We start from the raw sequence: 1,153,433 nt of genomic DNA on the forward strand, positions 1-1,153,433 counted from the left end.
GTTTTTCAAAATAAAATTTAAAAGTGTATGAATAATATTAAATTTGGAAGTATTTTAATACTTTTGAGCAAGGTCTATGAAAGAAAAATACTTTTGTCCAGGGGCTAGATGGGAGGAGACTGGAGTTTCTAATTTTTTTTTAATAGCTATTTCTAACTTTTTCTGGAAAGCTTATTCAGGTATTTCATACTCAGTTAGAACATAGAATTTATTTAGAATATCTGACTACCACAATGGAAACATGGGACTTAATTGTAAATCCTCTTTCTTTCTCCAGTGACAGCCCTATGAAAACAGGGGTTATTTTCATTTTGAACTACTGAGGGATTTATTCCCTTGTGTTTTCTTGTCTGTATCTTCAGTATTTTCAGTTTACGGAACAAGGAACATCTAATTTTAGCCAGTAAAAAGCACAAGATTAGGCTCCAGCCAAGCTCATTTCTGTGCCTTAATCACATACTTTCTAATTATTTTTTTCTGCTTAATTTTTCAGCAAATGGAAAGGGCCTGAATATTTGTCTTTATTTCCTAAAAATTCATATAATAATAATCTCATAACTAATAGTTCTATCCAGTGAAGCAATGATTTTTGTGAAGAACTGGTTATGTAGCCTTTGGATAGTATTTTTAAACTCTCTTAAACCCACCTGTTTCCAATACTCTGTGACATAAAAGTAGAAAAAAAAGCCTCACCATTTTAGGACTCCTTCAGGTGAGACAGTCTCATACAGTCTTCTCCATGATACATCTTGAAAATCACAGTCTTGGGGGGTTTGTTTCCAGTGATTAAACATTGTGTCTTTAAAATAAACCCCATACTTCATTTCCACATTCTTACAGTTAAAGCTTTTGCCTGCTGTGGCTAAGGCATTTATGTATGACCAATATTGCAGTTTGCTGTTACACAGAAAAGTTTCATGTATTTGAACCATTCTTTTACACTGATTAATTCCAATGTCTCTATTTATTTCATTACTAATATTCTCCATGTTTTTTGTTGCTCATTTAAATGAGCTGAGACCTCAAGGTGGACAAATTCTATTGACACTCTTCAAATTCCTCCCCTCCTTCCCTGAACAAGGAGCATGCAAAGCACGTGTTAAGAGCCTTCTTTTATGTTTGCAACTCAAAACAACTATATTTGTTCAATTGAAACAGGTATAAAAGAAAAGATCTCTGTGCTTGGTCCTTAACAGTGTTTTCATTCTGTGCATTTGGTGTGAGCGAGTCTGTTCAGCTCAGACATCTCTGCTTCAGTGACGTGAGTGACAGGCTGCCCCCTCCCTGAGCATCCTCAGAGTGGATCCCAGGAAGCTTCAGGCTGCTCTGAGTTAGGTTTCCTGTACTCTTGCTCACCTTTCCACTCCCATTGGCAGGATCTGACCTGTTCTCTTACCGCAGTGCTAGCATGGTTGCATAGTAGATCAGTTCAGGAAGCTGACAGCTTTCCTTGCAGCTAATTTATACTGTTTTATTCTGCCATTTAATTGCACCTTTGGGTGCTGTTTGACATTTTGCCTCATCTAGAGTAGGTGGACTAGATACCATGGTGCTTCCACTGATCTGATGAAAGGTTAACCCACCAAAAGAAATTAATGGATTTCATTGGCATCACCTTACTGAACCAGCTCGCACTGTGGCTGCACGCTTGCTAGATCTGATGTCAAGGTAAATTTAATCTCAGATTAAATCTCTGGCCTAAAAAATGAGGGCATATAAAGCATGTTAACTGTTTGCAAGTATAGATAGATAACTCCCTGTTTCTCACAGAATTGGAAGGAGCAAATTTCATTGTCTTGTGATAACAAATTTTTGACAATAAATTCCTGAATTTACACAGTTCAAACTTAATGGAGAACGCTGATGTATCTTAAAATTGTAAGAACATTTTTCTCAACCACTGGTGCCAGAAAGAATTAAAAGAGCCATAGTCTGAACTCTTTGTGCAACTTTTCGTACTAAAGTAAGATTTGGTATTTTTCTGGATTTCACAGACTCTGTATAGAGATCCCCCAGCCTGCTTGGATTTTAGCTAACTTAAAAAAAATTTAAAGCATATTTTGTACTTTTATAACCATATTCTGTTAAAATATTTCTTTTTTAGTGAATGAGAGATGTATAGGCAACACGAAAGAGACCATAGAACACAAGGTTATCAAGTGTACAAAGTAAAAGTATTTATGTAATCTCTTTTAATACCATACCAAATTACATGACTGTGCATTTAATAGTATTGACGCATAACTATTAAATTACAAGTAACCTTATATTAGAGGTTCTGCAATGGAAAGCGACATTAATGTAGTTTACTGCATGTATTTCAGGACTATCCCAAAGAAAACTAAAGCGGCTAATTTAAGTATGTTCTTACCTTTTACAGTTCAAGCTTTGATCCTTCTGTTGGGATGTCTAATCATTGGCCAAAACTGTCGTCTTTGCAGGGCTGGAGCCTCATACTGTTTCCCAATGTTTGACTGCATTAAAGAGATACAAGACCAAACTCTTAATACATCATTTTATGCATCTTTAAACTGAATACATCTTTACACTGAAAGAGGGTAGATTTAGATGAGATACTAGGAAGAAATTCTTTACTGTGAGGGTGGTGAGATGCTGGCCCAGGTTGCCCAGAGAAGCTGTGGCTGCCCCCTCCCTGGCAGCGTTCAAGGCCAGGTTCGGTGAGGCTTGGAGCAACCTGGTCTGGTGGAAGGTGTCCCTGCCCACGGCAGGGGGGTTGGAACTAGATGATCTTTAAGGTCCCTTCCGACCCAAACCATTCTATGATTCTGTGATTCTATGATTTTCCTGACATTTAACCTACAGAACAGTCATACTGATGTATTAAGAATAGATTTAATACCTCTGTCCTTCAAGCTTTGCTAGAAGTGATGGTCTCAGATCCAGAATGCTTTGCTGAAGTAGTGGTTTTGTGGCCAAAAAAAAGCAAAGAAAGGAAATCTGTGTATCTGAAGCTTCTGTATCCCCTCAGAAAGCCTCTGTCTGTCAGTGAACAGCACCAAATGTAACGAGTTCTTACAAGAGAAGTTCGACTCTTAGATTCACTCGTAAGCAGCTGGGAGCAAAAGGCACATCTGATTTTACCTCACACTACCGCACTGGTGTCAGAAGAGCGGGCATTGTTATAACAGCGCTTGACGCGGCGCAATAAAGGACAGGCAGCGCTGAGAACCGACGCACCCGCCCCGGGGACCGCCGGGCTCCCTCAGGGCGCGGCCCCGCCCCCGCGGCGGGGGCTGCAGCACCCGCGCGCCACTTCGCGCCTTCAGCCCCCTCCGCCCGCGCGCGGGAAGCGCGCGCCCCACCCCGCCCCGGCGGAGAACCGCCCTCCCATTGGCTGCGTTGGCTCTCTCCCCGCCAGTGGCCGAGCTGGGAGGGATGAGGGGCGGGGCTTCTCCGGAGGCGGGCGGGGAAAGCGGCTGTACTGCGCCTGCGCGCTGGCGGGGCGGAGGGGCTCTTGTGAGGCGCGGGGCTGAGGGGACCCGCATTTACCTGTGTGTGCGTGTCGTGGCCGGGCTGCGGGCTGGGCCGTGGAGCTGAGGCGGGAGCAGCCGTGCGCGGCGGAGGACCTGCTCATGGCGGAGAGGTAGCGACCGAGTGAGGAGACGAACAAGTGGGTGGAGACGGCCGAGAGCGCGGGGGGTTTGAAATTTAAAGCGGGGTGCGCCGCCTCGCGCCCCTCTCGGCCCCTCCGGCTCCGGGCGCGGGAAGGCGCGGAGGGGTCCTGAGGGCGGCCGGAGCGGGGACGGGGCGGCACGGGCCTTCCTCGGGCGTGGGGGAGAGGTAGGGAGCGCTCGGGACTGCCTGGAATAATGGGTGAGGGAGAGGAGCCCGCCGCTGCTTAGCGAGTGACGGGTGTTTGCGGCGGGCAGGGGAGACTACGGGGCGGGGGCCAGGCGCCTGGGGAGAGCGCTGCCCTTGCCGGGGCTCCAGCAGGCATCGTTCGGTGTCAGGAGAGTGGCTGCCATGGCCGCTCTATCTGAAACTTTGGGTATTGGCCAGATGAAAACTGAACCCGGAATATCCATTTTATAATTATGTTGAGTTTAAGGCAGGGAAAAAGCTAGTTCTCTGTCTTTAATGCAATGGGATGATTGTGGGAATTCTTATGTGCTTTACAGTGTTCAAAGAGATACAAGCTTTCTCACAAGTACAGTTATAATTAACTTCTAAATGAATGCAAATATGTGGACACCAAAAGAAAGCACTAACTGCAATAAATAGTAACTTACTTAATCTTTATATCTCCTTCCTTATGTCTCATATATCCAAATGCTTGTTTTGCATCCCTGTCATCCAAAGAGACAATGTGGAAACTACCAGAGAGATTCCCTACACTCTACCTGTATAGACCTAAAACACACACTAAATGCACATAACAACTGAAGAGGGTTAAAGCTGGGTTTATACTTGAAGCTTTCCCTCTTCCTGTATATGGTTTGGCTGTTTTCTTTTCAAATAGTGTCGCGTCTTTGCATTAATGAATTGTTAATTCAGTTTTCAGAAGAAAGCGACTGACTCTTCTGACACGATACTTAGGAATGGGTTGAACAACAGATACCGTGTGTTGGAAGTCAGCGTAATACAGAGAAATGGAAGCGACCCTGAGAAACACTTGACAATTACAGCATCCCAGTCACGGGAAGATACAGAACTGTGCATTCTTAGGAATGGCTGGTAATCCATACAGAAATGTAGATGTCTGAAAAGGGGACGAAATACTGGATTATTAAGTCAGTTTTCGTTGTGTTGCTTTTGAGATGAGCTTTACTGTCTTAAGTGATACAAAATCTTGAAACAACCTTTATCTAATGTAATATTATCAGTATATTAGTGTAATGGATGTTCATCTTGAGAGAACTGATGTCATGTAACTTGTGTTGAGTAGATATTGCTACCTTAAAGTTTTAACTTGTCTTTGTACTAACAAACAGCAAGACAATAAACTCTAAGCAGGCTATTTTGTTTAAGTGTTGTCTTGCAACAATTAGAAGTGTGCTTCTAAATGATTTACTCTCATTGCACATATAAATGTACAAAGCCATGTCTGTAAAACATGAGGTTTTACACAGTCTGTTAAAATCACATTAGCTTGAGCTCTACTGCAAAAGCTTTTTCAAGTAAGTTTAGCATTATAACTTAGGTGTTTGTGCATTGCATGGTGTGTTACAGAAGAAAAGACTAGCTTAGTCTTTAGAAACACATGGGCGTGCATGTGCTATTTGGCACTGCTTTTTGTTTTCCGTGCAAGCCTGAAAGATGGGAGAAAAGCATAAGACTCCATTTCTTGAAGGAAAAATATAAAACATCTTGAACCCTGAAATTTCTAAATCAACAAAAATATTTTTAGATTTTGCAGACCTTCTGAAAGCGGTGGAATTGTTAAGTAAAAAGGTAGATCTCATGTAATGAAAAAGTAGTATGCCAGTATAAAACATGACAATACTGAAACGGCTCAATACGTGGATCTGGAAGACTTGAAGCCAACAGGATTTCCCTACACTCAAACTGTCCTGATGCATGATCCAGTAGTCAAAATTATTGAAGTTTTGTCAGTAAAAATTCCTTTATTCTCTTTCAGAATTTATTTAAGTCAAATTCTTTAAAAAAAATCACAATAACCTCCTGTTTCAAAGTATGTTGAATCTGATAGATTAATGTATAATTTCTAATACATCATGTCCATAGCTTGCAAATGGTTGTTCAAATGTATTGTATTATAGGGAGTCTGTTCCAGTTGTTCCAGGAGACATCATTCATTTAGAAGGGGAGTGTAGCTCCGGTACCTGGGTCATAAATGAACAGTCTGGATACCTGGTTCTTTACCCAGACCTGCTGCTTTCTGGTACTACGATATCAAACAGTATTCGATGTATGAGAAGAGCAGTGCTGAGTGAAAGGTTTAGGGTAAGTGTTAATTCTAGAACATCAAGTGTGTTAATGGGTTACTGATCCACTGAGACTGGTAATTTAGCTCAATATTAAAACTGGCTGAGATGCTGTACTGCAAAATGTTGTTATTAGCTATTCATAATGTTTACAACATAGAATAATTTAGAATGGGAACTGTCTGTCTCTGAACTTCTTGTGTTTTTTGAGACTTGTGGCTGAAATAATCCTGTTTTCTTAATGTAAGTAATGGGACAAGGAAATGGTCTTCCCACTTAAAATTCTGGCAACTTTTTTGATAATCTCTAGCCACATTTTGTGTGGATATGAATCCCTTGTGAGGGATGTGCCTCTTGTCCACTATATGAAAACATAAGTGGCCAAGTTAAAAGCCACTGAAAAAATCAGCCAATTCAGTTAAGAATTAGTGTGGGCTAACTCTGGAATCTGAATCCACCTGCTGGAACTTGCAAAGAGGATAAGTGTCTTGTGGTAGTGTCCTTACTGATGGCAGAGATGCAACAAATGCCAGTTTCAGCTGAGGAAAACTTCCAGATGTGGTAGGAATATAAATCCAAATGGGCAAGGGAATTGTTAATGGAGTGGTAAACAGGCTGGCTGGGAGCCTGTAGCTGAAACAAGAAAATTAAGTACAGGAGATTAAGGCTGAAATTGTGTCAGTCCTTCCTTAGAGGAGTAATGGGAATAAACTAATCGTTTGAAAGAGACGATGCAGAGGGTTGGAATGACTGGGATAACACCGTCCACCCAGTGGTAAGTGCAACCCATTGGTGCCAGGTCTGTCAAAGATACCTGGAAGTACTTAACCACAGTGATTAGATTTCCATTTTCTTGGTGATGGCTCATGCAGAGGTCATAACTTACTACCACTTTCAACTCTAATGAGCCTACAGAGCCCAGCCCTGGTGATGGTTAGATGGGTTTCTGAGGCATTTTGGTGATACTTGGAATAATTTTGTGTGAGTTGGTAACACACAGGAAACAGCTTCATGCAAAAAAATAGCATCTTTAAGATTGTAAAGAGCAGTGTTTCCTAATGCAAATACTTATATTAATACTGTCCACAGGCAAAACTTGCTCAAAATTCATTTTAATCTGTGCCTTTGTTTCTCACCTGTCAATCACATAGGGATTGTATCCTAACATTGTCAGCGTTGGGATAAAAATGAGAGAGAAAGCAATAAGAGACACCCATTTCAACTTGGCTGTTTTCATAGTCAGATTTGAATAGGTATTAATTAGTGAGGTGAAAGCTCTAATGATCTTGCAATTAAATAAGAGCAGTCCATCATGTGCAGCAAATAAAAACCAGAAATTTTATAGAAAAGTTGGCATGAAGTGGGCGTAAATCTTCATGTGTTGTATAACATTTGTTGCAGGGCTCAGAGTCTGGTTCGCGCCAAACACTCGTTGGTACAATTCTTCATGAAATTTTCCAGCAATCGGTAACAAATAACTTGGCACAAGAAAAAGTAGAAGAACTAGCAAATAAAATTGTGTATGGACAAAAGTATCTCAAAGAAATGTAAGTAGTATTGCAGATGTCCTCTGTTTGGAAGACAGGGTAGGAACACTTGAGCTAGCAGATAAAGTTCTAATTAAAAAAATGTAGCGCTAATATTGAGAGAATATTCTGCCAAATGACCTTGCTTAATGAAACTTGGGTATCTTTTAGTATGATAATTCTGTTTCATAATGTAATCTAATTTGCCTTCCCTGCTGAGCTACTTGTATAGACCTGAACTATGCTTCTGGAGTAACTATATGTGTGGGTTGTTTTCTTTCTTTCTGGCCAAGCAGGCTGGAGTGTTTGTGCCTGTAACATTAGATTTCTAGGCATCTCCCAAAGCTGAGTTAAATGTGATGAGCATAGTTAATTTTGATCCTCAGGAGATGAACTAGAAACTTGTGACTGACCAAGCATTGAGATGTCCGATATTTACATATTCTTTATCAAGTTACTTAATGGCTCAGTTGTTAGAGGACCTTTAACTTAATTTCTCTGCAAAGCTAATAGAAATGGTAGCCAAATAAATAGTCTTCATATTTCCATCAGAAAATGGCAAGATTGGCTGTCAGTTTTAACATTTTACTGCAGACTTGATTAAAATCTAATTCAAGTCATACAAAAAAGATATTATATCTAGAATATTATAAATTGTATGTTGGGCAATGTCAGTATTTGTTGGCCCCACATAAACTGGAAGTTAAAATTGTAACAAGATGTATTACTCTATTTCTGTTATGAAAGTAAACGTTTTGAATTGTGACTGCTAAGATTACTTAGGGCTTTTGTGTCACTCTGGGCCTTTCTGTTTGAAAATGTTGATTTGCAATTCCTCTTTGCATATGTAGGCTACTGTTTGTTGGGTTTGAAAAGTAAGTTATGTAAGTCTGCTGGCTGTGGTCATTTGCACTTGCATGTCTCTGTTGCTGTAGAATAATGACATTATTTCCAGTGAATGCCAGCACTGAATTATCTCGCATGATTAGGTTCTGTTTAATGAGACTTGTGCTTTGGTGTGTATTTGTAACTGTAGCAACTGCAGAGGATCATGATTCCTTTCCAATTAAAATGTTCTGAAGCCTGTCAAAATGTATGTGAAGAACAAGTAGCAGATCAGTGTATTCAGACAAAAAGGAAATAGTATTCTTTAATTTTTAAAAATGCTTTCAGTTTTGCATAAAGCATAGGAACAGCCATTTTTAAGTGCATGAGTCTGGTACTCCTTTCTTGCAGCCGAACTATTAGCTTTGTTTCATCACATCTGCCTTGCTGATGCTTTCATTGTGCTACACCTGTCATTTCAAAAGTTATATCAGAAACGAACATAGTGTATTCTACCTCTTGTTGTGGTTGTTCAGTTACAGTTTTATGAATTAGTCAATTGAGTTGAACCTTAATGAATCTGTCATTATCTGCAATTTATAGATGCTTATTAAAACTTGACAGTTATTGCCATTAATCTTGTTGCTACCTGAGGCAAAAATCTTGTTAGTACCAGCAGCAAATCTATTACTTCTGTCTCCTTAATGTGCATGGCTTTATTTTTTAGGTATCACTTAAACCTGAAACAAACAGAAATAATGCAGGAAGTGCAAGAATATTTGCCATCGTTTTTTAAATGGGTGGAAGACTTCATGCATAACCCAGCTAACCAAAATAAAATGCAACTAAAACTGTAAGAAGCCAGAATTAAAGTTAAAACCATTCTAAATTGTATATCTTGTTTGGTTCACTTTTAATTTTTAGACCACCACTTTTAATGCAAATCTGTTCAGTGATATGGAGCTAATTCAGGGCCTCACTGCCAAAATAGCAAGTCTCAAGAGCTGCATGTTTAGCTGCCACTGTGAGTACTGGGAAAGATATTAAGACTGAGGGTGAACTGACATAAGAATTGTATTGGTCTTAAAATCCTTGTAAAAGATGTGGTACAAAGTAGAAACTTCAGTAATTGGAAAAGCAAGCATATTTGATCTACTGACTAAGCTAGAAGTTACTGTAAATATGTGCAAGACTACAAACCAGAATGTGAAACTATTTATTAACCAAATGTAGTTCTTCACTAAGATAACAGTTTATCAGTGAAATGGTGGTTTTACTTAACTGCTGCTGACCTCTTCTTGTCTACAGCTCCTTGCTGTTAATGGTAATAGCCATGGGGTGTTAAAGTTTCAGTGAAATGGCAGACCTGAGTAACATCTGTATGCTGCTTTCCAGTGTGTATCACTGAACTTTTTGAAGAACCAAAGTGTTTTAGAGTGTGGTTATTCAGAAAAGACCAAAACATATTAAAAACTGTTTAAGATTCTTTTTTAACTTTGAAATTTAGATGAATAGCAAAACTACGTGCCAATGAGCAATTTAAAGTAACTTTCTGATATGATGCCTTCTCTGTTAATAGAAAGATAGTTTGAGTGAGGCTCAATGCACTTTATTTCTAAAGTTAGTGCCTAAAGAGGGCCCATAATACAAAAATACTAGATATTTAATTACAACACATTTTAATATTTAAATATTAAGAATTAAGGGAAATTGTTAACTTCTGATTTAATTTTCTTCCTAGGTCAAGTGGTGAAAAAAAGGAAGACTTCTCTTCTAAGATAGAGATTGTAGATATCTTAGATGTTGAAGAGAATATCTGGTCTCCCAGGTTTGGGTTGAAGGGAAAGATTGATATTACAGCCAGGGTGAAAATCCATCGCCAGTCTGGAGTACAGTCTAGGATAATGCCGTTAGAGCTCAAGTCTGGCAAGGAATCTAACTCCATAGAGCACAGAAGTCAGGTACAAAACCAGATGTCTGATTTCACTATCAGTGGCTATGTATACTTTATTTTATTAGATGATCTATTTTGTCTTATGAGTGTGAAACACTTTGTACATGGTCTAATCTAGATTTATGTAGATCTGGGCATGCCCAAAGCTGCTGATAGAAAAGGAACGGGAACTGAGGAGTGAGATGTATACAAGTTTACCACTTTCAAACACATTTATAGTTTTTATCCTGAAATATCTGTTCTTTAGTCTCTTCTTACTACATTCCAGTATTAGGCTGTGACAAACTGCTTCAGGAATTAGTGTTGTACATCTTTCCGCATAGCTGGCATGACCTAGAGGTGGTAGTCTTGTTATAAGCTTTTGTTAAGGAAGATGCCTTTTAATTGAAATCCTTACTAGGTGCTTACTACTTATGGCTTCTAGATTACTTGTGATAGTAATGGCTGCTTAACCATATAAATTATGGAAAAACTAAATACAGCTTATAACTTATTTTGTTTTTAATGCATTGTAATAAGTTTATACATAATGTTTGCAGGTTATTCTGTATACATTGTTGAATTTAGAACGGAGAGTAGATCCTGAAGCTGGATTTCTTCTTTATCTTAAAACTGGTACTATGTACCCTGTTTCTGGAGCTCGCATGGACCGAAGAGGTAAAGTTGTTCCCCTTCCTCAGAAACCATAATCATCTTAATTAAAATAAAACATTTTAGTAATAGTTATAAGGTTTGCTCTCATGAACATATCTGTACTTAGAGATGTATCATTTGTTATGTTACTAATTCCAATAATCTTATGTTAAAAACTTAATGGTTTTATTAATACTCCACTAGGACTTTGCTATATGAATACTCACTTCTTAGCTGACTAAGAAGTTGATGGCTAGTTACTTTTGAGTTAGAAATTATTACAAACAAACCCTAAAACATCAGCTTAGTTCGTTCTTTTCTTGACAGAATTAATGAAGTTAAGAAACCATATGGCCTTCTACTTAACACACAGTACGTATAAATCTGCTGCGGGAAGACAGCAGTCACAGCTTGCTGCTTTGCCTCCTGTAATTGACGACAGTCAAGCCTGTAAATATTGCTCCCAAATACACAATTGCTTTCTCTACAGCAGGTAAAAAAAAAGTTTGACTCATGTTTTTAAATAAGCTTGAATAATTGTAGCTCTTGATACTACGATTTCATTTTTGTGGTTGACAGTTTATTGAGGGCTATTACACCCCAAAAGAATGTTCCACAGACCCCACTGCAACTCTTACAGTGCAAGTCCCTAATCTCGCAGAGACTTAATGTGTTTGCTCAGGTACACTTTCTGCTAGATAAAATCTGAGATAAGTCTCAACAAAATACTTGATGACAATAACAGATTTCTGTTATATCTAAGGTAATAACAATTTATGATTTTAAAAAGCTATATTCCTGCAACTCTTTGAAATGGGCAGTCTTTTGAGGCTGAATTATGTCTGGACAGCAACTCTCACTTTGACTCTGTAGAAGATCATTTCCCTGTAGGGTATCACACAAGTAGTGATACATTGATATTACTCTGCTGAAGTGCTATTGCATCTCCTGTTAAAGAGAAGAAGTCATGAGCAAATGTTAGATAAATTTTCACATAAGGTTACTGAACTGTTTTAAAAACTGTTATAAGTTTTGGTCTTGTCTTTATGCTGCAGGGAAAAACAGAACCAAAATTGTATACTGAAGAGATCAAATGAGATGTGTTAGAACAGGAGAGCTTTTGGGGTGATCTTGTGTAAATATAATGCCCGATGATTGTTTTTAAAATTGTAGAGGTAAAAGCGTATGTTGAGGGAGCTGGCTTTGTGGGTGTACGTGATATGTTTTTGTGAAATACTGCTTCTAATATTCAGTTGTTACAGCAACAGGATTATTACTAATTGGGTAGGCATTCACTTCTGAACTATTTTTTTCTATTTGGTGGCGTTTTGTATATGTGAGTAGTTATAATGTCTATTAATATTTAGCTTCGAGATAAATTGACTTGAAGTCTGCTTGTGTATTAACTGTTAAATCTCCTTCACTTAGCTAAATCTCAATATACTATTCATATGTTACAAAAAAGGAGTAAAAGATCAACTATATAAATGTATAAGTACTATCTTTGAAATGTCTTTGGTCTTTGACTAACTTATCATCCTTAATAACTCAAAATCATAGAGATGATGTAAAGTTACTAATATGAGATTGTTCCTATGTACAAATGATACAGATTTAACTTTATTTCAGTGATGATAAATCTATCTGCTGTGTTAGTATAGATTTATATATAGTATATATAGTATATGTAAATCTATAGTATATATTTAAATTGGCATTATGTGTATACAGACTTCCAAGGAAAAAAAAAATAGAAGTTGACTCTTTACTGTGTTTGGTTCCTCTCCTAGAGCTGTAGAACAAAAGATGGCCAGTGTGTCTTTTCCTCCTGCTATGGTACCCATTATTGAAAGAGAGACCCAGCACCTGAAACCTTCCCACTTAGAGTATTTCAGCCTGTGGTATCTAATGTTAACCTTGGAGCTGCAAAGTGGAGAGGGTAAAAAGGGATATAAAAATATATGGATGATACCTTCTTTGGAAAGGTAAGATGCAATTTCTAACCTGGTGCAAATGATGCTCCCTTCAGTAACTGGAAATTAGGCATTGTCAGCTTGTGTTTTCAATACAAGGAAAACTAGGTATTTTATGGTGCTTGTAGAAATACCTAAATATGCTACTTGCGTAGGCAGGTTTTTTGTGAGATGTGACCTAATGGAACCATGAGCCTACTAGATTTATTGGGTTTGTATTTCCACTATGATATGTTTTTTGTTGTTGTTAAGTCACACATAGGAAGCAGCAAACTGCAGCCTCAGTCTTCAGAAGCAAAAGTGGTATAATTCCATTTTGTTTGTGTCCCTGGGGGCTGAGGCTGGGTGCTGACTGTGAGCCCAGCTCATTGCACTGGTTTCCTGAGGGTTTACTTGACAAACAATGATGCATTTTGGATCATACTCCTCAGCATGGCTATGAACGTGGATAAAGGCAGACTCAGGGCTCTTGTTGGCTGAAGTAGCATGTTATTATACCTCACCTAGACCAGCAGCTGTGGAAAAAACAACTGGCGGTTTGTAGGCCCATTTCAAAGCATATGTAGAAGTGAAATGTAGCTGAGTTAAGTGGAACAAGCAACTCCATAAGCGAATATGGAACATCTTAGCGACATGGATCCATACATTTTAGTATTTGTTTTAACAAGAAATTGTAGATAACTTTAGTGTAAATATTAGAGTCTGTTCTTGGAACAAGTACAAGGGTTCTACATATTTTTACAATCTTTTTCTGGTCAAAGTGGCTATTGTAAAGTGACTGTTTACTTAATCTTCCTGGTTCTTGTTGTGTGTGTTTGGGTGGTTATTTTTTTTTTGTTGCTTTGGGGATTTTATTTGTTTATCTTTGTTTTGGTTTTTGTGTTTTGGTGGTTGGTTGTGGGAGGTATAGTTTTTTTTACTTGTGGGTTTTTTTAATGTTTCTCTTACTGAGAGGATCTTAATATTAAAACATATTTCTTTTTCTAATATCTTCAGAGAGAAGGCTGGAGATTGTGTTGGAAACATGATCAGAGTTGATCAAGTGCAGGAAATTTCCGAGGGACAGTATCTACATTTTTTCCAACGTAAAAATGGTGCCATACCTGGAACAAACCTACTGGTTGGTGATCGAGTGGTTGTGAGTGGAGAGGAAAATGGTTTACTTGGTTTGGCTACTGGCTATGTTAGAGAAGTCAGTGTGACAAAAGTCTCCTGTTTGTTGGGCAGGTAATAATACAAAAGGAAAAATATCTGTTTGAAGACACTATGATACTGGCTTCAGGAAGGGTGCTTCTAGGTGTCCAAAAAGCTCTGACATGGTCTGACTCTTCTTGCTGAGCTTGGGGAAATGCCCTTCAGAAATTCTCTTTATCTTGATTGAAAATGTCAGTACGTGGTCAGTGTATATGCATGTCTATTTAACTAGGTTGTTTGAATAAAAGCATGCTTGCAAACTCCATTTACTTATGTCTCCAACATGAGATGATATTAACACAGTGATTATCTTTCATTATTCAGACTATATTGTCTTTAAATTGGGCTTTGATCATGTTTTATTTATATCAGTTAATAGTGTGCTGCTTCTAGCTATTGCTTCACTCTGGGACCTCTGGAAGGTGTCACTTAACACTTAGTACTAAGTCTTTAACCATTGACATACTGCTTGTAAACAGATTTATTTTGTCCATGTTTCTGTCATCCTTCAGGAATTTGTCAAAGCTCCCCAAAACCACCATATTCAGGTTGGATCATGAAGAAGGAGATTTTGGTATAGGAGTCCCCTTTGAAAACCTTTCTCAACTGATGAAAGATTCCCCAGTCAGGTATGAAAAATCAAATTAATTTCACACTTTCAATATTTTCAGATAAAGTTTCTCAACTGGTAACTCTTCTTGTGTTGTTTTTTTTTTTTTTAATCCACAGTGAAAGGCTCCGCAACTTGATAATTGACTTCCACAAACCACATTTTATTCGGCACTTGAGCTCTGTCCTTCCTCCAGAAGCAAAGGAAACTGTTGCAAATATTTTAAAGGGTACAAAGTGTCTTTTCCCAAAATCCTCTGTTTAGTAGTACGTCTCTATAGCCAAAGCATTAACCACACTAAATAAAAGGGTGTTCTCCTACTTTCAGGTCCAGTGATAGTTTTCTGCTTAAAAATTAAAAACAAGTTCTTACCTTACATGTCGTCTTGTGATTAAATTAGTCTTAAACTAGTTGGAATATTTGTTTACAACTTTGTTTTACTTTTGCTAGCTGCTGCAGCTTGCAGTTTCAGAGTGCCATATGATTACCTCTCTAACCTTTACAAAAGGAAGGAACAGGGAAGGCTCTTGGGATAGAGGAAGCAGACTTTGAGGGAGTGGAAGGAGATGGGCTTTGGTGTAAGCATTCATTTGTATAATCACTCTTGCTGACTTGTTGGCTGCTCTGTGGTGTTTGATGCTTTGTGGCACTTTGTTTTTTTAAAAGCTGTTTACGTATGTGGCAGTGTCTCATCTTTGGTGAAAATACTTCATTGTTCTCTAATGCTGCTTATTTGCATCAGACTGGGAAAAACCAGCTCTGATGTAACGTTTCTTCTAAACAAGATGATGCTATATGTACAGCTCATTTCCCTTTGCTGTGAGCCATATGTTTGAATGTGAAAGTGGGTATGATAAAATAGAAATGCCCATACACGATACCATATGGAGGTGGTCATCTAGGATATTAGAAAAGAAGTCACAAAAGGTGTAAGAATAAAAATGCCTTCAGTGATTTATTTCTAGGATTGTAGTGCAGACCCTGTACTACATGTCTTGTGTGTTATGTTTAATATCATTACTTCATTAGAACCTACAGACTTACTCTGCTCAATTCTTCAGGAGCTTTAGTGGAGGAGGAAACTACAGTTTTGTTGTATTAACTTTAGCAAGTATTGCAATTATTATGAAGTATTGACATTTAATTCTTATTTTTCTTCTTTAAAGGTCTGAATAAGCCTCAGAAACAGGCAATGAAACAAGTGCTACTTTCAAAAGACTACACACTTATTGTGGGTATGCCTGGAACAGGAAAAACTACTACAATATGTGCTCTAGTAAGATCATGTACCTTGATGTTTAAATTTTTTGGTGAGATTTAGAGGATAGCATTAAACAAACTGTGTATAAAGCACACTGTTCAAAATTGTCATGAACTATTCTACTGGTGTCTGCATAATTTCAAAGAAGAAAACAAATTTCTTTTTACTTAAGAATTTATATTTGGTAGAACTAAAGATGTGTTTTGTGGAGTAGGATTCTTTTTTGCTTGTGTAGGAATATATGTGGGAGGGAGGAGATTGAAGTGTGATATTTAATCACTTCTGTTTCACTAATGTTAAAATTCTTTGGCCCCAAATGTCAGCAAGTCCTCAAATCATGAGTAACAGCTCAAAAAACTGACCCCTTGGGGAAGTCAGTCCCTTGTCCGTTGTAAATTTTATAAACCCATGGTGCTGAAGCTATGTGTAGCCTGCTAGCCATCTCCTCTAGTTGGTGGTTCTCCTTCCCCAGGAATGGACTGTAGGAGCATACTGGATTCGGGCTGTGGGCTGAGTGAGTTTTGCTTGAAATAGCAGTATCATCTCGCTTCCAGTTGCATCAACTCATGGGGAAAGAGGAGGCTGGAGAGCAGGCTGCTGCTGCTATTATCACATCAGCTTGTTCTACTGAATCTGTTGTGGCTAAACTGTCATGGAGAATAGTGCTTGTGGGAGTGGGCTGCATGACTTGTTCTCATCGTGGGGATCTTCAGAATGCAGTTCCTTCTCTTCAGTGCAGTTTGAGAGTGTGCATGGATATTCTTAGCTCGTGCTGTTTGCAGCATGCATAGGAAGCCTGCTGTTTGTGAGAACCACCAGGTCTATTACCCATATTGCTTTGACAATAGCTAACTGGCAGACCTGGCCAGAAAGACTGATATAACTGAAGCCATACTTGTTATGGGCTCCCTCCAAAACTTCTTGTATTTTTTACCTAGTCAAACATGGGATTGCTGATTCTTGTATATGAACTAATAACTTTTTCTTTCCCTTTGCCACTCATTAGGTGAGAATTCTTTCTGCTTGTGGCTTCAGTGTTCTTCTGACTAGTTTTACACACACTGCTGTAGACAATATCCTGCTAAAGCTAGCCAAATTCAAAGTTGGTTTCTTGCGCTTGGGGCGAGCTCAGAAGGTTCATCCAGATATACGGAAATTTACAGAAGAAGAAATTTGCAGGTCCAAATCAATTAAATCTGTAACAGATTTGGAAGAGGTCTATAACAGTCAGGTGAGAAAAGTGTTTTTTTGCTAGCCCTGCAAAGTTTTAAGGATAATTATGTTAGTATTCTGGTTGTTTGGATGCTGCAGACAAGGAACCCATCCCAAGGGTATGTTACTGCTGTAAGAAATCTGAGGTGAAAAAGATACTAAATCTCTGCATTGCTTCAATTTCTTTATAGCCAATAAAGACCAACATTAACAGTCTAAAAGTTGAAAAGCACTGTGAATGTCCACACAAAGTAACTTATCATTCTAATAAGTCCCAAAGACTCCAGTGCTTTTATCTGAAATCTTGTGTGTGAGGGTAGTGATTAACTGCTGCAACCTCCTCTATCTTTATTCACTCTCCTCTATCTTTATTTTATATTATTGCTGCTGTTTGTCTCTTTTTACCTCTCATTTGTACAATCATCAGATGGGGAAGAGGAAGTGGTGTGCTGTGGAGCTGTCCAAACGCTAATTTTTGATGGAAAGATTAGTGCTGCCTGTGTGAATATTAATGCAAACCATAATGGGAGCTGGGTAAACTGAGTCAGTGGCAGCTTTAAATTAAATTTGTTGAAAGAATGAACTTCATGATAGCTGGAGTAAATGCCAACTTTGCAAAAGCTGCCATTTACTTTTTTGTCGATAGGCATTGCAGGGGAATGATCGAAGTCATAAGGGAAGTGACTTAATGTTTCATATTTTAGTCATTTCAGATTGCAGTGGAAGCACAGTGGTGGGAAGAACTATGCTGCTGTTTTATCTTCTCTTTGGAGTTAAAAGAAAAAAACCCACAATTTTCTACAGTAGTCATTTTGGCACACTCCATGAATTGTATATGCATAGAACCTGATATCACCCTGAACGTGTGGCAGGAACAAATTATTTACTACAGTCTGCTCCTAAAGCTGATTTTTGTTTATCGTTTGCAATTGATGCAAGAATATGTGAGGCCAATATGTTTGTAAGGTGTGCTGGTCTGATTTCAAGTATTAATAATTTGATTTATTTTATTTTACATTTTAGTTTAGTTTAATGGGAAATATTTTTTCTTTTAACCTGGAAAACATAGTGCTAAAGGATATAAGATCCATCTGATCCTTAAAGTGTGTCTCAATTTTCAGCCAGTGGTAGCAACGTCTTGCATGGGAGTAAATCACCCCATCTTTGCTCAGAAGCAGTTTGATTTCTGTATAGTTGATGAAGCTTCCCAAATAAGCCAGCTCATCTGTCTGGGCCCGCTATTCTGCTCCAAAAGGTTTGTGCTGGTCGGGGATCATCAGCAGCTGCCTCCACTTGTACTGAATGCTGAAGCAAGGTAAGATAAAATGGTGCTGGACAAGTATTAGTAACATGAATTCTGGGAAGGCTCTTGCAGTATTTTGCCTGACACATTTTTGTTTGGTTTGTTGTTTGTTTGTTTTGTAACAGAGACCTTGGCATGAGTGAAAGCTTATTTAAAAGGCTGGAACAAAACCAAAATGCTGTTGTCCAATTAACTGTGCAATACAGAATGAATAGGTATTTTAAACTTTTAAGTATTACATTGGGTTTTTTAATGTGGGATTGAAACCACAAGATTTGACACCTCTTCTTGTTTTTTAAATCTTTAGTAAAATTATGTCACTGAGTAACATGTTAGTGTATGAAGGCAAACTGGAATGTGGCTCCGAGAAGGTGTCAAATGCCACTGTTAACTTGCCCAACCTAAAAAAATTGAAACTGGACCTTGCAGATGCTTCAAAAATGTGGTTGAAAGAAGTACTTGATCCAGACACACCTGTGTGTTTTCTGAACACAGAGAAGGTAAAGTTTGTTATGTTCTCCGTTCAAAATTCTATTTTTGATGCAAGTTCTCAATGCAGTCAATATGTAAAACTTCATATGGCTTAGGCAGGGTAAAATATGTACTTTAAAAAATGGTTTTCTAGTTAGTGTAAAATGTGCAACATGCAAAAATGTTGATAGTATAGCTGATCAGTTGGGGTGGTACAGCTACTGCTGGAAACATTGCATCTAAGAGCAGCTGAAAAGTTTTAATTCACAGAATATTGAATGTATTATAAACTTTGTTCTTGTGCAGAATGTAGCTTAAAGTGTGTAGCCAGACTGGATGCCCTTGCAACCAGAAATAACCTTGTTTCCTGAGGGTCAGCGGTGTCTAAGCTGTGTGCCCGTGGCAGGAATAGTTGTAATTCTCCATTGAATTTTGCAGACATTCTAGACACTGAAGTGTGAGGGAGGAGTAAGTTGATTTTAGGTGTGTCCTCTCATAAGAGACTCAAGTTTTTGCCAGAAAAATAAAACTCCAGAATGGATAAGAATTATGCAAAGAAACTGACTTCAAGGTAAAATAAGGAAGAGTTTAAATACATCTGGAAAAAGATTAATAAATTTGTACATATTTGTGGTCTCAAGTACTTGCTGTCACTGTAGTTACTGACTGGATTATGAAGATCTCGAAGCAGACAGTTGGTCCCAGGGAAGAGGTTTGTCCCCATAGGAAACTGGCTGATACACTGTTCATCTATTAATCAGACCAAAATCAGTAATGTGAAAGCTACAGTTCGTGTTCCATTTTAATTTTTTTTCTTCCCTAGAAAGCCCATCCCGTGGATAAGGCAGCTGTTCTGTTTGTAGAAGCAGCAGGAAAGTTTCACTTTCAACAAAACCAAGAGTATTTTGGAGACATTAGGCTATAATGTCATACCTCTTTGGACTTAATGTCAAAACTCCATGTGTTGTAGTAGTCATAGAGGGAGGAAACAACAAAAAGAGAGAAAAAGGAGGAAAAAAAACCCCAACCCCCAAAACCCCACTAAACACAAAAACAGCATTTATTTTGTTTTCTTTGACTTCATAGTATTTTTTTCCCCATATACTGTTGTTTGTAGTGTAACCAAGAAAAGCATCTAAAGAAACATATTTGGGGGATACGAAAGGGGAGAAAGGAGAGAAACTATCATATGACAACACCAGGAAGCTTGCATTTATTGTGCTTGCTTTAAAACAATAAAGCGCCTCTATTGTTTTCCATTTAATAACGCGATGTCTTTGTGACAGTAATCAGGAATCTATTTGTTCCTTTTCTGCCAAACCCTGTGTCAGTCTGCACTTCCTCTGACAACTCGGGTCTGAACGTTGAAAAATTACATCCTTGATTTAAGGCCAGCCTTCTGAGTAACTCTAGACCGGAGTTGTTGTGGGGTTGTGGGGGTTTTTTTGATGCACTATGCTAACATAATAAATATAAATGTAAGCATGTATTCTCATCATCAGCATGACCTAGCTTTTAGAATTTTTTTCTTTCTAAAATAGTTTTTGTATAGTCTTTGGCTACATTGATGCTAGTGTGGATAGAAACCAACTGTGTGTTAAAACAGTGCTTTTCTGCTTGAAGAAGACTTGAGCGCATACAAGTTTGGAGGCTTCTTAGGTGTAATGTTTTTTGATTAATAAATTAAAAAAAGAACTAACAAACCCAGAACAGCAGAGCTATAACAGTATAGCTTAATGCAGTTGTGATATGACAGGTCATAACAGCTAGACTGAGTGCATGATGGCAGTGTAAAAACAAGTTAGCTTACAGTAAGTATTAAGCTGTGTAGCTGTTGAGACACAAGCTATGGAGAAACTGCTGTTTTGGAAAAGGCAATGGAATCTTCTAATATGAAGGAAAATACTTTCTGCTTCTGTAATCTACAGAACATACTGAAAACATGCTATGTCATGTAAAAGAAGCTTGGAGGACGTGTTGCAGAAAAATAGGATTCTTGCTGAAGTATGTAGTACCCTACTTAAGCAACACAATACAGAGTACTTTTTTTTGCATGTGGCTGGAATCCCAAAATAAACTTGTGGATGTAGTAGCCTACTATTTTTATATATATATATATATGTATATGTATGTATATGTGGCCTCGAAGACTGTTATATACAGTTGCAGCAGTGTCGTATATGGGTTTGTCAGTCTCTTTTAGTTTTTTTTGTTCATTTGCAGTGCTTCAGTGTGCTAGGCATTGAACACAGATTACACTTAATGAGCTACCCAGTCAGTTCCTGGATTTGTGCAGCTTTTGATGCATATTGTACGCTGTCAGATTCTATACATGTGCAGTGGTACTGCTCTAGCAAGCAGATGCCACTTCCCTGGAGTACTCTTACAGATATTAACTATGTATTACTTTTTCCCACATGTTAAACATTATAGTGATCTCCAGATTCAGCCCATTCAGATGATACTGAGGTGGATGTTCGGAGAAGTAAAACTAGTTGTAACAGGATTCTGAGTGTTGCTTTAAGTCAGACTATACCACCTCCCATTTTAAGTGGCAATGCTGTCATAAAAATTTAGAAGGAAAACTGAACAAAGCGGCATCCAAGAAAACAAAGTTGATGTATGTCACTAGTAACAGAGGCAAACAGTGGAATGGGTGAAGTAGTAAATGGCAGTAAGTGAATAAGGTAGTAAATGGAATTTAGAGCTAAAAAGCAGAGGCAGATTTAGTGTATGCTCAGTTTTAGACTGTTCTAAATCAAGAGGTTTGTTACTTGACCCCAGATGTTTAGCTGCATGCCTGTTTACTAGAAGGATGACATAAGGGACACTTTCATTGCTAATGACACTACTTAAACTTGAGACAAGGCAAGAGCTAAGCAAAGAGAATAAACTACAAAACTGTGATACCAAAATGACAGGAGTTTACATTCTAAGCTGGTTCCTGGCTTTCTGGTCTCATTCATACATGATGCGGGGAAAGGGAGTTAATAGTTAAGAAATGGTAATTTTGGAAGTTAAATTTAATACTACCATTTTGGATAGTTCTTCCTGTAGTTTTAAATGTAGGCTTTCAAACATTTAAAAAAAATCCTTTCTGCCATGGAAATGGGGAAAATACACTGTAAATGTTGTATGGAAAGCCTTAAAACAAAAGTCCCATGTAAAATACTGTTTGCTTTTTTACCTTGTCAGGGTGGGAAATGTCCATTCTTTACAGTTCACACAATATATGTCATATGAAAAGTCAGATCAAGCTTTCACAGTTTCTTTAAGGTGACTTGCTAGTACTAGAAACTCAGTAGATTCTTTCAACTTGTTTTGCAAATGCAGTGTTCTGAAGTTACTTTACAGTATAGGATCTTATACTCTGTAAAATTTAGCATTTAGCCTTATTTTTTATTAAAACTTTTACTATAAAATGCTGTATGATATATCTATAAACCTACTGTAAAACTCTGTATGATATGGTGAGTTAGGGATCAGAATATAGTATGCCATTATAGACAGCACGAGTCATTATTTTCTGTTTACGTTTTTAAAGGTCCCAGCACCAGAACATGCAGAAAAAGGTGGCGTAAGTAACGTGACAGAAGCTAAACTAGTACTCTTCCTGACGTCCTTGTTTATTAAGGTATTTTTTACTTTATTACATTGTTCAGAGGGACAGCTTTATAATAATTTTTACATTGCTATAGTAATGGTGACTATATGTGTTGGGTTCTTCTTTGAGAGATAACCTTAAGGATAAATTGAAGGTTGGCTACATGTCAGTATAGTGAGGAGCCTGAGGTCTGCATTCAGTTCCCTGTCCCTTGCTTGGTTGGATTTGGGATGCAAAAAAAGCTGGATGACAAATTCTTTTAAGAGATGAGGACTTTCTTGGGAGGGAGGGGAGAGGATTTGCCATTCTTCCTTATTTCATCCAGTCAGCTTCAGGAGTAGCACAGACGAGGAGTTCTGAGTGTTCGCCTCACAATATGGGGAAGAAAAGAAAATGTGGATTTCAAGGATATCTGTCTTTGTGGTAGATTAAGACAAAGCTTGGGAGCTTGCAGTAACTAATATTTTCTATTCTCTTTAGTTAATACCAGTTTTACCTAGAGTTCCATTGATGTTTTAGTGTAGATACAATACCTTGCAGCACTGTTTTAAAAAAAAAAAAAATCCTTGATGGTCTTCAGACAGTGATGAGTGTCCCAAGCTAACTGCAGTGACTATTTTTTTTTTCTTTTGTTTCTTCTTTGTTCAGGCTGGCTGTAAGCCTTCAGACATTGGTATTATATCACCATACAGACATCAATTAAAAACAATCACTGATTTGATTGCAAAATTGAAGGAGAACAGAGTGGAAGTCAACACAGTAGACAAATACCAAGGAAGAGATAAAAGTATCATAATTGTATCTTTTGTTAGGAATAGTAATGATGAAAATGTAAGTTGGTCATATTAACTTTGTTTCAGTCAATTTTAATAGTTAAGAACCTCATTTTCAAAAGGCATCTATCTACATTAAAATCTGAAATTGAAGTAGGAAAAATAACAGCAAATTGTGTTTATTTAACAGCTTGGCGCCCTCCTGAAGGACTGGAGACGTCTTAATGTTGCTATCACGAGAGCCAAGCACAAACTCATCATGGTGGGCTGCGTTCCAACCCTGTGCCGCTATCCTCCTTTAGAGAAGCTACTCTGCCATTTGCAGTCTGAGGCAATGATATCCTTTTTCTCCACGCTGTTTTGTGAAAGGGGAAAGGTAAGACTGACTTACTGAGATTTGAGATAAGGATGGCAAGATCTTTGATTATTTAGGGTATACTTTTAATGCTGCTTGGCAACACAGTACAAAATGTGCTAATGAAATATGCCAAAAATATACTCGAGATCAAGCTAATAGATGGATTTAGAACCTTCACTGTCTTCAAAAGCGGAAAAAGTCCATGCTGATTTGCAAGTCAACTTTGACATAATTTTAGAGGCCTGAATTTTTAATGTTTAATGCTTTTGCATTTTTTATCATCCTCGTTTCTTGGCATCTTAATGTCGGTGTGATTGTTTTCCTCAGAAGTACCATGCATTTAAACACATCTGGTGAGAGAATGGTTCAGGAATAATATTGCTAGAATGGAAAATGGTGTAACTTCCAGATGACTTGTTAATTTTTTCTTTCTCTCTGGCACTGTATTGAGTTTGCTGTAGCTATGGCTGTTTCCATCTCCTGTTTAAATAGGAAAGACCTTGTTAGCTGCGTTCTTTGCAAACACTGATACATATTCAAACAGGTTTTGTGTTTTTGTGACAGTGATATGTTATCCAAGTGCTTCCTTAACTTGCTACATCTTCAATCTTCCACCCGGGGCTCATGAAAGTATCCACAAGTGTAACATTTTATGATTGTGAAGATGGAGACTTTTACGGGCGTTTGTATATTTTCTTCTGGTGCTGCTTAATGTAAATAACTGGTTAGTGGGGTATGAGTGCTGAGTGCACTGTTTAATCTGAATGAAGCCAAAACAGAAATCCCATTCAATTATTTTAAAGGCTTTGTTTCAGTAAAATAATAATACACATTTCTTCCTTTAATAAGCTGATTGTTAAGCTGGTCATTTTTAGTGCCGGTGTATTTGTAACAGACCAGAAATAGGAAGTACTCTGTTCCCTCAGATACTGCATAGCTGCTTCTTTATTCACTTTTATCTTGATAAACAGTTATCTGCATAAGTGAATGGGGAAACGAGGAGGAGGGGGGAGTAACCAATGCTGCATTGAGTCATGGTTTTCTGGGCTCAGTTTGGTTTTAAAGACTTCAAAATGTAGTTTACATACAGTAATGCCATTTATTAGCATTCCTAATTAAGATGCTGTGGTGTTGTGCTGTTTGGAAAAAAAATTAGGAAAAACTTCTTTCCCTTCTTCAAAGCCTCACGTTCTTCTTTAAAGTGTGCTTCTGGTCTTTTACATACTGAAGCCTTTTATATTTATATACATAATGTAATTAATCTCTCCTATGAAGATCCCTTGATGACTTTTCTAATCTCTTGATTTTGCATACATCTGGGAGAAATGTGATGTTGATTCACTTAACTCCCTTTCATGAACTAATGTATTTAGCAGATAAATCTGTTGACGTGAAATGCTGCCCAGTTGAAGATCATAGTGTAACTCTGGTTTCTGTTTATCCTATCTGTAGTCTTTTCTTCAAAAAAAAAAAAAATTCCCAAGAAACAAAACTAGAGATGCAGCTTGATGACTAAGAACTTTACATGCTCAGGTTCTATTTTTTGTAAAGATGATAGTGTATGTACCATACAAAATATCCTTTACTTGACAGATCTGTTTTAGGTTTTTTACCTCATACTCTAGACTATTACTGAGAAGTTTCTTTCCAAGGTCACTGGTGGAAACCTCAATTTTTTTGATTCTTCAAAATCATTAGTATTTGTTTTCTCTTGGATCAATGTCAAGTAGTTGTGTGCACATAGTTACAGACAAACTTCTAGATGTTAATGTGGGCATTTTCACTGTTTTAAACGGCTCCCTAGCTTTTGTAATGTTTGAAATAATAAAAATTTGATGTTGGTTTTGTTATAGTTGTTTATACTTTGTTAATGCTTTGCTTTATGTAATACAAAGATCTTGAACAGTACAAAAATAATTTGAATAGTTGACAGGATATCCTCTTTTTCAGGTGAAAATACATGCTGCTTCATCAACTGTGTAAGCGCTCTGCGGCTTTCAAAAGATCAAAAAGTAGGGTAAAATATACTCTTATTACAGTAGCGATTTCAGAGCAACATATCCTTGTATAGAAAAATGTTTCTTTCTGTGTTTAGGATCTATGTGTACAAAAGTCTTAAGATTTAGCTTATCTATTTTCTTACACCAAATATGCTTATCTGAGAAATGATCTGTGTGCTATTAAAAAGTTAATATAAATAAATTAGAGGTACTGCCATCCCTCCACAAAGTTGCATGAGAAACAGGCACAAGAACAATCCCCTATTTCCTTATCTGCTTCTAAAATGCATCCTTTCTTGTTCCATGGTAAAAATTGGATTGAGCAGAGATCTACAGATGAAACAATGTTTTGATGTGGTAGTCTCAAACAAAATTGAGATGTGATTCTCTAAAACACTCTTGTGTTCTAATGAATATATATATATATCTCAAGGAGTATTTTGTAAAAGTAAAAGGAATCACTTTTTCTGTTTGCGTTTAAAACAGCTTTCTAATGCGGAAACAGTCATTGCTATTGCTGGAAAACGTTCGGACAGAGGTTGAGCACTGCCTTAGTGCATGATGTGGTGTTGGTATCCTTTTTTTAAAAATAAAAAAGGAAGTTGTTTTCTGCCAGCCTAGTAGGATCAGAGCCTGACTCTTAGGACTGTTCAATGTTTAAATGTATAGGTTCCATTTTTCTTTCTTCTAGAACACAGGCTCTGTTATAGCCCTGTGCTGCCCTTGTCCTTTGGTCCTCCTTCCTTGCAGGCCAAGGCAATGAAACTCTGAAATGGTGTGAGGTGAAGCACACCTCTTTGTTCTACAGCTTGCTGGTTAGCCTTTCCTAAGAAGGGGAGAGGAAAGAGCATGATTTAGAATAATAATTAATAAGCAAAGTGAATTGTAGTGCTTAGGGTGTGGTAAGCATAAACTGAAATTACCCTCTCTATGTGACAAACGCTTCATATTGAACACCTTAGATGTCTGGCGCTACAGCCTTCTTTGGTTTTCTGGGGAGATTCAAATTTCAGGGTTTTTTAAAATTAAAAAATCAAAAACTTGTAAGTAGTTGAGATATCTGTGTTTTTGAAAAGACCACCCTTTATTCCCCGGACGCTGCTTCTGCCCCATGTTATCCAGCATTACAGAATTATTATTTGGAATAAATGTTAGGGGTTGGAGCTTTTAGTCACAAGAGAGAGGTAGAGAGGTCCCAAGTTTATGCTGCTTGATTGTGCTTAGTTTACATTCAAGGCCCCGTGTGCCTAAGAGGGAGCGCAGCTCCACCTGCAGCACCGCTCCCCTCTGTGCTACCGCCCTCTCCCAGGCGGGCACGTTGAACACCGCCCTAGTAGCAGCCCTGTCGGTAAATCCCGACTGCGGGGTTATCACGATAACCACGCCCCGCCCGGAAGGGCCGCGGGGCCGGGCCGGGGGCGGGTCCTCCCGCCGCCGGGGGCGCCGTGGGGCGCGGGCGGAGGGGCCGGGCCCACGCAGCGGCGGGACGGGAGGAGCCGCGGGGCCCGCAGGGAGCGGCTCAGGCGGCGGCTCCTCCTCTCCAGCCATGGGTGAGCGGCGGCTGCGGGGCGGGGGGGGGGGCGCCGGGGCCGGCGGAGGGGGAGAAGGGGCCTGCGGCGGCCGCCGCCCCTCAGCCGCCAGGCGTGACGGCTGCGAGCCGCGTTGCGGCGGCGCCCGCAGGGGCAGAAAATGTCGGCTGCGGCGGGAGCGGGGCTGGGGACGGCCCGCGGCCTCGGGGGTGGCGGCGGGGGCCGCCCGGCTCGGGGGCGGGCTGCGGCCCCGCGGTCTGTCAACCGGTGCGGGGGCCCGGGCGCTGGCGGGTCTCCCCCCGCCCCGTGTCGCTGGGAGGTGGCGGGCGGCGCTCATGGAAACCGGGCGGTGTGCGGGGTAACCGTGCTTCGGGAGGGCGCGGGGGTCGTGCTGGCGAGCCGCGTCGGGAGAGGAAAGTGCTTGTTTTGTGCTAGCTGTCGGGTGACACCGGGAGGCCTTGTAGCCGTGGCGACTCCACGCTTGGGTGTTTTTTTGCACAAATACTGTTTGCAGTGAGGGTTTGGCTGCTCGTCCGAACTGGGAGAGGAATATTGTCCCTTGGGCCAAGCCTTGCTTGTCAGACTCGGTGAGGCTGGCGACATCAGTGCCACCTGCAAATGGTCCCTTAGGGGACTGCTGCTTTGGGGCGAGAAGAGTCCTTCCTAGCTCATTTTGCACCATATATGCACTGTCTCCCCCACACAATCCCTGACCAGCAGTCACTAAGAAACGTGCCATGTGAAATTCTAAATCTTGATTTTTTTTTTTTAAGAAGCAGGTGAAGAGAAATAGTTATATGCAGATAGACCACGCTTTAAAACAGACCTAAAATGTGCTTCTGCCTCAGAAAGACCAGGCAATAGGGCTGCCAATTAAAAGGACAGTAGACATAGAAGTCTGTCTGTGGGGAGGAGCAGGTCCAAAAGCCACAATGAGGTGACCTGAAAAAGGAATTTGTAAGATGCCTTTGGGGAAATAGACTGGAATATGTACTGAGGGAGAGCCATCCACCTGGTCTGAATTTAACAAGGCTTTTTCTACAATAACATTCCTGGTTAGTATTGTAAATAGCAAAACTAAGAAAAAAGCAGGAAGTCTGACATGAGCTTTACCGACAGAAACGCTCCTGTTGTTGCAAGCCTCCGTCTGTTCCAGACAGGGGTACTGATGCTGCTCTTGGCAGGGGTGGTTCTGTCCCCTGCGGCTGAGCAGGCAGGAAATCAAGAGACAAACCAGTGAGCTGTGACTGCTAACTGGGTACGTTTTTGCCAGAGCACTGTCGCTAATTGTCTGCTGTGCCTTCTAACATCTTTTAGTGTTTTCTGTTGAAGTACAGGTAAATTGAGAGACTATAAAGATATTTTTTAAGGTTATCTCGGGTACATCATCTCAGTAATTTTTTTTTCCTCCAGAAAACAGGTTATATTGTATGGTAATAAGGTGATTTGATATTTGACAGGCAGTTAGGAATACAGAAATTAGAAAGTACTTTTCTAAGTTTCCAATATCTAAATACCTAAAGCTGTGGTATGCAAGAAATGAGACAAGTCATTTCATTGCTGTTTGAGGAACCGACAAAGCGTCCATCTGTTATAATGATTTGGGTTTTTTTCTGGTTTTAATGTATACAGTTCTTTATGCTTTCTGATGTGCAAAGAGATAAGGTCATATACCAATACTCAAATTTGCAGAGGAAGGGGCTCACGTTTTTTCTCAGGCACAAATCTGTATAGACATTTTGACATCTGTGTCTCAGTGTCTTAAAAAGGGTGATCTGTGCTCTTCATTTGTTTGTTTTTTACTTCATTTGTTGGATTTATTTGCAGAAAACAGTAAATCATCAACTTTTTTGCTTCTTTCCAAGTTACTTTGATCATGGTGAATAAACAGAGGGTTGTTATGTCTCTGTTTCAGTCTGGCAAAATAGAGGGTGGCCTGAATGTTTGAACTGCTTCGTTACAAATGAAAATGGGCTAAGAATGTCCTGAACACTCTGGTTTCAGTAGCAGGAACTCTAGAAGGAACCTTGTCCATTCTGTCAGGTTAAGATTCGTTTAAAAAGCTATGGGTTTTTTACTGACTAGATTTAATCCCCAAATGTATTTTTGTAGTGTACATTTTGTAAAGTTTACCAAATCCTTTTTTTAAGTTAAAGCAAAACCTTTAGTTCTTAAACTTCCCTGTGTAGAAAATATTTTTTAGCTATATGAGAAACTGAAATTTCAGTGATATGTAATGTTTTCCTGAAACTGCTCCAGGTTTCCAGGCTGAGACTATGTACAGCCTAAGAAGGAAGGCCTGTGTTTATGCCTCTGTGAAATTAAGACTACAGGAGAAAGTGGTTATATATTGGAAGTATGATGTCTGTTTCTGTAAGTAGACTATAATAGACCAAATAGATACTTATGTTAATAGGAATGCTGCTCTGATGTCACGGTAAGGGCACTCACTGCTGTTATGGAGGAGAGCTTTTGAGCACAGCATTGATGCCTGTGTTAATTTGCAGCTACTGACTTCTGAGATGTACTGAGACAGCATAGTACCTGAGAACTGACATTTCTGGCCTCATTTTTTCATTCGCCTGTTAAAACAATCTAAGATCTGTAAGGGTGTGTGTTGCAGTGGATGCTTTTCTGTAACATGTTGGTTTATAGCACTTACTAAACTGTTGCTTTGAGATTAATCTACATTAAGATAAATTTTTCTTTAAACAAGGCAGCCATGAAGCACTTCATTATTTTGTGTGTCTTCTGAAACCTGAACCATAACTTTTTATTTTCTTTATTGTCCTAGCTGTAAAGGACCCTACAGCTGTAGAAAGAGCAAATTTACTGAACATGGCTAAATTGAGCATCAAAGGACTCATTGAATCAGCTTTGAGCTTCGGCCGCACTCTGGATTCTGACTACCCACCTTTGCAGCAGTTCTTTGTTGTCATGGAGCACTGCCTGAAGCATGGCCTTAAAGGTGTGGTAATTGCTCTAGCTGCATATTTCTCATCCCAAACATGGCATTTTATTTCCTTCCTTTCGTGAATGAGGTAAAATCAAAGTGTGTTCTGTTGCTTTAAGAAGTGAAGAAACATGTAAATGGTCACCTTTTATAATTAATAGTGTCATTAATACTTCACGACATATATTTCCGCATTTACCAACTTTTTCTTTTGTATGTCATTTGTTGTAAGTGGTCCAGGGATTACTACAACTGCATGTATATATGTAGCTTATATTTTTAGCTAGTCATCCTTATATTGTTTTGTTCTAGCACAGCAATTTTAAGTTCACAGCAAAGTAATTCGTAATATGGCTTTGAATGCTGGTGAACTGACCAGTGTCACGGTTATCTGTTAACTAGAAGCCTAAGCTCAGCAGTTGACCGTTTCGTCACACCAGCTATTTTGAAGGAAGCTTCTCCGGTAATTTAAATGAATTCAGTTACTTAATTTTTCTTTTTCTAGTAAGAAAATCCTTTCTAAGTTACAATAAAACCATCTGGGGTCCTCTGGAACTTGTGGAGAAATTATATCCGGAAGCTGAGGAAATAGCAGCAAGTGTCAGAGATTTGCCTGGCCTTAAGTAAGTAGTATTGGTTAAATACAGCAAGAAAATAAAGGACCTGATTGAGAATCTACAGGTGTCTCATGATTTTGTTTGGCATTAATCAAGCCTTTGAACAGCTAGCACATGATATTGGGGGACAGCACAGGTGAATATTGCTAGCTTTTCATGTTCTGCACAAAACAGCTAAAAAAGCAGGTTTTTTATGTTCTTTTCTGATATTCCTGGGAGAAAAGGTTTCTGAATGGTGAACAAAAATGGTGCAAAAAGGATCAGGTTGCGTATCAGTCTGTGGTCTAGAACTGCAGCAAAGATATGAGTCTCGTCAGCAATGGCTGTATAAGAAAAAAAGTTAACGTACCAAAGAGGAAAGTAGTAGGCAGCTTTTCAGATTCTTGTGTGTAGTGTCCTTCTCAAACGTAAATTTATGCTGTGAACTACATTCTCCTCCCATTCCTCTGCACTCTGCTTTTGTATTTAGCTTTATAATTGGCCGTACATTAAATTCCCAAAGAGTTTGGTTACATTGTGATTGGTCTATGGCCGCAGAAGGGTTATAATTTATAGCTTTAGATCTTATCTAAAGCACATAGGTATATAAATTATTATTTGCTCTTGTATCAGGCCAGATGAAATAATACCCTTTGTGAAGTGTGTTACACTCTTCCTATCCTGAGCTAGCATGTGGGTTTTGGTGTTTGGTTTTTTTTTTGCATTTATGTGCTTACCACTTCAAAGATGCAAGCACTAGAAGAGGGGGATCTAAAGGTCCAGGTTTAATTTGTTGGATATTAATGTTTGCCTGTTAACATACATTTTCATCTTTTTTGAATTGTCTTTCTAAGATACCACTGGGTTTGTAAACAAGTATGAGTTAAAGCTAGAGTTCAGTACGTGTTGTGTGGACCCAGGGAATAGGATTGGGAAGGCAAGCTTGCGTGATGAGGTGTAATGGACATTTGATTCCTTTTCTCACAATTCCTCTGAAGACTTCATAAGCAAGTTGCAGAAAGGAGTCTGAATTGTTGCAGACGTTTTACGTCAGCTAGAAACAGGACTTTCAAGGTTATCTTTACAAGCATTGTCAGGTTAAGAGGAAGGTACTTACGGGAAAACAGCACCACTCTTAAAAATTCTTTCCATGCTGCTAGCCGTGTACTGTGTGAGAACAAAGCACACTGAAATACATCGGTGTGTAGAAAGTTGCATGTTTTCACTCTCTGAGCAAAACAGTTAATTTTATTGTCAGGCTCTTGTGCTTTCTCCATTCCTGTGCTTTCCAGGGTCTGCTCCCAAGCCCAACTGAGTTGATGAAAATTTTTCTGATACTATCCCACAGCTTGGGGTCAAAGCCTAGACACCATGGCTTCCCAGACTGCATTGCTCAAATAGTAATTTAAAATACTTTTTCAGAAATACCAGTTGCTCTGCCAATAGACTAATAAGGTGTTTAAGACAGTGAATTAATTGATATTGGGACTGTTTGTCTTCATGCCCTTTTTTTCAGAACACCGCTGGGCCGTGCCCGGGCCTGGTTACGGCTAGCACTAATGCAGAAGAAAATGGCTGACTATCTTCGCTGTTTAATCATTCAGAGAGATCTTCTCAGGTAAACAATTAAGTTGATTTCGTTTATAATTTGTTTTTAGAGGGTTAGTCTCCTGAAAAAAAAATTATTTTCTATTTGCTACTTTTTAATGTATCCTTACTGTAGCAAGGTGTAGGTTCTGGCCTGTGGGCTGATTTCTTCCAGTCTCAGGGTAGAGGGACCAAACACCGCTGCCTCATCAAGATTGAGGGCCAGCTGATGGGTGAAGAGATGTTTCCTCCGATCATGTAGGTGGGCGCTCTGCAACGTGCCTGACTGTTCTTTCATAGATGAGAGTGATGGGGAAGGGCTCCTGCTGCATTCCTCCACCATGCCCAATACAGACTAGAAACCTCTGGAGAGGAGATGAATTCACCCCTACCATGTGCATGGTTGCCTACTGAGCTGCCATTGCATGGAGGACTGCTGCCTTGAACTTTCCTTTCCTTTCACAGTTCTAAAACTGGCATTACTCTTTTCTAGTATAACTTATCCTTTCTGATGGGGTAGTTGAAGCACAAAGGGAAAAAAATCTTGTCATCTTAATTTCAGTTCTATAACCTATGCATATTTTTAAGACTTTTCTTGTATGCCTGTGCTGGTATGCCACGATGACATTGGTGTTCAGCAGCTATGGACTTTTCCATTGAAAGCAGAGTTTGTTTCATAGAGCCTAAAACTTTATTTTAAAAATGCAAGGAGGAGAAAGTAAATGCTGGTATTCTGTTGATTAGTGAAGTGTTTTTCTTTTAAAAACCTTTTTAGCATGTCAGCCCTTTCTGTTTCTCTTCTCTTACCCATTAAATGTCTTTCTTGGCTTCTTTAATTTCAAGCATGTGTTCATTAAAGTCCAGCCCTTTTTTCACACAAGGTAAATTTTTTACCATTCTTCTTTTGTGTTCTGTAATGTTTCTTACCAACATAAGAATTGTCTGACTCAGTGTGGCCAAATATCCATCTGTTGCAGTATCCTATTCACAAGTGGCTAATAGCAAGTGTATAGCGAAGAGCCTTTGTTTTGGTTTGTTTTTTTTCTGTGGTTTTTTTTTGTTTTTTTTTTGCTAAAGGCAAAATAAGTCTTGCCCTTCAAATTTCCCAGCTCTCCAGCAGCTTGTGGCTCAAATTTCTGAAGCCAAAGGTAGTGTCTTTGTTTTTAATAGCCTCTGAGACAAACTGTGCACTTTCAATTTTTAAATATTTATGAGATGAAAGTATGGGCAGACCTAGTTCATCTTTAAGGATGTTGGAGTAAGGCTAAAATAACTGAAGCAATTCAGATTTAGATATAACTTATTATTAATTTATTGCATGTAACTATACTGAATATACCAATAAGATGCAATTTTCTTCTTGTAACAGTGAATTTTATGAGTATCATGCACTAATGATGGAGGAAGAAGGAGCAGTTATTGTTGGGCTATTAGTTGGGTTAAATGTGATAGATGCTAACCTGTGTGTGAAGGGAGAAGACCTAGATTCACAAGTAAGTCAATACAGGTAAAGTAATGTACATGCAATCCATAAGATTTTTCTGTACAATTAATTTTGTTACAATGGAGTTGTGACTTGTTAGAAATCTTAGTAGAGCCTGTTTAGGGCATGATCCAGCTCCTGGATCAGTGGGGGCTGTTGCATTAACCTCAGTATCAGCTAGGTCAGACCTTAGATGGTGATAATTGTCAGAGTGCAAGGGTAAAATTTTATGCTTTGTCATCAAATGGATGCAATAGTAGCAATGCAGAGTTCTTTCCATCCTAATTGCATAACTCATTCTTTTCCTTTGCGGAAGAAGTATAGTTCTGTGATCAGTTTATCCCATTTGTTTAATTTATTGTTGTTCTGGACCATAGCAGGAATGTTTCAAGGACCTGAAACAAAAACTTGCTTCGCATAGTGTAATAAAAGACCTTATAAGAGCATGACTGCTTTCAGTCTGCAAAACAAGACTGGGAATTCTTCCTCCTTTGCAAACTGCTTTGACTTTGAACTCTGATCTTTTCCAAGAAAATCTTGATGGAGTCTTTTTAAAGGCAAATGCACAAGTATTAATAAATAAATGTTGGCAGTGTTAGGTTTATGGTTCAAGTCAATGATCTTAAAGGTCTTTTCCAACCTAAATGATTCTATTATTCTAAGTGATTATTAGTGTATTTCAGCATATCTTTGATGAAAAAGCAATTTCTATGGCAAAGAGAAGTTATAGCTAATTGGGTATGTGTGCTGTTGAATCATAGGGTTAACTTGTCTTTTGATTGTTCATTCTGGTTACTATTTTATTAGTTACTTGCGTACCAGAAGACATAATAGTGAAAGGCCTGTAATTACAGAAAGCTTATCAATGTGCTCTTCTTAGTATTGAGAATGATATGTGTGTATTATAAATCACAAAATGTATTGCTAGCTACGCCTTTGTTATCTAGGTCACTTGGTGGCTTTACTGTGTGAGGGGAGATAAAAATTGATTTGAGCAGTGGCTGTCCAAATGAGATTTTAGAGTAATTCTGTTTGTGAAGAATAGTGTAAATAAGGGGCCTTCTCAGAGAAGCCAGAAGCAGCAAGTTGTATTGAGGAGAAAGAGAAACTTCTGAAGGGTGATGGAAGTCACATCCAGGAGCAGTTTTGGTATGTTAGAAGAAAGCTATTCAATGGTGAAATGTGTGTATGCATGCATGGAGAATTAAAACAAAGTAACTTTTATAGGGATAACATTTTGCTTTTCTACAGAAATAGTATTTCGCTTTAATAAGCAAAATATATTTTTAAAACAAGCTTGTGGAGGAGAGACTTTTTAGAAAAGATATGGAAAGAACCAGTAGAAGGCCATTGTAGGTACACCTTAGACTTAGCAAGTTACTTGTATTCAAAAGCTGAAGGGAACTCAAGAAGGAAGCAGTAGATCAGAGAAATTGAAATACTTTTGTGAAGAGGCTGTAGAGATGAAAAAGGAAGGGTTTTGGGAAAGCATATGTGGTTAAATACTTTCGTTAGATGTTCATGAATAGAGTTGGAAGCAGAACTCATGGTAATGTTATTTATAGTATATGTGATTAAATTACAGTTGAATAGAAAACAAATTAGATTCAGATTTAGAAGGTTTAAAAAAAATTATGCAGTTGAGTTGGCACACCTGGGAATCAGCAAGTGTGAAGAGGTAGCATTATTTGGCAAGGAATATTGAAAAGATAAACATGGAGGAAACATCAGTTTGGGAGATGTGCTGTGATAGGAAATCATGTGAAACACCACAGACAAATTATCACAAGTCTGCTCAGTCAGTGGTAGGGTTGAGTATCTGATAATTCCCCAAATGAAAGTCTTCCTGTAAGTTCTTGGCTAAGCTCAGTCAGAGTCATCTTTTCTGTGGGATTTGGTACATGGGCCATTGTTAATTTGGTTCCAGGGTAACATAGTTCTTAACAAATACATGAGACTACACTTCAAAAAAAAAAACCTTGTTTAAAATGTTACGGATCACTTTTTTGAGCTTCTGGCTGAAACGGAACCAATCTGAAAAAAGCTGATGTAACTGAGGTTTTAGTAATTATGTAGATACAAACTCTGAATATCAACAGCAGTTACTTGTATGATAGGAAACTGTGTACATTTGCTTTCCCCTAGGTTGGGGTGATCGATTTCTCTATGTATTTAAAGAGTGATGAAGACACTGGGGGTAAGGAAAGGTATGTCCTCACCAAATACCTCAGATTTTGCATGTTAACAAATGATTTCTTGACTGGTGTCCCGCTCTTTGTAGAAATAAGTCAGGTTCCCTAAAGTTGAAGTCTTCTGGTCTCACTGCCTTGAGAAAAATGGCACACTACATTGTTCTGTATTACTAGTTAGCTGGAAGAATATTTGCACTCTGAGGCAAGTCTCAGCAACATCACCTATTTCGTTTACCTGATGGACAGTATTGGAGGATGGCAAGGTGGCAATGAGAAGGAACCTACTAACCTTTAAGCCCTCAGCTTTGGATTTAGTCAGTGTTTCAAAGAACCAGAGTTATGGCAGAGTAAACACACATCGTTTTTCTTTTGAGACTACATGTGTTTCATGTAGAGAAATTGTTTGCAGGTAGGGCAGTGGGGTTTTTTGTCTCTCACTGATGTCAAAACATGTAAGTTATTGACTTCATGATTGTGAGATGAAGTTGCTTCCTTTCTTTTTAAAAAGCACAATTAAGATGTACATTTGCATATGATGGATAGATAAGTATGTATTTTCAGTACATAGCTCACTACATCGTTTTGTTAAGCCTGATTTTATTATGTGCTTGCTTTAGAAACGTACAGATTGCTGCAATTTTGGACCAAAAGAATTACGTTGAAGAACTGAACAGACAACTGAAGTAAGTATTACTTTGAAGTATGTGTGTCAGTCCAGGCTTACAGGTAAAAAACACCTCTAATTCCTTTTGTACCACAGCTTTGTGGGAGAGAACTTCAGAGAAAGGGGTGCAAGTTCTTCATATTCAGAGTGAGGATGTAGTGAAGCTGGAAAGGGTACACTCTTCTGGAGAGACTCAGGAAGTCTCAGTTTTCATGCTTTTGTTTTTGACAGTCAGAACCTTTAGTCTTTGAAGGAATGAAAAACAGCAGGCCAAACCTGATCAAGGTCCTCACGATTCATAAATTCACAGGAATGAAAAGCTTGATCTGGATTTTAACTGCATTCTATTTAACAGTTTTCAAAAAGTATTATTGAATGTTCTGGGTGAATCCACATATTTTTGTTTCTTTGCCTTTAATGACATTTTAGTTTGTAGCTTTAATGCCTAGGACCAAAACTGAATAGGTTTATTGCTTGCTGGAAACTACTTATACATTGTAGGTTGTGGTTCCTCTAGAAACAGTTTTCAGGAAAGCAGCCTTTCTTCCTTACTTTGCTGGATGGAGCAAACCTAGTCCACCACTGTGTTTGATACTGTACAAATAGAGGATCAGTGCTTGTGATTCTCTTGAGGAGTATTGTACAAAATTAAACAGGGCAAGGAGCTAAAAAAGAAAAAAACACCCAACAAACCCACAAAAAACTTCGGTAGAATCTGTAGTATAGCTGGTCTTCTTGATCCCTTTTTGAAATGTAATCTTATTTTTTAATTTTTCATTTTTTTTATTTTTAATGCTGGTGATCTTGATCATTAGTTACTTTATAGCTACTGTTGGGGTAAAGATATTCTGATTGGAAATTGTGTCAGTCACTGAGCAGAAACCTTTGATAGGACAGTGTCAAATATGAGCAAAATGAAAGTAAGTTAAGGAGGAGAAAGGATCTATTACAATTAAGAATAGTGATGTTTATGTGATGATAGCTGTCATTATTCAGGTGAGCACCTGTGTATTGAGTATGTTCTTGTACACTGGTTTATGCATGGACTTACTTGCAAACCTATTTTATTTTAGGTCAGCTATTCCTTTCTACACACCCTAAAATGCATTAATCTCCTCTACCTTTCCATTCTTAATGAAATGGTAACTTCTGAGAACACCATAGTAGAAACACGTGGAAAAGTAGATGGTGTTACAGAATAGGGTTGGTTTTTTTTTCTGTGTGTGAAGTGCAGCCTAAAACAATGTGCTTACAGCAGAAATAGGCAATCAGGTAATGGAGAAGGCCTGGATGTAGTTGATAGGATAAAAAAAACCCCAGGGTAATAAAAGGGAATAAAATTCTGATGAGACTTATAAATAAAGTCAAGAAGCATCAAGAAAAAGGTAGCCTGAGGATAAATCTCAAAAAATGGGGAGAAACAAATAATTTTATAAGAAATGGGTTTTGGAGGAAGAGAACCTGCAGAATGGTTTTGTTATAGGGGGGGAAAAACCCCAAAAGACTGTAAACTGTCTTTTAAGGGTACTCATTAAATGTTTGGATACAATATAATTGTGAGGATAAAGGAAAAGGAGAATACATGTAAAGTCACACCCAACCAGGAGTTTGAGTGACAGGGATGATGTTGGGAGTTGGAAAGAAGTATATAAATGTTCAGCAAAGGAGGCTGATTTTCTTGTATTTAGGAAAACCTCAAATAATGGGAGCAGACCTTTTAGCACTTAACCCTTAATCATTGTACCTCGCATTAAAGTTTTTGAGCTTGGTTAAATGAGTTTTGATGTAATTTTGAGTAATGTTTTTCTTTGTCTCTTTCAGTAGCACAGTTAGCAGTCTACATGCAAGAGTTGATTCACTAGAGAAATCAAACACTAAACTGATCGAAGAGGTATTATTTTTTTAAGTAGTGTGTAATAGATATTATTTACTCTCAAACAGTATTTTTTTAAATATACTTACATTATTTTAATCTATGTAAGTTCTGTATAACACATTCAGATACCTTTATTTTGGCTTGAAGAAAAGGTGCAGTAGCTGCAGGGTTTTGAAGTCAGCTTGCCTAGGTAGCCTGCACCATCAGTAACTGAATTCTGTAGAACATTGCAATTTCCCACTTTGGACAAAACCCTGAGAGAAGCCTTTCTTAATGCCAGCTGTCAGTCTGATTTTGTGCAGATGACTAGTCCACAATGGATGACAGGAGTTGCTACAAAGACACAGAAAGTAGTTCACCAAGCAATTTTTGTTACCGTTCTCAGCTTTAGCCAAAGGATTGTTTCTTGCTTATTTACTCTATGCTTATATACAGTTTTTAGACTTGTCTAGCTCTGGTTTCGTATTTATGTCCTATATTTTCAGTTATCTTTGATGCTTAACTAGATTGCAATGTATTTAGCTTCATAAGAGAGAACACATTTTTTTTAATCCAAACTACTTGAGAAATAGTTAATGAAGTGTAATATTGAAACGTCCAAATTCAGCTGTTGAAGGGACAGCGAACTTACTCTGTGTATTAATGTACCCAGATAGAGGGAAAACATTTTTTCTGAGTGTTAATTCTTGGAGTATTCTGGCTCCTTTACAAGACTTCAGCTCAACTGTCCACCTATGTTGATCAGCTGGCTTATAATTGTGACATTAAGGTATATACTGTAGGGCCCAGTTACAACGTTTTCTCTTTTGTAAATATGTTTTCTTTTCATCTGGGAGGTTTTCTTAAGTAAATTGCTCCCTATTGTATGTTAAGATGTCCAAAAAGGAACAAAACTGTATATATTTGAATCCAAATGGAAAGAAAAAAATTAGGATGAGGAAAGGGAAATGAGGGTCTTTAAGTCACAGTGAAGCAATGAAAAGAAAGCATATTCTTTATTAGACAAGAAAATAACAGTCTCTTGAATATGCTGCTGTTGTGTGATGAAAGTGACTCCTTACTAAAACCAGGAGCTTTATGTTTTCTTTCAAAACAATTAAACCTCTGGTAGACTGCGTGAATAGGGCAGAGAATGTCTTGGTCTTGCATTCATTAGAACATTTTTTCTTTATTTCCACTCACAAAAGTGGTCACACTGCTTTTCCCCTTTTTTTTTTTTTTCTTTCCAGTTAGCAATAGCCAAAAACAATATAATTAAACTTCAGGAAGAAAACCATCAGTTAAGGAGTGAAAATACTCTTATTTTAATGAAAACACAGCATCATCTAGAGGTATGTTTTTTTTACCATATTTAACATAGTAACGTCATGTGGTTCATTGTCATTCGAATGTTCTTACATTGCAACTTGAAGTTAGCAGCAGCTGGGCCACATCTAAAAGAGCTTTTATTAGGGAAAGGGCCTGTTAGATCTGGGGAGCTTTATAATGGCGTAAATATATCAAAATTGTAGGACACTGCGTTGTTTTACAACCCTGTGCAAATTTTGTAGCATTTTTCCTTGTATTCTTTTTATTTTTCTTCCCTTCTTTTTTCTTTAAACTATAAGCTGTATCTAAAAGCATTTAAGGCAATATTATATGAAAATCTTGTCAAACTAGACAAGGCGTGTTTTAGTTGGCAAGCTGTCTATTCTGACCTGTCTCATTATGTGAAATGTCATTTGAAGTAATCGTATATACGATTGCTGAACTTTTTTTTAAAGCTGTGATTTGTAGCTCCTAATTTAACTTCATGTATGTGTTTTACAGATAATTGCTAAAAGAACAGGTTAAGTAGGTGTTTGGATTGCTTAGTATCGAAACAGTTGTGTATCAGAGTGACTTACTGAAGGAGGACTGTACTGCAGTGCAGACGTTTATTTTGCTGGATTTACTCAATTCTCATTATAGAACTGGTGGCCACATAGCAGAAACAGCTCTTTCCCTGTTTGTACTGTGCTTGGGAAATGTATTTTTAAGCTTTTTTTTTTGCCCCCACAAGTGTTAAATTTATGCTATTAATTGCTAAACTTGCGATGAAGAAAGATAGATTCTCTATATCTTTTTAGGCAACTAAAGTGGATGTTGAAGCAGAACTTCAGACGTACAAACACTCCAGGCAGGGTTTAGATGAAATGTACAATGAAGCCCGTAGACAACTTCGAGAAGAATCACAACTTCGACAAGTAAGTGTTCTTTGCTAGGATTACACAGCACTTCTAGGAAAGATTATGCCTGAGAAGTGTCAGTATATGAATATTTCTAGTTTTGCTTTTGCTGAGCTTAGATGCTGCCTGCCTTTAATCGACTTTAATCACCTTTTCTCTAACTGTAATAAAACGAGTTTCTTAACAGAGCAATCAATACATCTATATATCTGTAACAATGTTGCTAAAGCATAGGAAAGAAAGTACTTTTTCTTTGAGGAATTTTTAGGTAAGTTGTTAGCAATGCTGTATGCTCCGTGTGTACGCTAAATCTTTCTTGTGAAAATAGAAATCCTTTACTTGTATTTTTGTAATTAATACTTAGGCAACTCTATGCAACACTGGCAGGGTAATTTCTTATAATGTGAGTTGTCTTCTCCCAAAGGGAAAAAGAAGGCATCAGTCACTAAGTACATGACAGTGTAATGTTTATGTAGTGGATAATTTGCAAAGGTAAAGGGGGGCAGAATTTCTGAAGTGGTGAAATAGGTGATGCTGCAGCTCTGTTAAGAGTTAGCTTTTGTCTTTTTCAAAACAGTGATAAAGTGTTGCATAATTATTTAAAGATTCTGTGTTGCATTGTGTTTGTGTTTTATAGGATATGGAGAATGAGCTCGTGGTTCAAGTTAGTATGAAACATGAGATAGAACTTGCCATGAAGTTGCTGGAGAAGGACATCCATGAGAAGCAGGATACCCTCATAGGCCTTCGACAGCAGCTTGATGAAGTTAAAGCAATTAACATGGAAATGTACCAAAAGCTGCAGGTAAAGAAACGGTCTGCTGTTAAACTGGTGAAATAACTTTGATTGGAGTGAGAGAGATATAAAACCATTTTGTTTAGTTAAATACTTAAGTTTTCTTAAATTTTCGTTTCTTTCCGCTTCTTAGGTCAGCATGTGGTTTTGGAACATTTCTAATGCAAGCACGATTTCAGACAAAGCAGTTCTTAAGGCAGTCACTTAATGTTAGTAGGTTTATAGAAGAGAAGAGCATGAGGCGAAGATCATGGTCTAATAACATGCTATGTGGAATAGAGAGAGTAATAGTATATCTAATTATAATAACACTTTTTGGCCTGTGTTGTATGAGAAAACCCAAGAGAATGTAGGCACGTAGTCAGGAGTTAAAGAGGAGACCTTGAACTTCCAAAGTAAGGAAGGGCATTTGGAAAACAAGGTTGTATTAAATGGAAAAAGCTAATTACAGGTTGAGTTTTATTTAATCTGTTAACAAATCAAGAAAATCTATAACAATGCAGTGCTGCTTCGGGAGGATGTGGATCTCGGAGACCCAACATGCGGTTAACAATTGACCAAACACAAGGGAAGTTTAGCAGTGAATTATTTATGCAGAACATAAGTTAAATTTATGGAAGAAATTATCAAAAACAGCACAAGAAACCAGTCAAATCTGTGTCAGAATGAGGGGAAAAAAATTAGGATGTTGCAGAGAGATAATTGAGACGATGGACCAAGGGTGCTACTTTTCCACCTGCAACTGTGAGGAAACTGGACCAGAGGAAGAGAAACATAAATAGAGTTGGAAAGGAAAATAAGAAGAGAATGTTCTTCAGTATGTTAGAATCTGTAGGGTTTTGTTTTTTCTTTTAAAGCTGTACTTCTGGGTACTGTGGGTGACACTGATTTTACTTAATGGCATACAGACCCACTTCCTGGACAGAGTAAAACAGTTTAATCATGCCCAGTCTCTGCTATTGAGTGACCAGTTGATAGTGTTGATCTGTATAGCAAGGATAATGCTCTACCTTTTATTTAGATCTTCGAGCTGTGGCTGTAACAGCTCTGGAAGCAATCAAAATTGTGAAATGTGTTAGTAAAATTCTTAAAAGATTTTTAGGCGCATCTGGTAGTTTGATAAGAGTTGGGAAACCGTAGTGATTTCCAGGACTAAGCATCTTTATTGGTAAGGTGCTAATGGGCTACTTAAAAGGTGATCAGTGAATTTCAGTTGACTTGGAAATTGATCAAGAAGGGAAACCAAAATGAAAAATGTATACTTATTAAATAGCATCTACACTTGCAAAGTACAAAACTGCACATTTGCTAGGCGTAAAATTTTAAGTACTGTCAACTATGTTTTTTAGATGGGAATGTTTAAAAAGAATCAAAACCTGAAGCCATTTTAACATTTTTCCCTTCAGAGATTGAAGGAAAAAACCCGTGAAGTAACAGTGTAATGTATACCTGCTTCAGTTTTAACCTTTTTTGTAACACAGGTTTCTGAAGATGCTATGAAAGAGAAGAATGAAATAATTGGTCGATTAGAGGATAAGACCAATCAAATTAATGCAGCTATGAAACAACTAGAACAAAGGTACAGGCCCATCTTTGTTTTTCTTCATTCATTTCTCCATCCCCTTACATTTTACTGCATTCCTACACAGTTGACACTGAAATGTAACTTTCAACTAGAAAATTTAAAAAGAACCTTTCTGAAACATAACTAGTGCTTTACTGTTTGATTTTTTCTTTTTAACAAATAACTTATTTTAAATACAAACTTAATCTTTCATTTTTCTTCCACCATCTTTCTACCAGTCCTAGGTTTTCTGCTGGTATCAGAAGTTGTTCTTTCAGCTGTTTCAAAATTCTGATTCATTATTACTTCTTTTTTTTTTCCCCACCTGAATGAAATGCAATAGAAACCAAAGCATTAATCTTGCTTATACTTAAGCATGAGCTTAATATAAACATTTAATGCCTTCCTGGATCACTGCTGTGTTTGCTGAAGCTCTTAAAATTGTCCGTTCCTTTGGAAGTACCATTATTTTCAATGATGTAATGAGTTTTTACACTCAAAGGTTGAAAAGTGAAAGACTAAAATTCCAGTACATGAATTTACAAAATGCTTAGATTGCATGTATTACATAATATTAAAATGTGATTCATATGTTTTAATTTAGTGGCCTATATACAACATTGATCTTTTCAATTGTAAAATATAACATATCCATAAACCCTGTCATGTTGGTGTTTGACATGTCTTTTTTTTTTCATTTAAATCTGATTATGAAAAACATGGTTATGTATTAAAAAAAGTGACATGAATATTCTTTTATTGACATCCTTTTTTCTTCTTTTTTCTTTTTCTTTTTATCCTTTATCCCAATTTTTTTTTTTACTATTTTGCTGCCTTCATCTGTCTTTGATTTTTGTCCACTGCATTCATGAAGTGACAAAGATCTGTTAACTCAAACTAGGACTATTGCAATGTCATTCATCAAATGTGCCAGCAATGAAGCTCAGCACCAGTATAAACTTGTCAAAGATATATCATTCTGAAAGCCCCTCCAGATCTGTTGTGTTTAAATAGTTACTGATAAAATACACCTTAAGAATTTTAAAATTACAATTTTAAATATAAAGTGGTATTAGAAATCCTGCACTGTAACTGATCGTAGCTGGGTTCTATTTTGTTTTCTGAAAGAACATCATCTCCGATCTCACTTTACCCCTCTAAAAAAAAAAAAAAAGAAAGTACATTATTGCACTATTATTAAGCAAATGTAAGCTAGTTTTCTAATGCTATTTAATCACTTCTTAATTGTCAAACAAGATTATTTTAAAAGCTTAGCTATCTTTACTTTGTACATTTTTGACATTTGTTTCTAATGTAGTGATTTTTCCTATTCTTTATGGTACCAATAGATTTAAAAAATAGCCCTTCTGATTAGCATTTCCCTTCTCCCCTGCTTATTTCTTTCACTTTTAGGCTGTATTTATCCCAAACGCATGCTTTCTGTTGGGTTTTTCGGTTGTAACTAGCACTGTTTTCTTAAACAGCGTGACAGGAGTTTGGGGGAAAGGGGGTTGAGTGCTCTATCAGAACAATATATTTAAAAAAAGAAGGTGGTGTCAACACGTATGTTTAGTATGTACAGTGGAAGAATTAACAGGGGCTGGGGATAAAACAGCTAAAGCACAATTCCATTTTGCTGATGTGACGTGGGCTAAAATGTTTTCACGGGGTTAAAACACGTTTGGAGCCTGGACTTGGATGGGGCTCCAGAGAGGGAGGGCAGCGAGCTCTAGCAGATCTCGTAGCTGTGACTCCTGCCTAGAACAGCTGCACCGTGACAGCTACGGTGGAAGTTGCGGTAATAAATAGGATTTACGCTCAGGGCCCAGATCCTGAACTTGTCTAGCTTGTTTGTCAGCTGAGGATCTTGCCTGTCTGTGGCTTTGCATACACTGTAATCACAACCTGTGGTTTTACCCAACCCCTTTTCCCTCCCTCCACCCGTCATTAGGCAGTCTTTACAACTCATATTTCTGCTTTGAGTTGCTGCTTGCCTGCACTGCAGAAATAAGAGAGTTTTAGCTGCTGACTGCCCTCGATGTGCTTCCCGCTGTTTGCTCTGAAGTGTGGAGGGAAAGTTGACTGGGAAAAGAAGCCTAGGGACTTTCAGCAGAAGGGGATGTGTTTGCAAAAGTGGGGGCAGGATGCAGTAATACAGAAAGGGTTCCTACTCTGTGATTATATAGTACCTTACTCCTTGGTTTGGAATTAGAAAGAGCCTTTAACGTGGGCTGGCTACTAAAAAATAAAAGTAAAAATAAATAAATATCTCCCATCCTCAAAGAAAACCCAAAACAGAAGCACTGAATGAAACAGCAAGTAGACCATAGCAGAAATGGGGGTGTTAACCATCTCACGGTCATCTATGCAAACAAGTATCTGCCTCAGTATCATCTGAATCCCAAATCCTGCTGCAAACTCTGTCCAGCTCAGCACTTGTCTGAATTACAGCGATGCAGTTAGCCTTGGTGCTAGGCTGGAGGACGGTGCTGTAGCTTGGGTTAGCTATCGTGTTGGGTCGCAAGCTCCCTTTCTACCTGGGTTGTGGAAATTACACTATAGTTTAATTTGTGATTTAGGGATACGTGTTTTGGCCCTCTGTGCACTACCATGGCGAATGTGACTGGGAACATTCTTGAAACAACTGGTATAGTTGAATGAGATAGTACACACTGTATAAGGTAGGTTAATTCCGGTCTTTTTTCACTTGGTTGCTGGCAGCTTTTGGAAACTCCTGCTGGTGCAACTTCATCAGCAGAAGCACAAATGTGGACACATTGCTGACTTAATTTCTTTTTAGCTGACATTGGGAGTTGTGAGTTACTCTGCAGTCAGCTAGCTGCTGGGAAGTGAGAAATCAAGCACAGAGAAAGTATCACAGATTTCTCCCACCACTTATCTGAGAGGCCCTTGAAACAGTTTTGTTAAACACAGCGCAGCAGTGAGGACCTTCAGTGGTATTTTACAGGCTCTTTCACTCTCCTGCCTTTTTTTCATCAAGACAGGTGTAGCCACGATATAGCACAAGTTCCATTTTAGTACCTTTACTTCTGTTACATTACATCCATCTTTTTTTGGACTGAAGAGGTGACCAAGCAGAGAGGAACCACAGTGAACTCATGGATTGCAGGGGGAGTGCTAGCTGAAGCAGAAACAAACCCCTGGAATTCAGAAAGGAAAAACTAATTAAAAAAAACAATCCCTTATTTCTTGATTAATCAGTTTTATTTATTTTGTCTATAGTATGGAGCTATTTTAACCAGTGTAAGAATGGCATTATTTTTAATACAGATTATTTAAATTAATTTATTAATATGGTGTAGTTGAGGTAGTTCTGTAAATGTAGTGAGACCTGTCAGGGTGTGTCTTCTTGTATTAGGCTAGTGAAGTTTTTTTGCTGTCCGATTGCAGTGCTCTGAATTCAGCCTTATGCCTGAGTTGCTTTGAGCTGCTTTTGCACAACACATGCTCTGCCCGGTCTTAATGGGTGATTAGTACAAGCCAAGTATTCTTACAGGTTCTGGTGGGGGGGGGAAGCTTCCAAAAATAACACATGAACATATGCTAAAGGAAAGAAAAGCATTAAGGTATATGCTTCAATTCTAAAATCTGTATCATCATGCTTTGGCATCTGTTACTCGTGAGCATAAAATAAAACAGTGATTACTTACAGTGGTTACTCTCTTACTGTATGAAAAAACACGAGGTAGTTCGCTAGGCATTGTATGGATTTCTCGTTTGAGTTTGTGAGTTTCCCCCAAACTTTGTTTTTATTTAGAAATGTTTCTATTTCCCCGTTTTTCTTTTATTTGTCTTCTTCACCCTCTACACCCTAGTTCTAGCTTCAGTTTTACCCAAAGTTGATTTGAATTACACCAGATTGCAGCAAGCAGAGAAGGCTCAAATGGAGGCTGAGGCCGAGGATGAGAAACTTAAACAGGAATATGTGAATAAATCTGAAAGTCTGCAGAACGAATTATCCCAGAAGGGGAAACAGCTGTAAGTATATCTTTCCTGTTGGGAAAAATATACAGCAGTAAACATTCTACATTGCAATATGTCCTGTGTCTTAATACAGGCTGGTTGTTGATAAATGGTTTTGAACAGAATGAATGTAAATACTAAAGGTCTTCATGTTAGGCACTGGCAAGGTGGAAGAAAATACTCCATTCCAAGAAAGTTAAGCTGCCTTTGGGTGCCTCTAAAATGGTGTGCAGCTTGAAAGGAGGGGGAGGAAGAGCATTATTTTTTGTCTAAAAGTGCCAGCTTAATTCACGAGGAAATTATCATAAGCGGGGGAAAATATGTAGTGTAGTAGTAATACACACTTCTAACAAAACCCACGAGTATGTAGTAGTATAAACTTAAACAGAAATGGCATGAGAATAGTTTAATTGATCAGGCTTATGAATAAGATAGAAGTGGTTTAACTTACCGCTGTGCAAGAAATAAAAAATAAAAACCCACTGGAGTCATAAATATTAAAAAGTGATATAAAACCCAGCCCTCTAGTCTTTCTCCTGTTAACTCCTTCAGTACTCATTTAAATAAATACATAACGTAAAAAGCTCCCTGTAAGGGTGTTTTCCCTGTTTGGAAAGATAACAAGTAAATTATTTAAGACAGTGCAAATCTGTGGCACAACAAGGATTGGGGCTTAAAAATTAGTGATTTCCAATCCAATTATTAGCCCAGCCTGCCTCTCTTACAACTCTGAATGTTAATAAACTTGTTTAACTGTCATGACAAATGTTCACTTTACTACCACAGTCATCTTTGCAGATTTTGGCAAAAGAACAGTTCAGACCCCAGCCTTAGAATTCTGCAATTCTGAAACCTCAAGGTCATGTTCACTTCTGATCTTTTCCAGCCAGATGCTGAGGTAGTGTCCCAAAATGTAAGTCTTTCCTTTAAAAATGGTTTTGGTTTTAAAATAGGAAAATTAATGTGGATACAGGTTTTTCATCAAAAAACCTTGCATGACTACTCTCAGATTTTTTCCTCTTTTATTGTGTTGGCACCATTTAGATCGAGAAGGTTGAGCAGTGTGCTTCCATCCTTTGGTTTCTCCGTAACATTCTAAACACCAACTCTTCCATGAAACTTGATAGTGAAATCCCAGCTAGAGTGGATCTTCCGTCAGAGTAGCCCTCCTTCCTTTGACTGGACTCCAGTTAAACTAATAGAATTTAGATCCCTCTTTATGTTGAACCTCAGCTATGTAGAAAGCTCAATAAAAATAGTAATTTAAAGTCCTTCCTCCTTTATTTCCAATTCTGTTCAAAATGCCATAAGCCTTGGTCTAAAATAGAAGATTCACATCTAAAGGTATAATATTAAATAACTTTTATGAGCACCAGAGATATATGCAAGCATTGTCTGCATCACTGATGGCAGGGTGGTTGGGTGGGTGGGTGGTTTGATTTTAGAAACAAGCTATGTAAGATTAAGGGGGCTTTGCCTTACACATGTTTTAAAAATACTTTAGAATTTTGTGGTTAATCTTCTCTTGCTCATTTATTACAAAGGTCAGCTCTTCAAAATTATGCCATATTCTTGGTCCTTTAAGTACACTTATTTTTAAAAGCATTTTCAAAGTGACAGTGTTTTATTTATTACACTGGTGTCTAAAACATGATATTCCTACATGATTTCTGTTTTAGAAAACCTGTGAGTTGATCATTTGTTTATTATGATAATAGTGTGTTGCACCCAGCAATAAACTCATTTTTGTTTTTTAAAAATAATACTCTTGTGCACAGTGATTTTGTTTGTTTTGTATATTCTAGGCTTCAGCTGGAAACAGATTTGAAGATAGAAAAAGAATGGCGGCAAACCTTAGAGGATGATCTTCAAAAGGAAAAGGAAGCTGTATCTCATCTGAGAATAGAGACTCAAGAAATAATTAACCTTAAAAAAGTAAATTCCGCAGTAAAACTTGACTAGTAATTTAGAAATTAACTGCAAAATTAATTATGAACTTAGACATGGTATTTTTAAGAATTTCTGCAAGTAGATAAGAAAGATTAGATTAATGTATTCTCACAAATAGATTAAGAAAATAAATATGTTTTTTTACTCCCCATTTAGTCCTCAGATCAGAACTCAGTGCTTTGAATAAGGAAAAATGAAATCCTTGTTTTCCTTTCTCAGTTGTATTGAAGACACTCTTCCCATCGTAGGCCAGAAAGTGCTTCAGCTTCTCTCTGACTTGGTGTACACGGCTACATAGTGTTGTTGATCTCTGCAATTAACTGTTTTTATTTTCTTCCTGGAGAGGACTGCAGAAGCAAAAATGCTTCATCTTTTGGGGTCTCAGAGAGTTGAATCCTGAGTTGTTGCTGTTTGAGTTGGATTTGGGAATTATTATTAATAGAGAGTGTGATGGATCATTCATTCACTTGGCTTTCTCAGTAAGATCAGCTTTGGGTAGTAGCAGTTTTCTAGGCAGTAGGCAGATACAATTTTGAGAATAATTTGTTTGTTTGTTTTGTTTTTTGTTTTAAGGAGTTCCTTAGACTTCAGGAAAAGAACAAGCAACTGAAAAGGATATGTCAAGACCAAGAAGCTGCTCTCCAAGAACTGGCATCCAAGCTGAGCGAGTAATTTTGTTATTCATGATGATGATTATTTTTGTCATATAAACTTGAATTAAGAAAAATAATAGGATGGTGGTCATGTGAATTAGACTGTATGTGACAATATTACCTAGCTGGTTATGTCAAGTTAGGTCAGGTGTGTTTATTTTTGGCTGGTGGCCTAGCTGTGAACTCATGGGTGATTATAATGCTCTGAACAGAAAATCCTAGTTCAAAAGTGCCTGGGGGCATTAGGAGTTGTTTTGCATTGAGAATGGCTGGCTAGTTTGCATGTTGTGGCATTCCCAAAGAAGAACCCAAGTAGAAGATAACAGCTGTGGCTCCAGCAGGACAGTGCTTATCTTTTTGTGAGGATGCACGCTCGTGAGTTCCTTTCTTTGAAGAGATGAGGATTCTCTGTATGACAACCATCGGCCATTGTTGCTAAGTCTGTAGAGCATGTGTAAGGCATCACCTTATCAAAACCCCCTCAGACTATCGTGAGCAATAAGCTCTGAGCACAACTGTTGTTACTGTTACGTGTTGTTTAAGTTTCATTTAATGATCTCTGTCTTCTGCGTAGTTTTGCCATGACTAGCGTGGACTTTCATGCCATATAGAATGACTTAGTGCATACACTGTGACTCAGTTCTGAGTGGGTTGGCACTAGGTGGCTCTGGGGAGGCTGGTGTCTCCATAATGACATAATGTGGTCTCGTACGAGTCCAGAAGCTTAAATTCTGGTTTTGTACCAATGCTGTGTGCTAGCTTTAGGTGTTTGCACAGAGCTGTGCTGGTACAAATTTCTCTTACCTGCATAAACCCCAAGCAAATTTACAGCCATTCAAAGGATTTTGAGCTCTTTGGAGAGAGCCTGTCTTTGTATAGTGCTTAGTACAGCAGGGCTTGATAATTGATTGCATCTCCTGGATGCTGCTGTAATACAAAACACTAACTAGAAGTTCAGAGTAGTTTGCTTATAATTTTTTCAATACCTACAGCTTTTAAAGTTGTTAGACCATAACTGACAATATAGAAGTTTGAAATAGCATTATCTTATTTTTTAGATCAAAGCTGAAAATAGAAGATATAAAAGAAGCAAACAAAGCATTGCAGGTTAGTAGTATTTGGAGGAAAGAGAAACCCTTTTTTTTGTTTTTGATTGTTCCCTTTGAAATATTTTGTAAGCATGAGAAGACTTCTCTCCAATAACAGCTATTCAGAAGAGACTCATGGTGTGACTTCCTCCAGTGGGAGAGAACCACAGACTCCCTGTAGCCTCATGGGGAAAAAGATACACAGTTGCTGTCAATTTTTGTTGTTTGGTGTACAGCTATGCATTTTAATACTTCTCTTGCAGTAGTACACCCTTCTATGTTTTACAAAGTGTATCTGGGACAGAATATGTAGCCAGCTGAGCTTAAATTATGTACTGCTTCTCAGTAATCAATAAATATTTGATCATCCTAGGAGTTAAGTAAACTTGTAGCATCAAAGCTGATCAAGTATTATCTGTGATGTTGAGAGGTTTGGAACTTTCTTAAGAGTCATACAGGGAGCACTTGAGAGCAGAGACTGTTTCTGCCCATGTTTGATCATGTGGTAGGTATGTCACCTTCCGTGTTATTTCGGTCCAAGTAAAGGTGTGTGGAATGGTTTTGTTGAGCAGATTCCTGTGTTTATTAATTGGTTTAGACAGAAGGAAATTAACAGTTCTTGACACCGTCCTGGTTTTTTTTGCTTCCCTGCATCTTGGGCACTGTTCCTATGTGATGGGCGGGGAAATAGGCTTCAGCTCTGACACTTTCTGCTCTTCCCAGCTCAGCCATTGACCAGCTTTACTGCCTCGAGCATGTTCTCTTTGCACCTACGCGTGCCCTGTCTCGTCTCATAAGGTTTTTCAGTGTTTTGGAGCAGGCTTGTACTGCTTTAGAGTGTCTTTGTGACATTATACTGGTCTCAGGGCATTAAGCAATTCAGGCAGTAAATGTACTGCTATTGCTTTGTCTTGTCCCCTGGGACCCAAAGTTTAACTTCATCAGATACATATAGTTATGATAATTTTTTCTCCAGGGCCAGGTTTGGTTGAAGGACAAGGAGGCTACACATTGCAAATTGTGTGAAAAGGAGTTTTCTCTTTCCAAGAGGAAGGTAAAACTTTAAAGAAATTTCTTCCAACGTGTTTACATGTATTATGAGAAAAACATTAATTATCTTAGAGCTGTGGCATGAAATGTGAATGCTCAGATGAATGCATAGTTATTGTTGAGATGCCTTTCTAGTTCTTTGATACGTGCAATGCAGCTGGGCCCTAATTTCAAAAGAAACGCTGCCTTTTGGTGAAGTGCCACAAAGGAACATACCTAAAATTATTCAACCTACTTTGTGGAATCATCATCCCCAGTGCTTGTCAGCTCTGGCACTGTTGAAATTTGACACATGGAAGTCTTTTTATGGTGTTTTTTATACAATAGACTAAGAAATTATGAGTTTATTGTCATTTTAAAGTAAAATGTGATGTTAATTTCCATACTTTATTAATGCGTGCAGGAATTTTTATTTTAGCTTTTTATGTTAAATCCCAATTAGCTGCCCGACAGAATGATCCACTCTCTTGGATATCATTGCTGATGTTATATTTTCGTATAGCAGAGTGTGTTCTTAATCCGGGGATTGAACAAAATCTGCAAAGCATATATATATATAATATAAAAAAAATATATATTTACACAGTCCTAGACAGACCATCTGTCTGTCTCTGATGCAATCCTAGACAGACCATGGATTCCCTAATAGATCCCTGATACCCCATAGATTGGGGTTTAGATGAATTATCTTTTGAAAACTGATTCCATGCTCAGACATTGCAGTTCAGGCTGCTCTGTGTATATTGTTTATTGGTATCCAATTACCAGGTATATTTCCATTGTAAATTTTAATTCTTTTTCCTTTTTTTCTCCCCATTATTTAGCATCATTGTAGAAACTGTGGTGAGATCTTCTGTAATGCCTGTTCTGACAATGAACTGCCTCTGCCTTCTTCACCAAAGCCTGTTCGGGTCTGTGATTCCTGCCATGCAATACTTATACAGAGGTGCTCTTCTAATGTGCCATAAGATTATTTTACAAGATATTTATTACCTTTTGGTATTGACCTAGTCCTGTAAAAAAAATACCAACTAAAGAATGTACAGCCCTATCTGCAGAACTTCAGGTAAGCAGTCTAGAGTTGCATTTTCAAGGTACCGTGGAGGAGTTCCTTGTCTGCTTCCTGTGGAAACAAATAGAGGAAATGGGACCCAAAGGCAGCAAATGCACATGTTAAAAGTACAGATGACAATGTTAGTCTAACAGGTGGCTCAGCAGCTCTTTCGGAGGAAGCAGGGCAGTTTATAGAGGAGACTCAGTGTTAACATGTATTTGATGAGTATCTTAGTCGTTGGGATGATCCTGAAAAAGATGATACACTTACCTGCTTTTACAGGCTAGTCTGCAACAAATCCAACCTAATTCTGCTGCAGAACGGGACTGTGATACGCTGTTGTGCAGCAAAACTGTGCGGTAGCTAGTTTTAAATTGTATTTAAAAGAAGTAATGCAGTGGTCTGGTAAGTTATTGCCAAATACCGTATTTGTTTACTTCCCCTCAATTATCAAGATTTGATACATCCAGGAATATTGCACTTCTTTGTAGTCACAGGTGTAAGGGGAGGTTTTGTCAGACAGGTAACAAACAGTGCCTCTAGGCACTGGATGGACGAAGGTGCATTTTGCTGAATTACTTTTTTAAATTGACTATTAATTGACATATCGGTGTTTCCATTTAGAGAGATGTCCATTACAGATTTTTGCCTGACGTTGTCTGTAACCTTGAACAAACACCTTTGTGTTATTTTCATGTACGTCATGCTTCCAAGGCTGTCTGTGTAGTCACTGCACAGCTCTGGGAGCAGAGTGAATCTGCCGCCAAGAAAGATGAGGATTAAATGCTGGGGACCACGTCCTTCCTGTGCTGCCTGTGTTGGACGGGAAGGTTCTTCCTTATTTTGTAATTTTTCTCAAACTTTCAGAGTTTGTTCCTAAACATTTTTTTTTTCTAGAGCACTTTTGAGTACGTCTAGGTCTGACCACTCTTCACACTGATAGTCTGTGATAACTTCTGCTGGAACGTAAATCCTTATTCTTCCCGCAGGCAAATAAAAACCCATCCTTTGATACATTGTCCTCACTTCCACGTCACCGCACTAGAACCAATCTACCCTTTAGCTGCTCATGCGATGGGCTCCGGCCCTGGAATCTCCACACTCTGGTCAGCACTGACGAGCTGTCAGCAGGATTATTGGCCCCATAGTTCCTTCAGCCATGGGCTTGGAATATTCTTACTGCCAGGAGGAGGGGGGGCTCTGAAACAGGTCTTTTAATTGTTCCTGCACTTTGTTTAGCTTAGCTTTGTCTTTTGAGGATAGGCATTCGGTTAATATTCTAAAACCTAACACAGCCATTCTTTTTAACACCTCCATGTAGTTGCTTATGTAGCTTTTGTAAAGAAAAATGTTTTTTAAATTACCTAATGTAACTTCTTGTAAAATACAAAACAGATACTTGTAAATCTGTAAATAGCTTTTGGAAGAAATAAATTTAATTGATCTGCAAACTTAATTGTGGGAATAATGTCACTTTATTTAAATTTGTAATTCGAGAGTATTTTATTATGACTTGTTGAAGCTGCTTAGAAAGTCTGCGTGTGTTGGGGAGTGGGGAGCTACCCTGCCTGTGACAGAACCAACCAAGTGCTGCTCTTGTGCCTCCTGAAAGTACACCGAGGGTGTTCTCGGGTGGGCTTTGTGTGGGGCAGGTACAGAGGCAGCAGGGTTCGATCTAGGATATAGATGATGCTAATCCGTACTGCTTTAATAAGTAACTTCTCAAAAATTGTGCAACTAAACAAAATTAATTTTAAAATAGGCAATCTTTTACAATAGGAATACAGTGCATTTCTGTAATATGCAGATGCAATAGATTAAATTTCTATTAAACTGCCATCTTTTCCTCTGTGCTGCTCTAGTTGCATGGGAAAATGTCACTGCAGTAGTGTACAATTATTCAGATTGCCTTTACTTTTAGTAGAACTTCTGCCTTGAACAGAATGGTGAATACGAGATGTTCTGTGTGGTTTTATTTCCTTTAGCATCGAACTACGTACCTGGCCTGCTTTCAGCAGTCTTTTGGACCACACTATTGTTAATCCTTATGTTTGTCTTTCTATAAAACCCTGTTCTTTGACAGACTGTGGTTCTAAATCACCTTCCTCACAGCGAGTACAGGAAGATCTGTAGCGTACGTACTCCATTCATTGAAAGAAACTCGTAACTGCTCACACAGGATCAGAGCAGCTCAGTTCATGTGCTGCTTGGGAAATTACTTCTGACTTAATGAATGGGGGTATTAGCATGTAAACAGAATAGGCTCCTCCTCCCCACACAGGGATCATCCTTGCTGTACCCACCTTCTTGCAGAGGGTGGCAAACACACACGCCAGCTCCTGGTACTCTTCCCAGCAAAGACTAAAGTGTATCTATCTGTGGACAGGGATTAACACTTCCTTGCTGACTGGGCAATCTTTTTTCATAGGGTTTTTTTTTTCCCCCAAAAACAATTCCTCTTCCATTCCAATGCTGCTTAAGTGACTTGCAAGGGTAACACTGAATGCTGCTCTTGTTACAGGGGGAAGTGTCAAGTGTGGAGGGGCCGGGACAGTGCGGAGGGATTCCCTGGTCAGTGCAGTGGGATTTCATCCGTCAAGACCCCAGCTCAGGATGCTTTTTGCAGGTTGCTCGGTTAATAACAGCTCGAAGCAGAACTCCCAACCTGCTCCCCAAAGGTAAGTAAGTCTTAAACAGGTGCTGGTGTTCCTTCTTATACAGTGGAATGCAAAGTATACCCGTGGGAGGAAACGGTCCACAGCTCGTAGTATTTTGCAGATATCTGCTATGTTGATGATAGAAAAAATACGCTTCTGTGCAGTGTAGATGTACTCTACCTCACTGCAAGGTGTTTTTTCCTGTAACTGGTTTACTTGTCCTGACCTCTGTCATCTTAGTTCTAGAAAACATAAGCTTTTTTCAGCAACAGACCCAGAACCCACTATTTTTTTAAGAGCACGGAGTTAAAACTAAGCCCTGTAAAAATCACCTATATGATGATTTCAAGTCATCTGTGATTCTCTGATCTCCCCTCCCCTTCCTATCCAAAAACATTCCAGGCCCTGGAAAGCTGCCTCTGCCAATTCCCCTTTCAGCTGTTGTCTCCAGCCCCTGTCACACAAGAACACACTCTCTGGTGAAATAAACTCCATCCGCCTCTCCCACAAGAAGACATTTATTACATTTATCACACAGCACTAGCAAAACAGGCGACAGACTTTCAATACCCAAGATCACATTTGACATTTTAAGGGCAGCATTGAGGACAAAAAGCAGTTAATTTGGGCGATCACACCGGCTCAGAAGAATAAATACCTTTTTCCATTACACATCAGGTATGGTGTCTTCAAACAATAGTTTCTTACATATCTTACATGTCACAAATGCACAAAAAGTTTTATCAACGTGTTTGGGTTGTGTGTTATTTAACAAGCATTGGGCTTAGTTTTCATTTTAGAGATACTTTGCTTCTAATGAGCTCATCCATGTAATGACTTGTCAAGTTCTGAACAGATACAGACAAATCAGCTCTGTGCAGCAAAAAGCTGAATCGTTTAAATACAGTAATTTAAGAAAAAAAAAAAAAGCCTAAGTTGCTTCCAAATCCCCCACTCTTCCCAAAAGCGCTGTTCATGAAAAAAATACTATGTTGATAAGCTTCAAATTAACTCGTATTTGACCTATTTCGTGCTAGCTAAAAGCTGTGCTAGTGTTTTAGCTTGCAAGTTACAGGTGTGAAACGCAGTACCCAGAGCTCTAAGCAAAGCGTGGCAGTCAGCGCTGTTGCTTGGTTTCGTGGAGGCACAGGACTTGGGCACTACTCCGTGACGCAGCTGTGCCTTTGAAGATGACAGCAGATCGTGGCAGTACAAGGAAGAAAGCTGGAACGATGACTTTTAGCCTCCACAGCTTTACGCTGTGTTGGAATTTCTACATACAACTTATCAAAAGGCTTTAGGAAAGATTGTTACCAAATAAACTAACCTATTCATCTACCTTTTCCCCCTTAAACAAGTGAATTTTTCAAACTCATTCACTACACCAAGATTACATAGAACTGAATCAGTGTTCATAGGAGTTACAGTACAACCACCTTTATTGAACCATAGTACATCATCTTCAACCGACTGTAGTCTTGAATATGTAATACATCCTTAGGAGTAACTAGTATAAAAAGTATCAACATCAGTGGTTTGAATATAAAAATTTATTTAAAGTCAGAGTATGCAACAAATAAAACCTACAGAAAACAGATTTTCCCATCACAATCTGTTGCTTACCAAATAATATTGTGAAAACACATTCCTTCAGTCATTATAAAGTTCTTAAAATACAAAAGAAATTAAATTTTGTAAGAAAGTCTAGTAGACCAGAGACTGTTTCTTCCCAGATGTTTTGCAGAAGCAAGGCTATCCTTCAATACATTCCACGCCATCCTCCTCCACCCATACTGCCTTGCCCATAGTATCCTCCACTATTTCCACTGCCACGACCTGCAAACAATTGACACAAGGTCACGCATACATACCTTAAAAAGAGAAAAAATGTGATGGGTAATACGGAACAGTTGGTTGAAGATGACTTAACTTACACTAAAACAACAATACTTAACAAGCATCTGCTGCAGTAGCAAGATGCGCAACACCCCACGTGATGTATGAATTCGACCACTCCCCTCCTTCCCCTTCTCCCCCCAGCACATCCAGCCCCCCACCCTTCCTCATCGTCCGTCAGAAGACGCACGTTAGCAACATTTCCACCAAAGACATGTACAACAGAACTTTCACTTACTGTATCCGCCCAGGCCATCGGGGGTTCCGTATCCGCCGCTGTAATTGCTACCCATTCCCATTCTACCCACAGAGCCGTAACCTTGATCTGGAAAGCAGAGAGCGCATCGTTACAAGCCGAGAACTCTCAGATCAGACTTGGCAAAGTCTCCGCTAAGTCTGGACCTGATGCGTACCCATTCCATCTCTGCCATAGCCTCCCATTCCAGAGCCGCCTCCAGCAGTGGAGTTCAGGAATAGTTCAATGTATCGATGCTCTGTAGGAAACAAAAAAGCCTTACTTTGTTATTTTGTCTCGGAAACCAGAAGCACAGAGCTACAAAGCCCAAACCTCCACCTTACAAGTAACACCAGTCCACAAAAAGTGAGTTTGAAATGTGATAAATGGGAAAAAGTCTTATGATTTGTGTATTTACTGCACAGCAGCTTAAGTCAAATGCAGTTTGAACCCTCATACTCAGTTCACCCTTCTACACCCTGCTAAAGGCTGGTCAATGCACGCTTTAAGTGAACACGACACTCACGCATGTGATTTTTGTCCTTAGACATGGCAGCTACTGCATCCTCATGTGTTACGAATTCCACATCTGCCTCTCCTGTGGCTCTCCCATCTGCCCCAATATCGATGTGCACTCTTATAGGGTTCAGTGGTGAGAAAAACTAAGAATAAAAACAAACAAAAAATCACATTAATGCAGAAATCGAGCCGGGTGGTTTTCCATCCCAGTGGTTAGTGGAGCACCACATCAATTTCCTCTCATCCTACCACATAATTTAATTACTAATTTCCAAAGTATTACTTAGTGATAGTGGACCTTCAACGTTAGGACAATCTACACTTACGATCTACTACTATTACACAACCCGAAGAGCTCCAGCCACAGAGCTTGAGGAGCTTTCTTTAAAAGCACAGATGATACAAACAAAAATTCCTGCCCACACACTTTGCTTTAAGCAGCAAGTTCTAACATGATGCCATCCTCGAAAAGCATTGGTTCGTTGTTGAAGCAGCACAGCCACGTATATTTCTCAAAGCAGGGACATACTTATGGAATTCAAAAAAAGAGGACTGTCTCCTTTGCTACAGAACTCAGGGATACAGTGGTATTGCTGACCAACAGCCTTTTACCACCCAGGAATGTGCAAACGAACCTTTGCTGTACTACTGAAGCTACTACTCATCAACTTGCAGTAACATGCTCTGAACCAAAGCCTGAGCTCTGGCCCTTGTTCTCAGTCTTTAGACTAAAGAAAACAATCAAACTGATTGACAGAAGAAAACATAGCTCAATTAAAAAAAACAAAAACAAAAAAAAGAGGGGGTCTGGGTTAAGAATGGAGTTCTGCATATATATTATATAGATGGAGCCCCCTGGAGAGAGGCTGTCTAAACCAGGCCTTATATCCCAGGAGAACTTCTCCCCTATGAAGAACACATCTATACTGACACAAGAATGTATTCCCAACATCTTGCAGATGTGCTTTATCTGCCACCCTGATCTCTTAGGAGTAATGGATACTCCCTCCAGCTGAACACAGCTCCCTACAGTTGTCCCATTCTGTCCCTCCTAAAACAAGTCTCAGATCAACACACAAATATACAACTACAATCAAAGTTTCACATCTGCTATCGTTCTTCTACAAAATCATAAATCCTCAGTTAAACTTCTGAAAGCCCTAAAATGAGGATGCTGATTGCAACAACCGCTCTCTCCTGTACACCTTTTATGGAAATGAAAACGCAGTGTACGGAGATCAACGTTAAATATAGTCTGGCTGACTTCTTCGGTAATCTTACCTCAAACATTACCTTTATAACAGCTCACTTACTACTAAGCTTTGTAAGACTCCCATAAAGGGCCATGACTTTACTTAGCAGGTGTATCAGAGCTATCAATCACTCGTTTGAGAACTTTAACCGAGTCTGGAATACAACAGATGGGAACATGCAAGCTCATGGCATTAGAAAGCCCTTTTCCCCACTGTACTTACATTAGCAATATCATTCTCCGTTGCTCGAAAAGGCAGTCCTCTCATGTGAACAAAATGACCGCCACCGTGGAAACCTGACCCTGCATCTCCAGCTCCACCATAGCCATGTCCTCCCATGCCTGTTAAAAAAAACACATACCAGTAAGATCATCGTGAAAAGCCAGAGAAGTCATTACTACCGTTTTTCTGAAAGCACTGACTTTATACCACTGAATGTAAGGTGTTTACATTTCCCATATATCAACCCAAACACTTAACCAGAAGACATCCTAAGCAATGTTATTTACCTTCTCCTAAGATTACCCAGCTCCTGCCCTTTTTAAACAACCTTCTTTCTTTACAAAATAATCCAATGAAGAAAGCAATTATTTCTGTCTTGGAAATATTGCGTCTTACAACTCAAATAATATAAAAATCTTTTTAAACAAACTATTGAAGAAATTATTTTTTTACCTCTCCCATCCCTCATTCTGTCATCATAGCCATCATTTCCGTAGCCATAGTTGTTATAGCCACCATAATCATCAAAGCCACCATATCCTGTGCAATGGAGAGAAAGGAAGGAATGATTACATTGCTGCTCAAAATCCACAGAACAATGCACAAGAGTCAATTTTTCACTCTGGGCACCCAGAAGTTTGCAAACAGCCCCTACAGACTGTTAAACCTGGGTTTCTGAACAGAGTGCAAATGTAAAATTGCTTTTATATAGTAAAAAGACAAACATGCAAGCGAGCAATCAAATTCTGTGAAAATACAATTTCCTTATTATTCCCATTAATCTTAAACACTAAGCCACATTTTTTGATACATTACTTGAGAGAAGTGTGTCAAACCTAAACGGTACTGCAGCTACTGCCATTTCTTTATTTCTTGACAAAGATGTCAGAAACATGAAACTGACAACAGAACCTCCATTCATTAGATAAACATACCACCGTCATATCCACCACCTCCTCGACGCATTCTGTCATACATACTTCCACGCCCAGCTCCATAATAACCCCCTCTTCCTCCTAATGGTCTATCATATGGTCCAGGTCGTTGTTGTCCCATCATTCTTCTTGGCATGTCACAGAATCCTCTGATTTCGCTCTTACTACTTTTGAAGATTTCAATGTATCTAATAAAAGAGGATTTTCAAGGTACCAGTAAGAAAACATGCAGAAGCTGTCTGAATATTATAAAAGGCCATACTACATTTTCTATAACTAAACGTACAATCCAACAGAAGTGACTAGATGCACCATACAACTTAAGTTTCTCCTCAAAACCGTAAGAATCTTAAGTGTATAAAAAAAAACCCCACTTTACAGTGGCAAAAATTACTATGTGAAAATTCTAGCTGTTCAAATTAAGCATAAAATGTCTTTCCAGTATGAGAAACATACTGTTGAAAAACCACGTCTAGCTATAGGAGCATTTATCACAAAATACCTTACACAAGAACGATCGAAACAATTTTCTGAGTTTAGCAAACTACCCAGAGCAATACTGTCTCCCCCACCCCCCACATCTACTGTTTTTCCCAATTTAACTTAGGATCAGTTATAAAAATTCTTAAAAACAGCCAGTTCCATATAATGGTCCCCAACCCCCCCAAAAGCATTACTGACCCACAACCCCCAAAAATAACCATTTAACACCATCCCAAACTCTCCATCCCCACCTGTGCCCTATTCTTTCCTTGTGTTTCCCCAGAGCATTTTCTGCTATCTCCTTTGAAGCAAACTGCACGAAGGCCTCCCCTGTGCTTCTCCCCTGGTAGTCCAGCGTCAATGTTATCCCATTTGGCACGATTTCCAACCCTTTAACCCAAGGACAAATAACCCCATCAAGGGGAACAGTGTTAAAAGGCTGAAACATTCCCATCTGCAGCAAATACTTAAAGCATATCTAAACAACAACAACGAAAAAGAAAGCCACCTCGTTTCCCCCATCACCCAACAATACAAGCCAATGATCTTTCATTAAACATTTATGGATTTAGCCATACTTCTTTTCTGTTTTAACTATGCAAAAATACAACCACCTAAGTTACATGAAGAAAACAGAGCTACCCATCAAGCAATTTAACTGATCCAAATGCTAACATTCAGGTTACCCCAATATGCATAATGTGTTTATCGCCTTGACAAAATTAGATACATACTGTGTTTTGCTACGTCTATGGTTATTTGTACTTCATTTACAGGGCATAACTCTTACTTAAGATAAACTAACACAATCCCTCCCATCCACCCCATTAACAGTTATTAGAAATTAAAATGTGCAGAACATTGTGTAAAAGATACAAGGAAACTCATTCACTACGACTGTACTACAGGTACCTTGGAAAAACTGAACAATCTCTTCCTTGCTGCAACCAAATGGCAGGCCTCGAAGTCGTACCACTGTTCCATCGTTAGTTGTATCATTTGGCCCGTTATGTTTTCCAGTCCAGTCCATCTTTGTTTAAATCAAATCCTACAAGAACAAAAAAAAATGTTGAGATTCCATAGATGCCTAAGTCCCTCTGCTCAAAAGAAATCTGGTAGCTTTTCTTCACTAGTGTTATGGATAAGGAGTTTTATTTCTGTTATGTATTTAAAAATTGTACTTTATCATATCTGAAGCACGTACACATCTAAGCTCACCCCAAACTCTGATAGGGAACACAGCGTGTAGGGAGGGCAGCACGTGGGTAGGCACAGCGCACAGCGCTCGTTATTTACTCAGAGCACATTGAACATCCATCCTATAAGGGTTTTTTTGTTATTTTTGGGTTGTTTTTTTAGGCACGACAGTTGGAGAAGGAGGAGGCACCACGCAACGGTTCCTGCGTGGAAACACAAGGCCTTCCTTTGTCTGCAAACAAAGCGCCACGGGCCGCCCTCCCCGTTGCTTTTCGTTGGGTTTTTTTTTTTTTTTCCCCTTCCGCAAACACCGGCGACGCGTTACCTCGAATCACAAGGGCCCGGGACAAGGCAGGGAACGGCAGGATCACCTTGAGGGGCAGCAACGCGGGCACCGAGACCCCGACGGGGCAGGGGAGGCCGGGCCCGCGCGGCGGGGGCGGCTCGCGCCGGCGTCTCGGCTCCCGCGCGGCGGCAGGTGCGCGCGCACCGCCCTTAGCCGGGGGCGGGGGGGGGAGGCTGTGTGAGGCGGAGGGGGCACCGGGAGCGCCTCACAATGGGCCCCGCGGCCGCCCAACCGCCACAGCGAGGAAACCGCCATCGCCGCCCGCGTCAGGCACGGAGCGATCCCCCCGCCCCGGCCCTCCCGACTCGGGGCGCCGGCTACCGCCGAAATCGCGGCCCTGACCCGCCGCCCGCAACCCGGCGCCATTTACCGCGCCTCCGCAGGGCCGCCCCCCTCCCGCCTCCCCCGCTCCCCCACAGCTCCCCCCCGCGCCCCGCTGCCACCTCTCCGCCTCGGAGTAGTTGCTCCGTCTCCCCTCGCACACCCTCAGCCCCCCGGGAGCCCCTCGCCGCCGCTCTCCTGGGGCCGCCGCCCTCAGCTCCAACACTCAAAATGGCGGCCGCGCTTGGGAACGAGGCTCCGCCGAGAGGCGCCGCGCCGCCCCCTCCCCCACGCAGGCCCTCCTCCGGGAGCGCCGCTGCCCACAGCTCCCGCAGGCGGGCACCGGCCCCGACACCGCGCCGAGGGGCGGAAAGGCCCGGCCACCTCAGGGCCCGAGCTCCCCACGCTATCGCCACCCTGCCTGCGGGCACCCCGGGCGGGCCCCGCGGGGGCTCGCTCAGCCCACTCTCCGTCTCCACTCACCAGAAGACCCTCGCACACCCCTCGACGTGCTCCGCCAGGAGCTTCTACCGGGAAGGAAGCTCCTCTTCACCCAAAACCGGCCGGCGGGCTCGAAACCTACGCAACGAAGACGTGCAGGATGGCGCCCCGACCGCGCAACTATCGCGATAGCCACGCCGCGCTCCTCAGCGCCGGGCTGGGCGGTACCGGCACATGCGCGTCTCCGCGGAGATGCAGCAACGGCGCATGCGTGGGGCGGGGGAGTTCCCGCCTATTCCTCTCACGGCTCTGGCTGAGGGGCGGGGGGGCGCGTGCGCGGGGTTCGCTTGGCGCCAAGCGGGTTCGGAGCTGACGGGGCGCGCGCCCCTGAGGGCGGCCCGGGAATCGCCTCACAGGGGCGGCCGGTCGTGCCCTGGAGCGTGTGTCGCTCAGCGGCCTCGGCTCCCTTGGCTTGGCAGGGAGGATGGGGAAGGTTGTCCGCTGTGGGCGCCCGCAATGGCTGCCCGCGGCTTTGCAGCTGTGGTAAAACCCACAGCAGGCCGGACCCAGGGGGAACCTCACACAGCTGCTGCCTTCCTCAATGCCTCCCGGCGGGACAGGGCCGGCCGCTGTGGTGGAAGGGCCCGTTATGGCGTTCTGTAGCAAGCGAGGCAAGAGGGAGGTTAAAATGATTCAAAGAATGTGTGGAAGGAGGCTTGAGTCCATATGCGTGCTCGGAAGTGACGGGATGGGGTTGCCGCTGGCTCCTCCTGCCCTCAGGGAAACATTAACTCCGAGCGCTGATATCGTTTGGGGATAAAACAAGTCAGAAGGGACATTGCAGAAAGCAGCTTCAGACTAAATAGGCGCAAACGACAATGCAAATTCCCATTTTTACGGTCGATGCATTTACAAACCGGCCATTTTCTGGAAATCCTGCGGCAGTTTGTCTGCTTGAAAATGTAAGTTTAAAAAATAACTGTTTTATGAGGGACTGCAGTGGCATTTACCATTCTGCCCTTGACCTGAGCACTCAGCACTGTATTAGACTTTGCTTCCTTTACTCAGGAGTTCTGCTTGCAAGCGTAGTTTGCTGTTGCACCAGAATACAGGGAAATCGGCACAGGGTTTCTCTTTTTTCATCAGAACGATTTCATACAAGACATACTTTGGTGTTTTTATGTGTGGGTTGTTTTTTTTTTTAAAGAGGATATTCTGGTTTTATTCTGAGTTAAGTCAGAAAGAAATGCATTAATTTCTTAAGCCGTTGGATTCAGAACAAAATCTCTGAAAGGAAATGCAATAACACGCAATCAGTACTCGTAGTTCTTAATGAAGTGTTAAAAAGTGTGGGGTTTGGTGTGGGTTTTTTGTGTGGTTTTTTTTTTCCCCCCTTGTTTTCTTTTTTTTTTCCTCTTTAATTTTTTCTCTTTCTATGGAAGGAAAGAGGGGGAGTACAGACCCGGGTCTGAGTCTTTCACCATTAGTGTGTCAGGTTTGTCTTTAGCCAAGTTTAAACAGCCAGTGTTTATTGCTTCAAAGTTGCACGGTAGTTGTAGTGCGATTCACAGAAGTCATCCTCCTCATCAAGGTGTTCTGAACAGTTGGTACAAATTGGTACACTGTTGACAATTTCTACCAAAAACATATTATTGAACTGGGTTAGAAATTTATAGGCCTTATATTATTTGTATAGTAACACTTGATGAAAATACATGTAGAGCAGTCAATGGCAACAGCTTGTACTGAGAATATGAATCCTTTCTAAATGTTCCTGAGCCTGTCTAGATCTCATACAATATAGCCTGCTTACCAGATCAGTGAAGTTATGACTGAGAACTTCAGAGGTACTTTTGGTCCCCTAAAATCTAAATCCTCTGTCTCAGAATGAACTTACTTTAAAACTATGAGCTTCTAATTGCATTTATATATTCATTTTACTTTATTACATTAATACATTGAGGGGCAACTTACTTGCATGTTGCCTTTGGAGTGTTGAGATTTTAAAGCTTTTTCTAGACTACCTGGGGCTAGAGGCTTTAGTGTCAAAGTTAAAGGTGAGATTCTAATTCATAATTTTATTCTAAGCTCCAAGAAAGTATGGTGCAGCTAGCAGCAATATTTCTGTTATCTTCAGAGTCTCTGCAGATGCTTTATGAAAACTGTTGGGAGTAATGCAAGACTGGCAAAACAAGCCCTTTCTGTGTTTGGAAGTGCCACAGGATGGCACTATTTCAATAAAATTCTATTATTTTTAATAACATTTTGTTTGGTCTTTGTTTGGGTTTGGTATCTAATTGACAGAACTGTTTTCCTGAGGAGGGGTGCTTGTTACTGTAAAAAGTTAGAATGTTGTTTCATTATATAGAATTCACTCTGCAAATGCCGGTCTATGACATGCATCAGGAATTGTTTCCGATCTGTAGTATGGGATCATTGGCTGAGAAGGATTAAAGTTATTAAGGGAAATAAGTAAACTTAGCAGGGCAAATTTTTGCCTGTCAGAGGTTGAACCTGACCAGATCAACTCAGTACTTTGTTTTCGTTTGTGTTTCAGTATTTTAAAGACCAGATTCTCAAACCCGGCCAGTCAGCATAGTGGAACAAGGGTAAAGTAGAGTTTTATGCAACCACTAGAGCTCGTGTATCCTGGGATCAATGTTCACTGGTTTAAATCTGCAGGCAGTTAGAGCAGAATGTAGTGAGCTCCAGCATTTTTGTTTTTCAGTTTATCTCCTCTCAGCTTCTACTGACTTAGCATATTGTTCCCGTTGTTCACAGCGTAGTAGCGAGGGTACAGCCGTAAGCGCTGATCAGCCATCTTGGCCGTTGCCCTGGCCATTACTACACACTTCTTGCTGGCATGGATTTTTCAGAGTTACAAAAAGAGAGCTGTAGTTATTTTTAGATTATGTTAATAATGACTTCTCAGTGTGATTGTAATTATGATTTTAAAAAAATATTTGTGTTCGTGGAAAGACTGAGTTTAGTTTTTTTGGTGATTTTATTTTCCATGTATTCCAAGGATTTGTAAACTAATAGGACAGATAATAGAAATGCCCACGTATCACAATGATTGAACTAGTTATCCCATTTTATGCTTAAGGTTTTTTTTTTTTAGTCTCAGAAAGTATTTTGAGCTAAAAATGATTCTGTTTTATTATAATAGAAAATGAAACTACTTTATTTGACAGAAAGTTTGATTCTGCATTTTTTTGGCCTGCTTTTAATTGGATTTGTTGTTTCATGATTAGGACCTGGATGAAGATTTGCACCAAAAAATCGCAACAGAAATGAACCTTTCAGAAACTGCTTTCATCAGAAAACTGCGCCCTGGAGATGACTTTACCAACAGTGAGTGGTTCTGTTTACCCACCAAAATCTCTTACAAGGGCATAGGAACACACTGTGGGTGCTTTTATCAGGAATGGTGCTAATTTGTAAGACAGCCAAAGCAAAATCTTGGAGTTCTGATGTATCTTACTTAAGATAATAATAATAATAATGCACATGGATTCTCTAAAGTATTTGTGCTGCATATAAAATCCATTTTATGATATACAAACATTTATTATTCATAAATTAGACCATTTCTTTTAGTGCCTTTTACTAAATAAGCGAGTTGTATATAGAAAATCTCCTAAAAATGCTGTGCAAAGATCCTTCAGTTAATACTTCCGTTGCTACTAATAATCTCCTGAGATAATTTCTTATTATATAGGCAGAAGAATAGAGATAGAATGTGCTTTTGCATACGCACAAGACTGCAAAGTGAGTAGAATCTGCCTTGGCTGTTCAAAAAATCATCGCTGGGTAACTGTAAGCTATTATTTGAGTTTGTCACAAAATGTCATAAGCTGTCTGTGGAGTCAATACTGGAAAATACAGGTTTCCAACAAAACTGGGAAATCTGAGGTTGCCCAAATCAAACACAGTAGGTTGGTCATTTGATTGGTTTGGGTGGGGGGACTTCACCGGTGTTATTTGGGAGGGCATTTATATATTCTGGGAGAGGACATGGAGAAACACTAGACAAGACAGAAAATATCAGACAAATGCAGAGTCTGATCAAAATCGCTTTGTCGACTAGTTTTCAGCTGAATCAGTTTGCTGAATCTGCTCACTTTGCAGTTGTGTTGTGGCATGAGCCAAGGGGCTGGAACCCCACTAGCCTGGAGTTAGATTCCAGGTTAAGGTATCACATTGGCATGCCCTTGCTTTGATACAACTTAGTGGCAGAGAAACAGCTTTGGGGTTATCGTCTGTCTGAAAGAGGCTCTAGAACAGTATGCAAAGAAACTGTACTTTATCATTTGATTGTTCAGAGAGTGGGATTTTGTACAGTCTGTGTAATTAAAGAAGATTTTCTTAAAGTAGTAACTATCATCACTTCTGTTGTTAATAAATTGGAATTTGATTTAGGGTTAGACTAATTGCTTGAATCAAGAACTGATAATACTTTTCATTTTTCATGTTAACACTTTTCGTATTAACACCTTGCCAATATGTTTAATACATTTATTTATTTTCAAGTTATCCATATCCAACAGCATCTAAAATGCCAGCTTATTTCTCATTAATGTGCTTTTAATATTAATGGGAGTAGAGTCTGACATTTGATATTAATGGGAGTAGAGTCTGACATCAGACCCACAGAGCTGCTGAAGAGGTGCACAATTTTTTTAAAGGGATTTAGTCACTGAGCTGCACCTGAGAATGTGTGTATTGAGGGGTGGGCGGAGCGAGAGGAGACCAGGAACATCAGAATGTCATTTATGAGACTGTCATCTCCTTCTGGAACATTAATTGGTGTAGTAAGGGCTCCTGGACAAAGGGTGTGTTTTTGCAGGAGTACGAGCTTGCAATCAGTGCATTTCATTTAATTTTAATTTTAAAAAAGCTACATTATTTTATGGATACATTAATTTATGAGACTACAAAATGTTTTCTCAATCTGAGTACAGCTGTATGTCTCAAGCATCCAGGCAGGTGTTCTGGGTCACAGAGCTTGTCTGTCTCTGGTCGCTCATGGCTGACTCCATTTCCTCCTGCTTTCAGCCACAATTTCCACGTGGGGGAGTGCATTAACACCACAGGGCGGGCTCACAGCTGGGTTCTGTGTCTGCCCTGGCTCAGAGCACTTCTCTGCCACGTCCATTGGTTTCATCCACTAGGTTGTGTTTGGATTCTATTTGTTTTCATTGGATGGGGCACTCTGACTTTAATGCACTAATTTTTCACAGGGGCAATGACAAGACTTGTTTGAGATTTTTTTTAAATATCGTTTGTTGCTTTTGAACCTTTTAGTTGTGTTTGTGTGGTAATTATTCACTTGAAATATATTTTCATAAGCATTATCTTAAATGCCATGGTGCAAGGACTCTGCAAAAGCTACAGGAAACCAAGTGTAGTGCACTTGAGTTCCAATTTTCTTAAACAACAAATAGCAATATGTTTTGCTTTCTAGTGAAATGAAGGGTTAGTGTACATTAGAGGCTTTTACCAGACTTGGCTGGTGGTTTAAGCAAAACGATTCATAACTGACCTAGCTCTGATATAGATTCCATTATACTAACAAAATTATCTTTAACCACCAAAGGGTAACTCAGCCTGCAGGTGTATAGGGATCATGATTGTCATTTTGCAGGATTCCATAATACGCAAGGACATGGAGGCTTTATCTTCTAAATTCTCTACTTTATTACAGGTTACTACAAATACCACAAAAATCACCTCTAGCAACTATACCGATGATCAATAAAGTGAATCTCTCTCTCTCAAGCTATCACAAATTATCATCAGTGATCAATAGTATAGCAGCAAGAAGTATATATATAATATTACAGGTTACTACAAACTTATCACTAGTCAATAATCAAACTTATCAAAGATATAAGAATAGATATGATAGATTACTTATATGTGTATATGTGGTACCAAGCACACTAAATAGATTCCGTGATGGGAGGACAAACAGATCCCAGAAGGGGATCCAGCCATCCCAGAACTGGGAGGACAAACCAAACCGAGCCCAGAGGGGACCAGTAAAATAACAGAGTCTCACTTCAATGATGATCTGTGTCATGGAGTTTGGACTCAGCCATGTGTCCCTGGCAAGGGTCCATGATCTCATAGAAAGTTTGTGCAGACCTGTTCAGGAAAGGGAAAAATATATGCAGTACAGAAAGTTCTTGGAGAGAGAAGCTTCATTTTGGGTAAAAATTAACTTTTAATCACAGAGACATAAGAGAACATAGGACACCACCACTTCAAGGAGCCAATAGATGCTGCTAATTTCTATTTTTCATCTGGAACATCCAATAGATGATGTTGTTTTCTATTCTCTCAGACTGCTTTCCTGTTCTTTCAGAACAGTCAGTGGCAGTTACTGATTCTTACATTCTCAGGATATTTTCCACTTTTTCCAGACTGTTTTTCACCTTTTCAGGTGATAAGTTGGTGTTACAGTTTGTTGGTTTTGTGCTTATCGGTGATGCCTCGGCATGTCTCCCGTTTCTAGCTGCACAGCAGCACTTCAAAGGTGCCAGCTGTGCTTCTCAGGGGTGCTTCTGGTTCACAGGTCTAGTTCCCAGGCCGGCAGGCATTTCTGCTCTGCAGCCACTTTGCTCTTGTAACAAAGTAGCTTTCCTCTATTAGTAGTAGACTTCTGTTGTTGACCGGACTTAAAAGCAATAGCTACTCCAAAAATCAGTACAAAATAGGTCCTAAAAGTGTGTTTAAGACCAAGAATGATTATGATGTGCATTTTGATTAACTGACATGTCATCACTCTGTATAAGGTTTTGAGATAAATTGAAGAAATAGACTTTTTCCACTTAATAATGCTAAATAAACTTTATTTTCAAGGTTCGTGCTTTGGACTCAGATGGTTCACCCCAGCTAGTGAAGTTCCTCTCTGTGGTCATGCTACACTTGCATCAGCTGCTGTGTTGTTTCACATACAAAGTATGTTTACAAGCTATTTATTACTATAACTTTTTAGTAAATTTACTTCTAATTAAGAAGATCTCTGTTTTCTACAGCAAAGACAATTAAATATTCTGAACATTTAGAGAACACATACAGAGATACCTTAGGTATTGTCTTTTACAACTGCTCTGTAATTACAAGGCTGTAAGTCCAATGACTACACTTGGAATCCAATGCCCTACTATTACTCTTGTTTAAGAAAAGTGCTAAATATGCAAATGTCCTCTGGGAGAGGTACAGGAGAATTTGATGAATAGGGAATATTGCTCTTTCTGTTAAAAGGAAATTCCTATTCATTCAAGGAGCGTACAGGAAAGGTTCACTGGCATTTGCTCTGTTTATTAGCCTCAGCAGATTATTTATTTAGTTGGGAATTTTGTCTCAGAATACAGGTTTACTGTAATTATTATATTTTTGCTGCATAACTAACTTTTTCTGAATATACTGAGGTACTCTAAGAGCTACAATAATTTAGATTCAAATTCTTATGTTTGATAATGTTGCAATGTTCTCTCTCTAGAAAACACAAATTCAGTTCTCACATTTGTGACACTGAGTGGGGAATTAAAAGCCAGACAAGTGGAAGATCATATTGTCCTGGACTTACCACTTTACTTAACCTACCCACAGGTCAGTCAAAATTTTATTCTTTAAAGGCTTTTAAGAAAAGTATGTGTTTATGTTTGTATGTGTCTGTAAGTATATCTATCTGTAGTTGGATGGATGGATATATACATATATATGTTCTACTTTTTACAATGTGGGGTTTTTTTCTTCAGGTACTTCAGGAAGTAGAAGAGTTAATAAAGGTAAAAAAAGAATCTATATATGGTCTTAGAAGCACCTTTATAATAGCTATACTTATTTTTATATATTAAAATGGCTGAAAAGTGGCAACATGGCCTTGCTTGATGCACTACTGAACTTGAAACACTAAACTTTAAAGGTCTGAGTCATGCAGCTCAGGAAATGAAATTCTCCAAAATGCTGCAGTTGAATCTTTTTCTCCCACTGCCATTGACTGGAGTGTCAGTATTTATTTCAGTGGCATTTTCAGCCTGTTGTATGCGTGTGAGGGCAATCTGGTGTCCTTGCCCACTTCTAGGTCTCTGAATTTCTTTCCAAGTTGACATATACAGAGCTCTTAGCACCTACCGGTATCCATTCATGCACTTGGATACTTTTCTTGCTTGCGTGTACTTGAGGGCTGCATGAGAGACCTTGCATAAGCCCTGTTCTAGCAGGGAATTTGTTTGACGAAAGTGTTGAGGAAATAATATTTCATATTCAGATGACAATGTTTTTCTTTGTCTCCTTTAAATTTTCCACCAGGTAGCCGTTGGTGACATGATTGTTCAAGATCTCCGTTATTCTCCTGACACAAAGGAACTCTTAGTCCGCCTCAGTGATGCTTATGAAAGGTGTCTTATACTTTTTTTTAAAAAAAATCAAGTGTGCAGAAATTGAGGCTGCTTGTTTAATCTCTATTCCTTGCATACTAGGCTCTTTTATCTAGCTTTAAACCAGGTGGATATTAAAATAATCTAATTTAAACTCCTGGGTTAAATAGTTATTTTATCTTCTCATGTGAGCTTACTGAACCTGCAAAGCTGCATATGATCAATCTATCCCCAAGAAAAGGAGGGGTAGGAAACAGTTTTAGCAATGGTGTATTTTCCACATCCATCTGACTAAAAAATGATCCAGTTACCTAGCAGGAAATTAGGAGTCTTGCTTCTCAAGGGAAGAAGTAATAGTCGCATAGCTGTAGAGGTCCGCTTAGTGAGACAGGGCACATGGACAGAATGCCATGGATTCTTATTCCCAATTGAATCTGCTTACACATACTTAACAGCATCATAAGTAGCTTTATAGAGGAACTTCCGATTCAAATGATTTCAAAGCATTTGTTAATCTCAGAGAGCTGAATTTCATTGTTAAGTATGATTTGGATATATATTGCCAAAACATGGATTTGTTAATCAGGCCAAATTACTATTATTTTAATTTGAAGTTTGGCCTAACTAATGTTTAGAGATTGGGCTAGTGGGGAGATACAAATATCCTCAGATGAATAGTTACTGTTTTTACTCTTTCAGACTTTATTTTGTAGGGCGGTATCTGCAACTTCACAGACTTGAGACTGTTGTAGAGTGCTGTAGAATCCCCTGAAGATCTGAATAGTGTTAGTTGTTTGCTTGCTCTGAAAGGGGTGGAGTGCTTACTCTTTGCACTCTGTAGTGATGAAGTATTTCTTTCAATGAACGTTGAAACAGAAGTGTGTGTTTTTGTAGCTAATGTTCCAGGATGCTCTGTTTTCAGAAATAAATAGGAAATGTGTGGCTTGAACTTTTTTCTCTTCTCACTTGGAGTGTATTATATTCAGGGTAGTCTTCTGTCAAATGAGATTGGGAGGACAATGCTAGGAATCTTGTCTCCTCTAACATTTTATCATGGCTGTTTTGGGATTGTAGAGAAGGTGATTTTTGTAGTTTTCTGTTTCTTTTCAATACTTAAATTAATGTAAAATGAAGAATATGGGCTATTAAAATTCTGTAATTATATTCAAGGTCCGTGTTGGAAGAACTGCAAGTGAGCGCACAACGCTTTCTGTTGGCTGAAAAGACAGGAAAGGTGGAAGGACTCATACTCACTCTGAAGGGAAAATCCAGTGGAAAACATAAAGGCCATGATTTTTACTCCAGATATTTTGCACCTTGGTATGGAATTCTGGAAGACCCTGTTACAGGTATGTATTTGTGTGATAAGCGACTCTTACTCTTGTTTCAGTTCAATTAAAAGGTTCTTATTAAACTTCATGAATCTGGTTTTGTACTTGGGAGTCTCCTGAATTACTGTTTTATATGGACAGCAGGAGTGTGCTCATTAAAGTGAAAACTTTCATGACTGATGCCGACTTATTCAGGAAAAAATCAGCTTCTTGCTGTCATCAGGCCAGATATTCCTGTGTCTTTTCAGATCTTTTCCCTGAAGTATACCAATTAGGGAAAAGCGAGAGACTGGTTTGATATTGAATGACTGTTGCAGTAGAAGTTCATATCCACTTCTGTTGGTGTTCTGTATGTTTTTTGTGCTTCAGCCGAGAACTCTTCTAGTTTCATGACACTGACACTTACTATGGATATTCTCAGGTCTGTGAATAATACAAACTCAGCTAGCTATATATTTAGGGGCAGGAAGGCTAGTTCTCTGCCAATTCCTTTGGTGTTCCACTTAGTATGTGTGATGATGATTGCTGCAGAATGATGTTATTTGCTTAGGTACCAGTTAATCACAGGTTAATTATTAGTCAGCTGAGAACTTGGTCAAAAATGGTCATTAAATGTTTTGCTAAATAAAGAGAAAACTTTCTTTGTTGGAATAATGCTAGTTTTTCAGCTCTCCTAGCAGAAAGATAGGTTTACAAGGAAATATAAGCCATGTATTTCATTTGGTTTTTTTTAAGCTTTCAGTCCTGCTTTCCTGATAAACCTGGGGACAGAGTCTGGTAGATATATCTAATCCCAGAGCTCATTCCTTAGGATTTCTGGGAAGACTGATATTGATATGTAGGAAAAGCTAGAATTTTCCTGAATCTCTGAGATTTTTCTAGGCTTGTTAAAGCTCACAGTTGCTTGTCTTCCATCTTTAAGTGTCCTTTCTTTTATAAAAATAAATCTTTTTATTGTATTGCTGAACTATATTTTAACAGTGTTATGACTTTGTATTATATTTCTTTTTAATGATTTCTTAATAATGCTACATGTCCTGGTGTCCTTGAGCCCTGACAATTATAGTTACTTTACAGTAGGGTTTCCAGCAGAATGTCTTTGCCCCTAGCTGCTAATGTAGACTGAAGCAGCATTCCTAGCTATGAGTCTGAGAAATCATCCAAAGTTTTTAAGCCATCTGCTGGTCAGGAAACAAGAAATTGGTCTTTTAGTTTTCAGAAGCTGTGGTGACACCTTAAAGATCTCCTTGAGTAACATCCTGATACTTACCATCATTCAACACTGGAAAAAACCTGAGGTTTTGTTGTGAAAACTGTTAGGAGATGAAATGCTTTTGTTTTACACAGTGACTTCTATCTACCTGTTCCTACTAAAAATATCCAAAAGCCTGCTCAGATTTTTAATGGGTAGCTGTTTAGGTTTCATTGAATAACATCATGTTTAGATGAATGATATTCTTAATTTAGTATTTTGAGATTCTGTTATTAGGAAACTTCACTTTTGGTGAACAAATGAGTACTTTAGCTCAAGTATTTTAATCGCTACTATTTGTTATTCATACAAGTTGTGGCTAATCATGAAGCCCTCACCTAGGCAAAATTTCCATTGAAGCCAGAGAATGAGGAAGTTATACTGCTTTATTGTAGATAAATTAAATGTTAAAGCCTTAAGTTCTATCTGCTGTGCTAACTCCTAGGTGTTTTTGCCCTAGACATATATGTGGCACTTGATTTGTTTATGGCATTTACATTTTGAGTGTGCTTGTTCTATAAAGTAGGGATTCTAATTTAGTTCTGTGCTTTGTTTTCCAATTTCTTTTAAGGATCTGCCCATGCTGTTTTGAGCAGCTACTGGTCAGAGCAGCTGGGGAAGAAAGAAATGCTCGGTAAGAGAAACTGTTTTCTTGCAAAGCTGCCCCTTTATGTAAAAGCTACTCACTAAAAAAGAAAAAGTTGTTACATTATTACTACAATCCGAACTGTAGCAATAAGTATCTTTATGGCTTGCACTTTGGTTATTGGGAGAAGGTATTTTCATTCACAATGTGTACTTTTCAGTAGAATTTGGTCAATGTTTTCCTTTCCCCTCATGTATATTAAGATGAGATTGAAAAAAGTCATTTGGTTTCTGCCTGACTTTGGAATTTTCTTGAGAATTACTCCAGATTAATCCATTCAGTGACTTCTTTAGGAAACTTAGAGTTTAGAATAGCTAGCGTTATTATAACTAAATAAGAAGAGATGATTTGTTTTTAACATTCAGGTTTTTACTTACAGAATGTGCTTTATGGTACAGGATTTTTCTTCTGGTTTCTGATAGATCTATGTATTTAGGTATGAAGATCAGTTTTGCTCAGGTTTATGATCTTTTACGTGGTACCAAGGAAGAATATAAGAAAGAATAGTCATGTTACAAGAACAGAAAGAACATGACTGACGTTAAATATATAAGAATGGGGACAAAATACATGGGCATTGGAAAATTTTAATAGTTTGTGATCTTATTTGTAGTCTTACTTTTAAATAACCATAATAGCCTTAAATAACTTCAATACCCCTAAAGGAATTTGAGATGACTGGACCTCTGAAGTCAAAGAACAGATTTACTGGTATTCTTTCAATCAACGAGATGATATGCTTATTAGATCACATATTTGTTGTTAAGCAAGAAAGTGAGGCACTTGGTGGGAAAAAAACCCAAGAGGAACTGTTAATACATGACAACACTAGATAAAGAGGCATTGGGTGTCTGTTTGCTTCCCATGTTTCTAGTGCTTTGCCAGAGAATGGAGGAACAACAGAAGCAATACAAAATACCCTAGTCCCTCTCTGCCTCCCTAAGAGGGGGCGGGGGATTACAATTCTTTCGAGCACCTGGCAACAGTTAAGTCTTTGGTAACATTGAGTTTAGAACAGAGGTTGGATCCTTAATCTAATAAGGTTCCTCGTCCATAAAAGTAAACACTTTTCCAAACAAACAGCTACCTTGAATATGAGCCTTCGTACGTATGGTCAAATGAATCTCAAAATAGATTTTCTTGGGAATGATAAGGTCCTTAAAGGATCTGTTTGCGCTCCATAGCTCAGCGTGGTAATCCGCAGTGACTGAGACCTTCTCCATCGTGAATTGAAGGAAAGGTTTAACATTCTGTTCTGAAGATCTCATATTTACATTTACATCACACAAATCTGTGATAGTTTCCATAATGCTGGGGGGAAAAATCCCAACGTATTTTCTGAAGAGGAGAAAGTGTCTTTGGTATTGCATCCTTATGGACTAGCTGTTTCTCAGAAGATTTTGACATTTTCGGATGTTAATGCGGAATTTAAAACCTTCTACAGACAATGCTTCTTTAAGTAATCAAACAGTTAGGAATTTGTCGGTATTTTTAGATGATACTTTTTACCTATTTTGCATTTTCGTGTATTTTGTACATACTGTGCCATTTCCTCTTTTAGAGAAAATATCTCAAGCAGCAAAGGCAATTGATACTGTAATTAGCTTCTCTAATGTGTTTAGCGTAAAAAAATGTCATATCTTCCCACAAGATAGGACATATATGCATGAAGTAAAAAAATGTCAAACTTCTTTTGTGGCAGAAATCATACAAGACAGATTTAAAGAGAAGTTCGTTTGACATCTGATCAACGTTTGGTCTCTACATGTGTTTATGAGCAATAACTTTTCCTTACATGCACATGACTGAGAAGTATCAGGTAGTACTGGGGTGAATTCTATTACTAATGAGATTATTTGGAAAAGGTGGCTGGCAATCAAGAAGATTACATATCACCAAAGATTAATAAATAAAAGCATCTTTTGAAACCTTTTTTAGAAACCTTTGCAGTAGCTTCTGTAATATCCAATACCTTTTATTGCAAGAATAAAGCAAGATTTTTTTTCCATAAAATGAAAGATCTGTTAGTTCCAAAATAGATCAGATATGAAATAATATAAAAACGAGGAACATTAAATCTATTGTCAGGTCTCTCTCGGTATTGTGACCTCTAGGAGGAGGTCCGCTGCATCTCCACTGAAGTATCAGGTGTAATTTCCTGTGTTTGGGTTCTCTTCCTCCTTTTATTAGACCAAATTGTCAAACAACCACTCCCATCAACTACACAGAGAATTTTCCAGTCTTTTTACATGGTGAAATACTTTATGATCTTTCTTGAAACTATGTGCATATCCTTGAATTTAAGCTGAGTGTTAAATCAGAGTTCAGTATCAGTCCTTGCCTTTTTTTTCATTTGAAGAGTCTCTGCAATGTTTAAAAAAATATAATCTCTCATATCGGATGTATGGACTTTTGTAATTGCTAATGAATGCAGTATTTAGCAACTGTCTCTGTATGCAGCCCTTCACATAGTTTTCACATTTCTAAGATAACATTTGTAAACATGCATAAGGAGGCTGATACAACCAAACAGATTATAGAGGACTTTCCAAATTATTGTGAAGAGAAGGAGCTTTATCCAGGACAATTTTTAATCTCAGGGGAAGCTAGAGGAATCTTTCTGTACCTGTTTACTTCAGAGAACTGTATTAATTTGTGGGGAAGTTTTGGTTCTTGCTGCTGGCTTTAACTTCTCTGATTGCTTCCCAGTACAGAACAGGTTTATGGCATTTGAGTGTTTTTTTTTGTGTGTGGGGGAGGCACACGACCCAACCAAAAACCAAACCTTGCTTTGATAGCTCTAAGATCATACTTTCACAAATTTTGCCAGGATTTCTTTCAATACAAAGTCTCTCCCATCTTTTACCTTTTCAGTCTCCTCACTGAGTTGCTGTGTTCAGTTAGAGTAAATCTACCTGTATTTAAGTTTTTGCTAATTTGAATTCTCATGAAGTGAAGAGTTTTACAGAGCTGTAATTGCAGCTTTCATCTTTCCCAGGTAATCTCAACATATAGATTGACCACATGAGGTTTATACCCAAGTGTAAGATTTCTGCCGAAGGAGAGGTGTTTCCCTCCATCAATCACCAGATTTATCCACCTTCTTTCTTAGAATAAAAAAAAGTCTTCACTTAAGTTAAGGAACAGGTGCGTTTTTCATCAGTCTTTTTATAGGATTTAGAAATTCAACCAAAATAATGATGAATTTCTAAAAATAGATATTTTTACAAGAGTGGCACTTGTTCCTGAGTTGATGTCATTATGATGACATCACGAAGAAAATCCATTACTCCTCAAATTCTGTAAGCAATGGTCATTTAGACACAACTAGGCTGATAAGAAGCTCCTTAAAACAAGATAATATACAATACAAGGCCACTGGCCACCTTGTGAATACAGTGGTGCACGATTCTATGATATCAGCATGCTCAATCTCACAGTCCTTGTACAAACTCTTAAACTTTCCTCTGTCTCAGGTTAATCACAGAGGAATTCAGGGCACTGTGAATTCATCTGTTATGTATTATTTCTGCAGATCAGAATGTACGTATTTGTTTTTATACAAAACGTATAAAATGTATATGTAGTATGAGATATTCCTAGCAAATACAGACATGGAATGGGTGTGCAACAACTTCGTGATCCAAAAGGTGAGTGAACATCAGAGATGCCTGAACGTCTCTGGAGACATTGCTATTGAAAGAAATCCTGTAGTTATTGAAACGTTCCATGCAGGTCTGTTTACTTTCAGACATAGTGTGAAATACCAATGCTTGTGTGTGAGAGAAAGAAAAGATCAAGTATTATTTTCATATAAGCTTGGGTAAATTTTTCTTTTGTGTTTTTTTTTTTTTTTTAAATTCTTTTCTTCTACTTTGAAGGTTTCTTTAAAAATAAAATAAAATGGATCAGTATCAAACAGTCTCAGTAATCCTGCCATGAAACAAACAGCACTGGTTCCACATTTAAAGAAAGAAAAAAAAACTCCAACCAGCCTCTGGAGATTTGAAATAATTAATTTCTTTTTATTTAAATCTGCTAGCATGAGGGAGTGGGAGAGTTTAGCTGTGTATCCCCGCTTGGCAATATTAATTGATCAAATTTAGCATGGTCTGGATCTGTAAGTGTCCAAAATATTCCAATTGAAGGCATTACTCCATACATAGATGTTGTTCTGACAAGTTAAAAACAATAACTGGTAGTTCTGTAAATGGAAAAGAACAGAAAATATCAGTATCAATCTTTCTATAGCTCCTGCTTCCACTGTTTTGGAGTGTTTGCTTTGTCTGAGAATCTGCTATCCTGTCATAAGGAAGAGGTTTCTTGTCAGCTCTGGCTGAAAAATTGTTCTAAAGCGTACAATATATATGCCATCTGTTAGAGATCCTGCGCTCTGTTGGGATCTGAATACAGTCTCTGCCCAGTTTACAAATTGTGGGTTTGTGAGGAAAAACATGCCCTTTGGCTTTGAACAACTGTTTTAGTAGTTGGAAGTTCATTAAGTAAGGAGACTGTGAATATTAAGGCCTTGTCTTCCATTTACAGCCTTTTATAAAAACAACACTATATGAAACTCAAACCTTTGCTAAATGCCATCTGAACCACACCATTTTCTGATCAATTAGTTGTGCAGCTAGAATTGGGCTACTGCACAAGTCTCCAGACTCAACATGCTAAATGAGCAGTATCATCCCACCTTTATATGACTAAACAGTTTAGGCAAAAGCTTAGTTTTGTAATTGTTTAGAAGTGGAAGGCTATTTCTACTTAAACTTTGTCCGTCTCTATTAAATGATATATTCAGGATTATATAAATCAATATCTGTACCTGTCTATGTAAGGATTTGGTCTCTGTGGCAGCTGAAGCAACATCTATATTTCTTTGTAGACTTTTTCCACTGGCTGCTTGAGTTTTATTTACACATTAGCTAAACACAGACTTTGAACCTACCTTTGAACCTACTTCACATGTGCAATACCAGTAAAGTGGTTCTTCATTCTTATGCAGATAGTACTTGATGTTCTTCATTCTTACCTGCAGAAACTGTCTATCCCATGAATGGGAGAATTCAAGACTTTAGATATACAAAGGAAACTTTGCTACATCACAACAAACTATCCTTCACTGCTTACATTAACTAGCATCTTTGCCAGACAAGTTCTAGTCTGAGGTACACCCTCAGCTAATCTTCATCCGTAAAGACAATTCATCCAGGGTGTCCCTGGTACAGCGTTTGCCCTGGTGCTGCTTGCTTTCTGGAGACAGAGGCCTCATTTCCCTGAGTTTTCACGGATTTTTAAATAATTTGTGATAGATACTAGTTTTTTTAACTGTGGATTCTTGTTTCCATTTAGCTTTTCAATGTTCTCGCCGGGGAGGAGAGTTGAAGATTTCACTGCGTAACGATGGAAGAGTTGACATTGCGGGGCAAATTGCTCTTGTATTAAAAGGAAACCTGACTTTCTGAAGAAATTTACACTAACGATTTCATCTCCCACACTTTCAAATTATTCATATTATGCTGATTATATCTAGTCAGTGAATCATCACTGTCCTCAAAAATCTTTGATTACTTATTGTCCGTTTTTAAAAATGGCTTGAAAATGCTCACTTCTAATCTTCAGGATGCTTGCTATTGTTTTCTTCACTTTCATCTGGACACTTCGTATGTATGCCGACCTCAGAAACTGTCCAAGGGCAGCTGTCTTGTTTTTCTGCTTTTAAATTATTCTTTTATTTCCAAATTCCATGTTAAAAGCCATTCCTGCTTCCTGGATTGAATTCTAAACTTTTCTGATTGATAAAATAATCAAACTTTTTCCATATTCAGTCATTCTCCATGAAATCTGACTATAGTCCTTTAAAAAAAAAAAAAATCTTTTCTCTGCCATATATTGAAATGATGCTTATATGTTCATTAATTTATTTTAATTAAAATATGAAAAAAAAATGGTTTAAAAATGTGCTTTATGGTTCCCTTTTATGAACAGTATTCTTCAAAGATGAATGGTATTGCAGTGGCTCGAAGTACTGCTACTTAGTCAATATTTTTAATTAAAATTTTAGCAGAAAGATTTAAGAGATTGACATAGAGATGCACATAATACTGGTTAAAATCTGAAAAAAAAATATTGGTTACAGCAATATCATTTACTTCTCATAGACTGAAGATTTGCTCCTAAATTAAAAGTTTCTTCTGGAATTTTCTTCATGAAGTGTACTGCTTCAGATTTTGTCACTTTTTCAGTTAGTGTTCTCGTCTTTCTCTGGATTTATTAGGAAATATTGAACTGTTTCAGTTACTCTAGCTAATACTGTTTTCCCTTTCAAATCACTTTTGTCCTAAGCTTTTCTTTAGTTCTTTTTCTTTGCAATATTTCAGGAGAAAGTATTTTGAACTCAAAGGCATTTTCATATTGCGGGAACAGCTGAATGTCAGCCTTTTATAAACGATGAGGAACACAGTTGTACCAAGTTCCCCTATTTACAGTTATTTTTAATTTTATCATAACTTGTAACTTACATCTTACTTAAGCCTGAGTAGCTGGAGGCAAGTAACAGTGTGAGAATCCTAGGATTCATTTGAAATAAAAGTTTCTAGCTCCTGCCGCTACACAGAACCTACCAAAAGTATGATTTAAGTGGCCTACAAAGCTCAAGAGCTAGGTGGCAAGCAAAAGGAATCGCCAAATGGAAATGCATGTTCTTTGTATTCAATCCTGCTGAAGTACATGGACCTGAAATATAGTTTACAAACATGGACTCATCATCAGATGCAAGACATGGCTATGGAGGCAGCTTAACAGCAGCCTTGCAATGGCATATTTAGCAGCCGCCTTGACCTTGCTTTCTCACAAAGCAAGTTAATCACTTTCTGGCTAGTGACCTTCTCGAGGAGCAATACTACAAGCTTGTTTTATTGCATTTACTACTTCCTACTGGCTTGTGCAAAGAGTGAATCTGACCCATAATCTGAGATGCTTTGGATAAAAACCAACCCTCCTTAAGAATGTAAATGAACTAAAGAAGCAATTATTGTTCAGCTGTCCACATTTAACAAATAGACAGTACAATTATTTGTTTTACTCAAGGGGACAAATAATGAACAAAGCCCAGTAAATTTTAAATATACTTGCTGTCTAAATTTCCTGACCAAACCAATATCTTTGCTGCTTAATGCATTTTTTTATAGTTTACTACTACTTAGTCTCTATTTCTGTTCAGGATAGAAAAATCACCAGAGCTCAGGTGGGAGACTACGCAGTAACATGTTTGTAATCAACAGATTAGTTAATCAGCCATGATTTATTAATGATGAATTAATTATACCTGATTGTGCAGTTCTGCTGCCTAAATGGAGCTTTAAAGGAGTTATTTTATTAATCATCATTGTGCTAATTGCAGACACTTACAGAAGGATTGCTAATTAAACATGCAACCATATGCAAAACAAGCACTGCTGAGAGTGGCAAGAAAAAGAGCACTCATTTTCTGAGTAGCAACTTTATTCTCATGAAATATTGTGTAGTTGACCTGGTGATCCTAATTATTCACTGAGACTTATTTTAATATATTGCACATTTTCAGCCAACAGTAAAGGAAATTAATTGTGGTGACAAATTCTGTCCATCTTTCCTAGTGCAAAAAACAGGTTGTACAAACTTCAAATAAAATTCTTTAGCATTTTTGTGGCCTTGTTTCACGTATTCCAGGATTTACCTGTTGGTTTTATTAGCTGTTTATAGTTAATCTAACTTAACTATCTTAACTTTGAGCAAGATCCTGAATGCTAAGTTACTTTAGCACCAAATGAAATGCCTGATTACACTTGAAATGAGAATCCGGACTCAAAATTGCATGAGTTTCACATCAAGAAAAAGAGGAACACAGTGATGTTTGACTAAGTTAATTTCCAAGAGCCAAAGTCAGCACAGAAAATGCAGAAAGGAAATGGTACTTAATGGCCCATTACTGTAATTTAAATAAACATCAGTGCCATTTGATCTTCAACCTATGCAGCACAGTTTTTAGGTCCTTATAATGCTAAATACAATCTGTGAGTGCTATAGAATTTCATGTAGACTTCATCATCATGGACTTTCCATGGACTCTTTTTTAATGCAAGTTGCTAGGCCTTCCTCATTAATTAAATAAAACTTTAAGAGAGAATTTTCTGGAACTGCCTGTATAATAGTACAGTTATTAACATAAAAGTTTGGATTTCAATGTTTCTCTAAGAAAATAGTTAACTTGCATTGTTTTGATTAAATTAAAATGTTGAATCAAAAGTTAAATTAAGTGAATATACTAAGTGGAAAGTTGGAAAAATGCAGTGTCTCTGTTTAGTGTTTCTGGTGCAGAGGATTTGCAGAACTGTTTTGTGCTGCTCTCTTAATTAAGACTGTAGCATATGGATGTGTTGAACCAAGAGCCAATTATGTGAAGGGAAAATACAATTCCAAAAATTCCTGTGTGCTTGAGAGTTAGTTATGAAAGTGTGCAACAGAAGGTCATCAAGTTACAGGCCACTGCAAGTTTTGAGTAAATCCCTGGCTAGATCCAACAGCCAAACCATGAAAATTTAAATGCACATTTGCTCATTTTACTTCTTTGGTGTGTGCCTCTGCAGAGGCATAGCTCACGTAAGGGCCAGGAAGAAAGCGGATAACCACGAGGAAGGAAGTAAAGTAAGGTAAAAAAATACTGAGCAACAGAAACCATGTGAGTGTGTTGCTATGGAAATGAATGTACAGCTAAAAGGGATGAAAAGAAAATGGGAAGCCGTTTTTTTATTCAATAAGCTGTTTAACTGATTTGCTTAAGGGATTTGTGAAAATACTTTGTGTTTCTTTTGTATTATCTATATGAGGATAGGCAGAAAACATATGTTGAAAAGTTATTACCAGAATTGGAAAATTTTGCAAAAGGTGGGAATAAAAGATCTCACGAATGTGTACACAGCAAGAGGTCATAGAAGGGAGCCATGTGTTCCATAAGGGATAGGGAGGGAAATTAGCAACAGATGAGGCAGTTACTTCTGGGAAAGGAAAGATTTCTTTGTCTCAGTATTCATCAGAGTGACAGGAAAACATGCCAGGAACAGAGGGAACCTTCCCAGAAGCAAAAAAAGGAAACTAAATGAAAATTAAGGGTGATGACAGATCAGGTAAAAATTAAATTAGTTCAATTAAAAACTGAAAAATCTGCCAATTAAGCAGTTTGATTCTGACTTCTGTTTTTTTTTTCCCCAGAGGAGTAGATCTGTCTTTAAAGTAATTACCAGACTTAAACAAAAAGGCAGAACAAGGGATTTTTCTCAATTGCTGAGTCACTGTCCTTCTTTTGTTTCCTAAAATTTACTACAAGCCATAATTAAAAATTTCCAAAAGAATGGGAAACTGGCATAACAAAGCCCAATATATTACCAGATAGTTGAAAAGTGGGAACATTTTTTTACTACAGGCCAGTTTTAGATTAAGACTTTTAGTTTAGACTTAACATCTAAAGCAGAATGTGAAAAAATTTCTAACTCTGTTGGTTTCTTTAGTGAGAGATTCAGTTTGACTTGTGCTTTTGCCTCACTGATTGGCAAAGGAGGACGTTCCCTGGTTTTGAATGTCATGAACCATATAAGCCTAAGTTTTATCGACTGTCCAGTGTTCTGTGACTTTTTTTGGTGATACACCAAGAAACCACTTTCCCATATCTAATTTTTGTCCTGTTAAGAATTACAGGGTAGATAAAATACATTAAGCAAACCTAAGAAAAACTCTCAAGAACATTTCTAGAGTTGTGAAGAGGAAGGAGTTTGAAGGAGATGAAGTAGATTTGTGAGGAGCAGGAAAAGGAGAAGGAGGTGTAATGCCTGTGTAGAGACTGTGTTGAGCATAGTTAAAACAAGGGCATGTCCTCAATTTTTGCCACTAGTTGAAGTTAATGACGCAAAGACAGTTTGTATGATCTGGGTGTCAGATTGAGAGATGTTAGGTTAGAGAAGAGATTATGTAGATTATAGTGGAGCTGGAGCAGAGTATGAGGTGCAACAAAGCCAGGAACCTGAATTTGAATCTAAACGTATTCTCTACTGACCTTTTGCTATGCTTTGGATCCAAACCAAAGGTGACTTACCAGGGTGCTCATCCCACCAAGCTCAATTCAGGTGGGAAATTCCATCTGGAATTCTTGAATTTTTCTTTTGTTTCAGAAAGCCTCCTTTCTCCAGAAATATTTATGGCTGTAAACAGAAATAAATTATAATCTTAATGACTATGATAATTTCAGTCACCCATAGTCAGAAAGAAATGGCTCCTTTCTGAAATAATTCTGTTTTCAAAACAACCTTTTGGACTTTTAGTATGTTTATGCGTAGCAGCTTTCTGAAGATGTGTCTGATTGACTTACGTATTTAACCTGTGTTTTTAAGGAGTATGGTTACTACAGCTTTCAGAAACCTTTCAGCAGTTAATACTTAATAGGAACAATAAACAAAGTACCCTCTTAATAACAAACCGCAGGCACTTTCTCAATAAAGTTACAATTTCAGCAGAAAAAAAATGTAGATTAAAAGGCAACACCTGCTCCTGTAAATTACTATGCTGCAGGTAGCAACCCAGGAGACTCTGCAGATGGTTCTGTATTTGCAAACCTGACCTCACCACCCCTTCATCAATCTCTGACTGATTGATTCTCTCCGAAGTAGAACACACCATATCCCAAGGTACTAGGAGACACCTTTGGATTAGTCCCCGTCAGAATACCAATTAAGTGGTACTTTTGTTTCATTTTGGAAGTTCTTAACAAAGGATCCGATTGTCTCAGCAAGCACTAGCGCTGACTAAAAGGTGGTGCAGTCAGACAGTTTCAGGAAGAGGTCCAAAGAGAATTGTACTTCAGGAGGTGTAATCTTTGCTAGATTTCCCTGTTCATGGGAGTGTGGATTAAGTTGTGCTATGCCCTAGGATTTTGAGGGGGACAAAAAGAAAGTGGAATCTTGATCCCTAAAATAGTACAATATGAATTCATCACTTCAGTTAGCCTTCCCTGCCAGCCAAGAAAAAGTAGAAGAGAGATTGTAAGTTCGGTATGTTCATTTTCCCTCCTCAACTGTTTTCAGGCATCTTACTTCTCTCATTGAGACCCGAGACTGATTATGCTGGTCTTTTCTTAACTAGGACGAATTTTTTCACATTCTTCTTCCAGTGTGTACCTGTGCAAAGGCCTTGTACGATGTATTGAGACCAGTCTAATCAATACATCCTTTTTCTTTGTGGAAGAATACATTAACACCCTTTCTGGAAAACAACCCTTCTGAAAAAAATAGGTACAAGCTTGTGTTCCCTGTCCAGTCTTACATGCTTCTATTTTGTCACCCATACTCCCCAAACTTCAGAGGAAGACAGAGTGATACGGTGATACATTTTGGGCTTCAGTGATACCAGTAAAATATTTGGGGTTGTTTCCTCTTCGTTGAGCACTTTGAATTTTACAGTTTCTTTATTCTCTGAATGCCTGAGATACATTAAATGGCTTCCACTCACCTTAAAGAAGATACACGCTTTCCCTAAAGAAAAAGATTTAGACAGTAAGGGAAATTAACCTGCACGCAGTTCACCAGAATTCTTTGTAGTTTCAGACTCTGACTGGATCACTGTATTGGATTATTAGGTAACTTTGGTAGTCTTTTCTGCATCTCATAGATGCATATACATAAGGCCATCATCTAATCTGATGACCTGAACGCGTATCGCAGACGGTAATCGTCCACAAAGCAATCTCTGCATGGAAGCCAGTACTTTGTGATTTAGGTACAGTAGAAAGACATCTAAATTTAATATAAAAATATAAGCTTATGAAGAATCTATCATATTCCTTGGTAAAATATCTAGGAATTTTCTGTTGAAAATATATTTTGTGTTTCCAGTTCATGGTCTTCAAACTTTGTCTTCCAGCTATTGGGTCTTTTTGTGGGTTTATCTGTTAGATTAAATAGCCCTTGCTGTAAAGCTTGCATTCTTGACTTTTTGATGCTCTAGAACTTGGGCAGGAAATTTTCCTCGTGTTTGACACTAAAAGCATTCCTAATTCTTTAAAGCGATAGCACTTTTATTCAATGCCCATTTTTCAGTCAGTCTGAATTACAAAAATACAGTTATTACTATGCTCAGACACTTTTTTTTTAAGCTGTAAGGAAAACCAAAGTAATACATACCTTTTTGCTTCGCAATTGTATATGAAGACGACCAGCTCCAACAGAAATATAGCTGCCTTACTGCATTTTTTGCGTTAGGAATTAAGGTCCATGAGTAGTTGATGACATAAACCACAATGTATGCAATTAAGTAAGCAAGATTATGTAATTTATTTTGTATATCTGAAAGGAGACCTGTTTAACAGAAGTGGCTGAATATATTGCTGTAAAAAGCTTTTTGTTTGAAATTTCCACTCCGATTAATTAAGTCTGAGAAAACTTCCCCATCCTCAAGTTCGGATAATTCAAGAGAAACCTCCACTAAAATGTGATAGAATGCTGTCATTTGAGATTCTTGAAATCTCTGAAATAATAAGGAATGAAAAGAAACAACTGGCTTCATGGGAGAAAAAACAAGCAAGCAGCTTTTTGATACCAAATATTCTGTTCTTTTTCTATATACGTTGGATGAAGTGGGTTTTTTGCTCTCTAGTCATGGTTTATCACTTTTTATTCTCATGTACCTAATGGGAAACATTGTCCTTTGTGCATTCTAAATCCAGCATTACATATTATCAATCACTGCATTAGGTGTTTCTTTATTCACAACCAGCTTTACTAGTAGCTTTTAGAATATACCTGTCACATCTAATTCATTATCATTTGGAAATGTGACACTTGGGAGATTTGAAAATCTGAAACATCAAATGTTACCATGTGCCTAACTAGAACATCTTAATCTTTTAGAATTGCATTTCTTTTGATGGAAGAACCTCTGTGGCGTCCTGCTGTCCGTCTGGACAAAAGAGCAGATGTGTGATATGCATGTGTGCATGTGCACTCAGCTGTCTATGGCAGGATGCAAACTAATACAGCTACAAAAGTTCCTAGTTAATTTGGAAAGCATTAATTACAACATCAGCCCTTGCACTTAATAGTGTAAACTTTTACTTAAACCGAGTGTGGATTACTTAATTTGCATAACAGTTTAATTATAAAGTAAAAATCTAATGGTGAAGTACTATAAAAAATGAAGTGAGATGTATATATATTTTTTGTAAATGTATGTATGTGTATATATGTGTATCTATCAATTTGTTGTAAGGTTTCCTTTTCTTTTACCCATATATTTGATCCTTGCCATTTTTCAGTAAGTTTCAAATTTCAGCAAGTAAAGGTAACCTTATTGTAAAGGTTTTTTAAAAAAGTAACTAAAAATGTGCCTATGGAAAACACAAAGATTTAACACATGCCCTCCCAGAAAAGGTGAATGCTATGTTTTCATGAAACACTTCCTAGTAAACTAACACTAACAGCATTGCAAACTAAGGTCCTGGATGACCAAAACTTACAGCTATTTTTGACTTTGGACACTTGTTTAGTCCCATTAACTGCAGTAGGATCACATAAACATGTGAAGTTAAGCATATATGTAAAATTACTGTATAGAACATCTAATTAGAATTCTCATTTTTTTTGCTGATGGGATTTTTGTAAGACATTTCCACACTTAACATTCTAAAACGTATTCATGGAATAATTTACATGATAACTATTATACATTACTAAAAGAAAAGAAGTTAAGTCTTCAGGAGTGTATTTTAAAATATAGTATACCCTTATGGACATAGACTATTTAAAATGCCACGAGACAGGTTTTTTAATTTACAAAACTGAATACATTAAATCTGAATGATATATATCAAAAGCATTTGATCCATTATTTAAATAATTCAGGTGATTTCTTTAAATATATATTATTCTGTATTTAAATAATTTAACAGATTTCTTTATATATGTTCTTCTATGTGTATTGTATATATATTTCCTTAAATAGAAGTGCCTTGAAAAAGGCACTTAGCTAACAATTTTTTTAAAATGTTACTAAATAACAGAATTCTTCTATCTCATTTTTATGAAGCACTGTTTGACAGTTCAGATCCTTGAAAATGTTACTGAAAATACTGTCACTTTGTGTTTGTACATGCTTTTTTGGTGGTCATATTTATTTTCTGTATTTTTTCAGTGCAAAAGTGAAAGTTAAGAATGCTTCCAAATAACTGTCTGGACTGCACGGCTCTTACCGCAGAAATGCTGTTGTGAAATACTCTGAAAACTGATAGTAAGTACATTTATGTAACAGTTTTGCAAGTACATAAAGCGAAGGATAATCGACAAAAGTCTCATTTGTGTAACAGCTTTGACCCATTAGTGGCTTTTAAATCATGCATCACTGCCTTCAGAGTTGCCGTTGTCAAGCTACTTACAGATCCTGGTTAAATCAGGCATTTCATATTTTTGCCCTCCTTCGCTTTTGTTTACCAGCAGGAGACAAAATATTTAATTAGTTTTGGGGCATTTATAATCTCCTCTGGGCCAGCTCCAGCCACAACGCTGGACGCCACTTCTGAGTTAATTCCAGTCAGGCTGGCCCCTCCAGTACAACATATGGGAAACCTATAAGCCTTCAGCAAAAGTTGCAACTGAACTATGAGAGGGGTGGGACCTCCCTGCTGGGAAAATACTGCGCAACAAAGCAAAAAGGGGCCAGCGTCACCAGTGGAGGTCAAGGCAACACTTAGACCAAACAGCATCTGGCAAACTGTGCCAAGTAGAAATCGATGAGAAGCAGGGCAGTGGGTAGTAATTTTATGCCCGTTTGCACAAGAAAATAACTCCTGAACTGAAAAATTATTTTATAAAAAGCTTGTAGCATCCTTTGGCATCACTCTCTCCGTTGCTGCGTCATATATTTTTATTTCAGTCAATAACCTATATGGCACAATCTACACATGATTTTATTTTGGGCAAGTGACATTAATTGTAGCATTAATTATGTTTTGGGAGATGAGTTTTGAGAGTCGTCTTCTTAATTGATTAGGAACCAGATGTATAACTGGAATTCATTTCCAAAGTGCATTACATTCTCTTCTTCAGGTTACAACAATGAGTCAAAGGGTTTGCGAGGAAAAAAACCAGTTCCTAATATTATAGACTATAGGTTCCAGCCACTGTAAACTGTTGCAACTCAGCCCACTTGAAACCTTCTCTTGTTTTTAATCTTCCTTTTATTGTCACTTTCTGTTCCTGCCTGTTATCTCTGCTTCTATTTCATCTCGTGACCCTTGTTTTTCCCCATTGTCTTTCTTTGCTTTTTCTCTTTTCCCCAAAATTCCAAATGCTGGTGTTTATCTTAAATGTTGTAAGCAGGCTGCCACTGAATTCAGTAGGATTACTCAGGGCTTAATATTAAACATACTCAAGTCTTTGCAGGTTCATGGCATTAAACACCATATTTTATCTCTTACAGAGATTCTTTCTTGTGCACTTTTCTGCTTCTCAAAACAGGGACCATTCTTTATGGTTTATGATTTTTGTCTACTTATCAAGAAGTACTTCTATTTTCAACAATTTCAACACTCATTTTCATACTTAAACTACCTTTTATTTTCCTGCACATTAATTCTTTTTGTACTTTGAGTGTAGCAGGTTGCAAAGTCTTTATGATATAGAAATTATACACATGTAATAGTGTTTCATAAACAGGTTGACTGTCTTGCAGCACCCACTTATATGTCTCCTTAGTTTTCTGTGGTTATAGGTGCCGTGAAGATGTCAGCTTCAGTCTGAGGGTCTTCATGCCTCTTGATAGAGGAAAGAACAGACTATAGACAGTGACTTTTCACTGTAGGAAAAAATGGAGAAAATGAATGTTGCAGCACTTTGGTGGAAGGAATAGAAAGCTGAATGTTCATAGTCCATTATTGGTCTTGTCCCATGGAAGGCTGCTATGTGAGGAAAAAAAACTCACTAGAAGTGAAGTGGACTAGCTGTTGGTGTCCAGGGAGAGAAACAGTGCTTTTACTGAGAGAGTGCATTTTTTTTACAGTTATAAATTATACAGAAAAGTTTTAATACAACAGGTAAAACGCTGCAATTTTTTTTTTTGTTCTACTCTTGAAGTATATCAAGCTACTTGCTTGACCAAAATCTGCATGTGCAAGCAGTTTGTTTGTTTGTTCGATTTGAAATAAGGTTTTTTCTGCTGATGTATCTGGGAAACTGAGTGGGAGCATATTCTTACATTCCTCTCCTTTGATACCATGAAGCACCTTTTATATCTCCCTTTCTCTACTCTTTCTCCCCTCAATGGTAAACAGAAAACTCCACTAGTGTAACAGCTCTCTTTCCTTTAGGCTGTGATAAAATAAGTTCATTGCCAATACAAAGAGTCTATACTGTATGAACACCTCTAGTTTTCTCCTGTGTATCAGGAAGAAAATCCCCACATATTAAGAGAAAAAAGATTTATGAGAAAAAAAGGGAGTTGTCTTTTCACACAGTGATAGTTAATGTTCTCCAACAGCTAGCTGGGAAGAGCCCTTAACACTCCACAACTGTAAGCACCTGCTACAACGTCTGCAACATATAGTTAGCATTGTTGGCCATGGTCTTGTGAAAGCTGGAAAGCACTGCTCTCAACAAAGCCTGAGTAAAATATGTAGTTACTGATCAGCAAGTAGGTTGGATACAGGCGTAATTGAATTGGAAATTATAGTATTTGCCATTTTAGGTATAGGATTAGACATATTCTTAGGAGGAATTTTGGTAAATGTAATACTTGAGCTGAAGAAAAAGGCATAGATACTTCTAGGGAAGTAATTTTCATTCCAGGATGAAATGCCGAACTGTCTCTCAGCATAGTTACCTGTTCAGTTTCTATGTTTAGGAATTTTTGTGGGTTTTGTTCTGAATTCCAAAGAAAAAATCAGTTTTAAAGGCTAACTTGTGAATGATCTTGGTATTTTTTGTCTAATTAAAAAAAAAAGAAGTTTTTTTTCAAGGTAGGACAACTAAAATATAGGGATTTTTTTAACAGTGATTGTTTGCAATAACGCTAATGTGTTTCTTATGCTTCAGAGGGCATAGCAAATAGGTAATTTAGGGTTACTTAGTACAATGTAAGAAAGAATGTTTTTTCACAAAGTCAGCTCGGGGAACTGACTAACTCTATGGCTGTGTTATTGCCTACCTTGCTGGTGTTTGGGAGGAAGCAAGCACCTAGGGATGGGAAAGGACCACCTATTTCAGCTAAAGCCTGAAGTTTCAGTGGATAAGATGTAATAACAAATCACACCCTCTGCTGAGATAACATTCTAAACTGCATTGCCTTTGTTGCTCGAGATTGTCTGACTATCTTTTGATTAAGGAAGAACACTGAGCTGATATTCTTATTAAGAAGTTTTAGTTCATCCATTCTTTGTAATAAGCTTAGGATTTTTTGGTTTTGTTTGTAGCACTGGTATTGCTTCAGTGTCAGGGATCTCATTAAATTTAGTTACATTTATAAAACTTAAAAAATAAGCTCATGAATCCTAGTTCACATTTGCTGGTTCGTAAATTGCTGGGCTTTGTCTGTACCATCTCTGCAGAATCCGTTTGGAACAAACATCTCTGGTTTGAGGTTAAAAGGACCATCTCATTGTATCTGCAGGGCAGAGGGCATAGGAGGTGAAATGCGGGAGTTTTTCTGCCTGTAATCTCAAAGATCCCCTTATATTTACAGAGGTGATTGTGATGCACAGGAGTGAGGAACGGGCAGGATGACAATTGGATGAGAAACACCTGAAACAGTTAGAGAGAGTGTAGGGGCCACAACAGAGGGAAGTCAGGACCAAGAGATAAATAACACCTGCAGTACTGCTCCCTCCAGAGTCTGGAGTTGAACCCAGGAGTCCTGAGTTTATCCTTCCTTCTGCTGTGAGGAAATATGGTCAAATCAGCTGATGAAGTATATCCCAACCACCTACTTAATCTTTCTAATCCTGAGGTACCTGATATATTAAAAGATATTAATTTATCATTTGTGCTGCTAGTTACTCTGTTAGAAGTTTTTCAGAACAGGTTAGAAAAACATCTGTCAGAGATCATAAAAGCAGTAATTCCTGTCTGGAGTCAGGAGGGTAAACTAGATCCCTTCCTTCATGTGTTTCTCAGTGCAGAGCATAAACAGTGCTTTTAGTAAGTCTCAAGCTTACACAGTGTACTACTGCAGTATCCAAGCTTCCTTGCAGAACGCTAGTTGAACGGTGAACAGTGAACATTGTGCCAGGTAACTGTGTGTTCCCTGTTGTGTGTTGCCTGTAGGTCCCTTTGTGAAAAACTTCAGGCCAGCTTTTGCAGATCACAGCATGCACAGGTGGAACTGACCTTGATAGATAACTATTTTTAAGCACACAAGAACCTGTATGATGTCAAGTACTCAGAAAATTTGCTAGCTTTGTAATGATATGTCAAAGCTTTTTTTGCTGCTTTAGTGGTGCAATGGGTTGCGATATCAATCATTCTAAGTGGAAACTTCTTTCTTTTCATGAGCTATCCTGTGTATATGTATGTGTGTATATATATGTATGTAATAGTAATCATATTCAATATATAATATAGGTGAGAAACATTTTAGACAGTTAAAGGTTCAAAACATGTTCTTCTAGTGCCATGATAAAATTACTCATTTTTTGTTTTTTTTTTAGGAAGTTTTAGACCTCCTGTTGTAGAAGCATGCTTTAAGACAAACTTACATTGAAAGGGTGTTCTGTGCAGGTTCACTGGGGACTTGTTGAACTGTTAGAAAGAAAAGCTCAGCCCAGAGAAACTTAAAAGGAAAATGAAATGTTCTAAGCACTCTATAGAAAAGGGTGTCCGGTATGAGGTTGGGAAACCCTAGGTGAAATGATTGTAACCTCGTCTCACTGCTGTAGATTGCTATTCAACTTCCCGGTATGAGTTGGTGTCTAAATTTCCCTTCAGTTCAGGAGACAACATTCACTTGTGAATTATTGTTTTCTGATTGTCCTGTAGCCGTGATAAGGAAAACAATGTAAATAACTAAGGAAGGAAAATACATTATTCTGCACACCATGGATTTCTAGCCTGTCTTGTGAGCTGAGTCAAATGTTACTAGAAATTGGGCCCTTAAGGATGGTCATATTTTGGTAGTTACCCACCTGCTCTTAATTAAGCAGCATACGGCATGCCAGTCTTTCAGCTTTGCTCAATATAAACTACAGTGGTAAGAGGTCTTGATGAGGCTTTTGGAAAGGATCTACCTGAGATGAATTAGTGAGTTCTGGCTAGAAGGAAGAGGTAAGATTCTTGCTTTGATATATTGCTTGTATTTGTTATTTTTAGTACAACTAGAGAAGATAAGGTATTGAGGAACTAGTCTTTAACCAGAAATGTTACTTTCACTTCCTTTTAAAATTGGTATTTGGCCACAGTCATACCACAACAAAAGTAATTAGACTGTGTTTTCCATAGTAGTACAGGTGGAAGATACCCAGCTCTTTTTAGTGGGTGCTGTGATAATCGCATCTGAGTTATTAACCTGGATATCTAGCAGACAATTTTTAATGTATTTCTACATGTAGTCATAAATCCTGAAACTGGTTGATTTCTTGAATGGACTGAAACTATCCCTTATTTTCCTAATATCAGTGGTGACTGAAAAATGCTAAAATAATTTCGTTTATGACTGAAATAGCATTCTTACCTGTCTGTCTTGTTTTTCTCTGAGAAAAGCATAATATTTTGATTAAAGATACTGCTTTAGAATTAAAATGTGAATCAAGAATAATGCTGCTAGGGTTATGGAATAGCACTAGATTTGTACCTGCATAGTTAGAAATTCAAAGGTTGAAATCTGAGTAGTTGAGTAGACACAGAATTTTTTTCTGGTGATCCTAATGTTCTTCTGGCTTGAGATTATGTTATGACAACAAAATAAGAGTAAAGGGAAATTCTTGAGAAATTATTGCTGTGAAATAAAGATGAGCCTAATATAAGTTGGGATCTCGAAAGGTTTTTAGCACCACAGCAGTATATCGCATCAGAATATATTAATAGCTTTTTGAAAAGTTACATAATAAAAATCTTGAGAATAATTTGGAAAATTATTTCTAAGAATAAGATCTCTGAGAAATTATTAAAAATAATGGAGGAGGGAATAGAATTACATAAGCAATAACTGAGACAAGCTGAAATATAGAGGAAATCAAACCAGGTGAAGGAAACCTGGGAAAATTTCACTGATACCCTTTCTGTTATTGACTGAGCAATAAAGCAGTTTATTTTCTAGCTTGAGAGAACATATTTTCATATGGCTGGTGGGCTATGCAAATGAACTGAATTAATTGGTGTGGATAAGACCTGAATATTTACTTTTCTTATTTCTCTTTCATAAAGCAAAAACTTTAAAAAATTGTGATGAAAAGCAGGCATTTTGATGTGCCACAGAACAATTTTTAGCCTTGCCTGTAAGCTATAAAAGCCTGTTAGGGGTTCATTATTAATCTAGATGGATTTGGAGCCTTGTCCTGTGATTTGGTAGTAAATCATTTAAGATAAAGTTACAATTTGTTCAGTAAGAGAGATAAATCACAGCTTCTCTCTTGAGATTGTATCAGTGTGTTAGTCAAAGCATGATAATGGTGGTGAATCAATTAGGAAGAGGAAAATTAACAGCACGGTCGTGTACTATGTTACTATGCATTACTGGAGTAAAATACAAAGTTTTTAAGAACTCTGTTTTTCATTATATTTGAAGTCTTCATTGTAATTCATATTGGCATGCCATATTAAGTTAAAAATAGGAAAACTGCTGACAAATGAAAAAATACAGTATTATACCATGTGATATTTTAAAGGGGTGCTTTTCATATTTCTGGTATGAAGTTAACAGCACTCTTGACACTAAGTGATTAATTATCTGAATCAAGTAATAGCTATCTCATGAGAAAGCATGATATTTATTAACTTACAAAACACCTTAATTTTATTGTGTACTTTTACATTAAAAAACCATCGAGATTCATTTTAAGAGACAAAGTATTTAACTAACAAATTTATTTGGGCATAGAAGACCGTAGCACTAAAATATGCTCTAGCAATAGCGAGGTGTATTTTTTTTCTACTGCACATGCAATACTTCCCCTGAAACGTCTTCAGAAAAAGAAACATCTCACAAGTTCTAATTGCTGATCCTTCTGTGAAAGACATATGGTTATGTGGTTTTTCTGAAAGGTGCTGTTCTCAACTCTCTCACACACACAAATAATCAGAAATTGTCATTCAAAAAGTAGCATTTGAATGTGTGGTTGTAGTTCTTTATGTCTGGGAGAATAGGTCAATGCACACAGATAGGAATGTTGAACATGTATAATGAAACGTGATGCAGTTGTACTTCTTTAAAAATTGAAGATGTGGCACGCATTTTGATAATGGAATAATGGAGACTCCCTGCCCCAACCATCATCTCTGTTCAAGACCATTAGGGTTCAGAATATTAAGAGCAGAGCAACTGGGCGTAACAGCCTACGTTCAACATCTGTCATGCTGGAGTCCATTAGTGTTCAATTGCATCCTATTGTTTTTGGATTACTCAGCCTCATTTCATTGTCATTGCTTCTGCTAGGGATTAATCAGCTGTTTACAGCTACACCAAGTTTTGGAGTCATAATGAAAACAATTGAGCTATAGTTCTAAATAAATATATAGTATTCACTCTCTAATGAAAAAAGTTACTAATTTATGAATGCTGGTAATAATTTAATTAAATTTGAAATCAATACTGATAATAAATCATTGTGTGGCAGGGGTTTTTTTACTTTTGTGTATATCATAAAATGATAGTGTGATATTTCCTTGTAAGTTTGCGTAGATAATGGTTTTAATAATGCAAGTACAGTAAAACAAAGATGTTTTGATTATGGGGTGCGAGTGTGTGTATGGTAGCTTCTCTATCATTACAATTGGTAGCAGAAATGATCCTTTACTACCAGCAAGCAGATTTCTTTTTTTCACATCCTCTTTTGTTCTCTTTACGTATTTAGGGATATTACTAAAAAGACACATTTTTTAAAAATTCGCATAAAATACACATATATAGTTTAATATGGTGTATTAAAGAAGGGCAGTTTTCAGACTATTTGTATACTTACATGTTTTTGTGTATGTCTGTGTTGCAACCTATCCAAATATTTTTACAATCTCTGTTAGATAAATCCATAGCTACATTTTAACCATTTAAATATATTTTAAATTATTTTAATGACGTTGGATTTGCTGACATACAAATACATAATCCCCATTTTCTCAAGGTACTACTCTCTCTGCAACGTTGTGTACTTTATACAATATTAAAATTGTGAGTCCTGAAGGGTTTCTAATAATTTGAGTCTACTTATTTTGGCACCGTATAAGGCAAAACAGTATTCCCGGCCGTATACCATCAAGCTAGTTCTCCTTTGTTTCATTAGAACAGTTATTTCTTCTACCCTTAATACTATCTAACCAGAATTTTCACGTTTTAGTGTACAAATACTACAATGCACAGAGATTTTTTTTTTTTCCCTGAGTTGCAGCAGATTATCCATTGAAAGGATCTTTTGCTTAACTGCCCAGAGTCTTGTGGGGCCAGCCAGACACTACTCCAGATGGCAAGTTGTTAGGGCTGGACAGAATGGCTTTGGAAGACTTCTCAACAGATGAAGGCTGTAATGTTCGGATTTTACTGGTTTGTTTTTTTTTTTCCCCCTGTAGTTCCCAGGGTGGGAAGGTACTGGGATGGAAGCGGAGTGCCGCCCGCCCACCTGCTACCACCTGTTTAGCTTTTGCAGTTTCTATAAAGCCTCATCTTGTCTGCAAGGCACAGTCATTGCTTGCCGGCAGGAGTCAAGAAAGGAGAGATTTCTGTTATGAAGTCATGTCTTCAGATCGCAACAGTTCGTCATTTCAAAATACTCTCCTAAACTGAATCAGAACTTCTTTCATCTGAAATGGTCTTTTGGAGTTGATGTAGTTTTAATCCATTAAGATCCTTTTTGGATTAAATGGACCATTTTCTTCAGTTCATACATTTTGAGAATGGAGATTTCATTGTTTTCTATCTCTTTGAGTTTAAAGAAATTAAAAGAATGAAAGCATAAGACATTAAAACCTCTTTATTCTTTCTTTAAACAATAAGAAGCATTTTCCAGACATTTCCAGAAGAACCAGAAGACCTTTTATTTTATTATTATATTTTTTTTAGATGCTAAGAAAAATAATCCACCTGGAGACAGATTCAAGAGGCACACAGGCTACTCACACGAGTGCTTTCCCTACCACTTTTTAGATACCTAATTTTTAAAAAGTAATCTTTGTGTGTGTGAAACTGAAGCTGTGTCCAATATGAAAACCTGTAAATCCAGTAATTTGGATTCAGGTGTAGAATCAGACATCCAGTGCAGAAGCAGACCAGGCTGTGTTGTGAAGTGTGGTTCGGAAAGGATGGAGAATGCTGCAAAGAGAAGACTGGCTGCCAATGCCAGGGAGAGAAGACGGATGCAAGGACTGAACACAGCCTTTGATCGTTTGAGAAAGGTCGTTCCGCAGTGGGGTCAAGATAAGAAGCTGTCCAAGTATGAGACCCTTCAGATGGCTTTGAGTTATATCATGGCTCTCACTAGAATACTTGCCGAAGCAGAAAGATACAGTACTGAAAGAGAATGGATTAGCCTTCACTGTGAACACTTCTATCCGGAGAGCTACCACCATTACACGGGACAAAAAATGGCAACGGACAGCGATGCTTACGCACAGCGAATATTCAGCTATCACCCTGAACACTTTCAAATAGCTAATTAGAACTTTTTACGAACTAAGACTATGCAGCAGGCCACATGTGTAATTTAATAATTAGCAAGAGTTAATCTGCTTGAATAAGGTAATATTGGCATTATAATAGCTCGTTCTTGTTTGCATCTTATATTAATTTGACAAAATAAATTTGCTTGGAGAACTTTAAATCAATATGCATTTAAGAAGATTGAATTTATTTAATGCTGGTGGAAAGCATGCTTTTAATTTGAGATCTTTCTGACAATTGCTTTCTAGTTCATCTCATTCACTTGATTCTTTTATTGAGTAAGGTTTTGGTGGTTTTTTTTACTGTGGTGAATCATGACAGTGTTTTCTACAAATCATGGGCCAAATTGACCCATGGTGTAACTGAATGGAATGACACCAGAAATTAACTTAATTCCATGTTTTATTTTTTATGCCAGCTTTAAAGTTATTCTTTGGTTTGTTTTCACATAAATGGCTCCCGTGGAAAAAGTTTTATAATGTTCTAGTCCTCAGAGAACTAATTTTCTTAAACTTTGTAAGTTTGACATATGGATTCCAAGGTTGTGTAGGTTTGCTTTAATCCAATTTATGGTGCCTCTTGTACGCTCAAAAAAGAGCTAGTTTCAAGTCATGGAAGGAATGTTTTTATTTTCAATGGCTGTAAAAGCACATGTGATTATATACCATAAATGAGAATGCTCGTGAAAATAATCTAAACTTCTAGGGTTTTTTGTAGACTTTAAATGCTTGGATTTTATTTTTTAATTTTATGTTATCTGGAAACAGTAACAGATTTTGTAAATAATAAATAAAGTGTTTTCTATGATATATCCTCACCAACAACCTGAAATTCCTACTCTAGGAATTACTTACTAGTGGCTTTCCCGCCCCAAATGTTAGCTACTTCCACCGCAGTCCTGGCAGTTTAATGTGCAGAAGAATCAACTAGCAAATGATGCTTGCTTACCAGTGAGAGTAAGAAGTGTGTTTTATGTACGCTCTGAAAAACACCCTTTAAAGATAAGAGTTTGGTAAAAAGTTAATAGAGCATTCTTGTAAAGCAGTTGAGTTCATTTCAGCCCTGGTGATGCCCTAAATTACCTTTTGTTTGTTTGCTTCTTTCGCTTGTGGAGGGTAGAGGGATCTGGGTAGAGAAGACAGAAGAGGACAGGAGGTTGGGACAGTCGAAAAATGAGGAGGGGCAGGAGAGCTGAAGAAGCAGATGTGTTTGTAGCAGGATGTAGAGTCCACAAAAGTTTGACTGCTGATGTCTGTTGTGATGGCAGCAGACTATGAAGCTGAAGGGTACTTCTGCTGGTGCTTATTTCTAGAAACAAGCCCTTGCTAGTGTTAGCCGTGAGGGAGGAGGAGAAAAGGAGCTGCCGTCCCAGAACAGCTGTTGGTGGGTTTCCAGCAGGGAAGGCTGGCAGGTTCCCTGCTGGCTGCTGCCATATCTTATATTTTAGAATTCTTACAAATGACAAATGAATAGCTTTGGTAGGAGTTATTTTCAACAATTAAGCAGCTTTCAGTGAAAAACAAAAGCATCAATAGGAACTAAGCCCTGTTTTGGAGGAGAGGGACTCTGCTGCAGGAACAGTTACATACAAAGACCTGACCTTACTGTCTGTCTTCTCTCAGAACCCTTATTGACATTTTGGCCTTGGTCATCGTCACGCAGACTAGTGCATTTCCTGACGCTGGAGCTGGATTGTTCCTGCAGTGAAAGCTGCTGGGACAGACTTTCAGGCTAGGTTAAACACGTATAGAAGAGGCACTGTATATTCTGAGCAGCTCTCACCTTTAAACGCTGGCATTCAGGAATGTTTTTAAATGTATATTTTAGCCTCTCTAAAGGTAATGAATAGTGTTAATTAATAAAATCTTGGCTTTTGCTTCTGATGAATTACATTAGATCTTTATTGGCAAACAGAAAGCAGATTCAGCCTTCTGGGAATATGAAGTCATGTTACTCGCCGATTTCTTTGCAGGAGTTTATATAGAGAGAAAAGAATTAATTGTTGTCCATCATATAGCCAGTTTAATACTGTTTGAATATTCCTGTCATTAAATGACGAGATTAAGTAGGTAATAACAATCAATGCAATCCTTAAGTAAGTAAATGATGTGCCATCTTGCACAAATGTATTAGCTGTAAACTTCAGGCAGACATTGTCTCACCTGCACTGCTAACACAGTAGTGGGTTTTCCATGGGAATATGTTTCAAATAAATTGTGCAATTATATGATGTGGAAAACTTGGCTTAGTGAAAGATAGTCTTCTAAACCTTAAGTGGGAAGGGTAATACAGTACAAAAGTATAAATACCAGAGCAGTGTACAAGAGCAGTACTCATTTGTTTCTGCACACTGGTATATAATTTGATTTTGTGGGACATGACGTTGCAGTTTCTATGTAATTTACGTAAAAGTACTTAACATCCATTTCTCTTCCAATTTTGTTTCTTCCATGCAGCATTGTAGTTTACCATCTACTGCATATGATGACAGATGTAATTGTAAAAACAATGGATTAGTATGTAGCGAATGATTAAATGATAGTATGCTCACATAAAGAGGAACAAACAACACAAAACATAAAATATCTGTGGTCGTGTTACCAAAAATTATTAAGAATAGAAACTGAAGTCCTAAAAAGCACTACTTAGTGCAGTAGATAGCTTGTGAACACTTTGTAAATCAGGTCATTGCATCAATCTCTGCTGTTGAACAATATGATAAGATTATAATCCCCATTCTCTTAGAATTGGTTGTGCTAGTGGGAGGTGAATGTTTTATTGATCTCTTTATCTATTGATAATAATTAGTAATATTAGTAGTGGAAAGATTGTGATTTTATATAATGCTATAGTGTTTTTGTTTCTTGGGAGGGTGCAGTGTTGAGCTGGAAGTTGGGATTTCCAATTTACTATAGCACTGAAGGCAGCAGAGTAAGTTCTTTGTAGTGTATAGGCAGATGTCTGTCTACTGATGACCTGTCAAAGCTTATTGGGGAGTGAATTGGGGAGAGCAGGAAGTTTAATCATTAAAAATTCTTTTTGAAGGCCGTCTGAAAAGCGTAAGTTGACTGTGCTGGTTTGGACTTCTCAAACTCAACAACTATTCAGGAATTTATTGGTTTCTTTTCATAGCTTTCCTTTGCAAATACTTGAGTGACCCTTTGTGAAATGTAAACTTGACCGCTTAACTTGGGTTTGGTTGTTGCTCCCAAATATTTGTTCCCCAGTGACTGTTTGATGCTTGTCAGATAATGGCTGTGACCTTTCTTCTATACTGGACTTTACTGGTATGGGCATTTGAAGCGTCATTCCCTTAAGTAATTATTGCTTCCAGTGGGCCTCCAAATGAAGCAAAAGCTTAGATGCTCAGAGCTTGGTGTGTTCTTAGTGACTGAGTTTTGTCTGCTCATAAATTTTTGTCCCACTGAACAGCAGTGCAAACCTGAAATACTTCTAGTTGTAGGATCAGTATATTGTAATTCTAGAACCACATTACTGTGGAAAGTAATGTGGAAACATTGGGAAATGAGAAATGCTTTCTTCATTAAATATATGTTGCCTGCTACACACATACATGTTTCACTATTGAAAATCACTGTGAGATTCTAATGAACAATTTGTGGGAAATTAACCTTCATTCTTCTAAAAGGTTCAGACTGCAGGGTTTTCTATTTGAAGTAGCTATAGCTACTTTGCTTCTATGATTCTTTGAATCATATCACCCTGTTTTGACAAGGTGACCAGTTATTTTTGAACTCGAAACTGGAGCGGCATTTTTAACTGCAGTGACTTTTCAGTGGCTGAAAGCCGAACTAGGGTAGCACATTCCCAAAATGTGTGTTACTAACGAAAAGGCAGTGATTTCTTCCTGTCTAAGTATTGAGCTCATCAGTGGATATGTACTAGCATGTCTTACAACTTTAATTCATTTCAATTTTTTAGGCTTCTGTTCTCCATCTCACCATTTATAAGGTATTTAGGGCACAGTCCATCTTGTACTATACACACACACAGGCCAAAGCTCAGTTCTTGGCTGGAATTTCTAAATGGTGCTGCAGTACAAATTCTGAAAAGTGAAAATGTTGCTAACCTTAGTTCTAGTCTTGTAAAGTCAATGACATCACGACATCTTCGTGTGGGGAAGCATGAGTATCACTAGATTTTTGGTATTTAGCTAGGTTTACTGTTCCTTGTTAAGTAGAACTTCCCTGGTGAAATCGTTGTGGAAGTCCCTACTGTGATGTGATTCACTAGGCAGAAATTTTAAGAAACATTATTTCCAGTCAAATTTTTTATTTCCCAAAATAAGCTTTTGCCTTAAGATGGATAAGCTTACACTTAGGTTTCCAGCTATTTGAGCTAAGCAATATGGATGCAGTTTTCTGTGGTTTAGGAGTGAAGTTTATCTAGATTTTAAAAATTCAGTAAGAATTGACAGAACAGCTTCTCTTTGCTCTAAATATGTTCAGCTGTTCTATCTCTACAAAATAGCCAGGGAAAAAAACAAATGTACTGAGAATAAAGACATGTTTATTCATTGAAGAAGCAGTCCAGTGTTTCCTCTACACAGGTATCTTGTAACAAACATTGATTTCACCTGGTATTTGGGCACTTTTTAAAAAATGCTTTATGTTTTTAACTTTAATTACATTTAAAGAAAACATGGCTTTAAAAAACCCAAAGCAACCCTATGTATGATATTTAAATATATTTTCTATCAAGTAGTACATTTTAATATTGTCTACTAATTTTTTTTAATTTGTAATTCAGTTTTCATTTGTACAGAAATTAGCGTGCAAAATGTATTTTATACAGAATTTGCTTAAAATGTCTGCATATGTAACCCTAAGGAATAAGAATTTCATTTTTGAATGAAGTGTATGCTCAAGCATAAGCTTTGGAGACTAATTCTCCAAGATACTGAGAATTTGGTAAATCTATTGACCTTTAAAACATGAAATTGCCCTAAAGACTCCTTGGCTTCTGCTCTGGTACTCCTGAGAAAACTTGTTCTTTCAAGCTTTCATGAAGGGGCTGAGGTTGTCAGAAAAAGAAAGCGTGATTTAAAACGAAAGCAAATTGATATTAAGAATTGTTTAAAAAAGCAACAGCTGTATTTCACAACTACCTGCTAGAAGCATGGCTAGTGTTGACAGTATTTTATGATTTCTTCTAAATAACGTAAGGTCTGATTCCATTGATCAGCTGTCACAGCAAAGTTCTGAGAAAACCTCTGGTCTTGTTGCACACGTTCAGAATTACTAAAACACATGAAGGACACGCTGTTGTATGCAACTCTGAAGCATTTATTGAAGTTTAGGTGAGACGAAGGGAAATACATTACTGAACAGGCAGGTGTTTGTTTTTTCCTTTCATATGCACTTAAAATATACTTTAAAACTGACATTAACATTTTTCTTCCCAGTGAGAATGATTTTGGATCAAAAAATAAAAAATATCAACTTTAATCAAGAAAAAATTATAAAATAGAATTTTAAGGCTCAAAGTGAACATCTTTGTATTGGAAATAGTAAGGCAATTAACAATGGATCACTGCTCCAACATTTAGCAGTTAGAATATTTCATTAGGTCTTGCTAATCATTTTATCTGAAGACATTTTCCAGAAACTAATGCTTTTAAACCTGGTAGCATTAAGAACACAGTTCTTAAAGGAATTCTTATTCCAGATTTGTTGCTTTGAAGTACCTATGATTACTGTAAACAGTTGGGATTGGCAGTTGTTTACATCTTAAGATAAAAACTGCAGACTTGGCTTTTCGTATTTGAAGTGTGCGCTCTCATCTTCTCCTCGTGTTAGCAGACGTGAGGCATTCAGAAGGTATGCTCCACCTTCCGTGTGGAAGCAAAGGAACTCAGTCCATCTGTTTTAAGGCAAGAAGTCCAGCGATATCAAAGCAAACTGCTGTGTGATGCTGATGAGGACTGGGTTTGCACCAAGCTGGACCAAAATTTTAAAGCAAAGGTAATACTTTTGCTTTATAAAATTGCAATACAGAAGTCGTCATTTCTGCTCTTCTTTGAAATATACCGTGCCTGTGTTCGATTGTATACAAAACCACGTCTAGAAGGAAACGGGAAACTAAATAAACCTACAAGATTCTGAATCTGAAAACACTGAGAGGTTACAAAACTGAGCATTTCTATATCTCACTGACACGTTATGCTCCACATTGTGGTGATTTAATGGACTTTTGGAAGATAATAGCGAACACTGACTTGAGTGGAAGTTCTAACATTGATTTTTGTTGGTGCAGTAGCCTGCCCTGAATAAGAGAATGAAATTCCACGTTAGTGTGAAGCCCAATCAGTTATTCAATTAAACAAAAACAATGAACAGCCGAGCTGTTCAGGAAGGGGGGACAGTTGCATAGTCTCTAATGCATCTTGACACAGTATGATTAGATAGTGCCATCCTTCACAGGACATGAATTCAAACAGTATCACATGTTTTGTGACAGCTCAGTGTTGTCTCTGCTGCTTACACAAGCTTTTTTCCCTTGGCTTTTCCATCAATTAACAATGCAAGCATAATTTTTCTGTCTTTTTCTAGCAAGTCTTCTTTGCAATAAGCACATCAATACTACTAATTAACAGCATTTACATCCATTCACATGAACTTCCTTTACATGCTCATTTTATGGGCTCAGTATATGCAGAGGGGAAACGCGTAGCAGCTAATGAGCAAAAACTAATGACTACAGACCATTTAGGATCAGATACTGATTTTGTTTGTATCAGATGCACTGGAAGTAATTGAAATTACTGAGTTTGCATTATTTAGGGAGATATGATGGGTAAAGTTTTGATCCTTTTGCTAGTAAATGCTGTCAAGGAGAGAATATTATAGTTCAGCTGATAGATTTTGGTGATCCACCCTCTGTAGCCTGCCTCTCAGTGAGACTTCTGGGGCCCCTTCTTAAATGACTAAGGATTAATCCTTTTTATGCAGATTTTTGGGATGTCTTTCAGCAGTAGTTTCTTGTCCTCGCACTTCCAAAGAACTAAATGTACATTTTAAAAAACATTGTACTACTTAATCCTTAGCTTGTCAGTTCAGATTATAGTGATGTAAGTTTGGAGACATTCCACTGAAATGATGGAGAAAAGGTTGAAGAGATATGGTTTACATATTTTCTCTGTGCACTTTGTATTTTAATTTGTACTGAGTTTTTGGGTGTGTTGTCTGAGAGAACCACTACTACTGTCAGTAATATTAACAAGTATGATTCCAGCACTGGTAATTAGATATTTGCTAATAGTAAGTACTAGTATTCCTTTCTTCTAAACTACATAAAGAACTCTTGATTAAAGTGATCATTCTTGTAGTTAGAATTGCCTAATAGGATATATCCCAGTCAAAAAGGAGAAGTTTGTGCTTGCTTGAATTCTTAGTTTCTCAGTCAATATGTAACTTAATCCACAGAGGGTATTCAGACAGGCAGTGGAAAGTAAAACATTTTAGGAAGAATAGAGTGATTTAGGTCTGAAGGAACCTCAGGTGGTCATCTGGTCCAACCCCTCACTCAAAGCCAGGCAAGGGGGCCACAGGGGAGTTCTAAGCAGACAATTGCTTGACTAAGCCTGTGCTAAGTATAAAGACTGGTGGCCGATACACAACTTAGAATACTTTGGATCAAAATCTACTCTTCAGGTCTGGCATGAAATAATGGGAAGACCAGGGCTGTAGATGGGAGTAGAATTTGATCTTTTGTGTCTTAATTTCCTCTCTTCCCACTTCCCAACAGCACTGGATTAAATAAACAAAATCCAATAACCTTCCTTGGATTATTTTCCCAAGAGTAGTTACTAATACGGGAAACATTAAATTTTGGGTTGCCCAACTCTGACTCAGTCTAGGCTTAGTTTTGGAATCCCTAAGCCATCCTAAAAACAAGTCAAGGTAAGAGGAGCAGCAGGTTTTCTATCCTGGAAAATCAGATCCATGATGTGTCTTAAGTTGGGCACCCCATAACTGTAGTCACTTGAATCAATGCATCACTTTTAATAGCTATTAGCTTCATTTTGTTTGCCAGGGAGGAGGTACAACATGGGCAACAACTGGTTTTTCTGCTTTCCCACTGAAATACCTGCACCTTCTTTTGTCTCTCAGGATAAGAAAGTATTTTAGCTTCCTGGTTTGTTCAGTGCAGGGTGAATTGCCTGAGATTTCTAACAAAGCATGAAAGTTACAATGATGGTTTTGTTTTATGGTCTTCACTCAGGTGGGAAGTGAAACAATACAAGAAATTCACTTTCTCTAAGCCCTTAGGGAACCAACGGTTAGAGACAACATGAGCTGTGTTTGTAGGAAACCCAATGAAAGGCTATGTCTTTCTCAGTCTGGCTATATCCAGTATCCTTTTGCTCTTAACATAACTCCTCTTTGTTTTCTTTGGATATGTAGTTTTTTTAAGTTACATTTTTAACTTTGAAAAAATCCAAATAAGGTCTAAAATGAAAGTATCTGTTAATTTTTCGTTTAATCTCTGTGGCTTTGATCAGGACTTTGCTGCATTCTCCAGCCATGTTGAAAGCAGTAAGAAAGAACTGCTTGAAAACAGTGTCTGAAGAAGAGGGATAGCAATAACTTGAAGATGCAGGAAATCATCTTAGATATTCACAGATTTTAAGTTCTGTAAGTTATTAATACAACTGTATAGATGCCAAATATATTTAACTCAGTCATTAAGTGTTGTCACTTAACACCTTCTGTTGCACTTTCATTAAATTGCCTTATTTATTACTACTGTTAGTTACAGTAGGTTTTTTAGCTCTTTGCACCTAACTGTTGCTTAACTTCATAACTTTTGTATATTAACAGAATTTTCTCTGTCTTAATAGTAGACACCAGGCTTGTGATTATTTCTTAAAAGACGGTGAAAATTTAAATTCTACCACATCATAATTCCTTTTCAGCTAGTTAAAAAATGAGCTAGATGGTAGATGCACTTTTTTTTTTAGTCACGTTAAAAATTAGAAAAAAAGAGACTAATATTTTAAAACAATGAAGTTACAAGCTTGATATCATTTGTGTTTAAAGGCAGAGAGTCACTATCATTGTAAAGAAAAAAATATGAAGCACATCTGGAAAACAGTTTCAGCTATGGGCTCTAGAGAACATGCTTCAGACAACAGGAATTTTGGTTTCCTGTGTTAGCGCCTTATGCACGTGCCCTGTACCTTACTTTATGAATTATTACACCATGAGTACACAGCTCATGGAGTACACACACACAAATATAAATATATAGGGTATACAGCTGTACCTACATGAAATGCTATATTTTCCATTCTTGAGTTCAAAAATTCTAATATTATCTGGCATAATAATATATAAAAATGAGTTACATCTTTTCCCTTTAACTTGTGCTTTGTGATTATCTGGCATGTTTTTTTTAGAATTACATTCAAAGTCATGTTGTTTACCCTCATTCAGGATTGTTGTTATTGTAATATCAATGTTTTCACTGGCAGTATTCCAGCTAAACATCATCAATCCTTAACATGGCTTGCTACAGTACAGTAGCTTTAATTCAAGCAGTAAAAGTGGTATTGGCTTTTAAGTGCTGAAAACTATGTTTACTATGTAATTCTTAGCAAACTACACAGTACTGAATTTATTGCACAACACTCCATACCACAATTATCCTGCAGTAAAATAATATGCAAAAGTCATGTATGATGTGTCACTTGCAACGTTTGCAGCAGCAATACACTTAATTACAAACAAGTTGCTTGTAAACCTTGAGCATCTTGACTTGTAGCTCTTTTTTTTTTTTTTTTTTCACAGTTCTAGTATCTCTGCAGGTGTAACTGGAACAATTGTTTGTTATTCAAAGTTCTTCACTCTCCACCACCTTTTGGGTTGGGGATGAAAACAGCACAGGGCTTTCAGTAGTTGGGAAGGTGGAAAAAATGTCGAGTCCTTGACTGGTAAGATTTGCATACCGGCTGCTGCCAGGTCGAAGCTTTATGGGTTGTGGAATTTGATGGTGCCACTGAGCTGAAGCAACAGAAAGAGAACAGGCTGTATAAACCTCTAAAGAAGTTAGCAATGAAACAACAGAAATCAATGCACACAACTGAAAAGTTACTTCCAACATCCTCGAAGCGAGCACAGCATTGTTGTTCCCTGTTTTAGGGTCTGTTCCTTCAAATATTGTCCTTTATGTAGTTTATATGTTGAGTGTTTTTATTGAAGTCTATAGATGGAATTCCATCCCTGTTCAATTCAATGGCAACGTTTACATGGATTTCACTAAGTCCAAAATGTAATCATTTGATCTTTGGAGCCTTCTCCAAAGCTCTTGCAATCAAAACTAAAAATATACCATAGCATGAACAGGGATGAACAAACTGGACTTGGCTCTGATTTTGTACTACTGCATCCTCTGGGGGACTTTTCTTCCTGTTTTTTTTTTTGTTGGTATTTAATTTCAAAGTAATAATATAGGGAATTTTTTTAAGGAAGTGATTACAATATTTATTTCCCTCTACTGCTTAAAACTAGTAACACGTTTCCTAGATTTTTTTAAAGATACTGAAAGAAATGCAATCCAAAGACACATGTTCAATAATTTCAAAGTAACATTCAACATGTTCCCATATGAACAAATGCCGTTACAATTTTGTAAGAATATTTAGCTATTATATAATACTTAACAGTTGTCATTCTTAAAACACTTCAGAAAGGGGAAATTGATATTATTTTTGCCGGTATTTATCTGTACAAAACCTCCAGGTCTCCACACAAACTGGACAAACATATCTGTCAGCAGTTAAAATGAAAGGCTCGAAGTTCAGGCTACAATACTCTGAGAATAGCTTAGTGTGGGAGACCACAACCTACATGTTAAGCATTGACAGGAAATGTTCATTACCTTTCCATGCTGAGTTTTGACCCTGTCTATCTGGAAATATTTGAAAAAGAGCCTCCTTTTTTCTTGCAGCCCCTAATTTGTTTCTGTTTGAACAATACACCTTATTTACTGTACTTCTTTCTTTGCACATGGAATTGCAAATATCGGACCACACTTTCAATCCCCCAAGCCCATCCATTCAAAATAGCACAAAGAAAAATGATTTCTGACACTCCCTTTGGTGTGTAAGACTTGCAGAGTCTTTAGAAAATATGGCTGAAATCAGGAAGCACTTCCTACTTGCCATCTTTTTCCTGTTTGTACCTTGAATCCTTTATATGAAAATTTAATTTACGTCTTGCAACATTAGATACCTAAGGAATTATTTTTCATTTTACGTGACCTTTTTTGAATCAGACTCTCACCAGCCCTCTCTTGAACATTACTGTTGGCTGTATCACCACAAGGTGGCGGAAAACTGACGGCGATACACTGGTGGCTTGTGATTATCCCTGATAATTGAGTGGTGCGTGTTTTTTTTAAAATGAGAAGTACAAGGTTGAAAACGTGGGGTTTTTTCCTTTGAGGGTATTGCTATAATCCAATAGTTGGTGGAATGTGTTTTCTGTTTTATTATGCTGCTTAAGTGATCAAAGTACTCTATTGCTTTAGATAAATTGTCTTAGCTATTACATCTTGCATAGATAGAGTAATTAAATGATGTGCTGTAGTGCTTGGACAGGGCTGGGGCCTTCCAAGTCCTAGACAAACATATTAGATGCAACCTAGCCTCCATTAATTACGCATAGTTTGCATTATACATGCTCCATAGAAGAAGGGGTCTACTTTCTTGTGCGCAATTTATCGTTCCATCTCAGGTCAGGGTTGTAGCCCAGACATGTGTCAGAGGGAACAGAATTAAGGTTCAACTTGAATACATGTTTATTATATGCTTATGTGTCTAGGGAATTTGGAAAGTGGAAAATGGGAGTAGAGAACACTGTGTAAAACTCCTCTGTTTTTTTGTCTTTACCTGCCTTTAAATTGTTGCAGGAGAGCTAATCTGGCCATTTAGCTGTATCATTCTACCTCTTCCCGGTGGCCATATTAAGCTGTGGCCGTGCTGTGACACTAATTTCTAATCCACATCAAACCCAGCAATTTACAGACTAAGAACTAGGTGAGGGCTGGGACCAGTCAAAGAAAATAAATTCTGATTTGTTTTATTTACTAGCCAATACCTACCATATATGTCAAGTCTAGCAGTACAAGAGACAATACCAGCTTCATTTTTTGCAGACAAGGTATACCAGCCAGCATCTGCTTTCTTGGCAGGTTGAATCAGGAGGCAGACGTACCCTGTTGTATCTTGATGCATGCTGGGAAAACAAGTGTTTTGGCATTAGTATTTCTCAAGAGCATATCAACTTTGAGATTTTACAATATGTACGTTAACTATGAGATAGATAAGTTCTGTTCTTGAAGAGGTAGCAGTCCAAGACATTTATAGTCGATAGATTTGCTTTCAATATGGCCTTAACCAATAATCAGAGTGGCTGAAATCTGTTCTTGCTCCTCTCAGCTGTGCAAAGCCATGGTGTGACAGTGTGAGCTGAATTGTTGCTCTGTATGTGTTAATATGGGAATTGTTTATCGAATTCCAGTGAACTAAACCTGTGCAAAGCTGCTGCACGGACATGTTGTATTTTTTCCTGGTTCAGAATCTGGAAGAAAAATGTAACAAAATACCAAGAGCATTTGTACAGAGTTGTGATACTTTTCACAACAGTAACCAGAACGAGTCAGAAACGTCCTCATGGTACCCTTTTCCATGAGAAAATGTCTGAGTGGCAAAATCTTAAAGATTCGTTGGGCCAACACTCTAAAAGAAACCTGCTTCATTATTCCGTCATCTTCCTTTGCTCTTCAGTGATCCAAGACTTTCCAGGAGAAGCTATTCAGTAGTATATCAGAGAACTGTGGCTCTTCTGCCCTCTAGACTGTGGTCAGTCCTTTTTATCAACCCAAGTGTTTCCTTCATTATAAAGGGGTGGGAGATGAGCACATCAGAATATTTGAAGCTGCAGGAAGTTCTGAAATTTGAGATTTTGTTTCTTTATGAACTGGAGTGAAACATCAAAGCACAGAATTTCAGGTCAAGAGGACATTTTGTGCTTCTGACAGCTCTAATAAAGAAGGTAACATTCACCCTTTGCTCCCTGCACTACACAATTTGCCTTGTGCTGGGGGTGCAGTAGTGTAGAAGCTCATACATGTCCATATCATGATACAAAAAATGCCTCTCAGCTTCAGGCAGAAAGATAGTGGTGAGGCAAGATAGGGACAAACAAGGACGATGCTGCCCGTGGCTCATGTAGATCTGTGCAGAACCACTCGAAGCCTTGGGGGCAGGCAGACTGGTCATGACTGGCTGAAATAGCAGAGGGGTTACAAGCCTGACTAGCTCCTGGCATTGCGAGGTGTGGGAGGTTTCCTTTAGTCATTCTTCTGCTGAGCTGAAGCAAAAACCTGTTTTCTAGGCTTCTGTGAAACAACTGGAAATGAGGCGTTTTAGGGCAGTTGTTCATTTTACATTAACTACAGTGTTTGCATGTGTATAACCATAAATCCTGCGAAAATACTAGTACTTGAAATAAGTCCTTGAGTAATCTGCCTAGAGGCAGAGGAATAAAGAGTACAGGCTATAGAAGATCAGAGTCAGGTGGGCTTTTTGGAGAGGGACAATAGTCTTGGAGTGAGGACAGGGAGACACTGATAGATATTTTTCAAGTCCGCTTTCCCTCATGACAGGTGTCCATTCATAACAAGGGCTGCTGCGGAGCCAGTTTTCTTTACAGATAGCCTGCAGGGTATGCGTGTGAAAATGGAGTACTTCTTGAAGTTCATCTCAGAGATCCAGTGACTGCATCAAATCAGTAGTTGGAGCCAAGTGAAATAAAATATTAAAAATCAGATTTCTGCTGAAGTAGAAATCTTTAAAAAATAAATGAAAGCAATTAATTTCTCATTAATTACAGCCAGGCACATTATTTAATCAGCGTTTCTTTTGCAAAGCCTAAAAAAAAGTGATGCATTTGGATGCAAGAGCTGAACCTGAACATTGTTGTATTTTGTAAGCATGGATCAAAGTCTTTGCCTATGTTTGTGACCAAACTTTGTTATCAGTCTCTGTATCTGATATGCTAAACTCTCTATTATCCCATGCTCTGGGGCATTCAAAACTGTGTTCTAACTGTTCTGAGTTTGAATTAATCCATAGTTAGAACTAAACTGAGGAAAAAATAGTTTAGAGAGAGAATAAGGTGCTAAAATGCATTAAAATACCGTACCATAGTATCTTTGATACAGAGATGTATATGCTGTATCAGGCCTATGGCCCGTAAGGTCTGTCACCACTCTCTGAAGCAGTGGTGTATTACGCTCCATGCCTTTATTCTGAACCAAGGAAATGGCTGTTGTTCACCTCACAGTGAAGCCAGCTTTTACAAAGGGTGATAGAAGTTGTTTTAAGAACACCACCTGTACTTATCACACAGGTTTTCGTGGAAACAGTTGGTCCAACCACAAGAAACTCTAAGCATGGGTACAATCGTACAGTACCTCATCCTCTCTCTGTTTGATGGGATGGTCTCGTTATCCTTCTTCCAGTAAAATATGGGGGGTGGCATTCCCACAACTCGACACTCTAATCTGACGGGGTACCCTTCAGGAACACCACAGTTCTGAAGCTTCTCCAAAAACCTGGGGGCTTTTTTTACTTCCTTTGCTGGAAAAAGAAAAAGAATTATAGAACAAGAGATACTTCGTTTGTTGTTTTGCTTTGAACAGTGTGGAAGAACATGATCAAAAATTATTCCTGTGATATCAAAATAGGTTGTGAATTTTTAATGGGATATTGGAGGGAAAGTGAAATACCATGACATAGCCTCTGTAAGGGAACATAAAGAAAATAGTAGGCAGAACTGATGTTCATAAAAGAATGTATGCATATCTAATGGGTGTAAACATACTGCCATTGCAGGAAATCAATGCCAGATCTATGAATTTCAATATCTAACATCTTGTAAGGCTTTATTAAAGAACAGTACTCAGATTTGTATTTTTCTATTTAAAAACATTTTAAAACTAATAAAATTGGGACTGAAATCTAGGAGACCTCAACACATATTATGAATTCAAACCCTAAGCATATTTTGGGGAGAAAATTGAGAATATAATTTTGCCAAGACAAGAGAGGTAAAGTGATGATGAGACAGAACTCTTGCAGCCCTCTGTTAATCACAGGAGTGCACCTATCGACTGAGCACCAGGTCCATTTCCCTCCATCAGATGAGTTTTATAGCTGTTGAACTCTCCTACTATCAGTGGATTAACTATTTATTTATATTTGTCTGTAGGGAAACTAAGTAAGGTAAGTTTGAAGAAGTGCATACAAATAACTTCATCACTGTGACTAGTTTTTCAATTATTCTTACCTACAACAGTGAGCTCCAGACTGAATGAATTTTGTCCTGTTTTATTAGTGGCAAGGCAAGTATAAGTCCCAGCATCATTTTGTGAGAGAGGATCAATAAGCAGAGAGTGAACTCCAGTCTCTCTGACCAGCATCTTGTGGGTGCCATCTGGTAGCACACGTTTGCCGTTCAGAAGCCACGTCAGGTCTGGAGTTGGTAACCCACTCACCTAACAGACAGTGAAACAGCTAGAGACAAATGTCAAACTGACAAACAGGTTTTAGTAAATTCATAGGTAAGCCTTTTTTCAGATACCAGCTGAAAGATGTCATAATCTAGAACAGAAAGATTATTTTTTTTTAATTTCTCAGCTTCTGTTTTTCTGCTGATTAGTTGCAAAAGGGAGAAAAAAACAGAAAACAAACAAGCAACAAAATCCCAACAAATACATGAAAGAAATACATGAAATGCCTACATTTTTCTTACTCAGAAAGGAAGACACTTGGTTATGTATCAGATTAAGAAAAGACTCCTAGTAATCTGCTAGTTTTCTTTTTTTTTTAAGTGCTGAGTATAAATCAAAACGCTGGATCTAAACCACTACAGAGTTTAATAGAGATGAAAGAGTTCTATACGAATGACTTTGTATTTCGTAAAATTTGATGAAGAATGATATTGTTCTTTGTAGCTGTTAAACTTACAAGCTTTAGAACACTATAGATTAAGTACTTTTTAGAGAGGTTATTAGACTGTATTATAGTCTTAAAGATCTTTCCAATAGATAGAAGTACTTACTCATGTCTAAAATATTGCTTTCCAAACAATATTCTACCAACCAGAGAAGGAAGTGGAACTTGCCTGAACGAGGACTGCTGTCGCCCAGGTTTGTGCAATACCAGACATGCTTTAAGGCTTCACAAGCTCTGCCAGGATAGCAGAGCTAAGAATAACCAAATTCTTTGGCATGCTCCCTAGTAAACTTTACATCGTAAATGAAGTAGTAATGAATCTTCTTCATCTTCAGGGCTTTAACTTCTGCTTCAGAGCTTCTACCCTCTTCAGGGTAGGAGGTGTTCTGGAGCATGGAAGAGGTCAGTGTCAGCACTACCACCCTTGCTGTGCTACTGGGACATAGAGGGACTACTCAAATATATTGTAGCAGATGAATTTCTTGAAGCTGTTCAGTAACAGGATGCCCACTGCGTGTACTCTAACCTCTGACAACCCTCTCATGTGAGGATTTGAATCTGTAAATGGGGATGTTTCTGCATCTGTGCATGCTGGGGAAGCATAAAATGAACTGGGCTCCATTCCCTCTTTTCAGGGAGTATTAATCTTCAGTAATTCAGTCCAATACAATGGGAACATTTGTTTGAGCAGAACACAACATGCTGAATCCTCTCTTTTTCATGGTTTTGTGCTATTTTGGATTATGTTCAAGAATCTGATAATGGAGCAGAAGGACCTGTCATTCCCACATGAACTTCTGGAGTTCGGGCTGGTAAAGGACACGGTGAACAGATCTAGTAATTTGAACAACCTTGTAAGTGAGCCTTCTATTTCTGGGGTTGTGTTTTCTGTGTTCTTCATTCCATATAGCATGTGTTGAAAAGAAATCTCCTGAATCAGCTCAGAGATAATGGCAGTAAGAAATAATTTTTAAAAATGAAGCATTAAAACTTTAACAGAAAGTGTTTGTGCATACAATAAAGAACATGAAAAAACCTAGCAATACATGTACAGAGGTAGGGAAAATGAGAATGAACAGAGGAAACAGTTAATACCTTACAATCCAACCTACAAAGTCGCCCTTCGTGTGCCACCATGTCACCTGGAGCCTGTAGAAAGTATGGCCTGAAAAAGCGTTCTTGAACTGTCTCTTTGTCTCCTTCTGGCACTCGGGGTCGTGTTCTGCAACACAAAAATTGCATGTATGTGTTTGGAAGTCAAACTTTTTTTTTCCTAATGCTTAAAAAAAGGAAGAAATTGTGGAAAAGGATGAACAGATAGCTTGAGTTAAATAAAAGGGCAGAAAGAAATTGATTGATTGTTATTTAATATGTGCATATGTTCCATTTAGAAAGGTTATCAAATTAACTATATCATGTAGTATTGTTGGATTCCTAAGCTGTCCTTTGCTTCTTTTTGCATTTTTGGCTGAATTTCATCTTGCTAATCGATCCCTTGCCTTTAACTCCACTGCAACAGGTAAATGAAATAATACTTTACATTTAAACCTCCCTGTATTGGAAGATGACCTTAAAAAATATTACATTCTCGAAGTGACCTGTTGGGAGGGAACTGCTGCTGTTATTTCCATTTTCTGGTTGAGAGCTGAAGTACAGAGTGCATTGAAGTACAGTAGCTAGTTATTTTGAATGCCTTCAGTAAGAAGCATAAAGAGGGTCTGAAGGACTTTTCTTTCCTTTTACCTGTGAGGCTGAATTGTTGATATCCGGCCCCGAACAGGGATACTCTGAACCATCAGGTGGCCTGAACAACTGATTCTCCCCTGCAAATCACAATGGAAACAGAATTAATAGTTGGTTAATAGCTTGTTTCATTTTAAAGTATAAATATTTAACATTTACAATGCATTTTTATAAAGTAACTGAACTATAGTGTAAATATTATGTTTTTAAAGCAAATGGTATTAGCATGCGGTGTGCTGTTGTGGCAGGGGTTTCTTTGTGTGTCTAGAGCAGCGTGTTTCTCAGACTCTTCAAGGCTGTGACAATGCATTTAGCCCCAGTGCTATGTAAACCAGTTTAAGCAATGTCTGTCCCTGCTCATTCGTTCCTGCCACTGTGTCTCCACAGGTACTGCCTGCTAGTACCTTTGTACTAGCATACTTGTTTATGCAGCCACACAGAAAGTGAAAAGCAATTGGGCTGAAATATAATTCAGAAAAAAAGAAAAAATTTAAACTGGAAAAAGTTGCCTGATCTGATTGAGTGTACTGCTAAATAAACAGCTAAGCTAGCACATAGGGTGAAGCAGAATGCTATTAGGGGATGAGACTATTTGCAGATCCACGTCTTTGTATCCTAGATAAAGAATAATTGTGTTTGGTAACACTTCCAAATTTGATGTAGCTTTTTGTTTCCCCTTGCTCTATTCTTTCTGCCTGAAATATCATGTCTGTCTTGTCACCACATCTCAAAAGGTATCTATCAGCAACAGAGGGGGGTCAGAAGACAGGGCAGGAGTCATTAATGTGGAAAAATATCCTTAATGATTGTGACTGGGATGTGTAAGAATAGGGGAGCAGTTTAATCATTCTTCATTACACAGTCTCCTCTTCTATTCTCTGAAGCATCTGATTTTTCATAGTCACCACTCAGTGTCAGACTAGGTGGCCCAATCTATGTTCCTATTAACATATATTAGAAAAGATGAAACAAGCATTTTTGTAGAGGAAAATAAAACACCTTACTTGTGGGTTTGCAGCCATAATCGTATAGTTGCCATCATCATCACTAGTAGAAGCTTCAATATGTAAAGAACATGTTCCATCTTCTTCTCTGTACATTTTGAAATGCGTGTTTTTCTTTGAAATCTGCTTGCCATCCTTGAACCAGTATACCTGTAGTGATCAGACCCCCCCCAGTGACTTAACACTTGATCTGTAGGGGAATAGTGACTAGAAGAAATGTAGATAAGAACATGACATAAGTTGACCGATTGCTAGTAAAAATTTTAGAATATTATAAAATTTGCAGATCAGTTACAATGTGAAATAGAATGATTCTAGGCTGAACTCAGAAAGCTGCATGTCTCCTTTACATAACTGGTCTGTCAGGTTCTCTTTTCCTGGCTATAGACACATTACTGGCTATCTCAGATCAGTTCTCATCTTTCTGAGAAGTTAATTTTTGGGGGGTTTATGAAGTTCTGTTTCTCTTGGAGTCAGGTGGTTGTGAGGCAGTCCATACGGTACATCAAGGCCTGATACATGCTCAGGACCAGATACTGTTATTTTAGAAAGCAGGGAGGAAATAATTTTTTTTAGAGCTCTCTCCACATAGAGAGAGTTCTTAGGAGTGAAACTTCCCAGAGGGATGTGTAGAAAATAGCAGGTAGTTGATTTTTTTCCTTTACCACTAACAGTGAGAATGACCTACCTTGGGAACAGGTATTCCAACTATTTTGCAAGTGAATGTAATAGGAGATCCTTCCATTACCCGAAAATGCTTGAGTCTCTTATCAAAGATGGGTGCTATGTATTTGCCTGTAGGGATTTCCTCGTGTTGGACTTCATCGTCTGATTCATCCACCGGGGTACGTTCGAGGCGAAATTCTATTTCGTTCATCAACCTCTGCTCAAAGCTTGAAATCCTGTATTCCTGCAGAGCGAGAGAGGCACGGTTCTGAACAAGACAGGTTGTGTTCTGTGGTATTTGCGGTCATTTGCTCTTTTAGACTAATTCTAAAACGAGTGAAAATAAAAAAGCCTACGTAAACTAGGACATATTGAAACAGTCTGAATTTGGTCTGCAGACACAGATTCTCACTGCATCTTAAGTTTGAAGAATGTAACTAATGAAATTGAGTTTTTTCAAAGGCAGCTAAAAAATCAAACATAGTTCCTCTAAGTGCCTATGAAAAAACTATACTCTTGCACACTGTTGATCAAAAAAGATCATTTAAATATACCAAATTTTTGAGGATTTTTTGTTCAAATATTAGTCATCTGCTAATTATAGAAATGAATACTGCTATATATTTCAATTCAGAATTAAATAAGGAAAACTATACCTATTAAAAGAGAAAGCTAGGAAGAAAGTGAAACATTTTCAGAGTAATTTACCTTCAGGTTAACACTTGACCAGATTTCTAGCTTGTGTAACTGAGAAAGCAAAACACATCACATTTAAATCCTTAGAAGATTAAACAGATGATGCAAGAAAACCAGTATATTCCTACATAAATGACCATTTCCAGATAGTTTCTTCTGATTATGAGCCTCCTCCTAATCCCCTGAAGTCAATTAGAAACCTCTCGTTACTTAGCTGTTTTGCACGAAGATGTCTCTTGTCTAGACCAAGAGGCATTTGACCAAATGTCTCTTGCTGTGACATGTGAAGCTTCAGACCAACAGCCAGCTTCAGTTTTTGACACCAAACTGATGTGTTTCCTGGGCATGGTGGAGCACTACAAATACACCTGAATGGACTTTTCTGGTAGCAGATGCTGCTGAACTACGCTAACATAGACAGCTGCAAGAATATCCTGCTTAAGTCATTAGAAACTATCTCATGGGGAAGTTTGTATGTAGGCCTGTAGCAGTAACCAAATCAGATTGTTCAGACCTGGATTTATGCAGTTAGTAAGTCCAGAACTTGCATTCCTGCTTCTGTTGAAGGGCACTGACATCTCTGAGAGCAGGCTTATGTTTTATTCTGCTTCTATGGCAAGCTTGGATTTTCAGAACCTCACTTTAATATGTCAGGTAGTGCTATTACAATGGGTTTTGTTGCTTTGTTACAGGAAGGAAATGATCTCTGGCTTGGAAGAGAAATACTTGAGCAATTTCAAAAGTGCAATTCTAATTTTTTAAACAGAATTTTAGAAACTGGTGAATAGTAAATAAGGATGTAGCGTATCTTTAGATATATTACATTTGCTGAAAAAACAAGGTTCAGAAAATGCATGTTGTCTGAAATCTTATAGAAAGTTAATTAAAGAACCAGCAAAGATCCCAAATCACTGGGGCTTACATCCCTGATCATTTAGCCATTCCATCATGCTGCTGGTTATGCTCATAACCCGTAGTTCCCAAATAGTAAGGAGCAAAGATGGAGAGGCAGCACAAAATTTTAGCAGACGAAGTCTTCTGATTTCTTCAGGAGACCAAGGAGACAGAAGTGGCCAAATGTTGAGAGGTTACAGGGGAGTTTTGAAGAGACACGGGTCTGTGAGACTTGGGAGTGAAAGGAGGAAAATGTGGCAGCCACGAAGTAAAAACAGTTGGAAATTGCCATGGTGGAATAACAGGTCTCAGCAAATCTCTTTAATGGATCAGATTCTAATCTTAGTTAAGCCAGTGTAAAACCAGAGATCCTCTGATTTCTGACCAACCAAAGTAAAAATCAGGGAGTGACTATATTTTAAGCAGCAGCCACGTCACCAAAATGGGCTGCAGTCGTATTTTGGTTCTAGAGTCTCCCATGGATTAAGGAATTCAGACCTAAATACTTTGCTGCCAGCAATGTAGTGAAGAACATATTTGAAGTTTCGTTTTCCTTGCATGTCTTTGAGAGCTTTAATAGTTTCCTTCATGTTGTTTAGGTAGTTCTTGACAGCAGAGAGCAAAATCTGTGGCAAAAAAAATGCACCTACTGAGAAAGGATACCTTGAGTCTCTGAATTTTGCAGTAGGACTTGAAGATACTATATGTAATTCTTCTAAGAATGAAATTGTTTTCAGGGATTTCACATACTGTGTGGCCTTTGGAGGCTAATTAAGGATTAATTAAGCTAGGGGTGATCTGTTTCCCTCCTTCCCTTTCCATCATCTAATGATTTGTCACATGAATAAAGGCCAGGGCAATATGGCAAGTATGGTACAGAGAGTCTAATTTCTGCCTGTTTAAAGATGTTACTGTTTATTGTGTAATGACCCTCTCAAAAATGATGTAATTATTTCTGGATATTGGTTATATGACAGCATAATTATAAAGCTAAATACAGTTTTGCATACAGGTTTCTCTTTATCTTTTGAGCACTGTTATTCCCTTCATAAAGATAAGCCATTTTTTAAGTGTTATGTATGTGTAGAGGGCAACAGGGCTGATGGACAGAGTGGGCGAAGTGACTCACAAATTGGCTATCTCAGAAGCTAGGCACACTAAGTTTGTGAAGAATTTTTACTCTGAGAGGACAACTCTGAACTCGGATTAGAATAAAATGAGTGGGAAGTGTTAAGACTTCTCAGATAGCAACCGAAAGCAGCAGTCTAGAAGACTGAAAAATTGGAAGAGGGCTTTTGGAAGAGCCAACACCTTTTATTTGTTAAGTGCAACATAGTAAAGAACAAGGGAAGAAAAAGTCAGGGGCCTGCATCTGCTCCCACATACAAAACCATTCAATCTGTGTAATCTGTAAGTCAGCACACCAGTTCTTTACTGCCGTGTGGACCTTACCAACAGTTAACATCATTCTTTTATGGCAGTACGTAAATCTGCCACTGGCCTCTCTTAGTTATATATAGTCTTCAACTTTATTGAGCTGTGTGCATGTTTCATTAGACCTACAAAGTGTGAATACAATGACTTTTTCAGAATGAGGTAACTAATCTCTAGATCAATTTTTTCTTTAGTTCAATTTTCTGGTGGCTGTGTCAAAAGCAGGTTTTGGAAATGAAAATTGCTAATGACAAGAATAATGTTTCAAATTAAAAAGGCAATATTGTACTTTTATACTTTCAATACATCCTCAACTATATAGTTGAACACTGGGGAATCATTGCTTGGTCCCTGAAGTGAGTTTTTCGTCATACGATGTTCTCTAGCAGAGGGAAGTAATGGGGCTAGGAAGGCATTACCATTACGCTTTCAAGGCAAGATGGTAATGAGTAAGGTATTGACTCCAGAACAAAATACTACAGAGCGGAGTTAAGAGGCAATGAAATACTGCAAGCTAATGGGAGAGTCCAGTATTGTTTATAGATGGTTGAGTTTAGTCAGCAATTTTTCATACTGATTTTTTTTTTCAATTCCATTGCTGTCCAAAAGACATTGTGGTACCTAATAAGAAATTAATAGTGTACGGTTGCTGTAGCCATGAAGGCCTACAGATGAAACCAAACAAAGCTGATACAGTTAACATCTTTTATTACCTCTACTCCAAAGGTACAGGTTTGTCTTAAGTTGTCTAACCAACTAACATAAATTAAACTTAGAGCAATTATTTTCAAACTGTAATTAACCTAATGTTTCTTGCCTCTGTTTTAGATCTGAAAATGTTTTCTGTGAACACAGTGTATCTTTTTTTTCCTGACTGATGTGCTGAAGATACTAACTTCTTACAATCTTTACTTTATTAAGAAATTGGGGTAGTTCTTCCTTTTCATACATCTGCTTGCAGTAGAAAATATGGTAGGGGAAGGAATGCATTTGACGGGGCCACTTGACATTAGTTATGGACAAGTTTTCTTTGACATTTCTTGAGTGCATGTGACTCTGGATGTATGTGCACACCCAGAGAAAGGTATAAAATAAAAGTAGCAGTTTGTCAGAACAAAAGCATATTGCTGCACTATCAACGCTGGGCTGTCATTACTGACAGCTGCTTCTCTGCCCATGGAAGCCACAAGAGTCCTTGTGTTTCCATGCTAACGCAACAGTCTCTGGCTAGGAACTGTGCAGGCTGACTGCATGGGTTTGGGCTGGTCATTTTAAGGAGTTATATTCAAAAAAACATTTTAAATTAGAAAATATTGAAGTTAGGGTTCCCACAGCCCCAAAGTGTTGCCTGTGTGTTGTGCTCATACTTCAGTCTTTGTATTTCTAAATGTGTTGTTTAGTGTGCATATAGATGCTTGTATAAATTTACACACGAGCCAACAAGACTAACTTAACATTGCTGTGAAAATTTTAAGGCCATCATACATACATGAAAGTGTTATATCAAACTTCTTATACAGAACAGGAATCTCTGAAATAAGTGGAAATACACAGTTGTATAGAGGATATAATCTTGGGAGTTTTTTGCTTGTTTGGTAGATTTTCTTCTAGGATTAGCAAGAACAGAAAATAGTTGTTAATACGGCTTTCTGAAGAACTGTTTTTATCACATAAGCCATAAAGCTATTTCTGAATGTGATTACGTGAGTGGAGTAGGGCAAAGATTTTGTGGTTGTGGCTCAGACAAGTATTTCGTAAAGCGTCACACAAAGATTAAGTCAGCTGATGAGTGGGTACAATGTTAAAACTAGGGTGCAGTTCAGCATACTGAGGAGACTAAGGGAAAGAGTATAAAGGTTCGGGCTCTGGTTTTGGGTCAAAAATGTAGTTGCTTTTTGGCAACTTTCCTGGAATGTGAAATTTTTACAGACAGGAATTCACACACTTGTTTAATGTAGTAGCCAGATGTTTTAAATTATGTTATCTCCCAGCTAGAAAACAGTAAAATTCAAGCTCCTGTCTGGAGGTCTAAATGTTCTGTACAAATTAGAATATATATAATACTTATATGTATTATAACTGTATATAATTATATTAATATATGCCGAGTAGACTGCAACTTTTGAGACCTGGATATTTCACTTATGTGCATTAGCAAAAGGGGAGTAGGCAGTGGTGGGTGCTTTAATATTGGCAGGGTGTAAGTAGAAGGGTAAAAGACTCTTAAAACTGGCCAGAGCAAAGCCAGAAAATGTGCTGGTGAATATGTGTCTTGAGCAGTTCTGTACCATTTTTCTCTAGTCTGTAGTAGCACCTTGTAAATGAGCTGTGCAGCATTATTGCCACAGAGATGTGTAGCGTGCTCAATATATGATTTGACAATGTAGCTGAACCAGTTTAGATGCCAGCTTGTGCTAGCAGCAGCATTCCCTTGCTGCCCTCTCTGCTCATATCCATATGCTCCCACACGTCCCTCCTGCCATCACTGGCGGTCATCTGATCCCACAGTGAATTGTTCTGAAGGACTGAGCTAGAAGGAAGTTAACTCAAAAGGAGAAAAAAAAAAAGTCAGACAAACACTAGTGGGAATTTGGGGCAGTGGAGAGGTGAAATGCAACTTCTCTTCTGGGGAGCTGCTAGCCTTTGCACTGCCCTGACAATATTGGTGTAGGGTGCTGCTGGATGGTTGTAATTTGACCAGTATGGCAAACAAAGTCTTCTCTCAATGCAAGTCTTGTTGAAGGTACAGATTCACATAATTTTGTCTCTGCAATCAATTTGTTTGGCCCCATCACCATCATTTTTTGAGCACCTGACAGCAAGGCAACCTTCAGGGCAGGGCTATTACCTGCATTTTACAAGGCCTAAAGAAGCAGAGGGACCTGTTAAGGTAACAGAAAGTCTGTGACAGAGCAGGTAGTTGGATCATGTTCTCCTAGAGTCAAGTAATGTAGCTCCTGGGCCATTCTGCTACCTGCGAACCTTTTTTGGCAAAAAGAGGAATTGCATAGACTGTAGTAATTCCTGTAAATTTTTAAGCACCTTTGTGTGTGAATATGAGTTCTAAAATCTTGGATCTGTTGAAGTTAAAACCCATCTTGCTGTTGACTTGAGCAAGATTCAGATCTTAGTGAAAATACATGCTTACAGTTAGTAGAAGCTTGTAGCATCAAAGTATTCTGATGTTAGCATAGTAACCCATGGAAATTACCACAAATAGAAAGGCTACGAGAACTTTATTTGAATGTTGATTCTCATATACTGTATAAAGACATAATTCTGTTTGCTACTAAGCGCCAACTCCAGACAAATTTCCCAATTTAATCCCAGTTTTGTAACTTTTACTAGATATTGGCTTTTTGGCAGAGTTATTCTAAATCCAGTTAACAGTTTATCTAAGAAACTGGCATATATTGCATCTCAGTGTCTGTTTCCAGGCTCCTTGGCTTCAACGTCTAATCTATGCTACTCTGACTGAAATCTTCTGTTTAGTTTGGATTCTCTCTCCCCCCTCCCACCCTTTCAGCAGTGGGAATCAAAAAACAACAGATCCAATGTGCATGCTTTTCTTCACTCATCATGTCCCATGGAGAGTTATCACTGAAGTGACTCATTTCTTGCAGTTGGGCCCTCTCAGGTGGCACAAGACATGATTATCATGCTATCCAAATGTAAACACAAACCCTTGAAGCATCTAGCAAGTCACCTCTGGTACACGGCTAGACAATATTCAAAATATAGTTCAGCTCAAAGTGATAGAGCAAGAGCAAAATAGAAGAGAAAGCAAATAAGGTTTGCATCTCCAACTCCCACAGACATCAGCTGGAGTGAGCAGCTTAGGAGCGTGTATGAAACCACGAGGAGCTCAAGTTCCCTTTCCTAGGTGAAGAATTCTGCAAGCCAGGATCCTTACTAGGAAAACCTGCATGTATTTTGTTGTTGATTATGTCTAGAACTTGAGAACGCAACCACTTGGGTTGTTCAACTATTCATTCCCACGATTATTGGGAGTTTATACCTATTAATGTCAAGAACTGGTAATTTGTCTTGGTCAGGTTCTTAAATCTCTCCTTATTTCTAGTACAGAGGAAGCAAGCTTCCATGAGGACTCCTTGGGGTTTAATTCCCATCCTTAGTCCAAAACTGCCTACGTTTGCTGACCTTTGGAAGATAATGTGAAGCTTGTTTTTGAGCAAGATTTTTGGAGTGATTGAATTAAGTGTAATTCTTGTGCTCCGGGGAACAGAGCTCTTGGTAATTCTTGTGACCTTTCTGAGGCTGACTGCTTAGTCTGGGAACTGCGAGGAGACGCTTCTGTTTGAGCAGTGTTGAGGTGTTAGTGGTGATGTGGCCTGTGTGATGAGTTGGGTTCTGCATATGGCTTCACAGGCCATGGTTTTTAGTAATCTAAAAGCCTTTGGACAAACCCTGCATCTCTTCTGCTCTGAAATTTCTTATAAAGTGTTCCCTAGCAAAAGTAAAGAATATTCATGTGAGGGCTATGCATCATTTTCTGAACAGCTGTAGCTTTACTCTTTGTCCTAAAAATAAGGCAGTGACCATGCTGCTGTCTGGGTTTTACGTAAGACACAACCAACCAGCACAGCCACATGATATTCTTCATAGTAAAAGACACAGATATGAGGGCACAGTTTGTAGTTCTTGTAACCAAAAGGTATAAACCAGGCCCAGGTACTTAACTCACCTTTCCTTTATCACTGCACAGTTAATTCCTTTATTACTGTACAGGATTTTGAGGTTTAATTACCTCATGTTCCTATTTTATATTATTTGTATAGCAAAGTTTTGAGGAGATAATACCATTAATTTCTAAGTTTTGCCTGTAAAGCTGAATTTCCTCTGTTTGTAGTCCCATTGGTGAAGCCTGTAAATGTTTTCAAGTATCAGGTTAAAAGAATCAGTTTGCATTACACATTTTTATTTCTTTCCATTTGCCAAATTCTCTGCCTGCTCTTTTCTCCCCACACTTCTTTTTGTTTCTACATGACGTATTCTAACTGATCATTAGCAAGATATTTTACTTGTAAGGAAGATAAAAGGCCCAACGGACTAGACTGGCAGATTTTGGGAAGAGGAGGTAACGCTGGCTGTGCTCTCCTTTCATCAAATGGCGCAGTAGCCCAGACGCTCACTCAGGTTATGAGACTTGGATGCTTTGTCTCACAGGATTTCAACCTCAGTCTCCAAGAGGAAGCTCTGAGGTCCATGCTAATAAAACATTATGGGGGTGGAGATGAGCAGACAGGGAAGTTCTTTGTCCTTCTTGTCCTCTTTCACTTTGCAGAAATACTGAAACATCCACTACAGCAACGACAAGAATCCAGGTGTTTGTCCTAGTTCCTAGGCAGGAGAGTGATTCTCTTTCTCTCTGCCTGTCTCTCTCAGTCTGTCTCTATTTCTTTTCTCCAGCACAAACTGGAAGAAGGGATTCCATCAGCTTCCTCAAAGAACCCTAACCATTAAGTTGAAATGCTCTCGGAAATGTTGTGCTAAAGGAGGGCCTGTTTGACACTGCCTGAAAATCTTTATTTTTATTCATTGAGCTGGAGAAGGTGAGACTCTGGTCTCCTGTTAAGGGAGCTGTTCTGAAAGGTGAAATTTCCAGATTTTTATCCTGCTCATACAGAATGATTAATTAGTTGTGCAACCTGGGACAGCACCACCAGTACACGTACCCACTGGCAAGGAGTCAGGCTGTCCTGGAGTTAAGAGTTACGAATTTGACTGTCTTCAGGACAAGGAAGAAACTGAGTTAAGTCTCCTATATCCTGAGATTTGTCCCAACCCCTTCCCGCAACTGCACAAACCTAATCCTCATTTAGTGTATGTTCTGTTTGAAAGAACTGAGCAAACCTGACTGAAGACATTCAGAGAGCTGAACCTCTTTTTATTTCAACACTCCTAATTGTGATGAAATTTTGCCTGGCAATATAGCATAGTACCACCTGCATAAATGACAGGTATGGTGTTTTCTTCTGGTAAAAATGACAGCTTGTTATTGCATGTACTTGATCAAAGTTTCAGCTAGAATATTAGCAAAATCATATTTGTCTTTCTGTCAGCACTGTGTGATTATCATAGCTGTAGAAGACCAGAGGCTAATCTGTTCTGTCTCATGCAACATCAGCAAAATTGCCAACTACGTTCCAGTTCTGGATTTCTTTATTGTTGTTGATGAATGATGTACTGGATGAAACAGGAGGAGTACATCTGGATTATCAGATACCATGCTGAGCGCATAATGCTGACACTTAGGAAAATCTTGACTTGTAAGCTTAACACTTTTCATATGGAAGCCAATGACAGATAATAAATAGAGCACCAGGATGTAAATCACTCATGTTCATTATTGCACTTTATATAGTAATATAAGGCAATACCAGTACTTTAAGACACAGACTTGTCATCTGCAGCTTTCATTCTGGGTGATCCTTACGTGCTCAGCAAATATTGTGAGACCAAATACTGCTATTAAAATACGGGGTTACAGTGCTGTTTTCTAAATAAAAATATGCTATAGGACACGTTTTATGAGAAGGAATTTTTAAAATAGCACGTAGAAAAGACAAGGAAGCCAACACTTTAAGATTCTTATTGGATGCTGTACTCCGTTCATTATGCAGTGATCTCTCATACAGAGGAGAGCTGCATTTGTATTTATGAGAAAGTGAATAAGAAGCCCTTTCCCACTGCTATAATAATCAATTTAATGCACATGTGCTATATGTGGGATGAAAATGTCTCCTCCTTAATTCTGTGTTAACTACAAGAGGAAAAAAGAGGACAAAATCTATGGGCGTGAATCCAGCACTCCAGCATACCATTCTCATGATGTTGATTGTTCTATGAATGGCAAAGCAATAGGAATTTTGGAAAACACTATGCATCCCCTTGTCTCCTTAAATAATCACTGCAGTCAGTCTGAGCAGTCATTTTCCTGGATGTGGAAGAATAAAATCAGAAGTGATTAAATGTGGGAACTGAGGGGAAAATGAGGGAACTTTTATTGAGCAATCCTAAAATGTTTGTTTTCTAGTTCATTACCATTGGCATTCTAATTACCATAACAATTAGAGATGTGCCAGCTTTGAAGTGTTTTGGGGATTTGGGAATCGAGATTTTGATTTAGTCTCATACAGAATAGCAAATAAGAGTATAAATAACTTTTGCTGTCAGCAGATAACTTTGACACCAGTCGTGATCATTGTTTCTAAAGGGGTTATCATGCAGTTACCTCGAAAGACTGATTGGTATTTCACAGTAGCTCTCTAAATAATTTGTCTTACTACCATAGCAAGTCCAAATTGTAACACTTGTGATTCATCTGCAAAACATACTGCTTGCCAGTTGTTTTACTCAAAGTGCTTTGGCAGCGTGGTCTGTCAGAAAGAAAGGTCAGCAGCAAAATGAAAAAAACAGGGATTACACTGCAGTTGTCCACAGAGGGTAATTTACTCCAGAGACTCCATGGCTCTTTGCTTATCTTTGCATGTTCTCTGTCAGAAGAGCTAACAGATGTTCTGAAAAGTTCCCTTGTTGATGAGAGATCAGGGTAAACCGTTATTTGCTGCTTTAGGCCTGAGCTGTCGGGACAGCTATGGGAGGGCTCTATGGCCAAGGTGAGAGCAGCATCATCGCCTACAGGCAGAACAGCTATCTAGCAGTCCTTAGTGTGTCCTACTGTTACTCAAGGGTGGTTGAACCTGATTTACAGTGATTTCAGCCTCAAAATAATATTTCATTTTTTATTTCTTCTTTAAGTTGATAGGCACTGCCCAGATCTGGTGAATTTATTGATTCCAATTAAGAATGAACTGATATTTAGTTCCCTGAACTTTGTAAAACACTTGCTATTTTGCTAAACCCTAATAGTGCTAGGCCTAAAGTTCGATGTATGCCAGTAACAGCTACCAAAACTTTAAGTTCCTAAGAAGTCCCTGTCAATTCATATAAATTGGGAGATTTGGAAAAATAGGTTTAATGCTAAAAATCAAATACCACATTTTACTTCAACTAAAGTAAAAACAGAAACCTTTTCTTACACAGTTTGATTACTTTACTCCTTAATTTGTGTTAAAAAATATACAGTGTATGAATGTGTATGTGTGCAATGAGTTGAGCAACTTGTAAAGTGAAAAAATGAAATCCAATCTACAGAAGCTTCCATGAAAATAAAAAAGTTTTACATTCCTACCAGTCTCTAATGGAGATGATTAGAAATTAAAAATGCTACTCAGTCACAGAGTAAGCCCTCCACAGCTGCATCGCCTCATACTTCTTATTTAAAGCTCATTTGCTATTCCAAACCAGTACTTACCACAAAAGCTCACTCTGCAAAGTAGCGTAGCAGCTCAACCACACAAACACCTTTTGTTCCACAAGGCTTAATACATGCCTTGTTCATGAGTGAAATTTATTTTAATAGCACTCGATTTTCTTACCTGCTGACTACTTTGTTGATTAGCATCCTCTCTGAAATGCAGTTTTCTTTCCAAGTCCTTTACAAGTGCAGCTTTATTTTCCCGAATAGCATCATCTGTTGCTAACGGCAGAGGCTTCAGATTTTTCTTTGTTAATCCCTGGGTCGGGCTATTAAAAGAAAATTCTGATACTAACATACAGCAAACAGTATATTTTTTTGTCACCTGTGTGATATGATATGTTACACTTCAGCTGGCTGGCGGAACCTGTTATGTATTTATGTAGAAGCCAAAGCACAACATGGCATTTGATTTTTTTGGTACTATTTTAATGGTGCATCCCATTCCCATGCCAGTAGGAATTAAGGACACGCATCTTAAAGAGAATAAGCATTCTAATACTATAATAAGCATCTAGATTCCATTTATATTTGTCCTGGCATAATGATGTCACAATGAATGGTAAAGAAATGTGTCTAGGTATTACTGTAAGTATACAATTTGTACATTTTACTGTATCAGGCAATAATTTAGAAGCTAATACAATTTCTCATTGATCTTTATCTCACATCTTCATTAATCATGTATTCTTTCCATGAACTTTTACTTCTTTCATTGCTCTCACCCTTTTGTGACACCTAACATCAACAGTTCTTTTTATTTTTGTTTTATAGATGTAGTCTGTTTTATTTTAATAAGGTTTGAAAATAGTTACATTCTTAAATAAGACTGTCGGGACACTGTGAGAGTGCACTGCTGAAGCACAGCAGCCGCACACTACTAGAGAGTGTGCAACGTTCTAGTAGTTTACCAGGAATTGGGACCTTAATAACAGGGGGTCTAGGTACAAGGCATAACTGGTGATTGCTGTGCAAGATACCTTCCTTTTGTTGTTCTGCAGACATGGTGATTCTCACCGCTTTTGTCACCAGGGTTATTATAACTGATAATGCCAAAAAAGGAAGCTGAAACTTCAATAGCTATTAACAGATTAGCACAGATATTGTTCGGGTTTCTTCCTGACCTTTTGTGCTCTCGCTTTGACTTTCTCCCTTGTAGAGATCTAGATTTGAATCTCACACGATGAGCTCTAGTTATGTGGGTATTCAGCTCTGGGCTGGGACCCAGGAAAGGTGACACGAAGAAAACAATATTTAAATACTCTACCTGGTAGGCATATTGTAAGGATTTCTTTGGTAAAGCCTCTACAAAAGTTAGAAAAAGTAAAGCACTTTGCAAGGGTTAAGTGTCATTAATGCAAAGAGAAGAGTGCTTGAGCGCTTGGGCACCAGCTCTGAAGGGGAGGAAGGGGAGCAGGTGAGTAGTTGCAGTTGATTTTTGCTTGCTGTTGCAATGTTGTGAAAGCAGGCTGAAGCCTTGAGTTGGGTATAGTTAAAACCTTCACTGTGACCCTTATAACTTTATTATATATACCTGCTGTGATGCCAGGGCCGTGAAGGCCTCCAGGCATGTGCCACAGGGTGACTGCGATTGTGTGGCTGTGCTGGGCAATTAGGAAGTCTGGGAGTAGGCGTGCAAGTATGGTTTGAAGGCAGGATTCCTTGGCGCACAGAGTGGTTAATATTATATATACAGGGACACTTTTTTCTGTTAGAATTACAGATTGGTTGATGTATCAGATAGTTAGGAGATTGTGATTTACAGATGGCTATCGCTACCTTGAAGTGTACCATCAGTAAAAGGGGGAAATATTCCTTACTTTCTGCAGAATTTGGATTTCTGTGCAGAATTTGTATCAATCTACTGGTGCTAGCCATACTCACACAGGGTTCACATGGTCCACAAAAGGAATACGAATTTCAACTCTGCTAGTAAAGAGGGAACTCTTAAGATCACAACCTTTCTGGTACATCATCATCCTTATTTAGTTGTATGATGGTAGCCATTTTGTCACAGAAATCATGCTGGCTGTCAATTAAAATATTTATGTGCAAACCATTACCTCTCCTGAGATTTTCTGAGGGACTTTAAATATAGAAAGCATTGCAACCAAAAAAATACCTTTACATAACTGATTTCTTAGATTTACCTGGACTAAGAAATAATTTATATTAACAGGTACCTTTTAAAACTTTGCTTGTTGCTTACAATAGGTAAGAATGTTTTATAGCCCATATAGGCAAATGGTCTTAGAGTGACTTATCCTGCAAACTCATGAAATCTCTTTTCTCCCACAATACAGTCTTATGAATCTCTGAGCCCCCAAATTCTTGCATATATCTGTTTATAAACTCCCATTTATCTATCTTGAATTTATCTTACCCTTTATGTATCTTATTATAGAAGCTATTCTCTCTTCCTTTCTTAACTGAATGAAAAGCTTAGATGAAATGACCAGAATATATGAATAACTCGCTTTTCTGTTTTATGAATGACTTGCATTTCAGTAAACTCCCCACTGAACCCTTGAACAGAAATGCATCTTCGTTTCCTTTATGAATATTTCTTGTCCCTGCTTATGGATTTATGCTACTTACGTGGCTGGTGTACTTCTGGGCAGTCCCATAGCATTGGTTGATGGCACAGTAGGAAGTGAAGGAAGAACAGCACTGAGGAAAGCTACTGGATTCTGAATCCGTCCAGTTGGGGAGAGAGGAGCAGGAGTCACACTCTGAGTCTGAAACTGTTTTACACTAGATATAGAAAGTGTTAGTGGAGGCACCATGGATTCTTTCGGGCTTGATAGAGACTGTTCACTTTTGCTGGTAAACCCTCCTGAAGACCTTGATTGGGCAGGTGGAGGATTTCCTGTGAAATTTTCCTTGTTATTTGTTCTTTGAGTTCCTTGAGGGACGTTGCTGAATATTATAACTGAGGAGCTAGAAGAGGAGCTGGTAGGTGGTGTGGTTTGCGATGGCAGGAACTGCTTAGGCCGGGTATAGCCGAATGCTTGCGAAGCAGAGGCTTTGCTTTGTTTGTACATCGTTGAGGTGGACTGTTGATGGAGTGAAGTAGCAGAATTCAATAAAGCTGTACTGAATGACAATTCTCTTGTAGATGTCTGATGCACCTGCTGTTCAAGCAAGACCTGGTTCTGGAGCTGTTTTAACTGGGTCTGATCACTGCATATAAAACAAAGATGAGCAAAATTGGTCGTGAGTCCTGAATGTGCTAGAGAAAAACTCTATGTCCTGTGATACAGTAAGAGGTAGGGGAAACTGCTATGCTCTAACATTATAAGAAGAGCATAATATTAGTTTGCTACTAAAATAAACTTTTACTTTCTCTCCCCTTCTTTGCCAGACACATAAAAGCTTTTTGCCTGAAAATTATGACTGAAGATTATTCTTACGTTTTAACACATGAAATAATATAAATATAAATCTTACTTGAAGGTATTCCAGGGATAGCATTGTCAAATTCTGCTCTGTGTCACCTTAGTACCTCTCTGCTTGTGTAACTAAGAGGAGGATTTGGTTTATTGCGTTTTAAATGAGTGTTTTTAAGCCAGATTGCAGTTATTTAGCTTCTGTTAAAGTGGGTCCTGAAACCAGCATTTTGGCTAATAAAACTTTGTAATAATCCACCAACAGAGATATTACCAATGTAGTTTAGGTGGTGTTGACATTTGGTGACAGGGAGGAATGCATCATTCAGAGAGGACTTGCATTTCATGCAATTGTTGTTTCCTAGATGCTATCTACTGTATATGTCTTCAGGGCTTTTCTACTTTGCAATTAAAGAAAATTATTTGGCCTTGTCAAGTGGTTTATTTAGGTTTTATGTATATGGAAATACAGCATATGGAAAACAGGCTAACTTTTCCCCTTCCAAAACCAAAAAGGACATAGAGGATATGGAAAATAATAATGTAATAAATTGTTGAGTATTGAATAACTATTGCTAAAAAGTGAAAAATGTAGAAGTAGAGACCAACCACAACTTGTACTGACAAACCAAATACATTAAGTCAACAAAACTTCTTTTTATTTAAAAAATACTGTTTCTATAATGTACTAAACAAAGATCACATTAAAGGTAGATAAAGTTAGCAATTTCAAGCTTTCAAAAAGCAGAATGTTAGAGAGTTAGAAGTTGGGCAGTCCTGATTTTCTGTCCTTCATCTATACATCTGCATTATAATGCACTCCTTTGTTACAGGTTTTTTGGGGGGTGAGGATGGAGGGTGAGAGAAATTCTGCTCTATGCAAGCATTGGGCAACTTAAATACAAAATTGCATACTCAGAATTGAGTGAGATATATTTGAAGAACCTGCTTTTATTTTGCCTGCATAAAAGCAGTGTTGTTCACCTTCTGTTTGCAGCAGAAAACATTGTGGAATTAAATAAAATTCCAAAGGGAAAACATTTTCCCTTTAAATTTGGAGAACGCTTTTCCCAAGAGGGATATACAGAAAAGATATCTAGCTCTGTAGAGTATGTTTTCTAAGAGTATGGTTAATTAGGCAAGCACTATGTGATAGTGACAATCTCTTTGTTTGGTGTTTGAGTTTTTTGCTCTAGTGCGGTAGTGTCCTGGTCTATGAATACTAAATAATATCAGTGATGGTCCTGAGACTTCGAATCCCTTTTACTTACAGCTTTGGTTTAGCCAGTACTGGGGGGGGTTCCTTGGATGGCGATGTTGGCTCTGGTATTTTCGTTGGCTGCCCATTTATCCTCTCTTGGAAATTGTTGGGTCTGATGTGGTTGGTAGCGCCACGTCCATCCTCTGGTGATGATTCACTTCCTTTATCATCTTCAGGCAGCTTGAAGTGCACACGAAGACCTATCTTGGAACTCGATCTGGGTTCATTGTGGTTCACAAGAACACCTTCAAGTTTAGGTTTGGGGGTTTGATTTACTACACGATGGGAAGGAGTATGTGGGGGAGGTTGATGTTCAGCAGCAATTGAGTTGATGGAGCTCATTGTGTGAAGGGTAGCAGCATTACTACTGTCTTCGGATGCTGAAATAGCAAATATCAAACTTTTGGTGATCTGTCTATACCATAAATTACAGTGAAATGGAATCACAGAAGTTACAGTTGGAAAAAACTCATGCTGATGTCTTTCCAGCTGTTGGACTGAGTTGTTTGACCTCATTTGTTTAACAACAAATTCCCTTAACAAAGGAATATTGTAAAGGTGGGGGGAAAAGAGACACAGTTCTAGTTTGGAAGATCCAGCAATGGTCTTTCTGTGAAGACCTGTGACCTTCCATGTCCCCTGTGAATTCCACCAGCATCTTTGAAATACAAACTTTCTTTTCAGAGAATTCTCTAACTTTGTAATTATGAAGAACACGGCCAGAACTGGAGCTGAGTTGGAGTCAACAGCACACTGTGCTTTTATGTACTGTACTTTCTCACCTAACTGCTCAGTGCCTTGGCAGCATAAATCGTGTATGAAAGAATCTGTTTTGAGGCTCTGCACCAAAGGGTTATTGAAACAGCAAACTAGGCAGTCCATAGAGATTCCAAAAATGGCTATTGCCCAGATCTTGAGGTCAGCAAGAGTTGTGTTTTCAGAAGGGCTGTGTGGGATTCATTCCCTAATGTTCCTTGTTCCCTCACGTTTCTAACTGGGGAAGGGCACTTTGAAAAGTCTGTATGTTCGATAAGTGGCTTGGACTGTACAGTGCAACAGCCTGCTCTGCTTGTATTTACTAGCAAGTGAAGGACTAAAACAAACTCTTACCTTTGACAGTTAGATGAGCTATACTAGATACTGTGCCATATTTATTGCTTGCAGTACAGGTGAAACTGCCAGAATCTTCTGAAAATACTTCGGCAATAACGAGGGTACAAATTTCCTCTGCAAAGCATCAGAGCAGTGTTATTACTTGAAGGGAACATGCATTGAACAAACACACAAAGCCTTGACTACCCTTGGGGGCATTTCCTTGAGGTTTTCCACCTTGCTCAGTTTGATTTTAGTTTCACCAGTATTATCAATTTTGGCAGCCTTTGTGTGCAGCAGCTGTTACCAGCATTGTCTGCAGCAACTGGTACTCTCTGTGCTCCAGCATGCCCAGCGAAAGTGAAGAACAGGTGTCACCAGTGTTTGGAAAACATTAGAAAATGTTTTCCTAACCACATGAAGTACAGACTTTCTCTCTGAAGAACTTAAAATTTAATTTGGAGAAATACAGTGTGCTCTATACTCACAAGTCACTAAAATATATGTATTTTTATCTCTTTGCAGAATAAATGATTAGTTATAATTAACTGGGGACAATTCAAGTGGAGTCACTCTGTAAGGTGAAGAAATACAAAACACGTACATATAGGCTGGCACTTTCCAAAAGTACCAGTGGAGATTTGCAGATGGAGGGGATTGTGCTAATTGTGCTTATAGAAAGTTGCCTTTTGACTGCTTTGTGAAGCAGACTGATGGGCATCAGAAATGTGCTAGCAAAACTGTACTAGCAAAAATTAAATTCCATCTTGAAAAGTCAGTCTGGGGTTATGACATTCCTGTCTGACCAGTATCGGACATATCCGGGCAGCACTACCAGCTGATAAATACCTGTGGTGATGGGATTGTAAATCTTTTGTCTGGCTGGGTAGCTGGGATGGGGAGGGAGAGTAACATCTACAGTGTATTGAAATGTGGGCTGAGAGCATTTCTTCAACTAGTCAGTGACTATTTTGCTACCATTTTGCAAGAAACTTTCCTAAAACCCTACAGGATTAATATTTTCTGAGTATTTCTGTAGAAGACCATACCACACTTAAACTTGATTGTTTCATGTCATCGCTGAGGAAATCTAGTAGCAACAAAGAGATTATTTGCTAACAACTATAAGAGAATAATAGTTTATTATAGTACTAGGATTATAGAACTAGTTTAAAGCATTACAGTATCTATAGTATTTGGATTTGCCAACCACTGCATGCATGGAAATCCAGATTCCTTCTGAATGAGCAGCAGGTGATGAGGCAGTGACAACTGCACCCAACACATTACCCTCTAAAAACTGCTTCACATTGCTCAGCAGTGATGCCACTGGACAGTAAAGGAACAGCATCAGGGGGTTCTGGTAGAAGCTCCATTTATTCATTCCAAAGTCTCAGCGAGAGATATTGCAGAGAGACTCTTTCAAGACACTTTTTGGGGTAAAAAACTTTTAATAGGGCAAGGAAGAGAGTTACAGAAGTTTATATAACATAAGAATTAATACTCCTTTGGTAATTTTCTGTCTTAAGAGGGGCAGCTTTACATTTTTAATAGTGAAAAGCGTAACAGGGAGAATCATTGTCTCATGGAGAAGTAACCAAAATCTGTAAGGCTCCTGTGGTCAAATCATGCAGTGTGGACTACGTTCTGCTCGGACCCTTGGAATTAGCAAATCCAACCACTTTTATAGGATTTGCTGATACCAGGGGTGGAACACCTGATGTGATACTCTCGTATTACGCTGGTAGGGAGCAAAGGGAATGGCTGACATGGCTAAACATCTGATGCAATGTTCCCTAACGGGTAGACTAGATAAAAATAGCTCAGTCCTACATCATCTGGTGTACTTCTGAACCTCAGATATACGAGGGACCCTCATACATTAATTTTGTTAATCTTTAGCACATAAAGTGGTTAACATTTAGGTCCTAAGTTAGGACTGGGTCAAAGCAGAATGGAAACATTATTTTCTTCAAAAGTGATAGAATTAATTCAAATTATATATTTATGGAACAGTCTACAGTGAAATGCATCTCACTAGTAGCTATAGAACATGGGGAAAAGAAGAAATTATGTTAATTCAATTATGGCGTTTAAATAATGAATATTTTGTGAGGCTAAATCACCACATTTGTATAATCAAAAAAGTATGCCTTTTGATGATCCTCACCTGGTTCAGCCATAGATCGAGGTTCTAAAGGGAAGAAGAGCAGAGTTAGTATATTGAACGTACTTACTTTTGCCAATATTTTTTTTCTCAAGCACTAAATATGAAGCTTACTCTTCTCAATATGACGGAATATTCCTTTTGATCCAATTTTCTGTTTAAGGGGTGGTGGAGACAGCCAGGCCTTGTACTCAGTGGTATGTCAAATCCACTGAACAATATGAACACTTCTGAACACTTTTGAGGACTTATGAATAGGAAATAAATTCTGCAAGAAGTCCTAGTACTACTTTATTGTGTCTTGAAAACAATTTCTGAAGCTATTACACACATGGGATCTAGTTATGATAAAACATTGTTTCGTTTAGCTTTGATTTAGTGTGGTATTTAAGGAATTTCTGCTGAGTTTTAGCAATTTGAGCATTCCAGTGACATGAGGAAACTGCAGGTGTTTCGACTGCATTTGAAAATTAAAGTAGAAGTGTATGTTTACAACCCATCATGTATCATGTGCACACACATGTATGTGTAAGCATGCTAACGTGTACATCAGGTTACTTTTGTGGATAAATAAGCAATCCACTGCCCATAAGCACTATTATAATAGCACTTAACTGAAAGATGAGGGATTTACAGGCAATGGAACTCTACATAAATGGTGCAAACCCCAAACCAAACAGCAGAAGTAAGGCTGAATCAGAAAAGAACATTGAAGTGGCAAAAGGATCAAAGCAGAAGGCAAAACAATTCAATAGTTTGGGGACTAATACTACCTGTGAGTATGCTGTTCAATTCATCCACAGTTTCGGCTTCTGGAACCCAGATTTATTGCCATAAATATGGCTTATATCATTCTTACCATTGTAATAAGAAATTCAAAGTGTTGCTATGTTAGCAATTTTGTTGCTTGCCTATATTTTATTAGACACAATATTTCCACACAAGAAACATACTTTTCTGTAATATTCTAAAATCTGGAGAATCTTCTATCAGTGTTCCTTCTCTATACCATTCAACCTTTGGGGAAGGAGCTCCTTTCACTCGACATTCAAAGACAACAAGCTGCCCCTCAGAAGCTGAAATATCCTGTAACATCTAATAGAGAAAATGAATAGACAGTCAGTAATTGTCTTATTGGTCTGGAAGTAATACTGATTTCAGTAAGATTTCATAAAGCCATTTAAATCCTGGAATGGCTTAAGAAATGCATAATTCCTTTTTTAATCTTTGATAGCTAGAAAACGTTAATTATCTCTCCATATAATTAATTGACCTCTTTAGTTTTCAAATATGTCATAGAACAAATTACCTTTGTAAATACAGGCGCAGCAATTATAGGTCTTCCATCCAGTCCTTGCAAATAGTTAGTGGGGCTTTGAGCCTGTAGATTGCAAAACATCACAAGATGGTGCTTAGGCGTACAGAGCAGATTTTTCCATGTACAGGAGAAAGATGCTCTTGGAATGACACAAAAGAGATTTTGGTGGGTGAAGTCCAAAGCAAAATATTTAACGCAATGAATAAAAGTTGCTCTATTGTAGACAACTGGTAGTGACCTTCCTGGATGGGTTACTGCCTGAGCAACAACAATGCTCTTATTGCCTTACTGAGTTAATCATGGCAAGAAACACTTCACTGCAGTGTATTATATCATCTGTCATTAATACTTCACTAAGGCAAATCTACATAGGCTCCTTGGTGGTAGTCTCCTTTTTAAAGATTCTTACTTACGAAATATTTATGGATGTTAATAAGGAAAAGTTAAGTCAAGTCATGTGTGGGACTGGTACTGTAATTCTTCTCCTTTGCCAAAACCAAACAATTTACAGAGGTGGAATATCACCTTATTGATCCTACTCAGTGAAATCAGAATGAAATTATTCTTCTCCTGGAAAACTTCCTTATATAACTTGATTAATGGAGTTTTTCATTTTAGTGAAATAGAGGCTGCCCCAGAACAGCAGAGTTAGTGATTCAGTATCTCAGGAAACATAGCCAAATATTGTAGGTGGTGTCTTGCAAGCAAACAAGATTAACAGTGGTAATTTTTCATGTAACTATCACTCTTGACCTGGGCAACCTCTGTCAAAATGGCAAAATGTCGCAAAGGCTTGGTTCTGTTCTCTTTGTAGTCAAAAGTGAATGTGCATTACTTCACCTATTCAGTACCTGTTTATTGGTTACCACCCAATTCGAGGCTATAAACACTGAAAAGGCAATGTAAAGCGAGTTTGTCATTAACTCTTCAGTTTTATTTTTAAGTAAATATGGCTCTTCTTTCCTATTGGGTAAGAATTCAGTTATGAATCTTCTGATAGTTTGCAACAAAAAGGACTCGCAATGCATGCTAACATTAATTAGAAACTCTTTGATATGGATATTAAAATGTTGTGTGGTAAATAAGCACATCTATATATAAAGTAAACATAGTAGTGAAATTATGTAGCTTAAATAAGTTTCAGTGAAAGAAAATTATTTCAAGTGAGTTCTGTAGAAAAGGAGAGGAAAAAAGTTATCGGCTGGTGCTATTGAAAGTGAATGAGTCAGGCTGCAAAGCGAAGAGGCCATGAGCTGCCTGCCACATCCAAGTGCCCTTCACGGCACGCAGTCTGACCTGCTGGAGCGCACACAGATTCCCACCGCCGGCTGAGCTAGCGGCAGCTGCTCCTTCTGCTCACTGCCGCCGAGATGCCTGTAACCTGGGGATGAAAGGTTCCCTTCCCTTTGCCAGGTGCTAAAGGTTAGCTAGTAGGCAGGACATCTCTTCTGTGTAGGCAACTACTGTATGGCTGTAAGGTTCAAAGCTGCAGTTCAATAGCAAAGCAAAAACTAGAAAATTTGGGGGTTCTGAGTCACAAACTGTAGAAGAAACACTTTTTTAAGAGCTTGCTTTTGGTCCTTGAAATTCACTGCATTGTCTCCCCTACCTGATTAACTGGTGTTGACACAGGCTGGACAGGTACAGACACAGGCTGAACCATGGCAGATGGTGCCCTGGAGGTTTCTTGATGCTTGGTTGCAGTTCTAACAGCAGGAGATGCTGCATTCAAGGAGGTGTCAGCTGGCTTTGGTTTGCTGTGAAATATTAACCAAAAACAAGTTCTCTAATTGGAAGCTAGAGCTACGTGTGTGTCCTTCAGTTATGTCTGTCCCCGTTAAATGTCAACCCCAGCCTCACTTCTGGGGTTGAATTCCAATTGATCTAAACTGATACATACTCCTACATAAACTGCATTTCATAAGAATCAGGCTGCGTATCTTGCCACTCTCATCTCTCATACTTAGTTCAGTTACACCAATGCAATAAATGGCCTGCGTTAACCCAACTGTGGCTTGAAAGCTGCTGTTACCAGCTCTGAGCAGCATGAGAGCGCGATGCTAGTTTCTCAGAGGACAATGCTAGTTTCTCTTGCATTGCTCCTTGAGCTTGTATGAAGATTTGAGGCTATAAAATAATGAAAATACCATGGTCTGCTTGCATACAGATTCAATAATTTACTGCTGAAAAATAAAAAAAAAGAGAGGTTTGTTTTCTGACCAACATATGCGATTTTGGTAGTGTACAGGTTGGCACCTCTTCTTCTAGTTTGTTTTTATATGGAAGCAAGAGTTGACCCTATTTATTTTTATTGCTAAGTAAAATAATGCAGACAATGAAGAGATGGTCTTTTTATTCAGTTTGAGGTATGCACTGGCTGCTCTGGAATGTACCACAGGTCCCCCCAGGAAAGCCAGCCTTCAAACCAGAGGAAGCCTTACTCAGAGTGAACATACAGTTGTTGTAATCACTGATTTCTCTTTTGAAATTATGGACTTTTTTTTTTTTTTGCACCTGTCCTCATATTAATTCCCTTTAATTACAGGTGTTCAGATTCATGTGACAGCAGCTGGAAGCTAAGCAAAAATAAAGACACGCTGGTTATACCCAAACCTGATCGTTCATAATTCTATCATTTGAGGACATCCTGCTACAATGTCAGAGCAGCATTCTTTTTTTTCCGAAGAAATACAGAATGCAATATGTTACTTCACAATTTAATGAGGTAAGCAACTTAGAGATGCCATCAAGTGATCAGAATCATGGTCAACACTACATTAACACCTAATGAGATGAATAAGAGAAAACGTTATGCCTGAGACATTTGGAAAAATCTGAGCTAAAACTGTGAAAAACTCAGCAATTTGTCCCAAAACTGTTGAAACCTTCTTGATTTTAAGTTTTATATTAAACCGTTACATTTATCAAAGTCCATAAACCAATCCAATCTGGAGTATTTTATGACTTTGAAGTAAAAATCACCTAAGACAGGATTTGCTGTTAGCTTGAGGTCTTCAGTCAAACACACTGCAGTGTTTTGGATTTACATTTTAAAAGAAAATTACCTTTGTAATGAGTATAACCTCTCCTTGACAAATAATAGGAAAAAAACAGGGTGCATAAATCTATCTGATTAAAATTTCCTCTTTATAAAGCACTGGTTGCTTTTGAGGTTGAATTAATGCATACAAAGGAGTTCAAAATAAAAGAGTGATTATTTTAGTTTCCAACTAGTCTGACTCCCTTTCCAGTTAATAGAGAGACTTTGATTCTGAAAGACTATAGATTTTAACAGCATTGGATCAAGTTCTAAATGCACAGGGAATGGATTTCATTTAGGAAAAATAAAATTATTTCCCAGGTTTTAGATTACATCTGACACCTTTTCCTTCTTTTTATAATTAAGTAGTCTTTTATACCCATCATTTCAGTTTACTCTAGTTCATATGTATTAATTTTCTTATCTTAAATCTAAGTAATCCATGTATAGCTCTCTTCTGCCAGAAAACTTCATGACATACCATATTTTCATGTGAGCAATTTTACTACACTGTTTTTCCAAGTCAGATGCTTAAATCAACATTTAAGTTGAGTCTAGTCAAATGGCATCTGTTTTAGTAAATTAATTTTCTAGTTTAATCTTTAAGGTAACATATTTCTTCTTATATTTATATTTAATATTAGTTTCAATTCTTAAGTTAAAGTTGAAGACACACAAGAAAATGTGTATTTGTTTCATACTATTTGTAAAGAAAACAAACAAACAAACACACAAAAACCCCACAACCCAAACAATCCAAACAAAAGCCTGATGTGTTGGAAGTTGCAAAATATTAATGGAAACTGAAATGTCTACACTTGTGGATTTTTTTTAACTGTAAGAAATATGGAAGATGTAATTGATTTTAAACTTACTGATCCATTTCGTCTTTGATGAATTCACCTTCAGAATCAGAAGAAGAGACTCCTATGAAAAAGAAAAAAAAATCACTTAGCAAAGGGGGTTTTGGAGGAGTTTATCTATGAATGATACAAACCTTTATTCAGATTTCCTCTAGAACATCCTAAGGAGATATATTATAAAGCTATGCCAAAACAAAAGATCACATTGCAGTGGAAATGAACCAACGCTGCACACTGTGCAAGATGCAGAACTGCTGTTGACATAAGGCAGATTTGGGATGAGGTGCGACTGAAATGAGGAAAACAGCATCCAAGAGTGAATGTATACCTGGTTCTCTTTAAAATGCCGCTAGTATGATGTAGTCTGTAATTCCTGTTGTGAATCAAGTAAGAGCTTTTTTTTTTCTCAGACACCTGATACTAGCAGTTTTTTTTAAAAAAAGGAGGGGAAAAAGAGAGACCTGGAATCATACCTATTGTTCTTAAACTAGTGCCTCGTAGCACAGTTTGGAGAAGATGCTAGCTCAGTTTACTAAGAACTGTCTTACTGAGACATTTTGCACTTCTAATTCAGCCTTCACTGCATTGGGAATTTGCATTTTCTCTGCAGTTCCTGCCAGTGAGCGTCTCCATCAGCCATGGCTTCCATCCAGCATCCACAGAGGTAGGTAAAAGCCGGCCTTGGCCCCGCTCTCGAGAACTAGTAAATCCCTGCCAAGCACAGACATCTCCCATTAATGTCAGGGGCAGTGCAGATACTAAAAAAGGATTCGTCCTTCCACTGTCAGATTAGAGATGTGAAAGAAGAATAACAGTAGAGCAAAATTAACCTTGTATTAAGTAGGGTAGGTGCTTTAATTTATGAATGGTCCCACTGTTGTCAGTGATGGTACTCATAGTATATTTCTCTGCCTGAGAAATGGAAAAAAGGCAAAAGGGAAAAAAAGGATTCTATGTGTTTGTTTTAAATTTGTAATCCTGCTAGCACAATGATGGATGCAATCTAAAACCTTACCCAAAGAAATGTTAAAAAGAAATATAGTAAATAGATCTCTCTTAAGCCAAGTAGGACATATTAAAAAGCATAAGGAGAAAGAAGAGAGACATAAATCTGCAGATATATATTCTGTTTTATTTACAGCATCTATTGTGGAAGCGAAATATCAAATTGCTGGCATATTTATTTTGGTTACAAGGTCCCAATAACGGGTTAGGAGAAAGCTATCCTATATTCAATTTGTAATAATTACTGTAGGGAAAGAGATTAGAAATAAGGATTAGACACAAAGTTTAGGTTCTTATATTTCTGTAGAGTAACCACAGACAAAAAATATAAGGTGGCATCAGAATCTGAATATTTCTAGACTTCGGTCTTGCAGTGAGATATAGAAAATCTCTGGGAAGCAACACAATAAAATTATATGTAAGGGGCAGTCACTTGTCTGAAGGGTATTTCACAGAGAAATAATAAATATGTTAATAACGATGAAAAGTGTTGACTCCCTGCAATATATTTTTTGTGACAAATCTATTACACAGTTAACATACAAAATACATAATTATGTCTTAATCCTGTATGACCAATTTCAACAATCAATTTCCACAACAATTCTAACATTACCTTCTACGTAAATCTCTGCAGAAGTGGAGTCTGTGCCATAGATGTTTGAAGCAAAGCACGAGTAACGTCCTGTATCCTCCTCAAAGGCTTCAACAATAATCAATGAGTGTTGATCACCTGTCTGGATAATCTGAATGTCTGGTGAGTTTTCAAGCTCCTTCCCTTCACAGTACCACCTGCAAGGCAAAAAATATTGTTTATCGATGCAAACAACTTGGCAACTGGAATGACAATGTTGGAAGTCTTTCTGAGGATAAAATGGGTGGGGTTTAGCCTGAAGATTCTGACAGAGTACTGCAGGCAAGTGTTGAATCAACAGTCATAGGAATAAAATATTTATGATTTTCATAATATTCAATTACAGCAAATAATAGAGCTCCCTTCTTTGCAGTATCTAAACATACTAACAAACTAGTTTATGTTAGTGACTGTAGCACATATTTTTCTCGATATACAGATTTCAGTAGTAGAGTAGAAGAGCTCTGAATTTGGAACGTTGTGAATCCAGCTCTGTATTTATCTTGAGGTACATTCAGATCTGTGTTGTGGCTTAAACTGTAGCAAAAAGCCCAAAACCCTAAGTAAACAAATTTCCCTCAAACTTGTGATTCCAAAGTTCATGTTGATTCAGAATGTGACTGAAATTTACTATAATATTACTCTTTGTCATATATTTAATACAATCTGCTTTTTATAAAAGATGGCGTAAGTGTATCACAAGGAAAGAGAAGTGATCTATTACAGTACAGAGGCACTTCCTTACAGGGACATGGCCAGTGAGACAGCTAGACCTTGAATTCTTTTCTGCATCATATTGCTATGTTTCTCTTTTAAACCCAGCTACACATCCAAGAATATATTGGGCCCTTTAGAGACTTCACGCTCTCATCTAAGGCATTCCTAAGTCCCTCAGTGTTCAGAAGGGTTGTTTCAGTAGAAAATGCAGGAATCCAAGCAGAAGTAAAAGCAACACCTGAAAAGGCAGCTCCATAGGATGTTAATGACAGTAACCCTCAGCTCAGCGTGAACTAGTAGGAGGGGAGAGCAGACCTGATTGCTATTGCTTGTTAATATGGAAAAGACTGAACAGAAAAAGTAGGTGGATTTGCAGAACCAGATTCAAATGTAATAGGACAATCTGGGTTTTATAGAGAAGGTGTAGTACCATGTATAGGATCCAGAGTTAAATGTTTGGGATAATACTCAGAAATACCTGTATTTTTAGATAACTAGCTAAATTGGAAAAGCCAAACTAAGGTGCATTCATCTTCACTGTAACTTTTCTGATAAATATAGATAGATATAAAACTGCACAGAAATATTTCTATTTTCTGTTTACTGCTGCTTTCTTAACTAGGTATGGTTGATTAATGTGTCTTGTGCATGTGCGGATGGAGGCTGTCATACTCATAACATTTTTTTATTCAATTGATTTTTTAAAAATGAATAATTGTTTCATCCATCTCTATATGGTAACTTGGTAAAAGTAACTGCTAGCTTTTGAGCGCATACAAATACTATCAAAGCAATGGCAAATGTATTTGCTATTATATATTACAGCATAAGATTAGTTGCGGAAAGGATAAGGATAGGTTTTTGAGTAATAAATTGTAGTGATTCATAATTCCTGGCTCATACTATAAGGTACTTTGATACACTTCCATGTCAGATAATTTGGAAAAACATTAGTCAATAAATTTGTTTAACCATTCAATTGTGTTCACCTCTTGAAAGCACAACTTTTTACAAATTTGTGCTACAAATTGAGCATGAAGAAAACCCCAAATTAATATATTGGGAAAAAAAAAACCTGTAAGACAGTCCATACCAATAGCAAACCAGAATTTAATAGAAGTGTAATGTAGGATTGAAAAAGGATCCTCAAAGGGACTATGAAGTATGAAGGAGTACAGATCGGAACTTAAATGCTGATTACATAGCTAAGAAGTAAAGCGTGCACTATTTGTGCACCCTCAGTCCTAGCTGTCCAACGTGGCTTTCTTAAAGTAGGCAGGGTATTCCCCAGTCCACTTCCAGTTGCACATTAGTGTAATCTGTTGCTGTACAGTCAACTGACTTGAATGTACAGCTTGGAAAGCGTACAGGTCTGCCTGTTAGGGAGGGAAGCTCCTGCTCTGTGGAATGAATCCTACTGCTTAACACCATTTCCCCTTTTAGAAAGGCAAACCTTTGCAGCTAGAGAGCTAGAACTTGGAAGTCTTGGTTCCTGTCTACACCTGCTTGCTCTTATCCTCTCTTACAAGCCTCCATTGTAACAAGAATTGAAAATGGATTTAAGAAAATTACTTTTATGAATTTAACATTTCCGATTGCATTGGACAGTCATGTAGTAAATATCAACATGTTAAAAGAGGATGCCAGTAGGGTGTAGAATGTCCCAGCTCTCTTCCCTGACATTTCACAGCTGAAGTACAGCTTTGCTTCACTAAAACACATCCACATCCTTCTTGCAGGGTTTTACCAATGAGAAACTGGCACTGCTTTATGCAGAGGACGTTAACCAAAGTTACTCATTTCTCTTCCATTTGGTGCTGAGGGCTCTGATAGACAAACCCTTGCAGATCGGGCAGCAGTACTTTAAAATGTTAAAAACCTGATGCCGACTTCTTTGCTTGAGGTTTCTCGATCTGAAGCAAGGATGGCAGGTTCAAAAGTATTCTCAGGCCCAGCTGCCCCAGTTCTGGTCTGATGAAAATGGGTTTTGCAGCAGGACACTAGACATGTGGATCTAGGATAACTGAACCATACAAATTCTCCTATATATCACTTTTGGTAAATGTTAATAACCATAAAAGAAGGGACTGGGCAGTCAGGAGGCTACAGCTGAATCTTAAATTGCCACGGGTGTTTGCTTGAACTCAATGGGAGTCATGACGTTAAGGGAGTATTCCCCTGTCCCTCTGAAGTTCGACATAGTTCATTTGCTAGGTTTTCTACCGATCTGGTGGGCAAAATGAGATGCTCCAAGGTACTTTCTTTAAGTGGACAATCTGCCTAGGACAACACTTTACTCCAGGATAGCTTTCAGTAGCCATTCATGCTGCTTCTCAAACCTCAGTGGAACTTGTTTAAGGTACTTCACAATACAGTGTGAGCAGTGCTCTGGATATTAACCAAACCCACGCAATGTGCAGCACCTTTGGAAATTTAAGAGACAACTGTCATCATACAAAAAGGAGTAATAACATCAGCACGTATCCTAGGTTGCCAGGTGAGCTAGCACATATAGAAAGATAAATAAGAACTAACTTACTGGGTGTTCTGGCTCAGACTACAAGTCCACCTAAGCCAGTGAGCTGTCTTGACAGTGGCCAAAAGCACACACTTACAGAACAGTATAAGAGCAGAGCGAGTATATACATATATACGTATGTATGTCTGTGTATTTCTCCAGAGTATCTAACCATTCTCTTTCTCTTTTTTATCTTTTTATCTTTATCATTTATCTACCATTCTCTTTATCTTTTTTAGGAGGTGTGAAGCAGCACTTGAAAATAATTTTAAAAAGGCGAAAATCACTGGTCTTAAAATGATTATTTACAAACTACCTCTCTTTTAAAGGATTTCACTATGACAGTACCATTACCATTATTTTCTAGTAGATTAGATTGTATGGTTCTTTACTAACATTTAGTTTGCAAATCCTGCTTTTTATTTGTATCATCTTTATTTTGAAAGAATTGGTTTATAATTCCATTCCAAATACATTTCCTTTTTAAAAAATGATCTTTCTAACTTCTTCTGATTGAGCTGTAGTGTTCATATTCCGTCATAGTCCAGCCAGGGAACTTCAGATCCTCTATTACAAAGCTCTTCAAACAGAAGGAAAAGCTACATCTATTTTAGACTTTGGCCGTAATGACTTGCCCAAATCTGGTATTTTCCCCACTAATAATTACATATAGTGGGTTTTTTTTGACTGTGTCCCTAGAAGTGCATGTTACATTTACTTTTCTGTTCAGTGATGTTGTTATAAACACATAGATACAGACACCATAGCTAGTAGTGGGGTCCTTGGTATCCAGAACACAAACATCTAGTGCTTGGCATAAAGGAACAACTCTACCACCAGTAAGTAGAGGAGACATTTAGCAGGCCCAAGGGAAAAGTATGGTAATGTGCATTACAGGGTTGATGGAAAAGGTCCTTTGAAATTGATTAGTGCTGCTTTTAAGTTCCAGACTAGGAAATTATATAGGATTCTTGTGATCCTGAAGGGGGATTTTTTTTTTATTCTATGTACAATATGGTTTATTTTTCTGTTGTTTTCAAGATTTGCAATTGGTGATAATTGACAATGGTCACATTTTCACGAGAGAAGACTTAAGATTCATGTACAGTTGTATGACTACAAGCACAAATTAGGTATATGAATGTACAAGTCACCTTTTAGGTGTGTAATTCATGTAGGCAACTGTGTACTTTAGGAGCTGAGTCATGGCACTTACTCATGTCTTTTTATATACCTACCTCATGCCTCTTCCATATAATGTAGTCTTGTTTTAGCATGTTAGCTTTAGCAGATATGAAAAACTATTAAAGAGAATACCCAGGTTCTAGAATTTTTTCTCATTTTCAGCAGCAGATTTTCAGAACATTAAAATAACTTACGTAGCACACTGATATTATATTTTTGTGTCCGCTCAAATGTGGCTCCTCACTGCTTTATGTGACACATAAAGCAAAACACATTACACAAAATGCTGCGATATAATCACCAGTAAGATGTAAGAACTCTGTGTTCCTACTGATCACCTTTTCCAGTTAACCTGTTGTGTTTGTATAGAGGTAAGTCTGTATTGCATGCCTTTGTGAAGCACAATTCTGATTTCCTATAAGCAAAATTAAATACACCATGTAAGCTATTTCTTCCAGTTATTTTAGTAGTATTTGAGTAGTATATTCCTTTAGTAGACTCAAACAGACAATGAAGCAGGATTGAGTTAATTCTTTTCTTTGCAGTTATTTTTTCTATTGACTAGTATAAAATTTGCAACGTTAAGTGATTTAAAACTTCAGGAATAAACTTCTGTTTCAAAACTGTGTTTAGTTCTCCTATGCAGTGTGTTCTTTAGTCACTATTTCACCATAATTTTAAAGTATTTTGAGATAAAGCGAAGAAAAAGAGCATGCTATGTATGTTATCTCTTCGCAATAATTATAAATGAAAAACAATTCTCTCTTGTCAAATTAAGATTTATGAAAATCTTTGGTATGGCCATATCTACTCCTTGCTTATTAGCATTTTATTTTATTCTTAACCGTCACAATGTTGTACGTGGTAGCAATGAAATGTGAGTTCCAAGGGGAGTTCTGACATTGAGATACGTGGCATGACTGAAGTAGCAATACTCTCTGTCACTGACATTTCATTCCTGCCATGAATTGTAACGATAGCTTCATCATACAAGGCAGGTTCACATTAAGCACAAGCAGCATCATCTGCTAGGCCAAATTCATCCTAGGTCTTAATCCATTGACTTGATTGGAGTTGCATGTAAGAGAAATTTGGCTCTCCAGGCTTTAAGCACTAAAACAGATAAATGTTTTCATTTGGCAGCCAGGAAAAAAAAAATCTCAGTCACCCTTAAGTGACTTCAGTCTCTAAAAATCTGTGATTAGTTGCAGATCTAGTCTCCTTAAACAAAGCAGCACTAAAATGCACTTTTTAAGCTTTGTATGCGTATGTTAAAGAATGTTTTCATGGAAACCTTATGACATACAGCCTGTTTTTAGAACATCAAATCCTCATGACACTTCCAGGATAGCTGTGTATGCCAAGCCATGCAATGTGATTCATAAGTAAAATTAACCTAGGAGTGATGTGCCAAACAGTTTGGAAAAATGTAGGCACCTCTGAACTTGAGGGAAAAAGGAGAGCTCTCCTCATGGAGAGGAGTGAATGTCACACCTATCATTACTCATACAGAAACAGAGCTGTAGAAGGAAGCACAAGAATGAGGTCATCAAAACCTTTAACACTTTGGAAATATGCTACACACTTCTCTTAAATGCTTATTTCTAACCTGCGGTATAGTCAGAGTAAAGTTATCAATCAATAATTGTAGTAGTGCTCTTTAATTGCAAGCTAATGTTTGAGCTAGCTAGAGGCCCATATATCAATCTTTATTGATCAATAAAGTAGTAGTAGTAGTATCAATTTTTCTTCCTCTCTTCTATTCTATAACTTTCTATATACTGATACTTCAAATCAGTTCCCAGTTTCTTCTCTTGCTCCACCATCCAATTTTCTGTCCCTCTGTGAGCCCTCATATACACCAGGTAGTTACCTACCAAGCCTGTAAATTATGCTGCTGTATCATTGCCAATGATATTTTGACCCTGATCCATCATGAATGTCATTTACACCATTTTTTACATCATCAGTTTTGTTTTGTACTGTCTTGGTTTCAAATGTGGTATCTGTCCATCATATTTTCCAGTCCTTTCCATTCCTGTAATCAGCTTCTTTCTAAATCTCCTGTCTCTAGTTTCTTTCTTATAATCCCCATTACATCAGTTTAACCATCTGATTGCTCCTAGTGTTGGCTGACAAACTACATGACAGAGCTTGTTGAATCTCGTTCTTGTTTCACAATGCTCTGGGTTCCCACAGTACCACTTCTACATTGTAAGTGTATGTATTATAAGTAACTTGGGATTCCTTTCTGTGGTTAGGAAGTCCATTTTAAGTGAGGACGCAGGCACGCATGTGTTAGCCCACTTGTGTCCAAAGGATGCTTGTTTAATGAGCTTGGTCATTCAGCTAAGTTGAAGGAAGAAGAAATCATGCCTTAAAGCCAGTCAGCATTAAGCTTTCTTTCATCTGTTGCAACCTTGACAATTAGTCCTTTCCTGGGACTACTGTTTTTTGTATCTCTCTTGCTTATCTGTTAGAATTCTTCTCTCCTTGCCGAGCTCCACAGGTATTGAACAGCACAAACCTCAGAAAACTGTTACCCCCAAAGCAAGACGGTTGCCAGTTCTGAGCCTAGTTCTGGACACAGTTCCACAACTATGGCCAACAAGATGCTTCCTTCACTATTTTGGAAGCTTTTCACAGCAGATTAAAGACAAGCACTATTTTAGTGAAAAAAACCTGCATTCTCATGGTCCCCACAGTTAATGGAACACATACCCCAAAGTACATTCTATTTTCTGGTTTCCTGGTGCTGTAGCAGTGACTAAAAAGGCCATGATCACTGGAAGCACATGAATATTTATCACTCATGCAAATGAATTCTTTTACACCCCTAGTGTTACTTGTACGCATTGGTGGAGTTGTAAGAATCTTGGATGAAGAGGACAAAAGTTTTGTTAACAAACAATTATGATCAGGAAGCTGTTCAAGCAGCTAACATTCCCAGCTTTCTCCTTAATACAGCACATACATACACACACACACACAAACAGAAGGGGAGAGAAGAGTTCAAACCTACCCCCTTGTGATTCATCTTTTATTTGTTAGTTTAAATTGTGAAACTGAACTGTGAGCCTGATCTTTTCCTTGAGCTTGACTGCTTGGGACTGATTTTCCCTGTGGGATCTTTCTCCCTGTCCCTACTTCCCTTGGCCTTAGGGCACCAGCGTGTGAGTTACACACTCTGTGTTAGCTCCTCTGAGACCCTGATCTAGCTACAAGCATGAGTCAGTAAACCAAGTGTGTGTTTCTGTTTGGAGCAGTACAGTGCCTGACAGCAGTGTGTTATCATTGGAAAAGTCTGATGGATGCTTATCCTATAAAAATGTAACAGCTCCTGTATTGACTGTCATTCACATAAGTAGCTTATTTTGTTATTTAAAATGAACAAAACCAAATGCTGAAATAGAAATTTCAATGGAAAAGCTACAGTTTTGTTGAGACAAAAATAAACCCAAGTTACAAAGATACCCGTCATCCAAATCTGTGGAATCAAGCGGTCCCTGAATTGGGTCCACAGGCATCCTGGCCATTCCTGGATACTCCATGGGATGAGTCACTGTTCCTGGGTTCTCCAATCTGCCCTTGCGAGGCTTCAGTGACTTTATAGTGTCAGCTTCTAATTCAGATAGTTGTTAAACGCCTAAGCTTGGATGGCATGAACACCTTGTCGGTTTTCTGTATGTGTCAACAGCATGGGCATGATGTGCTGTTATAAGGATGGTGTTGTGGCCTTCTGGAGAAATACATAAAATGCATTGTGTGCTGGAGTATGTGTCTATAAACAAACAATTCAGTTTTCACCTTTTCTGAATACAAAGAAGGCCAGATTGAATTTGTGTACAGGTCTATATACATAAGAGAAGATTATTTCAGTTGTTTTCTTGGTATTATACACTGTGAATGATGAGAGAAAAAAAATTCTTTCTCATGTCCAAGGATCCTACTGACATTTTTAATATCAAAAAGATTTGTTAAGGCAAGTGCCTGCAGAAATAAGTCTCAAAGTCTTCATGAGCAAAAGAAGTCTTCAGAGTGTTGTTAATATCTAGGGGATGATGATATTTCCTGTCTGTTGTCTGTCAAAACCCCCAAATTTCTGGCACTGTTTTCTCTTTCAGTCACATTCCTCTAGGAATTTAAGGGCTGAACAGAATACAACATTTATAATGGCATCAGCTTCACCAAGGGAATGCCTCAAAGTTGTTAATTAAAGCAGTGAGTTTAGACATGAAGCATAGTAGAAAGCATATTCTTCCCCCAGCTTTAGAATAGATTCCTCTTCTATAAACAAATCATTTAGTCCTGTGGAAGTTCACATTCCTGTCACGGACAAGAGACCCTGCGTGGCACCACGGGTCAAGGTCTTGTTAGGGACTGAGAACCTACACGTTACTACTGAAGGCACTCATGGGGCAAAATGGTCTGGCAGTCACACTTCAGGGATCCTATGAACTGGGTAACTTCTTGTCTTCTTCACAAGGCTGTCCATAACAAGAGGATTAATTTGTAGATCCTCGTTCCTATGTACTTAAGAGCGTGTTGTAAAAGCTTCTTCCTTCTGAAAAAAAATAGCAGCTGGCATGCCAGAAATCCAAGGGAGTGGAAGACAAAGATTCTTTACCACAAAAATCTTTGGCGCTTCCATCTTTGGACATTGGGATAGTTTTCATTTGATGATTGTGCCTGTTAGTTCAGTGAGAAAGATGATAAAAGGTGTTGACTGCAGTAGAAGTGGTAGTAGTGCTGTACTCAGCATTGGTGAAGTATATTAAGGAAGACAAGAGCTGACAATTGGAAAAAGCGGACCATCGGTGAAACTCAGATGCTGAAGATGCAAATAGTTCTTTTAAATCTTTAGAAAAGCAACACAGATTTCTAAAATGCCTGTAAAAGGATAGGCAACCATCTAGACTAAAGGTATCTAGTTATGATACTGCAGATATTAGGATGCAAATATGTGTAGTACATCTCTAAAAGATGGATAGAGTTTTCCTTTCTATTGCATTGGTACAGTCCCAGCAAAGGAAATATAATTCCACCACTGTAAGTGAGAGGTAAATTTGACTAATAAGCTCTAAATGAAAAAGTTTAGATTTAGAAATGCTGATGAGATCTAAGAATTTTCAAGATCAACTTAAAAGTTACAATAACCTGTTTCTCATTCCGCTGTCATTGATGAATAAAGTGTAGCTTTTTCACGTTTCCTTTCGTCTCCAGTGACCTTTGCAAATGTAACTAATTTAACTGTCAAAATAGATAGAGGTGAAAACTGAAGCATCAGAATTAGCAGGCTATTCACACAACATGAATAAGTATCAGTTAATAACGATGTCTTATACTTGATAAAGCAAGTGTTTTTTCTAAGGTCACAGCAGAATCATTGTCAGAATCTGAATTAGAACGGAGCTGCTCATGGTTATTTGTATAACAACTTCAATGAACTCCTTTCTTCTCTGTTCACGTATGGATGTTTTTGGTTTATAAGACCCTATGTTCACTCATCTCAAATACCTTCAGGCATCAGCATGAGGTATCACGGCCTTCAGTGTTTTTAGCTGGTTTACACAATCAATCTTGATTTCCATAAAGATAACTAACAATTCTCACTAAGGGGTTAGCACTTTCTTTTAATTATGGAAGTACAGTGCTTAAAAACAGTTCTCTAAAATTCAATGAAAGTAATGTGTTCCAAAATATGTTGTCTTAAAATATAAGCAACTTTTTGTATGATTTAAAGAAAGCAATTTTTTTTCTTACTCGATTTTAATAACCAAGATCAAGAGACTCCTGCTACAGATTACTGAAACATGTGCATCAAAATATCTGGAAAGAGTAAGGCATACACCTACTGTTACAGAAATACAAAATGACAAGTGCAGAATATGTTTACCTGACTTCAGGTGCTGGGATTCCTACCACAATGCAGTCCAATTGCACTTTGGTTCCTTCAGCAACTTCCCTGCTCTTCAGTTTTTGAGTAAAGCGTGGTGGTTGTCCAATAGGCTCATCAGAATATACAGATGCAGATTCTGACTCTGTTTTTTGCTCTGCACTTGTTAATTGATTGATAGACTCCAAGTTTGCTGACTGTTGATCATCTGTTTGTTCAACTGTTTTCTCTGCTTTGTGTTCCAGGTCTTGAGGTGCTGGAATGGAAAGCCTTTCTCTGCTTTCTGGTGTGCTAGATAGGCTAGAGCTACCTTTTTGAGCAGGCTTATTCTTAGAATCGATTTTACTCCTGTAGTTTTTGCATGTTCGGGGTCTGATTCTTTCAGAGTTGTGAGCTTTGAAAAGTGACGAGAGCTCCTCAATAAAATCTGCCGCCTTGTTTAGGAATTCCTTTTTTGATTCTGATTCAGAAGGGAGGTGTTTCTTTAGGTCATTGTCTGATGTTTTCAAAGCTGTAGACTGAGCCATTTGTTTATGTTTTACTGTGTTTTTCAGCTGATCTGGGGGATGGTGTGAATGTGCCTTAAGCTCGTCTTGTTTAGTTTCCAGTGGATTCTGATCAATAGCTTGTCTTGCCAGGTTTACACTTTCGTGTAGCTCTTCTTGGCTCAAAAAGGCAGAGAGATCTGGAAGGTCATCTTGGGCAGCTACCTCATCTGCATCACCAGAAGCGTTGCCATAATGGAAATTATGAGAAGCTGTTTCTGATCTGCTTCCTTCACTCTTCCCTTGATGTTTAGTTTCAGCTAAATAACTTTCTCTCAGAAGTTGAGATATTGAAGTTGAGGATTCTAAACTGTCGTCTTGCATGCTGCCAACAAAAAGGACAAACAGGACCACACCTTATCAATAGCAAGTTTTGTGAGTGCACACAATTACAGGCTTCTGAAAAGCAGAACACAACATTTTCCAAGTGCATCTGTGTGCTGGATATTAACTGGTAAGTATGGCCTTGTTTTAAAGGCCTGCTTCTGTACGTACTGCCAGATACTATTGCCTTTACCCAGTAAAATCCATCTTTTATCGCTTTCTACTCTTGGTAGCCTTACATAGCTAAAGTGACTGCAAGTGTGGTAATTTATACTTTGTTCCAGGCAAAATTTCAACTACAGAACTATTAACTGACTTTCAATGTCGGATCTTTATCATTGCTGATGTGTGTTTCTTAGCTAAGAAACCACCTTATCAGATAGATTAAACGGTGGATATTTCAAGGACTGAAAGTTGTGAGAGAATACCAGTACTTTTAAATTAAGTAAATTTAGTCTGAAAGACACTGGAGTAGTAAGTAAATGAACCCTCAAAAAGCATTTGAGGGATGAGAGGAGGAAGGAGAAGGGGAGAGAAGAACAAAAATATTCTATGACAATTTTTCATTTAAAATTCTTAAAGATATTGCATTATAGGAAACAATTATGTTGCTAAATGTGCTATACCTTCTTAAATTAAGCATTATTTCTAATAAGCTATTTAAAGTAAGTACAGGCTTATGTCATTATTCAATACAAACATCACTTGTACTATAGGCTTTTCCAAATCATTATCTTAGGTCATCCTGATTCTGAAAAAACACACCACAGATGAGAAGACGGTATCAGAAAGCCCATTTTTAACCTGCATGCCTGATAATTGAAGATAAATCATCCCTTTTGATACTTAAGTCAGTACTTCTGCACGATGTCCTCCCTTTTATTTACACAGAGCCATGATGAACATAAAGGGATTCAGACATCCTATTAACATGCTTAGCTTAAGGTGGCTTAAATATGAAGACAAATGAGATGAATACTCTTCACAACCTTTCAGAGAGCTGATACCTCACAGATACTGAAACAAGTGCATGGCTGTTTACTGCATCTGTCTCTCAGAACATGCAGCACACAGTATCTCTCTCCTACTTCATTTATGGCCTGGCAAGTCTTACTGTGGTGGTTTCAAATATTCCTACCCCAAGGCGTCTGATTTGTCGTGCTGCAGAAGGTTTTGTTCCTGTCATGGCATCAAGAGAAGGCAACGGGCATGCCCTTGCCTCAGCCATTTCCATTCATAGCCTTATGCAACAGCTTCAGTTGCCAGAGAAGAAGAAAAGTAAAAAAGGTCTCTCTCCTGTGAAAGGCTTTCTGCTCTGCTAGCGGGACAGTTGTCCCTAGAAAAGGGCTGGTAAAAAGCAAATGAGGTGGTAATATCTCATACTGCTGCAGTATTTCTTCCTGGAATGTGAGTGACAGCCCTTCTTCCTTATTCACAAAAAGGAAAGCTTTGATTTAAACTGTTTATATTCTTCTTCAATGAACGAGCATAAAGCTATCATAGTCTGATGTGCATTCTGAGACCTTAATCCCTCTGCCTGAGGCAGAATTTGTTATATTGAAGTTCTTTTTCTTACATAAATATTTGCCTATTATTTAGATTTATTTATTTTATTGTTTCATTTTGATAATATGAAGCAAGCAACTCAGTAAGACAACAAAGGCACCCAACCAAAATATTGTTAAGTTTGTGCCTGTATGAAAAATGACAAATAAAATACCGTATAAATTATATGCTTGTAAGCACCCAGTCTAGTCCCTGCAACTGATCCAGGGTCTGCAATACTAATTGAACACTTGGTGTTAAATTATCTGGTACAGTGTTTCAGTGAAGCTGTGGCACATAAGAGAACATTGATTTGGGAAGCCCGCATGAGATAACGTTGCAAGCTGTTTCATGACTGGACAGAGTACGTAATGTAACCTCTTAAGAGAAGAGAGAGGTCTCCGTGAGGCTTAAAGTTCCTGCTCTATGGATACTGCTTTTGCTTGCTCAGCTTTTACTTCTCAAACAGCTGTGCAACCTTACTGAAGCTGAACGTCTTTAAGGGGTTATATTATTTTGTTTATGTGCTGATAGCATACTATGTGCTGCAAAGGTCACAGCTAAAGCTACAGTTTCAACTCTGACGAGTTTAAATACCTCCTAACATAAGGAGTTCACAGCCTGGAGACAAACCTCGCACGTGAATGAACTGCAGACCTAGAATATAGCTGTAATATACGGCAAGTTTGCTTTAGACCTCCTCCCCATGGGCTGCCTTATATCTACTTAAAAACTGAAGGGAAGGGGCAGAGCCATAGCCAGCTCTTTTCTCTGCACTGTGCAACTGGCTTAGCCTGACAAAGAGAGCAGTGTGTGCTTTTAGTGGGGTGTCATAGAAGGTGCAGTCTCACAGAGTATCTCTGGAGGGATGCAGCTCCACGCTAACCTCTCTACATGTGGTTTTGGCTAAATTATAACATCCAACTGTGTATGTCTTTGTGTAGCTTTGGATGCTACTACAGCAGAAGCTGTATTTTACATGGCTGGAGTGGTATGTGTTTTGCAAAATTTAGCTTGCTACATTTCTTGGTCACTCTTTCTGAAACATTTCAGAATGGCACATCTTCATTTCATCTTAATGTCTGTAAAGGTCATCAGAGCTGAAAAAAGATGATGTAGGTCTTTAGAGAACACTGGACACTAAGGAGGAAATGCAAGTAGGGAAATAATACTGTGTGATCAAAACCTGGCAAAGTCAAATGAAGTTGAAGAACTCCTGCAATAATTTTGTTGAAAGGGTATATGAAAATCATCTGACTGTGACTTCAGGGTTTCATTTTCCTCTGTTGCACAGATAGTGCTTGATTTTCTCATTTAAGTGCTATGTCTGTTTCAACAGAAGTTGTTAATCAAGTGCAGCTTTTCTGCAGATAAGTAAAGCACCTGATTGTTCAGTGTGGTTATTTGAGACTTTGTTCTGGGTCTTGCATATCTTCTATTTGTCTTTTGAACAGTGCACTGCAACATGAAAGAAATAATCTCTGCTAATTCCCTTAAGGAGTATTACTGCAATATGAGGAGATGCTCTCAAAGAAGATGTGTTTGGATTGGCAAAGTAGTTTTATAATTCTAGTTTGCAAAAAAAAGTATAATGAAGAAGCCACTGTCTGATAGCAAAAGGAGGAAAATTACATGCAAATTACTGCAAAATAACAAAATCGGGGGTGCCTATACCTGGTGAAAATATAAAATCATAGAGGAAATTAAAGTAGTCAAATCAAAACTTCCTTGTATCGATGGCTCGTTTTGGCCAGCTGTAATGCAGTTGTATAAAGCATCTTCCATTCGATGGCAGGCCAGACAGCACAGCCAGCCAGGGAAGAGCAAAACCCACGTGTCTGTCACAGTCCTGAGTGAACATGTAGGAAGCAAACGAACAAATCGCTGGTTCAACCCTGTCTCTGCCCCTCTGAGGGCAGTTGAGCCAGTGTGAATGGGAGAGAACAGAGAGTTCCCCAGCAAAGGAGCTGGAACAACTTCCTTCCTTCTGCCCAGTGGAGCAGAAGGGGTACAAGGGAGCAGAGCGCTTGTTCTGGTGTTGGGAAGCAAGATACTGATGAGAATGAATCTGATGCCAAATTCTCAATCCTTAGAGAGACGTCACTTTTCTTTAGAGCTCATCCAGGGTCAGAATATTATATCTAACTCTTCTCTATTTTCAGCTTATGTGGAAGATAACTATTTATTCTATTTTTAGTAAGGAAGAAGCTGGGTACTAATCAAATGTAGCACTTTGAGGCAGTGCTTGGCCACTGAAGTTTTAAGATATTTTGAATTATGTGATATTTCTAATTAAATGGAAAATGTCGAGTTTTGGCAAATTTTATTGTGAGGCTGCCGGACAATCCAGTTACAATTATTAATTATGCCTTGCTTATGCCTTGAGAGATGTCCAGTTTCTTCTTTTTTTTTTCCCCTACAATGAGTTATACTCTCCGAGGACTACAGAGGGCTGATGTTTGAGGGGAGCACTGGGTAGGCTGAAGCCATTCAGATTTCACAGTCAGGGGAGAATAGCTTTGGTTCAAATGAGACCAAGCTTATAGCCTGACAGGGTCTCTGGGCTAGAGAGCAATAAGGCTGAATTCAATGTACTTTCTGAAGTATCTATTAAATCATCTTTCTAGTGAGCAAAAAGATAGCACCAGAGGAACAACTATGCTATTACAGATTTGATTAATGATAATTAATAGTAATTTAGCTTTTCTATAGCCAAAACTGGAAACTAAGCTCCAAAATTAAGATCTGGTCTTGAATTCGGTCTCTTTGCCTGACTTTCTGGATTGTTTAGACTGAGATGTGGAATTGGCTGTGATGTGCCTTGAACCTTCCCTTTCATTTTTCCTGATTGGGATTTTGGAACAAAAGTGTCTCTGTGGCTGCACAAAAACCATCCCACGGTCCCTCAGTGTGCAGCAGCACAGAACACTGGCACCGAGTGGCAGTGCACAGCACACCGCTGCTATATCAGGGGGCTAGCAAAATGCGTACAGTAATTGCAGGTATCTCGGTTGAGCAGATAACTTTGCAGATAACTCAACTCTGTTGAGTAAGCGGTAAGAAGGACGAACTCCAGTAAAAACACAGTAGAACGCAATCTGTGGTGTCAATGAAAGCACCAATAATGTAAACTGTAAAAACAATGTGACTTACAATGAACCAGTATCAAGGGGAGGAATTGCAATGCTAGTTACAAATAATAGCCCTGAACTGGTGTTATTGAAAACGGGATGCCTGACTCCAGCAGTCAGCACTTCTCTACTCTTGCCTGGTTCATTACCTACATCACCAAACAAGTGCATTGAGGGCAACATTTTTTGCTTTCCTGGGACACTAACAGCACCTATTATCTTGAGAGGCATCAGAGGATGTCATAAATAAAACTGACTGCATGAACTTCTTCAGTGTACTAATTCAGTTTCCACTAGCCAACTAATTGTACGAGCTTTCTGAGTTTCCAAGAGCCTATATTCATGGCTCTTGCTCTCTTATTAGCCAAGTGATCTTTAGGACAAAATATTCACAAAGGTACAATTAGTTTCCTCAGTTTGTTTTGGCAGGGACTTGACCTGAAAATCTGTACGTGGAAGGCAGGAAAATTGCACCGCCGGAAACTTGCACACTGTGCCACCGAACCCTTTCATTTCCTCTTGTCTGAGGCTTGTTAGACTTACTGCTGCGTTATCACTGTAAGAATCTGGGCTTTTCCAAAGGAAACATCAATAGTGAAATTTCAGCAAAACTGAAGGGAATCCCGGATATATCTAAGTGCAGATCCTCTGTTGTGTTTGGTGAGAGACAGCTTTGAATGCTTGATGCCCTTAAGATGGTTTTTTCAAACACTCCTTCACTTTACCATAATAGAGGTTATCTGCAAATAGCAGATTTAATGCAAAAAGCGTTTGAACAACGTTTTTGGCCTTCAGTTGTAGTTAATACTGAGTAATTTTAGTCAGTACATGTTGTTCCTGCCTAGCTTTTCAAGCTACCATTACTTTAACTGAGACTGCTTTCGTGTGAAACCCCGGTATCAGAAAAGCTATCAAACTGCTGCTTCTTTCTTTGCATGGTGGCACCTTTGTGGCCTTTACGCAGCAAGGCTCTGGACCTGTATGCCCAGCACCTCTGTTTGGAAACTGGAAAGCTCAGCAGATATTAGAGGCTATATCCTTTTCCAATTAATTTGATTGCACATAAATTGCATTTACCCATACACTGTTGAACACTAACCGTTACATGGGTGTTTCAACCGTATGATTACAGCTATGAAAAACAAGCTCAGAGATGACACAAGTGATGTGTCTTGCAGACGTTTAACGATCACAATCACATTCTTACGTCCTTGCAGGAATTCTCACTTAGCAATTGCCATTGTCGCCGTTTCCGTTACTGCTTGTTGACAAGCTGTAGCTGCTGCAAGGCAGACTTTGAGACTCCAGGCATAGGAAAGGTTAGGCTGGAGCAGAGGACTAAGGTTAGCAGTCTTGTGTGTGTTTGGGGGCGTGAGGGTAAGATATTTCTAATAATTGTATTTAGAAAGCTGTGTGTAAGAAGGTGGCTTACTTTTCTGTTTTGGGGACATTAGTAGCTTTGAATTCCATTCCTCGTAATGAATCAAGAAAGTCAGATAACTAAACTCCCATTTCCAAGTAATGTAATTAAATAACGGAAAATCAAGAGCCTCCAAGCCCAGGAGTGTAACAACTTCTGATGGAAATAAAATCCCTCTAAGAACAAGTAGGCTAAAGGTTATGTCCATGTTTAGGAAACATCCTACTTCTTTATGTATATTTTTCAATATAATCTTTTTTGCGTTTTCTTCCCTGTCTAATCTGTTTTCTAAATTCCAGGCCTTAAAACTCTCCCTTGATTTTAAGTCTGAAAGAGGCTGGTAGCTGTTTCTTGCTCACTGTTATGTAATTTTGTAAGTAGTGGAAGGACTCGTGGTGGTGGTGTTTTAAGTATCTTCACACACTGCTGCTCTTTGCTTTAATGTAAATGTCTGCTGTTCAAGGGATTTTAAAATTGCTGTTATAACTGATGTATGGCTACCACTGCTTCTGTTCAGAAAAATAAGTAGAATCAGGCCCTCTTCTGTAAATAAAACCTCTAATAGTCCAGCTTCTGCCCTTAGGTACGTTGCAGGATAGATCTGGAGCAACTTCACTTAAACTGCCCAGGATTTACTTGTAGCTGTGAACAGAATTACTAACTCTCACCTCAAAGCCCCTCTATTTGTAATGCCACACAGTTAAATTTTTTAAGCAGTTTTCGGTTAAAATGCAAAGCTTTCCTCTATAAACTTGAATCTTAAACGTTGAAAAGTGTTACCTATGAAAGGAAGTTCCCGTCTAAAAGGAAGGGAAAAAAGAGAAAGGAAGGGAAGAAAGGGAAGAGGAAAAGGGAAAAAAGAAGGAAAAATATAAATATAGACATACAATATTTAGAATTTTGGGGAAATGTCATAATTTTTAATAAATTTTTAATGGCTTGGGAGTTGAACAATGCCTCATCTTTTGAATACTTATGGTAGTGGATTGGGGCCTTAACTGGTAAAACTGCTTCTAAATTCCTTTTAAACGGAAATTGTTATCTGTTTTTTCATTAGAAAGGGAATATAAAATTTAATTATCTATATACAGTTATATATAATCTCTACTTAGTTACAATATTATGCTGAAGTTATAAATAATTTGAATTTACAGAGATGTAATTTAACATGTGAATATGTTATGAACATTAGGTAAATAATATCAAACCACAAGGAAGTGATTTGAAGCTGGGAATATTTAAGAGTCTAGATTTCTGTAGCAGAGAATCTATCTAGGCTGCTTTTTGTAGTGCTGTTGGTCTCCTCTAACACAGCTCTTTTCCTGTTGTCTGGAGGTGTTCACCATTTCACCAACAGGCATTTGAGTGCGACTCAAAGTGTACAAATATTAAAGCCTTAAAAGCACCTATTTTGCTTTAAGAAACTTAAATGAGCCTTAAGAGCACCTATTTTGCAAGGAAACAGTGATATTTGCCCTTCTGGTGCTAGAAATGTGAGAGGTGAAATGCATTCTTCATTACCACCATATTTTTTCCCTAATGTCTCTTCCTTTTCCTGTTCATTTCCATTTCCTTCCTGCCCTTTCCTTTTCCTACCCATGTCTCAAGTTCTCTTTGCCTCCTCAGTGAATCTCCTTGAACAGCGAGGTAAACAATACCTGGAAGAAACTCCATGTAAAGTCAAATTGAACTGAAATACTTTTAAACTGGTTTTTAAATTAGAAGGCCAAAAAAGAAAAGAGGTGATGGCTGTCTTTGAGACCTGCTTGGGATGCTCCTCCATCGTCCTCTCCCATTGGCCTGTGAAGGCTGGGCCTCAGATGTCAGGACAAGCTCCGAGTGTAGTACTCGTAGGACAAGTTTTTATTGATTCAAGTAACGCATCTAGTCCAGTTTCCTTCAAGGATTGCCCATATGAGAAAGAGTTTATATGAAAGGCCCAAAAAGATACAGCAGAAGTCCACAATTTGGTTCTGGATGTACATACAAAAGTCCTCAATGGAAAATATAACTATCAGGCAACAATATTAATTTATCCTGGTCCAAACACAGGCACACCACTCTGCAAGCCTTTCATGGTTAAAACTGCAAATCCACTTTCATGGACTGTGACCCAAATGATTTAAACTAAGTCATTTCTATTATTCCTGCTCGCAGGATGCGTGAGCAGTGCAGACATCCACAAATGCATGCAGCTGAGGGCTAGTGTAACGTTATAGTTCGTGACTGAAGCTACAGCTTAGCTCTCAGTGTTAACAAGTAATTTATGTATTGCATGGGCTCAGTCTAGACTGACAAATTACGGGACTGTATAAGGTCCTGTAGTGAGAATTAAACTTAAAACACTGAGCAAAAAAAAATACAACTTAAAACGCTGAGCAAAAGTCTCTGTTCTACCCGTGCATGTAAGTGGCACCTGTGTCAAGGGAATTGTACGCAGGTATCTGAAGACTGGACAACAGACTGGTTGTGTAGCCAGACCAAACAAGCACAAACTGGACAAAGAAAAGCCCTGAAAAGAACTACATGGCATTTGCCCAGCTTTTTCTCTGGTAATTTCAAATCTAGGGGCTGGTTTGTTTTTAAAATGAGATTCAGTTTTCATACAAATACTGGTTCCTAGTGAAGACAGGAACTCAAGCCTTTAATTAGACACAAAAGAAATCTGGCTTGCGTTTTTGCCCCCCAGGTTTTTCAGTTGTGCCTTTCTTCTTTCACACTCTCACTGTAAACTCATTTGTTTCTTTTTGTCTGCTCTTCTGTCTTTTTTATGCTTTTTCCTCAGTCTTCCCTATGAGCATTGTAACATAAAAGCCTTCTCATTTGAATCATATTTTCAAACTTCAATGTTTAAATGAGATTTATATTAGGTGGAATTAATTTGCCCGGCCCTGTAGGATATTACTGTTTATGAAAGCAAGTACTAAACCAGTTAAGTTTTAAACAGAAAAGTAAACTGATCTTTTTTTTTCCCAGTGATTTAGATTACTATTTACATTGCATTGTCCAATTGCTGTTATGGTATGGTGTAAATTTTTAACAAACCATCTTAATGTTGTATTTATGTGCAAATATACCTAGACTGCTAATTCTTAGCAGCTGTTGATAAGAAACATTCCTTCAGTACCACAGCAAGACCTGCTGTAAAACCTCTAAAGAATGCACAGGAATAGCAAACCAGCACAGAGCACACAGTTCTCCTTTGTCTTTGATAGTCTGTCAAAACCAAAACCTAACCAACTCCTGAACTGACTATAAATAATTTCTGATGTGTAAATATCATTCTGCTCAGCTACAAGAACTAACACACTTCCTATTGCTGTTTAATTTTCTTAGCGGTTTCTGAATGAAAAAAAGATAGACAAAAAGAAAGAAATATCCTGACCTTAGGAACCTTCAGGAGGTGTAGGAGAGGGAGAAGAGCAGAGTTGAAGTTTATGAAATTGTTCCATTAACCTTTGCTGACTTTGTTTCCACTCTTAAAACTCTAGAGTGTCTTTGCAAATGTAAACCTCATGACCAAAACAAAACTGCTGATAAAGTAATCAGTGTCTTTAGCGTGATTTGTGTGATGTTCTATCGATGTAAACTCAAGAGCTGCTCTGTTCTCTTGTCAATTGTTGACATATTATTCTGTAAAACTTAAGATGGGCTTCTGATTACTGCTTAATGTTGCAATATATTGGGCCAAACATTTGCTACTGACAGTCAAATACTTTTCTGAGAGAGAGAAAGAGAGCAAGGGAGATAGTGAGAGCTCAAGGGGGAGAGCTATGCCCTTCTAGCAGGACTGTTTCTGCAGCTGTTGTGTACATTAATCCAGAGAGCAGATCTCCCAGCGCTAAATATAGCCCGTGGGGTCATTTTACACGACAAAATAAATAAATAAATAAATAGAAAGCATTTAACTATGGGGTCACGTTAAATTAGGTTTGATTTTGCTTAAGAAGGAAATCCAAATTATGGCATCTTGGTTTAAGGGTGAATACCAGAATGTAAATATTTCAGGACGTGGAGGGAAAATAAGTGTGAAGAAGAATACAGTCCCGGGAAGGAACTTTTCAGGTCGTTACAATCCTCTGTTGACTCTTCAGGAGAGTCAGACTGGCTCCGAGGGATTTTGAGAACCCCACCAATGCTATTCAAGCCCTTTATAATGCTGCAGAATATTGTTTCTCTTTCACTGCAACACACATGCCTCAGCATAATTTGAGTCAGTCAGTTTAAAAATGATTTGTTCCCTGTATATGTCTTATCAGCAATAATTAGCGTTCAAATATACATGCTCATCGAACCCTTCTGCACCTGTGCTGCAAAATCAAAACGTAGACCGATCTAAAGTTGAGGGATTACCTTTTTTAATTCCTCCAGATGTTGCTGCCCAACCCTGGCAGTTAGTAGCGATGACAATTATCCAGAAGTGTGAGATTAAAGTTAAGGAAGCGAGGGAATTCTTCTGAGTCCTCAGGAGCAGAAACAGCTAGGAGTCCATACAGTGAGGGAAGTTAACCTTCGTTATTGTGAGGATGGCTGTAAGAAGCTGGACAACCTGTCACCACTGGAGCAATAGCATTTGTCAGTTTGCAGGTCCCAAGTTATTTTGAGCAGCGTAAACCATGTGCCCGCGGAGCATTCCACCTCATTGGACAGGGAATCCACCGCTCCGACAGCACCTACGGGCACCGAGTGCCTTCTCCTCGCTCATGAAACGTCCCCTATAGATGCTTACGTGCGTTTTGCTGATTCATCCAAAGAGGCACTGCAGCAGCATTGTATTGCTCTTGTCAGCCGGTTTAGACTTCAGCTTATTAAAATGACTAGTTATTGCTGTTGTCTTTATGTTTTGATCAGAACTCAAAGATTACAGTCACTGTACGCCCATCAGCCGGTAACAAGGTAAAAGTTTTGCAACTCCAAAGGCAAACTCAGCAAACGCGTGTGATTTAATAGTAAAATATTCCTGACTTCTTTGAAGTGTTTGATTTAATAAACACAGTGCAAAAATGCAGAAATCCTTAAGGATGGCCTGTAACTACAAATCCTCAAAAAGCTAACACTTCTAAACTTGCTATTGAATGCACAGAAATAAACAGTTGGGGGAAAAGTAATTAAAAGAGGCAAGTGAAACTTAGCTGTAAATAAAACTGAGATATAAACATAGGTGGAATAATTTCAAAATATTTCGAGCAGTACACAGATAAACCTTGTTACTGTATAGAGTTTCATTTTGTAAAACTCAGCTAGTGGTTAAAAACTTGAGTGACTAAAACCTACCACATCACTTGGAAAATGTAGAGACTAGATTTCCTTTTCTACTCATCCTATACACTAGCAACAGAAAATAATCTGTAATTCTAAACAGTTCAGCTTACAAAAAATGCTGCTTGAGTGTTGATATTTTATTAAAAGTACTCGTCACAATTCTAGTTTTAAAATATTATTAAAAAGTTATGCATTTATGGGGAATTGATATATAGCCTTTCCACAGCTAATGATGTAATTAGCTGGCTTTTTGACCTCTCCCAGTTCTCTCAAAATGTTATCGAGTGAGCGCCTTTGCTAGAATAGAGGTTCTCCTGTGCAATGTAGTTCTTCAGAAAGACGTTTTATGAGGCATAGCAGTATGAAAAATCAGGAGTAAAGGCAATTCTTTTATGAAAAATTTCCTGATGCATTGGAGGTACTTTTCTTTTGTTTCTCTCTCTTTTTGTAAAATATCATTGTCAGAATAGCTTGTGAGCATTAGTTTGTGGTGTGGTTTCTTCAGTAATATGGAAAAGTTGTGAAGTCAGGCCTTCTTTTGGGGACAGGTTAGGCATTGTATGGGTTGAGTGATGTCTACGGTAACTTTATACCTGGACCAGAGATCTAGTGTATTCTTTATAATATCTGTAACAGTAGATGTGAGCCACACAGTGCTGACAGGAACTGCGTATCGATACTGTACCGCATGCTACTGTGGCTTGGACATTACAGTATCTGTAGATCTGTAGGGTACAAAGGCTGAAGCCTGAAAATAAAGTCTGATGTGTCTGACAACTGTAAATCTATGTTCGCTTCTGCTGAGATGAAATTATAAAATGTGCATGGGCTCGTGCTGGGCTGTGAATTGCTGTTTGTGCATGACATGCAAAATCAAGCAATCCAAAGTGACTGTTCGATCTGATCAAAAAAATATGCAAATATTTTCCACTTTAAGAGAGAGTTTTATATAAGATGCTAGAAATGCAAAATCATTTAATAATCTGTGCAACAAATGAGGTAAGGGTTATGCAGAAGGCACAGCACTGAGAAACCATAAAAGTTATGAGCCTTTTCTGTGGTAAACAGACTGACCATTGTAACAGCAGGTGGTTCAAGGACAAAGCTTCCAGGAACCACAAGAAGGTAGAGCATACACAGTGAATGTGCCAGGTCTTGCAGAGCTGTCGTCTTGATACAGCAACATCAGAGAATTTCAGATTCACTGCTTTGCAGATAACAGCATAAATCCCATGAAAATACTGTTGTTCCTCTGTCTACTTTTTTCAGAAGATGGTGAATTGAGGCTTTTGACTGCTGAGCACTAAAAAAACCACTTCAGGATATCATGACCTCCAGCTTTATGTCCGTTTGTCTTTGCTGGCTGGCAGAAGGGAACATCTGCCTCTCTAGGATAAGGCATAGTGTCCTTCAATAAATTACATGAGCACTAATTCTCTTCAGATCTTGTCTGTCAAAGCCCAAAGTACCTTCACAAGTAGGAGTGAGTCTTAAAATGGAACTTTGAACACGGCTGGTTGGCTGTTATTCCACAGTAGGATTATCAGACTGTAATTGTAAACCTTTAGGATTTATCATAAATGGAAAATTCTTGATTTTCTAGACATTAGGCTGAAATTAATACAATCTTATTAATGGCATGTGCTGAACCACTAACTGAGAAATTAGATGGGTTACACATTATTCGGTACAGAACAATTATGAGACATCTGTGTGTACTGCCCAAAATTATATGAGGAGTTTGAACTGTCTTCTGGGGGTTATCTGAAGGCATCTCTTAATACCACACATATTGTCCAGCCTGACAGTAAGCCTGTGAATACAGCTGGGGCTGGAAGAAGCCATCTAAAGTACAGTATTGGAGACTTTTAGCCTTAGAACATAAAAAAGAAAAGGTACCTGAAGATCTGAAAAAGTCATTATCCTTTAGAACATTGATCTACCACCCTTTTTTTTTTGAAACAGCTCAGAGAAGGAGCAGGGCTTAGCTTACTACCCCAGAGTAACTGAGGCAGATGAGCATTTCTCTGGGGCATAGGCTTGCCATAGTTGCAGTGATTTCAAGGTTACAATTAAGCCCATAGTACATATAGGTCAGTATCGTGTACCTAGCATAAAGCTTATATTTGCTTAATTAGTTTGGAATAATAAATTCTCCAGTTCAAGCTACCTCAAGCTCACAATGACGTGTGTACAAAAGTTTATTTTGGCTTTAGAGGTTAGTGCTGGAAATAGTGCTGACAGCTGCAAGTTGGCAGTAAAGTTTGGGACATATATTACAGGGCATCCGGATGAGTTAGATGCTTATCACAGAAGCTAGTGATGAAAAATAGCTGGACAAACCTCAAAATTGTATTCTGAGCAGGAATACCAGCTCAGAACAAAAGGCATAAAACTGAGTGCTGCTGATGTTTAGGCTGGAAGCAGAGAGAGGACAGAGGCAGGACCAGAAGACTGGGAGCCAGCTGAGTGGCCCTACACATGGAGGCAGCTTGAGCCTCAGGCAGTTCAAGAAAAAAAACCTGCACCAAGCTGAACATAAGCAGTGCAACTCACGGGAAAGAGGGCATCAGTTCCACAATGAAAAACTTGCTGGAAGCGTGTTTTAACAGCTGGCTTGTGAAGTGATTCTGATTTTATTTAAGCTCAACTGGACTAGACCAAGCCTCTTTCAGATCAGCTCCAGTCAGTTTACACAGAGCAGCTGTCTGTGTATCTGTGGGGAGATCAAAGAATTGAGAGTTCCTGCTGTTACTCTTTAAGGCCGAGTATGTAAAATGGTACTGTAGCTCAGGTGATGCTTCCTAACTCATTCAACCATTATAACTTGATCTGAATTCTTAGGGAAAATGTAAATTTATCAATTTATAATTGCATACTGTGGACACACCAGTCAAGAAACACGTGCAGAATCAGAAAAAGATGTTGAAGGCACAGAGAGACCTAAGAAGAACAAGTCAGAGAGTGTGCCCCAATTATGCTTCCTTCAGGAGCTGATCAGTCACTGTCAGCAATCCTTGCCACCATGGAAAGAGCGTTCCCTCCCCTGTATCACCAGGACTGCTGCTGGTTCTCACAGCCTGTCTTATGTTTCATGTAAGCATCTATCATCTGAAAGGGTCTGGATGTCTTCAGGTGTCTTTGCCTACAAGAGTACCTTGTGATAATTCCTCACGTGACAGTGTCTCTAGTAATGAAAGCTTGTGCTAATGTCCTCTTGCCTTATTTCAGAAGAACATAACAGAGCTCAGTGTGTCTATTCTGGGGTGTTAGAAAGTGCCACCAGTGTCTACACGAGAAAGAATTTTCTGTTTTACAGCTCCTCAATCTCTTGGCTTAATTTTTAAACCAATTAAAGGGGTTTGCAGTATGATTAAACATACGGGCAATGATGTGCGTGTTGCAGGTTGTGATTCTGTACTAAAAATGTTGGCAAATACAGATTGCTCTCACCATGTCTGCCTCTGCAAGGGACAGGCAAGAGTGCTGAGGCAGACCCAGAGAGAGTTGATACATTCTATATATCACATTGGAAAAACAAACAAACAAACAAACAAAAAAAGAAAATGATGGTCCAGCACTGCTTCTACATTACAAAACGCAAGCAGACTGTCATTCAAGCAACAGGGGGCAATTTCCTTGCTCTAAAAGGACACCTAAGTACAACTAGACTATATATTATTGTGAAGAATGTCTGCATATTCTGAGAATTACAGTTGGGAATGTACAAATAAGGATCCTCCAGGAGCTTCATGTGGAGACCAGGAACTGATACAGAAATGGTAGAAATGACAAATCAGTGTTTGGATTGTCAGCAAACTCATGTCCCGCTGCCTCTCAAAGACAAGGGGGTTCACGTCCAAAGGGCTCCAACTGATAGCAAGAAAAGCTGGTATCAGATATGTCATCATAACTTCTTACCATGCTGTCACAAATGGGTTTGCAAAAGTGTATGTGATCATTGCCATTAAGCTGATGAAGGTGCTATACAACACAGCAGACATTTGCTCTTGATTTAGAGGAACACAGTACATGCTTTTGAAAATCAAATGCTTACTGCCTATAAGACATAATTACAGGTTTCACATGGATTTTGTTAAAGCCCGGTCTAGAAAAGAAAAGACATTCAAAAGAAACACTGATATCAAACTAACAATTACACTTGTGTCTTCAATTTTCATATATAAGAAAAAGTTTTGAGAAAAGACACAAAAACCACCTTTTGCTTTCCAGTTTTATTGTATTTTTCTGAGCGATGATTGGGAAACACCCAATATACAATACAAGAGCAGACTGTTATTGCCCATGAATATGTGCAATAGGAGCAATAATCATTGTGTTCTTGTGACTACCACATGTGACTTTCAAATATACAGAGCAGGAAGATGGTGTTTATTGCAGCCATCTCACAAACAGAAGATGTGGAGAGATAGGGAAAACTGGAAAAGGAGGAAAAAAATCTCACCATGTCTAAATAAGATTTTCTACAAGACCAGGTTTTTGCCCGTGATTGTAATCCAATTCCAAATTACTGTCAAAAATATTAATGTTGTTTTTGTAATTGGTCCTAGATTTCTGATTGGGTTTTAGATTGTTATTTTTTAAAATTCCTATTGAAAATTCTGGAACCAAAATACTAAATGTTCCATTTCTATGAAAGCTTCCTTAAGGTTCTTTGCAGTCGAGTTCTAGTGAGGTAGTGATTTTGCAGACCTCTCCTGCAATGATGCAGGAATGCATTCATTGCAATGAAAAGCAATGGTGTCTTTTCTTGAAGCATCAGTGACCAGTTGCTGCTTGAGGTATTACATTTAAAGGTCCGGTAATTTGAACAGCAGTGGCAAGCCCTATTTCGCTTTTAGATTATAGACTTTAATAAATTATCTTAAGGCCCTTATTCTTTTGGTGAGAAAAGTGTTAATAGCAATTTTCTGGATGTTTCTGGTAAAGCTAGTTCCACAGTGATTTGCAAACCTTGTGTAAGATGAGTTGGATATTTTCTATTCATGTAATTATGCAGTGCATCTCTTAGCATGAGCCTGCCAGGTATTGTGTGATTCTAACTCAGATTCTAATTTTAGAAGCGGAGACATATAAGAAGGATGAAAGAAATGGTAACTCTTTTCCGTAGAAGGCACAAATAATAATGTTGAAACATTCCTTCGGTGCCTATTTCTTTTTCATCCAGCCCCAAACAGGCTTTATCATTTAACAGGGCAGCACTCATGTGAGGACTGCCTGAGTGTTACTACAGAATTTTCCAGTCTCGTTAATTATTTAGATGAAATGTACTAGTAATTTATGGGGCCTGATGCTGTTTCCAGTGAAATCAGTGATTGTTCTGTCACTAACATCAATAGGAGTCAGACTTTTCCAAAAAGTTAGTTTTAACCACAGTAATGAAAGCAGTATTTCAGTCACCCACACAGAGCCACACACAATCTCTTATACTGTCTTCATTCAGTTCCACCCAATGTTCCATCTGTTTGCTTTTCAAAATGAATCAATAGGTAAAAATATGCCAGTATTTTACTTCCATGCAGTAGAAATGGTACAGCTGAAAAATGTTACAAAGATTTCTATAAAACACAGAGATAATCCCCAGAACATGAAATAATTGATGTTATGGGTGGCAATTGTAAGAGAGGATTTGTAAAATCCCTTTTTTGTAAAAAAATTTTACTCAGTTGTGAAAGTGTCAGGTTCTTTACGGTGGATTCCCTGACTAGAAAAATGGAGGACACTGTGTCCTTATTTTAAATTATGATCTTTTTTCTTGTGCAGTGTTATCCATTGTGCGATACTATCTTGTATAATATTAGCTTTTCAAAGAACTTGGCCAACTTGCAAAGATGCCTATAATACAAAAGAGTTAGCAAGAAGTGTCTGTTCACAACTCTTTTACTGTTCCCTGTATAGTTAATATTTTATTAGGTTCTCCTACATTCTTCCTTTTGTAAGAGAAATTGTTTTTTTAAGTTGGGATATCTAAACAACACTCTACAAGCAGCTGGGTTCTTTAATTTGCTAGCATTCAAGTTTTAAAGTGGATAGTTTCCCTTTATGGTTCAAATATAAAGTGCATGAGCTCTCCCTGGAAGTGCTCACGTGCCTGGGTAGGATCTCCTTGGAGTTACCACCCGCTCTGGGTGCAGGGTTTGGCTCACATCAGCCTTCTTTCTGGGCGCAGCGCTACCAGACTTCAGTGATTTGTAGAGCACACAGCAAATATTGATATATAGAGACTGGCAGTTGGCCAAAGAAGCAATTGGCTTCTTTACCTTTCTTCAGAACATACATCTCCAAAACATCTAAAAAGGGTGTTTATAGCCGTGATTAATACCAACTGAACAGATTGTCAGAGGGACTGGTACAAAGAGTGGAGGTATCTTGTTACCTAAATCTAAAGGAAAAGGAAATACAGGAACATTACTAAAGTGAAAGCTATATTATACACTTTATATTTTGAATATTTGAACTTTTTCTTCTTTTATTTGTATTGTAATAAAAGTTTAATTTTTTTCTCTCATGGTAGCTATTTCTAGGGTTGATATTAAGCAGACCTGACGTCTACACTGCCTGCATTATGGATTGGATTTTTAAAAGTGGATTAAGAGTCAGTCTAGTGAGATGTATTTTGTAACCACACAGTCTCTATTTCCAATTACACATTCTTCAAACAGAGATTTACAGTACAGTCCTTGTTCTTATCACTTAAATGGCATTGCACATCTAGAGCAGAGAGCAGAATGTCATCCAGGCTACTTACAAAGAAATTCCAAATTCCTTAAAGAACTGAGAGACTTCACTGAGAGTCCATCTGTAAGTGCTTTTAACATAAAAGAACAAAATAAGTGTGACTTATTTGTGGAAACCTGATTAATGTGAGTTGCACGGTAATGAGGAAAATATACTCAGAGGTTCTTGCCTTCTGTCTGAACTAAGAACATATATTTATATATATGAACATACCATTTATATAAAATATAGGTATCTTCAGTATCTTTCTTCTAATTAGGTATAGTGGCTTTCCAGTGTATTTCTCTGTTTTATATTAGAGGCCCCGAGGCCTACAGCAAATTAAACACAAAGGGCCGCGTAGCTGGCAGGAGCCTGAGGCATCTCAGCCTAATGGTAGTGTAGATCAGGACCTTTAGGTTTTTAGAGTAACCAAAATCAGAATGAGTGTCGTGTTTTGAGCATCAGAGGCTTTGGTGCCTGTTATAGACAACTAGAACTGTGGAGAAAATCAGCTCTGGTCAGATGTTCAATAGGACAAAACGTGCAATAACTTAGTTGCCAAAATTATACTTCATGAGATACACCCCTAATTAGAATGTCTTAAAGGATTGTTGCTAGAAGAGAATAAAGAGAGGGCATGCATGGATAGTCCACATTTTAAGAATAATTTCTTGAGACCTCTTGCTCTCCAAGCACACTCAGATGAGAGTTTCAGTGGTTTATCAGCAGTGTGCAAGGTAGTCAGCTCACTGCTGAACTTGTGGTCATCAGATCACCTCACCTAGGGAGGCCTGGCATAAACAGTCTGGAGAACAGCAACATGATTGTTCAGTGGGGTGACTAGAGGGCCTAACTAAAGACGAGAGCTTGGCATGCATGGATTAGGTAGCAGGAAAGCATAGTTTAACAGTTTGCTAAAATATGACAGAAGCAAACTCCATGGAAAGGAGAGTCTGTGTATAGTATATTACGATGGTGCAACAGGATGAACTGAGAAGTGATCAGTCTGAAGGGTTGCAGCTGGGGAAGAGAGATTATATCCATACTGACATGGAACATATAATCTCAGAAGAGGGGCACGAAGATGATCAGAGGGCTGGAGCACCTCTCCTATGAAGACAGGCCAAGAGAGTTGGGGTTGTTCAGCCTGGAGAAGAGAAGGCTCTGGGGAGACCTTATTGTGGCCTTTCAATACTTAAAGGGGGCCTGTAAGAAAGATGGGGACAGACTTTTTACAAGGGCCTGTAGTGACAGGACAAGGGGTAATGGTTTTAAACTGAAAGAGGGTGGATTTAGACTGGATACAAGGAAGAAATTTTTTACGATGAGGGTGGTGAGACACTGGCCCAGGTTGCCCAGAGAGGTGGTTGATGCCCCATCCCTGGAGACATTCACGGTCAGGTTGGACGGGGCTCTGGGCAATCTGATCTGGTTGAAGATGTCCCTGCTCACTGCAGGGGGGTTGGACTAGATGGCCTTTAAAGGTCCCTTCCAACCCAAACCGTTCTGTGATTCTATGATTCTATGATCTCGACACATGGTGGCAGCAGGAAAGCACGGCAGTCTTTGTGCCAACAAATCAAATGCAGTAATGCCCTGTGGAGGTAGGGGAATTATGTTGCCGGGTATAGCCAGGAGAATGAGCGCTAGCTGCTATTATTTGATGCCTTGTGCATAGCATTCAGAAAGCATTGACTCTGCCCAGCTCTCTCTACAGACAAGGGAAAAAAAAATCCTGCTGAAGTTCTATGGCTTTTAAAATTTTCCTCCTTTGTATTAAAATGGTGCCATTTTGTAATGAAAACGTAACTAGGATATCATTCCCAAACTCTGAATCTCATTAGGTGACTGATGTGAGAAATAGTTACTGTTTTACCAGCACTTGGTGTGTTACCTTATTCTGCACACTTAGAGATCAGTTTACCAGCCCCTCCCGGTGATCCTGGCACTCTGTCCCCTGTGCTGCCTCATCTGTCTGGAACGCCTTCCCTCAGGCCACTGAGTCACCCTCCCGCTTTAAATGTTGCTTTTTTCATGGTAATTTTAAACTGACTTGCATTATAACATAATTTGTAAAAATTTATGTGAAGATGCACTGCAAAAATTGTATCTGTAGATACTGACAAAGCTTAAAAAAACTTGTTTTTTTTAGGATACAACTTTACTGACAGAATTAGTTTTAAAATAAGGGTCTTTTTTTGTCAAAACACAAGCAAACTTTCAGAAGGGTCAGCGATGAGAATTAAAATAATTTGATAGTACCAGCTTATTAAACACCAGCAGTATCAGAATCACTCTGTCTAGTTAAAGAACAAGCGATATGCAGATAACGTAAGCTCACTAACCAAAGTAAGGATCATGACCCGGAAAATTACCTCAGAGCAACAATAGCAGGAGGCCATTCTGACTAGCTATGCAAATTGTTCACTATGCCAAACGTGACTTTTTCATGAGTATATACAACAGAGAAAAAGAGAGAGAGAAAGAAATCGAAAGAGAGCAGGATATACATTTTCTAATCGGAAACTAAGTAAGACCTCTAATTAATTTCAAATAAATCACCTAGTAATCAAAAATGTTTATGACTACTTTCCCGGGCCACATTTAAGCCAGTAGTTCTGCTTATGCAGTTGTCAATCTCACGAACCATCTAATTTCCAAACAGTCAAAATATCAATTTACTCGATGGAAGGAGTCAAAAGATATATCACAGGATTTAAAATATATTCTGATCTGATAAACCATGCAGATTACAAGCCAAGTTTAGACCAACTGGTACATCGGTGACATACAGTAACGCCATGTGCTATCACGCAAGTTATAAAAAGGAATTTTCTTTCTGCCTAGGGTGCCTTTGAAAATGCTTTTTTAAAATGTCTCACTTTTGCTTTAGAAAAGGAAGAATATTGGAAGACTCCAAACTGTGACACTAGAAAGAAAATGCAAATATTATGGTAAGTATTTTTCATTTAATCTAATTAGTAAAGGCCTTTTAAAACACAACAAACCCTTTTTGGCACGCTTAATTGGTGTCGTGGGGCTGTGGAAACTCAATATTTGAACTAAATTGTAGACATAATGCTCTTAAAATATATGCTTAATGTGAAATAAGGACAACATAGTAAATCAAGAAAACATCTATTTTATAAAGAAATATTTACTAGTTTGGAAATTCAAAGGCAGGATATGAAGACCAAGCCTATGTTTTCATTAAATAGTTAAAAAGATATACTTTCAATTTTCTTACGTATTTGATGAAAAGCTAAAGGATTACCTGTGTAGATCCGGTTGTATATTCTCATTTAGGGTGTTTATATAACTTCATATTGGCCAAGATTTTGACATTTGTCAATGCAGCCACCTAAATCTTCGCTCACCGTTTTTTGAAAATCAAAATACATGTTTTGAAGAGACGTACTCTAGAAAGTCTCACCCGTAACGTTTGTAACCCATGGGTATCGTGTATGAAAACTACTCCTCCTGTATAGTGCGGATTTGTTTTGTTGTGTATTGAGCTATTGAATAGGATTTAAGGGGTTTGAGTGAATAGAGAAGTTTAAGTGGGGGCTGGAGCAGGAAGGGGAGCCAGAACTGCTGGTATCATGCTGTGATGGACAGAGTTTGCATGAGATGCATTTCAGTTTGCTGACTCCACTGCATGAAAGGAGTAGAAACGTGTGTTTTTTCATACCTGACGTACTCAGTTGTGAGGGTTTGAGCTGTGATACAAACTCATCAAGACTCAGCTAGTTTAAATTGGCATTAGTTCCATTGACTTCCACTGGGAAACAATTTAACCACCTGAGGGTTTGACCTAGAGGAAAGGGAAGGTGGAAAATGATGGTTTTGACAGATTGGCCAGGGAGGGCCAAGAGAAAGAACTCCGTGGGAAGAACTTCCAGAGTTTTCCCAGCTTTAGTCAAGATGATAAAGTTTAAAATCCAAGAACCAATGAATAATTTGATTTCCAAGAATGAGGCCTCTAATAACAGTCTCCACCTTGCAGATACAGCTACTTTCTGTGCGCTCCTATAGGCTCCTTTTCATTGTGTTATTGAAACTATTAAGGAGGGATAGCAATACTCCAAGCAATATTTTTTCCTTTCCTGGTTTTGAAAAATTTAAGAAAGAAACTCTTTACGTACTATATGCTTCCTAATCCTGACATACTTTCTCTCTGTTTATGTGGAGCAAGAGAAAATCTTTGGTTCTTTTGCATAGATCTGAAGATCTCTCTGGTCTAGATCCTGAGATGCAGGATTTGATGCAGCCAAATGTTTACCTCAGAAAATACATGGTGATGAATGTATTATTAACTTCAGATTTTATTCTTTTTACGTTGATCACTATATGTCCAAAGAAATTATGGCAGAGGCAAGCATAGTATTGGAATCTTTAATTTCACAAATATCTTTAAAATTATAAGTTCCCTGAAATATAGCTGGAAAGATAAATTTATTTGGTAATTCTTGAGCTTTTAAATCTCACTTCAAAATACATCAATTTACATTACACTTAAAAAAACATTTAAATTCTACTTGTCAAGTGGTGTTTCTTTAAATTTCCTGTGGTTTTGTTAGAAAACATAAGGAAAATTAATATAATAACAGTATCTGTTTTGTTGTTACTTGGGCAAATAGTGAGTTTTGTATCCAGTCAAAATTAACTGTAAAACTAATGGTGTAGGAACTTTTAAAGTGAAGACTTTAAAATGGTATGTATTGCTATTAACTGTTCTAAACTAAATCTTAACCAAAAGAGAACAATTTTCATAAATTTGACTTGAAAATGTGCAGACACTGTAATCCCAAATACCAGATTCTTAAGAGATCATTGCTGGTATAACTCACTGGAAATTATGACTATTTGTAATGGTTATAAACAAAATGCTTCTAGGTTCATGTCTATTAGAATTCTGCAGGGAAGCCAGCAGGGATTATTATAGTTATAAACAGACTATGTTAATGCTTATGGTTATTATAAACTCAGAAGATAACCCAAACAGGTTTATAATGGTGATGAGCTATTTAGAGGCTCAAACCTGAACAAGAGGTCAAGAGAAATTATAAAGATCACCTGTCATTTGCCTCTCAGGAAAAGTGATTTTTAATCCTAATGCTGTTTATTACAAAGCAACCACTTGGCCCTAAGGCCAAAGAAGCATTATTTTTGTTCATTTTGTTAAAAAAAAAAAGTTGTCCTCAAAGGAATTTAATTTGTAATTATTTACACTGTCTGTTAAAGAGCCAGTTTGCCTGGCTGAGTTTGCTACAAGCTTATAAGCACACAATATTGTTTGTATTGAATTGTTTGTATTTGCACAAGTTTTATCACATTGGGCACGTTATTTTTTTATGAGTCTACTGGCTAAAAAATGTTGTGGAAGTGTTTTCTGATGACATTGGAGCTTGAAGCTGACTTTCCTGCTGGTAATCTGTCTGGTTTTGGATGCACCCACTGGGTCATGGGGTGAACAGAAGCTGCTCTATCTCAGGTGGATACTGAGGAAATGCTGCGTCTTTTCCTGAGACAGTCTCGGGAACAATCTCTCTTGAATCTCTGGGGATCCAAGCCTTAGAACTACTCTCAAATTTATGCCTATGTATGTTTAAGAGTAATTTTACTGCTCTAGATCCCTGGCCAGAAGCTGGAAATAGCCCTGTATTGTTCTTTTATGAAAGTAAATATAGGTGTGTTTAGCAGGGACTATCCAGTACCCCTCAAATGATCATTTCTGATTGGGATCAGTGATCATATTTAGTGGTGTCCTAGTGGCTTGCTGACATTAATGACAAGAAAGCCTTCATCAGTCAGACACGGGTGATGAATCACTGCTACCTCCCTCCCTATCCAAGAAAGAAAAAGCCAGCTAAATGCAGTGGAGTTTTGGCACACATGGCTGCTCTACTGTTTCTGCTTCCAAATGATACACAGTTGCTTTGGCCTCCCCTTGAAGTTTTAAATTGAAACAGTTTTTTCTTTGCTGGTAGACCAAATAAACAAAGAAACATTATCCCAAAAACACTGTCCCAAGATTTTCTGGAGAGAAGTAAGAGCCTCTAAATCACTCATATTAAAAAATCAACAAGAAGACAGTCGGCATTTTGCACAACTCCAGTGCCAGTAAACAGAAACAAAAGATTACAAGTTTGTGGCAGTTTATCTTTCCTAAATGGGAGCTTAGTAACTATTGGCATAGAAGATCTCTGGGAACATGAGGAGTCAATAGGTTTATCTACATACAAATTGTGTGTAGGTAGCAGCAGTGATTCCATTTTTCGCAGTTAAAAGGATTTGATTGCTCATCTCGTACAGCTTACTTTCCTTCTGTCTCCAAAATCAAATAGGTTTTTTTTTTTAATCTTTTATTCTAATGCTAGGGTTGAGACTTACATCATGGGAAACTCAGAATTACAGTCCTCCAAGGACTCCAAGCTCCGACTGCTCACATAAAATTTCTGTGGAGCTCCTTAACAACCTCTGCAAGAGAAATCTAATTTTCCATCTGTCCAAGAGTCTTCATCCACTGTGGATATTTAATCCCCAGTTTGAACAGAGATCTCCTGTCCTGCGGTTGATACAAATGGCACAGATTCATTACCGCTTTGACACCACATTTCAGTCCATGCTATACCAAATATCTACCAGTTGCTAACTGCACCAAAATAGATCTCACAGCATCATGCCCCTCTGGGTTTCAGTAATACATGTGAAATCATGAGTCTTATCCTGACTTAAATCACAAAAGCTGCAGAGTACTGTCCAACCACCTTTGCTAAACAAATATCTTTGTTGCAAATTAGTCCTGTATTTTTGAGCGATAACTAATAGCAGAAACAGCTGGGTGTAGTTTGAACATACTGGTTGCAGTTTATGCCTCAGAGTTATTATTTCCTTCCCAGCTATTCTTCACAGAGTCCTACCATGGGAATAGAGAAAACAGCATGTCCTGACAATTGTTTAGGCACGGGGCCACAGGCTATCACACCTAGCTGATGGCGGAGTCCTCTGCTTCCTAGAGACGCGTGCTGTGTCCTCTTTTCTCCTAGCAATCAGCCCTACCATCCATTTCATGTCATGCCTATTGTGACCTCTGATATTCAAATGCTTCCTTACAGTTTCTTTTCTCTCATCATCTGCAAGTGTTATTCTGGTCTAGGACCTTCTCCTTCACTATTTCTGTTCCCATACCCAAACACATCCATGCCTATCATCCTACTGCCTGGAAGTTTTTTTCTCTCAAATCTTACTCCTTGTAAAGCCAAGGACTTTATCACCCAATAAATGGGGTGGAGAGAGAGCTGGATACCAGGAAAAATGCAGTCTGGCTCAACAGAGAGGGTGCTTTAGTGTGGTATTTCTGTTTTCCATACCAGCAATATTTTTAATTCTATTCCATTAACAACAAACTCAATTCTTTGAAGTAAATGCCAGCTCCCACCACGCCTCTAAGAAAAGAGACCATGAAAATGAAAATGTCATTTTCACAGTTAGATTTCCCCTGTGCTGTCTCCCAGGCCCCCCGAGAGAACAGATCCCTCCACCCTACCTTTACACGAGCACCTTTCTGCTTTCACAATCAGGTCACCCCGTGCTTGGGATGAGAAATTACACTACGCAATCCAACATGGAAATTTGCAAAGAAGCCAAGAGTGCTCACCATGAAGTGTTGTGACCAGCCTGTGTGTGAGCCTCAGTTCTGGTCCTCTCCTGTGCCTCTTTGTTCTCCTCAGTGCAGGCTGCTACCTTTCTGCCTGCTCTTTACGAAATAGTAAGAAGGCTAATTTTAGGGTGCTTCATCATCCTGCCATGCAAAGACACAGTGTCATGTCAGAATCAGCAGCATGTGGCACCACTTGGAGCTGCTATTTTATAAGCTGAGGTTCAGCATGTTCTTAAACTGGTCTCTGCAGGGCAGAATTGGCTCAATTATTGATCTTGTATTCTTGTAGGGTCGCACGTTAAAAATCAAAGATATTTTCAGCCTGACCAAAAGCCCAGTTTAACGACATGGGAAGTGTTGTCTCAGCATCCAACACTTAAGTCAAAAAACCCAAAAGATTACATGAGAATTTCCTGGTGTTCAGTTAGCACCTGTCCCACTGATCTATTTATACCAGAAAAATTCACCTAATAGTGCGAAACATCATTGCAATCAGAAGAGAACATGCCGCATGCGGGAAGGGGCCACGCTCCCAGCCCTCTGTGTGGGACGCTCGAAAATGTTCAGCATCTTCAGCCCCAGCCTGCAGGTGTCTGGGCGCTTGTGTGGCTTCTGCCATACTGCCAGCATATGGGGTAGTCACCCTGCGTGCCAGCTGCACGTTGTGTGGGCTTGGGGATATTGGATCCACGCAGCAGCTTGTGAGCACAAGAGCTTCATACCTAACGCAAAGGTCAGCTTGTTTCCTTCATTGTAGTCTTCCTGTCCAGGATTCATCCTTGTCCTTCACTGCTTTTCCCTTTTCTTTACACCTGCCATCCTATGAATAGCAATCTTTGGCTATTTCAGCTATATTTTGTGGCCTGAGGGGATGAGGGGAATGGGGTGTGGCAGGTTTTTGTTCTTGCTTATCTTATTTGAAGGTATGACTCCTCAGCTTATCCTTAAGCAGCTCCCTTAATTAGGTGCCTCCAGTTAGACACAGAACTTGCAATATTGTATATCATTTATATAGTGATTTACCTTTGCAAACAGGTCAAAAACTTCATTTTTTTTCACCATGGCGCCATCAGTTAATAAATAATTGGTCTTACATTAGCATTTGAGCTAACCAGAATCATTACAGTGAGCAGGGTGGGCAGAGAACTAAAACATGCTCAGCTATAAAGTAGCAGAGCATATAAAATATGTACTCTATGTATATGTGTGTTATGTCTACCTGTCTACACAGGCACTTTCATTAATTACTAAACATCCAAATATTGATACTGTGAAGAATATAAGGATAAAATGTAAAACTGAAATGGCATAAAAGGGTCTGACAGTACCTTGTTCGTAAGGCTATTTGCATCCTAAAGCCTTTCCTTTTTATCAAGAATATTCTACACAAAGGCTTCACCCAAAGGTTAGTAAATTCTCACAGCAAAATGCTGACATCTCTAATTTCATGTTATCAGCTGTTCTGGATACCCATTTCTATTTTCTGTAGCCTGTGACACATCAAAGTATAAAACAAAGGGGTTTGAAATGAGGAATTAATGTTTATAAAGTACGTACTGACTGTTGCCAGGAGAAAATGGAGGCAGAGAGCAGAGTCCAGCTCTGTTATTAGCTATACAGAAAGTTTTCTGCCATAACACTGTAGCCTTCAAAAACATATATATTAACTGAAAGATGTTTTCCCACAGTAAAGCATAAAGTATATATTAGTTAACACTATATATGATTTTTTTCATTTTTGTATTATCTGAATGGGTGATTTACTGGGGTACAATTTAAAGCGCACAGTTGCACTGACAGCAAGCACCAGGCAGTGGCCAAGCATTGCTATTTCAATAATGGCAGGGCAACTGAAATGTTTCCTGCTCGTTGTGACCGTCGATAAGGAGACTGTGCAATTGTAGAAGGAAGCCCTCTGTGCTAAGGCGCTTAGAAGGAAGAAATCCCTTCCCTGAAGTTAACCAGATTTACATTTGTTTCCACTGGATTTTACATCACTGCAAAACACTGGGTTTTTTTGCAGGTACTGGAATGGACATTGGAAATTTTGAGGTGCAGGCATGCTCCCCCGCAGTTCTCTTGACCACTGCAAGTACAGAACCACATTTTGGCAGATTTAATGCCCGTGGATGCAGAATGGGTTGCCCTGAGTGGCAGGGAGTCCAAGCAGGGATGTGGCCTCGGGGTAGGTACTCCCTTCCCCGCCGCTGCCTGTGTATCTCAGCCCCTGAAGGAAGGGGCTTTCTCAAGGCATTAAGACAGGCAGGATATGGCTTCTCTGGCACAGAAAAGAAAGTGTCCTAAGATAGGTAGTAAGTGGAATAAAAATACAGCTTATACTTTATTTGAAGACACATTTGAATTATTTAATTTACAGTAATCTGATTTTAGGACTAAAATAATTATTTTAAATAAAATAGCTATGTCTGTTACACAAGGAAGTTGAGATTTGTGCAACATTGTATGTTGTTTCATGCTTTAAATATTTCTTATTTATTGTGTTAGGCCAGTTATACTTTTCTATGTAAAAATTGTACTGGGCATATAATGTTCTCTTCAAGTACACGGACATATCCCCACATGCTGGTCAGAGGACACATTGCACAGTGAATGACAATTTTAAAATCTACTTCACAGTGTAATTATTCACAGTTACTACTCTGGTGGTCTCTTCAGAAAAGGGAAAAGGAAGTTCAGAAGATAACGAATGAAATGTTTTCCTCCATTTGCAGTGTGTAACAGCTCCTGCCAACCTTCCGTTCTTACATGCAGAATAGAAAAGGCAGATCACTCACATCTCTCCTCTAAATAACAAACCTGTGTATTTGCCGCCCTGAAAAGTGCTGCATCATTTAGCCTTTGGCAGCTATGCAGCCATCTCGTTTTCTCCATGTATGAATGTAGTATTTCTGGTTTGGATCTTGACTGATAAATTTACAACCATAGATCCTGAGAAGTCCTGTAGAATCTTACCTATCTAGATATACAAAGGAACCTTTAATGGCTGGACCAAAACATGCCATTTGGGGTTTTTTTAAATGCTTTCCATTACGGGGCAAAATGACACCAAACACAGGACCCTTCTTACCCATAGTTTGCAAAATTATTTGCTGTGAAGTATGCCTGGTCCTGGCCTTTTTTACTTCCTGACGTACATAAAGGTGGATCGCAGAACTACTGTAGAGAGGCTGCTGAATAAGGAAACCGCATTCGGATCCCAACCCAGTCCACTTATGTAAATCACAATGGATTTTCCTCCCAGTACGACGCAAAATCCTAGAAAAAAGCTAAAAGATGTGCCTAGCATGTCAACTTCTCTTGAGTTGATCCACTAGTGAAAAAAACCGTTTTAACACGCCCACCTTGTGCGTGCCGTGACCCCGAGAAAAGCTCGTACCCGGAACGCAGAACTGGGCAACCCCATCCATTCCTGCCGGAGGGATCCAGCCCAGCCCTCGCCCCGACCCAGGCCGGGCCCACGCTGACCCACACCGCTGCGTCACCCTGGGGCAGGAGTCCCTCCGCCAGATGTTCGTGACAGGTAATTGGAGTATGAAGAACAGTTTGTTCCTGCTCCTCCCGGGCGGATCCCGTTCCTTCCCACTCACTGATCTCATTCTTTTCGTGCCCTCAGAGATCAAGCAGCGGCTTCTGCACATCTCCCTAGATCACGGATAAGGAATGGCAACACGCAGCCAACTCTCTTAACCGCTCTGCGAGGAAGGAGAAACGTGCCAGCACCGGGACCCGTTCTCCGCACACACGGAGGGAGGGGTTTGCCCCACAACACCCGCATCATTTTAATTCTCCATTTAAAGACAGCGATGCGACACAACGATGGCACGTTTTAAAGCTCCTGTGCTTTTTTGCGCTCTCTCGTTCCCGAACCAGAGTACGCACAGCTGCAGTCGCCACCCCGCAGCGAGCACCCCAGCGGACCGCACCCGCCCGCACCCAGCGCTGCGCTTCCCCGGGGCCGTCCTCCGGGCGCACCGGGAGGACGAAGGCGTCTCTCCGGCACTCGTCACTTCGTGCTCGTGCCCCTAAATGTCAACTCCTCGCTGAGCCGCTTCACACAGCGGGAACCGAAGCCACGCCGTGACTCCGACCGCAGCCTCCCTGCGAGCCCCGCTCGGGGCCCCGCTCGCGCCGCCCGGTGCCTCCCGCTGCCGAGCCTCGCGGTGACGTCACACTGCGCCGCCGCCGCGTCACCGCCCCTGACCACGAGGCCGGGCGCGGGGTGCGGGCGGTGCGGGCGGTGAAGAGGCCGCGCTGCGGCCCCGCCCGCGGAGCTCGCGCCTGCGCAGCAGCGGCGGCCGGGCCCTGTCACCGCTCGGCGGCCGGAGGGTGCCTGCGGCGGGCGGGCCGGGCCGGGGCGCGGCCTCGCGGGAAGCGGACCGGACCGCAGCGCTTCGCGGGAAGCGGACCGGACCGCAGCGCCTCGCCACCGCCGGTGAGTGCCGCCGGGCCGGGACGTGCCGCTGGTCCTCTGCGGGCCCGGGCGCCGCCGCCCTTCGGCCCGCGGGGCGGCTGGGAAAGTGGACGGGGGTCGCGCTCGGCCCGCGGGGCCGGTGGGACGGCGGCTGTGGGAGCGGGGCGGGACGAGCGGCAATGCCCGCGGCGCGGGGCGGAGGCGCGGGGCTGCCGGTGGGCCGGGGAGGTTTAGGACCGTTACGGGCGACGCAGCTTGGGAGCTGTGGGGTGCGGTGAGGGGGCCTCGGAGCCTGGCGCCACCCCGTCGGAACGGGCGGAGGCCCCGCTCCGGGCTGCGCTCCGCCGCCGGGGCCGCCCCGGCCCCGCCCGCTCTCTCGGGACCCCAGCAGGGAGCTGCGCCCGAGGGAGGGGAACCGTGAAGGCCGTGCCGCAGGGTGACTGCCCTCGGCAGAGCGCGGGCGGGGTCCCGCCGAAGGGGGCAGCCGGGGCGGGCAGGGGCGTGCGGTGCAGCCCTCGGCATCGCCGGGCGCGCAGCCCGCGGCCGGGGCGCTTTGAGGGCGCGTTAGTGCCCGGCACGGCGGGGTTACACGGCCTGCGGGAAGCGTCCAGACCCTTCCTGCGCCGCTGTTACTCGCCCTCGGCTGGCAGAAAACGAGCTGGGTGGTTTCCCTCCCGTTCTCTGTTCGGAGCCGGCGTTGGGCTGCTTTTGACGTCCCGCACGGTAGTATCCAGCAGCTGACAATGTGAGTTGGCTTTCGTGGCTACGTACAGGGATAAAATACAACCTGGTTTGAGATCAAAGTGCAAAACTTCTTTGGCCACTGTCTCTTAAAAGAAAAAAAAAAAACAAGACAAATTCCCCCCCCCCCCCTTCCTTCTATGGAAATACATATCTTTTTCAATAGAAAGGAAGACTTTTCTTCTCTGTGCCCCGCTGGAGATGGAGATAAGTCTTGACTGTGAAAATCTTGAAGCACTATAATCATACATCTTTTCTAACTTCTTGTGTTGCAGCTTGAAGCTTGCATTGAAGTCACTGCTACAGATGTGTGAAGTTTGCTGTTGCATAGCTATGTCATAACTGAAGGCACCTTCATTCTGATGTCCCCTTCTGAATGTGGTAGGATATAGCTAGGGCAATATTTGACCATGCGTCATCTCCTGAGATAGGTAAACAGAACGCAATGTATTTTAAGCTGTTTGGCTGTTTTGGGGTTTCTTTGGTGTTTTATGAGATCACAAAAATAAGCATCTTGTTTACTGCATTTTGACTTTTGCAGGAAAAAATAGTTCATCCTGTTGTGCTGGTAAGAATTCTGCCCTTCTTTGGTTTCTGTAACACTTAGGTGCTAACTGATGGTTTGCTTCTCTGAGCAGTTTTATATTTAGGTGGTTTATACTCGTTAGGACCCTGCAGAATGTAAGACTGAAGGCATTTGTAGCACATTGTATTCCATGTTCCATCACTCATGCTCTCTTCCAAATAATGGCCACAGATGAAAATTTATAGCAATTTTACACTGTATTGCATTGATTTTTAAATTGCTCTGAAAATGTGAGGAAACTTACTGTCACGAAGTGTAGTGTAAGTAATAGAAAACATTGTCATAAATTCTTCATCTGCAATACTGAAAATGAAAGAGAAATGTAGCTTTGTAGCCTTTCCAAATAGGTACAGAGTCTGTCAGCACAAATACAGGTAACTGCAATTGAGGTACGAGGGCTGGAGGTTTGCATGGGGGAGCTGGCGTATGTGGCCTCCTGTTACTGCAGAGTACCTATGAAGCTGTAGCCTGTGTTGATGGCAGTGCAAGATGGGGGACTTGAGTTTCAGTTATGTATTTTCTTTTAAATTGTAAGTTCATTTGACTCACAGTTTTTTAAACATAACGATTGATGCATCATATTATTCTTTGCATAACTGGATTGATCAGAGCTGACCAATTTTTTCCAAGCTATGAGTCAAGTGTTGTTTTTGGAGATGATCTTGAGGCCACACACAGTGCTTTCAGGTGTCCTGCAACTCCTAGTGTAAAGAAACTTACCTGTACTGTCTCCTTAGAAGATGTCTGAGGTCATTTCCACTGGCTAGAGGTGGTCGTGACTGCCATTTGTATAGGTCTGCATTAGGCATTAGAGAAGTTTTACAGAGAATGATATTTTAAATTTTTGAAACAAAGTTTTATAAAACCGAGGACCTGCACATCTTAAAAGTTGTATCTGAAATGGGAAGGGAAGCATTCTACTGCAGAGTCAATGTAAACGCTGTCCAAGAAAGTAAATCTCACACTTAAACATTGTTCAATGTTTCAATATATTGGTATATAGAAAGCCAACTCGTGGATTACGTGCTGTATAGAAGATAACATAAACATTAGGGACAATACTGAAAAACTACATTTTGCTTTTTTTTTGAACAGCTACCCAGAAGAGGATATTCTAGAAAAGTGAAATTGGAAGATCTCTGTGATCAAGAGAAGCATAAACATGTTGTGCTGGGGAAATGCATCTTTTGGACAGCTTGGATTGGGTGGAATTGATGAAGAGATTGTTTTAGAACCCAGAAAAAGTGACTTTTTCTTAAACAAAAGGGTCAGAGATGTAGGATGTGGACTGAGACATACTGTTTTTGTCCTGGATGATGGGACTGTTTATACATGTGGATGCAATGATCTAGGACAACTAGGGCATGAAAAAGCCAGGAAAAGACCCGGTGAGTTTAAGAGTAATGAATTGTAGAGAGAACATGTGGTTGTACGTGTATTTTTTGTTTCATTATGCTACATCAAACCCAAGAGTGGCAGTTTCTATGTGTGTGCTGAATTGTATGCACAGTAGTTCTTCCACGAATGGGCATACTTTTGACTTGAAAAGCGTTCCTTCGCTTGGATTGCATCTTGTGACAGTTGGAAACAACCAACCGTGAAAGATGGTGTCCTCCCATACTTTTGCCTGACGTAAATCTGGACAGTGCCACAATTTTTGATTTCCAGCATGGAATCACTTTACCTATGGCCATGGGAGACTCAGTGGCTGTTTTTAATCTCGAGGGGAGGTGACCTGCTTCAATACATGGCTTAGCGTTGTACTATAGGTATGGGTTTGGCTACTGGAATATGGTAGAAGTGAATATTTGGCATACCAGAGTTGAGAAACATGCTGTGTGTTTTTACCTGTCTAATACGTGATGTAGAGCAGGTCTGATTAAAGCTATGTTCTTAATTTTCTTTTTTTTAAGAACTAAAAATAAAACTTTTGATAAAAGGCTTTTCAGCACGTGCAGTGCTATATACAGGAAGAGGATTTGGAAAAGCCAAAAGGATGCAGTGTAATACTTCTTTGGGCTTTTTTCTTCCTGTCTGTGTTATATGCATGTTTCTTCTTGCTAGTGTGGGTCTATAGCAAAAGTGGGTAAACATCCTGCAGGGACTGCAGAGGAGTGTGCACATGGGCTCCCTTCAGAGCCGTGCATGTGAGTCATATCTGCGTGCTACTGAGAGACGGGGAACAGTGCTGCTGACAGTACTTACAGCATAACGTGAGCAAAGCGAAAAGACTTAGTAAGAGGTTATTCTAATCACTGCTATGGCAATTTTACGGGTTACTTGGCACAATAATTAATACCAATATTTCAAATGGAAATAAGGCATTATGCAATATTTTAGTAGTTCTCCTTTATTTCAGAGTTTTGGATTTGGTGCCAAGTAAAGATTTTTTTTGTGTAGTTGATATGTAACTTTTAAAACTAATTTGGACTTCTATTGGGAAACAGTAAATGGATATTAAAGCTGATAAACTTTAATCCTGTGCAAACATCAGCTTCATGAACATGAATAGAAACTCAGCTTGTCAGACTTACTCTGAATACTTGTTACCCTCTTTGAAAATGATGCTGATTTGTCTTTTAAATCTAAAAGTTACAACAAAAATATGTGACTTAATATTTGTTTTTTTTTTACAACAGCCTTGTATGAGCTTTCATATGTAATGGACAAACACCTGCTATAATTTTTTTTTTTTTAACATGCTCAGACACAGCAGTTATGAGGATTGTGATGTCCTCCTTAATTTTTCTTTCATCTGGAGGTTCCTGACAATACTATTGAATGTTCTAATGTGAAGTCAGTGCACGGGATAACTTTACTTGTGCAGTCTGAAGAGGCTCAGTACCTTTACAAATGGGTGGATGCTCTCTTTTGACTGTATTTCTGCTAATGGAAGATAATTTTGTCACTGACTGCGTGTCTTTGCCACCTCAGTGTCACCAGCAGCACTGTTTCGCTGTGCCTTCTCCCTTTCCTCCCCACAGAGCTCTGCTTGCCCTAGGGATTGTGTGAATGTTCCTTAATCCATATTAGGCAAAGTCAGCCTGGCTGGTTTAGCAGCTGGTGGAGATAGTCTGAGCTAATCTGCGTGCTGCTTCCTGAACTGGAGAGTGCTTACATGATCTCTTCCACTGGCAGAGCCTGTGGAGGCCCTAATGGGCTGAATTGATGGTGACCTCTTTAATCAGACCAGCTGTTTAAAAAAATGAACGCAGTCTGCTTCCTGTGTTACTTTATTTTGGAAACTGAGTGCCTGTCATGTTGCAGATACTATTAGCTGCTGTTTTGAAATTGAATTAGACTGTGCTAGGCTGTGTTTACAGCATGTGTTACAGTGATGATCCACAGGCTTTTCCAGTGCTGTACCATTCTTAGGCAGGAATAGAATTTATGTGTTTGAAAACTGTGTGTAAAATGTCCGAGCAGGCTCTTATTTAAGGGGACTGTTGAAAATTCCAGCTTTGATGATAGGCCCTGGTGATATTTCTCCACTTTGCTGTTGCTGAAATGAAAATGTTAGACTTCTGATCACAAATCATAAGCACCAAAACAAACTTTGAATTTTTCCAAATGTATTCAAAAGGTACTGATGCAGGCTACTGGAAAAAAATCACAGATATTTTAGTGTTTGCTTTTCAGAGGTGTGCACTGTATATCTAGAAAAATTACTGTCTAAGATCTGTTTGTACAATATTTTGCATTATAAAGAGGACATTGTGTAGCTCATTGCAAAATCACTAGCTTTAGTCTTTAATTTGCCCTGCCTTGTTTTGCGGGCTTCTTTGTTAATAATGAATAGGTGAATTTAATTTGCTGTGGTGGAATGTTTTCCTCTTACATAATGTCTACACGTGTAGTCATTTGACAGTAATCTATTTGACCTAATGTTAATTGAGTTTCTGCACTCATTTTCAGATGACAAGATTAGAAGGAACCATTATGATCAAGCAGCAGTTTTTGTGCACTTCTGTATATTGCTCCAGATACAATTGTTGTTTGGTTACTTTGGGGTGTCAAATCTAACTTCTCCTAGAACAGCGTGCTTATAATTTTAAATAAGGGATATTTTGGCAGACTTCGGGCTTATTTCTGTGTCGTTTCAATTGATATCTTAGTACTGAGTATAACTGTCTTGAACAACACTAGCTTGTTGTTTTTTTTAAACAATTAATTTATTTTTCTTTCTTTCTTAGAGCATGTTGGTGCACTGGATGCCCAAAATATTGTAGCTGTATCATGTGGAGAAGCCCACACTCTTGCATTAAATGACAAGGGTCAAGTGTATGCTTGGGGTCTGGCTACTGACGGACAGCTTGGCTTGCCGGGAACAGAGGAATGTGTCAGAGTGCCCAGGTTAAAAATAATTAGTATATAATAAGTTATTTTTTTGAAAAAATGTGCTTAAATAGCATTGGTTAAGCTATTCTGCTGTTGTAATTAAAAACACACATTAGAAAGTGTATTTTAGCTATGACACTTGCATGCTGTAGACAGTTGCCTTTCTCAAAAAGTCAGCTTATGTGAGAAGTGTGTTATGGGTTTGGTTAGTTGTGTTTTTTTTTCTTTCTTTTTTTATTTTTTTTTTTAATAGTAATCTACTAAGAATGGGAGTTGTGTTGGAGAAGTAGGATGGGTATTTTAAGAATGTAAATGAGGATTTATAACTGCCGTTTAAGAGAAGTTAAAGAGAAGTAGAATGTTAAACTTTCAAAGCCAGTTGTGGGAGTGCATTTGAAGAAAGTACGCTTGCTTATCTGATCTTCGTACTTCAGTTTTCACCCCGAGGATTTTTAGCCGAGATCAGATAATACGCCTTCTAGTTATAAAAATGAATGCTAGCCAGATGCACTTGCTTGTGTTCAGAATGCCGAAAGCATTCCAGCTCGCTGAAGTCCACGTTTTTACTCTGATGAATAGGTTCAATGAAATCAGTAAACTGGCTGTAGCAGTAAGATTATATGTTTGCAAGCTGGAGGTTTTCTTTTCTAATTTTCTTTTTTACATAGGAAAAAGACACACGAAAGTAACAATTCCTTGGAACATGAGTAATTTACAACTTTGTCAAGTGTGTCTGTGACATATGTATAAATATGAAAGATACAAATAACTAATAGAAAGGTTATTTATTTCTGTATCAAATTTAAAAGCCTGTAGGCCTTTCAGAAGCTCCCGTTTTTCTCATCAAAAGTTGAAATTATACTAGATTTAATGCACATTTGTATGTATTGCAACTTCTTTATAATATTGTGCAATACTTAATAGCTCTGTAAACTGAAGTTTTGATTGAAATTAATGTTAGTAGAGGTGAAAAATTGAGTGTTCAAATTTTAACAGAATGTAATTCAGTCTTTATAGCTAGTATTGATATGAAGAAGGTTGTAAAGCCATTTTTCTTTTGGAAACTAGAAAGTAAGAATCATTTCCTTCTTGCATCCAGTATTCATTTCCTCCATTCAGCTATGTGATATCTCCTTCCTAGCACATGAAGCTCCCTAATTCTTCATTATGGTCTTTTACTGGCTTTATTAATTTGAAAATAAGACAGAACCTGTCTTTGAAAGTGTTAGAAAAGAAGCAGTTTTGACTTAAGACTTCACTAAATAAATTTAAAGTTCGGATATTTAAATTAGTTTCATATCTACTTCAGTGAAGAGGTTTCACTTTTTATATATTACCCTTTGATGTGACTTTATATTTGATACCATGACCTAATAGCTTAATTCTTTCTCTTGTTTTCTTACCCTGATAGAAATATTAAGAGCTTATCAGAGATCCAAATTGTTCAAGTTGCTTGTGGTTATTATCACTCGCTAGCACTCTCAAAAGGTAAGCCAAATACTTCCAGAGTTTTGTGTGATTTGTTACCAGGTGATTCTAAAGGTTTCAACATTTATTTTGTCTTTTCTAAAAATGAAATGTTTTTTTAAAACATGGTACCGCTCCACGCAGATGGGATTTCAAGTTGGTAGGGGAAGTGTAATTTAATGATGGAAGCTTGAATTTAAAAAATAAATGTACAAACGAATGTTGTGTTGTTCTGCTTGTTTTCTTAGCTTTTTGCTTTTTATCATCACGCTTTCGTGTAATTTCCTTTTTAAATTCATTTTTGTTTCTCTCTCCTTTTTTTTTTGTCCCTTTTCTTTTTCATCCTGCTAGCATGCTATTTTGTCACTAGTCTGTTTTAACCTGTAACTTCGAGTTACTGAGGCTTGCAGGCAGTGACTTCCTAGGCTGCTTTTCTGTTGCAAAGCCTCTGTTTTGTTGGTGCTTCTATAGTTAAAGTGTAATGTCACATTATAACCCACCATTTCAAAGGTTTAAACATCTGTCTTCAAGATTTTGCTGGGACTATGAGAACATACTTAGCTGGCCTCACTCATGTAAGAATATTGCATGTCTAGTTAGTGGAGCTATCTGGAAATTAATGTGAATTTAAATTTGCTGCTTGTTTGTTTCCTCGTCACAAAGGAGAGTTGTGGCCAAAACTTCCATTTGGAAGAAGTGGCTGCTGGATGGGGTTAATGGCAACTTAGAAACCCAAAACAAAAATTCTAGAAAGATTCTTAACAGTGTGAGGTTAAAATATAAACTGAGTAAGTGTGTGTGGTGGGGGGGGGGGGAGGCATTAATTGTATGCTGAATGATTTTTTTTTTCCTTTAAATGTAATAGTTTATACTGGCTATATGTGCCTTGATTCTGTATGTGACTTTTTGTGGGCTCATACTGAGTGTTTTCTGTGCTGTTAGGTATTCCCAGGTGCCTTTACCATTAGAACCTAGTGAGATTCCTTTGTTTTCAGGACAGGCAGACAGAGATTTACAAATAACCCTTTGCCTGGGTTAAGATCAGAGTGTGGGGAGTATCAGGATTGTGCTGTTAAGCATTCTGTTGGTCAGAGGTGCAAGAATATAATAGGAGTTTGTAATTTAAAATTCACTCAGTGTTTTAAATAGTTACAAGCTTCAAGTGCAGCATCACTATCCCATTGCCAGTTCATGGATTTGCAACTCTATGTTTCTGTTCTTCACATGCATTGTAGGGTGGGGTTTTGTTGTTTGGGTTTTTTTTTCCCGGTTTGTAAGAGAACCTGCAGAAATACTTGCAATGTAGCAAAGTCAATCACAGTTATGGCCTTAAAAATAGACCCACACAGGGAGGAAAATGGTATGAACTTACCTGAATGGGGCATTTTGAGAGGAGACTTTGTAGTGGTTTTAGATCTATATATGGGATATTGATCAGGTGGATTAGTTCGTGTGATTATAAATGATTGGCATAGGATTTCTTTGGTGTTAGGAAGATGGTTTTGTATTTTTATATGGTGGTGGTTTGGTGTTTTTTTTTGTCTGGTTGGGTTTTGGTTTGGTTTTTTGGTTGTTGTTTAAATAAATAAGTAAAATCTGGGAAATACGTACACCAGGGGATGAATTTCTTTGGCTTCCATCTTGATAAAACTGTAATTGGAAAGATGGAGGTAGGAGAGACATAGGAAACATTGCTGCTTGAAAATAATGTTACTGTTTGAAACGTATTGCATCAGCAAAAGCAAAATATCCTTGTGATTAGGTGTAGATCTTTAGGATAGTAAATACCTTGGCAAAATGTTGATTGTTCAGTAGAACATTTTCTTTTGGAGGCAATCTTAACATAAATAGCTCTCTGATTTGTGATTCTTCAAAGTGTTTTATTCTTTATAAGGCATCAGGTGACATTATAAACTTTGTTCTTCATTGATCGTATCATTGATACAATATTTTAAAATTCAAAATATATCACTTAAATTGTATGTGAAAACTATGTTACCATATAAAAGCTTAAATGAGGCTTGTGATTGGAAATTGGAAATTTTTGCATATCCAGTATGCAACCTCAACAAGATTCTGCATAAAAATATATGCAGTAGTGGAACTCCCAATGGAACAGCATCATGCTTAGTAATAACCAAACTCAACTTATCTAACACTGTTGAAACTGGAATGTTAAGAGCAGTTTTGAGGGTTTTGAATGTGATTTAAATACTTTTGGACTGATTAAATACTTGAGTTGAATCTCTGCAAACTACACGAGAATGCTTTGCTTCAAAAATCGGTAATTCGTACACATTTTCAAACTCAAATTATTTGAAGAGTAACTGTCTAACTTTTAGCTTTTCTTACAGTAAATCAACTTATATATAATTAAACTATATTGATTGTATTTCTTGTTTGTTTTTTTTCCTTTAAACAGGAAGTGAAGTGTTTTCCTGGGGACAAAACAAATACGGCCAGCTGGGTTTAGGTTATGAGTATAAAAAACAAACCTCACCACAAGTGATCAAATCTCTGCTGGGAATCCCTTTCGCACAGATTGCAGCAGGAGGAGCTCATAGTTTTGTACTAACTCTTTCTGGAGCCATTTTTGGATGGGGACGCAACAAATTTGGGCAACTGGGTCTTAATGATGATAATGGTAAGTAAACATCACTTCAGTAAAATTTCATGCCAAAGGTCTTGGTTTGTGGATCTAAAGACAGCAGTATTGCTAGAAAAGGAGCAGACAGAACAAACCTTTGTTGAATATTGTCGGAGAGTGCTGAGGTCGTGTGAGATCGCGTAAGGAAGACGTAGAGGTGTTTTCTCAGCTGTTTTGCAGTGAAAATTCTGACAGTGTTCTGTTGAAATTCTAGCCTGCTGGACTTGTTTTCTTTACCTGTTTTAGATTTTTCTGTGACTTAAACTTTCTGAATGGGATTGAATTAAGATACTGTGCAGTAGTTACAGTTTGAACTGAATTTTAGGTAGGTGAAATTGCTTGACAAAACTAGTAATCTGTCAAAACTATTTGGTTGTTCTTAGTAGACACATTTAAGGCATCTTCATTGTTTTACTGCCATGTGGTTATCTGCCTTTCTCAGGCCACTTTTGATAATCATTCATGATTTTCAGCTAACCATTTCCAAAACTTCCTCTACTAGGGTGTTGATACTCATTAATGACTTTAAGCAAGGAGTTAGGCTAGACAAAAAATCATTTCCTTGTTAGTTGTATTGCGTTACGTGCACACTCTCCACGTGCAGGGCTCCAAGGTGGCAGCATAGCTATCAGTTTCCTGCAATATACACTTTGGTACAGAATAATCTGTAGCTAGTTTCATGAATTCAGATTTTCTCACTGGTTCATTGTTCTCAACACCATTTAAAATAAGAAAAGTGTGTTGTAGTTAAAATGTGTATCTGAATGCTTTAAATCTGGTCACACTCATGTAGTAAGAGAATTAAACATACTTTTCAGAAATCAAATTTTCGTGGGGGACTTCAGTTGCTTATGCATATTCTTTGGAATATGTATGACCCCATTTTTTTAATATAGCATCACTTCTCAGTAAAATCCCTTTTTTGATGTCTTGATAGGGCTGCTTCCAGGCATCTTAGCGTACCTGACAAATTAGACGTTAGCATAAACATTTTAAAAAATTGCCGTTGTGCAGCTGGATGACAAAGTTGATTTGTTTTGGTGATGGAAGGAAGTTTGTTGTGCTTCCTAATTAGTCAGTGTTCTGTTCTATTATACATTTAGGAATACTAAACTGTGACCAACTGATACCAGCTTATAGGAACACTTTAAAAACATGAAGCACATAAAGAACCCCAAACAAGTGTCATTTATTTTCTTTTCTCATGGCCAATGGCAGGTCTAACATACTGTTCAATATTTCATGATTTATGTATTGACATCTGATGATATGCTAGTGAAAATGAGACTATTTGCTGCAAAGTATTTCAGTATGGTTGTGTCTCTCTTTCTGGAATAACACTTCTGTCTCAGAGATACATAAACTCAGTCACAATAATTGCATTATGCTAGCAAATTTAAAGTGCTTGTTTGACTGAAACCAAATTAGAACAAATGAGCAGAACTACTTGTTTTCTGATTTTTATTTTCAAAATAAACTGTGTACTGCTGTATTAAACCTTTCAGACAGGTACGTTCCTACGCTGCTAAAGTCACTGAGAACTCAGAAGGTTGTTCATATATGTTGTGGAGAAGATCATACAGCTGCTCTTACAAAGGTACAGTATTTAAAGATATGTTTAGGCTTTGATTTTTTGTAATGTTTTCAGGAGAAGATGCTACCTGAATAGGAAATAATAAACTTCCGCATAAAATTTCTTCAAAGTTTATTGGATTAAGTTGAGGAAACACTGGAAGAATGGTTACATATTTGAAAAAACTTACCAAATACAAGAAGTCTTTCTGTAGTTTTACATTTTTTTCAGATTTGGTAAAATTGAGCATACAAAATATAGCACTTTTTATATGGCAGTGCATGTTGTATTATTAAAATTGTGCAGATATTGAAATTTAGGTAGGTGTATCCTAAAGCAATTAGCTGTTTTCTGACTGTAATGCTGCTAGCATTGCTGTTATCCTGATCAGACTAAATTAAACACTGGGGAGATTGGTGTGTGTGGTTTCAAGTTTTCTTAGTGAATTGCTATTTGCTGTTGTGGTGGGTCGACCCTGGCTGGATGCCCGGTGCCCACCAAAGCCACTCTATCACTCCCCTCCTCAGCTGGGCAGGGGAGAGAAAATGTAATGAAAGTGATCAAAAGTCAGAGTAGGGTAATGAGAAACCAAATCTTAAATCCAAATCTTAAAACTAAATCACCTTCCCCCCACCCCTCCCTTCTTCCTGGGCTCAACTTCACTCCCGAATTCTCTACCTCCTCTCCCGTGCAGCAGAGTGGGACAAGGAATGGGGGTTGTGGTCAGTTCATCACGTGTTGTCTCTGCTGCTCCTTCCTCCTTGCTCTATTCCCCTGCTCCAGTGTGGGGTCCCTCCCACAGGAGACAGTCCTCCACAAACTTCTCCAACATGAGTCCTTCCCACGGGCTGCCGTTCTTCACGAACCGCTCCAGTGTGGGTCCCTTCCATGGGATGCAGTCCTTCAGGAACAGACTGCTCCAGCGTGGGTCCCCCACGGGGTCACAAGTCCTGCCAGCAAACCTGCTCCAGCGTGGGCTCCTCCATGGGGCTACAGGTCTTCCCTGCTCCAGTGTGGGCTTCCCCCGGGGTCACAGCCTCCTTTGGGCACCCACCTGCTCTGGCGTGGGGGCCTCCATGGGCTGCAGGTGGATATCTGCTCCACCATGGACCTCCATGGGCTGCAGGGGCACAGCCTGCCTCACCATGGTCTTCATCATGGGCTGTAGGGGAATCTCTGCTCTGGTGCCTGGAGCATCTTCTCCCTCTCCTTCACTGACCTTGCTCTCTGCAGAGTTGTTTCTCTCACATATTGTCACTCTTTTTCTTCTGGCTGCTGTTGTGCAGCAGTTCTTTCTGTACTATTGGCAAACCAATAGAAGAAACTGAAGATTTACATAATCCACTAGTAAGTATTATAGTGTGAGATTCCATGAAAAATTAGTCATTCCTTTCAAGGCCGATTTGGGAAAAAAGCATGTATTCTGTGTCAGTGTGGCATGTTCATACAGAGTTGTAGGAATTGATTAAAACAGAGAGCTGAAATGTGTCAAATTGCCTTATACATAACTGTTGGCTAAATGCATCGTTTGGAGTAACATAGAGTGTATAACACTAGTGCTCTTTCTTACACTCATTTTAGTGACAAATAGTGTATTTCAAGCATCAAGTGATGATAACTACCTTTATTTTGTGGTGGGCAAAATAATACACATTTTACTTAAAATTATTGACTTCTGTACTTTTCTTCCTGTGTTTTGATAGTTGGATTAGACTTTGACATTTAGGTGTAAATCAGTATCATTTTGACATTTCCTGTTCATCACTCAAGAAAATGTATCGATTTATAAACAGAATATTTTGAGCTTACTACTGATAGCAGAAAACAATTTTGGCTGCTCAAGATCTGGGCAATGGCTAAATATCCATTTCATGTCTGAATCTGTTGAATTCAGAGTATTGTAGAAGGCATTAGAATTACAAAAGTAGTTATTTTTAATGTTTTATTTCTGAAGAAAAAAATCTGTGTTTACTTACTTTTGCAAAATGCATGGGGTTTTTGAACGTGTTAGTTTGACTTTTTACACTGGAACAAGTGAAAAGTTGTTTTGAAGAATATGATCTGCCTAAATGTGGTCATACTTTTGTTGTTTATACATGCTTAATTTTCTACAGTGAAAAGACAAGACTGTTCACAAACAATTGCTTTTTGTCCTAAAAATATCCTCTCACTTTGACTCAGAAAATGCGGCAACTTTGCAATCCTGAAATTGATATTGAGGTATTGTGCAAGGTGGAAATATAGAATGTAGAGAAAACAGCTATCTGTAGCTTGCGTTCTAAATGTTTTTCCCTTTTTAATGTATAGGAGGTAACTTCAAACTTGCTTTAAAGCTGATGGACTCGATTAAGATACTGAATTTACTGTAAATGTTTCTATAAATTACTTGCGTCACCCATTTGTATAGCTCCATTCTCCCATGCATAATAGGCCTTGCAGAACAAGGGGGTTTGTTTTATAATTTTTGTAGACAGTACTATGTATATGTGCAAGCATTCTTCAAGTCCTGAAATTCAGAAAAACCTGTCACTGTTTGTTATCCGGATTCAGTGAATGAGGCTGTTGGTTTTTCTCAGCACACGCTGCCATTTTAATGATGATTTCCAGCAGAGGTCCAGTCTGATGCAGGGTAGACTTGAAATAAAGAGCTTTACAATTTCAAAGCATTTGAAAATGGAAAGTTTTAAAGCTGTTGTAAGGTAAGTCATGTAGCTTCTGAAAATGTTTCTGATTCAACATTCTTTTGTTTAGGTTTTTGGTTAATTTCTTGATTGAATTAATCAAAAACACTTTTAAAGAATGACTTGCCTTACAACAATGTTGAAATTTTCTAGTTTCTGATGCTTTCAAATAATGAAGCTGACTATTTCAGTCATACTCTGCATCAAGGGCAGCTTCCTATTTAGTAATTGCCTTTAAATTTATATTCAGTATTTAAAAGCAAAAGTGTACTTTTTTTTTAATAGTGTGAGTTTATATACTGTTGTAGTTCATCAAGAAAACTGAAAAAGAGGGAAAACGAGGATTAGTATCTATTAATGACACAAGTTAATGGCAGGATTATTGTATAATGTGGAGAGTACAAGAAGGCAATTTGACATGAATAAGGTAATACTCGATAGCTGTGCCACATTTTCGTAACTGCGATTAACTTGTGACCCTTCTGTGTCTCGTGGCCCTCTTGTGCATGTGTATTTTCTCTCCTTTCCCCACAATTCCAAGATCATCAGACAAGGAGATTTATTAAACCCCTATTTCTGTTTATGCTGTCATTTTAATGCAGATGATTTATTTGTTTAGGAAGGTGGGGTTTTTACATTTGGAGCTGGAGGCTATGGTCAGTTGGGTCATAACTCTACCAGCCATGAGATAAACCCAAGGAAAGTTTTTGAACTTATGGGAAGTGTTGTGACGCAAATCACTTGTGGCAGGTAAGGTCTATTCTGTGCTAGCACTATGAATCTTATCCATTACTTGTTTTGTATAAAACTTCATATATATTGTAGTATGAAGTGGTTTTTTTTTTACCCTTTGTGGTTAGGGAAGACAAGATGGTCTCTAAGAAAAGATAGTTAGAGACCTTGCTGGGATTCTAGAAACATTCAGTAGAAGAACTAAAGGAAGTTACACTTTTTGAGAGGCTCTGATTTTCCAAGCTGAAAGTGTGAATAATCAGTGTGACGTGTGAAGGTGTTGTTTATTGCTGTCACTTTATCATTTTCTATTAAAGAACAAGTGTGTTTGGGGACGTACGCGAGCATCACTGAGGATAAGTGTAAAATTTGGAAACATAACTTGTTTTGTGAAATACCTGTAATACCGTACAGCACTTCGGTTCCTAATGGGTTTTTTTTCTGTGTATTCTAATAGCACCTGAGAAATAGGAAAAGCTCCCAGCACACATGAAAATGATCTTGTCCAAAGAATTGCATTCTAAGAAGACAAAAAGAGGGAGGCAATGTAATCTTTTAAGAGATGGGCCCACTTTGTTCTTTGAGTTAAAAAATATGTAAATGTAAACCAATCTCTCTGGCAGCTTGGTTGACATTGAGTTAAACCCGTTCTCTTCTAATAGTTCACATAAATTCAATACTGATTCTTCCCAGGCTCATTGTAGGAAAGAGTGCATCTAGAGTTGAGGGGATGGGAGAGGAAAGGAGATGCAGCCAATCTGGTAGAAACTTCAGATTTCTGAATGTCTAGACACACGCTTTAAAGGTCAGACTGTGGCTACGCAGGGGTTCAAGGCAGAACCTGTCGTCTCTGTTCCGTGAACTTTTGCGTGAAAAGGGAATGTTGCCTGTTGGAGTATAACTGGAGTATTGCCAGTGGCAGTGCGTTACTGATAGAGAAGTGAAGTGTTCGATACTACGGGACCTTTAACGTGCTGTTTAACACAGTTCTTAAGCTGGCCTGCACAAAGGATGTTATAATGCTTAGGTTTTTGTTACTGAATTTTGTTTGCTCTAGGCAGCACACTAGTGCGTTTGTTCCTTCATCTGGAAGAATTTATTCTTTTGGACTTGGAGGTAATGGACAACTAGGTACAGGAACAACGAGTAATAGGAAAAGTCCCTTTACAGTAAAAGGAAACTGGCTTCCTTATAGCACTCAATGCCTGAAAACCCCAGGTAAGCAACATCTGGCATATTTACTTCTTGGATTCCTGTTCCTTTGTAGCATCTTACAAATCTTGAGATTTAAAGTAAATATGGGCTATAATCACTTCATTCCAAACAGTTCGTTTTCACTGTGCTCTGTTCCCTAAAGTCTATTTCTCCTGTAGGAAATACATGCTTACTTGTACTGTTTGGTTAGGTCCTTTGTTAGCACTAGAGCTAAAAGTTAGAGCTGTTAGTGTTTAGCTCGGTTAAAGGTAGTCTCAACTATTGTATTGCAAAGATCTGCTTCACCGAGGTTACGTAACGAAGGAACCTTTTTTTAATTGATTGCAGTGTCTTAATCATTTCTCAAATTCACATTTTCACAGTTGCCTGTTTTTTATTCCTATTGCAGGCAGTGAGGAGTGTTATTGTGTCAAGAGAATTTTCTCGGGTGGGGACCAAAGTTTTGCACACTACTTTTCTCCACAGGTAACAAATTTAAATATACTTTGATTCCAAAGTCTGTCAAAGTTAAATTTTAGTTTTTCTGATTTTCGTATTGAAGGTGCAAGACTACATTGTAAAGTTTGTTAGAGCAGTGTGGAAGCACAAGACACTAAGTCAGTTTAGCAGTTGGAGGACTTGGATCCAGTTTTTGAGTGTTAGCTGTCAGTAAGCTCTTGAGGCTTTTTGGCATAAGCTTTTTTCCTGAGTGATGGCTGTATGCACTTCTTTTTCTTTCATAAAGGAAAAGGTGATTGAGTATTTGAGCTCTTCACCCCTGCCCGTCCTCCTCAGTAATGGCTGGCTGCAGCTTTGCTGTCTTCTGCTCTGCAGCCATTTCAGCGTACCACAATGATGAGGAAACAAATGGTGCTTTTTGCTAAAAATGATAAGTGGTGACATAGTTTGTTACGTGATAGAGTTTTATGCTAGTCTTAAAACTTAAGTTTTAAAAGGTCAAGAATTGATCTGTTTAAATTCTAATATGGAAAAAAGTCTAGAAGGACTTTACAGTAAAAGTGGAGATGTGGAAGTATGGTGGAAAGGAAATGCTATTAGAGGACAAGTTGGGAGGAAAAAACAAGGTGAAGATATATGACTAGATTTGTATAGGGACTGTTTCCAATATAGCCCAGCAGATATTAGACCATAGGGGTAATGAAGCATCAAGAGGTGAGTATTTGGGGTGAAAACTAATTTGGACATGAAGGAAAACAGATTTTAGTGGGACACATGTTTGTTGTCAAGAAAAGCTGAGTACAGGTCAGGCTTGCAGCAGCGCTTTGCTCCCAACAGCCTGTTGTGGTTATACAGAATCAACGATTTTTCTAGGTGGGTTTTTTTTTTTTTTCTTAATTCTGATTGAGTTGTGGTAACTGTTGCTGTATTTGAGAGAAGCTTGTTTAGCAGGTGTAGACTGGAAAAATTACTGATAATATAGACTCAAAACTTCTCTATTAAAATTCCGTTCTTAAAAACTTTCTTGTGCGCAATTTTCATAATTACTGAAGTAGATTCTGGCTAATTGAGGTGAACTGGAGACTGGATGAATACAGTTATTGTGGCTTGTTCTGTACAAAAAGTATTAGCAATAGATGAACTTTGATGCTGCAAGTGTCCCTTTTAGTACTCCTTAGTTTGGTAATTTGTATTGAATTCTTTCCAAGTTATGCGAGTACTGTACTCCTGGGACTTGTGCGTCCTTGCCAGTTAAAGGGTCTCAGCCAAAACCTTTGTTCTCTCAAGTTAGTTTTTGGGCAGCTCAGTTCCCTGAGTTGTTTCGTTGTGGGTTGAAATGACACTTCATCTGGACACAAGGGAAATGGCAAGAGGGTTTCTCATGCTGATCCTGTAGGATGGGATCAGAAGTACTGATTTTTGGCAACAGCTAGTCATCATTGTACTGAGTTGTCAGACTGTGCCTTCAGGAGAGATGTGTTTCCTTTTACTGGTTTAACCTTATTTTTGGTGCCGTTTGCCATCTCTTTTTGAACCAATGCTCCTACTCAAAATGGTGGTCTTGGTTCTGCTCCTCTTTACTGTTAAAAATCTTACCGGAATTCTTTTGGTATGAGCAGCACATCAAAGTGCAGCTCATCTGATAATGCAGTAAATGTTCAGAGAAACGTGATTCATTCCCTGAGGGATCTGCTGGAAGTGGGGTGGGAGAGCAGCTGTCCAAAAAGTTGAGTGGCTCTTTTTCTGTATGCTCACAGCCTGACAGTGAGCTAGCTGGCTCATAGTGGCTAGGGAGAAGAGATGCTTGCTACTCTTGTGTAAACCTTGTTTAGTGTTCGTCTTCTAGAAGAGCCCTTGTATGTTTAGGGAGTTTACCATGAAGTGAGCTGTGGTGTGAATTGACACACTAATCTAGATGTCTGTAGTGTACGCTCTGTTTTCATAGTGAATGCGAAACTGCTAGAATAGTAGCGTAGTAAATTTACCCTTGGGCTTATTTCATGGTAATAGTCTGAGTAGGCAAATTGTCAGTCAGTGAAGAGATAAAGCTCAACCACAGGACTGATTTTTCTGGAAATCAATTTTGTGTGCCTGATGCTTTACGCTTTCTTTGAAATTTAGAACATGGTGCCACCAGATGATTTTAGGTATCCTGACTTTATGAAGCAGATCTGGACTGTGAATGAAACGTTTATTCAACGATTGCTGACTTTCCCATCTGGAAGACTTCCTGTAGAGATAGCTAAGTAAGTGATGTTGAGGAAAGAAATCGTCTTTCATAATTTTACTTACGAATTGGGCATTAATGGGGTTTTGTACATACACAGCAAAGCTATTTTTAATTACGGATTTTGTTACATGCAGAGCTTTTGCTGTGCTTTCATTGTCATGCTTGTCAGGTAGTTTAGATCCTTCAGTGTGTGTTGTCTCTGTCACAGTTTAATGACTATACAAGATTAAATTAAGTATCTGGTTGCTCACCGAAAAATAACAGTACATGTAAAGGAATATGAGAACAACTCAAAGATTATTGCTTCTACTTCAATAAAGGAGGATGCAAAGAAATTAAAAACAAATTGCAAGACTTGCTTCGGTTTGAGCTGTCTTAAGCATTGAATCTTGAATGGAGATTTTTATCTAGTGTTGTTTAGTCATATTAAAGTCAGAGTTCCATTCTTTGTACAATGTAATTTATTGGGGATTAAATACAGGGTTTTTTATTGCAAATGCTAATTTGTAAAAAGAAAACAAAATAAATTTAACTTCCTTCATATGAACAATTTCAGTGAAATTGATGGAACATTCTCCTCAGCTGGGTGCCTGAATGGGAGCTTTTTGGCTTTGAGGTGAGTGGTCAGGCTTTTAAACAAGTATTCCTGTGAACAGAATTAATGATGGCTACCTTCCTAGTGACTCTTGATTCAACTGTAACAGCTTCCCAGTATTTCCTTATCTCACAGTTACTCTGATACCCGCAGTTTAATCTTCTAGCTCCTTCACTGCCATATGATTTGTCAGCTGGCCCAAATGCAGTATGTCTTCTGCCAGGCTTTGGAAGTGTGTGCCACCTGGCTGCTACCGTGTAAGCCAGCAAAACTCATTACTTCTCAGCCACAGATTGTATATAAATCAAGGGGAATATACTGCATGGGCTGGTTTAGATCCTAGTGTTTTTACATGATTGTCTTGCAGTTAGAGAAGTTTTTTTTTTCAGTTGCTTCAAAGGTCGTATAAGAAATGGAAGTCTGATACTGTGATCTCTCACATCTTAATTCCTTAGCTAGCAGGGCTAAAAATTCAAGGTGGAAAAAATTCTTGAGTTGCTGAGAATACAGGATTCAGTCTTTTTCTCTATTTTTTTTTTTTCTTGCTGCAGCAATGATGATCATTACAAAACCAGCGCTAAATTCTCAGGGGTTGATATGAATGCTGCTAGACTACTATTTCACAAACTTATACAGCCTGACTATGCTCATATATCACAGCAGGTTTGTGCTGCATATTTTCCTTATGTTTGGGATTATCTTTCTGTGTTACATCTATCCAGAAATACTACTGTTATGCTTGCTCTGACCCTTTTAATAACTCTGTTTACTCAGTAATATATCAACTGCAAATATGTAAAACTATATTGTGTTGTGACAATTAGGTAACACATCAGCATATTGTATTTTAATATTTAGTGTCTTTTTTTCTAAATGTATAATAGTCTAATTTAAACTCTTGATGATTGTGTTCTACATTATTTTTGTCTAAGTGGGGATTTGTTTAAATTCACAATTGCATTAAAATAAACTGAATTTTATGATGCGCTGTAGGTGGCAGCTAGTTTGGAAAAGAACCTTATTCCCAAATTGACCAGCTCCTTACCAGACGTTGAAGCTTTGAGGCTGTATCTCACTCTACCAGAATGCCCACTGATGAGTGATGTGAACAATTTCACGACGTTAGCAATTCCGTTTGGAACAGCTGTTCTGAACTTAGATAAAGCTCCTCTGAAAGTTCTTGGTAAGAAAATGAATTCTTTACTGTTAAAACTAAGGATCTCCAGATGAAAATGTATAGAAATTCCATCGGTGAAGACATGGTCTCAGCAACACCTGCTGCGTATTTACAGTTCTATAGAATTCGCCAATGAGAAAGTTAAGGGTTAACATTGCTTAGTGTGTAAGAAAACAGCTATTCTGTTGCTTCTGGGTGAGTTAACTGGACATGGGTATGAATTCATCTGGTATTGTATTTTTTGGACTGATTCCATTTGGGAAGAATTAAACTGTAGTTCAGTGTATTTGATACGTGTCTTTACACTTTAAAGTGAAAATTACGTGGTCAGACAGCTAAGCAGCTCTAAGCAATTTACAGAAGTGTTGCAGAGCAGATGTTAAATTGTCTTTGTTTTGACTCCAGCCCTGTTTTGTTGCTTCTGAGCAGTTCCTGTTTTCTCACTGATCCTAAGATGTGGTCTTCAAATATGCAGCTAAGAATAGCTCTATTTTTTTAACTCTATTTCCTTACACCTTCGTACTGTGACTCCTGACGCCTGAAATTCAGCTTAAAGAATTGAGATTTCAGAATATTTCCTTTTTAATTGGTGTCTTTTTGAGGGGGTATTTTCTTCTTCCTCAATTATTTTTTGCCTTATAACCCATCTCTTGTGTTTTTTCAGTAGTTTTTGGTGAGAGTAAAGAGCTTGTCTGCTGTAAAGAAAAGCAAAATGATAATTTCTTTGAACTGTAGATCCTTTTCCATCACTTTCCGTTACTCTCAGGACTGTTTGCTTATGTCAGGGTTTCAGGGTTTGAGCCATCTGATTTTATGTCAAATGTTACTTCATGATACTTTCATGTAGTCTGGATGAACAGACTGAAGGTAAAGAGTTGGTGTGTAACAACAGAGCGTTTGAATAGAAGTTTCATTATCTATACACAGAGCAGTTTACTGTTTAAAAGTCTGCACTCTTCCTGTGTTAAACTTTTTTTTGGAAGTCTTTGGTAACTGCCAAGTATGCTTTCTAGCAAAACGTGTTTTAATTTAAAGGATAGCATAACATAATGTTGTAGTGGCAAGTACTAAGTTTGTGTTCACATTTGTTGACAGAAAATTGGTGGTCTGTACTTGAACCTCCATTGTTCCTCAAGATAGTGGAACTCTACAAGGATGTCGTAGTCCACCTCTTGAAGTTGTGCAAGATGGGCATTCCGGCTTCTGAAAGAAGAATACTTACCAATTTTCTACACACGGCTTTCAGAGTTCTGGAAATACTGCACAGAGTATGTTTATCTCAATTTTAACCAATCACTTACCTGTTTTGGTTTTGTCAGCATCTGTGTGCTGTGTAGTTGTTAAAAAGTTAAGTTACTAAAGAGTTTTAAATACTTAGACTTGCATGTACAGAGATATCTGTAGTTGTGCCACTTGGACCTATGAACCATTAGAATTCTGGATTCCAGTCTGACATGGTGATGGAATTACCTATTTTCTTGGGAACACAGACTGACCCAGTCAATTGCATCTGTGAGGGTATGTTGGAAAAGAATTGCCTCTTAAGCTTGAAATGATAGCAGATGGAGGATAAGAGCAAGCTGTGTTTTGAAGAAGAACAGAACTGCACAGTTTTACCAAGACAAACATTTATTTTCTGATCTGTTTATTCCGTTTGCTAGTATTGTAACATAATTCATGAAAACTAATGAATTCATGAACTTTGAACAAAATTAGCCTAAATCATTTGGAGTAACCAGACTGTGCACATCACAGCTTATTATCTAATTGGTGCTGAGGTTTCCCCTCTCCCTATATTTTACCCTCTGTAGTTTATTCAGGTCCTATGGTATTTTGTCTTTATATGCTAAAAGAGCATTTTAGGCACTCCTTAAGGTGCTGGTCAAGTACTGTATTTGTACAATCTAGCAAAATGGGCACAGGTGTCTAAATTGGACCTTTGTGTGCTGTACATAACAGCCCTCCTCCCTAAGCTGTCAGAAAGAATGGAAGAGATTTCTGCTTTGGCAGTTGGAATTTGTATGCTATGATTTGCTCAGCTTTTCTTTATTCTTCATGGAGACCATCAAATCAAGGCTGAGAGTAAGACTGTTTAGTTGACTATCTTGTGTTAGAAGTGCAAGATGTCCATTACAGATTCCAATATGGAAAGCTGTTGGTATATAATAAATGATTATTTTGCTGCCTTTGGAATTTCTGTCACTGCTCAGGCTTGCGGTAGCTAATCTTAACAGCTGAAGTTGATCTTAAAATCCTAAAGCCTCCTGGGTAATTGTAGAATTGTAATGTGGCTCTCCTAAATTCCTAGTTTTTTTGAAACCCAACTTTGACTAATATGTAGCTACATTGTAGAAATAGTTAAAATTTGTAACTACCCTGCTGCCCAACTATTTTTATTGGTATAGTCTTAATAACTAGCTGGTATGGACCACAGTAAGAGGAAAAAATGGGGCAACATACCTGGGGTATATCACAGATTTAGTATCGGGTGGTTTGGGGGCAGGGATAGTGGGGGAGATGTCTGAGGAAAGTAGGATTATCTAGTTATAACGACAGAGTTGAGGATCTTACTGTTTTGGCAGTTAATGGTGCTTAACAGTCCTTGGGAAAAGAAGTGTGTGTTAGGAAAGTGTGGATGCTTCTGGATTACAATTATACTCTAGAGATAAGCCTTGATAGAAAGTTATTTTTCCACTTCTCTTTTTCTGAGCTTAATGTTTTTAAATAGAAACTGTTCCTCTGGTGATGGGTAATAGAGATAGTATTTATACTGTAATTAAGAAGGGAGTTCTTGAATTGTAACTCTTAAACTTGTGCAAATACAGGAACAAGTATTTGTTCCATTGTATACATGAATATGTATATTCATCACTGTTCCTGTGAGATCATATTATGTTTCAAAGTGGCAGCACCGTATTGTGCGATGCTGTATGCTCAGTTAATCTTATTTTTCTTTGCATCTTTGATGGGATTCTGAATAATCCATGTATCCACGTCTTTAACATTGTTTTTTTTTCATTCTTGTAGGCACTGTTGTTTTTCTAGATTTTTTTTTTTAGTAGCTGGGTATCTGTGACTGACATATCAAATGCTTGAAAAACATGGAAAATGTCCTTTTGAAAACTGTTCTACAAAGTGCTAATAAAAAATAAATTGCACTTCTTTAGGTAAATGAAAGAGGACAAGTTATACAGTATGACAGATTTTACATTCATGAGATACAAGATTTGATAGATATCAGACATGACTATGTTAGCTGGGTCCAGCAGCAGGTATTTGGAATGGTAAGTTGTGTTGTGTTTTTGTTTTTGGTTTTTTTTTTTTTGGTGGGTTTTTTCCCCGATGTTTTGTTTTGGTTTTGTCCCTTTAGAAGCCTGTAGATTCTCTAAATATGTGCACTGCCTTTTTATAAAAATATCTTCACAGATCACTAATGCTGAACAGACTAAGGAAGAATTGTTAAATAGGTCTGCTTCTTGTAGGGTATCTTAGGATATCTTCTTAGGACTGACACTGTTCAAGATTTTAATCCATCGATTAAAAAGTGATTTAGAGTGCTGTCACTTGAGACTTGCCATGTCAAAAAAATGAGGAAATGATAGGAAAACATCCAGAATAACCTGAATTGGTATATAAGATAGGTTCAGTCAATGAGAAAGGTGAATCTGTCTTGGAAAACTAAGTCTAGAAGCATAATAGGGAGTTACAGGGGACAGAGAACTAAGAGTTTTCTACTTATGAGTGTAGCGACAAGAACTGAGGTAATTAATTCCTGGATCTGTAAACAGGAGAGTGGTAAGTGGGAGTAAATGAATGACTATGCAGAGAATTAGTGAATTGGATAGGATTTTGCCACACAGTTCTTTGACTTATGCTTTGAAAGAATATTGGGTAAGTTAATACGCTTTCTGTAGCCACCTAAATTTAATTTTTTTTCAGCAGTACCTGGAAGGTCCTGAACATGGGAGACCTGCTTTTGCTCTGTTTTATGAATATAAAGCAAGTGATGCTGTCTACCAAAAATTAAAATTGCAATGTAAAATAATAACAGCAGGGAGATGAGGGAGCGTAAAGAAATAATGAGTCAGTATTGGCGGTCGTGACAGACATTTGTTTCAGCCAAGCTTGTCTGAAAAAAATAACTGGTATGTGATGTAGGCTGGTGTTGGTGGCTAAGAGGGTTGGTAAACTAAATGAGATGTAGAAGCCAGGGATAAGCATTGCAGGGCCTTGGAATTGGAGACAGGTTGTGTATTTGGCACAGAGAAGGGTATGCCAGTGAAGGGTACAGCAGTGGTGGAATTGAAAAGATGATGACCTTTCCAACTATGCTTTAAAGGGATGCAAACAAACCCAAATTGCCTATGTCGTGATCAGAGAAGAAAATACTGAATATGAAAAAATGAGAGCTGGAAAATTGCTTTGTAATGGAAGTCTTAAGCTCCATTTGTTAATTAAACTGGAAGATTGAGCAGTAGCCTGATGTTACTGAGAAATACTAGATATTTAATTTCTCTTTAATCATTGTTATTTTGTCATGCATTTGTGCAATTTCAAGTTCAGCAGAAAAAGTTATATTGATTTGTTATAGGACTGAAAGAAATTCCATGGCCTTAGATCTCCTTCATAAATAGTTTTGATGGCCTTTCCCTGCCTTCATATCCACTAGTGTTCCTGTGTTCTTGCTTTTAAAATGCTAAGAAACCCTACTTGCCTATTGAACCAGTAATAATGAATCAAAATTTCTTTTGCTAGTGTAATTTTTATTGTCATAACTTGAGGCAAAACTGTTTGCTCAGTTCCTTAATTAAAACATGGAGGGGAAAAGATGGAAGAAAAGAGAATCTCAGAAGTATTCAGAGTATTCTCAGAGAGAGAGAAGAAAAAACTTTTATTCTTTCAACAACAAAAAAATAAGTGGGGAAAAACTGAAGGTACTAAATAGTGAACTATTGATTTGAAGAGGTGTTCTTGAGATATGGCTTAAAGGAGTTGAGCAAAACCATTTGAATTAGGAATAAATAATGGTAGATACAGTAGGAGTACAAAATTGCATAAATCTGATGTTTCCTGGAGGTATTAGGGATACAGATAGAAAGCAAAGTATTCTGGCCATCACTTTTGGTGAGCCATGGATGTCTACGTGTTTGACTCTCGAGTCTCATATATAGAGTCAAATTTAAAACTCATTAGTTTGTCATTACCTTTTGTTCTTTTTTTCATTTTCTGCCTGCTAGGTGGAGCGAACTTAGCTTTCAGCGGAGGATAAGGAGGGTGCCATAGCACCAGACAGATAACTTAGTTTCTTAGCAAAGGTGATCTGGCTTGTTGTGGAAGTCTCCACACAGTCCCAGCCATTTGTATTGGTCTGTGTCAAGTTTCAAGAGTCAGTTGGTTTTCTCATATCATATCTTATCATAGACGTAAATGATTCTTGAGACTTTATGATAAAGTGGTGGGGTTCTCTTGTATTTTTAAATTTCTACTCATTAAAAATGTTTCGCATTTAGATGACATGCTACAGTCATTTGAGAATGAAAATAGGTAGGCAAAAGCAAATGTCATTTATTTAGTGTGTGGAAATAAACATTTTAAATGTTTAATTTTTTTGCATCCAAGAAAACACGATACTTTAACAGTCCATTTTTTAAAGACTGATATATAACATGTTGAAAGGCATGGTTGTATTTGGTAGTTTAATTAGAATGTTTATGGTTGATATTTATTTCTCAGTAAACATTCTCTTGGGGGGGGAAGCTGTAGATAAATATTTTTAATTCTACATCAGAGATGAATAATTAATGCAGACACTAATGCCGCTTTTTCATCTTAATTATTGCTACCTTTGTGCAAATGCTGTCATAGGATGTCAACCATGGATTAACTGAGGTAAGATTGGTTGCAATCTGATTTCTTTTGCCGAATGTAGGGAAATGAGAAATATGAATGTCAAGGATTGTCTGATGTGTTCTCTTGGGAGTAAAGCTTTAAGCTAGCATGGCTGTAATCTGAAAAGATTTTTGTGGGGCAAAAATATGTAATTCTTTGTATTGCAAATTTGGAGCAGCATTTGAGAACAAGGACTCCTTTGATGATATCTACTAGCCATAATAAAAGTTCTGAAATTAAAATATAACTAAGTGAGAGTGGTGTTTGTGTGTGGTTTGGTTTGTGGTTTTTTTTTGGTTTGTGGTTTTTTTTGGTTTGTGGTTTTTTTTTGGTTTGTGGTTTTTTTTTGGTTTGTGGTTTTTTTTTTGGTTTGGTTTGTTGTTGTTTTTTGCTGAAGTACTAAACAATTGAAAATCTGCTTCATTTTCCTAAGATGCTTTGGTCCTGCATTAACAATGAGTAAAGACCTCTTTTTTCAGTAAAATAGATGGATTAAATGAGTTGTATTGCAATGGCTTCTTTAACCATGATTGTAGTTTTTAAATAAGCAGAGATATGACAGCTTCTTTTCATTCTAGTTAACAGATAGTCCTGTTACAATTTGCACCTACCCATTTGTATTTGATGCCCAGGCAAAGACAACTCTCCTACAAACAGATGCAGTCATACAGATGCAGGTGAGAGCCTATTTTTAATGTTACACATTTTTTCTATTTTTTTTTCTTTTTAGTTGGGGCTCTTGGGGGATTGCTGTTGGTGTTGGTTTTTGGTGGGGTTTCTGTTTGTTTTTTTGTTTTTTAAACTCTGTGTAATCTCTTCTCCATAAGAATGAGGGATCTAGTTTTAATCTCAGGGTATGTGCATGATAGAAGCTAGTGGTTTTGTGGGTTTGGGATCTCATTGAAGTTAGATTGTTTAATAATTGCATAAATTTCTAAGGAACTTCCTTTCATTAATGAGATGGCTTTTTTGAGGTGATAACAACCGATAGTACAGGTGTAAAAAAAAACCCACCCAACCCACCAAAAATCCAACCACTTCCCCCAACGAAAAAACACCTGCACCTCCCATATGAGCAGACTTTAAATGATATATGTGTAGAGCCTGGAGCTGGAAGTCTGTCTTGTTAGAGGCAGCAGCCAGTTACAGTTACTTTTAATTTCTTGTCTTGATGGGACATAGGAGCTAGTACTGTTCTTACGACTGGGTGGTATCAGAGAGGCAACGTGTTGGTACCACGTGAATATCTAGTGCACACCTAATTTCTCATTTTATCTATCGTGCCACCTTCAGAATGCTGCTAAAGTCTGCAGACACGGATCAGACTTCAAGGCAGTCAAAAGGAAGCTTATCTTGAAAATCTAGCATCTACCTGGGATAGTGGGAGTAGGTTTCCTGATCTTGCAGTTTGCAGCAGTTTTTGGCTCTTTTCCTGTTAAATGCAGTTATATGTTACTCGTAATTTTTTCACTTTTGTTTTAACTAGAGACTTTCCTAGAAATTAGATACTTGATACAAACAATTCTATATCTTGACCCATATCTCTTGTCTAGAGAGAGATACACTAGACAGCCCTAAAGTAACTGAGAGGATCTTACGTGTTCCCATGATTTTCTAGGTAGAACTGAAACCAGTGTGATGTGGTGAGATATACTTTTGTTCAGTGTTTGGATTTTTTTTTTAAATATAATCCACACCTGTACAGTAAGGGTGTAATAAATCATGTTCTGAAAAAAGGAAAGGAAGAATGAAGGGAGCCTACTGCAAAAGTAACAGCAATAAGAGCACCAGCCCCCTCTCCATGTTTATAATGTTTAACATAATAAAAGTTATTGATCTCAGTCTGAAACTGAACGGAAGAGAGAAGTCATGCTCAAGTAATGGGCTCATATAGAAAAACACTAGCTTGCTTTTGCAGTTCATAATAAACATAGTTCCTTATGCCTTTAAAAATGTATATACGCAGTCAATACCAACAGTTGATGAATTCAGGGAAATGTTCACATTCAATGTTTCTATTAACAATATTAAATAGTATTAAAAGGCACAAACTTTCAAGAGTTCTGTGCCATATTCAGAACATTTGCAACAGTATTTTGTTTTTGAACTGTTGTAATCCAAAAATTATAATACAAATGAAATAGATTAACAAATTGCTTTCATTCTGCAAATTAGTTTGTAATGGATGTTTTCATGCCAGATTTATATTGAACAGCTTAATCTTCATTAGATGAAGTGCAGGTGTCTTTTTTTTCTTGCTTCCTTTTGTTACCCAAAGTATTTTGACTGGAAAGTCAAAAACTGTATTCTAAGACTTCCCTAAACATTAGCGTTGATGAGGCTAATGGGTAAAGGAAAAATATTTCCTGAGATTAAATATTTCCTGAGATAAAGGGAATATGAAGTAAATTTGGGCAAATTCAAGAGCTACCATAACAGCTGTTCCCATTCGTGTCTTCTGCACTTTTTAAGACAAGATTGATGGACATTTAACGTTGACAGGAATCTTATGTGACCTACTGACCCTTTTCACTTTGGTTGTTTTCCAGATGGCTGTTGATCAGGCTCACAGGCAGAATTTGTCTTCTCTCTTTGTGCCATTACTTGAATCTGTCAACCCATGCCTGATACTAATGGTACGGAGAGACAACATTGTAGGAGATGCTGTGGAAGTCCTAAGGAAAACAAAGAACGTAGACTACAAGAAGCCACTCAAGGTATTATCAGTACATATTGCTAAAAGTGTCTTTCGCTGACTTGCAAGTAATTGAGAATATTTCTGGACAGATCTTGTTTCACAATCCGTTTTCAATTCAGTGCTAACTGAATTGTGTGTTTCAGGTTATTTTTGTAGGGGAAGAAGCTGTTGATGCTGGAGGTGTTCGCAAAGAATTTTTTTTGCTTATCATGAGGGAGTTGCTAGATCCCAGATATGGAATGTTCAGGTATTATGAAGAGTCCAGGCTGATCTGGTTCTCTGATAAGGTAGGGTGTGATCTGTAGCCACTGATTTTCTTTTAACTTACAATTTTTATATTAATAATGTACGAACATAGTAGTTTGTGGTAGTTTTATTTCAAGAGGAGAAGCTGAAATAAGTATTCTCAAAAAATATTTATTTTTGTCATTGTTAGACCTAAACTTTCCCCTTCTGTTTCTCCCCATTCCTTACTTACGCCTTACCAGTTGTCCCCAATCCAGACAAGTGTAGTAGGAAGAAGTGCCAGCCAGAGTAAACTGATTGCTAGAGCAGAAGCAGTAACTCAAGGTAGCAGAGAAAAATACTTGAAGTAGCATGTTGAACAGGTCTTTCTGTGTTCAGTCACATCTGTGGGTCCCTTTCGTAGGTAGCCATCTGGTCATACTTTCTCGAAGTTTTGATCATTGACTTTTTAGTCCTCTTTCAGAGAAAAGCACTGACTTTGAGCCACCACTGACAGGGTGGCTATATCACAAGTAACCTGAATGTTAACATTTACATGATTGTGTGTTAAGCCTTGGCTATTAACTCCAAGGATGTCAAGAGTGAGCTCCTTCCTCCTCCTCCCAAGAATATATTTTTTAAAAGTTGACATATATTTAAGCACTGAATAGTGCCATAGTAAGTCACTGACAGAACCAGAATCTTATTGCAGTACTTTCAGCAGTATACATCACTTGTAATGCAAAATATGTTGTATCTCAGTTTGGTTTTTTTTTTTTCAAAGTGGAAACAGTTCTGTTTCCTTGGATTTCAGTCTCCTCTCAGCTGATTAAAACATTATCTTGTTTTCCTCAGTACTTTATGGAGACATACATATTTAAAGAAAATAGAAATGAAAGTCACTCAGGTTTTACTGTACTGTATAACTTTTTACTGGACTCTGCAAGATTAAAATAACTTCTTTATTTTAAACCATCTTGTCTGTTTTCTGTTCTTAGACCTTTGAAGACAGTGACCTGTTTCATTTGATTGGTGTTGTCTGTGGGCTAGCAATATATAATTTTACTATTATAGACCTTCATTTCCCATTGGCTTTGTACAAAAAGCTATTGAATAAGAAACCATCCCTGGATGACTTAAAAGAGTTGATGCCAGATGTTGGCAGGTAAGCAAGAAAGAAAAAGATTGTTAATAGGAATTGATTTTTTAATTCAACATTTTCCTTTAAGAACATAAAGAAAATGTGTTATTTTCACACTAACAGGATAAACAGCTCAGAGTAACTTGCAGCCATCCATGTCATTTGAGAAAGGATACATGCTCTTGTTAAACACCTGCTTCTGAATGCTTGGTTTTAGTACTTGGGTCTTCTGTTTTGTTATCCTACAAGAATTTTAGGGGAAAATAATATTAGAAATTCAAAACCTTTGAGTTTTAGCCATTAGTTTTATAAGCTTAAGTGCGAATATAGTTTTTAGTTCTGAATAGCTTATTTAGTCCGTCAAGGAAATGCTTTTGATTATTTCCGAAATAAGTACATGGTAAATATCTGCCCTTGAGCAGGGATTTGAATAGCACTATCACATAGAAGGTTCAAAGGAGCGGGAGTGGATGTTTGATTGCCTCAGTGTTGTGAATGCTAAAGTTGTCATAGATTCAAGGAGAAATCAAATGGAAGAGCCCGTCAATGGTTATTAAGTACTTACCACCTCTGGTTTGGCAATCCCTTGGCTGAAGACTAGAATATGAATCTTCTCTCTTCAGAACTGGAGATAATCAAAAGAAAATAACACTACAAGTAATAGCAGAACGATTGCTTCAGATTTCCCAACACTGCACAAGGTGCAAGTCAACGAACTAGTAAATGAAATAACAGTAGAAAGTGGTTTTTTTTCTTTTTTTTTTTTTTTTAACTGGAATTCTCAAAGCATAAAGAATACTTCAGGAAAGTAAGTTCATCTTTCTTACGCTGGTACAAGTACTTTGTAACTTACTTTGCAGGGGAATGCAACAGTTACTGGACTATCCAGAGGATGACATAGAAGAAGCGTTTTGTCTTAATTTTACTGTAAGTTTTATATAGTGTTTATATAACTGTATATACTGTAAATGTTTATGTAGTGTTTCTTATCAAGCTTATACCATCTATTATAACTGCTTCTGATGGAGTGTTTGAGCAAAAGCATCAGCTGCTGGTTCCCATGAATTCTAGCATCTGTGTCTGCTGTTCATGTTGCTGTTAGCTAAGTGGTGGGAAGTAGTACTCTGTGCAGTAATTAAGATTTATACTATTTTTTGTTTGTTTTAAATAGATCACTGTGGAAAATTTTGGTGCAACAGAAATTACAGAGCTTGTTCCTAATGGTGCTGACATTCCTGTCGTCAAACAAAATAGGTGAGTTTTATGGGTCACAGGGTTGTTCAGTGCTGCTGTCTGCCTTGGGAATGTAACTGGGCTGCTATAAATATCCTTTGCCAAGCTGTTACACTAATGTTGGAGGCAAAACTACTTTGCTTTTTTTTTTCCAAGCTGTTCTCATGTGTATAGTTAAAATAGCTATTGTATTTAAGGATTTGCCAGCTGTGGAGAGGCTGTCTAGTTTTACTCAAAATATCTAATACTACTTTTTCATTTGGAACTAAGAAGTATTTTGAAGCTCTTCAGGGCCCGTTTTGACTACACGGTCTTCATTTTATAAGATTAAAAATGGTTGTGGGTCTGCAGGAAGTTACATATAATTGGAATTCAGTGAGTAATGGTGAAAACTTCAACCTAGATGCCAGTGTGGCAACTGTTCTTATGTGAAATATTATTTCAGAGAAGTCTTCCCTTTGTAGAGCGGATAAATTAACCTAATGTTACCTAGTGTTACTGTCAGAAGAGTGTGTGAGGGTGGGTTTTTTTTCCCCTGTGGTCACGGATTCTGTTACTTCTATTTATAAAAGCAGCCTCTCCCACCCTTTGTTGCCTTTCTGCTCCTGGAGGATTGGCAGAATATATCTGCTGGTGCTTTTGTCCCTTTTTGCGGAATACTACCATTTTCCTTTCCATTCCTCTCGTGTATTCCTGTCTGTTCCTTGATCTTTGTGAATTCTCTGTGCTTCTACTTCTCCCGGAGTAAAGGGAGAATCGAAAGAGCGTGCTCTGTGAGAACAGAATGCACCTAGGCCGTGCGTGGTAGGAATGAGGGAGCAAATGTTCCTCTAGGCGTGTTCCTAGAGGGCAGATGTTTTGGGCAACATTTTCTGTAACTACCTAGGTCTGTTGTAGAGGAAGGAGTGATGGTAGAAGATTCTGAGGGTATCATAAACCTACACATAGCCATGTGCAGTGACAGTACCTCCCACAATCCTTGGCTCATAGCTGAGGATTTGTGATACTTTATCTTAAACATGATAGCTGTGAAGTTTTCTGGTGGTGGTTTGGTGTTCTGTCACAAAGTGACAGTAAAATTAGAGTTAAGTTACGAGAAAAGTTTCAAGGTGCCCATGGAGTATATGCTGCATGGTTGTCACCTGTTGTCTTGCAGCAATGAAGAATTCCTGTTTCTCAAGAACCAAATATTCCGTGATGCTTTAATTCAGTTTTAAAAATATTAACATGGAATATAATGATGCTAATTAGTTTATTACTGTGAATTTTCTCTGGAGCAGCCTTTCCTTCCACTGTTAGTATTACACAGGTTAGCTGCCTCTCTGCTGTTTACATAGCGTGCATAAAATGAGTATCTCATCGAGTGCTGGAAGAGGGGGAGCGTGATTCACCGCTTTGCTCATCTCCAGTATTTGCAGTTCAACAACTTCAATATATGTATCATCAAAATGTATTTAGATGATTCTCTAAATTATTGGTGATATTCAGATACTGTGGATGTTGTTCAAATAGTGTGGGTTTCCACAGAGAATGTATGTTGGTAGGATAACTTTAATCTATAACTGAAGTCACTCTGCCAGTGTAAAAATGAACAGTGTTAACTAGGATTGATTAAAATGGTAATTTAAAAAAAATCATAATCATAAATACTGTGTCACATCTAGGAATTTTAGTTCTCCCCTAAATGCTGCGGAAGAAGGTATTTCCAACAAGATATGAGAACTTGTACCAAAGCACAGATAACAGGCAGACTGTTTTTCAGTATCCTAGCTCCTTTGCGCTCGTCTTTGTACTGTATAGGACTCAAATGTCCCTTTGAAGTTGATTTGCATTTTCAGTGCAGATATGGTAATCTTTTTAATTAAAAAATAACAACAGTGAGTTTGACTAGTTGGTTTCAGGACACTGCGTGTAGCTCAAGCCTTTAATCTTGTTGCCATTCAGTCCAATTCACTGCAGCACATACAAATAAGAGAAATATTTATAGTGCCTGAAATAAACAACGCTAAATGTTACTGTGTTTCTCTTGCACATTAGGGACCCTGTCTTGGGGGGTGTAGAGGGGAAATACATTCATGTTCCATTTTCAATGACGTTATCTTCACTGTGGTTGTAACATGAAGCAGAGAATATAATATATTAGGATCCTTCTTGCTTAACTTTCAGTGTTACCTTCTGTACAGAAATGACTACTGTTTTATTGCTGGAGGGTGACGTGCCTTTGTTTTTTTTTTTCTTCCCCTCCACGTAATTCTTCTACAGGCAAGATTTTGTAGACGCGTATGTGGATTACATCTTCAATAAATCTGTGGCTTCCTTATTCAGTGCATTCCATGCAGGCTTCCACAAAGTATGTGGAGGTAAAGTTCTTCAGCTCTTCCAGCCCAGCGAGTTGCAGGCCATGGTGATTGGGAACACAAATTATGATTGGAAAGAACTGAAGAAGGTAAGAACCATAGTTAGCTATCTGTTTCCTGTATTTTTAACTTTAAGATGCAAAAGCAAAATCTTGAAGTGTCCTTTTGAGCTCTGTTTTAACTAATGTGACTTCCAGCCTTCACAGAATCACAGAATCAACCAGGTTGGAAGAGCCCTCTGGGATCATCGAGTCCAGCCGTTGCCCTGACACCACTCTGTCAACTAGACCATGGCACTAAGTGCCATGTCCAGTCTTTTCTTAAACACTTCCAGAGATGGTGACTCCACCACCTCCCTGGGCAGCCCCTTCCAATGTCTAATAACCCTTTCTGAAAAGAAATTCTTCCTAATGTCCAACCTGAACCTCCCCTGGCGAAACTTGAGGCTGTGTCCTCTTGTCCTATCACTAGTTGCCTGAGAGGCCAACTGTTGGATTGACTGCATGAGTGAGGAGCATTTTTAAAAATATTAGTGAATGAAGACACTAAAATATTATTTACCTCCCTGCTTCAAGTTTTTCCATCTAATTTCTGAAGGAAATCAGACTTAGAAGGAGAGGAGGAAAAATCCACAGAACCAAAAGGCAGCTGTATGCCATGTATTACGTTAGAAGGGGGAAAGTGAACAAAATGCACACAGTTAATAGAAGTAAATATTCTTGATTGCCAAAACTCACTGTGAGACTTTGTTACTACTTTATTGGGATTGAAAATGCTTTGGAGTACATGCATCTGTCCACATAGTTGAAGTCAGACTGAACCGCTGAAGAAAATTGACCAAGGAAACCAGTAATGTGTCACCTGCAGTATCCCTTTGCACAAACCGCATCCGTTCTGCTTAATGTCAGAGTATCCTAATAGTTGTACATGTGAACAATAACCTCATTTCCTGCTCATTTTAGAATACAGAATACAAAGGAGAATACTGGGCAGACCATCCTACAATTAAAATATTCTGGGAGGTTTTTGAGGAGTTGTCTTTGGAGAAGAAGAAACAGTTTTTGCGTAAGTATTTGAAACTACTTTGTAGAAGTTGCGAACTGAACAGGATCACTGTGATTTCAGGCTCTTGCTATAAGAGGGCAGATGTAAGCATTTGTCTATAATGATGTGATTAACTTTATTTGGAAGAAAAAAAATCATAGTAGAAGAAATTAATTACGAGCTTCTCTCTGATTTTGTTGGGATTGTCCTGAATAATTCTGGGTGGTGGGCAGTTACAAGGTCACAGTAGATCAGAGCATTATTAAAAAAATAAAATGGGGAGCGGGGGGGGGAAGAAAACCCAAGAAACCCCAACGACCTAAACTGCTAGTGTCATTTATCTGACGAGTAGGAATTTTCTTCTGTGTTTTGACATAAGGTTCATAACTGCCAGTTTTTTCATTGCGCATAGATGGAATTTTGGAGTTATAATTGATGGTAAATACCTCAAGGTGCTGATAGGAGTGGAAATGTACAGGGGCAAAAACAAAGCTATGGAAGCTTCCTGTGAACGAGCTTATTTTGAGAATAGATCATAGATTGGTTTGCAATTCAGATAAATTTCTTATTGAACAAACTAACTCTGTGTATTTACAAGATGCTTGCAAATGGTCAGTAAAGGTATAGCCAATGGATTTTAAATAACAAATTCTGATGCATGAAGAAATTCCTACTCTTTTTTTTTTTTTTTTCTTCTTCTTTAGGACTGTTTGGTTTCATATGCTAAAATGAAATATTTTCCCTTATGTATCACTTGTTATGTTACAGCTAAGAGTTCATAGGTGTAAGCTGGAGATTGGGTTAAGCCATTATTCCCTGTTTTTCAAACTTACCAGAACAACTTCAGTGTGAAAAGCTAGCCACTGCTGGAATAACTAAGAAATGCAAATAACGATTAGAACTGCATATATGACGTACACGATGTTAGTCTTAAACGACTTTCAAGACTTTGTTTGTGTTTTCTTGGCAGTGTTTCTGACAGGCAGTGATCGTATACCAATTCTCGGAATGAAGTGTCTTAAACTAATCATCCAGCCAACAGGAGGTGGAGAAGATTATCTTCCGGTAGCTCACACTTGCTTTAATCTTCTTGATCTTCCAAAATACACAGATAAAGAAACCCTGAAATCTAAGTTGATCCAGGCTATAGATCACTACGAAGGTTTCAGTTTAGTATAACTTCAGAAATGAGAGTTCTGTGTAACGTGGGATCATTAAACTAGCTTTCTGTGTCTTTTCTTGTGGTGGTGAATTCAGTGGATTATAAATGATGGAGTTGATAATATAACTGATGATTTGCGAAAACGTTCAGTGGTACGGATATTCGTGGGAGCCAAAAAGCATTTACAAAAATGAGGAACTGTCTTAATACATACCTTCCTGTACAGAACAATGTGGATTTTGCCATCTTACAATAAAAACAAGAGTATTGTGAATGGGAGTCAAGTTTCACTAACATGAATTAACGTTTCACCTTACGCAAACAATTTGGCGTGTGAGTGCATGAGAGACTTGCTTAAGTTTTTCAAATCACTTAGAACATTTAACTTTTTCCCTGATAAATTCACTTGGTAACTTTTCATTTTGTAAATAATACATTTTTGTGATAAAATAATTATGTTCCAATAGCAGTATGGTTTCTATTGCTTGTAATTGAATATGAGCTTATTTTATGGCTTTTAAGAAAAAAGTGACTACTCTGATTTCTGAAGATATATTTTTCTGGTTTGTTTTAAGAACCTTAATAATGGAAGTGATTAAGAGACATTGATCTTCACAATGTACAATCCATGAAGCAGTCACTTAGTGCCGATACAAAACTGCATACAATGGCATTTTTAATATGTGGATGGACAAGCTGACTTAATACACTGTTTTATTTTTAAGGACTGATTCTGTAATTAAGTGGACACAATTACAAGAGAGGTTAATTTATCATTTGAAACCTCTGCAGCCATGTGTCAAGAATACAGCTCAAAAGAAAATGATGCACCAGACAATTGTTGCTGTCAAGAGGTTGAACATTTATTTTTAAATGCTGAAAGCGTAGTTTATGGTTTCTAATAGAATTTTCACTTTTTTCCAGATAAATGCATTTGAAATAACTCTTTAACACTCCCCCTCCCCTTTTCTTAAGATTTTATTTTTAGTATAATTGCCCTGAGATGGTTGTGCTTAGCTGGACACTTATGGATTTGACTTTCCTTCTCTGGTTAAATTCCAGGTTTTGTGGTGTTAAAGCATATGTGACTTGCAGCTGTGAAACAAATATTTATTTTTTTTAGATTTTTAAATGCAATGAAAAAAATTCAAGCTATAATAAAAGACTTGAATGAAAACCTTTGTTGGTTGATGTGTATGGATGCTTGTATCATGCATACTTCTTCGATTGGAGGGCAACTTTTGGATGCATTAACTCGAGAGTACAACTAAGGTACCAAGATCTCATTTGAAAAGCAGGGAAATTCATTTATTGTCATAAATTGTATAACATGCAGTTTCTGTGCTGGCAGTAGAGGTGGATATAATACAAAGCAGTCGGTACAGTTAAAATAATTCTTTTTTCCTTAACACTGTGTTTTTACAGCTTTCTCATGCAGTATAATCTCTAGTAATTTATTTGTATGCAGCCCATATTGCATCTTTTCCAACATTTGTTACCTGGCTGGGAAATTCTCCCTCTTGTGAAAAACAAGAAAGCAACAAATAGTAAAGCAGCTTAATCTTACTATACATGGAAGGAAGAAAAGGAGAAAAGAGGGAGGAGGGAAAAAAAAAAAAAAGTATTATGCCTTCATTTTACCAGGTAATATTAAAACACTGTTTTTAAATTATGAAACACCAAGATTGCAAAGGCAAATATTCAAAAATTAGGCAGTGGCTAACATAAAGCTGTTGTCTTCCTTTTTCCCTTGTGTATTATTACATGATCAAGTCCTTTTTTTTTTTTCTATGGGACTCTTGCTTCATTCACTGTATCCAGTTGATGATGTATACTGAATAATAGGGTTTTTTTATGTTCAGTTGTGCAGAGTCCAAGTCTAATTTAGCTTGTATCATCTAAACTCAGCACTATATATATGTATTTAATTTCCCTATGGGACTTTCTCTGATTTTTCCTATATTTGAGTAATAGCTTTATTCTGTAGATGAGGGGTCTGAGACAGAATCCAAGCCGTAGTTGCTGAACACTTGCCCATTTTTGATGCCCAGTTTAGGATGTGCTAGAGAATTTAGATGTCCTTTATCTTTGAAGTGCAGTTATTTGTTGCCTAAAACTGCTGTGGCAATTACTTCATGTAGCTGCAAAGGTTTCTCCAGCATCAGCAAGACATATTTCTTACTCTCTTGGAACAGTAGTGGATGTTGGTAAGTGTTGGGGTGGGCTGGGGGGTGGTGTTGAATGGTTGGTTGAATGTCACGTTAAGAACCCATTGGCAGAGCAGGGCTAGAGTCACTTTCCTCAGGACAGCATTCACCTGAGACTTCTCTTTGCAATTTTGGCCTTAGTTTTATCCACCTCTGCAAGAAATGGAGTTGGGTCCCACAGAGCATGATCATATTTGCTAAATGCTCCTGATTATCTTCCAGGTGTTAGCTCAGTCTGCAGTGAGGCAGGTGCCCTGTTGCAAAACAGACATTATCTACATAACAAGGTAAAAGACTTTTTTTATGTAGTACTGGAACAATTACTAGTTATTATATTACTTCTGTCAAGCAGTTTAGTACTTTCTGTTGCCATTAGTTCTGTTAACAGTCATAATAGCCCTGTGAAGGATCTCTGTGGAAGTGGTACACTTAAGTGCTTCCTCTGGCTGCAAAAAGGTGGGCAGCAGGAACTGCCTTCTCTTTCTTGGATCGAGTATCCTTTTGCATACCGTATTTTATTGTGTATCTTGTGAGAAAGGGGGGAAAAAAAATCCCTTCCATGCTGTGCTTAGGTAAATAGCCATGGTGTTAATGAAGAAAGCTTAGGGCCTTCCTCTTGTCAACTCTCCAGTTAATCAGGAAAGCTTGCATACCACTTTTTAAAAAGGATAATGCAAGCAACTGGGGGATAGTAGCAGTTTGGGCTGCAGTGAGAGCATTTTACAGTAATCAAAATTCTTTAAAGAAAGTATTTTTATTTGATAATTAGATTAGCATTTTGATAAGATTCAGAATTATCACTGGAGAGTGCTAGTTGCATGTCAAGCTTGTGTCCATCTCCGTCGTGTTTACTGAAAGAGGACTTGTTCTTGTCCTGGCAGTGCAGTCAGGTACTAGATTTATTGCACTTGTCACGTTAGTACAGGGCTGAAGATTCAATTTGCACGACAGAACTACACAGGCTATTTCAACTACATCTATAGCAGAAGCTTGTCCCTCATTTTCCAGGCAAAATCTAAATGCTGCTGCCCTGTGCCAGTGTAGAGCTATTAAAGCAGTGAGCCCTGCTTAGGCCTGACGACTTGTCGTCTTTGGCACTCTATGGGAGTTACCACTAATAAGGTGGTTAGTAATGTAAAGCATCAAGCTGCGGTATTCCCTTCAGGAAGGCTTATATGCTGCTTTAAAAAGGATTTTAGTTCATCGCACTGCTCTCTGCTGCAATAAACCTGATTCATCAGGAATAAATGAAGTTTAATGTAATCAAATATAAACCAGTATGAAAGAGAGCTCTTTGTTTAAAGGCACAGGAGGTTCTGCAGTTAAGATAAATACAGAATAAAAGCTTTCTTTTAATAATACAGTTTTCAGCATGATAGACGGGTACATATTGACCACCACAAAACTGGCTGTGTTGACTTTCTCCATTGTGCAGCCAGAGCTCTGTACTTGTGTGTGCTATGTACAACTACTCAGTTGTTGGGGGGAACAAAAGATTTGTTTTTCCTGGTGACAGTTCCCATTGCTTACCAAGTGGGTATTTCTTAATTGGTAGGTCTGTGTGGGGTTTGGGTGAACTGATCACCAAGCTACTATTTTTGTCTCTCAAGGTGCTGTTCAGGTTTGTGTTGATCAGGTTTGGAGCAATAAGTTTGAAAACATTACCTAGACCTTGAAAGGCTTAGAGCATCCTCTGTCACCTGCCAGGGGCAGATTTAATACTACACCTTAGAGCCCCAAGAAATCCCCTTGACTGTTTTCCTGGAATACGTACACACTTCATCAATGAGGTAACACCACCAGCCATAATTCCTATACACTTGAGTTCCCTGGCCACGTGACTTGAGTCTTCAATTTGTTCTTGAGGAAAGGAGCATGTTCATGCCCATACACCTTATTTAACTCTGTGCTACCTGTTACACTGACTTCCTTTCTGCAAGTGGAGTAGAATAAAACTTTCTAACTGCAAGACTTTGCTTCCCCATTTCTGCACTGATGCAGAGCTGTGGAATGAGAGATGTCTTTTATCTTCTGACCACAAGACAAAGAGAGGCGGGGGGCGGAAAAAGCACCCAAAACCAACTGTGCCAATACCATCGGCACACTAGAACTGTGCAGAAGTGTCATATGTACAGACCTATGGGTCTTTTATTTCCAGTAGACTGAACAGTCTGAATTCCTGCATATCCCTTGGCTTCAGATATTACTGATCTTTTAGAAAATAAAATAATGTGGTGTTGATGCAGGGAATGCGATCAAAGAGCTTGTGGGGTCTAGCGTAGCAGTCGCTGTTATTTTTTTTTTCTTCAGCCAAAGGCACATGCATCGATTTCAGACTATTAGGAAGAAAAATGAAGTTTATGAATCTTGTTCCACATATGAACTACAGAGCTATTATGTTCAGCATAGTGTGTATGGTGCAAGTGGGGGTTTTTATCTCACCAAGGCTCCAGGCTGCTCTTATCAATGGGTCATGGCTGGAGCACGTGAATCCTACCCACTGTGCAGTGCCTGTGACTGGCTACAGGTGTTCACTGCTACCCCCCACGTGCCTGATTATGTGAGGAATTTCAGTGAGGAAAGAAAAGATTGATGTTAAGTGAAGACTTCAGTTTGAGTGAAACGTTAAGTTCCCTTTTTTGAGCAAATACACCAGTTTTTCCATTAGCAGGAACAGAGCTGGCAGACCAGCTAAAAACCAAATTGCGGTAGAAAGGGTATTTGCCAGGTCTTTGAGTCATTTTAAAGGTGAAACATTTCATTATTTGTGGCTTGATTCCGCACAGAGGCGATGTGGGTGCACCTGCTAGCAGCAGTGCTCGAGTCCTCTGGGAGCTACGCGTAGTGTCTCGACAAGCCTGGGGCTGTCTGCTGGCAAGGTATGAGTATCCCAGCGCACCTGAGGGGCCGAGATTAAACTGTCAGTGCACAAAGGGAGAGGGTAAGGGAGGAGATGAGGGAGACCGATGGTATCTTTAGATGAGGGAGTCGCTGGAATAGGCCTACAGCAGCTGGGAGGAGCGCTCTGCTGCCCAGGGGCTGGCCATAGCCGTGCAGCACGGTGTCGGTGCGGGGGTCGGCGGCAGCCCGGTGCCCCGTTAGGTGGCGGAGGGTCCGCAGGCTCCTCTCTGCCGGCTGCCAGCAGCGAGTGCCTGGAGGAGTTTTTCAGGTCGGGATGAGAAGGCAGCGACCCCCCACCGTGTCCTTGCACCTCCTCTTTAGCGTACAGCGCTCCTGGGCTCGGTGCTGCGGGGACGTGTAGCAGCTTCTGTGGAGGAGCTGCAGGGCGAGAAGGGGCCGAGCCGGTGTCGGTGCCTCCGCGGGCAGGGGGCCGAGCTGCAGCTCACCTGGGCGCGCAGCTGGGCAGCTTCGCTGGGTCGCACCCCCCGTGTTTGCACCGCCCGGTCCCTCGGGCGGCAGGAGCTGGGGCCGCGCCGCCCTTGCGCGCCCCTCCGCAGGGTGCAGCGCAGCCTTAAACCGCGCCCCGCGCTGGCGAAAGGCCCCGCACCAAGCACCGCCCCGCCCGGAGGTAACTGCCGGGGGCGAGCGTTGGGAACCCCGCGGGGAGCTGCGCCGGGGCGGCCGCTCGGCCCCTGCCCCGGGCCCCTGTGCCCTGCACGGCCCGGCCCGGCCCGGGCAGCAGCGGGGTCCCGGCCCGCCGGTTCGTGGGGCTGCGGCGGAGGCGGTAAGTGTGGCGGCGGTGCGGGGGTGTCACGGTGTGTCTGTGCGGGAGCCCCCCGCCTACTGCGGGGAAGGGGGTTCCCTCGGCTCAGGCTTGTGCTTGGAAGCAGCGCTTTGCTCTTTGGAAGCGTTAAGAATAATCGTACAGAGTGAAAAAAAAATCACAACAAAATAACAAAACCCCCGTGAAATGTGTTTGTATGTTGTTTTTAAGGACTTTGGAATTGCGTTTCTTTGTGGCTTTTATAAACTTACTTACTAGGCGCGTATAAACTACTTAACTTGTAGTTTGCAGGTAGTTGCTTTGTCAGCGGCTCCTTCACAGGTGCTGCTGGTGCAGGGGCTGCTCTGTGCGGGGCTGAAGTGGGGTTTGCAGGGACGGCAGAGTATCTCAGTCTGTGAGAGTAAAACCGGCAGTCCCGTAGTCACGGAGCCCTCGGGCTTGTGTCTCTTAGGAAACTTGGTCCTTTAAAGATCTGCAGTCATGTATCTGCTTCCACCGTCTCCAAGGCAGGATGAGTGCGTGCTTAGGCTGTGTTTGCTTGGTCTGTTGTTTAAAAGGTCTGGTATAAATAGGTGTCGCACAGCTCTGTTTTGGTATTTCACAGGAGAGCTGCTGTACTGGGTTAATCTGGGGTGCAAACTGTCTCCACCTGTAGCTAGTCCAGGTGCTTACAGGAGAGTGTAAGGGAAGGAAAATACCCTTTTCCTTGGAATCCTCCTCAAGGAGCTTCTGTAGTCCTGTCCCACCTGACTTTGTCCCATTCCTGTTGAGGCCGCTTGGAGCTCCCACAGCGAGTTCCACACACCGTGTGCGATGGTTTGCTTCATTGCCTCTGCTTTCCTGCATCTGCAACTGAATGGTCCTCGGGCCTTATGTTGGGAAAGCAAATAGCAACTCTTTTCCCTTCATGCACCATTATTAGTATCATTATTACTTTTCCTACTAAGTCCTAGCAGCCTGTGTGTCTTCTCAAAACTGCTGAGCAAAGAGGGCTCCGTGACTGTCCTTGATTAGTTCCAGGTAGTCTAGAGCCCATTGTTCCATAGGCATGGCCAGCTGTTTGAGCCTGAAATTCTGCATTTTGAACTGGATTTTGTTCTCCAGTCACTCTGTAGATAAGTGTATTATGCAAGTAATTGCAACTGCCTTCAGATTTGACCATTCTGATTTGGTATTTAAGCATAGATACTGAACTCAAGGTACTGAACTGTGTCTTCCTTTTTCTCAAACTTTTTCCAGTTTTTCAGATTGATTCTAATGCTGGTTTCATTCAAATTCTTTATTCTCACATCCTCTCCCAATTTGATGGTTTGAGACTTTGCTGTCATGCATTTAAAACCATTATTTTCCATAATAAAAAACACTAATTAAAAATGTACTGGATTCAAGACAGACCCGTAGAAAATACATGGCCATTAAGAAAAGATGATTACAAGATTTTTTTAAATACGGACTTCTTTTACATCACTTGAAATACTTTTGCAAGGTCATTATTGTATCTAGTGAGTTAAAACAGGCTGGAAGGGGGCTGGGGAATGGCACCGTCTTGTTAAACAAATGCTTGTGCTTTGCTTTTTTTCAGTGCGTCTATTTAATATAAATACTAAGAGGGTTAAGATGCTTTCATAGGGTAGTAATGCAAATTATGAGAAAAATAAGTAATGTCCCTTTCTGAGATGCTACAGATTACAGCTGGAACTGAACAGGCTCTTCCATGCTTCCAGACGAATTTCATGTAAGATGCTGAACAGTTGGGGATAACAGAGAGCTGTGATAGCAAATGTTTCCTCATCCCCATCATTTGCCTTGTGATTGGTTTTAAACAACATTTAAACATGACATCTTCACTACAGGGAAAGGATAGTGTGTGAAATGGAGGTATGGGGTGACACATTGTAGTTTAGGGTTACTCTTCTGTTCAGATAATATTGGCAAAGACATAAGAAAGAACAAAAAGCAGAACTTCTTCATCTAGGTGTAGAAAAAGGTGCAGCTGGTTTATTCTAGAGGAAAAATGTTTTCAAGTCCTTTCAGAGTAATAAGCAATTGATAGGGAAACATCTGTGTAAAAAATTCTTGGTATTTTTAATACTCTATTCCATGTCTCAAGTGTGCAAGTTTTATAACCAATTTTTTTTGCCTAATACAAATGTAATTTATATTTGAGGGGTGGTGGTTCAGAAGTACAGCGGAATCATCAAAATAGTAAGGTGTTACACAGCAGAAAACCAGTTAACCTGGGCCCTGGCCAACAGTAGAGGATCTTTGCAGTGTGTGGGGGGTCAGTACAGCTGCAGCTGAAGGACAGCATTCCACTGTGGTGTAGGAGGTCCTTTTACCAAAGGCAGGGCAGGCTGGCTTCATTCCGGCTTTTTTTTTTTTTTTTCCCAAGGGGCAGATGGAAAAAAGCCATTTACTCTATATAATTTACTCTGTATAATACTCTATATAATGCCTTACATCATCTGGGGTAGGCCTTGACTTTATAGCATATCTTAAGTTTTTAAGATCTAACTAGAAATTAACAGAAACCAGAAATCAAATGATGATTTTAATAGACTTTAGAACAGAGTGTACGAGTATAAAACACTGGTTTTGTATTTCAAAAGTTGCAGGAAGATAGCCAGTGATTTTAAACAGTCTTCTACAAAACATATGCCAGTAGATTACATAAAAGACACTATATACAATATAAAAGAGCAGAAAACAATCCTCACTGTAAAAATAATTTAAAACAAAGTATTTCAATTTAAAATATCTCCTATAGCACAAACTAATACATTGTGACATGCAAGAGAAAACTAAACATATTGCATTCTTTAGTGTAGCCAAATAAGAGCTGTCTTAAATTTGGACAATGAGACAACATGCCAACATTTTCTGATGAATACGGGAGGCTGTTCTTAAATATTTATTAACTGATGTATCTTATGTTCGAAGAACAGCTACTATACATCTTCCAAAATGCAATAAATATTAAAGCAAAGTATATGAATAATCTACATCGTAGAGTTCATTTGGGCCAATGGTGAAAAAGTGGTTTATAGAAAAAAATGCTATTTCACTTACTACCGCACTGTGCAATTTTACAAAATAGTTCTAAAGGCTTGGAAACAATCTGCACTTAGAAATTCGCAACATCCAGTTTTAAGGCAGCCTAGCACTTGGAAACGCAATGTAAGGATCCGCATAGCTGCTTTGCTTTTAATGTGCACAGGGGAACTAGCAGGTGGAAAATTATTTTCCCACCCTAAGACAGGACCTCAAACCAGCGTGCTTCCAGGTTAGGTTATTGATCCACTCAGCAGTGGAAGCAGAGGCTCTCGAGAGCAGAGCTAGTTTCTCCTGGTTTTGTTGCCAGGATAAAGGAAGAGCTTATTTTTTTGTGCCTTCTCACATGCTGGTAGAAACACCATTCTGAACTCAGCCTAGCTTCCACGTTAGAGCCTTGGCAATTTATCAAATGCTATTTTTAATGCAAGCTGCGCTATATTTGACTTTCGTATGCAACGTGAAAAACTTTGCCCGTGAGGGATGCATTTTGTTTAAAATGCCAGTTTTAGACTTGCTAAGGAGCCAAGGTCAACATTGCTTCATGTCCAGAGGCAGTATTAAACTCAGGTACCGAAGCATTTTCACAGCACTTCTTGATCAGCCTAAAAACCATAGGATTTCTCAAGTGCTCGCGGCCTTGTTTCCATTTAACTACCTACTCACATTGAAGTATGTCTCAAACATACAAAGTAACTGTTAAAGCAAAAAAATTAGCTGCCACAGTAGGTCTTACAAAATGCCAGTGTTTAATGACAGACTAGGCGAGAACGGAAAGTTTAGCAGAAGCGCAAGAAGGTTTTAAATAAAACAAACGGTTACAAAGCAAGAGGTGTGAAAATACCATTCTTTGGTCTAAATTAGCTGTTCCCTTTATATTAGTTTAACATTCCAATGGCTTTTTCAAAACTGTTTAAAAATAATATAAGCTGAAATTCGTTAAGCAAAAAATATGTATTATATACACAGATGCCTGATCAGACAGATGAACTTGAAAGTGAACATAGTGACAATTGTTTAGATATTCCTAGTACCTTAAAAAAAAAAAGATGCGTTAGTGTTGAGTGCGCAGTAATAGAATTTTATTGAAAAAGGTAAAAAACTAAGCATGAAAATCTGTTTTAGTTGTTTATAAACACTACATCCTTATGGTTTTGTTGCTCTAAATTCAGACGTAAACATTCATTCTGACATGCCAAAGCTCCTAATGCTGGTGGAAAGTTCCTGTAACCAGTCAGGGATCACTTTACAACTTGTTGCTTGGATGATCAGTCCCTGCAGCTTCATTTGTATAAGCTGATTCCTCAGCTGCCGATTCGTCTTGTTCAACTCCATCTTCCCCGAATCCCGGTTCCTCTTCCCTTTCGGGAGCATCCTCATCCTCTATGCCATTGTAAAACTCTTCGATCTCACTCTCGTCCTCCACATCTAAGCTCTGACTACGACAGGAACCACTTTCACTACTACTCCCGCAAGAGCTCGAAGATATGATATCGTCTTCAGAATCTGAGTAAACCTCAGCACCATGGAAAATATAGCGATTTGGTGGTAAAAATAGATACTGAGTACCTGAAACGGAATTTCAAAAGTCAATGAAAGGCTGAAACAAATTATTCATACAAGATCTTGCAGACTTCTGCTTAGAAGGTACCTGTATGTATCTATTTTCAACAGTGAAACTTAATTGACAGATCAGGTTACATTAGAAACGCCTTTATTTCAATGTATCATTAGGAACAGCACATAAATGCTTCACTGGAAAGCTCAGCATTCTTCCTTCCCCCTCCCTTTGACACAAAAGAGCATTTAATGTTCAGCAGCTTTTTTCCCTGGTGCACCTATTCACAGCTACATTTCCTTTACTTGTAACAGAACGGGAACCCCCCGCACAGAGTACTTGACAAATTTTAAAAACAGCCTTTGCTTCAGAAAGTTGCAGTTTAACAGCTGGTTCTTCCCCCACACGGATGTTCTAGTGTGGTAACTCGTACATCAGGTAAGAGATTGCATACTGGAAGGCTTCCCTGGCAAGCCTAAAGCTTCCTTCCAAACGTGCCTGGCCTCAGCTGTGAGATTGGCTTTTCAACCCAACTATCATGACTTCATCATTCAGCTCTACGAGATGGCTGCCATACCAAAGCATGACCTAGTGTGACCAGCTTCTTGACACCTGAGGATCAAACTAATTTTTCTGAAAACACATTGGAAAATGTTAGAAACTTATTTATTTTTTGATACTTACCTTCAACCTCCTAAACTCTGATCTTTTTAGGGAGTATGTAATCACAGATTATAAAACCTATTATGATACAAGACGTTTTCCTATCGGCTTCTCTGATAAGAAATAAATGATATAATGATGAGTTATGTAGACACTTGTCTGAACAAAAATAACCACCAAAACCCACTGATTCCCTCAAGGGTAACTTACTTATTGCTTTCAAGCAAGTCTAGAATAAACATCTCAGCCAAAAAATGCAAACTACTGAAAGGAGTTAACACTTACCATCCAGCCTTTTGCTAATCTGTTCTTTTGCAGATCTGTTTACCCAGCACTTCCTCAATATTTCATTTTTTCCTTTATTTTCTCCGTTGTTAGAGCCATTTTCCTTCATTGTTTCAGAGTTCATTAATTCACTAGTGGGATTTTCAGGGTTTTCTGACGATGTTTGCGTGTCCTGAAGCTTTTCCTCTGCGCAGGTCCCTTTAGTTTCTGAGGCAGGATCACAGTTTTCTACCTTACATTCAGCTGGGTGTTCTGAAGACACCACCAAGGTATCTGGTGGAGTCATTCTTTCTGGTGAACTAGAGTCTTCTGAAATGTTTAAGGGGGTAGGCGGTAGCTCAGACGAGTGCATTTCGAGCTCCTTGTGCGTTCGCGGAGGCTTTTCTGTTATTTCTGAAAGTTTTACCGAGTTGTAGCAAAGTTTTGTATATTCGCTCCCTAGCCTTTGACATAATTCATTAATAATAACATCACAGTCTCCAAGAAGCTCCACGTCAAAGTGTAGATGAGGCAAAGGTTCCCTATTAATTAAGATCTGAGGCACTTCATGGGGGATGGAACCTATATATAGAGAAGACAATTTAAAGGAAGTCACTTCAGTTTTACTCTCAGCAGAGATCTACTTAGGAAGTTTGATTCCTCAGACTTCTCTTCATTGTGTTCACTTGCAACAAGACCAAAACAGACAGCTCAGGAGAAGACAAAGAAATCTCAAATGTAACAGCAGCAGAGGAGGTGCTATGCCTACTGTAGCCTAGCCAGACTTTTTTCCCATTTTTTACAGTAAAAAGTGTTCCTCTACTCCATCGCGAAGAAACACATGCATGGAAATACTGACTGCAGCAACGTTTCATCAAGTGTTTAAATGATTATCAAAATTGGTACTGTGATCTCTTAGAAGAACTGTGATGATTTTGTGCATTTGTTTTATGTCCTTAAGTGCATGTGAAGCATGTACTGCTGGTAAATGACATCCCATTAACTGGGTCAAAATATTTCCGGTACAATTGATGCTGTACAGGGTTGCTCAGCCCAGTTCTGACATTTAGGCTTCCAAAACCCACCGGTTTGGTAACCCAGCACTGACTCCTCAAATAACCAACTCATGAAATCCAGTTGTAGGCCACAAAGAGCAGTGGTTTCTGTAGCAGATCCTAACTTCCCAGTCCTTATGCATTTCCCATCAGCCTAAACACAAGGCTCTGCCTCTTGTGCAGTGAGGAGGATGTTATTGCAAAGGCCATGGATGCGGTACTGGCCCCAGTTAATAGCAGATGCTGCGCACGTGTCCTTCTCAGGCTTACGTGGGCAGATAATTTCTTTGGTACCAGTAAGTTTTGCAGTCAGGCAAATGAATCACCTGTCATGGTATTTTCTCAGCCTTCCTGAAGGGCATTTTTCTGTAACGTATTAGCAGAGATGTTTTTCTGTATCACTTTTAAAAGCTAAGGGCCCAAATGGTCACACACTATATGATGCACACTGTGTAGCATTTAGTACTAATTTATAAATAGGCTACAACTCATGGAGTTGTACATGTTGTTGTACAACCTGATGTACAACCTGATTTACTTGATCTGATTTTTTGATCCTACATTTATCATTTTAAAGACAATTCCTTTCTAAATCTTTCACGTAACTCTGAAAGCATATTGCAAGCAGGGAGAGAAATGAATTGAATCTCAGAACAAAGTCATTCAAGTTTTAGGAGAGTAGTTTTTCATTACCTTGAGATCTGCCTGCAGTGTAGAAAAAGCACTTCGAATTTGTTACTTTCTCTATTTTGCATTTCAGCTTTACATAGGCAATCAGTTTTCATCTTAGAAAACTAGATGCTTAATCTAGTTACTTCCCTGAATCAAGCCAAAAGCATTTATTAGAGCTCTTAACTGCAAATTCCACTTTTGATCCAAATTTTTGGAGGAAAATATTACCAGAGATAGTCACTTACTTGGAATCAGCGCTACTGGTCTTACTTTCAGTGAAGACCCAATGACAATAAGGAGATCAACTTCATTTTTGTCGTACTTCATGGCGCGATGGAACTGCTCTGGTAAGTTCTCTCCAAAGAACACTATGTCTGGCTTCATGATAGTGAGCGGTTCGTCAGGTGGACATCTGGGACATCTAGGTACAACCTGCATTAGAACAGCTTCTGTTACTACAATTCAAGGCTGCGCCCTTGAAAACCTCAGATTTTAGCAATTCACAGTGACTTCTTTTGGCAAAAGACAAGGACATTTCAGTGCTATTTCTTCATTTCATTTTCCTGTGGATATACAGACAAGTACCTTTCTTACTCTAGCCTGCAGCAACTGCACACAAATAAAACTACAGCAGGAACAAAGCAGGAATCCTCTTAAGTCGAAAGGGAGAAACCACGCAGATCTACACCACAGTTCTTACCTGACAACTAAGCCCAAGTGCAGAAGGCATGCTCAGCACCGAGGGGTAATTACCTCCTATTTGGTAGGAATATATTTTTCTTGGTTTAATCAGAGCAAAAACTTAGATTTCACTGTCGGTTTCCATTATAGGATATGATATAAAACTCTTCCTAATCAGAGAGTATATTGTACAGCTTTACCTCTCTACTTTCTCCTCTCCTCCGAAAGGGTTTATGTTAGGGACGTGGTTTAGTGGTGGACTTGGCAGGGCTGGGTTAACGGTTGGACTCAATGATCTTAAAGGTCCTTTCCAACTAAAATGATTCTATGATTCAACTAAAATGATTCTATCATTCTATGTGTGTTATACCCAGGAAGCAACATGGCACTGTAGCAGGTAGCTAGCAAAAAGCACACAGGACAAGAACATAGGAAAGAACTTCTGTTCGTTCGCCATTTTAAACTTTTCCAATTCCTCCAAAACCAGAGCGGAATCCTTGTTCACTACAAGAAGTGGATGAGAGTTACATTTGTGGAGAAGGAGGCTCCCTTTCCTCCTGAAACCAGAGGATTTTCTGATCTATGGGACCTCTTCCCAAGACTTTTTCAGAGAGAAGAAAAGCAAGAAGGTGAGCGATGTATGTACAGACAAGACTTCAATTACTGCTGAGCAATTTTTCTTGCAAATAGTTCAAGTCTTCTCAGCTGTAGTGTTACAACATGATACCCCAGAATAAATCTAAGGAGCTAAATCTGCAGTCCTATAGCAGTGATCACAAGCAAATTAGTGCTGTGTAAAGAGATGTATATTACCTACTGGAATAGGAAAATAATGACAACTGGCATTTAAATGCATAACAACTCCCTCTTGTACACAGAATATACGCAGAGAGGTACTACAGAACTTAGAAAGTTTAAATCAAAGAACGAGTTTATGGATGCCTGCAGTAGGGCAAAAGACAATGCTTTCCATGTGAGAAAACATCACAAGTAAAAGGCTTTCCTCTAGTGTCAAAGGACCTTTCCCAAAAATTTAAGTCTTTGAACAAAGAATTTGATTCTTCTTTGAAGACAACCTTGTGGGAGGGATGTGGAAGAAGCAATACGACACCAGAACCAGGAAGTGGTATGGAGGAAACCTTCACCACACACCCAAGCTAAAGAGCACCTAGTAACCCCACGCTAAAGGGGAAACAACTAAAGAATTCCCCCAAAAGGAGCAGATGGGTAGAATGAATCTTGAACTTTTTCCTTGGATCTTTACATACTAGAAAGAGAGCTCATAACACACAAACAGCTTAAACTTCTCTGAAAATTTTTATCCTGCTGCCTCTTCTGTTGATGTCTTCAGCTGTCAGTTGGAAGCTTAGGGAGGGAAAATAATTTGCTCTGTATTAGGAGGAAGATGAAATGACCTCTAACTTTTGATTTAAAGAGACCAAGTAATATTAACTCTGCATCATTTCTCACAGGAAGTCCCATGACTTGTGACTTAATAGATCTCTGCAGAGCAACCAATGTCCCTGTCCAAATCATCTGAGCCACTGTAATGGGCCCATAAATGCATTTCAACACTACACGACTCACCAGCTTCTCTGCTAATCCTCAGAAAGGTCGTCAGTAAGGGGGAAGATCTATTCCAAGAGCTGAAATTGATACCAAGAAGTTAAAGCTAGATAATTGGCCACTCAACTGCCTAGGGTCCTCTTTCCCTCCAAAAGTAGCACTCCCCCCAAACGCCACCACCTCTGCTGATGTATTTTGTCTAATGAAAGAGAAACGGGATTTCTCATTGTCTGTTGATGTTATCCATATATCAAGACGAGATTAGTAAAGATTACGTTGGTTTAATAATATCCAAGAACTGGTGCATATTTTCCATTTCTTGGGCCTTTTCTTCCTACATCTGAGACCCTCTCACTATTTCTCGAAGCTGCCTAAAATAGTCAAAAGCGAAGTAAAAGTGCTATTTTTGGAAGTGACTGGCAATTGTTTTACTCAGAAGTTCTATCTGTGTGATTTATAACTGCTGCTGCTTCTCATCCAGAAGGATGGTTGTGTACAGCAACCAAGAGGAAGAATCATGCTACAGGGAACTAGCACGTTATCTTAGAAATGGCAGAAGAATGAAGAGCGGCAACAAGAAATTGCTGGTTTTCTAAGCAGATGATCTCAAACAATTCTCAGTCTATAACATGTTGAAAGGCAATCCTGGCAGAAAGCTGCTAGCTAGATTTCCTTGTGAAGCACTTATGACCATCAGGGGATGGCCCAGAGCAAAGGAAAGGTGGTATTTTTAGGGGAAACTAAAGACCTGGGGCCAAGTACAACTGACAGTGGAGGACAGCAGAGACTAGAAACGGGGCTGTCTGTTGGGATCCAGGTGCCAAAACCATTTTTGTGAAGGGGGACTTGTTAGAGGACAAAGCTGTTGAAATGGGCAGTGTTTGGTTTGATAAGTACAGAAAAGGTTTCTTTTGATATCTAAGGAACCAAATTCTATATTCTAGAGAGGCAACAGAAAAAGAAACTGTATAGCATTGGTTTGGGAAATGCAGGCTATGGAATAAAGATAATGATGGCAAACAGAACAATTTTTTTTTGTCGAGGCATAAAGGAGGACGGATATGTTCTCTTTTGATAGTGCTATTTCTTGTTGTGTGAAATTATATTTGGCAATAACCATATTTATTTTGCATTGTAAAAATAATTCAGTATTACAGCTAGGGCCTGCCCTGGAAAGATATACCTGGCAAGAGTCCTGTAAGATCAGGGCTGAGAGACTGAGTGTAAAAAAACTCCCTTCAGTCTCATCTCAGGAGCAAGAACCCTCTTTGTTCTGATTGTTCAGAAGTGTTGCTACAGGCTGCTTCTCTCCACTCCCCCACGCTTCCATTACTGACCACCAGCAGGGACGGGCCATCGGGCCAGAAGTTTGGTTCAGCATTGTTCAGCATATAAATGTACAATGATTAAAATGTTGCTAGGAAAAGGAGTCCTGACCACCAGCAATCCAACCAGAAAATTACAGAATGCTTAGGAATGGTTGTTTAGAAGAAAAAAAACCCCTAAAATCCAACCAGTTGGCTTTGAAGGTAAAGGAGCAGCAAACATCTGTAAGATTACAAAATTCTCCATAATCTTAATCGCAAAGTAAACCAGATTTCACATTCAGTATTTCAGCGTCACAAAGCTTCAGGCTGATGAGTTCACATTGCTTAAAGCTTTAACTCAAACTTCTCTTCTGAAAGGCTTTCATCGAGTTCCGTTCCAAATGTAATACTTGTCAGATCTACATCCCTTCCATGTTTCTGATCTAAAGTTGCGACTGTGGATTCTAAGCATTTATCAAAAACACACGAGCCCGCACAACAAGAGTCCCCTTCCACTGGTATAAACAAGATCTTTTTGATCAGAGAATCATCTCTGTTTCTTCAAGAGAAGGGGAAGAAAGGCAAAGAGGGTCTGGCCAAGCCAAAAGTCCATCTGCTCTGACAGAGCAGAACTAACTCCTGCCTTGGCCGTGGGGCACTTCGCACCCAGATGTGGGCAGTCTGGAATATGGAATAGTTCAGAAGCCCTAGAAAGCACGTGTCAGACGTCATTGGATCCTCTTCCTTGCTCAGAAGCTGCTCTGTAGTTAGCAATTTCTCCGTGTATCACCTACTGTTTAAATATATTTTTAATGTAGGTAAATGCTCAAAGAGCAACTGATGTTATAAATAGCTAAGAATGGTTTCTCAGTGTGACTGTGAGCTCAGATGAACTTAAAACGGGTATAAATCCAACTTTCTACTTACCATTTTAACATCTGCTTTTCTTGGAGTTGCCATTAAAAATAGACTCTTATGGTTTTCTGCTTTTTCCCATTACCTAATTTTTGCAGTATAGTATTTGATTATCCTTTTAAATACCAGAGGAAATGCTAAAATACAGATAGGTGCTTTTATGAAACACATGCAAAGATATGTAGCCTTTTAAAAGCAGATCTCTTAAGCAACCCAAGAGTGGTGTTTCGTTTTTTTATCTGAGAGAATTACTTACTAGAAAGCTGCAGTGAGTTAAAGTAAATTTTTTTACCTGATTGAAAATATCTCCTCGAACAACTTCACAATCAACTTTGTATTTACAGATCAGGCAGGAAGCTGTTGCAAAGGAACCTGAGGGGAAAAACCCGTATGGTAGAAATAAGGATTTTCAGTCATTCGGATTTGGTCTTTTTGCCCAAGCTGTTTGGACGCAAAGGCTGTTATGTTGCAGTGCTATAAAGATCAGTCATTAAAAAGTAACGTAGAATTAAGATAAGATACTTGTAGTACTGGAAGTAGTTCTTCTAGATGTTAGTCAGCAGCAATCTTGTTTTAGAAGCAGTGATATACCACATGCATGTCGACACAAATTATATTGTGTCCTCTCACTCCCCCAGTCTGTGCAAGCACATACACAGAGGGGAGACCAGAAAGAACAGAACCTTCCCTTCTCCTCTTCACACAACTAACAGCAGTGGCAGGACACGAACCCACATGAACTCAAGAAACTGTAGTTACCAAAGGGCAAAATAACTAAGAAAATGCATTAGTAAAGACTTCACTATAGGTAACTAAATAGCAGTGCTGTTCCTTTCAGCAGAAGTGAGAAGTTACACTTGTATTATTCAAATTGAAATACTGCTCTGAACTTGGTATCCAGCTTAGCTACCATGTTCGTTATTTGGCCAGACTGTGTGCAGTTGGTTGCTCCATCCAGCCACTTGGTAGTTTCTGAAGCAGCTGAAGGCGATGCCCGAGTATCTGGTAGAGCATTTGTGTCTGTGTGTCTAAAGGGAAAGTCTACCAGGTGGCTAACACACACATGAAAATACACAGTGTGGAGTCACTGTGGCCAACTCGAGCAGCCTTTTGGTGCGCACACGTCCAGGAGGGACAGGCCTACAAGGGCTTTTATCTGTGGAAAGAATAATGCTGGCAGTTGACAGAATGCTGAAGAATGAAATGAAAAACTGACAGGTTTTCTCCTAACCATGAAACAAGGCTTAAAAAAATAATTTGGAGATCTTTTTGACCCTGCCCTGGAATGTGCCAGTCATACTGTAAAAGTCTGGAGTGCTCCAATCTCTAATGGTGATATGAGGGCAGTAAGAAAGCCCTGTGACTGAGTAATGTATGGGTGGGTATGAAAGTCTCCCTTCAAAAGGAAACTTTTACAGAGGTAACCATTAAGATGTTGAAGGCTTTGCAGAAGCTAGGAACAGGTAAAAACCTCTGGTACCAAAACTTTATCTGGAGTATTATTTTAAGCCACCCAAACCAAAGACATTTTCTGCTCATAAGCTACACACAGCAGCCAACCAACACACCCCTAAATGAAGGGGTTCTGGGACTAAGTGCAATATCAACATATGCTTTGGGTATATTGTGTCTGGGTAAAAGAGAGTGAAAGCACGGAAGAACTTGGAGCAGATCATTTATGAACAGCTGGCGGTTCAGGTCTGCTAATTGCTGCTGGCCTGGAAAGCACACAGCTTCTGCAACGCCTGCTCAGCATTGCAACTCCCAAGAACTTGAGGGATTCCAAAGACTACAGGAAGTATGACAGTTATTATTGCCTCACCATAATTTGTTTGTAGTAGTAATTTGTCCTTTATGCAGTGCGTTAGGGACATGTCTGTCAGGCTAGCAGACCTAACCCTGTCTGAGGCATCTGTTGCTACCTACTTGCAGCTCTGTGAGTTATTTTTCACAGTCAAAAGGACTTGATCAAGAAGTTATGCTGCCCCATGCACAAGTCGTGTGTAGCCAGCAGGCCTCTTCCTCTGATCGTTCAGCTACAGCAAAGGCAAGGAATATGATCTAATTCCAGACATGCTGGTTGAATGCAACAGCCATTTTAAATTCGGAAAATGCATCTCAGATACAGTAGTTTTCATAGTAGCAACTTTACTGTAGGTCTGCAGCATGAAATGGGTTCAGAGGTTCATATATGAACTCCCCAAATCATTACAAGTTCCTTGTCATTTGGCACACTCTTGATTAACTTGCCATTGCCACAGCTAGACAAAAAAGAGAATAAATACAGCGGTGTGAACCCTTCCATAACGAGCTTCAGTTTCTCTTTAGCCGCTACCATTACTCAACTAGCATTTGTTAAAGTGCAGTATAACAGTACGTCAGATAAAGCTTGGTATGCTCAAAACAACCTTTGCTAATTTCCAAAGGCCTCAGAATCTCAGTCCATAGCATTTTTTAAAAGAATTTTTTAAAATTTAAAATCAACTTATACAGGACATACACTGAAGATGGCCTGAAATCTAATTACTGTAGTGTGCAACTGAAAAAATGGGAAGCTTGAGTGTGGCAGTGAGGTGCAAAAACACAACCATGCACAAAGTGCATGATAAATACCTCATACAGAATGACAACCAAAAGAATGTGGATGACACACGAAACACAACTGGAAATGAGCACTAGATTTGGGTTATTCGACAGGTAGGATTCTGTTGTGTGCTGTCTGGTCACCATGACATGTTTGCTCTGTCTAAATAAAGAAAACTGACAAATCTGGCACCGAGCTAATTTTTGTAGATAAGGAAACCAAGTGAGTTTGGTCCCTGGAAAAGGCAGAATTAGACAGACAGGTCTTAAAAACATGCCAATGCTGCTTTTAAACAATTTATTTGCCAAAAGTCTACTAAATGATCCAAATGTGCACTTTAAGAACTAATTTTCTGCATCCTTTCCTTAAAAATGAATCCTTGGCCTTTAGCTTGATCTTTGCAAGTCCTTGGAAATGGAAAGCATATCAAGCAACTCATTAAGAGATTCCACTTAATTTGGTATCGTAATTACAGAATGTGTATGACACTGAAGGTGTAACAAGATGAACTTCAGTTCAACTGAACTGAACTGGTGATTAATCTACAATATGTTTTATACATAACGTAAAGTCACTGAAGTGTCAGGATATTTTAAGATTTCAATGGAATATATTCTAAACAAAGAATCAAATAACAGCCAAACTCTGTTTCCTTCATAGACAGGGAGAGGGACCTATGAAAAGACTGATTTCCACACTATGTTCTCATACAGGAATATAAAGAAGTACCAAATACATTTTAAAAGTTAAGGTCTAAGCTTGTGTGAATGGGGTGTGGATCTTCACTGATACACAAAGGCCACCATTTATCAAGCATGATTTCTGAAAGAAGTATTTCCACTTGAAACACTTCTGATTTCAATACTTAGGCTACCTAAAAAAAATTTCAGCATTTTAAAAGCAGAATATTTGTTGCCAAGAGATACCAATTCAAGAAAAACAAAAAATTAATTCCAGTAGTGATTACCTTGTCACATGCACTAGTAAAAATCATTCCCACGCATAAAATAAGAGAAGTGAAACTAAAACCACTAACCATGACACTGTATTATCCTTTGGATTCCTGCAACCTGTTCCAATGTGTCTATGTTCTGCGTATAGTTGCGAAGCAGTTTTCCTTCTTTATCCATCAAAGCTATGAACTTGTGACAGAGAGACGGCTGGAACTGTCCTGGATAGATTTCCTAGGGAATTCAGAAGAACATTAGAAAGTGTAAATGGATACACAATGTCTTTATTCCAACTGCAGCAATTCACATAGAGCTAAATATTATCAATTAATGATTATGTCTGCACTTATGTTGTCACTCCCTTCGCACGGTGCCATTTCTCTCAGATCCTACTCTTCTTTCAACAGCTGAGCTTCTGATCATGTCAGGATGACTTGCTCCATGTGGAACTTGGTATTTTGTTCTTCATACAGCATAAAAGCAAAGTTTAGATCTTTTTTGGTTTTGAGAATTATGAAATAGGAAAGTTTTTTTTCCTTTGTGTCAAGGAACCTCAATATTTGTTATTAGACACATATATGGTTTAACTGCAGTCAGACGGACATTTCATGAGGAATTTGGATTCTGGTGTTTTTGGCTTGGGATAAGAAGTTTTTACTCATCAGTATTAGCAGCAGCCGCTCCTAGAAGCTGGAAGCCCAGAAAGCACAAGGACATTGGGTATCAGGGGGAAGACAGGTAGTACTCAGACCAGCTTTGCCAATTTAGCCAGTTACAATAGTCATCAAATTAAAACCATGTGGCTTAGCAGAGCAGTTCCCCTGTGCCTGGTAGATGCTGAGCCTTTACATTAGATCAAGACAAAGACACCACTTTGTTAACAGAATAGTTTCATATCTGGTTTATGCATTTTGATATTGTTACCTGCCGTTACTGACCAAGATGAGAACGGCTGGAAAGCCATACCTTTGCAAACTTAAAAAATGGCCTGGGATCCTTTCTGAAGTATTCTATATCAAACATGGCTTGAGGATCTGGAAGGTCCGGGAAGTCTACAGCAAGGCGCGCATAGATGCCATCTCGTGATCTAAAGTCAGGTATTCCACAAGACACAGACACCTGAAATACATTTTTTGCAATCTGAAATAAGCAAAACTACGTATTCGGCTCTAAAGAGTTGCTATGATACAAACTGTTTGGGAAATCACATTTCTGTGTATTCACACCGCTCAGAGACATTAAGAACAAAACGTGTCTGGGTCCTCTGTATTTATTTTTCTTTTTTTTTCTTTTCTTTGGACCAATAAAACAATTCCCAAATCACAAGCAGGAGACACAGCACAGAAACAAAGTCTGACAACTGGCCAAAAAAACCCTTTAGTACAATCCATACAGGCAGTAATGGGACACCAGAACTTACTTTTACTATTGGAAGTTTTGTAAGTGAACAAAAACTTAAAATACCATTGCATAAATTTGATTAGTAAGTGTTCATTGATTGTTTCTTTTTTGCATGCTAATGCGGAACAGATTCTTCCTTTTGATAAACAAACATTGTTTATCAAAGCATTGGAGTAGACTAGGCTGTATAGTCTCAGACTACCCCAAAACACTATGGGAAGAGGAGGAGAAAGAGGTGTATGATAGCAATTCTAGAAAGAGCAAGCTTGGGTAACAGAAGGAGCGGTGCTTTTCTGACAACCTGATTCAAATTGCTCATCTTTTCTGAACGGTGCCACACCCTCTGTGTGTGAACAACAGAAGCAAAAAATGATTGACTTCTGTATCATGATCAGGTACACAGGTGTAAAGCTGCAAATGTACAACGGTTTAAAAATGTTCTTTAGTAAACCAGTGAGGGATCAGTCTTATTGCCATCATAGAGCGGCACATGTTAAAAGTAAAACTCAGTCTACTGAAATCTAATTAAATTCTCCTTATAATCCTCTCCCCCCATCCCCCTTTTTTTTTGGTGTCCTATTCTTCCAGTCCCTCTAGCTCCATCAGGTATTTTAAGAGATCCACTGAGATTTTATTTTAAAAAATCATTACCTTTGTTTCAAATGAAAAAATGACTAGGATAGAAAATGTTTCGGAACAGGCAGATGTGGTCTTATCCCATAACTATTTTGCATGGAAGCAACTGTTTAAGCATTTATATGTTTACAAATAGTTTTTTATAAGAAGAGAGATCTTGTAATTTCCAACTTAAGCTCCATCTTGCAGTGTGCATCGTTCTAGTGGGCAGCTGAGCCTCCTCTTCCCATCTAGCACAATTATTTGATTACGAACGTCGTCAGGGTCACATCATCAGCGTGCTGTAAAGCTCTGGGTAAGAATGTAACCGTCTATATATTCTCTCAGTGTCATTGCAGCAATACGTACCCCAGCTCCAGTCAAGACCATTATTTTTTTGCATTCTTGTAAAAGTTTCACAGCATCATCAATAGTATTAATATCTTTTCGTTTTTTTCTTTTCGGTGGTTCTGAAAGGATGTTTATAACAATTTGCCACAGCGTCATATCATCCAGTTCAGGTGGAGGGATTGTTTCTGGTAGCAGGTCTCTCAGAATTGTCCGTGGGTCTGTACCTAACATGAGATGCTGCTGAACAAAAGTGTAGGGACCTAAGAAAATTAAAAAATATAAATATTTTAAATTGAGTCAAGTATTTCAGATTATGATGCTCATCATCCCATTTGTTAATGCTTACTACTACAATTCTATTAATCCAGTTTAATGCTTCATTCATCAAAACTCCTGTATGTTTTGGTCTAAATTCTGAAGTGATAGTATAGCTAGGGTTTTTACTTATTTATTATTATTTTATGTTAATCCATTAAGGAGTTCATAGAAAGTCAGTCAAGGTAGAAATCCCAGTTTGTAGCAAACGATGGCTCTTAGAGGTGCACTTATTTAGCAACAAGATTTTCACCAGGTACCTCCGTTTTGTGGCTTCATTTGTATTTTTCCAACATTTTGTAAGGTATTTACGGTAATAAGTTGAAGAGACAACAAACATGCATATACTTTCTAGTCATATTATAAAACATGACTCTAAAGAGACAAATCTGGCCACGCATCCATGGATTTTTGTTGTTCTTCTAGTTGTCTAACACTAATGATTTCAGACATGACCTCCCACAGCCATCAAATCAATCCTCCCAGAAACACTCGAGATCAGAGCAGTAGAAGAAAAACAGGTAAATCTTAAGAAGCTAACCTGACCAAGAGGACCCAAACGGCTGGTACTGAGGCTAGTTACAGTACATATAAAGAAAACAATTGTTATACATGTTTAGGAACTTTCTACCAAGTTCCTAACTGCTGTGCTTAACTTCTCTGCTGCTACTATGCAATATATACGCATACTAATAATTCCCAAACTGATGTAACGCCTAGGACAGTGAGCCCTACAGACTGGCTAAAATCATACAAGAATCATCTTCTTGTTCCTTAAAGAACTGATGCTAAGTAAATAGGCTAGAAATATGCCATCAATCTGTTCAATTTAGTGAGTCTGTGTGTATGCTTTTAATATGGATCACGGCAGGACCTACACAAAAAGAGACATCGACAATTTTAATCAAAATACAGCAAGTTTAAAGAGGTTCATTTTTAAACTCCTTAAAATAAGATACAGAGTACAGTCAACAACTCTAAGCTGCTCAAAAGCAGTAATTGCCATTCTTTTGCAACAGAAGAAATCATTTGAAGACTGTGAAGAATTAACTGTTTAAAGGCAAACACCATCTAAGAACATTATATAGGCTTCTACCTATCCGTGGTCTTGGGGTCCAATCACTAGAACTTGCATGTGAGGCTCTGTCATCTTCATCGCTGTCGCAGGAGTGAAAACCATTGGCTATGATTTCATCACTAAGAAGGAAGTTATCTGCAAGACAGCACAACAATGACAGATTACGCTTGAGCCAGATGGCACAGATGTATATTTAAATATGTCACAAAACCTAAAATTGTATGCTTTTAAAGTTGACTGCAATGAATTACAAATAGGCAGTTTCGTCACTTAGACACAGAAAATTTCTACCTTTTTTGAGTTTATAGATATGCTTTCAAGCCTTCAGTAGGTTTACTGCGGGATTTGCTATCTTAAATCTGGGCTTCAGTGGGCTGGATGTTGACCTTAGGAAATTTTCATTCTATAAAGTGTTGGGCATTAAGGATTTTGTATCTTAAAAAAAACAGCAATGTTTTAAAAGTACAATTAAAAACTCCTTTCTCTTACAATTCTCACATCATTCAGCTCACTGAGAAACTGGATAAAATGAAAATGTATCACCATTTATACACCAATCTCTGACTAGACTGTAAGAGCAAAACATTTAAAAGAAACCCACAAATACACATTTGGATACAACTGAGTTACAGAACGTTGTTCAGCTGTTGTCTCGCAGCTGAGCTGCAGCAGGTGACCACATACACACTTTTATATTTCAGTTGTGACAATGCGCTACCTTGAACCACCTTCACTAAGGTCATCTCATCCCTTTTACCCTGTAGCTGGGTTTGGCTTAGAGCACCACAGAGTTACTTCAGCTCAGCTCGTGGCCTTCAGCCAGGGTAACTCAACCTAACTGTATCTAGATGAAGGAGTCCAAAGGAGGACGAGATACTTGCCTTACAGCGTGCATTACTAAGCTAACATTTAAGGGGAAATCTAAATTTTAACATGAGCAGCTTGTTTGAATATAGACTACTAACATTTTTTATTGGCTTTTTAATTTGAAATAGACACAGCAACCGTAGCTTAATTTGTTGAAAATCCAAGACTGAGCAAAGGAGAACAAGTTTCAGTCATGCTCTCTAAAGCAAAGAATCACTACAAGAGTTTTCAATCTCTATTTGAATGAACCCCTACAACACTTTAGCTAGGTTATTTCCCTTTACTTTAATAAAGACCACCACAAAACACCATCATTTTTTATTCAGAGATTGTGTTGTCCTGTTCTTTCCCTTGCTGGCATAAATACTTTATTCTGATTAGAATGGAAAGAGGTAGAGGACAGAAACTTGCTTTTTGTTCTTGCTCCCTTGTTCTTCTGAGACCACAGGTGCTCTTTTGACGTTACTATTCCTTATTATTAATCTACGTATTTACAGCATTTCACTTCCGTCTCATCATGCACGAAGTCAGTGAACAGATTATGCAAAAAGCATTATGAAGACGAAAAAAGTTGATTAGTACACACCAGTAAGCACGGAGTGCAAGTTGTACTCAAACGACCTTTATGTTTACTGTATAAAGAATCAAAGCTTACGCTGTGACAGACTCATCATATACAGGTCACGTTGTCTTGTACTGGAGAAACCCTGTGACAGATACAGGCAGGCTAGAGGAACAGTTTAAATTGTAGCACTCCCCATGTATTCACTGGATTCCTCAAAGGCCTAAAGGGCACGCTTCCCGGAACGGGGCAACCCCAGCAACACATGCCTGAGGATCTGAGTAACTTGAGCAAAAAGGCTTCACATGAGGCACTGATAAGAGATCAGTAGCTTCACTCTTGTGCTCTTCCAATGAAGTTTTTAAATACCAAGGCTCTTCCAAGCTTATCATACAGCTCTGTTCCCTTCTCGATTGCTTTTGCACAGGCAGAAGTTTTCTGTAGAGTTTTACTACGGAGTTAAAGGTAAAATAAATTTAACTGCATTCCAGGATAACACATAAAGACTTTACTTACACCTTTTAAGAAATCTTTCCAAAGCACTGCCTTAAAGAACAAAACAAACCAACCCCCTCAAAACCCATCTGTTCTGATAATGCAGCGCAAGGTACTTTCACACTGATACTGCCCAAACAGTACGCTTCAAACGTGATCTGCAAAGAGACTTTTGAGAAGAGTACAGTTTAGTTTTGTGCTGCAGTCACGCAAACCTTAACCAAAACTGGAATTTTAAGTTATTTAAAGAACTGGTCAAGACCGCTGCTGCTGCTGCGCTTTATGTGCCAGTTTCCAAGAAATAGAAATAAAATAATTATCACGGCAGAAATTGTGAAAGGGAAACAGGGCTTACGATTTTTCGTTTTTAATAACTTCTTATCAGCAACAAAGCAAAATAAGCGTGTTCAGAAACGGGAGCCGAGTCGATCTCCTTCTGCGAAGCCCAGCACAAGAAGCAACAGGCTTTGACAAGGACTCATGAGAATTAGTATTGATTAGGTTTAGAAAACGGGACGCAGCAGCTCGCTCGAGTTCGCGCTCAGCGTTACGGTTAAGGGACGAGAGGCGCCGGTGATGGCCCCGCCGGGAGCACCGCGGGCTGCGCCGTTCGCTCTCCCCAGGGCCGGCACAGACCAGCGCCGGCCGCGGGGCGCGGCAGGCCGACACCGAGCTTCCCCCGCCCCGACGCGGGGCTATCGCCAGCCGGGAGGGCCGGGGCGGCTGCCGCGGCGAGGCGCCCGCGGGGAGACCCGGCGCGGAGCCGGCCCCGAGCGCCGCGCCGGGAGGAGGGAGCCGCCGCCTCTCCCGGGGCGCGCTGCGCGGCCGGGCCGGCGGCTGCGAGGGGGCGGCCCGCGGCCTGTGCCGGCGGGCCGGGCGGAGGAGGGGAGGAGGGAGGGGGTCCTCACCGGGATGCAGGGCCGGCGCCTCGGCCGCCCCGTTTGAACACTGCGCCCGCCTGCAGCCAATGGCCGCCTCCGCCGCGTCTTCGCCGGGCGCCGCCTCCGCCCCCTCCCCCCGGCCCCGCTGCCGCGGAGGCGGCTCCGCCAGGGGCAGGCCCCGCAGCCCGGCCCTATTGTCCGCTCCGCTCCACACCGCCGCCGCCTCTTCGTCCTCCGCCGCCTCCTCCTCCGCCGCCCGGCCGCCGCCATCGGCGGTCACGGCCGCCGCCTCGCCCGGCAGCTCCGCCACCACGGCGGCGGCGGGCGGCGGCCCCGCGCCCAGGTCCGGGCGTCGGGAGGGCGCCGCGCCCCGCCCGCAGCCGCCGTCTTCCGAATCCAGGCGCTGGCGCTTCAGAGCGGGCTGGGCGCTGTCGGCCGCGCCGCCGGGGCCGCCGTCGCAGGGACGGAGGAGCGGAGCCTCCTCGTCCGCCATCTTGGAGTAGGAACCACCGCCCCCCTCCTTCCCTCCCTCCCGCCCGGCGCAGCGCGCAGCAGCGCCTCCGCCGCGGCCCCCTCCCCCACCCCAGGGAGCGATTTAAACTCGGCACGTGACCGCGCCGCCGCCCACGCGGGCACCCGCCCCGCGGAGGCAGCAACAACAACAAACCGGATCACGTGAGGGGGGAGGCGGGGCGGGGGCGCCGCCGCTGTCACGTGACGCCCGTGCCGGCTCAGCCCCCGCGCGCCGGGGCGCTTTCCCCCCCGCGCCATGGCGGCTCCGCGTCACGTGGCCGCGTGTCCCCGCGCCAGCCTCGCCCAGCAGGGGGCAGCGAGCGGCGCGATGGGCCGGGCCGGGCCGGGCCTGGCCTGGCTGCAGCCGCTGCCCCCGCGCACCGCCGCGGCCTCCTCCTTACCGCGGCGTCACGCATAGAAAGGCCGGCTGCCGCGGAGGGGTGACCGCCCACGGCGGGAAGGGGAACCCCCTCTCTGTGGGGTTTGTCCGCCCCCCCCGCCCCGAGACTCACCGCGCAGCGCGCCTGGCAAATGGCGGCTCCGGTGCTGCTCCGCGGGTCTCGGTGTTCCCCTCGTCACAAGCCGCTTGGGAAACCCCCGGCCTCTCCGTGACGGTGTTCAGAGTATCGGGCAGGGACCGCATCTTCCCGCGGAACAAACGGTGTTCCTCGGCACAGGCTCCGCGTTGCACAGGCCGCCGGTCGGGCTGCCGTGTGGCTGTGCAGCGCCCGGTGAGGTGCAACCCTCCGGGGCCGCTCGTACGAGCTGCCCTGAGCTCGGCTGCCGGTCGGGTGGCGTTCCCCAGAGGGTCCAGCGGCTCCTCGTTTTCTGTAAACACAGAGCAGAGCTGAGGGTAAGAAGAGACACACTGACAGGGTTACAGCGTGTGCCGGGCCGCTGGCGTGCTGCGGGTGGCCCGGGGCAGGCCCGGCACCGGCAGGGCGAGCTTCGGGTAGGGGTGCTTAAACGTGTTACCGTGGTGCTTGAGCTCCTGCGCTACTCAAGGTTTTTGGGGGAGTTCAGCACCCATCTGAGCAACGGCTGTTTTAAGAACGGAGCCTGCGTAGCGTAGGAGAGACCTGACGGTAAATTGCAAGTGTTGGGATTTGCTCTCATGGCATTCACAAATTCATTCCTTTTCCCGTCAGCGTTCCCCGGTGGGATGTGCACAGCTAGTAGCTGTGGTGACCTGTGGTTTTCCAGCGATCTCTCCTCTTAGGTAAATTGTAGAGACAGTCCTCAGTGGCCGGCCTCGATGCTGAATTGTGTACCATCACCGTGTAGTAAATACAGAGGTACCACGCGTGGGCTTTCTCTGAGGTGGTTCTCTTTCTGCCTGGAAGTCTTGTCTGGATAGAGCTCAGCCACTTCCCTGGGACTTCTACCAACATAGAATTTTGATCTAATTTCATGAATAAAAATTTAAATATTGTTTTTTTTTAACGTTACTGCTTAACATCACAAACTATTTGCAGAATAGTTTTAGTGAATTTAATACAACTGAATCCCTAAGTTTAGTGGCAAGACCAACATAAGACAGGTAGAATTTCCTCCTTGCAGGCCTTGATAATAACAGCTTTTAAAAAAACTTTTGAGTTAAAATTGTTGATACATGGGGTTTTTTTTGCGTCAAAAGGAATTATTTTATAGATAACTGACTTTATAGATGGTATATGTATTGGGGGGGGGGATTTTTTTTTCTGGTTCTTTCGGGTATTAAAAACCCCTGAAAAGATGTACATGCCATTTCTCACACCGCCTATTTCTCAGAAACAAGCTATGAAGTAACCAGATGTGAATCAGAACGTTTTTATTATTCTGTGCAAATTTGTGTGCAAGCATTCCTTTTCCTTCAGCCTGAAGCTGAGGCGAGATTCAGATTTCTTAAAAAGCATGTGCAAGATGCTTCTGTTGGCATATAAAGGAGAAGTGTGACTTTAATATTGTTGTTTTAGTGCTTATTTATGTGAAGACTGCATTCTAAGGAAGAAAATGTGTGATATAGGTGTGGATCTAAAGCTTTCTGTGAAGGTATTGGTGAGGAAATGACTCGAGGATCCTAAAGCTGACTCTAATATTGCAAGCATTTATACATGTTAATGATGGTGTTGCAGCAGTTGCCCCTAAATCGGGAAGTCAGTTTGGTAGCACTTAGGTCCTCTTCTATTTCTGCAACTCTGAGCATGCATGGGGACAAGGATGGAGCATGAAATGCAAAACTTATTGGAGTTATATTGTGCCTTGAGTGTCTTGAAAATGTGTACTTTGCCCTCAAGAAGCAAAACAACTAAAGTCAGTTGAGAAGAACTGGCACTGCAAGATTTGATGTCTTTCATGGGAATAAATTCAAATAGAGATTTCCAGAACTTGCTGTTTTATTTAAAGGGCTAATTATGACTTTTACAAGTTGGTGGTAAACTTCCTGTTATGCTGAACCAGAATTTAGTTTTGCTCTTGGCTCTAAACAAGCAAAATTGTTGATACTGTGTCAGGAATGAATAGCAACGTTTTGTACGTGGTTGGGTACAGAGAACAGATACGAGATTTCCTCACTTTCAGTACTGTTTGTACACTGTGGGCAACACTAACCAAAACATGTGTAGGCACGTAAGCTGTGCCATCTCCTGTGCTGTGATTCTCTTTCAAACAAAATTTATGTCCTGAAGGCAATCCTTAGATTTTTTTTTTTCCCTGCATATTATACACAAGTTCTCTTGCTCTCCTTTTTTTGATGATGCTTTGCTCTGTGAGTTATCCCCCTGGTGTCAGTAGGAGCAGTAAAAGACTGAGTTGTTACTCAGTATTTTGTGTCCTCCACATGCAAACCTTCAGACTGTGCTATGGAACCCTCTGTGCCCCAAGCACTGTAAATCTCGGGGGGACGGGGGCACAAGTATGAATCCAGCTCTTGGACCTGCAGTTCACCTTGCAGCACAGAAATAGCCACTGAGGGAGGGAAAAAGGGTTAAAGAGCCGTCCCTTTCACCTTACGCAAATACGCAAGAAATCCTTGGACAAGAACGGTATGTCAGGAGTGCTGTTGGGAAGAGGGACAGCTGTTTGTTTTTTATCCTCCCCCAAAGTACAATCTATTTAAATATTTACACAATCTCTTGCTAAAAGGCTTTCTTTTCTTTCCTATACTTTTCTGGTTTATTATTACGTTATGAATGGGGGAGAGGAAGAGATTTGTAATTGCTAATTCTTCCACTTTGTTGAAAAAGTGTATTTATTGTTTTATTTACTCAGAGAAATATGGTAGTAGTGTTTTCTACAGATTTAAATGGTTTCACTGAGGCTTGTGCTTTGCTGTTTAATATAATTGCTTCTTCTTTTCATGTACTTTATATATTTTATAATCTTAATAGGCTATCTGAACATACAGTAAAAACAGGAAATTTCAGACAATACAACATTGAAGAGAAAGCAGTGGGAGACTAATATTATAGGCAGATAATTTCAGAAGATTAATAATATAGATAATAAAGTAAAGCACTTATAAATGCAGGAATTATATATTCAGTATTTTATAAACAGTTCTGAATGGCCACTAGGCCCATCATTGATTAACACACACCTGTTCTAGCCATGGTCACACCCTGTGTATCTGTTCTGCATAGACTCTCCTACGAGGTCACTGCATCTAAAATTGTGTAACTATTTGAGGCATCTATTTGTAAGTGTTAATCAGCAATATTTAATGACACAAAACATCCTGGATTACAACGCTCTTGCAGGGATGGGAAAAGTAAAATACAGCTCCTCAGGCTCCAGAGGGAAGACTTCAGCAAGCGGTTAGTATTTCACCTAGGAAGTGATCTTTTTAAATCAATAGGTCATCAAACATGTCTGTAGTCTTTGTTGAACTGAGGCCTTGATCATTAATTGCGGTTCAAAATTAAAGCTGTTTCACTTCAATGTAAAATGAGTTTTACAAGGAATGTGTTTTGCACACAGTACAGACCTTCAAGACCCGATTTGAAAGTAATTTAGCATGAGAAGAGTCTCTGTTTAATTTTATAGTAGGCAGTATTTCGTGTTGTCTTTTCCTAGTCTTAATTTTGTCAGACATGCAGCTGATGTGCAAGAGCTGTTTGTTTTTGAAGCGTAGGACGTATGTCCCTTAGGTAGCCTTCAAAGAGTAAACATTGGCCCCTTTCTGTTGAAGTCACTGGCAGAACTCCTGAGAGGTTTTGACAAGGTTGGTACTTCATTCTCAAAAGTTTGCAGCTCTGTAATCGTTATTTTGGAAGTAATCCTTACTCTTTTCTATAATTACACATATAATACCCTCATCAAAGACGGTGGCAAAAGTTGCAATTAAAAATTAAGCAGAAAATATATTTTAGTATTGGTAGGCTCAGGTGCAGGAAAGCCTTTAAGTATGTGCCTGATTTTAAGTGGCTGTACATGTGATGGTATGACCTAAATCTCAAATACAGCTGGATTTTGGTTAGTATCCAGAACTCTCTTTGGTCTGAATGAGACCCAGAGTTTAATGCTGAAATGACTTTGGCAACTACAAATCCCAGGGAGCATTGCCATTAGCAGGTTTGTGCAACCGGATTGGCATCCTGCAGGGACCAATGGCAGGCAGAGAATTCAAGAAAATTCATGTGTGTCAGCTGCCGGTATTAAAAAGCACTGGAGAGAGCTGTAGACCTGAGTGGTAACTGCCTTTTTCCCTGGGCTACTTTTAAACCCCTGTGTGAGCTTTGTATTGCTATTATATTACACCCTGACTGCCTTGGGTTGAAAAACCCCGCAGGACGAGTCCAGATGGATGCAATCCTGAACTGCAGACCGGATGACTTGGAAGATTACTACAACTTACTAGGATGCGATGAACTGTCTACGGTAAGAGCCTTCCCCACCTCCCCTGCAGGTTAATAACAGTTTGAATGTGCGTGTCTGTCTACAGGGGGATTTGAAGTTGTTTATCTCTACAGGCAGGACTAGCTGAAATGGATTGTGAACCTTCTTTTTTGCCACTTTTATCTTTCAGTATCTCCCTGTGCAAAGCTCCATTTTCTGAACTGTACACTGATGTTAAGATCCTACAATAAGGCTTATATTGAAAGTGTCTTATAAAACAGGATTATATTATAGATACAGCCCAAATAATGGTTTATTCATTAGTGTAGTTCAGCGTGTGATATGGTTATGAATCATGAGCCAACTGCATAAATTTGACAACATCCAAATATTTTGGAATATATTTTCATTTTTAAAAGATGAAAAAGCTATATATATATGCAACCAATACAACGAATGTTCATAGCTGTAGGTTTTTGATAATGCTATTGAGTTTATCCGGTTTTATACACTTAATTTTTTAAAAACTGTGTTCATTGGTTGGGAGGAAAAACAAAAATTATCTCTTTTTCATTCATCATATTAATGGGTTTTAAATGCTAATTTTAATGATGTTCAAATAATAGTTTTACTAATTTGTTTTGGTAGCAGATACATACTTTAGGATGAGATCTAGCAAAGCAATTGTTGAACAATCTGTAGCTAAAGCAAGTGTTCTTCCTAAGAATGTCCACATAACATTTTGTGGGTAGCCTGAGTTGGTTGTATGCTAATATTTTTAATCTAGCTGCTGTATTAACTGGGACTGGGTTCTGATTTTGGAAAGGGAGTTTTGTTTACTCTGCTGTAATGAAGGATGTATTCAGTGTGGATAAAAGCTGTATTTTCCTCGGTAAATTTAATCAGATGCTCTCATCCTTCCTAGTGGTCAAATGCTGGGAAAATACCTCTGTCTTTCCTTCACTGAAAGCATACTAGTGAGCACTTGGGTCTGTGACGGAAGGCACTGTAAAGCATTTCTGGAGATAACTCCTGGACAGTCATCCCAGCAGAGGGTGGTGGTAACGCTGCCATGTAGGATTGTTCCGCAGATGCTATTTCTCATTTTCTACCTCACGCTAATTCCTTAAGCAATTAATGACTAGTTCAAGTACATATGATAGTGATTTTTCAAATTGCTTAAAAATGAAATTAAAAAGATGGAATAAATGCTCAGGATTATTCCTGAAAAATAATCTGTCAAGTATTACTTTTTCAGAGAAGCAGCAGATGTTACTAGATTATTTTTGACATGGGAGTAGGAACTGAGATCCCAGGTTGACTGAGGACCATGATTGCCTTCCCTCGGGATGGTGCACACAACTACTTCTAACATCTAAAGGAAATTTGAAGCATTACAAGTGTTTTGCAATCACATTGCTTGGTATATGCAGTCAAGTATTTGTAGCAGCACAGGCTTCTATGCACCCTTCTTTAGGCACGTACAGCACATTCCCAGCTGCAGTGCTTTCATGTAAGGTGCTGAATATTCTGGTCTTGATCTGACCTGGTTACATTTGAGCACAAATAGTCTCCATTTCTACAGTTTTTCCCTGTATTCAAGTTATCACCCATGTTCATTCTTGGCTTCTCATAGAATTGAGCTCATGGACACCAAGTTCATCTTCAGACTTGAGAGGAAGAGGGGAGATTTAATCTTCTTCCAAGAACAGAAGATTATTAATATATATATTCATATATAGTGGGTATTGGGTACCTTTCTTGGTGAAACGTATCGCTGAATGTTTTATATAAATTTCATGTATTTTGTGTAAACTTCATATAAACTTTTCCTTCTACTGATCTTTTTAAACTGAAGACTTCAATGCTACCCCTCTGCTACTGTACATATTTTAACTTTAAAGTTACCCTTTATATAACTAAGTTTTAGAGATGGTAGCTAGCTATATAGTAACCAGTCTCAACAAGTTCTCTGTACAATGTATATATTTTTAAGTGTCCTACTGACTGGAAATATGCCACCTTGTATCTTTCCCTCTGGAATAAGTTACTGAGAGGAGCAAAAAGTGTAGAATTCTTAAAATACCACTGTAGACCACATTTTTCCCAGCATATGACACCAAAATTTGGCCAGCTAGTTGAGTGAACTGTTGTTTTATTCTAAAGGAAAAAGGCTATGAGCCTTAATTTTGAAATAAATAATTTAAATTGTATGTGGATATCAGGGTTTGAAGAATGAGGAATTTAGACGAATAGCCTTTCTAGCATGGGAAAGAATAGTAGCTAACTGATATCTTAGGGCAAATTGTTGTGAAAGCTTAAGCTGTACTGGAAACATATAAAGAAGCTTTGACTTCTGAATTATAATAAGCAGCAAGATACTTTGAAAAATCTGAAAATTTGAAAATCTAAGCTGATGCCCACTCCAGTGGTTTCCTGTATTTTGTTAACTGTTAATATGTCTTTGTTTTTCCAGTGGTTGTAATACTTTATGGTACTATAAACTGTGTGGGAACTTGTAATTAACTAATAAACTAATACATGCCAATAGTCTAGTATTATAAATTTATCCTATTCCAAGCCAACCTTTTTGCACAGAAAATTAACTTGACAGGAAGAATGTGAACTGCTATTTCTCTAGCTTTGTGGTATCCAAGATGGAAAAGTCATGTGGTGCTGGCTAAATTTCCTATGAGGAGGATATAGAAAAAGCTACCCAATCCCACAAAGTGATCTTCAACAATACAGAAGGTCTTTGCTTCCTGCAATGAGACTTCATTAAAAGTTAGAATTGATTAAACAAAGCGAAGAGCGACTGAAGCGACGCGTTTTTGCCTGAGTGGTCAAATGTAAGAAAAGGATTTTGCAGACATGATCTTTACACATTTTTCTTAAAGCCAACTTGCCATGTTGGATGACTGAGCTTCACAAAAACAAGAATAAGGATAGGTGCATGGAAAATGAAATTAAATAAGCAGTGTCACTGAGGGATGGTTGTTGTTACCTATTTTGCTTGTACTAAAGCTTGTAAAAATGAATAGGAAAACATCTTTCAGCATTTTTCATTGTTCGTCCCAATTCCTTTCAAAAAGCACATTTGAAAATCTTTTCTGTGTATATGTATTTACTCACTTTAAATCTTGACATTCTGTTTAGGTTGAACAAATTCTTGCAGAATTTAAGGTTAAAGCCCTTGAATGTCATCCTGACAAACATCCCGGAAACCCCAAAGCAGGTAGGTATTCTTCCCTGTCTAAAAACAACTTTTTTTTTTCTTATATTAACAGCATTAAGATATTAAATTCAGCCTTAAAGCTTTATGAAATATTAATTTCCCCCTCATATATTTTAATTGTCATGTGTATTGAGCATCTTGTCTTTAAATAGCAAGCTTTAATGTTCTTTTCTAACACTTGCACACTCCTAGGTCGTAGGGCAGGAAGATACTTGTTTGTGTTTTTTTTTTTTTTTTCCCCTAGGACTTTCAATTTTTTTTCTTTCTATGGTAGAACATATTTTAGTCTAGAAATTTTTTATGAAGTGTGTCCCTTTCCAGACCTATGAAGTTGGCCTGCTTCCATGCTCAGTGGCATTCAAGCGCCATACTTGCGTCAACTAGTTAATTTGCTTCCACGAACAAGCCCATCAGGAACACATTAAATGTACTTTAGTTTCTTTTAATTTAATTAATGACTGGAAATAAAGAGAAGCCAGCACCACATGAGTAGCCATCTGTTTGCAGAACAGCATCTAACAGTTGCATTCGTGAAAGCGTGCTGTTCATCATACCTGTGGCAGCTAAGCAGCACCTGAGTTATGTGGAGACAATCTTACACATTCGTAACCACAAGGTAGCTCTAATCAGTGCTCACCAATGTCCGAATAGTTTATATTCTTATAATAAAGGTTATTCTGATCATAATTATTGTCCTCACCAAAAATTTGTTGTAGAATAATTAAGTATCCTTCACATTTGGTTAATGCACAAAACTTTTCCTTTGGACTCTCCCTGTTAGTTTAACTATAAACTGAACACCATAGCCTACCTACTTGTGTGAGTTTGACCTCATCCACACCCGCCCCTGAGACAGCAGAGCTGGGAACATCACAGATGTTAAGTGAGACTTGCACTCTGCTGCCTGGAGCAGAGCTCTCAGCAGGGCTTGGCTTTCTTATTGATGTGCCATCCTAGCCTAATACCAGAGAGCTGACAAGGTTAAAAGGTGAAATAGGTGGGATTTTTCACTTTGAGATTCCCTGACAAGGAACCCCTTGAGATTTGGTGTTTGAGAGACAATGTACCACCTATTAACAATAACCTGATCACTAATATTTTATTTATTCTAAATGATTGGCTAAGTACCAATGAAAGCAATGGAATCAACTTTCTCTGCAGAAAATTCTGGCTATTGCAGCAGAGAAATGAGACTATTCCAGTGCATGGTCCTGTTCTGTCTGCACCAGCCCGCACCCCTCCAAATTAATGGAAATGAAGTAACTCAAAAAAGGAGTCCGAGTGCCAAATGTTGGAGCAGCTTTGTTTGTCAAGAAGAAATATTTTATGCTTCATTTACCTGAGCGTGCTGTATTTACTTTAAATGCATTTCTACAGTACTGGTAAAAGTTTACTTCATATTTTTTTTTAATTGCATCAGCTTAAAGCCCAATAAAGAGTAATTAAAGTAGACTTTTTATTTGTTGAAAACTAGTGACCCTAGAAAAAGGAAACCTAATAGAACTGCCCTCTCAACCTGTTGTTTATGTTTGATTTATTGTTATCAATTTTGATTAGCGTTTGGGCTTAGTGTATTTCAGAAGAGATCCCTCTAATTTGTAAACTGGAATAAATGATTAATAATAATAGATCACTGTAACATAGGTGACTCACAGCTAAAATCTAAATCTTCATAACCCTTCTGCAAATAGTAACGTGCAGGTGCATCCTTAGTAACCATTTAATGAAAAATTATCCTGTAGGGAAAAGTAAGAGCTCTCATTCATGCAGCCTGGTACTTAAGATAACATTTTTGCATATGCAGAAAACACACCTAATGAAATGCACAAGTTAATTTTAACTATATTTAGATTCCTCTTCCTGCTTGTCAATTTTTGCTTGTCATTTTTTTCTCCGCTCACATTTCCTTGGTGTTGTGCTTTGCTCTGACTTCCTTGCTGCTGTGGACGTAAGCGTGTCCCTTCTAAGCATTATTACTTTAGTTTAATTTCCCTTTTTAAGGCTGTCTGCAGAAGGTGACATGCCTTTTGCCTGCTGTATTCTGTAAGGTTCTCTGAACTTAAATTTAGGAGATTTTTAAGCCAGTAGACACATGAGCATTTAGGATGTCAGCTGCCCACCGAGGGTGCTGTGATCCTAAAGCCAGCTAAAACTATGCAAAGCTGTAAGCAGAGCAACCACATACCTTTGTCACTCAGCTCTCCGTCTCCTCTACTCTGTTTGCTCTAAGCCATTGTTGGCAGCTCCCCTTTCCCGTCTGAATGAATTTCTTTGAAAACAAACATTGGCTTTAGTATTTTTTTGGTTTGTGTTCTAGTGGAGAGTTTCCAGAAGCTGCAGCAAGCTAAGGAGATTCTTACTAATGAAGAGAGTCGAGCACGTTACGATTACTGGCGACGGAGCAAAATTACCATTCCATTCCAGCAGTGGGAGGCCCTGAGCAATTCTGTGAAAACGGTGGGTGTCGTCTAAGTTTGGGCCTTCAGGAGGAGGGGGAGGTAGGGCTGGTCCAGAGAAAATGTTGCAGTGAGTGAGGGGATGAGTTACATGTTAGGTAGGAATAGTGCAGAGTGATTCCTGCATTAAGGAAGTTATGGAAATTCAGGAAAAATTGGAAGGCTGTAGAAGCCAATTCACAGAAGGGTTTTAGGCTAGTAGTTTTAGAGTGAATTGTGGTTGCTTTTATGTGTGTTGTATGAAGTTTAAGTAACTTAAGGGCTATCTTCCAGTGCTTCACCACACTTTGCTTTTGTAGGAACCTTTTCTTTATTTTCAAAGCTGGGACCTTTGTATAATATATTCCTCTGTTGGTATATTGCTTATCAGATAGGTTTTCATGCTATCTGATTAAATAAAGAGCTCATTGAAAAATCTAGAAGGTAGGTTCCTTGGAGCCCTGGGCTTCACACAGGTCTTGTGAGGAGCCCTGCTAGGCTAGTGGTGTGATTTGTGAGAGAGACAGATGTTCTGAAGGTTGTTTTCCCTCCTAATTTTGCTAGTGAGATAATTTGATAGCGTGTTCCTAGTAGATCCTGATTCCATAACGTTTGATTTTTTTTTTTTAGCCTTATTAGGGTGAATGATAGTTGCAAGTCTACATGGTCAGATTTTAAGGCAGGTGAATAAATGTTTCCCTTGCCAGTTCTGCCTGCCTCAGTTCTTAAGTCTGAAGGCCTCTTACATGAACGCGTTATGCCTGAGCGTGTTTGCTGGAAGTATCCCATCAAGCTTAGTTCAGTTCCACACAGAAGGCATTCCACAGACTTTAACAGTAAAGCTTTCCAAGTGGTCTTGTTTTCAAAGGGCTGCTTGAAGTCAAAGACAGCTTTGAAAACGGGCATTTTCTAAGTCACTCAAGCCCTCTTAAAAAAGTGTCAGAAGTCATGACAGACGAAACTGGACAAAATACCCTTAGAATTATTTGCTGGATTTGTACATTTTGTTCTTCATCCCCACCTGACATAAACTATCCTCTCAAATGCTATTTGCAATATGGAGCCATGCTTTCCCCTGTCCTATCGACCTGCCAGCTTCTCTCTGATACGTGCTTTGCTTATATTGTTACAACAATATAAGAAAGAAAAGAGCAGTTCATTAAAAATCTTTTAAGGCATAGGAATTATTTCTTTATTTCTTATTTTTGCATTTCTTTAGTCAATGCACTGGGCTGTCCAAAGTAAGAAGGACCAAATGCTGGAAGCTCCTGACTTGAATAACAGCAACAACATAACTAATGAGATTAGGACCCAACAGACTGAAAACAATGAAGACGGATTGTCAGATGGGAACAGGGAGCAAGAAGATGTTGCAATTCCTGATGTGAAACCACAGTCTTCAAAGAATCCAGACTCCCCAAGTAAGTGAAACCAGCAGTTACAGAAAATTGCAGTATCCAGGGGTTGGCCTGAAATTGAGGCTTTTAGTCATGAGAAATTCTACTCCAGAATAATATGTTTAACTGGGAGCTTTTTTAATGTGGTTTGGGATGGGGTTTTGTTTTGGGTTTTATGTTGTTTATTCTTTATTTTATTTTGAAGCTTTCAGACCTTTCTTCCTTCCTACCCCGTGTTGGCTCGCTTGTTTGCTAGTAAAACCAAAAACTGGAGAAGAAAATTCTTCTTAAACCAAAATGGAAAGTTCAGTTTTGCTGCCATATCAAAATGAAAAAAAAAAAGGCAATTATTTTCAGTGATTTTTTTAAAAAATAACTTTAAAGACTGTTAAATAAAACATTTAGGTATATTCTTTGGGTTTTTTTTATCCAGCATTCAGTATGTATGCACAGTTTGCGTCTGATGAGTTAATGAGGACTAAAAATTGAGACTTGAAGGCTTCTTTTGTATTTGAACAGGTTCTTTAAAAAATAGTGCATGCACCAGAATAAATGTGTCTTTCAAACGCTGTCATCTGGCCAGTTAGTGTTTCCTGTCTGTTGTTTAGGTTAGTACGCCTGAATCAAAGTTTACTTACCACAATGGCCACCCTCTGTTCTGCTTTATCCTTCAGGAGTTTCATAATCTAAGGCTTATGTTATCAGAGAACTATTATTAAACAAAGTCCTGTCATTTCTTCCCAGCTTGATCAACAGGAAATTAAGTTGAACTGTGAGAGCAGCAAAACCTAATTTAATCCCAAACATTTGTGGAATGCAGAAAATAGATAAGAAAATTCTACAAACAAATGTATGTGAGGCACAACTGAAAATTTTAAAAATTATGCTCTATAACATTATACTATTAGCTTTTTTTTTTGCTAATTAAATCATCATTGTATCCTTTGTAAAACGGTAACTTTTTGAAGTAAAGAAAACATCATCTTGTTCCTTGTAAAGGTGAGCTTTCTTTACAGGCATCTTCTTTCTCATAAATTTTTTAAGTTTTAATTTAATTTCCATAGATTTGAATGGGAAAAATATCAAACCCATCAAATGTCTACTGAATTTATCCAGTGGGCATATATTTATATTAATAAATGTTAATATTAGAATATATTTATTTGACAAGGTCTGTATGCACTTCAGTGTTCATAATTGATGTTAAGATATTGAAAATGTTTTTGTTCTGGTCCAGGAAAATTTGTTATATTGGATTCCACATTTAAAGTGGGATATTTTCAGTTCCTGTCTGCTGGTCTGTAGGAATTATGGACTAAAACTCCACATAGCTATCTCAGCCTGAATAAGAGATTTTCACACTAAGTCTGGTAATAGGTTTCAGCTTCCTGACACAGGAAGATCACATTTTTCAGTATTAATAGCCCATAGATGATAAAAACATAGCTCAGGGTCTGAAAAACTCCTTTACTCCCTTGTATGTGGAAAGGGCCATCTCTACCTTCCCTCCACACTGCTGCCTTTCACGTACTCAGAGATTTATCGTCTCACCTGCTATCTCTTCTTCTTTACATTAAGCAAATGCAATTAGTTCATTTTTTCTTTAGAAGTCCTATTTTCTGGCCTGCCATCATTCTTCCTGTTCTCCTTTGGACTCTTCCCAGCTGATACATATCTTGAAGTTTGGTGTTTGTCTGAGTTCTTGTTCAAACCGTGCCAGGAATACAGAGGTTGTCCTTGCTAGTCAAGAACACTGGAAGCGACCAATTTTTTACTTACTTTTTTGGGGGGAGAGTATCAAGTATTATTTCAGCTTAGTTTTATACATGTTTATAACAAATTACTTGCCTTTCTCTTTTTCCTCTCAGGATTTTCAGAGGGAAATTACTGGCACTTGCGTTTCCGCTGGTCAGGGGATGCTCCATCAGAGCTTCTGAGAAAATTCAGAAACTATGAGATCTAAAATGCAAAATACACAAGAGCATGAGATCATCTGTTCAACAATTCAGTATTTTTTTTGTCAGCAGTTATAAGTTATTTGTATTTTATACTCATTCATTGTGATGTGGACGTTGTTCGAATAAATGTCTTAATACTGATTTGTTAACACACATGCTATGAGCACTACAGATGGAGGTCTTTTTGTTTAATAAGCAAACTTTAATAAGCAAAGCCCTTTTCAGTATTAACATAAAGTGATTTTGTGAGGTTATCTAAGATCTTATATTTTGTTTCTTTATTCTTAAATATTGTGTAGTGAATAATATTTTTGTCAATACTGTGATGTTATAATGTACTCTCGGTAGAACCAAAAGTCAGTGTTAGACTCCAGCATATCATCCTGTTCAGTGCTGATCTTCCAAAAGCTGTATGACAATGAGCTTTAAACAAAACTGTGCTTATTTCTAAACTCTGTACTCTGGTTCACTTCTCCATTGCATTGTACTTACTGTAGTGATTTATAATGCAGCATGCACAATACTATTACAAACTTAACTTGTTGGAGCATTGTGATCTTACGATATAGATGAACTAAGAACCTTCTTATTATCCAAGAAGGTCACTGTGAGAGACCAAGTACTCTTAAGAATCACTTGCTTTCTATCTTAACAAGTGCACTTTTTGCACCAGCTATTTCTTTTGGAAGGCAGTTCCAGAACTTCACTGCCCCAGTTGGCAAGTTTTTTCTTCTTAAGATTTATTGGTGGACAACTGATACTCCTTGTATGTGTGCCAGCATTGTCCTGTGGCTTACTAGTCATTTCCCTCCCTGCTCTGGCCTGGTAGATGGGGTCTTATCAGGGTTTTGTATAGTAAGTAATGAAGAATCAGGCCAGTAAGCATTAATGTGTACAAAAATCCCACACGAAAGGTTTTTGATACTTTGGGCAACTTTTCAAATTCTACATTGTGTTTATTTGTTTTGTATTTGCTTTCTTCTTTGTAAACCTGACTAATATGTCAGGTATTGATGTTGTGTTTTTGCATAGGCAAGTAATTCCATCAGCAACAAATAAAACTGCATGCATACAGGAGGAGGTTGTTTTCACTTTTTTAAATGGAAAGCCTTTACCCACCCCAGAGATCCCTTTTGAATTTCTTGTTATTAGTCCCTTCAGTGAGTAAAAGCTTAAGGGAGTCCAGTTATGAATCCTGGGCATCTCCATGGAAAGTCTAATCGGAAAACTAGTCTTCTCCCAACATGGAAACAATATTACGGTGTCTGTCTCTCCCTGGAGTGACATGTTTGGCTCTACTGTGCAGGGGTATGATGTGCTGACTGACCTACTGTGTTTCTCCTGTTTGGTGCCTATTTGCTGTAAATTGTAACACAAGTGCCTGCCAATGGACCCCTGATAATATGTGCATCTTACTGACCTCATTAGTATATTTATTCTGGTGCCAGTTTTCTTTATGGGGGCTGATACCAGTGTTAATGCTGGTTGTGTTTGTACTAGTTTATAAAAGCTCAAAGTACTGGTGTTCTGCTGATACAGCTACATTGATCCTAGATTTGATGGCATCAGTAGAAATAGCTATTTTTAGAGCACATCGTACTGCTTATCAAAAATAGATTTTTTTTTTTTAATTCTACATGCTTTTCCCTTGCATATTTTGCAGCTGAAAATATAGAGATGAGATTAATAGTTCTCTGTAATACGTGCTAAATCTAACGACATACTTTCTTCTGGTGCACATACTGCTTTACTTTACATAAAGGTACTTGCTCAAGAAAGACTTTCAATCCATTTTGTTGGGGAGGGACTGTAAAGAATGTCAAACAGTAGTAACAAGAAACACTAGTTCATGCGAAGGATGCAAAGTAATAGGGTACAATTTTTCTATCTTTAACAAAAAGATGGAAATGCAACCAGCTGGAGTACTTTGAATGAGATGGCAGCCCAGATTCTTCTCTTCCTGTTTCACTTGCTCATACAGGTAAAAGAAGGTAGTTGGGTGGATAATTTAATACCTAACCACCTGGTTTCCCTTGACAAGTGAATATATAATAGACCTTTGAACAGCAAACATTTTTCATATCATTAAAACTGATGTCATTATTAGCCAATTATTACATGGTTTGTTTCGGCAAAGCACCTTTAGATATTTGTTCCAGATGAATAATTGCAGATATTTGGAAGAGTCTTTACCCAGCGAAAGCTGATGGCAAAACTTGCATTTTGCAACATACCTGCTAGAGATCAGTACTCTAATTTGTATTGGCCATAGTGAAGGGGGTACATTATTAACTGGTGCTCTAGTGCACTGATACAGGCTTTATTTCTATTTATGTATATATACATAAACTTGAAATGGTCCAGTTTTGTGTATTTCTCAAATAGAGTTGAATTAACCTATTCCTAGCAGAGTAAACCCAGAGGCACTGGAAAGCAAGAGGAAGCTGTGCAGCCTGTTTTGCTTTTGGGACAGTAGTGGTGGGACCTGACCTGTTGGCCAGTAAGAAGAGTTAACTGGAATAAGTGGGCAGCTCAGTTCTCCCTCATGTTAAAAAGGAAAGAAATAAGCACCTGACAAATTACTCAGTGTTAGATCATTCAGGGCCCACCCCCCCCAAGCATAAACTGTTTAACTTTTTAAAAAAATATATAGTGTTTTTAGAAGTTTTTTGCTAGTAGCATGAAAAGAGGCAGCAAATGTTGCACATGACATCATTATCCACAATAATGTGGTGCCTTGGCCTCTGCACTGGTCAGCACATAACATACTTAACTATTAATTGGAGCAGGGGTTGTAAGGTAGATCTCTCAAGCTCTGCAAGGATGTGATTGAGAGGCAGTAGTCAGATATACATGGTTTTTCAGTGGCCAACAGCGAACTTAACTTTCTTTGCAAAGTGGAAATAGCTGCAAGAGGATAGTTCTGGGGGTGGGAACAAGAGCAACAACCCCAGATACTATACATTAGAATTAGAGTCTGTGAATCTCAAGTTGGGGGAGAGGGCAGCTATCTGCAAGGGATGGTAAGGTCTCATTTTCTTCCTTAGGACTTCCTGTGAGTTGTTTAGGTAGGCAGCAGAGGGTCCTGAACCTTCCGGGTGTCTGAGGGGTCTGATTCGGTGTGTGCTCCCACTACACAGTGATCGAGCATTACCGTGCTCGAGTGCTTCGTTGGCTGTAGCTCTAAGTGACCCAGTTTATCTTGGTATGAAAATAAACAGACCTGTGAAGTGAGCCTAGATCCTCTGGAGTCTAGTCAAAAGCATTGATTAAACTTGGCTTGTGAGGGCTGATAGATTTCAGCTGGGAGTTGTGAGATAGCAGATGGGGGTGCACATTGGATGATGATGATGATAAAATACAGAGAATAGGGCATGTTGTTTAATACTGTGCTTCTAGGTCTCTGAAACTGTATCAACCACTTTTGTAATACCATAAATTAAGCAACTATTTAGCCAGCTGTTTACAATGAAACTGAACAGCCTGGGGGTGGGGTCTTGAATCATATAAAATTAATATATTTTTAGTTACTGCTGTCATGCCTGTTCTTGTGCAAATGCTGAATATATAAGATTGAGAATGTTCTAGTTCTTCACAAACTTCTTATTTTACCAGTGCTTGCCGAGTTGTTTTGCCAACATTTCACAAGTGGCAATGTAAGAGTTAAAGTTTTGATGATGAAGAGAGATGGTATATGATTTGAAATCTCAGGCTGAGTAACGCTGAATGATAGGTAAGGTTGTTTCCTGGAGGCTTGTTTTCCTCTCTGAGTGAGAGAGGGGGGGAAAACCGGGCAGTTTATGTGTCTTGTAATAGAAGCGAGTATCCTGATGATTAAAACAGATACTGTGTAGCTTTAATTTCCTGAGCCTGAACATTGCTATCTTGCACATTCATATCCTGAAAGGAGAGACAAGACTGCTGGGAAGGTAAGCAGTGAAGCTGTTGTGAAGCTGAGGAAGGTACACAGCAAACGATAACGCAACTCAGTAAGCTGCCAGCCTCTGTGGTCAGATGGGGTGATCTTTATCAGTTAGTTTATGCTGGGTATTTTTATTGCAGCCCAGTGTACGTGCTCATCCTGCCAAGAGTTGCCAAGCCTCCCCCCGACGGCAGGCACTGCGTATGGTTGTTCTTTCTCCTTCACTGTATTGGTCTCTCCTCCTTCCCATGTTAATGACAATTAGACTCTTCATGTGCTCTGTTTGTCCTGGCTTTGGAAGGCTTGTGTCTGAGTCATTACAGTGGTGCACAATGTTGACTGGGAACTTTTACAAGTTTTAGGCCTTTGATGGATGTCGTAACCTGCCACAGGTGACAGATGCTGGAGAAAACTAATTTTCTTTCCTCTCTATTCCATCTTCACAGTGGTTTGTTCTTGCTCTCTTCTTTTGGTGGGCAGTGAAGGAGAGGGGCTACCTCTAGAATATGAAATTTGCTGCCAATGTTCAGAAGGTTTCCAGTCTTGATGTGCAACGTGATTCTCACTGCTTTGGACAAAATGATTTCCTTGCTGCTTTGTCAAAACTGCCTCTCTGAAAACACAGGACTCTTGGCATCAAAGGCCGACAGCTCTTCTAAGGAAGTGGAGTTTGACTCTTGGGCATCAGTCCTTACAGAAACTAGATTTACTTTGCCAGGATTGTCAGAGCTGGTCCTTTACTAGCAGTTAATTTCTGTTGGCCCCCAAATTTATGCTGAGTAGAGGATTGCCAGCTCTTCCTCTTTCTCATAAACAACTTTGTGTGAATGAGATTGATGGGATGGGATAGTGGGGGGCAGGAGAATGAGCAGAAAGGTTCAGAGGAGTAAGAGACTGTTCCAGCTGGTTGGGCCTGGGTGCCTTTGGTGCTTTCTGCTACTTGTGGTCCTCACTTTCAAAGGATCTGAGTCTTCCCCAGGATTTCCATGTCCATCCTTGGCCTGCCAAGGCCAAAGGACTAGGCTGCTTGCTTCAGCATGGGTAGATGATGATAAAAAACGGAGCCTGGCCATCTATAGCATCTCTTTGCTTAGCTGGCTGGAGGTGCCTTGATCCCTGAAGGCACTGTGCAGCAGGCCTGAACCACGTTTGGGAAGGAAAATGGCACCAAGCAACAGAGATATGGAACAGGACCCTGTTGAGCCCATATGTACATTTTGGGGTCTAGACTTCAGTACCAGATCTGTTACTGCCTTGCTCTTTATCACTTTTATAGCTGAGATGGTTTAAAAAGGGAAGCAGATCAGAACAGGAGAACTTCAACTCTGCTACAAAATGGAGATGAAAAGTGATAGGCCTCAAGAAGGGAGCACTGAACCCCGAACACTAGTGCTGCTGATGCATATATAGCTTTAGTAGGCTGTTTGGCAGTCCTTACTTACTTTCTTCTGTAATTACAAAAAAATAACTGCAATTAAAACCATATGGTTCTTCCCCTTTAGTGCCTCGATGGGAACATTTTCATAAATCTTGCTGAAGGGTGAGGATGAGAAATAACTTGGGTGTTCGCTATTGCTCTTTTATTTTTTAACTGCAAATTTTAGGGAAAATCAGTTTCGAGAAGAAAAGGTTCACCGAATGCAAATACTTCCTTAGACAGAGGAGATTTTCGTTGTTGCTTTTCTGACAGACTGGCCTCTTCTTTTTCAATATAAAATTTAAAATAACCACATCTTTTGGTGTTGGCCATTTGACATTTCCAACCCCAGCAAGGTCCCAGTGAAAAAGGACATCTTAAAGTTGCAAACTTCCTAATAAATATTTATTGGGTTGGTGCTTTGTCTTCAGATCTATTCAAGCAATGAAACATGTCTTTCAGAAATAAGACACTTGAAGTGGTCAGTAAAAAAACCTGGCAACTTCTTCAGTGATGCAGTGAAAAAGAAGGACTTAGTGCAAAGCTTGCCTGCTGTGTTTAGTATTTTGACTCTTTTAATACTGTCTTTTTATGAATTTGGAATGCTACCCAAAACTGCATTACACTAGAGTTTCTCTCATCTGTTCCAGATTATAGGGGTGGGTGGGATTTTCAAGTTATAAAAGAACAAAAACGAGTTTAAATTCCGGACTGCTTAAACAAAATCAAGCCTTACATGTGGAAAATAAGTTATATTTTGTTTTTTTTCTTTGTTATCTGAAATGTGCACACTCACTAAAAAAGTTGATATTTTTCAGTGACTAACATGTACTACTCTAAGCACACAATTTTAAGCTGCTGTTAAAATACAGCTATGCTAAGGTGAAAGTAGCACATATACTGTACCTTAGCAAAGGATGCTTAAGTCAGTACTCCTGAATTTTAAAACTGTCTCTTCTGCAACATCTGAGATAAGATGTCTGATTCCAGTATCACTTGGCACATACCTTCACATGTGAGAACTTGAGGGAAATGCCTAATGTTACGGTCATGCGTTACACAGCACCATTGTCAGTTATTTACTAGTTTAAGATTCCCTCTGAAGTGTAACCTCTGACACTTGCATGTGCCCTAGCAAACTCCCAAACCTGAAATCCCTGGTAGACTTGTTAGGGAGCACTTTGAAATGTTCATTTTGCTGCCAGATTAAACAATTGTTTGTTTGTCCCCTCTGTCTTTTATTTTGTTCTGAGCAGGGATATTTCAATGTTTTCTCTTCTTCCCCTGCCTCCATTTTCTGATTAAATTAAGTTGCACTAACAAAACATGATGCTGGAAAGAATGGGTTTGCATGTGTGTTTGTATTGGGATTTTGTCTTGTCTTTAAGAGAGAGGGGAGTGAAAAGTGGTTGTTCCTACTCTAACCTATTTTGGCTTCGGTGGAGATGGCCTTTTTCTTATTTCCAGCCTTCTCTTACCTGGCTTTGCAAATTTTTCAACTCTTCACTAATGCTGGGGTCACACATAGGAGGCGATTGACACATCTGAGCCGCGAAAGGTCAGTTTAAGCCAGTTAGAAAGAGGGGATGTGTGTGTATGTAGGGAGAAGTGCCTTGTTCTTATGTTTTTCCTGGTTATTAGTTGCATAATAACTTCTGTGTTTTTTTTTTTCCCCCTCATTGCCAGATTGAGCATGTGTGTGCTTCATGCCTGTGCAGAAGGCCACAAGGGACAGGAAAAGATGATCTAGGACCCCCTCACTGGACGTCTAGTAGTAACCAGACCAGCTTCCTTCACAAAAGGGAAGGTTTGGAGGGGCAAATGCATTCAGTATAGAGTAGCCTGCTGCTGACAAGATTTTATTTATTTTGTATCAGCTGTAGGACATGGGGGCAGGACAACAGCCCTTCTGGGCAAGTCAGGACGCTGTCTGTGTGTAATGCATTGAGTTCATCCTGAGCTTTGCACCTGGACAGTGCCTGTACTGTCTACAGAGGACCTAGAAGGTGAGCTGTGGAAAACGCTGATCCCGACTTGCCCTTCTCGCACTGCCGCCAAGTGCTGTTTGCCACAAGCGCTTTCGATGCAATGCTGGAAACTTGCCCTGGGACCTCTTGCTGCTTGGGTGCTACTTTTATTTCTTGACAGAAGCAGGGGAGGAGTGTGTAGGTGCGTCCTAACCAGCTGCAGTAGGATAAATACTAGAAAATCCCTCTTCTTGCTGCAGAGGCATGCTTAACAGTGAGAGAAGACATGAGGAGTAAAACGTGCACTTTACAAGCAATAGAGGAGGAAAAAAAGCTAACCCCCACGGGACCGCAGCGAGCAGGGTTCGAACCTGCGCGGGGAGACCCCATTGGATTTCAAGTCCAACGCCTTAACCACTCGGCCATCGCTGCTACTGATAGACAGAACCCCGCGCGGCACGCCTCATGGATCGCGCCCCGCCGGAAGCTCCCGCCCGCAGCGCCGCCAGGGGCCAATGGGCGCCGTGGCACCTCCCCCCGCCCACTCCCGTAGGCCGCCGGTGCCGCGCGCGCACGGCCTACAGCAAGGGGTCTCTGTCGCTGTCCCGGGCGCAGCCGGTGCCGGGCACCGGGCGCTTTGTGGCGTACGCACTAGCAGGAATACACCGCCCGTGCGGCTGTTCGGCTCAGGAAATACAAACGCCAATTTTCTCTCCTATAGTCACAGCTTTTGTTAACTTTTTTATTTTAAATAGCTGGGGTGATGATGATCGCGCTTCCCTCCCTGTTTTTTTGGTATGAGTTATTGATCAGGACGCACTCTTAATAATTCTTTAACTTTCCTCAGTACTAAAACTATTGCTGGATTAATAAAGATCTTAAAATAGGCTTATGAAATTAGTCTTTTAGGACTTTTCTCTGGAAGCTAAGCTGGGGAATGTGGAGGAGACAGACAGTAGAAAGCACAAGGTGTTTCTATAATTTTGAAAGAACTCGGTTATTTTATTGTACTTTGATATGTATTAAATTCTCTTTACCATTTAAGTTAATACAGCTTTTAAAAAGGTTTTGAGTCCTTATCTTTAATTGCTCATTAGCAATTAGGTTAGTTTGTGCTCATTGTCAGCTGTGACTGCTCAGTTCTGCGTTACCAAAACCAACAGAGAATTTATCATTCATTTCAACGGGAAATGATAAGAACAACAGTGTTTACAGACCACTTGTAGAAACAGGGACGGTCCCTTAGTGGATGCACGCCTGTCATGGTAACAGACCTGTAATCATCCCTCTGAAGTAGACAGTAAAAGGCTGGATTGATACAGAAAATATCATACTACATGTTAGTGATTTTTTTTTCTTGCACTTAACTGCATAGGGTTCAATGCCACTGTTGATATTACCTGTAAATTCTTTCTTTCTTGTCTTTTTGTGTTATTGTGGATATATAAAAAAATAATAATACCAAACTTCATGTAGAGTTTATGCTTGTTCTCTTTGCTGTGTTTTAGATAATGAGGAATTGTCCTGGTTTCATTGGGGTTTGGTTTCAGTGTGTGGCCAGCCGTGGTGATCGAGGCCCTCAGCAGTTAAACCCAGGGCAGCTGCCCCAGGCTGGCCCACAGGTGTATTCTATAGCATTGACATCAAGCTCACTATAAAAGAGAGGGTTTGCTGGGGAGAGGGGGGCTTTGCCTGCTCTCCTTGCCTATCTTTCTTTCTCTCTCTCTTCCTCATCGTGATTCCTGGAGCAACTTGCTGGCGATCTGTGGATGAGTATACTTTTGTCTGTTTTGTGTTGTCATTTATATTGATTTCTTCATTTCATTAAATCTGGTTAACTTCAACCTACAAGTCTCCCTCCTTTTCCCAACTCCCTTCCTCATTTGGGGAAGGGACATTGGGTGAGAGAAAAACTGCTATTGTTTAGCCCTGGGTGTGGACTAAACAAAGACAGGAATATTTTAAAAAAATTATATATAAAATGGCCCTTATTCTCCTACTTTGTACCCCCCATCCAACTCAGTAGTTTATCATCATCATAATCTTTGTTTAAATTCCTAGTTGTTTAATTAGCTTATGCCAAAGCGATTTGGACTGTTTTGCTGATGTCCGTGTAGTTCTGTATGTTTGGGTAAGGTGCTTGTAAGCTGCATTATGCCTGATAAGATGCTGTCTTTATCCCATAGTGTACCTGGTTTCACATACACGAAGACAAAGAACATGATTATACCAAAAGTTTATGATTATGTAAATAACAAATGTGTGAAGAGCAGGGTGAGACAAAGTAGTGCCTTCAGGATACCACGTTATAGCCAAGGGGAACTCCTTAAAGAACAGAAATAGATGTGGAGACAGCCAGAGATCATGCTTGCTGGTGGAGAAACAAGCATTTCTCAGGTGTAAATGCCAGAAAAGACAGTACAAAGCTTTTTTGTTTTTTTTTTAATTGATTTGAGGACATGGAGCAGAGCTGTTTACTTCTACACTAATGGATCTGCTGCAGATTTATTTTCTTTACAGAAAATAGTCTACTTGAAATACATACAAGTAATTTGTTTTAGGAAGATCTTATGAAATGCAAGAACTTTTTTGCTATTCAAAGCTAATTGAAACCAAATTACAGCAACACATCAAAGTCCAGATTTGGTAATACCCCTTCAAGTAAGGGTATTTGTTCTAACTGTTCCTGAAGGGACTGAACCACAACTGTTGGTTTTTGGTTGTTTTTTTCCCCCGCCTTGAACAGAAATTTATGCATACGTGCTATATGTTGGTCTTCATATGCTTCTTATGTGTGTTTGCCTCGCAGCACATGCATGATGGATAGGACTGAGATTTCCAGTCATCCAGCAGCCAGTTTGAAGCTTTGAGTGAACTGTTGGATACTGAAAAATCCTGGATGGTTACACAGAGTCTTCACCTTCTGAACAGATAACATTTCCAGGATGAGTAAAGGGCAGTAACTTAGACATGTATTCCGGTCATGAATGAAGGCCTTTTGTCACTTGGGGTTGTTTAATGGCCCCGAGATCTGTGCAATAAATGGCATGAGTCTTAACATTACTTGCACAAAGTTATTTTGCCCAGAAAGCGTTAACAGAAAACTTTTAAATGCTCTCCATTTTGAATTTTGCCCACTTACTAAGGACAGTTTGTAAAAGGGGAAAAATTCTCCTTATCTATATGAAATATAAAATACGCCTTCCCTGCTTTTCCAGATGCCTTGGTCTGTTATTCTCATTGAAGAAACATGAAAAAAATAATCCGTTCTATTACTGGGAGTCATATGTTAAAATGTTGTTAAAGTCTAAACCAAAATGACCTTGTTTTTAGACTACAGAAACAATTCTTGCATTTAATTCTAGTGAAGAAGAACTTAGTACTAAGTAGTACTTAGTACAGTGGTTTCTGAGAACTCTAGACAACTTTTCTCCTGTACTTTATTGAAGGTGGGTCTTTTTTAAATACTCATTTTCTTGACTGAATGGTTAAATACAATTCTTTAGTTAAGAATTTTTGATAGCTTTTTTTTTAAATTAGGATAATTATTTTGTAAGCTGAGAAAATATGGAAATTGTTCCTTATCTACAGATAGGTTTTGAGCTGCATAAGGAAAATGCTCAAGAGAAAATAAGGAATTGGTATGTTTGTTACTATTTTACATGGGTTTGATAGTAAAATCAATGTGAATGGTATTGTTAATGTCTGTACTATGCAAATATTCACATCACTGGAGGTCTGATGCTATTTGACCTTTGTTTTAATAGCTGCCCCAAACTGTAATAGCACAATTTCTGTGTCTCAGGAATGAAGTTAATTGGCATCAATACTAAATTATGGAACCATGTTTTGGAGTTTGTATTTGATCTCCTTGTCAAGACATGTGTTTTAAATCTACTGAAAATTATGCTGGAAAGACAATTGTATTCTGAAGCCATGCAAAATGCAGAAAACCCAAACAAGACACAGCAAAAATAAATTACAGTGTGGTCTCAGTAACAAAAGAACTAATTTACTCGGAAAAAAGAGAGGGGTGGTTATAGACATTGACTGAATACAGAGCTCAGACTATACTCAGCCTTTGGATTCAGTGGAAATGTCCCCACTACCTATTGGCAAATCCAAGCTTCTTCTTTAAACCAAAATTATTTGATGCTGTCCTGGTTTCACTGGGGGTCTTTCCAGGTGCTAAACCTATGAGAAGCGAAAGCCAGGGCAGCTGACCCAGGCTGGCCCACAGGTGTATTCTAGAACATAAACATCACCTTCACTATAGAGTGGAAAGTTCGTTGGGGATGGCTGGGGCTCTTTCTTTTCTTTGCTCTGGTTTTCTCTTCCCCTCCTTGATGGTCACCATCCTTGGAGAGTTTCACCACTGCTATATGGGCTAAGTATAAATTTGTGTCTTTTGTATTCGTATTGATATTGATTTTTCTTATTTTATTAAATCTGTTTCAATTTCAACCCACGAGTCTCCCTCCTTTTCCCAATTCCCTTTCTCGGCTGGGTAGTGGTCTTAGGTGATAGAACAACTGGTTATTATTTAGCCCTGGGTGCAGGCTAAATGGTGACAGATGTCAAAACCGAGTTTGCCAGTCTGGGCTCGTGAATGGTAAGACTATGTCCTTTGGAGCACTGTGTATTTGAGCACACTTCTGTGCGATGACACAAAGACACACGGTCTGCCTACAAGTTGTCCACCTGGAAACCCTTGGGTGGCTGACAGCTATGTAGGAATAGCCAATGCATTTCTAAGACTACTGAGGTCTGAGGGTTTGGATCTGGAGCTTGAGGGAATGCTTTACTTCAGTTGTTCTCCATCAGGCCTCGTTTGGAAGGTGAAACCCTTTAGCCTAACCATTCCAGGCCCATAGGCTTTTGACAGGTTGCAATGAACACAGACTTGTAAAGAGACATCTAAAACATACATGCAGTATCCTGAGCCTTGAAACCTGGAAACAGACTCTGTGTTCCTTTTGTCTCACAATTTGTAATGTCTCACTTTTACATTTTGAATTTAGAAGCCTTTAGTTCCTAGCAGGACTAAGAAGAAACTTCTTTTTTCTTTAAGTCATAGCTGCCTTTATTTTCTGTTCACGTGAATCTAGGACTGGGGTTAAATGTGCAATTTCAGTAAAACATAATAAATCATGGGAGTAGGCTAACTTGTGTAAATGACACACAAAGTGTTATATTTAACCAACTACGTTCAATTGAATCTTGAATAACTCTCTCCCCTCAGAGAAAATCGTTACTTGAGCGATGCTAGAGTGACCTCCAGTGTTCTTCGTGCAAGCTGCAAGTAAAAGAGCAGCTAGGATGTGTTGCAGGTGCCACATGCAGAAGGAGCAGGTTTAAGAGCTTTCATATAATAATCTTTGAAGATGAGCAGTCGTCAAAAAGGGATTAGGGAAGAATGGTATCATTTGCAGAGTGCTATTTGAATTCTAGCATTTCACTATGAAGCTATTGTGTTCCCGAGACAGAAGGAGGTCTTACTACAACACAAATGACTAAAAATATTCTGATGACAGCCACAACTAAAATAGCATTGCAGTGCTAAGTCCTAGATAACGAGATAGGAAAACTCAACAATGTCTAAAAAAATAATTAAAACCTTGAAATACAAGCCTGAAGTAAAACTGAAACAAATCCCTAAAATGTAATAAGAAGGTCTGTTGCCAAGTGTTGGAGAGCCTCTGCATGTACAGGCGTTTAATTAATAAAGCATGCTACCTGCTGAACATAATCTTATTTTAAAGACCTTAAAGTCCAATGTATTTGGGTACCTTTAAGAGGCTGAGGCAATGTAATAGGAGAGAGGTCAGAAGACAACTGGTTTCAGGCAGTTTGAGTAGGATAGAGCATTTGGTAAGACATAGGCTAAAGCTAGCAATGTTTAGGCATGTATATGGTTAATGTGCATACAATGATATTGCCAAAGAATTAGTTCATTATCAGGATTCATGCATAAACATTGCTTTATGAATGTATTCTATAATTTTAGAATTTTTGAACCTATGGCACCTATTTTTAAATGGGAACAAAAATTACAGCTGGCAGCTTTCAGGAAGGATTGTGGTATTTAGGAAGTTTTCATAAACTGAAAATGCAATTATAATATACTTTCTTTGGAAATGCAAACTAAACAAAACCCATCAGTGCTTACAATTTTTCTTCATGGCAGTACTAAATGTGAAGTAAACACTAAAAAAAGCTTTAGAATATCTCATGGGCTTTCAATGAAGATTTAACTGGTCAAAAATGAACATAGGATAACAGATAAAATTTCCCCAATGGATAAGTGTATTTTGGAAAGTAAATTTAGCTCCCAAAGGAATCTTAAAAGTTTTATTGCTTAGTCACTTAAAACCAGCAAGACCTGGACACTGGAATAGATGATGGAGAGAGAAAAATCTGGTTTAGGACTGTTATATAAAATAATGGTACTAGGATAGTTTTGCCCATATTTTTTTCATGTCTCTAACTTCTGTAAGTAAAGAGAACAGATTCTGAAAAATCTTTTAATAGGAATATGGACAGTTTAGCCAATCAGTAGAAAAAATACATAAGTGATAACCAGCATGCAAATGTATTCTTCAGCATTAAACAATCTCTATATTATTACTGTCTTTAGAAATGTAGGACTGAGCCCCAAGCACTTCAGCACTTCAGTTTTCTTGCCTTTTTTGACCTCAAGTGCAGTGTTAATTTGGTAATGCCTATTCCATCCCTTCTCACGCATTTGCTCTGTGCCCTTTTACTTAATCAATCTCTCTGTTTTACAAATGCAATAGTTGCAACATTTATTCCTGTTAGAAATCTATCAATATATTATGTCTGTGATGCTTGCAACAGAAAAACTGGATTAGATTCTGCCTGCAAAGTTAAGAAACATTTACAGCAATGGCAGTGGAACAGTAACTTTGCACTTCTGTGTAACTTAGAATATTCAAGAGTAAATTTTACATCTCCCTCGAAGAACGCAAATGAATTGATGAACCCAACACAAATTGTGTGTTACAACAGATAATGCTAGCACCATTAGACTACATAATTTCATGTTTTCTTACTGAAGAAGCTAATGAATAACAATAACAAAAATAATACTGCATACTGAAGTATATTTCTTCCATATTTCTCTCATTCTATCTGTTAGCTCTGTAGATCATTTAAAAAACCTGAATGCCTAAACCATACAATCAACAAAAATAAGAATTTACTTCAGAAAACCCTATATGGCTAAAATTTTCCAGTGCCTAAGAATGGATTTTGGGACTGGTTCCAGGTACAGAATCAAATGTGGTTTTGTTTTGGAGCTGCTATATAATCCTGCTATAGCCTGCCCCTATAGCCTCTTGTTTCATAAACTCCCCTATGTAGTAGTTTGTTCATGTGGTGCTGTGCACCCTTACTCTTAGCCCACTTTAGTCAAATTCTTAAATATAGAATTAGTTTTTAACACTGTTCCTCTGTATTAAAACATTCTGTATTTGATTTATCCTAAACTTTGGGAGTTCTTATGACATCTCTGGTATCACTGAAAAGCCCTTTAGGAATCATTTGCTGTTTCCATCGATCTTATGCATAATAGATACATTCATAGTGTAAGACTGATGATAAATGAGTATTATTGCTGGTGTGCTTTTTTTTATACAGTATCCTTACAATCATTTAGGATCATTTGGGGAACAGTGATTTATGTAGCTATTCTCCAAGCTTTTGTTGCTAGTTCCATTAAGACATTTGGAGACTATTAGATATGAATGCTAAATAAAATGAAATGCTATTATTGATCACTTAGAATTCTAACCACTACACCAAATTAACTTGCCTGTGAAACAGATGCTAATTTAGTATGATTTTTTGCATGTTCTAAGAGAATTCTCCCTAATTAAGTAGTCAGTACAGTTGTCACGTTTCAAGGACTTGACATTTCATCATATTATGTTTTCTGGCACAATTTATTTAAAAAAGGACCTAGGTAATTCTTTCATGATGTGGGTATGTTTCCTACATCCTTTCCTAGTTCAGCACCCTGTACTGTGCTCCTTTTCACTGTTTGTTATCAAACATGGTCAGTCCCTTCCCCTGATTTAGCATTTGTGTTTCCTTGTTTTGTGGCTCCTGTCTCTTTGGGGCCTGTACAGTGGTGCTCCACTTTCCTTCTTTTTGGTTGAAAACATTCTGACAGAAGTATACTAAAATTCCATATGAAGGGATGCTAGCTTGTGAAGTATTTTACCTGCTTCACTTTATTTGCTTGACTCCATATTTACAGCACTAGAATCTATTGCTAACAACTGGAGTGCTATTTCTGGTATGATAAAATGCAAGATAATTTTCAGTCAACTGAAGTGCTTAAGAATTGGCACAATCTGATCTAGTAATCATGCAGTGACATTTGAAATGTCGAATGGAATCCTGCTATCTTAAACCAAAAGGCTATTTAATGAATATTGTAGATGTTTATCTGGATAATAGAAAAGATAAACCCCCTTTATTGAAATTAAGAATTACCTACTGTTTGGGGGATGGCAGCATTTTTAGAAACTTTTAACGCTTTTGTTGCTTAAAGTCAGAGTTCAGCTCTGGCTTCCCCTCTTCTGATCTCCCTCAGATATGAATAGCGACTACCGATATGGTCTCTGAGACACAACTCTAATAACACCTTCTCTGTCCTGAAACAGAAAGGTTCTGATGGAATATATGTTATCTTGCCATTTTCTTTTCCTGTTATGGATAGCTGTAACTTTTGTGAATACAGAATTTATTCTGGGACTGAAATGCGACTAGAGGATGCCAAGAACTGGAGGACCCAGATGGCTCAGGTCCCTGGTTATGTCATATGGAACTTCTCATCAATTTAAATTTGCCAATAATGACAAAACTTGTTGCAACATAAGAGCTGCTGGGCAGCTTCCATGGAATTAATTGATATAACAAGGTATTTTTTATAGACATTATCTAGAAAAATTACAAAACATTCCTGATAGTTATGCAAAGCAAACTGTTGTTCTAGTGCTGGTCCCTTCTGGTCAAGGACTTAAAGCCATTGGCAGAGTAGTGTTGAAAAAGTGCTGATGCTTTTGACTGACATGTTCCTTGTATGCAAACATAGCTGCATTTTCCTGTGCGTCTGTCTGCCTCTGCTCGCAGATGCTTTATCAACTTATTTAAAGCAGCATTTTAAAAGAAGGAAGTATGACATCTGTCAACACAAGTATGTGAATAAACGTGTACTGTTTGCTAATCCTGCTTTCGCAGCTAAATATTAGTTTAGGTGTCTAAACATCCATGCATACCCAAAGGGAGGAATGCAATTTTGTGTTGAAGCTTTTATCTAACTCTTGAAAATGTGACTCAAAGTTAACAGACTGTATAGAGTCTGCTTTTCCCTTTAGTCTTATGTGTTCAGTAATGGATCCTTTTTAGAAAGGTGCTATTAGTTCTACTTAAATTTTAATGAAATTATAGGTTCAGTGTTACAAGATTATCAAATTATATCACTGAACATCGTTGCAGGTGTTAATGCAGCCAAATGTTTAGTTGCATTCTTCTTTTTAAGTAAATAATCCTAGTAAATTCAGACATGCGTGCAGTGCACTACTGGATTGGGGCCTCTTTCCTTAGTGTGTTTTTACTATATTTATTTGGCTTTATACAGAAAGCATATTCCATGTTTCTACTTGCAACTGTTTTATATGCACATTTACTACATTTTTATGAAAACAGAAACAAGGTAAGTGGATAAGCAAATACCTCTAATGTTGCAGGTAGGTGGATATGCTTTCAAAATCTGAGTATGCTGAATATCATATGAAAACGCTACTCTCTGTGCCAAAAATACCCCAACGGTAGGATTATTAGACCTGGCTTTCACAATGTATCTGCAACAGTGTAAATAGGGAGTAACGTATTTACCACCTCAATGAAAATAAAATATGCTTCTGGCTCCCATTCTGTATTGCTTGAGATTTGTCCCTGTTCTGAGCACAGATCTCTATGTAGGTATGGAGACCCTGATTTACTCCAAAGAGTTGTTCTCATTTGTGTGATTCAAATCTTAAAATACAAGACCTTTTTTTGCATTTTTCATTTCACCATATTTTTCCAGTTTGACAGGGTTTTTTTCACGATAAAAATAATATATACAGAATCTATTTAATAGTTGTAATTAAAAACTGTGTTTTTGCTGAGATTTACAGGCTATTTTTCTCATTGTCATTACACAGAGGAATTATGATATTGGGCAAAACCAGGAGGTGCATCTAGTGCAATATTTGGATTTTTGCTAGTACCTCCATATTACCAGATGCTTTAGAAGAAAGTTTAAATGAGATGATAGTGGGCAATTATGAAAAAATCCCCTCATCAGGATATTTCCCTGTTGATCAGTGGTTGGCTTAACCCTGAATTACACACTTGTGCCTAAACATAAAATCTATTTGTAGTATTGACAGGTTGCAATTATCCTGGGTAAATGACAGCTCTAACTTTAATTCCTTTAAGCCTCGGTGATAGATCGTAGCAATAAACCTTTGCAATTCTTTATACAAGTAAAATCAAAATACTTTGTATATTTTGAATTATATGACCTTGAATGTAGAAAAGCTGAAACTTGGTAACAGACAGAATAGATGCAACATTAATTATCCTTTCAAGTCAATTTACCATGGGTCTTTCAGCTCAATGTCCTCTTTGTTTCAAACTAAGCTTCTGCATATACATTGTTATACAGTATTAGAAGATCTACTAATTACACATCTACTGTTAGCATTTTGCTTGTGCAGAAATCTATGGTATATAATATTAGCACTCGTGCATAAAAGTTTGATTTTTATAGGCCTATGATGTTGGCAATTTCTGTTGCTGGTGGGCTGCATGTGGAGAAACATGGTGGTAAAGTGCTTTTGTTGAATTGTCCGAGAACCTTGTGATCTTCATGAATATTCTAATCTTTTTTGCATCTTTGGTTATTCTTACCTTTATAGCCTACATTTCCTACTGAAGAAAAATATTCCTTGTGAAAATTCTGAAAGATAGTTTGAAAAAATAAGCCTCAAGCAATTGAAGTCTTGAGATTTGTGTCTTCTCTTTGTGTGGATCCTGAGACCTAAACATGGGTTCAGGCACTGCTGTTGCATTTCTGATGCTTATGGTGATATGATTAATTTTGCAATTTAAGCTTCCATACTGCTAATTTCATACTGCATGGCTTCTCAGTAGTAGTGGAAAGTAATGCCTTGTAAGAAGGCTGTTTTTAGAGTTCTCGCTTTAAATAATGTTATCCATTGTTTGTATAAAATTATAGCTTATGGATTCAATTACAGTTCTGACAAGTTTGATTAATAATGTACAAATGTGAAATATATTAACTGTGCTCAGTACTTCCATTCAAAGTAAATAAATTAGTAAAGCAACTGAAAATAGTAAGAAATTACAGAATTTACTTACAGATAATAGTTGAAAGCGAATGGACAGTCAGAATATTGGAATGTGCTTTCTGTAAAAGAAAAAAAATTATTTTATTCCTGAAGTGGTTCCAGTGACAGCTAACATCAGAAGTTACTGCAGCAGGGTGAAATTTTGTTAAAGAATTTGATTTTAAAATTTCCTTTGGCCTAGCGTTGTCTAAATTATTTAAGCAAACCTGATGACACCTACATTGGTGGACACAGGGGTAAGTCTAAGATCCTGAGTCTGGTCACACACTCTGTCCATGCCCTCGTGCCATGTTGGGGCTAGATTCAGCCACTCACCAGTTACAACTTTTTGACCTGCCTTCTGTGGGAATGAAATTGAGGTACATGAGATGCAGGAAACCCTGATGTTAATCAGCCAGGTTCTTGACCTGGATGATCACAGACCAAGACTAGGATGCGTTACAAATTGTGTCTCCCCAATGCAGATATGGATACCTTGTTTGATTTGAAATTTGATTTATTAAAGTTCCAGTGTGCTTTGCCAGAAGTGCTGGGTCTGACTAGGTCTAGCTCTCATTCAAAGCTGTGAAATCCTGCTGCAGGACTCTCGATAGAACATACAAAAGCAGAACCTTGCCTTGTCAACCAAAGGAAAAAAAAAATCATGACAGTTAGTAAAGCAGACAGGAAAACCTGCTCCCTGAAAAAATAGCGTATGTTAGGAGTGATACATGAACACTGGCATAAGATGATTTAACTTGAAGAAACCAACCATCCAAATAGGCTTTGTGTATATTTGTGTGTTCAATTCTCACAGCTATTGCCAGGAAGTGGATCTGACAGGAACATTCACCAGTAGCGGCGTCTGTTTGTGGAAATCTCATTTTCTGCATATTGCAATGTTCAGGGAGCCGCAGCGGCGCGGCGGTGGCGGCTCTTCTCGCAGGTGTGTGTGGGAAGCGGCTTTCGTGGCAGGCGCCGTTTGCAAACACAGCACAGGCCACGAGCTGCTTCTGGCACGGTGTAAAAGAAGAAACTCCGTTGATAAGAACAGCGGTTTGGCGGGCTCGGGCTGTGGGTGAAGGAGAGTGAGGCTCCCCCCATAAGTTACCTGTCAGGGCGCGAACGGGGAGCGAAGGGAAGCGTCGCCTCGGCGCGTGCCGCCTCCCCGTCAGGGCTGCGCGGGAAGGCGGCCGTGGGCGCGCGCGGAGCCCTCGTCCCGCGGCGGGGCGGCAGCGGGATCCCTCCGCCCCTCCCGTCAGCGGCTGGTAGCGGCCGCCGTGTCGGTCCGCTCCCGTTCCGTAGCGGAGGGCAGCAGGGGACGGGCTCACCCCGCCTCAGACCCGCCCTCAGCTCAGGTGGGTTTTTGCGCCCGCCTCAAGCAACGGGGCAAGAGCACCTGTGTGCTCCTGGGGAGGGGCAGAGAGCGGGAGGGGAAAGCGGGGGAAACAGGGAGCTGGGAGGGTAAGAGCGCGGGCTGTGACGGGAGCATGTGCCTTCAGCGGGCTGTGAGACGGACAGCCCCCTCGGTGTGCAACCTGGGAAGGCTCTGAGGGGCAAAGAGGAGGTACATGAATGTCCCCTCTTCCTAAGAGAGAATGTGGCTCAGAGAGGCGTTTCTAGATACAATGGCAGCACTCTGGTGTATCGTGGACCTGGTTGCTTTTTGCTCAGAGCTGTTTTGGCCTTTTAAACTGACTTCTGTGGCGAGAATGGTATGACCAACGTAAGTAGGCAAAAATATATTTAATATAGGGGTTTGGACAGGTGTCTTTTAAGTGTGGTGGCTTCTCCTTTCATCCATCTTGCCCGGGAGATGCATGCACTCACCTCTGCTGCCCTGTTTCTGCCGTATTAGTGCAAATACTCCTCGACCTTTACCTGCTACTGCCTCAGCAAGGTTTGAAAGTGCTTTCAGGGCCAAGGTGCTTATTTTTATTGGTTTGGGATGGCAGGACCCTTGTTCAAAACCTGCCGGTTCTGACTGTGGCCTTGAAGTTACCAGAGCTTTTGAAGTAAACCCTCTGAACGAGCACCGTGAATTGGGGAGAAATGGAGGGAAAGAAGGGTTGGGAGGAGGGAGTTGTTTCCTTGTGCTGTTGCCTTTTTTTTTTCTCTGTTGGGTTAAACCTTTTGATATTGCTTAGTGGATATGCTGCTTGGTTGGTTCATTTTGTTTTAAAAAACTGGAGAATAAACTCCTTTGGTATGAAAGAATTAAATGACTCCAGCATATACAGTTCTTGTAATTTGTCAGAGGAATTGCCGAACTGCTGGCCTGTAAGAAGCTACTGAATTCTGTAAATACCTGAACGGTGATCACCTAACTTGTAAATGTATTAAATGTAACAGAAAAGAACAGAAATCTTTGAACAAAGGAATAATTTAATCTATCTAAAAACACACTTTTAAAAAAAATAAATATAGAACAAGGCAACTGAGGGAAAAGTCCAACAAGTTTTATTTCGTGATTAATGTAGTTTTCACAGTGAAATGACTGGTATTTCTGTGGTGAGAACTCATTTTTTTGTGTGTGAATGCCATCGAATTGGATTGACCAGCAAAACATTACACAACAACAGATTAAAACTGCTCAGCGAAGTTAGTGAAAGATGGGCTAGGTATAGAAGTAAGGGGATTAAATTTAGCAAGATGTGAAGTTATGAGATAAGAAGTTACAACTAGTTAATAGGGAGCAAATGTTAAAGAGGCTTGGACAAGGTTACAAGAAGGCTGTTAAGGAAAGCTGGAAGACAACCAAGGTGGAAAAGTATAGTATATAGTAGTTTACAGTAATCCTTACCATTACCATATTTTTAGATATTGTGTGTGGAGTATTTCAAGCGTACTTAAGAATTGGTGCTGCAGTGGCATTTGCAGTGGGTACTGCATAACTTCAAAATTTGAAATGCTTACTTGTAATGACATGTGCCTACTACTTTAAGTATTTCACAGGTGACCTATCAAACCCAAGTTCGACTTGGGTTTGACAACTTGGGAATGATTCAGGTGCCTGAGCATAGGTGTCTAGAGCCATTTTAGACACTTTTGGCCTCATAAAGCATCCCCATACCCAGCCCTGGCATAGTGGTTGAAGTCTAGGGGAGACCTGAGGTATCCTAGAAGCTTGTATGATGGATACCCTGCAGTATCTAAAATGGCACTAGCTACTTAAGCAACTGAATCCCATTCCTCATTTGATAATGCAAATGACAGGATGAAGAATTTCAAATAAAACTAGCATTTTCCACACCTCTCCTTAGTGTACCTATTAAAATAAGGAGGATCTCTATTCACCACTGTAGTAATTTGCTTTGTAAATGAAGCACTGATGTAGTTACAAAGATCTAATGATTAAAAGAAGTGTAATAGGGATCATCTGCATAACTCCACTTGTCTATATTGAATCTTGCAGTTAAGTAAATTGCATTTTTATTTGTACTTACCTTTCAAATAACATTCATGAAGTAAATAAGAGAGCTTAGAAATGCTGAGAAATACTAGCTGCGGTTAGTAACATTTAGACTTGGATTGCATCACATAGTTTTAATATAGTGCTCAGAAAATTAAATCTTTCTTAGTCCAGCATCTTTCTTCTCTGGCTGTTGTTCATGCCTTCTAAATTCATGAGTTGAAGGTGAGCAAAGAAAGGATTATCCTTCAAGGTTGAACCTTAGAAAAAATTCTGAGAGGAATGAATTATGAATAAAATTTTAAGTTTAACATGGCAAAACCAGGTACATTTCCCCATAATAAACTATTGTATCATCTAGAAAAGTCTGCTTAGTTTCTATGAATAATATTTGATGTTTTTGCAGGGGAACAAAGTCTTCTGTAAGATGTTCTGTATACACCTGTTGTCTGACTTTCAAATCTATGCAGCTTTAAGTGCAGAAGATGCTACTGCAATCAGTTGGCCGTTGCACGACAGGGCCCAAATGTGATAGATTTTTTTTTTTTTTCCATTCCCTCCAACTATTTCAGTACTGTCTATTATGTTTGTCCAAATCTTGGGTTTTTTCCTCACCTGTGAGTAATCACAATCACAGAACCACAGAATGTTAGGGATTGGAAGGGACCTCGAAAGATCATCTAGTCCAATCCCCCTGCCGGAGCAGGATTACCTAGACCATATCACACAGGAACGCGTCCAGGCGGGTTTTGAATGTCTCCAGAGAAGGAGACTCCACAACCTCTCTGGGCAGCCTGTTCCAGTGTTTGGTCACCCTCACCGTAAAGAAGTTTTTCCTCATATTTATGTGGAACCTCCTGTGTTCCAGCTTGCACCCATTGCCCCTTGTCCTGTCAATGGATGTCACTGAGAAGAGCCTGGCTCCATCCTCATGACACTTGCCCTTTACATATTTATAAACATTAATGAGGTCACCCCTCAGTCTCCTCTTCTCCAGGCTAAAGAGACCCAGCTCCCTCAGCCTCTCCTCATAAGGGAGATGTTCCACTCCCTTAATCATCTTCGTGGCTCTGCACTGGACTCTCTCTAGCAGTTCCCTCATATATGTACTCATTCCTCAGGTCTCCCTCTCCCTCTTCCCTCCAAGTTGAGCCTCTCCAATGCCGTTAGCTGGTGTCATCCTTCAGGCTACCTGTGCCGTTTTTACCTCTAAATCAACTGAAAATAGCCAAACTCCTGTGGTCGAAATTTTCCAAAAAGAAAATCCAGCCTGACACATGGACCTCATACAAATTTTCAGACTGAATGGTTTAAGACTGTTAAGAACTTAAGCAGCAGAATAGAGTGTCTCTAGCAGAACAGATATTAAGCATTGAGCAACTTATGCCTTTTCAGAGTTTTCAGAGTTCTTTGTACATGAGCACTATTGTTTACTATACTTCAGGGTACTCAAATTTGCTATAATAGCAAATGAGCAAAACTTCACTCATGTCTATTTCTTAAATGGCTACCATGGTGGAAAATCTTATAAATGTGGGATTATTGATCTGGAAATATGTTTTGAGTATTTTGTGAAGGTAAGTGAAGAAGATTGTCATGTACAGCATGGTTTGTATGAACTTTTGTGGTATGTACATTGCAATTATATTTGACCTGGGTTTTACAGTAATGGCCTTTGCTTTCCTTCTTCCCCTTTCCCCTCTCGTGTTCAACCTAAACCTCATTGATTTCTGAGGGGGCTTTGCCATTGACTTCAATGGTGTCTGATTTAGGGTCTAAAAGCTCAGTGCCAAACTACATTTGCAAGACTAGGAATGAGCTTGGGGTTTCTTTAAGTGATATTTTCAGTAGCAAGTTGTCAGTGAAGTCGGGAACTAACAGTTTAGGAGGAGGTCCCAAAAGGGTACTGCCCTCCCCATTTTGACTCTCTTCCCCTCCTATTTTGTTTCTCATAGACTGGGAATGACAGGCAACCATTTGCTGTCTCACCGGCAGTGCCTCTGGAATCAAGCTGCATCAAGAGAGGTTCTTCACAGAGCTGTTTCTAGGATCTCTTGTTAAGTTCTTGATACAAAAGGTAAGATCGAAGAAGAATGAAAGGAATTTTCCACTTAGTAAAATATGAAGCTGTGAATGGAACTATGGTTGTGTAATTAAATGATTACCTCAAGAGTTTGAGTTAAAAAGCTTGTTTTCTTGACCAGCTTTCTAGAAAAATAACTTTTAAACATGATTTTTTAAAATGTTCTGAATATTTTAAATTATCATGAGCTTGTCACTTAAAGCCAGTAGCCAAAGTTGTGTGGTGTGTTTGTGTATTTTCCAAATATGAAAAAATGTATGGGAATATTGGAAAAGGAAGGATAAAATGTTGCATGTATGCTGTTATTTTAAAAAGTTTAACTTATCTCCTGTTACTTGGCTGGATTTTGCATCTAATGCAAGGAAGGTTTATGTGAACGTACATTTATCATCTCAGTGTTGAAAATACTGAATTACTGTACAAGGCAATTTTATACAATTATTTTTGATTTTAAAATATAAAAGGCACTTGTTTATAAGTGAGGGGTAATGGAGGGCTGTTACATTCAATATAACGCTCATATTTCAAAAACTTCATATATACTAAGACAAATTTCTGTTATGTAAAATCTATTTGAATTCCTCGTATTAAAGGCAAGAGCTATGTTCAGAGCTAGTGAAGCCCACAAGACTCCAACTGCAAAGAATCAGGCCTGATGACAGGCATTTAAAAAAACCCACATAATGAATTGTTGCTGTTCTTTCCTATTCCTAATCAGCTGGTCATGACTGCTCCACCTTGGAATGCTCTTTAGCCAAAATGGGCAGGAATATCTTTAGTCTTTATTTCTGAAGCTGTTTCACCAGAAATGATTTATCAACTAAGCAGGGCTTTTCTTCTGAGCCACATTTTGATTTGAAACTGATTTTCTGAGTTGATAGAGGAAATAGGGTGCCATGCAGCACCAGGAGCCCAATTGGCAGAATTAATCTGCGTGTCAGAGGTCTGACCATGTATACAGGCATGGTGCGGGGGGATTATGGTTTTGCTCAAATACTGTTTTTCTGGATTTTAGATTGTGCTTTTGTAGGTGCTAGCTAACTAGCTGCTTGCCAACATCTAAAATTAGGCAGTTTCTGAAAACAATTTCTCTTTTATATTCATGCATATCTCAAAATTAATATGTGCTTAAGAAGTAGTGATCACATATGCTACCCTTAATTCTGGAGTGGTTTTGGGCATATCTGTTGACAGCTGAGAAGAATTATTATACTGGACAAAACAAATAATGCAAACCTTTATATAAATTTGAAAATAGTTACATAAAAACGTACATGATGGTGAAGCATCCTGGAGTAATGCATGGGTACGAAACAACAAAATCTATGGGCAAGAGTAGCAGCTCTACAAAGAGAAGGGAAAAACATGGTTTTTTACCTCATTGCAACTAAGAGATAGACATTTGTTAAGCAAAATAGTATAGCATAATGTTGCAATAGATAACCCCCGGCAAATAACAAAAAGGGGAAATGAGGGGATTACATTTAACAAAAATAAAATTTAAAAACCTTTTAGTATCACATCATGGAAATTTTTGTTGTCCATTTGTTTTGATGAGTTGAACAATATCCTATTTTTAGTAGAAGGTCAACTTGAACTTTATTTAAACAGAGTCTCTGGTTCTGAATAGAGATAGGAACACTTCAAAAGTGATAACAAAAGGGAGGGCTTGGAGCCAGACCTTCTTAACCTATCATTACCAGCACAAGATAGTCATCCATGTAGCAATTGTGTGCCACTTAAATAGAGGTGCTCCTTCAGTGCTCAAAGTGCGTGCAGTGAAAATAACACAGAAACTCATGTGAAAGGTTTTTTTTTTCTTTAAGAATCTGAAATGAATCTAAAGAGTATTAGTGAAAACCTTTTATTTTTGAATGAAATGCTGCCATCTGATGTCACACTACATTCTTTTTTGTCTTTTTTTGACGTAAATGCTTTTTCAGTGTCTTAAATACTACAGTTGCAGTTTTGAGACCAAAAACTCCCAATACCTGCAAAAATGTACCTGGAAGAAGTGTTATGAAGATAGGATTGGTAAAGTATTTCTAAACCAAGCAGGATTGTTTTGATTCTGCTGTCACCTGTAATGGTGTATATCCGCTAGAATTTCATTGATGTCAGTGGAATTATTTAGTTTCCTACTAATATAATGAGAGCATTGTCAGGTTCACAAGTTTCCATAGTTACACTTGAGTGGAGAAGATTTTCCTTGCTGTGGCTGTAGGCTCAGGACCATAACACATATTTTTGGATAGCTGTTGGCTGAAAAGCAGAGTCTGGCATGCTAGTGCAAAGCCAAAAGCTCTGTAGTGGGACAGAGCACAGGATTCACACCTCTGCTGGAACGTCTCCTAGAATTTGTCAGTGTGTCAGCCGCTGGCTGGAAGGGCGTGCATTCAACCAAGGCAGTAATTTTGATAGTATGTTTAAGGGGGAAGAATGTATTAAGCTGACCTTACTAAGAATAAGAAGTACTATTATCTGGGTAACTTTGAAATAGGTATGGAAGATGAGGTGATATTCTTTAGATTTAGTGTATTTGGAAACGTTTTACTCTTCTTAGCCTGTTTATTGGCCTCAGTTAAAGACAGTGTGAGTAAGGTCTCTAGTGACTAGACGGTTGTATCCCAGCACTCTGTCCCTGATTCTGCCACTGGCATTCTGTGTGATCTTGAGTAAATAATTTTTCCTCTGTGATTCCATTTGCTTATGTGATATTGGAAGGTGACCTCTGCTTGGAAAAAGTGCTTTGATGGAATGCACTGTAGAAGAAGTAGGCATGACTATGAAACAAGAAAAGAGAGCATGTTCAGAATGTTAGAACATGGGGAAAAATCTTCATTTGTTATCTCACTAGACATCAGAAAGTCTGCATGAGACAAGTTTGCTGAGGTGTAATGCTTTCCGCCATCTCAAATGTTTTTATCTATAAACCTTAATTAAAGCTTGTGCCGTTAGGTCAGTCATAACCTGTTCCTTGTCATGTGGATTCTCTGGTATCCAGCAAGAACTAGGCTTGCGCTGTGTTCTTTTCCTTGGTGGATTCATTACAAGGGATGATGTATGACACTATTTATGCTGAGAACTATGCTGAAGAACTTAGTGGAAATCTTCTGTCCTTGGGAATTTCATCTGCTTTTCAGATGTGGTTGAAATTGGCCAATGGATTAAAAAATTGCTCTAGGGAGAAAGTAGACACAGAATGAAGTGAAAGGGAATGTAAAAAAAAAAAAGTGTTGGGTGTGGTTTGGGTTTTTTCCCCTCTGTGTTTTGATCTCGCCTAAACACAAAGCCTGTTTAAATAAATTATCTCTTCTTTCCTTTGTGGTGTCTTTGCATTAACAGATGTGTTTCCTGTTACTAGTGTAAGAAGTGATAGAATCTGAGGTGATTAGAGTGTAACCTGTCAGCTTTGTATGGAAATTTAAATAATTAGGCAGCTGCATTATAGGTTTTCCCTTGTGTTAATTGGGCCAGATCCTTCCCAGGGTTCAGAGGGATTGCTCAATTCCATGGCATGGTCTGGCCCACAAAGTACTGCAGGTCTTCGAGCAAAAAAAGTCCATGCTGTTGTATTGCAAACAGAACTAGTACATTTTAGCATTCTGAATATCTTCTTTGATCTATCAGCTAGAGGATTAAAGAAAAATTCAGCAACTGTTTTTGTGGCTTCTATAAAACCTGATTTACACTTGCTGTACTGACTCTGTAGCAAAAGGACTAACAAATTTTATTCCCAGAGTGGTGTTGGCACCAACTGATGAAGCTGTATAACAAATATTGAAATTAAGAACACATAATAAAATATATTCTATTGCATATTCTCAGCAATATTTCACATCTTGGAAATCCTCAGGTGTCCTGTCCGTGTGTCTCTTGTTTAAAAATATTAATCCAGACTACTTTGTTTTAATATTTTTTCTTGTCTTCCCTGTTTTTTAGAAGGCAAGAGGCCTGTGCATTTTATGAAATTTATAGGATAATATATTGTGTGTCAGTGTAGAGTAACATACAATAGAAAAAAAAAAAAAACCCAGAGAAAACAAATTTGGTGCCAAGTGATTGGGTGAGAGCCTTATGAATCCCTTTGCTGTCTAGCTCAAAAGTCTGAGACCGAGTCATTGCCTCGAGACACAAGTTGGCATGCAATCAGAATGTGTGGGAAAACAGTAGCTGTGCTGAAAATTACGAGAATAAGCAGCAGAAGTATCATTAATGACATGTTTCGTGTCATCTAGTTGTTCCAAAGCTTTTTAGCTTTACGTTTTTTGGACACATTTGTGCTCTAGTATATAGCTTTAAGGATGCCCATCCCCCTGCCACCCCTCCAGCAGCCACTGTGTCCCGTCAGTCATCCTGAAATACACTGGAGAGCTTGTCAGGCAGTCCCTTGCAGATGCCTCAGAAGCCTAATAGTGAGCCATAGCAGTTGCTCTGAAGTTCCTAACACAAGGAAATTACATAGACAGTTGCTTTAGTGCTGAATGTGGACCATATGTATTCTAGGATAGGTGAGTGATGCCTTTCTAATGATCTAGGAGGAAATGGATTCAAAAGTTAATGTTTTCTAATTTATGCAGAATAACTTTGGCTCTGCTTTCTGACACTAATTAGTTTATCTATGCCTGTATACCGTGTGCTTATAGATGGTTTAAAAGCTGCAGGTACTATGTTCACATTGTATTGCAGATGGATACCGACTTTTGTTTTTCCGGTGTCTTTTTTTCTTACACCAAAAGACTCGGCAGTTTCAGTTCGGACACATCTGCTGAAAAAACAAAATTCTCATTATGTTAAAGTTTGTAGCACTTGGTAGGAGTGTGCAGGTGGTTGCTTTTCTGGCTGTTCTGAGACACAGTGTATCTTGTGACACATGCTTAGCAGCCTAAGTGTTGTAAGAGCTGCTGGTCTACAGTGCTGAAATTGCCTACTGTAAAGGTTAATATAACGGAGCGTGGGGTTATAGCAGCCTTTTACCAAAATACCTCACAGTCAAGATCCCTACTGTCATTAGAGGGCATATTATACTGGAGTAGACATATGCATTTTAAAAAAAACCCGACAAAACAGAAGATGGACTGTGATTCTCATTTTTTCCTGAGCCAAGCACCAAAATTTGTCATCATGCTGAAGATGGTCTGGAAGGACAGAAGTTCACTAAGTGCAAATATCAGAGAAAACCCCAGAAAGATCTTTACTGGCTGCATGTTTTTCTTTCTATCACCTATTAACCTTGCCTTGGTTTAAAAATCCTATTTAAATACAGATCAGCTAATATGGTAAATAACAGTTAAGGAGAGCCTGGTAAGTTAAAAATTTGTAGTCAGGGTATCAAAATAATTCAAAAATTTGTAGTTTTCACTGCATTGGCTTGTGGGCTTGTTTTCATATTTTGACTGCTTTGAGGAAGTTTCGGAAAGCATTAGCATTTTACTTTAAGAAAAAAAAAGGTCTAGAATCAGCAAGTGAGCCCTTAAGTAGGTTATTTATACCTTTCTATTATAATTGAAATTTTCAGAAACAATAATTTTTGCAATTGACTTTCAGTTAATGATAAGTTATGGGCCTGACCCAAGGCTAAAAGATATTGTTGAGTTCAAAAGCCAGTCAAGCCAGAGTTCCAGCAAAGAATAAAAATGCTTGTGTTAGACAATATGCTAATGTTGAAAAATAACAAATGCAAAAACCAAACAACGCAAAAGCCCAGAAAAGGGAAAGTCACAGCACATGGATTCACATTTTCTCATCGGCAAAAATGTGTTTTGAATTGTAACACTTCCCAAGTTTGAAACTGCTCAGTGGTAGGATTCTGGAGCACAGTGATCTCTAGTAAGAGGAAGTGACTATAATTACAACTACATTTTTATCTGCCAAATTTTAGAGAAGATGTGATCATCGTAGATGACTTGTAGTATAAGAAGTTTTGCTGTGAGAATGGAGAGCAGCTCTTACTGCAAGCAGCAAAGGTTTTATTCCTGAATTTTGAGTAAAGCAGTTGCTAACACCCTTTTGTCAAGGAATTGAGGGGAAGCCACTGCAAAGTTAGAGCATGAGTGTGTCTGCAGAAAAAATAACCTGAAAATCATCTAGTGATTTCTTCAAATCTCAGTAGAAGCATGAAGTGCTATCTCAGTCCAGTTCTTACCTGTCGCCTTGTAACTGATGTATGTCTTGACCAGAAAAAAATTCACAGCACCATGGATACCATCTATTTGCAACTGTTGTGATGAATTTCAAGAAGTACGTGTATACTGAGAGGCTTGTGAAAATGTCAAAGATAAGGGTTGTGAACCAGCAATATCATAAAGATTTTCTTAATGTGAATAAAAGGCAGCTTCATTGAAGTGTTGGCCAAAGATTTAGAGAACCAGTGAACTGCAGATGGTAAAAAAAAAAAAAGTGTGTTTTTTTGAGAGTGTGAAATGATGTGGTTTGGTGCAATCCCAGTGAAGCTGGAGGAGAATATCTTTTTGAATTAAAAGGCTTTTTGATCCAGGACTGGGCACAGCAGAAGCAGCTTTTCAGCAGTGTGGGTGCTTCTCTGCTGTATGTTCATAGGCTGCACCAACATGCTGATAGGCAGGCACAAACATGACACGCTGTTTGCCAGCACTGCAGAGCTGATCAAAGGTGCACGCACTAGTTTTCTTATGGGAGAGGCAGTTTAAGAAGCTATTAAATAGCAATGCAGTTTGGAATTGAAGCTAACTTAGAAGAGCAGGGATGTGAATGACATGCATTTGTGGCAGTCAGGGCAAGTTATTAGTACTGTAGGAAAGCTTACTTTAATGGGTTAAAAAGGATCACAGAATCACAGAATGTTAGGGATTGGAAGGGACCTCGAAAGATCATCTAGTCCAATCCCCCTGCCGGAGCAGGATTGCCTAGACCATATCACACAGGAACGCATCCAGGCGGGTTTTGAATGTCTCCAGAGGAGACTCCACAACCTCTCTGGGCAGCCTGTTCCAGTGTTCGGTCACCCTCACCGTAAAGAAGTTTTTCCTCATATTTATGCGGAACCTCCTGCGTTCCAGCTTGCACCCATTGCCCCTTGTCCTGTCAAGGGATGTCACTGATCCTGTCAACGGATCTCCCGTTAATATTTGCTGTCTTTAATTCAAGAGATTGTGTGGAGGTCTGAATGTCTGTGGGAATTTGGCTTCCAGGTTACTGATGGCTCCCTTGCTAGTATAGCGAATGGTGCTGGAAATAACTATATAGCTGTAGCTGTAAGAAAGCTTGAATTTTAATCTGCTTTGCAGACACAGAACCTTTCTGAATATTCATTGTTCAATAAAATGATGCAGTTAATAGATGTGGGCCCTTTGAGATTGCATTTTGTACTAGACCTCTCACTCTTGAGGTTTACAGACTTTACTTACATCATTATATATTTCCAAAGAATTATAAGGTTGAAAAATTGGTTTCACTTTTGTTTTTAGTTTCCATGCATAAAGAGCCAATGAGTATTAACAGTAAAAATCACTATAGATAAAAAGTAAAAAAAACCCACTTGCTTGTGTGAGTACAGAGTGGGCATGTCTTTGGCCTGAGATGTAATAAGCTCTCTTTGCAGAGCTCAGGTCACCAAGGATGTTATGTACACAATATAAAGAAACCAGGAGGTGTTGCACTTTCAGGATGGCCTAAGTTGTAGTTGTATGAAGCCCTCTGGGTGATTGTGAATTTGCCTCTTAGTGATTTCTCCACTAAACAGCAGATGGAAAGAGCCTGCCTTATTTATTGCTTTGTTGCATATCAAGAATTGATAACTTGACCATAACGAACATAGTGGGCTAGATGGACTCTTGATCTGATTCAGTAGGATATTTATTAAGTTGAATGTGCTTATAGATATTTTGAGTTCATTGACTTTTGATGTCTTTTGTCTCTTGTGATTCTCCTTGGTCTGAAATTCTGAAAACATTAGTTAAGCAAAGTTTGGAAATGAAATATTTTTGCTTTCTGGGAGCATGCCCTAACCGCCAGCCTCTACAGCTATGCTGTGGTTTTCAGCCTGTTCTGTTCACAGCTCGGTAAGTAAATAAGTATTTCACATTGAGTAGAACAGAACCAGCAGAAGATACTGAGTTATCCATCTCAAAGCACTTTGTAACAGTTGCAGTGAGGCTTTGAGAGTAAGAGGTGTGGTCTGTACACTTGCATAGCTACAACTTTATCGCCTGAGGGAGGATACAGAACAATTTGAGCTAGCAGGGGGTCTGGGCTCCTTTTCTGTCTAGGAATCATCACTCATTTCTGAAGCAGTGAATGATGAGGAGGTTCAGTTCCCTTCAAAAAGAGGGATAAGTTAAACTGGAGTATCAGTAGGTATCCTATCTACTGATTCATTGGACAGAAAGAGAACCACTGACATTGGCGATTTTGGGAGTCTCAAATTTTATTTCCTTGGGATTTGTTACACGTATCTAAAAGTTAAATGTGGAAAATATGGCCAAATCATTTGCAATGACATTTCTAGAGTTCTCTCTCTATTATTAATTTCCATGAAAGGAAAAGTGTAATTCTGGTCAGTCTGATCTCAAGTTTTTGTTCTCTTTATCTTTTGACTTGGAATTAAAACTGAAAAATCAGTTCTTTACGTATGCTGTCACCTGACTGTGTGCAGCTGAACCTGTGGCAACTTAGGGCTGTGACTAGTATAGCTTGTAATAAAGAATAAACTTGGCACTTGTATAACCTTTACTAAGAGTGGCAAAACCCTAAATTACCTTTAACCTTAATTCTTTAATTATCATTCATATTGTCAATGCTTGCAAGTGAAATGCGAATAACTATTCCGTGATAAACAATTTGTATCCATTTCCTCACAACTTGCTATAGAAACCCTAAACCTACTGTGTTGTATTAAATCAGTGCTAGGTTCACCAGAAGGTGACAATATATCTCTTTAGCTTGCACAGTTGCAGTACCTTATTACTTTATTATACAGCAGCAACGGTTGTAATAAGTCCTGCTTAAAAAGGTCAGATATCCATTATTTGTGTGTTTGAAGTATTTATTGTCTAAAAAGGCTTTGCTGAGCTATGTTTTATGTGAAGTTAAGTTACTGGAAAATTTAAAATGTCTTTTATTTTGGGACAATAATCAGTTGCATTCCTACTAAAGTACAGTTATAATTCTTTGTTGGCACACACACATTTCACTGCAGCTAACAGCCTGAACCATGGCCCAGTGAACTCAGTGAAAACCCTTAAATTAACATCAGTGGACTTTGGATCAAGCTCTTAATGAATCATTCATTCACTTTAAAGACCTTACTTAGCTTTACTTCCATCTTATTGACTTCAGTAATAGGCTTTCTTGACTTAATCTGTCTTGACACTTAGAAAATATTTGTTATTACAGGGTGTAAAATAACTAAATGTTTCACTTTATCCTGCTATTAATTGCCAGGACTTTTAAGGGCTGCTGAATAGATTTTTGTTCTTAAAGTGTTTATTATGATCACTGCGATTTGGCACGTGGAATAAGATACAGGTATTGTGCACATAGCATTAATGTTTTTGTTTTGTGATAAATTCAATAATGTAATATATAATTTTTGCTTTAAAGCTCCTTTTTATTGACTACTAGAGAACTTATATTTAAATTGTCCTTGTGTCAGATGACACAAGATGGTCAATTTAGATCGTCAATAGATGGTCAATTTAGAAATCTGGAAGAGAAGACAAGGAATTATATGTACTTTAAATCTATTATTTTACAGCTTATGCAAGTATCTGCGTATTTTTTCACAATTCAGAAATGCAGAATCAGAAAAATTCATTTTATCTCATGAAATCGTAAGTGTGTTATGGAACCAAGACTATACTCCCATAGGCACTCTCTGGGCCCTGACAGAAGGCAATGAGACTTGTGGTCGTGGCTAAGAATTGCTAATTGCTTATTGCAATTGTTTTTGTTTTGTACCTAGGTGAAATGTCCACAAAAGTACCAAGCATTAAACTGAAAATTGATCCTCGGGATCTGCAGATCCAGACGTTTACAGTGGAGAAGTTACTGGAACCATTGATAATTCAGGTATTTTAGCATTGCAGAAAATAAATTGGATAACCATAGTGGGAAGGGAATAAAGCTGAAAACTTTGGCTAAGGACACTATTATGAAAGACTTAGCCACAGCTCTTCTGTACTTGTAGTTTGCTCTGGCTCAGAAACTGCCCAGGGGGATCTGTCTTATTCCAGATTTGGTCATTCATTTAGTCACTTTCATTTTTGCAAATGCCACACAGTATATGATAGGAAATGTTGCAGGTTCTAGCTAGTCTCTTGTGCAGTATTATCTAGTGGATGTTTAAATGTAGAATACACTGCAAATGGATTCCCAGCACATGAAAAGTTTCATATTGTAAGTAGTGGACAGAGTGGAAAAGAAGAGCCTTGAAATCTGTAGGTGAGTTTCTTTATCTGAATTTTGAAAAAAATTGCTCTCTGTTGCATTTGAGAAGAGACGCCCTAAGAACAGTGCAATTGTTGCGTATTGTATAAACCTATTTTAGTACTTTTCCTTCAAACTAAAGAAAACTTGGACTGAGGGATTACAAAAATGTTTTCAAGTTTGTTGATAAAAATTTCTTTTTAGGAGAAGCAATTGTACTGCATATTCCAGTTCTGTTTCAAGTATTCACTGGTTAAATATGCAGTGCTTAGTCTGTTAAAGACTTTCTCAGTTGTCCTTCATTGAGTATTAGTTTTAATCCCTGCTTTTGCATTTTCAACATTTTTTCTGTCTCCTTCCCACTTAAAATGCAACTTGCCATTCCACAGTTCTGTTACGAAAAAAAAGCATTAATGATGAGAGGTGGAAAAGACAGACAAAATTATATTCTCTTCAAAGGAAAGCGTTTCCATTTTTAACTGACTCAAGGTTTTTAAAGACGCTTGAGAAGAGTTTTAAAAAAAAATAATTAGATGGTTTCTTTGTTTTATGCTGGAACTGTATTTCTTTGTTTTGTCAGGTTTCTTTGATCCTGCAAAACTCGGGCCAAAATTTGCATTTCTTCATCTCCTCTAAAAACACCCACAGTGTTGCAGCTGCCTAAGCACAGTCTGACCTACTGGTATACAAGAGAAGGTTTTAAAATGCAGTCTATCAAGACACCTATTCCTACTACTCTGAAATTAATTTTATAATCCATCCACATGTGATGCTCCAGCTTGACAACTTCCCACAAACCACTGAACTGTTAACTGAGGTTTTATACACCATCAATCACACCTAGGCAAAAATAAATAAACAAAGGCAGACAAAATGAGTGAGAGGCAGCTCAGTTAATAACAGCTGGATATGAAGTAATGATAAAAAGAAAAGCTTACTTTCCAAATAAAATAATCTTCCAGAAGGGACAAATGAGTAAGGGAGGAAAAGAAGATCAAGTCAAAAATAAGAAAAGAAATCTTGAAGATGATAATGCAAAATGAATAAAAGAAACTGCATGAGTTAGGGAGAGGCAAAAGTTTGAAATGGGGAAAATACAACTTTATTTGTTAAAGAGAAACTTATTTCAATTAATTAACTGATTTTTTTTAAAAGTAACTTTTCCTAGAACTGTTATAAAACGTAATCAGCATCTCTTCACTTTTCCTAGCTTTTAGAGCACATACAGCACTTCTGGAATAAACCAAAGATTTTTCCAACATGAAAGTCCAAATAAACATAGGAACCATCACACCAAACACACTCCTCATTTTATTGTCCTCACCTTTTCTCTCTGTATCCTTCTTCACTCCAATCATTATGTGCTGCCTCTTTAATTACAATCTGACTGTTCCCCTGTATCTGGTCACCACCCTTTAGCATCCCAGGTAAACAGCATGCAAAGGACTGGCTCCCAGTCATCAGAACAGTATGTGTGAGAAGAAGTGTGTTCCTGGAATAACAACATTTACCACATACCTAAGTGGCTGAGTGCAGTCAAATGAAGCCTGTGAGCTGTATGAGAAAAAATATTTTTTCCTTTAATATCTGTTCAAGTACAGCAATAATTATTTCAGTCTTAATTAAAATTATTTTATTTATCTGTTTTTTAAAAATAGAAAATTTGCAAATTGAAAAAATGGAAATAATAGAAAGTTGGTAGATATGTCCTTACCTTTTTTTAATAAGCTCTACACCCCCAATTTCTAAATGTATGTAAACAGAATAACAGCCAGAGTACAGTATTCAGTCTGGCTTTGCTCTATTTACCAACAGTCATCCTCCCAGTATCAGCTTTGTTTATTGATTGTTAACATAACCCATTTAACAAAAAGTTACTGTCTTGTAAGAGGCATTACTCAAAAAGCTTGGAAAGATTGTAATCAACCAACCATTGAAACTACTTCATAGCCATTCTACCTGACCATCTTCACAACCTGAAAAACAACAAAGTATTCTTTGTCCATTAGCAAGCGAAAGAAAATTCTGAAAGAAGTCACACCTTTCTGTACCTACACAAACTGCAGCAGAGCAGTGACTGCCATGTAAACACACACTCAGGCACCAGGAAGAGAGTACTAAATAAGCAGTGTACAGCTGTGACAAGTAGTTTGATCTACATCATCTTGGCAAGGCTGAAGGACAGTGATAAGCTGGCATCCTTGTGCTGTGTGTAATTGACTAATTAAATGCAGGTATCCCAACATCTTTGTTCTAAGTGCAATGAAGAGAAAATTCAAAACAGCTTGAGTTTCAAAATAGATGTTCTTTACCCGGTAACATATTGCAACAGAGGTCTTTTAACACCTTCTTAGTTATACGTATTTGCAAAGTGAGGTCAGGTCTTCAAGTAGCTCCTTTCCATTGCATTAAAAAAAGACATTTCTAATCCATGCCAAACAGAGATAAGGACGACTGCCTTGATGTAAATTGGGTACATGCTCAGACAAACAATCTTTCCTTAATTCTGGGTTTTTATCAGAGATGCACTCTGTCACGGAGCAATTAGTGTGAAGCAATCAGTAGATCGTAAAGCATTTTCACTCGCATAGCTGGTGTCTAATATTTGTCATGCTTGTGCTAGATTCACTCACAAAATATAACAGTTAATGTAATGGAAAATATCCTCTTGTTTTATCTCATCCTCAGAGACTGAAGTCTGTTTAATCTCTTTGCTATACTGTGTGATGATTACAGTTGTGGCTAGGTATAAATTTGCTTTTGTAGCAAACTATTATCAGACTTTTTTCCTTTTGAATTTACGTACAAGTAAAAGTTTTGAAAGATATGACTTGATGAGATTCATACAGCTTCATTAATTCATGCAGGAAACACTGTGTAACTGCCTTTGCAGTCATTGCATGTCGTATAAGCTGTAAATTTGCCACTTATTTGGATATTGTATCTAAAGCTCTCTATGTATACACACACACATGCTTAATGTGTTATATGTGTGTGTTTGTGTGTGTGTATACATAAGCAAATATTTGTAAGAGCTTTTCCTTTCCAAACCTCTTGTTTCTATCTCTTTATATTTTATACATACATACAAGCTAAGGAAACTTTATGATGGCAAGAGATAGGTAAATTTTACAGAATATGTAAACATCCATGTATTTTAGAGTCCCTTGCATCACTGATGAAAAGTAGGGAAGTTGAAAGGCATTTATTCTCACCTGTCAGCCACACCCACAAATGTTTGCTCACGCAGAAAACATACACTGTTGGTTTTAGTTCTGTGTATGGTGAGTTTACTTTGTGCATGCTGAAAGTGATTAACCAGTATTTATTTGTATGGACAATGCTTTGGATTTGAAACAGTGAGCAGGGGTTCTGCTGTTGTCGTTAGATCACTGAGTTCATGTCTCCTTTTTTCAAATGTCTAAGGGTTGCAGTTACACTGAACTAAATTTTAAACAAAAAAGAATGTTTTATGATTGATGCTTTGAAATACTTTTATATTAATATCAAAGTTGAACCAAATCTTTTGATACTCAAGGTACCAAGACATTATTTCCTTAACTACTGCAATATTAAAAGATTGTCTGTAAGGGCTGGTGGGAACTGAATATAGCATTGGAAGAACTGCTGCACGGTTCCTTAGCAATTCAGTATTTGGGATAACTGTGACAAAAAATCCCACCCCTTCAGCCTAGTAAATAGTGGCAATATCAGGCAACAACAACATGATTCATCTTTGCAACTGTGATGACATTATGGGCTTGAAAATCTCACTTAAATCCTTGTGGCTGTAGCTCCTACATAATAAGTGCTTGACAATGATTTCCATTGAATGCTGGGATATGTGCTGTGTATGGCAATAAGGTGGTGGTAATCACTGGGAAATGCAGTCGGGCATGAGCAGGATTAATGGGGATGTGTTTTTCTTTTTTCTTATAATGATATCATTTTGACTGTACTGCGTATTCTGCCACTACTGTACGAGCTGTGTGGACAAGTAGTTCGATTCTTTCTGTGTAGGATCTGCATAAAGTTTTTTGCATTCCTCATTGGGATTCTGTGTTAGAGAATTCAGAGTAGTTTTTCTGTATTGCTTGATCTCCACGAGCCAAGAACTACCTGTCAAATTTTGACTTGTATTTGAGATCAGAAGCTTCCTGTCAGTGATGCTGCTGATGAAGGTTCTAATAGTCAAGAGTTTTCACCTGCAGGAATGATTATTTTTCATATTTTTCCATTTATTTTGTTTCCTTTCCTCCTCCTCCAAAACATACGAATGAACAGTACATGGAATGGTATTTTACATAAAAAGGAGACTACAGTAAAAATCTGAGAAATAGAATACATTTTTTTGAATGGTGATTAAATAGTTAAGACACTTAAAAATGTATTTCACTCGGTAGGGTTTTTGGGGCAGCTTCTAATTTTTTACAGTGTTTTATGCCTTTCTTGTTGGAAGTATCAGCCAATAATCACTTTCACTCTTAAAAATATGACAATTGAAACTGCATTAAATAATCTAGAACTAACATTAGAGGGTTTGTAAAAATAAAAGATATTAAGATTCTTATTCCCAGTGCAACCTCTACCAGCTGGCTGATTTATGTGCAATAAATAATTTCATTTGCGTTCTTTGAGCCACAGGCAGAAAAATACCCAGGTCCCCTAACAATCTGAGCCAGAGATATTTATGTTGCTCTCTCCCTTGTGACAAGCCAAAGCAGTCGATGTCAAGTGGCTGGTCCTTTTTCCCCAAAAATTCCACATGAATGATGCAGGGGTCAGGACTTTTGTCTTTCAAAGATGTGTTTATAGAAATGCATCTAAGAGGATGTTTGTCAGTTACTTTTAAAAGCACTGGTTCATGAGAAGCACTAAAGTGTACGAATTCACGAACAAGATCTAAAGGTGAGCTAGGGCACAGCTAACACCACACTTTTGTTATGTACCTGGGACTGGAGCCCTTTTCCATAGAGCAGCTCAAACCACGAGCTGTACTGCAGCCATTAGCTAAGTTTGCTTGCCGGACTGAGAAGTTCATACACAGCTTTTGCTTTGCTTATACAATATTGTTGATGATTGCAATGCCATTTAATAAAATGAAGCAATTATATACATATAAAATGTGTTCATTGAGCTCCAAGACTGGATCTGTACTTAATATTATACTGTCCATGTGCTGGCACAGAGAACAGAATAGAAGGAGGATTAAAAAACATCAGTGATATTAATGAAAACAAAGTATGTTTTAAAATACCTATATAACACTTTTCTTTAAAATCTTTTATGAATCTTTCCTTAGTGTGACAGCTCAAGCAATGCCTTAGAGAACAGTCTGTTAGAAACATTCTGTTGGAGTGTGGAGGCTGTGCTCAGAAGATGAGGAATGTGGAGTGGGATGCTATATAAAAATAAGTTCTTTATGGATGTTGAAGTGCATTGTGAAAAAGTGTAATCTGGACAAAGCTGCAGTAAACTGACATTCTGGGTAAAACGATGTACAATTTTAATGTTGACAGCCCCCCAGAGAATTCTGAGGTGCCGAGTTCTGACCAGTGCGATCCTCCTCTGTAAGAAGAGAAAGCATTTTGAAATGTCTCTATACTCATTTTGGCCATTTGCTTCTGAGATAACTTGGGAGATTTAAGCCAGAAGTATGGGAAGATTCAGTGCTGATTATAATTCCTACCTTGGCTGAAGCCTCATTAGGTAGCATTAGTAGATTTTTTTTTTTTTTTTAATCATGAGGAAATTTTGAAATACACAGTGTCAGGAGTTTGCATCAGGGTTAATATGACAGTGAGATTTCTATGGACTTTGTTTTGATTATACAGAAAGAAGAATACAAAAATGAGGCATACTAAGTAAAATTATCTGTCAAAATTGATTCAATAGTTTTGCCCATTCTCAGTATGTATGCTGAGCTTGCCTGTCTCTCTCTAAAGCAGGGGGAATCTCATTGCTTGTTCTCAACTATATTAAGTTGATTTTTTTTTTTTAAATTCAAGAGCAATATAAATTCACTTATTATGGGGCTTATACCACTATTGTCTTTTTTTTGTTTGTTTCTTTTAAATGTAGGTTACAACACTAGTGAACTGTCCACAGACCCCTTCTAGTAAGAAAAAGGGCCGTTCCAAAAGAGCTCGTGTCTTGCTAGCTTCTGTGGAAGAAGCCACTTGGAATCTGTTGGACAAGGGGGAAAAAATTGCCAAGGAAGCAGTTGTGTTTAAAGAGGAACTTCATGCAGCGCTTGCTGATGTCCAGAAAGAGAGTAAGTATACGACAAATAATTTAGACACCGCAAGGAATTAGTTTAACCGTGTAACACTGGTATCAAAATTAAGCTAGGATATCCATGAGAAATATGTTTTGATGTGCAAACGTATGAACTTTGAGTTGTCTAATTGTATGTTCTTAGATACTGCTTGTAAGGAGGTAAAGTGTGCAAGCTGGGCCCCATTGTGGAACAACCCTTATATCAGTGGAAGTTTTGTTGGTGTTTTTTTGTTGTTTTTTTTTTTTTTCAATGAAGACGGGATGCCCGTTGTTAATTTTAGTGGCTGTTAAGCACAAGTTTTAAGTTAATGCATGCTTTAATGCTCTTCTTGAAAAGAACTGTTTACCTGAATCTGGGATTAAGGCCTTTTAGTTAAAAAAGATAAAACCAGATATCTTCCCTCTTTTGTGCAGTAATAAGGACTTAGTTTGGGAAGGTGTAATAGTCCTGTTTGGAGGTATGTTTTGAGACTTCAGTAGGCGGAAGATGGATTCTTTAACCTACTGTAAGAGTCACCCCCTCGTGATAGAGCAGCTCATCTTTGGTGAGTTTTGCCATATTCCATTTCCTCATGACCTATCTCCCCATTTCCAACCAGATTCCCAGAATAAGACTAGGTTTTATGATCTGCTGAGAATGCTGGATTAGCCACTTTCTTTCAGGCTCTTTGTTGCTTTGTTGGTTTTTACTCTCCCCATGGATAATCAGGGCCTATTGGGTGAATATGAAGGCCAGGCTCAAATAGTAATAAGCCGGATGGCAGACATCAAAAATGTGTTCCTGCAGAAATCAACTTTGAAAATTGATTTGGAAGATTTCAGAGGAAAAACGGGACAGAAGAGTAATGCTTTTAGTGCCTGGTCATTCGGGAATTATGTCCTTTCATCAGTGCTCTGTGCATTTTGTAAACAAATGGTTTCCACGGGTTGCTTGGAATCAGATGAAGAGGGGCTGATGAAAGCCTTCTGAAACAAGTGGGAGCAGACAAGCAAAGAACAATGGTCTGTACCATAAAGTTATTGTCAGGCCATGTTATTGAATGAGCTAGCAACTAGGCTTGGTTTTATCAAGGGGAAAAAGTGGGCTTCAGTTGTCTTTTCACTGCTGAGCAGTATGGTGTGTCTTCCTATGCCATGGGACAACTTGTGCCCGAAGGACTGCGTGTTAGCCATTTAAATCAGCTCTCTATATCACCCTGCTCCTAATAAAGTCGCAACTTGAATCAGGATTTTTTTAGTTGTTGTTTTGTTTTGTCTTCCTCCATGTGCAGCTAGGGTGGTTTCTGAGTCTGCTGTTGTTGAGGGTAGTGATTACTAGCTATTGGCTTCCTCTGGATCCAGAGGTGGCTGTGTTTTAGAGCTTGATATATGCATGTGGTGTCTGAGGTACCTTAAGGTTCTTTGTGATTAAAAGCGTTATGACCAGCAAATATCATTATTATCTGTCACACTGATCAGCTGAGGCTTTTAAAAAAAATCATTCATTTTGGAGTACTCTTAAAATGTTAGCCCATCCATTCCAGGCCGATAACACAAGACAAGAATAAAATATATAGTTTTATATTGATTTTTATACACAGATAATATAAAAATATTTCACATTTTCAATTTATTTATTGATTCTCAGCCAAGACCAGAGATAACTACAAAAATAAATAATACATAAAGTAGATTATATACACCTCATACATTTTAAAAGAAAGCTAAGTCCATGTTATCACCTATCATTATGCAATGACAAATTGAATGTGCACAGCCGATCTTCCTCCAAGGATTTGCCAAACTGCACAAGTTAATTTTAAGAAGTTGAACAACTGTAAAACAAATAGCAGTTTGTTAATTTTTCAGACTTTTAGTCCTTTGAGGCTGTGTATTATTTTTAATTTGTGCTGTGCCACATCATATGTAACTGTATTGCCTGTTATTCAAGTCACATTCTGCTGCTGTTAAATGTCTCATGTTATTTACTTCAAGCTCTTTGAAAGCATGTGGGTCGTAAACTGTGTTTGCGTGCAGTCACCTGCCATGCATGTCATAGCATATAGTATTTAATTTCCCTGGGCATATTTTTCTGTGGTGACTGGCAGATATTTTTATTAATATGCTCTTAAATAAATTATGAAATTTTGCATGTGGCTGCAGCTTGTATTTACTGTATAGTGGAATTTTGGAACAATGCTCTAGATAGTTTTGTTCACATCTGAGTGAAATTATCAGTCCCAGAGCTGCACACCAACACCTGGGAAAATAAATACACTCTCACCTCTTCTTGCGTTTTAGCTTGTGTCACTCAATGAGCTTTTTGAGTTGAAGACTGTAATATCAGAATTAAATGCTTATTTCTTTTGAATTTCAATCGCCAGTGTGAAAGTGCTGCTTTGTTACTTTTGGAGCTCATTAATAGGGGTTCCTTTTAGAGGAGTGATAGACTTTTTTCAAGCTGCTGCTGATAATCCTGTTCATAATGTTTTGGGGAATAAGGAGGCAAATCAGTAGCATAAAAGTAAACACTGGAGATAAGGTAAATAGAAGATTTGTCATATTTAATTCATCTGATGTATTAGTGACTCATCTAATGTCTTCAGAAATGGGGACATGGGTATGGCCTTGCTGACTACAGTTCGATCTTGACAGACACTGTCAGTAGATGAGATTTTGGTCTCTCAAATTCAGTTGAGTTCTGTTAGTGACATCTGAAAGAAGGTGTTGCTATAATGGATGGCAGGCATGTTCCCTGGATAAATCGAGTTTCTGCTTCCTTTGACATCTGCGAAGTTTTACTGAAGATATGTAGTCTTGGAGCTGATCATTTTAATGCAGAGGTCCTCCGCATTTTTCTTTGAGTTTCGTCTTGAGAAAGTACTTTTTAAGGCCTATCCTTTCCACATCTTGATTCACCTTCTTCTGGAATTCTACTAAATGAGTCACCAGGCAGGCCTGTGCATGGTGGACTATGTGCATCACCCAGCAATCCACTAGCCTAGTAACTGAAGAACTGCCATGTTTTCCTGTTGATCAGATTTGGTGAAGCTTTGTTAAAGGGTACTCGTGTTCACATTTTTATGCTATGATAGTGTAATAAACACAAATGTAAGTGTTTTGAAAAATTCTTACTGCCAGATTTCATGTATACAGCATTTAAAAAAATTGCCTTCTGACTCATAATGTGCTCTGAATTAACGGTAAAATAGCTGACCCCTATACAAAGGAATAAGAAGCATTATTCAACCATGAATGCTTCTGACACTAAACAGCAGACTATCATTTATGTCCTGATTCTGATATTTCATCAATTTTAAGACAAAACAGTGCTGTAGTTTATGTGGGGAAACATTCTCTTAGGAATTTGCATTAGAGTCTAGTGTTATACTTAGGATAATGATTTTTTGCATTTACGTCAAAGTGTGATAGCTTATAGTTTTCAAACAGTTGTACAGGCATAGCTAAAATGTTTGGTATTTACTGCCATTGCTTACTGACTATATATGGTCAGAAACACAACAGTTGTTGTCTGTGTTGTTTCTATCTATTGCAATGTCAATGTTTCATGCGTTTAGCTGTTATCATGCTCAAGTGTGTTCCTAGATAAGCCTTTCATCACACATAACAGTGAATTGAAAGCAACTTACTTGCTGGAGTTACATTTTGAGCCTCCAGTTACTCTTTAAAAGGAAATCAGAGAAAAAGTAATTTGATATTTCGAACATCCATATTTAATGTCTTTTGACATTAAACAGGGAAGGCAAGACTTTGACGGCATGGAAGAAACTACCTTTCACTGGCAAGAAATGGGGAGTATACTGTAAGGATATTTACTAAAGGAAGGGGATAGTGATCTCTTGTATTATACTATATTTTTATTTGTACCCTCAAAAAATCTTAAAAATAAGTTCAGCTTTCTCATCCTACATTAAGAAATACATGTGTATGCTCTACATCTAAGGGACTTTTCATTCTGGGAGAAGGAATTTAGATGTTCAAGTGGCTTAAAATAATCTGTACTGTACACCCTTTTCATCAAACCAAGAACAGATCCCTTGTAGAAAAGCTTCTGACATGACCATCACTGGATCAAGTGTCCCTGAGTGGGAAAGGCAGAATGAAGAGATGGGTGTAAGGCATGAAGGGGGTGTGTGGTGGCTCTGATTACGCATTAGGAAGAACTGTATGAGATGTGGAAGTGGAACTTCCTGACATGCAGCAGTGAAATAATTGCAATGCAACACAATACAGTGGTATCTGAGTGGGGTAAGAGACTGTGTGGCAGGAGAAATATGTCCTGTAACATCTACAGAAAACTATTGTGAGAATCTGAGCTATCTTGGTGTTGAATATTAGGAACATGCAGGAGGTACCAATCTGCTTTGCGCTGACACTGATAGTGCCACTTCCACTGGATAGCTGAAGCAGAATCCTTTATTTGCTATAGCAGATGGAGATGGTATTTGTGGGAGCAAAACAGGTGATTATACTAGTGACTAGTATTGTTTAATCTCTTGTTTTTAGAAAGGGTAGGTTGTTTTGTGCTCTGATGTGACATTGATGCCCAACCTTCTCTGGTCCTGATTCTGCTTATGTGTTAGTTCATGCCTGTGGAACTTGAGGCTGCAAATACTAGTGTAAATCAGAGTTTATAAGTTTTCTTTTATGGGTATAAACCGTTGATTCCCCCTCCCCTCCAAGTGTGAGACTAGGACGTTTGAAATACTCTCTTTCTACTGCCTGGTACACCCCTCCTTCCCTTAGTCAATGGTCTCCCTTTGTGTTTCTCTGGAACTGTAAATCTACCAGCCTCTGAGGGTGCAGTTCACTGGAGTGGGTGATAGGGCTTTCTTGGCAACAATACCTCCTTGTGGGAGGACACAAGAATGGCATAAACTTCACTGCATTCCCTGTGGCTTTTACACTGCTGCAGTTAAAAATAAAAAATGAGAGGAGAAAGCCAGATGTAAAAACAAACAGGAGAGAGAGAAATGTGATGCTTAGGTAGGATTTAGTAGGAGAAAGAAAATCTAATCAAAGAATGAAAAGAAGAAAGCATAATTCTAATGGTCTTGCTTAAAATAATAACGTTTAGCTGTTGTCAGAGTGTGATGTTGAATACTGTCTCTGAGGGGTGCTCACTGACTGCAGTTAGTGGTATTACTGCAAGTATCTGTATACAGGTTGCCGCCCAGCAGAAGTGTGTGCCTTTTGTCAGCTGTTTGCCGACAGCAGATTTGCTGACAGGCTTACAGCTGACTTGTTTTTAAAGGAATTTTCGTGTAAGTTTTTTGGATATTTTTCATGCTGCATAAAGTGCATGTATCCTCTAACTTCTTTAAAAATTACCTGTGGCTGAACTGTGTTTTTACCTTTCCCTGTGCCCAAGCACAGATTTTTGTAAGCACGTGAGTAAGTAGCAGTCATTTGACAGTAACAGTAGCCATCAATAGCTGATCAGCTATGATAGTTACACCATTTACTTTGGGAGTCGTCTATCTGTGTGTGCTGAATTGAGTCTTGGAAGTGTCTGCCTTCCAATAATTATGTAGTTATGATATATCCTGATTTTGATTCTTTTGAATTGCTTCTCATTTGAATGTCTAAAATAATTGAAATACTGTGAATATTCCCATCTTTCTGCTTCCCTATTTGTGTCACTAAAAGGGAGCTGTCTTTCCTGTTTCATTGTTTGTGACAAATGTAATTATGGAAGAATATCCACTTGATGGCAATTAAAATAAAATGGATGAAATTGCATCAAACTGTCATGCCATCTACTGCATTTTAAGAAAGTTTTAACATCACGTTGTTGCTGTTGGAGCTGTCGTTTTTTGCTGCTTGTACTCATAGCTCCTGTCTGCCTAGGCTGCATCTCATAGCTCTGTTTTAGGGTCATGATTTTATACTTGTTCATCGGGCCCTCCCAGCTTATGTCCAGCTCATTTCTAAGGGGTTGGTCATATTCAGACCCTTCTGCCCTGTCTTTGCTCACACACTCAATCACAGAATGGTTGAGGTTGGAAGGGACCTCTGGAGGTCATCTGGTCCAATCCCCCGGCTCAGGCAGGGCCAGCCGTCTGCCCCAGGACCATTTCTGGTCAGCTTTTGAATATTTCCAAAGATGGAGACTCCTGACTTCCTGGTCAGCCTGTGCCACTGCTAAGTCACTCTCACAGTGAAAAAATGTTTCTTTATGTTTAGATGAAACCTCCTCGTGTGTCAGTTTGTGCCCATTGCCTTTTGTTTCTGAGCATTGCCTCTCGCCCTGTCACTAGGCACCACTGAGAACAGTCTGGCTCCTTCTTCTTTGCACATTCCCTTCAGGTATTTATATATACTGATAAGATCCCTCTGAGCTTTCTCTTCTCGGCCTTTCCTCAAATGAGGGGTGCTCTAGTCCCTTAATCATCTTTGTGGCTCAAGTACCCAGAAGATATCAGTGTTAAAATGGTAATATTTTCAGATTTTAGAACTATTTGAGGTTTTGAAGTGTTGCAGGTGCTTGAAGGACACCCAAATCCATATGGCCATTCTCTTCTGCAAGGCACAATAGCAGAGACCTGGGCAAATAATCATATGTGGGGCCTGTGAACATGCAGTTGGCCTTGTGTTTATGGGTAGGGGGAAACGTTACATTACAGGTTTCTGAGGAGCCGCTGTGCTGTCAGAATATCTTTTTTGTTCCCAACTTTTATTAAATATTCCTGGTCATAGCAGTGTCTCTTATCCTCAGCTAAGCTATGTCTTACTTCTCTCCTGATTCGTTCAGCTACTAACTCGTAGGCTCACCATTCATTCCTGTCCAGGCTTCTCACAACTGAGTACTTTCACTCCTGCCTAAGTAACCAGTTCATTTCGGATCTGTAGCTCTGCTTTCCTGGTCAGTTTTGTTTGGACCAATTTTACTGTGCACAGAGACTCTACTAGCAGAAAATAAAAAGTGGTTGGTTATTGGCTAATGCATACAGTAGATAGCTAAGACTAATGAGTGACTGAGCAAAGTGTTAATGTATTTATTACCCTCAGTAATGCTGGCCAGACAGTTATCAATCGTGAGAAAATGTTGGCTTCTGTTGCTCCTCTGGAACTGTGGCTCAGTTTTGCAGAGTTGTTATCTTGCAAGTTCCTGGGTCTTTTTGCCTAAGGTTTATAATTTTCATGTCAGTATTTTTTCCTCTTGGATTCTTTGACTGCTGATTACTACTAGCTCTACAACTCCACTCTGTCTGTGTTTTTACTCATCTTGTGTGGTGTTAGCTAACATACTTTCTTGCACCTTACCAAAAATTTTCTCGGCTAAGATCACGCAGTTGTACTACACCAAACTAGGCCTTGGATCACAGAGAGCTGAACCACAGGACTGTGGATTCCACATAGTCTTCCTCTGATTGGTTGATTCTCTCAGTCTTCCCCTCCCCTGCCCCCTGCAAATTTTCCTCTCAAACTACTAACCAGTTCTATTTTATTTTCTTGTTACCTTCCCTTCATTAAGCCTCTTCTTGGTTTCTCCAGACTTAACTAGTTTTCAACAGAAGTTCTTCTGAACTGCAGCAGATTCTGTGCCTAAGAAGTTTTAATTTCCCCAAAGGTCACCAAGTTGACTTGCTACTTATCCCTTTATCCTGGGAACTATGTGAGGTTAACAGACCACATTTATCTTGGTCTACAAACCTGTTTGCACATCTGGCTTTAAGTGCTGCGTTAAAATAAGTTTTTACTTTTAGCGCTACAAAAATAGTAGGGAATCTGGTCTGTTTGCTTACCTTGTAAGTAAATGGTAATAAATAACAGGTAGTAGAATACTGTGTGCTGTTTTCTTCCTTTCCTTATAAACACTTCAGATGTTCTCTATGTCTAAAAAAAAAAAAAAAGTCCAAAAATTGTGGAACAAGGAGAGCCTGTCTTCCTTCAAATTTGCATCTTAACACTTCTGTAGATTCTTTAAAGTTTAGTAGTAGGTGAGCTTTTACTGCCAGCCCCAGCTTGCCGTCAGTGAGGGCTGTCAGGTCTCTTTCCCGATTTCCTGTTTTCGTGGAAAAGTAGTTAGCTAATTTTGAATATCTTCCTCTGTGTAAAAATTGTATTGAAGTTGGTCAGAAGTTCAGGCAGTCAGTCAAGCAATGATGGTGTTAATTTTATTGTCTGGGAAACAGTGTCTCCTTGATGCTTTAGTCAGTATTTGTTAAAATGAATCCCGAGAGACCAAGGTGGGCAGCTCTACACTCATACATCTTAATTGCAGAAAAAATTTCCATTGTTTTGTGCTTTCTTGTCTCATTAAGACATTGCATGTGTCAGCTTCATGTTTTTCTGCAAATGTTTTTAAGAATCTGACAGTTATAATGGTCTGAATTAATACTACAGTGTACATGTTCTAAATACACAAACCCCATGTGATGTTAGCTTGTACTTTTACAGGCTGGAAGATAACATGTCAAATTTAAGATATTCAAAAGCAATAATTGTCAGGACAAACAGATGGTAGTTAAATATGATGAAAATAAAATGGAGACAGTTTTTGTTATTAATTGACATTGCTTGTTCTCAGAAATTTGGAAAGTTTTCTATTTAAAGTCATATGAGAAATGAAAGGGCAAGGATTTTAGTTTTGTGATAGTGTGTATGCACTGTGATGCCCATGTCCTCATTAAGGCACAATGAATTTCCAGAATTAGTATCTTAAATTCCTACTAAAACTTCCCAAATTGCTATTAATTTTTTAACATTTGTAGTAGTAACCTTCAAAAATACTTCTAAAGATATGTATGCATGTAAGCAGGATTTACTCTCTCCATTTACTTCCCACTCTGCCCCAGGATTACTGGGCTCAAATCAGTGCTTTGAAACTTCTAGTACTGAAAACAGTACTCATCTGGAGAGGCGTTTCTGCAGATAGGGAAATAAAAAACCTTCAAGATCAGTCTTTCTGATTAATATTTTGTTTCTGTAGCCTTTGCTTGATATTTTTCACAAATGCAGTTTCTAGTAAGAGCAGTAAAACTTGTTTTTTCTCCGAATCTTGAGATGTGAAGTCACATTTGGAACCAGTCTGGCAAACTCTGGTGCACTTCAATAATTCTCATTCAGTTCTGATTGAGGGAGCACATAAAAGTCTAATTACAGGAAATCTCTTATGTTTGCATGTATTTCTGTGAATATGCATTAATTACTGATTGTATGTCTTTTGTACAAACCTTGTTGCCTAGTTTTTGATTTGAGGACTCCAAAGCTTATGAAAACACACTTGGTTCAGGTAGCAAATCTCTTTGCATGACTTTAGCTTTGACTTTACTACCAGATACTCTGAAGTAGACATGCCAATAGCCTTCCTGCATGAGACCTGCCCAGACTTCTTGCCTTTGAGTGAAGCTGTGCAGCGCTAAGGGCATTGTGAATTTTATTTCAGCAGGCAATATTCTCTCCTGGCTTTTAGTCAGAATTTGTAGAACAAAATGAAACAAAAATTATATGTTCCTGTGCTCTCTCTTTCTATGTAGAAAACCTCTGTGTTACAAATGACTGCTTGGAGAAACATAACCAAGAGAATTCTTATACTAAGACTTAGGTAATTTAGATATAGGTAGAAAGAATATTGCATAATAAAGGATTTAACTCTGGAGAAGTATAAAATTTTTTAAATGCCTTATTTTTTCTTTACTGTTGCATACAAAATCCAGGACGTACCTAAGGCAGTTGTCAACAAAGGGCTGGATTCATGAATAGTCTTTTAATACCTACATTTACTAATGATGTTTCCAAATCTTAGCAGAGCCAAAACTATTAATTTTGGTGACTTTTGATCCATGGTTGGTTTCCAAGCTGATAAGAGAGAGTTTAATGGGTCAAACGTTTATTTTAGCAGTTTGTGCCTGTGTGACAAGGGTTTTCCTGTGCTGTTCTGTGTAGAGTGAGTTCTCTCAAGGTTGTGCCATGACTAGCAAAGCTCTTCAGGTGATAACAGACTTTGAAATGCTTTTAGAAATGAGCGTAATGGCATTTTTTTCCTCAGAGTAAGTCTAGGTGACAGACTGCTGAATGTAAACTTGGGTGTTTGTCCTTGTTGTTCTTATTGTTAAATTTCATTTACAAAACTTCATGTTGGAGAGCAGTATATTGTTGTCCACTGGCACAGTTACTAGCTCCATCACATAGATTTCACATATTTTATGTCAGAGTCAGATGTTCGAGTGTATGAGATTTTTCATTCCATTAACTTATATTTATAATGAGAAGAACAATATTTTATTCCTCTCTGTGACCAGGAATTATTTAATAGCAAGGACACCAAAGTACATAGTAATATAAAAAGCAGTGACTAGAAAAGCTTAACATAGTGCCCCTGGCCTCGTTGTGTACAGTTAAGAGTAATGGTGTGATTGCCAAGGGAATTATTTCAGAATTAAATGATTCAGAAGAACAAAAAGGGAACATCATTCAAAATGTGGAACGTTCTGCATGATCTGTAATAATTGACCTTCATTTCAAGGCATTAGGGCAACAAAGAGATGCCAAATTTATTGGCAATACTTTTGACTTGCCAAATAACTGATAGAGTTTTAAATATTTTTTCCCCTTGGTGTTGCGATATAGCCTAAGGGAATTTATGTCTTTGTTTTGCAGGTCAAGCCTTAAAGGTGTCAGCAGAGGCATTTACCAGTGATCCCTGCTATCTGCCTAAGAGGCAGGCTGTTGTCCAAGCAGCACGATCTCTGCTTACAGCTGTCACAAGGCTTCTAATTCTGGCAGACATGGTTGATGTGGCATACTTACTGGAACATTTAACTGTGGTGAGTAGAATCTGACTTACCTCAGACTCCCTTTAGCCAGAGAAGTGCCTGCTGATGGTTCTTTCTGCATTGAAAATTCTTTTTGTACTTGGGAATTGCAGATCTCATGCACGTAACACCTTGGCAATTAGTAAAAGTGTAGATTCTAGATGAGATTTGTAGAATGTACCAAAAAAAGTCTTCTAACTCAACATACTCGATCTAGGCAAGCAGATGGTTGTCGTACAATTATATTTTAACTTCCTTTTATTTCTTATTTCCTACTTTCTTACTTGAATTGTTGTATAGCTTTTTATGCATGAAACCTTCTTGATATTTGTGGCAGTAGCAGGGAATAATTTATTTGTAGAGAATCTTAAAGGTGGAATTTTATGTGGATATTTATGGAGGGAAAGAACTGAGTAGGTAAGCGTCTGTCTCTGTGTTCAAGTCAGTTGGTGAGAGAGAGCAGCTAAAAGAGAGGGAGAACATGTGTGAGAGAGGCCTCCGGCAACTCCTCAGCTCCAGCTGTATATTCATGTACTGCACACAGAAGACCAGAAAGTCCTAATGTTGGCAAAGCTTTTTAGTGCTATGTTTTGGGTCATCTTTTTTCCCACCTGGCTCCCTTTATACAGAAGGGGTGGCTTCATTCTTCTATTCCCATATAAAGCTAACGAGTGATCGTGCCACTATTGCTGAATTAGGCAAAATGTTCACACTTCTGTTGTTCAACATCAAAATACTTTCCTGTCTACATAAACTTGAGTTCCTTTAATGTCAGCCATAGTGTCCCACATGAGCAGGCTTCCTTCCTTTTTTGAACAGTGTGATTTTAATCTTGCCAGCATCATGTGTCTGACCACAAAAATGTGTTTACTGAGTTTCTTCTCTGGCTGCTTACTCCATTCAATCTGGTGTGTGTCTTTGCTGGAAAGAGCAAGGAATTGTTCTACTTTTGTTTCCTTTTTTTCCCCTAACGTCTTCAGTAATGTGTGATAGACTGATAAAAATCCAGAATTCTATTGACTTCTTAATGTTTCAGGGCAGAGGTGAATAATCAGTGCCACCTCTAATAATACCTCATGCCCAAGAGGACCCACAGACTTAAAGGGGACCATTTTGAAGCAAGTTCAGTTTGGTGAGGACAGGAGAACAAAAATTTAGCTCTCAATTGGAGTAGGAACAGTATTTCGTAGTAAAACGATATTGTGTGTGTTTCAGCGCTGTGTTTGAAACATCCAGTATTGACAATTGTTGGAGATGCCGCACAGGCTAAATGAACACTGACTTGCAGAAACTTCTATGTTGTTATATATGTATGAAATTTCTCAACTGTAAGAGGAGTGGCCTATGTTTTTCTTACTGTTTGTGGTGAATTTTCTTAAATTATGACATTTTTCATTGGTAGCCTGTTACATTTTTACATACGTATTTTCATAATCCTAGATGCAGCCTTCTAAAATGTTTTCAATGTTTTACATGAGAGAACTAAAATTGAGTAGTTTTCTTTCCTAGAGTTTCAGTATTTCTAAAAAGCCATATAATTCACTTCACAAATTCCCTTTGAAAATGAAAACAAACAATAACTGAAAATCATAAAAGAATGCAAATAATTATTCAGGAAAAACTCCAACGCTGCAAAGAGTGCAATTAAGTGATCTTCTTCCGTACTTTAATTTAGTTCTTTTAATAGGAGTAAGCACTGAATTCTTCAATTAACTCTTAGAATAAATTAGTGTGGTATAACACTCTCCAGAATGCCTGTGTAAAAGACTCACCCCAGTCCTTAGAGGAAGGTGGTACATTTTCTGTATTTATTTAGTCTCTGTCCTGGCTGTTGAACTTGCCAACAGTGGTATTAGCTGTCATGGTGTCTTTTTATGTTGACATCTAATTAGGAAGTCAACTTACAAGATACAGTAATTTCAACATATGCTACTGAACAACCTTAAATTATAAAAAAATTTGGTCACGACTAACTGAGCCAGATTTAAATGCAATTAAATATTTTAATGGGTCTCAACTTTGCTCTTTTCAAAATCCTTAAATTTAATTATTATACTTTAAAACTCCCTCAGGAATACAGTTTTTCTTCAGTGTGAACTTGCTCTAACAAAAACACGTGTTCACACAATGGCTACAGCATAGAAAGTAGACCTTGTCTACTTTCAAAAAAGCTAGTCTCATGTATCAGTAGAAGTAAGTATGGTTTCAAATGTTTTGAATGTCAGTGTTGGAATTAATCAGCTTTACTGAGTGAGCAAGACAAAACTTTCAGGACTCTGATAAATTGTTTTGAAAAATATTAGATACATGATATATAAGTTCCCATGAAATACTTCCGTATTGAATAAGATCTGATTAATACTCTACAGTGTTCTTTGATGATGCTGGACCATTTACTTTCACTTTATACATACAAACAAAAAAACTTCCTTGGTTAGAATTTTCATTTCATTTATTCTACTATTATTTCTTTTTTTTTTTTTTCATTTTTAAAATTAATTTTGGCTTACAGCAGTATCAGTAGAAGTAATAGTAGAATAAATGAAGTAGAGTAATAGTAGAATTAATATATAAAGTTATATATTTTTGTATCTAATATTTTTCAAAACAATTTATCAAAGAGTCCTGAAAGTTTTTAGTCTTGCTCACTCAGTAAAGCTGATTGATTCCAACACTGACATTCAAAATGTTTGAAACCATACTTCTACTCACAGAATACAGTCTTGTTCATTAAACTTTAATTTCCTCTATAATCTGTGAATAAAAATAGAAAGGAAACAATGACAATGTGACTAGCTGTCATATAACGCCTTGTCTAGAGTTACCTGTCACATCTGCCGTTCTACGTGTATATAGGAAAAAAGATGAACCTCAGCTTCCTCCTTCCAGTTTATGTGCTCTATAAGAGTATTGTTTTCTGTACATTTTACTTAGACTTCGGACTGTTTTTGACTTGTATGTAATAAAATCTTTATATAAAACAGTATAATGCTGAAAATAATGCATACTTTTTGTCACAAAAATACTGAAATGCAACTTTTAAACTAGAAATAACAGGTCAGTCTATTTGGAAGAACTTGATAAACCTGGCAGGAATTTCACTCCAAATGTCTGAAAACACACCTTTGTGAACATGAGATCAGCTTTTTTGAAATTTCACTAATAAAGTGGAGAGAATTTTGGTTGTTTTATGGATTCTATGGAATCTTCACCCAGCAAAGTGTGTATCAAATAATGCATATTAAAAGCCAGCACAAATTCTCAGTGACTGACCATATTCTGGCATCGTACACTTCTAGCCATTTGTGGAATTTACAGCCTTATAAGAGTATGATGGTGTGGTGCAAATAGCAAGCTCATTTTAGAGTTGACAGAAAAGAAAGTACATCACACCGATAAGAAAGGTTTTGCCTCTTTAAACAACTGAAAATTTTTTAAACAGGGATGAGTTTGGATAAATAGCTGTCCATATTTGAGTTTCCATACTTATTTTAGAGTTTTAAGTCTCTAATGATAAAACTGAGTTGTGAAAAATGTAGTCAGACAAAGGCTATCGCATGGATTGCACTCTCTGATTCAGAGCTGTATTACCAGTCTCATTCATTATGGTTAGTAATGCTCGATATTACTTAAGTGAATTAACAGACTAGTGGAATTGCTTGAATTTATTGATCAGAGGAGAGCAGCAAGAAGGTAACAAGTTCTTAGAATTTCATTCAAAGTGCATTGGCGGTCTGTCTTTCTCTAATCTATTTCAGATCATGCTGAGCCAACATGTTTTATCTGCCTTTTTTCCCTTCTTGTCATGCTTGTGGATTTACTGTTTAAGTCCTCATATTTTTCACTAATGCCTCAGACAGCGTCATCTTTATAGAATGCTTGCTTACAGTTGTTTAAAAGTAAAAAAAATGAGAAAAAAAAATGAGAATGGCTACAGATAAGAAGCAACTTGTGAACTTGGGCCCTGTGGGCATAGTGCTGTCTGTTCTTCCCTTCTCTGCAGAGTATTCATCAGCATTAAAAATGTTTTGAGCAGGAGGAAAACAGTATGGTTACATAAAAGAAGAGAGGTAAGTCATCTCAGGCTTACCTATGCTTCAGATTTAGGTATTTGGTTCGGCTTGCATAACTCTGCTTAAACTAGAATTTGACTTGCTCCCCACATTACCTTCTTACTGTTGTGGTGTTGTGGTATCATGCAGTAAAATATTAAAAAATGGAAAAAGGGGAAAAAAAAAAAAAAAGTGGGCTACTCTGGGGGTGTACAGGGCCAGGCTGTGAAACTGAAAATGATCAGAATGTTCCCACCTTCCCTTTGGTGGACACGGGTCACTCCCATAGCAAGAGAAATCTGTGAAAATAAGGGGTGTTAAGAAGATGACAGGAGTCTTTGGGAGAGGATTTGGCTTCTCCTTTGGTTCATACTCATATTAATTTTCTCATCAACCAGCAGAAATGGATTCTTGCTTCCAGACTGAGGTCAGTATATGCCACGTGGGATGGAGTTGTTTGTCATCAGGGCTACAGCGTTTATCATTGCACTCTGCAAATTCTATGGCAGTCTCTAATGTGCAATAAATGACAGGGGAAAAGCAGCTCCTAAAGAATTACTTTTAAGAGTCGGGCTTTGAAAGTGAACATCTTTCTGAGTGCAGCAGGAACCTGGAACCACTTCTGTTCTTGGTATAGTGGCCTCTTGACTGCCGCTTTGTAACTCCCTAATGACTTGTGGCTTTACAAACCCTAGGGCTTCCCTTGAAACAGCCATATTGTTAATGACTCTCTTCTAACAAACTGTTGCTAAGGAACGGACTCCCCAGTCACTGCAGTTCTGCTTATATAATATCTGGTTTTGGTCTTAGCATGGGAATCACTGAAAAAAAAGCTCTATCCTTGTCTTGACAGTCAGAAACATGGCTTTGAAGGGACCCTAATTGGCCGGCCTCAGGTACTACTGTTCCAGAATTTCTTTGAAGTGAGCAAGCCTGAAGGCTCCTGAACCTGTTTTACCAGGGCACAAGAAAACCAAATGGAATATAGTGATTGTATTTCCAAGCAAAAAACACAATTGCTGGGTTAAAAACACTTAAATGAACAGGTTTGGAAACACATCCAATCCTTGCTTCTTTGCAGTGTAGAGCCTTCCCTTCAGTCTTATTTCTAGCTCAGTACCTCTCAGCAGATTCATGTTTGCAATAGACTCTTCAGTGTCATCTTTACGTGTATCGGAAACTTTTCTTTGCTGTCACGTCTAAGACTTAGGTGTGGGTCAGCTCCTTCAGGAATTTCTACTTCTCAGGAATTTCCTAGTTTTGCTTCTGCTACAGATGCCCTGTCTGCTCTCTTTCACTGTTTTCTGTCCTATTTAGTCTCCTAGAAGGGTCTCCATGAGCAAAGCATGCTTGGTAGATTTGAGAGAGGATCATTTCCATTTCTTCCAGAGTGTCTCCATGGTTTAGAGTACAGTAGGAGCAGACCTTCACCCTTAGCGGTGGCAGGGCAGATAAATACACAGCCTTCCTCCCTACTGCTCAGCCACTGCCTTTTTAATAGAGTCATGGGTCACTATAGCAAAGGAAAATCATGCCTATCTACTGCACTCTAGCAAAAAAAAAAAGAGGGGGAAAAAAAAAAGAGGGGAAAAAAAAAGAGGGGAAAAAAAAAAGGAACAGGAGGGAATAGGTTGCCCTCTTAAAACTCCTGCCTGGGAGGGAGTGAGTTTTGACATCTCTTGGAAACTGTGCATGTAGGGGTGGGTAGGCAGACCTGGGAAGGGAGGATATCAACTTCTTTTATTATGAATTAAGAAAGAGTTAAGGAAAAGATTCCGAAAGCTGGGAAAAGCTGCCTTAGACAATAGTGGTATCTGTTTGTATCCCTGAGATTATGAGAGAGAAAGTAAGCAGCAACCTGTCAGTTACACAAACCAGGAGAAAATAGTGATGAAAGCAAATTTATCTGCACTCACTTGGTCCTAAGCTTTATACAAACTGTTTGCACAACCCAGGTGTAAGGGGAGGGGGAGTGAAAGAAGCAGAACTTATTTTGAATGGATAAGGCTTTCTTTAAGTAAGATGGAATTTTTCTGGTTTGGTTTAACATGTATAGTATGAAGGATATTTATACACTAATTTTACATAAAAATAAATAATCATAAAGTTGTGACATGATTTCCAAATGAAGTAAGTTGTAAGCATAAAGCTTGGGAAGATCTGTGATACAAATGTGGTTTGTAGCATAGGTTAACACGGAGTGCATGAAGTTGCCAGAAGTACAACTGACTTTAAGGAATCTGTATTATGTCTGGTGATGAAGTTTGAAAATTGTTTTGGGAAAATTGGAAGGTAGGATATTAGAAAAGCAGATACCTATTTAAAATGATTATTTGGACTATGTAAACACCTGCATGCTCCAGTCAGTGACTAGGACTCCATTGCACTAGGCTCTCTTTGAACCTATCAGGAAAAAAAGAGCATTACTGAATTGTTGCCTTCTGAGTCGTTATTGCTGTGTTTTGCTTCTACAGCAACACTTACTTAACACTGAAGTGCAGTGCTTATAAGAGAATAATATGGGAGTGATGCTCTGAAATTTCCTTCTATGAGTGCTAATCTTGGAGGGCAAATACTAGGTTCTAAAATAACCTTGGAAAATCAGTTTCTCTTGGCAGATTATTTATTGTCAGTATAGCAGTGAAGTCAGCGTAATTTAGAGTGGCTTGGCTGATCAACAATTATTTGTATCTCAAGCATACACAGATTATTCTGATCTAGAGAAATTTATTTTATAACTTGCTTCTGCTTTGGGAGGCAAAAATGAGAAAATGCATGCAAAACAAACAGTATATGCTTTATCATCAGCTGCATGTCTTCAGGCCTTCTTAAAATAAGAGCAAAATCATTTGATATTTTCTGAATGGAAAAAGCTGTGTGACCTACTCTCCATAAACCTCTCCAAAGAGGCACGTTGCCCATTTCATTACTGCAAAATATTTGGAGAGCAACTATTTTCTCATAAGTATGTCTGTTCAGTAATTGGAATTTAAGAGAGGTTTTGAATGATTTTTTTCAAACATATCTCCTGGTGATTTAAAATAGTACATTTAGTATAATTTAGTCTTTTAAAGAAGGAGTATGTTATTAAAACAGGAAGGTATTTTTTAATGAATGGCTTCCTTATGTCAGAATGGAAATAAAATTTGCTTCTTGTCCTTAATTCAACTTCTGTAATCCATATGAAAATAAAGAGACATATTTCATAAATGGATAAAATAGTTCAGTGCTATTTCACTGCCCTGCACAGTGGAAGATGATAATATTGGTATTCTGAAAGACAAATACTCTTTCGCTTCTGCAGCTCTAGACAAACCAGAAAAGAGCCATTTGTCCTTATTCTTGAATAACAGACTGGCTTTTTGCAGCATTGGTCCTAAATCTGGACCAAGTACACAGAAGGAGACCAAGTAAAGGATGTGCAGCAGGACATTTGATTACATCACCCTCATGACTTAGTTAGACTTCCAGGCAAATGACATTAAAGGTATGCAGTTTGTCAAATAGCATCATTCACAAACTGAAGAAGCAGTATCTGCTGCCTCCCATACCTCTTTCTGTTTATATGGAGATTGTAAGATTAATATCGGGAATAAGACTTTGTACTGCATATTTAATAAAGTCTCTCCTGCAACTATGAATTATAAGCAATGAAGTACTTTGCACTGCATATTTATGATCTCATATTTCTGTGGCCTGGCCTCCTGTTTAGCTGACAGACCATTAATTTTCATTGCCCATGGTTCCCAGGCTTGTCAAGGGAATCCCACTAAGCTTGGAGAGAATTTTGTCTACCTAAGGTGTCCACCTTGTGCTCTTCAAGAATGCGGCCTACACCAAACCCTAGACTGGGATGCTTCAGATCCAAATCAGATAATGACTTGAACCAGAACCTCTGACCAAACAAGCTCCAGCTTATCTAGTGCAGAAGCTATTTCCTTGGGATTCCATACAGGATGCTCTGAAGTGCAGCTGCAAAGTTACATTATCGAAACGTAATAATTAAACTAGACTTAAAAAATCAGACAGCAGCTACCTTTAATATCATTATTTATTCTACAAGTACTCGTATTATGAATCAGTTTGCTTGCAACAGCTAAACATGGTAGCAACAGTGAACAGTGACCTTAACCTTTTACAGAAAGATGCAGAGCTAGGCTACAACACGAAGAGACTTTTACATCTTTGTTAAATTGGATAAATTAATTAGAATGAAGATCAAACATAGTAAATTTTAACTTAAGTAGTATCAAAATTTTAGTATGATTTCCTGTTGAAACATTATGCAACCACTGTGTTTATGCCTCAGCCTCTTCTCTTTGAACTCATTGACTCATTTCCATTATGTATGACAGAAGAGCAGAAGTTTCAGGGTTCCTGAAAATAAGTAGGTGGATAGTGGAGAAAAAAAAACAAACAACAAAACAAACCAAAAAAAGGTACATCAGGAGCTTATAAAGACACCAGATGATTCTCAGCCCTTATAAACAGCTTTACAGCAGGATAAACTTCAGTCAGAGCTCACATCTCTTTGACATTACAATGAATAAGCTGTGAGACTATAAGATATTTAGTCCTGATGCTTACAGTTATACTTAGTAATTAGACAGAACCATGATCATTGTCTGAGAGGAGATTGCAGGACTTTACCATACTAATCAGGGGCATCATACTTATGAAGAGGCCATGTTAATAACACTCTTCTGTTCCATACACATTCTGGATCTTCAGCACTTTCAGAGTTTTCATGGTATTTGTTGCTTCAAAATACCTAAAATGGGACTGTGAGAGTTGCTCCGCTTGGTTTAAGACATCCATTATGTGTTAGTTTCCAGTTGGATAAGCACGAAACCTTCATTCAGCAATGTCTTGACAGTGCAGGTTCAGGACGTAGTGTCTGGTGTGTTATCCACCTTGTGTGTTTTAGTGCCAGGGTGCCGGGCTCTAGTTTCACGGTTGTTGATTTTGGTTTTTTAATTGTGAAAGAAATGTAGTAATGTTCGTGAATGCAATGTAATGTTCTCGGGTTTTGAAAAGTTAGAAAGTTGTGCAGTATCTGTGCTATGAAGTTATCTATAGTGACTTGACAAACAGAAGCAGCTCTTCAGGATTGTTGAAATACTGGTATTTCTTCTCTACTTGTGGTCCAGCTTTCCTCAGAGGAAAAATCAGTCCAGGTAGTTGCCCAGTAGTGCCACAGAGAGCAAAAGTAGTACAGGAATGCTACTTCTCAACTTCTAGAAACTATGTTCAAAGTACTCTGGAAAAGTGACAGGCAAAAAAGAGCTTCTGTGAATCTCTTATGATTATTTACATTTGGTTATTGGCGGGGGAAAGAGAGAGAGAAAAGTTCTAAAGTACTAGTATTTCTTTTCACCTTTAGACAGTAAAATTGTCGGCGAGAAAGATTTTTCTTGCCGTTCACCCAAAAATGGTGGTTCACACTGATAGCAGAATGATACAGAAAGTTCCAGAGGTGGTTTTAAGTTTAAAACATGTTCTGATAACCTTTGTATGTCCAAGGTGGATTTTTCTGATTTCCTGTTGATGGCAGTGAAAAGAGCATATGTATGTTTTCTTAAAATTGCTTGGTTGTTTTTATTTACTTTTGAGTTAAATTTTAAAAAAAGTGTTTCCCTTGCATCTAAAGACAGACTTCTAAGTGGATGTCCTGGCCGTTACCCGTCTATTTTATTGAAGTATGTTACCCTTATAGTTACACATTTGGTTTGTATTTACTCATCCTCACATGCTGGTTCTTCTCTGTCTTTCCGGAGAGCCAAGTGCATTATTAATGTTTGGGTTGCTTCAGGGCATAAGGAAGTGAGTGAGCTTGCTAGTAGAGTTCCTGCCAAAGGAAGAATTGAAGCTATGGGATTAAGTACATCCTTAAGAGGATGAGGAGAAGTCTACAACTGTACAACTGTATTGTAGTCTGACATGTTGATGATTAAAAAAAAAATTGTTCAAAAAAAGACTGTACCTTATGTCTACTTAGTGAGTTTGAGAATCATTAGAGATCTTTTCCCTGTATTACTCAACCCCGTAACAGGGTGCAGCAGCTTTGGGATAATTTCTGGAGAAGTGTGTCATGATTTGACATACATCATGTATGATGAACTTGTACAGATATATTATGAGCAGTTTCTGACACTTATAAAGAAAGAGCACCATGGTTACCTTTTGGCCAGCTTAAACTGTACTCAGGTTCTTTCTTGCAGATGTTGTAATTAAATTGCTTCTAGCTAATGGGGATACCCTGGAGTGGGAACTGGTGAAAGCAGGCATTGCAAATTCAAGGCTTTCAGAGCAACTCTGAAGCAGACAAAATCTGAAAACCACAGATCCTACAAAAGGTGAAAGATAATGAAGTCAAGCAGAAAAGAATAGAGAGTCTTGTGGTTTTGTCTTAGCATATGTGTTCTGTCACCCATGTTGTTACAGAATTCACTGAAGCGTACTTTGGGTGAGAAAGCTTGCTTTTATTTTTTTGGTAGCAAACATTTCAAATGCAACTAGAAAGTCTGCAGTTAACCTCTAGTGGTGCTGAATGAGGTATAGTAAGATAAACTACAAATAGATATAAACACTGCCTTAACTTGCTCCTTGGTTATGAAATAAAGGCTGCAGCATGGAAAATGAGAAGTGCTAACTTCCCTGAAGATACCAGGATGTATCTGTCTGTTGTAAATTGTCAGCTGAAATCCACTGCAGCTGCTTATTATCCCCAAAGACGAATTACTTAGTGGCTATTCAACAGCATATACAGCTTGGGCTTAATCTCAGTCAAATGCGCACAGAATGAGTCATGCTCTGGAGCAGTCTGTGTCCATGGTCAGCACTAGCTGTCAATTTTGTTGTCAGCTTTTTAAAGAGGGACTGAAGATGGGTGAAAGCTTTTTTTTCTTCTACTCCTATGGTTCATGTTTCCAATTCAATGACTGTAGTTTTAGCAAAGGTATAGAGAAATGTGCACTGTAGTTACTACTGAAGTGCTTGGTTTTCCAGAACTGCCTGGAAAGCGGCCCACTTCTTTTGGTCTTTTGCCTCATTCCCTGGAGTCCCACATTAGTACCATGTGCAAGCTTACAGTAGGTACTTCATCTACAGGGCCTGTAACTATAGCAAGCTAAGTCAGTATTTTGGATGGATTTAGAAGACATATAGTTCTTCCTGTTTATATCGGTGTAAATAAATGTTTGTAGACTTGCTTCTGGTGGTAATCACTGTGATAACAAAATATTTCTAAGCTGCTTACAGATTTACAGTTGTCACGTGCTTGTGAGGCGAGGAAGCTGTGTCTCCCATTCTCCTTTCACACAATCTCAGCTTTTCTGTTGCTGTTCCCTATAGCTGGGTTGTTATTGTTCATCTCATTGAAAAATGCCAATGCTGTTTTTAATAATAGTGTATGCATGAAAGAAGTTTTAAATTTAAAAGATCTATAATGAAGTAAATTAACATTGTCACAGCTTTCGTACAGAATGTGAACACGTTACTCAAGTCGAGTATCCAGTCTTGCAAATTACTCTTAAGTAAATTAACTTGATATGGAGTATCTTCTTATGTATAAGTTCTACTGTTATGCCTGATAGAATGAGGAGTTCATGGCCTGTGTAAAGTTGCATATGCTTTTATTAGTTGAAAAAAAATTAAAAATTGTGTGAATATGTTCCATCCTGTAAGATGGCATATAAAAAGAACTAACCTTTAAAGACTGTGTTGATTGCTAGTGTTTTGTCTTACACAAGTCTGACCTATGAAGTTAGAGGATTTAATTTAATTAAACAAGGCATATGTACTATGTTTTGAACTCTGGGATTGATTTCAAAACAGAATTGTAGGAATGTCTAGAAAGTGGTATACTCAAGAGGCAACACAGCTCCATAACATTAGTATTTAGTAGAATAAAATCCTAATACAGTGAAAAATCCAGCAACTGCTTGAATGATGGTATCTGTTTTTTTTTACTGTCACAGTTTCAAAGAACATTCGAATCTTTAAGAAATGTATCCAGTAAATCTGATCTACAGACAACCTACCAGAAGTTTCGAAAAGATCTGGAAAATCTTGATTATTTGGCATACAAACGTCAGCAAGTAAGAACATGAAAGCTTGGTAGGAAGGCATAGAATACTGGGCATGAACGTGGTGGGTGGTAAAACACATACCTTTGATAGTGTTATTGTTCTATGCTTTGTGTAATGTCATCATGTAAGCTGTGGGTGTAGGAGGTGTCACAATTCTATTTAATGCATATGATGTTGGACTGCCTGGTTTTTTGATTTCTTAACAGAGAGAAAGATAGGCAAAGCAAGTAAGCAAGACTTAGCAGACTATTAAACTTTGCATTAACACATAACAATTTTTTTTTTTTAGTTGAAGGGCATAAAAGTACTGTTTTGATTTTTTTACTTGAAAAATTAACTAAATCCACATAAGTTAATGGAATCAAATACTGACTGTGCATACAAAGCACTATTTTTTTTCTTCTTTAGAAATGAATTTACAAGGCTAGATCGCATAAGACTTTGAAGTGTACACAGTCTTTGACTCGTGCTTGGAAGATCAAGGTTAAATTGAATTGGTAACATGTATTTAGTGTTGGACATACTTTCTGTCACTTATGCATGGCTTCTGTGAAAATGTCAGCTCTCATAACAGGTCTTCACTTCTTTTCTGTGTTCTTGGTAAATAAGACTTTGCCTCTTTCAGAGCATACTGATGAAATGCTCTGACGTTTGTACGTGGCAGTTGTTTCTGTCGCTTGGTGTCAGTGTTGTCAAACACTTTATTTGCTTGGGGGCAGATCACTTACGGTTGTTTATGTCACGTAATCGATAGTTAAAAATTGGGAAAGGGCTCAGGGACAGATAGTGTCTGAATACACGAATATTTGATCATTGAGATAGGGAGGTCAGGGAGCAACTGGCTTGGGTGAGTTTCGGTGTGGTGGGAGCTGTTATTCTGGTAGCACTATAGCAGAGTTCTTTGTTCCCTCTGATATGGGGCTGCCAGCAGCCAAAAGACAATGTTTTAACTGGCAGCTACTGTGGTTTTATGTTATCTGATCTCATAATTATGTCAAACGTAATAAATGTCACATCTGCAAGGGCTTGGAGAGAGTTTCTGAGCCAGGGAAGTGTAAATTCTGTGGTTACTTCTCCGGCTATCATCACACTTTTTTTGGCAGTAGCTTTCTCTAGTCTGAATTCTCACTTGACTTTGCAAAATTCCTTGTTATTTCAAGTGATATATGTGTGGTTCTCTAGCAGACTCTGAATATGCTTCAATAACATACTTAATTTCACCTTGAGCAGGGCATCTTTCCTCCTGTTTTCAGATCTTCACTACCCTTCCCATCTCAATACTTTGCACTTTCAAGCTACTTGGAGAATCTCAACATCCTTGTTTAATATCAGGCATCCATATATCTCCACATGCTCTTTCTGCTCTATATTTGACTGTGTTGGCAGAAGCTTTTGCATTTGGAGGTACTAAATGTGTATTAGGTGTAAAATCACTTTCTGCTTTCAATCACAGAACAGAAGATAGGCTGTTCTATCTTCTGTTCTGTGATTGAATCTTTCTAAAATGTTATACAATGCTATTAAGAAAATAAACTAGGCAAAGGCTGAAATTATTAAAAAAAACCAAACAACCCCCAAAGCAAAAACAAATGAGGGAGACTAGAGATGTTCTCTGTGTATTAGTTAGTTTGCATTGTATACCTGATCAGTAGTTTTATGGTTTTCTTGAGTGGTATTTTACCTGGTTTTTATGCTGAGATTTTAATCTCAGTAGTACTTGCTTGGAGAATCTGGAGATTTGAAAAGCTGCCGTATCTGTTTATTATAGAAGATGCCTTGAATTGTGTCCTGCTTTGGAAAGAAAGTGATCTCTCTGTGAAAAGATTAGGATTTGGTTTGATTACTGTGCAAAAAGCACAGACCTGGACTGGGACTGAAGCTGTTCCGAGTTTGTCACATTTGTACCTGTTTAGGGAATGTGCACATTTAATTGATAACAATTTATATGCTCTCTTATTAGATTAAGGATATATTCATAGCCCTGCTGGCAAAATGTTGAGTCACTACCATCTGTTTGGAGACAAACAATTGTATACAATATGAATCCATTCATGATAAAGTGAGTGTTTTAGGTAGTCAAAGTAATGAATATTGCTTTGAAAGAAATATGGTTATCTGGTCCTTATATTTTAGACATGAGACACGAAGTGCAATATAGCGATGTAATTCTTCAGTGCTGAAATTTACAGGACAGATGGGAAATTAAAACTGTGCTTTTTTAAGGGTGTTTAAAATAGCCCATGTTAACTCTGATTTATAAATATAGACCAAACTTCTATGTGTGTTAGAAGTATACGAGAGGCAAACATGTTTGGGATGATGGTTTATATTAAGTTGTTTTTAACTGGTGATTTTCAGAATGGGGTAGAATATCTTGAGTTTTCAGACAGCCAGCAGATTGCCAACAGAAATGTCTCTTTAAAATGGGCAGTGAGGTCAAGAATGCAGTTCTGACTTTCCTTACACAAAAACCCCAAAGTTGTTAGTGTATGTTAGTCAAACTTCTCAGAGCTTTCAGATTCTGATTTTGCAGATAGGCTGAGTGTATGTATGAGCTGGCACGGAACTGGGCAGGGTGACTGGTGATTACAGAGGAGGAAGAGGGGAAGTTCTTAGAGTTGGAGGCTTTAATGTTGCAAAGCTGAACTGTGTGGATGACACCTAGTATTGTGGTCAAGAAACCTGAACGATGCTCTCCACCTTCTTCTGCGTCCCAAACACAATATGAAGTATTGAATTGCATCTATATGCAATCTAGTTACTGTTGCTGTCTGTGATGAACTCCCACCATATTCAAGTCTGCTCCCAAATATATTGCTGCATGTCAGAGCTTTCCCTCTTACTGTTGATTAGTGGAGCACACATCTCCATCTCTGCAGACTTGCCATACTTTTCTGAGAGAGATGGCTTATTAGCCAAGTTAGTTGGAAGTATGTTTAACTCAGGCTAGATGAAGATAAAATACAAACAAAACATTTATACTCAACAGTGGAATGTAGGCCGACCCCTTGCAAATGTTGATAAATGATGCAGGTGAAGAAATGCACACACTGCTCACATTCAGGTTGTGGTTGCTTGGTTGGCCAAGCTAAGTGCTGGCTACTGCAGACCCACACACAGCCCTGTCACGGGCTTCATGCTCCCCTGCCGTTCATTCTTCCCATTCTGGCATTTGTGCAGTCCTGCACAGAGGTGCTTCAGTGTGCTAAACTGACTTAAAATTACTTGCTTTTCGGTGATCTCATTATTTTGTTACCCAGTTGCTCACTTAGCACTCTCTCTCCCCCCTCCAGATGGATGTACCTTTGTCTGTCTAACTTGCAGTGACCTAATCTTTCTGTGTGCTTCTAGGGCTGGGTTGCATCCACTAGAGAAATTTGTTTGGGTTGAGAATATCAGTTTATAGCCCGTCTGCCATTTTGAAGCCTTCCAGGAGATACCTGTCTCCAAGAAATGCAGCTTTTCTTTCTTGTCCAGGAGTTAGTCTGGCAATTCCTTTGAATTAAAACAAGCTTTTAATTTCCTTGATACTGACTGTCATCTCTGAAATTTGACTAAAAAAGAATAGCTCTGTGCCACAAGGAGTAGTGAAACTCTTCTCTTGCTCTGTGACTTATTAGACTGTTTCCAATAAGGGTTAAGTAAGCTTTACATTGAGCGCTGTTTTGTATCAACCTAAATATTAACACATCTGCAATATGAGTATTTACAGGGGAAATGAGATAGGACAAAATAGTAAAGCACTTTGGGATAAGAGGGGACTAAGTGGTAGATCCCAACACTTTCTTGGGATACTGTAGTAGGTGCACACTTCCTTTTTTTGTTGTATGGGACCTTGTTCCTATTGAAGGGAAGTTGTCCACATGTTGTTCAGCTGGAACAGTACTGGTTTAAGGCCATTCATTATGATGATCTTACTGTAAGGTCATTTCAGGAGTGTTGGGCAATAGCTACAATAAAAATGGAATTATAATCAAATTCAATGGTATTTAGCACCTGTCAAAGTGAAAAATCATTGCTGCTGCTGTTGTTCTTAGTGGTAACAGTGCCTTTAGGATGCCTGTAGCAGTGCTGGCTGTAATTCAAAGACACTTAGTTTTTGGCTAGAAGTTTCCAGCAATGTGGTAATCTAACAGTTGACGACAGAACTTTAGTATGTGAACACACACAAAAGCAGTATCCTATTGTAAAGTTATGCTAATTTAAGGTTTACGTATTTGATTTTGATTTTATGCCCTCAAGGTAATTGTGTGTTAAAGGACTGAATCTGTGTGAAACCGCTTTGATTATTCCATTTAAAAACCTTTTTAGGATTGCTTCCTGGTGATTGTTGTATTTAGAAATGTTTTAAGAGGTTGCGTTAGAAATGGAAGGAGTTAAAGGCTGTATCAGAGATGTCTGCAGGGCACACAATAATTTACTGTGCTTATGGGAAATAATGCTTCCAGGAGATGGAGCAGAGCCCTTAACTGGCTTTACTTCAGAGCGGTCCATCGATATCAGTACTGCAGTTGTCTTCATGGTCATACAGTTCAGACTTACACTTGAAAATCCTTAGCTTTGGAATGAAGGCTTATTTCTACAGTCAAATGGCATTTCTCTTCGTTAAAATGGATTAAGTGCACTTTTATTCTCTACCTTTGATTGTTCACTTTGCTTTTTAATATGGCATTGTCTTGAGTGTGAGTTTTGTTCACCAAAGTGCTCTACTCCAGAAACTGGAGCCAAATTTTCAAAAGAGATTATCACGTATCAACTGGCAGGTTTATTGTGTGACAAACACTTTAAAAAGCATGCTGAAAATTGGAGGGAGTTCAGGGTAGAAGTGAATTAATTGTTTTCAAGAAAACCAGCATTATGATGGAAAACTTAAGGAGCTCAGTCGTTGTAGCTTATCTGGAAAAGGTTGTGGCTTAGAAACATCACAAACGGAGGTACTTAACTAAATCCTTGTTCTAGTACACAGATGTATGACAACATCCAGTGGATGGGAGTCAGAAAAGTTCAAACCAGAAAGCGAATGAATGTGTTTGGCAATTAACTACTGAGATGGCTTAGTTAAGAGGTGCAGTAGATTAATCACTGCTTGTAGCCTTTATATCCATAATCCATGCCTTTCTAATAGGTGTGCAGTAACTGAGATGCAAATCAAAGGGCGGGAATTCTTCTGGAAATCTTTAAGGCTTGTGCTATTCAATGAATTTGAATAAAAAATCATAATTTTTTTTCTAGACTTAAGAATGACAGTACATTTGCTTGTGTATTTGAGGGTAAAGGCAGAATTATGTCTTTTGAATTGCCATCCTGGATTAATAAATAGGTGAGTTTGTTTGCTTTTGTATTTGCCACTCTGCCACTGTCTATTCTTCTGCACGGTTGGATGTCTTAAGAGTTCTTGTTTAGGAATTTTCAAGCAAGCCTAGCACTTCAATTTAGAGTAATTGTAAGGACATGTAGGCATTTGATTCCCATAGGCTTTCTGAAAATGCCTTCTTTCCTTTCCTTCTTTAATATTTAGTCACACAATATAAATTATAAAATGGGAGTATAGGCTGTATTTCCAGTATTCTCGCTTATTATCTCTGCTTGACATAAGAACAACTATCTATCATGTTGTTGTGTGATTAAAATAATTGATTTATGCATTCCTTTAAAAAAAGCAAACAACAAACCAGTCTCAGTACCTATGAGAGTGTAAAATTATGACAATTCTGTTTTCAGCCACCTGACATTTCTTGGTAGTTCCATGATTACAGCTCTGTCATTTAGCCATTGCTTCTGTCTGTCCTGTGTGTCTATATGGTTTGCTTAATGGGTGAAGAGGTTTTCCTTTCCCTTGCCCACCCGAAAGTGCTGATATTCCCGTTTACAATTTTTTTATTATGTGTTCAGGGGGAGCAGTGGAAGAGTTTTGTATCTCCCATCAAGTTCGCTACTGCATGCACTATAGTTTTACAGCTTAGGTCTTCAACTGGATTTGTCTGTCTGTAGTGTTAGTCTTGCATGATTTTAAGCTGCAAGCAGTTCTTATCTCCATCTGTGCAATTTTTCCGTCTGTGCATGGAAACCAGACCTCTGAGAAAAAGTCGAGCCTTTTCCCTTTGAAGGAAGGAGAAATCAAATGACAAGGGAAAAAAAAAAGTGAGACATGGTAGAGAATTTCTTTAGAAAAACTGCTGTTTGGCAGCTCCTGGGGTTTTTTTTTGTGTGTATGTGGCCCATGATATGGAGATCTGGTGTGCTCACTGTGCAGCTGCACAAGGAGCAGGAGGAAGGTTTTGCTGGTCTTCTCATAGATACAGTCTTTACTTGTAGAAATCTGAGTGTCAAAATTAGGTAAAATAGACGAGAAACCTTAGTGGGGAAACCGGGAAGTACAGTTGCATAGCTGGTCACATTGGCATCTCAGTGCCTGATACTTGTTCTGTGGTTAATGCCAAAGCTGCCTGATGCTGATCGCTTCAGAATCCAGCCTGATGTTAATCAGTGTGGTGAGGGAATAACAAGGAGTTGATTTCTAGTAATTAAAAATGTCATTATAAAGGGGTACTTTATTTTTAAAAAGATAATGAAATTTCTGATGAAAGTATGAACTGAAGAGTAGGTGGGATTCTTCTTTTGGACCAATAAATGTATATCAAAAATTCAAAGAGGAACCATTTGCACACAGCTTTTTTTCACAGCTGTGATGAATGGATGAAATTTAAAGAAAAAGAGAGGTGTATTTTTGTCTTCCAAATGTAAAAGGAGAGAAGTAGTCATTCAAACCCTGCTGACAATCCAGTTGTGAAGGTAAAAGCAAAAACTGTCTTGCATGTCTTTGAAATATTCTCATGTCAGCTGTTGTGTTTTGGAATTTGGGGGAAATGGACAGAATTATGGTTTATCTTGCATCCAGAATGAGAATTATGAGAAATAACCTCTTTTCCCCTTTCATATAGTCTGTGTAGGACATAAGTAGTTAGTATGTAAATGCTTCAGCCTCCAAGCTGTGAAGAGTTGAACTATTACCCGAGGTGCCCATGGCGAAAAGCCCTTAAAACTTCGATTTGTAATATAATAAAAATTTTTAAAAAAGTATATCTTATAAAAAGGTATGTTCTGAAACAGTTATATATTTTTCAGGAATAAAAAAGCATGGTGCTGTAAAGAGGTTGAGATAGATGTGTGGGGTTTGTTTAAACCTGCTTCCCACTTTCTTGAGAAAACAGAAGGTACCTCTAGGGAGCCTGGGACTTGAACAGCGGGCTAAAAAATCTCTCCCCTGGTCTTTCCAAAGCTCAGTCTGTTGCTGTTTCTATGAAACTGAGTTACTGTTTACCTGTGCCCAAAATGTCCTCAGTTTGGGTAAAAGACTCCAGTCTAGTCATGTCTCTGATAAATGTGTTTAAAATGTCTTGTGAGCCAAGGATGGATGATGCTTTAAGTTTAACCACAGAGTGCCCAGGTAATTTAAAAACAAACAAACAGTACAAAACTGAGTGTAACAGTGGGAAGGAAATCAGATCTTCAGATAGGAGTTAAATTGCAGTAACAACAGTAATGCTAAAAGGGCATGACTTAAAAAGCTGATAAAAATTTTGAGTGTGTGCCATGGAGGATTTGCAAACGCCACTAATTTTGTACCTGAACATTTGGTATGGTACCATATATGTGTCCTATATGAATTTTGATGTGTGGGTATTTTATTTCAGTGGTATCTAGTGGCTCAGATTAGAACCCTATTCTTTCAGTAGACTAGAAACGGATTTCCAGGCCCCCCCCCGCCCAGTGAAATATACTGATACTTCAGATGATATGTTTATTCTAATGTGGGATAAAACCAGAGTTTGTGGAATGTAAATGGGGTCAGAGTCTAAAGAGAATGGTACTTACTGATGCAAAAATAACTGCTAATATGACAATTACAGCATTCTGTTAAGCAGCAATGTCCTCTCAAGAAGCTAACAAAATGATGTTTTTATACAGCAGGAGTGAGGTGAGCCTTAAAAGGAATAAATAATTTGGGGTTAATAGTTTTTGATTTCTCAGGAGAGTTTTTTTAAAAAAAATGGAGTGCAAAGTATTTGTCAAGTGTATTTTAATGTTTGACATCGCTGATGAAGCAGAGTTCAGTAGTATAACTCTGTTTCATGTTGATGCTAGATGAAGCTGTGCTATCTGCTGAGCTCTCCTGGCCACTTTTCAAAAACAGTGATTGGTTACCCTGACCTGATTTAATCAGCTGCTAATCACCCATGTTGTCCTAATAAATTCCTGTCCCACAATCCCTCAATGCTATGGGTAGTGGAGACAGTAGTCTCTCCTTGCTACTTCCCATTTACTTACAAATGTTGACCAAAAGGATTGGCTGTTCCCTAGCCGGGACCTTGTAAAGTGCAGTTTTAAGAGACCTCAGATCTACTGCTCTAATCGCAACTGAGGAGGTAAGGAGTAAGGTGGAAGGAAGTAAGTATGGTGAAAAAGGGAGAGGCAGATTTTCAGTGATGAGCCAGGCAGAGTTCCAGGTGATAGGCTGAAGTGGACATCTTTAGTTTCACTCTGCTTCTCCTCTCCAGCAACACCTCACTGGGCGGTTATGTACAAGTAGTGAAAGGGGTCATTTTGCAGACAGTGTACTATCTTTTGAAGTACTAGTAACTTTCAATTGATCTTCAGGTATAATCTGTAGCAGTGTATGTTTTAATTATTTAGCCCCAGTCAAAGATGTTGGAATGCAGAAGATAATTTCTTTCAGATACAATCTGCTTTACAAAGAGGGGTGTCCGCTAAAACTTTTTACTACAGTTTAGATTGTACCCACCGATGGTTCAAGGTGTGGCTGTTGTAACTGCCTGCAACATCAGTAAGCACATTGTGGATTAGGCAATCTGATGAATAAAGCAGGATCTTGTGTAGCAAAGTAGAATTTAATGATGGAAAAATGGTCAGATGAGAGACTACTGAAGAACCACTCCCATACAGGCCAGTATTGGACTTATTTCTCTTTGGTTTATATAAAAAAAATACAGTGCAAATTTAGGATGGTGTGGAGATTCAAAGCAGAAACATTCAGTGCTTGAAAGAAAAGCAAAGTGATTTAGAATTAATATTAAGTATTAATCAAATTTATTATTCCTTATTCCTTCAGCCTTTCCCAAGGCAAACCTATTTCTACCTTTAAAATGGTATTGGATTTTCTTGAGCAGAGACTGTAAGATCAGGCTATCTATCCTAATGATTAGGATTTTTAAAGAAAAAGGTATTCTCTGAGCTGCTGAAGATGGGGTGACATTAATGAGACTTGGGTGCATATGTTGAGAATCTAGGATTAGAGTGGTTTGAAAAAGTGACTACTTGCCCTTATTTCAATGATAATTTTTCTACCCTAAATAATTCCTCAGACTTGCAAGGAAGACAGAAATAAAGAGCATCTGATATGGAGGAATAACTGTGGGTGGGACAGATACAGCGCTTTACAGTAGATTATATGATTTCGCCAAGAGTAAAAGTGAAATAAAGAATTTATGTATTAAAATGCACAATGGAATAATTCTGTGCTACAGAACCTAGACTCTGAAATGGCAGTCATTAGCTGTGACATTTCTGGTACAGATAACTGCTGGAGTTGGTTGGATTTTTTATTAAAAAGTTATGTTTGAGTATACTTTTTTTAAGAGCATGTGACAGACTGACTGACTGACTTCTACCCGATAATAGTATTTACTCCAAATTTAGATTGAAGTTCCTGTTCTATTGATTCATGAGGCTTAAACTAACATGGTCTAGTGAGTTTGATATATGTAATTCTGGGTAACGTGTCTCTTCTCTTGACAAAGGTTTTTCAAATTGCTTCATTTTCTGCTCCACTGCAAAATGGGAAAAATCTTGAAATCTCTGGGATGATTTTGGAATTACAAGTTGTCACCAGCACTTCTGATGAACAAATACAGGAGAAATCTAAATGTGTTGCTGCATTAACGTTGTGTCTAGTGATCCAAAATACGTTAATTACTTTAAACGAATGATTTTTAAAAAATTTGATTGAAACCAACTAAAGACAAGGTTCTTGGTACACTGGCCTGTTAGTTTTAACAACAAAATCCTAACAGCACTGAAGTAATCACTTTGATAGAATTCAGCCAGCCACCAAGAGAAATTCCATTCTTTGACACTAAAGGTATAAAAGGCATACATTGATACCTCCAACTGCTGATAGCAGACAGGTACGTTTTGCTGTGGACTCTGGAAATCAACACATTTAAACTGTTTCAGCATGCTCTAATATTTTATAAGACCATGAAGAATTGCAAACCACTCCACTATCTTTTCTGAAAGTTGTCTGGGTTTGCTTTCTTCTGATAATAGTCAATGTAGTCTGAGTTCACCTGGAAGTCCCTGGGCAGTCACTGTGGGTCTGCGTTCTGGGATATCGCATGGGGTTCTGAAGGAGCTTCTGTAGCTGAAGAGACACCACCTTTCCTGGAGAAAGATGAGACAATACAGTGCAGTGGCTGCAGGCTCCTGCTTGGTTCAGAACACAGGGGTAACTGAAATACTATTTCCTTACAGATAAAAAACTTGTGCTGATGTTGCTTCTCTGGGTGTACAGTGCATCAGATGATTGACGGTGGTTTGCCTCTGGGCTGATTCGCTGGGCTCCTCTGAGCCCCCTATGCCTGTCCAGGATACACACAGAACGAGACACAGAAGCTGTGTTTCTACATGTCTTGTCCTCTTTATGATCCACATCTGAACTGTGATCAATGCAAATTTTGTCATCATATTAATTTGGTACATGATCAGCTTCTTATTTGTGAGCTCTCAGAATACAGACAGCGAGTCATAAATTGTAAGAAAAAACCCTGGATGAGCTTATGGTGTCTAATAAGATAATCCCCGTGTTAGCCAAATGGCTTTGAGGTATACAAAGTTTTTGAGAGTAATTGGAAATGGTAAGAGAGCAGTGGTTTGAGAAACATATCTGAGCTGGGCATACTTGAAGTTTATATGGTGTATTTTCTGATTAATGGAAGCTCCTCTGAATAGAGGATTACTTTTTAGTAAACATCTGTATTGAGGAAGTAATCAAGGTTCATAAATGATGCACTTTGCAGGGGACTTGTTTTATACTGCCCTGCCTGCTTCCACTTAATACTTTGTTTTGTCCAATGTCTCTGATACAATCAGAGGCAATAGATCTACATAACCCAGGTGGTCTATGGAGACTGTGTTGAGAATTACCGTATTAGGTCGTCTGCCTTCCATTTTATTGCATTGACTTCAATCCTTAGTTTCTATATTCTGAGCTGACTTTAGTTATACTGGTTTAAACCTGAAGTAGTTTCAGGAAGTTAATAGTGTTATAAACTTACACCAATATAGCTAACGTCAGAACCTATTCTAATTGGACAAGAGCAATTTCAGTAAATTAAATGTTTTAAAACTAGATTGCTTGCCTCTTACTTTGAGGCCTGGCTTTTTTTCGCTACCAGCACACAATTCATGTGAATTGTACTCAGAATGAACATTAAGAAGACACAGCAGTATTACTATTAGTGTATAATTCACTTTGAGATAATGGAAAAACTTTTAAAAATTGTCTTACTTTGGTGGCATGGGTAGACTTCTTCCACAGATATTTTCTGTGCCGAGAGTACCAAGATAGTGCGTGTGTTTTATTTGGGTTTTGTTTCAAAGTATCTGTAATTGTAATTTTAGTTCCTTCCTGAACAGTTTTGTGTTCAGGAGAGACACAAAGCATTCTACCTTTTAGAAGAGTACAAAAAATAGTAGAATCAAGAGGGCTCTATGACAATTCCCCATGTTTTAACACTCCCAGCTAAAATAAAAATTCTTTGAAGTGTTCCAGGAGTTATCAAGGAATCTTTTTTTTTTCCTTGTTTGTTTTGTTTAGTCTTCCTTTTTCAGAAATAATATTCCTCCTGAAATCCCCTGTGGTAATTTCTATTAATTATACTTAGTCCTATTGCTGGGCAAGAATTTATTAGCAGTAAGCTTTGCATGGACTAATGTTAATTTAACCAATACACAGCTGTGACTGGCAGACATCTCTCTCCTTTGCAAATCAACATGAACTTCACTAATTATATGCTGGACTTTTGGAGTAGATAATAACCTACTAGAGAAGAAAATAAAATATTCTGTGTGGTCAGGAGTGATTAAGACTGGACTTAGCAACCAGGAAAAACATGGACTTGATAGGTAAGTCTTAGTTGCTGTGTTTCTTCTGTTGATCTTTTCCTGTTTCCAGACACACAGGCAAAGTAAATTTATTGAAACCTGCAAGAATTTTGCAATAGAAAGGCACTGATACAGATGTGAAAAGAAAAAATATATGGTCACAGAGGAATAATCGTAGTACTTTGAATTGTTGTCAACTGCTCATGGATATAAGGGAATGGAATAGTAGCATTAGTGAATCCTAGGGACATGGGAAGAGGGAGTAAACAAAGAATTGAAAGTACAAACAAAGAGAAGACAAAGTACAGTCTCAAACTTGATCACAATCCTCGATCGTGATTGTTTCTGCTTCTAATTATTCTGGCCAAGAAATTTGATCTGATATTTAACAGGATTAGATCATATTTGTTTCATATATGTGTGAAGCTGCATGAAAATTAATGGAATTTCTTGTTGGAGGCATTTGGATATATATCCTTTCCTGTTTTGCAAAACTCCTGTTAGGATGGAGAACATTAGGGAGGGAAAAGAAGCAGCAGTAATATGGGGAAGGAAGATGGAAGTTGGAATCATACGAATTCTCTCTTCTATTTTGCTGTTTTGGGGCAACTCAAAGTGTGCCTGTGGATATGGAAGTTTGTATGGGTTTTCTTTGGTTGTCACTAAGAGCCATTTGCGTTAGAAAAGTCTTAAAATGTTAGAAAAGTCTAAAGATAGGTGTAAATGTCAGCAGTGAACCCATGCATTTCAAGGCTAGTGCTCGGTGGGGGATGTCCTCTTGGAAACTAAGGCTGTGCCTGATGCCCTTGTGCCTCAGAACCATGGCAGGCCTGTGGTTGGGGGCTATGCAGGTCTTAAGACCTGCTTCTGCTGTGCATAGGAAAGTTGGAATATTTCCTTCTCTCTCCTGTTTTCTTGAATGCCCTTTACCACTTCTATAAAAGAGTAAATAATACAGTATTCAGCATCTATTAGTATTTTTCCCTTTTGCTAAACTGTGATATTCTACCCGGAGAGCGAAATGTATTCTGTTGGCGATTCTTGTTGGAGCAATAGAACTTCTAGTTGTGAGTTGAATGCTGTATAACTTGTCTTGGAACCAAGCAAGGAAGGTCAAACCCCTCCATGTTCAAAAAGCCATCAGTCAGATTAGACATAAATTGGGTTTCCTGTGGTTCAAACAACATCTCAGGAAGTTATCATTAATGTATCTTAGAATGGAGAGAAGAGTAGCTGAGGAGTATTTGAAGGAATCACGGAATCATAGAATAATTTAGGTTGGAAAAGACCCTTAAGGTCATTGAGGCTAGCCATTAACCTGACACTACCAGGTCCTCTACTAAACCATGTCCCTAAGTGCCACGTCAAGGAGTGTGTCTTGGGGAGCATGTTCATCTTTTGTGGCTCTGATTTTGCCTGATAAAAAAGATTTTATCAGTGAGATTTTACATTATATATATGAGAACCAATATGTAGGTTTTTTTAGGCAGTCAGCACATTTTGGAAGGAATGTCTTATTGTTTATGTCAACGTATAGCTAAGCTATCCCAGGGCAATTTTAAAAATTAAATTAGGCTGAATATAACAGGGTAAATTATTTGATAATGGAAGTTTCTGTGATTGTGGCAATCTATTCTGTGTACAGAAACAAAACCTGTTCTTTCCAGTTCTGGTAAGTCTTATTTTAAAAGAAAAAAAGAAAAAGAGAAAGTACTAAAAAAATTTAAAGACATTAAGTGTAGTTGAAGTCTATGTGATTAAATTAACAGAGACACTACATGTAAAACTCTTTTGCAGGAAAGATGAGTGTTTTGACAGGTGTGGTACATTTATCACAACAGCTGTCTCTATCATTCAGATAATATTTTTCTTTTCTGCTTTTGTTTGCTTTCTTCATTGTATCTGCTATTTTAGTTTTTGGAAAACAATGTTCTTGCATTCATTGATGGCATTGTGGTCTTCCTGACTTCCAAGCTAGTCTGCCCCTCCCAGCTGATATGCTGTAGTGTTTGTCAGATTCTGAACACTTGAAATGGATCATGAACTCATGAGGAATCACTTCCAGCAAATGAAAGTGCTAAGCTCTTCTCCATAGACCTAGTCCTACTGTATTTATGCCAGACAACTTTGAACTTGGAGCACTGCCAGTAGACAAGGTCCCTGCAGTCAGAAGCTTTCTGCCTTCTCTTTGGAAACTATATCCTCTTTTATCATATGTTTGGATAAGAACCTTGGGGTAAAGATCCTGACATATCATATGCATTGCGTAATGCCACCAACATCCAGTGCTTAAAATAATCTAACTCTTTAAAAACTTCATCATAATGCTCTGGACTGTGAATGTCAAGAGGCTGTGGACCTGCCAATTGCCTGGGTTTCCTGGGCTTGCCCTGGCCTTGGAGAATGGTTTTTTTTTCACACAGTGCTCTTTTTTAAGGGAGAAAAGTCTTAGCTATCTTGATTTTTGGGGTACTTCCTTCTGTTTCCTATTAAAAAGTAGATGATGATTGTTTTTTTCTGAGGCACCCTTTTTTCCCCACCCCATATATCACCCTCCCAGTTCTTTCTTATGTCTTTATGGTCCTAAGTGATTAGTGTATAAGGAAGAAAGAGAATATTAAAACAAAAATTATGTAAAAAAGGATGTAACTAGGCCACTACCCATGGAGAACTCTGCTAACAAGGTGCTAAACTTAGCTGCAGAGATCATAGCTGGACTTGAAGAGCAGCAGGATGTGTTACAGAATGTGGCTTGCTCAGGGACAGTATACACTGACTCCAAGCAAAGCACCAGTGCATTACCTTGCTTTGATAGATTTTATTCAGTTCTGTCCTTAAATGTGCAGTTACAGCCCCTGGTATCTCAACTATTAGTTGACCAGCGTTTCAGAGCCCAGCTTAGGCATAGGTCACCGTAAGCAATTGCTGAGACTGGCTGAATGAAGGGTTGTGGTATTCGCATCCTCTCTGCCTGTGCTTCAGGTTGCATCAGGTGTAAGAGCAGAGCTGCTCTTGCGTTCCCTGTGAGGCTGGGTTATTTCCATGTACCAGGCTCTGCTTTTATTGAATCCCCCAAGATCCTGTGGAACGCTGCAGCATGCAGTTGTGTCTTGGCCTTTCGCCTTTCTTTGCTCTCTGTTCTCACACAGCTCACCAATAAAGGGCTGACAGTACGTTTTTCTGCATCCTGATGCTGGGCTACTGTGCAGATCTGAGTGGATCTATTTAATGTGGGGAAGTTCAGTGACGCTAAAGATGTACCATGCACTCTGTAGTATTTTGCGTAGCTGGGTATGAGGAAGAGGAGTGGGGTAGCAGATGTGCTCTATAACTTTCTGAAAGCAGGTGGAAGGGGGGGTCCTTCAATGTTATTTGTGACACAGAATGTGTCTACCTGCCCCTGGCCTCCCTGTCCTTGTGCTGCTCTTAGGCCTTGGACAACACATCCAATAGAGCTGTGTGAAATCTGAAAGAAGCAAGTGATAACTCTCTTTTGAGAATGGATTGAATATACTTTGGGGAAGCTTTTGCTCAAAGGACGCCAATAATTGACTGATTACTTCCAGTTACTTCATCCATCCACAACTGCCTGAAATGCTATGGCTCCCTGCCAGCTTCATTTCCTTAGGACCCACTGTGCTGGAGACCTGATCTTGGCTCTGCAATAAGGAGGACAAAACAGGCTTAAAAAAATTACTTGTCTGCACTGCTGAGAGCATTTAGGACTAATGATTTTCACATGAAATGGGCCTATTAAGGGTTTTTTTGTGTGTGACAGTTCTAGAGAGAAATGCAGAAGTATGGCAGGAGAAAACTGTTTGTAGGCTACAGAACACAAAATTTACTCATATAAAACAACAGTGATTTTACGTGCTAGATAGCTGGTTGATAGTTTTCTGTTAAATTCCAATTAGTTGTCACCAAAAAAAAGTAGTATTTCTGGTTTTCAAACTTGTTTCTTTTTCATGTCTTTCACTTCAAGTAGTAATGGTGGGAGTAAAATTCAAAATGCCCCTTTTTGGCTCCTAACAGTCAAAGGAGGTGAAGATAAATACATGAACAGAATTAATTGAAAGCTGCCTGAGAGCAGGAGATCAGCAGCAACAAAGCACTGAAACAACGAACTTCATCAGTTACAAAAGACAGCTCAAAAATCTTTAAAATCTGTCAGGTCAGTTCATAGCTTCAAAGTGATTTCCTGTTGCTGGCACGCACTGTATGTACTTGCAATGAAACTGGAGCACAAGGATGACTTAACAAAGAACACTAGTTATTTTCTGTAAGGTTTGTATGTCATATGTGAAGTTTGTTACCATGACTTTTTCTCTGATTTTCACCACTTAAAAAATAATTTCCAGATTCTAGCTGTGAATGTAGTTTTGATGAATGCAACTTAGAGCTCAGGCACAGACAGACTGCTGGTGATGTCTTTTTTTTTTTTCCTCTTTATTCTTCTGTTTACCAGTGTTTTGCTGGGCAAGCTGCTTAGCCTTGCCAGTAAGTGTCAAAGCAAATCTGATTTTTGTTGCTGTTGAACTACCTGTAACATACACGTCCAGGTGAGGGAGAGGAAAATATACAAAAGAAAAAAGATAACGACCAGCATGAGTCTTCCTGCTGCCACTGTGAGAACCAGCTATTACATGTTACTCTCTCCTCTCAGTAAATCACTGCAGTGAAGGCTGTAAGAAAATGAAATACATCAAGGTTTCATCTTATTTCTTGTATGAATGTGGTTGTGCTAAAATGAATGTTCTCACTGCTGAATGAGAAAAACAATCACAAACCTAGATGTCTCTGAAGATAAAATAGAAATACATTACGCTGTGGAATGTACAATTGAAAAATCTGCTGTCTTCTGAGAATTAATGCAGGAACATATAAACTCCCTGGTGATCTAATAACCCCTAAATAAGCCAACGCTTTTTCCACTAATGAACCGAAAACACATTTTTCTTGTATATATGTATTATTAGTTACAGAGTTGGCTAGGTATTTCATGATAGAGTAATCTGATAGGAGAAAAATGTTCCATCCTTAAATTAAGATGTTCTTTTTCTTGCGGAATTGCATTTCAAGGGCATCAGATTGACTAAATTCAAGCTATTAAGACACGGATACTTTATGTCTTAAACTTTGGCATTCAGCTGAATTCAGTACAGCTAAAGATGTAATACGAGGAGGGGGAAAAAGGAGTAGACTGTTCAGAATATGCAGAAAGTCAGAAATGGGGGGGCAATGAAGCATTTACTTAAACCAAGTTAGATTTATATCAAATGTTAGGCTTTTCTTACTGAGATCAACTAGTCTAAAGTCTAAAGTAATGGGCCCTCTTAGCTTCTTAAATTCGTAAGAACATTCTGTTTATAGTAGTACTCATGGAAAAATGTTCATGACATAGACTGTTCCTTAGACTCAAATCTCTCTCATTCCTACAGATGGCAAAGATCTGGTCCTTTGGAGGTCATGCAGATACGTTATCTTAAGGCAAGCTGCAGAATACTGGCTATACCAAAAATTCTGCTCTTTAAAGCAGGCAGAACATTTGTTCAATGCTCTAAATGCAGCTAAGTGCATTAGTTTTGTGAGAAACTGCATTATACCTTTATTTTGCATCCAGGTGTCATTCATGACTGCGTGTTGGTACATTAATGTTAGACTACTATTTTGCTTTAATGCAGATGTAAATTAACAAGTAAGGGAGTCCAAATATGTATTAATGCCATAAATTGGTGTTGAGGAATGGCTGTTTTTTCAAGAAGAGGTGAATGCAAAATAAAAACAGGGAGGTTTTTTGTTTGTTTTTACACATCATGGAGCATACAGTAATTAACACCCTGAGTAGGGCAACAATACACATTACAATTAGACAAAAGAGAGAGGAAAGCAGCAGTCTTAGAAGACTAGACCAGCTAAAGAGAAAAAATCTAGAAGCGTATTACGGATAAGAACATAATATATTTTGGATGAAGATTTTACTGTCACTGTCAAATTCACCCCAGCTAACTCAGTTTAGGCCAGTTTACAGCATGAATTACAGACAAAGCTTGTAATATACAAACTGAAACTACTCCAAATAAATGTTACAACAGAGTACTGAGATCCAAATGTTTTGCAGCATTTAGGATATAGTTGTTTGTTCACAACAATGCCCTCTCTAAGTATTTAATGGCATATATATAGACTTTGGTTTGTAATCCTAATATAGGCACAGGAGTAAAAAGAGGTGATAGCCTAGAGATACAGCAAACCAGAAATGTTTGTGCTCTGGAAACACTTCCAGAGTGTCTCTCTCTGGCTCCAGTTATTTCTTCTATGGTTTAACAACTTCAGCTTCACCCCTTAACAAGTATCTGATGGCCATTTGCACCACCCGTTCCACTAGTACATGTTTGTTTTCCCTGTGCTGGCATGTGGTAGTGCCATTCTGCCAGAAGAGTTGGGGAGTGCTTGTCTGGAAGTGCATTTGTGGTTTGGTTTTTATGGGACAAAGTAATTATTTTTGTACAGGCCTCTGACATTTTCAGAATATGAATGCTGCACAGCAGATCATTGTGGTAAAGCAGTATGCATGTTTGTTAAGGTTTATTCTGTATGGATATTACGGGATACTTGTTTAGGAGAATATAGAGGAAAACTTTCTTTTTCTACGTAACTTGCTTATTGTGTTTAGTTATAAGGGTTTAGTTTGGTTTTCTCTCTATGTTCCTGTTGAGTTAAAATGACTAAAAACATTCTTGGGTTTGCTTGCCCACTATGTGATGTGCAGAAGTCTGTGTCCATGTAGACTTACTTCATAGCTACTTGTAGTGAAACTTAAATTTATTGAATGAAGTGTTCTGAGAGCCCTTGATATAATGTAGAAAGTACTCCTGGATTTTCCCAAATTAATATTGCTATTTAAATGTTATTGGTTTGTAGCTGGGGGCAAATGTTTGATTTGTGTGGGTGGGTGATTTGGAAGAAAGAGTTTGTGCTTGTATGTTTTTAGACTGCCTTGTTCGTCCAGTGGAGATGGCAAAACAAGTAAGATTTGTATGACTATAAAGTAAGGGAGCAGTGGGGTGTTTCATAAGTGAAAGATTAATCTTTTACTAGAGTAATCTACTTGCTTGTAAGAAAGTGATTGTATCTTCATTTTTATGAGAACTATGAGAAACTTGGAAGTTGTAGTGGTACTGCTTCATGAAACTAAATTTGGTTGTCAGATGTTAAACCATTTCTGACTTTCATTTTTCCATATTTACCTCAAACTTTGTTGAGACTGAAGTATGCCTGTGTCCTGGAACTGACTGACTGAATATTTTCAGAAGTAATCTGCATGTTCAGGTGTGGTATATTTGATTTCCTTACTCCGTGATTTGTGCATATGCGTTTCTGTTTGTGTTTGTCAATCATAACAAAGGTGTCTATGGGGTTTTTATGAACATGGAGAAGATTGCAGCTATCCCTGCTGAGGACAACCTAACCCTGTTATGTTTATATATGTGGCAGAGTTATGTGCAAGCCCTGTGAGGCTTAAGGACGCAGTAAGTTTATTGACTGCTGGTCCTTGTTACCCTATCAATTAACCCAGCAGAGTGTCTACAAGCAGCTTAGATTCCAGTGGGAGAACCAGTGCCCAGAGATTAAACTAGAGCGTTTTTTTTTAGAAAAAAAAATAAAAAAAAAAAAGAAGGAAAGAAAAAAAAGAAAAGATTTTTGCAAGACTGGTTTGTCAATCTTCTGTTTATTCTTGGTAAAGGAATATCTAGGGGTTTTTTTTTAAAAAGATTCTGCTCGGTGTAGACACTAAATAAAAAATAACCTGTTGGGTTTTTTTTGTGTGTGCCAGGGTAACAAGCATGTGCTTTCTCACAAAAGTCAGTAATCTTTTTTTAATCATGTTTCAAGAGTTGAGGTAGCAGGGTTGACGCATGAACAGTTGCTGTTTGAGTAAATTTTCCCTGTTTCTGCTACCTAAACTGTATCACATGGAAGCATCTTCTCGTTTGCAAGGAAATAATAAATCTCATTCCAGGTAGATCTTCTCACAGCATAGCTAATCTCTCTGACAAGAAATAAGCTCATGCATTACATGGAATCATAGTGGGATAATGGCTCTATAAAGCTGTGATATATACAGAGTAGAAGTTTTCTTGGTAACATCTTTAGCACAAAAAAGTTGAGTCATGTTTCAATTGCTCTGTGAAATTCAGAATTTTGAGAACTCAGGTTAGTTTTCTTACAATAAAATGTTGCAATATGCAGGACAATGAAAAGGCTGATGATACATAATTTGCTTCATAAAATGCTCTGAATTTCATGGAAGCAAAGTATGGTGGTGTCTGAATTTGACTGCAAAATCTCCATCTCACTGAGGACAGGCCACTCCAAATTTTTCTTTCCCTCTCGTATTAAGAGCATTAAAAAAAATCGTAAGTTTCTAAATTTAACCACACAATCGAAGTTCTCTATCTGGGTACAGTTTATACCAAGAAGGAGAGTTTATTTGGTGATATAAATGATACCTTTTCTGGACAGAATTTTCTTGGTATCGATATATTGAGAGAGCCTTTGTGTTGTAATAGTCTTTGTGTCAAATTACTTTGGGAGTTACTACAAGTATGGAAAAAATCTAAAGAAAAAATATATTCAAATTTATTCATGTGTGTTTTTTTTTGTTTGGTTGGTTTTTTTTTAAAAAAAAAACATAAATGAAAAGGTGCATCAAGAGAACATTATTCTGGTTTTCCACTATAGAATTAGATAAACTATATCAATAATGTCAGGCTATGACCTACTCTGACAGTTGTCTTTATCTAAAATTTTGTTAAAACCTCCAGTGACAGATCCTACAACATCCCTCAGCTGTCCTTACATTTCACTGAAAGTTCCTTTTTCTAATGTCTAACCTGAATCCTCCTTAATACATTTAAGATCATTGCATCTTGTACTTTCTACTATGGACATAAGAAGCAGATTATTCCTTTTTGCTTTCTGCGGTCTTGTGCATATTATCATGCCTTCTCTCAGGCTTCTCTGCTTTAAAACAACTAGCCATAAATAATTTGGTCCTTCCTCCTGGGTCATGCTTTTGACGCCTTTGGCTATGTCCTGGGGCTCAAATAGTTCTGTCCCTTTATTAAAGGATGCTGTTGATAAGCAGAATGAAAGGATTTCTTCTGGTGTCTATTTACACATACGTGATTTGATTTTTCTTGTAAGCACAGTCATCTTTATGATCCTTGAACAATTTCCTGTGAAGCGTTGCCTAATTTGTTGTCTCTGATCATATTGTGCAGCTGTCTGTTCCTGCCTCCATGTGATGACTTGTACTCATCCTTACTGAACTGTATCCTATCTGAGAGCATCACACCTATTTATAAACATTGCTCCAAGTTCAAATCCTGCCCTCCAGGGCACTAAGGGTCCCTTGTCCTCCTCCCACCACAAATCCCTTTCTGTTTTCTTTTCCAAGTTATGTTGTGTAGCGAGACAACCAAAACAGACCCGTGCAGAAAGTCATACAATGCATTCTTCTGTAGTGACAGTGAATCATTGGTAACTGCTCTTAAGAAATCTCCATTGATTCCAGAGTAATTGCATCTGTTTTTTCCTGTATGTTTATGAGAAAGTCACATGAGACTGTCAAAAATCTAGTCATGTTATAAGACATTTACTACTATTCCTATGGCTACAAGAACAGAGGAAGAAGGAAATTAGACTGATTTAGCAAGACTTGCTCTGGACAAACCTGTGGAGGCTATTACTCATTCCTGTGTTTATTTCTAGATAACTAAATAGTGTACTTCATTATTTATTCTAATTTTTCTCCAGGAATTTAAGCATGACTAACTGGTCTAATACCTTTGTTTCTTTCTTTGAAAAAAGACTAGTCAAGTTTGCTCCCTTTCAGTCTCCCATTGTTGTGCAGGTCTCCATGCTCTCTGGCAGGGCAACATTGGTAGCAAGGAGCATTGACAGCTTTGTCATCAATTGGCGAGTTCTCTATTGTCGTGGGATGACATTCGTTCAACCCAACTGCCATAATGGAACACACTGCTGTTTATTTTGCAGGCTCTCATCATGCCTTTCCAAGAGTAACGAGTGCCATCATTAAACTGAAGTGGCTTTCAGAACTTCACATAGTTACCCTCTCGCCACTTGCTTCACCTTCCTTATCAAACACTAATGCATTTCAAGATCTTGCTGAACATTTTCTATGCTACTATATTCCCTTCCTCACTGTGTAGTTCAAAGCCTGTGTTGTAAGTCCTGCACTTTGAATGCTTCTGCCAGCTGTATATAGAAGAATTTCCCTTATGTTATGTTCTTGGTGTGGTTTGCTGTACAGATCTTCCTCTCCCCTGCCTCTTCCCTCTTACAGAGCTCCTGTTTGCAGCAGCTTGCTTGCAAGTCTTGCTGGTACATGGGACTGCTGGGTTTTAATGTTCTCATTCACACACCTGTCAAGGTTGCTATATTATATAAGCCTTGTGTAAAAGTTTATGCAACATTATGATCTATAAAGTGTTACACTCTAAGGAACTTTGACAAAGTTTTTTATCAAAAATATTATAAAACATAACACTTTCATATTTGTGCATGAGAAGCAATATTTACATTTGGGCTAGATCTAAGTGCTGACTTTATATCTCTGGAAATGATAAAAATTTGACTTGAAATCTGAAGTGTTTAAGGGATGTTATTTTCAAAGACTGTGTCGAGTTCTTTGTCCCTGTCTTATAGATCTACAGCTCAGTACGTTTTTATTGGTTGAAATAATCACCTAGTAAAATAATACATGATTCTTAGCCATAATTGAAGGAGAAAATACATTCCCTAATTTTCTGGGAAGTAACAAGTATTCTACAGAAGCAGCAAGAATTATAGAGGATGCTTCATTTGTTGAATGCTATCAAAGACAATGTGGTATTTGGACTTGACCTTCCTTTCTTTTTTCAAGTAAACCAGTCTGGAGCAGAGTGAGTAGTGATGTCAGAATAAGATTTTCCTTACTGAAAAATGAAGAAAGAGAAGAGGGAGATATGTATATAGATGTTTTGTAAACACTTTCAGATTTGCTTTCTCACAGCTTTCGTGTGTGACCTTGAACAAGCCTCCTGCTAGAAAACACCACTAAATGCCTACATACAAGAGTTACAAATCTGTAGGTGTGTAAGGTCTTACCAGTGAAATTTTGTGGATATTAGAAGTTCTTTTTGTCAGACGATGACAGATTTATGTCAGACTAGGTAAGTCCTGTCAGCATAGGATAAGAAGACAGGAGGCTGGCCCCTATACTAGGCGGGTCTGGCATGGGACCTTCATATTAAGAATTTGCTCTCACTTGTCTCACCTGAATGAACTGGTTCAGTGAAGTTCAGTCTGACCGCAGCTGACATACCTTTACAGGGTCAGAGGCAACATAAAACATATCGTCTGAGCCACTATTTTTGTGTTTGTGGTGTGTTTGTTTTTTTTTCAATATGGTAAAAAGTTGTTGTTCAGATGCTGAAATAATGCAAGTTAAAAGTGGAATAACAGTTTGGAATGTAGAGCCCTGATCAGAAAAGACTGTCTAATGAATGATGTTGTGTCATGGTGAAAATGACAGTAATAGTAGTTGGTGAAAGAGTATCTGAAGGGAATATTATATTGTATTGATCCAAACTTGACAGACATATATTAGTTTCTCACAGAAAAATAAATTCTCTTATAAAATGTTTCTCTACCTTGATACTTCATAAAAGTGAGGTTAGATGAAATTCAAAGCTTTGCAAAATGACTGAGCTGTGAGTGGAAGATGGTTTGAGAACACAGTGCTTGGGAACAATGGACAAATCCTGCAGGAACAGTGTTCCTGAAGTGCTTGCTCCAGGATCCCTTAGTGCACAACAGCAAAAGCAGACTCTGCCAGGAGCAGTTGTGTCATCTTGCTGTATTTTTCTAAGGCTGAACTTGTGTTGCAGTTACCATGCCCATACTACTTGCCCATACTTCAGTACTTTAGTAGGTAGAACATTCACATAGGAAATAGAAAACTTGGATTTAGTGCAGTCCTTGAACCTGAGAGAGTTAATGCAGGATATAGATTTTTTTTTTTTTTTTTTTTTTTTTTTTCCCCTCACGTGGATACCGCTAACTGCCTGGCCACAGGTTAGGAGGTAAAGGTAGGGATTTCTGTGTCTCCTATGAAACTGAAGTTTTGTAACCATTAGGATTACGGAACAGGTGAGCTTCATAGCTCACCCCTGGCTAACAACCTTGTTTTGAGGGAAGAACTCATAAGCCCTTTCTTTGTAGGTAGGATTTTGATACTTGTAACAGTGCCTTTATAATTAATGATAATATATTGTGTTGGCAGTTAAACAGTGAATGCTTTCCTATGTCCAATTTAAATCTAAGTTTCTTTCCTTGAGTAAGAAAGATTTTTTTTTTTTTTTCCTGCATGAATTTAACCATGGATCTAACTTTACATTGTAAGAACAAGGGATAATATGTAATAAAGTCTTACTTCAGTCAACCTTTACATATGCAACAACAATGATATTAATTTTAGCTGTAACTTGGTTGGTTGTCACTGGGAGAAAGATGAGCATCCTCTTTGATTTGCAGGAGAGAAGTACAAACTGCAATGCAGGACAGTTTTATGTAGTTGTTTATTTTAGCTAGATCACAAAGGATTGTATAAACTTACCAAGTTATGTTATCTGCACTCAAGAAATTCAGTGCTGTATTCACTGAAGTGTAAAAGAGATTAACAGACCACATAGTCACAGAGTACAGTTAAATATCCTTCAGGGAAAGGAGAACTGGAGGCTGAGATCTCCTAATGATGATTCCCTTTTTCTTTTTTGGGATGTAGGAAAGATGTCTCTGAGCAGTTCCTGCGGATGGTATGTCTGAAGTGCAGAGTTACTGTACTAAAGAGATATATTTAATTTGCACTTGGAACGTGGCCTAGAAATGGAGAACGGGACCTAGAAGAAGGTCTGTTATGGATTCAAAAGGTCTGTTATGGATTCAAAAGGTCTGATTAGCAGACCGCTGGTTGGTCTTACATGATCTTGACATGGTCTAGTAAGGTGCAGTGAGTATGGACTGAATATATGAAAAGTTACAGTTCAGACATTATCAGGAAAGTACTTCAGATTGTACTATAGTACAATCAATACTAAATCTAGCTTGGAACAGTCAGTTTAGGCACAGTCAGTTCAGAAAAGATTTGAGAATAACGCAGCTATTGCAAATGCTGGTTGAATGGAAGCTAAATGCATGGAGAAATCAGGTGTTTGAGGCATATTCATGATTCAGTTTTAGTATATGATTTCTAATCAGGGACTGAAAAAACCTTTAAAAAGCTAGGAGAAGGCAGAGCCTTGTTACTATCTTTCAGATATTTCTGTGTGCCACTGTATTGAGGAAATGCTAACCATGAAAATAGTGTTGAGAAAGAGTAAACTATTCTATTTACACAACATTTCCCGGTCATACTCCATCCACAGTATATTCTCTGTACATGTATTTTAGTGATATTACAGCTGTATGGCATGGCTTAAATTAACTTTTACAGTCATTAGAGATATGAATGAGTGTCATAGCTGTGTTTATTGGTGGATATCACTGATATTCTCCAGTCTCTTCTGTAACTAAGCAAGCCTGCTGCTGAATTTCTTGTATGCAGAAACCTGGTTGCGCTCCAGCCCGGTACCTAGTTGTACTCAGAAATGCTAGTTGCGTTCTCTGAACTGTTCACATGCTCACAAACCATTGCAGGAAGTCTCAAGGGGAAGGTTTGAGGGAGAATTCCTTGGGGCTGATGGTGTCAATAACTTTGATATGTATTTTGAGTAATAGCTTGGTGTTTTGGTTAGTTATTGATTCTCTTTACTGACTGATACAGATATTATACTATGCTTCTAGCAAGGACAGACACCAGATAGAAGTATTATAAGTTTCTTCATACGTTCAGATGAGTAAGCTGATGTTAAGTTTGTCTTTGCTTGAGCATCTTGAGAAAATACTGCAGAGGCCAATAAATTGTTTCAGGATCTGGACAGAGTGTGCAGCATTACATTTAACCTCCTTACTGATTATTAGTTTATAGACAAATAACAGATGTGCCAGAAATGAGCTGCTCAGCATATGTCTCTGGCTAAGATTCCTGGCAAAGGTTATGTTTTCACTAATATTAATAGCCAGCATTCTTAGAGCAGTACTTTGTATGTCAAGGATCTGAACCTAAAGGGAGAGGCTGAAGTCCATGGAACTAAAATTTGATTGCAGACCAAAACTTTGGAGATGCTGATTATGTTTTATTGCTAAATTGATAAAAAGAGAGGAGAGTATAGGTACAGAGAAAATATAAGGAGTAATTTTATCGCTTTATTTTCTTCTTTTTTTTTTTTCTTTCTCATTATACAGGTAGATTATCATTTTTAAACACAAGTAAAATGACAGCAAAGTGTCCTGATACACTTGAGCCTATCCCTTCTGAACTCTATGGGAAGTGTATGTTAGAGAAGTGGGCTGCATTTTATCACAGGCAGGGTGGATAGATTCATTACTATGGTATGTATAGAATTAAACCTAGGAGGTCAGGGAAAGGAGTTAGTGAGAAAGATAATTGAAAGCGTGCTAAACAGTTCTTGATCCTGGCCTTGGCCACTTTATTGGCTTATGGGAAATGAAATGGGAAGGTTTTTATGTTGTCCTGGAAAATGATTCATTAGAATTGCAAAGAGCTAGCCGAGAAGCTCTTAAGAATCTTGAAAAGGTTAGAACAAATGAAGATTAATTTAAAGAAGTGTGTGTATCTCTGCCTGCACACTGCATGAATCTTGCCTAATCTTTTTCTACCACTATTGTCAGCAATAAGGATAGTCCAGAAAGGCAATGTACTCCCTTTCCAAGCGTCTTTACTACTTTAGGTAAGTTATGACAGATACTTCTCATGTAGTTGTGAAATTAAAACGGTTGTCAGGGAAGGGAGGAAATAAGGCAATTCTGAAAATAAAATAAGAACAGAAATAATGTAAAAAAAGATTTGAGCACTATTGGAGTCCTCAAAAGAAGATGCAGAAGAGAAATGTTTTAAGAAGATTCAGAATAATTTCAACACATTTTCTCTCTATCCTTTCTTCACTGGTGTTTTAGTATTCTCAGTAAGACAATTAAAATCTTTAAGTAGAGATAAACTTTAACCTATCTTACAGGAGTCTGTCAAGGAACAGGAATGAGATTTTTTTAAAATGTTATTAGAGATGACACCTTCAAGTATTTATGCAGGGAGCTGTCACCTATCCACTGAGTGCTGGTACCTATCCCTCTAGGAACCAGTACCCATGGAGGAAGCAGAACTGAGCGTACCAACCACCCACGTATCTTAGCAGTCTGTGGGTTGCTGGTAAGCGAGTCTGCCATAGGTGCAATTGTACTAGTGACCTGCAAGGCTATTGTTCGTACATCTGTTCCTGCTAGTCTATATTACTCTTATTCTCATGGTCCCCCAGTTTATGGATCTGTGTCCAGGGCGAACTTCCCAGTGTGGGATAAGGGGCTGTCAGTAGTATTCAGGCACATCTGAGTGGTGTGGGAACTAGACAAGAAAAAAGAGGTAGTGTTTATTTAGTCTCCAGCGAGTCAGATGACTAGTATAGAGATCAACCTACATATCTATTAAAAAAAAAAAAAAGCTAGAAAGCAGTATTTTTTAGTTGGGCAACCATGTACTTGACAGCCAGGAAAGGAAAATGTGTTTAATTGGTTTAAGTACTTGTTCTCATTTCCTGCCATTCATTTACAATCAGCATAGTTCATGTGACTTGTGACAAACAGCTTTTTGTGGTGCTCATTCCTAAACCAAATCAGAATTTATGAAGCTATGTGTGAGGCATGCTGTGAGCTACCAACACCAATATTTCTAACTTTACAAGTTCTACTATAGTAAATACCCTAAAACCCCAACCAGAGAAGTCAGACCCTGCTGCATTCATCGGTATTCTTTGAGGCAGCTGTCATTGACCTACTCCTATTCAGATGTCAGAGACAGGATGCTTGACTAAATTACATCAGTCTGATCCATATAGGTTATTCTTTTTTTCCTTTATGGATATGGCTTTGTGCATGTGTCCTCTGAAAGTGAAGTGTTCTGCTGAGATCTTGTTTTTCCAGCCTTCTCTGGTACAAACAGTTTGACAGATGTAGGAAATACATGTACAAACATGACTGCGTGCTCTTGAGAAGCTGCTTTGGGGATACAACTGAACCATGTTTTGTGTACTCAGTAAAGAAAAGTTAAGGCACATTGCACACTGCTTAAAAACCCACAACGAAACATCCATCTTCTCGAGGGTTCAGGTGAATTTTTTTAGCTGCAATGTAAACAAGGTTGCAGGTTATTGCGGCACATTGGCTGTTCTGGTAGTCAAGTTGGAAAGATAGGCGCTTAGGGGACAAAGTGAAGAGAGTGGTCCTGGTAAAAGAATCTAGTTTGAATTAGAGCTTCCTTTGGCATTGTTAATGTGAGTTCAGTAGAGGCAGTGCTAGCACTGGTGGGGATTGTTCTGTAAAATTTTCTGGCACAGACAGGATTAATTTAGTTAGAATATCAAAGTTAAAAGCTGAAGCATGTCCATTACTTAAATATTAAAACACATACTTGCCTTTTAGCAAGATGTGCTTAATTGTAATACTTAATCCTCTTTTTTGGAAGGAAGTAATGCTAATAAAATATGACTAGTTAAATCTTATAGAAGTTTTAAATTAGACATTTTACCGTGCGTATAAATTTTACTGTGTTCATACATACTATAAGAATGGTTTGGGAACTTTTGTATAAAGACTTTGTATTCTTTATAAGTCTTTATATTCTTGTATAATAATTTTTCTGCAATATTATTTTATATGTCACAAAAGTGTCAGTGATTTATTTATGGCTACCTGCTCCTCTAGTTTCTCCTTATAATTATAGAATCACAGAATAATTCAGATTGGAAGACCCTCATGAGGGTCCTAGGGCAGCCTCCTGCTCAAAGCAGGGTCAGCTTGGGGGTCAGATGAGGTTGCTCAGGGCTTTATCCAGTTACATCTTGGAAATCTCTGAGGATGAAGACTGCACAACCTCTCTGGGCAACATGCTCCACTGTTGGGGTGTCCTTCTGCGGAAAAAGATTTTGCTTACATCTAGTCTGGACCTTTCTTTTTTCACCTTATGGCTGTTGTCCCTCCTCCCCATATCATGCACTGCTGTGCAGGCCTGGACTCTGTCTGATCGATGACCTCCTTGTAGGTACTGGAGCGGCTGCTCTTAGGTGCATCCAAACTGTACCTTCCCCAGGCTGAGCAAGCCCTGTTCTCTCAGCTGCTTCTCATGGGGAAGGGCTCCACCCCCCCAGCAATTTGATGGCCCTCCACTTACATCACTGCAGTTTACCACTATCTTTCATGTATCCCAGGACCCAAAACTAAATACAGTTTTCTAGATGTGAAAAAAATAAACTTTTGCCTACACCCTTGTGCCCTGCTTCCTTTTGTAACTTGCAGCAGTGGCAGACCAAATGCCTTAAAATTCAGTATGTTGGTAGAATCAGTGGTCAGTCCAACATATGGTTGTCTTGAGTGGAAGAGGCTTTAATCTTATTTGACAGTTGTTTTGCAGTTGTCTTAGAAGATGAATTATTTTCCAATATGTGTAATCCATACGTTTCTTGAGTATAGGAGAGTTGTCTCAAAACCAAAGCAAGCAAATACTTGCTTGGCTGGAAAGAAATGCTATCGCCTGGCTTATGTTTTGTAACTCATAAGAATAATTATAAATAAATCCGTAAGGCTTTTGCTCTTAATTGCAGTGGGTCTGGGAACTGCTAGATAGGAATGCATGATACTGTTTCACAGTGAGTGACTCCTCTGTATTTGTTACTTCCATAACGCGTTGTGATTTCGTGACGAGTAGTGATTGTAATCAGGGTGGCACGAGAAAAGGGAAAGGCTGTCTACCTGATTATAGACTTGTTTCCGTGTGGTGGTTCTCTCATCTCTCTGGAAAGAGTTTGTTTCCCTGACAACATCTGATTCTTTGGGCACCTTTGAGGAGTATCGAGTACTACTAAGGGGCCATCTATTTTTATGCCCCTTTCTGAAACTTTAGTTTTAATACTTTCTCCTCACTGCCGTTCTTGTTTTCATGTTCGCTCCTTGGAAGCGTTGTGCCTGCGTCTGGGCAGAGGGGCAGCCTAGGGCAGTTTGCACTTTCTGTGGGTTCTGGTGGGCATCCAAACATTGCGTCAGCCCCTTTATCCAGAAGAATTATTGCTAGGAAAAATTTTACCAGGTGTCCTAGTTTGATAGCTGTACTCCTTTGCTGCAAAAATAACCGTGTAGATGCTTGCTTGGAAGAACTGTAGCACCTATAGCTATGTGGCTGTAGACCTATTCATAGAGGACTAATAAATACCTTGTAAAAATAATGGAGTTTTCGTAAGACAATTTCTGCCACCTCCACTGTTAAATCTTTCTATAGATATGGGGAGAGACTTGCAGAAGTTTGTGAATTGACAGGTTTTACCTGTACATTGTAATTCATTACGACATTGATGAGAAATTCTCTGTGGCACAGGGAAAAGTTATTTTCATAACAGAAGATACAAAATTGTATTTTCATATCATGTCCATTCAGTGTAATCCTGTCATGACAGGAAGAGACAAATGCAGCTGCTGAACCAGTGACAGAAGAATGAATGGCAATATCTCTCTGCTACAGAGAAGCACTTACTGTTGCTTTTTTTAAATACCATTTTTAAAGAGAAAAAAGTCAGAAATTGTAGTTATAAATACTTTATGAACAGGACTTTGGGACAGCTCTAGTAGTCATCACACCTGTTTCCCATAAGCTTTTTACTCCATGAGCTGGACAGTGGCTTATTAAAATGATATTGTTGAGTACATTTTTAGAATTATACACTTCTGTGAATATAAATAACAGAGACAGACAGGTGGTGTGTATATGCATGTACTATCAATTCTAAATTTAAACACAGAGACAGTGCAGAGATGTGTACCTTTTCTGTTTCATGTCTGATACTACCTGTCATGTACATTATCTATTAGATTTATTTCTGTAGGATTGATTAATTCTCATCATGTAGAAAGGTGACAACCCAAGCTATTAAAAAAAAAAAAAGACACGTAACTGGACTAAATGAAGACTTTTTTTTTCTCTTTAATTCTTTCATTTCTCTTTTATATGCTCTTAAAAGCAGTCTTTCAAATATTTTACTTAAGAAATTATTTTACTTCAGCCCATAAATCTTTGGCTGTGATTATAATTTAGGTTCTTCTGTCAAAACTAATAATTTTAGAGTTGATAATGTCTTACTAAGCAGCATGTTCTTTCACAGATACATGTTTGTTTCCCCCATTGGACTTTTTCTCTTCACCTTCCCAGTCATCTGGTGAAGTTGGCATTTCCTGAACATCAGCAATAACTTTCTATAATACCACCTAGATATCGAGAGAGAGAGAGAGATAAAAATATATAGTAACTTCAGTTTGGTTTTGTACTTGTTAACTTCTCTTAACAGATGAAGCACTGAATACAAGGTGTATTCCTTGAAATGTTCTGGCATATAAATCAGAATAAGAGATAATGATTAGATATTTGTTTTTTTTTTTTTTAATGTTAGCTTCTGAAACTTGTCAGGTCTTCCTGCCTATTTGTCTTTTATAAAGGATTCTTCCAAAATACCAATTCATGTGCCCACGAAATCTTTTACCACGTACACTCTTGTTCTTTGGGTAAGGTAAACCTATGTGAAGTACAAAATTTTGCAGCACAAAGTCATGTCCTAGCATAAAGGTTTAAAGCCAGTGATTGTATTGTAATTGTAGCGATCTGAAGATCAAAACTTGTCCAGGTCATAGGAAAGCCAATGCTTTTATTAAGCTAATAGACAATGCTTTTGAACAAAAGCATGCCTACTTTTTTCTCCAGATCCATGAATTGTTCTAATAAAACACATTATTGGCCCATAAAGAATCCCATTGTTTATATGACTGCTCTTTTCTTTTCTTTTGCCTTCTGAGAAAAATATCAATATTTTCTCTAGTCGAAAGATGTTATTTTTTGCAACAGAAACGTAGAAGAAAATTTTTTAAAATCTAGTTTCTTTCTCGTCTCCCTACCCTACTCTTATTTTAAATTGGAACCCAAACATCATGGGTCAGAGTGGGATTGAGCTCGAAGGATTCCAGTCTAACATTGACTTGCTTCTATGAGCAACATACAAAAAGCTGCCTCATACTTTCAATCAGACAGCTTATGGAAGCACTTACCCATCTTTGACCGTCCTCATTATTATGAAACTGTCATTTTTGTATTTGCTTCTCACATGTCTGATTCTGTTGGTACGAATGGTCTTAATGATGAGGTGGGGCCTATGTGTGTAAGTGAAGCCTTATGGTTTGATTTGAGGGGTAGTTTGTATGTGTAAATACTGATATGTTGTACCATGACCTGTAGGCTCGCTCGTCAGAATGACTAAGGAAGCCTGCTAGACTGAGCTAGGAGCACTACCGTTTTGCTGTCATATGTGTTGATTTAGGAAACTTTCCTTACTGTTAAATTTCGGTAACCTCAATCTGCTGTTAGTAACGTTACTGACATGCATAAGGTCTGGATGTGCATTAGGGAGCAGGGAGCCATTTTAAATTTCATGGAGAACCTGGTCTTTGAAAGCTTGTGAGATATATTGTGTGTCTCTGAAAACCGACACCCGCCTCCCTCCTTCCCCTCAACCTACAAAAGCATTGTGTGATGTTAACTGATTGTCAAATACTGTGTGTCTTCATTACTGGATTTAATTGTATTGCATAAATGCTAAACAAATATACACAATTCCTTGAATTTTTCATATTATATTTGATTTGTTGCACACAATTTTTTAGGTTTTTGGGTGTAGGGATTTTTCCTTGAGGTTATAGTATTTCTCCATTGTGAATGGTTAGAAAATACTTTATTTTCATAGCAAACCACTAAACCAGATGTTAGCTTTATCCCATGATTGAAGATAGCATGCAGTTACAGAAGCATTTCTATCTGGGAAAAACATATTTTTTTCATCTAGAATAATTTGAACCTTTGCTCAAATGACCTTTTTCTGATGTGTATTTTTTTGCAATACTGGTATAACTCAAGAGAATTTAGTGCAAATATTTCGCACATTATAAATATCTTGTATTCAGATTTTTAATGGCTTATACATTATTGGGAACTTAATTATGTGGATGGTGCTATTGTAAGAAATTCAGGAAGGAGTTAAAAGACAGTGGCAGAATAAATCTTACATGACAAGCATTCAGTATTTTCGGGTTATGTACTCTCTTCATCTTGGAAATAATCTGTTTCAGTGGCCCCTAATTGCCTCAAACACAGTATTAATAAACAAAAAACAGTGTTTCAAGGGGATGAAGTGGACCAGTTTTTGAGGTGCTACAAAATCTGCCATTGTAAAACTGGTAAGTCCCTTTGCTAGGCTTACAGTTTCTCACCATTTGACTCTACAAAGTTTTTATTAAGGAGTTGTAGGGGAAATCAACATGTGAAGAAGCAGTGCATTTTGGAAGTAAAATATGAACAGATGCACTGGTCAATAGGAGGGCTGCATAAGGCAGTCTGCAGATGTACAGAGCAGCAGGAGGTTTACACAAGTCAACATTCATCTTCATTCTGAAAAATTCAGTAATAAAAACTGAAAGAACTACATTAACGTCTTTATATTAGGGAAATCATTAAATACCACTGAGTTACAGTGCATTGGGGAAGACTGGTATAGAAATAAACTCTGTTTTCTTTATAAAGTTGAATATTTGTTGGGATATAAATGATATACACTTATTTATGACAGAAATAAGAATAACCATTTAGAAATATGGGCTGTAATTTATTTTCCTTTTTATCTGTGGAAGTCTGCAGGATGTTAATGGTTTGTTCATCAAAGTACTGCTCACATGAGTAATTTTATTGGAGTCCTGTATTAGCCACCTTAGTGTAATGGAACAGCCAACCTCTAAACTGGTTACTTTAAAAGATGAAATTATTTTCATGTATATGTCTAAATTTGTTGGTATGGAGGTAAAGAAAATAAACCAGTAAAAATACGTTATGTATTTACATTGTGAATGTTTTAACAGTCACTGACTTAAGTCCAACGCTTTACTTTAGAAACATTCGTGGAAGAACAGGCCTTGTGATTTTAGAGTCAGCTCTAGCTTTTGGGCCCAAATATTTCCTTACGGTGCTACATATTCCACGACTGTGTTAATTTACCCTTAGGAGAATAAAGAGTCAATATTCATATGAAACTATAATCCAAGCCAAAAGGCCGTATGGCTTTGTTTCTGCCATATGTTAGTAGATAAAAATCCTTGAGTTGAATGAGACTTGTGTGTACAGAGACTTAAAGCATCAGTCTTCAGGGCCATAATCCAATAAAGCTGTTTAAATGTGTAAGTAGATTCACATGTATGGAGTGGTGGCACAAACATAATAAGCAAGAATACATTTGTATATTGCAAAATTGCTTCCAGAAACAGGTCAGCTCTCTAAAAGTTTACAACTTGTGTTTGCCTTGAAAAAATTGGAAAATAATTTTGTTTTTGAAAATGTGTTTCCATTGAAACTAGCTTACACAACATGATTCTGATATTGTCAACGTTTAATTTCTGAGAAACTTTAAAAAAAAAAAAAAAAAAAAAGAAAAAAAAGGGGTGTGTGTGGAGTTTTGACCAGATAGAATTGCTATATTTGGACATTTGTTGTCAAGGTAACGTCAATCAACTACAGCAAGTTTGGAAGGTCGGTTCAGCACAGCTCAGTCACTTTCTGAACAAGACCACAGCCAACCGATCAAAAAAATACACCTTACTAAGCCCTTCCTAGCATTCAAAGGGGTGCTGTGATCTTAAAAATGTCAGTTTTCTGTTTTTCATTCACGCTTTAAATTTTTCATTATGTCATGCATTGAACAGCAGATACGACCTTATGTGAATTTATGGATTATTTGAGTCGCTTCGTGATCTTTCTTGATACATCTGCTTTTAACAAAGGGTAACAGAAAGGATGTAGATTGCGGTGCTTAAATATATGATAAATAATAAACTTGCAGCAATAAAAAGTAAATGCTAAAAACCATGACGACTGATCAAAAATATTATTAGCCTGTAGATTAAAACAAGTCTAGCTAATCTTTCTGTAGCTGGCAACATTTTATACAAGTGAGGTTCACAATGTAGTTTGAGATTCTAGACCTAATCTGTTAGAATATGAGTTAAAGTCCGTATCAAAGCATTTTGGAATGTAATATTTTGATCTTTCATTTTCAACAGATTTTTTTGTTTTTGTTTAAAGCATCTTAATTCCTTATATAAAGATTAACAATAGAAGAAAACAGATGTTCAAAATTATTTCTAGGAGGTAAGACAGGAAAGAGTTTCTCAAAATGCATTGCAAAATGAAATTTCATCATCCGTAGTACTTCTGACAACAAGTAATAGTGACACATAAGATATCCTGGCATGTCCTGGCTTGTATGTGCCACACTAAAAATATTTTCCCCCTCTATTGATGTCCGGCAAGTGAAAAAAATAAACAAAATACTCTTCCTCTAATATGTTCCTGTACACCTATCACCTTGATATTTGAACCCTGCTGCACAGTCTTTCTAGTGACCCTACCTCTAAAGACCTGTCAAAATATCTCGATTATATTGTCTTAAAGAACTTCTGTAAGATTAGTGAGGAGTTAAGTAGGAAATTAGTAATGTCAGTACACATGCAAGCAGAGAGTGATGACTGAGAAAATTCTGTCTTTGTTAACCAATAGTCTTTAAACCATAATTATTAGGAATCAGGGAAAGGTTATGCTATTCTGTATTTATTCAAACAAACAAAACCCTGGGTTGATAGTTGGTGTAGATTGAGTAAACAGAGATTACGACAGTCGTTAGATTGACCAGACTTGCTTCTAAGAAATGAAAGGATGTAAGATTGTAAGGGATAGCAATTATTAGCACTTTCTATTGCTAAAATTAAAGCAATTTCTTGTAGCACTAGTTTGGAGTGTGTAGTGCTTGTAGTTTCTTTTTTTAAAGAAAGTTCATAAACTGTGACAAGTACCTGCTGTTGTTCTGTAGCATGTTTGTGGGGGTTTATCATAGGGTGCTAGCTGCTTTGTTCTGAGCTGTAAAGCTACGTTGGAAAGGAGCTAAATCATAGAGTGTGTTTCTTCTCTGAAAAGCAATTTAGTAACAACGGAACAGTGCAGCTATACATCTGTCTCTGACTTCTATATTGAATATCCTTACCATAAAAGTAGAAAATTCACCAAAATAATATCCAGTCTGAAAACTGGCATTTGGTTGAAACTTGGTCCTTTAGATGTTACTACAGTAATAAAAATCAACCACAGTGCAAGAGATGAGTTTTAATCCGCATGAATTATATATAATTATAAATCCAATTAATAATGAGTGAATAAGTAAAAAAAAAAAAACCCTACAAACTCGTATCCTAAAAATCAGATTGGTTTTGATGTGGTACCTGCAACTAATCCCATTAATATGTTACCCAAGTAGAACAACTTGCCTAGAGTTGTGAGTTCTTGTCTTTTGTTTCCCCCTTCCCTGCAGAGGGCTCTGAAAAGCCTTTTGGGACAGTATTCATTGGGTTCAAAGTAATTCTGGAAGGCATAATTCTGGTGATTGGCACCAACTCCAGCTCTGTGAAATCAAAGACTGTCTCGGACAGAATGGCTTGCAAGAATAGTAATCAGGGAAAGGTATTTTTTAGAAATACGGGTGTTCCCCTCCAGCCAGGGCATGGTAGCTGCAGCAAAGGCTGTGTTCAACTCTATAGTGTGGTTTTCTTCTAGTAAAAGAACTATCAGGGCCTCAAGACTCTACCAAGGACGTTATCAACAGCAGCTGCACCTTCCCTGTTCCTTGCTTTTAAACACTTTTAACCATAATGCTGTATTCCATTATGCTACTGCCTTCAGCAGTGCTGGAGTTGGGTCTTTTTATTATGATTTTTGAACCGATTACAACTCTGAACGTAACGCAGAGGCACCTTGTGCCCTCTCTTGCCAGGTAACAAACTGAAGCCTCACTAACTAACCTTCCTCCCTTTTAAATTTGAGAGTTTTAAACTTCAATAATAGTGTGATTTCTGTACAGGTTTGAAGGGTTACTGTACTGTGTGTAGACACCAAAACACATTTTTAAGCTCTGACAAGGAGCGTATCTCCCTTATCTGTCTCAGCAGTTATACCTTCAAAGAACTCCAGCAGATTATTTTTCTCATGCTCACCTTAGACTTATGGGTCTGTAATTTCCCTGTGCATCTATTCAGTGCTTCCTTAAACAGTGTTGATGCTTAGTGTTCGTCTCTCATCCATGGTCAGTCTTGAAAGTATTTTATGTATGAATGAGATGGCGCATACAAAACCTGATCTCCCCCATCTTGTTAACAAACACACAAACAAACCAAACAAAAAATTTGCAGCAAGTGCTGAAAATTCCCAAACATCTGTGTTGCAGGAAGAAGGTTAAGGGGAAGATGGGATTTTTTTTTTTAAGCGAATTTTAGTGGATTTTAAAAAAGCAGTGATGAGTGACATCTGCATGGAGATAACTGTGTGTTACAAGGAGTTTGTCTATACCATGGTGCTAATTGTAGCGCTTTGCTGCACAAGTTTGCAATGATAAGATGATTTTTCTTACTCGTGGACCTGTTCTGCAACCCTTTCTTATGCTGAGCTGTAGTGCTATATACCGACATGTGCATGTCATGTATATGGTCAACATAAGTGCTTTTGATGTGCTGGTCTAGTTGCAATTATTAAAAAAATATGGCAAGAAATCTGAATGTTCCAATATAAATGTAAATCTAAAACAGCCTGCAGGACAGCTTCGATTTTACACGGTTCTTTCGTTTCTGGCTTGTTAGTGAAATCAGCAGAAACTTTATTAGCAATGTTAAGCTCCAACAAAATGCCGTGTGTTTTGACTGATGGTGATATTTGTGAACTGAAGTTATATTTTCGATATAAGAGGTCATTTCTTGCTATAGAATAAAATCAAAGCATTGACCAAGATCTTTCTGGTTTAGGTAAAAGAACACACTTCAGATTTTAACTTTAGCACAGTGTGGCACTGAAAAGATAGTATTCTACAAGTCTACTGCCATGTAGCTTTTCCAAGTTGGGACTAGCAATGTGGAGAAGCAATAAGTTGAGATACAATTTTTTTCTTTTTTTACCTAGGTCCTACTTCTTCAGTTACCTGAGTATTTCCTGCTATCTGAGACTGCAGATACTGTAGCAGTTCTTCTTAATACTGCATCATACACTATACTGGTGACTGTTGCTTAATTTTGACCTGTTACTCAAGTATCTGTTTATGCTTCTCATACCAAAAAAACTTTTTGACTGTGATCAGGGAGGGAGACACATCACTGAGTAGTTGTGCCGTTGTCCATCTGCCAAAATTTTAGTGCAGCCACTTCTAAATGTGCACAGAAGACTCAAACATGAGCTTTTTCTTGTCACTGTTGCTTCTGTCTTGCGCTGCTCCAGACCTTTCAGACATTGTGCTTTTCTCACAGGAGTGGTGTGGAGACAAAATGAGTACTCACATGCAAATTAAAAGGAATTTCTGAGTAATCTTTTTGCAGAAGATTGTGTACTATCTATCTAGAGTCACTTCGTGTCTGAAAATAGGTAACAAAAAATATGAGAGCAGGCAAACTGCTGCAGATTCATCTTAATCACTGCCAATCGAAGAATAAACAATCAAGGGAAAATAATACAACTCTGTTCTGTAAGTACTTACCTAGTACATTGCATCAACAAAATCAAACATAAGGATTCTTTCAGGTATTGTAACCCAAACTTTTGGAACAGCACGTGAAATGTAAGAAATAAGCCAGAGGTGTTATCTATAGGTGTGTTTGAAATGTGTAAATATTTTGCTTACTTTTTCAGTTTTACTTGGGTAAAACTGAATGTGTTTGGTAACTTCTGTAATTATAATTCATTTATGATTCCTTGCCTAAATGGTCATTGTCTATTACCAAACACATATAAGCTGTTCTCCTTCTCCATGGATAGTTTCTTCAAACAGGAACCAGAAAAGAATATATGTGAAATTCACTGTGGTTTTGGTTGGTAGCCCTCTGGGGCTGTGATAAACCAGTAATACTGGAACAAATTTTAGAATCACTGCTTATGTGTGACCTTGAAACATCCAGGTCTTGTGCTTCCCTGTAGCAGTTCTGGCTTTCTGAGTCTGTGTCAAAGGCAGAGATATTTCAGCCAACCCAGTAACTGTATTAGGTGTTTGCCTAATCTCTCACTGTTTTAAAAATTGGCATAAGGTTTTGCTCCAGCTCCACTGTGTTCTCAGTGGGGTGTACAGGCCTCTTATTGAAGCCTTAGTTCTCTTTTTGTCTCCCTGTCCTTATCTCGACCCATGAGCCTTTCTTACATTTTCTCTCCCGTGTCCAGCTGAGGAGGGAAGTGACAGAGTGTCTTTGGTGGGCACCGAGCATCCAGCCAGGGTCAACCCACCACAATTTCAAGGGGCACAGACAACCCATTTGCACATAGAGAGACGTGTCAGCATTTAAAATAGATGTGACAGCTGGGATCAGATGGATGTAAGATCCTAGGTATAGGAACACAAATTCTATTTAGTGTTAACACTGGTTTGTTTGTTTGTGAGACGTGCTGGCTTGTCAGGGAATACTTGACAACAACTTTGAAAAAGAAATTGGGAACATTCTTTGTAATGAAACTATTTCAGACTTTCACAGGAGTTTACTCAGGAACTGTTGCAGTGCCTAGAACCTGTTAAAAAAGCTAAACCTATTTGGAATAACAGAGTATAGAAGAAGTATGGAAGAGAGCAGGCATCTGTGATGAAAAATTATAGCCACACTTACTCTTTTTAAGAACTGCTTTTAAAGCTTATGGTAGTCATGTGACAATGAAAAATGAAGGGAATGGCGTGCAGCATATCCTGGCAAGAATTAAGTAATCAGTGAAGACAGAGCTCAGTATGATGCCAAATTATATAGTTACATTATAATCTTCTCCAAAGAGAAAATATTTTGGAGATGTGTAAATATTAGGACCTTTGACCTTCTCTGAAAAACCTATTTCCTGTTAAATGACTGTAACATGTAAGCGCTTGAAAAATATAGAAATAGGGACAGCTATATAACCATTGGGCTAATGTGGAATCTGTTGCTATCAGAGGGTGTCTGTCTGTTGGGCTGTGGATCAAGCTGAGTTTAACAGGGAGTTGCCAGCATTCCTGATAGTCCTGGCCTAAATCCTCATGGACAGCATTTCAGAAGCCTGTGAAAAGAAGAGTTGGAACAGTAACCCATTCTTTCCAAAACATTCTCAAAAAATAAATGAGAGCCATTCAGTCAATACATGATGTGCAATGGGTATAAAGCTTTCAGGGCTGCAGATGAAATCCAGTGTGAAAAAATGTTAAGAGTTGAACTGCACAGGGTCTGGTTCTATGGGATGAAAAGTCTTAACTGTCCCTGTGTACCATGGAATATGGCTGTCTTCCATTTTGTTAGGAGGTATTGTTTTGGCTTCCACAGTGTTTAGTTTTTTTAATGAATAAATTTTATCAAAACGAAACTGCTTCAGTATTACTACAGTAATACAGAATTGAGTAGACTTATATTCATCCTGGAGTGTCAGAGAAAATGGAAGATTTTTAACATTACACAGCTCCCTGGTACCTGAGAGGTATTCGCTTCCCTTCTAGCTCATGACCTACTTAAAACTGAGCAGTGTGATGTACTTTACATATCCCTTCTAGTACAACCACAATTAATCTTATTTTTTTCCCATTTCAACATTTGCTGCAATAATTTTCACATGAATGATCACAGCAACCAGTAGGGATGTAAGGTTACAGGGTTTTGGAACAAAAAGCTACTGAGACAACATTAAACCAGGTTGTTTTCAATGACAAACTGAAAATAAAAAGTATGATGAGCAGTGCTATTGTGACTGTTAGCATCTTTGACCTGCAGGATCAAGGGAAGTATAAATGTTCGAAGAAAAGAACACGCTTAAAATTTTTGTTCTAACTTTATTATGTACCTTAGCATTCATAGTGTTTAAGTATATTTATAGATCTCTTTTTGGGTCACATATTTTTGCAGTCTTAAAAGTGTTCAATATCGTGGATGATTTTATGGATCTAATGGAAACATGGATTTAAATTCTCGTGAATAACCTCTCAGGTTTTTCCTTGGCTTTGTGAAATAACTGGAGCACTTTTTAATATATTGCTATATAAGCTTCCAGTTTTCTTGTTAAATTGGTGTGACCATAAACGATGATACACATGGATAAAATCTTTTTTGTGCTTTTTATATGCTTAGCTTATTCAGAAAAACCATATACTGTGCTTTTCCTAGAGTTTGTCTGAATCTTAAAGATCTAATTATTTCTTCCAATTGGACAAGAGCCCTGGCTGTTTACGCAGCTGCTTGTACAGGCATCCTTCCTGATAGAAATGGAAGATGATTTGTCTTCCCTGCAAGTCCCACCTCTTCTTTAATCCATGGTGTGGTAGCTAGGAAATATAGGATACCCTCAGCGACTGTAGGGAAATAAAGCTCAGTTATCCTTCATGTGTGGTTGCTGAGGAACCCCTCTTAGCTGTCATGACTGGGACTACAGGGATTGTTCTTTGTACCTGCAAGTGAATCTCCCCATCTGCTACTCAAAAACAGAGCTACCTCCCTTTTTTTTCCCTCAGAGTTGCTGAATGGCCTGTTGATGTAGAGAAGGAGAGAATAGGGCTACAAGCGAAACACAGTAGTTGCACTGCACCGTGAAGAAACTGCTAGATGTGATAAGGACTGGCTTTCGGATCTGTGGGAGAATGGATTCCATGGAGAGTTTTTACATGGCTGAATTGAAGTGTAAATTGCAGAGTTTGAGTCTGTACTCCTTGCTAAACCTTTCAACTACTTATTAATGTACGTACATATTTTATGTTGACTGGGGTGTTACTGACATAGTACTTTAAGAAGAGTGCCCTTATACAGTGTTTATTACCTATCACTCACTGGATTTCATAAATATGTGGTTATCTGTATATTCAATAATACATATTTTCAACACGAATAGTTTTAAAATGTTAAAAAATTGCTTAGCATTACAGCTTGTCAAAGAACATGCACTGATTAAATAGGCATTTTTGGTTACCTTACTGAATGTAAATTTTTATCACGTTCACCCAGTTTTCAAACAACCTGGCATTCAGTAAACTAATCAGTAGGTATATTTTCCATTATTTACTGAAAAATTTCCAAAGAAATGTCAAAAATTTCCATGTATTTTCCTAATTCTTGATCCTTTTTAGCACTTGTGAAGGAATGTAACATTTAATCTGTTCTGCTGCTGTTACATACTATTTTTAGCTTGAGCCAATGGTAGCTCGCCTATGTTACCAACGTGAGGTCTTCTGTGGGATTTAAAAATGCGTGGTGTCATAGTTGGTAAGGGTTGGACTGAAGTTGTGTGTGAGTTAACTCATCTGTTGGAATAATTCTCTATTTTCTACAGATTCTTTTGATTTTGTAGTATTTGTAGGAGTAATTTTCTAATTGAAATGTGTGCTCAATAGTATTTGAAAATTAGTTCAGTTCAGGAACATCTATGTTCAAATGAAAAAGGTTTTCACATTTAGCATAGGATTCACAAAAGATAGAAAGAGAGTATAACAACTAGTTAGATCCTAGTGCAAAAAATTTGTCAAAATTTTCATTAATTTACAAATCTGCCCAGAGTTTTCAAGAAATGAAAATGAAAGGTGACTCTTTCACTGTAAACATGGAATAGAAAACAGAATGTATGAATGCTATGAGTCTTAGCCCTCTATCCATCCATATGTACTTTTGAAAAAGCAATCATTTTTATATTCTCATGCTGATTTATTCAAACACATAGTGAAGAAATATATGTTAATTGATTTAACTTTCCTACCCTTTGTCTTCTTTCAAAATGTTGCAGTGATGTTAAATGTGAGATAGGTGGCTTAATACACATTTATGGTGGATATGAAATTTGGAGAGCAGGAAGATACTTGAAAAATGTTATTTTTAAGTATTATAAAGTGTCATGAATTATGTCTAGGGATACACAAAAAATGTTTTAAAATAGAGCTGGTGTAGACTAAGTGAAGTGGCTTTGTAAAACAAAGCGTGATTCTTGATTGTCCTTGTGCGCTGGACTGTGAATAGAAAGAGCTGATCCAGTGCATTGCTTTTGGGGTAAGGAAGTTATAGGAAGCTCTTTCTGTTCCTTAGCCATGAGTACTTACTCCTGGACTTCTTTGTGAATGACCCCATCAGAGCACATGGCTGGCCTGAAAGGACAGACCTTCTGAGATCCCATGCTTTTTCAAGGCAGGTCTTGGCCATCACTGCCAATTGCCAACTAGCTGATTTTTGAAGGCTCATTGGTTTCAGTAAAGCAGTTCCTGGCCCTACAACCCTGTTGTATGACGTTTGTAAGAGAGTAATTGTGAGAGATCCCACAATGACTAAATGCAAAACTGTTGTGAGTATGACCTAAACACACTGTGAGAGGAGATATTTCGGGGTGATTACTGGTTTGGTGTGGTTAAAAAAGACCCAGGGTGGCCTAAACCAATAATAACAGACGTTTGTAAACATTATTTGTCACATGCTTGCACAGAGAGAATAACAAGGCTTTGAAACCTGCATTGCCCTTAGAACAGATTAATGCGATGTACTATAATTTGCCTGCCTCATTCACAAGACAAATACAGTAAGTAAACAAAGGGCTCTTAAACGAGGAAATTGAAGAGGAGGGGAAGAAGGTGATGGCAGAGGCACATCAGAGGCATGTCATTTTAATCAGTGGGGGACAAAAGCCACCACTTGACAGGATACCTGTTGATTTCCATGAAACCTTTAACATTTAATAAGTTCCCTGCTTATGTTTAATCAGCGCTCCCTGCTGCTTTTCAGTCTGTGTAGCACTAATTACAGCACTCTTGTGATGTATAAAGATCCTCTAGATCGGTGATCTGCACAGCTGTGGTGTGCCAGGGTATGCGGCTGATTCATGGAGCTGTTGTAAGCAGTGTTTTCCAAGAGATTTTTCAGTTAAAAATTTGAGATGTGTTCAAGAGTCTGTGAGAAGGTTTTAGGCCTGATAGTGTGTTTGGAGCTAATTGTGACTTGAGAATTGTAATAATATGGATTCCAGAATATGAGTAATAGCTTTCTAAAAGTTTATGTGAAAGATTGGAAGATACATCACTAAATTATTTTTATGAATAATTAAATGAATATTACTAAGATTCATGAATTATTTTCCATAGGTTTTATGGGAAAAAAAAAGATATCTCTCAGCAAACACTGCTGTGTGTATATTAGGTAAAATTTCTGAGGTTCAAGTAGCAGAGGGACAAAGTGTATGGAATAGATTTCCCATGTAGCAAGGAAATAGAGAATTAACTACAGCTAAGCAAAGGAATATGGTAGGCGCACACATCTGAATGAGTGCTGATTCAAACTGTCATGTCTGCGTACAACGACAGAGATGGTCAAGAATCCCAAGGTTGTGCAGCTGCACCAACACAACACAAGGCTAATAAACTTGGATTTCCTTTCACCGTGCTACACTGATCATTGTAAGACAGCCCAAATATTAATCCTCCGTACCTGGAGGGGTTACTCTGGGACAGTAAAATCATGCTGCGGCATTGGCATGGCACAGCACTGTACTAACATGTTGCAGTTTCTTTTGGATTGAGGCCGTTATCTCTCTGTGCTGTGGAGGTGTATTACCCTGGGTCAGTGCTAGCGTGGGGATCCCTGCACCATGCTTCGCTGCACAGGATTAATGTTAAGGCTTTTCAGGTGCAGTCCGATGCTCTCTGGAATAATTTCAAACATACTTGATAAATAAATTCGAGATGCCAACACTACTGAACTGAGGATGCTTAAAACCTGGGACCAAAACACAAACGTTACATCCTATGTGTGGTCGTTCTGTAATTTAGGAACTTGCTCAGACATAGTGGATGAGAATATGTATGTGTAGTAAGTAGTTGTTTTTAATGTTGTCTTAGATTTCTGTGCTTCTCATGCAGTTTACTCATTAAACCATAGTTATAAATGCTGCGTGTTTTGTAGCATTTAATTTAGTGGCTGTGCAAGCTGCTGCATTGAGCAAAATTCACGTGCGTGGGTCTGTTTAGCCACAAGGCCAATAGAGCAGAGGCACGGACCCTGTGTACTTCTGGCATGTTCTGACAACATCCCTGATGTTTTTACATACGTCTGTACAAGACAGTTATTTTGGTCATGACCAGAGAAACCAAGATCCACTTTACTGACCCATAGTGAAAACCTCTTTATGCCTTTGTAACTTTCTTCTGTTGGTCAGACACATTTCCTTCTACACTGGAAATCTCTCTTTGCTTAGTCTGGTGGAGAGTTGTGATATTTGTTATCAGGTTGAAAATGTGTGCTCATAGAATGAGAAAAGGAGGTCTGAAAGGAGCACAGGAAGTCATCCAGTATCTGTGCATCCCAAACCAGAATTAAATATAAGTGCGCAATGCCAACAGATTTTTTTCTCTAAAAATATCTATCCCTATCTGTGCTACAACATGTCTGTACAATCTATCCCTGGTAAAATGTTTCCCCTTTTATTTACTTATTTTCCTTGCTGTCATTTAAATCTTTTTTTTCCTTATCTGTTGCCCACAGTGATTACGGAGAACAGATGATTCACTTCCTTTTTATATACTTGAAAAAGATCCATAATTTCTGTAACTTTTCTCTTTGCAGCCTCAGTGTCCTCAGTTATTACTCTAAAGTAAAGTGGGTTTTTTAGGACTCTTGTGCACGTACAGTGCTCTCTTCCCTCCTGTGTTGAAGATTTCACTTTTGATATTTGCTGTTTCAGGCAGGACTGGAGAGGGATTTACAACAGGGCAGTACATTTCCCTTGCACTAAGCTTGTGAATTCACTATTGTGATTCTTTTCTGCAGGACTGTAATAGCCAGCAGTTTATTTTTTCCAATTTGAGTACAGGTATTGGTGCATGTTGAAATGTGTACTTTTTAAATTGTTTTTAGGTTTAGGTCTGTTTCTGCACATTATTAAGACTATTTCAGGTTTAATCTGCCCCGTTGTCACCTTTGTGCTTTTTTTTCAGCTTTCTCTGTTTTTCATAACCTTGGTTGAGAATATTTGTTTTTTCCAGATGCAGAAAAAAATTCTGAAGAGCATTATTTGATACATATTTCCATTTGATAGTGGTCCATTGTTATCTATTCCAAGATGCTTCCGCTGCCGATGTTTTTGTACAGTCCTTACACTAGTTTAATTTAGAGCATGGCTTCTGAACCTGCTTTGAAGGACCTCGTTTGTGATGAGGTTAAAAACCATGCTAGAGAAATGGCGTATGTCATTGTCTACTTCTTTTAGTCACACACCTATGGCCCTGTTGTAGAAAGAAAGTAGATTGTTTGAGCTGACCCGAATTAGCTTAATTCACTTGTCACTTTTCTTTCTTGTGCTTACAAATAATCTTTTTTTTTTCCCAGAATTACCGTTAAATTTCTATTCCCTGACTCTTCCTTTTTTCCTCTTATTAAATAATCCCTGCTTTTTTCCTAGTTCTCTAATTACCTCCTCAATACTCTAACAGGGTCTCAATTTAATCACTTATGACTCTCAGGCTTGATCAAGGTATGATGGGATGAAACTAAACAGGTTTAGGCAATTTGAATGTTGCCAGGTTATCCTAAGTGTTCTTTAATGTGTTCTTTTCCAATACTAATCTGAAATCTTACTATTTTTTTTCTGATTTTAATTAATGATTGCAAATGAAGCAAGTCTGAAGCAAAAAAAAAACCCCCAAAACCAGCAGTGAATATTTTGTCTTTCACAGTATAATTGTTTCTGGAGATCTCCCTCTAGTGCTCCAGCACTTACTTCATTATCTTCCTACTGGTTCAACATTTCCAGAACCTTTTCTTGCTGTGTTTGGTGTCCCTGGCTAGTTCAAGCTTGTTTTATGTCTTGCCAGTATTGATTTTTGTCCTTTATGTGTTTGTGTTATTCTTTCAAATTTGATTGTAGTAATCTGACCTAGTTTCTATTTTGGATAGGCTGCCTTCATCCTTCTGAGAAGGTAAAGAAATATTTGAGGATTAATCTGTTTGGTCTTTTTCTCTCCATTTCCCCACATGTGACTGTTTGTCATAGGTCACTGTGTATTTGTCAAAGTCGTCTTCAAGTCTGTCCTTTTTATTTTGCTAAAGGAAAAAAGTAACCAAAACTATATCATGACAGAGTAAAAAACACGAGTCAAATGGCATCCTGCATGCATATAATGGTGTAACCTGGAAGCAGAAAGCAGGAACAGGCTGTAACCTGTGGGCTTTTTGCTCTGATGTGGCAATTACTGGAGTAGAATTAGCTTGCAGAAGAATCAGTGGTCATTAGTATGAGAAGGAAAGCTTGTAATTCTGGGGAATGCAGAGACTAGACCTGTGATTTGCCTTGATCTTGCCTTGAATAGATTAAGAACTGTACTGTAATTTACTTGGAAAAAAACATAAGGATATCAGACCTGTAAAACTTGTGCTGAAGTGCACTGGCACTGCAGCATTTCTAGCAGGATTGATTAGGGGAGATGGCTCCAAGATGCAAAACACTCAGCTCTTTCTTTGTCTCATTGGTATCAGGTGGCATGCATCTGCTAGGGAATTATCTCATTGCAAACTCCACCTCCTTGATAGCAGCTGTGGAAGAACACCACAGATTACAGAAAACAAACAGGACTTGGGTGCTTTTTGTGAAGGTTGGGTAGGGAGTGGTGCAGGCCTGGTATCTCTGCTCTAGCTCTGCTGCTCACCAAACAACTTCTGGTTTTCCATGCAGTCCTGACCACTGTACAGCAATGGCAGTATGGAAGAGTTGTATGTCTTCGTATAACCAAGTGTTGGTGTCTCCTGGATGTAGTAAGTTCTTTATTTGAGCTTAGAAGCCTTATTTCTAATGTCACTCTTCCTCTGTGGACTTACCTGTTTATTCATTCATACATGTTTTTGCTTGGCACTGAAGCTGCTGCAACAAATGAAATACTTCTGCTGGCTGTCCTTAGCAAATGCTTTTTATTTAATCTGAGAATTTTTAATTAGTCTGAGAAAATTGAACTCTTCAGAAATTTTCTGAATTAAAATGAAGTTAAAATGAGTTACTGGGATCTTTTTTTTTTCAACTTATCTACTGAAGTACGTCTGAGTATGGTAAAGTTTTTTCCCCTTCAATGATTTAAATATTCTGAGTAGTGTATTACAATGTGTTGCTGTAGCTTATCCATTTGATCGTTAGTGTGATAGTAAACTGCAAATGCAAAAGTATAATATTCTTCAAAGCAAATCCACGATGTAGAAAATTGCAGATGACATTTAAAAAGAGAAGTAGTTCTGTACAGCATTTATTCTCATCACTCTTATTTTCCCACAACTGAAAGTTTCACCAAGGGACTGCAAGCAAAGAGGTTTCAAAAAGGTTTGCAGCATTTAAGAGTGGAGTATTGAGTCCTACAGACGTAATCTATTTGTGCTAATATATAGAACCATAATCCTGACAAAAAAGGTATCTGTATCTGTAAAAATTGGAGATCCTGTGCAATGTGGAAAGTGGAAAATATGGGAATTTTATGCTGAGTATTTCTGGATTTTGATATACAAGACTGGCTGCCTTGATCTCTTGGCTATGTTAACTACACCGTATTGTGAGCATATGGCTCTTGGCTTCCTCATAACTACCATCATGAATTGTCTATTTGTGAAAAGCTGAACGCCTTCTGTTGATTTCAGAATGAATATGTCTGTTTTTCTTCCTTGACTGGACAACAGAAAGATGGTAAACTCAGTACCTGTAGTTTTTCTAATGGGCAGTCTTGCTTTGTGGTTTGTACAAACTATCAATTTGAAGCCTTAGATTCCTCTTACAAACTGAATCTTTAATTTTTTCTAAAATAAAAGAATCTGGCAAATTCTGAGAAATGTATTCCATCTAAGTGATAGAATGATTTTTCTTTTAGGATTCATTACTGCCTACGAAGACTTGATTAGAGTCTTTGATTTTTAACATGTGGTATCTGATGAACTGTTTAGTCCAAGGATTTGATACCAGTATATGGAGTCTTCATTTGAAGACCAGAGGTTCAAATCTGATTTTTTTTTTCTGATGATTAGAGATGACATGTATCAGCTGTTCTCTGTCTTACTGGCAATCATATCTGTCCATTTATTAGTCCACCGATGCCCACATCATAATTATTTTAAATTAAGCAGAAAGTATGTCTCTAGTCCCACGGAGGCTGGTGACGTCACTCGTCTTTTCAGTTAGATTTATGTAGTCCTTTGCTGAATCAGAACCTGAGTAAGAGAATGACTTCAGTAGAGAGTAGGCACTAAGTCTCTCATGAATCAGGTCCCCTTGTTATCTTAAAAATGTTCCTTGTGGAAGAAGAATGAATTTTAATGCCTCTGGAATGTTTTTTCCCAGTGTTAATGGGTAGATAGATAGTCTTTTAGAAGATTCTGTACCTCTCCCTGGAGAGAAACTGCAGAATAAATTATTATTTAACCTAACAATAAAGTTTGGGTCAATTCTTTGAAAATAAATGATACCTCATTTGAAGGTCATGCTGGGGCTGGTATTGTTTCCAGCTCGATGATTAAAAGCTTAGTCATCCTCTTCAGTTTCTCCTGGTTTAGTGCCCTGTGTGTAGGAACTGAGTCTGAGGTTGACAGGGACCAATAGACCAGTACATTGGTCTGTGTATTGATAAGGAGCCTTTTTAAAGAACAAGATATAAGTAACATTAATTTTTTTGGTTTTGTTCTCTTCAAGAAGCAAACTGCTACATTTTTGAAGCAATTTTTCTTTGCAAATCAAAAGTAGCTAAAACTTGTTTTTTGGCCTCTGAAGGTATCTTTTTTTCTTTTTTCTTTTCTGTTTTATAACAGGAAAGAACTGACCTGTTTTCATTGGGAAGTGGAAGCTTAGGGAAACATGGACTTAGGTAGTCGTTGTTGCAGTCTGGGTTTCCAGATGCACAGAAGGGTTCTGTATGGTTCCTTCACTCTAGACCCCTCTTCTAATCACAGAAGAAATGCATTCAGTTGTTGGAGGTCACAGCTCTCACTGGTTCTCCAGCATTCTCTGTGTTAATCTCATCCATGTCCCACTCAGAGCAAGCTGGAGCTCAGTGAGCTTCCATTCCACATGTGACTTTTCATCAGAGGGGGACAACAGAAAGGAGCACTTTAGGCAGGATATAAGGCTGCTTTGAGCTGCACCTTTGGAAAGCTTTCCAAAAGCTACTAATTAGTCCCCGCAGGTTTCACTTAAGCGCTGAGCAGTAATGTTAACAAGGTTTTGCACACTGCATCGCTCTTCAGGTACAAGCTGTCAGGGGAAGGAGGAGGAAATCTGCCATTGCTGTTGGAGGAGTTAAGCAGCATCATTTGGAAGCAATGGTAATTATCCCATTATTTCCAGAGGGGAGTGAAGAGTGTTGCATTTCCTCCAAGTTGACAGCAAGCCACAGATCCTAACCTCTCTTCACAACCAGTTTGACCCAGAATTTTCACTTGGGGGGGGTATACTTTTGTTCAAGCAGTCTGCGAAGCTCCATACTCCTGCAGCAGTACTGGCCATGCAGCAACCAGTGGGGGAAAAGGTGCGTAGATACTTTAATTTCACAGATAATGAACTTTTGCTCCCCTTATCTTATAATATATTGCTAGTTGGCTATGTAGTATTCTCACGCTGACTGCTTTTTTTCTGGCATGTATATCTACTATATCCCCTATTTTTGCAATTTACCGAAAGGGCAAGGTTAGCCAGGTCAGTTAAAACTTGTATTTTGCTTTTGCTAGTTACTGTCTGATTACTGTAAACTGTCATGATTATCATCATTGAAATTCTCAATACAGAGTTTACATTCTTATTGGCAGTCATCTACACATCTCTCATTCTCTCTTTTGAAGGATTCTCACTAATCGACGCATGAATCTCCTTGCAGATGACTAGGCACAAGTCCACAAGCAGACTCTTGTACGGAGAGTTGCCAAATGTACCAAGTTGTCTGACAACATACATGGCACTGGTCCAGAGCCATCGGAAAGTTTTCTTGCAGTATAGCAGCTATTGAATGCAGCATACAAATGCTATAGAAAGAATTTTGTTATGATAGAAAAAATAATGTTCTTACAGAGATATTGTTTTTTTTTTCTTGATTATCTGATAAGACTGTAATTATCAAAATTGATTTCCAGGCGTAATTGTTGTTATGTGGTTGGATTTTTGGCAGCTTCCTATTCTTACTGTGGCATTAACAGGCTGAATCAGCAGCGAACTTGAACATATTTCCCTGGCTTTCACAAACCTGAGTTTTCAGGGCTAGCTGCTTAATAAAGTGCTCAAAAGGATTTCACAGGTTTTGCATGTGGGACATTTTTCTGTGCTGAAGTGATTGATGAGACTGATTTTAAATCTAGAAGTTAGCATTCTGTGACTGCTTAACAAGGACAAATTATTTTTGTCTAAGAAGAAGAGTGTCTAAAAAGAAGGAAAAATAGGTAATAACAGACATTACACAGCTGCTGTGTGGGTGTTGTTAGTTGAGTAAGTATATAGAGTGCAGGTGTGTGCATTTGGTAAATATCTTTTTTGAGTGTGTTTTTTTGTTGTTGTTAGCATCTGAGTAGCACTTTAACTGAAGAATATTTTTCATGCTACAATTTCCTGATAGAGTTTCCAGTTTGGTCACAATTCTGTAGAGGAAAATGTGGGATGAAGAACATTGGAATTATGTTGGAGACTTGGGCAATTTTTGAACAGATTTATTTGGTTTCGGTGGATGGTTCCTAAAAAGAAAAACCAAAACCACCCCCAAAAAAACCAAAACAACAAAAAAACCCCAAACAAAACAAAAACCCAACACAAAAAGAACCCCCAAACCCAGGAAATATATGGCTGCTTAGACTGAGATAGGAGTAGTTTTTGCTGATAGTTGATTAGCATGAATAATGCACGAAGGATTATTTAGCTGTGGAAGAATATGGTTTGCCAAGGTGCTGTGGGACTCCACGTGCAGAACCACCTTCGTTGCTCCGTATCGCAAGCTGTGGAGTGCGTGCCCAGGACAACTGGCCTGTTCAGAGTCTCAGAACAGTCTGTGGGCTTGCAGTAGTCCTGATGGCTTTTGTTCCTGCTTGGGACCACTGTCCTTTTGTTCTCCCTTAGATGACTCCTGTGCCAGGTGCCGTTCTCTCAATTTCTGCAATCGTTAAAAGGAGTGAGATCTCTTTTTTCACTATTAGTATTATTGAGATACTGCGAATGTCACAGACATTTAACAAGCAGTCCTAAGGTTGCTACAGTCCCATATAATTATGAACACTTCCTGCCTTCTCCTGTTCCATTCCTTTCTCCCCCTAGCCTGATTGTGCTTCAGAACAAAAAGCAGAACGTGTGGCTAAAATGGTGTATCCCTCTGCTCATGTGTTCCTTTTCTCTTTCCGTGTAGTTTCTCTTTATTTACAGCATCTTGTGTCAGGAGCAAAGTGTCCCTCTTGTTAGGTTTCTGCAGCGCCTGTATGCTGAGGCTCTGATCCCAGCTGCTACTGTGCAATCCTACAGCAAATTGTGCCAGCAGAGGAATGGAGATCCTTTACCTCTTCTCTTAAAGAGCTGATATTGCAGAATCAGAATATGGTTCACAAATTTAAAATCTATTGGAGTGGGGGGAACTGGTGAAACATTTGAAATATACAAATACACAGCTGCATCTCACATTCATGCTTGAAAGAAATTTATATTAGAAATTGGAGCTTTTTTCCTGAGCAAGAATAACTTATCCAATATTGTGTAAAAATTGACTATTATAATAAAATACAAAAGATTTGTTCCCTTTCAGAAGGCAGTTATGCTTCTTAGCTTTGAAGATCAAGTCTCTGAAGGATGACACTTTTTAAAAATTCTGTTCCCTTTTTAGAGATGATGTTCTAATAATAATCTAAAAAGTAAATTGATTAGGTAGTCATTGAGTGTGATTTATCATTTTAGCAGTGAGGTATTGTCTTATGAAAAAAGTTTTAGTGCTGCATTAATATATCACAAGAATTATCTAGAAGAAAGGAAACTTTTCAGAAAGGTTATTTTCATGTTAAATAAACTTTCCAAGACAAAAGAACTCCACTGCAGTTTTTATATAGATGTAATTCACAGTCCTGAAATTATAAGATATTATGTTAATTGTAGTGTGGCTTAGCGTGGATAAAGAGAGAATATAATTTACTGTGTTCTAGTCTCAGCAACCCAGGAAATTACACCACTCATCCAGAATTATAAATGAAAAGCACTCTGGATACTTGTAAATCTTAGAATTTGTGAGTGTGCTGCAAACAAAAGACTGATACTGTAATGAGATGAAAGTAATGAAATTTAAATTAATTGGGCAGTACTTAGCTAGTCAATGAAAGAAATGCCTAAGTCTACTTTTTAAAAAACAGATCCAGAAATATAGAAGACTCTTGTTGTTTATGTTATGGTATTTTATTCACAATTTTTTTGCAAAGACTTATATAGCAGTTTCCCCTTGGCTTGAGGGGATTTTGGATCAAATCTGTGTTTAGTCAAATTGTAACTAACAATGGAAAATTATGGGCTCATTAGTTACATGGTATTCATCTCATAGGAGTGACTGCTAGTGGGAACGACACAGTGGCACAAAGTCCTAATGCTTAAGCATTCAGCACTTGCTGAGCACAAGAAACTAGGTTTCTGCATGAAATGTGGAAAAAAATAAGTTTTTAAATGCTACATGTGTTGAGATGGTTTCTCCTTGATCAGTTATTTGGTCATGTGAAGTACAGTGCTGCTTGGACTGACTTACCTGGCCTCATTTTACTGATGAAATGAAGTCTAAAATACAAGGTTATGCCTATGGTAGTAGTTTCAATGATGGTCGCTGAGCCTCTGTTCCTATCTACCATGTGTTATTTCCTTCCTTGACACACAGCTGGAGAGAAAAAAAAAGGAGTCTGTTGCAGAGGACACCGGGGGACAGACACTGAAGTTTCTCTCTGTGTTCTGTGATCCTTGGGATGTTGGAATCCATCTTTCCTCCTTTATCAGGAGGGACTGCTGTGTTTACCTGTCAAATCAAACGCCGTGAGAAGTTCTTAGGCCTCACAAGACACAGGATACCGAGGCCTGATGTGTACTAGTCTGCTGTATCTGCTATTCCTTCTGCTTGTTGCCTTTAACTTTCCCCTACCTCTTTCCTTAATTCAGCATTCCTGCTTTTTAACTTATTTTTCTTCTGTATTTTCTTCCTCCTTATCTACTTATCTACATATCTTTCCTTCATTTGCCCCCTCATTTTTGCTTCCTCTACTGTATGTCAGAGCCTATATCCCCAATCACAGTCTCTGTCGTGCTCAAAAGCATGTGGAGAATATGTGAGGATGGGAGGATATCACTTATTTATATATTAACTAATCATAATTAACAAACTTCTGCTGTGTGATATGTAGCTGTATTATTGTGGAGTCTTGTCTCATTAGAGGTTGGGGAAGGTGGGCTTCTGTGCACAAGGCTTGCTCGTGGCTGTAGCTGGGAGCAGCAAAGGGGCTGTCACTGCAGGAAGCTAATAGAGCAGACCAGAGCACTGGCCAGTGTTTCAGTGAGAAACGTACATGGCAAGCATCAGGTAACATAGAAGTATGTCTTCTGATGATGAATAGGCTTTGGTGGGATACAGATAGAAAAAATAAAAGAGCCTACGGACAGCAAACCGTCAGGCCTCCAAAGGCTAACATGACAATTACAGATAATTGCTTTAATTCTGTAGAGTTTTGCTTTTATTTTGTGAGAAGTAGCCAAACTGTGCGCTGAGTGACTAACTGGAAGAACAGTGTGTAATTACTTCAAAAGGATGTCTTATTAGTGAGGAGGTTAAAGAATAGTTTTTAAAACCAATTTAGACAAAATTGCTTTTTCACATTGAGTTTCTGATTTAGGTTTAAAGTTAAAAAGTATTTTCAGTGTGACAAAACAAATAAGGAAGAGATGGAGATACTGTCTTTCTGCTCCTTTACCTTGTCTACCCTGGCACACTTACACGATGTGGCTTCTTTGTCAGAGCAGTCCCCCAGGAGGATGGATTCTGAGTTTTCTTCTCTCTGAAGAGTGCCCTAACCATTATGCTGTAGAGTACTTTGTACTTGACCTTTATTGTTGCAACTGCAACTTTACATGCTATTAAGGGAAGCAAATTTTAAGTCAGTTCTTCAAAAAATGGCAATACTATATTTTCTCAAGAAAATACTGCTCAGACTATGTTAACATGGGGAGAATGCTTTCCTTAGCCTTTAAGTTGAAAGTGCCTGAACTCATCTTCTCTGTAAACAAACGAAGCATCAAATAAGAAAAAACAATCAACCCCCTTCAGATATCTGATGTGATTGGTTTTAGCCCCACCTATTCATTCATCAAAATTATGATGAATTTTTTATAATCAGGTTTTTTTATAATGGAAAACGTTACACAAGCCAATGCCAACTAAGCCATTTTTTTTTCACGCTGTATACCTCACCTGCAATTTGCAGTTTATTTTTTCTTCACCAGATTTCTCCAAACTTAACTGGAATTTGAAGTTCTACATGGGGGGAAGAGAAATCTGCTGAAGTATTTCCTCCTCTCAGTCTGTCAGATTTGTGGAATATGGGGTAGTCAGCCTTTCACTGTGACAAGTTTTGCATATCCTGAATAGCAGGAGCTTTCTGCATCAAAGGTGCAGAGCCAGGGCCTTGGAGTACTTTGAGGTTAGTGATTTACATGTATGTGATTTTTGAATCTTCCATGACAATAAATCGCTTATCCTTTACTGTGTTGGGAACCATTCAAGCAGGACTTGGTTATTATATAAAATTCCCTGAAAAGGAAGATTCCTGACTTTCTATAAAGCTACAGAATATTTACTTTCAGCCCTTGAATGATTGACGTTAGTATCGTATTTTAGCTGAGAGGGACCTCCAGAGATCTAGTCCAATGTTTTGCTCAAAGCAGGGCTAAATTCTAAGTTAGATCAGGCTGCTCAGATCCTGTCTGGTCGACTTTTGCATATCTTTAAGGATGAAAATTTCATAGCCTCTCTAGGGCCCTGTTGCAGTGCATCACCCACTTGTGGTGGACTTTTCTCCTCCTGTAAGCCTTGATGGCAATTTACTTTCCTCTCGTGCTTTAGCTGTGGATCTCTGAGAAGAGTCTGGCTCCATCTTCTCTATAACATCCCTCTTTGTAATGAAAGACTATAAATGGGATCCTTCACTTTGTGCAACTTTCTCTTTTCAAGCCTGAGTAAACCTAGTTCCTCCAGCCTCAAGCTATGTGCTCCAGCACAGCTAACAATCCTAGCTGCCTTCCACTGAAAACTTGACAGTCCTGAAAGCTTGTGATTTATTTTTGAGGAAGCATAAAATATACCCATCTTTCTAAAATTTTTTAAACTATCTGCATAGAATCATGTAACAAGTTTTTTTCTGTCTCCTTTATTATAGTCCCTATTATATAGGGAAGCAGAGAAAGATTGATGATATTTTTAACCTTTTCCATTTTCTTGCTTAAATAAAATATTTTTTTTCTAGATTTTTGCCATGAGTATTTGACGTATTTACTGAAGATGGTATCATTTATTTTACAATTTATAAGGTTTATAATCTGGGGTTTAACTAATACTAATGAGGTGTCTTTTGATTCAACAGAGGAAAGAAAGGCTTATTTAGAAACACTTAAGTCTGAGTAATGTAAATATTTCTCAACCAATAAGACTGTCCTAGACTCCCTAAATTGCCTGAGATCCTTACAGTTTTGTAGTTTCTAACTGGAAATGCTACCGATGAGGACATTTTCTTTAACGGTGACCTTTCCTCAAAGGAAAAAACTGACCTCCTTATCGTTTGTACAAAACCACTAGTCATAGAAATGAGTGAGAAATTCTATTAAGGCTTATTATGCTGAGGGGTTTGTAAGAAAAATAGTAAGTTGCTCCAAAGCAACAATTTGATACTACCGAGAATTACTGTACTGAAACAAACCCCTTGAACTCAAAAGCTTCTCAAGCAGTTTCATTAGATGAATCTCTGGATGTTATAATTCACCAGTGTTCTTCCACAAAAAAAACAATCAAACAAACAAGGAAAACAAACCCCAACTAATTCTGATGACAAATCTTATCCATTTACAGAAATTTTCCACTTCTAAGGAAAAGATTGAATTAATAGGGAAAAATAATGAATATAAGGAAAAGTACCTATAGGTTTCTCTCTCTTAAATGAGTAAAAAAAAAAAAAAAAAGTGTTTCCAATGATGACTGTGATCAGCTGTGGATTCATATTTTATTCTTTAGGAGATGTAGTGCAACTCTAACTAATATATTAAAGAACAATTTGGTGAAGGTAAAAATTTCAGTGTTTCCCAGTGTCTGTAGGATCCTCATCAAATTTTCCCTAATGAACTTTAAAACCTGACTGCTTTTAACTGCTTTTTCTTCTATTAATGTGAATCATTATATTTTGCATGTTGTTTCTACTGAACACAGCTGTCTTAGGGCATGTTACCTGTGGTACCTCTTGTGTTAAGAATTGTGTTGAACCCACTGAATCATAACAGCTAGTGCCATGTGAGATAATACTTGCTGTTTTGTTTTGTAGTATTGTGTGTCTGATACAGGGATAAAACTGAATTCTGAGCAGTCTGAAGGGCTTTCATGTGACTGAACTTCTGATAGAGGGTTCACTTTAGAAAAATGGAAATTATATATTGGAACCCTTCTGATTTTCTGCAACAAAAATCATAATGAAATGTCTTATTTCAGATCAGCTTACCTCAGTGGGTTTTTTCATGGCACTTGAACACCTTATTTCTGATATATTTAGAGATCATGAAAACTGCCTTTACCAGCTTTATTACTATATATGAAATGCACTACAGGGTTAGCTGTCACTTGCTATGAAACCAGGAAGACATTGTCTCCTACCAAGTCATTTCAACTGTAAAAGTTGAGTCATTTGAACTGTAAAAGTTGGAAGCTGACATATAAATTAAAATGAGGGTTTAAACTACTGTTAACAGACAGTTAACTGTCTCTTAAGGTAATAGACATACTAGGCAATGCAGTTCCATACTGATCTCATTCTTGAAGGAATTATTTGTAATGCCTTCAACAAAACAAAATCATTTTGGTTCCATGTATTTTGAAATTACTTGTGTTAATAAAGATGGTATTACAGAATGTTTTTTATAAATACAACTGTTAAAATGTCAGTTGTCTGAAAAAAAAATTCAGAAACTTTTATCATTTTCTGAATCAAAACCACAGGCTGATGTTGTACTTCCTTGTTAGTGAAAAACTCATATCTTGTTCATCCCTTATAAATCTGTTGCTTTGTGTTCACAAATAAGCAATCATTATAACTGTTGAATGGGCATGTGACTTTGGGACCCAAAACTTTTACGTTTTAGATATTGGTTACAGGTTTTAGATATTGGTTAATGTGTATACCATTTTTATAGCTACTGTGTTATACTACACATTTTTGTAGTATATTGGGTCACACTCTTGGTCTGGTCACACTATGCTGTGAAGACGATGCACAATTCTCTGAAGCCAAAAGAGGAACAGGAGTGTGTGATACGGTGGCTGTCAGTACTGTGGTAAGGATGCATCTCGAGAAAATCCAACTGTTTAAACCTTTGCCCCTGAGATTTTCTTCTTGTGGATTTGTGTAGCATACGTCTGTTTTGTAGTATAATCATCTGATCGGAGTACTATACTTTTCTGATTCTCTAAAAGCATGTTCCATGTAAAACATAACTTGCTAATCATTAGCTTTTTTACCCATTTCTTACATTTATTTTATAAAACTCTGTTGATGTTTATGCTTTTTGAATTTTGTTTAACACTGGTAAGAATTAAATGGTGTTCTGCATTGAAGTGCCATCAGGGAAGATGAATAAAAGTTCTAATCTAAATAGAATCTATGTAAGGGTAATTTCTAATTTTTATAGGAATGTTAAAACGAAGAAATCAAGTTCTGTATTTACAGCATTTCTTGACAGATAGTGATGCTGTAAATTACGCAGCTGTTCTTCCTCTGTATGGATTTTGTAGTACTCACAGTGATTTATAGGTCCAGAGTGCAGCTGCTGGGAGTCATTTATTCTCAGTTCTGTATTAAATCTATCATATACAAATGCATTAACATTCAGTACAGAGCTCAAGGGCTTATGGCTTTTTCTTTCTTGCTCTGAGTGGCTGTCCTGTAAGTGTTTGCAAGGTATGCAAAAAACAACATTAAAAAACTTAAACTGATATACAAGAAAAAAAAAAAAAAAGGAAACAGTATTGTCCATGATAAATACTCGAAACCTGCTCGTTTTGCAGTTTAAGCTGAACAGCAAAAACAAAACCTACTGTTAACATTGCTGAAATTGGTAGTGCTAATAAGCTTGTTTTGATGGATTAGCACGTCAGTTCCATTTGCTTGAGTGCCACTCTTTACACATGTCAGCTGTACGTGTCTTCATGTTACAGAAACTTCAGTGTTTGGGTTGTGCGCATCGTAAGAGGGTGTGTGAGGCTATGTCATTGATTTGCTTGATTCAGCTTGCTTTAGTTTTGGATGTTTTTAATTCGAAAAAAGGAAACTAACTTATTTTAGATATTTGGGAAGTATTTATAACGAATGTTAAAAATAGTTAACCTGTAACTGGAGTTTGACAGAAGAACAGGGGCAAAGGCCCATGAATATTTGTTGAGTATATAATCTGTGAGAAAATAGAAGTTGGAACAGGCTGCCTGATATGAGTCGTGTACCTGTTTGTTGATGATGATTTCACATCTTTCATATTGAGATATTAAATCTAGGAAAATTGAACTGTGAAAAAATTGAATTCAAGACCAGGAGAAACTTGTACCTAGGGGAACTTGACCTGATTTGTTAGAGAAAGAGATCCTGAAGTCTTGTGGCAGATGGAATATGTTTAGACATGATTATTTGTGTAAAAAGAAGGCTAAAACAGAAGAGGCTAAATGTGAAGGATCTTTTTGTTTGGTATCTGTTAAACTGCTTATCAGTGAAAATGGTAGTGGACCATGTATAACATGGTCTTCCATTACTAATAGTTTTACTTAAGTTGATTCAAAGTAATCTAATACCACTAAAACAGAGAATGAAACAAGTTTTCAATCTAATAAATATCCCAAAATCCCTTCTAATTTTAAAATCTAAAAAAAGGATGCAAGTTAAAATAATCACATATGGTATTATGAGAATTTATTTGGGGATAAATGTTATTCTGCCACATTTTTCTATGAGTCATTTTTCCATTGAAAAAATTCCAGGCCAAAATATTTCCTGAAAGCTTTAAAAGCTGTATTCTGTGCATTGTACTGTATATGAATGTTGGTACTTTATACTTTCCATACCTTTGAAATCACTACAGTATGAAAGATCTTGTATTGAGGCTTACTCTATGTGTTTTACTTTGATTTTTTTTTTTGAATGTTTACAGAATAGTTTTACCCTGTCATTTCTCACAAATGCCAGTTTTCAGGCGTCTTTACTATTACTAAAGAAGTAAGGTATCCTTGGCGTATCTTCTGAGCTTCCTGCTTCTTCTGCAGGCTCCATGTTCTGCATTGTTTGCCATGTATTGCTTAGTTGTCATGTATGCACAAATTCCTTGTCTATTGAAAACCATGATAGGTTGCATTAATATTAAGTTTTACATTAAATTATAAATTATCTTGACTGCCAGAAATCTGTGTCGATCTCCGAGCTTTTTTCTCTTGAGGATGGATGTTAACCAGCAGATTATTTAGCTTAAAGTGTAAGATGGAGTTTTAAACAACATAGGCCAAGCTAACACTAACCGATATAACGCGCTTCTGAAACAAACGGTTACACCTACCACCCCTTCAGCTTTCTGGAAAGAGATCTATCTCCAAGTCACGTTAAGAACTAAGCACTGAAAACAAAGCATGTTTAGACAGGAAAATAAAATTATGCCATGAAAACACTGGACTTCTGGAAATTTTAAACTGCACTTGACAGCAGCATAAATTCCTTAGGTAGAAATGTTAACAAAGTAAAAAATTTCTGCTTTACTAATTTTTTTCTTTACAAAGAAAATATTTTTGCTTTACTCATTAAATTACAGAAGAGGACTGCAGGCTGCTGCTGCCCTACTTTTGGGTGCTTTTACACTGGCTACCCTATTTTCAAGTGCTTTGGATCCAGTGAGGTTGGTATATCACTGACTCCTTCCCATCCATTATTTCTTCATCTTGATCTTCCTTACGCTTTTTCATTCTCACTCTTTTGTGTTCTGTCTCCCCCATTTCATGTTTTCCTCTGTAAGTTAATCTACATTTCTGCTATATTTGCTCCCTCTCTTTTTCCTCGCTTCCTCTCCTTCTCGTCAAGATCTGATAAGACCTTCTGGAGATTCCTAACTTCAGAGGCCTTTCCCTGATGAATGTTTCCTGCTCTAGTTCCAGGCAAGCTCATTGATGACAAATATGACCATAACTGCTAGGAGAAAACCTTTGTGAGCTAATATATTAAGTGGTATATGTTTGCAGAAAAAGGATTGATGGACTTAAAGAAAAATTTTTATATTAATTCTTACAGGGAAAAATTGCTTTACTACCTTTCAAGATCAACTACTTCATCTAGGAGACTGAAAGTTAACAGAGCAGGGTATTAGAAGTGTGGGGACCAAATCCTGAAATAATGGATAGAGAAGTGTTGGCAAGGTGTTGTGCCATCATCTGTAACTGGGCTAGAAGCTGCTGAAGCAGGAGAGACACAGAATATTGTGCAGTAGTTGCAATCTGATGCAACAAAGTCATCAAAAGAAACTGTATCTTCCCTAGCTGAACAGCAAATTCCTGAAAACCATTAGTAAATGAAAAAAGCTGGGATATTAATCAGACATGGGCAGTTTTTGATACTTTGTATAAGATAGCTTTACTTTTCTGTGGTATTATATATCAGTTTGAGTATGATTAATAGTAAATAGCTGTAGCTACAGAGAGAAAGTTGCAAGGCTTCAGTTCTACTGGGAACTTCAGTCCTGTAAATCTGTTTCCTGCTTGCTCAACTGCAAGTTATGGTTTTATAAATGCAGTGCAGAGTCTTCTTAGAGGCAGAGGGTATTACTTAAGGCTTAGTCCTATAACATTGACATGGCTTTGTACTGGAACACTTCACATTTTGTATATTCATGCATAAGGTTGATGCAAAAAAAACTCTGCCTAGAGTTGATAGCCATACAGAGTATATGTATTTTGTGTGTGTGTGTATATATATATATATATGGTGTTTATTACTCTGTATACGTGCTGTAGTATTAGCAAGAGACACTATGAATTGTTGATGACTTCTGAAGTCGGGAAAAATAAATCTAGAGGCCAGTTGAGACTTTTTTTAGTAGAAAGTTAACTTGGAATTCCTGACAATCAAGCACATACCGTGTCCCTGCTTTGTAAAGATAGGTTTGTATTTTTGTCTCCAGACCTGGTCAATCTGTAAGATACATCTTTTAAAATGGCTAACTTCTGTGGTGCCTGCAAACACTGTTGTTTTGGGAGTTGTCAGTGTTTCAGCATTGTCTGTCTATCAGAGAGGAGAAATGAGGAAGAATTTTTCCTGTTTCTGGGGTGTAACAGTGTTAATTTATTTCATCTACCTGTTTGGACCAGAATAATCTCTGGAAACCTATGTATTTAAAAAAAAATTTTTTTTTAAAAAAAAAGCAAAATGTGAACGAGCTGGCTTTGGCAATACATGCTTTCCCTGTGAAGAAGCAGATGAGGTATCTTTAAGAAGAGTTTCCAGTGAGTTTCTATCTCTATGACACTGGAAGATCTAAAAGTTTGCTTTCTAGAGGTAACGGAAGGATTTTGATTCAGTCAATGAGAAATGCACAAAGGTGTGTTTAAGCAAATTCCTTTGATTCAGTGCCGTTCTGGATTTACTGGCATACCTTCTCAGTCGTGTTTATCTTGCTGTGAATGCGTGTGAGGTGACCTTTTATGGTCCGTGTCATACAGCTCTGTGATCTAGTGATGTTTCATTTGTACTAACAAAGCCATTATCCTAAGTCAGGTGTTCTTCCTGGTGTATGTTTGTGTCTGTCCTTTGTACGGTTACAGTCGCTTGTGTAGGTCGTCAGTTCAGATGTATCATTAAAAGCCTAAGATGGAGAAAAGGGGCCATTTAGTCAGTCACACTGTTCAACTTGTGTAAACTTAGCATTTTGTAGAGCAGGCAGGGTCAGCTTTATGATAGAGTTTATAGCAGGTGATCCCTGCTGATGGGAAATGGTTATCTGTTCAGAAATAGGTATTGTGAGGGTGCAGCGAGGGCTGGCTTCTCCCTGAGGCAGGGGCCTCACCAGCCAGGGCCCGTCCCACTGCCCTGCATCACGGTGAGCTGGCCATGCCAAGTGGTGCTAACTAGGTTCAACCAAGACTCCAGAGCACCAGGACAGCTTGTGGGGACGAGGCAGGTCAGAGGACAAGCTGGGAAGACAGTCCATGGATCAGGCTGAGGGTCAGGCCTGGTGAGGGTAACTGTGAGAGACAGCCTCAGAAGCACAATGGTGACAGGGCAGGACTGAGCTCAGGAGGCTGGTCTGTGGGCTGAGGTTTGGATCGGGGGGCTCATGGCCGGGCAGGGGGGCAACTGTGGCTGAGCTGGAGACCAGCACTCCTACGATGTAGTTCAGACAGGGACTGGAGGCCCCAGAGTGAGCTGAACTGGGGCCCCAGGGCGAGGTGTGGATGGGCCCCCCCCCCAGCTGAGGCCGGGCAGGGCCTTTGAGGCCTAGTAGTGCTCTCCGGGCCCTGACAGGTATAAGCCTTTAAAATCTGTGTGAAAGGAGTGTTACCTTGGAAGAGCTGACACAGATGAAGAACAATGTGGCAGTCAGTATCAACCCCAGATCTTTTTCACTTTCTTGTCTGTGAGATATTTTCTTCCACTGAGTAAGACTACGCAGTACTTATGCAATACGTAAACTGGAGCCTTACCAAGATAAACGCTGCATGAATGCGCTTGGAAGAGTTTGAGCTTTGTTATTGTGTTTGATTCACCAAATACATGCAATTTGGCAGTCACCTTTGACTGAAAGCTGAACACTAAAGCCCAAGTTTAAACTGTGATAAAAAGTAATGCTTTTGTCCACCCCCCCCGCCCCGTAGTAGTTTGAAATTGTGGGCGTTTGTATGTCTGTGCTTTTCCTGGGTATAAAACTCGGTTCAATGACATCTGACTCTGCAAAGAGTGAGCTAGGGGACTGCAGAGCACTTTATTTGAAGCTGCCTTTGTGAACCTCATGTTGACTGCAGCCAGTGCAAAATATGGCAGTGTGATTTATACCCACAGTGGTCCCTGGATCCCATGAGTTGTGCTGATACTAATATTCAGTGAACAAGAGTTGGCTTCCTGGTGTATTGTGCTGTCAAACCTTAAATGTATTAATGTGATAAAGAACAGATTTTTTTTTCTTTTCTTCTTCTTGTTGAAGTAGTGCAACCGAAGCTTAGCTGTGAAGGTAGTTTTCAAGTTTTCCATTCAAAGTCATCTTGTCCATTCACCATGTTTGGCTGGAACAATCTACAGCTGGGAATCTGTGACTATCCATTCATTTTCCATTCTTATCAGGGACAACCAGGTATGAGGAAGACATAATAGTATGTCCTGGGGAAGCTGGGACAGCAGCCTGGGGAAGTATCACTATACCGGGCCTCTTAGACTGGCAATGGTTGGAGACAGGATTATCTTTGTTCTCAGCTGGTCTCATATGACATATCTAGAGCTCAGTTGCTGAGTTAGTATGGAAGAACACATCCTAGACCTGTGGAAATAGACCACTAGTCTGAAAAGAAGTTGGAATAAGAGGAAAGTGGTAAGCTGTGAAGAAAAAGAAAAATAGACTAAAGCTCAGTGATGTAGCTGGATGAACTACAGATGCTCAGATCTTATGGTATGAAGAGAGTAGTAGTAGGAACTGGCTTGGAAAATTTCTTTTCTGTAGTCCTGTTTGTCTTCTGCCTCTGTGCAGGTGGAAGGTGATCCATCCATACTTAGAACAATCTCTGAGTAATAAAAATATAGTCGTAGTTTGTGTTCTCCTGTTCCTCTTGTTCTGGTGCCATGTTTAACAGATATTTCAATCCTATGTGTACATAATTTACCCTGTATGATTCTTCTGCGTGCTTGAGTAATGTGTTGCCTTGTTGCATTCTGTGCCAAAGTTAAAGTAGTGTATTTGGGCAAGGGTCAGTATGTACAGAGTACCTATTTGAGTCCAACTTTCAGTGCAGCCAGATTTGATACAATGAATGCTTAGACCTTTAAAAGTCTGTGGTCTTGGTTTGGAAACTTGTCTAGAAGTGTGCAAGTCATTCAAATTTAGCACTGTGCCCATCAACATGTTTAGAACTGTGATGGTTGGTAGTTCATAGGAGAATGTTAACACTCTGTAGTTCTCAAGTAATATGTTCTATCAAAGCATAACTTAAAAGAAACTCTATACTTTCTCAGTGTTGCTTTCTTGTGTTTCCTAGTTTGTATATTCTCTTTGATAAGTAAAAAAGGAATCAGACTGTTTCTGTATTTTCTCTCCAGTGGAACAAGTGTACAGACTATGGGTTAACAAACTGTAGAAGCTAACTTCCTTCTTCAGAGAATTAGTTACGTTATTCTGATAATCCACGTATGCAGAGATTTGGTAGGGAAATCACTCAATTATAGGGTTTTTTGGCCCATTTGTGCAGAATATCAGGCTAAGATTATCAACTGTCTCTCCCTGTTCACATGAAAAATCTTGAGGAATTAATTCTTCATCAAGGTGGAAAGAACAATGGCCCTACAGCTGCTTTTGGGCTCACAACTGAACAACAAAGTAGTGATGAATTTCATGGGTCTAAGCATTAATTTTTTTTTAGAGTGTTTTTGAATAGAAGTGAGGCTCTTCATAGGTGTATTTACCAGTACTATGATTCTGAAACTCTACACAATATTGTGTTAAACAAAACGTTCTGTGTTTTGAAAACATTAACACATTGAATTTCTTGGACTCTTTCTGGACGCGTTTCCAGATGCCATGTTATTGTCTTGCCTTTACTGGCTTTGTGCTGCTGCTTGCCAGTTTTGGATTTCATATGAACCCCTTGTTCCTGGTTAAACAGTACTGTTTCAGAGGGGAAAAAGTCATTTGGAAGGACTTTTGAGTTTGCTTATTTGCATATGATGCAGCAAAGTAAGGAATGGTCAAGAACAGAAGGCAGCTAGACTGAAGTGTTGTATTGACTTACCGTTGTATCTCTAGGTCTGTAGCTTCCTTGCAGCACAGGAGAAAAGAGGGCATTCTGTTGTCTTGTAATTTACTTGTAGGAAAGGTAGATTCACTAATGCACGAACAAGAGTCCGTGTTTAAAAATAAGTAACGCTTTTTGCCGAGAGTGCACTGGATAAATTGCAGGTGCTTTACCAAGGTTGGAGGTGCACTTGTATTTGGATTTCAGCACACTGGGAAATGCAGTCATTCCTGCACAGTGGCGATTCATGTTTAGTGAAATTTCAGTGATTCAGACCTGAATGATTCAGGTTTAGTGAAAATGTAAAAATATGTTAAGTATTAATATGTCCAGGAAAATAACTCATTTTTCTAATTCAGATTATCAGCTGATTAAACCATTGTCTGCTTCTGTTTAAGGCTCTACCTTTCTCTCTCTCTCTGTTTTTTTTGGGGGGGGTTTGTTTGTTTTTTATTGTATTCTTGAGATTTCCAAGTTAGCCTGAGGAAGTAAGATGCAATCCTGTCCCCAATGCGTATCTTGCAGTAAATGAGATTTTAAAAGCATAGGACCGGTTCATTTAATATTGAATGCTCTTTTCTTCAGCCATAAACTTATAAACTTTATGCGGTGAGAAGTGGATGCTGTGATGCTTTTGTAAATAATGCATATAGAACCTGATGCAATGCAAAGGAAAATGATTAGAAAGACTTCAGCTTGCTTTAGAGCAGGCTGCGAGCAGTTTTGTATGCATTTTGTCGTTCATTCTTCATCGTGCCTTTTCTCATAATTTGAAGCTGGTGCCACAGGCTTTTATTGTTCTGATGTGCTATTTTCTCTTCCTTTTTTATTTTTCCCCTGAATTTAACTGTTTCCTTCACCCAAGCCATTTTGCAAATATCTGCTAGATTTTTTTCAAAGGGAGAAGGTGCGGAAGGAGAGCAGAGAGACTTTCTAGAGTATAATAGGGTGTGACAGGAGGTTCCTTACAATCCTGGTGTTGACTGTAAGATTGCACCAAAGTCCATAACTTTCAACTGTCCAAATAACAGCTCCTAAGCTTGATTCCTAGAAACAGCTAAATCTGGCTTGGTAGCTCTGTTGAGCTGTGTGCCCCTTGTTGTCTGGGCTGGCAGGAGTCAGCAGGGTTTTGAGAAGATCTGGGTGGAGAAGGGAGGAACAAGATGAGTGTGGTAAGACCTCTGAGTGCTTTAATTGTGTACATAGTAGGGAGAGAGGAGAAACAGGCGGTGGCACTTCACAGATGGCTCCTCAGAAGCACCTTTTTCGTTTCCACACCTTCCATGCTTCCCACACCTTCCCCATGCTTTCCTAGGAATACAGGGTTCTCATCCCTGACTTGCTGTTTCTTTCTGCAGTATGCTCCGGACATATGCTGGTGGGGCAGGGAAGCGAACACAGGAAATTTGTTTAGATGCAACAATCACAGAATTCCTTGCTTAATCTTGTCTGCACCTCTGTCCTTCTCTATTGCTTATGAAGAAGGACATGTCTGGGAGGAAAGACAGCTAATTTCCAGGCCAGTTTTCTCATAGGAAAACTATGCTTAAAAACAAGCAAAATATGAACAGTTCACGATGCTGGTTATAAGACACAATAAAAATTGGGGTTGTTTTACACAGGCTTTGTTAATTTCTTGTGAGATAAAGATGGTTCAATTGTAAGTACTGTTGTAGCCCATTTTCACAATCTTTGATGAATTTAACTTGATGTTTCCTTAAACAGAGTAGAAAGAGAAAAAAAATTGTTTATACATTACTTGTCAGTTTTGAAGTGCTTTTGGAAATAAACAGCATGTTCTTTTACTGACAGGATTTGAAATCTAGTAATCAGCGAGATGAAATTGCTACAGCACGTGCATCCCTGAAGGAAAATTCCTCTCTCCTACATTCAATATGTTCAGCTTGTTTGGAACATTCAGATGTTACATCCCTTGCAGCCAGCAAGGATTCAATTTGCAATGAAATACAGAATGCTCTCAATGTAATTTCTAATGCTTCCCAAGGAGTTGGAAATAAAACAGGACAACCTACATCTCACACAGCTACTCTTGGAAGTGCACTTGATGAGCTTGAGGTATGTAAACCTGTGAGACAGCAACATTTTTTGAAAAACAGTTTATTTCTTTTTTTAAAAAAATTAACTATTGCTATCATAAGTGACAGATCTAAAGGTGTTAGAAACTGGTGCTCTGCTTAGTCCTAGTCGAAATAGTATCACTCTAATTTACTTAATTGGGAGGGATCACTTCCTTCAAAAAAGTTTGGAATTAAGTCTTCACGTATGTTCAATATTTAGCTTCCTTCAAACAGCAGGGAAGAATTAGTTCCAAGTATGTCACTAATGGTGGAGACAGACACATCCTTGAATAAGTGGGCAGAACCCATGAGTTTAGCTTACAAATAACAGTGATTATCAGACAATGGTGATCACTGTTACCTTAATTGCATTTGAACTAGTACAACACAAGTTGAAGTCCTTTACTCCAAAATTTGTCATTGGGATAATTACGTAATTTATATAGTTGAAGGATTTAGAAACCTAATTATGTTTTCTGCTTATCATTAAATAAAGTGACATAACCAACGTGCTTTCACAAATTGTGCATTTCTACTTCCATTAGTTAACCAAATACTTGGAGAAAGTCAGTTCTACTCCTGACTCGATCCTAAGCTTTTGTATGGAGCTTCTCCTTTTTCTCATGGCTGCTCTAGTTCTTACCATTGTCCTGCCAAAAGTGGTAAAAAACCTCCTGTAGATGAGATTACAGACCATGCTCCTCATCTGGTATGACTTATGTAGGCCCAGACCAACAAAAGGAATGGAAGTTTACAAACACATTTGCAAATATATGGGTGTTTTTGGTTGTAAGTTCTCAGACTTATCAGATCTCAGCCTCAGAACTCTGGTATTGTTTATACATTTTCAGGAGAATTGATATTATGACTGATGGTAATAGATTTTGTCTAAAATTTTCAATGAAAGGTTAGAGAAATACACTGAAATCCATATATGACACAAATCATGTAGTGGCAGTTTATTGATCAAAACAGACCTCTCAGTCATGTTCAAAGTTGAATCTGACAGGTTTTTTCTCCCCAAAGGAACAGGCTACAATTGCGTGTTACATGACATCCTTCCTTGCTTTTCATACTGGGTTTTAAAATTAGTTTCTAATCTATTTTCTTAATAAATGGAAGAAAAAAGAAACATTTAAGAGTAATACATGATTTGTTACAATGAAACTCTGAATAACAAATTAAATAAGAGCTGTTATTTGCCTGTTTTACTTACAAATTTTTTAAACACAATTTGACAAAGGATTGCATCTTCTGACCACAGATGAATTCATCTTGACTGTATGTGAGCAGTACCATTTCAATGATTGTTAAAAATGTAATTAAATTTATTACTGTTTTAAAATTTAAGATTTGTGATAATCACAAAATGGAAAAAATTACCTTTTGGATTGAATTTGTTTTTAGTCGGAAACTTAAGAACATGGAAGTCTGACTGTTATAAAAAGCCATTTGTTTATGGAGTTTTAAATATATTTTTACCTAACATAAATGGGAATTGAAGCTGTGCAACTTAGATAAAGCACAATTTATAGAGCATTTAACTTCTTAAAATGATTTTATGAATTAGATGGTTGCACTTCTCTTTCTTTACAGGAAGTTCTATTGGCAGGACCTGAAATAACCTTTGCTCTATCCTCTTGTTGCAGATACGGTGCCATGAAATAGATTGATGTAGTAAATAGTCTGTTGGGAACAAATCTCATTAAATGTTTATAGTGTGGAAATGTATCACGGAGCTTACCCAACAATCTAGTATCTAGATGTTTTGCAATGTCATTCTTCCTTTGCCAGTGCTGGCAGGGTGAAAGTTATTACAGTTTTATAGGTGAGGAAACCACCAGTAAAATTAGAGCAGCTAACTCTTAAATCAGTAGGTTCTCAAGAATTCCTCCCAAAGGCTACATATAACTACCATGTCATTCATAAATAAACACAGAATTGTAATGTTACAATTTTAATTGCAGATTAAGATCTGTTTTAAATGAGCGTGTAGGTGCAGGTTATCACTGGTCTGGCATCTTCTGAATGTAAAGAGATTTCTCACAAAATGATACAGGTCTTGCATGCCTGACTTTCTGTCAGCGTGTTCAGCGGATGTGCAGTCCTTTAATGACCATGGCTGTCTAGCAGAGCAATTGCATATGAGATGTCAAAATACTGTAAATCAGTCCAAAACATCAAGAAATGCAACCAGGCTTCTGGATACCCATGATCCCTCTTTTTCATGGATCAGAAGACCAACGAGGAGAAAGTAGGGATCTAATAACTCCTTTTAAATGCTCACTTATGCTTAAGAGCTCAGGTTGCTAACCGCTGTTTAGCCCTGTTAAAGCAGAACTGCAAAGCTGCTTGGGGCACATCTGGTGTCTTCTGATTGGTTGGAAATTGGATCATCTTTTCTGCGTAGATGTACTGATCATAAATATTTGATGAAATTGCTTAAAGAATTTAATCTGTGGGCGGAATCTTAAGTCATATTTTCCTGGTTGTTATTGCTAGATTTTTTTTTTTATTTAGAGGTGAACCGGAATGGCCTTTTTGCCGGTGCTATTTGTCCAACTTTGCATTAACTTTCTACAAACTATCTCCTAAAGGAAGACATTTCCACTCCTGTTTCATCTGGGATTTGAAGGCAGTAATTTTGCTAGCTAAATGGCTAACTGGCTGCAGCCTTCAGGTGTCTTAGTCTTCCACAGTCAATGAAGTTGTTTCTTTCTGTAGTGACAAATATGCTTCTTGGCAGGTGTGTTTTACATTATGATGGACCTTGTACGTATAGAGCCTAGTGTTGAGGGTACTTACTTGGGATATAGGAGCGCAACAGTGAAGTTGCTGCTCCAGTGAATAGCGACCAAGTGGCACAACTCCAGCAGAGGTGAGGTACCACAGAACGTTTTGGTATTAAGGACTGTTATGAGAATGAGGGAAGACAGAGTTTCAAATCTCTGACACAGATAAACCTGTCTTCCACATCAGACATGAATGTCCTGACCTCTGGAAACTGACTATATCTTAGAATTCCTTCCCTTGTCATTCCTGGAAGATCATCGTGGATGAGTCATGTATGAGATTAGTTTGAAATTATCTCTTTGGTGTAAGTTAATTATGTATTTTTTAGAGGTAAACAAACATTAATGACTAGTTTTGTGCAGTTTTCCAAATCTGTATTAATATGCTACTTATTAAAGTCAAAGCTTTTTAGTTTTGCTGTGTCTTTGGATATAGCCACAGCAACGACGACCTAGATAATGCAGTCATTAAACACTTTTTATGTAGGAAAACACAGTTCCTACTGCTGAGAACTATTTTGATTCTGCTTTTAAAGTTATGCATTCTTACTTAGAGAAGTGACAGCTGAAAGGGGTTAATTTCCCCTGCATTTCAGAGTCCTTAATGGCACTTCTTACCCTTTCTTTACAATTTTCTTTACTGCATTTCCCTAATTTCCTGTAACGCATATTGTGTTTGAGACATGTAGTAACTTAGCTTGCCTCCAGGTAAATTGAGTGCAGTTTTCCTTTGCATTCAGCCACAATCTCGCTATTGTAAGGAAGCTCAGCAAAGAGAAGAAATGAGGAAAAAATGGATGCCCTGTACTAACACTCTTAATGTGTCTCTAAGTTGTCCTTGTGAACAAATGGTATCTTACTGCCTTCACCCTTCCAGAAAAGTGTCTTCAGGTACATTTCCTTCCTTCTGTAGAAATAGCTATTATAGTAAAGGACACAGTAGTCTTAATATTTTAATTGCAGTAGGAAGGCTTCTGATGACAACATTAAGAGCTGGATTACTGCCTCTGTCAGGCCTGGCTCTAGGCATTGGCAATTAAGAAGTTGCCTGCAAAAGCAAAATGACTTCCTATGCTGTTTGCCTGGGAGAGCTAATCTGGGTCCATCTGCTGCCAGCAAGAGGTTAGAGTAAATGGAGATGTTTCAGAGTAGAAGAGCAAGCCATCTTCATTCTGCCCACGTGCTCTTTCTTTTCTTTGGATTTTAGCCTTTATGGCAGGGTCTGCCAGGCCCTGGCAAAATTTTAACCTTTCTTCTCTCTTGGAGTGGACAAAAGTTGCATTTTTTGTAACTACAATGTAGTTCTTAGCTTATTGTTCCATCCCAGTTTGGCATTGGTTCCAAAGTTGCTTGTGAGATTAATGCTTCCATTACCAACTTATTTTTTACATCTTTCAATTAAATAATAATTAAAGAGATACAAATAGGGTTAATATGTTGCTTTTATGGATATACAAATAGCTGTGTTTTTCATCTTCAAAATATTTAAGCTGTCTGCCTCCTGCCTGCACATAAGCTCCTTCTCAGTATATTATGTGTACCTGGATAGGTGAACATCAGTTTGAGAAAATCCAGGAGCTTGGAAATACATAGTTAATACTTTAACTTAGTCTATGGTTGCATCTGCTGGATGCACATAAACACCTGACATAGACCCATAAACCATTTTAATGGTCTATCCTGTCACTTGCTGAAACAAGTCCATAAACTTAGTTTTTGACTTTTTATAGTCTTTCAGAATAGACAACAGAAAATTGCACTAGCAGTAACGCTGGCCTGATTTTTTGTGGTACTCTGCAGTGGTATGAAAATCTCAAAATTCAACACTGAAAATGTGGAGACAGACAGAAATTCACTAGTACCTTTTCTTTCTAGTCATTGTCTGTGGAAATTTGAGGACTAGAGTTCATGTGCTCCCAGTTTCTGGTACCAAGTGTAACATAATCCTAGAACTCTAGGCCTCAGAAGGTCTTACGGAAGTTGTTTAAGAAGGGTCATTGTCCACTGATTTTTTTGTATGTTAATAGGCAGTAAGTATGGGCCTGAAGTGCTGAGACTACTTAAATAACTAGAATGCTTTTCAATGAGATGGAGGACCTCAAGCAATGGAACATTAGTGGAGGTGGAATGCTTAGAAACATACACTGATCCTGCAAGTTGGGAAGTACAAGCATCCATTGAACAACACAGTAATGCAGAAAGAACCTGCACTGGTTTCCTTTGGAAATACTCAGATTATGAAGTCTGATTTTTCTCTGTTTTTTCTGGAGAATCTCCCAGCTGTCTCAGAACAATTCTTGTATATATCAGAAAAGATGGGAGGATTGAACATGTAACAAAGTCTTTCTTTCCCTAAATCATACCTAAGGTGTAAGAGAACATTAGTAATAACCAACAAGAAAATTTCAAGTGAATCAAGTCCCCTTTCCTAGCCGTTTAAGCTTTTATCTTACAATGTTCCAATAGAACACTTTCACTAGTCTTAGAATTGCCTAAGCTAGACAGTACCTGAAATTATGATATTAAATCTAAATTGGAAAAATAATTAAAATTCTCCAGCTTAAAAGTAGTCTGACACATACTGGGTAAGCACAGATAAGTTCTGATTTACCTGACCTAAATTCCACTTAAGGTTATATGGCATAGTTTTCTTGTTTAATATTTCTTCTGAAAGCTTAGAACCATATATATGTAACAGGGAATGGATTTATGTGAAATATAGGCTTGGTGATCTGGACCAGAATGACACTGTTTCAGATGTTCAGTTAGATTAAGAATTACTAGTTTGAATTTCTTTAAATGCTGAAGCTCGAATATACTTACTTTCACATTTCATGGAAATATCATCTCTCCTTTTCTTTCTCTTTAGAATAGTTGCTTGACACACAAATGTAATTAATTTTATTGTGCCAAAAGAGTTGTCTGCTTTTGCGTACCCTAGCTAGTGAAAAGCAAAAGGACGCTTATATCTATATCATTTGAAAAATCAGTTGTTGAACAGAAGCTACTGTTTTGATCTTTGCCCATATTCAGCCTGTTAAAGATTGACAGCAGTGACTTTCTGCCACAGTGTGGGATCGTATTAGACTAGAAATCAGCAGAACTAGACTGCTCAAGTAATCTGATCTAACATTCTCAGCTGTGACCTTAGCACTGCTGTTTTTCTGTTAAATCCAGAGGTCCTCCTGATCTCTAAAAGGCTACATTTTGCAAGTGTTAAACCTCTCTTTCAAACAAAGCTGAGGCTCTGGTCTGAGATACTTAGATAAAACATGGAATATTACTAATTAGTAAACTCATACAGTAGCGTAATTGTACATGGACATTACAAGCTTAGTATAAGATGCATATCTTATTTTTAAGAATTAACAAGGTAAATATACAAGACACTGTATGGGAGAGTAGGGAAGACAGATGACCCTCAAGAAATGTAGACAGACACAGGAAAGAGTTTGAAAGAAGAAATACTTTTTTTACAACCACAGTGACAAAACTTGAAGAGGAAAAACACTGCTGGCTAAGAACTTGGGAAGATGGCACGCAGTTGCCTGTTTTAGGACATACGTTCTGTATGGCCATGAACCTGGCAGTCTGGGCCTCAGTTCTTTGCTTATAAAATGGCGTTGATAGCTTTTTGTTGGAGAGTAGGATGTTGTGAAGATTGATAGACCGAATAGATACTGCAGTGATAAGAATGCATGTGTATTTATAAAGGTAGACAACTAGCGTTTCTATTTCCAGGAGAAGTGAAATGCCAGATACAGGTGTAGGGGAGACTGAAGCTGAGGATGACAATCTTGAATCTCATGCACCAACAGTAGGAAACAGAGGAAGGACTCAGAGACAAGGCAGTTGTAGTAAGAAGATGTCAACGTGGCCTATTTTGTGAGCTGCTTAGGTGTGAGCCAGCTCTGGCTGGAAAGCTCTGTTGCTGTCTTGGCATTGGGTCCAGGCCAGTAGGATTTGATAACATGGATATTGGCTTGGAATTAGTGAGATCTGAACGGCAGAGAGAACTTGGCTTTGTCTGCAAACGACCTGTATGCCTAGCCCCAGTAGGGAAAACGGAACCTGCTATGGTCAAAAGTGTTTTGGGTACTCCAAGGGGAAGGGGCTAGTTGCAAGTCCAAGAACCATAATGTCACTGTAGTTCATGGAAGTAAAAAATAAAGCAGCAACTTAATTTGGCTGACTTTCCTTACCTGTATTCCTATTGTTTTCCAGAATTTAATTGTCCTGGATCCTCTTGTCGTGAATGAAGAGAAAATAAGGCCATCACTAGAGAAACGTCTGGAAGCGATTATCAGTGGAGCGGCTTTGCTGGCCGATTCTTCCTGCACGCGCGATTTTCATCGCGAACGCATCATTGCTGAATGCAATGCTATCCGCCAAGCTCTCCAAGACCTGCTTTCTGAATACATAAACAATGTAAGTAACCAGACTTTCTTCCTTTTTTTTAATGTCAGTCTCAAAGCCCATTTTAGTGTATGCTAGAATTTAATCTATAGTTAGTGTAAGTTAGAATTTAACCTATATTTCTCCATGCTCTTTAAAAGGCTGAAAGGAACATTTTTCTACATAAATCTAAGCAAAAGCTACATATACAAATCTGCTGAATGAGTACAAATCGTATTATATCATACAGTCTGTGGAAAATGCTCTATTACAGATACAATGTACACATGTTGAGGTTATTTTATGCTCATTATGAACTCTCACTAGTACAGAACAGACATAATCCTTCACACGCTAGCAACAAGAGTTCCTTCGTAATGTCACTTCCTAGACCAGAGTTTTAAAATATAATCTCTGTTCCTGTAGAATGCAATAATTTAAATAATAATTTGTTAAAATGTAAGTAATCTGTTAGTATCACTTTAAAGTAGTTTTTTTGCAGAACTACATTTGATGTGTGTAAGAGCACCAAGTTACAAGTGTAAAAATGACTTAATTGCTAAATTAGAAAGCTAAGACTGTTTGGTAAATCCAGAAATCTGGTTGTCTGGCATGCTTATAGGCTAATTCATCTGTGAATTTTTGAAAAGGAATATAGTTTGGTTGTGGTTTAAAAATAACTGTTAGATTTAAAGAATGGATTTGGCACTTCATACGTCTGGCAGTTAAATGATAAAACAGTGGAGACTTGGATATTATTAATGTGGGTACACAGTGTTAATATCATGCTTTTCCTCTAGAAACATTTTCTGTAGACATACTGTTCTTATCTAAAGATATTTCAAGGTGATTCATCAAACACGTTGAGAGGATAATTGTATGATACAGGTATTTGTTTCTTTTTGGGGAAGCTGAAATTCCTTTCTGTTCTGTAAGTCAATGAAACTATTTTCTGTGTCTTATCTTATTGTCATTAGGATAATGAAGTGTAGGGACTAAGATACTCTATGCGTATCAGATGTTTTTTCCATTTCACAGATATTGGGCTTTTTGATATTTTCTCTTTATTGGGGGCAGGGGACAGGTGGAATTTACAGCTGATTTATTTTGTTTTCTGTGAATTCAAATTGCTCTTTCAGTCCCTATACCAGATAAAAATGCTGTCATATTTTTTCTCAAAATTCAGCTGCAGTTTCTGTTGAATGCAACATAATTCTTGAACCTCTCTGGTGGTGCTTTATGCATGGGTTAGCTATGTGAGATATCTTTAGCTCTGGTTAGCTTGGAATGTTAGTCTTTGATACTTTCTTGTAGCTGATGTCTATTGCAATATCTGTTCTAGGGTGGATCGGGTTTGCTGTTAAATGTCTGAAAGTTTAATAAGGGAAGGCATCAATGTTGGACTCGATGATCTTAAAGGTCTTTTCTAACCTAAATGATTCTATGATTCTAACCTGTAGTACTAGAGCGCGTGGGAGGATGCAGATGTGGTGTATAGCAACCCGTATCAGTCCGAAAGATCAGTGTGGGTTTGTCGTGAGAATGGTTTATGGGATATCTATGTCTTGCAGGAGTGAAACTACACAATTGTAAGTCAAATGATCTTGGGTTCTTGGACTCTTGAAACAAAATTGCAATTATCTATTCCATTTCAGATATAATCATGGTTTTTAGGGTTACATAACGCAGACTAAGAGGAAAAGAGTAATACATAACCCACTCCACTGAGCTGAGAAAGCCAGGAAGCAGCTATTTAAATATGGCAAAAAGAGAAAGTGTCATATACTTTGCTGCAGAACACAGTGTCTGCACAAGGTAGCAAAGACGAGGAGGGGAGCAGAAAGGAAGAAATACAAAAGATTTAAAGGTATGAGGTGTTATACTAGGGTTAAATGACAGGAGTGAATTTAAAGTTGTTAGTTTCTTTTAGTGCTCTTGATCTGCTTATACAATTAATATTGATCTCAATGGAAAAACTCTGACCAAGACTAGTTTATGCTTATTACTGAGACTGGATTAAATGCTTTTTTCAATGGGAAGATTATCAGGTGTCAGTTACTTTATTTCACCACTCTAACTCACTGAAGAATAGATGATAGATCCAGGAGACAGTGCTCATTTACCACTGTCTTCTGGGCTCTTCTATTAATAATTTCAATAAGCTGGGACTGTGAGTTGAATGAGCTATAAAAATTATGCCAGCCATTTGTTAACATAGTAGAATTTAAGGACTAGGTTGTGATTCCTTCCTCTCCTGGGGAACACTGTTGTACTCCACAAGCAATCGCACGATCTACGTAATAATTCATGAGAGTTTATGTGTATGATCTCATGGTGTATGTGCCCTATGCCCAGAGTGAGGCACAGAGGCTCTGTACCACAGTGGAAAGTTTTCCTTGCCCACTAGCCACGAAGGGCATGCTTTTGCCACTGTCTTCGTCCTGGTGGTGTATGGTTCACAAAACATAGCCTACCCACTGTCATTTCAGTTCTTTTCAATCACTCTCGTGAGTTGTAGTAGTCAGCTGCTTGGAAGATTTATTTCCTGGATATTTGTCTGTCATTTTTTGCTAGTATATTGGTTTGATTACTTAAGGCTTCTTCCTACCTGAGTGTTGCTAGTGGGAGCTGCATTGCTTCAGAGACACCATGCACGGTAGATGCCACCTTCGCAACTCCCTCTCTAGCAGCTGGTTTGCCAGGAAACTGTATGAGCTTCACGGACGCTGGTAAGATCCAATGCATCTCTAAAGCCTCTGGTCTGATGCTGATAGTAGATGTGGCATGCCTGGTAAATGTTTAGCTTTAATAGGATTGTTGCCAAGAACTTGAGTGCCTAAATTCTGTGTAAGTTCTGCGTCGACCTTTTTTTTTTTTAATTTTTTTTTGAAACTAACCCCCAGTACCTAAACAAATGTACAGGAACTTATGATTTAGCCCTAACTATTTGAAGTAGTATAAGGAATATAGCTTTTGTGGTTCCTAATTTGTTTTAGTTTTTTTTCTCAGTTATTTGAAGTCTCTAATAAGCCCTAAGGACATCCAGTGAAATCAAGGGCCTGTTGGTGTCAGTGATAAAATTTAGAGTTTTTACTGCAAGCTGGGAGAAACATCTTGTCAGCAGATACTGCCTTTTATGTAAGTGACTGTTTTTCACAGAGTCTGTATCTCAGTGAGGTGATGCAATGGAAAGTTAAGCAAAATGTTCTCCACACCAATAAAGACCCACTCTGTCTCCAAGAAGCTTTAAGTTTTTCTGTTCACAAAGTAATTCAGACACATAGTAAGTTGCAAATATATTTATAGTTCTTCTGAAAGGCAGCAATTTTTCTTCTGGTATTTTGGAATTATTTGTGTACTGTTATTTTCTCTGAATTTTGCTCAGATGTGTATTGTTAAGGGATATATTTGCATTTCAGGACATCAAATATCAAGAATTACTACTGTGAATTTGGATAGCTTATCAATGGCAGAATCATACTATGGTATGTCGATAATAATGTATCCATAGGAGCAATCATTTTGTTCTAGTAATAAGCACTTGCATTTTCCTAATGACGAGCTCTTGTCTTGTCTCTGCTCTTCCTTTAAAATGAAAAGTTATTGAATACGTTGGAGTGCAGCAACACTAACTCCATGTTTTGTGAGCTCGCTGCTTTTACTCCCAGTCACAACAGGGATACGCATTTGTCTGGGTGATCAAAAGTGATAATAGAGTTGTGATTGTGTGTGGGTTAAAGTGGCTGTTGTGAGCAGGAATTAGGATGATTGCAGGCACTGCTTTCTCTGCCTTCACTAAATAGGGAGGGTATGTCTGAAATAATTATTCTGCACCCACCTGTGGGTTTGAATAAAGATCACTGATTACTTTGTTCAGACAAGGCTGAAAAAAGGTTGGTAAAGAAAGGACAGACATACTGATGATATAACTGCTTTCTTGAATTAAAGTTTCCTTACTTTGAAATGTTGTTTCATGATATTTGAGCTTTATTAGTTTCTCAGTGTATTCTGGATATTGGTTGGATGTGTATGTGTGTATATATATATATACACAGAAACACACACACACACAGAGTTATACATTCTGGGCCAGTATACTTTATGCCTTTTTTGTTAGGTTGTGATTTCATTCTTTCTTGTTGAGTATTTCAAAAGCTTCTGTTTCTTAACTGGGTTTTCATGGTAAAATTACCTAAGTTTTTGTGTCAAGTAATGTCAGTAAAGTAGTTTGCATTTTCATTGTCACTTTCAAAGTTTTTGCATGTTTTCAAGACTTCTATCTTTAAAAATAGCTTCAAAGGAAAATCTGAAACATTGAGATCTGAAAATATATTTATGAAAACAATATTCTTTTGTTCTTTTCAAATACATTAGCCAACTTCATGCAGATTTGAAAAACGCGTCAGTGCCACAGAATAGTTTCTCTTGTTAAAAATATTTCATAGTATATTTCACACACAATTCACAGAAACGTGTGACTGTAAATAGCAACAACACAGTAATTTAGTCAGCAGTTCTGCAGGTGGCTTCAGTCTCTTAATAAGACATTTAACAACATGAGAGGAGACTAATGATACATTTTACCTTGAGGCTAGATCAGGAAGTGGACTGAAGTTGAGACCACATTGTACATATTTATATTACATATCTAGGGTACTGGTAATCAAGCCATGACCATCCATGTAGCCTAAGGGCAGACCAAGCTGAGGCTGACTGTAAATCTGATCTGCTTTGTGGCAGACAGCATCAGACCACTCCAGGAATGATGCTGCAAGGGAGGTGAAGTAGTTGGTGGTAGATAGTGAAGCGCCTGTATTGCATGTAGGGCATATTTGAATCTCACTGGGAATGCAGCTGCTGGAGCTTTATCTCCTTGGGTTCCCTGAAGGATCTCTGAAGCCTGTTGCTTCACCACGGATTTGTGTCCACAACTTCAGGATATGAGACACATTTGGATTTGAGGCATATTTGGATCTGAGCACAGAAACTGAAAAGCTGTGAGGATGAGACGAGGAGCTAGGATCCCTGAAACTAGGGGGACACCTGAGACACGGAGTGAGCTGGACTGTGCTGAGCCCTCTAAGGAAAAGGTGTGCAGTACACAGCCCTCTGTAGCCATGGGGCAGGTCCAGCTGCAGGAAAGATGATGCAGTGGATAGCTGGGACTTGTGCAGTTGTGTCTGTCTAGATTTCAAATTGTAATTGTTGTTCACTTACTGGAACCTGAGCACTGGAAATTCAAAACCAGAAAATGGATGGAAAGCCAGGAGTATTTATTTATTGAAGGCATAGTTCTGGACCTTACCCTTTGTCTCAACTCATAAATTTGAGTGCTGTGCAAGTGCCTTGCTTTACCCCCTGTATTGAGTATTCTTCAACAACAGCTTAAGGTCTGACCCACTCACTGTCTCTGTATAGAGACTGCCTGTGATTGATAACGTTTTGTGTAGTATTTTATTGCTATCTTACTCCTTTAGAGTGGAAGGACATATAGATACCACAAGCATACAGATACCTCAAACTTCATGTTACTTGTACTTTATGGTTTCCTGATGAAGACTTTTAACGGTTCCTTGCATAGAGGCAAGACAAGACACTTTGGTTTATCATCACAGTGGTGCAGTGTATCTTGCATTTAAGCTACTTGATCTTGCTCTGAGCAGTCCGTTTTTCATTTCAGTGCTCAGGAGAACATTTTTGGTAGTTCTGGAAACTGCAAGAATTCCTCCAAAAGAGTTATTTCAGATAGAAGAAAACATTTTGTTCAGCTTAAAAAGGGAATGTTTCATATTTGTAATTTAAAGAATTGCCTGGTCGTCTTTGTTAGATATTTGCATCTCTTGGGGCTATTTTCCCTTGATTAACCGTGTGCTATACCTGCAGAAAAGTGGATTAGTGATGGGTTAGTAATATGTATATGAAAAGATGGGTATTCCATAAATAAGAAATTAGGGCACAAAATGGTATCTCTCATCAGAGAAAATTCACATTGCATGTATCAAATAACTGAACTTGTGAAAAAGCTCCAGACACTTCTTGTATCTGCTATAGCTCTTTATGGTAAAGCTTATGTTCTCTTTTCACTTAAGGGGTTCCTTAACTTAAGGGTTCATCTAACCCGTTCCTGTCAGATGGGCTTCAGAGAACCCAGGCTATTTCAGAAAACATAGTGTTTGCCACTTTTTCATTAATTTGGGGCTAATTTGAATTTATGTTTTGGAGTGGGGGTATAGTGAGCAGTCTAATATGATTTTTTTTAATAGTATGCTGAAAATGTATTTGGAATGTATGATTTCCTTCATGAATACATTTTTAATGACTTAAAAACTTAAACCTTCTCATCTCAGAATCTGCTAGCTACTGTTTGCTCCTCTTCAGAAAACTGCTATGGTGATGTGTGTTAAAATTTTGTCATGAGATATCTTGCCAGATATCAAAAGTACTACAACCAGTCCACAGATTGTATATTGATACATGTCTACATATTTGTATTTTACCATTTTCACATTGTTTGTCCTTTTTTGTGGTTGATGGTGCAACTGCTGGAAGGACATTTCCAGTTCTGCTAAGGCATGTACATCTTTTTACAGAGCTCCAAAATGTGGTTTAGTTGTAGATTCCAGTGAAATTGTCTGTGTGGCTACATGATATTGTGAATCTGTAAAATGGATAATTCAGCTCCTTAATTAAAGAATCTAAGAGCTAATGCTGAAGAAATGCATTTTCATATACAGCTTTGTACCTTTATCTATTTAGCTTGATGTGTCTCTAACTTTCTTCATATAATGAAAATGATTCCAAACAATCATATATGACACAGCTGAAGAATACAGCAACTGTTTAGTTATGTTAAATATGTTATTTATTCAATAACATACTTTAGTATTGGATGCTCCAAATTGTTGCCGGTGACGTCTAAGGAGATAAGAATGGAGGACTGTTTGACTTGTCCTTCTTGGTTACTTCCACTTTCTTTCACTAATATGTGTCTTGAAAAGTTCTGCGTAATTGCTCTCCAGTTGAAGAACTGAGCCCAAACTTGGCAAACTAGACTAACTAGGGAGTTCAAAGAAATTCCCTGTTGAAGTCTTCAAGCACAGAATAGTTGTTGGTTATTCAGGCAAGCGGTTGAACTAACTGACTTTCTGAAATCCTTTTTGCTGTGTTTCTGTATAGGAACATGAACATCCAGAGCTTGTGTTCACGTCTTTTTGTAAGTAGAATGGATTCAACTGTTCTTACTTTACTGTCCTCTTCATAGTCAAACATTTTAAAAAACTGCTATTCCAGAGAAGTTTGGAAGTCAGGTATAGCAAAATGTAAACTATAAAAATGTCAATGTGTGATGTGTGGGTGGAAAGCGTCACTCAGATTTTTCTTGTTCGGGGTTTTTTTAATGACTCTATTGAGTATTATGTTTTCAGAAAAAAATATTTATTCCAGTAAAATTGGTATGCCCATATGGCATATAATGCTGGCATTTATGCAGGAAAACATGTAGTTTTCATAATTCTGTTGTTGACATTGGCCAAGTACTTAGTTCAGTTGACTTAGAACAGTCCTACAGTAGGTTTTCTTACATTTTATATGCAGTATGTGTAATTGAAAATTACTTTTCTAAATCTTAACTTTTGTCAAAGAGTTAGTTTTATAGCGAAATTAGATATGAACTGTTCAGGAAGATTTTTAGTGTGCTTAAACGACAAAAGTAGTCTAGGGATTTCCCCAAATAGATTTACAGTTGAAAAATAAGCTGTGGTTAAATTTACCTGATTATAGATGGTCTTACAGAATTTGCAATAAACTGGGATCTATGCACGTGAGCTAGAGATAGATAATGAAAGATTTTCTATTCTTAAGCCCTCTTTTTCATTTAATGGTTCTGAGCCAAGCTATTTCAGGATTAATCGGATCTTAACTTAAGGCTTGCATTGAAGTAATGTAGGATGATGAGCGACTCGTGGCTTTGTAGAGGATGATTCAGTGCAATAGTCAGTAATTTGTCTTTGGTATACCTGACAGAACTGGAAATATATTGGGTTGCTGAAGACTAATTTTTTTTCAGGGAACCTTCAATAAGGTAGCATTTTCTCTCTCCAAGATGAAATAAATCCTTGATCGTGGTAATAAACAAGCATTACAAATAAATATTATAGTGTTTGTTAACATCTACCTCGCTGTTTAATTTACAAGATGTGGTGTGGTTTTTTTACAGTTTATGGAAAATGGTTGTCATTACATGAGGTTTTTCTTGACCTGTTTCCTATTTTCTGGAGAATGTTAAAGACTGATCATTTTTCTAAATGTTAATATGCCATTTCTAAGAACACTACTGAAGTCTGGTGGTTCAGAATGCATTTATCTTGTTTTTACCCTTTGTATAGGACAGCTGATTTTTATTGTCCAAACAGATTCCTAAATTGTATTCTGTTTCAGATTAAAAGGTATTTACTACTTGTTTATGTAACAATTCTTATTAAAAAGATCAGTCATTGATAGGTTAGGGAACTCAATAGAATATTGAATATTCTATTAAGAATAAAAACTGTGTAATTGCTAAGTATGTAAGCTACCCTACCCTAAATCTCTCTGTGCAATCTTTAAACACGTGTTCAGTGTAAACAGCATGCTGGATGTTATTTAAATTGACTTTAGTCAGACTTCTGACACTGTGTCCCATAACACAAACTAATGAAGTATGGACTAGATTAGTTGACAGTGAGGTGGGCTGAAAACTGGCTGAAGTGCTCTGCTCAAAGGGTTGCGATCAGCAGTACAGAGTCCAGTTGAAGGCCAGTAGCTAGTGGCATACCCCTGGGGTCAGTACTGGGTCCAGTACTGTTTAACTCATTAATGCCCTGGATGATGGGAGAGTGCACTGTCAGCGAACTTGCAGATAATACAGAACTGGGAGGAATGGCTGATGCACCAGCTGGTCATGCTGCCCTTTAGAGGGACCTCAACAGGCAGGAGAAAGGGCTGATGAGGAACCTCCTGAAGTTCAATAAAGAGAAAGGCTGAGCCCTACACCAAGTTGGCTGTGAGCCAGCAATGTGCTCCTGCAGCAAAGGCCAACAGCCTCCTGGGCTCCATTAGGAGGAGCATAGCCAGCAGGTTAAGGGGGGTGATCCTTCACCTTTACTGAGCTCTGATGAGACCATCTGGAGTGCTATGTCCAGTGCTGGGGTCTCCAGTACAAAGGAGACATGGCTATACTGGATAGAGTCCAGTGGAGGGCTGTAAAGCTGGTTAAGGATTTGGAGCGTTGACCATACAAGGAGAGGCTGAGAGTGCTGGGATTGTTCAGCTTGGAGAAGAGAAGGCTTCAGGGGGTTCTGATCAGTGCGTACAAATATCTGACGGGAGGGAGTAAAGAACACAAAGCTAGGCACATCTGAGGGGTTCCTAGCGACAGGACAAGAGGCAATGGGCACAAACCGAAATACAGGAAATTGCATTTAAACAAGGAGAAACTTTTTTTTTTCTGTGAGGGTGGTTAGACACTGGAACAGGTTTCCCAGAGAGATTGTGGAGTTCCCATCCAAAACCCAAACGAACATGGCTGTAGTTGACTGTGCTTTGAGCAGTGGGTTGGACTGGATGGTCTCCAGATGTCCCTGCTGACTTCAGTATGTGGAGTCTGTGATTCTAAACATTTGAATAAATTCCAAAGTCTGTGCAACTTCCTGCAGGTCCCTGCCAGCTTCTTTTAATATAGAGTAAATCCCATTATTAACTAATGGAAGATAAAAAGATACTCTGGTAATGAGGGTAGGACAAAAAATTACATACAGTGAAGTAGTAAAAAGGAAGTTTCTTTGATTTGAATAATCTCTGGCAATCTCGAGGTGGTGAAAGGGAGAGTATTTACTAAGTTAAGTTCTGTGCTAGTTAATCCTCTGTATAAAACAAAGGTTAGAATGACGCCTTGAATTCATTGTAGAAGTCATTTGGGAAGTGGTTGATTAAAGGCTCTCCCCATGAATTTCATCAGCCAGTGTTGAGGTCTACTGCGTGGCTGAAAACAAATGCTTTTTCTTGTAGCTGCTCAGATTTAAGACATTTGTACACCAGCAACCTATGAGATGCTGCAGAGGTGACTTCTCTTTGATAGAAATGGAGATATCTGTGTAGTTCTCAACTGGCTTTTCAACTTAATTACTTGCCTAACTTCTATTGATCTTTTTTATGAAGAATGAACAACGGAGTTTTATGTGAAATAGCTTGTGATCACTTTTGATGAAATCAGTACTGTATCATAAAACTATTGCATAAAAAATTCTAATGCTTTGTCTTTACTGTTCAGATATTAAAACAGTGACTTAAAAGAGACTGGGGACCTGAGGATCTAAATCCAAATTCCACATTTCCATTTTCTTTCTGAAAAGAAAATCAAAACATGGCTTAAAGAACAAGACCAGACCTTTGTTTGTGGTCATAAACAGCATTTACTGGCACTTCCTTTTTATTTTAACTTTCATTTCAGTGGATTCATTTCCAGTTGTTGTTTCTCTGTCTGATGTGCTACTCTTTCTTAATTAATTAAAAATTAAAAGGGAAAATATTCTTTTGGACTATTGCATTTGTGATCAATGTGTACGATCAGAAGGCTGGAAAAGTAAACAATCAAACCAACCCCCACCATCATATTAATAAAAAAAAAGTCCTTTCAAGGGCAGCTTTTCTCAAGAACTGCTTCTTGTAGTTGTTTTCTAAGCTGTGTTGCCAATTGGCACAGTTCCTTTCTGTTTTGAGTATGTGAAGAGAATAAATGTCTCAAATCAGACAGCTGCAATGTTTAGAAGAATACATTAAATAAAGTAAATTATTCTAATTACTCTATGTACTGGAAAATCCTTGCTATCTTAGGTTATTCTAATTATTTTTTAACCATTGTTTCATTATCAGTAGCAAAAATAAAAGAAAATTTACATGAAGATGGAAAGAAAGGATAAGCCAGCTACTTAACTGGGGGCTGTACTCAGGAATAATCTAGGATTATCTTTTCTATCAAGTAACGCTGTTTCTAATTTTTTCAAAACCTTAATATTGTATAGGAGGAATTATCAGTCTGTAAAAGGAGATAACTGGTAAAGGAATCCCTCCCTCCATTTTCTTACTGAATATATTTAGCTCTTTGCAGGAGAAATAAAGAATAATAACCAATTTGAATTCCATGTAAATAGGAGAAAATAAGAAATATATTACATACACCCTGGAAGCAGTTAATGGAAAACAAAACTGGAGCCCAAGGTAAATGTCTTCTCTGGAAACTTGATTAGTACTTTTTTTTCTTAATACAGCAAAAGAGCACTGTATTATTAACGTGTCTTTACTAACTGTGCACATGCACAAATGGAGAATGTATACATGAGAGAGCATCTGCACACAAGCAGGAACCATTGTGGTTCAGTAATGATGTTTCCAGTCTACTGTTTGGAATAATAAGGAAGAGAAATAGCTGAAAACTTTGCAAAGTTCCAGTAGAAAGTGTGAACTAAATGAAATCAAACAATGACTGGGTAAAGGAATCATGAAATGCTATATGACAGCTTGTAGCCATTTTTTAAGGAGGCAAGTTCATAGTTATGTGTTTGATCCTTGCTACAGTTGGCTAGGAAATGGAGTTTTTATTTCTTGGCTTTCAAGTTATTGGAAAACTTTTTTTTCTAATTTGAAAAAGAGAGGCCTAATAATCATCTGGATTCTGCCAGCTACCTCCTGTGTTCAGCTGTGCACACATTAAAGCAAGATTTTGAAATGAAATACACTGGGATGTCTTAGATGATGCTGACTGATATTGCCAAGTCTATTATCAGTTTTATACCTGTCCACTTGTGAACAGCTGTGGACCAACTGACAAGATTGTTGAGATGAGAGATGAAGTATTATTCTAGATCCCAATGGGAAACCAGAGTGCTGTTGTGCATATAAGTGAGCGTGCAAAATCTGAATAAGCCCCAGGTAAGGCTGCCAGGTTCTTAGGCTGTTTGGCTCCTTAGTTATTGTGATCCTCAGAACACCTGCATCTCTGAGTGGTAAGAACAGAATTTTTGTAGAGCAAGACTACTCAGGGACTGGTGCCTCCAAGTTCTTCCCAGAACAGACTGGGAGCAGCGGGTCTGAAAAGTTCAGATTTTGGTTCCAAGGCCATTTTGCAGAGCTGGCAGGGTACATGCCTGTGTTTTGTCAGAAGATCTGTTGTGCTTGCTCTGTTTCCATGGAATATTCTGCTTTCCATAAACTGGCAAAATTCAGTAGAAGAAAGATTCCTCTGGAGAATTTCCGGTCAGCTGTATTCCTGATGCCGTGCTTCGATTCTTGCTGTTTGTTTTCCAGTTAGTCTGTAGCATTGTCAATGCCATTTTAAATGTTCGATAGAATTGTAAGCAAGTAGTAAGCTCTCTGACTAATTATTTTTTTCTCTGTAGCTTTCATCAATATTAACTTAATCATTGAAACTATTAGTTAAAATACATTCATATAGTGTTTTAGGTTATCAGGGACATCTGACATCTGGTGATACTCCCGGCTCAAAGAAGGGCCCACTACAAAGTTAAATCAGGTTTCTCAGGGCCATGTTCAGTCAGGTCAGATTTCAAGGGATGCAGATTCCACTGACTCTCTGGGTGCCTATTCCAGTGTTTTATCATCCTCATTGTGATGCAGTCACCGCCCCCCCCCCGCCCCCCCGGCCCCGCTATCTCATCAGAGTTTCCCTTTTCCCCTTGCTTTGATCTAAGTGCTCAATTCAGCTGGAATAGGTAGTCCCATAGTGTACGTCGCATGTTTGTGCTGTCAGCCACTCAGGTCTATCCTCTTCCTTGTGCTACCTCTGATACTTAGGTTACCTGTCCTTCAGCCAGGTCAGGTTGCCAAACTGGGTATTCACTTATTCTTGTTGAATCATATTTCTTTCACTTTTACTGAGCTGAGTCAAACTCTGAGAAGGGCACACAAGCTCTATATACATCCCCAGGGAAACTGGAGTGAGTAACTGAGAGCGCAGAAGTGGGCTAGCTGAGCAGAACTGTCCCTTTTGTGGGCTGTGAGCTGTTAGCTCACCCTGGGATTTCCACCCTGGGAAATCAGAAAAACCCACGCACTTTCTCCCTTCTCCTTCTGACTTGTCATCCTTTCCTGGCAAGGTGTGTGTTGCTGATTCATTCTTAATGCATGTCTTAAGCCTCAGGTTGCACCTGTGGAGAGGTTCTCATTAGAGAACTTCATTCCTAACACCTGTTAGTTCTTGCAGCTAATTCCTCCTTAGAAAGCTTAGAGGAGTTTTTCCTCCCTGAATTTTTTCTGGTTTTCACTTCCATAGAAAAATGATGCTTATTTTAATGAAGAAACACGAGCCTGTTTCATTTTCTTGGACATACCAACACTTCTTTTTAGATTAACAGCTCTTCCTCTCAGAAACAGCAGAGGCCTACTGTCAGTAGGGCTCAGCTCAGTATGTACTTTTGGGCATCACATTTTCAGAACAGCGTGGACTGATAAGAGGAATGAAATGAAGCAAGGATTTTGGAACATATAATAAGTAAGAAGAAGCTAACTTAACTGAGTTTGTGTAATTTAGAAAGGAAAAGATGGAGAAGAGGAACATGATAAAGTTTTCGAATATGGAAGAGGTTTTCGTAAGGTGTATGTTAAGTTATTCTCCGTATCTGTTAATAGAAAGATAAATGTAATTGGGAAAAGGCGAAATTTGTGCAATGTTAAGTTAAAAAAAATCAACTGTATAGGTGAGTAAACACTGCAACAGGTTACCCTGGGAGGCCGTAGAGATTCATTTATGGACACAGTTAAAGGCTTGTTAGACAAACATCTGTTTGGGCAGCTCTGGGAACATCTGTGCTGTTTCAGAGTGGTCAGGATGGAAAAAGTGACCATGGAGTCCTTCTAGCCCCTCTGATTATTGACTTACATTTTTATTAAAGTAATATTCCCAGTCTTCATTGTGCATTTGCTTACTACAAATTGGGTTTTTTTCCTTCAGATTAGTGTAGAATTGTAATGGTGAATGCTTTTCACATGTGGTGATCAAAACTGGACTGAAATTTGATGGGGCTTTTAGAATTCCAGGCCATCTACAGATAATAATCTGTCCCTTCTGCAATTTTGCCTTTAGTATCTGGGGAAGGCTGGATATACAAAAGAAGCTATTAATAGTTGTATGCATACTAACAATCTATTTCCTCATGAGCTGTTTGCATGAACGTAGTACATTTAATGGTGATTCAGGTTATCATATCAGCAGGATATTTTTTTACCCTGCCAAATTTATAACTACATTAGAAACATTTATCTAAATTTAGTATTTTAGAATTGACCTAACTGTTTTACATCCTATAATCTGGTCATGAATTAGAACTCAAGGACAAGAAATAGAAGATTGGAATTTTGCTGTACAAGATTAAAACTTTAGCAACCAAATTGTGTTTGTGTAATGTAATATGTGAGCTGTTCTCTCATATTAACATTTTTCTCTGAAGAAAGTTGATACACATTGTAAAAAAACAACCAACCAACCAAGTCTTTCTAGAATTTGGTTGTATGGCAGAAATCCACAATAATTTCCCAGTGTTAATGTAAAATCTAATAAATAATATTTAATACTTTAATCTTTATACTTACTGTTACTTTCAATATTAATTTTTAAATAATTATTTAATAATTTAAGAAATGTCAGTATCACTGTTCTTAATGCTCTTATGTAAGAGGGAATATCACTTTGTTTTCTTGTTACTCTGGTGGGAGGAGGGATTTACCTAATGTTTTGTCAGGCAGATGAAATTTTGCAAAACCTGTTAGAGAAACAGCCAGCTTGACAGGCCACGCATGATTGTGGTGGTGAATGTTTATGCTCTCAGTGTACTCTGGATGCACTTCATAGCATGCTATTTTAAAAACAGGATGCATTGACCTACCTGTTGTGGGTGCTGGACTTTGGATTTGAGGGAGCTCTGCAAGGTCCTGGAGACAGCTCCTGCCTTCGGGGTGTGCACAAGTGAGGAGACTGCACGGAGCGTGGAGTGGGCCGGGGTGCACCCGGGAGGCAGGAGGCTGCCCCACGCCTGCATGTCTGTAGGGAGCGGACCTCCAGCCAAGCCTCACCTGAAATTTGGAGGGATGACGTTTTCCCAGGGTTCTAGAGGAGGCTCCCTAAAATTGCTGCAAGCCAGGAAGGTGCTGCAAGTTGTTGGACTAGGAAGGAAGAAAGGAGTGAGCTACTCACTGTGTCAGGATACAGATGAGGGGGAGGTAGCCATTCTCATGTTTTGAGTCACTTGGCCGTCTGAGCTTTCTTTCTCAGTTACTCTGTCCAGCTTTATAATCTTTCAGTTCTAATAAACAGAAGGCTATAGTAAACATAGCTTTAGAAATCGAATGTGCTTTTGCTACAATCATGTGAAAGAAAAAGCTGGTCCTGTTCCACCCCAGGACCCCGTCACACCGTGCCTTTCTCTGAAATCTGGTATGCCAAATGGGCAGAAAATTTGCGAGGGTGATGATGCAATTTTGTGCGACTAATTGCAGTGCTACCCTCTTCGAGAACTTCTGCCAAATGTCAGGTAGATTACTTGTAGAAAAGCTGTTCATGAAAGCATGTCTGCAAAAACAGACCACGAAAACTGGAGCAGGGCACTGTGCTGGGTATGTTGAAGATGTGACTCCTCTTGTCAGCTGAAAGGTCCATTTATAGTAACTGGTTGTTGTTTCACTGGCTGGAATATAAGAACAACCCAGAACATGTATTTGCTTTTTGGTGGGCAGAAATCATGTAAATATAAGACATGAGAGAGCTTTGCAGTTCTTCCAGAATTTTTACTGGAGCTTTAGGTACAAACTAATGTATTTATTCTGGAACAGACTGTAGTTTGTTCACTTGCTCTGGTTGAAGCAGCTTTTTTTTTTTTTTCTTTCTTTTTTTTTTTTTCTATAATTGGGTTTGGTGGTTATAAAGGAAGAATGATTTCATTATGTGTTGAACTGACTTTTTCACAATAAGCTGGAGAATCTAAAAACCTACTATCAAATGTGATCTATTTCACAGTTTAAAACACAAATTTTTTCCAGAGTTGAAATTAGAATTGCTGACAGTAAGGAAATAAAAATGATTGATGGACTGTTTACACTTGACCAGCTGCTAATGAATTTTCACTCAATATCTTGTTAGCTTGTGCTGAAGTAGTACATAAGGCAACGTAGAAAATAGCCTGAAGCTCCTAAAACTACAAAGAAGAAAAATTTAAGTTATTCTGATGCTTTTGATCTATGAACTGTGATATAAACTGTGACTTCTGAAGTTCTGGAATGATGTGATTGATAGTGTAATTTTTGTTATTCGATTCTTTACTGAATTTTACTGTATGTTATATTTTGGCTCAGATGCAGGGAGAAAGGTCACTTATTTTCTTTGTTGGCCCCTGTAGCCCTTGTTCAGGTGGAGCTTTCTGGAAGGAAGGGAGGATGCACTTCCTTTGAGAACAGCTGAGCGTGCTCAGCTGAGAGAAATTTCTGGAGTTTCCTAAGCTAGGGACTGGTATCACTTGGAGGAGACTTCAGAGAAAGAAGGTAGGGTTTCTGTGGATCCTCAGGGAATTTTATAAAGTTATTGCATCTCAGAAAACCATCACTGAGAATTCTTAGTCTGAGAACAAGCTTGTAGGAAAGGAAGAGTACATGCTGAGCAAGGGAGGGATTGGCTAACACTTCGATTTTTAGTTTCTTTTATCCAGCAGGACAGCTTTTTTGCTCTTCCAGAGTTGTGTTGCAGTAAAGCATAGCTTTGATTCAGTGTCTTTGATTCTCTTAAGGAAAAGGTGGAGGAGGTTCTGGTCAAGTCTCTGGGAGGCTCCTAATAGCCACTTCTCAGTGACACATAAAATTTAAATTCTTAAATCACTGTATGGATGAGTTGGTTTTTTTTTCAGTGTGAGAAGGAAGAAGTTACCCTCTCATCAAATATTCTTTCAAGTGTAGGAAATGTCTCAGAAGCCTGCAGGTGAGTATTTAATTATGAGATTAGTTAGTGTATTGTGGCTATTGCTTATGTCAAACTGTGCTACATAAAACACTCTTAGCTCCATTGCTGACTTCTGACTATCATCTGTAGAAGTGCAAAAATCGCACTACTTTAAAAGGTCCAATCCTCTAAAGCTAATGGTGGAACTTCACTGACTTCAATGGAGCCAGAATATCATCTTGTTCCAAGGAGTTAAGCTCAGCTCTGTGGATATAACAGGACAGATATGTAGCAGCTGGTAAAAATAAGGGGTGGTGATGGGATGAAGGGGGTCTTACTAATTTTTTAAAAAGTGTGGACTGTGTTGAATATTTCATGCTTTTTGTTGCCTATATTGCCAGACACCATGTTTATTGTAGTATCTTATAAACAGTCTTTGAAAAATATACTCAATACTTTTGTTAAAATACAGTCCTGGTTATAGCTCTTTTTTTATTGGAATTGTGCTGTGTTTTTGATGTTTTGACATTCTCTCTGTGCAGTTTGGCTATTACTTTCTTTTTCTATTGACATTCATGATGCAAGACAGAAGAATTTCTGCAAAACAGAGGAAGAAACTGCAGTTTGACCTACAGTTTAAGCTAAGCAAATCAGTAAAAGTAAAAATGTTGAAAAGTAGTGTGAATTCATCCTGTTGTGCTCATGCATTTTTTACCGGTATTTTGTGGCAGCCAAAATTTCTGACCAGGACTAGGCTCTGTATGTCTCTTGGCATCAAACTGCATGTAGTTATTCAGAGTATACTGTTTCTCCTTGTAGAAAGCCTTATTACCCGCAGGCAAATGTGATCTATCATCTTTTCCTTCAACAATTCCCCTTTTCCCTGTACCCCAAAAGAAATCAGAAAAGATTTATAAGGTTCTGCAGCCCACAAAACCAGCTTTGTTATCCTTAAATCAAGTATATCTGATTGCAAAGCTCTTATTTTTATAAGAATTTTGGGAGCAGAGTATTTTACGGTTTTTGGTGTGCTTTTACTAAAGGTGAAAAATGCATTTTTAAAAACTAATTCTTTTGAGAGTTATTGCTGCAAAGTAAAAGCCCTTTTTGTCAGAAGAAAGATAATGGATCTACCTTGAGATGTCTGAGCAGAATGAAGTATTCAAGCTGAAAAGATAACAATCAATTCAGATAGTATGGTCTTAATATATATATATTGTGTTACTATCCTATCCTTCTGATGTGACATAACATCTTATTCACCTATTTTTACTGCCAGGGCACATGAGGCAGACAGCTTGGTGAATCTAGTTGTTTTGTTCGCTCGCCTTCCCCAAAGGATTAAATCTGATTAGGGACCAATCAACATGAATGAGCAGCTTAATTTGTGCCTTCCCATTGTCAGTACTTCCTGTTTATTTGCTTTTCTTAATCTGTTACCATAATGACCAGTTACACGGCTTTGTCAAGTCCTTCATAGTTGAATCATTTTGATCTTCCTTTTACGTCTGCTTCTCCTACTGTTCTCTCTCCTTTCTTTCTCCATTTTACACATCTCCCTCTCCTGTATAGATAGAATTACTTTTTTCCTAGTTGGATGTAAAGTTTGTGGCATAGGAGAAGATGTTTTTCAGTGAAATGCTGATTCATTTTGGACGACTTTAATGGAGGTACTGGCTTTGCATGAGAAATAACTGTAAGGATCTCAAGAGTTGTTGGTAGTTAGCACGTTTCACCCTCGTTCTTCATTGCTGGCTTGCTTATTTATCTCTTCAGTCAGACAATAAACTTATAAAGCAACTCATACCATTTCAACTTATTTGACCTGTTGGTGATACAATTGATATGTTAAAGATTTTCCTTTTATAACACTTGATTAGTTTTTAAATTATTTTGCAAGGTTACCTTTATAACTGAGAGTCTTGAAAACTCTGGTATTAATGGAAAAATATACCACTTAAGCATAGCATACCTCTGCTTTTGATAGGCAGCATTGTATGTCCTCATTGCATAATGTAATTGAATTAATTTTCATATGAGCAATATTTTGGTGTCCTTATGTATATTATTGTTTATTTACTTGATTATTTTTTAATAATTCTGTCTTTGATTTACTTTTCTACTTCTCTGTGTTTCCCTGAAGTCCTCTTATGTGAAACAGGTCATTAGCAATAAGTTATTTTTACCACAGAAACACTTGATTGAGACTCTAATGTAGAGTTATTTATTTGCCTCCCAGAGCAGTTAGAGAATTGAGATTTAAATGTTTGAATATGTGGGTCTTGTCTCCTTTTTCTCTGTGGTCAGTTACTCCTTTTAGTTCATGGATGTAAGGCCAGCTTTTTTATCCCTCTTAATGATTTACATTTGGATACTGTATTACTGTTTACTCAGATATACAGAAGATATTTAGTAGTAGAGAAAATGCGCATAAAATGCTTTTCATTTGGGAGGAAGGCAGAAGCCTTTTTCATTATCAGGTTGTTTGCCCATGTGTGTTCAGTCCAGACTTAAATTTAATCCTTCTCATCTCCTTAGTGCCTTATTAGCCTGTACCTCATTTTAAAAAACAGTCTTAGTATCTTCTATTCTAGCTCCATATAATTTTTGAGAATATATTTTTTTTTTTGTTTTTATTCCTGCGGCATAACTTAGTTGCACCTATGATGTTTATACCCCCTTTCTTTACATCCTCTCTCAGGAGTAACACTGAATTATCTATTCATTTAAATCACTTCAAGTTTTAGCTAGCAACATGAGTGTTTTATTTCAGTAACTATTGTATTTTTGTGGTATTAGCAATGCCCCTGCATAAATCTCCCCCCTCCCCAAATTTTGTAAAACACAAAGTCTTACAATAGGCCATTAATGCTTATTTCTGGAAGCACAAATTAATTTATTCTTTTCCTAAGAATAATTTTGGTTTTTAGGAAGAAACTTGCATATTACATGAAGGAATCTTAGAATATAATTTAGCAGTATAAATGATCTGAAATCAGTTTTAAATTTCAGTGGGTTTCTTAATTTCTTTGCTAAAGAGAAGGTGTAACTTCAAAAATCCTGAGGCAAAGTGCAGGCAGGTAGGGAAGAAAAGAATGAACAAGTGTCAGAGCTTGTGCATATGGGAGAAGAGACTGGTAGCAATTTACATTTGAGTTGTCATTTTAAATTTAAACCATGAGATTGATCCTGCAGTGCAGAACAGAGGCAGATCTTTATGCCTGTTTGGGATCCAGGTATCTTCAGCGAGATTCTTTGTAGATTCAAGGAGTTATTCAAAGAAATAAAGAAATGGAAGAAAGCTTCAGGAAGAAAATAGCATAGAAATGGCTATATTTAAGCCAGACAGTAGAGAGGATTATGAATCCTGTCTTACAACGCTTATGAATTATAATGTCTTAAAAATAGAAATAGAAATTTAATCAATAATGCCTATTCCCAGTCAGGTTCCCTAACTCCATTTCTATTTAAATATATACTTTAAAAAAGATTTTTTTTTTTTTTTTTTAAAATGTACTGGTCATCTTCACAAGCAGTGCATCTGTCTTTCTGAAAGCTCAAATTTTGGAAAAGATCTTAATTTCTTCTCTTAAAACATCATGAAACTTTCAGTCAGTAGTAACCTGTATGGCTTTTTTTCAAGGTGGCCATGGCATATGTGAAGGTACACCTCCAACAGCTACAAGTAGCAATTAGGTTAGGCATAAGGAAAAATATTCTAATAGGAATAATAGTTAAGCGTGGATACAGATCGACGTAGATACTGTGTTCCCCAGAGACTGAAGGTTTTTGAAGAAGTTAGAGAAGCACCTATCACAGTAAAGTTGGTTTTGCTTTGAGATGGGGAGGACATCATGTTCACCCCTTCCAGATCTACTTTTAGTGTTGTAATCACTCGATGAAAGGGGAATTAGGACAGTTTATACTGACATCTATTAATCATATATATTCAAGGCTTTAGGGGACAAAGAGATAAAATAAAACCAAAACAAAAACCAACACCACCTTATGTAGTGGTAGAATGACAAAAAAAGGTTGATTTTTATTAGCATGTTATAGCGTTAGCATATTTGTGAGTTTATATTTGCAAGATCTACTGGTGAAGTAAAAGGCACTTGAGTCAGACAAGCTTTAGTGTGTGCTCAGTAGGTGGCAAACCTGTTCAGCTCTGGAGATGGATACCTGAAAGGCACTTAACACTGTTTTTTATTCCCTCCAGTAACTCAGCCTGAATAGTGTGGGTTTTTTTTTTTTATTTCTGGCACTCTCAGTTGTGACAGTTAGAACTTGGAGAAAGAGGCAAGCTGTAGAAGTGTACGGAGAAGAAATATGAACTGTCTAGATAATGCTAAAGCAGAAGACAAGAAAAAAATAATCTTCTTCATGAATCTTATTTGCATATTCAGGTATACCATTGATAGCTGTATTTTTTCCTTTCCTGAAAATGAGAATAAGGCTTTTGGATAGTGAAGTCTAGACTAATTGTGTGAGTTTACAGGTTCTTTAAAAATAAAGTTACCAACAGCAAGATGTAAAAGGGAGGTGCGTCATCATAACTAGAAAAATAAATCAGTTTCATTATTTCTTTTGCAAGAATAAATGACGACAAAATGTATGCAATATCAATGGTTCAGTTAATGGCTTTCCATGCCTCGTTTATGACACACTCTTGTATAAAACTACTGAAATTATTGAAGTGCACAGCGCTGGAAGGACACATCATTTTCTTTCAATGAGCGTCCTCATCCCTAGTTGATGAGTTTTTGTTCTCTAAGAAGCACAGAATTAGTATATACAATGTTTAAATTATTTGGCTTTGAAATATGTTTCATTGGTGCAATCACTTTATGATTAGATTGTAGATAGAACTATTGCTGAATTGCATCCACCTTAAAAGTGTTTCTTATGGAAAACAAAGTGGAAGGTTCTCTCTATGCAGGCTGGCAAAAACTATGTTCTTATACAACTGAATATTTTAAATTCCTTTAGTGTTTGTTACAATGACATCCATCCTGTTTATGTCAGTTGATCTAAGGCAATTAATAAGGCAATCATCAAACATTAATGTTAATGCAACATTAATTAATACTCACTTGTATATTATTATTGTTACATGTGTCATGTCTATAGTGGTGACACTTTGAAGTGTCCACTATTATAAATGTATTAGAGCTTTAATGTAAGAAGACTGGGTGTAATGAATTCCATGTTGCAGGCTCATTTGCCATTACACAGCAGGTGCTCCTTTGTAGTTAACTGTCTAAAGAGACAGTTTTAAGAACGAGTTATTTACATACAAAATTGATGTTGATAAAGTAGAATATAAGCTCCATGCCATGTGGGATTTTCACAGTTGTACACGCTGCACTTCAGCTTGCATAAAAATTCTTGGCAAGGTCCTAGTGGCAAAATGTTAATTCCTTAGGTGTTCATTAAAATAACATTAATCACAAACACTGATGATGTTCAAGTTGATTTATTCTAAAACTTTATAATTAAAATTAATCAGATTCTATAATTAGGTAGAGCAAGAAAATGGAATTTGGTCTTGTTACTTTATAATAGGACTATTAATTCACTTAAATGTTAGAATTTTTTGAGGAATTTAATGAACAGCTGCTTTTAAATATGGATCATACAGTAAAACTTGTGTCTAGTAAGAGGTTCATGTGTGTTTTTCTGTGTTGAAAAGTGCTTTGCAATACTTTGTGAGAAACAGGCTTATTTTTTGTTTACCATTGTTGATGGACTTGAGAAAGATGACAAAATATTCTGCTTTCTGGTGAGCTGAACCTTGATTTTTAAGAAGTCCCCTGAGGGAAGTCTGATAATTAAATCTACAGGGTTTCAGATAATGTCTGTACTTGAGATGACTGGATGGATGTTATTCAAGCTACCTGGAAGTCGTCAGTCTGTCATTATTAATTACGTGATAACCATATTTCTGTGTCAAAAATGGAAGTGAAAAGTGTTATTACACTAGTCTATCATTCATTTCTACTAGAACAAAGAAAAGAGGCAGCTTTTCTTGTCAAAGTAAATTTACTTTCCGTAAGACTTGTGAATGTTACAAATGTATATGGCTTCGAAGAAGCCGCGTACACATTCAGAGGACGACTATCAAGACACCACATTTGGCTCAGTAAGTCCCTGGCCTGCAAATTGCTGGGGACCGCGGGGCATTCTGGGGAAATACTGCTGTGTGCTTGCCCCATTCTTTAGTTCTTTGCGTTTCGTCTTTCAGCTGCTGTTTGAGACAGGTTATCAAGCCTAGATGTACCTTTGATATGACCAATTAAAACCATTACTATATTCATTTACAGATATTTATGCCTTTACTGGTAAGATTTGCCTTCAGGAAGTGCAGGCCCCTGAGACCCATGCAAAAGTCTGGAGCGAAAAGATGTTTCCCTCGAGAGGAGGATCAGGCTAGGGAACATGAACTGTTCTTTCTCACCTGTTCAACAGACTGTTTCTGCTAGACTGGTTGGGAACTAAATACAGCTGCTTGTATTTGACACTATACATGATCATGTCGTTTGTTTACATTAACCATCTTTGAGTACCTACATTACTAATAAAGCAATTTCCAGAATTTATTTACAGTTCTGTTGATACTGGAATCCTGGCTTTATTTTTTCTAGCGAGTGGCGTTGCCCATGCAGTTTTGTTTTGGGGTTGTGGTATTTTTTTTTTTTTTTTTACTTATCACATTATGTTTTTTGCACAATTTCTGTTCTCTTGTCCAATTTGAGGATTGAAAATCAGAGTAAGAGATAAAAAATGCCTTGAGAGAGAAGGGGAGAAATTGAGTGGCTGTCAGTAAAGCAAGCTAGTACACAACTTCTGAGGCTGGTACATTTTCTGTTTGTTGCGTGTTGCCAAAAGAAGTCTGATATTTGTGATGTTTCTCTGAAAACTGTGTATATGGTTTTTTTTTGTTAGTGATAGCTCTCAGACCCCTTGTCAATAGTTTGTACAACACCTTATACTGCAAATTTTGATCAGTCTTTAATTGAAACAGTCATTTGCTTTCTTGTATAGATGTTATTTTGGTGTTTGTTATTTTTTTTGTATACTGTCTTGAGACATATGCAGTAATTTGTCAGATTAATCATTAATCTTCTTATATACCTTCTTCATTAGATAGGACCTCAGATACTTGTGCTTCATTTCCTAATGGGTGTTTCAGCCCTGTAAATTGCTGTAGAAGCATGATCCACTGATGAATGGTGTGAATTGTTGCCTGTAGGTAGATTTATTTTTTAAATTGTCTTTTTAAATTGTCTTGTTTTAAATTGTATTTTTTATTGATAGAGGTTATATTTTCTATCAGTTTGTATTTTTCAAGCATAATGAATTCACCCAGCCTTTTCTTGATAAAATGATCTACCAGGGTATGGTGGTGTCACTTATCTGTAAGACTGAGATTGATGCTGTTGGCTACCTCTATTTCTGGTTTTAACTTAGAGTTTTTTCATGATACAGGTTTTTTAGGGAAGGTACCTACCTGCCATCTAGTTTTCTTGAAGGCATCCATCGTACTGAGAATAGCAGATTTCAGGTTGATGTAGTCCATTAAAAAAATGGTATCCAGTTATATGTATGGAAATGTATGTTTTAACACTCTAGTTTTGGTGTGGGCATGTATTCCTCTGCTGCTCTGGGCCCTGGCGTGTTGTATCTGTCTTTCAGAGCACTGGAGTGGCCCATTGGGGTTACAGGGATCCTGGCACTACAAATGTCCAGGAATTGCTTGTGATATATAGCAGACCTGTGAGGTGCAGAATCGCTGCTACTTCTGTGACCCTGCTGTTCTACCATTTGCCTATTGATATGTTGGTCTGAAACTACAAGTCGTTCAGGAGAGGCTCAAGTCAAAGCAGATTCATTAGTGTATGCGTCATTATTGAGGAAAAGAAACAAAAGGAGAAACGTTTGTGTGTATGTGCATATATACCCAGTTGTGTTGGTTTAACCAGATACGTCAAAAAGATTTTGTATCTCTTGGCATGAGAAAATATTTTATCATGTTGCTTAGCCTAAGTTCGTTAGTGTCTAACAGTGAAAATATTTATGTCATATAGTTCTCCCTAAATTAGCAGTACATGGAGCCGTTGAACATTTGTGACTTTTGAGTAACTGCATCAGTGCCAGGATCGTGCTCACGCATCACAAATGTTTGAGGGCAGTGGATCAAGGTAAAGAATAGGAAGGGCAGAGTAAGAATAACTGAAATTATCTCTTGGAAGGGTGGTATTTGATCCTAACAGCTCAGGCCTTCTATTAAGACCAGCATGCCTAAACATTAAACATTAAAACCAACTTTGAAACGAAGCAGTTAACTTCTTCCTGCAGTACAAACGTCACTCGACTCCAGAATGAGACCTGCATTTTTGGTTTCATTTTATAATTAGCAAAATGCATTTTTCGAACTGTGCATAGCAAAATTCCAGCACTATAGAAGATGACCAGAAATTCAAGAACCCACGTAGTAAGGAAATAAGAAACTGAAGTGTGGAGGTTTAAGATGAGTGTTAAAAAGACAAGTGATGTTTTGAATAGCAAATAATTTATGCAAAATATGTTACAAAATCTAAGATGCTAAATAAATAACCAGTACAATGTATTCTGTTTTGACACTTTGTTTCCACTTAAAAGGTAGTGAATGCAGATTCATTTGTTAACAATATTTTGAAGCTGTTTTTCATTATATTTGCTTTATATTTTGTACAAACAGTTGAACTGTAATTTTAAATTTCAGTCTTCTGCTTTGAAGCTACATGAAAATATGGTGGGATAAACATTCAGAAAAATAGATTTGTGGTTATATAATTTCTCTTTATTATAAAAAGTTGCTTCACCATATGAAACTTTTTTCTCCTATATTTTGGAAGGCTCTTGTTCCCTTTTATGTTTCACCGAGTTGGCATGATATAATGTGTTTCTAATTTCTGTAATCTTTTATGATTACGACATGAGGGTAGTGTTATAAAAGTTATTCTCATACAGTATTGAGAAGTCTTGAAGCTTTAAAACTGAAGAATGGGACATAAGAATGCTTCAATCCAGATATTAAATGGGAGACAAATAAGCAATGTTGTAATTGTTAAAGACTTAATACTACATTTTTTTTTTATTTAAAGGTTTTGGGTTTTTTTTCTTAGCTTGATGTATCATTACCTTAAAGGACTATTAACCTTTACCGTTTGGTCCGAATTACTGTATTTTTCAGCAAAGTAGAGGTTTCTTACTTTTGAGTAACATTTTACATTCTAGGAGTAGTATAAGTCTAGGGGCTTGTTTCTGTTGCCACTCTGTCAGCAGCTGTCTTTAACAGAAGTAGGTTTTGGGCTCGTTTGTCTTTAAGTAGAAATACAAATGCCTGATGTGGCAGGCTATACTTTCACAGCAGATTTTGTAAAGACAGCTGCGTATTGAAGTCTCCTGTCCATATTGTCTTGCAGAACAGTGAGACTTTACAAAACATCATCAGCATCAGCTAACAGTTGCATACATAAGCTTTGTTATTAAAATATATCTGTTTATCATTACATTTTTCTGATTTAGAAATCAGGCTGTATTTCAAGGCAACAGGTAAGGTTGAGGAGAATTGTTATTTTTTTTAAAATTTTCATTTATAAGGAAACTTGGCTATGGATTTCAAGAATTTCTTAGAAGTCTGAGCAGTTAAACCCTCCTTTTGGTTAATGCATTACTTCTGGAACCAGTAGATAAAATTCTACACATTAAACACGGTAAAAACGGTGCATATTCTGCAAAGGACAGAATTTTAGATTAAAGTTTTCTGGGCACAAAAGCAGTAACAAAATGATCCCTACAAAACAGAGTAACTTAATAACACAAGAAATATCTTTTGTTAATTTGAAACTTTAGAAACTGAAACTTGTAAAGTAAGATGTAATTAAATTATGGTACTGTACATACCAGCTGTTGTTGGTAATTGAAACTTTACAATATGAAAAATACATTACATCTGTACAGTTTATACAGGTAGGTAGGATGAGTTTTGAAAAAGATTCACTTCAAGGGTCATACTCTGAAGTCAAAAAAATACTGCACAACTTAACTAATTACAAATTGTAGACTTGAAACAATTAATCTTTGTGATTCATTTTTAATTTGAACAGGGATCCTAGAATCCATAATATTATGTCTTCTCACTTCTGTCCATAATGTTACATAGAATTTGGTTGCAGCCTCTGCTACAGGAAAAGAAAGGACAACAACAAAAACCATCAGTTAAGCCAGCTGCTGACTGTGTTCCTTGATTCGTGCTGCTGTTGTTATTGTGCTCAGATCCAGATCAGTTTCTAGGTGTGTTTCCACTGTTTCTTCCCGGTTATTTGAGTCATAGGGCTTGTGAGCAAGCAGTTCATGATGTACTCCGCAGTAACTTATCGTGGGCTGGTCATAGGCAAGAAATGTTGACACATTCATAGACAGTGGTATCTAGGGGAAAAACAAAGATGAAAAACAGCCAGTTACCAAAAGACATAATCAAATTGTACTTGCCTGAATTTGATGTTGAAGAAATGAACTGTCTAAAAACGTTGACTAATGCCCAATATGGTGCTGCATGTAAAAAGTCTCTTCCTTCTCTCTGTCCCTCTACCCCCTCCTCTCCACCCAAGCCCTGGCCTTTGCTTTGTTTTAAGCCTACCCACTATCACCTTTGATCTTGTGGCCCAGGTTTAGGTGGGTGCTTGAATGTGTGTGTGAGGAATAAGATGTGACTGAACTCAAATTATCTTTAGAATGTAATTAGCCTCTGCTAAAATCAATCTATCAGGGAGGAGAAAGAGGAGTGACTCAATTGGGGATATAATGGAGTATTTCAAATGAAATTTAAATGGCTTTTCAAGTTTAACAGTGGTTGGTGGATCTTGCTTGAATATATTTGTGGGTGTGATACCTTTGGTCTGCTGGGAACTACAGGTGACATGTTTCCTATTATTTATAGCATAAGCATCGATTTGAATTTAGCAGCTTTCTGTAAATAAATATTGGACCATGGCAGGTGATAGCTGTATCCATTGTTATGCTCTGGTAGCTCTGGAAGCTTCACTATTGCAGGTTTGATTCAAATGCTTTAGGCTGAAAAGTTATTAACATTTTTTTTTTTACTGTTTTCTTGGGGATTTTGAACACACTGCAGCATAGAATTATTTACGATACACTGTAGAATCAGAGGTGAAATTAAGGCAGATTTTGAATTGTATGTATTTGTACTATTAGATTTATTTTTGTATCTATTAAGAGAATTGAAGGGGGAAAAACATGACTATATTGTAATGGCTGTGCAAGTCATGCATGTATTTAAAAATCAGATTTCTAATCTGCTATAAAACTAAAGAGAACAACTTTTATTTGTGACTTTTATTGTTCTCTTGCTGTTATTTTTGAAGACTGACTGAAATGTAATAAAACTAAATATGAAGACAGTAATATTTAAAAGCATTTTAGTTTGAAATATGGAATAATACAAAACAAAACTGTTTCTCATTAGCACAAGTGGTCGATGCATTTGGATGTCCCACCTGTACCTTTACATCCTCATGACAGCATGTTGAAAGTCCCATTGTAAACACTGCTCATATACTATGCAAAACATGTAGATAGACTGAAAAATATAAGGAAATAGATGACTTTTCTACCTAACATATGAGATATCGATAGCTCATGAAGAGCTGAATAACAGTCAGCTTAGAAGATGGATGTATGTAGCATATCATGTGATCACATTGTCTGAATCAGAAGAATATCAGTTAAACCTGTGATGAAGCTGTATCTTCATAAGATAGAATCAGAAAACCAGTGGAATGTATCTTTTTTCTATCCCAACTCTTGTATTTGAAAGATTTAAGGTTAAAGACACCATACTGTGTCATAAGTGTCTGGTGATTCATATCTTTTCACTCACAAAAATTCATGAGCTCTCTCTGCATTTCATGTAGCCACCTTGGATGTTTGGTTTTTTTTTCCCCTCTCATGATGAAAAAATGGATGAACACTTCAGGCTTTCTTAAAATAGTGAAAAGACGTTACCTGAGGAAGAATTCGGACATTTTAAATACATGCAGTGACAAGAACTACTCCCCATTTCCCCCCCTTCATAAACACTTAACACTATCTTTTCTTAAACTGTTGAACGTTTCCTTTTATAGCTCAAAATGCATTTCCTTACCTAATTTCATTAATATGGCATAATATTGTATGGTGTCACTGTGGGCATAGATTACTTTTGGAGGCTGCAATGCAATGAACGTATACTGTCTCCTGCAGCTTTGCTCTCATGATAGAGAAAAGGCTACAGTGCTATGCTATGTCCTCCTCATTACTGTGATCACATCCAGAACCTTGGCCCCTAAGTGATCTCCTCAAATAGCAATTTCAATGCAACCAACACAATTCTTAAGCCCTACTGTAAACAGGACTGATCCCCTCCATCCCAGGTTGATTGTGCCTTCAGTTCCCATGGTACTGTAGGGTAAAAACCTCTCTGGTCTTCTTTGTGCCTAACGTAAAGACTGCCATAAATTCTGGAGATGGGATGTGAGCAAAGCCACCTCCATCTCCATTCATGTTCTGTTGACCAGACATACGTGCCTGAGAGAGATACAGAATTTCTTGCTGGATGAACCACCTTAGTAAACAGTGAGGCTAGAAGGCATGAGATGTCCCAAAGAGTGTACAAAAAGGAAAAGTGGCATAAAGGCTCTGGCTGTACAGGGAATCACGTAGATGTGCCAGTACTTACTTTTTCTCTGTCCACTCAGCTAGTTTAGTCATATTTGAATTGCCCTTTTTTTTACAGGAGCAAAAGGTGCTCAATGGCCTTGAATCACTAATGCCTACCCACACTTCCAGGCAAACCAGACAACATGTTGTACCATCTGGCTTCAAATGTGCTATTGCCCACATTTTGGTTGGAATAGTCGATGAAGAGGATATTTAGTGCCGCCTCTATCAAAACAGAAGATATGGGTTGACATGCTTCGTAAAAACTAAAATCTGTCTCTGTGTGTTCAGAATAAGAGCTGAGGCTTGCATACATTTTTGAAAAAGGTTTGTTGTATGTATGTTGGACTGGAAAAAGTGCATGTGTGTTATGATCTTAATACCTGGTCATATTCTCAGTAGCCTTTTTTCATGTATTTTTCATGTATCTAAATTGCTGACATTTGATCATGTTCTGTTTCCAGCAATATCAGAATAGAAAGAAAGCAGAAGGGAGGAAAGGAGCACTTTAACTGCTTCAGACCTATGGTCAGAAACAAGCTGATTATGGTTATGGGCTTGTTCTAATTTCTTTCTGATGCTGACATGACAGCCTTGCAGTAAAGCAACTCTGCAGGGAGTTGGTCAGCTGCATAAGGTGGCCTAAGCAAACTGTGCGTGCAATTGCCGTGAAATGTAGACAATTGCATACATGCATTCTTTCATGCACGCACATACAGACCTGAGTGGGAAGCCCCATAGGAGGAGATCTAAGGCCTAGTGAGGTTAGAGAAACAGAACAACTTTAGGATTAATGACATTTTCCTTAGTCTGGTAAAGTTTCCATTCTGAAAAAAATTAGCTTCTGTGGTTCTACATTGCTGTTTTCTGATGTATGAAATTTTGTTGGCAATTCTACATTATTCTGGGCAAATATGAACCAGGAATGATGGCACTCTTGAGAAGAAACTTCTCTGGTTCTCTTGTAACAAGGCAATTCCTGTAGAATGCAAAATCTGCACCTTTTAGAAAATTACTGATATTCAGACCGGTTATAAAATCTCCCAGATAGTTTATTTTGACATATTCCTTTTCTCTTCTTGCATCTTTTTTCCCTCCTTCTGTCTCTATCTCCTGTAACGGTCAGGATCTGACCACCTGCCATGTTTCTTTTTAGTGGAAGTATTTGGGGAAGGAGGGTTCTTGGTCAATCCAATTCATACCACGGCTCATTTGTAACCATCAGGTGAAGCTGCTACCAGCTGCTGCTTTATTGCTGCCTGGGTGTGCTGGATCACCTTGGGCTTCTCAGGTTATAGTCCTGGAACAGAGATGTCAACCCTTATGGCATGGTAATTAAACAAAGAACATCCCTGATTTTATTTCCTCCTTTGCCTTTTTCCTTCCTGTTTTCCTTCTGGTAGTGATATGTGTCTCCATAAAAGTTCTATCTCTATAAACCTCTTGTTCTTTGAACATTTTTTAAAATTCTAATAAGTAATACCACAGTATTTGTAATGATAGCTCTCATCTCTTTGACAGCAATTCTGGAGTAAAAAACCACTGCATTGTTTAATTACTAGTGATGTGTGAACTTCGTAGTGTTTGGAGTTCAGGTTCAGATGAGCATCCAAAAAGCCTCAGCTTATCTCAGATTTACAGTTCAGAAGCCTTAAAATTGCAATTACTATCGAAGGAAACGTGTGTCCTGCAAGCTGAATTTCATTGCATAGTATTAAATTTCTGTACAGTGCGTGTGTGGGAAAAGTTCCAGCAACCCTGTATCTTTTCAGTAAGGAAGTCTAAAACCTCCAGACTTGTTTTACACAGAAAATGTAGCTAAAAGGTTGCATTTACAAAACCGTGTAGCAAACCAGAATTAAAAAAAAAAAACTCTGTTCAGTCCTGACAAGAATTTAATCCAGGGTTTGGGATGTTGATGTTTTCATGTTTGTCTTTTGATCCTCACTGGCAGTTGAAAAGTTACCACAGATTAAAAAGAAAGTTTGTGTGTGTGTTTGTTTTTTAAATGAGACTGAGAATTTGATTCTGGCTTCTCTCTAGCAGTTACAAAGATCTGCAGGGAACAGGTTATTTTATCCAGACTGCAGAAGTATATTCACTACTAAACAGACATGAACTGGTTTGGGAGGGGAATGCTTCTAGCTACAGATGAGTATCTTGGCAGTCAGCAAAGATGGGAAAGGTTCTAGCAAAGGCGTACAGTGTTTATTAAGCTTCTGGTGTTGTGGCTGTGTTCTTATCTGATTGCTTGACCTTGGCTTGGCTTTCATAAGAAAGAGAATTGCATTTTTTTTTTTCTGGATTTATTGTATTTAGAATTAGAGGCAATATTTTCAGCCTAAGGATTTTTGGTATTTTGTTAAATTTAATAGACATGGGGCATTCAGACCTTCTGGGGGGATTTCAGGACTCAGCCACAGAATCCTGGAAATTAAAGCTCGGAAACTAAAGGCATAAAGGCATAGCCACGGATATGGAGTGGCTTAAGAATATAGGCATTGGGAAATACAATAGTGCAAAGAAATATTATCCATGCAGATGGCAGAAATAAGGCACTGAAAAACAGAAGATCGTGAACAGGAGGGATGAAAATAAGTAAACCAGGTTGTACACTGAAAAAAGAATAAAATGAGCTGAAGGATGGAAGCAATAGAAGTGACGGAGTTGTGATATATCATTCTGAAAATGTACAGAATATAGTAATGTCATTACAACATAGGCATGGGAATATAATATATCAGCATATGGTCAACATATGAGAATTAAATCTGTTTCATATAGAAGTAAGTGGAATTTCGCTATTAGCTTCAGTAAAAAAAAAAAAAAGGAACAAGCCCTTGTAATATATACCAGGGAACCATAAAAGTTTTATTGGCATGAATCAAGATTAAATGCTTTTATTCATGACCACTGTGAAGAATCCCTTTATTTCGAATGAACCTCAAAACAAACCTGATACTTTATCATCCATTAGTTTGTCTTTGTGATGTATTTGCCATATTATTTAAATTTATTGGAAGCTAAATTTTGAATAGTACTATTTTGAATCCTTATGCATGTAAAACAGGAAAAGGCTTGGAAGGAATAAAGTACCCTGGGTTTGTTAGATAGGGAATACATTAGAATAAATTATAATGAATGTTTTTAAGAAATCTTATCTATATTGGCTCTTTCATGAATCTTAACAACCTGATTTCAGACTTTGAATTACAAGTGAAAGCAGTTTCTGTCTTCATTTGGGAACCCCCTGAATTCCTAGTTTCTCTCCTGTTTCCTATACCTGGGAACCTCGCTACTGAATGTTGTTCCCAGCAAAGCATTACTGAACCCATTTTATTCATATTTACTAACCAATATTTCCAGGATATCTTTGATTCTTCTCTAAATACCCCTGTTTCCCACAAGCCTTTTTATTTGCAAATCACGTGTCGAATTGTGCTTTGTTTTTGCTACCTCTCTTTTCTCAGCCCCCTCTCAAGTTCCCAACAGGCCTACTTCAGACTTCATTATGCTGTGTTCTCTAGCATGGTCAGGCACATTTACCTGTTTTCCTCTGTCACCCTCTGTCCTATTTTCCCATATTTCTCATCTGCATGTTTCCTGTCTTTTCCCCTGCATTTCCCTTCCATTGTTCTAAGTCTTCTGTTCACACAATCCTTGGTGGCTTCTGCATCTGCCTTTCACTCTCCAGTGGCTCGATCCCTCTGCCAACCTACTGGTTCTATCCTCTGGCCTACTCCAAGCTCATTCCACTGAAACACATCTTATCCTGCCCTCTCTGAGAGCCGTCTCTTATAGCCAGAACTACCTTGCATCATGGAGGCTGTAGGCACAGATTTATCTTTTTTTCCTGTCTGCCTCTTTTCCATGCAGTCCTCCATAGGTGCCCTTTCGTTTTCATACGCAACATTGCAGGGCATTGTAATGCCTGTCCCAGATTTTACTACAGACCTTTCAGAACATTTTACCCTGTTTTCTATGTCCTGATTTTCTCAAGAGGAACTGATTTTCCCCAAATCAAGAGGGCTATATTAACTTGGTTGTTTCTTTTTCTTTGCATCTTACAGCAAGAAGAGAAAATGCTATGTAAGAGCATCATCCAAGAAGTGTTCGAGTGCTGCTGGACTATGGCAGTTATGTGAATTTTTGGACTTATGTTAGAAACTACTTCTTGTGCTGAATGTAGAAAACCTGTTGAATTTACACCCCAGGCACAATGTTCCACTCCTTAGTGATTCTGGTTTTCTTCCAATAACCTAGGTAGTCTTGGAATATTTGAAGTACTTTGCACGGTTCTGGTTTATTGATGAAATTGCACAAGAATTACCTGAACACTCATTCAAGCTCCTTAACTGACTTCTCCTTGCAGCTGAGTCCCTGTTCCTTTTGAAGTCTTAGGACAAGACTGTAGGAAGATTGTTCTGTACTTTTGCCTACATCTCTTACCCCTGTGTTTAAATCCTCACTCTGATTTAGACAGGTCTTGCACGTAACAAGTCCCTTATTTTCTCTCTTAAGTAGCATGTCCAATGGCTTTCTGTGAAAGCCCTAGAGCTGTCTGGTAGGTATAGTTATGAAAAGTACCTATCTGATTATGATCTCGTCCCATTTTTTTCATTGTCAACTTTTTCAAGCATGTATTTACATGTGCTGTGCCATGAAACAAGGGAAATAATTAACCTCAAGTTTCTGTTAAAGGAATAGATAAACCTCTTCTAGCCAATTTGTGACAGTCATAGGAGGATCTGAACTGTAAATCTAGCTCCTCTACCAAAATGGAAGTCAGCCGTGGGGGTAAGATTACCAGAAGTTACTTTTTGTTGGTGGTGGTATTTGTATACACTGGGAGGAGGCCTTACTGTAAGGCAATGAGTACCTCAGGTTAAATTGTGTTCCCTTTAAAGTGCTGAAAATGGATGGCTGCAAAAATTGCTAGTCACTTTTAAAGATCTTAGTTTTCCTTTAAACTTCTAAATTCGTAGGTGGTTGATCTTTAAAACTTGTGTCTGCACATTTCAACCTTTCGAAGTCCAAATTCTAAAGGCCTGGGAAAGGGCAATATGTTGTTAGATCAGCTGGTGAGAACTTGGCATTAAATGTCACAAGGCGTTGGTATTAACTCACCCAGCTTTACTTGTGAATGGCAGGGAGGAGTTGTGCAAGTGAAGGAATGCAAAGGGAGGATGTTTTCAAGCTTTTTCTGCTTCTCTCAAAAATTTTCTACTCAGTTCAGGCTGTAATTAAAAACCTGACAAAAGCGTAAGCAGTAACAATAGCTTTCATCGCATAGCAAAATTTTTCTTCACACAAACGTTATAATGCCCTCTTGGTGAGAGAGAATTGTATTTTTTTTATTCAAAGGGCACATCTGTCCAGATGTTGTACATGACTTTAACATGAAGATTTCTGTTCCTCAAGAACACTTGCTTTTCTTCTTCTATGGTTTTCCTTCTCTGCAGTAAATCTAGGCAATAAAGTACAGCAGTGATATATTTCATGTGCTCTGCTTGGCTTTGGTAATTTTTCTATTCCAACATATTCATCTCTGGTTACCTAAATTGAGGTCCTGCGTTGTGAGAAATAATGCAACCGAAATCCAACATGTATTGGTATGCATCTGTTTTGTGCCCAGTCTTCACTGCCGTGTTAGACTAAGCATGTGTCGTAACCATACATCCTTATCAGAGAAAGACAAGAGTGAGGAAGCAAAGGACACATGAGAGGTCTGCATCACATCTGTATTTTAAGCCTTTTAAACCATCTGTTCAATCACACTGAACGTGAGGACCAATTGTCTCCATGGCAATATAAGAAACATTATTTCAAAGCTCCTGTTGAAGCAGCAGCTGTTTCTAGACTACTTGTTCTAGTGGCTGAATACCCTGTGTTTATATTGATACCAAAAGAGAAAAAGCTTTAGTAAGGGCATGATTAGAATTGCGTCAGCAATAGTATTCTTACCTGTTCAATGTTTAACATGAATTTTAAGTGATTTGTTCCCTGGGAGAGGAGGATGGTGTTAAAAAGTAAAAATCACCTTTAGAAACAAAGGCCAGTACTTTTGAACATTTGTTTTGAATGTCGGACATGTAAACAGTAAGCTGATTTTTTCTGAGCAGTGGGAGAGGGTACAGAGAGCTTTCAACCATTGTTGGGTTCCATGAGAAAACCATGCAATTTTTTTTGTAGTTATGTCAGCGTAGATTTGGTTTCTTAATTTTAAAGTAGAAGGAATTGGCAAATTTTTTTCAGCAAGTTGAATATACCAGTTTTGACAATGGCCTTTACCAGTTTTTGAAATGCCAAAGTGAACAGCTGCTAACAGCTGCTACAGGATATCTCCCCTTTCTTTTTATTTTTAAGAAATAGAAGATAAGGAAGAGGAGGAAGCAGATCTAAAAAGGTTTTATTTGTCATTCCGATTCAGTTCATTGGAGTTCAAACTAAGAAATAGTGAGCTGTGGTTTCCTGGTTGCTGGACATTTTGTCTTGCACGTTGTTAGTTTTCTCAAAATTTGAACAGGGTAACATTTGCTTAACATCTTTCCTTCCTGCAAAGAATGTGATGTTGGTAGGATGAGAACAACTTGTGACTTGATTAGCTTTAATTGCTTGCTTGGCTTTGAAAGCAGTATGTATTACATTTTATTTTAGTTGGACATTCGTGTTAGCTATTGCTGTTAAAAAATAAACAAGTTATAAATACTGTTCTGCCTGACAAGGTGAATATCTGCCCTGCCTTTTTGAGGTTTTTTACTTGTTTATGTGTGGGGGTTTGTTTGGGGTGGGTTTTTTTGATTGGTGTGTTTCAGATTTTGTTTTTAACAGCCTGCAGTTTTGGATTTTATTTTTTTTTTTAAATAACAGTCCTTCAAGTTCTAATGTAGTAAATTGAATTAGGGAAGTAGGTATGAGTGTGTATGATTATGAGTAAGAATTTATCCTTTCAGTTGATGCATTGTTTGAAATATGCTTGATAATATTTATTAATGAAGTGTATATTGCCCTAAAGGATTTCTAAAAATGTTATTACAATTAGATCTGTATCTCTTGAACCTCTTTAGGTTTCTCATTTGTTTTTCGGTTGTATACAAAACTTTGTGTTTATTGATAGGCTCTGAAGGCATAATTACTGAAGTATCATTTAAAAAAGACAGTTCTGAACTTTGTGGGATTAGTAAAGTAAATCAACATAGATAAAGCTTTTACTTTAGTTGCTGGATAAATGATGGATTCAGTTCAAAGTATTAGATAACGAGCATTTGTTACGTATAGAAAAAGCTAACTGTTTTTGTCTTACTGAAGTTTGTTGCAGCTTGGAGAGCCTGACCATCATACTGTGTCTTAGTTATAATTCATTATTTAGCAATCAATAGATAATCTTAAAATATGAAAAACTTGCATGAATAAAAAGCACAGGAAAAAAGACACCTTTGAAAACTAAATAATGTATTTGTAGAGATGTCTTGAAGAGAATCTGTTTGTAAGCTGCACATAGGTAGGTAGATGTGTATATATTGTATGCATACACTTGTAAGTCTTGTGGACAAGCCCTAGAAGAGGTTGGTGCAGCTCCTTCCCTTCTCCTCTGAAAGTTCTAGAGTACGAAAAAGGAAACTAGTCTTTATTGGTATATGTAGAAGGAAAGGGAGCTGAATGAAAGGAACCAATGAGAGTAGTTTGATTTATATTATAGATTTGTTTCCTATTTAGGGGAGGTCTATCTCCCTTAAAAAAAACCCGAACTATTTTATCATAAAGTTGAAGAAACGACATGTTACAATTAAGTTTAGAAAAACTTGTCCAAGCCGGGCTTAGTTAAACATTAGAGTGCCTTGTTTAGTTAAATACCCCAGGGCCTGGTCATGCAAGATGTCTTGCAGAAATCGAAGGGAAGACTTTTTGTTTAGGAGAGCTCTGTGGAGAGCAAGGTCTGTGCGTGGTATTCTGTGGTATTCCTCTTAATGAGCAAAAATTACTGAAGAGTGGCTACGTCCAATATCTAATCAGTTACGGCGCAGACTGCAGTTATTTTTACAGATTTTCATTAAGCATGATTGTTTTGGTTGATAGTTGAACTTTTTGGCACATCGTAGGGCTATAAGTAGGTTTTTCTGAGGACACTATTCCTCAAAGGTTAGAATTTTGTTTATTGGATAGGCTTGTGTAGAGTGTGATTAATATCATCTTATTTTCTTTATCCTTCTCTAATTATTTTAATGTAACTAGCAATTTTAATATCCCCTAAGTGCTGTAACAGGCAATCTCATTAGTTTTCATCAGGCTTGTTTACAGAGAAATAAAACAGCAGCAAAATAAATAACACTGAATAAACCAGAAGCTGAAGTATTACCTACTCTGAGTATTCAGAACCATGAGTCAGACTCCGAAGAAGTCATGAGCCTGCCTTAAGAAAAGGAGGGTACTTTTGTTGATATAATCTTTGGCTTCTTGTTTACTTTCTGGTGTCTGAGCAGTTGGGGAATATTATATAGCTTTTGTATCTAACTGTAGTGAAAGCTGAAGTATTTAAAGCTCCAATAGTAAGGGCTTTAGGAAATACCAGGAAACTTGATAATACCGATGGTATAGATGTCTTCCTTTTTCCACTTCGCCCTTTCTCTCTCTATTACCTCCCACCTTCTTTCTTGTTAACCTCGTCTTTCTTACTTGTCTTGTTTTATTTTTTCCCTCTATTTCTGTCTGAGAGGAAGCATCCTTCTTATTAACCATATGAATCATTTGTGTAACTTCTCAATCTTCCAGTTATATTGTTGTTGTCTGCCATTAATCTATTGTCTCATTCACCTTTGCTTTTATTTGTATTCCACTGTATCTCTTTGGCTACTTTTCAGTAAGGTGCCCTAATGCTGTCTTTCCTTAAGCGTCATATCCCAAAATATGCTTTCTTGACTCCAGGAAGGGAGACAGGAGAGCCTGATGATGCTGAGACAAACTCACAGTGAAACCACCCACTGCAGGTTTAAATTTTAGCATTAGCTTTTAGCCCTTGATATTTAACCAGTTCTCCTGCTGAATGGATTGTGATTGTGGGTTTCATAGTGTCCAAAGTCTGCCCCTGCCAGCTGTTGCATGTGGTTTTGACTAGCCTAGAGTGAGCTGATGAGAGGTCCACATAGTTAATCTACTGTTTGTGTAAATTGGAGTTGTATGGGCCAAGAGATGCCAGGGCCAAAAGATTTATAAATCTGAAGGGAAAATAACTTGGGCTGTCTCTGAGAGCAAGGAGGAGGCCTTATTTACTCTGCTAGTTTGATTTTTTTTTTTTTTTTTTCCTCCCTCAAAATTTTGTGTGTAGAAAACTGAGTTGAAGACAAATGATGTATTTAATTTGAATTCTACGTTACTGATAGCTTGAGATTAAACTGGGGTGCCAATTTAAAAACCTCAAAAACAACAATCGAAACCTGATGCTTTCAATCCTTCTGATATTTCTGGAGAAGAGGTTTTCCAGTTCCATCTGTAGCTGACAGAATCCTGTCCACAGTGTTCTTGTAACTGAAAAATCATCATGTACTCTCAGCAGCACAGGTGTGCTGGCAAAACCCTTCATGCAGATGCAGCCATGCTTAATTTTATTAGTTTACCTTGTATTGGTCAGGATGTTCTTCAGCTGGTGCAGGATGTCTGCTCTTAGATTGTTCTGATGAGTGTGATTGCTCTTACGGCTCTCTCAGCTGACTTTCAGTAATATTGAGGCATTTGATGCTCAGTGGTATTTTATGGTATCAGGAATATTCCAGTGTAACGAAATCTCAAGTCCCAGGGGCCTCAGGAAGTGTGTAAGAAAGGTTAAGAAAAACCCAATAGCCCCCACCTCCTACCTCAACCTCACCTTACCCTTCTCTGGTACCTCTTTGTACTACTGCATTATTTTGTGAGGCAATGCTGATCTGTACTTAAGGTTGGCCAAAGAATACCTAGATATATGGCGTATATGATTTCAATTAAAAGGCATATCATGAAAATGTCTCTTTGGATGTAGGAAACTACTTATGAAGAATTTGAATGTTAAGCATGTGTTTTTTATTTCATTCTCAAGTGTGTTGCAGTATAAATTCCTCTTTTTACATTTTAAACAGCCAGTTTCCATGGAGTGATGTCCTCTTGTGCACAATGTTCCCAAATTAATAAAACTTAAAAATCTAACTTAGATTCATAACTTGTGTCAATTTGTGAGATGAGTAATACTATTTCAATGACTAATCCAGACACACCTGTCAGAGATGGAAAACCTATACTGAGACTGCGTTAATCCATTTGCTGATTTTTATGGTCCCAAAGTCCCTTAAAGTACCTGACTGAAATCCAAATGTGCTCCACATGCTGAGTTTTGCATGTAGATCTCTAAATTAGTTGGAAGCCATAGACAGATTCCCTTGGGATTCAATCTTTTGTTGAAGCTTAAGTGGTTTATTTATTGTAGGAAATGTTTTATTTTTAAAATCTGTTTTGCACTTATAATGCATCTGTTCTCATTGAAAAACTTAGCACATGCTGCACAGAATTCCAGGTATTCTCCCATCCTTCCTTTCTTGTTCCCTCTCCCCACCAAGCTGATAAAAGGCTAGTTTTTGTTTCTGTTGCTCTGAAGTACGCTTTGCTTTGCTGAAGAAGCAAGAGCTGAGAACACCTGGCTTGGCTGGAGGCAAGTTAGTGCTATCAGTGGTAATCTGTAGCTGTGTGTTTCAGTGGGAGTTGTGCTGAAACTCTGGCAATGCCGGGACATCCCAGGATGGGGGGGGTGGAGGGAGGCAGGTCCAAGGGGGTTAGCTTGGGTGTACAGTCACAAAACAACAGTTAGGGAGTAGGAGCCCTTGTTCTGTCAGGTGGGTTTGTGTTCCTCAAAGAGTACAAACGAGGAGTGGAAAGAATTGGATCATGATCTATCTGCTTGAAGAATAAGTAAAATAGGCAAAATATCTATTCTCCATATAGTTACCTTTACACTTTAGTTACATAACTAGCTCATTGCTCTTTTCTAATTGTTTGAACAAAGGGCATTTTCATGTATCTTAAAAAAACCCTTCTGAATGATGCCAAAATGCTAGTGCAGTTTTGGCAGAGGGTCTCCTGGAATGAAGTCCTCTTTTTTTTGTTAGAGGTCGGAGAATTGACATGTTCACCTAGAGAGAAGAGACTTCCTAAAGGATATTGGGAGAAACAACTCAAAACACAGAAGAATCTAAACCAAAAGTCAAATTTCTAACTGGAAGCTTATAAAATTAATAGAGATTAATATATCTAAAAGAAAAAAAAGGGGAATTTACATTTAATGTTCAAATAAAATACTACTTGAACAGACTCAGTTCTTGGAATTTACCATGCAATGAGCAGTGTTTTGTTTATTTCTACAAAATAGTCTAATGTCATAAAACTCATCTGAGCGAAGTATTTCTGATTACATTAGTGAATAAGCTCTGTGTAATTATTTAAGTAAATTAAGGAAAGATCTTTGTTAAAAATTGAATGATATTATAACAGAAGGCTAATACCAGATGCAGCTTGAAAAGCAAGAGCCAGGGGTTAATATAATTTATATATCTAATGGATAGGGATCATGGGATATATGGTTGTTTCAGTTCTCAGGAAAGGTTCTTAATAAGTTCACTGTGTTTACCTGGCAAATATAAAATTGATATTTTTCTGATGTGACAGTAGTAAAGATACAGCATTTTTTTCCTTAACCTAGACATCCTCTACATATATTGTTTAATATTTGTGCTAGTGAAATAATTTTCTTTTTTTAACTTTTTTCCCTCTATGAATGTGTTTAAGCGGCCTTCATATTATATTTTATCACTGTATAATTCTAGAGAGAAAAAGCTCTGTTACATTCCCAAGCAGTATATGCTAGATTACTTCTATTGATAAGACGTATTACTATTTGCACTTGTTAAAATATTTATATCATGTGCATCAGTTGTACTGCTCCTAAGATATTTTCATGGCACTTAGGCTGGATGTTTGTATATTTGTCTATAATTGAACAATTCTTCAATGTAGGACTACAAATTTTGCAGGGCAGGAAAGCATTATTTGGCCAATTTAATATTAATTCTTTTACAATCCAGGCCAAACATTCAAAGCATAAAGTGTCAGTTTATTGATACCCAGGCTGCTCATCATCCTTTTCGCTCTTAAATGCTGCACTATTTAGTTACTGGGGCAGATTTTCAGGAAAATTGTAGTAAGCAAGGGGGCATAGACAATAAACAGTGACAGAGTTAAAGGTGTGCAGGCAAGGGACCAAAGCTGAGCAGAGTAGTTTAAAAAAAAATATTCCTGGAAAAGTTGCCGTAGACCTTTTTGGTTCATTAAAGATGACCTTGGTCGCTGGTTTGCATGGTTCATAGAATTGAGACTGGAATTTGGAGTTTAGATATTCAGGTGATTCATCTGCTTAGCCCGGTGTAGTAGTTACCAAAAGCCATTAAGAGGCTGCTCTTCCAATTTGTACAGGTAAAGTGCATTTCCCCTTTAAAGAAATCCTCAAATAGTGAGGGAAATGAAAACTGTTTAGGATATTTATTTAGAGCCAGCCAGTTAAACCCAATCACTTTGATCTTTTCTAGCACCCAGTCATGCAAATATGTTTACTTTATTATATTAATTGTGGAAAGAGACATCAATACGTACTTACTGCATAGCTATTTTGGTTAGCATGTTTTCTTTAGGTCAACATGGAGTCGTGTTGCTGTGATAAAAGAAGCAGCTTGTACTCTTATTGGTGTTGTGGGTAGGCAGAGGATCGTTCTCTTCAGAACATGCAACCTGAGATGTTAAACAGTATTAAAAAAGCCCAAATATATAACAGGAGCCCAGTATGAGTTTAAAGGAACACCCAAAACGGGTGACGAGCAGTGCTGCCAGCACTTCTAACAGGTCTGGCCTGGAGAAAATGAATGAAGCCTGAATATTTTTGAAATAAGTGAAAATATTACAGAAAATGTGATAAATATATTCCATTTATGTGATTCTATGTGGAAACTTCCACAGAATTGACAAGAGAAGATGTGTTTCTGTTCAGATAGCTTATTTGCCGTTAGAGAAAGTGAGAAAACTCTGTGGAAAACATGACAAACTTAGAGGGCTCAAGAGCCAGGCATAGTAAAACAGCCCAGCTGTGTGCAAGGAAAAATGCAATACAGGTATACTAGAGGTTTGTCAGTCTGCTTGGCCAAGTGTCAGTATTTACTACCTGCAGGTGGTAGCCATAGGGGCAAGAGGGGGAAGACTGTGCTGGTAATAAAGGAAACTACCCTCTCTATTTGAGAAATACAAAGGTGGTGTGTAAGCCATCCATAGTAACGCGTGTGTTCGTGTTAAAGGTAACAGAATAGTGCTGCTTTGCCAAGGGTTGAGAAATTCTGAAGCCTGCATGCTCTACCTGCACTAGCTCTAGGCAGCCCCTGATGATAGAATATGAATATCCACTTAGATGGAAATTCAAAAAACTGAGAGATTTTGGATACAGAGTGAATTAGCATGAAAAATAATTTAGGACTCTTGAAGTTTTTCAGAGCACTGAAACGCTTTTGTTTTGAATTAGACTATTTTGTTCTGTTTTTGTTGCACGCTGTATCAATAGTTAAAGTTGCAAGAATACAAATTATCAGAATTGATTTTTGAAAAGTTAATTAGAGTTTAAAAATGGCAACAGGGAATTAAAATCATAATGAGAACGTTTTGGTCTAATCCAAATGTTCCAGAATTTTTCGTGGATAGATTATTGTGGATAGATTTTCCTTTTTTTTTTTTTTTTTTTTTAAAAATGCATTTCATTAATTGGAATTTTCTGATGGAAAAATCCATCCATATGTTTCTGACCATATGTTTCCTGAATTACCTTCAGGATAAATCCAAGGATTGCTTCCTTTGCTGAGGCCAGATCACGCCATTAGCATGATGGTGTTTGCAAAGTAATGTCACATTGCGTCTGAGGCATCAGATTCAGACACAAAAGGCAATCTAACAACAATAGATTGAGTTACTAATAGGAGTAATGCAATGCTTAGTGGCTGTTACTAATTAAAGGATTTAATGAAGTTGTCATGAAAGAATATAGTTAATCACTATGTCAGTTCTTCATAGTCTGGCTGCTTGAGCAAACCATTGTCTGGTATATGTTACACACTGGTATGTGACATGGATCCCCTTTTTCTTCCTTTCAATTTCCTTAGGCATTTCTGGGTTCTCTCTTTCGGAGTATAGTGATAAAAAATAGATGCAGACTTTGACTTGTCTCATATGAAGGGCTCTGATCTATTGTATATAGTATTAGGAGTTTTAAGACAAAAGATGTTACGAGTAATGTGTATTTATAGAATCATAAATTTCTGGTTTAATATTTATTAGCCATAAAGAAACAAAACGGTCAATTAGTATGTGTCACTTATTTGGAGTGTTGTTCTCTTGCATGGGATTGCTGACAATAGAACGGTAAGAGATTACTGGCGTTTGCTTGACTTCGATTCACAGCTCAAGTAGTGTTTTGTCAGTGAGGGAAGAATAGGATTTGCCTCAGTTTGGTTAGTCACCATGGAGTGCTCTTGTGCTACAATCTGAGGCAATACAAGATCACTTCTGAAAAACTGCTTTTGGATTAGAGGATGCTAGACTGTTCCTTGTGAAAGTACTACATGTTCAAAGTAATGGTTATGGGTCTGATTTTAGAAGTCATGCAGCAGGTTCAAGGCCTCGTTGACAGAACGATGTATGAGCTGAAATGGCACTGAAGTGGATGCTAATGCACCTGAATCAGAGAGGGCAACCCCAAGTCGTCTTCCTTATTTTTTTTGACCTGTGAGTTCCTGGAGTACTGCAGTTCAGTGTTATTTGTGGACTCAGAACCATCCTAATTTGACCACCAGGGAATCCATCAGCTGTGCTAAGTGGTGTTTGGATCTGGAAGCTGGATTAAGTGGTGCTGAACACTGCAGGAATGGAAAATTGATGTTTATTTACAACACCGGTTACATGTGCTAACAGTACTGCATTTCGTCCAAAGAATCTGAATAGACTTGAAGAAGGGCCAATATAGGAGCTTGATGAGCCTGTATCTTCTGAGAGACCACTGTGTGATTCCACAGACAATTGTCTTGGCTAATGTTACCTCTTATAAAACCCTCTCTAAATCCATCTTCTTTGAAAATCTTTTTGTAAAAACTTCGTTGTAAAAATTTGCATGAGAATGACCAAAACATAATTAATTTTTAGTTCAACTTTTTCAAAATCTGGATTTGCATGCTTTAATATGCACACCAGATGGGCTGAAAATCTGACCAAATTTCACAATCGGATGTCACAGGTAACATCTAATTAAACGTGCAAAACAATTTTTTTAATATTTGGGCAGAATTTCTTTAGGGTGATTTTAGAATAAAAGAGAAGTACTTTATATAACATCATATGACATAGATGTTTTCTGCCTTTTTAAAGAATAGTTTGCTATTTATCGTTTTGTTCCTTTTGGTAATGTGCTTTGCACATTAAAAATAGATGAACAGAGAACTATTCAGCTGAGCTAACCAAAGACGCAGATGGCTAGTACAGAAATCTGCCAGTTTCTCAAATCTATATTGGAAAATTCCTTATGAAAGACTTTTTACCTTGAAACTAGTGAAGTTAACTGCAATGGATCGCGTGTTTGTTTTCTAGCAGTGGATTTTACAGTTGTACAGACAAAATTTCTCTAACCTCATGAACGTTAACAATACATTTTATAAAGCGCATTAGGATTCAAAAGTAGTAGTACTGTTCAAGGAAAGGGTTTGACTACAGGGAAGCTAATGTAGATGCCAGTGCTGTTGAGATAGTTCATTCCTTTATGCACTGAGTCAGCGGCACCTGCTCCTAAATCAGGCAGCTGGCTTTGGTCACCTAGAAGTCTATGGGAAGACTTTGTGCCTCCACAATGGCTTTGTGTCCCAGCCACACAGGTGGGTTCTCACTTGTAATTTGACTTCCACAGAGCCGTCTGGGCAGCCACAGTCTGTGACTTTATCTGCACTCTGGATCTGGCATTGATAGGAAATGGATCTGGAGATGGCGAAGTGCTGCCCAGAAAAGATTAGTTTCTCCTAGGACTATTTCAGGACTTGGTGGAAACTCTTAGTTTGGCACTGTGTTGGGAGAGAAAGGTGATAAAATAATTATTTGAGTTGTCGTGATTTTTGAAAGATACAGCCAAATTCTTGATTGTTGAAGGCAAATACACTAATTTCACATGTATGAATTTCTGTAGTAAGTGAAGGCTGGCTTGAGAAGGAAGTTACTTTAAAGCAAAGATTGATTTATGCTGCAATGATTGCCCAAGAAAATGCTCTTGCTTTACTGTCAACACAAGGTAATCCTTGGTAGTTTTCCTGTCAGTTAAAGTAGTACCTTGCATTTTCTCTATCAATGTTTTCACCATTCCCTAAAGTATCAAAGACAGGTCATATCTGAAGATGGTGTCCTTGGCAGTACAGTGAAATGCACTGATTAGACCTCTGGCTGTCTGAAAGTACTGAGCAAAGGTTCTCTTCTCAAGGAAGTAAATATCTTCACCTATGGCCCAATGAAAATACTCTTCAGGGGGTTTCTGCATTACGCACTGTGGTACAGAGCTGCTAACTCAAATCCCAGAAACAACATAGTCCCATGAGGTCTATGTGTCTTAGGAACACTGCCAGCCCCATTGCCTTTTGTTTCTAAGCAAGCTCAGTCAGGGTTGGATTACTGCCTTTCGCCATTGCTCTGGGTTCCACAGTGCAGATTTACGGGCAATGTCTCTTAAATCTTGTACCCGTGATAGCTTAAAATTGGCTTATATAGAAAAATAACTTGTGGTTTGAAAGTAAGAAAACAAAATGATAAAGAACACTGTATTCAGTGTTACTGTTGTCTGGATGTTATTGAGAGAAGGGATGGAAAAATTCTGTTGCAACCTACTCCGGAGATAAGGCGGCAACTTGGAAAGGGAGCAACAAGGAAGGGAGGAACAATGAATTTTAAACTCAGGTTGTATCTACAAGATATACCACTCAGCATCCTAGATATCCAGCTTTTTCAGTACATGCCATCCTTCAGTTGATGGAGTAAATGTAAAAATCACAGTAGAGCTTTCAAAGCACTCTTATGAATTCATTTTCTGAAGAGTGGTTGTGCAGTTTGAATAAATGACACATTATCTTTTTTGTTTAGAAAGAAAAGCTTTAACAAGCAAAAAATGAGAAGGGTAAAAATTGTTATTTGCCATTCAGAGAAGTTATTGTATTGCTGGGCTGATTATTTGCATTAAATTGTTGAGATGCTCATTTGTTCTTCATGATGTGGTCTGTTTTAGTCCATAAGAACAATACCTACAGTCTGCTGGGATTTTCAGTTTCTGAGACTCTTTATGTTCTGTTTTTATTCGATTAGTGTGTGGTGCTTTCATGCATGTTGTTTGACTAAAAGAAAATGAGGAGACATACAAAAAAGTATCCTTAGAGTATTCTAGTCTCTATCCTTAATCTACCTCTCCTCTCTGCCCTGGAGATGTTTGAGCAACCTGTGCTACTGCTTTGTATCACCTCTGTGCTTCCCTGCAGCAAACACGTAGTCTCTAGACTACAGCATTTTTACTGCATGTGAGAAAACAGATTATTATTCTTGCTGCATTTACTGTACTTCTTTCACTGATACTGCTCTGCTGCCCCCAGGATCAGAATGACATTGATCTGATGCTCACAGCCTAGAAATGAAGCCAGTGTGACCTGTGCAGAAATCTCATGGCTAGTGCAAGGAAATCATTAACTCTTGCAGCTTGTTCGGATAAATAAAGGAAGGTAAGGAAATTGCAACTTAGCCAAAATATGAGAAGCATGATGATATTGCTGGGACAGGCTCTCCACTGGAAAGCAACATGGCATAAGAGGAAGGTTTTAAAAAGCTAAGCTTGTCTAGCTGTCCGATTGGGAAACACTAGTGCAGTGAGAGCGGTAGTGTTTGAGAGCCTTAATGCTGGGGTTTCAGAGTTACGGGGATCTCTGCCATTGTATCTTTGTTAATTTCCTTGTTGAAAACGCCCTTTTGGAGAAAAATTCTCCCTCAATGAAACGGTTCTCCTATGAAGTATTGTGGGTTTATTTTTCTTTTTAAAGCGTAGTGTAATTTATTGATATATCTCTCCAGTGTTGTTCTCCTTGGTCAGGGGTCCTTTTTAATCTCCCAGTTGTGCTGTAATCATAATACATTGAGTTCTATGCAACATCGTGGTAGCTATTCAGAGAGACGCTTTTTCATTTCCTTTTCTCCTTTACCTGAGGTAACAGAGCATTGCTTCCTACGCAGTTTTGCTGCTTTGTGACTCTCTCACTGGGCATCCCTTGTACGTGTGTGGCACAGCACTGCACTTGCTTGTAAGAGCTCCATTATATGGACAGGGTAACATGAGGATTCACAGACCTTTTTATCTATCTTCACTTCATTTTGTAATCAGGAGTATGCCTGTTCGATGGATTGTTCTCACATCTGAAATATATGCAACAAATGTGTTTTTTACTCAATTTTGTGGAAGCTTCTGCTTTGATGGGTAGAACTGTGTGTCCTTTTTTTTTTTTTCACTGTTGGAGAATTATTAATACTTCTCAGCTGCCTCTCTAAATGTTTTTCTTCAATCAGGGCCAACTCTAACTTGATAGAACAGGTGGTTGCTTAACCAGCAAATTGTTCAACATAAAGCCCCAGCCAGGATGTAGCTTCTTATAATTAAAAGGCTCACACTGCTCCTGCCAGCCATCTTTTCCCTTGCTCAGCATTGCACTACCATTTCAGACAGAATGTGCAGCAATAAAATAAAGAATGTCTCCAATGTTAACCCTGTCTCATCCAAATCACCCGAACATTTCTCATATGTATTATGGTATTGAAGTGCCATAACACCAGATGGGACGTGCTTTCCATGTCTCAGGAGAAAGCATTTATTTTTATTTCTATATTTCTTTTGAAGATAGCAATCTCTTCTTGTTGTTTTAGGGTGTAAAACCCCAACCCAAGCATATGATTTCACCTTCACAATGCAAAATGCTTTCACTCAGGGACTCCATAGCCAGGGCATGAAGTGAATGCGTGTTACTGAAACAGCAAGCGAATAGCCACTGGCCCTGGGGCAGGAAGAGAGAGGCTCTTTCTGTTCTCCTCCTTACCTAATGTCCTGCCTGCCTCAAAGACTGGCCCTTCTTATTCGTGTTCGGAGGCTGTGGCTGGCAGGGAAGGGAAACAGTTATCCGTGTGGGCAAGCGGTCAAGTGCGCGTAAAATGTCTGGGTTTTTTTTTCGTCAGTAATTTGAGGACATATTCAAAACCTCTAGGATACTTATTCTTGGCAAGTAGCTGTCAAAACAAACTAGCAAACTGGTAGCTAATTTTTAGGACATGTTTAACATATAAGCCATTATTAACCTCCTCTACGATAGTCAGCATTACTTTCAAGTCAAACAAATGGACTCCTCCATCACTTTAGCAGGCAGACTGCTCCATTACCCGTATTATAATACTGTGTACTCGCATGATTGTTAATCATGTAAACATCATAACTACAGGGCATAACAGGGTCTTTAAATCAACTGGTCTGTATTCTGTGTTGAAATCTGTAGTTTTGGCTCACTTATTTGTAGAAGTATTTGCTATAAATATAAGGTGGATGGTTGTACCAAGATGCATAATTGGCAAAGTGAGATTGTTACCAGCTGCAATCCTAATTTTCAGATTTGACAAATGTAATATAATTCCAAGTATTTATGGTGACCTACTTAGAAAAGATGCGGTGCTACTATTACCATACTATTTATGTAGACTTGCCAAATATAAAAGAAGTCTGATATTGTTACATTACAAAATATTATTCCTCTTTTTTTTTTTTTTGGGTAAAGTGCTTTTCTCATGTACCAGTTAATAGTGTATGCAAATAGTTTTTTACCAGATGTCTGAAAAAGGATCCAAAAATGCTTTGTTCAGAACAAATCTAAAGTTGATTGCCACCAAAGGGGAATTGGTGCTTCCAGTATAGTTCAGCCTTTGTAGTCTGAACTAAGGAACTGGCAGCTTGTTTGCACATAAATCTGCACTGAAATAACAGAAATTCCATTTAATTTACATCCTTTTCTTTTTTTTTTTTTTGTTTTTGAGTGAAAGTGTGCAGAAAGATTTTAGCATAAAACTTTCCTACTCCATTTTTGCCTTTTTTTTTTTTTTGGCTGAAGTATAAACAGTTGCTTGTGCTGTCTATAGAACATGCAAGAAGTTAAAGCTCTACACTTCAGATTGAAAAGGCTGTTTAGACTAGTTTTGTTTAAGCAGCAAGAGAACTACATACGTATTTATTCCTAATGTTACTGGGTGCTTATTGCCAAATTATCTTGCTTGAAGTATAGGATGGGAATCTTTAAACTAGTCACCATTAAATATTCCTTTTAATTGTCAGTGTCTTACTAGTTTCATAGATATTTCATGTTTTTGTTGCATCTGCTTATATCTGATATAGTAGTATATCTCTGTGTTCAAATAAATGACAGGAATTGAAGATAGATATATCATTTTGGTATTGTATCTAATCTGTTACTCTCCTTTAAAGCATTATGGATGCTTTGGTCAAATAATATTTTCAACTGACTACTGAATTAACAGTGAAAGACAGACAGACATATTCACTCTCATTGACAAATATGTTATTAGTCCTTGAATAATCCTGCAAATCCAGGCTATGTTTCACAGTCTGGCCTCTTGTATATACAGATTGAAATCACTCATTTATTAGAAATCAGGAAGAGAGAATTTACTAAATCAAGATTTCAGAGTATTGAAAGAGTATTCAGTATCATTTGATGTCCTTTCAGACATCTCCTAGTTAATTGTGACCTTAGGGCTTAATACATGATAGTGGGTTATCAGGTACAAAATCTCAATTTTATACACAGCACTGAGCATCTGTTTATTGTAACAGAATTTTTAAAAACTGTAGTCAGCTTGTAAACTGGCTTTATTTCTAACATCCCATGTTAAACCCTCCTGTGTGTCCACCCTGCTGTAGTTGTGTGCGTCTACTAGTTGCAAGTTACACATTTTCCAAATAGACATGTTGAATAACACTGTAGTTTGGTGTGTATAATAGCCTGGCTTTGAAGTGTTTGTTAATTGGTTATGATAATATCTGTTAGGTATGTAAAAGTGTTACAAGGAACATCTGCTCGTGTCTTAATTGATGCCACTTTTCATCCAGATCAGCACTTTAAGTTGAAAAGGGCATTAATTAATATCAGAATTGGTCCAATTGTGAAGAATTTTTCCTCTGTGTACGACCATGGTCCATTTGGCTAGTATAATAGTACTAATCCTGATTTCAAGCAAGTCCATATGAAAGACCTTTATACTTTTCCATTTTTGAGGGAAATCCTTTGTGTTCCTGGCTCCAGCTCTCACTTCTCTTGGGGTATGCTGCATTTCCAGGAGGGAAATGAAACAGAAATCTGATGAATCCTGCCCTTGAAGAAATACTGTGCTGTTTCATGGCAGTTCTTATAATTCTATCCATTTGTGCATACATGTATTTTCATTTTTCACTTCAATACATACATAAAATATGACAGAGCTCCAGTTGCTTTGGGAACTTGAATTTCCAATTTTCTTATCTTTACTTTTAAAATCAAAGTGTTTCATTAATGCCTATTTCTTCCGCTAAGCTTTAAAAAGAGTGTATTTCATTCTCAGCCTACAGCTACGACTGGTTAAAGCAATTTCACGGTAGCTATAGACAAACGCATGGTAAGTGAATCAGCTTTTATTATGCTCACAGTTGCTTCTCTTTTCTGTTTGATTTCTGCATGTCCTTGCGCGAATCCTCACATTTATGTATATTAAAAATGGAGAGAGATTATTTCAAAACTATATGTGCGAATGTTTCCTAAGAGGTCACTCTGTGCTCCTGAGCTGCACACGTGCCCAGTAGAGCTGGCACACCTCGGTGTATTGAATGTGTGCAACTGATCTGCATAGCGCACTTGGCGCAGCAGGACCAGCGTGTGTTGAACAGAGGCAGTAGACGTGCCTGACTCAGGAAATCTGCTCAGGGCACGTGCCATAGCACCAAAATACTCTGTGTGTTTCAGACTCCTTGCAGCGCTCGTGGTATGCAGTGTCATTATCACAGTGTTCTACCTGGTACCCATAGGAACTACAAACACTATAGAAGAAATCTCAATGTCTATTTTGCATATCATGTATGTTTTAATAGTGTGTTTAGAAAGTAGATTTTTAATGTATTTGTAGCATAGGCTGTCTTTCTATTTACACATAGCATAAATGTTATTAAATTGAAAAAACTGATAAAATGGGTGCTTTAAATAGATCTGTTAGTGCATGTTAATTTGAGTATGATGCTATAGGAAAAACTTGGAAGTGACAGAGAGCGTGTTGGGGAATGTGAACTGGGAGGTGAACTGACTTGTCATGTGCTGAAATGCAGGTGAAGGAATAGGAGGAGCGTTCTAACAAACGAGCTGTACAGTTTCACTCTCAGGTCAGAAGAATGTAGCAAATAAAGTCCTGCAGAAGCCTGTCCTAGGTATGTTGGTCATAAGGCAGCTTCTTAATGGAGTCAAGTATTAAATTTGTAGGAGGACACTACGGGCATGTTGGAGGACAGAACTAGAACTTCGATTCACTGACAAATAGGAGAGGTGGTTTGAAAAGACAGGGTGCCCGGTTCTGCGCTCACATGGGACTAGTCACCTGTGTCCCCACAGGGTGAGAAACAACTGGGTAAGTGGCAATTCAGCAAGAAAGTGTTTGTGCATGGCACAGGGCATGTGAGTAAGCGTTATCATGCTCTTATGAAAAAGGCACACATATGAGGTAGTTCACTGCCAAGGCACGTGTAATAATTCTTTTACTCTGTCTAGCACTGGTGAGGCATTGGCTGGAGAGGAGTATTGTCCAGGATTGAGCAGTGTGGTTAAACAACGATACAAAATAATCAGAGACTGAAAGACAGTATCAGCAGAAATCAGAATCTAGAAATGATGACTTAGGGGAATGATTTGAAGTCTTTAGTTAAAAGAAGATGAAGCAAGATGTGATAAAACCCCTTAGATATATAAAATGCTGCTGCAAAGAAGGGAAGATCATAGTTCTCCATCATAGTGGTGGGTAAAACAAGAAGCAGGTCTCAACTAGGATTAAATTGGATTAAACTTGTCATGTAAGGAATAATTAAGTACTATAATAGGTTGCCAGAGGAAATAGTGAAGTGTACTTCACAGGGAGCAAGTTAGGAATAGATTAGCCAGACTTGTGTCAAGGATGACAGCATCATGGCCATTCCTGCCAGGGCAAGTGATGGACAAAGTGGTCTGCTGAAGTCCTTCCAGCCTTATTCTAAAATTTTAGTCTTCAAAGATGCTTTGAATCGGAACAAAAAAATTCCCCTTATTGTGTTTCCAAAGGCTGTTTTGATGTGAACATTTTCTCAGTAAGCTTCTAGATAGAAGACTTTTTGTTGTTGTAGTTGGAATTGACACCCCAGCCCCCCCCCCCCCCCCCCCGCAAAAAAAAAAAGAAAACCCCGTTTTAGCCTTGAAAAGTTCCTAGATAAGTAAAAGCTGTTGATTGTTTCCAGAATTAGAAGGTATCCATCAAAGAATACACTTTTGAGTGAGGATGCTTCTTGTTAGGTAGAGAAATAGAGCCAACAAGTACGTTAAAAGAGAATTTGGAGAGATCTGCATTTTGTGTGGGATCAGAGCTGTTCTTGCCAAAGTCCCATCTGTTCAGTTTTTATTCAGCTCTGTTTTCTTTTCGCCTCTCTGTTGTGCTAGCACTCCAAATGGAGACATAACTGACTGATGGAAGTTAAGTCCTGAAGTCATGCTGATTGTCTCTCCAAATGCAGATATCACAAATAGTGACAGAGTTTTCATGGAGAGGTTTCCTTGGTAGTAAAGTCACCTGATTAAGGAGTGGTCTGATCCAGGAAAGCTTAAGAAGCTGTCTTCAACAAATGGGGATCAAGTAAAGGAATTATTATGCTATTTTGGACATAGATGGCAGCCTGACTCCCCGAGTTTTCTGCGACTGACTGAGAAACCTCTTTGCAAAGTCTGTCTATGTTGGGGTATGTGTTGATCACACCTATGATGTCCCTCTTTAAGAGTTAAGCTGTAAAACGGGAAAATCGCACCTTAATTGAAATTATGGGAAAAGACAAGCCTGAAAACTGAGGACTGAATCCTCTGTCATAAGCATGTAGCGTACGGCATAGCTCTGTCATAAGGAAATCCTGGGCAGTCTGTAGCATGGGAATATACGTAGAGGCTGAGTGATCGAAGGGTAGCACCTACAGCAGGCTTAGAACATTGGAAATTCTGCATTTGCAGAACTGTGGGTGGCCTGTAGGTTTGAGGAATATTTCTTTGTGTTGATTGTTGATGGCTCATTGGAGTTACAAGAGACTGTTTCCTGTTGAGAGAGGCACTCCTCAGAGAAGAGATTATTTCTATTTTATCTTGACTGTTTTTGCTGAGGTAATATTTTGCTCAAAACAGATGGCTGCTATTTCTGTCTGTTCTCTGTGGAAGTTCTAATGGAGTTTATCTCTTCCCCTGTCCTGAAGAAAGAGACCTTGGTGAAAGTGGTAGCAGTCATTGGGAGAGGGAGCCCTGTAGGATGGACAGTACAGGGGCTTTCTTGTTTGAATTGCAAAAGATTTGGGCTAGATGGAATATTTTTCCCCTCATCAAGCCACTTAGAATGGTATATATCATAGTTTTTTTCTGGGAGAGTGGGATAATGGATTTAATTATTCTCCCGCTTAAAGCATCATAAATCAGGACTGATTCGCCTGGGTTTATGCTAATAACGCAGTAGATGTAAAAGGAAAATGGGGTTAATCTGCTGATATATTTTGTTGGGCCTTAATAAATTCACCACACTTGTCAAAATAACTCTTGGGTAATTGAATGTATATATTCTATCCTACTGAGTTTTTCTTTGAAAGCCAAGCATCTTTTTGCTAATGCTTCTTTCGGAAACCTTCACTCTGGTGATGCGTTCTTGGCCTGGCCCTGTTTTCCTACCGCGCATGGCAATGAGCTGAATGTGCTGCCATATTGTAGCAGAATGAGTGTCAAAGCAATGTGGAGTTGGCGGAGGCTACTTGTTTAAGAACAAATTCAAAAAGGATTAAAAAGTTCTCGCTGTCGGACCTATTTGTAAAGAAAATCATTCAATTGCTGGGAGGGTAGCTGTAATTGCATGTAAAGCAGTGGGAGGTATCTGTAATTGCTGTCTGTTCCATATATTGTTTCCTGAGAGCACAGGTCCATTCAGCTGCAAAAAATCAGCTTGAAGTTTGGGAGTTGTTAATTGGCCTCAGGATTTGTCTTCATCTTTCTACAAGACTTTTGCCCAGGCTTTTAGAGTGCTAAGTTATTGGCAAAGATAGTGAAGTTTTATTGGAAAAGATTTATTGGTATTTTGTAATTCAGATGATTAAATAAAGCAGATTCACATTTTTGGCCTCACCAGGGTGGCTAAATAGCCTAATGTGGTGTGGGAGAGAATCAATGTGTAGGTAGAGCCTGCGTGCAGTGCAGTTAGCTTGAGGTGCTTCTCCAAGCACAAAGGTGTGCGAAGTTTCCATCTCTATTTCTGTATCACAACATTATTAACTGAACTGATAGTAATCTGTTAGTAATCCCTGTGGATACCCCAGGGGGGGCTTAAAAGCTGCTTTGGGGAAAGGGGCTTGCTTTCCTGGACTGAGGCTGATAGGACAAGAAGCAACAGGCTTCACTTGTTCTGATACTAATGATGGCAGAGCATCGGAGCAGTTTGTGTAGGGAGGGTATGGACTCTCTGTCATGAGGACATCTAGATATCTGTCAGAAGGATCTAGGAAGAGTTGATTGTGATCCTGGGGCTGAGGGTGCACTAGGTGATTTCTTGACAACAGAGCAATGTGCTACAGTTAAAGGAGATTTTTGCCATCTTGGCCTACAGTAGAAAGAAACTATTTTTGGTATTAGAATTACAGATATGTCAGGAGACAACTTGGTAAGTATTTTGTTTGATATCACAGTGAAACAGCAGTTTCCCACTGTGCTCAAGTTCCCTGTGCTACGATACCTGTGCAGCATCGGTATCTGCAGAGTTTGCTTTGCAATTCTTTCCTGTCTTGTACTCAGGTACTCGCTGCATGTACTACATCTGCTTTTAGACATAGCTAAATGGTGAAAGTCTGGGGTTTGTCACAAGTAGTTTCCTCACAAGAGTGGATGCCCACACATCTCTAGCATGTAACAAGTTATGATAAGCCATTTTATTTCTATAGCAGGTGATTTTCCCACAAGATCTCGGTGAGCACTAAACTGATTGTAGTACAAAACTTACGAGGTACGTTTCCGGTTTTTCATATATGGCAATAATGGCATTACTTTAAATGCTGAAATCATCTTTACTAGGGCATAGACTGCAGAAAGCTTTGTGAGTAAATACTTTGCTAACTCCAGTCTATAACTTTCCTAGGGAAGCTGATCACATTTGACAAGGGAAATCGGATTCCACAGGAGGTTATATGAAATTATGAGATGCTGCAAATGGAAACATATTTTCTTGGGAGGAGGAGACAGGACAACTTCTCTGTAATTGAGTTACAGATAAAATTTAATTTAAAGGGTCCAGCAAGCTTGTTTGAAGTTCAAAGAAGCTTGTGCATAAATTTGGCCTGCCTGGAGTTATTGCATCTTAACACATATAGCTTGATCAAAAGAAAAGTAGAAATGGAGTAGTTCCAGAAATCCAGACTGATTAAGTCAATCTTTCTTGCCCAGTGATGGAATTTAGGAAAATAACGTTTGGTCTTCTCTGAAGTATTATCCTCCTGGATCAAAGGATTTCTCTTCCAGCCTTTCTATACTAATCACACAGTTAAAAAAAGTGAACTTCTGTAGTGAAAAGATGATGTTCTTTGTGATCTATTCAAGTTAGCAGTTCATGGGGCTGCTGTCCTGAAATATAAGCTACAGAAATGCTAAGTCAGTGAGAGTATTACTTACCCCTTTAATAGCTTGAATTTACCTCTATGACAAACTTGGAGAATGAAATAGTAAAATGCAGTGTGATCTGTAAAAATGTACTTATTTTGTGTTGTGATTTATTATTCTGTTTCTGTGGAATGGGGGACCTTTTACTTGAAGAACCTCTGGATGATTCTGCTGGCAGTGCTCTGCATCAGGAAGAGGTCAGTAGCAATACAGAATGTTTGCGGGATAAGATCTAAGTATCCAAGAATATACAGAATATGGGTTCTTCAGGAGGTATGCATTTCAATTAGCAGGTATAGATGCTTTTTAATTAGCTAGACTGAAAAATCTGGGTGGAGACAAAAGACCTGGTACCTTTCTTAGCAACTCTAGTTTCTGGAAGCCTTAATTTAAGGAAGCAGGACTTGAAAGTATAATTTATGCCCTAAGATGGGACAGGGTTGGATGAACATTGATGAGGACAGAGAAAATCCGCAGGACTGTAACCTTTCACATAGCAAATATTCTTCTGTGATACTGACAATTTTCCAGTCTTTTAAAGTCTAGTAAAAGCCACCTTAGGGGAAATAAGTACAAAAGTTTTCCATGTGTATATTTCCACATATATTGGAAATACAAACAAGGAAATTATAAAATGTCCTATTTAATGAAATTTGATTTGCTAGACACGGGGCTGTTTTGGAGCTCTGCTGACTGCAAGAGGTCTCTTTGCAGGCCTGCTGATCTACCAGTGTGAAGCTAATTGCAGTGGTAGAACCTGTCATATTTTATAAGTATCATAGTTTTACTTTCTACTGTGATGGTATTCGTATCATTTCAGTGCCTCATAAATACCCTTGGACAGTATTTAAAATAGGCCAAAGAAAAGATATTTAGGTGAGGTAGTTTTAGTATAATGAGCAATTTCTCCTACTTTCCCAGCAAGTTTTTGTGCAATCCTAAAGGCCCGTGAGAGCCACCGAGGAAGCTCACTTTTATGGAATGTGGGAAGCATCATAGCTCATTTTAAGTGTGTGTCGAATATTCCTGCGTGCCTAGTAACTTAAAATCTGGCCTCTATTCGAGGTGACACAACTCTTTAATTCTATTAGGCTGTTAAAAATAATATGAATCTGTTCAGTCACTGACAGCAGGTTTTTTTATTGTGTGGTGATTTGGGATTGTGAGAGTTATGGGGGAAGGTGACCTTGATGCAGGTTTAAGTGCAGCACTTCTTGACACAATGCAGTAGAGAACAGCACTGGTGTTAATTATGTTGTTAAACGCGCTAGAGGTGAATTACTTGAAACAAATTAAACAAGTGACGTTCTTATTTCACGAACTGCATTTAATCTCATGCATGGCTGTGTTTATGATAGAGTTTCAGCAATACAGTAAATTAAATGTGAATAGAAGGCTTGCCAATATCTTCATAAGCAGATGTTTTATGTTTGAAGTAAAATAGAAATAGGATATACCTCAAGTCATTCAGGACAAGAAGGTTGAAGTCTCATGTATTTACTAAAAAAGATAAATTTGCAATTTTGAGTGGTTAGTATTTGCTCTCTTATTCGATCTGAAGCATCCAGAAAGAAATGAGGCTGGTCATTAGGTCATGGAATAAAACTACATTAAACAGAATTTTGCAATGGAATTTTGCAAAGAAATAAGCACAGGTGATAGTATAATCAACTTCGAGGCTGCTGATACTTATTTAGTATGGGTCTTGACATTTTTTGCCGGTTGTAGGAGTTTAGTTTTTCAGTGGTATGAATTAGAAAACCTGTATGATAAATTTCTAAATGTATTTAAAAAATTTGCTACCTGTCAGTACATTTTTTTGCTGTACTTACTGAAATTTCACCACAACCTTTTTTCAACAATCCTAGCTAGCTATGGGAAGAATTGAAAAACCAAAATAAAGGAAAAAATTTCGAGTTCCATTAGTATCCATAATATTGCCTTATTTTTTTAGTGTTTTGGCCAAAACAATTTGGTACATTTGACCCATATTTGTCAAATAGTTTTAGGAAATCACTGTTGCCTTTTGTGGTGAATAAACTGTTTGGAAGGAAAATTCGGGTAGCTCTGCTCCTTAGTAATCCTGGTGCAGAAATGTACTCTTATAATATTGTGAAACCCCTATGTGCCCATCCTCATGTGGGTGGAATTCGTTATTCAATAGTTTTACTAACAATTGCATTCCATTTTGCAATGACAGTTTTCATTAAGACTGCATTTATTCAGAGAAAAGCTAACCTAGTAAGAGTGCCTCAAGTTAAGGGATTTATTGTTGCCCTTTTTTAATATTTTACTTATTCTGAAATTGGTATCATTTAGGCATAATAAAAGTTTTTTGTGGTTTTTTTTTTTTTTTTTTTTGTGCAACATTTTTTCCAGTTGTTTAATGTGTATTACTTGGAGAATGTGTAGTATGTATTTGAAAAATCACATTTTTTAAGATTCTGAGGTAGGATTGAAATGACTGTTAAAAAAAAGAAGAGTTGATAAAGTGTTTGGTTAAGGCTACAGCCACAGATTTAATTTGAAAGTCCTAGGGACATCCATAATTTTATCTTCTACATGGTATTTTTACAATTTTATTTGGGTTTGTTTCAGTGTTAAAATCAAGGTTTACATGAGGTGGAGAATGGGGCTTTTCAGGTCATTAGCTTAAACACACTGTAGAAAATATTTGCTTACATTATCAAGGTTAGTATTTAGCTTAACTTCTACAGAAATGTCCCATCTGACAGGGCATATATTCAATAAGCCTGTGACTACTTTTTATACCTGTAGATTTTGAGTTAAAATCTCATCAGTGGACTAGAACCCATACAAAAGAAGTCATGTTTGGAGTTTGATGTTAAGAGAGGGGATATCTGAATACAGGAGTGACAGGTGCAGCAAATCTTAATTTTGCTGCAGTTTTTATTGCAGCAAAATTGAGAGAATTGAATTCAGTCACATAGTTTAGAAATAGGTTTTTTGTGGGTTTTTTTTTGTTTGTTTGTTTTTTTCCCCAAGAGGCTTTGAGTTCTGCAGGGTATCTGTGTGGAGATGGCTTGTCCTCCTCCTGGGACATGGGCAGGGTTCTGGGGCATCTGTGGTGTGTGAGGGAGAGTTGGGGTTTCTTTCCCCTGCTTGCATTTTGGTGTGCTGGTTGCTCAGAGAAAGGTTTTGCCCCATCTTCGGCTCTGGTTTAAATTATCATACCCACCAAAAGACCTTCTCTTTACCAATTTTAGCCTCGTAAGTGTTATGGGCCAAATGCAGTGCTCTCAAACCTGACCTCTCATCTGTGTTTGCAGATAGACACACACGTGAGGCAGAAGCAGTTTTAAGTCAAGAATGGTTTAGAGACAAACATACCTGCCATGATAGTAGATGTATATACATAGTGTAATTGTTCGTTATGTTGTAAGAATAGACCTTACGATTTTGAGGTCTTCTTTTTTATTCCTAAAAATGTTTTTTTTTTTTCCTGTCATCTAATAAAGCCATCATTTCTGTCACACATTTTTCATAAAACTAGAGCTGTAAAGTCATTGCTGTAAATTTGTTACGAGTATGTGCATGTATAAGCACAGAGCATTATGGTTTTTGCATTTCTCTGTTTTAAAGGAGGCAAGAATCAAGACTGTAAAGTCTAACACAAAAATAAAGCAATGACAAAGTCTGGAAAAAATAATTTCAAATAATTACCAAATGAACTTTTAGGAAGGAGACAGGATATGCCTTTTGAGGAGAAAGTGAGTTTGAAAGGCACCAGCAATATGATTTATCACAATTCCTGGATAATGCATCACACTGAAATCCTATTTATCTAGTCTATTGCCGTTGGCAATTAATCTCAAACAAGGACACAAAGCATACTGAGAAAGGTGAAGTAACAAACCAGAACCGTGTCCGTACCTGCTGTAGGGTCTTCTGTAATAGCTTTATTGTCTGAAGTATCAACGAGAGAAGAGATCAGGAGGAGATTTCTCCTCTGCCCACTCTCTGTGTTTACATAATCCGGTCTGGCACTTAATGAACTCCTTGGTGGTGTAGTGTTGTTCTTAATTTCACAACTGTACCAAATTTTACTTCATATTACAATCACTAGAAGGGCTGGAAAACAAAAATCATGCTTTGTGTAGATAAGAATAAGATAAATCCTGGCTTGAAGAGCTTTCTATTAGTTAATAGCATTATAGTAGATAAATATGGTTGCTACTTGATTGAGTTACCTCCTGTTATTTTTTTTTTCTTTCTTTCTTCCCCTGCCCCCTGTAAGACAGGTACTTGGAAATTGTTGTTTCAGGATATTTGAAGATTTATTTAAGATTAGTAGAAATAGACTTGAATTGCAAAATTTGCATCCAGATCTTAATATCTTATGTCTCGGAGTTCTGGGAGACGTTATTTGTATTGTAACATTTTAGAAACAGTGCTTGGGATCTACAAATGAGCTCAGAATTCAAATGCCGGCAAAATAAATGCATTTTTGGGTTGTGCCTATTTGTAATTATGATGGATGCAGAATCTGTTTGTTATGGAGGTCTCTCACAGCAGTTGCATACAAAATAATTTGCTTGTTACCTTTCCCTTCTTCTCATACCTCATCTCCTTTGAAAGTCGCTATTTGTCATTTTATGGCACTGGTGAGTAAGTGCTGCTGAGTCAATGCTTGATTAGTTTCCAGCTGGTCCTGTGTGGGTAATTTATTTAGATGCCAAACAATCAAATTAAATTTTCAGAGTATTATGGCTTTACTAGAACTGCAATGTGGTGTTGTCGTCATGGTGCCATCCCCAAAGACTCTCATGGCCAGCGACTACTCGGACGTCACCTCCCAAACGGGCGGTGACATCAGTCTGCCGTAGCACAGCTGTCCCTCTGGATTTTCATTACCTTTTGCAACAGTGGGATGTTGTAACAGTACCCCCGACGGCTTCCATTAATACCAGCCTGAAACCATTTTGAAACATTGCAGAGGGATTTTTGTCAAGAACATATGAAAAGTTTTCTTTTACTGCAGTGGCAACGTTTGGCAAAGAAAATTACCAGCACAATAATTCTTCTTGTAATTTTTTAAAAAATACTAGTAGATTTTTCTATGCATCTATATTATCTAACCATGCATATTGATGCATAATTGATTTTGTTATAAAAATAATCTGAAATTGATGTGACATGAAACAGAAAGCATTCCTCAATTTGCCAAGTGAAAATTTTGTAAATTGTGATTAGGTGACATTTATGTACCTTCACTTATGTTAACACTCAATCATTTAATGTAGTTGATTCAAATGTCAAATTTTACTTGAAATATTAATGTGGTTTGATTTCATAGCTTCTCATACTTTGTACTCATCACATCTGCTGTGGAACAGGGAAAAGTATTGAAAATATGCATGTTGCTTATATAAAATGGTCTAGCATGCACTTGATAGTTTGAAAGTTTAGACCAGTTTCATGGGGAGAGTGGCTTCTGCGTATCAGGATGGGTAGCTCTGGGAGAAGACAACCTCATTTTTCTTTCTACTCTTTAATCGTGTTCTAGGGTCTCCTCTGCTTTACAGAAGCTTTGCCATATGGTACTGGATTAAATTATTATTACTTTTATCTTTCATTAGGGGGAGGAAAAAAAAAAAGGTATGACTTATTATTGACTTCACTCAGATACCACTGTTCCAAGAACTGGCAGGGCTAATGGGCAAAGTTTCAGGGCAGAATTGCTTTTGTTAGAGGAGCTTCTAGAGAAACCACTGTCTATGTCTAGATCAGTGAGTGCAATAGAGGCAAATGTATAGAGTGAAACAGTGAGGAGGACCTAGAGTCTGCACTGTGTGTATTTTCTTTCAGACCATGTCTGATCTTGTGGAGGGAGCACTCATAAGCAGGTGAAACATTCCTGGAGCACATCCTCTGATTTAGTTTTATGCAAAAGGATTGCAGTTTGTTTGCTTTGAGACCACTACTTAATGCCAGCCAAACTGTGATAAGCTCCTGAAGTGCTTGTCTAAACGCGCTGAGAGGCATGTATGTTCAAATGGGTAAGGTGGAAATTCCCCACTGTTTAAACTGTGGATTTTGTCAGACGTGCTAAAATTATTTTTCTTCAACCAGTATGGCAGGCCACAGCTACAGTTCAATGGAGATAAGGATGGCAACCTCTCAACAGGTATAGTGTCAGCACAGAGAAAAGGTGGTAGGAACTACAAATGATACAAAATAGCTATATTGCTGGTAATGGATAAACTTAATGATTCCCATGCCTCCCGGGTTGTCATTGTTCTTTTCAAATGGGAGTACCTTATGTGTCTTAAGTATTTACTATGATCTGTCTGAAAGCTACAATGCCTTCTGTAAAGAAGAGAGTTTAAAACTCACTGAATTTCAAAAAGTCATCAGTTCCCCTGCTTTCAGGCTTCTATATAATCCTAAAGTTCTCTGGAGAAGTGTTACAGCATTAGAGGGTGTGATATTTGGCATCTGCATTGCCTCAGGAATATTTTCATGATTAAGGCTTGTCATTCATCTCCTAAAATCCCTGAGAATAAAAATACCTTTTATACTAACGTAATTTCTCAAACAACACAGTCAAGAAAGCAGCTGGGGCTCATTTCACCTTTATTAAGGAGTTTGGTAAGTGAATAGAGTAGTGCCATAAAAATCTGTTCTGACTCTTCTCTCATAATCGAGGATTCACTGTAGAAACCATAACTGTGACCTTAAGCATTCTGTGTCCGAAAGGGAATGTATAACAAATGTGTGTCAAAAGGTGGTATCTCACTGGAGGTCCATAACAAGATTACTAGGCTCTATAGTTAGCTCTGCTCCTTTTTTATTAGTAATCTTTTTTTCATGTTAGAAGGGGGTCTTTTAGGGGCAAGAAAAAGGTCTGTGTATCTACCTGTTGGTAGTTGTTTGATTAAACCTTGTGATGGCCAAAAAACTCTGCTTCCAAAATCTTAGGACAGATGCCTTAAAAATAGCTCAGTAAGTGTTTACTGTATTTATCAAATCTAAATTTGGTACAGCGTCTGTCAGAGGTTTGAGGTTCCCATAATTCAGAGCATGTAACCAGAGATGCTGGTTTGTATAAATATGAGTTAGTCAAGCAAACCTAGGGAAGTAGGTTAGTCTAAAATCCGATGCGATTAACCCAACTGCAAGATACTATCAAAGCTGGGGAAGAAGATACTTATCTAAGGGCAAAGGCTTGTGGAATGTCACTTTGCTGAATCCAGCTTTTGATTCCCATACAGAGGGCTCTAGAACTACTTCCTAGTGACTCAGGAACCTACACAGATAATTTTTGAAGAGATTACTTGAAAATAGCAGTGTGTTGGAATGAATTAGGTATTTCTGAGATGTCCTCCACATTTGTTTCCTGATATTCCGTCATTCCCTGTATGCTCAAATGTGTAGAAGTGGCTACCAGAAGACAGTCTGCATCCTTGTCATAAACCCCCAGGCCTCCGTGCAATCCCATCAAGGCTGTGTTGATACAGACCAACAAGGGACAAGTCTCAGGAAGGGTTCTGTAGAACACGATAGTTTGGAATAAATAGAACATAAATCAGGAGGTTCCTTTTTTTGCTGCTTACGATCATCACTGAAACCCAGGTTTCTCCTCTTCTCTTTTCTTTTACTGATTTTGCTCTAGGACCTCATTTTCCTGATGTTAGAAATTCTTTAAATTCTAATTACAATGTTATTGGGTCAATATAAACATCTTTCACTGCCTTTCAGTTTAAATTAACCTTCTTTTTCTCTGGCGTTTATTTACTGATACATACCTAATTTTCTCCTTTGTCCTTAATTTTCGTATACTAATAATCTAAGCTGTTAATTTCCTCTCATCCATCCTAGTGATTGTCATACAAGTTCTTCTCTGCATCAGAGATTCACTTTGAATCTCTTTCTCAAATATAACTGAATGGAATTATGTGTTATCCAAGAGAAACTCTTACTTGTACCATTTATAATAATGTTTACACCTCCCTTTCTGTACTGAAAATTACTCAATTGACATGTTTAAGATCAGCTTTACCTTTTTCACAGTCTTACTGCATTACTTCTTCATAAAGATTGGGATTGATTAATACATTAAAGTCTTTTTTCCTGCTGTTATTTCCAGTGGATAAGCCCATTGTTTACAGAAAAAAAATTTCATCTCTTAATGCATGACTTTGTACTATTTCCCATCAATTTTAATCTTTTTCCTACTACTGCAGTCTTCTCTGACATCTTTCAATGTAAAACTCTAATCCGCCACTGTTGATGATTCTTCATAAATTTGTGTATCAGCAAATTTCATTAGCATAATTTTACTTTTTTGTGCTAAAATCATTAATGAAAATACGGAGATAGCCCATTTATAATCTCTCACCAGCCCTGTACTTTCTCTTCAAACACTGAATTTTTGCTTCTTTTTTAACTAGCTCCTTATCCACCGCAGAATTCTCATTGCTAATCTTCATGTCTTCATCAAAACTAATAGTTTTTCCAGGCAATATATCAGATGATTTCTCAAAGTTCAAATGGGAGCTGTGACACACAGAAGTAGTATCTTTGAGGGGAAGAAGTTTCAGAGCCAAAAGGCGAGTAAAAGCCTTACACAGGAATGAAGGTCAAAAAATAAGATATTAATTCTGGAACATGGCAAGGTAAAGGTGTCATTAGAGTCAGAGAGAGTTGATAACATGGTCAGTTTGATAGGGAATTATTAGAGGAAATTATAGATGTAAATGCTGTGTGTTTGGGATGAGGGGAGTAATACAGTCCTTTGAAAAGCTAATCAGCAGACTTCAGGGGTTTGATCAGGAGGCTGATACACAAAGTACTTTTCACACAAAATTGATTTGTTTTCTTTAATTCAGGGGCCAGCATTGCATCTTTAGAGTAGCTGATAAAGTTTGGTTATGACTACTACTTTACAGTTGGTACTTTAAAGCCTTTACCCTTAACTGATATCTCATGTTGTAGGAAATTGGACTGAAACTAAACTCAGGAATTAGAGTCTGCTGCTTTTCTTGAACAAATGCAACAGATTTATTGCTAATGACTGGTTTACTTATTTCTCTTGTTTTTGATGTTGTATTGTTTAAGCAGGTCTAAATGCCATAACTATATACAGTAGGAAGATGTTGACTCTCATTCTCTGAGTTTATAATCTATTTAAGTAATTAGAAGTAGTTGGATTATCAGTTCATTAAGGGAGGCACAAGATCATGGTCACATTATGATGTGTATAGAGCATCCTGACAAAGATAAATGTCAGGGAATAATCTGGGGGAAGAAAGCTGTCAGAAGGCTGTTTGAATTTATGAAACCATATATCTTACAAAGCTTGTAAAATCCAACTGCGTAAGAACCTGTTTTACATCCCATGGGTGACATTCTTATTGTTAGAGACCATGTTTAAGCAGTCGAACGTTTTTGAAAATGTTTTGTCATTATTTCTTTTATTTCTCTGATTCTTTTTTTCCCCCCTGAAGAAGTGTGACTGCATTAGTTCAAAAGGTTTCTCCACCCCCAGCAAATGTCACAGCTGTTAGGGGCTCCCGTAGCTTCCAGAGCTGCTTTGCAGTTTTAAGAGCTACTCTTGCTTGCAGTGAATCGTAAATAGCACCTAAAAATACACTTCCAGCTGGAAGCCTTCATGCAGTCCCCCCTCTTGCTCTTTTAAAATCACCCCGGTGGGCACCATTGTGCCAATTTCATCAGAGTCTTAACAACTTAATGGTCTTGAGTTTCTTTCACTAATCTGGAGGTGGTCTCCGCAGAGCAAGAGAGAGTAGCAGTAAAGAATCATTTTCAGCAGGCGTCTTCTGAGACGAGGAAACCAGTGGACGTTTGTGAACATGAATGTACGGAATCTTAACCAAGAGAATTCTGGTGGGCTTTGTGTTTGAAGTGCTGCTATTACGTCACCTTTCTGAGGAAGTAATCCTTTTTAAACACAGAAACCTTTGAAGAACTCTTACAAAGTTACTTGGTATTTATATTTGCATGCATGTAGAATACAGGAGGCTGGATTTGTTTGAGAAATATGACTAAATGGAATTAGCATGCTGTTTTGTGGCTTCTCCCATTAATTTCAGAAATTGGTATTATAAGCTAAAAATCAGACAATGAGTCAGCATCCATAACTTTCAGGTTTGGTCCAGATGAGCGTTTACATGTTTAGATATTAGTGTCTAAATTTATGATCTTCCCTTGCTTGTCTTCGTGATGTATATGATATAACTGTCGAAACATCAAGCCACTGGGCTGTTTTAGCCAACTATTAACACAGCATCAAGAAATGATGCAACTGTTTATTCCTGAGGTTGGCCGAGTCTGGTAGCTCATTGCAGTCCTCAGAATACACCAAGTGGGCATGAACTAAACCTCATTTTTGTTTTCTGCTCCTCCTGTGCCTTACACAGCTGGTAAGAAACTTCTGTATTGGAAGTTCATTCTAAGAATGATTACATTTATTAAATAGAGACAATGCACTTCAGTTGTGAATAGGATAGTAAGAATCTGAAAGAAAATTAGAAATAATATAATAAATTCTTATTAGAAGTTCATTTTAAATGAACTTTAGTGGGAACATGAGTGAGCTGTATAACATTATGACATATCAAAACGATCCTGCCTGTATAAAAATACTTAACCAGTGAAATATTAGAGAGAAATGTGACATAAGGCTGAGCTTCGAACACATAGTCATGTCCTAAATGCATCCTATTGTGGCTGGCTTTAGCCATTCCCTTATTCCCCTGGTTTCTGTGTCTCCTTCAAAAAGCATGACTTCTAACAGCTGGAGGAGAAGGCAGCATGCTAAGAGTGCATGGAGGGGATTAGTAAAGTTAATTTTCAAATACTCCAGATGAGTTTCTTGGCTGTTAGCTACTTCCATTAGGCAGAAACCTGTTGAGTTCCAATTTGTGCCTCCACAAAAATGCTGAATTGTGTCTGCTGATACATTATTAAGTCTGCAGGGCCAAATTTTCTGCCAGTGTAAAAATTCCACTGATGACATTTACAGCATCCAAAGATTTGGCCCATTAGTAGCTGGTTCCTTAGGATTTAATTTCTTGTATTGGCACTATAATGTATTTGGGAGACTGTGACACTCGATTACAGCTTTTTATTGGAAGAAAATACTGTAAGATACCTATTCAATCTCAATTATTTTAAAGTCAGTGAAATCTAGTGATTGCTACTGTGAGAGATGCTTGCATTGGGTAAGATGACAGAGAAGTGACTAGTAAAATCCAGTGAGTAATCTAAAATAGGTAGTACTCACCAAGGCTTTCAATGTCTTTTAATGCTGTTATCAGACCATGAGGAAGAAAGACCAGTGGTAACATAAAGTACCAATAGACTACTGCCCTGATTAAGACAGCTTCCTAAAGACCTGAAATAGAGCAGTGCTAAAAATTGTGTCACGGTTGATAAAATTGATTACTTTGAAAATGTTACTAGTTCTGCACACAGGCTACAAAGTAATGTGTTTTACCCAGTATTTTCTTTAGGCAACAAAGACTTCCTGGTACTGGACTTCCAGCATTTCTGCCTCACATTTTCAGCTCAATTGCATTGGTGTTAGTCTTGAATACTCCCATTGCACTCGGTGGAGTTACGCTCTGCTTGTTTTGTAGCGGTTGAGAAAAGAATAAGGCTAAATGCTGGTAACTGTTTTTGGAAGAAACAAAGGCATTAAGGAAGCTATATTTTATTTTATGATCACTGTTAATTTTAGAGTTTGCTGCGATGACTTGCTTGACACTGATCATAAATTGTTTACTAGGGAGCTGGATTATAGAATTATCTGGTTGATATAGACAACAACACCTTTTTCTGTGTCTCTTCTTTTGCTGAATTCCTAAGTCTAACACCTTTTAAAACTGTGATTATCAGCAAGGCAGTCGTTGCTGTTACTGCAAACAAAGGCACAGATTGAGAGGTAAGACCAGTGGATCGTCCCTTTAGTGAGTCTGCTAGGGTAAAGGAAGCTTCACTAATGAAAATTCCTCACGTTAAGGGGCTGTTTGCGAGGGAGAAAAAGCAGTATTACCAGGTCGTACTTTCTTGCCTAAAGGATCCGAGAGGATTTCTTCAGAGTTAATGCTCCTGTATAGGGGACTTAACCATCCTTCTGCTGGCACTATTTTTTCATGAACATAAAGGCAGCTAACAAAAGGCTGGCAACACTACAGGTTCTGAAATTATATTTCTTGTATTTTTTTTCCATCTTTTCTCCATCAACAGCAGTCTTAAGAAATGTCATGGTCAGTAATAATTTTTTATTGTTTTTATTCATGCAGAGTGAAACATATAAGATTTACTGAAGCCTTGGAAAAGGCATGCCACAACATCAGAGGTTAGGACTCGAGTATTCACAGAGCTTTATGGAAATGTATTAAAAAGACCTTCCTGGCCTTGTTCATTAGTATCAGTGCTTCAGTTTCGCAAAGACTGTGTTTTATACCCACATTTACTATGCACCAAAGCTGTGCTTCTACTAGCAATATGCTTCTAGTACCGAGTCTTTCGAACTCTCACTTTAAAGGTGGATTTATTGCAAATCAGATGGGTTCGTATTTAATGTTTGATATGATATAGTAAGCTATGCCCATATAATCCTGAAACTTTAGCTATAAAATCTTGGCTAATCAAAGAAAGAGAAAGTTCAGATGACTCTTTTTATTAATTACATTATCCTGAACATTTTTTTATGTGAACTGACATGTTCCCTTTTTAACGCTATTGCCTGGGTTTACAAAGGGTCAGTAAACTGTGGTGGGATTTCTGTCAGTTCAGTGCAGAGGGAATGAGGTGCAGGAAACCTGGCTTCTATCACCTGCCTCTGCCAATGGCCTGGTCATCTTTGGGACTTCCCTTTCTGAAACTCAGTTCCCTCATCTCTCAATTATAGATTTTGATGCTGATGTTTGGACAGTGCTTTTTGATTTACTGATGACCTGGGTGTTTTTATTAGTCATTACCTATTCATGCATATCCACATCTTTATAAAACTGTTTTGGAAATAAGTAGTAACTGCAAATTTTGGGCTGATGTATTGTGGCATGAGAAAGGATGCACTGAATATCAGACCCAAGAGTTGATGTGTACAGCACAAGAGGAAGGGCCCTGAATGAAACAGGAACGTTCTTGTCAAAGCAACGATACAGAAATGCAGGACATGCTGTGGTGGTTGTCCTGCTCCAATAAAATAAAGAGGCAGCTGGCCTCAGAACAATTAGGAGTTAGAAAAAAATACTGCAAGTGGAAGTACCGGTATCTCTAATGTGATGTAACAGAGTGGTGCTTTGAATCACACTATCAGTGGCCTAGGTTAATGCCTTGAGTATTTGAGTTATGCTGTTTATTTTGCAGCACAGAGAACACACTGACATGTCATGTTATTCAGAACTCAGAGTTAAATTAGTCTGCATATGAAGATTAAAAACGTCGCTCTTACAGCAAAACAAGCACTGGCTGCATGGGAAGAAGTGCCTGACAACTTAAGACTCCCTGTGAAGGGTTTTGAGGGCTTGCATTGGATACACTTGTGAAAATAATAGGTGAATGGGTGCTTCACAGTTCCTTCAACAATGGTTTGTTTTTTTTTTCCTGATAGAAATTAAATTTATGCTTGTCTGTGATAGCTTGATATTTAAGTGGTTCTTCACCTTTTCTGCAGTCTTTTTGTGCTGAGTTGTCTGTTGGCTTAAAGTATATTTGATTTTTATCACCCATGGAAACAAGCATGACTGAAGGAAAAAGCTTGCTAGGAGTAAGTTTGCACCTCTTTTTATACAGTGTTAAATAAGATGAATAGAAAGATGTTCTTAACCTCAACCTCTTCAGAGGCGTTTTGAGCCTTTAACTTCTACTGGCATGATTCCATGTGTCTTCTACTTTCTTACATTACTTTCTCATGTCACCCCTAGAATTATCAAGTCAAAATCAATGTTAAATTGAAGAATTGTAGCTACTGAAGACAGAACTTCACGTCTTTTGTGCATGATGAAAATACATATGGGAATTGCTTTCTCTGACCTTAAGCCATTTTTCATTCTTAGAGATCATGTTGAAAGAACTTAATCCAAATGAGATTTTCTGCTTTAGTTTTTCCAGAGTATTCTTCCCAATGTCAACCATGATGTGTAAGGCTGAAAAGCTGGTCTATAACACTAATGAGCTATATGTGGCAGTATACATTTTCCTTTGGAAAGGAAATGCAAAGCGATGTTAAGAATCAAATTATAAAATTCATAGTATGGACTGAGTTACTTATGATTTCCATTACTCTAGTGCTAAGAGAATGCCAGGTCAGTAGATGGCTTGTTATCCTAAATGTAGCAGAGAAAAGAATTTTCGGGGTGCCTTTTGCTTTGTTTCTTTTATGAAGCACAGGCAATTTTTCAAAAGTGGGAAGTCTTTAAAAGTCATCAACTGTTTAAAAGTCATCAACAATCATTGTCCAAAATCACAATATAAGGTTTGGGAAAAGGAGATGAGGAATGAATGCATTTAAAAGTTATTTTTATTTTTTCATCTCAATTTTGGAATCTTTACTGTCAAATTATTTAATATTTTCAGTCTTTTCCTCACAGCCAAGACAGCAAGACTTGATTTTTTTTTTTTTTTTTTTTTTTTCATAGCATATAATTCATTTTTCTCACGATTGTATGCTGGGAAAATGTGCACACAGCAAAATCTCAAGAGGTGGGAGACTCAGTTGTATTTTTACAAAGATAAGAGATATTCCTGAAACTTTTACAATACTCATGCTTAGGATAAGTGCAATGTGGATACTACTTAGTTATGAAAAGGAAGTATATTGTGTTGGGTTTGGGAATCACTCTTAGGATGTAGACAAGCTGGAGAAATAGGAATGGTAAGAGACTTAGAAAATAATACCTATGAGGAAAGATTGAAAGAGCTGGGCTTGCTAAGACTAGAAACGAGAAGATGAAAAGTGATGAAGCAGTTTTTCAATACATGAAATACTGTTAACTTGCTCAACACCTTCAGAAGAAGATATGTTCTAGCAGTTTAAATTTAACCCTTGAATTCAAAGTGCCAGACTTCAAGGCTAAAACTAGGATATGGGGCACTTTGCAGCCTCATGCAGAAGAGAGAGGAAAAAAATTACAGATTTGACTGTTTCCATTTTAGTATTTAATTTCTGAGATATATAAGACTACATTTTGAGGTTGTGAATGATAAATATTTTTATCTAAAGTTCCTTGGTCTTTTGGTGAACCCTTGATTGTGTCATGTTGGATTCCAAAATAACGATTGAGAGTTTGGGCAGACAGGATGAGTGTCAAGACAGCCTGAATACTCAGATTTCGTTTTCTAAACTTTCTTCAGTGCATATGCTGTCACTGACACATAGAATGTCACTCAATTTTATTTCGTTTACACAAGATCAAACCCAAACAGCTCATGTCCTTATTCTATGGCTGTCGTAGAATTAACAGAGTGAAGCTGTGTCCTGCAAAGACTAACGGATGCAGACCATTAGAAGATGAAGCTATAAAGAATGAAATTTCAATGGGGATTCATTTTGAAATACCTCAAATGGTGCTTTAGTTATTTCTTAGAAATTAAATAACCTGTCTTCATCCCCTGTTAAGCAGCAGAGCTCCACTAATATCAAGGAAACTATCTTAATTTAAACTTGCTGAGGACATGGCTGTGAATCGTTTGAAAGAGCCAGAAATAGTTCTTATTCTAAATTTGCTTTTGATTAAAATATCTTTCGTCAGTGCAGTTCCTTATCTGATGTGTTGGGGTACCTTGAACATAATTTGCATTTCTTGGCTTTTCTTTTTTTTTTCAAGGGCAGGCACTGGTAATGATGTGTGTAGGGAAAAAAAGGTAACAGAGAGATGTATGCAGCATAATGTAACACGGCTGAATTTAGGTCTGGATCCAGCTTTGCTGGTGGTGGTGTTATACATCAGCACAGCTTCTCTCTGACATGATCTGAAATACATATTGTGGGATGGGGATACTGAAATACAGCCAAGAAGTCTTCCGTCATTGGGAAGGTCGCTCTAGCTGCTTTATGTACCAGTTACAGGTAGTCTGCAATAACAATTCTCTTACAAACATCTCCGTAATACGTTTCTGACAATACATACTAGAGTCAATATAGTCCCACTGAGTAAAGAACTGTAATATTTAAAGTGACTCATGCACACTAATTTAGAGGGTGGCTGCCTACAATTTCCAGGTGCCATCAATCTCCTTGGTAAGATAATTTCCTGCCTTCATATATACGGAGGAGGGAAGGATACACCATGAATTGCTGATGATGGGGATGATACTTAGCCTTCATATAGTGTTTTTTGCCTTCAAGGCAGTTTACAAGTATGACTTAATGTTCATCATATCCTTCAGAGTTGTTAAGTATTAATATTCCCATTTTGTAGAAGGGGAAATTGAAGGAAAGAAGTTAGATAACTTTCCCAAGACTTTGAAAGGAATCATGGGAGTAATTTTCCTCTGCCTAGAGTATGTATCCCTTCTTTTCCTCAAATGCTTCTGTATTTATCCTACTGTTTCCTAGTGTAAAGGACTGGGCCAGTACTGGACACTATGCAGTGTCAGAGGGTGTGCTGACAATTAGAATAAGTAAAAAATTGCTCTTGGACATTTTTTAGAAATTTGTAAGCTAAGAAATGTTCCCAGATGGTATTTAATGTAAGCACGAGAGATTTAAATCAGATTGTAAGCTCACTGGGAGACATGAAAAAGTCTTCAAAAGCTGTTCAGCCACAAGAATAAAGCAATGTAACTACTTGGTTGAAATCCTGCTCAGTTCAAGGTGGTTGTTTTTTTTCCATTAACTTAAGTGAACTTAAATGGAAATCTCAGAGGTAGCACTTGCAGAACTTTTTCTTTAATATGTATATTTATTTTATTTTCGTCTGTGTCTGCCATTGCTTTTAATTTTTCTGTAATCTGAAACAAAAATACGAGTGAAGGCTGCAGATACAGGTGGTTTCTTTTGAAGCAATGGGGAGTCTGCTAGGGAGACAAGAATGGAAAACATTGATATTTGCTTACAAAACCCTGGTGTCTACTAGAAATGTGTTTTATTAATATAAGACACTTCATAAAAGGTCAAAAATAAAAGAAAACTTATTTACTCCATTCTCTTAAGCAGAATGTTGGCAAAGTAGAAGTGCGAGATCTAATCAAAGGACATTATTTTTTAATATGTGCAGATATAAAAGCTATATTTTATACTGTGTTCTCTATGGTGATCATTACGGTACAGACATATATGTAGTATTGAAGGGACTATTCAGGAATTTACAGAAAGTAAAAGATCATGGTTTCTGATGAGTAGGTAACAGCAATTAAATATTCTTTGGCAGGAGCTACATTTTCCTACTTGATTTGACTCCTGTCTGGGACTTTTATAAATTTGAGTCCATTCACTTGCCAAGCCAAATGCACATACTGTTGAAGGGTGTGATTTCTTATACACCTGATGAAAACATTACACTTAAAGTGAAATAATTAGCAAACTAAACATATTTTATTTATATTAATTCAGTGGTTGTGAAAGCCAGAACTGGTATATAGTCAACTATCAGCTCCTTTGCTAAGCTAGCTTTACGAATGGATTTTGAGTCCCAAGTTTCAAACTTTATTTCACAGACCTGGATTCCTAAAATGAAGACAGATTAATCTATACTGAATTAATTCAAATAGCTTTGGTAAGGTGAATATTTTTTAAAATGAGTTTTGTAGGCTGGCATTCCGTTGTAGTGCCCTCAGCATAGTGGCAGTTAACGCAAAAGATCTGTATATGATTCAGGAGCTGATGGGAGGCCGAGGTATTTAGGCTGTGTTCGGTGTGCTAGCACAGATGGAGAGAAGGGCTGTAAAGCACATTACAACCTTGACTGTCCGCAAATGAGCGAAAAAGGAAAAAAACATAGGGAGGAAAGAGAATAGAAAACAAATTAAAAAGGCTTTTTGCTTCAAATCTGAAAGGATTAGAATGGTTTCGTAACAATTTCTTGATTCTGAATATTTTTAGAACTAAATTTGTGATTTCTGACTGAGGTATCATGTTTAGAAAAATAAGCATTTAGCTAAAGTAATTGTGTGCTTGTGGAGATAGCCACATTTGTGCATCCATTTCTAGAATTTAAAAGTAATAACTTTCTTGTTTCACTTCAATGCTAGGGTGGTGAGCACAGGCTCAAAATGCCTGAATGTTTATTCTTTCCCTCTGTTCTTTGGGTCATTAGGAGCATTTGAGTCCTCCTGTCTTTGTGCACATTTTTTGTTGTTTTTTTGTTGAGGTTTTTTTTTTTTTGTCTGTTTGTTTTGTGTTTTAAGAATGGATCTACTAACTTCTAATTCATTGTCACATCACGGTGGAAGGTTGACTTTTTTGGAGTTAAATGTCAATTTTTTAAATTCTGGTAAAACAAGATAATGATCATTTGGGTTTGAAAAGTAGCTTTTTGTACTGATGTGAAAGCTAATGTTGAATTTTTATCAGCATATTTTTCAAAAAGTTTTGCATTCATTAATACCTCTGTTCAATGCGAAAAAAATAAATTGTAATGACAAGAAATTTTTTTTAATTTAATATTGAAACATTTAAAAATTTTTCACTCTTTCAGCCTATTTTTATTCATTTTCTGAAATTTTCAGGGATGTAAAAAATAGTGAAAATATTTTCACAGCTCCATTTTTTTAGCAATTTAGTTTCATTTAATTTCTAAGTGCTTTAATGGCAAGCATTGTGAAAATTCAAAGTTTTTAAGCTTCATGTTCATTTGACTCTCCTGTAGAACTGATGTTTCTAATGACATAAATTGTTGTGCCTTCTTCTATCTTTCCAAAATAAAAATCACCTGTGTCTTAAAAAATAGTAGAGGTCAAACTGGGCCAGAACAGGCTAGCTGGTTAAAAACTGACAGGGAAGGAGACGAACGGACACATAGTGATACGGAACCACATCTCCTCACCCAGACGTATCTAGAGCAAAGTTTTCTCTGGTTTAATTCTGTTTCTTCCTTCACTTTATAGAAAGATACTCTAGTTATTTTTGGTGGACTATACTTAAAGAGAGACCATCAGTTCTCAAATCTGTATACACAAAAATTTTAAAACTCAGAAATCTGCAAGATTTATTTAGCTTGAGAAGTAAATGAGTACCCTTTGTGACTGGTACAGCCCAGCAAACCCAGGCGTACCGCGCCGAAGGGAGGTGCTTCAGCTCTCCTACCCGGCTGAGAGCGCTTGTTTTTTCAGTACCAGCAAAACACGTTCCTACCTTTCTTTAGAGCGATGGGCATCCTTTCAAGACAATTAACAGCCATTCTTTTTGCAAACTTAGCAACTACTACTGAAGTATGTGTGGAAAACAGCATTACCAGATGTTCAGTATTGATGTGTTTTTCAGTGTTGATTCTTTTACTGCCTCGGAGGGAAAAGTTCATAGAATCATAGAATGGTTTGGGTTGGAAGGGACCTTAAAGCTCATCTAATTCCAGCTCCCCTGCCACAGGCAGGGACACCTTCCCCTAGACCAGGTTGCTCCAAGCCCCATCCAGCCTGGCCTTGAACACTGCCAGGGAGGGGCACGAACAGCTTCTCTGGGCAACCTGGGCCAGGGTCTCACCACCCTCACAGGAAAGAATTTCTGCCTAGTATCTAATCTAAATCTCCCCTCCTTCAGTTTAAAACCGTTCCCCCCTCGTCCTATCACTACTTGCCCTTGTAAAAAGTCCCTCTTCAGCTTTCTTGTAGGCCCCTTCAGGTACTGGAAGGCTGCTCCATAAGGTCTCCATGGAGCCTTCTCTTCTCCAGGCTGAACCACCCCAACTCTCTCAGCCTGTCTTCATAGGAGAGATGCTCCAGCCCTCTGATCATCTTTGTGGCCTCCTCTGGACTCGCTCCAACAGCTCCATGTCCTTCTTGTGTTGGGGCCCCCAGAGCTGGATGCAGGTCCCCAGAGCTGGATGCAAAAGTTACTTCTTTTCAATTCTGTTTCATCTAACATACTGTATTAGTCCACTGCATCTTTCCTTCAATGGGAATATTCATACAGTCGCTCTCTTATATTCTTCTCCCAATATTCACAGAATTTGTAAGAACTTTATATTTTTAAGAGCTTTGCCCTCTACTAAATTAGGCCAAAATAGGCTAGTTGCCTAAAAACTAACAGGAAAGGAGGCAAACTGGCACTTGCACATATACAATCAAGGGAAAACATTATGGTTTCCTAAGGACATCAGGCTTAAGAGATAGGCAAAAAGTAGCAGAAACCTTCACACCACAAACGCAGCTCTGCCCCTCTAAACATTTTCCCCTTCTCCCCTCCTTGTTGGGAGCAAAGTAAAGACAAGCTTTATATAGCTGTTTACTAAAACTCTTGGGGAAAGTCTAGCAAAATATGCTTTCATAAATAAAACAGAGTTAATTACGAACCGCTTGAAAAAGCTAGCACAGGGGAAAGTTGGGAGAAAATTACCATGTAATATGTATGTGGTTAGCAGAAGCATAATACTAACTGAAATGAGGCAGATGCCTTACTGGGAGCTGGATTCATCCATTCTTTCTCATGTTGGGTAGTATCTTATTAAACAAATGATGCCATTAAATTTGATTGAACTACTTGGCAATAATAATGGCAGCAGAATAAGGCCTTTCCTAAGGAACTTGCAGCTAAAAATGCGATCAATGTCTGATAGCGTTACACAGAAGGGTACTGTGTAATTATTAAAAAAAAAAAAAAAGACAATTTTAATGCATGTGTTTATTTTCAAGTCAAAAGCAATGAGTTATATAAGAAACACCAAGGGGACAGTGATTACCTGTAATATAGTAGGGAAATATAGTACATTTCCTAAATCGGATTTTATGTGGCAAGCTAGAAAAGGAAAGCAAACCTGGTCCTTGAGAATAGGTTGTCTTGGAAGTTAGTAACTGGATGTGTGGTTTGTGCCAATGGACATTTAGAGACAAGGGAGGCAACTATTAATGCTGTTACCATCTGCTGTGTGATTGCCTCTGAGAAGGCAGTTTGGTTTGAATCCATTTCCTGGTGATGAGATGAGAACGCCATAACTCCTATGAAGGTGTTAGAGAACTGGTCTTATTTGTCTGGATGTGGCACAGTGGAAAGTGATGCTATTAAGTCTCTGGATAAAAATGCCTGTCACAAGAGTGAGATAGTTTTGATACATTTTAAAATTGCATTGGGAGGAAAAAGGAACAGCTTTGGGGGCTTTAGAGCAGCTTGCTTTTGTGCTTTCAGTGGTTGAATGTACTAGGACATGTCAAACAGAGGAGAGGTTCTTGGGAGATTGTGTCTTTTAATGTCCTCTGGCCTCGTGGCTGGTTTCTGCATACATTTCATGGACATGGAACACACTTGACTGATACCGCCTGGTTTTGTTAGCACTAAATTTTGACAAGCAAAATCTGTACTGTAATTTTTTGGTTCAGATCTGCTCACAAATTGGCTAATATTGTCGCAGTGCTGCATGACACATTATGTAATGACTCATACCTATCTATCTCACCTGGTGGGAAAAGACCATGAGACCACACATTTGGAAACAAATGTCAAGCGAAAAGCTGCAGATACTTTGTCTCTTGCAGAAAAAATTTGTACTTGCTATGTTGTGTGAACACCTAATTTATTAGTCCCCTTTGGCATGCTGGCATATACTTATGTGATCTGGTTGTGCTAACAAAATCAGTCATGATGAGGATGGCTTCACCTTCAAATGGGGATAAGTTACTTTTTCTGAGCTTACCTCCTAGCAGACCTCTAAGTAGAGAGGGGTCACAAAGTTTGTAGACATATTTCTTAGGAGGATGCTTGCTGTCCACTATGGGGCCTTTCCAAAGTTCGGGGTACTGATCAGGTCTAGGGTTTTGATTCAAGAGCATCTCTGACTTGTATTAGGTTTTCTGCCGCTGCTTTTTTCTGAAATGTTTTATTCAGGCATAGCACTAGACAAGCCTAGCTGCTGTATTGACTTTCATTCTTGGTAGGATGCCTGCACAGCCACGGTACTGCTCTGTAGGAGGTGTACTTTCAAGTGACAGTTTCTCCTGTAACATTTGGCAGAGCCTCAGTAGCAGCTGAGCTGGGATTAGCCAAGCCTACCCTTTTCTTCTGGTTTAGGTACAGGAAAGAGACTGATAGGACTGATGACGGCCAGTTTTGTACTGAAATGCATTTTCTCCTGTATTACGTAAAGGAGAGTTTGGTTATAGAAAGACCTGTGGCTGTTGGCTTGTGAAGTGAGAATTTTAGGTAAGGATCAAAAAGGGAAACTATTCAAACATTGAAAACCAAAATATTTTATCAGTTCTAGCTGCCAAATATGGTATAAGGAAGGGTAGAGATGGAGTTTTCTCTTGATACACACACAAAAAAATAAATTACTAGCCCTATTTGCCTAATTGTCCCGGTAAAGAACAGCTATTAGATGTTGCAGAATTTACATACATGCATGACAACAAAAACTATTCTTCTCACAGGATTTCTAAGACTTTTGGGCTGCGGAAGAGCATCATGGAACTAAGACCTAAGAACCATCATGCTCCCCTGTATGAGGTGGACTGTCCTGTCAGTGCGCTGCTGAGCCATCCACTTAATTCAGACAATTACTGTCTGTTCACATTTCATTTAATGAAATATACTTGTTAAAATCTCTTGTTTTGAAAAATCCATCTGTATTTTCTTTCACAGTTCTGGTATTTTTATTCATATTTTATACTCATATTCTGCAGTTTTTCAGCTCCAAAGTTGTTGGCAAGTTTTGTGATTTCACCAAGACCCCCGAGGTGGCATTTCAAATCAGCTGTTAAGAGAATAGTAGACAGCACAAGTGAGGAAAACTAAACTGATATAATCTGTTGCCTTTACACAATCTGGTTGCTGAATTAATTTCCCTGACTGGCAGCAGGTGAAAGGAAGGTGTGAACATCAGAAAGGTTTGGTTAAATGGCAAGCCTTAACTTCATTTTTCAATGTAATGGTCAGGTTTAAAATCTGCCTGTAATGTCTGGAGTCTGTGCTATATACTGGGGAGATGAGAGGCAAGTCTGATTCCATTTGCTTTAGGGATTTGCAGGGGTACATGGAAAAAAAGGTAGGATGATAAGTTTTAGTCCCTTCTCACAAAGTTTTAGTCGCACCTCAGAACTCCCTGGGGTGTTAGCCAGTTTTTTATGTTTGTCTTGGTTTTTTTTTCCTGAGAACTGTTTGTATCAAACTGGACTCCACAACTAAGTGCCATACACATCACTTGTCCTAAATATTATCCTTTCGTATCTGCCAGAAGCTAAATACCTTCCAGCCATATGTGTTTACACACAATAAAAGGTCATAGTCATCTCTGAACAACTTTGCATGCTTAAAACATTTGCTACTGTGTTCACTCATATTGCTACCCAATTCCATGCCATATTAGCAGCCTCCTACCTGAGCTGCCTCGAAATATGCTACTGAATATTGCCATTTCTATAGACAAGGACGGGCCTTGAAAGATTGAGTTTATACCCAGTGTCAGGGAGAGGCAAGGAAGTAAGAATCTACGTTATCCCTTCAGCATGTTTCTTCATCTTGTAGTTAGCACATAGGGTTGATTTACCCTGAAAGGCGGAATCAGCTTGGCCTGTTTTAATTAGCTTTAGGTAGATTTTAAATGAGCTTGATGACATCATATCTGGCTACTTCTGCTTTTCCTGTATTTCTAAGGCATCTTTATTACTCATTGTGCTGAATATGTGATTTGTAGTTTGTTGGCACGGTTTCTATATGTGGTGGTTGAGAGTCTCTCTACTGGAATACACGCTGATTTTACTCTTTGATCCAGGGCAGAGAAACTTTTAGGACATCTTGTCATTGTTTGGTCCTGGAACCTCCTCGTTCACCTCTTTTGCTAGCCTATTGACAATCACTCGTCTTTCTCCGTATCATTTATACATCTAGCTGCTTATGTTTTGTTGCGTGCAAGTCTGTGGGTTTTTTCAAAGCCTGGTTTTCTACTTACACTGACAAGTTTGTAATCTGTTACATTGCTTTAACCTCGGACCACTTATATTTTTGATAGCCTAATAGAGGAAGTATTAAAGTTGCATAGAACCTCAGATAAATTGTGGTTTTTATTTGTGGCTTGTGAGAAGCTTATGTGTTTTTTGCCCACATCTGGCAACTCGGAAGCATGGATGAGACCGAATGAAAGTTGCTCTTAGCTACAAAGTATGTTTGCTTCAGTGCCTAGCAGTCGGCTTATACACAGCGTTCTTTCTACAGATCAGGCTTTCTTCCCTGGGTACGACAGAGGCAGTAAATACTGTTGCTGCAGGAGAAGGGTGAAGAGAAAACTGCAAATGGATTTTGAAGAAGTTCTTTCTGTCACCCAGCCTAAATTTTGTTGGAAATTACTGGATTTTTTTCCTTGTTTTTTTTTCCCATTTGTTATTGATAATGTTGATTCTTACTCTCTTTGCTGTAAATTTTTATCAAGTGGGGGATTGTTCTCTCGTTTCCCTCGATCTTTTCCAAATTGAACCAATTCAACACATCATAGATAATTTTAACAATATTTCTTCTAGTTTTCTTTTCTCTCCTCTAGATTATTTAACCTTTTTCTTTATTTTCCTTAAAATGCAATATCTGCAACTGGGTGCAGCGTATCAGCTCAGGTCAATTGAAGAGAAATAATTCTGCTAGACTTCCTATGCTTTATATAAAATATCATGGAGCCAACATTAATGGCTTATCCTATTTGAAGGTAACTCTGGTATCTGTTCTTTCCTCCCTCCAATTCCATTTTTTATATACTCATTCTTCAGTACTATCTTATCCACATTTCCCACCAGCACTATTTTCAGCTTTTCTTGAAAATCTTTTTTCTCCTAAACTTAAGTGTGGTCGGCTAATTAGAACTGTGGGGCAGAATTTTGAAAAAGATGCTCCCATTCATCTGTGGTTTTCCTGAAACGTAACATGAAATGTTTCCTGAATGTTACTGAAAAGTAACAAGTGTTACAGTGTCTTGTGCATCAAAAGTTTAGTGACCCACATCCACAGTACTTATGCACCATGGATTAGGTAGTTTTGATGTCACTACCCCTTATTCTGGTCTGTATTTCAGATGTTTTAAAATTCTTCTGGGTGAATTATTAGTGGGAATCATAGAATTTCAGAAATATTTGTTATGGGAATCAGCTTTTCAGATAGTTGTTCTCTCTGGCTAATCAGAATTAGTATCTCTTCCTTTCCTCCCAGCCCTTTCCCGGCCTGTTAGAAATCACAAAGAGAGAGGACTAATGGTCTCTGACACTGAAACAAAGCTAAGGCACCATCCAGTTCCCATGATAAAGCACTAGCAAGTCTTTCATTAACTTTCATGAAAGCTATTTCAGAGTGAGACCAGTTTTCTCCATCAAATAGCAGTAGGATTATTTCTCTAGACTTGCTGCTTGAAATATATTGGGTCTGATCCTGTATTTGTTTTTATTCAAGATTCCCACTGAAGTCAATTACATTTATTGATAGTATTTTATGGGCTTGGGGATTTTTCCTGTTTGACAACTTTTTCTGTTTGACAGTTAATTGGTGTGTTATCAATAAAGACCTCTTAACGCTATGCTCTTTTGTACTACTTAAATTAGTAATATTTTTAAATTAAACAGTCATGCTTCTTTTTTGTACGAACAAAAGGCTTGCTTGCGTCATAAATTCAAAACATTTCTCAGTCATGTTTATGAGGTTCATTTTGCTTGTCTTTCTGTTGTGGTGGTATAAGAATTATGTGTGTGTGAACTTTGGGCAGCAGAATCAGTCTGTGCCTGATTCCTGTACAAATAGGTACCGCTCCTTTCCTTCCTCTTTCAATGGGAAAGATTACGCTGTGAACTCATTTACTTACTAATTGAGCAAATATGACAAGATAGAGTTTTAAAGCATGATAAATGAAACTGTGGCCACGTCTGCTCCTTTGTTTGTTTGTTCAGCCACGGGCAGCAGCATAAGCAATTACAGCCTCCCCAGGGGTGCATTTAGGCTGCTAAGAGATCTACTGGGGAATATATTGTTTCACAAGCAGTCTAGGATTTCTCATCCAGCCTTATTAGAAGCTCTGGGTTTCTGTGAAGCGGGAGCTTTGTAAGGATCCTACCTAAGCTGCTTTTTGGCAGAGATCAATGGAATTAACTGTTTTGCATTGTTTTTGGAAATTAGGCCTCTACACCTGTTTATGGACAAAGCTGTTTCTTCACTTTCCTCTCCATTTTCCATTGAAGAAAAAATGTCTTTGTCCTCAGGGACAAATGAATTTTTTACTCATCCTATTCCAAATATCTCTTTCAACTCAGTGACACTGAAAAAGTTGTATTTTGTATAAGCATGCTACTAGGATATTCCAGACTGCATGTTAACCTGGGTAATGAAATGTTGCAGTAAATATCTGTTAACTATGGTTGCATTACATAAAAAACAGAAAGAAATGATCTTGTCATTTGTGGTCAAGCGTGAAAGAGAACACACTGTGACAAATTGAGTTTCACATTGAAAAGGCAGAGAGTTCTTGTTTTAATTCATAGTTATGTCATCATGTTAAGTGAAGATCAGTCAGCTCATCAGTGCTAGCTACTTTTGAACAGAACTTGTTTGTTGTAAATCACTTCTGTTTATCCTGTCTGGCAGATATTTAAGACTTCACAAGGTGCACACAGCACTAGAAAATTCTACAGTAGGTTACAAAACTTTTCCACTTACTTCTTCCAACCATGTTTCAAGGATTCAGTGGTACCAGCCATCATTTCAGACCTATGGAGGTCAATATTTACAGCATTAGTTTTCTTTGACTCACTAACTTGACCTTTATTTTAATATGAAACAAAAACGGGAAGAATAATTCTTGGTGGTTAAAAAATGTGAGAAAATATTAATTTCTCTTCTGTTCTTATAAGAATAATCTGATTCCACTTTCCAGTAAAGCAGCTGTATTAGGGACTGTATTTCGTCAACTCTCAAAAAACATTTCATTAAATGATTTTTCATAACTTTCTCATTTGTTCTCTGTGAAGCCCAAGAAGCTGGTTTTGATGAGATTAAGACATGTGCTATAATTCTATTATTCACCATGCTACATCAAATTCTACTGGAATTCATAAAGTGAAAAATCATCTTTAATAAAGGTTTTGTATATGAAGTGTTCTATGCCTACAGCATAAAGTACTTTCCCTTGCTATCAGATACATTGTGAGAGTATTGAGGAGCCTAAAGTAGGTTTGAGTGAACCTGAATGGTATGGGCGTATTCATGGCAACAATGATCCAAGAAGGCGCTGAAATATTTTCAGTTATTTTGGTGTTCTTGGGAAATACCAGTAAGGTAATAATTTTCGTAGACTTATGGCTTAGGAAATTAATAGATAATCTGTGCAAAACTGGTCTTAAGTGAGTTCCTAAACCCTTTTCTGCAAGGGTGAGCTCTCAGTATTCATCTGCACATCCACAGCAATTTTAGTGTATGTATGGATTGGCAGTGAACATACTAAATTTCATGATTAAGTTCAACCAAGAGTTTTCTAAAACCTGTTAATGTGAAAGTAAAGGCAGATACAAGATTTTAAGGACAGATCTATCAAAGGAGGGTATTTGTCAGTCGCTACGTGCTCACTCCTGACTTACATGGGTCTTGCTTTGTCTGTTTCAATAGTCCTGTTCCCCTCAGACTTCACTAATATTTCTGATGCACAGTACTGGAAGAATTTTACAGTTAGACCCATATGCTAAGCGGTAGCTTCTATAAAGAACATTTCATGCTAGTTTTTGACAGTAGTGACTTTGTTTCTAGATTTGTCTTTGACTTGTAATTACTTCTGCAGTCTCAGTTCCAAGAGCCCTTGATATAATCTCTCTGCTTCCTTTTCACTGGACTCTTCTCTCCTTTTTCCAGATGAAGTGAACTGTGATGCACTTCCTAAAAGGTCCTACAGCTGAATTGTGAGCATCTAAAGCTGAGGTGTTTCAGCAAGACCCCTAAATTATTGTCTTGGTACCTCTGTGCTTTTCCAGTTTAGAATGAGAGAGACTGGGGGGGGCGTGGTGGGGTGGGGTGGAATGAAACCTAACAAAAAACCTTAGAAGAAAACTTTGTCAGGTATGGAGCTAAAGATGAGCCAGAAGGAGCGACTTTTAAGCAGCTGAACCAGGACAAGGGCCTAGAGAATTGCCAAAAGGCAATTCTTTCATCTCTTTAGTGTCATTGAGAAACATGAAAGGAGAGCTTCAAAGATGGTTTGTCTGAGCAGGTTCTGAAAAGAAATAAATTGCTTATTTACAAATATAAATGGCAATTCTGCTTATAAAGAGATTCTTATTTCATTTTTGAATGATTACTGCTTGATTTGCAGAACTGAAGCTGCTGCCATTTGATCCCTCTTTTTGTTCATCACACAAATTAATTTCTCTCCATTTGTGTCTGTGAAGCATGTGGTCTTCTAGCCCAGAACCACAAAGACATCAACTTTAAATCTCAGAAGTATGAAGTCTGTTCCCAACATTTATATAAGGTAATGAGATAAAGAACTGAAAATAGAAAAGCAACAGATTTCTAGAACTTGAACAGCTTTTTTGCAAATTGTCTATTTATGGAAAACTTACAGCCAAATGTTCTTCCCCGACACCTTGCTAAACTCTGTCATGTTACTGGAAGTCTAAAATCTGTCTCCACTACACATTGCATACGTTGTAACTGCTTGTTTGCAGTCTGGTAGGCACACAGAGGCTTTCTGTCTTGTAGCCTACTGCCGTGAATAAAAAACCTTAGTGATTTGAGCAGGATGGAAATGTTTGTAAAGTAGGGGGGGATGGGAATTCTTAAGAATCGCAGGGAGATGCTATAAAGGTAGGAGAGCTGCCCAGGACCATGAGTATTTTCTGTCTTTCTAGGTGGAGCCGGGGCATTCAGTTGTGGTTTCATGGCCCGTTTAATCTAAGTGTGCCCTTGAGGTGCTTGGGCTGAGCCAAAGGAGGGAACTGATCCAGCCTTAGAAGTAACTTGATGAGAATTTAAAAACAGCAGAAAAATTAGTTTTCAGTTGAATCAGTGCCCTGTGTGAAATCCCAAATTCTGCTCAGTGTGCCCAGTACCAGGTCTAGTGCCAGCACAAGAGAGGGAGAGAAAATCCCAGCTGTCTTTCCTATCCTCTTTCACAAGTCTGTAATTAGGTCAGTTTAAAGGAACTGTGAAGCTGCAGCCTGGGGTGGAAAAGATCAGCAAATTCTCCTCCTTGATAAGGGTTTCTCTCTCATTATCTAGTCTGTTAATTTTCCTGAAGGCCTTGCAGACAATGTATAGCCTTTTGATTGTCTTGTGTCAGCAGCAGGGTCTAGCTTGTGCAGTGAGAGCATGCTGAAGGCTCCATCCTCTTTCCCCCATCCTTGCCTGCCTGCAGCACCTGGAACTTCCCTCCGGTGCTCCAAGCCTCCTGGTACTGCTCATTAGCACCTTTCTCCTCACGTCTTCACTCCTATCAGCTAACCTATTGCTCCTTAGGATTTATTCCTGCAGCTCACACTACTGTGGTTTGCAGCTAGAAGTATTACTGTCGTCAGGGACCTTGGAAAGTAGCTTTGCATTGCAGTTGCTTTTGGAAGCTGAGGTGTTAAGAACAAACAAGCAAACTAAACCAAAATCACAGATAATTGTGTTTTTTGTCATGCTGAAATTGAAACATTTTATTAGCTGGATGAATCTAATCAAACATGATTTAAAAAGAGTGGGTAACTGGGTAGTTCAGGCACTGATTTGGGACAGTGGTGATAAACTTTAAATGCCAGTTCTGCCTAATTTGAAAATAACAGATTTAATAAAAAAAAAAAACAACAACCAAAGCCACCCAATAGTCTGTCTCTCTCTAGTTATCTATCTCAGGCAGAGCTCAGGACTTAAGAGTTAGTTTTCTGAGAAACGTTTAGAGCAGTGTCCCAGGCACAGGGAAAATGTCTAAATGGTCTGACTTCATCCTTCCCTAGAACAAAAAATGGCATCAAAGCCTCACCAGTGTTTTGTCAGATCTCAATACGAATTCCCTCTGGAGAAGGGAATCCTTAGCAGTACTCTCTGGTAAGTGATAGTTCTCACAGTGGTTACCTAAGGGAACCATTTTAAAGCACCAAGTTATTGTAAATCTTTTGGGGGTTTCTGTTGTTTCGGCACAGGGGCCTGCTGGCTAATGAGTGTTGGTTCTCTCGCATGAAATACTGTTTACTGTCCTGGGTTCTCCGGGCAGGAGGAAGAGTCTTGATTTGCGGGAGCTTTGCTTATCTTAAAGATTATTTTTCCTATTATATTCCCAGCCTTCTGTGTTTTCAGGTCTAGATAGTGGTGTCCTTAGCTCCTGTGGAGACAAGTTACTCATACGAGTTGATGGAAACACCATTGATTAACATTAGTCAATATAAGTAAGGGGATCACAATCTGGCCGTTAAGCTTTTTTTTTCCTTCGTTATAACAACTTATAACACATTTGAAGGAGACATTAGCCTTGGCTAATTTTAGACCTGGACAAATCCTTCACAACAAATCATTTGCTCTAGACTTTACTTTTGCTCTTGGAATGCTGGGATGTGGATCCTAATGCCATATTAATAAAATTTTCATTTATATTATTTTTTTCAGTATTGTTGATCAATAATGTAATTTTTCTTCCTTCATGTTTGATTCTGAAAGTAACAAAATGAGGGATGTTGTTTTATTAGTATTAGATGGATGAATCATGTGGGAGAACTCGAGTTTCCTGACTGCTCAAGTAGGTAGGCATTTTTGGCTTGCATACAGATATAAAATGTTTTCAAAGAATAAATTTGTGACTCAGGCCAGGAAAGCATAATCCCTCATAAATGTATGGGAAGTAGACAGAAGAAGGGTTGTTAGATTGGTAGTAAGGAATCAATTTTAAAAGACTGTTCTGGAAAATCTGCACGATTTGGGCAATCCTAGTTATTACAATGAAATGCAGATTGCATCTATGTGCAGAGCTTCCATACAGCAGGTTTGTTCAATAATCTCTGCAAGCAGGATGAATTCCTATTGCACCATTGACAGGGCACACGTACTTTGAGCAGATCTTTGAATTATGCACCTCCTTGAAATTATGTTAGGATAATGATGCAATATAAGCCTCATGAGAATATCTTTCTGAGCAAAATTCTCTCTCAGATATTTTTACTTAAATGTTTGGCTTGCTCAGAGACCCTGAACGTGGGGCCCCTTGGTGTAGTTGGCTGATAGGAACTGTCATGCTGCCTTTCTGCTTTAAAGAGAACACTGCATCATTCCTTTTTGTATTTTTAAAGTGAAAATAATTTTTAAGTCATGAAAAATAGATAAATTAGGCAGTCATCCCTGTATTTTGAAAGACTCTTGTTTTGACATGAGAATTGCTGAACATATTACCCTTGCTTCTCTGAACAGTAGTGTTGAGTCACTGAAGGCTGTATGTTATTTGAAAGACCATATGCTTCTGCTTAACATGAAGTGTAATGTATTAGAGCTGTTCGGAAGTTGAAGCTTGGAGCTACTTCTGGTTTATTTCATTGAGCTGACTGGAGAACCTAGTCAAACCACGGAAATTTTTCTCCCATGCACCAGCTGATCTGGCAACTATAGCTGCATTAGAGCACTTACTAAATGAAAGCACTGGTGGGTTATGGGCTATGCATTAATGCAGATATATTAAAAGTCTTCTCAAGATGTTGGCAGAATTCTCATATGGCTAAATGAAATACAAATTAAGGTTTAATTGCTAAATCCAAATCTCTTCTGTATTATAAAGCTTTTCCTTTTCTCTTACTGTTGTAAGAGAAGAAGCACTAGCATAGCATATTAAATTAACATTTCTTCTAGAAGTCACAATGGTACTATATAAGTAAAGCTGCTCAAAAAATACCTTGTAGAAGTTAATAGAGAAATATTTAAAGGCTTTGCAGCAGAAGGTTTAATTATGAGCTGCGTAACATGCCTAGGCAGGAAATGAATGCCCTTCAGTTCCTTCAATGTCCTCAACAGCCTCCCAATAGGGGGAGATAACTTCTCCCAGCACTGTATTTAAGGCTGAAGAGTGGGCAGGCATGACTAGGAAGAGGGTTGAAGGTCTCCATGATGTCGACTCCTGAGACCGTGGGCAGCACAGTTAAGCCAGCTTGCCAGGCAAAATGGTCTGCACTAAATACTAGCAGGAGCAGGTGCAGACTGCAGCAGAAAGTGCACAGGCTGAGAGAGGACTCAAATTGCACGAGTACCCACGGACATGTAGAATTTCTCCAGATCTGAGCATGCTGTGCGACTTTTAGGTATTTAGGATGTAGCTTTAAAACTAGCCTAAATCAGTTTAATTCCTCCTAAGGCTCTGTTCAAGGAAATAGTGATTAAAGTGAAGGTGATGGCTGGGAAGGGTTGGTTTTGGAAAGAATGAGTGTATCCCTTGTTTTCTTCACTCTTGTTTTTTAGAACAGATTTAAAGATCCAGTTTTTTTTTTTCCTTTGAAGTGTACATGTGACACACTATGCACAACTTTTGTTTAGATTTATGAAACTGCAGTGCTTTAGTGAATCTCTAAGGCTTTTGTGCCTGATCTTGATTAACACAGAGCCCTGCCAAAGAAGAAACTGCTACAAGGTAGAAGCAGAAAACAGCCACCATACCTGCATTTCAGTGCAATATTTAACACTGCTATATTAAACTGCAGAGCTAGAGTGTTCTGTGTTTTTTTTTCTTTTAATCCCTTTGTGTCTCCAAAAGTGCTTGGATTCTCCTCTTCATTATCCTGCCTTCTCTCTTACTCCTTTCCCTCCCCACTCTCTTAACTTCACTCTTTCTTTCACTTCTACTTCAAAAACTCATCAGTAGGGACGTGCTGTACAAAACCAGAAGCTTGTTTTGAGGGCATCCACTTACATACAGCCTTCCCTTTGCTTAGGAAAAGGGTGAGTTCATAGATCTTCACTGCCTGGAAACTGGCTTTCTCGTCAAAAACTTTAAAAGTATATTTGTGGTGGGTGTCTGCCATGTTATTAGCTATCAAATACCAGTTGGAGTGTGATGAATAAGGGCTGGGAGAATTTTGAAGGTAGGGGAACAGTGATGGTGAAAGAAAAACAGTGTGTCTATTTTAAACTAGCAGCTTGGGATTTGTATAATTATGGTGTTCAAGCAGCAAAACAACACCACTCCAGGAATTAATTTTACCTTGAAATGACAGAAGTGAGTTGGAGGAAGTTGTTAGTGGAATGGCTGGAGCTAACTGTCACAGAACCACATCCCAAAAAGTTAAATTCCAGTATTTAAAGAAGTACCCGTCAGTGCCCAGTTCTGTTAACCTTTGAAAATCCCAGCTGAGAGATATGGGATTGAGAGTCTAGAAGGCTGGATTTTATTCTATGTGTGTGACAATTTTGATTTTACATTTTACAAGTCAATTTCTCCACAATGGATATAATTTTAAGAGGTTTCTAGATTTTTAATGAAGAACTAGTTGTAAAGCTCTCCCAGCTGTTATTGGAGTCCTACATAAAGTTTCATTAGCGTTTGTGAGGTGTGACTTTGCTGTACAACAGTCTCCTTAACCCTTTGTGAAGGCTCTGTAATTATCCATTTTCCTTTTACTTTGGTTCTTTCTTATTGCTCCTCCCATTTCACATTAGACGGACATTGTGTGTACTGGTCCCCAGTTCCTTGTGTTCAAGGCTTCTTAATAAAAACCTGTGTCACTTGTGCTATCTTCTGATACGGGTGTGCTTTCAAAGCATTAGATGGCATGCCACAGTGATTAGTTTACTTATTTTATCCTTGAATCTCTTTTGAATTTGGGGGTGAATTCTGGCTGGTGCTGAGTTCACTTTTTGGTTTATTCTGCAATGAAATGCCATTTCTTTTTTTGCCAGATCTTCAGCTGCATTGTCCTTTGGGAAGGCTTCATTTATGGAAACCTCCCGAAGATTTTCTGCACTAAACGTGCAAAAAGGCTGATGTAGTTTTTCTGCAATCACTGTATTCTGTGGACAGTCCACCTTGATGTTCCTACAGACTTTGACAGCCTTCCTGCTCTTGATGAAAGGATAAAGATGTGTTATAGCTTACTGTATTGTTGCAACTTGCTGCTTAAACTCTTCTGTGGTCTGTCGTACTGTTTTTTACAACTAACCTGCCATGATTTATATTCCTTTCTGTTATACTAATATGCATATGCCATGATCTTTTTTGATACTCTTGTTTCTTATACCCTCTCTTAACTTGCCGTTTGTCCTTTCCAACCAAAATGATTCTATGATTTATACACAATGGCTTTTTTGTTGTTAGTCTTTCAGCAGTATATGCTTGCTCTCACCTTTGACTATGCTGTGCTTACATTAACCTTCATGCTACTTGACAATACTTACCTTTTGCTATTTTGTTTTCTTTTAATAAGCTTTCATTTTTATTTAGCTCACCTTTTTAAAATCGAGTGTATTTTTTTTGGCTTTTGTCTGCTGTAGAGGTCTTGAATCTAAATATATCAGGGTCCCTTTTACAGACTGTCTTTTTGGTAGTAATATTCTCGACGAGGTCCTTGACATTGCTGATGACTGTGTCACAAGTTGGTTTTCCTTTAGTGGCTTCCCTGTCCAGCCACTCCATGAAGTACAATCTACAGATTAGGTTTGGCACCACAGCATGTCTGAAATAACTAAACCCTACCATTATGGCTGGTTTTCCTGTGCTAGCAATTATTCTGATTTCTCTGGGCATGACAGGGTCGCTGTTGCCAAACGACAGAGATAAGATTGCCCTTAATAATATATTTTGCCTGTATTTGGACACGGACTTTCAATTTTGTAGAGATTCTGTGTTATTTATGGCTACATTTCACCAAGCTCTGATATGATTCTAAGCTATTTGTAATATGATTTCTTAACACAATTTCTTTATTGACGTGAGTGATCACATTTCTTTATCCTTTATGCCCAGGTACTATGTACTAATAACTGATCTCTTTCCTCCAAGTGTTTGACATGCTTAAAAACATGCTCACTTACAAGTAGGTGTTCTAGTTTACCCATCTCCTTTTTAACCTTCTCAGCATTTGTCTAGAAACACGTGTACATTTGGTTTGGTTTTCTTCTACCTCTTTTGGGAAATGCTCTCACTGTTTCATGTTTTACTTTGGCTGATGTCTTTTCTGCATGTGTGCCTGTGGGCTGCCGGGGGAAAGGAGACGTGAGGTCTCACCATGCGGGTATCTCTCTGGGGATCCTCTGCTGCTTTTACAAAGTGTCGCTACTCAGATGAATTTTGCAGGTAGACTGATGAGCGTCCGTGCTCTATTATGGATTTATGTTTATGGGAGCGAGTGACTCAACTTAATGACATTTCAGTCAGTTGCTTAAATCCATTCCTGAGTCAGCCTTAGTTAATATGTTTGTCATGATTGATTTTGAGCGTAGTTGCAGATGCTGAGGCTGAAGACTTGCCCTGAAATCTGCAGAAGGCCATGGGACGTTGTGAGACATGCTGCTTGTTGATAGCATTAGATAAATTTTTTGATACTATTCCAGTTTCACTTTAGAAATACAAGGCAGGTCATACAAGGACAAGTGGGAGCTGCCGTATTTTTAGAGACAAAAGAGAATGTTTGTGTCATTATGCACACTGGCTAGTGAAAAATAAGCTCCCAAACAATTAGGGTTAGATGTTTTTCCATACTGCTTTGCTCTAGAAATTTGACCAAGTAATTTCCTAAGATAATCTTGAAATTATTGGCAATAATGTATCCCAGAGAGAATAATGAAAGACAATCTTTAGTCTTATTTTTGCAGTGAGATGCATAAAGCTATACAATGAAACAGGATTTTGAACCACAGCAAATTTTGGACTCATATGGCAATTGTATTCCCTCCTTTTTCTCACCACCAGGTGATGTTTTACAAGTACGTAACACTTCACATGCAAGCAGAGAACAGCTGATTTATTACAGAAGTGAGAATATTTAACCTTCTAGGAGGTTATAAGGACAACATTAGCATGAATTCATCTAATCTTGATCTGATAATAGCAGGCAGATGAACTAACAATATTCTGTACTACATGGAAATTTTTGTAACCTGGTTGCAAATGGTTTTTCATTTAAATTCTGTTTGATTACTAAAAGAAAAAATAAACCCTGCTCTGTTGGCACCTACAAGATGGATATTTCTCTGGGTTTTTTTGTAAGTAAAGCTCTGCATTTTATTGACTATGAAAATTGCAGTATTTCTGCTTTTGCACAAGACAGCTAGTTTTCTGAAGCTTCTCTCTCAACAGGTGTGTTATAATGGCTTCGTATTTTGATAAGGTGTGCCTTCTCTAAATACAAATCTATGAATATTTGAAGTACATTAAGAATGAACATTATACAGACCTGTGAAGGGAAAATGTATATGAACAAGCTAAACTTTTAAAACCTTGTTTTAGCCATGTAAAGAGAAACTGCCTGTGGAGACCTGAATCTTAAAAGAAACCCCCATTAAAGTAGTCATCCAAATGTTATTTCAAGAACATCCATCACCTCATTCAATTTGATGGAATTAAGCAGGACTATTCATACCACTGAGATTTTACCATGTCTAATTTAGGTGGATGGATGATAAGAGACTTCATTCATAATTTAGGGATCGAGTTTGCTCCTGTGAAGTTAGGTGTGGTTGCCTGTCCTTTCCTCTCCCACGTACCTCATGGCAGTAATATACCTCTGGAACAGAAGTTAAGGTGCTCGTGTTTGGATTTGGTAGCCTAGCTATAAGCACACAGGCTTGTATCTTTTTATGTGGATTAGTATTCAAAAGAAGATGTTCTGTTTGGATTTTAGTGCCATGAAGATATCTGGAGATTTCATTTAATGGTTTTTAATTATTGTCGTTAATAAGCAGTGGCTCCTGTTTTTATATATGTAAGATGTATAAAAATATGTTTACTTAGAACGTGTTAATCTATGGTGTCTCTATTTGTGGCATAAAGAGGGCAAATTATCTTTTTTTTGTGTGAAAAATAGCTCAGAATAGACAGTATTAGTTTTTGTAAGATGGTATTTTAATAGGATAGCCAAAAGTGTGACTGAGCTCGTGTATGTATTTTATAAATAATTTATATAATGTTATTTTTCTTCTCTTTTTACTCTAGTATGGAGGCATTCATGCACAGATTGTTAGAATGACAGACATTACTTGAAGTAAATATGCCTTTGTCTGAATATTGGCTATGCTTGTAAACTTGCATGCTGTTTCTGTCGAGTATTACATACACTTCTATTTGCCAACTGTAAAACAGATTTTAATTTTTGTCATTTACATGCTTTTGTACATCAACAAGACTCTAATCAAATTTAATTCTACACACATTAGTGAATGGTAGTTTTTAACACAATAAGTCTTGATTTTCATATTAATCTCACTGATTTCCAAAGGGAAAGTGAAAGATCTGAATTCTCCCTACAGAATGATAGCTTTGTGATAAACTTTTCTAGATTTAACCCAGTGCCTATGAATGAAGATAACAGCTGTGTCTTTACACTCTGTTAAGCCTTAGTGCTTTGTAGTAAGTCTAGCCTAATATAAGTACATCCTGTTGGAAACTAGCCCTAAGCATAATTAAACCAGAAAACAAATAAATTAAGGATAACATTATGGGGTTGACCTGAACTCACCAAAGAGAAAAATTTGGAACCACTGCTGGGGAAAGTCCTCCTTATGTGTTTCCTGAGAGGTGGTACGGTAAATACTTGAAATATTGCACATAGCTACTTTTTATCAGTCTCCTCAATGTCATGTCAAGTAGATGTGGTAAATGAGGGCTACCTACTGCTGTCTTAGGTGCTTAAAAGTAGCACCAACCCAGAAAATTTTTTTTTTTTTTTTCTAGAACAGCTTTACCGCAATAGCTGATCAGTACTGTCTGTCAGGGTAAAGAAGAGCACATTGACAGAATTTATTTGGCCTGTCAGGAAGGCTTTGCTAGGGTTCCTCCTAAGAGGCTATATGGGAAACTAAATAGTCCCGAGGTGAAAGGGGAACTACTCTTAAGGGGTAGGGACTGGCTGGAGCCAGAACACAGAGAGAAGGAATGAAGCGTCAGTTTTCCACATGGCAAAAGGTTAACAGCAGGGAGCCCTCAGGTACTGAGGTTAGATTCATGCTGTACGATTTGTAGTCTCTGTGAAAGGGAAATGGCAAAATGTGCAGATAATATAGATTTGTTTAGGTCTGTCAAACCTAGGAAATGCAACCAGGACGTTCCAGAACTCAGCAAAGCTAGGTGAATGAGCAGTACCATATCAAGCAAAATTAATAGCCAAATGTAAAGTAATGCCTGTTGGCAACAGTAGCAATAATTTGAACTCTAAACGTCTCCCGTTAGTATCTAAGAAGTGTTAGCAGTGAAAAAGAGTATGTGGTGTCCTTCTGGATACTGTGTTCAAAAGGCTTGTTCAGAGTACAGCAATGACATGAACGGGCTTATATATAATAGACTAGAAAATACAGTAAAAATTAATAAATGCCTCTGTGTAAATATTTCACCTTTTCAGTCTATGTTCAATTCTATTTATGTAATATCAAGGAAGATTAGTTGAAACAGAAGTGGTTTGGAGCTTGCTGAGCAAAATGTTTAGAAGCATTTGATGCAAGGGATAGGGAATTGATTTTAAAATGGCCTATTAAATTATTTTTATTCACAGTCCATAATTCATCTGTAGAACTTGCTGCCATAACTGAGTGATGTTAAGGTTTCAGTAGAATTTCTGTATAAAAAGATTTTATTTCTAAATGTATAATGAGAACACTTACAAGTATGTTATTTAAAATCAAAAGTATGATATGTGATCCACATGCCTGAAGGGATAATATGTTAAGGGCTAAGACAGTAGGATCTTTTTCTCTAACTATTGTAGCCTGTCTTGTATTTTTTTTTTTATTTTAAATATGTACTTCTACCTGTTGTTAGACACCAGTTACTCACAGTTAGAAAGCCTGCTAGGCAGGTCTAGTATGACATTTCCTAGTGTGATTGTGAGATCCTTAGCTCAGAAGGCGGCACAAATAGTTACATGCCCTGCATATATATATATATTCCTTCAGTTTCTGAGGTATTGCAATTGTCTGTGCTTCTGCAAATGCATCCCTGGATTGAAGGTAGATTCTTGTATCCTGTATCATCATGATCTGAGCTTTTTAAACAGAATCACAATGGGATTAAAGAAAACAACTTTTGTGTTAATATTTGTTTCAGTTTGGATCTGAGTTTCTCTAGAGCGGTAATCTCATTAGTATTCCTACTCCTTTGTAATGCTAATGTGGTCAAGGGAAGCTGGGACAGAATTTTCAACTTGTTAAGTGCCACTTATACCCCCTCCTCACCTGCCATCATGTTTTGCAGGGAGAGATGGAGAGAAGCAGCATTTGGCAGTTTGTAGCTGGTCCCCATTTAGGAATGTAGGAGAACTCTCCTGAGCTACTTGTACTGCAGAGGATGTGGTTTCTTCACGCCGAGGGCAGGCTAGCACAGTCCTTGGTGTAGTCCTGTACCTTCTTGATAATCCCCTGTTCTTTCTGCATGGGCAAGCCTGGCTCTGTGTGCTCAGCATGTGTCACTTTATTATAATATTTCTTATATTAAAAAATTTTTGTTTGGAATATTTCTTTCAAGTTGTCTGGTTTTTGGATGATGCATTTTTCATTTCTGTATGTAGTATCAGTGGTGAAGCATAATACTGACGTGTGGCCATTGCCACATAGATCAGTGCTTGTCTTTATTTAAGCTGCATTTCATTAGTTTATCATAGACAGGTGTGTTTCAGTGCTACTTGTTGGTATTAATGCAAGTACTAGGATCAAAATTAGTTGCTTTTGAACAGTAAACTTGGATCTTTTGGAATTGATAACTACAACGTCAGCATGCTCTTGCTAATTCATATTGGGTAGGACAAATAGAAATCAATATATAGGGATTAGCAATGAAACTGAATTTTGGCAGTATAAATACAAAGTTATTATTTCAGCTATTAATTAAAAAAATTAACAACACTGGATTATTAGATGCTAAATACAAAATCTGATTTTAGTCATTTTCTCAATTTATAGAAAGTATTAATCTGGATAGACATTCACAGTAATAATTTTACAATAACCTGCCTGTACATGAACCGCTAAGCAATCATGTATTCACGTCAGATCATGAGCCACTTTAGAAAGAAGAGCCATAATTCACAAAGTGGAATGAGTCTTTTAAAACCGAAAAACTCAAACTCTGGATTTGTTATGGTGGTCATAATTGCTGGAATGGATGTTGTGAGAGTTTGTTTGTTTATTTTATTGGAAGATACACAATACTTGCCAATGCAGTGTTGTTCTGCTGTCAAGCATTATGTTTCCCTAAAGTTCTGCAGACCACCATCATCTGGTTTATATTTGTCAATGTAGGAGGAAAGCCTGCCAAACCACAGCAGGTCTACGTGATTTCTGTGGTGATTATAAGCTCCGAGTAATTCTATTTTATGGTTTGACAGGGTATAGATCTTCAAGCAACACTTCTGAAAGTGCGCTATTATGGGATTAAGGTTATATCTTAATTTAAAAAATTCTATACCTTTCTAAATTCAGATGGTAGTGTCTGGGGTTGCTCCCTTGCTGCTGGCATAATCCTTCGCTCTTGCTTCATCTGACTCATGTCTCCTACCCAATTTCCACTTTCTTTGAGAGTAAGAAAAACCAATAAAATAATATTAATGAATAAACTTTAAAAAATGGAGTAAGGATGTAGAAGGAATAATATATAATTTTCACTGTATAAAATGAGTTTATGTTAATCTCACAAGCAAAAATGTGATCAGCTCTGCTGATGGAGTAGGGGCTAGATAGTAGCTAAGATGAAGATGTCATTTTTACCATGTATGTTGGGGTGAAGGCAATTCCCATTAGGGTTTCCTGAACTGCAGCTACGAGCTACACCGTTGAGGGGAGACAGAATCCCTTGCACATTTAAACCTGTTTGGCCCATCTGAGAGCTACAGCATTACCTGCCTTTGGGAAAAGCCTGTGAAGCGGCTCTGATGGTTGTGAGGCGCCCACCGCTGTGTGTGCTGGGTGTTCTTCCCACCCACCTCACCGAGGGGTCACTGTTTGACAAGGTTCTTAAAATGCAGTGAGGAGCAGCCCTTTTCCCAAGTACTGATAATGTACAACATTTATTTGAATACCAGTTTTAAGGTATAAACAGAAATGGAAATCCACTCTGGCTCGATTAAACGAAGTTGCCCTGAGTTGTGTGGAAGAGGAGGTCACGCAGATCGAATGGTCAGAGCTGGGGACTGGCGGTGGGAGGCTGCTCCCAGTGCTGCCAGCGTCTGTAAGAAAACCAGATCAGGTGTCTTTTCTGTATAAATGGCATTAGTAATGTCTTGTGAAGTGTTTCAAGACCCTCTAATGAAAGGTGCTTCAATATTTTTGTTGTTAAGATTACTTTAAGGAGTGACATTTATTTCTAATTACTGCTAATTAATTCTATTATGAAGCAGTTGGGGAGGAATGTTATAATCTTTAATTTGTTAATCAATAGTTACCTGACTTGATGAGCTATTTATTTTCAGTTAGAAATTCCTGGAAAATTAAGTGGTTTTTTTTATATTTGATACTAAAACTCCGAGTAAGAAGAATAATTACCTGCCAGATTGATGAGTTTTGTTTCTGCATAGACCAAGAAAAGAAACAAAACAAGAGATGTAGTTCTGTTTGACTTTGTTCTTGTTGAGGGTATAGTTTAGAGGAAGTCTTTGTCTTTATGTCCTTATCTACTGCCTTCCCAAAACATAAACAAATGTGAAGGTAAGCAGACAAACATCACAACAGATATTTGGCTCACTAGGGGACTGACTTGACTTGGAAAAGTGAAAATAATTTGGTGTTTTGTGGCCTCCTTTGGTTTGGGAGGAACTGGGGTCCGGCAGGCAGTAGTCTGGCTTCCTCCACTGCAGCGTGTCAGAACATTGCCTGCGACTGTTGCCAGACCTTCCCACCTGGAGGAAAGACAGTGATAGAAAAGATTTACAGAATCCATTACTGAAAGCTATCAGCCTGTAGAAACTCAGAAACAAAAAAAACAACCTTTTTACAGTGTGTGGTGGCTCTAGATCCTTCTCCCTGAGGAGGATTTGGGACATGACATAAAGGGTATTATCAGCTGTTTTTCACCTATAGGTCAAGATGGCCTGAACCCCCTGAACCTGATTTCTAGGAGATGTGAAAAATCAATGGTGCCATATTCCTTTCCACTCAACAGATTGGCCTGCTTGCTCTCTTCTACAGCTTTCGTGTGTAGCAGGAGCTAATGAATTTTATTTAATCAATCAAGCCTTTGAAAAATAGAATGCAAAAAGGGCTGTTTATGATGAAATCATCCTTCCTCTGTAGTGCTGGCTTCCTTTGCACCTTGTACAGTCATCATAAATTTTCTAAATCTTAGACCAAATGATTCTGTGCGTTAGTAAGGGACCGTAATTTCAACAGGAATAACATTGCATGTTGCGTTAGTGTAACGCATGTCTGTGAAGATCTATGTAAAGTGTAGGCCATTTGTGCTTCTTGGGTCTGTCCTTCAACAACAGTAGCATAATGTTTCAGCTTCTCCATACAGAAGTGTGTGGATGGTATGGAAAGCGCACACTTCAACTGCTAGACGTTGTGTTGAGAAGGGAAGGTGGCATCCTAGGCTGCTTCTCCCTGTCTCAATGGCTGTGCTGAAAAGCTGATACTGAGAAGAGCGGATTTGTTGCAGCCATCACAAGTCATGCTTATTTAGTGAGGAAATTGTTAAATGCTAAGGCCTCTTGTCAGCACGATACCACTGTCCTACTTTCATACTGCTGATTTACAAACTGCAGCATATGAGTCTTCTGTAAAATTCAGCTAACCTTTTGGAGTGCTTTGATGTATGAATTAGTTATGAAGGTTAAACTTTCTGAAACACCCTTGTGGCTTTATGGTAGCCATACCCACAAAGTCCTCATGCCAGTGCATTCTTAATAAGCTCTGTCTTCCTTTGAGCTTTGTGGGACACGTGGGAAACTCTTAACTTGTCTTGAGTTCCAGGGGAGCAGTCTGAGTCAAACAAAAAGAGAGAATAAGGGTCCAAGAGTCACTTCCTCCTTTTTAATAGCAGTAGAGTTTTCTGCTGGATTCATGCTGATGGCAAAAATGAAGAGATGAGTATGCTGTCCTAGCCATCCCTCCAGCCCTGATTCATCCAGTCCACTGACAAGAAATTCAGGGTTTGAAAGATAGTCAGGTGTTGCCTACTCAGCGCGACTTCTTGGGGAGGTCTGGGGACTCACTGACCTGGCCACTATCAAACCAGGAGGCATTTCTTTGTTACAAAAGCAGATAGCATCCGTGGTGCAAAGTTAGTGGAAATGTCACAGGATTCTTAGTGAAGATTTGAAAATCTCTCTCCCTTATCTACTTAAAACCAAAACTTTGTCACATTTACTCCAAGTAGGGAAAAAGATGTTAAATGCCTTGAAACAAATTTTGGGCAGGGGGACATGACCAGGGGTCTCAGGAAAAGGGTTTTTTAAACTTGTGCCATGCATTTGCTTCTTTGCTGTATTTTACTTCAGTCTCAGCTCTGCAGCCTGAAGGCTGCAAGCCTGAAATTAAACTCCTAAAATTATAAAAGCTTGAAATAAAACGGAGGTTAATGGTCACTGGCTTCTGCAGGCTTTGATTTCTGGGAACGTTAATAGAATAGGAAAGCATAAGGGTATTGCTGTTGTGTATTGTTCTTATAGTCAGTGTTACTACTATCAAGCAAAACGGCACTTCCTAAAAAATAACACACCTGAGCTGACAGTTAACCTGAGAAAGCTAATGCTGCTGTTGAAGACCCTGGAAAGGGCACTGTTTTGTCCATTAAACAAACTCTTAAATAGAGTGAAACCAGCGGAAGAGGGATGTGCAGTGATTCTTCACTGATCTGTGTTGCTTCAGTGGCACAAAAAAAATGTAAAGGTATTTGCAAAGGTAACTGGACCTCCCTGAACACCCACCCAGTATGGTTTTGCCAACAAGGGAGCCTTTTGCAGGCTGCACCATGGAGGTCTACTTGAATTCGCCTGTTAGAAAGGAAAATATGGCTTAGAGAACAGCTTCTTTTCAGTCATTTTTGGTAGGCTCATGGCACAGCTGAATGTAAAGCAGATGAGACCTAATATATAATCTTTCTCTGAAGGATACAGAAGTTCGTGTAACTCACTGAAGATTTCCACTACTCCTTGAAAAAGATACATAGGCCAACCCAGCCAAGGTATTTGACTAGAGGTCTCGAGTTAGAAGTTTGAATTAGAGGATCGTTTTGGAGTAGTGTCACAAATGATCCACGTTAACTCTGGGTGAATGACCAATGGGTCCAACACGTGAAGGAACTGAGTCAGATACAGTCAGAACAGAAACAGAACTGAAGATGTTTCATTTTCAGGTATCCACATGTCTTACCATTATTGACTAAATGAGCCTTGTAATTCTCACAGGGATTTTTACAATGTATAAACAGAAATAGGGAGGGGCTGTGTTTTCAAGTGTCTGCTAGTTTTGAGTGGTTGACTTTGAGGCATTCTTTTATTCCAGGCTGTTTTCCAAACAGTTTAATGCCTATACCTCTTTGAAGTTAATATTCCTTTGCAAATTCCCTTCTTCTTTCTCTTACTTACATTAGCATGCAGCACCACTGCAGTGTGTTAGCAAATGCTACATAGCAGGTGGATTTCTGCTTTCAGTACTGCTCCATCCTCTGCCTGGCACAGGTTTTCTGTCAGCCTTTGCAGTTCTCCCAGTTACCCTCTCCCTTCAACACTGTTAATACGTCCTCCTGAATTCATTCAACAAAATTGGACTTGCAGATTTATGCTGGAAAGAACATGCGATAGTGTTGTTTGGTTTTCCTTTGTGTTGGGGATGCAGAGAAATGGAAGAGGAAGTATGAAATCGTATAAAACAAGTATTAAATTGAATGGAGGCACAGGTAAGGGGCACAGGCTGCAGATATTCAGAAGGGATCTCTATGAAAACGAGTGGTTTATTTGAAACCTTTTAAAAGGGAAGGACTCCTTGTTCCAGAGTGTAGATTGGAAATCTTCGATTAAATCCTGAAATAGCCCTATTAAACAGGCGCAAAGTGTTCTGTGGTGCTGAGAAAAAAAAGGGATCATGGGTTATTCAGCTGCAGTTCTAAGAGAGCCTGTTATAACCATGCATTTTAATTAACCAGATCAGCTGAAGAAATGTTGTCTATATACTGCAGCATAGCTGTCTGCCTTGAAAACTGTCCTATCGATAAACAGAGGACTTCTATTTGCAAAGGCCTTTTTAAGTACATTAAAAAAATGCATTTGGGAGAGATTAATTAATAATTAAGTTAGTGTGGAATTAACCTTAGGCAAATCTGCTTCCTTTTTGCAGTGTAGGGACATATCCTGTCTGCCATATCCATACAGTGCCCCAATAAAGCATTGATACGAAAAATTCAATTCTTTGTAACTAATCAGCAAGCTGTTATGGCAAGGCCTATAATTTGAGATAACTTTTGTTTTCTCATGCATAACAATTTTTGAACATTATCTTACTTTTCACTTTAAATTGATAGGATAGGGTTCCTGCAGAAGGTACAAGTATTCAAAACTGTTTTATTTTTTTTCTTAGTATTTGAGCATGAATCACTTCACTGTATCTCATTTTACTTCTTATTTGATCAATTAGTCTGCTCTACTGGGGGAAGTAATTTAAAACTATTGTGAAAATATCTCTAACATTTCTTTGTTGCTGAAAGCTTGCTTGCTGTTGGAGCTGAGGTTGTTTGTAAGCAAGGCTTTGCAGGGGCAGAACTTGGTAGACTCGGTAGAAATTCAAGGGCATCTGGTACACTTATATGTAGCCCTTGGATTCTCTTTTTATTTCTGGGAAACAGATATTCCAAAGAGAAGAGGAGCCCAGACTGGGGGAAAGAAAGGGAGTGGAGTGGGAGAGAGAAATCTGAAAGATAAATCAAAATAATGATACTTTTCCTTTCTATGAGAAGTAAACCTGATCTAGGGGAGTCTTGCAGTTGGGAAATCCCCATAATAACTTTCCTTAAGGTTATAAACACATACAGAAAATCCTGCAATCTACAGCAAGGATGAAAATTCGTGAATCCTGATGTTACTAAATTGAAATGAAATTTTCAAGTTTCGGAGAACAGGGATATGTTCCTCTGACTCTCATGTCTCCCCCCATCCTGCTGTAGTAGTTCACCTGCAGTTCTTCAAACCTCTTTTTATTGCTCTTCTGAATTAATTAAAATAGAGGATCTATCCAAAATCATTATAAGCATTTATAAGCCCAGGCATGCTGTGCAGTCTGCCCTTAGTGTTCATATTACTTATTTGAAAAACTAAAATGCTGGACAATCAGCCTAAAATACCATTTTGACAGTCTCCTCTGCCCTACTGAAGGCCTTATTACCGAGACAGCTTAAAAGACAGACTCTTCTGTTTTGATTCTGAGGCAGAATTTTGGTACCTGCTGGGTGAACTTTATTGGTTTTGGATAGCCATGCTGCTGGCTGGCTGAGGAAAGGTTTGGGAATATGGAATACTTTTTCAAATGAGCTGCTGGGACTGCAAAAAAGTTATCAAATAGCTATAGCAAACTTCGTGCAGAAGGTGTCTTGAGTTTGAATCAGCAGCAGATCACAGCTGGTTCGAGTGTCACCCTGGCTATTCTGGGAGCCCTCTAGGTTAGGGAAGAAGGTCATCTCTCTTGGAAGCCCCAAATATGTATACATGCCCATTCACAAACAAACAAGATTTTGTTATCTTTTTCTATTGATATTGGAGTGTTGACAGAAATATAGGACACTTCCTTAGGTATATGAACTAGGTGGAAATAATGAGTACTTGTAAGAAATCCTCACTGCAGAGTCTGCATGTAGGAGCATTTTCTTTTCATCACCTCATTAATGAGTTTGAGCCATTAACAGAGTGCTGAATAAGGATTTACATTTAATTGAAGTCCTCTGTTCTTAGCTGACAAAATGTATTTTACACACTTGATGGATGTAATTAGTGTGATGAGGCTTTAAAAGAAATTGACTTTGTTAAATTTAGAATTTGCCGTGTCAGTTTATACATGAAGCCAAAGCATACATATCAGTAGTTCTGCAGCTTTGGAAAAATGCATTTTGTTATTATTACTGATATATAGGCATTTTTAATTTAGGATACTGTTACAGTCCAAATACAGCATGCTTTCAGATTTGAGAGTGCAATCTATTATGTTATGATTTCAAATTATTTTATACTGCTACAAGATATTTCTTACGTGTCAGAACTTACCATTATATGCTTTGCCTACAGACAAACCTGTATCCTTTGGAAAGCAAGGAATTGTGCATAACTGTTTAAGTTACTGTGCTTTATTAAGCTTTCATAAAAATGGACTTTAGTACATGCAAACTAAGGGCAACTGCATACCTCTCACAGTCACTTTTTCCCCTGCAGCGTTATTGCCTTCTGCTCAGCCTGACAGGCAATAACTTTGAACTTTATAATATTTGAAGGTTTGTCCTAAGAAAGGTCATATGCAAAAGTTAATAAAAAAGTAAGAGAATGTTGAGATGCCATAGCTGCATACTGTAAGCTTCCTTAAGCTGTAAGATAAACACTGGATATAAGTTCAAACTCTTAGTGAAAAGAACTTGGTTACTGGCAATTACATGCAGGCTTCCTCATAAAGTTTATTGCTTCCCCTGCAGCAAACGGTTTATTTTTGACATATGTATTTTAAAAAGAGGAAGCCACTTATGCAAAACGTCAAAGGTGTAAAGATTCACTATACAGGATTCTGATTTAGAATGTTAGAAATTTTTCCCCCATGTTCTCTGTGATTGTGCCATTCACTAAGAAAAATGAAAAATTATTTTTGTGTTGCCAGTGTCACTAGGGATCAATAGAAATATGCTGTCCAGCACCATGTATGTTTGAAGTAAATCTGTTCTTTAATGAGGGGCGAGTTACTGACTAGTAGTTGGAGCTTCTGAGCTCATATAATAATACTGCTGGTTTTTGCTGCAGGCCTGCATTTTGTATCAGTAGCACAGCCTGGAAACTGTTGTTAAGAATAAATGAAAGTAGGGAAAACTAGACGTTTAGTCCCAAAAGTACAGAGACTGTTCGTGATAGGTACAATTAGCCTTAGGAAACATTGTGATCTTTTGTTGGAAGGTGGATAGTAAGTACATTGCACTGTGAGTCACAGGTGTAACATCACATGAAATTCATTTTTGAATTGGAAATTGCTATTATATGCAATGTGTATGTATTCCGGGTAGTACAGTGTGATTCAGGAGAAGCTGGCTGGTATGGAGCAATGTAGAATGAAGCCTGCGCTGTTCTGAGGATCTGACTCATATTACAGATGGCTGGAAGGCTAATACTGTGATATGAAAGTGTTATATTAGAAGGAACAGTGCACTGCTAACAAAACTCTGATGTGCTGGAATGATTATTTGATGTTATTCTTTTTTGAAGAGGAAAAGATGATCCTTTTCTCAAACTTCGGCTAAATTTTTCTGTATAAGATTACTATGATTGTTATTAGGGAGGAATGTGGGGAATAAAGTAATCTGATTAAAAAACAGACTCCAGAATCTGTTTTTTAAACTCAACCGTAGGTAATTGTTTTTCTGAGGTCAGTTCATTTCAACTGTGTGCCAGGAATTAGCGGCAGTCCCTTTTGTAGTGGGTCAGAAGGCAATTCCCCAGTATATACCCTTTTTCAATATGCATCCCACCCAATGTTAGTAAGATATACCTGCCACCACCTCCACATCATCAAGGTACAACTGCTTCCTTTCACTTGCAAGAAAAATTGCCAAAGTGTCCGGGAAGGTAATTTTTTAGAATTTTTAGCTTCCTGAAGCTGATCAGAGCACTTTGTAGACCTTACAAACAGTCTTGTTCAAATTTCAGCTTCTGGGGAGAAGGGGAGAGGAGATAATGTTCTGTTACAAAGGTTAAGTGCTCAACTATTCCAAGAATTGGGCAGGATCTGGGTGTTTAAATTTCCATTTGCAGCTCTGAAAACCTTTCCCATAGTCTGTTTTAAAATAAACAGGATAATCTATAGGAAACTGAAAAATTAGCAACAAAACACTAATTAAGATGAAGCCTAAAGTGTTTTTCTCTTTGACTCCATTTTGCATTTTGTAAACTGTATTCCCTTTTTTATACTGTCATCATCTGTGGCTTTTGCACAACTTACCACAAGCCAAACAGATGCTCGTACATAATGTGATTAAAAAAAAAAAAAAAAAGAAAGCAAACAAGGAACAGTGTGTATACTAGAATGTACATTATAAAGTCTCTATTTTAGAATAAGGAAACCATTTATAACAGTTGTACTTTCAGTGGCTCAGAGATTGTATGACTAATGTATTATTATTGCTTATTATCTACACTCTAGCAAAACACATGTTCAATCTTCACATTTCCTTCATCTACAGCTACTTTTAATCTTGAGGGCAATGAAGGGAAGAATTACAAAGGCAATTAGGATGCCCAGCTTCCATTGGAGATCTTGTTTTGTACCTTCGAATGTTTTGTGCACATTTTCTTCCCTGAGTTACAGCTGAACCTGGAAGGGGATAGTAATCTCATTACATTATTTTGAGGTCGATTTGTGAGTTTTGCAGCCTTTAAGGAAGTAGAAAACTAAGTGCCTGATTTAAAATCAGAACCATGAGTTCTACAGCACCAATTAACTAGACACTAGTTAATTGAGTAAGTTGTTCCTGACCATAAAGGGCACATGTAAGACCCAACAACACAACCCGTGCTTTTTCATGAAGTGCAAAATAAATGCCAGGAGAATGTACTCAGCTAGAATAATGGACATGTTACCAGTTAGCAGTACTACATCATTCCTACAGATGTTGAAAATAATCATGCAAGAAACAACAAAAGAGTAAGATGAAATGTATTTTGATTATTCCCATTCAGCTCAGTCCCACAGCTTCTTAAAGAAGTGTCTTACGTTATAAGAAGGTATTTTCTCCCTCTCATTAAGTTAGGTGTGAAATAAAAGTTAGAGAAGATTTTTGTTTGATATTTAAATATACCCAGAACTAGACAGTAGCAATTTTTTAAAAATAGATGCTTAAGTACTTTTAAGAAATGCACAAACATTTACTTAACATTCCAGTTTAGCTTTAGAATGTGATTTTTATCTCTTTTAAAACCACTTGTTTTAACTTCTGGAAAAGCTAAGTGATCCTCCCTAACTTTTTAGTAGCACTGTAAGCCATATGCAGTCCTTTTCCTGAGTCTTTTCTGGTTTACATCTCTCAGTATAATTATGCACATGAACAGAAGTGCCCATAAAAATGCAAAGTTTTCCTATAGTTAGTACATCACACTATGGGATATAGTGCAGGTATAATACATGACAAGTATGGGAGGTGCTGCTGGATTTCAAGTGAGAGTAACTAATAAAGGCTGACTTCATGATGACAACTTTTACAGGCTGCTGCCAATATCAAGGTGTTTAGGTTTTTTTATCTTTCAACATTAAGCAATTAGGTTCCTGAGAGACCTAGCTAGTTAAATGTTTTGTTAGTTTGAAGAAGAAAAGGATTTGCACACAGAACTGGGCAGATGATTTTCTCAATGGTGTAGTGAAGCAATAAACCTTGTAATGCATTTGTGTCCTTGTTTGGAGTGTAAGTAGATGAGTAATTGGGGTGTTTTATTTTCGTATGTCCTTATGATGTGTTAATAGAGTCTGGCTGTGCTGCCACAAAACACTTTGAGAATTTGCAAGGATGAACTGTAATTATGAAGTCCTATATGATCTCAATGCTACTGCTAATGTTGAAGTACTAGAAATATAACATTCAGTGAAGAGTGTAAGCTGCGACACATAGTGAATGTATTTGTCACACTGGAACATAATAAGTGAATGGTTTTAGGGGTTAAGAGGACACATTTGAGGGCTTTTTGGAAAACTCATTTTCAAGATTACGTCTCCAGTCATTCAGCTTCTTCTTGGCAAGTGAAAGAGTTTGTGAGAAACAGTAAGAAACTGTAAGTAAAGAATGAAATATTTTGTTTTGTTAAAGAGTTCAGTTGATTTCAGTAATGAAGAATCTTAAACTTGTGATTTTTCACATATTTCCTGTAATAACTTCAGTAAGTTTCATTAAGCTATTTAGAAAGAAGATGTTAATAAACACAGATTAAGTGCCCTTTTGTCCCTTCTCAGTAAACATTACTCATTCTTACATTAGAATGGTAATGCTATGGTCATGATAGTCTAACAATACGAGCAAGACAAGAATTGTAGGGAGGTGTGATTTCTATTGATGGGTTGGTCACATAAAAGATACTGCCTGCTACTTGCAAATCTTTTTTCATTACTGCTTTTATGATGTTTGTAACCATTCTAAATGAGATTTGCAGTTTCTCTAGTAAGTAAAATGTTGGCCTCAACTCACAGCTAGCCATCCCGGAGTGTCTTGAATGAACTCCTTTTTATTACTTTATGACCTCCTTGGTGATCTATTCACAGCTGTTGAACACAGTCACTTTTTACTTCTTTTGTGCCCTACTGTGTTCCATTCACTGTTATGCCAAGCAATAGTTTGGCTATAACCCTGAGGATCACGTCAAAATCCTATGCTGTACCACTGTGATAACACCCATTCTACAAAGCCTAGCTAGGCTGCATATCATGGACTGATAGGTGACCTCCAAACACACCTAAGTACATAAAAAGTTAGAAACACAACTGTATTTCTTTCAGTGTGGAGTGAAATGAGTTCTTGTGGATCTTCTTAAGGGAAATGAAATCTGTCTGTTACCAACAGAGCTATAATCCTGAGTTTATTGGCTTATGTCCTTCACTGTGGTTTAAAATTATTGCCAGTAACATTGGCTTAGAGTTACTCTGAGGCCTAAAGTAGTTGCTGCAAAACATACCAGATGCTGCTGCAAGCAACTTCTGCCCAAGTATGCTGTGTGTTCATATGTCACTGGGGAGTTTCCCATTGTTTGCCTTTATTGTTGCTTGTGAATTTGGTCTTTCATCATTTGCTTCTTGTCTCTTTTGTACATTGTGTGTTTTCGAGATGAAACTGTTACTTTAACTTGTTCCCAGGTGGTGAGTGCCCTTCTTTTTGATGTCTAATAATATCTTGCTCTCATTATTGTAAAAATAAACTTAAAAAATATTTTTTTCCAATCTTCTGCTGTTAGGAAGTTGAATGAGTTGTTTGCAGTCTGAGTTTATTTTTATAGTATCTTAAAAAGTCACTTAGTGGTGTTTTATCAAGGGCCACAAATTTGTTGCAGCTCCTGTCCTTGCTTACTTATATGCTTCTTGCTTTTTACTGCTAGTAGTGACTTACACAATGGATAGACCATTCCTTGCTAACATTCCTCTACTCTTATTTTCTCCACTCATTCACTACATTCAGTTTATGACTCCTATGCACAGAGATGAAATTAAAATACAGTTGAATACTTAGTATGGTGAAAGGATTTGATGCTACTAGCATATGATACAGAAGAATACAAAGTAAAAAGGCAAACGTATCTGTATGTGAACTGATACAGACAGCAGATACCTGTGATTAAGCTAACTACCCGCTGGATGTCACTATTGTTCCACAGAAATTCATCGAAGAGAATATTTATCTAGAGTTGGGTGGCTGACAGCAAAGGCCATTAGCTTGCAGCAAACTGAAAATCTCTTAACTCTGTTTACAGGAATATTGTACATTTATGTTCATTTTGCAATTGAATTTTATATCAAGGTTCACTATTTCATCATCATAATAATAAAAAAAAAAGAGCATTGCCAAATCTTAAGCTGTGATGACTGTGTAAGTGCAGATAGTGAGTAATGAAAACCTACCAGCTGGTAGAGAAGCCTGCATTCATTATACTCAAGCCACTTGTTCTCATTATTATTTTCTTACTCTGCTATTGCTGGAGGTAATCTCAACACAGTGAATGAACATTACCAGTCTCCTTGAATTTGCTTAGTCCATTAGTTATTTTCTTTTTCAAAAGATGTGCATTCTGTGTGGTTTCTGGTTCTGAAATACCACTTGAATATTCCAGGAGTTAGGTCGTTTAGTTGAGGCCAAGCAGTCCACTGGCTAGGAGGATATTTTGGTGTGAGGAGACTGGATTATATTCCCAGTACTCAAGTGGTGTGTGATCTTGAGCAAATTACCTCAAATCTGTCATTGTTTATTCTGTCTTCTCAACATCCCTTGTAAACATTTAATGTAAGAGATTGTTGGAAGGTGTTTGTGCAGCAGTTAGCAGAGGAAGTCCTGACTTCTTTTAAGATTTTTGGGGTGCTACGATAAAATGAAACAGTCTTGTTTTTTGATTCCACCTAATATTGTCTCAACATTGTTTAAATAAATGTAGACTGCAAAAAAGACTGCAAACCCAATGAAAATGGGCATGGAAGAGTACTGCACTTTGTGGCTTGAAAAGCCCTGATCTTCAAGTGGTAGCCGCAGAACATCATATATAACTCAGGAAAAGGAATAGAAGTTGGATTTAAAAAAAAAACAACACCAAAAAACCCCCAGAAAACACACCAATAAAAAACCCAGACACCTTCAAAATGCATCGTTACTCTCCTAAACTTGGAATACGTAGGCACCATCAGATCCATTAGGGATAGCCAGGTCATGAGAGGCATTTAATCACCTCTCCTTCTTCAAGTTGGTGCCTAAAATACTGGTATGAAGGCTTAGGGGTTTGTAAGAGCCATCATAGCTGTTGTGCATCCTCTGAGGATTCCCCGACATCACCCCAGCAAGGTTTTAACAGTTTTGTGAGAGACTGGCACCAAAATATCCAAAACCCAAGACAAACTGGGATCACAATTCTAGATACCTGCTGCCCAAACTGGAGAGTGGCAAAGGAGAAATTTATTCTCTGGAATCTTTGAGGCTTTAACACTTCATTTGTATTCAGGAAAGGGGCAGCCTTTCACAGAGACTCAAAGTTGTTCAGCTAAGACCAGGTCGTTTTCTATGAAATGATTAGAACTTGTGGCTCTGGTGGCCTAGCCACCGAAAACAAGTCACTTCTATAGAGTTTCATCTGACAGTGGCGAGGCTAAGTTTAGCTTAGTTCCTGTAGTCTTTGCACAAATGGAAGCATGGGTTTCATAATGTGTTGTAACATGTTATGACGCTGGTGTAAAATGTTTTCTAAGCCATAGCCATTAGAGTGGGATTTAACAACTCGGCTCACAGGCCTCAGGCTGTGCAAGAAGGTTCAAAGAGTTACACTGGGCATCTTATGTGGTGTAATCAGACAGTGGTTTCATTCTCAATGACCATATCAGCGATTACACATTCCTCTGTGTTTGGTATATGTTTGGAAATTCATGAAAAGTGAATCTAGTTTTTCAGGCAATAACTGAATTAGTTGTTCTGAGCATGTCTGTCCTTGAATATAAACATGCTGAATTTTCATTATTATTTTTATTATCTATGATTAATGACATACTGGCCTTATTTTCTTTTTCACGCCCATAATTAATTATTTTTTAAAAGGAGCTACTGATAATTTTACAGCTATTGCTTTCTGTAGGAGGCTATGGATTAGTTCTTTCTGAGTATTGTTATGGTTAGAACAAGACATTAAAGAAACATAAAAGGAAGCCTATAAAGTCAAACTCGGTTATATACAACTCATTCACCATCACTGTCCATTAAGAAGCTTTAGAAGATGTATTTAATATATTCAAATGGCAAAAATTGTAAAATAATAGTGTGAAATGATTTTTTGATTGTAGTTAGCAACTAAATAGCAAAATTTTCTTTTATTTTTATATATGTACATACACACGTCTGTGTATATGTATATATGTACATATGTATGTTTTGGGCCAAATCTTTCTTGCTTTGGCTGTGCCTATTATTAGTCACCACTGCAGATATTAAAGCCTGTAGAAGTACAGAGATGGTTTTTAACATGAAGTTTACAGCAAACTGTAATCTTTCAGTACAGAGCTAACCAAGACCTGCTGGTAGAAAACTGAATTTTTAATAGCAACTTTCAAGGTACAACTCAGGTTAAAAAATCACAGTCTGCTCAGTGCTGCAAAAGCGTCTCAAGCACTTGTGGTGTTAATTGTGTGGGATCCTCTTTGTACTCAGGAAAATGGGGTCTCACTGTTGCAGGGTTCAGTCTAGTCTCAAGCTTCTACTCTCTGTCATTTTCACACTACAGTCCTTGAAAATGAGAATGGTTTCACTATATGAAAAAAAAACAAACCAAAACAAAACCCCTTCAAGTGTATTAGTTGTTTTTAAGAGATGCTTTCTAGCTTTGTTTTCATTGTATCTGGCATATTTCAAGGTGAATGGCTGTGATTAGGTTTTTTCCAGTAAAAATTCAGGAGAACGTTCTGCTAAGGTTTTGCTTTTTCTACCCTGCTGCAGTGAAACTGCTTTGTAGAAACATTGCCTCCCAAGTGATTGAAGATGTGCAGTTTACTAAACCAAATCAAGTTCTAACACAGAGATAATTACATTACTGACTTGCTTCTCTATAGGTGCTGCTGTATTATTTCAAGAATGAACCACACACATACCACCCACCCCCCCGCTTCCTGATAATCAAAATAGGAGATAGGATTTATTTGGAAGTATGGGGGGATGTTGTATTCTTTTACAACCTGCAAAAATACATGACTTTGGGAGAAGGAGGGCAGGGGGTAGCCGGGTTACAAATTTATATTTTGTCCAGAACCACTGATGAATGACTACACATTAAAAATGAATATCTGTGAATTCTTGTAATGTCATTAGGATTTTGCTAAGAGAGAAAAGTAATCTGTCACTGATTTCTTTAAGGATTTTTGGATGCAGTCTTCTCAGATCAGTGAGTAACCAGTTTTCTCTGAAAGCTCTTTGCGGTGGTAGTATTTCTAAAACGTACACTGTTTGACTTTGTAAGTATTGAAGCTTTATTTAGTTATTAGAGGGACAGTGTGCAAAACACATCACAAAACCCTAGCAAGCTCAGCAAATAAAAAGAAATAGAAGAAAATGACAGATTTAATGGTTTCCTCAGCTACATTAATGTCTTTGACTGTCTTGAAAAGAGAATTTCTAATGAGCACTGTAACAAATGTGTGCAGGAAGTGGTCTTGCTTTTGCTGCTGCACATTTGAGTTCATCTAATTGCATCAATAAGGAATTTCTGCTCCTCATTTAATGAATGCCTTTTGACTACTTTCTGAAAGGCAACTGGATGTAAGGGATAAACACTGGCACCTTTTGTATGAAGTCACATAAACAGGTTTCAATTAATAGCTATCAGCCCCAGAAACACTGTATTATAATGCAGTACAGTAACTCCCATTGTACATTTTTATTCTTAAATTTTTATTAAGCCTAGGTTTCCCTCTGCTTTGCTTTCTGTGTGATACCTTATGTCTTTAACTCCCCACTGGCTTTTTATTATATCTTGTGTTGGGCAGAAATCAGGCATTCTTTCAGAGCTGTCCCTGCACCATCCCTCTCCTCAGACAACTTAGAATTCATATCATGCTACAGTACCTGGGTCTTTAGTTTACTCTTTGTTCAAAAAGTGAGTTTCAGAGCAAGGGCTGGGGTTGGGGGGGGACGGGGGCACGGGGAGGGAAGCTGAGTTTGATTTTGATTTTTTTTTTTTTTCATTGTTGTCATTTTTCTCCCTAAACAGAGGCACAGTCGCTGCAGGTGCAGTGGATTACTTATGAAAGAAGTTTTCTATTTAAAAACAAGAGAGACTTTAATGAAATCAGTAGAGGGTTTGTACAATAGGTATTGTATTAAACCAGAGCTCAGGCTTCACATTGATTGCGGTATTTAAATTTCAATGAGTTGATTATGTATGAGAGTAAAATGACCAGTATTATGAATGTACAAAAAAGTGACATGGAAGAGCTGTGCCAGAAAAGTGAGAAAAACGTTCCCTTTATAGTCCCTAGAGTTCAATAAAGCACCACTATTTCCCAGCTTTTAAAAGCTCTTTTATCACAATGGTTCATACCTCGCATTCCCTGGAGCCTGATTTGTTATACGTGCAGGGTCCTGTTCCATTCAGCAGCATCTCGCTGGTTTCAGTGTTGGTAGGTTTGTAATCTACATAGAATTCCTGTGTGCTTGGAGTCATTTGCTTCAGTGACTGTCTTTTCTTTTTCCTGTGCCTTCGCATGAGAGAGCGCTGCTGCAGCTGCTTCATGCTGGCTGGGTAACGCTTCCATGACACGTAGATTACCAGCAGGATCACAAGCACAGACAGGAAAAGGGCCACGCTGCCTGCTATGATTTTATGGAAGGAGATGTGTTCTGTGTCGTGCTCGGGTTCGGAGCTCGATTCGGTGGCTCCAATAGTTGGGGGCAGAGGGGGCTTGCTGTCATGTTTAGGCCTGGTGAGTTTTGGTTTAAACGTTGGCTTTGGGAGAGCTCGTGCTAATTCAAACCTTTCCGTGGTACTTTTGCCACAGATGCTGTAGTTTTTCACTGCATCGACAACATTCACCCCTTGCAGCTCTTTGGGGCTGGCACAAATAATTGTATTTTCCCTCAGCCCTTTAAAACTTTTAAGCCAGTTTACCAGAGAGCAAATGTTTCTGCTGCATTCCCATATATTCCCAGCGAGGCTGATGTCATTGAGGGATATCCAGGAATCCAAAATTTCTTGACCAATAAATGTGAGCTTGTTTGAATCCAGGTTGAGGCGCTGTAAATTGGGCACACACTGAAAAACACTAGGTCCACTGAAAGCTTCTATTTCATTGCCAGATAAATCAAGTCTTTGTAATGAGCTCCAGGTCCAGGACATAGTTTGTCCTATCACACTGATTTTATTCCACTGTAAATAAAGGTTTTGAAGGCTGACTAGCCTTGGAAAAAGTGCCAGGTTGAGCTTAGAAAATTGATTGTGCTCCAGATGAAGCTCTTTCAGTCTGATCATGCCTGCAAAGACATTCCTTGCTAAACTTCGGATGCGATTATAACCCAGGTCCAACAGTTCAAGGTTCCTACAATCTTGAAATATTCGAACAGGGATGGTTCTTAGGGAATTGGACCGCAAATGTAAACTCAGCAGCTTCCTTAAGCCCCTGAACTGTTCAGATCCCAGAGACTGCAGCTGATTGTATGACAGATCCAAATTCCGGAGATTTGTCACAGGTCTGAAGGTATTATTAAGAAAATAGGAGATTCTGTTGGAACTCAAGATCAACTCTTTTAGTCTGCGTATTCCATTGAAAGCATTTTCGTCAATATTGCTGATGTGGTTATGGTCTAAATAGAGCCAGGTGAGTTGATTAAGACCTTTAAATTGATTGTATTTTAGTTTTTGGAGGCTGTTATATCGAAGGGACAAACCTAAACAACCAGCAGATATACTTGAGGGAATCTCCTGCAATTTCTGAGATTCACAATATACCATTTTGCCTTCACACCTACAGCCCTTAGGGCATCCTCGTTCAGCAGAAGAAAGCATTGTCAGTAATACAGTAGGGGCTATTACCAGAGCTACAGCTGATCCGCTCAGTAGCCTAATTACATTGAAACCTGGAAATAAAAACAACTTAGAAAAGTTATCCCCCCACACATCAGTCATTTCTTTCAATCATGCTAAAATCTTCTATTTCAACAATCATTTAAAAATCCCTAGCTTGACTCAACTACTTTTCACATTGTTTTCTTTACTCAGATTGTTTAAAAGAATGCCTTTATATAAATACTGAAAAACAGTTGGGTAAAAGGTGTAATCCCTAAGCAATTTAACTGGAATAACAAATCACATCAAGGTAAGTCTATGAAGTAATTAAAGCACAGGCTATGCAGTGGCTATGAACTATACATTAGAAAAATAACATGAAAAACATACCCATCCTTTGTGTTGTTCAAAGGTCGTCCTTAGGTCTTTTGTTTTTTGCTTAGGGTGCCACAAGCATGGCAGCCCCTGTCAGCTGCACTGTAGTGAGTCAGGGCTCGCTGACACCCAGGAAGAAAAATTGGACCCCTTGGGAGATGGACCGATTTTGGAACATTATTCTTTGCCAGCCATGCAGAACACTCCGAGAATAAATCAATCCCAACACAGCATTCGCAGCAAAATGTCAAATTCTTCCTAGGTAATAGGATCTTCATGGATATTATGTTTTTGCATCTTTATAGTTAGGAACCTGGCTTTTAAAATTTCTCTTGATAGGAAAGCATGTTAGATTCCTCCAAGCACCATTTAGCTATCTGAATTCACACATCTGTATTCCATAGCACAGCAGTTCCCTTACTTAGTACCCGATCCGGCTAGGAAGCTGCTCTGTAGCATAGAAGGTAGAATAAGCCCGTGCAACGACCAAGCTCTGCTCACTTCTGCATACTGTCATTCTGAAAGCTCCGTCCGACTGTTGCTTTGGTTTCGGCGAATGCAGTCTTATGTAAAGCTGCCCCCAGTGGTGAAGAATATTATGGGCATGTGCAGAAATGTCTTCCTTTTATCTTGCAAATGAGTAAGCTCTGCTGGGAAAAGAGTGATTGTTCTGAGTGACTAATAGATGTGAAATGGTCAGCTTGGACGTAAACTAGTGAGGTGTGCTCAAATATCCAAATCCTCTTAGTCACGTTTGCTGTTTGTGAAAGCTCTTGCATCCTCGAACTTAATAGCTCAGCGTGTGCTGCTGAGACTTTTGTCTGAAGGGCTAACATGACATCTGTAGGACATAGATACAAATTCCCAGTCCTAAGGGGGCTTTTTTCTTCCTGCATTAGACATGTGTTCACATGACCTTTTTGCAATAACTCACTGTTTTTTAGTGAAATATCAGCCCCCTCAATGTGTCTCTTACCAAGCGTTTCAGTGGGGACGCTATATTTTACAACATGAAAAATGTTTTGGAGCTGACATTTTGCCTTTTTGCTTTTTTCTACTCTGTTAAAAGGCACAGTGCCAGGAGGTTAGAAGAGGGTATTCTGCTCATTTATTTCCCAACTTGCTGTCACTCTGTTCCACAACACTAACACTTCAAACACAGGCTTCTGAAACCCTTACAATATAGGGACTAAGCAACTTGGTGTAGTACCTTTATCAGGTGAATTGTTTTTACTGTAATTTATGACATGAGTAGGATTTTATGTGAAGGTACAATATGCAGCATTTTTTTAGATGTGTGATTCTGGGCAGTCCTTATATATCACAAAGATCCCTTTTCTTTTCCTTACTCTTCCCTTCTTTCCTGCGTGCTGTAGAGAAAGGACACATCCTCTTATCTGGGCAGAGCAAAGGCAAGATGGCATTACAGCAAATGCACCACACTGGCAGTCTTACTTCACCAAGAAATATGTGATCAGAGATGATGGTGGGAAAGTGTAAAATCATGGCTTTCTGTCGTGCAAGAATAGGCTAGAGCCTGAAGAGAAGCGTGCTGCTTGTTAAAAGAGGAGTACAGATTACAGTCCCTCAAATGCAACCAGACAGCTCTGAGAACTGCTTTCCTTTCTGAGGCAGAATCCTTACCCCTTGGAATAATGTGCTTTGACTTTTCCCTTATTATTCACTGCTGTGAGCACAGAAGAACTTAAAATGAGGTGAAACCTGAAATTTTCCACACATTAAAATGCCAACGTTGCCTACTACTTATTCTGTGAATGACTTCAGGCTTAGAGTAATCCCACTAGTATTAACACACCTATCTATAGTGCCTAAATTAGGAGCACAGTCGCCCCTGGCTAACAACTGTGAACATCTTTCATGTCAGGAGTCAGAAATACGTACCTGCATCAAGGCACATCCTCTGAAAATTCTCCCCTTTGGGTCAGATTTGTGGAGAGGGAAAGAGTTAATTCCTCCATTAATCTCTGTCACCATCACCATTTCCCATTCTCTACTACCGCTTGTTTCTGGCTCTTAAATCTCATCTGTAGGGTTGAGGAGCCAGCGACAAACCGCAGCCTGCACTGGGAACTGTGATGGTCTGGGGAGCTGTTCTGCTGACAGGAGTGTCACGTGCTAGTCCTGGTGTGACTGTTAGAGGTTTTCCACCACTGCCTTTGGGGCTCTCTGTACTTGATGGAGCAGGATTGGCAGCTTCAGAAGACAATTCAGACCTTTGGTAAGCCAATTTGCCTCTTGGAACTGCCGCTCTTCCTCTGTTGACTGTAAAGGATGCCCGTGACAAGTAAGCTATTGAAATGGCTTAGTTAAGTTCCTAACCTCAGGTGGCATGAAAGTAGGAGTGGATCTTCACCTGGTTCAAACGTAGCTTGTAAAGCTTCAGATAACATACAAATTCTTTCTCCCGAAGAGTTAATGCTACTTAGTATACCAGCTCAGTCTGAGCCTTCTCCCCAAACTTTGCCTGTTCTCTGGCTTCTCCTCTTTTGTCTTCTCTCCCTGCTCCATCTTCATTGGGGAGTTAACAAGTAACTTCTCTGCCACCGTGAGTCAGCAGAGCTTCAGTAGCTTTTCCAGGGTTTTAATAGTTGCCAGTATACTGGACAAATAAGAGGGAATAGCCACTCTTTTACCATGAGTTATTTTCATTTTTCTGAAAGGGGTGAGACATCAAGAGATGAACAGAGAGAGCATCAAATCTATGTTAATGGATTGCCAAATTAAATTTTCTTTGCTGAGATCCTTTTTGAATTACACAAGCAGGAAAAGTGCCAGTGTCTGATAAACAGTTTTTTAAAATTACATTTCTGTATCTTCATACAGCTGAATGGGTTCTTTTCAAGTTGTGGAAGTAAAGCTGCTCCCAGTGTGAAACATTTCATACAAAATTTCAGACCAGTCTGGCTATATTATAAACTATGAAAAATAGAGAATTAAGTTAAAGCTGCATTTTAGATAAGAGGATACCTTTTGTAAGTGGTTTAACCTTTGGCGTCTACCAAGTATGCCTTATATATCTGTGCAACCCCGTTGTGTTACCATTTAACTCATGTAACCAGGGCAGAAGAACTCAAGGCCAAACTGGTTACCTTCTCTTACGGATAAGCTAGTTTTTATTAGAACTAATACCACAACTCCCAAGTGCCTAAAATCCAGGAGTTCCTTGAAGGCTCGGTGTGAATTTAGTCCATGTGAGTTCATGTGTGTTCGTTCTGCAGGATAGTGGCTGCATTGACAGGGCGGTTTCAGTTCACCTCTGCGCCATTGCTAGGCAGCCCTGCCTCCTGTCCTGCAACAGCCGTTCCCAGCCAGGAACAGGAGGGAAAAACTGCGAGTAACAGAAGTCTCAATGACTTCACGCTGACTGAATGTTAGCGCTCAGAAACAACATTATTCCTTCTCTTCTGCCTATGAAGTCAGCATTCCATGCAATTCTGCAAAGACAGGTAGTCGTGAGAGAAATATTTCATTTATTGGTGTACTCTCGCATACAGTCTGTGTTTTGAGATTTCAGCCTCAGACCTAAATTGAGATGCCACAGAACCTGGGTAGCTTATTAGTTTTGAATTGTATGCCTCCATGATCACTCCGATTTGTTTTTCTGTGCTTTTTCTGAGGAGGAAAAATGACATACATCAGAAAATACATTGGCAAATGTGTTGCTAAATATCTCTTAACATTCATACGGATGAAAAGTGATGTGTTGGCCGGAGCCTGTGATGAACACATTGTTTTCTTCACCAGCACGACAGACAAATTAAGTTCAAGTTGTTTGGAAATGATGCACTATCCCAAGGTAGTGATGGTCCAGATTTTTCTCTTGGTACTTAACTTTCAATAGGTTTTCTGCCTGGAAATTGTTCTAGATAGGTTCACTATTATCTGATTTTGCAGTAATTTGCTTTAGTTTAATTTCACGTTTGGTTTTGGTTTTGCTAATGTAGTTAAATTCTAGTATCTTTTTCCATTCATTCTGGCTGTGGTCTCTGGTACCTACTTGCAACTTCACTATGGAAAGCTTAACATGAACTGCAGCCAGAACAGTAAAGGGTGAATCAAAAGATGACATTCACTGTGGAAGCCTGTTCCTCCACAGAGCTGGTTTGGAATTGAAACATTTTGCAGAGGAGGGGAAACAGCAAATGTTGCATTTTTCAGGGTTATCAGAAGGGACCTATAATGACCAGGTACATCTGTTTGCTAAGTACATTTGAAAAGGAGGGATGACAGAATTATCAGGCTCCTGTAGAATGGGGAGGAGGGCTGCAGGGAGGAGCTGTATACTTCCCAAGGCATAAGGAACCAGCAGTTACCAGGTGCTAGTGGGATTCCACGTAAATCAGCAGTCAAAAGCCTCCCCTGTTCTGTCACTTGCTTCTCATCCGCCTTCCTCAGGATGTTTCACGCTTACTCTCTAAAACGCAGTTCTTGTTTAACGACATTGTTACAAAAAAAGAAATATTTTTTTAAAAAGTTTCCATTTCTATTACTCCCATAAGAAATCCATTCAGAAAAGCAGTATGATCCTTTCTAGCCACCGTGCATTATGTTCTTAATGCACAAACTTCAGAATTTAGACTTCTGGATACAGCATTTTTCTGTTCACAGATAGAGCTCCTGGGTCTAGGAGTGCTTTTATGTGCGTAATCACATGTCCCTTTGGGGAACCGTAGTTAACAAGTGCTGCACTGTGTTCTTTTTGGGTTTATGAAGTGACAATGTATGTCTTTCCCTTGAATTTATTTCACTATAAAGAAACTAGGAGTCAGCTGGGCTAGCAGTAGTAGCTTGTTCTAAATGGTACTGTAGTGTGCTATCACTGTATCATTGAGTAGATAAGTCTAATAAAATGTGTTTGCAATTTTTGAGCCAGTGATTAAATGAGCCTGCTGTTCTGTGAGGATCAGATCAGAGCTGGGGGAGTATAACTCCCAGTGTAAATATCAGAGCGTGGGAAGACAGAGGGAAACTCAGGATGCAGGATTTGCCAAAGGCGGACATAAGGAAAGAGAAGTGTGGGGAAGCCAGGTTCAAGGAACATGCAGGCAAGGGAAATCGAGGCAACAGAAAATACTCTTGAAAAACAGGGAAAGAGGACTGAGAGTAGGGAGTGTCTTATTCCAACAGTTTGTCAGTACTGACCTAAATGACCATGGTGGTAAGTGGTAGATGGGAGAGATGGATAAATGAAAATATCCCCTTGCTCTCTTGCTAGAAACAATTAGCTTCGCAAGGCGTCCCCTGGCCTCTGTGAGGGTGAAAGGATCCCATGTTACAAGTTCTGTGATAAGCTGACGGAACATCTGAAGCTGAATAGGAGCCACGAGCCCTTTCTAGGAGTCAGTAACCTCCGTAACATCCGATTGCTTGTAAAGGACATCAGGGACACCTCTGTCGATTTGTATATACCTGGAGGATCTCCTCAGTGCGGTGGTTCACAGGGCAACACAGGCTATCACTTTCCTCCTGCACAGTTACATGCTGTTGAATAATGAAGCTTTTCCAGCTGTGCAGTTTTGTTTAAATCTGCGCATTGTGGATAGGTCACAGGGGCCTCTGAGCTGTTCCGGGGTAGGTAATGCTGCATACAAGCCTACAACCTTTGGTCATGGCACCCAGTGGCTAGATTTTCTGGATCCTATTATAACTCCTGTATCCTTAATGAGGCATTGGACACTCAGCTGTTCCCCGATTGACTTTTTGTCCTATGATTTTGAAGCTGTTTGAAGGCAAGCAGCCTCTGCTTCGGTCTCATCCTCTGGAGACACAACATGAGATGCAAAGCTATCATTTTACTTTATCTCTGAAATTGGTAGGTGCCACTTCTGTTTCAGTGGATTTAGTGTTCATTCATTCAAGCTTGTTTTCCAGCATCTTGGTGAAAGGGGAATATGAGTAGAAGCAGCAGAAAGCGAATGATCATCACTGAAGGAAAATAAATTAATTACATCTTACACATGGAGCTAGCTTCAACCCGCAGAGCATGAATGATAAACACCGTAAGTGCCCTGGAGATATGTAGGTGCAAAATGAAAGGCAATCTTGGTGGACTCTGCTGTGATCCTGCCTGTAGTCTCTGTGAAGGTGCCAGGGAGTTTAGATTAGAATAAACCCAGGCTTGTTACAAATGCATCCCACTCTTTTATGGGCCAGGATGCCATTGCTGGAAGAGTGCCTACTGTCGCATTGTCCAGGCAGTACGTGGGAGGTTTATGTACTCTAAAGTATTCAGAAACCCTTAGGTGTCACCATGAAGTATGCTTGCCTGTGAAGTATGATTTGTTCTCCTAGGGGTATCTGACTTCTACCTTGCACTGGTAGCAGACTATGATAGATGAACTTACATCCTGGGGATCCAGATTAACATGGAGATCTTCTAGAAAAGTTTTATTCATGGAGAGCTCTGTAATGGCTGGGACATTAGGCTGGAAGCGTTGCTTAACTGAATTCAAGCAGAGTTGCAGCCCAGTCCCAGCAATGTGACATCCCTGGAGAAGCTCTGTGCTGCCATGGGAAGAATTAGAGGGGATGGGGAGCAGCTGGTTTCAGAACATGTGTGGCCCTTGAGGCTCTGTTTGGTATCACAGGCTGGTCCAAGGTCTCACTGGCTGAAGAGTACATGACTTGCCAATGATGGTCGTGGTTGATGAGCAGCAAAAGGGAGGAGTGTAGGTCTTTGGTGTCTCAATAAGACCGAGGAGAAGATCATGGGGCCTTTCAGGATATTGGAATGTCTGGCTCTATCTGATAGTCTACCTAGAACTAGTGTGATGAGCAATTTAACTGTGGGTTGGTGGAGCATATGCATGCACATAAATACTTTTTTGGAGAATGAATTGGAAAACTGGAGGCATCCTCTGATGAAGTTTTCCTTTAAATGGGTATGTTTCAGTAGAAGATTTATACAAATAAATGTCTTCTGACAGAAAGACACTTTGTTGGGGGAAAAAAATAATCCTGACTATATCCAGTTCTGGCCAGAAGGAAAGGAGGGAGCTCTGAGCATGTTCTGTCTTATTGGTAAGAACAAGAATGGTAACATTTGGCTAAGGACTAATGAGGTGATGGTAGTTTCAGTAATATGGCCATTTTGACAGTGTTTTATTTTCCACCAAACCCTAGACCTTTTCAGTCTTCAGTGTTGATGGGTAGTTAAAAACCTCAGGGCTAGCCTTTCCTCCTCAGCTGTTCCCTCTGCCTTCATGCCTTTGCCTATAGCTTCTCCTTCTTAACTCCTACTGTACATGTACTTCTCTGAGGAACAAATATTTGTCAGTTGCTCAGCATAGAGCATATATATATATACATGATGCATGTTCACACATGTTCTTAGGAATTTCAGACACGTTCCCTATTACACATTTAACTCATTGCTCCTTGGCTCTCCAAATGAAACTGCCTTGGTATCTCACTATATGCTGAAGCTGTAGAGTTAGTTATTCTGTCAGGTCAGCGTGGAAATATCTGTTGGCTGCTGTGGCCCCTTGACTGCTGGAGGGGAGGCAGCTGGCAAGAACTGTCATTACAGGAAAACCATGACGTCCACATCATATCAAAAGCCATTAAAAAAATCTTATAACTTGCTTTCCAAACTTCAGCTTTTACCCTAATTTTCTTTGGGTCTCAGTATCTCCACTTATGAGAGAGGAGTAGTGACATCTAATTACCCTGTAAGTTGATCAGTTTAATAGATGACTTGCTTCACTTTTTGTCTGACACTAGTTATTTTGAAACATACGTCTTTTCCATCAGTTAAGCCATCTATTCCTTTTTGGACTTCCAACACAAGTTATTCTACATCTGTTGTAATTTTTATTACTTGCTATGGGTATAATTTATTTTGATGCATTTTTTTGAGCTGGAATGACCAAATAGCAAAGTTCTATGTCAAGACAACATTGTTGTCAAATATAGGAAAACAGGCTTCTTTTTAAAATGCAAAAAAATTATCTCAAGTCTTTGGTTAATAAGCTTGTCAACTTCTGTTCACTGTAGGACCTTTTTGATGTTACAGCAGTACCATTTTGAAAACTATCTAAAAATCTGCTGAAGATTAATTTTCCATATAAAAATTGTGATGGGAGGCTAACATTTTTCAGATAGTTGAAACAAAAGATATGTATACAGAGCATTTCTTAGGAGCAAACCTAGATTAGTAGATTACAAGACAATTATTCTTGTACTTCCTAGTCTTATTGCTCTTCAGTGTAAACAGGCATACAGGTGTAAGCAATTAAAGAATGCAGAATACCTTGATTTCATTTGACCTGTTGAAATATTCTAAAATAATTTCCACTTTCTCCTTTAATTTGCTTGTGCATGAAAAACTCTGCAGAGAAAAAAGCATTCTAGCTTACCTCTGTTAGGACTCCTGCTTGGACTCAAGTGTGGTATTCTGAGATTGCGATTTCAAATCCAGACAGAATGATGTGTTACTATACAGCATTAGTAACATTTTGAAGAGGAAAACTAAACATGGCACTTGAGCAGATTTGCAACTGAAAGAGAAAAACATGAACAAATTTAAGAAGCATATAATTATGTTCATTCACACTGTGACTAGCATAGAAATGATTTATTCCAAATGGTTACAGTTGCATGCTTAGTCACTTCCTTCCCTGGCTTCAGCCCAGTTCTGTTTTCTGGCATTTTCCTACAAAAAATGTTTGTTCTCTTTTTCATCACAAGTTTCAGATTTTTGTAGCTTTTAGTAATCCAGTCGAGTCTTTTTCAATTAAGGAAGCTACAGCAGTTTTTAGATATTCCAGCTTTGGTAGCTGGTGTTCCTGAGAAAGCTCAGAATCTTAATTATACTGACAGTCTTGGTTAGTTAAGAAGCCTGTAATCTGCTTCTGCTTAGTCACAGAGGTCACTCATCCGTGCCCAGTAATGATGCACTAGATCTTTCTGGTTAAAAAAAGAAATAAATACAAAAGGTGAATTGTTGCAGGTATGTTTTGACTATTGCATTCTGTATTTGCCATCCTTCTTAATCTTTTCCCATTGGTCTGTCTGGCAAACAGAGCTCTGAAGAAATCATATGTGATTTAAATGACTTATTAGCTCATCTTTTCAAGCCATGTCTACCCAAGAAAATTGTCTTAAATTAAATGTGATTAAATAAAGAAATAAACATACAACCAAATCCCAGCATATTTAAGTGATTTACAAAAGTGCAACGGACTCCCATATAATTCATTTCAAAATAAAAATCTGGGTTACTGCAGATTTATTTTGGTTTCGGTGGTAGTATACTGTTTATTAAAACTAAGTGTCTTTTATCCAGGGGACAGCAAAAAAATGACAAAACCAACTCAGAGAGGCTCAAATATTATACATGGCATTTGCCTGCTGCGTCACAGTGTAAAACAATAACTATCTGCAAAATGTTAATTTCTGATTGACTGAAATGTTGAAGAGTGCTGCAGGCACCGGGAGGAAGAGGGAGCTGACGTGAACAGAAGAATTAGAGTTTTCACCCTCTCTTCTCTTTCTTGCAGCAGTAGCGAGATAGGCATGTTGTAGTTTTTGCATTTTGAAAATCCTTCTCTACAGTATTCTGTATCTCCTAAGTAGGTAAGAAGCTTAAAGACACTTTTATTTCTTACAGCTTAATTGCATACAGAAAAGGTTAGAAAGCCAGAAATGCTACTAGTTGATAAGTTGATAACCAAGTAGAGACTCTGGTCAGCTCACATAGCGGAGACACAGGAGAGCTGAACCTGAGTGAGGCCACGGCTCCATTTCTGTGTCCCTAAATGGTAACAGGAATTGGGAGAAAACAGTAAGGACTTATAAATGTGAACTCAGTTTCAAAATCAAACATTTTGCCTCCAGACACACAGGAAGCAGGCGCATCTCTGTCCACTTTTTCTTACAAGGTAACTCTTTTGTCATAGATATATGACAGAAAAATCTTCTGTCTATGTAATAGGGAAATCATGTGGCTTGCTGATTTGATCTTACAGCATATGTTTGTGTCATTATTGATTTGTCATTTGGACAAATTGACCAGATGGAAATCCAGAGCATGGATAGACACATATAATTAACACAAGAAAAAGATTTCCTGGGGGGATTTCTACTGCTGTGTGTTGAGCAGTTTCCTGTGTTGCTTTGTAAGACTGTAAGCTTGGAGGAAAGGAGTGTACTTTATTCCATCAGTGTAAGACTAAAAAGGACCCTAATCTTAAGAAAACTATGTACAAATCTAATACATGGAACAATCACAAATAGAATCATGTCAAAATGTTGTTTAGTTTGAAATTAATAGGAAAAGAAAGACTTTTTAGGGGAAGCTAAATATACCTTTGATTTTTTTTTTTTTACTTCTTCAACATGCATCATTTCAGCTGCATATTTTATTTTATACTATGATAATTGAACCCCACAATACAGTCTCCGTGCGATTCCTTCTAAGGTGATGTGCCTTGGTGCTGTTTGCATGCATAAAGAATTCACATAGGGTAGTAAACACTAAGACATAAAATTCTTATGTTTCAATGTAAAAACCAGAAAGTAACTAACGGGTGTTAGGAAAAGAAACAAAAAAGGTGCTGTATGGCCATGTTACTGAATAAGAGCTATCTCCTACGAAGATCTTTGCAGTTTCCTTTAAAATACCTAGTACTTGCCACTCTGAGACAGAAAGCTGGAAGAGATCCAGTACTCTTATCTGACATAGCAATTTCAATGTTCTTCTCTCTCTGTGTGATTTGAAGTCAAGTAGAAATATGCTGTTAGAATAGAGATATCTGTAAATGGATAGAAGTCTTGGAGTTGTATCAGAACGCCACTGTGTGAGACAATCTCCAAGAAGAAAAACGTCCTTGTATATACTTGCTCCTCAGCTTGCTGATCAAAAGGTTAACATTTTAAAGAAGCTGATGTCTTTACATGAACATGCGAATTCAGGGTTTAACATTGCACCCTTTTGTACACACAGAAACATGAGGGGACCACAGAAATGAATGTGCCAGGCTCTGCAACAGTTGAACTGCAAGACTTGATTTTGCAAAGCTCCTTAATTTTGATAAAACAAAGTTTTATCCAAAGTCAGGTTTAGAAAAGGTTTCCAGTAACAGTTACTACTCTGGTTATTCGTGTCAGTGCACAAAGTCCAAATCCACTTGTGACGATTATTGTACCTTTAGTGACAACTGAGGAAGCCGGCTTCTGTCATTACCCATTGCTGGCGTGATGGGAATTAGCATAGTACTGATAAACTTCCAACTTGGATCTTCTACTTAAAAAAGGTTATATTAAATTAGATCAGGGACACTGAGAAAGAGAGAATTCCTACTCTTGGTAGCACAGTTTTTTACAGTCAAATGTCTTAACTGATGACAGTATTAATTATCACATAATGAATGTGGTTTATTTGCAGAATTCACAGTAGGAGAGGATTCTCCGTTGGTATATTTTCCTCTGTCTCTCTTTTTGAATATTTAATCCCTTATCATATCGTGAACTAATACAACAAGTTGCATCCAAAAGATTAAGAGAAAGGAGTTGCTGATCCTTTTTAAGTCTGGCAAAATTAGCTTCTTAAATGTTCAGCATATAATTTAATAGATATGCCAGTGACCTTTCTTCTGTTGCTGTTCTTTTTCAGAGCTACTGGAAGTACGTTATGGCTATTTTATGTCCTTTTATTTTAAAGTGTTTATCTAGTCCATTTATGTTCTTTGCTTGCCTTGATGCTTACTTGGTATTTTTTACTTTAGGCCTCTTGCAGCAAAAATGTATGTAAGTAATAGGAAACCTGTATTGTCCTGCTGTGCCTAGAATATATTTCAAAAAGAATAAATGCTTTTAGTGCTTTACAAGTTTGCAGCCTCTACCCCCCTTTGCTAGTATTTGTCCTTTGCTTTCTGTACAATTTGTTTGGTACTGTATGCTACTTCCTTGTCAGAGGCTGCCTGGAAGTGTCATGTGTGTCAGTAGCGGCTTATTTCACTTGCTCCAGTTTAATGCAAAAGCAGTCAGCAGCAGCAAAGGAATCTGCTTGGTTTCAGTTCCCCTTCTTTCCATTGTTGCTATTCAAGACAGGTAGAAACCACATTTGAAACCGTTTATGAAATCATTAGGGAGTTTCTCATGTTCTCAAACAAAAAAAAGAATTTAAAAATTATGGGGAGTTTTACTCATCATTATATGGAGTGATATACTATTTAAACACTTCCCAGGAGGGCTAGTGAATAGGCTATCAGTGAGTCAGGTATGAATGTGTGTATCAGAACAACAGTATCCTTCACACATAGTTTTGATATGGCTGTCAGAGGTCATTATTAGCAACTTAGTGATGAGTTTCATGATTTTATGTAACAATTAGTGGGAGTGTGTTTTGCTCATTTCTGTTCCCTATGGAATTAATGAATGTCTCTATTTGTCTCTAATTTGTACTCTACATGATTAGAACAAGGGTCAGAGGTAAATATTTTATGTAGATTCACTGTTTGGATAGTTTTACTCCTGATATTCAAGGTAATTAATCTATCATATTTCATACTAAGATTCCATTTATGCATTTTTAATTTAAGCATTAATAACTCTTCTAGAACTTGTGAGTATGTGTTAGACATGCTTATGTGTGCTGTAGGTGATGATTTTAGGAAACTGATAAAATCCAAAATGGATATATTCTGTTGACTTGGAGTCTTAGACAATCTATAGGAGTTATTGCTGGGTTTGAAACAAAATGAATAAATGGGAACTCACTGTAAAGTGCTCCTGCCTCTTCTGAGTTTTGTTATCGCCTTTATTTAATGGAATAAGTTTTGGCATTCATCAGTCAGCTGTACTGGCCTCCATTGTTTTTACTTCCCAAGAAACGGAATTAGTTCATGTGAAGAAAACACAGTATGAATCCATGTGTTAAATGGAGACTGCCTTCATAAGTCAAGAGCCATGTAAACACCATAGTGTTAAAGTTTGCTTGGCTTTGGTTACCACAAGGGGTATATACCATTTAGTCTAAACATACTGACATAATAAATGTTCTTCTGTTATAAATGGCTGTCCCTCATACTATTAAATGTCTTCAATTAGGGTTAGGGCGCTATGCTGTAATGTTGTGTCTTCAATTTGCATCTTAATTAACTTTGAACTGAAGCAGATAACTTATTTGACATTCTAAAGGGGAGCTTTTGTGTCCAGTTATTCAGGATTAGTATTCCACGGGGAAAGAGGCTGAGATAATGAGATTCTGACCACCTCGTGAAAAGTCCCTCAGGTACTGGTTAAAAGTCTTGTTTGCAAGGTTCATTTCTGCTAAGTAGTATGAGAATATAGGATGTCATGTTTCCCCGTTCTTAGCTCCTTCTTAGATCTACAATTAAAGGTCAGTTTAAGTCATTGCATATTCATCCACTTGACTCACTCACTCAATCACTCACTGAAGTGAGTAGTTTCTGTGAGTCTCTGCGTGTATCCAAGTGCCCTGCTACCAGCTTGTAAGGTATCAGCCTTCAGGTTCATCCCAGATGGGTGACAGTAGCGTTCTTCTGTGATTTGAGGTGTTTTCTTTTTCCCTGCTACTCCCTTTAATCAATATAGAAATCTATGTTGAATCACTTTCTAGTGCACAAAGAAGTGAATAAACATCCATTGGGTATTTATATGCAGGAATTTTGCTATAGCAGACAAGGGCTGTGTTTTGATTTTCCTGAAGACCGTTGCAAAATGTTATTGCTCTGGAAAAAGATTACAAGGGAAATGCGATAATCCTTTTATCAAGATACTTGTCATTCCCATTTAATCATAGCTGAAACAATAATGAATGCTTCTGAAGGCAGTCAGTTTATCTGTGCTCACAGCATTTCTTCAATTGGTTCAAACACTGTATAGATAAACAGTTTTGTGTGACTTCCAAGTAAATTTCACTGCTATTTCTGAGCTGTTCAAAAGTGCACACAGCTGGGAAGGAACTGAAGTTACTGTAGAAACATGCATCATGGTTCAAAAAAATGAACGTAAAGTTTGTCAAGATAATATAACATTCATGAAAATTCTGTGCGCTCTTCTCTGTAATGCGTTTCCTGTGACTCAGACCTCTTGTTTCAGTTGAGCCAAATAGGGATTATTAGATAAAACAAAGCAAAGCATTATATTTACTGCCATATTTAATGGCTCTATCTCAGTATATGGTATATAATTATTCTTGCCAGTTCAATAGGATACTTAATAAGAAATTCAGAAGAGGTTGTTGAGGAAATTTCTATTTATGATGTCTAAATTTTAACCTGTTGTGTTTCACAGGTCAGATTTATAAAAAAAAAAAAAAAAAGACAAAAAAAAAATTATTGTGAATTTCAGATTGCTAAAAAGGTTGTTCTTAGGCATTCTTGTAGTCTATTCAGAATCCATTTCTTCTTCAGGAAATGCAAATGAAAATTAAAATATGCTTGAAGCTCAGCAAGTAAATACAGCAGCTAGATAAAAAGGTATCAGTTTATTAATTGATTCAAACCTATTCCAACCATGAGGAACTTTGCTATTCTCATTTTGTCCATTAAAAACAAGCAACCAAACCCATCTGATTTTCTAGTTGGCTGCTGACCATGCAGGTTTCCATCTCATGAGGTGAAGGTATATTTTCAACTTTCTTTCTATAACACAGTATCTTATTTTGCTGTCCAGATGGTCACTGTTGTGTGTCAGCCTACCTTACTGTTACCGCCTTTAAACTGAGAGCAGCTTCTCTAGACCTATGATACAGCTTCCCCCTTCCTCCCCGGCCCCGGACAGGCAATGGATTTTACTAATTTAAAATGATTAGAATTTCTCCGCATATGTAATTCTCTTTCTCAAAATTCTGAAATCTCTTCTCTCTAAAGTCTTGAAAATCCTTATTCTAAATAAGGGCAACATACTTAATAAGTAACTATAACCTTGTGTTTTCAGTCCTTACATTTTTAGCCTTGTAAAGGTTTGGGTTTTTTCTCCTACTTCAGACTTTCCGTGTTTGAAGACAACAGTCAGTCATGAAGCAGTTCTTTGGCGCTTTCTTTAGTGGTTGAAGAAAAGAGGGAGTCACTGAATTTTGAAACTGAGATTTTCATTTTTTTTCCTGACATCAGGACCTCTTGCTGTCCCAGAGGTCTGTTACAGTGTCTCTGCATTGTCTCCTCTCTCTGAGGCTGAGGTGTTATCTTACCCATCATCGTGTGCTTGTGCGTATGAACCAGAAAGTCTCCACACTAACATTTGTTACTGTCGAAGGAGTAAATCAACAAGAATACATGTGAAATGAGTGGGTTATCACCAAGGAACACTTCTCTCTGAAGAAGAATTCCATTCCTTACGTTTATTTATGTCTTCTTCCCTGTCTGGCTTTTTTATTTTGATCTTTTCACCCAGAGGAGCACCAGCCATGACCTTCTTTACATGCTTTCAGACTGCCTAGATGGTATTGTGTGTTCATATAGAAATTAAATAATTTTTTTTTTTTAGGAACCGCTCTTTTAGCAAACTGACATTAGATTTTATGTTGTATGTATTAGAAATTAGCAGGGAAAGTTACCCCTACCCTTTACCAGTTTTCAGGTTTGTTTTTTTTTTTTTTTTTTAAGTCACAAATCATGTTAAAAATCAAGGTTTCAGGGTTCTTTAATGAGGTGATGATTTTCAAAATTAGTACAAAATTGTTTCAGCTTATTTGAAGTACTTTATGCTGATAATTTAAAATGAAATGTCATTTAAATGAAATATATATGAATGTAGAGAAATAGGAATTTTATTAATAACTTGCTTAAAATATTAGAGTTAGTTGAATCTCTTTGAATGTGAAATGGTTTTCATTTTCACTCACTGGCCTGACTTGGTTTTGGATTCTTGTAAAAAGAGTCAAAACTTCCAACACATTTTAACAATGAAAAATACAGACTGATGTTTTCCCACAAGTCATTTTAGATTAAATTAATCAGCATTTTAATACAAGTATGGTTCATTAAAAAGTTAATCTACTAATTTATTGATATTGTGCATATATATATGAAACTGTGAGTTTTCAGATACATAAAACTGATGTAAAAAAAGGTGGTAAATAGAGGCCAGCATGAAAACTAGTTAACATTGCAGTCTGTGCAAATTTGGTAGGTGGGCTTTTTGCTTTGGCAATTTAAATAGATGAATGTCTTTAAGACTGACTTCTAGAAATTGTTTAGGTCTGTGTATCATTATAATTTATTGGAATTTATTGTTTATCTTGGGCCATAAAGTTGGAAAGTTGAAAGTGTTTTTTTGTTTTGTTTTGGTTTTTTACTGGTCATTTTTCAAATTAGCTGTTCCTTTTGCACATAAAAATTTACACTACATATTCTTGAAACTATAGAGATTGGGAAGGAAAGTTAAGAATGTGATTCCTCAGAGTAGTCCCAGCTCTGGGTGTGTTTCAGCATATGTCTGTATCGGTAGCCCTTTTGATGTGAGGGGTAGACAAATGTTACAGTTCTGCCAATAGCTTTGCTTAGGCGGAAGGGTAAATGTTGGAGGCAAAGATTTTCTTCTTTGTTAACTCCAGTTTCCCTGTACGCAGCAAGAATCAAATAGCAGTTGAGTTAAGCCTTGCCAATACTGTTTCAAATCTCTTTCAGCTGGGCCGCAGCCTAAAAAACATATTCTGTTTTTTCTGGGTGCTACAGTCCCAAGATCTGATGAGATTAGATCTTTTAAATTATTTTGTGGCTCATTTTCTGTGATGTTTCTCCCTGCTTTTCCCTACTGTAAGTATACAAGCCTCCACAACGCAGCAACCATTACCACTTTAACAATATGGTCTTATTTCTGACCAGTTTTGCATGGTTTGGTTTTCGTGTGACACTGACATATGCTTGTCTTTTATGCGCATAAAGGCTCCTGTGGCCATTATTTGACTGATTGTATGGAACCGTAGGGACTCCTCACAGTTATTTTCAATAAATATTTTTTTGGAGTTGTAGTAGAGGTTGGGATTTTCTTGGGCTGTCATACCTGGGCCCAGACTGGATGTGCCAAATGTAGGGTTGTGCTGAGGATTAAAGTTACAGATTCTTGTGATAAGGAAGTTGCTCAGAGTCAGAGTCGTAGAGTTGGGGCAAGGAAGATCACTGCTCTTATTGAGGAGGCATTGCATCATTTATGGACATTTCATTGTTTACTGAAGCTATATGGAAGTAGATGGGGTTAGGGTTAGGCAAAGATTGGAGCTTTCCATTTTGGGGTTGATCCAAACTACTGATAGAATGAGGATAGGGCAAGTGGTATTTGTTTTTTTTGGGAAAAATTTTGAATATTTCCCCTGGTCCAGTCCAAAGAAGGGTTTGTCTTATCTATGCTAATATTATGTCCTCTTCAGATTAAATCTGAGCGTCTATGGCCAAAGAATTTTTGTGTAATTGCCAGAACGTTATTAAAAAAGGCAATAGCAGGTTAAACTGAGAACTAGTATATGTTATTATATGCCTGTTTTCATATCTAGGATCTTCCAGAGCTTTATAATCAGACAAACATGTTTTGAATGAAGGAAAAAAAAAATGAACAGCTTTGATTTAAGGCACAGAATGGTTAATATTCCTTCCCTTATTTCTTCTCTGCCAGATAAAACGCCCTCCACTTCAGTGTTGCCATGCAATAAATTTTGTTTCTTTGGGTTTTTTCCTCATTTTACTGGTGATTCATTGAGATTAAGCATTTGTTAAACTGCACTTTTGAATTTCTGTTTATAATTTTTCTACGGTTGGTATTCTGAGGGCTGCTTGAAAAAGTCTACACATTTTTCCACCAGGCTAACCCTAACTCAAATTTTCTAGGGCTAATTTTATTTAAAGAAATACAAGTTTAAAACATCTTGCAAAGTGACTTTTTTTCTTTTCCATAGAGAACAGCCACATGGATGTATTTGCTATTGAGCTTGGATGAATACTGGGGAAAATTACCATGCAATGTTCCTCTCCTCCACTCAGTTCCAAAGCATTTTCTTTTCCCTGTGCTCTCATCAGGAAAGACTTTTTTTGGTAATTGCTGTCTTGGGTAGAGTTTTTTTAAAGTTGTTCTTTCATTCCACTTCTTCCCCTTGTCTGCACCCAAATAACCCCACCCTCCAAACCTTAATTGAGGTGAAAAACAGGCATATGGTGGATGCAAACAGCTGTACTGAACAGGGGATCAATGGAGGGTGGCTAGTCTAATGGAGTGCTGGATTATAGTCATTGTGGGATTGGGGTAGAAGAACATAAATCCAGATACTATGAGGGCAGGAAGGTTTGAGATTACAGCATGGTGTAGCAGGGAATTTTGGGAAGCAAGGAAGAGCAACACCTCTGATAGTAAAACCACAAATGTAAATATATAGTCCTCTCCTTTAGCACAAAGAGGTCGTGACTGCTTTAATTGTAATCAGCTTTAATGAAAAAGCCCAGTTCTTGTAAATGAGAAACTGAGGAAGTTTACGGCAGAAGGGACAGAAGGGACTCTGTCAGACAGGACTTGGGGTAGGTGGGGAAAGTTCTTGAAAGGATTAGAATTGTGGTAACTCTGGAGTAGGCAGGAGGGGTTGAGAGCTGTGGAGAAGGTTGTTGTATTGAAGAGGGTTGGAGATTTCTTGGATATTAGAACATGAAAGCAAGTGTTTGTAGAAAAAAAGTGGATTTGGCATGAGGGACAGATCGCAGAAAATACAGCCTGGTCACCTTTAACTAAGACCCTGCCTTTCAGGTGGTGACACTAACACAAAGCTGCTTGCACGCTTCTTTAAAGGCTCAAGGGACTCCCTATTCTTCTTTTTGTTTTACATATGCCCACAGGATCTCTGATATTTTAATAGGAGGACTTTCCATTTATTAGACCATTGCCAGGGTCCAGGTAGTACAAAAGCTCATTGTCCCTGTTGGCTACCCTTGACATCACCTGTATCCTTTGGGCCTCACCACCTCTACAGGAGTAAACCATTTACAGTCTGATTGGGACTAATAGTAGCAGTAATGTGGTTACCTCAGTTATTCTAGGTGCAATTGGCGGAAGTTGTCACCTGATAGTGAGTAACTTATTGATGTATGAAAGTCCTTGAATTAATTTAGATTAGGAAACTTTCTGACGTACTTGCTGCAATGAACTGGTAATGGCTGAAGTTGTGCTTTCATGCAGTCCAAATCCAGCTGCTGCCAGACATTTAACCCAGACAAAAAAATTGGTAATTTCATATGCTGTACATAATTTCTTCTGAACACCACTGCTAGTACGATTGTGGTATAATAACTGAGGTGGATGTATTTGATATTCTCAAATACTCACTGGTTGCTGATTAGGGCTTTTATATAACAGACTACAGAATAGGTTGTGATGGCTTTTCCTTGTTGGGAGGTCATGTTTCAGTTTATGAAACCATTTGGGTATACTGAATAAAAGAAAAATCAATTTCTGAGGTATTGATTGGAACAAAATTCAAAAGGTCAAGTATAATGCTTGATCTTGAAGCCTCTGGTTTAATACTGTTCAGCTAGGTATTAAGTATTAGGCTTGGCTGCTCATCATGGGACAGGTTCACAAAACAGAATGAAATGCTGTTTTAGGCAAGAGTAGCGCTCGCTCTTTCTGCATTTAGGACTGCTGAATGGGAAGTGTTCAGGGATGAAATACTTCTAGATTTATCAATCTTCAACACTTGCTAACATAATTTTAAATTAAAATACGTATTCTGTGTTGGTCTTTAATGCATAAATTATTGGCTGGAGCAGCAACAGCGGGCAGTATACAGAAAGGGTTAACCCCAGCTTTAGGAGTTTATGATCTCACTGAGAAAAAGACATGATAGGTGTTTTCAAAAGACTGGAAGAATGTAAGATAGGATAGTTCTTTTCAGAACTGTGTATAGACCAACTTTCTGTACCGCTTGATGGTTTGACGTCATTGGCCCATATTGACTTCATTGGAAAGTTGAGAGTAATTGCTGCCATTATTTAATTGATGCTATGAAGCTGTCACAACAGACAAAAAGTATGTACAGTAGCTTCGCTGCTGTTAGAATTGTAGTGCTTCAGTTTCATAGTGTTTTATACACTGATAAATCAAGGTAATCTCACAGCTTTACCTGAAGAGTGGACCTTAGCACAGATAGGAAAAGCATATTAAACATTAGACAGACAATTAGACAGAGAAAAAAGAGGAAAACCTGACTATACTTTGGATTTCAGTCTTAGTGTATTTACATCTTTAACACGTCCACATTTTGTGATGAAAGATTTTTGAGAGATTTCTTTCGATTCGCTAAATATTTAGTAATGTTATTATTACTGCTTCTCTTTTCAGAGTTATAACTGTGTCTGTGAATGAAATGCACATTCTCCATCCTCAGTGGTTTACTTAATGATAGTATGTAAGGAGTTAACCTATTTCTTGTATCGGGTATGGAATGCCCATTTCTAGAAGATCTCCCATAGTTGTCCTACCCAACATCACATTTATTTTCTTCCCCACTAGTTAGGCTTATGTCAAAAGACAACTTGGGAGATGGAAAGGCATGGTGAATCTTTCTGCATAGAGCAATTAAACATAACAAAAAGAGAGGGGGAAGAGAGTAAACAGATTCCAGCAAGATACATTGTCTGGATGGAGTGTAATGTAGTCAGGCTGAAGGTATTGGACACTGCATGGAATGAGTTAAACTTCAGTCCTGGATCTTTAAAATTCTGTTTATCCTGCAACAAGAAAAGGTCTCTGTCTTTAAGGGAAGTTAAAATTATTCAGTGGGAATAAAACTTTTATGGCAAAAATTGTTCCCTGAGGAAGAATGGAATTATAGGAACATAGAGCCTTGCCTGTCATTCTGGTCTCAGTGGGAATGACACCTTGTAGAAACAGCATTTGTTCATTTCTGAGTGTGTATTAAAGTGATTTCTTTGGACACCTGTGGTAATGCAACTCTCAGACCACAGCCAAATTAACTCCCACAGTGGAAGCTATTTGAATTGAAATAATTAGAAAAGTTCCGTTAGAAACATGTTACTCACAGAGTTTTGCTATTGCAGCAAAAGGCAATTCATTCCTCAGGACTATAGAAAGGTATTTGCTTTAAAATCAGTTGGCAAACTAGATTTAACTAACACCTAATAAACATGGAATTAATAAAAACTAATGCATATACAGAATACTCTTAATTTATTATACTCATTGCATTAGCACTTTTAAATGACATTGAATTTTAGAAGGTATAATGTCTGAATGGATACATTCCCTGAGATTGCAAGCAGCTTAACATTATTGCAAAATATGACAGGCTGATAACAATAAAAGAAATAAGCAGTTTTATTGTTTCGTTTAGATTCTGAAATCAGAGATGAGGAACAAGATAACCGTGTTCATAGTTTTTATTGGAAAATTCCTCATCTGCGTAAATGTGACTCAGTTAATGACAGCCAAATGGTTCGATGCTGAAGCGAGGGTGCTTTAGAAAAGGCTCTTTACTGATAGGTTTATTTTTCTTTCAAGGAAGATAGTATAAATGTAAATCATATTAACCTACTGATGATAAAAAATTATAGCTTCAAACGGCACCACTGCTAGCAAAATTTTTAAGGTTGGTTGACCTGAATATAACTGGCAGCCATCACCTCTGGCATGCTTGTGGCTGCTGCTGAGGTGACATACTGCAATCAGTGATGAGGTACAATTTTTAATCCACAGTGTGCCTGTGAGGCTGGACAAATACTCTTTCCCTGAAGGTATACTGCATTTTCAGAGTATTTAAAAAGCTCATTAGGGAAAGGCGGTATGCTGAGCTTCATGCTTCCCCTGTTCTAAAATCCCAACTCCTCCTACAACTGGTAAATATCAGTGTAAGCAGAACTATATGGTTTGTGTCGAGCAGACTTCTCTGTTAAATTAATACTGGGTATATGCCTTTGTCTTTAGATAGGCTGTAAATGAAATTAAAATATTTGTGCTTTTTCTGCTTTGATAGCAATGCATTTCGGTTTACTGGTTTGTCAAATTACCATTGATTAAATAACTAACCCATATGATTTCCACTGAAAGCCAGAGAAAGAGAACTTTGTATTTTATATCTTCCATATAAGCTCGGATGATCTGAGAAATCTGTGTCACTTCAGCGAGTTGATTTCCTTAAATCCTCTGTGGGCCAGAGGGCATTAATTGTGATCCTTTGGTTAGCCATCCCACAGCAGCTCTCAAATGCTTATTCCACACTCAGGGCCAAATTCAATTTGTAGTAGAAAGAATTGCAGTTCTGTGCACTGTAGAAGAATCTAATCAGGTTTAGGATGCCAGATTTAGTCTTTATTCCCCAGTCATTTTCATAGCTGTTTTAACTGTATCCAACTCTATCATTGTGTTGTCTGGAAACTTTGTTTTAAAGTAGCGATAACTTTTTTGAATGCCTGATTCTCACCATAGGGGCTGGAAATGAAATTATAGGAAAAAAACCCAGGGTTTATGAGTCATCTCTAGCAACTGAACTATATTTTATAGAGATAAACTTGTAATTGCAGTGTGTAAAGTATGAAAATATTAGCTTTAGTGTTTAGCATTAGGTTTGATGGGCGAATAAACATACAAATGTTGCAACTCTGCAGAATTGTCATCCCAGAGTCAAAACTTGAAATGTAAGTTGCGAGAATGTTACTAGTAGTTTGAGCTGAGATGCTGAACTTCAGAAACAGGCTGTAAAAGTATAAAATGTTCTTTGCAAGGAGGCTTAGGTTTCTACGTTTCAAAAATAACTATATTTAGCAATTACTTGATTTTAATTTTTTGCACAGACATAAGTGTGAGACTATGTATGCACGTGATGACTGAAATTAATTTTATAGAAATGAACACATTTTCAAGTGAAGTTAGATCCTTGGCATACCAGTTACGAGAGGCAGCAAGAAAAGCAAAAGCATTTATACCCCTAGATGCCCCCAGCAGGCATGTGACACTGTCTCACAATTGAGAGTGAAGTGTTATGGAGTGAAAAGACAGCAACTGGGCTTGTGGAATTGTGAGCTGGGAACCACAGAGGGGTGAAAGCACAGACATGAGGGATCCAGACTCTGAGGGAAGAGAACTGAAGGCTGTAGGGCAGGAGGGACTGGGAAGCAGAGTGGGAAATGTAAGGATTACTTGGGGGAAACATTTACTTGGCATTTGGAAAGGCGGACACTTGAAGGTGACTGCCCAGTACCCTATAGGACAGCTGGGTGTCTGTCCTACCTCTTCTGTTCTCTGCAGCACAGGACTGCTGAGAATGTCCCTCCTTTGCTGTTCATAGCCCTCCCAGGGCTGTTTTCCACTGTCTCACAATTCTCAGATCTCAATTTTAATTATCAAGTGAGTATCTGTTAAGGCAAATATTAGCTATGTTAAGGACTTTCCTTTATTAGGAAATACATTAAGCAGGCATGTAGAACTATGTACATATCTGTTCATGTGCATGTGACCCACATTTGTGTTTTCAAAACCATTTAGATTCATAGTTAAGTATTTGGGCTATTTACTCATGAAAAAAATCACATTTTTGAGGTATGTGTTTCACACACATTTTGTATTTGCACTGACAGGAAGGCCAAGGAAAATGTCGTTTTCAGCGTGCATGGCATAATATGGTTGTTCTGATGACAAAATCATTAGCACTGGTATATTTTGTCTTCATTGCTGTTCAGAACATTAAGGAATTCTGATGTGTGAGAGACTATATTTGTTACTGGACTAAGACATACTTCATTTTAAGTGGTATCTAGAAACACGTATGCTTTCTGCTGACATTTTATATGAATTCATGTGGCAAAGATTGAAAATGGTAGTGGTATGCACAGTGAATACGATTACAATGGCATACACATTTTATGAACTGTGAAATGAAGAGGATAACCTACTAAGTTTATTTTGGTGAACAAGATTCGGAAGAATAAGAATGTATGTATAATTTCTTTAGTAACTAGCAGACCTGTTGGAAATATTCTATTTCTCTGGCTTCATTTACTATGGGCTATTTTTTTTAATGTATATTTTAGTTAGTATACTATGTTATTGTTTAGTTCTTCACAAGAGAGGAGGAGACTTGTGTAGGAATCGTCAATATTTCAATATGAAATTTTCAAAGCAGTGCAGGTGATTTAGAAACACGGCTTACAGAATGCGATGACAAATCTAGTAGCTAAGGCTCGTTATCATCATAGAGTTTATTTAGTTAACTTGAATAGTATGGGATCAATCCCCCCTCCTCTTGTATTTTAATCATCTAACAATGTATGTGATACCTCAAACAAAACCAACAAAAGGGATTTTTAGCTTGCAGTATTGTGAGTCAAGTCTTACTTTGAGTTGGTATCCCCTTTCTAGAAGTGGACATGCTTTGATTTTATTTCGGACTTGTACAAACAGGGAAGAAAATGGTACCCTACCAAGTAACAACAAAATTAAATAATCTGTCAATATTAATGGAATAAGCAGGGGGTTTGGTTTTTATGATTGGTGCAGAACAGAACTGAGATCCCAAATGAACGCTGCAGTGATGTGAATACTTGCAAAGAGAACTTATTTTGAGGACAGAGTCCATGCTTCTCCTGTTAACATCTAAAAACCAAAAGACAAAAAAAGAAATATGGTCTAAGTGATCAAGTGAAAATAAAATCTAGTTGTTTAGAAATTGAGTGCAAAATCTGAAACTAAGCCAAGAGATTTTTATTTTTATTTTTTTCTCCCTTCAAGATTGCACGCTCACAAAACAGCAGTGTTCTAGGAGGGACTGGAAGCCACACCAATACTTAGTTCTCTTTTGGAACAGCTGTACACTGCGTTTGAAAGAGGGATGACTCTTGACTTTACTGAAGCATGTAGTTAAGTCAGGGGTCTAGATAAATGCTGGAAGTATAAAGCCATTGTGAATCCAATCTCCAATGCATACAGTTCCCCTATGCGTAGAGAATGAATCTGTACACAGGGCTAAGTGAGTGAGGTAGGTGCACCACACAGAGGAGTGGCTGCAGGAGCGTGAACCTGTGGGCACTCATTTAGGAAGGAGACATCTGGGTTCTGGTTCCATCTTAATGTATTTATTTGGCTTTTCACCTCAAGACTGATGAAACAGTCCCGTGAGCAGGGACCGGATGGTCTACCCTGAAGTCTGTCAGTAGTGCGCTCTGGTCCCATGGTACCTGCATTGCCACCCTCCTTTCGTGAGCGACGAAACACTGCCCTACCTGACCTATTCTGTAGTCTGGTAGTCAGGCCTGGAAGCAAGAGATATGGGCTGAAACTATGTCAGGCTGAGTTCTGTGATATCCTGAGACATTTATCTAATCTCTGGAGTGAGGAGAGAAATTAGATGCACTCTATGTTTGTTACTTTCTACTAGCTACCTCTTGGTAGCTGTTCTTTTTTGTGTATCATGTTTCTGAATTGCCCCTGGGAACTAGCTGTCTCTCCCTATCGATTATATAGGGAATGTAGAGTGCTATAGCTAGATGGCATCTAATTTTGTGCGTTGAAGTTACTTGGAAAGATTCACATGGGTGTCTGGATCCAGCCTGAAATTTCCAGTCTGCATACAGAAGGGGATACTGCATTTGGGGATGAATTCAGTTGTGCCTCCGCTCAGTAGGAATTCTTTGTTTAAAGCCTCTAGCTCTTTTGAAAACTAGTTTGAAAATGCTGAAAACTGAAGGAGATTAACAAGATATACATGGAATTTGGGACAAACATTTAGAAGGGCTTTCCACTGTTTGGTACATCAGTGAACATCAGTGTCAGCAGCACGTATAGTGTTTTTCAGCAGATAGTTTCTAGTAGTCCACTTTTCTCTCAGATAGTAGCATTGAGACATGGTTAGAGATTCCAGGAGATATACATGCTGTTGTCTCTTTGCTTCTCATGTTATGTGGCATCTTGAATTGAAGGGAAGGGAAAGAGGAGAAGAAAAGCATCTTTGAAATAGCTACAGTACATAGAAAACATTAGCTGTGGAGCTGTGGTCCTGGCTGATCTCTGTTTGCCTCCTGCTGGGGGAAGTAAAGGAGTCAGAATGATGAGAAAGACTTCAGACAACTTAGTAGTCCCCATCCCTCCGTCATTGGCATTCCCCCTGATGGGACCTGGAGAGGCGAAGTCAAGGGGAGACCACCAAAATGGGCAGTTCTCTGAGCATGGGAGTTGGCCAAACTCTTTGTCACAAAAGAATTAGCTAGCTAAAGTAGCATTTATTTTGTGTGTGAATTGTTCATGAACAGGCATTCCTCTTCACATTCACAGATGTTGAAATATTTTGTGAACAAACGTTAGCCCATGGGCATAAACTGTTTGCTTGAATTATTTGCAATTTATTGTTCATGGTGTGCAATTGGTCACCTAGGTCGCAGAGTATTGTTTCTGCTTTTAGATTCAGTGACTAAAGAGTAATGAATTATGTGTAGCTCGCAGTAAGACACATTTTTATTCACTGCAGCTGTGGATTTGTACTAAGAGGTGGATACTACCTCTGGCTCAAAAAGTCCCTTATGCTGTATGTTGCCAGTAGGTGGGAGCACATAATTTAGAAAGTATCGGTGTATGTTTTTTCTGTCCTACATACTTTTCCTATCTGTTCCTGGCTGAGTGCTGTATCCCAAACACTTGTGTATATACCTTTTTGATGTGGATGGGTTTAATGTAACACTGAATTAACTGGGACTGGTCTTTTGGGGAACATCTGAAAAAGCTTTGCACACGAGTACAAGCATTGTACATGGGGTCATTTTTACAGGTTGCTTTTGTATTAGGTAGATCATTCTGCTGAACTATGGCAAAGATTTTTTTTTTGCCTACTTTGCAGTTGTAAACTAAGTGAATGGTTCTAATTGGACCTGTATTTCCTCTCTTAAAGAGAGGGAGTGTCATACGAAAATTCAGTGAACTGGAAGTCTGGGAAATGGAGTAATAAAAATACTTTGTATTTTTAAATGGTTTTTCAGTGTAGTTTGGAGTAGCTGAATGGGATGAATGAAACTTAGTAACAACAACACACTAAAGATTTGACATCTATTCATTTGAATCTTTCCTTTCATATTTATTCTTTAAGAGCATTCCTTCTTCTTGTTAAAGGCTTCCTCACACCAGTCTATTCCTGCATTCCATTATAAAGGTAGTATATGTCCTGTCCAGAAATGGTAAACTTCTTTGCATGGCATTACTTTTTCTGTTGTTTAAAATTGAGAGGAAAAAGGGGGTGAAAGATAGTAAAAATATGATGTAATTTTAATGGTACATTAAAATTGCTTATTCATCCGTATTATAAATAATTGGTTACTGCATAAAGTAATTTAAGTATTTTTTTATATGCTACTATTTACATTTTATAGTGTACTCTTGCAGGCAGTGTCATTAACACAACTCTAACTACGTTACTGAGCAATGTAAAGCCATATTTTACTGGTTATATCATCAGTAAGAAATCTCTCTCAAAACCAATTTCCCTATCTTGAAATTTTGTTTGAGCTGGAGATTAAAAATATATGCATATAGATTAGAGTGAATGCTAAACCAATACTGTACACATTGTTTTGGTTAAAAAGAATCTATATTCCAAAATAAAAACAAGGAAAACCTTCTAAAAACAAGAAGCAAAGTCTTATTTACATCATCAGAGCAGGAAATGACATGATCTTATTAGTCTCTGCTTAAATTAAGCCTGTCCCCTTGGTTTCCAGTGCTGGTTTCACTTGCTGGTGGGAGAAGGTGAGACCAGTATGAGGGCTCTGTTATCTGTTGTGCAAAGTTTTACTGCACTCAAAAAGTGTCTGCTATGCTACTGCTTATTTGATTGGACTTCTTCATACTTAAAATTGGAAACTTATTTAATGTGCTTTCCTGGCTTGTTTTTTTTTGTAAAATAATCACTATTTAGCTTGGTTTCTTAGGAAAATGATGTTACAGTGATTACCTTGCTGACTCTGTGTCCCCCCTTGATAATTTTTGAACTTTTGGCTGATCTCAGCCAAATCTGTCTGATTGTTGAAGTCACAATGATAAAGATTTAAAAAAAAAATCAGTTGTTGGTTGGAGAAGAGAGGTCCACATTAATGCTTCCATGGAGCATAAAGCAGTTGTAACTATATATTAGCCATAGTGGGGGAGTCATCGGCCTGTTGGCTGGTCGGCGTAGTTGGATGGGTGAATCAGCACGTGCCTTACACCCAGCTTCCCATGCTGCCTGCTGCTACGTGGCCTGTTAAATGAACAGCGCTCGTGGGAGGAGGAGCTGACAGAATGGGACAGGCTGTTAGGAATATAGTAGAAAACTATTGGAAAACACACTTCTTGGATGTTCTGCTCATTTTTCAAAAGCCTGTATAGTCTTATATGACCTCCTAAGAGGAGCCAAGATGATGTGTCCTAAGTATGAGCTGGTTTTACTCTCAATAGGTTTTGAATTTTACATTGTTTCCTGTGAGCTTATTCATGTCTTACTCTGTAATGTGCTGAATATATGCTATAATAAGAAAAAAAAACCCAGAAAATAATTTATGTGAGAAACATTAGTGTAATTCTCAATATACTAATGGGTATTAATGGAGGATTAATAGATGAGTCTTGAGGACATTCTAGAAACCTCACAAAATCCATTTACTCTTCAAGGTATTCAGCATTGCTATTGTTATGATGAACTGGTTTGTCTTAGTAAACAAGAAATCCTTGTACATTAACTGTAGCAATGTCAATATGCTCTTAGTACACCTGTCAGCTATGTTATAATCTCAAAGGTAAGAGTATCGATCTGAGAGCACACTTAACCTGGAGGAGTGTGCTTCCTTTCTTCTTTCACATACTGTGAATCTTCTCATACTACCTTAAATAAAGAGAGTAAGCAACAGATGCCCTCCTACCTCCCCCTGACCTCTGCAGCATGAAAGTACCATTGTGAGGTGTAGCCACGTTCCTTCCACGAATAAGTTCTTTGATGCAGGGCAGGGCTTTTTGCTTCGAGGTGGGAAGAGGGTGGGAGAGAGAGAGAAGGAGAGGGGAAGAGAGTGTACTCAGGGTACTCTTTTCAGTGTTACGTAAATTTAGTGGCTTTCATGGATACAGGACTTTCTAAAACCTGATATCCTACTTAATTCTCACCTCTAATTGCACTATAGAGGTGTATCTGAGACCCTTTGCAGCATGCAAAAATGGCAATGATGCATCTAGAATGACTTTAAAGGGGCAGAGTTCATGAGATGCCCTCAAGAAGCATTTTGGGTGACAGGAAACTTCTGCTGGGCTCTCCCTGAAGTCACTCAACAGGATCAGGCTCACCAAATTTGGGGGGCTCAGACAGCTTCTTCACAGAGGATATGCAGGGGCTGGGGCTACTGTCACGGTCATTGCATGTCTCCCAGATGAGGGGTGAAGGCATGACAGTAAACTTGGATTGTCTTTATTCACTTGTGACTATTTTAAGGCAGTGGAATGGCCCTAAACTAGATGCAGTGAGATTTTTTTGCAGTCTCTCTGATGAAAGGATGCAGGCTCACTTCTGGAGGGGAAAACCCTACATAAAAGACCTCCAGTGTGGGCTCTGGCTCTTAAAAGATATACAAAGACTGTGAACAGGGAGTTAGTAATCAGAGGAATTCAGGGACAAAGAAAGCTCGAGGAGGAAATGAAAACAGGGCATCGTGATTTCATAGCAGATGAAAAGAAGGTAGCAAAAGAGAGGCCCTGCTAAATGTAATCAGGAATTGATTCCCTGTGGGGGATGACAGAATAGGCAACGCTGCTGGGACTGTGTGCCAGTCACATTCATAGCCAAAGTACGCATACAGCTGTTGTTTTGAGATAGCATTTCTCTGCAATGTGCCATTTTGTTTTATTCCTGTGAGTGGTGAAGCGATAGCTAGTTTATTTGAAATCCATCAATGTAAAATGTATTGCATACAAAGGCTGTGCATGCTATCATGTTATACTTCTCCCCATTTTTATAGTCTCTCTGCATAAATATGTACACCTTCATTCCGATTGTTAGTTGAGGGGCTGTACATGAGTGACTTGTGGAGTACGCCAGGCTCTTGCTCTGCATAATAAGCAAAATTAACTTAATTGTGTAGAAAATCATGTTATTTATGCTGGTTTAGAATGAACTAGCTCAGGTCTTAAGGGAAATGTACTGTTGTATCTTGTTGGATACAAACAGAAACGTATGTGCTGATGACTGGGTAGTGCAGTTTTCTGCCACCCCCTGAGCACGGAGCTGTCTGTCTTCAAGTGTCCTCAGTTCAGCTCTGAGGAAATGGCTTTTGCCCACCTGTATTCTTGCAGCTGTGGTTGGCGATGCGATTGGAGGTGTTTTCTGTGAGAAGATTAGTCCCTCATTAGGACAGTCAGGACCTTCTTCTGTCTTGAAGACTTCATATCTGAAACAGCCAAAGTGCCAAACTTAGGACAGGCAAAGAAAATTTTTAAACCAGAAACTTCATCTTTGAAAATCAGAATATCGTATCAGGCTGATTCTGAGGAGCAGGGTAAATAATTTGCCATAATTTTATCATATATTTTCATTCCACATTTTAAACTGTAATTAAAATCCAAACTCTTTAGCATATTCTGCTGGAAAAAATAACAAAAGGAGCAATGAAAACCAAGGAGATGAAAATATCAGTGTATTTGCATACACAATGACACAGTTGCTCTCTTTCATCCTTTGGATTCGTTACATCTAACCATCTAGGCCAGCTGCTCTACGTTAAGCTACACCAATCAGGGTAATGTCTATAGGAAATACTATAAGATATATGGTAGAGAATTTAGCTATAACAACAAAAAGAGAATGAGCATTGAATTAGTTCTTTGAATTAAGTTATACCAAACCTGCCCCAGTTTTTTGCAAGTATAACAGCGAAATGTTATTAAAATTCAACATCTAATTGATATCTGTATATTGCTAAAATTCCTAGTTTAGACTTGGTCTACTGCATAACACAGGCTTTTCTTTGGCTAAAAAAATCCTTGTTTCTCTAATGACAGGACATAAGGGAGATTTAAAGCAAATGGATTTACAATAGAAAATAAAATTAGAATTAGCTTTGTGAGCAGAATTTAAGAGCGATACAAAGCATCAGCGTCTGTGCTTTTTACTCATCTTTGGCTTTTTATCAGGTAAACATTATTTGCTGCTTTCACTGAGTTAATATTTGCTTTCATTGCCGTATTCTTTCTTGGCTAGTGTTACAGATTGTACCTGTAGTTTAAATTATATTAAATTATCTCTAAGTTTCATAATATGCTGTATCTGTTAATGAATATACAGCCACAAGGGAAGGTTTTATCTGTAAATTGGAGAAAGGTTTTTTGCACAGAAATCTGTCGTGGAAACCGAGGTTAAAAAACCCAAAAGTCTCTGCCCCGGTTCCTGGAGCACCCTCACCTCGGTGCTTGCTGCCTGTTCCTCACACTATTTTTCCTTATTCTTCTCTTTTCTGGTGCTTTTGCCCTTTATTAGAGCCCTTTCCCCAGGGCACCACTGGTGTGGCAGAGAGGCTCGGCTGTGTCTGGCCGCAGGGCTCCGGAACCTGCTGGAACTGTCTGGAACCGGCTGGAACCGGCTGCTTCCCGCCAAGGGCAGCCCCGGCCTCCCCTCACAGGGAGCTCTCAGCCCTGCTGCCAGCCCCTGGGCACGGGCCTGATACACTTTTAAAGGGAATTCCCAGTAGTAATATTTATTTTCCCAAAGAACATACCAAACAAAACGTTTTGGTTTGAAACTGCAATTGCAATCTGCTGAGAAACTCCACCTTTAAATTGTTATTCTTGATCTGAAAAGGGACTTTGAGGTAAGACAATGTTGACTAAGACTGTGGAAACATGGATGTTTTGCTGGAACATTTCTGATTGGAATAGAAGGCTTTTGACCTTTTGAAATTAAAAGAATGTATTTCACTTTGCATAACTGAAGGAGGGAGGCACCACTTTGGCTCAGCCGGCACCTCCTGTTACGTATCTGTAGATATCCAGCTCTTTCTCGTGTGGATACAGGTTTTCTTGCGTGATTTTATTGTTGTGAGGGAGATGCATAGGTCTTCTATGGAATCCCAGCTATAGTTCCAGTTCTTAAATGCACTGGAAAGAAAAGAAAATGTTATGCTTTTTTGTGTTCTAACGTCAAAAAAGCCTCTCCGTGTCATTGTAGTACAATGAAATCTTCCCATTTGGCTTGAACTGCTGAAAGAGAACATGTTAGTATGATTTTTACACAGGGAAAAGCTGGGTTTTTCAGTAACATTTCTCTAAGACTGCCCTTTTCATTTGATAATCGTTCAAGCAGGAAATCCCAGTTTTCATTTAGTTTTTACTTCAGAAGTACTTCGGAGTTTTTGAAATGAAATAAACTCAAAAGAAAAAAAATAATCTAAATGGAATGTATATTTTGAAACAAAGTGTATTTTTTGAAAAGAGATGTTTTAGTTTCAAAATAGTCCAAAATTTTCTTGTGAAAAAATGTTTGTATTCAGTTCTGCTTCCATTTGAACAAGCGGTAGCATTCCTGCTGCATTCAGTGGATGCAGCGTTATGTCTTCTACTATTTTCTATCAAATCTTTGAAATAATTTTTGTATGTTCTGTACATTTTTATCCAGGTTTCCTGGTATCTAAACAAGTTCAGGTGTTCTAATTTAGTGCCTAGGGAAGTTGTAAAAAGTTTCCTTGACTCGGAACATGCCTTTTATGTTTCTTTACTAAAAGGAAGTACAGAAAATACTGAAGCCTTTAATTTACAGTTATGCAGTGAAGGAAATTTTCATGACATAATCAAAACCATCTAAAAATAAAGGGACCTCTGTTTTTTTTTTTGGACACTGAGAGCAGAAGTCATGTTGCTTAATTTTCAGTATCTCCAGTGTAGTGATCTACAGCTGGCCTAGCTGTCTAGGATCCCGTCACAGTGCTGGGAGGCTGTCAGTACAGCCAGTGGAGTCTACGGTGATTGATCTGACCAAATATAAATGCCAGATTTAGGCTGAGTTTAATTCCATTATCTGTGTTGATTCTATCTCCACCAGCACAGTAGGAGTTCAAAGCAACTCGATCAGGTGTAGATATCAAAAATGTAGGTACCAAAAACTCAGATGATTTGAACTGAGTGAGAAAGATGATGAGGTTTTTCTGTATTGCAATGTGTGACTTCTCTCATCATTTTGTGGCCAAGCGTTGATGGATCAATAGACCCAGATATTAAAAACAGATGACTTGAAATTTAAAGTAGCAAACACTTGATACACTAGGGTCTTTCAGATATTGACTAACAATAACTAGAAAATAGATCAGTACTTTTAATTTAACCTGTTAATTTATACTGTTGAAGATCAATGAGCTTCATCAAAATATAAGAGGTTGGAACAGTATTCAGAGGGTAGCTAACCTTTAAGATCAGAAGCATAAATTCCTTTACATATACTTCCTTCCTCCACCCCACCAGCTGTCAAATGCTATATTGTCAACATAATGCAAACAGTAAATTCTGAGATCTCATAAACCAACTGGAAAGTAGGTGTGAGCTGTTTGAGACTATCCTAAACAAGACAGGTTGTTTTAGAAAGATGAATTTGCAGTTCTGAATGTGATGCTAGATGTCCAGACAGCATTTATTCCACTTTTATTTCACATTCTATGCAGCTTTTAAACCATTCAAAGGGAATTGATATTTCTAAGATCTATGACCATATCAGTCAGCTAGACTCATTTGGGCTTAAATCCCAAACACTACACAAATAATTTTAAAGTAAAAAGAAAACAAATAAATTTAGGTTTTGTGGTGGTCAAGTGCAAAATTGTGAAAGCTTGGGTTTTTTTCCTTCATCCAAATTGGAATAACTATGAACCTAATCAAAATACTCTGTGGAGGAAAATGAATACCAGGTTAGAAACAAAACAAATAAAAGAAATGAATAACCCCTGTGTAGCACTATAAGATTTGTGGCCTAAAGACTGAGAAAATTAAAGGGAATTTGGCTGTAATAAAGGTACTGTATCATAGTGAAATGTAACGCAATTGTAACGTTAAGTCCATTTTGTAGGAACAATGAAAGAGACTTTAAAAAGGATTTTTTTAAAAAAACCTATCCTGTGTGACATTGCAGGTAAACCATACAAATATTTCTCATTCTTAATAATTACTTACTTTAAGCAAATCTACTTGACATGCACATCAGTAAATTCCCATTAGGCATATATCAACACTAAATTAGGCCCTGTATTTCCTGGCAATCTGAATAGCTTGAAGGTGCTTGTTTTTATATTTTATTTGTATATCTGTTGCTTCTGAAGTAATTGATTCTAGGTGTCTTGAGAATTTTTTTTTTTTTTTTCATGCTGAAGCCAGTCAAAATCTTGTCCAGGGATATTTCTCTGTACTTAGCAAATAATTGTGTTCCTGTAATGGCAATAAACAGTATTTCATGTGCATGTCTCGTAAAAAGAATACAGAACAAAATATGAATAGCATCAAGACTGTGCCTTTCACATTATATGAGACACTACATTATAGGATTGTCCTGCTGAGTCACTAACAAAGGCTTGGCTGGTCATAAACATTTCACAACTGCAAAGTACACTTTACAAACTGGGTAATGCTAACAGCCTTTTAGTCTGGAGTATTTATCATGACTAAATGCATTAAAAGTTGGCTTATTATCTCTATGATTGTACTCTTATGTGGCAAAGCTACTCTGTAGAATAGCGAAGCCAGAGGGGCATGTAGGAGGAAGGGCATCCCTGCTGTCAGGCCTGCAAAGCAGCTGTGGATGTTTCTTCTATGGTCTTGATGTGACAGCAGGTTATACAGCTTCAATATTCATCTTTTTCACTGGAAAATTAAGACATGACAGTCTTTTGGCTTAATTTCTGGATCTGCATGGCCCCTTATGACTTCTGACATTTAGTAAGCCACAATACGCTGGAGTTGCAAACCCCAATTTTGGTCTTGGCATAATGGATTTGCACCTTTTTTTCTGCCAGGTGATCTGTAGTGGGAGAGGAGATGTCATTGTCCTGAGTATCCCACGTGATGAAATGTTTTCAATTAGGAGAGATATTGACTTGACAATACCGTTAATAGAATTTTTTTTTTTTTTTTTACTGCTCAGCTTTTTGTAGATGTAGCTTTAATTCTCAAGTTATTCGTGACCAAAAAATGTCTACTCTGTGAAGGCTTGACATTGGTCCACGTACAGCAACAATCATAGTTTGGATTTTCAAAAGATTGTTTCATAAATCTATCAAAATCTGCATGGATTAGCTGTTGTGGTAGCTAATAGATATGCACCAGTGGCTGCTGCCTCAGTCCTGGGCTGGATGTTTCTGGCTCTTCCACCCTGTCATCTTTTAGACTTCATATGATTTTACACCTAACGCATCCTGTGTTAACACTTCTTATCAGTCTCACTAAGACACAAAGTACATCACTATTCTCATTCTGTCCTCAGACAGTTTTTGTATCAATCGCATACTTCGGGGTTACCATTGATTCCTAAACCCTGTAAGAGCTGAAGAGCTTTAAAGCTTCATGATATTGGTTCTCTTTTTCCAAACAGACTAAAGGGAGACCTCCGCACACTCCTCCTCTCCAACCATACATTTGCTATCTGTGAGTGCTATGTGCAGTGGTCCTGCTTGTTCCCTGCAGGCTGCAGGGTGCTGCTAGGGCAGCCTTCTGGGCACAGGCCCATAGGGAATTGCCCCATAATGGCTAATAAACCTCCTCCGTGCCATTGCCACTGCGTAGGGAGAGGTTGTAAGGACAGCGAGACAGTTTGTCCTTTGCTGCACCCTGGGAAGCAGGTGTGTCCTTTCTCTTTTCGGAGAGACAGATCTCAGCATACACACATATTTTCACAATGGAGATTCACACTGCTCTGTAGAAGTGCTGGAATGGCAGCACATGAGAATGTAAGTCATAAGGAAAGGAGCTTCTGTGGTTAAGTTGTAAGTTCTTAGAAAATAGGAGGAAAACTTAAACTTCAAAACATGCAGCTGTGTTTGGTTTGCTGAAAAAAGGGTCTATCAACCGCAGTCAGAAAGGTAGTGCTTACTTTTACTTACTGGCATCCTTGTTTATTATCTTAACCCCAAAGCGAAGGGCTGTGTGGATGTGTAAAATGAATTAATTTCATTCTGAGAGTTATTTCCTAATGTGAGAGAGGAAGGAATAATGAATGAGAGCTTGCTGTGCTCTGACCTGCCTTTGACTGTAGTTTCATAGCTAAACAAAGAACTCTTCATCCAACACACTCTGAACTGTCACTTCAGAGAACTTAAATAAGATTTATCCATCCCTAAATCCATGGAACAAAACAATGAGAGAAAGTGATTTTCACTACTTCTTGTTTAATGATGACCAAGACAGACAAGGATGGCACTGTTTGTAAGGTTATGTGATGTACACCTTTCCAAAGACATTGAAACAACTTGCAAGGACTCATTCGTCTGGCAAGTGATAAATTTAAGTTTTTGCTGTAATCTTTAATTTGTGTCTTAGTTTGTAATGTGCAGCAGTACTCCAGCCAGCTCTTTCTATAGCCCCAACTCTGTAACATTTGCAGAATATGTTTCTGGAATTTATAGGAGTTAGTTCAGGAAAATATATCTGATGTGTGGGTCCTTGTTAGGATGAGTAATGAAATTATTATTTCATTCTTCTAATGCCACACAGAGTAAGATCCAGGCTAAGCAGAATAAATGCATTTTAATTTTTCTAGTTTGCATGACCTGCAAATTATTTTGTTCTCCAACAGTGAGTTAATTACTACCACAGTTACCCTGCTCTTACTTTCCAGTTGCCTGATATCCATAAGCTGTATAAAGAGTTTTCTACAACTCTGTTTTATGTTTTTTTCTTTGAAACTTTTTATTGCTCCCAGGAAATATGAAAGGTTTGTAGTGATTATTGCCCTAGATAGATTTTTGACTGAAAATAACCAAGGAGGTTGGGATTCCCTGTTTGGTAACCTGGTCGTGAGATGATGGAAGGTACTTTTCCATTATGCAGCAAGTCAGACTGGCAAAAGTAGAAGTCGGACTCTTCTGCTTTTATAAAGGGGGGAAAATGATTATAAGATTAAGACATAACTGTGTAGGCACAAAACCAGGGAGAGTCAGAGGTGCCATTTATTTGGATGTTTGGTAAGGCAAAATGACTCAGCTTTTGGTAATTGAAGCTGTCTGTTCAGTTTCCCATGTATGCCTCTTCAGTTTCAGATTGTTAGCTGGATAATGGCAGACTTTTACTTGATATTGTATTTCATTTTCTTCACAGCAGTAAGTTACAGTAACAACTGGTGTCAGTGGATACTGAGTTTGTATGGTGAAATTCTGACCTGCATTGGGAGTCCTGTGGCAGGAAATAAAGATTATCCCATTGTCTGCGCTGTTGGTTACCCCCTATATGTATTCAGTCGTGCTTTCAAGTGTGACCACTTTGAGTTCAAGGTTGCTTTTTTTTACTTTTATTTCCTATCCCTGGCTTTGCCATTGGCCTGAAGGTGGCAATGGCCAAGTAACTTCACCATTCTATGCCTCAATTTTCTCATGGGAAAATAAGGGAAGAGTACTTGCTTTCTGTACAAAACACTTTGAGAAAAGCTCAGTGTAAGAGTTAATTATTGCTATTATATTTTACAGTTCTGCAGCGCTACTCATTACAATATGCATGATATATTACATTAGACTGATTGTATTGCCATAATAACGACATATAAATGCTGATGAGTCAACGTGTGTCCCCCAAGTCACAGAAGATCTTTTGGCTATAGATCTGATTCTTTTGCAGGAAAAGTAAAATAAAGCAAGAAAGTAGTGTATGAGTGGCTGAGCTGAAAGCATCTCTCAGGAGTGTCCCTGTATGCTTTTTGTGAACTGTGGGCTGGTAGTTTTCTATTCTGCGTTCACTGAGAAGTCCAGGGCACTGCTTACTAGGTCTGTCAGATGATGAGTGCTTAAAATTGTCTCATTTCTGTGCTTAAAAGCATCAGAAGATATACTTGGAGAAAAGCTACTGTCGATCTCATGCTGCTGAGCATCTAGTTACTGTGAATTGGTTGGTTATTTGCTTTGGAGGTTATAAGAAAAGTAGGAGCAAGGCAGATAACATAGGTGTCTTCAGATAACTGAAAGAGGGTAGATTTAGATGAGATATTAGGAAGAAGTTCTTTCCTGTGAGGGTGGTGAGACACTGGCCCAGGTTGCCCAGAGAGGCTGTGTCTGCCCCCTCCCTGGCAGTGTTCAAGGCCAGGTTGGATGGGGCTTGGAGCAACCTGGTCGAGTGGAAGGTGTCCCTGCCCATGGCAGGGGGGCTGGAACTAGATGATCTTTAAGGTCCCTTCCAACCCAAACCATTCTATGATTCTATGAATAAGATTTTAATCTTTTCTGTGTTTACTTAGGCTTTAACTAAAGTGGGCTTTAACAACAACGTTAAAATTGTATGTATGTCTCCCTCCTGTATTACAGAGGTGCCTTGCTGTACAACTGAGCTTACTCTTTTGGTTGTAAACTTCATAGCTAAGTGGTCTGCCTTTGTATTAGACTAAGCTGACTTACATTTTCAGTTTTCACGCCTGTTACAGCTGGGGCAGTTATGTAGCAGGTGGTGTCTGTATTTTTGTTATCTCTGAACAAGCTTACGTTGTGTGGATTTGTATCTCAAAGAGGGGTTTCTCTTTGAGTAATAACATGCCACTTATAATCCTTAAATTGTTTTCTCATTGTAAAGAATGGCCTAGTCAAAATCAGGCAGTTCATAGAATTGCCTCTGAATATCAAATTACCCAGATTTTCGGCTTTTTGCCTTTTAAAATATTTTCTTTTAAACTACTGATACAAAATTGCCTGTAACAGAAATACTCTTGAAAAAGCATTGACATCTTTAAAATGGGGGTAGCAATTGCTTTAGAAAATGCAAGGAATTCACACAGAAATTCAGTTATGAATTCACTTCCTGTGGATTGTAGGCGAGTTGGGGTATTTTTTCAAGCAAACAAATGAATTTTTTTTAACATTAAATACACATTAAGGAAAGCATTTTATGGGGGAGATACCGTTACATATACACACATGCTCACCTACATGGATGTATAAAGAGGTGAACTTTACTGAAAGTAAAAAGCATCTGAGTAAAGAATTGTAATGGCATTCATTCTGATTCAGAAGTGCCTATGTGTATGTGCTTAACATGGGCTATCTCGCCTCTTTTCATTGGGCTTTTTTAGTTCTTTTCTACTACCTGTCCATTGAAGTCCATGGAAACGGATCCTATTGACTTTGTTTCAGGCTCTTAAAACATATGCTCATTTTAAAGGCCTATTATTATTGTACTTCAGTGGAAAAGATGGAATTATTTATATGGTAAAACCTCTCTACTGAATAAAGTTCATAATCAGAGCTATAGTGAAAAATAATTCCAGTCTCGTCAAGTTCTTGTTTCATATTGTCTGTGTAGATTTATGTTTTAGTTAGATACCCAGAAGATTGTTTTTCTTGAAAAATTTCTTAAGTGCTTCAAGGTTAGATGTCATTGTATGCTGAAGTTTTAGCTAGGATAAAAAGTACTATGATATAGCATCATTCTTTTGGCATAATTATCTACCTGGTTTAATTCTCATTAAAAAATTAAAGTTAAATCACGGTATCTAAAATAATGAAGCAAAGGCAGAAGTGAGAGTAGTACCTCTTAAAGGAATTCACATCAGATGAGAAGAAATACACTAGGCAGGGACAACAAGAACCACAGATATCATATATGAAATGTAGCTATCATAACAAACACAGTTTTTGCCCTTAAAAGATCATGCTGCCCATGTCAAAATTGGAGTCCTCTGTGGTTGTGTAGGTAGTTTTTCTGTTTTTAACCAAATGTTTAATGATCAGAAATCAGCAACAGTGCCCATGTTAGAAAAATTTTAAATCACACACTGACTGACAGTTTTAACAAACAAGTCAAATGATAAATGAGTATGAGCAGAAATTGAGTTACTCCTTGACCAGCAACTCTCATTGGCTTCCTTTAACATACAGTTCTTTAACAAACCATACAAAATTGGCAGGTCTGTGATGTAGAAACACTACAATATGACTGAGTCCTGGGAACACTTAAAAAAAAAAAAAAGAAGCGTGTGGGGAAGGGAAGAGAATACAACCAGTTTGAACTTCAGCATGCACAGTAAGCACGACACTGATACCAAAAGTGGACAGCACTTCAGAGTAAGATAGAGATACAATATTATCTGTTGTCTAAAATGACATTTGTTGTTGTTGTTATTATAACTTCCTCCTTTTAGTTTAGGCTAAAAAAGGAATGCAGAGACATTGCCATCCAGGCAGGTTTCTATGCTATTCCACCTTCTCTTGAGAAGCCATAAATGAACCCATGTTCACTTATAAAGAGGTTTCTTATGGGAATATGGAGTCTCCCAATTACATATGTCTGATGCAGCAAATTATGCTTATGTGGAAGACTGCAACATAACTCAATCCTGAGGATATTCCTCCCTCCCTTATACCTATTTTCCCTTATGGAGTACAAGAACTGGCTGGTGTATTTCCTGAACTGCAGTCTGCATCTCTTTGACTGTTGAGCTACTTTGTTGCCTGCCCTTCTCTCAGTTATTTTTTAGGTGTAAAATAAGAAGAAACTCCTCAGTTATTCCTGAATGGCACACTGAATTTAGTTCAAAGTGTTCCTTTTCAAGAGCTATGTTGTAGTGCACGTACATTTAACATCTTCGCAGAAGCAGCAAAAGTAAAAACTGATATGTTAGTGCTTTGGAACAGACGAATTAAAGTAAACAATAGAAAGAAACTAAAAAGATCTGTTACGAGTGAACTCTTTCAAAATTATGTGAAGACTGTTTGAATATACCGTATTAGAGGCCCAGAGCAAATACATAGTACCTATCAGAGAAGACTCTGAAACTGCTGCAGAAAGCTAAAATGGCTGAACAGTAATGTGCAAAATAAAATCCCAGTGATGTTACACTAAGAGCATGCAGAAAAACTCGCAAGAATTGCATGAAGAGAACCCTCTTTCAAATAGGTCAGGTCCAGCAAGTCTTAAGAGAGTCTGTAAGACGAGCCAGAAATGACTGAAATATTTTCAAGAGAGTTCAGTGAGTTCAAATTCATCCATGTTCATTATGAAAGTGGTTGGTAGGATTCTTACTCCTACCTTTACAGTGAACATCAGAAGTCTTCCTCACGAAGCACTGGTAAAAGAAATCACAGAAAAACTGATGGAGTGAATAGCATTGAATCTTCAAAACCCTGTTTTCTTCCTTCTACTAAAGGTGATTGCCAAACTACTGGCTGTGGTGTATATAACCATGCTAAAAAGTGCCTCTGCACTAGAGTACTGCTACTGCTCTCTGTTTCTGCAACATCTTTCGTGTAACTTCTAGTGCCATACGATAAACAGCATCAAAGCAGTAGAGATGTTTATCTGAAGAGTCTTAGTGAGAATTTGTTTGCCGTTAAACAAGGATATAAGGCACTAACCAGGTAAGCTAAATCTACTGTGTAGTGGTTTATATGACTAGACAGTTCGACTTTTTTCATGTGGTATGGTTTCAAACCAAATCTCTATTTACTCTTGCCCTCAGAGACTTCTGCATTTCCAAAATGTTGAGACCAAATCTATTAATGCATTTATAGTTGTATCACAACCTCATCTGCTGTCATAGGAAGTTGTTGTTGTTGTTGCTATTATTATTATTAAGGCTATTTTTATGATAGTCACATGTTCTTCCTGTGTTCAACAGTCTGTCCCACCAGGTTCTGGCAGCCTGTCTGCCGATATTACCCAGTCAAGTTTTCAAGGATCTAAAAGAGCCTGTTAAATATGGCTTGAATATATAAATATTCTTCCCTACCAGTTAACATAAAAACACTTGTAGTGTAGCCTGTGAAACCATTTTAATGTGGAGTTATTAAGAAATACCTAACTGTGACGTTGAAGCATAAATATTTCAAAGTAAACCTAGTACTTAGAGTACAGTCTTATTCATGATATTATAACATATTTGGTATATCAGTTAAGAAATGTTTTTCAAAGATGTTGCACGTTGTAGATGTACTGTTTTCTTGCCTTTTTTTCATTGTTTCCAGATCAGTATTATAGCTCATGTTTTACAATAGACTAAAGATGAACATTTCATGAAAATGTCACAGCTTTAACTACTGTGCAATAAGAGTTGATGGGAACAGTTTTATACCAGTACTCCATTACTATTAATTATTATTACCTTCATTGCACTTACTTTTTTCCAGCAGAGGCCTCATTGTATTTGATTATGTCTAAAAAGTGAGCAGGATTTTCAGAGTTTATAATATATACAGATGAATGTTAGAAACATGATTAATATGACAGCTGATCCTGTCTTAATACAGTATTGACTCTTTGTTACATACACTGCAACTATGCTTTGTCCATCAGGCTTGCTAATGCTCATCAGTCAAATTTTCTTGCCACGGTAGCACTGAATCTTCAGAAAAAAGGACTGTGGTCCTGCAGACCGAAGCAGGATGGTAATTCCACTTGTATATGTGGCGGCCCTTTCACAGGCCGGATGTGCACACACGTCAGTGGTGTGCCCTGTAGTAACACATTAATTAGAGTGGCTAATACTGTCCACTCTTTGGCAGTTTGCTGTTGTCTTCCAGCTTGTCTGTTCTGTGTTTACCTGTGCCAGCTTCCAAATTACCTCCAGTCTTACATTTGAATTGGGTTTTTTTTGAGATTGTTTCTGTGGCTTGACCTTGCTTTTATTTCCTGGCAGATGCATTTCCCTGGCACTAGAAGTGTAATATTCCTTGATTTCATCTGTTTCCCACCTGAAGTGAATTTCTGAGTCTCTGGGTCTATCCATATATTGTCTTTTTCACGTTAAGATATGCCCAGTTAATACTTGCTGGTGAACAGGTATCACAGACCATGCTTGAAATTTATTTCTTATCTTCTGTCAAGTGATAAAGATGAAAATATGACTCCCTGTTTTGTAACAGGCCAACACACTTTATTTATCTCTTTTCCCTTTCAGAATGGAAATACTGTTTTAATCTAATAGAAAATAATTTGCGAAAATAGTTATTTTACAAGGGACAGGCGTTTCATAAATTTTTCAGTGATTTCTCAGTTTAGTCATAGAATCACAGAATCATAGTCCATGCTTAACACCACAAGATAACTCCCTGGCACTCACAGGCAGGTTGTCCAGGCTGCAGATTAACTGTGTGTCAGGTGTGGAGACCTCTGACTGGTTCCATGCACCAAGCTTTGTGCTGTTGAAAATACCACGGCCCCACTGGAGCTGGCTCCATGCTGCTTTTAGTGCTTTGGGAGCAGTTATCCGCCTTCTGGCTTTCCTCTGAGGAGATCTAAATGGAGAATTGTTGTGGGCATCTGGATGTGACACTGAGGTCGGTGGAAGACACATGCTCAAGTGGAAGACACATGCACAAGTTACATAATGACCTTTGCCCCCCACCCCTTATCTTTGATTTCTCTTACAATTTAAATATATTCTGTGTAATTTACTTTTTTTCCTCTACTTGGGCTCTTGAACATCTTTCTCCCTTCTTTCTGATAAACTGAGAGTTGATGGTATCATAAAACAGAAATGTTAATGACAGAAGTATTTTTTGCTAATTCTGGATTGGACTATTTATTTTAAAGCCATTGTGCTATGTTATTAATTTCTGCTATTTTCAGTGGAGTGTTTTCATTCTGAAATGAGCACCTGTGGAAAAGTATGCATCTGTAGTGTAACCTGCTCTTTTTGTCTTGGCTTATTTCACTGTGGGGCATAGAAAAGGCATATAAAGTAAAAACAATTTTTAAAAAAAGGGGGAGAATTATCTAGAACAAGTGCTTGCACACCTACATATTCTCTATCTCTCCTTTCACTCAGCTTCTGTCTTGATTACATAGAAAGCTAATGCTACAAGTTATGTGCAGAAGACATGATTTAAATAATCTCTTCAAAGATCCTACACAGAATCTACCGCATGAAAGTTCTGTAAAATCCATGAATGATGAATGCAAAGGTAGAAAAGTAGTGATAACCAGAGACTATCAGTCTGAGAAAAGCTGGATATGGAGGAGGCTGGTCTAGTATCTTTGGTTATTATGAGAAAAAAGAGGACTGAACTGCAAGGAAGATGACCGAGCAGGACAGTCCAGAAGCAAATACAATTCAGAAAAGGATTTGATATGTGTATAGAAGATGAGCGAAGCTTATAGCAAGTTGCGCTGTACCAAGCAAGGGCTGTAGTGATGTTGCCTTCTGCTCTATGGAAAATAATGGAGTTTCTAATTTGTCTCTGTTTTGTTTCCCTTCACTGAGATTTTGATTTCTTCCTCACTCTTCTCTCTTCTTGCTGTTGCAGCTTGTGTGCTTTAAATTTCCTGCCACATGAATATTCTTTATGCTAATTGTTTCTTTGCTTCCTTGTAAATTGTTTTCCTAGTCCTGTATCTATCTTTTGAGTCTATAAAGAGTATATTATGCATATTTTAAAGTAGCTGTATAATATTTATGAACACAGACAGAACTCCCACTTGTGTAATACAATTGTGTAACCAAAGTAAAGAGCCCATACAATGCTCAGAAAGCTCCAGGTAATAACATCTCCAAATAGTCTATGTTGCTTTTACTAAATTATCCATCAGGAGTGTGTTCTCATGGACAGTGTTTAGCAGTTTGATTACACACTGTGTATTCACTCACGGAAGAAAAATCAGGAAGGTTGCTACTTGCTATGGTCTCTCCTAATTCTCTGATGAATAACATTCTTGCACTAAAGAACATTCATGTTAAGTTTTTTCCATTTTTTTTTTCTCCTGTGGTAGCATATCTGGCTAGGCACTGTATAAACACATTGATGTCCTCTCCCTTACACCATTTGGGTTGGGGTATTCCTGTTACCGGGCTGAGGACTTCTGCCCCCAGGTGCCCAGTCTACATTCTTTTGCTCTCCATCTGCCATTGGTACCACTCCCACGTGTGACTCTCCACATATGGGATCTTTGCTTAGTGGTCAGGGCACTTCAAAAAGACTGATCTTAAGTTAGCCCGTTCAAGTGCATTCATATTGCATAGAGACCCAGAGAAGGATCTGTTTGCTATTCCGTGTTTCAGGGGATCAGACCAGAGTAATTTAAATTAGGTTTTAACTCTTTAGATGGAGGTACATTACTGTTTGAAGCTGGAGTTCTGTCCTGGGTGTAACAATGTGACACAAACCTATTCACAAAGCTGTTTCTGGCAAAATTATTTGTAGTGATTTTGCCAAATATGTGTATACACATTGAGGTATTGTCTTTGATCAGTGTTTGTTCCGTGTCTGGCTACAAGCTTGTTCAGAAAAATGAGAAATGACTGTCAACAAAGATAGATTTTGAACTTCATCTCCCATTTCTCTGATCACTAGGGGTAGCTGTTCTTCGGCATTCTTTTATTGAGAAAGTTACCTTAATCTCTGTGTGGATCTGGCAAGAAGTTATTAGCTAACACGATAGAGATAACAAGCATTGCTGTATTTCTAGGGCCATGTCATATGAGATATATTTTAGAGAGTCTGAGTAATTATGGAATGACAAGGTGTAGTTTTCAAAAGCTTTTGACCTACCCAAGTTTTATTTAAGGTATAAAGAATAAGAGAGACAGAATCTAAACAGACTCTTGTAGCAGAATCCGAAAATGTTTACAGCTTTTATATTGTTAAACTACAAGTGGGGCTTCGATATTTCAAAGGTTAAAAAAGAGAACTTTGTTTTTTTTGGCACAATGTTTTGCCGTCTGCAAATAGGAAATGTATTTTACAAATACTGATCTTGATTTGCAATTGAATCAAGTTGTTATCATTAAGCCTTAAGTGAATGAGTTTCTGTAGTTAGCAAAATTGTGTAGGAAAGGCTTTAATTTTGTTCTAGCACATGTCCAAAAACTGAAGAGATTTTTGGAGTGTGTTGTTAGAACTGTGGTGAATGGTGCAAAAACTTGTGGAGGTTAAATTCTTCATGAGGTCACAGATGATACGTAGCATCCTTTGTATGAAGTACCAGCTTTTAGACTTTCAGCCCGAGTCTTCTGTGCTGGCTTCCGTCACTTTGCAGTACGTGTGCTAATAAAGGGAATTAATTTACAAGCATTTTTCAGTTTAGCAACTTTTTGTATTCATTTAAATATATAAATTCCAAGAGTGGTACCAATGTTGGTTTGTGCTCTAAGGAACTGCATGTTGTGCACGCATAAAATCTATGGCATTTGCTGGCTTATTCATCAGTGTGTTGCATCAGACTTTTGGCTCATTATAATATGGATTAAAAATTGGATCAGTCTTTTCTTACAACAATTTAACTGTTTTAACAGTGAATATCATTATGCAGCAGGGAGTATGACCCATATTTTGTCAAAGGTTTGTTGTAGTTGGTGAAAGTCAGAGGACGCTAATTGAACTGCTTCTGTAATAGTAGAGACACATTTGGACCAAAGATTTTGTTTCTTCAACTTAGTTTCTGTTTCAAAAATTTGGAAAAAACTGCTTGATAAAGCCCTGCTTTGCAGTTCCATATTGCTGCCTAATAAGTCAAGAGTAAACCTGTTGAAAATTACAGATACTGTTTTCAGACCTCCTTGTCTTAGCCTTCCCAAGTTGCCATTCTGTCATCTGGCTTGTTCATGCTCAACTTTTCATTTTCCATTACTAAACTTACTCCCTAAGTGGGAAGTTGTTCATTTTTTGCCTCAGTCTCCCGAGTCGGTCGATGCCTTCATTTTACGGCAATGTCTCTGCATATTGCGCTTGAAGTGGATGAGTTTGCTAACAAACTGTAATGTTAGAACAGTTAATAATGTTAAATTAAAAGTGCAACATTTTCAGGAAATGCTATAACTAATATATAGGGTAGATAAGTGGTTAAACATATTTTACATATCATGGGATCTTTATCTCTTTATTGTATGAGAAATGGGTGGATAATATTCAGTGTATTTCATTTAGCCTGTATGATCTACCCTATGCACATAATTTCTGCTATCACTTGAGTAGTGATGGCTGCTTACTGCAAAAACATAACAAAGCTAACATGGCTATAAGCATAATTTTTTGAGCTCTTGTAGAGTATGTATGTACTTACGTATTCTAAACAAAACCTGCACTTATTAATGTTTTTGCAAGTACTACAATCTCCTTCCCTCTCAAAACTTCTTGAAACATGGATAAAAATATCCAGAGGCTTCAAGTACACATTGTTTGTATATTGTAAAGGATTTTTCAGAGCACACTGCTGTTGTGCTGCTTATGGTGGATTTAACTAACATGTTTCAAAGGCTCTGTTTTGTCCCAGTTCTATAGCCTCTATCTACCTGTTTTTCTTTAAATGTGACTAATTTAAGAGAGGGAATGCTGCTTTTTAGGTGCTTGAAAGTGCCATGGGATTACCACTAATAAATAATGATGATTTAATGAAATCACTGTTAAGTTGGACATCTCAGCTTTTGGGTTTGGACTTGGTCAGTATGGAATATGTGAAGTGGTCCTGTTTGACTATGTAATTTACAACACAAAGTTACTCTTTCCTTTTTCTTAGAACGGGTTAGAATTATAGCTTAACAAAGCACCAAGGCTGAAGTCTTCCATAAGAAGAGTCTTCAACTTTCTCACTTTCATATTTGAGTGTTTTACTTGTTTTTTTCATCCCAGTACCCTTGAGTTTAAGTTATGTCAAGCATGTGTCTGTAGTAGCAGTTATGTGTTAGTTCCTGTTTGAGGCTTCCTGAGTGTAGCAAAAATGTCCTGTATATGTAATTTGCTGTTGTTATGGATGAGCATAAAAGAAGTGTATCAGTAATCTTAAAAAAAAAAAAAATCACAAGCCTGAGTTTGATAGTCTTAAAACAAGTAAAATCAAACCCTGGTTCTGCAAACTCATTTCAGTTCCAGGTACTCTTCTCACTCATGCCTTGTCAGTAGGAAACAACAACTCTTCCATAATTTATCATTTAATCTCTCTTTCGTAATTACAGAACAAACCTTGCCTGGAATATTTACTTTGCCTTTTCTGCTTAGCTTTCCCTTTCTTTTTTTTTTATGATTTTGATTTTGTTCTTATTAAAATTCTTCGCAGATCTACTGTCACATCAGATTTGCTCTTTATGTAATATGGTTTACTACAGCATCCATTTTCTCTTATGCTGTGAGCACAATCTGGCATAAAGCCTTTTCATGTACAATTGCTCTTATATTTTCTTGGATCCCATTAATGTGGTTTTGTTCAATTATTATTTTAGCTGTTTTTAATATATAATACTGTCATGTGATTGTAGAGGTATTTTGCCTGCATTGGAACACGTACTCTAGTTAAAAATCAACATATGCACCCTTTAAGATCCCTGAAAGGTAGACATATAAATGCGTACCTTCAGTGTGGTAAATGTAAGTAGTTTGATAAAGGAGATATCCACAAATGTTTGTTTTTAGGCAGTGCTTGTTGTGGCAGTTTAGAAGCATAGCACACTGAAGTGTATTGATATAACAAGTGTATTTTAAAATAAATTTATTTACATACAAAGGATGATGCCAAACTGAAGTTATACTTTCAGCACTGTTTTTTAATATGTTTTATACTTTCATAAACAGTTGATATTTGAACTGATGCAGGTATTTTTTGCTTCCACTGATAGGCATATAACTTTCCTTGTGATTTTAGAATAGGGATGTAGGGCTATCTTTTGGTGCAACAAGAGCGGAGTGAGAGGGATTACAGAAGAAAGCTTACTTGCTATTGTACTGTGAACAGTATGGCAGAAAGTATTTTATTCATGAAAGCCTGAAGTAAGATAAATATATCTAATAAGTATCAACATTATCTTCATTCTCAGAATATCATTCACAGTTTTACTATATACTAAACTCTCCATGGCATTTACTAACAATATTTTCCACGGTAACTGTGAGTATTTATATTTCAAATTAATAGAAAATCTGGTTTTCTTTGATTTGCAGTGCTTGAATAGGTGGTTCTCAAATATGGTAAGCTGTCAGGTTAGTCTGTCAGTTTTGTGCACTTGCTGTTTTCAGGTTTTTGTCAGATCAGCATGCAGTATTGGCAGTTCTTTCAGTCCAAAGAGTGTTTATAAAGTAATCCAGATACAGCCTGACATAGTTATCTGTAGTTATATTTGCATACGTATGTGTGAGTATTGCGATGTGTTTTAATAATATGTCTATGTGTATCATCCAATGCATAGATATATAGTTAATAGCAACAAAGCTTGAAGCATCAGGGACATGGTGGAATTAAGATTCTTCTTCACACCTGTCACGTCCTATCAGCAGGATGCATGCTAACGCAATCTTTAAATGCATGCTTGAATACTATGTTTTCTCCACATGAATGATGTTTCGTACACCACACAGAGAGAATGAACAGTCCCTTTCTGAAGTTTTTCAGTTCACTGGTGGTTACTATTGGGAGATCTTTGTGTCCAACTGTTTCAGAGAAGACCATCAAAGTGGGTAGCAAGCTGTATCTGGGCCTGCTGAAAGGAAACATCCTACAATAGTCAGCACGTTGTAAGAGTCCTCAAAAACTTCTGTGGCTGGGTTGAGGTTGTAACTTTAGGTGGCTGCTGTGTTGCCACCTGGATCTCTATTATCACTTTTATTAAATGCTGCAGCATCTTAGAAGAATGAGGAGATGATGTGGCTTTTGGCAGGGTGATGCTACCATCAGTAATTGCCTGAGAAACTTCAAAACTATCTTCCAGCTAGTAAATGAAAATGGTAACTGATTGTACCTGTTGTTAGAATATATACAAGGACTTGCAAAGAATAAAGAAGTCTTCCTTACCAGTAAACTGTTCCTTGAAGTTTGCAGTCTGCGTGGACATTTGACTTCTGTCTGTCTTTTCTTATTCTTCATTATGCACCAGTCGTGTGGTTGAGAGTTAAGTAAACTAGTGGCAGTTACTCTGACCTACATACACTATCTTAAAGAGTAGTAAGGGAGGTCCAAGAGCAAACACTGTAGATATTATAAGGAAAAATTCAGATCCTATATAGTTGTGCATGAATGTGCCCACTTTTAGACTAGGCAAACAGACAGTGTATCTTTTAAGACCCTGTTACAAGTGATTATAACACAACCTGAGTATTTCTTTAATATAAATGCATCTGTAAGAATTTACATGTACATTACAACTCATGAATAATATTTGCAACAATCCTACTTAACCTTTTCCTGTTAATCTTCTGACTTTGGTGCATTTTTAACAGTCTTTAAACTTCACGTGTAATTCAGTAACACACATTTATAGAAAGAAGAGGTTACTCATTAGATTTCAGCCATGTATTTAGTTTATTTCATTGAAAGTGAAGGAATGAGTATAAATCTGAACAGAAAAAATGTTCTTCTTTGAGCTCTGTGATATTACTGCGTTGGTGAAATAACACTTTTTAAAATTTTTCTGATTTCGTTTTCTTAAGCTACTTTTCTCACCTTCTTTTTTTTCTACTGTATAGTGGCAGTGTACCACCATATGTCTGGTATTATGCCAATAAAGATATATCAAGTGGGTGCAGTGTCTTAAAGAAGCAGAATGCTTGCCTACCTCCAACACAGCCTTTGCTAGACCCTGGGCCTGTAATTTTTATTGATATCTTGATAAGACATGAGTAACATGCTTTTAAAATATGTTATCCTCCACTAAAAACCTAATCTGAATCTGTTAGGTTTTTTGCTTCTGATATGATATGTATGTTCAGCTGTGATAGTCCATGACACTAGCTCATGTCACTGGGTGTTCAGACACCTTGCCTGGTGCTACTTCAACTGAGATAACTGATGTCATTACAAAATGCTGTCACCAGATTGCCAACCATTAATTCTCTTTTACAGAGCATTTATGTTACCCATAGCTTCATTATGTATGGCCACCTGAAAGTATGAACACTACTGTTAAAACCAATAGGCCATACCTCTACAGGGTATGTTCCTCTTGACTGCTGAACTTCATCAGTCTGCATGACTCTTACCTTCTGTAGACACAAGTCACCATGTTTCCTGTATCTTTTCTTCTACCTATGTATTAATAGCTCTCCTTGAGCTTTCTGTTAATATCAAGGACTTTTCATTACCCTTTACTTGATCATTACTGCTGCCTGTCAGTTAAAAGTTTACTCTGTGCAATTAATGATGCATCAGCGTGGGATTTTAACTTACACACATCTCTCTTAAACCTTTAATGAATCTTTCTTCTGCTCCTAGCTTTACCCAACATAATTCCTAGTTACTTTATTTAACTAGAACAGAGTCAATAGGACTTTTACTTTCTTTTCTTTTTTTGCTCTACTCTTTCATGGAACAGATGACAATTGTATGCATATTTAGATTAATTTATAGTACCTTAATTCTTTGGCTAACTAGGGATGTAAATAGTTAAAAAATGAAACATGAAACTTGGAAATCTTAATTTAGAAAAAAATTCTTTAATGTTTAAACTAAAAGTTCTGCAGAAAAAGAACTTCCAACATAAAGTATTATCACTTCATTAGAATATCAAGAATGTTGCATGCTGAGTTTGAATTTTTCCACAGGTGTATATATATTTTTCTTTTTCTGTATAAAAATAAATAGGGGATAAAAATGCAGAGAATTTCTGCATAGAACTGCAGAGGAATATGCCCTGAATAGCAGACTTTTGTGATCTCATGCAGTATTCTGCAAATCCCTGCCCTGTAGGAGACTCTAATTTTCGGTTGTCTTCCCTGCATGCCACCACATACAGCCTCCCTTGCTCCGTTTGTTAGCTGCTACATTTAACAAATTGCTTTTTTTTCTATCTTGTAGAACAGAAACCCAGGATCTTCAAACTTGTACTGAGAGTATAATCCAACAGCCAGAGTAATGCTCCAGTTTTTCACTGTCCAAATCAATCTGCTAAATAAATGGCTATGCAATGGCCTCTTTCCTGGCAGTCATTGGTGTAAAAGGATCATTCAAGTGCTCTTTTATCAATGTCTTTCATGTTCTTTCCCCCATAAGTGCTAACAGCAGTAACTATCTGAAGTAGAACAGATTTTCTCTAGTTAACAATAGTGATTTTTAAAAATAACATTTGAGTATTGAAAACATTTAGTCATGAGCTTCTGGAAATAACACCTTGGAGTCATTTCACTGTGTTGCTATAAATACTGGTATGTTTTATTCAGTAGTGACTGATAGTACTGAATTCACCTGGTGAAGTGATTGCATCAACTATTATTTGCTCTGACAATCCCCAAAACATCTTATGTTGCTACCTCTTATTTTGTAGTCTTCTGTATATCAAGACATGTGTAAAGGGATTAATACAATCTGGATTCCTTATATATACAAGATGCTGGTGAGTGTTTAGCTGAAGTGTTTGTAAATCTGAGAGCTAAATGTTTAAACCACTCGCCTTAGCTCTCTCCCTAAAAGCTGGATTTTCATTCACTGCACATTCTTAACTGACTCCCAGCCTCCTACATTCACATATTACATCACAGTATGGTGTTAAATTAAATTAGTTGCTCTGGATTAGAAAGGGATTAACTAATACATTTAATATATTATTACATGGATTTTCAGTTTTTGTCTGTTTGGGGTTTAGCCTTTAACTTTTATTTAAAAGTACTGTTATGAACAAAACCAAATCCATAACATGCATGTTAGCTGAAATGACCAAACTTTGCTTGGTTTAGAGCTGAGGTCTTTGACGAGCAGCTATTTTCATAAGATTTCTGTCTGTAGACCAAGTTCTCTCGTGGTTCCACCCATGTTTGTCTCAAACAGCATCCTTCAACTCATTCCACAGAAATGTTATAGAGTATGAGTTATGTGTGAGTGAAATGAAATGTTTTTGAGAATAATTACAAGTGGAATTTCCTTTGTTTATAGACATGTGCACAGCTGAAATCTCAGATCAAGGTAATCAGTGAAATCAATCTTCATTACCCATCCATGCTGATACAAGAGTATACTGGTTTTCTGTTAAAAGAAATATCATGGCGTGTCTGTTCTGTAAGTGATCATTAACAGGATCATAGAGATTATCTCAGAATAATAAATACATCAACATAGAAAACTTCATAAAGGAAAAAAAGAAATTACCTTCTTAGTCTTACTGTTCTGCCTTCCTTATCTCTTCATGTTACTCTCTGATATAATGGTAATATAAGGAGAAAGTGTGCTGTTCTTAGATGGTATGGAGTGGCTATGAGGACTTGAAGGAAGTCTTTTTTTCAGATATATATTTGTAATCACTATATAAATTTTTTTAAAATATGTGTGTGTATATGATTTGAATGCTATTACTCTTAAGTTTAATGGAATCTGTTTATGTAGTACATAGTGCATTAAAATACCACATCTAAAACCACAGTAAGACAGTTTTTGTTGTCTTGAAAAATGCAGGATGTGCCTTTGCTTTGCTGCAGAAATACCACTTTGGAACTTGTACTAACTCAGTCTATCCCTAGGTATGGAAGAATTCGAGTAGCTTAGTGCTGGACATTTTTCCCTGTTTATGACTCCTGTTTAAGACAGTAACTTTTTGATTTAGAGTACAGCTAAGACCTTTAAACAATCTGGATGAGAAGGACCATCTCAGCAACTCTACTATGTTTTATTCTGAATTTTCTTCCCTCTCCACCCCCTTCCTCCCTCTCATAACAGCGTATAATCTCCAAGCAATTTATATGATAGTTCATCATAGGAAAGTCTTATGCTGCTGCTGTAGGATGCACTTTTCTCCAACTAATTTCCTATTTTCCTGCTGTAAAACTGCCAGAACACTTTGGTGAATGGTAGATGGATATTCAATTAAAAACTTCTGTACTAGGAACTTAGAAAATTGCTTCTTAGTAAAAAGCAGATTAACCTTAAGTATGCTGCTGCTTGTCAGTTCGATAGTATGGATGTTCTCTATTTCTAGTTAAGTTTGCCTTTCCTTCCTGCATCATCAGCGAATGACAGTAACCTCTGATTAAAAGAAATTGAACTTTTTTACTCCTTGCCTATTCCTCCAATAGTTTTCAAGTTGAAATACAAACCAAAATAAAGTACCATTGGCCTTTGTGATTTCTCTATCAAGTGTAAAGGCTGTCATGTTTCAAATATGAAGCATCCGTGGCTTTTGATTTTGCATGTAAATGGTCATTATATTTGCTCTGCAACAACAGTTATGACGCATTTACTTCTGGTGACTCTTTTCCCCAAATAAGTAGTAGAAAAACATTGGGTTTTTTTACGATCCCCTTGGAATCATGCTGAAATTTTCTAATATTGCTAATGTGAAAAAGTAAGAGAAAAACTGATATAATGAGATATTTGCCTTATATATCAGAAAGAGACAATAAAAATTGAAAACAGCATAGGTTCCTCCATCCCTCCTTTGGCTTGCTCACAGTCACTTTCGAGAGAATTTAAGATCCTTATTCTCTTACCAGAAACTAGGAATCCAGCTCTGTCCTTTGAGACACCCTGGCTACCCTTCCCAGCTTCAGTTGCCTGACACTGATGTTTTGGGGAGTGGATTAGAACGTGCAATATAATGCATATTCCAGCAACATAATTGTTTCTGAGAATTTATGATTAATTAGGAACTGAAAACTTCTGCTTTTTTTTTATAATTAAAGGATTATACATTCCAAATATTTTTTCTGTTGTTTTTTAGGCTGTTTTATGCATGCTCATTTAGAATTAAATTTGGTTTGCAGTATTAGGAACTAGACATAGAATCATAGAATCGTTTTGGTTGGAAAGGACCTTTAAGATCATTGAGTCCAACTGTTAACCCAGCACTGCCAAGTCCACCAATACCTCCAGGGACGGTGACTCCACCACTGCCCTGGGCAGCCTGTTCCAAGGCTTGACAACCCTTTCGGGGAAGAAGTTGTTCCTGATATCCAATCTGAACCTCCCCTGGTACAACTTGAGGCTGTTTTCTCTTGTCCTATTGCTTGTTACCTGGGAGAAGAAACTGACCCCCACTGCACTACAACCTCCTTTCAGGTAGTTGTAGAGAGCGAGAAGGTCTCCCCGAGCCTCCTTTTCTCCAGACTAAACACCCCCAGGTCCCTTAGCTGCTCCTCACAGGTTCTCCAGACCCTTCTCCTTGCACTCCAGACCCTTCACCAGCTTCGTTGCCCTTCTTTGGATTCACTCCAGCACCTCAAGGTCTTTCTTGTCGTGAGGGGCCCAAAACTGAACACAGGATTCAAGGTGCAGCCTCACTAGTGCTGAAGTGAATGCTAAAAGAAAGTTATAGTGAGAAGCTTTAAATTCAAGACTTTTCCTGCATATTGGTTGAGGAAGGGTAATTCACACAGTGAGGAGAGCCCACGGTACTGCAATTGGTATCGATAGATGTTAAGGTAATTCATTTCTTATGAGGTACTTCACATCTCACAGCATTAGATCCATAGGGAGCTGTCCATGATGGCTTGAAGAGGAAAAAAATTACAATCTCATATTGAAGCTGTTGAGGAGAAAAAAATATCTGTAATGAGAAACAGTTCCACATGAAAGATTCCTTATTTGCTCAGCTGCATATGATTTTCTATGCCCTTGTTGGTTTTTAGTTGGGCGCTTTTTTTTTTCCTTCCCCTTTTTATATATACTTACTTGATTTTCACAGAAATAGGTTTCTTGAGTCACATGTCTTTTAATAAAAAGTGCACTAGGCTCAGTTTGTTAGAGTAGGGAATCTGTGTTACTGAGTAAATATAGTAATTTTCAACTTAAAATTCTTGTTGGTTATTCATTCTTTGTGTTTCCTACATTAACAAAGAAAGGTAATAAATGTACTTGTAAATGAATTTCCTTTTGCAGGCTTTTGATGTACAGTAAAAATATGCTTTGAAATGCTGTATGAAAAGGCCTGGGAGATTTTGCCTTTTCAAAAGATTTTTTTGTTCTTTGAAATGTCAGAAATGTCAAGTTCTGCCTTTACTGTCTTGTCAGAGGATTCCTGGAATAAGGTCCAAAATGTTCATTTAAGAGATTTCTCAGGCAGCAGTTAATAAGATGACACTGCTGAATCCTTAAAGATTTTGCCAAAAAAAAAAAAAAATCATAGAAAAATGTGCATGTAATTGTTCATGCATCTAAATAGCCCCATTGTTTCAATGAGATTATTTGCACTCAAAAACTTATTCTTATCCACTTCCAGGATGGGAACAAAGAAATCTTTTTAAAAGTTTCTTTAAAAGCATGAGACATATTTGAAAACTAGAATTTTAAACAACTGGCTTTCTTTCGTGTTCGAATCTGACACAAACTTGTCCATTGAGATCTATAGCTTTGGAGAAGATCATAGTTTTGGTTTATTTAACTAGACATATGACCTTCAACAAGCACCCCTTTTTTTTTTTTTTTTAACTTGGAAGTTGTGCTTTGAGGAACAAGTTGAAAATTTGAAGGGTAAAATGTTGTTTCCATTAATTCTGCATGTAAAGGGTAGCTATTCCAAGGACCTAGTGGTATACAAATTGGTACAAGGAAGTAAAAGAGGTTCTTAACAGCATTTAAATTCTTTTGATTTTGCCTATTGATTAAAAGAGTTTTTGTTCCTACTGTACTGGGAACTGTAGGAATGGGACTGAACAGTAATGGGACTGAAGGATTTATCAGTCTAAAACGAGACAAGAAGGCAGTAAGAAAGAACACTTACTTGAGAAGTCTCCTCTTTATATTAGATGGAACTAGCAAGCCAGATGCATTTGAATACAAATAGCTGAAGCTGTCCAGATGGAAATAGCTGCCCCTAGGCCTCACTTTGGCAAGAGCTGTGAACAAGAGGTTATCCAAACACTGCTGATTTGGGCCTTCCGTGCTGTATTATGTTGTTGCCATCATCAGGATGTTCTGGGGCCCTGTTGTCGTTCTTGTGGTGTGACTGCTCCAGACCTGGCACTTCTCACAGATGTTTCATAGCCAAGCAATCGTCTCGGATTTCTTCACTCTTCGTGTGACCTGCAAGGTGACAAGTCCTTTGCCTTCTCCCAGCAAAGAATGTAAGCAGTGACATTAGTTTTATTTCCTTATTGATGGCTGAAGCACTGTGTTAACTGATTTTGGCAGAAGCAAGCCCACTGTAATCAAGTTGACAAACCTCTTGGCCCTTTTCTATTAGTTCATATGTTTTAATATAAATGAAGACTGTAACAGGGTTGAACTGGGTCTCGCCTTATAAAGGCTTACGTTTTTTTGGTTTGAGACAGATGCTTGCAGTTGTCTTTGTTGAATTGCACAACAGGATTTGAAAATTTGTCTTTGCACAACAAATCCACGCATGGGATTTTCCCAGGTAATGGCAGCATTGTTTCAACACACACAAAAAATTGTTAAACTGCTTTGTATACTAAATGCAACTTTTTTTTTCATCACTATTATGGTTTTGTCCAGAACTCAAAATGACTTTATAATTCAGAAGAGGAAACATTTATAAGCACCATAAACCAAAAAATGTTAAATGGTAAATATTAAATGCTAAATTGTAACAACAGGCATAAACTGCCTAGTATCTCTATAGGGACTGTGACTTTGGTTTAATATCTTATTTAGGTTGGGTGAGGGTTTGGGTTTTTTGTTAAGGTATGTACAGCACCCTGTAATTATTGAGTATAGGATTATTGTCAGTCAACACATAGCCTGAAATGATCAGTCATTTAATTAGAGCTCTAACATTTATTAACATATCGTAGTATTGATTGGTGTTTACCTTTTAGTTTGATATTTTTTGGATTATTTCCAAAGAGAACTGGTTTCAATAAATGTGCTAGTCTTTTTAAAAATAAAACTGTCCTTGGATACATTGAACTAAATCAAAGGATGTTTATCACAGAGTCATGGTACAGCTGCTGGAGATAAGCAATGGAAGTCATGCTAGTGGGTTGGCTTTTTTTTCTGTTCAGTCCTACCAAGGTTGTATGGGTGTCTGGGGACAGACGCATCCCAGGAAACAAAACATGTGGTTATAAACATATAACTCTTTATAGTGGTGTTTAAAGAAAGAAAGTCAGGATGCCTATCGAGATAAATTGTTTTAGTTTCTGTAGTCAATGGCACACACAGACGTGTATGATATAACTAGGCTTATGCTGATGTAGTGTGTTTATAACTTTATACTGCCCAGTACCTGCATATAGTTAATCCTGTACAGACAAGTTGGATCAGGAGGGACACTTCTTAAAAATTCAGAGTGAGGCTCAAGCTCCAGGTTTTGCATTCACTACTCCAACATCACTTTTCCTTTACAGGGGACCCAGATAGATCCTGACCACTTCTGCTGTTTGCATTCTAGATCCTAATTCAGCTGTTGTATCTTGAGGCCCTGCATAATGGCATGGGTAGAATCTCCTGACTGTGTTGTTGCCATACAAATATTTGAAGGAATCTTCTAGGACTAAAGTAAAATAGTTTTAAAGTTTATAGCTAAGATGCCAGCTGTTCTGGAATACGGAATTCAGAAGACATCTGATCTCACCATGGATGTGATAAATTAATGTTGCTCCCTTTTACCCCACCACATTGAAAAGCTACAGTCTGCAGATGTGTTTTTGAACATGTATGGCTACTTTTGAAAAACAATGACTTTATATTTGAAATCCTGATACCTATTTCAGGTGGATATTTCCAAAATACCCAGGGTGCTTCATATAGGCCTATTACAATGTACTTTTGAAAGTGGGTTTTTTTGTTGTTGTTTTTTTTTTGTGTTTTTTTTTTTTAATATAAAATGAGTATTTTGGGTGACTATTCACAAGACTAAATTTCAACCTACCAAACTAGGTCTCTCTCACCACCCTCTCTAGTGAGCAGAGGCTCAGGACATTCAGAGGTGATGCAAAAGTGATTATTTCTCTGGTGACTATAAGGGAACCTCAAGGAGTGCGGCCTTGCAAGATTTAAGTAAATACTTGTGAATACTTTATCACCAGTACATACCCAAATAAACTGGCTCTATTTCACTTGGCCAGATCTTGTTTATTTTAGACCTGCTAATGAGGGTACTTCAGTTCTGTGTTGTAACTGAATTCTTGATTAAATAATAGGGTTATTGTTCTTTGAGTCACATAATGAATGCTAGTAGTATTTACTGTTTTAATACCTGTTGCTGATTGTATCCTTTTATATATTTTTTTAATACTTTTTTTATAAATTTAACCCATATCTGTTAGCCTCAGTACTTGAAGAGATTAGATGATCACTTAAGTAGTTCTGCCCAAATCTTATTTATAAACTACTGATCAGTGTTCAGGTGGGAGACACAGTGCAACTATTAGGTAAACATTTGTAGCACTTCAGAAGTACAAACAAAGTGAAATTAAAAACCTTATCAGAATAACTATATTCCTTTGTTTAAGCTATCTCTTCAACTTAACGAAGTATGAAGGTTGTACAATTACTGCTGTCTTTATTAATACTGTTAATTGTTGGCATGTACCCACCAAAGACTCCAATGGAGACATGTTCTTGAGTCCTTCAAGGTTGTGTAGCTAATGCAAATGTACTCGCTTGCATCTGTATACCTTGCAGTGCAGAAGGATCTGTAATACCTGTGAAGGTCACGATCCCCTGCTGCTGATATAAATGAACTCCATTAAAAAAAGTGGAGATATGGTGATTTGTTTCAACTGAGAATCTGCCCTTACATATATACTGTTTGAAATGAAAATCCGACAGGAAAGATTTTCTGCACATGTGGTCTTTGAGTAATTCAACTTACATTGTTTGCCAGTGTGAGAAATAGATAGGCCTGTATTATTTACAATACTCAGCATTTATTTTCAGACTATGCAGTATTAATTAAAAATACTTGTTTTCACTTAGTGGACTATTAATAACAATGTGACTTAGTGCTTGTAAAATGTTTCATATGTTAAAAATGCATTGAAATAGGAGCTGGATATTGCTTGTAATATCTTCAAAAAGGAGACATATAGCCATTATTACATCTATTTTACAGAATAAAATTGTAGCTGAGTGCAGCAAAACTGAAAGGAGTGAGCTCAACTGCATGAATTTTGAAATTCAGAGCCTAGAATAATGTGCATCATTTTCCTAGCCCTTTTCTCAGTTCAATCACCCTGTACAAGAAAGAACTATTTCAGGATAGACTTGTTTAAGTACAGCAGTCATGAGAAGAATGTTAATTGACAAGCAGGTGCAGAGTATTGCAAATACAGACACGTTAGCTATATTACTGGAGAGTAGCACATAGTGTAGAGATGTTCAGATCATGTTTAGTTTCACTATGCCATTGTTTTAATAGACACTTTTAAAATATTAAATCTGGTATTTTTCAACTGTTAAAAGGTATAACCATCTAGTGTAGATCTTGAACTGTTACTGTCACGTACATATCTGAGATGGAAGCCTGCAGAGGAATATAAACTTAACTTAAAGGAGTAATTCAGCATTCAAAGGTATTTGGGACCAATGGATAATACCTTACAGAAGCTGGACAACACAGCACAAGGCCATTGATGTTTAAGAGTACTCCCACAGTAGATTTTGTAGTCAGGTGTCCCCCTGACTTTAATGGACTGTGCGCAATTTTGAAATACTTAAATCTTCATAAGATTTATCCAAAGAGTATTGTGGTTTTTTGAGTTTTAAATTTCTTTAAGGAAGGATAAGAGTCTGCTGTGATGAAGTTACCCACATTCTGGACCTGTCCACATTCTACAGTCTGAAGCTGCATTTTACAGTGTATTTAGTTCTTGGGGAAAACATGAGGTGAAGAATAACTTCAGTTATAGTTAGGTTTGCTTTCTAGACATTGACTATTGATAATTATGTTAAGAATTTGCAAGTAAAGTATTTTTTTCCCTTGTTCACTGTTCAATATTTTTATGCCACTTGCTGAGCGAGGTTATTTCATACTAGCTGCCTCAAAGATTTAGGTTTGCTTAGAACCAATTCTATCATTAGTTGCCACCTTCAAAGTTACAGCTTACTAGAGAACTTTAAAGAAATCCCATTATTTTACATTGATTCTGTCTTCTTAGAAATTTAGGCTCTAAATATAAAGCTTTTAAAGGATGTGCCAATGTGGAACTGCATCTTTGTAATCTGAAAATGCATAGGCATAAGCTGAGTTGTATCCACAATGCTTTTACTGGTCCTGTTTACCTAGCGGTTCAGAAGGGATCAATTTTGTTGTCAAGGCTGACAATAGCTTGCAAAACATAGTAGAAGAGTCATTATTTACTGTGGTTCTTATGCAAGCATTGGTATGAGAAATGGTCACATTACTATGAAATAGGAAGTAAGTATCTACCTTTAGGGATTCCTTGAAGGTTTCAAGGTGAACTTCAGACCTCTCTCCAAGGCCTGTGTTTGATCATCTGTTCCCTGTGACGGCTGTAAGCAATTTCAGAAACGGAAAGTAGTAGGAAAATTTCTAAGTCATCCTGAAATATAAGCTCAGTTTTTCAAAGTAATTGTTCCTTTCAGTTAATAGAGAATGTACTAATCATTTCAAGGCATTTATTACATTACACATTCACTTTTGACTATAAGTTCTGTCCTGATCATCTCTAGTCTTTGCTTTAATGTTAAGCACTACTAAACTTCATTGTGAGCATGTGAATTTATAAATTACTTGTAGAGAGACAACATGGCTTTTCATATGAATATGGTGATAATGGATTGGCATCAATAATAATAATTATATTAATGTTTTTTCATAAGTAACCCTGGACTGTAAAAAGAGTATGACAGCAATTCAGAAGATAAAAATTGTTTATTTTCGTTCCTATTTACTGCTAGTAAAGCATATGTTTTGATTCATCGGATTATGCTTAACATCACAAATTGGCATTCTGTGAATATTGTGGCACTGGCTCCTGAAACATTAAAATTCACAAAAATCCTTAAGCATGTATGATTCACCAAATGCTCTGATGAACTGAGGACACAAAGAACATGCTTTCTAAGAGATCACAAATAACCATGGTTGTGTTTTCTATCATATTTATTACAGACTGACAAGAAAGAGAGAAGTAATGCCTTGAATGTTGCAATAGATAGTATGTGCAAGAAGACAAGAGACCTCCGCAGACAGGTAAGCAACCTGGGGAACTGAAAATGTAGAAAAGGAGACTTGAAGGATGCTTTTCCAAATTGCTATTTTCAGTACTTGTAGCACTGCATTTTGAAAATAAAGATTTCTTCGATATTAAAAAAATACTGAAGATAGTTACACTATTCCATAGAAGATATACATACAAATTTTCAAAACTCTGGGAAAAATCCCTACCAAATGATACCGGCTGAATATATGTATGTACATAGGCAAAATTCTGTATGTGTACATGTCTAAATGTGTATTTGCTATAGAAATGTATTAGTAATGTACTTTGGACATCAAGATTAGTTTTATTTTAAATAAGCTTGAATTATTCTTAGTTGTTGGAACAGATACCTTGAAAGGACCACTGGGCCACTATGTTTAGTTCTTCACAGTTGTGAGAATTCATACAACAGAAAAGGGTCCTTGGCATACCCGGTCCACAGTCCACCCACCCATTTTGCATTCCAGTATCCTAAAACTAATGTAAGACATGGACCAAAATCCACAACTGCAGTGTACTGCAGAAGGTAAGCAGTAGACATCAGCTGTGTTTACATCCTTTCTCTGCAAGGAACATCTTTGAGAAAAATTGCAAATTATGTTGAAGGTATGAAACGTGCCAGTTTAGAAAAGAGAGCTAGAAAGCCAGTAGTTCTTTCAGTCAGGCTGCTGCAACCAACTGTATGAAAATTTATGGCTGCACAGAACATGAGCACACGCTGCTTTCATCCTGTCTCTAGCTGTGGCTATTTATCAACTCTCTGGTAGAAGAATATCCCTCCCAACTTTGTGTACAGTCTTACAAGCCAGCCTATGCTTCAAGAAGATAAATAAATTTCTTCCTGTCTCCCATAATCAGCCAGGGGAAGCCTTGAAAGATAAAGGGAATATAATATAAATATAGTATTTACAACTAACTAGCTATCCAATTTCTGCTCACATTCCGTCAAAAATATGTTCAGCTCAGACACCCAGTGACTTGCGTCACAAGCTCAGTGTGTCTAGGAACTCTCCCATCCTGTCCTACAGTCTCTGCCATCAGTTAGTTAAACTCTAGCTTATAATGGTTTACTGACTGTTAGAGTGTTTAAAATCTGTTGACTAATTCAATTTCTGTGTTTCTATAATCCTTTGTTAAATGTTCAGGCTGAATGTAATCATGCCCAATTTATAGTCAATCTAGAACCAGTAGTTTTCTCTAACCAGAGTAGCTCTGTGGCTTCTTGACATTTTCCACTGGATGGTATTTGTGAAAAATACTTCATCTACTTCCTCCAATTCTGTGTTCATACATGTGAATTGCATAAGAATTGTTTTAGGAAGAGTGCTTGCTGCATGTCTAATTCCTGATCTGGGAAACATGAAATTGTGAGTTCTGTGCCTGCAGATATTGCAGTGGAGTCTTACTTGCTTTCACTTGTGAACATTCATTATTCTGTCTCCTAGCACTTTTACTAGAAACATGAAAATTGTTATTTGGTCTACTCTTACAGCTTTTATAATACTTACAATTTTTAAAATGATACTGTGTACCATAGCTGGTATTACATTAGACACTCATAGTGGATTTGGGGCTATGGTGTGCACAATGTATTCTGCTTTCAGTCAAACACTGGGATTGCCTCTGCAAAACTGGAGTTGAAGATGAAACCTTTTGAAGTATTTTTGAGATCTCTTCAGTGTAATGCACAATAAAGGAAACCATCATAAGTGCTGGCCCAGTCTCCACCTGATTGTGGGTTATGCTATGGGCCCCTATGGAACATCTTGTAGATCACAGCAAGCAAACTGAAGGAAGGCTTGTATCTGGGAAGACTTGAAGGCAAAAGTAGCTATCTCAAGAACAGTGTATTCTGGAAGCTGTAAAAATCTCTGGCTTTTCAAATTAAATGATTTGTATTAACTTCAGGAACTTGGCCAGCAGTTGTGGGGATTTTAAACTGTTCTGTTTTGGTTTGGTTTTTACTTGTATTGTGCCAGAGATGTGCATGTCATTTCTGTGTGTGCAGTTTTACCTGGATCACTGCTTACCTGCCTAGTAGAGCTGTATGAATATTTAGGAAGGAATTGCCTATTCATTCCAATTTCTAATTCTGAGAAATTACCATACTTGGTTCTTACCTCCCAGTTGTTTCCCAGTGTACCATGAATGGACTGCACAGATGTTTCTCCTACGGTTGTACCACAGTTGCGGTTGGTTGGATTTTTTTATAAATGTTATTCCTGATGATATTCTTATATTTCTATGTTGCTTCTTCGTCATGGATAGCTTTTTCTGAACACAAAGGAGATTGCTTTCCTAGCATCCCTTCGAAACAGGAGAGAGAGATCCCTCAATAAGAACTAATCTTCAGTTCTTCCAGGAGTTTTGCCAGCATAGTCTTGTGAGGCAATAGGCAAATAGAGGCAAACACAGTTTTCTGTACTCATCAGGATACTGATGTTTAATAGTGTTGTAAATAGCTGCTGGGATTTTCTTCTCTACCCTTCACTGTTTGGTTTTGACAACCTTATGCCCTATGTTTTATAAACAACATGTTTCTATGTTATTTTTTAATGTACTTCAATATCAAAACAAAAACTCTCCATGCTTCCACTTCTGTAACAGTCTGCTCAAAGGGTAAGAATAAGACCTTGCACCTTAAAAATAAAACAATTTGTCAGACATCATCCTCCCTCTGCTTTCCCTCTTCTGATGGTGTCTCTTTCGCTTAAAAATATGAGAAAAATTTTAATTATAGCACAATAACTTCCCTAGTATTGCCTGCTAGCACTACTTGTGCTGTTCTTTGTTTATATGTCTCCCTATATGGCTACTTAGCTTTTAGCATTTTGCTCTAGAGGTGGACAGAGTCAGAAACAGTTGTGGAAAAAATGACTGTTATGATTAGGATGAAGAGAAATAGATACTACTTCAGATATTCCTTTTTTCTTTTGTCTTTTTCCTTTCTTTGTTCTACATTGTATTTCTTCGTTGTTTAATACTACACAAGGCATCTTTTGAAAATCTCAGCTTAATGTATTCCTTCATATAGCTGAAACAGGAACATAATTTCAAACTTGTTTGTATTCAGCAAAGACACAGCATTATCTTTTTTTTTTTTTTTTTTGAAGAAGATGCATTTCACTGTTTAATTGCAGGATAGAGGATTTCTTAGAACAAAATAATAATGATAATTTATATGTGAAAGGTTAATTAAACCAAGCAAACCAGTAAAAAGCTACAGCAAAGAATTATGTGATGAGAGATAAAATTAGGCTGCTGGTTTGAAAATTGGATGCCTCAAGCTCATCACAAATGTGACTAAGGTCACTGCAGTCACTGGTCCTCGAATAATACGTTAAGGCTGCAAAAGTCCTACAATCTGGGCTATGCAGAACCCAAAAATATTTCTCTTGGAGATAATGAATCATTGGCCATGGATCTGGTTCCACAGCTTTTTGTTGCTGATTATTGTAAATTGAAATATTAATGTTTAAATTGTGATTCCTCAAGGTCACATTCAGTACTTAATTTTAAGCAGGTGAGTATGTCTGTTTCCTTCGTTTGGACTTTTCCAACACAGAAATTTCAACAGGTAACTTGGCAGGACTGGAGGTTCAATGTATTTTGTTCCTGGTAGTGAAACTTTTAATTATCTTTTTCCTTTTATTTTTTGAAGTTCCAGCCTGAAGAAAGCTGGGAATGTGAACATGACAGTAAAAATCCTATTTTGTATTCGAATCCCATAGCCTTTGTCTTTGTAAAGTACTTTTGAGAACATGCAATGTATACAGACAGTATATCCTAATGTGATAAGCTACAGTAAGTTAGAAGACAAAAAAACATTCCAAACATAAATTCACCTGTATTTTTTTGGAAGATTTGTCTGCCCCATGTGCCTGCTGAGTCAATGAGAGCTGTCTTTAGATGGTGAGGCTATCCAAAAGCTAGTGGTGGAATTAACATCCAAATCTTGTCTTGGTAATCAGCAGATTTCTCTACTCTTATTTCTACTGTGCATGTTCACTGCCCTACCTACAAGGGCAGCATAATCAAAAAGATAGTGTTTTTTTGCATTTTTCTAGCTGTAGGAGTCTTGACTTCTACTGAGTTTTCACATAGATACACTGGAGCAAAATGCTAAGTGAAAACACGTCCTTTGGCAACAAACCTGTCAGCATGTAAGAGCTTAAAAGTCTTTTGTGTTCTTTTCTGTTCCAATCAATATCTTTTGTATATGTTGTAAAAATAATTTTTTGCAGTAGGAAATGCAGTGAACTTGGTAATTTAGTTGCATTGCACGTATTGTTATGATTGGTATATTTCTTGTAGTGTTCTATGATTAAAAAGAACAATTCCCATGTGTAGGTTTATAACATGGAAAATAACCTCTTAAATAATGTCCCAATGATCAGTTACAAGCTTACATAAAACCTAATTTCAGGGAGGTAATTTGTAGCAGACTGTTACACTTCTTTAATAATTTAAGTAAGAAGTTCAAGATCAATTAATTTAAATGGAGAAAATTGAACTTCAGACTCATTTATTGTTCTTCTTGCTCTATTAGTGGCATAATCAGTAATCTCATTGACATAATTACCACAAAGGCTACCATTTCCCTAATCAAACTGTATTGTTGCGTTTTCCAACAAGGTAGAAAATATTTGGGTAATTTTGCAATTATGAAAACATGTGATGTAGACTATTTTGTGAGTACAAACATAATTAAATTAATATTTTCTTTGTAAAATGAAATAGCCTTCTCCCTTGCCATCTGAACTTCAAGAGAGAATACCCAGGAGATATTAGGCTTGGTCTAAGTAATTTTTAATGTGTGGATTCGTTTAAGTAGTCTGTTCATTAAAGAACATGCATATTTGTTTGTCTCCCTTGATTTCAACAGAACTAGTACATGTTTTAAGTGTTTTATGTATCTGTATTCACACACATGTACACTCACACATATAAACATGCATATTTAGGTAGTGGTATATTAAGATTGTTCCTAAAATTAAATGAGTTGTCTGTGTAATAGATAAACTGCAGCTGCAGTAGGTTTCAGACACATAATCCTGCAAATAATGGAGGAATACAGTGTGTACATATTTATGTTATTCAATACTAATGGACAATAATTACAGTAGATGTTAATAAATAGTCCAATTAGCAGATACTAATGTAATGCTTTCTTTTGCAGCTCCGCAAAGCCATTATAGATCACATCTCAGACTCCTTCTTAGACACCACTGTTCCACTTCTAGTTCTTATTGAAGCTGCTAAAAATGGAAGAGAGAAAGAAATAAAGGAATATGCTGCTATATTTCGAGAACACACCAGCAGGCTTGTGGAGGTATGTTTGACTGAGTTGCACTTTTTTTGAATATATGGCATAAGTGACTTGCCATTGCACATTTCCTTTGCTGGCAGATATCATAAAACAATTCAGCCTGGCATTTCAGGGAAGAATACATAAATGGCCTAGGGTAATAGTAAACATGCTCCATTTCTTATATAATGCTTTGCAGTAAGATAGTGGGTTTTGTGGTATCGGCATTTGTATAGTATTTTATTGCATAGAAATTAGGTCGTGGGGAATTCTAATCTGAGAAATTAGGGTAAGCCTTTCCACAAAGATATTCAGTGGGAACGTGATCAAATGTGTGATTCTAAGGAGTATTAGCTCAAGGTGTTCAGAATACTACTACCCAAACTACCTGAGACACTGTATTAGTGTTAGTTGTTTGCCAGCTTTCTCACTTTGGAAGTTTATAGCCTGTGTAATGATATGCTGAAGAGGAAATGGTGCTCTGACACACAGTTTAGAGCCATGAACCCTCTAGCAGGCTGAAAGCTCGTTGGCGCATATGCTGAATAAATTCACCTGCGTGCACTGTGTACTCGGTATTCATTTCTAAAGGATATACTTCTTTATTACTTAAAAATGATACTTCATCACTTAGAAATTTGCAAATAGACTTGGGGTGAAATTTTAGTTTGTTGGACAATCAGTCCTGCAAATATGACTAAATATTCACTGACTTAAACTCATTCAAACTGGAGCTTGAAACACTGCTGGAATATTGAAGTCGTGAAATATTATCTCAAGTGCCTTTAAGAAATGTGTTGCTAATGTAGTTTATTTTTTTTTAAGCTTTTATTGCTTTTGTGTGCAGTAATGCAAAAATGGGAAAAATCAATGAATTCACTCTGTGGCTGAAAATTTACTTGGGAAAACTATTTGGCTCAATGAATTCATTAATCTTGGGTGATCTACAGATAATGAAAGACAAATAGATAAACAGCTAAAGTAAAAGTAGGGTATTGCATTTACGTTTCTCTTCATGGTCGTGTAGTTAGAGAATAAGACTAGTTATTATTCTCCGATTTACAAGAGTCTCATTTTGACCATGCTGCAAAATCAAATGAAAGCTAAAACACAACCCCAAAGTTTTAAAAGTTTTTTTAGATTTTTAATACTGAAGCTAAACCAGCCTGAAGTGGCTTGATTTTTAGAAAGGACAGGAGATCTCTGAAGATCAGATAACTTTACTGAATTTGGAATTGAATTCAAGTCAGCTGAAATACCCAAATCATTATTCAGCTTAGAAGATGTGAACCTAAAAATCTAATATTCATTTCCTTTCATGGGTTTGAATTTGTTTACCAAATGCAAGGAATAGCTGGCCATCAGAGTAGGTTTGTGATTAAAGGGGCTGATGGCTGCGCATATACACCACCTAAAAAATCTACAAGGACATGTAGCAGCTGCCTGTGAACATAAGACTGCCCAGATGTGATGTAGGAAAAACTATAGCAAAGTTTTGCAATTCCAGCATAGTTACTACCTAGAAAGGAGAGGGAGGGGAAAAAGTCAAATGTCCTTTTTCAGAATAGACATTACTAGTCCATTTTGCAGTGTCCCTTCTGCAAAGTGATAACCAGACTAGACTGAGATGCCTCAAAAACTCAGCGATTTCCTTCATTCACCTCACTGAATGATTAACTTCAGAACCCTCTGGTTTTACCCAAACTTATTACTTAAATATTAAGCAGAGCAGTCAAAGAGGGAAAGTATGTGTATAGTTCATGAATGTAAATACTAGTGGAGATTCATTTATCCAAACTAGTCTGAGGACATAAGACATTTATTTTACAAGCAAATTAGTAAATCATAAACAAATCGTGAGGTGATAAAAGCAAGAACCTCATGGCTGTTGTATAAAAGGGGTTCTATTACATGGTAGACTTATCTTACTGTACGTGTAAATATACAGTGTGTGTGTACATATTTATATTGTGGACACACAATATAATAATATTATTACATATTTGTGTCCAGTTCTGGGCCCCTCACTTCAAGAAAGATGTTGAGGTGTTGCGGAGCGAGTCCAGAGGAGGGCGACCAAGCTGGTGAAGGGTCTGGAGGGTTTGACCTATGAGGAACGGCTGAGGGAGCTGGGGTTGTTTAGCCTAGAGAAGAGGAGGCTCAGAGGTGACCTTAGTGCAGTCTACAACAACCTGAAGGGAGGTTGTAGTGAAGTGGGAGTTGGCCTCTTCTCCCAGGCAACTAGCAATAGGACAAGAGGACATAGCCTCAAGCTTCGCCAGGGGAGGTTCAGGTTGGACATTAGGAAGTATTTCTTCTCAGAAAGGGTCATTAGACATTGGAAAGGGCTGCCCAGGGAGGTGGTGGAGTCACCATCTCTGGAGGTGAAAAGTCTGGACATGGCACTTAGTGCCATGGTCTAGTTGCCATGGTGGTGTCAAGGCAATGGTTGGATTCGATGATCCCAGAGGTCTCTTCCAACCTGGTTGATTCTGTGATTCTGTGATATTCATGCTGTGACTTAATATGTTGCCTACAGTGAAGAAAACATACCTTTAAAAATGTTTTAAGTAACTGGCTTTCAGAGAGACTGTACACCATGCCACCTCCTACTGTTGAATTAGTTGTTCCAAATTGTTGCTTTACTGGTACTTATATCGTATGCTGCTATTGAAAATTAATATAAAATAAAATTGAAGTTATCTTCTGGATATCTGCTAGAACTTCAGTATTTTATTAAAAAGTTGCTTATATTGGTTTAATGCACTTAGCAGTATCTCTAAGTGAGCACTTGGCTGATGATATTCAGTGGCTCTTTGATAAACTGTTCTGCTAAACTCTCCAGCAAATTACTTAGATAGTAGTTGTACTGCATCCATCAACTGCTAGCCTATCAGACATAAAACAAAACAAAAGTGAAAAAATATTAACAGCTAAGCAAGTGGCCACAAAGGGGCTTTGTACATATAAACAGATTTATCTGATTTTTAAGGAAAGTTCAGTCTTTTCCAACAGCATCAGCAAAGAAAAAGAAGAATTATGGCATCTGTTTTGTGGAAAGTGTAATACCAATTCAAGTGATATAAACGGAATAGCATTTAAATGCACTAGAGCTGTAAATTGGAAGCATGTTTTGGTTTTCAGTGGCCTAAAACCTGCTAAGCTGAAAAAATATATATATTTTTAAATTGACAGTAGTAGAGCACTGCACTGTTGCTTTCATTTCTTGAGGAGTGTAACAGATAGATAAACTTAGATCTCACTAATCCTAGTTTTCACAAGTGTACATACTTCAGAAATACACACATACTGCAGAAACTTAGAAGTGGCAAATATGTATGGAGCTTGGTTTCCAACTGAACATGGTGCCTTGGGTAATGGATATCCCATAGAAATCAGATATAGCTAAAAGCGCTACCAAAATCAGGGAGCCTCATCCTGCAAGAAGGACAGGACAGATAGAAGGGACACAAGGTAGCTTTGAATCCTTGCTACTTCTATTATCCATTTATCAAAGAATTTACTTTTTCTTAGTGAATCTTCTTATGTATAAACATTGTCTGTCTCCCCTGCTATATCCTCCTTCAATTGTCTGGTTTCCAAGTTTGAGTATTTCTGTTCTTTTTAAATTTTACTTGTTTGGAAGCCATAAAAGGATCATCTTGCTGCCTTCCCTGTACCTTTTCCAGCACCTTCCAGCTCAGGAGGTGGTAGGTCAGAACTGTGCATGCTAGTCAAGATATTCATGACGTTCTCTGGTTCCACATCTATTTAATTCCTAACAGTGCTTCTTCTCAGATGACTGCTGAACACTAAACCGCAACTTTCGCAGAAAGTTCATACGATAATGCCAAAATCTTACTCCTGATTAGTACTAGTCTGCTGAGGTCCATCATATATATGTAATAATGGATTTTTTTTTCTCCAAATGACTCGCTTCACATCTCTCTAGACTGAATTTCTTCTGTGTTATCATCTAGTCATGTAGTATCGTGTGAGGTCCTTTTGCAAATCTTCATAGTTAGTTCTTTTATTCACTACTTCAAATAACTTGGTAAAAGATATGTAAAAAAAAATTAATAAAAAGTTAATGCAGATACTGTGACCACAAGGAAATTTCTGGCTCACGGCTTTCTCCCAGTTTCCTGATGATTTGTTCCTGAGGTTGAAAAAAAAATGGTGCTAATCTGTCTGTATCAGCTGAGAATTACTGGTTACTCAGCCACCCTAAATTTCCTCCTCATCCTATTCTTGGAGGAGCAGTAGGATCTGCACGCCTGGATCTTAGTACTGCATACACAGCACAATTAGTACTCTAGCTCACTCTTGACAACCTCAGGGAGGGCATTCTTCCATTGCCTCCGTGTATGGAAACAGGTTTGTCTGTTTCTGCTTCATTTTAATGTTGCTCTTCTAAAAGATATTTATGGCGTAAGAAAGCTTTATGACCATTTCCTTTTCGTCGTATAAAGGTAGCTTTTTGCACTTGAAGATACATGCTGTGAAATCAGCTGTATGTACTGTCTGCTGAGGTTTAATTCTCTCCAAACTGAGGAAACAGTATTTTTTAAAAATGTAGCTTTTCCTTAATCCAGTCACGAGTTCTACTTCAGTAAGTCTCCTCTTTAAAAAAGAGTGTCCCAGCTCAATCCTGTTAAACAAGCTGTTTCAGCTGAACATGTTCCACACACCTAGGAGGCTTCAGAACAACACTGTTGCGCTAGGGTGATGATGTTAGTGTTGCACCAATGATGAATTTGATAATATCAATTAAAAAATGGAGACAGGACAGCATACTGTAGTAAAGGGATAATATTGCTTTTGCAAAATCATCAGCGAGCCATAATTTAAATCAGTATAGTTTTATTACCTGTTTTAATACGTCCTTTGTAAATGTTGATATACACTTTGTTGTTCTATGATTCTCTCAGTTGTAAATGATGCTGATGTTGCCATATTGATAAAACCATCAGTGTTTAATTTTCCTTCCATGATATTTCCTTTGATTGCAGAAATTTGCAAAATAAATTTCTGAATCTGGTCCACAAAGACCTGTGTATTTGTGTAGTCAGATCTCCAGTCACATAAAAATCGATTTTAGCATTGCAGCCAGCAAGTCCAATGGTGATAGATAATGCAATGATTTTGGTGTTACAGGATTAGGATGTAGCTTGATTTTTAAGTAAAACAAAAAATTGATATTTATGTTACTTCCCGTTTAAGCATTTATTTGGCCGCTCAAATTAAAACATGTACTAACAATACTGTCCCCGCTTCCCGCCCCCCGTACCCACCAGTATCACTTCACTTGTCGTTTCACTTGTTCTTTTTTCGAAGTTGAAGAAGTCAGGTAGATATTCTGAGATTTGATTGTGGTGGTCATTTTTTTTTTTTCAATTTAAAACCTTATTTACCCCGTTTACTCTTAACCCAAGATAAAGATTTCCCAAAGAAGATTTATCTTGCTTATATTAAGTGCCTGTCTCTCCTTTGACTAAATGACTCATTTAGTCTGGATGTCTAATCTCTAGATAGCTGAAGTGAGGTGAGATGAATTGTACCTTGAGAGATGAGTGTTGGACTGTTTTGAGACATACATTATGTTGCATTTCCTTATGCTCTGTATAGCAGTTTTTAATCAGGTGTATCCTATTCTTCAGTGCATTTTTTGCATCTGTTTTTGAAAGATCACGGATGTTTGAATAGTAGGTTATGATATTGTTTTGTATATAAATACAATAGATTGAGTTGAACATTATAAAAACAAAGGTTCATCTTCTCACAAAGGTTTCTCCAACAATGAATTTGATATGGAAAGTAGAAGTACTCCTTGAACTAGCAAGAGAGATTTTCTGTGGTTTGTGTTTTAATCTGAAAATGAAACCTTCTCAAATAGAAACAATAGGTCTTGAGAAAGAACATACTTTTTTCTCCTCTTTGGATATGAAATGTTAATTGAGCTAAGCTAAATTGCCAGCTGCAGATGCGCTGCTCATATTGTAATTTAAGAAACAAACAGTATCTTCATAGGCCAGTGACCTTTGTAAATCAGCTTGAGGATTAATCTCTCTTACAAATATCTCTCTTCTCAATTAGCATTTGGAAGTTACAATCTTTCCTTTAAAAACTGATTTAAGACATAACAATATAATACAGTTCAAAAGTATGTATATAAATTCAGGGAAGTACAAAACATCAGTGAAACGGGAAGACTGGACACCACACCAGATCTGGGGTGATGATGTTTCCAAAGGTAGTAACAACTACAAGTAATATTATTTTTCTTGTTTTCTTATGTTTTCTCTCTCCTGAATTTATTAACTACTCTGTGCTCCTACCCTAGAGGTTCTAGCTTCTGTTAAAAAATGCATACACTTGGGATGTTAGCCACACTTACCAGGAATATTAGCTGGTGCTTTGTGGACAGTGCTAGTATTTGAAAAGCTCACACAGTGGCAAAGTATTCGAGATACCTTGGTTAATGTCTTTGCACTATTATAGCTGCACAATAATTGCACAAAATAGAATCTCTTAGTTGTAAATGTGAATCTTCAAATATATGGAGGAAGTAAAATACTTCTAGTTACACAGTAAAAAGGAAAAAACATTAAAATGCCCACTTTGGCTATTATGTTGAACACTTCCCACATATGAAATGGACACTCAGCAGCTGAAGTGTTTTCATGGGCACCAAAGGTCACATTAAACATTCTTCAGATGGAGGTTATTCTAGGCTACAGTGCCTTATATTGCTCATATACTGCATCAAATATTCCTAAGACTGAATATTGATTTTGTGATCTTGAAAAACTAGGATATATTGTAGAATGAAAAAAGCAACCAGACTTGGGTTCAGATTCTGTCTGTACTCTATGTCTTTGTAAACCTTGGCTACAATAAATTCCCCAAAGATACATTTCTGTTAGATGTTTGTTATTAATTGGAATTCCTTATTATAATGCAGCAATTTTGATAAAGATATTTTAAAAAAATGAAGATTAACTGCTTTGAGATTTCACACATTTAGATTTTGCTTTGATATGTCTTTTCATTTAAAATGTTACAATTAAGTTGCAAATCTAATTGAAATATTTGATTCTATGGAAACATTTTCAAACAGTCTTGTCTTCTAGGAAATTTCAAAATTAGATCTGATCTGAATGTAAACACTATTTAAAATTATGAAAATTATGACAAAATAACAACGAAAACCCTTAGGGGACTTGGTTGTACTTTATAGTCCCTTGTTAAGACATGCCTGTTTTTAGTGAATATAGTGTTGTGGCCTGTGGTTCACTTCTACCAAAGACCAAAACGAATTCTGATACTGAGAGAACAAGTATGTAAAAGTGAACAAAAGATAAATAAAAAGGAAGACTGAAATGTCACATCTACACCAGGGAAAAAGCAGGTCCTCTGTAACTAGGAATTTCTTGTTTGGGAAAGCTGACAGGCTGTTCTCCTGAGCTGATCTGTCAAAGAGATGTAATGCTTTCCGAGAGGAGGAGTGATAGGCTGGTTGAACTTGAGATTAAAAAAGGAATTTGATGGGAGCAGGGAAGAATCCTCTGATTATCTTTTCTCTTGGCACAGATGCAAATCTCCCACTGCAGTGTTTAAAGGTCAGCTGTGCCAAGCAGAGGCTGAGAGATTTAATAGGAGAAGTGGAGGCGATGATGAAGTGAACTTTGTGTTCTTCATCTCTTCTCTCAGTACACGAATATATCATATTCTCTGTAGTTTGGTCTAATAACAGTGACTTCAGATCTACTACCCTGATACATAAACTTGAGGGTTTAGCCGATTGACTAATTCTTGCCCTTGTTTTTTTTCAGTTTTGACCATGTTCCAATATGACAATGCTGGCTTCTAGGAATTAGGATTTCTAAGGTCGAATCTGTTATGAACAATGGACAGTAACAGACAGCACATATTTTTAAGTGCATCAGTGTTGTAATGTATTGATGTAGAACAGCAAAGGCATGCAGGACATACAGACTGTTGTTAAAAAACAAGTTTGCCAGTTAATATAAAGATTTCCAGTGCAGGAAATGCAGTAACTCTATTGAAGGTGAATTCTCCTTAAGAAATCATTCTTTTAAAATGAAGTTAAAAGATGTAAAGCAGAAAAAATCTTGAGTTATAAAAATATATAGAGAGAAATAAATTTTGTCACTTTCTAGTTGAACAAGATACAATATACATAAGAACAAACTATACAGATACTGACAATCTTAAAGTCATCATTTACTTCATGAAAAAAATTCTCAAGATCTTGAATAAAATAACTTGCTGGCTCTTGTTACTTCAGCTACTTCTAAAACTAGCTTTTAAAAAGATGAGACTGATGTCCTGGATGTGTTGGGAGAACTTTGCTTCACAGCTTATAGTTTGGGTCCAGGCACTCCTTGCTTAATACAGGGCTCCTGGCCCCTTTCTTGGGGAGGTTGCCTCTGTCTTTGGATAGCAGAGCACAATAAGGACAAGGGAAATTCATTTAAACCACCTTCACTGGAGAGGTCATAGCTTTTTGCCAGTCTAACATGATCAAACTATTTTGTGTGGAATGATGGCAGTCTGAGATTGGCACCTTTATTTTAAATTTAAGTATAAATAATTTTTTAGTTTGTTGGTTTAGAGCCTTTCCTATCTACCTAAGAGCTGGACCCAGAAAATGTATTTGAACTAATGTGAGCCAAACTCACATTTGGCTCATCCTTCACAAAAATGAAGTTCTTCAAAGGTAGCATTTATTTCGCTGGTTTCAATAGCACTCTGGAGACTCCAAGAAATATCTGGGTCCCTAGATTTGGGAAACCAGACGAGGCAGATAAACTGTAGAAGGAGACAGAAAGGGAGAACGAATGTCACGTGGATCAATGACAGAGCCTGGAATAAAACAGATAAGTGAATTTGGCTAACTCAAAATCAGTCACCATTAAACTCAGTTAAGAATGTCCATCTAAAGGTTTATCTGAATTAACTCCTTCTATTTATAAAACAATTAATTGGTGCAATTTCTATAAAGAAATTGAGGTTTGAGATATGTATAGATATAAAAGTTATTTTTCATTCAATGCTATTACAATTACAATGCTATTTCAGCAAACAATATGGAAGACTTTACATATGGTACAAATGAAATGTTTTCAGGGTTAAACATATTAATCAAAATGTTAGCAAAACCCAGCACAGTGGAAATAATAGTAAGTATTTAGTAATCAAAACTAATCTACATTGACAATAACTTAATAAGCATGCTACAAGAAAACTCTTCCTTTCTCTCAAGCAAAACAGGGCCACTGGCTCTTGAACTAAAGCTTTCTACATCTGCCTTGTGGAAAACAGCTCTGTCAAAAGTCAGTTTCAGCATGGAATCTGCAACTTAATCTTGATAAGTTGCTTTTCATTTTCTATACAAACAGTAAATATTTCTCTTCAAATACAATGGGAAAATTCTCACTACTTCAATCTGTTTTATTGACATATATATATAAGATGATAGCTCTTATTTGCTATGTTGTCTGATTTTGTGTGTAATTTGCTGCATCTTTCTATGTCAAATTTTAAATATACTGACCCAGAAAATTGGGTTATGGGAGAGCAATGCACCATAGCTCTGAAAGATGCAGGCAAAAAAAAACCCTAAAAAAATTATCTCACTTTGTGCTTTCCTGAGTCTAGTCTACAGCAACCAACCTTCAAGCAGTCTGTGACGGGTATTATTTTAACCTCTGAACATCCAGTACATAAGGATTACATTCCTTCACATTACTTTTCTTTTACTTAGTGTTAAGGATCATGGAAAGAAAACTACTTGAATTCTGAAAACCAACAAAAAACCCCACATTTGCCATCCAAAGTAACACTTACAGAGTTTCCTGGCAGATAGCAACTTAATCGAAAATGGAATTTAGTAATCCATTAATGAATTTTGCTTTAAATATTAAAGTACTGCATATACAACGTACTGTCAACTGGAAGATTTTGATTTCTTTCTACCACCTTCAAAAACAATAGGGAATTGAGTATTCTCAGCACTTCACCCGTTACTATGGGTTTTCATTCCAGACTGGTAAACACTAAATAAAAATAACAATTTAGTTCTTCATCACTAGTTCTTTAGTATTGATTTTACTGAGTGATTGAAAACCAAAACTACTTCTGTCAGTGGCAAAACTCCACAATGACTGCATGTGTAGAGGTCAAACTGATGGATTACTGCAACATCTTTATTAACTTTCAGGATATCAGAAGAGAGCAGAATCTTTTCTCATTCATCTTAGGAGCATAATCAGAAGACAAGAAGGATGAATCCTGTTATGTAGAAGCTTTTAGTTTTCCATAGTTCAATGCTAAGGAATTGCACCCCCAGACATAAGATACAAGTGTAGGGCTTGTCGTTTTTTTGCTGGCATTTTTGTTGTTACTATTCTTTAACACGTAATATACTTTCAGTTGTATTATCATATTATTACATCTGTGTCAAAACAGCAATTAAAGACCCTAAGTTGAAGAGTATATCATCCAACTTAGATAAGGACGAAACATGAAGCAGTTAGCGTATAGAGATATGCGTGCAGAATATTGGTCAGCATTTTGGGAATAGAATGTACCTGTCAGCAGACTAGGAGGACATTTCTTGTAAATAAGATGAGCACTTCTAAGCACGATCAATATTTATGAATGGGAAGTGGAATTTCATTATATTACCATACTAATTGCTAGAATCAGTCTATCCTTGACAAATTAACTCTCCTCTCTTATCACACACATTTTTTTTTACTCTTATTTAGCTAGTTAACACAATGCTTTGTTTTTGAGAGGAAATCCACCTTCAGTTTGCTAATTGCTATGCATCCTCAGTTTGTGTGATTCAGAATTCCCACTTAGCACTCCCCTGTTTGTATCTGCCTTTTTCACTTCCAAGAGAGACCAGTGTACAGCCTGTCTGTTCAGGCAGGGTTTAGTTAACGGCACATCCATGAGACCGGGGCAGCGGAGGTTCCTTTCTTGCACGTTCTTCATTGCTGCAGTTCAGTTAAATCCAAAGATCTTACTGGATCCATTTTAGCAATCTAGCTGCTGACTTTGCTAATTTTAGCAAATCCATGATTAGCTAGGTTTATAGCAAGCAATACCAATCTAACTACAAAATAAAAAAAATACACTTTTTCTTTTTACTTACAGATAATTTTTTTCTCCAACTTTTTTAAAAATCAAACTTTTAATGTCTGAAACACAAATTTAATGCCAGTAAGCCCAAGAGTTAGGTTTAAACCCCTGTTTTCCCATTTCAGCTAGAATTCATTTCTGTGCTGAAGGCTCCAAGAGTCCTTCAGCAAACTGACCTGCTTGTCAAGATGATGTGACATCTGTCAATAAACAGCATAGACAGCCGTACTGGTTACAGCCTACAAACCCTCTGTTGTCAGGTGTTTGGTTGGTTGTTTGCAGATAGAATGCAAAAGGAAAGCCTAAAGATGGTAATGGCATTTGTGGAGGGTGTGTGGAATTATTTCTAAAATGAAGAGCTGCACAGGAAAAATGCACAAATGCTTTAAATGCAAAAACGCTTTAAATGCAAAAATGCTTTAAATTCTAACAGAAGCAGCCTGGCAACAGTAATTGAGAGGTGGCAGGCAGATGGAAGGAGGCATTTAAAGACAGACATCTTGTTCTTGATGTATTGGAGCTGGTAGATGGATGCTTAATGGAGAGCTAATGTGGTCAAAATAGTGAATTAAAAAAATTAATTCAATTAAGTTAGCTTAAAGTCAAGCGTGTACTTCTAAGCGTATGTAAACTTTAAGACTTTGAACCTTGCTATTTTGGGCCTCACAGTTCCAGCACCCTGCAGCAAGCCCTGAATTCATAATGTGAGAATTTTTGCACCTTTATGTAATTAATCAAATAAGGCCCAACTTTCGTATTACTGATTGAGCTTCAGGTGATAAATGGTGACATTTTCATTAATCCTCTTAATCAGCCTTTATTGCTAAGTGTGAAGCAAGGGAACAAAAGATAAACAACCAAAAGATTTATGAGACTTTTCTATCTGAGGGGCATATTTCAACAGCTAGAAATGTCAGTCACCTAGTATGGTGAGGCAAGGGTATACTGTAAGTTATGTGAGCTCCAAAAGGGAAAATGTCTTGGTTCAATATGGACTCCTCATCATAATACACCCAGTTAACATATTTGCTGATAGCATAAAGACAGCTGACACAAATGCAGTGGCGGTAACTTTTTTCTTGTATGACTGCAGAACCCAGATTTAGAAGTTCCTCAGAGTATTAGAAATTGTGCAAATTGTGATTCCGTCCTATGTCTCCAAAAGTCTCATAGTTTTGACAGTACTGGTTGGTAATGAGCCAGTCATCTATAACAGAATAATTCTGAAGGTGCTAAAAAAGGCACATGTTATCAAAATGTTAACTTCAGTTTACTAAAGCTTGTGCTTCTTAAATACCAAATATCTCTGTGAGTGTGTGTACTTGTTAGGGTTTGTTGGTTTGTTTGTTTTTTTTTTCTTCCCCTTGGAACACGGATGCTGTGATATCTCATGAAGGAGGAGGTTTATTTCTGTTGGTGGAGGTGCTGAATATTCTTTGTTCTATGTGACCCCCTATGCAAATTGTCAGAAGTGCATCTATTAGAGGCTGTTATCTTTCCGTCAAGTGGTCTGACCCCTATTGGGTCAAATTGGCCAATGGGATCTCAAGTTCTTGAGAACAGAGAAACATATCTATATGTATAACATATATGTGTGTGTGTATATGTATATATGCATGTATGCATAGAGAATAGGTTTGCATTAATTTCTCCTCTTTTGGAAACCAGATTTCTAGCCTAAAACATGAGGTTTTGTTGTAAGTTGTTATTCCACAGGCTAAAAGAACTCAAGAGGCATATGGATGACAGGGAGGTGACTAGAGACAGCCGAGATGGCTTCACAAAGGGCAAATTGTGCCTGACTAATCTGGTAGCTTTCTACAATGGAGTGACTGTGTTGGTGAATAAGGGAAGAGCAACAGATGTCATCTGTCTTGACTTCTGTAAGGCCTTTGACATGGTCCGATACAACATCCTTGTTGCTAAATTGGAGAGAGAAGAATTTGATGGATGGACTGTTTGATAGATAAAGAATTGGCTGGATGGCTGCATCCAAAGAGTTGCAGTCAACAGCTTCATGTCCAAATGGAGATCAGTAACAAGTGGTGTCCTTCAGGGGTCCATATTAGGACTGGTACTGTTCAATATCTTTATTAATGACATTGACAGTGGGATTGAGTTCACCCTCAGCACTGTGGATGACACTAAGCTGGTATAGTTGATATGCTTGAGGGAGGGGATCCCATCAGAGGGACCTTGACAGGCTTGAGGAGTGGGCCCATGTAAACCTCATGCAGTTCAACAAGGCCAAGTGCAAGGTCCTGCACCTGGGGTGGGGCAATCACCAGTACAGACTGGAGGATGAATTGATTGAGAGCAGCCCTGAGGGGAAGGACTTGGGCATATACTGGTAGATGAAAAATTAGATATGAGCCAGCAATGTGCACTTGCAGCCCAGAAAGCCCACCGTATCCTGGGCTGCATCAAAAGCAACGTGGCCAGCAGGTCGAGGGAGGTGATTCTGCCCCTTTACTCTGCTCTCGTGAGACCCCACCTGCAGTGCTGCATCCAGCTCTAGGGCCCCCAACATAAGAAGAACATGGAGCTGTGGGAGCGAGTCCAGAGGAGGGCCACGAAGATGATCAGAGGGCTGGAGCACCTCTCCTATGGAGAGAGGCTGAGAGAGTTGGGGTGGTTCAGCCTGGAGAAGAGAAGGCTCTGGGGAAACCTTATTGTGGCCTTTCTGTACTTAAAGGGGGCTTATAAAAAAGATGGAGAGACATTTTTTTTTTCCCCCCAGGGTCTGTAGGGATAGGACGAGGGGGAACAGTTTTAAACTGAAAGAGGGGAGATTTAGATTAGATATAAGGAGGAAATTCTTTGCTGTGAGGGTGGTGAGACACTGGCCCAGGTTACCCAGAGAAGCTGTGGCTGCCCCCTCCCTGGCAGTGTTCAGGGCCAGGCTGGATAGGGCTCTGAGCAACCTGGTCTAGTGGAAGGTGTCCCTGCCTGTGGCAGGGGGGCTGGAACTAGATGATCCCTTCCAACCCAAAGCCTTCTAATTTAAGAGTATTTTCTAGAGGATCAGGCAACAAGTTTGCTCAATTTAATCGCTTCTCTAGGAATCTTTCTGGGTACTTTACCACTGCCAAATGGTTTTAGAACTCGTATTTTTTTCCCCCACTGTCAGGGTGATGCTTTTTACAAGACTGTAAAATTATTAATTCACATTAATAATGTGAATCCTTGAATACATTGAAATAACTGAGGAATGTTCTTGTTCTGAAATGGAGTTTGTGCACAATACCTAGAGAGGCTAATATCATGTGTTTGAGGCAAGAAAACAAAAAGTAGGACAAATCCTTTCATAATACAGACTTAACAGCATAAATACAATTAAAAGAATAGTGGCTGAACTCTCCTTTTAAAAAAAAGCAACGAAATTGTCAAGAAAACATACCCTGGGAAGCCATAGACTAGAATTTCTGATCACAAGGAAGGCAGGTGATCTTTGTTTAACAGGGAAGTTGTGTGGTTTTGTTTTTGACAACCTGTCTGAGACAAAAGGCACATACTGTTAGGTATTTCCCTTTGGTGTAATTCATCCTCTGCAGAAGCTCTTCAAAAGAAACTGAACAACAAACTCAAGCAATATGCAGTAATGTAACATAGTTACTTGCAAGGAGATCACATTGCTCACGTTTTAACATCATTATATTAAACTGCTTTTTAATAACTGCTGGCCTAGTATTCAAAATATTGAGTTCATGACAAATTTCTAGAACTTTCTTTTTCTGAAAAACAGTCTGGTCCTGCTAGACACCAGGAGCCTCCTGGCTAGACTCACTAGGACAGAATTAAAGTATCTAGGCATGCTCTCTCTTAATGAACAGTCCTCAGTCGCAACGCTATCAGCTGTCTTTTACCCAGCCAGTCCGGTAAAGGGACAGGCGGACAGTATATATATATCCCATGTACTTTTGCAATGGGAAGTTCAGATCACCATTCCGAGTTTTAGCTTAAGTAACACGTACCCTGTCAGCCCTTTATTAGGGCTTGCACAGAGATTTGTTTCCTTTGAAACATATTAGTAACCCCCCCATCTCTTACTCTGTTGTCGTTGGATGGATGTCTTCTGTCTGTTAGGATTGTTTCCCACCTGTGCATCGCTTTACAGTGATGAACAGTGAGTTCGCTTGCCTTTTTTTCAAGGTCAGTGCACTGTAAACAAGATAGAGTCTCTGTAGGAGTTTTGTCAGTGAATTTGGTAGGATCACAATCCTACACTTTGAATTCTATCCACATGCTTAAGGGTGAGCCCACACGATGCCTCAGACTGCATTGCAATCTGTAGTTTGGAAATCTGGATGATTGTATGTGTAAGTTTCGGTTGCAAGGCTTGTAAACGGTTTTAGTGTTTTCCTTTGTGATCAATTTTACCTATCCTTGACCAGAGATCACATTGCAAAAATGAGGCAAGAATTACTTATAAAATATTTTATGAAGCTTCAAACTCAATTAACATGCAATAAAGACTTCCACTGACACAGAAACATTTTATGTTAGTACAACATTTATTCCGTGTGAACTACAGTAGCGAGGAGACTACCTCCAGCTCCACTGCAATTGGAATTTGCTGTCTGTAGATGGCTTTCACAGTAGCTGCAGGAATGCAGCTCATGACACCATTCAGAAAGAAAAGAAAAACTAATAAAGCTGAGAAAAATTACTTAGATATTCATTTAAGGGATAAAGGAAGGGTAAAAATGAACAAGAGGATTAATTATATTTTTACAAGATATTTGAAATGTAGCCTATAGCGAATGTATAAGAATATACTGTAATGCAGTAATGACATGTTATGCATAAGACTATGCTATGTGCCTGTGGCACAGATCAGACTTTCACCACTGCAGCAGTGTAACATTTATTTTGCTTTATAGACCACTTAGTTCTCTCGTATACATACATCTCTGTACTTCATTACGAGTGAATTACGGATTGCTTTATAGCCACTGCAAATACAATTGGCTTTTCATAAAAATATGAAACAGCTTTAAATTTTAATTTAAAATTTCGTTTCACTTCAGTATGGGAAGTTTTTTGAATAGATTTAGCATACACCCAGACCTCGTGCCTGACCTGTATAGTTAGTTAATATTAAGGGGGAAGAAAACAAAACCACTGTCCGTAGGAGATCACGGTGTTTAAAGTGCCCTTTCACGAAGCTACTCTTTCAATGAAAAGCCTCTTTTAAGGTTTTCAGTCACGGGCCCTTCTGCCCCGGCTGTCGGTGTCGCCAGGGCCCAGCTGGGCCGTGACTGTCGCGCTCCGCACCGCCACCCCTCGCCTCCTGGCGGGGGAGCGGCCACCTCTGCCCTCAGCCGCCCACCCGGCGCCTCCCCACCGCCACGGCCTGGGCCGGGGGAGGGCTGGCTGCCGAGGCCTGGGCGCCCATTCGTTAGACTCAGTCCCGTTTCAGCGCTGCTGGCCTAGGGCGCGTTCAGGCCGCGGTCACCAGATCACCCTGGTACAGAACCAGGCGGCAAGCGTGCCCCACCCGGGGCCCTCGCGGCCGCCATCTTGTGCCTGCGGCCGCCATCTTGTGGCTCCGCCCCCTGCAGCGCCCTGCCCCGCCCCACCCCTTCTGGAAGGTTCTGGGCCACCTGGCAGCTGTGGCACGGTGAGTGACAGTGGGTCCTGCCCAGCAGGAGCAGGTGGGCTTGGTTGCATGTTTCTCTGTTGAGCTTTTAATGTAGATTGCTAAACATGCGTTTTTGTCTTCTGGAAGGAGAATTCCGCCATTCCTGGCCGAGGCTTTTCTGAGGGCCGAGCTGCCAGGTGCTGAGGTGAAAACTGCGTGGCGGGCAGTGCATGGCCCAGAGCGTGCAGAGCAATTCAGGCCGCTAAAAAATAGTAATATCTGTGTTTTTTCTTCCTTGTCAAGTTGCCCCTATTAAGAGGTGTTGTTTTCCTTTTGCAAGCAGTAAGCTCAACGGCCTTGTTGTTTTAAGAGCTAGTTTTCTGCAGCATAAAATCTAAAATATCAATCCGTGAGGCAAGGACAGAAACGTATATTATAAAGAAGTACCCATTTTCCTAGGTTGCCAAATTTTCTGTTCTTTGAGTCAGAACATTGGCTTTTTTTGAGATGCAGGCCTGAATTTAAGCAGTAATGAGCTTTTGGGAGCACTTGTGTGAGCACTTGCTCACCAGTGGAAGCGTGGGTTATACAGTCCAGTTTAGTATTTTGGTCACTATTTGTACTTAATTATTATGTGTTATCTTTATGCTTAAAGCTGCATGGTGATAGAGTGTTAAAATAGTCCTTCTCTGGATATTATTTTTTCAAGTCCTGTTCGGTGGAAGCAGGTCAAGAATAGACTAAGGGTCTTTATAATTACTTTGAAAACATTATGGTGTATTGTATTCTGTGTGGCTCTGTAAAATGAATGCATTTTTTGTTTATGGTAGATAAAAGTTTATGCATCTGTGTTCTGTGATTTTTTCCTGTTTTGAATGAGGCTATATGAAAAGCTGTACCTTGCTTTCTGGTAATCATTAAGGTAGTCTTCTCTACGAGTGTTTTTCTGAGTTACTTGCCTTTATTTTAATTCCAGGAAACAGCTGTTGTCAGCATTTCAACTGTTGGAAGGCCTGGGAGAAAAATGAATCATCCAATTAATTGTAAAGTGTAAAACCAAAAATTTTTCTGAAAATAAGATTTTTTTTTTTTCTATGTGCAAATATGCTGTGAGGATTGCACACCATTTAGCCTTGAATTGGTGCTATCCTGTTAGAAAGGTTGAAGGGAGAGAGCTGGGTTGGAGAAAGATTCCAAGAATACTGAAAGAGAGACTTAACTCATGAAAACTTCTGAAATGGGACTTTTTTCTTTATGAAAAAACAGTATTTGAAAATAATTATTTAAACACATCTGATGTATTTGTGTGAAGTAGGAGGAGTTGGTGGTTGTGTATCATGTAAGGTGCTTTAGCCTCTGACCTGCTTTCTTAAGTAAATTTCATCCTCTCTTAAATTGGGAGATGAACCTTATACTTGCTCTGGGAAGGCTTTCAGAGTGCTGGAATTCAGTTATTGTCACAAGCTGAATCTTGGAAAAGTTGGATGACGCTTTTTTGTTGATTTGTTTTGTTTCTGGAGGGCGGGAGGACCTCTTATACACTTTTGCATGGATATCAGAAAAATTACTTCTACGATAAAGCATTTTTTCCCATTTGAGGAGAAAGCTTTTCAGGATTGACATTAAGAATGCCTAAAGTTTCAGATTAATCCTTCTTGTCGTACGGTACGAAAAGATACGCAGTTTTATACTGTTTCCCGTTTTTGTTATATATTCATTCTATCTATGTTTTAATTCGGATTTTCATTATAGTACTAACCAATTTGTATCATTATTAATAAGTTAGCAAATACTCCCTTCTTTGATACTGTGTTGTCCCAGTTTACTGACCATGTATGCTGGTATACATGGTTGAGTGGCTTTGTGTGTTTATTTTGCAGTACTGATTTGGTTCAGTTAAATATCTGGGGAGGAAAGCAGTGTGTTTCTGGAAAGTCAGTGACACCTTTTAGTGCAAATCTTAACCAAAGTTAGTGATAGTATTTGGGATTTTCACAAGTGAAGTGAAAATAGAATCTTGTTCTATGCATTAGTATGTTTTAATACTCCTTTGGTTGCTACTAATATCATTAAACGGTTCAGTAGTTTGCAGGGAAATACAAAGTTGCTGCACTGATTTCAGGGTTAAGGATATGAGATATTTTTTTTGCTCTTAGCCCTGTGAACTAAAGGACAACCCGTCATCATGAAATTTTGTTTGTTGTCTCAAGAAGAGATTACTTTTTAAGAGGACTTGGACACGCCGAATTCTGTAGTCAGTTTTAGAGGATAAACAGGTTTACTTTTTTTGAATTTGTCGCATGCAATTTGCAAGACAGTACTGTGTCCTGCAGAAAATGAAGTGGGTACTGTTAATGGTGGATGTGTGAAAATTAATATCAAAGTTTGTATGGCTGATGTGAGCTGCTTTATTTCTGGTAATATGATGAATTGAATTTGTATTATTGAGTAAGAGTATGCTTGTATTTCCTGGTCTTGTTTCTTTTCAGTGGTGGAGAAGAAAGCATTTCTTTTGTTGCTGAAGAGTTTATGTGTACTTCTAGGTAATGTGCATTAACATTCTGCATGTTAAACTTTATTCAGCTATAGCTAACCCTGAAGGTGTTATTGTTGACTGTCCTATTATTGTCATCCTGGATTTGACTGTAAGTGCTCAGGCACCACATACATCTATAATTCTGTACCAGTAGTTAATGAGTGTTGGGAATGAACTAGAATATAGATTAACTGCTGCTCAGTGCAAAAAATACACATTCCAGAAACCTGTATTGCTATGTACTTTTCTATGTTGCTGAAGCAGGTGGTGAGTATTAATGCCAGATATAAAATGAATTGCCATACTTTCTGTGGAGGCAAAAGTTCTGTGAAGGGCTGATCCTGAGATAGATTAAATTCTGAAGGTATGTTTTGTTGCACTGATCTTTCATTTTCTTTGATTATCTGTGGGTTTATTGGGGGGTTGTCCCCCCTATGTAATGATTTTTTGGTAAGTATTTATGATACAGTATTTATTACATTTCTGAGTGGTTGTTCTCTGTAACTTTCCAGAAGGGAGTTCTGTTTTTCATGTATTGTCAAGTTAATTAGTTTATGCTTATATGATTGACCTTTTATTTATAAAAATATGTCTGTAGACAGTTAAACCAGTCTAGGGTGTTGCATCAGAACAGTGTGCTTAAAGCATAGCTGTTTTTGTAAAAGAATAAGTACCTAATTTTTGTAGGGGACTGCTTCGTTTTGAACTCCCTTAAGAACTGTTGCATGAGCTATGGTTTTGTTTCTCATTCCGAAAAAAATCATTTAGTGTTTTATTTGTTGGGTGTGCTACTTCTTCAAGGAATTGAAAAACATTTACATTGAAACGAAAGATAGAAAAATACTTTCTGGCATTGTAACTAAGTGATTACACTGCTGGAAATAAGTCTGTTTCTTCTCCTGCTCCACTAATATTTATTAAGTGCTAAGTGAGAGCTGTGATTTTTTTCATTTTGTTAGCATACCAAAGTCGTCTTAGCTCACCCTGATTTAAATAATAGAGGGTGTATGCATCTTGGAGGAAATATGCTGCATCTCCTGGGATTGATTTCCATCTCAGTTAACCAGTCAGAGGCAAAGAGGTGAAGATTTTGATTCTGACAGCAGGAAGAGTCTTAAGATTTTGTGGCTGGGGGAAACAAAGGTCACCTGAGTATGCTTGGGTATTTGTATGACAAAACTATGTGTTATTTAGTCTAACAGAAAAATCCTTAAAATAAGGGTAATGGATATTGTTTTGTAGAATAATTGAATAATGAGTAATAACAAAATAAATGAGAATATATTCATGCATATGTTTGGATCTTACCTTTGTTTTATAGAGGAAAAGGGCCTGAAATCTTGAGTATTCTGACAACAGTTTATTATGTATGTTGTATTTGCCTCTTTATTGTTTAGGTGCAGGAGATAGAGGCTTACATGCAGGGAGGAAAGGAAGAAAGAAACGTTCATGCAGAAGGAAAGAGATCCTTGGGAGATTTTAGACTGAAACACCTGGGGAGATACAAAAAGATTAGTTGATGGAGGGGGAACAGGCAAAATACTGCCTTTCATAAGACAGTATTTTATTTAAAAAATGGAAATTATATGGGATATTTGGAATTTGAAATGTATTTGTTTTGCGAACTGATTGATCCACCCTGATCCTTAGTGACTTTCACTGGTGATAGATGTTTATCGGATCTTGCTAGTGTCAGACAGTCGAACCCAGCTCACTAATACGTTTAAAAGCACTTCTGCCTGTGTGGTGCTCAGTTCCCTCAAGGACTGTATAATCTGGCAGTGAGTTTTGATCACTCCTCTTAGATGTTTTAAGGAATTGGCTAATTCTATGCATGACTGATGGCCTCTTTCTCTTGCTCCATGGTTAACTGTTATCTTACTTGCTGTGTTTGTTGTCAGGCTGAGATAAGGAGCATCAAAAGGTTGGTTATTGGTTACGTGATTATAGAATTGGATAGTCACTTTCTCTATTTGAAAACCATGCTTTTTGTTGGTTTAATGTAACATACAACATCTCTACCTGCTGCTAAAATAAATTTTTGTCTTTATACTGGCATTTTTTTCTGTCTGCATGAAGAAAAAGGCAGGGACAAGGCAGTAGAATGGTAGGATTTTAGTTAGTTCTTTGCTTGTCCTAGTCTCCTTTTCAGGTAATTTTCTTTACACTTCTGTACTCGTGGTGCTGCTGGAAGGCCCTCTGTTGCTAACATTTCAACAAACAGTGCTAAGGGACAGGTTTCATGAAGTAGTTTACATTTAGATTTTTCACTTGCTATTATGTTTGGGCTCATGGAAGGACCTTTCTTCAGGTATCAAAGGCCACTTTGTGGTTATTGCAGTAGATTAAGTCTGGTGCTGGTGTGGATGTTACATTTTTTGGGAAACTGTCAGTGAGACACAGGTCACGCCTATAGACAGTTTCTGTTTAGTGGACTCTTCAGCTAACTTGGGTTGCCAAAGCACAAATGTAATCCAGATACAACCTCTTATCTTTGGTTGTAACCAGGGCTCTGCACACTGAGGCCTAGAGAGGGAATCCTTAACTTAGTTCTTCAGCTGTCTTTACTGTGACCCAAAGCAGTGAGAGAAAGCTTAATGGGGCTCTGCATCAAGCCTGACACCTTTATTGAAAAGGAAATTATTTCTGAAGTGTTACTGTGCAGAATTCTCCCTTACACATGTGTGATCTTTGCCTCAGAGTATTGTGTTTGTTTAATTTATTTTCCTTTTTTTTTTTTTGGCTGAGGCCCAGTTTATCAAAACAATCTCCTAAATGAGCTTGTATGAGATAAGACTTGTTTGAGCACGTGGAACTTGAAATAAACCGGTTGCAGTGGATTGTTCTAGATTTACATTGGTTAAAAAAAAAAAAAAAAGAACAATCTAGTCCATTGGTATTCAAATATCCTTTATTAATTAATTATGGAAATAGAATCTTTAGCATGCTTGACAAATAACATTACAGGAAACATTTAAAGTTATATAATACTCTGAGGAGTTTCTTCATGTTAACAAGGTAGTTGGTTACAGTCGAAAAGGGCAGTGATAAGCCTTGGGTGTACCAGGTAGAGCTAATTTTGTTGAATTAGTAGTGATTATGCTGTAAATGGAGTACTATGTAATTCAGTTCTGCAGAAAAGGAGAGACAGACATGCAAAATTAAGAGAGGTGCAAAAGGAACCAAAAGATGAGTGAAGAGGCTTGCAGATGCGTAATGCCCCACAGTCGTTGAATTCGCAGATTCAGGAATCTTTCGGCAAGAATGGAAGGTGAAAAGCTAAAAGAGGGAAAGCAACATAATATCTGTATCCTGGTTTCATTGGGATTTTGTGTCAGTTTGTGGCCAGCCATGGTGATCAGGGCCATTAGCAGTTAAATCCAGGGCAGCTGACCCAGGCTGGCCCACAGGTGTATTCTATAGCATTGACATTAAGTTCACTATAAAAGGGAGGGCTTGCTGGGGAGAGGGGGGGCTGGTTTTGCTCTCTTCTCTTCTGGCCTTTGTTTCTTCCTCATTGCTGACAATTGCTATTCCTGGACAACCTGCTGCAACCTGTAGCTAAGTATACTTTTGTGTGTTTTGTGTTAGCATTTATATTGGTTTCTTTATTTTATTAAATCTGTTTAATTTTAACCCACGAGTCTCCCTCTTTTTCCCAATTTCCTTCCTCATTTGGGAAAGGGACATGGGGTGAGAGAAAAACTGTTATTGTTTAGCCTGGGGTGCAGGCTAAACGAAGACAATATGTTAAATGTATTTTTTCGTTTGATTTCTAACTTTATTCCTACAAAAGTAAAAACTAGTAAAAGTTAAAGTAATAGCGGAACTTTTGACCTGAAGTATTTTAAAGCATTTTATAAACAATGCTAAAATAAAATATAAACTCTGGCAGCAGCTTATAAATAGCTCAGTATTACTATTTGACTTTATCTGTAAAGAAATTTTTACAGTAGAAAATGGGTTGAAAAACAAGCAACATTGTGATATTACTTTATTGCTCACTGGAGGTAAGTTTTCAGTCCACAGGAATTTGTTTTTTCACTCTAAATGAATTTTCTAGTCTATATAAGTTTTATTAAGCTCATAAAAATGCACACAGTAATCATAAATGCATATAAAAATGCAACAATGACTAGGAAACATACATACATCAATGTAGCCCTTTCCTTAAAAAGTATGGAGTCATTATTTATTGTTGACCTGCCTAGTTTTTCCATGGCATGTTTTTGGACAAGCAGTAATTTTCTTCAAAAGACTTTTCAAGGCTTCATGAATAAAGCTAGTGGTAGAAGCTAAGAATACATACTAAACTTGTGGAAGATAGTGCAGTATATGGCAAAATTAGAAGCAAAGAATATATAAGTACATTTTTTCATTTATAGTTGGAGGAGAGGAGACTAACACTTAAAATCAATTTATGTGGAGTATCTAATTTTATACTAAAAGCCATTTTGACTGCTGTAATGCTGAAATTCAAATGTTATTCCCCAGTTCAGTATTCATTTGCTCTCAACTCCTGCAGATGAAGTATCTTCTGGACTGTGATTACTCAGGATTAGTCTCTACCTCAATGGATTCCTTTATTGTATTTATGTCTGTTTGTGTTGTTGTGTCCCATCGACCCTGTCTCGCCCCCATATTTCTTTGTTTGTATTTGATGCCCATCTCCTTGGTGGTTACAAAGATAAAGCTTGATGGATCAGAAGGTCTTTGAGGCTTTGCCTTTTGTGAAACTTCTGGCAAAGCAAGGTTCTCATCTTGGTTTGCGCCTTTTTAACCCCCTACATTACAATCATCGTATCAGTGACTTGGTAAATTCATATAGGCTTTAAAGTGACAGTGTATCTGGTTAGTGTTCTCAGGAGGTATGTATAAGAAATACTTGTGCTTGGTTTTGAGGAACACCAATAGGTTTGTGTTCTGATCTTTATTACGTGCATTTAAAAAAAAAAAAAAGACTGGCAAAATGACAGGTTCAGTATTTTAAATTTTTTACTGAAGTCTGTATTTGAAATCTTGTGACACACAAGTTAAATTTTCTTGAAGTCTGAAACGTCCGATTTTATTTTAGGCATTTTTCCCTTGTTTTTGATTAAGAGCATATTCCAAATACTTAAATATCAACACAGCACTCTTCATCCAAGGCCATACACACTCCCAGCATGCTCTTAAGCCTATCTATAGGGTTATCAATGGGAGGGATTGGGTTACCAGAGAATTCTTCATACTATGCTAAAAATTTTTACAAAGAACGAACTTTGGGCCTAGCCTGCAGTGTGGTGAAGGACCTCATTGACCTTAGGATAGGCAGAGCTTTGGAAGATCTTTGCTCAGTGAAAGGAATTTATTGACAGGAAATATTTACTACGAAGAATAGGAAGTCTTCACCACAAAGAGGAAACACGAGTTTTCTTGGAATTAACAGCTTAGTCATCCATAGTGATTTACAGTACAAGTTAGGAGTCCAGATAAAATTGTGAGAAGAAACTGAGCTCTTACTGGGGGAGCAAGGGGGATCACATCTAAGGAACATATTGCTTCATTTTGTACAATTTGCATAAGAGGAATTTAGTTAGTTGGGAGACTTACCTATTCCCAAGAAACTACTCATATTTTTGGGAGTTAATGCAGTAAATTTGACTGAAAAAAGTCCTCGGGGGTGTATTTAATCCTTAGTTTTCAGTGTGGACAATTGAACAATAGAACTGTTCTCAGCTGAGAATGAAATGGGTGGTGGGGCAGAGCAGTGATTTACTTAGTCTTTTGCTACTTAAAAAGCTCACATTTGCATTTGGCTTTGCACATATGTTCTCACCTTGGAGTTAACTCTGAACCATGCTTCATTCTTAGACCACTGTCAGGCTTCCTTGAGTCATGACTGGAAGGTCTTCCCCAAGGACTCTTACCAACAGGATCATGTTTTCCTGTCTCTTTTCAGCAAATTCAACATGGTAAGACCTCTTGGTTCTTTCACAGTGGAGAGACAGTCTCAATTTGCATGTGAACTTCCACTTGTTCTGAGGCTCTTAATGGATGTGGAACACTTTTCTTTTGTCTGCAAGAAGGATATTACATTGTCTTCATTACCTCCAGCAATATATGGCTTTAGGGCATTGGCTGTTGCAAATTATCCCAGCCTTCTGAAGAATCTTTCCTGTCACACCTTTCCAGAGATCCACTGGAAGTAATTGGTGAATCTCCAAGATGTTTTGCATGTATGTATTTTCCCTTTTGCCTTGTAATCTCCAGTGGAATGCATTTGGAAATCCAAGGTTGAAGGAAGCTCAGGACTTCTTAAAGTATCTTCCGCTTGGGGAGTGAACATTAGGGTACACAGTGTAAGTGCACTTGTGTGAGCACAGTCAAGGTAAAAAACCTTCGATCTCAAAGAATTTTTAGCAGTGCAAACTTGTTCATATGTGACGTATCTCAAAGAGCCTCTAAATAGCTCTTCCTTTTCATTTCAATTGTTGTATTAATTGATGTTGCTAAAACTCATCGTGGATTGTTCACTGTTCTTCATGTTTTCAAGGAAGAGCTGTGTAACTGCTTTTGTAGTATCTCAGAAATGTTCGGAGAGAAGGGTTGTGAATAGACTTGTTGCATTGAGTAGTCCAAGTTGAACAGATATGCTTTTTCACATGGTTAAAAAAAAGACTTGAAAAAAATTTCTGATGGCTTTTTTTTGTTGTTGTTGTTTTTAAATTCTGTTGGAGCTGATTTCAATCAGACCAGCCTCCAAGAAAGCTTTGTCTTTGTCCTGACAAACTTTGCTCTTCAGAAGGAGAATGATTTCTGACTGAGAGGAATCATGGCGTCTTCATTTTGCAAGTTTGTTTATTTTGGAAGTTGTAGTGTGCTTGGGCTTGAAGTCCCTTTAAGGAAAGCTAGTGACTCTCTTGGAGATTACAAAAGAAATGTGATGTATTTCCATAGCTTATATTGCTGAGGGGAGAGACTGTAGCATAATAAAGTATTTGTGCTATTTGACAAACCTTCCAAGATGTGCATGATACTTTTAGGAAAGTAAGGTGATAGGACTTCTGTGAGCTAGGGATTGATTTTTTTATGGGTTATAGGCGTTTAGTATTGATGAAACAGCTTGTCATCCTTATTAGCAACATCACAACTTTGAAAGAGACTTCAGATTCTCAAATGCCCTGCCCTATGCTTGGAAAAATTACCACCCCCCCGTCTGACTCCTTCAGTTTGATTTATTTAGATCATTGTGTTTTGGATTTGTGTTCAGGCAATCTCTTCAGGAGCTGGTGAAGGAAATACTAACAGTTAGTGTATTGATGGTTGAGACCATGGTAATGATTTGCTAATGTCGATCAAAATAAAAGCAAAGGACTAAATTCACTGTTGGCGCTGTATTATGAATTCCAACTACCCAGCAGAAGTGTAACATGATAAATATAATTTATTCTACAATAGCCAAATACTATTTTCTTTAACTTCATTAATATTTAAAAGACATCTAATGTAAATAATATAGACCTCTGGTGGTGGTTGTAAAGTGGCTTAACACAAATTCCTAATGCTGTTTGTGCTTTGAGAGTACTATTAGGAATTGAGCCGTCACCAAGGAATACTTATAGCTGAAGAATCAGGAGGAGAAGCATAAGATCAGAAACAGTTTTGCCTCAATATGTATTAAAAAAAAAAAACCATGGCTGTTGATTTCAAATAAAAGATAACACTTGTGGATTAAGAGATCCTTCCCAACTTGAACACGTTTTGTCAGAGAAGAGCCATACTTTTTTACCCTTCTAGTCTTCTATGTGATCTGGTAATACAGACATAATTTGTCCCCAGGTTCTGATCTGCTACATAGAGCTGTTGGCATAGATTGGTTTGGAGTTTATTCTCATATTTTGAGCAGGGGTTTGGACTACGTGACCTCTGGAAACTTCTTCCAACCTAAATTATTATTCTGTGATTCTATGACACAGTTTACGTCAAGGACTAGATTTGTATGGAGAAGTTTCAGCCGGTGCAGCTGGGTTAAACTGTCTCTTTATCTGCCTTGCTTATCAAGGCAGGGACAAAACATCTATTGCTTATGGCAGAGAACTCAATCTTAAAACTGTTCTTACTGATAAACACGAGCTATGTATTGCACATGTTTGCAGTACAAAGAAATTAAAACTGAAGTTTTTCTGGGAACTGTGAAATGAAATTGGAAAATGTGAGGAACCTTATGGCAAAAAGAAAAAGCTAAGAGTTTGTCCTGGTGGAATGGCTTATATTGACCTTTTTTTGTTTGTTTAAACCTTTGAAATGTTACTCCTTTAGGCATTGAGGAGCTCTTTAAGAAATAGATCAATAATATTTGCACTGAGCCTTGTAGAGTGCTGCTTTTTATATATGATGGTATATTAATGCAGTGTGAATGAATGCAGTGTTACATTTGGGATACACAAGCAGCTCAGTGACTTGGGCAAATAAAATCTTCAAACCAATGTGAATTAATTGTTGTAACCAATATTGAAAAACCCTGACCTTCAATCCAAAGAAAAATAACGAATTTTTTTGGAGGGGAGGGAATAGTGTCTTTTAGAGTTGTATTGTGATGATACAAAAACATCAGTAGGTAACTTAGAGCTGAAGAGTCAGGAGGGGAAGCATAGGATCAAAAACAATTTTTCTCAAATACTATGTTAGAAAACTCATGGCAGTTGACTTCAAATAAAAGAGAATACAGTTTGAATGCATCTATGAAAACTGGATTTCTTCAGTCTTAACCCGTGTTTTCTATGTGGATAAGATAACGCATCACACAGGTGGGGAGACAGTGAGTTGTATTGGAATACCAGGGATAGGTTCATAAAATATTTCTGTGTAGGCACAGGTGTACATGGAAGGCCACGCATTCTAGCCCTCATCCTCTTCAGAAAGTGTCTTTACTTGGTCTCTTCTGAACTTTGGATAGGAAAAGTAATTAATTTGGCTATGCACCAACTAATTCCTTGTACTTATTTACATCAAGTAAGAGAATAATAAAAGCCTTTGGTAATAGATCATCATTGAACTATTGTTCTTTGTTAGAAATAGTGTCCTAAAATGTTGATAAATGAAGATTTGCTTTTGTTTTGCAGCATCTGGACTGTAGAATTCATTGCATGAGTTTTGAATAATTACAAATTAACCATACATAGCTATGTTTATATGTATGTTGGTGTTTGCAGTGCTACAGAGGTCTATTTCTCAGGCAGTTCTTGATCTACTTCAACATTGGAGTGCCATATATATAATACAGCTACTTCAGTGCAGGCTGTTGAAGACTAACAAGTGTGTAATAGTTTATGTAAGGACCTTACATGACTTCAGTAGGATGAAAAGGTCTAATGGATCCCAGTATCCCAGCCCCTCTTGTGCCTTTGTCAAGCCTGTTTGTTACAGCCTGTTGATGTTGAGTTGCAGTGAGCTGAAGTGGGTGGTCTTTTTCCTTCATCTCTTCAAACTCGTTAAACTGTGGAGCATCATGGAAGAGCTTTTTTCTCATAAAGGAAGCTGTATCTCCATGTTGCAAAGTAAAATAAAACAGAAGATCAACTTGTTCTTTCACAGGTTTCAAGTTTCCTTATAAATTTTCAATGTAAGTTGCACTGATATGACTGTTTCAGTAGAAAATCATACTGCTAATTGAAGTAATGGTCTGGGGATAACTCACGGCATAAATCACTCTGTATTTCATTACAAAAAATCAAGGCAAATGTTATTTGATGTCTAAGGTCTTAAAAGTAAGCTAAAAAAAATTAAAAAGCTGGACAGGGTTTGAAGGGCTCTGAAAAATTAAGAGGCATGATCTTACATTGAAATTTCTTGATATTATCTAAACACCACTCTGCAGCTATTATGTGCTGAACCTAAATTGGGGAGAGGTCATGAGATTTCTTGTTACTGTCACCGCTTTACATAGCTCCTTTTTTTTTCCTGTATTTCCTTGTTCACATATGTTTTTCAGCAAATTAATTTCCCCAACTAATGAAGACTTTCTAGCAGAGATGTTTTTGGCCAGTTTGAATGTCTGGGGATGAATACCTGCTTATAAAACTGACTGTTTGTTTGTTTATTTAAGGTTGCTAATCTTGCTTGTTCATTGTCAACAAATGAAGATGGAATGAAAATTGTCCAAATGGCAGCTAATCACATCGAGACTTTGTGCCCACAGGTATGACTTTTTCAGTTAATTCCCATTATAGTGCACTGAGCATACACTGTATTTTTGTCACACAACATAGATGTTCAGTCATGCTCTTTCAGTCTGAATTCATATTCCTTTCATACTTAATGTAGTAAATGGAGACCAAAGGATAAATCAAGGGCAAATACTCAGTTAATTTGTTTATTTTTTCCTGGTGGTTAACACAGGAATTGTTAATAGTCTGTATTGATTGGGAGTTTTAAAAAGCTGTAAAAATTGCAATTGAAGAAGCGTGCTGCTCTGTTTCTGAAACTAAACCTGATTGAATGAACAGTGTAACATGCTAGGTGAATTGGGACTATTTTTACTCTTAAAAAGCAATACATATGTTGACTTTTAACTTGAAATATTATTACCACTTAATTTGTTTTTTGTGTATGTGAATGTTCAAGTATGAATTCTTCTGATTATTGCCAATTCAAAAGCTTGAGCTTTTGTCTTGAATGAAGAACAGCACAGCTACAGATAAACTTCTGGTACTTAATATCTTATAAAAAGTGTATTCACTCTGTATTTGTCACGTTCAGAATTATAGAGATATAAAAAGTTATGTGGTTAAATCTGTTTAGAGCAAAGATTTTACTGATTTGTGTGAATCTGATTTTGACTGTTTGAGCCTTGAGGCTGAATAATTTTAAGATCAGTTGTTCTTTGAAAAACACCATAGTTTAAATAGTGGCCTAAATATTCTTAGCCTTTTGTGTGTTTGAATGCTAAATGTAGCTGAAATAGAAGGTGAAGAGCAAATATTAATAATATGTTCAGTTACAAACTTGAGAAGTCCATTTTATGCCTGTTGAGTAAATGCAAGACTTGGAGAAAAACTTCTGTTAAGGAAATGTGATATTCTGAAAATATCACAGATCAGTGTCTTCTCTTGAATCATTCAGTTTCAATGTCTGTTTTTCTAACTTTTAGTTCTGTGTTTCACATCACACTCTTATTTGATTTAATGTGTTACTGGTTTTGTAAGAAGATTGCTGGCTTGTAGCAAGAATTAATGAATAGCTTCTTCCAGGTTCTTTGTTTCTCCAGGGGTACAAGTGCACCTTTATAATACATTGTTATGCATCCAGATGCAGCTTCTAAATTGAAAACCTACACTTTTGGTATTGAATCTGATACCAGAAACTCCTAAAATCTTATTTTGACTAAAATACTGATTTTCTCCTCAACCATTTAATTTCCTAGGGTTTTAATTTCCTATAGTAAAATGGAAGTTTCTTGTTTGTTTTTTTTCCTTTTTTTTTAACCTCAAGGTAAAACAGGGGTGAATTACTATAGTTCTGTTTAAACCGAGAATGTGGTATGCGTATGATAAGATTATATTACTATTAAAGGTGTATTCATTGTACAGGATTTGCTGCTCTCTTAGAGAATGACCATTCCTTGCTAAAGTAGTTGGCATCTTACCTAAGTAAGAAATAGCAGAATAAGGCTCCTGCATTTTTCAGTAAATCAGATTATGCTGTATAATTTAAAAACCCTCCACAGGGAAAATAATTCTCTCTTAAGATCCCTGCAGGGCGTATCAATTAGAGTTTGGAATGGGGAAATTTGCATGTAGAACTCCCCAATGCTTTTAAATCTTTAGAGTCAAAAATGGGATTTTACGTGCTCTGAAAAATATATTTATTGAACGGAACCATGTGATTTGGATTGAAATCTGAAATGGTTGAATTAAAACGGGGTGTGGGGGGGAACCCAACCACACCCCAGTCCCCCCAGACACACCAACCGAAAAAACAGCAATGAAAACAACACCTACAGAAAACAACTTGGAGTCTTGAGAGTTCTGCAGATTTCACCAGCAAAACTTCCCATGTAGCACTGAGGAAAAGGCAGATACAGTCTTGGCAAATCCTGGAGGAAAGCCTTTTAATTGTTAGAATTCACAGACATGCTTATGTTATATTAATTACACTGTACTGTAGTTAAAACTTAGAGGATTGATTCTGAACTCTGACTATATTTTTTTTCTCAAGTGAGATTACTAGCAAATATTTTGACTGTTCAGTAAATGAAATAAGCTAGGCATGTATGTTAGAGCTGATACGAAACACACAATGCCTGTTGTTCCTGACATTGCATGAATACTTCATGAGAAATGAGTTTTAAGAGTATTTAATAATGAATAGAATAAAGAAATGAAGAGCTGCTAGCATATGTTTTGATGAAGGAAGAAGTATTTCTGTTCATGTTACTAGCTTTTGGTTGTGAGAATTTTCTTGAGTGTTATCAGGTAGGTAAAATCTACAATGTCAATTGTTCTGTGTGGGAGTCCATGTTAGATTCCTGGTGTGCAAACAAAATCATGACTTCCTCGAATGCATGAGAAAGAAAGAAAAGGAAAAGAACTCACAAAATCAAACACATTTCTGTTTTTGAACTGCAGGGATATAAATCTGTAGAGCTGTTTTGCTAATACAGATCTTGGGTTTGTTCCCCTTATGCTTCAGTTCAGTAACACATTTGAAGTCATCTCTAGTTCTGCTAGTAGCTAGTCCTCTAGAACAGGAGAAGATGGTAAACTTATCAATATAGAGATGGAAAGGAAACCAGAGGTTAGCAGACAAGAGTCTGGCTTCTCTTGTATAAATTCTTGATAGGTTTTTACACTTACCTCATATTTGGGGTAATCAGCTTTCAGGTGGTTCAACAAGTATGTCCGGCACACCAGGCCAGCATGAGGAACAAGAGAGAAGAGTCAGAAAAACCTCTGTTTATGTAAAGGGAGGATCTAGCCTGTTATTTGACCTGGCTTCTGTGTTAGTACTGGCTCCTCCTTCCTTACCTCTCTTAAGGTAGGCCTCTGGTTTTGCCGGGTTGGGGAGCTCTGCTGAGGGATAAGCATGAGGAATAAGGATGCCTTCTGCAACAGGCTCTGAAGGAGGGAGGAGGTGAGAAGGAAGACATTGATCAGATCTTGGATAGAGTTGAAGGCCTTAGATCTGTGACTTAAACTGAGGTAAGACCACAGTGTTGGGAGAGAACAGAGAAGCAAGATTGAACAGTAGCCAAGGTAGGTGAAGGTGTCACTCACGTTTGTCAGAAACACACGTAGTGGAGGTGCTGTGATGCACATAATGAGAGACAATGACATTTTCCTCCCTGAGGGAGTGGAAGCCAGGGAGTGCCAAGAGCATTAATGCAAACAGATCCTGAGCTGCTATTTTTGAGGGGAAGAATGACCTTGAGCCTAAAGCTGGAACAGATGTTTCAAAGTGGAGATCAGAAGTGGGTAGTCTCAAGGCAGCAGCTGGGAAGAGCTTCAGCATGTCAAATGGCTCTGGCTAGAACCTTTTATTAGCATAAAGATGCCTGGAGAGTTTTAAGGAGCAGAAGGTTTGGGCTTGGTTTGGCAGAACCCTACCCAAAAAAGCGAATTTTAGGCTCACTTCCTTTGCAGATGAGATCATGCTGACTCAGATCTTGCCAGAGCTTACTACTAGTGACCGAAACGGCACAGGGTGATTAGTTCTGCAGTGAGCCATGTCCGTTCCGGTATGTCCTGCAAGGAAACAAAATGCAGGAAAAATACAGGAATGTTCATGGTTTAGCTTAATCTTTTTTTGGTGGCAAATAAACTTTGAAAAATCATTCAATCCCATGCAATATTTTTATCAGATCTTTTAAAAAAGACAGGGTATACACTGGTGTAACCAGAACCTCAGATCTTAGTATTTTTAATGAGTTCTGTTTTTCTCTAAGTATTGAGAGATAGAAACCATCTAGTTATAAAGCTATTAGGTGAGAGGGGAGTCTGTGTAACAGGAAATCCATTAGAGGTTGAGTTGATCTTCATATTTAAAAAATAAAAATTGAGATGAGGGAAAATAGCCTTAAAAAAAAAAAGTGTCTACATCTTGAGCTATTTTAAATGTATGTAAAACTGTCAGCTTGTTTCTCTTCTTAATTTGCACCTAACCAAGAATATATCAGAACCTAAAGCAGATATTACAGCATATTTCAGAACTAGTTCCTAAGCTGCTGGGGGAAGTTTGCAAAGACATAAATGTCCTTCTTTATAGCTAGCTATTGTGGATGCAGAATGGATTATGTGGAAGACATTGGTTCAATGGATGTGAAATGCATGCTGAGCCACTGAAATTTGTGGTCATTTCTGCTGTGAAGTGTAGATGCTCAGATAGTGATACTGGCTCTGAGAATGCTGTCTGCCTGAGTCTTACCTTTTATTAAAGCTATTTGAGCTATTGGCTAAAAAGTAGTGCCTATTACACATCATTTACTGAGTGCATATGATGAAGAGTGGGTGCCTTGTGGTACGCCAAAAACTTTGTCACAAGCAAGACAGTGTTACAACCCATAGTAGGTCTGGATGCTAGGGTTTATTTAAGAACCAGGGAGATCGGTTTTTACCTTGCTTGTTGATACTACATGCTCAGTCATTTGTTTTCCCCACAATGTTCACTAGGTCTTGACTTTCCTTCCCAGCAGGGAGATTGCTGCTAGTCCAGGAAGGCTGGGCAGAAAGTTTTGATAGTTTTGTCCTGTACATCTACTCGCAGACACCTATCTTGGGCCTTACTGTCCAGGGTCCCTGGGTGTCTCCCAGTATTTGTCTCCATGTATCTTCCTGACCTCTAGGATGTTTCCTCACTTCCAGGACTGTTTCTCCAGCCAGGATCTTCATCAGCCTCCTTTTGGTCCTGGAAACCCTTGATTTTTCCAAGTCTTAGTGTGTGGATGGTTCATACAGTGGCTCTGTTTTGTGCATCTTTATTAATTGGATGACTTGGGATATGTTAGTTTTGTTTAGTTGTTAATGGAATTTAAAACCAGCACATACCAGTTGCAGCTAGCTAGTAGCAGGCTTGAGCGCGAGAGTTGAGTCATTCATCTTCCCCTGCCCCAGTTACCAGCTTGCCTATAAGTGTTCACAATTTAAGCTATTTTTTTGCCTACCACAGCCCTACACCATTCTGAAGAAACCATGTGGAAGTAGGGGAGGTGAGTGAGTGGACTTTTAATTGCAGAGCATCAGGTACACAGCCGCTGTAAGACCTCATGGCTCTCAGGCATCCAGGTGGATTTATGTGTTTGACTCCCGTGGCAGGATATGATGCCAAGGGCACCTTCCAGCTTGCTTTGAAAAAGAACAACTTGCAGTACAGACGAGACTGTCCAATAGAACTATGCATCATGCTGCACCCGTTACATGAGGAGGCTGAGTACCGAGATTTGTATCCTGATATGGTAGAATTTGTCTAGTGAAGTATTTATTGCTGCTTAGATGGAAGCTGGCTTACTCTTAGTCCTTGGCACTCTACCTAAGGGCATATTTCTTTTGAGAACCATGGAACATTCGGTTCTGTATTCTCTCACATGCTGGTGTAACAGCAGTAAAGGCTTTTTTTTTTTTTTTTTGCCTTGATGACTAATTATTGAGGAAAAGTATGAATGGGGAGATGTTATTTTTAAAATGAACTGCATGCTTCTAATGTATTTTGACTTCCAGTTTCACTACTGGTGTATGTGGATTGTCTCAGTTTGGAAACATATTTGAGATTTGATATGATTTTGTTTCATTTTGTAGTTGATGTGTTAGTTCTCTTGATGTCTGTAATACCTTGATGCCTCTAATCTTAAAATTGTTTTACGGTGGAATGCCCAGTTGTAGGTGGGGTTTGGCATCTCTGATAGCATTTCTGCCCTGCACTGCTAGTTCAGAACTTCTTACTGACAACAAGATTTTTAGTGTCAGTAAGCTTCATGTCACAGGCTTTACTCTTTCCTATTCATATTGGTTTATTGAGTTTGTAATATTCAACAAATGGATATCTAAGTGTGTTTGGTTTCTCCCTTATCCTATTTCTCATTCAGTAGAAATGTCTTTTGTAGTTCATTTAGTGCCCATACTTTCCTTCGATTCCCACCCTCATTTACTTTGTACATCTGCACGTACAGTTCCACTTATGCCTTAGCAAAACAGTGTGCAAGAAGTTAAATTGGTGTACGTGGAAACAGGGGCATAAGTTTGTTAGTCCTGTTCCTACAACACTTCTAGTTCAGCTGTGAGGAAAAAGTTGTAACAAACTCCAAAAAGCTAATCAAGATCTGACTAAATTTGTAATTCTGTAGGTATATGAAAAGGAGTGAGAAATGCTGAACAGTTGAGGTTAGACTCTAGCAGCTTGGAGTGATGACTCATGACAGCAGACTTAGCTTTGAGATCTTGCAAAAACCTTCTAAGAATACTTCACACCAGATTTCTGACAACTTTTAAAATGGGAGAATTATATTATTACAAAGTATCCATATTGAAAGATCTGATTTAAAAAAGAGAACGTTTCTCTGTTAGATTCCATGCTTATGAAACTAAACTGCCTCTTAGAGAAAACCCTTTGCTGTTTCACTCCAACTTCAGTTAGCAGGGACACATGGTCTGACCTCATTGGGCCCCATAATTTGCTCTTCTCTATTCAAATTCTGTTAGAAGAGTCCATCTTCTATTTAGGCTCCTAAATTCACTGATCAAAATGTAAGAAACTGCTCAATACTTCTGTTGTTCTCAGTGCTGTTTGCAGGGGAGCTCAAATCATGTGTTTTCACTCATAAAATCCTGCACAACTTCATGGGGCATTTGGGAGAGAGACTGCTGTCTTTGTGATGGGTTAGCAAGGACACAAGGTGTTTTGGTATGTTCCCACTCTTGAAGGATGTTGCAGAAATTTCCAGTGCTTCTGTTTAAATTTAAGAGCATAAAAAAATATATATAGACTTAACTACCCTCACTCTGAAAACTCTCAGGGACAAAAGATGAATGTTCTGGTCATATTTCTTTTTGCTCCGTTCCTGAAAACAGCCCTGTTAATATTCTGCTCTAAATCATGCTGTTACTATTTTGTTTTGCAGTGCATTAGGACCTGTTTTGGGTGTCTGGCTTTGCAGGGTTTGTTTTGCTAAGATGTAATTTTTCTTTCAATATAGAATTCCATGCAGAAATTAGATAAAACACAGAATTACTACTTTTTAAATGGGGGCTCTTCCTTTTCCCACAGAAATAACTCTTTGACTAAGAACATCTAAGGTACACAAAAGCATCTGGTAAGCATCCTATCTCAGTGCAGTTTTCCATGTGAAATTTCAGCACTTTTACAATCCAAATCGAAGAGTTTATTTCTAGACAGGTGTATCTTGTCATCTTTCAAGCAATTGTTTGGATTATGTTACTTAACATGGTTTAGTAAAATCACACTGCAAAATCTACTGTTAGTAAATTCTTAATAAAATGGCTGACTCACAAAATGGAGTTTAGACATGGCCAACAGTCAAAAGTCCTGCTGATAACTGTCTCTGAAAAAGAGCTCCACTATGCTGCAACCCTGCTGGTCATAGACTGGAACAGACAACGTGTGGTATGTATTGACCTGTGTTACCTGAGCACTGATATCTGGCATACTTAGTGTGTGGTATGTGGGGTTCATTGTTGCAGTTGGATTTTATTTTTATATTTACTGTTCTTTCCCCTCCTGCAATACTTTTAAAAAGATTATACTAATGAAAAGGGCATAATACTTGACACATTTGTGGATGATACAGCTCTAATTCTCAGTGCCATCCTTTTTTTTGCTGCTTGGAACTTAATATGCTGTTAGTTATTTTTAGTATCACTTGGTATGTGACTATTAAAATACCACTAAAGATAGAAGCTGAATTTTTGGCTGTGTGAGCTTGTAAATAAATCAGTAGTTCAAGTAACATGCAGAGGCATTAGGGTAAGCAAGATGCTGAGCTGATCAGTGGGAATATATTTATACACATCATATTTCCAGGCCATTCAAATACTGATCTGACAGCTGTCGTTAACATTTTGTATTTGGCTTGTCCAGCGTAATTAATTTGTTTTTTTCGATGCCAACATGACTGTCTGGAACTGACTGCTGTACTTTGATATTACAGATCTGCTTCTCTATTGACACATGTACCTGCAGTGAGGAGAATGGCAAAAGATGCCAGGACTCCTTGTGAGAAACCAGCCTGTGCAGCCTTCCTTTGTTTGAATTTTAGTAATTCCAGCACTGTTGTAGTGATGCTTTCTTTCCTGTCTCTCTAGCAGACAGTATTAAGCGTGTTGCATGTTTTTTAGGATCATGTGAAATGGTCTGTGTTTATCAGTAAATGCAGAAATACTGTGGAACCAAGAGTTGAGGAACTGAGGGTTTTTTTGGAGTGTGTGTGTGTGTGTTTGTCTGTAGAAGAGATCTGGACAAAGTATCTCCAATCCTGTCCATAAGCCACTTGTATTCTGTCCCCTTCCAGAGTACATTGATTACACCTCCTGTTTGGTGCGAAGTAGCATGGAAGCCTTCAGCAGCCTAACAGAGCAGTGTGCCCCATGCATATGAATATTCAACTGAGAAGCTCTGACTTCCAAGCAGGGCTTGCATGTTCTCTGCATTCTTTCTTAAAGCTATGATCATAACTTTGTTATGCTTTCTCTAAGTTTTGCTCAAGCGTTAAATGTGAATGCCTTATAAAATTTTTTTCTCAAAATTAAACATTTTATCAGTGTATTTTTCCCTTACAAAAATGAACAGGGGAAATGTAGTCTTTCCTTTGAGCTATGTTTTGATTTACACTTAAATTGTTTAGCCCTTTTGGGTTGATACAGATAGATGGATATTATTTGCTTCTGTGTTATTTTCTAGAAAGTAGGTACTGTATTGAACAAACCTCAAAATTCTTGCTCACAAAAATGAGACTCAGTAGCTAATAAGTGGGCAGCATCTTCTGATGTGTTACATTTTTCATGTATTGGAGTTTAATTTTATATTTTATGGTGCTGTGGATTTTTGAAGCTAGCAATTTACATTTCCTATATATTTACTTTTTCATGAGAGAAAATCGGTCATCCATTTTGTTATTTGCTCTAGTACATTAAATGATGGGGGACACTGAAGAAGATTTTTATTAGCCTCATAAAAACTCTTCACCAATATCGCTTTAATAACCATAATTGTTTCATCTTGTTCGTTGAACTCTCTGTGTGGCATCTCCTTTTATCTGTCTGAATACTGTTTTCTTCAAACACAGCAGTCTTGTGCAAGGGCAGAAGTAATGGGGGAGAACATGGTAAATCAGTGAGTGCTCTACCATCTGCTTTAGAAGAGAGAAAACAGATGTTAGTATCTCTAACAGTATCAGCTATCTTCTTAAGTACCATCTCCAGCCTTTCAATTGAGAGATTAATTAAAAGTACATATCATGCCTTAATAATAGTATTTCTAGAACTAACAGAAAGATATTTTGGGGAAGTGATACATTTTTCATGTAGATTTTCACCATGTTAGCAAAGTCCATGCGCAATGCTGCTGAAGTTAATGAAGGAATTGTCATTAACCTTGATAGCTATGGTAGTCTGCTTGAACATTCCTATGTTTAATTCCTTCTTTTACACCTTTGTTCCACAACCAGTTTAATCTGGCATACATCATCAGTGCTGCTAGAGACTTGATTTCCTTCCTTACTCTCAAGCTGTTGTTTCTGCCTCCTTCCCTTGTGACTAACAATAGCGATCATACAGCTATTCAGTGATCTGGATCAGGAGACTGATGATGCTGAGAACTAACCTGGGAAGCAAGTGAGAAGGTTAGTTTTCATTCAGATCAGTTGCCTGATGTAGTTTGCCTTACAGATGTATGAACACTGCTTGCTGGCTCAAGGGAGGGAATGAGGGAAAAGGAGTCTAAAGGAGTGGCAGGCCACTGCTTTGGCAGCAGTGCAGACTAATGCCCGTTGAGCTGACAGTGGTACAGCTTTGGTGTCAGAAGTTAGTGTTTGCTTTCCGTAGTAGTAGATAGCTGTTGTTAACAGCTGCCAGGAGACATTGCATGGAAAAAGCTGTTAGTCTAGTCCTCAAGTATAATGATATACGATCCTATTTGGATAGGTGATCCTTTCTACCATCAGAACACTGCAGTCTTAATGTGATGGGCAATCTGCAGAAAAGGAACACGTACAAAACCAGCTGTGCTCCAGTTTCCAGTCTGGCTATCTGACAAGGACTGAAAAATGATACAAAGAAGAAAACCTTTCTGATATCCTCTAGCACCATTTACTGACATTAGTAGTTGTGCGATGTTACCTTTTTCTGTTTGTGGAAATCGAGGTTTGTTGTTTTAAAAAGGTGATAAAGCGTGTGGCATTTTTAGCTGGTTGAGGTACTATGGAATCCTAAAGCTGTGGGCCACCAAAATATATTTGAAGGCCTAATGCTCTGTGCTCTTACACAAATAGACTTAGCTGGATATTTGCTTTGGCTTGAACTTTTCCAATAAACAGAGTTTGAAGGGGAAAAATAATAATGCTGTGACTCTTAGATTCCCCTGAAACTCTAATGTTCGCTGTGACTGCTTGGCTGTTTTATGATAGTACTTGGAGGGAGAATAATTAACTACAAAATGCCTTGAGGTTTCATTCTTAACTTCTTCCAGCATCTGTTGTACTAGAATAGAATCCTCAACAAATTCTCAGTTTGTAGTATTAAATAAAAATACCAACCCTGAGTGACCTCAGCTTCTGTAGCAGTACAGAAGCTGTTCTATTTTATTCTCTTCTGCTTGCCCCACCTGCAGTTAGTGGGCATAAGACATGAGACTGATAAGTTTCTTAAAGTTGCTGGAGGGCATTTGCTGTAGAATTCATACTGCACAAAATTGCTATGAATATTTCATAAACAATTTATTTTTCCTTGTGCCTTTAAAACTTGAAAGTATTCTTCTGGAAAGGTATTTCTTTTTTATCTCTTCAACTTCATCCTTTTTTTCTGAATTTATAAGTTTTCCTGAGAGGCCACATTTTGTTGTTGACAGTCCTGCAGCAGAATGCCAGGGAAGGAAAAGAAAGGCAATAAACCATCATTATTAGAGACTTGTGGTCTGGGGGAGGAGAGTGGTCATACAGTAGGAAAGCTTAGAGTAGTACAAGACAGCAAAATAGTACCACTGTTAAGAGGTGTAGTTTTGCATGGGTTTTGGAAGAGAGGGGCAGACAGCAATGAAGAGCAGAGAACATAAATAGCTATAGCATGCAGTAATAGAGGTGTAAATAGCATAGGCTGACAAGGGAACGTGTTCTTCTTGTTGAAGCCAGAAACTAAAATCACACTATTGATACACGGTTGCATCTGGCATAACTCTGTTCTGTGCCATCGGGCATATCGCTGTTATCAACTGTTTACCTAATTTTGAGATGCTTTTCAACTGGAATATTGGAGGTGTGATGGGCATCCTCATGGATGCTTCAGCACCCTGGAGGCAGCTGGTGATCTGCGAGTGGATTTCCTGTGTTATATTTGTGGAATGATAAATGCAAAGTATGTCTGGCAATTTGACTATCTGCTTTACCAAATTCCAAATTAAAAGCCATTAGGAAATGTATCAGTAAGAGCATCTTTGGAAGTAATAGTAAAAGTAGCAAGGACAGCACCAGTTTGTTTGATTCCTGTATCTCTCAGATGATTGTGCATTACTGTTGATACTGATGCAGGGTCCGGGCTAATTTGCTATTCTGAGCTAGGAAAAACCTTGTTTACTGCCCTAAAGCTGTCACTACTATTTTAAACAGAGTCATTTCAAGCAAAGTTTTCTTTCTAATTTCTTTGGAACTTGCTGTGTGATGTGACATGCTAGCTAGATGTGAACTCATGTTTACATTTATGCGTAAGATAGTGATAAAGCATGTGTGTTTCTCATTATACTACTACTTCTGTCTCCTTTCCACTTTTTCTGGGAAAATGCAAAATGAACTTTAAATTAATAACTACAGTCACACTAACTTTGTTTTCTGCTATAGCATCACTGAAATTCTTGAAGAGTGCAAACTGTTGTTGTTGATGCTTGATCCATATCTCTAAGGCAGAATTTCTACTCATACATGCATAGTTTTCAGGGAAAGGTGTTCTCCTAAGGATTTTTTTTCTGGGTAGTATACTGTATCCTTCTGACATTTGTTTTACCCATACCTAAATCATGGCGTGCATAAATAATTAGTGACACTTCAAAAATCACCCGATGTCTCATTTCCTTAATGGTACGTCTTTCTATTGGAGGCAAGAGCTTGCCTCTTTCTTGATCCTATTTTAAGTCAATAATCTGCTGGGGTTTCTGCGTGTGGAAAATAGACTAAAGGACTAAAGATGATAGAAAAACATTATCGACTACAGGGGGAAAAAAGTAGTCGTTTGATGGTGAGTGACATACAATTTGGGTAGTGTTGGCTTCCTCTGTTACAGGATGATAATGTGAATCATGTAGGGAACCTAATTTCATGATTATGAGTCTCTGCACTTGGGCTTCAGAAATGATTCTTAATGATAACAGAGGAGTAAAGATTCCTTTCTGAGGGTGGGGGGAGAAAAGATTTTTTTTATTTTTTTTTTTTTTATTTGAATTTCTCACTACCTGCCCTGAACTGTCCTCACTGTCTGGAAGGTAAGAAGGGTTTTGTGTTGTTTTTTGCACTTTCAGCTCGTAGGGTGTGCAGGCTGTGTATGTGAAATACAGGACAGGAAATGCGGAAACACTTAGCTTACCTCAATGTCGTGCATACCTGCTAAGATACTGACTATATACTGAATATATTGTTTTCACAATATATTGAATATATATTGTTTTCACTTTGCACCATTTTCTTAATTCTTTTTGGTTTAGGGTGGTTTTTGTTGTTTGTTTGGCTGCATAGGATTTTGCTTGAGAGAATTCTGGAAAAAAGTGCTTTGAAACTCTCTTGGTGTGAGGTATTTCATTGGGGAAAAAAACCCAACCCCACCAACACAAACCCCTCAAAATGAAGCAGTGAGGAATTTTGGGATTACAGTTGTTTACCAAGGGGACAAACTGTTTTGTTGTATCAGCTTCACTTTGCAGCTACTTCAATGTAACACACATCTGGTGGTGTGACACAACATTTGTTTTGGAGGAACTTGTAAAATCTTCAAGGTGTTAGTGATAGTTTTATGGTCTTATATATGGAAATGTATGTCCCTGAGCAAACAGTTATTCTCTTTAAGGTACAGTATTCTACTTTACGTATAGGAATGTAACTGCAGTCTTACTGCACTCCTGTGACGGAATCATGTGATGTTGATTCTTATGGGCTAATTCCATTCATATAAAATATATTACTGGAAATAATTGTCATCTTTTAGAGTCCTCCCTTGCTCCTGAATATATAGAATATATCTGATTTCTCATGATGCATTTGCATAGTGCTTATGATGCTGTCTTCATCTGTTAGCTCCCGGATCTTACTGTATCTTTCAGCTGTTCTGTGTTTTCATTGATGTTTCTCGAGGCTATTTTTCCTCCTGTATACCTTTACAGGATGAACTGATGAGAGTTAAATTTCAGTTTTTCAGATGAGGTAATATCATTATGTACATTGTAGAACTGTAGTTCTTTCAAGATTATTCTTAGGGTTTGCTAGGCTACACAGACAACTTGATGTGTACTTGTAGAACATTTTGGATTTAAGAACTCTATGAAGACCTTAGCATTGCTGGCTTTCACATGTTTTTTCCAAATACATTGTCAACATCTCTTCCTGCTAGGATAGTAAATAGACATCAGTCTTAAATCACCTAAATTCACTCTAATTTTTAACTGTCCCTTTCAGTTAACTTCCTCAAATATTGAACCGTTAACCCATGTAACTTCTGATACATAGTAATTCAAATTAGGCCTGGATAACAGGATGGTAGTGGTTGTCTTGGTCAAGGATACTTACCCTAATTAACCTCTAACAGTAAGAGGAGGTACTATAGAGAGTGCTCTAATGACATGACTGAATAAGACCATCAGTACAAAAACATGACTTCATTCATGTGTAAAAGCAACTGTAGCTGAAGCTTTAGTGATACAGTTTCAGTCAATTAATAGGCTATCAGAATTTAAATATTTCTTACAAGTATTGACTCTTCTTACTTAACCACAGGTAGCCTCCCTCCATTGCTGGTCCTGCTATTATTGAAGATCAGTGCCTCACCTGAAGTGTTGTTCTGGAAGCAATCCTGCTAGAGAAAGAAAGAAAACAGTAGATGTGGGTTTTTTGGCTTTTTCTTCTGTTCACAGTTGTGTTGTTTTAGGTCCCTTAAAAATTAACTGGATCAGGAAAAGAAGATTTGAGTGTTCATAGCTGTTGTGGTTTGACCCCATCTGGCAACTAAACACCACATGGCAGAGAGAGAAATCCTAGCAGGGTACTTGGGAGCTGCAGTGAGGGGCCAGTAGCATGCCGTGAGGCCTCGGGAGGACAGAGAAACCTTCAGGGACCAGAAGGGTGAGGTAGTACTTGCACAGCTTAGATCTTTGTGGCAGCAACAGGTGAAAAGTTGAAGCTGGGCTCTTCTGTGTGCATGAGTGACATGTAATATGTTTGAGGATGTCTGTCAATCCCACTTGTTCACCAGTCTGTTTCTATCTGCTCTTTCCAGAGGTGCTTTAGGGATTTTCGACCTTCATGTCCCCCTCTTTGTGTAACTCTCCTAAAGCTTTTTGCTTGTCTGTTTGTTCAGTACTCATTTTTGTGTCAAGTTGAAAGCTTGCTGTTGTCTTCAGCTCTTGATTTCTTTTACTCAGGCCATACCATAGTTCATAGATGTTATAGGAAAGGTAGAGCAATGGCATTTAGACAAATGACTACTGAAGAAGGTTGTCTATAACGGTGACAGTTTTGTTAGAAATCCCAAGAGGGAATGCGGAACTAATTGGGTGAATTTAATACATTTTAGTAGGTTGGGGTTTTTTGTTGTTGCTGTTTTGGTTGGGTTCTTTGCATAATATACTTCAAAATGTATATGAAGCAGTAGTGGTGGCTGTATGTGTTGAGCTTTACTGATTTTTTTTTTTTTTTTTTTTTTTCTCTCAGTGTATAAACTTAATCCATATGTGTGTTTGTCTTACCAAATATTCAAAGACTGTAATTGTAGTGCAGTTACACTGCAATTGTTGTAGTTCCATTGCAGTTGTATTTTACCTCTATCAAGTTTGCTACATGAACGAGTAGTCCATAAGGACCTTTCTATTTTATATCCAGTACACTATAAATTGGACCAAAGATTTACTTGGATATGAAATCCAGTAAACAGAAGGTTGATTACATAAGCTTCATTTTTATATTGTCATTTCCATATGCAACTAACTAAATCGGTAATTATGGGTGTTGTATAGAGACACATCGGTTTTTAAGGCTGAATGCCTTTTAGGATCAAGTCCCGAGATTGCAAACTCCCATGGAGAGTTTCCTTTATGCCTGCATACTCCGGAAAGCTTTACTGGAGCTATAGGAGTATAACTGGTGCTGTTGACAGTATGGCATATCCCAGTTTGATCAGCAGACTCAGCTATCACCAGTGCTGATAATTTTTATACCAGTATAGTTGGTGTACTGTGACAGAGCATTTACATGGCCTAGAAAAACGCAGAAAAAGCTTACATCTCTCAAAAGCATTGCGATATCAAGGGGCTTTGTTCTCAATTTAATGTTTTTATACTGAACTGCACATAGTTGAGCTCCAGTTCTGGATGGAGATATGACTTCCACTATGGTTTTGAGTGTAAAATCACAAAGGAAACATTATAAACAGAACTCTGGTTTGAATATTTATTTCCTCTTTTATATCAGTAAGTCTTGAGGATTATTTTAGCCTTCTGTTTCAAGAATTTGCTTTTCTTGCAATTAAAATTTACATTTGAGAATGCATTGCTCACGGCTTGATAAAATTTTGTCAAGTATTCCATTCTTTCTGAGCAGAAACCAGTTGTCCTCTGCATACACAAACTGTAGACACAAGAGAGTAATGGTTTAGATAGAAAATGGAAACTGTAGCTACAATTGTTTAAAGTAATTAACCAATGTTATGATTTGCTTGATTCTAAGTGACGTACTGGGTGTATATCTAATACAAAAAATACATTTTGAGGAACAGTGTGTTTTGGTTGAGTGGAAAAATGCACTTTTGATTCTTGAAATGAAGTAGGGGAGTTGTGCGATCCACCCCACCAATACGTTTGAATATCATATCCAAACATTCCCTGGGTCATTTACAGACACTGTATTCAATAAGGCAGAAACATAAATGTTTGTTTATTCTGGTTACTTCAGTTTCAGCATTGCAAAATAGAGAAAGTCAAAGTGCTTAACAACTGAAATTACTAATTTCATGCAAATCAGGCATCTGCAATCTGACCTGCAAAAAGACCCTAGTGTATTTTATGATCTGCTGTCTGGTTCACTTGTCAGGTTGAGTGAATTAGTTCTAGAAGGGAGGTGCTGTCAGATGGATTTAAAAATCAGTCTTTAACTCTTAAGTCTATTTTGTCCTCTATCTCCAAAAAACAAACTGTCCACCCAAATGTGAATGCTGAATACTTTACTGCACTTTCAGTTCTTTTGCACCTTCGTAATGTTTTAAACTAAAATAATGGGAATATGTCTATTTTTAAGCTTTATTTTTGTTTTCTTGTTTCAGGATATTTTATTAGTGTTATTTTATGAAGTGTTAAAGATAATTTTGTGTGCCTTTCCTGCAGAAGGCTTCCAAATGCATTCAGAAATGTGCTTGTAGTCCCTATATAAAACTAAGACATAATTGTGTACGAGGGTAGGGGGAACCTTTAGAGGACTGTGTTTGGTGTGTGGTTTTGGTTTGGTTGGGGTTTTTTTGTTTGTGTTTGGTTTTGGTTTTGTTTTCTTCCTCAAGAGTGCACCATGCCTCTTGGCAGTGCTAGGCTATGTTGGGAGGTATGCTTTTGAGTGAATTTACAGAAATTGTTTTAGTAGTACAAAATATTTATCCCAGTGTAATAAAAACATATTTCTGTGCATCACTAGCAGCCACTGTCCAGATGTCAGGAGATAAAGCTATGCAGGCTTGTATTTAATTTTTAGCTTGGAGTATCAGATCGAGAATGTTCATTGTATTGTTGGCTTACCCCCTACCCCACAATTCTGTTCTTGAGGAGTTGCTTTACCTGTGTGCTCATAATGTATTGGCAAGGTTCTTGACCAGTAGCTTGTAATTACAACGTAGAAATTACATCTGCCCTTAATGGTTGGTATCAAGAAGACCTTTGCTAGATTTGAACAGTGGGTTAATATTTCCCAACTTTGTTCAGTGACCTTTTCTCAAAGCTTAGTTAAAGTTACCTAATTATTTCAGAATAAGTAAATCCGTATTTAACTTGTAAAATTTTACTACCAAACATAATCTATGTCACTATCAAACCAAGCGAGTCCATCACAATCCCTTCTTCCTGCTTTAAATGATTGGAAAGGAGGAAGAAACAGAATAATACAGTTATTTAAATGCTAGTTCTGCCAAAACAGAGATTGCAAATAGGAAATTTTATGTTGGATCATAGTTTGTCCTAAGCATTTAAACCATTGCATTTAGTATTTTAGGGATTGCTGTGTTCTTATTATTGCATCATTATTTCTTGCCGGAATTTTTGAGTCTCTGTCTGAAGCAATAGGTGTTTTAATGTTTTCTGAATATAATGTAAAAACTTATGCTCAAGTGTTTATCCCATCATACCACCTGTGCACCTAACTCCTCATAACTCTCAGTACTTGATAATGCTGCTGAGAAAGAAGTTTTTCAGCGTGTTGTGAGAGAGAGTAGTGTGCCCTGGATGGAACTTTTCCTATTTTCGGAAGAGGAGGTAAGTTTTATTGTGGAAGTACAATCTTGCTTTGTCACTAATGTGTCCCTTTTGATATAATGATTAAATGATCTTCCTTAACTTTGCATCTCCTTTTAGCTGTTTTCAGTGGGGGGTAGATTTCACCTTTTAAATTCAGTGAACAATTAAAGTTGATTTTATTAATAAACGTAGCAAGTAATTCATTTACTCTTGGAAGGCACTTATCCCTTGAGTAGAATTTGTCTATTGTCTAAAGCTGCATTATCAACATGATCTCAATTTTATTTAATTATATTGACTCAAATACATTTTATGATTTAAATATTTTATAGACAAGATACTCAGCTTTCGAAGCTTTTAAATTATTAGGAGGTTTTCATATCTTTGTTATTTTAATGGCTTTTTATGGCATATGCCAAAGCAAGTGTCATATATCGGTGAGCCTTTTTATCATTATAGTGGGAGTTTTTTTGCTTGCAAGTGGTTTTTTTTTAGGTTAGTAGTAAGTATGGATACCTTTTTACACAGCTTGGGGACGTCTGGATATTTAAGCTCCCCCACTGCATTGTTTGAGAGAAAGACAAGGCACAGCTTGACAGAAATAAAGTTCTGCACAATTTTCTGTTATAAGAAGAAAATTACCAGACTGCCAACATGTTTCTGTGGTTTCTTCAGTGGTAATCCTTGTGTCAGGAGATACTATTTCATGATGTCACTGCATTATCTACTGATAATTATCTGTTTAAATTTCTATTACCTGTCTTAGATTATCCTGAGAAGTGAGTCGCTCTTGCCCCAGAAGGAGTCAATGTTAGTAACTAACTATGTATCGTATAATTATTCTGTAACTGCATTACAGAACAGAATTATACAATAATTCAGGTTGAAAGGGACCTTAGGATGTCTATAGCCCAACCTTCTGCTTAAAGCAAGTTCAATGCTGAATTTCAAACTGGCTTTCTCTAAACTTTGACTGGTCAGGTCTTGAAAAATCTCCGAGGACAAAGACAGCACAAACATTTTGGGCATCATGTTCCACTGCTTGACTGATCTCGGTGTGAAAAGCGCTCTTGTGCATATCCGTGCTCTCTCTTGTCAGAGCCTCTCTCTGTTTCTGACCACTGTCAGAATGTCCTCCCATCATCCATGGCTGGGGAAGAGCCTGTCTCTGTCATCTTTCTAATCTCCTCATATGTGTTGAGGGACTGCTCATAGGTCTCTCTGAAGCCACCTTTTCCCCAGACTGAACAAGCTCATTTCTCTCTCCCTCCTTGCAGGGTAAATCTCCAGCCCCCTAACCATCTTGGTGGCCTTCTGCTGAATTTGCTCTATTTATTGATGTTTGTCTTGTATCAGAGGGCCGAAAACTCAACACCTGGACAGTTTTCTAAAGGTGATCTTGTTAAATGTCACTTTTCTCATTCTACTAGCTATGCTCCTGTCCTTTCAGCCCCCTGTGCTGTTAGCTTCTATTTTTTCTGGGGTGTGCTGCTGATGTTCATTCTAAAGTGGTGTCCAGCAGGTTGTCATGTCCTTTTCCAGCAGAGCTGCTCCCCAGTCAGTCGATTCCCAGACTGTATCGTGACAAGTAGTTATTCCATCCCAGCTGCGGGACTTTTTTTTAGATATTCAGTTGATCATTTTTGAAAGGAGGAAGAAAAACCTTAGGTTCTCTTAGATCCAAAAAAGTTGGACATGAGTTTTATTCCTTATTGATACTGTCCCAAGCAGTACAATTCCTTTTGTGAAGTAGAATGAGATGATTAGTTCAGTAATAGGTTGGAAAAAATACACCTTTTAATAGCTCAAAAAATAGCTTTCTGTGTTATTTTGATGTGTTATTCATGCACATACCTCGATGAATCCTGTGAGGTATGCTTAGAAACTCTTCATATTATGTAAATGAATTGGGACTAATGTAAGATGCGCACAGTAGTTTTGATTTTAAACAAAGACATGCATTCTGATTTCCAGAAGCGACAGAATCAAATGACATATTTAATGTACTGTTTGCCTTGAACATGACCATCCCATTATACTTTCTTTAGCTATAAAAATATGGAACTACAAAATTCCATCTTCCAGTAACAAAACTCTAGGGTCAGATCAGATGCTTTAAATTCAGTTTCTGTTTATTTACATGAATGTAGAGTGCGCTGTTCTATACACAGAAAGAACTGACTGGAGGCCATTTCTTTCAGCTCCAGAGGAATTCCAGCCTACATTCAGCTCAACACTTTTTACCCCAGCCAGAATATGAGATTTCTGGGAGTTTTTGATTTGGAGTAAGCGTGGACCTATTACTGTATTTCAGAGAGCAGGATATGGTAGTTAGACCTACCAGTTTTCAACTACATTTAATTATCCTATAATATTAAGGCACAATATAATTATTTCTCCTAAAAGATTATATTAACATATATACAATAAAGAGACAGTTTTAATACTGAAAAACAACATGAGTTAGTTTAATGTTTGGGGCCAGGGTTCTCAATCATATATCAGATTTTTTGAGACATTAGCTCTGCACACAAGAGAACTTTGTGAGTTTACGTCTTCCACGAGCATGAACAGTTCTTCAGAAACTATAACTTTGCAGGCTGTTGTGCTTGCCAATTTGGTGAGACTAGAGAAGGCAACAAATCAGCAGAGTCCCCATCTGGACTTTGCTTTGTGAGCAAATAAATTTCTGCAATAGAGATTTTTACTAAATCTTTGTAATCTATGCATAAGCACTACACTTTTGGGGTGTGTGTCTGAAGTCCCTTTTGGCTGAGTCCATGAGAGCTGTGCTGAACTAGGTTTGCAATCCATTTTCCATATACACACCATTGTATAGGTAGATCTTATTTTTCTGTGTAGTTATCCACACCTTTCCCTTACAGATGAACACCCCAGCCATGCACAGCAAATGAAGCACATCATCGTTCTAAAGGCTAGGAAGAAGTAGTCAATCACTCAGCAGTGAAGTCTGAAGAGAAAAGTTGCCCATGCTTTGGTTAAGAGTTTGTGCTTTTCATGCTAATAGGTTTTAAATATTAGTCACTGTAAACAGTGTAGCTTTGTTTACTGCACAGCGTGGGTAAAGGTGGCACAGCATGGCCGGTGGAGAAAAGAAAATGAGGGACAGAATGCAAAACAATCAGAAATGTAAATTCAGTGTCAGAAGCCTCTTTTTATGAGGACTTCAGTCTTTGAAAAGTGTGAATTGAGTTCTGAATATAAAAGACTGTCGTTTCAGAAACACGTTTCTGAAGTTACTGGTTTTGATGTGGTAGCTGCTATTGAGATGTTGTTCCATGTAATTGGAGAAGATAGTGCATACAGAAAACAGTGAATTAATTCTGGTAGTATAAATCTTAAGGGCAGTATGATAATGACTAACACCTTTTGTTAGTACATCAGATGAACTGTGACACATTCACCTTTGTAGCAACCTTCTACAGAGGCAGGATTAAAAGAATATCAATGGCATAGAAATCTGTAGGTGATCGAAAGGCTGTTTACAGATGTTGACAGAAGTGAGATAAATGGATGCCTGACAATTCAATTATAAATAAGAGGGGGCTTAAAATATAAATCATGAAATCATACACAGTTACACTTAGACTGTAATTACATGTAGACTTACATTACTAATCTCCCAGATGAGTAAAATAATTTGAGAATATTTATTCCCAAACAAAGCTATAGGTGTTACTGTTTTGATTTGATTGCTAAACCATGTTATCCTGGGGTGACCTTCTTCAGCTTCAGCTCCTTCAACTTCACTGTATTAGCTTACACTAGGGCAGAATTGACCCTTCTTTTCTTGGAGGTAAATTTCTCTAGCATCTTTGAGAATTACTTGACTGAATTTGGCTCTGCTGTTACTGTGTCAAGTTGATGGATCTGCCCACTTAATTTTGTTGGAAATTCATCTGCTGGCGGTGCAGATGAATGTGAAGCTGGGCGGCCAGCTCCTATTCAACTGCAAAAAAAGATGATCACCAAACAAAACCCAAGCAATTAATTAAGACTTTTTCTTGATTTGGTTAGAGACACTAACGGTTTTCAGTATTCATAATATCCTTATATTTTATTTCCAATAAATTTCTAGTTTTCCTCTGCCGTAGTCACTGCCATATCAGACCTTTGCCCTTGCTTTTTTCCTTGTTTTATTTAATTAAAACACTGATCAAAGTATCCTCTTGTAATGTTACTCCAAACCTGCTGTACACGTCTCATTCTTCTGTTGTCTGCTTTTGGCTGACCTTAAGCTGGATGGCTGGCCCTTACCTTAAGGCACCACCTCACTGGACATTGCTCCCCCCTCCCTTGTGTGACAGGGTAGATGTCTGTTGGCCTCCATTTTGTTATTTCTAAAAGAAAGGAGTAACTGTCCTATAGTCTAAGGCTACCCCATGAATGCTGTTTGTTTGGGGTTTTTTGGTTGTTTTTTTTTTTTTCCATTTTGACCCGTTATGCGTGGGAGTAGCTCCCTGAAAGCTACATGTACTGTGTATGCCTCAAATCTCATTTTAGCTTATCTGTATTTTTGTGTAGTCATCAGCTGTTCAGAAGCTAGTTAGTAGAAGGTATGTAGGATTATCTTATTATTGTCATCATTTTGCTCTATCCTCAAGCTTCCCTCAGCTTGTGTAATCTTCTGTTACTGCTGTGTTAACTTCTTGAGACTGGCTTTCATTTAATGGACTGTGTAGAGTGTGGTTTCTCCTGTACTGGATGAGGACATATGTATGTTACTGCAGTACAAGTAATAATAATAAATGTTGTCCTCAGCTAACTTGTGCTTAGAAGTGCAAGGAGGTATTTGAAAACTGTTAATTTAGCTCCTGGCGGTATGCCCAAGCAGCAGAGCAGGAGGAGTAACAACTTTCTGGTAATGTTTACCTGAACTGTGAGATTTGTAGTGCAGAAATACAACACTTGGGACAACATTTGGGGAAAAAGTAATGGTAGGTAATGATGGAATTAGAACAGCTTAAATGTGCTGTAATAAGATAAAGGCTATATTTAATTGGCCAGCAACAAATTACAACCCTGTTTTTAGATAAGGTAGCAGTGATGAAACTGTGACTTCAGATGAGTTTTATTTTCATTGTTTCTTGAGGTCAGTTCAGATAATGATAAATTTATACTATAAATGATAATTGGAGTGAGGTAGAAAAGCTAAGCTCCATGGTGCCTAAGAAGTTGGCTAAAACTTTTCCAGCTTGGTCTCTTGTTGGTAAGAATGTGAGAGCCCTGGTGTGAAGTATGTGGGGTTTCTTTCTTGATTTTTCGTCTTTTCATAGGAAAAGAGGATTTTACTTGTGTGATAACATATCTGTTCAAGTTTCTTAGACCATATTGAGAATACCCCAGTCTAAATCATCCATGGTGTGGATTTTGGTTTTTCTGGGCTTTTTTTATATGTGCATGCCACTGGTGGCTTCACAATTTTTGGTAATTTCTAGTTATATTTTGTTCTGAACCTCAAAATATTAGTGATGTTCAAGTATTTAAAAGGATTTTGAACACATACATCATATCAGTTATTAATAAAAACCAGATAAAGCTTCTTGCCAAGTTTTTAATTTTTCTAAAATCAAGTAAAAAAACCCAGATAACATGATTCAAAGAAAGAACACGAGGCAGATGTTACTGAACAGCATTGTATTGACCAAAATGGTGAAGGTAGCATTCTCATTGTTAGTGTACCAGCATACACTGGTCTATTAAGGTGTCTTGCAAAGTCTTTTTTATGGCTTTTTCCAGGACCAATGTGCAATTTGAACTGTTTCTTCGTTTTTTAGAAAGTGGAAGATAACTTGGAACATATTTTGTTGGGGATGTTGGTTTTATTCTTCTGCTTCTCTTCCTCTACTTTTTAATTCTCTCCCATTTATTTGTGTACACTGATGTTGTCCTGTTGTTACATCTCACATTTTCTGGGTATAATTTTGGAATAGTTACAAGCACCCAACATTAAGAATGTTGCTTGCTTCATAAATTCTTGTTCTGCATTTTTACTGAAATTCTTTTTCTCCTGACGTATTGTGTAGTGGCTGATGTAAGGTAGAGTAGGACAAATTACATAAGTGTAAATGGTTATCAGTATGGCTTGTACCTTTGAAAAAACAAACACTGAGTCTTGTCTCAAGGACAAAGGAAACACACTTTTCTACTAATTCCTAAAATGGTTAAACTGCTAATACTGCTTTAAAAAATATATGGAATTACACTGTTACTATACTGAATTTTCTGTTTGTGTATTCTAAACTTCATACAGAAGGAGCATCACAGGAAGCATTGCCTGTCAACCAAAGAAGTTTGTGCACTGAGCTGAAGCTTGGTAGGGTTGCTTTGTTCCACAGAAGTTTCTGTGAGGAGCTGAAGGATGTGATATGTATTGTCACCAGAAGTGATACTCCTGAAGTACCAAGTGCAGAATTGGTTTAAAAACGAGGTCTGTGTGCAAGTCTTGACTCACCATGTTTTCTTCCTCATTTTCCATGTCTGGAAGTTAAAATTAGTCATTAATGAGGATGCCTTGTTCCTCTAGTCTATACTTAGGAGGATAGTGTTTAGGAACAGAAAACTCAGTATGTTCTAAAGGGGCTAAAGGGTATTAGTGCAGACCCTTTCCTTATTTAGTTTGTTTATTTGTGCATGTGTGGGATTTTTTTATTACGGTTGTACCAAGTCACTTGGAATAGCCACAATCTGCAGTTCCTTACAGATAGGAAATAAAGTTGTCTTAGCAAATATAAACTTCTTGCTGCTGAAGCACCTTCAATCCAGCAGAAACCTTAAGCAATGGACTCCATCACCACAGGTTCTGAGGCATGTGGTAATAAAATTGAAAAGGTGATCTGAAACATAGTTCATAAACTGCTTACAGTTGCATCTTTTGAATTTTAAGCATTTGTTTTGATAAAAAAGGAAGTAATTTCTATTACTGGTGAAATTGGAAGTCAGTTGAGACTGGCTTTAGCATAGTATGTTATTGCCTGTGTTGAAGTATTTGTTCAAAGTGTGTGTTTAGTGCCAAAGGTAGTACTGTAACAGAGGAAAACGCTGAACGCTTATCTTTATAAAAATGAACCCTAATAAGCTCGTAAATTCCCTGCTTTAACTCTTCACAAAAAAAAAATCTGTGCTTGCAGAGCCTTCAGTGGGAGCAATGTACATAAATGGAAATTTAAGCCTTCAGTAGCTTGAGTGGTCTGTTGACTTACTTGAGAAGCCAGAAGCAATTGGCCATGAAAGCATGAATAAATGTCTGCAGGAAGAGACCTTTGTTTCCAAAGAAGTGATGCTGTGAATGAACAGTGCATGTGGGAATGTAGGCGGAGGGTTTATTATGGTAGTTTTTTTATGCCTGGGAGATAGGCACCTTTGATAGTGTCTTTGCATAGGGCTTCAGAGTCCCTGGTGACTCGTTTTAACACCTGCATTCTGATGAGGTGTAAATGATCAGCCTTTTAATCTGTGTCAGCATTGGTGTGCTATTGCTGTTCTTCAAATGTTAGAAATGATGCGTGATTTTAGGAGCGCTCCAAGATGGACTCAACATTCATTTGAGAGAGCTGCTCTTCTCGTCTCCCTGGAAGTTATGATGATTCTCTCCTGCATTTTATTGGAGGAGAGAACGTTATTTATAAACTAAAATATAAGGCACCTTCTGTGCATCCAGTATTTTAACCGTATATGTTTCCTGGCAGTTACATTTTAAAACAATAAATGAGAGTGAGGAATTGGGATTGTGTTTTTCACAAAAGAGACATAAATGGTGTGCCTGCTTTTAGGGGTAGGATCATACACCATCTAGACAGATTTGCTGACGGGTGATACACCTGATAAATGCTTTTGCTACAGATTTTGTAGATCTGGAGTATGAATAAAATAAAATTGTATAACACATAATGAAGGGGCTATATTGAAAGGATGCCTGAAGACTATGGGGAACACTCTGTGCTTAGTACAAACCAATTTGTAATCCGAAAAGGAGAAAGACTCGCTAGTTCTAAGTCCTTACTGGGCCTGGCTAGAGTGGCGTTCTGTCACCTGCTTATAACATTTACTATTTTAAAAATGAGTGGCTCTGTTTTAAGGTTAATTCCTAAATCAGACTTCTTCTAAATGAGCCTTTAGACTCCATTATGTGTGTGCTGTATGACTTGTGAGCTGGGCTTTTTTAAAAAATGGTTTTGTAGGCAAACTGCTGAAACCATAGCCAGTGGTGATGGATTTTGAGATGCTTTTGATTTTTATTTTTTATTCTTTTTTTTTTTTTTTATTTCAGAGAGTATTCTATGTTATCAGAGGTGCAAATCAAGTGATGATGATTATTATTATTATCATCAGATATTTTTAAAACAACAGCTGTGCAGCTTTAAGAAAAATACTGATCAGACTCAGGCCTTTCAGACTGTTAATTGCTCAACTGTTGAACACTTCTTTCCTATAACATGCAATTTTTGCATTTAATCAGAATTAGCTTGATTCTTTACTTTTGGTTCTTTGCTAAAATTTTAAATTCTTTTCTAAATATGGGTAGTTTGCATGTTCTTTAAGGTAGCCGCATGGTGCTATGCTGTATATATGAAGGCAAAATTCATTGTCAAAAAGCTGAAAGTAATGAATTAAATAATTTGGATATTAGTAATCTAGAAAATGGGAAAGATGGCAACTTCAGCTCTATTCAGTGTATTTTGTGGTTTCTGCGTAGCTTAGCAGATGTTTTGTCAAAATAGGAAGAGTTTGTGGTGTAGATAGCCACTAATTCAGTAGTAATTCTGAGACAATGTGACTCCTGATTGGTTACATTCAGACAACAATTAAACCATGTTTAAATGTATTTATTATGTCATTATTTAAAATTAAGTAACAACTTTATGATAATTCTGTTCCTGTTTTACGAAAATATGTAGTAAATCATTCTGGTATGTTGGTGCTATTTTATGCAACACATGATGTTAATAATGTAGCCTTCTTCAGCAGTTAGTGTGCTTGATATTTTAAGCAAATTACTGGTTTTACGTGTTAGAGATTTGAAAGTAAATGGAGAGCTTTTTGCCTGCAGAAAGTTGATTTAGTGTTTATTTCATTGGTTTGGGGTTTTTGTTGTGTTCCTTTTTTGAGTTTTTCCCTTCCTGCAATTTAAATATTCTTCTTTGCTTTTCCTGATGCACATGGAGTAGTTTATTCATTTAATCTATGCAGCTACTCTATTTCTCTTCAGTCTGTCTCCTTCTCTAGACTGACGAGTTTTTTCAGTCTTTTCTCACAGTTCTGTGTTTTTAAAATCTATGATGATGATGATATTGATGCTGTTCTGTCTTCAGTGGGAGAGAAACTCTTTGTCTTCATAGAAGTATGGTGCTCCAAAATGGATAGGGTATATTCCACTTAAAAAATTTAATCGTGTAAAAGTAGAGCGAAGCACTTGCCTCATGGTTTTTCAGGTATTTCTTCTGTTTATGCTTCTGAAGACTTGATTTCCCTGACAGTACCTGATTTTTTGCAACCACTTGGCATGGTGGACTTGCATTTATTGAGTGATGCACAGTAAATGCGTTCTTAAAATTGCATTGTTTGCTGCTACCTGTCCAGTTGGTCACAGTTCTGAATTTATTTTGCCTATTGGGAATGTTTGTTTCTTTCTGGAGAGTAGGATGCTTTTATATTTGTACTTATGGGGCAGAATTCTATTTTTTAGATCACTTGTGGAGTTAGTGAAGACATCTTATCCTTTTCTTCATTGTAGTTTCATCCTCTCCTACTTCAGCTGCCTGGTAAAGTAATAAGCATGTAGTCTGTTCTTCCTTATCAAAATCATTAGTAAAAAGACTCAATGCCAGCAGTATTCTTGTGAAAGCCTAATTCTGTATGTTCCTTCATTATGAGAACACAAATACTGGTAAGTCATTTATTTAAATTTCACCAGCTGTGTAAGTTCATGTGGTATGTAAAAATACCAGCCAAACAAAACAGACTACAAACTTAGCTTATGACCCAGAATAGGGTCAAGAGGATTGATACTATTGTGAAGAAACATCAGATGAATTTAGGATGAGGAATTTCCTAGTTCTTACTCTGGTGCAATGACTTCCATTTTCCCCTTGATAAACAAACAATATTGGGAAGGGAAAAAAATGTTAGTATAAGGTTAATGTTCAGCTTCTACCTGGGATCTGTATTAGTTTAATTTATATAATGTTTATAGATATAAAATCAACAAAATCTGTATTAGCATCCCCTGCCCCCCCTTGCTAAGTAACTGATTGAAGAGGTATCTGTAGAAGTAATCACTTCGGGATCCAATATTTCCATCTTAGTGTTTTCTGGGAGAGATGGAATCTCCCCTCTTCATGTGAACATAGTTCCTATTTTTAAGCCTAACTGATTTAGAAATAAGTCTGCTGCTTTCAGAAAGCTGTAGTATGTGTTATGTCCCATGCCACTGATTCTAAAAGAGAGATCTGTTGTGCTGGCAAAACTTTCCACTTTTACATGACAGAGGCTGATAACATCTCTTCTACCGAAGATACTCCATAATAAGCTCTGTGGTAACAGTTGTTAGAGAGTTTAAACTAAAAACTGGTGTGTGTCGTACCGATGTGTGCCTTATGTAAGTAAAAACATCCTGATATCTTGCAAACTGGAATTGTATGAATTATCTAACTAAAAATAAAACGTTGGGATTTTTACTATCCTAGTCAATTAGTTGTCTTAAGTTATGAAGCTAAAATGGAAGTTAGCCTAAGCAACATCTGATTGGTATTCATGTGGACAACAGAAACAAAACCTGAGCAATGCTTTTGCTTAGAGAACAGAAACGCTGCGCAGCAATTTTAAGTAAAATGTAACATTTTATTTCTGAAGACGTAATTATTTAGATGTTGGGTTTTGTGGTTTTTTTTTTGGTACAGGTTATTAATGCTGCTTTAGCTCTTGCTGCCAGACCAAAAAGTCAAGTTGTGAAAAATAACATGGAGATGTATAGGAGCACATGGGAGAATCACATCCATGTTCTTACTGAAGCTGTGGATGATATAACAAGTATTGATGACTTTCTTGCTGTATCAGGTATGATAATTTTCAGAATCTGATTATTCTTTTATATGCTTTGAAAACTTTCTAATAACATTTCAAAAGGAAACCAATGGAAGATTAGTTTGTGTAAGGTTTTGTGAAGCTGTTGTATCTGTTTAAAATGTCCCTGCACACTAGGTGTTTCTATTCTGCACAACATATAGCTGAGTAGAAGTTATTTGAGCAGATTGTAGGTGCGTGAAGCAGAGTGGCTATGTTACAGTGGATATGTTTATCCATCCTCACAGGTTCGCTTAGCTCTAAGTTTCAAAATCCTCTCTGCAGCTGTGAGAAGTCTCCTTCCAGAAAAGGAAGCGCATATCAGTGTGCATACGCATAAAACAGGCGATTCTCACAATATCCTGTGTTCCAGTTACTGTGGAACTTAGTTCCACAGGAATTACTCTGGAACTGACGCATGTGGGTTACTTTTTCAAGTTGATATATTTAAAAACACCTCATAAACCAAAAAGATGCACCGTACCATTTACAAAAATTTCAGTTTAAAATATTTGTCAAGCAAAGCGTACTTATAAAACTCTTCACTGAAGAGACCTTTGAGAGCAGTAAATGGTGTTTACTGAAGCAGTGTCTTCAACATTTAAATAGAAGATGGAAAACAGTTGTTTTACTTCTTGCAGTTTAAAGCTCCCAAATCTATGTTTTTCACTTCTCTTAAGTTAGTGTAACATGGACAAGAAGGAATAACTTGTGTCATCTTAATTAAATGTGGTTTAACTTTAGTGTTTCCTTATGGGCAGTGGGCCCTGAGCTGGCCCATTTTCTCTGGGCATTTCCATTGGGCTTAATTCCATTTGTTGGGATAATTTGATTTATGCAGCAATATAGAACGTGAATAGTTCTGCAGATGCCAGTAGTTTGAAACCATTGTAAGTGAAGTCAGAACTAAGTTCGTTCTCCCAAATTATTCTTTGCTCATTAAACACGAGAATGGACTCTTGTCTAAAAGGGAACTTAGCTTGGATATTCATTGTTCTAAAGCTTACTTGTATTTCTTCAAAAATACCACCTTTACTGTGGTAACAGGAAGCTGCTGGACTGGATTCCCCGTAACTGAGTGGTGTGTTTTCTTGTGATCAGGATGTGGATATTACAGTGCAAAAACTATAAGCAGCGATGGCTGCTCAGGCCCTGTCTGGGCCTGCCAGTTCTGGATACAAACCTTTCCTCAGAGCATGGATGTTCTTGCTTTGCAGTGATCAGTTGGTGTACCTACGAAGTGATTTAGGTCTGAATGTAGAAGAATTTAGTGCGCACAGTAGAAGTTGGTTTTTCATTGAGCTACTCTCCTATGCGTGTCTTGGCATCTTAGTACCGAAACACGTAACCAGAGGATTTCCACCACCCCGCCTTGTGTAAGTTAGCCTTTAATGGAAGCCAGTCATGAACTGTCCTATTTTTTATAGGGTCTGGGAGGCTGCAAATCTTTCCTTTTGTCTGAAACTGAAATTTCTGCAGGTATTACTAGAGTTGTTAATCAAGGGAAGAATCAAGTAAATTGCTAATGGATTAAACACATGAATCTCTTCAATGTACTATGAAATTGGAGTTTTAAAATTCTTCTTTCAAATTCATTGAGCTAAACGTTTCTTTTTAACTATACAACTGTGATTTGTTAAAGTGGCACATTTCAGATATTTTCAGATATTTCCTTGGCTTGAAGAATTAAGTTAGATATTCCAATAATAATTGAGGAGGAAAAAAAATATGTCATCGGGCAGATGCTTTTTTCAGAGTAGACTCCTAGCTTTCTGGTGTATTTTACATTCTTTGAGCACAGTTGAATGCTTGACAGTATTTCACAGTAAGTAAAGGCAGAAACTGTAACTTAAGTAGCAGTGATCTGTAGGCCTACATATCATGAGGTCCAAAAAAGTAAACATTTGTTATTTGCTCTAAACCATGTGTAGAACATCTTCTGTAAGCTTTGGTAGAAGCTTTTGGCACATGTTAAATTAATTTGTTCAACTTCAAGTGTCATGCTTGTTCTTACGTGATCTGCTGAGTATATGTTTCCTTATGGCAGTGTTACATACTTACTTTGAGAAGATTTTTTTATTAGCTCATGTACAAGAACTAATTATTAAGACTAATGATAAGGAATGGTGCAAGCTACTCTCTGTCTACTCCTCAGTGTATTAGTACCATTACTGGGTTTTCAGAGAGCAAAACACTCCTATATTGCTGTGTCTAAATAGAAAAGTTAAATGTCCGCTTGTGGTGTTGCTGAAACAAAATGTGTGCGTACAGGAAAATTGTGTCTCTCCCATTGTGATACATGTACTTTTCTGATGTAGCACTGGGGGAGGGGAGAATTCTGTGGCAGATCAAAAATGGGTAAATTTATGAGCTTTTGAGTTAGGGATATTTTAGTTTTGCTTTTTTTTTTTTAAAAAAAAAAAAAGAAAAGTGCTAATTAATGACATTTATTGTATGTGCTAGTAATGGTATTATTTTCCTAAGAGTATTGGTCTCTCATTTTCAGATTAACCTGTCCTCATGAACTGGATTTTTTTTTGTTTCAGTTGTGTTTTATTCTTTATATTTATTTGTATGTGATACTGTGTTGAAAGGAAAACTAGAACTACGGAAAACAGAAAAGATATTAAATCAGGTCTTTACAAGTGAAAAAGACGTCTGCACATAGCCAGTTTAAATGAGGGTCTGTTCCTTATAAAGGAAAGCAAGAGCTAATGAATTGTATAGAAAATGTCATTGCAATTATGAAACATAAAATATGATACCGTTGTTCATAGATCTGTTGTACCTCCTATGAACAGAGAATCAGTCTCAGCTTATCAGTTTTGGATAGTTAATTTATGCAAGGAAGAATGTAGGTATTAATCTTTATAACCCATTGGCATTAAGTTTAAAAAATAGTCATTCATTCATCATGATGATGTGAAGTTTTTCGATTCCTGTAAGTAAAATGAAATGTGCTATTGCATTTGATGCATGAATTTCCAGGAAACTAGTTTTGATATGCTTGTAATTTTGTTGATGTTGGTAAATCTGAAGTTTTATCCTCAGCTCTGCTCTTGTAAACTGACTCTTCAGTGTCTCTTTCATGATACAATTAGGCTGAAAACATAGTTTGTGATGTTAATTTTCTAATGTTGATTCTTCTGTGTTATTTTAATACCCTTTATTCAAAATTACATGAATAAACCTTTTGGATATAGATGGAAAAACTGAAATGTCAGTATTTTCTTTGTTTGTATGTACATTTTCCTCTCCTGATGATGGTGTGTAATTGCAATCACTTGTTAATTGCAATTGTAAAGTATTTTAACATTATTCTGTGTTAGAAAGCCAGTAAGAGAAGTGTTACATCTTTTACTCTTAAGGGTTAACTCAAATTCCACAAGGATTATAGGTAAGAAAAGCATCAAGTGTGTTTATATGTACAAAATTCTCAGGACCTGTGATTTTCCTTTCTGTTGTCTTCTTGAAGAGCTTGATTGTCAGACCCCTATGGTGCTTTTCTACGCTCTTCTCAGTGTCCTTGCCCAAACTATGATTATTTCATCTACTGAACCTTCTCTCCAGCCTTCCATGCTTTCAAGAATTTTGGTCTGTCATATTTATCATATCACTATGCTTAAGTCCTTGTTATATTAGCTCCTCTTTTGCCAGATTTGAAGTTTTATATTTTCATAAAAACATATCCTTAATCTCTTTTCTAATCACTCCTCATGGATGGATAAATGCTCTTCTTCTTTATGTACTGTATGCAAATAACATATACCCTTTCCTGTTGTGTTCTTGGTGTAATGGTGTCTCCACTCTCTGCCCTTTCAAATACCTCCTTAAAATACAATTTGTCCAAAATGCATTTTGACTCTTCTAATCTCGTCAACGTTTTAAATTGAACAATTTTTTTTTAAAGGTAAGTGAATTCCAAGTAATGGGTAATAAGTCATTAGACTTTGAGATGGTTTTGTCTGATTTCCAGTTTGTTGTTTCTCTACCAGAAATTCTGTTACTTCCATTTTACCTAATGGAGTGATAGTGAGTGGAATGACTTAAATGTTTACCTTAGGTAAGGGTTTTTGTAACTCCCCTGTGCAATTTCCACTGCTAAGCTGATAGTGGTAAATGTAGATGTCTGCAGATCCATCTTCAGTAGATTCCAGAGAAGATGTAGTATTGTTCACATTTTTAGTATCGTGATCAGAAAAATATGATGCAAGGTATACAGAGGTGCCCCTCAGTTCAACTCTGTCCTGGTTTTGCAGGGATAAAATTTATAGAATCAATTTTCTGTTACATTTGGTTTCAGTTTGTGGCCAGCTGTGCTATGGTGATCAAGGCCATTAGCAGTAAGCCAGGGCAGCTGCCCCAGGCTGGCCCACAGGTGTGTTCTGTAACATTAACCTCACATTCACTATAAATGGGAAGGCTGCTGGGGAGGGGTGGGGCTCTTTTGCTCTGCTCTTCTCTCCTCAATGGTTACTATCCCTGGAGGGACTTGCCACCACTTGATGAGCTAAGTATAATTTTGTGTCTTTTGTATTAGTATTGATAGTGGTTTTCTTATTTTATTAAATCTATTTACATTTGAACCCATGATTCTCCTTCCTTTTCCCAATTCACTTTTGCAGCTGGGGAGGGGTCTTACTCGATAGAACAACTGGTTATTGTTTAGCCCTGGCTGTGGGCTAAATGTAGACAAACTCCTTACAGAAATTGAATGGAACTGTCTTGAATAGATAGATAAAGACTTCTGAGACTGCTAAGGAAGTTTTGTGATAGGACTAAAGATCATTCAGGCGTACTTGAGAAGGCAAAAGGAAATAATTTTTTAACTGAAGAATTGACACGAATCAGCTACTGCTGGCAAGGGGGAGAACAGTCAAGTTCACCTTCGTATTATAATCTTGTGCTACTGTGGTGTACAGAATTTCAGAAGAGGTCTAGGGAAACAGTTATCCCTCTGAATGGAATTGAGAAAAGGAATTCTCTAAAAATCTGAAATCGTGCAGGATAGAAATGTGTTTCCAGTGTCTTAATCCTTCCCTTGGAATCTAAGAATATGTTAAGTCTTCCCAAGTGTAATGTGATACAGTGAGATGCCACAGTGTTAGAACAGAAGTTGCCTTTTAGTGTAAACCTGTGCCATCAGAAACTACTTTTAATTCATGGAAAGTGGCAAAAGACAGGACGTTATCATAAAACTGTTGGAAAAAGCAGTTTTCATGGGTCCAAATGGTCTTATGGCCCCAACAAAAACAAGAGCTAAGGGGCCACATGTTTTACTGCCATAGTCTTATAGCTTTTATTTGATTTCAGTGAAGCTTCCTCGGTTAAACACTAGCAGAAATAGTGAAAAAGAAACTTACCTTATGTTGTTTTTCCAAAGGCCCAGTTCTAAGGAAGTAATTTACTGATAACACAGAGGGAGCAAATAGGCAGCTTCACTTCTTTCCTAACATTACAGTTTCAGATCTGAAGCCCCTGCTGCTGCTGCAGTTTCTATGCTTGGAAGAGATATTTAATAGTTGATTAGGAAGCAGAGTGCCAGGTGAACTTTGTTAACATGTAGTGTAGCATGTATAAAATGGCAAAATAGAATAGAATCAAAGAATAAAAGACATTAGAAGAGAACTGTGGAGAATATCTACTAAAGCATCTTGCACAGAGCAGGTAAAATTTCAAATCTCCTACAGAAATTTCATTTGAAACTTCTTCAGTTGTATGTGATCCAAATCTTGTTTTTTCTTTGGACTTAATTATTAATGTACAGCAAAGCTTAAGCAATGCAACACTTAAGCAGTTATTCATCTACTGCAGTAATAGCTAAAAAAAGTCTACTTGACCATTCCATTCTCTCAGTTGCATCACTTGAAAGAATGCAATTCATCTGAGTCAGAGCAACTAAAGTAGATTCATGTAAATTTGTGTTCCTGTATGTATACACACACACTTACACATAACTCTGTATATTTGAGCTCTGTGAATTATTGCACAGCTTTTCTAAGCTGATTATACTGACTGGAGTTAGGACTTTCTGGGTGGATGCCCTGTGCTAATGCAGTAGTTGTATTGTGGTGAAAATTACGATGTATGTAAGTCAGAAAGCATACCCTTTCTTATAGTAGAAAAGGCTTTACATAAGTATTTCATTTGTAATTGTTTGCTTAAAATTATTTACTAAACTGAGCAACTGAAAGTTATAGGAGCACACCATTATTTGATACAAAAATAACTGCAATTAGCATTATTGTAAAGCTCTTTTTGTTTCCAAGTATTTCAGTACATTAAATAGACATTAAGTAGATGGAAAGCAAAAACTTTGTTACATTATTTACATAACAACATATTTCAAAATATTTTGACCATATATTGATATTTCAGAATTTGCTTCAGAAAAAGTAGGCCACATTCTCACTTAAGAATGTAGTCACCTGTTTTTGCTGAAATGCATGTGATTTTGGAAGCTCTGAAATGCCCATGTGATTATCCTTCCCCTTCTTGTGTTTCAGTCTGGTATTGCTGAAGCACTGTGGAGGGGAAAAAACCCAGTGCTTTATTATTTCTGTGTAGTACTAAAACAGAGTAGCTGAAAACTTTTGTAAGAGCTCCCTGGCAGAAACCTCCTGGATCAGTAGACTCATTGTTGACTGAATTTCATAGCAGCTCAATTTGTGTTTGGTAATTTTCTTCTCTAAGCTGTCTTGGTTTTTAAGTGCTATTTTTATTTTTTTACATCCTTTGGAAGAGCTGTGTGAGATAGACTTCATGTCTCAACTCTGCCTGCCTGCGTTGTCTATGTTTCTTGTAGGCTTTCTGTTAATTACTGTTGTACGATTGGTTGAAGAAGTTTGCTGATACAAGTTTGGTACAGTTATTTCCTCTCTTCTTCCACTAGACTCATGAGCACAATAGATTTCACTAAGCAGTTCTGTTAGTCTTAACCAAAGTTTACCCTTAAGAGAACTTAAGTTAGGGAGTCATAGTCTTTTCGTATAGTTCCCTCTGATTTAAAATCAAGCTAGTCTTTGTCATGAATCACAACTTCTGTTCTTAACAAAAGCAATTCTTAAATAGGTGATTTTTTTGACAAAATCTGGTGAGCATTTATTTTTTCAGTCTACAGCTGAATGCATTTGCTAAGCTTAATTTAATGTCCTTTTTTTTTTTTTTCTTCCATTCTCATTGGACAGAGATATGCTCATTTATAGATATTTGGGAGAGCATCGCTTGTTCTCCTGGATGATTCAGTCTTTTTCTCCTGAATACAGAAGCTGTTTGTTGAGATTGGACTAACATGAAACTTTATGGATTCTCCCCTTGATCTTCCAGTCTGATGTATTTTCTGTTGGGAGCTAGGTTTCTAATAACTTTTGAAGTTTGTTTTTTCAAATCTGTAGCAGATCCTTAGCGTTATCCAGTCTCACACAGTAAAAGTAGATATTTCCTATACTCCAAAATTACTTTATATCAGTTGGATTTTTTAAAAAATTATGCTATCCTTTTAGTTCCTGTGACTTTTCACATCCCTAACATACAATTATATGCAAGTACATTTCCCATTTTTATAATATTCTCTGAATATCACACATTCTTCCTTATCTCTGCCCTGTAGTAGTTACTCTGCTGTTGAACTGTTGTTCTTCATTATCTGTATAAACGTACTCTTAAGAAATAACTTTCTGCTGCCTGTCCTTTTAATCTCATCATACTAATTTATCCAGGATTGTGTCATAGTCTACTCAGTCCTCCTTTTTTCTTTTTTTTCCTGAGATCTCAAATCATCTGAAACAATAATTTATACTAGCCATTGCAGTCTGAGGATGGAAACAGGCCAAGATGTGAAGGGGTTTCTAACATCTTTTTGTTACATTTGAAGGAAAGAGAAAGTTGTTGTGTTTTTTTTTTTTTAGTATAAAACCCCTTTTTCTTGTATGACAGAGAAGCAGCAAACTTCAAGGTGAAAATAGCTTAGGATTTAACTTATGTTAATTGGTGATGTTTTGAGAGAAGGGTGCTGAGCATCAGAGGTAATGAACATAATTCACCCTGTCCTGCTCTGTGCATTCTGTCTGCTAACCAGAGGTCATGGTTCTTTTAGGACCTGAGTGATGACTCACACTAATAGTCACAGAGCAGCAACGAAGCTGGCATCCAAACTAGAACTGCGGTCATTGTTCCAGCTTCAGGCATTCTTCTGCTGGTGGCTGGAGGGGCGAGAGGGAAGGAGGTGTTAAAGCATGAATTATTCTTTGTGTTGAGGTCCTGTTGTGCTGGAATCATACGGAATGATTTCTTCATTTTTTTTGATATATATATCAGTTATTTCATAATTGCAGGAATTGTTAAATAATGAAGGTCCATAGATAAGTTGGTCATGCAGTAGAGCAACATTGTACAATAAACAAGTTAGTTAAGGGAAAACAACTTACCTGTTCACAGTGTTCATTTCTGATGTGTATTCATTAGCAAATTCTGAAATTGTTTTGTGCTTGCTTTGTTTATCTGGAATGGCTGAGGCATGTTGATTTTCTTTTATGTAGTAGCTGATGTTTTTTTTCCCAGGTTAATCCCCAGGTAAAAAGAACTGCTTGCTGCCCCATTGGTTTGAATTGGGTGACAAATTCTGAATGGGAGACAACTGGAAGGAGAATGGAGATCAGATATGATAGGTTTTGTAGCTGTGTATATATCACGTCTTCCTGACAAAATATAGGTTCTTATTCTCATGGCATCATCTCTCCTTCACTGCACTAAATCAGCGTCTGGAAACAGACTGTATTTGTGCGCTCTTTGCGCCATTACTAGAGAATACATCGTATGTGTTAGACCTAGTATTTTTATCCTTTGCAAACTCTTAACTTGTACAACTAATTATTGCAATATACTGATGACAACAGTGTACTGAATTGTGATACTAACCTTGCCAAATACTTTGGAAATCAATGTTCCCTCTGATCTCTGCTTTGGTGATTGGGATTTTTGCACGTAAAAAATTGCTACAGGTATGAGCTTAGACATGGCAAGAGCTCTTTATAGAAGTGCCATTTATAATTAAAGTCATTCTAAATATGTAGATAGGGGCAAACGGTAGAACATTCAGAAGTGCTGAAACGATCTCGAAAGTTTAGTGGAAGAGAGTCCCTACATTGTCTAGATGCCTTTTGAAAAATATTACTCCAACTCTGTAAAATCCTGTTCACCCTTTTTTTTTTCCTCGTATTCTACTGGAAATTTTGGATGCACTGGGAAATTTATTTAATGCCAACTACTGAAATTCAGTTAAATTTTTTGAAAGGTTATATCCAGTGTTGTAGCATTTCAAAGTTTAGAAACCATTTGATGTTATTTCTTCTCATTTTATTCCTAAAACTCTTCACTTCCATAGTACTGTGCACTTCCACTGAAAATTTCCCATTTCTTTCCCCTCCCACCCCAAAATATTCTAATTTCTTCCCCTTGAATTTTAACTTCTAAAACTTCTAGGATCTCTTTCCTCCTTACATGCCTATTCTCATTTAAAAAAACAAAAACAAAAACAAAAAACAAACCCCCAAAAATGGGTACACACAAAAAAACTTCTGCAGCACTTTAATACATTGCAGGTAAGGCTGTAAAACTTTAATGCTTCATCTGCTAATTTAGTGGAACCACTTGCAAACAGAAACAGTGTATGACATATGACGTTGCATTTTTTTCAGATGCACTTTATTCTGTTGTGGTTTTATGCAGTGATTTAGGAATGTATGTTAGCTTTCATCTTTCTGAACACTTACACTAAGCCTGCATTAAGAAAGGTGCTAGTCGGAGGTTATTGCAGTTCAAGTACTTCCCCAGGTAGAACTTTTTATGCTTTACTAGTCGCTTGTTCTTTGCCAAGATAGACAGTTGTTTTAAACCACATATAAAGTGTTGGATGTCATTTGGTCTAATCAGATTAGTATGTTATTTCGTTGTCTTGAGGGGTTTTGCCTTTTGCCTCTGGGGTTATGTCTTTCTCTTGGGCTTTTTTTTACAATTTAAAGATTTGTCCGTGAGCAACAACTGTTGTCTTAGAGGAGCAAGTCTAATGAGTGAAATGTTCCTTCTATTGCGGAACAGCTTGCATAGAGACCACCCAGTAGATTTATTTGCTAGCAAATGGGTATATTGTAGGGAGAGTGAGGACTGTTGAAACATCTCAAACTTTGCTACTTCAGATATTTGTAGTAATACTATAACAAAGTATCATGAACTCACCAAAGCCATGAATAATACCGTTAAGGCTGTTCACTTCAAGTCATGCATCACTGCGATCATAGGAGTGTTTACGTGTTTGCACATTTATATGTGTGTGATTGAATTACTGTGGGTAAAGCGCTCTCATCTCTAATTTTAATTACTCTCAATTTATGGTAGTTGGACTTTACTATGACTGCTGTAATTGAGCAGATGGGTATTATATGAACCCAGGTCTCGGCTTCGGTGAGATTGTTTCTATTAACTATGGTTGCTTTTTTATTAACCCCGGAAGGAAAACAAAATGAGACTGTTCACTTTTTTTTTTTTTGAATCAGGTCATAAAAAGCATAAAATGAGTTCATGCCATATCAAATGTAATAAGTGAGTGTGTTTGTCTTTAGCTTAAATTACTCTGCTGTGTGCCATAGTAGAATGAAATCCATCTGTGGGGATGGCCTGTGACCATCAGAGGTCTCTACTGTTACAGCTCGATTTAGCACTGTCCTAAAATTTCTTTCCTTTGCCGAAGCCCACAGAGGCCAATGCGCTGTTGGATCGTGGGTGTACTTCCCCTAAATTCCACATGCAGGTTTTATTTTGAAATCTTGCGCAACTTGTAGCTATATTTATATGCCACTCACCTGCACAAAGACATGCTGCTTCGTTTTCATAAGTGCACATGTAAGTGCAAGTCACAGAATCTTGGGGCTGTTAATTCTATTGCCATGGAAAATTCACCCAGTTCCTTGTCCCTGATGGTTTCTGTGGCTGGGCAACGAGGGAGGCCTTGAAGCCTGTGTAGAAGAGCCTCTTCCTGGGTGAGTCCTGAGTGTCAGTGGGGCCTCATAGCTCCTGGGTTTATTGCCCGTTTCATGGTAAGCAGTGGAATTTGTTGTCCAGTGCCTCCTTGGTGTATGTGATTTGGATCATAGTGGATAGGTTTGGTTTTTTTCCTGGAGGAAGGGGAAGCCCTTGTTCTGGCTCTTGTTGAACTGCTGTGTAAACTGCAATCGCACTAAAGCATTTTTCATTTTCTAGAATGCAAAAGAAAGTCTGAAGTTTCTTATGAAATGCTTTTAGTTTAAAAAACAGACCAAAAAAAAACCCAGAACCCCCAGCAACCAAACATATTATTTCTGTGTGGGAGAACGTTTATTTCTTCTTTATGGATACTGAAGGCTCTCATTTAGTTGGGTCTCTGGGATTAAGAGAATCTAAGGTGCTCTGTGACGCTTGTTTGGAAAGCTGAGACCGCCCTTCTTTTAACCTTGTAATGTTGCTACATCTTCTATTATGTTAAAAAAATGCACTTGATGAATAGCACTCAAATAAAATCACAGAATCAATCAGGTTGGAAGAGACCTCTGGGATCATCGAGTCCAACCTTTGACCTAACACCACTGTGTCAACTAGACCATGGCACTAAGTGCCATGTCCAGGCTTTTCTTAAATACCTCCAGAGATGGGGACTCCACCACCTCCCTGGGCAGCCCCTTCCAATGGCTAATGACCCTTGCTGAGAAGAAATTTTTCCTAGTGTCTAACCTGAACCTCCCCTGGCGAAGCTTGAGGCTGTGTCCTCTAGTCCTGAATCATAAGGCCAGGCCTCACTCTTTAAATATTTATAGCATTAAATTTTAGATTTTGGTCAGGCTTATGTTTCAAATTACTTTGAATAGACATTCATTAAGATGGCAATGTGGACAGTTGAAGGCACTCAAAGTAAACTGAAAAATATACTGTAAATACTTGGACAAGGAGTAAGGGAATGATTCAGATTTCTGTCTTGCTTATCTTTCTTGATATAATTAATTTTCCGTCAATGACTCAAAGTTCTGTTCCAGTTTATCACTGTTTTTCTAGTCTATGTAGCATGTTTATAGATAAATGCATCACAAAAATTGCCGATTATAGATTCACTCTTAGCATAGCTATGGAGACAGGGAAAAAACCAAGATGCTATTCAGAAACTTAAGATGAAATTTGATGTTTTCCTGCTGGCTTTTTGGCACATGCAATAGCAAAATACCATGCGTGCTTTTTTAAAGAGAATAAACATAAGAACCAAAGTAGAGATGTATCTGCTTATTTATGGTGAAATGGTGTTCAAACAGGAAGTTAAGTACACAGTGGGTTTCAATACAGTTTGTCTCAGGTTTGTTTGGCCTGACTATAATATGCTTCAGGATAAATATGGATTCACTAAGCTAAAACAGTCAAGCTCCCTCTTCATGACTCTCACCTGGAGGCTGAGAAAATGGCTTTGAATTTTTGCTTTTTTGATCAAGACTAAAGGCTTGCTGTGCGTGTCACTGGGCATGCAAAGTTTACTTCTGCTGGTATAGCTTTCATCGGTCATCACTTTAAAGGCCCACCTGAAGGTTCTGTCAAAGCCACCATACGACATTGCCCTTGCTGGGCATATCCTCTGCTGTCTCCTACACTTTCTTTTAACCTGTTTGTCTTCCATAACGTTACATAACTGTTATTTCAACAGAGATGTATTTTGTGGAAAAGTAGGGGTTTTTGTTTTTAGTCCTGCTGCTTACTGAAATGGATGTTTTTAGATGGAAGTAAGGACAAGAACTGTTTGCAGCATTTAAGATAGGCATGTGGATTATGCTGGCGTAGTAAAGCCCTTTTTTCTTTACTGTCAGATCTTCCCTGGGAAATCCTAACATTGTTTACCTTCTAATAGTAATTGAGCTAGTGTGCTTCTAGAATTTTCTTAATTAACTTCAGAAATTTCTATGCTTAATAGTAGTAACTAATTTATAGCCCAGTATTTTATATAGACTTAGGGCTTTTTTTTCAGTATACACATTAATTTGAGTTTACTGACATTGCATGCGGTCAGTTTTATTGACTGATCACTTGGTACTGATAGCCATCTTCAGTTCTTTGTTGTCAATTTTGACTATCCTAAATGAGAAAAGACAAACCCCTCCTTTGTTACTTAAATACACCCTTTTTATGTTACTCCTGAAAGTATTGAATCACACAATTTCAGTGCCAATCCCTGTGGAACCATTAGCTTACGTAATTGTGAAAACTGTCTGCTTATTTCTATCCCTTGTTTTCTGTTCTGTAAGAAGTAAGTAACACCTAAGAAAAATCTGTCATCACATGCAATCTCGAAGTTGTCCAGGAATAGTAGTTGCAAGACCATTTTGAAAGCCTTTTGGAAATCCACTCTGTAGTTACCAAATGAATCACTTATCCCACTGTTCACTGCTGCCTTAAAAATTTCCAGTGTGTGTTACACGACTTTCTACTCTACAAAGATATTTTGACTCTTCTTAATTACATCATATTCGTATCTCTATTCCATTTTCTATAAAAGTTCCTACCAGTTTGCCCAACAGAAATAATACGTATAGGTTTCTGTTTCCCGATTCCTACCAAATGCCTTGAAAGTTATCACCATAGTAATCAATTTTTCTAACTCTGTTATCAAGGTTAATAGAACTTTACACGTTACATGTCACAACTAGTAGTTCCAACAATTTGTTTTCAGTTTCCTTTAGGTGAATGTCTTGTTCCTGGTAATTTGTTGATGCTCATTGTATCCATTTTGTTCGAACTGTTCCATATCCTTGCCCCAAAAGTAGCACCCAGTCCCTGATATACTGATCTAAATGCAAAATACTCTTGTGATACTGACTGCTTAGACCCAAGGGCAAACATAATAATGGTGTTACACTTCTTAGATAATTGATGCATTCTTAAGGACTGCTTGTTTAGGTGTGCCATATCCTAGCCACCAAATTGGACCATGTATCACATGCTGATTTTGGCAAGTGTTGTCCCATAAAAACCTGCTATTTCAAATCAGCGTTTTCTAATCCAGGATTTTCTGGGAACCTTTTAGTGGTGAACTTGCAGAGCTGTTGAGGATAAGACCAAATCAGATGTGTGAAGTCATTCAGTAAGTAGGCAGGACTAAGGAGCTAGGTAGTGCAGTTCAGCAGTGGACTTAGAAATTTGGATTATTTAAAGTTTACATACACAAACTGAAATTTCATATTGAATTCCTTCTCACTTTTTACTGAATTTCACTAAGTTGTTGCTGGGATCTAGTTATCTGCAAGATTTGTTTCTTGTCACAAGCTTTGCAAACTACTGGCATCCTCTTCTAGAGTTTTGAAGGCTGATGCGTTTGGAATTCACTTTGTATTTGATCTAGCTGTGTTCAGATTTGGCAGCCTTTGGAGCATGGTTTAAGATGCATGGGTTTGATGTGCATTGGGATTAATTTTTTGTGTGTTTATTTCCTAACAGCTTGGTTGCTAATAGCTTTCCAGCTGCAGCTGTGGCAGTAGCTTTTAATGGTTTTATGCAGCTTTGCAGGAATTGATTTGCTTGTTTTTTGTAATGAGGCCTATTGGAAACATACCATTTTTTAGAACACTTGTGTATCTGAATAAGCACAGCCAAATGATACGGGAAGATTTTTGATCAGTGGCACTAAGAGTTTAAAGTGATGATGCTACTACAGTGCAGAATGCTGGACTCTCTCTTTCTAGGATATGATACAAAATCTTTATCTGGGAGAGCAGGTTCCAGTTGTGTTGTAGTTCTGAATCTTCTGGTGTGTGCTTTTACCACTAAAAGTTAGCCAGCTAGGCTAGTGTGTAGCATGTCAAACCCATGTTTTAGTTAAAAATGAAACTTGGGGAAACAGACAGACACACATGCACAAGATGAGCAAAAGCTGATTGTTGAATGTGATGTGTTCCCTTAAGGTCCCCTCTTGTGAACTTGATAACAAGTAGTAGGATACTAATGAGGTTTTCGTGATGATCAGAAGGCAGCCTACCCTTTGGAACCTCCAGCAGCTGGATAGGAGATGTGCCTGTTTGCTACAAAGTGGGGAATCCTTAGCACATTGTGGGGACAGGGGGGAAAAGAGTGCAAAATCAAGGAACGTGCCTAATTGAATTTGTGGGTTGCACGAAGTCTGACACATGTGTTCAAACTTCTGTTGCCAATAAATTTAGCAGACACTTTAAATGTGATCTCAGAAATGTGGTGCATGGTAGTGTAAAACCCCTTAAACATACATAAACAAAGCTCCAAACAAAACTCCTCCAAAACGCAAAAACTGCCCAAAAAAACCAGCACCACCCCTTGCCCCCCAACAACATGAAAAATGATACCAGCTTACACTTCAGTGGAAAAACGGATCTAATGAAAAGGCAGCTTTTCTTTCTGCAAGTTTGATACTTTGAGAGGTAACTGTTTTCAACAGTAAGCAAGCAATTTGCAGATGAGTATAATGCTTCCACCAGGAAAACTGACAAATTTATCACAGCTTAGAATTTATCACTTTTGTAGGGAGACTTTGGAGTTTCCTACCCCAAATTATCTCTTGTCAATTAAATGTTTTCCATCTGTTAACATTTGCCCTATCTGTGGGTTGGCTGTTATGTCAAACAGAATTATTAGGTGTTCCATCACATGTTCAGTATAGCAGATATAAAGCTGTTACAAGAGAATATTACCATAAAGTCAGTGTTTTCACCTGAACAATTATCTAAGAGTGGCAGATGGCTGTTACCTTGTGACAATATTTTATAGACATAAATGAAATAGCTACCATTTAACATAACGTGGTCTGCTTTGTTGCACGCATTGTACAACAGGTAATGCAAAAGGTCTCAAATTGTATACCACTAATTTAGCAGAAGGAAATAGATGATGAATTTTCATGTTTGTTAATTCCCTTTCCCCCCACCATAAGAAATTAAATCTTTTGAAGGTGATAAACTCACCAAATCCTCCAGCTGATCCAAAGAGACATTGAGTATTCCCTAGTAATTGCAAATTTTTTTTATGCTGTTTGGTCCAAACTAGGAAGATTGTGAGCTCTTCATTCTATAGCATCTGTCCTGAAATTATTAACTAGGGTATCAGCTATGCATTGATTTTTAAGATATGTGCTATGAACTATTTCTGTGTAATCTGAGTAGTTATTTCACTGTTCAAAAGACTTTCATTTCCAATGAGGTAAGACTGGAGCTTAATGAAAAAGTCTCTGTAATTCCTGGCATAAACTAATTCATTTAGATAATCCATTATTCAGAAAGCATTGCTTTTGCCATTTTAGACTTCAGGATTTATGATTTACCAAGGCCTTTCTGAGTTTTTAAGAGATATTTTCATGAAGTTAGATAATATTTTAGCTAGATTTGGATTTTGAATGCAGAATTTAGGAAGCAACAATAAATTTTCCCTTTTCCAGCCACAGAAGGGCAGAAAACGGATTTATTTACGCCCTGTTTAGGGCCAACTCATATTTTACCCAAGGCAATAAAACTGCAGACTTCAGCTTTTCTCTTTTGGCAGAGCAAATGATATGGAAAATTGAATCTCGACTTCCATAGCACTGAGAATGCAACTACTTTTTTTTTGTAGCCTCTGTTGGCTTTAATTCATTAGCTGTGTAAGCAGCTCTGCCTTCAGAAGGGGCAAGTGGGGCACAAAAGCCCAAACAAAGGCTTATGGAGCATTTTGTGTATGACACCCAGTCTTCTGCTCATACGCTGAAGGAGAATCCTCTCGTGTAGTTAAGAATTCTCCCCCAGACAGTTCTAGTAGGCTGCTGAAAAGCTGAGGTGAATGAGGAAACATGAAAAAAAAAATTCCAGAGAAAAGTCTCTCCCATTTTGTAGTTCATCTACTGGAAAAAGAAGCCTCCCAGAACTTTTACCCAAGGTTTATAAAGGTGACAGAAGGGGAAATTGTCTCCTGTATTTTTTGAGAGGGAATGTTCCAAGGAGAGTAATAAATGTGTTGGTTGTGCGTTGCTGTGTAAATGAACGGAACAGGCCCAGGCTGAGTATAAAGAAAATAATTTTCCTGTCTATTTTATGAACTGGATGCTACATACTAAGGAAAATATGACAGGTTTTTTTTAAGGCAAACAGTTCTCCATTATCCAGTAGCTAAAGGGAAGAGTGAAAAGTAATTATTACGTCTGAGATAACAACCTGAGAAGAAAAGTCTAAGTTAAGGCTGACAGTTGGTGGCAAATGTTCTGAAGAATTTTATGACCAAATCTGTAAAAGGACTTGCTGAGGCAGAGAAGGTGTGTTTCAATGATTTGTGGAGCCTGGATATGTCAGCCTTAGCCCATGGTCCTTTTGGCTGGCAGTCCTTGCTGTTTTTTCCCTCTGTATCACAGAATAATAAAATCATTCTGGTTGCAAGAGACCTCAAGGTCTAGTCCATCATACTGCTCACAGCTGGGCCCACACTGAATTCAGACTAAAAACAGAGATTTTACAGCCTCTCTGAGCAACTGTTCGTTATTCTGGTGAACCTCATTATCCTTGCAGTGATCCCCCCCCCCCGCTTCAGATCCTCACCTGTTTCATTTTGACTGTTACCTCTCATTCACCAGCCTCACACCTCAGTGAAGAAGTGAAAGACCAGAGTCAATTAACCTATTAATGGTAGAGTTAAGGTTACCTGCCAGTGTTCTTCCAGCATGCTGTGTTCACTAAAACTTAAATTTCTAGAAAGTGGTATGAGAGATGAGGGATGTATGCTGATTAACTCATGGCTTCTTGGATCTGTCTGGAAGCGCTTACTGTATTAAGTGTAAATGTATTTAAATGGTGGAGGCACTTTTTGGAGCAGTTTAGCAAAGCTGGGTGTATAATGCAGGTTCGTTGAAGTACTACTTGCTATGGAAGAGGAAGGGGGGGCCATTTGTCAGTCCCCATGTTTGTGATCAGATGTAAGAGGTGTGCATGTACCATGAGAATACTAATATAAATAACATGATGTTAAAGTATCAGTCTGTCTGCAGTAGTTGAGACAAAAAAGGGTCTTCTAGTCCAGTGCTGCTTAGTCTCCTAGTCTAGGCCAAATGGCCTTCTAGTCAGCATTATTGGGAGTTGCCATGATCAGATTACAGTTGGCAGGGTTTATTCCGTTGTACTTCAAGGAGCTGGAGTTGTTGAACTTGTTTTTTAGGAAGTTAGATTACACTCTCTGAAAAATTTTAGTGTATGTCAGGTATAGCTACTTTGGTGAAGAGACTGCTGTTTCCGGAAAGAATGGTTATTAACATAATTATAGCTACCTAGGTTCATAGCTGAGACATGGCTAGTCTAAGTACGATTTGCTGTGTACATTCTGGAAGTTAGTAGCGGTTGGGAAGGGGGTGGCATATTGCAAACATGATTTGTGGTTATGGTGATTTCCAAGGATTAAACAAGAATGCTCTGTTTCTACTTCTCCCTCATTGTCTCCTCTTTCATATCCTGCTGCCTTTTCCAATTCATTATTTTTCCCTCCTTCTCCTACAAAGTCAGAATCATATTACAGAGTATTAATACGTAAAAAATCCTTTTTTGCCCTGTACATTATCATGGATAATGGGAGATGAACCATCTCCTGTAATTTTTAGAATAAAAACTGAGCTAAGCGTTCTTAGCTTTTTATAGCCAGAGGAAAGAAATGGGCACCTCTAAGGCCTAAGTCAGTTGAACACATTTACACATGTACATAAAGGATGATTAATGGTGGATTGTCCCTAAAACAGATGATTTCTCTCAGTTGACGTAAGAAGGGTGTGTTTAAGATGACTAGGCCAAATGAAGAGGCTAGGAGCAAGTTGTATGAGTGCATGTTACTGTTTCTGGAGGAGGGTGTTTCCTTGATCTTGTAGCCCAGGAGAGTATGCAGATAGAGAAGTGACCCCTATCCAGCTGTGTATTGCAATTTGTCAAGTTCTCAACTGACGCCTTACGAGTGACAGTGTATGGAGGTAGCAAGAAAAGTCGCACGTCGTTTCTAGTAGAAGGAGGATGGACAATATACAGTTAATAAAATCTCTGTCCGTCTTTGTCTTCTTTGAAACACAGTGTCCGGAAGGATATAGCACATTCTGGTTTCTATTCCCTGATACTATTATGAGCTTTGATAGCTTGGAAGGAAGCAGCTAATTGGGATCTCGGGCCACAACATACAGGTCTAATAGCATTTCCATTGAGCATTTGGCCTCAAGTTTGCTTTTTCTTTGTGAGTGTTGTTTTTGACATCTCTTAGAAGGGTTTAGAAACTAGGATCTTTCCATCGTGTGTTCCATTTATACAGTATTTCCATTAGGCCATGTGCAATATTTTTTTTGAAATTCGCTTGAGGTGCATATCACACAAGATAACCAATTAACTATGTTTTTCCATTATGGAGATTTCACTTGGTAGATACTGGAGGAGCCCTACCTTTCTATTTACACAGGACTAAGCCTTTTAGTTGTTGTCTTTGCTGAACAGTGAAAAGGCAGCGTATTCTTCACACAAAGGCCCTCAAAGTGGAGGTTGCGCTCTCGGCTTCTGTAATTACCTCTGTTAACAGTTGGACAATATTAAGCCTAAAGCAATGGTGAGCTGTGCTACTTCATTTTAGACATAACTATGGCAGCAGAAATGGGGTTTTGGTAGTCCTCTCTCTGCATTCTGTGCATGTCAGCTCCCTCTTTCCTTCAGTGCTTCAGCCTTTTTCAGCCTCGTGCACCTTCACAAACTGGTTTGTTTGGAAGCCTCCCACTGTGGAAAGCACACAGGGAGAGATCCCTGAAAAACAAAAGAGGAGATATTAACCTGTACAGCACAGAGTAGTCCCTGGAATGTCTTTGTACATCTTATCATTTGCCCCTTTCTTTCACAGTTTCATGTGTTGTGTTTGGCATGGGTGAAACTGAAATAGTTTCCAGTCCTCTCATTGCCCTAATTCCGTGGAGATGTTAGTCCATGGGTGTAGTTACACAATATGCACAGACTGAACAAACAGCGCTAACAAAGTCACTGTTACTAAACTTTCTTTTTCTCCCGACCTTGGAGATCGGTGACATGTACCTGAATGTATTTTTCTTACTTTACTACCAGTATTTTCTCCTTCGTCTCCATCCTTCCTGCTGATCATCTTTTTTCCATTACTATATATTTGAGTGTCAAAAAATAGTTTGTTAAGCACAAATACTTTACTGTTGCCATCTGAAAAACAGCAATAGCAAAAATAGCTTCACTATTGCCATTTGAAAAATGTTCAGAAAATGGATCTTCAGAAATGCAGAAGGGCAGTGATTTCTTTTAGAAGAAAACTGTATAATTCTTTGCTTGGCACCCTTCCGCATTTGTCTACGTTTTCATATCTGACTGTGTCAACCCAACAGTTGCGTCTAAGAAACAATTTTCTCCTTGTGTTTTCCTCTAGCCAAATCTTTGTTCTTTTTTAACTGTACTGAGTGTCTGGTGCCTTTTAGTGTGGAAGTGTGTCAGGCAGCTCGATTTGTCTTGGCAAAGGGCAGCTACCACCGTTTAAAAAAAAAAAAAAAAGTCTGTCAAAGAGGAAACTACAAAAGCAACTTTGCAGTTCTACCTGCATTGGAGGTGACTGCCAGATGTAAACATGTTTGATCTGTAAGGAAGACAGAGTCAGCTTATTTCAACTCCCAGCCTTAGCAAAGGCACCACTGGGTACCTCTTTGTTTAACCATACAACATACACTTCTTCAGCTCTCAGGTGTTTCTTCGTCTTTATCAAATATTGAAGAACCCCTATGAATGTTAAATATTGTCTATAGTCAGAAGATAGCAATTACTGTGATTTATAATGTTGTGGGGTTTTTTTAAATAGTCCTTTTTTATTGCATCTTTCATCCGTTTAGTAATGGGGTGATTTTGTGCATGTTTATTTTTTTCTTAAAGCTTTTTACTAGGAGGATCATCTTTAACCTGTTTAATCTCTGATCCAGGAACTGGCGTGTAAGAGACTTTTTGACTTTCAGAGGTTCTTTATCATCATGTGTTTCACATGGATTAACAGCATCTCCCTGCCTATTCTCAAACTTTGTGTTGTGTTTGGTGCCAGAAATGTAAAATTTTGTATGTAGGTACATTTGGAGAGGCAGAAGGTGACTATAATGTGTGTATGTTTTAATGAGTAATGTAAAAATAGATAGGCTTTGGATAGTTGTACTGCCACATATCGAGCAAAAAAAAAAAAATCATTTAACTAGAGTTGACAGTAAACCAGAGGAGAATTCTAATAAGGAAAAGAATGTTGTGGGAATGAAAGCATGATAATAGAAAAGAGAAATCCTATTATTGGGCAATGACAGAGATAGTTGAAGGGGGGGGAGGTATTGTGTGGCAGGAAGGCACAGTGAAATAATGCAGCTGTAGCAAGGAAGCCAGTGCTGCGTAATTGTGTTAATGTATTGATAAGTGATACTGTATGTGTATATAGATACATATTTGCACATACTTATTTGAATGTCACCAATCATATATAAACCAATAATAGACATAGTACTGCAGTAAATATGTTACTGTAAATAAGAAATCATATGGAAAATATGTCATCAATGTACATTTTGTAATAATGAAGCATATTGCAATAACTTAAGTAATAGTGTAATTTTAGTACTAGGCAAAAATACTGCTTTTCTGTTCACAGAAGAGTTCAATTTAGCATGAACATCCTAATACATTGATATAAAAGAAGTTACTTTAGTTGTTGGGGCAATTGTTTGTCGACGGAGATTCATCTCATTATGTAACCTTTTGTCACAGTGGCTTAAGAAGGGTTCAACAATAAGTAATGGCTTTAATCTCTTGAAATTTTCCTTCATTCTGCAAATATTCACTATGTATGTGAAGTTTTGTGGTTTTCATACTTTTCTAACGCTTTCTGACTCAGTATTGTTGCAATCAACTCCGTGCCTAAAATGTGACTGATTGTGTAAGAGGTGCCATGTTAAAAGAAATGTTGTTTTATTTGCAGAAAGCCATATTCTTGAGGATGTAAACAAGTGTATCATTGCACTGAGAGAGCAAAATGCAGACAACTTAGACTGTGCAGCAGGTGCAATCCGAGGGCGTGCTTCAAGAGTAGCTCATATTGTTTCGGGTGAGATGGACAATTTTGAACCGGGGACTTACACTGAAGGAGTGATGACGAATGTTCAGTATTTGACCAAGAATGGTAAGTCTGATTTCTAAGCTATGTTCTCAGTTCTTTAGTGGTATAAACTTTCCTTTATATGCCACAGTTAAAGTGATCCTGGGATTCTCTGATCTAATGCACTAACTATGCACTAATGATTCACTATATGGTCTCTAATCTTTCAGCATGCTATTCAGTTATGATGATATGGTGTAGTTCAAAACTAATTTTTAAAATTTTGTTTGAATTACATAATTTATGTAAGGTTTTTTAAGTTATGGAAGACTTTTAGCAGAGTTCTTAAATGCAAGTAATGATGTTTGGAGACTTATAACTGATGAGGCAGCAGCTTTCTACTTTGTTTTACTGGCCTTACCACTCCTGTTCTAAGCAGATGAAAGCATCATTTGTGTGTGCTTACCACTTTAAGGACTGTTGAGCAGTCGTTAAATATCCCCAAATATCTTCACTTTTGCTAAGCAAATTTGGAACTTCCTAAAATGGGTAGTAGTGTCCATTTCCTTTTTCATAATATTCAAAAAGAGGGTATTCTATGTTGGAATATTCCTGTACTGGCAGCAGGGGTGTAACTGCACTATTCTATAAATGGTTTATGTTGTTCACATAAATGAATCTCTGGCCTTTCAGAGTGTGTACTTAATAAAAACCAAAGCTGCGGAGCTCCCAGGACTTCCGTGTTTTCAGTGGTTGCAAGTCTAATAGTTGGGCAGTTAAAAAATTGTGATTAAGAAATTTTCTGGCAAGTCTGGACATCTCTGGAATATAGGATTTAGCTTCATGAACTCAGAAATCTAAATCCTAGCTCTGTCAGTCTAAACAAATTCCTAGTATTTTACGTTTGACTGACATTTACTTTATTTTAACGCAAGAACAGGCAGGAGTTTTGTTTGAGCTCTGTCTTAATCGGTTCAAGTATGTCCAGGACAGAACTGCCTTCACATGAAATGAGTAAACTGACATCACAATGAAGTGGCAGAAGGGACAGAATAGCGAGAAGAGTTTGAAATAGACTTGCCTGTTTTTATCTTCTTTTCTGACAATTTGATGAGAAAAATCTGAGAACTTTCATTGTGACATTCTTTTTTTCATAACTTCTGAACTATGACAAATACCAAGGGCAACAGCAATTATAGGAAAGCATAGCTTTGTTTCCCATGTAGAAGCTGAGCCCGTCTTTCTTGAAACTGGTAGTTTTTAAATGCATTAGGAGTTGACAATGATTTCTGTTCTGTCTCCTTGCTTTGACAGTAATATATAATATACCCGAATCTGTCTATCTACAAAAGACAGGAAGGTGTAAAACTGGTTTTGATTGGAATGTTTGCCTGTGTCAAGGGACGTACTTCAAACCTAAGAATCCACTATCTTTACGCTATTCAGTAGGAGTGGAAAAAAGAAACATGTACTTTTCATTCTTACCTGTATTTATATGATCTGCAATGAATTAGACGTCAAATCAGGTGGGGTTTTTTGGTTGCTTGATGGTTTAGTTTGTTTTGTTTGTTTAACTGTTTCAGCTTACAGGGAAAATGCAGGTTGGCTGCAGGCCTCAGGTGTAACCCAAAACGTTCTATCACTGCTGGGTCTTTCAGGAGCCAGCTGATTGCAAGGTGACACTCCAGGAGGGAGAGGACTGTGTGTTTATGCTGCCATTAGCTACTAAGTTAGCTTACATGAGTAACCTAGGGCGGTGAAGTGCATCCTGTATGCCCAATGAAAAGGTAATGTGTTACTGAAGAGCAATTACTGCAGGCAGAGTATAGAGTTAGTGAAAATAGAATTATAGAATAATAGCGTACTCGGAAATTGCGAGAAATAAAAACACAAATGAAAGAGAGAAGGGGAGCCAGAAATGGGAAGGATGCAAATTGGAGGTAACAGGACAGAGAAATTGTGCATAAAGAGGAATGGATACATTTACTGTTTGTTAAAACAAAGACTGAGGTTAAATTGTAGCGGGTATGTTGAGGTAATTTATAAGGAAAAAAAGAAGTTTAATTCTCTGCATTACAGTATGTGCAAGAAAAGAACATAAGATTGTTGAATCTGTCTCTTCAGGTGGAAGACCTCAGACATATTTGAGATGGTAGAGTGAACTATTCAACAATAATACCATAATACTGCCATACAATGGGTATTAAAAACTGGTGCTTAATTTCTTAGCTGAAGTTGTGTAGCCTTTGTTTAGATAAAAGTTGTTGAGAGCCGAATGGATCTCTACATGCAATGGAGCGTCTGCTTTCTCAGGCTTGTGTTATGCTGCTCCTCTGTTTTGCCCCTTCCCTTTCTCCCAGCAAGAAGAAAAACCCCAAGCAAACTAACAGCAAGGCCCTGTAAGAGCATCATTTCCATTGTGAAGTTGAGCTCTTAGAAGCGTAGGTAATACCAGAACTAAAGTTGCCTTTGTGGCCTTAATTTGCACTCTGTGTGTGTGTGCATTATGGCATTGTGATTACGTGATCACACACAGTTACGTTACAAAATAGCTGCTTACTTCAGGTCACTGGATGGACCTGCTTTAGACATATGCCAGGGTCACGTATTAGATGAGGCTGGTGTCCATAGGATCAGTTTGGAAAGTAATGAAGTAAAGGAAAAGAATATGTGATCTGATGGTGAGGATGGCTCATCTGGGCTGCCACTGTCTGTACAGAGTTCCTGTGTGATTCTGTGTAAGTTCATGAGGCTACAGCTAATTGTGGGGTGCGGGAATGCTTCCCAGCTCCTGGTGTGAGTGAGCACGCTGACTGTGTCCTCCTTCTACATCACAGTGAGACTGGGACATACTCTGTCCCCTCTTGGTCTCTGGTTTCAGTGGGCAGGGCATGAAGGTGTGTGGGTAGGAAGAGCTGCAAAGCATTCCAGCCAAGTCCCTGCTCTAGAGCTTCAGGCTGTGTTCTGGTAGGATTAAGACCGTGAAAATGTTAGTACCGATACCTCTCTGTCATTCTTAATGTCTGGCACTGTTCATTAGACATTCCTAATGTCTGACACTGTTGATTAGAGTGAAATACGGGGATCCTTGCGTTTTGATAGGGTTTGTGTACTGTTGCATGAAAGCAAAATGAAACCTTTAGAAACACTGTTTATAAGAACCGAAGGCATTCCCCCTCCAGAACTGGAAGAGTAACTTGTACTGTATTTTTAAATCTCAAAGTCTGCTCTGTTATTTTATTTTTACTGCCTGCCAGAATCTGCAGCAGTTAAATTTAAGTAAGCAATTTATATTATGGCATATATCTGTTGATATAGTAAAAAGCCTATATTTATTGTAAATTTTTTCTACAGTTTTGCTTTCATGTCAAAGTATAATGATATACTATATACATATATATGTATATACATATATAAATCCTCTAGTTATTTAGATCTAAGGAACCTGTAAAAAAACAAGGAAAGGCTGGAGACAAAGATGATAAGTATTTTAACTGTCTTAAGGAACTAGTTGGAGGTATTTTTCTCTGAATCACTGGAGTTTTGAGTCCACGTTTTTTTTATTCCAGTAGTGCTGATGGAATTACAGCAAACCATTGTCCACAGCTTCTTACAACTAGAATTATAAAATACCTTGTAATTCTCATAGGGGCTTAACTTTAAGTTTAGAAATAGTAATGAAGTTGTATTTGGAGTGAAAAACATATTTAACTGTTCTCACATTAAAGATCATTGCTCTGGCATTGCTCTGAGACAGATACTGGTATAACACACAATACAGTTCTCACTCCCTTTGAAGTATGGATTAAGACAAGTGTTTAATCTCTGAAACAGAATGGTGATGTTCAACATGGATTTGAAAATTTCTTCCTGCCTCAGAAAATGTTTATAAACCTGTGTCCATAACTGTGAATTCCAAATACTTTCTCAGTATAAGAGGGACTTTAGTCACATTTTTTACAAATACGCATATGCCTAAATTGTGTAAATATTGTTGAAAGTCATTAAACTGTTATTCATGGTATATTTGTGCCCATAAACGATGAAGTAGTAATTGAATTGACTGGAATCTAACAGTTTTAGAGGTTACCCCTCTTCCGATGTGATACCAGCTACCATTGCTGCTTACTTGTAGTTGGGGATTGAAGGGCAAAATACATAAGGGGGTTTTTTATTAAGTGAATAATCACCTGTGTAAGTACAATTTTTTAGACATTTCAGAGTGAGGGAAAAAGCTCGTATCCAAACAGTCTCCGTGATTTATTCATGAGGCTCAAGGAGCTTTATGGTGAGTATTACACAATCACCATTCTTTGCTATAGCAAGGGGATACCAAGGACAATTTGTGACCCTGTTATCTGCTTGAGAGCTGTAGATGCTCTCTGAGTGTAGGTCTGTTACTTCTAATTAAAAATGTTCCTCAAATTTCTAGCATTTATGCATGGCTGGTTTGTACATTTTGTTCTTGTGAACAACTCTTCTGCCTCCACCTGGATTAAAAATGCTTGGCCCCAGTGGGCCAAACACATTAAACTTTTAGACCTGTTCTGGAGAGATAGGGTTTGTGTTCAGTGACTTTCTTGAAAAACTTCACAAGTTTGTTACCTTTTTTTGAAGTCCTTTCCTTGATTTTGTCCTAAAAGTCATTCTGTGCTTCCTGACCCAGCTGTCTTCTGTATTGGCAGCATGTTTTAACATCATACTGTTTGCCAATGTCACTAATGAATTTATTTATTTGTTTATTTCTTGGTCCCAAGATTGTTATTTGGCACCTTCCAGAGTCTCCTCTCACTTCATAGCCCTTTCAGTGTTAACAGTTGTAAAGCCTCCATACTAACACTGATCTATTCCACCTGAAACAGAGCATTCCTGTATGGTACTTTATTAAATGATTCTGCAGGATGGGTTAAATCTACTGCATTGCTTTTCTCTGAAAAAAAGGTAGTTTATCTTAGCAATAAAAGGCAGTAGTGTTATCTGATAGGAGCTTCCTTCCATCTCCTGCTTTTTATTTAGCTTTTCCATTTCGTGCATGCTTATGTGCACAAGCTAATGACTTTGTATTTTCCTAGACGCTTCACTTGCCCCTTTCAGATACAGTTTGCAGGCTTGCCGCAACAACTTATGCAAAATGACTGACAGTTTCCTTTGTCCACTGTCTGAGTCTTTTGCAGTAGGGATTGTCTGTTTCCTCCAGTTCAAGAATGTTGCGTGCTCTGTCACCCAAAAGACACCCGCCAAGGACGAAACATAAGGAGGCTCTGAGGTCTGTTTTCTACTGCCCACTGACATTTGGTACTTACTTTACCCTGTTGTGCCCTCTAAGCCCAAATGGGGAGAGAGAAGCACCTCCAGAAACTTCATTGATTTAGGTTCCTAAGATACATCTTCAAATTAGATAGGATGAAGCAGCTGTTGAAACTCCTTACCTCTTCTTGTAATACAAAAGATGCCTATATGACCAGCTTTATTCTAGGTGATTTATTTGGAGGTAGCTAAAATAAGGTGGATGCATCTCATGCTGTGGTGCATGCAAAGTCAAAAGTTTTCATTAATTTAAAAAGACAAAATATTTTCCACTGCTCGTTCATCAGCCTCAGAATGAGATGTAAAGATAATATTTGCTATTTGAGTCTGCTCAGTATTCAGAGGTTTTTACCCTTGCTTGTGAAGCCCAAAGACTGCTAAAGAGGAATGAGTCTTTTCACTGTAAAATATATATTAAAAAAAAAATCCTCAAGACATTTGATAGAAAAACTGGAGTGAGGCTTGAGTGTGCAAGCTTATGGAATTGGTGAACTTGTGAAATTGGTATACAACTCAGACAAGGAACAACTTGTAAGAAACTACACAGCAGAGAATTATTGAGAGATCTAAGAGGGGAAAAAAGTATTAACCAAGAAAAATACTGCAGGTGTTTGCATGATTTAACCTAAAATATTTTTTGTTTATAATTACATGATGATTGTAAGACTATAACTTAAGCAATAACCCTTCATTCTTGTGACTGTTATTGTATTAGAGTCAACAACCTCCATCTGGTTAAGTCTGCAGCGAGCTTTTTTTTCTGTAAGGCTCTATTCTGATCTTTCTGTGAAATTGTTTAAAACGTTGGCTTTAAAAACTGTGAGGTTTGCTTCAGATGTGAAAAATGTTCTGAAAAATAGGAAGAAATGTCATCAAAATTTGACCCTGAACATAATGCCATTTCTTTTTGCCAATCTTTTTTTCTTTTCCTGTAGCACAAACAAATAGCTTTTCTTCACTCTTAATAACAGTGATGTCCATGTACTGTGAAGCAAATCTCTGAGGAAGCATTAATGGTAAAATAAAAATTATTCAATGGTAGTACGCCAAACACTAAAGAAAGAAGATGTATTGATTATAACAAGAATGCCAAAAAGGAGGTGGGAAAAATCTGAGAATGTGTCTTTTGGAAACAGGAAGATACTCACTGTACACTTTCCAAAATGGGCCTTGCTAAATTTAGAAATGCTGGGGAAAAGATTTCTGGAAAACAGAGGGCTCTCAGGATGGCCAGGGGTGACCTGTGAGGAGAGGGAGAGATTGAGGGTTTGTTTAACCTGGAGAGGTGGAAGCCAGGGGGCAATCAAATAGAAGCCTACAGCCTCTTGAGAGATGGTTACAGAGGCAATGGTGCCAGACTCTTCTTGGTAGAGACAGATAGCACAACGAAGAGCAGTAGCCACAGTTTGCTGCACAAGAAGTTCAGGTAGGACGTGAGGGGGTGGGATTTATTAAAAGTGTAGTGCAACACTAGAACAGAGATGCAATGAAGTTTCTGTCCTTGGAGGTTTTCAAGACTTCAGCCAGACAAAACTATGACTGACCTGATGTAGCGTTGGTCTTATTTTTAAGGAGGAGACTGATGCAAATGATATGTGGAAGTCCTTTGCAAACAATACATTCATTATTTCTTTTCCTCATGTTAGACACCAGCTGCATTCATAAGAGTAATCTTCTCTGGGTAATTAAATGTTTTAGCATGTGCATTCATACTGTGCAGTAGCAATCTCAAATTCCCAGAGAAGAGTTCCTTCTCTTCCTTAGTGACTTGCTTGCTGTTAAAAATATGTAGTGTTAGTATTTGGGAAGGATTTTTAGTGTAAAAAGGTTGCAGATACCTCATTCTGAATCTACGAATTTCTCCACAACGCTAATGCAGGTTTCTTATACGAAGTATCATGTACTAAGCGGAGGTGAAGCGTAGCAACATTGCAAATGGATGCAATCAATCTGCATGATTTAATCTGATAATTTCCAGATAGGCAGATAAACATTTAATACCTACTGGTACTCTGTTTTTCAAAGTGTTTGCTCTGTAGTGTGCTCTTTTAAAATGATGTTGACTTTTTTTTTTCCCCTGAGAGCTAATAGTAAGATTTTCAGCAGTACTCCAGATTTCTTCTAAATAACAACATAGTAATCTTGTATTTACTCAATTTCTTTGCTTGTCTTGCTTATATATTATTCTGTGAGACAAATAAGGCAAATAAGTATCTGTACCTAAGAACACCTTCAGAGATGATACCTTGATAGTGTTAGAAGCAATGTTAGTTTTATTCAGTTTCTAACCATTGTTTGTGAGTTGATAACTGACGCTCTTAAATCTTTAATAAAGTCTGCTATTCTGAGTCTTGGAGAAAAGTTATTCTTTCTGCATTGCAGGTTAGGAGGAAGTATTCTTGTAATCAGCCTTTGTAAACTCTAAACCACAAGTAAAGAACAAAAAAAATCTTCTGGAACTTCTTTAGCCTTTCCATACTCTCTACGTAGAATTGAAAGTAGCAGGAAATCTGACAATCGCTTTTTTGTCTGTCAGTAGTCCATTGCAGGTGGAGTTCACCCTGACTGTATGTGCAGAACCGTCCATACCTACTATTAATCATTCTCACTGTTTCTCTCGGTTCTTGTACAGAACTTCCTTTAACTAAAGAACTTCTTCCTGCTGTTAATGCTAGCATTAGCACTAATATCCATAAATGTTCCTAATTTAATTAGTCACTAGTTCATTAAGAGGTTTTAGGTAAATACAGAAGAATATTCTTTTTAATGTTATTGGTAGCTTGTTGCTTAACTCAAGGTTTCTGTTATGGGGCAAAATATGTAATGCAAGATGCCATTATTATCAGTCTACTGAGTGCAAATAGCCCATTCAGTTTCTTGCTTTGAATGCTTTTTTACCTCTGGGATAAGAACCAAGGGAAGGAGCAAGTTGAATAATATGACTGGAATTAGTTCAATATTCTACCTTTTCCTCCCCCCTTTGTTTTGTATGGTAGCCCATCCTGCTGTTTTCAATAGAGAACTGGTACATGAGAGCATCATGCACTCTGTCTCTTCATCTTTTAGTATAAAAGTAAGAAAGATACAAGCAGTTTTGTTAGGCTGTGTGAATAGTTTCATTCTTCATGTCAGTCCTGTCTGGTTTGGGGCCCGTTGTATACCTGTTCATCTGCTTGCTCTTTGTGTCCATGCTTGATCTTCTGAGCTTCTAGTTATCTTCAAATTCCACTTGAAACTATTTTCAGAATCACTTTCCCATTTGGTTTTAGATTTTAATTAGATATACAAAAAAAGGTCTAAATTATTTGCACACCTTGTGGAGGATATAGTTAAATTAGTTTCGATAACATGAAAAGATACACAGGTTCTATCCAAATGTATGTGACAACTTTTGAAAGGTTACCCAGAGAGGTTCTGGTCTAAGCCCCATTGGACAAAGTCTGACACTACTAGTACTGCTTTGAGCAGGAGGCGAACTAGATGACTTCTCAAATTCTGGGTTGGGTTGGTTTATTTTTCCTGTCTGTACATAGGAATTTTTGCAGAGCAGCTGGAGACGCCCCTTCTTTGATGCATACTTTGCTTATTATGCTTTTGCAGTCATCTGCTTAGAGGAAATTAACTTTTTGCCTCCTGACACTTGTTTCAGTGGGTTGAAACTGCCCCTGCTTGACTGGTTTTAGTTGTTTCATATTGCTGAGTGGTTTAAGGCAGATTTAGGGAACCTGAGCCTTCTGAAACCCATAGCAAGCAGAAGTGGGTTCCTTAATTTCCTCATCCGGACCTAAGTTTTTTTTTTTTGTGAAAGGAGATGCTCAAGCACAGCAGCATTGTTTTCTTCTAACTCTCTAATTGCCATTATTTTCTTTAGAGGAGTGTAAGCAAAATGGTTGAGTGTCCCAAGACTGAAAACTTCTCTTCTGATCCATCTTCACCTTTGGGGAAGCCAAGTGTCCAGAGGGCCTCTCTGCTCCTTGCACCCTTGTGGCTGGCTGTAACAATGATAAAATTCAGATGTGTTTTGATTCTTTAAGTTTATCTTACAGGTGTGAAATAATCTAAGCTGCAGTTGGGAAACAAATCATTCATACGTCAAAGATGCAACTGATTTTATAGGGATATATTTTTACTGCCAAAGGCAACAAATGTTGTTTTCTAGTTTCTAGCAGTGTTGAGCAGAGGTGTCTGCAGTGTTCTCATTCCTGTTCACACACACCTGCCATGTGCCTTTCTAAATTTTGTTCTTCTAGCAAGAGATGGGCGGAAAGACTGTAGTCATTGCTCACGTGTTCTCTCTGGTCTGGCCCTTTTTTCAGTAATTGAGAGTGTTGGATGTAGCCTGGTCTTCTGTTACAGGTATATATTTGGTTCAAGAGCCCATTATCTTTGGTACTCAAGACAGTATATACCCACTGCTTAGTGATCCTGTGTAGACACATTCATTCTTGCCATGTTTGGTAAAACACAGTCTCTACTCTGAAACGTTATTGGTGAAACTGACATTTTACTATTTTTGCCATTGCAAAAGAGACATTCCGTGTGGTGTCTCAAAATAAATGGTTGAAAATAAAAACAGAAATAAAAACTTTTTTTTGGTAAAGGGTCTTGCTTTTACATATCTGTATTTTGTCTTTTATGAATTGCATGAAGTGTATTGTGGCATGCAGAGGAAAAAAAAAAAAGCGGGTTTCATTTTTGTCCTTCAGAGGTAAAATAAGAACCAAAAAAAATCCCAAACTTGTAAAAACTGCAAAGAAAAGTGGCTGGATAAAGAGAAATATTAAGAAGGACCATACAAACCAAGTGTATGTCAGGGTGCAAAGGTTTCCTTTGCAGATTTGTGGCCTAGACTTGTTCTCCTTAACATAAATGAATTTTCTGCCTTTTTCTCTGTAGAAAGCATATAGTACTGAAGGATTGCACTGGCAGTTTGATATTGCAAGTCATACTGAAGGAAGATGTCACAGGTAATGGCGTGAACCACTAGTCAAAGTACTGGGTATTTGTTCCAGTGTTTTACTGAAAACGTGCATGCCGGTCTATGTGTATTACAAACTTTAGAAACATCTTACTCATTTTAGACAGAGAGGGTCCCTCTTGGAGTAGTGAGGCAGGATTAGATAATTTCTTCCTGTTTTGTTTATTCTTATTCCTGTGTTTGGTGATTTTTTTCTCAATTGAGGTGTCCCTTGCCCTGCTATAAAAGTAAGGCCTGAAAAGCATCTATAATTACATCCCAAAGAGAATACAACAGGATGGAGGAAATGAGATAACTTTCTATCAGTCAATATTGCTTGTTTGTTTGGAAGAGAATTTAAACAATTTTCAGTTAAAAAATTATTTGAAGGAATTTGATGTCTCCGTTTGTCATTGAATTTGATCATTCTTTGTCCCTCAAGAACTCAATTTAGTGGAAACATTACTTTTGTGAAGGGGAAGAAATGTCTCAGAGTTTCTGACCTTGTTTAGTTGAATGGTCTTTAAATTTTTTAGGTGATTTTATTCACTAAGTCCTTAAAAATACCATTTTAAATCCACTCCTGTATAGCACAACAAATACGCTTAGATTCAAGCATTCACTTGGTGTTTGTTCTGGTGAGTAGGGTGCTGTGCAGTAATTGAATACTGAATTAATCAACCTTCCAGCTTAGGAAAGTCGTGTGCTCCTTCAGTGCAGCAATTGACACGTGCCACCCTGCGATAAAGGGGTCTAGAAAAAAATCTTTGTGCTTTTGAGTTCATTAGAAGTTACATGGCGATCAGTAAGCAAAGCCTAGAGAAGGCTGATGCAAGCATCACAGGCTTGTTTCTTTCCAAAATGATGCAATTTATTCTTATGCTCTGTCTACAGATTTATGGCAAAATGTAGAAACAAGCATTCTTTGCCACTGTGTAAGTGACAAAAGCTGCCCCGTTGTGAAGATGGTGACTCATTTCTGGTACTAGGACTCCCATGCAATAAGCAGTGCTCAATACAAAAAGAAAGCCCCACACCAGGTGCCTTAGAGTAGGCTCTCCTCTGCTTCGCAAGCACTTGGTCCTGTTCAAGTCGTGTTTCTTGCAGTCATTAAGAGCCTTTTCTAGACCATTTCAAGCTGTGCCCTATTATCTGTTTTCTGTAAAAGGCAGAACTAAAGGTAACTATTTCAGAGGATGTACCATCAGTGATTATTGCATTTATGTAAGGTAACAAATGCTAAATCCCATTCTGGTTTCTGCTCTGCCTTTATGCAGCTATAGCAATTTAGAGTGTTTCTGGAGACCTGGGGAGGGTGTGGAGAGCAAGGGCAACACATAGAAAACAGCTAGCCCTGCGCTGTTCTTGTTGTTGAGTCCGATGTAAGGGTCTGTTCCCTTTCCCATTTTCCTATTTGAGAGGCAGCCACATTTGTTACTATGTGTTACTTAAACTGAACTGGAGTAAAACCTATCCTGAACTGGGCTGCCTGGTTTTACCCGAAGTATCTAAGTATGTCTGGCAACTATTACAGCCTTTAAGACATTTAATTACTCAGTATGACTGGAAGGAGTCTAGCTTTGTCCCTTCGCTGGCTTTGTCCCTTTAAAAATGTCCATGTTAGCTACAGTATTAATGTTAAACTCCATGGCTCTTACTGTATCTGTTAGCAGAAGGATGTATTTTTGTCCATTGGTCTGTGCTGAAGGCATTAAGGGAATGAAGGATACCAGCTCCTTAACTCTTAAAGTACGTGAATGTGAAAGTGTCTACGAGTAATAGTCTCCACCCCTGCTGATCTGTTGAGGCACCATATGCTTAACTCCTTGCTGCTCAGGGGAGATGCTTTTCGCTTTAAATTTCTTTCCTATCCCTTTTAGCTTTTAATCCATGGCAAGACTTTGCCCCTTGCCCTGTGGCAGTTTTTTTCCTATCTAGTTTCACGTATCAGCCGTTCCCCTTATATTAGCCCTTTCAGAGCACTGCAGTGGATTAGACACTCCCACTTTTCACAGGCTGAGGCATTTGGACATTGAAGTGTTAGATCTGTCCAAATGTTACCTGTGTGTATTCAGGGAGGCTTTCTGTGCGCGTGCTTTCCCCCCACCTCCCCCTTGGGAGAGGGGGCAACCAGACAAGGTAAAAATGCCATTATGTGCTTCTCTTGGTTCTTTGTACGTTTCCATTTCATTTTTAGAGACAATGTTAGTCATCTAATTTTCCAGAGTAGTGGTTGCATTTAGCGATTTGCGCTTCAGTTTAGAAAAACAGCAGAACCTTTTAGCACAGTGATCTGTACAGTTTTAATAAGAGCGTATAGAAAGACTTCATAGGCAAACACACTCATACCTACAATGATCACTACTTTGCTGTATAAACACAAAAGTGTAATCCGTATATCTGACATTCAGAATTGATCTTATGGCAATTTTGTCTCTTTCCCAAAGTCCCTTTCCCAGAATGAATTACCATATATCTGTTCACTTCAGTGTACATAACACTGTCTCATAGATACAACGCCTGAGATGTGTGTTACCTGAAGACCCGTCCTAATTCATTTTCCCTGCTTACCCTCTCTGTATTTTTAAAAACTGTCTTTGTAAAAAAAAACAATTGTCAATTAATTTTAATAAAATGTGTCTACATTTTTTCAGATATGTCAGTATCTTCATGCAGTGTAAACTATGTTTTGGGGCAGCTTATAGGATGAAAATATAACTTTGCACTTAAAAATACAGTTGGTTTTCTGTGAGTTGTCACTAAGCAGAACTCAGAGTTACTTAGAATTATTTAGTGAAAGATACGTAGTGTTTGTCCATTGATTTTATTGTTCTAGCTAGCTTTCCATGGTTCTTCTACATGCTTAAATTAAATTAATCATCTTCCTCATCCTCCCAATGAAAACACTAACTTTCCACATCCCACACACTATAACAGTTTTTAATTGGAAATGAAATCAGATACTAAGTATTAAGAATTGGAGAGTGCTTTGTCTATCCTGACATAAAATAGCAAAAAATCAGTGAGAGTAGCCTGCTGTCACATTGATATTGATTTGTAACAGAACCAAATGCCAAGTGATAGAAACAAGTTAGTTAAATAGTTCTTAATGTCCCTTCAGATTATCCTCCATTCTTATGGTCTGCTAATTCTCTTCCCACAGATTTAGAACAGGTTTTATTTTCCTTTTTTTCCAGTTGCAAGTGATAACACAAAGAGATTGTAGTGTCTCTCAAATCTTTTTTCTCTTGTCTTCCATAGATATGAGAGTGTGTATGTGTGTACATACAGCATTTGTGCAGTTGAATAGAAAAGTTACAGAGACGGAGTTTAAAATTGTAGAGAAAGTGTTATGGTCATACTCAAGAAAAGAAATGAAGCCAGTCTGCTGTCACGGTTTAAAGCTGGGCCGGCTATTAAACTTGTGGCAGATGCTCTCTGTTATCCCCCTCCCCTCCCCAAAGGGAAAGGGAAAGGGAAAAGGGAGAGAGACTTCCGGGTTGGAAAGTTAAAACAGTTTTAATAAACTATAATAATGAAAAAGAGTATAATAATAGAAATAATCAAATATATACAAATATATATACAAAATCAAGATTGAGCTCCCCTGAAGTCAGCCACGTCCCCACCGGCACTGCAGGGCAGGCTCCGGGAAGGCCCAGGCTGGGCCCAGCGACGGTCGAGAGCTGGATTCAGGAATGCACAGATCGGGATGGGGGCAGCAGGAAAAAGGACAGAGTCCTCCTTGGACACCGGCCATAGCAGAAAGAGAGCGAGACCCTCGTGATCCCCCAGCTTTATACTGAGAATGACGTGTATGGGATGGAATACCTCATTGGTCAATTTTGGGTCACCTGCCCTGTCCGCTCCCCCCTGCATCTGCGACCCCCCTTCGGCTCTTCACTCATAAGCAGTGAGGAATGTAGCAGTGACCTTGGTTTCTCTAAGAACAAGTACAGCAAGAGCCTTTCTGCACAACATCCCTACCGGTGCCTCAGCGATAACTACAAACTTCGAGTGTTATCAGTCCTGGAAGCAGACACTGTCTGCAAAACATGCAGTTAGTTTCAGAAAGTGCAGTTACTTAGAGGAGACTTAACTGAAAGTAAAAATCACTGAAAGGAAAATTGGCCTGGTTTAGGCCAAACCAGGACATCTTCTAAGACTCAAAAATTGTAATGTCAGACAAAAGGTGAAAAAAAAATTTTGCAATATTTCTTTTTTAAAAAAATCATTGTGTTTACAGACACAATGCTTATATGGAATGTGTCTGGTACGTTATAGTAGGTATGTTTTACAAACAAATCCACCTTACCCAGCAACAGACTGTTTTGTGGAATTCCTTTTTTATTGTATAAAGCCTGAATGCTTTGGGGATCTTCTGAAGATGCTTGGAGTGCATTCAAGGAAAGGGGAAGGTGCACTAAGAGTTACAAGCTCAGGGCATAGGCCAGGATAATGCTAACAAGTAAACATGTGGAATAAGCACTGTTAGTCTGTGGGTAGTCTCAGCATTCAGAAGTGAGTATGCGAGGAAACCCACACTTCAGTCATGGTAATGTTATGTGTAAAACCTTAGCCAAAACTGGGGTTGTATGGCACACGGAGCAAGACTATATTCCATGTTCCAGAGTGTCTCTTTCCCAAATAGGTAGTCTCTAATACAGTGGTGAATTTATTGCATTAAGTGAATTCTGTCTTCTTTTCAGTACTTCTCTCCAGATCAGCCTTAATAAGGTTTCTATTTTAGTTCAAAAGAGATAATTCTTTTTGAATGCTCTTAAATGACTTTAACTGTCTTCTAAATGACCTTTTCAAAGGTCAGTCTTCTTAAAGACTGAAATAGTTACTTACCCCAAAATATCCCTTTATATACTTCATTAAGCGTATTCTTACTTCAAATTTCATAGGAATTATTGTGCTAAAGGTAAAATTAACAAAAACCAGCCTGTAATGATGCTCATAGAAGTCTGACTGGTTTAGGTTTTTTGCTAATTAACAGCATTTTCTAGCTTAAGCAGTACATAGCATAATGCTTATTCCCTAGAAACAACCAAGTTTCACAGAGAGAGTTTTTTTTTAATTTTTTATTTTTAAATTTAACTCTCAGGATTTCTTAACCCCACCTAAATTACTGAATATCTGTTCTCTGTTCAGATAGTCTCTCTTACATGTAATGAAGGGACTCCCCCGTAGGAAGACCTCCGTTTCCTCTTAGTGGTTTGTACGGCATTTCCTGTGTCCTGTTGAGTGCATTTGAACAGTCCCAGTTGGGGAGTATGTGTTCAGCAGCCTTTAGAAATTGTTTGATGTGTTAGTGGGCTCCCTGCTCTTGCTGGCAGAGCTTTGGCCTTGGATATAACAAAGCCAGCAAAGAACAACTTCATTAGAAATCTGCAGTAACAAATTTTAGTCATAGAAATGGGGGCTGCAGTTCACAGTCACTTTAAACAGCTCTAAAGGCAGCTTTTATTGACAGCGGTGGTGCCCACCTGCCCCATCTGCCTTTTCCTACTGCCTGCCTTGTACCAGTACTAGCATGTCAACTATCTGGCCTGGTAGCAAGTTGGACTAGAATACTGAACCACCTCAAAACTAGCTTGGCAGCCAAAACCCAAAGTCTTCAGCTGCTTCAGTTCGTTGAACTTAGTCACCGTGCTGCTCTATGATCACTGATTTTTGAAGTGAGGACCTACATGTGGAGGTTTGATAGTAGTCCGCAATTGGACTGAAGGTAAAATGAAGGCTCTGTGTGCCCCATGAAATTCACTTATGAAAAATAATCATACTTTTTTCTTTTTAGATACAGACTTAGGATATTTACTGGTCTTTGCTTATGTGTATGACAAGACATTCGATTTATTGCAGATGCCTCTAAATAAAGCCCAGTAACTTCAGTTAGACTAAAGAAGGTCATGCTGTTCCGTACTGGGAACTGAGCTCAGGAGGAGTGGGTGTTTGCACAGCACATAAAGGCCCTGCAGTAGCAGGGAACTGATGAGATAAGACAGGCCCACGTGGTCCACGCTGTCTGCTAGGAAATGCAAAAAAAAAAAAAATTCTGAAATTCCTTGCCAGTATGACCTAGGGGGAAATGTCTTTCTCATCTGACATCTCATGGTCAGTTTGTCCTTCAGCATGGCAACAAAATGCAGTAGGTAGAGAGCTTTTAAAAAGGTACATTATTTATATAATCTCAATGCTGTGACCTGCCTCTAACAGCTCACACAGGGAAACCCATCTACCCCCTCAAAACCAAAGCCACCTCTCTCTGTGTTTTTCTGGACATTTGTGCAGTGAGGGGAAAAGGATCCCTTTAAGTCGCCACTGAAGTCTTGAACTGTGATGTTTAATTGTAGGCACTGCCTTAATTCCCAGCTGCAGTGCTATGTATGTTTGCCAGGATGTGCAAGGGCTGTGGAGAGCAAGCTTGAGTAGGGGAAAGTCCAGGGGCTCCCAGATTCCAAAGTCACAAGCAATTACCTGTACCCATAACTTTACCCGTCCAGTCTTCTGTCTTACAGAGCAACAGTGACTTTGTGTATATCTAAATTGTCATGGTGCAAATGAAAATAACTATATGTTTTCCAGGTAGGAAGTTGAATCACTGTCATGGGTGTGTTTAAAAGCGGATAAATTAGGGCCTTTTCAGACTTAAAAGCAGCAATTTACTGGATTGCCATTCATTAATAATACACATTGCCAATAATTAGATCTCACTCATTGTCAAGCATTTCTCATATTTGGGACAGCTAACTCTTAAAAATCTTACACTTACTAGCTGTAAGGTTGTAATACTACAAAAATGCTGTCATGTATTCAGCATAGCTTACATATAAATTTATATGTAAACAGATACATATAATTAGGTATTTATTCTATCCGTTTATATATAAATATATAATTTTCTAAATATTGATATATATTCATATATATGCTTAGCTGTGTTACTAAATGCTCGTTCGTTTTGCCAGTAGTCTTACAACCTTGCAAGTGCATACAGTGTTGCAAAATGCTTATATGCAGTTCCTGGTTTCACTATTTTAGTGTGCATGTGTCTGGGTTAAAGAGAAGCACGTACTAATTATATCTTGCTTTTACTATGCAACTTCTTTTTAAGTGCAGCAGGCCTCTGCCTTGGCTACTTCATGTTGTAGTACACTTTCTGTATGCAAAAACTTTAGCATGAAATACTAAATCTGACAAAGATCATTTATAGTTCTTTTATTCTCTAAATAGTCAAGGGGACGGGGAGAGGGCCACAATGGGCAATTTAGAGGTCTTTTCTCTCATATATTGGCCTAGGATTGAGATTGGCGGAGGGACATGAGTGAAGTGTTCCATGTGTTAGAAGTTCCAAAAATCTCTTTTCCTGCATGTAACCTATAAGCTGCTTTCCAAAAAAAGGTGATTAAATATGAATGGTAATATTGGAAGAAGTAGAAAGGATATATCAAACGCACGCAGTCACAAAGCCTCATGTACTCCTGTACAGTACATATGTCTGTATATGTATGTCTATGTCTTGACAAGTTCTACAGTGTTACAATTAAATGTCACCAATTTAACATTAACATTGTATCACAAAAATATGGGCTTGAAGTTAAGTGCCTGTACCATAGTGAAATCAAATGTAGAAACAGCTTAGTCTTCATATTAGTGTTGTATTATGTGGATTTGTGACAGAGGCATAAATGATGGCAGTTTCAAAAAACTGGTTATGCCTCGTGCCGTGAGTGCAGAATCATCTTCTTTACAGTAGTTACGTTATTATTTAAATATATTTTTAACACATCTAATGAAGGTGTCTCTAGCAGTCATGAAACAGTTTGTTCCATTCGAAGGAGCATGCCTTGGGTGGTGTAACTCAAGCTTCTGCCAGAAGAAGCCCTTGTATTTCAGATGGTATGCATTGGCCAGTGTAGTTGCCTTAGCTTAGATGGTTTTTATTTGATTTATTTATTAGTTCTTTGTATACCACTTTGGATTGAAATGACTTTAAGAATAGACATAACACTTAGCAGTAAAATTTGGAATATGTAGTGTTCTTACTACCTGAAATTCTTAGATACCACTCCAGAAGAAATTTGCAAATGCTTATTTTTAAATCACAAGAATTGCAAACTATTCTTTGGCCTCAAAGAGCGAAACGAAATAAAGAAATACTGAATAAAGACTGTGAAGTTATTAACTAGATTTCTTATTTACTCTAGTATTACCCTGCATTTAAGTGGCAGCTATGTTTTTTCAATCTTTTCAACCATACTTTGCTTATGCTTCACTTCAGCTGAATTCCTGCAACTGGAAAACTGTGTAAATCCTCTGAAAGCAAGCTATTTATACACATCACACTGACGTTCATGCTGGATGGTCAGATTGTGGGGATAATAAAATACTTGAGGTACACACCACTTGCTACAACTCTCTGCTTATGCTGCAACAGGAGGACTCATCTGAATTTCTTGATGGAAGATGAAGGACATCCTTAAAGCAAATCTTTCATTCCCATGAAAAAATTCTAGATTAGTTCAATCTAACATAGTGTACAATTCCAGGATATAGTATCGATAAACATCTTCAGGAGGGTGGAGTTCAAGCATTTATTCCTTTTACTATGTGGCTTTCTCAGTGCTAAACAAAACTAGACAAACACAATAAAAATTAAACTCAAGCTGTGCTGGCGAGTGTAGAGGAAAATGAAAAGGCATACAGAGAAGAAACAGTGAATTACCTCACACGACAAGAAGAAATGATTTATTTTTTCCTCACGGAACAGTAACTTGCTTTGCTGCTTTAGTACTTTTTTTTTCCATCTTCATTTTTATTTTACTTTTGTTTCTACTTTTCTTTCACTTTTGTCTTGGTTTTTTCTTTTCAGTTGTTGCTTTTTTGGAATGTTGACCTGGGGGATGGAAGGTATGCCTATACCCTTGCTGCTTGCCTGTAGCATTTACCTCATGTCAGGATTTAAGTGTACATGGCAACTCTTTTCTTTGAAAGGATTGTATAAGCTTCTTTCTTTAAATAGGGAAGTCAGGAGACTTAAAAAATTATCATCTGTTAGCTGTCTGTTACAAAGACATCAATGGTATATTTCTCTGAAAGGGAAACGTTAAATTTTTACTCTTGGAAAAGGAGGGGAATTTCAGATTTGATGGGCAATATAGTTCCTGTATTTAGGAAAAAGTGTGAGTTAACATATTGCAATGTATGGGGTCTAATCAAAGGCCAGTATCCATCCCAGTGCAATCCAGGACATACTGAGGTCAAAGCAAGACCCCTCTGTGGTATGGGTAGATTTTACATCAGGTTCTTAGAGTTCAGTAGGTGCTTTGTAAGATATAGTAGTGAAAAACTGAGTTCAGTTTTCCAGGGTATTTTATAAAGAGAGAGAACAATTTCTTTAAAGTTCCGTCTTTCTTCCATTGTTCAAAATGCCTTAAGTTTTCCTCATAATGATAAAAATAGCTATGCTGTGAAAGGAGTTGATGAGCCAAGAACATGATTAAATGTTAGGAGGATACTAGGTAATCGGCTCTGCGATAACTGATTTCGTATAAAACCAATATATTTCATATCATTAGGTGTGGTGTTTAGAAACTATAATATAGAAGGCATATTTTAAAAATGGGATTAGAGTCAGTGATCAGTGGATTTATTGTATGGGCTATGAAAAAATATTCTGATGTTGTCCAGCAAGTGAGTAAAATTCAGTGCTCTTGGGAAAAACTTGGTTTAGTTTAGAGAACATTTTTGATAGAAATATACATTGTTCAATTGAAGAGAACTGAAACCGTAAATAACACAATAAAGAACTTGGTACAACAGTTTGAAATAGAAATGTGGGGTTGTGTTTTTGAACAGTTTTTAATATTAGTTTTTCTTTTATTTGTTTTTTTGTCAATACCATTTTTCCCCCAAAGCTTTTTCATATTTTTGTGTTTTTATTTTTTTTTCACAACTGTTCTTTGACTTACACACACAGGGCTTTCATACTGTTTCACTATGGCATCTTGATGTGTGAACAATGGCCTCCACTCTAAAGAGGTGTTTTCATATGTACAATTAAGCATAACACATAAGATGTACATTTAAATATTCTTTAGTATTTAAACAGTAGTAGACAGAGTACATAAACACTCTTTTTGGAGGTGAATGCAGCAGAGACATTTAAAAAATAATTTCCATGCATGATTATTAATAGGGGAAAATGGCACTAATTCCCGTGATTCTTTGGGTTCTGATTCATTTTGTATGTGTGCAGTATTGTGTATGTCATCTAGTATTCATATGGGTCGTGTCCTTTTTGTGTTACCTGTGTTGTACTAAAATACATGTGCTACACAGCAATGCAAATTTAATTGTCCAGTAGCACAGAAAGTAATACTGGCCAGGAGATTTAAAGCCCACCAAAAATGTCAACAGAATTATTTTTTCTCCTTTAAATGCCAGTCAGTTTTAATAGACATAATGTGAATACTTACCAAAAATGAGGTAATTTTTTACCTTGCCACCTGAAAAAGGCTTTCCAGTGTTGTTTGGACCTTCTAGGTCCTTGGCACTCAGAAGAGAAGAGAAAATCACTTCAGGCAGCATTCTTCATATCCATACTTTGCTATGAACTAGATCTGCAAGGGGTAATTTCCTTGGTCACGTACGATACAAGATCACTGGTTCTGACTTCGAGTTCTCATGAGCTCTTGGTGCGTAGAATAATTTGAGCTCATTTTTGAAGTAGGATACTTGGAGATTTCTGTGGACCGCTTCCACTGCTGTCTCTTCAATTTTTTTACCTCTTTTCCAAGGTAAAATATGAGAGGTCACCTGTAGAATCATAGAGTCATTTAGGTTGGAAAAGACTCTTAAGATGATGCATCAAGTCCAACTGTTAACCTAGCACTGCCAAGCCCACCACTAAAGCGTGTCCCTAAGCACCACATCTACTCGTCTTTTAAATATCTCCAGGGATGGTGACTCTACTGCTTCCCTGAGCAGCCTGTTCACATGCTTGATAATGCTTTCAGTGAAGAAATTTTTCCTGATATCCAATATAAACCTCCCCTGGCACAACTCGAGGCCGTTTCCTCTCGTCCTATCACTTGATACTTTACATGTACAAAACCAATATTGATGAAAAGCAGCCATCTTAAAAATGTTATCAAAGGGAAGCCACTGAGATCACATTTCTATAATCAAGTGCAGCCTGTGGTTTAGCAGTGATTCCACCAGTAGCATACAAGCTATGGAGTGTGTTATTTACGTAAAATCCTTTTTCATAAGTGATGTATTCATCCAGACAAACAAATACACTGTGATAATGAGTTTGGTCTCAGAAGGAGCTGTAAAAAGGCCATTAATAAGCATATGGAATAAGGATGGAGTTCAGGATGGAGCCTGAATAGATAACTGGGAAGAAATAGCCTGTCCTGTAGAAGAGGAGGCCTGCAGGCAGTTAGCAGCCACTGAAAATGCTGCTGATAAGCAGGGATTCTGTGCCTTACAATACTGCAAGTGAATATATGTTGGCTTCAGCTGAAGCTTTGTCTGCATAAGAATTTCTTATATACTTCAAAATTTTCCTGAAATGATTCATACCTAAGGTATTGGTAGCGTTGCTTTCATGTGGTATGAATTTATGGATTGCACAGCGCGTAATTGTGGAGGAAGGGATCGAAAACATATTATATTTGAATTTGAAATGAACACATTGTCTGAAAAAAACTTCTGTTCCACAAGGTGTATGTTATTCATACTGAATATTACAGAAGTTGAGTTCTGTTCCTCTATTTTCTTTTTTTTTATTTTTTACTGTGTCTTCAGTCCCCAAGTGATAGGAAATGAGTTGTTGCGAATGAGTTTGATCTGAACTTGTTTGAGGTCCTTCTGTGCATGATGGATTTTCTGGCTGCATTCTCTCATCCCTCTATATTGTGTATGTTGGGTTTCCTTTGCTTCGAATTGATGTGAAGGATCAAGGGAGATACAGTGGTACCAGGTCACCATGCAAAATAAGGCCATGGAGCACCAGAAGAAAATTCCCAGGACATTCTGGGTAGAGCACATGTTAATATCAAACTGACTCAAAATTTAGAATTTATTTGATTCAATCAAACAAGGTAAACTGCCTTGGTAAGTCCAGTTTACAGTTGTGGGACTTTCTAATTTGGAGAATAAGCATCAATCTTTTGGTAGTTTTGTCTCCATTCAGACTGAAAGCAGATTCTGAAATAGTACGAGTCAGTTTAATAGTAGTTCTGACTTTGAGGCAGGCTATTAATCCTGATTCTTTGGGTAAAATTATTGTTGAAATCACTGGCAAGTTTTTACAACTGCTTCCCTGACCCTACTTGTAAAGCTTTCTTCTTCTTTGTTATCCTGTATAACCATCCACAGCTTATGTGCACACTAAATGCATTTTTATCACTGTGATAAAAACTGCAAATGTATTCCCACTTAAAACTAATTATTACCATAACGCTTTTTTTTAAACTAAAGTTTTAATCAATGTGAGGCTGTTTGCCAGAAAGAAAAATTACATATTTTATCCTTTTTATACTCACTGAATTTTGTTTGTGTTTTCTTTTTTAAATAGTGATTCCAGAGTTTATTAGTCAAGTAAATATTGCATTGGAGAGCTTAAGCAAGAACACAGTGCATCTGTTTGATGATAACCAGTTTGTGGACATTTCTAAGAAGGTGTATGATACAATTCATAACATCAGATGCTCAGTCATGATGATTCGGGTAAGTTTTTTATTTGTTCATTTAATATTACATTTTAAATATAGTTCAGGACATCGGTGTGTTTTTCAGGAAAATTTAGAACTGTGTATGTGAACAATACCCCTAAGCTCATATCTGGATTGAACTGATATGAGAAATTTGGATTACAATGAAACACAGAATCACAGAATGGTTAGGCTTGGAAGGGACCTCTGGAGGTCATCTAGTCCAACCCCCTGCCAAAGCAGGTTCCTCTAGAGCACAGGGTCGTGTCCAGGTGGGTTTTGAATGTCTCCAGAGAGGGAGGCTCCACAACCTCGCTGGGCAGCCTGTTCCAGTGCTCTGTCACCCTTAAAGCAAAGAAGTTTTCCTCATATTCAGATGGAACCGTGTTACAGTTTGTGCCTGTTGCCCCTTGTCCTGTCACTGGGCACCACTGGGAAGAATCTGGCCCCATCCTCTTGACACCCGCCCCTAAGGTGTTTGTAAGTGTTGATAAGATCCCTTCTCAGTCTTCTCAAGGCTAAACAGACCCAGCTCCCTCAGCCTTTGCTCATGAGAGGTGCTCCAGTCCTCTGATCATCTTTGTAGCCCTCCACTGGACTCTCTCCAGTAGTTTCTTGTCTTTCTTGAACTGGGGAGCCCAGATGATTATGACTCAAAAAGGCTAGAATTGCATGGAGTACCAGATCAGAGTGTTGCATAAAAATGTGTTTTGTTCTTAAAAATATTTCTTTGGTTGGTTGGTAAAGATCATCATTCACTTCATTAACGATCAACTTGTGGCTACAAAACCAAATCTACCTGTAGCTCTTTAACCTTAACCTTATTTAGTGGAAGGTGGGAACAGAGAGTGTGTTCAGGTGATCCCAATAATCTCTTTTTGAAGTTTTGTCAGCTTCACACCAGAAGACTTAACAGCCTCATTTCTGTCGATCTTAGGCAATCACAATCAATGTACTTATCCTAGTGTTTTTCCTGAAGTTCAAGAAAATGCTTCAGAACAGCTTGTTTTTAAAATTTGAAACAGGATTCTGTCAGATGCGGAATTTCCCCTAAGTATCTTCAGTCCACAAATCCCACTTCAAATGATGCAACTGAGCTGCAGTATCTGTATGTGCGGCAGTTTTGTTTTTAAATAAAATTAAATATTATAAAAAAGTAGATACATTTTTCAAAGGAAGGTTGTCTTCTGCATTGTCTTTTCTGTTGAGAAGAAAGTAAAAAACAGATTCCTTTTTTCTTTTACATATAAAAACATATTACAGGCTAGTGTGGCCAGCAGGTGGAGGGAGGTGATTCTGCCCCTCTACTCTGCTTTCATGAGACTCTACCTGGAGAACTGTGTCCACCTCTGGAGTCCTCAGTACAGGAAAGACACTGACCTGTTGCAGTGGGTCCAGAGGAGGGCCACGAAGATGATCAGAGGGCTGGAGCACCCCTTCTATGAAGACAGGCTGAGAGAGTTGGGCTTGTTCAGCCTGGAGAGAGAAGGCTCTGGGGAGACCTTCTAGCAGCCTTCCAGTACCTGAAGGTGGCCTACAGAAAAGCAGGAGAGGGGCTTTTTACAAGGGCCTGTAGTGATAGGATGAGGGGGAATGGTTTTAAACTGAAAGAGGGGAGATTCAGACTAGATAGAAGGAATAAATTTTTTACAATGAGGGTGGTGAGACACTGGCACAGATTACCCGGAGAGGTGGTAGATGCCCCATCCCCAGAAACATTCAAGGTCAGGTTGGATGGAGCTCTGAGCAACCTGATCTATTTGAAGATGTCCCTGTTCACTGCAGGGGAGTTGGACTAGATGGCCTTTAAAGGTCACTTCCAACCCAAACCATTTTATGATTCTAACATGAAAAATATTAGTGAATCTTAGCATACTGCAGTGTGTAAGTTAAACTGTTTCAGTAGGAATTCAAATGTGCAAAATCTTTAAAATGTCTCATCCTTTTGTAATTGTCAGTTATGAAGTTGTTTATATACTGAAAAGAGATCCTGAAACACTTGTATGATTTGATGTTCTTTCACTTCACCTACAGTGATTGTTGATTGGTTGCCACCAGGTTAGTCTTAAATGATTCTTTCTTGAAGGGATTGTTCATAATTTTTTTTTTTGCCTTGTGGTCATGCATGTAGCCAGGCAGAAAAAATTAGATAATGATATACTTTATCTGGAGGGCTCACTAAAGCCTGGCCTGCTCGTCTTGTTCAGCACCTCACTACAAGATACAGGATACAACTACTACCATCTAATTTCATTGCAACTGCCTGAAAAAGTTTTATTACTGTTTTGCTAATTTTCAGTCCTGCAGCATTTAAAAAATATTTTTGTTTCTTGTCAGATTTAGGAGTTTCCTAATCCTATTTGAATTATATTATGCTTCTACCACGTGTATTCAAGGAATCTTCAAGTGTCTGCTTGCCTTCTGTTTGTGCCTGTCACTGTTACTTTTGACTAGGCTTCTGCTCTTAGCAGCATCTTCCAGATGTTTACTTCTCATGCTATCCTGCCTTGGTCAGATACCGTTTACAAATCCCACAGCAGTAGACATGTCTACAACAGAGATGAAAGCAACATCTCCATTTGCTACTCCTTTATACTGCGTACCTTTTGAGAGGGGTCCAGGCTGGAACCATTTCTGCTCAAAAAGGCCTTTGGTGATGCGTTCTCAAAACCATATAGTTTAAAGGATGTAATTTCTCTGCTAAGCAGGGAATTATAAAACCTTTTTTCTGTACATCTCTGCAAAAAAGGGTTTTAGAACAGATACTTTCCAGGATCAAACAGAAAAGGCAAGTACTTACCAGGAAAATCACATTTATGTCATGAGTACCCCTGCTATTGGAATATGTTACATTAGTGGAGTTTTGAATGCTATCCTCTTCTCTGTAAGGGAACAGTCTTTGGAAGTGAGTCAAGAAGAGATTCAAAGTTTGCCTCCTTCACACTTTAAATACCCTGGATGTTGATCTCAGCTACTTATGAGGTTAGACTGTGAATGGTGTTACCAGTATGTGGATGTTACTTGATGGGTTCAATTCTAATCCTTCTAGGACTGGAAGTAATTCTAGGGTGAAGCTCTGTGCCTCAGACACAAGGAAGAAAGCATCAGACCTTCTACTTGTAAAGCTAGACAACATCCCAAATGACTGGGACACTAGGAGGGTCATTGTATTCTTTTCCTCTGTCCCTTTAATTCTATGAGTCCTACTCAGGGAAAGCCAAATGCCAGGATGGATCAGTGGTTTTGATATGATGGTCTGTCTCACTGAAAATTTTGGACTCTGCCCCTCCTTATTTGCTAATGCAGAACTCTGGGCTTGTCCCAGGCTCAAGGTGCCTCATTTCACAGGGTTGTACTCCCTGTCTCTAATCGTCCATGAGATTCTTGCCCATAGCAAGAGGAATTATGTGACTTGGATTTATCTGGCAAAACTAATCAGGTTGAAGCTGATGCTCTGTTAGATCTCCTGATCAGTTCCTGTTTCAGTGAATATAGGCTAAGAGTTTTGTTTAGGACATATAATTTTTTTTCTAGGTCAGTTAAGCTTCACTTAATGCCTGCACTGCTCATCCTGCCTTCCCTTAGTGACTCAGGGACTCTTGTTTTTTTAAGATCACAAAGTTGTTTCTGTCTGTTCCTCAGTGAAGTCTGAGTCTTCTATATGTTCAGTCTTTTTGGGCTTGAACTCCAGATGATCATCACTAACTATTCCTTTATGGAGTTTTTTATTTTTGGGAAATGCACTGAGGAGTGTAACAAAGCCTCAGTCAGTCTCTGTGAAGATGCAGACACTGCTCTGCAGGAGACTCGGAGTGTATATTCTTACAGTCCTCTGTGTGTATATTTGCAGCCAGTCACTCAAAAAAGAAAAGGATATTATAGCCCCTGTACTTCTTTCTGAAGCATGAGGGGAAAATACTTTTATCTGAAGAGACTGTACATATGCATGACGCATAGTAAGTGCACAGTGTGCAGGTAGTATGTAAGCGCATAGTGTATGTGTAAAACACCGAAATGGTCAGTATTAATATGAAGATTTCTATCAGTGCCATGTTTCACTTCTGCTTTGCAAGTGCAATTTGGCGAGGCAAGGAAAAACAAAGTATCAGAAATTACCTTGTTGGCTCTACTTGAAGCTGTGGGTAGCAAAGAGCAGATATTTCTCCTCCTCCTCATTGAACAAGTTGTGACTGATGGCTAAGAGCCTGGCTCTGCTTATACTGAACCTCCCGTCATCCTAAACAATGTATGCGTTTGCCTTAGAAATGAGTGTGGCTTGAAGTGTATTCAACTGTATATGAATGTATTCAACAGCCCAGCAATTGCAGAGTCCTGCCAAAAGCTCAGAAGATCCAGGGAAAAAAATAATTCACTAAAAAGGACATGTGCAGCTTTCTACTTAATGAATACCATTCTTCAGACACTGTCGTGAGAAGAGTTTTTTGAGGTTTGGTGAAATGATAGTCAGCTACTCCACCATCCCTTAGAGATACTGACTGCCAGCACAGAGAGAGTGCTGAGGAAACCCTGGCATTCATTTTTTGAGTAGGGATGTATTTGCATTCCTAATTAGATACATTCCAGACAATGCCAGTTTCATTTCAGTCTGCCTGTGAGAAGCTTTAGTAGATTTGATGGTTATTCAGACATACGCTGTTACCACAGCCACCAAGGTGAGGAAATAAGTGTTCTGTGGCCGACATACAGGGGCTTACTGATATAGTGCCAAAGAACAATGCGTTGCTAATTACAGGGGACTGCAAGACTGAATCAGGGAAAGGAATTGTTGATCAAAATATAATTGAGAAGTGTAAATGAACAAGGTCACTGATTCACAGGGGGCAATTTTTCAGCATCAAAGTAAAAGCAGAAACACTCCAGTTCCTCAGGAAGCATTTCAAGCATGTAATTACACAGAAGGTTTTTAAAAATAGAATTCCTAACTGTAAAATGCTGCCAAATACTGTTGTTAATGCAGATTATCAGATATGCTTTTCAACACCCAAGCTTATCCATAGATACATAAAACATTTATTCCAGTCCTGCAGGTATAATGTGAATAAGATTTTAGAGCAACTCATAGTGGAAGGTGTGCTTCACTGATGAGCTGTAACAGAAACGTCTCTCGAACCGCAGGACGCTTCCTTTCAGATGCTTTTCATTGTTTTAACTCCCAAGGATTAATTCATCCAGTTGTAGCTGTTGATTTGAAATCATCAGATACTTGATCCAGGGCATATAGCTGCGTGTGCTTATTAGAGTCCACATTCCTCGGACCTTTTTTGACTCTTGAAGCATCTGATTTTTGTTAAATTGTAGAGCCTTTGGGAGCTTGATTCTGCACAGGAACATTTGGGCATTACCTGAATGATGTTTTAATCAGAATATAGCTGTTATGGAAATAGATTAGGGTAGACAGAATTAAAGACAAGAATTCTGCCTTGTGAATTATATGGAAAAGTCAAAGGAAACAGGTTGGAAGTTTTTGAGACAATACGTGTTAAATGTTGTATAATGTTAAGACTGATGCTAGAACTTCTTTAAAAAAAAGGAGCTTCTACATGAAAGCATAGTTTGTTGAAGAATATGAGACAGCTGATGGAAGTAACAGCTAATAATATTCTATTAGGATATTAAACACAGTGGAAAGTGGTAATGACTTCAAGTGAATAATAACTACTGATAGCTGAAGCGGTAATAAAATCATCCTAACAGAAATACACCAAGAACAGTGGAAAAGAATTCACCAACTCAAAAGTTTCATGGAATTCTTCGTTTTTGTTGGGGGATAAACAAGTGGACTACTATGAGTTTTCCAGAGAGGAAGAAGAGGGCAAAATGTTCATGTATTGAAAATGCGTTTACTGCTCCTATGTTCATGGTAGCAGTGAATGAGGAACATGTATTCCCTAATTTTATGAGAGGAGGAAAATGTATATTGTGATGGTAGTTCTTATCTGATACAGTGCATCATTTTGATGCATTTTTAAGAAATCCTTTCTGCTGAATGTGTATTCCATGTGCTATTTCTTTCAGAATTATGTCACAGAGACTACAGCTTCCCTCAGACTTTATGGTGTTAAGCTTGTTGAGCGTTTTCTTTTGCAGATTGTGCCTTTAATACCATTGACCAGCCATTCTCTGCACCATGGTGTACATGGTCTCCCCTCGGTCCCACTCCACCACCCCCCGCCCCCCCCCCGAAAACTGAGGCAAAGAATTCATTTTGGTTTTCTATCATGCCTAGATACTTTTATTTTAGCTAGATCCTCACTACATCCCCATTCCATTCTTTATCTTCCTATTTCTTTAGCTAATAGTCTCTCACTGTGGGTTTTAATTACCTTTGAAAAATCAAACTCAGTTTAGCTACACATTTAGATGTCTACAGCATGACACTTTTAAAAATGTTTTGGCTACCTCAGAATACTCTTGGGATGGGTTCCCTTTTTCTCTTTCTGTTGGTTGCAAATTCTGGGCAGTTTTTCATTCTGTTTTAAAGAAAGGTAAGAGTTCATCTGTAACAGACCTTGTGAGCTCTTCAATACACTTGATTTCTCTCAATAAGAGACATCACAGCAGACTTTGATCTCTTGTATCCAGCAGAGTTACAGGAATTTTCAGAACACAGTCTTCTCGGAAAGGAAGATAGCAAGTGGTGAAAACCTTCCTATCATAATGTTTCTCTTTCAGCCAGTTAATAAGTGTCTAGTTTAAATTCTACCTTTGCTTTTATTAATGACAAAATTATCCTACACATGCAGGGTTTTCTACCTGCTTTTAATTTTCTAGCAGGAAAGAGTTAGATCCTGTCAGATACAGGCAACAGCACACATGAATTGAACCTCTATTTAAAAGCTAGAGAAAACAAAGCAAGCAGGGGAAGCATTTGAGAAAGAAGATGTTTACTGCAGTCTTACAATTGTTTCTTTTTCCAAGAGAGCCCTGAGACGACATGAGGAAGAAAAACAAAGAACAATTCATATAGTCTTGGTAAACTTCATTGTTGTTGGTCTGAAATTTATGAGTGATGTTAACTCATTACAAATATGTATTGGGAACTTTATTAAATACCTTTTTCTTTTTTCTTCTATCCTACAAGATACTTTTTCTTCTATCCTATTGCACAAGAGGAAGAACCTCTGCAGCAGTAGTTAGCAAGCCAGTTGGACCTGCACCATCACTTTCTTGCCATTTCTGACCTAAGTGTAGGTCAGAGCTGACCTTTCCTTCCCTCAGCTACTTGTCAGCTTCCCTGGCAGAAAGCAGGAACTGTCTTGTGTGTTTTCACTTGTGTTCTCTTATGCACTAGGCTTCTACTATAAACATAGTTAGTACTTGTTATGTTGTCATCTTTTTTTAACCAGGAGAGGATTTTCTTTCCTTGTTATTCAGGAAAAAATATGCTGTGTACTGGTTGCTGCCAAGCAGATGTTTCCATGTACTGCCTTCTTCAAATGGTGCTTTCCTTGCTTATTGTATCAGCCCTGTCATCCGAAGATTGGTATATCTAGATGCAGTGTGACTGAAAAGGGATATAATATCTGTTGTCCTTTAAAAAAGAGCATAGAAGAAGTGCCTGTCATCTGTTAAGGATAGTTGGGACACCTGTTCCTTTTTCAGGTTTTTATCCTGAGTCACAAAAAAGGTGTTACTGAGGAATGTTATGCTTGTGCTGCAGAAATCAGTTTAGAGGTGAGTTAAAACTGTTTAGTGCCAAGATCAAATCTGCATACTTGCAAGTAAAAGCTTCTGGCAGCTATTTGTCCCTGCCTTTATTACTTGGCTTTTTAATGTCTCAGGTCAGGATCACCAACCTTGAGGTACCATTATGGGGAAAACTTAACTTGGAGCACTATCCCACTATTCCACATAGGTTACATTTCATATCTTGATTCATCTACATACATTTTTTCCAAAAATGTCTATGTTCTTTACCCCACAGTATACCTGAGAAGTCATCTCATATTGTAAATATACTTACTTGTTTATATTTACATCTATATTAGTGTCATAAACTCAGTCATTATTATTATGACTCTACCTTGCAGGTGTCTTATCAAAATTCGATTTAACATGCTGACTTCTTTTAAATGCTAATCTCCATTTAGTACCAGGTCAGTTTGTGTTCTCAAATAAATAAAGCCGATTTCTGTTTTCTGGCAAACAACTACACATGTCATTTTGCTTGTATTTCATGTTTATGTACCATATAACAAACTCTCACGGGTCTGATTTTCCGCCAATTTCATTAGTTTAAGGCCTTTAATATATACAACAAATCAGATGACCATTCTGGTTCTCTGTGTAATAGTGTTTCTGGTTTTGTTGCTTTACAGAGCAAAAAGCTGCTCAGCAGTGTATCTGTAAATAAAACCCACCCTCTCATTTTCCTTGAAAGTTGCATCCTGTTTTCTTGAACATGTGGACAGGTTGTTACCATAAGAAATATCTTTGGAGTTGCCACAATTGCCATAACAAGCATCTGTTCTTAAGAGTTGAGGTGTTTCCATAAAGAAATTTAAAACTTTGTTCGTAGAAAACCAGATTAATTTATTCATTTTAAAAACAGATGGTGTGTTCACATCTCAGGTAGAGTGAGAGAGACAGAAGAGGAAAAAGCAGATGCTCACCCTTTTAATCCCAGACATAGGAGTGGAAGCCACAGCACAGACATTATTTCACCCAAGGAGGGGTGGCCCTTCTCCTCCCACAGCTTCAGGTCCTCTTTGCTTAAACCATTGAATTACAGTCAATGGGGTAGTTGGAGAATGACAGATTTTTTTTTTTTTTTTTTTTTATTTATTATTTTTTTTAACAAAATGTAAGAAACTTGTGGCTTTTGTGCTTCTACATTCCTGCACTTTGAGACTAACAAGTTTTAACCTTTTGGTTCATTGTACATCCTTCTGACTATTGCCCCTGCTCCCATGCCCTAGCCATTTGCTCAGTTTTTACAAGGAGATTTCTGATTCTATATTCTGGGTTCTTTTTACATATAAAATGAATAGTGGGTAGGAAAATAAGTGCCCCTTTCATCCCCATGTGTGCAATTCCAAAATTTTCCTTTTCATCAATCTACTATATTATTTCTATACTGAGAAATTATCCTGTAGGATAGGAGTGTCAAAAGCAGATGCCCCCTTCCAAGCAAGAATACATAGAATTTTCGTATTGTTTTATGTATATGTTGGAGTAGTAGACTCTTTCTCTTAATTGCGTGTATAGGCATATGAGAAAGCACTTGATGTTGTCAGGCAACATTTTGTGTACAGGTCTGATGGTGAAGTTTTTCTTTCCCCTCCAAAGCATCAGTTCACATACGCCATCCAAGTGACTCTAGATATTACTAAATGCAAGTAAGTACTTAAAAGGAGTGGCAGGAACTCACCACTTGGATAGTACCATGTTCAAGCCCATAGTTACTGTGTGTTAACATTTATTACTTTTTTTCATTACTTGAAATTCTTTTAATACTATTCAGTATTAGTCTTTTTGTCCAAAATGTTACGGTTAACTGAGCCTTCTTTCTAAACCAACAATACTGCAGTATATCTTGATTTTTCACTGTCACACATTTTACTTGTCTCACACTCTTGTCAGTGAGGGGAAAGAGAGAAGAGAAACATAAATAGGGGATCACAGAAGGAAGGGGCCTCAGGAGATCATCTGATCCAACCTCCTGTTGAAAGCAGAGTGTTATCCAGGGCCCTGTAAAGCCAAGTCTGACTTCACTGTCTCTTTTTTTCTTTTATGTATTAGTGTTAAGACAGTAATGGAGAACTGATGGGGCAAACAAAGCAATAGTGTGTGCTAAATCTTGTTTATAAAAGCCGAGCTTCTTGCCACGTTGCATACAACTACTAGACTGTAATACTTTTACCATTGTTTGCTGTGTTTATGCCTGCTTGTTTACATTCAGCACGTGACTATATGACCCATCTTCTCTTTTTTTTTATTCTTTTTTCAGGTAAAAATGTAATTTTCTTAAATCTGCCCTAGGTTTCCAGTTTGTAAAGTGTCAGCTAATGGGAAAGGTGTTGTGTTGGCTCTTAAAAGAGAAAGGAAAGAAAAAAACAAAAGAGGCTTTATGGATGTATATGTAGACAAAAATGTGTCAGCTGCATACTGTATCTATTACAAGGTAAATGTGCAATTATCCATCCTGGCAAATCTGTGTTGTCTTCTGCCCAAGCTGTACAGCCTTAGGCATCATGGAAGGCTGTGAATTAAGAACTTTTCAGCAGCAAATTGCTACATGGCTTACCATCAAAGTCTCTTAGTGCTGGGGGTTACTGGTTCAGACAGAGAAGCCAATATGCTTTGTACAGAAATGGATGGCATGAATAGTTTTGAGTTTAAATTTTAGTTCTTCCCAGTTTAGGGATTAACTTATATTGCAGCTATGTTACATATGTTTATGTTTTTAATTGTTTACAAAATTATCTCTCTCTTTCAGGAAAACAGAACTTTCCAGAATGATTTGGTAGCTCTAGTTTAGTGGCTCATTGGAAACTTAAGCACAGGCAGTATTTTTTCTGGAACATTAAAGTCTTTGCTGAGGGTTTTTTCCTTATAGCAAGGAAAAAGTGATGTGTATTCCTTCCTTGCCATTTGGTGCTTATAGTCTAATATAAATTATATTTCCAGAGAAATGGAATGAATACTATTCTGTGAAAAGGGAATGACTGAGTTTCTGGAACTGAAACTGGGAGACACAGCAAAAGTGTTAAAAATCACAGATATTCTATTAAAATATGCATCCTGCCACATGGTTCACTGGAGTATGAGAAATGCTAGTGCTTGGAAATGGAGACTGCAGTCTCTCAATAGCTCAGGCTATGGTTCTGATTCTGAAATCAGCCCTGTCAATGCTAGTGCCAGTTCTGGCTCAGAGATCTTCATTGCTCAGTGTAAATCTGGCCATAGATCCCTTTTACTCATCATAATCATCTGCACAGTCCATGGCCTAGTTGAGATTTCTCAGTTGCCATTATTTTCACTGTGGAATCATTTAACTGATAGGATGGACTCTTTTTAGCATGACGCAGAGAAGCAATGAGATCCATTACAAATGTATTCAATATGTAATCGATTTCAAAAATGTAATAATACTTATCTGTGTGCTAGATTGTGATCTCTGTTTTGCTGGCCCAAGAATGGAGTAGCAGCGCTGTGGTCTGTGTCGTTCTGTGCTTTGACATTGCTGTAACAGAGCGTAAGATCTGTTCCTGTTGTCATGCATGTCCTTGCTGATGCAGCAGTGTGGCAGTGCAAAAAGTTTGGGAGGAACTTATTTAATTATTTAAACCTGAATAGTTCTTTCGGTTTACATTTTTATAATTCCTTAGTATTCCATAGGAACCTTTAAGTTCAGGTTTGCTGTTAATGAAACCTTCCTGCTTTTTTTTTTTTTCTTTTTAAATGTTGCTTGTGAACTTGAATCGCACCAGATTATTTTCTTGAAAGTGTGCTCGTAAGAGTTGGAATGCAGAGTTGTTGAAGGCAGGTGGGCATACCAAGTAAGGAGGCATAGTAGTAACAGGGAAACTGAGTGAGAAAAAACAGAAAACTTGAAAGAAAATTCTTTGGAGAATTTCAAAAAAATCCTCCTGAGCTACTGAGCTTGAGAAATGAAAGACGGTGTTTTCGAGTACTGCTTACCTGAGAAGATTCTGTAGAGACTGACAAACCAGGTACTACCTAATTACCTGGGAACCTCTGGGACTTACAGCTTGTTCTTAAGAAGAGAGAGAAGAGACCCTTCGGTATATTCAATACCAACAAAGTCAGTGTATATTGATACTGAAGTGTGTTGCAGCCAGGGAGTACTGTGCATCATCTAGCACATGGATTGTGTTGAAATTGCAGTTTTAGAATACCGTTCCTTCAGTGTAACTTAGCTACTACCTTTTGAGGCCCTTTTGCTGTTCACTATACCAAGTACTTTAGTTATTAGGAAATTAGAGCAGTAACATTAACATAAAATGAGTTTGTTACTCCCAAGTGCTCTGTTATCCTGGTTTCCATGAAGTAGTCTGCATAAAATGATTGTAGAAAATAAAAGAAACCCCATTATTCAGCAAGTTGAACAGAATTCTTTTTGAAAATAGAAGCCTTCCTATTTCCTAGACATGGTCCAGCATGAATAGTGCATGAGAATGCCAACCTGATTAGCCTTTGAAATATCCTGAAATTTGTTACAGTGTTAAAATCACCTACAAAAATAGTAATAACTTTTACGTTATGATACAGAAAAGCATATCCATGTGAAGTACTGAGAATAAAGAGCTGCTGGTAACTATCTAGAGTGAGGCAGTGGCAGCTTGGGGTTACACACAGGTACAGTTATGTGTCCCTGAGAATGGCTTTGTCAACAGATGACTGCCTTAGCCCTCTTGTACCCAGAGCAGCTGCATGGCCCCTATTCCAGCAACGGCTCATCCCCTTCCTACAGTGTAATCAGGTTTCTCCACTGGGATCATGGCCAGCACAGGTAGGGGAATGTCATCATTCTTTCAGGGGTACTGAAATTCACTGGCTGACTGTGTGTAGTCTTGCAGTGAGGGCCGCATGTTTGACTGAAGTAACTGGTGTCAGAGCCAGCTGAATGACTGACATCCACTGTTCTTCTGCATGTATTTATTGTATTAATCATACCACTGCCTGCCTTTTACCTTCTTCATAATGGGTGTGTAATTTGCTTATTGAGGAAATCAGATAAGCAGATGTTGGACAACTCTCCATTCTTTGTATTTGTTGCGGATGTGCTGTTAGAATGGGAATTGGTCCCTTTTGCCTTAGTGAGGAACCAGTCTGGCATCCCACCTGAACATGGCATGCCATGCTAGGTCTGTGAGTTTTGCTGACCCCGTAGGGTTGTTCTGTCAAATACACTCTGAAAATGTTTGTGGGTTTGTGAAAGCTGGCTTCCAAATGTATAAAAAACCAAGTACGAGGCTTAACTAATATTTAACAAATAAAGAACAGAGCTGAATAGTTGTTTACTGTTTCAGTGAGGAAGAGCTAACCACAACAAGCAAAGGTAAACCCCTTGTAGCACACAGTTACATGCTTGAAATGATGTAAGGTCTCACCGGTGCCCTGGACCTGTATAAGTACAAAGCTCAGTCGGAGTGGTCAGTGGCTGACAAATAAAACAAGCTCGTCACCTCAGTAAGCGAAGCCAGAAGTAGAGCTTACCCAGATTTTAAGCAGAGCAGCACCAGCGCAAATGGTGGCTTTATTTGCCATTGGTGGGGTTTGCAATATTCTGTTCTATTCTATACTGTTACGTATGCTCCAAAAAATCTGAGCAAAATATATATCGAGGATGCCATTAGGTGGTATTTTTTTTTTTTTACTGTATTATTACCTAGAATAATTACCAAATAATTATTTGGAAAAAAAAAATTATTTTACAAAAATACCATAAAAGCAAATTGAAATCTCAAGTGAATTTAATGTATTTTTAACCTCTATCAGAGCACACCACTGAACAGTGGGCCATTGCGAACGGATACATGTAGATGTTACGGGCCACATCTTCTGCTTAAAATCAGTAAACTGTGGGAATTATTCTGATTGAAGGTCTGACTCATTACTTTGAATGACAGAGAAATAGGAGTTTGTTGGTAAAATATTAAAAAGGGGAAATAGATAAAGGCCGTTCCACCATTGTGAGCAGCAGACCTCATTTACCCATCTCAGCCTGTATCCGGTCTTCATGTGGTCCCGTGGTATGGCACAGTTTGTTGAGTGTTCATGACTAGTTATTTCCTGTCTTTTAACTTTCTGAAGTCATGTTTTACCCTTTTTCCTGCCATTTGGAACTGGATTTCTTATTTGTGGAAGTAAGCTTCTTCCCTCTTCTCTTCTTAATCTTGAATTTTGAAGTGTCTCAGCCTCATCCGGATGTTTGCACCTCATTTCATTCACTTCTCTATTTCTTACATTGCCTCTATCTGTATTAAAATGCTACACTAAAAAACTGTGAGTGTTTCAGAAACAAGCATTTAAAAGTTGGTAAATGGCACTGTTGAGGTTCTCTGCAAACTTAATGTACTTTATCTGAATAACGTGTCATTATGGGATCCCTAGCGTATATTTAGCAAGCAGGGGTGTTTTTCCATGCTATCTCAGTAATTAACAATAGTAAATCTTCTTGCACTGCATTAAATAAGTACACCTTAATATCCATATGCCTGTATATGTATGCATACTAATATGTTAGTATTTCCATAAAAGAAAACAAAAATTTAAACCGAATCAATGAGTAGATTATGTTTTTAATGTAGGGTAAGAGAAAATTTTAGAGTTTGGATGACTGAAATGGTTCTGAATAGTTTACTGAGTGTCTGATCAACATACAAATTAAGGCAAATAAATTTATATAAATGAATTAGAGTATCATTTGTGTGATCAGTGTTTTCAGAAGTGATTTTGCTGTATGAATCAAGGATCTATGACCATTTATGTGCAAAATCTATTCAATTGTGGAAGTCTGGTTTTTACATTATGTTAAGTATTGTAAGTCCCATTCTAAACTTTCAAGCGGTAATAACTCCTACAACAAATTAACAGTAGTGTGCTGCATTAATGAAGAAATAAGGGTAATGACTGTTGGATGTTTTTTCATCTGTTTCTCAGGATTTACACTATCTAATTAGAATTAAAGTGTCATTCCTGTATATATCAATTTGTATTTATCATTCTTTTAAAGACACTACTTGTAGTCTATCAGCAGGTATCACAGAATCACAGAATCACAGAATCACAGAATGTTAGGGATTGGAAGGGACCTCGAAAGATCATCTAGTCCAATCCCCCTGCCGGGGCAGGATTGCCTAGACCATATCACACAGGAACGCGTCCAGGCGGGTTTTGAATGTCTCCAGAGAAGGAGACTCCACAACCTCTCTGGGCAGCCTGTTCCAGTGTTCAGTCACCCTTACAGTAAAGAAGTTTTTCCTCAAATTTAAGTGGAACCTCCTGTGCTCCAGCTTGCACAAGGTATTCTGTAGTGTAATCTGTACGTAACAAGGTATCTTTGCTTTTAAAAAATTGTTTGGTAGCAGTGTTTACAAACTTGAATCTTGTATAGTATTTGCTTCTCTTTCCTTCATGTCCAGTTAACAGTCCAGTAGTTCGAGCACAGTGGTACTCTATCAGTACTGCTTCCTGTGCAGACCAGGATTAACTTCAAATAATTCCCAATGTTCATTTGTCTGACCTGTTCTAAGAAACATCCATTGCTGGAAACTCCCTGGTGTCTGCAAACAATCTATTTCACTCCTTCACCTTTAGAATGTTCTTCCTAAAATCCACCCCACATGTCTCCTTATGGCAGCTTAAAGCACCTCTTGTCTGGTCCATCAAGGATGTGGGGAACAGGCTCTCTCTTCCTCCTTCTTGTTTCTTGTATACTTAAAGAGTGTTTCTTTTCATATCATGCTCATGCTTGTTGCGATCCTTTTCTGCAGCTGGTTTACGTCCTTTTGGAAGTGCAGATACAGTGGAGGCCTCAGATCTGAGTTGAGTAGAAGACTGGTTTCATACGGCTTGCTGACTGTGCTCCTGCAGACTTACAACAATCTGATTGCCTTTATTTTCCAGAATGTGATATTGCTGCTTCCTTTTTAGCCTGTGATCCACTGTAATTCTTAATGCTTTTCTGTAGAGCTCCTGCTTAGCCACTTAGTTCCTATCTCTTATTAGTACAGTTAATTTTTCCTGCCTAAAGGCAGTACTTTACATTTGTTCCTACTGTGTGGTCTTCCTTCTTTCTCAGTCTATTTGTCAAGATTGTTACATTTTAACATTGGCTTCATAACCACAGTCACTCAGGAATTCGATATCACATACAGACTTAGTAAGCCCACGCTATTCCATTGTACAAAGTTTTTATGAAAATATTGGGCTTAGTGCACATCCCTATTGAACTCTACTTGATAAACCCTGTCATTTTGACAGATAAATTTTGGCAACTATTTTGGAGTATCTTTTTTTAACCAATTATGTACAAACACTATCATAGGTTCATCTAGAATCTATTTCTCTAGCTTACTTGAAAGGAGGTCATGTGAAAGCATACAAAAATTTCTACTTCTATATCCACAAAGGGGCATTATCTCATCAAAGAAGCAGGTTTGATTGTTTTGCCATGATTTATTCTTGATAAATCCATGTTTGCTATTACTCTGCTTGTTTGAAGTTTTCTTTTCTTTTAGCAGCAAGTGTCATTAAAGCACACGGCATATTCTCTCTGTATAAAGATGAGCGCTGATGAAGAGACTGCCCTGTATGGCTTTTGCCTTTTCATTGAAGCATAAGCTCTGCTTAATATTGTACTGTTTAATTTCGAATACAGGTTCACTCAGTTCACAGGACAGACCTCTGTTGTTCTGCTGCCTTACATTTTGTGAGTTGCAGGTTAATATAAATGAACAAACTACTATTCATGACAGAGACTTAGACTTTGAAGTGCTTAGTTTATTCATGAAAGGAGCATAGCTTCATCCTCACTGTCCCACAGCTCTGGTTTGCGCAGGCAAGAGAACATACTCACCAGGGCCCTATTCTCACCACAGCTTTTGGGGACCAGTAATTTAGAATGAAAGACCTCAGTGAAGTTGGTGCAATTATGCACAGGCGTATAAGTTGGAATTGTGTGCCTTGCAAAACCCTTTATTGAGATACCTTGGCCTTCACATCAGCTACATTCCATAATGCCCAAAGCTGTGTTAGTTTATCAGGGAAGTTTGTTCTCATTACCAAAATTAAACTTTTTCAGGAGATTTGAAACCAGATCTAGTTCTAATACGTAACTGACTGTGAAAGGGTTTTCCTGAAATTATTCATGTGCCTGAGCAGTTTCCACAAAAACTTAAAATTATGGGTAGGCAGCACCAATGACAAACCAAATGAATTTCAGTAATGCTTTTCTAACAAGTATTTATCAAAGGCGTTCTTTTTCTTTTAATGAAAAAAGTCTTTGTATTTCGTTCTGTTCTAGTAAAGAAGACTTTTATTTTTCTTTTTTACATCTGTTGCTATGGGATAAAAATATTGCAGATCAGCTCCAGTAACTGATTGAATTTAGGCTGGTTGTGGTTAATTCGTATTTAGATCCATTAGTTCTTACTGTTCACTTACTGTTCAAGTCAGATAATACTGGAGATCTCTGAAAGACCGATTTTTACCCTGTGCAACCAAGCAAGATCTTATTGAGTTACAATTGGCTGCAGTTATTCTGCTTTTTACGTACCTTAATTAAAAATAAGGGAAGTGGGGTTTTACGGTCAGAAGATGAGCAGTGAGCACCTCCAAAATTCCCTAGTTGTTAAGCAAATGCACTCTGATTTATTGCAGCTAGAAGAATCATAGTATTAGAAAATGTGACCTATGAGAAAAATACTGAATGGGTTAGTCTTAATTAGCCTAGCAAACAGAGCAGCAGAAGGGGAGAGAGAAGGGAGAGGTATGATAGCCATTTTCAGTTATATAAAAAGCTGTTGCACAAGAAAGAAAACCTGTTTTAGGTGTTCATGGTGGATACAAAGAGAATAAGCTCTGACTACATGGGGGAAGATTCAGTTTAGACATTAGGAAAACCAAATTTCGTAAGTAAGATTTTGTTAAATTTTCATAGATACTAAGGATCTTGTGTCTGCCCTTGTGTCATTTTTTTCTATGGCAGTCCGTGTTTGTAAATGACAGAGTTACACTGAGTTATCTCCCCTTCCGTTTCTCTGGCCAGCAGAGGCTGTCGAAGATGCATATTGTGAAAAAATATGCAAAGGGAGAATACCGATCTGAATAAATTTCTCATTTGATGTGTTAGAGGGGAATATTCCTTGCTGCCTTGTTTCACATAACTTTGTCATGAAACCTTCCCAAATTAAATCATTTCACATACAAAACCAAGAATTTTCCATGGACTGTTAAATGCATTGGGAATAACAGTGTACATATAACTAAAAAAGCTGCTGTTGTATGATTCTCTTTAGCACCTATAAAAATTATAACAAAATCATGTAATAAATAATTTGTTCAGAAACAAGACCTGAAATAGCGTGCTTTGAGGAGTGGTGTTTAATTCCACTTCACTTGGGGAGCCTACTTAGTAATAAGGCTATCAGCCTCTTAAAGCAGAATCAAATTACTGATTTGTGACATGAAGGCGGGTTTGCACAGTGATGTGCTTAATGGGTTATTTAGTTCCATGTCAACTGGCACCGATCACTCAGTTGAACAGTTATTGGTTACTGAATTACTAAATTGGGGGTGCATGCATGTTCCGGGCATCATAAGCCTCTTGATAATTAAAAGCAGGAATGAAAGTAATAGATGGAGAATTCATGGCTGGGGTGGTTTTATTTTCACTGTCTTAGTGTCTGGGAGGAACATCTGCAAAAACTGAGAAGTTTACATTTCAACAATAAGTCGTAGGTGGGAATGTGTGGGAAGGATGGCAGTAGTGGTACCTGTGCATTCAGAAGCAGGCTATGCGTTAGATTCTGTATTTTTACAATTATGCACAAGTTTTTGATTGACAGGCTTACTCTGTGTACCTTTTTTTAAGATAATTTTACTTGCAGGTCAGGTAGTAGAGAGGGTTGGTTGAGACTGAAGAGACTGGAGCAGATCTTGAGGTTGTAGATAAGCATTTCATCTACTCCAGTTTCAGAAATGTACGTATTTATCATTGCAGTCTTTTGCTAAGGGATATATTCATCTATCCAAGGGATTTTTTTTTTTTTTGTACGATCATTTAGCGTAATTCATTAAACAGAAACAGATTTGACAGGTTAGAGAAAAATCTTTGATGCCGGGGCTGCCATTGCTCAGGCTTTATTCATCTGATAAACCTTCATTTCTTATGGAATTCGGAATTGTCTATTTTGTCTCTTGTTTCTTGTCCTTTCTGAGCACTGAAATGTCTTTTTAAGACAGTCAAACTTTGAGGTAATCACTGCACCTTTTTTACCGTTAACTTACTGATGTTTTCCAAAAGCAGTTTAATTTTTCTTATCTCCATTTCATAGGACAGTCTGCCTTGAAATAACTTTTTTTGTTTTGGCTCTGGGAATGAGACTTTGGGATATATTCTCCTTCTCGACAAAAAGTGGAGTCTTAGAGGGAGGAAAGGGAGTTTCTGCAGGAAGGAGGGCTGTGACATGTTTTCAAAGCATAATTTCAAATCTCTTCATTGAAGTGGATTTATCGTACCACACCTCCCTACTCCCTACCACAAGGAAGAAGCATTGTGGAAAGTTCACCATTAGGTGAGATTAAAATACAAACTAAACGTTTATAAAAAAAAACCACAAACACAAAAAAGCAGACAAGTATGAAAGATGAGGAAGGAAACAAAGGCTTTTGTTGAAAGTACCTGGAACCTGGACTAGATCTAGCTAAATGGATCTACATTGTAATCATCCACTTTGCTTTGGGGGTTTTTCTGCCTTCCATGGGACTTCTCATTCCTTATGGCCAGGCTGTACCTCTCATGTTCCAGCTTATGCCTATTACCTTTCATCCTCCTACCACACACCGCTGTGTGGAGTCTAGCTCCATCTTCTTGATGTTCTGCTCATAAGTTTTGGCGGGCGGCTGTTAGATGCGCTGAAGCCACCTCCTCTCTAGGCAGAACAAGCCTACTCCTTGTAAGACAAGTGTTCGTGATGGTCCTCTGCTGGCCTTGCTGCAGTTAATCAAGTGTCTTCTGTGTATTTGGTGGGGGCCAAAAGTGGATGCAGCATTCTGGGTGCTGTCTAATAAGAGTCAAGTAGAGGCGAATAGTCACTTCTCTCAGTTTGCTCACTCTGCTGTGGTTAATACAGCCCAGGACACTGTTAGTGTTCCTTGCTGCCAGGGCACACTGCTGGCTCATGCCCAGCTTTCTGTGTGCTGAAACCCCAAGGTCCTTTTCAGCTGATCTGCTCCCCAGCCAGGCAGCCCCAGCTTGTTTTATTTCTAATAAGGGGTTCTCCCTTCCCAGCTGCCAGACTTTGCATTTATCCTTGGTGAATTTTATAAGATTCCTGTCAGGTAATTCCTATAGCGTGCGTAAATCCCTCTGGATGGCAGCCCTGCCCTTAAGCATATCGACCGGTCCCCCAATCTGGTGTCGTCTGTAAACTTGCTGAGTGTGTACTCTGTCACCTCCTCCAGTCCCTTGGTGAAGACGTCATACAGAACTGGTCTTAGGATAGACTTCTGTGGTACTCCTCTTGTTCCCAGCCACCAAGTAGGGTACAACCCATGGACCGTTGCCCTCTGAGCCTGATCATCCAACCAGTTCAACCACCTAAAGTCTAATGTCCTGACTTGGTTACAGAAACTGGGAGTGGTGTGAAGAGCCTTTCTAAATGATAGCCACTGTTCTTCCCTCATCCAGAAATGTGGGAGAAGGTAGTCAGGTTGATGAGGCATGGTTTATCCTTGGGAGATCTGTGCTTGACTATTCAGTCACCACTGTGTCCTTCATGTGCCTAGAAGCGTGTTCCGACAGGAGTCAGTCCATGATTTCCCAGGGCTGAGCAACCTGTACTTTCCCAGTTCTGTCCTTTTTTGGAAAATGAATTTTTGAAGAATCAAAATGCAAAGCATCTGTTTGGTAGTCTTTGGAGTTAGCCAGTCCTACAGTAATGAGGTTTTAGGCTACTTTTAACACACACAGATGTGATAGAGAAGTTCTATTCTGTTTTCATTTTCAAATGTTGGAGTAACGTTTAGAAGTAAAGTCTTCTCTTTCAAACACAACTATAAAATTGGTAGGCTGTGTATAATTTACTTTATAAAGATTATGGCAGAAGTGAGAACAATGGCTCAATTGGCTTTTCACTGTTTTCAAACACTTTACGAAGTCTTTCCATTATAAACGAAAGGTCTTAATTAGCTTCCCACTAGATGGAGCAAATGTATGTCAGCCCAGCAGAGGAAACAGGGAATACATTCTAGATCAGCAGAACAACAGATCACTTGTATTAAAAACTACTGTTCTGTTCTTGTTAATTATTAATTTTCTGAGTTTAAAATGGAAGCTTCTGAGCCATGTGGAGAAGTTTCCTACTTAATAAGCGTAAGCGAAGGATACACTTTGCGTGAAGCTGTGTATCAGTTGTCACAGTTTTCATGGAGTGAGACAGGGACTTTGGTTACAGCAGAGGTGTATGATTGTAATAGCTATGTTTGATCATATTTTCTGTTGCTGTTATTTGGGATTTTAAATTCTTTTAAAAAACGTCATACCAAAAGAGTGCTTCCTAAAATGAAATTAACTAGAAAAAAGTAAACAAGCTTTCAGGTTCCCAAGTGAGTCCTCAGGTACCCGATGAAGATTTTGTACTCCTGAAATCTTAGCTTCTTTTCTGATCACGATGTTTCATTTTATAAAAACTGCTACCTCATTTATAAATCTTATCTTCCTGTGTCTTTTGACCCTTATGGCTACAATACCATTACTAGTTGTGATTTTCAGGGAGCTTTCAAGTTTCCCCCAACTTTTTAGTTTTAAATATGTGTTCAGTGCTTTTACAATGGCTTAACTAGGTCAGTATTTTCAGGAGTAAAACTCTTTGAATTGTCCTAGGCATTATGCAGACGTGGCATACCTACAAAGTGCTGTCGGTGCTTCAAGAGGTACAACCAAAATTCAAGAAATTCAAGAAAGGAAGGAATGAAAACAGAGCTGAAATACAGGTTTCCTGCAAAAGAGGTGTAAGTTAGGATAGAAGATAGGTGCTAAAACTCTCTGTGCCAATTTACTCAGGTGTGACAACTTCACAGTTTGTGCTTCAAAAGGAGTTTCAGAAGGCAGTTCTCAAAAACGTCACTTTGAACTTTCCAGTTACACTGCTCTGCTCACATCTTTCCCATCTCCAGGGCCATTTATTGAGAAGACTGTTATCCTAATGTATGCTCAGTGAGAACTGAAAACACGGGAATTGTCCCGTGGAGCCACGCTGTTGATCTGTCTGGCTGTTTCTGATGGTGATTAATCTTAACTTTTTTGTCTTAATCTCCTGGAGCAGAATGTTGTAAGTTGGCTTATTGTTAAACGAGCAAACAAAACCCCCTAGCATCTAGTAGTAATAAGGTAACTTTTGCCCCATACTATGAGATAACGGCATTTATTATTTTCAAAACCTCAACTCTTTACCATATAACATAATCCTTTTTTTAATTGAAAATACTTTCATCATTGAAGGTCATAATTTATTCTCATCATTAATTAAACTGTTTGTTCTTCACCAGACTTTATGTTCTCACCACTAATCTTACCTGAAGTAACAGCTTAAATATATAAAAAAACCTTTGCACAATTTTCTCTGTTAGTAAAAAGAACTGTTTATCGCCTACATTTGAAAATGGACTGTCTGTAATGTGTACAAGCTGTGACAGGATAATGATTTTACTTTTACTTGACGCCAAATTCCTTGCCAGCAGTTGGTGACAATACTGCTATCAAAGACACAGTTCTGATCTATAATCATTTTGTTAGCTTTACATTCATAATATCCCAAATAATGTGGTATGCAAAAGAGGTCATTTTAAGGGAAGTGCCAAGAATAGATTTTAAGAACAGAAATATGATCATTTCTAATGATAAATGGGGGGATGGTATTTGCCATAGCATTCAGATATCACAATATTGAAAGATTAAGAACATAGGATTTTAATTTGGCCTTTATAATGCGGGCTTTTATTGTTTTCAAAAGAACAATCAAAATAATTGCTTTTAGCAAAAACCTGAGAAGTGCTTTTAGTGAATAGATGGCAACAATTATATGAGGTTCTTACTAAATTAGTCAGGAAAAATAATGCTTGCATTTTTCTCCCACTAGTGCATCAAAACTCTTTCTCTGGCAGCCTGTCATCTGGCAGAGTTAAGCGTGGGATAACGGTGGTATTGTGACTAATAATGCAAAAATATCAGACACTAGCTAGATATTTGCAGAGGGCCCGTTTGTGACACATTTACCATAGTTTGTTACACTGAATGACATGCTGCTTGACATGATGAAATTTTGAATTATGTGCATTAGTCAAATGTCCAGAGTAGAATAATCTCTTTAAAACCATTCTGTTCTCAGTGAACATAATAGGCAAATTCTGATCCTCAAGCATTTCTGTTGCTGCTGTGGTATTTATGTACCACAAATAACTCTCTATTTGCAGTGGTACAATAAAGACATCACTCATCAACTTAGCTCCTGTTAAGGTGTTAGTCTGCACTGCATTTTAGTATTCATTTGGGAAAAAGAATGACTGATAGAGGGTGTTGAAACCAAGATAAGATAAAGCATAAGAGCATGTAATGACAGTTTAAAGGTCAGCTTTTAATTAAATGTTAGATAAGAGGAGATAGCTTCCTTCTTTCACGTCATGATGCCTCTTTGTCCATTTACATTGTATATCCTGAGATTTTAGACTTGGCTCTGCATTATTTTTTTAACAGCTGAGACCCTTTATTTGCAGGATTGATGGTTTCATGGGTGTATGTGACCTTTAAAAATGAATGAAGTTGTTTGGATAATCACTTTTGAGGAGAGTTTGCGTAAAAAACTTTGAAGTGGAGAAAATGCTGTGAAACCTAGTCAGACACATTGTTCTACAAAGCTTGGATTAAAAAGCAAATAAGCCAAAGAGCACATTTGCACCCAGTTTGGAAGGACTGACAGAGATCTAAAGACTAAGGCCAGGCCTTGGTTTTATTAATTATTCTGTTTAAATTCCTAGCAGAAAAGCAAATGAAAAGGTTTGTCATCAGAGAGTGTTTTTCATTTCGTAGATGATCACACATAGATTATTTATATAAGCAGATACATATGCATCTCAGGTATTTAATAGATAGTGGGTCATGAAAGCAATACAAAAAATCACAAATCTTGCATTGAATTACATAAAACAGCTTCCAAGGAGAGAAGGCAATTGAGTAACTACTTCTGTTGCTCTCATTATTATGGTGGTGGGTTTTTTTTTTTCATTTTTTGGTGCTATATGAAAAATGACTTATGATTTGAAAATGACTATGGTTTATGGTTTGTGATTTAAGGTTTGATGAATCAAGAGCTTCTTTCTGCTTGAAACTTTGTCTTTGATATTTAATAATTGGATAGGTTTTTTTCTGAATTCTGTAGTACCTGTAGTTCAAAACCTGACAGATCTGGACTTTGGAGAATATGACTTAGGAAGAACTCGATGGGAGCACGCTCTTCTGGCTAGGAAAATGGTCTTTCTATAAGAAGCTTCTCATCCCAGCCACAAATAAATTTTACTAACCTGGAAAGGTCATGTGTATTATTTTAATAAAAAAAAAAGTTTTCTGACAACATTTGGGCCAGGAGGGGCTCAGAGATGAGCCCACTTGCACTTAGACTCTGACCCAATGTTCTGCGTATGAGTAAAGAATTGGAGAGTGAATCCCTGTGCCAGTGCAGCTGGAAAGAGATCTCTGTTCTGCAACTTGCGGTTTTGAAAGTGCCATATCAGATTAATAGGTGGATGTGTTTGTCTATGGAAAGCTTACCCGAGACTCTCATGTAGAGATGTCTTAACACTAGTATAATTTTCCTGTCCTCTTTGCTCTCTAAGGTTTCTACATTGAGGCTGGTAATATTTATGTAGTTTGACTTTACAGAAAAATAGTATCAATACAATTTACAAAATTCTCTCAATGTTGCCTAAAATAATCTTTTTGTGAATATATGCAATTTGTTGTGGGGTGGTGCTGGTATAACATGCCCTTACTGACATGACCTAAAATTCACTTACAAATGACGCAAATGATGTGACTGTCTCAAAATTATTAACCATTCTGCTCTGTCACAACGTCTTGTATTCCATGTTTTATAGAGGGGAAAAAAGCTATATTGGAAGTGTGGGATTGTCACATATTCCTGAGTATGTGTTCACTCAGGAATGAATGGTGTCCTACCACCGTGAATCCAACTTTATCATCATTGGGGGGAAAAAATTGTAACTAATATTTAGAAAAACCTAAGAATCACCATATATTTCTGTATGTATTAACCAAATATCGTGTAGCTTTTAAAAGAAAGTGATATCTTTTTTTCTATTAACCTCTCACTGAATCAAGGCTGTTACCTGCCTGGGGGCCCTGGTCAGTGTAATCCTGAGAGGCTAAAGTTACTCTGTTTTAATACCTTTTCTGTTACTGGTCCTCTAATAAGAGTCTCTGTAAGTGTTTCAATTAAAGTGACTTTGTGATAGTTTTTTTATTTCATGGATATCCACCCACAACAAAATCTGATTTTCCTTTCACACTGCAGGTTTTCAAACAACTTTTACAAGGTAACAGCTTTTGGCTACTGTGGAACTCTTACTATGTCTAATTCCAGGACTAAAGCTGAGAGACTTCATCACGCTCTTAGTCTTTACCTGAAAATAAAATGTTCCTTTTCCCACCTTAACCAGTGTAGCATTATGCTCATCTTTGCCCTGAAACTGATTGCCTGTCTGTTTCCTTGAGGCAGTCTAGATGTGTTTTTCACAACCAGCATTATATTTCTGCCAGCTGGTGCACCAGCTTTGAGTTCTTTATTTCTTACAATATTATCTCATAGAAATTATTTTTATTTTGTTCAGTGAGTGAAATTTACTTGTGTGCTTTTGAAGTAATGGAGTGCTACTTAAACCTTGTTTCAAGGCTGATGTTGAAGTCCAGTGGCTTACACAACACCCTCTGGCCACAGAGATGCTTTCCCAGGTGATACAGATGTATGCAGGTGGAGTTACTCAGTTTAATGTAGTGCCATTACCATGCTATGGACCCAGAAATAAAATAACAGAACCCTACAGTGTCCCTCTCAACAGATCGTGTTTATATATAATTTGACAGTAAAAATAAGAAGGTGAGAACATATAGCAATTCTGGATTTAAAAAACTACATTTGATATGATTGAAAATTGGGTAGAAGTAATGACCAGGCTTTTTTCTGCCTGTCTTTTGGTAGGGTTATCTGATAGTCCTTCTCTTGTCATGCTTCTCTTGGCACATCAGGCTTTTGGGATACTAAGAACGTCAGGATTTCCCTCTAATTGAAACTCTAGATGTCAAGCTGGTAGTAGATCATTCAGTAGTAGATCTGTCGCCAGTTATGTATTGAGTCTGCTTCTGTATATTTTTGATTCTTTGAAATGTGAATCTGTTTGATAAAGCAAAATTTGGCAGAACCAATATTATTTTTTAAATAGTTCATAATCTCAAAAGTTTTGTGTGCTTCATTGTGCAGTGTTTTGTTAATATGAGTAAACTTGCTTTTAATGTTTTTATTTAGTGTCCTTTATATAGCCATGTTAATTATGCTTTTTTAACTAAGTTAGTTATGATAAAATTCAGAACTCCTGCATGAAGACTGTTTGTTTCTTGTAATATGTTTGTAAGTGGGAAGGAGGAAATAAATGTGAAGACCAGGATCATATAGAAAATAGCTCTTATCATAAGTTAAACAATGTTTTTTGATGGAGTTGCTCCTGTATGGTTGAAGAAATTAGTACCCAAAACCTATGTTACCAAAATAGATTCTTTTAGCTGTGGGTACATTACAGTTCACATGGTATGCACAGTAAAAGTCATAGACTGGCCCAAATCACTCATATTTGGAGTTGGGAGCGGGGGGGCGGGGGAGGAAAAAAAAATGGAGAATTCAGAGAGCATAGTAATAGAGGACACTAAAAATAGAATTTATGGTTTTTTCCAACATATATAATAACTGTTTGAAGGATAATAGTTTAAGGATTGTGAAAGGCTTATATGCTGAATAAAGTGTAAATGTATTTACCTAATGCTGTTGGGATTAACTTTTCCTTTGTTGAGAAGATGGCTTGATATCATTAATTGGTATCTGTAAGAACTACTTCTTCCTATCCACCTACAGGCAAAAACCAGGCAGCCCTAAGAAAACATCACAAGAGTAGAAAAAGTTAGCACATTATCATAATGCAAATGTGTATTTTCATGTAATAAACTGATGTTGCTTAAATGGCAGTTGAGGTGACTAGAAGGAGCAGACAGTGGCATATGAAATAATGCCATATATACAAATATATGGGCCACTTAATTTTTCCTGTAGTGCAGGAACTTGTGCTGCTTGATAGAATTGAGAAGTGACACATTCAAAGCTGGGGAAGAGGTGTTCCTTCCCTCCCAGAACGCATAGCTGACTTGGAGCACTCCTTGATGTCAGTGTAGCAACAAAAATCAGCAGGATTCTGAAGCCTCTTACTCCCCCTGACAAAATATTAGATCTACTGTGTCTGACCTGGAGGTGGGAGAGTGGGCATATGAATATTTCTGGACAGTGAAGAGAAGTAGTAGAAAAACTTGTAAAAAAAGAGAAGAATCTTTTGGTTCTAAAAACGTAGGCGGTCATTCTGGTCATCTAAAGGTGTCTTGTAAGACACCTTTGCTAGAAGCAGTAACACAATATTGAAATACAAAATAACTTCCCTGAGTATCAACTTGAAAGTCAGTGCTTTAATTAAAGCATGGCTCTTCTGAACTAGTTCAGAGCCATCTGACACGATTTTAGTTAGCATTTAGTAACCAGTACACTGCTAGAAAAGGACTGGGTTTTGTTTGTCAGACATTATCTTGGACCAAATTATAATATGTGTTTGACATTAATACCAAAGTTACTAACAACAAAAGAGAATAACCCATTTCTACCTTTTTTTTCCCCAGACACCTGAGGAGCTAGAAGATGTATCTGACCTTGAAGAAGACCATGATGCACGTAGTCGTACAAGTATTCAGACTGAAGGGAAAACTGACAGAGTATGTATTACACCAGTTTATTTCAAAAGCAATTTGATGAAGAGAAAAATGCTACTGTATTACTGTTCCTATGAAGCCACTTAAAGTCATGCAGTGAATCGTGAAAATCTTGTTCAGCTCTTAATAGATTTCTGAAAATGTGCAGAGGGCATAAAACGATGTGTATTTCCTGAGAGAGAAAAAGACAGTGCAATTAAGTTATAAATACTTGGTGAAGATTTTGAATCATAGATTATCTCAAGCTGGAAGAGACCCATAAGGATCATCAAGTCCAACTTCCTGCTCCTTGCAGGACTACCTAAAACTAGAACATATGAGTAAGAGTGGCATCCAGACACTCTTTGAACTCTGACAGGCTTAGTGCCATGACCACTTCCCTGGGGAGCCTATTCCAGCGACCGATGTAAACTAGACAGAAAAATTCTTATACTTGCTGAATGAAATTCTAACAGGTTACAGTTTCATAAATGTGGATTGATCTAATAGAAGCTGTGTTAATACGGAATTTTTTATAACTCGGTCCTACTGAAGCCTGAATGCGTATTAAGCAAAAATAACCTCTTCATACGAGAAAGTTGATGTGCACAGAAGAGAAAGGGGTATATCTGGAATCCTAGTCACTGCAGTGCGTGAGTTACAGACTTTTCCTGCTGTGTTCATGTGTGAACCTATTCTACAGTTTATTGCTTAACTAGTGAATTCATGAGGAAGTATGAAAAACTTAACACAGTATTTGACAATTTCTCTATTTCTGGAAGTTCTGAATCTGATTTTCCTGTTGTATCATCATTTAACCTGAGGACTTAATTACATTACTGATTACTGTTTATTATTTACACTTAAACATTTTTAAGAGCCTGAAAACATTTTTGAGATAGCAAAAGGTTTTTTAGTACAAAATTGATGTATTTAGCAAACATTAATCTTCTTTTTGTTTCCATTTTAAATAACATTTCAGGAAAACTATGCTATTCACAACTTTCCAAAGTGGAAAAATCCATGGGGCCAGAGATGTCTATTTCATTACTTGTTTGCTCAATACCTAGAGCAATAACAGATCTCTCAGACTTGATTCATTCTAGTATTATTCCCATAATGGAAATTATAAATGACAGAACTAGTTGGGAAAAAGCAAAACTTTTCAATATAAAAAGAATTATGTCAAGAAAATGGCATTTTAATTCACATTTGTTTTTCAGCAAGCACATTTTTTTTAATTCACCAAACACAAATATTTTCTTTATTAAGACCCTAAATAGTAATGAAAAACTACCAACCAAAATGAATGCTGTTCACTTGTGCTGCATATGTCCATATCAGTTACATGTTAGTTAACTGTCAGTTGATTCTTAAAACATGGTGAGAAATGTAACAATTATGTGAAAGATCACCCCATACAATCTTATTACTGAGTAAACATAATTGGCAATTAAAATATACTAGCTGCCCTTTTCGATTAAAATTACTATTTGTAAATGTTAGCACATTTTTGCCACATTACAGGCTAAAATTCCTACTGTAGTTAAGAAAGGCAAGGTTTTCCTTCAAAACGTTATCCATATAAAATGCTACGAATTTGTTTGGAACAGGTACAGATGGTGTGCTTGCATATTTTCATAAATATCCCATAACGAATGCACTTGAAGGTTTTCTCTCTCACTGGAAAAACATTAGTAGTAATTTTTAGATGTTTACTAGCATAATGTAGTAGCAAAAGATCCACTAAAGGTTTAAAAGATCACATTTTCACACATGGTCTTCCCCTTCTCAGATAAACCAGAATACTTCTTTAAAGGGAATGTTCTTTGAAAAGAAAACCATAAATAACACATCCTTCCAGATGTCTACAGAAAGCAAGAAGTAAATGCTGAGGACTGTTGTAGGTAGGGAGCTGGCTGTCAAGAATCAGAGGCATAGGTTATTGCTGTGGAGAGGTATCTCTGGGGTACGCTTTTCCTTGTAGTACACACACAATGTATAATCTGCGCTGTCAGTGGATTTGGTGGAGAGCTGGAAGGGACAGTTACTTATAATCTATGGTTAATACATCTCAAAAAACCAGCATTTTAACAGCATAGGATGTACATTTCTATTTTTCCTTCCATTTCTCCCTAAAATAATACAATAACTGTAAATGTTCCTTTTTGGGGAATCTAGATAGTCATTCCTTAAAGCCTGATTTTGTATCTTTACTTGGGAACACTTTTCCTCGTTTTCAGATTATGGTATCAGGGCCATAAATGGCACATTACCAAAAAAATTAATAGAAGATTGTAGCTTTGACTAAATTAGATACGTATCCTCTTAACCTAAATCAATGTGGTGACAGAAACCTTCACGTACTTTTTTTTAAACAAATGTTTGAACAAATCTATTTGCTGCTGCAGCAACCGTGAACAATGATTAAGGCCTCTTTGTTTGTACTGCTATTTGATACTGATATTTGAAGATTTATACCTAGAACCTATTTAGCAATATGAAGAATCTGTATAGGGGAGATAGATTTTAAGGTTTAGACAGGGGTTGTCTTTTGTTTTGTCCCCTGCAGCAGATTTCCTGTGCTGTTGTGAGGCTTTTGCATGCAGTGCTAACACCAAGAATAACTGAGTTCCCAAAGTGATATGGCAAGATTGCAGAGTAACTTCTTTTCCTCCTTGAGTTCTTTCTCTTGGGTGTTTCCCCTACAGTAATTCAATTTTATTTATACATACCTGTCTTAATACTAGTTCTGCTTAACAGCACTCTTGATTCCTCTTGCTTTGTCAAGAGTATTGTATTTTCTCCTATGTCACATCTCTCACTGCTCCAACAGGGAATTAGTGCCTATGAAAGCACCTTTTTTCTTCCTCTTTTTATCACAACATAGAAAACACATCACAGCATGTAAAACCAGATGTGATGTGCATATGTCACTTGTAACAAAGACTACGTTTTAACTAGCAAATCTAATTTTCCTTACGTAGAAAAAAATTGTATATTATTAACTTCTTCAGAATCTGCCTTTATATAGAGAGAGAGTGTAGGTTAGTGGTGAGATGACAGGATGATATGTGACCTCGTGTTTTATGTTCCTGACTGTGCAAGTATATAGGTAATCTTGGAAGTGTTACTTCATTGATCTTTCCCTCAGATAATTCCGTATCTTTAAGATGAATATGATGGTGCTTTTGGCACTCTCCGTCACCATGGGATGCAGGTTAACTTGGGCAGTGTGCTGTGAGATCTCTCAGTAATTAAACTAGATAGCAGTACTGATTATTGTTTGTAGGGTGGTTTTATATTCCTCAAGAAGAGCCTTAGGACTAAATCCTTAGCTACTATAAAAACAGGTACTGCTTGTGGATCCAAGGACTACTACAGTTTTCCTCAGCTGAAGGTCAGATCTTCCTCTGGTTGTTGTGTCTAATTTGTGTAGTTACTCTGCAAGCTTATCACACAGTAATTTTGCTTGAGGGAATTTATGCCATCATGATCAGTGTAATTCCACTGAGGTAGTTAGTGGCTTATATGATTTTACGTTGAAGAGAAGGTCAAGTAAGTATTTGCCCAGTTAATTTTCAGACTTGAAAGACAGTGTCCATTCTGATGATAGGAGAAAGTTTAAGTGTTTAAAGTGACTAAATCGGTGAAGAGAACAGCTTAGCTTAAATTTAATTTTATTGCTACAGGCTAGGTGTTCATACTGAAGAAGAGGTGAAATATTTTAGCTCATACATAATCCACTTACAGATGACAAGAGCAGAAATGCTTTCAGGCAGCCACCCACCCACCCATTTTCTGAGTTTTGCATACTATTTTGTGAATACCTACACAAAAACATCTGAGAATAAGATCATCATTTATAAAGATCTGTTGCATACTATGTTTGCGCAACAATTCAGGGCTGATGAAGAGTTAGTGTGTATTATGTTGTGAATGAGAAAATGCAGGCTGAATTACTTATTATTTGTGTTACATCTTAAATACAGCAAGCATTAATATGCTAAAAATATATTTAGCCTTGAAAAGATGGCCATATAAAAGTCTTGCCAAATTAAGAAGAGAGAATAGATAGAAAAGCAAACACTAAGAACACCTATTGATTATTGCATAAAACAATACTTAGGAGGGAAGCTAGTTTGCCATCAAATGAATCAGCTATTCTTACTCAAGCAACAAGTACTTAACATCTAAGTTCCTACGTTAATATAAATGCTAGCGTACATTAACAGGAAGCATGTGCTATTTTCTTAATTAAAAGCCAAGTTTAAAATATTTTGTAAATTTAATTTTTATCATAGCCACACAGAAGCTTGAAATCCTGATGATAAGAATTCAAGCATAATGCAAATAACTACTGTAATTTTGAGTAGGTTCTACTAATAATAATTTTGACACTTAAAAGTATTTAAGTTCCATACTAATTCTTAAGTTATCCCAGTTTCAGTAAGGGGAAGAGATGAAGTTAATGGAGGACTCAAGGTTGTATCAGTATAATATATACTGTTACAAAGTAGGACTGGAAAGAACCCCAAGAAGTAGGCTAATCCAGCCGTTTGTCCCAAAGTAGAATAAATATACTTCTACCTGACATGTACGTACATAAGAGCAGTGGCATTGCTGTCTCTATTTAGCTCATTACTGGAACTGATTGTTTATTGGAAAGCTTTTTCTTTATACCGCATATGTTGTAGTTAAGCATGTTAGTCTTACCTGCAGTGGACACACAGGATCTGAACATTCCTTTTTGTGTATATAATTTTGTTTTGGTACTTTTAGATCCTTATTCCATGTCCTCTCTGTTTTCTAAACTCCAGATTAAGTAACTCCAATACCCTTTATTTATCCTTTAAGATAATGCTTTCTGTATACCTTTTTGCTCTGTTTTTCTCTCCTCTAGATGCTCTTCAGCTGGTTAATGACTTCTTGAATTTTGTGTCCAGACTATTCATATTGTTAAATGCATTATGCCAGCTGTGGTCTCAACAACAAGCATTAGTGTAAGGTTTACACTATTTTCTTCTGTATGCGTACTTCAGAATGAGTTTTGTATGAGGTTTGCCCTTTTGTCAAGAGTACAACATTTTGATCAACTACCTGATCAGCCGCTGATAACCAGTTGTGTCTCAGTTCGTTTTTTGTTAGGTGTAAAACCTTGCACATGTCTTAGCTGAAGTACATCCTGTTATTTTTTCAGATGAGTTCTCAAGTTTCTCAAGGTGGCTTTGAATTGTAAACCAGGGCTCTTATGTGCCAAACCAGGCCTCTTAACACTGCAAATGTGTGATGTGTACTCTTGGTTCTGTCATCCATGCTATTAGTGAAAATACTGCATAATGCCAGAGTCAGGACAGGTCCCTTCAGCATTTTGCCTGGTAGAAGCCTCGTTTTGGCATGCGTTCTTGATAAGTATTCTGTGAGCAATTTTCTAACCAGTATCACATTCACCCAATGGCAATTGCATCTAGGTCATATTTCCTAGATTATATATGAGGATGACATGAGAACCAGTGACAAAACCCTAATGAAGCCCAGATTCATGATGTGTTGCTGCTTCATCTCTGGCACAAAGAAAGGTTAGATTTAATATGACATAATTGCCTCATCTAGGTCAACCTTTTTAGTGAAGGCTGATATAAAAATGGCATTAAACAGTTTGTTCTTTTGTTATTATCTCCTGATAGCTTTACCTCTTTATTCAATTATATTGTATCTAAAAATATACAGGAACTGACATGGCAGCACAAATGAGGCACTCTCTGAACTTGTTCAAAGAATGCTGGAGTTCAGCAGGCATGCTGCAATTCTTAAAATCGAAAGAAGACAACTGGTGACAGCAAATAGTAAACTTGACAAGAGAAATTCAGCTTCTCCTGACTGTCAGTATCACACACCCACACAGTTCATCTCTAGGGAACATCCTGTGTGTTCACTTTGCCATGATTTGCTGAATATCCACCACTCTCTCTTTCGCCTCTTTATCCAAACTTGAACAATTATTCACTCACTAGAAAAAGCAGGATGTTTTGTAAAAGGTAGTGGACTCATTTTACTCATTTTAACAGAATCACTCTTGACTATGTGCCATATTCAAGAAAAGTACTTACATATTGGCATTCGAAACACATCTGTATAATAGTCTTTACAAATGCCTATCTTATGCTCACCTTCATGATAAAATAGGCTCAGCTGATGTACATGTAATTTATAATGGTGACCTACAAAGTTTGTTCAAGAAAAAACAATTAGAGGTCACAACTGAAACTTAAAACAGTTTGATTGAAATATATTCCTGTCCTTTGAGTGATTTAGAAGAGATCTTGTTCACTTCCACCAAATGTTCGGCTGACTCTGCAGCAGGGGAGCAAGAACATAGGTGAGATGGCTTCTTGTCGCTGCCGAGTCTGTGGTGGAATGAAGAGCTTAGCTCTCAACTAAGGCAAAGAAGGGACATGAATCAGGGCTTTTTGAATCTATGCCATTATCTTATAACTACAGTATGGGAAGAGCATGTTATTTTGTATTCTCGTTTGTAAAAGCTCTGAAAAGTCTTTCATGTGCTCCGTCACGAGAGTGGGGTATGTTTTCTTTGTAACCTACAAAATTGTAGAAAAACAGAGTTTTCCTCTTTTCTTCTCTATAGTTATGTGACACGCTGCAACCTAAAAAGCAGGAGGTGTTAAATAGTTTTCAGAGGGAGGTTCTTCTCTTTGACAAGGATATCTGGCTCACCTCTGTCTGAGACAGAAGGAGTTTTCGATAACAAAAAATTTGCTTGAATGTGTTGTGCTTCTTGTGGCTTTTCTTTCTTTTCTTCCTACCTGTAAGTGGTAAGAATTTTGGTGGTGTGGATCAGGGCAGTCATTTGTTTTAGGGGATCAGGAAAGAAAAAACGTGTGTCAGTCTAAGACTTGGAGAGAATAATCATAAGTTTATATGCAAGTCAGTTCCTTAGAGTGTAGCCAGGGACCAGGGTAGGCAAAAGGCCAGTTCTTTGGGTTGTGATCTCATGGGCGAGTAATACACCAGTGAGAGAAGAGTCAAAATCTTCACCAAGTAGTTACTCCCTGTGTGTCCTCTCTTTTTATCGTTATGTGGACAATTGGTTCTGACCTTAAAATTTCAGTATCTGTGATAGCAAATTGACTGAAACTTGCAAGGGGCTGAAATGAAAAGAAAAGCCAATCTTACATGGTAAGTCAAGTTGCAAATGGGATGATGCAAATAACCCCTGTGTTACCAGGGATAAATAGCATTCTGAAGAGTTAAGGAAATGAAAGAAAAAATATATACTGTTTTTTTTTTTTAATAGAAGAAAGAAAAATATCAAAAATATAACTTCTCCTCTCACCCGGTTTTAACTCTGTTATCTGCTACTGCAATAAAAAATATTTTTGTCTTAGAAGTAATGAAAAAATTGTTTTCTCCTGTTGGACAAAATAAACCTGCACTCATGTAATAGCAGTCATTCAATTTAGATTTTTATTTCATATTTACCTTTATGTTGTCTATTTTGATACAAAATCATATCTGTGCTTAAAAGGCTGTGTATACAATTGTTTTATTTTGTTGCTGTACACAGTTTTAAAGCAGTTTGAGGGAAATGAAAGAAAAATCAAGGTCAGGATTGTAGTTTCCTTTGCCCCTTTGTTCCAGGGGATAATGTGTCTCATTCCACCTGAAACTCACTAGTGTTGGCACATAGCAGGATACTGTATGTCACAGTTCCCTCATTAAAATGTCATCTTTCTTGTGGTTTCCAGATCTAGGCCTGTGTTCTTGAACTTAAAACAGTATTGAAGCTGGGGGCTAGGAAGTACCGTAAGAGTCCACCGATCGGCAAATATATATTATTATAAAAAGGGGTACTTCAACTCTCTTGACTGTCTAGCCCAACTTTTATTTTTATCTGTTTCATACCTTTCCCAGCAAGCTTATCCTACAGCCATGAGGAAAATGTGCCTTGGTCTTCTCGTCTGTTTTAGTTTTGTTTTGTTTGGGTTTTTTTTTAACAAAACAGGAAAAGTGTTCTTTAAAATAGTTACACTTTCTAATTGTGACTGCGATTATAACATAGTTATACTTTGGAACACCTGTAATTTCCAGTAATTCATATAAATGGGAAAATTAACCTTGTGACAGAGTGATTCAAGCATAAATAGAATCTCTGAAATGGCATGGCTTGAAAATCATACGCATTACATATTAAACTGCTTACCCATTATACTAATTATAAGTAATTCAGCCACTGCCTTAACTTTCCGTTTTATGGATGGTGGATGTTTTATAAACAAGAATAAGTCACAAAATATTTATTGTTTAATTGCAGCATGATTACAGTGTGTTAATAGTTGCTGTATATAGCTGTGAGTTCCTGAAGGCCTGTGGTGCAGGAGGTGGACCACTTCACAGAGGAGGTGCTAGATAAAAACCACTATGGCAGCAGAGCCATCAAGACCACCTTCTGTGGTCGAAGGTATTATGAAGGGCCAGGACTGCCATATGCCCACATAGTATCTTAGCCACTGTCTGCTATCTGACCTGTTTCTGACACAGGATGTATACCTTACCCCTGTCTGGAGCGGACTGATAATCTTGGAATATTAAGTAAAATATTTCTCTCACTATGCTGCATTTTCAGAAGTTGTTTCACTCTCTATATATTAAATACTTCACCAATGCTTTAATGTAGGAAGAATACATGCATTCAGTATAGATGGAATGTTCTGATTCCATAGTCTGAACTTCCACAAAACACACCACTTTTGTAGCTGTACTAAACCTTTATTTGAAACAGTTTTAGCCAGTGGAATGTTTTCAAACAGTCCAGTCTGGAGCCGTAGCCAAGTATAGGGCTGTGTCCTGCTTGAGCCCAGTTTGGCTGTGGCTTGATTTGAATGTTGGATGTTTTCCTCTTGGCATTCAAGCTACTTTTTTTGGTAACCTTATTCACATACTGATTTCTCACATGTTCATCTGTTTATTTATCTTCTTCAAAGACAGAAGATGCATATTTGAACAATTAAGTCTTTCTCAGTTCTTAAAACGATGATGTAGGACCTTCTCAGGAGAGGGGGCAAGCATAGGTGAAAGTTTTCCTTTATTCTTTCCTGCCTGAAAGAATATTACATTTTGTAACTTGCATACTTAAAAACACTTAGGCTCTTTCATCCCTGAGAAAAAGGTAAATCTATCAGTCGTATTTCATAAAGGCTCTTTTGAAAAATTTAGTCATCTTTCTCCTACTACGTTAGTATTAACGGTTTCAGGGACACCACTGTCCCCATTACGCTGAGGTAATTTATTTGGCCCAACTCAATGAAAGCATACAGATTTTGAAATTCAGAAGTGCTCAGGCCACGATGTGTTTAAACTATATAATTAATAAATCTAGTAGTTTTGTTTAAAAGAAAGTAAAACACTCTGACATAGACGTTTTGTAAATCAAATTATTTTATGTTTCAGGCCAAGATGACTCAACTGCCAGAGGCTGAAAAGGAAAAGATAGCTGAGCAAGTGGCTGACTTCAAAAAAGTCAAGAGTAAGCTTGATGCAGAGATTGAAATATGGGATGATACCAGCAATGACATCATTGTTTTGGCCAAGAGGATGTGTGTGATTATGATGGAGATGACTGACTTCACAAGGTAATTATACAAAAAAAGTGTCTTCAATATTTGTAATTGTTGGAGGTCATTATCACATTGGTATGGCAGGAAATACTGAGTTTTTAATGTAAGGTGCCAGAATCTTTACAAAATTGAGTGGCTAAGCTACTGTAGTTAGCTTTACCACACTAGCTAGTAGTACTGAAATGTTGGAAGGGAGGTTTGAAGTTTTAAACTATGCTTGTCCTTAATTTATTTTTTTTTCTTTTCTTCTTTTATTCATTTGGTTGGTTGGGGGTTTTGCACATTTTTAGCACTTTATTTCTGCTCTTAATGAAAGGGGAAAAGTAACAAAATAATCTTGATTTTAAGCTGTAGCTCTGTCTCATCTGTTCTTTCTACTTGTACCATACCATGCTGTCAAGCATAAAACATACTGTACAGAGCATATGTCTGCAGTACATGTTCAGACTCATGCATATTTATATCACATTTACTTGCTGTTGCTTTTGTCAGAACTGTATCGTGCTGCTATATGTAGTTTTAAAGAATGAAGTGTCCTATAGCAGATCACTTTCAAAGCTGATACTTCTCTCTGCTGCCTGTGTATGTTCTATGATACTTGTATACAGGAGCCAATCTGAAGTTCAGGAGCTTTTTCTGCCATGCACTGAATAAATGTTCAGTAAATTTCATCAGATTAATTGTACCAAAGGGGGAGGTATTGGTGTCTGGGGTTTTTCCATCTGGTTGCTAATAAAATATATGCTGATAGGTAGGTGAAGCCTTAAAACACAACCACTCTTGCAAGACACTTCATGTCTCATAAAATAAGTCCTTTCATGCAAGATATGAAGAAAAATCTAAGCCTCTTGGGCAATTCTTCAGATGTGTAAATTAAACAGAATTGCATAGAACTGAACCAGGTAACAAAGCTGGGGTCTAGCTTAGGCCTGTTCTGGGAAAGACAGTTGCGTTTTATCATGCTAGCACTTTCCAAATTCACCTTCATGTGAGAGAGATTTAAAGACCTGCATGTTGAACTCTGCAACCCATTTATTCTTTTTAAGAGTGTATGATTCGTATTGAGACCTTTGAAAAAGAACATATTGTGCCATAAAGTCAGTCTTTACAACTAAAGTCACCTCTCTCACCAAAATTCTTTAAATTATTAGCTTTAGATTAATCAAGATTAACAAGGCCAGTTCATACTCCTGTGGCTCTCAGTTGAACACAGCATAATCTGCACTTTTGAGTCGAAGAGCAGCTTTTGTCCAGTGTTGCTGATATCCAGAGATTCCACAGAGAATTCTGGAATTACTCTGGTAAAATCGTAGAATACCAGGTTGGAAGGGAGCTCAAGGATCATCTGGTTCAACCTTTCTTGGCAAAAGCACGGTCTACACAAGATGGCCTAGCACCCTGTCTAGTTGAATCTTAAAAGTGTCCATTGTTGGGGAATCCACCACTTCCCTGGGGAAATTATTCCAATGGCTGATTGTTCTCATTGTGAAAAATTTTCCACTTGTGTCTAATTGGAATCTCACCAGGAGTAACTTGTACCCATTACCCCTTGTCTTCTCCATGTGACTCCTTGTAAAAAGGGAGTCTCCATCTTCTTTGTAACCAGCCTTTAAATACTGGAACATAGTGATAACGTCTCCCCTAGGACTTCTTGTTGCTTGTTGGGGGATAACATATGAAGTTCCTGCCAATTTTATTCTGTCTGTTGGCTGAAGGTTGTTGCTGGTAGAAATGAGAGCTTGGTAGAGGTTTCTTTCTTGAATTTTACTTTGCTGAAAATGAACTGGATTGTTGTTTTAGTTTGTTTAGGGGGCCTACAGTGAATAAGGCAAAAAGGAGTGTGTAATTGTTCCTATATTGCTATGGCTTCAACAGCAAAGGCATTCAGTGAAGCTGAGAAGCAGATGAGTTATCAGTGGGTCTGCTGATGCTTTCTATCTGTGTTTAGCCTGTAGCCACAACACCTTGTCTGTCTTTCTCATGAAATACCGTCTTGGCTTGATTCTGCTACCTTCCCCAATGGCTGAACAGAAAACCTATACTTTGCCCTCTGGCCTTATGCAAAAATGAGCAAAGCCTGGGAGGGGGTTCCCTTGAGCCTGTCACTTACCATCCTACTCTGAATAGGCAGGAGAGGTGCTTTATCACTTCTCTGTTCAAAGGGGCTCGGCATTTTCAGAGCACCTTACTGGGTCAGGATCTATCCAGAGTGCACATCCGCATCTCCTTTGAATGCCTGCTGTGTAAAACTGTACAGAATAGGGTTTGTTTGGTTCTCTGATACCTTAGGGATTCACTGAAGATAGCAGGACATTTGGTTTCTTTGTCTAGAGTGGGTTTACATGTACTTTCACCTTCCAGCGTATTAGGCTATAAATTATCAGGACACGTGGGAGGTACTTTAACACTGTGGATACTTCCCTGTGCAGAAGAGTTTGCTTGGCTGCTGTTCAGGGATTCCAATTGCTGTTCCAAAAGCTGTGTATGTATTTGTCTGTTAAATATTCATTGGATGGTTTGGGGACAGGAAGATGAATATTAGGTTCCTCCGTTCCACAAAGCCATCATTTCTGTAGTCCTCACACACAGTGTACCCTGTAGCCTAGCAATTATGACATTTCTTAGGTGACAGTACACATGGATTTATATTTCTATGCACTGAAGTTAGACTTGGCCCAAATTCTGCCACTGTGGTGAGTGTTTATCGGTTACATTACAGAGAAGGGAAAGCAAGATTTCAGTTCTTGGTTCAGCTTGTGAAAGGCTTCTGTTTCCTGGGTGAGGACAAGATACAAAGATTCCTTTGTCCATAGTTTTTCCTATTGGCCATCTTAGATGACTTCATGATGAGCATGTTGTTTTGCATAGATCCCATTTTGAATCCCCTAACTCTCATTTACAGGGTGTCCCACTGTCTAACAGTGCAGTGTGTGTGATGTGGTGATTGCTGAAGATGTATTTAAGTGCTGTGATGTTCACTCAGTTGCGCCTAAGTCCCTTCGTAGGGAACAGTCTTAGGTGGCTGACATCTGAAGTGCCATAGCTGTACAAGGACCATTACTGACTTGAAAACTTAGTCCAAAACTTATGTCTACTGGTTTCGCAATAGAAGTAGTTCATTCTGGTTTTGAGTTTCCACTGTTTCAGCAGCAACAGATCTGTCCTGCTGTGAGGGAATACGCTATTTTAAAGGAATAGCTTCTGTCTCAGCAATGAATGAGTTTTCTTCCTTTAAATGGAGCTTTTAAGCGAACGTAACTCCTGGAAAGAATCTATAGAAACATAGAGCAGTCAATTAATTCAACTTGCTGCTTAGACTTCAGTATATGTGACATTGTTTCATTGTATTGATGAGTGGTATCTACATGAAAGGTTAGAATAGAACTGGTGTCCAAACAGGCAGACTTTTAGGGGAGGCTAGTTTGGATTTGGGGCATAGGATCTATCAGGGAAGCAGATAGTGTGCACTGTATTTTGGTTTTAAATCTTGGCCTGTGAACAAAAGTGAACTTAAAAAGATTTGACATTAAAGAAAACAGTTTCATGGAAAAGGGACTCTGAAGCACTTACAAAGAACTACATTAGGGTACAACCAGCCTGTATGACTCAGAGTTGTCTTAGAAAGGCTGGTTACAATTTTTTAAGCAATTAATTCAAAGCTCTCCTCTGACTTTTAGAGTTACTATTTTCCAAAGCTGTATTTTACAGAAACTGAACAAGTAGATAATAAACAGGCTTGGATGCATCATTGATTCGGTGTCCCAAATGCACTCATTTTTCTTCTCTGAAAAAAAATACTTTTTTTCCGCAAGCTTTCTAACAATTTTCAAATTATATTATTGCAGGGCTTTTGAAATAACTGCGTCTTTATATGTTTATCTCAAATACAGGCAGAGCTTCCTGCCATGTCTGAGGCGATTGTAAAGATATGCCAGGGAGGGACCAGCTCTGGTAACTTGACTTCTGCTAGGCTCTTTCACAGCATGTCCTAACAGTGTGCAGTCCGTGGATTCAGGATTCACAGTGCCTGGTTGAAAAGTCTATGACAAACCCTTTCAGTTTTCTGTGGGCCTTTGCCCCTACCTATTTTGTAGGTTTGTTAAGATTCCAAATGGGGTCATATGAACACTTTTATTAAAAAAGTGCCACTCTTAGCAAACTGTTCAGAAAATGTCTCATATTTGCTCTTGATACTTGACATTTGTTTCTAAAATGGCATCAATATCAGAGTTAAAATTAGAAAAATAGTGAAAATAGCAAAACAAATTAACAAGACTTGGAAAAATAAATCTAGTAAAGTCATACCCCAAAAGCTGTCCCCCCTTATCCTTATAGTAAACCTAAATTCAATTCTGTTTATACCTCTAGTACTTCCAAGGACTGAAGCTTAGCCTAAAATTTTCTTTCTGTAGTACTCTTAAGACCAAGTGCAGCTACCCAATCTAGCAAGTCTCCTCACCTGATAACTGCCACAGTCTTCAGCCTTATTTCATCTGCTCTCCCTAGTCTTCTGGTCTTTTCTTGGGAAAGCAAGAGAGGGATCTAAAAAGAAGATGAGAAATCAAGATGGCAGTTCTGTAGTTACTGGGATTTAAAGAGACCATGGGAGAAAAAGATGATAGAAGAGGAGAGAAGAGGGATTCTATTCCTATTCAAGTTTATCCATGAAGCTCCTTACCATAACTCACTATTTGATTTAACTTTCCTGGTGTTCCTTTCCACTTCGGAGTTGTCCTTGATCTTGCTAGTTTCCCTTCAGCAGCCAGATGCTTCTGAAATACTATGGAGCTTTTCCATTGCACTCTAAAATCCACCCACTTCCTTGCCTTTTTCTGGCCCCTCCTAGCCCTCACCTTTCTATCCGTTCCATCCAGCTCCTCTCACCCATCTGGAAATCACTCACATGTCCCAGCTCTCCTACTCTGTCTGCTCCCTGGTCATCAACCCAGCCAGTCACTGCCACAAAAGATAGTAGTACCTTTATTACTAAAAACCCTGAACTGACTAAGTGCCATTACATCTACAGTTCAATGTCAGATACAGATAAAAATTTCCCATTTCCCTCCCCTCATTTGCTCTTACCAGAGAATTCATAGGTCAGCATTATTTCTTTAATCAGTCTGGGATGCTTTCGGGGAGTCCACAGGTACTCAGTGTTTGCATCATAAGATGCAAAAAGAACATGCGTCATATGATACATAAAAGAATAAACAACTTTCACTTCAAAATTCAGTATTTCTTCAAAAATCCCCCAAAGATTGAAGTTTGTAAAAGTTTTGTGAACAGTGATGTTGTCCAGCTGCGGTATCAGAAAAGACAGAGTTATTTTGGACAAAATTACTTTGGGCAAAGTAGGTGAACCCTGCTTAGGGTTCTATTGTAAGAGCAGCTTCTACTTGAATTAAATTTATCTTAACATCTTTATATAATTAATTTCTAAAGCAAGTACAATTTGTGTGTGCATATTTGCATGTGTTTTGTCATACATGCTTTGATAAACAACCACCAGGATTTACTTGTTACAACATGGTCGATTAAGCAGATAAATTTCACGGTTAAAATGAGCGGCAGAATTGCATTAGCTAGAGTAGTGTAAATGTTATTTAAGATTTTGCAGTACTTGCAGGATACTGACTGTCCTGCCAGAATTACATGTAGTAGCTTCAGGCAGTTGTTGCCCTCCAGTAGAAACATGGTCTTTCAGATTTGTGATGAATTGTTGAGGTGTGTCAAGTGAAATCATATCATGTAACACCGAATCAGCTGATATTGCTCATTCTTCCTGAATGTCACAGAGCTTCTAAAATGTGTACAAATTCAACATTCACAAATAAGTGAGGATTTGGAAGGCAAAAATCCTGTATCTGTTCTCCTGCCCATCTCAAAATATTCTGAGTCTGAATTTCATGCATGATATTACTGTGTCTTTATTCATGATATTTACATAGAATATGATAGCTCATATGATACTCATGTGGATGCTCTTTACTTTTATAGTAAAGATAGTTTCAGCTGATCCCTAAAGACATATACCAGCAAATACTTAATCAGAAATGGAAATCACTACTCTGGTGGCCTCAATATAATTCTAAAAAGTAAGTGCTAAATATTCATCCTCTGATAGTAAAATTTCTGAAAAAAAAGTAGACATCCAAATATGTTAGTTATTTTATACAACCATATATTTCAAAGTGATAATTGCCTTGTGAAATGAAGTCTTTCAAGCAAAAAAAAAATTTAAACAGTTTGTCTCTGTTACTCAGAGTCTTACTCAAAGTATTTAGATATCCAATTTGCCTGCAAGTTGAGTGGATTTTTTTCCAGTAGTGTGCATAATTAACATCAATGGTACTGTTATTGCACAAACATGGTAAATCATGTATGCAGTCTGTTTTAGATATTTGTTAGGAATTACAAAGTCAAAATTTACTTTTAGACTGTGACACAAACAGATTCTAAATGGATAAACAGTATGCAGCTGAAGAGGAGGTTAGGTGAGAAGAGTAAAAAATACAATGTTAAGAAGCTGTCCTGCAGGTTGGCAAAGCATGCTAAATACTTATAAACCAATATAGTGAACAGCTAATGACCAAAATAATGAGCATAACATTGCTTTCTTTCCTCTGTGACATTACTGTGACAAAATATAGCTAAACCATGTGTTTACCTTCAGTAAACAATTTTTTGCTGTTGCTCACAACTGGACTAGAGATACTAAAGGGAATGGATAAACTAAAACTCCATGTCAGCATCAGAGTAGGAAGAGGGTAGGTACATACGCATGCCTATATGCATTGTCTTTCTTTTGAATCTGCATTTTTGCACCTCCTGTTTCTTTTGCATCATCTCTGTTCCTTTAACCACAGCCTTTTTACATACTTCTGTTCTCACCTCTACTGCATCAAACCACCTGCCTTCACTGTCAAAACCCTTAAGCACACCTTTTTTCTCTCATCTCTCACTCAGTACTGCTTTTCTCCAGTCAGCTCATAGCAATCACAATACCACCCACGATGTGGTTTGCCTTCTCTATGCAAGGGCACACTGGTAACTCTTGTTAGGTCCTTTTATGCAAAGTTATTACCCAACCAGTTAGTTCTGCCTCTGCACTGATACATGGAGTTGTCCCATTCCAGGTACAGGAACGTTTGTTTTATTTTGTTGAACTTCATAAGTTTTGTCAGCTCATTCTTCCAGCTTGCTGAGGTCCTACTGAATGGCAGCCCAGCCATTCAAGTATCAACCACTACCTCCAGTTGGTATCATCTGCAGATTTCTGAGGGTGTGTTCTGTCCCATCATCCAAGTCATTGATGGTGTTAAACAGCATTGACTCCACTATTAACCACTGAGGAACATGGCTTTAACAATTCATCAGTTAAACTTTGAACCACTGACCACTACACTGTGAGACTGACCATCCATCCAGCTTTTCACCCAATTTGTAGTCCACCTGTCTAGCTATGTCTCTTCAGTTTGTCTGCAAGGATACTGTAGGAGACTCCAAAGCTTTGTTAAGGTCATCAGCATCCACTGCTGTCCCCACATCCACAGAACTAGCCATTTCATCGCAGAAGGCAATTGGTTTAGCAGACCCACAATTTGCCCTTTGCCCTTCCTAATCATAACCTGGCCCTCAAAATGCCTTCCATGAGGACTTGCTCCATAATTTTCCCCAGGGCTGAGGTGAGGCCTTAGTCTGTAGGTCTGCAGATCCTCCTTAACTTTTTGAAGACTGGCTTGGAGCTGTCTGTTGTTTCTTCTTCTGTGTTAGCTTGCAAGCTCTTTGGCAGTTGGTGCCTGGCATGTACTCCAGTGGGTCCAGGACAGTGTCAGGTTCATGGTAGTAATTACTATGATATGTGATGAGTAGCTTCTGCTTTTTTGAACATCTAATCACACATTATTGTCACTGTTCTGTCACAGTCTCTCAAGTTCATTGTTAAAGTTTTAGGTTTCAAATGTGTTACTCAAAACTAAAAGCTTCTGGAATACAGCAGGTACTTAGGTTCCCCCCATGGATGCTATTAACTTTCAAATCATTCAGTTAACATATGATAATAGTTTACCTAGTAACTCTTGGTTATTAAACTGCTGCATAGGCAGTTGCTTTTGTCTTCTCTGAATCCTGATCTTCTCTTCAAGCCATTACGCTTATTGCAGTCTACAACTACCTGCAGGGAGGTTGTAGCGGAGTGGGAGTCGGCCTCTTCTCCCAGGCAACTAGCGGTAGGACAAGAAGACACAGCCTCAAGCTTCGCCAGGGGAGGTTCGGGTTGGACATTAGGAAGCATTTCTTCTCAGAAAGGGTCATTAGACATTGGAACGGGCTGCCCAGGGAGGTGGTGGAGTCACCATCTCTAGATGTGTTTAAGAAAAGACTGGACATGGCACTTAGTGCCATGGTCTAGTTGACATGGTGGTGTCAGGGCAACGGTTAGACTCGATGATCCCAGAGGGCTCTTTCCAACCTGATTGATTCTGTGATTCTGCTTCCAGTTCTGAAAAGAAAGAAAAATGCTGATCTGTGAGTTAAGTTGTGATTTCAGAGTAAGGCTTTAATGGAAAGGATTAGTTTGGGGTAAGGTAATTTCACAAAATTTGCTGGAACTGTTCTACTACTGAATCACTGTTGGATCTGTGTGAGCTGATGTTTTCTCCCCTACATGGGGAGAAGGATAGAATTCTAAGATAGAATTCTAATTCCCTGAAATTGTTCACTGACCGAGCAATCATACTGGGAAGACAGGCTCATCAGCAAAAAATCAGGACAGAAGGATGTTCTGTTACTATTTTTTCCTTCTCTCAGTGACATAACTACATTGTGGATATCTTTCTACACTATAAGCATGTGTAATTATTTCACTGTTTTTCTAATGGCCTCTTTCCTTCGAAGGGTGAGGCATTCAGAGTTTGGTCTTTTATTTAAGAACTGTTTTGTTTAAAAAGACACTTTCTTTGTGAAACTTTCATTTCTTTGGATCAAAACTGGAAGCGAACATAATGCTTTTTTTATTATCGAGCTTTACAGTTACACTTAGACAAGTGGCAAAAATTCTTTTAGCTTGATATTTGATCTTCCTAATTTCAACTTACATATTGCAAATGCTTGCAAACGGTTTTTTTAGTTCTTATTTTTCCTGCAAGAAAACCAGTTATTGATACAAGTAGCAGAGCTCAGAACTGGAGCCTTTTTCACATAGACATGAAGTTCTTCTTTTAAAAGAATATTTTTATTGATTGGAAGCAAAGAGTGTCTTGCCAGCTGGAATAGAAAGTAACTTTTAAATTTCATATATACAGGCAGAAATTCAGACACATTCTCTCACAAAGAGAATTCTACTAGTCATCTGGTTAAAAGTCTATGTAAAACTCCTTAACTTAAAAATGCTGGTGATGGTTTGCTTTTGTGATGTTTTTAGTTGACTTACTGCTGGTCTCTTCAAAGCCATTTCTGAATAATTTCTTTCATGCTGTAGAATGCCTCATAGTCATGGAAGCTGTGAAGATTAATTCCTCTGATTAGAGCAATTACATGCTCCACATCCTAAAAGAATTTTATAAATATAAGACCAAGAAAATATGCTCCATTTTAAACAGTGAGCCTCTTAATTCTGCTGTTTCTGTATAAATCCTTTGTTTGTGCTGACATGTTAGTTATACCTTATGTATAGATAAACAAATTGTATATATAGGACAAAACTATACTAGTAGGAACACAAAAATAATTCTAGACCCCCCATCTCAGTATCTGTAAGTGTAACTAGCATTTTCTTGAAAACACTGGGTCCTCGAGAAATCGGATAAGTAACAGCTGTTGCTACTTCACTTATTTTTCCTCTACTCCTCTGCAAGATTTCAATGAATTCCTTGCATTTTTAACAATCTTACAAATAGTCTAACAGTTATATCAGGGTACATAATAGTACTTGCTACCAGTCTAGGATAAAAGTTGAGGCAAAAAAGTGAAGGGATAAAGAGATGTTTTTTCATTGGGCAAGGAGGTTAATGAGCTAATGTTCATGCTTCATGTCCATAGCCAAAGACATCTTAATAAAATGGGGATATACTCAAATATAGCAAAATCATGAATAAGGCAGATAAACTGATCTATCTACCCATCGGTATAAATCCATCCAGGACTAGACACAAATCAATTCCAAAGTCACAGCATATGTTACAGCAAATACAACTTGTCATTAAAATGGGATTGTATCTCTTGTGCCAGAAAGAGCCATCTTTTGGGACTACTATACTCAGAGGACAAAGTGAGTTCAGGACTCCCAAGTATTAGCTCCTGCCAACAGAGACATAAGGCGTGTAAAGCAAGAGGGGCTCATGCAGTAATTTAACAGCTTCCAGGCCAGCTTTCATAGGCAGCTGGGAAGCCTGTGGCAGGGCAGTCTGCTTTGGGCATGACAGACCAAGGCAACAATGTACCTGTATGAGCAGCATCAGGCCCAGCGTAAAGCTAGATGCAGTGCCACCTCACAGCAGTTCCGGTTGTGCTCTGTAGACGTTCACCATTTAGCAGGCATGGGCAGAAGTGGGTCAACTCCCTGGCAAGGGGAAGCTGAGCACCCCAGAGGTAACAGCTGCCCGCTCAGTTGCGGGCTTCTGCAGGGTCAGCCAGCACCACCACTCTGACTGGGGCTGCTCAGCTTCCATCCATGGTCATCTTCCACCTCCTCCTCGAGGCAGCAGGATCCTGAGGTTATGAGGATAGAGGCCAGTGTCAGGGAGCAGCAAGGGCCAGCTGCTCCCTAAGGGAGGCAAGCCAGGATCCAAGGGTAATCCCAGTGCAGACACAGCTTGCACTGAGCACAGCATCAGAACGTAGCAAGGAGCACAGAGTGCTGGTAACAAGATCCATCACCAGTCCCAGGCAAGGTAAGCAGTAAAGCAGCTGTATGGTCCATCTGGGAGCAAAAGGAGAAGGAGCCAAAGGCAAACTCCAGCATGTGCATGAGGGGTCTATCTAGGAGTCAAGCTACTGGCGAGGTAGGTCCAAAGTCCATCCAGAGGGCACAGCTGGAGACAGGTATCCCTGTGGTTCAGGTCAGGGCTTAGGAGGGGTGCAGGCCAGAGATTAAATGGAGCTCTTGGGCCAATGGGCAGAGCTGTGGGAGGAGGCCCCAGGTGAGACTGGTCAGGACTGTTAAGGCCTGTTGGTGCACTCAGGCCCATGGCAGTGGAGCAGAGTAGAGCTGTTGCTCCTCTGTCCCTTTTCTCACACAGAATCACAGAATGTTAGGGATTGGAAGGGACCTCGAAAGATCATCGAGTCCAATCCCCCTGCTGGAGCAGGATTACCTAGATCATATCACACAGGAACACATCCAGGCGGGTTTTGAATGTCTCCAGAGAAGGAGACTCCACAACCTCTCTGGGCAGCCTGTTCCACTGTTCGGTTACCCTCACCGTAAAGAAGTTTTTCCTCATATTTATGTGGAACCTCCTGTGTTCCAGCTTGCACCTGTTGCCCCTTGTCCTGTCAAGGGATGTCACTGAGAAGAGCCTGGCTCCATCCTCATGACACTTGCCCTTTACATATTTATAAATATTAATGAGGTCACCCCTCAGTCTCCTCTTCTCTGAGCTAAAGAGACCCAGCTCCCTCAGCCTCTCCTCATAAGGGAGATGTTCCACCCCCTTAATCATCTTCGTGGCTCTGCGCTGGACTCTCTCCAACAGTTCCCTGTCCTTCTTGAACTGAGGGGCCCAGAACTGGACACAATATTCCAGATGCGGCCTCACCAGGGCAGAGTAGAGGGGGAGGAGAACCTCTCTCGACCTGCTAACCACACCCCTTCTAATACAGCCCAGGATGCCATTGGCCTTCCTGGCCACAAGGGCACACTGCTGGCTCATGGACATCCTGCTGTCCACTAGGACCCCCAGGTCCCTTTCCCCTACGCTGCTCTCCAACAGCTCTGTCCCCAACTTGTACTCATACATGGGGTTGTTCTTGCCCAGATGCAGGACTCTACACTTGCCCTTGTTATATTTCATTAAGTTTCTCCCCGCCCAACTCTCCAGCCTGTCTAGGTCCCTCTGAATGGCTGCGCAGCCTTCTGGTGTGTCAGCCACTCCTCCCAGTTTGGTGTCATCAGCGAACTTGCTGCCAGTGCACTCTATTCCCTCATCCAAGTCATTAATGAATATATTTGAATAGTACTGGACCTATTTTCTCGGTCTGTTCTGATGGCTCAGGCCCCCCCAGAAGGGGAAGCCAAGAAGAAAATGTCCAAACTGGATAGGAGGTCATGATGAGTGACATATTACAGTTTGGTGTTCTTATGATCACATTCAGGTAAGTGACAGTTTTAGTAGCATTCTCCAACTGGCACATCATTGAGCCTGCCTTTTGAATGTTAATGGCTTGATGCAGGGCTTGTTTTTCTGTTTATTTTGCTCAAGCTGTTGTTGGGTAAGAACGCCCAGCAATATCTCCTAGAGAAATAAAGAAGTAGTCATTAAAAAGGCAAAGCACCTCTCCCAGCTTTTTTCCCCTTTAAAATGTAGGCCTATTTTTATGGAATTTATATGCAATATTTTGTACATGCTATATATTTTTTGCTATAACACCATATGTTCAGGTTCCTCCAGAATTAATTAGCAGAAATTAGAAATTTAAACCTTTGGAATGTTTCCAAGAAATAAAGACTAAAAACTTTTGCAGTTATCAGTCCCTTCATTGGAAGTGCAGGCACACCAGCGAATTAATTATGACCAGAAATATGACATTAAATATTAGTTACTTTTTTTTGCTGTGAATGTAATGCTGAGTCATCTGAAAGGTTTGCTTACTTCTACAAGAGATCAGTCACATTCAGAGTATGATGTACACCCGCATTTCTCTTGGCTGTTTATTGTCCAAGGGTGAGAAAAATGGATTTATGGCAGTTAGTGGACTGTTGACCTGGCTGGTGTTTGTGAAATAGAAGACTGGAGTTTAATTGTCAAGGCAGAGTTTGTGAACTTGATAATACAGGTAGTACCCTATGTGGGTACATAAGCATGAGTAGTAACTTTTAAAAGAAAGAAGGCAAACTGTAATTGCAGATAGTGAGATAGAAGGGAAACAGATCAGTGGGATCTTATTTTATAAAGCGAAAGGGAAGTGCTTTTGATGCTGAGTAGGCTTTGCAGGGCTGGTCACCACAATTTGCAGATCCTCTTCCGAGGTTTGCTCGTGATTACCAGGATGAGATGAATCTAGTAAAGGGGTGTTGTTTTCTGGGCTGCTGCTCTGATCTTAGTGAGGAGGCAAGTGGGCAGTCTGGAGAAAGGGGAATGAGGACGCCTTGTAGTCAGGGACTTCTGCCATCTTCTTCCCTCTTCTTTACCATTAGAAGCAACACTATCAACTTTGTATTGCAAAGCTTCTTTATCAGAATGTAAAACATGGAAAAATTTTGAGGCCATAAGTCATATTTTCCAAAGCACAGATTTTGTAATATTTTTATAAGAATCAGTTACTTTAAGCAAATTATCTTCTTTTACATTCACGTGTACAGTAAGTCATAAGCATTGGAGAAAAAGTAGGCTTTGGCCCTTCATGTTCTGGACATAACCCATATCCTTTACATGTAGATGAGGTGAAGGCACAGCACACCCTAAAAAGCAGATTTTATGGGGGTACCCAGCCATATCCAAATCAGCTAGAGGCTCTCTAAAGTATATGCCTGGCTTTGGTCATTTGCTATATCAGAAGTACATTATAGGATGGGGAGAGGAAGTATGGTTAGAATTTTCTTTTCAGTATATGACTTCAGTCTTTCCTAAAGGATTATTTTACTATTATTTTCCCCTTTTTCCTAAACTGAGTTACAGACCAGTTGTTTGACAGCACTATAGCACTTGCTATCGTCACCCTCCTCTGCAGATGAAGCCATGGTAATTTCAGAGAGATAAGGCCTTCATCTTCATAAAATCAGCTCACCTGTATTGTTCCTCCTCGCCCTGTTCACCCTGCCAAATGTCTGACTTTCTTCTGTCTGAGTGATCAATGCACAGAAAATAATCTCAGTTGAACCTTTGGGTTCTTTATGGCCAAGAGTCAGCCTAGGATGGAGTTGCCGTCTAATAAAACACAATTGTTCCCAGAAGGTGCAGGCTACAAGCAGCCTTACTGTATTTTCTATACGATTCATTTTATTTAGTATCCTTTTAGTTTAGGTTTCTTTTTTGAATATGCATACTTCTGAGAAAAACTATTCACAAATGCTCACCTTGGGAGCATGGTGAACAATGGAAACAGTGCTGAACTGCTGTGTTTTCTGCTAAAAATATGACTGGAGTCTGTTCCAACCTTTTTTAATTAAACCAGGGCCTTTCAGGGTTCACACAGCCTGCCAATGGTTTTCACACTTTTTTCTTCAACACTATACAGCATTTTTTAACACACATTTTTTATTCAGTGCCTTAGTGGCGGCTGTTTTGGTACCCTTGGGAATTAAAACTCTGTCTTTCTCCTTAAAAGGGCACTGGTAGTGGCTTTCAGCTTCTCTTAATATGCCTCAGACCTGATATAGTACTACTGTTCATAAAGGTTAGCAAATAGTTTTGCCTCTCCATCCTGCTATACTCTTGACACCTTTGAGGCATAATACTGTAGGGCAGAAAGAGGTATGCCTGTGCTGAGCCTCTGGCCCAAACTGCTGACTGCGCTGGCACCAGCTGAGAGCAGATTGCAGCTTTCTTAGTATAAAGGTGGCATTTCCCTTGTTGTGGCTTGTGTTTTGTGTAGAGACATACCTCTGGTTTGCTGGAAAGAAGGTCAGATGAGAAATGATGGTCAAAGCTTGTGTTTGGATGGACTGGCTTCTGGCGCTAGATCTTCTGTAAGCCAGATGGCCGCCAATCAGCATTATTGCAGTGAGGCATGTTCACCCAAATACCTGCTCAGAGCACAGTGCTGCCTCCCTGCACCAGATCTTGTTTTTCATAAGCCAGGTTAAAGTACAAGCAGAGTAGATGCCCTTCTGTCTGACACAGACCATGGGAGTTATTGCTGCTTCAAGGCTGATCTATAGAATGACTGCAGCCAGTTGACCACTTGGAGAGGTCAGTATCTGGGGGTATGGAGGGTGTGTGACCTTAATGTGAGTAAACATCATCTGGATACTTGGGAATATCCACGTCATGCAAGATTTTCTTTCACAATCTTTTCCCATACCTGTCTCAATCCTGAACTGTTAAGGTCATCTGAGAGCTATCGGTATTGTCAGCAAGTAGTGGATCAAACAATTCCACTAGTTGTGTGTGCTCTGTGGTGGCAGAGGGAAGGAGTGACACTGTTCAGTATTCCCTGGGTGGCTGAGAGTTAATGGAAGGAGTCTCAGAGTTCAGCAGGGTATCTTCATTTCATAGTAAACTTATTGAAAAGCTATTGTTTAAAGATACCTACTGTAGTCATACTTGTTTCACAGACCATTGCAATCATCCCTACATATGCACCTCTATTATTTCCTTAAAATAAGTAGCTGACATTGTCATTGAGGTTGTCTTTAGATTTATGGGAACGCCGCATGTCATCACCATACTGAGAAGCAAAATAAGTAAAATACAACCAGAGCTGTAAAGGAGGAGGGGAGGGGGGTCGTGAGCGCACTTGGTCCCACATGCCTACCCCCAGGAATGCTTGGTACTGTGGAGATAGTGGGGTTCTGATTAGTGTTGCGTCAGAGAAGGAGGAAGCAGAGGAATGTAGTTTCTGCATTTCACCATTCAGGTCAGCTTCTCACTTCCACCTGGATGACTTGATCACTAGTTCTTTTGCTATCCTGAGGCGGTGTCACAATTTAAGGCTGTGCTGACTATTAAACCAGTGGTAGATGCTCCCTATTAACCCTCCTCCCTGCCCCCAGAAGGGAAAGGGAAAAGGGAGAGAGAGACTTACGGGTTGGAAAGTTAAACCAGTTTTAATGAACTATAATAATGAAAATTAAGAAAATACTTGGCCATTTACGCTAACACCTTTGATTTATATTTAGCATTAGGCGGTGGTTTATTTTCAGAGTTTTGTTCATTGGTTTAAACATCTTTTTCCTGTTGGCTGAATCTGTGCAGAGCAGCATATTCTTCAGTGAGTAGTGGCTGAGATGCCTCTTCTGTGTGAATGGGCCTGTGGTAATTGCGAGACATATTGTAATGCTCTGCTCTTAAATAACATGTTTTTTGTTTTTTTTTTTTTTGCTAAATAGTTATAAACAGATCAGAGTTCCCAGTTAATTTAGCACTTCAAGGTTTCTGTACTGGAATATACATGATTCCATTTCTCCCTCGAATGTCCTCATTAATGCTGTCTGGTCTCTGTCTATTGCTTTTCAAGTGGGCCAGTCAGAGATAGCTGATGAGGATAACATGGATATTCTAAAAGTGATTTCCTGAAAGAGTTCTCAGTGCTTATACAGGAAGGCATGGGCTGGAGGCACCCCATGCTGGACATTTGTTACTAGCAACTGTGAGAGCTTGGTGCTATGTTACCCCAAGGGTTTTGATATGGCAGGAAAATGTTGCTGCCTAAGAAGTTACTGCAGTTGGAAGGGGTATTGCAAGTGTTCACTCAGTATTTCCTCTAATTTTCCTTTTATGCCTAAAATGTGTTTTTCGCATTTCTAAATATTCAGCGGCTATAAATGTGTTGGTCATATCCAGATTAATCATTGCAGCTTACCTGTGTCAAGAGTGTTCTGTTTTCACATGTGGGTTTTTTGCAGCTTTCTTTCACACAAGCCATAATTTTGCTTTTGGGACTTGCAGTTTGATCTGGATTAATAAGAGAGTCAGTTACTTGGAGAATCTTATCTTTCTTTTCTTACACCGTTTTTAACTGACTGTGGGGTTTGTTTGGGTTTTTTTCCTCAAAAGACACTTTCAGAGTAGCCCACCAAATCCTCTCCAGGAGCAGTTCTTGTCTACAATATGGCAGGCCCTGAGGCCCCACCATAACCATAAAGCTCTCTCAGTGGGCTTTGTGACATCTGGCTGGCATTTAAAGAACAGCCAGTTGTTGTGATGGGGAATGGACATCACCTCCTGGCTCTCCCACGTGCTCAGATAAGGGCTCACTTTGGCTTCTGACAATAGACAAAGCAAACAGAAGGTGGGTGGAAGGAAGAAGTATTATGGAAATATTGTAGAGGGAAGTCCCCACTAAGTTTCTCAATCACAGTGCCGTTCTTTACATCTTTGCTGCAGTGTGGAGCCCGCATCATGTGTTTCCTTTTCAGACTCAGGCTGTGCAGTGTGTGACTGAGTGAATATTACTAGTACTTTAACAAAATTTGGAAGAATTGTCTTTCCAACCAATCTTAAGACAAGCCATGCTAAAAAGCTGTACAGCCCCATAATTCTGTTCTTGCAGTGAGAGGACCATTTATAAATGTAAAGATAAATATGTAAGTAAATATGGCTGTTTAATGGCTTGCTTAACTGTGATAAAAGCAGCTTTTCTCATCAATAAAGCAGGGTTATTAATATAGAAAGAGAACTTCTCATGGCCTGGGACAGAGCACAAGCCTCAGAGCAGAAACCCTCAGGATTTCAGTGAACCAGCAGCTGTCTGTACTGCATTGCCTGCCAAGGCAGTAACTTACTCCAGAAGTTCTCTTCAAATTTAAGTCCTGTATGTTGAGGAAACAAGCTGCAGCTATAGTTTTAGGCCTTAGGATAAAGTATGGTTTAATTCTGATGGAAAAAATAGACAAAGTGGTGGGTTTTATTCAGATGTATCATGTTACTTTTTGGGCATGTTGTATTTGACTGAAATACTCTGAGGATACTCCCCCCTTTCAGTCCTAGGAAATTTCAGCTACTGTGATATAGTTTAAAAGTCTCATTCACCAGAGAGCCTGTGCCAAACAGCTTTCCCAGTGCTTTCATCTTGACATAGCAAAGTGACAGTGACACTTGCTGATGGCAAGTAACTTGACCTCTTGAATTGTGTTAATTGTGTTCAATATAATTTTCTGCAGAAACTGTGTGTCCATGAAGAAAAGTTTGTAGTCTTCTTGGTTGTTAAGAAAACCTTTGAAGTACATAATTAATTATAACCAGGAATGGCCTGTCTTGCTGAGGTTGCACCAGGCAGTTCAAATCAGTAAGGGATGATGTATGTAAGACCCAAATTCTGGCTCTAGTTTGCAGTCTCTGCAGTCAAGCATTTCAGTGGGTGAGTTCTTGCATCACTGCAGGGAAGGAAATCCCTTCCTCACCCCCAGCATTCTGCAGCAGGAGTGATGAGTGCTCTCTATTGCCAGTCAGTAGCAAATTCCTTAAGATGGGGGATGTGTGTGTGTGTGTAAAGTGAGCTAAGCAGCTTTGTACACCGTTATGAGCAGACAGAACTCTCAGCCAGAGGGTACACATTCTAGCAAACAGCACCCATGTTAATAATTTTCTCGACGTCTTTGCTCTTTTTTTTTTTTTTCATCAGTGGTAGCTCTAGCCAGTGACCACATCCTCCTCTCATACTACCACTTATCTCTCACCACCATATGGCTGTGAGAGAGCTTTCTTACTGATGTTTGATGAGCAGAACAGGAATTAAGACCTTCCATGTCTTAACTCCTCTCTTCTTAGACTCATATAGTCAGTGTTGACGACTCACAACATTATTAAAAGTCTTTCTATGTATATTTCTTCATGTATTGGCATTTGAGATATGTTGTTACAGATGAAACGTACCTCGAGCGTTTTTTAAGTTTCATGGCTGTTGAGCAAATCCCGAAAATGTGACCCTTGAAGGCTTGGAAAACAGAAAGTAAATACAAAGAACCTCAGATTTATTATTTTAAGTGTCATGGCATTTATTCCAGTTCTGTGATATTTTGGAGCCTAACTCATGATATTTGAATGCTTGAGGCTGACAATACAAAGATTTCATTCAAACACGCTCTATGTTACGCTGTGTTTACATAAGTAGTTAAGAGTGATGAGGTGAGCCCACCATGAAAAATGTGGGAGATTTGGGAGGATGGGAGCATCGTGGCCCTTCTCCTTTGGTGCTACAGAGCTGTTCATAATCAACAGTATAAAGAAGAATTTGTTTACTTACTTGTTTTCCAAAGCCTGAACAAGACAAGTATCAAATTGATAAAGTACAAAGAAAATACAATACAGTCTGTCTCTAAAACTGTTCTTTTTCATTATTCAAAGTATGTATTTTTATTCTAAAAATCTGAAATTAGTTTGCTCTTTGCATAGCATTTTAAAGCCAGGTCCTTTTTCAGTAAGAGTCAACTAAGTAGTGCAGTCATGAAGACTACCTGTGACTGAAATTGCTGCTTCTGGTCATGCCCATTAGGCAATTTTAATATGGAGGAAGTAAAAGTAAAAAATGTATTTACTGGTTTTACTCAAAAAAAACCAAACCACAAACAAACCCAAAACCCCCAACCCTTGAAAAGCAACAAATAGGATGATACTAGGTGGTATTTTAGCTCTGAAGAGTTGTGTCTTAAGGATTCTGGTCATATCTGGTGTCCAAGGCAACACTTTGAAGAGCTTCTGTTGCCTTTTAGTCTGATTCTGGGGCAGTGCCACGTGAAACAGCAGCTTGTCAGTGAGCTAGACAGTGTCTAGTAGAAAATAAATGGGGCTGAAGTAGTATCAGAAAAATCAAGGGAATTCAAAAATTCTAACCCAGTAAGTCCAGCTTGTTCATCTTTTGTGAACTTACTTATAATAAAGTAAGCTTCATCTGTACCTTCATAAGGGCTTAGAAATTAATTAAGAGAAGAGTTGGTAAGAGCATATGTCCACAGAGAAGGTGAGTACAAATGTGAATTGCACATCAGTAATTAATGGCTGAGATAATAGAAAAGGATAATATGATCTTTAATTTAATAAAACATTATTATTTCTACAGTTTGGGGAATCTTAAAACACTGTAATCGGCTGTAATCAGATATTTCAATAATTAACTGAATTGTCTAATAGTCTAACTAATTAACTCTCTAACTAAATGCCAGCATTTCAAATAAGCAACATAATCTGTAGTACGGTGGCAGGAAGACCTGAGATATTCTACTTGGAGATTTTGAAGTTGAAAAAGAAAATTTAAAAATCAGTATCCTATTTTGATTTTTCTTATGTCCTTTCCTCTAGACATAAGAACCCAACTGAGAGGAAAAAACAGGTTGCAAGGCATAAAAATTTTAGGGTGGGCTACTGCATGAGGAAGTAGTATTTAGGATCTATATGTTCCTGAAGATAACTGAAAGGAGTAGTGTCCAGCTGAGTCACCTGGTTCGTGGTCATCAGCCTTACCATAGAACATATTGTTTCAAGAGATCTCTTATATCAAACTACATCTCTATTAATTTTAGCTGATTTTCATGTTAGTTATATTAAAGGAAGTGACTTTAAGTCTTTTATACAACATGCATATTATAAACACAACATGTTGTAAGTATTGCTATGGTAGAATTGTACATTGTTGAAACACAACTGCAAGTTAATGGTGCTTTTCAGAGGCCATAGAGGTAAAGAAGTAATTCGCTGGAAATATTTTGATAACTGGTTCAACATATAATCAGAAACTTGTGTGGTATTTAGAAGATGGATTACTGAGCCATTAGCAATCTAGCAATACGATTAGATATCCATATTAATATACACCTGTCTCAGTGGCATAGCAGATGTTCTAGGTGCATATATAACATAAAATGCAAATTTTTGAGGAGTATGTTCTTGTTTCTTACTACAAAATGTTTTAATTACATTATATATCATGCCATTTGTTTCATTTCGCAAGAGTGCTTTTTTTTTAAAAAAAAAAAATCTGTGAGGACAGTTTTCTGATAAATTCTAAAATACAGCTCTGCTAATTGAATGAACTGATTTTGAAAGGTGAATTTTATTGTCTTCCATTACTGACCTACAGCCTGTTACAGGTTTGTTCAGCATTTTGGTTCTGATAAACCCTGATTTTGGTACCTCTCTATGCTCAGTAGCATCTTTAATTCCAGTTGCTGTTGAATTTACAATGCATGGCATGTAGTGCGTACAACTTCATGACTCCCTTTTCTAAATGTCAGGTGTCACAATCAGGCAAAGATTGCCATTGTTTTCTGAAGATGAAACTTAAAAATTTGATGAATGCAATTATAAGGTATAGTAGTTTAACTACCAGAAAACTGACTCCCTAACTCCAAAAAATTTCTTTCATTCCCATGTTCTGTATCCTAAACTTCATTCAACTTAAAATCCTTTTATCATATTTGCAAAATCTTTTATCATTGTGAATTTTTTCTTTGCAAAACACTAGATGAGCACTCTGAAAGACAGTTTTGCAGTATTTTTATATACCATTAGTCAAATGCATCTTTTTGAGCAAAAATGTTAGCAGGTTACTGATAGCCCAGGTGAGTTTTTGAATCAGACTTTGGTATTAATTTGTATTTTTCTGGGGATTTTTCAGAAGACTTGATTCCTTTGTTGTGTCATACTGGGTAGTTAAAATTATAATCGTACCACTGAGTGATCTTGTTCTTTCAAGTAGCTTTAAAAGCTATTAATGATAGCTTGTGGGCAGAAGTGTTGAAAAGTATCATTATTAATAGCACATGTTAACACCAGAAGTAGGATAGCACATGTAAACTCTGAAAATGGCATGACTGGTGGTTAGCAAGATGACATTACATGTAGTAATAATGCATTCTGAAAGATGCATTTTGGAATCAACATTTCAGTGGAATGATAAACCCTTCAGTAAAGATTATTGGAGTAGGAAATATTGGCAAGAAAGAGGTAAAATGATTGTGCTGTGAATCAACTTAAAGAATTTGAAAAATGTTAGAGGGAAGGTGAAAAAGAGGCTTGCAGAGGCTAACTGTGTAAAGTAATGCCGTAAGACAGACCTGGTTGTAGCATGGCCTCCTTTCTAGCCCATGATATTACTACTGTTAATTAGTTTTGCCAGTTCTCCCAGTTTTCTTCTGCATCTAGCAGTATGAGTTTCTTTTTCCCTAAAGTATCTGCTTCTGAAGACCTGTGGATAGATAAGCCTCCCCTCTGTTCTTGCAGAGGTGTCCACAGTGACTACGGTTGTGGCACCGAGCTGCAGTGCATCAGGGACTCCTGTTGCTACTGCTCAGCAGGGTAGGGACACTGGAGAGGATGACCTGGTAAAGAGTCGCCACTCATCATAGCTGTCCATGCTAAGGAAGCCCTTGTTTTGAGCTGGACAGAGCCTTAACCTTTATTTAAAGGTAAAATGTTTTGAGCTTTCATGATTATAGAGATTAAAAGCTTGAAGACTTGACCCAGTATGCAGCCTTGAGCTTTAGAAATAAAACAAGCTCAAAATAATCTGAGCAGCATACTTTTTGGCTAGTCTTGTGATTTTTGAGATCTGGATGAGGTTTTTTAATTACTGTAATTGAAGAAATATTCAAGGGGAATGAGAAAATTTGAGATAAGAAGAGCTCAGAATTAAAACGGTGTGTTGTTGATACAGCTCATAGCTTAATTGTGTTAAAAGACCTCAGCAGCTGTGTTCACACCTGCACGGACTGCACACCTAGGTTCTGGCTTTCTTTTCTATGTTTAGGTGGTCTCTGACATACCCTGAGGAGGAAACATGTATCTTATGAGTCTCATGACTTTCTAAGTACAGAAACCTAAATTTGTAAAGGTGCTTAGTTATCTCCATCATCCATTGAGGAGTCATGTTTTCTAAATACCTGAAAGCCCCAAAGTGGAAATCTTTGTGTAAATGGCAGCAGACCAGAAATGGCAGCAGACCACAATGCCAGTGGTGTATTCAAGGCATATCTATTGTGCATAGGCAGTCCTTGTGCCAGGGTGGCTGCATGCAGCCGTAGATGCAGTCAGTAAACACCCAGAGAAGTAGCAGGTCTAGGGAAGCGCTGAATGGAGTTGCCAGGTGAGCCGGTGGCAGGTTAATAGTGCTTTGCCTGCTGCAATACAGAGAATTGCATGGAGAAGATTCTCCAGCCCTCATTGCTTGTCCTCAGCCCTGTTTCATAGGTGGAGTTCATGGCAGAGTGGGACTACCATGATTTGTCTTGACCAGCTGCATAAAATACCTGTGTTTGATCTATTGGCCATAGATATTTCCAAGGAAGTCAGGTGGCAGATAGTGGAGAAGGATCCCACATTTCATATGTTTATGTACTATGTGCTGTGGTAATCTGGGAAGTGTAATGAAAGCTAGAAGCTTGTTAAGAAAGCAAGTCAGTCTGTGTCTGTGTGAGAGTGCTTTCCCAGACCTTCCCGTTTGTTTGGCTGGTACTGAAGTCTAGATACACTGTCTTTACTTGCAAGTGTCCATGTAGAGGCAGTTAGTTCAAAAGGCATCTAATTGTCTCGCCACAAAATACATGTGGTGTCTAATGATTTGAACTATGACAAACATGAGAGCAAACTGAAATCATTACCTTTCTTTGCAATTTCTACTGTCATCTGATTAGTGGGACTGCGGTCAATTGGATTAGGGAAAAAAAACAGATCAAAAGTGTAAGCTCAAGAATGACAGATTTGTCATATAGGACATATAAATGCATAATTACAGCTATTTGGGTATATAATACAGCTGGCACTACTACCTCGTATTGCTGAATCAGAGGTCTCATTGTGTGACTCTAGATCATGACAGTCTTTTTGTCTTACTATAATTCATAAAAAAGAGCACTCTCAACTCCAGGTTTGGGTTTTTCAATGTTTATTATTGGATAATGAATTTACTATCTCTTTTGTTTATGTTCATGTCTGAAAATCTAAAAATCCAGTAGAAGATGGTTCTTTACAGTGTCTACATCTTCTGTTGCTGCCATGCATTTCTTTCCCCAGGAATAAGTAGAGAGTACCGTATATTTTACTCTGGGTTTGTGATGATGTAATTGAAAGCTTTTCCATAACTCCATGTCCAGAGGGTAGTTGGCATGCTCAGCCCTTAGCTAGGCCCTTTTCAATGTGTTTAGTTTTGCATCTGCCAGAGTTCTTAGTGGTTTTCTTCAAGTAGTTAGTGTTTTAAATTGCCTTTATTTATTCTGTATTAGTTGATTTTCTACATCCAGAAATGGTCATACCTGCTTGAGGCCAGAGGGGGAAGTACTTTCTGTTCGTTCGTATGTGCTGTTTGTTTTACTAAGTGTTAAAAATGTGGGGTCAGATCCTACCATGCACTCCATCTCTCTTTTGTTCTAAAAACATGGAAGAGACTTCAAAAGTTAGAAAAATGTGACAATTTGATGTTTCACAGAATGTGCTACTAAATTAATTTAATTATGTGTGTGGTCCAGGCACTCCCCGTGTAGTTATTTGCATCTACGAGACAATGGGTGGACTTGGAACAGTGGACTGAGTGCAGACAAGGTGATTGTCAGAACTTGTAGGCACCTTCACCAAGAAGGATGTAACCAAGTGGTGCATCCTTCTAGAGCATCCTTAAGGTTTTCCTAGGCAGCTCCTGCTGTGTTGATAAACAGCCAGGATGAAGAATCTGACCTCCCCAGGCAGTTCCTGCTGTAAAAATTGATTAAACTCTAGACAGAAGATACTTGTAAATAGCCGGTAGTAACTGTTGCTGCAGATGTAGAAATGGTGACTTAGGACAGTCCTTTGTACCTCCCCAAAGTTGTGAGGATGCGTGTAGTTGGTTGGTGAATAGCAACGGATTGATTATGCACAGGCTGGAGTGGTCGTGTAGGACGCAGGCCAGCTGAATGCTAAAAGCTCAGTAGAAGAATGGTTTGGGAAGTCTCTCCCAATCCAGCTGAAGATGCTGTTGGGAGGACACTTGCAATAGAGAGTCCAGAGGGAAACCAACTGTCCTGTATTAGAGAGGTGATTTCCCACAAGAGCACTACCCTGTGGCAAGTTCCCAGTAACTCAGCTTTAACACACTGTTCATGAGTGTCTGTGCACTGCTGTAAAATCTCAAAAACTCTGCCATTAAGTTAACTTTTTTTAAATGAGAACTAAATATCCTAAAAAAATCATAGCATAGTGGTCATAAAGCACCAAATTCAAATTTGCCGTTCGGGTTTTAACCTCTGCCTTTTGGGATTCACTGAGTATTAATTGCTGTAACAGGCCTTGCTACGAGGCATGTTCTGGAACAGGAAATAGTCTGGATATATATGTGGCTGGATTCTTTTAAAGAAAAAAAAAATAATAGGAAACAGATGCAACAAATGTTTCTAGAACAATTAATTTGCTTTCTCTCATTGGAGAACTGAAAAAATACACTTAGAAGAACAAAGGGAATGCTTGTTTCATTTTTTAAAGGTTACAGCATAGCAAGAGGATTTTATAAGACAATATTGACTTATGTAAGTGGCATTGCGATATGTTTGCACTCTACTGCTTACATTCGTATTTCGTTTCATTAGTAACCTTCCAATGGCTTTTTTCTGCTTCCAGGCTGTTAAGACGTGCTTTTTCTAGACCATGTCGTAAGTCCTGTTGAAAATTCAACACATGGTCCACAGGAGTGGGAAGCAGATGGGCCACTCTGCAGTGGGAGACCTTAGAGATAGTGCTGACTTTCTGACTGGGCCATGATTCACACATGTGCTCTGAGGAAGTGCAGATACAGAGCTGCAGTGCTGTTATATTCAAAACATATTGCACGTAGCCAAACACCTCCATGGATTTTTAAAATTACTGAAACATACAGTCTGTGAGGCTGTTGGATGGTTTCTTATATTAGAGGTGTTAAAGTCTCTGGGTAATTTCTGTTCATGACAGGGAAAATAGCAGAAGGGCGATTGATGAAGCAAATAGCAGAGACTTTTCCTGTAAAACAACAGAACAGTAACTGTAGATGGCGATTAAAAATGACAGACATCCCAGTGAAAGCCCGTGAGTGGTACGATCTGCTGACCTTCCTAGCAACCGAAAAATCAAAGTGTCCTTTGAAAAGCTGGATTTGGAAGCAGAAAGAGATCGAGAAACATCTGAGAGATAATGAGAGGAAAAAGAGGTGAGAAAGAAAAATGCCTGGTTTAGATACCAGAACTCACTCATTCGTGATCTTGTGGTATTCTCTTACATTATACCAATAATGTTGTGTATGGATGTGATGAACAGATCAGAGGGAGATTTGGGGAAAGATTTCTGGTGGCACAGGAAAAGGTTGCTGTGAAGTAGCTAACTAGGGGAACCAGTTTCTGACATCTGTAAATGGTTTCCTCTGTAACTAAACAAACAGCAAATCATTGAGCTTCATGGATGGCATCTGCTCAGTAATAGCATCATCAAATTTATTTAGGTGGTGCTATATTGTACAAACCACTGCTTTTGCTCCAGTTTCATCTCTCTTTGTAATAAACTACTAGCAAACACAGAAGTGTTTCTATGTTTACATGCACTTACTGAGCTGAAAATCTAAGAATTGCGAGCTCTTTCCATACTTAACCTGTGCACACAGACGGACACATCCGTGGACCTTTGGATTTCTCTTGCAGTCCTTGATGAAATGCATCATGAAAGTGTCCAGTTTATACCCAGTTGAGACCTGCTGCAGGAGGGCGGCTTCCTGTCTTTCCCCTGTTTTTATCACTAGAGGCTTTTGGCATTCTTTTCTTTTTTTTTTTTCGAGTCCAGAGTAAAATCCACTGATAAAATAATTCAGCAACAACAACTTTGTGAAGCACTATGAGGTGCTTTTCATCTTCAGATCACAATGTCAATTTTATGTAATTATTTTAGATATATAAAATACTTATTTAATTATATGGTGGTTGGTTTGTTTTTAATATATACACCTCCTGCAGCAGGTCTCAAGTAGAAATTGGACATTTTCATCAATGCATTTCATCACGGTTGGCAAGAGAAGTTAAATGTCTTTGAGAAGATTTGGACTTTTGGATTTATAGGGAAGGGAAAGGGCATCTGTCTATGTGCACAAGTGTAAGTATGGGAAGATCTCACAATTCTTAGATTTTCATCTCTGTAAGTGTATGTAAACATACAGACACTTCTGTGTTTGGTTGTTGCACATACAAATATTCAACGCACATCAGAGTCAGACATACACAAACGTATTGCTTTGATGTTTGCTTTCCTCATCCTGTTGTTGCTGTGATTAGTTTTGTCAGACTTCTGATTTAAGAACTTGTAGTCAGGGTTTGAGCTGTTCTTCCACCTCCCAGGCTACGTGTACAGCTGCTCTCCCGACATACCTCTTTTTCTGTTCCCACTTGACTTCTGCCGCCTCCCCTCCCCTCGCCTCCTCTCCTCCGTACTATTTTAAGATGTAGTTCCAAATTATGAAGCATCTTTGATGGGTAACATAATGTTCAGTAACTATCCAAGTAATATCAGCATTTTTTCCCTACTAACTATTCCAGGATTTGTCAGTTTCAAAAGTGTCATCACTAGGATGATGGAGCTGCACTCCGCTATATAGGACTACATTCTGAAGCAAGAATTCCTTGCTGTTAAGCCATACGCTTTTTAAAATTGGAGACCAGAAATAGCACTTCTAGAGACAGTTGTCTTGCAATACTGTCATGTTCACCTTTGACCGTGCAACAAAGTTTTCAGTGCCTGGATTTTTCTAACAAAGTTTATACAGCTGACAGACTATGTGAGCGTAGAAACAAGTGTTTTGACCTTTTCATGTTTAAATAGCTGTATTCCTACTTCATTAACCAAAGCAGAGAGAGGAAGAAAACACAGTGGAGCACTAAGAAAAGGTCTCTTCTGTGTTTTAATATTATCAAATAGTTTGTCCAAACAGTAGTACAAATCAAGGGCATTTTGTTAGTTGTTATGCAGTCACATTGTATTTTCCAGGGTGAGAAATGGGAAAAGTACCAAGAGGTCAGGAACAGACACTTCCAGGGATGGGCCTAAGGGCTTTCGCAGACTGATAGCCAGAGACCGTGCCACTTGAAAGCAGCTGGGGCCGAAATGGGAGGCAGGGCCATGCTGTCTGTGTCGCAGTGCCTGAGGGGCAGTGGTGGCCCATGAATGAGAATCACTGTTGCATAGGCATGGCACTAAAGATGAACTACAAATATACCACAGAGTCTTCATGATGTTTTATGAAATTACCAGAAGACACAAATTTTTTTCAGAGACCACAGCAAGTGATCATGGTTTTAGGGACATTCAAATAATTTTGGTCATCACTATCAGGATTGAAATTGATAGATACTAAAAGCCTTTGAAAAATCTGCTTCTGTATTGTCTACTCAGTGCTGAGAAAATCTTTGATTGTTCTATTTTGGTCTTGGGTAGCAAAGTGCAGGAAGTAAGAGCAACAAAAAGAAATAAAGGACTGGGTTCCTCTTAGAGCAAAGCCTTCTAAATAATAGCTTTATTTATTTTGTAAAGCTGGTGAAAGCAAAAGGGATCTGGGGAGAGAAGTATGAGCTAGATAAGAAAATAACCAACATCAGATCAACATTGAAGTATCTAGATAGTAGAATCTGCCCCAGAGCAGAAGAAAGAAATCATAGGACTGATATAAAACTTGTATTGATATAGAAAAATACCTCCTATAACTAACAGTACTTTCCAGTTTCCATGTAAATACCACACTGCTATAAAGGATTTAACTACTCCTGTGGATTATTGCACTGGCCTTCATTTTCAGTATTTCTTTAGCCACAGTTGCATTATCATTCTGTAAAGGTCTGGGAGAAGAGGGAAGTATAGTTGGCCTCCTGCCAATTTAACTCAAAGGAAAAGTCTGAACTGTTTCTCTGTTTAGTATTTTTCCCACTACTTTGGTTTCTTCAAAGCTGGGGCTGTAGAATTCATTGAGCTAATTATTGCAGGTTCTCCCAGAAATTCTTTGTCACTTCCTGCTATTCCCTGGAACAGAAGGTGGCTGCTTTGACAGAATAGATGCTTTCAAGACAAGACATGCATGATGTTGGATAAGGTGTCATTGTTGATAGATCATGTAACCATGTGAGTGTGTAAGTGCCATATAATTCTCTTGTGCCACGTAATCCAGTGACTGCAGTTGAAGAAGAATTCCCATATCAAGGGTTTTCGTAGAGCCTTACTGCTTATTCCACCATAATAAGCTGAAGCTTTAGGACGTAAACCCAAACCTATCCCATTCTGTTGGCACTTGGTCTTGTCTTTTCTAGAGTAAGTCTTACGTCTTTCCAGGAATTCTCCTAGAGACCTCCTTTCTGTAAAAAAGAGCAGAAGTGTTAATTCTCCTCTGTGGTTACTATTTTCCCATTGCCTTTTCTTCTCCAGCATGCTGGTATTGATTCCTGATGGATTTGTGATCCACTGAAACTCCAAATTGCCTCTTACTGTCCTGTTGTGTAGGGACTGACTCTCCACTTGTATCTGTGCATTTGATTTTCCTACCTGAGCGCACGTACCCTTTTTTAATTGCATCTGCTTTTTATTCCGTACTTTTGTCAAGATAATTCTTAATCCAAGTCTGGCCTCCCAGCCTGTTTCCTTCCCCTTCCACATCAGTATCGAGTTCAAGTTCATTAAACATTATCTTTTTTCCTTCATTAAAGAACTTAGCAGCGCAGAAGCCAAGGCAGATCCTAGCAAAACCAGGTTGCTTCCTCTGTTTCTCCCTCCATTGTGACAGTAGCCCTTTGATGACCTGTCTATCTTGAAGTATGCTTTTCCAACAGTTTTGCATCTCCCTTGCGATTATTTTGGCGAGACCACTTATTCTTTAGGTAACGTATGAAAATACAACAGGAGACAGTTTCAGTTGGCTGTTACTCATCTCTTTGTTATATTCTGTATGCTTCCAACTTGTTTGTTTGATTAGGAATTGATAGGATCTATTGGCTCTCAGCAGACCCCATTTGGAACTCATAGACAAAATGAGGTCAATTGCTCTGGAACATTTCTACCAAGAGAGTTTGAAGGGCAGCACTCAAAACTCCAACAGGGTCTGTGGCTGACTTCTGCACACTCAAAGGTACCAGTCCAATAAAAAACCAGTCTTCGCCAGATCAGCCCTTGTAATCCTCATTTACAAAGTATATTTATTTCATATATATCACCCTTCTCTTGTTGGAAAAAAAAGCCTATGCTTTTGGACCTCCTCTCCCTTATTCTTCTTTGTGGGAGATGCAGACTTGATATATTGCCAGTGCAGGAAGGCAAAAAAGAAGAGGGAAGAGAAACTTCTGTCTTAAACTCATTTTAATTTCCAGAATTATAGAATAGTCAGTAATATATGTGCTGTGTTCACATTGCCTGAAACTTCACTGACCCATGCCTGGGTCCATATAATCCAGGTATTCTTGTAAATCTTAAAATCCTTTACTCACAAAAGGTATTTATAGCTACAAAATGCTACTTAATACAGAGAGTTTACGGTCATTTACCTCATACCTTTTAGCATTTCTTCACACTGTCCTTTTCTCATCTGGCTACAGTTTTATTCGTACTACATTTATTTTGTTAATGAGTGGAACTGCTTCAGCCATTGCATCTGTAAATGTTGAGTGTGGGTTTGGCCTTTAGTCAGTTACGCTAGCAGTTTTGCTGGCATTAAGAATTTTTTTCTCCTAATTTCCAAATGCGTACACTCAGATTGGAATAGAAAGTGAATGAAGCTAGAATCTTTCTTGCTCCCATGTCCTCAGCTGTAATGAAATGGCAAAGGTCAGCTCTGGGATCCACCTGTACAGTCTACAATTACGTTCTCCCTCAGTGAATTTCCTGAGGAGTTCTGCTGCCTCCTTTTTGTCTAGGTATAACTGATAGAGACATGCAACCAGGTGTAATAAAAGTTTTTTTTGTTTATAGCCTTGATTCTGTAAAGGACAATTTTCCATCCTTGAACATCAAGCACTTCACAAATTTCATCTAAAACCGTGCACAGTAAGCTGGGAGGAGCAGACAAAATGACCTACAGAAATGTTAAACAGGAGGTTACATCCCTCCTTTTGTGGGGTTTAGGCTCCCCTTTTCAGTTGGGATCTGTAAGTAAGTAAATTCCAGTCATTCCTTACAACTAAAAAAAATTGTGATAAAACACGTTTTTAAAAATACTTCGAGGAGATAGATGGATTAGATTAGATATTTACCCAGGAACTGGCAGTTTTGCTTCCTTACAGCCTGGAGAGTTAAATCCACAATAGCCATGAGCCTTATACCTGTAACTCCTGATTGCATGCCCACTTTGTTTTTCTGAAGCAAAGGTACTGCAGGAATTGATTGCAGAACTGCAAAATTAATTTTAGAAAAAAAAAGAAAAAAGTTACTTACTAAGTTACTAGAGCATTTGTAATGAGTGAGGTGTGAATCCTGCTTTCTTATCACTAGGGTAAAAAAAGAAAAAGAAAAACCAAACTTAAGGAACAGCTCATGGAGTAGAGACCGGAATGCGTGATGGGAATTCAGATTTCTTAATGTCATGGTTTAACCTCAGGCAGCATTAAGCCCAGCCTTATATGCTGAGCGTGATGCCATACGGTATGGAACATCCCTTTGTTCAGTTGGGGACAGCTGTCCTGGCTGCGTCCCCTCCGAACTCCTTGTGCACCCCCAGCCTACTCGCTGGTGGGGCGGTGTGAGAGGCAGAAAAGGCCTTGCCTCTGTGTAAGCCCTGCTCAGCAGTAACGAAAACATCTCTGCATTATCAGCACTGTTTTCAGCACATAGTAGCTACTGTGAAGAAAATTAATTCTGTCCCAGCCCAAACCAGCTCACTTAACTATGCTGGTATTAGAAGCATTTTGCAGAGCAGCAGTGGGAAGGTATAACCTGTGTATTGGGTTGGGGAAGAACTGCAGGAGGCACAAGTGGAACCATGGAATGTAGTGACAACTGAATTAACTTAATACTATAGTGTATAAAAAATGCAATTAATTTTTTTAGGAATATCTTTCTGTCTCGTGGATAAGATAATGGACGTACCTTATAAAACTAAATAAACTGATGGCAATATAATTAATGTACTTTCCACAAGAGTAGGCACGTACCGTAAGTAACGTGATAGTCACCTGGATGAGTGCTCTGCCCTTCTTCGCAAAGTCAAGAAATGTTCCAGTTGATACCCATCAACCAGGAGTCCGAGCCAGCAGTCAGCCTCATCCAGGCCGAGCCTGAACCCTAACTGAGAGTACATGTTGGGGCTGCTCAGATGGACATCGGCTTGGCTGGGATTGCCAGGCTGGATCCATTGCTGAGCTTTGACTGGAACAGCAAGGACCAAAGAGATGGAGGTATTGCTGGGCCTGTACTGGTGTGGAGTTAGTGCCGCCTTCTGCTGTGTCCCCACAAGCCTAGAATTACAGTGAGAGCTGTCAGGATTTGCTGAGCTAGAAATTAAGACTGATATTGTAGTGGTCAGTGTCTGAAGCTCAGGAATTTCATGTGACAAAAGACCACTTAGGTCGTGGTCTGGAGATGACACTTGTTGCGAAGCTTAAGTTCGTGCCTTGAAATGCGTGCAGTGGTATGAAATGCTTATGTTTGATGGTAGCTTGTGGTGTTAGATGTGTATTACGTAGGAGTTTATTTTTTGAGACTGACTAGTCGGTAGAGCTCCCTGTTGTTGCTGATACAGGGGAAGTACAAAACATGCTGAGGTGAGTGCACTGAGTAGGGGTAAGCCACTCCGCTTTGCTCAGAGACAGAAGACTCTGTTCCCGGAAGATGTGATGGCAACGGCCTTTTGGATTTGAGGTAAGAGTAGAAGTTTCTGTTAATGTAAGAATGAAGAGGGTATTTTTGACCGTTACTTTTCAGAGTGAAATTCCAGTGTGAAGGAAGAAAGAAAATAGTGCCAGACACTGATGCCTGCAAGTGATTGTTGTTAAGTTAGGCAGACAGGGATGGAGTTACTCTGCAGATACATTGTCATGGCTTGGAGCAAGGATGATTGGATTGAGAAGCTTAGTGTCTCTCACACAATTTTCTAAACCCCTTGGTGTCATACCAGCTAACTCAGTCTAGCTTTTTTTTGTTCTGACTGTACATTCCAAGGAACATTTCATTGAAGCTTTTTTTTTCATAACCTTGAATGTTTTATCAACTTACTTAGCTAGTAAGGCTTTACGCTTGGAAATACTGAAGTGTGAGGAAAATGGATATATTAGATCTTTCGTGCAATGAATCAAAATCAGACATTCAGAGTCTACTGTAGGCTGTGAACCCAGTGAAATCACTGGGAAAGAATTTCAGTAAATGCAGTAATTGAGTGTGTGAGATGCTTTGAAAATTGCAGAGACTGGAAGCAGGGGAAAAATAGTAAGATAAGGCTGACTTAAAAAAAAAAAAGTACACGGACACCATAGCAAAGGAATTAGAATTTCTCTAACAGAAGAGGGAATAAGATGGAAAACTCCACAGAGAGATTTTGTGGTGCTGTTGACGAGCAGAAGTTATATGGTGGGAAAGATTTTTTTGTGTTTAAGCATCTACTGTAGGTGCAAGCTAAGGTAATCTTAAGCTTCTGCATGGAGATCTCTGTTATCTGTAGTAATTTGGTTAGTTTTAACAACTGGACCAGTACCACAGTAGTTTCACAGATTACGCAGGGATGCTTCAGCACCTGGTGGAAGAGAATCATGGACTACATTTGTAGAGTGAATGAAGGTACAATGATATAGAGAAAGAAGTGAAATGTCTGAAAAAAATTCCAGTCAGTGAGATGGACAGCTCAGGGAAATGGCCTCCCCAGCAAAGTGTTTTTTCTTAGTTCCAGTTTGCTAGGAAAAAATGCAAATAAATGTAATACTGGTAGGACCATCTGGTGGCAGGGGAAACCAATCTAGGTGATTTATTAGACTTCTTGTGTCTCCAACATCGGGATTCAGGGAGTTAATCTGAGCTAGTGGCATTCTGAATCTGCTGATCTGGTGCTTAATAAGGGAAACTGGGAACTGACAAAATGCACAGCTGCACCGATAGCATTAGAAGGCAACATGCATTGCAACTGGTGGTCACTCAGCATTAAAATTCTTTGTTAAATTTTAAATAATTATCTACCTATCTGTGTGGCATTTGCTATTTTCGTAACAGCACTGCCTCATGGACTCTTGTTCAGACTGGCCCACTGTAATAAGCTTTTATTTTTTTTTAAAAGCCACTATATAGGCTATACCTCTCTCTTTCTAAGCAGTTGATTATTTATGGCCAAATTTAGTTTGCTGTTGTCCCCCGTAGAAATCTTAACTGGCATTTTTCTGTTTGTTCCATTTGGCTGGTGATTTTGGTGTACTCTCCCAAGTATTCTTTTAAAAGTATTTAGTGGATGGAATTGCCAAACATCATAAGTCGGGACTAATGGTTCATTATGCCATACCCCAAGGCAATTAAACCTGTGCTTTATGTAAAAGGGTCTGGATTTTCTATGAAGGTAACAAAAGGAGCACACACAGTTCTTCCGTGTTGTGTAGAAAAGGAGCCCTGTTTGTATGTGTAACTTAACGCCGTGGTTTTTCAACACTTTCTAATACAAGCCTGAGGCATTCATAGACTGTAGCTGTGGTTTATAGCTTGTAACCATTCTGTCCCAGATTTCTTAGTGAATGTAGTAGAGAAGAACTTTAAGCATTGATGCAATTAGGTGGTAAGTGGAGCAGAAGTCTTGTGCGTCCTCATTGCTGAGTGTTCCTTTTATGGCAGCCGTATTTGTGGTTCATTTGTTTGAAATATGTTTCTTGGGTACAGTTATTCATTCTCATTAGCCAGATCATCTGAGGGACTTGCAGAGGTACAAGGATTTAGAGTAGTCGGGCAAAGCTGCTGGCTGATGCAGGACTTACCTAGGCAGAAATTACTTGTTCGTTATGCCATCTCTCCTTTCCTTGCTTTTTTAATTCTGGGTTTTGTTTCCCTTTTCTGGTGTTTGATTGGTAGCCTGGGTTGTAACTTACCAGGTGAGTACTGGGCTGCTTATAGTTTGTGCAGCTCCTAAAGGACTCGCTGTGAAGAAGTGACATACCTGCGGTCCTTGGAACTTGCCATGAGAAACTCATCAGTGAGAATTGAGTGGTGCAATGAAAAGAAAAGAGCAGGAAAGGCTACTTGTAAGTGGGCTTCCAAAGCTGAAGTAGACTCTTTCTTTAATAAAGATCAGATTAAACAATATGGGTTATGTTGTGTTGTCATCAGTGAGTGTTAGGTTGATTAGTGGAGTAGTTTGGGCATGGGTGAAGTGTGTTTCAGAGTGACCGGTGAAGTGTGGAACAGGATGGATGGTCGTTTGTGGCATGGATCTACAAGGAAGGAAGGAAAGACGTAAGGAAGGAAGGGAGTAAGTAAGTTGGAAGTTAGGAAGTCACGAAGTTAGTTAGGAAGTCACGAAGTTAGTTAGGAAGTCACGAAGTTAGTTAGGAAGTCACAAAGTTAGTTAGGAAGTCACAAAGTCAGGCAGTGTGGAAGTCAGGCAGTGTGGAAGTCAGGCAGTGTGGAAGTTAGGCAGTGTGGAAGTTAGGCAGTGTGGAAGTTAGGCAGTGTGGAAGTTTGCAAGTTGGGAAATTAGGAATTGTGGAAGTGTGGGAGTTTGGGAGTTTGGAACTTAAGAAGTTAGGGAGTTTGGAACTTAGGGAGTTTGGAACTTAGGGAGTTTGGAACTTAGGGAGTTTGGAAGTTAACAGTAATAGTAAGGAACTTAGGAAGTTTGGAATTTAGGAACTTAGGAACTTAATAAGTTAGGAACTTAGGAAGTGTGAAACTTAATAGTAATAGTAAGGAACTTAGGAAGTTTGGAACTTAGGAAGCTTGGAAGTTAACAGTAATAGTAAGGAACTTAGGAATTTTGAAATTTAGGAACTTAGGAACTTTAAGTTAGGAACTTAGGAAGTGTGGAACTTAATAGTAATAGTAAGGAACTTAGCAAGTTTGGAACTTAACAGTAATAGTAAGGAACTTAGGAAGTTTGGAATTTAGGAACTTAGGAACTTAAGTTAGGGACTTAGGAAGTTACGAAGTTGGAAGTTAGGAACTTAGGAAGTGTGGAACTTAGTAGTAAGGAACTTAGGAAGTTTGGAACTTAGGAAGTTTGGAAGTTAACAGTAATAGTAAGGAATTTAGGAAGTTTGGAACTTAACAGTAATAGTAAGGAACTTAGGAAGTTTGGAATTTAGGAAGTTTGGAACTTAATAAGTTAGGAACTTAGGAAGTTACGAAGTTGGAAGTTAGGAACTTAGGAAGTGTGGAACTTAATAGTAATAGTACGGAACTTAGGAAGTTACGAAGTTAGGAAGTTTGGAACTTAATAAGTTAGGAACTTAGGAAGTTAGGAAGTTTGGAACTTAATAAGTTAGGAACTTAGGAAGTTACGAAGTTGGAAGTTAGGAAGTGTGGAACTCAATAGCAACAGTAAGGAACTTAGCAAGTTTGGAACTTAGGAAGTTTGGAAGTTAACAGTAATAGTAAGGAACTTAGGAAGTTTGGAATTTAGGAACTTAGGAACTTAATAAGTTAGGAACTTAGGAAGTTACGAAGTTGGAACTCAGGAAGTGTGGAACTTAATAGTAATAGTAAGAAAGTTAGGAAGTTTGGAATTTAGGAAATAAGGAACTTAGGAAGTTAAGTTAGGAACTTAGGAAGTTTGGAATTTAGGAACTTAGGAACTTAATAAGTTAGGAACTTAGGAAGTTACGAAGTTGGAAGTTAGGAAGTGTGGAACTTAGTAGTAATAGTAAGGAACTTAGGAAGTTTGGAACTTAGGAAGTGTGGAACTTAATAGTAATAGTAAGGAACTTAGGAAGTGTGGAATTTAGGAACTTAGGAACTTAATATTATTTAGGGACTTAGGAAGTTACGAAGTTGGAAGTTAGGAACTTAGGAAGTGTGGAACTTAACAGTAATAGCAAGGAACTTAGGAAGTTTGGAATTTAGGAACTTAGGAACTTAATAAGTTAGGAACTTAGGAAGTTACGAAGTTGGAACTCAGGAAGTGTGGAACTTAATAGTAATAGTAAGAAAGTTAGGAAGTTTGGAATTTAGGAAATAAGGAACTTAGGAAGTTAAGTTAGGAACTTAGGAAGTTTGGAATTTAGGAACTTAGGAACTTAATAAGTTAGGAACTTAGGAAGTTACGAAGTTGGAAGTTAGGAAGTGTGGAACTTAGTAGTAATAGTAAGGAACTTAGGAAGTTTGGAACTTAGGAAGTGTGGAACTTAATAGTAATAGTAAGGAACTTAGGAAGTGTGGAATTTAGGAACTTAGGAACTTAATATTATTTAGGGACTTAGGAAGTTACGAAGTTGGAAGTTAGGAACTTAGGAAGTGTGGAACTTAATAGTAATAGTAAGGAACTTAGGATGTTTGGAACTTAGGAAGTTTGGAACTTAACAGTAATAGTAAGGAACTTAGGAAGTTTGGAATTTAGGAACTTAGGAACTTAATAAGTTAGGGACTTAGGAAGTTACGAAGTTGGAAGTTAGGAACTTAGGAAGTGTGGAACTCAATAGTAATAGTAAGGAACTTAGCAAGTTTGGAATTTAGGAAGTAAGGAACTTAATAGTAATAGTAAGGAACTTAGGAAGTTTGGCAGTTAGGAAGTTTGGAAGTAAGGAACTTAGGAACTTAATAAGTTAGGAACTTAGGAAGTTACGAAGCTGGAAGTTAGGAGCTTAGGAAGTGTGGAACTTAATAGTAATAGTAAGGGACTTAGGAAGTTTGGAATTTAGGAAGTAAGGAACTTAGGAAGTTCAGTTAGGAACTTAGGAAGTTAGGAAGTTTGGAACTTAATAAGTTAGGAACTTAGGAAGTTACGAAGTTGGAAGTTAGGAAGTGTGGAACTCAATAGTAATAGTAAGGAACTTAGCAAGTTTGGAATTTAGGAAGTAAGGAACTTAATAGTAATAGTAAGGAACTTAGGAAGTTTAGCAGTTAGGAAGTTTGGAAGTAAGGAACTTAGGAACTTAATGAGTTAGGAACTTAGGAAGTTAGGAAGTTTGGAACTTAATAAGTTACAAAGTTAGGAAGTTTGGAACTTAATAAGTTAGGAACTTAGGAAGTTACGAAGTTGGAAGTTAGGAAGTGTGGAACTCAATAGTAATAGTAAGGAACTTAGGAAGTTTGGCAGTTAGGAAGTTTGGAAGTAAGGAACTTAGGAACTTAATGAGTTAGGAACTTAGGAAGTTAGGAAGTTTGGAACTTAATAAGTTACAAAGTTAGGAAGTTTGGAACTTAATAAGTTAGGAACTTAGGAAGTTACGAAGTTGGAAGTTAGGAAGTGTGGAACTCAATAGTAATAGTAAGGAACTTAGGAAGTTTGGCAGTTAGGAAGTTTGGAAGTAAGGAACTTAGGAAGTTAGGAAGTTTGGAACTTAATAAGTTACGAAGTTAGTTAGGAAGTTTGGAACTTAGGTAGTTTGGAACTTAGGAAGTTTGGAACTTAACAGTAATAGTAAGGAACTTAGGAAGTTTGGCAGTTAGGAAGTTTGGAAGTAAGGAACTTAGGAACTTAATAAGTTAGGAACTTAGGAAGTTAGGAAGTTTGGAACTTAATAAGTTACGAAGTTAGTTAGGAAGTTTGGAACTTAGGAAGTTTGGAACTTAGGAAGTTTGGAACTTAGGAAGTTTGGAACTTAACAGTAATAGTAAGGAACTTAGGAAGTTTGGCAGTTAGGAAGTTTGGAAGTAAGGAACTTAGGAACTTAATAAGTTAGGAACTTAGGAAGTTAGGAAGTTTGGAACTTAATAAGTTACGAAGTTAGTTAGGAAGTTTGGAACTTAGGAAGTTTGGAACTTAACAGTAATAGTAAGGAACTTAGGAAGTTTGAAATTTAGGAACTTAGGAAGTGTGGAACTTAATAGTAATAGTAAGGAACTTAGGAAGTTTGGAAGTGAACAGTAATAGTAAGGAACTTAGGAAGTTTGGAATTTAGGAACTTAGGAACTTAATACGTTAGGGACTTAGGAAGTTACGAATTTGGAACTTAGGAAGTGTGGAACTTAACAGTAATAGTAAGGAACTTAGGAAGTTTGGAATTTAGGAAGTTTGGAACTTAATAAGTTAGGAACTTAGGAAGTTACGAAGTTGGAAGTTTGGAACTTAGGAAGTTTGGAACTTAACAGTAATAGCAAGGAACTTAGGAAGTTTGGAATTTAGGAACTTAATAAGTTAGGAACTTAGGAAGTTACGAAGTTGGAAGTTAGGAAGTGTGGAACTTAGTAGTAATAGTAAGGAACTTAGGAAGTTTGGAACTTAGGAAGTGTGGAACTTAATAGTAATAGTAAGGAACTTAGGAAGTTTGGAACTTAGGAAGTTTGGAACTTAGGAAGTTTGGAACTTAACAGTAATAGTAAGGAACGTAGGAAGTTTGAAATTTAGGAACTTAGGAACTTAATAAGTTGGGGACTTAGGAAGTTACGAAGTTGGAACTTAGGAAGTTTGGAACTTAACAGTAATAGTAAGGAACTTAGGAAGTTTGGAATTTAGGAACTTAGGAACTTAATAAGTTAGGAACTTAGGAAGTGTGGAACTTAGTAGTAATAGTAAGGAACTTAGGAAGTTTGGAATTTAGGAAGTTTGGAACTTAATAATTTAGGAACTTAGGAAGTTACGAAGTTGGAAGTTAGGAACTTAGGAAGTGTGGAACTTAGTAGTAATAGTAAGGAACTTAGGAAGTTTGGAACTTAGGAAGTGTGGAACTTAATAGTAATAGTAAGGAACTTAGGAAGTTTGGAACTTAGGAAGTGTGGAACTTAATAGTAATAGTAAGGAACTTAGGAAGTTTGGAACTTAGGAAGTTTGGAACTTAGGAAGTTTGGAACTTAACAGTAATAGTAAGGAACGTAGGAAGTTTGAAATTTAGGAACTTAGGAACTTAATAAGTTGGGGACTTAGGAAGTTACGAAGTTGGAACTTAGGAAGTTTGGAACTTAACAGTAATAGTAAGGAACTTAGGAAGTTTGGAATTTAGGAACTTAGGAACTTAATAAGTTAGGAACTTAGGAAGTGTGGAACTTAGTAGTAATAGTAAGGAACTTAGGAAGTTTGGAATTTAGGAAGTTTGGAACTTAATAATTTAGGAACTTAGGAAGTTACGAAGTTGGAAGTTAGGAACTTAGGAAGTGTGGAACTTAGTAGTAATAGTAAGGAACTTAGGAAGTTTGGAACTTAGGAAGTGTGGAACTTAACAGTAATAGTAAGGAACTTAGGAAGTTTGGAATTTAGGAAGTTTGGAACTTAATAAGTTAGGAACTTAGGAAGTTACGAAGTTGGAAGTTAGGAACTTAGGAAGTGTGGAACTTAACAGTAATAGCAAGGAACTTAGGAAGTTTGGAATTTAGGAACTTAGGAACTTAATAAGTTGGGGACTTAGGAAGTTACGAAGTTGGAACTTAGGAAGTGTGGAACTTAATAGTAATATTAAGAAAGTTAGGAAGTTTGGAATTTAGGAAATAAGGAACTTAGGAAGTTAAGTTAGGAACTTAGGAAGTTTGGAATTTAGGAAGTTTGGAACTTAATAAGTTAGGAACTTAGGAAGTTACGAAGTTGGAAGTTAGGAAGTGTGGAACTTAGTAGTAATAGTAAGGAACTTAGGAAGTTTGGAACTTAGGAAGTGTGGAACTTAATAGTAATAGTAAGGAACTTAGGAAGTGTGGAATTTAGGAACTTAGGAACTTAATATTATTTAGGGACTTAGGAAGTTACGAAGTTGGAAGTTAGGAACTTAGGAAGTGTGGAACTTAATAGTAATAGTAAGGAACTTAGGATGTTTGGAACTTAGGAAGTTTGGAACTTAACAGTAATAGTAAGGAACGTAGGAAGTTTGAAATTTAGGAACTTAGGAACTTAATAAGTTGGGGACTTAGGAAGTTACGAAGTTGGAACTTAGGAAGTTTGGAACTTAACAGTAATAGTAAGGAACTTAGGAAGTTTGGAATTTAGGAACTTAGGAACTTAATAAGTTAGGAACTTAGGAAGTGTGGAACTTAACAGTAATAGTAAGGAACTTAGGAAGTTTGGAACTTAATAAGTTAGGAACTTAGGAAGTTACGAAGTTGGAAGTTTGGAACTTAGGAAGTTTGGAACTTAACAGTAATAGCAAGGAACTTAGGAAGTTTGGAATTTAGGAACTTAGGAACTTAATAAGTTAGGAACTTAGGAAGTTACGAAGTTGGAACTTAGTAGTAATAGTAAGGAACTTAGGAAGTTTGGAACTTAGGAAGTGTGGAACTTAATAGTAATAGTAAGGAACTTAGGAAGTTTGGAATTTAGGAAGTTTGGAACTTAACAGTAATAGTAAGGAACGTAGGAAGTTTGAAATTTAGGAACTTAGGAACTTAATAAGTTGGGGACTTAGGAAGTTACGAAGTTGGAACTTAGGAAGTTTGGAACTTAACAGTAATAGTAAGGAACTTAGGAAGTTTGGAATTTAGGAACTTAGGAACTTAATAAGTTAGGAACTTAGGAAGTGTGGAACTTAGTAGTAATAGTAAGGAACTTAGGAAGTTTGGAATTTAGCAAGTTTGGAACTTAATAATTTAGGAACTTAGGAAGTTACGAAGTTGGAAGTTAGGAACTTAGGAAGTGTGGAGCTTAGTAGTAATAGTAAGGAACTTAGGAAGTTTGGAACTTAGGAAGTGTGGAACTTAACAGTAATAGTAAGGAACTTAGGAAGTTTGGAATTTAGGAAGTTTGGAACTTAATAAGTTAGGAACTTAGGAAGTTACGAAGTTGGAAGTTTGGAACTTAGGAAGTGTGGAACTTAACAGTAATAGCAAGGAACTTAGGAAGTTTGGAATTTAGGAACTTAGGAACTTAATAAGTTAGGAACTTAGGAAGTTACGAAGTTGGAACTCAGGAAGTGTGGAACTTAATAGTAATATTAAGAAAGTTAGGAAGTTTGGAATTTAGGAAATAAGGAACTTAGGAAGTTAAGTTAGGAACTTAGGAAGTTTGGAATTTAGGAACTTAGGAACTTAATAAGTTAGGAACTTAGGAAGTTACGAAGTTGGAAGTTAGGAAGTGTGGAACTTAGTAGTAATAGTAAGGAACTTAGGAAGTTTGGAACTTAGGAAGTGTGGAACTTAATAGTAATAGTAAGGAACTTAGGAAGTGTGGAATTTAGGAACTTAGGAACTTAATATTATTTAGGGACTTAGGAAGTTACGAAGTTGGAAGTTAGGAACTTAGGAAGTGTGGAACTTAACAGTAATAGCAAGGAACTTAGGAAGTTTGGAATTTAGGAACTTAGGAACTTAATAAGTTAGGAACTTAGGAAGTTACGAAGTTGGAACTCAGGAAGTGTGGAACTTAATAGTAATAGTAAGAAAGTTAGGAAGTTTGGAATTTAGGAAATAAGGAACTTAGGAAGTTAAGTTAGGAACTTAGGAAGTTTGGAATTTAGGAACTTAGGAACTTAATAAGTTAGGAACTTAGGAAGTTACGAAGTTGGAAGTTAGGAAGTGTGGAACTTAGTAGTAATAGTAAGGAACTTAGGAAGTTTGGAACTTAGGAAGTGTGGAACTTAATAGTAATAGTAAGGAACTTAGGAAGTGTGGAATTTAGGAACTTAGGAACTTAATATTATTTAGGGACTTAGGAAGTTACGAAGTTGGAAGTTAGGAACTTAGGAAGTGTGGAACTTAACAGTAATAGCAAGGAACTTAGGAAGTTTGGAATTTAGGAACTTAGGAACTTAATAAGTTAGGAACTTAGGAAGTTACGAAGTTGGAACTCAGGAAGTGTGGAACTTAATAGTAATAGTAAGAAAGTTAGGAAGTTTGGAATTTAGGAAATAAGGAACTTAGGAAGTTAAGTTAGGAACTTAGGAAGTTTGGAATTTAGGAACTTAGGAACTTAATAAGTTAGGAACTTAGGAAGTTACGAAGTTGGAAGTTAGGAAGTGTGGAACTTAGTAGTAATAGTAAGGAACTTAGGAAGTTTGGAACTTAGGAAGTGTGGAACTTAATAGTAATAGTAAGGAACTTAGGAAGTGTGGAATTTAGGAACTTAGGAACTTAATATTATTTAGGGACTTAGGAAGTTACGAAGTTGGAAGTTAGGAACTTAGGAAGTGTGGAACTTAATAGTAATAGTAAGGAACTTAGGATGTTTGGAACTTAGGAAGTTTGGAACTTAACAGTAATAGTAAGGAACTTAGGAAGTTTGGAATTTAGGAACTTAGGAACTTAATAAGTTAGGGACTTAGGAAGTTACGAAGTTGGAAGTTAGGAACTTAGGAAGTGTGGAACTCAATAGTAATAGTAAGGAACTTAGCAAGTTTGGAATTTAGGAAGTAAGGAACTTAATAGTAATAGTAAGGAACTTAGGAAGTTTGGCAGTTAGGAAGTTTGGAAGTAAGGAACTTAGGAACTTAATAAGTTAGGAACTTAGGAAGTTACGAAGCTGGAAGTTAGGAGCTTAGGAAGTGTGGAACTTAATAGTAATAGTAAGGGACTTAGGAAGTTTGGAATTTAGGAAGTAAGGAACTTAGGAAGTTCAGTTAGGAACTTAGGAAGTTAGGAAGTTTGGAACTTAATAAGTTAGGAACTTAGGAAGTTACGAAGTTGGAAGTTAGGAAGTGTGGAACTCAATAGTAATAGTAAGGAACTTAGCAAGTTTGGAATTTAGGAAGTAAGGAACTTAATAGTAATAGTAAGGAACTTAGGAAGTTTAGCAGTTAGGAAGTTTGGAAGTAAGGAACTTAGGAACTTAATGAGTTAGGAACTTAGGAAGTTAGGAAGTTTGGAACTTAATAAGTTACAAAGTTAGGAAGTTTGGAACTTAATAAGTTAGGAACTTAGGAAGTTACGAAGTTGGAAGTTAGGAAGTGTGGAACTCAATAGTAATAGTAAGGAACTTAGGAAGTTTGGCAGTTAGGAAGTTTGGAAGTAAGGAACTTAGGAACTTAATGAGTTAGGAACTTAGGAAGTTAGGAAGTTTGGAACTTAATAAGTTACAAAGTTAGGAAGTTTGGAACTTAATAAGTTAGGAACTTAGGAAGTTACGAAGTTGGAAGTTAGGAAGTGTGGAACTCAATAGTAATAGTAAGGAACTTAGGAAGTTTGGCAGTTAGGAAGTTTGGAAGTAAGGAACTTAGGAAGTTAGGAAGTTTGGAACTTAATAAGTTACGAAGTTAGTTAGGAAGTTTGGAACTTAGGTAGTTTGGAACTTAGGAAGTTTGGAACTTAACAGTAATAGTAAGGAACTTAGGAAGTTTGGCAGTTAGGAAGTTTGGAAGTAAGGAACTTAGGAACTTAATAAGTTAGGAACTTAGGAAGTTAGGAAGTTTGGAACTTAATAAGTTACGAAGTTAGTTAGGAAGTTTGGAACTTAGGAAGTTTGGAACTTAGGAAGTTTGGAACTTAGGAAGTTTGGAACTTAACAGTAATAGTAAGGAACTTAGGAAGTTTGGCAGTTAGGAAGTTTGGAAGTAAGGAACTTAGGAACTTAATAAGTTAGGAACTTAGGAAGTTAGGAAGTTTGGAACTTAATAAGTTACGAAGTTAGTTAGGAAGTTTGGAACTTAGGAAGTTTGGAACTTAACAGTAATAGTAAGGAACTTAGGAAGTTTGAAATTTAGGAACTTAGGAAGTGTGGAACTTAATAGTAATAGTAAGGAACTTAGGAAGTTTGGAAGTGAACAGTAATAGTAAGGAACTTAGGAAGTTTGGAATTTAGGAACTTAGGAACTTAATAAGTTAGGGACTTAGGAAGTTACGAATTTGGAACTTAGGAAGTGTGGAACTTAACAGTAATAGTAAGGAACTTAGGAAGTTTGGAATTTAGGAAGTTTGGAACTTAATAAGTTAGGAACTTAGGAAGTTACGAAGTTGGAAGTTTGGAACTTAGGAAGTTTGGAACTTAACAGTAATAGCAAGGAACTTAGGAAGTTTGGAATTTAGGAACTTAATAAGTTAGGAACTTAGGAAGTTACGAAGTTGGAAGTTAGGAAGTGTGGAACTTAGTAGTAATAGTAAGGAACTTAGGAAGTTTGGAACTTAGGAAGTGTGGAACTTAATAGTAATAGTAAGGAACTTAGGAAGTTTGGAACTTAGGAAGTTTGGAACTTAGGAAGTTTGGAACTTAACAGTAATAGTAAGGAACGTAGGAAGTTTGAAATTTAGGAACTTAGGAACTTAATAAGTTGGGGACTTAGGAAGTTACGAAGATTGGAACTTAGGAAGTTTGGAACTTAACAGTAATAGTAAGGAACTTAGGAAGTTTGGAATTTAGGAACTTAGGAACTTAATAAGTTAGGAACTTAGGAAGTGTGGAACTTAGTAGTAATAGTAAGGAACTTAGGAAGTTTGGAATTTAGGAAGTTTGGAACTTAATAATTTAGGAACTTAGGAAGTTACGAAGTTGGAAGTTAGGAACTTAGGAAGTGTGGAACTTAGTAGTAATAGTAAGGAACTTAGGAAGTTTGGAACTTAGGAAGTGTGGAACTTAATAGTAATAGTAAGGAACTTAGGAAGTTTGGAACTTAGGAAGTGTGGAACTTAATAGTAATAGTAAGGAACTTAGGAAGTTTGGAACTTAGGAAGTTTGGAACTTAGGAAGTTTGGAACTTAACAGTAATAGTAAGGAACGTAGGAAGTTTGAAATTTAGGAACTTAGGAACTTAATAAGTTGGGGACTTAGGAAGTTACGAAGTTGGAACTTAGGAAGTTTGGAACTTAACAGTAATAGTAAGGAACTTAGGAAGTTTGGAATTTAGGAACTTAGGAACTTAATAAGTTAGGAACTTAGGAAGTGTGGAACTTAGTAGTAATAGTAAGGAACTTAGGAAGTTTGGAATTTAGGAAGTTTGGAACTTAATAATTTAGGAACTTAGGAAGTTACGAAGTTGGAAGTTAGGAACTTAGGAAGTGTGGAACTTAGTAGTAATAGTAAGGAACTTAGGAAGTTTGGAACTTAGGAAGTGTGGAACTTAACAGTAATAGTAAGGAACTTAGGAAGTTTGGAATTTAGGAAGTTTGGAACTTAATAAGTTAGGAACTTAGGAAGTTACGAAGTTGGAAGTTAGGAACTTAGGAAGTGTGGAACTTAACAGTAATAGCAAGGAACTTAGGAAGTTTGGAATTTAGGAACTTAGGAACTTAATAAGTTGGGGACTTAGGAAGTTACGAAGTTGGAACTTAGGAAGTGTGGAACTTAATAGTAATATTAAGAAAGTTAGGAAGTTTGGAATTTAGGAAATAAGGAACTTAGGAAGTTCAGTTAGGAACTTAGGAAGTTTGGAATTTAGGAAGTTTGGAACTTAATAAGTTAGGAACTTAGGAAGTTACGAAGTTGGAAGTTAGGAAGTGTGGAACTTAGTAGTAATAGTAAGGAACTTAGGAAGTTTGGAACTTAGGAAGTGTGGAACTTAATAGTAATAGTAAGGAACTTAGGAAGTGTGGAATTTAGGAACTTAGGAACTTAATATTATTTAGGGACTTAGGAAGTTACGAAGTTGGAAGTTAGGAACTTAGGAAGTGTGGAACTTAATAGTAATAGTAAGGAACTTAGGATGTTTGGAACTTAGGAAGTTTGGAACTTAACAGTAATAGTAAGGAACGTAGGAAGTTTGAAATTTAGGAACTTAGGAACTTAATAAGTTGGGGACTTAGGAAGTTACGAAGTTGGAACTTAGGAAGTTTGGAACTTAACAGTAATAGTAAGGAACTTAGGAAGTTTGGAATTTAGGAACTTAGGAACTTAATAAGTTAGGAACTTAGGAAGTGTGGAACTTAACAGTAATAGTAAGGAACTTAGGAAGTTTGGAACTTAATAAGTTAGGAACTTAGGAAGTTACGAAGTTGGAAGTTTGGAACTTAGGAAGTTTGGAACTTAACAGTAATAGCAAGGAACTTAGGAAGTTTGGAATTTAGGAACTTAGGAACTTAATAAGTTAGGAACTTAGGAAGTTACGAAGTTGGAACTTAGTAGTAATAGTAAGGAACTTAGGAAGTTTGGAACTTAGGAAGTGTGGAACTTAATAGTAATAGTAAGGAACTTAGGAAGTTTGGAATTTAGGAAGTTTGGAACTTAACAGTAATAGTAAGGAACGTAGGAAGTTTGAAATTTAGGAACTTAGGAACTTAATAAGTTGGGGACTTAGGAAGTTACGAAGTTGGAACTTAGGAAGTTTGGAACTTAACAGTAATAGTAAGGAACTTAGGAAGTTTGGAATTTAGGAACTTAGGAACTTAATAAGTTAGGAACTTAGGAAGTGTGGAACTTAGTAATAGTAAGGAACTTAGGAAGTTTGGAATTTAGCAAGTTTGGAACTTAATAATTTAGGAACTTAGGAAGTTACGAAGTTGGAAGTTAGGAACTTAGGAAGTGTGGAGCTTAGTAGTAATAGTAAGGAACTTAGGAAGTTTGGAACTTAGGAAGTGTGGAACTTAACAGTAATAGTAAGGAACTTAGGAAGTTTGGAATTTAGGAAGTTTGGAACTTAATAAGTTAGGAACTTAGGAAGTTACGAAGTTGGAAGTTTGGAACTTAGGAAGTGTGGAACTTAACAGTAATAGTAAGGAACGTAGGAAGTTTGAAATTTAGGAACTTAGGAACTTAATAAGTTGGGGACTTAGGAAGTTACGAAGTTGGAACTTAGGAAGTTTGGAACTTAACAGTAATAGTAAGGAACTTAGGAAGTTTGGAATTTAGGAACTTAGGAACTTAATAAGTTAGGAACTTAGGAAGTGTGGAACTTAGTAGTAATAGTAAGGAACTTAGGAAGTTTGGAATTTAGCAAGTTTGGAACTTAATAATTTAGGAACTTAGGAAGTTACGAAGTTGGAAGTTAGGAACTTAGGAAGTGTGGAGCTTAGTAGTAATAGTAAGGAACTTAGGAAGTTTGGAACTTAGGAAGTGTGGAACTTAACAGTAATAGTAAGGAACTTAGGAAGTTTGGAATTTAGGAAGTTTGGAACTTAATAAGTTAGGAACTTAGGAAGTACGAAGTTGGAAGTTTGGAACTTAGGAAGTGTGGAACTTAACAGTAATAGCAAGGAACTTAGGAAGTTTGGAATTTAGGAACTTAGGAACTTAATAAGTTAGGAACTTAGGAAGTTACGAAGTTGGAACTTAGGAAGTGTGGAACTTAATAGTAATATTAAGAAAGTTAGGAAGTTTGGAATTTAGGAAATAAGGAACTTAGGAAGTTAAGTTAGGAACTTAGGAAGTTTGGAATTTAGGAACTTAGGAACTTAATAAGTTAGGAACTTAGGAAGTTACGAAGTTGGAAGTTAGGAAGTGTGGAACTTAGTAGTAATAGTAAGGAACTTAGGAAGTTTGGAACTTAGGAAGTGTGGAACTTAATAGTAATAGTAAGGAACTTAGGAAGTGTGGAATTTAGGAACTTAGGAACTTAATATTATTTAGGGACTTAGGAAGTTACGAAGTTGGAAGTTAGGAACTTAGGAAGTGTGGAACTTAACAGTAATAGCAAGGAACTTAGGAAGTTTGGAATTTAGGAACTTAGGAACTTAATAAGTTAGGAACTTAGGAAGTTACGAAGTTGGAACTCAGGAAGTGTGGAACTTAATAGTAATAGTAAGAAAGTTAGGAAGTTTGGAATTTAGGAAATAAGGAACTTAGGAAGTTAAGTTAGGAACTTAGGAAGTTTGGAATTTAGGAACTTAGGACTTAATAAGTTAGGAACTTAGGAAGTTACGAAGTTGGAAGTTAGGAAGTGTGGAACTTAGTAGTAATAGTAAGGAACTTAGGAAGTTTGGAACTTAGGAAGTGTGGAACTTAATAGTAATAGTAAGGAACTTAGGAAGTGTGGAATTTAGGAACTTAGGAACTTAATATTATTTAGGGACTTAGGAAGTTACGAAGTTGGAAGTTAGGAACTTAGGAAGTGTGGAACTTAATAGTAATAGTAAGGAACTTAGGATGTTTGGAACTTAGGAAGTTTGGAACTTAACAGTAATAGTAAGGAACGTAGGAAGTTTGAAATTTAGGAACTTAGGAACTTAATAAGTTGGGGACTTAGGAAGTTACGAAGTTGGAACTTAGGAAGTTTGGAACTTAACAGTAATAGTAAGGAACTTAGGAAGTTTGGAATTTAGGAACTTAATAAGTTAGGAACTTAGGAAGTGTGGAACTTAACAGTAATAGTAAGGAACTTAGGAAGTTTGGAACTTAATAAGTTAGGAACTTAGGAAGTTACGAAGTTGGAAGTTTGGAACTTAGGAAGTTTGGAACTTAACAGTAATAGCAAGGAACTTAGGAAGTTTGGAATTTAGGAACTTAGGAACTTAATAAGTTAGGAACTTAGGAAGTTACGAAGTTGGAACTTAGTAGTAATAGTAAGGAACTTAGGAAGTTTGGAACTTAGGAAGTGTGGAACTTAATAGTAATAGTAAGGAACTTAGGAAGTTTGGAATTTAGGAAGTTTGGAACTTAACAGTAATAGTAAGGAACGTAGGAAGTTTGAAATTTAGGAACTTAGGAACTTAATAAGTTGGGGACTTAGGAAGTTACGAAGTTGGAACTTAGGAAGTTGGAACTTAACAGTAATAGTAAGGAACTTAGGAAGTTTGGAATTTAGGAACTTAGGAACTTAATAAGTTAGGAACTTAGGAAGTGTGGAACTTAGTAGTAATAGTAAGGAACTTAGGAAGTTTGGAATTTAGCAAGTTTGGAACTTAATAATTTAGGAACTTAGGAAGTTACGAAGTTGGAAGTTAGGAACTTAGGAAGTGTGGAGCTTAGTAGTAATAGTAAGGAACTTAGGAAGTTTGGAACTTAGGAAGTGTGGAACTTAACAGTAATAGTAAGGAACTTAGGAAGTTTGGAATTTAGGAAGTTTGGAACTTAATAAGTTAGGAACTTAGGAAGTTACGAAGTTGGAAGTTTGGAACTTAGGAAGTGTGGAACTTAACAGTAATAGCAAGGAACTTAGGAAGTTTGGAATTTAGGAACTTAGGAACTTAATAAGTTAGGAACTTAGGAAGTTACGAAGTTGGAACTTAGGAAGTGTGGAACTTAATAGTAATATTAAGAAAGTAGGAAGTTTGGAATTTAGGAAATAAGGAACTTAGGAAGTTAAGTTAGGAACTTAGGAAGTTTGGAATTTAGGAACTTAGGAACTTAATAAGTTAGGAACTTAGGAAGTTACGAAGTTGGAAGTTAGGAAGTGTGGAACTTAGTAGTAATAGTAAGGAACTTAGGAAGTTTGGAACTTAGGAAGTGTGGAACTTAATAGTAATAGTAAGGAACTTAGGAAGTTTGGAATTTAGGAACTTAGGAACTTAATATTATTTAGGGACTTAGGAAGTTACGAAGTTGGAAGTTAGGAACTTAGGAAGTGTGGAACTTAACAGTAATAGCAAGGAACTTAGGAAGTTTGGAATTTAGGAACTTAGGAACTTAATAAGTTAGGAACTTAGGAAGTTACGAAGTTGGAACTCAGGAAGTGTGGAACTTAATAGTAATAGTAAGAAAGTTAGGAAGTTTGGAATTTAGGAAATAAGGAACTTAGGAAGTTAAGTTAGGAACTTAGGAAGTTTGGAATTTAGGAACTTAGGAACTTAATAAGTTAGGAACTTAGGAAGTTACGAAGTTGGAAGTTAGGAAGTGTGGAACTTAGTAGTAATAGTAAGGAACTTAGGAAGTTTGGAACTTAGGAAGTGTGGAACTTAATAGTAATAGTAAGGAACTTAGGAAGTGTGGAATTTAGGAACTTAGGAACTTAATATTATTTAGGGACTTAGGAAGTTACGAAGTTGGAAGTTAGGAACTTAGGAAGTGTGGAACTTAACAGTAATAGCAAGGAACTTAGGAAGTTTGGAATTTAGGAACTTAGGAACTTAATAAGTTAGGAACTTAGGAAGTTACGAAGTTGGAACTCAGGAAGTGTGGAACTTAATAGTAATAGTAAGAAAGTTAGGAAGTTTGGAATTTAGGAAATAAGGAACTTAGGAAGTTAAGTTAGGAACTTAGGAAGTTTGGAATTTAGGAACTTAGGAACTTAATAAGTTAGGAACTTAGGAAGTTACGAAGTTGGAAGTTAGGAAGTGTGGAACTTAGTAGTAATAGTAAGGAACTTAGGAAGTTTGGAACTTAGGAAGTGTGGAACTTAATAGTAATAGTAAGGAACTTAGGAAGTGTGGAATTTAGGAACTTAGGAACTTAATATTATTTAGGGACTTAGGAAGTTACGAAGTTGGAAGTTAGGAACTTAGGAAGTGTGGAACTTAATAGTAATAGTAAGGAACTTAGGATGTTTGGAACTTAGGAAGTTTGGAACTTAACAGTAATAGTAAGGAACGTAGGAAGTTTGAAATTTAGGAACTTAGGAACTTAATAAGTTGGGGACTTAGGAAGTTACGAAGTTGGAAGTTAGGAAGTTTGGAACTTAACAGTAATAGTAAGGAACTTAGGAAGTTTGGAACTTAGGAAGTTTGGAACTTAACAGTAATAGTAAGGAACTTAGGAAGTTTGGAAGTAAGGAACTTAGGAACTTAATAAGTTAGGAACTTAGGAAGTTACGAAGTTGGAACTTAGGAAGTGTGGAACTTAGTAGTAATAGTAAGGAACTTAGGAAGTTTGGAATTTAGGAAGTTTGGAACTTAATAATTTAGGAACTTAGGAAGTTACGAAGTTGGAAGTTAGGAACTTAGCAAGTGTGGAACTTAGTAGTAATAGTAAGGAACTTAGGAAGTTTGGAATTTAGGGACTTAGGAACTTAATAAGTTAGCAACTTAGAAAGTTACGAAGTTGGAAGTTAGGAACTTAGGAAGTGTGGAACTTAACAGTAATAGTAAGGAACTTAGGATGTTTGGAACTTAGGAAGTTTGGAACTTAACAGTAATAGTAAGGAACGTAGGAAGTTTGATATTTAGGAACTTAGGAACTTAATAAGTTAGGAACTTAGGAAGTTACGAAGTTGGAACTCAGGAAGTGTGGAACTTAGTAGTAATAGTAAGGAACTTAGGAAGTTTGGAATTTAGGAAGTTTGGAACTTAATAATTTAGGAACTTAGGAAGTTACGAAGTTGGAAGTTAGGAACTTAGCAAGTGTGGAACTTAGTAGTAATAGTAAGGAACTTAGGAAGTTTGGAACTTAGGAAGTGTGGAACTTAACAGTAATAGTAAGGAACTTAGGAACTTAATAAGTTAGCAACTTAGAAAGTTACGAAGTTGGAAGTTAGGAACTTAGGAAGTGTGGAACTTAATAGTAATAGTAAGGAACTTAGGATGTTTGGAACTTAGGAAGTTTGGAACTTAACAGTAATAGTAAGGAACGTAGGAAGTTTGATATTTAGGAACTTAGGAACTTAATAAGTTAGGAACTTAGGAAGTTACGAAGTTGGAACTCAGGAAGTGTGGAACTTAGTAGTAATAGTAAGGAACTTAGGAAGTTTGAGAATTTAGGAAGTAAGGAACTTAGGAAGTTTGAAATTTAGGAACTTAGGAACTTAATAAGTTAGGAACTTAGGAAGTTAGGAAGTTTGGAACTTAACAGTAATAGTAAGGAACTTAGGAAGTTTGAAATTTTGGAACTTAGGAACTTAATAAGTTAGGGACTTCGGAAGTTACGAAGTTGGAAGTTAGGAACTTAGGAAGTGTGGAACTTAATAGTAATAGTAAGGAACTTAGGAAGTTTGGAACTTAGGAAGTTTGGAATTTAACAGTGATAGTAAGGAACTTAGGAAGTTTGGCAGTTAGGAAGTTTGGAAGTAAGGAACTTAGGAACCTAATAAGTTAGGAACTTAGGAAGTTAGGAAGTTAGTTAGGAGGATTGGAACTTAATAAGTTACGAAGTTACTTAGGAAGTTTGGAACTTAGGAAGTTTGGAACTTAACAGTAATAGTAAGGAACTTAGGAAGTTTGGAATTTAGGAACTTAGGAACTTAATAAGTTAGGAACTTAGGAACTTAATAAGTTAGGAACTTAGGAAGTTAGGAAGTGTGGAAGTTAGGAAGTGTGGAAGTTAGGAACTTAGCTAGGAAGGAAGGAGGGAAGCCCACTTACCGTGCCGTACCATAAACCCGCCCCAGCTGCCAGGGAAGCACCGCCTGTGAATGAACCACAGCCACCCGTCATGTCGTAACTACTTGCTCCCTCCCATATAGGCGGACCGTCATTAAGAAGTACTGAGTAATCCACAATATTTATTGATTTTATTATCCACAACAACATAAGAAAGACTTTATAACATAACTTGTCATTTGTTTGCTGTGATATCTTTACATGCCACTTACACCTCTTTTGTTTATTTGAAGAGGCAGAGGACCACTGAAGAACACATCTGATGTAATCAATGCAGCCAAGATGATTTCAGACTCAGGATCAAGGATGGATATCCTAGCACGGCTGATTGCCAATCAGGTGGGTTAATTATGCAACAATTTAATCTGTACACACTCCCTCCAACACCTAAGAAGGTCACTTACAAAAACCACTTGTGACATGTTTAGATGTACCAGTCTGATTTTCCTTTCCTTTGGGAAGGATCCTATCTGGATTCTCTCCTTCATAAATATCGCTGTGTCTGTTTACATACACTTACAGACAGACATATATCACATGTGTATTTGCATATATTTATGTACATATGTGGTTGTACATATGTGTGTATTTGTAACCTCCTTTATCAGTGTAACATTTTAAATACATATATTCACAGGTGCTTTAAGCTATGACCGTAACATTTCAGATGTGTAGTATAGTCTAGTCTATTCTTGACTCCTTTGGGTACATTACCCAGAAACAACTGGAGTTATGTCAGGTGAGTCAGCTTAGATGGAAGAACACAGCATTGTTGCATTGGCATCAAGGTCTGCTGAGCGGGCTTACTGTTCTGGACACATGCTGCATCTTTAAGGTTACTGACTTGTCTTCTGTGTCTTTGAAATTCTCTGTGTTCTACCCTAATCTCTATATATGTTACAGAATCTGTGCTTTTGTTGTACCTAGCTTACCTTTCCTATCTCCCCCCCCCCCCCCCCCCCCCCCCCGCCGCTGGCCATTTCTTTGGAGCACTGATGTGAAATGAAACTCCATGTAAATACTCTTCTGGATAGTCAAGAGTTTTGCCCTCTCCAAGTCTTGACGTGATTTTTTTTTCGTGTTTAGAAGAAACACATATCATCATCAAATGCAAAATGGTTAGAGCTATAAGATCTAGTTTATTTCCCTTGTTTTTTTAAAGCATCAGATAGCTCCGAAAAACCCACCAGAAAACCCAAACCATGATCTACGTACATCAGTAAGTGTGCTCATTTTCCTGGCTAAGACAACAACCGAAGCAGCCCTTCCAATACCTCTGTGGTGAACACAACTACAATCATTGCCAGATGTGTGTCAGACTTACTAAAAAAGACAATCTTGCCTTTACTCCTCCTATTACAAAGATGCTTAATATGATCCCCTCATTCCTCATATGACTAGACACCTTTTTCCCTGTGCCAAGTCATCCTTTAACTTACAGAGCTCTCTTCTCACCATGTGTTTTCTTTAATCTTCAGGGTATTTGTAAACACCAGTAATTCCTTTTTCTCAGCTGTTACTTTGCCACATTTCCTATGCCTTGCTCTCTTCGTGTCCTAGAATAAAAGAAACTTTACATTCCTCTGGGCTACCTAATAACTGTTCTCTGAATTTGGTCCAACCCTGAATTTGAAGGGTTCTTCAAGAATTTTGTGCCCAGACTGGAACGTGAATTCACTTGAAGTTTTATGAGTGCCTTTCTCAGCAGAATTAATACTTCCAGTGGAAGTATTTCACCTGTTGCCTTTCAGTAACATCTACATTACGTAGAATTTTTATTTCACGTAAAATGGATTTCTGTGATTTGCTTTGAAAGTGACAATAGATAGCTCTACATTGTACCAATTTTCAGGTAACTTATAAGATACAGGTCCTTGCATTCTTCCTGTGCATACTTTTCTTGACACTTTTTCACCACTTGCTGTTGAGCTTGGCCTACCCCATAAACACTTAAACTATTACCACTTCTGAGAGAGACTGTCATCTGGGCCGCATCACTTTACTGTTCACACTTGTCCTGTGACTCAGCTGTTACTCTGCCTTTGCAGTTGACAGGACCACGGTACTGTATGGTAGCATTTTCAGTATTCAAAGCTACACACAAGGAAGAAAAGCAAAAACCTCGCTCTGTTTCCTCCATTTAGCTTCACACCTGAGCAAGAACACAAAGTAAGCAATCACTGCATAATGAAGAATTATTGTTATATCTCTCTGACCTTTTCCCTCTTCATGAAACACTTTCAAATGAATTATTTTGGTTCACACTGCATGTAATTTCAGAGATTCAAAACTGAGAACTGTGGAACTACATCGTTCATACAGTTTTCCTGTTAAGAAGGGAAAAAACACCCGCACCCCACCCTGAAACTGTATTTGCAGTATTTTATAACTTGCCAGCCACAGCAGCACCTCTCTGATACACTGTTCTTCATTTCAGATTTTTATAAATCCCTCTTCCTGTGGTTGAAGGAAAGGGATGCAGTGCGGTACAATTAGCAGAATTCAGTTACGTTTCAGTCCATACTCAGAGCACCTTAAGATGACTCAGAGTTAACAACTGAAAACATAAACCTAGGCAAATTAATCACAAGTACATAGATAATAAAATTAGTTTAAAGTAAGATTGTTCCGAGTTAATTGTCAAATTTGAGACCTGAAAGCCCTAGGATAATTGAGGCAGGCAGTACATCCTGATTGTAATGGAGTGTGTTCTAGGTTAAGGTCTTTATTAAAAGCCTCCTCAGTATTCCAGTTGTTTTGCACTGGGAGGTGCTGGTCCCTTAGGATCTCAGTAAGAAAGGCACTTCGACTCGCTGAGGTGCCATGTAAAATCCTGTTTGTCAGAGCAGCGCAGGCGTGGCCCTGCTCAGGTTAACTGCTGTGCAGGTCACTAACTCCTCCATGTACAGTGGTCTTTCAGACAGGATCTATACATCAATGCAATAAAATGTTACCTACTTTTAAATTCCGGAACTGTAGGGTAGGGATCAGTATGAAACGTTTTTTTTCAATAGAACCAGGTAGTCATGTACTTCAAAAAAGTTTTCCTGAAAGTAAAATTAAAAAGGCATCCTTCAAAATTATCAGCTGATCAATATGATCCAAGCATATATGCCAAAAAGGTCTTCTGATTACAGGATCATCTTACCTAAAGGCTTACAAGTAACAAATCATTGCAATAAGTTATACATTTATATTTATAGTAGTGGGTCTGTGTGTCATTATACCAGTATGAATCAACATGAAGACAGATTCAGAAGAGAAATGCTGCTGACTTGGTTAGCAAAGGAATGAAATCAGAGATTTGGTATGCTGCAAGAAACTTAAAAAACTCAGTGGCAAGTAATTCTGTGCCCTTACTGCTCATCTCTGTTTTTATCAAAATTCAAGCGTTACATTTCAACCAAGTTACTGAGAAGTTGAGACAATTGCATCTTTAGGCAGGTGGGTTTTTTTTTTCTCCAAATGTATTGTCTGAAACAAACTGTGCAAAGCTCCTGATTGCATTGCTTTTCTTCATTAAAGACCATACCTTATATACACAAATAATTTAGAAAATATATACATATTCTAAGAACAGAAAGATCAAATCACAGAACAGAATAATTACATTTGAAAGTAACAAAGAGTGCACGAGTATTGCAGCGGGCCTTTTTTCCCACAACTATGCCCATTTTCACTGTTACATTCAACATCTTATTCAGAAGAGAAAAAGAACAGGTTGTCAGTGGCTGCAAAGATAGATACCTAGTGGCTAAAACCTGTGGCATTTTAACCACAGAAATGAGCCACACTAGCAGACTTGGTTTAAAGGAAAACAGAAATCTAGTTGCAGTGAAGAATTAAATCACAAAGCCAGTTGCAGTACCACCTAAAACTATACTGAGGAAAAGTTGTCTCAGTGTTTAATAAACCATTTAAAACCACAGTGCACATGGTTCAGATGGTAGACCTCTCATACCCTTCACGGAAAGGCAATTTGATGTAGTAATTAATAAATACAAGAAGTAATATTAAAAAACAATGACTTTCCAGCTTTCTGTTGCACTTCAAAGCAATGTAGTGTACAAGTACCAGTGACTGAAGGACCAAAGCTATACAGATTCCGGGAGAGTTAACATGTGTTAGTCCACTCAGGACCTTGATGGCTGTTTTCAGTAAGTGATGACCTAGAAGAAGTCTTAAGATGAAGGCCAAGAAAAAAAAAAACACATCCATTACGCCAACTGCACAAAGTGGACAGGGAAAGAGGCCAATGAGGTATCAGACTTGCAAGCTGCATTTGCATTACACACCTTACACAGTCATTATGAGTCCTCATATCAAAGGAAAGCAAGAACATTATTGTTTACAGTCAGCCTTCCCTGCAGATTTGTCTTGATCTTTTGTGCCACTGCTGTACCAGTAGCTTTTTCACTGTGAATGTTGGTTTCATTGTGGTTTTACTCACTGCATAATTTATTCAATCACTCTGAGGTTTCTGTGGTGTTATTTCTATCAGGTAAAACACCACTGCATCTTCTGCATGCAAGTCAGTTACGATCCTGTTCTTATGGAAAGCTCTTGTTAACACCTCACTACCTTCAATATGTATGGGAAAGAACCTCTCATAATTTGCCAGGATCTCTAGCTAAGAATGTGAGGCATTTAGCTGGTAACCATGAGTTGTCTGTGGGATGATTAACCTAAGAATTTATTAATTGTCCTTCTGTTGCAGCCTAGTGTTTGGTTTCACTGGTAAGCAAGTGTTGCTTGTACCAGGTGCTTCTGAGTAATATGTAGAGGATTCCTTATGGAATATCCTCTCTACAGAGTACATTTCTTTCTAACATTTGTTGATGGTTGATTTGGATATGCTATAAGGCATGAGGCTTTAATTTTTTTTTTTAGTACTTTATCCTGCTAAAGTAGTGTAGAATGTTATCTTTACCCCTATAAAAGCCTCTTCTTTGTATTGTGTGGGTCCCTGCTCTGATCATAGCATCTTGTAAAGTTTTATGGATAAAGTACATAAAAATGAGCACACTTGGTCAGACCGTAGGTTCATTTAGGCCAATATCCTGTTGCTGACAATGGTGAATATATGCAGAACTCGGTGAGATAATGGCATGTGTTTCATGATACCTCCACAATATGGTCTCCCATCCTCGAGCAGCCATTCAAGGATTTACTTAACCACACATATTTTGGATACGCTCAATACATTAAATAGTCCTTGATATTTTTTCATTAATTTGTCCAGTAATTTTTTTAACCCCGGTAAGCTTTTAGAATAACCATTCTGCAACAAGATTTCTGCAACTTAACAACACAGTGTTAAGAACCATCTCCTTTTGTTTTGAACTCACGCTAGTTACTTTTAATGACTTCCTGGTTTTGTACTGGAGGAAAGAATACCTGTATTCATGAAGATCTTAGCTGTCCTTTTCCTATTATGTGCCCTGTAATGGACAAGCAAGGGGAAAGATGCACCATACCTACACAGGGTAGTAAAGCTGTGGGTATACCACAGAGTTGTACAGTTGCATAATTACATTTCAGAAGCCTTTTCCTAATAAAGCCTAGCATTTGCTTTTTTTGAATGCTGCTGAACACTCAAAACCAGTGTTTTCAGAGAACTATTTTAACCTCAAGGTCTTGTTCTTGAGTGGCAATTTCCCAGTCTTTGATGCATATAGTCTTTAGCATTCCTAAAACATTACATGTTTCTTCTCTAATGGTATGTAAGGAAGATAGTAAATGTGACTGGCCTGCCACTATTATTACATAAAAGAGTACTACGTAATAAGGTTAAAATATTCTTGTCTCTGAACTTCTATAATTGACATCATTGTCACTATTTGAAGTGGATTATCAGACACTGTATCAGCACCCTATCTGCCCATCTCTTGAGTTTTTTCAGTGGGGGAAAAAAAACCTCAGTGTATTTAAGAAAAGGAAAAGAAAAAATTGAGGAGCAAGCATCTCGTTCCAGGAAATACACCCTGTCTTGATATAATTAGTTCTGATGCTTAAAGGAATTACAGTTGCATTTGACTGGAAGGACAGACTTTTATTAATTAAAATTAAATAAACCAATGAGTATTCCAGTTTTCTAACAGTCACTGAGATACCAGTATTTATATACTGATTTGTGCAGTTGTTCATGCAGTGTTGAGTAAGGAAGAAACAAAGACATACTTTAGTACAGTTTTCTGTAATACACTAACACTTGGAAAATGTCACACATCAGAAAGAGAGGATGTCAAGAAACTCTTCTATTTTTCTTCTAAACTATGCTGAAGTACAGAAAACATTTTAGCAATGGATCTAGCAGAACATGAGGTAAGGACTGACATTTAATTCTTATTAATTAATTTAAAATTATTCACTTCAATTTCTTCGTTATCTTTTCCCAAGTCTAAAAGGTGAGCTTGTTTGCTTAACTAAACATTTCTATTCTATTGCACAGTCATGAAGAGTAGAATCATCACACCCTCATTTTAAACAAATAGTAAGTTTCTTCAGCAAAGCCAGTAGGTTAGGTAAAGCATTTCATGAATTAAGTAGAACTCATGTTTTTTCTGACTTCTAGCAGGTTTTGGATTTAAATTACTACTGCATTGAATACAGTTCCATAAGACCAAAAGATTAACAACTGTACAAAACCATAGATACGTTGCCACTGCAGTTGGTGGGAACGTATCTTTTATTTTTTAATATTCAAAGCTGAATGCAATTTCCTATCAAAAGAAAGTGACCATATTTGTAATGTAAGTACAGCACAGAGGCTAAACACATCTCTGAAAAACTGTAGGGATCTGTTTCTTATTTCTCATACTCAGTTAGAGCTGTGGTAGCACAACAGGGACTCACCAGTCACCGTAAGATCCCTTTATTCTGCCAGAGCAATGAGAAGCAGCTTTAGAACAAATGCATACCAGGCCTTAGGTGTCTAGCCTGGTGCTCACAGAACAGTATTTCCCCTCCAAGTATTTTGGGAGTTCACAGAAGTGAGGGTAGAAAGATGCTATTTTTATAAAAAAACAGTGTTGTTAAAAGTATTGAAATCAGTGAGCTTTCTGTAAGACATTCTTACTTTCCTGTTCCCACTGATACAGAAGATCTGTGGATCAAATTGAATAAACTCTGTACGGAACACAAAAAAACATAGATTGTATTAGAAGATAAAGCATAATTTCATATAAATGTTAACATTGCTCTGCATTTATGTTTATATTTGCCTACTTAAGTATTACTGTTCATTAATTTCTTCTTGAAATCATAACCTCTTAGGAATTGAAGGGAAAGTAATTATTTTGTACGTTAAAGAATTTGTTTAGAAATATTGCTAAGGCAAGCCCAGCCGTAAAAATAAGCTTTTTTAAATAAAAAGAATAAGAATATGGGGAAGTTTAGCATTATTCTGAGCTTCTCCAATTACTTTGTTAAAAAGCTTCACAAGAGGAATGAACTACGCAAGTTGCTACAGCTGCAGTGAAGAGTGAGGCTACGCTTGTGTACAGTTCGAATACTCCTCAGTGAAGTATTAACCTGATGTCTGAGACAAGTTGCTGAAATGCTTTAATTGTTCTTTTCTGAACCTTCAGTGTCCAGACCAATCGTGCAAACAGGATTTGTTGGCTTACCTAGAACAGATCAAGCTGTACTCCCATCAGCTCAAAATCTGCAGTCAAGTTAAAGCAGAAATCCAGAACCTAGGTGGAGAGCTCATCATGTCTGCTGTAAGTAGAAGAATGGTATAAATTACTCTGTTAATCAAAATAAATCTTAAATTTGAGTTGTGCTTTCCTCTCCTTGTGAGTGTTCCAGTGTAGTCTTGAATCTCATTTTATTCTCCACTTTTTCTTACACTCACCTAACACAGAGCATCTAAGACAGTGAAGCGTAAGACTGGTGGCTTAGAAGGCATAGCAATCACTTGCATTTTTCTTCCTTTTAAATTCTCAAAACATATTAGTCTTCACTGTTATTCTGGAGTAATTTGGTTTTAAGAACTGTAACCCATTTTAAGATAGTGGTTCCTTTACTTACATCCATGGAGTATGCATTTATTATGTATGTTTATACATAAAAAGAAATCCCCAGAGATGTACTTCCAATTCAGAAGGAAAAGATGAAAGACATTTTACATCCCCACAGAAATAAAGAAAATTAAGAGTGAGGTGACTTGATTCTCAAGCAGATTTCTGGATTTTGCATTAATTTAAGAGTCATTAGCTATGTTACAGCTAAGTAATCATTATCATTAGCTAATAGTAATAGTAATCGTTATCATTAGCTGTGGAAAAGACACCGTTTATGATTTTGTGGAACTTCTATGCACTTTTCCTCAGCACTGATCTGATCGCAGGCATTCCTATAATGCCTTCACATATTCTTTGGTTTTTCTGGGATATAATGGGATTATAATTTCAAGGCAAAGTCTGCTAAATGGTACAAAAAAACAGGTAACAAAAGCTTCCCACCCCACATTCTTACCATTTAAATACTTTTCTCTTTATGATAACTTCACATTCACATAGCCTGGAATATATGTATCAGTAAAACCATTAGTACATTTTATATGGTTTATAAACTAATCAGAAACTGCTGATGTGAGATTTGAAACACTGATTATTATAGGATTTTTTGTTGACTATTCAAATTCAGAGGCCTTATTTAAACCTCTGGAATCTACAGGTAAGCAATTTTGAACTGAATGTATACTTTCTATACAACCATTCACTTGGGTTGTAAATGAATCAGGTTTATCTTCATTATTTGTTTCTTCTTTCTTTTTACAATCAGTTTCCTGAGCAGTGTGGGTTAATAAAGCCAGATTTCATTGTTTGTGCATGTGTCCTCCGCTATCAATGCTCTCCACTTCCCCATGTTGTCTGTAACCTACCTCCAGTGGTCTCACCCAATAGAAGTCCACACCTGTTTGTCAACAGTGGGAAGTACATAATCCTGGTGCAAAAACCCAAACTTGACTTCATTCATAATCCCAGAGGGATGCCTATAGATCTTAATCCTATTTCAAGGATGGAGGATGAGGACTTACTTAATATAAGTGTGTATCCAGAAGTTCCACTCAGGAAAGCAATTGTTCAAATAAATGCTTAACTCCGTCCCAGTTCAATAAACATGCTTAAACAGGTGCTTAGCTTGGAATCAGTGGAAATTAGTGAGTCCTGGACAGTTTCGGAAGTGTTTTGCGGAGTCAAGGTGAGATACTGTAAATTCTGGTGGTTATTCTGTTAAAGCAATCTTGAAAAATGCTCCAACAGTGACTGTATTTTTTTTTTTTTTTTAAAAAAAAATGAGTGATATGGTTAGGCCTATAAAAGAGAGAAAAACTTGCCAGCCAATGCTCCAAGAGATCTGCGCTCTTAACCAAAGCCTTTTAAAGTCGGTGGAGACATACCTGGTTGGTATTGGCAGTTATATAAAATTTTTATAAAAAAATAACAAAAAATCTCTCACTGGTCTAAATGTCTGTTCCTGGGAAGGGGAGGGTATGATTGACTGTGCTCAGCTGTCCCTTTTGAATTAAAATTGCAGTTATGTGAAAATGCAACCAAACCCTTTGGCTTTCCTGTAAGGCTTGTCCTAATCTATATGTAAATGAACTATTTGTCTTTGACTTGCTTCAATTTTAGGAGAATGTAGGAATTAAAAAAACATTGTATGGAAAAAGTGATAAACAGAGAGGGAGAGCAATTCACTGATACAAAATGGCTGATGATTGAATTGCTTTTTTTAAAAGCTAGAGCAAACTCTGGCTTTGAAAGTCCATGTGGAGGCTTCAGGATTTGAGCTGGCCTTGGAAAAAGTGATAAAGTTCTGCATAAGAAAGCACAGAGGTTCTCTGTGTCCCCACTCTCGCACACATTTACACACACACAGATCTGGGAGCTGTATAGAACGTGGACAGAACATCTGTGCCCTGATTATCTGTCAGGTATCTGCTCAGGCAGCTGAATTTCACTCTTCTAGCCAAAAAAGGCTTTTTTTATCATTTATGCAACACTATCTTCAGATTTTGCTCACATAAAATCAATACCAAAGTGCTTTTCTCAAGGAGTCAGAACTGTAGCTGGAATAGGATTATATTCTCCCCAGTCCTGATCTCTCATTTACCTGTTTATTCTAATAAAGAATCAGAAAAAGAGACATCAGGCATGATTAAGAAAAAAAAAAAGGGCCTGCCCTCACAGGTAGTAAAGTTTTTCTTATGTATCAAGTAGAAGAATCATGACTCTCAAAATATCTAAAAATGTATCTTTCCTCTGGCTAGGGAAGATCTACAGGGAAAAGTGTAGGAGAAAGGGCATTAGGAAATAAACATACTTACCAGTTGCTCCATTTTTGCTTTCACTGTTGCCCTGCAATTTCTCTCCTCAAGACTGAACGACCGGACACTTGGTCACCCCTCAGCTGTCTGTTGTTGGCTCCTCGCAGTTCCCTTCTGTTATCTCCTGCCTCCCTCAGGAGCTGTGATAGGTGTATGCAAACAGAAGAGCTCAGGAGGAAAGCTCCTCTCCTGTGAGAAATTACAGATTTCCACATTCAGATGGTTAATATCAACTTCTACACTGGCAAGTCAATTTTGCTGTACAAAGTGAGAACGATTGAGCAAAAGCTGGTGACACAAATCTCCACATAAAAGCACTGTTGTATGGGCGTAAGATGGCACTTACATCCACCCCACGCTTTCCTTCCTCCAACAACAACAACTGTGCACAAGGATCTTGGATTTAAATCGGCCTCAAGGAACTTTAAAGTTTTTTTTCTCACAAGAACAGCAGCAGTTCATGAAAAAGAATTCTCTATTGAAGCCTAATGTCTGTGTTTAGCCCGCACCTCAGGCTAAACAATAACAGTTTTTCTCTCACCCAATGTCCCTTTCCCAATTGAGGGAGGAAATTGGGAAAAAGAGGGAGACTTGTGGGTTAAAATTAAACAGATTTAATAAAATAAACCAATATAAATGCTAACACAAAACACACAAAAGTATACTTAGCTACAGGTTGCAGCAGGTTCTCCAGGAATAGCAATCATCAGCAATGAGGGGAAAAAAAAAAAAAAAAAAAAAAAAGAGGCCAGAAGAGAGGAGAGCAAAACCAGCCTCCCCTCTCCCCAGCAAGCCCTCCCTTTTATAGTGAACTTGATTGTTAATGCTATAGAATACACCTGTGGGCCAGCCTGGGTCAGCTGCCCTGGGTTTAACTGCTGAGAGCCTTGATCACCATGGCTGGCCACAAACTGAAACCAAATCCCAATGAAACCGGGACACCTAAAGACCAAGTCAGAGGAAAGAATAGAGGGATGAAGAGCAGAGGATGTAGTCTTATTCTATCACATATTTGTAGATCTGTAAAAGAAAGAACTGTCATCTTGAAATAGAGCTAAGTCACAACATCATCTTCTGGATGAAGCTATGGAGGAGAAAGTAAAGTAGACATAAAATGGCATTACAGATTAATCTTATATACTACTATCACCTACCAGTGGTCAGCAGTGCCATGGTATAAGGGCACCTGCATCTCTGTCACCAGGAAAATGGATTCTCATCTATAGAAGCGCTGTACCTGAGGAGGTACTGCTGACTGCCAGCATAGTTCAGTTTGGGACTTACTCACATGACAACAAAGAGCATCATGCATATGAAAAAGCCTTTGTGTTCCACAAACACAGCTCATAGTCATTCATTCTCTGTATCACATTATCTTCTTTAGTTGTTTTTCATCTGTGTCCCCTGTGTCCTTGTCCTTGTCTTCCCTGTAACACTCCTCTGACAACTCCCCCTGGAATGTTTCTTAATTAAAATTAATACCCCTGCCATATCATTAGTGTACGTTAAATAGGCCAGTCTGCCTGGGGCAGTTGCAATGCTTCGGGGCGTGTCCAGCTGATGGTCCTCCTCCTCACTGCTCTCCTCAATTAGTGGCTTTTGGACTCCAGGCCATATAATCTTGCAGTCTCCTCCTGCAGTTATGTGGACACCTGCCTTCCCTGAGCTCTGGTACCTTCATTCTAGTCACTGACACAGTAATGCTCAGAGCCCCAGATATGTTGGTTATAAAAGGGGCAGGTACAGAAAAAGAGGAAGGGATGTGTGAATCATTAGCTTCCAATTCTTCATTCACTGCCGTTTCTTTTTTAATTCATTAAAAATTCCTTGATCAGTATTTAGTCTTTCATGTTCCCATGCAATACTTAAATTTTTAAATAATGACCAGTTTGTAAGCTGCACAAGTAAAAATGGTTGACGATTCAGTAAGTCTTCACTAGGTGATTAAACAGGAAACGAACAATTCTTTCTATTAATTAGAATTAATTTGTGCCTCCTCAGGCACAAAATAATGAGGTAACATTTGCAGTATGCAGATTGACAGTATCATTTACATAGATAATCTGATAATACATTTACAAGTGCTGCACACAGATAGGCTTGCATGTTGACAGCTTGTTTTATTTCCTAACAGTGCCTTTAAATAAAAAGAGAATTATATCACAGGGCAGAAAATTAACATATATGTGAACATTGCACTTCTGACTTCTGCCAGGCAATTCTGTTTTCTGCTATTTATAGTCATTATCTTCTTGTATTTAATTTTATATTGTATTTGGCAAGGGAGACAAAGCTTGTTGGTGGCCTTAAAAAGGAGACAGAAATCTGGAAGAGGGAGTTCTCAGAGTTACAGTATCACAGGATTTGATAAACAGCATAGAAAAAGCTCTCTCAGGTTAGCCAGCCTTACCTGTGCACTGAAGGCTGTTTCACTGGTTTTTTTCGTGCACGTGTCTCATTTGATTTATCTTTGACTCTTCCTGTTCCCTTCTCAAGAACCAGACGTACTTGAACAGCGACATATGTCCACTTACAGACTGTAGCAGCATGTGTAGATGTGGTGCTTAGGGACATGGCTTAGTGGTGGACTTGGCAGTGTTAGGTTAGCAGTTGGACTCGATGATCTTAAAGGTCTTTTCCAACCAAAATGATTCTATGATTGGTATATTATTTTTTTTTTTTTACTGAGAGTTAACAGGAACGTTTCACTGTAGGTTTTTTTTTTTTTATGTAATAATACTACATCTTTCACTGCTTTTGCCTAGTGTATGCTGGTAAGTGAGTGTATAGAAAACTCCTGGCCTTTGGAAGGAAAGCAAGGGATATGTTTTTCCCTGTTAATTACTTACAGACAGCTCAGTTGCTATTGCTTTCTAAACGGCATCTACTGAGAAAAACTAATTTTAAGCAGCAAGGAGTATTACTGGTAATGTGCACTACAAGACAGTTAACTTTTCCTAATAATAATTAGTTTGCTAATTAGCAAAATCAGGATGTATTTTATAGTTCTTAGCCTTAGTGCATATAAAAGATTATTGCAGCAAACACCCCATTTCTTCACAAACTAAAGCAACTAATGGAGACAGCAAGGAAAGGATTTATATTAAACCATTATTCTCTTTCTCAAGGACCTTTTTTTTTTAAAATACTTTCCTTTTTTAAAACCTTCTGCAAGTGAAAGCAGCAATACTTGGGAGGGACTGAGCTAACCGCCTGTCTAAGCATATGTTCCATTATGGTGTTTCAGAGAAACAGTTTTACAGTACTTATGTAAGTTGTTTATCATTTAACTTGGACACAGGGCCTGGTCTAATTATAGGACTCGATTTCAGTTCTTTGAATCTTACATAGCCTGAAGCAGATTCTGGTAATGGTTGGTTATTTAGTTCATTAGATTCAATTTCCCCACCTGAAAAAAACGGGTAAAATGCAGAACAAACCCCAGATACCCTTGAGGTGTATAATGTAATTACTAGATAGACAGACAGCCATAGATAACCACCGGAATAGCCACATTTGTAGGAAAACTCACCTCATTGAAAATCAATACCCCCAGATTACCCACCCAAATGGTGAGGCAGATTTCCTGAGACGACTTCCACAAATGGGGATGAAATCTCTCTGCTATCCGAAAGGGAGAGCATGGCACAGGCAGAGAGACCAGTCAAAAAGAGCAGTCAAGCAGCTTTGCCCAGGTAGTAGACAGATGGAGCAGAAGCTCTCTGTTCCTACGTCTGTACATCTAGGGATCACTTTTGCCCTTTTGGTATTATATTTTCCTTCATCTGTCACAGTATGAAATAATTCTGTCTTTTATGAAAATAATATATAAATTAAGGAAACCAACCCCTTTTCTGAGTGTTTTTTTCTAAAACAGTATAGTACTAATTTCTCTTTGTAAAGGCAGATTTTATTAATGGGATAAAAAAAAATAAATTTTAAATTTTATTATTTTATTTTCACTAATTTTTTTTATTTAATAATTCCAATTACAGTAACGGCAAAAAAGGAATTGCAATGGCAAGTCTCCCTTTGGCTTATTTTATATATAACCTGTACTAGGATTGAATCCATGACAGGTTTTGTGTGTCATCTGGCAGTTGACTACCCTGAAGAAACATGGTAGTTAATGAAGTGCTTCCAACTCTTGAACTTTTTCCTGTGCTTTCTTGAACACCCATCTTCTGGTGTCAGTGTTACACTAAGATCTCCATTCTCATTAAAATGAAATTATCACTGTTCTGGGTGGAGAAAAAACTGTGGAAATGCAAACATCCTCAGCTCAGAAAACAAGGCAGGTAACTAGTGTCAAAATCCTGGCCCAGGCCAAGGAAAAGCCAGTATCTTCAGCAGTCAGGATTTCACTCTTAATAATTGACCTGTTTGGATTGTTCTGCTACTTTTAATCTTAAGGGATTAAATCCCTTTATTTTATATAGCAACCTTAGTGAAAGAACCATGAAATAACTCACAACAGCAAATCGTTACACATAGTAAAAAAGTGGGAAGAAAATGAAAAGCACAATGTAATAAGTACTCCTTACCTTAAATGCAGCACTTGGAAGCTCACTACTTTTCATAGAAATGTAGAATTCATGTTATTTTCAGAAGCAGCTGTCAAAGAAATAAAAATTCAGTCTTAGTCTCTCAGTGTAGTGTAACAAATAAAATTTGCTTCTAGGAATGTATTTAAACCTAGCGGTTCAATTAAGATAAATTTTTAATAACTGACCTTGTTTCCAAAAGAATTTTAAATTCAAGACTTCAGACATGAACGTTACACCTCAAGAAATGTTTTATCCAATAGCTTTATGGAGAGGGCAATTGTCTGCCAGTTCTTTATGTCAAAGAGACAGCGTCTGCAAATCTATGCAAAGAATGTGAGCGGGAGACTGACTTATTTACATGCTCTGAGAGTAAGGAAATTCTGTATCTGTTTAACTGCTATAGAAACAACTCCTACTGACACATGACAAGGCAAGCATTTCTGCAACACTGAACAGAAAATACTTTGACGGAGTTTCTTTGAATTCTAAGTCATTATTCTCTTAATCATTCTGAATATTAAATGAAAATAACTGACCGTATCAGTTATTATATTGTTAAACTTCTAGTAATGAATTGTTACTACTGCCAATACATTAAATTATTTTACAAAAATATGAAAAAGGTAATGCAGGTAAACAAATTGAAAATAAAGTTTCAAAATTCATTTTTTTCTGAACTCCCTTTTCTTCAGCTCTTTCAATGGAGAGCTTGCTTACTTGCACACAGGACTCGTTACAGAAACAGAATGCAAGTGCTGGAGATGAGAGAGTTGATTTCAGCACGAGTGCTGCCAGACTGATTTTTGTTGGTGGCAGGATTTGGGTGATTGTAGGTTTACTATCTTCAGGTCTGTATCTTCAGTGTTTCACCACAATACGAAGTTACAGTGGTTATATATGTATTCTTTCTGCAACGGAAGCAAAGTAAGCACTGACGCTCACAGGACAGATGACATATTTAAATGAGGAAAGATCTGGTAAGGGATGCTGTTCCTGAGTCCTTTAATGAATTACTGTCTTGACTGATGCAGTCAGACCTGTGAAATATGGAGGCCGGAACGTTTTGTCTCCATGAGAAGTGCCCAAAGAGCAAAAGTGGGAGTCACACACAAATAAAACAGCTTTTAGTTTGGGATTGGTTGGTTTGTTTATTTTGCTAGTGAATCTTTATGTACCACTTGCTACACATTGAAGGGTTTGCAGCTACAGCTCTCTAAATGAAATGATGTCAGTGCTCAATGCATATTTTATCAGTCTTTCATTTATGCCAAATTTCATCAGTTTTCCTAGATACGTTACAAGACCTTGAAGAGTCTGCTGAATATCTGAGATAAAAGCATCCGAGTGAAGACAGTCCTTGAGTACGTTAGATTTATAGAACAATAGATTTACACCAAACTCTATATTGTTACTGACATTTCAGTATAAAAACAGCTGCTCTCTAGAGACAAAAAAAAGATTATGGCCTGATTCTTACCATCTGTAGTATGTGTCCAAGAACATCTTCTAAAAGCTTCTCCAAAATTCTGAATGCAGTTAAGAAATACCTTTTTCCCACCCTGCCTCACAATATCCACATTTTCTGTATAGAAGACTAGTGTGAGATGCATCCAGAAAACTGAGGGGGAACATGGACACTCAGACACTGCAGATCACATGGATAGCCTGAAGGGCAGCGTTCAGTAAGGCTCCCTATATTTCGTTGCCTACGCAGAGATGCGAAGAGCAAAGTAAAATTAATGGTGATTGCTGCCTGTCCTGACATATACCACCAACTCCCCCCGCCTATACAGTAACTGCAGAAAAAAAACCCTGATTTAAACAGCCTTAGATTTAAACAGCCTTAGATTTAAACAGTCGTCTAGTTTTCAGCAGGGAGGCACACAGCAGCTTTTTTTATATATCTTTGTTTTAGGTATCTGTTTCTGCAAGCCTGTTTGTATCTCAGGGCTTCTGTTGTAGAGCTTAAATAATATGGCAGGTCTTCAGTTCCTCTGGCATGGCAAAGGGGTGGTGGAATTCAGGCACTCCAGTTTGGTACAGTTGTACAACTCGGTTTATAATTCAGTCTTCGGAATTTTAGCATTTAAACTGCTGGAATTGATAGGGGTCTACTCCCCAGAGCTTGTGTCAAACTATGAGGCTAACACGCCACGTATTGATTTGTAATTACAACCTCATCTAAATTAGAGACCCATGACGTTTATTTATTATTTGTTTATAGTAGATATATATGATTATAGTTTAAGAAATAAAAAGTAGTTCTCTTGACCACAGTAGTGTGGCGAAGGAGCTGTGTGCTGTTCCACAGCCACAGCCATTTTGTGAAAGGAGCTACAGATGCCAGCATGAGGTGGCTACTAACTGTTCTGTTTCCACGAGCAAGGGCAAGTAAGCTGTAACAGTCTCCTGAAAGGATTCCACTTCATTATCCGTATTTCACAGTATAAACTAGAGTCACAATAAAAACTGGGTGAAGGTTTGGGACTTACATCCTGCCTGGATGCTGCTACCAATTTATTCTAGAGGCTTTTTCCCTTCCATGCAAACAGATTTATATTCTCCCTACTCCCGGAGCAGCAGTCGCTAGACCTGCCACTGACACCCCAGCCCAGCTTGCTGCCCAGCCTGCCATCTTCCTACCGTGGCTCCAACTCCAAGACACTTAAAGTGGAAGGATTACAGACACTGACGTCACTGAGCAACTGCAAGAGAAAACCTGCGCCTTAAGCCCATACACACCTTTTCTTTTGCCCTCTCTGAATCAGAGTGTTGTCAGCTGTTCCAGAAAACAACAGATAATGAAAATTTTCTCTGTGTGTGTGCGTGTGTGCGTGCGCTGCATGTAATTAATCCCTCTGGTTAGCATGAAAGAAAAAGGTTCATATGAAACTTCCTATCTCCCTCCTCCCCCCCCCCCCCGCCAAACCCCTTCTAACCTTCTATTGTGACAGTGAGTATTCAGCAGTTTGAAATTTAGCCAGGCCATCAGTTCATCTGCCAGTGAGCTAATGCTACATCACTAGTCAGCCTCCCTAGAAAAAGGGATACTCTGGGGACTGAAGACATATCAGGAGTGTAATGACAAGGCCTCTGAGCAGAACACCTTACTGACAGCCTGGAAGTTTATAACATGTTTGGATTAAAAGCAGCATTTGAAATAAGCTTTAGGCTTGGAGGTCACTGTGTGCTTTGCACTTCACATCAAATAGTATCACAAAAAAACCATATTATACTGCTAAACCTAGCACAGTGGCTAGGCAGCCTGCTTCTCTACAGTTGAGTTTAAAATTACAGGCCCCTCAAAGTTAAGTTTATAAATCACAGGCCCCCAAATATACCTGCCATCTTACATTAAATTACTGCCATGCAAAGTTTACATGACTATTATAAACTGGAAATCCTTTCTAGAAAGCTCACTTGCTGCAGCAAGGAATGAACTTTAGAGGCCATGTGGTAAATTTTACACCTTTTCCTGGAGCACAGAGATAATTTCAGTTCACTATTACTCTTATATGTGTGTTCAGCCAGTCCTCAAAGTATTTTAACTGGGGGGGGGAGGAGGAGGGGCAACTGGTAAGGGTTTTTTTGACACTTCTGGAAAGATGCAGTAAACCTGATACTAACTGGAGGATTTTTTTTCTGCCAGTGCAGAGGTGTGTCCAAAAATGCATCACATTTTTATTAATGCTGGGGGGGGTGTGTCTGTGTAGTGTTACACCCTCAACATGCAGACAGACACTCACACATTCCGCTCACCTGAGCAGTTCATGTGACATGGCAAAGGTTCATGAACCTTGAACCTTTCCTAACAAACAACTCAGTTTGCAAAGCTGCATAGTACAAAAGACACTGCAGCTGGGCTGGATGGCACAGCACAAGCTCATTCTCGCACTAAAACCGACGGCCCTTTTCCCATTGCTTTTATGGAAGGCAAATGTTTCAACAAAGAGGATGTTTAGAAGTTGAAATGTAGCCTCTCCAGTTCTATAGAGTAAGCCTACTGTTTTTACATCCACACCATAGTGGGCTTCCTCAGTGCTAGCGTATATGCAAGTGACAAATAGTCCTGGAAAAAAAAGTGCTTTGAGTGTGTAAGTGTGTGCGCACACACTAGTACATTCTCTGTGTGTGTGTGTGTGCGCGCGCACATTTGCACACACGCATGGCACACACTCTAGAAAATAAGTAGACCATCTCACATCTGAAGTTCATATATGGGACAGAAAACCAAAAAAAACCAAACCAAACACCACCAACAAAGCTGTTCTAATCCTGGCACACTGATGTAAATTTGACTTTCAACACTCCTCTTCCCTGATTTGAGGAGGATATCATTATTACTTAAATTTATTTAAGTAATATTTATAATAAATATTTCAAAATAAATACTAAATAATAGTAGATAATAAATATGTAAACCAAGGCTTTCTTAAAGGTATTCGGACTGGAGATTCCTTTTCAAATTGAAATTGTCAGCCTTCTAATTAAGTAGGGGTGCAGTGTCTTCTGTGACAGTAAAAAGCTACTCGTTTAGGTCACCAAGATTATTTATGCCCTATATGTGTCCCTAGCAGTACGACAATACCAATGCTACCTTAAGTTGAAGGGTAAGACAGTCTTTATTTCAAGTAAATAAATCCAAAAGAAATTTAATGGTACGAAAAGCACTGTGCTCAAAAAGAAATATGGCCTCATTCAGCTGTTAGTCAACTTTGTCAAAAAAAAAAAAATTCTCATATGACTAAAAATAATATACTCATTTCACCTAAAATAGTATAATTTTTTTCCTGTTTGAGTGCACTGGTTGTGTGGCAATACCTTCTGAAGTGCCCAGGGTGGCGTACAGTGCCTAACATTAGACCCAGCTGTAGCAAACACACACAGAGCAATTCTTTGCTCTTGCATTTTATGACCACAAGACCTGGACAGAGCCCCCCCCCCCCCCCCCCCCCCCCCCTCCACGTCCCCAACAGTACCTCCCCTTCCGTGTGTTTGTTATCCCTGTTACTTCTGAAAGGACGAGCCTGAGCCTCATCAGTCTGTGATTTCTCATTTCCAAGGGCTGAAGTAATACTGATGGCCATTGCAGGCATCGGGTCTTTTGCCAAATACTTGTGCTTGTTCTTGGCTTTTGTCAAGCCATGGCCCCCAGGGTCGTAGCTCTCCCCATCAGAGTAGTAACTCTGTTCAGCATACAGCAATGCCGCACCAGAGTTGTGCCTACAGTTTGAGATTTAAGAATCACTGGGGGGGGGGGGGTTGGGGGGTGGGGATAACAGAATAAAATGCCTCTACTCAACACACATCATAGGCTCATATTTGCTTTTTGCACCATGCAGCATTGGTAAGCAAGTCAGCCTCTGGCAGGGCTTCCAAAGTCCTTGGGGCTGAGGAGGTAACGAAGCTAGTTAAGTAAGTGTCCCCAGCACGCTCTGCCTTCAGCCGACAGACACTGTGCAGGCCTCAAGCGTATGAAGGGAGCAGTGCAATCAGCGAGTTTGCTTGTATTACACCCAGCGCAGGACGGCAGAGCCAGCTCGCTTATTAAAGCTGTCTTTTTTGTTTCAGTTAGCAAATTTTCAGTTTGAATTAATGCACTATTTCCCATTTCCACAAGTATGGATGGAAAAATGCCTTTGCTTTAACACTTGCATGCCTGTGTAGTATGTGGTTGAAGATATAGTAGGTGATGCGGTTTAGCATGTTACTCATTCTGCCTGTTGGGGTGGCGTTCCTCAAACAGTTTGAGAGGCCACACAGTCACTGCAATTTCTTTGTGCTGTTCTGCTCTTAATTACCCTTAAAAATCTTGGACGCTGAGACTAGGTTCCGCAGCTCTGAGAAAGCCAGCCACTTCACAGTATCCCTACACTGCTCAGGAGCACGTGTGGGAGCCTGGAATGTGACGGGAGCAGCCAGAGAATTTGGCTAGGGCTGATACAAAGGAAGTAACAGGTCACATTTCCATAGCACTTTTTTTTGAGGTGGTTTCATTACCCATCAGCAGTAATTGCAATGATGCCCTGGAGACAAGCATCATGAATTCACGTTTAAAAAAAAAACCCAAACACTATCTACATAGGCATTTATATTCCACCAGCACAAATTTCTGTGTATCGCTTTAAGTCTGAGCACTGGAACATGAATATAATGATCAAACACACCAAGCGAAAACAAAGAAATGAGGGTTTGGTATGTTAGTCTCACTTTTTAACCATTGCTTATTCCTCAGGACGTTGTGATTAAAAGCAGACTGGCTTCCTAGGCTAATGTTTCTGTTTCTCATCACAGTTGGATAGCGTCACTTCACTAATTCAGGCTGCCAAAAATCTAATGAATGCTGTGGTGCAGACAGTGAAGATGTCCTATATTGCATCTACAAAGATTATAAAGATTCAGAGTCCTACTGGCCCACGACACCCTGTTGTGATGTGGAGAATGAAGGCTCCAGAGAAGAAGCCCCTAATTAAAAGAGAGAAACCAGAAGAAATCTATGCAGCTGTCAGAAAAGGTTCTGCAAAGAAAAGAATCCATCCTGTTCAAGTCATGAGTGAATTTAGGGGCAGAGAAATAATCTAATATTCTGCCACTTTTTGTGTTCCTGTCTTGAATTTCTGATGATTTTTCATCCCCCCCCCGCCCCCCCACTTATTTAATAATTGTTTTGCTTTTCTCTAAATCTGTAAGATAACACTTGTTTAAATTATTTGAAGAGGCTGTTGGATGAATTAGCAGCACACAGTTGGAAAAAAAAAAACAAACCAACATTATCTTGCAGTGACATCATGTCTTTATACTGGCAAGTTTTCAGCAGAGCACTTTGAGTGATACATTACAGGACTGTGCTGTCGTTGGAAAGGAGGATGCAATGCGGCAACCTGCCTGAAGTTGTACTGCATTCACTGGGCTTAGGTGTTCCTTCACCAGGGACGAAGGTGGCCAATATTAAACTGCATCTATTTTATGGCATACAGCTTTTTAAACATGGCTTATGGGGTCAGATGCTTTATTGGCATCATTACACCATGATCAAATCAGCTGGACTGCTTGATGCTAGCTGAGAGTCTGGGCCCTCAACTTGTATCTAGATTGAAAGATGTAAAGATCTCTCCCTTGTGAAGATTCCCCAAGGCCCAGCCTTGGGAATGTGAGTTTGAAAATGTTTGATGAAACACAAGAAGTTTTTTAACAACACGGATGTAATAATAATAAAAAAGCATTGACTGCAACATAGCAGTAATAATAGCTCTTTAAAAGCCTTTTGAAACATTAACATTAATCTGTTCTGCTTCCTACTCTATTCTGTGAGCCCTAATAAATCTGCTGACTGTTACATTTGGAAGGCCAGATAAATCAGATACTAACAATAAAAAACTTTTCTAATCACTGCATAAAAGAACAAATACAAAATATATCATAACTCTGAGATCAGAGTGTGAAATGCGCATACACATATCTTGAATCTTAGGAATGATGAGATTTTTTGCAAGGTAACTGTAGTGATTTAAATTACGTATTCTTATGACAGTAGAGTCCTAAAAGCAGGACTCTGCCGGTACGCTACTTGCTAAATGGCTGCACTATATCTCAAAGTATATAATGAATATAAGTGCTATTAGTCTGTGATCACCACTAGGCTTTTGTAAGGTACTTACTGAAAGTAAATTTTTCTGAATCTATTTGAATCCAAAATCCACTTGGACCGATTTCTTTTAAAAAAAAATCTAACTTGTCTTCCTTGCCATGTCACTAAGTTTTCACAGACTCCACTCGTTACTCAAGATGTCTTTGCTTGTCAATTCTGTGGATCCTTTGGTATGTTTTTTTGTATTTCCTAAGGTGAAAGGGCTCCCTCAAATGCCAGAACTCCATGATGCGCCATTCACTGCCATTATGAGGCGGCTCCAGACTCTCTGCTGCTGCTCCATGTCATTTATTACCATGTTTTGCACAGTAGTGCACCCACCTAGCACAACGCAGGCAGCAAAACTAACCATAAACTGTGTTTTTCCTCTTGGGGGCCACTCTGTTTCTAAGCTTAGGACAGTGGAGCAGTATAATTTCGAGGCTGTTGTTTAAGAAACGCCATGAAACTAAAAATTCTACAGATCACTATTCAACTTTCCCTAACTTTACTATCTGTTAAATGAAACAAAATGAGAAGTTTGGAAAAAAAATTGCTTCTTTCCAACTCAAACTCACTCCAGCATGTTTGCATCAAGATCTCAGTAACACGTATAGGTCTTTGCTAGTCCTCTTAGGGCTACAGAGCAGGAAGCAGCCCACCCCCTTAGACTACCTACTCCCCCAACAAGGTTCAGGTCCAGAAGCCAGTAAGTGAGTTGACATAACCTTGTTTTGGGGGGGGGTGTTGGGGGTGTTTCTTAATAAATACTCATGCCTCCAGGTTACACCTTTGATACAGGTCACCTTGACATCAAATGTTTGTAATGTCTTGTTATCACATTATTAATAAAAGCATGTACACCGCAGAGATGATGTCTGTTAGTGTTGTGGGATTTTTTTTTTTTTTTCAATGTGTCTTCTTACTGGTCTCCAACACTAGTGAACACCCAGGTCAAAAGCCTGCCAGGTTTGCTTATAGAGTGCCAGCCCCCCGGCACACCAAGTGTGCTCTATTAGTCTTGTTTAAGTGAGAGTTTTTCTAGCATTCGTATCACTAAAGCACAGTTTATTGCTTAATTTAACGCTCCTTCCTGCAATGCTAGTCACTACTCTTATCCTGGCCATACTCAACAGCCAGTTTGATCTCAGCTTCCAATTAGATTCCTATTACACAGGAATTTAGTAGGCAAAAATCAAGCCTCTAAATGAACAAGAAAATCAAACCCCACTGCTGGTTTTTGAGAAGAGCCAAAAGAATGATGAATTAATTATATCTAGAGTTCTTTTTCTCAGCTAAAGTTCAAACCCCAGTGAAAACAGAACAAGGTAAAGTTTACAGCTGGCTAAGGAGGCAGAGGGATAAGAAGTCCTGGAGATGTAAGAAGCCCAGTGTATTAGCTCATTACCCCCCTCAGCAGGTCTGCAAAGCAGGGAACCACCACTTCTAGGCCACTACTAATAATGCTGAAGGAGGATGTGCTGCTCAGGAAGGTTTTTCAAAAGCAGCTACTCAATTCGTCCTGCAATCTACTCATTCCTTCCTAGCCCCAGTTTTCAGAGTATAATTTTTCACTCCGCTGTTGCTTGCCTCTGTGTTTGCATGCTGTCCATAGCGTATCAGCATGTCCCTTGAAAACGATGCTTTTAGCTGCAGCTTTGCAAGCCTTGCTCACCTCAGCAGCTCAGATTATTTCATTCGCTTGCCTTGCTCTCTCCCCAGTACTGTGGAGCAAAGTGTGATGAACAACTGAAGGCAATTTTTATTTTAAAAATTCAGTGGAGCACTAAAAAATGAGATAGATTATATTTTTCACTGTTGAAGCACATTAATAGAAGAGGACACATTCAAGTGATTTCCATGAATCCCAAAGCTGTTGATTTTTCTTAATAAACAACTTGGCTGTGTCACTCTGGTCTCGCTGCTGATGTTGTTTCCTTTAGTATTTAGTGATTCTAATTCGTAATAGCAGTTTCTGTCACTGCAGATTGTGCTGAGCATCGTTTGCAGTTTGTCCCAATTACTTCATTATTAACCTTGTAATAACCTTGACTTAGCGAGCCATTCCTGGTAACGGAAGTCCTCTCATCTCTTGCGCCCTCAGAAAAACGTTAAGCCACATGTCCCTCTACCTCTGCCCACACCTGGAGCCCTGCTCTTGTGCAAGTGCAGGGTGAAAACTGTTCTGGCATAACTAATTGGCTTTTTTTTTTTGGAGGGGAGTGGGAGAGGGGAAGGTGGGGAATAGATGTGGTAACCCTCTCTGCACTTACACCAATGTACAATCCCAGCGGCCCTGAAGAGCACCATTCACCTCCCTCATCCTCCCAGTCCTTGCTTGAGGCACAAGTGACTCTCCCCAGCCCTCTTCTGGGCTCCCACCTCCATTCTGATTCGATAAAGTCTCCTCTGCATCCAGCTGAATGTTGCCTGTAACACTGAGGAAGCTCTGGTTATACACAACTGTTAATAACCCGCTTCCTCTCTAATAACCCACTAAAACCACTGGGGTGCTGGGAAGAAAAAGCTCACATAATAAAAGCAGTCATCTGAAATTGTCCAATAGAGTGCACTTTAAGAGCATATTAGTAGAGTAGTTAAATAATAATTAAAGATGAAGCAGATGACATTATACACTGCATTGTTGTTTTCCCTGGGAGATCATTAGAACTGGCTTACTCTTTCTCCTAAGATGGTTAGCAGGCTTGGTTTTTTTTGCAGAACTATTCTTAAAGGGAAGAAAATGCACTAGCACTGTTGATGAAAAAATCTTACAGATTTTGTGTTGTACACTGAAAGTGGTATTGCTGCAATGAAAAAATACCACCTGTCAATTAAAAAACTGCAACTCTGTAGAAACTTTCTTGGGATAAAGAGAAACAAAATATATCCAAAGCAGAAATGGCTTAAGAGTTATGTAAAAACAAACGAGGAAAATGCTTCAAAGCCCCTGTTGTCTACCGTCAACAGGAGAAACTTGCTGCTATGGTCACAGGAATTGAAAGATGAAGGGCTAATTTTTCATTCCAGCATGCAAGAAATAGTTAAGATGAAAGCTTGCAGTGCAAGAGATTGATCTAGCAATTTTTTTTAAGGAGGTTTTTACAGGATAGGAAATACTTATTTTCTACTTCCTAATGGTGAAAACGACTGCTTTTAAGGAGGCTGGAGACTAGAGAGATGCCTTGTCAGGCAGGCTGGTGTTTCCTGTGGACTCTCTGTTTTCTCTCAGCCTGGCCATCTTAGAGCCATTAGCTTTTCTGCTGTAGTTCTCAGTTGTTTTTACAGAAGACAGTAATGATTTAACAGCAGCTGAAAATAGTCATGTAGCTCATTAGGTGTGGGGCAGACTGTGCCTTTTTGGCCCTGCCCTTTCATGGAGGCAGGGGGCTGGCTGTGAAGGGAGCTGGTGCTACTTGCTCCAGCAAGCCTGCTGGTAGGTATTTTCTCTGCTTAGTTCCCAGAGCTCCCTTATTAGATGGAAACACAATAGGAAATTGCTCCCACACATTAAAGTACACAACAGAGCACCATGCTCTGTTTGCCCAACTAGTCAGTATGGCTGAAGGGATGGGAGGAAGGTAGAGAAGTTTTTTTTTGTGTGTGTGTTTTTTCAGCTTCTGTGGTGGAGAAAGACCATCATTCAAAGGAATGGTTTCTCCAGGAAAGCAGAATTTCCCTGGAGTCAAGGCTTTACAAGGATCAAGGAAAAAACATCAAGAGGCTTTTTTACACCTTCCACTCCTATGAACCCAACCTAGTCCTCTGTTTTCTCTGTCCTAAACTTGATCCTAATTGCAGATTATCTTGCAGCATGCGGAAAAAAATTTGCATTATTCACTAAGCTGTTATTTTACAGCCATGGATGCACAGACTGGAAGCCTTCCTAACAGTAAGTTGCACTGATTGTTTCATACTACTTCTTATTTTTATTTGAGGTATTAAGGACCTCACCCAGCAAGCTGCAAAGCCCAAACCCTCACTGATGTCTCTCAGAGCTTGGATAGGCAGCAAATCATTCCTACTGCTACCTGTGAGGGCATTTTGCGTGCAAAAATGTTGTGTGGTTTGTACCATATTCCTCTGCTCAGTAGTGACTGCTACACAGCCCTAACTAAGCCCTCTTCCAGAGCAAAGGATGTAACGTTGTATGTAGCTGGTACCTAGTCACACGTTAAGATTCAAGCTGTCATGGCAGGCTGCCTGTTTAAGCACCAGCAGCTGAAGTCCTGCACATTTGGGATGTGGCTGCTTTCATAGCTTTCTGTATTTTGCCCTTTACTGTCAGGCGTGGGAATGGGCTTGCTTGGACTAGCACCTTTTATTATTGTCCATCATCTGACACACCACAACCACACTGTGCAAACCCTGTGTCCTCAGAGGAGCCACAGCTCATATGATGTTCAGGAATTTAATTGGGAGTGGATCCTCAGTGGCTCCACAGAGGTGGTTGGCTTGCTTGTCTGCAAGGTTAGCCAAGAAAGGAGGAGAGGAACCACTGAATCCCTTCCCTACAACTTCCTAGCATTATTTGTATGCAGTGACAAGTAACCCACCTGTCCTATTCCCTTCTGATCCACCTTTCAATTTCCATCTACCCTATTTTCATATCATTTTGATATCTATGCTCTCCTTCAGCATTAGCTTCCTGTCTTCCATCCTGGACACAAAAAGACAGCATACAGGTTTTCAGCACCTCCACTCCCGTTTCCCAAGATCCAGTTTCACTACTTCTTCTCAAAACACTACAACAACAGAACAAGGAGAAATGGTGTGTGGCCAGCTCGGCAGCCAGGCTAAATCAGCACAGCTATTTGGAGTTCACTGGTAAAATATCCTCTTGACAGTAGTTACTGTAGTCCTTCCTCTGTAGCAGCTCTCTAAAAATGTAATCCCTCATTCAGGCTGGCTGAGACCGATCAGTCACCTTGAAGTTCGCTTTTGAACAGGTAGAAAGCACGCCACCAGTAAAGAGAGATGCTCCCCGAAAGAAAATATGTCTTCCTTGCCCTTTCCTCTTGCTGCATTTCAAACAACTTGTCTTTATTTAGGCACGTTGGGGCGAACTTTAAACTACCAAAATACAAAATATGAATATTATTAATACAACAATCCAAAGGGCAAAGAGCTTACTGGTAGTATGAGCTATTGAGCCATGTGGGTGGTGATGGTGCATCCTCAAGCACTCTATTATCATAATGCCTGGGCTGAAGACGCCATTAATTCTCTGCATCACCAACAGCTGAAGACCAAAGCTGACAGCCAATAACACGAGTCCAGCGTAAGCAAAATACACGCACAAACAAACTTTCCCATCACCTCATAAAATATTAACAGCAGAATATAACAGATCAGAAAATACACGGCAAAAGAAGGAACACAGAGTATTGTTCCTAAGTATAAAACCCTTACAATATTGTTTTTCAGAAAGATTGTATTTCAGCTCCCAAGCAGCCATGCATTTATCTTTTTCATCACTAAGTGAATTCTGAGGGTCTGAATGTGCTAACATAAATTAACGTACCTCGATTTTTCAAGGTACCAAAGGAGAGAAAGTGAGCAGCTCTTCCTGTGGTTTTTTTTCTTAAGGTACGTATTACATGGAATGCATCCCCCACCGGTGGCTTACGCATTAAGAGATGCCTGTTGTTCTAGGAAGGGGTTTCTGTGAATTAATTTTGGCTGGCCACTCATCAGATAAAACAGTATGTCTTTTTTTTTGTTAACATAAGCATGTCCATATCTTAGATGGAACAATTTGCAAGAGATCTTTTAAAAAGCCCCCTTTCTGGCCAGTCTCAATTCCTCATCAAGAAACTTTGTGCCCTGATACTGCAATCTCCTTTTCCTTAAACAAGGCATCATCTAAAGAAGAATGGTTATCCAACTACATCTAGCCATGAGACCCACACTTTGGAACAAAATTTGCCACCAAGTATTTGAGGGTTCCGAAGTTTATTTCCAATGCAGAAGGACTGGAAAAGCTGCTAGAAACTTAAAGACTGTAATTTAGTATTTCTTTTGAAAACGAATTAAATCTTATTATCATTGGTATTTGACTTTTATATAAAGCGAAAAAACTTGAAAGGAACATACAATATCCTACCTAGACAATGGATACAGACTTATTTAAACCAGGCATCATGCCAAGTTATTAGATAGTATATGGCAGACTCCTCACTTCTTTGTTGGCTTGATATTTTTTGACAGATTCATGTAGTTTGTTGTAATGAAAAATGGAATTACTCATTTCAGAGGCAGTATTCCCTGTAACATGCAAATGTTGGGTAAAATACTGAGTGTGTGTGTAGAAACCTTGGCTGAAATACCTTTTTTTAAAAAAAAAACAAACCAACAAACCAACAGTAACGGAGTGGTATGGCCACTGAATTGACAGCTACAGGTATTTGGTCAGACTAATGGTAACAAACCTTTACCTTCCAAGACATACCGCTATAACATACCTCATCACAGTTTATCACAGTGAGCATAAGCAATGATTCCCACTGACAAGAACTCTCATGGATTTGCCAGTATTGCAGACAACATAATCAAGCCTGGGTGATCCATTCAGCAGGCCTGGTCTTAGGGTTGTACGTTGCTGAATCAAAGCCGTGCTGCTGGCACATTCAGGTAACACCCTATCTCGGGAATCAGCAAGGTGGGGTTACTAAGAGAAATATTTATTATTCAACAGTTATGTGGATTATTACAGAAAGTGTAAATGTGAAAATACAGTGGTAGCTTATGACTGGGATTCCACTCCTGGCAAACAGCTCCAATGGCACGTTTCACCTTACAGGGAAGCTCTGCTACTTTACATGTGGACTATACACAAGCCACAAATTTCATACAGAAATAAAGTCAGCACAAATAGAGGAAGACCACGTGAGCACACTGCAAACCATTCGCCCCTAATCTGGTTGCCTTAATGCGTAGCTGATCTTTGCCCTGGCCTGACAGAAAAATAGCTCTATTATTTATCTATTTATATAATTTACTTATTTTACATTCTATGTATAGTACAATACATATTAGTAATCATTACTGTAATGCATTACAGTATTAATGTACAATAAATGTAAATCTTTACATGTTATTAAATATATAGTTATATTTATGATTTATATAATTACATAATATTTAGCTATTGATAAACTAAAGTTGTTAGAGTTCATAGCCAGTACTATCAGAAGTACAGGAATGTTAACCTTAGTAAGGTACAGCATTTCTGTGTTCAGCCTCAATTTTCTGCTTTTGAAATAATCTGACAAAAAAAAAATATTAGCTGCAACTTATGGCAAGAGTATAGCAACTGCATCTAGTCAGTCAGAAAGGAAACTGGAACCTAAAACCTCAGCAATTAAAAATACTGCACAGAATAAATATGTCTACAAACCTCTGAAGAGTTTGAATAGGATATTCATATTTGACAAAACACGAAGAAGTGAAACAAGACATGGTCTAGTTGACATGGCGGTGTCAGGGCAATGGTCTCTTCCAACCTGACTGATTCTGTGATTCTGTGAACTTTTGTCACAACAATTGTGATTTGTCAACAGCAATAGTATTTCCTTGTTTAGAAAAAGATTATCTTATTTTTTTAAAGCTCCTACCCTTAAACTTCTGTGCTCTGGGAACAAATAGCAAATAACATGTCATAAAACAAACCAAGAATTTTAGGCAGAAGAGAGGCAAAAACCAAGTTTCCTCCTTTAAAATCAGGCATTCTTCATTGGGCTCCTGAAGCCACTGCACTGCAATCCCTTGTTACATAAGCTAGAACCTGACAGGGTCTCAAATAAATCCGCTATCTCCTGAGAGTTACGTTTAAAAAGGGGATAATATGAAGTAACAAAAAGACCTCAGCCACCTCTCTGTCACTGCTTACTTCTGCAGCTGTCTCTGAGTTTTCAGGACACTGGTTTCAATATTCTGTGATCCCTGAAGTCTGGCTCTTCCCAGAAGCACCCTGACCATCAGATTTTTATTTTTTTTAATTCTTTCTGCATCGCAGAGGGAGCCATTTTACTTCTCTCTCAGCCACATAGGTAAGGGATGTAACAGAGATGCAACACTGCAGGGCAATTCCAAGAAACATCTGGCATGGAAAAAAGGGCCACTGCCTATTGCTCTCCATCACAATGGCGATAGGTTGTTTTATGACAGAAAAGCCATTCCTCTAGCAGACTTGGATACATTATAATCTTACCACGTTTCTCTAGCATATGTTTAGGAAGATCATCTCATCTGAAAGGAGCTTTCAAAATGTTACTGACTGCCTGAAGTGAGCAGGAGAAGGAAGAGAGATAACTGCACGTGGGTCAGAGATGCAGAACTTACACAGGGGAGCTTCCCTCCAGCCTCCCGCGTCTGCACAACTGACCCCAGGCTGGTCTGATTCCCAGGAGCAGGGAGGCACTGAACGGGCCAGAACAGGGCGGGCACCGGAAGGGACCGTCCCCAGCGTTCAGGGCAGCCTGCACCCCAGATAACTTTGTATTACCTCCCTGGAACAGAATCATCGAATGTGAATGGGACAAGCGTGGACAGTTCATTGCAGGACAGTAAAATACAGACCGTAACAAGGGTTCATATTAAATGCATGGCAAGAAAACAAAGCCAGTGTTTATGTACGCTAATCAAGACAATTTAACTACCTAAGCCACCTAAGCAGCAGGCCATGCTTGCTTCCCGAGTAGTCATGACTTTCTGTAGCATAGCATGCGTTATTCAGAGGAACAGATTAGGAACAGCTAGACTGTAAGTATAGTATAACTGTATAAACTCCTGCAAACATTTTAATTCCTGTGTTTTGGTGGCAATGAATTCGTTTAGTAGGAATTTCTGCAAAGCGCAGACAAGAATGAACTATTTGGATAAACCTCTTGCGCACAAGACTTTATCTGGACTGATCATATCATCTTCCATAATTTTGTTATATTTTATTGAAGAAAACGGAAACATTTCAAGACTCAGATAAATGAATTATTAAAATCAGTTGAACTTTCTTTTTCCAATTATTTGCCATATTGAGAAAGTGGATTTTTATAATAGAATTGGACATAATGGAATTCATAAAATGAGAAATTGAAATGAATTAAAAACATTGATTTTTCTTCTAAAGATGCATTTTCTCTTGATGTCTCTCTCACTTTTTTCACTATCTTTAGTGGGATCACTAAGTACCACATTCAGAAGGCACTTGGCATCTCCAAAGCAAAAGAAATTGATTTTTGTACTAGCATGGCAGTACCGTAGCAAAACTGCAACGCTTACTCACCCTATTCTGTTTAATACTGTTGGAGGAGGAGGACATTTGAACGACTGTGCCTTTGTGTATGTGTGTGTGTTCTATCTGCATCCACATATTTTCAAGTTAATAAGGCTGTACAAAGAATAACTGGACCTATGGAAGATTTTATGGATCATTTTTAATACGTACAACGTTTTAGATACATTTTATTCTTTAGCAAGGTTTTGCACTGAAGCTCCTTATTTTTTGTCCAGAATACAATATATAATTTGAGACTCTTGTCTTAGTTTCTTACATATAACCTTAGGAAATCACTTGGTGTTTCTGAGAACTATTATAAAGTAACACAAGTGATGCAATTATAAAATATACGTAATTAACTTCTGTAAAGCAATTTAAATCAAATGGAAAGGGTAAAGCAGAACAGTAATTGATTTTGACATTGCAACCAGTTTTTACCAGATGTTTTTACCCCATATGTCAGCACCTTAAAAAGCAAATTTAATTTTTTCTGCCTGTATATAGGCAGAAAACTGTTTTGTTCTCCATGAAAGTTTGTTCTCCATCACCCCACCACTGCTGTGATGCCTTAACTGTTGACTACTGTAACTAAGCACTGTGAAATTATATTATCAGCAACCTCATTTTTCCAGCTCTCCCCATAGTTAAATGAACTTTATTCAATACCCAGTGCTTCACACACATACAAACACTAGAAGAAAGCCACATAGAACTTACTTCAGCTTAATAACAGCAAGATATAAAACAAAACCTTTAGATGAAAGTCCCTCATAAGATGACAGAAAGTAAGACACAACGACTGCCAAGCTGAATGTGATGTGGAAGGCTTGCACACTCCGATGATTCACTGATGACTGCAGAGCAAGTGAAATGCTCTTAAAAGTGAAGAGTAAATTCTGACCAATACAGAAGAATAGATTGCCATAGAAAAATGAAACTGGCCTGTTTTAAGGAGGGAGAAGAAGCAGAAGGAGATGGCAGGAATTGAAAGTCATTAGAGTTTAGAAAGAGATTTGAATTTGCTTGTTAAATATACTGAGGAAATGCCCTATTTGTTAAAGATTCCATACCTTCACTGCTACAGTTAGCTAACGAAATATTCAGCAACACCAAAGCTAGAACTGAAAAGGTACTGCAACATAGGGAAAAAAGTGAACTAAGATTAGAAAAAGCAGGTTTCTTAATACCATAAAGAAATTAATTTAAAAAAAAAAAAAGACTTGGCAGTCACACAGAGGTAAATGCATGTAAGAAATTTCCCTAGGAAGTTGCAAACTTCAATGTCTTTGGACCACTGGTGATTTGCTTCATTCAAGCTAAGTTCCTAGTGAAAGCACCTGGAGTTTTGCTGCAGTATGAAGTGTAGGAATAGTACATGATTTATCTATGGTAATTAAAAAATGTGTAAGATGATTTATAATTGAACAGTTGGATTCTCTACAGTGAGAAGAAAGGTAAAATACACAAGACAGTATGTCAAGGCTGTTAAGTGAAGCTAGTGAAGATAAGAAGAACAGTTATCTTAGATGCTAGGGCCATCTAAGATCTTGCTTACATGCCAGTAGTGTAACATTTGGCATTTTTGTGAATGAAGTAGATACGCTGTATGACAATCAGAATGCAAACCAGAAAAATCCAAAGTTGCCTTGAAAAAATCATTGTGACAATGCTATTGTGCCCCATGAAAAACATTGCTGATTGTGAGCTTGTCCAACTACTTGGAAGGACATGGTAAGGAAGCCCTGTGTCTTTGGTCTTGAAGAGACCCAACAATGAGTGACACTGGAAATATACTTCTGGAAGAGGTCTCCTAGTTAAAGACAGGCTCCTCCTTCCAAGATCCTTCATATTCTCATTCATAAAACTTGGTAAAAAATTATAGAAAAAAGTAACAAGGACTTTTGTGTTAATCCTAAAGCAACTCTGTTTTACTTCAACTTCATATCTCGGTGGCAGCTGTACTGAACAACATCAACAAATACATTTTTTGCTTCTTATTTATTTATATGATAAAACAGAGGAGAGCCTGCCTGGAACCTCCTGGGACACATGAACTGGAGCAGCAGGTACAATGCTTGAGCAGGAAGAAACTGAGCAAATAGTAGAGGGGGAATGGACAACTAACACTGATCTGCTTCTGAAGAACAAAGGAGAACTTCTGAGAAGTTCGGATAAACTGTATTTGTGGTCAAAGCTTTCTGGGATTAAGAAAGTTTTCAAATAATATAAAATTAATTAGTCAATACCTTTAAGATAAAACTCCAATTCAGAGCACCTGCAACAGCGGCATGCTTTGAATGTGGCAGCACTCTCGCCTCTCTTCCCACTGACCATAGAGCAGGCCTAGGGAGATTAACCATGTAGCCAGCCTAGCGAGCTGAGGTTTCAGACTTGGGAGGGGCTCGTCTCCCTGCGTTCAACGCACACACATGTTGCTGGGAAGGGAGCTGCTGGTGACTGCAGCAGAGCTTGGCTCTGCCTGCCCACCTTGTCCTAATGCTGCCCTGGGCTGCATCTGGTAACCTGCCTGCAACGGGGTATTGGCTAGGCAAACAGCGCAGGAGGGGACCGTGCTGTGCTCACCAGTGCTATGTATGCAACAGCGATGCCAGCACAAGGGAATTTATCTGCTGGGAATCACTAGCTGGCCCAAAGCCATGTCATGCTGAGCGTGAACCAAAAACTGATCACAGCACACTGAAAATCCATTAATAGAATCACTGCACCTTAGATACCTGAAAGAATGCCCCTGACATCTCAAACCTATGCATTTACTTGAACTCTAAACAGGAGGAAATCAGTGCTGAATATGATTAAAGCTTACTGCCAAGAAGGAGAAAGTGTTTTCTGAAAGTTAGGGAAGAAAAAAAGAAGTACCTTGTTTTTCCTAGGAGCTATAAGATTCCAAAAATGTTGCTTGAACTGAAAATAAGCAAAAATTTGCTAAAAGGACTCAGGAGGGTGCTCTGCTATTCAGTTATGCACAGAAATAAAGAAATCATCTTTCATTTAAGTACTGAAACAGAAATCCAGGATATGAGAGCAGCAGTCAGACCTATATTTACCTAAGAAGGAAAGAAGTGAAGGGAATCTTCCAGTGTCAGGGTCTTCCTCCCTTTGACTGATCTTTTGCTTGCTTAAAGAGCTGTTTTCTCTTTACGACTGTCAGATTTGTAAAATGTCATATCACCCATACAGTCAGTAAGCTAAGGAGCTGAAAGGTACTGTACGGACTGTGCAAGGTATACAATGATCTGCAGGGGCCATACTTGTCACTGGGCTTTGTCTCTGTATTGTACTGCTACTTTTCTAATTAAGTGTGACAGAGTCATTCTCTTCTCTCAGTCACTCCCCAAACTGCAATGAGCTACTGCCTGAACTGCCTCCATTTGCACAGCTATGATGCCATGCTGCCTGTAATGCTCTCTTGTCCGTTTTAATACATTAAGCCATCTGCCAACAACGGAGCATGAGTAACAAGATTCAATCCATCTCTAATATGAGTGTAGCGCTCTTCTGTGCCATTTCCATTCATTTTATTAGCTTTCCTTCCATTTCTGTTCGGGATGGGAAAAAGATAGTATTTTCACTTTCCTATTTTCTGCAAGTACAAACATACATATTATTTCAAAGTTCAGCCTAATCTAAGCATAATCTCTTTTACTTACTTCAGCTAGGTAAGATACAAGAAAGGCTGTGCCACCTGCTGAGAAGCAAGCTGGGACACAGTGCATACGAATAATTTTTACGGGTAACCCTATGTCTTTCACTTGAGGTGCACGGCTGGTGTACTACCTGCACTTGGCAAGCTCATATTCCACATTCCAACACACTATTCTCTGCCTGTTGTTCCAACCTAAATTATAGGAGGAGCTGAATAATGTTCAGCAGGAGAAATAAATTACATTATTGGGCAGGTTTACAGTACAGCTATAGGAAGGACCCCAGGAAAGACTATTCCACACAAACACCACTGTGGGTTGATCCAGAATTTCACCCTATTTTAATAAACTATCCTGAATCTGCCCATACAAACTCAGGATCTAGAGAAGCACTAACAATAGCACTAAGACAAAATGTTAGGCTGATCATCCAGAGCAGCATAACCAGAAAAACCCGATTGTCAGGATTCTGAAGATTAAGCATTTCCTCTGAGTGGGAACCCCAGTGCAAAGGGCTGGGTGCTTCTGCTAGGATGCCTTTGTAAGCTGCTGCCCTGGTGAACATCTGAACTCCGTGCAAGTGGAGATGTCTGTCCACCAGCTTCCATGATCATACACAACCTCACATTTTGGGACAAATTTTGTCACTGCCTCCTTTTCCAGTTTTTCCTCATGCATCTGTGCAAATAATACCCAGGATCAGCATCCAATTTCATTTTAATTTTCTTACCTGAAGTATCATCTTAGAAATTTCTTTGTTCTTACTTGAAAATTCAGATGCCTTGCTGAAATCTGGATACCATATTGTTCTGGGAGAACAGATATGGAATCTGATTCTTATTTACACTATGGTCTCTTGGCAGTGCAGAGTATAAATTACACCTTCATCTATGGAAAAGCTCTTTGCACTTCCAGAGCAATTTAAAGGTATCTTAGCATGAACAAGAATCAGAACCTCTGAGACATTTCTGATACAGATTCTACTAGAAAACTGCGTTCTGCTGTCCTAGCTGCTTGGACACACTATTTTCACATTTTTTGCTGCTTGTATATCAGCACAGTCTAGCGTGAATATGAGACACACATTGGCTACTTCACATTAAAGAAGAGAAAACTTAATTTTCTGCTTCAGAAAACAGAATTGCTGGTTCAAAAGGTCATCAAATACCAGCCTCCTCTATGGAGAGAAAACACTGAAAGGGGGTCTTGTAAAGGAAAACTCTCATATGCCATTAGATCCTAACAAGCTGACTTCTGGCGGTGCGTATGAGAGAAGATGGAGAAAGTGCAGAAGGCAGATTTATAACTGCAAAAAGACTAGTGTTACTTTTTTTGCAGAAATATTTATGTATTTATTTATTCCATCCTGCACTGATACAGTAGTTGCAGCTGAGAACCCTTCTTCAAAACTTTAAGACTATAAGAAAGATTTAATAAGGCAATTTATATGTTGAAGCTATGATTAAAGAAAACAGACTATTGCAACTTTATATGCATGTTTTGACCTATTATGAAACAGAAGAGAATTCTTTCTTACATTATTTTCAGACATTGAAGGGTGCAAGACAATTCAGTCCAAACTGTCTTTATAAGCAGAGAATTTTAATGAGAAATCTAACGTAAACCAATAATCTAAACAAGTACAGAAATAAACACTACAAATTCTGTTCATGTTGGTCTTACAAAAAAGAATAATCTGTTCTCTTTATCTCAATGTGAATTATAAGAGATGGGTATGAATCACACCACGCTGATCTTTTCCGGAATTTATTTACTTCCCTATTTCCAGCAAAGAATTGCCCATGGGTAGCACTGTAATACTAGGAGTCTTCACAGCATCTAACTAAAATCATCCATCTCAGGGGCTATGACCCATCCTTTGGAAGTGCATATCTCTCTCCTTGACTATGCAGAAAACTTAAGCTCTTTGTAGCCTAGCATAACCTACATAAATGGTGAGAGCATCCCTCCTATTATCAAAGCAACAGAACAATTCCTGCTGAAGCCCATGCTATTTATCAGTCATATTACTGAAAGTACTAAATAGTTTAGAGCTGGACACATAAAAGGTCTGACACATCTAACAATCTCTCACACTTCACCTATTCTGAACTTGCATGGTGCTGTTGCCTCCACTGTACAGACATATACATTTCCTAAAAGCCTCATTTTCCACCACTGGGGTTCCCCAGATGACTAAATCAGTGCTCTGAGGAATGTGTTGTCACCTATGACATGACTGCATTAAAGTATATGATACTTCAGCCTTAAGAAGATTCAAAACTCATATTTTTTGGTTTGTTGTTGTAGTGGGGCTTGTTTGTTGCTTTCCTTCAGCTTGCTTCAAGACTTATTTTGGTGGGCAAGGGAAAAAGACAATGTCACACAGTGAGCTAAGCAGCTCAACAAATTCAAACATTGCTCCAAAATACAGGACGCAGGGTGCTCTTCTGCTTGATTTGGACTGATGGCCACTCTACTCTCTGTTTTCTCAAAGCTGTTCTGTATTGTGTTAAACTAAACAAACAAAAGTGAACACTGTAACAGGGGTACAACTTTGATTCTTCAGATCTCTGGGGTATGCTCTTATTCAAATTCTATTCCTCGGTGAGCCAGTGAATACATACATTTTACTCTGGAAAGTGGAACAGCCTCAACATAACAGATGGAAAGTTCAGACAATGAAAGCCTAAGTTGCATGGATTATAAAACAGTGATTTTTGCAATGCTTATAAATGACTACACTTAGGAGATTTTTCAAAGCAGAAAGGTATTACTATTCTATAACTACCTTTCTGCTAAAAAGCATGCCCTACTGAAAACTTTTTTATACTATGTATTGAATTGAAATAAAGACTAAACATAGAAAATAGCAGCACAAGTGGAGTTTGCCAAAATCGAAGGTGATCAATATAAGAAGGTTACTTCAGATTTGGGAAAAAAAAAAGGTCTACCTCTCAAGCATCCTGGCACCCAGTGGAAAACATAACCCTAATCTAGCCCTGCATGGTCCCCGTGGCTGAGTATTTAGGATGGCTTGCTGAGTTGACTGCTAACTCATCAGCATCTCTTCAGAAATAGCCCAAATAAAACCAGATTTTTGATTCTTCCTGATCAATTACCCTTTAAATTTAATTGAAAGAAATTCAGCAGGTCAAATGCCAAGTTTCAACCTTGCCTCTTTCAGTTATTGTTAAAGAATGGAAATTCAAGTAATTTGCTTCTGGTTATATATTTCAATGAATAATGATCCTTATATATATTACTTATTTACTTAATAAAGCAAATCTTAGCAGAGCAACTTCTTCACCAGTACTCACAGTGGAATATTTCAGCACTGTTGATGTTCTACCATGACACTATGCAATCACAAATCGGAATGGCCAGCTAATCAATGGCATCGAAATGAGAAAGATTTCTAGGTTCTTTGTAATACATAAAAGCATATACCCAAGATTTTTCTGAATTTTTAGTATTATCTGTAGTAAAGAATAAAATTTCATAACCAGAGGTTTAACTTAAATTTCTTTTAAGGCAGTAAAGCAGTACATAAATCAGAGCTTCTTACTGTATATTCAGATCAGCTCAATTGGGAAAACTTCCTTTTTTAATGTTTAAACTTAAAAGAAATCTAAAAGCCAAATTGCTTCTAAAGGCTTGTAGTGCCTGTAGAAGAACAGATTAATATCTCTCAGAATGAATACATTAGCAATGAAGTCACAGAATGCTTGCATCAGGTTTTCCTGCAACATTTCATGATATATTAAATAACTGGTTCCACAGAGCAAAGCAGAAATGTAGAAATGTATTTCCAGAAAGCTAGAAATAATGCACGAAGGCTGTATTACATGTGGACTGCTGTGCATTTTAAAAGTTCGATGGATTCTGGAAGCACCACCCACTAAACATAGTACATTCACTGTACATCAAATACTTTAACTGGAAACAAAAATGGAAATCAAAGGTATGAGGTGAAAAACACAACTCACAAAACCCCAAAAGCAACCTATGTGCTAAAAGACCTTCACAAAACTTACTGCATTTGAGCGTGGAATCCAGCATGGGATTTTCTGCAGCTCACAGAAGTGATGGTCCTTTCCTGCTCTCTCAGTACACAGAGTTGCATTAGCAACAGTGCAATGGAGCAGAGGATTTGAGCTGAAATGCAGCATCCCAAAGAACATTTGCAGTAAGATTGCGGCAGATGTAATTTTTGATAAATGCTCTTGGTACCATGCTCTTCGTTCAACTCATAATATAGATCTCACCCATAGGCACCTTTGCTTTAAACGGTTCTGTGTTTTGCCATTTCCCCCTCCTTTACTTTCCCTTTCTAACCACTCCCTCTGATTAGCAACACATTATTTGTTTCCTGTATTTCTTTTTCTCAGATATTACTCATTTTCCCTTCCCAGATGAGTTTTCCCAGACTGTTTTGATTCTCTCTTGCTCCTCATCCAGTGAGACAACCCTGGAAGCTAATGTTTTCCAATGTTACCCCCACTACATACTCTAGAAGCTTCAAATCCAGTGCTGGCAAGCTTCAAATCCAGCATATTTTCCTAAGTTCCAGGCTCAATAGCTGGTCAATCTCTTTCTTTTTCCTTTATACTTAGGACAGTGACAACCATTCACCATAGATAAAACAAGGCCTTGACAAATAGTTTCTGAGCATACTTGACTTGATTTTCTAACCACATTTAGATCAGATGGACTACTGCCTTCAAAGGAGACTAACTATGTATGTCAATGTTTTTAATTTAACACAAGAAAGGCTGCCGACTTGGAGCCACAGGGTTTCAAGGGAACAATAATTTTACAATTCAACTTCATGGTGAATTCACAAGCAACAGGAACAAGAGCATCCGTGTTCCTCCTCTCCAGTGTGCTGTGGCTCTGCCTGCAACCACTGTTGCTGGATGAGGGAACTGTTCCTTCACCTTCGCATCCAGTAAGGTTCTTGGGCACTCTCCCTAGTGACCACCATCACTATTGCTTTTAGCACTGACTACGATGACAACCTTCACCCAAAGGTGAAAGGCAGTGTATTTCATTATCAATTGCCTGATCTGTTTAGAGTCCAGCCTGAGAATTTTAAAAAACTACAGTATTTCATTTGAATTTTACACACACACACACTCACACACACAGCGTCAGCCATTATGTTGGCTTCCTGACAAAAGATCCTAATTAATCATTTTGCCAGTATGAAATGTATTGCTTAATTGCTCAGAAATCAAGTTACATTAACAGTAGCATTAGCTATTGAAAATTGGCAGAAATACCACTAACAGATAAAGCATCATTTAAATTAAATGCTTCATTTGTTTTTTTTCCTATCAAAATTGATGCATAGGAAATGGGCATACTCAACTTCAAAGATAGTATTTCTTTTTGGTGAAGAAGAAAGTCAAAATGAATTTTTCATTAAATAAAACTCAATTACATTTGTTTTCTACATGAAATTTTAGAAACTGAAATGAACACTTGACCTACCACTTTTCAAAATAAATGTAGGCACTTCTGAAATAAACGGTAAGGCGATATGTAAGTGGTTTCAAAGATGAATTTAGATATCTAACTTTGAACATCTCTATTTGAAAATCTCTACTTGCATTTTCTATTATACTCTATATTATAGAAAATACAATATTTATAAAAATATTTTATTATAACCTTGCCAAGTAACAGGCTCAAAAAAAACCCAAAAGGGTTGTTTGTTTTTTTTTTTATTCAGCATATAATGTTGGAATTTACTGCCACAAAATGTTGTGGAAACTAAAGATGTAAGTGGGTTAAAAAGGAGAAATATTAATAGAAACTGGATTGCCTCATAGATGTTAACATAACGTGTGGGCAAATCCCTGGTTCAGAATTCAGTTCTTCTAGGGATACCTTCCCACTTTCCAGCAAAGAATCCCATTATACATGTCCTGCTCCCACGCAAATTCCCTTTCAATTTGCTACTACGCAGTTTCACAAGCTATGAGCCAGACGACCCTCTACGTCTGACTAAATACGGAAGTTTTTAAGATTAAACAGTAACATCCAGCAACTACAGCAAGGCTAAGCTGTCCTTGCAGAAGGCATAGATACAAAGAATTGCAAGAGCTGAAAAAGTTCTGAAAATCAAGAGTAATGTTTCATGTTCTTATAGTAACACAGCTATTCAGATTTACCTGTGCTTTGTTCTCAGTGACACTGAAAAGCTACCTTCGTATTGAAGCTATATAAAGCAGAAACTGGTAACTTGTTTCAGAGGCACTGCGTAACACTGTCTTACACAAGGATTTCAGTAAGGGCTAATGCTGTGAAAAACTGCAGCTTTGAGATTATGTTCAATAATTAGTCAATTAATGAACATTTTTCTTTGCAGTTATATGGATTCCTTTGTCTTTTTTTCCTAGGGGAGGAGAAAGGGAGGGATTTATTGTAATACACAGTACCTACCATAGTTATTCTTAGGCAAATGCACATGAAAGCAACCTCATGCAATGTATGTAAATGTTAATTATACTGAGCTTTTTAAATCTTAATAAATGTTCTCCTCAGAGAAAAGTCTTAAGTTTATTCTTAAAACTCACTGCTCACGAGACGTTTTCCTGCATGGAGAAAGTTAGTGACACTTTTTCTTCCTCAGCTCTCTGTTCCTAGTTTATAAAATATTGAGTTGTCCTGTGTAAGAGCCAAAGGCTAATCACCAGGAGACAGGTAGGTTTCTAACCAGGTGTTCAAAGAGTCTGGACCCACTGAGCTTTATAAAAGAAAGCAGAAGGTGGGTGGGTTTGGCTTTTGTTGTTTTTGGTTTTGTTTTGTTTTTTTTTAAATTTAAACAAAAAATTGAACAAATGACAATATATCACCCAAGCAGAGTCACTTGAGTAATACAAACACACTGTAATGAAGAATAATACAATTTAACACTTAATTCAAAATTAAATAAAGGTCAAATTAATACATCAATAGGTTAGCCTCAATGTTGGTTTAATTAAATTAAATTAGATCAAAAGATTAATAGTATGACTAATCAATCTTTATAAACACTAAACGTGACAATAAGCTAACCTAGCTGGTTGGTTATAAACTCAGCTAAAGAGTTTCATTTGTGTTGGTCATAATTCAGCTTAGGAGCTTATTAAATATCTTAAAACTGAAACCAAAGTCTAAGTCACAATGTTAAAAGTAGCTCCTCTCATGTACCTAAGTCTTTTCTCTCTGGCCTTGCATTCTTCCTCTCCTAGCAGAAGCAAAAAGGATACTAAAAGGAGTCCTTAAAAAGCAAAAATGTTATAACCTTTGTGACTTTTAATGGTAGGACATACCCTAATGAGAACTTTTATGATGCATACTCAATGGGAACTTTTTCCCATTTTCCCTGTATTCAAGTACTAGTCCACATGGCGATGGATTCCTACAGTAAAGCTGAAGACTAGAAGAAGGCTGACTCTCTCTTACTGCTTGTATTTTTAAAGAAGTTAAATAAAATAGCTATGAAATGGTAACAGTATAAAACTTCTTCCTGAACCACTGACCTCTCACAGGCTTCTTGCCTGGAAGCACAAACTACAGCTACAAAACATATTCTCCTGGCACAGAGTTTTCCAATCAAAGTTTTTTCCGGAAGCAGGGACACACGTCAAATACACAGAAAATTTCTTAATGTCACAACTGCTTCCACCTAAGGCAGCTGTGTTTTGAGAGATTATGAAATTTACCAGCTTCCCTTAAGATTTTTCACTACTCCAGAAGGCAGCAAGGGAATTTTTCTGCTGTCAAAAGTTTTAACTTGCTCTCAACAATACCAAGGGCTTCAGGGAAATCTGGTAAAATGCTGCTCTGGAGCCATGGAACTTCGTACAATCAAGTCTTATATAGGAAATATTTCTTGGTGTACCGATAGGCTGCTGTACTTCTGAGCTGTCTTCAGGCAAAGTAGATCGATTAGTGTCTCTTTCTTACAGTTACATCTTTGGCAGAATCACACATAGGAGGGTGGACAGCTCATGTGCTTGTTCAACTACTTGTAGAAAAAATTATCAAAATGAAAATAACATGGAAAATACAGATCAAACTACTTCATTTTTTCTTTCACTACCAAATCCTGACAGTAGATTTCTACTTCCCTAAAACTGTGTATGTGTTTGATTGCTGACACATAAATAATCATCAAACTAGAAAAAAAGGGTAACACAATATTTTAATGGGTCAAATTATGGAAACTCAGGTGCAAGTTCCATCTTAGAACCCCTAGCCACTAGAGACATCCGTAAGAATTACTTATTTCAGTCACTGCCATTTTAAAGCAAAATCCAAAAAATTAACATATAATTTTCGATTAGATTACTAAAAGCTCTGTTCAGTCCAAAGTATAAGTATTAGACCTTGTGTCACAGTATTTCAAAGCCAAATATTTAACATTAATATTAATCATACCACATTATACTTGAGACATTAATAAGAATAATCTTGTGGCAGTGGTCTATGTCATAATAGTGCTGCTACAGTTTGGAGTTATGTTTCCAGTGGTTTACATTTTGGTAGAAAAATTCACAGCAGTAAGAAAATCCACAGACTTAAGATAAGTTCACCTAGGCCATAAATACTTTAATTGTAGGCCATCATTGTCAGAAAAAAGTAATTTTGTTTTATAGTGTATCGCTCATCTATAGACTACATATTCAAGACTTTTTGGATTAGAGAGTCTTCAATGGGATTATGAAAGGACTGACTTACTGCTTTGAAGGGATGACTACATTCAGTTGTAGCGAAATATGCGTATGTATGGTACGTAATGAGCCTTTTCTAAAGCCCCTAACCATGTATTTATGTAATTGGAGCTATTTTGCAAAGAAGAAAATACCAAATAATTAAAGCAGTACTCACTAGTGACAGGAAGTCGGCAGCTGCGTGAACAGAAAAAGCACCATTTTCTTGTTTTTCTGTAGCACTAAAATACTGTTTGTAGCATGCCTTGCTTATCTGTAGGTTTCATGTAAACAAAAACACCAACAACGGACTAACATTTGAATAATTATCTATCTTCCCACCTACCCAGAGAGGAAGTGGGAGCTTCAGCATTAACTTTATAGAAGCACAAACTAATCACTGAGGCTCAGGCAAGCCAAAAGTATGATCCTCTAGCTCTGTCTGTCTATAAAAATACATCAGAGATACCAGTGAGGAGGCTAGATTTTTGGGGGCGTTAGGTTAGTTTAAAAATATGAGAACATAAAAATAATGCAATTATAAACACAGACCCCCTTCTTTCTAGAAGTTCTATACAGAAAGGCCCCCGGGAGCTATCCATATTGCGCTGCAATGTTATGTATTTATAAAATAGGAAAGCATTTATTTGGAATCTATGTTTTATTAGTTTGATGATGTGATCTGGATTTGAACTTCCTAAAAAACGTGCCAAAGGACATTCAGACCATATGGTAACTTTCCAACAAGCTGATTTTGTACATCTGCTGGCTCCTGCATGTCAAGTGCTCCAAATAATTTTACTTGGGTCTCTTCATCACACACAAAATTAATGTAAGCAAGCAATTCAATGGGTATGTGTAACAACACCTGTTATATATCCCAAGTTACCAAACAGAGAGCTAGTACATTGCTTTTATTTTTCATTAAGTACATCTTCACTGCAAGGATTGGTTTACGTACTATTTTCTAAATAAACATGCAGTGCCTAATTCCATATAATCATCCTGCAGCCAGTTTTACATTTTCTAGGTATGAGACTGTTGAGGGATATGGCCAAAAATGTCCTTAAGTAAGTTAAAATATAGATTTCAGGATACTATGTAAGAAGGGGGTGATGTGTCTAAAAAAACATGTATTGCAATTCTTCAGTCCCTAAGGAAGCGATTGTGCAAGATTCAATGGAAGGGAGACTAGAGCGAGGGAAGAGAAACCATACCAAAGATGATGTTGTCTAGAGTTTCAACGAAGAAGAGCAGATTAGATGGGAAGGTTGGAGAGGCAGAGGGACCACTGGGTTAGCTTCCACAAATCAAGACAAGAGACAGCATAACTCCTTCAAAGCTCAGGACTCTGGCAGTAAGGCGCTTGGCACCCACAGGCTGAGATGGGGCTCCAGCGAAGGATTAGTCTAGCTCTCCACTTTCTGCAGCAAACCTCTTTCCCACTCACCAGGCGAACTGGCCATGGGATCAGGACTGCACTTGGGTTGGGCTTATGCCAATGAGTAATTGCATATCTTCGGACAGCAGCATTATCTGTGAGTAGTTAAACTTTTGCTATCACTGCTGTTTCTGACTAGCCTTTGCACTCCTCCTGCTGTCTTAGTCTGAGCTGCGACTGTGTAACTGAGTCTTGAGTTCAAGGCAGCCTTCGTAGGACGCTAATATTTGACAGGTTAGGCTATGCTGGTCAGTATAGAGTAGTAAAGCATAGGCTCTGGGATTCATATGTAGCCAAAGGTATATGACTTGCTAGGATAGTAAGTTTCAGAAGACACAGGGCAAAGCAATTAGATTTTTAAAACTACATAATAAAACAAACCAAGAAGCAATCACTAAAAACAAACAGATTTTTCATACATGTGGTTTAGCACCCAAAACTGAACAACAATCCATACTTCACAAGACATCTTCCCCTTTTTAAAAAGGCAGCACAGCAGTTACCAGCTGTAACTCATGAATGTCAATTATTCTCTCAACAATTTTATCAATTGTACTAGCCAATACCACAGGCTGTGCAACAACCTGAAGTGGTCTTGTGGGAATGAGGAGTTAGAAATTATAGGAATTCTTATCTTATAGGAGCTGGTTATGTACATAAGAAAAAGTCTTTAAGCCCTGTCATCTCAGGCATATAAGAACTGGAGCTAGTTGAAGTAACAGACAGAACAAAAGGCAGGACCCCGAATTAGTAATGATCCTGATTGATCTAGAAATAATGATTTTTTTGATACAAAGAGATAAACAAGGTGCAGTTGTAAACAACCTACAGGCTGAGAGAGAAAACCAATCTCCCTTTTGAAAACAGGGTTTGTGGACAAAAGCTGCTAGCCCAAACTTCAGTTTTCACATTAAAATGACTCAAGCGTTTTTCAGTCAGAATTGCTATCCATCCTCTGTTCTTGCTAGAATGCAGAAAACCTCTAAAAGCCCCTTCTGTGTTTTAGGACTTTAATGTTTTAGCACTGAGCCTCCTATAGGAGACTCTCACAAGAGTATTCCCTAAAAGGGAGAAGGGAAGGCTCAGAGGCAGTTGAAAGGAGGGCTGGGAGCAGTGTATTTTTAATAACAGAAGTAGTATAAAAAGTTATGGGGTAAGTGTGCAAAATCCACTTTTTTTTTTTAAACTGTAGAGTGACAAATCAAAAAAAAAAAAAAAAAATAGCAGCCCATTCCAGAAAATACGTGTGTTTGTAAACAGAGACAAATAGAAATAAGAATTAGAATTTTCTTTTTCAGCTCTACAATTTATCTCCAAATTTTGGAGATAACACAGATCTTGGAACTAGTGGGAGAGGTTACCCTCATACACGAGAGCATACCTGCTAAAAGGAACCAAGGCCTAGGTCCCCTAAAGGAATAAAGCCCACTAATACAGGCTCTTGAAGGTACTGAAAGAAGACTTAAAACCAACAAATGCTGAAAGCAAAGTTCAGCAATTAGACTCAACTGCAATGAGCAAAAAAAGAATCTCTAGCTCAGCCAGCAGCTGAAATGAAAGTGTGATGTTTTCTGCCCATTTAATGACCAAATGCTGCACACGGGAGGAGGCTCACATTGAGGATTGCTCACATTGAGCACTGCTTAAAGACTGTCACGTGTCTCCATGTCCTAGCTGGGGTGCTCACTGTGCCCGGGTGAACTGGGAACCAGATGGAGCTCTGGGCGAGTTTGCGTAGCAGTCTCCTCTGCCCTTTCTCCAGCGTACACACTACCCCCAGTTTGCAAGCCAGGAGTATGCAGGGCAGTCACAGCGTGGGCCGTTGTGAGGAGGCTCACAAGCAGTGCTGTGCATCCAGGTGAAGTAAAAAAATCTGCAATCAACAGTTCTTGAATAGATGTTCCCAAAGCGTGATGTACATACAAACAAGGACCTGAAAGAGAATTTATGAAAACAATCACAGGGATGGTGGGCTACCTTCAGGATTAGCCCCAGGCTGAATGAAGGAGAATACATGCCTTTCCCTCTAGACTGCAATGCTGCTACAGAATTGCCATTATGATCCCTCTATTGCTGAAATTAATTTAATCTGAACTTTAAAAGCTGGTACGAATCCTGTACCAATTTGATTCCTGTAAGAGAAGCAGGAAGATAAAAGGGGCAGATAAAAAGCATCAGTTAGTGATACTTAAATATTCACTGCATAAATATTTAACTAGCATTTCTTCATCCTTCTAATTGAATATGGACTCGCGCTGACTTACGAAGTCAGAAGTTGCATTCAGGTTCAAATTTCAAAACCCTCCAAGTTAAATTCTATCTGGAGCCAGTGATCTAGTCTGCAGGTCTCAGAGTCTGTGGCTCTTCTTTTGAAGGAAGTCTTCCTTCTTTCAGATACATGCTGCCACCAGCCTTTTTAGCATAAGGCTGTCAGTGCAAGAGAGAGCAGATACAGCGTGGTATGTATACTTGGGAGAGAAGAATGTATCACACTAGGTAGCATTATTTTTCAGTGTCTGTGTTATCCATTTATATATCATCATCAACACTAGTCCCTGCTCCTACAAGTATGCAGGGGAAAAAATGAATATAAGTCACACTTCAAAGCAGTGTAGTGGCATTTTCTGTTGTAGAAAGAGTACATTCTGACGTGCAATTAATTCAGTATGATCACACTATTTCCTGGAGTCTTCCTCCCCCACCAGAAAAAATATTTCTTGGTGACTTTGAGTAACACCAATTTTGGTCTTTAGATCCTGGTCACATTAAGTATTATATTGATATCAACAGTTCAGTGAACGTTTATGTTGTAAATACTCTGTAAAACTAAAGCACACTGTTGGAATAAGTGGTTTACTAACTATCACTTTTTCAGTTCTATAGAAAGACTGCTGCATTAAAAAATAATTATACCATTGAAGAGCTTTTATCCAAACACTTTGCACATATAGCAAGAAGGCATAAACATTTTTGTCTTATTTGACATTTCAAGGATATTCCCAACGTTTCTAATAACAGTAAACCAGGTGGAACAAATCTCTGAAGAGTGTAAAACAGAATATCCGATCTTTTCTAATTACTTTCCAAAATCTTTATGCCTACTTCACATCTGCCTCCTCCATACAGGCTGCATTTCCCCCCAAGTAAACCTTGAAACAGTTGTTGCATTCTCAGGCTAAAAAGAAATGTGACATATGGATCCAAATCAGCCAGATGGCAGTTACTCATTGAGGACGTACAATTTCACTTTTCATTTGACCTGCTGTAATCTGAGATGCTAACCCCAGTGACACGGGATGCTCTGCTCTTCTGTGCTCTTTCAGTTCTCCTCATTTGTGTCCCTTATGTGCCTGGAGAAAGCCAAATCATATGCTGGCTCTCTGCCTTACACGCTACTCTATTGCTCAGAAGGCTAGATCAATTCTGATGCAGAGGAGTGGTAATTCAGAAATATAAAACCTACGAAAATAAGACTGGATTTCTGGTACTTAAAACCTTTCATCCCTCACATTCAGAGGATAAATAAATATATTTCAAAAGAAAATAATTTTATTCACTGAATAGTATTTTCTTTGAGAAAAACAGGAGTACCTATGACTGTAAGACTGATGTCTAGAAAAGATTCTGAAGTCAATGTCTATATACATCTATTTGTATACATACACTAATACCAGCAAAGCTATCAATACGGCTTCAAAATATTTTCCATCACCTCTTCTGTATCAAGATGGCCTGAAAATATTTCCTTTTGAACTTAATCTTTCATATACACAGCCCCAAATCAAAATATTTTTTTCTCAGAATGTTTAAGATTCCATTCAGCTGGTTTTTAGATATCTGAGATGTTTAGAATGTATTTTCTATTTTCATATACTCAGGGCATAATTTTATTGTCATTGCTGCTATTAAAAAGCTACTGTTTGAAACTTCAATTTGTGTAACACGTAGAGTATTCTGGCTTTAAATTGAGAAAATAAGAGCTAGAAGATACTGAAAGAGGTACCATGCTAAATATGTGCAATAAGTTTTGCTGAGACTGTTAGCCCAATAGCTTGACTTATGATATCATGGATAGAATTGCACATTTTAAATATTTACAACACAGCTTGCTTATAAAATCTGAAAAAACATCCCTGTTCAGGAGTACAACAGTGCTACGTACACCGTCTTAATGGAGAAGAAATCCTGTTTAGATGTGTATGAAATACATGCTGTAAATCAAACAGACCTATGAATAGGAGAAATAATTTCTGATTTCACACAGAAGCAGAAGCGGGTTCTTAGCCTTTTCCAATAAGCTTAACAATGCGAAGGAAATTAATTTCCATTGGGGCAGACCGAACTGCTTTACTTGATAGACTCAAATCAGAGCAGAAGTCACTGAGATTCCTCCTTGTCTCATTAAAAGTACGAAATCAGCAGGTTGGTGATGGAAAAGAAGGGTTAGACATTGAGAAAGCACTTTTATGATGTCACTTGGCCAAATCCAGCTGTTGTGGCTATTGAGTGCAAAAATCAATATCAACCAAATTTAAGAAAACAAATTAACAGGTGGAACACCTTGCACTGCAGTAATTGCATTAACTGCATAAGAACTACAATTACAGACAGCAGATATGCTGGGAACTGTGGCCATGAGTTAGGTCAAAATAATTCAAACACATCAGTAAAGAACACAGTGGTATTTTGTACCACTGGGGGGAATCATAACCTACATGGCTACTTCTGCATTATCAATGCATGCAAGAATTAAACAGTTATGTTTTCAAAGGGAGAGGTACTTATATTTTATCGTGATGAATGCCAAAGTTGGGAAAAAAATGAAGAAAAAAACAACAGGCAAGAATAAAAGAAAAGGAAGGGCTAGCAGCTAGTGGAATTCTGTAATGAAAGTCTGTCCAAGCAAAACATGTATACCCTGACATTGCCAAACCTACAGTCAGGAAATCAGAAGGACACCTGCACATAGTCAGTCAAATGGAGACCACTATAGCACAAAAGGAGAATTTATTCTGGTACAGTTTGCGATTCATTAGCTGTACCTGAAAGTTAGAAGATAAAAGGAAGAGAAGACCGTGATTTGTTGAGTTTCAACTTTGTGCATGTAACAGAACAGATAAGGCAGATATTAAAACCTGTTTTTAAGCACTGTTAAAACTGAAAGAAGAGCACGATCCAAACATAAAAGTAACAGACCAAACTGTAGTGAAACAAATATTACTGATGTTCTCGAAATACATGAGAATAGAGTATTATTATGAAAGCAGGTTCCTAGATAAGCTACTAAGGATTATTTAGGATAGAAAAAAAATAATATAAGCAGAGAATAATTTACACAAATTCAATGATAATTTTTAAAAACTGCAATGAGGAGATCAAAAGGTGTACAAAAAAAAAATCAAAAGATGGCATAACAGTTGACTCAAGATATTTGTAGCACTGTCACTACAGCATTGCTTAAAAGCTCCCATCACAGGTACTCAAAGGTGACAATCCAGGCAGAAGCAAGCAATCGCAGACTGAAAGAACACAGTGAAAAACTATGTAAGGATAAGGAACAGATGAATGATATTGATTGAGCAGGTAAAACAGAACCACCACCATTATAGTCTAAAGCAGCACATGCTGCTAAAAGAATGAGGAACGGAAAAGTTCAAAAGCAGAATGATGCACCAATAAAGCTTCTTGAACAGCGGCAGTAGAGAAGTTGCTTTCTATACTCATGAAGCTATAGGAAACTGGAGGGCAGCCAGATTCTTGGAAAAAAATCAATGTACATTCCAGGACCTCAGAAAGAGTACTGGAAGACACATACAACTACAAATCGATCTCATTGACACTGCATGGAAGCAAGGTCATTATTCTGGAAAGGATTCAAAGATCAAAAAACCAGCTCAGAATATCAATGTGAATTGGTATGACATACAGTTGGAGGAGGCACAAGGGACAAACCTCAAGACCATGGTCAGTCATGTTCAAATATTTACACAATCATCTCTCTTGTTTGTTGACTTCACTAAAGCATTCGACTCAGTGGGAAATGATCGGTTATGGCTGATGATGCTTGAAATGGGTTTTCTGTGACACTTAAGATAAGCTACTGTATAAAACTTACCACAATTACAAATTTGCTGTATGAGAAGTGAGAATAATGTAAGAGTGGCTCTCAAACAATAAAGGTGTACAGCAAAAGGTGAGTTGTATCATCCTACCCAGCATTCTAGCAGAGATGGCACAGAGGAAAGCATTAACAAATTTGAGAGGAGGTCTGTGACTTTAGGTGTGCAGACCGCTTAACACTGATTACCAGCTGGTCCAAGGATCCCCAGAACCTGACAACATGGTACATATACTAGGAGTGCAGATTCTCAGTTAATCTCTTTAAGTAAAGAAGAGATCATTCTATGGTTCTAACGGAGGAGAAAGACTATCAGTGCGTTTTATATCTATGCTCAAGTACTGACCAAAATAAGTCCCACAAAAATAATACTTGAGGGAAATTAAGTACTACAGAACGAAATAAGACAAATGTATCAACGATCTGGAAAAAAATAGGGGTCAGCATAAAAACTAGAAATCCATGCTTTTTGAAGACAATAGCTTGCTAATAAGCAATATATACCTATGAGAGTCAGAGATTGAGAAAAAGGGGTGCTTCAGAGATTGCATTCTGAATGTTGCTTGCTTTACAGAAAAATAGCAGAAGGACAGATTTGGGGGGGGGAGGTAGTAATGTTAGTTAGAACAAAGACAACCACCCCAGATTTCAGAGCTGCTGTAACTACATTTTCAGCAACAATCTTATAACTGGATATTAAAAAAGTCTGGTATGACAAAAGACCCTGTGAATATGATTAACAGAGGAAATTACAAAATATGGTCATGTGATCAGGAAGGGAAAAACCACAACAGCCCAAAGAAGATAACTATTCAAGAATGTATTGAAAAGAGGAAGAAGAGAGGAAGATCAAGAGCAGCACGGATAAAAGATACAGACTGCTGGATTTAACTGCAAATCAATCAAGCAAAAAGACTGGCAAAGAGAAACAAGTGTGGAAACAACTGGTTTATCATGACATAAAGCTAAGGAGAATTCATATGGATAAGCAAATTCCCCAAACAAAGTGCACACAGAAGCCTCACAAAATTCTAAGGTCTTAAATAAGAAGTATCTTTTCTTTAATCTTCTTAATCAGATATAAACACCAATGTAACCTGGTCATCCAGTTGACCTGATTACATGGCTTCAGTGCTGTGCAGAGATATCTGTGCTGTCATGGATACTCCCAGCAGGAAAGCGATGCCAGCATGGAGGCCGATTTGGGTTAATGCAGTTTGCTTCTTGGCAAACCCAGTAAGCCAGTGCGGACAGGAAAATTCTCTGCCAATTTGCTGTTCATGTGCTCTTTTACAGGCACTGCTTTTGGCTTTATCTTTTAGTTAGCTTTTCCCTGTTGGTTCTTTATCATATTGGTAAACTTTACATCGACAAATATCAGTTTTATAATACAGAACATAGTACACGCAATGAAACAGAATAACGATACTGGAAGTTTTCTGAGAGTAGGTAAATCCTAAAGCCTGCCACTCAGCTTCAACTAATCTCGCTCTTACAGCTAGGACTGAATATCATTTGACTTTTCAGATCTCAACATTTTATGATCCTTGACATTCTTAAGAATCCCACAAGCTGTCAAAGAATGATTAGTTGAACACTATTATTTAATTGGAAAGACGAATTTTGTGATGTTTCACATACTATACTTTGCCTTTAACTGTAAAGCTCAGTTAAATAATTAGTTTCATTCCTTCCAGTGACAGCACTAGGCAGCCATTCTGTCTTACACTTAAATTTGAATGTATCAATGTAACAAAACAAGCACTTTCCACATGAATATAAATATAGAAGACAACAAAGTTAGAGGCTTGTGTGTTTAACCATGTCAGAGTGCAAGTCTTTGTAAAAGAAACCAACCAAAAAATTGCAATGCAGAGGTTTTCTTTCAAACCCACAGAACAGTAGTTTCCACTTTGACTACAGATATATCCCATATAAAAGTATTAATTAATGCATGTATACTATATTTACAATTTATACATATAATATATACACAAATTTATGACTGTGTTATAGAAAATCCGTTTCCATGACTTATACTTAACCACCAAAGTCCTAAATAACATTTAATTCAATTAAATCAATAGTGTTTTATAGTGACCACAGGTGGGTCCAAAGCAGTTCACATTTCCTCCATTACAAGCGGTACTTTCAAGGTTGTTTCTCCTTCATCATGTTCAGCTCTATCAGAATTGTGTCAAGTATTTGGAACAAGCACAGTCCCAGCTGTACTATATGGACATATTGAAAGAATTCTTGTTAATGTTTATGGACAACTTCCTATTAGAGTACTAATTTGGCTGAGTTTTAGCCATTCTTCGCACTTAGCATGGCTATTCCATTTATTTATACCTGGGCAAATAAGTTCTAACCTCATTTCCATCAGTATCTGGGAAAAGCTCCAGTAAAATTTGTTACCCTTTTTTATATACCAGTGTAACAAAGCAGAATGTATGCCAGGAATCTGCCCACAAACTATGCCAAAGTTAGTGACCTCTCTTAACATTACAGTTTCTTATGAATTATAGTATGTGTATCATGAAAACATTTTTCAGCATACCTTCAATATCATGTTTGAATGGAATCATATGAAAAGAGCACATATAGGAAGAGTCTCAAGCTAAGCTATAAAGAATTAATAACACATGCTATCACAATCACAGGTCTCAAGGTCAAAAAAACCCCAGACCAGGTTGATTGCTTCTTAATGATCTATTAATACAGTCCTTTTGTTAATTCTGCATTCAGGAATGTATTTAAGCACTTGCCTAGATTCAAGTTTGTTAATAACATTAAATTCTCATTTAGGCCTCATTAAATTCTGTTGGCCTCCTCTCATACTAGTCATTTTAAACATATTCTTGATTTGGGACCAGAGACAAGTAAATCAGTGAAGAAGTCAGCACAGAGAAGGTTATGGAATTGCAACACTTTTTAAGAATGCTTTTATCATCTGTTGAATGCAAGACATCCAACAACATCAGGAAATCATGGATGGGGAGTGAAGCTCTGGTGGATCCTGATTATATTCTAGGAAGTACAGCTGTCTCAAAGTAATAACACAGAAAATATCCAAATCAAGAAGTATACAGGCAAAGAGATTTTATACTACAAGCTACTTCTGTACAATATGCAGTGCAACTTCCTTTCTCCCTCAACCAGGAATTGATGCAATCTGGCAATTATTTCAGATTCCTTAACTATCCTACAGCAACAATCTAAGAAGCTAATCTGGTAAAAAAATAGACAATAAAAAGAGCTTCTTCGTACTCTAAAGTTAAATGAGCAAATGTAACAAGGCAGGTGTGACATAAAAGAGAAAACATCAGGAGGATAAAAAAAATAGAAGTTTTACAAATGAAAAAGCAACAAAACTGAGTAAAGAGAGAACGATGACTCTATTACATTCTTTAGAATGAATGAGGAAAAAATGTGTGTGAGTAACGAACTGTATGAACTGTTTATATTTTTTACCTATTCTTCTAAAATAATTTGCCTTCATCTCTCTTACGGAAACATCTCTGCTTCTGAGAATTCAGAAATTTTATACATTTAAAGAAAAATTATCCTAAGGGATCTCTGACCCTTATTTTCATATGTATATATTTCCATGTAACAATCCTCCAAGGATACAGTAGACATGATATGTCTTCTAAGTGGCAGTTGCTAGAATGAGAATGAAAATAAAAATGCCAACTAAGAGTTTTAGAGCAATCGAAAATATAAAGAGCTTCTCTGGGATGCATAGTTTGCCAATACATTCACACCATAGGTGAGCACAAGCAAAACAAGCTAGACACATTTTAGCCCCAGCAGTGTCTGAACACTGTACATATCTTATTATCACAAGTACACTCTTGTATGAGTGGAGCTCAATCCCAGACCCCAGATTATATCCTGGTAGGACTCCAAGGCAAAACAGAAAGACACCAGGACTAAAAAAATGCATGTAGGGATAGGAATTCTCAAAAAATGTCAGGGCAAGTCAAAGTAACCTATCTCTTTTTTCTCAGTGATTGTTCACATGCTCATCTGGGTGACTGTTACCAGTATAAACTGAACCTGCATAGATTACAAACACGAGGACTTCCTAGAAGGACAGTAACTGAAAAGTCACCTTTCGGAGAGCTGTATCAGGCCTGGTAGTTTCCACAAAGCATACTGCTTAGCAAGGTGTGTACAAAACTTCAGACAAGTCTTGGGAAGAAACACCTTCATCATAGATGCTCTAAGGTTGTCTGTATTCTCCTGAAGAATGTTCAGGTCATGGATGCAGCTTGACCTTTGCAGAAAAGGCTTAATATAGTCCTCCTATTCAGTGCAACAGCCTCTGAGTCCAGTTAACTTAATGGCCTTTCTGAGATGGAAACAAAGAGGTTAAGCCTCTCCCAGAATGGCTTTATCCTATAGAGATGGAAATGGAAATCACCACCAAACATACGATGTGAATTGATTTTTTTTGAAACTCATATGGCATATGATGTAGGGATACAGTGAGCTGAAGAGTTCTTGACTTAAATTCAATTGAGTGATAGTTTGAGAAATAAACTGGGGATACTAGAAAAAGAACAGGTAAAGAAGGTGAGTTGTTATGACTTGAATCTCTAGCTCATCTAACAGAGTCAACAGCCACCAAAGAAGCCACTTTCGTCTCACCATAGAGGAAGAGGAAGGGGACCATGAGACTTTCTCATGAGAGATTTCAGCACCAAGCTGCAATTCCATTAGGGCTGGAACGCTTCACTGAACTCTGAAAAAGCTGTAGCTGTTAAGAAAACAGCAAAGAAAACCAGAAAACATGTCTTCCCATGACACAAGCAGAAGTTGCATCTCCTCTCTCATTGACTTATCAGACATCAGCAAAAATCCAAGTCTTTCCCACAAAAACGTTCACCTTTCTCACTTCCGCCTGGGGCAATGCAGTATTTCAGATGGCCTGGCTTTCAATTTACTCTCAGCAGTTGTTTAAAACATCTCCACAAAATCATCTGTTCTATGGTTACATTTGGATTGAGTCAAGTTCTTCAATATTTTTCTTTGCTACTCCTCCACGTCAAGCTAGCCTTAGTCATATCACACACATTGTCCATCTGGTAGAGAATTTTGGCGTGCAAATACTGCTTTCATTATTACTTAGGTTGTTAAATCCAAAACGTAAACCCCTAGAACACTTGCTCAGCTACCACTTACTGTGTTGCTGCCTGAAGTCCTTAGAAGTTCGCATTGGTACAGGTTCTCCAGGTACCAGTATCATCCTGCATTCTGCAACAGTGGGCCTGGAATGAGCCAACGCACCTTTTTTTTTTTTTTTTTTTTTTAATCTTAGTTTTTTCAGCTGATCATATTTTGCAAAATCAGAATGAATTCCCATGCAAATCCATCTCCACACACATAGGCATTTTTCGGCAGTGTAAACAACAATAACAAAACGACCAAAGCTTGATTACCAAAGGCTGCACCTCTTACTGAGATGATATTTTAGTTACTAAGAAAAGTTACAGACATTCAATCTTTTGCCCAGGAGATTATGATTTTGAACATCTAGGGACAGCAGACAGATATTCTTCCTGTGGTCTGGATCCTGTGGCTCTTTGAGCCTGGATGTAGGGTATGCATAGGATAACTCCATATGTTCCTGCTGGTTTCCACGGGAACCAAAAGTAGGAGAACATTTGTTCCTCAGTGAGGAAATCTACCTACGCCCTTCCACTTATCCATGAGCCCACACACATGCATAAGCACACACAATGTGCATTTACTGACTGCAGTCATTATGGAAAAGTACAGATCTCCCATCCTTTCTCTTCCTATGTCTCGATATCCAGACATTACCATAAACCTTGGACTCACTCAACCAGATGTGCAGAGTTGCCTGTAAGGATTGTTGAGGAGAAGGAACACGCCTCCACAAAATCCAATGTGAATCAAAGTGAAGACATTTATTAAGCATAAGCTGTCCCTTTTATACATTTTGTACTTTCCCTAGCTGTAAGCATGTGCATTGCTATTCGTTAATATTACTAAACATACTCTTCTTTGATGTGTTGATTGGTCACTGCTCTGCCACTGGTCCTTCCTTAATTGGCTCCATCAGTTCTTGTTTCTTCTCCTCCGTGTTCGGCTCCCACCGGCTACTCCCTCAATTCTTGTTTGCTCAGCTGTTTTTCCTCATCTCTCGAAGGTCGGCTTGTTGACACTAGCTACATGAATCTTCTCACGCAGCTAGGCCTTCACTCCATACTCTCATACTTCTGGCTCATTACATGACCATTCTGCTCCAAAAACCCCTCTACAATTCCCCCTTTTCTTTTCTTGAGCCAGAAAGGCCGTGTTTATTGTCCGCTGCAGGGCCCTTTGCAAGCAGGAGAATAAACACGGTAATACAAGGATGATAATACAAATCACAAACAATCCCATCAATAGCATTTTAATCAATCCGACCAGCCACCCTCCAATTCCCAAATTACCCAACCAGTCATCCAGGAACCCATGCTGTTCCCGTATTTTCTGTGTGGCATCCATGAGCTCTTTGATCTGTTTATGAATTGACCTGGAATGATCGTTCAGATCCATGCAACACATCCCATCAAACTCCTGACATCCGTGACCGTGCACTAATAATAAAAAATCTATAGCAGCTCTATTTTGTAAGGTAGCATGTCGGATACTATCTACATCATTGGCTAATGTTCCTAAAATTCTAGAAGTTTGATCAGCTCTTTTTGCAACCCAGCAAGCTAAATTTCGCAATTGTGTTAGTCCTTGTGCAGCAGCCACACCCGGTGCAAAAATAGAAGAAAGAACTACTTTGGTCCTAGACCATAGTTCTACCTCATCTTTACATTCTTTCCCTAAGGTAGTGACACTTCTTTTAATCTTGTGTAGGTTAGTGTGATTTAATATGACCTTTCGTGTAGGCATTAGTAAGCTTAATTTACCTATGGTACACGGACCTCCCAGTTTTTTACTGGGCAGCCCTGGCCAAGCCCTATCTCCACAAATTAGGAATAAACCTTCTGGTAATTTTCTAGGCATGGCCAAATCCGGTGCTGGCTCTGTTCGACTACGCCCTACGTTTGCACACCAGATAGATTCATTTTGCCACAATGGATTACTGGGTGTGACATTTTGTAATCTCTTTATGTCGTTCTGATAAATGTTTGATCCCTCTGTGTAATTGAAAAACACACAAGATTCTGCCTCTAAAGTTCCTAGGATGTCAAGTTCTTGGGGCTCTAAGGGACTGACAGGCAAGCTATCGTCCCATAAATCCCAATGTTCGCCACATTTCATTGCATTCTCACAGAGGCTCTGTTTCAGCACATTCAACCCTGCCACTATCTCCTTACTTTCAGATCTGTTTAAGGGGACCCCCACTAGAAATGTATGAAAGGGTTGTTCAGGCTGAGCTAAGGAGGCACAAAACTGCGTCTGGTTCAAGCTCCGCATCAGAGTCACCCAAACGTTGTGACTCCCCTTCCATGGTGTAGGTGGAAGGACTATCGGTTGATGACCTTTTGTCAGGTCCAGGATCCAAAGCAGGCTTAACACAGAAAAAACAACCCCTTGCTTTATCATGACTGCGCCTTTTGCTCCCTTTTCTATACCTCCCACGCAAACCTTTTTTCACACTTCCCGCAGTCAGGGCACTGGATCTCTCGAGAGGTCAGTGTTCCGAGGCAGATCCTGAGTTGGCTCCTGTAGTTCAGGTTGTTTTTGTAGCCACGGCTTCACCCACTTAGCTGGTACCCATTTGGCTCCTGTATCTGTAACGACACATGCATACCCTCGACCCAACGTTATTAATTTCATTGGACCTTCCCACACACCAGTCACCCCATTTTTTACCATCACTTTGGCTTGTTCCTGTTCTTTCTGAAAAGCCTCCATACCTCCCTTTAACCCTGCACCATGTTTTACTGCTGGAGGTACAGAGTAGTCCTGTGGCAAGCGTAAAAAGTTTAGTACATAAAGCGCTTTACACAACCTGTCAGGAGGAGATAGCCCTGGCTCTCCCCCTTTTTGTTTTTGTAAAAGGTGTTTCAGAGTTTGATTCATGCGCTCCACAATAGCTTGTCCCGTTGGTGAATGTGGGACACCTGTTATATGTGTTATACCCCACAGTTGGAAAAAGTCCTGTGTGGCACGTGCCACATAGCCTGGGCCATTGTCCGTTTTAATCGTCTGTGGAATGCCCAGGGCTGCAATAGCAGAACGCATGTGTCGTTGAACGTGTTTGCTGGATTCGCCTGTTTGTGCTGTAGCCCAGGTAGCAAGGGAGAAACAGTCAACACTCACGTGGACATATTTCAGCCGTCCAAATTCGGGGATGTGTGTTACATCCATTTGCCATATCTCCAACGGTCCAGTACCGCGGGGGTTGACACCAGGTGCTAAACCACCCCCAAGATGTTGACAGTCTGGACAGGACTGGACTATCCCACGTGCATCTGCACTGCGTAGCCCAAACTGACGCCGCAGTACCTTAGCAGATTGATGGAAAAAGGCATGAGATCGTTGTGCTTGAGCGAAGCGATCAATTGAAGGCGCAGCCCAGGCAGGTGCGACAAGTTTGTCTGCCCGAGCATTGCCTTCAGCTAAGCCTTCCAGGAGTCCTGTGTGACTACGGATATGTGTGATGAAATATGGATGCAGTCGCTCTGTCAGCAAAAGCCATAATTCATGAAAAAGTTGGTATAGTTGTTCATTAGCTATCTCTTTGAGCAGAGCACGCTCCATCCTCTGGACAATCCCTACGACATATAAAGAGTCACATACCACATTAACAGGTGCTGTGTTCCATCGCCTGAAGACCTCCACCACAGCTCGCAATTCTAATTGTTGTGTAGACCCTTGAATGTCAGATAAAATTACATCATGCCACTTCCCATTGTCTAACCATGTTAGTGCTGCTTTTTGAGCTTTGCCTCCAGCATCTGTAAAAACGGTGACACCACTGACCGGACGTTCTGACCTTTTTGGTAATTCTTCCCATTGACCCAATTGCAGCACGGAGAAATATTTGTGAGGGGGTAGATGTACCTTCAACTCGCCCCTATAATCCAATAACGCAACTTGTAATGGTATGGAATTTTGTAATGCCCATTGTAGATACTCTGCAACCAGTGGAATAACCAAAAAAGCAGGTTCGACGCCTGCTATCTCTACAACCCTCTGCCTTCCTTTCATTACAAGTTGTGCTATGGCCTCTACTTTCGTAGTGATGGTACGTTTTGGTTGCATAGGCAAAAAGATCCATTCCAGCACATGTAGAGGATCCTTGTCAGTCACCCACTGCATAATTAATGCCAGGGGGTGGCGATCGTGATTGATAACCAATACTCCAATACTGTAATCTGGGTCCCAACGGTGAGTGTATGCCATAGCTATTTTGGTACTCAGGTGTTTCAATGCCTGCTCAGCTTCCTGTGTCAATGTGCGGGGGGCATCTGCACCGCCTCCTCCCTTTAGCAATTGCATCAAAGGTGCCAATTCAGCATTGGTGAGACCACACAGGGTTCGCACCCAATTGAGGTCTCCCAACAGTTTTTGTACATCATTTAAAGTACTGATATTCACACAAATTTCTAGTTTTTGGGGTCTAACAGTTGTTTTGGTAATTTCCCACCCAAGGTACTTCCAGTTTTCCTCCTGTTGTACCTTTTCTGGAGCTATTTGCAATCCACCTTTTGCTAGTTCAGTCTGCAGTGTATGAATCAATTGTTTTTTATCCAATTGTTTCCCTGCTATTAGAATGTCATCCATATAATGGTATATAATCAAATTTGGAAAATTCCTTCGCACAGGAGCAAGTGCCCAGGCCACATACATTTGACACATTGTCGGTGAATTTTTCATTCCCTGTGGTAACACAACCCAATGATAGCGTTTCATAGGTGCAGCTTTGTTCACTGATGGCACCGAAAAAGCAAATTTCTGATAGTCATCAGGGTGCAAAGGGATGGTGAAGAAACAATCTTTTAAGTCAATGATTAAAATGTCCCAGTCTTTAGGGATCATATTGGGGGATGGGAGCCCTGGTTGTAGGGTTCCCATATCATCCATGACCTCATTGATTTTTCGAAGGTCATGTAACAAACGCCATTTGCCACTTTTTTTTGGAATAGTAAATATTGGGGTGTTCCATGGGCTTGTTGTGGGCTCAATATGACCTTTTTCCAGTTGCTCCTGTACCAAGCTTTCGAGGTGGGCGATTTTTTCTGCAGACAGCGGCCATTGATCAACCCAAACTGGGGTTTCTGTTTTCCAGGTTAGTTTTAGGATTGGTCGCCCTTCATCAATGGCCGCCTCTAAAAACCCTCACTGTTAGTTACCAAGCGTGCCCCTAATTGACTTAATGCATCTCTCCCCAGTAAACAAATGGGGACAGGCATCACATATGGTCTTACTGTACAGGTACTCCCATCCTGCAATTTGCAACAAATCACATTTGTACTGATTTTAGTGGTCTGTATTCCCCCGACCCCCAAAATGGGCGTAGGGGGGATCTCCAATGGCCACGAATGAGGCCACGCTGCTTGACTGATTATTGTAACGTCTGCTCCAGTATCAATCAGCATAATTACCACGCAAGTTTTCCCACCAGGTTCTTTTAGTGTTACCCGTTCTGTTGGTTTTGCCTTACTGATATCCATTGCCAGATAAATGTCAGCCTGGCCTGTTGATCCAAAACCCCCAGCCCCTCTTATCTGATTCCCAGCTGTGGGCACAGCTGATTTAAAGGGGACCAGTTGTCCAATTTTTTCTCCTTTGGGTATATGAATTGGTGGCAGGGGGGTCCATACCATAATAGATATGACCCCTGTAAAATCGGCATCGATTATACCGGGTAAAACGAAAAGACCTTTTCGGGTCGTAGAGGATCGCCCGATAAGTAAGGCACTCAACCCGTGACCCAGTGGGCCTTTCATATCGGTGGGTATACATTGCACTTGCGGGTCTATCAGAGTCACCTCTACTGCTGTGGCAATGTCGACCCCAGCACTCCCTCTTGTGGCGGCGGCGACGCCATCCAGGCAGCCCGGGTGGAAGACCTGTTTTGTGTCATCGCGCTGGGTCTCCTCGCGCTCGCCCCCGCGTTTCCCAGCCGAGTTCCCTGCTTAGTGAATCTAGATCGGCATTCATCTGCACGGTGACCGTATTTCCGGCAGCGATTGCAGGTCCCTGCAAACTCGTGACTTTTTACTCGGCATTGAGCCTTAAGGTGTCCCGGTTTGCCACAGTTGTAACATTTTGGTCCCTGATCGCCTCTCCCTGATCGTACTAGAGGTTTCACCGCAGCAGCAAAGGCTGACGCCATGTATCCTGCTGTTTCTTCCGTTGTTCCTACGCGCTCACACGCATCCATCATTTCTGCCAGGCTAGAATTTTTGGGTAATGTCTGTAAAATGCGCTTACAAGTAGGATTAGCATTGTCGACTGCCAACGACATTAGCAACGCCTCTCGAGCTACATCGGTCAGCGATGCCCTTTCCAATGCTTCACGCAGTCTTTCTAAAAATGTCATATAAGGCTCAGATGGACCTTGCCTTATTTTTGTATAGGCAGGAATTACTTTCCCATCTTCTGGGAGGGTTTTAAAAGCCTCTCGGGCTAAGGTGGCAGTAAGTGCCAAGGCTTCTGGTCTAAGTCGTGCCTGTCGTTGTGGATCACTAAACTGCCCTTCTCCCACCAGTTGGTCAAATGTTATCCCTAAAAGAGGATCATTATCTCCCCTCCCCAGGTTTTCCACCGCTGCAGCCTGTGCTGCGTCATGCCACCTCGTCCGCCACAAGAGTTCCTGCATCGGGGTTAAAATCATCGCCATCAATTGCTTAAAATCAAAAGGTGTTAAAAGCATAGACATAAAGATACTATTTATAAATGCTTGGGTATAAGGTGCATGCAGCCCATTTTGTTGTACCGCTTTCCGTGCCTCCTTAACAATCTCCCACTGTAATCCTACCCAGTGCGGTGGTTCTCTCCGATTTCCCAAAATAACTGGGAAAGCTGTGGGCAGAATCTCCCCCTCCACTAGCGCATTCCGTATAACTCCTCGCCACCGTAATCGCGGATCGTCTCCTCCCCCGTCCCCCATGACAGAGTGCATACCAACATTCCCATCCATATTTCTCATGCGGCTAGTCCCAGCCGCCTCAGCACCCCCCCCGGCCCCCCTGGCCCCCCCGCGTAGGCGTTCCCTTTCTTCTTCTCTCCTCTGCTCCTCCTTATGCTGTCGCTCAGTTAAGGTCGTCTGTCTTTCCAGGTCTTGTAATTTTGCTAACAATTTTTCCGCCCAAGCCACCGGATCCTTAAATTTCCCTGGACCGCCGGCAGGCGATGGGGGAGACGACGGGGGCAGAGGGGGATATTCGTATTCGGCGCGATTTGCGAGATTGGCGGCTCGCGGAGGCTTGAAGGGTGGGGGGGTGGGCTCGGGCTGATGCTCATCAACCTCCATTTCCTCCGGTTTAGGGGGCTCCCCTGTTGGTTTAGGGGGTATTTCAATTTTCTCCTGCTCTTCTGGTGGTGCGGAGGGGTTTGAAAAAACCGGTATTGGCGGCTGACCAAAAACACGAAGACCTCTCGCCCCAGGGTTAACCTCTGTTGGACGCAGAGCCGTAAAAGCCCCTGCTGCAACAGCCCTCTCTGCTTTCATTTCTTGAAGAGCAGTAAGAACAGCCCTCCATGCAGTTGCCAGTTCTATTGCCTCCTTTTCCCCACTGCTTATTGCTTCCCATAAACCCTTTCCAATATCTTCCCAAGTGTCCACCTTAAAAGCGCTCTGGGGGTCCGAAGGGAACCCATGCTCTCGACACCAAACTAACAGTCTCCGGAGCAAATGCTCATCATGTTTCACTCCTCTCTTAGAGAGGATATGTAGGAGAAGCCTTACTATCGCACTTTCTTCTTTAGAAATATTTTGGCCCATCTCCTTTTTCCCCCGGCTGCTCACCTCACTAAGTGTCCCGTTGCAACGTTCTTTTCTTTTCTTGCGAGTCGTCCTCCGTCTCGCCCCGGTCTTCAGACCTGCTGAGCCGTACTCCAGCCGGTGTACCTCCTTCTGGGCTATTCCCCGAACTTGCCGTCGATCAGCGTCTCATCAGGGTCACCATCTGAGGAGAAGGAACACGCCTCCACAAAATCCAATGTGAATCAAAGTGAAGACATTTATTAAGCATAAGCTGTCCCTTTTATACATTTTGTACTTTCCCTAGCTGTAAGCATGTGCATTGCTATTCGTTAATATTACTAAACATACTCTTCTTTGATGTGTTGATTGGTCACTGCTCTGCCACTGGTCCTTCCTTAATTGGCTCCATCAGTTCTTGTTTCTTCTCCTCCGTGTTCGGCTCCCACCGGCTACTCCCTCAATTCTTGTTTGCTCAGCTGTTTTTCCTCATCTCTCGAAGGTCGGCTTGTTGACACTAGCTACATGAATCTTCTCACGCAGCTAGGCCTTCACTCCATACTCTCATACTTCTGGCTCATTACATGACCATTCTGCTCCAAAAACCCCTCTACAGATTGTTAGGCCAATGAACAACTGAACTTTATAGGACTTCAAGCCCTTCAGCACCCCATATCTGCAATGCTCAGTGACAGTAAACTAGAGTGGATAGAAACTATCTATGTTTTCTCCTTCATAGCTTTAATTTTAAAATAAAAATAGCTACACAAAAAAATCTTTCTCATTCTGGAGCTTAAGAAATGCTATCACTATAGGCTCATTTGGAGTATTTCATTGGGAAATCTACTATTTTTAATCAAAACGGTTTTAGTTAAGTATTAGCTGCATTCACTAACATTTATGTACGAGCTGCTCAGCATTGAACTTAAAGCTTTGTAGTTATCTTGGGAGCAAAAAACTCCTAGATCGGCCACAGAATTAATGTGCGACTTTGTGCGAGCTGTTTAACCTACATGTCCTCTGGTTCAGAACTTTAAACCAGACCTCATGTCAACTCTCAGATGTGTTGGGAGAAGGACTTCACTAACCTTTACATAAGGCACTCCAACATCCTCTATAGAGAACAAGCTATGTTCTTGAATATTTATACAATCCCCAATGTAAGAGCAGGAAATGCTCTGTACAGGCGCGTAAGACAAAGCCCCTGACTTGAACGCTTAGCCTCTAAAATAAACATGCTCCAGGAAAGTGAGCACACTTACGCCACCAAAGCCTTCCAGCTTCTAAAGCTAGTTTTTATTTAGACACAAACCAAAACAAGGTGACTCTTGAAACAAAGAAAACTCAGATCTGTTGGGTATCACAGTACCTAAGAATAACTTGCTGGTCTCATCAATGGTTTATTTTACTCTCTTAAAAAGGGGGAAAGGGGAGGAAATAAAGCAATGAAAGCAACACCTAAGCAAAACTGTATGACCATATCCTAATTTCTACTTAATTGTGTAAAGATGCTGTAAATTCTAGAACTGCTGACAAAATATTCCAAGTTCATACAGTTTGACAGAAATTCAGTACGTATTTTAGCAGGTCAGTTGAGTGGGTGAGGCTGCAATATGCCAACAAATGATGGTTAGAAAATAAGCCAAATCAGAACACATCTGTTTAAAAAAACATCAGTGAGTTCCCTCCTTCTTGGGCAGGTAAGTATTTCAAGCCCTGGGGTCCCTAAGGGACCTGCTTTTATGATAAATCTTACATAAGCTGGGCTACAGAAGTGACCCAAACTCCTCTGACAGTACAAGCTGCAAACTGAAAATAAAATTTTAACATAAGAAAAGCAGTACTCTATCAGACAATGGTCACGAGCCAACATCCTACCTCCAAGAGTGGCAATAAGCTCTTTTAAGGTAAAACTGTTCTAATCCTTTTAGCTCTTAAAGTTGAACTCTTCTAGCTGTCAACTATTTTTGGCCTAGGGACTTCCTGAATTGGATGACATTTCTATAAATTTAGCATCCCTTCACAGACACCTCTTCCATTAACTCATTTCTTGAATTCATCCAAACTTTTAGCATCCAGAACTTCTTTGCCGGGGGGTTCCACAGCTCAGTTGCTTGTTGCATAGGGAACCCTGTCCTTCTCTTTGTTTTGAAACTGGCTCTTACCACCTTCACTTGATCCACCTCATTCTTGTACTGAAACAAGAGTGTGAACAACTGATCTTAGTTTACTCTCTCTGTTTGGTTTTATGCATCTCCATCAAATCACCACTGAGTTACCTTAGTATACACCCCTTGAATATGTAACTCAGGAAGCCAAAGAAAGGAATACGCACTTCACTTTCTAGTACGTCAAGGAAATGAGCCACCCCTGTGTCAGTGATTTAAATTACCCCACAGCCCCCAGTGCCAGCACAGACCACTGCTGGTCGCATCCTATAACCTTAGCACAGTAATTGCTTTCACAGCCCTCTGGAGTGACTCCTCCTTCATTAGAAGCCCTGATTATTTGGTGCATTTATAACTAACTTTTGACTCATTACTCTGGTGATTTTGTTTTTCAGATTGCTTTCTGACAGATGAAGTATGAATAAATGCGAGTTGCTTATCACAGAGTTCACCCATTTTTCTAATTATAAGACAGTTGTTAATGATTTACTTGATCTAGCTGCCTATTTGCTTTCCTTAGTGTATTTGGGAGCTTTGATTTAAAGAGGGATTCAGACCAAACACAGGATTCAAGTCCTTCAGTGTTTCTTTTACCGTTTAGTGGGAAAACTTTGAGCCACCTCCATGCAAAATAACAAACTGCATTGGACTTTTGTTACAATTTTATAAAACACAAATGAGACGAGCATACTAGCCAGTTTCTCAAGTACAGAACAGAAAACTCTGCTTTTTAGGCTGTTTAAGGCAAAGCTCTCATCTATGTCAGCAGCCATCTATAATATGGAGTGTCACAGAGACTGTGCTGATGATGTGGAAAAAGCTTTGCTGGAAGGGCAGCTTCCTTGAATTCGTCAGAGATATGCCTGTGTAATGAGCAGTTCTTTAACAACGCACACCAGTAAAAGATACTGTTCCTAGCCAAGTTTAAGATAGCTGTTAAACTTCAACAAGGGTGAATTTGCCAGTTTTACAGAGTACCACATCCCTTAACGGAAAATAGAGATTTACAAAAAACATTTCAAAAGGCCTCAATGAAGACTGGCATTGTATTTCCATTTGAAATATTCTCTTATATAATTAATTCCCCAATAAACAATTGACAAATTCAGAACAGACTGGTCTGAAAATAAGTTTTACATGCTAACTAGCAGCTTTGCAAATACATACACAAGCTATTTCCTCTTACTCATCTATACCATACAAATGGCTTCAAATAACTTAACTGCTTATTCCGGAAAATAAAACCCTGCCCCCGGTATTTGCAAGCCAAATAAATTTCATAATAAAAGAGTGTAATTTTAATAATTGGTGCTAATGGGGAGCCAAAAAAAATCTTCCCTGAAGTGCACTGTGTATCCACAGAAATAATCTACGTGTTGTTACACCCACCCCCACCTAAAGTGTCTCTATGGATAGCTTGCTGAAGCTAATACACCTTCTACTTCCATCTTTTCCAAACCCCATAAAAATACAATTTTCAAAATCAAAATTAAACACAAAAAGAAACTTAAAGGGACAGAAAAAGGACACTATTCTTAAAATTGTATCAGCATCTGTACTGACTTTAGTGTGACATGTAAAAGAATGAGGTAAAATGTAGTTGCCCACATAGTAAGGTCTCCTCAGAGCCTTCTCTTCTCCAGGCTGAACCCCAACTCTCTCAGCCTGTCCTCACAGGAGAGGTGCTCCAGCCCTCCAACAGGTCCATGTCTTTCCTGTACCAAGGACTCCAGAGCTGGACGCAGTTCTCCAGGTAGAGTCTCACGAGAGCAGAGTAGAGGGGCAGAATCACCTCCCTCAACTTGCTGGCTGTGCTGCTTTTGATGGAGGCCAGGATATGGTTGGTTTTCTGGGTGCGAGCGCACATTGCTGGCTCATGTCCAGTTTTTCATCCACCAGTATGCCCAAGTCCTTCTCTGCAGGGCTGCTCTCAACCCCTTCATCCCCCAGCCTGTACTGATACCTGAAACACTAGCACAGGTTGCCCAGAGAGGTGGCAGATGCCCCGTCCCTGGAAACATTCAAGGTCAGGCTGGACGTGGCTCTGAGCAACCTGATCTAGTTGAAGATGTCTCTGTTCACTGCAGGGGGCTTGGACTGGACAACCTTTAAAGGTCCCTTCCAACCCTAACCATTCTGTGATTCTATGGTTCACAGCTAGCCTTATACTTTCCAAGGGGAGACTATTCATCATCTTCCATTTGTAACTCCAGTGGCTTGTTTGTTGTTAAGCCCTTTAGCAATAAAATATACAGACAAGAGTGACTATAATCTTTGTTTGAGGAGAAAACATGACCACAGCAGATACAATTATTTTTATCTATAAACAACAGAGAAGTATTGGTGTCTAAAAAATGAACAGTTTGTAAACAAGTCACTCCAAGGTTGCCTGCTTTTCTTGACTGTCTCTGCTCATCACTGCAGCTACTACAACTCTTGAGTTTTCCATCTGCCTTTTTGGCAGAAACCATAGTGACAGGCCAGTATCTTCAAATTTCTCTCATTCAGGAACCATGAAGAAGTCCCTGAATCTGACAGATTAAAAATAACTGAAACATCACTGAAAAACATTTGCTCCCTCAACTTATAATTTGCTTGTCTTCGGTACTATGAACTGAAATTAAAATTGCCATGTGGCTAAGGTTATGGAATAAACCAAATACACCATGAATACTTTCAAGCTTTCAAAGTTCAGTTTTAACCAACCAGATTTAGCAATACATAAGAAAACAGATGAGAGCCGGAAAGACTGAGAATAAAACTTAACAACAAATCACTGAGTGGTAGGTACAGTAAATGCTGCTTTAATACCCTGGGTATTTTCTTCTTTAGATGTAACTTTAGAAAGCCCTAATAGAATCCATCTGATTCTGGACTGCAATTTTGTATTTATTATGGGTGTGAGGGGGATTTAATTAGTAATTTCGTAGAAGTGTGAAGGCTGGTACTATTCATCAGCTGAATACTTTTGCCCATTAGGAAGAAAGTATTTAGCTGGAGTGTTGACTCTCCTTCCCCGGCTACTGCTAACATCATTTACAAGGTCCAGCCTCAGCATCTACTGCCTCTCAGCCCATCCTGACAGACTGAGTTCAAAAGCAAGGTAACTTTGATGCCATACTTTAAGAGATTTCACCCTTCTTTTCCCCCTCTTTCCTACTTATTATAGACTCCTAAGTTGGACTGAGCAAGCTGAAGTTCTTTCTATGAACCAGCAACCAACTGGAGTATTTTAGCACTGATAGAAATGCTACAAAAGAAGAGTGTATCTTCCAGTTCCTATTACACACCTGAAAAACAAAGACAAGCAAAAATCTGAAAAATTTGGGAACCTTATGTTGTACTTTGGTATTATACACCCTTGCTTACTACCCTGATGTGAAATTTGCCCCTCACTGTAATTTGGTTTCTTCTTGGATTTAGTTGCAGCAGCAGGAGTATAGGGAATAACATGCTCTGTTGCTGCTATATAGCCTATGTTTGATTACAAGCATCTTTTTCTCTACAGTAAAATAGCTTGAAAATAAATGCAACCTTCCCCCAATAGGTGGGTATTTCTAGATAGGGACTAAACACTCTTTCTTGTATACTGGTAATGTATTGATGAAAGACAGTAAAAGAACCTTTCTAGTAGTTCTGTGAAGTACAAAAGAAAGTAAGAAAGAACTGTGGTATGGCACGCCGTGACAAACAGTATCCTGTTAATATTTCAGATGACTGTTCTGTTTCACTCTAACTATTGAAGTAGCTGTAGACAACTTTTATGTTACCTTGAAGAATAAAACAAAACTCCTCTGCCCAGGGAGGTGGTGGAGTCACCATCTCTGGAGGGGTTTAAGACAAGACTGGACATGGCACTTAGTGCCATGGTCTAGTTGACATGGTGGTGTCAGGGCAATGGTTGGACTCGATGATCCCAGAGGTCTCTTCCAACCTGATTGATTCTGTGATATCTGAAAATCTAGCATACTTATACTAGTAATCAGTATTTTAGAAATTCTAGCTTAAAATTGACAGGACAAGGGGCAACGGGTGCAAGCTGGAACACAGGAGGTTCCACATAAATATGAGGAAAAACTTCTTTACAGTGAGGGTAACTGAACACTGGAACAGGCTGCCCAGAGAGGTTGTGGAGTCTCCTTCTCTGGAGACATCCAAAACCCGCCTGGACGCATTCCTGTGTGATATGATCTAGGTAATCCTGCTCCGGCAGGGGGATTGGACTAGATGATCTTTCAAGGTCCCTTCCAATCCCTTCTCTCTACAATAAAGGACCTCCCCCACAGTATTACCAAGTTAACCAATTATTATGTCCTGATGTCTCCCAGATTTAAACAAACCAGTAAAGCCTTTCATGTATCTTTTACAGATGGCGACAAAGAGGCTGAGGGTATCATAAATAAAATCACAAAACCTTCATTTGTGGCAAGAGGTCTTGATTTAATCCCACAATATCAATTGAGGCTATGAAAAAAAGTTTGTATAAAACATTAACTTACTGATTCTAAGCTGTTAAGACTCCCCTCACCCTTTTCTTCCCCCCCTCCCCCCGACCCCAGTTATTCCTGGGACAAGTCTTTTTCTTAGCTCTGATGGGTCAATTCTCAGCTGGCACCTTCTAGTTTTATTTTTATTGTGAAAAATATGAAAATATCTCTGTGCTGCCTCATTTTTTTAATGACTCTTCCTCAAGTAGCCTTTCTCCTTACCAATCTTACTCTGTTTCAATATAGTAAAATGCCACCTCTCCTGATCACTTCTCTCTCCCTCTTTCTCAGTGCCAGCATTATTAATTATGAGCCTAGGAAATTTTAGCAGTTGTCACATGCAACAAAGCCATATAAACTATGATAAATTCCTGCCTCCAAAAGCGCTTGCTTTACCTTATCTGGCTGATATAACTAAATTCTGACAGAAATAAGGAGTTATTGTGAAACATGCATTTCTTTTTAAAGTGTAAGAGTCATTTTTATTAAGCTAACCTATACGAGAATTACTTTGAAATGTATTGTGCGCATAATATAGTCTAAGATAACTCTGGTTAGCCTTTGAGCTCTACATTAAGTGGTAGTTTTAGAAACACGAAAATTTTGAACTACCTATACCTAAAATATCAAAAATACGAAGAAAATACTAGAAAATCTGACGTTTGACAAGACACAGTGTGTGTGTATATATATACACACACAGTAGTTTTTACAGCAGAAATAATTATTTGAAAGTAAATACATGCTTCTGATTGTAGTATTACTTGAATACAACTCTGTGATGTACCATTTCAATCCACACACCTTGTGAAGTCTAATTACTAATTCATGAATCTGTTGTCAGTCTTACCCATTCTTCTGAGTCTCTCAGGTTGTGTATGTGTCTATGCAGGTGGCATGCGTTGGACATATAGACATATGCACACAGTAGAACATGAGGCAATATTTAGTATTGCTGTATGTTACATTACTTTCTGGCTCCATCCCCCCTTCTCTTACACAGACGTGCGTTTTGGTGTGGTGCCAAAAGTCTGTAATAAAGGTGCACTCTGTGCCAGCAGAAACCCTTGACAGAGACATAGTTTTAGTGATCAAAGCTATATTCAAAAAAAGTCCCTATCTTTCTCCAACAGAATGTGGCTTTTGGGGAGCAAATGCAAGGCAGTTTAAGGGGGATATTTTCTGCTGACAGAGCTGTACAGAAGTGACTGGTGCTGCACTAACATTAGGAGTGCTTGTAGGGCAGTCTCTTTCAAGAGGTGAATAAAATGAATAGCCCCAGCTGGAGGAGATGGTAGAAACCACATGCAGGTAACTATGACCATATTCATTTGGTTCAAAATACAAGTGTCCTGTGTAGACACACAACATCCCAAATTCCCTGTTGTAGGGTATTTCTGCTCAGTGCAGCAGAAATGAGAGACTTCCACATTCTGACTCACAATGAGTTTGCCCCAGAAGATGGCAGGGTTGTTTGCCATTCTTTGACAGGTGGCAACAGTTACCAAAGCTAAAACAAATATTTTAATTTTTTGCTAGCACTGTTACCTCAGGTGTGTAATGAGGCATGATATGTGTCTCCCATAGCAGTATCAGAAAAAAATCCTTACTGTAAATAGTTATGGTGACAAAAATGTTTCTACTGCTCTGACTTGTTTCTCTCTGATCAGGAATAACCTTGCACCTGTAAAGGAGCATCTCCCACATATCTCACAGGAAGTTTCAAACATCAAAAGTTCAAAAAACATTTGGGGCTACTCCATGTTCTTGTGCCCCTGTGTTTGTGTCATTTTATTTCTGGTTATCTTACCTTGTTTTCCAGAGGCTTACATCTGCTCTCCCAGGTCCCAGTCCAGAATAGGTGTATTTGCAACAAGGGTTGCTCCTTCCTTTTCCTTACTGTGAGTGACTGCTGCTACAGGCAGTCCAAGCAGCAGTTTGAAGCACTGTGCCTCTGGCTCTCCATCCTGCTCTATACCACCCTTTCAAAGGAAGAGCCTACTTCAATGCTTTCCTTACTCCTCTTCCTGCTCTCTGTGCCAAGCGTGCTTTGTTGGTTCTCTGTTTCTATCACAATTGCTCTAAAAGTTCTCCAGGACAGTCTCTCACCTACTGCTGGGTGGGCTGTGCATGCTACACAGCTGGTTCCTGTTTGCTACTCAGGCATAGGTGGAAGAGGTGATAAGACGACATTGGACTTTGGGGGAGGGAGGCTGCCTGTCCTTTCACAGGTATCTCATGATTGGCTGCTACATGTAGTGGTACCTCAGGTGCTGCAGGTTTTGCAATATGCAGGAAAATAATGGATATCTCAAATACTGCTATGCAGCCATTTGCTTTTGTTTCTGTTTTTTTTCAATATTAATTTCTAACATCCAGAAACTTGACATGAAACAACTGAGAAGGCATGTATTTGTGTCTGTAGATGAAGTGGAGGAACTTTTGTTTACTGCACATAAAAAAAGATTGATTTCAACAAGCTTTTGGACTGAGGTTTTTTCTACTACATAATTGCAGCCTGTAGCTTCCATCTCCTTCTCTTATAATTTTCAACGTCTAGCTGTATATACATGAACCTCTTCTGGTAAATCTTTCAACAACAATCACAGTACTGTCTGCAGGTGCAAAAACGTTTAATGCCCTGGAAATCTACACAATAAATCCAAATAAGCTGTTGTTGACATTTGGGAAAAAAAATGGTGTGTATTCAACCAGCGTTCCTCCCTCCTGCTCTCCTGGCAACTCTTCATTTTCAGGGTGCCGAAATGAAACATAGATTAGTTACAAGTAATTTGTTTTCCGTTTTCTTCATGGAATTATCTAAGTGCAATGGCTACTGTTAATAGCTAATTAAAACTTAAATGGTATACTCTAAGGACATAGTCACATTAAAACGGAATAGAAAATAATGCCTGGTTGCAAATCCTTTGGTTACAGTGCAGCTAATCATCCTGCAGAGCTGGGATAAGAAGGGTCTGCATATTCCCCTGGCATGAGAAAATAAGTCCAAGAGTAAAGGTAGCTGAGTCCTACGAGTTCTTGCTGGTATGGAAGAAGTCTCAATCCAACAGTATTTTGGCCTGAGGGCAATGGAATCAACTTCAAAGAATACTACCTCATCATGTGCAACACCGTCAAATTGCAGACAGATGCGAGACAACTTGTAAGTTACCTTGACCTTAAGATAAGAAGAGGTCTGATTGTGAGCCTGATGTAAATTTTCCTAGGCATTAAAAGACATGGTACTTTTTGTTGCTGTCTGAGCCAGAGATCAATTTCTGGATGACCCTGATCTTGAAAAGATGTCTTGAAGGATGGGTCTAAGATCTTTCATTACAATCCTAGAAGTCAAATTTCCTGATACTTTCTTTTCATGTGCTTTCTGTGGGCCTGAATGCTTAAATGACTCGCAGATGCTTCACGTAAAAATTATCTCTTTTCATGTGGGAGGAAGAAGTCCACATATGCTGTTTAAAAATATTTCATAATAATATAAGTAAGTCATTGTACAGGATCAAGGGTCTATTAGTCCAATTTGCTTTCTCATAGGATCATCAGATGCTACAGGTGCAAAAATATCTTAGTTCTGGCATTTGGTATCTTTCCAAACAAAATCCATTCCCTTGGGTATGAGTTGTAATTATCTTTCATTACATGATCACAACTGTTTTTCCCAAAGAACTCCAGCCTCAGTTATTGCTGAGAGTGAATGCTGGTCAATCAAGCACCCAGCAGGTATTATTTTGTTTAATCCTTATTATTCTTTATAAGATGTGTTAACATGTCAGAATATTTATTACATGCTATTCAATCATTAGCTAAAGACAGAATGATTAATGCTGGATGAACTTTTCCATGTCTCTCATCCTTGTATTATTTCAGCACTTCGCAAAACAGTAATGGATTCATACGCGATGTACCCCTACAAGACGATACTGAATTATTATCCCTAATTTAGAGAAGAATTAAGAGATAAAATCATCTTAGCACTGAAAGGTAAGTAACCTTATTTGGATGGAACTTCTGAAAATCAGATCTTAAGTTTGGCAAACAAAACTAAAGTACACACCATTAATAATCGCTCGTGTTGTCTAGTCCAAGTGACTTAATTTGCAGAATGCAGATGCTCTACTGAAGGGACAAAACGAAAAACCAGTTGAGTATGGCAGCCTCTCAAATCAGCCTCTGAGATCATCCTCCTTCTTTTCTCTTCTCTTTGATCTACTATAAAACTTATAACACCTGCAACAAATAGGGCTTAGGCTGTATCAGACACCTTCTAGTACACAACCTTGATTCATCCATTTAAGCGGGTCCACCTTGTTGAATGAAAAAGCATAAAGTCCACAGAAAAACAGTATGCAAATGTGCCATATAGTAATACGCCACCCTGCATACATTTTTATGTATTTAATTTTTATTATTTATTTTATTATTTAATAAATGCGCATCAAAGTATACTGTGATCAACAAATATAAATCAACTACTCTTGTCAACAATACACAAGCACACGACCCTATACAATAAAAGTCAATGTATATTTTGATACTGAATTCCACAGGAGCAGAACTAAACCCCACACACCCGTTCAATGGAGACAGGCTGCTAAATCAAAGGTTTAATTCTAGCATTCTTCTAAATTTGGTGGCCAAATGAAGTATTAGTATCTATCTCTGCATGTTTACAGACATACTTTCTCATGCTTACATTGTAATTCTTTCTAGAAACATAAACAATTATTTAACCTGTAGTTTAAAAACAGTTCTATGACTGCCGCCTTCCCTGAGATAACTCGAGTTGAGCTTAAATAAAACAGTGACTCAGAACCATGTGGAGACAAATTTGTAAACGGTAATAGAGCAGCCTTGCTCATGAGCTGGCTTGCTAGTGAGAACAAAGATCACAATTTTTTTATTTAAAAAAACATTAAAGTGAAAGTTTCTGCATAGATGTCATGTTAGGACAAACATAGATCTTCCTCAATGACAGCTAGTTTCCCCTGTTTCTGTGAGATTTCATGCAATTAACTGGTACCATGGACAGAGTGAATAAAACCCATTATTTCCATAGGCAACAATGTCAATCCTAAGTGACAGATTGTGCTGCTTCTTTAGCATGTAACAATATAATCTAATACAGATTAAAAACGTTATAAATTTTGATGTCTCTACATTATACCAGTGAAATGTGTAAAAACACTTCTTTAAGGTCTAACTACAAATATATTTAAAACTTTCTGTAACACTTTCCTTAGGGAGTTCTATTAATACGCTCAATGTTTTGTAAGATATGAAAATAAATCTATTACATTTAAAAAAACCCACAGTCCTTCTGAATACTGTGAATACTGAATACTGTGTCCAGTTCTGGGCCCTGCACTTCAAGAAAGATATTGAGGTGTTGGAGCGAATCCAGAGGAGGGCGACCAAGCTGATTGATTCTGTGATTCTGTGAATCCAGCATATTTGATTTTTATTTAAGTCTGATGATTGGCTGTGGTTATCCAGATGGTTTTGTATTTAATTATAAAGATTAGAAAAGGAAATCTCTAGATATGCATGTATTTTCTTATTTTGTTCCCCTTGTTGTTCCCTCCCCCTTTTTTCTGCCTCTGACAGGCTACTTAAAACAGGAGTCATGCTTTTCCAAATATGAAGTTCTTAAGCGCAAAATGGACATACCTGACACATTCTCCTGCCATGTTTTCAGATTTTGAACTACTGTAATAGAAATCAATCTTTTAACAAGCGGGTCTCTCACCTCTGCTCTCTCATATACTTTTTCTATTAGCTAGCTAATATACAATTAAAAAAACCCCTCAATATAACTGATTGCCCAGCTGCCACTGTCTTTGTCCATTATTTCAAGAATAGATCAATGGCATTTAATATTTCAAAACATGAGATAAACTTCCTGACAATCCTTTGATTTTGAAAGCACCTTCTCTTCTCCAAGACAAATTCTAGCAAATGAACGTCTGGCAGCGATGGCAAAACAACAGTCTCACAGAACATTTCATCTGATAACAGATGTCTAGTTAGACTCTGAGTAACGATATTTGATTTCTACGACTCAGCATTCAGATTTAAAAGCTTCTGAGTTTTCTTTGGTTTTGCAAATGAAGGTCTCTTTTTATGGAAGAAGAGCCCCTTTGTGTTCCCAACAACCTCTACTTTCTATCCCCTATTCCAGTGCTATTACATGAAAGAAAAAGATGCTCAAGTGTCATCTGGTCTCAATTAAAAATTAATTTCAAGCCATATACAGTTTCTCATCTACTATCCTTATACTCTTCTCATGTTCATTACTTTCCAAGGAGAAAATAATACTGAATCCAGAAAAGCTTCTTTTCCTCTTCAACTTAGGTTTCTGTCAAGAAAGTTCATGTTACAGCCCCTATCCCTAATCAATGTAATAAATTAGAGCACGCAGAACAGTTCGTTACTTTGCATAAAATCGGCGCTTTTCATTTGGAAGCCATTTAAAAACCACAGTTTTCAAAACAAGTATATGATAGTGGGTTATGCATTTTTATTAAAGAGAAATGTCTGGTTTGGAGAAAAAGTAGATATTTACTTAAACAAATAAAAAAATCATACTTCTTAAAATTAACAAATACTTGAAAAAATATTTTCAGTGGAATAATTAGATCACAGATTTATAGCTGCTATTCATGTAACACTCCAATAGTTACAGTAAAATACTCTGCTTTACAGCAGTATTTTAGAGTCTTCAATAATTTTATTATACAGTTCAAAGTAAATATTACTCAGTTGGAATAATGATTGAAAAGCTTGTGCTCTTTTATTAAATTTTGCAGTACGAGTGAATTAATGCAATTTTACAAACCAAAAAGATTCACCAGAGGTATCTGAAGAATTCTTGGGAAAACAGCTACATATTCGTTAAGCTTGTGCCTGGTTTTACCAGTTTAATGTTTCAAGTAAACCACACCTGTTCACCACACCTATAAATGCTGTTGATCCAAGAAGCAAACAGCTCTATGTCAGGTTGGCTTCAACCTCCAGAACTGCATCAGAATTTTCTTCCTGAGACAGGTCAGTCACTGTAACCAAAGCATTTGGTTATCTTAACATTATGATTTTATTAAAGAGAAAAGAAGGTTGCTATTGCTAGATACAATGCTAAAATTAAGTCTCCTTCCACTAGCAGTGGTTTTAAATAAGCAAGAAAAGATCACATCAAGAAAAAGTAAGTCTCGGCACTGGATAGGCAAACAGGTGAGAGAAACAGAAGGCTATCTTTTCAAGGACTGATTAGCATAGCTGCACTGAGTTAATGAATGTGAAGTTTTTGTATGCATGCCAAATAAAGGCTATTATTGTAGGCACTTGAAGTCCTCGGAATTCATTGGAATATCAACTTGAAGGTAATGTGTGCAGCAAACAGGTAAGATTTGCTTATTAACACAACATATTGTTCTTTGACTCATGGTCCTTGGCAGACACACTTTGGGCATAAACTTCTGGACGACTTTCAGCTTAGTGTTCACTGGGCAAGTGGTCACAAGCCACACACAAACTGACAGCTTCCAGCTGCAGCAAAAAAAAAATCATACAGCAGAAGACAGCTCAGGTGGCAGATGAAGGCCATTCAGCTCCTCATCAGATTCATTATTCCTAGGGAAACTGCTTTGTTATGGGTATGATACATTCCAGTGACACTTCCTGCCTAACTGGAAATGTACCTGTGGGAAGAAAGGACCTATTCTATTCTTCAGATGCCACAAGTCAGAAAGTAGAAAAACTAAAGCTTTCTTGCAACATGGACCTTGTTAAGATCTCCACTTGATGGACTAGTCTAAATTTCAAAACAGAAGCAACGAATGTCATCATCCCTAATGAAGAGACTATTATGTTTGTCACTCAGTTATCTAAGGGAAAATATTGCTGACTACATGGTGATTAGGAAGATCAAAGAGAGTTCTTCCTTCCTGAAGGTATCAAATCCTTGCAAGGAGTATTCAGTGATTGATAAAGGAACCTTATGAAATTAAAAGAGAGACAAATGTAAAGTCCAGCAGCTGGGAAGGGAGAACCCCTTGCAACAAACAACATAGGCTGGGGGCTGCCTGGCTGGGAAGCAGCTCTGCTGAGAAGAAACTGGGGGTCTTGGCAGACAGGAAGCTGGTCATGAGCCTGCAGTGTGTCCTGGCAGCAAAGAAGGCAAAGAGCATCCTGGGCCATATAAACCATGGCAGAGCCAACAGACTGAGGGAAGTGATTATCTCCCCTAGGCTTGGCTCACATTAGACCACTTCTAGACAATGTGTCCAGTTTTGGGCCCCCAGTACAGGAAAGGTTTGATCAACTGAAGCAAGTTCAGCAGAGGGCCATTAAGTCATGGAGCGCTCGCCCTGTGAGGAGACACTGAGAGAACTGGGCTTGTTCTGCCTGGAGAAGAGGTGGCTTCATGGGCACCTAACAGCAGCTCCTCCAATAAAAGGTCAAGAAGATGCAGCCATGCTCTGCACAGTGGCACGTGGTGGGAGGGTGAGAGACAACAGGAGTAAGCTGGAACAAGAGAGGTTCAGCCTGGCTACAAGGAAAACATTTATCCCCAGGAGGAGAGCCCAGCAGTGGATCAGGTTGCCCAGAGAGGTTGTGCAGTCTCCCTTCTGGCAGGTTTCCGAGACATGACTGGATATTGGCCTGAGCAACCTGGTCTGACCTCAGAGCTGACCCTGCTGTGGGCAGGAGGTTGGACTGGAGCCCTCTTGAGGTACCAGAGCCCTCTTGAGGTCCTTTCCAACCTGAGGTATCTTGTATATACACTTAGACTTGCCAGCATGCAGTTCCAGAATACACATTATACTCACAAGGCACAATAACCGAACGGCGTGAGCAGAAGTCAGATACAAACATAACTAGAAAGCAAGTAAGAAACAGACCCTATGTCAAAACTGCTTATTACACCATTCAGTTCAGTCAAAAGTATTCAGCTGCCCATTGCAGTGTATCGCTAGTGCTGTTCCCAACACACCTCTATTGCAGGGTTTTGTTTGTTTAACAAAAGCCTAAAGCCAATAATGGTTTTGGAACTGATCACTCAACACAGTTTGCAAAAACAGTTCCAGCACGCATGCATCACTCAGAAGCACCCTGATATATAGGCATTTCATAATCTCTTTTCTTACATTTGACATAAATTATTAGTAAAACTTCAAAAGTCTTACAGTCTCAGTCTCTAAGACAGCTAGAACCACCATCCTAGTCACATATCAAGCTCAATGCTGAGGACATACATAAGCTCTCAATTATAAGCCATGCCAGTAGTTCCATGGAAATTACCAGGACATCCACAGAGCTTACATTTCAGCACATGTCAGTATTTCCACATGATGAATGGAAATTGTGTCTGACCTTTGCCACAGGAAAGCATTTGGTCATAGCTCTCCCCCTCCTTTCATATGGCTTTAAAAGGACTGGCCATAACCTACTCAGTTCAAGCCAGAAGCATATTAAAAAGATGGCAAATGTCTCCTAGATAAGGAGGACACAAATTACAACTTCCATTTGCAGGTGAGTTGCTCAGCTACGGCACTTCTTTCTAAAGCCTTATTTCTGCAGTAAGTCAGACCGAGGGCTCTATTTGTCTAGTGCTAAACCAGCACTAGGGGCAGAATGGGGCTTCCTTGCATCCCCTGCTCAGCTCTGCCTTTCTGGTGCATTTGATGCCCTCACAGCATCTGCACTGCTCAGTTGTCTCACACTCCTGTTTGAGTCACAGCACTGCACACAACAGAGGTAAGAACGCTGCAGTTATGCCTTATTGGAGTTATTTGTTGTAGTTCCAATATCACAGCTAGCATGTAGTTCCAATGACCACACTTTCCCCAAAATATTTAAAAATACCAAAGTTTTTAACAGCATCTTTTACTAACAGCTCCATGACTAAGTTATACCAAAAAAAAAAAAAGCAAGTATTAATTATTCTTAATGAAAACAAGAGACTGCTTCTATTCTCTGATTTAAACACTCCCAGAGCATACATGTGTTATCACATCAATGTTAATGACAAGGTACTGCATCTCTGTAGATGACAGCTAATTGCTTTTGATGGAATAAACTCTATGCTGATTATTCGGTATCTTGGCAACTTAAAAAAATACAACCTTATTTGATATCACACTCACCAAAGCATGCAGGTTATAATATAAGATCTCTAAGAGGAAAGGTGCTTTATATCATTAAGAAATATTAAAAGAAACCTATTTGTCAGAATAGTTCAATAGCCTATTTTGCTTAAATCTGATAATCCCTGTGACACATACATCAAAACCTGGTTTAGTGATATAAGAAAAAAACCCACAACACACCCTGAATAACTGTCTGCTTCTATGATTTGCCTCAAATTGCATTGCTTGGACATGAAATTTGTAACCAACTCCTAAAATGCGTATTTCAGGGGCTCGATCTCCTGAAAGAAAATATACAGCATATTATGTAAAGAATTAAATATGTAAATATTCTATAAATAAATAAAAGCCTACATTTGAGGGACAGGAACAATGAGTTTACATAATAAGTACGCATTCATAAACCTATATAATACACTATTTTACGTGGTCTGTTTTTTAAAATCTATTAAGAGACACCAACATATTGCTAAGTGTAAATTCTACTTTATTTGGTACCTGAAGTAGAGTAATGATACACAATTTTTTAGTATATTTAGTCCTACATCATGTACAAAACTTGTCTATAAATACACCTACATTCACAAGTCTTTGTTAATTTACTTCACTGATTTGTAAAGTTGCCAGTGAACGTACACCAGTCTACAGGTTGCTCATGAATTTAGCTGCTAGTAAAAGCACTGGAAAATTTTGACACTAAAATGAGAATGTGGTATTACTTATTCTAGTTACTATTAAGTATATATTTAATACATGAATTTAAAAACTGAATATGTCTATTTAGCTGTTACAATTCTGCAGAGTAGCATGAGCTACTGAGGCCCTGGTTATGTCAGGAAAATTAAGTCAAAATAATAAGTTATCCATGTGAGATGGTTCTTCTGGAAGTCTGGAAGATTTGCTTTTATTCTTTTTACTAAGTTTTACTTTGTTCCTTCCCAGCTGATGGAGAGAAAGGCTGATCTCTGGTGGTAAAGCTTCAGGTCTGCTTACATGGTCTTAACACCTATTGTTTTCTGTTCACGCAGTGTGTTTCAACATGTGCAGTCCTGCCTTGCTTTGAACCTGATCATGGCTTTATCAGTCCAACTGCTAAATGACATGCCTCTGGCCAGATAGTTGCAACAGTAATTCAGTGTTGTGACAACAAATTTAAAATGCTTTGTGTGTGTAAACATACGTGTATTCTATATGGAGAGCAGATGGTGATTAATGGGAAACAAGGATATATCATATACACTAATTCTGTTGCACAAAAAACATCATCTCATTCAGTGCACAGGTGAAAAAATGTAAACTTCAAACCCTCCTCCTTCTCCCAACCGGTTCGCTGATGGTCAAACTCAAGATACGCAGCTCAAGCACCACTGAGTTTAGCCCTAAACAAATAAAACGTGCTGTTGGTGAGAATTCACAGCAAGAGAGACTGAAAGGAGAACTTGAAAACCAAAAATTCCTTTTCACCACATTTGCAGGTTCTGAAACAAATGCAATACTCCCATAAAACATAGTTGACATCTTGCCTAGGCCTACTTTTGGGTCCCTGTAATGATGCACTTGGATATAGGAAAGGACCGTTCAAAAGAGAATTCAGTAGAAGGACTCTGCCTCCTCCCCTGACAACCTCCATCTACCTTATTCTGTCAAGTGTTGGGTCTTGCAGTGATACACAGCTACTGCATCGTCTCTGCACTTGATGTGAAAGCAGCTCCTTGTAAGAAGTCTATAATGATGTTTTACAAGCAAACACCAGAATGCATTAAGCAGCAATCTACTCATTTAATTCCCACCCCTGCTCTCCATTTCACAAGACTAACATTCATTCAGCACTCCACCCTGACACGATCTCTGCAAGCTCAAGCTGAGAAAAATCACAATTCTTCCAGAATCTAAGAATTTTGTGGCAACTAACAGCTGTTACACTGTGCTTTGTTAATTTTTTGTGTTTTTCTTAGCAGAAAGGAGATTGCCCTTTTTCTGTTATTTTCTAACTATAAATAAATTATTCATGAGATTTATGGTAATACTTTTTATAAAAAAATACAAATTGCATAGTATTGGTAATTACAGAAAGCTCTACACCCTACAAAAGTTACAGTATTTTGCTGGCCACCCATGGTATAAATGGCCCACAAAAGGATATTTCTCTGCATTTAACTTGAAAAGGCATTCTTCAATATGAAGTGTCCTTCATTTACTAGCAGTATGTCCTATAGCTCCCTACACTTTGCTTTCCTTCTCCCTTAAAAAAGAACAGATAAATTAAGAAACATTTGCTGTTCACATGAAGATGGATTCCTGCTTAAATTTGGTGTTTGGTTCATGACTCTTTCTTTGAGATAACTGAGCTCTTTATTTTGCAAGTCTTAGGCCTCTTTCTTTTAGAAATTTTGCTCAAATTTAAAACAGGTAAAGAAACAGTGAAGCAGTTTTTTATCAAATTTACCCACATCCAAATACTGATGTCCTTAATTCCACCTTCTCTTACAGCTTCTGGTAGAAGTTATGCTGCAAATACACAGGCTGCATATTATGAGGACAATTCATTTCTGGTAACTGATGTAGATGCCCAGTTGATAACAAGTAGACACAGTGTGCTACGGTCCCTCTATAGTCAACAATCACAGACATTTCCAAGGAGAGATTCATCTCTCCTGCTTGAACTATCTGTATGCATTTGAAGATGTACTGAATTATTCATTAGAAATGTAAATTTCCCTTGCTAGCTGTAAGGAAATCCTAATCCACCACCTGAAACTTGGACTGTAACTTTCACAGGGTTAATGTTAAGCTATTATGCCACAGGTAAGACCAGAGCGAGGCAGTAAAAGGGCTTTGTTTTTTGTTGTGTTCCCTCCCCAATGGTAGAAATAAGCCTAGAAACAGAGAAAACACATGGCACATAAGGAGGAAGAGGAGACAACTGAGAAGGAAGCTTTCCAGATTGGTTTGGACCATGCTATTTTCAAAAATACCATTATACACAATTTCAAAAATATTAAATCTGTGGCATAGAAAACAATATATGGCTGGAAAGATAAAAGGGCAATACCTGTAAAAAAAGCAAAAAAGAAGAGGGTGTCAAAGCCAGGAAATGTACTGTGCAGAGCACGAAGGAAAAATTGCCTTTAGGGCAGTTTGTTTAGAGCAGAGAGAATAAAAACAAACCCAGAAGAGATAAAAAAGAAAAAAATTAAGTCTTGGTGAGAGAAAACACACTCCAAGATCTCGAGGAGAAAAGGTAGAATAGAGTCAGGCAGCTGTTTGGTGAGATCTTACACTTTATATGGATCAAAGGATGGACTTCAGAAGAGAGTGCTTCTGAGCAAGGCAGCAGATTACAGAGCAGATCAGCATAAATGATCGAGAATGGAGAGTACAGCTACACGGGATAGAAAGAGAAAAGGAATAGCTCAAAATGAGGGCTCAAACAGGCAGAGGCAATTTTTCTGGATGCAGCAGGAGGACAGTACAATGAGCTGGAAAGCTCTTGCTCCTGCCAATCTTGCTAGATGGTGTCAATTTAAACTTAAGAAAACATGAGACAATTGTGAGCATTTTGGGCAAGCATTTTTAATTTGCTTGTTTGCATTAATAAGCAAGACAGTTCATGCACTCAAGGAACTGTTTTGCTATACTTATCAAAACATGAACCAGGATAACAATGTCTTCAATATAAACATACGGGTTCTTCAGAATCAAAGGCAGCCTTGCGCTCCTGAAAGTATGCCTCATTTTTCTCAGCTATATTTGTTGGTCTAATACAAGATACTATCTCCCCACACAAACCTTAAATTTTAAGGAAAACTTGCAAATTTTAAACTTTAAAAAATGCAAATCCACACCACAAAACCATACTCTGAAACGCATTTTCAATTAGAATAATCAAAGTCATCAAAGTGCTAGCAGATAAATTCAATTTTTAAAGTTACCTCCTACTACAACTAAGTATTTGTTGCTAAGAACTGGACCATGCTAGTACAATGGTAACTTGCACAGTAATGTTCTCCACATGCAATTCCTGATTACCTCTTGCCATGTTTTCATTTTTAAATTATGGTTGAAACCTTGATATTTTTTATAGTTCTGATTTGTGGCCTAAATCTTACATTCTTTCTACTAGCTTATGTTCAAAAACACTACTACATCCAATCAACCCTCTTCAAATTTGGTTCAGGTCTTACTTTCTAGATGAATTCACTTATCATGCCATCAACTACCACCGTTATCTTCCCATTAGCCCTTTTTGACAATGCTAAACAAGGACTGAAGCATCCTTCTTCAGAGTTCAGTTTTAATGAAGATGCCTGCTGAATAATATTCTTTTTATATAACATGGTATAGCAATTTATAAGATCAGAGCCCTGAACAGAATGATTACATATTATGTATATTTTTCTTCTCTCCGAGACTTTTGTAGCCTTCCGCGTTAGCAGAAAAAGAACAGATTAAAAGAATAATAAACTAACAAAGGAAGACATCAGACTGCAAGGCATACATATATTTTTGCATTAGTTATTGAGTAAATTATTTTTCAGTACAATCCAGTAAAAGCATATTATAGGTGGAATTTATGCTGTAAATAACTGTTAATTGCCAGTATGATCTCCTTACATTACTTTTTCTAGACAAACTGATTTTTTGCAAAGATATGCAAGTATAGAAACACACGTTTAAGGAAGAATGAACTGAACTGGAAAACTATAAATAATTAAATCCAGTTAATTTCAGAATTTTTTGTAAAACATCCTTGGAATTGAGGTGGCATTGTGCCCTTCCAACTGCTGAGAGCAAGAGGCAATCACAATTCACTACAGGAGGGCACCAATACCACTGAGTTCTATCCAGCGTACCTGTATTCTTTAACAGTGTGGGTTAGTACCTTGAGGCGTTATATGTGATCAAAGCTCCACTTTAAAGATCCTGTAGGTACACACAGTAGGAGACAGCCCCGCCCCAAGCACTTTACAACCTAAAGCTGAAATGAAGGTTTTAAAAAAAAAGTGTATGACGCAAGTTCTCCGAGGTCATAGACCACATCAGTGCCAAAACGAAGTATAAACAAGGCCCTTTTAAATACTGTATTACCATTACTGTAACATCTATTCACAGGGTTTCACTAAAGGTGAATGGGTTTGACTACCTCTGAAGTCACCGGCAAGTCCACCACTGCATGAAATGTATTTCATGCCAAAGTGTCTTTATCATTTTGTCTTGTGCTATCTCTGGGTGATTACAGACTTTTCTCTGTTGACTCATCGTTAAATGAAAAGATCAAAATATACCTGTTGTTATAAACTAAGGTAATCCCTCTATTGTAAATGTGATTTTTTTTCTGGCTTCCAAATAATATCTTTCTTGATCTTTTGTTATTTCTTGGTGATTCCATGTTTAAAGTATATGAATAACAGTTTAATGGAAGAGGCAGCTCCACCCATAACTCATATGGCCAAGGCCATAAGAGGCCCCTTGTCTGTCACAACCTCTTTATAGCTACGTTTACCACGTGGCAATCATGACTACACAACAAAATTAATTGTTCTCGTAACACACCTCATCTACATGACTTGCAAAGGCCAGTGACATAAGTTCCTTATAACTTTGTTACAGAAAAAAAAATTAAATTGTTACATGAGTAGAAATCTTGTCCCATCCCTCTGGCAAACCTATCAATGTCTCTCATCCATTTTCCTTTGCTCAACTCAAGCATCAAGACCTTGATGCGCTACAATGGGAAATTTACTTGCATAATTCCTGGAAAATATATTTGATCTGAACTGTGATCTGGCAGGAGTGCTGCAGTCTTTGTCAGCTGTTCAAGAACTATCATTGTCACTGAGAAACTCCTTGATCCTCTTGTATCCAAGTCCAGCATTCTGAAAAAGCTTTCTTAATTTCCATCACCAACAGCTATTATCAATAAGGGCAGTTACTTGTGATTTACCCGTCCCTTTTTTCTCAGCAGTTTTATCTAACATCAGCTGTTATCCCAGGAGCTTACATAGGCCTGAGGGATTTGAAGAGAAGAAATAACCCTACCTATTTTTCATTACTTCAGAAGAACTGAGAACTTCCAAATTCTTTTTCAGGTAACTAAACAAATCTTACCTTACTATTGCCTAGACAACATTAAAGTAGAATTGTATATGGCACTGCATACAACTATCATTTTAAAAATAATTAGAAAGGCACTGACCGTAAAAGAATAATGTTGTTTCTTTTGACAATAACAACCTCCGTCTATCATAAAAGCCATACTTCACCTGTATTAAGAGTTGTAAGAAGAGCATTCAATGAAACACATGGTATTCAGTCTGGAAGCATGAGAAGGCATGCTATCATTCAGACAACTTTACAGGAAGAACAGTCACTACTTCAAATAGACCAATTATTTATGTGTGTGAAGAGTTTTACGTGTCTAGTTAATAACACTGAAGCTAAAATTATGTATGTCTTTGCAGTATTAGACCAAAAAGGAATAATATAAAAGTGCAACCCAGAATATGGAATACCAGAGTGAATGTACAACATGAAACTAACAGCCATAGCTTGCAGCAAGTTAAAAACAGAAGCATCTGTCAAAAGCCATATAAGATAAGATTCAGATGGCAATCGAGGAAATAAATCAACAAAATGCTGAAAAGGAAATTAAGCAAAGAACTCACTGAAAAATCTCTGCAAGAGACCACTTAGAAAGCATGAGTCAGATGAAAGTTGTTGAAAGTAGAAATCACTGTAATAGAAGCAGAGACATCCAATGTCACAACTTCTTTCTCCTTTGGATACAACAATTTATACAGCTCTCCATAACTGGCCTTATTTTAACTTAGTGGTAATTGAAAAGTTGATGATTAACCTAAGGAGAGCACAACAACCTTTGTCTTAAAAAAAGTTCTCATCTCTATTCCTTCTAGCATATTTAGTCCTCAGCAGCTTAGACTATGCGCAAAAGGTCAGATGAAGATGGTAGCAGCCTAGGGAGAAATTGGAAAAATAGCTGTCAGAATACTTGTTCTTGGATGCTCTTAAAGAGGACGAGATTGAAAACTCAATGAAGAGATGCAATGATAAACAGGTTACACAGAACAATGCAGCAGCAATTTTCATTGTTAGGTTGCAGAAGAGTAGCAGTGCAAATCAAACGTTTTGCAAGCAGGACAAAGACAGCAACAAAAGCTATAAGGGACAATTTCTCCAACGCTAAGCATACAGAAGTGTCGTAACGAGGCTAGTATTTTGGCTAAAAATTCGGAGTGGTGATTACAATTGCAACCCTTTTGAGAAGTCAGTTCTGAAGAGAGGAACAGTGAGTGCTACTAAGGCTATTTAACAGAACTGGTTAGGGTCGGTTTGACACAGTGACCCAGCACAACAGTTTCCCTAACAATTCTGGTGATTCTGCTTCAGTCAGAGTGTTCTCTAAGAAAACTGTAATTCATTCTCAGTCCAAAGAAAGAGAAAATAAAAGTCCCCTTTCTGCTATATCCCCATATTTGCATTTTTGTAGCAGCACCACACTGCATGCTTATGTTCAATTTAGCATTCCCAAGATCCTGCTTCTCTAATACTCTCTTAGTCAGCATTCCCACTTTTTATGTTTTTCACTGTTGGTATTTACACTGGGTGAGAACCTCTTTGCATTCATCTTGATTACATTTTACTCTGTTAACATCTGTGCCTCTGTTAACTGCTCTGCTTCCTACAGCCTTTTATGTCCGAGTTCGCAAATGTTAGCAAGCTCTCCGAGATTAATTTTTGTCAGCAAATATGACTGGTGCAATTGTCCTTCTTTCCTTCATTTTCTTTATTTTCTCATAACAAACTTCTTGCCAAATTTTTTAACTAATGCATATGTTGCTTCAGTACCTCATGAAAGTCATGTAACTCATTAAATCTGTATCTGTTAAAGTTTCCTATTTTCACTGAATGTTACATGAAAACATTCCGGTGTGTAGGGGTGCACAAAAGCAGTCTTGGAGTGAGTTGTACCACAGGCAGCATATACTCAAACACTGAGGGATCTAAATGCTACATAGCACTTCCTCAAATGCATTTTTTATATTCAGTTTACCAGCAATTTATGAGGTATCTCTTTTTTTCCCCCCACCTTGAAAACTGGGAGTCTTGTTTACCACCTTTTTTTTTTTTTTTTTAAGATCTGTACACAGTTGCAACTGCAGTTCTGCACGTATGCAACAAAGCATCAAATTGGTCTGTTGGACATGTGCCCTCTTCCATTCTTCTTTACCTCCTGATGTTCTCAATGAGTCCCCAAAAGACAACTGTCAACAATTGAAACCTCTTTTGCCAGTTCTTTATGAATTTTGCTATCTGGTACTGCTGCCTTTACACACTGCAATTACAAAAGGCAGTGAAGCAACAAAATCAAACCTGCCAGATGCAAGTCACTGAATATCCAAGCCTCACTCCCCCATTCCTGCACATTTCGGAATGCAGTCAAAGGGATAAAGAGAGATTAGTGAGCAAAACGGTCTCCTGTTAGAGATGGGAGAAAATGAAGCAGGTTTTGCCTTTAATGAAACTTCAGAACTTTTACTTCTGGAGGTTTAGCCAATGTTTTGGAAAACGTACTTTCCTAAGGGAAGAAGTCTCTTTTTCGAACTCTCTCCAAACTTTGTCTTCATGCAGGCAATTTTTTAAAAAAGGTTTTAAAAAGCAAAAGATACTACAAAGATATTGACACAAGCCTGTAGGCTTCTTGAGGAAAGAAAAGTCACATCTTCATGTAGCAAAGAGAATTATCAGAACTCAGGAAAGAAAGGAATAACTTACTAGTGTTACTATGCTACCCTTTGGCACGTTAAAAAATTACTACTTATAAAAGAAACAAAAGTTACAGTAAAAGGAAACTATTGATTTTAAGCATTGAATTTAAGCTTCAAAAATTTTTATTGCCTTGTATCTCCTTGATGAACTGTATTTTCCTCTTTCAACAAAGTGAAGCATATGAAGTGTGTATTTGACAGCTAGCTGTTAGTTTCAGGACAAGAATCTATAAAACCGCAGCCTGGGCTATATAAAGCAGTTGGACTGAAAAATATCTCAATTTACTGTAGTAAGTAGTACTGTACAGCAATATTCTCTTAGAGCCATATTCTGTTCTCTGGTGAATTAATATACATATGGATCAAAAGTTAAGAGGCTGCTCTTTATTCCTACTGCAAATTGCCTGAGAGAATTTATTCCTGGTATTCAAGAATGTTAAGCAGCCTCCCTAAACAATCACACCAAAAATATGGGCTAAAATATGAAAATTCATTCATGTCTTCACTTTTACTTCCTTGCTGACTATATACTTAAACAACACAATTGGTACCATTTCATGACAATGAATCATAATTAGTGTTTTTTTCACAAATCAGTTCTTCCTAAACTGAGCAGCAATTTGTAAATGTTAGGGAAACTTTGAAAGTGCAAATGTAGATCTCCCACTTCCAGAAGCTTTTGTTCTCTTTTCTAAAGTTCTTTTCATTTGTCTAGTAGTTAGCTTTCCAAAGATGTGAGTCTGACTAGGACACAGCATTCTATTTTAAATGCTTTTGTACCAAAGCAGCTTTGTACCCCTTCACAAGCTAGTTTAACGTTACAGATGTGGAGCCCAATTGCTGATGTTCACACATGGTTCAAAAATTTAGTGTTTACCACACATTTTGAATGTTAGAGTTTGGGGACATACTCAACAAATTGTAGAATGGAATTCTGAAAATTGGTCTTATTCAAATTAGTTTATATGTAAAGTTGGGCAATTTTACAGCATTTCTAGCAATTTAAGAATTGATAACCTTGTCATACTAACTGTTCTCAAAACATCTCCTCTATCTGGATCAGAAGAAAACAGCCTTTTCACTTTTGGAACGTTACGTAACAATGTTCGGTTCTAATCCAACTACAAACGCATTTTAGCAAAGCTGTTTCTCAAGATCTCTTCATGGTTAATACTCTTGGAGAGAGCATGCTGGGCTAGCCAGACTGGGTTTAACCCTTTTGGTTAAATCTTAACACTCCATTGGTAACTGATCAACTGTCTGCCAGCTGGCACAGCAATGTGAGATCTTGGCAGCCATCTAGTTCTCATGAAAAAATTGGAAGATGTTGTAGTTAAGCTGTAGGGAAAAGGCAGGCCTCACAGGAGCATCCTGATGGTAACAGAGAGCCTAATTTATATGTCATTCTCAGGCCAATGATCTGCAGAATATAATCCTACGAGGAGTGATTAGCTTCTGAAGTTGCTAGGCCAGAGGAAAAAAGGTAAATGAGTCTGTACCGAATGGAAAAGGGTAAATTAGTAAACATTAAATTAGTCCGAAAAGAAACAAGCAAACAAAAAGTAACCTAGCAAACCAGAAAAGAGGACAAAAAACCTTTGACAAACTATGACGCATTAGTTCATATTAGGAAAGGCTACTAATCATCATAGTCTCTTCTACACGAATTTATGATTTTTCTCTTGCAAATGGCTACCAAACATCCACTAACATAGGAAAATCTGTTGCATTGCTCTCCCTATTGCAAAACATTAAATATTCTTGCTTAACGACCAGATCTAACAACGCTTATTCACATCCTTTTTCCCATTGTCTCTGATAAGACTAGTTACAAGTGCAAGGATTACTTTTAGGAGGAAAAATTGTGGGACAATGCTTACAGATTGAAGAAATAATATACTGCATTTCAGGAACAAGAGACGGTCACATAACTACCTGCTTGATTATAATGTATATGAGTAAAATCACATATGCTTACATTAAGAGCATACATGAGGTTGTGCATTCAACCTTAACTTTCAGATTTCCCTAGCAAAGTTACTGCAATGTACAAAAGTAATGTTGAATTAATGTGGGGGTTTTTTCCAGTTAATTTAAATATCATTCCACATGAAACTTCAGGTCCAGAAAATAGTTAAGATAGACTTATGAAGAAAGGCTTGGGGCAGGTAACAAAAAAACTGGTATTTTTTTCAATGTACAAAAATGAGTTCAGATAGAGTGCAATAACTCTTGTTTTACTCAGAAGATGTTCTATTTCTTGCTATTCTCAGCTGTTGTTAGGCCCTTTAAAATTCACGGACTGGATGCTCTCTCGAGGTCCCTTCCAATCCCTAACATTCTGTGATTCTGTGAATTGTGACAGATGAATTTTTTATTTCATACAAGTACCTCCTCACAGAAGCCAATAAAGTAGAAACTCAAAAAATTAGCAACGTGCTACAGTTGCTAGGATCTTGAGATTCCTACTAATATAAGTGGTACTTGTGTGTGAATCATCACCTCTGAAATTCTTGTAATTTAATTTACAAATCTAAATACAAATGTTCCAACTCACCTAATGCTTCCAGTTCTAACCACTGCTTTTTGGCTATTTTGCTATTAAAATCTCCTGCTATAGTTAAGAACACTAGAAAGCAGTGTGAAAGCATACACTTTCACGATTGGGCTAGGGCACTTATCAAATCAAAAAGTATTTAAAGTACAATGAAATTTCAAAGCTGACAAGGTATATAGCTTTTACAGAGGATCTGACTTAACTTTCATTTACTTTGTGCCATGGTTTCTCCAGGGATAGGTTATACATTTTAACACAAAGAACTGATTTATCTTGCTTTGACTATAGCTTTTATCCATTCACTGGTAAAGTGAATTTCACGCAGGTTTACAGTAGACAAACACAAAATAGTATCAACCGAAGCAAGCCTTCAGATTTTCTCAAACTGTTATAACAACTTGAAGTGCCAGCGCCCTACAAAGAAATGCTTACTCTAGCACTTAATAGAGGACTAAAATCAATATTTAGGTTAATTTTTTCTTTATAAATCAGCAAAAGCCTGCAATATCAATTACTTCTTCCTGGCATAAGTTTTCAGTGGGAATTATACCAGGTCACACCAAGACTGATTGCGGTCCTACACAGGTGTGTGAGGCTAAAACAGAAAAGAAGCAGAAAAGAACTTGTGCTCCCACATCGCACAGGATAGATAAGCAGTACCAGTAGGCGACCTGAAATAAAGTTAATGCCAACAGATTTGTATCAATATTCTCTCTACCCTCAGCTCCCATAGAATTAAGTTGGATATTCCATATCCCATGCATCCACTTCCTCCAGAGTCAAGCTCCTCTGCTTTCCTCTGTAATACTTCTCCTTTCTTAAGACCTTCTTGTCTCATTCACTGTAATTCTTTCTCTGCATTCTTTCTGAAGAGGTCTGTAAAATTCTGTTCTTGCTCAACTTTCAGTCCTGAAAATTAATCCCAGGAAAACCCAGAACAGTAAGACCAAAAGGAACTAAGAAATGTACAGTGAGTTAAGAGGTTCACATGCAGGTGAGTCTGTCCCAAACAGAAAGTTACATGAAAGGCTGTCATGGGTTTTCTGTGTGATACTGGCCATTATTCTAGGCAACCACTTTGGAATGAACATAGTCCAAAATACCACAAAAGCATAATGCTTAAGGAAAAAAAAAAAAAAAAAAATAAGCTGCTCTAGGGTTCTAACTTCTCTAACACCAGTTTATCCTAATGGAAGTGAGTATATGCTTTCCAGTCCTCCATTACTGATCTCTGCCAGCATCAACTGGTGTGATCTATTATGGTAGCTTCTATGTTCAATAAATGACAATGCAACAGAGATGTCAACAGATGAGCTCTGTTCTAGTTTGTACCTTTGTAGCACAGGCTGGAGTGGGAGAGAAGCATCAGGGGAGATATTTCAATGAGAAATTTCCTAGTGAACTAGGAAAGGGAGACTGATAATTGTCAGTCTTGGCCAGAAAAGGAAACTTTTTTGCTTTTCAGGGACTTCTGCTTTGCTAGGATGTATGACTACATTGAGATAAATTGCTTGAAGCATATGCCTGGGGCAAAGAAAGAGGTGTCTGCAGCAGAAGAAAAGAACAAATACAACTGGGGAAGAAAGAAAGAGCTCTCCACAAAGGCGCACATCGTGCATGCCAATGCTCACAATCAGTCCTGATTTTCTACATCAGGTAATCCAACAGAATGACAGTACTGTTTGTAATACATGGGTATTATTTTAGTAATTATTAACAATTAATATTTAAACTAAAACAACACTTGCCTAATAAACTTTAATTGAAATAATGTAACAATACAGAAGAGTGAAAGGCAAGCATACTCATGTGATTCTGTTTCATGCTCTGATAATGTCAAATATTACCTGTAATTCAAAAGCAGTAACAGTCAAATTCGGGGTAAACATTTTTTACTCTTGTTTTTAGCAAACTTTGAATAACCAAATGTCTCCATGACAGAAAGTTAATTAGAAGAAAACAGTGCTAATGGGTGCTCTAATTTAAAAAAAAAAAACAAACCCAAAGTGAAAAAATGTCTTCCTGCAGTTGGCAATTCTCCCCCATATTTTAAGCCAGTTTTCTTAGTCATTTATGACTGCATAAAAGCTTTCGGTGATCACTGCATTCTCTGTTAGGTGCCATGGAATCACTTCAGATAGAGACAAATGACACCCTTTGATGATCTTCCCTCCATGGCTAACACATATCTGAACTATCTTTGCCTATACATATTGAAGGCTATATACCTACTATATGGTTTTAGCCCTGGACTTTGGCCTGCTGAGCTCTTTGACCCATTGTCACTGTGTCCACTGCTCTCAGCTCAGAGATCAGTATTCCTCAGCTGGGACCATAGCTGGGCTGAGATCTTCCCTCTTCTTTGGGAAGTAAGCTGTAGAGGACTGCTGCCAGCTGCTGGCACATCCCTTCCCCAGACCAGAGAGCCTGCCTCTAGCAACAACACACAGCTCGTTAGGGGCATCACTTCTCAGCAACAATGCACTTGCTGTTCAAACTGCAGGAGGGACTCACCTCTAACCTGAGGACCCGAAAGCATCTCAAAATGTACATTAGGGATCACTATAGCTGAGGGTAAGGATTTAACAGTGTTACTAAGGAAGAATTTTTTTTGTAACCCAAGCCCAGATTATGATCCAGGCTTAAAATACTATGAAACCATACTCGTGACACAGTACTAATTTCCTCATTTGCTTGATATCCTTTTCTTTCTCTCTCTGTTCCTATGTAATTCAATAACAGCAGAGCTATTTTTTCCAAATGCTGAATAAAGTAGCAGTTACGTTAAATGAGAAAGTTAAGATGCAAAAGTTACCTCAGCATTCAACTGTTCACAGCTCCTTAAAACAGCTTTATCAGTTTTGAATATTGATGAGGACTGCCATCTGGCTGAGAGCAAGAGTGGCTATCATATGTATAATGCACTGCATAATTAAGATGACAATGATAAACAGGTCCCTAAACATACAAAGCAAAATTTGGTGAGGCCATGAAGTTACTGTGCCTAAATGAGCATCTATTTGCATTGTAAAATTGCCTTAGTTGTACTGTATCTCAAGGTCCATTCACTGCTGGCATAAAGCGTTTTCAGCTGCTTATGTTCATTCGGGCCAATTCCTAAGTGCTGACCAAGGACTGATCAGGCTAAAACAAATGCATATTAAATACGATATAATTACCTATATATCTTTAACTTCTCTGACACATGTAACCTGTACAGGCCCCACAAGCAGATTTTTTTCAGCACAATCAGGAGTGGCACTGCAAAGCAAGCAGAGCAGGAATTTCTTAGAGCACGCATAACACCTGGCCTGAAGCAGCTGCAAAGTATTACAGAGACAGTACATAAGAGAGCATGGGAAGAGGCCATCCTCTGCCTTTTAACTTACGCTTTTCTGGTGCCTTCTGTTGATGAGCTCTTCCCTTCTCTTCTGGTTATTCACTGTGCAAATTACATCATTCAATCTGCGCTATGTTTTAATTTAATCCTTAAATTTGGCTCTTGAGAATATGGGAAAAAATGCTAACTGCTAAGAAGTAACACATAGCAATTCCACAGCCATATACTTTATCGGCAGAACAGGGATTTGGGATTGGCTCTCCCACAATGCCACCACACAACCAGCCTATGAATTAGTTTCAGATAGGCTTATCCCAATTTTTCCTGTTACGGGCTGTTCCACTGTGTAATTTGAATATTAATTAGAGCAAGAATTTGAACAATGGTTTGCAGGCAGGCAAGCACCAAAACCACTTCTGAGTCCAGCTCTCTTCTTAACAGCTGAGAAAACCTCAGTTTAAAAATGATTTAAAACTTGTTCTTTACTGAAGAACAAGAACATGAAGAATCAGGATGAGCTTTTAGTAAAAATTGCTATATGGAAGTAGAGAATCTACAGATGGAAAGCCACTGTTGCTAGGGTCAAGGCAAATAGACTTCGTTTTCCCCTCTCACAGACTGTAACCTCCAATTATCTCTCTGGATGTTTAGAGACATTTATCAGATCTAAACCATCAATTTTATAATATTATAATAATATTTTATTAATGTGTAATATCACAATAGTGGTAATTAATATATAATATTAATATTTTATATAAATTTATGAGATCTAAACATCTCTGTATGTTTAGAGTTGTTAGAGTTGTTAGAGCTAACTAAACACCCTGGACAATGGCTCTAAGTATTCACAGATAAGACCAAATCCTGCTTGATGAAAAAGCAATTGTGATAAAGTGCAAAGTCTATGTCTTTCCTAAAGACCAAATAATGAAAATAAAAAAATTGAAAACAAAACACACCCAGAAAGCCCTCTAGAGGAGAGAACAGAATGCAAAAAAGCCTCATACCATGGATTCAATCTCTGCTTTTAAGACATTTGGCTATGAATCCTTTGACATTATTAAATTATTAAGATCAAATACACTTTTTAAGGAACACTTGAGGCTGTCTTTCCCTTGTCACCTTCAGCAGAGCAAGCATAACTCTCTATCGAAGGGCACGTGCATGCTGAGCTTGCTTTTTTGAATGAGAAGAGTTTGACCATTTTCCACGTACCTTGGCTTTTCTGTACAAAAACACTTCAACTTCAACGTGAGGAAATCGCATCTCTGTGCTGGAAGGGTACTGGAAGAGGGCTGGGGTATTACTATAGGAAATCAAGTTACCTTGTGATAGCAAAACTACAAACAAAGCAGGAGCCCCTGGTTTTGTTCCTGTTTGCCACTGAAGGTATACAGAGGACATACTGATTAACTGTCTGGACAATTAATACCTGGCTGACCTCAGTTACAGACACTGGAGACATCCCTATGCTACCGTGCCATCAGATCTGCAGTCATACAGTGAGTATGTATTCTGTCTCTTTTGTACAATCTACTCTGCAATTAGTTATGATATGGTTCAATATCACATCTGCTCCTCCCCAACTCCCTTTCTCTGTTAATCTTGCTCACTCTTTTCTCTATCTTTTGTTTGTTTCTTTGAAGTTCTCTCTGGCATTTTTCTCTGATAGGAAAAAATAACTACCACATCTACAACAGTTTTTATAAGCAATTCTGCTTATTTAATCTTAACAGGCTTGTGGGGCTCCACAAAGGGCATCAGCCATAGTAAGGTTTTTCAAAGGTAAAAAGCATTTAGAAATTGAAACACCATTTGAATATATGTCCTACATTGTAACTAAGATTTTTCTGAACTTAGAAGAGCAGCTAGGAGTCTGTGATCACAGCTATCTCAGAAATCCTATGAAACATCACTGCTTGAAAACTTCTCGGATCTTGCATCTCTGCATGCTTTTTTGGCAAGTTGGATAGAAAAACTTCTAGGATGAGGCCATGTGGCCAGGAACAGGTCTAATTCTTCTTCTGAATTTCTTGCACTATCTCCAGTTTTTGTCTGAGCCTAACCCCTTCAGTGACCTGACTATAAACCAGTCTAAATCCTCAAAAGACAAACTAGTTCAGTGCTCAGCCCACTGTCTTCAGTTTGTCCAAAACAGTAAAAAAGAAAATGAACCAATCCAAAACTACAGCTCCTGTAAATCTGGCAGAACTTCCCCCAAAAACCTCTATAAATGTCAAAATTTCCTCCTGGATGGGTTCATCAAATTATGCAACACAGTCAAATGAAAGACAACATTGTCCGATAAAAGTTGCCGGTGCTATAAATTTTTCAGCAAGACGACATTGCCAAAGCCAAAATGGGACACTGAATTTTAAGAACACATTTGTTTCATGAAGCTATCCCTCTTACATGGACCAAGAATAAAGCTGAGTTATATGCATACCCTAATCATGTTATGTTATTTGGTTCTGAGAACATGATCTGAGCATTTGGATTCTTCCTCCTAGAAATTCCACCTTCTTTTTCCCCCGGATGTTTATGTGTACAGAAAAAATGAAGGAAACTTTCTAAATTTTAGGAAGCTAAATGATAGACACAATTAATTTTCATTGTGTTGTGTTTTAGTCTTCAGTTTTCAAAAAAAAAACCAAACCCAAACAACCACCACCCCTCCAGAAACCTCTCCTTGACCTGAGATTTGAACGTGACCTATGGCTTAATCATAAGACAGCCAAGAAACATATTCGGGAGATCAGCATAAGTACCACAGACATTATGGTACATATTTTCTCTCAGAGTGATCATACTGGAAGCACCTTCTGATGAGCATGGTTTTTTTGTGAAGAATGGTTTACCATGGCAATTGTATTGACTTTATTCCATATTCACAAAGCTGTCTTTGTTATGGCTGGTGGTTTGGTTTTGGGGTTGGTTTGTGTGTGCGTGGTTTTTTTCCCCCCATGGATATCACCTAGTATTTTCCTCCATATATTTTATATCAATTCTAACAGAGAGTTCTTCCTGCAAATAATTCCTGAAAAGATTCTTTTCATTCTTACATAATGTCTTGGAAGACAAATGTCATTATTATCTTTTGTCTGACAGTTGGCATTTTGTCATTCAGTCTTAAATGAAGCCTCTGGGCTAAGTCAGTTCCTCAGCTTCCATACTTCTGACATTGTTAGATTAGATCACTAAGAGCAGGTACAAAATAATTCACTGATATGTTTGTCTTTCTTGTTTAAGTCAAATGACGCCAGTTGAAAAGCTACACTGCAGCATGGCTTGACACAGCCTGTTTTTCCTTAACATTATCAACCTGTTTCATCTGAGCCACCATAAAGCTTCCAGTAAAGATAAAATCCATTACTCCGTGTTGTTTTGCACAGGTCTTGCTTCTTTTCTGTTTGCTGATCTAAACTGAAACCACTGACACTGGCTTTTTTGGCACGGCCATCCCTCAACGGTGATGGAAGTTGAATTCTGAGGTGGACTGTACTTGGAAAAACGCTAAGAAGTAGTTCTCATTGTACATTTCCTCCCTTTTTCTGTTTATGTGTTCTGTCACACAGCATAATTGTGTGACCCATAAAGAGAGCAAACTGCTGTTGCTCAGTGTAAGCTTACATTGTGTATTCGGGTCTTACCATCTGATGCTCAGTTGCAGCTTTTTGTTGATCCTCCACGGTTTTAGATGTCCTATCTGCTCGCTTTGCTTTTATTTGATGCAATTTTAAGGTTAGTTGTCTTAATCTCTCCTTTTGCTATAGTGTTTTTTGATTTGGTAGCTCTTGATCTAATGTCTGACAAATTATGAATAAATGCTAGACAACCCTTGTTTTCAATTTTTACCAGCTGTAAACTCTGTTGCTTTACTTCCTTGCCATATTTTCCCTAAAAATAACCTTAGTTTTAACTGCTTACAACCAGCACATCATCACCTGTCATGACAGTTGATAGGGGAATTAATGTGCAGTATAGTAGTATAGAGAGCACAACATTTGCTTTGCCCTTTAATCTTAAAAGGGTTATGACTGTGATTAACAGGCTAATCTTATGACTTGCACTGATGTTTTACTAAGCAAAATACTGCTTGTATTTTTGACCAGTTTTGCTCAAAATTTCTGTGTCTTTGTAAGGCACAAAATCCTAATTTCATTGCCCTACTATGCACTGAAGAACCTTATGAGAAGAAAATATGTTTTTGGTAACTGCACTTGTGTACAATTTACTGTATTGTTACAGTATATTGTTTACCATGCTCTCTGTCTCCAGATAATCCAAATAGAGTAACTGTCTGCTACTGCTACCAGCTGAAGGTGTTCAGATGCCTAAATATATAGCCAGGCACCTTATTAGGATTTCTAATGCATTTGGTTACAACTTTAGATGAATAATTACCCTTAAAAATTATGATACATTACTATAAGGGATAGTGCTCTCTGCCTTTGTGTAGTCACTTCACTAGCTCAATTTCTGCTAATGGGAATCTGCCCTTTGGTTGTTAAAAGGCAGAGATGCTTTGTCTTGACAGACGTAGATAAATAAAAAAAAAGAAAATGGTGATTTTTAAATTAAATACCCTTTATCTAGTGAATGTCATAGAATGCTGAAGATACGCTTCTGAATATTGCTTAAGCACACGCTGTACGTAACTTGCTGGTTTTTATCCCTGACACCTTGTTAGTTCCTCTGTGTTTTTCCTCCTAACATAAAGAAAGATGTCAAGTTCTAAGGGCAAGTCAATGGGAACTATCGTTCTGTGGTGACATTTGATAAGAACCTCTAACGTTATGTCACCGAAAGACAGGCCTCTGTCTTCAGTTCTTTCTCACTATCAACAAATGCCACGACAGACTATGAGTTACCACACCTCTAATGGTTTTCACAACTAATTGCATAGTCTGTACACACCCATGCTATAAATCTCAGCTAGCAGACATTTGTTTGAAATCCACAAGAGTTCTGTTTTTTCCAATAATGTCTTGCATCCAGTATGACTTGTATTTCATTATAGGTTTATAGCATTTACTAGTGATAATGTGCAAGTAGACCTCTCTTGAAAACAATGACTTCTAAATTAACTGATAATCATTAAGTAATAATTAGTTTAAAACATCAGAAATAATTTGAAAAAATAAAATTGCTTTTGCCACTTTACAGAAATAGGAATGGACAAAGTAATAAAATGGCCTTATGAAGTCATTTTGCTGGAAGTATTGGACCCATGTGTTTGAAGTCTATATTCCACCAGAGCAGTGAAATGCTGGAGCAGGAACTCGGCAATTTGGCATTCACCTGCACACTCATGAATCATTAATCTGAACTTCTAAAATGTCCTCTATTAGAAATGCCTGTCCTTTGGTGTCATTTATGGATTCAGAGAAAATGAGTTATGAGTAACAGAGTGAAGAAAGACTGGAAGAACATAGTAAGTTGAAACAAAGGAATGAGTCAACACTGGGGAAAAAAAGACTAACATTGGAACTAAGAACTCAAAGAAGAAAGAAATACTAAATGGGACAAAACTTGTAAGTATGCCAAGAACAGAAGAAACTAATGCTAGTGTCAATTAACAGAGCTGTCCCAACAATTATCAGCACTGACTGTATGGAAATATTGCTTCAGAATGAGGAACCCTTCTGGATACTGAACTAATCAAAGCGCAAAATTAAAAGCACTACATTAGCCTCAGTCAGGCTATGCTTGAATCTTTAACTCAATGACTAATGTTAATGCAGGTTTGAAATATAACGTCCGTCCTAACAAAAAAGATACACTCAAGCTAATGTAGCACATGGCTCACTCCTCAAGAACGCTTTAATTCCATTCAATTACCTCTTAGTTGTTCTTAAGGAGAAGCACTTTCCATTTCAGCTATATTTCTTTACCACTCTCTTTCCAGTAGCAGAAGTCCCTGAAAGAAAAGCATCAGAGAACTGTAGAAAGAGAAAATAACTTGCCAAAGAAATCTTACAAACATTTTACTATTGCCTGTTTTAATCTCTTGTTAGCATTCTTCATGTAGGATTTTTGTAACATGCTGTGTTTGACTAGAGGCCTTATCAGGTCATGAACATTTTATCAGATTAAAGGAATTCTCTCCCTTCTGCTAAATCTTACACTGCCAAATTTAGATTATACTGGAGCAAGAATGAGGCATGTCAAACTTGCAATTTTAAATGAAAGTAACTAACCACTGACAGTCTGCTTTATTCACTTATTGGGGCATGTCATTCTCTAACCAAATTCAACTTAGAGATAAATGAGAGTATTTACATAAACTTACACCAGATAGAAGCCCTGTGGCAATCACTGACTGCACTGGATTTAAACCTTTCTGTGCCTGTTAGTAACTGTTGTATTTCTATTTTGTCTAGACGTATTTTTCTATTTCTTGAAATTCCGAAAGTTCCACTGAAACATGGAATGGTAGGTACCAAGCCTTGTACAGATCCTCCTTTAATTACATGTGGCACAACCAGAGAATACAAGACCTCTTTCTCTCCCCAGTATAGGTTATGGCTGAGCTCTTGAATTCAACCTAAACCAATGAAAGTAAGAGATAATTCCAATTACTGATTTGCATTACAAAATGTATTACGTTCCAACCACGTGTTTGAGAATTCAAATTGTGTACCTAGGACAGGTTCTGCTAAGTACAGACACACTGTTGCCTTCAAAGTTCGTACTTCTGGGTATGTCTAGACTGTGAAATAGAGCACCGCTTCTAAAATAGGAGTTTTAAAGGCTGAAGTGTAATATACTTTTAACAGACATATAACATTATCAAAAGAAATATTTTTAGGACTTTGAAGCAAAATTTTATATTCTACCATTGTATTTGCTCTAGGTTTTTGTTACTCTGTCAAAAGCCATCCTCTGCCTCCAGCCTAATAACTTTCCTCTTCCTAGATTTTCACCCCTTCTCTAGGCTCATCAGCCTCCCCTGCTCTATGTATATATTTCTTCACTGTACATTATATGATTCTGCATGGATCAGAACATTTGTAAGGTTTTTCATTCCTAACCCATTTTCCTGTCCCTTCACTTTTCTAGGCCTGTGTCTACTAGCTAGTATACTTGCTCTTTGTTGATTATAGAACAATGTAATTCTACATTAACCTTTCTTACAAACTAAATAAGGACCTTTAAGATTCATTTTCCTCAAGATAAATTTCGATAACCTTAATATGTAACAATGTTACACTTTGGTAATGAGATTTCAAATGTTTCTAAAACCACTTTCTATTCATGTGGGTTTTACACGACAAATCACAAATTCACAAACTACCAAATATTCATTTTCTACAACCAGATGGAGTTGTTTGCCATGTACTTATTTAATGAATTTCACTGTTAATTAAATAGTTTGCCAGTGGTGATCAATGAACATCTTGGATATTTACAGAGTAAGCACTATGAAGAACAGCCACAGACTAAAAGGACAGAGGGAGGGAAGAGACTCTCAGATTTTATTAGCTTAATCAGCAACAGTTTCATAACCTTCACAGAACATGAATGTTTCTAGTACCTAGTGATTTACTTCCCCCTCACCCCTCCCAGTAACTATCCCACCCTCATGAGCAAAGATCACTTCAATTAAAATCAATCAATTAAAGCAATCTTTTGAATTTTAGAACAGAGACATGTAAGGTTTGGGGGGAGTTCAGAATCCAAACCATAGTGGGAAACAAGCGTAATCCCTACATTTGCAGTAGGAAAAACTCTAATTACAAAAAGCTCCAGATACAGCACGCTATCAAAAATTTGACTGGGATCCCAATTTCACATTTTGTACTCCTTCTTTTTAATGGAACACTGAAAACTCAGGAGGAACATTCAGGCAGTGATAGGTGCCTGGACATACGGGATGGAAAGTGCAAGTGATCCAGGATTCCTGATGTGCTCAGATTATGAATTTGCTGGGTACACGCAAATCATGTGTACTATACTGGCTCAGCAGGAGTGTGGTACGCACATCAAATCCCATGCATCTGAGCCTGTTATTTTTAACAGATATGTGATTGTTTCAGCTTGACCATCTTCACATATTCTGACCAAATTGAAGCTGACCAGCCGTGACAGCAAACATTGTTAAACTCATAAGTGGGATGAGGGCAAGAGAAGATCCTATTGCAGATGACTAAATAGTTTAGGTGGATTCAAAACTACTAGTGCCGCTAACTGGTCAAATACCTAATTACTGTTTACTTAGATGCATGACATAAATTACAAACAGTTTTATAAAAACTGTTTGACCTAATTACTGAAGCCACTGGACAAACGACACACCTCTGACTGTGACAGAAAACTGCAGGATTTTACAGCACAACCTACAAACATTCTGAACTGAGAATTTTCTGCAAAGGGCAGGGTCCAAGGCACAGGGCGTATAACAAGCAGATTTGATTATATCTGGGTTTGTCCTTGCACATGGGAAAGCTGCAGAAACACTAAAAAATTCAGAGGAAACTACATTACACAATAGGGCACTTTTTCCTTCTAGAAAACAATATGCTAATTCATAAAGCAAATGTTATTTTATTTTATCCAGCCACTCAAAACAGTACATGTGGAGGTTTCCCCTCATAAGCAGTTCAGGGAGCACGAGTTATTCACAATAAGGGGAATCAGTACTCTTTAAGTTATCACCCACACTTCAGAATCATATCTTTATGCTTTATGCTCAATTAGGGAATGTGCAATTGTTAAATAAAGATAAGCAATTTAATCCTGTAGGATGTTTCTGGATTTTCATATCCATTCTGATTGCTGCTTCCTGTAAAAACTTTGTTCAAAATTTCTATACTGCATCCACTTTGACCTGGTTGCTTATACAGTATTTCATATGAAAATAAAGCATCCGCGTAATTAGACATCTACTGTCACAACTGAATTAGAAACACAAAGAAGCAAGTGACTTTGGGAAAAGAGGAGGGAAAAAAAAACACGCTTTCACACTTTCTCCCTCTTCTCAACATCAACATGAAACTGGACTTGAGAATGAGCTGCCACTTACTGACAGGAAACTTGTAAATTCATAAGCGTAGCTTAATTGTTCATTCTCTCAATGCACAGGGTGCCTTAAGTCTATTTCTTTGCAAACAAAGGCAAGAACAAGAGTCGGTTAATTCCAAGAAATCAGCAGAGAATTAGACACAGCTGTATTTTTGTGCATGAACTTCAAGGAGTCAACTCCAACAAGACGAAATAGATCTTTAAGTAAAAGGGGTTAAAGGAGTAACTTATAAATAATCAATTATATATTTAAGACCTAATGCAAAGTACTTAAAAAAATAATTCTATACCTTAAGTTTTTCATTCTCAAACCATTTATTTAGTTTCACTTAATTCACATCAAGCTCCAAGTTGCATACTACAAGTTTCACACCGAGTATAAAGTGCAAGCTTGCAAAGCAGTCCTCAAGGCATGAGCCTTTCAGTTACCGCAGCTGGTGTAACCAGCACATAAGCTGTGCTGGACATCTTTTAGCTCACAATCAAGGAGGAGTAAAATGACGTTTAAAGCAGCTTTAGCTCTTTTTCCTCGAGGAACAGAGATTTGATTTCCAAAGCAGTTTCTCAAGAAATTTCATTCTACAGTAAATAAACCTTAAACTGAGCATTTAATTTTTTTTCTTCCAGTAAACCTCAATGTCCTGAAATTCAGTCCATACGGAGTGCAATACAAGTCATTTTTTTATCGCTATTGTAATAATCACATTTACTAGTTGTTTTTAATACACATTCTTAACACAAGTAATTTTAATCACGATTGTAATAATCAGCTAAGACTGAAACAACTACACTAGCAGTTCTATCATCACACACTTTTATGAGATCAGCCTTAGTGCCTGTGGCGGAAGCCCAAAGTTGTGAAATTTGTGTTATCACTTCAATAGCTACTGTCCTCTATACCTCAAGTATTTAATGGCACTTGCTGTGTACGACCCCTTCATAGCTGCATGTGAGGGGCTAAAGCACATACAGTACTAATGACTCTGCATTACTAACTACCTTTGTTACTTCAACAACTGCTGTTTCATTTATCCTACCTGCCACCACAATCATCTTTTATTTTATAAAAGTACTTTGATTAAGTTTTCTAAATTAGAACATTAAATGAAACAATACTTTTTTGAAAATACGACGCCCCTTCAGAAATAAGGAAAGATTAAAAGACGGCATACAAAACTTAGATTTGAAGGAGACTCTTCTCAGTAAATGAACATTATTAACAGCAAATAGTAGTGTAGTTATTTCTGAGCCATATTCCTATGTCTCAGCTAAATTTAGAGAGGCATCTATTAAGATCTGAGAGTATGATATTCATTTAAAAACAAGCTGATTCTAATAAGAATTATTAGGGATAGGTAGTAACAAAGAAGGTAGATGTTCCTGTTTGCTGTTTTTAAGTCTCAACTTCCAAGTATCATTTTGCGAAGTAAAAGAAAGTAGCCTTCCCCTTCCCATTTCATGCTTTTGAAAGCTATAATTATTTAGACCTTCTAAAGTTGCTTCTATAATCACTTCAATTTCTCCAACTCAGATTAATCTTTAATTTCAGAAACTGGAATGCAATTTAATTATCATTAATAGTGTTTTCAAATTAACACAATTCCTTTTTGATCCTAAGTAATCAGACACAGCCATTTCCTCCTAAGTAATCTGTAATGGCTTCTGAAGCATTCTTCTGTTAGCCAGGAATCTGAATGACTTATCTTTTTTTCTAATAGTATTAGAGGGGACCTTTTAGATCTCTGTTCCCTATTGCTGCAATATCTCAAACCCCCTATATTAAAAAGTTAACAGTTCCATGTTGATTTACAAGTTAACTTCTTAAAACTGGGTTTTTGCCTTGCCAAATCCCCAGAGCAGCTCTCTGATACCAAACAAGTATCAGATACCAAGCATCGTAAGTTTTCAGGATAACTTCATAATATAAAATAGAAGTTAAGAACAATAACATCCTTCCTACTCTCCAAATACAATTTACTTCCTTCCAAGTGGTCATCACCAAACAAATCACTTTTTAACAGTCTATGACTTCTTTGCTTTATACCGATATACCCTAAGATTCACGTACTACACGGCCGTGGGGCAGTATCTCATCCTCAGGACAACTTTCCCGTCTTTCTATGGTTTGGACTAAATGTTACTTACTCTTCTCTACGTTACGTTAAAAATATACTCTGGGAAGCGCAGTTTCTCAGAATACCGCTGTGGTTTACAGTCACTAATTATCACTGGGAAAGCAGTAAAGCATTTTCTTGAAGAGATGCCAATTCCCCAGACATCATATTGATTTGTTTTCTTGATCTTATTTACATATTTCTATTTCTAGCAATTGCTGGTTCCTCTGATAACATCAGCCACTGCCATGGTAGGTACTCCGGTAGATGGCCTCTGACTTGTCCTAATTACAACTTTTGGTCTGATTCCATGGAGGTTTTAGAAAGCATATTAACAGATCCCACTTTCAGACCTCCCTGTCTCATAGTTCACCAATATTGACTTGACATGCACGATTGCTGCTTAACAGAAGCATCTTCCAGAAAAGATCTCATAAAATCTCATGAAAGTCAGATTAATATTCCAAAACAACTACATAATTTGAAAATTATGGTCCTGTTTTGCTTTGCGCTCTAAAATATTTTTCCCTTCACCAAATTTTACCTCTATGACCAAAGTAAGCTTTGTAATTCTTTTCTCCTACATTTCTTCACATATTTTACAGTAATCCTAAAGACTTTTATTCAAACAACTCTACCTGTGACCAGCATAAAACAACTGCAACTCTCTACATACCAGGCCTAAATAGCCTCCCTTTTATTTTGCGCACCAATTTAATCAGCCGTTCTGTTCTAACATTTTAACTCACTTTCTGAAGAGTCTCTATCTCGGCCATAAGCTTGGGCATTGTTGCATGTATTCAATCTGAAGAGTAAGAGGTATTTAAAACAATTCAAATCAGAAGACAATGTATAGCCCTGGACTTGGCTCTATGGTGCCATTTAAACAACTGGGCTAAAAAGTGTGCCTTCAAGCAACGTACTTCTCATCTGTGTTTAGTCACAATCTTCATTGTACTGTTGCATGAGGACTCTAGTAATATCCTCTTAGAAAGTGTTTTGTGTCTTGTTATTTCATCTCGTTTCACAGCACTTAAGTCGTAGAGCACCACTAAACTAACCTCCTCCGTTTCCCTGTTGGCAACATTCTATTCAGTACTCACCCACACAGTACTATGAACTTCACTGACTTTCAGCAAAACTTTGTTTGTTCCAGACTTTCCTATTACTGCCTCCAATAATGTGTTTTTTAAAGTATAGTTCCCTGCACTTGTCAGCCTCTTCTGTACTGCAGCTAAAAAGTCACAATAAGAATGATGTTATCTTCTCTACTAGCATGTAAAATTATACAGTATTCTTCCTAAACTTATTAGAGAAACATAACCTGTAAGCCTCGCTGTATACGTTGAGGGTGTTTTCTGGACTGCATAAATCTTGGTTACCCACAATTTGAGTCATGCATCCCCCTGGAGCTCAATTTCTAACTACAACATGGCACTCCATAAGTAGGCTAAGGGGACATTAATTTGAGGCTGTCCTTAAAATGCACCATTCATGGTACCTTTAATGAGACTATGACAATTCAGTCTATATGAAAGCTTCCAAAGCTTTCCTGTAGAAAGATCTGACAGTAGATAATGAAAAATTCTCACTCACTTTCTGGGTGGTTTTCTTCTTGTTTTGGTTTGTTTGGTTTGTTTTTGGTTTGGTTTTTGTTTTTTTTTTTTTTTTTTAAATTTTAGAGGTTTATGACTTTTCCTTGAATTATTTTAAATACACTCAGTAACTGACTGTGAATTTTATGAACTGTCTCCCAGACTCTGCCCTTTGCACTGAGTTTACTTATACTCTGATCATAGCAGGTCCTCATTTCACAATTTGTTCCCCTTATCACATTTGTTCACATTTGTAACAGTTGCACAACAGGGCCCTGCCAAAGAACTTTATTTCATGTCATTACTTTACGTATTTCCTAAGAAGTGATGATAATGTTTCAGAACACAAGTCTATTTTCCTTAAAAGACAATGCTTGTTATTCAAAAATCCTGCCAAGATCACCACAAGTTTGAGAACTCCAGAATGACAGTGCAAAAGGCAAAATAATGTCTTTCTAACTCAAATAGGAAATAAGGTAAAAAATGAAAGCAAATATGCTATGATCCATCAGAATTTGCTGTAGTGATTACTAAGAAATTAAACAAATATTAAGTAATTAAAAGCTGCAGTTTTCTCCTTCACAAAGCACACTATCTTACGTATTAAAAATAATTGCAATACTGTAAATTTAAAAGTCTAATTTATTTAAACTGACAGAGACAAGAAACTAGTCCTTAGGAACTCAGGAAATTAGGAAATTTCCATAAAACTCACTGGGAAGCTTTGATCATTTTAAAAATGGTACCTGGGCTAAAGGAGAAAGAAAAACAGTGAGTTTTAGAAGATGAATGTGCACAGGAAGAGAATCTTAATTAGGTATCTAAACACTTTGCACTGCATGTATGGTTTTATACAGCACTGTGGGAGATGGAATTCTGAGAGAGAACACGCATGTGTGACAGAGCATGAGTGAGTGAGCACTAGCACAGGAAAAAGCGGGGGGGCGCATTAAAACAGGTTTCATCCTACAGATGGGATAGTAAGGTAGGTTGAGTGCTGGAAGGAGTAATCACAGTGACAAAAGGATTTTCTTGTTTAGCACTACTTTACATTCTGGTTGCTGATCAGCTAAAGCAGCTGGAAGAAGCAGCCACAATATATGAACTTGGTCAAAAAAACAGACAGAGCTGGACCCTACATCATTTACAATATATCCCATTACAGGACCATGTGAAAACATGAGAGATTAGGCAAGAGCCAGTTGGCCTTCAAGGAGAAAAGGTATTCAGATGTTTACTTGTAAGATTTGAAGACTGTCATAAGGTTTTAGAAACTCTCTCTTCTTACTCTTCCTTGTTCTCTCCTCTTAAGAATGAAATATTGCTACCACAGTACTTCGTTCCCTCTTTCAAGCTACGTGACAGAAGAAAAAAAAAGTTTATACCATGATTACAGGAGATTCAAATAAGAATAAAGTTTCTGGAAGTTTGGGTTGGGGTGGTTTTTCTTCCCTCAGTTAGTAAAAAAATCTGCTTAAATGATATTAAATATAAAATTCCATGAAACAGACTAAAAATACTAGCTACCAGTCACTTTGCTAACTGAAGAAAGGCTGTAATTCACTATATGAGTTCAGAAATCGCACAAACTTCTGATGGCCCTCCGCTGGTACAGAGCAGAGTCTAGAAAACTGTTTCCAACACAGAAGCAGTCCACTTATGCTTTGATAATTCCTCGTCAGAGATTTTCTTTTACAAAGCATGTTACATAAACATATACAGCCAGTACACGTTTCTCAAGCTGAATAACGAATTGCTGAGGTAAATCCCCAGGCAGAATGCCATTACGAGTTACTATGTTGTAGGTGCTTTATTTCTCGAGAGCTGTGCTTGACTGAAACAAATTAGCAAGCGATCACAGATCCATATACTACAGTACAGTCTGAATGCCTCTTTGGGTCACAAGGGAACTTAAAGCAACCTTAGACTGCTTTGATTCATTTTGATTCAAGGGGCTCCAGGCAGTAATCAGGAAGCAGGAGATTTGGAGGGAATGCAGCACGCTCAAAGTAGTCCTTCCTTCAGCATTTCACTACTGTGCAGGCTTTCACACTTTCCACACAGTCACGACTACTTACTTACGCAATGAATACTTCCCAGTTGAAGTCTCACCTGTGCCAAGCAGCCTTGTACCTGTGATGGTATTGCTTCCTTGTGCCTAGAAGGGTTTACCCTGTAGCTAGCCAGTTCACTACTCCCCTTCCTTTTTTAAAAGGATGTTTCAAACGAGAGCAAAATATCTGTTTTCTATGTTTGCGCATTTATTCTGTCATAATTAGCTCCACTTGTTTTTGTATTTTACTGCAATGAATACAATTATGGAAAATGAACAAAACTCAGCCAAAGAGATCCAACCATGCTTTTGTCCATTTGAAGTCCACAGTGATCAAGGATGCAGAACTACAGACTCGGGGTGCAAGGGCAAAGGACTGATATTCTAAGCATAAGCTCCTCCACTCTTAGAAGCAGAAGTAAAATTATCCAAGGACTTTGATATTTGGCTAAATGAGATTTTTTTGTGCATAATGATTGGATGAGGTCCTTAGGACTTAACCTGAAGTTTTTTTGAGATACGAAATTTCATAACCCCATTATTACAGTCCCCGTCAAGATTCTTGGACTGACCTTGTCCATTATTGCTCTGATGTCTCCCTGCCCCAATCTGACTGCTATACTATTTTGAAGAAAATATTGCTTTCCTGGATAGATGAGTCTTTCTTGCTCACTTTTATCATTTGGCTATTGTCCACCTACTGTTCGTTAGCTATCTCACCGTTTTTATTTGCCTGCATTAGTGCTATATACCTCTGTGAATACACATTAGGCAGCAATTGCACTGCAGCATGTTGGCATATGTTCTCCTCTCCATTTGCTGTCATTTCCTTTGACATGAATAGCGCTGGTTACCACAGGCCAATATATCAATTCATAAACCATTTTTCAGGGTTAAGAAAAAATGGTTCGATAAGGTATCGTACAACAAAAATAGTATGACCATATTTACTTCTGGATTTACTTGCTTATTCTAAAATTAAGTGCCTATGATACTTGAACTGCAAAATGCAGTATATGCTTCCACTCTCTAGTAATAAAATATACACCATGACTATAAAGAAAATTCTATTAAATAATAAGCATGCATTAGAATAAAATGAAAAATACAGTGCTCAATTTGCATTTACCAACTTTTAACATCTGAAAATTTCAGCACATCAAGTAAAAGCAATTTCTCTCCCTTGTTAGAAAGATTTGTACATGCATTATTTTCTGAAAGTCCGCATTTTTACAACTGAATTCCCAGCATAAACTGGATAACTGGTATAATGTTCATACAGCACAAATCTATCCTCGGCTGTGGGGCTCCAAATCATTGTATTTTCTTGATCAGTGCAACCCAGTAGGAAAGGTTGCTGTCAAATGCACACAGTCATATCACAGCTAGATGCTGATGGATTGATATGCATCACATATAACGCCTCCTTAATTTTTACTACCTCCATAAAATGTTGCAGACTCCTGCATTCATTTTAGGAGCACTACCCAAAATGATTTATACCTTATCCTCCTGCATGGAAGAAGAAAGTCATGTTTACAGTTTCATTCATTAGCAAAGGTGGAAATTGCATCCAGTTTTCACCACTAATAAAATAGTGTTTTCCTTGACTTCCAGGTCAGTACCTGTGTTTGCTTCTGAATCCAAGTTGTCTCAAAAAAATTATTTTCTACAATTCTATTAATTCCAGGCTCATCTGGAGAGGTTAGACACTAGCAAAGGAGTTGTCACTAGCATCTAAGTAGAGCGTATACTACTTGCTTTGAAATAACTTTTGGCAGTGCTACATAGGCCTCTCTACACTGGCAATCAAGAGAACAAATAAATAGTCCCTGCACCTATACCAAAGCTGACAGAACCTAGATACGTACCATATTTTTGAGGTAACTAGAGCATACACACTCACTTGTATGTACATATACTTGTATGTACACACACACACACATTTTTTCCCTATTAGAGCTCCCTTTTTGCCATGACGATCCTTGATTCTAATTGCTCTCACGGGCTTTAGCTACTTTATAGTAATCACCAATAAGAATTTTCTACAGATCTATCACACACTGGGATGCTGAATGACAGAATGCAAAAATTTATGACATCTAAAAGGCTCTAGATCTTTCCTTCTATTCAGACCTGAGCCAGCTCTCCACACTTGAGCAATAGCTGCTTCTCTGGTGGCCAGAATGACCACAGTGACCTAGAGTTCCCAGGCTTCTTTTGAGAATAACAGAACTACCTGTTTTGTCTTCTGCAAACACTGTGAGGATGTGAGCCAGCAATGGCAATCCTCAAAACAGAAAACTACTTTGGTATAAGCAATAACAAAATTTACTTTAATTTCCCTCCATTCTGTTAAAAGGATATCAGACTCTTGTTTTGCAAAGTTTCAACTCCTCCAGTTTATTAGGATATTGATAGACATATAAGTTGGATCATTAGAGCTGTTCACAAAAAGACATGAACAGGAAGAAAGAAAGGGAAACACTGAATAATTTTCTCCCTCTCCAAGTGTACAAAATGTACAGCCTGTCCTCAAATAGCGCCACAAGGACACTGCTGACCTTTCTGAGCTTACAAGGGCAATTTCACATAATTTGTGAATTTGAGTAATATCACGTGACTTTACCCATAAGCCACAAAAGCTCGCTCTGTTAAAAAAAATAAAAATCTCAGTATTCAATTGTGTTATCAGAGGGGTCTCAAATACACCATTAGTAAGCCAGCTATTGCAATGAGTCAGTATTCCACCCCACAAGAACGACAGAAATTTTCTCACACTAAGCACTCCTGCTATTTCTGTGAATATTTTCAGCTGATCACTTAATTTCCACTTTGTCTTGAAAAGAAGAAAAAACATCCTAGTCATAACATTCAGAAGCTCAAACAGCAGATGAACATAAATCAGATTTCATTTCAACATTCAAATAACCTTATCTACGCTTAACATAAATAAGGCTCTCTGCTTGCTAGTGTTTGACAAAGAATACAGCTTCTGTTTTTAATATTAAAAAAAAAAACCAAACCAACAATAAGAAGGATGCAAGAATAAACATTAGAGAAAGTATTGAGTTTCTCTACAGTCCTTTGGAACAAACCTGAAAGACAAAAATGAAGACAAGCCTGTTGGCAAATAATTTTGGGCTACATTGACAGAATAAAGATATTTACAAGTTTTTATTTAGATCCTCATATCCAGGAAACAGGTGCTTCAATGGTAGTGGCTCTGATCAACGGCCCTGACCTTTTGGGTCACAGGCCATCATCTGACATGGGAGAAAGGTCAGAAGGTTATCTTTCTATTCACTACTAAAATATTATTCTTTGCACGTAACCAGCATGTGTTAGGAATATCACTGTAAAGCACAGAAGCCAGGTCCCCCATGGTATTAAGGGATGCTATATAAACACAATGAAAAAAAATCTCTTCCTTACTTCAAGGCACTTAAAATCCTAAAGACTTTATGTACTGATCAAGTTTTAATCCCTAACAGTGACTGTAGCATAGCTAAAGCAACAGGCCCTTCTGCTGGAGATACCACATACATAAGAGCTTTTCTGTGGTATAGCTAGCAGAAGGTCATAAATTCCCAGCTACCATAAGCTAAGCCAGCAAAGGCATTAGTCAGCACAGCCGCATCTAAGCTAGGAGCCTGCTGAAGGCATGCAGTTTGTTCACAATTCCCCAGTGATGTTACTATGGGAACTTTTGTAGTGGGAGTTCCTTATATCTGATCCAAGTTTCAGAAAGACACAAGTAGGAACAAAGGAAAGAAACTGAGGAGAATGATAGGAAACTACCAGCACATTGTGTCCCATTTACTGTTCTACTGGAAAATCCCAATGGAGATGAGGCACGTTTAGGCAGTAACCAGACAAAATTAGCATCACATCACTGATTTATGGTATGCTTCATGTTCTTAACTATTTAACAACTAACTATTGAAAATTTTTTACATTTAAAAAAAAAACGAAACAACAGGGGCTTTACCCAACTACAGTGATAAAAGACAAACTTCTGCTTGTCAAAACATTTGCAAATACTTCTGAAATGCAACTTAAATATACATCTTGGTACAGCTCTATATTCACTGAGTTAAAAACTAAACAACAAAAAAGTATACAGTCAGCACAACAGCCCACTGCCCTACTCCCAGTAAACAAGAACTGCTAGCTTGCTACCAGAGAACAAGTAGCAAAGAAATAGCAACAGTGACACAGATCTGCTTATCCCACAAATAGAGCCAGAAAACTGGAGAAATTTGTGTAATGCTTAGTATGTATACTGACTGCCCCTGCTTTCATGTACTCCACAAAGCCCATGTAGGTTGTAGCACAGGCTCCAAGTTCTCACACAAATTTTGTAGTATAATGGTAGCTAGGAAGAATGACCCGGTTACAGAGTCTTCCTTGCCTGAAGCATAGCAATATTCCTGCAATAACCATCTGTCTCGGGGAAATCAAATGGTACTGGGAGGAGCCTACTGAGCCACAGAACATACTTACTGTATGAGAAGTCAGTCAATATTAATTTCTGGTTTATTTTCCCATTATTAATGCTGGCAAAGAACAGTGCTCAGCCTCTCTTCCTCTCCAGTGTTTCACCAGACATATCAATATTTATTTCCCCTGCAGAGTTACTGTCATATCTAATGAGCAAACACATGCTATGTGACATGTCTTTTTATGCCCTTGATTTTTACATTATCTGTAATTAATTGAGATCACTAATAATATATTTTTAAGTGGTCACACTTAAAAAGTCATGTGCTGTAAGACTGCACAAAGTTAATATACAATGCACAACCCCACATACCATGTATCTGTTCCTGTTACCTGTCACAAAAGAGCTGTCCAATTTTTCCTTTCAAATTTTCTTTTAGAAAACCCCTCAAAAACTAAATAATGACTCTTCACAATATATGATTACAGTATTAGAAAGAATGCAAATACAGCCTAGCTATTTAACTCTAAGCAGAGCATTTAATTTATGGGGATAAGTTGTTTCTGCAAACATGCATCCTGAAAATGAACATTAAAATCCAGTTATTGTAGAAGGGGCTGTTTAAAAACCTCATGCCCAGAAACGAGAAAACTTTTTATTTTGTGTTATGGCTCTCCATAATCTCCTCTTGAAGAACAATCTACTTCATAAATTATATATTTTTCCTTTTCTTTCAAACTGTTAAAGCCATTCACCTTATGATTCATCATTTACATAGAAATGATTAGATGATTACGCATACTTATTGTGTACCACAGAGATAACACATGAAAATCCGAACAAATATTACAAAGATAGCGTGTATGACATTAAACTAAGACACTTAATAAGCACTTAATATAGCCATAAATAGAGTCGCAAAATGCTGAGCAGAGTATAAACACAAACCCAATCTTTTAGCATGGTAGTTCCTTACCCACCTTTTCTATGAGTTAGGTACAATCCCCCTCAAATTCTTTACTGAAGTCATAGGAACTGCTACCACTTCTTCCAAAGTGGAGGATGAATCCAGCACCTCTGTCCTTTCAGAAAGCACACTCAGTACAAACTGCATTCCCAGCCACCAGCATGTTTGGGAGGAAAAATTAAACAGAGCTGCCTTTTTTTTTGCCCCAGTCTTTAAAAGTGTCATGACATTATGATGTTATAGTCTGCAAAGTTTTGCTGTCAATCTTAGTCCCTATGATATTGCACCTACAGCCTTGGAAATTAGCAAGATCTTGTACTGAATAAATAATAGATTTGTTTTTAAAGAAAGAAGAACCTCTAACAGTGTAAAGTCCATGCCTAACAAAGCTTTCCAAAAGAATAAATGTTACAGAGAAACAGAGACCATAGGAAGTATGGATCAAATGCTTCCTATTTGCTGTGGTAAGTAAATGAAGTCCGAAAAATCACGAGTTTTGTAGCTTCTCCTCAGCTCCCCTCCAAGGTGCTGAGATCTGAGTCAGACTAACTGCCTATCTAGTTCAGTAACCTACCCATACAACTGTCCAAACAGAAACGTTTGTCAGAGTTTCATTGGCTGACCCACCTTCTCAGAATCACTTACCTGTATGAAGTTCTTCTCGGTGCACTCTGGATTTACATCACTGAGAAAGGATAAGGCATCGAGCACAACAGAATCCTTGGTATGAGAACTGCTTGACCTGGTGTAGATGTCACTTGATCACCTGTCTTCCCATTCAGAGGGGGTGGGTCTGAAAGCAGAGGGGAAAAAAGGGGGTGTTTAAAATCATAATCCAAAGACCAAAGGGGTCATATGCACTGCACATTGTCTCTCTACAATCTTAGATACAGGAATCCTTGGACCCTCAGCTCTCATTTCTCCTTCTGTATGAGACAGAAGAAATGAACCTTTAATTCTGGACTCTCCTCTCTGTTCTCGTTCAACAGCCAAGGACCATTTTTTCCTTCCTCTGCCATTTGCCCATGCTGTTCCTACACATTGCTGCACGGCTATTTTTCCTCCTTTTGAAGCCTCTCTCACCTATATCACACAACTACTCCACCTGCTCCCCATACTGTCTCTCAAAGCAGCTGTTTCTAACTGGCTGCTTGGTCACAGCTGGAGGAGATAATTAGGTTCCACATTAAGCCTCTTCAGCTGCTGCTGAGTGGAAAGCATGCACTTCATCACATTCATCCTGCAAGAATTACTGGTGGATCCTGTGCAAAGTGCATGGAAGGTCTGTGAACTACCTAGTCAAATTCTGCTAAGATATTTTACAATTTCTTATTAGTGCAAAATCAGATTAGATTTTGGCCTCACCCCCATGGGAGGATGGAATTAGATGTCATTTTCTCTCTTCAGTCCATGTACACATCATTATCATACAAACCACTTCTTTAGGTGCACCTGGGTGTCCAGAAACTCACCTGCAGCAATAGGTGCATAGATAGTTTCTCTGATGCACCTGAAAGTCTTCTCACAATGATAAACAAAACCCCAATCACATAAAGCATCTCTTCTCTGATTCTCATTTAGTAAATATGTGCACATGGGCCAAGGCTTTCCTGGGCAAATATTAAAACAGCTCAATACCCATGGCAGGCAATTGTGCTCTATGTTAAGGATTTCAGCAAATTTGTACCATTTAACCACAGCATTACTGTGGGAATTTATTTTAAGAAAACAACTTAGGAGTGTTAAAAATTCTCTTTATAGTTTAAGGCAGACTTTTAGGACAGCTCAGAAGTTGCATTCTTTCTATTTCCTTAAATTTCATAATATGAACTTGCACTCTTCTAGTGCTTGACACAGAAAAGTTTCATTGAGGCTGCTGAGTTGTAAGGATGCAAATCATGTACTGCAATATTTTTTGCTGAGATCTTCCTATTCATAATTATGACAAACATCATCTTAAAATTATTCTAATATATGCATGTACTTTATTACAGATGATTCCTTTTGAAAAAGTTAGAGACAGCATAGCCTGTTCTAGGTTTTCTAAAAGTGTCAAAACTCTGTAATACTCATCCAGCCGAGACTGATCACTGAGAATAGGTTAATGATGCCTACAAGATTTGAACAACTCTAATCCAGATTAGACACCTGCTTTCAGACAGCATGTCTTTCTGTCAGCCTCTTCTAGAGATCCTGTGGCAGTTGCAATTTTTTGATGTTCAAGAAGTGGGGGGAAGAGTAAGCAGCACTTTAAAGACTACCAAGGACTCTCACATCTCAAGACTTTTTAAGACACCCATGTTTTCCAGAGCCCTCTGGAAGGAGAGAGTTAAACAGTCACAAGGTCTTCAATTTCTTTGCCATTTCCAGCAATGCCGATTTAGAAATGATCACAGGAACTAACAGTGGCAGAATATATCCACGCTACCAGAACTGCTTGGGCAGTCTAAGGGCTCCCTGCAGAAGATCCGATGCATGGCAACTTACACAATATTGCACAACACTGACATTTTAATCCAAATGTGACACTCACAGGGCAGACGGATGAAGTATAAGGCATCTTCAGTCACGTCTGCCTCTGATTTATGTGATGGGGTAATTCGTTATATATTAGGCACAACAGAGGACTCTCCTTCTGCTCTGTTGAACAGGTTGTGAGCACAATTCCAAACAGTCTTGAGGCCAGAGTACATACAACCAACTCTGCCTTAGGATAAGGACAAGCCAGAGACACACAAATAACATGAAGCCCCATATGTGTTCCTACTCAGTTTTGTTGGAAACGAAAGTGGATGACACAAGAATCTTATTTGCAAGTATTAAAGCTGTATGTATTTGCAAAACTGCAGATCATCAATAAACAGACCCTCCAAAAAGCAAGAAGGAAAATGCAATAGGTAATAGATTTCTTTTTTGAGACAAAGAAAATGTCATCCTACAATGAATGGCCTTCAAATCAAAAAATAAAAGATAAATATGGTAGTACTTAGGAACTTCTGACACATGAAAATTATCTGCTGAAAATTTAATGCTTCTAAACTGTGTTGTATTAATTATAGAATTTACTTAAATTTTCTTCTTCTCTTTCAGAAAATTGAGCAAACCATGATCACCATTTTACACATAGCCATATAGAGATTTAACAGAATCTGAATCCAAAGAATTTTTAAATAATTAATGCAAATTATCTGATACAGAAAATATCCAAACACTCTTTAAAGCCAGTTAGAAAACTTCCAGACAAAACTACCCTTTTGTAGCACTAAGAATTCTATAGTGAAACAAAAATAATCATTAAATTATTATTTTGGGTGTTGTCCCACTAATTGTAGCAAATAAAGTGCTTTAAGAAACATCTAAGAGAATCTTGAGGATAGCAGAGTAACATTCTATAAAATCAAACCAAAAAGCATGGTTATTAAAAACCTTCTTCCTGACTTGTTCTATGCAGAACTTTTTGAACCATGCTACCAAAGGTGTAATACTTTTGGAGTGCCCAGAGAAAGTGGAAGCACCTCTCTCACAAACGGCATTCAGTATGGAATGCTGGGGCGGGGGGGAAGCAGCACTTGCTGGAATGCTTGTGCTGCTACGATTTATTTCAACTATCAGAAAAACATTAAGGAATTAATAACAGCTTCCTAAAGAATCATAGCACCTTGAATCAACAGGAGGAAGCCACCAGAAAAAAATTATTCAATGACACGATACATTTTGAAGATTACCATTTCCCCAAGAGGGTTTGAGCCTTATGCTTAATAGGAAACCCATCTTTGTAAAACACTGAATTCTTCATCAAGTGCTTTCCAGTAGTGGATCACAACCTATAGGAAAAGGTCTCAGAGGTGCTTAAATATGTTCTAATATGAGAGTAACTTATTTCCTCAGCCGTTCTTTTTAAAGGACTCAAAACAGCTATCTCCTGGACAACTTCAAGTAACTTCATACTATTTCATACTAACTCAGTGATTGTGAACTCATGAAGAAGCAGAATATGTAAAACCGCCATCATTAAAAGGGCAACTGTTACATATAATCAATGGACTTGTAACTATTACTTAATTTTTTCTCCACGTGTGACACAAAATTATCCCACATCGTATCAAACCAGTTGTAGCAAATCATTTCAAGCATCAGTAATTTTTTTTTTTAAATTCAGCCACAGAAATAATTCAGCTGACTTCTATTTCAGACAGGAGAAAAATGAAAGTTTAAATGCTTTAGGACAGAGAAAAAGAAAAGAAAGCAGAAATAATGAAATCTTTCTCATTAATCGATTTTAAACCTTCCTTTGTTCTAAAATAAAAGTTTTGTGGAAAATAGTTTAAAAATCGTAAGAATTATACTTATATTAATCTATTAGGATAAAATAACCTACAAAAGAGAAATCAAAATTTCAAAGTATATTAAGAAACTAATCTCTGATGTATTATTCCTATTGTACTTATCAAATACATTCCATTGTTGTTAATAGTATAAATCAACTTTATTAAAGTCCTGGATTCTGCAGATACAGCAGCGACATTATGCTTTTCTGAATATAGTATAATATAATATAGCACAACAGAAAGCCTATCGCTATGCTTACTGGGTAGGTAAGCACATAGTAAGTTTAATTCAAGGAAAGAAATCTAACTGGTAGCATACCACTTCCCTAAAAAGAACACGAGATTTCAGTGGTATAGGCATCCTGTAGGTAATCAGAAATTCTAAACATGGATTTTTTTTTTTTTCCTCCTCATCTCCTTCCTCCTGTTTCAAAGGTTGAATACATTTATATAGATTATAAGAATGACTCCATATAATGAGACAGTGATGAACCCCTACACAGGAAAAGAAGGCATAAGAGGACGATTCTTCTAATACTGCACTACCAAAAATACTGGAAGTATAGCAGAGAATACAACCAGGCTAATCAGTATTACTGCTGAAGTATTCCAATAGCAATTCCGTTAGGTAAACCTTGAACAGGACTGCTAAAGCAGTAAAACACTGTTAGCACCTGAGATATTGATGCAATAAGCTGTTTTATCTCCCAGCCTTGAAGTGCTTTTCTGGTTTAGGATATATTCTTATCACAATAAAAACACACTTAGTGTTAAGGACACATAGCCCCAACTATAGCAATCACCGCTTATCATTCTAATTATCCCAAGATCCTTGTCTGTTCCTCAGGAGAAATGTAGTTTTGAAAAACCCTTACATTTCAAAAAACATTGAAAAAGTCTTTTCCTTATGTATACCCTTAGTTTCTGATACTGGGTAACAGTGGAAGAGCATTACCTAAACATGACTGACGAGAGAACAGTGACGAAAGGAAGAATTTTTATACACCCTAGGTCATTCCAGCAAGAATCATGCACCTGGTGCACCACACAGAGTCTATCAGACATACAAATGGAGCCTAATTATGAAACCCTTACATTCCCTAATTCAAAACTGTCTCAAAACCACACAAAAACATTTCAGCATAACAGCTGAAAAATTAGTAAGTTTCCCCAAAACAGACTTTCTCCTCATATTTACAATTCAAAATACCCTAATAGAATAACTGTATAACATAACAGCTTGTATGAGCCATCCAATCCTATTTGTTTTATAACAACAGCTTACACCCCCTGAAACAGGAAAGCCTTTACAGAAGTTTTTAAATATCACATTCAGCTAATAACACAGCCAGTATTTAAGGCGTGGGAAAACAAGAGAAATACATAAAGTGCTTAAACAGTACACAAAAATGGAAAGTACCATTAAAATTAAACCACAAAGTCCAATTTCTGTTCAGGAGTACCACGTGACACAGTCCACGTAAAGCACGATTTTTCTTAATTTAGAATTAAAATACACAGTATTGTACAGTACACAGTAGACTTTTAAAGTCTAAATTATAGGGAATTTAAGAGTTCTATTATTTGGTGAATTAGGCACTGCAGCACTACTATGTAATATCAAATGATGAGAAACAATTTTATGCAAGAAAAAGTTGTAACAATCATTGAAAAAGTTATTCAAATTTCAAATGCTTTATTCCTTGTCATTAATAATGTCCTTGCAGAAATATAAAGTTAAATATTTTTCTATGTATTGATTCAATCCTTTTCCATTGCCTCCAAATATTTTAAAAACATTTTTCCCCGACATGATGTAGAGCTGCTAAGGAGCAGGATTGCTCCCTTTAACATCACCTTATCCTCCTGAACGCTGTCGAGAACACAGTTCACACAGTGAGCTACATCAAGGAATATGAGCCCTGATTTGGAAATGTCAACAACTGTGATAAACACATAATAAGGTATGTTACCCCCCTGTGGTGTTTTGTCTCAGGTATTTTCTGAAAGGTTAGAACAAAAAGGAAAAGAGGAAGATAGCTATCCTTTAGGGGAGACTTACTTCTTCCTTTAGCGACTATCTCCCAAGAGGGTACAGGATCACATTCCATTTAGTTAAAAAACAAAGATGATAAAGAAAAGGTTTCTTCTCCTCTCACTTTTCAACGACAAGAGCTCGCCAGGAGCCCTCAGGGTTTTCCCGCCGAGCCCTCAGGGTTTTCCCGCCGCTCCCTGAGGCGATGCGCTACCGTCACGCGCGCGCCGCAGAGCCGTTACCGCCGCTTTCAAAAACCCCGCCGCCGGCCGCGAGGCGGGGGCGCGCGGGGGCCGCGAGCGCTGTGGCGGGCCGGTCTCGCGGCAGGACGGTGCGGGCGGGGGCGCAACAAAGGCGAGGCGGGCGGGTCACGTGCGCTCGTCACGGCCGTGCCAGGGTTACCCCTCACAGCCGCTGCCGATAAAGGGGACGGGCTGTGGGAAGTGAAGAGTGGGGGAAAGCGGTTCATTCAAATTTACTCTCCGCTGTAGTCGGGGAAGTGTTTCTGCTCTGGGGTGCGGATCCGCACAGCAGCAGCGCGGAGGAACCCCGCACGGGCCGTGGGAAGCTGTCACAGATACTCTGGGACACAGCCATTACCGGTGTTTTTCGTGTCCTTTGTAGCTTCAGAGGCTGGGCTGATAACAACCCAGTGGAGAAACAACAAGGGTCTTTGTTCAGTTTTTTTAAATACACGATGGGAATGTTATAACTGCTTTCAGCTGTTGGCTCGTGTCACTCATTGCATCTAACACAGACAGCTAAAACATAACTAAAATGTAGACTAAAATTAATATGCAGTTAAACCATTCTTTTAAGGCCACTGTATGGGTTAAATACATTAACTGACCTTCCAGAGTCAAAATATGTGCGAGTTTGCAAGAGCTAACATAGTATTTAAAAAGAATTCACATATACATATTCCTGTAGTTATTTATATTCTTTGGTGTAAAACTGGCCAGCTGTTTGAATGCTACTTGTAGCAGCTGTAGGGTTTTTTCCTAACCTATCCCTTTCCCTTTTGAAATTTTAATCCATCCCATTTGAAATTTTAACCTAAAAATCCCAAAGAATTTGGGATTTATATAGCTTATGATGTCTTAGTGCCTCTCACCCTTCCTGTATTTCCCAAACCATCAGGCTTCTACCAGAGCTATTGGGTATTACATGTAGCTACACATCATGTACAGAACGCACGGCGGGTCTAGCTATACAACTTACAACAAGGGCTATCTCTGCACCTTAGGAGAACCAAGCAGAAAAATTCCAGCATCTGTCGTATTGTGTGGAGCATCTAATTACACTGAGGTGGTAAACTAAGATAATTTTTGACCAAATATTGGATGATGTAATCACAAACAAAATATGGAATTTCTAGTTTGCTGATAGCTTGAGTACAAATCTCTGTAGAACAGAGAAAGAAAATGAAAAACATGACTGAAATTCAATTCTTCCAGATGGAAAAAAGAAAATCCCTAGATCCCTGAATGAACAGGATAGCAGAGTTAAAGAACATAAGACCTAAATTACTCTGCCAACCCAGACAAGCAATGAAATTCTGGCCTCACTGAAACTAATTGCCAAGTCTCTGCTGACTTGCAACTGGACACCATTTCCCTTGTGAAGTACTGGCAGCTTTCTCCTCCTGTTAGCAATTAGGAATACTAATGTGCAGTGAGGAATACCAGGCATGCATTTTTACATGATGGGGCTTTATCTGTGTGACTGAAATGCACGTGTAACTATCTGTGGTGGTGATGTATGGATGCCGCACACACTTGTTGCACATTACATGGTAGCTAACTAGCCACTGATTGCATTGTCCCTGTGCCTGAATTCCTCTCCCAGCAACTCATTCATCTCACTCAGGGTCTGCTCAACATGGAGCACAGGTAATTACATCACAACTGGAATCATAATGAAGACTGTAATGCTGTTTATAGACTCTTAATGACATTATCACATCCGATTGCCTTCCAATATTTCACAGCTATCAAGCACATAATAAAGCTAAAAGAGAATGGGCCAGATCCCTACAAGGATTTAGAAAGGATTTAAGGGCTACAAAGGTTCTTCTGATCAACGGGGGAAATCATTATGTTCCTCGTAGACCTACGAGGAACGGCTGAGGGAGCTGGGATTGTTTAGCCTGGAGAAGAGGAGGCTCAGAGGTGACCTTAGTGCAGTCTACAACTACGTGAAGGGAGGTTGTAGCGGAGTGGGAGTCGGCCTCTTCTCCCAGGCAACTTGCGACAGGACAAGAGGACATAGCCTCAAGCTTCGCCAGGGGAGGTTCAGGTTAGACATAAGGAAGAATTTCTTCTCAGAAAGGGTCATTAGACATTGGAATGGGGTGCCCAGGGAGGTGGTGGAGTCACATCTCTGGATGTGTTTAAAGAAAGACTGGACATGGCACTTAGTGCCATGGTCTAGTTGACATGGTGGTGTAAGGGCAATGGTTGGACTCGATGATCCCAGAGGTCTCTTCCAACCTGACTGATTCTGTGATTCACCATTTCCTCCTCCTCCCCTCAAATCCAAATGAGCAGCCTCATGATTTCATGATACCTAAATTCAAATGTTGCTGTCAATACTTTAAAGGCTTTGCACATGCACTAAAAGCTCCCCAGACAGTTCTGCTCCCACCCATGCTCAGGAGTTTCATCATCGTGAGAACTGAACAGTCCACTGTTGATTTTATGGAAGACTAACAGAGATCAGAGGGTTTATGCATCAGCAGTGCCCATAGTGAGGAACTGACCCCCGTTGTTGTTCTTCTCTAACTAGCTAAGAGGAATCCTGCACTGTCTCAGGTTTTACCTGAGGCACAATTAAGGTTACTAGACTCAGACTAAATGATTTTATGTATATTCGAGTCTTGCCCTCTGAACACTCCTTTATAGTGTTCTTTAAAACAAACTCATCACATGAACAGAATAATACAATTTTATACCTGTAAGAAAAAACAATCCAAAAGACAAGTAAACCTTACTGCAACTGCAATTTCTTGCTTGTTTCTATTACAGAACCATTGAGGTAATTAAAAAAACAAAACACCTGTCTTGAAATTTTATATCAAAATAACCTGTTAGATATTATTAAAAATTTATAAAATAACCAGCTGCTGAGGATCACTTTTGAATGCTTTTACACATGCCAAGTACTGTTCTCTTTCTCTCTTTAGAGAAACAACCTCTGCTGTTCACAAGTTTAGGTGGTTTACAGGGAAGAGGATATCATTTCCAAGTATCCTCTATAGAACGAAAAATATTTTTGTAATACTAAGTAAACAACCAAGCCATACATTAATAAGGTGCTTAAGTGCCAAAAAACGTTTGCCAATGTGCTGTCTCCTTAGCAGAACTGAGCAATGACAGCTTCCTGAATTCTTGGGATACTTTCTGAAGATGTGAGAATTAATATTTTAAAAGTGCTCAGTGAATCATCATCTCTGATTACATGAGATCAATCACAAGATACACCTAAACGGACTGCATTACAATTTATAACTTATGCAAACTTCTTGTGATTTAAGTTTTCAACACGCTGAAAACAAAACCTTGAAAACAAGCAGTTCTGCTAAGTCCCCAAATACAGGGAGTCTGTTTGGCTGCTGTGCAAAGTAGCCTGATTATCCTTCCATAAAGGATATCCTTCCTATCCCCAGGAACATCACCCCAGCACAGAGAACAGAAATGGGAGGTTAACGCCTCCTTAACAGTGAGGAGGCAGACCCAGGACCCGCAACATGCCGAAGCATGTACACAAGTATAACTTGCACAAATATAATTCAGAAAACCCTTCGTATCCATGGATTATCTTATTAGTAATTTCTTACTCATCCTTTGCTATTGCTTTATAGTTCTGAATCTCTCCTAGAGATCTTAACTAGATTTGTACACCCTTGAAATGAAACATACACGATGTCAGGAAACAGCTCCAGAGACAGGGTTAGATCCTTAGCTGGAATAAACAAACATGTCTTTTAACTTTAACAAAACTATATATATATTTACATCTGTTGAGATGCTATTGTAGAACTTTTTCCTCACCCTTTTCCAGTATTTTCCTTTTTTAAAATATTAAATGTTCCTTTTTTGAAAATACATACAAACTAACTTGGCATGGTGCGTGCCTACCTTGCCACCAAGCTGGCAGTTCACGCCTCTTCCTTTGCAGCCAGAAACCATACCTCATTCATACTTTCACAACTAACTCTTGCTGTTTTATGCAGGCTAACTGACAGCAGAAATATCAGCTTGATTGAACAATTGGGTAAGCTGGCAGTAGAAGGTGTGAGATTCGCGTCTTGCAAGAAACAGTGAGGTGTCAGGGCTCTGGAATACAGGGGGAAGATGGGGTGTATAGAAGTTCTGGCATGCACTCTATAGGAACCTTTTACCATGTTTTTTTTCTTTTCTGCTTTGGACTTTGCTTAAAGGAATTTAAACGTTCACTATGACCATGAAATGCGTGTGGTAACCACCAGGCTGAAAGCCCTATTGCTGTGTCCCACTCCCAATGCAATTAACTGTCCCCCCTCTAGAGTCTACTATATTTCAATTAACTTCTTCCCATTACTATTACTTATACCTCCCCAAATCACTTTCTGTAATTTCTCCTGTCAGCTTAATGCTGATGTTTTTCAAATATCTGTAGACATTGCATTGATGCGCCATGTAACAGACCTCCTACCCAAAACATCTCCATTTAGATTTATCATTTCTCCAAAACACAGGATATGAATATGTTTGCCAAGCTTCATCACTTCTGGCGACATCCTGAAGTGCTGGTGGCTCAGGAACAGTATCCTCTGAAGCCTAACAGGAGCTTTTCCTGTGTAAGAAATTCTTAACCAAGCCATTTGTGAATTAAAATGGCCAGTAGTACACCTTTTAAATTCCCACTTATTATAATTGCTTGTTGCTACTGCCCCAGTTGAAATCAATACCCTAACAACTAATTTAATTTGTATTGAAGTAAAAACTGCCTTCCATTCATCTGTAATAAAAACACAGGTGGTAGAAAAAAACAGTCCTCTGGATAACACCACATTTCTTTCCATCAAAATGTTCCACATCTGAATTCTGACCGCCAGCTACGTGATCATGTAATGAAAGCCACTGCATATTGCAGGCTCATTTAGCTTTGCTTAATAGTCATGTCATTACTGCTGCCTTTGCAATAGATGTGAATTTTACCTAATGCACAAAGAAAATGGTGTCTTAATGTTAACATGAATCTATAGGCCAAAACTGCCACAGAACCACACTTCTAAGTAGGTAACACTGTCTGCAGAGGTCCTTCAGGGACATTATGTGAAAGGGAGGTACAGAGCAGGAAAGGAAAGGTCCTTTCCAGGTAAAGAAGGTCCCTGAAGTTCTCAGGAGCATAACTGTCCTGACAAACATTTTCATGAACAAACACCACTTCCACTAATGTCATAAAGGCCTTTGCCAAACTTAAGAATAAGAAGCTGTGCATGTGGCTGTACTGTCTAAGGATTTCTCTTCGAAGAGCTGAAATGTTGATGATGATCTCAGCAGAACGTGAAAATAGTAACCCCTGAGGTTGCTGCAGCCAGTGGAAATGTAATTAGCAGTCTCCAAGCACCACGTATTTCAGTTATAGAGTACTTATTTTACCACATTACTTGGTATGGAAAATGTTCCAACTCTGAGAGGGGAAATATTACTACCAGGAGCATTTCCAGCTGGTATCGGCTTCTTTAAAAGAAGCCAATGCCAGAAGCCCCATATTAATCGGTTTGAGGCATAAGCATCAATAAATGGTAATACTTCTATTTCAAATAATATGCATTAGATATTCTACTTTTCTTAGGTCAACACCAGCAGCACTTTAAAACTGAAATAACATTCTTAGAGTTATTTAAAGCACACATTTTGGGGTCTAAACCACAAACAGTTCCTAGGGAGACAGGTAAGAAAATGGACTGCTATCATGAGGCTAAGAAGTCACATGCACATTTATTTCACAGCCCTTTCATTTCTGTCCCTAAGGGAAAAATGTATCCTATACAGAGGTATGAAGATGTGATTTTAATAAACTTAAATCTCTCAGAACTGTTGGGATGGAGCTTTACATATTAAGGCATTATGAGGCACTGTCAGAGAGAAGGTGGTGAGGAGAAGGTTTGATTGAGGGCAGCCTGTGAATCAAACTGCACTGTGACCCTCTACAGCAAAGAAAATTACAGTTTAACTTGCTTTTGGAACATTTAAACTTACACCAACTGTATGGGGACAGGTTCCTTTTCCATTCCACTGCTGAGCAGTCCTAAACCTCTGGGGTATATCTGCCAAAAGATATTAGGCACTCGCATCTACAGACAGTATTTGAACAGGAAATGGATGCCTGTGTCCCTTAAGGCACTTTTGCAGTTCTCAGTTGTAAAAAGATACGTCTTTAATCGTTCTCAGCTTGTTTCTGTCTTTCCCCAGTTTTCAAACTTCTGCAGTCAAGGGCTGCGATTTCAGCAGATAATAGATGCTTATAAGATAGGTGCCACAAAGATGGTATCTAACCAGAGTGGAAGTCCACCGGTCAACCTAACTCCTTAAGAAATTAATTACCCCTTAAACTGGAGAACAGTAGAAAAGAAAACCCATTCTGTAATATCATTTTTTCTCTCCCTGTAGTCAGACAGGTTACATAAGCCAGTTAAGAAACAGTGCCGGGAACTAAGATGTTCAATGGAGTTTAGCAGAGTTAAGTGAGTAAAAAGTGGATTTTGATTTTGAAAAGAAAAACCCCACATTTCATTAACATTTTTTCCATTTATCTCTATTTTTGTTCATTACTGAGTCCCCTCAAATTAATCTGTACACTTGTACTATTATTGAGGAATCAGCTCAGTAAAAATCTCCTGGAGACTGCACAGAAATTCCCAGTCACCTGTTGTGTAAATCTTTGCCTGTATTTCTGTACATGAAACTAAAAATATTACATATAATTTCATTTTACTTCTTCAGTGCCTTCATAGTTTCCAGTCACAAAAAAACCCAGGGGTTATTTATTCTATCCCTTGCCAGCTGCCAAAATTTAAGTCGTTCTGACACATCTCTGTCTAATATGTTCTTAAATATCTCCAATAATAGAGACTGTACAGCCTTTCCAGGCAACCTATTTTCATGCTTTCTGCTACAAATAGTTTCTAATAAATAACTTGAAATGTTGTGGGGTTTTTTTTCCCCCTGAAATTCAAGCTTATTGCTTCTTATCCAGTTAATCATGGACAAAGAAAATAGATTAACTTATATGCAATTATGTCACAGGTTATTTATCCCAGACCTCTGGTACATTTCTCTCTTTGCCATGATTTTGTGTCCTGTAATTGGCGATGCTAAGCACTTTTTTTTTTAACATTGCAGATTTTAACATTATAATATACAGCTTCAGATTTGAAAAGTCTGCCTAAGCATTGAGAAAAAAAATCTTTTTGCACTGTATAAGGATATATGTATTTAACTAAAATAACATGAGACTAAAGCCAAAAATGTTATTAGCAAATTGAACTCTGTATGAAAGAACTGAACACATATCTAAAGCAGCTTGTAAGACATTCTTTCAAAATAACTGTGCTATAATGTAATGATGTCCCTTCAAGTAAATTAAAAACTAGTAATTATACCTATAAAGCTTCATTTTCTGTAAATGCCCATAGCTCAGCTTTTTTTTTTCCTAAGACAACTTCTTTTGTTATTAACTACAAATCAACTATTTTTTTACTTGGATTCATGACATAACCCCAGTGACTGACAAACTAGTTACATTTGGATGTGGCCAGGTGGCAGCCAGGATGTGTCACCACGAGCGAGTTTGCTGCCTAACAGACTGTCCATGGCAGCACATGTCCCAGCTTTGGCACAGTGCTATGGCTCTTTCCCATCACGTGCCTCGATACATCATATATACCTGCCGGCATGTGACAGACCATGACTGCATCACACACTGGAAATGAAGATAGACTTGAGGACTGCAGTAGTGTAGTACATTTAATCTGGGCAGGGGGCTATCAACAGAACTGCACATCACCAATTCCATAACATCACAGAAACAAGTTTTACATTAACGCTATTGTATAGTGTTAATTTTAGCGTAACAAATACTAAACACATTAAATTATGTATATCATAAAAGGTGATGAATATGCAAATAAGAGTATTCCATCAAACTGAATTCCAGCTCTTACTAAAGCACTGCAAGCACGGGCAGGTAACAGCATCCTCTAGTGCTAAAATTCCTCAATTTTTGTATTATTTAGTGTTCGTTTATAATTATTCAACATTTCTCAAAATTGTAAAGATTTTGCATAAAGCCTTCCTAAGTCATAAATCTGCTCCAGACTCAGGCAGAATTATTCAGGCATTTTTAACATAGCTGAGCAAAATAATGGTTGCCTCCACCCCCACATCCCAAAGATAAGAAAAATGCTGACTTTATATGAAATGCCTTCTTACTCTTACCTTGTTCAACAAAGACTTGAAAGAAGCTTGTCCTTTCTGTCACAGCCATCTTTTTTCCATCTCCTTGAATAGGACAGTGTCACCATATCTCTGTTAGGACAGAACAAAGAGCAAATGCACAGACTGGACAAAAAGCTCAGAAGACTATCTGAAGGCTACAGTTTAAAAAGCAGGAAAAGTGTCATTAAAAATCCTTAGCAGGGCTGGCTTGCATACTCCTCACGAGGAAAAAGGGACTAGTATGAGTCGTCTGCCAAAAAGGATTCATTGTGAGGCAGGACGGAAAGATGGTGCAGAAGGAATCTAAAGCTTGAAGGACACAGGGAGAGCATTCTCTATTCATTGGACAAATTCCCTTCGCAGCTTGTAATTGAACCCAACTTCCATCCTCTGTGCCAGCAATTATCTGTGAAACTGAGAAAGTATCCTCAGTCCTCCTGGGATTGCTGCAGGTACAGAGTAATCCCCGACAGCAACATCTCAGCAATGCAGCTAGCACGGGCCTGGAAGGGAGTCAAAGGTTCTCCCTGTGTGCAGTGCCAGGACCCTCAGGGTCTGACAGATTGACTCTGGCATGGTGTTATTTTTCTTCAGTTTGTTCTTGAAAAAGTTTTAAGTAACCCATCAAATATGTTAAAAAAGTTATTCAAGTTACAACATAAAATTTTGAACCAGTAGGAACAGTTAAACCTAAGGCTGCCTTTAAAAAGTCTATCTTATGTATTACAATAGCACAGTCAGTGTAAGATTGCACACTTACTGGGGATTATGTATCACTAAATCTCTGCAGCGTGTTCTGTCATAAACCACATCTAACAGCCGTTCATCGTACAGGAGCATTTTGACAAAGTTACAACAAAAGAAGAATTTGGAAAACGTGGTCATGGGTACCACAGAAGTCGATGAGGAAATGAATCGTTTGCCTTCAGAGCAGAGCCCCAACAGCGCACTGCAGACGGCAGCACGGCATCCGCCGGGAGAGGAGTGAAGTGCACTGATCTCCCTGAGCAATAAACGAGGCACATGCTTTGTGCAAACATAACGTATGATTGAGTGTAGTATCAGACGGCAAATGGAGAAGGGGCTAAATTAAGTGTTATAATTATGGAAGTTTCTAGCTTTTGAATATTTACTTGCAGTCTAAATAACATTGGTTTTCTGTATTTGTGTGTAATGTAGTAAGCGAACACTAAGCAAGTGTTTTGTTCAGCCACGTTTGCCAGTCTTATTTATCAGTTATGAATAATTGCAGAAAAAAGTTTCTGTTGTATCACGTAAAGAAACTGGGTAAGTCATAGCAAAGCTTTTTCAACCTCTTACGTGACTTCTCACAAACAAGGCATAAGAAGCATATTATACAGTGCACTTTAACCTCTGTTTTGGTTGTGCAAACTATCTGGCAAATATTTGTTAACAGCTGATACTTTGTAGCACTCAGAATCTGTTTACAAACAACTGACTGACAGGAAAAAGGACTACCTTTGGAGATTCACTTGCAAAGAGTATTTTGGGAAGATCCAGCAGGTATATGCAGAGCTGCAACAGTCATTTAAGAAGTCCCACAAATGGAGACATTTGGCAGAAGCAGTGTACGAAGCAGTGAAAGGTAACTGGGAGGAAAGAGGAAAAAAAGTGCAAGACAGCAAAGCCTGATGTGTTCCAAGAGCCTCTTTTATGGCTACCAGTTCTAATATCAGTGATGAAATGGCTGCAACAGAAGGTTGATTTGACCAATGTTTAATTCAACAGGATATTATTTTAGCTATATTTCACACCACAGTGTTTTACGTTCATATCTGTGAAGGTTCTAATAAACTGATCTAAAGGACTCTCTGCGGTGTCTTCATGCTACCAGCTTATCTCTTTTGATTCTCAGAATATTAATTAGCAGCTGCATATGGGAAATATTAGTGAAATGGAGTATGGAACTGCTAGGCAGCATGAATAACTGCTTTGAATTATTTGCTTGGGCTTTACAGATCAGCTTTTATTCACTGCAATCAATTGTCCAGTCAATGTGATCCATGTCCACTGTACAGAAAGGGGAAAGTATGAAGTGTTTTTATTGCAATACACTTTACTGCTCCTATATTTGAATTTTATGGGAGGCTCAGCAGAAAGAGTTGGAAGCAAAGTATTCTGCAGTCAAAACACACTCCTCTAAATAGGAGTGATCCTTTAAATGATACGTGCCCAATTTTCCAAAGCCAAGTAATCACTTAATCCCCTCCTCTGTACCAGTTTAGCACACGCTATCTGATACGGTCCCGTTGTTTGCAAAAATGAATATGAATAAAGAACACTAGCTGTATCCATTACAACTTTTGGGTTGTAAAGATTTATACACAAGCAGCACCAGTGAGAAATTCTACTATTCCCCAAAATTGAAGCTGAAATAAATCATAAGTTTCAACATACAGAAGCAAACAGAATTCAGCCTACTAGTCATTTTATAGGAATAAAGTCTTGGAATTAGATTATAATCCACAAAAGATTTGTTCCACTCTGACTCACAGAAGAGTGCTATACAATGTATTCACACTCTATCCTAAGAGATTCAGATCAAGCCAGTAGGTCTCTAGTTTCATTTTGGTTTTAGCATCACCAAAAATAAAGACTTTTAAACCAGATCTTAGAGGATATAAGTTTATTTAAACTAATAAGATGTTTAAGATCAGTCCTTGTCTGTGCAGTCAATAGCTTTTTCTTTTTTTTTTAAAGCAATGAAAAGCCAAAATATAAACCATTTCAATAAACACCTGTCCACCTGTTGCCCCTACATAAGTGGCTATTAATTTGGAGAATAGGTGGTGTCTATTCTTAAGGAACCACAATATCCCAATGGTCTGCCAAAACAGTCATCAGTCACCTGATGAATGCAACCCAGAGACTACTGAGAAACTGATACCCAGGTACTTTACAGCATATAGAAGTATTTGAAACAGAAAGGAAAAAAAATAGAACTAAATACAACTCAAAGCTTGCAAGTCTGAGAGAAAGTTCGAAGAACGTGGAAGCTCCCACTAAGAAAAACAGAAAGTACATCATCAAGAAAATGCTGAAAATCCACTCTGTAAAAAAGAAGAAAAAAGGGAAATGTATTTTATGGGAAAGAAGAGGGGTAGTAAAAAAAAATTACAAGGAACTGTGGCAAACATCTGATGCTGAAAACAGATCCCCTGTCTTTGTGACTTTTTAATACTACGTTACATTACATGCTTACATCATCACTGATTACATGCTGCTTCCCATCTGCAGCAGCAGTGTCATGTCATTACGGGGCTGGTGCAACCTGGCCTTTGCCATTTGCCTTTGTCAACTCCATCACTAGTTTTCAGTGGATTAATGGGTTTCTACTCATATATGCTCAGTAAATGGGTGTTTAGAAAAGCTTTGAGTAGTATCTTAGAGCAATAGGCATTTTTACTTAAGACTAGTGATTTTATGTCAATTTTAATTGGATCCACTGTCACTTTTCTCTTATAAGTTACTACTAATATTATTATGCTTTATTGCCATCATGTCTGTGAGCTCTGGATGTCTCAGAGCCTTGTTACATTAGGCAGCAGAAGCATATAGTGGAAGGGTAGTCTTTACTACACAAATTTATTGTAGCAAATCAGATGCTATGGAGTATCACATATAATACTGTATACTGAGTTCAGCTATTTTAGAAAAGAAAAAAACACCACAGAAAACCTCCAAAACCCAACACCCCAAACCCTAAAAAAACCCCTGGAGTTCAAAAATTAGAAAAAGGAAAAAATTAAACAGTGGATGCTAACATTTCAAAAAGAAGTCACACGTAAGCAGTTTTGTTAGCTATTATAAGAATTAAAAATACACAAGTTTCTCTGCTCAAGAGCAGATGACATGAAAAGCAATGAATAATTTCTATCTGACAGCAAAGGTATTTCTAATCTTATTAGCAATGGAAATATTCTTTTGGTGATCATAACTTATTTACAAGTACAGCAGTGTGGAAATAGCAAAGATGTATACCTGCAAAAGCAATTTTTTTACAGAACAGGTGGGGAAAAAAAAACATCAGAAAGCCTGTTTTGTTTTTTTTTCTTCTCACACAACTAGAAACACAAAAATTTTACTGTAGTGCATATTTTCAAGAAAAACTAAGCAAAAGTAAAACAATAACTCAATGGTATGGGTGTTAAAAGAGGAATGTAATCTAGTCATTTTTCCTGTCACGAATCAAATGAAAAAAAAAATCTTACTGATTTTACCCAACTTTAAGTCTTGTTGGGTTTTTTTGTGTGATGTTCTGTCACTAATGTTAGAAACCTTCCAATGCTGCAATATCAACTGTTCACTCCAATGAAGTAAGTGGGATTGAGCAACGACAGAACGAGATGTTACCTGGCATTCATGAGAGAGGCCTTTATTCAGATGTAGCCAGTTTAACATCACGATTCACATTTCTTGTCCTTTGACCAACCACTAAAGATCCCTGGGAAAGCCAAAACCAGGCTGTAAATACTGAGGAATCAAGAGAAAAAGAGAACTTCCTAACTTCATGGCAGGTCAGTCAACCCCACACACCAACAAAGGGACTGCAGATTGCTCACTGCTCCAGAGCTCTCTTGAAACAGTTATTGCCACGCACTTTTGTTATTAAAATATCAGCATCAGACTTCGAGTATCTTAAATATATTTCACACTCAGTTAAGAGCTTGGTGATTTAGATAATGTTTTGAAGACCATTAAAGGCTCCTAGTTTTTCTCTTCAGTGCCACAGTTTTACAGATATAGAGTGGCTTGAGAATATTTAAGCACTTAGCAGTATCTTAGGGCTTTCAAGAAAGAAATGCTAATTAAAATACAGCTAACAAAACTATCTTAGGTTTGGCTCTTAAGCGGGTCCTTTTCTCATAGTGTCATAAATCTGGCCTAAAAGCATGTTGAACACACAAAGATTTGACTGCTCAGAATTTAATCAGAGAATGGACTTCTTATGGAGAAATTGCTAAATGCCTCTGACATTTTAATTTCCAATTTTTCTCCCTGCGTTACCTTTAGACTGGTTTTGTATTTGTAAAGCCCTAGCTTCTCTTTGAAGAATAAGGACAAATTTCCTGTAAAATTTCAAGACAACTGGTCAAGTGTCCAAAAAATGTTAATTAACAATTTTTTTTCCATTTTGAAATTTTCAGTCTATAATGGACTTGTTTACCTTGTTTATAGCAGAAAAGCTTAGGTTGCTGAATGTTCCTTCCGTGGTGATGGGCAGAATAAGTGTTAAAAGGCATGGGAAGTAATATGAGAAGGGATTTTTTTCTCAAATACGGAGTGCCACTTTTCATGTATACCAAGAAGCACACAAAAGATGGACTGTGAGAAACGTTCCTACTGTTTATTTTCTTTCCTTGTCCAAAATGCCATTAAAAATACAAAGACAGTTTTCCCACTTTTTGTATATATAGTTATGGGACATCATTTAAATAGTCCATTAGCGTATAAAGCTGAAGACTGTTGGAAAAAAATAAAGCACTACTTCTGTTCTGGACCTGTACTGCATGTGTGTACATGGTATTGACACACAGGGGTCAAATCAGTATAATTAAGAATAGAATAAAACATATTATATTTACCATTTAACTGCAACCTCAGGAAAAAATACTACATTACACCCAGTTTGCAATGAAATACCTCTTCCACTGAAATAGCAACGTAACACCGTCCATTCTGAGGACTGCTTTGCTGTCATGGAATATGTGCACTTAAGGTAGAACAACAAAGCTTCTCTATCATACCATGTAGGGAAACATTTGAGCCATGAAATCAAAACAAAAATTGATAACTGAATTATAATGCGCCTGGAATTTCTTTCATGGAATAGCACTCATTAAAACCAATAAATAAAGAAGTAGAACCCAAAACTGGATGCATGTGTGTAAGAGAAAACTTTTCCAATGCATGCATTTTTTAAGATATACATATTTTCAATTGGATTTAATATCTAGACATGAGAAATAATAGCATTCTTTGTGTATTTAATTGCACCTTGCTGCTCAGTTAATGATAGTAAACAGCACAATAGTCCTCCTGCCCCTCTCCCATGGAAAACTTCTTCTTAGATCCATACGCTTTTCCAGAAAAACAAGTTACTACAGAATACTACATTTTGCAAATTATCACATACTATCTATTTATTTGTACTCATATTTTTACATGTTACTAATATTAATTTAAAAAAAAACAAACCTTTTGCTTCTTAGCTTAGAATAGTGCCTTATTCTGAAGCAGTTTCATTTCAACAGAAAAATTTGAAAACTAAGATAGAAATCAAGTTTTCCTACTTAAAACACTATCTAGCTGATCTTGGAAGAAAAATTAGTTGCTTTACCAGTCTCTATAAAACCATTTAAAAAAAAATACCCACCCCAAAAGCAGGTAGCTAACAAGTATACGAGAAACACAATTTGTTTCACACACACTATTTGAAAATGAAAATACTTTATCGTTTCCACCTATCATTTTTTCTCTTGTAATTTCAGCTATATACCTCCTCATTACCACGTCTTTCACCTGCAGTACCGAAGTATAATAATTTCTCCTAATAATTCTTGTCTATAATTATATTTTATCACAAGATAATGTTAACATAAGGAATGCAACCTCCTTTAATAACCATTTCCAAAAATTACAACTGTAGACTTGAAGAATATTAAAACACACCCTTTATTCTCATTGAAATGAATGGGATTTAAACCTCCTAAACAAGGACAGATTTAAGACATGCATAAAACACATTCCTAAACTGCAGCACTGCAATTCAACCTGTATGCTGAATCTAATCAGTAAGGCAGGTTAAATGGCACAGGAACATCGCCTAATGTCAGCCCTGCACCTCAGTGACAGTATTCAAACATTCATACAGATGTGGTAATCCAGGAAGGTACCTGTGCCCACTGCGTGCTTCAGCCCAGTAAGGGTCCCCCTACCCCTTCTCTCTCTCTGAAGTTGACTCCTGCAGGGAAGCATACACCCAACATTTCGCACAGAGATTCAAGGTGTTTCATATTTATTTCTTAAAAGCACAAGTTCTTTTCTGTTAGAAGACACTGCTATTTCTCCTGATAATATGGTTTTTAGTACTGCACGTAGATTCTTGCAATTCCTATAAACAGCAGCTATCATTGATTTAGTCCACAATGTGACATCATACCTTCCAGAAAACATAAGTAGCAAAAAATAATTCAACTTATACTAAAAGCAGGCCAGGATGTTGACATTTTTATTTAATCATACTAAGTATACTTGAGAGAAACATTTAAATATTCAGCAAAACAATCATAAGCAGTTGTTTCTTACTCTTTTTGTAGAAAAAAAGAGTAAAAAGATGAGATAAAAAGACAGACTCCTGGAGGACTTGATATTTTACTTAATAGCTCAATTTTTTCAATACCATGTCATATATTAAAAACCAAGCACAGAGCACAAGCTTACTTAGCACTCCCACCAAAAAGTACAATTCTTCAAAAACTAAATAGTTTCTGAACCTTCTACTCAAGCAACAAGAGCAAAACAAACAAAAAAATCCAGCTACACCATCTGCTCCTGTAACATGCTTGTTTCTCTTTTAACAGATAAAGAGTCACAGCTGAACCTTTTTACAGGAAATCGGTATTTAGTAGAACTTGCCATCACCCCCATGTTCACCATGAAATGTGAATTGTTATGGTCATAAATGTATCACTCCTACCATTATAGCAAAACATTTTCACTTAAAGTAATGAAGAAAATGTAAATGAGCTCACAGCATCAGGGATCATACTCTTGAGTATTCCCGTGGTCCCTTTGAGTCCTGCGGTAAGAGTAGGGTGAAAGCACACTGAAGACCCAGTGTGAACTGCAGCACAGCTGTTTTCTCTATTGCCTCCATTCCTTTGCAGGGCACGTACATGGATGCATGTTAAAATGCTGACAAGGTTGATTGCTTTTGTGAACTGCCAAAATTCAGGAGAAATGCCTGTAAGATGTAGGACATCAAAGAACCCCAATTCCTTTGCTTCTCAACTGATACAAGCATGGCTCAAACAATTTATGTTTTGAGGCTCATTACCTACCCCAAAAAAAACAGATCCATAAATGTATTACTGTTCGTTACAGGTATATGGGTGTTAAATGAAGGGAAAAACCACATTTGGTTCATATGGAAATGAATATGCTTACTGGAACACCTAGGCAACAGCTGATTGCTGCCTTCTTAGTCCCACCTGCTGATTTGGTTACTGAACCCAGCTCAGGAAACAGCTTTTTAGCAGCATCTCCCCTCTCAGGGTAGCACCAACCAGTCTCTTTCTTAGGACATCCTTCTTGGGGGCAAGTAAGGGAGCAAGAGTCTGTAGTCATGCCTATGGATTTAGACTCTCTTTGTGGTTCATGAGGTCATTTTTTCTTAGTCCTCTACTGCTTCTTGTCTGGCAGCTCTCCTAAAGCTTCCCATATCTCTCTGCCAGCAAGGCCTCTCAGCAGTATCCCCTCTTGCTGCAACAGTGGTGGGTCCCAAATTCTTGTCAACGTGATCCCTTGGGTTTGGCTCCTCTGGTAGGTGCTCCTATTTGCAGGCAGCTCTTACTGCATCACGCTGCCTGTTCTGGGAGAATATCCCATCTCCATCCTTTTCCCACCTACATGGACCCCAGCTACACAGCTTAGAATCATGGAACAGCTCAGGTTGGAAGGGACCTTGCAAGATCTGCTGGTCCAATCTTTCATGGGAAAGGCAGCCTAGATGAGATTATCTAACACCTGGACAGCTGCATTGTCTTCAATCTAGCAGTCAGCAAATGCAGTGGGAACAAACTGGCCCTCAAAGGGCCACGCTGCTACACATGGATGCTTCATTTACAAGTTTAAGCTTAAAATCCATGCAAGCTGTCTCTGCCCAGAATTCAAGACTCCTGTCCCCATAATACACCTTAATGTCTTTTAGACCTACAGGGTCTGTTCCAATTCAGTCAGCATTTTTGGAGTTTTTTAGTCAAATTAACATGTTCCCTGAACTTTTCATAGCCTACAAATCAAGCTCTCCTTGCTGCCTGATGACAGCTGCTACTTCTGTTTCCACTGAATTCCTTTGGTATAGTGCTTTGGCTATACTTCAAGACCACACTCTCTGGTTCTCATTAGTTTTTGTACTAGGAACATTCCCGGCTCACGGTACCATCACCATGGCTCCTTACGCCTCATTTTTCTCTTGCCTGAGACAGCTGCTGTTCCGGTCTTCTTGTTAGTGGTACAGTTTTCTATCTTGGGGCTTTTATTCATTCACCTGTTGTTCAGTTTCTTGTAGTAGGAGAGCCATAAAGCATCTTCTTTGTCCTTCTCAGCAACCTCACCATATGTTTTTTGAATCCTCCAGACATCTTCCAGTTTGCACATGTGGGATGAGAAGTTCTGAAATGATGGCGCAGGTATGTCTTCCCTCATCCCTTTCCTCCTTTTGTCACTTTTTTTTTTTTTATTTTTTTAGCAAGAACTGAGTGCTCCAGTATGTTCTATATCTCCAGTTCAGTTCTGGAAATTGGATAAATTCATTTACCCACTAATACAATGGAAACCATTTGGGAGATGTCTCAGTATTACAGTGATAGATACACTGCTATACAAGGGTTGAGTGTCTGCCTAGAAATCAAGGTGAAGAGGCCTCACAAATAACAGAGTTTGCCTCTTTTTGTAGAATGTCTGAAGACTCATGGTTACAACATCCCACTCCATCACTGGGGCATTCCTTCTTTGAAGGCTCTTATTAGATCATAATTGAATAATTAGTTTTCTCCAACTGCCTCTTCAGGGCCTTTATTTTTATTAGGATGAAAATAAATCCTCATATTTAGGGTCCCTGAGAACTCACATTCCCTATTATTATTCTTCAACCTGGCCCTGAAAAATTTAGGCAGCCGTTTTGCAGACGATTCCTCCATTTTTGACAGTCTCCTGTTATGTACATGAATTGATATCAATGAAAGTATTTTTTATCTGGATATTGAGATTTCTGGCAGAATGGACAGATAGTCAGCTAAGACACAAATTCATGGATGCGAACCCCCTGCAAATTATACTTTTTTTGCCAGTTGAGAAGATGGCCGTATGTATTTGCAGTTTGTCCAATACAGAAATTATAAGATGTATACTCACTAAGATAGAATTAATTTATTTATTGGCATATTAAGCTGACTTAGACGTAGGAAAATCTTTACCTACTCTTCAATGCTGGGTAAAAAGAATACATACTTTCTTTGTTGAATATGTACAGAGTTTTCTTTTGTTTTAAATCCTTGTGATAACTATCCGGTTATTAATGGATAATCCTTCTATAATATGTGAAAGCCACATGAAATAAACTACATTAAATTACTGAAGTGCTTTACTTTGATATCTTGTTACCTCATGGCTGCAAAATCCATTTTGAAAAGCTGATTACACTCAGACATTACCTCCTGCACATCAGGAAACGTCACTATATCCCAATAACATCTTCCCACACCAATCTGCTAATTACAAGAAAAACAGCAAGACTGAAATGTTTCTCTAGTATCTGCAAAAATCCCCAAATGTAATCAGCATGAGAATGTGAGAGTAAAAGCCCTCTCATAACCTTAAATACATCTCTTAAGCCACTGATAGGCTTTCACACTAATAAGCACTTAAACATTTTGAAACGGCTTCTGAAAACTCCTACCACTTCTTCAATCAATCAATTACCACTACGCAGTGATTGCTGTAGTCCTACATAGCTAATTATCTTGTACTTGCAGCTCCTTAAGATTAAACTTTTAAAAACACAATTCGTTAGACTGATTACATGATAATGAACTTCTTAATATTGCTAAAATGAACATTTGTCTACATTAATTCTATCACAGAAAACAAATAAGCAAGCAAAACCCAACACTCTTCCAAGCAGATAGATACACTCATTAACTCTAATCCATTAATTTGATTGCAATAATTTCCTTCAGTGATTAGCAATACAACCATCCCTATCTTATTATTGGTCAGTAAGCAGCATGTCATGTCTAGAAGCTAACTGTTAGCCAAATGCCATAGTTACCACAAGAAATGTAAACTAGCACAAACAGCTAGTAACGGCATGAAGGAGGTATCACAACTTTTCCTTCTGGGTGAAAGGCAGATTCTCCTGACTTTATTCAAATTAAATGATGACCTGACCAGTGGAAGTCAGTAAAAGTTTGCCCTCATTGAGCCCAGCCAGCAAGCTTAGTTCTAGCAAAAGGATGCAAAAGCAGCAGGCTTCATCTCCTGACTTCACCATGCTTTTTTCTTCTCACAGTCTCTTCTATCAGATCATAAACTGTGAATCAGATAGGCTACACTACAAGACATATTGACTCCAGATTTATCCTGAATTTAAGTTCTGGATTCATCACCCTCAAATACAGAACATGATCAAGTTGAGAAAAAGCACACAATCCGTGCCAGAATGCACATGTGCACACAAGGATGAAACAGAAAAAGAGACAAGTTAATGCAGGAGAAATAAACTGAGGAATAAGTTCATTACAATGGAGTATGAGGAGGTGAGGGGAAAGAGGAGAGAAGACGAGGCAGGAAGAAGGGATAAAAGCAATTCCCTCTGAAGTCATCCAGAAACAACCAAAAGAGTACTTACGGCAAGACACAGGAAGCTAAGAAAAATGGGAATGAAGAAGCTGCAAAGGGAAGGTACCAGAAAATACAAGTGTTTGAAGAGATGGCATATAAGATGTAGACATTCAGAAAAAGTTGAAAAAAATAAACATGGATGCCCAAGACACCAGAGATTAATGTGATTTGTTATTTACAGGGGAAAAATGAATTCATTCCCAGGAGAACATATCCAGGCCAGCTTTACAAACACAAAGTCCAAAAAGTTTGCTATGTAAGGATATACTGGAAATATATTTGAATAAAATGTTCTGAGAAAATAAAGAACTGAATCAAAGAAACCTGGTCTTGAGGTACTAAGAAAAGCAAGCACAAAACTAAGCTACGTGTGACAGGATCCTTTCAAGGGTATGTATCTTTCTAGTGCTACGGTTGGTAAAGACAGCAATGGTTTACGTGAATGCTAAAATCCTTCGGCTGCAAATGGAAGTGTAAACTGTGACTGCCAGAATGATAATGCAGGATGAGGTCTGCAAAACATGAAGAGAGTATTTCTAACAGCAATTTTCTAGGGTTTTTTTTTCAACAGTTTTGGAGTAAGCATTCAGTTCCAGTTTGTTTTTATTTAGCTATAATTAAAAAAGGCTTTTAAGATGTGATGGGGTGTGTGGTCTGATAGAGAGACAGAATAAACCAGAAAAATGAATATCGTTTTTGGATGGAAAAATCTTGGAGAGACAATACTACATATTTCATTGGGTTTGTGGTATATGCCATAAAAGTGAGGTCGAGTGAAACAAATGATCACATGCTGATGATCAAAAAAATTGATCCCCTAGAGCTAATATGACACTGATTTATTTCAAGTGACTATAAGAAAATTACACACCCATAACAGACTTCAGTTCTCAGGTCATTGACACTGACAGGATACCCCTGCTGAACACAATATTATGAAGATCAAATTGATTTTTGCTAGGCATGACACAACTGACATTGCATCTGGAGCACAGGCTGCCTGCAGTAAAGTCTGCAGATGCAGTAGCACATAGTTCTCATTATTTCTAATCTAGCACTTGTAGTTAAAAAAGGATTGAAATATGAAAGTTCTTAATGACAAAAGAACAGTGATTCTGATCCTTGATACCTTACCCTGCAAACTGCAGAATAATAAAAAGAAAGCAAAATGCTGTGTAATTTTCAGTTATTATGTGCAAGTAAACCTCAGAGTTATAAAGTCTGTATTGATGTAATCTGTGGCTCAAGAAATTAAGGATTTGCAGCAGTATATATATACAGAGAACGGTAAAGGAGAAAGCAACAGGATTTAGGAGTTTCAAACGATGCCATCAGTCTGTGAACATGATCCATGGTTCCAAACAGTAACTTCGTCCAGAGCTCTCCCCAGAGGCTGGGGACTGTCCCCCAGAAGGGTGTGCATTTATGAATACTTAAACCATATTTTTTCTGCTTCCAGGGGGAGGACGATAAGGGATGAGTTTGTCATTTTGCCTGAAATGAAAACAGACTAAGCAGGTGGACTTTCACTACACAACTGTAGTGCTCACACTTTAAGGGGGATTTACAAATTAGAATGTCTCTACAAGGCACTTCCAAAACTGGCTGAGTATTGCTGGAAAGCTACTCAATAGATCGGCTACATCTATTTGGAACTGCATGTTATAACAACTTCTGAAGAATTTCTATTATTAAGAATTGACTGGAATGGAACTGTGATAAAAGCATTAGATTTCTGTTGCTACCTAGTATTACAACTTGACAGAGTAAGACTTTGTGATGGTAAACACTGTCATGTTGCCCTTACTACAAACTAAAATTTTATTTTAAACAGCAGAGGCTTATTGTGTTGGCTTCATGGGCTATTATGAAAATACACACACCCCGACTCAGCGCTACACAGATCTTCCTCTGAATTCTGATTCTGGAACAAGCGTAGCCTTTGTAAGTGTAAGGTAAAACTGAGCAAGCAGAGAAGCAACTGCTACAAGTGATGTAAGCACTGTGTACTCAGCTATGAACTGCATCAATTCATTTGGTTTAATACTAGGTCAAAACAACTGAATTTTTAAGGATCCTCAACTAACTTTTTTTCATCTAACTTCTCCTATGTATTGCTGGCTTCCAAGGGAAATGCGGCATTATTGTTATTCTGTCATTTAGACCTACAGCTCCAATGAAGAAACCTTGTGAGCTTTATAATTTTTTAGTAGTACCTTAGCAATTTTATTTCCAACAGAAACTCTAGATTGAGATTGTCCTTCTTTTCACGATGAACCTTTTTATTTTTTAATTTTCTTGGGGTTTTCCTAGAATATTTAAGCATATTATGACAGTGCCTATACATTTCCTTAAGGTTTGGCTTGAAACATTTTGTATTCCATCTCTATTGAAATGATTTACTGTCAGAATTAAAAAATTCACAACCCCAATCTGGAGCTGCAGTCTAATAATTCTTTCACACAGAAACTGTAATGTCTCTTTGCTTATATCCAATGTGGCATTCAAAATGCTTTCGACATGATTTATGTACATAATACACATCAATATGTAGAATATGTCTAATTTCTTGTGAAACAATATCCTCCTGTAAATATTGTAATTTTGAGGACATTTTAGTTGGTTCAATAGAAGTCAAGACATGATTTAACATTGGTCTATATGTTTACCATGAAAACACTACTGCATTGATTTATCTTGAAATTCTGAATGCCTGTTATAACTTGGGTTATTGCAGTGTTTTTCTAGGGCTCTTGGTATCAAACAGTTGCTGATGGACTGTATTTGGACAGCTCTTACTGTATTATTTTAAGATGATTCAACTGTCAGTTTTTAGACTGTCAAAGTGTTAAGCTTTATTGCATATTGTTAAAGAGAGTCTCTTCCAGCAGTCATTTTTTTTTTTAACTGCCTCCCACTTTTGTACATTCTTACATTAATTTGCTAGTGGAGTAATAATCCACACTATTTGTCATGTTGTTGTGATTAAAAATATTTTATAATGATGTTGACTTAAAGAGCTGTCAAATTACTAAGTCCATAGCTGGTCAGAATATAGATTGGCTTTTCCAATGTGCTGTAGCTGATACTCCATTACTTGATGAAATGCAAATAGAACCAGCAAAATAGGCAGCCAAGGTTTATTATTTCATGCTGAAAGTCTTCCCAGCCCTGTAAAAATCAACAGAGACCTCGATTTGATTTCACTGGGACAAACCTTACTCTCCTAGGAAGCAACTGTGATGAATACTTGGGTATCTTGTATTCATCTTTTTCTCACTTTGTATTTCACACTGCATAAAACTTCATTAAAGAAATCTCCATCCTTCCAGCAGTAAAGAACTAGGTAAAATATTCTTTGAAGTCCATTCCTCCTATCAACACCGCTGTGATCAAGAAGGAGGCTGGGGACTACCCAAAAAGGCAGGACTACAGAATGTGCTTCTCACCTTCCCCATCATAAACACAACTGGACTCGGTACGCTTATGAAGTGCCCAGATAGGACTGCAGCAGCAAAAGGGATAAAGCCATTGCTCTTTGCCTTCCGAGGGGAATAACCTTCCTGGGGAATAATGTAACTAAGCAGAAGCGTTTGAGATGCTGTCATGGCTAACAGGAGAAACAGGCTAGGGTTTTTTGGCATAAAGGAATCACGGCAGAAGGATTTTTGCATAGACAGGATGCACGGTAAGGAAGAGGCTATGCCTAACATCAATGTATTCCAAAAACTGCAAGTTTTTGGGAAGGAAAACTCTAGCAGGGCCATCAGTTTAGGTCACACAGTAGGAAGGAGCTTGCAGGTTTCTGTGGCTTGTACTCTAGTCTGTGAGTCCCCTTGCTGTCCAAAGATAGCACAGACACACAATGGATAACTTTAGAATTCAGAATTCAGCTGCACTAGATTAAAAACATGATACAACTTGCCAAATCCTTTGGGATGCTGGCAAGGTCAGGACAAGCAATGGTTTTTATTACATATCTTCCAATATAAGGACAATCACAGTGCGTGGAAAAAAATAAGTCCCTGTGTAGAAGTCAATTTTAACTACATTATGAAACTGTATTACTTGAAAATAAATAATTATACTTGAGATTGGCCTCAAGAGTTTGTCAGAAAATGATGCTGGCCAAAACATTACAATGCAGATTTATTTTTTCTCTTAAGAAACAAATCATTTTATTTTTTTTTTCCTCCCATGTCACCTTTCCCTCCTCTGGAAATCTCTCTCTGTCTCTTTGGAACATTTGTAATTAATATATGACTCTTCAGGTCAAAATATTTTCAAACATAAATGCATAAAGTTAGGCACTTAAATCTATATTTATAAATCTAAGGAAAAAAAAAAAACAACCTCGACTTCAAAATGAGCTGAAAATGCAGAAATGGGTCTGCTTTTCACTCACATACCTGTGATACAGAAGCTCCAATTTAGGTACTGACAAGGCATAATTTGACACACCACAGCTTTCTTCAGTGAATACGAAACCTGAACTCACCAATAAAACTGCTGCCTTAATTCACAACAGAATAGGTTAATTTGCCAAGACACACACTACAGCTATTCTTCTGTTCTGATAAAATCAAAAGTATGTTAACTTTTAGCAAAGTTGGAGAATATACTGGCATGAAAACATTTCTTGCTACAGGCGAACTAATTTTACTTTTGGCAGGTTTACAGAAAAGCAAGTCAGTTACATTTTCACCTCAGGTGGTTTGTGGTATCAAAAAGGCATTCTTGCAGATGGAAAACTGTCATTACATGAGGACAAGCTGTTTGCTGGGGGAAATGAAAATATTTTGCTCTCTGTCAAACCTGTGAATATTGGAGAGAAAATCTGTTTTCAGATAGGAAGACTCAAAACAGAAGCTGAGAGTTTACCGGAGTTCTACTCGACTGACAGAGTGGCTCACCAGACTGGTGACCAGCCAACTTGTGCTTCAGCTGTTACACAAAGTCACCATAAAATTTCAGTGCAGAGTTGCACATACAAGAAAACAGTAACGTGGACTTAGAGATTCTTTCAGATAGCCTCAAATAGATCTGGTGAGCTGAGCATCAGTGCGTGCCTCTGGAAATGATGAGTGACCAAGTCAAAGATCCCACACCACATCTCCCGCAGGAAATGCACTAGTTGTCCACTCACCATACTCTGGAGTACTTCATTCCTGCTGTAAACTGTCCATCATTAATGACCACTGATGTAGAAAGAACTATAAAAAGCACATGCAAACAGGTGGAGAGCTGCTAGAGAATAACGTGCATCCTTCCCCAGGCTTTCCACGTGGATGCAAAGCAAGGGTATGGAGGCACTGTCTGTTGCCACTGCATGTTACCTATGTGTTTCATCAGTTGGAGTCGATCAGTGCAAGGTGGAAAGCAGTGGAAGCAGAAAGTCTTCAGCAGTGGATCTGAGGGTGTCTTTGAAAGGACTCACTAATACTACCTTTAATAGGGCAGAGTCATCAGATCCAAGATTTACACAGATCAAGACTGAAAACCCCAGAATTTTATCACAGTTGTATATAAATCAGACAATTTATCATGGGAAACTGATCCAACCAAGAAATCTTGAACTTCTCAGCAAAAAAATCAGACTTAAAGCTAAATAAAATGTAAGATATATAGCCCAGCAGTATATTCAATTAAAAGGGATTTATTTACATTGGACTGAACCAATATTTCTGATTTTTTTCAAAATTTGAGTGTACCTACCATATCAGCTTAATACAGTTTTACTCTTTGCTCCCAGGCTCTGGTCTTACCATCATCCACACTCCCCGCAGTCGCTTCTGTGACAAAACCCACAGAGCAATTCGTTTATGCAGAGGTGGTAGGGATAAGCCTCTGTGCCTGCCATGCTGAACAGCCCTCCAACGCTATCCCAATAATCCCTACATTCCTGTATGTCCATACACATCTTCCTGCACCAGCAAGTGAAATATACCTTGACAAAACTATAAGACTACTTTTGCTGATGCACAGCAGCATGCTCATTGTTTGAAATGATGGACTAGAATGCCAAAAAGCAAAGTAAATTGACCTTCCACAGGGCACTGACACAGGCCCATAGGATCTTACAGCAAGACCAGAGAAGACCAACGTACTCCCACCTCTATCTCTTATGAGCTCGGCCAGCAGCATAGTGGCCTCTGCAGGCCACAAGAGGCTGCCAGACAATGCCAGTTGAGACTTACAAAGCTCAAACAGTATATCTTCAGGCATTCACTGCACACAGAAATGTGCTTCCACAATGCCATGCTGCACCAGATAGATGTAGTACCATTTAGGAGAGAGGGTGGGTAAAGCAGGCTGGCATCTACCACGGCTTCTTCATCTGCCTATGCCTGGTATGGGAAGAGGAGACTACAGGAAACAGTCGCCTCTGATGAGGTCTCCCCAGAAAACACTCACCATGGGGAACAAGACATAGTTCAGGCCTTCTGGTCAGGTTTTTGTCACCCTTGCTGCAAAGGAATTGTGTACAAAAACATGTCTGGTGTCTGTGCAACTCAGACAATAGAAAACTGCACTGCAGAGGGAAGAGCCACCTCTGTTACCATCAGTCTCCCATAGCCACTCCAGCTGATGGTATAGCAATGCACAGAGTACATTTCCAAGTAACAACCAGCTACGTTACAGCTCATATCACCAGCCACCAAGTGCACAACGTGCATCTGCAGCAGAAACGCCAGGGTGAACAACTCTCACAGCAGATACCGCCCAGTGAGGTACCCGTGCGTTCCCCTGCATGCAGCCACAACACTTCCAGCATGAACGAAACACTCAAAGCATAAGAAAAATCAATAAGGCGGGGAACTGGAAGGTCTAGCTCTAACGGATATAGTATCAACGTATTTCACAGAAAGAAATTTGATGACAGGAAGATAATCAGGGAGACAAGGCAATACAAAGGAAAAATAAAAAGGAAAGACTGAGCAGGCTGTGATGGTTAAGAGAGCTTAGAATTTAATCAAATGAGCAAACATCCCAGTGAACGAGTAATATAAAACCCATATAAACCCACAGGGCTCAATCAGAAGAATTTAGCTTTGGGTTTATATTACCCATAGGCCACCCAGGATGGGGCGACTTATCGTGACACTGGGATGGGAAGGAGAGACTCAGTGTTTACGTACTAGCAAAAACTGCTTCAAGAAACAGCTGCTTGTTGAGCTCTGAAGAGAAGATACGACCTTGGTTTGGTCTCAAGGAGCATCCAGGATCTGACTGAGAATCACACAGTTCAAGAGCATGCATTGCAGCGTGGGTAGTCTGAAGGCCAAGAGACCTAAATACCATCTTGGTAGCATAAGGCAAAGCCCGTCACCTATTAAGAAAGACTTAAGGAATTCGTGCACATTCCTCTTATTTTCTGCAAAAGGGGTAGAGCTGGCTCAAATAATCAAGTGGTCAATACGCATTGCATCTGTGTTTACCCCTCTTCTACATCTATAAACAGGGGTCAGCACCATTCCTAGGCTTCCTTTTGCCTCTCAGAGCTAATACCAAGGGTCTCCATGGCTGGCACATACCCCAGCAAAACTGCTGACCTCACTTGTAACTTACATGCTACACCACACATATATAAATGGAGTTCTGAACAACAGCAATACAGACTTTGAGTTAATCGCAAAAGGATTACAAAGATATGGAGTTTAAATATACTGAATAAATTGAGAAATTTTATACAATCCAGTGCTTGCCCCCAATAATGAACGGTGAGATCAAGGCCCATTTTTGCTCGCTCCTCACTTTAATAAGCTGACGAGGTTCAGCATAACACTAACCCTAACACAAGTATTTTGGCAGGCAGTATGAAGGCTAATACAAACGTGTTTGGAAACTATCTGTTGAAATGGGCTGAATCAAACATAATTTCTAAATCATCATTAACAATTGTCCAGTATGATTTAACATTTTCCCATTATTTTAAGCGACAAAGAATCTCTTACAATTCAGTAAAGTTGGCAGCACATTAATTTCCTGCCCTTATGAGATTTAATAGCCTTTTTAAAAATCTGTTCACACAATCCCTTCCTCAAGTCATCTTCTCCCTCCAAAAAGTCAAATCCCATTGCACTTTGCTCATTGGTTTCTGTCTGAAGGTTCAGATTTGTAAAGCTTGAGAAGAGTTGGACTCCAGTTTGGAATTTTGCTTTAGGTTCATCTCTCACATCTGAGGAATGAAGGCCATGCCTGATGCTTTATGATTTAACAGACTCAGCTGTAGCGCTTGCTTTCTTCCAAATCTCAGATCTTTTTACTCACTTTTATACTTTATGAACTATAAATTGTTCACATTCTAAATTTTCTTTGATAGCTACATTACATTTTAAAAACAAGTTTTCCATGACAACAAATACCCGTGTCTTAATACAAGACATCTTCCTTTTCCTAATTGCTCTATTGCAATTTTCATTCTGCCATGGGGGATTCCCAGGAGACTTTGAGGCACTTTTCGTGATCTGCTGGCAGTGCTCTAATACTCTTTATCACAAAATCACAGTAGTTTTTATAATCTTTTAGGCAATTTATAAAATTCTACAAGCCTGCTGTGTGACAATTTAAAATAATGTTTTACAAGATTAATCTATAAAAGTCTAGAAAGTACAGTATGTGCTTTGAAAAGGTCACAGAGAAGCTTTCCATTAAAGAAATCAATATGATCACAAACAGATCCTGAAGTCATATTACCATCTTAATTGGCTGGCACAGCCTTCTCACAATTCCACCTCAATAGTGACATTAATTACAACTGGGAGAGTACAAGGCTGTGCTAACACAAACAGGAAAATAATTATTACGCATTGACTGGCTATCTTTTGCTACTACCCAAACACATCAAAGACATTACATTAAATAGCTAACATTGTTTTCTACTCAATAGATTCACTTCTTTCTTGACTGATTTTGACTTTCTGTTTTTCAGAACGTGATATTAAAAACATTAAACCCAAGCACTTCAAACTGGAGTTTAAAAAAAAAAAAAAAAAAAGTAAAGGAAAAAACCCATCACTTCAAAGCCACAGTACTGAGCAGCATTAAGACTGGCTGGCTAAAGAGTGTTGAACTTCTCTGCCTTCTCAGAGAGATGCCAGGGCAGCTGCCAATACTGGTGAGCTGCAGAAGTTGCTAGGAGTGGAGAATGAGGAAGGCTGCCTGTCCCTACTCCCCATCCTTGGCTCCCGCAAAATATCAGCCTCATTCCTCTACTCTGGCTCCTTCTTCCAATTTGTTGTTTTTTGTTTTTGTTTTTGTTTTTTTTTATAGCTCCTTATCACATTCTTTCTCTCAAGCTCATGTCTGCATTAATCTGTTGGACTTTCATCTCTAGCCTTTACACATTACTTACCAAGTTAAAGTTGCCTCTCACTGTCATGTTCAATGTGTGTGTTCCCACCATACATCACTGCCTCCCAGTTATTCTCATTAGCCACAGTCTCACTGCTTACCACATCCCCAGCTCTTCCAACACGCAAAAAGCTCTGCTTCCTTGCCTGCCACTCCTGTAACCTCAGCTCAAAGCTGCCAAACTAGTCACTGTTTCTTCTCCCCCCTGCCTGCCCCTCAGTTCTGCATCACCAGTGTTATCCCAAAACATTCCTCGTTTGTCCTTGGTCTGGCTCCAGGCCACTCTACATTCAAATTAGACATGCTATCTTCAAATCCACTCAGCTTGATTACCAGCACGGGTGTTGCTGAAAGCATATAAGACATACTCAAGAGCAGCTGGGGACGGCAATTACAAGAAAAGTTTGATTTACTCCATGGGGATGGCATATGTGCCATCTGGTCAGACCCAGGAGAAGACGGCGCTCGCTGTGCTGTTCGGGGGGTGAAGCGCACACCAGCACTGCAAGCGCCGGAGGGCTGGAGCGTGGTCAGCGAAGGCAGAGTCCTCAGAGCTTTCAGTCTGCCCTGACGTACACACAAAGCTCTGGTTTTTGTAAATGCAATTTGGCCATATTGGGGCAGATATTTTCATGAAAATGGCAAACTGACACCTTCTTAAATTTCATGTCTTCTTGAAAACATGAAAATGTTAAAGCTTAGTAAATTATCCTGAACTCACTTTTAGCTGCCATTTCTTTTTTCTAAAAACATATTTTTCCTTCATCTAATTTATGAAAAATATGTGAAATTGGCTGAAATATTTTTTAAAAAGAAGTATCTAGCAAATAACAAAGAAAATTCTAGCTCACCACGTAAACTTGCACAAAGTTAGGAGAAACTGAAAGGGTTTGAATACACTCTGACCAGAGGAAGTGTGTGTGTGTATGCACATATATACATGTACACAGTCTTGTCTATACCTTAATCTGAAATAATCAATCTCTCTATATTCTTTTGCAGGGGACAGGTATAGTATTTGCTTCTAAAAAGTAAAGGCTTAGCAACGTCCCATAAACAATTTAATACATTTAGTGATTATGTAAAGTGTATTTTTAAACTCACGTAGAGTTTCTTAATGTTATCAGACACCATGAACATAAAACCAAACAGATTAAAAAGGGGGATTTGCATCTGTAGGGCCTGTTGTGGAGATAGTAGACTGCAAATAGAAGGAGAAGGAATAGTTAGACATTAAAATTCAATTTAGAAATTAATCTGATGATCTGTAGCAGACATTTGAGATTGTGAAAAGTATCATACAGGAGAAAATGATTAAAAAATAACTTTGGTGTATGAAAAAACTGTCTACAGGTTCTATGAATAACCAGGAACAAGATGACAGAAAGTATCCCTGGGCTTGTAACACTGACTAAGTAACTTTCATCCTTGATCAGACCTTTGAACCTTATGAATACGAATCTGCTGTAGCAGAGTATCTCTGGCACATATAAAAGTGCAGCTTTGTCAATTAACAAATTTTCTATGCAGTGATAACTCAGAAAACGTTTAGACAAGAGAGAAACTCATTTTCTCGCCCCCATGAAGACATTTAAATAAGTGTGTTCCTTCAAGGATGTTAGTAACCGCTTTAGGAGGAATCTGTGCCTGCCCAAGGCTCCATGCCAACCAGCCGTGATTTGTTTTGGTGTAGGCACAGCAAAGAAACAACTGTCTGATGGCGCTTGGGAATTGCATTGAATTTTCCCCATCGTCAGAGGAGTGTTAGCAGATCAGAGAACTTATCTGCTGTGCAAACAACACCAAGCAGGGGCATAATCAGGACATTTTAGGAAAAAAGATCAGGTATTTCTCTAGTTAAGACGAACAAAATGTAGAAGCTGTATCTCCTCTTCCCAGGATGCAGAACTCTATACATCCAAGACAGAAATCCAGAACAGGAGTCAAATCAGTCCCAGTTTTGCTGTGTGAAATACACCATTTTCACGGTTAACTTATTTCTGGTTTGGGCTGTTTCTGAGAATACTCCCTCATTAACATAACCAGTGTTTTGTCAAGGGTCTGCACTGCTGAAAGATTTTTTTGTTTAAACGTTACTCTCTTATTTGAAATAAAACCCAATTAAGCAGATATATTGATTCATATCTTTGACATCTTTAACGTAGACTAGCTAAAATGAATTTAACTTCACCGACACCTAATTCTATTTGCAATGTCGTTCTCTAATAACTATATTTTAAAGCTAAAATCAAAATCTTCTTAGTGAATTAATCACCAGAGATGGTTACCTAGCTCCAAGAATATAGAAACATACTGTCATTGGCAGAAAAGCTAACCAGTTAATTAAAAGCCAAAGTAGGTTCAGAATCCTCTCAAATACTTTATGCATTGCTGAACATACCTAATATATCATGACATTAAACTAAAAAAATAGGTAATTCAAAAGAACGGAAATACTCAGAATGGTAAAATAAAAATGTATTTGCCAATCTTAAATTCTGCAAGCAAGCCACACTTCCTTGGGTTTTCATTGGATTTTTTTTTAATCTTGCAATACTCTTAACATATCAAATCAAATTCAGAAAGTTTAAGGCTGACAGAGATAAAATTATAGTCACCAATATTACATGGAGAGAAAAAAAGATGAAAGGGAACATTCTGAACAAAAATATCACAACTTTTTCTAGAAGTGGAACTTTTATCCACTGAGCTACATTATTTTATTGGTAGATGAGTATCATGGAAGTGTTTAATTAACTACTGGCAGAGGAGAACATAACTGAAATCTCAGTGAATATTAAAAGAACCAAACTGAAGTCATATCTTGGTGCATATATGGGACTTCTAAGTCTTTGTCACCAGAATTCAAACAGCATTATATAATACACTATATATAAATTATTGTATAACCATTAACAACATTTCGTTTTATATAAAGTTATGGAGACTAGTAGTTTGCCTTTATATAATGTGCGTATCATCTTCAGGGTACCCCTACCAATTTATACATATCTTAAAAAGCCCTCCAAAAGTGTATTTTTCCCTGTACTGTTTTTACTTACATATTTCAGCATAAATTGGGTGCATATGCACAGTTAAATTCAGTTTCATGTAGAAAAACTCAAGTTAATACTAGAAGACCTCTATCTGGTACAGGAAGCAGCATCCTGGGCTGGGCTGATACTTCACCTGCCCGAGTTTCAAGAGTTTTGCTGTGTAGAAAGACTGCAAAACTTTGTTGGTGAGATTTTGTTCGTAAGATCAGGTTATTGTACACAACCCAGAGGAAAACTCACTTAAAAACAGATGGCGCCATTCAGATTTCTCCTATTCATCCTGTTGGAACAGATGATGTGAATGATCACTAGGATGATGTGGGGAAAGGAGAGCCTGTCTTATGACACAATATAGTGTGCAGCAGAATAATAAACCATGATATGAATAAGCATCCTGAGGCTTGGCCCCAAGGAGAGAGAACAGCCATTTACGTTAAAGGACCATCCACTGCTTACTCCATAGAACATTTTTTATTTCCTTCATACATCTCATGAGTACATGAAAGGCTGAATCAATCAATCAGACCTGTGCAGAGCTGTATTATTGATTAAACCTTGCTTTTAGTATAGAACTTGGCCTGAAGAAATCTGACCTCTTAATGAAGTTTAGCCATAACCCTCAAAACAAAAGCTTTGTTCTCCTTTTTTATTGTTTTAAACCAGCCTTGAATTGCACATATGAAATAATCACAGACACAGCTTGCTGCTTACCTTGTTACTCCAGGTCTCTACTTGTGCCTGAAATTTACTGCTTAAAATCTAAACAGGGAAATGCAGTGCAAGGTTCACTAACGGCTATGCAATCACTGAAGTCTTGCCACAGGGGCAGCTGATACTGGGGGCCATTGCAAAAGTTCAGCAAGTACCGTGTACACAGCGGCACTTGGAGACATCAGAGAAAACAAATCCTTCTAAAAGGTCTGGGCATTTCCAAGCAGGAGCTTTACAAGAAACTCTTGAAAATTTCTGTATTGATTCAGCAAACTATAAGGACAGAAGGATTCTAACCGAGATGATGCTTCAGCATACAAACACTATTTGCTCTGAGCTGGTGAAGATACTGTAGGATGAGGGCACTGGTTCTGTGAAACTGGGGGAAGGTCCTCTCCTTGGAGGCCTTGTTCCACCAGACTCTACATGGAGATGAAGAACCTGTCCAGAGGGAGGCAAACACTGAGGAATGGCAGAGAGAAAAAAATGTGACAACGTGCTCCCCAGGACTTTTGATTAGTTCTTCTCCCCCCAAAAATCTCACTGTCTGAAATTATGCTAACAATATAGCAGCTCCTTTTTTCATTGATAAAACAGAAAGAGTTGGCTGAAAGACACACATTGTTTCTCTGTGGCCAGCTTTGCCTCAAATACCAAGAAGTTTCTGATAGCTGTTCATTGCCATGATCATTGTCTTCATTATGATTTTCAAAATAGCAATGATGCTGCATAAGGAATCTTTGAAAATAATTTAAAAATGCAAATATATTTTAAAACATGCATTCAACTAAAATGGCTTGAATTCTGACGTGTATTTTTTTGCATAACGGTACCATCAACTTCAGAAGATTCCTTTCTGCCAAGAAAAAAGTGGAAAGGAAAATTAATATCTGCTTTCACCTAATTGTATAGTTAATATACTGCTGAAGAAAGCTACAGATGAGTCTTCATTTCATCTTTTATAACAAGGCCTAGATGAGTTTTCTTCTCCCAATAGTGTTTCAAAATTACAGGAAATATTTTAAATATTTTTCAAGCTCGATTATACAGAAATGTTAAGCAACGTCCCTGAAAAAATGGTTACCTCTAAATTCTTCAGTTGAAAATAAAAAAATATTTTCTAGCTCTTAGAAATCAACCTTTTCCTCAGTTGAGGACTGCCCAGCAGCTATTTTCAAGTTCAGCAGGGCTAGGGAGGAAATAAGGATGATGCAGAAACACTTTCAGTGGTTGAATATTGTATATACTTCTACCACAGATCAGAAAATAAAAGAAATCAATCTAGTACATATGTAATTATATGACATAAGCATTTGCTGATGTGTCAGTTGAGACAAACAATTGATAATTTAATTATTTGGTGATAAATGTAGTTTTTCTATAAATACGTAACAGGGAAAAGCAAAAAATGGAATCACATTTAATTCAGTGATTATACCAGCTCAAACACCTGACATAACTTTTTTTTCAGGAAAAGCATGACTTTAATCTGGATCAATCACTTTTTCTTTGGCAAAAAAATGAAACTTCAAAGAATACCTAAGCATTACGTAATTTGACAGATACTTAGATATGGACCATTAATATGAGTGATACCATTTTCTCAGAGCTTCAATAGGGTATATTTGCTCATGCATCTGGAAACAATACGATATTCTATCGTTAAATCTTGTTTCTCATAGTGCTATAAAGTTTCTGCAAATTATTATGTGAATTCCTACCTCAAATGCAATAATGGACAGGTTTTCTGTGTGACAGCAGATCTGCATCATCCAAAGAAACGGTTTACCAAGTCCTGATTCAGTACAGCTAAGCTCCAAATTAACATTAATTTTATTAACATTGCATGTATGAAACATTTTATGAATGTATAAAAAAAGATATATTTCTCTATTAGCTTGTGGAAGGTATCTAACTTGCCTGTCTCTGACAGGAAGGAACTGGCCTTGATATTTATTCCTCTCAGTCCCACATTTCTGTGAGTTACTCATTTCAGCAGCAGTTCCTACACAGTCATTTCCTACAATTATTTCATAAGAAACCGATACTAATCCAATTTAAATCAATGGAATTATTTCCATGGACTCCTGCTGACATTCATCCATGCCCTAAATTCTTTAATAACCAAAGGAGAAGTCTTTGTGTAGCACTGTAGGAATAGATTCAAAGGGTAAAGTAATCTGCTTTCAGTATTTATTTTATTAACAATTTGGCTCTGGCTTTCCTCAATGGATTAGTTTAAACACTGAAATTTAAGGTACCACCACTAAATTGCCTTAAAACATAAGGGTACTACGTCATGAAGAACCTAAAAGAGAAGACAATTTAGGAGACTTTCTTTCTCCAGACTATTTTCATAAGTCTTTTTCCTAAGTGCAGATTCCTACCAATTAGGCCTATATCATAAGCATGACGTCTAATTTAGCTAAGCAAACTGAAGTTGTATTTTGCTCAGAAAGGGTTCCCTACAGTACCTAAGACACTATTTTTAATCTTAGAATTTCTGGACTTCGTGTGAACCACCGCTATACTAGTAACACCATAACACTAATACACTGTGTCTGGGAAGGCGCAAAGAAAATATAACTGATTATCACAAAGAGCGTAACCCTAAAAAATGTTCAGAAAGAATAAAAAACCATAGGACATTTCAACATTTGGTGACTGAGCAAGACAATGTTTCAATAATGCATCTGTATTTTTAGGATACCTGCCAACTTGTTCATGATGTCTTTATACTAAGAATGTTTTCTTGCAGGTACTCTGGGCAGAATAAGCAACCTTCCAGATGGGATTTATATATAAACCAGTGGAGGGGAGCGCACGAGGCACATGAAACATCCCTCCAGAAAAAAAGCACTCCCTCTTCTGAAGCAGATTAAAAGCCTCAGCAGCTGAGTGCAGAGGAGGAACGAGCCAGGCAGGTGCAGCAGTGAACTGTTTACTCTTAGGGCAGAATTGGACAAGCTCACACGTAAGGGTGGCCCATGAAGAATGAAATGCATAAGAAGGGAAGGAGGGTGTTCTGTGCTGAGCGTAGCCAGTACAGGTAGTAGGGTGTGAAGTGGGAAAAGAAAGGTCGTCCTGAGAGAGTAAAAAGGGAAGGAATTTTATCCCCTCTCTTAGCTCCAGTTCAAAAGGGGAAGCTCTGAAGGCTTGGCTTGCGTTACCTCTGCGTGTGTTACTTTTACATATAAACAAACTCACAAGCTGATGAATGAAAATACAGTTGTCATCAAATAAACAGAGCCTAGAGCTGTCAGGGACCTTCAGAGGTCATTTAGTCCACCCCTGTGCAGAAAGGTGGGAGCAACTGTTCCTGAGAGGGGTTTGTCGTGCCTGTTCTTATAGGCTTCCATGGGACCCACCCAACTTGAGGCAGATTGTTTCAGTGTTTTTCATCCCTGATGAAAAGCTTCATACCTTTTCCTAGCATGTAACCTTACAATAATCCTAATCTCACACTTAACGGAGACCGGAATTGGTTTTTATTCTATGAAAACCAATCCAATTTGCACATTATATGTTTGTACGAATTATGGCTGGAGGGTGCTGTAACAAAAATTACAAAACTAGTGGGTGTGGATCAAGCAGAAGTTCCCATATTATTGCTGGAGGAAAAAGTTTTGGTCTTACACCAAAACAAAGAAATAAATGAGTGCGTGGGGAATTAAGAGCAGGGCTGTGGGAACTGGGAACAGGCCTACTGTCAAACAGCAGATGAGAAAGCCTGGCTTTTCACACCCCAGGAACTAGTTTCCAGTATACACGAATAGCTACACAGAAAAGCGGCTATCAGCTTGCATGATGGAGATGACTTAGATAAAACGAAGATAAACTCTTTTCTATACTTTCAGAGCTCAGTGCTATATCAACTTTACTGGTGAAAGTTACTTAGAATGCAAACACCTTCCCCCCAGCTTTCCCAGCTCAGCAGACCTAAATAAAAATTCATCCAGTCCCAGAGCTGAAAAATGAGCAAAGATTTTAATGGGCCCTTCAGATGAAACAGCTGTATATGCACACTCATGTAGAGAATCACCTTGAAGAAACGATCAAACACTGGTAACAGTACAAAACAATTCCCCATAAAAGGTTTTGGGTTTTTTGATTAAAGTGTGAAATGTTAGCGATGCAGGGTGAAAAAATGTTCTCCTAAAAGACAGCATTATTTTCTTAAGTTAATTACAAAAGGTACAAATATTGGCACAGATTTCAAAAGATGCCCTTCATCTGTGCACTACCATCTTTGTATGGCACAGGACAGAGAAGGAAACAAGAGAAAACCCGTGTTATCAAAAGAACAGAGGAGACGTCCCTGGACCTCTAAAGCACTTAGCTAGAACCTAGAGAGACAGTGGCACAGAGGAGCCAGAGAGATAATGTCACATCCACACGAACAGTCCCCAAAGCAAGAGGCCTTTTATCACCAGCTTTGCAAAAAATAAAGATTAAATAAAGCTGAAATGCCCCTCTACCCAAGAAAAACAAATTTAGACTGTCTGGATTTTTCAAATAATCTGACTTGCAAATTGCCTAGAATAAATTCAAGCTGGAAATTCAATTCCTAAATTAAATCCCACAAAATTGCTGTCTGGGATTGGTCTGTTTTTCTCATTTGCATTCAGTTCTACTGCCACAATGAAGCAGAGGAGATAAAAAAACAAAGCCAAGAACAAAAATTGTTTTCGGTAGCAATTCTGCTGAGGATTTTCTTTTCTTTCCTATTCCCTCCCGAAATAACACAAAGTGTGTGACATATGTAGCATTCTTGTAGAGGCATTTTGGACTGAATAAATTTAGCAGTTTTAAGAAGGGCAACATCGAAATCAGTAAAAAGTAGCAGGCCCTGCTAAAACAAAGCATGACCCTGCCACCTCCATGGGCAAAGGCTGCACCCCACAAATACGTGTTCACAGTCAGAAAGTAAAGAAGTTATCTTTCAGAAAGTTAGATATTATTTCTTCTGTTTGTTGTAAAGGGCAGAAGTAAGTACAAGTAAGCAAACAGCCTGACCAAATTAACTTTGTTCCAAACAATATCAGTAGATCATTCCCTGCTGTGGCCTGCATGTGAGCAGTTCATTATTTGGAAGTATTTGGAGTTTAAACTTCAGACTTTTCTGGTTATGACTGAACCCATGAATTGCATGACCCACTTCTGGGTTTTGATTTGCTAGGTAGTACCTCTGCAGCAGATTGTTTGTATGAACAGTCATAGTTATAAATTAAAAACCTGTTTTCAAGACTCTGTTCTAATGTTTACTCAACTGCTTTCATTTCCATGGACATCCCTGGCTACCAACACGCCTGAACCAGAATATTTACAAAGAGCTAATACAGAAATGAGTTAGTGCAGTCAAAAGCATAATCATTGTCTAATTCAAGCAAATATTCACTGAAAAAATGCTCAGCAGGATTGACCATGTCATATAAGGCCCTGATCCTGCATGATTAAAGGTAATAGGATCCTTTTCATTGACTTTCAATGAGCACTGGAATGAGCCCCAAGGTAGCAGCTATCAGAAAGGGCAGCTGCTTAAAATTTTTATTGCTCTTTTACTTGAGAGCTATCAGAATAAAACATACGTTACAGACATAGTCATACAGGGATGCAAATGTGCCCACACACAAAGCTTTAATTTTTCTCAGGCTTTTGTAGCTGCAAACATCTACAGATTCAACAGTTCATTGGGGAAGCACTGCCAGAATTTTACATTAGCAACTGCTCAGCCTCAGGGGCATTGGTTTTGGTGCTGGCAATTTCACAGACTCAGTTTAAGTCCTTGATACTTCCTTCGCTGTGCATCCACTCAGGATGCCTGGAAGCTGTTTGACTATCCTTTTAGTCCAGGAAACTCTCTGCTGACAATGCAGGGGTTAACAGCTGGGTTCCTGGTTCAGCAGGACCAGGGGAAAGGTGAATCACCTTGAGCTTGTTTGCAAGAGAAGGCAGCAATGCAGTGTTAAGATTTACTAAAGGAAACTTTCATTAATGGCCACTACACACAGTATTTGTGGAAGTAAGTAGACGAGGAAAGAAGGGAGGGGCAAGTGATTAGGTTTGAGGAAAGGTCTCATTCACTTTCTTAAGGTGTTCAGAACATGTTTAACCACCTTGTTCATAACCCAGCCCCAGCCATGTCTCGATGATCAAACTAACAGCTTAGCTTTCTTCTCCTATCCCATCAATCAATCCTTACACTTGTGCTTTTTTGTTGTTGTTTTTAAGCTCAGGCTTCCCAGTTCATTTCTTTTGCCCCTGAAAAAGTGTAAAATAGTGTAGGGGGATGATGAAATCAAAAGGTCATAACTTAGTGGCAGATATTGTACGACTTGAACATCATATGAAATATTAGACTGTAATCAATAATCAGCCTTTTTGTCCCTTTTCAAGATCCTCTCTAGTAACATATTGCTATATTAATAATATAGTGTGTTAGTAATATAGTTTATTTAAATATGGTCTTAATGTAAAACTACTTTTGTTTTGATGCCTGTTGTATTCCAGTATATTAATAAAACATTACTTCTAAATTCCTTGCCAGGAAACAAGACAAACCAGCCTTTTTTTGTTACAAAAAGAGTTATTACACCAAAATTATGGGCACTATAATTTTAAAGCATTAGCTCAGTTTACCTTCCATGTTCCTTTCCCCCCCCGCTTTTTAAATTTCTTTTCACTTTAAATAATTTTATTTGCTTTAAATGGAATCATATATTTTAATGTGAAAACTTTCCATACATACAGTTCTACTCATTCAAAAATCCTGACCTTATACCATTCTTTTCCAATTTTGTTTGTATTTCAAGGGCTGGGGATTTGCAGTTTTCCTGATCATCTCATTTTTCTGTTCCTTCCCTTTCCTTCCTTCTTCCATAAGGTATCTGTTTGTGATATTTATAACACCCTATTCATTAAAACACATCCAAACAACCCTGATGCCTTTGCCATCCGCTCAAACTTATTATTTCGGGACGGAAGGTAGCCCGTGTCTTTTCACAATCTCAAACACTAAGCATACAATTTAATACATATGGAGGAAATATAGGAGGATGCTGACAGCTGGTGGAACTATGTCCTGCATGCAGAAAATGCAGCCATCATCACTAGTCAAGGGAAGCCAGGAACACTGATTGCTACTTGTGTCCTGCTTAAGCAGGATGACGATGAGTACAAACTGCCTAGAAATTCATGTGCTGCTTTGCTGATAGAAATTTGACCAGAGATATACTCTACTAATTCTGAAATGTATTTTGAATGTTTTTTTGATTTCCAAGTGAGTAGGGGGTTGCTAACGATTTTGTGATATATCTTTTTTTTCATGAACAGCAGTTATGTACGACCCAAGAGGTTATTATTTCAAAATATGAAACAGAGCTACTGTAACCACCTTCAGAGTCACTCTCCTTCATGCGTTGCAGTTTATATTAACTGTGCATTTTCATCTTGATTTTTAGGTACATAGTTGTTTACCACTTGCATTACATTTTATTTCTGATATCCACTGATGGGTTTTTGATCATAGTGTTGCATGAAATTTTGATTTACAAGCAATTTAGTATTTATTTTCATTGTAGCAATTACAATATGTTTTTTAAGGTTGAGATATTTTTAATGTCTACTACTAAAGAACTGTCTCCTCCAAATATCTTCAGAGCAAATACCTAGTTCAATGTGAAAACCAAAAACAGTGTAGGCAGACTGACTGCCTGTTACCAGCTTAAAACACAGAACTGGTAACTGAGCGCTTGGTAGACTAAGGCAGAAATGGTCAGTACTTGCAGGGTGCAAGAGACCGGCAGCACTTGCACATGGTCTTTCTTGCTTAGAGGGCACGCTGGGACAGTACAGTGGGGATGCGGGCTATGACTGGTATGGATGCTTTGGCCCTGGCAAACCTACCACTCTGGCTTCTGCAGTGGATTCAGTTAGAGACTTTCAGAGATAAGGTAAAATCTTTTTCTTTTTTAACTGCTCTCAGTGAATTTTTCTTCCATTAACTTATCCATATACTGTTTTAAATCTAGGTAAAATTTTAGCATCCCCAAGTATGTAAATATGCTTGTTGGCCTTGACCTTTCAGAAGATCATGCCTGTATGCATGTATTAAGGTAACAATAGTAAAATCTCAGTGTTCAGTGCTACAAGCTTAATGATACATATGCTGCTGCTTAGATATCTAGTTGTTGGAGACTGTATTCTGGTAAGAGTGAGAATATGATTTTTCAAAGTACAGAAACAGAAAGAGGGAAGAAATAAGATGCTTGAAAAGCACTATCCAAACCATACTGTAAGGCAGAGGTACTGAAACGACTCAAGATTAAGCATATATTTTGTCAATTTCCTAGGTATATTCTATATCTAGCCAACATTCTTGTGGAAAATCCTGTATTTCTTGCTCTTCTCCTGGTCACCTGGCTGGCCTGGTTGGATTTCATGCACACTTTCATCCAAGATGATCTTGCTAAAACTACCTATTGAATCTTGTTAAGAAAGGAATTTGTAACCTTGTGTTACAGGACCAGAAAAAAAGATGTATAAAGAAAGATCCCAACATTCATTATTTTTACATTTTCAGAAAGGTCCTGGATTAATGGGGCTTAACTCATTATTTTTATTTTTGAGGTTCATAATACCACCAATAAATCTCTGAAGGATTTGGGCTTCATCTTGTACCACTGTCTGCTAATGCTGGAGTCAGATGTCTAAGCAGAAGAGCTCTGGTTTTGCTAAAAGTTAAGTATTTGTAAGAAATCCAAAACCGAATCTGTGCCTGTAAATACACAGTAAACAAAAACTTAGAAATAAAAACTCCTACAGCAGAAGCAGAGGTTACGTAAGAGTAATCAGAATATTCTTTCAAATTTCAAGAGCCACAAGCATGGCTGGTCATCCCCTTTTGAATGAAAGCTATTGTCTCCAAACAGGGGTTCACAGTTACTCCTATACCAAAGCTGCATGTACATGCTGCATATATATGCCAAGTGATTTGCAAGCAATGCAGCTTCAGTAAGAGGCAGACTGGGCTTAACACGAACTCAGGATGTTTATTTAAAGAGTGAAAAACTCATTCATTTTCACTTTTCTGTGAAATGCAGAGAAGACTGGAAATAGAGAAATTGGCTCAGGTATAACGCACACATACGGCGTAGAGCAAGGCTCTAGATGGGATCAATGAAAGGAAGCTGACAAAGAAAGATGCTCATTAAAGACGACACAGTAGCAAGAGATAAACTATCTAAATTGTAACAACAAAGACAAATTGCAGGAAAGTCAGATATAGATGAAGGAGGGAAAGCAACTAACTTGGATACAAATAGATTACAGAAAGTGTTATGTGCTCTGTGTAACTGTTCATGCATCAGTTAACTGCATGGGTTTGACCACAACCTTCCAGACACTGTTTCATTGATGATACACAAGATTCCCTGTATTGTGGGTACCAGTATCCTGTCTACCACCAACACGAGAAATCACATTGCAATGCCAGTGCCAGTGGAGAAGATTTGTAGCAAAGAGATACATTCATGCCAAATTTTATTCTAAACCGCTACCTTTCTTTGAATAACAACAATAAAAAGAATTTTTGTAGTAGGTGAACTAAGGGTATATAATAAGCTGCAAAATCAGGTATATTGATTTCCAGCTTCAATATTTGTAACCTTGTGTTACAGGACCAGAAAAAAAAAAGATGTATAAAGAACGAACCCAACATTCATTATTTTTACATTTTCAGAAGGTCTTCGATTTATGGGGTTTAACTCATTATTTTTAATGATGGAATTATGCACAGGAGAGTTTTGTTTTTCAGGATGCTGATTTTTTAAAACAAGATGTTCCATAAGAAAGTATGTTAAATGACTGGAGATAGTGATTTTTAAAAATTTTTACAGCAACTGAGATATTAGTCATAAACAGAGATTTGCTCAGGGAGATTAAAAAAGGAGTATCCCTCTGCAGGTGTTGTTTCTCAAGGGAAAACAGATTCTTCTTAGTAAAACTATGGAAGACTCCCAAGTGTAAGGGCAAGGAATAAATAAAATAAGAAGAAGCTGTTTTCAGAGCAAAGTCAAAATTGAAAAAGTGCTGCTGCTTAGAGATTTCTTTTTACCAAACTTTAGAGTCTCCCTATGACCTGGTAGCTTGTGTTCAAAACAGAAAACTGAATTTCTTGGCCTCTAGACTTCTAACAGCTCACAAGCCACCACCGCCACCTCAGCCCCATGCCTTTAGGGAGGAGTTTATATGTTCTCTTCTTAACAGCCGACCCCCTGGGAAGAGCACATACATTATCAGCCCTAGGACTGCCCCTTCCTAGGAGTCCTTCAGGACTGTGGCTCCACACCTTAACAGGATTAACAATCTAATTCTCTGGAAGGAAGCATCTCCCAGCTACAGTCCACCTTGCCGGGATGTCTTCCTAGCACTCTCATTTTCTTTTTCGTATCTTTGGTTTCATTTGCTGCAGCAAAGACTGTGCTGAAGCCTCACTCTCTTTCACAGAAGTATTTCAAAGCTTTTATCCTAAACTGCCATGAAACTGAATTTTGACGTTATTAAAATGTCCAGCTTCTTTACAAAACACTTTTCTGAGGCAGGCTTTACTGTGTTACCACATGCTCCAAGCATGAGATGACTCACAGCAAATAAGCTACTGAATCGTGGTCAGGCTACAGTGTTAAATCAAACTGAAATGCATAAAACAAGGCATTGCAGCCACCTTACTCAGCACACATGACCATCAGGATAAAATGTGAAGGTCTTGTCACACTTCTAAAAACCTTCCTCTCAAGAGTTCAGCAGTGACGTACCAACTCTGGATCTTAAGATTCCATCACTGACTTATAGAATGATGTAACTTCAGGAGCAATTTTAAAAATAATTTCCTTACACACTATTTATTCCCCTAAGTGCCACAGAAGCACCGTGCACTTACGTGTAAGTCCGTCTGCAGTCTCAACTGCTCTCCTGGTTCGCCAGGAACTAGCACCAGTCAGCAGCTGACCGATGATCCTACTACCCAAACTGTATACAAGAGAAGTCAACTGAAGCCATTGCACTCAGTTTACTGGATACTACTCAGGCTGATTTGGGCTTTAGAACAGCAAAAGCCGATTTAACAAGGAGAAGAGATTTGGAGAGTGACCTCTGAAGTCTACTTAGAACTGCACTTTACCTGTTGGGATTGTGCACGTCTCATTCTTTCTTAGATTTAACTGATAAACTTACCCTTGTATTTTGTGCTTTTCTGGTAAGTGTAGAGAAAAAGCTTTAATAAGTTTTGGAACATTGGTGGCTGCTTAGATAAGAAATTACATCAATCATTTTCTAAAAAGGATCTAGAAACATTGTGACAGTTGTCACCATCCACTGCTGCACTGACAGGGTGAATCCAGGACAGTAGAGGCAGATGTCACACCACAAAATCTTGCAGAAGTTTCTAACTCATGAATAACTGACAGAGCATATGTGACAAATCATGTTAAAACTGTTTCAGAGACTGATCTGTAACCTCAAAGTTAATGGATACGTTTCCATTGATTTCAGGGAGTTGTACTTTGGGGCTTTAGCTCCTGGGAACATAGAACGTCAGCAGTAAACACTAAACAAGTGAACTCATTGTTCCAACTGGACTTTTACTGAAAAGTAATCAGATAAGTTTGAACACTTTCTGCTTTATAATTGAGAAGAGTATTCAAAGATGTTCTACATTTGCAATAAGAATTCATTAGCATCATCCTTTAAAGTCATTACTCTCTACTTTTATCCATTTCCAGCTTTCTTATAAGCACTTCCAGTCTACCAGTCTTCAAGGTTCTATTTTAACTGAATCAGAATGCAGAACGGACCAAACCCAATCTGCTGTGATATCTACAAACATGACACATATTTTTTAGGCTTCATTTTCTTAAATTGCAGTCTTTTATCATTCCATTGTATCACAGCATCTTCTCAAATGCTAGTCAAAGAACTTCCCTTGTGCAGTCTTTGCCCCAAAAAGCATATGGTTTCATGATGTCCCCACAAAGAAAGGCTTACAGACAAAAGCTGAAGAAGAAGTGCATTTTGCAAAATATCTGCTAACCACAAATCAGCTGGCAGCTCCTCACTACTCGGGAATCTTCCGACTAGCACACATGGAGGAAACAACTCTACAACTAGTCTACACAGACATGACTTTGGGCAAAGCTGGGAAGCTATTTGAGTATAGTGAGAACAAAATGGTGCAGGTTTAACTAAAGCAGGTAGACACATACAGATATATATACACACACACACATACAGAAAGAGAGATACTGCAGCAGATACAGATTCCCATCTTTTGAAACCAATGACAAGAACTCTGGAGAAGGGTAACACAGACTGCTCAGAACAAGATCTACTTTGGAAATGACACAATCTGTATACTACATGCTGATTCACCAAAATCTTAAGGTAAGAGCTGCCCATCGAAATTTTTTACACTATGTTCTTGTTATTATTCTAATCTCTTCCCACATGCAATACTATTTCCAAGCATTACAGTATACAAAGAAAAACCAAAGATGTCCAGTTGTCTAAAAACTTTTTGTGATAATTCTCCAGCAGTGATAAAAACAAATGAGCTGAAGATTTAACCTAATTTTCAAAACCACTGTGGAAAATACTGGCACAATATTCAAGACATGAAGCTCCATGGTTAGAAAATAAAACCAAAAGCAAACCAAAAAACCCCAAAACAAACCAAGGAGGTCAGTAATCACTACTAGAACTCATTAGCTAAGTAATCTTTTCCTTTAGAAGCAAGTCTTTAAGCAGAGTGGACAAGCACATTGGCTGGGCTGTATTAATTTAAAATACTTTCTTTTTTGAAAAATAGATAGGTATCTTTCATGAGTATTATATCCACTGTGTAAAATAAGCTCAAGTTGGCTTTATTCAATAGTGAGCCCACATAGGTCATTACAGCAATACATTAATCTCAGCTTACCAGTAACATCCAGTCTGAATCATCTGACCAGAAGAGGGAATTGGAAAAGTAACCTCTCTGCCAGAGCAGTCAAAATACTGCATCCACTGCCAATCCAGTAGAAACTCCTGGTAATTAAACATGGCAATACCCTATGAGTTTTAGGATATTTAAAAAAAAAAAAACAAAACACTTTAGAAGAGCTGGTGCAAAAGCTGAAGAGGGAGATATTAAAAACAACTGACCTGAAGACAAAAAGATAACTCATAACATAAATCAACAAATTATTAAAATTAGAAAAAATAATAGTAAGGAAAAATATGTAGCGTTATATTTCAAGCTGCTTTAGAGTAGTCTGAGATTTATTTTACCAGTTCTTATTTCATAATGTCTTTTAAAGTTCATTTTATGTTCTTTACGATGAATTTTTAACTGAGAAATGCTTTTTCCATAATTTAGCCCACAGACATTCGAATCACAGACTTCCACTAATACATTTGCATATAAACAGATCTCTTAAAATTCATCTGCTTCAATTACCTCTTTCTCACCTGAAGTCATAAAGCTCCATATGGGATGTATGAACCTTTCTGCTGCTGGGGGCGATGTTATAGGGGGATATTCTTTCTCTGTCCAAGAGATTCAGCTGGTGAAGAGGTACAGAACATGGTGCAGAAAAACTGGAATAGAAAAACAAGAGTTAGCACTGATAACTGAAAAAAAATGAAGAAAAATTGTTGTCTGAGAAACAGTACATATGTGCTGTCAGGGAAAGACAGAAATAGGTAACAAGAAGGGGAAAACAGTAAAGCCCATTTTCTCCAGTGTCACTGGAATATAACTTCTAATAGTGTTTCCAATTGCAGACAAAACCATCGGGGTTAAACGAAGCAGGATCCCAAAGTTGAGCCGGCATCCAGTAAAGAAGTCTGGGACCTAAATCTGTTATCCCCATCAGTGTGCTCTAGGGGTTTATGCAGAGGACATCCCATTTCCCAACACTACTGTGAGCTGCCATAAATACTGTGCAAGATGAAAATTTGCAGCACAGTATCTGACTGCAGCCACGCAAACACAACTGCAATGGTGTAGTTTGGGCTGACACAGAGTTGCTTCGCAGCTGTTCTTCCTCTGTGAGGATGTCCTCCTCCAAAGGAGTGAAAATCCATCAGCTGGGGCTCACAAGCGATGCTGTGACACACTACAGTTCCATACAAAATACTAGGCAACCGGGCTGACGTACAGTGAACGTCTCTCTCAGCTGTCAAGAGTTCAAGCAAAAGCTACAGCAGTGTTATATGCCCTCCTCGATCTCCATGGCACCATCTCTTTTGTGCATGACCATGTCACTCAGCCTTTAAGCAGAGAAGAACCGATTCAGTTCATTAACTGACTTAAACCAAAAATGTCTTAATTTAGCCAACAATCAAAAAAAGCACTATCCCGCACCGAAATAATTACTAATATTTACATATTTAACATATTGCATATTTATTTACATACTATAACAAAACACTGCCTTCCTCAATTCTCCTCAGCACAGTGGGAGAGATTTTTCTATTTTAACTTTTTTTTTTAAACAATTTTCACTCTACTTGTTTCATGCCTTTTATTAAATTGCCATAGGACTGTCATAATTCTAATATATTCAGAATTTAGATAATTTAGACTGAATTTATCATATAATGTCATATGGACAACGGTTTTTAAAGTCCATGAACCTTTAAATAACAACAGTATTTTGGCCTGAACCACCACACACTCCACAGATGACAAAAGAAACAGAGTACTTTGCTGCAATTTCTACTGATCCTCTTATTATTTACTCAATAGTTTAAAAAACATGATATTTTTAAACCAATTACTATTTTATTATTTTCAGAAGTCTCTATCAGTGCAGAGGACTGTTTTTCAGAACTTTGTCAATACCTCCAAATATTTTTAAACATCTATCTAAATGACTGAAACTAGATTACTAATCATAAAGACAATATGAATTCAACAAGGCTGCTTCTATGAACTACTTTATCCTTACTAATAATGCCAGTAAAAGGCTCAGTTCAGCTTCCATTCCAGTCAATGAAATAATGTATTAAGTGACCATGGAAATTTAGGACTAAATATAGAAGTCAACCACCAGTGTTGTGACACCATTCAGATCTACGCCCACTGCCCTGGAAAACTGAAGCAAAAGTTTACTTGCAGCACTGTACTAATATAACAGAATCTGACCAAAACAAGGATGCATGGGCAAAGCTATTCAGAACGCAGACAAACGCTAGAGACTAACACAGAATATAGGGATAATTATAATGATGTTATAAAAACAGAAGTATTCTTCCAAAACTGTAAAAGCAGAAGCAGCAGGAGTCTAAGAGGAATACAATGAGCATTGTTAGGGAAACGGAGAGTTCCGTGACAACAAAAATTAAAAAGACTGATGCAGTTCATGTTAGTGATTAACTAATTTAGGATATGCCAGAAGAACCCAAAACAATGAAGTATTTAGGCAGTGTAGATCAAGTGCTCTCTCATAATACAAAGAAGAAAATACAGTTAATGAAATGACAAAGCTATATTTAAATACATTAAAAAGTGATTAATGGGATATTTTAATACAACATAAAATTAACCAGGACGATTCATTGCAGGAGAAGAGTAAAATATGAAAAATGAATTATACATTTCAGTGATTGCACTCATAAGACACGTGCGATCTTGTGTTTGAGGAAGCAGTCAGCCACTGCTTAGCACAAACGGGGATTTTTCTTCTTCCCCTGAGCTATTCATTGCCCAGTGAGCAGTCAGACCTAGAACAGTCCTACCGGCAAGGAAAACCCCCAAAGATGGCCAGCATGCCCTGCTGCAAAAAGCTACTCTGTGTCAAGTGAGCTGTAGTAACCAGCAACGTGTCTCCTCTTAGATACATCATATCCATCCAAAGCAGTTAGGCTTAGCTTAATTCTCTTTCAGAAGGAAGTGGAAAGATGACAACTAAATACCAACTAAAGGGAACAGTTAAAATTGGTAATTTTTTTTGAACAGTCAAAATGCATAAACATAAAAAATTAAACCTACTTGCCTGATGCATGTTAACAGGATGGTAACAGTGTGCTCAGAGACAGGGTAAGAAAGTACTCAGGCCTCTGGACCAGCTTTGTAAAGTAGCGAGAACTGCATATGGAAAATTGTCCACTTGGAACCTGTGTTAGGTCTCAGACAGGTGAATGCTGCCAGGGGCCGGGGATTTGCCAGCTCCAGTCTGCCAGAGAAAGGCTGACTTCTATTCACTGTGAACACATGAACAAATACTGACAAAATGCCCAACCCGAACTGCACGGGTCTCACTCCTCAGTGACTGCCCAAACCTCACAGCCATTTTTGTTTGCTGTTTCAGCAAATACTTGATATTTAATATCTTCAACAGCTCCAACAGACTTCAATAGGGATCTACCTGGAGTCACTGAAGGTTAGGACTAGTTTGTTCAGTTTGCAAAGTCAAAGCTTTATGAGTGGCTGCTTTTAATAGTTCCTTACAGTAAGAAAGTTACAAGACCATGTCTTGACCCTCTGTCTGTTGCCTCTTGATAACAGTACCAGGCAGTGCTTTTACCACTGCTATTGCTCCTGGGTCTGATCTTTTCTGGGTTTTAAGACAAAGCTGACATGTTACGAGAGGCAGCTAATGCCACAGGGTAAATAAGTTTTCAGGCACTAAGTCAAGAAGCTCCAGAGAGTAGTCCTACAAGCCTTAGCAAGTAGGCCTCTGCCCAAGAATAATACCAGGTCAGCCTCTGGCAGCTAACATGTGAGAAAGCTTTGATACCAATCATGAAATAAATAAAAAGATTTCCCTTGGCAAAACTGGGAGGTACCTATGTCAAGACAGATATAAAATCAAATTGATAGTGTTCCCAATGGATTTTTGAAGGTAAGAAACGTACAGTGCCACTGCTTGTCAGACAGAGCTCTATACAAAAGTTAGAAGAAGCTGCTTTTTCAAATTGAACCTGGATTTTTCCAAATGCCTCTCACAGCTCAGCTGAAATCACAGAATCACAGAATGTTAGGGATTGGAAGGGACCTCGAAAGATCATCTAGTCCAATCCCCCTGCCCAAGTCAAGTGGAAGTGTCTGGCTCTAACAAGGATTGGTCTTCCTAATCCGTCAGGATAAAAAAAGCTAATATCAGGATACAGGAACCTTACTCCAGCCAACCAGACTCACACCTGAAATTCAGACCAAGAGAAAACCAACCAGGTAGATGATTGTTCTGCATGACTCCACTGACACTTGTCAGACAAAGTCTTAGCCAACTAATACTGACTTGAGCATTCAAGAACAAAAAAACCCCAAAAATCTTTGCAAGCACTTTTGAGGTTATAGTTGGTTTTTTTGTATATATTCCTTCGCCTACTCAGTACTGTGAACAGAAATGTTAACAACAACAGGAGTATTAAGAAGTTTCTCTTCAAGCTGTGATTGCCACAAGCAATGGGAAACGATCTTCAGTCTACAGTGATTTCTTTTAGCTTAAAGGAACCAGAACAAAGGCAAGATCATTGGCATGTAGCACAAAATATTTATGTCATATTAACACCTCAGAAACTCAGAAAACAAAATGGCTGTTGTCCCAGAGAGCTCTACAAACCTGAAAGAGGCCCTTCCCAGAACACTGTCACATGCATCACGTTTCATGATGATATACTCCACAGGAAACCTAAGCATTCTTTTATAATTCATATTAAAGGAGATATTCTGTAGTCTTCTGTATTTTCCTAACCTGTAGTAACCTATAAACTTCCTGGGTTTGACTGTACATCTCCCAGACAGGCAATAACGCCATTGACTGCACAGGTTACGATATAGAACATCAAATCTATAGCTACGTTTTCTGACGTTCTGCTATCAGTGCTGAATACCTTTTTTTCTCTTCAGTACAACCTTTTGGAAACAGATTTGTCTTCTCTACCTGGAACTATTCGCTGTCACTGCTCTTCAACGGAGACTCTGCATCCCTAAATCTTCAATGGTTAACACCATAAGTATTACCTCTGAATCTTTGTTTCTCACCTGGGAATATGAATCTTGCTCTGAGAAAGGACAGTGCCATCTAATAGCCTCCCTATCGTTCACTCTAGGATTTAGCATTTTCTGTACTGGGCCCATTCCTTCCTTTTGCTTTGCTTCTAGCTCTCAGCCTCCTCTGAGGTAACACTTTTCAGTCAGGCAAAATAATATAAATATACATAAATTAAATTGAATTCAACACTAATAAAAATAAGGCAATTTCTTTATTTTTTAATAACACAGATTTTGCTTTGTTTTGAGCATCTGGGTTCTTTGTTTCAAAATATTTTCATTCTTCTGGCTCCTAGTATAAATTTTAAATTAAAAAAAAGCACCTAATGCTATAAGCATTCTGAAGTGTATCACTTCTGTCAGAACTAGGACATACTTCTCACCAGTGATCTTACACAACAAAAGCATTATTCTTCTCCTCTACCCAGTCAAATATGCTTTTTGGGCAAGGAGTCTCTCTTTGAACAAATATCCAGGTATCTTAACTACATCTAAAACTCCGACAATATAAAATATGCAACATACCAAAGAAAGACTTGCTTCTTATTAATTTTAATTAAAGCATTTATTCACTGCACTCAGATGTTAAGGCTTTACCTTATTACACAGGTGAGTATAAATCCTCCTCGTTTTGTACATTGTAATGGAATGCATCCACTGATCAACACGAAGCGGGGACCAGTCTTTACAGTTTCGTGAATAAATTTTAATAGTGCAGCTATTGTAGTAATATATCTATAATTTTTTAATGTTCTTATCAAGTTGCTCTATTTTATTGATGGATTTGGACTCGCAATTCATGTTCTGTAACAGTCATATGACCATTTACATTCTTCCTGGTTCTATTTGCCATTCTTGCAATAAGTGGAGCTTTATGAATTTGAGATCAAAAGATCTGGTCCACTTGGCTATTAAAGTATTTCTGAGAGTTAATGCTAATAACATAAAAGAGACCAAAGAGCTTTAAATTAGGGTGATACTCTCATATTTCTGAATTGCAATACTTTATCTGTCATTGTCCCTCAGTTTATTTAGCATGTTTCTTTCTTCTTTTTCAAACTATTGAGAGATGTAAAGGTAGAGAGCTTTTAGAGCAACGTGATAAAGGGAAAATCAGCAATGAGATGTGAGCTTTATAGCAAATGTACAATAAGGGTAAAAGTGGTAAGAGTTGTGAAAAGAAGGTACTGTAAATAGACTCTTAAGGGTCTCATTCTCAGATATGATATTTCACTATTTGTCCTTTTCCATCTACAAAGTGAAAGGCTGAACCAAGGCTATTTGGCTTTGTTTTGACATAAATTAAATACGTGGTTTGCTATTTTTGAAATAGCTGCTAAAGGAGACTGTAAGTTACATTTGTGGTGAACTGAAGATGGAGGTCGTTTTGCACTTACCTGCTGCTTGCCTCTTTTCTATTTTGGGAATGTAAAACCATAAACAGTCTGACAGACTTCAAGAGTTCAAAGACTATCGTGTAGTTTTGACCTTGCTATTGCTAAAAGAGGAAAGCAACATCTGCTTCATGTTTCTCCTGTGCAAGCTTTATACTATCAGTAGCAAAAGTTGCAAAGCTCCATTATTAACTACTGTACCTTATTTACACCCTGGTTTCAAATACACCCTGGTGGGCCAGAAATGGTGGACAAAGAAAAAATGTAAGGTAATTTTAAAAAAATCAAACCAGCATCATTTATAAAACAAGCTCAGAACAATTTCAGTAGTTGTCACAGTGAGAAAATAGGTCAATTTTAATTTTGTTAGTTTTACCCATGCCATAAGCAAAAGATGCCTGTTGATTGCATCACAAGCAATTAAGAAACATCTTGTCCCCTTCGCTAAATGGGACAATGAACAAAACTACCCCAGGCTTGAGGAAAAGGTGGGACAAAAGTGTGCTAACCAGAATAGCACAATCTGAAGCATAACAAATACTTTCAAATAAACTACTCTGTGAGCTTTGCCCATGACAAAAAGCTTTAGAAGTACTGAAACCACTGGAAACTTCGCCCAAACTTCTTTCCTCCTGGACCCTACTTGCTCTATAGCCTTTTCACTAGGGATGAAGATCTTTATGCCTGTTTGTAAGATCATCCCCACATGGATAATACAACCTAACTCCCTGCGTTCATTTGATCATTCTTCAGGACAGTGTTATTGATAGTCACCAAAATTATTCTTCATATGAAAAAAAAGGAACTTCCTGACATAGGGGAAATATATATTTAAGGCAAAAATTCCCTTTAGACCCTAACTTAAGAGAGCACGCCTTCCCTACTTATTTCAGCAGCAGAGCATTTCCATTTATATGTTGCCTCTTCCTTTCTAAATCTTGGCAACGTAAATCCACAATGTAACACAATCTCTCTATCGATGAACTTACAAGATCAGATGAGAATTAAGGGTTGAACATCCAATTGCAGGGGATGTTGCTAATAAAACTTATTAGCAGTTTTATCTTCGAGATGAAAGAGGTTTCAGCAATTGCAAGTCCTTGAATAAACACATGGAGCACTTCTGCCCAAGCAGATGAGTCCAGCATATCGCACTGTTTTATCAAACTCGGGTATTTCATTAAATTGTTTAAAATATTTCTCTGTGGCTTGTGTAGATCTCTTCCTACATGTCTTCTACAGACATTTCATAGCTGAGTTTACACATGGTCTATTGATTGGATTGATAAGAACTGTAAATAAAGGCTGTAAGAACAGGCCCTGGGTCTGTAGGGCATACTTGCCTGCATAAAAAAAATTAATTTGAGAACTCTGCTATTAGATGTTTCACCTTAGCAATTTAATTCCAAATAAATACTGCCAAGCAAAAATCTGATAAAATTGTCAGCTCATTATAAAAGCGCAAGTGAAATATAGTAAATATAGAAAAGTATGCTTGAATAGAAATTTGTGATGTCCTATATTCCCTGCCACTTTTAACACTCCCAAGGGTTTTTCATCTTTCCAAGATACATTATCGGGTTTCAGACTGGGATAACAGTCACCTGAAAGGGTTTAATTTGCTGAATAATAATTCTTTCGTGCATATTCAGTGGAGTTCTCTCACCAGGTATCTATTCAACAAACAGGATGTTTAAACTATTCTTTGGCAAGCTGTCTCATTTTCTTTCAAAAAGACTCATGTCCTCTCTTAAACAATTTCTTGGAAGATAATTCTCAACGTATGGAATTAATCATAGCCCAAAGCTTGCTTTTGACATGTGATTAACTATTTCTACCTGACTCAAAGGACACAGGCCAAAGCATTTCAATGTTGCTGCTCTTCACTCAAGCCCTGTGCTTAAAAGATCTGCAGCGTATGGGAAAAGGGAAAGGAGTACATCATTCATACTTTATAAGAAGGAGGCCAAAAAAATAGTATGAGGGAGAATTTTTCTACAATCCACTGATTTCTTGTCTTTAAGAACTCCCAGAATTAAATTTCTCTACATTTATCATGTCCAAGAATGCAATGATTTATGCAGTGCATCAGATGCTGTTACAAGGTTTCTCGTATCATAAACACAACTTGTAATGTATCTCATGCACCATATGCACCACTAAATTTCACTTGGTGAAAGCTATCCTTATGCCTTTTATCATCCAGGCATGTTAATGAGTTCCCCCAAAAGATTAGCGAGGAGCCTAATAGACCAAAAACCCTATTTCAACATTCGTTTTACACAGTCTTTCAATGAAGCAATGTGAACTTCTGCATCTAAATGATCCTTCCCTTAGTAACTCAGGAATAAGCATGCGCTCTGCACTTGTGCCAGGCCATTAGGGTATTTTAACAAATTAATGAATTTATATTTTCACAAGGAGCTGTACCAGGAGAGGAATTATCCTTTGAAAAAAAAAAAAAAACCAAAACTTATATGAAAGATGTTTGCACTGAATGGCTTAGGTCCTCTTCTTCCCAACATGGAGGTGTAAATGAGAGGGCGATTGACAAAAAAATCACTGTTGCTAGTAAGAAATGCAAACAACCTTTCTTTGATCCCAGAGGTAATTTTGTAATAGAGTACTTGGCATCAGTGGAAACATTTGGTTACTCAAGAGAATTTCCTTTCAGTTAGTTATTTGGATATGACTATACACCTCACATGTTCCGGGGAATGGACAGGTTTTACTCAGTTCTACTCAATGAAAAATGCTTAATGTCCCACCAGAAGTCCAAGTCCTTTCATCAAGCGTTGAAGAGACAAAAGCTTCATACAGACATCCTGGGCCAACAAGCTGGGTCTGGAAAGTAGCTACACTTTCACCAACAGAGAACATAATTCAATAGAGTAGTATAGCAGGCACCGCTCCCCACCTACTCCATCAGTCTTCATGATCACTAGAATGAGCTACAACGTCACTCCAAGCTATTCTGATTAATACTTTTGGAGGCTAAGCGTGGATGGAAGAAGAGAAATGAAGGGAACTGCAATGGAAACACCTAACATCCTTGCAGCGCAGGGGTATATCCACGCAGCATTTTGCAAACAAGAACAACCTGCCTGGGCTCCAAGCGAGCTGGACGTAAGCCTGCTCTGAACCTTGGTTATCATAAGGCTGTACCTAAAGCACTTGCATGACTACCTGGTGGAGGGCACAGGCAGAACAAAGCCTCATTTCCTACAGAAGATCATGCACATGTTCCACATGAGACAGGAAGTTTGTTCCAGGGAGGGTATTCTCTGGACCCACACTCCTGACCTGTGTTATTGCACAAAGTCGCTCACAGTCCTTTGTTTCTCTTTTCAGAATAAGCACATGGAGCCTGGGAATCTCTTTAATAAGGAAATGTATTTTCTAAGCTATTTCTGTCCTTCTACTAGTCCAGTAACTATCCTCTCTTGCCTGAATATATTAAGAAAGATTCAAGTGAAGATAAAAATACAATCAATTAAATGAAATTTCTAAACCTGAACTTTGTATTTTTAAACTATTTCTCTTCTCCTTCCCATGAACTTCATCAGCTCCTTATTTCAAATAACCAAATTATTTTCTTAAGAATACAATGTTTAGCTATGCTCAATAGGAGTTCTTTTGCCCTTGTCTAGGCTGCTGTCAGACTATTTCTTTGTCTTCACACTTCCTTTATTCTATAATAGACCTTGCATTTCAAATGCTTCAGTACTCTTTGTGTTCTGCTTTAAAGATCAAATTACAAATTAGTTTTATCATATAAAATGAGTTCTTGCCACAAACTCAATATTATGTTTTCTTTTTCCAGTTACATTTCTAATTCTTTAGTCGTGTAATTTGCCTAAACCATTACCTTGTATTGACATAGTTGGCAAGCTGCACAATGCAAAAAACATTTTATTACTGCACAATTTTCAATATACAAGCTTTGCTACATTGAATTTTACATACTCTGCCTGAGCAAGGTCATACCTGCATTTCCAGTTATTTCTTACATCAGTTGGTGTGATTAAATTGAAAATATAAATCACTGAATTGTTGAGTCTTGAACTATAAAGACAGACACTAATAGGCCATTTTCTATTAATTTTCCTCCAGTACAGTGGGACTATTTGCCCAGAAGCAGATCTGAAAAATATTGTAAAGATTGTAGATTATGTACAAGATTTTTTTTTTTTTTCTGACTCAGTAGTATTTTACTTCTAGATGAGAACAATCTAGAAAGAGCTCATATCCAAGGAGTTCTTTTCGATTAGTTCTTTAAAACTACTCAGTGGAAGAAGTCCTTGCAACCCTTCTGCAGTCTGCCTCTTCTGGAGGTCACTACTGCAGATTTCAAGAGTCTTATGAGAGAGAGGAAATGCAACGGCCTCTTGTTATCACTACAAGCTCTTCTCAGGTATTTCACACGTGATTATTGCCATTGGTACCGGAAATATGAAAAGGGAAACTTTCCAGTCCATCTTGACAAAATAATAACTAATGAAATGTAAAAAGAAATCAAATTAAGACCATTATACATACATGCACCTGAAAAGTTAGGACAAAAAGCCTATAGGTATTGGATGCTAAGTTGTGACCTAAAACCTGGGAAATCAAAAGGAAGGATAACATACTGCAGGGCAACTTTCAGATAGGTCTCAAGGAATCACCAGTGTCACAGTGATTTTCCCTTCCGAAGGAAATGGTAGCAGCTTGCCCACTACTGGCAGTGTTCTTCACACTGTCCTTAATTGATTTGTTTCCTCAACTTCACAAGACTTCACTTGTTCATAAATATATTTCCTTTTGCAGAACTTTATGAGGTTTCTGTTGACCCATTTCTCCACCTTGTTGTGGGTCCCCCAGAATGGCAGCACACCCAGTCCTCCCCATTCTGTACTGTCTGCAACCTTGCCAAGGGACATTCTGTCTCATCATCCAGGTCATTAATGAAGATATTTTACAGTACTGGCCCAGTATCTGGGGGGTACTGTCCATCTGATGCATTCTCTGCTTGGTGCTTCCCAAAAGCATAACGGCTTTTAAGGTGGCCACCTGAGAAGTCAATAGCAGCAGTCAAGAAAATCTGAAAATTACAGCTCAGATTACTTGTTTAGATTACACATGAATGCTGTGGCATAGGCTGATACAGTATATAGGGAGAGTCCATTTCTCCGGGACGGCTTTCTACTGCCTTAACTATGAAACTATACTTTCTATCTTCCTGAAATTCCTCTTCTGCTCACTGTGCAGATTCTGCAGTAGTCTAGGCAGGAGTGGCAGTAATACCAGTCTTTCTCATTACATGACACTGATTCACCCCCAGTGCCCTAAGGACACACAAAAACCTAATGTAAAACACCATGAAAAATCACACTATTTAAAAGAATTTTATCATAATGAAAACATTTCAGAGGAGTATTTATATCTCATTAAACAACAAACTGCTGAGGAAGAGAAGTTACTTCCAGATGTAGGAAGTAAGCCACTGAAATGTGGCTACACAGCTGGTGAACAACTACTAAAAAGAGACTGTCAGCCACTTCTTCCTAAACCAGAGCATTGTTTCACCTGGGGGTATTTACACTGGCTACAAATTAGCTATACAATCTTTCCTCTAACTCCTGTTATTAGATGGATTTTCTCAGGATATCTGCTAGAATGTAATATAATGAATCTCCCAGAGTACTTTTCTTTCTCAAAGTGACTCCTAAAGCAGATTGAAGGATGACAGATCCATTTTATGGTAATTTAAAAAATTCTTCCATCCTGACTAGAAAGAGCTTTTAGAAAGCTTTCTGTGAAATGATAACAAAACCCCAGACTGAAGGCCTCCATTTCTCTGTTAAAAGGTAGTTTCTGTGTATTTTCCCTTGTGGTGGAAGTTTTAGCTTGGCATAAAAGCTATGTTAACAGCCCAAATCCTTACACTAGAATATAGGAATTGTCCTTGCCTATTTCCCATCTTCTTGTTCTCCACTGTTCACAGAAAAATAGGAAAAAATGACCAATTCCAATGTCAGTATTGTCAAAAAAAGTATATTTTGGAAATATTCTGACCTGTAATTAGCCAGTAATTTTTCAATTCTTTTATTTGGTTTTGTTTTTCAAAATGTCTACACTCTGCACTCTCACTGTCATCCTTGGTCACCTATTCTGTATGACCACTATGATTGTATACTACGTCCTGTAAAACAAAAACACCTAAGTTTGTCTACAATCAATTGCTTTCCAAGTATGTAGCCCTGCCTATAAAATATCACACAAGTATTTAAACTACCCTCAGTCAGAGGCCTATAGAAATATTTTTTTGTTATTTTGAGATAGTTGCATGATGAGATGTAACACAATGAGATGATGATGGTCACTAAAGAGTTGTTGCTGCAAGAAAGCCCAGCACACTCAGGAATGAGTTAAATAGACACTAATATGTCTTTGCTTCTGCTGTTTCTTTCAAATGAAGTAAGGCAGGAACACCTATCAGATTAAGGTATGGAAAGAGATACAGGTATTTTTCAACTGTCTGAAACTGGCAAACCTCCAATATAACTGACGTGCATACACGAACGCCACAGAAACATAAGCAGAGACCACAGAAATACTCTGAGAATTACTATAATCTAAACATAAAGAAAAACTGCTGATTTGAGCAAATTCTGCAGGGTTCAGTTTGTATGTCTCTGGAGATGTACTCTGCAAAGAAAAACCAACATATGCAGCTTCTTCAAAGCAAATATGTGATCGGAGATCATGTTTATGTCATCAAGTGATGTAAATAATGACGCTCTGGAGTTAAAACTGTGCTGAACTTCTCCAATCTAAACTGTTTCTTGTATGATCTAATATTCCCTGGCTTTTGTGAAACTAAATAGAATACATTTATGAATCAGACAGATGTCTTCAATATTACAGTGCTGTCAACAATCCTGCCTCTCTGATGTTTAATATTTCATATCGTAACAGAGAGTTAGTTCAGAGAGCTACTATCTAGAAAGAAACCTCAGAGGAAAAATCTTGGTCCACCAATGTCAATGACCACTCATGTTATACTATGAGCCACCACTTGAACGGTCATTTTAGTGTAATACTGGCTACAGAATAGGAATTGGATCAAAGAGAATTTGAAAAACATTGACTTTTGATGGAGCTGGATCAAATCTGGTTGTAAAAACACTGAATCTTTTTTCTGTTTCAAACAGAAAAATCCTGCCCTAGTCAGACCAAAGGGAGTCTGCAACTTACTTTGAAGGGATCGTGCCAGCAACATTAAAAGCTGTCAGGTTAATCACAGTTCTTTTTACGCAATATTGTTTTACCATTCATTAAATAAAAGTGTGAACGGCTCTGTTTAATTTCAATTATCCATAGACTTAACTATTAATACATTAAATGGATTAAGCTATGAATCAATATGCAGTTCTCGACCTCCCTAATGCTATTCCCTCAAAAAACCCCAACCAACCAAAACAAAAAAATCAATCCTTCTGTTTACTTGCAGAGATCTCCAGTGAGCTCTACTGCAGATTCCTCATCTGATAGCTGAGTTACCTGCATATAGAACGCCACAAAGAACAGAAATAAAGCTCTAGCTTTTCCTGGCACCATCAGATTTGATCACAGCATCAATAATCAAAACTTTCCTTGTCCAACTAGTACCACCACAGTAAAATAAAAAATTAAAAAAAAGAAACCTGTTGAACTGTAGGTCTACCTGACATAAACTGGTGTTCATCCAGTCATTGAAGTTTACTGTAGTTTCAAAAAAAATTACAGGCTAGAAATATGGCAAGAAGAAGAGCTGTGAATCTGATACATGGACCTATCAAACAAGCTTTGCAATAACTTTCAGAGAAAGAAGCTAGAAGATAGCTCATGGGCTTAAGTCAGGTTAGGTACGCAGCTGGTGAAATGGGGGAAGACACTGAAATCATTTCAATTCCTACTTTGTAATCCAGGGGAATTTATAAGTATCCTTTCAGCCTTTCAACACAGCAGAAACATTTGCAAATGTTATTTCATCAGCTCTGTATTGCAAATTAAGTTGCTTTTAGAGACCTTCCTTCAATTTTCTGGGAACATGAAAGCTGCTTTGGTACAGTTCATTCTGGCACACAGCATTAACTATGCATTTATGATGTTCATCCATTTATTGTTTGATTTGTTCCTACGGCCACATAACGTGACTTCCATAAACTCATGCTAAATATCTCATCTGAGGGAAATTCTAATTTTAGAAACTCTTCATCGTTCATATCTATTTTCTATTTATAAGATAACATTCATTAAATATCTACAGTTATTAATCTCCTGTATTATGCTGGACTAGCTTTAATACATTTTCGTTTGTTTGGGTTTTTTCTGGGGTTTTTTTCCCCCCTGAAAAAAATTGTTGCTTATAGGTCAGTTTATTTTCACATCTAGTTTTACTTACTGTTCAGCTAAATCCCCAAAAGCTGCAGGCATATTAATGAGTACTACATGGACATTAATAGCAACTGATATCAAAGCCAATGGTCAAATGAATGCTTACTTAAGATAGCACTGTTTGTCACCAAGATAAAATGCCTTGTTACTGCTATGCACAAAATCAATTGATTTTAATTTTCTGGCATCTGTTTCGGTTCTCCTCACTTATTAGTGACTAGCATTCATGGCTCTACGGGAAAATTACTGAAAAAAGATTTGCTTCATCTCCAGCTACAGGTAAGCCGCTGGTGAAATTCAGATGTCCAAGGGTTGCTAAACAATCTGAAAAGAAGTTAGACAAATTCAGGTACAGCACTGGAAATCTATGTGACACGTGAATGGTGCCATCTGCAGGATCCCATGTTCTCCAATTACACAGTACAAAGTTTCAGCACAAATCAAAAGACATAGAAACACTATCAAATTCTCTATCATATCCACAAAAACCTCAGTAGATGTCGTCCTGTTAGACTGGCTGCAATTGCAGCACTTCAGTGTCAGAGCCTTCACAAAGCGCGTAGTTCATCTTACACAAGCTTGTCACCTGCAATATCCAGGCTTCATTTCAGCAACTCTACTCGAGCTGCTGAGAAGTCAAGCCAGAACCAATGTCCTGGAACAGTCTGAAGTAAAAAATAAATACGAGAAAGGAAAGTATGATCTCCTGAAACAGGAGATTACATGAGCTTTGAAAATGGGTTGTTTCATTTGTACTAGGTACTGGAGATCAAGAGGGCAGCTAGGAAGCACAGACAGCAGAAGACTTATTCTGCTGATTAGTGCAAAGCAGAAACCCAAAGGAAAGAAGACATTTTCAGCCAGTCACATGGAGATGGACCAGCAGCTATGAATTAGCTGACAGAAGACTCCTGCAGCACCAGAAAATTCCTAGGTGTCTCCAAACTGAGAAACACATTCAGATTAAAAGGGGAGATCACTGGGAAGGACTAAGTGCTGTACTAAAAGAAAAATACATCTGGATACTTTCAGACCAGGCGCAGAATCTTGTGGAGTAGGGAATAAATACAGCTGGATGGTGGACCAAAACCAAGGAAGTCATGTAAACCCAGAAAACTACACCCTAGCTTAGGCAGGGTAACAACAAAGGTGAAATCTCAGTGGAAAAGGCAGCTGAAGAAAGTAAGCCTGGAAGTTGATGGCGTATCAGCAGGGCCTAATATAGCAAGCAGTGATCTGAACAGACTGATTATAGATAATGCTGCATAGCATATGTATACAAGATCATCAGCGAGAGAGGAAGTTGATTCTGATGATAATATCCCAAGAGGTAGTATGAGGACTTTGGAAATACCTTGCCTGAGGCAAGATTTTGTTTTTCTTGGGAAGATTCAGAATGCAGAAAATTTCTATTCTGCTTTCTGAAGAGACAGAGAGACACTGTAATAAATCCTGTGCCTGAGGCTAACCACAGACAACTCCAAGGTTGGCAAAAAGGTTTTCTGATGACTTCTGCAACTGGAGCCTGAGGATGAGCCTGATTTCAGGAAAGCACTGGGCTAGGATGCACTATGGGCTTTCCAGATGACTAACCCTGCTGAAAAGCAATTACAAAGAGGTGAAATCCCAGCCAACAGTGAGCCAATAAGTACTGCAGAACAGCAACTACCAGCAGTGAAGGAGAGTCAACGTCACTCACCGCCCTCCTTATCAATCTTGAGAGCGTGGAGTACAAAGTCCCAGGGCCCAAGTCCTGCAGTTAGTGCACACTGCACGGGAACCCCTGATGTTCACTGACACGTTGATCCCCTAAACATAAAGAATAAGAGCTTGCATTGTGTGGGGCAAAATGCTCCCAAATAGACCGTGAGAAATATAGCTGGTATGCAAGTCAGTTTGAGTGATCTGAAGCTGGTATGAACTCTTACAGGACACAAAATGCTCAGGCTTTTTGAGATAGGCACGTTTTCCATGGTTTTACTCATGATATATGTAACAACCACCCTGATTCTCAAAAGGCAGCCTTTGGCAAAATCTGCTACTCTTGGAAACAAGCTGCTTGGGGTATATTGGCATGACCATGTTAAGAATGAGATAATCATAAAATGTAACCATGTGAAAATGATTGGGATTCGTGAGAGGATCCAGCTGTCTGATCAAGTCTGTCAGATCATGACTAACCACTTGCAGAAGACTGTTGTTCTCAGTTGGATAGAGGGAAGCATGGAAGAGGCAGACCATAGAAACAGGGTCAACTACCACCCAGAAGAGTTTAACTTAGTAAGGCAGAACACAACACACGGTTACAGTTGCAGCATGGCCCCTTCCTTCAGTGGGCTTCTAAACAGAAAAATCTCAATTCCTGAAGACAAGTTCCTTACCCAGCCTGGAAGTGGTGGAAATCCAAAATGAAGTTATCTTTCCATCTGATCCTAAATAATGAAAACATGCAAATCTCTCCAAACAGGGTATGTGGAAGGTAAAGCATCTACAGTGACCTTAATTGTACGAAGAAAATCTGAACGATTTCTTAATATGTGGAACTTAAGATACTGCAAGTAAGCAGTAGGTATACTACCTATAATAGTCCTTACGTTTTCCTGCAGATTCTGAGCATAGATGGTGCTATGGAAAGCATCTGAAAGAAAGCTGTTCTCTTTAATAATGACACATAAATATTAAGTTGGAAAAATAGACCAACGAGGATGGCAGTGTAAACATTGAGTTTTGGAAAGAAAGGGGAAGCGTTAAGTGGCTAACATAATAAATACCAGTGGGGTTTTTCAGGAATAAATTACTTTTGTACTTCAATTTTAGGTTTCAATTTATTTTGACATGTCTAGAGACTATAAAAGGTAAAGTGATTTATAGAATACATATACCCAGAACACAGAGAAATGAGAACACGTGATGAGTTATGGAGGTATGCTTTATAAAGACTGCTATAAAGTCAAAGCTTTCACATTAGGAGAGTACTGTACAATCCAATTCAAACCTCACATTTAATACAAACTTAAATTGACTATTTGTTCCAAAGGCAAAGTTAAAGAGGGAGGCACGGTTTGCTGAAGGGAGCTATTAGCTGTGATTGCCATTCAGCAGGCCAGAAACACAGATTTGAGGAAAAAGAATATGTAGGGATTTAAAAATGCCCTTTCAGGAAAAGGAAGAACAGCATCACCAACTGATGAGAAAATAACCAACCATTCTAGTGGCTTTCCTGTCACTGTATAAACTGTATAGTTAGGGAGACCCAACCAAAAGAAATGCAAAGTTAACTGGGGCTTGGAAAGGGGAATACTGGTATTTGATTTGTTTCTTAACAGAAAGCACTGCTTGGACGAGGGATAAATGTTCTTATTTACACACAACTCATCAATTTTCTAAGTGTTGCTATACCTATTCTATTCTTTTATCTTCTAGTAAAACCACTACTATAATTGTCTACTACTTCCCATAAGGAATATTTTTATGCAAGACAATTACATCAATAGTTATAATATGATTCATTTTAGAGCCACGCAGAATTACAGATTTCATGTTCATCCGGAAAAAAAATCTCTCTCATCATATCATGATCAGTATGAATTTAGTTACCTTACTCAAACGAATCTCTCTTCAATTCTCACTAGAATATACTGACCAAAAGGGCCAAAACAACAAGTAAAAGCTTCCACGGCATTTATTTCAGAAGGTTTGTGTAAGTCATGTGGGACTTTGATTACAGCTACTGAAAAATCTTGTAACACATTTAAAATAAAACCACGTACCCAAGCAGGGGCAAAGCGGATCCATTCATCTAACAATTCTCTCCCCTCCATATAGATGCAAGAAATAAAAATTACAGGGACAGATTTGAGGTTAGACCATATCACAGCACTCCAGTATATCTCCTTTAAAGTTCCATCAGCTACTGACATAATTCAATATCTTATTGAAGTGAGCTTTTTTAAAGCTGGATTTAAAATTAGTACAGTCTTCTCTTCCAGCAGTCCAGAGAATCCTGAGAGTACAGCTCTGTAATAGTCTCTGCCGTGTGACGGGCACACAAGTGTTTTCTAAATGCAACCCTCAATGTTAAGAGAGTTTTTTTATACTCCACTTGGTTTCTTAAATTATTGCCTTTCCAAGTAGACATTTCCTTTTTATAAATACATGAGGCATTTTATATATGACAACTCCTTTTATATACGAAAGTTTATAAATATTTTCTCAGATTTGCAGTTTCCTCTGTTACTTTTTCCCCATGGCCTAAGAAACATATCAGTCAAAAATTGTCCACCACAATCCAACATACTACCCCTTAGAAGAAACAAACATTAAGAATTGATTTGCTATCTTGAATTAAGGAAAGATTCCATTTTATTAAAACATTATCTCATTCTGTTGTAGACAACTTTGATTACTAACAACAACTCTAAGTTTCTCTTGAGTTATTTGTGTAAACATGGAATTAAACTGAAGGCAACATGAGCTGCTCAATATTTTGCTTCTATCGTATCCAAAGTTCTGAATAGTAACATTGGTTCAATAAATTATTGGGAATGAAAATGATAGATAGGAGGAAATTACTGAAATAACTGTTATGAAAGAAATCTCAGACCATTAATTTGATATACAGAAAAACAGACCTGCCAAGAACCTGCGGCAGCAATGGAGATACACACATGCATGTTGTATGTGTGAAGCAGATAATCTCCAGGGAAGAGAATCCCCGGGACCAATTATAAGGGAGTTTTGCAGCTGTTCTGCACTATTTGATTCAAGTATTATACCATTAGTTCTAGATTCATTGTTTTAGCTGGTTTTGGAGGTGAGAGGATTACTTCTTTCATTTCAGCAGAGAAAAGACAGAGTTAAAAATGAAATAGCCGCCAGAAGGCGGAATCAGTACCAAACTGCAAAGGTAAGAACCATATGCTAAATGCTATGGCCAGGCCCTAAATTTAACATCAAGCTATGATTAAGCATCCCCAGGTCACTCATAAGAGACACAGAACTGCTGTCAAAATTATTGACAGTCATGAGACGATGGCAGAGGCCTTCAAATAAAGGCAGAGGATGATACTAGAGGCTCCAGGGATATAATAAGCAATAGTTAATTACTGTCAGGAAAGGAATGTGACCACAGAACTGGCTTATGGACAACAATGTGAACAAAGAACACTAATACATATATAAAGAATTGTGCATAAGGTGAAATTGGGAACCCACAAATAAAGAAAAAGCAAATGACCTCCATTAATTAACTCAGTGGAGCCAGGAGGAAGGTAGAGGAAACCCCCAAAATCAAAATTCTCTTAATGGAGAACCAGGGGCTGCACATGGCTCATGTAACACCCTCCCGCTTCGTGAGGAAGGCCAGTACCCGGTCTTGGGATTCACGGGAGCGGTGGAAGGACAAGCATGACCCATTGGAGAGAAGAGGGGGGTACTAAGGAGCGTGCAATAGTTGCAACTGTTTCATTATTAGGACATTTTCCTGAAATTGCATTCTTTTATTTTCTTTATTCTTTTTCTATAATAAGTAAATCTGGATTAGTAATCATTCCTTTGTCAGATTAACAATAAATTATTTGCCAAGCATATAAGTATGTTCCCTATTTGCCCATAACAAAATTTTGCATGCAACAGTGTACATAGAGCTTTTGAATACAAAGTGTATAAAATATACAGACTCATTCAATTCCATTCAGCCTGTGATTTTGCCTGCAATGACTATTTGTGTTCACTGGACTGTCACTGACTGTGATTCTAGAATGATTGTAATGTTATCTCACATAACTCTCCACACACAGGTTGTTTCAAGATACCATTATAGTATGCCAAAAGCTACAAATCATAATCCTCATTTTCATCCCAGGAAGCAACGTTTCTCTTATTTTAAATTTTGTACTTTAACAGTTCCTATTAGCTGAGCCTAGATGGGTTTTTAATAAGCGAACAGAAAGAAAAAAAAACTTGTATACAGTATCAGTGAAAATGCACCTTTAACAATTTATCTGTGTTTTCATTAACGTCTGGTGTTGGACCCAAAACCCACCCCACCTTCTAAAAAAGCATTTAGTTAACCTTTAAACCTTAACTACAAGGCTAGTTTGTAATAAATAGAGGAGAATTGAAAGGATTTATTAAGAGCATGTAAAACATGTAAAACTCAACCTTTTCACTTTTTTAATATGCAAATTTATATACTCAAGATTAATACTAATTGAACCAAATATATATTACAGAGTAAAAGTACTACAGCATTCCTCTTTTTTTCCCCACAAAAATGTGTCCCTTGAGAAGAGAAGAAATAAAATGAGTTAAAAATTAGATTAAGAAAAAATTGTGGTTCATGGTCTGAAGTCAGTGTATCAGTCCATACGTAACTTGAAATATTTCATTTTCTTATTTTAGTCTCTCTGACACCCTCTCACTAAAGCAGTGATTTACAATGGCTATCAGAGGAGATTTGTTTAAAATAAATCTTTGTAAAATCAATACACAAAACAGGCCCTTAGAAGCAGTAGCTTAGGCTGGCAATAGAAACAAACCCTCAAGGCTACAACAGGCATTAATTTAGAGCCAAATTCCACCATCCTTATTCCCGCTTGTTACTACCCTTCCTCGCAGGTCCCATTGAAATGCCCAAGTCTCAACAATTTAGAGGTGTCTGCCTTGCTCTGGGAACCAGGCTGATGCTACACTTATAACTTGCCAATCTTGCAACAATTTCAGTGCAACTAAGCAACTATAATAGGTAAAAGGTTACTAAGAAATATTTGGAGATTTAAGAAATGCAAAAAAAAATATTTTTACAGCTCTGACAAATATTTGTTTCTGAAAAGCTATCAGTTCTACTATGCCATCACTTTTCTAAGCTCCTTTCAGTTCCTGCTTGTCTACATTGTATTTGATCACTTTTATGGTTTTCTGCATACTTGATATTCTTTGCTTAATGAACCTTTACTTCACAGTTCATTTGTGCATGTATAAAATACACCACTGCAGTTGGTACTCGCTCATCCCCTGAATAAATGACCATTTCTTCTCATAAGAATGGTCCTTCTAGTTCCAGAGCCAGAGTCAATGCCATTTCATCACCAGTTATATTGCTGCTGATCCCATTCAAAGAACAGAGAGAAGAAAATGTGTCTCAACCCTTACGCAATTATGACATGTCAGGGAGAACAAGGAAGTATGATCTCTAAAAATGAACTTTCCATTCTGCTATTCTTCTACTATAAATGAAGCCAAAGCAAACTGAAACAGATCTTTTGAATAGTGAGGAACTTCAGATAACAACAAACTCTTAACTGATTTCTAACTAGTGAAGTTAATTCACAAAGAGGAGGGAAACAACAGTTTCTCCAAATGAATGTTGCCTTTCTTTTTCCATAGAGCTCTTGGAGAGATGAAAACAAGAGCTTACTGGTAGAAAATGCCATGATTCAGTCAGTGAGCAAAAATTTCAAATAACCTCTAAGTGTACTTTTCAGAGTCATCAGTCTTCAGGCAAAGAATAGTATAATTTTCAAAACCTGTTGGATTTGGCATCCTAGGAAAAAATGGTTCTCTCATATTCACCTCATACCTGAATATATCTAATCTTCACCTAAGCTTTCAAAGATATGGTTTTCAGTATGGAACCAACTGTGCAGCTTAAAATCATGTGTCCAGGGCTTTTTAGAAAATTTAGCAGATCTTTATCAGTCGTTTTCTCTCTAGTTCTCGGCCAAGAGTAATTCCATTAACAGGGAACTGCATTCAATAATGTACTAAAAGGACAACATTTAAACTTTAAAAAACAGTGTACATATAAGTTGGAAAAATCGGAAGCATACAGGAACCCAAGGAGGATTGCTACTGATTTTAGGACTGTGGTCGTCTTCCTGTGATGGAAGAACCTCAATACCTCCAATGATGTGGCTGAAGAGAGTCCTCCAGAGGACTAAATGAAGATATTTCCAGCACAGTATTTTCCAGAATAAGAAGCAATTATTGCACTGTTTTCTATCTTACATGCTCAGCTTCTTTCAATCATGAAAGATTAAACGTGGCCATGACATGTACAAGTCCCAAGTGTATCTTCATTGCTCCTTACATGCATAAAGGTCACGAAGGAGCATTAAATGTGGGTAATTGTTAGAACATATTCATGACACTGCTGGAATATATATATATAGAAAGGTATACATTTATTAACAGGTAAATGTAAGAAATTCTAAATTGATGATTAGAAGGTTAGACATGGTGGGTTTTTTTGGTAAAATATCTGCTCAAGTTATGTCACAAGCTATACAGTGGGTGTAGATTTCGTGAACAGCTGCATGGTTTATGCAGGAGATAATGATGTATATGAAAGAACATTAATTTAATATTAAGCTGATATAACTTGACTTCCTGATGTTCAACACAGTATTTTTAGTCCAAGACATACCTCTGTGAAGTTACTGAAGCAGCAGGGCTTCAGTTCAGTCTTAAGCACAGCAATTTTAGCAGTATTAGGTTGTGGAACTTTTAGCTTTGGTTCTTAATTCAAGTTATAACTAACCATTTCAACTGTAACAGTGAGGAGCTCTTAGCACTGCAATATTTAACGTATCAATTCTCTGGTATTTGCAAATGTTCATCAAGGCACTGGCAGCACCATGCCTCCATAAAACAAAATCAAAAAACCTTACACAACAGAACAAAACCTCCCCCACAGCTTGTAAAGATTATTCTGTTACATGGCCAGCAAAGCACTGACCCAAACCCTGAGACAGCAGTAAGGAAAGATGTAATGTTATAATTAGAGGCCTCAAAATAGGAAGAAAGTTACCCTCTGAATCTAGAAGGGCTGCAGTTGTGAACTGGAACAACTGAACTCAACCCACTGCTGTGTTTACTCCGTATTTGAACCATCACTAGGAATGATTACAGAAACCAGGGTTTTTTTCCCCACTGAAATTAAAAAAAAAAAAAAAAAATTCAAAAAGGCACATTTCTGGAATAGGCATTATTAGGATTAGTTTTCACTGCTGGAAATGAGGCATTTGGGGCTTGATTGCTTATCTCAGCTGATAGTTACCCTGTGCTGGTTACAGTCTCCCACCTGACGCACTGCTTGCTGAATTGCAGGAGCGCTGCCAACCCCTGCCTCGTGCTGCAACAAGCCCTTGCCAAGGCAAATCAGTAGCATACAGGACAGTTAACACAGTTTTTGCCCCAGTAGCAGAAAGAAATGCTTTTTGCCATTTCACTAATCATTTTGGAGTTCTCCTCCTCCAACCCAGTTAGGCCACGGTCTTGCTTTGAGCATCACAAGCATTTTCAGTGCAAATCCTTCGGCTTGTTGGTACTCCAGGGGGAGCGACCGTTATTGATTCCCAAGGTAACTTTTAGCCAAACTGTCCCAATCATCACACAAATGCTGCAATTATTAAACTTTGATCTTGTCTTGACTGAATTCACTAGTTTATCAGTCAGGTGAATATATTTAAGTGTTACGAATATACAGATATTGTGTAAATATTTCATCATCTTTTTAAACTTGCCAGTATTGGCACTTTGGGGGATGTTGAGAAGAATAAAGTGATGTATGAAAATATGAATGACAAATTTTAGTAATGGATTAAGTTAACTACCACTTCAATTTTCTCCTCCTACAGTGGAAGCACTTTAGCCAAGACTTATGCAGCATAGGGCCTCATTCATTTTATTTCCTCCTCCTGCAACATGTTATTATTTCCTAACTGAATTTGTCAGAACAGTCTACCATCCAGGTAAGAACCACAATCTCCTCCTCCTAGAATTACACTCAAACCCAGGTATTGCATCTTGCTAAGAGTTGCACCTCTTCAAGGTATTGCTCGTATCTCAAAGTGTGCAGCCCTCCTGCTACCTTCCTGCTTTGGGGCTGGAATCAGTGCTTTCATTCCCTTAAGACTTTGTTCAAGGGCCTGGCAGCTGCTGGAGAAACAGGCTACCTCCCCTAAATGATGCCAAACTACCCAGAATTTCTCTCCCTGAACTTCTGCTCAGGCCCTCCTCCTGTTACAAACCTTACTCTCCCTGCTTTCAAAAGCCCTTCTCCATGGCATAGCTCTACCATATGATCCCTGACCTTTCATTTCCTCCAACAGCACACATAGCTACAGCCGACAGCGGTGAGTCTGATCAGCCAATTCCCTTTAAAGCTTCCATGCAGCTGCACATAAAATGCTTTACTGTTAATTCTACAGAGAATATTTGTTCTACTTCTAGGCTAAATCCAAGGAGGCTAATGCTGGACCTAACGCTGACAGAAACTATAGCTGAAATACTGCATTTGAATCCCTTACAAGGAGATGATTCCTCACATATCCTTATCCATTAATTACAGTTCTAATTAGTGGTTTTTAGCAACTCCTGCTGCATTGCTCCCTCACATTCCAGAGAGACCTTCAAGAGTAAGAAATCTGCAGTGGTAAGGAGATGCTCGGGCAGTCACTCCTTCCTTTAGCTCACATGAATTGCACGGAGGAAAAAATTAAAATAAATGCAGTCTGACACTTTCTCCAGTTTTCTTCTTTCCCATGCCATAGGATTTATCTGCAAGTCACGGAGGGTATGTTTTAGAGAAAGAGTCCTAGCAATGCGCTTCCACTACCAGTTACACTATCCAAGAACTAAAGTAATATACTGATCACAAGGCTTTTTTTTATGCTTGGATGTGACTTTTTTTTAAAATTGATACTATCATCAAAGAATAAAGCAACCTTCTGGCTCCACCATACCGCAAGCTCCAGTTCCAAAAGCAGTAACTTTTGGGAAAGGCAATGAAATAAATTTCCCCCGCCCCAGAAGAGCCTTGTATCTACCCTTATTACCTACCACAACAGCAACAGTTCAAGAACATTCAGAGCTGTATGGTGTCACCCATAGCCCTAGCAAAGGTCATTTTCCATATACAACACCAATATAACACCTGAGAACAGTCCACCTCTCGTTTACTGACAGTTCTTTTTAGCCCCTCCCCCTGACTGACAGAACAATAACTTAAATAATGTAATTCACAATAAACAAATTACTGAAGAAAGTCAAGAAAAAATTCACATTGTGCTGGACGAACTGATAACAACACGAGGAGCTATTAAGTAGAAATCTTACTAGAAGAGACGTGACTGAATCTAATGGAATATTTAACTTTGAAGAGTTTTTTATCTTTTAAGGGAAGTAGTCTAAAATCTATGCAAGCCTAGAGAGAAAGAAAAAAAAAAACCACAACTGAACATCTAGCATATGGAAAGTTTCTGAAATTATATCCCTGACAGAGCTGTGAGAGGAACAGTCATGTAGCACAACCTTGTCTTTCTGTTAAACAATGGCAGAACATATCTTTGTGCTTGCTGGTAACAAAATTTTTTTCATTTGCACTCAATTTAGGGTCAGGTTGACATCTCTCTACTCAAAATGAAATTGATGTTATTCTTAAAAGCAGTCATGTAGGAGTCAAGGAATTATTTTTTTACCAGCCTGGTAACTGGTTTTAACTTTTAAAGCCCAAAATGTCTTATGAACCTTTAATATTAGAGGAGTAATGCTGAGTCCATTCACTAGCTTGACATATTCCAGAGAAAGAATGTGGGTAAATTCCTGAGCTGACACATGTACAATGAAATGCACAAAGCTTCACGGATTTACAACACAGGAGAATTTCATCCAGACGCAGTTAAGTGACTTGCCTACAGATATAAAATGAGTCATCAGTGGAGATGATGCAGATGTCAGCAACTCCCTGGCTCCCTCACTTTGTCCATGGTGAGGTTTTTGTGAGCACCCTGGCAAAGGTTTGGGTTCAGCAGAGCCACATTTTTCTTTCATCTGTAGCCACTATTTCATTCCTCATGGTCCTAAGTGAGAAAGTGGCGTGCATCCCTAAATGGTAGAATGTCACATCTCTGTTTTCAAAGTTGCTTTCAACTTCAGTCAAAAGTATCCAATATTTGGTAACATTTAAGAGCAGCAAACAGCTGAAACACTGAAAAGCCAGAGTCTAGGGTTTGAGACAATTTCAAAGAACAGTATGAAGATGCAAGAAAAAGTAAGAAGGATTGAGCAAGCTGTACTCTCACTGTGGCTGCCACAAGTGTTAGCTGAACCTGCTACGTTAATAATGATAATTCCCCAAGAGAAGGTGTTTACCTGCAATCAGGCATTACCATGGCATTATTTCATGGTAAACAGATTCTGCTGATTAATAGACTGGGCTCTGGAATTTCTATCTTGCAGGCAGTGCAAAAAACATTGTCAGGATGAAACAAAATACCCCATTAAAAGAGAAACTGGAGGGGTAAATGGATACTTGTTGGATATTTACAATTAGGAAAGAGTTTGAAGTTTTACTATTAGATGAAAATTTTGTTGTAGATTTGTACTCTGTTTTGGCAGAGGTTGTTCATGACATATGACCTACTAGTACTACTATTTTTTATTGCTACAATAAAACACAAAAATTTATATTTAATATTTTATTTTTTAAAAAATCAATAGTGATAGCTACTTTTTAGTCCTGGTTGAACTTTTCTACATCAAAATACCTCCTGTTGTAATGAAACAGTGTGGCATTTTGAACAAGTAAAGATGATAAGTACTCAGTATGCTAATTAGAGGAGCAGATGTTTTCAATAAATTTGTGTTAGCCTGAAATAATTTTTCTGTGGTTGGCCAATCCGTAAGAGTTTGATTTCAAGAGGATTTTTCCCTAATGACTTAGCGTCCCCAGGATTCACTTTGTGATACTTTATTTTTTCTTTTAACGTGAAAGAGAGTACATCTTTCCCTAGATAAAATAAGGCTGGTCTAATGCTTCCTGTTATAAACTCTTGTATCTAGCTATTTATTACCACAAGTACATCCCACACCTGAATTTAATGGAAGATTAAAAAAAAGTTTTAGTCAGTTTGAAGTATAAGATTAAGACAAAATATTTTTTTCTTGTTAAAAATAATCTAATTGCTATAATTATGCGACACTCAAATATCACTGTAATCCAGAAGAAAAGCTTGAACATGGCAGGCCAGATACTTGGGTTACTCAAATCCGAGAGATGCTTTTTAACCAAGCTGCAAGCTTTTTGTAATAGACATTTGTTACCTAAACTCCCTACAGATTCCATCTGCCACGAACATGCTTCAGCATCAAGCTACAAGACCTGATGGGGAATGTTTCCTCACATCAGGGGACATCCTGGCTCCAGCACCACACACACAGCCTGAGAGGCTGAGGCTGTCTGAGCACTTAGAGCTGCCGCTGAAGGGGCCCAGGTGCAGACAGAGATGAGGCAGAGCCAGCTGGATGCTTCCTGCTGGTGCACTGAAAACCAGGCTCTGCTGCTCTGAAGATAAGAGCCAAACCAGGGCCACAGAGAACAGGGAGGAAGATGAACTCAGCTGTGGAAAAGATCCTGCTGCTGGTGATTGGAGGGGTTAAATGAAGCAGTGACTGCTCCAGTCCTCATTCCCCCATCAACTACAGAAGTTGTCACTCTGGCTTCAAAAATTTTCGCAATGGCAAAGCCATCATCAGGAGGATTACTTAGTTGCTGCTTCTAGGAGTCTACTGCCAGAGGGAGCTTGGTTGTTTTCAGCTCAAGTCAGCTCTAAGAGGAAGTGTGGCTACAGCCTTCCATAGGCAAAACTAGGTATCAGTTATTTTTCACAACATACCAGGGTTGAACGGCATGGGAAATTAGAGCAATGCTGAAGACAAAGCATTTGTAAATTGAAAGGAGAATCATGTAGCAACATTACCTCCACAAAAAAGCAGTTTCTATCTTTAGTAATGGCTGGAAGGCCTTACCTTCAGGCTGCTTCAGTAACAATCATATTTTTCCATATTGCCATAGGAAGCTCTGTTCGAAGCTCTCCAGGCATCAAAAGTCCCTGCTGAAGGGACAATGACAGGGTTAAGGAGCATTCTTTACTCTTAGGCTGTGTCCTAGCTTGAAATCGGATGACCAGGTAAAAATGTGAGGTTAGCGAGATGAAAATAAAGATGAAATTCTGACTCAGCTAAAGCCATTGCCTGTTTTGGAACGAGTAAGAAAGAGACAGAACTCCAGCTGTAGCTCACTGACTAAATTACCTATACAGTTAACTTTGCAACAAGCAGAATGTCAGGAGAGAAAAGGCATGGGTGCTTGCTTCACTATCGGACAAAAATCCAGTGCAAATATTTTCCCATATAAATGTTTTCTATCCCTGGTAAACTTAAGAAAAGTACCATCTAACATCAACCTTTTTCCTCCCAGTTTCCTGGGGATTTTATACCACAAATTTGGTACGCAGCATTTGGCACAAAACCAGCATTGAAAGAAAACTTATTTTGTTCTCACAGCAGAGGAAGCTCATGATTTAGTTTAATTTAAGTTTCTCTGAAGTGGCTCCAATATGAAAGCAGAAACTGGTGCACATTGGAACAAGGCCTCAGAACAACTTCTGCAGCTCTGAAGTACAATCACTTCCACAGGCCCTTGTGACATTTTAAAGAAGTAACTCAGACAGAAGAATAACACCGGCATGATTTAACACATCTTTTAGAGAAATAAAAGAAAACAAAGATTTAATTTGCCTCTCATTCAAGTCAATTTTCCACGTGTGGTGGATAGTACTACATCAGGTAGACGCTTTCAGACCAAGACAGAAGTGGACAATAGACCGCTTGTGCAGTGAAGCTCTCAGTGGTGATGGGCCAGCATTCTCTCCCCTTCAGTCTAGTTGAGCCTTCCCCTCAACCATCATCTTCTACTTTACACAGCAATTGCAGTTACTAACTACCCATGCTCTACACAAAGCTAGGCTGTGCTCTGTGCACATCAACACCAATGAAACACCCACAAAAAAGTAGAAAAGAAGGAAAGATTAGAAAATAGGAAAAGCCCCACACAGTTGTCTTTCAAAATTGCTGAAAGATACAAAGAGGTTATGTCTTTTTTTTTCATGTATTGCCTTTATTTTTAGAAAACGCTTCCAAATCCGCTACGTTAGAGAAATTAATACTGATGTGAAATTACATTTAATTTTACTGTTTGATTTAAAGAAAACCTGAAAATCAAAACATGTTCTATGTTCAATTTATGTTGAATACTCAGTTTTCTGTAAGAATTTTGACTAAATACAGAAGATCAGTTTTTCTTAAAAAGTTTGCCCTAGTTTTAGACTAGAATATACATAGCAAAATGATACATTAACAGAATATAAACAAAGTCAAGTCAATCTTAGATTAACTCAATTGTTTAAAAAAAGGCGGGGGGGTGGGATGAGGGGGAGAGAGGAAATGCAAACTAGCAGTTGGGAGGCCCAAAACTGAGATTACCAACCACATTCTGCAAGAATATGCAGAGTTCTGGTCTTCACATTCAAGGTAAATAAATTTAAGCATTAACATGCAGTGGAAGAGACACAGCTGGGGAAGAGAAAGCCAGTGACGCGACAGCAGAGCAGCCTAGCTACTGTGCATTACCAGTTTTACAAGACTTACAAAGTTAAGAGAGGAAAATATTGCTGACAATAAATACACTATGATAAGCATGAGGGAGGGAGAAGCACTGCTGCTTCAGGACCAGAGAACAAATAATTCTAAGGACAAATGTGTGTGAACTGATCATGTATAGATTTAGGTTATATAAGAAAAAATGGTTTTAGCTATTCCACCATTGTATTCCTGGGGCATGTTTTCAAGTGAGATGGTGGAACAAGAAATTTACTTTCATTTACAGTTGTGTAGAATAAGTTCCATAAAAGTGACTGCATGATGTTGTCCTGATGAAGCAGGGGACTGTAATTAATGACACAATATTTTCCAATCCCCTGTTCTTATTTTCTTTTATGACAATGAAGGAATTATTTATTCCGTACATGTGGAGATTTGTGTGACTGCAGAGGACATAAGGGTCAGAGAAGTCATAAAAAGGAAAGAAGATACAGAGATCCTCATGTCCACCATCAAAGTCCAATTATTGTTCATAATATCATACAAACAAGAACTTTCATGCTAATCCTTTGCTGCATCAGCAACAATATCATAGTTTCAAAACCGTACTAGAACTGCCTAGATAATAACAGATTTTGAACTAGAGACTTGACATCAATAACCTTTCAGCTAATTTGAAACTGCAAACAAATGAAAACAAAGTATCAGTATAGACTGCCCCCTTAGTGTCCTCAGTATTTGTTACACTGACCCCTTAGTGTCCTCAGTATTTGCTACAAGGCAGCATATTAATTATCTGCATGTGTAAGACTTTTTTAGGGTCTTAGGTGTCCCCATGTGAAACCAGAACACAACTGGAAAGAAGGCAGTGAGATGCAAAACATGCTTTTTGATGATGCACAGCATTCAAGTTTCATTTGATGCAGCATCCTGTATAATTTAATTTGTTTCTTGAAACTGTAGCTTAAAAATCTACAAGTACAGACATATTCCATGATACTTTTGATTAAAAACTACTATGGTTTTAAAAGAAAAATATATTTTAGCTTTTATATTATCATACGAAGGTGAGCAGATACTTGATTTTTGCACTCACACCTTTTTGTGAAAAGGAATACCTTAATATGCATGCCTAAATAAGTAGCTCATTTAATGGCATCTGGCTAGCATTTATACAGCTTATACATGATGAATGAAATCCTTCAATTTTCAGAATATTGATGGTTAGTTAAAACAATACTTGAAAAGCAAAATTTTGATTAAAGGTAACATATTATAACTATTTGGACTTTCAGGTGTTTATTGAATATTCACAGTCAGTCTTAATGAATATTTCCTGCAAAAGTTCTCTGTCCCTAAACAGTGGTGTATTTTTTTCACATTTTCCAGAAGACAGAAACATTTTGCCATTGAAATTTTATTGCTTCGCCTGTGAGTTATAAAGATTTATAGCTTCTTTCAGTTGGTCTCAGAAGCATCACTAACACAAGGGTATTGCTCTCAGAAACAACTGAGAAGCTGTAGATTAGAAAAACATTTGCAGTGACCATTTTTGTGGTCTGAATCTGCTATTAGAATTTGTCTGCATTAGTAGCCCTTTGTTTGTAGTAAAATAAGAATCCTGTGTGTTGAATGAAAAACTGTTCAGCTCAGATATAGCAAAATGGGTATATAATAACGATGCAACAAAACACTTCACTTCGAAGGGTTTGGTCCTTTCCTTTGTACCTGGTCATTTAGACAAGGGGTCTCATTTTCAGAACCAATTGATATTGCGATTTCCATGAAAGTCATTAGGAACACTCTGCACTTCAAAACATCAGCCACCCCTTTGTACTCTAAATAGCATTCCAAGAAACTTAATCTAAAATCACAGAAACCCTGCTGCAGCTGCTATTCAATACTGAAGAAGTCTAAAGTCACAAGGGGCCTTCTAACTGTGGAATGCTGCCAGGGCTGCTTCAGCTCTGCCCCTGGGAGGTGCACAGTAGCTGGGTTCACTGCACCCCTTGTCTTCCCCGTGATGTCAGAAAAATCAAATCTCCCCTATCCAAGGGGAGTTTCTTACCTGGCTGGTTCTGGGTTACTCTGGAGATGAGAATGAGATAGCCATACCAACTTCTCTGGCTAAACCTCGGTCACTGTGAATTAAAGACAAGAGACAAGGGCCATAAATATATCATTTAAGAAGGAGAGAAGCTCTGGAGCCTTTGCCTTCCTAGCCTTGTGTAGCTGTCAAGCTGCTGCAGGGCAAGATTTTGCATATAAATCAATGCCGCAGGGTCATTTTCCCAGAATAATTATGGCTCATATCCAAATCTCATTTACCTCCTCCCCAAAGAGACAAGAACAAAAGACAGTATCTGGATATGGGGGAAAATAAAGAGAATAAAGTTTGGGATTTAAATAAATTAAGATACTGCCGCTGATTATAGGATTTGCAGAGTACATTAACCTGCACACAGCCTCCACAACACCAGAACTATATTGCTACAAATACCTGATAACACCACCTCAGGGGAATCCTCCTGATAATAAGAGTCACTGTTGTTTGCTTCAGGTAATGCTTCACCTGAAGTAGTCAAAATTTGCTACTTGCTCAGAGCAACTGGTCATAGAGAGATCAATTCTTTGTCCTAATTTGATAATGTGAATTTCTTAAGGAGGAAAATTAGTTTTTATATTTTATCATTATTTTTATTGGTAATTTTCCTAATAAATTACAAAGATCAAGAACTATGCTGAAAGCCAAATCTCACACAGTAAGGGTGAGGGGGGAAAAAGCTCAGTAAAATTTGATTTTCCTCATCATTGGCTCTTTCATATCCCAATAATCCATTTTTGGGACAGATTCTAATCTCAGATGCACCGTGGGCATGCCAGCATACCCAAGAAAAATCTGTTACTGCGCATCATGCGTGATATTAGAATCTGGCCCTTCCATTCTAGTTGGAACATTTGCATAAAGTTCTTATGACTTTTTATAATAGCCATATTTTCTAATATTTGCAAGTGTGCACATTTTTGCCTGAACGGCCTTTCATTCCACAGATGGCAATTATGAAAAGCCCTCACACATGGCAACTCAAAAATAAATTTGTCTAAGGCTACAAACATACAAATTCACCACAAAAACCAGCACTCTGAACACAGTCCCTGTTCTGAGAACGTGGGTCGTGCCTTAGGCCCTTGCTCCTGTCATGAAGTCAACTGGCAATGTCAGAAAGTAAGCCAGACCTAAGAGCTGTCAATTACTATGATTTTACCCTAATTTATTTCTCAAGTTTGAAGAGTGAATGACCTTTCTGACTGTATCCAGGAAACCCTCTAGGCATACATTTAACTTTATACAAAGAATTAGCCCCAGGGAGATCAGTCACATCGCTAATTACTTGGACAGATCATCACCATTTTATTCAGATTTCCCCCCCCCCCCCCCCCCCCCCCAATCAAGTCAGTATGTGAGTACATGAGGCATAATATGGTCTGCAGAAGGTGCCCTTTTGGACCAAGTGATAACAGACGGATTAGTAAAAGTAGGCCTCAGAGCAGGCCCTAAGAGGCCTACTCTCCGTAACCTTTAGACAGAATCAACTCTCCTTTCACTAATTTTCTTTTCAGCTAAAATAACTGCACTTTCTGAAACTAACCGCATGTTTTGCAGACAGTGTCTGCTTCTAGGACTGATAACGCTTCAAGTTATATCTATCACTGATTCTTGCTTGTACTTACTCTTAGAGAATCCGAGGTCTCTGTTAAATTCCTCACTAATTACAAAGAAGGGCTAAAGATAAACAAGACTGTGAACAACATCTTTGTAGTGTTTAAAATTATTTGATTCATAGCTCTGATGCCAGGAGTAGAGATAAATCCTGTAAGAACCAGAACAGGATCTTCTCCTCGAGCCACCTGCATGTGTCAACAGAACGGCCTCAACCACGCGTGTGGGGAAGCGGGGTTGTACAGGACAACTATGGGGGGATTACGACCCCCAGAGACCACCCAAGAACCCCTTCCCCAATTTAGTACGCATGCACAGAGATATGACATAATGTATTAGCATATGCATAAGGTTTCCTGGAATAGGCAGGCTTTTCTCGGGAATTATATGAATATTCATTTTCTATAATGTATATAACAAGTGTGCTTTTGTGCCTCGGTGGACATATTAGGTGGAGCGATTCCCTCACGTCCCTCAGCTGAATAAAGTAATGCCCGCTCATTAATGCTAAAACCCGTCGTTAAGGAGTTTTATTCCCGATTTCGGTGACACCACGGCTTTCAGCTGCTTTTCCACAGACGCTGAGGACAAGCCTAAGATCTGACCCATCCCCGCTCGCTCCGTGCCCGCTGGCAGGCCTGCTCTGGGGCGCACGGCTCTACCGCCCTGCCACAGAGCAGGAGGGTGCAGGGGCTGCCCCAGGGGCCCTGCTGGGAAGCGACTGCTATCCAAACACACACTGCCTGTCTTAGAATGATCAGTGCTCTTTACCAGCGTATTTCCTTAAATGTCTTTAAAACAATTTTTAATAGCACAGTTAATTTTTCCTTCAAGAAAGACGTAATCCATTGTTTGCCAATTTATTCTCTTAAACACTTCAGTTAACTCAATTTCAGTCTCAAATACCAATTACTTTGTTTTCCAACGGCTGCTCAATCTAACCTTTACGTATATGTTATTTTTTATTAAATTCAGATAGAAAGTACTCATTCCCTCTTACTTATTTTAAATTACCCATAATCCCTTCACCACAGTGTTTCTCTAATGTAGCCCTCCAGCCTAATAACAGCTTGCTCATAGCTACAGAGCCTCTAGAAATACGGCATCTCCTTTCTTTCTTTCCGTGCATCTAAGATCAAGGCAACTTTCAGCATTATTTAATACATTTTGGAAATGTTAAGTGCTAGATAAATGTATATTATTATTTTGCCTCACTGTGATATTCACAGCACTTTCACTTTGATTTTTCACCTGCTATTGACTAAACTGTCACCCTATACTGCCCTTAAGATTTACACTTACATTTACATAATAGCACTCAGTGCTTCACATCCAGCTCCACAACACCTTTGATTTTTAGCAGATATCCAGCTCCAGGTTTTGGGGTGGTGGTTGTTTTTTTATTCATATAGTAATTACTTTACTTTCTAAATATGCTGCATTTTCCTCCAAAATTTCTCCGAGAGGCAAAATACAAATTATTCTTACAATGGCATTAGTATTCTGCTGTGTTTTCCTGGCTATCCTTTAAGTCCGTTGTCTAACTACGTACTATTTTTTTGAGAAAAATATATAGAGAAAAGACTGAGTCCCAAACCTGCACTGGCGTAAATCTGCACAGCTTACTTGGAAGCAGTGACATTCTGCTGATCTCAATTAAATCTACAGCAGGTGATGATTCAGCCTAAATGTGTTAATCCTCCTACTTGCCTTCAGCACACACCTATAAAAAAAGCTAAAGTCTTCTCCAGTTTATCAGTAGACACTTTATTGCTCCAAATAACCATCAGCGAATTGCCACCTCCTCACGTTTCTGCCTACTACTCTAATGACTCGGCTTCAGGAATGCCTCATTTGCCTTCATCTGGCCACCGGAAAAGGCTCTCAACACTGAGCTTTTTTTGTACCGTAGTATTTCTGTCCTACTAACTCAAGATCTCTTTGCACCTTCAAATCACCTCTAGCCCCACTTGAGGCTATCAGCCCTCTTTTTCCTATTGCTGTTCTCATCGAGTACAATAAAAGCCTTCAAATCTCTAACCCAACTGATTTGTCTCACCAATACCAGGAGATGGTATTTGGTCTAGTTTACAACCCATAAAATTCTAGTGACTTCAGTAAGTTGCACAGGATGTAAATCAACCCACAGTGTGGCTCACAAACAAGTGTCTCATTACTTGCCAACATAGCTGGCTTTTTCCCATTAACTAAACTCTGCACCTCTTTCCTTCTGATAGTATCCATCTTCTCTTGAACAGTATCCCTCAGATGTTCAGTTCTCCTAGCTCCTTAGCGTTTTTCCTCTGAAAATACACCTTTCTATTCTCTACAGTGATACTGCAATTCACTATTTCCCAGCACCCTTCTCAACTTCTTTCCCCTTATCTCTACAATAATTTTAACGCTATTGAAAGACTAACAGCTTTGTTTGCCATCCTGCCTTCTCATGCTATTACACATCAGAGCTTTCTCAACAGCTGCTTTGATACACTGTACATCTAAACCACTTTACTTGCACTACTCATTAAGAAAACAATAATTAAGACCACTTTGTTTGTTTTCAAGTAAACAGAAAAATTCAACACTATAAAATTCAACTGAGAGAGTCATCGGGCTATATCCATCCATCTCACTTAGCTTCCTTCACACAAAATTCACCCATATACAGCAGATGTTCTAAAAAGATAGGCCTATTTTATAAACCAGTCCCAAAATATAATCTTGCAATGGTTGTGTTTTAAGTATTGACAGGAGTTAACCACGAGAGAGTGCTCAGAGTCAGACTGGCGTTCACTGTATTAGTGAGGTTTTCCATGCATCCAGGCAGCAGTTCCCAGCTCATATACACTGGAGAGAATTTACATCAGGAGCCTTTGAAGACATGTCCATGCATGGTGGCAGCAGCCTAAGGCTGTATAGAGAAAGATGCATTTTTACACCATTACCGTGAACAACTTTTTAAATCAGACTGTAAGCACTCATGGATAGGGACCATATTTTACTCTGGTCCTAAGTGAAGGGTGAGGAACAACAGAGTTTTGATTGTGTCTAGACTGGGTGTGTAGTGCAAGTAACATTGATAAATGTTGTTCTAACACACTGCTTTAAATAACTGTCTTCAGAAAGAGTAAAGATCTCCTGTCTAGACAAAAACTCTTAATTTTTCTGTCTGGGCAGAAAAACAATTCAAATAGCAGTGAAGATTACAAAATGGAAAGGAGGGGAAAAGGAAAAAAGCAAAGAGGGGTAGCATATTTACTTTTTCCTGAGTCTGGAGAAAAAATAATAAAAAAAAAAGCTTCCTAAACATACTTGGAGTGTTGGAAGCACAGAAAAATCAGATCCTGTTGTAATCATGAGCAACATCCATGTTTGTGCTCATCACTACCTGCATATTTGTACCAAAATCACACTGCCCCCTGGAGATTCCAGCCTTCCTCCCGTGATCCAAAAAAGAAAAAGAAATTATTTCAGGATAAGTAAAGTTTGTTGTATTCCTGCAAACTACAAGCCATTAACCCATTTCTCCGAGAGAAACATTTTATTCACTATTCTATATTTAATCATCTATTTGTAATGAGAAATGAGCTCACATTTATATTAATGAATTTAATGACTGATGAATGACAAAAATGCATTTCTTGTCAAATGACCTATTGCAATTGTTCCAGCAATGCTGGTAGTGTCCAGCTTCCTTTGGTGGCACGTTACCAGGGCTCTGACAGGTAGGATGCTGTCCAATGTTATTCACATCACAGGCAGTTCTATTAGGATTCCTCATCAGATTCTTATAGCTGCAATATCTTTTGGGAATGTATAAAATAACGGCTCCTAAAATGGTCCTGTCATTGTACATTCATCACCTAAAGTTGCCAGGACTGTGCATGGATATGGCATAATCCTAATTCTTCCATAAGGATGTAGGCTGTGTACGCAGCTTGCTGCTCTGTTCATCTAACAGCGAAATGAGTAGAGTATAACTGAACAACATAGTTTAAATAAGGCGAGGAGGTCAGCTTTCTCCAGGATGCTGCAGTGAAATGGACTGTTAAAAGCTCCTGCCATGTGTGAGAGAGGGAAGAAAGGATATTATAACAGCCGTACTCAATACAAGGTAGAACCAGAATTTTAAACACAGGCTGATGATTTGATTTCTCCATTGGAATTCAGTATAACCGCAACTTAACAAGTGAGGCAGAACAACTGCTAGAGCTTTTTTCCTGTCCTGTAAAGTAAACAGGTTTTTAAAAAGTCTCACTCCAGAAGACAATAAGATGAAGATGTGTATATATAAATGCAGCAGAGCCTCATAACTACGAATGGCTGAGTAGTTCACATGGTGAAGGTGGCACCAGTTCAAGTCCTAGCATCTCCAGTTCTCCATTTTGCACTTGTGTGATGCCCTAATAGCGAAATAACTGTTTATCCCAGAGGAGGTATCAGCCACTGACTTCTAGTGCAGTCCTACGTTGTATTAGTAGTTACGTATGAACAGGTGATTCTCCCACTTTCCCGTGTCTCCACTAGCCCACAACTGTGTCATTTTCACTTTCCATTAAGATTTCAGTGTTTGTGCAAAAGCCACAACAAACAGTAAACATACAATACCAAATGGCACAGTACCCAGGGCAGTTGCTGGGATGCAGGAGACAAGGACTAAGGACGTTCTTCTGCCTAATTGAGATTATAGATGTCAATCCTCTGCTTCCTTGGAGGATGCTCTCATGCCAGCTACCTCCTCTATTCTTAAGGAGTGCAGGGCAATTTCATCTGCATCCAGCTCTCACATTGCCCCTAAATTCCATGTCAGAAGCTTTGTCTCCTGCAAACTCTTGAAGAAGAAGTACTAGATACAGGAAAAAAAAAATAGTTTCAACAGGTTGGATGATATTTTTTTGTGCTAAAAAATAGATTCCCAAACTACTTCCGATTATTTCTGAAGTGTAATAGACTGATGGCATGGAAAAAAAATGGCACTATGTTACACACAGAAGGCATTACAGATGATGTGTTTTAAAGCAGAGGTAGAAGGGCACCCCCTTGCCTATCAGCTGATCTCTTCTTTTATTAGAGCAAGATATTTTTGTATACAGTGTAACAGAATTCTCAGTTCTTCCAAGACAGATCAGTGTTTAATAGTGATGGTTTGATACGCAGCAATACCTGGCCAATAGCTTAATCGACTGTCTTTTAGAAATTTTGCTACAAACCTGGAATATTTGTTTCCTTATTGGTTGGGAAGGGCATGATAGCAGACTTCCAGGCAAATGGAAAACAGTTGCTCAAAATGTAGGTGTTTCTTCCCTCTCCGTTACAGACTAGGCTCTCTCCTGGCTTTCCCAAGGCTTCTCTGGCTGGCTGCGCTGGCAGGAGCTCAGCTACTGTATCAGAACATGGAGAAGGTAGAAATGATGGTAGGTAGATAGGGAGGAGTGCTTCAAATGCACTTCCATGACATCTCCATCTGTCTAGGACACCTACAAGGTGATTAGGATGAGTTGGAGTTTTGGACCCCAGCTGGAGTCTTTGAGGCTATTGGATGTCCTAACAGGAAGATAATGTACAAACAAAAAATCCACTCACCACCTCGATAGCTGCACTTGCCTAGACCACCTGGTCATGGTAAATCACCTCTTTGTGAGTTCCAGCCTCAAAGTCGATGGATTAATACTTAGGAACAAAGCCACAGTTGACTGAGGTAGTCCAATTAGTATGAGAAGCAGCAGCCCATCTGCTCACTGACAGGGGCTATGGAAACTCATCACTTTTCCATACCTCACTGCCTGCCAGTGAAATCAGCATCTCTGTCCTAAGAGTCAGAGCATCACAATCTGCTAGAGTGTTTGTGAAAGAGAAGAATGTAAGCAATGGCAGCAAGCTCATCGCAGTATTGCCACAACACTAAAATGCGCTCTATGGGGGAGGAAAATCTTTCCATTAGACAGAAATATCTCTGCTAGAGCACCACAGTTCCAAACAGAGGTGGAGGAGCTTAAGTGAGGGCATTAGCTGTTTAGCCATATTGTGCAGACTGCCAAGTACAGGTCATCAAGCTTTCCATAGTCGGAATACTCACTAGATGCAAGACAGGAAGGAGTATAGTTATTCTACACAAAAGGCCTTCAAAGTCCAGGTCTCCAGGAGAACCTGAACTGTAACCAGGTTCACAGGCCACTGGTCTTCAGAGAAGGGGCATACAATAATCTTACACCTTTAAATTAAAAAAGAAATATGGCCATAAAAGAATCAGGGCAATTCAGAACAACACTGGCTTGTCAGCTACTCAGCCAAATCCTCCAGTGATGTGAATGGTTACAGCACACATACAATTCCTGTTTCAATCTGTATACAGGAGTAGAGTTGGGGTTTTTTCAGCCACTGCTGTAACGTATTGATGTTTTACTGATGACATGACTCTGCTGTCCTCGGTCAGACCAAAGGTCAATGCAGCACAGCACGTTACCTCTGACAATGATGATTTAGAGTAAGAACATAAAACCACAGCAAGACTGTTTCATCTTTCCTCTAGCAAAGCCTTCAAACTACCTGAGCCAGATGTTGTATCTTCACATTTTACAGCCCCTTCCAGGATTTTCTTTCATGAAACTGCCTTTACAATACTGTATTTAATCCAGGTAAATTTTTGGTATCCACAACATTTTTGAGCAGTTTAATTATGGGACTGGGGAAAAAAAGACTATTTCTTTTTGGTTTTAAATCCACTTCCAAATATTCTCCCCACTGGGAGAAACATTTACTAATCCTTCCCTACTCACTATTTGTTTTCTACTTCTTATTTTACAGACTCCCTATTTCATAACACTTCAGTTATCTCTCCTCCAAGATGAAGACTTCTTGTCTACTTTGTCATTCCTTGTATGGAACAGCTTCAAAAAATGCAATAAGCCTTGCCGGGATCCTCATCTATCTTTCTGAGAGGGGAGAGGTGGCAGAACTCTATCTAACAGTCAAGATGTAGACACCGAGCACCAAACTGATATGGTCACAGAATTATCAAGAACAGCTCAGAAGTAACAACCACTAGTTCGGCACCCTCCATGTTACACACACAGATCAGGACTGATTTCTCCAATGAACAGTGCTTTGCATGTATCAACACTGGGCTTTTCACTTATCATTTGATCTCTTCACCACTTGTTATTTTGAGATCCCGGTACACCTCTTCACAGCCACTTTAATTTTTACTACTGCAAATAATGTCATATTCAGCAAATGCTTCCTCTCTACTGTTTCCCTTTCCGGGCGCTATTTATGAATAGGTATGAGATTTCTCTGGGACATGCTAGTAGTCTCTGTCCTCAGTCAAAATTAACTATTTATTCTTTTTTTTTAATGTCTTATTCCTTGTTTTATGTCTTTTATCAATATACAAGTAATGTTTTCTTTTTATCCTTTACTTTTTAGTTCTTCTAAAAGCTTTCAGTGAGAGCCCTCATTTCAACTTTTTGGAAATCCAAACACAATTCTATACCTTAAGGCATTTTCTAACTATTTGTGTGTTTAGCCAACAGATTTTCTCTTAGATAATTGCATATGAGACTTACATATAAGCTAAAGGTTGAAAACACTGACTGCAGACATACTTTAAGGAAGAGGTTGTATATCCAATTTTCATCAACTACAACATTACAGTATCGGGATACATCCACACAAGGCAGATGGAAATAGAAACAAGTTACTTATTTGGTCACCTTAGAGAAAATACAGCTACTTTTATTGAAAAATAATCTGCAGTACACCTTAATAATGTTAGAGATACAAACTTTTTTTCAAAGAGGAGCATGATTAAGCTTCCTTAGCGTGACAGATTTTTACCTATAGTGTCAATTAAGACCTGGTGGAATGCTTGAACAGAGAATAATTTATTTCCTTGAATGCTGATGGACAAACACTCCCCCAAATAAGATGAGTTTTCCTTCATTCTTTTCCCTCCCCCTCCAACAAATACTCTTTAAAACCTCCCACAACAGGAAAGACAAGAATACAGAACTTAAATGGAAGTCATAGCTTCCGAGAACTCTCCAAGCAATACCTCTTCTCACAAGGAAGGAAAATTACACAATAGTACAGAAAAATGTGAGAAAAAATATCCTCACGCTCTCTGGAAAAACAAAGTATTTTCCACTTAAAAAGCAAGGAGACAAACTGCGCACAGCCTTGGGAGAAAGCAAAAAACCTGCAGGAGCAAAATAGGTAAGATTTGGCAGTCTGCCAAGGAATCAGGACAGGACAATAATCCAAGATGGAAATACTATCTAAAACACTCCCATGGCCAAGATGAACCAGTTTCTAGACACAGATAAGAGAGCTGGAGTATTAACTCTGGCAACACTTCCCTGCTTTGTCATGCCAACAGTATAACGGAAAACGAAACACTGATTGATTGATCTGCACATGACTTGCCCTGAGATGTGAACTATATTACTTACAGAATCTTGAATGGATTCTCAGTAGCTCTGCTTTGTAACTAGCTAGTGTTTTATTTGTAACCACTTTAGAACTGTAACGTGCAGATGGAAGCGGATTTTATAGCCCTGCTTTGCTTTATTTTGTGTTTCAGACACTGCTGTGCCATGGCACAATGTGTATCTCAGGAATTGCAAACAAATTGGTGAAAGCCCCATGCAATAAAGTCCACATTTGGCTTTTAATTGTGTAAATGCTGAAAACACTGAATACACATCCTACACCACACTGGCATCCTACATGGCAGGCTGATTTTATTGAGCTGGGCTGTAAATAGGTTCATAGTCAGGGCCCAGTAAAATGTTGCAGGTCCTTATTCTGCGATCATGAGTGGTGTCCTCATGTGCTCCTTGGAATTATAGGACAGCACTTTCGCTTGATAAAACTTGCAGTTGCTCTGACACTTGTTGCCAAGGTTGTGAAAGGCAGCAAGTAATTGCTTCTAAAATGCACAGAATCCCAAGAAATGTGCTGAGTAACAGCACTACTTAAAGCCATTTAATATGTGCAGCTTCCCTGGTATTATCCAAGACTACCAAGTGAGTTGGCAGATCTCAACACATTTTTGATATTAAAACGCTGGGAAGCTACTTAAATATCAATGCATTCTTTATGAAAACATCTTTTTAGCATTTGCTTCCAATTAATGTGTGTGCTTTAGCACGATCAGTTTTCCTCATCATATTCAAACGTGATGGCTATGTGAATGACCGAACATCATGATGGAAGTGTTGGCTCACATTCCCTGAAACGGGTATTTGTAAGGAGGCTGTCAATGGGAAATATTTGGAAATCTATCACGAGTTCAAGCACATTTTAAAGGACATCTGTGCACAAGAAGCAATCAAAATCCACAGTATTATCATAAAGGCGCACTGGATAACGCAGCAGAGGTGTGGTTGGTGAGCATTATGTCGCATTAACAATATATGGTTCAGCTGCACAATACCATCACTTACCAGTCCTAGCTGTAGAGTTATGAAAGGAATGGATACCAAGTAACAAATATGAACTTAAAGCTGAATCATGAGGTTGTGTCACAACTAGCTGGATATCAAAAAGGGAGTACATTTGTTTTCAGAAGCCAAAAGGCTAAACACACAAGATCAGTTATTAAAGACTGTTTGCAGTACAAAACCAAAGGCTTTCCTGACACAGACACAACAGAAATCATAACCATGTCTATCATCCAAGTGGTTTTAAAAATGAATTCCATAAATTTTCAAACAGCTGCACAGGACTTAGCTTCACAAATCTATTAAAGTAAATAAAGCACTAACTCTGCCCATCTACTCATCTAGTTGAACTTGAGGGTTTTTTAAGCTGTTCACCAGACTTATTCATATTGCTGCATTTGACTTTTATTTTGAGGGAATTGTTCTCATTGTACAGGGGGATTACAAATATTTCACTGTGAAAGGGCAGAAGGCTCAGTTCAAGCTTTCTAACATATTTTAGCCAGCATTGATCTCTGATAATCAGCAACATCCTTTAAATTGCAATCCCAGCTAATTTACACATCCTGAGATGTCCAGTGTAACTAAAGAGTTTCAGTAGCAGAGAGTGTTGGCCTTGAGTAGTTCTCTGATACACTCCAGTACATGGGGCAGAAACAGTCTACCTTAGCCCGTGCACCATGGGAAGGTACCTGTTCTTCTATTGCAACAACATGGTAACTTTCCCCAATATACTGCTGCTTACTGTAGTGACAACACCTTGCTACTGAGACCACAGTAAATTAATCTACGTAATTAAGCAGCACTAGATAAACCTTGAGACCTTAGGGGTTTTTCTGTTATGGTTTGTGCTGTGCTTAACCTGTGACAGAATAGGAAACGCTGGCTTGTAAGGTTGTGAACAACAAAAAAATACAGATTTTTTGTGTGTTTTATGGTGGTTTTCTTAATTATTATTTTTTATTCTCTCAAAAAATCTGCCTATCTGCAATATACAACATCGTTAGCTTGCAAAAGTAATACCTGAGACCTGACTCTAAAAGGTTTGAAGATTTGTGACTACCAGGAAACAACGAAATCCCACCACTGAAATTTTGAAGCCATTTTTGCAATGTTGAAAAGTGCAACTGTTTCTGACACCAGTTTAAAACGGATCAAATATTGTAGTTTGCAACAGTGCAATTATTGCAGTCAAAAGCAAAGCTAAAACCCAAGAAAGACTCATAGGACATGTTACAGGGTCCCACTGCAGCCATTTTTGTGCATGATGGTCAACATTTTTCATTATTTCTCATATGACAACAATTCTACATTCACAATTTAATTTGTAAATTATAACGTCTGTGAGAGCAGACATTTTTCTCATAAAGAAAGCCTAAATAAGTTAAATTCAAAAGGACAGAAAAAGGAAACCAGACTGATTTGTATACCCAACCGAACTGTAAGACTTTAAATATCTGAGGCGAAATATTCAAGGCCAGGTTGGATGAGGCTTTGAGCAACCTGGTCTAGAGGAAAGGTGTCCCTGCCTGTGGCAGGGGGGTTGGAACTAGATGATCTTTAAGGTCTCTTCCAACCCAAACCATTCTATGATTCTATGAATAGAGGTATTACTTCCAGGCATTCATCTAGCAGATATTATTTTAGAAATGCATATACAACTGTATGTGCCCTAGCTAGCTGCTCAAACCCCAATGTAGTCTTTGACAGACTGGTAGAAACGAGAAAAAGACGACTGTATAAACACAGAGGCCATGTTTGTAAGAACTAATTAATGCCAAATTAAAGCGTGAAACATGAAGGTGGTACGTACCTGTACTTGTTCCAGCCACCGACAAAGTGAGGCATTATCACTCAATGGTATTTTGTGCAGATCAGGCTAGTTTCTTTTCACTCACAAGCTCCTACTGAACCAACCACCAGGCTGTTCTCAGGATATGTTTGGTTGACTGTGTGTCAGAAACGTTTTTTTTAATGGAAGAGTGACAGATTAAGAGAGGCAGATGTTCAAGCTTGCATATTAAACTAGGTGCCCCTGTAAGCTGTTTCCCAACATATTTCTATGACCTACAATCCACTTAGGCAAGCAAGAGGACACACAGGTGGTAAGCCTGTCCAGTGATCCCAGACTGAACTGTATGCTAATGAACTATGTTCTACAGGATTTTATTATTTCTCAACAAGACCAAAGGAACTACCTCTGAAAATAGAAAGTTGATGTTTTCTGTCCGATAGCTGCAAACCTCCTATTATGGACAATGTCTTTGGGACCCTGGAATTAATCCCTCTTCCATGCTTGGTTTGCTTCCAGTAGAGTGACCCTCTATACCAATGTACCCAAATGCAAGCAATAACCACTATTCAACACATCCAGCCACTGTTCCCTCACATCAGGTGGTTACACCCAGAACCACACGGCTTACGCAATCAGAAGGGTTTCAGAAATATGCTGTTCAGCACCACAACATACTTAACGAGTAGACACAGGAGAGCCACTGGCTGAGGTGCCCTTCCAGGTAAAGATTACCAGAGATACTATCAACACCAAGAATATATCAAACTCGTCAGTGTTTGTGGAAAGGTCTGCCTGAGATTCTTCAGCCCAGATTCTGCCATATGAATTAGCAGTGCTTTGTGGAAACTGAATCTAGCAGATACGTGTTTTTAGCCTGCAAAACAACTGCTAGAAATGGGAAAAAAAAAAAAAGTTTGCCGTCATGGTCAATCTGAGTTACAATAAGGAAAAAAGGGGCAGCCAATTAGCTAGCACTGACAGGATGAATTGAGAATGGCAGCCCATCCAGCTAGGGAGATAAAAAATCTCAAAGTGCAAAGAATATGCTGCACTGCACAACAGATGTGGCAATCAGCAGCTCCTCAGGGGGGTTGTGTGTATGTCAATACAATGAAGACCCTTCCTAGCAGTGAACACTTACAGGCTATCAGCCCCTGTTGTGTAGAAGGAGGGTCCTGAACTCAAGTTGGAAATGATGGTCATGAGAAATCCTCCTAACAAGAGGTAAGTACACTCTTGGGTCATGAACCTTAGTTACAAGTTGCAGGCTACAGCGCTGGGTAACTCACCTCCCAGGAACACAGCCAGGTTTGCGTGGAGTTACTAAACTGAAAAGCGAAAGAACGCTGATGGGTGCAGAAAAGCTCACTGGGGGAAGTTGAAAGAATTTATATAAAGGATAGGATGGAAGCTAGAAATAATCAAATAGGAAATAGCAAAGAACAGCAACAGTTCTACATAAGAGAAACAGTTCTACGCAGAAAAAAAAATAAAAACAACTTACAGATGTTTTTCTCAGCCATCTATAAGCAATAAGATGGGGAACTAGACTGCCTATTTGACTAGCTTGCCTGCACACTTTTAACTGACAATATCAAACATGGGCATAACAAGCATACAGGCCTAGCGGAAACAGAGCCACTGTAACAGGAAAGTCAAAGAATACATAAAAGATGGAGTCAGCTGTGCCAAGCAGTGTCGTATGTTAAAGAGTAGATTAAAACTCATCAGTCAAGCCCTCCAGTCCAGTTAATAAGATGCGATCCCACGGAACTGATATTCTGGGCAAAAAGGAGCAATATACTATTAGCATTATATTATCAATTATGCAACAACAATGGTGACAGGAAAACTTCATTTATACACAGTGGAGAGTGGTAAACGTACTGGGACACATTGCCAGGCATCATTATTTCATGGGCAGTCAGGAAACTTGAAGAGGAGGAAGCAACTCTTGGCTTAGTTGGAAGCACTGCACTGGACCAGGTTTTCTTTTTCTATTTTTTAAATGACAAGTAAAATTCTTAAAGGCAGTATGACCAGTATTCAAAGACAACTTTGTTCACAAATCAATTGTGCCTACTAAAAACTTAAAAGAGAAACAAAAATAACCTGATGCTGCTAAACTGCACAGTAAGAGATTTCATGTCCAGATCAAGAAACCAGAGAGGATCATAAACTCTGGCCAGTATAATATATATGACATACCAAAAAGAAGTGCTTGAGGAACAACTTTTAAAAGGCATAAAAAACACAGGTGAAAGAATCCTGCGGAGAATCTGTAGGGTCAAAAACCAGTGAAGATATAGAAGTGTTTAGAGAAGATAAAGCCATAGTAGAAAAAAAATAAATGCATTTCTTGCATGTGTTTTTGGTGGAGGAGATTGGAAATACTCCTATGCTGGAATCTCTCTCTAAAGTGGTATACGAGAGCGCCCATCTCAAATCAAAATTAATGACAGAAGACACTGAAAAAGGTTTTCTAATGAGCATTTGAGCAGTAACAAACCACCAGAACCACATGATATGCTACTGGCAGTTAAACAAACTCAAGACTTAACTACCGATGGTGCTACTCAACGTCTAGCTTAAATTTGCTATGATAGCAAAGGAGATCTGGGCAATCACAGACCAGTAAAGCCAGGCAAATTGGTGGAAACTGTTTTAAAGAACAGAATGAGTGGCCTTATAGACAAATATATTTATTGGCAATGGAAGAAACAGATTTTGTGAAGGAAGTCATGCCTCATGATCTATCAAAATATTTTCTAAAGGCATCAGTAGGTATACTGACAACAGAAATCCAGGCTGTATTTATATACTCAAAGGCATCTGACAAGTCCTTAGTCAAAAGATCTTAAAGAAACAGCTGGTATAGAATAAGAAAGTCTTCAAATGGATAAACAAATGGTTTAAAAGCAGTAAAAGAGAGGTAAATTTTTAGAGCACAAGGAGGTCATGAAGGTGACAGATGAGAGTTAATAGGCAAAAGAGATTAGCAGGGAAACAGAGACAGAGAGGTGACATGGTTTGCTTTTATCACCCTCCGGGTTCCAGACAGACTGACCTCTGTACTTAGCTGTCCAGCGCCCAGTGCATAGGGCACGCTCTCAGGAGGGAATAGATACGTCCGTACAGAAAGCTCCCTTTCATCTCCAAAGCAGGATCTATGTATATGGAGCTGGCATTTACCAAATAATTTTTTTTGACAAAAGTTAAAGATTTAAATACCTGATGACAAGTGACAAAAAAAAACCCTTTGGAAACATATTTTTCTGCCATAAAGATCGGTCAGGTATTTTCTGTTTAAAAGATTGGGTTTGAGGAACTTGAAATACTGAAGAAAGAGTGGGTTTATAGTTCAGTTCAACTGTGATATTAATTTTATCCTATGCATTTTTATTAAAATCAGGAAGAGAGGCACTCCATCCACAAAGAGATGCTCTATATTCAAGGCCTGAATGACCTTTCAGTTCTTCCACAGCTAATATTCACACTAGCTTTTAGAGAAGTCAGCTTACATGGGGAAAACCAACCCTTTTCGACTCTTCCTATTCCCCTCTGCACATCCCTTCTCCACTCCAATTAGTCTTTCTTTCATTGTCAAAACTGTGCCTCGTGTATTGTCAGATTTTAGATACCCCTCCTTTAGATACTTCTCCCGCAGATCAGTATTACCCTGGCTCAAGGAAGTATTTAACTGTTCCTACTAGGCACAGTAGCCACACTGGAGAAGAGCATGAAGAATTGGGACAGAGTGCTGTTTTTTTCCACTGAAATTTCTCTGAAACAATAGGGTGGGTTCCTCAGTTAAGTTAAACAGATTCTTCTATTATGAAACTAATAGGAGAACTCCCTGAAACCTCAAGCTTATATAAAAATATTAAAAGATTTGAAATACTGAATATGGAATATTGAAATTAACTGAGTTCTATTCTCTTTCAAAAAGAATACTCATCCCCACATCAAAAAGATCTATAATCCCCTCTGGCTTTTCCTTGAAACACTCTATATATGCGAGAACAAAATACAAAAAAATGACATTTTCATATATTATGAGATCCAGTACAGTGGGATCTCTCTACTGCTATTTGTAGAAGTACCCTAAGTATTCGGATAATTTATTTCTATAATGTTCTTTGATCCTCAAAATGTTATTAATTTCAAGAAAATATGCTTTCTGAGAATTAAAAGCAGATGTGTTTTAGTCAATATTTCATGTACCTTAAGAAGTCTGCCTGTCTCAGACTTCACTCATGCAAGTCCATCAGCTGGGCCGTCCAACTCAAACACAAAGCTGTAGAAAGACAAACAAATGCTCATGAACTGTTACCAGGGAATTTGCTTTCTAAGACTATGCAGAAAATACTGATGAATAATAAATTAAATTACACCTAATCAAAAGAGATTTTCATGCAGTTCTGCCAGTGCAAAACAATTCTATATCCATATGAAATGAATCAAGAACGTCTGTATTAGTACAAGGGAAATAGATAAGGAAGTATCTAGTCTACAAACTAAACCAAGAAACTGAATTTACAGTATGCATTTTTTCCACTAAACACTTCAGGCCTATCAATACTTGTTTCACGTTAGCAAATTAGATGTAAAACATTCACATTTAAAATATCATAAAACCACGTATCTGCTCCTTTTTGCTATTCATGTCATCTGTGTGTTTATTGATGTACAATAAAAATCAAATAAATATTATTTTAATTTGGCAGCGGCTGAGAAGACGTTTACTGATCTTATCAACAAGATTAATAAAATAAAAATCAGAAGTAATTTTAAGAAATAGAAGATATGCTCCTCAGATTAATATAGTGGTATGTTCTACCTAATTTCTTTCTTTAAGTTTTAAACATGGCAAAGTTAATTATGAGAATAATTATAACAAAATAATTAGATTATCACGTAATTATTTTTAGGGGAAATAAATCTTTATAAAAATCCTAGAGGCTACAGAAAGGCCCCAGGAGATGTGAGTGGAGCTGTTGGGAGGCCTTAACTATGATGTCAATTTATTTGCGTCCAGCTGTGTTTATTGAACAACGATTAAAAAAGGAAAAATGCCTACAAGATATTTACTGGGTATGTAAATCAATACTCTTCGCTACTAGAAGGCTAGCGGTATGTTGGCCATTAACCAGTAGATTCGAGGCATCCTGAACACAGCGGTGATGGGGAGAGAGTTGCTTTGTTTCACCAAGCTGCACTGGCACCCTAAGCAGTGCGCCTGTAACGGTCATGGAAATTATTGATGGGCAGCAGGGAGACGGAGCACTTCAGGTACACGTCTGCCAGAAAGAAACGAAGAATTCTCTGATTTCGGCAAATGGCAACGAGAACGTGTAAACACAGCAGACACTGCCCTGGAAAGGAGATGAAGGAAAGGTCCTACTAGGATTTCACTGACTTAACTGACTGCACCCGCTGGTTACCTGAAAAAGAGGGTGATAGCATAAGAATCCTGCTCCAGCTCCGAGGCAGTTGGGTGTGTGCCATCTACAGAAGCTCTGCGTACATCACCGCCTTTTAAAAAGCGTCAACTCAGCATCACTTCTGCTCACATCATCACTGATTTCAGAACTGTTTTGGTTTTCAAATAATCCTTATTTCTGTGATATCCCATTTGGAAACCAGAGCTTGGAGTGGAGTTTGCCATGCTGCAGAATTTCTACAGTCTGGTAAAAGTCTGCATAAATCGCAGCTGGCCATAGGTTTAATTCACATGCAACTTACACAGACAGTAAATTCTCCAACAGGACGAAGCACCCCTGTAATTACAGCAGCACAGGATGACAACACTACCACTCAGCTAGGTTACCACACTCATAGAAACAGCTCCTTCTGCTCTATTAGCTTATGCTTCAGCCTCACAATACATTTTCTTCAATGTATTTTTGTAATAGGTACCTGAAATAACACATCTCTAGCTGCATATCAGCTGTTCAGAAGCCTGGCTGCTGTAATCCCCTCCAAAGCTGTTTTATCATGGGGAAACGAGTCTTTTCTCACAATATACTATCCACAGAACTACTTACACCGAGAGTGAAAGAGCACTAAGGACAATCGCTTCTCAATGAAATACTGTGTTTCATTTGATATAAAATATTTTATATGACAATCCAGTCTGACTGGAGAGGGTAATTACAGTTAAGCGATTCATAATGTCACTTGAATCTGAGCCCCGATTGCAGGACTTCAAATCCACCTCTTAAGCTTGTCCAAATCTGGAGCATCTAATTCAGATGCCTTCTTGTTTTGTAGATCCGTGTGATGTGTGGATGGTTAATTCAGCGACAGCAATGAAGCTCTTCATGTGAGTTCTTAAGCATTAGGCTTTTTTTTTTTTTAATTTTTTCAAATGATTCTCTTATGAGGAAGAAGTACTTTGGAGAAAGGCCTTTGAAGATCCTCCCTAACTGCTACACTCTTAATAAAGCTTAATTCAATCCAATGCTGTTAACACTACTGGCGTTAACAAGGAAAAATATGTTGCTGCAGCTAGATATGCCACCTGGGAGCTGTCTGCTGTAAAAGAAAAGTTTCAGTCTAGTAAAACAGAAAGGCTGATCGCAGAGGCCCTAAAAGAAATAGAGACACACTCCAGAGAGAGTTATGATTTCATGACAGTTCTGACAGTTTTGATGAGATTGCCTGAAATATCAGAATTTTTGTCAAATACTTCTCTGTTGCCAACCATGCCCTGTTGGATGAGCTTACTAAAGCTTAAGAATTTCTCTGAAGAATTAGCAAGAAAGTGACAACTGGGATAGCACAGCAACCTGGGCTTTTCCACAATGAAACCACTGAGTATGAGGAAATACTTTCTGTCACATGAAGCTACAAAAAACCCCAAATCTAGAGGCATTTAAAAGCTGGTAAGAGATGGCAGCGATCATATCCACCTAAGCAGAAAATACGTCAGGATATTAACAGAACAACTCTATTACATCACCTTAAACAAAAAGAGGGGCACGTGTACAAAGCAGGTGTGCTTTTACTTGAGCAATAAGGGAGGGAGTTTATAGCTATGCAAATCAAACTACAACACAGAAGCAATAAGATTTATGCATTCTATAACAACAGTATTTATTACCATTAGTATACAGCTGTATCAATGACTAATTTTTAGTTACCACATCTAAATTACTTCTATCACTCCTCAGTTAGGAAAATCCCGTAAATCTTTAAATTACCTGACCATTAATCCTGCCTTCACTGCTGTTACAGCATCACAAATAACATCACTGAGCAGAACTTTTTCACCCAAAGTACTTAACACTCCTCTGTAACTTCCATTTTACAGACAGAAGGAACAGAAAAGTGATTTTTTTATTGTTTTTTAACAAGCCAAGAACCAACTACACTGAATTCAGCCTCCTAACACTGCTTAATACACTACCCATCTGAGCAAACAGCGCTGTAGGGTCAGGATGCAGCTGAGCTAAACTTGAAAGTAACGTGCCATTTCTTGATAGCACACGTAGGTGATGCATTCCCTTCTGCTGCCCTGGCAGGTCGTGTTTGGAGAATGAGTGTGTCCACGTGCAGACAAGCAGGGGATCAGACACAGATACCGCACTGCTGCACTGCACTTTTAGCAGCCTTTTCACTTTGCCTGCTTTTCCCAGAATTATTTAGCCCTCTCCAACGCAGGTCTGGTAGGGTAGATAACAAAGAATTGTAAGGGATGAAGGCTAGCACATGGTGAAGCCTTAGAGAACTAGTTTCTCTGAGAGAAGAAAGCAACACAACCATTGGCTTAATAGATTGCCCTGTGCTAACCTTGTGGATATTTTTGCTTGACAGCACTGCTTATGGATTAAGAAGAAATTACCCTACATTGCTATTTCTAATAATCACAATCCCATTGCTGTTCTTAGGTAATCCATACAATCTTTAAAATATCTATAAAGAAGACACAGTTCATTATTAAATACTTCACATTTTGAGCCTGGTAAATTATCTAGATGACATTCAAGTTTGGACTATCTTTTTTTGTAACTGAATCTGATTGCTCTCACTCACCAGTATGTTCACATAATTTTATTTTTACTGGAAAAGGAAAGATTAAGTTCAGGATGCACCACTGGCTTTATCATGCTAGAGAGACAGAGAAGAACAATGTTGAGCATGAATACATGCTACTATTATAAAAGACAGTGCCATTTGCACACAATGAATTAGGTTTAGAAAAGATACATTAAATGCTAGAGAAATCAGTTTTTGCAGTGTTCACCGTACACTATTTTGATCCCTCACGAAGAGTGGCTAATGCTAAGCGGTGTATTTGGCAGCTGTTAAGTCTTGAGGTCATTATGGGATTTCTTGGCACAACTAGATTATTTATTTGATGAAATTTCACCAAGATATTTTTTCTCTAGAATTCATCATCGTGTCACTCAGGAAAATATGCTGACATTAAGTGGTGTTTAGATAACATTCAACAATTCAGTGCTTCAGTGGCAAATGCTTTCCTTGTAGAGACACGAAAAACAACAACCTTGTTCAATCTCTGACTTTCCAACACGAGTTGTCTGATGAATATTCTATGTAGAGGGAAGGCAAACTAAAAAAAAAAACCTAGGCAATTAGTGCATAAGCTCTAATTGTATAAATAAGGCTAATTATACAGATGAGAAATCTTTTCAGTTCAGTAAAATCAGATGCTAAACATTCTTCCCATTCATAGAAAAAGCCTTCGTACCATGTAAACAAACAGGCGCATGAAAACCAGTGAGCTAATCAAGTTGATTCTTCTACAAAGAACCTCCTTGCTTTGTAAAGGAAGAAAAAAAATGTTAATTCTGGTTTTGTATACTGGAGACCCACATGGATGCTACTACAGCTAGGGCCTGTGCTGTGTAATGAAGGACATGGGAGAGGCAGAAGAGAGAGTAATTGCAAATTGATGTCGTACTCCCGATGTAGCGGGCAGAGGCAGCAAAACCAACCGGCAGGCTGCTTCAGAGCCGTGCTTGGCTGCACAGAACAGGGGATTTCAGGAAGATGGAGCCAGAGTGCTCTCCAAGTTACTTCTACTGCAGGCCCCAAAATAACAGCATATGTTCCTTTAAACACAGAACCTGTATTACAGGTAGGGTTCAGCCCTGTGTTCTCCACCAGCCGACTACTCTCTAAAAACAATTTCCCACAGCATGTCACCACCACCAAGCAGCCAGCCTATGCCTTGAGTACTACTATCATGTATCTTCAACATAGAGCCAAGAGAAAAAACTGGCATTGTATAAGAATCATCTCCCTGCACCCATCCTCTGCATTCCCAAGCACTCCCAGAAGGAGGCACCATGCGAGTTTAGAAATTGCAATACTTCCACAAACAGAGGTGATGCCAACTGTTGCATAAGATGCCAAAGGAATTAGGGACTAAAATTAAACATTATTTACTATGGCAGCACATCCAACATATATATGATTGTTACACTGAACATGAAATAACAAGATTTGTTAAAGCAGGGGATACACTCACTACCCAGATTTTCTAAATTTCAGCAGCACACTACCCCAAATACTCTACCTGGGCCAAGTGCTCCTATGCACTTGATGCTTCACCAGATGGACCGAGACAGACAACAACCGATATGCTTGTTGTCCACAATGCTATTCCCTTGCCCACAGCCAGACTGATGGAGGAGACACCCCACAAGATGTAACAAACCTTGAAAATTGCTCTGAAAATAGACAGCCATTCCTGGACGCTTGTCTGACAACAGAAACGCGTACCTAAGATGACACATTACTGGCTATACAAGAGTCTCTGAGAGCATGAATCTGTGGAAACAGCAACATGCTTTTTCTGACTGTTGGTGAGTGCCACTGCTCTCATCTTTGGCGAATTTTCCTTTCCTAATACACGGCATGCAGGGCATAAGGAGGAAACCAGAACTAACATCATCCACTCTGGTGGTCCCTTCTCATGACTCATTTCACATCCCCTTTTCCTCCTTCAAGAAACTGCAGGACAAGATTAAAACTGATGTCAGGCTTCAATCAGATCTTGATAACTCACAACAAAGAAAAAGGTATTGTTTACAGAGGCAAAACAACAACTTTTTTTTTTTTTTAAGCATGATGCTTAAATTTTTTTAAGCATCATGCCAGTGAGATACACTGAGGCTGCCCTTCAGGGACACAGCTTGAACATCAGTAGCAGGACATTGCAGATATCCCTTTACTGCCTGTCCGTAGCTAATCAGCAGATTTCTTCACTCTGGCCCAAATCTGCCAGAAATTACTGCCTTATCCTTCAGGCAGATTCAGATTTCCAGGGAAATCCATGTGGAGTCAGGCACTGCTCGGCGTGAGCAAAGGTGACTGAAGTGTTATTTCCATCTCAGTAGGGATTAATCTGATTGGTTATAGAGCTGAAAACAGTAATGATAAAGGTTTATCTAGCATACAATAGTCAAGACTAATTCAGAAGACTTTCCACTTGACATAGCAGCACTTATTCAATCTACTTTACCCAAGCAATGACTCAAAACTATAAATGAACCAGCTTTAGAACTCCTAACATCAGGCGAAAAATAGGCAGTGCGCTGCGTAAGTCAAAATACTGATATTCAATAAAAATTCACGCTGTGGTTCCAATGTGATAACCTTTTTTTTTCCCCGACGACTTAATTTTGTACCACAGAATTTCTCCCAGACAGCACCTCACCCAGCCGACGCAACCTTGCCATTGTATCATTACGCTTGCCCTGATATCATTTGCTGATCTACAGTTGACGCGGAAACTTAAAACCCGTTTAAGACTTCACGTAGCACATCGCGGGTGATTTGAAAGAAATGCATCACGTGCTGCACACCAGACCAGCTGGTGTGTTATGCTGCGGGTGCCTGGTAAAATAACAGAAGCACAGCCTGCTTCCAGCCACTCTTGCAGCTCTTCTGCGTTGACTTGGCACTGGAATAGATGGTTGCTTTCTAACTGCAGACACACGTCTGTTGATTACATACAGAGCCTTGAATCTGTCTGTAGACTACACCACAGTACTGAGAAATGTACTAATAATTTACCAGGTATATTGCAGAGGTGACTAATGATTTCTTGCAACCCACTGATGCTTCCTTAGCCACACAATTAGCTCATCCAGCTGCTTTTATAGAAAATGATGGGATCCTGCCAGGCACCATCAAGGAGCTGGCAGAACGTCTGTTCTGTTATGTACTGTTCTTGAGCAGCTTAATTTATGGGGCTGTTTTAGGCCAGTGGAAAAGCAAACAAAGGAAAAGACACAACAGAAACTGTCAACAGCTTTTACTTGGGATTCTGCAAGAATCTGCTTTCACTTAGGGATTTGTCTTCTATTGGTTATAATGATATCCTCCCCTACCCCCTCATTTCCTCACCCCAGCCTCTATCTGCTGCTTGCTTATGATGATAAATATTCACAAACCTAGGAACATGAAGTGACTGATTTTTTATTAGATTGCAGCCTGTATACATAAACTATATCCTTATGCATTACTTTCTGTTGGCGCCTCTGAATGCACTTATTTTAACAGGAATGTAAATGCCTTTTTGATGGCCAGGTAATTTAAAGACCACAGGGAGGTATACAATACCTTATGCAAAAAAAAACAAAACAAAACAAACTTTGGACATTTTCAGAGTCTGGTGTAAGCAAAGACTGCTGCAGCTGGGTTTTAACTGAAAGTTTTCAAAAGGTTAACTGTCAGCCTGGGCAGTAAATAACAGAAATGAAACAAGATGTTCATGTAGCCAACATCTGATTTATTTACAACAAATAAAGGACTACATCCAGTTGAAATCACCTTCCTTCCTTTGGTAATCTTGATAAATGTGTTTTCAAGAGTTTATTTTTTCTTGGAATGTAAATATCTGAAAATTGCTTTGAAAGAGATACCTGGTAGAACCAGCTGGTAGGGTGTCATGGTGAGGGCATTAAGACTGCATGTGAGAGAACAGCCCAGCAGAAACGTGATTTTGCCTCTCCTTTTCCCAAGAGAATTCTGTAGCGTCTAAGTAGAAACAGCTGGTACAGGTTTCCAATTGCAAGTACACAGACTGTGTCCACTCTACTACATAAAGGAAATACTGTACGATACAGCAGAGCAAACTTCTAAAACCTGAATCTAATTATGCCACAGTGCTGGTCCCAGAAAGGGAAGGATGCGAAGGGAAGAAGTAAAGATCAAATGTTTTCAGTTCTCTTTAGCGAGGAAAAATAAATGACATCTTAGCAGTACACATCGGGTTGCATTCAGAATGAACTGCTGCATTCAACACTTTCTCATGAATGTGTATCTGGGGTTAAGCCCTACACATCAGTGCAAAGTACCAGATCAAACATGTAAATGTTTGATGGCAAATTCTGTCCTAAGGATGGTCCTCATGAATAAAAATGGAAACAGCTATATCCTAATAGCCCATTCTGCATCCTTTATTCCTCCGAAGTGCCCTCACAAGCTGAATCCCAACATAACAACATTGGCAGGAGACGTTTTTTCTGTCTTGTGCCGTCTAGCGAAGGAAGGGAAGAATTCATCTCTGCATCCAAAGCAACAGGCCAGGTACTTCTGGCAGAAGACGGCCAGGCAGTGCCCAGGCAGTCACAGACTGCTATGAATATCCCCATCACTAATCTGATTGAAATGAGAGTGCTGTAAAAAAAAAAAAAAGAGAGAAAACTGTTCTGTGCTATACAGCACAGAGCTGAATGAAGATTGGCCATCTGTTTGCACTGGATATTTCCCACCGGTTTACAGACAAGCTACTCACTGGCAATATGCTCAACAATCCAAGAAGTCCCATAAACGCTCCTCCTTTATTCTTTATGACTCCACTAAAGAGAGGAAGTAGCACCACTTTCTACCCCTGGAAGAAGTGAAGGGTGCTGGGATACTGATGGCAATGGTCAAACATTTCTGGCTTCAAGGCTCCTACAGAAGCTTTGCCATTCCTCCAAGTAAGCAAGAGCACATGGGATGGTTCGCTGAGTTTTCCTAGGGTCCCTACAAGCTGCAGCTCCAGCTCTTAAACACAAAAATCAAGGTACTGCATCTAGCACAGCACTAGTGAAGAAGGAAAACAATGCTGCTTAGTTGATCTAAAAATTGTTTCAGCTTTCTATGGGTCTTCCAACCTCTTGTAGCTCTTGTCCTAACGCTAAAGAACAATGGTGAGACCAGAAAAAAAGCCCGCTCTGTGCAGTATCTATTCCACACAGCAGCAAGGTGGTGCCTCTGTCTGTAGAATACATATTTATAAGTTACAGTGATTACCTGGCAGCAGTTTGGCTTGAATTTTGCCTAGTCTATTGGACATGCTGCACTTCTTTCTGTTTCAAACAACTGTTTTGTAGTTTGCATAGAACTTTTACAGTTGTTGGGTCTGAAGCCTAATTTTTGTTCCAAACCTGTATGGCATCTACAACAGCACCCTGAGCAGCAGCCTAAACAGTAACGTAACAATAGTACCATTATCCATTTTCTCGTATCAAATATGTGAGCATTGCCTAAAAGATGAGATTCCACAGTGGGTTTTCATTTTGGTTTGTTCCTCAAAAGAGAGAAAAGCTGGCTGGATTTCAGGCCCATCCTAATACTATGATCAAAAGGGGCACAGGAAGAGAACATATTTAAGGTTCTTCTCATTTAGTGAAATCGAACAGAACATGCTGACTTAAGAATTACAGTTCATCCAACAGTTACATTTTTCTTACACATCAGCTTCTTAGGCAGAAATGAGATGTTAAAAGAGGTCAGTGAAAGCATCAGTTGAAAGTTTTCACTAGAGAAAATAATAGAAAAGTCATAGCGAGGACTAGCATTTTTTATTTCTAATGTTACTTTAAGAAGATTTTTTTTGTCTTCTAGACGTGCAGCACAAAAGTTTCCACAAGAACTTCCATCCTCCTGCTCTTTTGAAGCAGCCTCTGATACAATACTTGAGATGTGGATGAGGATGTAAAAAGTGCATTTGATCAGCACCGTAACTGCTGCTGTGACCTTTTGTGGTCAGAGAGCCTTTAGAGGCTTAAACTTACAACCACCACAAAGAGGTTTCTGTGACTCTTCTAAAATAGCAGTAACGTACTGCATATCATAACAAATGTACCAAAAAAATTTGGGAGAAAAAATAGTTAATGAAAACGAGATAAAGTCACAGTATTGCTAAACCAGTAAAGCATATTTCAAGGCAATTTGCTGAAGGCAGCCAGTTTATCTGGGGAAATAAGAGCAACTTCAAATTTCTTTTGGAGGAATAGGTGGTGTTGGCGTTATAAGTATCTTGATTACTTATCTTTATTGAAAATATACAGAGCTTTTTAGATGCTCTATTGTTACTCTTATTTTATCTAGAAAAGACAACTATGAATAGGAAGATAGATCTTGACCAGCACTACCGTACTACTTTTTATATAGTTTTGTTTAAACAACAGCCATTTCTGAACCTGCTTTTGGATTTTGAACTAAATACTTGAAAATTTTACACTTCTTGTCAAGATGAGGCTTGAGAGTTTGCCTTCATTTCCCTACATTTTAATTTCTCAAGCTTCCCTTTACCTTTTCTTTTCTTTTCTTCAAAAAAGTAATCTACACACAAAGATAATTGGAAATATATGCAGACATTGGTCCTTCTCATTCTCAGGGATAAAATTCCAGAAAAAAAAGGCTCAGTCTGAAGCTTTTTCCTGTGCGATCCAGACAGAGCGTCAGGATTCACGCTCTTCAGGAACAGCATGATGAACCGAATTAGCAGACCACGTACTGTTTTATAAACCAGCTTCTCAGTCCCCATTAGAATCTCATGTTGCTGAAAGAGACCATTTATACTCACATAAGAGCTATTTTACACTGCCAGGAGACCAACTACCTGCACAGTCCACTTTGCATCTAATCATGGAAACACACAGGTACAGAACACTTTGGTTCCGCCGCAGAACCACAGCTTGGCAACAACCAATTCAAAATCTGTTCATGCAACTAAAGCAACTTTCAAACCCTTTGCAACAAGAGCTCAGAATATTACTGTTACAAGTGTGATTATACATTGATACCTCTCTGCAAATCCACATAAGGGGGGTAGATCCATAACCAAAAACTGCCAGAATAAGTAGGCTAGTAAAGTAAATTCGATCTAAAGGCATTTTAGAATAAATCAAATGTTTCTGCAGTTTGGAGTGCCAAATAACTGCAACAAGAGTGTCACTGGAAAGACATTTCTTCTTTTTCTATCTTCTGTGCTATTCACAAATACATATATTTGGATGAGTTATTTAAGTAAATCTCTCTTCCAAACTGTGTATCAAGAACTAACGCATGCTCCTTTGTGAGTTCTGTGCAGTTTGTCTGGAATACCAGACACACTCAGGTCAATCTAACAGCCTTATAATTGAAGGGGATATTTTGTCCAAAAAATTAGAGCACCACTTTGCACACAGGGATCTGAAGATTTTTATAATTTCCCTTTTTTCCCCTCCAAGCACTATCCAGTTTGGTCTTCAAAAAAATATGGATTCATAGCAGTGTGAATCATATTTGATAAGCTGGACAGAGCTGCATGTTTTTCACTTGTCTGGGGTATTTTTACTTGATCTTACGAACACAATTCATAGCACAGTTTTACCTCAGAAGTAGAGACTGTTTAAAAGCAGTATTTCCCCAAAGTCTGATAAACCCTTTATAGCATATTAATTCCTTAGATTTCCTGTTGGGTTTTTTTTTGGGGGGGGGGGGGTTTGGTTTTTTTTATTTTTTTTTTTAACTGAACCCATCCCTGATCAAACATCCTTCCTCCAATGACTTTTTTTCCACTTCTCTGCTATTATTGTGCAAGGATTCCCTTTCAATATATTCCATTTAGCATTCAGCTGCATGCAGTAATGACCTACATGTGGTTATCTCTACAACATCTCATGGTCCCCTTCTGACATTCTGCACATCTCTTGTTTTTTTCATCATACCTCTCCAGAATGCTGCAAATTCAAACATTACATGCTTTTTCAGCTTCATCAGGGGTTCAGAGTTTTATATCCTTTATGATCTGTTATTTTATTATCTCATATTTTTATGTCATGAAGCTTTGTTCAGGGAAACAACTTTTATCTCTCAAGAGTTATTTGATTATTAGTGCTTATATCTGTATGTCTTAAGTGATTCCATTATCTCCGAAAACAGTTTACAGCACTATAAAACTTTTGCATTTTACAATTCATATAGAATATCTTTTGTCCGACCTCTGAATTTTTGTACGTTTTTATGTGATTAATATTTACATATAATACATCCTTCTCACACTGCAACAGCTGGTTCTTCTACCTGTATACCTACTGCGACTCATCCTTTTTGTTTTCTTAGTAACCCACTAGTAAAACACAGACACAGGCTATTTACATACAGTGGAGGAAAATCTTCCTGCTCCAACTCTGCATTTGTGATATTGTGAAGACATTCCATAGTTTATTCTGCACGTTTATCAATACGGTTCTCTAACTGTCATTACTTAGAAGGTATATATGGTTATATATATTTTATGATTTCTAACTATCCTTTAAAGTTATGATTTAAACTCTTGTATTCCTTAAACATGCAGTTAAATGCTGTATAAATTTTGATATTGCACTTCTACAATTAACTAGAACACTGCTGTAGACTTCACTCAGCAAAATGTGAGGTTCCAGGGAGAAAGATTTCTGCTTATGAGCTCTTCAAAACATCGGTATCACTCTGGAGTGGTTTTTCTTCAATACAGAAGCAAAAAAGCTGATAATATCCCATGTCCATGGTAACAATCCCTGTCTGTGTTTTTTAAAACACGCATAGAAGTCTCCTTAATTCCCATTTTCAACAACATTTAAAGGTTTACAGTTAAAAGCTTTTTAATGCCATTTGAGTGTACGCTTTCCTCACCACAAGCTGAAAAATGTCAGCTAGTTAAGTTAGCTCAACTGCAACTGGAAATGGTTTTGGCTTTCTCTTTGTGTCTTTTTTTTTTTTGCCAATCTCCTCAAAAAAAAATAATTTTCATAACCACAGAGAAAATATACTAAAATCCTAAAAATACAGTACAATATCAATTGCATCCACTATTTTTCTTTCCTTGTGTGCCTCACAAACATCTCCAACATATCAGCCTATGAGACACTCTCATTCCACGGTAGGAAAGAGGCTATTTATTTGGTTTTCTATATCAAGAGTAACAGAAAGGCTAAATCATTGCAGTATCCATGTCTTGCCAACAAGCCACAATCGCCATTTTGTATCAGTCTTTGAATCATTATGACTAAACACAGCTGGACTGAATTCCATTCTCTCTCTCTTCCTATCCCAGATTCCATCATATTCAGATCCTGGCCTCAGCTGTGTGTCTAAATTTTTCTACAGCATTTTCCTGTGTCTTTCTCCGACAGTTATAAGCTGGTGCAATACTCCCATAGATATTACATCATTTATTGTCCCCTTTGCATCATCTCTTTTGAGATGATTGTTTACTCTTTCATTTCTGGAAGAAGTGTTCATTTCTGGGATAAACCGACTGTCTCTATGATTCAGTGACACAAGACAACCTTACAACCTTCATTCCAGGGCCATCTGCTCTGGAAAAAGATTTATCCCAGTGCCTGCAACATTTTTGCCATATGCCTGACACAAGATCAGGGTGTAAATTAGGATGCAGAAAATGCAGATAAAATAAAAGAAGAATAAATAAAAACAACTACCCCAAACAAAACCAAAACCAATCTGAATTACCTTAAAACATCCGAATTCTGAGAGGCTGGTCTGATGGTATTATTTAACTGCAGGTCTCAACGCATTTTAAAAAGGTAGATATTGTTATTGAGGTAAATGGCAGTACAAGGATTCCTAGAAAACCATCTCTGTGGGCCCAGACTTCACTCTGCAGGGAAGTACAAGTAGACCCAAAGCCTCTAAGACTCGACCTCATGCCTCACCTCCGGGGTCCACTACTGCTCTAGAGATGTCAGCTCACACTTACAGGAGAGAGGTATAATGATCTTTCACAGAGGAGGAAAAAATTACAAATATGTACTAAAGGATATTTTTGGAACATTAACACTTTTTTACATTTTCCGGTTTTAAAGCTCAGGGCTAGCAATTTAAAAAGGAAAGGTGCAGAGATGAAACATTCCACTTTATGACTTATTCTCAAGTGCCAGGCTGACAGAGGGAGATGCAGCATAGAGGAATGACATGGAAAAGCCCTGGGAGGCAAGTGCATTGTCCTCAAACAAAGATCTGTATAAACAGATGCAGAAGAGAAGAAGATGGAGTATCACAGCCCTTGTCAGCATTTGGGTAATTTTGTCCATTGACTTGAGTATATTTCTAGATTCTCTATCCACGAATACTCACTAGAAAGCAGGGGAAAAGAAAGCTTGTTTGTTTTTAAAGCAGAATTTTCTACTGTAAACAAGCCTAGTTCTTTATAGTGAGTTCAATTTCATTCCTGTGTTATCATTTAGAAAGGGAAACACTGCCTCCATTAGGCTTTTGGGTAGCTTACGTTCCAGCCCATGTGGCCATCAATTAAAATTAAACTGCCAGGTTGTGTTTCTCTATATGGTAAAAAGTCCCTTCAAAAACTGACTCCAGTCCTTCCTTGTAATCCTCAAACATGTACATAAAGAGAAAATAATTGAAGTGTTTGCAAATCAGAACATAGCCTGAAAACCTGAAAAACAATATATGCTGCTGACTACAAGGATGGAGAAACAGCAGAACTGCTGCAATCCCAGATGGCACTAGAATTAAAAGAATCAAAAAGAACATAATTATTTTTAGTTTATATAAAGGTGGAGCTGAACAACAAAGGAAAAATGCTACACAGAATTGTGAAGTGGGATGGAGAAGGGTCAACCCAAACCTAGCAAGTTTTCCATAACATAATCACAGAAAGAGAAAACCGGGAAAACAGTTGATTTGTTGATGTTTTTATTTTTGAGTGGGAGATGAAGAAACCTTTTTTCCCATTTGTAGTTTTTGTTAATAATATATTGAAAGCCATAAGAAAACAAAGAGGACATCTGATTCAAGTTAGCAAGGAAGCTAGATTTCCTGACAGAAGAAATGATTAAATGGAAAATCACAACGAGGAAAAAGAAAAAGAAGAAAGATCATCTTCCTTCTGCAAGACCCTGTAACAGTAACAGGTTACTCATTACTCAGGTTACTCACAGTAACTCATTAAATTGCTCAGGTGTAAGCAGATGAGATTACGGGCATACATCTGAGTGATGTTATCAGTTCTGAACTGAATCTCAGACTCCATAATCGGGTGAAACTCCCATTAGCTTCAGTGATAGTTTTGCCCTGGTGAGACTAAATAATGACTGCCAGTTTTGGCACAGCTCTTTATGCTTGCCAGATATCCCCAACAGCCCCGACAGTAGATATGCAGGTAACGTTGAGTAACAATTTATCATCTGCCAATCTAGCTATCAAATCTCTCTCTTTGCCCCTGGCAATGTCCATGCATTGTACTTACAAAGATCTAATCCATATTAAAAGCTGGAAGTATGGGAGCATATGTAAATACATTAAATGTAGTAAGGAAAAAGTAAGGACATGCTTCCATATCATAACTAACATATTAGAGACTTAGACACACCGTTTCATTTAAATTGTAGAGCTGCACAGTGTTTGTTCTGTTGCAGATTTCAATAATTTTAATTCATCTTATTACAGATCAGCTATGACACTACTGCCATAAATAACTCGCAACTGGCCATATTTAGTAGAGGAGTACAGAGTCCAAGCCTCCTTTCTTATCATGGAAATATCAGAAATACTATTTCTAGCTCTGAATATCCCAGGCACCATAAGAAGCAATTAAATGCAATTAGCGTTTAATTATGAAATAAGCATAAAAAAGCATAATTATTCTCTTCTGGATACTATCAGAAATATGGAGCTGTAACACCATGCAAAAACGGCTGGCAGCAGTTCCTTGTTTTCAGAAAGCAGCAGGATAGCACGGATCTCTCTTTACAGCACCACAGCCTCTTTTGTATTCAAAACTGAAAACATGCCTTTGACTGTGGGGCACCAGTCTGCATCCTCAAGTTACATCCACAAATAAAGGGAAAGGAAAACCAACAACCTGATGGGTGCAAGGAGCACGGAAACCTAGCCCATCTTTCACAATCACATGTCGTCTCTCCTCTCCTAGAGACGTATTTAAACCTCCACACGGGTGAGATGTACGCTCGCTGGTTCTATTGTTCCTGAAATGCAGAATCTGCATTATACAGGAGGTATGAAAAGACTCTTACAGCACTTTGACTCAAAAATAAATTAACAGCTCTGCACCCTTGGTTTTCTGTCTCCAAGGTTACCACTCATGTTTTTCATGAATGCTACTGTCTACTTCCTTCATTTCCTTCTTGTTTACTTGTTTTGCGTACATAAAAATAGAGATATTAAAAAAATATGCATTCCAGCTAGTTGCCATTTACAGATGAGGACAGAAGGTTAGGTGCCAGTGACAAACTTGCCAAGTATCTTTCTTCTCAGCACAATCTGTGAAAAGGGCTCAGAAAGCTACACGGCAGCTGATGTTTATGGCTCTAATTAAAGTCCTGGATCACAAAACCCTGCCAATGCCAGTTTGTCACACACAAACTGGCGGAAACAAAAGGGGCAAGAAATGTTTGGGGAAAACAAAAAGGCAAAGAAGATTCCCATGATCACATACATATAAGTCCACAAATACAACTGTGCCACAAATAACATTTAGGATGAAGTGAGCTATAGGGTAGCCCCTTATTTTGGAAGCTCTGTGGTCCCAAGCCTGACTTGCTGATATGCTTGCAGAGCATCTTGCAAAAGGAGCTTAGTCTCAGGACTGAAGCTATCTGGGGCCATCAAAAATAGGCAAGAGTGGCTATAAGAATTTGGAACATGATAAAATAGTGTATTTACACTGATAGTATTAAATAAGGCTTCCAAAACTCTCATCTTCCTTCTGACTGAAGAAAAACCCCACTTTGGTAATATAAATCCATTAGATCCCTAGAGATCTTTTGCAGTAATGGCTTTAATGTTTTTTTGAACCAGACAGACATGCATTTACTCTGCCCGTGTTTTGAGCCAAAACTACAACTAATGAGGCCTTCAAGTCCATTGATTTCAACCTAACTACAGTTTTTTTTAACATACCTGCTGAGAGTCTAGCCATTTGGCATGAGGAACAAAGACCACACAAAGGAGACAAATCTCAAGATACACCCATCCATTGTAGAGAGCATCCTGTAGGACAACATGAGCATTTGAAATAGCAGATGCTAGATTCAAAAGAGGCTGGTTTGCAAAACCGCTACAAATGCTCCATCAACTTTGCTGCACATATTAATAATTTATTATCTATATGAAGTGAGGAAACTGTGAACAAATATTTCAATGGATAAGTACAAACATTTTTATAACATATGACTCATAAAATGGCATAAATACTCTTGAAAACATTGTGATTTGAAGTGAGGACACTTAAGGAAGAAGGAAGGTATTAGTTACGGAACACAACATGACTCAGAGGAGTCTGGTGGGCAGAGAGACTGGAAGGAAAAGGCAAGACTACAATCATGAGTTTCCTAAGTGCACTGAAAAACAGAGGAGGTAACTAAAGAGAAATTTCGTGCTAAACAGCACTTAGTTTACTTCTCTTTTTCCTAATATATAACCTAACCCTTTGCTTTGCTGGATCCCATCTGTTCTCATCTTTGAGAGTGCTCTCAGGTGATCTCAAGAAGCCACAAAGCACACAGGTAAATAAATCAACAAAAAATGTGCACATACTCTTCAGGTACATGCCACTTTGGGCAGGCTATCTAGTCCTGGGAATTTGGACATATTTTACACCAAACTAAGTGTTATGAGGACTGACACGCACCAGGTCTCCAGAGGAGTTCTTTCCCATACGTAAGGCAGAACCCTTCTGAGGGGGGAAAGCCAGCAGGGGAACAGCTTGTCACCGCCAGTGACTCCGAACTGTCATACTTGGTAATGGCAGGTCTCTGAAATCCCTAACCGAACTCCCATCTTCTCAAAGAAAGGAAGGGTGTTACCAAGCTGAAAGTTCATATTGGTCATAATCCTCACTTTGTGCTCACCAGGTAAATGTTGTTGAAACTTTCCTTCACCTACTGGAGAATATTTTTCAGAATCCAATACCATAAATTCTATATATGCTATCAATTACATCAAGCACCAGGGGGGAAAAAAAAAAAAAAAAAAAAGAAAAGCTTTGTGGTGCAGGAGAGAGGAAATCTGACATAGCTGTTCTTTTAAAGAAAGAAAAATGACACGTAAAGATGGAGAATTCAGGGGAAAGATGACAGAGAAATTCAATTTTTCTAGAAGTCCAGGAGAGTCTCTGAGTGTAGTACCTTTCTCACTCACCACCAAAAAATAAGTGTGAAGACATACGCAAAAGACATTCTCTCCACAGTCTATATAGAGAAAACAGATACACAACAATAGCGCTAAGGCTTCATCTTAAACTAGTCTATCCCAGTTGATCCACGATATTTAAGCTAAGTAGGTTTTCTTCATAATTCTTTCATTCCTACCATGTACATTTGGTATTGCAGATATTTGTTACCATAGTAATAAATCAGGCTGTAGAAGTACAACTAAAATGCTATCAAACAGCACTATAACTAAAAAAGCGCAAATTCAGGTAATTTTTTTTTTTTTAGTATTTAGTAACTTTTATGTTATGTTTTTTGGAAGTATTTTATTCACAAGAATATCTGGGAAAAGCAAAGGTTTTTCAAATCAACATGCATATTTAACCCAAATGTAATAGCATGATCATTTTTAAAATGCTTGGCTCTGTCTCAGAGAGGCAATAAAGCATGTATGCTGCTCTAAGCACCCCCAGCGGGTTTTAACTTAACATACTTAAGAAATACATATACACTGCACTGACCGGGAATCAGGGATAACTTTGATTCCAAAGGGAAAGGAAGGAATATATATCACACTTTCAGTCTGGAGGAAAGATTTAACATTTTAAGTTTGGTGTAAAAGCTTATTTTTTTTTTTTTCTAATCTGTGGTTCTATCTTGAATATAAAAGTAATCTGTTTTTATAGGCCTGGAATGAACGCTAATCTTTCTTCAGCTTTTTTCACAATAACTGTGTTTTGTGCTAAATTTTACTGGTTTTTGGCCTTCTAAAGTCTCATGTGCTACAGTATATACATCTAGGGCTAATAAAGTACTCATCGATACCCAGAGGATACACTGGCAGGCAAGTATAACAGCAGCCCTATTAAAATGCCTCTACATGGTATGAAATTGCATGACAAAAATTTTAATTCTGGAAAATTAAATGAAAACCAGAAGAAAATCAAGAAGATGACTGGTATCCCTGAGAGGTACCCAATACGATTTTATCATATTGTTTTGGCAGCTGCATGTGCTCTGTGAATCCAAGATATTGACCAAATATCTCCTCCATCACAGAAAGATCACAAAACAGAACCAGGATGCTTCATGTCATTCTAGGAGGCAGAGTGGTCATGAACCTTCATATAAAACTCCTTCAGGGTGGAAATTGCTGTATTATAAGACATTTGATCATCTTAAGAAAAAAATTAATAACCATAGTTTGTCTGACTGATGTCTCAGGTTCAGAAAAAAGACGCATTGGGCTTGTTGGGATTCAGCATTGCTTCTCACCAACATGGTGGTGTATTTCTTGGCTATAAGAACTTCTCATAATCGTCTCCTCATGATTTCTCTTCCTCCAAGGGTAACCTCAATAATCCATGGCTGATTCACTAAGATCCACAAACTCACCATAATTATTGGTATTTCTATACTTGATGTTACCAGAGGCTGAAAAAATAAGCTATAATGGAATGATACTGCAGAGCAGAATCTATATTTTATGCTACTGGCATGCTTAGAATTTAGCAGGACATGCATTATTTCTTCTATTTACTCTATCCTGAATTCAATGTTACGTAGAATGTAATTTCTATTTCTCATCAATTGGATTCACTTAATACTGCACTGCTTTCATAAGAAAAATTAGATGAACCCATAAGATACGTTACTTATTTTCTATCAGTATGCATGACTTTCTTACACACACACACACACACACACACATACACTCTCTCCTAAATTTCCAATTATCCAAAGCAAAACTTACACACTAAGTATACTCTAAGAACAGCAGGGACGATATTTTTACTCTCAGGAAAGCCAATTTCAAATGAGAATCACAAATACAGACCAAAGAATTCCAAATAGTAAAATCTCCCCCACACAAAGCAATGTTACTTCACAATGTTCTTATTATGTTTATATACCTAGAGATACTCATTTCGCTTTATGATTATTCCCTCAAAAATGTTCATTACGCATGAGATTGACTTTAGCAAAATAGGTTCACATATACAGGAAGGGACTGCTTGTGTAACTGGCTTATCTTTGTATAACTGTTTAATAATTTAACTCGCTTAACTTTTGCAATCACGCAGCTCATAATTCACTTCAAAATTTTATGCATCAAAAATTTCTTCTTGCCCCTTGCTTGGCTCAAAAACAATGTCCTTGCATGATAGAAGAAGGTGCTTTACTACATCAGTTTGGGGACACATTTACAACCGAGGGAAATCAGTCTTCCGAGACTGAGAATATATCATTGTCATCACTTCTCCTAAAGATGTTAAGTGCAGATTTTAAAATGCAGGGACTAAGAAATTTTCCCAAACTCACTGTGCCAAGCTTTAGCCCTCCTCAAACACAAAAGGCTATGCTTCCCTCCCTGCCCTTTTTTTTAAAAAAAAAGTCATAAAATTAAGTTGTAAATACTAAGTTTTTCATACAGGTAAATTGTTACTTCCTACAGCATGTTAGGAAATAATTGCACTGAATTATAAAAAAATGATAAAAAAATAAAGAAGGTGAAAAAGAAACAGGAAGAAGTATTTTCATTACATACAGAATTCATTTTAAAACATGGGCCTAACCTTATTAGAACTGTAACTAGTATGAAGAATGTAATTTTTCTTCTGCTTTCACAACGCTTGACATAAATCTATTTATTAAAACCCCCAAAACCACACCAATAAACTGCTGATGTTATTAAACTGAATAACTCAGTTTCAGGAAACAAAGTAAAATTCAAAATCAAACATCAAACTACCTGTGCAAATAATATATCCATACAAATAATAGTTGCTTTAGCTTTTTGCCCAAGCTAAAAATAAAAGTTTACAATAAAGTAAAAGCTTTTGTTGTCTGTTTTACTGAGAAAAACAAAAACTAATTGACGCCTCCTGAGTCACATAAACATCTTTAATGAAAAGAGACTGGAATTAGAAGGCTAACCTTGGCAGGAGGCAACTGATACGGTTGCTATTTCAAGGCATGCACCCCAGACACGGGTTACAGAGCTGAGGTGTCCTCTGCTGCCCACAAGCCTTCAGACTCCCACTCACCTGCCTCGGGGCACGGGCTGGCTGTGCCGGTGTACGAGGGCAAGGGGATGTCAAGGAAATGGCAACCACAGGACCACACTCTGTCGCTCACAACAGCATCCTCACTATCCCCAGCCTACAGAGTCATTCTTTGTCTCATTCATACAATTATTGCTTTAGTGAACACGTGTATTGCTACAGAAAAATGCCTGGAGCTACAGCACCGCTTCTGCTGCAGGGAAATATTCTGTTCTCCCATGTTTTGTAAGAGCAATGCCTTCCAGTTACGCAAGACAAGCACTGTCCGGACCCATACAGCATTCAGTCACGGACAGATGCTGAACTGGTCCCATAGTTTGTAGAAACTAACCTAGTTACAGTTCATTATTAACTAACACAATTATAATTCATTATTTTCAAGCACTACAACCCTTAAAGTCACATCATTTTTCATATTTGTAAAGCTCACAAGTTCTCTATTCTTTGCATTGATGGCTAAAATTTTAATATATGTAAAATAAAATATAACTGCTTTTCTTAAGTCGGGAAACTGTTGGTCTTTATAGTTAAAAGTTGGCCTGATACAGTTAATAAATCTGGATTCAACCAACTAAACAGGTTAATTCTATATAGATCTATTTCTATCTAGTATCTACTGGAGGTGTACTACCAGTGCACCACCTCCACCCAGTACATACACTGAAGATGTCTGAACTCCCTGTAAGTCCATTGTTCATCAGAAAGTGGGCAGCATCCCCCCCTTGGGAGGCAGGCCAGAAACCAGGCTGCATAATTCTTGGGCTTTTCCGAGTTCATATTCACAACCTGACCAGCAAAGGGAATAACCAAGTGATACAGACATTTCTCAGCGTGCTCTAAAGAACCCTGTTCAGGCTAGAGAGGAAGGCAAAAGACCAAAACATGTTTTGACACCACACAAAGCTACTTATTGGTCAACCTGGATTAAAAAAAAAAACCTAAATGTACAAGCTCTGTCCCTCAGTCCCTCTGCTCTAGTTACCAGACAGCGCTTCTTGCACACCAAGTTCTTTGTGTGAGAGCCAGCATCATATCCAAATTTATGGGCATTTATAGGAGGCCACGACTGCTTTACATAAGCAGAACAGATCAGATCAAAGGTCTCTAGGGCCTCTACCAGCCTTTGATGCTGACTATGTGCTGGAAGAAAAAACCCTGGCATTTTCATGCATAGGCTGAGCCGGGCCACACATGTCTTACTGCTCCATTAGCAGCAAAAGGCTGAACAAGGCAAATGGGGGCCTGCTGGTGAATGAGGTGGGTGACTTAGTGACAGCAGACACAGATGAAGCTGAGCTACTCAGCAACACTTTTGCCTTAGTCTTCTCCAAAAAGGCCTCTGTACTTGGTCAAAGGGTTCAAAGAGAAGATGAACTATCAGTAATGTATGAGGATTGAGGTAGAGATTACTTGGGAGAGATTTATCCTTCTAAGTCACTGAGATCCAAGAGGTTGCATCTGAGGGTACTGAGAAAACAGAGTGTGTCCTGGAAAGGCCACTCTCTGTCACCTTTAGAAATTCATGGAGATCAGGGGAGGTACCCAACAACTGGAGAAAGCATCTTCAAAAAAAAGTCAAAAGGTCAATGTGGGGAGCTACAGGCCAGAAAACCTCTCTTTAAGTCACTCAGAAAATCATGGAGTCCTCTTTGAACACATCTTTGGGCACATAAAGGAGAATAAGGTGACTGGGAACAGTCAGCATAGGTTTATCGAGGATAAATCATGCCTAACCAACCTGATTGCCTTCTATGATAAAATGACCACATTTGTGGACGAGGAAAGGGCAATAGACATCATTTACATTGACAAGGCTTTCAACACCATCTCCCACATTACTCTTGTTAGGTCATTACAGTCTGGAAGGATGGATTAAAAAGAAATGGCTGGATGATCGGGCTCAGGGGGTGATGGTAAATAGGTTGTACTCTGTGTGGATGCCTGTGACAAGTGAAGCACTGCAGGGATGAATCCTGACACTTGTCCTGTTTAACATCTTTATCAATGCCATGGAAGAGGTGACAGAGTGCCCACTTTTCAAATTTGCAGATAACACCAAAATGGGGCAACAATCAACACACTTGAGGGCAGGGCTACCATCAAGAATAATCTGTACAGGCTGGAGGAATGGGCTGACAAGACCTTTTTCCCCCCATGAGGACACAGCCCAGCAGTGCACCAGGTTGCCCAGAGAGGTTGTTGTCTCCATCCTTGAAGGCTTCCAAGATGTGACTGCATAAAGTCCTGAGCAGCCTGGTCTGACCCCAGAGCCGACTGCGGGAGGTTGGACTAGAGCCCTCCTGAGGTCCCTTCCAACCTGAACTATGCTGTAATCCTATCTTGCCTGCAACCTTTTGCAAACTGAAACAGTAAGAGAATTTCATTAGATGACTCACAGGTTATGAGAACACAAACATACTCAGCTGCCTTCACACACAGAGGAGAGAAAACTTCAGGCTACATTTTGATCGAGCAGAGCTGGGCTGGCTACAGTTCTGATAATGATTCTACAAATCAAAGTTAAAGGTGCCCAAGACACTTCTACCTTCCTGTACTCCTGAAAAATGTTTTGGATTTGGTAGACAACTGTACCCAGCACTTGTCTCTTGCCCATTGCCTGCCACCCAGGAAACCATTCTCTGGAGAAGTCTCGAACAGGCACAATTTGCTTTAGGAAAAAAAACAAACTCAAATCAAAACCATGCAGTATCAACAAGAAACTTGATGTTGTCCACAACGCTAGATACAGTAACAATGAATTTCCTTGTACCAACATGCCGAAGAACACCACCAATACTCCTCTTTACACTGTAGTAGAGCTTTACTCTAAGCGGAAGAAAAAAAAAACAACAAACCAAAACACCTAAAGAAAACACTGTAATTAAATGAGAGCTCTATGGAACTGGAAACTGTCATCTTTTTAAACTTGGATGAGCAAGATACCTTTCCCCTCCACTGTACAAACGTCCTTTGTGAAGCAGTTACCACCTCGTGACTTAAATTTACATCCACTGTAATGAGTCTATTGAGTCACGCCATGCAAGTTCAGCATATAAAAAGCAAACGCTTTTTTCTTCTCTTAGTCCACAAAAATATTCCGTTTTACCTAATCCTCCTCTACTCTAATAGTCTTCTCTCTCCACTCTTTATCTCCTATTATCACTCCCCTTCCTCAAACCTTTTATTGTATGTATGACAAGAAACCTATTCCTGCCAAACTCTCTCTTCCATTCTTTTTTAGCGGTACAACGTCCCAACGTCACACAGCTTCCACATGACTATAACGTCCTGAATCTGCCTCTCTCTGTGTTGACATTTCCTGTATAGGAAAATGTTATTTGAAAGTTTGGTCCAAGTCTCTTCAGATTTATCAGTTACACAAGACTGAGGGGAAAAAAACAAATACCTTAGGTGGTAGGAAAAAAAGCCCTCACATGGGTTTTTTTGGTGCTGAAAAGAATACACTTTTGCGTTTTCATCTGACAACTAAAAATGCAGTCCTATCTAAAACGCATAATTGAAAATTTAATTATATGGCAATCAAAATGATCTTAAAACAACTGAAGTTCTTCAATAATTTTCTGGTAAATTATGAAAATGTGATACAAGCTTGCAAATAGGGAATAATGTTACAAAAGGGGAAAAAAAAAAAAGGAGTTTTTACTAAAAACAGGCCAGCCAAGAAAAATAGTCAATGTTGATTTGTCTAAATTTAAATATAGTTTGAATAAAATAAGAAAAATGCTGAAAAGCAACAGCAGATTTATGGGCCATTATACAACTACCCACAACAAATTAATTAGTCAACTTAAACTGTCTACTAAAATCATGCTTACTTATGTTTGAAAAGACAGTATCAAAATTAAAATTAAACGATTTTAAAATTAAGAAAATGAGAACTGTATGCAAACTGTAGACAACTTATAATTCCAAAATCCACGCAGAAAGAGTCAGTGGTCTGAACAGAGCATGTTTAGCTGCAAACTATTTGAACGTTTAAAATATTTTACCATAATTGGAGTCATCTTAGTTCATTACTGTAATTTACTCCTTTATGATCCCCTGAAGGGCTCCCTACAGGGTTAGGAACGCAGTTTCTTGCTGAAGGGTGACTATGGCTCGAGGGAGCCTTGCTCGCAGTACCAACGACAGCAACAGCCTCTTGCAGCCAGAGCTCTGTGTTCATGCAGATAGTTTTCAGTCCTAATTTGAATCTTTCTTCTGCCGTAGTGAAGATCAACCAACAACTACTGATCATCAGTTACTTGTTCTTTATGTACTACACTCAGGCCTGCCTACTCAGAGGCTGAATAAAAGGACAGAAATTTACTATGACCAATGTCTAACAATGCCTCAGCACTATTTTAGCAAGTCCTTAAAATATGGGAAAGATTTTTGAACTAGGATTTTGAAGTACTATTCATATATTTGAAGTGTAGCTTTTATTGATTTGATCAACTTTTTGTACTACTCTTAACAACAGAGCCAGCGATATAACATCAAGAACCCATTTGCCTTATAGGTCCCAAATGTGCAAAGCATTTAGAAATATACTTAATGGCGTTTAAGAAAATACCTAACTTTGAGTTAAAAGAAAAGAATCTATTTACTTTACTACTGAATCAGGTGTTGCAAGTTTAAATAAAAACCTAAAAGTTTGACCTGAAAAATTTAATGTCCATTTTTGATAACCTTTCAGCACCATCCACAGATATGTTAGAAACGTGCAGCATTAGCATCTCTGATTTTACTTTACAAAACAGCAAGTATCAAATTAGTCAAAAGAAAAATTAACAGCAGATCAACTGATTGTGTAGGTGTTCAACAGACTTGGAAGTTAACTAGAAATGAGCAGGGCCGTACGTTTTTCAAAAGTGAAACTCTCCTGGAGAGTACTGAGAGGGGGGCGGCCTATGCTGTTATACAGGCAAAACATTTGTTCTCTTTCACTGGGAATTCCTTTGCTGGATACTGCTTCAAAAAAATACCAATAAACTGAAGGCCAGGGGGGAGCTACAGGCTGTCTAGAAAAAGGTAAATGAAGAGAGATTGGAAGAACTGGAACCATTTAGTTCCAAGAGGGATATGAAAAACATAAGATTTGTTTTGAAATATGGCTTCTTTATAAAAAGCTCACTTTTGAGCCTTATTGTATTTTGAAGTCTTTTATTTAGACATGAATATTTGAATAAAGAAAATATAATTAGAAATTTTGTATCTACTTTAAATTATAAATACTTTTTTATAATTTAGGAATAGACTGAAGTGGAGTGTGCTCCAAATATTATAATCCAAATTTAGTGTAATTTTTCCTGTACCCTGAGTGACAGATTTTTATCAACTATATGAATCATCTTTATTACTTTTCAAAAAAAAAAAAAAAACAACCACAAAACACCCTCCTATGAGCTGTTTGGAAGGAGAACAAGAAAATCATCTTCCTCTTGCCCTATAAAATTCCAATTATTTTATAATATAAGAAGAAATTAATCTCTTCCTCTCCCTCTTTGCTACGTAAAGTTCTTATTTTGACACCTTATATATCTGTATTATTGAACCAATTTCAATCAAGAACAAGAATTACATGAAGGAAAATTGAAACCTCTCTGAAGTTGAATGCAGCTTACCTGACAGGCAGAAAATGGGCAGAGACAACTGAATCATGCAATTATTAAAGTCATCACCAGCAGTCAAAGACTGGATTGTCCAATAAAAAGGTCTGTAAAGATACTGATTACTTCTGGGACAGGAATATCTCCTTGGTGCAGTTCACTGTAAAAATAACATGCCAAAAGGAACCCCTGGGCCTAAGGATCCACTGAACTGTTTAAAACTGCAAAATTCCCTACTTGCTCAGATCTGCGGTACATCTAGATTTCAGGTTTCATCAAATATTAGCAGCTAACGAACACAGTTGTCTTTCCTCATTGATTCAGACAAGCTTACTTACTTCTTAAAAGTGAGTTATTTCATCAGTTTCAGAGAAATACTCTAATTCAGAGCCTTTTATAGAGAAAAAAAAAATCTTAATGTCAAACCTTCAGGATAGAGTTCCAACTCTAAGACAATTTAGAACAGCTAAAGCAACACTTGTGCCTCACTGAGAGCAAGATGATATCATCAAAAGAAAGAAGGGACCGCCCCTGACTACCTGCTGTAAATGATGGTATTAATCAAATCTCCGTAAACACCTAGTGAAATTGAAAAAAAACACAGTACTTAGTGTTGAAAGATTCTACAGAAAAAACTTCTTACTTATTGTCTCCAAGTTATGGGTTCACTAGAATATTGAGAACCTTAAGATCTCATCTCATAAATTCAGATTTCTGTGCCAACAGCATTTAGTAATCCAAAATAGATAAACTGATAAATTTAACCTATTTAAACATTACTGAGACATCAATTCCTAATAATAATATTAGGGTTAATTAATATAGGAGCTACCTATGCAAAATAGGCTTAAGATTTTTAAGATTCTTCCTAAAAACAAGAAGTGGATTGAATTCTAGAATTCTTACCAGGCTTATAACTGTTGATTCGGTGCCATCCATGGCACGCACAGCCTGGCTCTAGCCCACCATTCACAAGGTAGGAAAGTCTAATTGCATCTGCAGTGCCTAGAAATCTCCCCATGCTTTCCTGAATTGCCATTCAGTGGGACCACACTCCTCTCTGAAGAGCCCAGCATCCCCAGGGGACTGTGAGGGGTACTTTGATGTTTCACTACCCTAGACTCAGGTGAGCTTTGCAGATATCCAGCTGATTTAGGCATCCAGCAAGATGGCTAAGGTTGAACAGTGGAATACTTCACATTGCATTTAGTCTTTCCCTAAATTAACACTGAGATCATAACTGTCTTGCTGAGGATGGCGTATGAAGCTACAAATACATACTGTACCGGCATACATTTTTGAATATCTGTGTACATCTCAGAAAAGGGGAAAAACAAGACCTATAAAAATGTTAAGGCAGTAATTCCCTGCCTTAATTTGTTCTACACTACCCAGTGTGTTTCCTATAAACTTCAGAATACTTTGCCTCACCGATTTTCAGTGTGCTTTGTATTTTTACTTACAGAAATATTCCATCTGAGTGAATGTCACGTACATTCTAGCACCACCCTTAAATTTTTACTGTGGTGTGGTAACTTAGCATTGGTCATAGCAAAATAAAAACTACAATTAGCCTTAATACTCTCCTGCGAGTATTTTATTATCCTGTGCATTCTCTCTGCCCAGGCTTACACGGGATTGTTATACGTGACTTAACCTTGACAAACTTTTCTGTGATCTGCATCTACAGTGATAAAGACAGTGATCTTTGAAGTCATCCTCAAGCCCCAAAAGGCAAACTGTCCCCACCGCAAATCCTTTCGGAAAGGATTCTACGGTCATTCTAAGCCTGGAAACTTGCTGAGCTTACAGACAAAACCAAATCTACTCCCAACTTCCCTCCTCTCACCTCACACCCTCGGATTCTTTTTGCAATAGATCTGTGAGAAACAAACATAAAATTTCAATTTCTTGCTTTCACTTCCTTTTTCCACCAGCCATAAAACCAGACAATCCCAAAAGAACATTCAAGAAGTAAACAGCACGATCTGTACAAGAGCTCAGTTTCACAAGACATTCTAAGGAAAACTTCAGATATTAGTTACATGTTATTATAAAATCAGGGACGGATGGTTCACGTCTCAGCTCAAGCAACACTCAGTTTAACCAGGAATGGAAGTATAGATCATCCATGGAAAGAGAGAATAACTCAATAACTAACATAAATGCTTCACTGTGTCCTAATGAAGCCTTTTTCAATGTTCTGATTGTTTCTTTCTAGCTCTTTCAATCTGAAAATCACGTATACTACTCTCTTAAACTCTTTTCCTACTTTTCAACAATTTCTTAAAGTTCTATCAAACCAGATTACACAGTGGTATTTAGAAAATCATAATGTGATTATTGTACCCTCCATTTTTATTTATGTAGTTACTGCAACAACCCTCAGCTGGGCATATATACATGCATAACCTTGATCTGTAACTATCACTTAGTCTTGAAATAGTCATTGAGACATATGCTTATAGATAAGCATGTCTCATGTTTTTACAAGTATGATGAAGAGAAGCTTTGAGGGATTTGGGGTTTTGTTGTTTGTTGTTGTTTTTCTCCTTAATAGTGGTTAACTAATTTCAAGTGTAGTGGGTTTTTTACCAATTTTTAGTCTGATTTTTCTTTAGACTCTCTAGATAAAAGTTGAATTGTGACATGAGTAAGTAAGCTTATTTTCACCAAATTTGCATTAAGTTATACAATGCTATTTCTCTGAATATGATTACTAAATGTTGCCAATGATCGTGATTATTAACCAGCCTCAGTTCAATATAATCACTCTTGGAATTTCTAGAATTTTAAATTGCTGCTCTTGATTTTCATTGCTTGTGAAGAAACTTCCATGATACATGTCCTTTCAATGTATTTAATCTAACCATGTTATAATTTTGTAAGCCTTGGCACATCAGTGTGATGTTCTTTAAATATTAACACTCTATTTGAAAATCAATTTCATTTGCAAATTTTGATGGTGAACCCTCCTACATATGCAAAACTTGCACTGGTGAGAGCCAGAACACTACTCTGAACTACTTTCATAAATCATTACAGAGAATTATTGCAATGTTGAATTTCTAAGTCTAAAATGAATTTTTAATTTGTTTTAAAATTTAATGAAATTTGAGATTTGTATTTTCCTGAATCAGTCACTTGGTTAACAATTGAAAAATAATTAAATCTAATTGCCTTTATAAAACCAATTTTAATAATTGGCCTGTTTTTCCTTGAGAATTTTAGTTATTCCTGGCACTAGACAATTTTGAAAACAAACCTTTTTGCCTCACTGTTCTAAATGAGCTGGTCGTGGGCAACTGAGAAACTCAGGGGGCGGGGGGGCAGTGACTAAACCAACTGTTTACTGGATTAAATGCAACCAGTACACTCCACCAAAAGCAGTGACACTTCAGACTGAAGAGTGACTGGTTGATGCACTGTTAAAAGAGAAGCTTGCAGTTGTAAATCATTTCCAGGCTTTCTTGAGAACATCTGATCTGAAGAAAGGCCTTGTTCTCTCTGCTGCCAGGGACTCTGCTGCTTGGTACTGTGGAATCCACAGCATATCTAGTTGTCTCTCAGAAAATTCAAAAGTCCAGCTCAAGTAGAGAAGCTCCCGATGCTCCCTGCCCATCTGTAAGGTCTACAGCATAATAATGCTCTATTTTTGTTCAAGTATTTCATTGCTAGGCAAGTCATAAGCTTCTTGGGATAGTCATAGAATTGTTTTGGTTAGAAAGGATCTTTAAGGTCATCAAGTCCAACCGTTAACCCAGCACTGCCAAGTCCACCACTAAACCATGTCCCTAAGCACCACATCTACTCATCTTTTAAATGCCTCCAGGGATAGTCAATACAGTTCACAAGAAAGTCATTCTGTAAGAGGTCAGGAAAAATCCATACCAGAGATTCTAAACCCTTCTCACAACCAACATTTAAAAAAGCACTGCCATTTTACACATGGTTATCTTCTGGACAATGAAGAGGAAAAGTTATTCCCCGCTTTACCCAGGCTGAATTGCAGTGACACGGCAATTGGTGTCTCACAAACACACACACACTCTTACTTCCTCTACTCCAAAATTATTGAAGTTTGGCTAGAAATAATAATTTTACCCCATTCAACATTCTATCAGGTGGTTTATACATAGTATCTAGTATAGTGATCAGCCTTTCCTAATTATTGACAGTTGTCAACGGTGTACATGGAATTCTCAGGCAGTGGTACAATAAAGCTTCCAGCTTCCCCGGAAATGTTTCTGCCAGAGGAATCTCAGGAAACCACCTGATGCTGCAGAAGAGCAAACATCTAAGCACAGAATGACTTACAGATAGTCTGCTTCCTACTGCCCATCCCCTTCTTCAAGTGTTGGTTTGTCCAGGCCGATGCGGGCATGAGTCTGTCAGAATATATCCTGGATCACTACATTGTACCAGATTTTGAGGATAAACATCTCGGTGAATAGCATAGATCATACCCAATCCTCCTGTCATTTTCTCTACTTTTCTTAAGTATAACAAGATTTACGGGGGTAATAAGGTCAGCTCAACATAAATAGTACCAAAAGGCAAAAAGCGATACTGATACTATGTTTTAATACAGCTACTCTAATAATAACTTGGCAAAGACATCTAATTTCATGCTTCTCAGATGGCATTTTCATAGCATCTCAGTAGCCAAAAAAACTACAGCTACGGTTTGTCCAGTGGCAGATGCATACAACAACAGGACATGGCAGGAAACAACAGTTCCTGATCCAGAAAACTTCCCAGTGTAAATATCTTTCAGTTGCACATGGTTTCACTGTTTGCTATTGCACGTTTTTGATGCATACCCGTGTTTGCATCCCTGACAGATCAGATGTTTGTGCTGATGGTATGCAGGCTGCTGGATGCAGTCTGTCACACTGGCTTGAGGGTCGTTTCTCCTCAACCCTTTTCAGGTTTCTTTTTGGGGACAGTTTATTACCCATTTCAAACTCATTTAAGCATTTACCTCATTACTACATTTAACAAGTTACATTTAACTGAGCACAATTAAGAACAGCTAGGAAAGCACTATCAGTTACTCTGCTAAATCTCCAGGCAACATTCCCAGTGAAGTCCACAGGACTTGGGCCATACTATGACCATTACAATACCATTCTCATTAGCACCCTGCACTGTAGCACCAGGTGCTACGCAAACAAAGACTAAAATCCCCTTTAAAATCCAATCTTTGCTCTAGAAATGGTATAAGGTATGAGACAACAGACAGAAACAGACCAACAGGGAAGTACAATACAACACTGTACCGATGGTCAGCACTGCAGACAACACCCCCAGAGCTTCACCAGCCTCATCATGGCCAAGTTGTTTTATGGCCGTTATCAAGGAGAGAAGCATAAAGAAGAGCTCCTCCTGAGAGCGAGGAGTAGTAGAGGCAGAAGGGACAAAGGTGCACCTTCAAAATGGAACATGTAGGTGGGGGGCTGGCATGAAAGGTTTATCCCACGTTGGAATCATCATTTTCTATGTGAGAGAATGGTATCATTTTAATGAGGCAAAAAATATAACTCATACTGACGCAATAAAAACACCAAGAGAAGTGGTGAGATAGAAAAAAAGAGCTAAGCAGCAGTAACCTACATGGGCACTAGACAGACAAGCCCAGATTTGTTAAAAACTTACAGAGATTGTCTAAGAAATTCTTTCCCTTACAGTAAGAGGAATTCAGCTGTGAAAACTCTGTGTCTATCTACACTGCCCAGGTACCATGTCTATGTGCTGAGACTGTGCTTTGGTTCAAGGACATAAAAAGAACGACATAAACAGATGACACTTTTGTTTCCTTCCCATGGTGGAATCATAAACACACAGGTTCAGTATGTCTCAGCTGCAGCCACGTTCTTCACTATTCCTCTTCAAGGAGAAATCAAACAACACAAAAGGTACCCGTGCATCCCAAAGCACAAAAAGGTCACCGCCTGTTTTAAATGATAGGAGGAGTCAGGCTTGCACCACTATCGTGCAAGAAAAAGAAAGCTTCATGCTGAGAAAGGAAAATTAATATGTTTTCTCTCTAAACTCCATTTGCAGCTTTAATAGGCACAGGAAAGTACAGCACAAAACCATCTGACTTAGTTCTGCTTTTACTGTGTGGAATCTTTCTTTCCACCAAGAAAGCAGCAGAAGCAGAGAAACATCGATGCTCATGCTCAGAAAGGAAACCTGGTTCTCTCTGCTATGGGGATTTCAAAACAAGACTACATGTCATCAGGGATACTCTCAGGGAAGCAGATGAGGCTTTGCTTGTGCAAATCAAATTTAATGCATCTTCAGAGCCCTCTAACCAAATTATAATTCCTAAAACTCCATTTCTTTTGAAAAGAACATGCACAGTTGCCCGGGCTGCCGCTTCCGTAAGCCCACGCTGCTACCTGGCACCCTGCAGCGCTCACCTGGGGTAGCACGGGGAGACAAAGGACTAATCCCTAGAAGGCAAAGCAGACTGATCTCATCTTTTGTTCATGTCTAAAGATAAGCACGTTTTGCGAGTGCTCCAGGCATAGAGATGTGACACAGTTCTCCCGCTGATCATTTCAAACAACAGAAGAAGTTGGCCATGAAAGTCTGGAGACATTTTTCATTCATCCCATCACTCTCACATTACTACTGCCTTCTTCCCACTTCTGACACTCCTCCACATCCCCTCAGCCTACATCACCACTTTGCAAAGTGCTGACTCAGAGACAACACTGAACTGGGTGTGTAAGTTTCCAACTATCCCCTTTTTTCCCCAGTCTGTTTTAGTGGGTACACCATATTGCATAGGTTCAGGAATCACCTCAGGGTCAAGTTTTCTCTACCATGTCTCAAACCACCTCTCAGTTACAGAACATAAAACTCTCTTCTAGGCTGAGGAGTCAATTTAGTCATTTTCCATATGGAATATACTCCACCTTTGATCATGCTTGCTACTTCCATTTGTACTGCTTCTAGTTTTACTACATCTTTCTGATGTAGTTTCACCAGAACTGTGCATGTTAGTCAATGTATGTGTATCATGGGTCAAAGTGACAACGCAATGACACTTTTTCATTGTTTTCTATTCCCACCACAATAACCTTTGATATTCCTATTTATTGTGATCATTACTGAGCACAACTCTGGCATTTTCTCTGAACTATCAATTATAAACTTACTTGTTAGTGCTTATATTCAAATCAGAAACAAGCACTACTACGGTATTATTCTTTCTCGTGTATTATTTTGCATTTTATTTACATTCAATTTCATTTCACATTTCATCACCCAGTCACTCAGTTTCATAAGATATTTCATCTCACGTTCACATTCAGGTCCTCCTCATTATTATCTTGAATAACTTGATCTTGTAAGCAAACTTTGTCATCACACTGTTTATCTCCCGACTGTTTCTTTTGATCCCTTTACTGGTTATTTATTCCTTCAACAAATACACAGTGGCTAAGTTTCTTTAAAAATACTGGCAAAGGACCTTGTCAAATGTCTTTTTGAAAGTCCAAATTGATTACATACCAGTAGGCTTTATCTTATCCACCTGCTTGGCTACTCCTTCAGAGAATTGCAATGGATTTGTGGGGCTTGACTTTCCTCCGGACCTGTGCTGACTTCTTCCCACAATATCATATCAATCTGTGTGTCATTCATTCTATTTCTTATTATGGTTTCTATCTTTTTTCCCCAACAACAGACATTAGGCCTCATGCCATTAGTGCTCTGGCTTTCCTCTGGAATCATTTTAAAAATGTGATTGAACACGCAACCCTTATCATCATCATGTACAAAGGCAGCAATTCCACTGGAGAAGTCCTTCAGAAATTTTAGGTGATAACATCTGCTGCTGCTAATTTCTTATCATATACTCCAGCATTTGTTTGGCAATCTCATTGACCAGAATTTCTCTTTGAGGGCTACCAACTTACAGGATCCTGTTAAATACACTTCCAGCATGAGTATCTCCTTAATCTTCTCCACAGAGAAGATGTGCAAAAAAAGTTTTTCTCCCATGCCTTTACGTTAGGCTTCATATTCCTGTTGTATTTTAAAAAAAAAAAACACAGCTTTTTTATACCCTTTTCAAGTTTTTTGGGTTTTTGTATATTTTGTTGTTTGTTTGGGTTTTTCGCCTGCTACATTGCACTTACATTTCACAGAAGTGAAGAAAACTCTAGGCAGGAAGGGACCACACACTGCAGATCTCTTGTTCAAACTTTTCTCAAAGCAGGACCTAAGTTAGGTTAGTTTGTCATCCTTTCTGGTTTTCTGTTTTCTGGTACTTCAATTTTTTAAAGGTTATTGCCTTATTTCTAATATCCTTACCCTCTCACTTGGCTTGGCTGACTTTCCTTGGATTTTCCTAAAGTCTTTTGACTGGTGATAAGACATTTGCTCCGAGTCACCCATGTGATGACTACAAGAGACAACATACATGATATATCAGCTCACTCTGACAGTATCAGGTCATGTAGATAGTCTGTCTCAATCCCCTGTGGTCATTCCTGTGAAGATATTGGCAGGACACCACATGCTACATAGCTCTGATCTTTCCTTTTTGGAAAACAGTAGCAGCATTATTCTTCATTACTGTGTGTTCATCTAGTAAGTCAACCATGTAAACCTGCAGGGCCATCTACAGGGACTTGAGTATTGAGTTTTGCAGCAGCAGACTACCATTACAGGTGGACAATACAACTCCTGCGACCTCAAGTCTCATACACAATGTTTTGTTTTGTACAGCCTTTTTACTTCTGCAACACTCTGGCATAAATTTCTAACACTATAGGTGTTCCAGTTCTCAGTTTTCTGCTAAACAAAATGTTATCTGATGACAGCCTGTGTTTCACTGCTGCTATCCTGTAATTCAGAAAGCTAAACAGAGATCAGATACTGTTTCTCAAGGTTTTTTGTTCATTAGATGCTTTATTATTCTCACCTCGTTTTCCATTAGCATATTGAACAGAGTAATGGATACGTATTGCCACCTATTTAGAGCCAAACTACATTGCAATCTGCTTTAACTCAAGTTCATAACCAAGTAATTTCTTTTGGATTTATAATCAATTTTCAAGTCAATTCGTTATTGAAAAAGTAACTCTTTTCTTCGAGGATGGCTGTATTTTCTGGTCAGCTTAGCATTTGTCCTGCATTTCAAGCAATGGTGTCCTCAATAGACAGAGAAACGGAATAAATCCTTGAAACTAGTACCAGAAAAACTTCTAGTAGTTCAGGATATAGATGCTTAGTTTTTAGGAGAAGCTGTAACCTTTTAAGTCAGTTTGTATCACACCTGTGAGAGGGCTGTGGCAATGCCCCTATGAAACCGTCTATAAACACTGCAGTTTCACGATAGCTGCCTCGGTGGCATAAGGACCTAAACATATATTACCCATACCCTTTTCCAAACTTTTTTTTTTAAAAAATATACCATCCTATATACATTGCACAACTTTTATAAGTGGGTAGCTGGTTTGTAATATACATTTCCTTATACTATAGCATTATAAAGAATTTGTACACTTCCTTCTCATGTATACCCATCATTATCGGGTTTTACAACAGCTCCCAATGGAGTCAATAGAAAAATCCTTAGCAGCTCCAGAGGCAGTTAGATGTTATAGTTGTCCCTGATACAAGCAATAATGCTCATTTTTAAGTGGTTTGAGCTGGTGATTAAATAACAGCTGCAAACAAAATTGTTCTTTTCACTACTGTGACCAACTTTTATGCAAAAATTTCACAGTATTATACGATTTCCCTTGTTCCTGCTCTCTTTTATGTATTTCAGTATGTTTCATACCATCAAGGAAGCCTTTCAATGGAATTGTGATGACAGCTGCTGAATGGTTTACAGCTAACACCATGGATGATTTTCTGTGTGGCACTTTGGAAACACACAATGTAAAAATTCATACCCTCAAGCAGTTAAGGAGCGATGGGAATAACGGCAGCTCTGTGCCATCCTCAATACAGCCAGTTATGAAGACGGCAAAAAGCCTGGTGCAATACGATGAGTGTACAGCAACTCCCCACCCGTCCTCTCCAGCCTCAGAAGAGCTCTGCCCCGTGCCCCTCTGCTAGGCATCCACATCACCCTGCCTGGGGGATGCACAAAGTCTCTTAGAAAACAGTCTGTGATCGCCTGCAACAGCATCAACATGTAAGAAAGTCTCCTCGGGAAGATTATAGAGTCGTTTTCAAGACGCCACACAGAGCTCCAAACATTTTAAATGGTATAATGGTGCTAGGGTGGGCATAAAGACTAGATCTGAATGAAATTCTGTTTTTAAAAGAAGTTACTCTCCAAACCCCACATTGTTTGCTAATTCAGGTGGATATTTCAGTCACTGAAAACAGGAGAAGGAAAGAAATATGTAATATTGAAAACATTTTGATTATTCAAGAACTAGATATTTCTTTCAGAAGTGCTAACTTGTGTTGTTGGGAAAAAAAACCCTAGAAACAGTCTGAAAAAGTACTATTATTACAAATTGACATCAAATTAACATTCCTCTCTCCTCCTGTTCCAGCAAGATAACTCTTTACGTTACGATGGCTTCATCTCCATTATCCCTCCTTTCTCCTCACTCTCAACATCCCTTCCCCCCCACCTCCATCTTTTTTTGCCTCCAATGAGGCAAAATATCCATTATTCACCCAGCTTGAGAGAGAGAATCCCACCCAAATCACTGCCTTTCCATTCAATCTTGTTGAATCAATTATATTTTTAAAGAAATTACAGAGTACAACCAGCATGCCAAATGCAATTTAATTTCATCTGAGGATTTTACTCTGAGGCAGCACTATGAATCATCTCAAAGTTCACAAAATGTGTTTTGTTTCATTCAACCAAGCAGCAAACTGGTTTATTATACATAATTTCCTTTTGTAGGCATACTTCCCCCCCCCGCCTTAGAGGTGCATTTCCATTGGTAATGTTTCTTGGTGAAGAAACGAAGTTTCTGTAATTAAGCCTGCATCCATGGCTGTTACAGCATGCCATTGCCAAACCACCAATCCACAACAACAACAAAACAAAAAAATCCCACCCCAACCTCATGAAAACCTTTATTGTGATATCGCATTTGCTAAGAAAACTCCTCGTACAGACTCTGTGGCCTTCAGTGGTGTACGTGGATGTAGTTCCAGGGTTGTGGCTTGCACCCCTGTAGTAACTAGAAGATAAGTACCTGTCCTTATGTGGCATCTTCCATGGTGTTGATTTTCACTGGTGGTTACAATACCCCTACACCACGTTTGTTCAGTATGCCTCACATCTCTGTGGTTACAACTCACAATATACTGTAACTATTGTCTTACTACAACACTGAGTCCCATTTTAGACCAGATAGCACAGTCTCAGCCTTCCTTTCCTCCCACTTACTCAGCAGGTCCCTGTCCAGGCAGGTGCTCCGAGCTTCTCTGTTAACCCCTACCTGCGCAGCACGGCAGGCATGTGGCAATCAGGCAGCAAAAGAAATCCTCTGGTAAAGCTTCTTTTACAGTATCAAAGATCTGAACCCCCACATCTTCACAAGGAAGGTAACATGCAGGTCTGATGAGTCCAATCTCAAACCTGAGATCTGGCGTTGGGTCAGCATGTCAGGGAAGACAAGTGTCTCTCCCTGGCTCTGTCCCCTCTCCAGCATGCAGCAGTACCAGTCTGCCTCCTGGGATGGCCCCCCTCCACAGCAGAGACCAGACTCTGTTTTGGGATTCCTGCAAAGAAGCGCTGACCTCTTCCTAAATGCCAGGCCCTTTCACGTGAGCCAGAAATCAGAAAACAATCACGAAAGTAATCTCAAGATCCTCAGACAAGAATTTGAAAAGAAGGCAAGCGAGCCACCCAGAGCTCGACTGCAGCATGAGAGTCACACTCCAGAGAGACTACAAGCAGAATGCGGCTCACACACACAAATATAACTATATGTGCACATATACTTCACAGAATGTCAGGGATTGGAAGGGACCTCGAAAGATCATCTAGTCCAATCCCCCTGCCGGAGCAGGAATATACACAGGCACACACATATGTAATACAAAATTTTTTTAAAACGCTTGCAAAACAATACAGTAAAGACATTCCCTCCCATGCAAAATCACGGACAAGCCCCTTCTCCCACCCCTAAATATCAGAGAGGGTCCTGTGCCAGGAGGAACAATACGACACCGAAGCTGTTTCATCAAAGCTACAGGCTTTAGGGATATTTCGTTTTGCTGTTTCTACTCTCACAGCAAGCATCAAAATCTGCTGAAAATATCAATGCAAATGGAAAAAGAAAAATATTTTCTGTACCTTAGAAAATCCTCTTTAAAAAAAGGAAAACTACAGCTATGCCGTTCTTGCAACCTCCCAGCTCTTGGAGCTGCTGCCCATTGTCCAAAGAGGTGACGCAGGCAGGGCCAGGCTTAGCCCAGGGCTCCCACTCCAGCAATTCACACTCACTCGCTATTTTTGTCTTGCAAATCAAAGGTTTTCTTGAAGGTTGCTAGCAAAAAGCATTTTAGTTATGTGGGGCTGTGTTCATGATTAGTTTTCCCAACTCAATTGTTAAACAGCTCCACAACCCAAAGAGTGTTTCATCCTGACTGGAAACATACTTCTTTGTAATTTTGTCAGCAAATCATAAGGGCTGGGACTATATTTCCATATAAAATACATAATTTGGCCTGGAACAAGTTGTTTCACTTAATTCGAAAATTACTAAGCCTTTTGAACAGCTTTAAATAGATTTTCCTAATATTCAAAATGAACACTTTAAAACTGGAGAACGTTTCTTTAGGAAACTCTCCCACAAAGTAAACAGCAAATATATATATCGAAGTGCCCAATTATGCAAGACGTGGGGGCTTTTTAAGGACACAATGGGGAGACAATACGATTTCCTGTACAGGGTCTAAACCAGTGGTCTCCAAAATGGGGCATGCACAACCCAAGGGATGGGCAAGGCGATCCAATGGGGTGAGGGAAGAGGGTTTTTTTTGGTACCATTAATAAATAAAATAAGAAATAATTTTTAAATAGTGTTTATTTCAGCTTTATTTCATCCTTTTTCAATTTCTACTTTTTGAATATGTTTTATAATATGTGTAATACATTAGTACAGTAGTACTAATAAATAAATATAAATTTTTTTGAGGGCGTGCGAACATTTTTTTAACTAATAAGGGTATGCAATCAAAAAAAGTTTGGAGACATTGATCTAAATGTGAAGTTAAATCAATAAATCTGATCTCATTATAATGATTGCCTTCAGCATTACACGACTGTTCCAGAAAATAACAAACAAGTGAAGACCTAGAGGTCACCAAATATGAAAACGGAAGAACTATTAGCTGTTTGGTGTGCTCTTGTATAAATGTACAGAAGAATAATTCTGCCACAAAGGGGAAGATTGTATCTACATTAGGAAATACACGTGCTAGCACTAGACCCTGTAGAAAATGCCCTTTACAAAATGTAGGATATGGCATTCTTTTCTCCCCTTACAGGCTGTTTGTCACAGCACCTTCATGTCATCTTTTAAATAAGTCAAAACATTTAACTGTTATCCTTGAAAGCGCCCGTAAGGAAGTTCTGGTGGCTAATACCATAGTGTCAAGTAGAGACCATCTTGTGGAATCATTTTTAAATCTTAAATTCCCAGTGTTCTCGAAGACAGGAGATGATAACAATAGATTATACAACAGAGCCCTTCTCCTATTGCCTTCTGTTTGTTTTAAACAGACATATTTTATGTACACTGTCATTATACTCCTTTTCTAAAGGGCAATTATAAAAATCCTTTTAAAGAAAATCAATTTCTTGGACTCCTGTATGACTGCTGCTGACATCTGATGTGATGTGACTTTGTATATCACAAGGTATAATTTCTTCCACTAGGCCCTTCAATAAATTTCTTGAAGACACCTTCGGGGTCTAATTCATATGTTTATATCTTGATCATTAGCTCCTGTTTCTATAAAAAGCCTAGTAGGAAGCATCACGAAGTGTATTTGTAATCATTCAGTGCCCTAGGCAGAAACTCAGTTGAGTAATCTGAGTAGATTGCTTGAGTGCATACCTCTGATTTATGTTTTCATTATATAGAAATCAGCTTTTAAATTAATAAAAAAACTTCCATCCACACATCCCAAATCTGCTAAAGTGTGTATAAACCCACCACACAGCACTTTTGTCTGAAATCACGAGGTACTGATTGACTTGATGGGACCTTCTAGACTAATGGGCTATTATACTAATCAATAACTTCAGCAATTATTGAGCTGCTGTATCCATTCTATACATAGGAGGGATATAAACCCATATAAACACGTTTTTGTCAAATAACCCTTAAATACTTGAACCTACCTCTGCCTTTAACTTCTACGGAAACATTAAGAACTGCTTTTAATATGACACATCTGGTTGCACACATACAGCTGGTGCAAAAGTAACGCAGTTCATCCCTGCAGAGTAACCAGGATCTCAGGCTTCTTAGCTAGGTCCATTTCTGTGTAACTTGGTCACTGGCCAGGGCACTGCAGAGCCACCCCACAACAGCAGAGCGCAGTCATTTCAGACCTCCTCAGCCGACACAGGACACTCACAGACAAATCCCCCACAACCAGGGAAACATAAGGGCAGCAGCTGCTGCCAGACCCTTCCCAAGAAAGAAAGATAAGGCAGGAGAACAATCCTTTTCACCATTCAAAGAGTGGCCAATAAGAATAAAGTCCTCCTTTATTTCTCATCCAGGAAGCTGAGTGCTAGAGCACAACCTGCTTTAGAGTAAGTGCCTAGAGATTGCACAGCAACATAAACGTCTATAGATAATTTCAGGCAAATTCTAGCTTCCAGATCATTTTTAATTTGAACGTGGTATTAACAGGCAGACAGCCAGCTTCTTCTAAGAACTACTGACCTAACGGGGTCATCACAAACAGAAAGAGAAAAATTATGGCCTCGTGTCACATCCAGGTGGCAGTTATATGCCTGAGTGACCTAAAGAACGACGACCCTGAAAAGCTGATTGCTCAAGATCCTCTGGGAACTGGTAGGGGGTAGAAGGAATACTGCAGCATCTCTAACACAGTCTAGGTTCAAGTAAAACTGCTTAGTCCATAGAGATGTAGTGGATGTGTTAGGTCTTGATTGCAAAATGTTGTTTTCCTTCCCTCCTCTCCTCTGGCAGTATATAAATTACATGCAAGAACAACATTCTGCATTAAGCTCCTGTGACTGACTCTTACAAAGCCATTTTATGTATAAAAAAGGGTGGTCCCCAAAGCCCACGCCTTTCTTTGTCAAGAATTTATGAACTACCTTTAAGCACCATTGACAGCCTGATACACAGGTCACTTGCAAATCAGTTTTTCTTGCTGAATTATTACACTATTAACTCTACAGCTTTCTCAGCTTTACAAAGAGCACTTCTGCAGTGTGTGTGTGAAGGATGAATAGCCTCAATAAATTCCATTATACAAAGGAACAATAAGGATAGCATATTGCTGACTTTAGGATAATGAAAGCAACGCTGGATTTCAGATTGTTTTGATGTGATTAGCATTGTGTTCTTATTTCTCTAGGTGAATGATTTTTAAGGCTCTCATTTTCTAGAAGCACCTATGAGAAGTGGGTTTCAGGAGATGAGACAGGATTTTATTATTATTTATTACAGCACTGTCCATATGAACCATCTGATAAAAGGTCTCATCATGCTTTATGTTTGATAAGCATATAACAAGATGCAAGACACCTCCCGCCCCTGACAGCTTACTTAAAGCACACAAAGAGCAGGCAGAAGGAAGCGTCAGAGCCCCATTTATTACACTGGGAACTGACCACAGATCCCATCTTTGCCAAACTTTAACCACTTGCCTGAGTGGCCACAGGATGTGGCAAGATCAAGAAAGTCTCTTAAGCCACATTTCTGGACAGTAGTCTGTTCTAGACTGCATGGACCAGTCTCAGACCTGTATCTCATTAATGACACCTCAAATATTAGCTGAGAAGTCACTGCTGCTAAATTTTCTAGATACAGGTTTTGGATTTCACATTAGGGTATGCAAGTTGCCAAATCACTGCTATCGAATAAGCTTGAGTAGGTAAAGGCCTCAAATATGGAGCATTTAATTTCTCTAAGTATCCATTTCAGTTTAGTTCTCATGGTGTCAAGGATTGCTTCCCCATAAGTGTTAACATTTCTTGGTTAATACTATGTTGAAAATAAAAAACTACCACAAAAAATTCATTGTTTTATTATGAGCCTCATCAGAAACAATAATCAGAGAAATTTCATATCCATAACCCATAATCTGACAATCATTTTAAACCAATCTTTTAAACTTTAGGTCTGTTCACAAAGATCATTAAGCTACAGTCATGGAAATCTTTTAACAGACATAAGCTGCTCCTAACTCTTTGATCAGCACAACTAAGATTCTTTATTTTAACCACCTCTGTAATTGTCTCAGACACGCACGCCCTCAGAAGCATACAGAAGCAAAACTCTACATAAATCAAACAAGCTTTTTTCCCCTACAGGCTGGAAATCAAGAACGTGAGAATGCAATACTTGGAAAACCTCAGGAACCATGTAACAGGGTTCACACCCTGTACAAAGCCAGGAAAAGCTAAGTCCCCAAGGAAAAAAACTGAAACATGGAAGGAGTTTTCCTTGTAAACCTCTTTTCTCAAGATCTGCCCCATGACTAGCTGGCCATAATCACCATACAGGTATCTAAGCTAAATAAGAAAACAAGAACATAATTGCTTGTAACAGATCTTAAGGTTTATCATAAAATAAGATACTTAGTACCCAAGCATCTGACAGAAAAACAAAGAAAATCAGTGTCTTTTCACTTATCCCCGCTAAGAGCCCAATCAGCTGCACATGCAGGAAGAGCAATGCTGAAAGTCAGTTTGTGGTGTTGCAGTTACATGGTGTCCTGTTTTCTCCTTTTCACTGTTGCATTCTCTGTTCAGCATGCAGAGTAAGAACTGTATACTGATACGTTTTAAAGAGAAACAAAAGTTCATTTTAAGAGAAGAACAGGTATACCAGCACTTCAGGCTCTGGTCTGCTTTGTCTGTTTTCTGCAGTACCAGCACAACCACATTTCAGCCCTTCATCTGCTTTGTACCATGGACAATACACGAAGCCCCGGGGCTTGGCCACCCAAGCCACCTATTGCAGCTTGTGCTGATCTAGGGCCGGCTGTCAGCAATGAGGAGATCCCCCTGCGCCCTGCTCCTGTGCACACAATCTCCTCCTGCTTCCTAGTGCTTCAGTGATGCTTGGTGAAGCCTGCACCGAGCCAGTGAAGGTTGTTAAGTTCACAGAAAGGTTTTCTTTTGTTCTTTTTCTGTTGCCAGGTTGGGCTGGCTAAGCAAAGGAATGAAGCAGGGCTGGAGCCAGCAGAAAGGATAACGGGAGGAACGTGCAGCCAGCACCACCACCAAGGGATATGTGTGCACTGGGAGGAGTACGGAGGGGGATGTCTCCTTGTGATCGGAGTGAGGTATTAGTTTGGCTTAGCTGCCTTTTAAGCGTGCCCTATGTGTAAGAAACTAATACAAAGTTCCTTAGGACAGAGTAGGCCTCTCTCCAATCTGCCAGTCACTAACATTTGGTAATTGCATGAGTAGTCATGACACTTGGTCAGTGTACTGCAGAAAGCCAACACACCATGAATGTATCACGTTAATATTCCAGTTAATAGTTTTAAAGCTCTGTGAATACCTTAAGGAAAACAACACAGATGGCTCTCTCTCTGCCTGTCACTGCCTTTAAATATTTGAATACAGAAACAGTGAATGTGCTTCATTCAGAAAAGTGAGACAATCAAATACTGCTTTCAACCCTAAAATGTTCCAACTGCTCCCTACCAACATCTAGTCGAAGAAGCATTCTGACTGCTCTAAAAAGTACTGCTAGGCCACTCAGCACCTGTAACGGAAGTCAAGCTAGTTTCAAACTGATCAGCTTAGACTGTTAACAGAATAAAACATACTGCATAAAACCTGTCCAAGACAACAGGGAAACAGTCGTATTAATAAATAAGAGAAAAAGAAACAGAGCCTGAGACCAACCAGCCACCCTAGGTAAGGGTTGTCACAGCTACACGGCTAGTGGTACCTGAGCTGGCTTGTTTCAAACGAGGCTGGATACACCTTCATGACCTGCGCTTGCAGCAGAAGCTACAGGACAAGAACAGTCTCACCCAGACTGACTACAGGTGGAACAATCTCTGTCATCACCAATGCAACTCCAGCAGAGGAAGAGCAAACGTTCACCTTGCAGCAGGACTGCAGAAATAGTGGAGCCACCTTTGAGACAGAGAACTACATAGTCCTCCAGTCCCCAAATGAAAGCAGTCAGATGTTTCCCCATTCATGCCTACCCTCACACCTGAACAGTGTTACACCTGAACTCACTTAGGAAGTCATTTTTCCCTTTTAATTTCACTTATATTCCTCTTTTTTTTTTTTGTCTTTTCAATGGGAAACTGGGATAAAATTTTACAAATTGGACCTGGAGAATGCAGCAAAATAAAATGAAAAAACATTTACAAACGTGTAAAAAAGCTAAAAAGTTAAATTCCAATTTTAGAAAAGTCTGCTGCATTTCTTCAAAAATTTTAGTGACAAACATTTTCATTTCTCTCTACATCATTTCAGAGAAAAAAACCTCACAAACTTTTTTTTTTATATACAGTTTTCTCAGATCCCTGGGCCTTTGTGTCTGCTTCACACAGCTGTGGACCCAAAGGCTGTGAGTATACGACAACACTTCCCCTCTGAAGTAAATCCTGATCAGTGGGAGTCAAAACCTTTTCTGTCAGTGGGAGTCAAAGTACAAAACCTTTCTCAAAACTTACGGGAAGGGATGTCCATTGCCCTCACCCAGGACCCTTCAGAGAACCTTTTAGAAAGCCCCAGGCCAAGGCCCGGAGAACGAGCTGTGCTGCGGACAGAGCTCAGCGGAGATCCCAAGCACCTCTGCAGACACAGATGGCAGAAAAGAGATCCTGGTATAACCTGCAGCTTAGCTATAATGACCTAATTATACTATTAGAGCTCACTAGGTGAAAGGTTTCATTCTGAAATAAAATAGCCTCTTGTTTACTTCCAAGGTGACTTCAAACAGGAAGAAAAGACTTTGTAACTTCCATGAGAGGACTATAAAAGAGAATTGTATCACTACACTAATAAACCGCATATTTTCCTGCAACCACAAACCCATAGACGGACCCCAGCTTTCCAGTTCACCTGGACCAAAGAGCTGTAGCTCATGAAGATACAAAGAGAGCTGACAGTTATTTCAGGTCTCTTCTGCTGAGGGCTGCTTATGCCCATTCTGCCTATTTAGAGAGACAAAATCACATTCTCACTACTTCCACAATTATCTGAACAATGCCTTTAATTAAAAAAAAAAAAAAAACCAACAAGCCTCTGATCTCCATCCTCATAGATTAATGGCCTCAAAAAGCTGTCAGCATGCCCCACTGACAACCTGTAGTGGCGTTCAAAGTAGAGAACGGACCCCCTCATGTTCACATTAAAAATCACCACCAGGTTCCTGAGCAAACTAAAGAGAACAGGACCTTGAATTTCCAGTGCTCGTTCAAGCAGCCAAAACACACATAGTCCAGGGCTTGCTTCTGCTATATGACAAGGGGGAGCAGTCATTGCAAGCATCAACACTGGGCAGGCATGCTTCCTAGGTCTTATTAAATTGATGAAAATGTTTTTACCTAAAATACTGGCTCTAGGAAAGCACTAGTAAATTGACTGACTTTGCTTACCAACTTACTAAAATACTCCTTTGTTATACTGAAAGAATATTAAGGATTTATCCTGGGAAAAAAAAAGCAGATACTCTCTTCAGTGAACTTAATGTACTTAGTTGTATTGTATGTATAGATGCAATATTCAGGTATCAGGAAGTATCAATTTATTATTTATTTCACTTTTTTTTTTCCTGGGAAAATAATTAACACAAATACTCCATTCCTAACCATCTCATTTTGTATGAGAATAATTCATTTTAATAACTCTGCCTGTAACGGTTCACTCAATTATGTGGAGAAAGTTCTAAATCCTTATTTCCCAAGCATACTGCCCTATGACAACTGTATTTGAGACTTACACTTTCTCCTTCTGATCTGGCTCCCTGGAGGAAGGCCTCTCCCACCAGACTCTGCAGCTCTTTAGCCCAACAGTTGCCATCAGCTGGGAGAAGGAGTGTCCTGGTCAGTGTAATTCCCTGGCACAGAGCACGCACACAGAACGTGTGCTCAGATATTAGCATGTGCGGGGAGAATTTGTTTCACTCGGTATCTTGCACAGCGCTTAGCACCAAAGGGAACTGATCTCAGCAGGGGATTCTAGATGTTACTATAATATAGATACAGAATAATAATGATGTTTATAAAAGCAATGAGGCTTTCAGATTAAAAGGACTACATCACTGTGATCTATTATGAGAAATCAGTCTTTTCTACGGGAAAACTTCTAAACCTCCACTTAAGAATTCTGAAAAATGATGCAGCTCCTGCAGATGGAACGTGTCTTCCTTTACCACAAAAGCATCCTAGTATTTGAGAACATTAACATAATTGGACTCTAACAACTATTTTTCATAACTAAGATTCTTAATCCATTTGTCATATGAATAGGAAATAGAATTAGTTTTGGAACACTTATGATAATCCTTAAACTGTGCATAAATAGCATACAAATTATTAATTCTTAAGAAAACAGAAAATTATGAGAACACAGCAAAACACAGTAAAATACGCAAATATTTTATACTACATTAACACAGCAGCACACAATATACAACTTCAATACAACTGAATCAACGTATTAGAAGAGGTCATCATGTTGTGTGGGCGTGTTCGTGGTTTTGTAATGCAAAATAAAGTGTTTTTTTTTTCGTTTTTGTTCCCCCCCCCCCCCCCCCAAATATCCTTTATGGAGCTGATCACATAAATGAGCATAATGTTTTTCTAGCCCTTCCTGAACTTCAGCAGAAGCATCTTATGGAGGAATTCAACCCACCCTCCATCCTCAAAACATTTCAGGCTCCGTTTGCTGCAGAATGCTGATCCCCACCATTACCTGACCTAATTGAGAATCATTATGCGCAGCTCTAACTAAAGGTCCCCTGTGATCTCTAAACCTCCGCTAAGGTCTTCATGAGAAGCAGCACCCAGAGAGAGCAATCGGTGTGCAGACCTGACTGCTAAAGTGTAGGCCCAGGAGAGATTTCAATTTATGGTTTTGAAACAGCGTGAGTGGACATTAATGACTCTGCTTTAAAAGTCTACAGGGATTACTGAAACAGAAGTGGTTAAGAGTTTTTTTTCTTGTGAATATTCATAGTTTACACATTTAAATACGTTATCTTTTATTCTGTTTTAGTTTGATTACTCCTACAGTAATTTGAGCTTTATTGAATTTAACGCACAAAAGCAAAATTTCTTAATTGAAACCTACAGAATGTATAAGGTTGTACTTTGTCTTTAGAGTTTTAGGCTATTAAATAAAACATCTGCAGGAAAATATAAAATAATAACATTTCTCTAATTTCAATAAAACTCCATTAATAGTCATAAATTTTAACAAGAATAAATTGTATTTCCTATTTAATTATATTCATGTTACTATGAAATGTCTTCTATACGTTACCTTTTTAAGCTTTCAATAAAATGATTTTGCTAGAAATAAGGAAGAGACATTACAGAAACACAGTTTCAGCATTTCAATACAGTAGATCACAGTCATTTAAAACGTAAAACAAAACAAACTGAGACAATTACAAGCAAGAAATAGCAAGCTGTTCTACCAATATTATCAGATATTACAAAATGACACAAAACCTGGAAAGTGTTTTGTCTTCAAAAAATAGGAAAAAACAGCTCTAATTTAAAATAATAAACTAGATATATACTGTATATTTAAGTAGCCTTTTCGAAATACTGACACAGATTAAGAACAAATAGAACTCATTTTTAATAACATTTTTACCATAGAAAAGCTTTTTTTTTTTGACAAATAGGCTTTTGACAGAATTGGATATTTGAGTTCAGATACTAGTCAAAGCAAGGTTCAAGACATCAGATTTAAATAACAAATAGACGCAACAGAATTAAGGCCCTTAAAAGACAATAAAGATATTTAAATAAATCAGCTGTTTCATAGGCAGCCAACACTAGAATTTAGGTTGCACATAATGCGCCCTTTTCAAAACCCACTAATACCAACTGAAAGACTCCCACTGACAAAAGAGCTCACATCAGCCAGCAATCATGCTACTTCACTCCGAGGAAGCAGCAAATTATGAAGTAGCCCAACAGAGATAAAGATATAATGACTAAAAATTCAATTTTCAACTAAATCCAACATATTGAGGCACCGAAAGAAAAGGTTTAGTCAAAGAGCAGTACTAATATTTGCAGTCTCATTCAACACACCAAAATAGATCCCCTCCCTTCAGTAAGGGAACATACAGAGGGCTTCCATCAAACCACCAGGCTTTTCATGCCCAGCTTCTGGTTTGATTCAAGTCCAGTGAAAGTGAACATGGTTTTTTGCTTTTCCTCCCAAGCAGAGTGAAATTGATGGGGTTGAGAGTGACAGTGTTCCAGCCTGGAGTTTAGAACTACCCCAAATCCTACAATTATTTTAATCACACAGTGACAAAACACTAGTGTTAACTAGTGATTCCTCTGGAACCGCTGGACGGCAGCCCCAGTCTCACCGGGCAGGCGACCCTGCCCCAGCGCGCCTCCGGCACAACGCTGACGATGCACAATGCGCCTCGGCACCGTCTCTGCCTCCCAGCTCGCGGGGGGCATTCACTTGGCCAGCACAAGGCAGAGCTCTGCACACCCAAGAACGCAGGCAATCACATATCGCACAGAGAAGTAACCCCCCGTCAGTAATGACGTCACATTAAGAGCCGGCATTCCTGATGTTATTTTGTTGGGTTTTTCCACAGCATTAGAATCCTAGCCCTGCAGCTCTGTCGTTGGTGCTGTAAAAACAGAGTAGAACCAGCACATAAATGGTGGGCCTCTGACAACCCAGAAACACACAAATATCCATACTGGAGACAAAATTGAAGTCTCCAGTCAAACTGAAAGAGCACAGAACACGTGTAAAGAACATCACTGCAAACAGCTGCCCAAGTCATCCAGCATCTACACAAAGAGGTTACCTAGACACTGTGACTGCTATAAAAATAGAGAAAGTAAGTACTCAGCTTTGCCCTATTACTGAAAAGATGATAAAGACAGATGAGGGAGTAAATTACGGATCATAGTGAAAACCACTGAACTCATTACACCAGCCAAATAACCCTCCTCAAGCTTTGCGCAAGCATTATGTTAGAGGAGCATTGTCACGAACACTAGGAAGAACAACAGAGGGGAGCTTTAGGGATGCTTTTTGGAACTCTACCTGCTCACACGGGCGTTAGCTGCACTGGAAGAAATACAAAGATATTTCAAGAAACTGGTAAGCGGGAGGACAGAAGATGTCAGGATGACCAGTTAAGCCCTAGGGATCACATCTGTGCTGGGTGAGAAATGACAGATGGTCAGTCCTAGAAACACGATCTAAAGCAGAGAAGATACGTTTTGTTTAATGTCAGACAGCAGAGAACAGGCTTGGGAAGAATAAACTTAGAAAATTGCTCTGAATATAAAACTAGAGATAAGTCTGTGACAAATGACCGAGATACTGGGTGTCTTGTTCCTGGTCATGACAGAGCAAACGGCAAAGCTGAAGAGATAAATCTGATCCTAAAGTCTTTGATCGTTCTGCATTTGCTTTGAAATAACAAACTATGCGTCTGAAGTACAAGTATTCAAATTCTTTGCAAGCAAACTTGTGAAGTGTTAAAAAGTGAAATCTATTTCCTGCTTGCCAGCACTGGGGCAGGTTGCACTGCCACCAGCAACCTTCTCCTGCTATCTGTAGACTGCAGAAGCACAAATCTAACACCATTCACGGTGCAGTTTACTGAACGCCATTAAGTCCAAGCCTTACCGATTTTTTCCTGCATTAGATCTCAATGTAGAGTTAAAGAACAAACAGCTTTGTGCAGCACAACAGAAATTATAATGCTCTTGCACCTGATCTCAGAGCAGCATCTACAAAGACAAAGCAAACGTCCAGGGTTTTTCCCCAAGCATTATGCATCATGGATAAAATCTACACGAGGTGACTCTACTTGTAATTTTCATAAGTAGTTATTTGAATGCAGCAAGGCACAAGGCTGACTAAGTATATTACTTTTGCTTCTTACTTTTCTAAAAAAGAAACCCCTCTGCACCCCGCTATAACAATGGCGCAGGGAAAAAGTTATTTACTTTTTCAACAGGGTTTTGACCCCCACCATTTTCAGCTTGTTTATGAGCTGCTCTTACAGAGTTCTTCCTACCTTTCTGAAAGTGAAGCCATGTGATTCAGCACGTTACATTTCTCTTTGACCTTCAGTTTACCTACCTCTGTTGGGACACAATGTACAGTTCAGCTAGACGAAAGTGGAATTCAGAAGAAAAAGGATGGAGTTGTTAGCAAAAACTGCTAAGCTAATTTTTGCCTGCAGCAACATTCATAAATCTACTGCAGGCAAAGTCTTAACTTTTTCACCTGCAAAACTAAGGGAAGAAAACTTGTTTTGAATGTGACTTTGGAAAATAAAGAATCGTGTTCACTTTCAAATTTCTTAGAAATGCAGTTTATGAGAAATTTACCAAAGGTCGTATATAAATACACGTCTGCATACTTATACCTCAAATGAAAATGTTCACGCAAAATGAAATTAGCTGTTAAAATGTAAAGTAACTGCCAATCAATTACTTCTTTCTGCACTACAGTGAATATGCTATATTTAACAATAAGCAAAATGCTAAGTGAAAAATAATTCATTAGAAGTCTTGGTCTTTATTGATAGGCAGACAGCTTGTGGGTTGTTTGACCCAGTCCTTTTCACCCCACATCGAATCAGATCAAGGCCAAGCCTTTTTTCTAATGCCCATTCATCCCTAAAATCTGTTGGTTTGTTTTACTGTTCTTTGGCTAATATGGAGTAGGCAAGAACTGCCTTAATCACACGTTCTAAAATAGTTTCACTGAGGTCTTTTAGCATTGATATGTTGTCTTGCCTTTTGAGAGGCCCAGTTTTGATTCGTAGCTCAAGCAGTAAGCGGTGATTACACACAAGTACCTGTTCAGAAGTACCGTGAGGCAGGAGAGCGTTGCTTTCAGGGGAGACTGATAATTGTCTTGTATAGGTTTGACTGGGGGCAAACCCTGAACAAAGGATCCTGTGGCTTTGATAAGCAGTTGATATTCTGGGGATGTTCTAGTTTAATAAGATAATATTTTTATAATGCACATCCTCTGCGAATCTGAAATCCTAAGAAGGCAACCAGGCTGTCAGATGAAGCACAGCTGGAGAAGATTTTATTACAGAGGCACTCTGAAAGGAAATCATTGCACCCCTACTATGCCTTTGTGACGGTACTGGAAATGGGCAGGCTTCTACACAGTTACTCCTCCCACCTTGGAAGAGTAAAGGCCAAAGAGTAAAGAGCTTTAGAAGAACAGGAATTTGACTGCAAATTTTCAAGCTTGGATCTATTTCTAGCTACCTTCATTATCTGAAGGAAAAAGAAAATGAGAGAAACAAAGATTTTATCCAAACTCTAACAGCAACTTCACAGCTGCTTCTGTTGTTAACTTGATTGTGTCATAGAGGGAAACAGCCCACTTCCTCCTCTTCTCTGGGCTTCTACTGTTAAACACCAGAAGAAACAACCTCGAGGTGGCTATGTTCTCACTGCTAACACCAACCCAACAAGCTACTAGAAATCAGCATTGTCTGGTCAGGTTTCAGTGACAAGCTGTATGCATTCCTCTCTTTGTTTCTTGGAACCCTTAATTTCCAGACTAAAACTGTCAAAACTCAGCAAGAGCAGACAAACATTTCCTTCCTGGGAAGGGCAGCACAGCTCAACAGGAGGCACTGGAAGCTAGCACACCCTACTAGAGCTGCAGATAAACCTTGTGTTTCTGTTCCCTAGTTACAACAGGAGATGAACGTTTAAGCCATTGTCGCTCACTGCTGAGCCTAAGCTCTTCGCTGATCCTCAGTGCTCGTGAAGTGGTTCTGAGGATTGATGGTAGAGCCATAAATGAGGCAGACCACAGAAAACTACTACAGAAGCAAACAGCAGTAGAAGTACCACTGTGTTCTCCACCTCTTCTGCTAGTTTTTGCCATCTTAAGCGGCAGCTGTCTCTGCAGAAGCAGCATGTGTCAACATAGCTGTTGTCACCTTGGCTTCAAGGCTGTCTCATCAAAACTACAAGATACATCTTTTCTCCCTAGTTTTAGGTACATTTTCCAAGAAGCACCAGCTTTGTGCATAGCCCCTTCAGGTTCTGGCAAAAGCAACCCGGCCTGTAGCACTAGCAAATCTTCTTGGATGCAAACAGGGACAAAATTGAAGAGATGGAGGAAAGAAAAAATCAAGTGTTTAAGACAGAAGCAGCATTAAAATATAACTTGTGCTCTTTTGTTCCAAGTATATGAGAAACTATTCAAGTTATGGAAAACTGACCTTTCAAAAGTCTTTTCCACTAACCTTTCTACCATCTGTTTCTTGATTCTTCCTGTGCTTTACAGGCCACCACTGTACCAGTTACTGTCATCAACGTCAGTCTGAGTGCTCTAAACTGATTGCCTGTCAAAACTGTCCAGGTGATCCAAAACAAGACCTTCCAGAAGGTCACCAGTATCTTTCCCTCTAGCTCCCTCACTTAATAGTACTTCCTTCTGTATCCATCTGTTATCACCCCGCTTGCTAACACAGGGATATTTCAAACAGGCTGCAAAAAGCCCTCAACTTTTTCTCTCACACAAATGTAGGAGAAAGATTCTGATTTTCACAATAGCATAGGATTGAATTTATACCTAGACAAATGAAAATCCAGTCAAAAGGAAGACGGACACTTTGAAGTTAACTTCACTAATTCTTTCTCGGTACATCTCATCCTTCTGTGCCAGCCTCTCTTCCCATACCCTGTTCTTGCCAAATATGAAAATCTCTTTGGTCAGACTGTCCTTTATCACTGAATTGTCCTTTATTATTATCCATTCAGAAAGAGTCTCAACAATTATAAATTGCCTCACACTTTATTGTAAGAAGCTAAGATGTAGTTTTGAGTTGAGTCTTGCATTTTCTCGTTTCCTCTAGAAAGGTGGAATGATTCTTTGAACTGGCTTTAAACAGAAGGACAAACTCTTTTTCTGTGACCCCCAAGGCCACCTGGGATGTGGACTCCGACCTTGATTCCCCTCCTATATTATTTTCTTCAAAGTGAGGAGCGCTTTTAAAAACTCTGGGTTTTCTGAAGCAGCAGCAGTCTATTGTATACTCAATGATAAATTAGATACTGATACACTGAGCAAGAGGAGGTCAAACAGGCAAAAGCACACTTGCCAGAAGTACTGCTGTAGTGACATGACGGAGCAGTACTACTTTTGGCCAATGTTCTTGTGCACAGACATACGTACCAAGACAGAAATTTAGAAAACTACTGTCACCCTTAAGTCAGACATTATCCACATGTCATTGAATTGCCTTTGATTTGCCCATTTACTGAAAGTGAGGGAACTTCGCTGCATTGGCTTTCCTGGCGTCGAGCTGCTTTGTCAGAGAAGAAAAAATTTTACTGCTTGTTCTGGTTGGCAAACACAAAATCCCTGAAAGACTTACAACTATTGTTTGACGAGCAAGAACAAAACACATCTTATCGGTGTCTGCAGATTGAGTGGTTTGTAAGATTTTGATCTCTAGCTTAATTTTATTTAATTTCCTTATCTACCTCAAAGCTATCCAGGTAGTACAACTTTCAGATTGGTTGGTTACCAGGGACTGTAAATACTGAAAATGCAAAGATTTTGATCCATTCTATTACCAATTATATTTTCATCCTCTAACTATAAATGAGTGTGCAAACAAATTGTTAGAGTCTACAGCTGGTTTTGACACCTGTAGGCCAGATGTACTGAAATAAGAAACTAACCTAATTCCACTTATATTGAAGGAGAGACCCTTGTTAACCTACATGGGCCGTCATCAGCTGGTGAAACAACTATATTTAGATGAACTGGGCAATGCGTTCCTTTTTATTCTAATCTAAATCAAGCTTTTCATAAACTATATATATTTTGTGTTCAAAAACAAGCCAAGGCTGAAGGATAGGACAGTTTTACTGGAACATCTAAAGCAGGCTTAGCCAGCTGTAGCTTTGAAATCACCCTTTTGTGTATTTGCAGGTAACCAACTATTACCCACTGAAGAGATGTCATTCAAGTCCATTTCTATCTAGCTACCAAATTCAGAATTCTGCACAAATAGCTTGTAGGCATTTCTCCTCTTTTCCTGAAATAAATTTGTACTGACACCTAAGAAAAGCCTACCATCTGCTGGGAGCCAGTGAACCCTTATTATTCCTTATCTGAGATGAGCAGGCATTTAAAGGTGATTTTTCCCTGAACGTTCTTCAGGTTACTTTGGTTAGATAGCAAAGCAAGGCCCATGTCAGTGAGAAGGTCAAGAACAGTGAAGTGAATACTCTTAATATTAGCAGAATAACTGGGTCAGAATATAATAAAGTCTGGCACCAATAAAAAAAAAAGGAAAAATCAAGAAAATTTCACTCTACTAACTTTTCTTTACCATCTGTGGAAATGAGTCTCAAAGGTGTTAGAAATAAAGAAATTAAGAAATTGAATACACCACTATGCCCCATTTTCAGCTTTCAACTTAAAGCTACCACTTGTGGGGAAACAAACTGTTTGGTTTGGGTCTTGGTCCTCTTAATGAACCCAAACCCACCCAAGAGGACAACATAAACAAACATTCACACAGAAATATTCTGTAGTTATTTTTACCCGAAAATCTCTTCCTGTAACTTTCAGTTTTGATTGCACAGTTTTCAGCTGTGCTAGTTAAGGAAGTATCTATAGCTCCTGCCTTAGCAAACGATCAAGTAGATGTACTCTATTATTCTATCCTTTCTTTCCTTATTCTGAATATCCTCAGCTCCCGTCAATAATGCAGTTCCATCTGGTTTTGGTTGCTCTGCCTTTACTTAGGAAGGTATCATAATTATCGTCTTACACAAACTGTATCCTAATGGAATTAGTTTGTCATCAATTAAAAAAAAAAAATTCAAAGTTGATCCTGTATCATAAACTTCTCCAAAACTACACTGAGCTATGCAGCATGTGTGTAAGTGACTAGGAGACACAGAGCACTACATAAGCTTTATTCTCTTGCAATAGCACTGACACAATGAGGCAGATCACCCTTGGTGGGGAGCAATGAACCCAAAGGTGAAGCACTACCAGAAGGTAAACGGGGGGGCCACAGAACTGTCTTCTCAATTACAATTAGGGAACGAGACATGAAACCTTTCTTACAGGTTGCATTAAGTAACTATCAGCATATTTTTGTGAAGGGTTTGTTCCCTTCTGAAGTCCATGTTGAAAGCTGAAGTCTAGAGAATGGTGTAAGAGGTTTAATAACATTTCAGGTTGCCGAGACCTCTGATTCTCATCAGTTCCCTTAAAAATAAGGGACCCTGGCCAACCTGAAAAATGCACGGGCAACTCTTCCCATTTAGACATCTGAATCAATCTTGCAGTAGTTAAGATCTGTCCCACGTTCTATTAATGCAGGTAACACTTTCTAATTACTCTTGCTGATCTGAATAATCAGGACTTCATTCTTTTTATGAAAAGCTCCCTACTACGTGTGAGAAAAGGAAGTTAATGCTAATTAACCTACCCTTTAAGTGCCCTTTTATCAAAGCACATTTTCAGATGCAGCCTCTGACTTCATACATTTATTGACTTACATTCCATGAAAAGGCTACACTCAACTATAGGGAGGCTCAGACAGTATTAGCGGGCAGCAATCACTGAATGATGATGGGCTGAACTGTATTTGGCTTTACTTATCTGTTAGAGAGTCTCAGTCATTTGTAACCCTCTCTAGTACTTTAACATGCAGGCGAAAAGAATCAATCTTTTTCCTGAATTTACATGGGTCACTGAGGCACAGGTCCCCACCACATTCCAGCAACATGGATTAGGTAGCACTTCCTAGAGCAGCAGAACTGGGCAAGAACAACAGTTATTAAGCACATGGCAGTTAACCAGACAGCACGGCTGAGCTTGATTATCAAATGAGAATTTGTCCCAGCTCGCCATGATTTAGCGTCCCATACTCAAACAACATGGTAGTAGATACTACGCAAATCCTTGACAGATTATTTTCATGAAAATAGTTTTTAATTTTTGTTTTGGTTATGTAAATTACATCTCAACCAAAAGTGAGAAAACACTTGACTCTCACAGCCCATACTGAACTCACTACAGTTAATGTAAGTGAGCCTGTGACTGGGTTCTGCTGAAATGAGGGGGTTCACTCTTCCCAGCAGTGAAGTACTGCAAAGGAGAACCACGTGAAAGCAGATGATATGAAGGGATAAAAAGGAGGCCTATGGATTTCCATAAGCTTTATCTTTCTGTAACACTGACGATATTATGCAAGAAGTTACATTTTTCACTAAAATGGCCATTTTTAACACCCTCTCTCAGGATACATATGTATCACTAGAAATACCCAGGAACACTGCAACTACAGGCCAAACCCCTCTTCCTTCCAGTTAGCAGGAACCTTTTTTTTTTTTTTTTAAAAAAAAAAAAAAAAAGGTGGGGAATAAACTTCTGAGCAAGCTGGTGCTCTCAAAATGTTTCAAAAGAGACAAGAAAAATGTTTGTGCCATTCTAGATTCCCCAGTGCAGGATGCTGGCCACAGATAACACGACCAGGTGCTGACAATCCTCTGCCAGTTTCTACAGTTGTTTCTAGACCTGCTCTGTATCATGTGCCGTGTGTTGCCTTAGAGTGAATCCTCATTTTGATTTCCTGCCTAATTGATCAATTCAGCATTCACTTGCTAGGGGAGTCTGTCCTTTGCCAGGCTACCGTGTGCTTTTCCATCATTCCGCTTCACTGTCAGACCTGGCTGAACAAACAACAGTCCATAATTCACTCACATTTCCACATCTAAGATGCCAAGTTTGGTCCGCAGTCATATATAAAGATCCTAATAATACTAATTACTTATAAATATTTGTACTACAGATTGGTAGAAACACACACCAACTGTGATCGTTTTGCAAGTTTAAATAAATTATAATTTGATACTAAAACTATAGTGGTCATTATCCGCTACTCATTATCCTGAATCTTCCACTCTGTTAATGCCATCAGAGCAGAGACAGACACAGAAACCTTTATGGCCAACTGTACAAATGCAAACAATGCAGCTAACAAACAGTCTGCCAGCTGAAACCACGTTCTTCAAATTAATGATAAATACTCTTAAACATCCCATCTTGCCCTGTGCACTTCTTTGAGAAGGCCGTTAGTTACTTCTTTAATGATCCCCAGTGTTCCTGTCCACACCAAATATGCAATGATGGACATTAGAAGCTGAGTTTGAAGCTGCTGTGAACATGAAATTCTCACTGATCTGAAATGGAAATACACAGTTTTATCGAGAAAGTGATGCTTGGCTCATCAAGTTGAAGCCCTTATTCCTGAAATTAGATAACTTACAAATAGCACTAAGTAATTATAGAAAAGGAGCTCCCACGTGCAGAGTCATCTCCTCTAGCTAGTATGTTAAGAGGTAGCCGTTCCAGAATGAGTCTCAGAAAAAGTAATCTCTTATTTTCCTAAGACCAAACTGTAAAGCCACAGACAGGAGCAATCTACAGTTCAGATTGCAAACTTGACCTTCCTGTCCCTAAATTCTAGATCCTTCCAAAAGAAAAGCTGAGTTTGTGCAAATGGAGAAAGCCACATCAGAGATGCCTGCATACCAACGACAACTGAGGCACCAGGACTGCAGGGAGCCATGCTGAATGCCCCTCCCCAGTTAGGTTTCCATGAGCCTATAAATAACTTGTTCTATGGTTTTATTAATTCACAGAATCACAGAATCAACCAGGTTGGAAGAGACCTCAGGGATCATCAAGTCCAAACGTTGCAAATTATCTCAGCCTTGACCCAAGCCTCCTAAATCCATCTTTCTTGGGACTTCTAACCTTAGAGAAACTGCACTGAATCACAAGGTGCGTGTATTTGACCATTTTGTACCGGTAGTCAGGCAGAAAATTGTGACAGAGAAAGCTAGTGCAAACCGATATATCTCAATTAACCCTGAGAATAATCTGTCTCAATGTGTTTGCATATGTTCAACCCTTCTCTTTGTAAAACAAAATTAATGTAACTTTTTCCTACATACAGTTTAAAACCAGGAAGAACTCTTACCCAGCCAGTTGGATAGCAGGTATTTCCCTGAACACCTTAATGCATAAAATTCTATTTATTGTGCTTAAAGAACTACATTAACTCACAGAACATTTATTTGCTATCTTGCTGTCAGAAAATCCAGTCCATTCACTTTACCACTCTTTCCTCTCTTCTCCTTATTCAATAGTGCTGAGGGAGCTAGCTGCTATCATTGCAAGGCCACTCTCCATTACCTCTGAGAAAGGTCATGGTCACTGGGAGAGGGCTGGAAGAAAATAAATGTGACTCCTTTCTTCAAAAAAGGAAAAGAAGGATGACCCAGGATTACAGGCTGGCCAGCCTCACCTCGCTCCCAGGGAAGGCGGCGCAGCAAATAATACAGGAAGAACCAGGCAGCAATTAGCAGTAGTTAGCATGGATTTACAAAGGGGAAAATTATGCTTGAACAACCTAATGGCCTTCTGGGCTGAGAAGAGTGGCTTGGTGGATGAAGGGAAAGCAGCAGATACTCTTTATTTTGATGTTGGTAAGGCTTCCTCCAATAACATCCTCATTGACAAACTGATGAATCACCGACTAGGTAAGTGGAGAGTGTGGTGGGCTGGCTGAAGTGTCAGGCCCAAAGGGTTACGACCAGTGGCAGAAAATCCAGGTGGAGACATGTGACTAGGCACAGTACCCCAGGGACCAACACAATTTAACATCTTCATTAATGCCCTGGATGACAGGACAAAGTGCCCCCCTCAGCAAGCCTGCAGACAGTACGGAACAGGAGGAATGCCTCATGTGCCAGATGGTTGTGCTGCCATTCAGAGGCACCTTGACAGGATGGAGAAATAGGCCGATGGGAACAGTGTGAAGTTCAAAGTTCCCTGTACCTGAGGAGGAATAACCCAAGCACCAGTACAGGCTGAGGTCTGAATGGCTGGAAAGCAGCTTTGTAGAGACATGGGCATAGTGGGGAGAGTCCAGCAAATGGCCATGAAGATGATTAAGGATTTAGAGCATTGATCGTATGACAAGAGACTAAGAGAGCGGCGATTGTTCAGTCCTGAGAAAAGGCAGCTCCAGGGGGATCTTATCAACACCTGAAGGGGGAAAAAAGAAGATGGAGATAGATTCTTATCAGGGGACAGGACAAGAGGCAATTTCGATTTAAATTTTCATTTAGAACATAGGAAAAAGCAAGGTTGATTGAACACTAAAGATGGTTGTGGAGTCCCTATCCTTGGAGACAATCAACACCTGAATGGACATGGCCCTGAGTAACATGCTCTAATTGACCCTGCTTGAGTAGGGTGGTCGGACTAGATCTCCAGAGGTCCCCTCCAGCCCCAATGATTCTGTGAAAAGCAAGGCAATGGGACAGCCCATTCAGCTGTGTCCACTCAGAGAATGACTGGTAAGGGAAACAGACCTGAACACACCAACACGAAAGTTAGTTACAAAATAACATTTGCTCTGGCTGACACAGGAAGCCTGGTATAGCTGCACTGCAGCCTGACAGTACAACCACCAGCCAAACCTTCCTCTCCTTCTGGCTGTTCTGTCAAAAGCAGAAAAGTTTCCAACTAACTGAAAATACACCAGTGAACTGAATTCTTCCCTTCCAAATAAAGAAAGCTGATGTACAAACTATGAGGTGCCAAACTAATATCTTATCTTTATCAAAAGTCTCCATTAGCTTTTGAGTGAAATCCCCAAACAAACGAGAAGTTTCAAAATAATTATATTTTAATTGTCGGTCTCTTTCTCAGAGGAATCCTAATCTGTGAAAAACAGCCTCTGATATGAAATTTACAGTGTGCCTTTATGGTCACCTCACCAGTATTCGAAGTCTGATACCATGTGTACTCCTTAGTGCTATTTAGTGAAATGATCATATCGATTCTTCAACTTTTCCGTAATTCTTTGAACACATCTGTTCATTTGAAATAAATACAACCGCCCCTCCACAGAGTGCTGCTACAAGTCAGCTCCAGAGGAGCAAGTGAACTGATCCCACTCATAATGCACTACCAAGAGCACAATTTGCAGCCCTGAACAGGGGTTGCACACAGGGAAAAGTTCAAAGCAAGGTTTTACAATTTCACATCAAGTGTTAAAACTTTCTAAAATCACAACTCTAATCACAGGATACAGCATCAAATATTCAAATGACCCTGCACTATTACACAAACAGAATGAGAGTAGTTAAAAAATATTTTGCCATCTTAATCTGAATTCAAGGAAGTTGGGATTTTTCTTCTATCTCACACATCAGCTAGAAGCCTGCCAGGAAGGATAGGAGAGAAAGAACAACATAAAGAGCAAAGAAATTGAAGGAATAACTGAAATCAGTCTGAAGATTTTTTTTCTTGCGATTTCTATTAAGGTAACAACTTATTCTGTTGTTTGGTGGTGGGATTTGTGGTTTTTTTATTTGTTGGTTTTTTTTTGTTTGGTTGGTTGGTTTTTTTAATTCACCGCTTTTCAAATACTAACCTGTTTCTTTATGTGATATTAAAATTGTGAAATCTCCAGATTCAGATTTACACACTTTGCTAAAAAATTTATGGAGTAGTAGACAGTCAGAATTACTCTGAATTTTCCAACTTGGAACAAGGAATTTGTGAACCTGTCTGGTAACAGTGGCAGGGTTAGAATGAAGTGACTCCCTGTTTTCAGGAGAATCTCTATGTATGTGGCATGTCATTGTATGAATATTCTGTCAGATTCTTCTCAAACATCATATAATTTAGGACCATCCCTCAATGATATTTGTACTCCTAAATCCCACAGGCAGATTTTAACGTCCCTTGTTTTGTGGTATTTAGACCTTCTTGCTTATTTTGCTTACAGGTATAGATCTAGATAAATCCATAAAATTAACGATATGAAAAAAATATTCTTAAACATGTTCCATCCTGGCTGGCTAATGCAGCTGGACTTAATCTTAAAAAAAGAAGTAAAATATTCTCAACTGAGGAGCTGAGAGGGCAGAGATTCCTTTTTACCTGTGACAGTTAATTCTGGTATGCTGGGAGCAGAGAGGCAGTAATGACAGCTGCAGTGCAGGGCGAATCTTGGGCTGCAGTTCTACCCTTTCCCTCCTTGCCCACTGCTGCGTTTCTCTGCATCTCTCCAGATGCACCATCTCATCCTAAGCTTCAATTCTTTCTCTACTTCAACACACCAGTTTTGAATTCACTAAAAAAACAACTCGAACAAAACCAAACAAAAATACAAAACAAAAAACCCCATACAAACAAAAAACACACATAAAACTTAGCAACAAATATCAGTGCGATGGATCTATAAATATGTGCTCGTCCTGCAGGTTATTTGGATACTCTCCCAAGAAAATCAGTTTGGGTGAAGTGAGCAACCTCTAATGAAACAGACATCTTTTTAAAACGTCATCTTAGGAATTAGTTAAATTTACAGCTAGCCCTAACTTAATCTCGACCTGTGTTTGAACACATTGTTAGCATGTCATTAAAATGGGTAGACCTATGTACATATGGAGATTAATTCCAACAGGTGAAAGTAAATTACAGAATTGATTATGCAGATGATAATTGGCAGAATTTTGGGATGTCATGATGTATCTGGAGACAAGAAGTGGGCATAACCATCTGTGAGGGCTGACTATCGAGTGGGAACACATCCAATACACAAACGTAGAGAGGTTTCAAGAACCCAATGGAAGCGTGCAGCACCGCACACCAAAAGCTTGCTGGATGAGATACAGCATGTTCTCAGACCATATGTCTGTTCCAGAGAGGGCTCTGAAGTAGTGTTTCACTCACTGTTTTATGCCCTACTCACTCCTAGTTACTCCTGACTCCTTAGTGGAAAGATGCACTGCTTGTTCACAGATGCCAGATTCCCATATACTGTCAGTGCTCCATTATTGGGCGGTATGGGCAGGCACAGCCTAAACAGCAGAACCCAGAAGGTTCAAGATGGACAGGGCATTTTGCTGAGCACAGTGCACCCAGATGTCTAGGTAGGGAGAGCCCTTGGCAATAAGCAATTACATGATTCATGCAAAAGATATTTGGAAACACTGTACTGTTTGGGGCTGTTTCAGTTCAAATTCACCATCTCCCCATGGTCACACAATACAAAACCTCCAAAACCCAGAGGACAAAGTGACCTAGTGCTAGGGCATGGGCAGCTCTGCACAAATGCCTAATTCCCCATGGAACCAATGCCAAGCTAGAGCTAACAAACCTACCTGGAGTTCAGCTGATATGGTAAACGTGTTGAACAAACATGGTATAGTTCTTTACATTTCCAGTTCCTGGAGTACAGTAATGACACTGGCTAGCTCTGCTGAAAGCCTATTTCATTTTGGCAGACTTATTAGAGCAGGCTGCAGTCCATGCAAAGGTAAGTTAATTGCTTTCACACCCAAGATGAGCAGAGAGAGCAGGGCTGTTTTTTCTCTGTTGCGGTGCATAAGAGTCACCAGGACCCACCACACCTAACTTAGCACTGCAGGGAGCTACCTAAATCCTGTACCTGCAGTATGGAAAACGCACAGTCCAGGTAAACTACTCATGGATAACTAAATGTTGATTACACTGTTTAGAAGTACAGAGTATATCATTATAGTGTACACACGGAGACTTTTGTGCTTTCCCAGCTGAATCCTCCCAAGGGAAGTTTCCTGCTTTTCTGTAGTACAACCTAGAAACAGTTGTGCAAATTCACAACTGTAAGATCTGTTCTGCTCAGGATGCACCTTTGCTGTCACTCCTGAATACTGTCAAAGTGCCACAAGCCTACACATGCAATGTGGTACTGTCATGAAGCTACAGAAAAGCTCACTTGCACATAAAATGATACGCAAACCTACATACCTCATTATGTTACTTTATTTTGTCTTTGTTACTCCGCCCACTCTCCTACTCTCCTTGTTTTCTCTGGACCATACAATTACAAAGTATCAAGCATAATAAGATAATGTTTTACACACAGTACTGGCTCCTTCCATACCTACTGTTTGTGAGCTTCAGCATGCCCCAGCAGAGCCATGCTATTATTGTGGTGTTGTCTTCCTTCAGAGCTAACTATGATTTTAACACGGAAAAACTACCTACACTTCTGTCAAACAACTACATTTAGGTTTTACATTAATAAGTGTAATAGACATATGCTAGAGGTTATTTATTAGGTAATAAACATTAGTGTAAAAAAAAAAATCATAAAACCCCCCAAGAAAAAAATAGCTTTTGATATTTTGACAGTTGTTTAACCTACAAAAAATGTTTCAGTAGAGAAGACTCTCATTGCACGGATGAATCCTCCTTTTCTGAATAGCTTGACAAAAGTGAGATATGGAGTTCATTAATTTACATCAGGAGGCCTATTGCCTTATGTGTCATTAGACTGGAAGACTGAATTACCGCTTGAATGATCTCTAGTAAGAAGATCACTAAAACCCTTTCCAGTAGATTAATAATTTTAAAGAACTTTGTTATTTTCCAGTCTTTTAATTTAAAGAATTAAAAAAAAAAAAAATAAATTATCTATCAATCAGGTTCAAACTAGAGACTGCAAAAGCAAATACTGACACATGAAGAGGTGAGGGGAAAAAAAGGTAGGTCTGTAGAACTCAAACGTGCCATCACAAGACTATTTTTGCTCCTCTTAACATAAGTGATATGGCTAGAGAAGTTTCAGAAACTCCCCAGCTAAGACAGATGCCTTGAAAACCAAAAGCTATCAATCCTGGGCTGCAATTTCTGTGAACTGTAGGAGAACACAATACAGTTAATACTCCTACTCACTTCCATGCTTCTGCAAAGCCCTGCAAAAAAATAAGTAAAAATCTCCTCATCTTCAACAGACAACACAACAAAACTAAGCTCAATTTTAATGGAGGACTTCAAATATTATGTTGAGCTTGACCTTGCTCAAAAGCAAAAAGTCATCACACTCAGCCATCCTCCGTAGCTGTGCTATCCTATCAGTCACGAGTCTGATACAGTTGGCAGAGTCCATTAAACACAAGGAATTAATGTGTGACATGCTGACGAACTTATATTATGCAAGTAAAACACAATATAACAAATATTTTAAATTTAAATAAACCTGAGCCAGGAAATATAGATATGACAAACACAGGTCATATTCTAAAATATACACCTTTTTATTATTTGGAGTTTACCTTACCTCCAATGGTGCACGTGCCATGCCTATACAACAAAACAGGATCCAAATTCCAAATATTGCAAATCTTTGCCTCTGCTTTGATTAAGCAACTGGTGTTTCTGCTTCTCTCCCCATCTCCCTTCACTTTCTGTATCCTAAAAAACTTTGATACACACCTCATCCTTATTTTCCTGGTTGAATGGTTTAAAAGTGGGTTATCTCCTCAAATAGCTGAGGTATAATAATGAATGGCTGACAATCTTACCACTTGCATACAGAGAACAGGAAAGAGCTCAGACATCTGAGAACGGCCTCCCTCAGGAGATGGAGAAAATCAGCCGAGATCTTGACTCATTGCAGAACAGGGACCAGACTTACCAAGAAGAAAGGGTTTGTTCAGGTTCCAAGCATTAGCCTCATGCTTATCAGACACAGATTATTTTTTTCTTGAACAGAGTACTGGTTTTCCAAAGCAAAATAACAATCATATTTTGATGCAGCATATGTTGAATAAGAGAATTTGGATATCCTGAGTAAGAGATAACTGAGATAACTTGGGACTGACTGAATCAGAACAATGACTTAAGACCCCAGAGAGCATAAGAAGTGACCCTAGAATGCAGCAACCTCAAGAAATCCCATTTTGTTGCTTGCTTTGGTTTCCAGAGGGCTGGTATTGGCTTTATTCCAGAAATGCCCATTTGGAATTATATAGGCAGAAGCACCTTTCAGCCAGCGAGAACAGCGTGATGGGCTAGAAAACACTGACATCTATCTTCTTTCCCCAGACAACAACAGTTTGTTGAAAAGACTCTGCTGCATGTTCATAAACTGTCCTTCTCTAGCCCATTTCCCTGCCCCCTAAAAGCCATACTTTAAACAAAAAGAAAATTTTACTGGGATTTTTACTGTCTACATTCCCAATATCGTCAACTTTATTAGGTAGAATACCATTTATTGCCACTGGCGAGAAGGTAACCCAGTTCACATTAGTGTGCCATTTTATAGTTCTCCGCTGGGAGAACACAAGGTTTCAGAGAAAACTATTACAATTATTTATGCAGAAAATTAGTATTTTGGGTGGGGCTTTTTATCATGGTAACAGATGTAGGCCTTCGAAAATTAAATTTATACAGAAAACTATTTTACACTAAAATAAAAACCTGTCTTTTTTGTTGTTGCAATTGTATATTGCTGTTCACCACAAACTTATGAAAATCAGTAAGTGCTCTGATTATAGCATTATTCCTATGAATAACCCTATTTAGATGATGTACTGTGATTTATCTTTAAAGCCATTTCTAAGTTGTTACTATTTTTAGACATCGATCTAACAAAAGTTACAATAAAAAATTATGAGATTGGTATAAATGAGCCAGAGAAAACATGCGATAGAACAACTATGAAACAAACTTTTAGAGCATCCTGAAACTCAAAAGAATTATATGATGTCATTTGCCATACTAGATTCAAAACACTCTGTATCCAGAAACGCCTTTTTAACCTTTGGAGGTTTTCTATCTTTTTTTTTTTTTTAATTATTATTATTTTTTTCTGTAGTCTCTAAAAATGAAATCAAGTCAAAAATAATAGTTGTAACTAGTAGCTTCATTTTCTAAAAAGGCTACAATTAAGGACTAAACTTCATTACAAATTTAATGCTAAGGTGTAATTATGAGGCTTTTATTCAAATATTCTATAGTATTGTGAAATTATACAGTCGTGTACAGCTATGACACTTTGGTACCTGGGCCCCCTTTCCCCCCCCAGCCTAAATGCACGAAGAACACCTCCCTTTCCCTACCTCAAAGGCAAGGCTGGCTGCGGGGCTAGCACTCTTGAAAGCAGCACTCCTGCTGCGTTTTTACTCCCTGTGCTTCACTCTCAATTCCCCTAGGCTGCGTGATCCATTCCCCGATTGCCGATGTGGGCAATTAGAACAATCTTAATTCAATGTAGATAAAATACCTCCTGCCCTACCAGTTGCCCCTTTCAAGCACAAACATTTAATATACTTCGGATATATGGAGAGTAATTCCAATTCAACACTACAATCTCTGCAGAGAATCTTCAGTGCTAAGTACCTCAGGATTACAAAATGGCCTGGCTGTAGCTCTCTGGTCAGACTGGCTGACCTCCAACCACTTCAATTAACTGTAAAAGTAACATAGAGCAGTGCTGTACTCAGGGAAAATAACCGCGAGGAAATGGAGCCAAAGAGTTGTTTCAGGAAACCTGAAAGAATCACAAAAGGCCCAGTACAGTTTACGCCAGTCAAAAGCCAATGTTGAGTAACCTGATTTTTCCAAATATGTTTTTTTAGATACTGTCTGTAGCACTAAGATCCTTTTCAAGTGTCTTTATATAAGGACCAAACTAATCAGCAACCCACAGATAACTCAGATACAGTATCTTATTAGCCAGCCTTACAGTAAATGTAAATGCCTGACACAAATCCTTGACACCTGGAAAGAACTCCAACCATTATCTGGGAGGATTTTGGTATCCTTTGCCGCAGACACTGTCAGTCACTAAGATAATATGCTTACATTTCCCATGTAAATCAGCATTGGACAGGTTGTAGTACTTCACATTACATGTGACGATCCCAAAATGTATGTGCTTCAGAATGAAATGTCATTTAGGATTTTAAACATGTTACAGGTTTAAAGAGAAAATGTAAACTGTGAGGACATTATAGCTGATGATATGCTAATGGCAGACAGTCAATGTAAAGTTTGTCAAGAGTCAGATTGTCAGCGAGTCACAAAGGAACATTCACAAGACAAGATTTCTTTCCAAGAACTGTTTGAGTACTGTGAACTTCTCATACTACCATGACTATGCTCCTGTGATATTCTTTGTGATGCAAGCCATAACTCCATCTGTGTTACGTTAGCTATAGCCTTTTCAAAGACCTCCCATGAGCAAGCTTTCAAATACATGATGCCTAAGGAGACAAGTGGGTCATTCTTAAAATATTTTGCAGAATAAACTCAAGTTTTCTCCAAAGAACCTATGAGGAAACATAGAGACAGCATATATACTACATGACCAGCTGAAGGCTTCGCAAGGGTAAGTCTACTGTATCATAATGGGGACCATGCCCTCAATCAGATCATGCACATGGGCTGGGGGCGGGTGGGGAATGTCAGTAGCTAAATTTTGCTAGTTTTTAAGTACACTTGAAAGCCAGAAATAGGGCTTTGATTTTCCTACAATCACAATTCAAGTAAATGGACAAAAAGGTGCCATCGTGCCAATGTGAAAGCCCTGCTCCGCTGACAACGTAGTGTGCCTTTCTGAACTGAAGCCCCAAACCACTGAATCACTTAAGTTCGTACTGAAGAGCTCTACTGAATTAGCAGTTCTCGTGAACTAGGTCATGAGCAATTCTCTCACAGAAACCCATTGGGCTAGGTGCATGAGACACTGCGTGAGCCCAGAGACTCAACATTTTCAGCACTCAAGGTGTCTTACTCCAAATAACAATTCAATATCCATGGTGTAAGAGCTTCTAATTATGGTAAATTACTAGGCTGCCCAGCTCCAGGAGTTTGCCTTTTCTTTACAACTGACCTGAGTCAAACAACATTCTGAGAAGTAAATAAAGCAGTGGCACAGCTCCTGCCACAGAGGACCACGGAAGGCAAATTAGAGAATCCATCTTTTTGGTCCACAATGCACAAAGTAAGGCTGATACAGCTCTACAAATTCCAGGTGGTACGTGCAGTGCCCAGATATTCGTGTGCAGTCTGTTGCACTGATGAAGCAGGCTTTCTTTAGCATAGAATACTTCACATACATGTAATACCTACATCTAATACATATAAAACATTAAAATATTGCTGAGCCTTTCTCAATTTGAAATTTCACATATGTTTCATTTTCAAGAAATGCAAGGAGGATGAGATGCTGCCAAATGTGAAGAGCTCATTTATTACAGTATTCATTTGATGTTTCTCTTTAAAAAGAACAGATGCTTAATTTCTTACCCCTAACCTCAATAAAAATAAATAACACAACACACAGTTTGAAATGTATAGTTACAAAATGTATTTGGGGACACAAAAATGCCCCATGTATTTACAACACACATTCAATCCACCTCATCATATAACCCCTTCAATCTTGCCTGGTGAACCAGTTCTGTACTAGAAAAGCTCTCACATTTTGATTTGCTAACATGTATGGATTGAGATTGCTCTTAGTCAACAAAGAAGTAATTACTCTAATGATTATTCTACTAATTGCTCAACTACTCAATAGAGTAGTTAATTCAACCATCACCAAAGAAATGATGGACATGCATAGGATGGAAATACAAAATATAATTTGTAAAAATGATATGCTTATTTAAATAAATAATGAATATTTAAGAATCTGTTTCAAATTCCATGTTATTTAGTTCCACCTAGAAAGACTGCTCAAAAATGCAACACGAACTTCAGCAAAAAAGAAAATGCAATACGCACAATCTAACCGTGGGCCCTGATATTTATTTTCACCGTAGAAAGCACTAAACAATTGCACATCAAAATGAATTGTACTGATTGAAATTCAGACAGATAAAGCACACTACTGAGGCACTCTGCAGATCAGTGTACAACATCCAACCTAGAAAAATACAAATGGCCAAGAAAAAATATTTCCAAGGTTACCTAAAAAAACCCTACACAAATAAAAAATTACCTACCTTTTTCTTGGGTGTGATGGGCTGAATTTCTTTCCTTTCATTGCATACAAGTGAGCCTGAAAGAAAGAATGAAAAACAGAATTCACAATAATGTTCCACAGGGAACTACTGTAACAACTGATCTGCAGTAGTTTAAGGACTGTTTTTGTTTGGGTTTTTTTGCCAAGTCTTTATATTAGTACTCTCTCAACATTGCAATTATGTATTTTAGGTGAAATGGACAAATTTCAAGATACCAGTAACACTGACCATAACCACATTGAGTTTCTGACTCATTATATCAGGGAAATATATGCAAGGCAGATCTACTGATCAACGTGAAGCTTTCTTTAAACTTACTCTACTCTGACAGAATATGCATATGACTAGCAAATAAAATTACAAATATGAAAAGACTGTGCAATAATAATTCATTCATCAGGTAATCAAACCTATTTAAAATGCCACGTATTATAGTAATTCCTCGCATAAATGGTTTGTGCCCAAAAGCAATCCAACAATTTTAATTATAAAGATATGAACACTTTTATTTTCAAGTCAAAATAGGACATAAAAGGAACACTGATATTTTTCTAAAAGCATGTTAGAACCGACCAGTTATAGCAAGGCAAAAGACCAAGTAGAAAAATGATGATTTGTGAAAAATTTTGGGGCTTCTTGGCTTTGTATAGGTTTCTACCAAAAGGATTATGCTGACATAACTCTAAATAAAAGGGGTTTTTTTGCCAGTAGATACTTGTGCTTCCTTGATAAATACAAAACTGTGCAAATGTTGAAAGAAAACTTCCCAGATGAAAAAGAAAAAACAATTAAAGACCACACAGACAAAAATACAGAAGTGTAAAAGATGGAATGTAAGCATACACAGTATGGAAATCAAGGTAGTATTTTATTCTCAATGCCTTTTCTAAGATTCCTTTTTCAAATTAAAAAAAAAAAAAACAAAACAAATAAACAAAAAAAAACAAACCCACAACTCAAATAGCCCATGTTGATTTAAGATGTGGCTTTACCATCTGTAGAGCCTTAAATCCTTTCTTCAGTGTAAGATACCAATGAAAAAAATTCCAGACAGAACAACTGTTTCTCCCAATTATACCCATCAATAAAACCAGAGCTGAATCTTTAGGGATTATATTTCTAAGTCTAATTGCCTAGTTAATGCATACACAAAATTTGCATTTGACTAAGCTTTCAGAAATCACTGTAGTACTAGAAACTTTGGCCTCTGAGAAATGTAATTTGGTTTTCAGGGATGTCTGAACACCTAGTAGATAATACGGTCCACGGTTTATAATAAAAAATTTGAGCTGTTTATAAGGACAATATGGTATAAAATATTAGCACACCAGACCATCAGTTACAGAGCTGCCAAGCTATTTTATTCACTGGGCAGGGGGAAGAAAGGGGATGACAGTGTTGGTAAAACCTTGGTAGAAGGCTCCTGAAGAATTGTGTGGCCTTCTCTTTCAATACATGACACTGACTACCAAATCTTCAGAGACCAGGATTATTACCACCTGGCTGTTGCAACCAAACCCCACCAAACTGGAGTTCTGTCAAAAGGCAGCTCTTTGCACAGTGCACTCTGCTATAACACGACCTGAAGACATCTCACACATTGGCACAGGGAAACTTTCTCTTGGCCACGCCCGTATGTAGAACAGATAAGAACAATCAAATAGTAATTGCAGTTTTGGTAAGCTGCAAAAGTCAACTAACTTTTTCTGTCCTTCATCAATTCAAGCTGGCAGCAACACAAACACGCACTAATGAGGCATTAAGACACACACTGATTTCTTCCTGGACCAAGGATGATGATCTTATCCTCTGTTTTCCTTACACAATCATTTAATAAAATGAAAACAGGGTATCTTTTAGTTTTACGTCTTATTTGATCCTTTTTTTGTCACTTGCTATGTGCTAGGTTTCAGTTTGAGTGCAGAGGGTTTTTGGAGCAATTTTGGACTCTTAGTCTAGAACTTCTCCACGTGCATTAGAAAGGGGAAAAGATGAGTAACTTTACTCAAGGATCCCCTCAGTTACATTCAGCACAAAGCTGACAAAAAAAAAAACTTTCAGGAAGGTGGAGGAACACAGGAACACTATTTGGAGAGCTGCCTGGGACAACGATATTAAAGAGTTCCCTTCCTCCTCTTGACTTTCCTCTCTCTTTTTAAGATATTAGGTCAGATGTAGAGTCCTCAGGAGAGCAGCCTGCACTCGTACAGCTGCCCCTCTCACTGTTAGGCCTTTGACGGATTTCTCTGCTGTGGAAATGCCAGCTTTTGAAGAGGCAACCTGGTCATCCGGGGTAAGATTTCCACCTAGGAGTTCCTCAAAACTCAAAGCCTAATTGATTTCCTCCTCTGTGAAGTACTTAAGGGCATCAGCGGAGAAGTCTGAAATGCATTCAAGGCATTAGTGTCTGAAGAAAGCATGCTGATTAATGCCTAATTCTACTTTGTCATTAGCTGCAAATCCTTGTCCTCTCCCTGACATTTTCCTGAAAGAAGAAAAGCCACTAAATCCAGAGTTCCATCTAACTTTGAGCTGGTGAGTTAAACTTTTGCTCACATGTGCAAATCAAGAAATGAAAATGGATTACAGAAAAGATGATAAGTATCTAGAACCAGTTCTTTACCATTGACAATTTTTGGCAAGTTTTAACATTACAGAATAAATAAGAGCACTTCTGTACATCTGACAGGCAGTTTAGGCAGGAGATTTTCATTTTCTGGTCTGCACATTGTATATGTAGATTTAAAACAAGATCTGAAAGTTAGATGGGGTTCTCTCAATTTCCCATATTTGGGAATAGGATACTGTAAAATTGGGATACTCTCAAGCTTCCAAATTTTTCCCCTCTTAAGTTGTTCTTTGAAGATTGTTTCTCATTCCCCTTCCAGCGAGGTGCTGCCCTTTGCCCTTCCCTTTTGTCCTCCCTTTATACCTATCTCTAAACACTCATTCAGCTGTAGCACCTCTGGGAATAACTCATGAATCTCTGTGCACTGGCAACCTCACATCCTTCTGTCCAAACTGAAGTTTCACTGCATCTCCTTGGTATCTGCTTGAGAACATCTGGATGCCCCCCTCTTTGCTCAGTGTGGCAAACCCACAGCTCAATCTCTCTGTGCGAGGCTGTCCCACCACCTCCTTAACACGTCTGAAAACACAACCAGCTTTCCCATCACTGCAGCCTGTAATTGGCAGAAGCCGTGATACGGTACATAACCACGCATGTAAACACAATAGTACAGAAGTGTCATCGTTACTCTCCAACAAATAAAGGTTTTCAACACAAACAAGAAAGATCTTTATATTTGACATATAGTCACTATTCTTGAAAACAGTAAACTTTTTTATCTTCTGTTTTCTAAGATAGCAATTTTAGACTACATGGCATTTCAGCAATCCTATATGTTCACAGCAATGCATGATTCATTAACGGGTTCGTCTCCATTTGTAAAATTCTAAGGCAACTAAATAGGAATTGGTGTTTCTCCAGAGGCCTCTCCAGCTAAAAATAAAACAGAAGTTAGACAGTAACTGGCATTATTTATATCAACAATTCTACTGGAATGATAATACAGCAGCTTTCACATGCAAATATACATACATTTAAATGATTTAGGAAGGATTAAAATAAGGAGCTTAATACATTTCTTTGCTTGTGCTCAATCTTTGATTTGCTTAAGAATCTTATGAAAGATGCCTCTCAAAGCAATTCTTTTGGACTGTGAAGAAATGTCAACAAACTACACTGAAAATATGAAAATATGAAAGAAATAGCAAGTGGTTATAAAGATACATAAACAGCTTGTTAAAAAAGTTTACTCAAATAAGCATTCAACAACACACTAAATCTAAAAAAATAATGAATATGTTTGTTTAAATGTGTAAATGTCACTGAGATACTAAAACTTTCAAGAGGAGATAGGATCATTTCTGCAAGATTCATCATTAAAAGATTAACCTCTCAAATACATTTGAATCTACGGTAACTATGCCTCTTAACACACCTAAAACAACAGAGTGCCAGCGTAACAGCTGGGTCCCACTACTGGTTGTCTCGGCAGATGCAATAATTGTTCCGTTCCAGGGTTAAATAAACAAAAATAAGGTCATGTCTGGAAACTCATATTTGTGTTTTCTGTGCAGTATTTATTCATTGTAGGTATACTGGAAAAAATGATTTTACATTGAATTTTCACAAGCTTATTTTCTCACCATCCCAAGTCTAATGCCCTTTAACTGCGGCATGAAGCTACACGGAAACAAACAGTAAATCTGTGTTCAGACGCTAGTATTTCATTATATGAAAAACACCACCTAGTTCGCAAGGCGCTGCAATAGAGGTTAGCATACCATGATGTATCCCTACAGAAATACAACAACATATTCCTCAAAATAGTGACACGTACATCTGAGGCTTCCTCGCCTTTTTTATTCACACTAAATTCTTTGCTTTCAGTTATCTCAGCATTGCCAATAAACATGTAATTGCACAGTATTTCAAATTTTTCTTTTAACATTTCTAATCCTCATATTCAAGAGATCAATATTGAATTAGCATAGACACTAAAGTGAAACTGCCATTCCAAAAGGCTAGAAAGTAAAACTTAACTGAACTCAAAAGCCTACATAGAGACAGCAAATAAAACAGATGCTAGTTTAAAAAAGAAAACTCTCAACACTTCAAGCCAGTAATGATTTTTAACACTTCAGACTGGCAACAGTGTGATCCACAGTGTGATTTTTAGTTATATCTGTAAAGTTAACATCTTATTAATTAGCATTCTTTTTGAGCTCAAAATTTTGCCTGTCATTACGTGGTGTCCATATGTTTGGGTGGGCTTTTTAAATAAAATTTGACGATGTCTACAATATTTGGATGGGCTGAGAGGGTGACAGCATTTATGCCATCAAAAATAGAAATGTTTCTTTCCTTCTGTTAAAATCTCAAACTTAATGACTTGCATTTGTAAGTTTATAGGAGAAAAATCATACCAAACAATTATCCAACTGAATAGAATTTAAATGTCCTGTGAGATTTCTTAATTCTATTTCAAAAGGCTTACAGGAAAGCAGGTTTCTCTTTTGGACAGCAAAAATACAAATCTTCAAAACTTAGACTTCTTCCTGATCTGCTTATCAGCTTCTTTCTATGTTCTCATGAACGATGTCTCCCCTTATATTTAAACTCTAACTAGCATTACAAAACACTGTCATAAAATCACTCATGTTGTTGGTTGGGCTTCCCTACAAGCCACTGGACAGGAGTTCCAAACTGACCCTGCTGTTAAAGACTGGCTTGCCCCGAAGTTTCAACCTGCTGGATCGTGGAGGGCCTGAAGCTTTCCAGGGGAATCGACAAGGCAATGAAGGTCAACTGGCTCTGCAAGAAACTCCATTAGCAGAGGACTGGTTCTTTGAAACCTTACTCCACTGTTTAGCAGTCAGGGCTGCTTGCTGGCTGCCACAGCACACTTACTTCAAAACAGAGAGGCTATAGTTATAAGGCACCAAGTAAGAACAGACAATTTTCAGGGTACAGAGAAAATGAGGTTCTTCTGATCTCTACAAAAGCTAGAGAAGAGACAAAGGACAAGGGCTGGAGTAGCCAATTCATTAGAAAGATATCCTACTTGTAACTCTGATATATCATGGTGTAAGAATCGGCACATAACACCAAACTAGTCTCTTTGGAATACTGAGTATCATATCTTGTCCTTCATACTTGAATAGTAATAAAATGTGGTGGCAAGAGTCAGAATCCCCATCTGTTCTTTGAAAGGAAATGCAAACAGAAAGGAATTCAATCTGCATCTTATCTTTTTATATCAAAGCGACTAGTGTTGTGCATTAAATATATTACCCTGACCCCTTTCTTTTCTCTCTCAGTTCACTCCCACACACTCTGTATAGAGATTAGAATGCCCTCAGTACCTTCTGTAAGTCCTAAAACTTGTCGTGATCAAATGTCAAACCTCAGAGGGCAGGTTTGTCAGTATCTTCTTAGGCAAACTAGGCGATCCAAACGCATCTGATGCTCACAAACCTAGAACAAAGTGCTGAAATACGCTTCCGCACAAACAAGGGGTAAACTGTAAGTAGGTTTTGTTTCTAAAAAATTTGCCAGCTGCCTATGGTATTATCCACAAATTACAGAGATTTTACGCAGGGTTTTCAATAAAGCAGAGCATCGTGATTTTGCTGCTTTATTAGCAGCCAAGAAATATGATCTGGGTTGATCCTTAAGTATTTATCAACACTGACAATTGCAGTCAAATACACTGGGACATTGGTGTGCCTCTAAGCCAAAAGTCACAGACAACTCTTCTCCCTGATTATTCAAGCTGTTTCATTTGAGATCTTTAATAAACACCTGCAGAGTCCAATCAGATCTATTTCACTATTGTCCAAAACAAGATACCACATTATGTACATCAGAAATAAGAAAAATTGACAGAATTTTGCAAATCAGTACCTAAGTGTAGATGCACTTTAACTAATTGATTTACTTAATTTTCTTCAAGAGCATCTTATTCTGGGTGCTGGGTAATCGAAAAAGAGAAATAAATTTGACCAGGGTCATCAGCTTTTGAAGGGCAAAAGTGAACACTTTACACTATCTTAGACTACAGTTTAATAGCTTCGTAAGATTATACTTTTACAACAATGTTGAATATAATTCTACTTTTACAATCAACACCTCCTGTAAACTTTCTAGTATGAAAAGTTGATATTTGATTAATTTTGAAAAATAAACTAAACATCTAAACATGATGAGAATATGTCACAAGTTTATTTCCTCATCCAGTTATATGCAGGCTTCCAACATTAGTCTTCGGATGCAATAGTGCACATGCATATGAAATTTAGAAAAAATAACTTGGGCTGATTATTTTAGATGGGAAATCTCCTGAATTTAAATATATTTCATTACTTTTATGGGCCTGTCCTGAATAAGCATAGAATACATGCCAGTAAGAGCCTCCTACATATTATGCTGATAACATAACCTAACCTATTACGATGATGCACGGTGACAGTCTGTCAGAACATAAAGACACAACGATATTGCACAGGGATGCAATGACTTGACAGACAGACACGTTTTCATGCATCATAACTTGCCTGCTTTGGCCGGAAGGACAAAGAAGAGGAATCCCACCACCATCTGCCATCAAGGTTTCTGCCTAAAGCCTGAAGATTGTGCCATAGCTTTGAAGCTATTTTTTGGAAGGTCATAATACATTTTAAGTTTTACAGGGGAATAAATAAATAAATAAATTAAAAATCACTCAAGGAGGCAAAGTTCGAATATGTCTACCGCAACCATTTCTGAAGCATCAAGTATCTTAGCCATATTTAGACACCATTCCTAATCTGAATACTTTATATGACTGCAATAAGTTCCTGATAATTTAAATGAGGATGCCATTTTGCTGAAGGGAAAAAAAAAAAGGCAACTATTTCTAAAACACTCAATCCACTTAAACCACTGAGGCCTCACTTTCCCTGCGTGTTGCAGGCAAGCCACCTGACTCAGGGCTGTGGAAGCCATGAGCCTGAAGGCCGAGTGCTGCACTGCCCACAGGCTAGGTTTAAGGGATATAGACAAACACTTTTTTCAAAGCATCTTTTTTGTTTTCAGGGGTATTCCTTGTATTTTAATTGAGAGTACAGTATAGACAATATCCATTTTAAGTTGCTAGGATTTCATAATGTGTTTTACTTCAGTTATAAACACAATGATCTCAAGTAATAAATGAAAGTGTTCCAGAGGAGACCAGTGTGAGCCTTTCATTTTTCTCACCTTTACTTAAATTGTAAATGTCATGCTATTCACTCTGAAGACAGGGCCCTTGGTGAGAAGAGTTTACGATGCTTCTTTCCTTTGTGGAAAAAAAGGCTAGCTATGCTGGATCAGGCCTCTATGAAGTTTTACTCATCCATCTCTATCAGTGTTTTAATCTTTCACAGTCCCTCCACAGCAAGTTTGAACTTCACCCTACCACTGATGTTTTTACTTACTGAACCATTTCTTCTTGCATCATTACATAATAAGAGGTTATGCTTAGCTTGGTCATAAAACCTGAAAAACCATTATTTAGACACAAATGCTCTCAGTTACAACATGACAGAGAGGGCCAGTCGATAGTCCAGGTGGAACCGTACCTATGAAGCCAGGACTAAGCCAGCAGTGGAGCTTGAGTCAGCACAGCTGGGCTGCTACCTGGTGTGCACATACAGACAGACTCTCTTCACACCTAAGCCGGCGGGTCCACCTGCGGCCAAGAGCATCACGCAGGTCTGAGCAACCGGTGTCTGCACTAGGCAAAATAACTGTGTGCGCCACCCCCCTGCTTGGTCTGGATACAGCCAATTCATAACTTCACGTTCTATTATTATTATTAGTTCGTTCTATTTAGTTAGCGCTGATCATCAACATTTCACACTAAATGTCTTTTCTAATTAAGAGACCTAAAGTCACCTCTGCCAGCAGTGTCTTCCACTTGGGATGTGTGTACCTTCCTTTTTCCTGAAGTATTTATTTCCTTCAGTCACTCTCTACTTGTAGAATGTATCTGAAATCTGCTCAAAGTGAACCTCTGAATCTCCTCCTAGAAGTGGGGTATTTTTAGAGCATTTCCTTTCCTCACTAAGGTAAAGACAAAACTTTTTTTTTTTTAATATAACAGACTTCCGTAGCTCATTTTTCACTTTACTTTCCAGGATTCCAATGGAAAAGGCACGAATCTATGAAACAGATCACGAGGACTGAATCCCTATACTAATACATAAAGCCTTTAAGTTGCCTGCAGGTAAAACCAGCTGCAGTATTGATATTTGACAGGTCATTGGTTACTTTCACAGAACAAGAACAAATCCCTCATCTGCGATTATCTGTGTGATTTTATATGATTATTAGTGAGCTTCTAATTGCATAATCAGTCTGCTGAAGAAGTAGAAGCCAGAAGGGAGACAATGTATTTGTAACATAAACCCAGCTCTTTGTTACAAAGACCAACCATAGGAGTACATGGATCTTAACAGTAAGTTTTCAGGAACAGTCAGTCTATTCACAGATAACTGATTCATGACCAAGCTAACCTCTGCAAACAACCTATACCTTCTTTGCATTACTGTAAAGCCATAAGACAAGACACTTCCCTATCCTAAGACTGTTCAAACCCAGAGTTTGTTTCAAAAAAAAAAGAAGAGAACAAGTCTGAAAGCCAGGAGACAGGCTGGGAGCTGGAACACCAGCCAAGATGGTTGTATCACCCCAGTGTCCCTGAGGAAGGAAACATTAGCTGGAGACATGAAGGATAAGTAGAATGGTGTGGACACAGTAAGAATAAATTTACTCTAGAAATTAGTAACCATCCTTTCACATATAGGAAACCAGTTCAAATCTGTACAATAGTTTATGTTTCATAAATACAGGAAATCCCAGTGGGAGCTAGACCAGATGATATCCGTAGGTCCTTTTCAAACTACATGATTCTTTAATTCTACATGAATAACAGCTTCCAAACAGCCTTTTCCACAGACATTCTCCTCCATACTTTCTAACATTTAGTCCATGTTTTGGTTTAAAAAGCTGAAATATATTCTGGTTTTAAACTCTGGTAAGAAATAAACAAACACAAAATAGTCCTAGTGGAAATTCTTTTGCAAGTACTTCACTTTTGTCAAAAAAAATATCCATATTGGGTTCTTCTACAGCTCTCCTAACCAAAAGGCCCATCATCATAAAACTATTGACAAAACTGGTTTACTGATCCGAAACCAAACTGCTGAATGAGACGAGAGACGATTTCTCCAAGAGAACAAAGAGATAGTCAGGGGGCAACATATGCAGGGGACTTTAATTTTCACTTGGGTCATTACAGCAACTTTGACAAGTGTCTGAAATAAATGGTGTAGAACTTGGTATCTAATACAAATACTTGCTAATAAAATTGTGAAAAGTCAAAGGAGGCCTTTTCGTGTTTTTTACTGTTAACGGATCCTGCCAACTTTCAGATGTGTACTTAATTCATTTACTGTTCAGAGAAAAATGATCTGTTGGGCTTTCTAGCATGATGGAAGTGTTCGTTGCCATCTACATCTAGTTTTAAATATTCCAGTTAACCCTCCTCCTGAACTTACAAGGCTTCCAGCTGACAGTTCTATTATATGAAAAATAGAAACGTCAGCTGTGGGTGACTTTGAATGATGCTGCTCTTCAGTGACCTCAAGAAATCACATGTATAAGACTCAGGAGGCCAGATTTGTAATATAAATGGAGCCAGGTGTCAAATTGTTCTTTTCAGTAATGAGACACTCATATGTCCTCAAAAGAACTGGAAAAATTGCATAGATACAAACCCAAATTCAGTGCCAAGATCACAGACTCGCAGCTGTTTGGAGTTGACAGAAGGGCTAGTATCTTTAAAACCTGTAACAGCAGCATCCTGAATTTAATCTTTAAGACAGATATTTTAAATAGCGACAGGCTGACCTCAGCATAGTGAAATAGTGAATGAAACGAACCTTATGTATAACCTTACAAAGCTGTTGCAAACCTTGTTACCTAATACAGATGACACGCCTTGCACAGCTTAAATAGAAGGGCAAAGTATAAATGAGTTGTAAATTCTGCAGTAGCAGAAACTATAGAATGGTACATCAAGCACAACACAATTTCGGGTATTTTTCTTAATGTTTTTAACAAAAAAAACCAGATACCTTTAACAAAAATACATGGGGAAAATAGTTACTCTAATTACTGCTCTCAAGAAAGATAAAAACCTGTGGGTATTTTGGACCTTGGCACAATATATTAAAGGCCAAGAACAAACCCATCCAGGCCTTCTTTTCTAGAAGAGGGAACTTGACTACAAGCCAACACATACTTTAGTTTGAAGTAGCCCTGTATTGAAAAAAGGTACTCCAAAAGCCTCTGAAACCCCAACACTAGTACAACACTTCAGTAAAACCAGAAGAGCAGCAAACTAGACCCAAAGCCCCTACGGTCAGGGGGAAGGCAAAACTGAACAAAGACCACATTTAATGCAACGTGTGGTTCCAGTGTGGCTCTTCCAGGTTTTTTTTCAAAACCCACAAACCGCAGAGCCTGAATTGAGGCAAGTCCCTCCATTCTCCTCTCTCCAGCTTCACCTTCCTGCCCCAATAGTTCTCGTTCCTAGAAAGGACCCCTTCCAAGCTTCCTTTCAGCCTGTGCATTCCACCTCCCCAGACACCCACAGATGCTTCAAAACCCAGAACACAAGACCCAAGATAAGGTGAAAAGGATCCTTTTCTTCTGGCACTCACTCAATCTCTTACTTCAAGCATACAAAATATAGCACTTGCATATTAAAGAAATTCAGCGAGCCTACCGTCTGCTGCACGTGTACTTTGGGTGCCATGCTGAGGACTGAAGTCAGCAGCCTAAGGATACGTTTTCCCATGATCACCTCATCCAACTACATCTGTCTGCTGAACAGGACAGTTCTGCTCCCCTACACAGCCTCACCCACCTGCAGCTGGGGGTTGTCCCACTCCCTGCCTGCCATCCAGTCTAAAGATCAGGTGGCTGCAGGGCAAGTTGAATTACTCAGATGATCTACCAGTAAACTTTCTGGTTTTTAGGGGGGTGTAGGTTTGATTAGTAAAATGATCTGACTCTGAAACTGTTGAGACATTACACATTGATGGGAAGACCAAGCACAGGCTTAGGACTACACATTTCAGCAACAGCCCTAAGTTAGGCTAGATTTGATGTGAAAACATGTGCAGAGGTTCTCTATGTACTGAACAGAAATAAGCACTTCCAAAGTGCCCAGTCAGAGCATTTCACGAGGAAGCTGACAACACCTTAAGATACTTTTAGCTATTCAAAATAGTCTGTCAGGAGGAAACCCCCTGTCAGGGCTGTGATTCATCCCATTTTGGTCAAATACACAACCCCCAGGAAATGCCTATTTCACATCATTGACCAGAAGAGGAGTACGAGATGATTAGCTCACATCTTCACATTCATATTCTGATATCTGAAGATAGGTAGGGTGGATCTCTCACCTAAGATGTTTAACTGAATTCAAATGGGGTGACCAAGTGCAACTGTTTCCAGTATAGAGACCTACCTAAAGGGGAAGATGGACAGAAGCAGTACAGCATTCGCGGCTTCCTCTTCACTAGGCTGAGAGCTTAGTTCTCAAATATCTCCTTCTACTTGTGTACTGCTTCACAACCAAAGAGTATCCTGTTTCTAACGCTACAACAACAGGACTACTTCATAAAAGTATACAGCGTTAGTTAAATACCTTAATATGTTATTAAGTTTAACACAAATTAAGAACAAACTGTCCTCAGTGTCAAAAAACATTTTTTCTTGTGTCTTATGTTTGCTAATTCTTACTGTGCTTTGTTAGGACCAATATACTAAAAAATACAGCCACCAGAACTTGAAATGAAAATTATGTTTACTAAACAATATAGCACAGTACTAACAAAAATATGCAAGAAATACCTATGTGTAGTGTAGAGGTTAAAAAAAGTAAATGCAAATAAACCGTTTATTTCTTCAAGGCCTTGGTTTATCCATCTTTCTACTTCACAAAAAGTCAACCACCATTATTACTGCATGGAACACAGATACTGCTTAGAGATCTGTAAAGGATTTTTAAAATTATTATTAAGATTTTTACTAAAGAGACATTTTTAGTTAGGTATTGCTGTCTGTAAATACTGCTAAGCCACCATGAGCCAGCTCTGAGTAAAAACCTGCAAACAGGCCTAATTTAGAGATAACCATCAATATCGTCTTTTTATTCCAACATTCCCTACTGCAACATTGCTGATTCCAACAAGGATGGGCATGGAACCAAATTACCAAGATTTTGATTTTGCAAACTCCATCAGCACAATTGCAGTCTTGTTTAATTTGATGATTGCCAAAGGATAATAGCTATGTATAATGGGTGCTATGTTGAACGACCACAGAGGTGCTGCTCAAGCGCAATACATTGCAGGGTGAAGCCTAAGCCACTACTATAAAACACAAGAAGTGAGCGTGTGAGGGATGTAGAGGCTGTATGACAGTCTGACAAGCTTCAACTGTTTAAAAGCAACAGTAAAGTCAGTGAGTTAATTTATAATATTCTACTTATAATATGTACAATACAATATATGTATTGCACAAGCATTTGCAAGCAAGGTATTACATTAGCTTTATACTTTCTGAAGTGCAGTAATAAATACAGCATTGTTAGAAGTACTGAACTAATATACTGAGCACAGTACCAGCTCTGCTACATTTTATTGATAATCTAAGGTTTGGAGTTTTGTTGGGGTTTGGGTTGTATTTTTTTTTTTACAATAGCCTGACTCGTCCACATGGAACCGTCAAAGTGTAAGAGAGACTCGCTGCAAGAGGGAGCTGACTCATTAGACAAGACAGAATATTGAAATGTAGGCAATTAGGAACCTTCCCAACCACAAAATTGGGTTAATCACATGGGTTTTTCTAATTGGAAACAGAAAGCAGTAATCTTTATATTGGGCTATGAGTTCTTTTCTCACACTTACTTAATCACTAAAGTTTCCAACAAACGGTTACTTGAAAGCTAAAGTTCATTTCAATATTTGAAATAATGTTAATGAAGAATCAGCAGAAATTTCAGCAAAGTAAAATAAAAAACAGGAATTATTTAAAATAATTTTATGAACTAAAACGTATGTGGATTTCCATTGCCAATGTCAAATACTGATTTTTTGGGGCCTTAGACTGGAAAGAAAGATGAAGTGTTTGCAGAGTAGGCCAAATGTGTCACTTAAAGCCTGAAGGATACTAAAAGAAGCCATATGTACCCACAATGCAAGTGAGTGAGGACTGCCCAGGCAACTGGTTTCTTCCCTGTGTCTGTTAACACCCAGAAGCTGCTAGTACCACCAGCTAAAACCTGATTTTCAGTGCTATTCAGCAAAGTTTGAGAACTTTTGCTTTAAAACTGCAATTTTGCTGTGTTCAGAAACCCTAGCTGTCTCCACATAAAAGTGTTCTCTAGAAGATACCACGTTAAACACGGTTTGCAAGACAGAAAGATAGTATGTAACTAATGCTTAACAGATACTGAAACGCTTCTTTGCTAAAGAGCCTGAATAATCGATCATACACAGCAACAAATTATACTTCTGTATTTGAAAATTACACAGAATTCATATGGGAGAGAAAAGTGGGACTGGTTATTTTGTCTGCTGAATAATAATGAACTGTTGTATCTTGGATATGCAAAACATTAATAAGTAATGAGTAACTAGTTAATTTTTTAACCAACCCAGCAGCAGGCTACAGTAGCTCTTTGATGGCACTAAGACATGGATGTCATAAACCACAAGGCTACACACATAGCTACGTGCTTTTCTTTCCCCACCCATGGTGCAGTTCAGCACAAGACAGCCAGCACAGGCAGGATCCCGTGAACAAAGATTTCTGCAGTCCTCTAACAACACGATAGCTCCCTTCCATCTTGCCAGAGAAGAAAGCTTCAAATAATTGCATTATAAATAAGCTACTTCCTTTTGAAACAACTTAAATGTGAAATCTAACAGCTGTTCTGTTTGCTGCTCCATTCCAAGGATCAATGAACTTTGGATATGTCAGTTATGGAGACATAATCTATCGAGAACAATAAAAAAGATGCGGCTAAAGACTAGCTTTTACACAGTGTCTTTGGAGCTAGGAACTATCAAATATATCTATTCAATAACTTCAGCCACATTTGCTATATTGAACTACAGTATTTATTTAAAACAGCTTCCAATAATGTGCACAAAAATATTCTTTACTGCACTTCAGCTACTAGGACAACAATGAATATGCATAGGAAACAATTATTTTTAATGGCCAATATATATATGAAAAATTATGATGAATTAAATGACAGACAAGTTGGGTAACAAGCAAACTACAGGAAGTGAAAGCTAAAATAATTTACAGAAGTTTAAACACACAATCTCTTCTTAAGCTACCTTCTGCTACTGCAGTCTGACCTTAAGCTATCGATGTACTTCTGTAAGCTTAGCCTTAACAATTTTGTTGTTTATTATAATTAGCATTTGCTTCTTGAAGAGAAATGCAGCCTTTGCATACATGAGATTTAGATCCTGGAAATTAATGTAGTTCCACACAATAACAACTGCATACAATTTCATGTGACTCTAAAAGAGAAAGCTGGGCAGTACCAATTTCCTCTAGTTAGTTTCCAGTATCAAACCAGAATTTCCAGTGAAGAATCCATCCCCCCTTTCAACCATCCCTCCTTTTCTTGTATGAAGGGGAGGTGTTGGAAGGAAGGAAGGAAGCTATGGAAGGTTTCTGTATCTTACAGAAAGATGGATGAATGGATGGAGCATTTGTTCCATAACAGTGCATGGCAAAAACTTCCAATCTCAGCAGATTACTAGTACAAGGGAGAAGTTTAAAGTGCTGAAAATGAAGACAAATTAAAAGTTAAAGATGGCAGAACAGAAAAGATTTTTCCCTGAGGATTATTAGAAGTTATTAAATATTCTCAAAGGACATGCCATCCCTAGCCCACAGCTTTTTTTTCCCCTCTCTCTTAATGTCACTCTGATTACCGAAAAAAATCTCTGTAAAGCCGGACTTAAAAATTCAGAATTCCTCCTAGCTCTCCCCCCTTCAAAAACTATTACTGATTAATTTCATTTCTCTCTGCTCAAAGAACTAGAAATTTGCTTCCAACAGCCTGACAATATAGGCGACTGCCTGTCAGCATGGACACCTAAAGAAGAGATACAATGTATTTGGGAAGTTTCACAAAAATTTTAACAAAAATTATGTTGCAAGTACTTACACTGATGCCTTTGGCATCTATCATCATATAAGGCTCGAATGCTGCTCCTTTCTCAGAGCTGCAGGGATTCTGTCTGTGCAGAGGTAAATCCAACCTCTGAATGAGCAAAAAGCAGCTAACCCTACCAGGGAACATCCTCATCATTGGGTCTCTGCTGCATCATCTGTAAAGTACACTCAGATCAAAACCTGAATTCTGCTCACAGAAAATTCATCAGCATTTTCAAATTGTTGCTCTTATTAATTATAAAGGCTTGTAACTGTTTTAGGAGAAAGTGTCATATATGCAGTTGCCCTCCATAACTAGAAGCCTGGCTTCACAGAAGAGACGCATAAGACAAGAGAACTAAATCTCTCAAAATCCTCCAAAATTTAATAAGCTTTTATAACGACAAAGACTTAGAAAAATATGTTTTAGTTTGAAACTTGACTGACCTATCCATGCTGAATACCTAAGTACTTTGGGATCCTCATGCACAGTCTTGTTAAGAGATTGTTCAAACAAACACACTTTCAGGCTGTACTCCTACACCAGTCCTGTTTACTGACTCTACTAGAACATGTCAGAAAACTCTGGCTCCAGAAAAAGGTGGCAGTAAGTATTTTTGTAGTGATGGATCAGTTTTCATATACTGTTTTTTAGAAATGTTTGCCAGGAGCTTCCTGTCAAATTCACAAAATTGTACATACAGATTTGAGAGGGTGTGAGGGAAGAAGAGACTGTGTGTATAGACACAAATATATATGTGTATATACATACCTGACAGCTCTGAGTAATTCTTTCAGGGTCAAACATTCCTCACAGGTTTCATCAGAGAAACACTCCCAGAAAAAAAAAACTAATCCAGTTCATTTCATTGTATTTCTTTGGAAACATACATTTATTCATTACACAATTAGCTTACTGAATGCTTAGGAAGGCGCAAGATTCATATATAGGCAGCTTTCAAGTGCCAGATATCCCCATATGCTATTTGCCCTTTGTCACCTCAACAGTGTGCCCCAGCGATAAACCAGAAAAAACTCATCCAAAAGCAAAACATGGTCAGTATTTTCTTTCAGCTTTTAGCTTTTCTACTGAAACTGATGACATGGACGCTTGGAGAAGTTGCTTTTTTTTTTTTAAACCATTATATGCTACACAGCTAGTTCCTCTGGTCTGTCCAACTGGAGCTGGGCTGCAGAGAAAGTTCTCAGACAACCGGGATCAAGACGCCTTAATTATCTGCCTCAGCCCTCAAGCAGTTCATAGCTGCTAAAAACCTCATTATTTGTCTCTAGAACTACTGAAGAACTTTTAGAGTTCTTAGAGAAAGAGATTTTAGGATTTTATACACATGAAAGATGATGTTCTGATAAGGAAATCAGCTTAGTCATTAAAAGATGCCAATGAGAAGTCGGTGACAGCTGCTTCTGTTGATATCCCATGTGAATTAATTTTTTATTTTAGTTCATAAAAGTCAACTGAGAGCCCTGAGTGAGGGTGAGAAATCTTATGGCAGGATATTAATATTGAAACATTTATCCGTTAAATCATATCATTAGGGGAAATAAATTAGCCACTTCACACAGATGAGACAAGCTACATATCAAAAGGCAGTTTATGAAGTATTCTAAAACATTTTGTTTGAATGAATGGGATGTACCAGAACAAAGACGGCAATCACATTTTATTTCCATGCTTATGAGAGGTTTAAAAGGACCGTGAAATAAGGCTTCAATTGGGGGCCCAGTTTTCAAGAGAGGATTTATCTTTGCTTAATCCAGTAAAAACAGTCTATTAAATGTCACTGATAAATGACCTTCTGGAAAGGCTGGAGGGTTCAACCAGTGGACATAATCTTCTGTTTCACACGTAGATGATTCTTTCAGCTATGCAAATTTGGTTCTAAATAGTCAGGGAACGTTAGCACAGAGATGCAATCAAAGCAAGCAAGGAGTGAACAGAAGAGACCCAGATAATCACACAAGAAAGCTCTGTCTAGAGAAAGGTAACATTTAAGCAGATCAGGGCAATATTCTGACATACGTGACTGGAGCATGAGGTAGTCCGCGTTCTTGCCTGACATACTGTTATACCAGGGACAATGCAGTCTCCTTTCCCCACATTACCAACTTTAAATACATTTGTTACTCAAGCCCTACGTGTCATACCAGGGATCTAATGTCCTAAGTGGTATACCACAAAAAGGAAAGCCACAAAATACACTGCAGTACAGCCTCACAATGTCTTTTCACAGGTATACCAGAAGAGCTAGACAATTAGTATTTAGAAATAATATCCAGGTTGTGGTATATTTTAAACTTGGACTCTGTAGAACCAATTCTATTTCTAAATCAACACAAAAAATTAATATAGCTCCCTTCTCCCTCCTCTCCTCCCCCCAACAAATACAGGATTTACCTACCTTCAAGAATAGAGGAAACTCACAAAAAAAAATTCTGAGGCATGCAACATTCAAATGTTTGTCTCAGTATTTATAAACAATAGAACAGAAGGGCAACACAACTTCCCCCTCAAACTTACTCATCTGTTTACCTTAATTGCAATACCTTTCATTTATATATTTTGTTAATTTTCTGCACTGTAAAATCTTGCATCTTGGCTTCTCGTAAGGTGTTAGTCACAATTCTGTGTTGTCACACATCCAGCATCGTCATGCCTACCATTTTGTTAAGCCATAATGAAAAAGTCAGACCTGTTTGCAGGAAGTCATTCATCTTGATCCCTAAAATTATATTTGGCTGTCATCTCAAAAAATTTCTGTGCAACATTAAAGATAATGCAATAGCACAGTAACGGGGAAATTGTTTTTCTTCTTAATGCCTCATTACAGATATTGCTAGCATTGCATATCTGCATCTGATACAAAAGGTATCTCAAGGGTAGTTTTAGGAACACAAATGATAAATAATTTTGCCCTCATTTATCTAACAAGAAACACATACAGATTTCCACATAATAAGCCATTACAAGTATTACCGAATGCCATATTCTTTGATTGCCTCACGATAAGATAGAAGTCATCATTATAAGTGTCCAGAAACTTCCATTACCAACAGCAATAAGAATTTGTTTCCCATCCCCCATCAGCTACCCTAAGTGTTGCAGCAACTAGTTTGCTTATTGCAAGTCAAGGCCTACGAAAGGTGAATGAAAACTTAAGCCTGTGCCTGTGCAGTGCACCCACACTCTCGGAGCTGCACTGTTCAAACACAGACTGAAGACTCTGTCTTCTTTATGCATTTAGTGGAATAGGATGTAAAAAGATTTTTCTTTTATGCCTGTGCTGTGCAATGCCCTTGCAATAGAAAGATGACGATACTCACATCTGTCTTCTATGGCTCCTGGTAGATCTCATGCAAAACAGTCCAATTTAAAATTTTAGAACTCATTTAACACCAGTAAGAACTCTCTCCAATGAAAAGTTCGTTAAGTAACGTTTAAAAGACCGACATTTGAAATCAATATCACACCTTCTTTTAAAGCACAGTTTAGGAAATCTGGACACTTCCAGAAGTCCTTCCAGGGGAGGTAGTCCTTTTTCACATATCACATATCACTTTTATTAGATGTCCAGAACCAATATTCCTTTCTTAAAACACACCAAAATAGAATAAAATCATTACTTATGATACCACAAAATTATCTCTCCTACTGATGTATTCAGTTTAAAATATACTATAGCGCAGCATTACCTACTCAAAAGTCCTACGTGTGTCAGTTATTCCACAATATAGTAAAATTGTGACAAACAGAAAAGGTGCATAGGTACATAAACCTAAGTCTTCAGTCCTATAACCATCACTTAAAATACCAGAGAGCAATCATTTGTTGTCTTATTAATAAAAACACTGTTTTATTCCACCAAAACTTAGTACTTTAAGAGAATTTAGAAGACTTCAACTTAATGTACCCTAGCACTATATTCCTTTCAGAATTTCTATTACAGATGCAATAAACAATACATAAAAGCAGCTGTATACAACCAACAATATATTTCCATTACAGAAAACAAAGAATAGAGAAAGGAAAGGCTGAACAGTTATGCCAAAGTATGTGACAAAGGATTTTAAAACTATCTGGATGATTTAACTTATTATTCCTCGTACCGAAAAAGCAGATTATGTATTCTCCTATGGGGAATGCACTTTCACTGTACAATTTTAGGAAAATGAGTGCTCTGTAAATATTAGCTAAACCTGGTATGGATTCAATCATATGGATTCATATTTCTTGTAGAGAAATTACACTAAGTTAAATCAGTGTGACTGAACAGAAACCTAATACTGTGGGAACATGGTCTGTACTTGAGACTCAAAGGAGAGTTGTGCTTTAAGAAATTGCCTTCTACCTTCTCTAAGCAGAGGTCATTTAATAAAGATGCTCCTGCACCAGGTGTTAGCAGCAGAACACAATGCTGTCGAGAGAAAAACTTCAAGCAAGATTCCTGATCTTGTTATTAAAAATAAGACATATTTCCAGTAGAAGAGAAGTTAACATTAAAATCTTGATTAAAATAAAATCCAGTGCCAAACAGTTTTGAAGATGAACAGGACAATGATCTGAACTGAAACACATTTGCTTCTTTCTTCTGGCACTAACAGGAGACTCTATCAATACTGCTCCTAAATTAAGCAGCTCAGTTGATTGACTAAAATGACGTGGGTTCAGTCTGGAACTCCCCACTCTGTAACGAGTTATGATTTGTGCCATTAGTAGAAAGACGACAGAAACATTTCCAAAATAATGTAAGCAAGAAAGTATTTATACTACATACTAGACTGTGTGTAGTGTTTTGGGGTCTATCTGGAATTTTCTATATTAGAAACTGCAACAGCATAGTCTGTCCTTACACCTGCATTGTTTGTTACATACTAGAAGATGTGCTCTGCACAAAGTTGAAACTGGCTTCAGTTCAGGGAACAACGGAATAACTGTTCTATCTCTTCTCATTTAGCAAAGGTGGTTTTATTCATTTAGGGATTTTTTAAATTTTTTTTTTTTTTTAATTTAGAAAAATAATAGAGTAATTATTCTGTATAGCTAGTATTCTCATGTGGATGGTTGTATACCACTCCATCCAGGTGAGAGGTGCAAGCTGTACTATTCTCCAGTATACAGCAAGGACCACAGGGAAGCGCTATAGGCACTGTAATCTGTAGTGCTACAGAGGTGCTAAAAGAGCTTATGTTGAGCAGAACACATAATACTCCCCAAAGCGAAGACATTTGTATTAACATAAAATGCATTTTTGCCAAGTCAAAATTACAATAAATATTTAGGGAAAAAAAAAAATTACCACAGCTACACATTTCTTGTGCTCTGTCTGGTCTTCTGACCTCTGCTGAGGTGTGAGGTATCCAGTTGCAGCTCCAACCCATTTCATCCCATTAAGACAGAGTTGTGGGAACATACAGACAAGCATACCTTAACGAGCAAGCTACTTAGAAAACTATAAAGGAAATCTAAACTGGGAAAGGACACAATGTTGTTTGAGTCACAAATTTAGGACCCAGCCTCAGGAAAAACATATTCTAGTGGAATGTCATACACCAAAACCTACCACTTGAAGGTTCTTCCCCTTTTGTACTAACACCACAAATACACTTCCGCTTGTGAAGGGCACAGAAGTCTGCAGAATGCTAGAAGTTCCTATGAAGGACCTGCCAAAGATTAAAAACTTGATTTAAATCCCACAAAGGAACCAATATTTCAGAGTCCTCATGTGGGGCAACTTTGGAAAACAATCACCAAAGCTTTGAATTGACAACAAAGATGGAGCAAGGCTAAGGGAAGATAGAACGAAGCCCAAAAGGCACTGGCTCCTGAAAATCTATTAGTAGTCGGTGTCACACCTCTGTTCTGAGGCTCTGTTTTGTTCACATCACTGCTATTGTTTTATGTTCTACACTAGAAACATACAAATAAACCTTTTAACTGACCATTCATTTCACAGCTGGCACCTTGTATTCAGTCAAAAAATGGCCTTATAATTCTAAATTCACACAGTAAAACCCTTAGTTAACATAATATGTTAAAAATTAAGTTACAACTAAAATTAGGCTAGTAAATCCACAGGCAGCTCTCAAATTACCTGACTTTCTAATTTGGAATGAGAGCTACGGGTGCTGTCAGTAGCAATGAGTGCCCGTTATTCCTCAAAATACCTGTTTGGGGTATCTAAAGAAGCTCCTAGAGACAGGCCTTTCACATGCATTTCAAATTCTGTGCCTTTTCTCACTTCCACCTTAGCTGCTTTACAGTATAACCCCAGGAGAGTTTCCATAGGTTCTTTCTTCACTCACTCCATTCAAGTAACAGGAATCTGTCACCTCCCCTCACCCTAAGATGTTTGCCCTGTAAAAACTTCATTTCTTCCCTGCTAAGTCCTAAAGCACTAGTATCAACTGATGAGGTTTGTGATTAGAATCCAAGCTCTGGAAATCGCTTAGATTTCCAAGTTCAAGTTACAATGGCCTAAATTCTGATCCTTTATTCCTTCGGGTAACATATCAGAAATCATTAGCCGATGACCACAAAAAGGCCCAAACGTAAATATTTTCCCAGGCCAAGCTCCCAGTAGAAAAAAAAGACAATATAAGATCAGATTCAAATCATCTATGATGAACAGGTTTTAACAATACAGAGTATTTTGTCATTTAATTTAGAACCACTATTCTGTCTGTATAGCTAAAAAAGGCATAGGATATTTGGAACTGCCTAAAAAGTTATATTGTCATTTAAAGAAGTATTCTATTATTATTGATTCACCCAGCTCTCAGAAGCACTATATTACTAGAGCACTGGTGCTTTTCAGCTATTCACTCAGTAAAGACGACTAAGATTCATGGAAACATTTTCATATTTCCTTTATTCTTAGGGGTGGGAGGGAAGAGAAAGCAGGATGCTGGGTAGGAACAGTGATGATATGAGCAATACCATAGACAAGGGGCAAGCCAACTTACTTCCTCCATTTCAATCTGTTTGCTTGCCTTTGTTATCAGATCAGCAAGGCTCCATCATAAGTTAGAGATGATTTTTTCTTAATTTAAGCTTTACATTTAAACACCACAACAACAAGCCACCTTTTCATGGACTTAAAAAATACATTGGATAATTTTGCTAAATCAGCTTTCTTACTTTTTTGATGTATCTTACAAATGTCATCTTCCCCATTTCTTATGCAGATGGATGCACAGGAACCCAGAGAAGCCAAGTTGCAAACATATTCCATACTTCAATGGCTGTTACTCAATACATCTAAGCCATATCCATTTCATTTCCAGATTGTCTATTTATAACTGCCTCCAAAAGGTGTGCAAATGCACTTTAAATTTCAACTTTTTAAAGGTAGGAAGAAAGTCTTTTATTAAAGGGAGGGTGGGAGAAGGAATTATTTTGATTAGGAAAAATATTAAGGTTGTACCTCACAAGCAGTATCTCAGTACCAAATGTTCCCACTATGCTCTTGGAGACAAGTTCCTTGGAAAAATCCCATCTCCCAGGATGAAAAACGTACATGCTTGCTATGTAACACTCCAACCAGCCACTGACTTGAATGACTCCATCATTATAAACACCTTTACCCCATCTTCCTTACCCCAAGTACTGATAGCTATACATCAGCCCTGCAACAACACCATCTATTTGGAACCTTCACCCTCAGTTCACACTATCCATCCCTCCAAACGTGTCTGTGTGTGTATCACCACAATACATGGTTAAACCACAGCCCTAGAACCATCACAGCTAAAGCTCTGGGGGAATAGGGAACTTTTGGAGCAGGATTTCTGTTAAGAGAGAAGGTTAACTGACCTGTTTTCTCAAACAAAAAGAAGACAAAAACAGCCTTATAATTTTATGTGTATCCATCAACAAAGCTATAATCACCTTCATGAAACACATTCTGTCAAACTGGCTTCCTTTGAAGTAATCGCTATTCTGAAAACACCGCACTGGGATCTGCCAGCATGAAACTGCAGAGCTGAAGTGAGTTTTATGCCCGAGTATTGACGTACATTATGGAACCATCTGGCTGTCACTGGAGCACGTGGAAAGAAGCAGGTTAAGCTGTTGGACAGAAACATCAATGCAGTATGCTGGAATGCTTTGCAGCTAAAAGCATTTTGTAACGTAACCACTTGATATTCAAGAGACTGAGCTCACACACAGGAGGAAGAAGAACAAATATGAATCGAGCTGTTAAGCCCTGAATTTGTTCCCTCTTAAGGTAGAACAGCACCAAAACTCTCTAGTGGCAAATATAAGTGTTTATCCTGAGCTATATTATTTAATATTTCAATCATCTATTTTTAAAGCATTTTGACAATTAAACTACACCAGATTCCTGCAATGCCAGTTCATTAGGTCACGTGGCCAGCACTGGGTAAAGGCATTCACATTCAGACACCAGAGGATACCCAGTGCTATTAGACGCATCTTGGTTTATACAGGAAACTAAGGATAAGTATACTGTAATCTTTTAAGAGAGAGAAGTTTGAAGATTAGCATCTCTATCCACACCAACAGAGCAGGTTTTCTTCCGCATGCCGCACTAGCATATGTCATGGTGCTTCAACAGATTTCCTTACTGTAGAGACAGGTAGGTACCCCACAGCACAGGCAAACCATTCCACTAAAAAACAAAACAGAAAACTGAGCTGCTTTAATTTCAGTTCAATAGTCTTCCTTCTCTGAGACAGACTTGTATATCACTTCTACATGTTGAATCAAACCATTGGAATTAGATATTTTCCCTATCTATGTGGTTTTCAATGTACCTGTACATTTTCATACAAGATTCTTTATTACAAGATCCCACGAGGTGGTTCTCTTTTTGCTATATATTTAATTTTTTCTAATAATTTCTCTTGTTCTACCACTTTTTGAAAGCATGTTCATGGTTCTTGTCTGGAACGTACCAACATATAGTAGATACAGCCAATTCTCTTCTACGTTTCTCCACTCCCCCAGTCTATATCTGTTTCTCCATATGCCTTTTCCTAGAGAAAGCAGCAAGTATACCTGACTGCTGTGTGAATTCACCTAGAATTTTTATGGGAGTTGCACTTACTGCATTTTTGACTAATCAATAAATACCACTTAATATCTCCTCTTCTCCTCAGCCCTCAACTTCTGCGACAGAAGGCAGCGGTCATGTTCCGCTTACTCAGTAAGGACACTGCTTGAAAGACACGACTGATGTCCGCAGACACTCACTGAATTACAGCTCCTTTGCTATTGTTGCTTTCCGCAACTGGTTGCCATGTTTGCCTGCCCGCTTTCCCCCCCACCTTTTCTTTTGGGGTGGGCATCCAGCTGCCAATGAACTTGTAAAACAGCATTTCACCACAATTCAGGGTTTCTTTCACCCAAGACCAACAGTTAAATACAGCACATTTGTGCACACTTCATGCGCACAGTAAGTTTCCAGAAAAAGCAACAAGGCAACAGCTGATGCACACCGTTTACCTGCAGCACATTCTGTTATTTCAACTCTCAGTTAGCCTTCAGCCCCGTGTCTGGGAAGGTACAGAATCAAGGATGAGAAACAGGAAAAAATAAAATGCATTAACAGCTGTTTTAGAATGCTATTGGTACACACTCTGCACAAGATCCATTAAACTGTCACATATAACGACTAGATTCTCTTGACTGTTTGCAACCAAACTGAAACAATCTTTTAAATTTGTTTAATCCCACTGGTTTTGTACTTATTTTAATATATTTTTTGTAATTTGTAACCCCAATTTGGCTACGACATTGGCTGTTAATGCAAATTCTGTGTTTTTGTCACCCACAATGTGACAATTACTTAAAAGCTGGCTCCCAAGATCATGCGTAAGAAAGGCGAAGAACAAGTCTTGATTGGCACGCCTAAAAACTGTTTTCTGAATGCACCAATATATTCAATTATGCATATTTTCTATATGCACCAATCACAGCTCTTATCTGTAAGAAGCCAAGCAACAGCCTTGAGTGAAAAATACAAACAAGGAGGGAAAGAAGATGTATTGTTTCACCTAGAAGAAAATTTTGGTACAGCTAGATGTGGCCGAGAAATCCTCAAACTTTTATTTTCAAATTTTAAAAAAAAAAAGGAACATTAAAGAAGTGTTTTTCTACTGAGATGTGGTGGCCTTACAGTTAAGATTACGCATTGATTTGAAATGAACTGTCACTAACAGCATAAAGGTTTGGTCACATCAATTACTAAAATTAATGACAGCATTGTTATTAAAATACAACACTAACGAGAATAAAACACACTGTTTCAACAGGTATTTTCTAAAAACTAAAGCAGGCTCCCATTTTTAACATGCTATATAGTAATTCAATTTTTAAAGACACTAATATGATTTCTAATAGACTTATGGTACATTTTCATTGGCTTATTCAAGAAGAGTTTTAAAATCTTGAATAAATATCAATTTTTATCTCCCATAATTTTCACCTGTTAGCAGTGACCCATTGACCCATTGAGATTGCTGATTAACTATCTGAAGAGAATACAGATGACCTTAGCTGGTTACCAGAAAACAAAACATAATTTTTACAGAAATACTGATGTAGTATCTCCAGATCTTTACGTGCATCTATGCTTTATCTGGCACAACAGAGGACTCACTAACCAGTGTCAGACCATCACGTTAATGTTCTCTTAGTTTACTTCCAATGTTCCTTTTTACTCTTTCCTCTGCTGCAACAATAAAGATTCTAATGATTCATTTTCACATCTTGTACCCTATTAGCATATACATCGTTAAACTAAACCAAACATTTTAATATGTATGGCTAGAGATAGCTTTGTGTAGATTCTGCTTAATACTATAGTTAGGAAATTGTGTTCCATCAGTTGCTTCCATCACTGAAAATAATATATACACACATTTTTCCATCCAGTTCTACTTTTCAAATCATACTAATGTTACCGCACATTAATGTGCCCTTCTCTATTAGCTTCAGTGTAAGTTTAACGTTGGTAGTTAAAGTTTAGCAGCTTCTTTGAGAATGACTGACCCTACACAAATTGTGGGTTTAGTTTCTCTCTTGTTTTCAGCACCAGAACACACACAGCAAAAAGCAAAAGAAGAATATTGTGTTTTCATTCAATTCTCCTGAAGTTGTACAATTCATGTGAGGGAGTTGGTTTTTGTAGACTAAAGTTGTGGCTAGACAAAAACAAAGAATATTTTTTCCCCTCCAGTAATGGTCGGCTTTTGTTTTAGCAAAAATAATTCTTGTCTAGTCACAGTAATTCTACATTGCCCCTGAAGAATTTTGGGAGCTATGTGCAGGAAGAATGTAGTATAAGTATCTTCCAGGAAGTTCTCTGTTCTGTAAAAAAAAAAAAAAAAAAAAAAAAAAATGTATCTGATCAGAATAAAGGTTTGCACAGCACAGAAGTTTGTCTCTGGTAGAGTCTTGGGAAAGAGTGCAAGAACAGATGAAACTATTTGCCATCTGCAGTTCAGGGACATCCTAAGCCAGAAGTGGTGTGTTTGTATTTAAAAGCCCTCAGTGAATTTTCTTGACATGAATTTGCCCAACCATTTTTTGCAACCATGTAGGATCTTATCATCACAGCATTCTGTAGCAAGGAACTCCACAGCTCAGCAATGAATTTTAAGAAAAACTATCTTAGCATAAGTTCTTCCAATGCGTTTATCCAGAACGGATGTAGATGCTGTTAACAGACAACTGCTACCACTACCACCACCACCACCTCCTGCGAGATGGCCAGGCAAAGACTCATTAGATATAACGTCTCAGAATTACCCACAAAAGTCCTAGTACATGACTAATGAAATACGATTTCTAACCCTAGTCAGCTCATGCAGAATTAACCTTACTTAGTTCAATAAATTTACAGTACAACAGAAGTTAAGAGTCCATTAACTGCAAAAACAACTTTTTAAGCCTCTGGAATTTGGACTCCAGCTCGTTTACAAGCAAGCAATGACTGCATACTATATGAATAAGTGCTGTAAGATTAAAATTTAATCTTTTTCATTGAGCTAAACAGCAACGTATAAACTATTCAAGAACAATCCTAGCATTTTCCTTTTTTTAAAATCTCATTTGGATGAAAAACATAAGGCATAGCAGGGAAGAGAAAAGGAGTAAGATCATTGTATTTCAGAAGACTAAACTGAACAGCATGTGATGAAAACTATTAGACATAATTAGATCAATTTAATGGTGCTCATTAAATGGAGTTTAATTCTGCTCAAAATGGAGTTTAACAGGAAAAGACAGAGAACCTACTTAACAACTGGAACTATTACCTTTACACTTCAAGCACGAAATGTTTGATCAGATACTCATTTCTGCCAGTTTTGTAATTCAGAGGTTTGGGGTTTTTTTCTTTTTTATCGTTCTGCACACCAGTAGCTTCCTAGGTGATAAGTTACCCTCTGTATAAGCAACATTAACACTGTTAATTACAGCTTTAGTTACCTGCAGATACAGCACTAAGGATTCAGTTAGCTAACACTGTCTATCCAGCACAACAGGATTATGTTATGAACTTATGACCTACGCTCAGTTATGGGTATGTACCATGACCCTGACTATATTTCTGATCTTGATAAGTTCCTTGCTGAAGGCTAAGGACATTCAGTAGCTTAAAGCAGAACATTCCATCTCAAAATATTTGCAACAGAAATAAGCCTAAATCTCTGAAGAAAAATGGAAGTGAGAAAAATAGAAAAATTAGTGTTTACAAGAAGTTTAATTTTACCCTAGATATTAGCTTTTGATTTGTGAGCATGTGTATCTGAGGGGAGGATCTGATCCACAGCGCTACCAATACCGTCATATAGTCCAAAATCAGACCCCAGTTCTACTGATTTGTAAAGCAATTTGCAAATTCCTAAACATTGTCAAACTAAGTCATTATGATACACCCACCAATGCAGACTACCTTACAATTTAAGACCATACATCAAGCAATACAGCATTAATACAATTTACTTAGTGTGCACAGTTTTCTTCCAAAGCAGTAACTATACTCCTACAGAACTTTTCCAGCCTCTGCTGTTAAATATCTCCATGTCTTGTACATTTGTTCTTATTCCCAAGGAAGATGAACACAGTTAATTGTACATTTCTAATTAATCTGTACATAGAGACAATAGAATCAGCTTTACAATGAAATGAAATTTCAAGATTTTAGTATAAATTTTCCATTTAAAAGCCAAGCAAGGATCTGTATTTTGATGATGACAATGTCATTGATTCTGTAAGAAAAAAAAAACAAACAAACAAACAAAAAAAACAGCTGAGTTTCAAGATCCTAGGTGAGACAGAATTGAGTCACCAGATGTCAAATACACCTAAATTTTAGGTCTGTATCCAAGTTTCCTGATTAGTCATTTAGTCTTAAGAGAAATTCCACAAAAATTTGTAGAGTTTTTCCCCCAAGATACAGTTCCGAATTTTGACCTATATCTTTACCACTCATTTTTAGACATCCTGAGTAAAAGCTACCAATCTGTGTAAAAGAGGAGAAAAAGAAGCACCTTAACATGCTTTTGTTTTCCTCTGTATCAGTTTAGTTTTATGATGCTCAGTGAACTGCCTTCTAAGCTGTCTGTAAATTGAGATTCTCTAGACCCACACTCAGTTGCTCCAAATAATTAATTATAGAATGTGTGTAGTCATATGACATATAACAGATTAAAAGATAACTGGCAGTCAGTTCAATTTAAAAAAACAGCCTGGGAAAGTAAAGAGAATGACATTTTAAAGGTTAAATGTTAATCACAACTGAATGAATGAAGATGTTTGTCTTCTGAGATACCCAGTGAACTCCTCCAATTTGGGACAGTGTCAGCATATTTCTTCCTAAGGCCATCCTCACTGATAAACATTTGGCTACCTCAGCTGAAGTTAATTCCACATATTTTCTTCAAATATACAGCAGACACATACAATCAGAAATTGCAGAGTTATCCTTCGTCTTAAACAGGTTTGAAGATGAGCAGATATGGAACTTCTACAAATGCTCTCAGTACCCTCACACACAACTTCCACAGCAACTTTCTCTTGCCCACCAAGATGGGGTGGGAAGAAATATTACATGTGTAGGTGGAGTAATAAATTCAAGTTCACTTCTTTTCTGACCTCTATGAAGCAACTACCTTAGGACTCTAGTCTTCTTGTCTTTGCTAGCATAACTGTGCAATTTTCCAAAACTCAGGGCCAGCAGATTCTATTTCCTTTTACTCAGCAGATACAGTTAAGTATTTTTACCGTAATCCTGTGCATTGACATGCTGTGACAGAAAAACCTTTTCAAAACCAACTTAACATTAATTTTGTAGTGGAAGCAAAGGCTTCTCGCATAACTATAGACTGTTTTCTTTCAGGTAAAGGATTGACTGCAGATGTCTTATTTCCTTAGGATATCACAGACATACCACAAAACGCCTGTAGTCTGCTGCAACTTCCACATCTAGGAGAAACTCTCCAAAGCTTTTTGGTTTGCCATGTCTTTGGGCATTTTCTTGTATTGGCATTGTCTATTAATAATACTCAAGAATTCACCAGACAGCAGCTTACACTGAACAACATAATTTCCTCCCACCTTATTTTGTACCTAACTGCCAACTAGTAAAACTAATATTCACAAAGTAAACTAGGACAGTACAGAATTTTCTTGAATTATAAGATAGTTCCCAAAACACTTCAGTGTACTTCGAGATCTCCTACTGAGCAGGGCATACAATAAAAAACATATGCATACACAGAGTAGGTTGCAGAAAGAAGGATGTACCACATAAACAATTCAGTAACTGAAACATACTCCTGTGAATAAACATGCATTAAAAAGAAAAGTTTAACACTGTATTACTACCCAAGGATAACTATTGTGTTAGAGAAATCAGTCTTAAGAGCATTCACATGACAAACACACTGAGAGGTCTCTGATAACCTAGACACTGTTCAATTTTGTTAATATTGCACATAGCAAGGATTACAATCATCTGTACTTGTGGCTCAAAGTTAATTCTCTGTGGAAACTGGAGTCTGAGGGGAAAAGGAGAAGCTAATTAATATAAATTACAGAAGCAAGTGACAGGACTGTTGAATTCTTACCCCTGCAATGAGAAACAGGCCTGCTGAACCAAAGAAAGTCAATTGAACACAAAAGACAATCTGAATTAATGGACACCCCGGTCATAGATGCTTACTGATTCAAAAAAAGGATAAACTGATAAACTTGAGTATCGAGGGAGGCCTTTGTTTTGTGCTTTGCAAGCAGATACAAGTAAACCTTGTCAATGCTCCAGGCTAGGAGAAAGCCATGCATGACCAAGCAAGGGTAAGAGTCTAGCTCAAGATTAATGGACCATGTCTCTTATACTCCCCCCTGCGCTGGGTATATTTGTTCAGCTACAGTCACAAACAATTCTTTTTCAACTTGGACCAGGTGGAGAAAGAGCTTTTATTTGTCCGCGGTGTACTACCTACACATATGCACACGACAGGACTGTGCAGGTAGCGGGCCATAGCCAGCACGTGTGAACTGCTTATCGACTCAACATTCGTTCTCTCTGTATTGCTTGCTGCCCTAAATAAATACCACATCTTGTGAAAGGTGGCTGGTTAACTTTGTCATTATCCCCAAATGACATCAGAACTGAAAATACTGAATAAATTTGTACCAAAGATATTATTTGACTGCAAAGAGACATGAGAAGACAGTCATGGTGGGAATGCAGAGATATAGGCTATTGCCCCAGAAGAAGGAAATCCCTTAGACCTCCAGCCAGTTCCTAAGTGTGGCACCCCTGCAATTCTGTTCACAGTAAAAGAGACCATTCACACTCCTGTGTAGTTCCATTGATTAATTCAAACATAGCTGACACTTGAAAAGTAAAGGGAGTGAATTGCCTGCAGCAGGATCACTTCTCTTTAACCACCCAGGTCTCAACACAAGCATTCTGGACTTTTTTCTAGATATTTGCAACATACGCCACTATAAAAATACAGTTTTCTCGTGACTTAAATCAGGAAGTAAAAGATAACTCAAAAGAGGAGGAAAACTATACAAATTAATAATCACAAAGGTGAATGAAAGAAATAATTGATTTTCTAAACTCATGCTATTGAATTGATATTCTTAAAATAGTAGTACGTGAATTTGCATTAACACTCAAATTATTCTTATTAAATACTTAAGCCACACACTGCCACTATTATCCCTAATGCTATTTTTAAATACCACAAAAAAAGTTCTGTTTGCTAAGATATCAACAGCATGGCCAATATATGGGGATGCATCCAAATCCTACCAAGCAGCAGCTAATCCTGGGGAGCTCAGAAGAGGATCACTCTGGAGGCAACAAATCCTAGCCGACAACAGCAGGATGTATATTCCTGATGCTGGAGATAGCGCTGCATTGCTAAAACACCATTCACAGTCATGCTCATTTAGGTTTGGTTGTGCCTTTCCAAGCACCAGCCAGCACATGGAATTTGGATCTAGAAAGCCTTCAAAGCAGATTCCAGCATTGAAGCTCACAAATATTTTGTTAACTCCACTCCCTGAACCATCAAGAGCTTTGGGCACAGCCAGTATTTACCCTAACCATCTTTACACCCTTCCACTCCTGGAGCCCAGTTCCAGCCTGGCAAGAGCTGCAGGACACCTTTATTCCTCCTGGTGCTGTGCTGACTGATAAGAGCATGCAGAACTCTCTTCATTTCAACTCATGCAGTGGTTGTCAGGCAAATTATTTTAAGACAGTGCAAGTGAGCTTCACTTGAAAGAGGCAAAGCTGCTACAGGAAGCCTAAGGACTGCAAGGACAGGAAACTAGACAAAAAAAAACACTCCACAAAACAAAAAAAGGACACACAACCAAACAAAACCAGCTGAACCAGGTAAAAATGCAGTGAACTATTCACTGTTTTAGTCAGTCACACCTCTACCAGCCATAAGTACAGTAAAGCAAATCCAAAGGTCCCATTAATAGGCTGTATTAGAGTGGTAAGAAGCCTAGTGTATTGCTGGGATGCTTTATTAATCCAAAACTGTAACATCATTAACTTAGAAAGCCTCTATAATTCCAACTGATAGTTGTCAATACACTTCCAATTCACACTGCCACATTTTAATTAAATTATCTTATGGTAAATACACTAAAACCTCCATTACTTGATGGCATTTCAATTTTAGCTTTCAAATTCTCAGACTCACTTGTGAAAGGTAAGCTTGGAAAACAGTGCCATCTAATGCTAAAGAGCATAAAAATAGGAGATTATTGTAATACCTTTAAAATATAATGTTGCAAATGTGTTTTACACTGATTTTCCACACAATTCTGTAATATTCAATAATAGCTTAAATAAAAGTTTAAAATTGACATAACAGATTTGGAAAACAGCACTGCTAGCTCAAAAATATCTTTTAGAAAACAACATCTAACTCCGCTCTCGTGAGACCCCCCCTGCAGTGCTGCATTTAGCTCTGGGGCCCCCAGCATAAGAAGGACATGGAGCTGTTGGAGCGAGTCCAGAGGAGGGCCACAAAGATGATGAGAGGGCAGGAGCACCTCTCCTATGAAGACAGGCTGAGAGAGTTGGGGCTGTTCAGCCTGGAGAAGAGAAGGCTCCGGGGAGACCTTCTAGCAGCCTTCCAGTACTTGAAGGGGCCTAGAAAGCTGGAGAGGGACTTTTTACAAAGGCACGTAGTGACAGGAGGAGAAGGAAGGGTTTTAAACTGAAAGAGCGTAGATGTAGATCAGATATTAGGAAGAAATTCTTTCCTGTGAGGGTGGTGAGACCCTGGCCCAGGTTGCCCAGAGAAGCTGTGGCTGCCCCCTCCCTGGCAGTGTTCAAGGCCAGGTTGGATGGGGCTCTGAGCAACCTGGTCTGGTGGAAGGTGTCCCTGCCCATGGCAGGAGGGTTGGAACTAGATGATCTTTAAGGTCCCTTCCAACCCAAACCAGTCTGTGATTTGATGATAATTCCGGTGATTGAGAAGTGCTTGTGTTTGAATAGCAAATTCCCAAACTACTGCGTTACCTTCATGTTGTTTGAGAGCACTGGTGAACCTGAGGATCTGTTCCCAATTAGATCTATTCCCAATCAGTAAGTACAAGATGACAATAACATTACCTGCAAATCATGATGCTGAACAGCCCTGAAGAAGATGCAGAATAGTGTCATTAGCCACAATTTATAAAAAAGATAATTTACAGTAAAAGCACGAAGACCATTCCATTGTGCTCTTGAGTCAGCTTTGTACAGTATGTGCTTTTAAGTGTTATTTTGCCAAACTTCCTGATGCAGGAAAAGCAAAATGAGCAAGATCGTCATCTACAGAGAAAGAAAGAGAGGAACATGTATTTTCTAGGACAACTCTCTAGACATCTATCAGCTTCACACAGCCTGGAGTGAGGGCTTTCCTCTCAAGACATTTCACCAAACAGCTTCCTGAAGCTGGTTCTTACAGAGCAATGGGGTATGTGCAGAACTGGCAAGACTAGGTTTGTTTTCCATAATCTAAACTATGTATTAAGAACCTACATGTACATAAACATTGTACTGAATGAAACAAAGGCAGTACAGTAGTGACAAAAATGGAAAGTTCTTTGCAAGTTCAATGAGTACGAGAAACTAAGGAAAGCTTCTCCTTTATAATCTCCTTATAAGTAGTTCACATACTAACATCCAGCCCAGAATATAACAGAAATTCACAGTGAACTGAATTAATGTATTAATTTTGTAATGTATTAATTCAAATTATATGGACAACAGGGTATTTACATGAATTTTCAGTCACTGAACTTTTAACTCATTGTCCCATTTCAGATTATGAGAAAAATCACATTTCACTTAAAAATACAAGCACTTCTCAAAAATATATTCAAATAAAGCACCTGTACTAGATTACTTTCCTGCCAAGTCATTAAAACAGTCAAGGTTCTCTCCGTAGATACAATAACCTTTTGCTTTTAATCCTTTGATTAGTTGTTTTATACAGCAATACTCTTCTCCAAGCTGATCTGGTGAGATTTTTTTTTTTCCAGACATCCTTCATTAAAATCCCCCAAATGTCACTACTACTTTTTTCAGTATTCACTACAAGACTAACCCAAACATAAAAAAGAAACAGGTGATATCTTACATGACCACAGCCACTGTTTCATAACCCTGTTACGCTCAGTGCTTTTATACTGAAACGTGAAGAGTTTCACACAGCATTAATTTATCTTACTTGAGAATTAGTCCTATAATCTTCAGCAAGCCTCCCAGGGAGATCAAGAATGGATGGAGATCAAGAAGTTTCATTCTCCATTTCTTTCAACTGCCATGGAATGCAATGTTATATTAATTAATTGTGTGGGGCTTGAATGATGTAGATTTTCTTTATTGAGGTAAATACCACCCTGGATTTAATCCTTCTATTTATTTTATTTCTTTTGTAAGTATACTCTAAATATCATGTTGCATTACAGTATTATTATCACAACATCAAAGCTTCTGGGTTTGGTTCTAACTTAATTTTAATTAAACTCTCTCACACACATAAAACCACGAAGTACTTTTCCCCACATGGATAATAAGGAACACCACTGTTTTGGAGGCTTAAGGTAAGTGCTTGCCTTTGAAACCAAAAAGGTGTTAGAAATGTCATGCAAAAGCGGACATGGCTACACAGTGGCTAAAAAGTGATCGTCCAAAGGAAATAGAAAGGAGCATAAATTCTGGCTGGATAGATGTAGGAACACAGGCAAAAAAAAAGGACACAAAGTGTTTTAGGATCAGCTTATAAGAGTCATAAAAACTTTGAAAATTCCTTTTTCAAAAATATCAGGAACGGAATACCTGCCTATGAATCTGTAGAAGCAATTACTGTTGAAGGTATAAAAGGAGTGCTCAGGGAAGATAAGGTTATTGCATTAAACAAAAATTAAGTAGTTTGGTGTGGTTTTTTTTTTTTTCCTTTTAATTCATTTTCACTGTAGGGCAGCTTAAAGAGATTCCCTTACTGGATCCCCTCATCGTATAAGGCATACCAGGGGATTTTTTTTTTTTCCCCCCCCTCAAATCTAAGGGCTACTGGAAGAGACTATAACAAGAGGAAAAAAAACCTTCTACTCTAAACAATAAGAAGTCACTGGGCTCAGGTGGTATTCGCCTATGACCTTCTGGACAAAACCTACAATGAAATAACTAAGCAGTTAATTGTGCTGTATAACCTCTTGCTTAAAAGTGCCTGACCACGAGAAGTCTAGAAGGTGACACATAAGATACCCTTTTTGAAAAACAGTTCCAGGAGAAAGAGGGAAGTACAGACCTGCAGATCTGATGTCTGTAAGATGGACAACTGGTAGAAACTATAATAAAGGTAATTTGTGAGCACTTAGATGGGTGTGATGTATTGGGAAAGGGTCAACATGAACTGTGTAAAAGGAAGTCACATCTCACAAATCTATGGGAATTCTCTGAAGGAGTCAGCAAGCACATAGTTAAAGATGACTCAGTTGACATAATCTTCTAAAGAAGCTGCAAAAAAATTAGTTACCATAAGTAGAAGGAAGAATAGAAGGAAGGATTTACATGACTAAATAACCAGTTGCCATTTATAAGTAGTTATTAGTAAAACACCACAGTAAATTGCAGTAGAAGTAAAATGATCTTCAAAGTTTCTTTCCTTTTTTTTTTTTTCCTTATACAGACCAGTAATTTACCAGTGATTCTATGCAGAGATCTTACCATTTGAAAGCCCACTGTTCTAGCAAAGGTCTTCTTGCTGAAACCTCAGCTTCCTTCAAAGTGAACTTCCTTCACCTTTTTTTCAGGTGACTCCAAATTCCCAACCCTACCTGTCCTTTATGATCTGCAAAGACCTAGTCCTCAAATCTACATAGTCCTAATGCTCAGACAGGCTTCCCAGCAATTGCACCAAAGCTAATGTATGCAAAAGAACTCGCTTTGTTTGTGGGGAAAGATCTGCCTTTCCCCCAACAGTTCAGAACAGAGCTGTCCAAATGTAAAATCAAATATTCTTAACTCTATTTTTCCAGAACATGATTGTTAACAGAAACAGCTACAAAAGCCGCAATTTGCTTTCAGCTTCCTCACTAGCCTGTCTCCCTGGATAGACACAGAAGTGTCTGTCTCCCTGAGTCAGCAGGATGCACCCAGCTTGCTCCTTGCAAGATAATGAACTGGTCACAGGACAGGGAATTTCAGCAAAGTCACCACAGTGATACACAAGATAAAAGAGGGGGAGAGGGAAACCTTTTGGTTCCTCTCTCAAATATTCTGTGATGGCATGACTGGACAAATTAGTAATGGCACTAATCAAAGTATGTTTATTTTCCTCTCTGTCATATAAAAAGTGAATAACCTTAGGGCATAATGTTTGGTTTAGTTCCCATGCAGTATCCACCTAAACGAATATGACGAATAAAATGGTTTTAACAGTTCTGCAGCAAAGGCAGCATTACACTACTCACCATTTGTACAATGTGTACTTAACACATGAGTAGATTTTGCAATATAAAAATACACATTCACATTGTGAACTTTGGTGTAAGTTCTATACACTAGAAAATATATGCAGGTTTGCCCTTCTTTCTATAGAAAAAACTGATGTAAATTATTCTGGCAGCTCATGGAAATTTTAAAATGGATTACCTCTAATACACCATGTTCCATTATGAATCATTAGAGGAAGAGTGTTTTGGTGATGTATGTCACAATTTACAGGCTCTCTGATGAGGCAGATAATACACTGATGTAATGCATTCCAGGGATTTAGCAGTAAAAAAATCCACCTTTAGTCTCTTTAAATGAATATACATGGACATATTCTTTTCTTGATTCACCCCTGCTGACATCAGAATTCATAAAACCACATATCCAACATTGTCATGGTGGCAGGAAAGGATAAGGACCATGTCCAGCAAATACATAACTAGCATGTTTGTTTTCCTGGTATCCTTCCATGACCTGATCTATCAATTACAACAGACAGCCCTGATGCCCACTGGTCAGCAACAGTATGATTGTTACAGCTCAACATGCACATGACACAAGTGCACGGTACTTTCCCAAACCTACTCATGTATGCATGCTACAGCCACTTGAAAAAAGAACAAAGAGATTAAAGCATTATAATACTGCAAACTGAACCAAAAGGAAAGATATCATAAGGTCTGTTACCAACTTGCCTCTCTAACACTTCAACATCTATTCTGAAGAGATTATTTAACTTCAGGAACAAGGAAGAGGGGGAAAGCTGAAGAGGATGGAATTTCAGACTCTGCTCTGCTGCTTTCCCAGATAAAAGGAAAAAAAAAACCTTTAATTTTACTGCGGTATAATTTTTTTTATAAGTCTTTCACAACCTGGTAAATACTCAAATAAACAGCATTCTCGCTAAGTGTAATTGATACCACTTTCTGCAGTCAAAAGTCAGACTATAGGTCCTCAGAACATAAAGTGCTCTGTAAATGACTTGAGCACCTCGATTTCACTCTGATTAACAGCTTGATGTGACATGGTCACATGATATTCAGGATATTTGCTAATCTGTATTCAATCCTTTGCAGTACTATTCCTTTGCTACCTCTTCATCTCCCATTCTAGAGTCTTCTCTGTAGAACCATTGTTTCTTTCACCCAGGGATGGCTGTCCCACAGCTGCTCTAGATTCAGTATGGGTTCAGTATGTTTTAGTATTCTGGTTGTTTTTCTGTGTCACACTATGATTCCCGATAGCTTTAAAGCATCAGGGAAGATGCATCTCATTTGTAAAGCAGAAGCTTCCAATTATCCTGCTAGTGCCACTGGTGTGACCAAGCAAAATCAGATGCAGATTAAAAGTGGGAGGCACAGGGGATCAGGATCATTAGCGTGCATCTCCCACTGTGCCTCAGCACTAACTCATACATTCCCAAAGGCAGCTTTCCTCCAATTCCATAACACAATATATGGGATGCAGACGTTAGTCTTGCACATCAGGTCCCACAGCAGACGAGAAGCTGAAGCACTGCTTGTAGCTGAGAAATGTGCACCTCTCCTCAGTAAAACACTGAGCTGTGTATCTGCCTTTATGACATCAGCCTGCACGAATCCAACATGCCCCATCATACGATGCAGACAGATGGTGTCCCCTCATTCAGGTCATGGCAGCCTCCATCTCCAACTATCTCCCAAAACCATCACAACCATTTTTATAATTATATGAACATGACCAGAAGTATAACCCTATATAAATTACATTTTGCTTCACAGTAAATTTGCTCATCCTGTTTGCAGTCCCTAGTTCTGGTATGGCCAGCTAAGGCACAAATACCAACGCATCTGATAGCACAGGATTCTTCTTTTCGATTATTACATTTTATCTATCAAATTTACATTATTAAGCAAGTGTAACACATGACTGACTTCCAAATGCCCACCTAGTACATTGTTCTCACTATCTGATGCAGTTATTAGTAGAAACTAAAAACGGTCACTGTAAATTAGTCACGGAGCAATTAGCCATGGAGAGATTCACATGTTGCACTGGTTTCATACCCACAGTACATGGCTTTTTCAGATAATTTAAGTCACGACAAGATCGCACTGCCTTCAAGAACTGTAATGAAAAGCAGTTCCTGTGCTCCCTTCCTCTGTGCACAGAATTAACAAGAGAACAGTACAGCTGATGTAGGTAACTAAGGAGAATTTTGACTCTCAAGCTAAATAGAAAAGTGTTAACGACTTCCTAGGGTATTAGACATCTAAAGAGGAAAAACAAAACAAAAGTAATAAGCAACAGGAAAATGATCCTATGCTGTTCAGCTAAGACAACACTACGATTATAGCACCTGTTATTCTACTCTAGTAAAACTATTTCCACACCATTCTCCCCCTTGCATTTCAGGTGAAGTGAACAGAGATCATTCTCTTGTAGAAATCCACAGGGACTCACCGGATGACCCTACAGCAGCACATACCAATACGAGATCAACACCAAGCTGCTGGTCTTTCTCAGAGTAAGCATTCCCAAGTCATTCAGAAGCCCACTATCCAGGCTGTACTGTGAGTGTCTGTTCAGCATCTCCTCTGTCCTAACTTCCCAGTCTCCTGTGGTCTCTCTTCCATTTTTGGGGAAAAAAAATTCTATTCCATTTAATGAGCCACATATCCCCAACCATAGCAGTAATTGCTTTGTGTGGATTTTCCCAGGAAATGACTTCTAGGATCAACATCTCATCTCAACATAACTACCTAGCAGAAAGTGAAACGCATTCTTGCTAGTTTTACGTACCACAGAAGTGATCAGGTCACATCTCAGATCATCATATCAGTAATGATTCACTTCTAGTCAGAAAGGCACCAAATTCTTTCAACACGAATTCAGCTCAGTGGTAACAGCATGAGAAGTTTGAACCTGGTCTGAAGCTTTTCATGCTTTGAGCCTTGTTTGTAAGCCCCATGATTTAAACCTTGGTAGGTCTCATACAGAAATACCGAGAAGAAACAGAGATAATGAAATCAGCGTCACAGTACTACCTCCAGCTTATTTGTTCTTCTTTCTCTTTAGAAGACTCATCAGAATCCATAAATGGAAATGGATCTGTGAATTAGATTTGTTCCATTATAACAGGTATCTGCAAACAAAACTGAGTTTTATGTTAGTGCTGTCTCCAGCACTATCTCAGAGAATAAACTGTTCAGTGTGGTCATGAAAACTCCACCAGTGTCAGCTCCTTTTTCAAAGGATGCAGTTACTCCTAAAATGCATGTCAATCAAAATTGGTCAGCCAGACAGTCTCAGCTATTCTGACAGAAGAGCTGCACTCAGCCAGTTTTATCTTGCCCACTTCTTTCAAAGTTTTTCTTTCTTTAGACTCTTTACAGATCTCCAGCCTGCTGTTAAAGTCCCTTCTGTCCCTTTACTGATAGAAAAACCAATCTGGAGTTCCTCTTCTCTATCCCTGCATGCTCATGCTGCTACCCACAGAACAAACTGATCATAGTGAAATACTTCCCTATTTTTGCACTGGATCAGTTTACTGATATCATTTATCAGGCACACTCATAAATTTTTGTGATCTTTCCAGAAGCAAAGGAGGACAGCAACTAGTAACCCTAACACCAGAGCTGTTTTAACAGCCTTCCCCTTTGTCACAATAAGAACCAACTGTGAACTGTAGGTGGACCCACCTCATACTGCGAATACCTCCAGCCCCATAAAGCAGGAACAAATACAGCATTTTATTTCCATTAGATATCTCCACCACTACCTTCAAAAACAAGCAACAAGTTTAAGAAAGAGGTAATTTATTACATCACACAGGGCAATGAAGTTGAAACAAGAGGGGGGTTCAGACTTCACCCACTCACCCCACCCCGAGGACAGTCAGGCACTGCAACAGGTTACCCAGAGAGGTTCTGCGGTCTCCATTCTACTTTTAGCACTAGGTTGAACTAGAGCCCTCTGGAAGTCCCTTCCAACCTGACTCATCCTATGATCTTTTGCTGCAACAAAACCAAATGTATTTCTCTTTTTCATGGAATGTTTGCTCTCTGTTCTTATACATACAAAACAACTTTCTATTCACTGATAGTCTTCGATGCCCTGATTCTGTTGACATAATTAAAACAAGTATTTGCAGAAAACCAAATGAATTTACAGAATGTTTGGAATACAGCTTCTGGGGACAAATATGTCATCTATAATAAGCAGGAAGAAACCAAGAAGCAGAGTCCAGACTAGCAATATATTCAGAGAAACACATTAGAAATCTAAATATCTATGCCCACTTGTCACACATCATTTACAGACTGGCAGGAACAACAGCGGTCTTGATTTTCCACCAAAATGTTTTCTACGTTGTTGGCGGTGGGGGAGAAGGATCTCTGATAAATCCAATGGAAATAAATGTGCAGACTTCATACTGAACTGAGTAGTATTTTTTCTGTAAATAACAACAGTAAAAGTGAAGAAGAGAGCAAGAGAATAGTTGCTTTTTCATTATTAACTGAGGGAAGAAAGGGAGACAGGTCTTCACTCAATGTTGCCTCTCTCTCAACTGCAAGTAGAATTAATGAATGACAATCCTCCCAGCAGCTTCCTATTTTCCCTCCTCAATATCCTACTCACAGTTTAAAGGTCTTTCTACAGACTGATATGCTGTGCTCGCCGTTTTCAGGGTGTGTTCTGCAAGAAACCGTTGCTTAGTCAGCTGGATAAAAGCCTCTCCACATTCAGATAGGACATGGACCAATCTCAAAATATGGGACAAGCCATCCTGAAGAAGCACCCCAGGTATTTTTTCAGCAAAGCCAAGAATGGGGGCATGACAAGGAGCAGACACAACAAAACATCCTCTTTCAGATGGCAGGAAGTAAAAGAGCCAGTAATAAGTCTTACCTTATATGCACCCTTCTGCTACTGGGTGCTTTGCAAACATAGCTGGTTCCACTACCTCAAAATAGAACGAGACAAAAATGAATCTGCACTTCAGGCAAATGTTGGTGGCACATCCTTGACATCTGAGCTCCTAAGCCAGGAGTTTACTTAGTTGCTTTGGCACAGAGGGACACAAAGGACTGTGACTTATGTGGGCTAGTCTAGAGCTAAATGCAGAGTGGGAACATTGCCTTGTTCCCTGACAGTTTTCACTCAATTCTATGATTAGGGTGAGGTATTCCATTCATCCAGATCTCTGACTTAAAATTGAAAGGGGAGGAAAAAAAATAGAAAAAAAAAAAAATCATATCCATCCTGGAATTTGAGAAGTCAAGCACAGTTTTATAGCTAACTCAGATTCTGGACAGGAACTGTCTGAGGCTGTGACAGCTCAAAAGAAACATCACATAAGAGATCAGTGGGTCTCCACTAACGGCTCATTTCGCTAATATCACCACCTAAAGTGACTGAGGATGCCCCCAGATTCTCTTTAAAAAGACGGTTAGCCTCAGGCAAAATCCCATTTGTTGTTTCTCCTGCTTCTGCTGCATTCAACCCTACACAGCTAAGCCAGCACCAAGGTCTGCGAGGTCAAGAAAAAAATACCCAACTGTGCTATTAATTCTGGAAATACCCACTTCAAAAGTTCTTGCATTACTTTCAAAGAGTGTACTTTGCTCCAGTGCTATAAGCAGATACAGTGTCATGCCGATACTCACAAGGAAAGACGAATCTGAAGGATGATGTCAGGAAACTACCACCAAACCAAAAGGATGCTCAATAAATTAACATGTCTCAGAATACTTTTCGGGTGACTCAAAATTATTTTTTCAGTAGACTCAATAAAACTAATACAGATTCATCATTCAGGATCCTGATAGAAGATTCAGGTTTATCACATGGCAGATCATTTTAGCGAAACAGAGATTTATTGAAAAAACAATGACCAATTATGTGGCCTGTTTGTAAACCGATTCTAGCAGCAACAGCACCAAAACATTTTGCTGCAGCATATTTTACAACAGCTGTAGTAGGGTAAATGCATAGGCAGGAAAAGTGTCTTAGGTAGAAGCAGTATTTTTCACTAGACCAACTGGTATTCCTGGAAAAGCCAGACAATATTCCAGACATAAAAGCCCTTCTTCATACCAGAAATAGAAGCAGCACTTTCCAAGTTACACATGAGTTTAGAACTGATCAGAGTTTAGGTATAGATCAAGCAGACCATGTTTTAAAGAAAGGAGAATTCAAAACAAAAAAAAAATCCTAGCAAAAATATAACAAGACTACTGAAAACTTAAGTTTACTCATACTGAATGAGTATTTCTTGAAGATAAAAATAATACCAATAAACGTAAGGAAGTTCCGATACAACAACCAGCCAGGTTTTGGTTGTTGGTTTTGGTCTGTTTTTCAGCATAGAACATACAAAGGAAAATGTGTTCTCAGTAGTGAGCACATTAGACTTCCCTTTTGGTTTAGAACATTTGACAGTAGTTCCAAAGCCCTTTCAAAATTCTCCTTAAACAGTACCCTTGCACAACCACTGCAGCTACAGGTAAACAGGAAACTCGTTCTAATTTGGGCAAAACATCATTTACATTTTTGTCTACTTCAAACAGGTAAATACACCCACTTTTTAGATTGCCATTAGAACATTACTGGTTTATGAGCTATGTCTGAGAGCACATACTGTCCCTCCAGTTCTTCCTTTTCTCTTTCTCATCTACATAAACTGCAAGCAAACCTTCTGCTCTTAACAGACAAATTAACATCCTTTTGCAAAGCAATCAATGAGTTGTGCTCGCTTCGGCAGCACATATACTAAAATTGGAACGATACAGAGAAGATTAGCATGGCCCCTGCGCAAGGATGACATGCAAATTCGTGAAGCGTTCCATATTTTTTTTCCTCCCCCTCTACTCTGCCCTGGTGAGGCCGCATCTGGAATATTGTGTCCAGTTCTGGGCCCCTCAGTTCAAGAAGGACAAGGAACTGCTAGAGAGAGTCCAGCGCAGAGCCACGAAGATGATTAAGGGAGTGGAACATCTCCCTTATGAGGAGAGGCTGAGGGAGCTGGGTCTCTTTAGCTTAGAGAAGAGGAGACTGAGGGGTGACCTCATTAATGTTTATAAATATGTAAAGGGCAAGTGTCATGAGGATGGAGCCAGGCTCTTCGCAGTGACATCCCTTGAGAGGACAAGGGGCAATGGGTGCAAGCTGGAACACAGGAGGTTCCACATAAATGAGGAAAAACTTCTTTACGGTGAGGGTGACCGAACACTGGCACAGGCTGCCCAGAGAGGTTGTGGAGTCTCCTTCTCTGGAGACATTCAAAACCCGCCTGGACGCGTTCCTGTGTGATATGGTCTAGGCAATCCTGCTCCGGCAGGGGGATTGGACTAGATGATCTTTCGAGGTCCCTTCCAATCCCTGACATTCTGTGATTCTGTGATACAGAAACCCACTGCTGCAAACTGAAATAGTCACTGCTTTATTTGAGAGATTATATTTACACAACAGAAAGTAAGGTATATATAGATTTTTAGTTCCATTATATAAAAATCAGGGTGACTCCTTTTACAGCAACTTGTCTGCATTAGGGAAATATCAATACCTTTCTATCAATTTAATGATGTTGCGGGGTCAGTTGAAGTTAATGAAGTTGCACCATGGATTAATTCAGACCAATTAAGGCAGAAAATTAATTGAAGGCTTCTCACTCTTGCACAAGAACAACAAAAAAAAAAAAACCCCACACCTTTGTGGAAGCTTCAACTGCTGTCTGCTCCACCTCTCTGCCAGGAACTGTAGCCCCATAGCAATGCTGGTGGAAGAAAACAACTGCAGTTGCCTGAGCTACTGCCGCAGTGGCTAAGAGTTCATAGGATCCTGAGGTAATTCAGGTTGGCATGCAACTCAGATCTCCCATCACTCCAGGGGGGACCAGCAACCCTGAACAAAAGGATGTAATAGCACAGTAGTTATCAGAGGTAACAGTCTAAACCCATAATTACTAGATCCATCAGGCCTACCTGTTGACAACCCCAGAAGCATCACAAAACTGATGCACATAGCTCCTGCTCTCCATTCTCTCAGACAGCTGCTGTATAACAGCATCCATTCCTTTCTGACCCTTTTACATTAGCTTTTACCCAGCTGAGCTAACTCTGATCTCATTCAAGACAAGGAGACTTTTGTCACTTCAATACTGATGGACTTTCACCCATAACAGCATCCAAGATTTCATATAACATGTCAGAGGTACGACCCTACGGCCTGGAACCTGGAGCACTGCAGGGTGTATTCCCCTACAGTGTTTGCTTCTCCTTGCACTCCATATTTATAGAGAGATATGAAACATGGTGGCCACAGTCCTGCAATGGCTACTCTATTTAAGACACCCTTCACACATTGATGTGAAGCATCACGGCCTCTGCACAAGCACAAACCCACCAATCCAGACACCATGATTTGCAGGACGTTTTCTTAATTCCTATAACTTTTGGCTGTTTTATATTTTTATATGTCTTTTAGTAAGAGACAACTAAAGCTGTTCAGAGAGACAAAGAAGTCACAGAGTAAATTCAGAATGTCAAAACGGGTAGAACTTCAAAAGTAATTTTGAGAAGCTGCATCATACACTCAGCCTCCTTAACAACCGCTTGTACTTGAAACATTTCAAGTGGATTTTCACTAAATTCTAATTTTCATTACCAAATGTTCATGATCCAGGATGTTCTGTGATTCGGTGAGGGTTTTCTTCTCTTCCTCCTGATGGACACTGCCATGAGAACTACAGTGAAAGGCATTCCTCCTACTCTGGTAATAAGGTACGTATTTAATTTTAAATTATAAAAGGCAATACTTTTTTGGTGTTGTTACTTTTAGTAACACAAATCAGTCCGGCTGGAGATGTTTTTCCTACCCTAGAGAGTCTCGTGCAACGTTTTAAATTGAAAAGGAAAATAAGTGATTCTAGCTTTTATGATAACACAATTCACAGTGACTTCTCCTGGTATTATTTTTCTGGGAATTGCTGCACACTGCAGACTAACGTAAACTTCTATGAGCACCTTGTGAGAAATATGCATTTAACAGTTTATTTAGGCAAGGTAAAAGATTACATTGAGAAGAATACATTAGCATACGCTAAGCAGAATAGAGCCAGATCTCCACCATGGCTTCACTTTCCTCATGTATACATGAGCAAATGAGTTTAAAATTCCTGCTTCTAATTGGATGCAAAGTCCTAGTCCTAGCAACATGACTGACAACCTGAGTGACATAGTTTAACAATATTGATCCTGAAAAATTTATTTCTCAAGCCAAAATGGAGTAAGGATCATGAGGGCTTTTGTGTTTTTATTCAGTATTAGTTCAGTTTAGATCCTGGGACAGATGCCACAAATTTAAAATGAGCAACTACAGTGAAGGCTGATAAGCCTGAAGGAATAACCCTGACACTTCGCAGAATTCTTGTGTCCTGTGGGCAATTTTTTCATTCTAAATAGTCTCTGTAATGCCAGTACCCACACCTTCCATTTTATGTGAAAATGTACCTCTCTTCTAAACAATTTTTGTTTGCAGATAATAACAATTATAGTGATTTCCAAATCCATGTGGAAATCAAATTGCCCCACCCGCTGTGCTCCAGTGTAGCAAACAGTTTTGAAATGAAAATAGCCCAGTGCCCTTTAGATTAATACACTTTAAAAACAGATCTGTACATACTATCAAGAGAGGGACAAGAATGACGACTTGGAAACAGCACTCAGTAGTAACTGCTGGCTCAACACAGAAGCATCCCCCATCTCATCCTCATATTGGAACTGAAAGTTCTTGCTATAATCTGTAATTTCACAAAGTCCAAGAGATTTGACCCAAGCTAACTTTTTAAAAACACTTTCAGCCTACATTCCATCTGTAAAAAGACCATAACTAAAGCTCAAATAAGGTTTTTGACAATATATTAGATACCAGGTTCTAATTCTTCTTTCCTCCCATGTAACACATCTATCTTTTTTTTGAAGTCTGAAGATTAATTTGAATAAACACCCTTAAACAAATGAAATTTAAAGTCAGCTGTGTCTCAATAGAAATGATACAAATTGCCCCTTTTCTGCCTGCTCTTTTTGCTCTCCCAGTTATATTTTCCAAACATTGAAAATAATATTAGCTGTATGGACAGACAGTTAAGATAAGTCTATCCTCTGGCACAGCTGGCAAGAAGCAATGTAAGAAAGAGTATGTAGTAAGAGTTCATTCTGCAGTAGGAACTGGTATGAAGTGTATATGAAGGAATTACATCAATGAATTTTCTTAACGCAGGAAAAACATCAACCTAATAGTTCTCTAGAAATGGCAGGAAACTGCTGTAAAAGAAACCTCTTTCTCTGGGGTATATGGAAAGAAGTGGGCTAGTGTACTGTAGACTCTTGAATTTACCCCTGTATCTAATTTGTATGTTATATATTCAAATATCAGATCTGTAGATAAGTTATCCTTCTCCCCCCTAGTATGTTCCTACCTCCACAGAAACATACATCGCTACTCTATTAGAAGAGTTAAGCTAACCGCTTTGACTAAAAGGGAGGATTTTATCTTTTTCACAAAATTGCAGAGATTCCTCACAAAAACATAGAAACTACATTTCCAGTTTGCTGGTTTTGTTACCAAGTCCAGTTCTAAAAAAAGTATGTTTTCATGCACAGTGTGGCTATCCCGAAGTGATGTTTATTCATTCCATCCTTTCCCTTGAATAAAGTTCAGAATAAGCAATTCTTAGGAGTTCCTGTATATAAACATTTGCACAAATAAAAGTGACAACAGAAATTCTGGGCCCCTCAGTTCAAGAAGGACAAGGAACTGCTAGAGAGAGTCCAGTGCAGAGCCATGAAGATGATGAAGGGAGTGGAACATCTCCCTTCTGAGGAGAGGCTGAGGGAGCTGGGACTCTTTAGCTTAGAGAAGAGGAGACTGAGGGGTGACCTCATTAATGTTTATAAATATGTAAAGGGCAGGTGTCATGAGGATGGAGCCAGGCTCTTCTCAGTGACATCCCTTGACAGGACAAGGGGCAATGGGTGCAAGCTGGAACACAGGAGGTTCCACAAAAATGTGAGGAAAAACTTCTTTACGGTGAGGGTGACCGAACACTGGCACAGGCTGCCCAGAGAGGGTGTGGAGTCTCCTTCTCTGGAGACATTCAAAACCCCCCTGGACGCGTTCCTGTGTGATATGGTCTAGGCAATCCTGCTCCGGCAGGGGGATTGGACTGGATGATCTTTCGAGGTCCCTTCCAGTCCCTAACATTCTGTGTGATTCTGTGAAATACAGTAGGTGCTGTGCATTGTCATCCTTCTAACGGAAGGGGAGAAAAGGTCTACACCCCAAATTTCTTACAGTTTATTAGACAAAGATTAAAGGTTAAAGTAACAGTTAAAAAGTAATTTTCCGCACAGGAGACAGACATGGTCAGACAAGTTATATTTGGCTGGTTTTGTTGTTGTTGGTTTTTGTTTGGTCAGAGATTTTAATATATGACACAAATTGTAATAAATTTTAATTAATTGCTTCTTAAGGGCTCTTGCTGGAAAAAAAAGTCCCTATTCTGTAAGAATGTAACATACATAAATTTTTTGTTGTTTTTCTGAGAGGAAGTCTAAATTTGTAAATATGAAACAGTTTATTCCCAACATGTGTTCAACAGCTGCATTCTTGTGAGACACTGGACTATGGAGAAAGCTGACAGAAATCAGGTTAGAAGAGCTGTCCTATGCGAAGGATTCAACGGGGAAGAAGCACAAGGCATCTCTGTGGGAGCTGGACAAGTGGGCAAAGCTCAGAGTTTTAATACAACAATAGCGATGACGTGCAAAAATAAGATAGAAAAAAACACCCAGATGGCAGAAAGAGAACAGTGCAAACCTCCAAAGTCAGAAAGAAGCTTGGAAACTGTAACCTCTCATCACCCTGTTCTGCCTCTCCACAGTTCAATTCCTTAATTTATTCTAGTCTGACACATTTGCAACTTCAGTAGTCTTGAAGCAATCAACAAGTCTATTGCTCAGAATGAGGATCAAACCAATTGTTAGAGCTAAATGGTGGTTTGTCAGATTGCCAGAATGACGCTTTAAAAGAAACATATTATTACAATTTTAGCAAGTCCATTAATGTCACAGTCTAAAGCAAGTACAACAGGCGTTCACTTTCCTGTGTCAGTCTTAGGCATGCATACGTACTCCTGGGATGAAGGATAAGCTACTGCTGTTACCATTCTATTTCACTTCTCTCATCTTCCAAATTCCTCCCACAGATGCACACAAACTGTACTAGTTCTTCCCTGTTTTGCAGTCATAGGCAGAAGCCTCAACCAAGATCAGGGCCCCAGTGTGCTGTACATCAATAGCAAGACACAATTCTTGCCTCAAAGAGCTTACAAGTTAAACAGCCAAGACAGGCAAATGACAGGAGAAACAATGGAGAAAGCTGGAGATAAAGTTACTTGCCCAAGGTCACAGAGCAGGCCAGGAACAGAACAGATCTCCTCTTCCCTTCCTAATAGGTCACATTTTCCTCTCACCTTTGGCAGAACTTTCTTCTCTGCCTCTTCTTCTCAGTTATGAATAATTCAGCTCTCAGGTCAAGATTGCTCTTCGCATAGGAAAATATTAACCAGATAAGAAGAATATCCTACCGTATTAAAAATGCTAAAAAGCATGGTAAGATGAAAACTTTTCAGCCAATAATGTTGCTGCTGTGGTTTCTTTATCCATAGGCATTTAGAATTGTTTCTTTTTTACTGTTACTGGAGTAATTAATTTTATCTCTCTCTGCATGCCCGTAGCAGGAAGGACTTAATTTCTGCAATTTATAGCTTGAAATGTGAAGAAATTCTGCATTCAGATTAGGTGCAACATTTCCTTTGCCCCACAAGTATTTTGAGTTTGTAGAGTTTACTGCAAATGTGGTAACAAAATTTAGTAGTGTGAAAGAGAACTGCGAATTCTGCTACTGATAAATTTTGCATTTGTTCACCACTTTTACACATAAGACTGGATCACGCATCCAAATGACCTGGAGCCTGAAAGAAATTCTAACTAGTGACTTGCTCTAGATAGACAAAATTGTTGTCTTGACATTAATTATACTAAGTTACTGCATCGAATAAAGTTCACTGACCTGATTTCTGAAAGGGCTAGATACAGCTCCTATCGACCACAACCATGTTAATAAATTGACATTTTTTAAATGGAGGTCATCCATTGTTCAATTACCCTAAATCAGTTTGTCAAAGAGAGTGTCCGTTGGCTACCTTCTATTAATCATAGTATAACACCTTGATTCTGTGTGATTCTGTGATTCTGTAAATAAAACGCCTTAAGCCTCTAATAGAAATGCTGATCACATCATTCTGTCTCCACACCTAAATTCTGTACTTTTCTAGTTACATTGTCTTAGTTTGAGGGGTACAATACTCGCACTGCAAAGCAAACTGCTATATAATTTTAAATCACCCATTAAAAAAAACAGAGACCATGCAATGATTACTAAGGAAATGAGAAGGGTACATTACACAGTGAGGATGAATAAACAGCAACAGTGGATTTCTTTCAGATCTCAGAATGTCCCCTACCTGTACTGGGCATTAGCCTGAGTGGTCAGCTACAAACACTTCTGGCAAATTAACTATTTGGCAACACTTTTCTGGCAAAGTACTGCCCATGTACCTACAAAGAACAGGATTTCCGTTCCATTTTAATTGGCAGAAATGCGCAGTGACATTGTATCTTTCCCTTCCTTTAAAATCTTAGGAGGAAACTAATGCGAAACAGATCTAATGAGAAACAGACCTAGGAGCCTCCAAAATGCAATGTTTCCTGAAAGCATGTTAAAAAGCATCCAGACTCTCTTTCCACTAATTTCATTTATGCCAGTCGAGAAGACTGAAGACTTCTGTTTGCCCAAGTATCTCCAAAATCTGCCTGCTGCTTTTCATAATTACTTTTCTCTATGATTCTCTAATTACTTTTTGATCCATGTAGTGCTTACACTCATAAAAACTCTACAGTTTTAACACACTGATTAATGTAAAAAGTTATGTTGTTATACCAGAGACATACATGAAATGATTCCTTACTTGTTTTAGCAAAGGTAAAAAAAAAAAAAAAAAAAAAAAAAAAAAAAAAAAAAAGAATCACAAACAGACTTTTTAGGGGGAGGGTGACATGATAAGTTTTTGGATAACCAGAACCTACTTGCACGGTTTTGAGAGGTTTTTTAGGTTTGGTTTGTTTGTTTGGGTTTTTTTTTTTGGCTGGCTGGGTTTTTTTGTTTGTGTTTCTTTTTTTAATTTATTCAGTGTTACAGACAAAGATAAATATCACAGAATGGAGTTTATCTGTTTCAAACCTCCTGTCACAGAATTTGGAAAAACAGGTAAATATCTCTCAGTTTAGTACTACCATAAGGAAACCACACACTAATTTTTGTCTGAACAAACATTTCACATCTACAGTAACAAAACACGGCAAAAGACAAGCCTCTTACCTTGGATCAGGTGCCAGAAGTTCTGACAGGGGCCTGCATCTCCTGTGAACATTTTTCCACCACCTGTAAAACACAAAAATACTTACTGAGGCAGGAAGAGATTCATTTTACACTGTTCAGTAAGGGCATTCACCCCCCTGCTCCGCCCCCCCCCCCAAAAAAAAAAAAGTTACATTCATGCCTATCACCAATCCCATTTAAAACTAAGTACTCCATTTCAAGTGCAACAGCACTAGTACCCTTTAACATCAGGACATTTGATTCAGTGACAGAAGAGGCTAAAAAAATCCACACCCCAAATAGGAATCACTTTGAAAACAGACTAAAACTGATCTATTTCCAGAAACCTCAACTTTTTAAAGATTTCTCCAGTCTATGAAATACTTTACACAAATAAACTACAATCAAGTTACATCTTCATAAACTAAGAATTAAAGGATGGTAATACAATTAATGCCAACCAGGATATGTTTACTGAAAACACATCTCAACTAACTTGATCATATTAAAAGTTTGTATTAAAAAGAGAATTGCTTGATGCAGTTAGAGTTTTATGTGGATAAATTAGACCTGGTACTACGTGAATTATTGACTGAAAGCCTAGAATGAAACAATGACAATACCTGTCATGTGCTAATCAAATTAAAAGCTGATTAACTGACAAATCTTAGTTGAAAGTCTAAGCAGAAAATCCTCATCAGGGGAGCAGAGTTTTTAATGGGTTCCTGCAGGTTCTACAGGCTTTTAATAATTTATTTTTTACAATTAGCCACCTGATGGGAATAACTAACTAGTAAAATCTTAAGATGAGACCAAGAAAACAGCGAGCAAGAAGCAGGGTTTGTCATGGATGAACAAGGACAAATGCCAGTGGAATCCAGTGCAACATGCACTTTTAACAACGCTAAGTGTAAACACAGGCAAACATTTTGGCACACAGAACGCAGGGAGAGTGATTCTTTGTGAATTACTGCATCACAGGACAGCAGCGGGAGCTCTGATGTGTATAGGACTTGCTTGTTTGCTGTCTTTGGTCTTCTTACAGAAGATCAACTTCCGTTCTTTAACACATTTAATATTAAATGGTTACTATACATATATATGCGTGTGTGCGTTCATTTAAATGCACACAGATACATATAGAAAAGGATGTTCTTCCTCAGGGTAACAAACATGCAAGGGGAAAGCATGCTGTTTCACAACAGGATTAACATGTTGTCATGGAGATTTGATTCATTTTTTGTGGATCTGAACGGAACAACCCTGTGTCGTGTCGCTCCAATCAATGTGCTAGAATCAGTGACAACCAGCAATTCCTTCTGTTCAACAAGTATGTTCCCAAGGGCTGGGAAATTGTATTTACAAAAAGATACAACATAAATCAGTTAAGACAACTAAAACCCCCCATAAGTCAAAATTCTGTTAATTTATTCTCAAGATATGACTGTAATTCCAATATTATTCTTCTCTATTATTATTATACTTTTCTTTAAAACATCTAGTTTGAAGAGGGCCACGGTCAACATTTTAAGCATCTCCAAAACAACCATTTACAAAACTGACTAACAAGTACCAAGCAAAAACACCACCTATGTGCAACTCTGAGACCAGCTGCCAGTAGAATGATTAGGTGGAATAAGAAGCCACATGAATGCACGCTGATTTCCCTCACCAGGTTCAGAAACAACACAGGCAAACTGTTCTTCACGTACTTTGTTTTCAGCATCATATCCAGTTTTTAAATTCCAGTGATATCATGATAGATAAGATAGAAAACACATGCTAGCAGAGAAAGTACTAAATTTGTAGAACTAAAAATTAATTTTTGCTTATGTCATTAGTCTGGCATAAGAATTTTTCTGAAAGGTAAGGATTGTCCTTTCTTCAAACAGGACAGTTTCATAAATAATAAATCATATTATCATATTTAGCCTTAGAGCACAACCTACTATTTGCTTCACGAGCACAGTTCCCAGGAATTAGTTTCAACAGCTGTACAGGTAAAATAAACAAACAGGTATGGTGGGGGGAGTATCTCAGAAGATAATTAGGATCACAAGTTAATTTTCAGAATGGAAATGCAGTACAATTTAGTGTTGGATAGAACCCAGTCCCCACACTAATTGCTATTAAAAAGCAGACTCTCATTCTCATCCTTTGCCCTCAACCACTTGTTGGCAGCCCTCCCCCTGCTCTGGGCCTAGTGAGCATGCTGATCTGACACAAAAAGCAAACCCAAATATCAAAACAACTTCCATCATCTTTCCATTTAAGGGCACCTTAAAGTCATATTTCTCAAGTTATTTAGGAACCCAAAGACACATGTATGTGTAACTACCTTTCCAAATCCAGCCCTGGCTTGTCAAAAATCTACAACGTTCAAATGAATGATGGGATTCAAAATTGATATTAAATGGCACATATGCTTCAGATATGACTACAGCTATTAGTGTTCCTATCTAATATTCCAGCATCTCCTGTGTAAATTATTCCCTGTAACTGAGAAGTAATTATCACAAACTTATTGGGTTATCAGACTTCTAATGAAGTTATAATCGCTTTCATTACACAATTGATTTGTCACAAATGCTCATATTACAAGTATTATTGACCTCCTGCCACTCCTATAATGTAATTGAAGTTGCAGTTCAGCTTAACACGTTGCCCTCCTGTGATGCTGAAGACTCATCACAGAAGCCACAAAGTATCTGCAGAGTCGCTTTTGGCTCAGCAGCAGGATGAGACCTAGGGCAGACATTATTTTGCCACCTATTCTCCAAAATCTTACTTTCTCAATACTTTGTCTTGGTGTTCCAATATCCTACTCTGTTTCTTTATTTAGCGATGCTTCATTTACCCCAACTACATCATATTTCTCTTCAAGTACAAAACGTATTTCCTATTCTGCAGTTTTTCTTTGTATGTTTGCTACGCTTGCACCAAAACCAAATTAGTTTCTGCTTTTCCTTGCCGGGTATTTTTCTTCTTGATCAAGTAACAGCCCAATTAATTCACGTTCCAATTTTTTTATGATTGATCAACTTCTGCTTTTTAGCACAATTATTTTTCCCACTTATTTATCTCTGGAGATTTTGCTGAATCCATCTCAAAGTTCAGAAGAACAGACCGAAGGAAGTACAAGTGTACCATCAGTCTTATTTTAGCAGCCCTCCCATCCTAACCTATTAAGCTAGGTCAATTTAGTACGGCACTCTCATCTTCAATAAGCTGACATTTTGAAATACCACGAGAGCTTTACAAGGAACCTTTTGAAAATGAGAGCCCTAAAATCTAGTATTGTTAACACATTTACTCAAAGTTGCTACTTTCATAGAAATCTCCTCAAGACCCATCTTTTCTTTGTTCTTCTCATCTGACAATTGCTTTGAAGTTTAACTGATTGAGGCTGAAGTGCCTGCTAGCAACAGGGGGTTAATATAGTTTGCATATTGGCTTCTGAAAGTCTATGAGGCCATTACACTATCCATCTGCCTACACATCTCCTATATCTCAGAGACGACCACATTTTAAAAGCCAGAGAGGATTAAAGACACAGGATGCGGGAAACTTTTTTTTCGCCCCCCTAATATTTAACATTATTCTATCCTCCAGGACTAATCCAACATGATTAAGCATTAGGGAACTAGGGGAGAATAGTACTATAAAAAAAAAAGACGCCTAAAATAGTAGAAATTCTGCAGTGTGCTGGTTAAAGTCTATCTTTAAGTTAGTGAAAAGGGAAGATAATACCAAGAACAAATAATGCCAAAAAAAATAAATCTAAAATACACCAACCATTAAAAAACTCTAGAGGAAAATCTGGGTCAAAAGGAGTAAAAAGAAATTAGTATTTTAGGGTTTTTGGCATTCCTGGCATTTAAATTACTGCATTACTACATGAGAAGGAAAAAAACAAAAGTTATGTAACAAACATATACTGAAGAAAAAAATCAATGAATCATCATTATCAGAAGTAAGAAACAAGTATCCAGTAAAGCCTTTTAAATTGCCTTCTAATTCAGATCTAATTCTTGCCTCTGCAGGAATCTGAAACACCACATCACAAGTAGACTACTTCTGATATGGAGAAAAGATTCCAGGAGCAGAATAACAGCATCCGACTTGCACTGCAGTTACACCAGCGCAGACCAGGAGCAACTTCAGTGAAGTCAAGGGAATGAGAACAAATTGGGCCCATCATTCAATAGCAACGTATATTTCATAATCCATTTTCTGATAAGCAACAAGAACATTAAGCAATAAATATGCAGATAAATTTTAAAAGGCAAATTTCAGAATCCATATTGTAGTTATCTAATGCCCTGCACCTTATCTCACCATTTAAATCTTTCCAAAGATCTCCACAGATTATGAATATTACACTTGAAGAACATATTGCCACCTGTGTGACAGTAAACTCGTGAGAATCAGCTGTATCATTTATCCTGCAGACCACTCTCATTTAGATCACAAAAATGACAGAAACAACACGAGAAACACTCTTGTGAAGCGAGAGTGACGATTTCTACCTTAAAACTCAATTTTATTAGCAAGACAACTGTATCTCCCAAATTAGTGTTAACCTGCTTACGAGAACCATCCATGCCAGAACATATATAGTAGCCCTATCACCTTGGAGAGAACTGGAGGTATTTTATACAGCACAAGGCTTTTGTAGAATACCTTCAAAACAGACCTAAGTGCTATGCAACTTTAGCTAGGAAATTCAGAACAAATAACATAGAAGATTTAGGGGTAGGAGAGGCTGGCTAGAAAACACAAAACTTTCACATAAATAATAAAGCTTATGTCACATAAGTCTTTCTAACTGCTACTATGCTACCAGTTGCTTAGCAATGTCCTCTGACAAAAAATTATCTTTTGTTCATGACGAGTTCACTTACCAAAGATAGCGATACTTGTACTCAGACTTTAAACACACTTGACAGGACAGCTAAGCTAATCTTAAGAGCTCACTGCACTCCAAAGTGTCCTACCGCTTGTCCCTCTCCAACTTGCTCCATGCCTGGCTATGCAGTCCTGTCTCCTTCCACACCCCTCTATAGCCTCTTACTTGACTGCACCATACACAGTTTCAACTCGATGAGACAGCAGAAAACTACTCCCACTTTCTACTGTGCTGGTTTCCTGCAGGCTTAGTGAGTTGAAGCAATTCCTTGAGGGGTCAGCTGAACAGAACTGGAGCCACACACAGGCAGAGGTGTGGAAGCAGTGAGGTTGCTTCTTTTAGTTGCCACAAGCTGTTAGATCAGTTTAGACCATCTCATCTAACTTCAACCATAAGGAAGAGGGACTGGAGATTCAATTTGACTTTCTATTTAAAGAAAGGAATGTTTTGTTGTTACGATAATGTAGGGGAAACACAATACTGCCAATGTCTAAGAGCTCTTCACAAGAAATTCACTCTTCAGAAGAATGTTCTCACTCTTCAGAACAAGTGGTCTCTAGCAGGCTGATGATGCTGCATGCAGGGAGGTGGATGAGTTCAGGCAGAGACAAAGAAACACATCGAGCACTTTTTTTCCAGTTTGTAGGCAGAATTTTAACAAAAGCATCTTCTTTTCATATGCTCCCTGGCATATCAGTGCTCTGCCCATGATTGCATAAATAAATTTAAATCCTATTTCTGAGGCAATAAATATGTATCCAGTGTGCTCTATTTGGAAGCGGTTTAAGGAACATTGGGCTAAGACAAGACACACAAAGTTACAACAGCAGGACTGAAAATAGAAACCTAGTTTAAAAATATCCAGAGAAAGTTGCTTTCACAGGATTCATCCTTTGTATAGCAAGGCACAATCTGACTGTGCAAATGTCCATTTGTATTTTTTTAACAAAATGCAAAGCACAACACTTATTAAAATTATGTTGTTAATTTTTTTCTCCTTTCTAGAATCCTGAAACAGTATTTCTACCTTCGAAACTCAGCTGAACAAACATAAACATACATCCATCTTAAACTCTGTCATGGTCACAGGAATTCCTGCCCTCCGCAGAATCCTACTTAAGTAACTGAAACAATTGCATTCAGTGTAACAGTAATTCTGAATTATAGATGCCAAGATTTGAAACTAACTAGTTATCATTAGAGATACCTTCCTCTGTTTTCACCAGTTGTCCGTTAGTCAAAAAGTTAATTATATGTTTAATTAACCATGCTATTTTTAAAAAAGAGCAAAAATACAGATGTTTATGCTACTGCTGTTATTTTCTTCCTATTCTGAGTTTAAACCTAATGAATGTCAATTGGGAATATAGTTCTTTATTCTGTGGAGAATGATGCAATTAACTTTCACCAGCATGATTAAGTAACTCTTTGTTACACAATCACATCACTTCTGTAATTTTTTTCACACCACATTCACATACATGTACCCCTTTCTATTTCCACACATAATGCTAACGACCACTATAAAATATCGTGGATACTGTAGATCCTCCATTTCAAAGAGGCCATATAGAGACACTGACAAAGTATTATTGATTCATATCAGATGTAATTAATCACTCTGCCAAGTACATTTCCTTATCCCTATGCTAAATTCAGGCTCAACTGGCAATAATCACTCTTGACCAGACTCCCACTAAACTCTCTGGTGACATGCAAAGATGCATAAAGAAATTTTGTGCTGGAGTACGTGCCTCATATGAAGGAATCCCCTAAAATTGCTAAAGAACAATGCAGCAAGCTGCAATAATGACAGCAGAAACCGATCTGCAGAGTTTATGCGTGATTTCCCATGACATCCTCAGACAGGTTCTGTAAAGTTCAACAAGGGACTACAATCATTATTAGTAGCCTAATGATACTATATTGGAAGGTGTTAATAGCTGCCATCAAGGGAGCCCAGGATCCAAAGGCAATTCTAGAGACTTCAATAAAGCCTGTGGTTGTGCCAATTATACTTCTCTCACCTCATCAAGAGGAGTAATAAAGTCCCTCGGCACAGCAGCAGACAACGCAGAGAGCTAGGGCAGAAGTGAATTTCTGCAAATGCAACACAAGGGGCATTTGTTGGAAGACACGTGCTGTCAGTGTTAAGAATACGGTCTGGACAGAAAATGAATATTAGATTTTAATAGCACACAGCTGAGAGGCCTAGAAGTTTCTGAACAAGAAAACTGTTGGTGATCATTTCAGGAAAAGACCTTACTTTCTATTCCCCCGCCTCGTTGGTGCATGAATTATGCTAAGGTGCAAACCGCATCCTGGGGTGCATCAAACACAGCATAACCAGCCGCTCAGCAGAGGTGATCATCCCGCTGTACTACGCGTTGGTGCGGCCTCCCCTGGAGCACTGTGTGCAGTTCTGGGCCCCACGATTTAAGAAGAGTGTTAAGGTACTCGAATGTGGCCAGAGGAGGGAAACAGAGCTGGTGACAGGTTGGAAGGAATGTCCTACAAGGAGCAGCTAAAGACTCTGGGTTTGTCTAGTTTGGAGAGGAGGCGGCTCAGGGGCGACCTCATTGCTCTCTGCAGCTTCCTGAAGAGGGGAAGCAGAGAGGGAGGTGCTGAGTTCTTCTCCCTGGTACCCAGTGACAGGATGTGTGGGAATGGTTCAAAGCTGTGCCAGGGGAGGTTCAGACTGGACCTTAGGAAGCATTTCTTTACCAAGAGGGTGGTCAAACACTGGAACCAGCTTCCTAGAGAGGTGGCCGATACCCCAAGCCTGTTAGTGTTTAAGAGGCATTTGGACAATGCCCTTAATAACATACTGTAACTTTTGGTCAGCTCTGAAGTGGTCAGGCAGTTGGACTAGGTGATCACAGTAGGTCCATTCCAACTGAAATAGTCTAGTCTATTCTAAGGCAGATCACAGCTTCAATCATCAATGAAAAAACAGTCACTGAATAGTCAGAGTCACCAGCAGCCTCTTACAGAGGTCACAGTACCCTAGCAGAGTAGGCAACAACTCTGAGGTTTATAACGCTAAGTATTATTTCTGATGCCCAATCTAGATACTGGTTCTCTTAAGTCCTGACATTGACAGTATGACATTTTAATAAATATTTAACTTAAAATGGAAAAATCTCCCCTTGATCACCAGGAAAGCATGATATATATTAGCAGCATAGTAGTGCAGAATGAAGAGGCATATCGGGAAGTTTCCTGACGCAGCACAGAATCAAACCTGTGCATTTAAAAGGTAAAACATGAAAGAAGGGAAAACTTACATTTGGCTCATTTAAACAACTTACCCAGCCCTTGTACCTGACAGACATGGGAAAACTCCTATTGAAACTAGCTCAGCCAACCTGACTCCAAACCAGAGTTTCTCTGGGAAAGCTCATATGCACAACCCATCCACATACTTTGAAGAATTATAATCAGCTCCAGGTAAGAAAGTCTTCAAGGCACGCTCAGGGATTTACATCCTTTGAAATCCTCAGAAATCTCCTAAAGGGAGTTGAGTGTTTTGTTACATAGGATTTTATATGCTGGTTTACTGATATATATGACAGCGAAAACTTTTCACAAAACAGTAGATTTCTAAGGCAACTTTCTACACTTTAAAATAAGTTTAAAAGCACTGAAGTGTGTAGCAGCAGCAAGTTATCAGACCTGGATTTTTGTGCTAAGTTTCAACCAGACCTGGAATCGATTTAAAAAAAAAAAAAAAAAGGCTCTCAGTTTAAAAAAAAGAAAATGGAAAAACACTAAAATACTTTGCTTTGTGAAAGACTACTGACCTGTAGAATAGGTACTTCATGCTCCACCCCCGCAATGGGTTTGTCTTTGTGCGAGATCTGCTCTATGGGGCTTCCCCCCACCCTCACAGTAATATATGCAAAAGACCCTCTCCAGCACATCACAAGCATCAAGGAAGGAACCCCTACCCCCCTAGCAAAAGGACAGGAGGAAATGAAAACTAGTTTCAATGAAGTCATGCATTGACCTGACTATGATCTTGAAATATTTTGACTTTATTTCAAACATGGGGAGAAAAAAAAAAGGAAAAAAAAAAAGTATTTTCTACAGACAGGTTTACTTTATAAGAAAATGATCTTTTAATGGAACAATTCACCTTTGAAAAGATGTTTCAAAAGTAATCTCTTCTCCCAGACTACAATTTACAAACTATCGAGTTTGTTCATAACAGACAAAAACACTTGTGGTGTTTTTGGTATCACACCAAAGGCATATTGAGCAAATAAGGTTTTCCAGATACTTCCAGAGGTGAAGGCACGAGGAAAGTTATCACCACACTGACTTTAATTGCCACTGGTTTTATTTTCCTGCTTTTCTTCGTACATGTTTCTCTGCATAAGCCCCAGTGGGAAGGTGCCCCACAACTAGTTATACAGAGCACTATTGCAAATTCAAAGGCGTTTTCACTCATTCCAGGATTAAGAAGCTTCTCAAACCACTCAAATCAAGAAACACGCAGTGCTGGATTTCTACTACATACCACTGGCTTTGCCCAGACTAGCACATCGCTTTTGGATCACTAAGTGCTGACTCAAGGATCTCGAAATAATTAGTTTGCACTAACCAAAACAACCTTAACTTTTTCCCAGAAAATAATTCAGTTTTGGCAACCTCCTTCTTGGAAAACGTGAAGTGTCAAACCTAGATGAAACGCGTGAGAGCCCAGGAGAAGAGCTGCATGGGCCAGTCCATCAGAGCCTGTGGAAATCAGCTGTTGATGGAGACTCACAAGAACCACAAATCTCATGGCTCTCAAAACACAAAATTTATTACTACATTAGAGCTTTTTCAGCACTGCAGTACCATGAAGGAGAAACTGTAAGCTGGAAGGAAAAAAAAATAAACGCTACAACTATCTCTGAAAAGAAAATAAAAGCAAACCAGAGGAAATAGATGCCTTCATATTTTGACGTAATTACTTCCAAAGTAACTAACTCTCTGTGCTTTTTGTACTTTGTCTTTGGAGAAGAATTTCCAAAAGCACAAACTGGAATTACTCCAGCTCTAACTGCTCTTCAAAATATGGGTTTTTTTCTCCTCAGATTTCACATTTTTTAATGTATTTTATAACTTTAGATGCATTTTAAACTTTAAATGCAGTATACAGCTGTGCTATCTTACACAAAAAGGGATGACTGACTGTATGTGTCCCTAAAAAACTTCTGCATTTGTAGGGGTCCTTCTTTTGTTCTGTCTTTGATTCAGTAACTGCCACCATTACAGAAGAACTGACTTTTTTTCTTCTTTCATATTTTGAAATTAAATCCTGCATGTTTGAAGACTATTTTTAAATCTTGTTTTCTTATTAGTTAGCAGATTTATAATAATGCTGACAGCCACAACACAGACATAGGACCTGTGCTTTGCAGCTCCCTGTAACTTGTTTTAGCAGAAAGAAAAAAAAACACCTCTCACAGCTCTTTTTGGTCTTATAGCTTACTCTTCAAGATGCAAATTGTATAGATTTTTGGGGTTTTGACAGTATACCATCACACAACCAAGAGCCTTCTGCTGAAGTCCCCTCTCCACCTAACAAATGTACATGTTACTTGTGCCTCATAGTACGCATGCTGGAGTTTCTGTATAGCTTTACAATTTTTTATATGTGTGTGTATATATATATATATATATATAAAGGAATACTGTCTCTCAAGTGAATGCTCTATATGCCTTTAAAATCATAAGTATGAGCAATTAACTGGAGGATATAAATGTTCCAGTACTGGAAAAATGAGTAATGCATCTTCCAAGTAATAGACTGCAAATGCTATAAAAACCTCATACTTATAGGAGCATTTTCCTCCCTGCCCCCCAGTGCTTTCCAGATAAATATCTAATGACTTGAAACTGTAATTTCGATACATGAATAATCTTGGCAAATTGCTACAAGTAGATATTGATGTATTCTTACAAAAATGTCTTCAATGGCTGTAGAACCCATTTACACTTTTTACGCTTTTTGTGTATTTTAAGAAGTGCATTTTTAAAGTCTGCTATCAAAGACCAACACATGATTCTAATAAATAATTTTAAATTGCCAGAGTTTAAATCAATTAGAAATTACTCTGGAATTGACATGAGGTCAGTAGAAGCTTTGTGCACCTGTTTTAGATACAACAAAACAATCATAAATCTCACCTGAAAGCTTAATAAAATACTTCCGGATAGAGCAGTATTTTAACTATTCTATTAAATAAGAGAGAGCACTTACAAAAATAGGTAATATCATTCAAAAAATATGAAGCAATTAAAGAAGAAGTAACAGCGTTAAACAAAATCTAAAATGAAGGATTAGTTATTAACTTCCATACTGTTCATCCTCCCAGCTTCTGTTTATTACACACCCCTGAATAAGGCAAGACACATTGCTGACCCCACTGAGGTTTCTCAGTTTTGGAAAGAAAGAAAAAAAGCTAAGCCTAAGAAACAAGCTGCATTCCAAGTGTGTTGACATATTGAACCTATTGCCCCAAAAAGGTTACAGTAACCTTTTTGGTTAAAAATGAAAAATCAATATATGCTTTTTTTATAAGGTAGACCACTTGGGACTGTTAGAGTGTGTTTTGGTTAACAATGAGCTAACCCATCAAAGTTTGAGTAGAATGCATTGAGGCAAATATCTAACAGCAAAGGCACCCCAAGCAAAGGATTTTTCTATTGCTACGTGAAACTTTAAAATGTTTATATGTTTACAGACAATCAGCACATAAAATAAGTTGCCTCAAGAATGCTTAAAGGAAGGAGAGATTTCCTAGCATGTCCCTGCCTCGCAGCTGACTGTGCCAGGCTTCTGTTACAACCAGAACGTGGTAAGCTTCTGCTGAAGTGAACCTGTGGTTTTCTCTGACAATTTTATGGTGACATGTCAGAAGAAAACTCAGCAAAAGGTAAAGAAAATTGTGCACTCTGGTCTTAAGTCTAATCTGACTGATGCTCAAAAAATATCCATTTTTATATACAGTACATTGCAAACTTCAAAAATCAGCATTTGGTTGATTGCATCCCTTGACACTGGAATTGTGCACAGGATCCAATACGAAGCACCTCTGAATTCATTTTATTAACGAAGGATGGTGCTGGGCTGAATGCAATGAAAAAAAAACGAAATACTCATGGCAGAAAGTGGTTTCAAGAGGAGGACTTACCAGATTTAAAACTAACACCAACATCCCAAAGCTGGAGCTACAAACTGGTGGCAATATGAAGCTTAATTGCTGGGCAAAAGCAGAATTAAGTGCTCGTCAGTATATAATTGAACACTATACACTGTGATACAAGAAATACTTAGTAATAAAGATGGGCTGTTCAGTCCCTGGGATAGTTTTGTAAGAGGTTTATCATCCTGAACAGACGGCTAGAACTCGGTACATCTTCCCTTTCCATTTACAACGATTTAGTTTTTGAAGTGAAAAGCAGCACTTAAGTTTACTGTGTTAAAAAAAAAAAAAAACCAAAACACACCACAATAAAAATATTGTTGGCACAAACACAGAAGAACACATCCTGTATTTACAGATGTGGTTTGGTAAGAGGTATTTTGCTAAAGAAAGCACTTGGTCAATGAGACCATTAATGAGAAATAATAGTACACTGATTCACGCTTTGACTTCTTTTAAGAAGAGACTGGCCAACTATCCAAGCATACCTGAAACAGAGAGAAAGGGGGAACAATAATTTTGTAAGGCTGACATTACACTGACCCCCTTTCAAAAGCATTTAGCACAGTTTTTCATCTCAGGAAACTTAAATATGTTCGTAAATAAATGTTTTGCACACACACACAAGTGCGCTTACAATCCTACCTTATTTTGCTTTTGCAAGGAAACATGACCAGCATCGTAAGAAAACAGGAGTATTTTACAACTTACATGAATCCTGACTGCTTGACTCAGTGCTAGAGCTCCTACACTGTTTCCAAACTAATTAGAGATGTGTTACGACACTCATGAGAAATGCAACTGCTGGTTTCATGAGTTTTAATAAATTAATCACGTCGTTTTATTCAGTGCTTTCTTTCCCTATTGCGTGCTTTCTGTGACATGTATCACATCAGTTATTGTTTTTAAGAAGACTACATCTGTTAAATGTCAAAATAAAGCAAAAAAACCCTACTTCATGTATTTATCATTATAAGATACCTTATTTTATAATAAAAATATTTTTATTGCATGGCAACCTGTAAGATCAACTATTATTTTCTGAAATTCATTACAGTGTAGGTATGTAAACAGAATAATTCTGAAAATTAATATTCAAATTTGACTGTCATGTAACCTTTGCAATAGTCAAAGCTCGTAACTGGCCAATAAAATCACGGAAGAGGGAATGCTTGCTTTTCTTGACCAATACTAGAAACATTGGTGGTTATGACCTAAAGCTGACTGAAGTAAATGGGAAGCATTCTACTCCTCGCTTTCATTCTCATTATGATTTCTGCACACATTAACTCAGTTTTTAAAAAAAAAAAAAATAAAAAAAATGGGAACACAAGAAATCTGATGCAGAAAACAACAGAAATGGGATTAACTGGACAGCTTCAAGAGCACGTGGAAAAGCTCCTTCAAAAAATATTTCGTCTCTATCTGCACAGAAGTAGAATATCTCGGCACCAAATGCTGGAAGATGGGGGCTATTCCATTTCAATCCCGAGTCAAAAGGAGGAGCTGCTGATAACACACGAAAGGACTCCAAGCCCTCTGCCTTACTTTGCACATCACTCTTTCCACGGAGCCTAATACTCAGTCACATATCATGAGGGATCATATTTATTTACTACCCTACATTGAACTTTGTGCCAATAAAGACATAGTATTCACATTATATACAATCATATTCTGATTCCGACCTGCATTTAGTTTAGGTGTTTGGGTTGCTTTTTTGTTTCGGGGGTTTTTTGGGGGGGGGGGGGGGGGGGGGGGGGGGGGTGAGAGGGAGGGATATGCCTTATTACTTAATGTTGCATATCCAAGAGAATGAGAGGATGAGTTTGGAGTTCCTCCAAAAGGGTGGCAGAATGCAGAGAATAGGATTCTGCAGATTTGAGGCTGGTGAGATAGGCTGTAGTGTAAACTGCACAATAGACTGCCACTGCTCACTATTTTCCCAAAAAAAAAAAGAGAAAATGAATTGACCTTGTGCTGGCAAAACGAACCGTACCCAGGGGGAGGAAAAACCCAAACCAACTAAAAAAACCCTTTTGCACTGACCCCTAAAAATCTGTTATTTCATGTATAACAAACTGATACTCAACCATAACGCTTGCTCCAAAGCCATTTTATAGATGCTAGTTGCAAAATTACAAAACTGAAATAGATGGCCTCTAAAATCATGCTCTGTAAGAGCATCCCTCATATATGAGAGAGATGGGGAGGGGAATCAACAGATTAAAATTATTTTCTCCAATGTAATTAAAGCAATCCCATTTTTTATGTAAGCTGTACTAAGTTTTTAAGGTATGCTACTCCTAACAACACTAAGTCATTAACTACATCCTCCAATTTAAAGAAAGCCTGGAAGGTAATGTGGGAAGTCATCTGTATGATCTGTCACAATAAACACAAAATTTCCTCTGGTGCCAGATGGAAGAAAGACCACAAAAGAAGTCAGTTTGCCCAGTAATTTGAAGCCTTGTCAGGCAAACAAGTCTCAACAGTTTGCCAGGCAGAAATGAACTAAAAGTGAGTGATAAGCCAGTTTCTCCAGATCACTCATTCTCTTAACAGTCACATCTCTTAGGCAGTTTTAGCCTTCCCTAGTGCACCTGCCACCACCAGAGAAAAGCATGCTGCACAGAGGCAGGCATCCAGCTCCTTGAAGACTGAGAACACGTCTATCAGACACGTAACAGGACAAACCCAGACATCTCCCTACTCCCTGAAGCAGCTCCAGCATGGGATGCGGCAAAATCCCAGGGACAGAAAAAGACAGTGCGAGATGTCAAATAAAGGTAGGACTCAGCTTCAGAGGGAAACGTGCACGTGTTCTTGTGTGCTCCACAGAAGCTGCAGAAAGGCCCCTGGTTTTCCTAGAGAATCAGTTCCTTATTCTCCCGGGTTACAGGAAAGGATTCAGGGTTTAAGGATTAAGGAACACTGATAACAGATAGCAGTGGGAGATTGCCTTTGAAAGACAGAGCCCAAGCTCCAGTGCCTGCCACCACCTAGAACAGACTAACAACAGGCCTCAGAACCTTGGCTATGGAGAGGTGCACCAACCCAAAGGATGGCATATCCTTTACGTTTCTGCAGCAAGGTCTCCTTCTGCAATGAGAAGTATGAAAGTGCTGCTCACCATGCTGCTCCACAAGAGAAACTGCAGTGTTGGGAGGGAATGCTGCTTCATGCTTCTGCTGCTGAAATATCAGTGCTGGAGAAGCACATTTGTGAGGATGAATGACTGAAGAAGTGTAATGGCAGGGACTTGTTCCAGCGCCAGCACTGGAATGCAGCCAGTACTGTCTTTGAAGCCTGCAAATAGTTCCAGGAATAACGACAAAAGCCAGCTGATGCTGCTCAGCCACATAGAAAACCAAACTTGCAGTGTTTGGTGACAGCAGCCCACAGCCATAGGTGACTGCTTTAAGCAAGAAGAACGTCACTTACCTGACAAGACCTCCTGGTGACCCCAGATACTATGAGATCTCAACCAGAGTCAAAAGAAAGCTGTCATATTACAGCACAGTTGCAAGACAACAAAAAGCACAGTGGTCTCCTTACCTGACTCAAAAGATTTGCACTAGAAGTTTCTGATGCTGCCAGAGACGAGACTGAACAGTCAAAACTGGACACATCACATCCTTGAAGGGACAGCTCTGGAGTCCGAGCTCCACACACACTTCATCCAAGACTTGAATGGCTTGCACACATTTCTCTCACAGCCAGGGCATTACAGACTGTGGGAATGAAGACGACCCAGTACAACCACTGCAAGCAGCACACAGTCAAGAGGAAGCCTTGGGTCAAGGTAGGTAGATAGCAAACAGCACAACACATTTGCTGCTCTACTGGAAAAGAGTTTCAGAAGCAGAGTGCTCCATTTCAGCTGGGCAGGAGAAAGGAACTGAAATCACATCCTCCGTGTCTAATGCGTATATGCACCAGGCAGAAAGAAGGAACAAAGGCACATGAAGGGGTGACAAAAGAGGAAAAAAAAAAAAGAGGAAAAACTTTCTAGTGTGAAGTAATTAGGCACAAATATACTCATCATTAGAATGAACACATGGACACAAAGAAAAATTGTACTCCTTAAAACAGCATGCAGGCGCCATCAAATGGATTCACCACTCCAAAAGAATATTGCTACAGCCCCCTGGTTAACAAATGTGGAGCACTGCTGGGATGTGTCATTTAGCTATCTTTTTGAGCTGTGCTACCTTGGGTGGTTAATTGGATAGTGCCATGGCATAATTGCACACAATTGTTCAGTGCAAAATCCTCAGTTACTGGAATGGAAAAGTTTTAGAAAAATAAAGAAAAGCTCCGATAATTGTTTTAAAATATGTCGACAGGATGCTTTTGCTTCCACTCCATTGAGCAGACTTCTGCCTTTCTTGTCTTCTGTAAACTTATGCTACCCAGCAGGTAAGTTCTATGCATGTGACAGCCAGTCTTTTCGTTGACAGAAGACAACCTTAGCAATGCAAGGAGACAATATTAGATTCTAGTTGCTGAAGTTTCAAATAATTTCTTTGTTGAGACTCAGCACCTGTTTCCTGGATTTATTTTAATAACCCACAGTTGCCTACCCAGTTTCAGATTTTGAACTTTAAATTAGTCTAGTAGCCGTTACATGCTTTTGAGAGATGGTTCAGGTACACCAACATGTTACATGAAGAACATTCAAAATACACATGCGCTAAGCAATGAATTGTTGAAGCAGATCTAAAGTTACAGGAAGCTGTATGTGTTGTTACATTGCAGAGATGAATGAGCAGACAATTACTTATCAGGGGACCATGTTTAAACAATTGTTCTTTGCTAGCCAGTAGTGAGGGAAGCATAGTAGGACAGCAGCACTGCAGGCCAGTCATCAGCTCTACTGCCTGGAACTGTGCACACTCCTATTTTGAATTATGTTTCACAAAGTCAAATACACAGAAAGCTATGGAAGCTGACAAAATATTGGAGAAACCGTTCAGCATACTAGCTGTATGACATACAATCCCTTCGCTACCAGAGTGCACAATTAGTTCACCTCAATCTGTTAAATGCTTTTTGATGCTGACATTTACATCTCTGGACAATCAGACACTGCCTAAGTGAATCACTGTATCTGTTGGCTGGAGTCAATCCTGCCCCATTTATCAGTTCCAGGATTTTCAGATCATGAAGATCACCACATCAAAACTACACTTATTAGTGCTGAGGAAACATTTTTAAAAAGATCATATAATTATTCAAAACAAAAAGCAAGCAAGCTGGCATTTTCTTTGGTGATAAACCCACTCTCCCGAGCCTGTTCAGTAGAGAGAAAGTTGGTATCTTTCTCTCTCAGAACCTTCTTACAGCTCTAAACTGCAATGGCACCCTGCTAGATTTCTTTGACACTTCTAATGAGTGGTGCAGCCACTTTAACCTCTTCCGATTGAGACAATGGTTTATGACACCTGACCATCACTTCTGATATTGCAAAGTTCTGCAAAGATACAGTACCTTCAAATCACTGTGTACCTGTAAAGGCAAGAAATGAGCATATGCACAGGCAAGAGAATACATAACAAGAAAAAAGTAAAAGCAGATTAACTTCATGGATTACCAGGTCATACAAGAATGATCGATCTCAGAACTACGCTCGCTAATTCTGAGCTATATTTTGGGTTTCTTATTTGTTGGGAATTTACATTCTTGCTCAGACAAGCTTGGTGCACTACAAATAAGACAACACACCTGGTGACCTCTGCCAATGTGATATTGCTATATAACTAAAAAGCAGAAAAACATACCTAGTTCCTTATCTACATTACAGTCCTCACTACTGGTGTATATTTGCTAGAATTTCATTAAGTGCAAAGATAAGCTGATGATTTCTGGTGCAGTAAAAATTTTACTTTTTCCAAAAATATTACTACATCATCTAATTTTATAGTGGAATAGTTGGCAGCTATTTCTGTAATTAAAGCATATAGTTTGTTTTTAAGATATGGATGCTGTTATACTTAATTAGATATTCTGTATACTGTTTTTCTTCATCAACTAATTTATACTTAGCTGAGGGCTATTTTATTATGCTATTACATTTTTATATTTGTAAAAAAATATGTTCAATCTGAAAGAAGACAACTTGCAGTTAAAAGCAAGAAGAAAGTTAATCTGATTAACTTCAAGTTATTTAAGCCACAGTAAAAACACAGCTAAAAAAAAAAAAATCTCATGCCAAGATTATTAGCCAGCAGTGATCCTGCTACAATGGCAGTAAAGTGTTCCAGCAGAGTACTACTATAGTCATGGGGTACAGAGTGATTTTTGCTCTGCTTATCTGAGTTAATCTGGTCCTTTTTTTGTTTGTGTATTCTACGTACAGTTGGTCTGTAATACATCTTGATGCTTTACATTACTGAATTCTAGAGACAGTTTCTAGCACATATTAATGTGTGTTCTACAAAGAAAAAAAAAGTGTTTATAATACCGACACCGGGAAGTGCTAGAAGGCTGTGTTTAACTTTGTAAGAAATCTCCTCTGTTGCACAATGTACGGTCATGTGTAAATCACCCATCCCACGTGTCTCCCATGGGGCATCCATCTTGTTTAGCAAAAAAAGGGAAGAATTTAAATTTTAATCAAAATCAATTTTGCTGACAAGAGTGTCAGATTTGAGACCACCGCAAGCTCAGGAAGGGGCTCAGGCTCCCAGTCCCCCTCTGTGGGCCATCGCTCCCACCACCTCCTCCCTGCCCAGACCGACCTTTTCTCTGCCACGACCCTTCCTGCTGCTGCTCCCTCGTGTCCCCGCCGAAAACGCTGCTCTCCGGGCTGCCCCGGCACAGCGCGCTCCCCCCTCCCCACAGAGCGCGCCCTGCCCTCCATTTCGGGACTGGGTGGTTCAGTACCTCAGGTAAATCCAGATTTGGGCCTAAACTGCCAAAAGCGTCCAAAACCATCAGCAACCAAACACCAAAAATAAGCAGATAGATAAATAAATCCCTGAGGACAGAAAGGCAGGTGCCCAGAGGCGCTCCGGACCCTGCCCACCAAGGAGCGCCCTGCCCTGAGGCAGCCCTTCAGAGCGTCCCGCCCCCGCAGCAGCCCCGCCCTCAGAGCCTCCCAGAACCTTCCAGAGCCTTCTGGAACCTTCCGGGCCCGCCACCCTCCCAGTGCACCCGGCCTCAGGAAACAGATGTGCCATTTTTAAGGCAAGGTACCACAACAAAAAAGACAGACAGAAAAAAAGGAGGGAAAAAAAAAGGCAAGGAGGAGGTATGTGAGGGAAGAAGACACATGAAGCCAAAGGGGCCGGCTTATTCCCAAAGTAGTATTTTGCAAACCATCATGCGAGCCTTCCCCCCGCCCCACTCCCAGCTTCAGAAGCCCCTCAGCACACTGCAGTCCCAGAAAGCAGCCAAAAGTTTACAAACAAACCAGCTTTCACACAAAGCCTGCTTTCAAGTCCAACAGGGAAACAAAAACAACCAAACAAGACGACTGTGCGTGGGCCAGGTGGCTGCTATAAACTACCTGCCAGTACCCTGTAGGAAGCTCCATAAGCCACCCCTCATCCAGCACCACACTCACACCAGGAAACACCTCACTTTACAACCTCTTTCTTAACAGGAAGGGGAACTTCATATTGGCTTGGCCCTGAAGACTCAACATGCCTGAGGAAAAGCAGCTATTAAATACCCAACAGTACAACACTCCAAAGAAAAGTGGTCAGCTGCTTAACATCAGTGCTCTTTTTCAGGTTTCCCTTTGCTGGCTGCTATTTTATTAAACAGGGCCTCTCCTGCTTTCCTGCCAGACTCTTTTCCCTTAGAGATCTCCCTCCCAGACATGGATATTTTCATAAGATTCCCCTTTTAACAGCAGAAACAAAAAGCCAGCCCCTAAGCCCTGCCAGTGCTTCAAGATCCACAGAGACTCTCCAGATACCATGAAGAGGTGACAGCCAAAGCTTTTAACTCTCCTGGTACTCTTTCAAGCAACAAAAGGATGTGCTCCACAAGAAGAGAAATGTCACTGGAAAAAATAAATACAAGCCAGTCTTAAGCTTTCTTCCTAAGTTTTCTTGTATAGGCATCAAGAAAGGTTATAAATGCACAAATCTCTGCACTCCTGAGGACCTCTGATCTACTTATCCCTGAAATTTGCCCCTAATGAAGAAAGGGAATCTACACCAAGCAAGAACATCTTTGAAAAAGACTCCAACAAGAGTTTTAAAAACTCTTACTTTGTACCCCATATGTAGTTTGCCTACTTGGAGGGGAAAAAAAGAAAGGGGGGCAGGGGGGGGAAGTTACTTGTGTGCATTATGGCTCTATTATGCATCCAAAGCAATAATGAATAGACTATTGGGCAGTTTTATAATGCTTTTCATCCAAAGATACTCAAAACACTGCAAAAGATCTCACAGAGGTCTGACTTGTCTCTATTTGAGCTTCGAGAAATAAGCATGCAGAAATAAAGAACAAAGCATTTACGTACATGCATCGGTTTTGTGTCCTCCCATTTTTAGTGACTAAACTTGACATTGCTCATCTGATCCGGAAGTACCAAGCGTCCGCCCAACCAGCTGGAGAGAGTGATGCATGCTGTCACCTCATAACACCATGCTGCCATTGCTAGTACGAGACCACAGACTTTGTACGCACTAAGTTCGCAAGGCCTCAGAGGCTTGTCAGACTTGCTCTGTTTGAAGTTTTCAGGTCTGCCTGCAGCTATGTTTTGGCTTGCTTAGGTGCGAAAGCAACATTTTTCTTCTGACCAGGTAGTTCTGACTATCTTGCTTTACTTTTGTGAGGTACCGTTGTAGTTTTATATAGACAGAAGTTACAAGTAGTTAGGCTGTGCAGAATGAAATATTTATGGCTAACACCATGATGTAGTAAACAAAAAACACAGGCCTGCTATGATAGCAGAGGCCTTTGAGGAGTACAGACACACGATGCAGTGCAGAGCAGTACAGCAAGGGATAATAAGAGATGGGGCCCCAGGGTCATAAACAAGACACCTATTATGAGGTAAAGAAATGCAGACCTGGAGCTGCAACAGCTTTTAGACCAGAACAGATTTTAGGAATAAGAAAGAGAACAAAGAAATAGTATTTAACATGTAAAATGCATCATACACCATAAATTCAGATGCAGTGTGGAGCTGCAGACCAATAGAACATGCATGCAAAAGCATGCTAGAACACATAAAAACATCCCCATGTAAAATAAAAAGAAGAAAAGAAAAGGAGGGGAAGGAAAAAGAAACTGCGATCCTGATATTCTCCAGGGCAAAGGGGTGCATCACCCCTACCCCCAAACACCTGACTGAAGCTCTCTGATTTTAGTATTCAGAGGAACAAGAAGTGATGAGCAGAACACCAGGAAAAGGGATTGAAAGTAGTTAGTGTGTGTATAACAATATTACCTGTATTATTTATTACTGGGATATACTTCTGTATGCAGCATTGATTTTTCTTTTGGTTTATTTTTCCTGTAGTAAATGGATGTGCACTAATAAAGATTCTTCACTTAGACAATGAAGGTTTCTATTATACTAGCAATAAATTCTGGGCTTTATATATAAGGTGTGTTTCCTTTTTGCTGACAACAAGATTTTGAGCACAACGCAATTTGGACACTCAACATTAAACTGAATCAAACGTTCTGCTTGAGACTTTACCTCATCCCTTGCTCACAGCAAGACTGAGACACAAGAATCTCCAGAAGAATAAGCCTTCACACTTGTCCAAATTATCAGGTCAGCTTTCCAACATTGGAGGAGGGGCTATCAGACAGAGTCAAATACAGCTTTTACTCCTTTCATAATCTCCTTTCTTTAATCAACATGGAAAAGCTGATTGTAACAAACCAGAGTATATTCCAGGAATGTATATCTCTATTTCTTTGTATTTTTTTTTTTAGGAAGTGATTTCTGCCTTATGTAAGAAATTTCAATCATGAAACAAAACTGCAAGAATTTTTGAAAATAGATTTTTCTCCCTTAAGAAGATTTGTCCCTCTATGGCATATATTATCAGTAATATCAGCCAAAAAATATACAAGAAAATTGTTCAGTGAACTTTCTTGCCCTAATTATTTGAAAGGGTTAATCACATGCTAGGAAAATCAATACACATGTGGCAGTATATCTATACTCCATTACTGGCAACTATAAATATAATTGTGAACAGAACTTCTTCCAATTCTGCTGCCCTGTACAATTAAATATGTCATTTTTCAGAAACTAAGCAAAAATATGTTTTGTACGTGAAAAAAAGGAGGGAAGTAAAGCAAAGAGCAGCAAATTGCCCCCATCTGGCAAATAATATCTGAAACCTATGGTGAAATATCACTTTGTTTTCCTGTCTCTTTCGAAGCACATGAAATCTTAACATTTTAAAGATGAATGTAACAAACAGAGTATATAACATAAGGCATGGCTTATTACTTTTATACTACTATTACAATGGGATCTTATTTTAACCACGATCTGAGTAACTCCTGCCTGAAAGGTCCCTATTGACAGGGACCGAATATTGACCTATTCTCTTGTACCTCTTCCCCCTGCTGACCGACCTTAATGGAACAGTAGAGAAAATTCAAAGATCACAAGATAGGACTGAGAGGTCACCTAGTAATTAGATCCCCTGGAACTCCTTTATGCTTTACCTTAGTAAGTTGCAGGTCATCACCACCCCTTTTATTTGCCTTTTACTCATTTGAGCAAACATTTCTTTCTGCCTATTTGCAAGCATAGCAATTCCCATAGTTACAGTTTTCTGTAAACTTAACGGCTGAAAATCAATAGTCACTATGATTCTTTTGAAGTTCATCACAAATTTCAGTGATACCAAAACTAGTTAAGATCCCCGAGCTGCAAAGAGTCAAACATATGAATAAATTTACACAAATGAGTAACTATTTGGGGGTCAATGCAATTTCTCATCAGTGTGAAGAAAGTTTCAAAGAACATTTTATAAACCAAAGATTAGGAACGGAGCAAAATTTTTCCTGGGAGAATTAACACTTAAGTGTATTCACTACTGCAGTTTTGTTCTAACCTGTTTTTTCAGTAACGGATGTTTAGTTTTTCAAAAATTTCTATACTCCTAATATCCCCCCCATCGACCTCCATCCTCAAGAATGCCTCCTATAACATATCCAGCACTTCTTAATTCAGAACCCTAACACTTTTAACATTGGAATATCATCTCTCCAGTTTCACTAAGGAGCCTCGGTTATCCCATTACCTCGTAGAAATACCATGCGTGTTACCTGAAAACATAAAATATTAAACTAAATGAAATTATTTTCCTTATCTCTAAGTTCGTATTTTCAAACTGGGGGGGAATCCACCTTCCTGCTTCCCACCAGCAGATGGGAAGCAGAAGATACCAACTTCTGCAGCACAGATTCCACAGGTTTTCTAAGCTCATGCCATTCTTTTTGGCTCTAAAGAAATCTCCCCGAAAAGCAGCACAGAATCTCCGGAGAAAGCAAGCATCCAGCATATACTGACAAAATGACTTGTGTTTCTGCTGTCTTTTACAGATTTGCTGAGCAGCAGCAGAATGGAATTGGCAGCACTAACCAGGTCCTGCTTGGAGCCCAGGAGGCAGCAGGGAAACTGAAGAATTGTGTTAGTCTCTCCAGAAACCACCAGGTAGTTCTACTCAGTGAGTCTGTGCATGCTGTCTTTTTTTCCTAGCAACATTGTCATTTTGCACGAGTCTGCCAATGAAATGAAGGTTTTGTGGGAAAGCTGAAAAGACAAAGCAAATTTCTTTGCAATGCAATAGGCTTCTGAAATCGGTGGATGCCTTACACGTATGCTGTTGTCTCCCAAAGCTTTGCATAACCTGCACCTGCCTGGGAACTCAGTTCCCCAAGAACCTCTTTAAAGCAGTACAATTGCTGTTACCAGTTTTGTAAAATATCTTTTTTTCCATAGCTTTCGTCTCATTGGCACGTGTCAATGCGTAATCTTTATGCTCTATAAAATAAAATTATTTTAAACACCTCCTCAAACTCCAAGTTTGTATCTACTAATTTTTATCTCATATATTTTACAACATACTCTTTTTCTTTTACTGTTCACTAGGACGAAGTGGGAAATATTAGACATTACTCCTATTAAGAATATGGCATATTTGACCACCCTTGCTTCCCTTCATTATTCTTTCAATTCAGACACCAGAATATCACCTTAAGGCGCTCATAAGTCCAGCCAAAAATTCAGTTGGGTGACTCAAGCTACCAGTCTTTTGCAAGGGTCTACAAAAGAGATCTTTCATATGGAAAATATCCAAAGTTACAACAGGAAATAACTTTTAAACCATCTACCTGTGGAAAAGATGTAATTGCGAACATTCTTGTTTGTAAGGCAGCCTCAGTTTAACAAGAGTCAGGATGAAAGCTCTCCTTTGCAAAGGTTTTCCACAATTCTCCATTTCATGACTGTTGAATTTTGCTTTGAAGGTGAAGTCCCCCCCACAGAACACATCAAACCACCTGGACCTCTGGTCCAAGTTACATCAGCCTGTCTAGTTACACACTACTCAACTCTGAACAAATAAGAACAGAATAAACAGACCAACTGTCAAGTGGGATTGTTTTTCTTCCCCCTCCAGCACAACAGCATCGATCGAGTTTTCCCCAACTAGGCTGGCATGGCATGAAGCCAGCTTACACAACCTAATGGAAATTCCTTGCACAGGAAAGCCATAGAACCGGCTGAACAGGGCTCTTGTGTAACGGGAGTATTCTGCAAAGGCTGAGTAAACAAAGTACTTCACAACATCTTGATCCATTCTTACTGCTTTGTAGTTGCATATAGTCAATATACCACTACCACAAGGACTAAAAATGTGACTGTAAATGTTTTACTGGTGTCATATACCATTCTACAAGTGCCATTACAGACCTAAGATTTTACAGTGCCTCAGAATATTGTTATAAAGTTATTTTTCTAAGTATATTAAATTAAAGAACATAATGTACAAAGACCTTTAAAACTAAAGTAGTAAAATACTAGGTTAGTGAAGTAAGAATAAAAGCCTTTTAAGGCTGAGAGAAGGAAAAAAATATTACAAACAGCAATTCCAGAGCCAAAGTTTCTGTTTCAAAAAAGTGACAAGCATTTAATAACTACGCCCCTATTGCTTTCAACAAAACTTACACTCTAAACTGCTTGTCAGTTTTGAAAAGGAAACTCTGGATTGTAATTTTCAAAACTACCAGTCAACGAACTGACACATATCCTTACTTTTAATACAGGAGCAATTTAATACTACTCCTCTTGGCAGTGTTTGAAGGCCTGAAAATGCTTTGAATTTTACCAAAACCCAGATATTTATTCTTTGTCACAGTGAAGATCAGGCCGATATGCTTTTTCCCCCCTCAATATTTCATTAAGTTGACTGTAAAAGAACGACCATTATAGAAACATCAACAAATTCATTCCAGAAATGACCAATAAACCCACAGGCAATGCTTAACGCTCAGTTTTACACTGACTACTGCTATGATACCTTGTGTATTTGTATCTTAGAAGACAGTATAAATGCAAAGAGGCTCGCTTATTATCATGACAATGAAAAATCTGTTCTTATAAATGATTGAAGGAATAATGGGAGAGAAAGAATAAACTTTAGACAAAAAGATAACCTTATAGCACGATATATGTACACATCGTCACTGACTGTGACTCATTTTTCTTTGTAAACTATTTCTTATAATAATGTAGTTTGGTTCTCATTTTCCTGATTTAGGAACTTAATAACAGGAACTATAATTTGTAGGACAGTGATTTCCTTATAATTAACTTTGCTATGCATTTTGACAGGCAGTCCATAAGACTGAAACTATGACATTTATTAATACAATTTTTAAATTATGCTTACTCTTACTGATGAAAAAGGGCTCCCTATTGCACATCTGTCAGTTCTCACTCTGTCAAAAAAATACAGTTCTTGCCTGATCTTGTCAGAAGCCTACCCTACAGTCAAACAGAACACTTCAGTGTTTCTCCTGGTAAACAACATTTGTTTTATACCCAATTCCAAAATCCTTATATTACACAAAAGACTTCACTTTTCACCATACTGAAATGCAGGGAATCCTGCTCTTCTGCTCTCATAAAGCTTTAACTATTTTCACTACCACGCTATTTCAACATACTTAGGGTTAGCAAGAGCAAAGGACCTCCAGAACTAAAGGACATAGTCTCAAGCTTTGCCAGGGGAGGTTCAGGTTAGACATTAGGAAACATTTCTTCACAGAAAGGGTTATTAGGCATTGGAATGGGCTGCCCAGGGAGCTGGTGGAGTCACCATCCCTGGAGATGTTTAAGAAAAGACTAGATGTGGCACTTGGTGCCATGGTCTAGTTGACACAGTGGTGTTAGGTCAAAGGTTGGATTCGATGATCCCAGAGGTCTCTTCCAACCTAGTTGATTCTGTGACCTGCAGACTAGAGCTACAAGAGGCATTAAATCACCCATGAAACTTCCCTAAGAAATATGAAGTGCATGAGCAATGGAAGTCTAAATCGCACTAGCTTGTCTGGGCTGCTTGCAGGACACAGCCTGACCACACTCTTGTTTGAGTACCTGGGACATCACTCCCTCTCCAGGTTTCTGCGAGGAAGCCTGAAGGGAGCAGATTTACAGGTGCCCTTCAGAGGCCTTGCACAGGAGCAGGGATGACTCTACAGTAGCCGAGAACACTCTGGCTTCCATACCGCTCCTCGGACACAGCTCTGTGGGCTGGCAGAGATCACAGGAGTGAGCAGCAAACCATCATCAGCTTTCCCCTGTGCAAAATGAGGCTAACGAAAGCAGAATATTTAAGTGACTTGCCCAAACTTGAATGCACATTGAGCTTCACAAAGTTTACGTGCTTTTGGCTGTAGAGTTATAGCTAGATGATAATGTCTCCTTTGTTTCTCATATCTCCACAGGAAAGTGATGTAGTAGTAGCTTCAGATATCTTAAATTCTGTCTGATAATTTTCAGTTTTCACCTCCATCAAGGCTACCATGTCAGAGATACCAGATATAAAACAGTAAAAAGTTCAAAAGATTTGTTCAGGGATATTGTAATCCAGTAACTTAAATAATATTATAATATTTAAGGGAGACATAAAACAACCTCCCTTGTTTGTTATCATCTTGGTGAGGAGATATATTCTTTAATACCATGATGCCCAAACTGTCACATGTAAACCAAGGACCACAGTACTTAACTGAACAATTCAACACTGCTTATGAAGCAGTATCTAATGCAAGGGTTCCAAGTCCAGGTGTACTCAGGTACCACAACCAGCAGCAAGACCCAGCTCTGTGCAAAGCAAGGCACAGCTCACAAGGAGCTGGGCTTTCATACCCCCCAGAGCTCCACACACAGACAAACTCCCACATATAGCAAGTTATGTGACCGTCATTTTTCATGTGAGTGGGAAGGCTGAAAGACTTTACGCAACAGCTAGGGGTAAACATACTTAAAGATACTGAATGATGTTCAAAGAAACTCAGTCAATACAATGACATCAGACTCACTACACCAGAGAGATGTCAGACTGTCTTAAGCTGCTCCAGTCCAGAAGAGCAAAGATAAGATCACCTGAAATGCTAAATTTAGATTCTAGCCCAGACCACAAAGTCTTAACAGTTTGGACGGGCAGCCTTCCAAATGCACTGACCCAGCATTTGGCTTTATTTAAAGAAGCTTCAGAAAATTCCAAACATCCATGCTGTATTGAAATTTTCTAAGGTGACTGCCCTCAGCAAAGTTGCCTCAGCTTTGTTAATTTGCAGTAGTTATCTTATTTCTCCCTTCTTTGATTACATGTATTGTCTAGAGGCTTTGCTTACAACACTGACCATTATTAACCACTTGTGCTCCATGGCATCTTGGCACAGCAATTCATTATGCAATAAATCATTTCAAAACATCTGAGCCACAGAAATGTGGCCATCTGTGCTATGGCATTCTTTTAACCATTAAACTTCAGGTTTCCAGCTACAGTTCACGCTCCTGGAAGCTACAAGGTTTTAGTTTCACTTGCATCTCGTCAGAAGAAACCCCAGATATTTTCATTGCAGAAACAGAACATAAGAAAGCACAATCTCCAAGGTAGTTACAGAGTAGCTGAGAATCCTGCTAAGCAATAAGAATTTAACACTCAAAATGTCTGGACAACTGAGTCGTCTCAACAGCAACAGTTCATTTTAAATGCAATCCTACTTTGAAATCTCTTGGCTACTGAAAAGGCTACAATACATAAAGGTTTAGATACCACTCAGAACTAAGTACTTTAGTGAATGCCTTCTGTTAAATCATTTTGCTTTTATACTACTCCCATCAAGCCTAAATCTGGCTGACCTGCTTTTGAAAGCAGTTATCTTATAGCTATCAGGAGGAACTCAAAGAGATATTTTCATAAAGGTATTTTACTTGATTTTCAAATTAAGAGATGCCACAGCAAGAAAACAATGAAATATGAAAAAAGCAAACTACGATACTTGTTTACATTTGCAAGCTAGACTAGATGAAACATGAAAAGCTTCTATCCCTCCACGTAAACAACTATTTCACACATATTAATAAAGATACAAGATATCCAAGGAATTGCCCCTAGATAACACGGGAAAATTGGAAAGTAAAATGCATGACATTTCAAACAAGTGAAAATGCATGGATATTTTATTCAAAGCTCTGTCAAAAAAACACACTCAAACTGCCAATTATTTGGGGCATTAAAAAAAAAAAAAAAAAAAAAAAAAAAAAAAGGCAAGTCTTTGGTTTAGACCAGATCAGTTCTACATATAGAATGCTCCATATGGGAGCTTTTACACTGAGTCCACCTTAACATCCATTTAAAAAATATAATGAGGGAGCTAGTACACAAAGTGTTATACCAAGGTCCTGGCCTCTTTGCCTTTCTCTTTTCTTGCCTGCCTTCTCTAAGCAGATCATGTGAATAATTCTCCAAGTAAAACAAATTGCCCTTACCAGCTTCACTATGTACAAGCTGCTTCATAAAAATTCTAATACTAGTGGTCACTAGATATCAAAGGATTTCTTCGTGTTCTTCTGATACAATTCACTAATTTTCTCCTGAAAATGCACATTTTTATTAATACTATGTGAAGTACTTGCTATTAACATTACAACTACTTGTAGAAAGAGGCGATATTGCTGTTTTATTTACTGTATTTTATTACATAAAAATATTCAAGACTGATCAGGTTACTGTGCAAATTCATACAACTGCCTCAAAATATTCACATGTTCAGATACACCACTGCAATACAAATATCACAACATAACATCACAGGTAATGATCTACAGCAGTACCCTCAGATACACTATCAAAACAGGAGCCAACTATCATTTACTGTTCTGGAATAGCATTCCAGGCTTGATGAGTAGTCACACAAAGGCAATGAGAATCAGATTGCTCAGTCCATTATAAGACATTTCTTAAAATTTCTTCTTTCACACACTATTAAAACAAAAGTGAATATCCCTGTGACACCTAAACTGCCTTTGATATCCAAGCTGAAGATCCACTACTACTGGCTTTCCACACTGGTTCTGTTAATTTTTTTTCAAACAAAAACAAATACACACACTCATATCACTGTCCCTTATCTAATGATTATTACAAATGTATCTGTAAGTATGTTCCCTCTCCAACAAGAATCTCACCTAATGCATTTGTTCTTTCCAGTTGTTTCTGACCAACTCAATCTCTACATATAATGATTTATAAGCCCTCACCTTATCTAGTTGCCCCCAAGCCATAACACTGAGTCCCTGACATTAGCTGCTCCAAACCTCAGGAGTGTCTTTTCAGCCTGCTGCATAAGAGGGAAATCTCTTTTTGTTCCTCAGCTCCTCTTTCATACACCTGGAGCCAAAAGAAGGCTGCTCTTCCAAGCAGCTGACTCTACACCCCTAGCATCATCAATACCTGGATATGTTCTGCCAGAAGAGGTGCTTATGTCATGGTGTGTGACACTTCTGGCCTGTCAGCTCGTGCTGTGCTTCAAGCTGCTGCAGAGAGATTTCAACCAGTTCTAACTCAGGTATCTCTGTATTACACCGCAGTTATTGCTGGGGGCCATTAGGTAACTTGGCTATTGGACAGGATCCAGAACTAGGCTAAAACACGGAACAGGCAGCTGGTCTGTACCCTGTTGTCACCATGATAAAAAACAGACACCAATTCTGAAAGTAGTCATTAGTGAAACTGCACCCATGTCATTTACTTCCTTCTAGAGATTTGCACTTCTTTTCTAAAAATCTCATGGGGTACACATGAGTTCAAAATACTTACTATGTTGAAATGTTAGTAAGTGTACATACAGAATAGAGAACAGCCACACCTTTCCTCATACACCTAATAAAGCAAGATTAAGATACATAAACACACAACATCCATTTGCTTGCTTGCTCTTTTGGGTTTGGACTGTCTGATGACAACTGCATCTCCTGCTGTAAACCAGCAGCTTCCCATGGTGACTAACAGAGAATTATATTCACCTCTATCCTCATGCTGCTGTGCAGGGCACAGCAATGACAGAAATAAGCAGGTAGCTTTGGACATCTTTAGTTTACAAGCAAAGACACTTTGCTGTATACCGAACAAAGGTGTTACTGTGTTTCCACAAGTATGTCTGTCAATGTCATCACAACAATCTTCTATGGTCAACTTCAACATCAGGGTACAGTAAGCCATAACAGTGGAAGATGGTTGAACTGTTGAAATAACAATGAATCAGTGTATTCAAACACTTGGAAAATTGTGCTACCTGGGGAGAACGAGAGCTCTGCTTATCCTAACAGGCAAATTGTTATCAGGTTATCAAGAACCCTTGCTCAGGGACTTATGTTTCCAATTGGCCCAAGTTCACATAGAAACCAAAGAGCACCTCTTGCTGCTGATATATTTCCACTCTCCTCCTGGCTACTATCCGAGTGCCTGTAGCTGGTCCCAGAAGAGTTTGGAACATTCACTCCCTTAAAGCTCATTATCATTTTGGCCTATTAGCAGTCTGGCAGCTGGGAGTGAACTATACCATCAATTGCCTCACAAGCTCTCACTACCAAAGCACACAGATTTGATTTGGCTCAAATCAGTCTAGTTAGGGACTCAGCTGCCTCACAGAGCTGCTGAAGCTTATTGCAAGGCAGTTTGTGCACAGCTATCGAAGCCCTTAGTTAGGTACCCTGGCAGAAGAGAACCAGTACCAACCCTCTATGAATACAGCCTCATACCAAAGACCTGCCAAGTCTTGCCCATTTCACTGTCAACTTCCAAAACCAGGTGCTCTCACTGGGACCACAAGAGGCACACACGAGAGCTCAATGCCAGAAACACATTATGAAAAATCACCCATATCTAAGAAAATGAGGGCAGAACAAGCAGGTGTCTTTGATGCTAACATGAACTGCCCTTTTGCCATACCTTGTTTTAAATGTTTTAGTCTCTCACCCTAGGCAGCCTGTGAAATAGCAATTGTGGTGGATTCTCAAGAACCTAGAAAACAAACATATTCTGCGTGTGCACTGTTGGTCTCTCCAGAGAAGTCCTTTGCCTGACAAGAACCATCACCCAGCATCCAAGGGCTAAACAGCCCTCCTGCCACTCAGTCACTGTCCTTGCTCTTCCTTAGATACCTTAAGTGCTTCACGACAGTGCAGGAAACAGCAGCATGGAAGAAGAGCACAGAGAACAGCAGGTATTTGCAATAGCAACATCAGACAGGGTCAATGCCTCAGTGAAGTCTGTTTTGTTTGAAAGACACAGCTTTTTAACAAGGTTATTGTACCACTCAAAAAGAGTTGAATAATATAACCCAATGCTAAAAATCTAACCGTGCAAATAGGTGATCTCTAACCATTCTATTTAATGCATTAACAATGCCTGATTCCATTGCAATATTTTATTTTTTTCCTCTAAAATAGTAAACCATAAACTCTCCAGCAAATTAAAACGATTAAAAATTTAAGTGAACACTAAGTCAACAATTTGGTGACACAATCATGTATTTTCAATTAGATATTCACTGCAAGTGAATTTATTTAGGCCAATGTATCAGCATCATCAACAAAAATATTCATCATCATTACCACTTTCATCTGGCAGAAATTAGTGGCAGATGTTATGGAACTTTTCCATGTTTATATTCATAGATGCTTGACAGTCCCCCATTGAGTTCAAA

At 38.3% G+C, this 1,153,433-nt stretch overlaps 12 protein-coding genes and 2 non-coding genes across 30 annotated transcripts; 8 read left to right on the forward strand and 6 right to left on the reverse strand.

Moving 5' to 3' along the window:
- Positions 1 to 3,593: 3,593 nt before the first annotated feature.
- On the forward strand, positions 3,594 to 24,259 carry DNA2 (DNA replication helicase/nuclease 2). Its single transcript, XM_068416695.1, has 21 exons — positions 3,594 to 3,604; positions 4,516 to 4,695; positions 5,742 to 5,925; positions 7,308 to 7,453; positions 8,985 to 9,110; positions 9,999 to 10,218; positions 10,751 to 10,868; positions 11,172 to 11,337; positions 12,635 to 12,829; positions 13,814 to 14,044; positions 14,524 to 14,640; positions 14,741 to 14,850; positions 15,788 to 15,897; positions 16,889 to 17,113; positions 18,216 to 18,409; positions 18,523 to 18,612; positions 18,705 to 18,897; positions 22,413 to 22,502; positions 23,121 to 23,303; positions 23,436 to 23,582; positions 24,203 to 24,259. Exons 1-21 carry the CDS (start codon positions 3,594 to 3,596, stop codon positions 24,257 to 24,259), a joined length of 3,093 nt encoding a protein of 1,030 aa, XP_068272796.1.
- Positions 24,260 to 27,068: 2,809 nt separating this feature from the next.
- Positions 27,069 to 56,447, forward strand: RUFY2 (RUN and FYVE domain containing 2). 6 transcript variants are annotated; one of them, XR_011049584.1, is made up of 19 exons: positions 27,069 to 27,153; positions 29,927 to 30,100; positions 30,591 to 30,708; positions 32,198 to 32,299; positions 33,638 to 33,761; positions 35,897 to 35,958; positions 36,561 to 36,626; positions 38,429 to 38,498; positions 39,713 to 39,814; positions 40,592 to 40,708; positions 41,328 to 41,495; positions 42,968 to 43,065; positions 46,930 to 47,049; positions 48,840 to 48,969; positions 49,558 to 49,652; positions 50,696 to 50,744; positions 51,702 to 51,779; positions 52,600 to 52,841; positions 53,819 to 54,479. XR_011049584.1 is itself a non-coding variant. In XM_068416717.1 (19 exons), exons 1-19 carry the CDS (start codon positions 27,150 to 27,152, stop codon positions 55,466 to 55,468), a joined length of 1,917 nt encoding a protein of 638 aa, XP_068272818.1. In that variant the 5' UTR covers positions 27,069 to 27,149; the 3' UTR covers positions 55,469 to 56,447. The 6 variants fall into 6 exon arrangements, 5 of the variants coding, with proteins under 5 accessions (XP_068272818.1, XP_068272819.1, XP_068272821.1 ...); XM_068416717.1 differs by lacking the exon at positions 53,819 to 54,479 and adding an exon at positions 55,351 to 56,447 and having other exon boundaries at positions 52,600 to 52,721; XM_068416718.1 differs by lacking the exon at positions 53,819 to 54,479 and adding an exon at positions 55,351 to 56,447 and having other exon boundaries at positions 38,432 to 38,498; positions 52,600 to 52,721.
- A 574-nt stretch (positions 56,448 to 57,021) lies between these two features.
- On the reverse strand, positions 57,022 to 63,539 carry HNRNPH3 (heterogeneous nuclear ribonucleoprotein H3). 4 transcript variants are annotated; one of them, XM_068416724.1, is made up of 10 exons: positions 63,377 to 63,539; positions 61,942 to 62,077; positions 61,281 to 61,419; positions 60,592 to 60,734; positions 60,065 to 60,151; positions 59,612 to 59,730; positions 58,144 to 58,279; positions 57,796 to 57,876; positions 57,621 to 57,707; positions 57,022 to 57,322 (listed from the first exon to the last, which is right to left on the reverse strand). In XM_068416724.1, the coding sequence occupies exons 2-10, from the start codon at positions 62,057 to 62,059 to the stop codon at positions 57,246 to 57,248; spliced, it is 987 nt and encodes a 328-aa protein (XP_068272825.1). In that variant the 5' UTR covers positions 62,060 to 62,077; positions 63,377 to 63,539; the 3' UTR covers positions 57,022 to 57,245. The 4 variants fall into 4 exon arrangements, with proteins under 4 accessions (XP_068272825.1, XP_068272823.1, XP_068272824.1 ...); XM_068416722.1 differs by having other exon boundaries at positions 60,547 to 60,734; positions 63,377 to 63,538; XM_068416723.1 differs by lacking the exon at positions 63,377 to 63,539 and adding an exon at positions 63,016 to 63,101 and having other exon boundaries at positions 60,547 to 60,734.
- A 218-nt stretch (positions 63,540 to 63,757) lies between these two features.
- Positions 63,758 to 82,641, forward strand: PBLD (phenazine biosynthesis like protein domain containing). Its single transcript, XM_068416644.1, has 9 exons — positions 63,758 to 64,296; positions 66,589 to 66,688; positions 70,202 to 70,300; positions 70,845 to 70,954; positions 71,104 to 71,133; positions 71,657 to 71,745; positions 72,895 to 73,073; positions 74,879 to 74,941; positions 80,309 to 82,641. The coding sequence occupies exons 1-9, from the start codon at positions 64,213 to 64,215 to the stop codon at positions 80,419 to 80,421; spliced, it is 867 nt and encodes a 288-aa protein (XP_068272745.1). The 5' UTR covers positions 63,758 to 64,212; the 3' UTR covers positions 80,422 to 82,641.
- Positions 82,642 to 98,367: 15,726 nt separating this feature from the next.
- On the forward strand, positions 98,368 to 98,823 carry ATOH7 (atonal bHLH transcription factor 7). The gene has a single exon (XM_068416507.1). It carries the CDS (start codon positions 98,368 to 98,370, stop codon positions 98,821 to 98,823), a length of 456 nt encoding a protein of 151 aa, XP_068272608.1.
- Positions 98,824 to 104,109: 5,286 nt separating this feature from the next.
- Positions 104,110 to 166,285, reverse strand: MYPN (myopalladin). The gene is made up of 20 exons (XM_068416697.1): positions 166,051 to 166,285; positions 154,733 to 155,602; positions 144,399 to 144,574; positions 142,790 to 142,841; positions 140,484 to 140,631; positions 138,866 to 138,937; positions 138,510 to 138,651; positions 137,560 to 137,583; positions 135,408 to 135,524; positions 134,308 to 134,677; positions 132,246 to 132,830; positions 129,769 to 129,916; positions 118,305 to 118,526; positions 117,617 to 117,766; positions 116,613 to 116,692; positions 115,965 to 116,091; positions 114,202 to 114,409; positions 113,327 to 113,492; positions 110,951 to 111,084; positions 104,110 to 108,849 (listed from the first exon to the last, which is right to left on the reverse strand). The coding sequence occupies exons 2-20, from the start codon at positions 155,599 to 155,601 to the stop codon at positions 108,680 to 108,682; spliced, it is 3,960 nt and encodes a 1,319-aa protein (XP_068272798.1). The 5' UTR covers position 155,602; positions 166,051 to 166,285; the 3' UTR covers positions 104,110 to 108,679.
- A 19,423-nt stretch (positions 166,286 to 185,708) lies between these two features.
- Positions 185,709 to 223,141, forward strand: HERC4 (HECT and RLD domain containing E3 ubiquitin protein ligase 4). Of its 2 annotated transcripts, none has more exons than XM_068416568.1 (26): positions 185,709 to 185,816; positions 186,812 to 186,967; positions 188,218 to 188,510; positions 191,316 to 191,475; positions 192,872 to 192,948; positions 195,350 to 195,571; positions 197,080 to 197,171; positions 200,448 to 200,578; positions 201,618 to 201,778; positions 202,164 to 202,240; positions 204,335 to 204,459; positions 205,000 to 205,059; positions 205,590 to 205,701; positions 206,032 to 206,221; positions 207,311 to 207,483; positions 209,383 to 209,499; positions 212,081 to 212,104; positions 212,683 to 212,781; positions 214,654 to 214,821; positions 214,946 to 215,089; positions 216,026 to 216,192; positions 217,029 to 217,095; positions 217,340 to 217,422; positions 219,664 to 219,847; positions 220,721 to 220,823; positions 221,773 to 223,141. In XM_068416568.1, the coding sequence occupies exons 3-26, from the start codon at positions 188,285 to 188,287 to the stop codon at positions 221,979 to 221,981; spliced, it is 3,171 nt and encodes a 1,056-aa protein (XP_068272669.1). In that variant the 5' UTR covers positions 185,709 to 185,816; positions 186,812 to 186,967; positions 188,218 to 188,284; the 3' UTR covers positions 221,982 to 223,141. The 2 variants fall into 2 exon arrangements, with proteins under 2 accessions (XP_068272669.1, XP_068272668.1); XM_068416567.1 differs by having other exon boundaries at positions 186,812 to 186,917.
- Positions 223,142 to 227,778: 4,637 nt separating this feature from the next.
- Positions 227,779 to 265,460, forward strand: DNAJC12 (DnaJ heat shock protein family (Hsp40) member C12). Of its 2 annotated transcripts, none has more exons than XM_068416533.1 (6): positions 227,779 to 227,856; positions 254,969 to 255,057; positions 258,172 to 258,250; positions 260,568 to 260,707; positions 261,905 to 262,106; positions 263,951 to 265,460. In XM_068416533.1, exons 2-6 carry the CDS (start codon positions 254,980 to 254,982, stop codon positions 264,043 to 264,045), a joined length of 594 nt encoding a protein of 197 aa, XP_068272634.1. In that variant the 5' UTR covers positions 227,779 to 227,856; positions 254,969 to 254,979; the 3' UTR covers positions 264,046 to 265,460. The 2 variants fall into 2 exon arrangements, with proteins under 2 accessions (XP_068272634.1, XP_068272635.1); XM_068416534.1 differs by lacking the exon at positions 227,779 to 227,856 and adding an exon at positions 250,610 to 251,053.
- On the reverse strand, positions 230,395 to 250,194 carry SIRT1 (sirtuin 1). Of its 3 annotated transcripts, none has more exons than XM_068416531.1 (10): positions 249,715 to 249,794; positions 248,405 to 248,762; positions 246,901 to 247,017; positions 245,508 to 245,749; positions 244,089 to 244,241; positions 243,209 to 243,356; positions 239,881 to 239,960; positions 235,365 to 235,551; positions 233,414 to 233,974; positions 230,395 to 232,476 (listed from the first exon to the last, which is right to left on the reverse strand). In XM_068416531.1, the coding sequence occupies exons 2-10, from the start codon at positions 248,421 to 248,423 to the stop codon at positions 232,154 to 232,156; spliced, it is 1,830 nt and encodes a 609-aa protein (XP_068272632.1). In that variant the 5' UTR covers positions 248,424 to 248,762; positions 249,715 to 249,794; the 3' UTR covers positions 230,395 to 232,153. The 3 variants fall into 3 exon arrangements, with proteins under 3 accessions (XP_068272632.1, XP_068272633.1, XP_068272631.1); XM_068416532.1 differs by lacking the exon at positions 249,715 to 249,794 and adding an exon at positions 249,162 to 249,512; XM_068416530.1 differs by lacking the exon at positions 248,405 to 248,762 and having other exon boundaries at positions 249,715 to 250,194.
- Positions 265,461 to 271,696: 6,236 nt separating the features above from the next.
- Positions 271,697 to 271,778, reverse strand: TRNAS-UGA (transfer RNA serine (anticodon UGA)). Its single transcript has one exon. It is a non-coding gene; the product is annotated as a tRNA-Ser (tRNA).
- Positions 271,779 to 288,245: 16,467 nt separating this feature from the next.
- Positions 288,246 to 804,078, forward strand: CTNNA3 (catenin alpha 3). 4 transcript variants are annotated; one of them, XM_068416489.1, is made up of 18 exons: positions 288,246 to 288,261; positions 298,208 to 298,314; positions 304,753 to 304,945; positions 315,556 to 315,722; positions 327,742 to 327,861; positions 396,399 to 396,662; positions 403,681 to 403,884; positions 581,675 to 581,755; positions 586,945 to 587,097; positions 616,456 to 616,548; positions 645,167 to 645,323; positions 667,344 to 667,544; positions 690,317 to 690,468; positions 718,165 to 718,257; positions 727,702 to 727,883; positions 780,940 to 781,045; positions 788,296 to 788,430; positions 801,887 to 804,078. In XM_068416489.1, the coding sequence occupies exons 2-18, from the start codon at positions 298,213 to 298,215 to the stop codon at positions 802,172 to 802,174; spliced, it is 2,691 nt and encodes an 896-aa protein (XP_068272590.1). In that variant the 5' UTR covers positions 288,246 to 288,261; positions 298,208 to 298,212; the 3' UTR covers positions 802,175 to 804,078. The 4 variants fall into 4 exon arrangements, with proteins under 4 accessions (XP_068272590.1, XP_068272589.1, XP_068272591.1 ...); XM_068416488.1 differs by lacking the exon at positions 288,246 to 288,261 and adding an exon at positions 292,663 to 292,778; XM_068416490.1 differs by lacking the exons at positions 288,246 to 288,261; positions 327,742 to 327,861 and adding an exon at positions 292,663 to 292,778.
- LRRTM3 (leucine rich repeat transmembrane neuronal 3) lies at positions 431,087 to 519,411 on the reverse strand. Its single transcript, XM_068416492.1, has 2 exons — positions 517,831 to 519,411; positions 431,087 to 431,296 (listed from the first exon to the last, which is right to left on the reverse strand). Exons 1-2 carry the CDS (start codon positions 519,409 to 519,411, stop codon positions 431,087 to 431,089), a joined length of 1,791 nt encoding a protein of 596 aa, XP_068272593.1.
- A 34,309-nt stretch (positions 804,079 to 838,387) lies between the features above and the next one.
- LOC137672344 (syncytin-1-like) lies at positions 838,388 to 845,523 on the reverse strand. 2 transcript variants are annotated; one of them, XM_068416494.1, is made up of 2 exons: positions 845,378 to 845,523; positions 838,388 to 840,188 (listed from the first exon to the last, which is right to left on the reverse strand). In XM_068416494.1, exon 2 carries the CDS (start codon positions 839,998 to 840,000, stop codon positions 838,666 to 838,668), a length of 1,335 nt encoding a protein of 444 aa, XP_068272595.1. In that variant the 5' UTR covers positions 840,001 to 840,188; positions 845,378 to 845,523; the 3' UTR covers positions 838,388 to 838,665. The 2 variants fall into 2 exon arrangements, with proteins under 2 accessions (XP_068272595.1, XP_068272596.1); XM_068416495.1 differs by lacking the exon at positions 845,378 to 845,523 and adding an exon at positions 843,396 to 843,414.
- A 267,833-nt stretch (positions 845,524 to 1,113,356) lies between these two features.
- Positions 1,113,357 to 1,113,463, forward strand: LOC137672491 (U6 spliceosomal RNA). The gene has a single exon (XR_011049586.1). It is a non-coding gene; the product is annotated as a U6 spliceosomal RNA (small nuclear RNA).
- The last annotated feature ends 39,970 nt before the right edge of the window (positions 1,113,464 to 1,153,433 follow it).

Source organism: Nyctibius grandis, chromosome 20, assembly GCF_013368605.1.
Source record: "Nyctibius grandis isolate bNycGra1 chromosome 20, bNycGra1.pri, whole genome shotgun sequence".
Lineage (NCBI taxonomy): Eukaryota > Metazoa > Chordata > Aves > Nyctibiiformes > Nyctibiidae > Nyctibius > Nyctibius grandis.

What these genes read in the sequence shown, in the direction of transcription:
- PBLD (XM_068416644.1), top strand. Translation starts at nt 64,213, where the DNA reads ATGCAAATTCCCATTTTTACGGTCGATGCATTTACAAACCGGCCATTT. An exon ending in TGGAGATGACTTTACCAACA is followed by an intron (nt 66,689 to 70,201) that starts GTGAGTGGTTCT and finishes TTTATTTTCAAG; the next exon opens with GTTCGTGCTTTGGACTCAGA. An exon ending in TGTGTTGTTTCACATACAAA is followed by an intron (nt 70,301 to 70,844) that starts GTATGTTTACAA and finishes TTCTCTCTCTAG; the next exon opens with AAAACACAAATTCAGTTCTC.
- MYPN (XM_068416697.1), bottom strand. Translation starts at nt 155,601, where the DNA reads ATGCAAGACGACAGTTTAGAATCCTCAACTTCAATATCTCAACTTCTG. An exon ending in TTGGAATACCTGTTCCCAAG is followed by an intron (nt 117,767 to 118,304) that starts GTAGGTCATTCT and finishes TGATCACTACAG; the next exon opens with GTATACTGGTTCAAGGATGG. An exon ending in TCTGGAGCTCACTGTTGTAG is followed by an intron (nt 113,493 to 114,201) that starts GTAAGAATAATT and finishes TTCTTTTTCCAG; the next exon opens with CAAAGGAAGTAAAAAAAGCC.
- ATOH7 (XM_068416507.1), top strand. Translation starts at nt 98,368, where the DNA reads ATGAAAACCTGTAAATCCAGTAATTTGGATTCAGGTGTAGAATCAGAC.
- RUFY2 (XM_068416717.1), top strand. An exon ending in AGAGATTTGCCTGGCCTTAA is followed by an intron (nt 30,709 to 32,197) that starts GTAAGTAGTATT and finishes CCTTTTTTTCAG; the next exon opens with AACACCGCTGGGCCGTGCCC. An exon ending in AAGCAAACAAAGCATTGCAG is followed by an intron (nt 50,745 to 51,701) that starts GTTAGTAGTATT and finishes TTTTTTCTCCAG; the next exon opens with GGCCAGGTTTGGTTGAAGGA.
- HNRNPH3 (XM_068416722.1), bottom strand. Translation starts at nt 62,059, where the DNA reads ATGGACTGGACTGGAAAACATAACGGGCCAAATGATACAACTAACGAT. An exon ending in CAGAATGAGGGATGGGAGAG is followed by an intron (nt 59,731 to 60,064) that starts GTAAAAAAATAA and finishes TTTTTTTAACAG; the next exon opens with GCATGGGAGGACATGGCTAT. An exon ending in CGGAGAATGATATTGCTAAT is followed by an intron (nt 58,280 to 59,611) that starts GTAAGTACAGTG and finishes TTTTATTCTTAG; the next exon opens with TTTTTCTCACCACTGAACCC.
- DNA2 (XM_068416695.1), top strand. An exon ending in TGCATTCTTAGGAATGGCTG is followed by an intron (nt 4,696 to 5,741) that starts GTAATCCATACA and finishes ATTGTATTATAG; the next exon opens with GGAGTCTGTTCCAGTTGTTC. An exon ending in TGACGTCCTTGTTTATTAAG is followed by an intron (nt 22,503 to 23,120) that starts GTATTTTTTACT and finishes TTCTTTGTTCAG; the next exon opens with GCTGGCTGTAAGCCTTCAGA.
- LRRTM3 (XM_068416492.1), bottom strand. Translation starts at nt 519,411, where the DNA reads ATGACTGATGTGTGGGGGGATAACTTTTCTAAGTTGTTTTTATTTCCA. An exon ending in CAGGCTCCAGGGAATGCGAG is followed by an intron (nt 431,297 to 517,830) that starts GTATGAACCATT and finishes TTTTTCCCCTAG; the next exon opens with ATACCACTGTCTATGAATGT.
- LOC137672344 (XM_068416494.1), bottom strand. Translation starts at nt 840,000, where the DNA reads ATGATAAAGCAAGGGGTTGTTTTTTCTGTGTTAAGCCTGCTTTGGATC.
- SIRT1 (XM_068416530.1), bottom strand. Translation starts at nt 250,180, where the DNA reads ATGGCGGACGAGGAGGCTCCGCTCCTCCGTCCCTGCGACGGCGGCCCC. An exon ending in GACCCCAAGACCACGGATAG is followed by an intron (nt 245,750 to 246,900) that starts GTAGAAGCCTAT and finishes TAATTTTCTTAG; the next exon opens with GTCCCTACACTTTTGTTCAG. An exon ending in AAGGATAATACAGTGTCATG is followed by an intron (nt 239,961 to 243,208) that starts GTTAGTGGTTTT and finishes TTTTCCCCTCAG; the next exon opens with GTTCCTTTGCAACAGCTTCC.
- CTNNA3 (XM_068416488.1), top strand. An exon ending in GAGATGACTGACTTCACAAG is followed by an intron (nt 727,884 to 780,939) that starts GTAATTATACAA and finishes GTTTATTTGAAG; the next exon opens with AGGCAGAGGACCACTGAAGA. An exon ending in GAGAGCTCATCATGTCTGCT is followed by an intron (nt 788,431 to 801,886) that starts GTAAGTAGAAGA and finishes TTCTCATCACAG; the next exon opens with TTGGATAGCGTCACTTCACT.
- HERC4 (XM_068416568.1), top strand. Translation starts at nt 188,285, where the DNA reads ATGTTGTGCTGGGGAAATGCATCTTTTGGACAGCTTGGATTGGGTGGA. An exon ending in GGGTCTTAATGATGATAATG is followed by an intron (nt 195,572 to 197,079) that starts GTAAGTAAACAT and finishes TAAACCTTTCAG; the next exon opens with ACAGGTACGTTCCTACGCTG. An exon ending in TGATCTGGTTCTCTGATAAG is followed by an intron (nt 215,090 to 216,025) that starts GTAGGGTGTGAT and finishes TTCTGTTCTTAG; the next exon opens with ACCTTTGAAGACAGTGACCT.
- DNAJC12 (XM_068416533.1), top strand. Translation starts at nt 254,980, where the DNA reads ATGGATGCAATCCTGAACTGCAGACCGGATGACTTGGAAGATTACTAC. An exon ending in TCCCGGAAACCCCAAAGCAG is followed by an intron (nt 258,251 to 260,567) that starts GTAGGTATTCTT and finishes TTTGTGTTCTAG; the next exon opens with TGGAGAGTTTCCAGAAGCTG. An exon ending in AAAGAATCCAGACTCCCCAA is followed by an intron (nt 262,107 to 263,950) that starts GTAAGTGAAACC and finishes TTTTCCTCTCAG; the next exon opens with GATTTTCAGAGGGAAATTAC.